Below are 1,097,942 nucleotides of genomic sequence, written 5' to 3'. Positions count from 1 at the left end.
TAGGTTTTGATTTTTTTTTAAAAAAACCATTCCCTAATATAAAGTTAGTGGGTTAATGTTTCAGGAGCATTAAATCAAAACTGTATTTAACTTATTACCTGTTTTAACAAAAATTAATCTTAGGAGTATGAATGACTAGGTGTTATGTGGAAAGCCATTTCCACGTAATTTACAGTCTTAGTATATATTAAGCAGGCTTGAAGCCTGGTCATGTCTGTTGTTTCTTGGGCTTCTGTTCTTACTAACAAAAATTTTCCAGTTTGTAGGAAGAATTTAGTGAGCAAAGGAAAGAGGTTGTGTAAATGATAAAGTAAATTTTTGTTGTTTTTTATTTCTTTGGCTTGCTCAGAGCTTAATTAATTTGTCCCAAATCACACAGGTATTGCTTCATTGATTCAGCCAACAGAAGTGAATCCTGTACGACAGGAACTTCTAGGTACTGGTGATAATGGTGACCCTCCTCTCAGATTGCCACTAAGGAACAGAAGAGAGCAGGCAGGATATAGACACACGGAAAATGGACATGGATTCATGTGTGACAAGTGGTGTCAAGAATAAGACTGGTGGTATAGAAAGTGTTGGAAGTAGAAGTGAAGCGACACCAGCTAATTTAGATTGGGAAAGGCCTCCAAGATAGGGTTTTCTTCTTGTTGCAGTGGACAGTGTTGGGAGGTTTGAGCGGGGGAGAGATTTTATTTGAGGAAAGACTGAATGGGGCCAGAGGGCAAGTGTAAAAGCTGGGGGAAAGATGAGTAGCTTTGGGCTAGTGGTGGCGTTCCCACACTGGCTGCGCCTGGCTCTAGTTCCCCTGCTTCCCCATCACCCTGCAGAAATGCACAGTGAGCTCAAGTGCAGTGAGGGAAGCAGGACGGCAGGTCAGTGAGTTTGGTCAAAAGGAAGTTACGTTGTGTCTAAATACTTAAAGGGTTTGTACTGATAGAAGTGAAGTAGTTCAAATTGTCTCTTGTTTCCATCTGAGTCAACTGAAGAATGGAAAAAGTTACCTGGTAGCCGCTAAGAATGACAGGTAAAATTAGAAAACATGATCCTGTTAGTTTACTACTTACCTTGTGACATTAACAAAGTTTGCTAGCTTACTGGTTCAGATTGGTAGAATAGGTGTACACACACATTATATGGAAATCTGATGTTTTCCAGTTTAATCACTTTTAGGATTTTCCCAGTACCTAACATTTGTATTTCAGATAATTTCATGATTCACATCTAAATGAAATGCAAACAGTCTCAAATAAATAAGCACAGTTGTTACTGAAATTGCCAGAAGAACTTTATCAAAGCAAAGCATTGAAAACATTAGCTTTTTGTGAAGAAATCTGTAATGCTTGAACTTTATGGCTGTGATGTTTGAAATTTGAAACAGATAAATCTCTGTGGTGGTGTTCAGAGACGGTTTATAAGGAATGTTTAGCTCTTCATACTATTACAAATGCATCTTGAATAATAGCAGAAACAAACTTTATTTAGAAATAGATAATATTTAAGATAAAAGATGGAGAGATTTGTTTTAAAGTACACCTTTTCCTTTCAGAAATATCTTTACCTAGATTCCTTGCACAGTGGATACAGCAGTTGACTTTGTTGACATGCATATAATCTACGTGGTGAATCTTTCCATCTGATCAAATGACTGAAAATTAAGCCAGATTAAGACAGTAGGAATGAAAGATCATCTATGTGAGGCATCTAGCTTGTTACCAATGGTGGTTTTCTGAGCTTCAGGCCTTGGTGTATTTGGGCCTCATCTAGCCTTGTATAGTCAGGATTATTGAGACAGTGTAAAATACTCAGATCTCTAGGATAAAGGATTTGTTGGGTATTGAATCAAGAACATTAGAGGTGCAGCAGGAGCCAATGTTTGTGGGATCAATTAATGAGCAGTAGAGAGAAGGGACTTTAAAGGGGGAGAACTGCAGAAAACCTATGAAGATTTAGGTGGCATGTCCTGTTTTGTTGGCCAGTCCTTGGTTACTGGGAAGTGAGGCACGTGTCTAGGTTACAGAACTAGAGTTGACATAAAGTACTTCTGTCTCTGGTTCTGTGGAATTTGCCCACTTTATTGAGAAACAGTGATTAGACTCTGGGAGCTTCGTGGAGTGAGGAAGAAGCAGAGTGCTGGCCAGTAGCTCCTAGAACACATGTGAATTTGAGGTTGATGGGAGGAGTTGGGAGCCCCGTTGCCCTCTGGAGACTTTGAAGAGAGAAGAGAGACCAGGTATCCACCTGGGAAACTATTTTCCTGTGTTTAGAATGTTGTTTTATGGAGTCAAGTTCAGGTTTATTGTTTGCTGAGCTTTTTTCATGCTACTTTCTCTTTCCAATTCATGTTGGGACATGTCTCTGAAGAATTATCCATGGAGAGCATGAAATTCCACAATCCAGATTCCTTGGGTTAAAACATCCTTACAGAGAGTTGCCCAACCGGGCAAACTCATCAGCTCATCCTCTATCTTAAGACATGTTTTCCTCGGAACACTAAATAGTAGCTTGTGTTGTGTGGTTAGCATGTGAGTTCCGTGAGACCCTGGGGCAGTTTTGTTTACTGCTGTAACCCTGAGGTTGAGGGAACCATGCCTGGTCACGGACTAGATGCTGGTATTAGTTTCCTGGGGCCTTCGTAATAAATACCACATCTAGGGTGGCTTAAAACAGCAGAAATTTGTTCTCTGACAGACAGTTCAAGTGGCCAGAAGTTAAAAGTTAAGGTGCAGAAGGGTTAGATCCCTTTGCAGGCTCAGGGGAAACTGCCTCTCTCCCTGCTCGTGGGCAGCAGGCCTTGGCATTTCTTGTGGATGCCACTCTCCCTTGTCTTCACATCACCTTGTTCGATCTCTTACAAGGATATTTTCTTTGGATTTAGAGGACATCTCATTACAATATGATTTTCTCTTAAATAACTCCATCTACAAAGGGCGCTGTTAGTAAGGAGGGTCACATTCTGAGAGGAGAGAGAGGAGAGAGTGGCCCTAATTTTAGGGAGAATACTAACCCACTACAGTGCTCAGTAAAATTGTGTTGTACAGAGAGAAGAGAATTTATTCATCCAACAGATACTCAGCACTGGGCATTTTCATCCTTGTGTTCTAATTGTGCTACAGAAGGTACAGTTAAGGAAGCCAGTCTGTGGTTCTACCACGTCCTGATTGTGAGGTCTCAGACCACTTCCGTAAGCTCAGTCTCCTCTGTGAAAGAAATAATGAGTACCTAATAGGCTTTAGTTATTATTATGCATATGCAAATACTTTAAAGTGCTTTACATATTTTTCAGTATCCGTAATGTTCCATGAGATGGGTTGCCTATTTTTCTTATTTTATGTTTGAGGAAACGAGGTTTGTTCCAAGAATTAAAAACAGATACCATGTATGTCACTTTGTGGAGTGCTTGGTACCTAATGCTTCGATACTCTTGGCTGAAATATAGAGGAATGTGATATAATCTTTCACTTGAAGACTTCTCTTACAAATTGATCCACGAATCATAAGGAGAAAAAAACAACTTGTGAACTGAGGTATCTCACCTTTTGCTCATTGATCCCTGTCATTGAGGGAACACTTTTGGTGGGAGGACTAAGCAGGTGCTAGCCAAAGGGCACTTGGGCAGACTGCAGTATGGGCGCTGAGGTGTGCCAGAGTGCTAAAAGTAAAATTCCTTTGAAATTTCTCAGGGGCCAGTTCTTATTACCTTCTACCCAATGACCACTATGGTGTATTGGGATGGGAGATTGATGTCCCAAAAATATGAGATACAATGACTACCTGAGTTAACTTTCATCATACACTGAGTAGTTCAGTGAGCTAGAATACCAGAGTACTTCAGAAAGTTCATGGAAGGGTGGGCATGTGGTGCAGTAGTTAAGAGGCTGTCTCAGATGCCTGCATCCTGTAATCTCAGTACCTGGGCTGCAGTCCTGGCTCTGCTTCCAGTTTCAGCTTCCTGCTGCTTCCTGCCAGCGTGCTCCCTGGAAGGTATCTGGTGATGGCTCAAGAAATCGGAGCCCTGTCACTTATGTGGGAGACCTGGGTTGAGTTCAAAGCTCTTGGCTTTGGCCTGGCTCGGTCCTAGCTATTCCCAGCATTTGGGGCGTGAACCGCATGGATGGGAGATTGCTCTGTCTCTGCCTTTCAAATAAGTAAAGTTAATAAAAACCAAAAAGTTCATAGAAAATGAAATTAAAAGATAATTTCATTTTGGCTCAGAAGATTTTGAAATTCATGCGTAGTTTTTTCATAAAACACATTTTTCATGGATTTTTTGGAAGACCCTTCACATGCATGTATTTCTAATTTTTTTGTACTGAAATCTTTTAATTCTATTTTCCATGAACTTTTTGAATATTTGGGAAGCTGTGGGTATGTTTTCTACTCTGAAGCAAAATAAACTCTGCCCCTTTCTGCTAAGGTACATTTCCAGTGTGCCTATTTCTTGCCATTCTTCAACATTTTTATTCTGAAGGCTTTGCATCTGTATGTCTTGTCTAGAAATGCTGCATTCTAACTCCATGAAACCATCTTCCCATTATTTGCAAGTATTTCTTGCCCTTTGCATATCTGTATCTTTGTTTAAGCATATTTATTCCATTAGACTGAAAGCTCTGTGAGGGCAGGAATTCTGTGTATTTAGTTCATCTGGCAGCTGGCAAACCCTAGATGAGTTGAATATTCCTTCAACTAAGACAAGCCTTGGGGTAGCATATTTTTAGCCATTCTTGGAATGCTGGCTGCTTCTCTAAAGTAACTCTTGTTCTCAAGTTGCCTTCATTTGTAGTACTAAGCATTGGTTTGGTCTGTAATATAGTATGTGACCAAGGTGTTAGTAAAATCATCCTTTCCAAGGGTATATTCACTACCTCTAAGTTAATTTGTCTATGAATCTCTTTAAGGTTTGTGTGTTTTTTTATTTTAAGTTATCTGACTAGTTGGTTATAGGCTTGAAGTGCTAGACAAAAATTTCAAAAGGCCAGAAGTGTTCCTTTTTGTAAAACTAAACTAGTTTAAGAAACTAGGTGGTTAACTTTAAAATAAGTTGAACTGCAAATGTGAGGTTTTTTTTTAAAAAAAGGAATAATCCAAGTAGCTCATTAAACATTATTGTGAACATAGTAAGTATGTGCCTTCTAATATTTCTATGATTTCTTACATTATAAAAGTGTTATAAAGAATATAAAAATAGACATTTAACTTGTAGAGCCGATGTGGACGACAGTATGAAGGTATCTCAGAAATCTGAAAATAGATCCACCCTATGACCCAGCCATCCCATTCCTGGTAATTTACCCAAACCAAATGAAATCAGCATATGAAAGTTATCTGTACCCCCATGTTTATTGCAGCTCCATTCACAATAGCTAAGATTATGGAATCAATCCAGATGTCCATCACTGATGAGTAAAGAAAATGCTATATATTTACACTGTGGAGTACTATTCAGTTGTAAAAAAAGGAATGAAATCCTGTTTTTTGCAACAAAGTGAATGTTTAGTGAAATGAGCCAGTCCCAAAAAGATATGTTTTCCCTGATCTGTGGTAACTAATAGAGTACCAAAAAAAATGTTATGTATATGAGCGAAATTGATATTTTGAGATTTGATGACTGTTTACAGCCTTTGTCTCTACTGTTGAAGAATAGTGTTTTGCCAGCGCCAAGGCTCAACAGGCTAATCCTCCGCCTGTGGCGCCGGCACCCCAGGTTCTAGTCCCAGTCGGGGCGCCGGATTCTGTCCCGGTCGCTCCTCTTCCAGGCCAGCTCTCTGCTGTGGCCCGGGAGTGCAGTGGAGGATGGCCCAGGTCCTTGGGCCCTGCACCCGCATGGGAGACCAGGAGAAGCACCTGGCTCCTGCCTTTGGATCAGCGCGGTGCGCCGGCCGCAGCAGCCATTGGAGGGTGAACCAACGGTAAACGAAGACCTTTCTCTCCATCTCTCTCTCTCACTGTCCACTCTGCAAAAAAAAAAAAAAAAAAAAAAAAAAAAAAAAGTGTTTTTTCTTATTATTTGTTGAATTATTTTCTTAGTGTAGGGTTAATCTTACGAATATAAAATAAACTGAAAAATCAAGAAAGGAAGGAGGGGTGAGATGGGAGCATGGGTGAGAGGGAGGGCAGGGTGGGAAGTATCACTATGCTCCTGAATCCGTATATATGAAATACATGACATTCGTTCACCTTAAAGTAAAAAACACAAGTTGTTATAAAAACATGAAAATAGATATTTACCCTCATTTTTATATCATTAACCATATGCAAAGTACTTTTCTGAAGTATTCATTCTGGTGCACTTGGTAATGAAATGGTTGGGTTTTCTTTCTAACAGGAGAGTTTAAGGAATGCGTATTTTATACCATCAGGGCAATCTGTGTTCTAGAGCGGAGGAACACAGTATAGTAATGGAGACTGATGGGTCTCAAATCCACCGGTTGAGCTCCTTTAATTTCACAGTAGCACCTCCACCAGAGGGCAGAAAGTAGAAGGGAAATAAGAAGCAGAAATGCCGGACTCCAGAAAGCCCATAGAAAACTTGATGACTGAATCCAATCCGATGTTATGGACTCCCAGAAAGCCCACTCCATGAGTACTCCATGTTCAGGGTCAAGCTGAGACATGAACTCCTCGCTCAGGATTCCCAGGCTGCACCCCTGAGGTGTGATAAGGCAGTATTTTAGGAAGAAGAACACAATTCTGAAATGGCACTGCCTCCAGGAATCCCCACTCAGCTACTTGCTACCCAAATAATCACAGGCTGGTTACTTCAATGCCCTGAATCTGTGTTCTCAATACAATAATAGCACCTACCTCACAGTGGCTGGCAGAACTTAAAGAGGAAATTTACATCATGTGTCCACTGGCACAAAGCCGACCACATCCCAAGAGTTTCATGTGTGTGAATTATGATAGTTTGTCAGGTACTGGATTCCAAATCTGAAGTTAGAGTAACATGGAATCAGTGTTTCAGTCTTTTTCCTGGGCAAATGCACTGTGTTCTACCTTGCATCTCATCTCAGAAATAAAATACAGATTTTGTCCCTCAATTTCCTACTTTTTACAATTTTTGTTCCCAGCAATAGTATTCAAGGAACAGGTGCCTGATCCGTATTTTGTGGACTATGTACACGACCTTCTGTAAGTAATGGAGATGGATTCATTCAATAGCACCTTGAGTGATTCCAGAGATCTCCATGAGCATCTGAAGTTGGAAGCAAACATCATTTCTAAGAAAGAGTCTTTTCCTCTGTCTCTTCTTGCCAAACATTTGATAGTCATCTTGGGCTTCAGATGGGGAAGTAATCGGCAGGGGTGTGAATACCTTCAGCCCCCTCCCTGCTGCTGCGGTAGGAAAAGTGGCTGCTGGCGAGAATTCCCCCGCCCCCTTAGGTGCAGCCTGTGGATCTGTGGATCGTGTGAGCAGGAAATCCCACACCAGCTTTATGGAAGCAGGTGGGCCTTCTCCCCTGTCCCTGCGGCCCCAGCGAAGACTCAGACAGACAGACACGCAAAAGCAGACTAACCTGCCCTAGCCCTCTAACGGGGAGGCAAGTCCCATTTGCCCAGTGCAAATATCGCTCGCCCTTGACACCTTTAATCTTGTGAGAGAGAAACTTCGTCTCTAATTGTGAGTGCCTGCAGTTATTTGGATTTTTGTTTGGCTCTGCTCTGGCTCAAAGAAAACGGTCTAAGATGTGACAGAGACAAGTAACTGTTTTGCTCCCAACCACTGTTCCACAGCCCGAACGGAATCCTGTCCTTTTGCTGCTGCGGTTGTGGAGTGTAAGTATTTTTTGGCGGGGGGGGGGGGGGGGGGCAGCAGCCCCTTAGCTCTCCCTCTGCCCCAGAGGGGGAGCGTCTATGACTGCAGAGAGGTGGGGATGTGGAAGATCTGTCATCAGGCTTTCTTCTGGGTACGACCCAGAGGCGCGAGGGAAGGGAGGGAGTGGTCCGCGGGTGGGATCTGTGGAGCACACAAAATATGGGGCTCCCGTGCCTCCAAGTTCAACTTGTCCCTTCCTGAGTGAAGAGACGGGCATCCGTGGTGCCTCTCCCAGCGACACGGAGAGGAGAGAACGCACCCCGGAGGAGAGTGGACGCTGGGGCCAGCGAGCCATGCTCTCCACCAGGCAGCCCCCCGCCCCCGCTCGGGCACAGCGCCCCCGCCCAGCCGCCGCCCCGAAGCCGGTAGGTCCACGACTCGCGCTCCTCCCGCAGCAGCCAGGTTGGGTGGCCTCCTAGGGGATCCAGGGTCAAACCCTCCTCCCCAGGGTGCCACCTCCCTCCTGGACGTCGGTGAGCGCCGGCGGCCTTCGCAGTCCCACGCGGAGCGCCCTGCAAACTGTCCCTGGACCCACGCCGTCCCCGCCTCGGGTCTCCCAGCGTCCGGGACCCTCCCAGGCAGGGTCATGGGCAGGGTTTCCTTCAGCGTTCGAGTCGGTTCGGTGCGGAGAGCCCGCTGTACTTGTCAAGGGCGATGCCACCTCTCGTGCAGAGTGCCTCTCCCGCCGGGTGCCGTCCACGCGCCGAGCGGAGCGGGCTGCGCGCGGGCGCCCTCGGGGGCTGCAGACGCAGCCGTCGGAACCGGCCCCCCGGGGATCCTCGGCTTCCTCTCCGCGCCAGCGGCGCACGCGGCCGGCAGCTGGAAGGAGCCCGCCGGCGCCTCGACCGCCCCAGACGTAAGCCTCCGTCCCCAGCCGCGCGCCGGGGTCTCGCTCCCTCCCACAGCCGGGACTGGCGCTCGGGTCCCCGCTGGCGTCCGCCGGGCGTCCGCGCACCAGCGCGCCGGCAGACTGCGAGCAAACTTTCCCTGGGGCGCACACTCGCCTAGGTACGCCGGGCTCCGCCCGCCGGGGGGCGCAGGCTCTCCGCCACCAGGGTCTGGCGGGCTCCCGGCCAGTCCTTAAGGGAAGGGCACCTTGGACGCTCCCCACCGGCCTGAGCGCCTGCCAGCCGAGTCTCGTTTGCGGCCGCTCCTCTCCTTCGGCGTCATTCAGGGTGTGGAATGCGCTCGCTGCCGCGGGGGACCCAGCCGAGCCGAGCCGGGACCGGTGACGGCGCGGTGCCGGCAGAGCCCGGGACAGGGTGGGTGGCGGGCGGCAGGGAGGCGGCGTCCCCTCGGCTTCCGCCGGGACTCAGGTCCCCGCTGCCAGCGCCTCCCGCTCGGGCCGGTGGATGGCGGTGTAGGCGCTTTTTGCCCGGCTTCGCGTTCCGGGACGGAGCCCCGGGCGCGCTGAGCTGCGGCAGGCGGGGCAGGGACGCGGTTCCAGCCGTTGGCCGAGCCGAGCCCTCCTCCCGCAGGGAACTTCTGGGGACGGCGCGGTCAGCCTCCTTCTGGGGACAGGACTTAGTGACGGTGCACACTTTTTCTGTTGTTATTAGTCTCCGCAGAGGGCTGCTGGGCAGCCAGCGGAAACAGGGAAGTTAGGATTCGCTGGCGCTGATGGTCCAAGGACAAAGTCTGGCAGACAGTTTTGCAGTTAAAGGTGCATTAAAATATTAATTTCGGCGTCGCCGCAAGAGAACGAGAAGGGACGATGCATGTTTTTTTGTCGCAGTCACGCCGACGCCACCATTCACCAGCTTGCTTCTATTCTTAGGTGCCTGGTAGATTTGCCGGGTGAGGTCAAAAAATCAGCCCCCGGCCCCGGTTCCTGGGGCTTGAAAGGTGAGACTGGATGGCTGCCTAGAGCTGCGTGAGAGCTGGGCTGAGCCGTCAGGATTTGCACAGGATCCTGTCCAGGACACCAAGAGTTCCACTAGGATGAGCTATTTTTAGAGTTATTCTGGGGTGGAGTCCCACAACCCTCAAAACCCCAAGAAGCTGTGAAGAGGGGGGTCTTGCTAGAAAGTCCCGTGCAGGATTGATGGCAGTAGCAACCGTGAGAGCCTAAATTAACCTTCAGGTAGGTTAAAGAGACAAATCGAGATTTGCTTTATGAACCCTGTGCGGTGTACGTCCGGGGATAGTGGGACTTTCTGAGAAGATGCCAAGGTTGCATCGGAAACCCTCGTGGTAACGCTCCAAAGATCTCCAGAGCGAGGGCGTGGAAGGCGGCGGCGGCGGCGGCGGCGGCAGCCAGCGGCAGCTCCCTGGTGGGCGGCCACCTTTCCCACGCGGGCTTCCTCTGGATTCGCCCGCGCTCTCGCCCTGCCAGCCCCTCGGCTGCCGTTTTGCATTGTTGGGGGACGTTAGGGGTGAAGCTGAGCAGCCAGCCCGGTGTCTCCGGAGGGTTAGCATAGCCGCCCTCTGACACTTGCATCCGCAGATGTCCCTGACACTTGTCTTCAGATGTCTGTGCTGCTGATGAAGTGCCTGCTCCTCAGCCTGCCTGCCTCCAGCCTCCTGCCGTGCAAAGACGTGCTCGTGTGCACGCCCCCACCCCACCCCACGCTTTTGCTCTTGGGCCCTGGGACTGTTCAGAGGAAATGAAGAACTATCAAGAGTAAACGGGGCCGACACCGCGGCTCACTAGGCTAATCCTCCGCCTGTGGCGCAGGCACCGCGGGTTCTAGTCCCGGTCGGGGCGCCAGATTCTGTCCCGGTTGCTCCTCTTCCAGTCCAGCTCTCTGCTGTGGCCCGGGAGTGCAGTGGAGGATGGCCCAAGTGCTTGGGCCCTGCACCCCATGGGAGACCAGGATAAGTACCTGGCTCCTGCCTTCGGATCAGTGCGGTGCGCTGGCCGCAGCGGCCATTGGAGGGTGAACCAACGGAAAAGGAAGACCTTTCTCTCTGTCTCTCTCTCTCTCACTGTCCACTCTGCCTGTCAAAAAAAGAAAAAAAAAAAGTAAAAGGTACCATAGCATACTGTGAAGACTGAGGCAATACGTTCTAGAAGTAGTGCAGGTCATAGTTGTGCATTGTATGAGTGCCTCTAACCTTTAAAAAAAAAAACACCCTACTTTTCCAAGGTGTTGAAATATGCAACACTCTACCTATTTAATATATACAGTTTGTCGCTTTGGAGATAAGTACACAGCATGAAGCCATCACCACAATCAATATTTCATAGCCTCCAAAAGTTTGCTTCTGCCATCTTTATTATTTTGCCATGAGAACGATGAACAAAAGATCTGCCTCCTTGGAGAAATGTTGAGTTTGCAATACAGCATTGTTAATGTAGGCACGATGTTACAAGTAGACCTTTATTTATCTTGTGTAGCTGCAGCTTTATGCCCTTTGTCTAATACTTCTCCATCCCCCTCCCCCAGGCACCCACTAATCTGCTCTGGGTCCATGAGTTTGATGACTTTAGATACCTCATATGGGTGGGATCTGTATTTGTCTTTCTGTGTCTGGTTTATATCTCTGGGCATCCACATTGTCACAGGCAGGATTTTTTTTTTTTTTTTAAGGCTCACTAGTGTCCTGTTGTATGTGTGTGCCACATTTTCTTTATCCATTCATCCATGATGGACATCTACGCTGCTTCCATGTCTGCAAAGACCATGAGAATGTGGGTGTCTTTTCAGTGTCCTGCTTTTGATGTCTTTGCATGCACACCCAGAAATGAGATGCTGTATCATATGGTTGCTCTGTTGTTTTTGAGGAACCTGCCATACTGTTTTCCATAATAGCTACATCAATCTATGTTCCCACTGATGTTACACAACGTTTACTCTTCTCCATATAAAGTTCCAGTATCATTCTTTTGCATGTACATATCCATTGTTTCAGTGCCATCTGTTGAAGAGACTGTCTTTTCCCCCATTGCATGGTGCTGGCATCCTTGTCAAAGCTCATGTGACCATGTATGTGTGGGTTTGTACCTTGGCTGTCCATTCTACTCCATTAATACATATGTCTGTTTTCATGCAAGTGTCATGCAGTTTTGATTAGCATAACTTTGTAATATATTTTGAAATCAGAAAGTATGCTGTCTCTAGCATTATTCCTCTTGCTCAAAGTTGTTTTGACTGTTTGGTTTCTAAATTGTTTTTCCTTGAGGAGCGGCCAGTTGCATCTCAGATCCCACATGTAGTCTTTTAGGCCGTTTCCGTAGGCAGCTTTGTGTGATTCCAGTGCTGTTCTATGCAATAGAGTGGCTGCTAGCCACATGTGGTTAGATGTAAATTAATCAAAATGAGGTAAAATTTAAATCTTGGTCTCACAGGCTTTAATTACATGCGGCTGTGGCCACCATATTGCATAGTTCCAGTGGAAGATCCCCCCCACTGCAGAATGCTCTCTGGGCCAGTTCCAGAGATTTCTTCGGCTTCCTGATTTAATGAGCGTCTAGGAGGGGGGTTTTCCTGTCCAGCAGCTTCCTTTGCTTGTTTCTCTCTTAAGAAGTGGTTTTGAGTAGCAGAACATTTTCTGTCTCATTGAGGCCTTTTACTCTATTGTAGCATTTGTTGAATGGCAAAAGGACCAGATTTATTTATAAACCTGCCAATGAGGGTGTGTTGGTCACAAAAATCCCTTCAAGTTCTCCCCTGCAGCCAGAATGATTTTTGTTTATGTGTTGTTTTCTTCACTTCTCGATGAGCTTTAGGGCTGATGGTTTTCTTGGTTTTAGAGCAGAAACTCTGACCAGAGAGAGGCTCTTCTTTCCCTGAATATGCTCCTACACATTGTGCCCCTCCCCCCCCCTTTTTTTTTTGACAGGCAGAGTGGATAGTGGGAGAGAGAGACAGAGAGAAAGGTCTTCCTCTTTGCCAGTTGGTTCACCCTCCAATGGCCGCCACGGCCGGCACACTGCGGCCGGTGCACCGCGCTGAGCTGATGGCAGGAGCCAGGTACTTATCCTGGTCTCCCATGGGGTGCAGGGCCCAAGTACTTGGGCCATCCTCCACTGCACTCCCTGGCCACAGCAGAGAGCTGGCCTGGAAGAGGGGCAACCGGGACAGAATCCGGTACCCCGACCGGGACTAGAACCCGGTGTGCCAGCGCCGCAAGGCGGAGGATTAGCCTAGTGAGCCGCGGCGCCGGCCCCCTCCCTTTTTTTTTTAAACAAGAATTATAGCTAGAATACTAAGTTTTATGTTTGGAGCAAAATCCACTCAGCATATTTAATATCTGGCAGGCTACATATATTTTTTAAAAGATTTATTTATTTATTTGAAAGGCAGAGTTACAGAAAAAGTTTGGGAGAGGTAAAGAGGAATCTTTCATCTTCTGGTTCATTCCAAATGGCCACAACAGCTGGAGCTGGGCCTATCTGAAGCCAGGAGCCAGGAGCTTCTTCTGTGGGTGCAGGAGTCCAACTACTTGGGCCATCTGCTGCCACTTTCCCAGGCACATTAGCAGAGAGTGGGATCAGAAGTGGAGCAGTAGCCCCATGGGATCTCTCACTGCAGGTGGCGGCTTAACCCATTATGCCACAGTGCCAGCCCCAGGCTGTATATTTTAGTTTTTTATTTTATCTGTTTTCTCACTCTTCATACTCCAGAATGGAAGCCCAGAGAGGCAGAGATTTTTCACTGTTTCTGTTTATTGCTGCGTGTGTGCCTGCTCCATAGTTTGTACCTAGTCACCATTCAAAAGACAATGACTGGCTCTACAGGCCTATATTTGGAGCTGGCTAAGATAGATGCTACATTAGGTGCCTAGGGCTGCTGTAACAAATGACCAAAGTAGGGGAGAGGGACTTCAAACAACAAGGCTTGATTTGCTCACAGTTTTGGAGGCTACAAGTTCAAAATCAAGGTGTCGGCAAGGCTTGGCGGCTTTTGAAGGTTCTGAGGAGCTTCTGGTGGCCACCCGCCATCCTTGGCGTTCTTCGGCTTGTGGGAGCCATATTGTTCCCATCGCCTCCATCGTGAGAGGGTCTCCTTCCTGGGTGTCTGCGTATTCTCTACTCTTAGTAAAGGGCACCAGTCCTACTGGATTTAGGGCTCACTCTAATCTAATGCGACCTCATCCTATTAATTATAAATGCAAAGACCCTGCTAAAGTCATATTTTTTTAATAGGTAGAGTTAGACAGTGAGAGAGAGAGACAGAGAGAAAGGTCTTCCTTTGCCGTTGGTTCACCTCCCAGGTGGCTGCTGTGCCCAGCGCGCTGCAGCCGTTGGGCTGCGCCAATCCGAAGCCAGGAGCCAGGTGCTTCTCCTGGTCTCCCATGGGGTGCAGGGCCCAAGCACCTGGGCCATCCTCCACTGCACTCCCGGGCCACAGCAGAGAGCTGGACTGAAAGAGGAGCAACCGGGACAGAACCGGTGCCCCGACCGGGACTAGAACCTGGGATGCCGGCACCGCAGGCGGAGGATTAGCCTAGTGAGCCGCGGCGCCGGCCATGACTTTCTCTTACAAGGCTTCAACTATGTAGCCTGGACATAAACAGGACCGGATGCATCCATTTATTCAGCAACCATTTATGAGCCAGACACGGTGCTAGACCCTTGGGGATACATCGGTGAACAAAACAAAGGTCCGCGCCCCTGTGGAGCTGAATTTCTAGCTGAGCAATAAACCCTACCCCAGGGGCACAGTGTGAGTCCTGCTGCTCAGTGCCCTGGAGAGAGAGCACAGACTGAGGGAAGGGACTCTGCTGTTAGCCTTGGAGCCCCGGTGCACTGATGTGTGGTCCTGTGTTTAAACATCAGCACCTTTCTGCCCGCTACCCGCTAACCTCAAACCAGTGACTTAATCTGAGACTCAACTGATGAGCGTGTTCCAGCTCTGGGAAAAACTGACCACGTGGGATTTATTGACAGAGGCTATGTTGGCACTGCCTAAGGATTTCCCAGAATTACTTGATGGTGCCTGATTTTCACCTCTGTGCCTGATTCAGACACAAGGAAGCAAGATGTTGCTCCACTATACCCGGCTTTGGAAACCGAAGCTACACTGTTTTACTTCTTCTTTCTCTGTGACCCTTTCAAGCAATTTTGTCCCAGTCAAGCAAAATCAGAAATGGGAGTTTGATACTAAGTGGATACTACCAGGCTGTGGGATTGGTTTCCTCATGTGTACAATGTCCTGGTTGGGCTGTTCAGCTCTGTAATCTGAGACTTTAATGTGGCCACAGAAAATGAGCAGGACGTGGTACCACTTCCCTGCATTCTGTCCCCGGTGCCCTGCTGACATTCAAGGGGCTGGCATGGTTTTCTGTCCTGCCCCCTGCTGCACTGTGACTTTCCCACGCACTACTCCAGCCCTGACCCCACCTGGATGTTGAGCAATTCATCTCAGTTCTAACACTGTCTACATGGACTTCGTGTCTGATCCCTTGCATTCAAGGGCTCTGCACCATGAGACTGCCCCCACTTCAGATACCAGTTGCAAGCCCTAGGCCACGCTGACTTCTGATGGACAGGCTACAAATCAGGGGTCCACGGCCACCTCCTCAGGTGCAGTAATATGCTGAGAAGGTCACAGAACTCAGGAAGATTCATGTATTGTTTTAGGATGCAATTGTGCAGCCAGATGAAGAGGTAGAAGGGTCTGGAAGAGTCCTGAGTGGGGGTGCTTCTGTCCCTGTGGAGTTGGGGTCAGTGTCTCCTGGCACGTGGACGTGTTCACCAATCCGGAAACTCTCCCAACACCATCGTTCACACATTTGAGTGGAGGTTTCATCACATAGGCATGACTGATGACCAATTCAGTCTTGGGCTCCTCCCTTCTCTCCAGGGGTTGGAGAATGGAGCTGCAAGTTACAGTCTTTTAATCAAGGCTTGGTTTTCCTGAAGCTAGCAAAGGACCCATCAAGAATGACCTTAGGGGCTGGCACCGTGACGTAGTGGGTTAAGCCTCTGCCTGCATCCCATTTCAGCACCGGTTCGAGTCCCGGCTACTCCAGTTCTCATCCAGCTCTCTGCTATGGCCTGGGAAAGCAGTAGAAGATGGCCCAAGTGTTTGGGCCCCTGAATCCATGTGGGAGACCTGGAAAAAACTCCTGATTCCTGGTTTCAGATCAGTCCAGCTCTGGCTGTTGTGGCCATTTGGGGGAGTGAACTAGCAGATGGAAAACCTTTCTCTGTATCTCCCTCTTTCTGTAACTCTGCCTCTCAAATAAAGAAAGAATTTTTTTTAAGATTTATTTATTTGAAAGGTAGAGATACAGTGAGGCAGAGGCAGAGCAGAAGGAGAGATAGAGAGAGAAAGGTCTTCCATAGGCTGCTTCACTCCCCAAATGGCCACAACAGCTGGAGCTGAGCCGATCCAAACCTGGAGCCAGGAGCCTCTTCCAGGTCTCCTATATGAGTGCAGGGACATAAGGACCTAGACCGCTTTCTGCTGCTTTCCCAGGTGCACCAGCAGGGAGCTGGACCAGAAGTAGAGCTGCTGGGATGGGCACTGGCATGGCAGGTGGTAGCTTTACCAGCTATGCCACAGCACCAGCCCCAGAAAGAAATCTTTTTTTTTTTTTTAAAATGATCTCATCAGAATAAATGGTGCTCTTATCTCTCCTATCACACAGGAAATTCTAAGAGATTTAGGAGCAAAGATGAAATATGTATTTTTTATGATGCCATAGGAGTGCTGCCTATGTGGGGAATCCTACTTGATCTTACTAGCTGCTTCCCTCTTCAGGAATGTCTGCGAATCGTTGTTATAGTGATCTCCTGCCAAAGTACAAACTTGCTTATTCAATCCAGATGAAGACCTAACATTAGAGAAGGCAGTTTAAACTTCGTTGCCCTGGTCTTCTGGGCGTGTCTACTCTGGCTGTGGGTCAGAAGGGAGCATTTTCCCTAGCACGCTCTTCGTGGTGTGGAAGGAATGGGGGGAGGGATGTTCACTGGTGATGAGAGCCTCTACCTACTGGGCCACGAGTGAGTCAGGGCCAGGTGCACTTGTTGGTGCCGCTGAGGATGACTTTGACATAGGAGAAAATTCCCTTTCTCCGATACGCGGGTAGGAAATATGCCCCTGAGCAAAGAAATAAGAAACATCACAAAAATGTGTGAGGAATAGCAAAGCAGCAGGATTTTCAGGTGAAGCTGGAGAATCCTAGGACCTCTGAGATTTAGGAAGATTGGAAATAAAACAACGGAGGGTGTAGACTGAGCCTGATTAAGTCTTTCCACCCAAGCCAGGAAGTTGGCCTGGCTGCAGAGGCACGCAGACCTGAGCTGAGTCTGCTCTTCACTTACTGGATGGACTGGGTGCCCCTAGGGCAAGACAGTTCCCTCGGACTCAGTTTCCTTGTCTGAAGAGTGGGAACAATACCTCCCCCCCAGGGCCGTGGTGAGGACTTGGTGAAATAAAGCTTTATAAGAACACAGGTTGCTAGATAAGTGTGTTTCTCTGTTGTTGCTGTTATCTAGTGGAGAATTTAGTGATGCCTGCCCCTAATATCCCTCCTGATTTGAAATCTGAATTCCGAGTGGTTACCTGCTGTCCCCAGAGAAGACTGAAAGAAGAAATGTTCTCAAAGTCTGGGCCCCCTTCTGAGCATGACTAAGACAAAATAAAACAATTGAAAGTTACTGTCACACTGCAGTAGCAGCACCATTCAGTAGAAATATGTCAGTCGCATATGTAATTTAATACTTCCCAGCCGGCACTGCGGCTCACTAGGCTAATCCTCCGCCTTGCGGCGCCGGCACACCGGGTTCTAGTCCCGGTCGGGGCACCGGATTCTGTCCCGGTAGCCCCTCTTCCAGGCCAGCTCTCTGCTGTGGCCCAGGAGTGCAGTGGAGGATGGCCCAAATACTTGGGCCCTGCACCCCATGAGAGACCAGGATAAGCACCTGGCTCCTGCCTTTGGAGTAGCGTGGTACGGCGGCCATTGGAGGGTGAACCAACAGCAAAAGGAAGACCTTTCTTTCTGTCTCTCTCTCTCACTGTCCACTCTGCCTGTCAAAAATTTAAAAAAAAAAAAAAAAAAAGGAATGCAGGCAGCCGCTGTGAGCTGGGAGAGAGAGATGGTCTCCTCGGGTTCTCAGAAGGAAGTAGCCCTGCTGATATCTTGAATTTAGCCATGGAAACTTATTTTGCCCTTTTGGGAGAGAGTTAAGTGTAGGCTGTCTGAAACTATGCAGTCTGTGGCGATTGGTTATAGCGATAATAGGAAACCAATAAATACAGTATTTACATAGCAACAGCAAAGATCATTTGGGGTAGGTGCACTGTTAGCTACTTGAGTATCCTAATTCCAGTTGGCTTCATGTCGGCTTGGCTGAGCATCTATGTTTATGGTCAACTCCAGTGCTCTCTCCATTAGTGCTACCTCCCTCCATTAGTGCTGGGCTCCCTTTCTTTCTGAGTTAATTGCCGTCTTCGATAGCCATCTCCATTGCTGTGGTGTCACTGCCTTCAAGAGTGAACAAGGGAAAGGTGTTTCATACAGGCCGGGTGTGTGTACAGCAGAAAGACAATGTTGTATTAATAAAAAATGCTGTCATGTGTGTTGGGTAGGGTTAGAGCATTACACCTGTCTCCGTGAGTGTTAGAGGTTCTCCAAGCTGCTGGGCGTGGGCGTCACCTGGGAGGCTGCTTACAGATCACTGAGCCTTGGGGTCAGAGTTCCTAAGTTAGTAGGCCTGGGATGACCAGGAGAACTGGGATTTCTAACAAGTCCCAGGTGATGCTGACGGGGCAGGTAGGTGGGTGTGGGAGTGATCCTCACAAGACCGGCTGCTGGGGGGGACTGCAGGCCTCGTCTGCCTGGGCACACTTGGCTGAGAAAGACTTCCAGACTGAGCCTCCCTCCAGGCCCGGGGGGTGGGGGGCGGGGGTCCCTCTCCAGCCCTGAGCTCAGCAGCAGGTGCTTGGGAGCTTCAGAGCCTGCCGCTCCTCTTGCCTGGCTTTGTTTTGCCTCTTCAGCTCTGAGGGCTAAAGGAGCTGACAGTCCTGAGCTCCCGAGTTTCAGCTAAAAATACCTTATCCGCCACAAGCTAGCCGAATTCTAGGTTTTCCCAGCTGGAGTGAATCCCTTGGGCCTGGGATTGCCCCCAGAAGAAAATACCTGGTTAAAAATAGCCCAGGGGAGGCCCTTCAAAGCCTTGACACCCAGCTGCTCCCTTGGGGTAACGAGGACCGACAGCAGGACTGGTGGCTCTGCCCAGTGTCGTTTGTGGGAAGGCAGGCCGTGGAGGCAAGCATCAGCCCACAGAGGGGGAAGGCAGGCCGTGGAGACCAGTGTCAGCAGGTAGGAGGCCAATTCCTTCTACCTGGCCTTGGCAGTCAAGTTCTGGATTTGGTCACTATGGTGCTACACCTGGCCCACGATGACTTCTATTCTGCCTCTCATAGAACAATAAAACTGAATTTCTCCGCCTGTTTGAAACTTAGACTATAAAGCCTTCTTAAGGTGTCTTGGTAAGAATATCCAGGAAGTTCTCAACAAGTATGAAATACCTCTTCGCAGAAAAGTGATTTTTTTTAACAGAAATGTTCTTTGCAAGTTTATTTGTAATAGCTAAGAGTTCGAAACAACCCAAATACCCATCTATTGCAGATGAGTGCTAAACAACCCAAGTATGTCCTTTTTTTTTTTAGATTATTCATCTTTTTTTTTAAAAGTGATTTCTTATCACTAATAGACATAAAGGAAGTTCATGGGATATTTTAATGAAAAATATGTAAAGTTTTCTTAAAAGGTAGGCTTTCCCTTCAAATTGTCTTTACTGTTTCTCAAAGACAGAAGCCATAAAACCAAATGTGGTGTTTGTTTTTAAACATTTATTGTTTTGTTTTGTTTGGTTTTTGGTTTTTGAAGGCAGAGGGAGGTGTCATCCATCCACTGGTTCACTCCCCAGGTGGCTGCAACAGCTGGCGCTGTGCCGATCCAGAGCCAGTAGCTTTTCTGGGTCTCCCACACGGGTGCAGGGGCCCAAGAACTTGGGCCATCTTCACCTGCTCTCCCAGGCCATAGCAGAGAGCTGGATCGGAAGAGGAGCAGCTGGGACTTGAACTGGTGCCGATATGGGATGCCGACACTGCAGGCAGCGGCTTTACCCACTACACCACAGTGCTAGTCCACCAAGTTGATCTTTGTGCCCCAGCAGAAATGCTAACTGCTCTGCAGTGAGGCCCAGAAATGGGCACGCAGTAGTCCCCTTCATCTGTGGTTCACTTCGCACTGTCCGTTATGAAGGTTAACTGACCTGAAAATGTTAACGGAAAGCCTCACAAACCTCACAAATGAATGATGCGTATGCTTTCTATGTCCCGTTGTTCTGGTAAGTGTGAGAAGACCTCAAGCTGGCCCACTCCATACCACTTGGGATGTGTTCAGTCTTTTGCTGGCACAGCCACACTGCATGTGTTACCCCTGGGTTATTCACTGAGGGGTTTCTTGGTTGTCAGTGTCACTGTTAGCATATTCCTGTGCTTGTGTTCATCTAACCCCGTCTTACATAAATGCCCTGAGAGTACGAGAGTAGTAATGTTGCCACTTATCAGTGATACACCAATGAGAAGCTGCAGCTTTGTTAGCAAGTTACTATCGAATGGTTCAGAAAGTTACTATATCTGCAGCTTTTCTGTAGATAGGTGAGATTTCAAGGTTTTTTTTGAACTTAAAGAACATATCTTTATAAAAAGAGGTACAAATATTTTAAGCAAAATGTTAATATAGAGCAAAATATGAAATCACAAGAGATCAATACAAAAGCAAGATAGAGTCAAAGATGCCAGGGTGTTTAACATTTCAAAATAAATCATGTAAATAATTCATGTGGAAGAGAAACACAAAAAAATCACATGGTAACTGCAATTAAAAGATGAAAAGTTTTGAATAAAATTAAGCATCTAATCACAAAAATAAACTGTGAGTAAAGCAGTAAAAATAGTTATTACTTATTATAACTAAGATGGACTGCAATGTACCTATAATATAAAGCATAATTGTCATAGAACACTGGAAGCTATTTCCCTCGGAACACAGCTGTACAAGCCGCTCTCCTTTTATTTTCTGTCTTCAACAATGTCCTAGATGTGCAGTTAGGAAATTTAAAAAACAGAAAATTTTATATATAAGGATATGCTTTTAAGCAGCAAAACCATCAATAAATGTTAACTAAACTATTATATATGGAGATAATCCCATAAAATTCAAAACAAATAAAAACTGACCAGAGAATTATGCAGGATTACTGTGTATAAGATCAATATATAAACCCAATGTGTTATGACATGCCAGTAAGAACGAAACAGACAACAATATTAAATTACAGAATACAGAACTACAAGTGAATATCTATAATAGAAACAAGAGAAAGAGAGGTCAATCTATGTAATGAACTTTCAATCCTACAGCTAAAGATTTTACATTCTTCTCAGCAGTACATGGAACCTTCTCTAGGATTGACCACATACTAGGCCATAAAGCAAGTCTCAGCAAATTCAAAAGAATTAGAATCATACCATGCAGCTTCTCAGTCCATAAAGGAATGAAGTTGGAAATTAGCAACTCAGGAATCCCTAGAGCATACGCAAACACATGGAGATTGAACAACATGCTCCTGAATGAACAATGGGTCATAGAAGAAATTAAACGAGAAATCAAAAATTTTCTGGAGATTTCACGTTTTTTAAGATTTATTTATGTGAAAGGCAGAGAGCTTCCATCTGCTGGTTCACTCCTCAGATGGCTGCAACTGCCAGAACTGCGCCAATCTGAGGCCAGGAGCTTCTTCCAGGTCTCCCATGCAGGTGCAGGGGCCCAACCACTTGAGGCCATCTTCCACTGCTTTCCCAGGCCACAGCAGAGAGAGCTGGATCAGAAGTGGAGCAGCCGGGACTCAAACTGGTGCCCATACTGTGGGTGGTGGCTTTACCTGCTATGCCACAGCTCCGGCCCTAAGATTACATTTTTTAAAAGGGGGGATGGGAAAGGGAGCATATGCATAGCCTAGGGGTTAAGATGCCTGCGTCCCACCCTGGAGTTCTGAGCTTGATTCCCGGCTCTGACTCGGCCTTCCTGGTGGTGCAGACCCTGGGAGGCAGGAAGTGGATCACTGCTGCCCACGGGGGAGACCTGGATTGAGGTCCAGGCTGTTGGCTTCGGTACCTGCCTGGGCCGTAGTGGGCATCTGAGGAGTGAACCAGCAGATGGGAGTCCTTGTTCACTCTCTCAATTTCCTAAGACAAATGTTACTTGATCTCGAGGCTTTTCATATTTTAGTTTTTGTATTTACATGAGGATGAATTTTACTTGTCATAGAAGTTTTGTGTTTTTGAAAGTAGTAAAGAATTATATGGTTAATAGATAATTTGATCTTAAATTTCCAAAAGAATTTTTTCCCTAACTTCAACTGAAAACAGGATTACTTATCACTTAATTTCCAATCATAATTCTTAATTGTAACTTCTTTAGAGTATTTAAAAGTTGATACATCGGCCGGCGCCGTGGCTCACTAGGCTAATCCTCCACCTAGCGGCGCCAGCACACCGGGTTCTAGTCCCGGTCGGGGTGCCGGATTCTGTCCCGGTTGCCCCTCTTCCAGGCCAGCTCTCTGCTGTGGCCAGGGAGTGCAGTGGAGGATGGCCCAGGTGCTTGGGCCCTGCACCCCATGGGAGACCAGGAAAAGCACCTGGCTCCTGGCTCCTGCCATCGGATCAGCGCAGTGCACCGGCCGCAGCGCTCTGGCCGCGGAGGCCATTGGAGGGTGAACCAACGGCAAAGGAAGACCTTTCTCTCTGTCTCTCTCACTGTCCACTCTGCCTGTCAAAAAAATAAATAAAAAAAAAATTAAAAAAAAAAAGTTGATACATCAAGGTTAGAAAAATATTAAACACTTAAACAATTTAAAAGTTACCTGAATTTGGGTCTAGGGATTTGCCTTTTTGTAAGCAATTTGGATGCATTCATAATTCATATTTTTTTGACAGGCAGAGTGGACTCTCTGTCTCTCTCACTGTCCACTCTGCCTGTCAAAAAAATAAATAAAAAAAAAATTAAAAAAAAAAGTTGATACATCAAGGTTAGAAAAATATTAAACACTTAAACAATTTAAAAGTTACCTGAATTTGGGTCTAGGGATTTGCCTTTTTGTAAGCAATTTGGATGCATTCATAATTCATATTTTTTTTGACAAGCAGAGTGGACAGTAAGAGACAGAAAGGCTTCCTTTTCCATTGCTTCACCCCCCCCCCCAAATGGCTGCTACGGCTGGCGCGCTGTGCCGATCCGAAGGCAGGAGCCAGGTGCTTCTCCTGCTCTCCCATGTGGGTGCAGGGCCCAAGGACCTGGCCATCCTCCACTGCCTTCCCAGGCCACAGCAGAGAGCTGGATGGGAAGAGGAGCAACCGGGACAGAATCTGGCGCACTGACTGGGACTAGAACCCGGTGTGCCAGCGCCACAGGCGGAGGATTAGCCTATTGAGCTGTGGCACCGGCCTTAATTCATATATTTTTTTAAAAGATTTTTATTTATAGAGGCAGAGAGGTCTTCCATCCGATGGTTCACTCCCCAAATGGCCGCAACGGCCGGAGCTGCACTGATCCAGAGCCAGGAGCTTCTTCCTGGTCTTCTATGTGGGCGCAGGGACCCAAGCACTTGGGCTGTCTTGTCCTGCTTTCCCAGGCCATAGCAGAGAGCTGGAGCGGAAGAGGAGCAGCTGGGACTAGAACCCCCGCCCATATGGGATGCCGGTGCTTCAGGCCAGAGCTTTAACCCACTTTGCCACAGAGCCGGCCCCCATAATTCATATTTTAAAACATTAATCACTTATGTTTGGTCGGAAAGTACAGACAACTGTAACACTAGGAAAAAATTGAATTCACTTGTTACATATTCTTGAAATACATTATATAAAATATTATAAGATGATAATATCATTTTAAAGATGTTTTATTATTTGGAACTACTAACTGGAAAGATGTTAATGAAAATATGTATGGAACATTGGGCTTTATATTTGCATGGTTTTTTCTTTTCATCAACATAACTTCAAGAAATGTTACTTTTTTTTTTTTTTTTTAGCTTTTTTACTTAACGCAGAATTGGAGAGAGACAAAGCAAGAGATCTTCCATCTGCTGGCTCACTCCCCAAATGGCCACAATGGCTAGGCTGAAGTCAGGGTTTCATCCGCGCCTCTGACCAGGGTGCCATAGTCCACTGTTCCCCAGGCCTTTATTGGGAAGCTGGACTTGAATCGGTGTCCGTGTGAGTTGTAGCTCTTCAAACAGCTGCTTAGCTCTGAGCCACAGTGCCTGCCTGCAACTTTTTAATATTTGAGAGGCAGAGTTAGAGGGAGAAAGATCTTCCATTCGCTGGTTTACTCCCAACATGGCCACAGCTGGGCATGTCCAAAAGCAGGAGCAAGGAGCCTCCTCCGAGTCTCCCACGTGGGTGCAGGGGCCTAAGGACTTGGGCCATCTTCTGCTGCTTTCTCTGACCATGGCAGAGAGCTGTATCGGAAGAGGGGCAGCTGAGACTCAAACTGGTGCCCATACAGGTTGCCGGCACCACAGGTGGAGGCTTAGCCCACTATGCCATAGCACCGGCTTCTGCAATTCTTAGTATCTTATATATGTTGATCATAAAAATTAATCATTCAATAAAACATAATTAAGTATTAACATGTTAAAATATTTAAAACCTTCAGTGGAAAGAAGCTGGGAAAGTCAATTATTTGATTATGGCTGAATTCTAAAAATGATTTATTTGTAAGTCTAAGTATTGATGCTGCATGTCCTCGAATATTAGTTTTTTACCTAATGTAGTTCTATTGAACAGTTTTTTTTTTTTTAATGGTCAGACCTCTTAGGGTCTACACTGTCAGGAAACTGGAATTGGGACTCCAACTTGAACTCCGAAGTGGGATGCGGGCATCTTAACCTGTCGGCCACACGTGTACCCCCTTCCCCACCCATTTTAAAAAACTTGAAGCCTCACACGTTACTGAAGAGTTTCAAGTATAATAACTTCCTGAACGATTGGACACTAAGTTGCTCAGTAATGTGGGCCTCTCAAGTGCAGGCTTAGCTGCTGCAACAAACCCCAGTCCTTGAACATAAGATAGATGTCACTTTTATAAGTTCGTTGCTTCCATCACCACAAATGAACTATCTTGCACTTTTTATAGCATCCATCTGAACTGTCGCTAAGTGACCATTTGTAATGCTATTAGCCCATTTCTCCCCCGATAGGCTGTGTGCCCCTTGAGGACAGGGACAGTTTCTACCTCTACATCATTGGGCAAATCGTGTTCTCTTGTGCTCTACATTTTTATCATGAGTTCAGTTTTTCAGCTGGTGGATTGGTTCTGCTATGAATAGGCAGAGCAGTTTGGGTTTGCTCCTGACAGGCACCCTGATGGGATCACAGTCTGGGCTCAATTTCTTTATTTCACAACTGGGGAATTATGAACCTTTATACAACATAAATCTAGTACCCAAGCCTGCTCATGGGTCAGGCTTAATTTTTCATTTCTCGCAAGAGCTTTTCATTTCCCCCTGACTTTTCAGAGGCATATTTGCTCTTCTCCCTAGGCTAACTTGAGCTCTTATTTCTCACGTGGGCACTGAGAATGTAGCATTCTGATAATCCTGGCTTTAGGCCGGCGCTGCGGCTCACTAGGCTAATCCTCCACCTGCGGTGCCGGCACCCTGGGGTTCTAGTCCTGGTTTCTCCTCTTCTAGTCCAGCTCTCTGCTGTGGCCCAGGAGTGCAGTGGAGGATGGCCCAAGTGCTTGGACCCTGCACCCGCATGGGAGACCAGGAGGAAGTGCCTGGCTCCTGGCTTCGGATCAGCGCAGCGCTGGCCGTAGTGGCCATTTTGGGGGGTGAACCAACAGAAGGAAGACCTTTCTCTCTGTCTCTCTAACTCTGCCTGTCCCAAAAAGGTTCTCAGTTCCAAGTCCTAACATAGGCCATTTCCCAGGACCTAAGATAATTGATCTTATTGTATTGTTCAATATCCCATTCCTCCTCCTTACTTCTAATTTCCTAGACATCAACGTATGCACTTCCTGCTCTGGTTTTCAATTTCCCCTTTCTATATATTTAAACTGGCTTGAACAGTGGCTGAAGGAAGTATGGTTATGTTGGATAAAGGAACACGCTAGGAGGAGAAGGAAGTGGTACTTGTTGGAACTCAGGCACTCTTGACTGCACTGCTATTCCTTGTGCACTTCCCCAAATTCTGAGGTGGAGCTGCGTACTTGGCTTTGACGAGAACCTCCACCCTTCATCTCCTCCCCCCATGCCAGCTATAAAATTTCTGGGAAGTATTCTATATTTGATAAGACTCTTGGTTGGAAGTTATGGAAATTTAGATTTAGCTAAACCAGAGAGGGGGATTTGTCTAGGTTTACTTGGATTCCTCACAGGTCCTAAGAGCAGGAAAGCAGGCAGACATCACAAAGGACTAGAATTCAGAGGCAGAAGTGGTGGGAACTGAAGAAAGGGAGCACGCTCAGCTATGGGTGTAGGTCTGCAGAGGGAATGCCACGTGCCTCTGGCCTACTTCTGGGTCAGGATCCTGTGAAACCAGATGAGTCTACTGGGATAAATTCCTGTTATTTTGGTGGACTGATTCCTTCCATGTGTCTCTCTATTTCTGTCTCTTGGGTTTTCTAAGCTATTTGAAAGGCGAGGCATAGAGGCAGGAGAGAAAGAGACCTGAGAGACTGACTCTGCCTGACTGACCTCCATCTGCTGGTTCACTCCCCAAATGCCCACAACAGCTGGGGTTGGGCCAGGCTGAAGCCAAGAACTCCTTCTGGGTCTCCAGACTTAAGTACTGGAGCCATCATCTGCTGCCACAAGGGTGTGCATGAGCAGGAAGCTGGATTGAAAGTGGGGGTGGGACTCCATCCAAGGCACTTTGATAAGAGATTCGAGCTTCCTGCACAGAGCTTAACCTTGCTGCACCACAACACCTGCCTGGTCTTTGCATTGTAAAGTAGGAATTGTTGTTTCTGCATGTTAGGATCTTTATTGCTGACTACAGAGGTATTGCCTGCCCTACTTTTGTCTCTGCACCTACTTCCTCTAGAAAGGCTCGGATGAGTTTTCAAGAGCTGAACCTACATCTTTGCTTTGTTTCCATCGGTAGGTCGGATAGGGCTGGTGTTCTTCACTGGGTTTGCTGTTAGGTTTTCTTTGCTTCCTGGCCATTGTTTTTTGTCTTCGTCTTCTAGACTTCTCTATGTGGTTTCCCATATAATGAGAAATACGCAGCTAGTGGATTCTGGGTCTGCTAAGATTTCTTATTCAAACAAACCTGGTCTAGCATTATCTTTGAGTTGACTAATTATCCCTCCCTCTCAATAAGGAATTCTCCTATCAAATATATATATATATATATATATACACACACACAAACACACACATATCACTGAGACTTAGACTATGTATTATGATTTTTTTTAAAACTCCCTTTTAAGGTTGAGTTTTGCCTTTATTTCCCTTATCACTAACCTCAGACATTTTCCAACTTCCTAAGGAAGTCACACTCAGTACTCGAGTATCCATCGTGAAAACTGTGTCAGGCTGTAACTTGATGTTCAAGAATTCTCAGAGCATTTTATGCTGCTTTTCAGTAGCCAACTGCCCTGGCTATTCAATATTTAAGGTACAGTCCCCAACTGTTCTTGGAATGAACTGTTTAGCTGTAGCTTTATGAAGCTGCCTTTCAGTAATTTCTCAGATCCTTGGCCCACTTGGAAGATTCAATTCATTTTTTTTCTCCCAAGAGCTTGGTCCTCATCCACTGTTTGATTCATTTGGATTACAGGTATACTTTTTTTTTTATCCTAGAAATCACTAAAAACTCTCCCTCTTTTCAATAGACTCTGAGAATATTAGGCCTGGGTGCAACTCTTTAGTTGACCTTCTTTAGTTCGGACCTTCAGAATTGTATCTTCTCAAAACTCAACATTTCCGGCCGGCGCCGCGGCTCACTAGGCTAATCCTCCGCCTAGCGGCGCCGGCACACCGGGTTCTAGTCCCGGTTGGGGCGCCGGATTCTGTCCTGGTTGCCCCTCTTCCAGGCCAGCCCTCTGCTGTGGCCAGGGAGTGCAGTGGAGGATGGCCCAGGTGCTTGGGCCCTGCACCCCATGGGAGACCAGGATAAGTACCTGGCTCCTGGCTCCTGCCATCGCGGTGCGCCGGCCGCAGCGCACTGGCCGCGGCGGCCATTGGAGGGTGAACCAACGGCAAAGGAAGACCTTTCTCTCTGTCTCTCTCTCTCTCTCACTGTCCACTCTGCCTGTCAAAAAAAAAAAAAAAAACAAAAAAAAAAACAAAAACGCAACATTTCTCTTAAGAAAACCTGTCTTCTCTTTAAGTTTAGTCAACTGTTCTTCCAAAAATGAGACTAAAGTGTGTTTTTCAAACCATTCAGACCTTCTTTGACTTCCCAAGATGAATTTTGTGAAAACAGAATGTTTGCATAGGCCTCTGGAATTACCCCTTTTAGCCTTTGCATTTGCAAGTATTTTTATTGAGTTGTTTCTATTTCACCCAAAGAAAATGGAATAAAACTATGATAAAGCCTTCCATCCCATTTTATTTTGAAACAAAGTTTGCCAGATTTCTATGGTGAAATCCATGAATTGGTTCTCTGTAATCTAAAACCCTGGTCAGAGATAACTTAAGAAGCCCAGAGTGACTTCAGGGCCGTGTGATAGAGGATTGCTAGGACTTGTGAACAAGCCTGTGCACCGAGTGTTGGCACTCCTTCTGTTGGTTTATTGGCCCTGAATATACTTTAATGCAACATAATGAGTAGAATTTGAGGCAGTCTGTCTGCAATAGCTCTGTAAGACCAGCATGAATACAGTTGGAACCTCACAGTCTACCCCCTTGAGAACCAAAGGCTCTAAAGCTTCTTGTAGTTTTTGGGGCAGCACATTTTTCCTGCCCATCTTGGGACCCAAGAAGACTTAATTTGGCCTGAACTGAAACTGGGCAAGTTTCCTCCAGGAACTGGAAAGGGTTTAGAGATTGTTCAAAATGTAAAATCCATATGGACCCACCAAGGCTTAAAGGTCTGCCTGCTCAAGAAATACTTACTCTACATTTATTTTTCTCCCTAAATACCAGTCCTTACACTCTTAACACTCCTAGCTCACTGTAGTAGGTGTTAAGTTTTGAAGATCTTAATAAGTTATACCACTTCTCTTGATGTTGACATGAAAGTTCCATATTTTTTTGGCCAGGTAGGTTGGTGATCACAATGAAAAGACTCAATGCTTTTTTAAAAAGTGAAACATTCCTCTCTATAGAAAAATACATAATCTCTCAGCACTTACCTAAGACCTATTAGTTAATGCCTACAGAAAGTGTAAATGGTTTGCTTGCTTGGGACTTTTCCTTCTATCCCAAGAATAGAGATGATCATTGCCTTCTGTACTTAATGGATGCTTGATGATTGGCTTAAGTGATTCTCAGCAGGGGAAGGTGATACATTGGACATTTAGGGGGCCAGCACTCTGATAAGTCCATTGACTGCATCACTGGCATCCCACATAGATGCCTGTTTAAGTCCCGGCTGCTGCTCTTCTGATCCAGCTCCTTGCTATGGCCTGGGAAGGCAGTAGAAGATGACCCAAGTCCTTGGGCCCCTGCATCCACGTGGGAGATTCAGAAGAAACTCCTGGCTTCAGATGGGCCCAGCTCTGGCTGTTGTGACCATTTGGAGAGTGAACCAGTGGATAGAAGACCTCTCTCTATCTCTGCTTCTGTGTAACTCTGCCTTTCAAGTAATAAATCTTTAAAAATATTAAAAGACCTTTAGAAATAATAAAGGACCTGTTTGTTGGTGAGACAGACAGACTGGCAGACTACTGGCATTTGTTAAATGGTGGCCTGAGATGTCCAGTGTCCTGAAATGTGTCAGCCCCATCAGTGAAAAATTGTCCTACTCAAATGGCAGTCATGTTTCTTCTCCTTAACTCCTTTAAGCAATGCTCTGAGTCTCACTGGAAGGAGTGCTGAAGAAATAGTGTTTATCTTGGTGCAAAAGTGCACTCTGCACCTGAGGTTGGCTTACTGTTTTCACATGTTTGTGTTAATGTCCCCATCATGGGTACTGAAGTCACCTGGGAAGTCTTATAACTCCTTGGAGGTAGGTTGTCAATTCCTTGAGGGCAGGGCCTGTATCTTCATCTTTATATCCCTATAGCACAGCTGTGCAGAGAATAGGTGAGAAACACTACTGGAATCCAATTAGTGAGATTTTAACGTACAGCATAGACATACTGTAATGCAAACCTCAGCACAGAATTTCTCTATTTTCCAACTATAAGATCCATGAAACATAGCAAAACACATGATAAATGTTAAGTTTGGTATTCATCCTTTTGCTCTAGGTATTCAGAAATTGCTGCTTCATCTAACACAAAATCCTTCCTAGTGCTTTTTTCATTGCAAGATTCCTTTCAGCAGGTAGGTTCAGTAGGTTAACTGTTTTCAACATCTGTTCATGTTTTACTCTGCATTGAAATGCCTGCAATGGATTGTTTCAGAGCGTAAAGTCCATTTTGTCTTGTATGCTTTCCCTGATTATTCTCAGCTGCAGAAAGTCAATATTTTATTTCCTTGACACTCTTTCAGTTTTTTAAAGTCACAACATTTCCATTGTCATAGGATTAGTGCATTGATGAAGTCTCTAAGATTTGTACAAGTTCAATAGTCTTATACTGCTACATGAAAAAATAGATTTAGCTATGTTTTTATATTATATAAGCATTAAGCTCCTTTGGATTTTGCTATAACTTCCTTAGAAATGTAGTAGAAACAAAATAATTTGAAATCTAAAACTTTAAAACAAAAATGAATAAATGTCAAATATTGACGTTCCCAAGAGCTATAATAAACCCAGCTCTCCTTTTTCCTTCGGTAGCCTTCATTGGTTCCAAAAATATGTCTTGCAACAGTGACCTTTTAGACTGCCCAATATATGCAGAGACAGTTTTGATATTGGATCTGTCTTAAAAGGAGGCTTTTATTACTTTAAGGTTTGTGGCTTCCATAAAATGATAACATTGACATGTTTGAGATTGGGGGCAAAGTCATCTCAGAAAAAGGACACAGGATTCTATTTAGCCACCTCGTCTAGATAAAGAAGAGCCTCCTGTGTCTTTCCAAGACCATCTTCTGTAACTATTACAGAAATGTGACCCTCCCACCTAGCTCTGAAGAACATGGGTTTCCTTCAAGGTTAAAAGAGGCTCTTATTGCTTCTGAAGACAACCCCTTACTTGAAGAAAGATTATAACTTTCTTCCAGGGGAACTTAATTGTGCAAATTCTGAGCTACGTGTTTGAGCAAAATCGGGACTTGGAGCTTTCTGGACTTGTAAGAGTCATTTTTTCCACACGTTTGCTTTACTGATTTCATCTTACTTTTGAAATATCTGGGACTAGAGCAAGACATTTTAAAAAAATCTGTTATTTGCGGATATGGAAATACAGTCAGGACAAGGGGTAGTTGATATGTTCACCTAGATTTTCAGTGGTAGAGGGGATATTGTACAAGTTCCCCCTGACACTTGACTTCAGAAGAATGTTACGTTCAAAACAAACATGACTGCGATATGGTACCTGAGTATTGGATCACTATCTAGTCTCCTTGACGGTATAGATTGTTTGTGTGTGTGGTATTTGGATGTGCAACATGGAGACCATTCTGGGTTATATTAATATGAAATCTGGAAGAGGACTATCTGGGGCTGTTACGTTAATTTTCAAAGGAGGGAAATGGGCAGGGTTGGTTTGCAGAATCATGTGTTCTGGTGTGAACTGAATAATTTCATTGTGAGAGGGTGTATGAATTATTTGAACTTCACATGCTTCAATTAAATGCCAGAACATGGGATGAAAAGGCTTACTGAAAACCAGATGCTGTTCTTTAAGTCTCTTGGGGCATTAATAGCAAACATCATAACAAAAGACATTTGGATTTGGCATAATTTACTGTTGGATGATTTTGGAGGCATTTAGCTTATTGGTAGAGTAAGAGCTAATGAGAAGTAGCTAAATCATTGATCTTTCATTCAGTAAGTCTACTTCTAATTCATGGGAGGCACACTTTCATGGTTTATTGAACGATAGAAAGCATCTAGCACTGGCAGGTTCTTGTGTTGAGGAAGGGGTAACACCTGGCTTGTTTCTTGCCTGGTGAAGATGGGGTGGAGAAGCTCCCATCTGAGACAAACAGCAATTCCAATCGCATTTTACACAGAGGATTATGCAGGACGTGTTCCTACCAAGGGCCTCGCATCAAGCAGAGTTTCGATGTCTGCATTTTTTTCAGGCCCGTGTGTGCGTTACAGCACAATATCCCCACAGAGCTTCAAGGAAGCGGTGGTGTCCTGTTCAGGCCTCAGTTGCAATAGTGACTTGACTATCCTTGTGGGCTGTGCCCTGCTCTGCTGACACACCAGAGTGAAAATGCACTTGTAGTTCATCTCCATACCTGAACACCAAATGTGCTAACCTCACTTCAGACTGATCTCATAGTGTTGACTTTTGGATAGGTTTTTCTTTGTAATTTTTTAATATAGTAAGTTTTCTTTTGTGGCCAAATGGCCATTTAATTGTCATAATTTTGCATATAATTCCATCCATTAAAATGTGTACTCATATTGGTTTGAGAACGTTTTGGTACTTTTGCTTGGTGATAATCATACTTTTAAAGCAATAATTAGAATTTTGTCTAAGTCCTCCAGATTAGCCTGTAAATTAGGGTAATCTTTGGCTAGTAATATTTGTACACTAAAAATCGGACTGTTGCTAACCATTTTTATTAACTAAGTCTACAAAAGTACCTTATATTTAAGGATAAAATTTTGTTATAAAGTACACAGTGTAGTGTCACATTATGCAGATAGAGTTAACTTTCATATCTCAAAGCGCTCTGCTAATCAGGAGTAGTATATATGCTTTCCTAAGTTTGCCTGATCTCAGGATTTACGTAATAGCAATCTGAAAAAAAAAGTCAGTGCATCTCTTTGTGTGATGTATTAAATTAAAAAATGGCAAGCTGATGTTACTCTTTCTGTAGATGGTATCAAAGATACCAAAGAGTGAATAGTATTACTTCCAGAGCTACCATAGGCCAAGTATGGCATGTGTTCAGCAAAACCTTGGAATGATCAGAAAATAGGTTTTCTTTTTTAAATTAGGTTTTTGATTTGTCAGAAATGAACTTGAACCTGCTTTATATTTCAATCTGCTATTGGAAATGACATTTCTTATGTGCTCTTACTAAGCAGAATGACATTCACATATTTGAAAACTGACCATCAGGGCCAGAATGTGCATTCCATTTTCAGAGCAAAATATTCTCAGCTGTAGAAATTGTCAGATTTCACATTTACTAAAATTCCAAGTTCTTCTCTGGCAATTTTTCACAAATTCTTTAATTTGGTTGTTTTCATGATTCCCTCCACCCCCCATCTTTCCAGAGATAGAGTAGAAAAAAATCAGTAAATATTCCAGGTAACTAGGTTTCAGTAGAGGTTTTTTTCCTTTTTAAAAGATAAAATAAGGAATTCTGTTTCTTCAAAAAATTAAAATTTAGCAAACAGGCCATTTCCAAAGCATCTTCCTCATTGTCCAGCTGCAGGGGGTTGGTGGTCCTCCATTACTCTCCGACCAGGGGGTGGTAAAGAGGCACAGGAAAAAGTCGGTTTCTTACCAATAAAGGGCAGAAGTACTGAGGAATGGGTGATTTCAACACTTGTGTTGAAGGCTTTGCATGTAGGTATAAACAAGGTGCTCAAACATGGCTTGATAGATTTTGGTTGCTCGATTACCTTCTCTGAGCTAGGGACCCCTGGGAGAATGCCAGATATGGAGATTCTTTATTTGGTTTCAGACTTACGGGTTTTGTTTATATATTCATATATCTTGAAATATCCAATGGAGATGTTGCATATGCAGGTATCCAAAAATGACTAGTATATGCAGATCTGGAGCTCTGAGCTGCAGTTCTATGCATGGTATTGAAGCCATTTGTGTATGTGTGTGGGCGACGATGCCCAGGGAGAGGGTGCATGAGAAAGAGCCTATGAAAAGAAGAGATGACCAAAGAGGTAGGAGAAAGGGAAGTGAGTGGAAGAAAGAGCTTGAAGGAGGGAGCGGGGGAGGGGGCATTGTGGCATAGCAGATAAAGCTGCTGCTTGCATCCCATATGGGGACTGGTTCATGTCCCGGATGCTCTACTTCTATCCCGCTCCCTGGGATAACGTTCATGGTCCAGGAAAAGCAGTAGAAGATGGTCCAAGTGTTTGGGTTCTGCCACTTAAAACACATGCTCTTAGAGGTGCCAAGTACTGGGCTGGTGCTATGGCATAGTAGGGTAAGCCTTTGCCTTGTGGTGCCAACATCCCATGTGGATTCTGGTTTGTTTCCTAGCTGCTGCTCTTATGGTCCAGCTCTCTGCTTATGGCCAGGGAAAGCAATGAGTGACCACCCAAGTGCTTGGGCTCCTGCATGTTCTTGGGAGAGCCAGGAAGAAGCTCCTGGCTTTGTATTGGCCCAGCTCCAGCCATTGTGGCCTTCTGGGGAGTGAACCAGAAGATGGAAAATCTCTCTCTCTCCTTATCTCTGGCTGTAACTTTCTCTAAAATCTTTCCTTGAAAGTGTACATAAATGAGCAGGTGTATAGACTTAGAAAGGTATGGCATTTTCCATTTGACTTTTACTGTCTGTGAAGTGTCTGAAGCGGGACTTAAGGGACTTGGGGTAAGTCCTGGGCAGAAGAGTGGGAGGAGATGGTCTAAGGAGAAGGGAGGAAGTTTTGTTTTTTTGTTAGCCACAATTCCTCTGTCAAGGTGTAACTAAAGAGAGCCAATTGTTGTGTTCATCTGGTATTGGTTTTTGCAAGATGAGGAAAAGAACCCAAGGGAGTAAGGAGGTCCAGGACACTAACAGGAGTATCATTGAAATCTTGGTCTGAAAACTTCCAAGGAAATATGTAGGTAAATTGAAAACAGAGTTGTTGGGCTGGGAAAGGATTAGAGGGACCAGTGGCAAGTAGGTCTCAGTCAGAAAGACTGTCATGAAAATAGTTGAATCAGCAAACTAAATACTAAGAATGTAGAAGATGGAGATTAGAAGTGCTCCCAATGGGAACCACATTGACTCAAATACCCTAGTTGAGTAGACCTCATGAATTTGGTATATAAACCAAAGTGGCAGCTGTCGCAGTAAAGGTAGTTCTTAAGATCCAATAAGCAAGTTTTTGTCAATAGGATTAGTAAAACAGAAGAATTAATGCTTTAAAATATGTGCAAATCGAATCAGAAACTCCATTCCCTGCCCCACCATGGAATGTGGTGCCTGTGCTCACCTTACAGTCTTGATGATGAGGATGGATTGTGGACAAAGGATGCCAATCTGGAGAGAGGATTGCTCAGAGTCCATTGACAGGAAGCACAGGGGTTGTCCCGGTAGTTGACCTGCTCTGGCAGCATTCACTTGACTGGGAAGTCTGAGAGCTGCGTTACATTCAGAGGAACCCAAAGGACCTCTGAATAATGCAGCACTGACAGCAACAGTCTTCAGGGCCAGAAGAGCACGAAGAGTTATACGACCCAGAAGCAGGTGATGAAACATTGAATTTCTTAATCTTTCTTTTCAAAGGGAGAGGAGGAAAAAGTTATCAATTTCCTGGTAGCTGGATAAAGTATTTGGACTGGTCTTGAGTATGGTTTCTGGAGATGATGTACTTGTTGATGTGTGCTTATATGAAATGGTAAAACGAGGCTGTAGCACTTCTTTCACTGTCATACCTGATGACCACATGGGATGCATTTTGCTAAGGCTTCCAGATAGTAAAGAGCCATTGTGAATTTGCCTCTCACCAAGATTATCCCTGTCATGCTCATGACCTCTGTTACAAGGAAACATCTTCCATTGTTGAAGTGGAAGTTCCTAATTCCCTATCTCTCTGGACCTCTGGATGTATTTTCCAACTCCTTTTACCTATAACAAATCCTTTTAGAGTGGTGTGGGTTCTTTTTCTTTATTTTTTTTCCCAGAACTGTGGCTGATTCTGATTCTCAAAGTGTCTTACCTGACCCTCCTGCTGGAAATTGTATTTCTATCTTTTGAATTCCCATGGCACTTTAGCTGTATATCTCATGGTACTTACTGTTTGCTACTTTGAAATACATTATTTATGTACATCTCTTCTATAAGACTGAGCTTTTGTGAACTGGAAATTATTGTTAGATCCATCATTATGCTTATTATAACTAATAGATGGCTCAATAAGTGAAATAGGTTGATTCTGCTACTATCTTGGTTGTCCTAAGGTCCCACACTGTGTCCATAAACCTGAGAAGGCACCGCTTTTCCAATGTTAGTGTCATAATTAATGTCTGGTTGATCTATTGTGCAGGGCCATGTATTTTAGATATAAGTATTCAATAAACTAGGTGATAGTCAAAGTGTCTGATAAGTTACTTTGTGCTGCATGATTTCACCCAACTGTAGACTAATATAAGTATTCTGAGCATTTTCAAGATAAGTTGGGCTAAGCTATGAAATTCAGTAGGTTAGATGAATTCCTTACATTGTAGATTTAAGATAGTTTCAACTTATGATGGGGTTATGTCCCAATAAATGCATCTTAAATTGAGCATCTAATATATGTTACATGTTGAAAGGAAGTCCAGGAATCAAAAGTTCACGAGATAACTACACTATGGCCATAGTTCAAGCTCTGAAACTGTCAGGGAGAAAATACCAAGTCAGAAGTCCAAGAGGGAATGGTGAGGCACGCTTTGATGAAGGGAACTGAAGAATTGAAAATAGTGAATCAAAACACTTGGAGTCCATCTCAGACTCCTGTTGAACAATTCACTGCCCTAAGCTACTGTTTGTAGTAAACAAGTCTACAGACTTCATTAATGGCAAGACATTGAGCTAAGCATAACGTAAAGCATTTGAAGACAAGAACTCTGAAGCATTACTGCAGCACTTCCTCATCCCCTTCCAATGGATGGCCTGCAGGAGTAGCATGGACAGCCAAGGATGTCCTCAGTACCAGTATTCAACTGGCAAGCAGGACAGGTTCTTCCTCATTGTTAAACTTGACACTGAATGTATGGGTTGGTAATCATTGCTGAATATTAAAAATGAGAAATATATTTTATCCAGTTTCATAGACATCTGTGTTGGGATTAATGAGACAAATGTGTGGATAATAACCTGTCTACACTGACTAAATAAATGCTTTATCACTGAATTAGTCTTTGCTTACAGCTCTGGTCCAGGGTCAGTTCATGCCTTGGTAATTCCTAGCCTTGGAATAATAACAACTGGCAAATATACTTTAAAAATCAAGGTGGAATAACATTAAATGTTCATAAACTGAAGAAAAGTGCTTGAAATAAAGGGTACTTCAAAAAAAAATCCTAGTAAATGGAATTAAGTTTACTTTAGTGCAAAACATCCATCATGCGGACTCTTCAAAAAGTTCATGAAAATGCGAACTGTGTATAAAATTCTTTTGCACTAAAATAAACTCTCTTAATCTAATTTTCATGTACTTTTGAAATGTACTTGTAGATGATCTACCTGTGTACAGTTCATTTATTAATATGATTTGGTGACTAACTTCACTTCCTGCCTTCAAGTACACATTGTGAAACCCTTTAGGAATGCTGCTGCTCTGAATGAATGGCTGTAATCTACAGTCTCACTCCATGTATTGAGTTTCTTTGTGAAATTAAAACCATGTTTCATTTTCCCCTCTTCCCCTAGGTCTTGGGAGCTGATGACAATAACATGGGTGATGGTTGTTCCCAGAAACTGGCGACTGCTAATCTTCTCCGCTTCCTCTTGCTGGTCCTGATTCCGTGTATCTGTGCTCTCATTGTCCTGCTGGTGACCCTGCTTTCTTTCGTTGGTGGGTGATGTCATTATTAAGTTTTGAAAAAATGAAGTCCTATTGAAAAGCAGCACGGTTTAGAATACTGGTTTCTTGTCATTTTTTTTAGCCTGAAGTGTCAAGTCAATGAGATGGTTATCTGTCGACTCTTAGGCAAATCTTCAGTTTCAGCCACCGTAATCACTCTGTGGGTTATTACAAATACAGGTTGAGCATTCCTAATAAAAATGTGTAATCCAAAATGGTCCAAAAGCCTAAACTTTGTAGATGCCAACCTGATACCACAAGTGGAAAATTCCACATTGGACTTTATGCAGTGGGCCACAGTTAAAATATAGGCACATTAATAGTATTGCATAAAATTACTGATAGGCAATGGATCTGAATTATATATGAAGCATAAGTGAATTTTATGTTTAGACTTGGATCCCATATTCGGAATTTGTCATGTTAATGCAAACACTTCAAAATCTCTCCAAAACATGGAATTCTGAAATACCTGAAATCCCAAGCATTTTGGATAAGAGGATTAAACATTTAACATTTAACATTTAACAAGTGGTGATGAGATTGCAGACACTTTAAAAGTCCTTTTAGAACTCAAGGGTGATTAAACTAGTCATTCTTGGTTAGTCATTCCTCTTACAGTACAGCAGAAGAGCTGATTATCACAAAGGGCTGAATGGATTGGATACATACATATATGATGTATATACATGTATATTATATGTATGTGTACATACATACATATATAAGGTATTCTGGGGACAAAGAAGGCTCAAAGGCAGTAAACATTTTAATTTTTGGAATTAAGCTAATAGGAATTTAGCTTAGACAATAGTTGGGGATTAACATTTGGCAGACAAAATAGCAAGTGCAAAAGTGTAACTTCATGAAAAATGAAGATGGTCTTAGGAAATGGTAAAAATTGGCAGTGGTGAGAAATCTAGCTGGATTGCTCCTGTCCAAATGACATGAGATCTTCCATGTCATATGAAGAGACTTGGGCTTTAGTATCTAGGGTATTGGTTTTTTATTATTTTTTTTTATTTCTGACAGGCAGAGTGGACAGAGAGAGAGAGAGACACAGAGATAGGTCTTCCTTTTGCTGTTGGTTCACCCTCCAATGGCCGGCCGGTGCGCCATGGCCGGTGCGCCGCGCTGATCCGAAGCCAGGGGCCAGGTGCTTCTCCTGGTCTCCCATGGGGTGCAGGGCCCAAGGACTTGGGCCATCCTCTACTGCACTCCCTGGCCACAGCAGAGAGCTGGCCTGGAAGAGGGGCAACCGGGACAGAATCCGGTGCCCCGACCAGGACTAGAACCCGGTGTGCCAGCGCTGCAAGGCGGAGGATTAGCCTATTGAACCATGGCGCCAGCCGGGTATTCGTTTTCAAAAAACTATCCCACGGAAACAAAAGCAAGGTTATGAACAGAAGGCTCAAGAGTTACATAAATGCTTGCTTTGGCTTTCATTTTGAAAAATAGACACTTAAACTAAATACTACATAGCAAATTTTAACCACGTGGAGACCAGCAACCAAGTAATATGCACTAGTAGGCAAATTCATTTGTATTTACATCTTGCTTTCTCTCTAAGTGAGGAATATTCTGAGTTTGAAAGATGAACTGTTGGGGGCGGGGAGAAAAACAACAAACTATTAAGAATGATTTTGAATTTCTTTATTTCACCAGAACTTATTTTTCTTCATTTATAAAAACTATATATTTACAATCTGTAAGTAAATTCCAATAAAAACAAAGTTCATGTTTGTCAGTATTAGGCTCCTGTATGCTATGTACTTGAAAGCAGAGCAGTCATCCCTTCATATCCACAGGGGATTGGTTCCAGGACCCCTTGCATGTGCCAGAGTCACAAGATGTTCAAGTCCCTCATGTAAACATAGTAGGGAGATCAGTTTGGAGCTCTGACTAGAGCCTAAGTAAAAGGTGATAAGGGTTGGAAATGGGCATTGGGTGCATTCACCTCAACAGAAATCTAGACTGACTAGATTTTGGTGTGGGGGAGAAGAGTCAAGGCTGCTTCCTAGATTCCTGGCTGGAGCAATCAGGTTGATCTTGGTGAATGTGTTGACATAAGACCTAAGAGTGGACAAGTCTGATGCAGGTAGAAGTAGGGTGTGTTGAATTTCGTAAGCTAGAGACCCTTGTGGGATGACCAAAGGCAGTGCAATCATAATTAAAATGCATTTAATTTGAATAAATTCAACAATGTGGGCTGGGCCAAGAAATGAGAGTTGTGTAAGAACTCAAATACTGTCTTCCTAGAGAATTTCAAGGAAAATTGTGGACGAAATATGATTTTCCTGGTTTGTGTGCTGACTTTGAAATTTAACTGCCACCCTACTGTGACAGGTTTGTAGCAAGAGCATCCAGAGAGAAGTTGGGAAGGAAGCCCTGGCCACAGTTAGGGATGTGGGAGTCTCAGTGGTAGCTGAAGCATAGGAGTTGATGAACTGTGAAGAGAGAAAATGAATTTATTACAAGCCAAGGACAAAGCTCTGGAGGATGCTAGTATTTCCAGGACAGACAAAGAGGAGGGAGTGAGAAATGAAGAAGGGTCAGATAAGTTAAAGGAACCTGGAAATGCTAGGCTTGACAGAAGCCAAGGTCAGAGAGTGACCCAAATAAGACAGAGCGGGTACGACAGCCCAAGGAGACTGCAGGTTTTCTGTTGGGGTTTGGGTCACTTCTCCCTCTGTGGTGGTCAGCTCTCAGGCTGATGGCAGCCAGCAATCCTGAAACCCATCCCTACCACTCTGCTCCCGAGGATAAATCCCTTCCAGGCCGAGTCTGCCCATTTTCCCTGTCCAGTGCCTGTTGGTAGTTGCTTTGTTGGACATTTTCCAGTTTGTAGCTGTTGTCTGTGGCAGGAGCTTTCTCAGTCTCACCACTGTTATTTTTTAAAAGTTTCATTCTCATGCTACTGTGTGCAGTGGCTCACACTTATTGAAGGATTTTTGCTCCCCTTCTGAGTGTCTAATACTACCTTAAAGTGAAAGCACACTTTAAGTACTTTAATGCTTAGAGGTCTGTGGGCAGAGGACAGAGGAGGGATGCTCAATACTTTAAGTGGATTATTTTTGTTTTTCATTTACTTTTTCGGAGTATAATTCATAACCCATATAATGCAACCATTTAGTGTACAATTAAATGGTTTCTAATATCCTAGATCCACAAGTCAGTTTGAGAACATTTTCATCACCCCCAAATTAGCCTTATATCTGTTGGCTACCTTTTTTGTTTTCCCATCTCGTCCCCACCCTAAGCCATCCACTAATTTATTCCATATCTCTGCTATTTCCCTATTCTAGACATGCCATATGACTATGTCTGGTCTTTTGTGACTTTTTCACATAGCATAATGCTTTTAAAATATATTTAAGAAGTGGGGGGTGATGAGGGAGCAAGCAAGAGAGCACTCCTGTTTGCTGTTTCACTTCTCAAATGGCTGGAGCCAGGAACTCCATCCAGGTCAGGTCTCCCACATAGGTGGCTCAAACTCAACTACTTGATCCATCACTTGCTGCCTCCCAGGGTGAGTAAGCAGGAAACTGGAACTGGGAGTGGAGCTAGAACTTAGACTCTGATATCCTAACTGGTATCTTAACCACCAGGTCAAATTCTCTCCCTTTTAATGCTTTTTAAGGCTATCCAAGTTGTGGAATGTATTAACATTTCATTTCTTTTGATGGCTGAATAATACTGTATTTTGTGGGTATACTACAGTTTATTCATTCATCAATTGATGGACATTTGAGTTCTTTAAATTTTTTCCTTTAATTTTGAGATAATATTTATAATTCATATTACACTTAAAGGCTCAGTGCTCCATTAGAGTTCAAGAAATGAAAAATCCTTGGCTATTCATGCGTAACTCTTTGTATACACATTTGTATTTCTTTATATACTAAGAATGGAATTCTGTATGATTTATGAGATTAGGGAGCCTGCTACTTCGTGACCACTCCTAAGTGCTACTTTGTGTGTATAGAAGCGACCGTGGGCAAGTGGTTTCCCCACACAGCTTCAAAAGCATCACTTTTACTGATTTGATACAACCATATTGAAGTATTATCTGTCCAAGTAAACACTTCCTATTTGAAGATGTTTGCTGTCGTAATGAAAAACACGATGACTGTCTTTGTTTTAAAAACATCATTACATGTTAACTTTAAAAAATGTTCTGTTTGAGTTTACAACTCCATGCTCTTTCAAAGTTTTGTAGTTAATTCTGGGTACATGTGGGATGCTAATGAATGCTGGGATGCCAGTGTTGAGAGATAGCAGGAGCAGCAACTTCAAAAAGCAAAGAAAATGATGAGAGGATTATTGGTTAGGGAATGATAATAAGAGCCTTCTGTTAAAAAACAGAAGTAAGATGTGTCTCTGATTTTGTCTGTTTTGGCTTCTCTCATGTATGAAGCCAAGACAGTAAAATGACTTGAAAATGAGAGTTGGAGTTCTTGAATAATTGTTTTAGCAGAAGGTTATAAAAGACAGCAGTAGCAAATTGTTCCTCCCTCCCCCATCCCTACCACCTCACCCCCACAGTGGGGATACAAAGGCTTAGTAGATAGTCTGAATTGTCCATGTGATTCCAAAGATTTGAACTCTAAAAGAGTTCAAATAAGAATTCAGGTTTTTGAAGGAAATTAAGAGGGAAACTTAGAGTCAGAGTTACAATATTATCTCTGTATTTTTATTTTAGTCTAATACTGATGGGTCATATGACAGATAAGAAACCTACAACTTGGTGCTAGAAGGTCTGGTTTTAGGTCTTCCTCTGTCAATTACTGGATGTGTGACTTTAGGTAAGATACATCACCTTGCCTGTGAGATGGGAAATTTTTTTTATTTGACAGAATTGTTACAAAAGGCACATGAGAATGTTTCTACAAGTGCTTTTGTGAATGCTAAAGTTCATTATGAAGGTAAAAAGTGTCTTTATTTGCATAGGAAGAATTATCAGATAATTTAACAGTTTTTTATACTCAAATACGCATTGACTAAAAACGTCTCATTTTAAGTGTAATCCACAAGAACTAAAACCTCTGTACTATGATTGTCATAGTAACTTCATGATCCATAACCATGTAACTCCAGGACCGTGCCATTGCCACAGTACATTCTAATTGCCCATTAAGTAGCTAGGGAGGAATATAGTTGACCAGTGGATGGATCTGCAAGGTGGTGATAAGTTTCACATGACTTTGATGCTTAGGCTAATTCATTCTCTTAAGAATGAAGTCTGCAGCAGTGTGTGCTGCCGTCACCTGACTGTAAGGGCCAGCTTACGTCATGGACTACTTTGCCAGAGACTGAATTGGCCCCTGACTTAACAATAGATGCGTAATCATGTGGCACACAACCACATAGATCAACATATAATACGTATTATGTAACACTTAAAGTAAAATCTTTATATGGTGTTGAGAAACACCTAAAAAGAATAAAAGTATAGGTCTAAGTTCTTTCAAGAAACATTTATTGAGTGCATGGTATGGGCAGTGGTGTGTGCTGTAGGCTCAGGGTTTGGCACTGAGTAGAGCCCATCCTAGGGACTCTACAGTTCAGTGAGGGAGGAAAACATGGAAGGATGGCCACACTGCTGTGTGGGAAGACACGAAGTGCTCAGAGCTCGTGCCAGGGACTGGCCCTGGCCTCAGTGAGGTAAACTTCCCTGAGGGAATGGTACTGTAACACGGAAACCCATAGTGAGGATGTTGGAGTCAAGGAGTAATGGTGATCTTGTTAGTTATCTACTTTATGGAGATGTGAGGTATGGCTGGTATGCAAAAAGTTGTACATATTTAATGTTCAGTAACTGGATGAATTTGGAGATATGTACTCAACTGTGAAAACTTCACCATAATCTATGACAAAACAAAAATGCAGTGCATCTTATTCAGAATTTTCTTCCCATCTCTATTGATGTCTTTTAGTTGGCGATAAGGACGTTTAAGATCTATCCTTTCAGCAAACTGCCAAACAATATTGTTGACTACAGACACTAGGCTGTTTGTAGACCTCTAGGACTTACTAATCTTGTATAATGGAAACTTTGTACTTTTTGGCCAATGTCAGACCTTCCTGTTCCATCCTGTCTTCTGAGTCTGGCAGTTACTATCCTGGTCTCTGCATTAATTAGATTATTTTAGATTCCTTATATATGTAGGAACATGGCAAACTTTTCCTTCCATGGTGGCTGATTTAATTTAGAATCTCCAGTTTGATCCATGTTGTCACAAATGACAGTATTTCCTTTTTAATACTGAATATTTTGTTTTATATGTATACCACATTTTCTTAATGCACTAGTCCAGTGATGGATGCTTATGCACCTTCTGTGCCTTGGCTATTGTGAATAATGTGGCAATGAATATGACAGTGAAGATATGAGATTCTGATATGAATTGATTTGGATATATCACCAGAAATGGGATTGCTACATCGTGTAGTGGTTCTATTTTTAATTTTTTGAGGAAACTCTATCCTATTTTCCATAGTAACTGCACCAATTTATATTCCTACTGACGCTTTACAAGGATTTTTTTCTCCATATTCTCACCAACTCTTATTTTTCTTGAATTCCATTCTAACAGGTAAGAAGTCCTACCTTTGAATTGCATTTCCCTGATGATGATGAGTACATTTTCATAGACCTGTTGGCCATTTTTATGTCTCTGGCAACATTTTATTTTTATCCTTCACCTATTTTAAAAAATGGGTCATTTGTTACTTTTGAATTGCAGGATTTCCTTATATATTTGGTCCTCCCCCACCCATTTTTCAGATAATTGACTTTCACATTTTTTCCTGTTCTGTAGTTTGCCTTTTTAGTTTTATTGTTTCCTTTGCTGTGTGAATTGAATATTTTTTTTGTTTAATGTAACTCACTTGTCTACTTTTGTCATTGTTGCTTGTGGTTTTGTTGTAACATTCAAGAAATCATTGCCATAGCTTGAAAAGAATAAGACTTAGTAATAAACTTTACTGAAAAATTGAAAGATTTATACACTAAAAACATTAAAACTGATGAAAGGAATTAAAGAAGACAAATGGAAAAATTTTATGTTCATCAACTGGGGAAAAATAATGTTAAAGCATCCCTACTACACAAAGGGATCTTTGCAATCCCCAACCAAATCCCAATGTCATTGTTCACAGAAACAGAAAAAAAAATAAAACCCCTGAAATTCATATGCAACCCCTATAAGACCCTGAATATCCTAACCAATTTGAGGAAAATAAAACTAGAGGCATCACCCTTCCTGATTTCAAAATATATTATAAAGCTGTAGTAATCAAAGCATAGCCCTGGCTTAAACTGAAATATAAGCCAATGGAACCAGATTATAAAGCCCAGAAATGCCACATGTATTTGCGTCTATGAGGGCACTTGAAAAAATTCATGGAAGATGGAAGTAAAGCAGGTTTACTTGGGTGCAGAAATTAAGCCCATGTATAGGAATTAAATGAACTTCTTTGGATACTTATTTCTATGTATATTTAAAACTAAAACATTGATACAAGAAATTAAAGCAGACACAAATAGAAATTTTGTGTTTATCTAATGGAAAAAAAAATTCAACATTTGGTTGAAATGTTCTACCCAAAGAATTTTATGCCTGGAATTTCATTTCATTTTAAATGAGGGTGCCAAGAATATACAATGGGGAAAGGATAGTTTTTGCAACAAATAGTATCAGAGAAACTGGATTTTGACATGTGGAAAATTGAAATTGGACCCTTACATTATATATAAAATCAAAATATATACATCATATATCATATCAAAATAAGATTTTCTCTTGATCTTGGAAATCATTGCTTGGTTGGGAAATTTTTTTTTTAAAGATTTATTTGAAAGGTAGAGAGGTAGAGAGAGAAGTCTTCCATATACTGGTTCACTCCACAAATGGCTGCAATGGTCAGAGCCAGGAGCTTCTTCGTTTCCCATATGGATGCAGGGCCCAAGAACTTGGGTCATCCTCTGCTATGTCCCAGGCAAGTTAGCAGAGCGCTGGATTGGAAATGGAGCAGCAAGGACACAAAGCAGTGCCCATATGGGATGCTCCCGCTGCAGGCTGGGGCTTTGACCCACTGTGCCACAGTGCTGGCCCCTTGGTTTGGACTTGTAAAAGGTAGTTTTAGTAGCTGTATGGAGACAGGATTGAAGTGAGTTGAGCCTGTGGCAGGGAGTCCTATAAACATATGGAATATGGTCTGAATTGACTTTTTTCGAACTATTGTTCATCCCAATTATAATTTCACCAAAGTTATTGTCAAAGAACTTGTTAGAAGGATCCCAACTTTTTCTCAGGCTATTTAAGACTTGGTTTCAAAGCCTCTTCCCTCCGTCTATTAGGAGGAATGACCTAAGGTTACCTCTTTGACTTTCTTAAAATGAAAAATCTATGCATGACTTAATTTTCTATCATGAGATGAAGAAATATTATAGTGGCACAGTTTAGAAAATATAAGTAGTCAATTTTTCTTGAGACATTCCTCATAAATGACTTTGCTCCTCAAAAATGCTGGATGAGCGCGAGTTCATTGCACTTCAATACAGTTTTTCTCTTAGCAAATTTCTTTTCAGCTTGTGGCTTTTGTAAGAATTTTTAAAAGGATCATAATTTCATAACTTGCATTGTTGTGTTTTTTGAGTATCACTTTAAATGGAGAAATCTTCCAGGTCCTTATGTCCTCCAACCAATATTGAAGAATCTTTATGATCTTTTGTGACGTGTCTGTATGTTATTGCTTGGAATTGTGAAATTCTATTAATAACTGAGATCTTCTGAGACAGATTCATCAACATTAGACTTTTTCTTTAACTTCTCAAGCTTGAGATTGTATGACGGATACAGGGCTTTTTGAAATGGTATCTAAAACATTGTTCTCCAACCGTGACCCATGGACTGACAGCATTAACATCACCTTTAGTTTGTGTGAAATGCAGAATCCAGCATTTGTTGTGGCACAACAGGCTAAGCCATGGCTTTAGATGCTGGTATCCCATATCAGAGTGCTGGTTTGAGTCTTTGATGCTCCACTTTCCATCCAGCTCCCTGCTAATGTGCCTGGGAAGGCAGCAGAAGATGGCTCAAATACTTGGGCCTCTGCTGTCTGTGTGGGAGACCCAGAGGGAGTTCAGTTTCCTGGCTCAGCCCTGGCTTTTGTGGCCATTAGGGGAGTGAGATGGGGTTTTTCGTGTCTTTCTCTTTGCTGTATAGAAAATGTTCTGCTTCTATTACTTTATTCTTTGCCGTAAATACTTAGCTGAAATTTAGAAAACCAGTAGTCATTTTTTTTTCTGCCAGGCAGAGTTAGACAGTGAGAGAGAGAGAGTTAGACAATGAGAGAGAGGTCTTCCTTTCCATTGGTTCACTCCCCTAATGGCCACTACGGCCGGTGCTGCACCGATCCGTAGCCTGGAGCTGGGTACTTCCTCCTGGCCCATGTGGGTGCAGGGACCCAAGAACTTGGGCCATCCTCTGTTGCCCTCCCGGGCCACAGCAGAGAGCTGGACTGGCAGAGGAGCAACCGGGAATAGTACCTGGCGCCCCAACTGGGACTAGAACTTGGGGTGCCGGCGCTGCAGGAAGAGGATTAGCCAAGTGAGCTGTGGTGCCAGCCAAAAACCAGTAGTCATCTTTTAAGACTCACTTGAAGACCAATAAGGAAACTCTGCCCTGAGAATTCTTGACTTTCTCAAATGGATTAACGATTACTTCTCTACTTTTTGCCACCAGATTACCACATCCCATGCATAGCATTCTCAAAGCACTTGTACCATGGCTTGTATTCTTTAGTTGAGGGAGGCAGATACTTAATCTACGAGCATCTTCATAGGAAGACATTCTTTTTCAATTTTGTGTTCTCACTGGGGAGTATGTATGAAGTTACTGGCACAAAGTGCAAAATAAATGTATTGCACATGGCTAAAGATACAAAGACAAGGAGTTTAAAATTGTGTAATAGGAAGATAAATTCTGCAAGTATACACCAGTTTACTGTTTTAAACTTGTTCACTTTGTCTAGAGTGAGCAATGTATGTATGGGGGACATGTGTGGTACATCTATCTATTGTGTCCAAGCTCAATTTTTAGGTAAGTTAATTAACTCTTGAACTCCAGTGTCATTCTCTCCAAAACCCTGCAGAAGGGGTTCATTATATTACTGATTTCATAGCATTGTTGGACGGTTAACCCGGCTGAAGCCTCTAGTGAGGGTACTTAGCCAGGTGCCTGTATTGATTTCCCATTGCTGCTATCACTAATTACCCCAAAACTTGTTAGCTTAAACCAACACAGATTTGTTACCTTAGTTATGAAGGTTGCAAGATCCAAACAGTTCTCTCGCCTAAGTTAGGGAGCCCCTTAGCTCTAGGGACTATGTGTTCCATTGCCTTTTCTAGCTTCTAGAAGCTTCCAGCCTTCCTTGGCTTGTGGTGATCTGCCACCTTAACAAGAAATGTCTCATTGAGTCTTTCTCATTTGTGATTTATGCAATGTACTCTTCCTTGCTTACCACTGTAAGCCTTTTTGATCCTAATGGGCTCAGCTGAATAACACCCTCCCAGCCAAGACCAGGTCCATAACTTAATCACAGCTGCAGCATCTTTTTTTATGCCATGTGAGCTATGTAAAATAGCCACTTCCTAATGTACAAAATGTGTTGTCTGTAAGGGAGGGGATGTTACTCTGCTCACCTCCATGCCCCGTCTGTTCATAAGAGACCAGTGGAGTTTGGTGGTATTACTAGCATTGGACTATTTCTTAAACACTTAAAAGTGAATCAGTCCTGTAACAAAACCAAGTTGAGCCTCACAACCTTGATAAAACGTGGTGTTCTGTTAATAACCTAGTACTAGACAGCTACAGTTCTTATTCTGAAAGTGGGTTAAGTGATTCACTTTTGAAAATTGGCCATTCTGTGAGGTTGGGATGCTCGTATAGTAAAAGGAAATTGGTGTTTATTTAAAAGTACTTTCGTAGCCCTAATAAAAAGACTCTTACTAGTGTTACTATAATTGTATAGAAGTGACTAACAGTTGTCGAGAACATAGCATGTGCTCAAAGCTGTTTAGATCTGTATTGTCTAATTGGATCCCCACAGCCAGCCCCAGGAGGGAGAAACTTTTATTTTCCTTATTTTATGGCAGTTGAGAGTTTGCCTGAAGTTTTAGGACTAGAAAGTGATAGAAATGGAATTTAAAGCCAGGTGGTGAGACTGTAGCACTTGTACCTGTTACCACAGCACAATAAAAACAGGAATGTAGACCATGATGCTGTGACATTACCATAATCTGGGTTAATAGCTCTAAGCGTTTTTATAGTTGAATACAGTGTAAGTTGAGAATATTTGAGTTCTAATTTTTGTGCTTTTTATTTTTTAAAGATTTATTTCCTTTTTTAAAAGACTTATTTATTTGAAAGTCAGAGTTACACAGAGAAGAGCGGCAGAAAGTCTTCCATCCAATGGTTCACTCCCCAGATGGCTGCAACGGCCGGAGCTGTGCCGATCCGGAGCTAGGAGCCAGGAGCCTCCTTTGGCTCTCCCATGCAGGTGCAGAAGGACTTGGGCCCTCTTCCACTGCTTTCCCAGGCCATAGCAGAGAGCTGGAGCGGAAGAGGAGCAGCTGGGACTAGAACCGGCGCCCATATGGGATGCTGGCACTTCAGGCCAGGGCGTTAACCCACTGCGCCACAGCGCCAGCCCCTGAAGAATTATTTATTTACTTGAAAGTCAGAGTTACACAAAGAGAAGGAGAGGCAGAGATAGAGGTCTTCCATCTTGCTGGTTCACTCCCCAATTAGCCACAACGTCTAGAGCTGTGCCAATCCGCAGCCAGGAGCCAGGAACTTCCTCCAGGTCTCCCATCCTGGTGCAGGGGCCCAAGGACTTGGGTCATTTTCTACTGCTTTCCCAGGCAATAGCAGAGAGCTGGATCAGAAGTGGAGCAGCCAGGACTTGAACCGGCACCCGTATGGGATGCCAGCACTGAAGGTGGCGGCTTTACCCATTATGCCACAGAGTTGGCCCCAAATTTTTGTGCTTTTTAAAAAAAATGAGTAGTAAATCACCAGCTATGGTGGGAGATGGTCAGTTTCCCGAGATGCTTGAAGACAAACTTCTCAGTGATTGTTTTCCTTGTCCCCTCACTCCCTCATTCAAAAAGTATAGTTTAGGAACATTAGCTACAGCAGCTATCATGTTATCTTCCTTCTTATTTTGCCACAGTGCATTGACAGAGTTTAAGAGCAAGGAAGCTGCTTTATTTCTTTTAAAGCATGTTTGACAGGCAGAGATGGAAGGAGAGGCAGGGAGACAGAGGCAACTTCGATCTACTACTTTATTTGCCAAATGCCCAGGAGCTGAGAACTTGATCCAGGTCTCCCATGTGGGTGGCAGGAATCAAACTACTTAAGCCATCACCTTCTGCTTCCCAGAGTCTGTGTTAGCAGGGAGTTAGAGTTGGGAGAAGAGCTGCGATTTGAACTTGGATGCTCTGATACGGGATGCAGGTGTCTATAATGGTGAGGCCAAATGCCCATTCTGGAAACTGTCTTAAAAAGTTGCCGGCGCCGCGGCTCACTAGGCTAATCCTCTGCCTTGGGGCGCCGGCACACCGGATTCTAGTCCCGGTCGGGGCGCTGGTTCTATCCCGGTTGCCCCTCTTCCAGGCCAGCTCTCTGCTGTGGCCAGGGAGTGCAGTGGAGGATGGCCCAAGTCCTTGGGCCCTGCACCCCATGGGAGACCAGGATAAGTACCTGGCTCCTGCCATCGGATCAGCGCGGTGCGCCGGCCGCAGCGCACCAGCCACGGCGGCCATTGGAGGGTGAACCTACGGCAAAGGAAGACCTTCCTCTCTGTCTCTCTCTTTTTCTCTCTCACTGTCCACTCTGCCTGTCAAAAAAAAAAATAAATTAAAAAAAAAAAGTTGTGGTCCAAGTTGGTTTCCTAAAGTCAATTTTCCAAAGGATTTCTTAGGGTAAGCAGATGTTATTAACATTTGCACCCCTGTGGTTAGGTTAAAAAGATAGGAAGAGTGGAGAACAATTTACTGTCAAGAGCCATTTTGATATTTATGGCATCACTTGTGGGCCATGCAAAACTATCAACTGAAAAATTAGCCTGTTATAGATTGATGGACTTTCAAGTGCTGCCTGCAGTTGTCTTGGCAGGACCAGACCAAGTGATTGTGCTGCCCCTACATTGCCCATGGGCTGGATGTTCCCAACTCTGAATAGAGTTTTCTTAATAGAGCTAACTACAAAAAAAATGTCGATTACAACTGTTCAAATATTATGAAAAGGAACTCATTTTGAGAGTTACTTAAGGATAAAGTGAGGAATTGACTTTTGCTAAAAACATGTTGACAGAATCAGATGCTGACTTGGGTTTAGCATAAGTAAATCAACTTGATGTACCTTTTGTATTCATCACAGACGTGTTAGTGGCAATGTTGCATTATGTGGAACATTTTTATGCCAAAGTAAGCAAAAAGGAGAGCAACTAACAAATAGATGAACGCAAAGTGATACGTGATTTGTTAGTAAATTTTTCTGTACGGATTTCATTTCATGTAGTCATCAAACCTATCATGTTAATTTTGATCTAGAAGTTTGCAAATTAAAAACAAATGAAGTCCTTCACTGAATGTACTGCATTTAATACCTACTCATAATTGCACACTTTGGAGACTATTACCTGCACTGCATGGTCATGGCTTAGCTCACTTCATGGCTTTATTTAGAATCCTTTGGCAGATGAAACTGTTGACCTCCATTAGTTAGAAAACAGCTGCTTTTCTATTTTGATTTGTAGTTAATGTTTTCCAAGTGTCAAGCACATGTAGAGAAACTTTTTCCATAGACTAATATTAAACATCTTATTTATATTTCTTTTATTTTTAATGGTCCATGGGACTATTTAGAAAAGTGAGAGCCAATTAGAGAGTTCACTGGAAATCTTTTTAGAAGTCTCCCCTGGGTATTTCTATGTATCAATATCACTTTCATTTATTTTCATGGTATGCTCAACTACAATGCTATATTCTGGAAACACAGTCGGCTGTCTATTTTGGCTGAGTTAAAAATGTGATCTCAGTTTCCAAAAGTTTCTGCCTTAAGACAAAGATAGATGATTCTCAGTAATCTTAGCTTTGGCTCTTTATTTTGTCACTTTGAGAAACTGACCAGTTGATAATCTCAGTTTAACGATAATTCTTGTTTCACATAGTTATACTCTATATAGCTTCCGGTCACAGATGAAAATGTGGTGGTTCTTTGAATTTGTGCTGTCATGAGGGTTTTACTTTTTGGTATCTGATATGAGTCTTGGTAAATATATTACCCCTATCATTTTTACTTATGTTATGGATACTTTACTGACATTGAGCGCTAACTATGGGGAAACATAAGGCTGAAGCCAAGTGGGCACCATTGTCTTTCGGTGGCGGATGTAGTAGAGAGCGAAGGTGGAGTACACATCCTGCCTAGTGCACCGTGACAGGTGAAACTAAAAAACTCGAAAACTAGAAGGAAACACTGAGATTCACCACCTGTTATTTATGGGGAGTTCCAGGAGAGGTAGAAGAGCCCTAAGTTCTTTGGATACTAAGAAACTTAGATGACAGGCTCAGTTTCTAAACCTCAAACTTGTAAGTGTGAGTTTCCTCGCTGGGCTGTGTGATTTGTGGTAGAGAAGTCCATTTGGTTATCTCGGTAAAGGAAGAAGTTGTGGCTTTCGTCATCCTTTTCTCTGTGTTGTTCTGGATGCGATGACCCGTAAGAAAGTAGCTCTAGTTTTCTTAATGTGCTCTAAAAAAAAAAAAAAAAAAAAGACTTCTAGTGATATTTTAAAATCTTTATTTCTTTTTTTGGTTTAGGAACATTAAAAAAGGCCTATTTTAAGTCAAATGGGAGTGAACCCGTGGTCACTGACGGTGAAGTCCGAGTGCCTGATATTATTCTTACAAACGCAACTTATAACCAGAGCGTGTTGGCGTCTACTGCACCTCCCAAGCCACACACTGCAGCCTGGACTGCGGAAGTTGCTGTCTCAGAGACCCAAAGTCACAGGAGTACAAGTAAGTCTGAAGGTGCCAAATACAGGTGGCCTTTAGTGTCTGTGGGACACACAGGTGGTTACATGTGTAACTGATGCAGGGACTTCACAATCTTATTGATTATACTGGCAGAATTTACCTTCTAAGCCTAGTTGAGTGCCCTATTCTTGAGCACAAAATGCCATTAGCTCAGCTGTCCAGGTAGGGACTGAGGGAAAAACAAAGCTGTCAAGGTTATTCAACATTTCTGAGAAGCGGACACTTGCTGCCGCTTGGCTCCATGTGGTAGAATTGATTTTTGTAGTGGTTTGCCTGTGAGTGTTCATACTTATTTGTTGGCTTGCTAGAGGGAGCTCTAAGAGGATGACAAGTGATTGACCAGGAGCTACAGCCCCCTTGTGCTTTTGAGACACTGTGTGTTCTTGTCCTGCTTCAATCTTTTCCCTCACTTATTGGCAATGAAATAAATTGTATATGCTGGTAACTGACAAATAATCTCACTTTGAGGGAAAAGGGCATGTGTGAAAGCATTCTGCATAAGGGGAGGGGGTAGTTCCAGAGAAGGAGCTGAGGTGGCTGGGGGAGATCGGACAGAAGACAGAAGCCAATGAGCTGGTGGCAGGCTCTGGAATGTGACCCCCCCCCCCCCCCCCGCCCCAGGACTCGCCTGATACCTCTTGGATTTCCAGTAAAGTTACTAAATGTCCAGAATGTTTGGTGGGAGAGGGTTTGGGTACGACATGATGAGGAGTTTCAGTTCTAATCTAACCAGTGCCAACAGAAATGAACCAGAGCACAGTCACGCAAAGGACTTTGTCCACAGTTGTCTGGCCTATCATTTCCTACTTCCTAAAATGATTATGTGATTGGGATTCATTTCATACAAATCCTATCTATCCGTATCCATGATCATTTTCTTATTTCTCTGTGTGTGTGTGTGTGTGTATGTGTGTGTGTGTCTGTCTCGCTCTCATGAAAACCCATGAAGGGATATCACATATTGGGTCTGAGACAGTATTTATTTTTATTCTGAGCCAGGAAGGGAGGGATTAAATAGATTTTTAGCTATTGCAGTATATGCTTGCCAGTGTTTGAGGGAAAGCAGGATTATTCAATTTCTCCAGCCCCAAAGAGACAGACTGTTTGGATTCCATTGTTTCACAGAGCACCTATTGGTATTAACTGTTTGTTATGCTTAGTGTTCACCAGTGATTCATACGGAGTTGTTGTGTTACCTGATGGTAATATTGCAACCCAGCATTATGCCAAGTTAAATTTATTTTCCTCATGAGTTTAATTTTGAGGTTTTATATTTTGGTCATGTCTGAAACACTTCATTATTATTTAAGACAATATTTTCCATCAGAGGTGCAGAAGTAATTTGAACAAAAACTCAGCCCAGTTAATGTGGTTGTAATTATAGTAATTGTTATTTTCTTCTAAGTGGATTTGTCTGTGTTTTGAAAGCTCTGTCATTTCTTAAATTTCAAATAAGGTTGACAAACACATGCCCCAAAGAGTAAAGAAACACATGGCCATTGTTGCTCCATTTGGAAGTTCGATAGAAGCCTGTGTGACTCATTTTCTCTTCAATGACTGGAACACTGCTTGAGCGTATAAGTATAATTTGACATGTGGAGGAAATCCAGATGAAATTACAATGATTTAATGGGGAAAGGTTGAAGCCTTTATATGTGTCACTCTGTTTTTAATGTACCTGACAGCTTGCATTGAGCTCTGTCTGACCACATACTCTCAGGATATCTGTCTACATTAACTAATGTAATTTATTGCAAGGGATTTGATAATTTTTCATACATCTCAGCAATAGTGCCAGGCTGTGTTTGCAGAGCTTTTGATAGTTTTTTAAGACATGTTTGAATATTTTCTCTGTGATCCTTATAACTCAGGAGTGAGAAACATCCAGCCCGTGGGCTGTATAAGACCCCATGAAATCATTTGGTGTGTCCCTGCCAACGCAACCCAAACTCAAATTTTTTAAAATTTATTCCTGATGTTTGGTTGTATGTTTGTTTTTATTTATTCACTTGAGAAGAGGCAGAGTTACATACAGAGAGAAGAAGACACAGAGGTCTTCCATCTACTGGTTCACTCCCCAAATGGCCACAATGGGTGTCTCACGTGGGTGCAGGGGCCCAAGCACTTGGGCCATCTTCTGCTTTCCTAGACCATCAGCAGGGAGCTGGATCAGAAGTGGAGCAGCTGGTTCACAAACCGGTGCCCATATGGGATGCTGGTGCTGCAGGAGGTTGCTTAACCTACTATGCCACAGTGCCGGCTCCAGGGATCAAAATTTGATAAATATATAGTTTGCTATTTTTGGTGGTGGAGAGAGTGAGAGCTTGAGCTTCCATTCCTGGTTCACTCCCCAAATGGCCACAATGGCTGGAGCTGGGCTGGGCTGGAGTTGGGAACTTTTTCTGCATCCACGTGGGCCATCTTATGCTCTCCCAGGCACACCAGCAGGGAGCAGGATGGGAAGTGGAGCAGCCGGTGCCCACATGGGATGCTGGCGTCACAGGATGGTGGCTTTACCTGCCACACTGCAGCCCCAGCCCTGGCAGGCTGATTTTTAAGTTGGATCATTTGTAAGGCTTGTGAATGACATAATTAGCCCAAGACCCTTGGCAGAAAAAGGATTCCCACATCTGCGGGATACAAAGGACTGGAAATATCATACACCATTTTTCAAAGTATAAAATAGGGGCTTAAGGAGATCAAGTTAAACATCCAACATCACTTGCCTAATAACGGGTAGACATGAAATTGGAATTCAGGCCTTGGAATCCCTACACCACTTATTTTCCAAAGAGTTCGTGCTTCCTCCTTTTATTTTCTTTATAGTAGCTACAGCATTTCTGAATGAATTGTAAACTCCAGGAAGTAGAAAGAGTAGTCTTTAAAAAATTTCTTTACTGTATATAGCCAATGCTCAATAAAGTAAACAAATGAATTATGGTCATTTCCAGCTCTTATGATTTATCACTTTCGTTAGCAACTCCTAGTTGCTCCCTTGCCACTTGATATCTATTTAACAAGTGTTACTCAAAGTGTAATTTAATGTCTTATTTCTACATTAAAACCTAGCAGAGAATTTACTTTGGTTATTATGATCTAGTTAAGATGCTGTTTTGAATTCTTGGTTTATGATAAAGCTATTTAAGTCCATTTTAGTCCAAGAATACAGTGGCCAGACATTCTGTCCTTACCCAGATCTACTGAGTGCAAAACCAGGGGGCCAACTCCCAGAAAAAGGTGTCAGGAAATGCTCTTTCCCTAAGACAGCTCCTCCGGGGATCTTTAATATCACGCTAAAGTGCAGAGCACTGCAGCTTGTCAAGTTAGCCAGCACACTCCCCATGTTACACTGGATAACACATCTGGGCTCGGGGTGTGATAAAGGGCTTATGTAATGTCCATTACCTCTGCAGGGTCATTAGTTGCGTTTTGAAATCCAACTGCAGTGTGGAGAAAGGCCCACAGTTAACTACTGTCACACTACGTCTCCGCAAGGGATTTTTCTAGGTCGCGTTCTGTGTTTAGGTTTTTATTTTCATCTTTTCCTCCTCTGTTTGATAAATACTTAAACATATTGACTTCTAAGGAAAGGGGAAACTCTTTGGCCAACCAAGAGCTTTTGGGTTAAATATGACACATGATAAAATAGCCTAGAAACTCTGGCCAGGTATGAAACTGACAAGAGTGAATTGATGGGCTGCCAGCTTCTCATGTTCTGTTCTTTGCGACCATCCTTGATAAACTCCCAAATCTCCTGCTTCAGGTGAAGATGTGTCATCTTTCCTTCACTTAAAAATAATCTTGGGGATACATACCATACAATGTCCTTAAGTATCATTCAACAGATTTTAAAAGGTAGTCACATGGTTATGTAACCATTATCACTGTCATTTTAGGATGTTTTATCATTGCACAAAGTTTTGTATATCTAATGCTGTTTTTTTCCCTTTGTCTCAGCTCCTTCTTCAAATGAATGTATTTTCTGACTCCAGATTTGCCTGTTCACCTCCTATAGAGGGCGCCATTCAGTGTGTGGTCCTCAAGATCTGGCTGCTTTCACTCACTATGTTTCAGGGTGCCTCCATGCTGTAGCATGTGTCAAAACTTCATTCCGTACATACCACGGGTTTATTGATCCATTCATCCATGGCCAGACACTGGATTACTTCTACATTTTCAGCTAGTGTGAATAACGTTGCTGTGCTTATTCATGTACAACTTCTGTGGACATACTTTCCAGTTTCCTTACTCGGTTGTCTCTATTCAGCCATTGTTGAGAATGGATGTTGATGTTTCCAACGAACGTAAAGCTTTGTAATTATCCCTTGAATGCTCTGTTTTTGCTTTATATACTTTGGTCAGTTAGGTGTATAAATACCTGAAATATTACAACTTCTTGTTATACTGAAACTTTTATTAATGTATGTCCTTCCTTGTCTTGTCTACTCATTTTTGATTTAGTCTATTTTGTCTGATCTTTGTATAATCATTCCACTTTCTTTTGGCTACTATTTACATGGATTTCCTTTTTTTAATCTATTTTGTGTCTTTGGATCTAAATTGAGTCTTTTGCTGATGGCATATATTCATGTTTTTGTGTTTCTTTAACACATTTTACTATTCTGTCTTTTGAGAACTTAATGTATTTATATTTAAAGTAATTATGGCTAAGTGGGGCCTTATGTCATTTTGCTGTTTTCTAAATAGCTTATAGCTATTTTTTTTTTGGTCTCATTTCCTGGGTTACTGTCTCTTATATTTAGTTGAATTTTTTTTGTAATGAAATATTTAAATTCCCCTTGTTGCATGTTCTATAGCTATTTTCTTGGTGGTTAATGTGGGGATTACATTTAAGATCCTGAAGTTGTAGCATTGTAACTTAAATTTAACGAGAGTTGACTTCAACTCTGCTTCATTACCAGCTTTGTCCCATACTGCTTTTGGTTGTTATCATAAAATTCCCTCTTAGTACATTGTGTTCTCCAAATATAAAAATACTTCAGGGGCTGGTGTTGTGATGTAGGAGGTAAAGTTGTCACCTGTGATGCTAGTGTCATAAATGGGTGCTGGTTTGAGTCCCTGCTGCTCCACTTCTGATCCAGCTCCCTGCTAATGTACCTGGGAAAGCAGGAGAAGATGACCCAAGTGCTTGTGCCCATGACCCATGTGCAAGACCAAGAAGCAGCTCCTGGCTTTGGCCAGACTGGGCCCTGGCTATTATGGCCATTTGGAGAGTCAACCAGTGGATGAAAGACCTTTCTCCCTGTCTGTAATTCCGCCTCTCAAAAAAAAAAAAAAAAATTAAAATGTATTAGCCCCTTAAATTACAGGGAATACAAAATGTAGCATTAGAAACCAAAGTTATGACATAACTAGATTTTAGACTAATAATTTTAAAATGTTCCTTAAGTCACATTAAAAAATGTTTAGTTACAAGCCACTGTTACACTAACATGAGCTTTTATTAATGTGTTTCTTGGTATGGCTTCTAGATCCTGTCTGGCGTCCTTTCCTGCTGAGTGCAGAACTTCCTTGAGCATTGCCTGCAGGGCAGTTCTAGTGGTAACAGACTCCCTCAGCTTTGGCTTATCTCTGAACGCCTGGATTTCTTCCTTGCTTTTGAAGACCAGTTTTTGCCAGATAGAGGATTCTTGGTTGACTTTCATTTCTCTTTTAGCACTTTAACATATCGGACCACTGCTTTCTAGCTTCCAAATTTTCTCATGGGGAATCTGCAGATAATCTTGTTAATGATCTTTTGTATATGATAGATGATTTCTCATTATCTTTGAGATCTTGTCTTTTTTCCTAGTCTTTGACAGTTTGATAATGTGTTTCAATGTGGGTCTCTTTTCATCATGTTTGGAGCTTGTTTAGAGTTCTTGGATATTTATCTTGATGTCTTTCACCAGTTTGTGATCATATTACATATTTTTAGTTGAAGTCATTTTCTGTACAGAAAGCCCTCCATTCTTTCCTTTCTTTGTCACATTTTATTCCTACAATTTATCTATGTGAACAATATTTATAAGTTTATAGTTTTATCTGTGTTTCTATAAACTTATATAAACGCATGTATTATATATTCAAAAATGGGATCTTTTTTTTTTTGACAGGCAGAGTGGACAGTGAGAGAGAGAAAGGTCTTCCTTTTGCCGTTGGTTCACTCTCCAATGGCCACCGCGGCCGGCGCATCGCGCTGATCCAAAGCAAGGAGCCAGGTGCTTCTCCTGGTCTCCCATGCGGGTGCAGGGCCCAAGGACTTGGGCCATCCTCCACTGCACTCCCGGGCCACAGCAGAGAGCTGGCCTGGAAGAGTGGCAACCGGGACAGAACCGGCGCCCCAACTGGGACTAGAACCCGGGGAGCCGGCACCGCAGGCGGAGGATTAGCCTATTGAGCCGCGGCGCCAGCCTGGGATCATTCTTATTATGTGTATTTTCCTACATAATGTCTTTTTCATTCAAGAATACTTTACCTCTAAGACAATGTCTTAAATCTGTTACAATGACTGGATTGTATTCCATGTTTCATTGCCATAATTCATTTAGCCTTTCCCCTAATAATGGCATTTACTTTATATCTAGTATTTTTTTTTTCGTAATGAACTATGCACAGTCACTTCTCTGAAGATAAAATGACTTGGATCATGACAGTATTACTGTCAAAAGCAGCGATTTATTTTATACTAATTAGAGATGTTCTAAAAATTCCCTAAACACATACTGCAAAGTTGCTAAGTGTAACCAGTTTATGTACCAGTCCCAAACCCTAAAGTGATTCTATCTCCCTAGCTTTGTGTTTGACATGTGATATTTCCATTAGCTTTTTTTAAAATTTTTTTTTGACAGGCAGAGTGGAAAGTGAGACAGAGGCAGAGAGAAAGGTCTTCCTTTACCGTTGGTTCACCCTCCAATGGCCACTGGGGCCGGCGCACCGTGCTGATCCGAAGCCAGGAGCCAGGTGCTTCTCCTGGTCTCCCATGTGGGTGCAGGGCCCAAGGACCTGGGCCATCCTCCACTGCCTTCCCAGGCCATAGCAGAGAGCTGGACTGGAAGAGGAGCAACCGGGACAGAATCCGGCACCCCGACGGAGACCAGAACCCAGGGTGCTGGCGCTGCAGGTGGAGGATTAGCCTATTGAGCTGTAGCGCCGGCCTCCATTAGCTTTAAAGTGAGCTCTACAATAGGCAGCTAGGAGAATCGTAGGTCTGGGAGTTTTTACTCACACTAAATTCATTAGGTGCCTGTCCAAGGGGAGAGTCTAATTAGACATCAGAAATCGGGTGAAGGTGCTCATCCTTTTTATTTGGCTTTCTAATCCTATCCTGGATGTCCACTGTATTCCTTAAATTCAGGTGATTTCCTCACCATTGCAAATTGTGTGGTTTGGAGCGGGAGTTTGTACTTAAGTGGATTGATGGATGGCTCAGATGTGACTGGGGCAGGGATTGGGGGGGCGTACTATGGTATTGTGGCCCAGCTAGTTAAGTCCCCCTCTTGTGACTTGGGAGTGCTGGTTTGAGTCCCAGATACTCTGCTCTGATCCATCTCCCTGCTAATGTGCCTGTTAAGGCAGTGAGAGATGGTACAAAGGCTTGGGTCCCTGCTTCCACGTGGGAGACTAGGGTGGGTTTCTATGCTCCTGGCTTCCACTTTGCCAGTCCTGGCTTTTGGGATCATTTTGGTGGAGTAAACCAGGGATAGAAGATCTCTTTATGTCTCTGCCTGTCTGTCACTCTGCCTTTCACATAAATAAATGGTAAAGACATGCCCAAGGAATTGGATTCTTATCATTCCTCTGGATTTTTTTTTTTTTTTTGACAGGCAGAGTTAGACAGAGAAAGGCCTTCCTTTCGTTGGTTCACCCCCCAAATGGCTGCTATGGCCGGTGGCGCTGTGCCAATCCAAAGCCAGGAGCCAGGTGCTTCCTCCTGGTCTCCCATGCGGGTGCAGGGCCCAAGGACTTGGGCCATCCTCTACTGCCTTCCCGGGCCACAGCAGAGAGCTGGACTGGAAGAGGAGCAACCGGCACAGAATCCGGCGCCCCAACCGGGACTAGAACCCGGGATGCTGGTGCCGCAGGTGGAGGATTAGCCTAGTGAGCCCCGGTGATGGCCTCCTCTGGGTCTTTATACACTGTTTCTCCATCCCAGCTCTGGAGGACTTTTCCATGTAATCCAGGGGGAGTCAAGTGTTCTGTATAAGAATTTCTTAGTTGTGTTTTCATTTCAGTGATAACAGCAATAATTAAGCTTATTCTAGATCACCTGGATAAGCATCTTCACTAGGCACAGTGATGGTGCTGTAGTGCATGCAGGAGTTTTTATTTAGAATTATATTGCTGTTAAACCACACTGCTTAGGCTTTTCCTGGCTATTAAGCAAGGACCAGAAGCAGACTTGATAAATACTACCCTCCATGGGAGAACAAAGTCTGTACTAGCATGTTATACAAAGGACGCTTTTGTAGTGGCTAAGCCAGGATACTGGGTGGTACATGCTTCCCAAACACAGAACTTGTGCCATAGCAGTCATCACATTTAGTGGTGGGTTTTAGCAGATAAATGTTAATATCCACTCATCTTAAAATTTAAATTTAAATATTCTTAGTTTTGTAGTTTAGTTTCTGTGTGCAAGTTAATTTCAATTTTATAGTTGTTAGACCTATAAAGGGATTTTTATCTAATTGCATATATGCCTGCAAAACATTCTTCCTGTTTATAAAGCCCATGTAATTCTTTCGCTTAAGGGATAATGCTTTAGGGTCCCTGACTTAGAGCTGTCTGGGTCACATCCCTAGAAAAAGCAGCAATGTTCTATGGCAAGCTTCCTCTGTGTGTGTGTGTATGTGTGTGTGTGTACGCACACACACACACGCGCTGAGGACTCCTTTGGCAGTTTAGTGAAACTGATAAATGTCTTCTCAGAATGATGTTTTGTTGTTTAAATACACAGAATTCAAAAGAAAACAATTGTATCACATGCAGTTAATAAAATGCTAGAAATAGAAGTTCATTATATAGTAACATGTGCCTATTCACTAATATATTATGCAATGATAACTAGCAGTAGGTCATTTACCACAGTTTTATGAAAGGGATTGAGAATAAATAGCATTTTGAATTATCTATAACAACTCTTGCTGTGCAAGTGTTGATGGTCTTTATTTTTTCTACATGTTGCCTACATTGATACTTTATTTCTATGCAATGACTTAGGTGATGGAAGCAGCTGTTGCTTTTCTGCCATAAGAATTCATTACATGGGGTATTGGGGTCTTTGAATTCTAAGGACACTTTCTCTGGAGAAAAAGCAAGTTTTGTTGGTACCCAGGAGGACTTGAGCTGCCACCTCAGCTTTAAGTCTTACTCCAAAAGTTGCAGAACCTAAGACCCCTGGATGCCATTGTCAGACCCCAGTGTTCAAGTCCAGTTGGTTGCCCTGTTGCATAGAGTAAATCACGTTCTGCAGGCTTATAGTTATGAGACTTGGGCATGAACAAATAAATGATGCATTAAGTAATTTGTATGTGCTGGTCTGGTGAAGACCTTTACAGCTCTTGGAAGAGACAGAAAGGAAACTGAGTATAGGATAGCCTCCTCTTTCCTTGTTCTCCCTTCCTTCCTCTTCATTGCATCTTTGGATGACTTTTTCCCTAGAACGTGTTGAGTTCCTTCCAGAAAGAGCAAACTCAATCTTAGGTGCAGAGCAAGGCTCTTGGAAGGAGTAATAGAACAGTGCCTGTTTTGCTCTCCTTTGGCTACAATTCTAGTCCTCCTTTCCAAGAGCTCTTGGCCCCCAGTCCTGAATGAGAACTGCAGTACGCCCCAGGTGACAGGTACCTGCAGAGGTAATGTGCTGATGACACATTAATACAGCAAATAAGAGTCAGAGTTAAGCAGTTGTGGCCAAAGCCTTGCGGCTCAGCATTTTCCTCTCCAGGTTCGTTATCCCAGTCTCCTGTTCAGCAAGAGCCACCTGATACCCTCAATCTACATACAGAAAAGAACAGTAGCAAGCTGATGTCAGCAGTGTGAAATCAGTGCTGATCAAACTCAAAGACAATAATGCTCTTCTAAAAGCCAAAGCCTCAGACAAAAAACAAAAACAAAAACAAAAACAAAACAAAACAAAACAAAACAAAAAACCTGTAATTTACTTTACTCTCTGGTTCTGAAAGAAAGTTGGCACTGTATATATTCTTTTGCCTTAATCATTCAGTTTGCTGAGTCTCAGGTTTTTGGTCTTTGTACAATTTTGTGTTGAGAGCAAAAAAAAAAAAAAAACCTCTAAATGGGGATCTGTTTGCTGTTAAGTGTGCCTTTAGAGAATATGCCTTTTCACTTACTTGGAGTTGAAATAAGTATGGTAATATGTTTTCCAAACCAAAAACTTTACATCTGTTCACATTTGATGCAAACCATTCCTTGTGTTTCAGTGTAAACACATTTTATGTTTTGCTACTCTGCTTCATTAACCTAATATTCACATGTGGTGTTTGAAGGAATAGAATTTAGAGTATTTGTTTGTAATTATAGTAATCTGTGTAAAGCCATCCTAGTGCCTATGGACTCTTCCGAGGTTTATGAAATATCTCATTTTCAGAGAACCTCAGTTAATAGGCCGTGAAGCATTGTTTATTCATCCACTAAGCCATTTATTGAGTGCCAAGCTCTGGGGACTTGGCTATTTGAATTATAAAGATGGATAAGATACAATTCCCATTTCCAGGTAGCTGTCAGCTAACATCTTGAGACATGAACCATGTTATTCATACCTTGAGAAATAAAGGGAGAAATTTAAGACTGGTTCCGAGAAGGAAGAAAGCATGATCTATTTCAATGGTTTCTATTTCTAAAAAGACAGTACTATTTATTACAGCATGAAAATAGTTTAACATATTTTTCTAAAAATAAGTTATTACAAAGTTTAAAAGTATCTTGGGGCTTCTATTTTTAATCAGACTAATCTACTTCATTTTAAAAAATGAAAACAATAATATAATTGACTTGGGCCAATTGGACAGTCTTGTTTCCAATTTTATTTATAAAATATGGGGAGGCCAACCTTTCTTTTACAGGTAATGAATTTTTTTTTTAAAGATTTGATAGAGTTTATAGACAAAGAGAAGGGGGGAGAGAGAAGTCTTCCATCTACTGGTTCACTCCTCAAAATGGTCACAATGGCCAGAGCTGGGCAGATCTGAAGCCAGGAGCTTCTTATGGGTCTCCCACATGGGCAGGGGCCCAAGTACCTGAGCCATCTTCCACGGCTTTCCCAGGCCACAGGCAGAGAGCTGGATCAGAATAGGAGCAGCTGGGACATGCACGGGTGCCCATATGAGGTGCTGGCACTGCAGGAAGAGGCTTAACCTATGCCACAGTGCTGGCCCCAGGTAACAATACAATTTGTCACCTTGGAAGTAGGGGATCTGGAAGCTTACAAATGCCTCCTTGGAATTTGCCTTCTAATTTTCCATTATTAAGTAATGGAGCTCGGAGAGCTTGCTTGTTTGGATTATATGTTCATAGTTGGGTACTGGACAGAGGCCCTTAGGGTATTTGGGACACTGACTTGTGACACCTTATAGCTGTCAAAGCACGGTGATTATGTTGTCATACAATGTCTTCTCCAGTTGAACATTGATTTTAAAAATGAATAAAGTGAGAGTGGTGCCAAGAGAAGGTAATGGAGACCTTAAATCTAAAGGTTTTGCTTGCTGGAGGGTTTGGGAACAAGCCAGCAGGCCAATTGTGAGGAGCAGTGAAGCAGGTGATGCCAGGGACGCAGGAAGCAGTGTGAACCTCCCCGAGGAGGTTACCCTACGATGGCAGCCCTGTCCTCCATGCAGCCCTTCGGAGCCTGGAGGGGTCCTGCCATAGTGGTACTCACCACAGCTCGTGCCATGGGCTTCTACCGATTCTGGGAGTTCACACATGACTATTGTGGTAATGCAACAGCCCCAGGAAGTAAGTGCTGTCATTAGTCTCCCTTTATTTACGAGGAAACCCAAACACAGAGGATTAATCCTGTGCTCAGAATTGCTCAGCAAGTGGGTGGCAGAGCCAGTGTTACAAGCCAAGCAGTGAAGCTCCAGGGTCTACAGTGTATTTTTGCCACAAAGAGCAAAACAGCAACAAAAAGGAATAGTCCTTGAAAGACACATGGGAAGGCGGAAACCCATGGCCTAAGGGGAGCCTAACTCAGCCCCAAAGAGCTGGATTCCAAAGCTGGTTAGCCACAAATGATATTTCGGGGGGCAATTGTGTAGTCTGGTGTTCAGTACTGGAGAACAGTTGTCTGGGACAATGGCAGGAATGGAAAAGGGATGCTGTTTAAGAGCTGCTTGTTTCAAGTCTGGATTTATAGGAAGGATATATGGCAAACCTTCTGGGAGACCAGCGGGTTAATCTGAAGACAATAGAAACTCACTCACACTGCTCCCTATTGTTTTTGCTACGGTGAGAAACACAGTATGTGAGCTAACCTCTTCAACTTTTTTAAAGAAAGATTTATTTACTTGAAAGAGTGTGACAGGGAAAGATGCCCTTCTGCCCTGGCCAAACGTCCACAGATCTACCTTCCACTGGTTCATTCTCCAAATGCCTGCAACGGCCAAGGTTGGGCAAAGACAAAGCCAGGAACCAGGAACTCCATCTTGGCCTCCCACAGGGGTGGCAGGGGCTGAAGCACTTGAACTACTTCTGCTGCCTTTCTGGGTGCATTGGCAGGTGGCTGGATCGGAGCTGGCGTTGCACAGTTCCTGAGTATCTTGGGACTTGGAATGACACAGTGATATGGATGTGGGCATCTCAAGCAGCACATTGAACTGCCACGCCATGGCACGTGTCCCTACCCTCTGACAATTTTAAGTGCACAGTGTCAACTGCATGCATGTTGTTCAGATCTCCAGAATGTTTTTAGCTTGCAGGGCTGAAATTCTATGCCCTATTCTTCTGTCCAGCCCCTGGCAACCATCATTCTACTTGGTGCTTCTGCAGGTTTGAAATATATGACTGGAGTCAAGCAGTATGTGTCCTTCTGTGACTGGCTTATTTCACTCAATACATCCTCAAGGCTTGTCCATGTCTTAGCATGTGACAGGACTTCTTTCTTGGTAAAGATGGATTTCTTTGAAAGGCTGAGTAACAGAGGGAGAGGGAGAAAAATTAGTTGCTGAGTGTTTGCTGGCTTATTGGACTTGAGTTAACTTAGCTGTGGTTGAGCATTTATTCCCCTTTGCTCATAGCTTCTGAATTTCCTGTGGAAGAGTTACCTTTATCATGTGGTGGTCTTCATTCTTTTTTTTTTTTTAACTTTTATTTAATGAATATAAATTTCCAAAGTACGACTTATGGATTACAATGGCTTCCCCCCCATACCGTCCTTCCCACCTACAACCCTCCCCTTTCCCACTCCCTCTCCCCTTCCATTCACATCAAGATTCATTTTCGATTATCTTAATATACAGAAGATCAGCTTAGTATACATTAGGTATGGATTTCAACAGTTTGCTCCCACACAGAAACATAAAGTGAAAAATAATAGATGATTTTTTTTTAAATGATGATGAAATCAGAGCAGACCTATTGTCATGTTTAATCCCAGTGAGAGTCAAGTTGGGAATTGATAATTTCTTTCTTTTTTTTTTTTTTTTACAGAGGATCAGTTTAGTATGCATTAAGTAAGGATTTCAACAGTTTGCACCCCCATAGAAACACAAAGTGAAATATATTGTTTGAGTACTCGTTATAGCATTAAATCTCAATGCACAGCACATTAAGGACAGAGATCCTACATGAGGAGTAAGTGCACAGTGACTCCTGTTGTTGACTTTACCAATTGACACTCCTGTCTATGGCATCAGTAATCTCCCCATGCTCTAGTCATGAGTTTCCAAGGCTATGGAAGCCCTCTGAGTTCTCCAACTCTTATCTTGTTTAGACAAGGTCATAGTCAAAGTGGAGGTTCTCTCCTCCCTTCAGAGAAAGGTACCTCCTTCTTTGATGACCTGTTCTTTCCACTGGGATCTCACTCGCAGAGATCTTTTGCCAGAGTGTCTTGGCTTTCCATGCCTGAAATACTCTCATGGGCTTTTCAGCCAGATCCAAATGCCTTTAGGGCTGATTCTGAGGCCAGAGTGCTATTTAGGACATCTGCCATTCTGTGAGTCTGCTGAGTATCTCACTTCCCATGTTGGATCACTCTCCCCTTTATTTATTCCATCGGTTAGCGTTAGCAGGTACTAGACTTGTCTATGTGCTCCCTTTGACTCCCAGTCCCTCCACCATGACCAACTGTGAACTGAAATTGATCACCTGGAACAGTGAGATGGCATTGGTACATGCCACCTCGATGGGATTGAATTGGAATCCCTTGGTATGCTTCCAACTCCACCACTTGGGGCAAGTCAGCCTGAGCATGTCCCAAATTATACATCTCTTCCCTCTCCCATTCCCACTCCCATGTTCAACAGGGATCACATTTCAGTTAATTTTCAACACTTAAGAATAACTGTGCATCAATTACAGAACTAAACCAGTCATATTAAGTAGAACAGATAAAAAAAAATACTAAGAGGGATAATGTATTAAGTTGTTCATTAACAGTCAGGGCTGTGCTGATCAAGCCACCATTTCCCATAGTGTCCACCTCACTCCAACAGGTTTCCCTCTTGGTGTTCAGTCAGTCGTCACCGATCAGGGAGAACATATGGTATTTGTCCCTTTGGGACTGGCTTATTTCACTCAGCATGATGTGTTCCAGATTCCTCCATTTTGTTGCAAATGACTGGATTTCGTTGTTTCTTACTGCGGTATAGTATTCTAAAGAGTACATATCCCATAATTTCTTTATCCAGTCTATCGTTGATGGGCATTTAGGTTGGTTCCAGGTCTTAGCTATTGTGAATTGTGCTGCAATAAACATTAGGGTGCAGACCTCTTTTTTGTTTGCCAATTTAAATTCCTTTGGGTAAATTCCAAGGAGTGGGATGGCTGGGTCGAACGGTAGGGTTATCTTCAGGTTTCTGAGGAATCTCCAGACTGCCTTCCACAGTGGCTTGACCAGTTTGCATTCCCACCAACAGTGGGTTAGTGTCCCTTTTTCCCCACATCCTCGCCAGCATCTGTTGTTGGTAGATTTCTGCATGTGAGCCATTCTAACCGGGGTGAGGTGAAACCTCATTGTGGTTTTGATTTGCATTTCCCTGATTGCTAATGACCTTGAACATTTTTTCATGTGCCTGTTGGCCATTTGGATTTCCTCTTTTGAAAAATGTCTATTGAAGTCCTTGGCCCATCTCTTAAGTGGGTTGTTGGTTTTGTTTTTGTGGAGTTTCTTGATCTCTCTGTAGATTCTGGTTATTAACCCTTTATCTGTTGCATAGTTTGCAAATATTTTTTCCCATTCTGTCGGTTGTCTCTTCACTCTCCTGACTGTTTCTTTTGCAGTACAGAAACTTCTCAATTTGATGCGATCCCAATAGTTGATTTTGGCTTTGACTGCCTGTGCCTCCCGGGTCTTTTCCAGAAATTCTTTGCCTGTGCCAATATCTTGAAGGGTTTCTCCAATGTTCTCTAGTAACTTGATGGTGTCAGGTCGTAGATTTAGGTCTTTAATCCATGTTGAGTGGATTTTTGTGTAAGGTGTAAGGTAGGGGTCTTGCTTCATGATTCTGCACGTGGAAATCCAATTTTCCCAGCACCATTTATTGAATAGACTGTCCTTGCTCCAGGAATTAGTTTTAGATCCTTGATCAAATATAAGTTGGCTGTAGATGTTTGGGTTGATTTCTGGTGTTTCAATTCTGTTCCATTGGTCTATCCATCTGTTTCTGTACCAGTACCATGCTGTTTTGATTACAACTGCCCTGTAGTATGTCCTGAAATCTGCTACTGTGATGCCTCCGGCTTTGTTTTTGTTGTACAAGATTGCTTTAGCTATTCGAGGTCTCTTGTGCCTCCATATAAATTTCAGCACCATTTTTTCCAGATCTGAGAAGAATGTCTTTGGTATCTTGATTGGTATTGCATTGAATCTATAAATTGCTTTTGGGAGAATGGACATTTTGATGATGTTGATTCTTCCAATCCATGAGCATGGAAGATTTTTCCATTTCTTGGTATCCTCTTCTATTTCTTTCTTTAAGGTTTTGTAATTTTCATCGTAGAGATCTTTAACGTCTTTGGTTAAGTTTATTCCAAGGTATTTGATTGTTTTTGTAGCTATTGTGAATGGGATTGATCTTAGAAGTTCTTCCTCAGCCATGGCATTGTCTGTGTATACAAAGGCTGTTGATTTTTGTGCATTGATTTTATACCCTGCTACTTTGCCAAACTCTTCTATGAGTTCCAATAGTCTCTTAGTAGAGTTCTTTGGGTCCCCTAAATACAGAATCATGTCATCTGCAATGAGGGATAGTTTGAGTTCTTCCTTCCCAATTTGTATCCCTTTAATTTCTTTTTCTTGCCTAATAGCTCTGGCTAGAACCTCCAGAACTATATTGAATAGCAGTGGTGAGAGTGGGCATCCCTGTCTAGTACCAGATCTCAGTGGAAATGCTTCCAACTTTTCCCCATTCAATAGGATGTTGGCTGTGGGTTTTTCATAGATTGCTTTGATTGTATTGAGGAATGTTCCTTCCAAACCCAGTTTGCTTAGAGTTTTCATCATGAACGGGTGTTGTATTTTATCAAATGCTTTCTCGGCATCTATTGAGATAATCATATGGTTTTTCTTCTGCAGTCTGTTAATGTGGTGTATCACATTGATTGTCTTGCACACATTAAACCATCCCTGCATACCAGGGATAAATCCCACTTGGTCTGGGTGGATGATCTTTCTGATGTGTTGTTGTATTCTATTGGCGAGAATTTTATTGAGGATTTTTGCATCTATGTTCATCAGGGATATTGGTCTGTAATTCTCTTTCAGTGCTGCATCTTTCTCTGGCTTAGGAATTAAGGTGATGCTGGCTTCATAGAAAGAATTTGGAAGGACTCCCTCTTCTTTGATTGTTCTGAATAGTTTGAGAAGAATTGGAGTGAGTTCTTCTTTAAACGTCTGGTAGAATTCAGCAGTGAATCCATCTGGTCCTGGGCTTTTCTTTGTTGGGAGGGCCTTTATTACTGTTTCAATTTCTGTCTCAGTTATGGGTCTGTTTAGGTTTTTGATGTCTTCCTGGTTCAATTTAGGCAGGTTGCATGTGTCCAGGAATCTATCCATTTCTGATAGGTTTCCCTGTTTGCTGGCATACAAGTCCTTGTAGTAATTTCTGATGATTCTTTTTATTTCTGTGGTGTCTGTTGTTACATTTCCTTTTTCATCTCTGATTTTATTGATCTGGGTCTTTTCTCTTCTTTTTTTAGTTAGTTGGGCCAATGGGGTGTCAATTTTGTTTATTTTTTCAAAAAACCAGCTCTTCGTTTGGCTGATTTTTTGTAATGTTTTTCTTGATTCAATCCTGTTGATTTCTTCTCTGATTTTAATTATTTCTCTTCGCCTACTAGATTTGGGTCTAGTTTGCTGTAGGTTTTCTAGATCCTTGAGGTGAATTGAAAGCTCATCTATTTGGTGTCTTTCCAATTTCTTGATGTAGGCACCTATTGATATAAACTTTCCTCTTAACACTGCTTTTGCTGCGTCCCATAAGTTTTGGTATGTTGTGCTGTTATCCTCATTTACTTCCAGAAAGTTTTTGATTTCTCTTTTGATTTCTTCTATGACCCATTGTTCATTCAGGAGCGTGTTGCTCAATCTCCATGTGTTTGCATATGCTCTAGGGATTCCTGAGTTGCTAATTTCCAACTTCATTCCTTTATGGTCTGAGAAGCTGCATGGTATGATTCTAATTCTTTTGAATTTGCTGAGACTTGCTTTATGGCCTAGTATGTGGTCAATCCTAGAGAAGGTTCCATGTACTGCTGAGAAGAATGTAAAATCTTTAGCTGTAGGATTGAAAGTTCTGTATATATCTGTTAGATCCATTTGGGCTATAGTGTTGTTTAAATCTACTGTATCCTTGTTGATCTTCTGACCGGATGATCTGTCTATTTCTGAGAGTGGAGTATTAAAGTCCCCCATTACTACTGTATTGGGGTCTAAGTCTCCCTTTAAGTCCGTTAATAAATCTTTTAGATAAACTGGTGCCCTGTAGTTAGGTGCATATACATTGATAATTGTTATATCTTCCTGTTGAATTGATCCCTTAATCATGATATAGTGTCCCTCTTTGTCTCTCTTAACAGTGTTTGTGGTAGTTTATGTTTGTCGCTCCCCCTCTTCGTGGAGGAGCAACACAGGACCCTGCGCTGTTCTTTCGTCTGCTCGGCCCTCCCCGGGTTTGCTGCTGGTTCTTCCCGGGTTGGCTACTATCCCTTCCACCTCCGTGGAAGGGCAGTTCCCCCTGGCCGCATTCCCCACTTCCGCAGGGGAGCGGCACACCGCCGGCCAGCTTTCTCGGGGGCTGCACGGGTGTTCCTTCAGCTAGATGTTCCCCATAGATGTTTCCCCGGTGCATGCCGTCTCTCTCCTCCTTTATAGTCCTCCTCCGCCAATCCCAACTCGGCTGCCCACACGCCGAGCACGCCGCTCTCCTCCAATCAGGAGCAAGTCCCACAGTTTATTAGTTGAACTGGAGGCAGCTGTGCGGAAGCTGTTTACTTCTCCCCCAGCGCCACACCGTGGGAGAGCAGATGCACAGAACAAGTCCCAACCGCAGCAACTCAGTCTAGTCCGGTTGCTCCCCACATATGTTGTCCGATATTAAGATGGCTACACCCGCTCTTTTTTCATTTCTGTTGGCATGGTATATCTTTTTCCAGCCTTTCACTTTCAGTCTGTATTGATCTTCGTTGGAAAGATGTGTTTCTTGTAAGCAGCAAATAGAAGGGTTTTGTTCCTTAACCCAATCAGCCAATTGGTGTCTTTTAACTGGACAGTTCAGGCCATTCACGTTCAAAGTGACTAATGATAAGTGGTAACTTTGCCCTGCCATTTGCCAAAGATAAGTTCTAATATATGCTTTGAATTCCCTGTGATCTTTTGCTGTGAGGTTTCCTTCCTTGGTTTCCTTCCTTTACCTTCTTTCATATTGATGACTGTGCTTCTGTGTTTCTGTGTGTAACACATCTTTAAGCATCTTTTGCAGGGCTGGACGAGTGGCAACAAATTCTTTCAATTTCTGTTTGCAATGAAAAGTCTTTATTTCACCTTCATTCACAAATGATAGCTTTGCAGGATATAATATTCTGGGCTGGCAGTTTTTCTCTCTTAGTACCTGGGCTATATCTCGCCATTCCCTCCTAGCTTTTAGAGTTTCTGATGAGAAGTCAGCTGTGAGTCTGATTGGAGATCCTCTGAGAGTAATCTGACGTTTCTCTCTTGCACATTTTAGGATCTTTTCTTTATGTTTCACTGTGGAGAGTTTAATTACCACGTGTCGTGGTGAGGATCTCTTTTGGTCATGTTTATTGGGGGTCCAAGAGCTTCCTGTACTAGGATGTCTCTGTCCTTCTCCAAACCTGGGAAATTTTCTGCTAGTATCTCACTAAAAAGGCCTTCTAATCCTTTCTCCCTCTCCATGCCTTCAGGAACTCCTAGAACCCGAATGTTGGGTTTTTTAATAGTATCCTGAAGATTCCCAACAATATGTTTTAGATTTCTAATTTCCTCTTCTTTTCTTTGGTCTGACTGTATCCTTTCCTGTTCTCTGTCTTCTAAGTCCGATATTCTCTCTTCTGCTTCACCCATTCTGTTTGTAAGGCTCTCTATTGTGTTTTTGATTTGATCTATTGAATTCTTCACTTCAGTCACTATCACAGTTTCCTGTTGTACTAGTTGTTTCGTTTCATTTTGATTCCTCCTTAATATTTCATTTTCATGAGAGAGATTTTCTATCTTGTCCATTAAGGATTTGTGTAGTTCAAGAATTTGTTTTTGAGAACTTCTTAATGTTCTTATCAATTTTTTGAGATCTGCTTCTTGCATTTCTTCTATGTCATCATCTTCATAATCTTGCATTGGGGTGTCTTTTTCATTTGAGGGCGTCATGGTGACTTCCTTGTTTTTATTACCTCGGTTTTTGCGTTTGTTATTTGGCATATTGGAGATATTTGGTTTCTTCACTGTGGTGCTTTTTCTTGTTATACTATGACTCTAGATTAAGTGGACTATCTGTTTTTGATGGAGCCTTAGGGCTTGAGATGGGTGTGGCCTAAGAGCTCTGTTTGGTGTGCCAAAGGTGACACTCCCAGGTTAGGGGTGGTAAATCTCTCTCTCTCTCTCTTTCTTTTTTTTTTTTTTTTTTTTGATTCAAAAGGGAAGTAATTCCGCACAGCTGAACGAAGTTGGAGGTAGTTAGCAGGCAAATGATATACCCACCGGAGCCAGAGATCGGAAGCTCTTTCCCAAGAACCCCACAGGGAATCTGTTCGGCCCTCAGAGTGGGCTTAAATTCTCCTTCAGTCTCCCACTGGGTTGCCAAAGTTACGGAATTGTAGCGTCTCTGGAGAGTGCTCACGTGAATTCCGTGAGTTCTCTCCCCCACCGTCTCTTTTTTCACAGTCTCAGTTCAGTAGCACCACAAATTTACTAGGTCCTAATCTCCTGTTAATTCGCCCCGCCCAGAGTCAGGTTTTTCTGCTAGGCTCAGGGCCGGTGCAGACCTGAGGTCGCTCTGCTTATGACGTATGTCCAAGATGGCGCCTGCTCTTTGTCTTGCTCGCCCTTGAGAGGTGAGCGGAGAGAGAGAAACCTGTGTCCGTACTAGTCACCCTTTTTTTTTCTCTCTCTCTCTCTCTTCCAGTTAGCCTTGTGAACTTCCCTCCCGGGGGTCGTTCCCTCTAGTCTCCTCTCTCCGCTTGCCTGCCGGTGTCTCGGGCTATTGAGGTTCGGCTCACCTCGCGTTCCAGCGCTGGTGTGTTGAGTCTGCTGCTGGTGTCCCGAACTGTGGGCTCCCACGCTCTCCACGTAGGTCCGCTGTGAGTCACGCGTTCCGGAAGAGTTTCTTCTGCTGTTTCCTCCCCTACTCTTCCTTGAACCTGCAGTATCTCCACTTTTATTAAACTATCTCTCCCCAGACTATCAGTGTGCTCCCTTCCTATTCCGCCATCTTGCCGGAAAACTCCTGGTGGTCTTCATTCTAACTTGACCAGTAAATAGAAATCTTGTGCTGACTAATTCACATAGAAGCTGAAGAAATTATTACATGTTCCTTTGCTACCTGGCTTATGCAGAAGGTAATCAAACAGATGTTCTTGCACATTGGATATTGTACAAGTACATAAATCTGTTATCTTAGTTGAAAAGTGAAGTGGTATCCTTTTCAGAAGCTTACAGATCAAAGAAAAATAAAGCTAAAAATGTATAACTGATAATTAACATTCTACTCATGAAGTCTTGAGGTACATTGAAAGAGTATGGCGAGGGAAATTTACAGCTATACATACTTACAATAGAAAATTAAGGGGCAGGTATTTAACCTGCCCCTTAATGGTTAAGATGCTCACATCTTAGGTGAGTTTTGGTATTGGTACTGGGTGTGGTACTGGTACTGGTATGGTTCCAGACTCCGGATTCCCGTTAGTGAAGTCCTCTTAGAGTCAGCTGTGATTGTCAAGCCCTGTAATGTTAATTTTAGGAATATTGGAGTAAAGTTAGTATTTTCCTTTTTTTAAAAGATATATATTATCTGTATTCATTGAAAAAGACTAGAACGAATGACAACCTGGAAGCAATGAGCACCTCTGGAGCCCAGTTACTCCCTAAATTTTTGTTCAATATTAATTTTTGATAAACAAAACTTATCCCATATTTATGGGATATTATGTGATGGTCTAATACATGTATACATTGTGAAATGCCAATCAAGATAAACATATCGACTCAAATATTCACCCTTTTCTGTGGTAAAAGCAATCGAAATTCTTTATTCTTTGAGTTGTGTGATACTTTGTTAGCCAAAGTCGTCATACTGTACAACGAAACACCAGAACTTATTTTTCTCAAGTAACTAACTCAGAGTCTGTTCAAAATTTCCCCACCTCTGTCTACCCAATTGCTTTCCCCAGTCTCTGGTAACCAGTATTCCACTGTGAACTTGGATGAGATCAGTTTATTTAGATCCTACATATGAGTGAGTCATGGGATACTTGTCTTTCTGAGCCTGACTTATTTCACTTAACATGATGGCCTCTAGTTCCATCCATGTTATCATTAATGACAGGCTTTCATCCTCTTAAGTGGCTGAATAGTATTGTGTGTGTACCACATTTTCTTTATCCATTCATCATTTAGGACACATTAGGTTGTTTCCATTTTTTGGCTATTTGGAATAGTATTGGGAGAAACATGGGAATTTGGTTGTCTTTTCAGCAGGTTGATTTCATTTCCTTTGGAAAGGAGTATACCAATTATGGAATTGAGGTATTCTTCTAATCTTAATAACTTAATGTATATTGATGCCCATCATTCTGACAATAATGACATGTTTTCAGATGCAGACTCACTAATTCCTTCATTTCAGGAAATTTTTATCTTTGTTACATTATTTGGAACTTTTCAACTTTTAGACTGAGAAGTGTGTTTTGGTTGACCTGCTGTCTTCTATGTGCATCTTCTTAAATATACTCCTAATAATTCTCTAGCCCTATTGCATTTTTAACTTATTTATAATTTTGAAATATTTTTACTGTTAGTAGGCTTTTTGTTGCTATATAAAAATACCTAAGAGGATTTACTTAGGAATAAGAGGGTCTATTGTGACTCATGGTTTGTAGGTTCACAGTCCAAGGATGTATGTATAGGAAGAAACATAGTGTATAGACTTGAGTACCATCCTCCGTTTTGGGCACCTACTAGAGATCTTGGAACACACTCCCCTGTAGATGAATGGGACTGCTATACTTCATATGCTGAGCAGTTACCTAGAGAAAGCAAAGGCTTTGTAGCAGCACGCTGAACCCTACGTGAAACATGAAATCATCATTAAAATTGATATTCTAAAATTTTATAATTTTAGAAAACATGGAAATGTCCCTAAACACAAATGTGATTCAACAGTCCCCTCCTGAGTTGTCTGTTGAGCTTTCCATACCTTCTGCCAAGACCCTTCAGCTCTTTGCCTCTGTAGACCAGCGTGTGTCTGCCTCATTGGCTATGATGTGCTTTCCTTGCTATTTCGCCTCTACACAGGCATTCCCATGATTTTGTTTTTGGCATTATTATCTCAGACTCCTCTATTTCTGTTACTTCCATAACATCTACTGGCCAGCAGACTTATTTCCATCTTAAACAAAAACAAAGGGTAGGAAGTAGGGTGTGGGCATTTGGTGCAGTGGTTAAGAGGCTACTTAGGTTGCCTGCATTTCCCATCAGAGTGCCTGAGTTCTAGCTTTGGCTCTGCTTTTTAAAAAAAATTATTTGAAAGGCAGAGGTAGAGGCAGAGAACACACATAGATGTGTATCAGCTGGTTCACTTCCTAAATGGCTGCAACAGCCAGGGCTGGGCCAGGCTGAAGCCATGAGCCTGGAATTTCATCTGGGTCTCCCAGGTAGGTGCAGGGGACCAAGTACTTTGGCCATCTTCTGCTTTCCCAGGTGCATTAATAGGAAGCTTGATTGGAAATGGATCAGCAGGGACCCAAACTGTTGCCCATATAGGATGATGGTGTCACAGGCAGTGATTTAACCTGCAGTGACACAATGCCAGACCCTTGACTTTGCTTCTGATTCTGCATACCTGCTAACGTGTACTCTGCCTCTCTGTAACTCTGCCTTCCATTAAATAACTAAATCTTTAATTAAAAACAAAAGAAAAAAGATCTATCCAAACTCAAGTTGATGAGGAACACTGGTATTTGCCTTTGTAAGCATCCACTCCCAAACTTTAGCAAGGACAGAAAACCTTATCTAAAGTCAGCATTTCAACTGTTTTACTGAAAAGCCACTGCCTTATATTATCTTATAAACTATAACACCCATAGCAAAGCCAATTCATCCTGAGTCAGTTTGAGTTCTTTATACACAGGGGTTCTCAAAGTATCAATGGCCATACTCTGTTGCCACTAAGGACACATGGTAAGAATTTGTTTCATTTATAACTGGGACTGTATGGTGGGCATTTAGAGAAGATTGTTGTCCTTATCAGAAAGATATTAACAGGAAACTCGAGCATACTTTCCTCCTACTTTTTATCAACTCCTGCAGATAATGTCCATTCACTTGTTGTAACAGAAATAGGACTCTGTGGAAGCTGGCTTTAAAAATCTAAAACCTCTTTACTTCCTGCCTTCATTTTTTTTTAAAGATTTTTAAAAATTATTTTTAAGTCAGTTACACAGAGACGGGTGGCTGGCGGTGGGGGGGGGGTCTTCCGTCTGAAGGTTCACTCCCCAATTGGCCGCAACGGCTGGAGCTGCACCTATCTGAAGCCAGGAGTCGGGAGCTTCCTCCTGGTCTCCCATATGGGTGCAGGGGCCCAAGAATTTGGGCCATCTCATACTGCTTTTCCAGGCCACAGCAGAGAGCTGAATCAGAAGTGGAGCAGGCAGGACTAGAACCGACTCCACAGGCAGAGGATTAACCTATTGCACCGTGGTGCTGGCCCCCCTAGTTTGTGTTTTGTGTGTGTGTGTTTGCTTTTGGAGAAATGCATGACTTTACAAGCTAGAGTCAAAATGTACTTTGCTGGCTGGTGCCACGGCTCACTAGGCTAATCCTCTGCCTGTGGCGCTGGCACACCTGGTTCTAGTCCCAGTTGGGGCACCGGATTCTGTCCCAGTTGCCCCTCTTCCAGGCCAACTCTCTGCTGTGGCCCGGGAAGGCAGTGGAGGGTGGCCCAGGTGCTTCGGCCCCTGTACCCACATGGGAGACCAGGAGGAAGCGCCTGGCTCCTGCCTTCGGATCGACATAGCTCTGGCCATGGCGGCCATCTGGGGGGTGAACCAATGGAAAGAAGACCTTTCTCTCTCTCACTAACTGTCAAAAAAAAAAAAAAAATCTTAAAAATTCCTTTGCAGATTCAGAGAGTAAAAAGGTAAACATCTGCTCAACCTCAATCTGACTTACCTCAGGATTTAAGTTTGGAGAATTCTGAATTAAAGCAGGCTATCAATATTTTATAAAAATAATGCTTGAGGCGCCTGCGCTCCGCGGGGGCTGATGGGAAGCTCCAGCGCCCGCGGGGCCGGGGCCGGGGCCGGGCCTGGCGGTGGCCAGGCCCTCACACCTCGCCGCGGGCTTCAGCTTTTGCTTCCATGCCGTGGCTGCTTTCTTCCTTCACTTGAAGCACAGCGTGGCGGCCTTGTCCCCTGGCCTCTCACCCTGAGGGCTGGCTTCCGCTGAGCGCCTCTCCTCCTTGTTCTCGACCTGAATTTCGGAGACCGAGGTTCCATCTTTACGCTGCTCGCCCTCGTTCCTCCACGGAACGCTCTGCTCAGCAGCCTTCGTGGCCCAGAGGTGGGCAGAACTCACACAGCCCGAGCTTCCTCCAGGTGGGTTCTCTCCGTTGCCCTTACGCCATGCTGTCAGTCGCTGCAGGGGGCTGTGCGGCACACAAGGGCCCGAGGGCTCTATGGCTTGCAGTGTCTCTCTCGGATGTCTTCATGGAAGGTCTTCACTTGATCCATTTTTGCTTTATTTAAAGATCAATCTGAGGAGAGAAGAGACAGTGGTGTTTCATTTCTCCACTAGCCTGTAGCTGTTACTGCACGTGTTTGCCATACGGTAGCTCTCTGAAGTGACTGGACAACAAAAACTGGGGTTTACTTCTGTCCTCTCAAGAAGCTTTCAATGCAAATCTATTTTGTGCTTTTTCTCTTCCTTAAAAACTTCACGGGGGGGCAGGGGTACGGTGCTGTGGCTTAGCAGGTAAAACTGCTGCCTGCAGTGCTGACATCCTATGTGGGTGCCGGTTTGAGTCCTGGCTGCCCCTCTTCCGGTCCAGCTCTCTGCTATGGCCTGGGAAAGCAGTGGGAGATGGCCCAAGTCCTTGGGCTTCTGAACCCGCGTGGGAAACCGGGAAGAGGCTCCTGGCCTCGGATCGGCTCAGCTCTGGCCGTTGCAGCCAATAGGGGAGTGAACCAGTGGATGGAGGACCTCTCTATCTCTCTGCTTCTCCTTCTCTGTGTAACTGACTTTCAAATAAATAAATATTTTTTAAAATAATAATGCTTAATGATATTTATTTTTTATAGAAAGCTTTTATTTAATACATGTAAAATTCATAAGTGCAACTTTTGCATTATAGCGGTTCTACCACCCATACCTGCCCTCCCACCCCCAAACCATCCCACCTCCTACTCTCTCTCCCATCCCATTCTTCATTAAGATAGGTTTTTAATTATCTTTATATACAGAAGATCAGCTATATTCTAAGATTTCAACAGTGTGCGCCCACACAGACACACAAAGTATAAAGTACTGTTTGAAGACTAGTTTTACCATTAATTCTCAAAGTACAACACATTAAGGACAGAGATCCTACATGGGGAGCAAGTGCACAGTGACTCCTGTCGTTGAACAATTGACACTCTTATTTATGACATCAGTGATCACCCGAGGCTCTTGTCATGAGCTGCCAAAGCTATGGAAGCCTCTTGAGTCGACAAACTCTGACTCCGATAAAAGCCGCTACTCTGACTCTGTAGCTAAGTGGACTGTCCGCTTTCAGTGAATGTCTAGAAGCTTGCAGTTGGTGTAGCCAGAGAGCTCTGTTCTCCAGGGTTAGGGGCATGCCTAAGGTGACAGACCCAGGTTTGGTGTGGTAAATCTTCTTCTTTTTTTAATTGGAAGGGAAGTAATTCTCATCTTGGCGCTTCTCTACGATTGAGACCAGTGCCTGAGCACTAGCCCCAGTGGGTATAATATTCATCTGCTCTGTCCCAAGCACCACACAAAGGATTTGTGTAGTCGTCAGTGCAAGTTCAGATTTCCCAGCAATGTCTCTCACCAGGTACCAGGAACCTGAGCTTGTTGCATCTCCCACTGAGATTACTCAAAGTTCCAGCCACACTGTTATGTTTTCCCCTCCCAGTCTTGGTTCAGAAGCTTCACATAGTCACAAGCTCTCAGCCCCTACTTGTTTTTCCCCAACAGAGTCAGGAGTCTCTGCTTGGCTGATTACCGGGCGCAGACATGAGCTGTCGCAGCTCTGACATATGTCCAAAATGGTGCCTGCTCTGTGAGCTTGTCACAGTGCACCTCTGTAAAATGATCAGAGAGAAACATGTCCGTTCGTCTTTTCTTTTTTCTCCTCTAGTTTGGCTGGTGCACTTTCCCCCACTGTGCTTCAAGCCTCGTTCCCTCTAGGCTCTTCCTGCTGCTTTTCGCCAGTGGCTTGGACTACTGCGGTCTCATCTCGCCTCACTCTCCAGTGCTGGTGCATAGGCTCTCGGCTGCTTGAGTCCCGAGCCGTGGGCGCCCATGCTCTCCACTTAGGTTTCCTATGTCCCTCTAATTTCGTTAGTTTCTTTGCTGATTTTCCCTAACTCTTCCCTGAATCTATACTATCTCCACTTTTTTTTTTTAAAGATTTATTTGAAAGAGTTAAAGAGGCAGAGAGAGTTCTTACATCTGCTGGTTCACTCCCCAGATGGCTGCAATGGCTGGAGCTGCGCCTATCTGGAGCCAGGAGCTTTTCCAGTTCTCCCACATGGGTGCAGGGGCCCAAGGACTTGGGCCATTTTCTACTGCTTTCCCAGCCATAGCAGAGAGCTGGATTGGAAGTGGAGCAGCTGGGTCTGGAACTGGTGCCCATATGGGATGCCGGCACTGCAGGCCAGGACATTAACCCGCTGGGCCACAGCACCGGCCCCTATCTCTACTTTTTTTTTTTAACTTTTATTTAGTAAATATAAATTTCCAAAGTACAGTTTATGGATTACAGTGCCCTCCCCCCCATAACTTCCCTCCCACTCGCACCCCTCCCATCTCCCGCTCCCTCTCCCATTCCATTCACATCAAGATTCATTTTCAATTATCTTTATATACAGAAGATCCTGGGATAGAACAGTAAATTCTCTCCCTACTCTGCTGTCTTGGAACCTGTTGATGGTATAAGTTAGACCTTAGTATGAAAGTATATGCCATGAGGCTTGGCATTCATTCATTCATTTAAGTAGTAACTTAAATCTTGACTATTACTAAACCATTTTAAAATGGGATTCCTAATAAAACTACACAGGGCTGGAAAGTCCCCCCAAAATCTCATTGTCTTGATGAAAAGTAACCATGAATAGGATAGTAGTTTTACAATAAACTCTACCTGTAATGAACATGTACCACTAACTGATTTTTTTATTTGAAAGAGTTAAATTATCAAGAGAAAGGGAGAGATGGATACAGAGAGTAAGGGATCTTCCATCTACTGGTTCACTTCCCAAATGGCTGCGATGGCTTGGGCTGGGCCAGGCTGAAGCCGTGAGCCTAGAATTCTCTCTGGTTCTGCCATGGGAGTAGCAGGGGCCAAAGTACTTGGGCCATCTTCACTGCTTTCCCAGGTCAGTTAGCGGTGATCTGAATCAAAAGTGGAGCAGGCGGGATTTGAACCAGTGCCGACATGGGATGCTGGTGTCCAGGCATTGGCTTAACCCACTGCACAACAATTCTGGCCCTGCACTAAGTAATTTCTTATGCCCTTAATATTATATGACTGACTTTTACCATTGTTGATGTGAAAAATAATTCTCCATATGTATTAAGGTATATTTGAATTGAAATTTCAAGGTGTTTTTCCCTCCGACAGCTCTTCAGTACCAGGCCTAGTACATTTATATAAGCACTAGGGACTTCATAAGTATTTTCCTGATGAATAATGTTTCTAAATACTTAATGATTTTTAAAAAGAGAACTCTCAACACTGTCTTGTTTTCTAAGGAAGCAAAACTAATTAATGAAATGCTCAATTTTGACCTCATATAAATGAATAATTATTTTTTCTCTACAGATATATATATCCTGGAGTCTAGAGGAAAAATACAGAATGAATGCTTACCCTGTCTGCCTCAATTTTGCTATCTATGTCATAGGGATATAAATAATGTCTCCTATATGGTTATGGGGCTTATGTGAAACACAAATGAAATAATAGCAAAACTCAGAAACCTCACAGTGACCCCAGTAAACACAGATATAGTTGCATTATACAGCTGAGGAAACTATTAGAGAAGGAACAATTTGCAAAAGGCCACATAAATATACAGCACTGGAGCTGGGATTTGGATCAGTGGAACCACTATACTATGGATGGGAAAATACACAAACTTGAAAGCACCATATGAATTAGAATTATTGAATGAGTAACAATTCAGAGATGGCCGATGGTATGATATCAAGAGGTAGTTATTTTAAAATTAATGAAAAACCATTGATAGAAACATGTTATAGCTGGAATGTTATGTCTCACTTTTTTTTTTAAAGGTTGATTGATTTATTTGGAGGCAGAGTTAGAGAGGCAGAAGCAGAGAGAGAGGTCGGTCTTCCATCCACTGGTTCACTCCCCAACTGGACGCAGCAGCCAGAGCTACGCCAATCTGAAGCCAGGAGCTTTTTCTGGGTCTCCCATACAGGTGCAGGGGCACAAGGGTTTGGGCCATCTTCCACTACCTTCACAGGCCATAGCAGAGAGCTGGATCAGAAGTGGAGCAGCTGGGACTTGAACCAGCACCCATATGGGATGCTGACACTGCAGGGGGCAGCTTTACCTGCTATGACATAGCACCAGCCCCCTCATTTGGTTTTATAATATGAATACTTACAATAAAACTTTGACGTGTATCGTGTTAGAGAATTGTCACAGAAAGTATTGAATGAAAGAATTGCATCAGAATGAGGCCTATCTATAATGTAAACAACTTAGAGCTGAGTGCTATGGATGTGTATGTGTGATTAACACAGAAAATGATCTAACTATATATACAAATACTTCTCACACACATAAGGTGTGAAATTGGCAAAAAGACTTCACCAGGAGACTTGGGGTTGCATTAACAAAGTTAGAATTAGAATGTAGGTGATTATGTAGAAAATAAACCTTATACATCCTATTTCTTCTGGAAAAGAATATCTAGCTTTTAATTTGTTAATTTATACAACATGAAATAAGGAACTTTTTCTTAAATTAACAAGATAATGGCTTATTTATTCATGTCTGTAAATATTTTTCCTAAATGTAATAATTGACTCAGTAAGAAAATGTGTCTTACATTTGCCTTCCTGACTTTTCTGTAATAAACAGTTTATTATATTTGGTTTCAGTTTATGGAGTTGGTTGAAAAGCTCAAATCTTTGTAGGATGGTCCTGTCTTCATCTTCATGTTTTATCTTCTCGTAACTTTCTTACTGATCTAAGTACATAGCATTCTTCCTAATTGGTTTGTATTAGAAATTGTTCTGGCAAAAGATTTCTTTTTGTGTGAGTTATCTAGAACACAGAGTGTGCTTTTATTATCCACTGTGCTGATGCAGCCTGACCTGAGTTAACTCTATGGTATAGCCAGCAATAGACGCTAAGCATTCTCAACCTAATTGGTTCCTTCTAACCTGTTTTCAACCCATGATACCTTTATTTATATGAAATATGAGGAAAAATGTTATATTGAGTTTTTTTAACCTTAAATATTTTTTGTGGGAGGAGAACACTTAAAATCTACTCTTTTAGCAATTTTCATAGCATGCCATGCATTGTTATTAACTATAGTTACCATGTTGTACAGTGGGTTTATAAGCTTACTCTTCCTGTTTAACTGAAACTTTGTATCATTGGAACAAAATTTCCAAATCCTGTTCTCTGCTTCTATCATCTCCTATGATCCCAATTCTATTCTGTTTCTGTGAGTTTAACTTTAAGAAGCGCTTTCTAAAGGTTTACTTATTTGAATGTCAAAATTACACAGAGGAGGGGCAGAGAGAGAGAGAGAGAGAGAGAGAGAGCAAGCCTCTATCCACTGGTTCACTCCTCTAAATGGCCAAAATGGCTACAGCTGGGCCAGGTCAAAGCCAGGAGCTTTTCCAGGTCTCCCACGTGGGAGGCAGGGGCCCAGGCACTTGGACAATCCTCTGTGTTTCCCAGGCCATTAGCAGGGAGCTGGATCAGAAGTGGAGCAGCTGGGACTCAAACGGGCTCCATGGGGGAGGCAGGCATCGCAGCCAACAGCTTTACCTGCTATGCCATGATGCCAGCCCCGATGTCAAGTTTTTTAGTTTCCACGAGTAAGATCATGAAATTTCTGTCTGTGCCTGGTTTATTTCATTTAGTGTAATGACCTCCAGGGTCATCCATATTATTGCAAATGGCAGAATTTCCTTTTAAGAGGTAAATAATATTCTACTGTATACACTTATATACCACATGTTCTTTTATTCATTAATCTATTGATGGGCACTTACGTCGATTATCATTGTTCTTGGGAATAGTGCTACAATAAACACCAGAATGCAGATTGCTGTCTGTCCTGTTGATACATCCTTTGTATACCCTGTAGTAGACAAACCACCATATTATCCAGTAGAGGTGCTGGACTGTATTTTTTGAGGGATTTCCATGCTATTTTCTTTTATGGCTGTACTAATTTACATTCCCAACAACAATGTGCAAGTGTTCTCTTTTCTCCAAGTTCTTACTAACTCTTTTTCATGTGTTTTCTTCTGGTAGTTTTTTAGTCTTTGGTCTTACCTTGAAGATTTTAAGTCATTTTGAGTTGATTTTTGTGTATGATGTGAGATCAAGATCTATTTTCATTTATTGGTATGTTGATACACAGTTTTCTCAACACTATGTATTGTAAGACTATCCTTTCTTCATTGTATGTTCTTGGCATCTTTCTCAAAAGTGAGTTGAATTTATATATATGTGGACGTATTTCTGGACTCATGTTCATCTATATGTTTGCATGTCAGTAAGAAATTTTAATTACTGTTGTTTGTAATATATATATTTTAAAGACATTTACTTGAAAGTCAGAGTTGCACAAGAGAGAAGGGAAGGCAGAGTCTTCCGCTGGTTCACTTCCCAGTTGGCTGCATCAGCTGGAGCTGTGCTGGTCTGAAGCGAGGAGCCAGGAACTTCTGGGTCTCCCACACGGGTGCAGGCGCCCAAGGACTTGGGCCATCTTCTACTGCTTTCTCAGGCCACAGCAGGGAGCTGGATTGGAAGTAGAACAGCTGGGACTCAAACTGGCGCCTATATGGGATGCTAGCACTGCAGGTGGCAGCTTTACCTGTTATGCCACAGTGCCAGCCCCTGCACTATATTTTGATATCAGGTAATATGATACCTCTAAATTTTTTTTGGTCAAGATTGCTTTGTAAACACATTACTTTGTGGTTCCAAATAGGTTTTAGAATTTTATATTTCTATGGAAAATGCCTTTGGAATTTTTATGGGGATTGTATTGAATCTGTAGATCATGCTGGATAGTACGGAATTATAATGATATTAATTTTATTTGTTTTAAAGATTTATCTCTCACATATAAGGGAGAAAATGTGCTATTTATGTGCTCAGCTTATTTCACTCAACGTGTTATCCTCTAATTGCAACCAATTTGATGCGAATGATATAATCATTCTTTTATAGCTGAATAATAATGCATGATATGTGTATACCACATTTTCTTTATCCATTCATCTCATGATGGACAACTTGGTTGATTTCAGACTTTGGTTCTTGTGAACAGTGCTGCAATAAACATGGTGATGTAGCTACCTCTTTGATACAATTTTTTTTTGTCTTTTTGGTGTATACCAAGTGTTGGGATTGCTGGATCATATGGAAAGTCTATTTATAGCTTTTAAAAATAAGTCCATATGGTAGGTCTATATTCAGATTTCTGAGGTATCTCCATACTGCCTTCCACAGTGGCTGCAGCAGTTTACATTCCCAGTAACATTAGATTAGGTTGTCTTTGCTCCCACATCCTTGCCAGCATTTCTTGTTTGTTAATTTCTGTATGAGAGCCATTCTAATTGGAATTGAGGTGAAAACTCATTGGGGTTTTGCTTTGTATTTCCCTGATGGCTAGTGATCCTGAGTATCTTTTCCTGTGTCTGTTGGCTATTTGAATTTCCTTTTGAAAAATGCCTATTCAAGTCCTTTGCTCATTTCTTGTCAGAATTGTTCTGTTGTTGAATTTCTTGCTCTTTATGAATTCTGGATATTAATTCTTTGTTATTTGCATAGTTTGCAAATATTTTCTCCCATTCTGTTGGTTGCCTCTTCACTTAGCTGAGTGTTTCTTTTGCAGTGCAGAAACTACTCAGTTTGATGTAATCCCATTGGACAATTCTGGCTTGGATTGCCTGTGCCTCTGGGGTCTTTTCCAGGAAGTCTTTGCCTATGCCAATGTTTTGCAGAGTTTCCCTGATTTTCTTTGGTAATTTGATAGTATCAAGTCATAGATTGAGGTCCTTGATCCATTCTTGAGTGGATTTTTATGTAAGGTATAAGATAGGGGTCTTGTTTTATATTCTGCATGCAGAGATCCAGTTTTCCCAACACCATTTGTTGAAGAGACTGTCCTTGCTCCAGGGATAGATTTTAGCTCCTTTGTCAAATTAAGTTGATTGTAGATGTATGCATTGATATCTGGAGTTTTTGTGCTGTTCCATTGGTCTACATGTCTGTTTTTGTGCCAGTACCAGACTGTTTTTATTATAACTGTCCTGTAGTATGTCTTGAAGTCTGTTATTATAATGCTTCCAGCTTTGTTTTTGTTGTATAAGATTTTGTAGCTATTTGGGGTCTCATGTGTTTCCATATGAATTTTTTCTAGATCTGAGAAGAATGTCATAGGCATTTTGATTGGGATCACATTGAATTTGTAATTGGGTTTTAGTAGTATGGACATTTTGATGATACTGATTCTTCTAATCTGTGAACATGGAAGATTTTTCATTTCTTTTTGTCTTCTATTTCTTAAATGTTTTTGTAATTTTCATCATAGAAATCTTTGACATCTTTGGTTAAATTTATTCCAAGGTATTTAATGTTTTATAGCTATTGTGAATGGGATTGATCTTAGAAGTTCTTGCTCAGCCATAGTCTGATTTGTGTATACAAAGTCTATTGATTTTTGTTAATTTTATATCATGCCAGTATCCCAAGATCTTTTATTAGTTCCAATAGTCTTTTAGTGGAGTCTTTTGGGTCTCTTACTTTTGGAATCATGTCATCTGCAAATAGGGTAGTTTGACTTCCTCCTTTCCATATGATCCAGCCATCCAACTCTTGGGAATTTACCCAAAAGAAATCAATATATGAAAGAGTGATCTATACCCCCATGTTTATTGCAGCTGAATTCACAATAGCTAAGATATGGAATCAACCTAAATGTCCAACAACTGAAGACTAGATAAAAATTATAGTATATATACACTAAGGAATACTACATAGCATTAAAAAATGAAATCCTGTTTGCAATAGAATGGATGAAGCTGGAAACCATTATACTTAGTGAAATAAGCCAGTCCCCCAAAGACAAGCACCATATGTTCTGTGATCTGCGGTAACTCATAGAGTACCTAAAAGATAATCTCTAGGAGTGAAATTGACCCTTTGAAATGCAGTGATTTTTAACAGTCTTGACTGTTGAGGAACAATTTTTTAATACTATTTGTTGAACTCTTTGCTTAGTGTAGAGTTAATCTTATGTTAACTGTAAACAAATCTTTGTAAAAATAAGAAAGACAGAAATGTGCCAGGGGATTCTAATATAATCCCATCAAGATTGCATGTGCCAATGCCATATCACTAGTCCAAGTGATCAATTTTAGTTCACAATTGATCACACTGATAGGTCTAAGAGTCAAAGGGATCACACAAACAAGACTAGTGTCTGCTAATACTAACTGATAGAATTAAAAAGGGAGAGAACAATCCAACATGGGAAGTGGGATACACAGCACGCTCATGGAATGGAAGATGTCCTAAACAGCACTCTGACCTCAGAATCAGCTCTTAAGGCATTCGGATCTGGCTGAAGAGCCCATCAGAGTATTTTAGGCATGGAAAGCCAAGATACTTTGGCAAAAAAAAAAAAAAAAAAAAAAAAAAAAAACCTAAATGAAAGATCTCTGCGAGTGATATCCCAGTAGAAAGAACGGGCCATCAAAGAAAGAAGGAGGTACCTTTCTCTGAAGGGAAGAGAGAACTTCCATTTTGACTATGACCTTGTCTAAATAAGATTGAAGTCGGTGAACTCAAGAGGCTTCCATAGCCTTGGCAACTCATGACTAGAGCCTAGGGAGATTACTGATGCCATAAACAAGAGTGTCAAATTGTTAAGTCAACAACAGGAGCCACTGTGTACTTACTCCTCATGTGGGATCTCTGTCCTTAATGTGTTGTCCAGTGTGAAGTAATGCTATAACTAGTACTGAAACAGTATTTTACACTTTATGTTCTGCGTGGGTGCAAACTGTTGAAATCTTTACTTAATATATGCTGAATTGATCTTCTGTATTATAAAGAGAATTGAAAATGAATCTTGATATGAATGGAATGGGAGAGGGAGTGGGAGATGGGAGGGGTGTGGGTGGGAGGGAAGTTATGGGGAGGAAAAGCCATTGTAATCCATAAACTGTACTTTGGAAATTGTACTTACTAAATAAAAGTTTAAAAAAAAATAAGAAAGACAATAGGAGAGGGAGGAGGAAGAAGGGTGGGAGTGGGAGGGTAAGGTGGAAACTATCACTATGTTCCCGAGTCTGTATATATGAAATATATAAAATTTTTATACTTAAATTTTTTTTAAATGTCCATACTGTCTTCCATAGTGGCAGCACTAATTTACATTCCCACCGACAGTGTATAAGGATTTCCCTTTCTCCACATGCTTTCCAGCAGTTGTTCTGTCTTCTGGATAATAGCCAGTGAGACAGGGGTAAGGTGTTTTTTGTAAATAGTAAACAGATCTTGTGTACAGATCTTGTATACAGAACATAGTGGTACTTCCCACCCTACCCCCATCCCTCTAGGCTCCTACACTTCCTGCTCCATCCTCTCCTATTTCTTCTTAATTTTTATAATTATCTAGTTTAAGTTTACTTTATACTTATAAGATTAACCCTACCCTAAGTGAAGGCTTCAACAAATAGTAAGAAGAAAAAAATGTTTTTCAATAGTGGAGACAAGGGCTGAAAACAGACATTGGAGCAAAAATGTCAATTTTACTTCTGATACTCTGTTAGTTACAAAAGATCAAGGAAAACATACGGTGTTTTGGCTTTTTGGGACTGGCTTACTTCACTAAGTATAATGGTTTCCAGTTGCATCCATTTTGCTGCAAATTTTAGAAGTTAATTCTTTATGGCTGAGTAGTATTCCATAGTGTATATAAACCATAATTTCTTTGTCCAGTCTTCAGTTTATGGACATCTGGGTAGACTCCATATGTTAGCTATTGTGAAATGAGCTGTAATGAATATTGGAGTACAAATAACTTTCATATCCTGATTTCATTTCCCTTGGGTAAATTCCCAGCAGTAGAATGGCTGGATCACATTGTCGGTCTATATTCAGCTTTCTGAGATATCTCCATACTGTCTTCCACAGTGGCTGCACTGTGTGAAAACAGTTCTACCTGGAGTGAGGTGAAACCTCATTGTGGTTTTGACTTGCATTTCCTTGATGACTAGTGATCCTGAGCATTTTTTCATGAGTTTGTTGACCATTTGAATTTCCTGTTTTGAAAAGTGTCCATTGAAGTCATTTGCCCATTTCTTAACTGGATTGTTTGTGTAGTTGTTGAGTTTCTTGAGCTCTTCAAAGATTCTGGATAGTAATAAGTTTTCAGTTGCATAGTGTGCAAATATTTTCTCTCATTTCATTGATTTCCTCTTCGAGTGTTTCCTTGGCAGTGCAGAAGTTTCTCAGCTTGATGGAATTCTGTTTTTCAATTTTGGCTTTGATTTCCTGTGCTGCTGGGGTCTTTTCCAAGAAATCTTGCCTATGCCAATGTCTTGCACAGTTTCCCCAATATTCTCCAATAATTTAATGGTATCAGGTCATAGATGTAGATCCTTGACCCATTAGGGTTGATTTTTTTTTATAAGGTGTAAGGTAGGGATCTTCCTTCATACTTCTGCATGCAGAGATCTAGTTTCCCCAGCACAATTTGTTGAAGCAAGTTTCCTTGTTCTGGGATTTATTTTGTTGGATGTATGTGCATAGATTGATTTCTGGAGTTTCTGTGTTGCTCCATGGTCTACATGTCTGCTTTTGTGCCAAAACCAGGTTGTTTTGATTATAACTGCCTGGTAGTATGTCTTGGAACCTGGTATTTTGATGCCTCTGGCTTTGTTTTTGTTGTCCAAGACTGCTTTAGCTGTTCTGTCTCTTACTCATGAATTTTAGCATCTTTGTTTTTCTAGATCTGAGAAGAATGTCAATGGTATTTTGATGGAATCACTTTGAATCTGTAAATTGCTTTTGGTTGTCTGAACATCTTGATGATATTCCAATCTATTTCTTTCCTTAATGTTTAATTTTCATCAGATCTTTCACTTCTTTGGTTAAATGTACTTCAAGGTAATTTTTTGGTAACTATTGTGGATGGAATTGATCTTAGAAGTTCCTTCTCATCCATGGCATTGTCTGTTTATGCAAAGACTATTGATTCTTTTTTGTTAGTTGGGCAAAGTTGCAGAAAACAAAATTTTGTTATGAGTTCCAATAGTCTGTTAGTGAAGCCTTTTGGTTCCCCTTTATATAGAATAATGTTATCTAATGTTATCTGTAAACAGGAATAATTTGACTTCATCCTTTCCAATTTATATCCCTTTTATTTCTTTTTCTTGCCTAGTGGCTCTGACTAAAACTTTCAAGTATATTGAATAGCGATGGTGAAAGTGGCATAATGTCTTGTTTCAGATCTTTGTGGAAATACTTCAAATTCTTCCTTATTCAATAAAATGCTGGCTGTAGATTTGTCATAAATTGCCTTGATTGTGTGGAGGAATGTTCCTTCTATACGCAGTTTGCTTAAGGTTTTAATCATGAAAGGATGTTATATTTTATCAAATGCTTTCTTTGCTTTCTATTGAGCTAATCATATAGTTTTATTCAGTTAATGTGATGTGTCACATTTATATTTAGTGAATGTTGAACCATCATCCCTGCATACCAGGGATAAATCCCACTTGGCAAGGGTGAATGATCTTTCTGATGTGTTGTTGGATTCAATTAGCTGGTATTTTGTTGAGGATTCTTAAATATATATTCACTAGGGATATTGGTCTATAGTTCTCTTTCTCTGTTTCTTTTCTGGTTTGGGAATTAAGGTGATTATGGCCTCATGGAAGGAGTTTGGGAGGATTTTCTTTTAATTGAAAAGCTGAAGAATAATTGGAATTAGTTCTTTTACTTTGGTAGAATTCAGCAGTGAAACCATCTGGTCCCGGTTTTGTTGTTGTTGTTGTTGAAGATGGTCTTTATTAATGATTCAGTCTCTGTCTTGGTTATTGGTCTGTTTAGGTCTTCTATGTCTTCATATTTAGGTAGATTTTATTTGTTCAGGTTTCTGTACATTTCTTCTAGGTTTTTTGGTTTGTAGACATAGCTCTTTGTAGTAATTCTTGATTCTTTTTATTTCTGTGGTATCTGTTGTTAAATTTCCTTTTTCATCTCTGGTTTTATTGATTTGGGTATTCTCCCTCTTTTGTGAGTGTGTGTGTGAATGGCACATCAATTTTGTTTTCTTTTAGTTTTTAAGAGAGAAAGGTCTTCCTTCTGTTGGTTCACCCCCAAAATGGCCTCTGCAGCCGGCAAGCTGTGCCTATCCGAAGCCAGGAGCTAGGTGCTTCTTCCTAGTCTCCCATGTGGGTGCAGGGCCCAAGCACTTGGGCCACCCTCCACTGTACTCCTGGGCAACAGCAGAGAGCTGGACTGGAAGAGGAGAAACCTGGACAAAATATGGCACCTCAACCAGGACTAGAACCCAGAGTGCTGGCACCATAGGCAGAGGATTAGCCCAGTGAGCCACGGCACTGGCTGAATTTTGTTTTTCAAACAGCACTTCATTTCACTGAATGTTTAAATTTTGTTTCCTAATGTTAATTATTTCCTCCTAATTTTAGGTTTGCTTTTCTAGGTCTTTTTTTTTAAATTTATTTGACAGATTGTTAGAGAGAGAGAGAGAGAGAGAAAGGTCTTCCTTCCATTGGTTCACCCTCCATGTGGTCAATTCGGCTGGAGCTACGCCGATCCAAAGCCAGGAGCCAGGTTCTTCCTCCTGGCCTCCCATGTAGGTGCAGGGGCCCAAGAACCCAGGCCATCTTCTGCTGCTTTCCCAGAACACAGCAGAGAGCTGGACTGGAAGAAGAGACTGGGACTAGAACCCGGTGCCCATATGGGATGCCGGCGCTGCAGGTGGAGGATAAACCAAGTGAGCCATGGTGCCGGCCCTATTTTTCTAGGTCTTTAAGATGCATTGTGGCTCATTTTTTAATGCGTTTCCAATTTCTTGATCTAAGTACCACTATGTATAAACTTCTCTCTTAACCCTGTAGCCATTTGGAGAGTAGACCAGCAAATGGAAGACCTCCCTCTCTGTCTCTTCTTTGTGTCTGTAACTCGGACTCTCAAGTAAATCTTTTAAAAACAAGATAGTAGAAGGAAATATCAGAGCAGAAAAAAATTGAGCCAGAAAAAATGATACGTAAGATCACCAATTCTGAAAAGTTATATTTTGAAAAGATAAAATCGAGAAACTTTTAACCTATTTAAGAAAAAAGTCTTAAAAATAATAGAGAATATAACAACTTATCCCACATAAAAACTACAAAGCATCACAGGAGAAAATTATGAACAACTACATGCCAACCAACTGTATTACTGATAGGAAATCAATCCCTAGAGACAATCTACCAAGACTGCATCATGTAGAAATAGAAAAATCTGAACTTTCCATGATGATGGACTAGGGAAAGGACATACTGCTTTAAACTGAGGGAAGATAGTAACCAGAAAAGCCAAATCTAGGAAGTGCATTCCCAGAGGAGAGTTGGAGAGAAATCCACCGTGGGAGTTCTCAAGGGGGTGTGGGGTCACTGTGGATCAGTGTGGAAGGCGCGAATTCTCAGCAATGAGCATGGACACAAGACCCCAGCAGTGGAGAGCCAGGAGGAAGTGCCAGCTTTTGAGAATGAGGTTGAGAGATTGCAGCAGCCTATGCTCTGGCACTATAGCAGGAAGGAGGGCCTGGCAGAGTACCTTGTCTTTGAGTCCAGCCTGGAGCCTTAAGGGGGACAGAGTACCTGCCTAACCCAGAAAAATGGCACAAATTGTCTCTCCTCATCCTCCCACAAAAGCACACAGCAACCAGCTGGGAGAGGGCACCATTTTGACATCAAGAGCAGCTGTGGAGTCTTGTGTGTACGTGCTCAGCAACTGGAGAGAAGAAAGCACCATCTGATACCAGTAGTGGCCTTGGCAGCCCCAGGGCATGCATCTGGCAGTGGGTGGGGAGAAGGTGCCATTTTGAAATGAGTAAAAGCTGCAGCTTTTTTGCATGGGTGTGATCCAGGAATTTCTTTTCTTTTTCTTTTTTTTTTTTTTTTGACAGGCAGAGTGGACAGTGAGAGAGACAGAGAGAAAGGTCTTCCTTTTGCCATTGGTTCACCCTCCAATGGCCGCCACGGCTGGTGCGCTGCGGCCGGCGCACTGCGCTGATCTGATGGCAGGAGCCAGGTACTTCTCCTGGTCTCCCATGGGGTGCAGGGCCCAAGCACTTGGGCCATCCTCCACTGCACTCCCTGGCCACAGCAGAGAGCTGGTATGGAAGAGGGCAACCGGGACAGAATCCAGCACCCCGACCGGGACTAGACCCCGGTGTGCCGGCGCCCTAAGGCAGAGGATTAGCCTAGTGAGCCGCAGTGCCGGCCTGTGATCCAGGAATTTTACCAGAGGGAAAAATCTGCATTCCCCTCTGATAGTGAGTCTGGCCTGGAGGATTGACAGGGTGCTGGGCACCTAGGTAGGACTGTGAGCTACGCTGGGGCTCTGAATATATATCATGCTCCAGGGCTAAACCCCCCAGGGGGGAGCACCCACAAGCAACTGGCTCTGGGAATTTTATCTCCCTATCAATGGAATAGGGCACAATTCTAAGGCAGAGGAGGCTGGGTGTTGTGCCACTAGCCTGGGCTGGGGTGGGACCAGCGCCATACCCAGGAAACCTGGGCAAGAGCCAGCCTGGATGCGTTGGCTCCCCTGACTCTCTGGTGGGAATGGTTCGCATGGAAACAGTGTCCTACTGTCTATTGTTGAATGTGGGATATTGAAGTCCCCTATTACTGTGTTTAGTCTTTTACTACATTCAGATGTGTTACTATTGGCTGTATGTAGTTAGGTACTCCAATGTTGGGTGCATATATATTTATAATTCTCATGAGTTGTCTCCTAATATCAGTATATAATGAACTCCTTTGTCTAGTTTTACAGTTTTTAATTTAGTTTATTTTATCTGATATAAGTATACCTGTCCCTGTTCTATTGTTTCCATTTGTGTGAAATTTGTAAGATTTATTTTATTTATTTGAAAGAGTTACAGAGAGAAGTAGACAGAGAGAGAGGTCTTCCATCTGCTGGTTCACTCCCCAGATGGCCGCAACGGCTGGAGCTGTGCCGATCTGAAGCCAGGATCCAGGAGCTGTTTCTGGGTCTTCCACATGGGTGCAGGGGTCCAAGGACTTGGGCCATCTTCAACTGGTATCCCAGGCCATAAAAGAGAGCTGGATTGGAAGAGGAGCAGCCGGGACTAGAACCGGCGCCCATAGGGGATGCTGGCGTTTCAGGCCACGGTGTTGATCTGCGCCACAGTGCCAGCCCGGAAATTTTTTTTTTACATCACTGATAAGATATATTTTATGAGATGTTTTCTTCCATCAATTATAAGACATGTTTGCCTCAGTGATAAAATTGGTCTCTTGTATGCAGCAGATGGCTTGGTCTTGTTTCTATTCAGCTTCTCTGTTTTTTGATTGGAGAATTTATTTAAATTCAAGGTAGTTATTGATAGTATTAATTCCATTTTGCTAATTGTTTTTTATTTTGTTTTGTCAATCCTTTGTCCCTTTCGTTCTCTCCTTGTATTCATTTGGGTTTAGTATGACTACTGACTTTGACTTTTTTGTACCTGGATAATTGTTTCAGTCTTTCTCTGGGTTTGGGCAGTTTTCTGCGATTATATCTTAGAATATGCTTTCTATCCCTTGAACATTCCCAAATCCCTCTGGAATCCTAATAATTTGAGTATTTACTGGTTTTTTTTCTTTAAAGATTTTTTTACTTATTTGAAAGAGTTAAAGAGGTAGAGCCAGAGAGAGAGAGAGGTCTTCCATCTACTGTTTCACTCCCCAAATGATCACAATGGCCAGAGCTGAGCTGATCTGAAGCCAGGAGCTTCTTCTAGGTCTCCCACATGGATGTAGGGGCCCAAGGATTTGGGTCATCTTCTACTGCTTTCCCAGGCCACAGCAGAGAGCTGGATCGGAAGTGGAGCAGCCAAGATGTGAACTGATGCCCAAATGGGATGCCAGCACTGCAGGCCGTGGCTTTAACCTGCTGCGCAACAGCGCTGGCCCCAGTATTTACTGTTTCATGCCATCCCATATTTCTTGTAATCTTCATTCCTTTTTATTTATTTATTTTTACTTCCAATTGTGTATTTTCAGATAGGCTGTCTTCAAGCTCAGTGATTCTTCTGTTGGATCTATTCTGTATTGACGCCTTCTATTGCATTTTAAGTTTTAGTGTGTTTTTCAGTTAGAGAATTTCTACTTTTAATTCCATCTCTATCAAATATTTTTTAGAATCTTGAATCACTTATCTGTGTTCTCTTGAATTTCATTGAACTTCCTTAAACTAGCTGTTATTAAATCTGACTCAGAGTTTGGGAATTTCATTTTCTAGATGGTTGGTTTCTGGCACCTCATTTTGTTCTTCAGGTGAGGTCATGATTCATTGTAAGTTTTTTAATTTATTTGAGAGGTAGAGTTACAGACAGAGGGAGACGGAGGGAGAAAAGTCTTCCATCCACTGGTTCACTCCTCAAATAGCTGCAGTTTCTGGAGCTGAGCCAATCTGAAGCCAAGAGTCAGGAGCTTCTCCTGGTTCTCCCCCATTGGTGCAGGGGCCTGTGCACTTAGGCCATCTTTAAAGGCTTTCCCAGGCCATAAGCAGAGAGCTTGGATTTGGAGAGGGAGCAGCTGGGACATGAACCAGCACCCGTATGGAATGCTGACACCACAGGTGGAGGCTTAGCCTACTACGCCACAGTGCCAGCCCCCTTGGAAATTCCTGATGTTATTGGTGTACAATGTCATCTGTGCATTGAAGGGTTGGTTAAAATAACCTGGCTATGTTTGTGGTTGTTGATCTAGAAATTATAATCACTTTATTTTCTCTGAACCTATATACTTGTATTTTAGCAGTAGATAGTACTCTAAGTTAATGGTTTTTCCAAGCTCTACTGTTAATATGTTTTTACTGATTCAGTCTTGGAATTGTCCCCAAACTTCAATTTTTCCTAAATCTACATTTGATGGCTTGTGCAGTATGTACTGGGTAAGTGCCAAAAAGGGGTAGTCTGTCCCCAGAAGCCTCTTCCTGGGCCTGTGCTATGCTCAAATTTTTGTCCTGTGTCAATGAATGAATGCCAAACTGGCAGAAAACATCTGGATACCTCAGCCCATGAACACTAGTGTATACTTAGGTTATAGACCAAAGCTCAGACTTTTCTTAGGAAGATAATAACACTGTGGTCTCTCACCTGGGTACAGGTGTTCACACTGGTGTTTCTGCAGGGAGGTGGTCACTGGAGCCTCTTGCTGAGTCACCATTTTGGTTCTGATATACAGGAAAATAAATTTATTCCTTTAATATTAAGGAATAACATGAATATATACTAGTGATTTATTCAAGGTTTTACTGCAAAGTAAATTTATTTCTTAATCCTATATATTTCTCCTGCTGAAGCTACTTATGTTATCTAAGCATTAGTTGGACATCAAACATATTAAAAATTGTCTAAAATTTTTACTTTGACAGATTTTGTCCTTCCAGCCATAGATTAAATGCTGTTATTTCTATTGTGTAACTTCTACAAGGTCACATAGCCTTGTGGATAATTGAGTTGGACTTTTGATGGGGCTCAATGTGGTCTCCTAGCTTTTGTTTCTCAGTCCTGGAGTATCCACTTTTTACTTTGATTGTTTACAGAATTTTCTCTCACTCTTGTTAGCTACAACAGTCACTTGCATCCTCACTCAGAGCTCTCTGAAACATTATGGCAGATGGTCCTCATCTATGTATCAGCATGCTCTATAATTTGTAAGCCCTTCCTCCTCTTTTTCTGTCGTGGAGTGGGGGAAATCTCATGGTGAAGCAATTGAGAATGCTTAAGGATAACAGAAGATAGAACCTGTTAGATTATAGGGAAAAATATGATAGGGAAAGTAGCCACTATTCTTTCCTTCTAACTGCTGTACTCGAGTCCATAGAGGAGTCCAAGATAGGAATCGATCTGATGAAGATAATAGTCTATGATGTTTCCTACAATTCCCTATGGGATGGGAAATCAAGTTCTGAGCACAGTAGTAGCAATACTAGCCATCATATTGGCATCTTTGAATCTCATATACATGGCTTTGTTCTGTCTACTTCTATATTCAGTAAGAAAGCTTTTGGTATCAAGAGTATGTTAGATTTAATCTGTTTAGTCTTTCAATGGATTGCTATTGTCTACTGTTTGATCTTCTAGTGGTATTTTTGTGACAAAGCCCATTACTACAATGTGAGAATACTCAGAATAGACAAATAACTGAACAAGACAATATTAGGTAGTACAAATTCTGTAGTGAAAATAAGACAGGATCATGTTATAAAAGAGACAGGAGCACTTTGGATAGGATGCTCATGAAAACATTTATTGTGCCCTTGGAAAGCTATTTTTTGAATCGAGCCTCTGTCGTAGCTCCCTATCCCTGCAGGGTGATTTAGCTGCTATGATTAACCTAGTGGAGAGAAGGAAATTGCTTCTCTTTGATGTTCTTATTTGATGGTGGTGAATTCTAAGTAAAAAATGATGACAGCTTAAATAACTTAAACATTAAGAAACCACAAGACAGGATGCAACAAGAGAAATATTTGAACATGGATATGAATTTAAAAATCAAAAGCCTGGGTCAAATTATTTCCTGGCATATGATTTTTGTAGCAATTTTACTGCTTGAATGGTTGGTTCTGGTATATTTCTTGGAGGAAGAATCTCTTTCCGAAGACTTATTTGCCTAAAAGGTAGAGATACAGGAAGAGAGAGAGATGAAAAAAGACATTGCATTGCTTGTTCCCTCCCCATATGGCTGCAACGGCCAGGACTGGGCCAGCCAGGAGCTCCATTCAGGTCTCCCATTTAGGTAGCAGGAGCTCAAGCACTTTCCCGGCAACACCAGTATGGAGATGAATTGGCAGTAGAGCAGCCAAGACTTGAACCAGTGCCAATACAGGATGCCAGCATCACAGGCTGTGGCTTAAACCACTGTGCCACAATGCCAGCCTTGGAACTCACCTTTTTAATTTTTTAATTTTTATTTTTTTAGCATCTCCAACAAAGAGCAGTACATTTTTATTTATTTATTTATTTATTTATTTGCTTTCAAACTTTTATTTAATGAATATAAATTTCCAAAGTACAGCTTATGGATTACAATGGCTTCCCCCCCATAACGTCCCTCCCACCCGCAAACCTCCCCTTTCCCACTCCCTCTCCCCTTCCATTCACATCAAGAATCATTTTCGATTCTCTTTATATACAGAAGATCAGTTTAGCATACATTAAGTAAAGGTTTCAACAGTTTGCTCCCACACAGAAACATAAAGTGAAAAATACTGTTTGAGTACTAGTTATAGCATTAAATCTCAATGTACAGCACATTAAGGACAGAGATCCTATATGAGGAGTAAGTACACAGTGACTCCTGTTGTTGACTTAACAAATTGACACTCTTGTTTATGGCATCAGTAATCACCCTAGGCTCTTGTCATGAGTTGCCAAGGCTATGGAAGCCCCCTGAGTTCACTGACTCTGATCATATTTAGACAAGGCCATGGTCAAAGTGGAAGTTCTCTCCTCCCTTCAGAGAAAGGTACCTCTTTCTTTGATGACCCATTCTTTCCACTGGCATCTCACTCGTGGAGATCTTTCATTTAGGTTTTTTTTTTTTTTTTTTCCCAGAGTGTCTTGGCTTTCCATGCCTGAAATACTCTCATGGGCTTTTCAGCCAGATCCGCATGCCTTAAGGGCTGATTCTGAGGTCAGAGTGTTGTTTAGGACATCTGCCATTCTATGGGTCTGCTGTGTATCTCACTTCCCATGTTGGATCATTCTCTCCCTTTTTTATTCTATCAGCTAGTATTTGCAGACACTATTCTTGTTTCTGTGATCACTTTGGTTCTTAGTCCTATCATTATGATCAATTGTGAACAGAAATTGATCACTGGGACTAGTGAGATGGCATTGGTACATGCCATCTTGATGGGATTGAATTGGAATCCCCTGGTATGTTTCTTACTCTACTGTTTGATGTAAGTCAGCTTGAGCATGTCCCAAATTGCACATCTCTTCCCTCTCTTATTCCCACTCTTATATTTAACAGCAATCACTTTTCCGTTAAGTTTCAGCACTTAAGAAGAATTGTGTATTGATTACAGTATTCAACCAAAAGTATTAAGTAGAACAAACAAAAAAAATACTAAGAGGGATAACATATCAAGTTGCTCATCAACAGTCAGAGTGAGGGCTGATCAAGTCACCGTTTCTCCTAGTGTTCATTTCACTTTAACAGGTTTCCTTTTTGGTGCTCAGTTAGTTGTCACCTATCAGGGAGAACAAGTGGTATTTGTCCCTTTGGGATTGGCTTATTACACTCAGCATAATGTTTTCCAAATTCCTAACAGGGATCACTTTTCAGTTAAACTTTGATTTTTGGATCCACATAAGTGTTTTATTTATTAAAAGGAGTAAAATGTAATTAGCTTTGTATCAAGTTGGATATCACACAGAGAAGAATTATTTTGGGTTTAATTTTCCCTAAAAGATATTATAATTTAATGAAGAAAATGAGTACTTAAATATGCAAATATCATTCATTATATAGTTTATAATGTAGTTTTATGGTAAAGCTAAATATTTTGTATAGACTTAAGTATATTTCCTTGGTGTTTGATAATTATTGCACATCTATGACCTTAATTAAAAAATTTTTTTTCTGTTGAGATTTTATTTTTTATTTAATGAGTACAAATTTCATAAGTATAACCTCAGGAATATAGAGATTTTTACAACCATATTGGCCCTCCACCCCTACTTGCACCCAACCTCTTCCTCTCTGTCCCATTCCCAGTCTCATTCTCCATTAAAAAAAAAGTTTGACAGTGGAGACAAGGGCTGTTCAAAGTCATTGATTCTCAGAGTGTCAATTTCACTTCTACAGATTACTTTTTGGGTTCCCTATTAGTTATCACAGATCTGGGAGAACATATGGTATTTGTCCCTTTTGGGATTGTTTCTTGGCTAAGTGTGTTTTCCGGATTCATCCAATTTGTTGCAGATGACTGGATTTCATTATTTTTTTTACCACTGTGTAGTATTCCACAGAGTACATATCCCATAATTCTTGCAGTCTTCAGTTGATGGGCATTTGGGTTGATTCCCCATCTTAGCTATTGTGAATTGAACTGCAATAAAAATGGTGGTACAGATAACTCTTTCATATGTTGATTTCATTTCCCTTGGGTAAATTCTCAGTAGTGTGATGGCTGGGTCAAATGGTAGATCTGTATTCAGATTTCTGAGGTATCTCCAAACAGATTTCCATAGTGGTTTTACCAGTTTACATTCCCACCAACAGTGGGTAAGGGTGCCCTTTTCCCCACATCCTTGGAATATTTGCTGTTTGCTGATTTCTGTATGAAAGCCATTCTAACTGGGGTGAGGTGAAACCTCATTGTGGTTTTGATTTGCATTTCCCTGATGGCTAGTGATCCTGAACATTTATTCATGTGCCTATTGGCCATTTGGATTTCCTCTTTGAAAAATGTCTAAATCCTTTTAAGTCCTTTGCCCATTTCTTTACTGAGTTGTTTTGTTGTTGTGGAGTTTTTTTTTTCTTTTTAAGATTTTGTTTGAGAGCTAGAGTTACAAAAAGAGGAAGAGAGAGGGAGAAAGGTCTTTCATCTGCTGGTCCACTCCCCAAATGGCCACAATGGCCAGAGCTGCACCGACCCAAAGCCAGGAGCCTCCTTAGGTCTTCCACGTGGATGCAGGGACTTAGGCCATCTTCCACTGCTTTCTCAGACCATAGCAGAGAGCTGGATAGGAAATGGAGTAGCTGGGACTCGAACTGGAACCCACATGGAATGCTGGCACTGCAGGCAGTTGCTTTACCTGCTATGCCACAGGGCCGGCCCCATGGAGTTTCTTTATAGATTCCGGTTATTAATCATTTATCAGCTTATGGATTACAATGGCTTCCCTCCCATAAAGTCCCTCCCACCTGCAACCCCCCCTTCCCTCTCCCTTCCCCCTTCCATTCACATCAAGATTCATTTTCAATTCTCTTTATATACAGAAGATCAGTTTAGCATATATTAAGTAAAGATTTCAACAGTTTGCACCCACGTAGAAACATAAAGTGAAAAATACTGTTTGAGTACTAGTTATAGCATTAAAATCACAATGTACAACACATTAAGGAAAGAGATCCTACGTGAGGAGTAAGTGCACAGTGACTCCTGTTGTTGACTTAACAAATTGACACTCTTGTTTATGGCATCAGTAATCACCCTAGGCTCTTGTCATGAGTTGCCAAGGCTATGGAAGCCTTTTGAGTTCACCAACTCTGATCATATTTAGACAAGGTCATAGTCAGTGTGGAAGTTCTCTCCTCCCTTCAGAGAAAGGTACCTCCTTCTTTGATGACCTGTTCTTTCACTGGGATCTCACTCGTGGAGATCTTTCATTTAGGTTTTTTTTTTTTTTTTTTCCCCCAGAGTGTTTTGGCTTTCCATGCCTGTAATACTCTCATGGGCTTTTCAGCCAGATCCGCATGCCTTAAGGGCTGATTCTGAGGCCAGAGTGTTGTTTAGGACATCTGCCATTCTATGGATCTGCTGTGTATCTCGCTTCCCATGTTGGATCGTTCTATCCATTTTTTATTCTATCAGCTAGTATTTGCAGACACTATTCTTGTTTCTGTGATCACTTTGGTTCTTAGTCCTATCATTATGATCAATTGTGAACAGAAATTGATCACTGGGACTAGTGAGATGGCATTGGTACATGCCATCTTGATGGGATTGAATTGGAATCCCCTGGTATGTTTCTTACTCTACTGTTTGATGTAAGTCAGCTTGAGCATGTCCCGAATTGCACATCTCTTCCCTCTCTTATTCCCACTCTTATATTTAACAGCAATCACTTTTCCGTTAAGTTTCAGCACTTAAGAAGAATTGTGTATTGATTACAGTATTCAACCAAAAGTATTAAGTAGAACAAACAAAAAAAATACTAAGAGGGATAACATATCAAGTTGCTCATCAACAGTCAGAGTGAGGGCTGATCAAGTCACCGTTTCTCCTAGTGTTCATTTCACTTTAACAGGTTTCCTTTTTGGTGCTCAGTTAGCTGTCACCGATCGGGGAGAACATATGGTATTTGTCCCTTTGGGACTGGCTTATTTCACTCAGCATAATGCTTTCCAAATTCCTAACAGGGATCACTTTTCAGTTAAAATGTAAACACCTAAGAATCATTGTGTGTTAATTACAGAATTCAACCAATGGTACTAGAACAAAAAAATACTAAAATGGATAAAGTATTACATTGTACATCAACAGTCAGGACAAGAGCTGATCAAGTCACTGTTTCTCATAGTGTCCATTTCACTTCAACAAGTTTCCCCTTTGGTGCTCAGTTAGTTGTCGCCGATCAGGGAGAACATATGATATTTGTCCCTTTGGGACTGGCTTAATTCACTCAGCATGATGTTTTCCAAATTCTTCCATCTTGTTGCAAATGACCAGGTTTCATTGTTTTTGACTGCTGTATAGTATTCTATAGAGTACATGTCCCATAATTTCTTTATCCAGTCTACTGTTGATGGGCATTTAGGTTGGTTCCAGGTCTTAGCTATTGTGAATTGAGCTGCAATAAACATTAGGGTGCAGACCTCTTTTTTGTTTGCCAGTTTAATTTCCTTTGGGTAAATTCCAAGGAGTGGGATGGCTGGGTCGAACGGTAGGGTTATCTTCAGGTTTCTGAGGAATCTCCAGACTGCCTTCCACAGTGGCTTGACCAGTTTGCATTCCCACCAACAGTGGGTTAGTGTCCCTTTTTCCCCACATCCTCGCCAGCATCTGGTGTTGGTTGATTTCTGAATGTGAGCCATTCTAACTGGGGTGAGGTGAAACCTCATTGTGCTTTTGATTTGCATTTCCCTGATTGCTAGTGATCTTGAACATTTTTTCATGTGCCTGTTGGCCATTGGGATTTCCTCTTTTGAAAAATGTCTATTGAGGTCCTTGGCCATTCTCTTATGTGGGTTGTTGGTTTTGATGTTGTGGAGTTTCTTGATTTCTTTGTAGATTCTGGTTATCAACCATTTATCTGTTGCTGGTTTGCAAATATTTTTTCCCATTCTGTTGGTTGCCTCTTCACTTTCCTGACTGTTTCTTTTGCAGTACAGAAACTTCTCAATTTGATGCAATCCCCAATGTTAATTTTGGTTTCAACTGCCTGTGCTTCTGGGGTATTTTCCAAGAAGTCTTTGCTGGTACCTATATCTTGCAGGGTTTTTCCAATGCTCTAGTAATTTGATGGTGTCAGGTCGTAGATTTAAGTCTTTAATCCACGTTGAGTGAATTTTGGTGTAAGGTGAAAGGTAGGGGTCTTGCTTCATGATTCTGAACGTGGAAATCCAATTTTCCCAGCACCATTTATTGAATAGATTGTCCTTACTCCAGGGATTGGTTTTGGATCCTTGATCAAATATGAGTTGGCTGTAGATGTTTGGATTGATTTCTGGTGTTTCAATTCTGTTCCATTGGTCTATCCATCTGTTTCCGTAGCAGTACCATGCTTTTTTTTTTTCGTCACGGATGCTACAGTTCCTTTTTTTTTTTTTTTTTTTTGACAGGCAGAGTGGATAGTGAGAGAGACATGGAGAAAGGTCTTCCTATGCCGTTGGTTCACCTTCCAATGGCTGCCGCAGCCAGCGTGCTGCGGGTGGCGCGCCGCGCTGATCTGATGGCAGGAGCCAGGTACTTATCCTGGTCTCCCATGGGGTGCAGGGCCCAAGGACTTGGGCCATCCTCCACTGCACTCCCTGGCCACAGCAGAGAGCTGGCCTGGAAGAGGGGCAACCGGGACAGAATCTGGCGCCCCGACCGGGACTAGACCCCGGTGTGCCGGCGCCACAAGGCAGAGGATTAGCCTAGTGAGCCACAGCGCAGGCTACCATGCTGTTTTGATAACAACTGCCCTGTAGTATGTCCTGAAATCTGGTATTGTGATGCCTCCGGCTTTGTTTTTGTTGTACAAGATTGCTTTAGCTATTCAATGTCTCCTGTGTCTCCATATGAATTTCAGCATCATTTTTTTCCAGATCTGAGAAGAATGTCTTTGGTATCTTGATTGGTATTGCATTGAATCTGTAAATTGCTTTTGGGAGAATGGACATTTTGATGATGTTGATTCTTCCAATCCATGAGCATGGAAGATTTTTCCATTTTTTGGTATCCTCTTCTATTTCTTTCTTTAAGGTTTTGTAATTTTTCATCGTAGAGATCTTTCACGTCCTTGGTTAAGTTTATTCCAAGGTATTGTTTTTATAGCTATTGTGAATAGGATTGATCTTAGAAGTTCCTTCTCAGCCGTGGTATTGCCTGTGTATACAAAGGCTGTTGATTTTTGTGCATTGATTTTATATCCTGCTACTTTGCCAAACTCTTCTTTTTTTTTAACTTTTATTTAATGAATATAAATTTCCAAAGTACGACTTATGGGTTACAATGGCTTCCCCCCCATATCGTCCCTCCCACCCACAACCCTCCCCTTTCCCACTCCCTCTCCCCTTCCATTCACATCAAGATTCATTTTCGATTATCTTAATATACAGAAGATCAGCTTAATATACATTAAGTAAGGATTTCAACAGTTTGCTCCCACACAGAAACATAAAGTGAAAAATAATAGATTAATTTTTTAAATGATGATGAAATCAGATCAGACCTATTGTCATGTTTAATCCCAGTGAGAGTCAAGTTGGGAATTGATAATTTCTCTCTTTTTTTTTTTTTTACAGAAGATGAGTTTAGTATGCATTAAGTAAAGATTTCAACAGTTTGCACCCCCATAGAAACACAAAGTGAAATATATTGTTGAGTATTGGTTATAGCATTAAATCTCAATGTACAGCACATTAGGGACAGAGATCCTACATGAGGAGTAAGTGCACAGTGACTCCTGTTGTTGACTTTACAAATTGACACTCCTGTTTATGGCATCAGTAATCTCCCTATGCTCCAGTCATGAGTTTCCAAGGCTATGGAAGCCCTCTGAGTTCTCCGACTCTTCTCTTGTTTAGACAAGGTCATAGTCAAAGTGGAGGTTCTCTCCTCCCTTCAGAGAAAGGTACCTCCTTCTTTGAAGACCTGTTCTTTCCACTGGGATCTCACTCACAGAGATCTTTTTGCCAGAGTGTCTTGGCTTTCCATGCCTGAAATACTCTCATGGGCTTTTCAGCCAGATCCGAATGCCTTTAGGGCTGATTCTGAAACCAGAGTGCTATTTAGGACATCTGCCATTCTATAAGTCTGCTGAGTATCTCGCTTACCATGTTGAATCACTCTCCCCTTTATTTATTCTATCGGTTAGTGTTAGCAGGTACTAGACTTGTTTATGTGCTCCCTTTGACTCTTAGTCCTTTCATTATGATCAATTGTGAACTGAAATTGATCACTTGGACTAGTGAGATGGCATTGGTACATGCCATCTTGATGGGATTGAATTGGAATCCCCTGGTATGTTTCTAACTCTACCGTTTGGGGCAAGTCAGCATGAGCATGTCCCAAATTATACATCTCTTCCCTCTCTTATTCCCACTCTTATGTTTAACAGGGATCACATTTCAGTTAATTTTCAACACTTAAGAATAACTGTGTGATAATTACAGAATTAAACCAGTCATATTAGGTAGAACAGACAAAAAAAACTACGAAGAGGGATAACGTATTAAGTTGTTCATTAACAGTCAGGGCTATGCTGATCAAGTCACCGTTTCTCATAGTGTCCATTTCACTTCAACAGGTTTCCTTTTTGGTGTTCAGTCAGTTGTCACCTATCAGGGAGAACAGATGGTATTTGTCCCTTTGGGACTGGCTTATTTCACTCAGCATGATGTGTTCCATATTCCTCCATTTTGTTGCAAATGACTGGATTTTGTTGTTTATTACTGTGGTATAGTATTCTAAAGAATACATATCCCATAATTTCTTTATCCAGTCTACCGTTGATGGGCATTTAGGTTGGTTCCAGGTCTTGGCTATTGTGAATTGTGCTGCGATAAACATTAGGGTGCAGACCGCTTTTTTGTTTGCCAATTTGAACTCCTTTGGGTAAATTCCAAGGAGTGGGATGGCTGGGTCGAACGGTATGGTTATATTCAGGTTTCTGAGGAATCTCTAGACTGACTTCCATAGTGGCTTGACCAGTTTGCATTCCCACCAACAGTGGGTTAGTGTCCCTTTTTCCCCACATCCTTGCCAGCATCTGGTGTTGGTTGATTTCTGAATGTGAGCCATTCTAACTGGGGTGAGGTGAAACCTCATTGTGCTTTTGATTTGCATTTCCCTGATTGCTAGTGATCTTGAACATTTTTTCATGTGCCTGTTGGCCATTGGGATTTCCTCTTTTGAAAAATGTCTATTGAAGTCCTTGGCCCATCTCTTAAGTGGGTTGTTGGTTTTGTTTTTGTGGAGTTTCTTGATCTCTTTGTAGATTCTGGTTATTAACCCTTTATCTGTTGCATAGTTTGCAAATATTTTTTCCCATTCTGTCGGTTGTCTCTTCACTCTCCTGACTGTTTCTTTTGCAGTACAGAAACTTCTTAATTTGATGCAATCCCAATAGTTGATTTTGGCTTTGACTGCCTGTGCCTCCCAGGTCTTTTCCAGAAATTCTTTGCCTGTGCCAATATCTTGAAGGGTTTCTCCAATGTTCTATAATAACTTGATGGTGTCAGGACATAGATTTAGGTCTTTGTGTAAGGTGTAAGGTAGGGGTCTTGCTTCATGATTCTGCACGTGGAAATCCAGTTTTCCCAGCACCATTTATTGAATAGACTGTCCTTGCTCCAGGAATTGGTTTTAGATCTTTGATCAAATATAAGTTGGCTGTAGATGTTTGGGTTGATTTCTGGTGTTTCAATTCTGTTCCATTGGTCTATCCATCTGTTTCTGTACCAGTACCATGCTGTTTTGATTACGACTGTCCTGTAGTATGTCCTGAAATCTGGTATTGTGATGCCTCCGGCTTTGTTTTTGTTATACAAGATTGATTTAGCTATTCGAGGTCTCTTGTGCCCCCATATGAATTTCAGCATCATTTTTTCTAGATCTGAGAAGAATGTCTTTGGTATCTTGATTGGTATTGCATTGAATCTGTAAATTGCTTTTGGGAGAATGGACATTTTGATGATGTTGATTCTTCCAATCCATGAGCATGGAAGATTTTTCCATTTTTTGGTATCCTCTTCTATTTCTTTTTTAAGAAAGTGTAATTGTCATCATAGAGATCTTTAACATCCTTGGTTAAGTTTATTCCAAAGTATTTGATTGTTTTTGTAGCTATTGTGAATGGGATTGATCTTAGCAGTTCTTTCTCAGTTATGGCATTGCTTGTGTATACAAAGGCTGTTGATTTTTGTGCATTGATTTTATATCCTGCCACTTCGCCAAACTCCTCTATGAGTTCCAATAGTCTCTTAGTAGAGTTCTTTGGATCCTCTAGGTAAAGAATCATATCGTCTGCAAAGAGGGATAGTTTGACTTCTTCCTTCTCAATTTGTATTCCTTTGATTTCTTTTTCTTGTCTGATGCCTCTGGCTAAAACTTCCAGAACTATGTTAAATAGCAGTGGTGAGAGTGGGCATCCCTGCCTGGTGCCAGATTTCAGTGGAAATGCTTCCAACTTTTCCCTATTCAATAGGATGCTGGCTGTGGGTTTTTTATAAATTGCTTTGATTATATTGAGGAATGTTCCTTCTATACCCAATTTGCTTAGAGTTTTCATCATGAAAGGGTGTTGAATTTTATCGAATGCTTTCTCTGCATCAATTGAGATAATCATATGGTTTTTCTTTTGCAGTCTGTTAATGTGGTGAATCACATTGATTGATTTGCGAATGTTGAACCATCCCTGCATACCAGGGATGAATCCCACTTGGTGTGGGTGGATGATTTTCCTGATGTGTTGTTATACTCTATTGGCCAGAATTTTATTGAGGATTTTTGCGTCTATGTTCATCAGGGATAGTGGTCTGTAATTTTCTTTCAGTGCTGCATCTTTCTCTGGCTTAGGGATTAAGGTGATGCTGGCTTCATAGAAAGAATTTGGGAGGATTCCCTCTTTTTCGATTGTTCTGAATAGTTGGAGAAGAAATGGGATTAGTTCTTCTTTCAATGTCTGGTAGAATTCAGCAGTGAATCCATCTGGTCCTGGGCTTTTCTTTGTTGGGTGGGCCTTTATTACTGTTTCAATTTCTGTTTCAGTTATGGGTCTATTTAGGTTTTCTATGTCTTCATGGTTCAATTTTGGTAGATTGCATGTTGTGGGGAGCAACTCGGACTAGACTAAGTTACTGGAATTAAGACTTATTCTATGCATCTGCTCTCCCACAATATGGCGCTGGGAGAGGAGGTAACAGCTTCTACACAGCTGCCTCCAGTTCAACCAATAAACTGTAGGACTTGCTCCTGATTGGAGGAGAGCAGCGTACTCGGCGTATGAGTAGCAGAGTTGGGATTGGTGGAAGAGGACTATAAAGGAGGAGAGAGACAACATGCACCAGGAACATCTAAGGGAACATCTATCTGAAGGAACACCTTTGCAGCCCCCGAGAGAGCCGGCCGGCGGTGTGCCGCTCCCCCGCGGAAGTGGGGAAAGTGGCTAGGGGGAACCGCCCTTCCACGGAGGTGGAAGGGTCAGTAGCCAACCCGGGAAGAACCAGCAGCAAACCCGGGGAGGGCCGAGCAGACAAAAGAACAGCGCAGGGTCCTGTGTTGCTCCTCCATGAAGAGGGGGAGCGACATAATGGTGCCGTGACTCGGATATGAAGCCTAGGCAGGGTTTAGTGTCGTTCCTCCATGAAGAGGGGGAGCGACAGCATGTGTCCAGGAATCTATCCATTTCTGGTAGATTTTCCTGTTTGCTGGCATACAGGTCTTTGTAGTAATTTCTGATGATTCTTTTTATTTCTGTGGTGTCTGTTGTTAAGTTTCCTTTTTCATCTCTGATTTTATTGATTTGGGTCTTTTCTCTTCTTTTTTTAGTTAGTTGGGCTAATGGGGTGTCAATTTTGTTTATTTTTTCAAAAAACCAGCTTCTCGCTTGGCTGATTTTTTGTAGTGTTTTTTTGGATTCAATCCTGTTAATTTCTTCTCTGATTTTAATTATTTCTCTTCTCCTACTAGATTTGGGTTTGGTTTGCTGCAGTTTTTCTAGGTCCTTGAGATGCGCTGAAAGCTCATTTATTTGGTACCTTTCCAATTTCTTGATATAGGCACCTATTGCTACAAATTTGCCTCTCAATACTGCTTTTGCTGTATCCTATAAGTTTTAATATGTTGTGTTGTTGTCTTCATTTACTTCCAGAAAGTTTTTGATTTCTCTTTTGATTTCTTGAATAACCCAGTGTTCATTCAGGAGCATGTTGTTCAGTCTCCATGTGTTTGCATATCCTCTAGGGATTCCTGAGTTGCTAATTTCCAGCTTCATTCCACTGTGGTCTGAGAAGTTGCATGGTATGATTCTAATTGTTTTAAATTTGCTGAGACTTGCTTTATGGCCTAGTATGTGATCAATCCTAAGAAGGTTCCATGCACTGCTGAGAAGAATGTGAAGTCTTTAGATGTAGGGTTGAAAGTTCTATAGATATCTGTTAGATCCATTTGGGCAATAGTGTCAATTAAATCTGCTGTTTCCTTGTTGATCTTCTGTCCGGATGATCTGTCTATTTCTGAGAGTGGAGTATTGAAGTCCCCCAGTGCTATTGTATTGGAATCTAAGTCTCCCTTTAAGTCCCTTAACATATCTTTTAAATAGACCGGTGCCCCGTAATTAGGTGCATATACATTTATAATAGTTACATCTTCCTGTTGAATTGAACCCTTAATCATTATATAGTGTCCCTCTTTGTCTCTCTTAACAGTTTTTGTATTAAAGTTTATTTTGTCTGATATTAATATGGCTACACCTGCTTTTTTTTGGTTTCTGTTGGCATGGAATATCTTTTTCCAACCTTTCACTTTCAGTCTGCATGCCTCTTTGTTAGAGAGATGTGTTTCTTGTAGGCAACAAATAGTTGGGTTGTGTTCTTTGAGCCAATCAGCCAAACGGTGTCTTTTAACTGAAGAATTCAGACCATGAATGTTTAATGTGACTATTGATATGTAGTGACTTTGCCCTGCCATTTTCCCGGAGATATTTTCTAGTATATGCTTTGAGCTTCCCATGCTCTTTTACTGGTAGGTGTTCTTCCTTTCCCTTCTTTCATATTGATGGCCGTGTTTCTGTGTTTCTGAGTGTAGCACATCTTTAAGTATCTTTTGCAAGGCCGGACGAGTGGCCACAAATTCTTTCAATTTCTGTTTGCTATGAAAGGTCTTTATTTCACCTTCATTCACAAATGAGAGCTTTGCAGGATATAATATTCTGGGCTGGCAATTTTTCTCTCTTAGCACCTGTGCTATGTCTTGCCATTTCCTCCTAGCCTGTAGTGTTTCTGATGAGAAGTCAGCTGTGAGTCTGATTGGAGATCCTCTGAGAGTAATCTGACGTTTCTCTCTTGCACATTTTAGGATCTTTTCTTTATGTTTCACTGTGGTGAGTTTAATTACCACATGTCGTGGTGAGGATCTCTTTTGGTCATGTTTATTGGGGGTCCAAGAGCTTCCTGTACTAGGATGTCTCTGTCCTTCTCCAAAACTGGAAAGTTCTCTGCTAGTATCTCACTAAAAAGGCCTTCTAATCCTTTCTCTCTCTCCATGCCTTCAGGAACTCCTAGAACCCGAATGTTGGGTTTTTTAATAGTATCCTGTAGATTCCCAACAATATTTTTTAGATTTCTAATTTCCTCTTCTTTTCTTTGGTTTGACTGTATGTTTTCCTGTGCTCTATCTTCTAAGTCCGATTTTCTCTCTTCTGCTTCACCCATTATGTTTTTAAAGCTTTCTAATGTGTTTGTCATTTGATCTATTGAACTCTTCATTTCATTTTGATTTCTCTTCACTATCACACTTTCCTGTTCTACTAGTTTCTGAGTTTCATTTTGATTCTTCCTTAAAATTTCATTTTCACGAGAGAGGTTTTCAATCCTGTCCAATAAGGATTTCTGTAGTTCAAGGATTTGCTTTTGAAAACTTCTAAATGTTCTTATCATAAATTTTTTGAAATCCATATCTTGCATTTCTTCTATCTCATCATCTTCATACTCTTGGTTTGGGGTGTTTTGTTTATTTGGAAGCATCATAGTGTCATCGTTGATCTTGTTCCCTCAATTTCTGTGTTTGTTGCTTGGCATAGTTAATTCTTCTTTCGTCACTGTGTGTTTTTTTTTTTTAATTTTTTTTATTTTATACTATGTCCGTGTTAAGTGGACTGCCTGCTGTTGGAGGAGCCTTGGAGGCTTGAGATGGGTGTGGCCTGAGAGCTCTGCTTGGTTCTTCTGGTTACGGGTGTGCAAAGGTGACACCCTCTGGTTATGCGTGGTAAATCTCTCTCTTTTTATTTATTTATTTATTCATTTGATTTATTTAGGGGGTAAGTAATTCCACATGGCACAGCTGTGCAGAATAGATGGTATTTAGCTTCCAGTCTCTGGCTTCTACCCAAAGAGTCTGTGTAGGCTCCTCTGGACTCCCACTGGGTTGCCTAGGCTACTGAATTGTAGTGACTCAGTTCCTTAGCTCTCCCCTGTTGATATGTAAATCCAGAGAGGGGGCCTGCTCTTTGTCTCTTGTGAATTCTTCAAGCCTTGCAGCCTTGCAACCTTTGCAAGGTTAGGGGAGAGAGAAACCCCGAAGCTTTTTTTTTTTTTTTTTTTCCCGGTAGTGAGTCTGCTGCACTTTCCGGCCCCCCTCTAGATTCTGACCCCCCTCTAGATTCTGACCCCCATTTCCCCACCAATGTCTCGGGTTATTGAGCTCACCTCCCCTTCCAGCGCCGATGTGTGGACTCGGAGCCCTGGACATCCTAACTCTCCCCGCTGTTGTCTGTGTGACATGCACTCCCCTTTCTGCACTGGCACGCAGACCCTGCGCCTTCCGCGGCACCCGCGGCTTCCGCGGCTTGGCTTCTGCATGGTGGGCGACCTTATTCTCCCAGTAGGTCCTCCGATTCACAGCCACTCGATCCAGAAGAGTTTCCTCTGCAATATTTTCCTGGTTCTTTTTTCTGAGGCTACCGTAACTCCCCTTTTATTAAACTAAATTTTCCCAGACTATCAGTGCGCGCCCTCACTATTCCGCCATCTTGGCTCCGCCCCTTGCCAAACTCTTCTTTGAGTTCCAAAAGTCTCTTAGTAGAGTTCTTTGGATCCTCTAAGTAAAGAATCATATCATCTGCAAAGAGGGATAGTTTGAGTTCTTCCTTGTCAATTTGTATTCCTTTAATTTCTTTTTCTTGCCTAATAGCTCTGGCTAGAACTTCCAGAACTATATTGAATAGCAGTGGTGAGAGTGGGCATCCCTGTCTGGTACCAGATCTCAGTGGAAATGCTTCCAACTTTTCCCCATCCAATAGGATGTTGGCCGTGGGTTTTTCATAAATTGCTTTGATTGTATTGAGGAATGTTCCTTCCAAACCCAGTTTGCTTAGAGTTTTCATCATGAAAGCTTGTTGAATTTTATCAAATGCTTTCTCTGCATCTATTGAGATACTCACATGGTTTTTCTTCTGGAGTTTGGCTGATTTTTTGTAATTTTTTTTGGATTCAATCCTGTTAATTTCTTCTCTGATATTAATTATTTCTCTTCTCCTACTAGATTTGGGTCTGGTTTGCTGCAGATTTTCTAGATCCTTGAGATGTAGTGAAAGCTCATTTATTTGGTGCCTTTCCAATTTCTTGATGTAGGCACCTATTGATATAAACTTTCCTAACACTACTTTTGCTGTATCCCATAAGTTTTGGTATGTTGTTTTGTTATCCTCATTCACCTCCAGAAAATTTTTGTTTTGTCTTTTAATTTCTTCTATGACCCATTTATCATTCATGAGCATGTTGTTCAGTCTCCATGTGTTTGCATACTCTCTAGGGATTGCTTAGTTGCTAATTTCCAGCTTCATTCCTCTATGGTCTGAGAAGCTTCATGGTATGATTCTAATTCTTTTGAATTTGCTGAGACTTGCTTTATGGCCTAGTATGTGGTCAATCCTAGAGAAGGTTCCATGTACTGCTGAGAAGAATGTGAAGTCTTTAGATGTAGGGTTGAAAGTTCTGTAGATATCTGTTAGATCTATTTGGGCTATAGTGTCGTTTAAATCTACTGTCTCCTTGTTGATCTTCTGTCCTGTTGATCTGTCTATTTCTGAGAGTGTGGTATTGAAGTCCCCCAGTACTGTTGTATTGGAGTCTAAGTCTCCCTTTAAATCCCTTAACAAATCTTTTAAATAAACCGATGCCCTGTAATTAGGTGCATATACATTGATAATCGTTATATCTTCCTGTTGAATTGATCCCTTAATCATTATATAGTGCCCCTCTTTGTCTCTCCTAACAGTTTTTCTGGTAAAGTTTATGTTGTCCGATATTAAGATGGCTATGCCCGTTCTTTTTTCATTTCTGTTGGCATGGTATATCTTTTTCCAGCCTTTCACTTTCAGTCTGTATTGATCTTCGTTGGAAAGATGTGTTTCTTGTAAGCAGCAAATAGATGGGTTTTGTTCCTTAACCCAATCAGCCAATTGGTGTCTTTTAACTGGACAGTTCAGTCCATTAACGTTCAATGTGACTATTGGTAAGTAGTAGCTTTGCCCTGGCATTTGCCAAAGATATTTTCTGATATATGTTTTGAACTTCCTGTGATCTTTTGGTGTGAGATTTCCTTCATTTACCTTCTTTCATATTGATGACTGTGTTTCTGTGTGAAGGACATCTTTAAGCATCTTTTGCAGGGCTGGATGAGTGGCGACAAATTCTTTCAATTTCTGTTTGCTATGAAAGGTCTTTATTTCACCTTCATTCACAAATGAGAGCTTTGCAGGATATAATATTCTGGGCTGGCAGTTTTTCTTTCTTAGTACCTGGGCTATACCTCACCATTCCCTCCTAGCTTGCAGGGTTTCTGATGAGAAGTCAGCTGTGAGTCTATTTGGAGATCCTCTGAGAGTAATCTGACATTTCTCTCTTGCACATTTTAGGATCTTTTCTTTATGTTTCACTGTGGTGAGTTTAATTACAACGTGTTGTGGTGAGGATCTCTTTTGGTCATGTTTATTAGGGGTTCCATGAGCTTCCTGTACTAGGATGTCTCTGTCCTTCTCCAAACCTGGGAAATTTTCTGCTAGTATCTCACTAAAAAGGCCTTCTAATCCTTTCTCCCTCTCCATGCCTTCAGGAACTCCTAGAACCCGAATGTTGGGTTTTTTAATAGTATCCTGTAGATTCCTGACAATATTTTTTAGATTTCCAATTTCCTCTTCTTTTCTTTGTTTTGATTGTATATTTTCCTTTGCTCTATCTTCTAAGTCCGATATTCTCTCTTCTGCTTCACCCATTCTGTTTTTAAGGCTCTCTAATGTGTTTGTAATTTGATCTATTGAATTCTTCATTTCATTATGATTTCTCATCACTTTCACAGTTTCCTGTTCTACTATTTGTTTCATTTCATTTTGATTCCTCCTTAATATTTCATTTTCACTTAAGAGATTTTCTATCCTGTCCATTAAGGATTTCTGTAGTTCGAGAATTTGTTTTTGAGAACTTCTTAATGTTCTTATCAATTTTTTGAGATCTGCTTCTTGCATTTCTTCTATCTCATCTTCATAATCTTGAATTGGTGTGTCTATTTTATTTGGGGGCGTCATAATGTCTTCCTTGTTCTTGTTACCTCGGCTTTTGCGTTTGTTTGTCATATTGGAGATATTCTTTTTTTTTTTTTTCGTTATACTGTGACTCTAGATTAAGAGGACTGTCTGCTTTTGATGGATCTTTAGAGGCTGTGATGGGTATGGCCAGAGAGCTCTGGTTCTACAGGGTTAAGGGTGTTCCAAATTTGATTCACCCTGATTGTTCTCTTTCTCGTTCTCTCTTTTTTTTTTTTTTCAACTCAGTTGGGAAGTAATTCTACACAGCTGAGTGTAATTGAGAGTAGTTGATGTATGAAATCTGGCCCCTGTGGGTATTCGTTTGCTTACCAGAGTCAGGTTTTTCTGCTTGGCTAATGAGGGGCGCCCACTTTACATATGCAAAATAGCGTGCACCGCTTTACTTACATAAAATCGCGCCTGCCCTTTGTCTTGCTCGGCTTTGTAAGGTGAGTGGAGAGAGAGGCTAAATGTCCATGCTGGTTCCCCTTATTTATTCGATTTTTTTCTCTCCTCCAGCCAGCCTGGTGAATTTTCCCCAATGAGGTTTCAGGCCTTGTTCTCTGCAGGCTCTTTCTGCCTTTCCTCCACAATGTCTCAGGTTACCGAGAGGTTTTTTTCTCACTTCCCCTTCCAGCGCTGGCGTGCAGACTCTGCAGCTCCGTCGGGTCTGACGGGTCCGGCGGCTCCCATGGCTCGGCTTCCACGCTGTGGGTGACCTTGCTCTCCCCGTAGGTCCTCCGAGTCACAGCCACTAGTTCCGGAAGAGTTTCCTCTGCAATTTTTCCCTGATCCTTTTCCTGAGGCTACCGTAACTCCACTTTTATTAAACTATCTTTTCCCAGACTATTGGTGCGCGCCCTCACTATTCCGCCATCTTGCAGAGTGAAAATATTTTGTAATTCTAATCATAGAAAATTTTGATATCCTTGCTTAAATTTATTCCAAGTTATTTGATTTTTTTTTTAGCTTTTGTGAATGGTATTCATGTTAGAAGTTCTTTCTCAGCCATGTCATTGTCTGTGTATACAAATGCTGTTGGCGTTTGTATATTGATTTTATATCCTACTTTACCAAACTCTTCTATGAGTTACAATAGCCTCTTGATGGAGTCTTTTGGATCCCCTGTATATAGAATCATGTCATCTGCAAATAGGGGTGGTTTGCGTTTCTCCTTCTCAGCTTGAATAACTTTGATTTCTTTTTCTTGCCTCATGGTTCTGGCTAAAACTTTCAGGACTATATTAAATAGCAGTGGAAGAGTGGGCGTCGTTTTCTGGTTCTGGATCTGAGAGGAATGCAACTTTTCTCCTATACAATAGGATGCTGGCTATGGGTTTGTCATAGATTGCCTTGATTGCGTTAAGGAATATTCCTTCTAGATCCAATTTGCTTTTTCTTCATGAAAAAGTGTTGTATTTTATCAAATGCTTTCTCTGTATTTATTGAGATAATCATATGGTTTTTGTTCTTCAGTTTGTTAATGTGGTGTATCATATTGATTTGCAAATGTTGAACCATTTCTGCAAACCAGGAATAAATCCCAGTTGGTCCAGGTGCATGATCTTTCTGATGTGTTGTTGGATTCAATTGGCCAGAATTTTATTGAGGATTTTTGCATCTATGGTCATCAGGGAAATTGGTCTGTACTTCTCTTTGTTATGTCTTTTCTGAGTTTAGGAATAAAGGGGATTCTGGCTTCATAGAAAAAATTTGGGAAAATTCCCTCTCTTTCAATTGTTTTGAGTAATTTGAGAAGGAGTGGAATTCTTCTTGAAGTGTTTTGGTAGAATTCAGTAGTGAAACCATGTGGTCCTGGGCTTTTCTTTTTTGGGGAGAGTCTTTATTACTGATTAAATTTTGTCTTAGTTATGGGTCTGTTTAGGTTTTCTAGCTCTTCATGGCTCAATTTAAGTAGAGTGTGTGTGTCCAGGAATCTATCCGTTTCTTCTAGGTTTCTCAGTTTGTTGGCATACAGCTCTTTGTAATAATTTTCTGATGATTCTTTTTATATCTGTGGTGTCTGATGTTACATTTCCTTTTTCATCTCTAATTCTATTGATGGCTTTTTTTTGGGGGGGAGGCCAATGTTGTGAATTTTTTTAAAATCTCCGTTTTAGTGATTTTTTTGTATTTTGTTTCAATTTATTTTCTTTAATTTTAATTATTTCTTTATTAGTTTTGGGTTTGGTTTGATATTGTTTTTTGAGATCCTTGAATGCATTGATAGCTAATTTATTTTGTTCCTTTTCAATTTCTTGATGTATGCACCAATTGCTATAAACTTTCCTCTTAACATTGCTTTTGCTGTATCCCATAAGTTTTGATGTGTTTTATTGTATTCATTTGTTTCTGTCGCTCCCCCTCTTCGTGGAGGAACGACACTAAACCCTGCCTAGGTTTCCTATCCAAGTCACGGCACCATTATGTCGCTCCCCCTCTTCATGGAGGAGCAACACAGGACCCTGCGCTGTTCTTTTGTCTGCTCGGCCCTCCCCGGGTTTGCTGCTGGTTCTTCCCGGGTTGGCTACTGACCCTTCCACCTCCGTGGAAGGGCGGTTCCCCCTGCCACTTTCCCCACTTCCGCAGGGGAGCGGCACACCGCCGGCCGGCTCTCTTGGGGGCTGCACAGGTGTTCCTTCAGATAGATGTTCCCGGTGCATGTTGTCTCTCTCCTCCTTTATAGTCCTCTTCCACCAATCCCAACTCTGCTACCCACACGCTGAGTACGCTGCTCTCCTCCAATCAGGAGCAGGATCAGCTCCTGCAGGTCATCACTCAAGTTGGCGAGAGGCAGCTGCGTAGAAGTTGTTACTCCCTTCTCAGCGCCATATTGTGGGAGAGCAGATGCATAGAATAAGTCTTAATTCGAGTAACTTAGTCTAGTCCGAGTTGCTCCCCACAGATCCCCCTTTCTTTTTATTTTTGGCGTTGATACGCGCCTGTCTTTGTTGCCCCACAGCACACACTCTGCTCTGCTTGCTAGAGTTGCCCACAGGTGCTTACAAGCCCTACCAATCAGGCAAACCGAATCCGGGTCCTTTCTTCGCCATGTTGTGAGGAGGTTTTTAGGCACTGATGCGTGCCTGTGTTCGGTGCCCTGCAGCGCATGCTCTGCTCTGCTAGAACTGCCTGCAGGTGCTTACAAGCCCTACCAATCAGGCAAACCGAATCCAAGCCTTCTCACTGCCATATTGTGGGGAGACTTATTGGTGTTGATAACGTGCCTGTCTTCGGTGACCTGCAGCGGGTAAGCTGCTAGCCGCCAGCAGGTGCTTATCGGATTACTAATCAGGCAGACCGAAGCCAAGCCCTCTCATTGCCGTGTTGTGGGGAGGCCTTATTTTTCTCTATTTCTCTACCTCCGGGCATTCCTATCTCTCCTATTTTACTTCTATCTGCCAGCATTCCTATTTCTCTCATCATTTTACTTCTAAACTTCTGTTTCTCTTATCCCCGTGGCTTCCCGGCGCCCGCCCCGAGGCTGCTTCTCAGCGCCTCGCCCCGCGGCGGCTTCCTGGCTCTGCGCGGCTTCCCGGCTTTGCGCGCTCCGCGGTCTCCGTGCCCTTTGCGCCCGCACCACGGCCTTCGCGCTAGCCCCGCGTTTCCTACTCGCGCCCCGTGCGCTCTCCCCGTTTGTGCCCCGCGCGCTTTCTCTGCACGCGGCGACTTCCGCGAATCACACAGCCTAGCTTACGTTTCCGCCACCGGTATTCAGTCTAAGTTCCCCAGGCTAACCTGGCGAATTCAACCTAGCTCACGTCTCCACTTCGGTTTGGCTTCCCGTCTTTTGCTCCCCGGGCTAATCTGATGGATTCCAACCTGGCTTACGTCTATGCCTCTGGTTTTAGATTTTTGCCTTTTGCTCCCCGGGCTGACTTGACGAATCCCAAGCTAGCTTATGTCTCCGCCTAGCCTGCCCCCACGGCTTCATCCTCCCTAACATTTTTCTCTACCCGGTATGTTTCCTAACTTTTCTTCCAACAATATTCCCCTCTCATTTTTCCTGGCTTCTCCCCACAGTCCGTATCCGAGTCTAAGTTTCTTCTAGGTTTCACTTTCGCTTTCAACCTTCGAGATTTCTCCCAGCTTCCCCCCGTAGTCCGTATCCGAGTCTATGCCTAGGCTTTCGATAGCTTCTTCTGGCACCTTTTCTGTCCGGCTTTTCCCGAGGCTCTTTGCTAGTCTCTCTCTCCGGTATTTTCCCACTTCTTCCCTCTTCTTCCCTCCTGGGTTTCCTATCCGAGTCGCGGCACCATTATGTCGCTCCCCCTCTTCGTGGAGGAACGACACTAAACCCTGCCTAGGTTTCCTATCCGAGTCACGGCACCATTATGTCGCTCCCCCTCTTCGTGGAGGAACGACACAGGACCCTGCGCTGTTCTTTTGTCTGCTCGGCCCTCCCCGGGTTTGCTGCTGGTTCTTCCCGGGTTGGCTACCGTCCCTTCCACCTCCGTGGAAGGGCGGTTCCCCCTGCCACTTTCCCCACTTCCGCGGGGGAGTGGCACACCGCCGGCCGGCTCTCTTGGGGGCTGCACAGGTGTTCCTTCAGATAGATGTTCCTGGTGCATGTTGTCTCTCTCCTCCTTTATAGTCCTCTTCCACCAATCCCAACTCTGCTACCCACACGCTGAGTACGCTGCTCTCCTCCAATCAGGAGCAGGATCAGCTCCTGCAGGTCATCACTCAAGTTGGCGAGAGGCAGCTGCGTAGAAGTTGTTACTCCCTTCTCAGCGCCATATTGTGGGAGAGCAGATGCATAGAATAAGTCTTAATTCGAGTAACTTAGTCTAATCCGAGTTGCTCCCCACAGTTTCCAGAGAATTTTTTTTAAAGATTTATTTTTATTTATTTGAAAGAGTTAGAGGGGTAGAGACAGAAATAGGTCTTTAATCTGCTGGTTTACTCCCCAGATGGCTGCAATGGCCGGAGCTGTACCAATCTGAAGCCTGGAGCCAGGAACTTCTTTCGGGTCCCCCATGTGGGTGCAGGGGCAAGGAAACCAACAAGTACCTCCCCAATGAATAACAAATGCACCTTTTCAAGAAACAATAAGGAAGACAACATGACACCCCTAAAAGAACGCGGCACTTTAATACTAGATTGTGAAGCTGATGAGATTGAAGAAATGCCAGAAATAGAATTCAAAAAGCAATCTGGCATTTCTTTTGTGCACATTTTAGAATCCTTTATTTATGTTTTATTGTGGAGAGTTTGATTACAATGTGATGTGGCAAATATCTTCTCTGGTCATGTGTGTTAGGAGTTCTGTGTGCTTCCTATACTTGGATTTTCATTTCTCCAAATTGGGGAAATTTTTTGTTATTTCACTAAAAAGGCCTTCTTATCCTTTCTTTCCGTGTCTTCATGAGCTCTTAGAACCTGTATGTTTGGTCATTTGATAGTATGCTGTAGTTTTTTAGTTTTCTATTTTCTTCTTGTGTTTGGTCTGACTGTATAATTTTCTGTGCTTTGTCTTGTAAGTCAGATATTCTTTCTTCTGCTTCACTGATTCTCTTGTTAAAGCTTTCCACTGTATCTTTTATTCTATTGAATTCATTTCTGAGATTTAATTTTGATTTATCTTAAGATCTCTATTTCATGGGAGAAATTTTTTTTCATGCCATGTATGGATTTCCTTAGTTCGTATATTTGCTTCTGATTACTTTTAAGTAATCCTATGATCAATTTTTTGAATTCTATTTCTGGCATTTTTTCAGTCTTATTAGCTTCACAATCTAGTATTGAAGTGTTGCATTCTTTTGGGGGTGTCATGTTGTCTTATTGTTGAAGGTGTATTTGTTATTCAGCATTTGTGCAGATACTTGTTGGTTTCCTTGTTTTTTGTTTTTGCTTGCTGGCATTTTTCTTTGGACTATGAATAGATTAGTGGAGTGTCTGCTTTCAGGGAATAACTAGAGGCTTGTTCTGGGTGTGGTCAGGGAGCTCTGTTTAGTGCTCAAAGGTGGAGGGTGTGTCTGTGGTGACACACCCAGGTTTGCTATAATTTTTTTTTTATCAGGAAGAATTTCTTCTTGTCTGTTGGCATAGACTCAGCTGAGCTCCTCTGCTTACAGAGACCAGTGCCTGGCACTAGCCCTAGTGAGTATATTATTGGTCAGCTCCACCCCAAGGACCACACAAGGTTCTATGCAATCCTCAGTGTAAGCTCAGATGCCCCAGCAGAGTCCCTTGCCAGATAACCAGGAAGCCCTGATTGTGTAGAACCTCCCATGGTGACTGTCCAATGTCCCAGCCATACCCTGAGTCCTCCCATGCAGCCTCAGTGTTCTCACAGTCCTGGCACACAAGCTTCTCACAGTCCTGAGCACCCAGTCCCCTGTCTGTTCTCCCCACCAGACTCAGGAGTCTCTGCTTGGCTCGTTGCTGGGCATGGACACAAGCAGTGCAGCTGTTAAGTATGCCCCTGCTCTCTGTCAGGTTGTTACCTTTGCATGATGGCTGGGGAGAGAGAAAATGTGATCCCACCCCTTGTTTTTTCTCCTCTAGCTTGGTGGATACAGTATCCTCCACAGGGTTCCAAGCCAGATTTCCTCTAGGATCTTCCTGAAGCTTTTTCACCAGTGGCTTGGGCTGCTGCAGTCTGGTCTCACTTTACTCTGAAATGCTGCTGTGGAGGCTCTTGGCTACTGATATCTTAAGTTGTATGTGTCCTCGCCCTCCATGTATGTCCACTTTGTTTCTCAAATTTGTGTAGAGTTTCCTGTGCTCTTCCTAATGCTTCACTGATACTGCATTCTTTACACTTTTTTTAAACTATGGATTTCTTTTAAATATAGGCTTTTGAATTTATAAGAAGTCCTCAAAAATGCATGGAAAACATATTATAAAAAAAACAAATTTATTTCAAATTTTTTTTTCTAGAGAGACTTTTTATTTAAGGAATACAAACTTCATGCATTTCTTAAGTACAACTTCAGGAATATAGTGATTCTTGATGCTGTGCCTGCCTTCTTACCCACACCAACACTCTTCTTCCTTCCTCTCCTATTCCCAGTCTTATTTTGTATTAAAATATATTTTCAATTAACTTTATGCACAGAAGATTAAGTTTATAGTAAAGAGTACATCAATTTGTATGAAAAAAGGAAGAAACAAAAAAGGAAAACTGTTTACAGTTGAGATAGGGGCTGTTCAAAGTCATTGCATCTTGAAGTTAATTTCAGTTTTTTTTTTGAGAATTTAAAGAAGCACCCAAGAATGATATCTTTTCCTAGCACTTAGACATAACTTTAGCTTATGAGATATAATTATATCCTCCACTTAATACACTAAAATGGAATAAATCTGAAAACAACTGTTATTGCTAACTTTCTGAATACAACTCTTTGAAGGCAGAGGTTCTGCATGGGAGGTTAGTGTAGAGTGACTCCTGTTGTTAATTTCACAATTACCACTCTTATGTATGACCTCAGTGGTTACCTGAGGTTCTTGACATGAGCAGCCTAGGCTTTGGAAGCATTTTGAGTCCACAAACTCCATCAGTGTTTAGTTAAAGCTATCAGCAAAGTGGAAGTTCTTTCCTCCCTTCAGAGAAAAGTACATCCTTCTTTGATGACCACTTCTTTCCACTGGGGTCTCACTCATAAAGGTCCTTCATGTAGGACACTTTTTGCCACAGTGTCTTGGCTTTCCATGCCTGATGTTTTCCTGGGGTTTTCAGCCAAACCAGAATGCCTTAAGGGCTGATTCTGAGGTCAGAATGCTATTTAAAGTGATTGTCATTCTATGAGTCCACTGTATGGACTGCTTTCCATGTTGGAGCATTTGGTCCTTTTTAATTCTATTATTACTGAACACTTAATCTAATGTATATGATCACCTTAACACTTAATCCTATTTGTATGATCATTTTAACACTTAATCCTATCCATGTGATCACTTTAACACTTAAAATGTTATTTTACCCTCCAGCTTAAGAGGATTTGGGGGAGGTGCAGTGCATGCAGTGCCGGTATCCCAAATGGGTGCCTGTTTGAAACCTGGCTACTCCAGTTCCAATCCAGCGCTCTGCTATGGCCTGGGAAAGCAGTGCAGGATGGCCCAATGCTTGGGCCCCTGCACCCATATGGGAGACCTGGAGGAGGCTCCTAGCTTCAGATCCGTCCCACTCTGGCTGTTGGGACCATTTCAGGGAATGAACCAGTGGGTGGAGAACTTCTCTCTATGTCTCTGCCTCTGTCTCTCTGTAGCTCTTCTTTTCAAATATATAAATCTGTAAAGAGGTTTTGGGGTCCCATGGTAAGTTTTTACACTCTGCTCTTAGAAGTCTGTAGGAATGTATACAGAATTACAGTTTTACAGTTAAAAAGTTCATATACTTCCTAATTTCAACTTGAGGAATATGGTGATTGTTCTCACCATGCCTGCCCTCCCATCCACACTCTCTACCCTCTTGCTCCTTTCTTATTCCCACTCTGACTTTTTATTAGAATATATTTTCAATTAACTTTATACACATATGATTAACTTGATGTTAAGTAGAGTTCAACAAATAGTAAAGAAAAAACATAAAAACTGTTCCTCAACAGTCAAGACAATAACTGTTCAAAATCATTGCTTCTCAAAGAGTCACTTTCATTTCTACATATTGCATTTTAGGTGCTTTATTAGTTATCATGGATCAGGGAGAACATGTGGTATTTGTCCCTTTGGGACTGGCTTATTTCACTAAGTATGATGTTTTCCAGAATCATTCATTTTTTATGACCAGATATCATTGTACCACTGTGTACTATTCCATGGTGTACATATCCCATAATTTCTCTACCCAGTCTTTGGTTCAAGGGCATGTGTGTTGATTCCATGTCTTAGCTATTGTGAATTGAGTGGCAATAAACATAGGGGTACAGATAACTCTTTCCTACACTGATTTAATTTCCTTTGGATAAATTCCGAGTAGTGGGATGGATGGGTCATATGGTAGGTCGATATTCATATTTCTGAGGTATCTCCATACTGTCTTCCATAGTGGCTTTGCCAGTTTACATTCCCACCAACAGTGGGTTAGGGTACTGTTTTCCCCACGTCCTCACCAGCATTTGTTGTATGTTGATTTCCATATGAAAGCCATTCCAATGGGGTTGAGGTAAAACCTCATTGTGGTTCTGATTTGCATTTCCCTGATGGCCAGTGATCCTGAGCATCTTTTAATGTGTCTGTTGGCCATTAAGTATTTCTCAAAAGAGGAAATCCAAAGTCCTTTGCCCATTTCTTAATTGGATTGTTTGTTTTGTTGCTGTTGAGTTTTCTGATTTCTTTATATATTCTGGTTATTAATCCTTTATCATTTGCATAGGCTGCATGTAATTTCTCCCATTCTGTTGGTTGTCTCTTCACTTGGCTGTTTGTTTCTTTTACATTACAGAAGCTTCTCAGTTTGATGTAATCCCATTTGTCAATTTTGGCTTTGATTGCCTGTGCCTCTGGGGGTCTTTCCAAGAACTGTTTGCCTATGCCAATGTCTTAGAGTTTCCCCAGTGTTCTCTAATAATTTGGTGGTATTGGTTCATAGATTTTTGGTCTTTGATTCTTTTTGAGTAGATTTTTGTGTAACGTGTAAGGTAAAGATCTGGCTTCATACTTCTGCATGTGACAATTCAGTTTTCTGAACACCATTTGTTGAAAATGCTGTCTTTGCCCCAGGGATTGATTTTAGTTACTTTGTCAAAGGTGAGTTGGTTGTAGATGCATGGATTGATCTGTCATTTCTATTCTCTTACATTACCCTATCCATCTGTTTTTGTGCTAATACCAGGTGGTTTCAACTATAACTGCCCTGTAGTATTGTCTTAAAATTTGGTATTGTGATATCTCTGACTTTGTTGTATAAGATTGGTTTAGCTATTCTGGGTCTCTTGTGTTTTCATATGAATTTTGGTATCATATTTTCTATATCTGAGAAAAATGTCCATGGCATTTTTATTGTATCGCATTGGATCTGTAACTATTACTTTTGGTAGTATGACGTTTTGATATTGATTCTTCTAATCCATGAAAATGGAAGATTTTTTCATTTGTTTATATCTTCTATTCTTTAATGTTTTATAATTCTCACTGTAGAGATCCTTAACATTCTTGATTAATTTTATTCCAAGATATTTGATTTTTTTAGCTATATTGAATGGGATTGATCTTAGTTCTTTCTCAGTGGTGACATTGTTTATGTATAGAAAGGCTATAGATTTTTGTGTGTTGATTTTATGTACTGCTACTTTACCAAACTCTTCTATGAGTTCCAGTACTAAATAGTACTTAGTTCATTCCTATTAAGAATTGGCATGTTGTGATGTTAGTGTTTCCTAAGATGGCCTATGATTTCTGTGGTGTGTGCAAAGTATTAGGAATATGACAATGTGTATCATTGCCAGACTATGTTTATTTGTGTTTTTTGTCTCTCACTGTTAGACAACGAGCTTTATGTAAGCAGGAACTCTGTTTCTCTTGGTATCTGCTTTGCTGCTAGCGAAGTGCCTGCCACATCATAGGAGAGCAATAGAGATTGGTGAGTGAGCAGTGAGCAGGAGCCCACTTACACTTACCTGGGCGGCATTCACAGGCCCCCTCTGTGATAGTGGTATAAACTCAGGTGGGAATGTATTATGAAGTACTGTGCTCAGATTGTGGAGGCAGCTGTTGGTAGAAAAAAGCATGGACTTTGTGTGCACGGACATGAATTGAATTCCATCTTTGCCATTTACTAGCTGTGCAAACCTTGGGGACAAATCACTTTCCCTTGTTTCCTCAGCTGTGAAAGAGATACTTGCAGGGGAGGGCAAATGAGCTAATGTGGGTGAAAGGGCTGAGAACAATGTGTCGGATGTTACAGTCGTTTAGTAAATACTGAAGACAAAAATACACAGACGAAAATGATGAATGTGGGAAAGTTAGTAAAAACAAAAGACTAGTATTTAACACAAAGAGATTTATCATATAGGAAGCAGCAACAAAATTAATGACAGATTGGATGAAAAGAATGAAAGATAAAAGGGAAATTGGAGAAGAAAGCAAGCTATGCCATGATTTTCTTCCCAGACACTGAAAGACACTGTGTGAAAGAGCTCACCCTTGGCTGGTGCTGTGGCACAATGGGTTAAGCCACTGCCTGAGATGCTGTCTTCCTGTATGGGAGCTGATTGAGTCCCGGCTGCTCCACTTCAATTCTAGCTACCTGCTAATGTGCATGGGAAAAGCAGCAGAGGAAGACCAAGGTACTTGGGGCACTATGCTCATGTGGGAGACCCAGATGGAGTTCCAGGCTGCTGGCTTGAGCCTGCCTAGCCTCAGTCATTGTGGCCATTTGGGGAGTAAACCTGTGGGTGGAAGATCTGTCTTTCCTTCTCTCTAACTTTGCCTTTCTTTCAAAATAAGTCCCCCCCTTTTAAGAATTTTTATTTATTTGAGAGGTAGAGTTACAGACAGAGGAAGAGACAGATCTTCCATCTGCTGGTTCACTCCCTAAATGGCTGCAACAGCTGGAGCTGAGCTGATCCAAAACCAGGAGCCAGGAGCTTCTTCTTGGTTCCTAACATGGGTGCAGGGGCCTAAGGGCTTGAGCCATCTTCCACTGCTTTCTCAGGCCATAAACAGAGAGATGGATCAGAAGAACAGCCACCAGGATATGAACCTGCACTCCTAGCGGATGCCAGTGCTTCAGGCAGAGGTTTAGCCTACTAACTCACAGTGCTAGTCCCCAAAATAAATAACTGTTAAAACATAAACCAAATCTTTCCTTTATGATCCTATTTAAATCTTAGGTTCTGGAAATTGGACAAGTCCATGCAGAGGCATCCATCGGGGAGACCTGTGGAGCAAAATTCATGAGTTAAAAGGAGGCAGTGTAGGCAAGTTAGGGCAAAACCATTCTGCTTTGCTACAATACTGCCTTGTGATGCAATGGAATAGTGGGAGTAGCCATTTAATGAAATGCAATCCTATAAAGGAAGTCAGAAGTGAAGTTTCTTGTTAAGATATTAGACAAAAGGATCGTTCTCTCCCTTTTTTATTTTATGTTAGTATTAGCAGACACTAGTCTTGTTTATGTGATCCCTTTAACTCTTTTTTTTTTTTAACTTTTATTTAATGAATATACGTTTCCACCCTTTAACTCTTAGACTATCAGTATGATCAATTGTGAACTGAAATTGAACACTTGGACTAGTGAGATTACATTGGTACATGCCACCTTGATGGGATTGTATTAGAATCCACTGGCACATTTCTAACTCCACCATTTGGGGCAAGTCAGCTTGAGCACGTCCCAAATTGTACATCTCCTCCCTCTCTTATTCCCACTCTTATATTTAACAGCAATCACTTTTCAGTTAAATTTAAACACCTAAGAATAATTGTGTATTAATTACAGAGTTCAACCAATAGTATTAAGTAGACCAAAAAAAATACTAAAAGGGATAAAGTATTAAATTGTACATCAACAGTCGGAAATGGGCTGATCAAGTGACTGTTTCTCATAGTGTTCATTTCACTTCAAAAGGTTTCCTCTTTGGTGCTCGGTTAGTTGTCACCGATCAGGGAGAACAAAAGATATTTGTCCCTCTGGGACTGGCTTAATTCACTCAGCATGATGTTTTCCAGATTCCTCCATTTTGTTGCAAATGACTGGATTTCATTGCTTTTTACTGCTGTATAGTATCCTATAGAGTACATGTCCCATAATTTTTTTATCCAGTCTACTGTTGATGGGCAATTGGGTTGACTCCAGGTCTTAGCTATTGTGAATTGAATTGCAATAAACATTAAGGTGCAGACAGCTTTTTTGTTTGCCAGTTTAATTTCCTTTGGGTAAATTCCAGGGATTGGGATGCCTGGGTTGTATGGTAGGGTTATATTCAAGTTTCTGAGGAATCTCCAGACTGACTTCCATAGTGGCTTAACCAGTTTGCATTCCCACCAACAGTGGGTTAGTGTCCCTTTTCCCCCACATCCTTGCCAGCATCTGGTGTTGGTTGATTTCTGAATGTGAGCCATTCTAACTGGGGTGAGGTGAAACCTCATTGTGCTTTTGATTTGCATTTCCCTGATTGCTAGTGATCTTGAACATTTTTTCATGTGCCTGTTGGCCATTGGGATTTCCTCTTTTGAAAAATGTCTATTGAGGTCCCTGGCCCATCTCTTGAGTGGGTTGTTTTTTTGTTGTGGAGTTTCTTGATCTCTTTGTAGATTCTGGTTATTAATCCTTTATCTGTAGCATAGTTGGCAAATATTTTTTCCCATTCTGTTGGTTGCCTCTTCACTCTCCTGACTGTTTCTTTTGCAGTACAGAAACTTCTCAATTTGATGCAATCCCTAATGTTAATTTTGGCTTTGACTGCCTGTGCTTCTGGGGTCTTTTCCAAGAAGTCTTTGCCGGTGCCAATATCTTGCAGGGTTTCTCCAATGTTCTCTAATAATTTGGTGTCGGGTTGTAGATTTAGATCTTTAATCCATGTTGAGTGAATTTTGGTGTAAGGTGTAAGGTAGGGGTCTTGCTTCATGCTTCTGCACATGGAAATCCAATTTTCCCAGCACCATTTATTGAATAGACTGTCCTTACTCCAGGGATTGCTTTTGGATCCTTGATCAAATATGAGTTGGCTGTAGATGTTTGGATTGATTTCTGGTGTTTCAATTCTGTTCCATTGGTCTATCCATCTGTTTCTGTACCAGTACCATGCTGTTTTGATTACAGCTGCCCTATTGTAGGTCCTGAAATCTGGTATTGTGATGCCTCCGGCTTTGTTTTTGTTGTACAAATTGCTTTAGCTATTCGAGGTCTCTTGTGCCTCCTTATAAATTTCAGCACCATTTTTTCTAGATCTGAGAAGAATGTCATTCATATCTTGATTGGTATCACAGTGAATCTATAAATTGCTTTTGGGAGAATGGACATTTTGATGATATTGATTCTTCCAATCCATGAGCATGGAAGATTTTTCCATTTTTTGGTATCCTCTTCTATTTCTTTTTTAAGAAAGTGTAATTGTCATCATAGAGATCTTTAACATCCTTGGTTAAGTTTATACCAAAGTATTTGATTGTTTTTGAGGCTAATGTGAATAGGTTTGATCTTAGCAGTTCTTAGCCATAGTATTGCCTGTGTATACAAAGGCTGTTGATTTTTCTACATTTATTTTGTATCCTGCTACTTTGCCAAACTCTTCTATGAGTTCCAATAGTCTCTTAGTAGAGTTCTTTGGATCCCCTAAATAAAGAATCATATCATCTGCAAAGAGGGATAGTTTGAGTTCTTCCTTCCCAAGTTGTATCCCTTTAATTTCTTTATCTTGCCTTATGGCTCTGGCTAAGACTTCCAGAACTATATTGAATAGCAGTGGTGAGAGTGGGCATCCCTGTCTGGTACCAGATCTCAGTGGAAATGCTTCCAACTTTTCCCCATCCAATAGGATGCTGGCTGTGGGTTTTTCATAAATTGCTTTGATTGTATTAAGGAATGTTCCTTCTATACCCAATTTGCTTAGAGTTTTCATCATGAAAGGGTGTTGAATTTTATCAAATGCTTTCTCTGCATCTATTGAGATAATCATATAGTTTTTCTTCTGCAATTTGTTAATGTGGTGTATACATTGATTGATTTGTGAACATTGAACCATCCCTGCATACCAGGGATAAATCCCACTTGGTGTGGGTGAATGATCATTCTGATGTGTTGTTGCATTCTATTGGCGAGAATTTTGTTGAGGATTTTTGCATCTATGTTCATCATGGATATTGGTCTGTAATTTTCTTTCAATGCTGCATCTTCCTCTGGCTTATGGTTTAAGGTGATGCTGGCTTCATAGAATTTGGGAGGATTCCTTCTTTTTCGATCTGAGTAGTTTGAGAAGAAATGGAGTTAGTTCTTTAAATGTCTGGTAGAATTCAGCAGTGAATCCATCTGGTCCTGGGCTTTTCTTTGTTGGGAGGGCCTTTATTACTGTATCAATTTCTGTCTCAGTTATGGGTCTGTTTAGGTTTTCTATATCTTCATGGTTCAATTTAGGTAGGTTGCATGTGTCCAGGAATCTATCCATTTCTGATAGATTTCCCTGTTTGCTGGCATACAACTCTTTGTAGTAATTTCTGATGATTCTTTTTATTTCTGTGGTGTCTGTTACCTTTCCTTTTTCATCTCTGATTTTATTGATTTGGGTCATTTCTTTTTTTTTTAGTTGAGCCAATGGTGTGTCAATTTTCATTTTTTCAAAAAACCAGCTCTTCGCTTGGTTGATTTTTTGTAATATTTTTTGGATTCAATACTGTTGATTTCGTCTCTGATTTTAATTATTTCTCTTCTCCTACTAGATTTGGGTTTGGTTTCCTACAGTTTTTCTAGATCCTTGAAATGCGTTGTAAGCTCATATATTTGGTGTTTTTCCAAATTCTTGACGTAGGCACCTATTGATATAAACTTTCTTCTCAAAACTGCTTTTGCCATATCCCATAATTTTTTTGACAGGCAGAGTGGACAGTGAGAGAGAGAGAGACAGAGAGAAAGGTCTTCCTTTGCCATTGATTTACCCTCCAATGGCTGCCATGGCCAGCGCACTGCGGCTGGCGCAATGTGCTGATCCGATGTCAGGAGCCAGGTACTTCTCTTGGTCTCCCATGGGGTGCAGGGCCCAAGGACTTGGGCCATCCTCCACTGCACTCCCGGGCCACAGCATAGAGCTGGCCTGGAAGAGGAGCAACCAGGACAGAATCCGGCGCCGGGACCAGGACTAGAACCTGGTGTGCCAGTGGCACAAGGCGGCAGGTTAGCCTAGTGAGCAGCAGCGCCGGTTCCCATAAGTTTTGATATGTTGTTTTGTTATCCTCATTTACTTCCAGAAAGTTTTTGATTTCTCTTTTGATTTCTTCTATGACCCAGTGTTCATTCAGGAGCATGTTGTTCAGTCTCCATGTGTTTGCATACTCTCTAGGGTTTGCTTAGTTGCTAATATCCAGCTTCATTCCACTGTGGTATGAGAAGCTTCATGGTATGATTCTAATTCTTTTGAATTTGCTGAGACTTGCTTTATGGCCTAGTATGTGGTCAGTCCTAGAGAAGGTTTCATGCACTGCTGAGAAGAACGTAAAGTCTTTAGATGTAGGATTGAAAGTTCTGTAGATATCTGTTAGATCCATTTGGGCTATAGTGTCAATTAAATCTGCTGTTTCCTTGTTGATCTTCTGTCTGGTTGAACTGTCTATTTTTGAGAGTGGAGTATTGAAGTCCCCCAGTACTATTGTATTGGAATCTAAGTCTCCCTTTAAGTCCCTTAACATACCTTTTAAATAAACTGGTGCCCTGTATAGGTGCATATACATTTATAATACTTACATCTTCCTGTTGAATTGAACCGTTAGTCATTATATAGTGCTCCTCTTTGTCTCTCTTAACAGTTTTTGTGTTAGTCTTTTTTGTCTGATATTAAGATGGCTACAGGCTGGCGCCGCGGCTCACTAGGCTAATCCTCCACCTTTCGGCGCCGGCACACCGGGTTCTAGCCCTGGTCGGGGTGCCGGATTCTGTCCTGGTTGCCACTCTTCCAGGCTAGCTCTCTGCTGTGGCCAGGGAGTGCAGTGGAGGATGGCCCAAGTCCTTGGACCCTGCACCCCATGGGAGACCAGGATAAGTACCTGGCTCTTGCCATCGGATCAGCGCGGTGCACTGGCCGCAGTGCGCTGGCTGTGGCGGCCATTGGAGTGTGAACCAACGGCGGCAAAAGGAAGACCTTTCTCTCTGTCTCTCTCTCACTGTCCACTCTGCCTGTCCAAAAAAAAAAAAAAAATGGCTACACCTGCTTTTTTTTTTTTTTGGTTTCTGTTGGCATGGAATATCTTTTTCCAACCTTTCACTTTCAGTCTGCATGCATCTTTGTTGGAAAGATGTGTTTCTTGTAGGCAGCAAATATATGGGTTTTGTTCCTTAATCCATTCAGCCAGTCTGTGCCTTTTAACTGGAGAACTGAGTCCATTAACATTCAATGTGACTATTGATAAGTAGTAACTTTGCCCTGCCTTTTTTCCAAAGATATTTTCTAGTATAAGCTTTGAGCTTCCTATGATCTTTTATTGGTAGGTTTTCTTCCTTTAACTTCTTTCATATTGATGGTTATGTTTGTGTGTTTCTGTGTGTAGCACATCTCTAAGCATTTTTTGCAGGGCTGGATGACTGGCGACAAATTCTTTCAATTTCTGTTTGCTATGAAAGGTCTTTATTTCACCTTCATTCACAAATGAGAGCTTTGCAGGATATAATATTCTGGGCTGGCAGTTTTTCTTTCTTAGTCCCTGGGCTATACGTCACCATTCCTTCCTAGCCTGTAGGGTTTCTGATAAGAAGTCAGCTGTGAGTCTATTTGGAGATCCTCTGAGAGTAATCTGACGTTTCTCTCTTGCACATTTTAGGATCTTTTCTTTATGTTTCACTGTGGTGAGTTTAATTACAACGTGTTGTGGTGAGGATCTTTTTTGGTCATGTTTATTAGGGGTTCCATGAGCTTCCTGTACTAGGATGTCTCTGTCCTTCTCCAAACCTGGGAAATTTTCTGCTAGTATCTCACTAAAAAGGCCTTCTAATCCTTTCTCCCTCTCCATGCCTTCAGGAACTCCTAGAACCCGAATGTTGGGTTTTTTAATAGTATCCTGTAGATTCCTGACAATATTTTTTAGATTTCCAATTTCCTCTTCTTTTCTTTGGTTTGATTGTATATTTTCCTGTGCTCTGTCTTCTAAGTCTGATATTCTCTCTTCTGCTTCACCCATTCTGTTTTTAAGGCTCTCTAATGTGTTTGTAATTTGATCTATTGAATTCTTCATTTCATTATGATTTCTCGTCACTTTCACAGTTTCATGTTCTACTAATTGCTTCATTTCATTTTGATTCCTCCTTAATATTTCATTTTCATGAGAGAGATTTTCTATCTTGTCCATTAAGGATTTCTGTAGTTCGAGAATTTGTTTTTGAGAACTTCTTAATGTTCTTATCAATTTTTTGAGATCTGCTTCTTGCATTTCTTCTATCTCATCTTCATAATCTTGAATTGGGGTGTCTTGTTCATTTGGGGGCATCATAGTGTCTTCCTTGTTCTTTTTTCCTCAGTATTTGCGTTTGTTGTTTGGCATTTTGGAGATATTCTTTGGTTTCTTCACTGTAGTGGTTTTTCTCATTATACCACGACTCTAGATTAAGTGGACTGTCTGCTTTTGATGGATCCTTAGAGGCTGTGATCGGTGTGGCCAGAGAGCTCTGTTTGGTTCTTCAGGGTTAAGGATGTGCCAAAGGTGACTCACCTAGGTTGTTCTCTCTCTTGATTGCTCACTCTTTTTTTTTTTTTTTTTTTTTTTGACTTAGAAGGGATTAATTCCACACAGCTGAGTGGAATTGAGGGTAGTCGATGTATGAAATCTGGCCCTTGTGGGTATTGGTTTGCTCTAACCCAAGGACCACACAAAGGGTCTATGAAGCCCTCAGTGTGGTCTCAAATTTCTCTGCAGTCTCCCACCAGGTTGCCAAGGTTACCAAGTTTGTGTACCCCATGAGTTCTCTCGCCCACCGTCAGATTTTCAGTCTCAGTTCATTAGCTCCACACCTTCACTAGGTCCTAACCTCCTGTTGTTTCTCCCCACCAGAGTCAGGTTTTTCTGCTTGGCTGATGGCAGGCGCCGCTTTATGTATGTCCAAAATGGCGCCTGCTCTTTGTCTTGCTCGGCTTTGTAAGGTGAGTGGAGAGAGAGGCTCATGTCTGTGCCGGTTCCCCTTATTTATTTGTTTATTTATTTATTTTGAAGGCAGAGTGGACAGAGAGACAGAGAGAAAGGTCTTCCCTTGCCATTGGTTCACCCTCCAATGGCCGCCATGGCCGGTGCACCGCGCTGATCCGAAGGCAGGAGCCAGGTGCTTCTCCTGGTCTCCCATGGGGTGCAGGGTCCAAGGACTTGGGCCATCCTCCACTGCACTCCCTGGCCACAGCAGAGAGCTGGCCTGGAAGAGGGGAAACCGGGACAGAATATGGCACCCCGACCAGGACTAGAACCCGGTGTGCCGGCGCCACAAGGTGGAGGATTAGCCTAGTGAGCCACGGCGCCTGCCCCCTTATTTATTTTTTTCTCTCCTCCAGTCAGCCTGGTGAACTTTCCTCAGCAGGGCTTCAAGCCTCGTTCCCTCTAGGCTCTTTCTGTCATTTCCCAGCCGATGTCTCAGGCTACCAAGGTTTTTGTCTCACCTCCCCTTTAAGTGCTGGTGTGCAGACTCCACGGCTGGGCTTCCGAGCTGTGGGCATCCTTGCTCTCCCCATAGGTCCTCCATGTCACATCCACTAGATCCACTACATCTGGAAGAGTTTCCTTTGCAATTTTTCCCCAAGCCTTTCCCTGAGACTACAGTAACTCCACTTTTATTAAACTATCTTTTCCCAGACTATCAGTGCATGCCTTTACTATTCTGCCATCTTGGCTCTGCCCCCCTATTATTTGTCTTTGTAGGTATTCTGCTCTAATAATCTGGAACTTGCATATCTTTCAGTCACTGAAATGAGTCCTTCCTCTTCATTAAATCGTGCCTGTGATTTATCCTATGTTAAATTCTCAGTGTTTTGGATTTCTTGTCAATGATAGATCTTTTGTTGTTGACAGCTGTGGTATAGTGGACAGAGTGTTGCCCTAAGAGGTGAAAGACCTGTTACTGTCCTTGTGTCCTTTTGTAAATCAATTTTTGTATGTTTGCCTACTTTTTGTCCATCTGTCCATCACCTTTCTATCTAGATATGCACTTAGGAGAACCTAGTTTCCTCATATATGAGGAATGTGTTCTATTAACTGTGTGTTTCTCAATGATAGCTCTTTAGAAAACTCTGGAAAATCATTGTACAAATATGACATTATTTGTGTATATACTAGTAATTTTGATCATTTCCTGAGCATAGATTCTTTTTTCCTGAGGGAATTAGCTATTAGAGAGGGGAGTATCTTTTTTTCTCTTGTGCAAATCACACTGCCATAAAACTAGTAGAGCTACCAAAAACATGATTTTGCCTTTTATTCTTATATTTTCACATGATCTGTTAATATTCAGTGTTTTCTTGGCTATATGGTGGTAGGGGGACTGAGATTTTTGATGTCTGATTGCTTCAAATACAGTCCACGATCAGGTGTACTCAGAAATTGAAAAGCTGATAGGTTCTAAAGAAAACAATGTAATATAAATTCAGATGTGTATGTGTATACATACATATACAGATAATAAAGTAATATAAATGCAGCTATTTTGATATGTTTTTAGTGTGTCCTTTTAATGGAGCACTAGGAGTTATTTTAAGAACTGTTACATTTTAAATTTCAGAGGCAGAGAATGAGAGAGGGAGGGAGAGAGCGCAAGCGAGCACCTATATACTTGTTCACTCCTCAGATGCCTGCAAAGGCTGGAGCTAGGGGCTGGTAATACAATCCAGGTCTCCAATACGGGTGGCAAAATCCCAGTTCCTTGTCATCACTGCTGCCTCCAAGGGTCTGCATGCCAGGAAGATGGAATCGGGAATGGGAGCTGGGACTTGAACTTGGGCACTCCAGTATGGGGTGGTGGCATCTTAACTGCAAGGCTCAACATCCCCCTAAGAACTGTTTTTACATAATGACAATAACACTGTTTATAAGAGCCCACATGGGCTGTAGGTGGAAGTTACTTGTGACACAGTCTTCATATCTGGAATGTCCACATGAAGGCCATGTGTTCCCAGGTAGTTTCCTTAGCCATCCAAAATTGAGTTTTCTCAGTGATCTATAGATGTGATAGCACTTCACTGGGTGGTGAAATGCAGATCATTATGAACGTGAGGATCTGAGTGCCTGGCCCAGGGTTGGTTATCCATAAATTTTTACTTGATCTGAATTTTCTACAAGTAATTCTCTATTTTGGATGGGGAAGAATTTTCACTTGTGCTCTTATGAGCAAGATCTTGGCTAATAGCACACTATGCACGATTGTGGCATTTTGAAGTCTATTTGTACGTTCTCACTTCCCATAATGCTCCCTCACACTGCCACATGTTTTAATTTTTCTCACTTACCAGCTTGAGTGTCACCAGCCTCATCTTCATGAATGTTCTACCCCAGAACTTATGTGAAATTGAATTCATGTAACTATCACTATGTCTTTCGTATTCATTTTGCCTATTTTTATCTGGATTTTCCTTCCTTTCTAATTCTCTTCTTTCTCATTTTGTGTTTGGAATTTTGATGAGGCAAAAGAAAGTGGTATGCCCTTAAATTTTCTTCCATGTCTATTCTGTGGTCTATATACAGAAATTCCACACATTGCTGGTTGTCTTTGAAAGTGGAAATCATATTCTGAATGTGCCGCGTTGAACTCAGCACATCTTGGGTGATTGATGAGTATTGTGTAACAATGGGAGTTGCATCTTTTCATGAGAGTGAGACTCTTGAACTAATGGCTACAATCTGGTCACTGGGGGAAAGGTTTCCTGCGTGGCCTGGGAGGTTTTCAGAGGCGTTTGGAAGAAAAGTGAGATGGGAAATGAGTTTAAAAGGAGAACTGGAGGAGACCATGAGGGAATCAGCAGTAGATACTACGTGTGATCTGTCTGAATGTCTGAAGTAGGAAGTTAAAATCCTATTATAGGTTGTATTTTCTAAAAGATAATTTGTGAGACAGAGTGAGAAACTCCCATCTGCTGGCTTGTTCCCCAAATGCCCAAATGTCTGCGATGCCTGGGCTGGGCTGGGGCTGAAGCCAGGAGCTGGAACACAGTCTGGGTCTCCCATGTGTGTGGCAGGAGCCCAGTTAGGTCAGCCATCAGTGCTGCCTGCTGGGGTTTGCCGTGGTGGGAAGTGGTCAGGAGCCAGATGTGGAATGCAGTGTCTTCATCGCTAGACAAAATGCCTGCTCCTAGAGATTCTAATTATTTTGTTACTGATTAAAGACTTAGTTGGATTTTATAAGAGACACAGCCTTATTTTAAGTGTTTTTTTAAAAAATGGAGCTATCTTTGTTTGGAGAGAATAATCCCTTCACTTTGGAATGCTGTAGTGGTCAGAATAAATATTTCCATTATTGCTGAAAATTCTCTTCTCATATTTTCCCCTCTAAATAATTGGAATTAATGCCTCCATTGCATTTCAAAAATTGAAGATCCTGGTTTTATTTTTAAGATTTTTATTTATTTTATTTGAGAGGTAGAATTACAGACAATGAGAGGGAGAGACAGAAAGATCTTCCATCCACTGGCTCACTCCCCAAATGGCTATGATGGCCGGAACTGCACCGATCCGGAGCCAGGAGCTTCTTCCAGGTCTCCCACATGGGTGCAGGGGCCCAAGGCCTTGGGCCATCCTCTACTTCTTTCCCCAGGCCATATCTGAGAGCTGGATCAGAAGTGGAGCAACTGGGACTTGAACCAGCGCCCATATGGGATACCGATGCTGCATGCCAGGGACTTTAACCCACTGTGCCACAGCACTGGCTCCTCATTATATTCTTAAAACTGTGCACATGAAATACATGAAATCTGCTCCCTTTATATAAATAAATTAATTAAACAGGATCAAGGTATACAAAGGTTTTGTGGCCTGCCATTTAAAATTACATTATAAACAGCATTCCATGTGATTGCATAGATTTCTAAATCATCTTACACATACCTGAGTTAAGTGTTGTATTATTGGCTCCATAATATTTTAAATCAGTCACTTTCATTGCATGTCTAGGTGATTTCTATTTCTTTAAAAACTACTAACTATGCAGAGATAAAGATCACTGTTGATAAATCCATGTTCACAGCCATGATTATTCCTTTAGGATAAATATCGAGAAATGGCATCATAGCATCAAATGCATGTTTATAAGAATTAAAATTTTATTTGAAAGGCAGAGTTACATAGAGAGGAGGAGAGATGGAGGGAGGGAGAGGTGGGGAGAGAGAGATTGATCTTCCATCGGTTGGCTTGCTCATAAAATGGACAAAACAGCTGGGGCTAGGCCAGGCTGTAGCCAGGAGCCCAGAGCTGCTTCCAGGTTTCCCCCACGGGCACAGAGGCCAAAGAGCTTGGGCCATCTTCTGCTTTCTCCGGCAAATTAGCAGGGAGCTTGATTGGAAGCGGAGCAGCCGGACAATGAGATGGTAATCATATGAGATGCCAGCATTGGAGGTGGAAGCTTAACCTGCTATGCCACAATGCTGGCCTGTTTGAGAAGTTTTTTGATACATGATGCCTTGCCTTCCTCTAATCTAAAACATTGACTGCCAATTTATATGCCCACCAGGCATGTAGAGAGTGTGTATTTTTCACACATTTGCCTAGGATGAAAATGTTCACCCTCTGTAAATAGTAATGGCTTGATTTCATTCCCTCCCTCCTTCCTGTGTGTGCATGGTTGCATGTTTATAATCACTCTTACTTGCATAAAACACTTAATCTTATGAGTACATTACCTTGTCACATCCAGTGAACTTGCAAACGTATTTCTGTTATGTCCACTTCTTAAGTGTAATTGTCTTTTACTTCCCAGGTGCCTGCATCAGCATCCCCCACAGCCAGTGTCAGATGCTGCCCTACCATACCACGCCTGTCTTCTCAATCATCAAAAACGTGCAGATGGAGAAGTTCCTCAAGTTCTTCATGTACCTCCATCGCCTCAGTTGCTACCAACATATCATGTTATTTGGCTGTAGCTTCGCCTTCCCCGAGTGCATCGTTGATGGTGATGACAGGTATTTGGGGAACAAACCCCTTTAGTGATAATAGACCCTTAAAGCAGAAGTGCTTGAGAGGCACAAGATCATCCCGAGCTACTACCTTCCTTTTTTTTTTTTCTTTTGTTATTAAAGAAAAAAACTGTCAGTCATATCCAGTCGGAGTCTTTTGAAATTAGAAATGTTTTGCATACCTGGAATAATTTTTATTTGTGGGGAAAAATTATTCAATATGTTAGATGGATGCTCTTGGAGGGATGTTCACTTGCTCTTCTAGTGAGAGTCTAGTTCAAGACAGCACAGTAAAGGGGATGGGAGAGACTCTTAGGGAGGTGTGTGCAGTGTTAAGGAGATAAGTGAGTGATGGGAAGAACAATGCTTTCATGATAGGCGGTTGCTGTCCTCCCAGCCAAGTCTTGAGGGACAGAAGGGCCAGCAGCACATGTAGAGAGCTGTGGCTGTGAGTGGGGGTCTCTGACAGGCCAGCTGCTCCACCTGAGGCAGAGGAGCCCAGCCATCGCTTCAGTCCTGCAATGGGAGAGAAGGAATAAACACTTTGGCTTCACTCTCCTCCCACTCTCCCCACTGCCAGAACCTCTAACCAGCTGAACTTGCTCCCACCGGAGGACCAGAGCACACAAGGTGCAAAATCTCATCCAGATAGCCTCATCTCCAGATTCCCAAATGTTATCATTTAAATCACATGCTGATGGGGTTTTGGATGGCTCTGGTGAATGCGGGGACTCGGAGCAGGGTGAGGGACAAAGACTACTCAGCACAACATCAAATAGGATTAGAAATAATTTTTGTTAAGAGCCAGTTAACCAAAAGTATATTAAGGAATATTTTAAACAGTAAGCATACATTAAAAAAATTCAAAACATGTGTTAAATGTATACCTACATAGAACATCAATTATTTTCTGAATTAGAATAATGAGGAATTTTTCAGAATAGTAAGGTTAGAAATAATTGCATCTAAGTACAAATAGGTTCTATATTATTTCTACTAACTTAATTAGTGTGTAAAATATGCCTGGAATAATGCTAAGACATTTATTATTTTAACTGAGAAAAGCCTGCATTGTCATTGCTTCAACATAGAATAAAAATAGATTCTGCATTGTAGAAGTACATAAATAACTGTCAACATACATGGAATTCAGGGAAACATTTCACAATCCTGAATTGGCTGCAGAGCACGCCTTCATGGTATAAAAGTGGGGAGACTCTGCTAGGGCTTTCCCATGGTTAAAATATGGCTGGTGGTAAAGCTGCCTTTTGTGTTCCTAGACAGTAGTGGTATAATACCGTGGTTGTGTGAGTTTCTTAGGGCTGCTGGCACAGATGACTACAAGTTGGGTGGCTTAAACAACAGAATTTATTCTCACACAGTACTGGAGGCTGGAAGTCTAAAGTGCAGCATCCCTGTGCTCTCTCCCAGGGCTCTGGGGGTGGGGTTGGGGGGATTAATCTCCTTCCTTTGCCAGCATCTGGGGGTTTCATCCATTCCTTGGCTTGTGGCCACATCACTTCAGTCTCTGCTGTCATTTTCACGCAGCCTTCTCCTCTGTGTGTCTGGGTCTTCTCTTCTTTCTCTTGTCAGGACACTTGTCATTGGGTTGAGGGCCCACCAAATAACCCAGGGTGACGTTTTCATCTCCAGATTCTTAGACACACCCACAAAGGCCCAATTTCCTAATTAGATAACGCTCACCAATTCCAGGGGTTAGGACTGGGCCTGTCTTTTTGGGGGCTACCATTCAACACTGCAGGGTTTGAGAGGGCAGCTCCTCATCTGTAAATTGACAACAATAGTTGTGCTTACTTTACAAAGTTAATATGATTAAGTGACAGAGCCTGGCTCTCACAAAGAACTCAGTGAATTCAGCAATTATTATAAAATAGTGAATTGAAGATAGGTGATGCTAACGAAATGAGCATGAAAGCTCTAATGTGTGCTGAGTACTCTAAATATTGAATGACTTCAAAGCAGGAACTTAGGAAGACAACTTGAAGCTTCTGGAGCTGGATTCTGATTCCATCGCTGCCTAATTTTGACCCACATCTCATTGCTTTCCCTTTCTACAGGTTCATGTATGTGTATAAATAAGACAATAAAAGAGTACATTGACCTTCTGAAAGCTTTAACTTCAACTTGATCATCCTCTTTGTTATAATTCAATCTCTTCTTGAATTGTCAGTTTTAAAGTTCTACTTAAATCGTTTGTAAAATTCTAGTCAATTTGCTCATACTTTTATGGGCAATTTTAGGTAAAATTTGTTTCTGTGACCTGGTTAATCTTGATAAATGCATTAATATGAGAGTTTTCAATTTTCTGTTGTTAAGAGTAATGACATGTAGTCAAGAACACAAAGGGGTTCTTTGGGACCGTATCCTGTTTTTATTTTTACATTGTTATATTTAGTTTTAAAATTGTGCATTCGGACAGAACTTCCTGCTGTCATTTGGTGTGCATGCGATGTGCAAGCTAAATTTAGTAGGAATAATAAGTTCACAAGAGTAAAATGTATTGTAGAAAATAATTCTAAAGTCAAGTATACTTATATTTCACTTTTTTTATATCATTCATTATACTAGCTTCCTCTGCTAGTCACATAATGGAGAATTGCTTATTTTCTTCCTAGAGAAAATAGCTACTTAATAACATTTAAAATGAAATTTAAAAATACTAGGAAGGGATGTATAAATAGCATAATTTTTAACCTGATTCACATGAGACCAGAGATAATTGGTAACTATATTGTATAACAGTGAATTTCAGGTTTCCACCATGGACCAAGATTGCTTTCAATAAATGTGTATATTGGGTATGAACTGAAGTACTAATTGAGGGGAGTATAATTTATGGAATAAATATCTTAAACATAGAAATTTAACTGATAAGCCATTAGGGTGACCCTAGAAATATGTGAGTTACAAGGGATTCAGCAAGTAGCTCATGAGAAATTCACAATTTGGGGGCTAGGAGAATAACAGAAGTTTGTAGGTTTTTTTTTTTAAGGATTATTTATTTGAAAAGGCAGAATTATAGAAAGAAAAAGGTACAGAGATATCTTCCATTTGCTGGTTTACTCCCTAAATGGCCACAATGGCTAGGGCTGAGCCAGGAGCTTCTTCCAGGTGTCTCACATGTGTCTCAGGGGCCCAACCACTTGGACCATCTTCTGCTCTCCCTGGTGCATTAGCTAGGATTTGTATTGGAAGTAGAGCAGCTGGGACATGAACCCACACCCCTAAGGGGTGCCAGCATTGTAAGTGATGGCTTAACCTATGCCACAACGCCAGCCCCCGTAGATTTTTTTTATACTTAAGTACACAAAGACTGTTGGGAAGAGGAAGCAGATATTCCAATCATGTGCTTTTGATATGTGGCTACCACCTTTTCCCACCTTGTTTAAGTACTGCAAAGAGATCTGAAACCTTTTTAGAATTGAGGAGCTAATTTGGATTAGGCACCTAGCCTTGCCTTTGCTTCTAAATGACTCACTGGAGACTCTGTCATCACCCCATTCATATCTTCTACTTGGCAAAGAAATGCCATGCTCATGGAAGGAGGCCTTCAAGTTAGGGAACTGACATCCTGGCTATGGATTCACCCCACCCTCACGTATTGATTTTTCCACTAAATTCTTGGCAGAAATTCTTAATATCTAGGTCAATGAAGTAAAACAAATCATTGTCTAGCTGAGTAACTAAAGATTAAAAATTACATGTCAAACCCAGCAACTGGGGGACAATATTCTCTAGTGTACTCAATCCCTGTGGGTTCAAGGTGAAGATCAGATGAGTTTCCTCAAATAACTTTCATTAAAAGCAATATTTTATTCAAATTGTATATTATGTATGTTAACTGGAAATAATTTAATTAGGCTACTTGAGAGAATGCGCTTGAATGTTTAGGGAGCAAATAAAGCCTAATTCAACCCATAGCTCTGCCAATGGCCAGTTCTAAGACCTTAGACACTAATTTCTCTTCCGGATTCTCAGTTTATGTGTAGAGTGAGGATTGTTAACACCCACTTTATATGGATTGTGTGTATTTCTATGTGTATTCAATGGAATGCTTTATACCAAGTACTTGTACATGGGCTACACTATCTGACACATATTAAGTTCTCTAAAAATAGTCATTCCTATTATTGATATGGTCTTCAGATAGTGTGGGAGGATATAAACTTCATTGTGTTTTTCAGAAATGCAAGAGTTGCATTTTTTCTCATTCTTGCCATCTTCTGATCCATTGTCCACTTAGCTGCCAAGGTGATAATTAAAAACACACGTTGAATGGTGCCATTCCCCTGCCTCTGTCCTTTCTGGGGCTTTCCATTAGATTACAAGCTAAACTCCTTGCCACTCTTGTGAGGTCCTCCTTGTTTCTCTAGAGTCATGGACCAAGCCACATTAATCTTCCATTCTGTTTTCTCAAAACACCAGCGCCCCTCGAGTTTCCTTTTCATGTATGTCATGATGTCCCTTTGTTTGGAAAGAGCTTCGACCTGACACTAAGTTCACTGCTTAAAGACATCTCTGTAGAGAAATCTTCTCTGACCTCCCATGTATTAAGTCTCCTATTATCTTTCACTGCAGAATGGCTATGTCCTTTGTGCTTGTCTGTGTTGTCTGTCTTTAAGTTTTTCAGTGGCAGAAAACTTGATGACTTTGTACGTCACTTATGTTCAGTGTTTGGAACAGTGATTTACAAATAAGTATGCAACAAATATTTGCTGGAATGAAGGAATAAATAAATATAATCATCAGTTAGGGAGCCCTATTGAATGTCTAACAGGAATATAAAATATGTTGACTGTAGTGGTATGTTGCTTTTGTATAATTGACATGTTCCTGAAACATTTATGCATAAATCGGATTTTATGTATGTTAAAGGAAATGCATTTTTAAAATGACTCAGGTGATATTTTCATGGATGACTTTGTTTCCTTCTAAATCGGCTTCAGTTGTCATGATAGCCAGCTAAGATAGATTAACTTGAGCTTCTCTATTACTGTCAGGATTCTGGAGATGGCAGATGAGGAAATTCTAGGTTGTACTTGAAGACTAGCCTGGTGGCTCTGTGCTTTCTCTGTAACAGTGACTCATATGCACTCAGTTAAAAATTGTTTTACTCAACTCTCACTGAAAGCTTTAGGCTTGTTTCTGCTCTTATGTGAATCTTAAAACATGATAACATGTCTAGAGGAAACAGACCAGGATCCTGATTGAGAATCTGCCTACGTGAAGACCAGCTGAGAAGACGGAGGATGTGGAATCCTGTAGGGGCACCTTAGCCATTCTCGATGCTTCTGGACCATTGTGTGGAAGAGGGAGCACTGTTTATCTGTATAGTTCAATAGGGAAAACACTGAACCAGTGACTGAAGGCCCTTGAAGTAAATTCCAACTTAACTAAAAACATTTTGGGTAATACTACATGAATATAGAATCATCACCTGAGGAAATGGTGAGGCATTTAAAATGGCTGATAAAGTTGCTATGGATGTTGGAATCTGGCCTCTTAGTGTGGGCTGGTTTCCTACCGCATAAAGGTGCACATTGGCCCATAGCATTGATCTACGAACTCAAGAAACAAGACGGATAAAATTGAATTTGCCACAACTTTTCTCGGGGATACTATCTGTTTTGGAAATAATCATGAGAAAACCCACCTGAAGGTTTTGTAGGGGTTCGTGTTGACACCTGATCGGTCACATCGAAGACACAGGGTCACCCATCTGTCTTCAGAAAGTGTGGGCTGAGTTAACTGCAGGAGTTCTGCTTTCCTAGGGAGGGTTGAAAATCGGGACCCTGCTACCCAAAGACCCTTTTCTCCTTTAGTGCAACTCTCAGGTTCTCCCCTAAATATTTGAAAATATACCATCTTGGGGAGGTGCTGAATCATCTTCTTAGATACCTGTGTGTTTTGAGTGGCTTGGTCTTTGCTCAGAGTTAAACAGTTCATGGTAGAAAATAGAACTTCCAATTCCAAATGTTAAGTTCTTGTTCCTCTGTCATCTGCTTCTCATTTAATTGAGTTTTTTTCCCTTATTTAAGGAGTTAATACATTAGATTCTCAAGGTCACTGCATGATAAGTACTACAACACAGTTCTCATCAATTCTCATGTTAATGTGATATTAATACCAAGAAAACAAATTACATGTAGATCATAGATACAGTTCTAAGAATGTAATGATACTGCCTGCTCACCCTCTTCCCTCCCTTTGATTCTTTCATCCTGAGTTTTTGAGTTGCATATTTTTAATTCTGTGGGATTTATTTCTAAAATACTGCTAACTAAACCAAGATTTGAATTCTGCTATATTCTATTTGCCTTATGTTCATCTTTTAAGCTTTCACTTCTTGCCAAAATCCTAACTAGGTAAAATAAAAGCTCTAGGGACATTTCATTTCAACCTCTAGTAAAGAGAAAAACAGTCTTCAGAGATCTTTGAAACTTCCTCTTTGGAGAGCACAATTTTTTCATTTCTTATAAATTCTCTAGACTTTATTATAAAAGTGGCAGAGTTCCCTGGTAAAAAATGAGCTCGTTTCCCAGTTTGCGTTACTTAAAGTGTTCTTAAGTTGAATGTTCTAACACATACAGACACACATGCACACTCTAATTGCCATAAAATAGTCAGGAGGAAACTTTGGGAAATAATGGGCTTATACACTAATCCTCAATTCCATAAAGTTATATACATTAGATGTAGACAGATTGTTCTATACCAATAAAACCTTAATGAACTAGTTAAAACATTTTTCCTGTCATTTAAAATGCACAGATGGTATGATTTTCTGGTTTGGGCTCCATCAAATAACTAACCAAGTCTGAGATGGGCCATTTGTTGAAATGGTCAAGAGGGGGGACTAAAGTTGTCAGTTTTTTTTTTTTTTTTAAAGAAAACTCTTTGCTACACAAAACTATAAAGCTTCTTTCTCACCACCCAGTTTGTAGAGTCTGCTATTTCACAACGTTATGTTTCCATGTCATTTTTTAGTTGAATTTTACTGATTATATTTTAGTAAAATAACTTGTATATCTACTAATTATATATTTTGACCTAAATGTCATACAACAGAGCATGGGACACTTTAAATGATTTCAGGGTTGTGTTTAAATACAAAGTCCTATTGGAAAATACATCTTGACTTAAAACTATTTTTGGAAGAATTCATTATTTTCATGAACAGAATAATTATACTTGCTTGTTTGTTTTACTAAGTTTTAACCCGTGTCTCAAGTTTTTTTGTGTCACACTTGGGAATAAATGGAAACATTACAAAAATATTTTTATAATAATTGAAAATTATAGATCAGTATTGAAAGAAAGTTTTGCTATTACCAACTAAATAGTCTGAAAGTCATTTGCCACTTACTTCCTTGACTCTGTCTAACTTGGAAACAGCAGTCTTTTGGGCCACAGCAATCTGGCTGCTTGGCTGTCCAGTTGGCCAGTTAATTGTGGTACAGTTCCCTTCTCAACCTGCGGCAGGACTGGTGAGCTAGTCTGCTTTTTGGCCTTGTATTGCAAAATATCAAATGCTAGACAAGCTTCCATTTTATGAACCAAAATGCTTCAAAAATTGGTAATATATGGTTAGATAATAAAGATTACTTTTTTTTTTTTTGACAGGCAGAGTAGACAGTGAGAGAGAGACAGAGAGAAATGCCTTCCTTTGCCATTGGTTCACCCTCCAATGGCTGGCGCGGCCGGCACGCTGTGGCCGGCGCACCGCACTGATCCGAAGCCAGGGGCCAGGTGCTTCTCCTGGTCTCCCATGGGGTGCAGGACCCGAGCACTTGGGCCATCTTCCACTGCACTCCTGGGCCACAGCAGAGAGCTGGCCTGGAAGAGGGGCAACCAGGACAGAATCCAGCACCCCGACCGGGACTAGAACCCAGTGTGCCGGTACTGCAAGGCAGAGGATTAGCCTATTGAGCCACGGCACCGGCCAAGATTACTTTTATTTTATAAAGATGTTAAGCTAGAGTCAGACCATGACAGATCTAATCTTTAAAAATGCCTTTGCATGCTACTGACAGTGTCTCAAGTGCACATATCTCATCAAGTTCAGTTGAATAATTGGTATACTTTTCTCCATAATTCATTTGTGTTATGTAACTAGAATTTAGAAATATTTATGATTCAGTTCATTTGAAATCATATTTATGGCATCACTTCATGATGCACAAAAATCAAAACAGCTGCAAAAATTTAGCAATTGTAAGCTTCTTTTGTGATTTGTTAATCTGCTATCCCCCAGGCCCTGGTAAAGTATGCCAAATATTAATGAGAATCAGGATCGTGTTGGTTAGAGGGGTATGGGATTCTTATGTGTTCTTTCAGGAGTTAATATGTGGTTTTACATTATTCACACCCTTCTTAATTCAAGCTGTATGTTTCTGTTGGCATTTCCTCAAGTGTATTTTCAGAGTGACATTCTACTATTAGTATACAATAGGGTTTGCATCTGTAGTGATTTTACTTACATTTTCCTGTTACATGGGAATTACTTAAAGGTTAGATAGTATGTGTGGAATTTGCTGACCTGAAAGTGGTGGTAGTGGGGTGTGAGCTCTTATGCAACTCAGTAAGTTGGAAGTTAGATGGGACAGTTCTTTCAGCTTTGCTACTACCACTTTTATTCCAAGCAGGTCACTGACTCATCCTCTGCATGTGACTCATTTATTATTCAAAAGATACTTATGGAATGTTACTATATACAGTAGGGATACACTTACATATAAATAGCTGACAACCCTTGGCCTCAAAGGGCTTGTATTACATTGGTAAGAAGGAGGAAATAATAAGTAAATGATAGTACATAGTGATAACAGCAATGAGTTAAATAATACAGGGAAATGGAGACCTTTATGATGCTCAAATACAGTGGCAAGAGATGAAATTTTAAGCATTGTTCAGGAAACCAAGAAGGTTACATTGGCCCCATGAGGACATGGGAGTTCGGAGGGTGAGGGCGAGCCAGATGTCCCAAGCAAACCGATGCAGCTTACTGAAGTGGAGAAAGAAGCAGAGATGGGATCAGTCCTAGAAGTGAATAGTTACTGTTGCCCAAGAGAATGAATGTGGGGTGAGGCCATGTCGGGAGCAGTGCTGGGAACTTGTCTAGCTTGGGAGTGCTCTGTTTCTGCCATCAGTTATTCAACAAAGATGTTGGAAAATGATCAACTTGCTTAATCTTTTGGCAAACACTGGTGCGCACAATGTGTCGGGCGCATTGTTTGATGCTGAGGATGTGAGGAATAAAACACAGTACCGCCTTCAAGAGATTCAGCATAATAGGGGACCAGACATAAACAATTTGTTGTACAGTGGGGCCAGTTTGCAAGATGTGGAGCTAACACAGAAGGAGAGAATCATCCCATTTGGCACTGTTAGTGAGGTTACTAGTGGGGAAGAGAAAAACACATGAATAGGATTTGGAGGGCATTGAGAAATTTGCTGTGTGGACCGGGTGGGGGAAACAGGCAGCTCAGAGTAATAGCCTAAACCTAGCATACAGTGAAGCAGGGACAGCTCATTGACTTTTAACAGGACACAAAATGGGGGGAGAGAGAAAATGGACTTAATGGATATTTTTAAAGATTAATTTTTTTGTTAAGGCAGAGCAACAGAGAAGAGAGAGAGAGATCTTTCATCCACAGGTTCACTCTGCAGATGGCTAAAGCATCCAGATCTGAGCCAGGCTGAAGCCAGGAACTCCACCCTCGTCTCCCACATGGGTGGCAAGGGCCTGAGCCCTGCTGCTGTTCTAGGCACATTAGTAGGGAGCTGGATCAGAAGAGAAGAAGCCTCGGCTTGAACTGGTACTTCCATACAGGATGCCCGGTGTCGTAAGTAGCAGCTTATTGCAACACAATACCAGATCCCTTAAGGGCTTCTTAGGAAGTGAAATTGTCAGTATGCAATGATTAATTGCATGTGGATGGTGAGTCCAAGATCTTTGGGCTTGGAGTGTTGGGCAGATGGCATAACCACCAAGAAGATGTCTATCACAGGAATAGTAGTGATGGTGGACAATGACTTAAGGTTGAGAGGATTTCTTACTGTGGTTCAAGAAGTATGTGATGATGATTTTTCCACTAAGTGGAAGTAAAAATTGTTGTAGGAGATGTCTTGATTGACACCTTGATCCAGGAATGTGCTGGTAAACTGACTCCATGAAAACAAATAGCAAATAGTAAAATCTTCATTTGTAGCATTTGCTATGTTCTAGATAGTAACTGTTGTTCTATGCACATGCCATTGTGCTTCATGGAAGTATTAGTAGCTCTGGCCGTTGCAGCCATTTGGGGAATGAACCAACAGAAGGAAGACCTTTCTCTTTGTCTCTCTCTCACTGTCTGTAACTCTGACAAATAAATAAATCTTTAAAAAAAAATAGAGTTACAGAGAGAGGTAGAGTTACAGAGAGAGGTCTTCCATCTACTGGTTCACTCTCCAAATAGCCACAATGGCCAGAGCTAAGCCAATCTGAAGTCAGGAGCCAGGATTTTCTTCTGTGTCTCCCACTCGGGTGCAGGGGCCCAAGGACTTGGGCCATCTTCTACTGCTTTCCCAGGCCACAGCAGAGAGCTGGATTGGAAGTGGAGCAGCCCAGACCAGAACTGGAGTCCATATGGATGCCGGTGTTTCAGGCTGGAGCTTTAACCTGCTGTACCACAGCCCGGCCCCTCCCCTTGTCTTTTAAACCTGAGGTGCTAATGGCTCTCTGCTCCAGCCTACTGTTGGTTTTTCTAAAGCATTGTGGAACTTTGCAGTGGTCGCACTTAAGTGGCTCATTTCTGTCCTGCTGCAATGATGAATAATACAACTTTGGAAAAAGGCAGACATCATCCTAGATGTTAGAGTTTGAGACCAAAGTGACCAAAACTTAGGCTGACTTCTTATTGTTTCTCTTCTGATGTGAGTCATGACAAATCCAAATATTCACTTGTACAATTTCTCATCCCATGGCTAGTGGAGATGAGAGCCAAGGAAGGCGCTCTGTTGCTTCCTTCATACCCCATCTAAGTCTAAGGTTTCTTGTGGTTCCAGAATGTCCTGACTTAGGCTGGTGCTGCTGGCCCCTCCCAGGGAGAACAGGCCCTCCCTTGTCCTCTGTGTTTTCCAGTAGTGGTGATGAATTCATGCTCTTGTGTCATTTATGACTTTGTGTTTTTATGCTATCTGTGGCTCATGTTTGAGAGAGGAGGCCATCTGGGTGAGACATTGGTTGAACTGGGCCGTAGTCACAGTACTCAGCCAAGCGATCTCCTCCTTAAGTTTGTTTCTCACAAGGCCAAAGGAGAGAGTGAACAGATTGTCAAAGATCCGTCAAGCATCGACATTTCTCTTCGTTGCTATGTAAGGGCTGCAGCTCAGGGGCTGCCTGTGACTGTGACCTTGTGAGCATTATTCACTGAAGAGCTCGGCCTGACCACACCCAGACAAATGGTATTTCAGAAAGCATCCCTCTCTCTCCCTCTCTTTACCTATCTGTCTCTTTCTCTCTTTCCCTTCTCTCTCCCTCTTTGAGAGAGAGAGAGAGAGAGAGAGAGAGAAAGGGGGGGAGGGAGGGGGAGAGGGGAGGGTGAGGGGAGGGAAAGTGAGAAGTCATTTTTCAAATGCTTGAAAGAGTGGTTGAATAGGGGGGGAGAGGGAGAGGGAGGGAGGAAAAGTGAGAAGTCATTTTTCAAATGCCTGAAAGAGTGGTTGAATAGGGGAGGGGAGGAGAGGACCCCAAGTTGGTTCCAGAATTCAACCCAGATCTCCCATGTGGCTGGAACCCAGTTACTTAGGCTATCACCAGTGCTTTCCAAGGTCTGCATTAGCTTTGAAATGAGCTAGAGGTAGATATTGAAACTAGGTGCTCTGATATGGGACATGAGCATTAAAATAACCAGCAGCTTAACTACTAGGCCAAATACCTGCCCTAAGGAATGTAATTTTTAAAATCATGATAGTGTGTGTGTCACTAATGCAGAGTATCTCTAACTCAGTAGTAACTTCAAAAAAGTGGTATGTCAAAGACAAATGTATTAGTTACCTTTTGCTGCATAATGTATTGCCATAGTCATAGTATCTTAAAATAGCATGTACCTAACTATGAGATGATACAGTTTCTGTTGGTCAGGAATCTGGGAATGGCTTAGCTGGGTCTTCCAAATGGGTGCAATTAAGGTATTGGCCATGGTTGGCACCTTATCTGCAGGTTTGACTGGGGAGGGATACCCTTGCAAGCTCATGTGACACAGAAAGGATTTCAGTTCCTCAAGGGGGGCTATTGGACTGAAGGCCTCAGTGCCCAGCTGGCTGCTGGCCAGAGGCTACCCTCAGGTCTTTGCCATGTGGGCCTCCCCAGTCTGGGAACTTGCTTCATAAAATCCAGTAAGGGAGAGTCTGAGGAAGGTGGAAGTCACAATCTCATGTTAATCCAGTGATAGAAGGAACATCCCATTACCTTCTATTGCTGGGAAGCTAGTCACTGGGATGGCCACTTGGAGAGGAGCAGCTTAGATGGGGCACAACACCAGGCTGGAAAGGTCGCTGGTGACCTTTGTAGAGTCTGCCTGCCACAGAGTGCCTTTTGTGTTTAAAAAAAAAAAATTAAATCCTAAGCTCTCTTAATATATTTAAACCTTATCTGCCAAAAATAAAAAAAAATTTAAACCTTATATTTAAACCTTATCTGCCAAGGAAAATAAAAAGTGACAACTAAATGTGATGAGGGAGTTGGTCCTAGAGATCTTGGTATCTTTGGATATAATCCTTGGTTGAAAGGCATCACACTAATGTGGATTTCCTGGTTCTAATATTTACAGTTACGTAAACTACTTATCTTAGAGGAGTCTGAATAATTGAAAACTTTATGTACTATTTTTATAATTCTCAGTAGGTATAAAAATCAAGATAAAAACAAGGTTATTTAAAAAATCCATTGGTCATATAAGTTTATTCAATAATTTTAACTTCATGTCCTTATCAGAACTGTTTCCTGGCAGATAAAATCTATATATTTGTGGATACATCATAACAAAACCTTTGGTATAAACTCTCTAAAAATTAAAAGTTTATGATCCTCGGGCCGGTGCCATGGCTCATTTGGTTAATCCTCCGCCTGCAGCGCCAGCATCCCATATGGTCACGGGTTCTAGTCCCAGTTGCTCCTCTTCCAGTCCAGCTTTCTGCTGTGTCCCGGGAGGGCAGTGGAGGATGGCTGAAGTGCTTGGGCCCCTGTACCTGCATAGGAGACCGGGAGGAAGCACCTAGCTCCTGGCTTTGGATCGGTGTAGCTCCAGCCGTAGTGGCCATTTGGGGGTGAACCAAAGAAGGAAGACCTTTCTCTCTCTCTCTCTCACTGTCTATCTGTCAAATAAAAAAAAATATGCTCCTGTGGCAGAAAAATCATTTTACAGCATCCGTCTTAGTGAAATCATAAAATCTCATGACTATATAGTAATATTCCTTATATACTTATTGAATGTTTCTACAATTAATGATAGAGGTTCTATAAGGGTCTTCTGCTTTCATTTTAGCTGAAATGTGTTAGTGACTCTTGCACAACACCTAATCCACTTCACACTTGCATTTAAGACAATCACCATGTCTAAAACAGTGTTGTGATAGCTGAAGTGGCCACCTCCCCTAGGCTGAACCCTGTTTTCCAGTTCCCAGTCTGCCTGTCTCCTCAGACTGTCCCAACTGATGAAAAGCAAAATATTTCAGCCTTCAGAAGTAGTTGAATTTCATGCAAAGCAAGAACAAATGTCTTTTCATTTTGCTCTCCATTTGAAAGGATTTCTAGTTATTAATACTCTATCACCATTTCACGTGTCCTGGTCCAGCAATTTAAAGCTTAGGGGTTTCGGTTGGTGACACCTCTTAAGAGACCTATTTGGAAACACTCTGCACGTTTTTCTTAGTCCCTATTTTTAGAATGGATGGTCTGATGGTATTTTAACATCACTCTCTATTCCCAGAACAAATTCCCAGGTCTGTTACCTGTCAAAACTTAGCAAAGCTGAGGGGATTATCAGTATTCTTAGAAATATTGTATTAAAGGATGAATTTTGATTTGTAAAATGTCAGTGGAAAAAGGATCATGAAAATTCATCCCAATTCCAGCTCTTTAAAACATCTTGGTTTTCAAATGAGGAAGCCAAGTCTGTAGAGGGTCAGCCGTGTAAAAATGACAGTGACAGATGTGGTGTTTTCATGTAGAAACACAGCCCTCACCAGAGTCAAGGATGCGAGTCCATTTCTGAGTTAGACTTGAGAACATGAGAACAGCCTGCTGGCTCCTGCGTGGAACTTCATCGCTGTTGGTCTAGATGAGATGATTCTGAGAAATGGTGTGTAATAAAAATAATAAAGGAGGTGAGTACAGCATTGCACCAAGGTCGAGGAACTGCTTGTGGCAGTCGAGCTGCTGAGTGCTGGCAGCTTTGCAAAAGATGTCCAATTTTTTTTTTTTTTTTGCCTTTAAATGAAATTTTATCAGATTCCTTTGCCTGGGGCAGACAGTCTTGTAATGATGAAAAAAATCTCTGGACGGGTCAAGTGTGTGTTATTGTAGATTAATGTATTTTTCTTCCCAGGTTTTCATCTTTTAAATAAGTCTAATTGAGATTAGTTATGATTGGGAGTACACGCTGGATTGTAGGAAGGGAAGAACTGCTTTGAGTATGATGGTAGAGGTGGCCATTTTGCAGGGGGGTTCAATTTGGAAGGTCAGGATGGTATAGGACCCCAAGAACCATGGTCAGGGACCAGCAGGTGAATGAGGAATGCAAAAGACAAGGCTGGCTTGATTCATAGCTGTACTGTGGACTATCTCTTGCTTTTCAAAGTGAAAACAGATATGTCTCTTCTCTTTCCTCAAGCCTTTCCTAAGTATCATGATGGTAGAATGAAGGGAGAGCCCCACCAGGGTGTGCATGGCTGTGCCACGGGAAAGTGCCTTCAAATTTTGAACTAACCTTGACTTGCACTTCTGAAGCATTCGTTTGTGAAGTCAGAAATTACCTGTAGTGCAAAAGTTAAACAGTGGATCCTTGGGTCACTCAACCAGAGTTCTAATCCTATTTATGACCTCAGTGAACTTGGACAGGTTTCTTATTTTCCCAGTGCTCTGGTTTCCTTGTTTGTATACTAGCGATTGTCTTGGTAACATTTTTTGCTGCTGTATTAAAAAATCCCAGATCAAATAATTTATAAAAGAATAATGGTCTAGTTAGCTCATATTCTAGAGGCTGGGAAGCCCAAGAGCATGGCACCGCTTGGCTTCTGGTGAGGGCCTTCTTGCTGCCTCATAACACAATGGAAAGCAACCCGTGGTGAGACAGGAAAGGTCTAGTTCAGTCTCTTCCTCTTAGCCACTCCTGCCATCATGGGGGCCTCATCCTGCTTGCATCTAACCCTAATTACTCTTCAAAGGCTTCACCTCCAAATATCATTAATGGTTGAGTTTGGAGGTCAAGTTTCTAGCATGTGAACTTCTGGGTGACCCACCTAAACCACAGCGGGGATGGTATTAGTCCCTATGTCACAGAGCTATTTTGAAGAAATAAATGATTTAATGCCTGGGAAGAACTTAGAACAACACATACTAAAGTGTAAGCAGTTGCTTAGTAATTCTACCTTCTCCATATTCCTTAACTGTGAACTTCGGTTTTATTTAAGAACATTACAGTTTTTAACTATTCTGGCATAAGACTTAGGATAATAAATGCTCAAAAAATGTTATTTGAGTGATACATTTTTAGTCCTGTAAATACCTAGTGTGTTTGCTGAATGGCAGTTAGGTGGTTTCTTTATATCAAGATGTTTACCTGGACCAATCCACTTTTATGCACAAAAACTAATTCTTTCAAATGCAAAACCTCTCTCTCTCTGTACTTTCACCATAAAGTTTAGTTACACATTAATGTATGTAGAAAATTATGTGAATGGCAGAATTCTAAAAGTTTTAATGTGGCTTTCTGAGAGGAAGGTCAGAAATATTTTTTGTGTGAATGTAGTTGAGTTCCCTTTTCCACATTTTTATGTATAATAAAATCTCTCCCCCAAAGATTCTTTTACAGACCATTTCAGTTCAATTTTATCTCAATGGCTGTGTGTCCCATTATGTTCTTTAATCTGTAGAAGCACAAATGAGGTATTATTATAAATGAGCTTGTTTTGTCAAGGGGCTTTTAAAGTCCAATTATTTGGCCCTTATCTGAGAACAGACAATATAGGAGATTTGGTAGAAAATGGTCTGAAAGGCTCAATGCTTGAGTTCTGTCCTCGCTTCTGCCATTAGGAGCTGTGTGACATGCAGTCCATCCAGCGTTTCCCTGGGTCTGCTCTTCTCAATAGCTGGGTTTAAATGAGGTTTAGGGTGATTTTGTATGTCTAATAGACTATGATTCTGTGATACCTTGTCAACTGTGCATTTGTACATTGCAGGCTTTGATTTGACTAGCGTTTTCCCCAAAATCATTTGAGATGCCTTTACCAGATGACCAGCCAGGGTGAAAGATGCAGTCTATAACTGACAGCAAAAAGCCATTTCATGGGCGTGCAAGGGAACAAGGTTCATGCAGAGCTGAGGCTCTTGGAGGGTTTGAGATTGTCAGGTGAACGAAGGCGGCTCCAGGGACATCAGTACTGCTACCAGTAACGGATAGTTACTGCACTTTCCTATTTTGCAGAAAACCGAATAGAAAGGTAAATAATCATACAAGGTCTTCCAAATTGCTACGTGTTTGTGTAATGTTTCATTTCCAGAGAGGACAGAGAGTTAAGGGACAGCTTTTTCCCTCTCAGACACTTTGAGTTTCTCAAAAGGAAGATAAAAAAAAAAAAAAAAAAAAAAAAAAAAAAAAAAAAAAAAAAAAAAAAAAAAAACTAGAGAGCAACCTATTTTGTGACCCACTTCTGCCTTTGCTTTTTGGAGACCTTCATTTCACGTTAATTTTCCCATTTTTGATATAAAATAGGGCTCTTTTTCTTGGTTGTCACACATATTAGAGAAAATTTTTAAAAAGTCATTTGGGATAAATATTTCTACAAATGCTAATTAAATGATGTGTTATGGAATTAGCTTATTCATTCTAGATCCTAGATAATCAAGTGGCTGAAATCATTGTTTTAGGATTGACTATAGAAATTTAAATGGTTGACTCAATGAAATACATATTAAGATAATAGAGCACTGATGGCCAACTTTAACTTCATTATCAGTTGAGAAGTGTTTTCTAGAAACATTAATTTTCACCTTTTTCTTTCCTTCTAGCCGTGGCCTCCTGCCCTGTAGATCTTTTTGTGAGGCTGCAAAAGGCGGCTGTGAATCCGTCCTGGGGATGGTGAACTCCACCTGGCCTGATTTTCTGAAATGCTCGCAGTTTAGAAACCAAACCGAAAGCAGCAATGCCAGCAGGATTTGCTTCTCGCCACAGCAGGAAAATGGAAAGCAAAGTAGGTGTCTTTAATTCTTGCCAGTATTTGAGTATAACATTCATATAGAGAGGTTTGCACGTTATGTACATAGTCCAATAAATTCTAGCAGAGTGACCAGACCCAGGTAGCCAGCACTCGGATCAGAAACAGTATTAACAGCACTGCAGAAACATCCGTCAGTCTGCTCCCTGTCAGATCGTGCCCTTCCCAGATAAACCCCTGCTTGACTTTGTCACCTTGGATGGTTTTGCTGACTTCTGAACTTCATAAAAAGGAAACACACAGTATGTAACCTTTTGGTATCTGGGAACATTTGCTTAGCATTACATTAGCAGATTGATTACACTTCTATCTTGTAGTTCGTTCATCTTAATTGTTGTATAGTCGTTAATAATATACCACAACATATTTTTCTACTGTTAGGCACTTGAATTGTTTCCAGTCTGCAACTGTTATCAGTTGTGACTACTCTTTTTGTACATTTCTTTAAACATGTTTTAATAATTGTTTAACAAAACGTTTTCTAAAGTAGCTGTACTAATTTATACTTCTTCCAGTTATGTGTAAAAATTTGTTACGCAAACAGCAAGGTTGTCTCCTCCCCACACTTCGGCTTCCTCTCTCAGCATGTGGGTGCTGCTTCTCCCCTGTGCTCCCACGGTCCCATGAGGTGATACATCCAAGGAGAACTTGTAAGAGCCAGTGTCACGTGGTTTAGACCTTGGCTGCTGAAACTGAGCTAAATAGAACTCTTTTTCTGTGTCAGGTACTCAGCTTCAGGGATTTGGTCATAGTAACAGAAAATGGTGTAATACGATGATGTATCATTTTCTTCACATTACTTTTTAAAGACACCAGAGTTACTGAGATATAACTGACATACCATAACAATCTGTTTAAAGTGTGCAAGTAAATGGTTTTAGTGTACTTCTGAGTTGTCTACACATCACTATTGTGAAATTCCAGAACATCTTCATTTTCCTAAAAATAAACCCTATATCCACTAGCAATAAATTGCGATTCCCTCTCGCCTCAGCCCCTGGTGATCACTAGTTTACTTTGTGTTTCTATGAATTTGACAGTTTTGGAGATTTCATATGAATAGTCTCATACTGTATGAATTTTTTTTGTGACTAACTTACACATACCATAATGTTTTTAAGGTTCGTACATGTTGGTAGCATGGATCAGTACTTCATTTTTATTGTAGAAATACATTTATAATTTATTCATATATTGAAGAACAATTAGATTATTTTTACCTTTTGACTATTATAAAATAATGCTGAATATTCATATATACTTTTAAGTGACATACAGTTCTAATTCTTTTGGGTACGTACTTAGGAGTAGACTTGCTAGGACTAGCAGTAACATTTTTTGGCAAATATTAGATCCCATCATTAATGTATGAGAGTTATAATTTCCATACATCCTCATCAACACTTATTGTCCTCTTTGTTGATAGGAAGTAGCGTTCTAGTTGGTATGAAATAGCATCTCATTAATATGAAGTAGCACCTCATTGTGGTTTTTTTTTTTTTAATTTATTTGAAAGGTAGAGTTAGAGAGACAGAGGGTGAGAGAGAGCAAGTGATACCTTACATCCACTGGTTCACTCCCAGAATGGCTTCAATAGCCAGAGCTGGGCTGATCTGGGGCAGGAGCTTCTTCTAGGTCTCCCACCTGGATGCAGGGGCCCAAGGACTTGGGCCATCTTCTACTACTTTCCCATGACATAGCAGGGAGCTGGATTGGAAGTAGAGCAGCCAGGACTAGAACCAGCACCCGTATGGGATGTTGGCATTGCAGGGAATGGCTTTACCTATTACGCTACAGCACCAGCTCCCTTATTGTGATTTTGATATGCATTGTACTGATGACTGATTATATTGAACATTATATAGAGAGCTTGTTAGTGTTGATCATTTTTATTTCTTATACTAAGATATATCTATTCCTGTACTTAACTCATTGTGGAATTAAGTTATTTATTTGTTTTTTAATTGCTGAAGTATAAGATTCTTTATATAGTCTGGGTATAAGTGTCTTATCAAATAGATATATGATCACCAAATGCTTTTTTATGTTCTTTGAGATTAATCTTTTGAACAGTTTTTAAAAATTTTGTTTTCATTTTACTTGAAAGGTGGAGAGAAAGAGAGAGCTCACTTCCATTTCCGAGTTTATTCCCCAAATGCCTGCAATAGCCAGGACTGAGACCGGCTAAAACTGGGAGCCTGGAACTTTGTTTGGTTCTCTCACATGGGTGCCAGGGAACCCGAAGTTCTTGAACCATCATCTGTGGTCTTCCAGAGAGCGCATTAGCAAGGAGTTGGAATGAAAGTTGGACCAGGCACTCCAGTGTGGGATATGGGAAACTAAAATGCCAAACATCTGCCCCCAGTACACAGACTTTTTTAAAGATTTATTTATTTTGAAAGAGAGAAAAGGAGAAAGATATTGATAGATCTTCTACCTGCTGGTTTATGCCCCAGGTGGATGCAATGGCCAGGCCAAAGCCAGGAGCCAGAAGCTCCTTGTGTGTTGGCGAGCTCAGTTGGTAGAGCATGAGACTTTTAATCTCAGGGTCGTGGGTTCGAGCCCCATGTTGGGTGCCAGATGTTGAGGTGGATTCATTTTGAGGAGTGTGGTGGGGGCAAGAGGCGTGGAGTCACCACACAGACCCCGTGAGTTGGGTGAAAGCGGGCTAGAGGCAAGCAGCTTGCAGACTTGTTTATTTCACTTGGTACAATAGCTTATATAGCCAAGGCAGCCAATCCAATCAAGGGGCGGTTTATGCCCTAACTAATCACAGCCTGTTGCCAGGCAGTCTCCATTACTATGTGGTTTCTGAAGCCGTCCAATCACAGCCTGTTGCCAGGCAGGTTCTGTTGCCAGTGGCCATTTTGGCATGGCCTTCTCATTCCACCACACTTGTAGGTGGCAGGGGCTCATATGTTTGGGCCATCCTTTGCTGCTTTTCACAAGCCATTAACAGGGAGTTGGATCAGAAGTGGAGAAGCTGGGACATAAATCCTTACCCATGTGGGATGCTGGCATCACAGTCAGCAGCTTTAACCAGTGTTCTCATGGGAGAGACAATTTTCATAAATGTTCCCCTATACTGATGATTTTTTGAAAACTGAAATTCCTTTATTTCCTGGAGTAATCTTCACTTTTACAAATCTTGTAAAAGTTTTGTTCATGATATATTAGTCTTTTTTACTTATTTTTGGATTTTGTTTGCCAGTGATTTGTTTGGTTTATTTATATTATTGTCTATGAGGAAAAAACTTCATGTGTGATTTTTCCTTTTTTGTTGTATCACTGTCTTGCTATTGTATCAAAGTTTTGATAATCCAAAAAAAGTTACGAGTTTAAGACTGGTATATTCCTTGTTTCAATGTTTAAAGAAATTTATCACAAAACTGTCTCAGACTCGATATTTCTTTATAGAAAGATTTAAAACTTTACATCCAATACGTTTAATGGATAAGGAAGTGTCCAGAATTTTAATTTTTTTCTAATTTCTTTTTGATAAGTAGTATATTTTAAGAAATTTGTTTATTTAAATTGTCATGGATATTTATAGTTATTCATGATCTTTATTCTCTTTTTAATGTTTTATATATATATATACATGATATTTCCATTTTCATTTTAATGTTGGTAATATGTGCCTTTCTTCTTGGTCTTACTAGAGATCTATCAGTTGTATATATCGTTTTTTTCTTTTACAGTGACATACTTTCAGTTTATTTTATAATTATAACATTAAATCTTCACCAAGTAAAGAACTCAACAAATAGTAAGAAGGAAAATAAATATTCCTCAATAGTAGAGACAAGGGCTATAAACAGCAATTGATTCTCAATGTCAACTTTGCTCATATATATTACATATTCTTGTACTCTGTTAGATACATATGTTTTCCCTGCACTGTGGTGTCTTTTTTGGACTGGCTTATTTCACTGAGTATAATGGTTCAGTTATATTGTCACAAAAGACAGAATTTCATTTTTTTTACAGCTGAGAAGTATTCCATAGTGTATATTTATGACATTTATCCAGTCATCAGTTGATGGGCATCTGAGTTGATTCCATATCTTAGCTATAATGAATTGTGCTGCAGTAAATATGGGGGTACAGATAATTCTTTTATATGCTGACTATTTCATTTGGATATTCTCAGGAGTGGAATAGCTGGGTCATATGGTATATCTGTTTAGAACTTTCTCAGGCATCTCCATGTTGTCTTCCACAATAGTTGTATTAGTTTGTAATATCACAACAGTGGATTAGGGTATTTTTCCCCATACATGTTCACCAGCATTTATTGTTTATTGATTTCTGTATGAGAACTTTTGTAACTGGGGTGAGGTGAAACCTCATTGTGGTTTTGATTTGTAATTCCCTGACGGCTAGTGGTCCTGAGCATTATTTCATATGTCTATTGGCCATTTGAATTTCTTCTTTTGAAAAAAAGCCTTTTCAAGTCTTTTGCCCATTTCTTAACTGGGTTGTTTGTTTTGCAGTTGTTTCTTCAGCTCTTTATAGATTCTGGATATTAATCATTTATCAGTTGCATAGTTTTCAAATATTTTATCTCATTCTGTTGATTGCCTCTTCATTTTGCTAAGTGTTTCTTTTGCAGTGCAGAAGCATCTTAGCTTGATAGAATCTCATTTGTCTATTTTAGCTTTGATTGTGCTTCTGGCACATTTCAAGAAGTTTTTGTCTATGCCAATGTCCTGCAGAGTTTCTCTGAGGTTTTTCTCTGGAAATTTGATGGCATCAGTTTATAATTTAGATTTTGATCTATTTTGAGTTGATTTTTGTATAAGGTGTAAGGTAGGGGTCTTATTTCATAATTGTGTGTTTGAAGATCCAGTTTTTCCAGAGTCATTGTTGAAGAGACTGTTCTTTCTTCCAGGATTGATTTTACTGCCTTTGTGAAAGATTAGTTGGTTATAGGTATGTGAATTAATTTCTTGGTTTTCTATTTTGTTCTATTGGTTTGTGTCAGAATTGAGGCTGTTTTGAGTATAACTGCCATGTAGTATATCTTGAAATCTGGTATTATGATGTCTCTGGCTTTTTGTTGTTGTTTAAGATTTCTTTAGCTATTTGGATCTCTTGTGTTTCCATATAAATTTTAACATTTTTTCTATATCTGAGAAGAATATCATTGGTATTGTGATTGGGATCACACTGAATCTGTAAATTGCTTTTGATAGTATGGACATATTATATTAATTGCTCCAATTCATGAACATGGATGATTTTTCCATTTTTTGTATCATTTCTTTTTTAATGTATTGTAATTTTTGTCATAGATATCTTTCACCTCCTTGGTTAAATTTATTCCAAGATATTTAAATTTTTATAGCTATTGTGAACAGGACTGACCTTAGAAATTCCTTCTTAGCCATGACATTGTGTATACAAAGAGTATTTTTTGTGTTAATTTTATATCCTGTCACCTGACAATTCTTTCATGAATTCCCATAGTCTCTCAGTGTGGAGCCTTTTGGTTCCCCTAAATATAGAATCATGTCATCTGCAAATAGGGATCATTTGACTTCGTCCTTTCCAATTTGTGTTCCTTTGATTTATTTTTCTTGCCTAAAGAAAAGTTTAGGCAAGCTCTGGCTAAAGCTTGCATGTCTATATTGAATAACAGTGGTAAAATTGCACATAGTGTCTGGTTCACAATCTTAGTGGAAATGCTCCCAACTTTTCTGCATTCAATATGATGCTGGCCATGTTTTTGTCATAAATTGCCTTGATTGTGTTGAGGGATGTGCTTTCTATGCCCAATTGGCTTAAGGTTTTCATCATGAAGAGATGTTGTATTTTATCTACTGCTTTCTTTGCATCTATTGATAACCATATGGTTTTTATTCTTCAGTCTGTTAAAGTGATGTATCACATTGATTTTGTGTATGTTGAACCATCCCTGAATGCTAGGGATAAATCCCACTTGGCACACATGAATGATCTTTCTGATATGTTGTTGAATATGTTTAGCTAATATTTTGTTGACAATTTTTTCATCTATGTTCATCAGAGATTTATATATAGTTCTCTCTTTCTCTCTCTCTCTTTTTTTTTTTTTTTTTTTTTTTTGACAGGCAGAGTGGATAGTGACAGAGAGAGACAGAGAGAAAGGTCTTCCTTTTGCCGTTGGTTCACCCTCCAATGGCCGCCACGGCTGGTGCACTGCGGCCGGCGCACTGCTCCGATGGCAGAAGCCAGGTACTTCTCCTGGTATCCCATGGGGTGCAGGGTCCAAGGACTTGGGCCATCCTCCACTGCACTCCCTGGCCACAGCAGAGAGCTGGTCTGGAAGAGGGGCAACCGGGACAGAATCCGGCACCCCGACTGGGACTAGACCCCGGTGTGCTGGTGCCACAGGCAGAGGATTAGCCTAGTGAGCTGCTGCGCCAGCCCTATAGTTCTCTTTGTCTGTTTTTATATTTTTCTGATTTTGGAAATAAGGTGATGCTTGCCTTGGAGAAGCATGTTTGGGAGGATTCCCTCACTTTAAATTGTTTTGAATAGCTTGAGAAGAATTGAAATTAATTCCTCTGGAAGAATTTAGCAATGAAGCCAACTGGTCCTGGGCTTTTTCTTGTTGGGAATGTCTTTATTACTGATTCCATCTCTGTCATCGTTACTGGTCTGTTTAAGTTTTCTCTGTCTTTCTGACTCAATTTAGGTAGATTGTTCCAGGAATCTAAACATCTAGATTTTCCTATTTGTTATTTGTAGTAATTCCTGTTGATATTTTTTATTTCTGTGGTATCGTTATCTCTTTTTTCATCTCTGATTGAATTGAGCCTGTGCTTTTTTGTTGTTGTTGTTAGGGCAATGATATATATATTTTTTCATAAAAGCAGCTCTTAGTTTCACTGGTTTTTTATATTGTTTCAATTGTATTTATTTCTTTAGTTGTTTCTTTCCTTCTACTAATTTTAACTTTGGTTTGTTTATCTAGGTCCTTGACATGCATTTATTTATAGCTCACTTATTTGATACCTTTCCAATTTCTTGATGTAGGCACTAGTTGCTCTAAACTTCCCTCTTAGCACTGCTTTTGTTGTATCCCATAAGTTTTGATATGTTGTACTGTTATCTTCATTTGTTTCCAGGAACTTTATTTCCCTTTTGATTTCTTCTATGAAATTTCATTCAAGAGTGTGTTCAGTCTCCATGTGTTTGCATATTTTCTAGTGGTTCTTTTCTGAACACAATGGAATGAAATGGAAATAAAGACACATGGTATGATTTCTGTTTTTGTGAATTTCTTGAAACTTGCCCTATGACCTATTATTTGGGCTATCATAGAGAAAGTTCCATGCACTGATGAAAAGAATATGTACTCTTCAGCTATGGGATGAAACATTCTGTAGATATTAGTTTGGTCCATTTGGTCCATAGTTTAGATTAGCTCTGTTTGTTGATTTTCTGGCTGGTCGATCTTGCCACTGATGAAAGTGGAGTGTTGAAGTCCCCAGGTGCTATTGTATTGGAGTCAATGTCTCCCTTTAGATCTGTTAAATTTGTTGTAAACAGCCAGGCTCCCGGGATTGGGTGCATATACATTTACTATAGTCACATCTTCCTGTTGAATTGATCGCTTGATCATTACATAGTGCCCTTCTTTGTCTCCTCATCTTCACATTCTCCTGTTGCAGTGTTTTGTTCTTTGGTGAGTCATGCTGTCCTCCTGTTCTTGTTTCTTGTATTTCTGTGTTTATTTTTAGGTATTTGTGGAAATACTTGTTGGTTTCTGCACTGCTGAGTTTTATCTTTGAACTGTGCCTCTGTGGCCTAGTGGAATATTTTCTCCTTCAGTGAATACCCAGAGACATAAGCTGGGTGCGGCCATGGAGCCCTGGTCAATGCTCAAAGGTGGGACGAGAATCCAGGGTTATACCCAAATTGAACATGGTCCTCTGTTGTCAGCAGGGGAGAGTGTTGGGGTAACCACACCCTCACCTCCTGTCTTCCGTGGTGATCAATGCCCAGGGATTGCCTACAGTGACTACAACCCTCACCCACACTGGCACATGAATTGCATAGTCCTCAGTGTGAGCACGGAACCCCCTGTAGTGATCTACACAGGCACTCGGGGAACTCTGAGCTTCTGGTGCCAGACACCGATTGCCCAGAGACCAGGCTACACCCCGTGCCCTATCATGCAGTCAGAGAATTGCCACAGCACACAAGGCTTACACAGTCACCAGTTGCAGAGGATCCCCTGAAGGCTCGGAGAGGGAGAGGGAGAACTGTCCATGGGGAGAGCAGAGCCATTCCCAGAGCCAGCTGCCTGCAGGGGCTCTGTCTTGGAGGTTTGAGCCCCAGAGCCGTGATAGGTTGAGAGGATGGCAGCAGCTCACAGTCCTAAGTGGATGCCCAGCCCCTTGTCAACCCTCCCAGCCAGACTGAGTCTGGGGAATGAGCATTTTTCATCTGGTAAAAGCTCCTAGATTTTGCGTGTGGGAGAGCTTCCATGGCCTCTGCTGATGTGAAGATGGCACTGCCCCGCCAGATGCCCCGGGAGCCTTGTGCAGGGATGGAGAGAGAGAAATATGCTTTTCCTTTGCTGGATTAGGTGGGTACCCAGGATCCCTGCTAGGACTCCAGGCTGGGCTCAAAATCCATATGGTCTGCAAGGCTCTGCCTCAGACAGTATCACAAATGGCATGGGCTGCTGCAGTCGGCTCTCCTTGCTCTCAGGAGCTGGTGTCTTTTCCAGCCCGGGTTGTAGGAGTCACGTGTGGTGTCCCTGCTTGCTGCTGTGTGTCTGCTCTTTCCACTCTGCTCCATGGCATCCCTCTCTGTTCTGTAGAATTTCCACTGCAGACATCTCTCCAGTGCTCCCTGGAGATACACTTCCTTTGCTTTAACTTCTAACTTTCCTATGGTCAAAGTCAGCATGTCTTTTCCCTATAGCCATCTTGGAGTTGGTATATATCCTTTCAAAGAAGTTCTTTTTCTTTTCCTATTGCATGTTTGTTTTCTATTGACTTAGTTATCCTTGTAACTTTGTTATTCTAATATTTTGGCTACCTACTCTTATATCTTTGTTATGTACTTCCCCTGTTGTAGCTTTAATTGGACAAGATTTCAATATTTTGGGACTTTCAGATGACTCTATCCCCAAATTTCAACATTCTTTTCCACCACCTTCATCTCCTCCCTACTGGTGATTTAATCTTGGCATCAATGTCTAATCTTGTTTGGGTATTTACTAGATAGAGCTGGATCACTCTAATTCCTCAGCTAGATCATTGACATTTTAGGCTCTGCTGCTACAGTATATAAGACTGTTCTTAAGCTACAAGCAAGACTGTTTTGCATATGGATTTTGTACATGGATTCCAATTGCCTATACCTTTATTTATTGCTTTCTAGGGGATTGATGTCTAGTTAATAAGCTATCCAATATGTTGTCCATTGAATTACTCTTTCCTCTGTGTGTCTCAAACGCCTGATGAATTACCCTACTTAGTACATTACTTTCCATAGGTGTACTCTTTATGAAATTATAGCGTTAGCACACCCACTTATGCTATGGAGTATCTATCTCTACCTGCCACCTATTATGACATCTTCATTTCTATCCCAGTAGTAAGTTTTCCAATCACTAACTCCATCAGATCATCTGCTTTCTTGGACCACTCCTGAGACCAACTGTCATGATTTGAGTTTTCTAGAAACAGTCCCTGGGATGGAGTTTTTTTATTAGGCATTACCCTTTCTGTGAAGGGTGGCAGAAAAAAAAAGAGTGGGGAGAGAAAAGTTGAAATGTGATCCACATCCATCAAAGCCTTAGCTGATTACTTGGGGAATTCTGAATATATTTGGCATAAAAGAGTCATCCATTGTTGAGCCAAAATAGTCAGGTCTTTATATCTGTGCATCAACTGGTCACTGGATATGGTCTTTCCAGGAAGATGAGGCCCTTATGTGAGGCAGATCTCTGAGGCTCCCTACAGCTGAGGCAAAACCTGAAGAGGCTGACAACTTCTTGCCTGACAGGTGGAGCAACAGATCCTTACTTGAAAGGTTGAAGACTGGGGCCAAGGAAGGTAGTGGTGTGGACGACAGACTACCTTGCTCTAATCATAGGTGGAACTGATTTTGCTGGTTTCAAATGGCTCCCTCCACCTCTGGCTTGTCTCCTTTGTGGAGGTGCTGTTTTCTAGTGGTGGCAACCGAGAAAATGGGAAATTTGCTATGTTTTTCTTCTTGAGCAGTCCTCAGTTCTAATTCTTTGCTTTCTACTTCATTATTCAGAAGTTTTTTTTTTGGGGGGGTAGCTCTTTAGCCTCTTTTTTATTAGATTATTTTTATTGGCACACAATAATTATACATATTTATGTGCTACAATGTAATATTTTGATCTATGCATATGTTTTAATGATTGAATTAGTATCCATCTCTTCCTATATTCAAGATTTCTTTGAGGTGTGAACATTCAAAAGTCTTCTAGCTATTTAGAGATATCTGTAGCTTCTTGTTCTCTGCAGATGCCTGGAGGAGCAAGCCAACCTACTTAGGGCCTATTTCTTTGGGTCTCTTCTTACTTGACTCCTTAATACTCAACTACTTTGACAACACCTAACTCTAATTTTTTGTTCCTCCACCCCTGTGGGGTTGCCAAAAGCCCTGCTGGCTTCTTTAATTCTTTACAGTGGCCTAATGTCCAGATTCTCAGCTTCTAGCTCCATGCCAAGAACTGGTGAGTTCCGCAAAGGGAAAAACACAGAGGGTAGACTCTTTGTTCTTCAGTAATCTTCTCTCTGGGATCCTGGCTGCTCATGTACTTACTATCTTGTCAGCCCTGAGATGACTTCAAACAGATGTTTCTTCCCTTTTATCTGGCTTCCCTACTTGTACTTGATGGAGGCACTGACCTGCTGCAAGTTATTATACTGTGGCCAAAAGTAAGAGTTTTCCTTTAGCACATCATTTAATAGGGATATGCTGCTCAATTAGAATCCCCTCCAAAAGATGTCATATAGCAATAAGCTGTTCAGAAGGATCAATGGATTTTCTCTTCAGCAACATTTGCTCCTGTTAAATATGAACACTTAGAACCTTTATTAGCGCATATTTGGAAAATGTATCCCACTGATACAGGATATAAGAATTCATAGAGAAAACTTGAAACCAAAACGCTATCACTATGTTCTTTAACACTACTTGTCAGAAAGTATCACTTCTTGGAAATCAAAATAACCTTGTTGGGGCTGGTGCTGTGGTGCAGTAGATTAAGGCCCCCAGCCTGCAGCGCTGGCATCTCATATGGGCACCAGTTCGAGTCCCCACTGCTCCGCTTTTGATCCAGCTCTCTGCTAATGCACCTGGGAAAGCAGCATAAGACAGTCCAAGTCCTTGGGCCCCTGCACCCACATGGGAGACCTGGAAGAAGCGCCTGGCTTTGGCTTGGCTCGGCTTCAGCCATTGCAGCCATTGTCAGTACAGATGCTCCTTGACTTAGATTTCTGTCCACATAAACTTCTCACAGATTGAAAATTTATTTAGTCAAAAATACATTGCATAATACACCGAAACTACTGAACACTATAGCTTAGCAACACAGTACATGGTAGAGATGCATTGATTGTCCTCAGGATCTCATGCCAGACCAGGAGTTGTGGCTCACTGTGGCTGCCTGGCATGGTGAGAGAGTAGTGTGCTGCATATCACACTGGCCTAGGAAAACATCAAAATTCAAACTATACTACCTACTGAATGTGTATCATTTTTGCATCATAGTAAAGTCAAATGTTAGGTTGAGCCATCATGAGTTGAACTGTCTGTATTCTTTTAATCACTAAAACTGAAATGCCACTTAAAATATTGGCTCTTTAATGTCAGAAGATACTGCAAATCTAACCTTGGAAAAGATTGTAGAAATGCTAAAATATTTATTGTTAACTTAAATTTGAGAACTGAAATTTCTGCATACATCCATCTAATACCTGTAATTGTCTTCAGAACTTTTGGTTGTAATATTTTTTCATGCAAAAGCATTTCTCTAAAAATGGGCCTAATAGTTGGTCTGTGGTACAACATTTATATGGAATTTAAAATATTCTATTTTATGCTTGATGAATAAACAGGATACTAACAGAGATGATCATAGTTGATATGCATGGATAGTTACTGATAGCTATGATCTGTGTATGAATAGGAATATATTTCTAGCTTATGCACAGTTAAAGTGTTCCTATACTAAGAATGTTACATTACAACTAGAAAAGTATTTATTATATATTAGTCTTAATTATATAAGAATTTTTACTACAGGATTATTTCATAAATACAACTAAATATAGTTCTCTTTTTTTTTCATTCATTTACCAAAACTTTTCTAAATATCATCCCAGGAATTCTGAGAAAAAACAAAAGTCTCCAGCCTTGTAGCCTCCCTCCTTTAGTTTAACTCAGTAAATTGAGGGAGTGGTACAGCCAGCTACACAGTTCTAGTCACCAGACTGTTGAGGTCATTTGTTTCTCCAATAGATGACTTGATGGCCAGGGTTATCTCCGGAGGATTCCCTTAGGGGAATGCCAGGGCCTGAGGCAGAAAGTAGCTACCACTTGCATGTAGCCCCAGGCTGACTGAAACCCATTTAACACATACAAATTTCACAAGAAGTGGAGCATTGCTGATCAATCAAGAACTTGGACACAAGCTGCACAGGTAACCTGACCGAATAACTGCTGACTCCAGTCAGTCCCTTATCACCTGGCTGTAGGCCAACTTGGCTGTCCCTAAACTGTTACCCTCATTCCTGACTTCCCCATCCTTGTAGCCTCCTTAAAAACTCCAAATCATCCTCATTCAGCAGGTCAGTGATCCTGTGGAGATGAGTCTGCTACCTCCTCATCTGTTGATAGATTAAACTTTATCGTAAAAAGAAATTATAGTGACCATAATATTTATACCCATCTAGTGTAGTGGTTCTTGCCTAAGGGTGATTTTGTATCTTTTCCCTGGGAATATTGGGCAGTGTTTGTATGTATATAACTGGGGTGGGGGGAGGAAGGATTGCTATTAATAGTAGTGGGTAGACACCAGATTTGCTGTGAAATATCCCACAATGTACACTATAGCCTCTGACACAAAAAGTTAATGTGGTTCAAAATATGACTTTTGTAAAACCTAGGTCTAGGGCTCTATGTTTTTTACTTTCACAAAGTGATGATAATGATGAAGATAAATGTAACATTCTTCCTACGTTTAAGGAGTGTTAAACCTACTCTGTGACACCATGTATAAAAAAAAAACAGAACTCCAAAAGAATACTAGTAACTACATATAAACATGCTGTCATACAGAAGCCATAAAGGAAAGCAGGCTGAATGCCGATGGAGTGGAGTCAATTACGTGAAATAATACGGAGTATTTCAAAAGGGGGAGGGTCCCACTTGGCAGAGAGGAGGAGAGGAGGTGCTCTGGCATGGTATTTGGCACTGTGAACTTGTGTTGGCATCCCGTTCCTCCTCAGCCTGTGAAGTGACTGAGGACTAAATATTGACTCCTGTCTCCATCTTCTCATTCACACCTGCAGAATCCAATCTGGCCCCGAGAAAACCGTGACCCCCTTTACATCACGCACCCCACTCTCCTTTCTGAGGTGCTTTCACAGCTGCTGGCTCGTTTTGCTTCCAGAGGAAATCTCTCAAGTATTACCATCTTCATTTTATTAATTAGAGAATTGAGGATCAGGGAGGTCATTCCAAGGTTGTTGTAAACACAGTTCTCCAGGCTCCATTTCCCACCAGATAGTCCACCAGCCTGAGACCATCTTGAGATTTGAATATTAATCCTTGAACACTACCCTGTGTTATAGCCACCTTCTCATAAGAGCTCTCAAATGTCTTTTCAGATTGAACTGAGCCAAAACCTACAATTTGTAACAGCTGCTTTTCCCAAGGCATAGCTCTGTGAATTCAATTCATCTTCTCTTAGCTTCCTTTAAATCGGTCATAACTCCTAAGATATTTTGTTCTTACATAGAAAGACATGCAGTTATCTGATCCTTTCTATCTTGTGTTGGTGCTAGGTCCTGCAAAGTAAATAATGTGCTAAAGTGATAATGCTATGGGAACTGTTCTTCAGAGGCTTAAAAATAAATATTTGTGTATGTTTCCATAGTTGAGTAGTGAGAACTTTGCAGGCTAAAGTTCAAGTTCCATCCATCATTCTGAGTTTTCTGACTAATCCTTTACTCTACCTTGTCTGTAATCCTATATGGAAAGTATTTTTAAATGTATTTCTGAGGGCCTAAAGATATCTCCCTGCCTGCCATGAAAGAACTCGAGTTATTTATGTTTTCCTTTTCCTGATACCTTATTTGCTTTGTCTAGCTCTGATTGCTGATAGCAACCATTTCAATGAATTAGCAACAAAATTTTAATTTTGGGATCTCATTAAAACACGTATCTGGGATTTCTTCCTATTGAATGGCAGGTTCATTTGGGAGAAATACATATAATACTGTTTGCAGCTCCTGGTGTCAACATTTCTCCGGAGATAGATTGCAGTTTGTCCTGCAAAGCCACACTGTCTGGCAGAGCAGGGTGACAGTGTCCTCCCCACAAGGAACACCAAAGACAAGTTTTGGCGAACATGTCTGACTTCATTCACAGCCACGTATGCCTTTTTAAGGGCAGGGAGAGGGGGCGAAACTAATTCAGGGGAACACTAACTATTGTACAGAACCGACACTGGCCCCAACCTGCCTCTCTAATCAGCTTGAAGGTGGCTAACCAGGTGGGCCAGGGCCACACCTGGGAGCATTTTACCTGACTGGCAGAAGGTGGAGGTGGGGAGAAATGTGCCTGGGGCTCCCGCCACCTGCCAGCAGCCAGGCTGTGGGGGTCCCTCCCGGGAGGCATGGTGCGCCATGTCCTCTCCGCCTGCTGCATGGGCGTGGCAGGCAGCCTCGAAGGATCGCCCACAATAGATGACCACAGGACAGCACCATGAAGCACTAGACTAGCCGTGCACTTGCATTACAATGTCTCTGCTTGGTAAAACGAGATTTTCCTGGAACCTCCTGTTGTCCAGCGTTTATACTTCTGAATTATTTGCTATTATGAAGCACAAATATACTTTCTTCCCTATGGATATAAGTGTTTCATTACAGGGCTCAAAACTTAGAAGCTGTAAACTTGTATCCAAGCCCTTGTGGATTTACATAATACCATGGAGGATTGAGAGAGCCTCAAGCCCTTCGAACCTCCATTTTCCTGCCTTTACAATAGGAGTAATGAGACCTGAGAGGTAGAACAGTTTCATGGACTAGATGAGGAAACACATTTGAGAGAATTCTGGAAGCCACAGTGCCCTATGCTCCCTTTCAACAGACATTTAAAAGGGTCATTCTCTGTATCAGGCAGCTTAACAGGAAATGGGAAAGGAATGATAAAAACACTGTTAAGGAGTTCCTGGGCCAGTGGAAGGAGTCTGAGTACAAAGCGAATGCTGAGATGGGCTGTTGAGCTCTAAGGGGATACTTGGGAGGTGGCATGGGGCAGTGGTGGGGTTGGGGAAGTGGAGGAGCGATTCTGGGTAGGCAAGATGGCCAATGATGAATTCTCAAACCAGCTACCATAGTGGGCAAGTGGAGTGTAGCTCTGTGGGAAGATGTGGGAAATCATGAGCCACAGAGTTCAGGATTAGCCCATTTTGAGGGCTGAAGGAACTGGGCACGTAGTTCCTTTCTGAAGTCTTTGAACCTCCTCCTATCTGCAACAACTCGCAGCACAGCTTCCTCTTGAAGAGGAAGGGTAAGCCATGGCTGTGTCTGCAGTGGGAGGCTTTGGTCTCTGTTGATTGCTCCTTCATCTGTAGCACCTTTTGCCTCTGGTTTCTAGAACACCTGTCTATCTCTTTCTGCTTTGTTGGAATCACATCCTAATCTCCTTTTGCCTTTACTGACCCCTTGAACGTTGGCATTCCTAGGTTTCTATTTTTAACCTCTTTTGACATTTTCTGTTTTCTCTGGGAAATCTCAAACCTGCTTATAGCCACACAAACATTGATGACTTTCAGATTATTTCATCCCAAAGTTTATTCCACTTCCCTAAATTTCAGACACACATTCTAGTCTTCCTTATCCTCACAACCACAGCTACTCTTCTCCACCTCTCCAAGGGCCTCTGTCTTGTAGTCACATTTCCTAGTATTCCTAGTTCTCCTCTGGTTTGGCCTCCAGGAACATATGCCACATTTAATCACTTCCTTCTCCCTGATAAATGTTCCACATGACTTCCAGGAGGGTTTCCTCCTTCCTGACCACTAGCTCTCAGTCTCCATGGATACTTCTTTTTCATTTCTCTCACCTGCAGACACTGGGGTGCCCCCAGGCTGTTTGTTGGATCTCTCCTTTTTGGGTGTTCTACTTCAGGCTCCTAGCTTTAGATATCCCTGACACATTGAAAGCTGCAAACGTGGGCCTCTAACCTGTTCTCTGAACACTGGACCTGCATGCACGTGTATGTGCATGACACATACATACACATGTACATGTACCCACAATCTACCTTCTATTTCCACTTGAATATCTAAACCTACAAACCAAATATATCAAAAAACCAATCTGATATTGCCCCTGTACCTTCTCTCCCAGATTCCCCCATATTAGTAAATCACAACTTTATTCTTGTTGCAGCCTAGAAGTTTGGGTTATCCTCGACTTGTCTCTCTCCCCCACAGCATATCTGGCCTGTCAGCAAATCTTCGTGGCTTTCCCAAAATACATACAAGATCTGATCGGTGCTCACCACCCCCGCAGCCTTCATCTTGTCCAAGCCAACTCGATTCAGGCCTGATCATCCTTCCTGGTCCTTATTGGTGTCCTTGCTGCCTCCCTGTCCCCCGTAGGCTCTTCCCTCTCATAGCATCAGAAGGAGTCTTTTAAACTTTCAACTGGTTCTTCACCAAGTTTTCTAGAGGCTTCCCATTCACTCAGTAGAAAAAGTCAGCGGGAGCCCTCTGTTGATACTGCTGCATTGTGCAGTTCCAGGCGGTGCCAGTGCCAGTCCCACAGAATCCAGTGGGAACAGTGCCTCCTGGAATTGTGTGGCGTGGAAAGCTGCCTTATGGTTTTTCATCCCTTTACCTCTCTGACTTCTATCATGATGTTTATTTTCCTTTCTCCTCACTGGACCTTAACTACTCCGTTCTATCTGTCCATATGTTCTTCCCACAAATAGTCTATCAGTTCATTTTATCAGCTGTCAGGAGTAGCATGGGACTTTGGGTTGTGATAGGGGTAGGGATTTGGAAGAATTTTGTGAAGAAACTTCATGCTCAGTTTTTTCAGTACTTGAATCTTACCTTGTTGTGAATTGAAACTTTAGGTTTTTAAAATTATTTTAGGGCCGGCACCATGGGTCACTAGACTAATCCTCCACCTGTGGCGCCAGCACCCCGGGTTCTAGTCCTGGTTGGGGCGCTGGATTCTGTCCCGGTTGCTCCTCTTCCAGTCCAGCTCTCTGCTGTGTCCCGGGAGGGCAGTGGAGGATGGCCCAAGTCCTTGGGCCCTGCACCCGCATGGGAGAGCAGGAGGAAGCACCTGGCTCCTGGCTTCAGATCAGCGCAGCACCGGCTGTAGCGGCCACTTGGGGGAGTGAACCAGCAGAAAAAGGAAGACCTTTCTCTCTGTCTCTCTCTCTCACTGTGTAACTCTGCCTATCAATAAATAAATAAATAAATAAAAATAAAAATTAGTTTAGGTTTCTAACAACTTATTTTGATTGGTGAACCAGAAGAAATGGTCATCTTATGGCTATTCACTGTTTTTCTGAGATAGCCACGGGCTTGTTTTGCTTTTGCTCCAAACCAGCATAAAGAAGCACTTCCAAATGAAATATATCTCTTGTTGAGCCAAAATACTACCTGTCCTCTTTGGACTTGGTAATTCTTACATATAGATCATTTGAGATTAGGTTCTGTGAGATGGCAAATACTGCTTTGTTTGAAGTGGCACAGTGGTTCCTAAAACAGCGATGTAGAGGTTCCTTCCCCTCACCTGCACCCACTCCTCTCACACTCTGTGCAACTTAGCTGCTTGGCCTAGAGCTCAATAATGCAGAAGCTCAGCATCATTGATGGATTCTTGTGCCTCTTATGAGTCATACTTTGTTCACTGACTAGAGACCAAGGATACCCATTTTGTTCAATATTACTAACAACAAGAATTCTACATGTGTGGTCTTACAGGTTCATAAAATGTCAAATTTAGCAACAAAGCTCTTCATTAAAAGAACTTTTTACCTTGAACAAAACATTTAAAAAATTAATTTAGCAGAGAGATAGAGGCAGAGACAGAGCAAGAGATGGAGAGCCCCCATCCTTTGGTTGATTTCCCAAATGCTTGCAATGGTCAGGGTTGGGCCAGGCTGAAGCTAAGAGCTGGAACTCAGTCCAGGTCTCCCATATGCGTGGTAAAGACCTGACTGCTTGAGTCATCACTTGCTGCCTCTGATGGTCTACGTTGTAGGAAACTGGAATTGGTGAGCCAAGCTGGCAATCAGCTAGGCACTATGACATGGCATGCAAACATCTTAACCTCTAGGCCAAATATACAATACTTATAATACTAAGCACAAAACTATTAGCCTGTTTTGGTTGATCATCAGTTCTGATTATAGTAGGGATGGTGATCATTCATACCTTGAACAATTTAAAACATCATCCATTTTAATTCTAAATCCAGCTTTATATTCCCTGTGGTGATCAGTTTAATCATGGCAGATTATATCTTCACATAATCAGGCAAGTGAAAAATTATCTTTTTTTCCCCCTCTTGCCCACAGGAGAAATACTAGCTTAGTTCTAAGTTCCACATTTGTCTAAAAATTCCCATGATAGGATACCATCTATGGCTTTTCAGGTGACAGACTTGTAGTTCTAAAGTTCAACCGATTCTCCTAGGAATTGAGCTACAGTGACATGGCAGTTGCCTAGTAATTCAGGTATCAGAGTTTGAACTCTATAAACAGAGCTGCCCACTAGAACTAGTGCGTGATTCAGAAGTATCACATCCAAATCTGAGTTTTTTCTGAAGTTGTGACTTCATTGTGCTAAATTGCATTTCAGTCTTCATAAATGCAATTTCATTGAGCTCAGCAATTGAAGTAATTTGAAGTCTCCAGTTTCATCTGCTCCATCAATATGTTTATTTTTAAACAAAATGGGCTTTGTTCCTATCAAGGAGGTGGTATGATAGTATTTTAGAGCTGTGAGCTTCCAAATGGCTTCACTTGTGTATCCATAAAGCTATACAGCCCTTGTACAGTTTTAATATCTGAAATATTTAATCATGAATATAAATAGTAGTAAAGAATTCAATTTAGAAGATACTATAGTTAGCATTTCAAAAAGAAACTGTTGTATTACTCTTTTAAATGTGTCTAGCAGAATTTAAATTCCATGATGATTTGGCACTCAATGACCATCCAACAATTATAAGCTCTCCTTGTAATATTAAGCAAATTTTATATTACTCCTTCTTTTATGTTCTTATATGTATGTCATCTCTGGTTTTTTTTAAAGATTATTTATTTTTAAAGTCAGAATTAGAGATCTTCCATCCACTGATTTCATGCTCCAGATGGCTGCGGAGGACAGAACCGAGCTTGGCTGAAGTCAGGAGCTTCCTACTGGGCTCCCACGTGGAAAACCAGGACCTAATTACTGGGGTCATCTGCTGCTGCTATTCCCATGCCCTTAGCAGGGAGATGGATCGGTGGCAGCGTTACCTGCTGTGTCACAGCACTGGCCCTCTAAATGTCCTTTTTTACACAGAATTCCATTCTGGTGTGATACCTATTTTTAATGCTTAGAATTATTTCTATTGATCTGTTATGTGTCTAGAGCAAAACTATGCATAAAAATATAAATTACAAGTTTAAATAGCTTGTACTTTTTTATGCTTACTAACATTCCACTATAGGGATGCACCCAATTTGTTTATTCACTCGTTTGTTGAAGGACATTTTGGTAGTTATTAAAATTGTTGCTATAAACATGCACTTGCTGTTTTTATAAGCAGATTTCTCTAGGATAAATATGTAATGGGAAGTGTGTATGTTTGGCTTTATAAGAAACTGTCAGCTGTTTTCCAAAGTTGCTATCTCTTCAGATGTTTTCATCGACACCATATGCAAGTTCCGGTCGCTCCACGGCTCCACCAGCATCGGTATTCTCAGATTTATTTTGTCATTTTTGTGTTGGCCATTCTCGTAGGTATTTTGAGGTATCTTGCTGTACTTGTAACTTGCATTTCTTTAGTGACTGACCATGAGCATGTTTTATAAAACCTGCTGATTTGCCATCAGTATATCTTTAGTGAAGTGTCTATTCATATTTTTGCCCATTTTCCCCTTGAGTTGTTTGATTTCATGTAGTTGAGTTTTGAGGATTCCTCATATATTTCAAGTACAAGTCCTTTGTTGACTATGTAGTATAGAAATATTTTCCCTAGTATGCATCTTATATTTTTATTCGCTTCCCAGTGTCTTTCATAGAGCAAATCTTTGTAATTTTGGTGCCCCAATTTGCCAGTTTTTCTTTTTATAGGACATATTTGTGTCATAGGAGCTCTGCCTGAGTCATGCACAAAATTTTTCCACTATAATTTTTCCAGAATCTTTTATAGTTTTCATTTTATATGATCTATTTTTGCATAGAGTGTGAGGTTTGGGTCAAGTCATTTTTTTTCCTTGCATGTGGCTCTCCAGTTGTTCCATGATAATTTGTTGAAAAGACAATCCTTTATTCATTAAACTACTCTGCATGTTTATAAAAAAAAATTAATTGAACAAATTCATGCGGGTCTATTTCTGGAGTCTTTATTCTGTCCCATTGATCTTTATGTCTACCCCTCAACCAAAACCATGATTTTTATATTGATTATTCTGTGTTTCTATTGTCTTATATCTGGTAGTATGGGTTTTTCATTTGTGTTCTTCCGAATTTACTTGTTAGTTCTAGTTCTTTGACTTTCAATACAAATTTTACAATCAGGTGATTGGGGTGATTGGAATTATGGTAAAGCTATCAAAAAATTTAAGGAGATTTGACATCTTAACCTTATTGAGTTTTTTGAACCATGAAAATTTTTCTCCATTTGTTTAGACCTTCCTTGATCTCACTGGTATTTTTATAATTTTTATTACAAATATCTTGCACATATTTTGTTAAATTCTTTAAGAGCTATTTTAAAATGTACTGCTTTGAAAATATTGGTTTCTTATTGTACATTGTTTTGGCAAACTGAATTCCCAGATGGTCCTTCAGGTGCAATTCCCCTGGTATACTACTTGATATACTCCTCCTACCTTAGAATACGGGCATGGGAGATTCTGAGATGCTGGAATACGGAAGGAACATACAGGTCTAGCTAGGAGAAAATAGTTTTGTGTTTTTCTTTTTTAAGGGTGGGGGGGGGACATTCTAAAGGGAGAGTTAGAAAGCTGCAGAGGAGATTCTACAGAAGGGAGAGGGATGTCATGGATCTGTCTGGAAGGAGCGACACACAGCAATAGCCATGTACAAAACGTGACCCCAGCAGATGAGAGCCAGAGAAAGCGCCAGCTGTGGGGAGAGCAAGGGGAGACCTGACTGCAGTGGCCTGTGCCCCTGGCGATATAGCCTGAGGGAGAGCCTGGCAGACTATACTGCCTTTGAGTTTGGCCTGGAGCCCTGAGTGGGACATGGTGCTCACTAACTCAGTGGGGGAGAAAAAGGGGCATGTTTCTCTCTCTCCATTCCCGCCAGCAGCGCCACCTGGGAACTGGCTGAGAGGAAGCAGGCCATATTTTGGGCATCAGCAGCAACTGTGGCAGCCTTGTGCACATGCCTGGCAACCAGCAGGGAAAAGTCGTCATCTTGACCTCAGCAGCGGCCACAGCAGCAGCTCGAATGTGTGCACCCGGCAATAGGTGGGGAAAAGGAACCAATCCGACATCAGTACTGGCTGCAGAGGCTCTTGTGTGTGCCCAGTAACTGGTGGGAAGAAGCTGCTATTGTGAAACAAGACAGGATTGTGGCCAGTGGCTCTTGTACACTTGTGAGATCCAGGGGATTCACCGGAGGGGAAAATCCACGTTCCCCCTGCGTTTGAGTCTGCTGGGAGAAATGATGGGGGCTGGGCACCCACATACTACTGAGGTGCCCCCAAGTGTTCAGCATATCACAGGAACCAGGGCTCAAACTGCCTATTTGGAGCAAGCACAGGCAGCTGGCTCTGGGGAGGTCTGAGCCTCTGTGGTCGTGACAAAGAAGGGCACTATGGAATGACTAAGGGGATCAATTCAACATGAAGATTTGACTGACATAGATGTATATGCACCCAATGCCAGGGTCCCTGGCTGTTTAAACCAAATGTTAATGGATCTAAAGGGAGACATAGACTGCAATACAATAATAGTGAGGGACTTCAACACTGCGTTTTCATCAAACGACAGATCAACTAGACAGTAAATTAGCAAAGAAACAACAGAGCTAATCTATGCTATGAACCAGATGGACCTAATGGATATCTATAGAACTTTTCATCCCACAGTTGCAGAATACACATTCTTTTAAATAGTGCATAAAACTTTCTTTGGAATAGACCATGTGCTAGGTCATAGGCAAGTCTCAGCACATTAAAAAAAAAAAAATTGTACCATGCAACTTTAGTCCTGGAAGTTTTAGCCAGTGCCATTAGGCAAGAAAAAAAAATCAGAGATAGAAATTGTAAATGAGGAACTCAAATTATTCATCTTTGCAAATGACATGATTTTATATAGAGGGGAACCAAAAGATCCACTAAGAGACTATTGGAACTCATACAAGATTTTGATAAGGTGGCAGGATATAAAATTAATATACAAAAATCAGTAGCCTTTGAATGCACAGACAATGCCATGGCTGAGAAAAACTTTTAAGATCAATCTGCTTCCCAATTGCTACAAAGACAAATACCTTGGAATAAATTTAACCAAGGAGGTAAAAATCTCTACAATAAAAATTATAAAACATTGATGAAGGAAATAAAAGACACATAAAAATCTTCCATGTTCATGGATTAGAAGAACTAATACCATCAAAATGTTCATACTACCAAAAGCAATGTACAAATTCAATGTGATACCAGTCAAAATACCAAGGATGTTTTCAGAATGAGAAAAACAATGCTAAAATTCATATGAAAACACAATAGTTTCTAATAACTAGGGAAACCATTGCACAATACAAACAAAGCTGGAAGCATCAATACCATATCAAGACCTACTACAGGGCAGTTACAATCAAAACAGCCTGGTACTGGCTCAAAAAGAATAAACATGTAGATCATTAAAACAGAATAGAAACTCTGGAAATCAATCCACACGTTTGCAATCTACTTATATTTGACAAAGGAGCTAAAATAAATCCCTAGAGCAAGGACTGTCTCTTCAACAAATGGTGCTGAGAAACTGGATCTCCATGTGCAGAGTATGAAGCAAGACCCCTACCTTATACCTAACACAAAAATCCACTCAGAATGGATCAAGGACCGCAATCTACAATCTGAAACCACTGAATTACTAGAGAACATTGGGAAAACTCTGCAAGACATTGGCATAAGCAAAGACTTCTTGGAAAAGATCCTAGAAACACCAGCAATCAAAACCAAAATTGAAAAATGGGATTACTGCAAAAGAAACACTCAGCAAAGAGAAGGGGCAACTGATGCAATGGGAAGAAATATTTGCAAACTATGCAACTGATAAAGGATCAATAGCCAGAATCTTTAATGAGCTCAAGAAATCTAACAACACAGGGCTGGTGCTGTGGCGCAGTGGGTTAAAGCCCTGGCCTGAGGCACTGGTATCCCATGTGGGTGCCGTTCTAGTCCTGGCAGCTGCTCCTCTGATCCAGCTCTTTGCTATGGCCTGGGATAGCAGTAGAAGATGGCCCAAGTCCTTGGGCCTCTGCATCCACATAGGAGACCCAGAAGAAGCTCCTGGCTCCTGGCTCCTGGCTTGGGATCAGCGCAGCTCCAGCAGTTGCAGCCATTGGGGAATGAACCAGTGGATGGAAGACCTCTCTCTGTGTCTCTACCTCTCTCTGTAACTCTTTCAAATAAATATAATAAATCTTAAAAAAAAATAGAACAACAGCAAAACAAACAATGCAGTTAAGAAATGGGCAAAGGACTTGAAAAGGCATTTTTTTCAAAAGAAATTCAAAAGACCAACAGACACATGAAAATATGCTCAAGATCACTAGCAATCAGGGAAAATGCAAATCAAAACCACAAGGAGGTTTCTTCTCGCCCCAGTGAGAATGACTCTTAAACAGAAATTAACAACCAACCAATGTTGGCAGGGTTGTAGATGGAAAGGCACCCTAATACACTGTTGGTGGGAATGTAATCTGGTGCAGCCATTGTGTAAGGTAGTATAGAGATAACTTAGAAATCTGAATCTAGATCTAACACATGACCTAGCCATCCAGCTCCTGGGAATTTCCCCAAAGGAAATTAAACCAGCATATAAAGAGTTATCTGTAACCTCATGTTTATTGCAGCTCAATTCACAATAGCTCAAATATGGAATCAACCCCAGATGTCCATCAACTTAAGACTAGATAAAGAAATTATAGTATATATACACTATAGAATAGTACCCGGCAATAAGAAATGAAATCTTGTATTTTTCAACAAAATGAATGCAACTGAAAACCATTATACTTAGTGAAGCCAGTCCCAGAAAGACAAATATCATGTTTTCCCTGATCCATCATTAACTAATAGAGTATCTAAAATGTAGTGTATTGGAATAAAATTGACATTTTGAGATTTCACGATTGTTTACAGACTTTGTCTTGACTTTTTTTTTTTTTTTTAGGATTTATCTATTTATTTTAAAAAGAGTTACAGAGAGGCAGAAGCAGAGAGAGAGGTATTCTATCTGCTGGTTTACTCCCCCAAATGGCCACAATGCCTAGAGCTGGGCTGATCTGGAGCCAGGAGCTTCTTCCAGGTCTCCCATCGGGTGCAGGGGTCCAAGGACTTGGGCCATCTTCTACTGCTTTCCCAGGGCATAGCAGAGAGCTGGATGGGAAGTGGAGCAGCTGGGACTTGAACCAGCACCTGTATGGGATGCTGGCACTGTAGGTGGCAGGTTTACTCACTATACCGCCATGCCATCCCCCACACAGATTGTTTATTCACAGTGTTTTATTTTTTCTTCATACTATTTGTTGAACTCTTTACTATAGGGTTAATCTTATGAGTATAAAGTAAACTGAAAACAGATATTTGTAAGAAGAATGGAGTAGGAGAAGGAGGAGGAAGCAAGGTGGGAGGGAGGGCAGATAAGGTGGGAAGTATCACTGTGTTCCTAAATCTGTATATATGCAGTACATGAAATTTATATGCCTTAAATTAAAAAAAGACTGGGTATGAACAAGGCTCCAGTGAGATAATTACTGCTATAATTAAGGTACGGTTTTTGGCAGTTAATTTTAAGAAAAACTATCCTCAATGGGGCTGACCTAATCAGGCTAAGCTTGTAAATTAATTAAATCACTTTTCCAGGTTTCCTCGAAGGTTTTTTTTAAGTGCTTTTTTTTTTCATATCTATGGGTATGATCCTGTAGTTCTCCTTTCATTTGTTATTCAAGGATAACATTTATTACTTTAAAATGTATCTTGGTTGATTATTTTGTGTCTGAGCTTGATTTTATTTGAAATGATCTATTTTGTGTTTTGATGAGATTCTTCTGTCTAAATTTTATGTTTAAGCAGATTGAGGGCATTTAGCCATTAAACATTTTTTTTTCTCTAAGTCTCATTCTCCATTTATTTTAATTGTATTTTGTTAGACCTTTTCATAGTCTTCCTTTGTTCCTTGAAGTTCATTATTTTTCAGTAATTTTCTCTATTCGGATTGGAAAATTTCTATTATCTGCCTATTGAAATCTCTTGTCTTTCCCATTTAGCTATTCAGGGCTCTTTACAAAATTTTTTTATTACTGAATTTCAGTTCTAAAATTCCCTTGTGATTTTTTTAAAGTGTTATTTCTTTGCTGAGATCATCTGTCCTTCCATTCATTTCAAATTTGTTGTCCTTTACCAAATGGAGTGCTTGTAGTGAGTACTTTCAAGACTTTGCCAAAGAATTCCACATCCAAGTCTCCTTGGGGGTGATGTCTGTTAATGAGGGGATGCTAAGAATGTTCTGCGTGTTGCTGTGTTTACTCAGTTTGAATTACATACCTGGCATTTTAAATATATTATTATGAGATTTTAGGCTCTGTGATAATTTTGTGGTTTTTATAATTGTATAATCATTGGGTTTTGTGTGCTTGTTTCTTTTCAGAGTTTAACTCATGTTCAGGTCCCATTATACCTTCCGTGGGCTTCAGTTCCCATGTCGGGATATGTGCCTCATGGGGGCCAGTCTGGTACTGAGGCCATGCACTATAGTGCAGTTTATTTCTCAAAGCCTTGATATTTGCTATGGTTTGGATATAGTTTGTCCCCGAGGGCTCATGAGTTGGAATCTTCGTCCTCAGGACAGTGTCAAGAAGTGTTGTACCTTTAAGAGTAGGGCCTTGTGAGAGCTGGTTAGGTTGTTGGAGGCACTGTCGTAGGCAGGGCTTACGGTCGTTCTCATGGCGTCTGAATTCGTTCTCCTGAGAATGAGTTGCTCTGATTTCTTATCTTCCCATGAGGTCTCTACCTCTTATCTGTGTTCCTTCCCCGGTGGTATCTTCAGCCATGAGAGGTGGGGAGGGTGTTACCAGAGCTCACAACTTTCTGTCTCAACGTCTAACCTCCAGAATTGTGCTAAATAAGCATCTTTAAAGTACCTAGTTTCAGGTATTTCATTATAATAGTGAAAAACAAATACAGTACTCTATTTCAAGTCCTTTTCATTCATACATACCTGGGGAACAGACCCAGGGCTCCGCACACTGCTTTATGGTAGCTCATCCTTTGTTGTGTCCTGGCTGTGATCCTCCTGGAGTCTCTGGCTCCTAGGAACACTGTGTCCTAAACCTCTCTCAAAAAAAAAAAAAAAAAAAAAAAAAAAAAAGGCTGAGCTCCTTGCAGAGCTTCCTCACCTTCAGGGTGGATAGGCAGCCTTGGCTGCTGCTGTGGCCACAGTTGCAAGAGTGCAGCTTCAGGATTCCTCCTCCCAATGAGGTCAGGGGAAAAGCAACTCAAAGGGTTCTTGCTCTTTGTTTTACAGAGACCCTAATGCTCAGGCCTCTCACCAAAGACAGAGTGTTGTGGTCATGCCTGCTGCGCGGTTCCATAATTTTACTCCCCTGATTCTCCTTTGACATTTATGAATGGGAAAATACCAGAATACTCAGCTCTGTATTAGTCTTGACTTCACGTCCAGATCCATGTGCCATTCTTTACCTTTCAGATACTGCCAATGATTGCTCTGTTTACTCTGTCCATGATTTGTAGTTATAATCAAGGGAAGTTGAGGTATAACATTGTTTTTCCATCTCAGCTGGACACTCATTTCTACTTCTAGTTTTAAGAGCCGTATTTAGGGAGATAGGCATGACGTGAGAGGCCTTGACGTGTGTTTGCTGCCTGAATGAAATGAACATCCTTTGCTTTCAGCGTTGCTGTGTGCTCTTTTAGTTTTGTCTTCCAAGGGTTTCTCTGAGCAAATTTGGGGAACAAGGAAGCAAGCAAGCTTATTATATGGAGAAGTTTGAATTGTCTATATGTTGGAACACTAGTAGTTTTACACCCCAGGATTATGTGTTGTAGCAGATGTGGAATGGATGAGGCATGCCTTTTTGTCAATCAAAAAGAGAGACTTTGTAAAAGGGCAGGTGGGAAAGAAAAAACTTGATGGCTTCATGTTGCGTGTGGCTTCAGGTAGGCAATTATAGAAAACAGGGAACTTAAAGATGAGAAAATGGATTCCTTACAATTCTGCCTGCCTGTAGTCTTGGAAGGCCTTCACTGTCCCCCATGGAGATACATTCCACAGTCAGAAGATGGCCACCGTAGGAGCAAACAAACCTGAGCATTATCCTGGTTCTGCTTCCTTCCTGGTAATCGAAATGCGAACACAGATGCCTAGAGGATGAGCGGTGACTATGGTGACAGGGCCGCGCGTAAGCACATACACAGGTTGTTACAGTCCTATATGTGATAAGCATCAAGGACAGAAGAGTGCTGAGCAGATTGGGAGGAAGAGAGAATAAAGCATTAGAGGCTGGTAGGAGCTGTGCAAATGGTGTTTTTATGGGATATTTGTAGCATGTTAATTTTAATCTCTGAATATGATTAAAGACAATTACAGAATTAAAGCAAAACAGAAGAAATGGTGGCCAGGATTTGCAATCTGGATAATGGCGTTTTTATAACAGCATTCAATAGTAATAATGTCACAGTACTAACAAGTACTACTGGCTGCTGAGTGTGTATTATATGCTAAGTGCTTTAGCTACATGATCATACTTACTCTTCATAGCAGCATCGTGAGGATTGTAGTCACTTTCCCATCGTGGATTGCATGTTTGTGTCATTTGAAGTTCATATGTTGAAACCCCAGCCCTTAGTGCAATGGGAATAAGAGGTCTGGGCTTTGGGAGGAAATTAGGTTTAGATGAGGTCGGGAAGGCAGAATACCCAGGATGGGATCAGTATCATTAGAAGAAGAAACCAGAGGGCTCTCCCTTACCCTGGTGTCCCTGCCTCTGGCTGTCTGCACCAGGGAAGGCTGTGTGAGGACGTGACTAGGAAGAGAGCCCTCGCTAACTCCACTGTGCTTGGCAGGCCATCTGAGACTTCTAGCCCCAGGACTGTGAGGGGTTCGTGCTTGTTGGCTGAAGCACTCAATCCGTGATACCGTGATACTCAATTGTAGCGGCGCAAACTGGCTGAGATGCTTCCCATTCTGTAGTGAGAGGACTGACACTTAGAGAGGTTCAGCAGTTTGCTCGGTATGACCGAGGACAGGCCTGGCAGAGCTGCATTGGAGCCTATTTGAATCTGGGACTGTTAGCGCTCAAAGCCCTAGGACTTCATGCTTACAAAGTACCGTCCACATATTTTAAAAGGAGAGAGGATGACCTCTGTGCACACTTAATAACATTAACTGTCAACACAAATGGTGGTTCTGTGTACAAAGTCTACTTGTTTAAAAATCATTCAGTGTATCTAGCATAGATTACAGGTTAATTCTATGGCATTAGAGATCCCCCAAAAAAGTGTATTTCACACAAAAGTAGATATTGCATGGGGCAGTTCTATGCAGATCATATATGTGTATATTTGCATATGATTCTACACATGCAGCAGATGTGTTTTATATATCATTAGTGATAAGTAATGGTTATCTGCATACATCCCATTAGCTTTTCTCTGATGTCCTTCATAGCAATGTTCTTGATTTTCTTTTCATGACTGGCAGTGTGTGTAAACCTGAACACAGGACCAAAAAAAGTGGTTAATGGGTTTAGAACTGCCGATGTTGACCCGGTAAGGAAGAGTGTGGGAGTTGGTTTTCTGTCATCTAGGACAAGGTGTCAGAATTGTATGACTTGATATAGGCTAAGACTGTGCTGAAAATAAGTCTGCCTGCTGGCAGATTGCTAACTGAAGAAAATAAACACTGTTCAGATGTGCCCGGTACAGAACAGTAGTGATAAAAATAAATGAACCTCAGTATATTTTCACTAAATGAAGTCCTTCAGTGTGGAAGTCAAATACAGATACGAATGTACTGACATTTTACCTATTTCAGTTATTTGTAGCACATTATGCTGTTTTTTTTTTCTGAAGCAAAGCAATTCAAGTTAATTTGACTAGAAATTTGATGATAAAATTTAAGGCCACATATTTCTTAGAAAGAATGTATATCGGACCTTGAGAATCCTATTCTATTAATTCAAATGGAAATGGCAATGTTTGAGACAAAAAAATTGACTACTCAAAAACTTGTGGTTGTGGGCATCTGGGGAGTGAACCAGTAGACAGAAGATACTCTCATTCTCATATTCTCTCTCTGCCTCTCTAACTCTGCCTTTCAAATAAATAAATCTTTAAAAAACATCTTAGAACATTTGATGAGCTATTTCTACCCACCAAACAACATATGTAGAAAGTACAAAAGAGTTAATGTTTTCCGAAATTGCCTAACACACCCAGTGAGTGGCCCCATGGGATGTTTTTACTCCACAGGGTTTTATATAATAATTTTCTTTTGTGTTAAGCTGTTCCCAGTTTTCTCCATTTGGCATTTCAGAAGGCTCCTTGCTCAGTATAATTTCTGAATAGAGGATTTTTATAGATTTATGTAGGGTATAGTCTGAAGAGTGGAAAATGTCTTGCTTAACTGTGAAACTTAACAGCCATAATACTAATAACTGAACTTTATAATAAGATTGTTCTGATAGAAAACAAATATTTCATACAATTTAATAGTCTTATTAGAAGAACAAATTACTAGAAAGACTTAAGTGAAAGAATTTTTTTTTACATTCTTGGAACCTAAAGAAATGCATTCACTTTCGAAATACACATCAACAAAAATGTAGTTATTGCTGTAATTGGTTTTTATTTGTAATTCATAAATTGGGGCAGCCTCCATTCTGTAAGATAGAATGAGGGCCCCTACTGGGAAGTCTCAGAATTGTGAATTTCCTAAGGTGGGAGCAAGAAGAACAATAGAATCAAACAGATTGTTTTATGTATGAGCTTGTGTTGCTACAAGGGAACACATGGGGCAAGTTAGAAAAGGTTTAACTCCCTTTTGGAGGTTGAAGGCCTGGTGTGTGCATCAGCTTGGATCTGGTGAGGACTGTGTGGGGATTGCTGGTTGGCAGCAGTGCCTGTGTGGGTCACAGTGAGCCAGAGAAAGAGGGTGAGAGGGAGGAGCCAAGCTGCAGCTTTTATAACTGTCCTGTGAGAGCTCAAGAGGTCCCCTGAGGGCTTGTCGCTCCCCCTCTTCGTGGAGGAACGACACAGGACCCTGCGCTGTTCTTTCGTCTGCTCGGCCCTCCCCGGGTTTGCTGCTGGTTCTTCCCGGGTTGGCTACCAACCCTTCCACCTCCGTGGAAGGGCGGTTCCCCCTGCCACTTTCCCCACTTCCGCGGGGGAGCGGCACACCGCCGGCCGGCTCTCTCGGGGGCTGCACAGGTGTTCCTTCAGATAGATGTTCCTGGTGCATGTTGTCTCTCTCCTCCTTTATAGTCCTCTTCCACCAATCCCAACTCTGCTACCCACACGCCGAGTACGCTGCTGTCCTCCAATCAGGAGCAGGATCAGCTCCTGCAGCTCAGTCAATCAAATTGGTGAGAGGCAGCTGTGTAGAAGCTGTTTGCTCCCTTCTCAGTGCCATATTGTGGGAGAGCAGATGCATAGAATAAGTCTTAATTCCAGTAACTTAGTCTAGTCCGAGTTGCTCCCCACAGGGCTGCCTTCGAAGTTCATGCCCCTCATGATCTAAGGACCTCAGCGTAGGCCCAGCTTCCTAATGGTTCCATCATTTCCTAACGATGCTACCCTGGAGACCATGCCTTCACATATGGACCACTAGGGGACACTTGACATCCAAGCCATAGCAGTTAAAGTCAGGCCACATTTTTGGTAAGCGTTAAAGAGAGTCTTCCTATTATGCTGACTCAAGAAGATTGCAATCTTTAATTTCCAGAAGAAAAATTATCTATTTTGTGACCTGATTCCTTAAGGTTCTGGTTTGATTATTTAGCTTTTAACACGAGTGATTCCTTTTTGGTTTGGGCTGGTCTGTTGGGGTCTGGTGCAGGAACTCTGTCTTAATTCAATGGCCTTTGACAGTTTCGTTTAACAAATTCCCCACTTTTTGTCCCTTAAGAGGGTAACCAAAATTTAGGGTCTTTAAGCTACTTCTGGGTTTCTAGTTCCACTTATCATTCGTAGGTTACAGTGTCCTCGGGATCATGTGTTTCTTTGACTTTTTGTTGTTCTAGATGAAGAAATATCATTTTACATTTGACAGATGGATGTATGTATGCAAGTATTTGAAACTTTTAAGAGAACACAGAGCACCAGGGAGACTACTATTATGAGTATCAGGAAGATAATCGTGAGTCTGGAGTACACCTCTGGGCTTGGGGCCTCAAGAACCAAACCAAGTAAAACTGAATAGGCAGATGGGGCTGGCGCTATGGCATAGCAAGTAAAGCTGCTGCCTGCAGTACGAGCATCCCATGTGGGTGCCGGTTCGAGTCCTGGCTGCTCCACTTCTGATCCAGCTCTCTGCTATGGCCTAGGCAAGCAGTAGATGATGGCCCATGTCCCTTGGCCCCTGCACTCATGTGGGAGACCCAGAGAGAACTCCAGGCTCCTGGATTTGGATTGGCCCAGCCATGTGGGGAATGAATCAGTGGATAAAAGACCCCTCTTCCCCCCAATTCTCTCTCTGCCTCAACTCTACCTCAACTCTACCTCTCAAATAAATAAGTAAATCTTAAAAAAAAAAAAACTATTACAAATTATATTAAAAAAGAATTAGCCAGGTGAGAAGTTTAACCATTTTAAACATGTAGTCTGTTAATTGTTGCAACTGAGTCTTTGTAATACGAAGTGTATTTATCATGTGCAACCAGAAGTGTCAGCAACCATACAGATTATTCCCTTTTCAGCTAATAGCAAATCTGTCATCTAGCATCCAATGGTGGAATTCCTTTAAGAATGAGAACAAGTGAGTCTACAAGTTTAACTCTATGGAGGGGCCACTAGGAAATTTCAGCAGTTGTGTTGGAGATGGTACTAAAGTTAGCCGCTGGCAGGAGTAATGGATCTCTTGGGCATGTAGAGACTTGGGTTTGATGTGACAGACCCAACACTCTGAAGTTAGCCACAGAAGCTACTGACTGTAAATCAAAGCAGCATTCTGCCAAGAGAAAGAGGCATAAGCCAGGGAAAATTAAGAGGGGTAAGAGTCTCATTATGGTAGGTAGTTTTGTTCCAGACTTTTGGGAATGATGTCCAAGGCATCAGTTGTCAGTTTCTTCTCCTGGTTTGCAAGGCATGAGGCATTCTGGTGAACTCTTAGTGTGGCATACACGTCAGGCAGGAGGCAAGTCTTCTGAAATTCCATGACAGAGAAACAGACTGGTGGAACTTAGAAGGATTCAGTATCTACTCCAGATTATAGGTAGACAATAAAACCCAAAAGCAGTAAACAGGCCTACACTTCAGTAACATTATACACAATAGTTTTTCTTAAACATTTTCTCTATTTTTACCGCTATTTCTACCAAAAAAAATCGGCAAGACTGACATCTTTGCAGAATAAGTTTAGTTTCATCAAACATGGCTAGTTATTCACCTGAGTGCTGCAAGAATAGTGATCGACCACACTGGTTCTTTTAAAGCTTGTTTTGCTGGACTATTTGGTAAGAACTCTCACAGTGCACTTTTAAAAACTGCGCAAGTCTCAAAAGCCAAATCGAAGACTTCTGACTTCACATGCAGCCTCTACAGATTCACTCAAAAATGACATCCTGGGGCTGGGGCTGTGGCACAGCAGATTAAGCCACTGTCTGCAGTGCTGGCATCCCATTGGGTGCTGATTCTAGTCCCTGCTGCTCCACTTCAGATCCAGCTCCCTGCTAATGGGCCTGGGAAAGCAGCAGGGGATCACTCAAGTGCTTGGGCCACTGCACCCACATGGGAGACTCGGAAGAAGTTCCTGGCTCCTGGTTTTGAACTGGCCAAGCCCCAGCCATTGCAGCCATTTGGGGAGTGAACCAGCCAATGGAAGATTGCTGTCTGTCTCTTCCTCTCTCTTTGTAATATTGACTTTCAAATAAATTAAAAATTTTTTTAAAAAGACATCCCAGTTAAAGGCTTGATCACATGAGTATAACCAATATTTGCAAAAGTGTTCTATAATAAAGAGAGGCATTCTTACCGGGCTTTGCAAATAAATATATCACCATAAAAATAAAGAGTACTCGTGAGGGGCTGGTGCTGTGGCGCAGCGTGCTAATGCCCTGGCCTGAAGCGCTGGCATCCCATGTGGGCACCGGTTCTAGTCCCAGCTGCTCCACTTCCGATCCAGCTCTATGCTATGGCCTGGGAAAGCAGTAGAGGGTGGCCCAAGTCCTTGGGCCCCTGCACCCACGTGGGAGACCCAGAAGAGGCTTCTGGCTTCAGATCAGCACAGCTCCCACCGTTGCAGCCATTTGGGGAGTGAAACAGCTGATGGAAGACCTCTCTCTGCCTCTCCTCTGTGTAACTCTGACTTTCAAATAAATAAATAAATAAATCTTTTTTTTAAAAAAAGTACTCATGAATAGCTTACAAATTCTGGAGTAAGCAGTTAGCTAGAAAATAAATATTTCAGTGTTTGTACACAAAAACTTTTTTAAAAAATTTATTCATTTGAAAGGCAAGTTACAAAAGGCAGAGGCAAATAAAGAAGTCTTCCATCTGCTGATTCATTCCCCAAATGGCTGCAATAGCCAGAGCTGGGCCAGTTCAAAACCAGGAGCCAGGAACTTCTTCTGGGTCTCCCATGTGGGTGCTTTCCCAGGCCCTAGCAGAGAGCTGGATCAGAAGTGGAGCAGCCGGGACTCCAACTGGTGCCCATATGGTACGCCAGCACTGCAGGCAACGGCTTTACCTGCTACACCATACCGCTGACCCCTATACACAAAAACAATCAAATTGCTACAAGCCATAGGTAATTTAAAAGAAAAGATGTTTCCTAAATCTAAAAAGTAAATCATTAAAAAAAAGCAAAATTTCAAAATTAAAAAGCCATAAAAACTCACATTTTTCTTCATAATAAGTTGTTCTGTTTCATCTTGGTTAGCAATTTCACGAACCCATCAATTTCTTCATTAGAGTTCTCAGCATGCTTAACCAGTCTAGTGTATGATCCTAAAGTCATCATGAATTTCTTTTTGTCAGAGTCCCTTCCATGAATCTCCTTGAAGATCTAACACTAAGATTATTGTTGCTTGGGGAAAAAAACCATGCTTTTAGAAAAACAGAATAAAGCAATTGACTGTGGCCATAGCCAAAGATCTGATGTGAATTCATTATGATAATGATGCAACCAACAAGGAAATTGTTATTTCTGTGGCACAAAATAATTTAGCATAATAACCATAATTACTACTAATTTTAAATTTCTAGGTATCTTATACAACTTTTGAGACATTCATAGCAACAACATACCCATAAATGTGACTTGAATAAGTTTTAGGATCATTAATTTTTTACCATACTCTCATATAATTTAAAATATTAAATCCAATTAACTTAATATTTCTGTTTTACAAGCTTAACTTTTCCAGAGACTCAACTAGAAAATTCCCAATTTAAGATAAAAATAACTTGATTTAAAATATTGTTTTGAAAAGTTCATCAAATACCTAATTGTAAACATTTAAATAAGCATTTCTTTTGTTATCTATTTTAATCAAAATGAAAATAAGACACTTTAAGGTTACATAGTTGTGAACAAAAATGTAGCTCTTTTATATTAATAAGACTGTTTTCTTGAGTATACAAAAGGCCCAATAAAACAGCATGGAGCATAAGAAATACTGCTAATAAAACTCAACAAAATCTTTGCTTACTAGGCCAACTACTTCAATAAAAAAATTCTTGTTCTAAGACCAACACTCCAAGAAAATTCTGTTATTTTAACAGAGAAGACCATATTCTACTTTTTATTAAAACAAAAGTTAATTTTTAACAACACATTACAAATAAATTAATCTCAGCCATCTTTGAACATGTAAGGGATGTCCACATTTTAGAACCCTTTAAAATTGCTTATTTTTCCTATTTTTGAACAAAAACACACTCTTACATGTCCTTATCAAACCTAATTTCCTCACACATAGTGTTGTTTCCCTTATAATTTCCTGTGGTTTTAATTTCACATATAGTGAACCCCCTGGATCTGTGGGCTCTACACAGATTCAACTATGCACGCATAAAACATAACAAGTATCTGTGAAGAATACAAAGTTTTTCCTGTCATTATTCCCTAAATCATATTGTGTAGCAAATATCTACATAGCGTTTATACTGTGTAAGGTATTTTAAGTAATCTACAGATAATTTGAAGTACATGAGAAGATGTGGTTAGGTTCTGTGCAAATACTATACCATTCTATGTAAGATATTTGAACGTCATAGGTTTTGGTTTCCATGGGGGTGCTGGACCCAATCCTTTGCAGATAGCAAAGACTGACATATTAATTATGGTTTTAAACTCTTAATAACATAATTACAATGCTTACTAGCTTGCCAGCATGCATTTCATAATTTCTGGAAACATGTTTCCTCAGTTTTTTATGTTTATTCACAGTCCTAGATATATTTAACTTCCCCATGCTCTACAAAAACAAAATGCCCAAGCATGGCCGCTTTAAACTTATACTCAGCAGTTAAAGTGTAACTTAGAAATGCCTCAGACATTTTATGTATATCACTTACTTTGACATAAAGATAACTTTATAATTTCAAGTTACTATACAAATAAACTGAAAAGTTAACTTGTAAATGTGTATTCAATTTACATTCACCTAATTTACTTGTTTTGTTTTGTTTTGTTTTTTGACAGGCAGAGTGGACAGAGAGAGACAGAGAGAAAGGTCTTCCTTTGCCATTGGTTCACCCTCCAATGGCCGCCGTGGCTAGCACGCTGCGGCAGGCGCACTGCGCTGATCCGATTGCAGGAGCCGGGTGCTTCTCCTGGTCTCCCATGGGGCGCAGGGCCCAAGCACCTGGGCCATCCTCCACTGCACTCCCTGGCCACAGCAGAGAGCTGGCCTGGAAGAGGGACAACCGGGACAGAATCCGGCGCCCTGACCGGGACTAGAACCCGGTGTGCTGGCGCCGCAAGGCAGAGGATTAGCCTAGTGAGCTGCGGCGCCAGCCAATTTACTTGTTCTTAACAATTATGTTTGAATTGCTCATGGAAATAAGGCTAACCAGCATCTTAAGTTATTTTTGACAAATCAGGCAGTTATCAAGATATCACAAACTAAAAAGTTAAACATGGCTTTTCCCTGTTTTGCCTCCATGACTGACTGGTGGCAAGCCGTTTATTTTTGTTGTGCATTCTGTTCTTGGTCTGGATTTGTGGTTTTATGGTCTGGAATATCTAGGAGATAACAGGCTTGTTTGATTACTAAACTGAGGTTAAAAAGGTATGCGTATGCTGTAATGCTGAGAATTTGGAGACATTACTTACCAATGACTTTAAAAACTAGTTTTATTTACCAAAGGTTATCTCAGATCAGATGAACTGAGGCATTTGAAACAGTCTTGCTTGTCTGAGAGAATACTAGATTTACTTGTTTATGTTTTTCTTTGAACCAACTAAATAGAGCTCTTTATGAATTTTGGCAGCATCATCTGAGATAGAAAAATCTCATGCATAACATACAAATATGTAACTATGAGGCTCCATCATAAAGTTCATAGAAAACGCGTGTTATCTTTGAACCCCATTTCCCATGAGCTTTTTGATGTGCACTCCTATGGAAATGGACATAAATACACTGAAGCAGATCCTACTGCTTTTGTTAATATTTTTTCATTTGTCAGTTTCCAAATAGTTTTACCCTTTCAGACATTGATTGCCTGTTTCATTGCCCTAAACAATTATGTGCTAGTTAGCTGTTTGTTACTTGGCTGAAATATCTGAAAGACTCACACTAATTAAAGATAAAAAATTTATTTTGGCTATGGTTCTGGAGCTTCACAGTCCAAGACTGAGCTGCCCCATTGGTTTGGCATTTGGTGGTGAAGTTGTTGCTTGCATAGAGCCTAAGTGTCTCTCTAGATCTTTTATTGGTTTGTTTGTTTAAGATTTTGTTTGTTTGAGAGGTAGAGTTACAGAGAAAGAGCGAGACAGAGTGAAAGGTCTTTCATCTGCTGGTTCATTCCCCAGATGGCCACAATGGCCAGAGCTGGGCCGATCTGAAGCCAGGAGTTTAGAACTTCTTCTGGGTCTCTCGTGTAGGTGCAGAGGCAAAAGGACTTGGGCCATCTTCTGCTTTCCCAGGCATAGCAGAGAGCTGGAGCAGAAGAGGAGCAGCCAGGTCTCAAACCGGTGCCCATATGGGATGCCGGCACTGCGGGCCTTGCCTTACCTGCTACGCCACAGTGCTCGCCCCTATACCCTCTTTTTGTTGTTACTGTAAGTCTTTGGGGACCAAGCCTTTGACACATGAGCCTTTAGAGGACACCCAACCAGTATCCAAACCACAGCAGGTTGTTGGCCAGGCAACCCCAAGTGTGCCCTTTCAAAGGGGTGACCCTTAGGTGGAAAATTAAATTCTTAAATGTACAGAAAAAGATTTTCTAAGAGTTAAAGGCATATTTATTGCTTCCAGAAATGAATTTTTTGGAGGCTATAGACTAAATTGTAGGTTTGAATTCAAAGCCTATCCGGATGGACAAAAATCCATGTCTTTTTTTTTAACTTTAATTTAATGAATATAAATTTCCAAAGTACAGCTTATGGATTACAATGGCTTCCCCCCCATAACTTCCCTCCCACCCACAACCCTCCCCTTTCCCACTCGCTCTCCCCTTCCATTCACATCAAGATTCATTTTCTATTCTCTTTATATACAGAAGATCAGTTTAGCATACATTAAGTAAAGATTTCAACAGTTTGCATCCGCATAGAAACACAAAGTGAAAAATACCTTTTGAGTACTAGTTATAGCATTAAATCACAATGTACAGCATATTAAGGACAGAGATCCTACATGAGGAGTAAGTGCACAGTGACTCCTGTTGTTGACTTAACAAATTGACACTCTTGTTTATGGCATCAGTAATCACCCTAGGCTCTTGTCATGAGTTGCCAAGGCTATGGAAGCCTTTTGAGTTCACCAACTCAATTCATATTTAGACAAGGTCGTAGTCAGTATGGAAGTTCTCTCCTCCCTTCAGAGAAAGGTATCTCCTTCTTTGATGACCCATTCTTTCCACTGGGATCTCACTCGCGGAGATCTTTCATTTAGGTCATTTTTTTTTTTTTTTGCCAGAGTGTCTTGGCTTTCCATGCCTGAAATACTCTCATGGGCTTTTCAGCCTGATCCGCATGCCTTAAGGGCTGATTCTGAGGCTAGAGTGCTGTTTAGGACACCTGCCATTCTATGAGTCTGCTGTGTAACCCACTTCCCATGTTGGATCATTCTCTCCCTTTTTTATTCTATCAGTTAGTATTAGCAGGTACTAGACTTGTTTATGTGCTCCCTTTGGCTCTTAGTCCTATCATTATGATCAATCATGAACAGAAATTGATCACTTGGATTAGTGAGATGGCATTGGTACATGCCACCTTGATGGGATTGAATTGGAATCCCCTGGTATGTTTCTAACTCTACCATTTGGGGCAAGTCAGCTTGAGCATGTCCCAAATTGCACATCTCTTCCCTCTCTTATTCCCACTCTTATATTTTAACAGCAATCACTTTTCAGTTAAGTTTCAACACTTAAGAATAACCGTGTATTGATTACAGTATTCAACCAAAAGTATTAAGTAGAACAAACAAAAAAAATACTAAGAGGGATAATGTATTAAGTTGTTCATCAACAGTCAGGGCAAGAGCTGATCAAGTCACTGTTTCTCATAGTGTTCATTTCACTTTAACAGGTTTCCTTTTTGGTGCTCGGTTAGTTGTCACTGATCAGGGAGAACATATGATATTTGTCCCTTTGGGACTGGCTTATTTCACTCAGCATAATGTTTCCAAATTCCTATGTCTTAATGAGGAAAAGTGGACTTGATGTGTTGGGTTTTGATGCTTTCCTCTGGATAGTGGCTGTAAACTCTAGCCTTGCCATGATGGGCCTATGTCAATAGCCACTCTCTGGAGGAGAGTCCAGACAGAATGAGAATTAGATTTCTACGTGTCAGGCAGGTGGGATGCAGAGGAATATCCAAAACGCAGGTTAAAGTCATAGGACTTCACTCCAGGATCTGATGAGATACACGGACTAACCCAAGAGAAAATTCGGAAGCTTGTTCAAAATAATCCACTGAATGCCAGGAAGCCATACTTTACAGACCCACGTAGTTAGATAAGTGGATTTTCTGTTTGGCTTCTGTATCTTAACTGGATTAATGAATTGAACCCATTAACAAATAGAGCCGACAGAGCATGTTCTATGCCTGGTTCAGCATGGATAGCTCTGGAAAAGAAGCAAACCTGCTTTATGTGAGGAACTAGCTTTTATTTCATGTTCCTGGTGGGATAGCAACTAAGCACCAAGGTTCACAGATGTGAATTTTCTTATCAATTAGTTGCTTAGATTTTTTCATTTTTCTTTTTAAGGGATGAAAATTTTTTCTTTTTTCTTTTTTTTTTTTTTTTTTAAACTTTTATTTAATGCTTATAATTTTCCAAAGTACGACTTATGGATTACAATGGCTTCCCCCCCATACCGTCCCTCCCACCCACAACCCTCCCCTTTCCCACTCCCTCTCCCCTTCCATTCACATCATGATTCATTTTCAATTATCTTAATATACAGAAGATCAGCTTAGTATACATTAAGTATGGATTTCAACAGTTTGCTCCCACACAGAAACATAAAGTGAAAAATAATAGATGATTTTTTTAAATGATGATGAAATCAGAGCAGACCTATTGTCATGTTTAATCCCAGTGAGAGTCAAGTTGGGAATTGATAATTTCTTTTTTTTTTTTTTTTTTTTACAGAGGATCAGTTTAGTATGCATTAAGTAAGGATTTCAACAGTTTGCACCCCCATAGAAACACAAAGTGAAATATATTGTTTGAGTACTCGTTATAGCATTAAGTCTCAATGTACAGCACATTAAGGATAGAGATCCTACATGAGGAGTAAGTGCACAGTGACTCCTGTTGTTGACTTTACCAATTGACACTCCTGTCTATGGCATCAGTAATCTCCCTATGCTCCAGTCATGAGTTTCCAAGGCTATGGAAGCCCTCTGAGTTCTCCGACTCTTATCTTGTTTAGACAAGGTCATAGTCAAAGTGGAGGTTCTCTCCTCCCTTCAGAGAAAGGTACCTCCTTCTTTGATGACCTGTTCTTTCCACTGGCATCTCACTCGCAGAGATCTTTTGCCAGAGTGTCTTGGCTTTCCATGCCTGAAATACTCTCATGAGCTTTTCAGCCAGCTCCGAATGCCTTTAGGGCTGATTCTGAGGCCAGAGTGCTATTTAGGACATCTGCCATTCTATGAGTCTGCTGAGTATCTCACTTCCCATGTTGGATCACTCTCCCCTTTATTTACTCCATCGGTTAGCGTTAGCAGGTACTAGACTTGTCTATGTGTTCCCTTTGACTCCCAGTCCCTTCACCATGACCAACTGTGAACTGAAACTGATCACCTGGAACAGTGAGATGGCATTGGTACATGCCACCTTGATGGGATTGAATTGGAATCCCCTGGTATGCTTCCAACTCCACCACTTGGGGCAAGTCAGCCTGAGCATGTCCCAAATTATACATCTCTTCCCTCTCCCATTCCCACCACCATGTTCAACAGGGATCACATTTCAGTTAATTTTCAACACTTAAGAATAACTGTGCATCAATTACAGATCTAAACCAGTCATATTAAGTAGAACAGATAAAAAAAACTACTAAGAGGGATAATGTATTAAGTTGTTCATTAACAGTCAGGGCTATGCTGATCAAGCCACCATTTCCCATAGTGTCCACCTCACTCCAACATGTTTCCCTCTTGGTGTTCAGTCAGTCGTCACCGATCAGGGAGAACATATGGTATTTGTCCCTTTGGGACTGGCTTATTTCACTCAGCATGATGTGTTCCAGATTCCTCCATTTTGTTGCAAATGACTGGATTTCGTTGTTTCTTACTGCGGTATAGTATTCTAAAGAGTACATATCCCATAATTTCTTTATCCAGTCTATCGTTGATGGGCATTTAGGTTGATTCCAGGTCTTAGCTATTGTGAATTGAGCTGCAATAAACATTAGGGTGCAGACCTCTTTTTTGTTTGCCAATTTAAATTCCTTTGGGTAAATTCCAAGGAGTGGGATGGCTGGGTCGAACGGTAGGGTTATCTTCAGGTTTCTGAGGAATCTCCAGACTGACTTCCATAGTGGCTTGACCAGCTTGCATTCCCACCAACAGTGGGTTAGTGTCCCTTTTTCCCCACATCCTCGCCAGCATCTGTTGTTGGTAGATTTCTGAATGTGAGCCATTCTAACCGGGGTGAGGTGAAACCTCATTGTGGTTTTGATTTGCATTTCCCTGATTGCTAATGACCTTGAACATTTTTTCATGTGCCTGTTGGCCATTTGGATTTCCTCTTTTGAAAAATGTCTATTGAGGTCCTTGGCCCATCTCTTAAGTGGGTTGTCAGAACAATCGAAGAAGAGGGAGTCCTCCCAAATTCTTTCTATGAAGCCAGCATCACCTTAATTCCTAAGCCAGAGAAAGATGCAGCACTGAAAGAGAATTACAGACCAATATCCCTGATGAACATAGATGCAAAAATCCTCAATAAAATTCTCGCCAATAGAATGCAACAACACATCAGAAAGATCATCCACCCAGACCAAGTGGGATTTATCCCTGGTATGCAGGGATGGTTTAATGTGCGCAAGACAATCAATGTGATACACCACATTAACAGACTGCAGAAGAAAAACCATATGATTATCTCAATAGATGCCGAGAAAGCATTTGATAAAATACAACACCCGTTCATGATGAAAACTCTAAGCAAACTGGGTTTGGAAGGAACATTCCTCAATACAATCAAAGCAATCTATGAAAAACTCACAGCCAACATCCTATTGGATGGGGAAAAGTTGGAAGCATTTCCACTGAAATCTGGAACCAGACAGGGATGCCCACTCTCACCACTGCTATTCAATATAGTTCTGGAAGTTCTAGCCAGAGCTATTAGGCAAGAAAAAGTAATTAAAGGGATACAAATTGGGAAGGAAGAACTCAAACTATCCCTCTTTGCAGATGACATGATTCTGTATTTAGGGGACCCAAAGAACTCTACTAAGAGACTATTGGAACTCATAGAAGAGTTTGGCAAAGTAGCAGGGTATAAAATCAATGCACAAAAATCAACAGCCTTTGTATACACAGACAATGCCATGGCTGAGGAAGAACTTCTAAGATCAATCCCATTCACAATAGCTACAAAAACAATCAAATACCTTGGAATAAACTTAACCAAAGACGTTAAAGATCTCTACGATGAAAATTACAAAACCTTAAAGAAAGAAATAGAAGAGGATACCAAGAAATGGAAAAATCTTCCATGCTCATGGATTGGAAGAATCAATATCATCAAAATGTCCATTCTCCCAAAAGCAATTTACAGATTCAATGCAATACCAATCAAGATACCGAAGACCTTCTTCTCAGATCTGGAAAAAATGGTGCTGAAATTTATATGGAGGCACAAGAGACCTCGAATAGCTAAAGCAATCTTGTACAACAAAAACAAAGCCGGAGGCATCACAGTACCAGATTTCAGGACATACTACAGGGCAGTTGTAATTAAAACAGCATGGTACTGGTACAGAAACAGATGGATAGACCAATGGAACAGAATTGAAACACCAGAAATCAACCCAAACATCTACAGCCAACTTATATTTGATCAAGGATCTAAAACCAATTCCTGGAGCAAGGACAGTCTATTCAATAAATGGTGCTGGGAAAATTGGATTTCCACGTGCAGAAGCATGAAGCAAGACCCCTACCTTACACCTTACACAAAAATCCACTCAACATGGATTAAAGACCTAAATCTACGACCTGACACCATCAAGTTACTAGAGAACATTGGAGAAACCCTTCAAGATATTGGCACAGGCAAAGAATTTCTGGAAAAGACCCGGGAGGCACAGGCAGTCAAAGCCAAAATCAACTATTGGGATTGCATCAAATTGAGAAGTTTCTGTGCTGCAAAAGAAACAGTCAGGAGAGTGAAGAGACAACCGACAGAATGGGAAAAAATATTTGCAAACTATGCAACAGATAAAGGGTTAATAACCAGAATCTACAAAGAGATCAAGAAACTCCACAAAAACAAAACCAACAACCCACTTAAGGGATGAAAATTTGAAATCTTTTTAGAAGCTTCTGCACATCAATCTTAACAGACATCCTCTAGTGGGCCTGTTTATTTATAAATGCATTTGAGATGAGCAGCCTTTTGTCATCTGGAATGTTCCATACAATAGCCATTGTAATTCTAAATTATCTTTAGTAAAATATTTGCCATTTTGGTAAATATTTGCAGCTTTTAGAGCCGAATACTTGTACATGTAGAAGGCAGGTGGAACATTGAGTTATTTAGAAATTAAGGAGTCTGTTTTTATATTGAATCTTTTCTCTTGGTACAAAATAAAGTGAAGAGGGAGCGGCCAGCGGGTTGTGTCATGTGATGCTTTCCCAGTGTGACTCATTGCTTGGATACTCTCTTGAGGAGGGCAGGTGCAGCTAATCCTGTCATGTAGGTGTAACTAATCCTGTCATGGTAGTCGTATTTTTTGGTGGAAGGTCAGTATAATAGACTTAAAAAAATTATTTGAAAGGCAGAGTTACAGAGGGGCAGAGATGTCTTCCATTCACTGATTCACTCCCCAAATGGCTGTAATGGCCAGAGCTGAGCTGATCCAAAGCCAGGATCCAGGAACAACTTCTGGGTCTCCCATGTGTGTGCAGGAACCCAAGGACTGGACCATCTTCCACTGCTTTCCCAGGCCATAGCAGGGAGCTGGATCGAAGTGGAGCAGTAGGGACTCAAACCAGCGCCCATGTGGGATGCTGACACTGCAGATGGGCAGCTTTACCCTCCACACCACAGTCTAATAGCTCTATTACCGGAGCAGCAAAGGGTTCTTGTCTTTGCACAAGAAAGAATTCAGGCGAGACAGAAAGCAGGGGAAAGCAACATAGCAAGGATTATTAGGGTGGGGACATCTGTAAGAACAGATGGGCACCTCTCCAGACAGAACCTGAGAGAGAGTGTACAGTTTACATTTAGGCTGGGGCATTTAAGGGAATGGTTCTTGCCTTCCCTCCCCCTCTCCTTCTCCTCCCAAAGGTCTTGTTGGATATAAATATGAAAAATTCCTTTCTGACTTTTTCCCCTGAAGTTATCAGACAGGGGAAGCCTGGCTGGTGTGGCCCCACCTTAGAGGAAGGATGGTTATCGGGCAGAAGGCGCAGGACCCTCTGGAAGGTCATCAGGATCTGGGCAGGACGTTTGAAGTGCAGATACTGGGCTGCACCTGGAAGGTTATTGGGATGACTTTGAGTTGTGGGTGCGGGACCTAGATGTCAGTTCCTTAGGCCTTTGTCATACACACATGAGCTCATTTCTGACTTCCTACCTAACAGCTCCAGTCTAATAGCTTTTAGTTTCTGAACTGTACCCACCAGTCAAGTTGCTGTTTTAACTCTGAGATCCTCAAGGCCATGATTTTGCCTACCTCAGTGTGGAAGAAAAAGAACTGAAGAGGATAGAGCACAAAATCCCTGTGCACTTTTGAAAGCCTGGATTCACATCCCCTGCGGTAATTGCCATTTACTTCTTAGTACTGTCTGACCCTATGAGACCCCTGAGGCTTCCCTGCAGGGCCCAGCCCTGCTTGTGCTGTGACTTCATTCCTGCCAGGGACTTACCAGCCACTGCAACCTCCAAAAGGTCATTTGCTATCTCATGGTACAAGCTTAGTAGCCTCTCCAACAGCATGTGCTCTCTTACAGCACAAACAATTCCTGGAATCAAAAGCCAAAATGATTAGGGAGCTAAGTGCAGAAAGGGCGGAAGCTGACCTAAAAGGAACTCACAGCCATAAGGGCTCCCTGAAGAAAATGGGGAATCTCAAAATGGGTCAATGTTGCCTCTTCTGCCTTCCACAAGGCGGCTCGGCAGTCTTGAGTAGTGGCCTTTGGGTCCCTTTGTAGGTTGCCAGAACCATGAAAAGAGACAACTACAGCAGCACATTTAGTTCTAGATATAATTGGCTTTTATTTTTGATTCATGAATTGGGCACCCATCATTCTATAAAATATAATTACAGTCCCCACAGAACAATAGAACAGTGGGCCTTGTGAGAACAAGGAAAGAAATGGATAAAAGAGCTGATTGGGTAACATCAGGTTACTAAAGTCAAAGGTTAAAGCAGGGGAGATTTCCTTATTACTTCTACTCAAGTTGGCTGGAATCTGTTTCTAAGGCGAATTGATCTGTCGTGGAATCCATCTGCTTCCCTAAAGTTTCTATTTGATTATGTGGTATTGGATGAGTGATTCCATTTTGGTTTGCACTGGTCTGGGGTGGCAGGAGTTCAGTCCAAAGCAATGACTTCCAAATACTTTAACAACTCCATCTGGCAGACAGTTAATGGAGCATACAACAGATATTCATGCATACAACAGGCGTACACGGAGAGCCTACCACGTGCTAGTGTCTCAGGCAGTGGAGATTCAGAAGCAAACAGAGTCACTGTTCCTAAGGACTTACATATTGGAGAATTTGGTGAGGTATTGGGGAGAGAAAAATGGAAAGAATGGTGGCTGCCAGGTGTTGGGTTTAGAAGAGATGAAAGGTGGTGGTCCTGCCACTTGCCAGAGTAGAGACCACAGGGAGAAGACTTTGGGGAAAGGAGCCATTTGAATACATGAAGTTTCTGCCCACTGTCACTTGAGTGTAGGTACCTGAAACTTGGGAGGAAGTCTTGAGCTGTGGAGACAAGAGTTGGGGGTTCTTATTCTTTGAGTTGGGCTCGCTAGCACCAAGAGTAGATTGGGGAAGGAAATGTGACGTGCATAGCGGGGAGAGGAGAGGACAAACTCTCAGGGGATGTAAAGGGCGGATTGCAGAAGTGGCTCTGAAGACATTTGTCTTCCTCGGAGAGACCGACAGGATAATAGCATGATACGCTCACTTTTTCACTACAGCACAGACTAATGAATACTGAATCTTGTATGTTAGTACTTCTTTCCAGTGTTTTCTCTGTGGGCTTGATTATGAAACAGGCCAGCACCCTTCTGGACTGAGAATAATTGGAAAGGAAATGCAGGGGACTTAGATTGTATCCTTAAGGAAGATACAAAGGCATAGAGTTTTTTTTCCAACTTATAGCTCAAGTTGGGTTAGAAGGACCACTGTCCTGTGTTGAAAACAAGGTTCTTACAGTAACAGCAATACCAACTGCTAACTTTAATTGCATGCTGAGTACAAATTACTATGTTTTGTGTTTTATATATACTATCTCATTTAATTATTTTATAATTAGAAAGGCAGATTTATGGAGTGGGGAAGGGAGAGAGAATATCATCGACCTGCTAGTTAACTCCCCAAATGACCACAATGGCTGAAGCTGAGCCAGATTGAAGACGGGAACCAGGAACTCCATCTGGATCTCTAATTTGTGTAGCATTGACTAAGGCAGTTGAGTGTATTAGCAGGGAGCTGGGTTGGAAGTAGAATAGCTGAGATTCAAACCAGCACAGAAACATGGGTTGCAGGCATCCCAAGTGGCAGCTTAATCTGCAGTGCCAAAATGCTGGCCTTAATTTTGAACACAACCTTAGAGATGTACCATATTATTCTTGTTTTACAGATAACGAAACTTAGGCTCTTCATTTCAGGATATATCTTGATTAAAAAAATAATCATAAACCTTGATATCCAATCTACTTTTGGATGAGAGACTAAAGAAAGAAATTTTTACAATGAAAAAAGGGGGGCACTGAAATAATCTATCATTTATATTGTAACTGTGTCTCATTAGTAATGATTACTACTGGTGATACCAAGGCTTGCTCCTTGTCCTCTTTTCCAAATAAAATCATAAGGAAGACAAAGTTTAATGTATGGACAGATAAGGCGGGTAGCAGATCTGATTCTTAAGAATGACTGCCTTGCTGAATGAGGGAGTTTGGGGGTTATAAAGGTGGCTACAAAGAAGAAACCAGTCTGGTGAAATCAGAAAAGTGCCCTAAGCTGCTTGTACAATCCTTTTGTTTTTTATCTTGGATCCTTGAGACCCACAGGCAGTGGGATTAGACCTAGCCTGACCAGGATGTCTCGCTCTGGTTATTGTGCAGAAGAAGTTGAAATAAGGGCAATGCAATGTGCACTTTAGAACATGAGTGCGTGGGAAGCCAGAGGTTCCACCCCAAAGTGTCACCAAGATGATCGGGGGGCTGGCGCTGTTCTGTAGCGGGTAAAGCTGCCAGCTGCAGCGCCAGTATCCCATATGGGCGCAGGTTCAAGTTCTGGCTGCTGCACTTCCAATCCAGCCTCCTGCAAATGTGCCAGGGAAAGCAGCAGCAGATGGCCCGAGTGTTTGTGTCCCTGCACCATGTGGGAGACCTGGAGGAAGCTTCTGGCTTCGGATGACCCATCCCCAACTGTTGTGACCAATTAGGAAGCGAACCAGCATATGGGAGATTCTCTTATTCTCCCCCACCCACCACCACCACCACGACAACTCTGCCTGTAAGACAAATAAAGGAATATTTAAAAAGTTCTGAGTGAGCTGCTCATTCAGTATCACTTGGTCTGATGGCCAAGTGGTCTTCAGTCATCCTGGGGGCTGGGACTACAAGCAGGTGTTAGCTATGCTCCATGCTGGACCTGGAATTCCCCTAAGTAGAACCCCTCAAGACAACACTGGTCACAGAGGTGTTACCTGTTGGATAAGAAAGTGACCTCATGAGTCCAATGTAGGGCTGGCTGCACCACGCTCTCAATCCAGTGAGTTAAGCTAAGGGAGGATGGCTAGGGGGTTGGGACCTGATGGTACCCGGCCTCCCCATCCAAGGCAGAGTTTGAGGGATCGGTTTAATTAGGAGCAACAACATAAGCGAGCTGGTAGTGATGTTTATTACAGAAATGGGAATGGACTTTCAAAAGCTCAATCTAATGAGACAGTGCTTCCTGCCACTAATGTTGTGTGTCCATTTCGGTGCTGGCACAGTCAGATGCTAAGTTGGTTCTGCCTTGCAGGCTGAAGTCTGGCCAACTTTAATTCCTACTTGGGATGCTAGGCTGTTTGCTGCCTAGTTTTCCCTCCTGTATTAAGTCTCTACTCCTCCTTTCCAGCTCTTGTTGCCAGTTTACCACTGCAGGGGTGTGATATGGGGTTATCTGGGTCTTGGATCCTCATATCTAGTGCCTATACTTCTCAGTTTTTCCCAGTCTTGGCTTGGTTCCAGAAGTGGTATCAACAGAAATTTCTACCACCAGCAAGCAAAGTGATAGGGTATTTCTTGTTTTTTTTTTTTTTTTTTTTTTTTTTTTTTTTTTTTTTATCTTTGATATGTATACTTTAATTTTTATTATACGCTATACCTCAACTAAGTCTAAAAGAAAGTATATGAGAAACTAAAATACTTGAGAAATCTCTCACAAGGATTCTGGTCCCAACTTAAAGTCTTTTTTACAGAGAATATATCATTAGATTTAAAAACAGAGCCAAGTCGATCAGAGCAGCTTGCAGCACATGTGAGGGGAGTGAGGTTGTTAAAGGGGTCTGAGCCAGAGTTGGAGTGTAAGAAATAGGATGGATGGGGGGTTGGGCAGTGAATCAAAGGATTGAATGAAGGGCTTCTTGGCTAAAAGAATACAGAATGGTTGGGAAGGAAGTTAAAGCTGGGAAAACTGGAGGAGGCCTTTGAAGCAAAGATCTAGGAGTCTGAACTTGATAAGAACAATGGAGAGGGAGAGGCCACTGCTGGGGCAAGTGACCTGGTCAAAGCCGTGGGTGAGGACAAACATATTTTACCAATGGGTAAGATCCGATGTGTACTGGTTTTTGCATGCTTGAGTTGTCTATTAGATCCATTGTTGCTGTGAAAAATCATGAAGGACGTTACAATGGAAAATAAATGAGAACAATTCTATGGTTTGGAGATTTGAGTTTCAGTACAAAAGTTACTTTTCCTTTAAGCAAATTAAACACAATTTCTCTTGTTCTACGGGTAGCCTTCATTTTGGTCATTCCAATTTAACTTTTAAAATATACTTCTAATTTTTATAACCTTTAGGAATTTTGTTTATAATGTAAATTACAACTAATAGGTATTTCTCTACTTCCCGTTGTAATGAATACCATATATATATATATATATGGCTTTATATATATGTATTTCAAGCATGGTTTTTTTTTTTTTTTTTTTTGACAGGCAGAGTAGATAGTGAGAGAGACAGAGAGAAAGGTCTTCCTTTGCCGTTGATTCACCCTCCAATGGCCGCCGCGGCTGGCGTACTGCGCTGATGCGAAGGCAGGAGCCAGGTGCTTCTCCTGGTCTCCCATGGGGTGCAGGGCCCAAGCACTTGGGCCATCCTCCACTGCACTCCCTGGCCACAGCAGACAGCTGGCCTGGAAGAGGGGCAACCGGGATAGAATCTGGCGCCCCGACCGGGACTAGAACCCAGTGTGCCGGCGCCGCAAGGCAGAGGATTAGCCTATTGAGCCACGGCGCCGGCCTCTAGCATGGTATTTTTAAGTTAACATTTTATTACTGTGAAAGTGACTTCATTTTAATTTTAGTAACCTTTGTAAAGCATCAGTATTGTTTAATAATTGAAGCTGTCTTTTTAAAAACTGAAGCAAAGAAATAAAATATCTATATTGAAAAAAATGAAGCTGTATTTATGGTTCTATTGATCTATACTTTATACCTGCATTGTTGTCACTGGAGGATGAAAGAATTCAAGCAGAGAGCCTGAGTTCAGAGAGCGAAGTGATAGGCTTCACTGGGGCTAGGGCGTTAGTGATAAGGGAGAGACTGGGGAGAGCGAGGTTACATGGTTGAATGGAGAGAGTGCACCTGGACAGACCAGGCAGGCAGCTCAGCCCAGAGGCAGAGTTGGGTGTGCAGTCTGCTTGGACTCCCTAGGCTTTTAAGGCAGTCTGTTTACCCACCTCCCCCACTCGCCAGGACATAGGATGGGGAGTCCTGGCAGAAGGGTTTGTTCAGTGAAAATAGCAAATTCCTCCCCAGATTTGCTGGTGCAGAGTAGAGGGTCTTCCCTTAGGGCATCTGTGAAGGTTTTGTTGCCCCATGTTATCAGGTAACCCAGCTGGTCCTGAGGAGAGAGAATTCTCTAGGAGCTTTCCTTAGGGAAAGGCCTGGGACCACCTGGAAAGTTATCAGGATCTGAGCAGGACTTTGAAGTGCAAAATGTTGGGCTTCTGGAGCTTTGGTATGTGCTGGTCTTCAGGCCTATCTTAGGCTGAATTTCTGACTTCCTAACATTGCCAGTGAACATGTTTGAAGAGAACTTCAAAAAGGTTATAAAACCATAATTTAAAGTTTGGATGTAAAAATTTCAGAAAGCAATGTAGAAGAAGAGTGTTTTAAAAATTTATGGAAATGGATTACAAACATTTTTTGTACCACATTTCTAATTTTGAATTTTCCATGAACTTTTCGAAGTATTGATATTGGAATGTGACCCTTTAAAATTATGTCAGAATATGGCCCCTTAAATTCCCCAGAAATCCCATCTGGGGTACCACATATGTTATTAGAATTTGGGGTGTCACATGATATCACCATATGCTTATTAATAAATCCCCAATATTAATAAGGCCGAGTGGGTTCTTGCCTAATATTGAGAAGAATTATAAATACTGGCATAAATGAGTGAGGCAGCATGGTACATTTTTATTCAGTGTGAAAATGCATAGGAGAGTGAGAGAGGAGTAAATCTGGGTTCATTTCGAGTACCAGGAACCAGCCACGTGGAGCATCTAGGCCAGGAAGCATGGGGCGGAATGGCCCAAAGGCTGTGGCCAGCCCCCTACTGGCAAGAGACCAGGGCAGAGAGAAAGGAGGAAAGGGCCAGACACACTCTGTTCCAGGCTTTTAATCCACTTCAAAGGGGAGTGGTTAATTAACCTGATTGGCTGGTGGGCACTCAGGTGTGGCCAGGTAGGGATGTTTGCAGAAAAGCAAAGGATCCTTGTCTTCCTGCAAGAATGAATTCAGGCGTGAGACAGTAGTGGAAAGAGAAATAGCAAGGTTTATTAGAGTAGGGATATCCGTAAGAACAGATGGGCACCTCTCCAGACAAAGCCTGAGAGAGAGTGCCTAGTGCACATTTAGGCTGGGGCTTTTAAGGGGATGGGTCTTGCCTTCTCGCCTCTTCTCTCCCCCTCTCCTCCTTCTCTCCCTGAACAAAGGACTTGTTAGATGTAAATACAAAAAATTCCTTTGAGTTTTTCCCATTGAAGTTATCAGACAGGGGAAGCCTGCCTGGCTTAGCCCTGCCTTAGAGGAAGGAAGGTTATCAGGTAGAAGGCGCAGGACCCCCTGGAAGGTCATCAGGATCCAGGCAGGACTTTTGAAATGCAGATACTGGGCTGCACCTGGAAGGTTATTGGGATGACTTTGAGATGCAGATGCTGGACCACTGTAGATGTCAATTCCTTAGGGCTTTGTCACACATACATAAGCTCATTTCTGACTTCCTATCTAACAGGGGTATGAGGTCACACAGGGGTGTGGAAGGCATAGTCTTCCAGCTCACAAACCTAATCAATTTTAGCCTGTATGCCTGTGTGCTTCATTATCTTCACATGTGCATAGAAAAATTACACATATATGTATATATGAAAAACAGTTTTCTGTTTGACTTTTTGTTAGACTGTGATCCTTTGAGTATTAACTTAAAACTTTACTATATAAAGAAAAAAGTAGGATTGACAACCATACTGTGATGCTAAGGAAGCTTCTCCAATTGTGTTACCAACCAAGGACACAGTTGTTTAAATGCTTTTTGGCTAACACCACCACACTGGCTCAGAGCCCTTTAAGATGCAGAAGGTGAATCCATAAAACTTTTGTAATTATATCAATCTCTTGTCCATTAGTGTAGCTTCATTATGCAAAGTCATGCAGTTAAACCAAAGTTTAGGTGTAGGGAGGCCCAAGGAAAACCAGTTACTGCAAGATAATGGTTTTTGCACTAGGCACTGAATATTCTATGTGAGTCATTGTACAAATTGAACAGCTGTTGGGAACAAGTTGGCAAATGTAATGAACCTAATTCTCATCGTATATCATCGTGTACTCTTTAGTGCCTCCAAGGGTAGATGTGCCTTTTTAACAACCAACTTACTACTCAGGAGCAACATAAACATTAAGGAAAATTGAGTGCTACATTTAGTTTAATTGAGTATGTCAAATGACAATTTGAATAGCTGCCTGAAAATTCAGAGGTTGGAAAGTCTTCTACTTCTTGCCTTTCTCTTCAGAGAGGATACCTCCTGCCAAACAGATGCAACATTTAGAAATTTCTCAAATCCTCCCGAGAGAAAGCGTGAACAATCATCCTTGGCAGACCCATTCAGGTTTGTCATACTTCTTAAGAACAAGAAATTTGTCTTGGCCTCCTATGGCAGCATAGATAATTCTTCACATTTGTCATTAATAGAAATAAAAAGCATTTGGTTGGACATCTTCCTCCGTGAGATCATTTTTTTTTTTTTGTCTTTTTTGACAGGCAGAGTTAGACAGTGAGAGAGACAGAGAGAGAAAGGTCGTCCTTCCGTTGGTTCACCCCCAACATGGCCACTACGGCCGGTGCGCTGCGCCGATCCGAAGCCAGGAGCCAGCTGCTTCCTCCTGGTCTCCCATGCAGGTGCAGGGCCCAAGCACTTGGGCCATCCTCCACTGCCTTCCCAGGCCACAGCAGAGAGCTGGACTGGAAGAGGAGCAACCGGGACAGAACCGACACCCCAACCGGGACTAGAACCTGGAGTGCTGGTGCCGCAGGTAGAGGATTAGCCAAGTGAGCCACGGTGCCAGCCGAGATCACTCTTTACGTGAAGAATTGTTTGAAAATGATGATCATGGTATTGGTATCATAAGGAGGTTCTGGTACAGGCCAGACACACTTTTGGCTATTTCTAGACTGTTCCTGGTTTCATGGTCATATTCCTTGATTCAGATTTTAGGATGTTCCTTTGGAGCAATTGTTTCCACTCTGAAAGTACTGCTTTCGTGGATAAGACATGTTTCAGTTTGTGGCAATCAAATTTTGATGGCAGAATTTTTATTTCTTTAGAGTACTCTTCTTTTTCCCTTGGTGTTTTAGTTTGTTTCTGAAAATTGTTTAATGTTTTCTGCTTAGTTCTCACTCTTATTTAGCTAAGATGATTTCAATTCTTTAAGAATCCTCCTGCTTTCATAGAGTTTCATTCCTACTGAAAACAATCTTGAATCCGGGATTAATCCTATCAAACACCATTTTTAAAAGGGTGTGTTTAAATCTCCCTCTCCCAAGTTCTCTTACTGTGACCAGTTTTTCTAGTGGGTTGAAATAGAAAACAGGAAGACTTGGTGATTTGAAATCACCTACCATGTCTTCTTTAGCTCAAGTCTGTTCTAGAATGGTATCAGTAACCAAAGCTGGCGAGTCTAACATGGTCTTCAGCCTGTTTTAGCAAATCAAGGTATTTGGAACCACATTCAGTCACTTATGCATTGTCTCTGCCTTTGGTCTACAGTGGCAGGGTTGAACAGTTCTAACAGAAACTTATGCATTACAAGATGTAAAATACTTACTATCTGGCCCTTTATAGGATAAGTCTGCCAACTGTTCTTCCAGAGTAAATCGTATTTGCTTGAGAGCACTGGATGAACATTTGGAAACTTTGGTTCTAGTTTTGCCTCTGCCTTTCAGTTAGCCTTGTGACTTTGGCCAAATCATGTGACCCTCTGGCCTCGGTTTCCTCATTTATAGGATGGGGAGGCAGGCATTTTATTTTATCTTTGTTTAGTGTTTTTTTTCCAAGATTTATTTATTTGAAATATAGAGTTACAGAGAGGCAGAGGCAGAGAAAGTGAAGTCTTCCATCCACTGGTTCACTCCCCAGATGACTGCAACAGCTGGAACTGTGCCAATCTGAAGCCAGGAGCTTCTTCCAGGTTTCCCACGCAGGTGCAGGGGCACAAGGACTTAGGCCATCTTCTACTGTTTTCCCAGGCCATAGCAGAGAGCTAGATCAAAAGTGGAGCAGCTGCGACTTGAACTGGCGCCCACATGGGCTGCAGGCATGGCAGGCGGCAGCTTTACCCGCTGTGCCACAGCACCAGCCCCATGTTTAGTCTTAAGGATGTTTCTGCATAGCAAGTGCACATGTTCCCCTTTTAAAGAAGGTGCTGAGAGTCAGAGACTCACACAGCTCACAGCCGGCGCCGCGGCTCACTAGGCTAATCCTTCACCTGTGGCACCAGCACTCCGGGTTCTAGTCCCGGTTGGGGCACGGGTTCAGTCCCAATTGCTCCTCTTCCAGTCCAGATCTCTGCTGTGGCCTGGGAAGGCAGTGGAGGATGGCTCAAGTGCTTGGGCCCTGCACCTGCATGGGAGACCAGGAGGAAGCAGCTGGCTTCTGGCTTCGGATCGGCGCTGGCCGTAGTAGCCATTTGAGGGGTGAACCAACGGAAGGACGACCTTTCTCTCTCTCTCTCTCACTGTCTAACTCTGCCTGTCAAAAAAAGTAAAGAAGGTGCTGAGAGACTTACAAAGCTCTTGTGTCAAGTTGCAGAGGTGAGACTTGAACCCACCTCTATTGAGAGAGCACAGTGCTTTTTCTACTATAGCAAGACTGCCTCATTTTTGTGCCATCTTTATTTTAATTCAGTAATTTGAATATATGCTAGCATGTTAAATATCCAGAGAGTGCTCCCTCAACTGTTCAGAACAGAGCCAGTGTTTACAAGGTAAGAAAACTGCCATTAAAGTAACATTCCTGGCCGGTGCCGCTGCTCAATAGGCTAATCCTCCACCTAGCGGCGCCGGCACCCCGGGTTCTAGTCCCGGTCGGGGCGCCGGATTCTGTCCCGGTTGCCCCTCTTCCAGGCCAGCTCTCTGCTGTGGCCAGGGAGTGCAGTGGAGGATGGCCCAAGTGCTTGGGCCCTGCACCCCATGGGAGACCAGGAGAAGCACCTGGCTCCTAGCTTTGGATCAGCGCGGTGCGCTGGCCGCAGCGTGCTAGCCACGGCGGCCATTGGAGGGTGAACCAATGGCAAAAGGAAGACCTTTCTCTCTGTCTCTCTCTCTTACTATCCACTCTGCCTGTCAAAAAAAAAAAAAAAAAAAAGTAACATTCCTGAAGGTTCTTTTATAGCCGCTTCATTTTTATTTTTGAAAAAAATTAGCATTTGCTTTTTGTGTTTCCCAGATATCTATAATTAATGGTAAACAAATTGTAAATGGGGTGGTTACAGCTACTGGTGCAATGATACAGTTTTTAGAGATTTGCTTTATGTGAAAGAATCACGGGTTGGGGGAAGAGAGAGAAATTTTTCCTCCTGCTGGTTCTTCCCAAATGGCTACAAGGGCCGTGCTGGGCCAACTTGAAGCCAGGAACCTGGAACTCCACTGAGGTTCCCCATTCGGGTGCAGGGACTTAAGCACTGGGGCCATCTTCAGCTGGTTTCCCAGACACATTGGCAGGGAGCCGGATTGGAATTGGAGCATCTGGGACTTGAACTGGTGCTCTGATACGGGATGCTGGCATTGCGGGCAGTGGTTTAGCCCACTTTGCCACAACTCTTCCGGCCCTGGTACAACCCCTAGAGCGACATCCTCCCCATGGCAAGAGGTCTTAGCTTACGGATACCTTCAGCTGAGGAAAGTCCAGGCGGTACTGAGAGAATTTTGCTGCTCATCCTAAAGACTCTGGAGTGTGAATGAAATGTTTAAAAAAAAAAATAGCATTCTTAATTTAAGATGATAGGAAACAATTCTCCCATTTAACAGAATTTTAATAAAATTGTGAAAGAAATTAGCACTTTCGCATATACAAGCTTCAGTTGCTTGCTCATTTTCCTGTGTGGAATATTTCCATCCTTAAAAAGACTGTATTCATGAAATACTGCCAAGTCCAGATTAAGAAATCTTTGTCTGGATTTTCACTGATTTCATCTCACTTTCTTTGCTTTGTTACTGTTTTATTCATTGTCCACTTTCTGATGATAGTTCTAGAGATAAAGAAGTAATTAAAAATCTGACTTTTAAGCTTTATGTGCAGATTTTTCTTCACAGTTAATTAAGAATATCCATTATCTTTTTATTCCATACAGCTTTAGAGAGTATTTTTGTTTTTATTTTTTTTTTCAAGTTGAAGCTCATTCCTGCCCTGATGCATTGTGTATTATTGATGTTAAAATTAATTTCATGAAAGACACTCGCTTCCTCTCTTGCCAGGTTCGAGGGCAGCCTCCCAGATATCCCTAGGAATGAGTAAGGCCTGCTCTTCCGTTTGGTTAAGTCTTCCTTTTCTGATCTCTCATGCATGCAATGCTTGCTTCTTTGATGCACAGGCATTTCCTTCTTTGGTGACGTCTCTTTTCACCTTATTTAAAAGGAGTAGGGTAGGAGGAAAGGGGTTGATTGATTCCTATTCCCTGGTTTACTCCCCAAATGCCCACAACAGTTGCAGCTGTGCCAAGCTAAATCCAGGAACCTGTAACTCAATCCCAGTTTCTGATGTGGGTGTCTGGGACCCAAGGACGTGAACCATCACTGACTGTCTCCCAGGGTGTGCATTAGCAGGAGGCTGGGTTGGAAGCAGGGGAGCCAGAACTTGAGCAAGGAACTCTGATATGGAATGCAGGTGTACCAAGCAGAGATTTAACCATTCTGCCAAATGCCCCTTGGCAATCTTTCATTTTTCATTCATTCATATTTTGTTTTTTAAAGACTTACTTATTTGAAAGGAAAAGTTACAGAGACAGATCTTCCATCTACTGGTTTGCTTCTCTAATGGCTATAACAGCCAGGTCTGGGGCAGGCTGAAACCAAGAGCCAAGAATTCCATTTGGGTCTCCCATGTGAGTGGCAGGGGCCCAGGTACTCAGGTCTTCTTTGGCTTTCCCAGGTACATTAGCAGGGATCTGGTTAGGAAGCAGAACAGCCAGGACTTGAACCAGCGCTTATATGGGAAGCTGGCACTACAAATGGTGGCTTAACTTGCTGCACCATTGCCCCCCCCCCTTTTTTTTTTTTGAAGATTTATTTGCAAGTCAGAGTTACACAGAGAAGGAGAGGCAGGGAGAGAGAGAGGTCTTTTATCCGCTGGTTCACTCTCCAATGGCCGGAGCTATGCTGACCCAAAGCCAGGAGCCAGGAGCTTCCTCTGTGTCTCCCTCATGGGTATAGGGGCCCAAGCGTCTGGACCATCTTCCACTGCTTTCCTAGGCCATGGAAGAGAGCTAGATTGGAAGTGGAACAGCTGGGACTCAAACCAGTGCCCACATGGATGCCGGCACTGTGGGCGGCAGCTTTACCTGCTATGCCACAGCGCTGCCCCCCCTTGATGATTTCTTAATCCATTACATCTTTTTTTTTTTTTTTTTTTTTTTTGACAGGCAGAGTGGACAGTGAGAGAGAGAGAGACAGAGAGAAAGGTCTTCCTTTGCCGTTGGTTCACCCTCCAATGGCCGCCGCGGCTGGTGCGCTGCGGCCGGCGCACCGCGCTGATCCGAAGGCAGGAGCCAGGTGCTTCTGCTGGTCTCCCATGGGGTGCAGGGCCCAAGGACTTGGGCCATCCTCCACTGCACTCCCTGGCCACAGCAGAGAGCTGGCCTGGAAGAGAGGCAACCGGGACAGAATCCAGCACCCCGACCGGGACTAGAACCCGGTGTGCCGGCGCCGCAAGGCGGAGGATTAGCCTAGTGAGCCACGGTGCTGGCCAATCCATTACATCTTAACTGATTACTTTGAGGACTATTTTTTCACCTCATATATTTTTTGAAGTAATAATTTATGAAATTTTTTGGGAAAGACCTTAAATTTCTTGTGGAAACTAAGAGATATAGAAACAATTAATTTTTCCCTAAGACTGTATGTACAGTCAGGGAAGGGAGAACTAATATCCAAACTTGTTGCAGTGTACTTAAATATCCTTGTTTTGCTACCTATATCCTGATGTCAGTTCAATAATGCCAGTAATAAAAAGGAAGATGAAACTTACCCAAAGCTCACTTGATGTCAGATATTGTATGTAATGTCTTACATATATTATCCAAGTTAATTTTCATTGTAATTCTAGTACGTAGGTATTGAGTTTCAAGCAGACTTCATCTAATAAACTGGTTGTCTCAAAGATGCATACATTTTTGAGTAAGTTATTTTAAATATGAAAGATACTTTTTCATAGAAGCAGTGTTGTGGATATATCTCTAGGCTGGGCTGGATTCCCAAAGTCTGCTGAATGTTTGGCTAACATGTACAAATAAATGCCTTTGTGGGATGATACATGTAGTCTTCTCCCTGGGATATGAAGGCCAGGGAGAAGGACTTTGTTCCTGGGGACCTAACTCTCGTACCAGGGACTTGGCTTTGTTTTCAGATCTCCCCAGTAGAAAGATGAACAATGGGAATGAAGCCTCTTAGATTCAAGGTGCTTATATCAGTTATGGAAAAGCTAAGCTGCTATAGCTAAAGAGATAATGAAAAAGTAACTTAAAGAAGATGGCGTTTACTTCTTTGTTAAGCCAGTTTGCCAGATCGCATTTTGCCCATGAAGTTAATTCGAAGACTTGGGTTCCATTCATTTCTTGCTTCGCCAATCCTTATGTATGTGATTGAAGCTGGTGGAGACTCCATCTGTGTTCCCGCTTGCGGATGGCACTGAGAAGTACATGGCAATAAGTCTCCTTGAAGCAGGTGGAGTAGAAAAATCTGCTCTTGCAGTCAGGAGAACTTAGACCCATGGCCACACCAAGCTACAGCCGTTAGCTGGGCAACCATAGGTCCATCTTAGACTCCATCACTATCAAAGAGGTGAGGAGTACATTAAGATGACCACCAGCCATTCCTGCCACGTCTAATGGTCTTCCCTTGTCTCCATAGCAACTCCAACAGGATGGAATTTGGTTAGTGTAGCCAGAGAGACATGGGCAGAGCATGGATATAATGAACAAAGGGTCACGTTTTGAGGAGCATGGGGATGCGTGGACCCCTGCCGATGGAACTTCTCAGAAGGACTTCTATCAGGCTTTTTTCTTCCTTTGGGAGGCTGAGGGAGCAGCTAGCTTCATGGGCAGGTGACCTGCCCAGTGGTCAGGGCTCTGCTCTTGGAAGGGGTTTATGCTTGGTTTTAACGCATTGCCATCAGCACCTTGAAATTCCTAGTAACTTTACCAGTACACATTTATGTCTCGTGGAAACGTTTGGGATAATAAAGGGTTTGTCTGAGCAGTGGGGCATGCTAGGTAGTAATGTGTGCGTTAGGCACACCTGTGATCTGGCAGTAGGCAACATGGGTGTTGAACAATTGGCCTGCTCAGAACTCTCTGACTCAGCAGGATCCTCAGGTGGCTGGACCAGAACCTGGGCCCAGATTGGTGATAGCAGAAACACCAGCGAAGGTGCAGTGACCATGGGCAAGTGGGAAGGGGAGGGCATTCCATATTGGAGCAGCACTTGGATCTGCAGGAGGCCAGCCTGACCACTTATCCCTGGAGTCTGTTCTTGTGACATATGTACAAATACTAACTCTCTAGCTTGAACCTTGGGACAGAAACTAGTGGTGCTCAGGAAGTAAACTTTGTTAGTAAACTATTAGAAAATAAAAGCGTACATAGGAATAGTACAAAAATGAGGCATTTGCCAAGGAGTTAATAGAGTCCTTCAAAGAAATAATAATCTGTGATTTCAAGTGCTGAAACATTGCAAGGAGAATATACACAGGCTTAGAAATAAGTTATATATAATATTCCCAATAGAAAAGTTATATGTAATATTCCCAATAGAACAGTATTTTCATCTGGATGGACCAATTATTAAAGAGGGAGGTAATATAAAATGAAAATTTTCCTTGAAATTGATAATATAGCTACAGTTATAAGCTGACATTTGAAGATATAAAAATCATGAAACTACTTTTGATCTCTTGTATAATCTCCATAATTTATAGGAAATGACAGGAAAAACATCAAAATGCATTGTATAAATTTGCGTTTAAAATTAAGAGTTGCATGTTACTGATTCATATGAAGAGCTGAGTTTGATTAAAATTGTTGACTGGAATCACTAGCTCTAGATCTGCTAGAATTTGTGTTGTGAAATGATGTATCAGAAAACCTGGGCCAGGCGTTGTGGTGCGGCCGGGTCAGCTGCTGCTTGGGACACCCACATCCCTTTTCGGAGTGCTGACTCAAGTTGTGGCTCTCAGCTTCAAATCCAGCTTCCTGCTAATTTTCCTGGGAAAGGCAGCAAATAGCCCAAGTATTTGAGTCTTTGCCACCTACCTAGGAGACCCAGATGGAATTCCAGGCTCCTGGCCACCTCCTGATCACACCCTGGGTATTATTGGACATTTGAAGAGTGAACCAGCAGATGGAAGATCTCTCCTTTTCCCTTGCGCTCTTTCTGCCTTTCAAATAAGTAAATCTTTAAAAAGTATCTCAATGTTGTCACAGCCTCTAAAATACTCTTAACAGCTACAATAAAAGTTGCATCAGAAGAAACATGTCAAAAGTAAAATTTTTTTGCAGTCTTGTATTTGTTTATAGCTACCAATGCCATGCTCAATTATATGGCTTGAAAATAATTTTTCTGAAAGTATAAATTTTGATGGCCTAATAAGTGAATTTGTAGAGGAAAGAAAAATCAGTGTTAATCAGGATGTCATATAACAACATTACTGCATCAATTTATGACATAAAAGTATCTTTGTGTAATTTGTAAGTTTCTCATCTATCACAATGGCCACTATGATGTTTCTTTAGTAATAAAAATATATTTTTATGGGGCAGCATTTCTTGTTTTTTGCATCTATAAAGCCCTTTTTGCTCCCATAAGGAGCACTTCATTTTCTTCTGGGCCCTTTAAAGTATGCAGCTGGTCCTGGCTCAGGGAGGAACCTACTTAGCTGTTCTGTAGCCACCTCTTTGATGCTGAACAGCAAGGAGTCTCCTACCTCATACCTTTTGTTTCTGTCTTCAAACATAGGGCTCTATAAGGGCTCTGTTATTAATGACAAAGGAGAAGGAAGGGGAAGCCGAGCTGCTTCTCAGGCCACTGCCCTTCTCTGTCTCTCGAGGTCTGGCTGAGCAGTGTGGCTGATAGGTGCAACCCACAAAAGCACAGGTACCTCTCGGTGGCACCAAAGCCTGGCGTTAGATTCATTTACATTTTAGAGTGTCATTCCTGAGGGGCAGCATTTCAGAGTGGAGGTTAGGATGCTGCTTGGGATTTGAGTCCCATCTCTACTCCCAGTTCCCACTTGCCAATGCACATACCTGGGAGGTAGCCAGTGATAGCTCCCAGGGGCCCCATTGCTCCCATGCAGTCCTTTCCTATTTTCTCATGCTTTATTTTAAAAAAATATTTTTATTTGAAAGGTAGAGAGCTAGAGAAGGAGAGTGAGCAAGAGAGAGGGCTCTTGAGGGAGAGCTCCCATCAGCTGGATCACTTCCCAAATGACCACAGTGATCAGGGCTGAGCCAGACTGAAGCCAGGAGCCTCAGACTCCATCCAGGTTTCCCTTGTGGGTGGCAGGGGCCCACGTATTTGGGCCATCTTCTGCTTTCCCAGGTCCATTATCAGGGAGCTGAATCAGAAGTGGAGCAGCTGGTACGCAAGTCAGCTGTCTTATAGGATGGCAGCTTCACCTGCTGTGCCACAATGCCTCATGCTTATTTTCTAATACCTTTTAAAAAAAAATATATATATATATATATATATATATATATAGTCATCCTTTATAGTCCTTGGAGGATTGGTTCCAGTTCCTCCCTCAGAGGCATAAATCTGGGTGCTCAGCTTTCTCTAGAATGATGCACTTCTAACATGTAAAATGTACATCTTCCTGTGTAGTTTAAATCATCTCTGAGTTACTTATAATGCCTCAGACAATGTAAATAGGTTTTACACTTTACTGTTTGGGGAGTAATGACAAGGAAAAGATCTGAAAATATTCAGCACAGATGCAGTCATGGTAGGCCTTTCTACAGGCTCCATCCAAGGTTGTTGGAATTCACGGATGCAGAACTCATGGATGTGGAGTGTGGGGATGGGTGAGGCTGGCTGTGTTAAGTGCTGATAATGGCTCTGTTTCACAATGTCTTGCAGTTGTTGCCACATCCTGGCTTGGCTGAATGATTGAGGAGTACTCAAAAATTGCCTGCTGGGGCCAGCGTCGGGTTCAGTAGGTTAATCCTCTGCCTGCAGCGCAGGCATCCCATATGGACGCTGGTTTGGGTCCCGGCTGCTCCTCTTCTGATCCAGCTCTCTGCTGTGGCCCAGGAGGGCAGTGGAGGATGGCCCAAGTGCTTGAGCCCTGCACCTGCATGGGAGACCAGGAAGAAGCACCTGGCTCCTGGCTTTGGATCAGCACAACTCTGGCCGTTGTGGCCATTGGGGAGTGAACCAATGGAAGGAAGACCTTTCTGTTTCTCCCTCTCACTGTCTTTAACTCTACCTCTCAAATAAAATCTTTTTTTTTTTTTTTAAATTGCCTGCTAATTGAGGACTTTTGGCTTAAGTGAAATGAATAAATTCAAAGTGAGGAAACTCAGCTGGGAAGTGTTTGAGGCAGGGAGATGATCCAGGAGCACTTCGAATCAAGCCAAATTCTGTAAGTATCTGGCTCCTGTTCTGTCTGCTTGTGAGCAGCCTTGGAGTGACTGTCACAACATTTTCTTAGAGGGTTGCAGAGAAAAAGTGACTGTTCTCTTACAAGTTTTTGGAGTAGAGCCATTTCAAGCTCAAGAGACCTAAAACTTCAGAAGAACTTTGCCACATCTGTGAAAAGTTTCATTTCAATCTGGGTGCCTTGGTGAGAAAGCCTAACTGGGATTTGTAATGAGATTATCTTGTAATGAGATCTGCTGAAGAATCCATTTAGAGCCTACAAAAAACACGTTATGTCCAAATTGCCATTGTAAAAATGTTTAAAAAGCCACTTGAAACATTACCAGCTGAGTGAAAACTTGATTTCTGAAGTCATTGTTTTATTATGAGAATGTGGAAAGTCAATTCTGAACCAAATGCACAAAGACTATATTGGTGTTTCATAATCATTGGCCTATGAGGAATCATATTTTTGCTTTGGCATATAAGATGCCAAATGATGTTAGAAAGCAATGTGATTTTATTTGAAAATAAATGCTGAAAACACATAAAATACAATTGTTTTCAAATACTGCCACATACCAGGACACTTCTCACAAGCTGTGTTATGGCTCTGTGATTCAGTTTCTGATGTGGTCTCCCTCTGGTGGCTGGTGCTAAGAAAAGTACTGGCTTTAAAGCAGTCACCACATTTATTCCCTTTGGCATTTTGCTGAAACTTAAGTCTCGACAGCATCTTCAATGGTGTTTTTATTCTATTGTGTTAAATGCGGTCAGGCTATATAACTTACTGTTTGGCCATGTCATTAGTATGGGAAGCTTGGTTGTTTCAATATAAATTACTTGGCCAGTCAATTCGTAGCCTCTTCCTGTAACCGTGTTAGAAATCGATTTCGACTATTAGGAAATGTGACCTGATTTCTTTATCTCTGTGGACTATTTCTGGTGTCCTTTGGTCAGGCTGTGTCTCAGATTTGGCAACAGTCTCTTCGCTCTACTCTAGAAAGGCCCTGGGTTGAATTCAAAGTTGATTCAGCTAGTGCTGTGTGATGGTAGCTATTCCATCCCTACAGCTGAAAACAAGACACCATGTAACTTCCCCCATAGAGACTGTGTTCTATGATAAAGAACAGTAATGTTTATGAAGATGTAAGCCACCGAGACTGGTATATTTGACTTCACATGCATGTAAAATTTTTGTGTAGCTAAAGAGACTATAAATTTAAATGACACATAAACGATTGACAGGGAGAAGAGAAATGCAACAAAGGGAGCTCCAAGAGATCAAAAAGGGGAAGAAATAGCAGAATGGGTAAAAGGTGTGAGTAGGCATCAGGTGTAAAGGATGCTTGTCTGAAGCAATGATGGCCAGAAACAGGAGTTTGTTTTCACTTAGTGACAGACACAGCCAAGAATGCCCTTTAGAAAAGAAACTTCCTTGACCGGCGCTGCGGCTCACTAGGCTAATTCTCCGCCTGCGGTGCTGGCACTCCAGGTTCTAGTCCTGGTTGGTGTGCCGGATTCTGTCCTGGTTGTTCCTCTTCCAGGCCAGCTCTCTGCTGTGGCCCAGGAAGGCAGTGGAGGATGGCCCAAGTGCTTGGGCCCTGCGCCCGCATGGGAGACCAGGAGGAAGCAGCTGGCTCCTGGCTTCGGATCAGCACAGTGCGCTGGCCGTGGCAGCCATTTAGAGGGTGAACCAGCAGTAGGAAGACCTTTCTCTCTCTAACTCTGCCTGTAAAAAAAAAAAAAAAAAAAAAAAAAAAAAAAAAAAAAAACCTCCTCACAAGAATTCCCAGCGGGTCTCCACAGGCGAGGGTCACAGGCTGAAGTTTTCCCAGTATGTAACTCCTAGGATTGGTGAGCCAAGAACAGCTGCTGGATTAAGCGTATCAGGTTGACCCGCACAGCATTTTTATTTAACTTTTATTTCCATTTTCCACAAACTTTTTTAAGTCAGAGAGAGGTGTCCCATTTACTAATTCACTCCCCCAGATACCCACAATGGCCTGGGTCAGGCAAGGCCAAAGCCAGGAGCTGGGACCTCAGTCCAGGTTTCCCTTGTAGGTGTCAGGAACCCAATTACCTGAGCTATCACTGCTACCTCCCAGGGTCTTCATTAGCAGGAAGCTGGAGACATGCGCCACATCTGGGGAACCAACCCAGCACTTCAATATAGGGTACAGTGTCTTAATCACTAGACCCAAAATCTAGCCCGGAAGAGTATTTTGAGAGTAAACCACATACCTGCCCAAGCTGCAGCAATGAGAGCCTTCAGAGATAGGAACACACAAATTTTGACCTCCTATTATCAGTTTAAGTTCTTTTCTCCTTTCACTAGGGTATTTTTTTTAAAGATTAATCTTATTTATTTGAAAGAGTTACACAGAGGGAAGGAGAGGCAAAGTAGGTGGGATTCAGATAAGGAAACTGAAGCTCAGAACACTCAATGACACAACAGCTGAAGCTGCGCTGATCTGAAGCCAGGAGTCAGGAGCTTCTTCCAGGTTTTCCCACACAGGTGCAGGGGCCCAAGGACTTGGGTCATCTTCTACTGCTTTCCCAGGCAATAGGGGATGCCAGTACTACAGGCGGTGGCTTTACCCATTACGTCACAGTGCTGGCCCCTCACTAGAATATTCTTTGCTTGACTCCTCTTAATGACAAATGAATTGCTGTTCATTTCCTGTGTATCTTGCTTGAAGCTTTAGTCACTTCTTACTGCCTTGGCTCATTCTGTATCCGTGATTGGATTTCTATACATTATTCACAGGGAACAGTGCGTTACTCATGTTTACCAGTGAAAAAGAACATGTGAGTTCTGTGGAGGTTTTTGGAAAAAAGTTTAGCAGCTTTTTCCCTGCTTCCCTGAGCCCTTGGGTGCTGTGTATACACTCTTCTAGTCTTAGCACATTGGCAGCTATGACTCTGGAATGTAAGTTAATTAAATTGTGCTTGTGTTTAGTTTCAGGCAAGGTTGTTTCTTTTTTCCTTAGGTTTAGTCTGTGTGGCTTTGTTACATACAATCCTGGTAACTAGGGATACCAGGAGATGTTTTATGTAGCTGTGCTGCAAAGAGCAGAGCGTGGGGGAGTAGAAAAGTGGAAGAAGCATGGGAAGAAGGATGCCCTGTGTTCCAGCCGAGTGCAAAGCATCTAACCAGGGCACAAATGACTTAGCAGTCAAAGTCCAGTTTCCTGGAGCAACTGACTTCCTTTTCTGTATAGGAGCCAAACTGAAGTTAGAAATTCTACCCCTACATGTTGTTAGACAGGGCCCTGTGTGTGTTGATTTTCTCAAAGCCACATTCTTTTCCAGTTATCTTGGTTGTGTCAAAGAACCTGGCTGTCTTCACCTTCTATGTCTGAACAGGCAGTAGGACATTCATAAGTTTGGGAGTTGACCTCTCAGTTCTTGTAGGTTAACCCTTTAAGCACAAGGCATTTTAAAGACCAATTGAGATGGCCATCTGTCAGGAGTGAATTACTCACTTCCCAGCCCTCATAAACTGAACACACTTGTCCTTCGCTAATGTGGTAGTAGGTGCTTCATACTCATCTATGACTAATATCCTCAAAGGCAATTTCAAAGTAGGTGGGATTCAGATAAGGAAACTGAAGCTCAGAACATTCAAGTCATTTGCCAAAAGCAACAAAGATAGCTTAATTTAAACCCAAGTTTGCATTTTTTTCTCTGCAAGGTTACTTTTATTTTGATCTGCCAGAGTCATTATTCTGAATAATTTCTTCCGGTCTGGTGATCTAGCAAGTGTGAGTATTCATATTAGGGTGGATGCTTATGAACAAGTCTCCCCCAGTAATATTTCTTCTTCTTTTAAGTAGGATAATAATGCGAACTGAAGTTATCTGATTATTATTTGGGGGATTACTTATGTGTGAAGGGTCAGAAAGCCAGAAGCATCTAGACTTCCTCAACCTTTCCTGGTCTCGCTGTGTAGTCACTGAGGGAATGGCCAGTGTTCTGTTGCTTGGGCAGACCTCTTGCTTAGGGCTTCAGAATCTTGGCATCCAACCACTGGCTATCCAATCTGGAAGATAGGTGAAATCTTAGGTACCAGTGTCCTGAAAATCAGTAGATTGTTAAGAGTGATATTGCTTTGGGCAGCGGCACAGTGGGTTTACGCCCTGGCCGGAAGTGCCAGTATCCCATACGGATGCCTGTTTGGATCCCAGTTGCTCCACTTCCGATCCAGCTCCCTGCTGTGGCCTGGGAAAGTGGTGGAGGATGGCACAAGTCCTTGGGCCCCTGCACCCACGTGGGAGGAGGCTCCTAGCTTCGGATGAGTGCAGCTCCAGCTGTTGCAGCCAACTGAGGAGTGAGCCATCAGATGGAAGACCTCTCTCTCTCTCTGTGTCTCTCTTCTCTCTGTGTAACTCTGACTTTCAAATAAATAAATCTTTAAAAATTGATAATGCTTTGGAATAGTCTAAGTAACAGTAATCAACAGTAAGGAGGGAAAGTGATTTAGTGCAGTCTTTATGGGATTTGCAAGTGAATTTTTTAGACATTGGGATAGTAATGTGTTTTTTCACTTTTATTGATTTGAGAAGCAGAGAGGGCATGAGAGAAATCTCCCATCTGGTTCATTCCCAAGTGCCAGCAATAGCTGTGATGGTCCAGGCTGAAGAGGGAGTTGGGAACTCAGTCTGGGTCTACCACATAGGTGGTAGGGACTGAACCACTCAAGCCATCACCTGCTACTTCCCAGGTTGCACGTTAACAGGAAGCTAGAATTGAAAGTGGAACTGGACATGAGCCCAGGCCTTCCAGTATGGGACGCAGGCATCCTAAGCAGTGCATCTTCACTGCTGGTCCAGCTGCCTGCCTCTGTAATGTTTTTGAAAGATATTTTCATAGTTTTTTTCAAAATAGATTTGAAATGTATATGTTCATTATATTTTTGTTCTTAGACCATGTAATGTTAGAAAGTCTTGGACAGTTTATTTTAGCCTTTAGATGTTTAACATTCAATATGGACTAAAATAAACTGGGATTACAAATAAAGAGTTAGAGATGAAAATGAAATCACAAACTGTGAACTTGTGAAGTGAAATCAGCCCAATTTGCATAGCACAACAAATAAGAAAGGCACCAGAGTGGCTCTTTAAACTGACTGTCTTAGTCCTTTTCTGTTGCCGTAACTAAATACTTGAGACTTACAAGAGAAGGTGCTGATCTTAGCTCACAGCTCTGGGGACTGCAAGTCCAAGAGCATGGTTATGTAGAAGTTTGAAGTTATGCTATGTACTTTGTAGGAAATGATTAATAACAGTCATGGTATATATCTTATTTTCCAACAATTTTTGAAAAAAAAAATTGCATCTGTGTCCTGTTGAGGACTTTTAGACACTAAAACTTGAGATAGAATACTAGTATACTATTTTAATCAGACAATCCCTTTTTAGAAGTTTATTTTTCCTCCCTCTGTGTCTGTCTCTCTCACTCGGTAGCTCACTGTGGAACTGTGTAAAGATTCTTTTTTAAAGTTTCTTTAGACTTCTGTCTTGAGTAGTCTCTGATCATAAGGCTCCTCTCCCTGCTTTTTACAACTTATTCTTTACTTTTTACTCTAATTAAATTTAAAATCCACTGGCAGGGTCTAATTTTATTTCACTGCAGTTTTACTTGAGATGTTGAATGATGACATGGAACTGCTTTCTAAATTCTGTTTACTTTTTCTGTCCTCTCAGAGTGCCCAGTTACATATCTATTTTTGTTTCCTGATAATGACTTCTGGATAATTTTACAATGACCAATTTTTCTATAGACTGATAGATCTTCCATCATGCTGTCAGGCAGGCAATAAGTGTACTTAGCTCTTACTTTTAGGAATTTAAGCTGAAGGCCAGATGGCAACATTGCTGTTAAAGCATAGCTTTATTTCAGCAGGCGAAACACAAGTCAAAGCACAACTTGAGGACATTTAATTTGGAGAGTCATTTTGCATTTTCCCTGAACACTTGTTTGTCAGAGATGGTTTCTCAACTTCTTACAAAGATGTAAACTTGCACCAAGCATTGTTAAACTAGAGAGGTGCAGCAGTGAGGGGGGCTTTACCTTGCCTTGTTTTTGCAGCAAGCTGGACACCACAGATCAAAGAAGTAATCATGGAACTTCCCTTTTGGCAATTTTGGGGTTGAGAACTTTGAAAGAGCCTTTTTAATATTATTTAAAAATTAAAAAAAAATTGAAAGTGAGAGGAGAGAGTACGATTGAGTGCTGAAAGCAACTGGTTTCTTCCTCAGATGCACTCAACAACCAGGACTCGGCCAGGCAGAAGCCAGGAGCTGGGAGCTAAGCCTAGGTCTCCCATGTATGCAGGACCTAAGTATCTGAGCCATCACTTGCTGCCTCCTAGGCTGCGCATTGGTTGCAAGTTGGACTCAGAAGCAGAGCTGGGACTCCATTATGAGATGCATATGTTCCAAGCAGCAGCTTACCTGCTGAGCCAAACACCTACTCCAAGAACATTTATTTAACAAGCATTTTTCTGATAGCCTATCATCTGCTATTTTGGAAAAAAGATGTGTAAGTTAAAAGGTGCTAATGGAGACTTTGCTCCCTTAGTAACAAGTGGAAAATCTGCAATAGAGCAATCTAATAAGAGAGCAAAACAGACGTGTGTTAACTTCTCTGCATTCTCAGTAAGGTAGGCTGGTGTTGAAGAGGGAAGGACAGGCCAGAGATGCAGGATCAGCCACAATGGTCACAATAACTGTTGGGAGGGGTAGAGCTGAGTGTGTTAGGGGACTTGGTGGGGCCCAGTGCTCACTTGCTAAAAGAGGCAGGGTCTCAGAGGGCGATGATTGCAAGGGGCAGCCATGAAGATGGGACTCTGGGTTCCAGGGCCCTGTATCCTGGCTTGGCACAGACACAATAGATCATAAACCCTGAGCGCTTAGAGACCATGAGCCCTTCAACTGTTCTCTGAGATTGAAGGCTACAGGCCTCTGCTGTGATCTTCTGGGTAGCAAGTAAGTTCCTTGGATCCTCATAGCACCCTAGGGAGAGGCAGGCCCTGCAAAACATGCCTGAATGATGTTGCCCATTGTCCTTTGGGGTGGGGAAGTGGGCATTAATTTGATTTAGAAGAATAAATAAATAAAGAATAAAGTGGTGGTGGTTCCGGGCATCATGTCTTATTCTGATCATGTTCTTCTTTCCTGCACCCCTCCTCCAAAGTTACTCTTCCTGTGTCCCATTCTTTGAAGTCTAAGTGTAATGAAAACTAAACAGAACTAAGTTCTCATAGCCAAAAACCCACATGAGAGCGTAACCTCTAGATTTTAACTAAGTACTTAAAATCTTAAGGGTGAAGTGGCTTCTTAGTTTGTTTTTGGCAGCCAAAGGAAATTTCGCATGGATTCAAACACTGAAAGCAGATGGCACTAGAGCTCTCTGATTGAAAGGAAGCAGGAGACTTGACACACCTCTGTAACTCATCATGTGCTCCCAAAGTCCCTTTGTTCAGTACCTTAGGGGTTCTAACAGAAGCCACAATTTCTTTTTATTTTTTAAGATTTATTTATTTATTTAATAGGCAGAGTTACACAGAGAAGGAGAGGCAGAGAGAGAGAGGTCTTCCATCCACTGGTTCACTCCCCAGTTGGCTGCAACAGCCGGAGCTGCACCAGTTCGAAGCCAGGAGCCTCCTCTATGTCTCCCATGTGGGTGCAGGGGCCCAAGGACTTTGGACCATCTTCTGCTTTCCCAGGCCACAGCAGAGCTGGATCAGAAGTGGAGCAGCTGGGACTTGAATCGGCACCCATATGGGATGCCGGCGCTGCAGGTGGTGGCTTTACCTGCTATGCTGCAGTGCTGGCCCCAAGGAAGTCGCCATTTCGACCCAAGGAATGAGCAGTGTGGGTGTAGGTGTTGGTGGAATGCAAAATCCATCATGGGCCAGTGTGGAAGACTGACATAGGTAGAACAGCCGGTTCTAATTGTCTTGCTGTGAAAGCAAATGCTGCTCAGAGCCAGGCTTGTCTGCAAGTGTGGGTGATGATCCTACTGTTCGCACAGAGGGAATTTTGTCTTTCATCAAAGTTACTCCCTAGCAATAAAAAAAGCTAAAATTGTAATATATCCATTGCCTTTAAATACAGAGGGCCAAGAAATAGGAGTTATCATTGAGAACTGCTCTTATATTCCTGCTTTGTATTCCAAGTCTTCATTTATTCATTCAACAAACGTTTGAATGGCTCCTCTCATGTTTCAATTCTGTTCTAGACTCGAGCATTGCAATGAGAAAAACTGTCTTCCCTCGGGAACTCCCATTCTAGAAAGGAGGAAGAATAAACAAACAAACAAGTATCTTCTGGTGTTAAGTATGGGAGCTACGACAAAACGGGGCTTTTGGTTAGTTTTCTGAGAACGCTCGACTGACCATCTTGGGCATCAGTTCTATTAGAAATGACCAGCATAGTGTCTCATGTTTACCAGATGTCCGAGCAGAGAATGAGTAGGATTTTTTTTTCAGCTCAGAAGACAGATACTTCTGAGGATGCAACAAGTGATGAGATTAGAGTGACAGAAAATATAGACTGAGTTCATTTTCAGATCATCAACATATTCGAAGGAAATTTTGAGATTTTCTGAGCTCCCATTGCTTTAGAGTGATTACTGTTTGTGGCAGCTGAGCCAGCCATGTAGAGAGAACTCAGTACCACTGTATGCTCCCCTCAAAGACAATATTCACATAAAGGGATTAAAAATGCATTTTCCCTTGTAGTCTGCTGCACCACTTATTTTCTTCTATAGTCAGATTTGCCCTTTCCTTCTGAGCTGTGTGCTCTCCTCTCCTGTGTCTTTGCCACACTCCTGTGAGGCCTCTGCCCCACAGCTCCATTGGAACTTGCCCCATCAAGGTCTTCAGTGGCCTCCACACTGCAAATCTGGTTGTCACATCTCAGTTCCGTCGTCCTTGAGCTGCTGGCAGCATCGGGTACACCTGGTCCTTTTCCCCTCGTTGAATCATTTTTCTTCCCGGGGTTTGCAGGACACCACGCTAACCTGCTGGGCTTCCTGCTACCACACTTGCCACTCCCCAGTCTTTGCTGGCTTCTCCTCTTCTCTACAGCTTTTAAACATGGGTTTTCATGATCTGTATCTTCGCTAACCATTTCCTCTGTATCTCATCCAGACACACTGGCTTCAAGTTGATACACTGACAACTCGCACATTCATATTTGTAGTTTTGTCCTCTCCCTTGGATTTTGAACTTTTATATCCGGTTAGCTATTCCACATCTCCCTTGGGCATCTACTGTATATGTCAGACTCAACATGCTTACTATGTGACTCCTGGTTTTTTCCCCATAGCGTTGGCCACCCAGTAGCCTTCTCCACCCAGTGGAAGGCAGTTCCAGTCTTCCAGCTGACCAGCCACTTTCCCTTACATCTCTCATCTAATGGACCAGGAACCCCCGGTTCTATTTCTGGAATACATGCAGCATGTAATTCTGTCTCAGCACCTCCATACTCCTCCCTCCAAGCCACCACTTTCTCTTTTCCAGATTGCTTCAATGGCCTCCTATTCGAGATCCCTACTTTTTCCTTCTCCCCCCAAGAGACTATTTGCAATACCATGGGCAGAGCATTCCTTTAAGAACTTATGTCAGATCAGGTTGATCTCTACTCAAAACCTGTGATGAGTTGTCTTTTTATCTTAGAATTACAAAGGCCTGAAAAGCTCGTCTTGGGCCCTCCCTTCTGCTCTGCCTCATCTCTTGCCTCCCTCTACCCCTGCTCACTCTACTCTGGCCACACAGCTCTCCTTGCTGATCCTGACACCTCTGGCCATGTTCTTCATTAAGGGATCTTATTCTGGTAGGTACTTGGGCTAGAAACTTACCTGAGATGTGGCTAACTCCCTCATCTCTAAGTTGTTGCTCAAATGTCCACTTTTTTTTTTTTTTTTAAGTTCATGGAAATGGTGGATTTGGAAAATCTGTGCCTGACTTTCAACTTGATTTTGTCCCCAAATAATCCTTTAATTCCATTTTTCCATAAACTCTTTTTTTTTTTTTGACAGGCAGAGTTAGACAATGAGAGAGAGAGAGAGAGAGAGGCCAAATGGCCACTACGGCCGGCGCGCTATGCCGATCCAAAGCCAGGAGCCAGGTGCTTCCTCCTGGTCTCCCATGCGGGTGCAGGGCCCAAGCACTTGGGCCATCCTCCACTGCCTTCCCGGGCCACAGCAGAGAGCTAGACTAGAAGAGGAGCAACTGAGACAGAATCTGGCGCCCCAACCGGGACTAGAACCCGGGGTGCTGGCGCTGCAGGCGGAGGATTAGCCTAGTAAGCCGCGGCGCCCGCCTCAAATGTCCACTTTTAATGATGGCTGGCCTGGGGCCGGTGCCGTGGCTCACTTACTTAATCCTCTAGCTGTGGTGCCAGCATCCCATATGGGCACCGGGTTCTAGTCTCGGTTGCTCCTCTTCCAGTCCAGCTCTCTGCTGTGGCCCAGGAGAGCAGTGGAGGATGGCCCAAGTGCTTGAGCCCCTGCACCCACACAGGATACCAGGTGTAAGCACCTGACTCCTGGCTTCGGATTGGTGCAGCGCTGGCCTTAGCAGCCATTTGGGGAGTGAACCAACGGAGGGAAGACCTTTCTGTCTCACTGTCTATAACTCTACCTGTCAAATTAAAAAAAAAATGATAGCTGATCTGTCACTGATGGCCTTCTGGCATGAAGGATAATAATTCTCTTTATTATGTACATTGCTGTTATTTGTTTCACCATAGGATAAACTCTACAAAGCAAGGGGTCTAGTCTGCATTCAGTAATGTAACCTCTATCCTAGAGGAGGGCCAAATTGGCTAAATAATGAGTGACTGTATCTAGAGCAACACAAGCCTTGTTGGTTCTACATGGAAGACAGAGGAAGAGATTATACCCCCAGCTCCTCAGTAAAGGATTTAAAGTATCCCATTGGATAGCTCTGTTTTCTAAGAGTCTTTTCTATACTCTCCCCTTAAGGGAGTCTTTCTACCAGCTTTTCAAACGAATTGTTCTCCCAATCCAGTTCTCCTAGCACTAGCTCTCAGAGATCTTCATTCATACCCAGAGCTTTCTGACCCTCATTCATGTTTACTCAGCAAATGCTCAATGGAGTGCAGGATCTTCCTGTTACTGTGACTCATCCTCCTTAGAAGGCTGAGTAAGACCCAGTTTGGTTATTGGAGCGAACTCTTGGATTTTCTCTCTCCCCATTGTCTTACCAATCTCTTATGCCCAAAGCTACAGCACTCTCCACAAGGGGAGTTCTTATTGTTGAAGAATTATACACATTTTCTTCCTTCTAGTTAAATATCCTTGTAAAAGGTAAGAGTAGGGGCCGGTGCTGTGGCATAGCGGGTAAAGCTACTGTCTGCAGCGCCAGCATCCCATATGGGTGCCGGTTCAAGTCCCAACTGCTCCACTTCCTATCCAGTTCTCTGCTATGGCCTGGGAAAATGGTATAAATCCTTGGGCCTCTGTACCCACGTGGGAGACCCAGAAGAAGTTCCTGGCTTCAGGTCGGCATGGCTCCGGCAGTTGTGGCCATCTAGGGAGAGAACCAGTATGTAGAAGAATCTCTCTCTCTTCCTCTGCCTTTCAAATAAAAAATTTTTTAAAAAAAGGTAAAAGTAATTGGGGGCTACATTAACTTAATCTTATCAGTCTGTAGAGTATGGCACCAACAGGCTCTTTCTCAGTATAGGCTCAGAGAGAGAAGGGTGGGCTATGTCATGTTAGCTTTCTCTCCAGAGGTGCTTTTGAAGCTGGTTCAGGCATTAAGTAGGGCTCAAAGGGCAAATAAGGACATCATACAATCAGCCATGGGTTGGTAATTTCTGTAAAAGAGTCCAAAAGTTAACAACTAGAGTAGAAGAAGAGCATTTGCCAGTGTAAACATTGCCCATAGCAGACAGAGAGAACCAAGGGGGCTGGAGGTAATTGCAGAATATCTCCAGGTAATTTCAGGCTGTGGATTGTTATCTCAGCAGTCCCTTATCAGAGACAAGAACACTGAAGAGAGCTGGTTGCTCTCAGGAATGTAACTCTTCAGAATCTGCGCACTGGTGAAGCCCAGGGAATTCATCACCTCTGGGCAGGTAATCTAGTACCATAGACAACTTTGTACTCTCATTCTGCTATCCTTGCAGTAGCATTGATTTTCACATGTGTGAATGTTAGTCAACATTGGTGGGTGGTGAAGCATCTTTAGTTAGCAAAAGTCTTTATCAGATGATAATCAGAATATATGAGGGGACTTTAGTACATAGAAAATCTGCATTACCTTTTGATGATACTTGTGAACAGACTTTTTGAAGCCCCCCTCCTGTGCTTCAAAGCACTAAAGTGGGGGCTTTCTGTTTGGTTTCTTCACTGCTGTATCTCCAGGGGCTATTCCAGCATTTAGCACGTTGTAGATACTCAGTAAATAGCTGTTCAAGTAATAAGTGAATCTTCCATTGTGTGAGTGGTTTAAAGTCCAACATATCCTTTTGGGATGACAGAAGATGTTAGGGTAAATGGTATCCAGTTTGGGCAGCCTGTCTTCTCTTCAGGGAATCTCCTTTTGTCATCGTAAGTGTGAACTCAAATTGTTGGAGGATGACTGTTGTAACACAGTAAAACTGATGGTTGAAAATTCTCGATGGAAACTTGTTACACAACGTCTCAGAATGTTTTTCCAAAAGCCTGGAACTGTCATGGAATTTCATCTCATCTGCATCTCCTTCCCCTGAAGGACAGACGCTAGTTTTCTCAATGAAAGACAGGAGAGTTTTAAATTTTACTCAATCCTGGTGCTCTTCAACTGACCTCTTATCAGCTGACTATGCGGTTGCCCAAGTTCAAGTTCCAGGCATGGGGAGTGGGTGAGGTGGAGAGCACTGGGCCTGAGCTTTGATCTCAGACGTCTTGCTTGGTTTTCACCCTTTACTTGTCTATAGGCCTGCCCTGTTGATGTCTTAACCCCATGATACTCCACTTCCTCTATTTGTCAACTGCCACCTCCGCCCCAGCCCAAGGAATTTGCAATAAAAATGCCTGCTGGTCTCCTTCATGGGCCTTTTAGAAAATCCAAGTCAGATGTGTCTGAAGCACTTCATTAGACAGTTCTATGCAAATAAAGTGGAAATTTTGAACAGTGGTTCAGAAGAAATTACAAAAACATTCTGATTTTATGAAAGTAATATTGATTTCTGGAAGTATGAACTTTCAAAGAAAGAACAATAAACAATTCATAAAGTCCTAAAACCAAGGAAGCCACATCTGCAAATGAGGCACCATAATGAAGACGTCATTTTCTGCTAAGTCAACCCAGACAGGGACTGTCAATAAGCAAAGCAGTGCCAGCAGTGCCATGTGTGAAATTTGATCCAGATTCAAAACGTTCACAACAGCAAACACACACAGACACACACACCAAGGATCACAACGCAACCCGTGACTTCACTGGAGTCACTGAGGATGCTAAGGATGAAACTGGAAGGTGGGGGTTATTTAACGGTGTTGCTTGCAGCTCCATTTCCTGGGTAATCAACAGAGCCCTGCATCGGGAATGCAGTAACTCTTGTGTAGCATTGAAGCTGCAAATACAGAGACAGAAGGAATTTTTGTACCTTCCACCATGTGTAATATAGAAAATCTCACAATGGGATAAACTCCTTCAAGATTTTCTCTTAATCCCAGATAAAGGATATTGTATAGACATGCTGCTAAAATCTTAAGGTTTGGTTTTTCATCACAGATCTGTTTGATGTGTACCCTTTAGGAGTCTGCTCTCCTGTAGTAGTGCAGTACTGTGCTGAATCCTTTAGCAGTATGCACAGTACACATGTTCAGTATTTTTTCAGTTGAAATCCAAAGGTGTAATTTAGTTCTTATACTGAAAGTGTGGAATATAATAACTTTTTAACGTTTTACTCATTTATTTGAAAGGCAGAGTTACAGAGAGGCAGAGAGAAAGGTCTTCCATCCGCTGGTTCACTCCCCAAATGGCTACAAGAGGCAGAGCTGGGCTGACTTGAAGCCAGGAGTTTGGAGCTTCCTCCTGGTCTCCCAAGTGGGTACAGGGGCCCAAGGACTTGGACCCTCTTCCTCTGTTTTCCCAGGCCATAGCAGAGAGTTGGATTGGAAGTAGAGCAGCCAGGATTGGAACCAGTGCCCATATAGGAGGCCGGCACTGCAAGTGGCAGCTTTACCTGCTACACCACAGAACTGGCCCTGGGGTATGATAAGTTTGTTGATAGTATGAAGATCTTTCTCATACTGCTACAGTAGCATTATAAGAAACTTACCAAGCCAATTAGGACTTCGTTTTACTGAGTTGAGACTCTGATCTCTATGATAGCATTGGAAAGTAATCAATAGATTGTGTGTGTGTGTGTGTGTGTGTGGCAGCAGAGTGCTGCATTAGTCAAGTGACTTTCCTTTTCAAATGTTAGTTTAGAGACTCCTGAGTACTGGCCAGTCTACTGTTTCCCAGGAACATGGTGGGAAATACGAAAGACATGAGCCTCAATGACTAGAGCCTTGACTGTCTGTTTCTGTATTCAAAGGGGTTAAAATGTTGCCTATTTCCTAGCTTCTGTTAGTTAGAAGGATCATCTCATCAAAGCATAATATGGCTCAGGGGACAGTGGTATTGACTCAGCAACTGACCACACAGCTGATGACCTCCAACTAGGTCTCATATGAGGAGGAAGAGAATGAGAGAGGGAGAGGGGAGAAAGAGAGGTTTTCAGGTGTTGTGTTTGTCTACTGTTACTCTGAAACAATGGCTGATGAAAAGTTATAGGTTTTTTTCTCTGGTTAAAAAATAAATTATTTTTAATCCTACTACCAGGGATAATTACAGTAGTCTTTGATATACCTCTCTCCAGGCTAGATTATATTAAGTCTTTTTAGAATCATTTAGTATTTTTCCACTTAAAGTATTGAACGTTGTGCTAAGATGCTAGATATTTTCTACAATGTGCTTTTCAGTTACTGTAGCAATATTTATTATGGATGTATTAAAAGTCTTTGTTTAGTCACCTACTATTGCATGGTTGTTGTTTCATAAATACCTTCTGGATATACAAAACAATTGCATGAGTATCCTTAAAAACAAATGTACATATTCATGGTCATTTTCTTTATGACATGCAAGAAGATTGCTGAGTCAAGTGTTGTACACATTGAAAAGCCCTTTGCATATTACCATCTATTTAAGATTATTTTCACATCATTTGAACTGATTTATCCTTTTCTCTTAGTGATCTTCCTTAAAACATTTTTATCTCAAAGTTACTGTCCACTAAATTTTAAAGCAATTGAATATTTGTTGAATTTGAAAAATCACCATAATACTAAGAGCAAAATATACCAGATTGTAATCGTGTTAAGGAAAAAAAAAAAAACAAAAAACACTATTAGCTAATGTCATTTCGCATTCCTTGTGCCAAAATAGATGCTGACATTTTAAGTGGCATTTTTATTAAGGCAAGTAAATGCATTTCAAACTCAGGGCACGGGGTCTCCATGCTTAGGTTTCAGCACACATCAATTGACTGACTCTATTTTTACTAACTTTCCCTGTGCTACATAGAATAGCATTTTAGAAGGAAAGGTTTTTTTAAAATGTTTGTTCAATTAATAGGACTTCACAATGGCATAGATTTCAGTTATTAAGAATGATACTCGCCGGCGCCGCGGCTCACTAGGCTAATCCTCCGCCTAGCGGTGCCGGCACACCAGGTTCTAGCCCCGGTCGGGGCTCTGGATTCTGTCCCGGTTGCCCCTCTTCCAGGCCAGCTCTCTGCTGTGGCCAGGGAGTGCAGTGGAGGATGGCCCAAGTACTTGGGCCCTGCACCCCATGGGAGACCAGGATGAGCACCTGGCTCCTGGCTCCTGCCATCGGATCAGCGCGGTGCGCCGGCCGCGGTGCGCCGGCCGCGGCGGCCATTGGAGGGTGAACCAACGGCAAAAAGGAAGACCTTTCTCTCTGTCTCTCTCTCTTACTATCCACTCTGCCTGTCAAAATAAATAAATAAATAAATAAATAAATAAATAAATAGAATGATACTCCCAGAATTTCCACTTTGCTATGGCCTTGTCTAAATTTTGAAGGAGTTTGTGGACTCAAAAGCCTTCCATAGCCTAAGCAGCTGATGTCAAGAGCCTCAGGTGATCACTGACGTCACATGTAAGAGTGTTAATTGTTAAATCAACAACAGGAGTCACTGTGCACTAACTCCCCATGCAGGACCTCTATCCTTAAGAGTCATTTTATGAGAGTTAATAGTAGTACTTGTTCTCAAAGACTTACTTCGTTTTAGTGTATTAAGTGGAAGATATTCCATAAGTTTTAGATAAGCCTCAGTGCCCAATTCCATTACTTGTCTCCTTAGGTGCCTCTTTGATTAATGATAAAACTTGTTCTCAAAGTGAAAAAGAGTATATTGCAAAAATTAAAAGAAAAGAAGCAGGAGGAAAGGTTGGGAGTGAGGGAGGGAGGGAGGATGAGGTAGGAAGTGTCATTGTGCTCTTAAAACTGTACGAAATACATGAAATTTGTTCCATTTATATAAATTTAAGTAAAAAATACTTCCATTAGGTATTTTCCCCACCCAATTTGTGCAGCCAGTGAGGCTACTCGTGTTCCGAGCATGGGCACTTTGCCCTGCACATCCCCTGGTAAAACCGCTCCTGCCCTTCTGATGCAAGCACTCTTGGTATTATTTCCAGGTAGTTTCACAAGTATTTCTGTAGAGGGCCAAAAACATCAGTGCCAAGGAAACAGGGAATTTGGGAAGCAAATTTGAACATCAAGGGAAGGTTTTCTATCATTTCTTTATCTCTCCTGATTTTAAGAGAAAAGTCTTATGACGTGGTTTTCTGCTCCCCTCTCTCTTTTTTTCCAGTGCTCTGCGGAGGGGGCGAGAGCTTTCTGTGTGCCAGTGGACTCTGTGTCCCCAGGAAACTGCAGTGCAATGGCTACAACGACTGTGATGACTGGAGCGATGAGGCGCATTGCAGTATGTGACAAGCTGTTTGGGGTTTGGGTGGACAGGGAGGCTATGCAGGCACCTAGAAACCAGAACTATTCCATTGTCAAATCCTGACAACCATCTAGCATTTGTGTAGACCGCTCTTGGTTTGCCTTTATCAAGTCAGCCAACATATTTATCTTTCCCCAGAGTGACAGCAGTGTTTGCACACCTTTCAAAGCCTGGTTTTATTAGGAACGCAACAGCTCCTTGCTGTATTGGACCAGATCAGGGAGTGAAGTCTCTGCTTAAAGTGTCTTGAAATTGGGAGAAGGCTTTTGGTATATTATGTTTGGGAGAGGATTTTGTTTTTGTTTTTAAAACTTTGAGTATAAAGATCAATGCTTCTAACATTTTTAAAGGGAAATTTTTCACTCTGATGATTTTTAACATTGATGACACAGCAGATACAAAGCCTCTTACTTCTTTATGCTTCTTCTAAAACTGATGATTGTCAATGACATTTAGTGCTGCAAATCCAGTAATCGGTAGATTCAGTCTTGAGGAATCCTCAGTTGCCTTCTCTGCCTTAATAAGCCTTGTGTCTTGAATTGACCACTGGTTTCTCCAGTATAGATTCAGGGTTCAGATTGTTTTGCACTTATGCACCAGACAGAAGGGATGAACTGGCCTTGAGAATTACACTGCGTGATTTGGATTCAGAACCAGAAGTATGTGCAATTGTGTTCTAATTGTTTTTTAATGGCTATATAAACAGCCATAGCTTGTGCAGGAAGAAGTGTGTTTTAATCTCATAGGGAGCTGCCAAAGCTCTGTAACAGCTTGAGATTGCTGACCTTAATTGAAAGATTGCTGTGATCTGTAAGGCAGAGCGAACCAACTCTTCTTTTATCTGAAGAGCTAGGATGCTCATTTGTGAGAACATTGTGGAAGGCGACGTATTGTGATTTTACTTTAGGTCACAGTTTCCTAAAGTAGCAAACCATAGTACCTGAGTCTTGAAAAATGCTTGAGAAAAAAACCAGTTTGCAAACTGCTAACAGATCTACTTCTTAAAGAGTTACAACACGTACTCATGTGTTAAGTGTTCTGAGAAACATTGCAGTTTAAAAAGAGATTAATTTTGCTTATTTTGTTAGTTCCTCAAGATTATTTCCTTATGTGAACTACCATCTTTATTTATCTATTTGTTTAATTTGCATAATACCTAGCATTCTATAATTTTAATTGTGCCACATTCCCTTAAGGAAGTATTTTCAGTGAGATGCTTGTTTTTCCTACCTTGGATTTCATTGTTCTGGAGAATTGATGGCATGCAATTTTTATATAAACATTTTTATAAGATATTTATTTTGGGAGGTATTGTTGACTTAGCAGAAAATTCTGTGTAACACAGCCACAATAGGGAATTTTAATAGAATTTTATTCGATTTATGGTAACTGTAGTGGAATCTCTTGTTTATCTCCCATTATGGTTCATGTTATGCCATTATTCACATTCTGTGTGTGCTTCTAGCCCGTGCTGGGTCAACATGGTTCATCATTATGTTCCCCCATTGTGCTGAGAATTTCACTTTGAACTCAGTGAGTGCTCTCTGCTGCATTTGTTGAAATTGAATATGAAGCAGTCAGCAACTGAATAAGAATGTATTGCTGGGCTGCGGGGAATTAGGCCATGCCCCAGCAGCTGAAGGTATAGTAACGAAGATAGATAGGGACTTTTCTCATGAACATACCCCAAAATGGATCTTGTTTGGTCCACTGAGGAAGCACATCCCTTTCGAAAACTGTGTGAAAATGCTTTGTGTGGTATTGAGGGCTCTGAGCACAGTTGCTTCTGACCTTCCAAGGACATCTGTCACTGGGCTGGAGCGTTCAGAGCATGGTGTTTCAGATGAGTGTTTCTGAAAGGTGCCACACTTCTGTTGTCACCACCCTACGCTGAACGAATAGTACCAAGGCGCTTCAACAGTTCATGGCAATGGAATTGAGAGATAAGTTAGTTCTGGTGTAACAAAAATCCATACCTAGTTTTTTTTCATAACATGCATTTCTCTGAACATTTGGAAGACCCCTATATAAGTAGGAATGAGAGTTCACAGGCAAATCAGAGCATGGAAACAGCTCACATACACTCATTGAAGAAAGAAGGAAGCTTTGGTACGTTCCCAGTGAGGAACAAAAGAAACTGCCCAGTTCCTATGGTTCTGGCAACAGACAAGGAAAAGGGCCCCCAGATAGGATCATGGGTCCATAGATGAGGTGCCAAATGCTCCCTACGTAAGGACTTGTCTGCTTTTATAGAATTGAGGTTGAATTAGGTAGTTTATATAGTTTGTCAGCTTACTAATTTCTTTTTTAGCTGTATTCAAAGGCAGGTAGGAAAGGGAGTTATTATTTATGAACTACCTGTTCAACTGTGTTGGATGTGTTTGCCTACATGATGCAATTGAATTATTAGCACAGGAAACATTTCTCACCACTTGTGCAATGCAGAGCCAGGGCTTAGGGTGATGAACAAACTTGTGAGATTTCAGGTGCTGGATTTAAACCCAGCTTTGAGCAGTTCCAAATCTGATGCTGCTGTTGACTTGTCCTTGTCTGTAAAAGTTCAGCTTCGGTGAACAATTACGTTCTCATCATTCATTTGGCAGGAAAACATTGAACTGTTTCAGATGCTCTATTAGGCTTTGAGAGGTAACCCTCAGAGCAGCACTCCAGGTATCTGTGCCTACTTGCTTTCTCCCCTAATTTTGTTTTGTTTATCATTCTCTTCCCATGTATTTGTTGAATGGAACGACTTCCAATCATGTAGATCAATTTTAGTAGTAACATATGAATATTTTGAAAATTAGGAAAACTTTAAAAATTTCTGGATTGGCAACTATGGGCAGGCTACTTCTCTAACCTCAGCTTTCCTTAGCATTAAGGCCAGCTGACTGTTAACCTGCCCAGGAAGCCCAGCATACAGGGATTCTGATTCAGTTGGTCTGGTGGTGGGTCCTACACAGTAGTACTTTTGCAAAGCTCCCCAGATTTGATTTGAAATCATTGAACCAGAAGGTGTCTGGAGTCTCTTTTATTACTAACAAATTTAACTTCGATTCTATAACCAGTTACTAGACTAATGCCTGGTTCAATTGCTTAGCAAACGAATATATTAAAAACTCAAGGAGAACCATTGGCACAAGAAAACAGCTGTCACAAGGTATCCACACCTTATTCCACTTAAAATCACCATTGAATACTTTAGGAAAGAATTTGTTCTTGATTTGACATAATATTGGTTGGCTTACTTTTGCAGGCAGTGGTTACCTGATTATCCTGAGTAGAGGACATTTTGTTGATTAACACTATTGCTGCTTAGGATCCTATCTTTACCATTTCCTGTCCCCCGAGTGCCTGGGGCAAGTTACTCATCTCTATGCCTCAATTTCTTCATTAGTAAAATGGAAGCATAATAGTAACTGTCTCTAGAATTGTTCAGAATAACAAGTCATTGTTGGCTTAAAAGCCTGTAGACCAATGTCTAAGGTGCAAGAACTCTCAAAGAATATTAAGAGAGCCGGCGCCGTGGCTCAATAGGCTAATCCTCCACCTTGCGGCGCCAGCACACCGGGTTCTAGTCCCGGTTGGGGCGCCGGATTCTGTCCCGGTTGCCCCTCTTCCAGGCCAGCTCTCTGCTATGGCCAGGGAGTGCAGTGGAGGATGGCCCAGGTGCTTGGGCCCTGCACCCCATGGGAGACCAGGAAAAGCACCTGGATCCTGGCTCCTGCCATCGGATCAGCGCGGTGCGCCGGCTGCAGCGGCGGCCATTGGAGGGTGAACCAACGGCAAAGGAAGACCTTTCTCTCTGTCTCTCTCTCTCACTGTCCACTCTGCCTGTCAAAAAAAAAAAAAAAAAAAAAAAGAATATTAAGATTTCTAGTTGTGATTGCTGTCACTATTGTTGCTTATTGCTCTTATTCTTCCCTCACCTCCAGAATCTCTCATTTCTAGGGTGACCCCTGGAAGTCATGGAGAAGGTTGGCTGATACATGGTAGGCGAGACAGAAGCACTGACATGTGCAGCAATTTCAAAAGCAGCACCCGTGAAGCTATTTTAAAACAGAAGCGATATGAACAGCACAAAATAGAAACTGATATTCCAAATGATGTTTCTGAGTTACCAAAGATAACTGTATTTACTACAGCCTTTTTTTTTTTTTTTTTTTTTGACAGGCAGAGTTAGACAGTGAGAGAGACAGAGAGAAAGGTCTTCCTTTTCCATTGGTTCACCCCCAAATGGCCGCTGTGGCCGACACGCTGCACTGATCGGAAGCCAGGAGCCAGGTACCTCCTCCTGGTCTCCCATGCGGGTGCAGGGTCCAAGCACTTGGGCCATCCTCCACTGCCTTCCTGGGCCACAGCAAGCAGAGAGCTGGACTGGAAGAGGAGCAACCGGAACAGAATTCGGTGCCCTAACCAGGACTAGAACCTGGAGTGCCGGAGCCGCAGGCGGAGGATTAGCCTAGTGAGCCCCCGGCGCTGGCCTACTACAGCCTTTTTACCAAAACAGAATGCAAGTAAATGCTGAGTTCCATCAAAATAATAAAAGGATCTCCTTCACCACTAAATAGTCAACTATTTTTAAAATTGACTTTTTGTGTAATGGAAATCTGGTAATACTGAATTAATTAAAGTATCGAATATGCTTGGATTCCTGCTTTATGTGAAATAGATAGTGGTTAATTAGACTGTTAACACATCGTTTATTTCTTCATGGAGCTTTTAGGAGAAATATAAACATGGAAATGTATAGAAAGAAATATAACACAAGTGATGTCACAAAGCAAAACAAATTGGTATGAGCAGGCAAGGTAGTGGTGGAAGTCTTGTAAATAAAGACCAGAATCAGGAAGCTGGGTTGAACAGAGACACTGATGGAGAGAAGTGCTTAAAGCTAGCCCTTCCACCCAGGTAACGTTTCTGAACTCTAGACAGTCCTGGTGACATTTTGCAATGTATGGTGAACTTTTTCATGGTCACAAATGTGGGGAGGGGGAGGTACTACTGGCATCTGTTAGTAAAGGCCAGAGAGGCTGCTAAACATCCTACAACAAAGAACCATCCAGATGAAAATGTCAGTAGACCTGCAGTTGAGAAATTCCCCTGTAGAGGGCGAAGTCAATGGAAAAACACAGCCAGGGAGTCTAGAGGCCTCACTTCCATGGCTCCACTACTAATGAGCTGGGCAGCGGTGGGCAAACCATGTAACCTTTCTGGTCTTCTCAAAATGAGAGTTGAACAAAATGGTATTTGGTAGTGCCCATCTTTAACGTTCTGTAGGTGGAAATTGAGCTGCCATACTGAGATCATGAGTTGAGGCAACACATTTATAGTCAGACTGAACAAATTGAATGAACCCCTTTATGAAAAGGGATGTCTGTTTTTTTGCTTTACTAATGGTAATCTTGGTCACCGAACTTAATAGCATGTGTATGAGATGCCAAACTGGAATATTAATGTGCAAGAACTCTGGAAGAAACATTTTGTATGAAACTCTCCTTAAGAAAAAAGAGCTGTATCTAGAAAAAACATCTACCTTAGGTCATGCAAAATTATACTTGTGTTGAGCAAGAAAATCACAGCAAGCAGCTTTTGAAAATTTTGATTTGCTGGCCCTAAATTGTACTGACAACATTGAACCTTTTCAGTTTAAATAAGCATTTATTCCAATAAAAGGAAGCACTGTGATCTTTGCTATTTGCTATGTATTTCTGGCTGTGCAGTGCCTCTGGTTAAGGTTCTGAATGTTTACTAATAATACAGACCTTAGGGTAGTACCAAGTTGTTTTCCAAATGCAGCTAAATTTGTATTTGACTTGTGAAAATGACTTTGAACTGAGCAAGTCCTAACTGTGGAATGTTGCACCTGTGTGAATAATGAGGCCTTTAAAAAAATGCTCCATTTATGAAATAATATAATAAATTACAACATCAATTTTTAAAATGTCACTAATGAGAGGTTTAGTATGAATTACCAGCGTGGAGAGGCCTTCACATGAGGATGCATAAACTTTTGGAAATTTTTGGTGTGTTCTCAGGCTAATCAAATTCTGAAAGGAGTATTTGATTCCCCAGCAGTCTTACTACTTCAAAAGAAATTAACTCATAAGACTTAAAATCTGATACCACCTTCTACTCCCACCTCTGAGGGAATGCATGTACTTCTGCACAAATGGTCAAGTTGAGAAATCTTATTTCCCTGGTTCTGCTAATTTTAACATTGCTTAGAAGCTTCCTGCAAGAGCAATTTAGATGAAAACAAAGCAAAAAAAAGTTTAAAATTTCACAAGCATATATATCTTGATGAAACAAGTCCCCAAGTCTGCTTGGTATCCAGGAGAACAGGGCCATCACCTTTTAGACTCAGCCTTCATTGGCACAGTAGTTCCTCCAGCGGTGGGGAGAAAGTGCCCTCTGCTGATGGGAGCAAATAACACCAGCAAAGTAATAACGGACCGCTTAGTTCTTAGCCTTGTTTTTTTCCTTAGGATGGTCGTCCTTGCTTGAAAATTACTCAGAATAAGGTAAAATAGAAAAAGTACTCACAAAGTTGTGTGTGTGTGAACATGCCTGTATGCTTACATGTGTGCGTTCACGTGTGTACACCTCCTTAATAAAGACTCTGCACAGCCGATCTTTAAGTTCCATTCCATTCCTAAAATGATTTGATTCTAAAGGTTTTAAAGAAAGTTCTTTTTAGAAGAGTGATTTTTGAAAGCATTCAAATTTGTTGACTTGATGATTGATAAATATTATTAGTATCTGAATGTAGCTAATGCCTTAGCTGATGAATGGCAAAGACCTTTGCTGAATTGTCATCCAGGCTGGGATGTTTTTGGTAAAGAGGTGCCCACCACCAGTTGTATGAGATACAGGCTTGTGCCCCAGGATCGACAAGCAGCTGGAATTCAGGAGACTGCGCTATGGACCTGGGAGTGCTTCCTGGCACTCATCAGCCAAGAGTGCCGTGATCCTCAGATGAGGCCTATTTCTCAGCATTTACTGTTGTCTCTACCTGCACCATGCTGACTGTCTCATTCCCACCACCCTATGGAAATTCTGCCCATCTTCCATGATTCTTTTCCAGCCTGAAGCAACCTGTTTTTGAACTACTTTACATAATAGGGACAACAATACATTTAAGAAATCTAGTTTCTATTAAATGCAGAGTTCTTTACACATATTAATTTTAAACCCTTGTTACAGCTTTATTGAGATATAATTTACATACCATGTATTTCACCTCTTTATTTGTAGTGAATTTAGAGTTGTGCAGCCATTATCACAATCCAGTTTTACAATTTTATCTCTCCCTAAATTTTCCTCCCTCCCATTTAGAGTCAATTCCCACGCCTACCCTCCAACCACTAGTAATCCCTGCTCTGAGTTCTGTCTATAAATTTGCTTTTTCTGGGAATATCATAAAAGAGTAATATAATTTGTCATCTTTTTATATTTGAGGTTAACAACACTGTCACATACATTAGTAGTTTGATACTTTTCATTGTTGGATAGTATTTTATTATAAAAGGATATTAGTGGCCGGTGCCGCGGCTCACTAGGCTAATCCTCCACCTTGCGGCGCCGGCAAACCTGGTCGGGGCGCCGGATTCTGTCCCGGTTGCCCCTCTTCCAGGCCAGCTCTCTGCTGTGGCCAGGGAGTGCAGTGGAGGATGGCCCAAGTGCTTGGGCCCTGCACCCCATGGGAGACCAGGATAAGTACCTGGCTCCTGCCATCGGATCAGCGCGGTGCACCGGCCACAGCGCACCAGCCGTGGTGGCCATTGGAGGGTGAACCAACGGCAAAAGGAAGACCTTTCTCTGTCTCTCTCACTGTCCACTCTGCCTGTCAAAAAAAAAAAAAAAAAAGGATATTAGTTTTATTTGCCCACTCATCAGTCGGTGAGCATTTGGTTTTCTTCTGGTATTTGGCTATTGTAATTAATATTGATAATGTAAATAATATTCATACATAGGTTTTCTGTGTAATTCCCTTGAGTAGAATCTTAATAGCAGGATTCATGAGTTAATTGTGTACTAAGGTTATAGTTCACTTTTCAAGAGGCTGCCTATTTTCCAGAGTGACATTATATTTTGTATTCTCACCAGCCGTTACATGAAAGTTTTAGCTCCTCAAGATCCTTGCCAATATGTCTTATCATCTGTCTTTTTGATGGTTGCCATCTAGAGGATGTGTTCTGGTACCTTACTGTGGTTTTAATTTGCCTTTCCTTACTCGCTAATACTGTTAGAGCAGTTTTTCGTGAGCCATGGGTCATTGTTTATCTTTCACTAACACTTTCTTTGCAAGTCTTTTACCCATTTGTAGTTGGAATGTTGTTGTCTTACTGAATGTTAGAGTTCTATATACACTCTGGCTTTAAGTTCATTATAATATAGATGATTTTCAACTAATTATAATATGAAACTTGTCTTTAATTTCTTAATGATATCTTTCATATAACAAATATTTTAACTTCAATAAAAATTATTTTTTCTTTTATTGATTGACTTTTGGTGTCATCTAAGAATTTTTTGCCTATCTCAAAGTCACAAAAGTTTTTCCATTTTTTTCTAGAAGTTTCACAGTTTTCACTCTTATATTTGAATCTGTGATCCATTTTGAGTTCATTTTTGTATAGGATTTGAGGTGAAAATTCAGTTTCAGGTTTTTACAAATTTGATTCCTAGTTGTTTCAACATCATTTGTGGAGAAAAATATTCTTCTCCCATTTGAAATGTCTTGATTTCTGAAATGATTTCATCCAGCTGTTCTTACAAAGCCTATTAAGTGGCTGATTTTATCCTAATCTCATAGATTGATTCACATTAGAGCTGAATGACAAATTATAAGTCCCATAGCTAGTAGATGACAGAACCTGAATGGGAGTTCTAGTTTTCTCAAGTACAAGCACTGTCTTCTTATTAAAATTGAGAACTCATTCCTTGAATACTGTTTATTTCCATGTTAAACCATCAGCCTCCTGAGATCACATATCACTTATTCTGATCTTGCCACTGCAATTTTAGCATAATCCCTAATTGAGGATCATGTTATGAAACACTCAACTGACATCAGCAGTCATGTTTATGTGAATGCAAGTAGCAGCTCTGTAATCTGAATGCCATTTGCTCCGTTGTTAAACTTACCATTGACAAGCCTAGACTTTAAAGGAAAGAGTTACTCATCCTCTGCGGGAAACATTCATTCTGAATGAGTGTGGGCTCTCAGGTGCCCTAACGTGGAAGTCAGGTGAAAATGATCAAAACACTTGGCTTGAGAACAGCTGGTCCCAGGCCTGCTTGCACAGTAACTTGTTAAGTAGACTTGGGCAAGTCACCGGGTCTCTGTGCCACAGTCTGCAGATGTAGACCAGATTACCTTTACAGTTTCCCTCTCGTGATCGGCTTTGTTACTTGAGTACTGCTGTGACATCTTGAACTGCGTCAGTGACACATGGTTGCTTTTCTTCTCTTAAAGACTGCAGCGAGGACCAGTTTCACTGCCACACAGGCAAGTGCCTTAATCACAGCCTGGTGTGTGATGGATATGATGACTGTGGGGACCTGAGTGATGAGCAAAACTGTGGTAAGTTGCTTTATTAAGGTTTTAATTTAAAAATCATGGAAATTTATAACCAGTAACTTGTAGCTCATGGTTAATAGCATATGTGGGATGAATTGCAAGATGTTTGATTTCTTTTTCAAATATTTGAGTGACAGAAATGAGAGAGGATGGGAGGGAGAGATAGATGGAGAGAGAAAGGGAAAGAAAGTACCTTCATAATCACTGGTTCACACCCCAAATGCCTGGGGTTAGGCCAAACCAGAGCTGGGAATTAGGAACTTAATCCAGCTCTCCCTTGCGGGTGACAGGGACCTAACTACTTGAGCAATCACATGTTTCCTCCCAGGGTGCACTCAGCAGGAAGCTGTAATCAGGAGTGGAGCCAGGAACCAAAAGCATGCACTCTGGTGTGGGACATGGGCATCTTGACAGGCATATTAATCACTATGCCACATGCCCAGTCTGCCTTGTTTTATGGAAGGAGGGGGTTTGCTCAGCCCTGGTAAATAGTCATACAAAGGAAATGATAAAGAACTGCCGGCCGGCGCCGCGGCTCAATAGGCTAATCCTCCGCCTAGCGGCGCCAGCACACCGGGTTCTAGTCCCGGTCGGGGCGCCGGATTCTGTCCCGGTTCCCCCTCTTCCAGGCCAGCCCTCTGCTGTGGCCAGGGAGTGCAGTGGAGGATGGCCCAGGTGCTTGGGCCCTGCACCCCATGGGAGACCAGGAAAAGCACCTGGCTCCTGGCTCCTGCCATCGGATCAGCGCGGTGTGCCGGCTGCAGCGCGCCGGCCGCGGCGGCCATTGGAGGGTGAACCAACGGCAAAGGAAGACCTTTCTCTCTGTCTCTCTCTCTCACTGTCCACTCTGCCTGTCAAAAAATTAAAAAAAAAAAAAAAAAAAAAAAAAAAAAAAAAAAAAAAAAAAAAACTGCCATCGATGGATGCGCAAAAGTTGTTAACATGCTTATGTGTTTTTCTTCTCTTAAGTGTTCTGTTTCTCCATGGGTTAGAGCCAGTGGCTTATGTTTTGATTTTGAGCTTGTGAGCCAAATTTTGCCTTCAGATACATTGTTTGCATCTGACCCCCTTGGTGTATGTAACCAGATATCCTTCCCTTATTTGTGCAGTAGCTACACCTAGGGATAGGGCCACCCATGTGTTTTATCTACAAATGCTGTTCTTGTCATTTGCCAGAAGAAACTGGCCTTTAACAGCCATTTTCAACTTTAAATGTCATCTTGTGAATTAAAATCAGAAACATTCCTTCTCCTCATTTACCTTTTTGCTTTGTGATTAGTTTTTTATTTTTTAGGGAGTATCTTACTGGTTGACAGAGGAGCTTCACAATATGAATCAAAAGGGCAGGCTGGGAGGCAGATGTGTGATGGTGTTCAATGCAAGAGAATCTTGGGAAAGCATGAGGTGTATGATTAGAGAAATGTCTCAAATCGGGTAGCTTCGTGTTAGGAAACTTGGTAGTTCCTGGGAGCCCCGTCCTGCTGCCCTTTGCTGCACCCGTGCATATACTGAAAAACGTTCGGATGTACAAACATCCCATGGGTGACCAGACAAATGTGCATTATCTTCTGGGACTGACTTGTCTGGAGACAAAGGATGGGGAGAATTGTAGCAATTATACCTCACAATTTATAGTTGCAAGAGGATTTTGAGATCATTTAATCCAGCTTTTCCTTTTATCAATGAACTAACTGGAAAGTGAGTGGGGTCTTGGCGGGAGTGGGTTTGGGAGCTAAACGGGTTGGTGGAGTGAACGAAGGGATGGTTAGTGTGTGGGAAAGAGTGGTTGTAGTCACTAAGTAAAATGCCTTTGATGCTGGAGGGTATCATGAAGTTGGGACTGCCAGGGTGGCTGTTGTAGCTCAATCTCAGTTAAGTACTTGAGCCACCACTTGCTGTGCCTCAGGCTGTGTATTAGTAGGAAGCTGGATTGGAAGCAAAGCAGCCGGGACTCGAACCAGGCACTCCCATACCTCATCTTATTGCTCCAAAAATACTCTTTCAGATCTATGTCCCTTCAGGAGTCCTTGATGTCAGTGGCTCTGTTATTGATGATTTGTGATACTTTCTCATTACTGAGTCTGTTACTCATGAATCCAATGCTTCCCTTAAAGGGCTTTTTATATTCAGGTTACACCATTTCTCCTGGCAAAGCAGCCTGTGATTCTGCCCTCTGTGACAGGAAACCTAACAGTTAGTGCCTCCTAACCCTGGAATATGTAGATTGAGATGGAGCTTACAGCCAGTCTACAAGAATCATAAAAATAATATGAATATTTTATATTGCTTCTCTAGAAACTCTTTCAAATATGAGCTATAAATTAAGATAGTCTAATTAAAAGAACCAAGGTTAACATCAGGAGAAATGATATGATAATATATTACCTTTCCAATTACCAGAGGGGTAACTCATGATTCTTAGAAACACAGAAGCTGTCACCAACACATTGAATCAGCTATCCACCTGTGAAACACAAGTTCTGTTTATTTGAGTCAGTGTAAACATGGAGGAAAGACCACAAAGACTAAGGAAAACAAAGGATAGCAGCAGAAAGCAAAGTCTGGCTCCAAGGCAGCTGGGGGCATTGCCATTCATCTGAAAAGCAGGCAAGTCTCCTCACAGTGGGGCCGGTGCTTAGAAGGAGGTGGCATTTTCTGTGGGCCAGACAATGGAAACAGATCGTTCAACTGGAACTGCTGGTTGGGGCCATACAGCCGCAAGTGCTGGTCCTGCTGATTCTCTACATCCTGTGGCTTTTCCCTTTCCCCAGATTGCCACCCCACGAAAGAGCATCGCTGTGGGGATGGGCGCTGCATTGCAGTTGAGTGGGTCTGTGATGGTGACCATGACTGCGTGGACAAGTCTGATGAGGTCAATTGCTGTGAGTGTCCCCGGGGTTTCTCATTTTGCTTATTTTCCTGATTGTTTAGTGTCTCAAGGGGGAGGATTACGCTCAAGGTTCTTTTCTAGATAGCATTTGGTTCTGGCCTGTGATGATGATCGACAATAATTGAATAACGTGATAATGATAACAGCAATGTATTGTGGTTGATGCCACATCTCCACTCCAAAACTCCAAGCTTAATTGATCTGATGTGGCCAAGCAGGTGTCTGTGTTTTTGTCTCATTACTCCAAGTGTGTCCCTCTGTGATCTGTGACTTGGCAAAAGTGATGCTGCTCTTGGAGATTGGGGCTCTTGGAGTGGCCAAGGTTCTCTGCAGGATCTGCCAGACACATTGTCAGGGCCCTGTGGGGAGAGAATGGGGGGGGGTGTCAGAGGAGAGCCTTTAATGCTCACTTTGTCACACCAAAAATGTGTGATAGTAATTATCATGTTATAGCCTGTTTTGTTTCCGGGTGAGTGAAAATCCTCAGGTAGCTGTTCCTCAACCAATTAATGAGAAGTATGGCTATTAACCACTGTGCTCGCCAAGAAAATATTGTCTGCTAGGTAATAATAAAAATAATTTAAAAAATAACAGTTATAGATGAAAAGGGAGCACAGTTGACCTGAAAGAGTTGAGGCGTATTTCATGCATATTTGAATAAATGAATTTTTATTTCATCTTTTACCATCTAATAAAAGTAGAACAGTTGATACTCAATTGTCCCTCAGTATCTGTGAGGACTTGGTTCCAGGACTCCCTGTGAGTACCATAATCTGTGAATGCTCAGGCTTCTGTGTAGAATGACAAAGTGTGTGTGACCTAAGCACATCCTCCTATCTACTGTAAATCATCTCCAGATTACTTTTTAAAAAAGATTTATTTATTTATTTGATATGCAGAATTACAGAGAGGCAGAGGCAGAGAAAGAGAGGTCCTCCATCCACTGCTTCACTCCCCAGATGGCCACAACAGCTGGAGCTGAGCTGATCCAAAGTTAGGAGCCAGGAGCTTCTTCTGGGTCTCCCATGCAGGTGCAGGAGCGTGAGAACTTGGGCCATCTTCCACTGCTTTTCCAGGCCATCTCAGAGAGCTGGATCAGAAGTGGAGCAGCCGGGATGGGAACTGGCGCCTGTATGGGATGCCAGGACTGCAGGTGGCAGCTTTACCCGCTATGCCACAGTGCCAGCCCCTCTAGATTACTTTAAACAATGAATACAATGTAAGTGCTGTGGAAATAGCGATTATACTGCATTGTTTTGGAAATAATAACAAGAAAGACAATGGTACATGTTTAATACAGGAAGTTTTCTTTTCCCAGATACTTTGTGAAACTAAGACCGAGAGCCAATTGTATGAGAGATTAAATATTTAATTAGCTAAAAAATTGAGGCAAAAATGGAAATGTGGATTATGTTATTTTTTGATATAAGAAATATCATAAGCATTATACATATGAGTCCAATGCCTAGCATCTCCCTTCCCTGAACTGAAGTAGAACATCACCTAAGTATTTGCTCAGAGAAAGCAGTGGACACAGGGGACTTTATCCAGATGGATGACGGCAGAGCAGGAAATAACACTCAGGTATGACATTTCTGGTGTTGAGCTTTGACTCAAGAAAAGGAGGTCTTAATACTAGATACAAATTCAGTGAAGACTAAGGTCATGTGAACTGTGGGTTTCTGATGTTCTAAAACACAGTTGGTACACAGTTTAGGGAACCTATAGGTTAATAGCTCCCTCAAATCCCTCTCAAGTATCAGATGCAATAAGCAAACTTTGAACCAAAACTTTAATTAAGTGGTAGAAACTATGTGAGTTCTTTCCCCGCATATTTCGCTGGGTCATTAGGTCAGGCAGATAGAGAATGAAATGTTTGGGCTTAGAGTCAGAAAAGCTCGCATTCGCCTTCTGCCCCTGCCTCCTAAGAGCCATGTGAGTTTGAGAGAGGCACTAAGTCTCTAAACGTCAGGTTTCCTCATCTGTAAAATAAGGACAGTGAGATGACAGACACTGTATCTTGGCGATCTCTGGCCATTGAGGCCCTGTATGAACTGTAGTCTTTACTGTTAGTGGTATCACTACTACCATCATTAAAAACAATCATGCAATTCTTAAAAGTTAATAAAAAGTAAATACACTTAAAAAGGGAGGAAAAAGTTAAGAAAAATTTCCATTCCCCAAATGTTTCAAATTAAAAGAAGAAAGATGTGTTCATTAGGGTATGCACTACATTTCATTTCTTGGTGATGCCAGGTAAGTGGGAATCATGTATACGATCTGCAGCCTAAGAGGGTAATTAACAAATCAAGTGAATGTTACTCTTTCCTAGCCTGTCACAGCCAGGGTCTGGTGGAATGCAGCAGTGGACAGTGTATCCCCAGCAGTTTCCAGTGCGATGGAGACGAGGACTGTAAGGATGGGAGTGACGAGGAGAACTGCAGTTACAGTGAGTGTGTCCAGGGCCCTGGAACATTCTGCTACTGGTGCACTTTTCCCTGGGGACAAAGCAAAATGTCTGAAGTTATCTAATGCTGAAATAGGATTCCCCCATAAATAATTCCAAATTGCCTAACTCAGTGGTTCTTACAGCTTTGGTCAGCCAGGAAACCCTTTCTTGTGGGAAATACAATTCTCAAGCCATAGATGCTGTCAAACCGTACCTTAGAGCCAAGAGTGCAGGGAAACTCTGAAACATTGTGGTTGGATTCAGTTAACTGTTTTATGGGGAAAGCCATAGTAAAGAGAAAAGTTAAGTGTGTAGCAGCCAATGAAATGTGAATAGATTCCAGTGAGGCGGAATTGGATTCTGACATTAAATGTAAAAGCTTCCTCAAATAACCATGTTCAGAGCAGTGGTTTAATGCCTCACATTAGCAAGCAATGAACTTACATACACTTGAAAAGCTGTGTGATATCTGTGTGTGAAACTCAGAAAATGAAAGAAGTTGGTTTTTGAAATGGGCTGGTGTCAGAAAAGAAAGTTGCGCACGCTGCGTTAAGCTCCCAATTGAGTACCAGCTGCTCCATGAAGGACTTGGAGCCAGAGCCCTAGACTTAACCACCACTCAATTTGTCTGTGTGGTGCAGGCATCGCCTGGTTGTTAAGAATATGGTTGTTGTAGCCCTGCACTCTGGGTTTGAGCCCTGGCTCTGCTACTCATCTGGTTGACATCAGGCAAGTAACTTCACCCCTCTATGCTCAATTTTCTGTGATTGTGAACTCAGAATAATGTTAACTACTTCTTAGAGTTGGCACATGATAAGAATTTGAAACATGTTAGCCATTATTTCATGATCATTTTGTTGAAGCATTTCTTGGACTGCACAGATTCATTCTCAGTTAATGCCACAGGTCATCTGTAGATCAATTTTGTCATCAAAGCTGATCGTTAGAATAACCAATGAAAAAGCATCCAACACCTAAAGAAAGAGCATTTTATTCTTTTATTTTTATTTATTGATTTGAGAGGTAGAGTTACAGACAGAGAGGGAAAAACAAAGAGAAAGGTCTTCTACCTGCTGGTTCACTCCTCCAGTGGCTGGAGCTGGGCTGATCTGAAGCCAGAAGCTTCTTTCAGGTGTCCCACGTGGCTGCAGGGGTCCAAACACTTGGGCCATCTTCTATTGATTTCCCAGGCCATCAGCAGAGATCTGAATTGGAAGAGGATCAGCAGAGACACCAATCAGCACCTATATGGGATGCTGGCACTGCAGGCAGAGGCTTAGCCTATTAGCCACAGAATAGACCCCAGGCAGAGCATTTTAAACCACAGACTTATTACATAAAAATAGTATACCAAGAGAACTTTGTTTTAACAATTTTAAAATTCAGAAGGAGGGGCTGGCATTGTGGCATAGCTGGTGAAGCCTCCCCCTCCAATGCCGGCATCCCATAAGGGCACCAGTTTGTGTCCTGGTTGCTGCACTTCTGATTGAGCTCCCTGTGAAAAGCAGTGGAAAATGGCCCAGATGTTTGGGCCCCCGCTTCCCAGGTGAGAGACTTGGAAGGAGCTCTTGGCTCCTGGCTTCCAGCTTGCCCAGTCCTGGCTGCTTCAGCCATCTGGGGAGTGAACCAGCAGATGGAAGATCTTTCTCTGTCTCTAACTCTGCCTTTCAAATAAATAAATAAATCCTTAAAAAAATAAAGGTCAGAAAGAAATCCTTTATGAGCCATGGGTTAATGCATGCATATCAGGCAAACACCTCCCTCTGGATCAAGTTGTTTCTATATAATTGTATTCTTCCTGTATAATTTCATATAATCCAAATTAATTTTGGATTCTTCACTATGAAATGGCAAGATTTGTAGATTATTTCCTTATACATGGGAGGTGTAAGAAAGCCCTATGACAAAATAGCTGAAAAAGTACATTTTTGTGCCTTTGTATTATTGACTCTAAAGAATTTGTTTTAAAATGTATGTGGTGCCTATATGTGGCCATTCACTGGAAATTCAGTGCCAAGCCAACTTGCTAATGGAGCAGTAGGCTCCTGGGGGAGATAGGAATGCTGCAAATGGTTATGCCAGTCTGTCTCTAACCATGAAGGAACACAGGCTGTGAGGGAAAATCCAGGATGCTCTGTTGTCATCTATGTCATGCACACCCTGGAAAAGGGCTTGAGACAAAGCTTCTGTGAGGAAGAGGTGCTGGATCTCAGATCTGCAGAATTATTGAATTAACAAATATGAATGAGGTATGCAAAAGCATTTCAGATGTAAGGTACAGCTTGGCCAAGAGTTGTCAGGTGGGAAGGAGCAAGGCGTGTTTACAGTACTGAAAGAAGGCTATTGTGATGGAAGAGCTAAGGATGAAGGGGAACATGGTACAATATAAGGACTCTCGACATGGATTGTACACTTGTGCTGATGGATATGGCTGGGAGGGAAGTGGGCCCACTTCTCCTCCGGCTTCACGTGCTGTTGCAGCATTAGGCCTTTAAAACTCTCCAGGCTCTGTCTCTGCTCACCTTTCTGGTCTCCTTTCCTTTCTTTCCCAGTGGCTGAAGCTCCAGTGACTTTAGCCTGTGCACCTACCTTCCCTAGGCCTTTGCATGGGCTACTTTTATGATGGGGAAACCCAGGCTCCTCTCCCACTGCAACTTACCATATCTGACTGGAACACTCATTTGAGAAACTCCCCTCCTGCCTACTCTGCTTCTAAGGCATAGGGCTGGGGAAAAAAGAAAGAAAGAAACTGAACTGAAACAGAAATTTGTTTAGAAATAAAATTTCTTTGAAATCCATGCTTACAGGGCTGGTGCTGTGGCACAGTATGTTAATCCTCTACCTGTGGCTCTGACATTCCATATGGGAGCTGGTTCTAGCCCCGGCTGCTCCACTTCCAATCCAGCTCCCTGCTATGGCCTGGGAAAGAAGTAGAAGATGGCCCAAGTCCTTGGGCCCCTGTACCCACTTGGGAGACCAGGAAGAAGCACCTGGCTCCTGGCTTTGGATTGGATCAGCTCCTATAATTTTGGCCATCTGGGGAGTGAATGAAGACCTTTATCTCTGTCTCTCCCTCTCAATGTCTGTAACTCTACCTCTCAAATAAATAAATAAAATCTTTTTTAAAAAAAAAGAAATCCTCTCTGCTGTGGCCAGGGAATGCAGTGGAGGATGGCCCAAGTCCTTGGGCCCTGCACCCCATGGGAGACCAGGATAAGTACCTGGCTCCTGCCATCGGATCAGCATGGTGCCCCGGCCGCAGCGCACTTGCCGTGGCGGCCATTGGAGGGTGAACCAACGGCAAAGGAAGACCTTTCTCTCTGTCTCTCTCTCTCACTGTCCACTCTGCCTGTCAAAAAAAAAAAAAAAAAAAAAAAAAAAAAAGAAAGAAAAAAAAAAAAAAAGAAAAGAAATCCTAGCCGGTGCTGCGGCTCACTAGGCTAATCCTCCACCTGTGGCGCCGCACCCTGGGTTCTAGTCCTGGTTGGGGCGCCGGATTCTGTCCCGGTTGCCCCTCTTCCAGTCCAGCTCTCTGCTGTGGCCGGGGAAGGCAGTGGAGGATGGCCCAAGTGCTTGGGCCCTGCACCCCATGGGAGACCAGGAAGAAGCACCTGTTGCCTGGCTTCAGATCAGCGCAATGCGCCAGCCGTAGCAGTCATTTGGGAGTGAACCAATGGAAAAGGAAGACCTTTCCCTCTGTCTCTCTCTCTCACTAGCTCTGCCTGTCCAAACAAACAAACAAACACCAAGAAATCCATGCTTAGGCTTTTCATAATACATATTTCCTTGAACTTTTTGAAGACCTCTCATAGATATGATTTCAAAAACTTGTTATGAATGAGAATGAACATCTTTTAATTCCATTTTTCACAACCTTGTTGATGTCCCCTCCTATGTATCTTCAGTAAAGCAATAATCACACTATATCATAATGCTTTATTCATTATGGTATCCCTAGTGGAGAGCAAGCTGCTTCTCAGGGGAGTCAGACCTTTTTAATCTTTAATACCCATTGCCCAGTGTGTCACATTGACTTGTCATGGAGTAGCCACTTAATATTTGTTGAAACAATGAATGCATGTGGTAAAATTTCCTTAAGACCCTCAACTCATGGAAATCATTTAGATTTGCCTTGAGTTTTAGAAGTGGGCCCTGCCAGCTTGAAAAGGCTGACATCTCTCTTCTACAAAGTTGTGATGCACAAGGTACTGGAAAGGAACAAGATTCTAATATAATAGTCATTGTCTGAGAATTGTAGGCTAAGAGTGATTACATAAAGTTACATGCTATCATTTATATTTAAGTGTGTCTTGCAAGGTTCTCTAAATTCTGGATGACATGTCTGAAAGTAATTGGCTATAGTGGGGGAGAGCTAGAAAGAGAATGGGCAATAATTTATTGCCTTTCCCATTTAGTCTACAAATGAGCAGGAAATCAACGGGAACAGCAGTTTCCTCTCTAGTTACCTTAAGGAAAAGCCATTAGGGCAGGGGCTGACATTACTCCTGTCATTCATTTGGAAACAAGAAACCCAGTTCTTGGGTCATCACAGTTAGGCTGATGATAGTTTCCAAGGACATAGGGAGATCATGGATAACAGCTGCATAAGACTTGTACTATGATAAAGTATCCTTATTGTATTTGTGTTGATGCTGTATTTAATATTAGGAAAAGTATTTTCCTTAGAGGGAAGACTAAATTTCTGTATAGTTGAGTCTTAATGTTATTTAATATTCAGAATATCAGCTCTTTATTGGTCTCTGTGCCACAAATCACTTGAATTTTGTTTTGTAATCAAGTGTAGACATTCATGTAGAAGCACCATTTTTTCCATTAAAAGCAATGGCCATCTGTTTTTTAGCGTAGGTTGTCTTTTATTTCTTCATTCCTATGGAATCCTTTTGCAATAACTGGATTGTATTTAGTTGCCAGGAAAATTGATCCAGAAAGCACGTATTCAACACATGTTCAATATATTTGGAGAAATTGGAAGGAAATTAATGTTGTGTCATTCCTCAGCCGCACCGGACGTTCTTGATCCTTTAGATCTTGGTGTAAGGAATTTATAGGTGATGAAAGCCAACGTACCTTTTCCCCTCCGTAGGTCAGCCTCCATGTCAAGAAGGAGACCAAAGATGCCTCTACAATCCCTGCCTTGATTCATGTGGTGGGAGCGCACTCTGTGACCTGAACACCAGTCTGAATAACTGTAGTGAGTACCGCAGCTGACAAATCCAATCACCGCCGCAGGATATGCATTCGGCTCTTTTCTTCTTCATTGACGTTAAACTACTCTAGGCTGGAACCCCTCCAGAAAAGTCTGTTTGTCTTTTTTCTTTTAGAGGTTGCATGTGGTAGCAGAAAAGAAACAAACTGGTCTTAATTAACTTAAATCAGAAACAAATGTGTCATTGCAAGTGGGTTATAAATCCACATGGCTTAATATCATTACCATCACTTTTAAATCAACATCAGCTCCTATATATTTTTTTGGCTACATCTGCAGGCAGGATGCTCTTGTTCTTCCATTTTTAAAAACACAGCTTCAAAAATGAAAACTTTATCTAAGACGCAAATATGGAGTGATCAAAATAGTCACATCAAACTTTGACAGTCTGTTCCTTCATTACAATTTATTTTCACCTTTCTAGGCACTTTGTAGAATTGTTTTGGAACTGCTGCGTTAATTTGTTAAGTGACAACGTAATGGCCTGAATGGTGTGAGCAGGTGCCTTTCCCTTCATTAGCTTTTCTCAGGGCAGGATTTGGTCTGCAGTTTGGTTGGTGCTTGGGTCACCACATCGCTTATCAGAGTGCCCGGTTGAAGGCCTGACTTTGCCACCTCCCATCCAGCTCCCAGCTAATGTGCACCCTGGGAGGCCACATATGTTATCTCAGATCCTTGGGTCACTGCTACAACTGTGGGAGAGCCTGGTTGAGTCCGAGGCTCCTGGCTTCACCCTGGTCCCATCCTGCAGGCATTTGAGGAGTGAACCATGGCTGGAAGATCTCTCCCTGTCTTTCTAGTAAAAATGCAGATAAGTACATAGAGACTGACGGCTAGAGTAGTTTCTTTCTTCTGCTGGCTATTTTCACATTATACTCAGTTTTTCCACTTAGAATCATTTGATTTTTTGCCTTGTCTCCAGCTTGGGGCAGGAACTTTTGAAGCGGTTCTGAAGGTTCTCAGTCTGTAAGAGGTGATCACTTCTTACACAAACTCTGTCAGTCAAAGGCTAGGGGAAGCTGGGAGGTTAAAAGAGTGAGTGAGAAGCTCAAGGCCTTGGACACCCGACAGCTGTTTAGCTGAGAACCCAATAGCCAGCACTCCTCCCTTATCAGAGTGGGTGCTTTCCCATAGGAGATTTCAGGAGATGTTAGTCTGACCACTACAATTAAGGCCACTGTGGGGGGTGTGGGGGGGGAGCTGGCACTGTAGCATAACAGGTAAAGCCGCCACTTACAGTGCCAGCATCCCAGTGAGCACTGGTTCAAGTCCCAGCTGCTTCACTTCCAACCCAGCTCTCTGATATGGCCTGGGAAAGCAGTAGAAGATGGCCCAGGTCCTTGGACCCCTGTACGCATGTAGACCTGGAAGAAGCTCCTGTCTTTGGATCGGCCCAGCTTCAGCCATTGTGGCCAACTGGGGAATGAACCAGTGGATGGAAGATCTCTCTGTGTACCTCTGACTTACAAATAAATCTTAAAAAAAAAAAAAAAAAGACAAGACACTTTGGGTCTGGTGCTCTGGCACAAATGGTTGGGTTGCCAAGTCAGTGTCTTGGTTCAGTCCTGACTGCTCTGCTTCTGATCCACCTTCTTGCTGGGGTGCTTGGGGATGATGGAGATAGTGAAGGGTGACCCCAGCTGCTTGTGTCCCTGCTGCCCAAGTGGGAGCCCAGATGGAGTTCTGGGTTCTAGGTTTGACCTGGCCCAGCTTCCTCCTCTGTGAACATTTGAGCAGTGAAACAGCAGGTGGAAGATCTTTCTCTACACACCTCTCCCTTTTTCCTTCATCCCTCCCTTCCTCCCTCCCTCTCTAGCTTTTGAAGTAGAAGAAAATTAATAAGCATTAAGAAAAGATCTGCCTGTCTCCTTTTTGAATAATTTTAAAACAAATTTAAAATATAGGAAATGATACACACATAAAGAAGAACAAAGAAGTTATCACTGTGAAACTCAGTTCTTTTGTCCCCAGAAGGGAAGGTTGAGATAGGGATTTCTGGCAAAGTTCAGTTTCTTACTCAGAGTGTTAGTTACAGAATGTTCATCTTATAATACTCATCAAACTTTTAAAAAATATTACAATAGGTTTGGCATTTAAAAAGATGAATCCTTTAATATTTTAATATTATATATGCAAGCAGACTTTGAAAAGTGGCATTTTAATGTAAATGACCAGCATTAGTGTATGACTTCCAGTGACTTCACAGTAGTACATCATGACGAAGATATGACATGTACCTAGCAGTCTCATTTTCATTTTGAATTTAGAAAAATCTCTAAAAATCTTGCCTCAGAATTTGAAAGGTGAAATAACACTGAGATTCCATGGAATTTTTTTTAATAGATATTTGTTAATCTGCATCTCTGTTCAGAACACAAGTAGGCACTGTATGGAGCTTGGATAGTTCCACGTAGTATTTAAACTTCCTCACATTTGTGACACGATCGCCCTCTAGTGGCTATTGTAAATAAACTCATGAGTGAGTCTACTGCTGAAAACAGAAAAACTATTAATATTAGAAATCATAGAATTTGAGGTTGGCAGCTATCTTGAGAGTTTGTCTTTCTTAGCACTCTGTAACAAAAGCCTCATTAAGGAGTAAGACACAAGATCCTGTCAACCTTACAACATTCAATAATGATCTCCAAAATAGTAAGTGATTCTTATTTAACCCTTTCATCTCTCTTGGCTCTGAATCACTTAAGTTTTGTCTTCTCCCAAACCAAAAGTGAAACATTCTCCATATATCAAAAGAGAGAAAAATTATACGTGTGAATCTCTCTATTAACTAAATGAGATGTAACAATAAAAAGCTGAACTCTTGATAAGAAAGGGGGAGAGAAAGGGAAGGCATGTATAAGGCAAAAAAAAAAAAACCAACTATGAATGATCTCACTTGTGTAAATCTACATGTAAGAACTTGGGAAAACAGTATAGAGTTAGACCTGCATCTACTGAATTCTAAGAGGGTCATGGTAAATAAGGCATAAAGCTGAAAACAGCAACTATATAATTCTTTGCTGAAAGCAAACACAGATCTGTCTAAATGTGTATTTGTACAAAGTACCTTCAAAAAGTTCATGGAAAATGTGTCCCATGAAAAATTATGCATTGAGTTCAAAATTTTTCACACTAAATAAACATCGTTTAATTGCATTTCCATTAATGTTTTGAGGTACTCTTATGGGTTTAAACCCTCACCTGACTTTGAGGAAAGCTGAGAGAAAGGGGAGTAGAGAGAGAATTAGCATTTTATCTATATATATCTTTGTATTTTTAAAGATATTTATTTTTCACTTTATTAGAAAAATCTTCCCTATGCTGTTTGCATCCCACAGATGTTTGCAACTACTAGGGCTGGGCCAGGCTGAGACCCAGACTCAATCTGGGTTTCCCGCATGGGTGGCAGGGACTCGCACACTGGAGCTGTCACCTGCTGCCATCCAGGGTATGCAGAAGCAGAGTAGATGGGACTTGATCCAGGTACTCTGATACGGGATATGGGCATCCCAAGTAACAATTCAGCTGCTACATCACACGTCTGCCCCTTTGTGTTATTTTTGCTCTTACGAGAAATATGCCTTGTTTGAAATCTGAAAAATGTTTAAATTTTACTCCTTGTTTTAATTTTGGCTTCTATAACAAGTTAAAATAGCTTAAGGGGCTATAAACAAAAGGTTATTTATCATGATTCTTTAAAAAATTTACTGATTTGCAAAACAGAGAGCAAGAATGAGAATATGATTCTTTCATCCTTTGGTTCACTCCCCAGATGGCCATAATGGCTAGAGCTGGGGCTGGGCCAGACTGCCGTTCTAGGCACATAGGCAATGGATCTGAAGCAGGGCTGCTGGGACTCAAACTGGTATTTGAGCCAACAACTGCTTAACCCATGTGCCATGTCGCTGGCCTCTTCAGAGCTCAAAGTCCCGGTTTCCAGCATGGTCAGGTTCTGGTGTTAACTGTCCTCTGGTTTGCAGATGGCACACCTTTATATCCTCACATAGGAGAAGGGGATTCAGGGAACCCTCTGGAGTCCCCTTTACAAGGGCACGAATCCCATTCATGAGGGCAGAGAATCACCCCATCCCCACAAAGGCTCCACTGCCTAACGTGATCACATGGGGAGTTAGAATTTCACCACATGAATTTTAGGGAGATGCAAAGGTAACACTCCTCTTGAAGCAGTGAATCCCCTTTCTGCTTCCTCTGTCACCTCTCCTCCCAACCCTGTACTCTGTACTTCATACATAACCTTTTTCATCTGGCCAGTGTCGGGCTCCTTATAAAGATAATACCTGTGAAGCCTTCGGTTGTTCTAATTAAGAAGTGGTTTCAACTGTTTTAATGCTTTACCTCAGTCCTTATTTCTCATCGGTTTGCTTGCATACTATCTCTTAGTCACATAGTAATGTTTCATTTGAAGGACTACTCTTAACAAGGCATGGAGTCTTCAGTCAGCTTTGGCCAGTTTTACCAAGCTACTGGCTTGCTTTGCTCTCAGATCTCAGGAAATGTGTTGCATCTGCCGTGAGCCAGGAGGAAACACTGAGCCCCTCTACCACAGGCCCCCCAAACCTATCCAAGCCTCATTTACCCGCAGAAGCCTTCGGAAGTCCTTTCTGTTTGCCCTCGTCTCTTTGGGCTCCCAGCGTTGCAATCAGTACCACTGCCTTAGCAAGTTCAGACTGCCACAGACTGGGAGACTTAAATATAACCGTTTATTTCTCATAATTCTAAATGCTGGAGGCCCAAGATCAAGGTGCTGGCAGATTTGGTTTCTGGTGAGGGCTCACTCCCTGTTTTGCAGACAGCTGTCCATTTGTAGCATCTTCACATGGCAGAGAGTGAGAGCCCTAGACTCTCTTGTAAGGATGCTGATCCCATAGGGGGCGCCTCTACCTTCTTCTAGACCTCATCTAAACCTAATTACCCCTTAAAGGCTCCACACACCAGGGATTAGGGTTTCAACATAAGAATTGGCTTGGAATGGCACAAATAGACCACGATGAACTTTCTCCTGGCCAGTTTGCATTATAAAATAGCTATCATCACCAGTGTCTTTTTGGCTATCAAGATTATGAAATGTTTCGGTATCAGGGACTCTATTATTTTTTGGACATGAGTAGGCTGAGGAAAGTTCCTTGCATTTTTCTTTGTCTGTTATTTTCCTCAGTCTGGAACCATGCTAGTGTACACTGAGATGAAAAAGTAACACTAATTTCTCAAACATCTCAAAATGATGTGGGAGAGGCAAGTAAGTAACACATACAAGCAGAGTACATGGAGGAAATGATGGGGCATGACTGTGCTGCGATGGCATTCAGAGGAGCCTCGTTCTGGGTGTAGGAGTGTGAAGACTGGCCAAGAAGATTTCCTGGGAGAGGTACTTAGACTGAGTCTTCTGTGCCAGGGAGGAATTAGCATGATGGGGAGGCTGAGACGAGATTGCTGCCACTAGCAGGTGCTCCATGCACCTGGCAGCTCGAACCATGCCCCCAGTTAAGGGGATGATTACAAGTAGGTGACAGGCAGAAGAGAAGAGCAGATAGGGTGCACAAAGACAAACAATTCTTAAAATATAGGGTACATCCGGGAGATAGAATTCATTGCAGCAGAGATTCGGTTGATGGGTAAGTCACAGGCAATGAGGTTGCACTTTATTAACCAACTGTTTTATCTATACATAGAAAAATGTTATATTTCTTGTATTCTAGTCCTAATTACTCTCATGAAAGAAAATAAAATAGACTTATGGTTTGTAAAGTTTAAAGAAGTTGTTTCCACATGTGAAATTTTAAAAATATGTATTTGTTTTTGTGGTTAGGTCAATGTGAACCGATCACGCTGGAGCTCTGCATGAATTTGCCCTACAATTATACAAATCTTCCAAATTACCTTGGCCACAGGACTCAGAAGGAAGCATCAATCAGCTGGGAGTCCTCTCTCTTCCCTGCACTTGTTCAAACCAATTGCTACAAATACCTCATGTTCTTTGCTTGCACAATTTTGGTACCCAAATGTGATGAGAATTCAGGCCAACGTATCCCCCCTTGCAGGTAATAAGATGGGGCTCCCCAAAGTATCCGTATCTTGAAGAACTAAGAGGATGAAGACCTAGTTGAGTTTGGATGAAGTAAATATTTATTGTATTTAACAAATGATTATTTAGTAGGTAAAGAAATAGGAGTTCTAGGATAAAGATTTGAGTAAGCTGATGAGTAACCTTAAGACAAATTTCTTACTCTCTCTCAGCCTTGGTTCGTAAAGGATAGTAATGGTAGTTGGGTTGAGTTGTGAGATTCACTGAGTGTACTTAGATGTAAAAGTTCTCTGATCTGTGGCAAGTCCTGTGGCCATTCAGCTGTAAGAATGGCACAGAGACACAGGTGCTTAGTAGCCAAGTCCCTCTTCTGTGCCACATGTTAGAGAGGATGTTGTCAGGGAATTTCCACACAAAGATGACTTCCACAGAGGCGTGCACTGCTCTGTGGTACTGTTTTCCATCAGGGGGCCATATACAGATGTGCTGCCTAAATATGAGTGATAAGTATAGAAACCATATGCTGGGAGCAGGAGTCACTTAGAGCTTTAAGAAAAAGCAATAATATTAATAGAGTGGACAGATGGGCAAACAATAAATTACGTGCTGGATTTCAAATGACTGGCAATGTAAGAGCATCCATAGTGAGGAAACTATAAAATGTCAAATGTCCTAGGAAACGGAACAAATTATACAAAATTGAGTAAGATGTAATGTTGGCTTATGTAGTGATAATTGTGAAAAATTGTCATAAATTATTAATATACCTACCAATTTTATGTTAAAAAGTTATCTCTAAATCTTATCTCACTTTTGCTGACAGAGATGATTACAGTTAGTAACCTTTAACAAATCCTTATATTTGATTTTATTATTTGTATAAAATTTTTTCTAATGCAGTATTTGCTCTAAGTGCAAATATACAGCTAGCTAAGTTTATCATTTCAGGGCTTGAGTTTCAGATTAAAAAGACTAATGTGAGACTGATTCTGAAGCATTACCCAGTCAATATTTTGGTGAACTTCTTTTGGATAATTAAATAAATTTTATCTATATATATTTCATCTTTAATGTCTATCAGTGTGAATTTTTAGTTTTTTTTATCAAAGTTTTTAAAGATTTATGTATTCATTTGAAAGGCAGTGAGAGAGGGAGAAGCAAAGAAAGAGATCTCCCATCTGCTGGTTCACTCTCCAGATGTTGCAGTGGCTGGGGCTGGGTCAGACTGAAGCCAAGAACGAAGAATTCCATTCATGTCTACCACATGGGCAGCATGGACCCAAGTACTTGAACCATCTTCTGTTGCTTCCTTAGGCTAATTAGCAGGAAGCTGGATCAGAAGCAGAGCAGCTGGGTCTTGAACCTGTGCTCCATTATTGGAGTCAGTGTAGCAAGTGGTGCTTCAATATGTGCCATGATACTGACCCTGAAAACTTGTATCTTACTGCAAGTATAATATGCTAACTGGTTCAGGAAGACAGAAGACAGAATGAGAAAAGCAAAGAGGAGAAAGAATTCTGTTCCTGGAAGATCCCCATTTCTCTTTCTGCAGTGAGGTTGCTCTGAGTGAAAGGGCATTGTCAGGGTATATTTTCTGTGTGAAGATCCTTCTCATCTTTATGAATCTATATATTTGTACGTGCACACCCTGCATACACACGGACCCACGCTTATCTGGAGTTAAAACCCTGTGTGCATTCGGAACAGGTGTCTCGGCTGTGGCTGTTGCGGCTTCTAATGTTTTGTCTTTCTTGCTCCTACAGAACGCTGTGTGAGCACTCCAAAGAACGTTGCGAGTCTTTTCTTGGCATCGTGGGCCTGCAGTGGCCTGAAGACACAGACTGCAGTCAGTTTCCAGAGGAAAATTCAGATAATCAAACCTGCCTAATGCCCGATCAAGATGTGGAAGGTTAATATTTAAACTAATCGCCTTGGGGTACATAACAAGTAGCAACATGCCAGCCACCTTTTGGAGTCTTTTTAGGGGGTGTGAGGGGAGTGGAGAAGGGAGATTGTTTGCTTTTCTTGTTGTTGTTCTATTTAATTGCCAATGAGATTGCAGAGGTGAATGAGTTTGATGAGACTGAAGAATTTGACGTTCATCCTTTAGACATTATCATCATTTTAAAATAAAGAAATGGTCAGAGAGTAAAAGCAAACTCAGATGAGTTTAGCATTGCAGGCATTTATCATTTTAACCGTTTATCACTCACAGAGCCTTATGTGTAGACTGTGCTAGTACCCTGGTGGTCCTGGATGCAATGGTGAGCATTGGGCTGTGGTTGCTTCAGGTGCAGAGTAAGCAGAGGCCTTAGCAACACTGAGTTGTTAAGTAAAGACTTGGAGTTAGGAACCTGACCACCAGGCGGATAGACTGGGAGTTGGAACTGATCTTGACACATTGTGGGCAACTGGGCAGTCAGGCGCATGGACTGCTCAAGGCGTGTCAGGCGCTGGCAACCACTCAGTTGTCTATTAGTAGTGATAATTAATCTGTGGAGAACATAGGCACTAAACCAGTGCTCTGGAGAGATGGCTTCTGGGACCAAGGGGAAAGAGGCTGGACAGCAGACTGAGACTGATTCTGAGAAGGCCAAGTAAACGCTGGCTGTTTCAGCTGCACACGTGACCGTCCTTAGCCACAATAACAGCTCCCTGAGAGCATCTCATACTGAAACAGGTAAATCTGCTGATATTTCTGTGTCTTTCACTCACTGAGGGTAATGCTGTTTTTAACAGAATGTTCCCCCAGTCACTTCAAATGCCGCTCGGGACGGTGTGTTCTGGCTTCCAGAAGATGTGATGGCCAGGCTGATTGTGACGATGACAGTGATGAAGAAAACTGTGGTATGTATATAAGGTGGTACTTTTCTCGAATGTTCAGAAATAACTGTTTAGGATAAGGAACTGTGTTAAAAAATGCATGCTGTTCACTGGAAGTAAGTAGTGCTAATTCATTTATGTCTAGATTTGATGCTAATTCATTCACTTAAGATCAACAGGAAGCATGAACTGGTAAGCTGTTTTTCTGTTAACTCTTGATTTTCCTTAAATTATGTGTCTTTGTGTAACTTTGATGATGTACAAGGGTACGTCAAGGACTTTATGGCAAATGGAATTAAAATATAAATTAATTTGGTGCAATATATGTATTTTTTAATATTTATTTATTTATTTGAAAGTCAGAGTTACACAGAGAGAGGAGAGGCAGAGAGAGAGAGAGAGGTCTTCCGTCCGATGGTTCACTCCCCAGATGGCCGCAACAGCCGGAGCTGTGCTGATCTGAAGCCAGGAGCCAGGAGCTTCTTCCAGGTCTCCCACATGTATGCAGGGCCCCAAGGACTTGGGCCATCTTCTACTGCTTTCCCAGGCCATAGCAGAGAGCTGGATTAGAAGAGGAGCAGCCGGGACTAGAACCGGCGTCCATATGGGATGCCAGCACATCAGGCCATGGCATTAGCCCTCTGCACCACAGCGCTGGCCCTGGTGCAATATATTTTTTGACATCCATGCTTATTACAGGTCTTCAAAAAGTTTATGGAAATATAATTATGAAAAACTATGAATTACAAAATTTTTGTTCAAAAATAGTTACCTTTTAATTCCATTTGCCAGAAGCTTTTGAAGTATTCTCATATGCTCAAACACTTAATTAAAGGGGAAAACACTTCACAATGTAAGCAACTATTTTATAATTAAATTCTAAGGCAGTTGTTATCTATTTTAAAGTCAGAGTCATGGTGCATTCCCATAGGATCCTGTGTTGCCAAATGGGCATCTAGATACACAGAGTTCATGCTCCAGTGTCCACATTTAATTGATATTCATTTGCGTGCCCTCTCTTATTTTGTCTTTGTTGGCAAAGGATGAAACTCTTTCTGACATTTCTGCTGTTGAGTTCCAAAATCACCAATGGAAAGGCCAGAAATGCCAATGGTAATTTAAGTGGAACTAATTCCCATTTTATTTCCCTGCAAACCTTTGTACTTGTAACTTCAGAATATGCCAGGGAATAGAAAACAGATGATGTACTTTAATAAACAATATTCTGGAATAAAGCAAGATGATCAAAGGGCCTCTCAGGATAGCTTGGTTATGATTATTTAGCTTCTCCTACCAAAAATGATACTTTTTTTCATTGAAAGCATATAAGGCAATACATCTTTTGAGATCATTTCAGCCTTTTGGCCTTTGAGATATGAAATATTGCCTTGCTCCCCAAAATGAATTTTCTGAGTAGACATTGCCCTTCTGGTCTAGACAAAATGTCACAAGCAATCAGCTGAAATCCTATCAGCTACTATAAATATGGACAAGTGCATCTTCTGGAAAATTACAGCTGTCAGAAGGATGGTACAATGACTATAGCAGTAATCTTGTTACGGAAGAACATACAGTGTTTTGAGAACCAACTGTTTGCTTATCTGTGATCTTTCTGTAAGGAAAGAGAAACATCTTAAATGTCCTTATAGTTTAGAACGTGTCAAAAATTTCATGAAAAAGTAAAATAAAAAGATAATTTTTGTGCAAAAAATTTTTGAAAACCACATAGATTTTTTTAGTCACATTTTCCATGAACTTTTTGAAGACTTCTTGTAAGATATTTGACATACGCTTGAGAATGTATTAGATTTGTGTATTTAATAGTGACTTTATTTTGAGTTGCAGCTTTGAATGGATTTTCCTACATGGTTCAAAGATACTGTATGATACTCTATTGGGATGGATAGACCTAAATTTTCCTTAAGGGACTAAATATTTGTGAAATATAAAAGCTTAGTTTTTTGGAAAAAAAAATAGCCTTTTTAAGGCTAAAAGGTCTGAGTTCTAGAATAAACAAGCATGCATAGATTTCGAAAAAATTTATGCCAAAATAAGCTTCTTTTAATTCCATTTTCCACTAATGTTTTGATATACTTTCATCTACAAGAAAAAAAGAAATTCAAAGTATGATAGCAGAGAATGAGTTTAAATGACCCTAAGATACCAAGTTTCTGGTTAACTAATGAATTTTCATCAATACTTTAACCACATCAAAATGACAGAATAAATTTTTGTCTAATCTCTATAAAACACTTAAAATTTTGACAGCACAATTTAAAGCTCCAGCTAACAAAAAATTAATTAAAAGTAGGTAGAGAATTATTACATTTGGAGTTATATCAAATTGTTCCAACACGTAAGTTTTGAGAAAACTTTCATTAAGTTTTCTGGAGCGACTGATAGCAGAAATTTTATATAGGTTCCTCTTGGGAACATAGGCATGTAGTTGAATGGCTTGCCCAGTGTTCTGGAGGACATACTACTTACAATCAAATAATGGAGCTATGTTGATGAAGGCCCAACAGAACACTATTATGAAAACATCTAGTTTCTACTTTGCCTCCTTGCTGTTTGTCTGTTTTCATGTGTGCATAGGCATACCATCTCGTAATGCAAACACCTGCTCCAGCAATACTTTATGATTTAGCCTGTCCATTGTGGCACTGAAGACGTCTAAATTCTTGGGCTTCCGAAATAATGTGATGATTAACTATTCACTCTGATGAATCTGAAGTTCTGCCAGAACTAATAGCATTATTGGGTTTTCCTCTATAGAAGATACTTAATTCAGTTATAAAATAATTGAAGTAGTAGCAATTAACTTAGTGTTTCCGTGATACTTTCATAGTAGCATGAAAAGCATGATAATCACAGCACTAACTTTATAAACACACTTTTAAAATGTATGCATTAGATTTTAGCAGTGAGCAATATTGTTCATAAATGTTTCTGACCGCCATGGCGAATTTTTGTTGTTGAAATTGCTTTGTCATGTAATGAAAATCGTGGCAGTATTTGAAGTGTTTTCAATAAGTGCTTGGAAGAATTATGCAAACCTGGACACCTTATTCCAAAACTGATTCATGGAATGGAACCTAACAGAATGATTAGCAGTCAGCACTGATCAGTACAGAAATACTTCACAGTTTTCAGGGCTGATGACTTGACAGTATTGAAACATAGACAGGTGGAACTGTCTATAAAACCAATAGAACGAGATTAGCATGATAAAAATGAGTTTATTTTCAACAAAACATTTTCCAAGTATTAATAACCAAGCAGTGGAGAACTAGGCACAGTTTTGGGAAAAGCTTATGATTATAAAATAAACTGAAAATATGTCACTGTAAAAGTTTTTTTAGGCCGGCGCCGCGGCTCACTAGGCTAATCCTCCGCCTAGCGGCGCCGGCACACCGGGTTCTAGTCCCGGTTGGGGCGCCGGATTCTGTCCCGGTTGCCCCTCTTCCAGGCCAGCTCTCTGCTGTGGCCAGGGAGTGCAGTGGAGGATGGCCCAGGTGCTTGGGCCCTGCACCCCATGGGAGACCAGGAAAAGCACCTGGCTCCTGGCTCCTGCCATCGGATCAGCGCGGTGCGCCGGCTGCAGCGCGCCGGCCGCGGCGGCCATTGGAGGGTGAACCAACGGCAAAGGAAGACCTTTCTCTCTGTCTCTCTCTCTCTCACTGTCCACTCTGCCTGTCAAAAAAATAAATAAAAAAAAAAAATTAAAAGTTTTTTTAAAAGAATAAGAAAGGAAGGAGGGAGGGTGTAAGCATGGGCAGGAGAGAAGGTAGGGTGGGAAGTACCACTTTGCTCCTAAATCTGTATATATAAAACACATGACCCAAATTAAAAAAAAATACATGAAATTTGTTCACCTTATAGAAATTTTAAAATTTGGGAAAAAAGGGAGGGAGGAGATCACTAGGAAAAACATTAAAGAGAAGTCTTAAGGAAAATAACAATGGGATTGTATTTTTTTATTTTTTCTTTCATCCTATAGATTTGAATGTATGAGATTGGGGATAGCTTTTGCCAGGTTTATTTGGGCTATAAGAGCGGGTAATACCTGGGTCTGATGCCATCAGCACTTTCTCAGTGGGGAGGTTACGTAAGAACACAGCTGAAACTGGGTCTTTATAGGTATTGTCAAATAGAAAATCTTTTATTACACGAACACAGGCATCATAATTACTAATGGACCACTTTTCTCTGTAAAAGAGCAGAGACCATAGGAGAAAGATGCAATGAATGGCTGTCAGTAAGTGCCTTGAAATTCAGGATCACTTTGTCAAATATCTTTAGTCTCTTCTTAGACTCATATAAAATAAAACCTTTAAACAAAACCTGACCCATTTCTCAGAGTCAAAATCCCCATATGTAAGATGTATCCAAAGCTGGGACTCATATTTGTAGACTTTACAGATAGATTTTAATTTTTGAAAGCACTTTTTCTTTTTTCTTTTTTTTTTTTAATCTTCCAGCATTTTGTTTAATAGAAGCACGAAAGAGATCTACTATCATGTTTTTTCTTTCTTTCTTTCTTTTTTTGGTTTGGTCTTTTTTTCTTATTATTTGTTATTTTTTTAACTTTTATTTAATGAATATATATTTCCAAAGTACAGCTTATAGATTACAATGGCTTCCCCCCGATGACTTCCCTCCCACCCACAACCCTCCCCTTTCCCGCTCTCTCTCCCCTTCCATTCACATCAAGATTCATTTTCAATTCTCTTTATATACAGAATATCAGTTTAGTATATATTAAGTAAAGATTTCAACAGTTTGCACCCACATAGAAACACAAAGTGAAAAATACTGTTTGAGTACTAGTTATAGCATTAAATCGCAATGTACAGCACATTAAGGACAGAGATCCTACATGAGGAGTAAGTGCACAGTGACTCCTGTTGTTAACAAATTGACACTCTTGTTTATGGCATCAGTAATCACCCTACGCTCTTGTCATGAGCTGCCAAGGCTATGGAAGCCCCCTGAGTTCACCGACTCTGATCATATTTAGACAAGGTCGTAGTCAGTGCAGAAGTTCTCTCCTCCCTTCAGAGAAAGGTACCTCCTTCTTTGATGACCTGTTCTGAAAGCACTTTTTCTAGCCTTTTGAACTCTCATAGAATTTGTATAGCTTCTCTATCTACTTGGACTCTTTGGTAGTGTTGTATAACTGATCTCACAGAAAGGGCTAACTGGCTTTCTTGGCACACGGAGTACTCAACTTCATGTCTGTACATCTCTGCTCGTGGAAAAACCACTCTTTGCTCTGTGGCTGGCAGAGGAGGGAAAGTCCTTCATCCATACATGTGGCACCCCTAACTGTGCTTGCAGGATGCCTGTTCAGGACTGGCCTTGGACCCCTCAGTAAGGTTTAATTTTTCCCTGTACCTAGAGAAGTGTTCTTCCTCCAAGTGTTACACTAGTTGGCTGAATGTTCCACTGTCTTATGTGGTATCTTGGGCAGTTACAGAATGATCTAATAGATGAAGATTTGGATTTAAATCCAGTCTCAGCACCTAGAGGCTTTGTGACTTTTTTTGTGACCTTCACTGAACTTCTGTGGTCCCCACTTACAAAATGCAGAGAACACCCATGTTGTCTCCCACAGTGTGGAATGCTTATGGCCTGCCACACTGAACCCTCAGAAGCCGATCAGCTAGAATACCCCCACAATGGTGATCGGAAATCCAGGATGCAATCTCGCGTTCACCCCAGGCATCTCCCTTGAGGGAAGGAGTCTGGTCTGAGTCTTATTTCTGGCCATTATATATGGCAGAGAAGAGCAAGCTGGCATGTCTTGTGCAGAGCAGAGGCTGAGGGAAGTAATCACTCACACAGTATCACAGAGAGCAGGCGTGAGTATCTCATCCTTGAGACGTGGATTAACACTTACATCTGTAGGACTGCAGCCATGTGGAGGTCCTGGCCTGTAGTTCAGTGCCCTTTCTGTTCCCTGAGCCTGCCCTTCCCACCTGTGGAGGAGGCTCTGTGAGGACGGCTCCCCTAAAATGGGGCAGCGACTCAGGAGATGGGACGCCTTTGGGACTCCTGAGGATGACCTGGGCTGGTGTTGCTACCCTGACAGTGTCCAGTGGGGAGGCAGGGCCTGCATTGTGGTTGCTGTGCGGCCATGCGTTAGCCAAGAGTTTTGCACACTAGCAGGGTTTTCACACCTGTTACACCAGGCTCTGGCTGCAACAGCTTCTGTGTTCCACTCTCATGTCACATTGACATGCTTCCTGGGGTAGACGTTGGCCTGGGATGGCTGAATCTGAGCTGTTTCAGCTTCTGCCAGCTGCCAACCCAGGTTTACCTTGTATCCTCCTTCCTGTGAGCAGCCCCACCTGGAGGGTGGGACAGTTTTTCTGACAGTTTTTCTGCATATCAGGTGAACAGCACCATGCAGAACAAGAAGCAAGTGTATTAAGGTGATTTGCTCTCTTTACTTATATTGACATTGACAGATTTTTTCTTTTTCTCTCCCCCACCCCCAGAAAAACAGATACTCTAGTTTAATTTTTGAATTTTATTTATTTTCACTTAAAAAGATCTTCTCCGAGGCATATTGTATTAAAATTGTCAAGGACAAGGAGAGGCTTCTAAACAGAGTAAGAGAAGAGCATGAAGGCACATATAAAGGAAAACCAATTTTTTAAAGGATCTATTTATTTATTTGAGAGGCAGAGTTAGATCTTCCATCCACTGGTTCACTCCCCAGATGGCTGCAGTGGCTGAGGCTGGGATGATCCAAAGCCTGGAGGGAGGAGCTTCTTCCAGGTCTCTCCCATGGGTGCAGGGACCCAAGCACTTGGGCCATCTTCCACTGCTTTCCCAGGTCATTAGCAAGGAGCTGAATTGGAAGCTGGGCAGCCAGGACTTGAACTGGCGCCCATATGGGATGCTAGTGCTGCAGGCAGAGGCATAACCTGCTATACCACAGTGCCGGCCCCAAGGAAAGCAAAGAAGACTCACAGCAGACTTCTCAGCAGAAACCCTACAGGCCAGAAGAGAGTGGGATTATAAATTCAAGGTCTTAAAAGAAGAAAACTTCTGACCAAGGATATTATATCCAGAGAATCTATCCTTTAGAAGTGAAGGAGAAATAAGGTATTTCCCAGATAAGCAAAAACTGAATCCACCACCACCAGACCAGACTTCTGAAATTCTGAAGGGAATCCTGCATTGGAAGTAAACATCATGAAAACACAGGACACCATCAAATTTACTAACAGAGCAGGTAGAATCAGTAACCAACAAAATGACAGGTGTTAGTTCTTACCTTTCAATGCTAACCTTGAATGTAAATAGATGAACTTCCCCAGCTAAAAGATTTAGGATGGCTGAATGGATAAAAAACCAAGACCCTATTATATGCTGCCTACAAGAAACTCATTTCACAAATACAGACAGCACATAGGATAAAAGTGAAGGGTTGGAAAAATATAAACCAGGCAAATGGAAACCAACAACCAGCAGAAATAGCTATCGTATCAGATAATAGACTTTAAATGAAGAACTATAAAAAGAAACAAAGATGAACTATTATATTTTGATAAAAGAACCAAGTTCAGCAAAAAGATAAAAGTCATAAATATATATACTCCCAACACAAAACCAGCCAGATACACACACACATCAAATACTATTAGACCTCAAGAGAGAGACTCCAATGCAGTACTAATGGGTGACTTCAACACCACACTGTCATCAATGGACAGATCATCCAGATGTAAAATCAATAAAGATCCGTAAGCGTTGAAGCATGTTATTGAGCAAATGGACCTAACAGGCATTTACAGGGCATTTCACCCAACAGCTACAGCATGTGCATTCTTCTCATCAGCCCATGGAACATTTTCTAGGATAGACCACAAATAGGCCACAAATCAAGTCTCAGTGAATTCAAAAAGATTAAAATCATCCCATGTATCTTCTTACCACAAAGGAATAAAACTAGAAATCAGCAAGAAAAGTACTAGAACATTCGCAAACACATGGAAATTAAACAACACGCACTGAATGATCAATGGGCCATTGAAGAAATTAAAATAAAAAATTTTCTTGAAATAAATGAAAACACAACATTTCAAAACCTGTGAGATACAGCAAAAGCAGTATTAACAGGGAAGTTTATAGCATTAAATGCTTACATAAAACAAAAGAGAAATGTCTCAAATAAATGATCTATTGCTGCATCTTGAAGATTTAAGAAAACAAGGACAGGGGCCGGTGCTGTGGTGTAGTGAGTGAAGCCGCCGCCTGTAGTACCAGCGTCCCATATGGGTGCCGGTTCGAGATCCGGCTGCTCCACTTCTGATCCAGCTCTCTGCTGTGGCCTGGGAAAGCAGTAGAAGATGGTCCAAGTCCTTGAGCCCATGCCCACGTGGGAGACCCGGAAGAAGCTCCTGGCTCCTGGCTTCAGATCAGCACAGCTCTGACTGTTGCGGCTAACTGGGGAGTGAACCAGTGGATGGGAGACCTCCCTCTCTCCCTCCCTTCTTCCCTCTCTCTCTCTCTCCCTTTCTCTCTCCCTCTCCCTCTCTCTGTCTCTCTCTCTGCCTCTCCTTCTCTGTTTAACTCTGACTTTCAAGTAAATAAATCTTAAAAAAGGACAAACCAAACCTCATATCAGCAAGAGGTGAGAAATAATAAGGATCAGCACAGTAATAAATGAATATAAAAAATAAAAAATATCAACAAAAATCTGGGTTTTTGAGTAGACAAACATTTAGCTAGATTAATGAAGAAAAAAAACTCAAAATTAGAGATGAAGAAGGAGACATTACAACCAACACCACTGAAATACAAAGGATTGTTTTCATTTATTTGAAAGGAAGAGGGAGAGGGAAGAAACACAGATTTCCAGTGCTATCCACTGGTTTACTCTCTAAACTGTCGCAGTAGCTGAGGATGAGCTGAGCTGAAGTGAGGAACCCAGAACTTAATCCAAATCTCTCATGTGGGTGGCAGGGAATCAAATACTAATGGATGCTTACCTGAGCCATCATCGGCTGCCTCCCCAGGTGTGCATTAGCAGGAAGCTGGATTGGAAGTGAAGTTGGGACTTGAACCAGCATTCTGATGTGGGTGTTCCAAATGATGGCTTAAGTGCTGCCCCAAATGCCCACCCCTGATGGCTGCAGTAAAGATGGGCCTACCACTGGCAGGCAAGCCTGCTTCACAAAGTGTTTGCAAAAATTGGAGTAAGCACACATCTGAGAATCACTGCTATCTTATTATCAGCATTACTGTTAGTGAGCATGCAGTTCACAAGGCTTTATGCCCAGAAGATCTATTTCTCTGGGCTCTGATTAGCTCAGACCAAGTGCCCATGAGCACCTCTGTACATTCAGGAAAGGCAGCTTGTGAATCAAAACTCCTGAAGCTTTTTTCATCCTCTGCTAGTGTGCTTTGTGGTGAGAGAGGCAGCCCTGGGGCTGGGTAGGCACCGTGGATGCTGAGCCTCCTTCGTGGCGTCCTTTGCTGTCTGGTGGACTGAATGGATTACATCACTTGGTGGGAGCTTAGTCCCGGGGGAGATTTCCAGATCCTTCTCAAACCTCCAGACTGTCGATGTCAGAATGTTCTGGATGACATCTGTATTTTCTGCAAGCTGAAAACTGCAAGTGATCTTGAGGTGACTTCCTGGAAGAGATGTACCTGGGCCTGAGAGCATTGCAAATGAAGAGCTCTCACTATTTATTTCTTGTCTTTTCCTGGTGAATGCTCTAAATCGAATCTTAGCTACTAACAAAACTTTTTTTTGGTGATTTATTTCAATAATTGTTTTCAACAAGAATCTTGAAATTTTTTTTCTCAGAAGGGATTCCAGGAAGCCTCAGTCAATTCTCTACAAAAGTTCTCTGAATCTTTTGTAAAAGGGCGAATGAAAAATAACATTTTTAAAAGAAACTTATTGGGCCGGCGCCGTGGCTCAATAGGCTAATCCTCCACCTTGTGGCGCCGGCACACCGGGTTCTAGTCCCGGTTGGGGCGCCGGATTCTGTCCCGGTTGCCCCTCTTCCAGGCCAGCTCTCTGCTATGGCCAGGGAGTGCAGTGGAGGATGGCCCAGGTGCTTGGGCCCTGCACCCCATGGGAGACCAGGAAAAGCACCTGGATCCTGGCTCCTGCCATCGGATCAGCGCGGTGCGCCGGCTGCAGCGGCGGCCATTGGAGGGTGAACCAACGGCAAAGGAAGACCTTTCTCTCTCTGTCTCTCTCTCTCACTGTCCACTCTGCCTGTCAAAAATTAAAAAAAAAAAAAAAAAGAAACTTATTATTTGGTTACTGTTTTGCATTTCATCCATCTTAAAACAAATGATCTTTTAGGAACCAGTTTTTTTTAATTTTACTTTTTTTTCTCCTTCCATGAAATGCAGTTCTATTTAAAATACACACATATTGAAGGCTGGCAACCTGTATGCTACTATTCTAGGCAGGGGATTGAAGGCAACTCAAAGTGAACACCATGTGGTCTCTGCCTCATGCACTTCACAGCCTGGGGAGGGCAGAGATCTGAGTAGAGTGACAGACAAAACACCTATGACTCTAGGCAGGCTTTCGTGGGCATTCAAAATGCGCTGCAATTCCATCGCATGTCATTTAAAGATCTTCACTGGTGCTTGCTAGTTCATAGTACAATTGCAGTTCAGATTATGGACTTATTGCCCTCATCTTGTGCGAATTATGTTTCTCATGTTAACTGATAAAATTTCCAGCCTTAGATCTTCGCTTACCTTAAAGTAATGGCTTTCGTAACTGGCTTTGTAAACATGGTAGATATTGGCATAGGAGATATTGGCATAGGAGACATATGGCATATGTTTGACTACACATGCAGACAGCCGATTAGTTTGTTGATGGAACTTACATTTTAATATAGTCTGCACATAGATTCCTTGGCTTTGGCATTTTTGCCTAAAAACATAACTCATCATTTTATAGATAGGCCTATGTGTTGGCAAATTGATTTGAAAAGCAAAAGAAACAGCTAAATATGCATGTTCATGTATAGTTACTTTTTTCATTTTGTTTCCCATTTCCCATGTGTCACTTGAATCTGTTAGGAGCAGAGAGAGATTGTACATTTCTACTTTTTTTTTGTAGAAAGCTTTTATTTAATATAAATTTCACAGGTACAGCTTTTGGAATATAGCGGTTCTTTCCCCCCATACCTGCCCTCACACCCCCACTCCTGTCCTACCTTCCACTCTCTCTTCCATCTCATTCTTCATTAAGATTCATTTTTTATTATCTTTATATTCAGAAGATCAACTCTATACTAAGTAAAGATTTCAACAGTTTGCATCCACACAGACACACAAAGTGTAAAGTACTGTTTGAAGATGAGTTTTACCATTAATTCTCATAGGATAACTCATTAAGGACAGAAGTCCTACATGTGGAGCAAGTGCACAGTGACTCCTGTTGTTTTAACAATTGACACTCTTATTTATGACATCAGTGATCACCTGAGGCTCTTGTCATGTGCTTGTCACAGCTATGGAAGCCTCTTGAGTCCACAAACGCAGACATTATTTAGATAGGATATAAGAAAAGTGGAAGTTCTCTCTTCCCTGCAGAAAAAGTACCTCCTCCTTTGATTGTCCCTTCTTTCCACTGGGATTTCACTCACAGAGATCTTTCATTTAGATCATTTTTTGCCACAGTGCCTTGGCTTTCCATGCCTGAAATGCTCTCATGGGCTTTTTGGCCAGATCTGAATGCCTTGAAGGCTGATCTGAGGCCAGAGTGCTGTTTAGGGTGTTTGTCATTCTATGAGTCTGCTGTGTGGCCTGCTTCCCATGTTGGATCATTTTCTCCTTTTTTAATTCTATCTATTGTTATTAGCAGACACTTGGTATTATTTATGTGATCCCTTTGGCACTTAATCCTGTCTTTATGATCAGTTATACACTTAAAATGATCACTTTAAGTAGTAAAATGGTATTAGTACCTGCCAACTTAGTGGGATTTGGAGTCCCATGGCAAGTTTTTAGCTTTACCCTTAGGGGTAAGTCTGTGGAAATGTGTGCCAAACTGTACATCTTCTCCCTCTCTTATTCCCACTCTTACTTTTTACAGGGATCAATTTTCAATTGGATTTAAACCTCTAAGAATAATTCTCTGTTAAGAATTTAATCAATGGTATTAAGTAGAAAAAGAAAATAGTAAAAAGAATAAAATAATGAGCTGTTTCTGGACAGTCGGGACAAGGGTTGATCGATCACATCATTGCTTCTCATAGAGTCAATTTCACTTGTACAGGTTTCCTTTTAGGTGCTCAGTTAGTTGTCACAGATCAGGGAGAACATATGGGACTGTCTTATTTCACTCAATATGTTCTCCAGATTCCTCCATTTTGTTGCAAATGATGGGATTTCATTTTTTTAAATCACTGTGTAGTAGTACTCCATAGAGCACATATCACATAATTTAATTATCCAGTCTTCTATTGATGGACATTTAGGTTGATTCTATGTTTTAGCTATTGTGAATTGAGCTGCAATAAACATGGAGGTGCAGATAGCTCTTTAATTTGCCAATTTAATTTCCCTTGGGTAGATTACGAGGAGTGGGATGGCTGGGTTGTATGGTAGGACTATATTCAGATTTCTGAGGTATCTCCAAACTGTCTTCCATAGTGTCTTTACCATATTGCATTCCCACCAACAGTGGATTAGTGTGCATTTTTCCCTACATCCTCGCCAGCATTTGTTAGTTGATTACTGTATGAAAGCCATTCTAACCAGGGTGAGATGAAACGTCACTGTGGTTTTGGTTTGTTTGCGTTTCCCTGACAGCTAGTCATCCTGAACATTTTTTCGTGTGTCTGTTGGCCATTTGGATTTGCTCTTTTGAAAAGTAGTTTAGGCCCTTGGCCCATCTCTTAAGTGGGTTGTTTGTTTTGTTGTTGTTGAGTTTCTTGATCTCTTTGTAGATTCTGGTTCTTAATCATTTATCAGTTGCATAGTATGTTTCTACTTTCAAAATTACATTATCTATGCTGTACAGGAGTCAAAACTTAAGAAAAAGGAACTCATTCCTTTGTGTTGTAATTTTCTCTCTAGCTTTGTTGGATCCACTCATCAGCTAAAATGGAATATTACAAAAACCAGTGACAGTCACACATGAATTTTATTGAAAATGAGAAGCAAATGAGAGACAAATGAGAAGTAAGGCAACTGATTGGGACCAGCCACCGATCAGGACCTACACTGCTTACCAGAATACGGCCCCCAACATCGAGTTACACAGCTTTTTATACTATTCTGTCCACTAGGGCTCAAATTTTGAACCAAACCCCTGGTATGCAGTAAACAATAAAAAGAAAACCAGAATATGGTTGTAAGATAACAGTTAACAATAACAAACCCAATAACAGATTGAAGATTTGGTTGTAGGATAACAGTGAAGGACACATTTCTGTCAACCTAGTTCCTGGGAATTTGGGCCCGCATAGTTTTACAACATACACCCTTAGCCATTAGCAAGCAAAGCTAATATGTACAGAAGCAAAAGATCTGCAATTAGCTTTTAGCCACACTCACTCCATTTTGATTCTGACTCTACAGCTTGACCAAATTCATCATTATTTTCAGCACCACATCCATTGCAAATAACCTTTCCTTCTGCCTCCAGGTTGTAAAGAAAGAGACCTTTGGGAATGTCCATCCGATAAACAGTGTTTGAAGCACACATTGGTCTGTGATGGGTTCCCAGACTGTCCTGATAATATGAATGAAAAAAACTGCTGTAAGTGCTTTTTGGCATGTGTCAACCCAACATTTTTTTAAGACTTATTTTATTTTTATTTGAAAGAGTTACAGAGAGAGGTAGAGACAGAGAGGTCCTCCATCCACTGGTTCACTCCCCAGATGTCTGCTACAGCTGGAGCTGTGCCGATCCAAAGCCAGGAGCCAGGAACTTCTTCTGGGTCTCCCACATGGGTGCAGGGGCCCAAGGACTTGGGCCATCTTCTACTGCTATCCAGGCCGTAGCAGAGAGCTGGATCGGAAGAGGAGCAGCTGGGACTCGAACCAGTGCCTATATGGGATGCCGGCATTTCAGGCCAGGGCTTTAACCTGCTGTGCCACAGCGCCAGCCCCCAACATTTTTGTTTTAAAAACAATATACCTCTTCCCTGGAAAACATGCAGGAAAATTTGTAAATGTGTATCAGAAGCTTTTTTTTTTTTTTTGACAGGCAGAGTGGACAGTGAGAAAGAGACAGGGAGAAAGGTCTTCCTTTGCCGTTGGTTCACCCTCCAATGGCCGCCGCGGCCAGTGCACCACGCTGATCCGATGGCAGGAGCCAGGTGCTTCTCCTGGTCTCCAATGGGGTGCAGGGCCCAAGCACTTGGGCCATCCTCCACTGTACTCCCGGGCCACAGCAGAGAGCTGGCCTGGAAGAGGGGCAACCGGGACAGAATCCAGCGCCCCAACCAGGACTAGAACCCGGTGTGCTGGTGCCGCAGGAGGAGGATTAGCCTATTGAGCCAAGGTGCCAGCCATCAGAAGCTCTTAGTTTTTGGGTAGGCATTTTGGCACAGCAGGTTAAGCCACTGGTTAGAATGTCTGCGTCCAATATCTGAGTGCCTGGGATGGAGTCCCACCTCTGCTTCTGATCCAGCATTCTGCTGATATCCCTGGCAGGCAGCATTGATCACCTCACTGTTAGATTCCTGCTGCCCACGTGGGAGAACTGGATTGGGGAACCTGGCCTAGCTCTAGCTATTGCAGGTGTTTAGAGGATTTAGGGGATGAACCAGTAGATGAAATACCTTTTTCTCTGCCTTCCACTGTGTGTGTGTGTGTGTGTGTGTGTATCACTGTGGCTTTCAAATACATAATATTTTTTAAAATGTTTGTCATCCTGATGCTTATCACAAGGCTGTGTTCTTGCACTGACTGAATAGCAAAAGGAGGCAGACTATACCCTCCTCGTATATACCTCATCTCAGGCCTCATGCTTTGTCCCTATTGTGAATGGGGGGACATGGAAAAATATTTTTTGAAATATTCTGAACTTTTGACCAGAACTGCACCTGTAAATATATATGCCATGAATATACTCAACTGTTTAAAATATATACATGGTCGTATGTTCTAGCATTATTTGTGCCAAATGAAAACACCCCAAGTATCCAAAACTAAGAAAGATGAAGTATAATGATTAGGTGAAATAATATGCAAACTTCAAAATAAAATTACACTAAATTCTCCTGGGTCCACTATATGTAATCAATTGAATAAAATAAGATATACAATAATACATGCAGTTTTGTCCTATGCTTTGAAAGTACATATATCCACATAGGAAAAATGTCAGAAGACTGTAATATAAAGTTTATAACTGTGACCTCTGGGCAGTGGGATCATTAAATTTTTAAAAAAAATCTATATTTTCTCAATAATCACCATTACCTTTAAAACAAAAACAAAACAAAAAAAACTTTGTCTCTAAGATGCTTCACCTATAAGTGACAGAAATCCCAACTCACAATGAAGACATTTATTATCTGATTTATATATCAGATATGTCTTTTATTATCATGTAAAGAAGTCAAGAGAGCCGGCACAGCAGTTCAATAGGCTAATCCTCCACCTGTGGCGCCGGCACACTGGGTTCTAGTCCCGGTCGGGGCGCCGGATTCTGTCCCGGTTGCCCCTCTTCTAGGCCAGCTCTCTGCTGTGGCCAGGGAGTGCAGTGGAGGATGGCCCAAGCGCTTGGGCCCTGCACCCCATGGGAGACCAGGAGAAGTACCTGGCTCCTGCCATCGGATCAGCGTGGTGCACTGGCCGCAGTGGCCATTGGGGGGTAAACCAACAGAAAAAGGAAGACCTTTCTCTCTCTCTCTCTCATTGTCCACTCTGCCTGTCAAAAAAAAAAAAAAAAAAAGTCAAGAGCAGGGTAGATTCTTGAGACTGTGGGAGTTCACAACTTTTGTGTTTCTCTTTCAACTTGACCTTGAACTGTCTCCTAGCACAGTACAAAGATAACTGCTGAGGGCACCTGGGCCACCAGGCTGCCTTGATCATATCCAGTCCTCATCTCTGGACCATTATTAACTCATTTACTCAGGTCAACTTTGGTTGAGGGCCAGTGTACAGTCAGGAGCCTTGGTATAGATTAGGAAAGACGGTTTTGTGCAAACAGCTGAATTGCAAAATGCAGCACCATGCAGAGAAAGCCAATTAGAAAAAGATGACATTCTCTCCAGTTGCCCCCATGCCTCTGTAGGGCACCTGGCCTGGCCAGCAGAATTTGGACAGGAACTAACCTGTGAAGCACAACCCACAAAGCTATAGGCAAAGGCCCTGATCTTGGATCCTGCACTAATAACTGCACTTAGAAAAAATTAATCATCCAGAAAGGTGCTGTGTCCAGCTTAAATTAATCAGCATCTTCCAGTGGAACTGGGATCAGAGTGTGTTGGAGGGGTGGGGTTTGAAGCTGAGCAAGATCAGATCTCCTTTAAAAAGGAGGAAAAGAAATAGATGCTAAGTAGGTAATTGAGAAGATTTCTCATAATTCTGAAAAACTTAAATTAGTGTGACTCCTAGAGTCATTTAATAGTTTTTTTGTGTGTTTTTGTTGTTGCTGTTTTTTTTTTTTTTTTAAGCAAACTATCTGCCTAATAGAGCTTGTTTATTTTCTATAGTGGCTTCAGTCTGTTCACCTTTTTTGCTCAGCTCATACAGATTTTAACCCTGTCCTCTGATTCTTGGTATTTCTGCTGCTATAGGAACCAAGCTCCAGTCCTTTGGAAATGCTAAATCTATTGAAATGCTGTTTGGGAGTGTGGCCACAGGAACTGAGTCTTCACACATTCTGTTGTTCTGCCTTAGTACCTGTGTGGAGGCCTCAGCTACTGTCGCTCCCCCTCTTCGTGGAGGAACGACACTAAGCCCTGCCTAGGCTTCATATCCGAGTCACGGCACCATTATGTCGCTCCCCCTCTTCGTGGAGGAACGACACAGGACCCTGCGCTGTTCTTTCGTCTGCTTGGCCCTCCCCGGGTTTGCTGCTGGTTCTTCCCGGGTTGGCTACTATCCCTTCCACCTCCGTGGAAGGGCAGTTCCCCCTGGCCACATTCCCCACTTCCGCAGGGGAGCGGCACACCGCCGGCCGGCTCTTCTCGGGGGCTGCACAGGTGTTCCTTCAGCTAGATGTTCCCCTTAGATGTTCCTGGTGCATGCCGTCTCTCTCCTCCTTTATAGTCCTCCTCCGCCAATCCCAACTCGGCTGCCCACACGCCGAGTACGCTGCTCTCCTCCAATCAATAGCAAGTCCTACAGTTTATTAGTTGAACTGGAGGCAGCTGTGCGGAAGCTGTTTACTTCTCTCCCAGCGCCATATTGTGGGAGAGCAGATGCATAGAATAAGTCTTAATTCCAGTAACTCAGTCTAGTCCGGTTGCTCCCCACAAGCTACCAAGCAGTTTCTTCCTTCTCTCCTCTTACTGCCCGTGTAGTCACACTTTCCAAATGTTTCAGTCTTTCCACTTCTCTTTCCCGTGCCAGCCTTTTGCCAAGCCGATGAACTGGAATGTGCAAACCACGAGTGTGTGGCACGCGACCGGTGGTGTGACGGTGAAGCCCACTGCACGGACAGTTCCGATGAATGGGACTGCGGTAAGCAGCTTGCGTCTGCCACCTGTCGTACACCTGCGTGCCTGTCGTCTGTTGAAGCTAAGTGAATCGTGAATTACTTCACGGATTTTACTGTGTTCATCTATTTTGTTTCAATGTTAGAAAAGTGGACAGCGGTGATTCACAAGTGTTATTTCTGACTCACAGAACATGCCCCTTCTGTATTTGAAGTGTCTGTGTTAGAAGAATTATTTGAGTTCAATTTTTTCTTAACAAAGACCGCTAGAATAGGATTTGAAAGCTCCCTGTTATCATCTAGGTTCAGCTGCCATTCTTGGGTCATCTATATGCCCCAGAGCCTGAGACTAAAGTGCCCCCTCCATCTTCCCCGCGTTGATGCAGAGCCAAGTGGGACTTTTAACTACACAGTTCCTTACAAAGACTGGATAAACAGACATCGCCCAGCAGTACCTGCAGTGCTGCCATTTGTAATCTTGAGTTTCATTAATTCCCTCATCCCACGCTCATCACCGCTTACATTCACTCAGCTCTTATCTCAACCCTTTGCATCATTGGACGAATCATGATTGTTATGTGTGGGATCAGCTGCCTAGGGCTTCATAAATGATCTGTGCCTGAGTAAGTATGGAATACGCTCTTTTATTAAACAGAAATTAGTGCAGAGACCAAATTAATCCTAAATTAGCATCATATGCATACCCTTGCAGTTCCTTTTGCTTTCTCCAAAGGAAATGATCTGAATGGTGCTACAACTTGCTCCTGGTAATCATGCAAATCCCAAGGCAAACTCAGGGGATGGGCCCTGCCTTTGGTCGTCACCTAGCTCACAAAGAAAAGCAAAGACCTGCCTGTCTGTTCCTGCTGGGGCCTACGGTTCTTTGAGTAGGGAGCTTTTCCAATTCGTTGATTTTAGCTCTTCATTACTTTGAGAGCAATGATTTGCTCAGGATGGGCATTCAACCAATGCTTCTTAAGTAAAATAAGAATGCATGTATGCAATGATCAAAGGCGTTTAAAGTTATCATTTGGTCTCCTAAGAAGAAATGGTTTTAATTAGAGTTTTCCACCTTTTGTTCCCCCAGTGACCCTGTCTAAAAATGTGAACTCCTCTTCGGTGCTGACTGTTCACAGATCTGCTACAGAACACCACGTGTGCGCAGACGGCTGGCAGGAGACGTTGAGTCAGCTGGCCTGCAAGCAGATGGGTTTAGGGTAAGGTCAGTAGTTTGTAGCATTGATGAATTTCTCAGAGGACTTTGTGGAGCTTGGCAGTGATACTTTCCTTATGAATGCATAGTGAATTAGAGCTCCCCAACAAGGAGCCCTCCAAAGGCTGGGAAATGAATCAGGTGAGAGGACAGCAGTTAATCCCAGGCACCTGCTTTAAAGACTGTGGCCTCAAAACCCACTTTGAGGAAGCCACTAAAAGTAAATGAAGTAATTACATTTTAAGTACTTCTAAAATGAAATGTTTTCCTTATTTATAAAAGTATTAAAGTATTTTCCCCTGTAGAACCTGGATGGGAAAAATCTCAGTTTCCTCTGCTGAAAATTCCCTTTTAGGGAACACACATTTTTTAATGAGTCAAAAAAATAGAACTTGAAGTTCCTGATATTTCTATTTACCCTAAGTAATACAGGAAATGTAACTTGAGAAATAGTTGAACATTTTTGCTTTCTTAATAGAATGAAGACGTATTCCGGCTTTGATACAGTACATTGAAATAGATACTTGGGAAAGCTGGATACTTGCTGGTTCTTGGGATTTTCTTTTCAGGTCTATCAAGGATGAAAAGTAATCATTTGAAGGATGTTAGACTACATATCTTAGACTATATGAACATATGTGAGATTTGGAGGAAATGTAGAAATGAGAGAAATAAAGAAATTTTAAGTCTCTAAAATAAAAATTTGAGTACATGGCATTTTCCAGGATCTGCCAAGGAAACTTGAAACATCTTAAAATAATGAGCCATTCAATAATGGGACAGCAACTCTCAGCATGATTTTGTTAGCCCAATTTGAAGAATTATGTGACTCCCAGCATCTTAAGCCTATTCCTTCCAAGTGGAAGACCCACATTTTTGAAAAATTGAGTAACATGCTAACCTAAAATAAAAGAACTTTAAACTTTGCCAGAGTGGAAAAATCATATTCATCAAGATCTATTAAATTATATTTAATTTTCCCAACTTCCTTATTGTATTTAAATGAAATAGGATATGATTATGATCAATAAATGAAAGACCATTTGTGCTCATTTTGATGTTTCACTAAGACTCAAGATTACTTCTAAATATAAAAACTTGATTACATAATGACAGCTAACCCAGGGAAACTGGAATTACACAGCTTTTACAACAGATCTTTTAACTTTTACACCACAGATCTTTTAACAAGCCATCCTGAATGTAACTATTCTATTGAAAATAGATGGGAGATCAGTTTAAAGATTCTGATTTATAGTTCTTCTAATTTTGTGCATATGAAATACTTTTATTAAACATACATATAACATAAAATGTGCCAACTTAACCATTTAATTTTTATTTAAGAGGTAGAGAAAGACAGGGACACAGAGAGAGAGAAGGAGAAAAAGACAGGAAGAGAAAGTTCCTATCTTCTGGTTCCCTCTCCAAATGCCTACAGTGACGGGGATTGGGTCAGCTAAAGCCAGGAGCTGAGAACTCAAAGTAGGTTTCATAAAGGTGGCAGGGACCTGGCTGCTGCGGTACCTGCCGCCTCCCAGGTGCGCATTGGCGGGAAGCTGGAATTGGAAAGTGGTGCCAGGTATTGAACCTGGACAGCCTGGCACTCTGGCAGTATGGGCATGGGCAGCATTTTAACTGCTAAGCCAAAGACCGACTTCCTCTCTTTTTTATTTAAAAAAATTTGTTTGAGAGGAGGAGACAGGCAGAAAGATAGATCCCATTGGCTGGTTGATTCCCCAGCTGATTCCACAGTGTTGTGTAATCATCACCCAAAATATTTTCATTATTCCTATAGGAAATTATGTACGCATTTGGTAGCAACATATTTCTCCCTATCTCAACCTAGGCAATTACTCACTTCCTTTTGTTCTACATGGATTTTCCTATTCTGAATATTTTGCTTTAAAAACATTTTTATTTTTAACTTATTCAAAAGGTAGAAATGCCATCACCTGCTGCCTCCTAGGGAAGCTAGAATTGGGAGTGGAGCTGGAGCTTGAACCCAGGCACGCTATGTGGGGGATGTGGACATCTTAACTGCTCTGCTGTCCACCCAACCAATAGATGGAAGCTGTCTCTGTCTTTGTGTCCCTCTCAAATAAATAATGAATTATTAAAATAAAAAAGTGAGACATTCAGCCTAACATTTAAGATGTTGCCTATGTTCCATATCAAGAGTGCCTGGATTTCCATTAAAATAAATGGAAATGTAATATGTGATCTTTTGTATCTGGCTTTTCACTTAGGATAATGTTTCTGAACACTGCTGTGGTATGTACCAGTACTTCATTCCAGTTTATGGCTGCATAGCATTCTATTGAATGAATATACTAAAATTTGTTTTTTCATTCAGATATTTCAGTTTTCATTTTTGGTATTATATGCATTTTGATTTCTTTTTAAATCCATTTGCCACATTTTCTTGAAATAGTGGGGAAAATTTCAATATTTTTAGATATTTAAAATCCAAATATTTTTATTTGTGTTGCTTTTAAAGATTTATTTATTTGAAAATCAAAGTGAGAGAGAGAGAGAGAGATCACCCATCTGCTAGTTTACTTCCTCAGTTGCCAGGGCTGGGCCAGGAGCTTCATCCAGGTCGCCCATGCGGGTGGAGGGGCCCAAACACTTGGGTCATCTTCAGTACTTTTCCCAGGCACCAGAGCAGGATCAGAAGTACAGCCAGCACATGCGGCTGTGCCCATATGGGATGCTGGTGTTGCAGGCAGGGGCTTTACCCGCTTTGCCACAATGCTGGCCCCACAAATATTTTTATTTTAGATGAATGTATTCCACAACAAAATTAGGGAAATCTGAGATGGAAGTGTGGTTGGAAAACCATTATTGATATTTGACAGGGTTAAATGGATAAGTTTTGATAAGTCATTCAAGAAAAGGAGTTACCAGTATTTTTATTGTTTTGATTGCCTTCAAGTTTACTCTTCATTTTACTTGAGTGAATTATGAATACACAAAAATTCTGGAGAGCCAGGCTGGGGCAGGAATGAGCAGAATGGGTGAAATGAGGCCGAATTCCCACTTAGTGACGGGCTGCTCAGGAAACTGCTGTGTTCCATGGTCTCGGAAGCCAGCTACTGCGCGCAGCTTCACATTCCGCTGCCAAGGCCTCAGATCCACTCGAAGTAACCAGCACCTTTGAATCCTTTCACCCAGATCCAGCATCCCTGATTGGAGGGTTTCTCTGGCCACGACTGGCCCTTGCACCAGCTGCCAGAGAGGGGGCTCAGTCTTCCTCAGCTTCTGCAGGGTTGTGTCCTCTACAGAGGCCTGCCTTTACGCCAGACCTGCTGTGCATAAAAATGGAAGTTTTACAAGACTCAGCTAATGCTATCTGGTTTTCTCCTTCCCTTTCTGTTTTTCTAGCATCTGCATATGGGTCTTGTACCAGACTAGGCATTGTATAGAGGACGAAAAAGTGAACACGTCATCAGATGGTATATTGTAGTGGGCAAGACACATGAGTGAGAAACCAAGAAAACAAGATTAGGATGAAATTCCAGATTTTTGTCATCTGGGAAAGGCGTAATCTTACAGCATGGTACATGGCGTTCTTGTTAAAGCTATATGAGGAAAATATTTAATTGTAAACTTACCTTGGTACTATAAAGCATTAATTGATTCACACACCCTTTCACTAAGCATGTATAGAGAATAGCTTTGTGATGTAGGACCCAGACCCACCATATCCTAGCTCCATAAGTGGATAATACATCTCTTTGAAGGGGGAAATTCTGGAAATAGTTCATTAAGAATTCAGCTCTACACTAAATTACATATTTTGCAAGGATTCTACTAAAAAGCTTTCATGGTAGAAGCAGTTGATTAAAAACACTTGTACTTAGTGTTTCTCGGGCCCAAATTATGCCTTCCATGTCTTACAACATAAATGCTAGCCTCTCAAGTAAGTCCTTGTCTAAATGAGAAGATTTAGAGTTCTTTGTTCAATGTGAAAAACTTTTTACTTTCATCTTTAGTTGTCTCCCGAGTTCACTCTACACCAGAAATATGATGGCTATCTGATTAGACAAAGGTGTAAATCAAACCCCTAAATTCTCATGACAGTACATTGACTTTGCTACTTGCATGCCCACCATCAAAAACATCTGGACATTCATTTAATCAACAATAAAAGTCAGCATTTAGACTGCTCTCTAAGATCTGCCAAATCCTCAGTGGAGACAGCTGGTATTTGAAGAAGTTACTCTAAGGAAGTGTGACTCCCCGTGTCTCTTGGCTCCAGAAGCTCTCTCTCTATCCAAAGTCAGATCATCTGGAAACAGCGTGTCTGGGCTATACTGTTTTGGCAAATATTCCTTTATGGAGTTAGTTACAATTTGATTTTATGCCTTAATATTTTAGAGTTGGTCATAGGAAAAACACCCTTTCAAAAGATGTTTCTGTCTTGGACAAGACTGCAAACATGCCACCTTTTTCATTATCTAACAGTCCTTACTAGGTCCTGATGTAAGGATTTACATGGTAATTTACTCCCAAAGGTTATTCACAGGCAAAATGGTCTAAGTTCACGTTTCTTTTGTCATGTAAGAACTATTTACTTAAAGATGGTTTCCTTATTTACTTACATGTAGTTTAAAGAAAGATCTAGTCCTCTATAGTAGTAAATGTAGCTCAGGAGGCTGGTCTTACACATATAAACCATGGAGAAGAAGCTGAAAGCCTTGTTGTTATTTAGAAAAAAAGTGATGTGTAATTAATATACCATAAAATTCACCCTTTAAAAGTATACAGTTTTTAATGTATTCACAAAGTTAAGCAATCATCACTGTCCAATTCCAATATATTTCATCAGTTCCAAAAGGAACTTCATAACCACTAGTAGTTACTTCTCATTTCTGTCTCTTCCAACCCCTAAAAAATGCCAATCTCTTTCTTCCTCTGTGGATTTGTTTATTAAGCACATTTTCTTTTTCTTTTCTTTTCTTTTTTTTTTTGACAGAGTTAGACAGTGAGAGAGAGAGAAAGGTCTTCCTTCCGTTGGTTCACTCCCAAAATGGCTGCTGTGGCCAGCAGCAGCTGCGCTGCTCTAAAGCCAGGAGCCAGGTGCTTCCTCCTGGTCTCCCATGTGGGTGCAGGGCCCAAGCACTTGGGCCATCCTCCACTTCACTCCCAGGCAACAGCAGAGAGCTGGACTGGAAGAGAGCAACCGGGACAGAATCCAGTGCCCCAACCAGGACTAGAACCTGGGGTGCCGGCACCACAGGCGGATTAGCCTAGTGAGCTGCGGCACAGGCCTATTAAGCACAATTGCATTTGGCGTGATTTCAAGGTTCATCTATACTGTAGCTAGTATCAGGACTCCATTCCTGTTTTTGGGCTGAATACTATTTTTTTAAGATTTTTAATTTATTTATTTGAGAGGTAGAGTTACAGACAGTGAGAGAGGGACAGGGAGAAAGGTCTTCCGTCTGTTGGTTCACCCTCCAAATGACCACAATGGCTGGAGCTGCGCCGATCTGAAGCCAGGAGCCAGGTGCTTCCCCCTGGTCTCCCATGAGGGTGCAGGGCCCAAGCACTTGGGCCATCCTCAACTGTTTTCCCAGGCCACAGCAGAGAGCTGGATCAGAAGAGGAGCAGCCGGGACCAGAACCGGTGCCCATACGGGATGCTGGCACCGCCAAGTGGAAGATTAACCTGTGCCAAGGTGCTGGCCCTGGGCTGAATACTATTTCATTGAATGGCTATAACCCTGTGTTGTTTATCAGTTCTCCAATTGATGGGCATTTGGGTTGTTTTCAGTTTTAGCTTCTTTGAATAATGATGCTATGAAAATCAATGTACAAGTTTTTGTGCAAATACAGCTTTTCAATTCTCTTGAGTATGATAGCTAGGACTAGAGCTATTTAAGCAGTTGATAACTCTTTGTAGCTATTTTACGTCTTTATTTAATTTTTATTTATTTATTTTTAAAGTAGCTGTTTTTAAGTACTGTCAAACTGTTTTCCAAAGGGCTGCACCATGTTTATACTTCCACTACAGATGCAGGAGAGTTCCAGTTTCTCAACATCCTCACCAACACTTGTTATTGTCTATTTTTATTACAGTTATCCTTGTAGGTACAAACTAGTATCTCATTATGATACTGATTTGCATTTTCCTAGTCACTGATGATATTCAGCATCTTTTTGTGTGCTTATTGGCCACCTTTGTATCTTTATTTTTGAGAAATGTCCATTTAAATCCTTTACTTTTATCATCATTTTCACTAATATTGCCATTGATTTATTTTTTAAAGATTGATTCATTTGGAAGTTGATGTTACAGAGCGTGGGGGAGTGAGCCAGGTGAGTGAGCACTCTTCCATCTGCTAGCTCACTCCCCTGATGGCCACAATGGCCAGCACTGGGCCAAGCCAGAGCTAGGAGCCAGAGCTTCTCCCAAGTCTCCCATGTGGCTTGTAGGGACCCAAGCACTTGGGCCATCTTCTGTCTTTCCCAGGCCATTAGGAGAGAGCTGAATCAGAAGTGGAGTAGCCAGGACATGAGCCAGCACCCATGTGGGATGTAGGCATTAGGAGGCAGCTTTACCCACTACATTACAGCGCCTGTCCCTCCATTATGTATTATCTAGGCAGTCAGTAAGGTATTGCTTCCCTTCAAAATATGTATTATTTTCCTTTCCATTTGATGCACTTTTTAAGAGATTTATTTATTTGAAGTCAGAGTTAGAGGGATTGGGCAGGGAGAAGAGAGAGGGAGGTCTTCCACCTGCTGGTCCATTCCCCAGATGGTCACATTGGCTGGGGCTGGACCAGCCAGGAGCCAAGAACTTCATCTGGGTCTTTTATGTGAGTGCAGGGGCCTAAGCACATAGGACATCTTCCTCTGCTTTTCCCAGGCTGCTAGCAGGGAGCTGGATCGGAAGTGAAGCAGGCAGGCCTTGAACCGGTGCCCCTATGGGATGCCAACATCACAGGCAGAGGCTTAACTTGCTATGCCACAATACTGGCCCGAATTTGATGCACTTTTACTGAGTACCTACTATGTTTTAGGCACTGTTTTAGTTGCCTGGAATACAATGATGAACAGGAAGAAAACGATCCCTGCTTCAAATAGCTTATATTCTATCATCTTTATGAAGCAACCAGAGTAAATAAGTGAATAATAAAGGACTTTAGGGGTTTCGAAGTACAGAGTGGGCTTTAGAGTAACATAGAGTGATCACATAACCACCACAGGAAAAGTGGCTGCTAAGTACAGATCTGAAGGAGGTGAGAGGGTTTGCTAAGTAGATATGCAGAAAAACGTTCCATTCAGAGAAAGTGGTGGTTGCAAAGGCAGGAGAGCTGTTTTAGAGGAGTAGCTGTTTGGAGGAGTAGCATGGAAGCCAATGAGGCTGGAACTCAGTGAGAGAAGTTGGAGATGATGTCAAGGGGAAGGTTGCAGATCATGCAAGCCCAAGTGGGAATTTAAGAACTTCAGGAGTTTAAGTTGTAGTTATTTATCTGAAAGGAGTCTGGTGATTAAATGTTGGCTTAACAAGAAGAGAATCATAGAGTCCAATGTGTAAGTGTAGTGTTTTCTGGTACTGCTATTCTTCAGTGAAAGAGGAGAATAATTTTACTGAAAAAATTGCTACATCTATAGACAGAGAAAGCTTTTTTTTAAAAAAAGTTCTTTCATGAGATTATTGAGTATTAGGCCTTAATAATGAAAAGCAAGGTAACACTACCAGTCACCCTAAGAGAATTTCCGTATGGTTACTAACAGCAAACTCTGCCAAGAATTTGTTAGAAAATTCAATCTCAAACTGTGTCAATTTATGAAATTAAAAGGAAACTTCTCAATGGTGTAGAAGAATTCACCATTATTAATTGGAATGGGACCACGCAGGATCCTGAATAAAGTATATTTCTTTACTCTCCTAACCCTCCATTTTGTGGTTAAAAAAATATTATCACTGGGGTCATGCATTTGCATCAGTTCAGATGGTGCTTGGGGTGCCCACATCCCAGATTCCTGGGTATGAGTTCTGGCTCTGCTTCGGATGTTAGCTTCCTGGTAATGTTTATTCCCCTGGGAGGCAGTTGGTGATGACTCCAGTAGTTAAGTCACTGATACCCACATGGAAGACGCTGAATGAATTCCTGGCCCCGGGCTTTGTCCTGTCCCAGCCTCAGCTATTGTGGGGATTTGGGGAGTGAACTGGTGGATAGGAGATCTCTCTCTCTCTCTCTCTCTCTTTCAAATAAGAGAACTAAAATTATTAAAAATTTATATTCTAACATAAAATCTTCAGTGATTTCCCCCAGTACTCCAGAACCACATATTGTTAAGATCCACCTTAACCCTCTAAATCTGGCCCTAATAAAATCAGGGCTGATTGTGTTCAGTAATGTTCAAGAAAAGAAATTATCCATCTTCATAAAGTCACTGGGCTATCAAATTCCCCAATCATCGCAATGTATGTAGCTTGGACATGAAGGTGAACGAGTCCTGGGTAAATAAGAGCATGATTTACAACTTGAGTGGCCTGTCTGGCATGGACCAGGGAGGACTTGAGTTTCTGCTAGAGTTCTTTATGTATCAGGAGGCTCCTTTTGGAACTGTACCAGGAAACTCCTGGTGATGACTTGCCTTCTGATCTCATGTCTTTGTATTGTCTATGAAACCTGTTATATTTTTATAGATTTTTATATTAGAAATTAAAAATTTATTGAACTAAATATTTATTCTAGGAAATATAAATACTGTAATTTAATACTATGATTCAATAACAGGACCCCCCCATTACAAGGGTAAAAACGGATATTTTTATCAGTTATACCTGTAGTAAAAACTGATTTTTGTCAGTTGTACCTGTAGAGTTTTGCTTAATACAGGTTTTTTAAGATTTAATTTGAAAGGTAGAGCTACAGAGAGGCGGAGAGAGAGAGAGAGAGAGAGAGAGAGAGAGAGAGAGAGGTCTTCCATCCACTGGTTCACTCCCCAGCTGGCCGTGGTGGCTGGAGCTGGGCCAATCTGAAGCCAGGAGCCAGGAGCTTCTTCCAGGTCTCCCACATTGGTGCAGGGGCCCAAGGATTTGGACCATCTCCACTGCTTTCCCAGGCCATAGCAGAGAGCTGGATCGGAAGTGGAGCAGCCAGGACTTGAACCAGTGCCCATATGGGATGCTGGCACTGCAGACCTTACCCACTATGTCACAGTGCTGGCTCCACTTAATACAATTCTTATAGTCTACCACTGAGGTTGACAAATGAATTGTAACAGAATAAAATTATCTGTGTTTACACAGGACTAGAATACAAATGTTTACTTGGTTTCTTTAAATCTCAAGTTCACTAGAAAAACTCAGACTTTACTCTGTTTTAAACATTTCTATGGATGGGAGTTTTACTGTATAGTCAGCTAAGCTATCTAATCAGCAAATGATCCAACAGTAGTGTTCATTCATGTTTTGCTGAAACCCATTAATGGATTCCTGTCAAAATATCTTTCAATATCAGTTCATCTGGTCTGTAGGGACCAAGCAGGGATAATAATTTGACCAGATTCAAGAAGATACTGTGTGGGGAGCAACTCGGACTAGACTAAGTTACTGGAATTAAGACTTATTCTATGCATCTGCTCTCCCACAATATGGTGCTGGGAGAGGAGAAAACAGCTTCTACGCAGCTGCCTCTTGCCAACTTGAGTGATGACCTCCAGGAGCTGATCCTGCTCCTGATTGGAGGAGAGCAGCATACTCGGCATGTGGGCAGCCGAGTTGGGATTGGCGGAAGAGGACTATAAAGGAGGAGAGAGACAACATGCACCAGGAACATCTATCTGAAGGAACACCTGTGCAGCCCCCGAGAGAGCCGGCCGGTGGTGTGCCGCTCCCCCGCGGAAGTGGGGAAAGTGGCCAGGGGGAACCGCCCTTCCACGGAGGTGGAAGGGTCGGTAGCCAACCCGGGAAGAACCAGCAGCAAACCCAGGGAGGGCCGAGCAGACAAAAGAACAGTGCAGGGTCCTGTGTCGTTCCTCCATGAAGAGGGGGAGCGACATAATGGTGCCGTGACTCGGATATGAAGCCTAGGCAGGGTTTAGTGTCGTTCCTCCATGAAGAGGGGGAGCGACATAATGGTGCCGTGACTCGGATAGGAAACCTAGGAGGGAAGAAACGGGAAGAAGTGGGAAAATACCGGAGAGAGAGAGACTAGCAAAGAGCCTAGGGAAAAGCTGGACGAAAAAGGTGCCAGAAGAAGCTATTGAAAGCCTAGGCATAGACTCAGATACGGACTACGGGGGGAAGCCGGGAGAAATCTCTAAGGTCGAAAGCGAAAGTGAAAGCTAGAACAAACAGACTCGGATACGGACTGTGGGGAGAAGCCAGGAGAAATGAGGGAGGAATATTGTTGGAAGAAAACTTAGGGAAATATACTGGGTAGAAAAAATGTTAGGGAAATTGAAGCCGCGGGGGGCAGGCTGAGGCGGAAACGTAAGCCAGCTTGGGATTCTTCAAGTCAGCCCAGGAAACAAAAGGCGAGAAGCTAGACGTGGGCCGCCAGGTTGGAATCCGTCAGATTAGCCTGGGGAGCAAAGGACGGGAAGCCAAGCTGAAGGGCGCAGACGTGAGCTGGGTTGAATTCGCCAGGTTAGCCCGGGGAACTTAGATTGAATACTGGTGGTGGCGGAAACGTAAGCTACGCTGTGTGACTCGCGGAAGCCGCCGTGTGCAGAGAGAACACGGGGCGTGAATAGATAGGGAACGTGGGGCTGGTGCAAGGCCGTGGTGTGGGCGCGAAGGGGCGCGGAGACCGCGGAGTGTGCACGCGAAGCCGGGAAGCCGTGAAGATAAGAGAAGCGCGGGCTGAAGCGGCTCAGAGCCGGGAAGCCGCCGAGAAGCAGCCTCGGGGCGGGCGCCGGGAAGCCACAGGGATAAGAGAAACAGAAGTTTAGAAGTAAAATGAGAGAAATAGGAATGCTGGCAGATAGAAGTAAAATAGGAGAGATAGGAATGCCCGGAGATAGAGAAATAGAGAAAAATAAGGCCTCCCCTCAACATGGCAATGAGAGAGCTTGGATTCGGTCTGCCTGATTAGGGAAGTGGTGAGCACCTGCGGGCGGCTAGCAGCTTATGCGCCGCAGGTCACCGAAGACAGGCACGAATTAACATCAATAAGTCTCCCCACAATACCGCAATGAGAAGGCTTGGATTTGGTCTGCCTGATTAGGCGATAAGCACCAGCAGGCAGCTCGACCAGCGTATGAGCTGCAGGTCACCGAAGATAGGCACGAATCAACACCAATAAGTCTCCCCACAATACGGCAATGAGAAAGCTTGGATTCGGTTTGCCTGATTGGTAGGGCTTGTAAGCACCTGCAGGCAGTTCTAGCAGAGCAGAGCATGCACTGCAGGGCACCGAACACAGGCACGCATCAGCGCCTAAAAACCTCCTCACAACATGGCGAAGAGAGGACCCGGATTCAGTTTGCCTGATTGATAGAACTTGTAAGCACCTGTGGGCAACTCTAGCAAGCAGAGCAGAATGTGTGCCGCGGGGCACCGAAGACAGGTGTGTATCAACGCCAAAAAATAAAAAGAAAGGGGGATCTGTGGGGAGCAACTCGGACTAGACTAAGTTACTGGAATTAAGACTTATTCTATGCATCTGCTCTCCCACAATATGGCGCTGGGAGAGGAGAAAACAGCTTCTACGCAGCTGCCTCTTGCCAACTTGAGTGATGACCTCCAGGAGCTGATCCTGCTCCTGATTGGAGGAGAGCAGCGTACTCGGCGTGTGGGCAGCCGAGTTGGGATTGGCGGAAGAGGACTATAAAGGAGGAGAGAGACAACATGCACCAGGAACATCTATCTGAAGGAACACCTGTGCAGCCCCCGAGAGAGCCGGCCGGTGGTGTGCCGCTCCCCCGTGGAAGTGGGGAAAGTGGCCAGGGGGAACCGCCCTTCCACGGAGGTGGAAGGGTCGGTAGCCAACCCGGGAAGAACCAGCAGCAAACCCGTGGAGGGCCAAGCAGACAAAAGAACAGCGCAGGGTCCTGTGTCGTTCCTCCACGAAGAGGGGGAGCGACAATACTGGAAATCAGATAAAAATATTTTGTGGAAATTTTTTGAGTTCTGAACAAGATGTTTAGAATTGCAGATAACATCTTGTCCATTACACAAGGCATTTTTATTTAAAGGCCACTGTCAAATTCTACTCAGATCATTTCCCCCCAGCAATAGAAACAGCAGGCCCAACGTGGTCCTTCCACTGAAATGCATCACAGCTAGGTAATTCCTGCATTGCTGCTGGCCAACATAAAAAGCCATTGGTTTTGGGGAATTTGTGCTGACCGTTTTTATTTTTAGTTTTTTAAGTGACAAGCCCTAACATAATTACAACACAAGCATGGAATACCTATTACTTACTATAAAGTGATTTGATGAGAATGGACCAAGAATAGATCGAATTGTGTAGTGAGCTGATGTTCCCTTTTAGCTTTGCATTATTCAATTCCTTTCAGAATTTTAGGATGTTTCAGAAGTCCGGATAATTCCTGTCTCCTCATTTCAGTGGGGAGGGAAATTTTACATTTTAAATGTGCCTTACAACCACACAATTCCAAAGAATAAAATGTGAGCCAAATTCTTTTACTTCTCTGTGCACTATGGCCTGTAGGCCTGCAACAGAGGGACCTTGCTCTGGTTCCCATGATTCAGAGCAGAAGTTCTCAGCCAGAGGTGACTTTGCCTCGGCATTTGGAAATGTCTGTACACGGTTTTGATTGTCAGTCCAGGGGTGTTGAGATACTTCTAGCAGTGAGTGGATGGAAGCCAGGGTTGATGCTAAACATCCTCCAGTGCACAGGATGGTCCTGTATAGCAAATAATTTTCAGGTATAAAATTTTAATAATGCCTACAGTGAGAAACTCTGATTTGGTAGGGCCACCCTCCTTTACCATGTATGCCACACTCCATAAGGTAGGGTAGCTCTTGGCCATGGAGTTTTGTCCACCTGGAACTTGGTCCCTATTCTGAAGCTGTGTTTTCAAAGTATGGTCTTAGACTAGCAGCATCAGCCAGCACCTGTGGTTTTGGTAGAAAGGCCACTGTGGGAATTCATCTAAGCATTAAATCAATTGGGAAATCTAGGGACAGGGCCAACAATCTACGTTGTAACAGGTCTGCCGTGTGATTCTGAAGAATGTTAACATTTAAAAACCATTGTTCCAATGAGTGAAGAATTCTGTATTTGAAATGAGCATATACAATTGTCAAGATACAAGAGTAGAATGCATTTTCTTTGACAGCTTGTTAGCTTGATTTATAACATCTGAATATGTAGACATATGGTATGTGGGTCTCCATGTGTACTCTTGCTCTAGGCATTGGATCATATTCTTGCTTAAATTTCCTTCTTGGTGTTTGGATTCCAAGGCTGCAGTTGAACCATTTTGAGCCTGCAGTCCCTGCACAGACTTTTAAGATGCAGTGAATTTAATGTTTAATCTTAGGTAACATGCTTTGTGCTCTATTGCTCTCTACACAACAGGACTTCTTTAATTTGTCATTTGATATAATACAGAAAAAAGATGTCAAGTACTGATCATCAAACAAAATTTAAATGACAAATACCACATACCTTTTAATACCACGATTCACATTATATGCATAGTTGTAAAAGTGGAAAAACACAAACATTGTTGATGGCTATGTATATTGGTATTGCTCTTTGAAGGGGAAATTCATACTAATCAAAACTTTACATTTTTATTCAGTGATTTTCTTTCTAGGCATTTGTTCTAAAATCAGACTTTGCATGTAGGCAAAGGTGACTGCTTAGAAATGTTAGCTGCTACTATTTTGTTAAAGCCAAAAATTGAAAACAGCTTATGTGCAGCAGTAGTGGACTGGTATGGTAATGTATAAACATCAACATAATGCACATGAGACAGCCATCAAAACAACATGGCGCAGGCTCTTAATGAAGGAGCGCCCTGTAGTCTTCCCTCGGTGAGCGGTGGTGCTCGGGTGTCAGGCCATAGGGATGCAATTACCAGCTCTGCCATCTGCTTGCTGTGTGACCTTGGGCAAGTTATTTATTCTCTTTGCCTCCATTTTTTTCACCACCAAAATTAGGGAATAATAGAGCCTACTTCGCAGAGTTGAGTGGATGCAATATAATAAAACAAGTTAGTCTTCTGTGCTTGTCATATAGAAAATAATTAACACATGTTACCTGTTATGCAGAGACTTTCAAGATAAATCACTAAATGAAAGTATCAGTAACACACAGAACAACATGTGTAGACAAAAAGGGGGGTGGAGTTTGTAAGCATGAACTATAAGAAATGTTTGGCAAATATATTTGAATCTTATTTAGTAATTGTTTCTATGCAAGTGGGATGGGCAGAAAACAGTTTTTTCACTGGTTAGTTTTTGTTACTTTTTCTCAATACAAAAGTATTTTTTAACTTTTAAAATTATTTAAGGAAACCCATAGATTGGTGAAGTTAATTTTAAAAGTACATAAGGGGCTGGCGCCTTGACTCATTTGGCTAATCATCCACCTGCAGTGCCGGCACCCCGGGTTCTAGTCACGGTTGCTCCTCTTCCAGTCCAGCTCTCTGTCGTGGCCCGAGAGGGCTGCGGAGGATGGCCCAAAGTGTTTGGGTCATTGCACCCGCATGGGAGACCGGGAGGAAGTACCCGGCTCCTGGCTCCATAGCGGCCATTAGGGGAGTGAACCAACGGAAGGAAGACCTTTCTCTCTGTCTCTCTCACTGTCTATAACTCTCTCTCTGTCTCTCTCTCACTGTCTTAACTCTGCCTGGCCAAAAAAAAAAAGTACATAAGGAACTTAAATAACCCAACAGCAAGAACACAACACCATTAAAAAAAATGGACTAATAACATGAGTAGACATTTCCTGAAAGATGACATAAATGCACAATAGGTATAAGAAAGAGTGCTCAACATTGATAATAATGAGAGAGATGCAAATTAAAATCACAGTGACGGGGCCAGCGCCATGGCATAGTAGGCTAAGCCTCCACCTGCAGCTCCAGCATCCTATATGGGTGCTGGTTCGTGTCCTGGCTTTTCCTCTTCTGATCCAACTCTCTGCTTATGGCCTGAGAAAGCAGTGGAAGATCGCCCAAGTGCTTGGGCCCCTGCACCCACATGGGAGACCCAGTGGACGTTCCTGGCTATAGAATGGCCCAGCACCATCTGGGGAGTGAACCAGCAGATGGAAAACACCATTCTCATTCTCCTCCCCCATCTGTATCTCTGCCTCTCAAAGAGATAACTGATTTTTTTAAAAGATTATTTATCACTTCACACCTGTTAAAGTGGCTATTATGAAAATGACTAAACATTTCAAAAATGTTGGTGAGAATGTAGAAAAAGGAAAACCCTTATGTTCTTGGTAGTAACTTTTTATAAACAATGTGAAAGCTCCTCAAAAAATTAAAAATAATTACCATATGATTGCAGAATCCCACTCCTCAGTGTACATCCAAAGGAAGTAAAATCAGCATCTCAAAGATACATCTGCACTCTCATGTTCAATGCAGCATTACTCACAGTGGACAATATGTGGAAACATTTTTTGCCAGATGGATGAATGGATAAAGAATATGTGAAACGCGTATAATACAGATTATTCATCTTTTAAAAAGAAGGAAATTCTGCTATTTGAGATAACCTGGGGGGCAATATGTTAGGTGAAACAAGTGAGACAAATACCACATGATCTCACTTATATGTGGAAACTGAGAGCTCATAAAGGCAAAGGGTGCAATGGCGGCTGCCAGGGAATGTGGGAGGGGATACTGGGAGACCAAAAGAATACAAAGATTCAGTTACTTGAATTTGAATAATTTGTGGAGATCTATACAGCATGGTGATGATAGTGACACTGTATTTTATGCTTGTAATTTGCTAAGATTGATCTTAAATGTTCTCACCACAAAAAAGGAAACTGAAGTGAGGAATGTGTTATTTTGTTTGATTATGATAACTAATTTTTTTAAGATTTATTTATCTGAAAGAGGCAGATAGGCCAGTGCCGTGGCTCAATAGGCTAATCTTCCGCCTGCAGCGCCGGCACACCGGGTTCTAGTCCCGGTCGGGGCGCTGGATTCTGTCCCGGTTGCTCCTCTTCCGGGCCAGCTCTCTGCTGTGGCCCGGGAGGGCAGTGGAGGATGGCCCAAGTGCTTGGGCTCTGCACCCGCATGGAAGACCAGGAGGAAGCACCTGGCTCCTGGCTTCGGATCAGTGCGGTGTGCCCGCCGCAGCACGCCGGCCGCAGAGCCATTGGAGGGGTGAACCAACGGTAAAGGAAGACCTTTCTGTCTCTTTCTCTCACTGTCCACTCTGCCTGTCCCCCCCCCCCAAAAAAAAAAAGGCAGAGAGAGAGAGGTCTTCCATCTGCTGGTTCATTCTCTAATTGGCTACAACGGCCGGAGCTGTGCTGATCCAAAGCCAGGAGCCAGAAGCTTCTTCCAGGTCTCCCATGAGGGTGCAGGGGCCCAAGCACTTGGGCCATCTTCTACTGCTTTCCCAGGCCATAGCAAAGCTGGATCAGAAGTGGAGCAGCCAGGACTCGAACCGGTGCCCATATGGGATGCCAGCACTGCAGGCGGCGGCACACTATGCCGCAGTGCCGGTCCCTGTGATAACTATTTCACAAATGTAAACATACATCTAAACATCAAATTACCCATATATATATATATACATTTATATATACACACATAACTTTGATTTGTCAAATATTCTTCAATAAATTTGGGGGGAAGAGAGTAAGAAGAATTGCAGATGCTTAGACTCTGTATGGGGGTGGAAAGAACCCATGTGGAGTAACTGATTTGTTTATATTGGGCCATAGGATGGCATTTCTGGTGCAAACAGATTTACATTTGCACAGGAAGGAACGTGCAAGTGTTTAAGAATTTCTTAGGGAAGAATTTTTTATAATAACACACCCATCTTCCTAAAGATGAATTTCTTTAACGTTCCACCTGATGTAACAGATTCAGAATGAATTGCCTTTCTTGTCAGAAGCTCAGGGATGGAATGCAAAACCATCCCACGCGCAGTGCTCTGCGTAGCTCATCTGTGGGGTCTCAGCAGGGAACTTGTGAGTTGAAAGGCGGAGGTGCTCTTTGCGATGGTTTTCGTGTTCAACATTGATGAAAATCTTGTGCTGAATCGTACTCTGCAAGCGAATCCTGTGTTTTCCTGTCGATATCTGACGCGAGTAACTTGATTAAACAACACAATCTGGAGTTGATCATTCCTTGGCTTTTTGCAGGTGAAAGGCCTGGATTTAGAAGGCCCAAAAGTAGTTCTACTGCAGGAAGGAGTTCTTGAGATGGGGGCATCAGGAGAAGCTCTGAGCTGATGTGTGGTCTCCGACTTTCCTCCTCCATATCCCGTTATGCCTCCACAATACAGCACTTCTGGGTTGATAGAAAGCCAAATTCTCATTTTAATCAAGGAAATGACAAATTGTCCTTCAGTAGGGTTTTTGATGTCTCAATCTAACAGTTTGTTCAGTTTTCTAAGTAAATTAAGATCTTATTCTCTTTTTACCGGGCAATCAAGGTTTATCGTATTTGTTGCAGAATCAAATGTTTGAGAGACTGTTTTACTTTCCTTGTTTGACATTTATTCCACAATCAAGTGTTCTCTTTAGAGCATGTTCCCATTATCTTTTTAAAAGTACCAGAGTTATTTTTTTTTGGGAGAAGGGGTGTTCCTTTTTTTTGCTATTATGTGGTTATAATGTATAAGGTTTGTTTATTTATTTGAAAGGCAGAATTAGAGGCAGAGAGAGAAAGGTCTTCTATCCGCTGGTTCACTCCCTAGATGACCATGACACCCAGAGCTGGGCTGATCCAGAGCCAGGAGCTTCTTCCGGGGCTCCCACATGGGTGCAGAGGCCCAAGCATTTGGTCCATCTTCTGCTTTCTCAGGTGAATAGCAGAGAGCTGGATTGGAAGTGGAGCAGCCAGGACTTGAACTGGCACCCACACAGGATGCCGGCACTTCAGGTGGCAGCTTTACCCACTGTACCACAGCCCTAGCCTCTATAATAATTTTTAAGTAATAATAAAAAATGAAGTGATATTTATTTCAGAGCCACCAACTAATAGAGCACCTAAAAGACATCCTGTAGAAATGAAATTGACACTTAGAGAAGCAATGACTTTGGACAGCTTTTTATTCTATATTATTCTTTTCCTTTCCTTTATCATATCTTCCTTTTTTTCTTTCATACTAATCATTGAGTTCTCTATTTAACAGTTAACCAAATCAAACTTTTCTTCCCTTCCTCTGCCCCCTTCACTTTAAACTTGGTGTGCTACTAGAACCTCAGTATTTCTAGATTGCTTCGTGTTCTTCACAGTGCCTCGATGTGTTTCTCTGAACGCGTCCACCAGGGAATAATTCCATATACATGTCAGTTTCTGCATCACAAACTCCTGTCACCCTCAACTTTCATCAGAGGAACTCACCTCCTTTTTGAAAAGAAAAATAGAAGCTACCTGATGTGAATTCTCTTGCTGTACTGCTCTTCGCTTTTCGGTACCAGCAAAATACCTGCTGCCTCTTTTGTTGCCTTTCAGTTCCAGAAGAAGTCCTGCTTCCTCCTGCTTAACCCATGCCCTGTACCTCATCCAACCTTGATAGCATCAGCTGACAATTTTTATTTAAATTAAAAATCCAAGGGGCCGGTGCTGTGGCGTGGTGGGAAAAGACACTGCCTGCAGTGCCGGCATCCCACATGGGCGCTGGCTGCTCCACTTCCAATCCTGCTCTCTGCTATGGCCTGGGAAAGCAGTAGAAGATGGCCCAAGTGCTTGGGCCCCTGAACCCGCGTGGGAGATCCAGAAGAAGCTCCTGGCTTCAGATTGGCACAGCTCTGGCTGTTGCAGCCAATTGAGGAGTGAACCAGCAGATGGAAGACCTCTCTCTCTGTCTCTGTCTCTCCTTCTCTCTCTGTGTTAACTCTGACTTTCAAATAAATAAATCTTTAAAATAAAATCCAAAAGGCTTTGTTGACATGGATTGCCTAAGAGAAGATCCGACTACTTGATGAAGAATAGGATACTTTAGGCAAACCCCAGTATTTTTGAAACTCCAGGCTTTAAATCTTGGATACAGTGTAACCATATTTACCTGAATGATCACATGACACATATGCAGGAAAGCATTGATGGAGATTGAGAATACAAAGTGTTATCTTGCTCCCATCTCTTTTCCAGAGTTGTTCTTCAACTTTGAGGAGAATGGTGTGCAATACATTGATAATTTTTTACTTACAAGTTTTATTCTGTCTAAATACAGTAAATGTCATTTCAAGAAATTGCTATATTGAAGAACTGGCAAGAAAAGAGGAAGCAAAACTCAGCTTGATAAATTTTATTTTCCTTTTTTTCCCTGTCTAAAGTTGCTCTTCTTTTGAAGCTATTTGAACTTTTACCTTGCATGTTAGAATTCTGACAATTCATGAAATTCAAATACATATCAACAGAAAAATGACTTAAAACAACTGTAAAATTTGGATCTTCATTACCTCTGTAATACTTTTTAGCAATTTCCCTTCTTGATAATCACATTCCAGCACAAACTTACCCTAAGCCAAACTCTCCTTGAAATACTGTTTTTTTTTTTGTTCTAGTTAATACTATTGGTTGAACTCTATAATTAACACACAATTATTCTTAGGTGTTTAAATTTAACTGAAAAGTGATCCCTATTAAGTATAAGAGTGGGAATAAGAGGGAGGAGATGCACAATTTGGGACATGCTCAATTGGACTTGCCCCAAATGGTGGAGTTAGAAATGTGCCAGGGGATTCCAATACAATCCCATCAAGATTGCATGTACCAATGCCATCTCACTAGTCCAAGTGATCAATTTCTGTTCACAATTGATCACACTGATAGGTCTAAGAGTCAAAGGGATAACATAAACAAGACTAGTTTAATACTGATAGAATAAAAAAGGGAGAGAATGATCCAACATGGGAAGTGGGATACACAGCAGACCCATACAATGGCAGATGTCCTAAACAACACTCTGGCCTCAGAATCAGCCCTTACGGCATTCAGAACTGGCTGAAGAGCCCATGAGAGTATTTTAGGCATGGAAAGCCAAGACACTCTGGCCAAAAAAAAAATAAGTAAACCTAAATGAAAGATCTCTGTGAGTGAGATCCCAGTAGAAAGACCGGGCCATCAAAGAAGGAGGTACCTTTCTCTGAAGGGAGGAGAGAACTTCCACTTTGACTATGACCTTGTCTAAATAAGATCAAAGTCAGCGAACTCAAGAGGCTTGAGCCTTGGCAACTCATGACTAGAGCCTAGGGAGATTTCTGACGCCATAATCAAGAGTGTCAAATTAAGTCAACAACAGGAGTCACTGTGTACTTACTCCTCATGTGGGATCTCTGTCCTTAATGTGTTGTCCAATGTGAATTAATGCTATAACTAGTACTCAAACAGTATTTTACACTTTATGTTCAGTGTGGGTGCAAACTGATGAAATCCTTACTTAATATATACTAAATCGATCTTCTGTATATAAAGATAATTGAAAATGAAAAAAAATACTGGTTTCTGATTTAATGTTGCTGCTGCTGTTTAAAAAAATTGTTTGAGAGTGAGCTCCCTTCTATTGGTTCACACCACAAATGCCTGCCATAGCTGGAGCTGGGCCAGGACTATATTCAATCCAGGTCTCCTATGTGGGTGCAGGAAGCCAGTTACTTGGGACAACACTGCTCCCAGCAGGATGTACATTGGCAGCAAGCCAGAGTCAGGAGCCAGAGCTGGCAATCACGCTCAGATATTTTGGTGCAGGATGCACACATCTTAACCAGCATCTTCACAGCTAAATTAAACACCTGCTGCAAACGCTTCTTTATGAAACAGAATGAGTACTAAATAATGTATCTTCAAAGATCATTGTGTTTTGAATATTTAGCTGGTGTTTGTCTTATATCAGCGACCCATCTGTGACCCAGTGGATACAGGACCAGGACAAAGGCCAACACTGGCTGACATTACACTCCAATTGGGAGAGCCTCAATGGAACCACTTTGCATGGACTGCTGGTGAATGGGTAAGAACTCTTTTCTAAGAGCTGTGTGGACTGAGATGGTAGCAAATCTCTCACCAGGGCCTGCCTTCCAGTTTTAATTTAAGATCCTAAATTTATCACATCAGTAAAGAGAGTCTATAGAATGACTAATGGCCTTTATATATCAAAAATTTTAAATTGTACTTATTTTTTTTCCTGGGTAATTATACCTTTAATCATAGTTACAGCAGCAGTCATGGTGAGGGGGGAGGACCTTGCGTTCTAATCTTGGAGGTTTCTCCATATCTTACTCAAAATCGGCTCTTTTGTCTGCATTTCCTTCAGATACTTTAAAGGGAACTGGATAACAGAAGGAATTAAAGTAATGATAACTCATAAAACTCAGTTTTAAACACAAAATGGAGTTATAATCAAGTATGATTAACTCTCCCCTAAAAATTCATGGTGTCTTTTTAAAAATTTATTTACTTAAAAGGCAGAGTGAAGGGGAGAAACAGAGACCTTCCAACTACTTGTTCACTCCCCAAAATTGCCACAACAGCCAGGTCTGAGCCAGGGGCTCCAGTCTGGTCTCCCATATGGGTGACAGGAACCCAAATACTTGAGCCATCACTGCTGCCTCCCAGGCATTAGCAGGAAGCTGGAATCAGGATCCAGAGCCAGGACTTGAACCTAAGCAATCAGATGTGATATGTGAGTGCCTCAACCGGTGTATTAAATTCTTTTTCAATGTTTATTTGAAAGGCCTAATGACAGAGGAGGGGAGAGGAGAGAGATCTTCTATGTTCTACTTCACTCCCCAAATGGCCACAGCAGCAGGGCTAGGACAGGCTGAAGCTAGGAGCCAGGAACTCCATGCAGGTGCATTAGTAGGGAGCTGCATCAGACGTGGAGTAGCCTGGACTTGAACCAGCACTTGATAGAGTAAATGGGCATCCCAAGTAGTAGATGACCCCCCTGTGCCACATATTACTCCCCATCCCCAGCCAGTATCTCAGCTATGAGGCCAAATACCTATCCCAAATTGTGGCATCTTAAGCAGGGTTCCCTCTTTTTTCTATTGGTGGACTATAGAAGGAAGACAAATTGAGGGAATTAACTTACTAACCTTCTATTTCTTTATAGGCACCCAATAGATAGTGTTACATAAATTGACTCATTTAATCCTCACAATAGACCTGTGAACTAGAGATAATTATCCTATTTTTACTGCTGAGGAAATAAATGTTTGGAATATTTAAGTAGCTTGCTTAAAGCTTGAAGCCCACAGATGCTGATAGACTCTGAACTTCATCTGGTTCCAAAGTACTAGGGAAACCAACTCCTAAGAATTCCAAAGAAAACAAACTAAAGGTGGGCCATTATTCCTTAGAATGTCTTTACATTTTCCCCATAGACCAAACTCTGTTGTCAAATATCTGAATATCTGTAGGTTGATGCAGTCCTCCTAAATATTGACCTGAATCTTTCACCAGAGTGATTTGGGAATGTCAGGCGCTTTCAGGTCAAATAAATGAATAACTTATCCTAAACTGAGAACTGGTAGACCTGGGTTACTAACCAGATTGTGGTCCTATATAATCATAGTTTCTTACAAGGAGTCAGAGTGGACAGTCTTTGACAGCCTTTCCTATTCCTAAAAGCTAAGATGTTTCAATCTAGCAAATATTAACTAATGATTGAGTATCTCCTGTATACCAGGTTCAGTGCTAGGCTCTGAGTGTATGTAGAAGTGAATGAACAAGGTCCCAGACCTCAAGGAACATACACTGCGTGAGTGGACAGAGAGAAAAACACAGAAACCATTTCAGACACTGGGGAATCCTACAAAGAGATTAAAGGTAATGAGGTAGAGATTAATGAGAGAGAGAGAGGACTTCAGATGTGGAAGATAGAACACAGATAAGCTTTTCTTGTATTATATATTTTATTGTTTCTACCTGCCCCACAAACATTTAGCAAAAAACAAAAATACAGTAAATATGGGGAAAAGAGCAATGATATTGAGGGGTGGATTTCTAAGAATATAATAGTTGTGAAACTGCCAAAGAGGTCTTTTTCTCCTTTTAAATTTATAGTATGAATTAATATTTCATGATTGTAAGGGAAATTTGGGGCCAGTGCCGCGGCTCACTAGGCTAATCCTCCGCCTTGCGGCACTGGCACACCGGGTTCTAATCCTGGTTGGGGTGCCGGATTCTGTCCCGGTTGCCCCTCTTCCAGACCAGCTCTCTGCTGTGGCCAGGGAGTGCAGTGGAGGATGGCCCAAGTGCTTGGGCCCTGCACCCCATGGGAGACCAGGAGAAGTACCTGGTTCCTGCCATCGGATCAGCGCGGTGCGCCGGCCGCAGCGCGCTGGCCGCGGCGGCCATTGGAGGGTGAACCAATGGCAAAGGAAGACCTTTCTCTCTGTCTCTCTCTCTCACCGTCCACTCTGCCTGTCAGGAAAAAAAAAAAAAAAAAAAAAAAAAAAAAAAAAAAAAAAAGACCTTTCTCTCTCTCTCTCTGCCTCTCCTCTCTCTGTGTAACTCTGACTTTCAAATAAATAAATCTTTAAAAAAAAAAAGGGAAATTTGGTGATTAAAATTTAACTTACCCCAAACTGAATTCTCTGTAACCACAGTGAGAGATCCTTAAATATGCTCTGCGCTCTTGCCTTGAAAGTATAACTTAGATTTTTAGGGAGTTCTTCCATCCGTATCACCTCCTATCAGTTCTACCTACAGTTCTGATCTTGCCATCTGGAGATACTGGAATAAATTTAATCACCTTTCCTCCTGTCGTCTCATTCATCCACAATTCAACCTTGACAGTCTTCATAATACTTTTCTTTGAGTACAAATGTTCTATCCACTCATGTTCTTTAAATTTTTGAAGTAGTATGTTATTACTCTCAGGCTATTAACTTTTGGGGAGCACATATCCTTCTCTGTCATAAAAATCTGACATGTTCCCGTCACGGTTTAGATTCTAAGTGGTAGCACAATTTCCTCCGCCTCCCTCTTCCCCAAATCATGGTTTGAGCCAACTTTGTGGGTATCATCAGCCACCATGATGTGGGGAAATTGTATTATAATGTTAAACTAAAAATATATATAAGTACACATTCTCCATATACCTCTGTGCCAAGATGATACTGGACCACATCACTACCAGGATTCTATGGGTAACTATTGCTTAAAGTAATGTGACCTCTTTTAACAGTCCTTTCACTGTGTCCTTTCACTGATAAAGTGTTTCAAGTGAATAGTAAAAACGTAATCTAATTTATGCCACTTTGCATTTTCAAATCTAGGCAGTCCTGTCAGAGTGGAAGTAGGATTTCTCTTCTGTGTAGTAAACAAGGTAAGAGCATTAGGGGTATGACAATGAGATGTGAACTTAACTGTACTGGCCCAAAGGAGAAGTGATCATTTGTACGTGGCAGCAAAGAGCTCAGCCTTTAATCTAGGTTTGGCAGTGACTCAATCATAAATTCTTGCTCTTTGGTAGACTGTGGGCGCCGCCCTGCTGCCCGGATGAACAAGAGGATCCTGGGAGGTCGGACAAGTCGCCCTGGAAGATGGCCGTGGCAGTGCTCTCTCCAGAGTGAACCTAGTGGACACATTTGTGGCTGTGTTCTCATTGCCAAAAAGTGGGTTCTCACAGTGGCTCACTGCTTTGAGGGGTAAGTTGTACATTTTGTTTTTGCTTTGCATGAGTCTATTCATTGCATCTCTGGAAAATTCTCAATGGCATGTGTAACTGAAGCCACTTCAGTGCAAAAGTCACAGTCCATCTACATTCCAGGTGTGTATCTGCCTAGAGTTTTCTGCCCTCAGTGTTGTCATTCTATATGCATGTTGCTCATTTATTGGCACTGGATGTATATTGCTTTTGACTCATATCCTAAGGAGGGGAGGAAACAGAACTTCAGAAAATTGACTCACCAGCCAGTAGGAGTCTCTTTTCTAGATCTGTTAACTGTATCACTTACATTTGAGTTGAAACAGATTACTTACTTGCATACTAGTGAGATTCGGGTCAACTGGTAAGTAGTCTGAGAAGCGGAGTTAAAGGTACAATATGTGTATTGGTGAGGTTCTTCAGAGAAACCAACAGGAGATACATGGAGGGTGGGAAGTGAGAGAGAAAGACATTGATTGATTCTAAGGAGTTGGCTTATGTGATTGTGGAGACTTGGGGTGACCCACGTCTGAGGGGGCAGGCTGGTGAGTCAGAGACTTGGCTCAGAAATGAGCTCAGAGAGTTCGAAGGTCTCTGCTGGCAGAACTTCTCAGGGAGGCCAATGTTTGTTCTATAAGTCTCCAACTAATAGAATGAGGCCCACACATGTTATGGAGGGTAATCTACTTTCTTCAGAAGACACCAAGTTAAATATTAATCTCATCCAAAAATACCATCACAGAATCATACAAAAGAACACTGTAATAACCACTTGGGCGCTGTGATGCAGCCACATGGATGTGGAATAGTGATCATCTCCACGTGCCTAACAGGAGCGGAAGGGCAAGACCAGGGGGAAACCTACCCCAAACTGACCGTGTCACTGCCGAAGCCCCTTGTCGGTTCTGGCTGTTTATTTCTGTGACAAAAAGCACTACAACAACCTAACTATTTATTTTACACACAGAAGATTCTGGGGAGTCGAGCGTGGACAGGATGTGGCTGGCACATTGTGTCTCTGCTCTACATTATTTGAGGCTTCAGTTGGAACGTGCCAAGGTTGGGAAATTGGAGCCATCCAAAGTCAGGTAGCCAGTGCTGGGTGTTTACTGGGACCCCAGCTTCTCCCGCTGTGGGATTCACATTATGGTGGCTGGCATCCTCCAAAGCAAGCTTCCTAAAAAGGAAGGGAGGGGGAAGGTGTATTACCTTTGCTGGCCCAGCCTCCAAGGACCTGTAATGCAGCTTCTATTGTGTGGTTGGTCAGAGACTTCCTAAGACTCACCAGATTCACAGGGAAGAAACACAAACTTTCCCTCTCGGTAGGAGGGATGTCAAAAGAGTAGAAGACAGATTTTGCCAACCAACGTAACATTTATTTTATTCTATTTATTTTTAATAATTTCACTTTATTCAAAAGTAATATTAAATAATAGCAAAAATTTAAGACAAAATTAATCCCCGTTCTGCCACCTAATTAAATTATTTTTATGTGACCAAATTAATTTCTAGAAAAATGCAAATTCACTTTTGGTCTATTTGTCTATGATTAATTTTGCTTAGCTTTTCCACTTATTGTGCGATTGTAATTAAATTAACTAATTTTTCTGGGCTGCATCTTCCTCTTCTGTGAAATGAGGAAAATAACAGTCACTACCCAGGCTCCCAGGATTGGTATAGGCATGAAGTGAGATAGTCTATCGAAAGCCCGAAGAACCATGCCTAGCCTCAACCAGTAAGAGCCCAAGAAAGGAAAATACTTTCTCAGGTTTATTTTATTTGAAAGACATAGTACCATAGAAAGAGAAGGTTAGATAAAGAGGTCTTCTATCTGCAGTTCATTCCCCAGGTGGGCAGAACAGCTGAAGCTGGGCCGTTTCAAAGCCAGGAGCCTGAACTCTGTCAGGATCTCCCAAGCATTTGGGACATCTTCTCTGCTTTCCCAGGCACAAACAGGGAGCTAGATGAGAAGCTTAGCAGCTGGGAGTTGAACAAGCATTCCTATGAGATGCTGGCATTGCAGGTGGCAACTTAACTCACTGACCCACAAGGCCAGCCACCAGAAAACTTCTCTTTAAAAAAAATAATGTTAAAAATACACTTCCTGGCCAGCACCGTGGCTCACTAGGCTAATCCTCCGCCTCTGGCGCCGGCACCCTGGGTTCTAGTCCAGGTTGGGGCGCTGGTTCTGTCCCGGTTGCTCCTCTTCCAGTCCAGTTCTCTGCTGTGGCCCGGGAAGGCAGTGGAGGATGGCCCAAGTGCTTGGGCCCTGCACCCACATGGAAGACCAGGAGGAAACATCTGGCTCCTGGCTTCGGATTGGCACAGTGCATCAGCCATAGCGGCCACTTGGGGGTTGAACCAATGGAAGGAAGACCTTTCTCTAACTCTGCCTGTCAAAAAACAAAACAAAACAAACAAACAAACAAAAAAACAAACCACTTCCTGTATTTTCCCTTAGTATTAAAGCAGGAGAATGCTGGCATTTTTCTAGTACTATTTATCTTTTCCACACTTTGTTTCTCCGACTTCCTCACCATCCTTAAGGTAACCCATTACAGCCTAGTGGATGATCTTCTATAGCTGTAAACATAATTTTTCCCACAGGGTGTTATTGTTAATTTTTACAATTTGAAATCACACTCAATCCTTCTGTTTGTTTCTGCTCCTGTAGCAGAATATCATTGTTATCCCGCCAGGGTAATTCCCTTTGGAAGCTAAATGACATTCTGTAAAATAGATTTACCATGACTTTTCTGTTGTTCCTCAGTTGACGGGCCTTTAGTTGAATTCCAGTTTTAACAATACTGCAATAAACCTACTTATACAAAGCACTCAACTACTGGTACTCTTCGTTCTGGAGGGCAGAGAACCAGAACATACATTTAGCTCCAGGTGGGGGTCACAGAGATGGGTCTGTGTTTGTTTCTTGAGGTGCTAACCTAATGAGGAGACAGGCATTCTAGCAAATAATTAGAAGAAAAGGTGGTAAGTGCCCATAAAATGGAAATGTGCATATGCTTGCTCATTGTGTGGAAGCATAAGAAAGTAAAACCAATACCTCTTTCTGAGAACTTTGAATGCGTAAGACCCAGAATGATTGGGAGAGTCTGCATAATATCTTAAGAAACTCATATACTGAAATGTTACTGCTTTGGAAGGGAACAGATGTTTCTAGCTGTCTTTTCCAGTCCTGATTTGTAACTCCAGGAAAGGCAGAAGACTGTATCAGCAATAGAACATTTATCAACATGTGATCACCTAAATGAACCCAACACCCTTTATATGCTAGCTAGTCCAGTTTCATCCACCGTTTTTGTCATTTCCATATATGGCATCAAGTTTCCTCTTTCACTGGCAGATTTATAAAGTTCAGAGATCTTGCAATACAGAAGAAATATATGCTTATAATTAAGGGAACGGATGTGATATCAAAGGGCTTGATGAAATTTCATGGGACACTACACTTAACAAGACTGTCAAGAGGGGCCTGGCCTATCCACAAGGAGTTAGAAATTGCCTAACTTCAAACATGCCTTTGCTTGAGTATGTGCTAATGACCATGGTTCTGTTTTACAGTCTCTCCAGTGGCCCTGCAAGCTTCTCAGAACTTTTAATTGTAAGCCTTACTCTCTGCTGGAGCCATCAATTGCTGTAATTAATGGGATTTATTTCATATCCTGATCCCATACTTTGACAAGGCCCAGCATGAACCATCTGTAGGTCTTCTCAGACTTTCTCTTGTAATTATATTGGTGGAAAAAAAGGACAAATTTGTTTTGCCCTTCCACAAAGAAGTATTTAAAACTCCCAAATGGAAATTAGAAACATGAGCTACTAAGTTGACCAGATAAGTCCCATATCCCCAAATAACAATTAAACTTCAAAAGTTCTAAGGAAGAAAGACTGATTTTTAGTAGTAATTTAATAAGCCATTTTCCTGCCTTTCAAAATTTAAGAATAAACTTCCTAGGATGGCACACAACCTGTGGTGGTGAGAAGCACAGAATTCTTCCTTAGTAAACATCCAAGACAAATGGTCTTCCCAGCTCCTCGCACCACTTTTAATCCTGTCATTTCACCCATGTCTTGATTTCTAATTCAACAGCTCTTCAGTGCGACAAGGTTTTGCCAGCTTCTCTGAACTTCTCCAGTTATCTCAGTCCTTCAAGTTCCTTCTTTCTTCCTCTCTTTGCCTGGCTTGCCTGGTTCTCTAGGTTTCTCACTTCAGACCTTCCACCAGGACCTTGAACTTCTTCATCTTTAGATCTTTGCAAAACACAGGAAGACTCATCAAGGTGAATATCACATTTTCTAATCCCGTGTTGAAGCACTTCAGCAGTGAGGAAGAACATTACAGAAGAGTGCAGATGATGGGGCCGGTGTTGTGGTGTAGGTGACTGGCCACCACTGTGGTGCAAGTTCCAGTCCTGGCTGCTCCATTTCCAATCCAACTCCCTGCTGACATCCTGGAAAATGCAGCAAAAGATGGGTCCTTGCAGTCCATGTGGAAGACCCAGACGTAGCTCTTGTTCTGTCTGGCCCAGCTGTGGCCGTTGCAGCCATCTGAAGAGTGAACCAGTAGAAGGATGCTCTCTGTCTCTCTGTAACTTTGCCTTTCAAGTAAGTAAGTGCATCTGTAAAAAAAGAATGGAGATTGGAGCCAGACTTGACTTTCAACTCAGATGAACTTCACCCTTAATATTACTCAGGAATAGCCTTGCATCCTGCTAGACAGCTCCCTCTCCTCCACAGAACAAAACATCTGTCCTTACTTGACATCCTTCCCTGACCTCCAACAGTCTTGCAGTACTCAGAAAAGGAAGGAGGAGGGTTGGTCTGTGACTGAGACCATATTGTGCCTTTAGGATTACCTCTTTTTCTTCTAGGTGTTTATGAATGATGCCAATCACTTGCAGGTTTTTTCCATTCCATCTATTTTTAGGGTTGGCTCCACTCCCACTGACGATAAGGTCCACTGTGACAGGGTATTTTAGGCACTATGTTAGACTCACATCTTTCTTGGAGGTACTGAGAAAGCATGGATTTAAAGATTCCTAGGTGACCCTAACCTGGCCCCTTACTCCCTATGAAGGTGTTCTCTATCATCTTCTCCAGTTGGAAATTTCCAGGTCTAGAATGGTGGCCAGTTGTGGGCCAACCCCCATAGTTTCTTGAACTTCCAGAAATTGGGAGATCCCTTACCACTTATAACTTGTTAAAAGAAAAACTTTAGACAAATTAGTTGGCAGAGTTTAGTTGAGCAAAGAATGATTTGTGAATCGGGCATCTCTCAGAATCTGAAAAAGGTCAGACTTACTTCTTCCGGTCTTGCTACTCCAACTCATATACATTGCACCTGCACACCTGACCATGACTGGGCAATATCCTCCACCTGACTGCTGAGTTCAAGTCATCTGGTCATGTGTCTTAGGTGAGTATTTAACACAATGTGACAATTCCAATATAGTCTTGTAGTCAAGTTGCCTTTCCGTCCTCGGAGGCAACTCTTCAACAGTTTCTCCTTTCTCTCCAAATCTCTGACATGCTGCACTGAATAAAATAGGTGCCATCCTGGCTCTGACTTTGTCTTACCCCTACTTAGAACAAAGTACCTGAACCTTTGGTCACAGTCCCTACTTTGCCTTGAGTTATGATGACAGATGTGTCCCTACACCTACTGCAGGGTAATCATATCCCTTTTCCTATTTTCAGACTTAACTTCAAAACCTTCATTTCTATCTTGCATCAAGGACCTCTCCGTTTTTGGGGGGGAATCATTCCCTTCAGCTGCTATATATTAACATCACTAACTTAAACTTCATTGTTTTGACTTGGCATCCATCTTCAGTTATTGATCCATTTGAGCTGTTATTGTAAAAATCCTCAGTTTCCCACATCCTGTCTCCACTTTTCCATGTCAATTTTCTCTTCCACCCACTCTTGTTGGGCTGTTCAGGAACGACACTTAACAAATTTCTGATGACTTCCATTTTGCCAAATCCAATGGTGAATTTTCAATTCACAGGAACTCTCCCCACTGTGTGATCACTACATCCTTCTTGAAGTATTTTCTTCACTTTTCTTAATAAGAAGACACATTTGTGCTTTCCTGTTAATACATTGACCCACATCTCTTTCCTGTTTTCCAGTGTTTCCCTTTTAAAATTTTTATTTATTGTTTTTATTTGAGGGAGAGAGAATCTTCATCCGTTGATTCACTCGGCAAATGCCTACAATAGCTGGGGCGGGGTCAGGCTGAAGCTGGGAGTGTGGAACTCAATCTGGGTCTCTCACGGGCAGTACATTTGCAGCATACTGGAATTGGAAATTAACCTTGGTGTTGAACCAGGAGCTCTGACATGGGATGATGGCATCCCAGGTACTGTCACACCCACCCCAGGTTTTTTTCTCAGGCCATTGATTGTTTGGGTGCTCCAAGGTCCAACTCTTGACTTTCTTATCTGTTTACATTCATTGGTCTCATGGTTTCAAATACTTGTTGGTATCTAAGCAAATATGAATACCAAGTATTGACTGCATATCATATTTGAAAATCAAGAAAAATATTTGATATTCAAGTTTATATGTCCAGCTTTGCTGCTTTCCCCCAATTTGCCACTACCACCCACTAACTTCAGACAGGTTTTGAAATGCTTAGATGAACTATCCATTTAAATGTGTTAAAAAAAAACCCTACTTTACAGGCCAAAATGAAACTTTTTCATTTCTTTTATTGATCAAATAGTTGTATGCTTTACAGAACTTCCCCATATCAATAAATATTACCTAACCAGCCCATTTTTGGTGGGTTTATAATCCCTTCAGTAGTTCTTTCAGTAGTTGGGACTGTGACTTTTTTTGGAACTAGAAACATTAATACAGCTACAGTGGATCAATGATTCCTTCCCAACTCCTCCCATGTTTTTGGACTACAGTTCAGCATTTCAATCTGTTAAGTATTTGTGTGGTTTTTCATTCACATGGGAGATGAGTCTCCTGGATATTTTCTAATGATCATTCTCCTTGAGTAGAGACACTGGTATCAAAGGACACTAAATAGCTCTGTTTTGTTTGAGAACATAGTTCTCTGCTGTGGATAGATGACAGCCACAGATAGTTTTCTTCTTTTCTTGTTCTTTTTGCACTTTATTTCACAAAGAGCCATTGTTTAATTTTTTCCAGCTTTTTCTTTTAAAGAGTCCCCTGTCCATTTTATGACTAAGAATTTTTGACAATTGCCATGGTTTGTGCTACTTTTTTAGTTGAGTAATTTGGGAAAGGAACATATAATTTTGGCACATAGACTACCCTATCTCTGAGCTTTATTTGCTTTAGGAGTCTCTAGACATGTTATAACTTTTTTCCCCTTCAAAACATTCTGAAATCTGATTCTTGAAGGTCTAAAATATATATTTGTGCCCTTCGATTGCTTCTTCTGGACCCTGGAGTAAGAGAAATTTTTCACTTTTTTTTAAACACTTTATGTAATTTTATCACTAATGATTAGTTCCCCGTCATATCACGGAGATATGTTTAGGAAAGAGAAAGCATCTTTTTCCATTGTCTCACTCATCACTGAGCCTCCATCCATGCTTTCCTTCCTGCCCAGTGCCTAAGTCCTAGGTTGATATCTGTGGATCCTATTCCTTGTTTCAGAAAATTTAGTGGAAAAGCCACAGTCTGCAAGCTCAAATGGCCAGCATGCTAGTCTGCTAGCATTATTTACTGCCTTTCTGACTTTGTATGAGTCACTTGTCTGCTCTGAGTCGCTGCTTTCTCACCAACATAGCTGGTGATAAGATTATTTGAAATACTATAGGTAGAAAAACTTGGAAAGCTGTAGAGATCATATGTTAATGAAGAATCTAGGATGCCAATCGAGTTTGCATGTTGTGTATTTGAAAATTTTAGCCAGCATTTACATTTGGGAATACTTAGCATAAAATCCAGGACTGGGGCTTTGCTTCAGCAACTGGAAGACCAGGCTGCACTGAGCATTCCAACAGGACAGCAATTAATTGGAGAGGCAGAGGGCCCTCAGGATGGGCAGGGCTTGTGGTCTGATACAGCCGTGTCTCCTCAAACTTTGTTTTGCCGTCACCTTATTCTAAAGTCTGGTCACCATGTCTGTTTGGATAATTCTTTAAAAATACTAAAAACATGCACCATATTAAAAGAGGTTTCTAAGATCTACAGAACAGAAAGGATACTATAGTGACATACGTCTTAGTGCAGATGTGGTAGCCTAACTACTCTCTGTAATAATTTAGCTGTGCTACTTTTGGAGTAAGTCGTGTAAAAACAAATGGGGTCATTTCTATCTCAACTATTATAAATTTCCTTTGTGAACAGTAAACTGATTACATAGAAGATATTTAAAACAAACTCAGGATAAGAGAAGGAAAATTTTGTGCTTTCTAGAAAAGATAGGAAATCTCTAAACTTAGCTAGGTGCATTAAGTGAAAGCCTGCCATTTTCATATGTAAACTAGAGCTAACCCATGTGACTGGTCATCGCATCCAGAAATGTTGTGACTGCAATTCTGTGTAAATTCCTCTGGATGTCACAGTGCGTCTGATATGTAAGTAGACAGGCTTTCTTTCTGTAGTTGGTCATTCATGAATTTTAAGTTGACATTACATGCTCTCAATTTTATCACTAAAGTATATTCATTATGTACCTTATATAAAGTAAAAGGTAACAAACATAAAGCAAATTACACTCAAAATAGGAATTTCTGAGAATGAAATACCATCTAGAAGAAGAATGAGAGGATACATAGCCTCTTAACATTTCCCTTAGCCATTTTCCTTGAGGTTGGTGGATTGTCACCTGGCTTCACCTTCGCCTATCTGCTTACCCTCAGAGAATGAGGATCCTTGTACAAACTTCTTTTTTTCCCCCAAAGGTTTATTTGAGAGTTGGTTGCAGAGAGAGATCTGTAATGGCCAGGGGTGAGCCAGGCCACAGCTGGGAGCTTTTCATAGTTCTCCTACGTGAGTGACAGAGGCCCAAACACTTGGGTCATCCTCTGTTGCTTTTCCTAGGACATTAACAGGGAGCTAGATCAGAAGTGGAGCAGCTGGGACACCAGCCCACTGGGAAGCTGTTCCTTTTATGTTGAAGATGTTTAGATGCTTTGCTTGGCTTCTTTTCTTTGTAGCCTAATGTAGCTGTTCTTTGAACTCATAGTAAGTTTTGGAGGCGTTCATGTAGCCTGAAATCATCTTCCCTTCCTGTGCTTTGACCCAGAGGCGGGGCTGTCTCGGTCATTATTCCCGAGTCAGTCTTTTTAGCATATACTTAATATATCACTATTTCATTGAAACACATATCCCTCACTTCAGGTACCCCTTTCAAACAAAGAGTTACTGTTTTTCCAGACTGAGTGGAAAACTTTTTTCACATCATATGCATATCAAAAATAACAGTGTTATTGCTGACTACAAAAAAAGCATGTAAATTTCCTGTGTGCTTTTTTCTTTATGGTTTTGGCTGACACTAGTGCCATACGGCCAGTAGCTTCTGTGGCAAGAGACAGTTGGGTACAATTCATAATGGCTAATGGTTTTATGGGCACATTTTTTACTGCTAGAATAAATAGAATAGAGTAATTAAGTCTGGAATTTTGATGTTGCTTCATCTTGTTACATATAATTTGGAATGTTCAGCTGTTTGCAATACTGCTTATGACTTAAGCAGCTGAATGAGCATCACAACCAAAATTTTGTTAACTTGATTCAAAGGCAAGAAGTTAGTAAATAGGAAGTAACTTGAAATAAATCATTACTTAATTTCAGATGTCTTAAGTAGTAGAGCCTCAAGTGAACACTGAATTTCACAAATGGTCATGCACCAAATGCTCTGCATTAAAACCAGAAAGGAACAAGGTGAGGAAGGGAGGAAGGGGGGAGGGAAATAGATTATATATATAGGAAAACTGCCATTATTTCTGTACACACATACTAGATCTAACTGTACTTAGAAGTGTCCCACAGCATAAGCAGTACCTTAGGGGCCAGAGTTGTGGCACAGCAGGTCAAGCCACTGCTTGGAATGCCTGCATCCCATCCTGGAGTGCCAGTTCAAGTCCTGTCTCTACCCTACTTCCAATCCAGCTCCCTGTTACTGCAACTGGGAAGCAGCAGATGCTGGTTCAGGTACAGTTCCTGCCATCCACATGGGAGACCTGGATGCAATCAGCCTGGCCCAGCCCCACTCGTCGTGAACATTTTGGGAGTGAACAAGCAGATGAAAGCATGTGTGCACTCTCTGTCCCTCTCTTTCACTCTGCCTTTCAAATAAATGGATCTTAAAAGATATTTAGAATTTTAAAAGCTCTCCAGATGACATTATGCTTTGTTGGGAACTACTGGTTGAAAAAAATGATTGATTTTTATGGCCAAATCAACCTACTTTAGTTGCTTTGACCACAAGCTCCCAAGTACAGTGGCAGCATTGCTGGCCCAGAGCACAATAGTATAAGGGAGTATCCTCATTAAAGTCCCACCACTGACCAATACCATGGTCTAGTAAATGCCCATGCCTTAAATCCTGGCCGATTCTGAAGAAAGGAATGAAGAAGGGAGTGGTGAAAATAGACCAGTCCACAGGATTGGAGTCTGCCACTAATGGATGTTTTCTAAAGCCTACATTGAGCCATAATTAAATACTTCTGAGGATCCCATTATGTTCCAGGCATCAGGCCTTGTGAAAACAGTACAGATGACCCGCAAAGCTCCTGTTCTCACAGATGGCATCTTGGAGGAATGTTACGATGGAATAGACAAATATATCTGTGTCACTGATATCAGTGATTATAAGAAAAACTAAAGCAGGGTCTGGGGCAGGCATTTAGCCTAGCAGTTAAAAACCTGGTTAAGATGCCCACGTCCCATACGGGAGTTCCTGGATCCAGTGCTTGGCTTTAGCTCTTGACTTCAGCTGCATGATGATACATATCCTGGGAGGCGGCAGTGATGGCTCAAGTGAGGAGTTCTTGCCACACATGTGGCAGATGTGAATTACATTCCTGGCTCCTGGCTTTGGCCTGATGTAGCCTAGTTGTTCTGTTTGGAAAGTGAACTAACATTCGGGATCTCTCTCTGCATCTAAAATAAATTTAAAAAAACTAAAGCAGAGCCAAGAGTGGAGTGATAAGCCTGGAGTAAGGGTTATCTGGAGTAGACATGAAGGACAGTTCTGACAAGGTGATGATGAGACCTGGATGAAGATAAGGAGCAAAGACAGGAACTGGGTGAGAGCTTGGGAACTGCAAGAGCAGAGCCCTGGAGATGGATGCCCTTGGCATATCCATAAATGTAAAGTACTGGGGGTTGGAATAGAGCATATCGAATAGGGTCCAGAATTTGTCTCAAGCGTGATGCAAAGTCCTTGTGGAATTATGAGCAGGAGATGGACTTGATCTAACTACCATGAAGGATATTAGTTACAGGAGCTAAGATTAAAAGACCACCGTTTGGGAGGCTATTGCAGTGGTCCATGTAGATGGGAGTAGCTTTGATTGGGATTGAAAGTGGAAGAGAGAAACAAGGTACAAAATACACCTTTCAGAGTAGGAGTAGCAGACTTGCTGTGGCAGTCAATATTGGTTATAAAAGAAGGAAAAGATTCATCCAGGTCACAATGGTTATAAGAAACAATTGTAAAATGTATTCAGGGGCCGGCGCTGTGGCTCACTAGGCTAATCCTCCGCCTTGTGGCGCCGGCACACCGGGTTCTAGTCCCGGTTGCCCCTCTTCCAGGTCAGCTCTCTGCTGTGGCCAGGGAGTGCAGTGGAGGATGGCCCAGGTCCTTGGGCCCTGAACCCGCATGGGAGACCAGGAGAAGTACCTGGCTCCTGGCTTCGGATCAGCGCGATGCGCTGGCCGTAGCGCGCCAGCTGCGGCGGCCATTGGAGGGTGAACCAACGGCAAAAAGGAAGACCTTTCTCTCTCTCTCTCTCTCTATCTCTATCTCACTGTCCACTCTGCCTGTCAAAAAAAAAAAAAATGTATTCTGAATGCTTAAACAATGCTAGATAACATGGTCAGCTCTCAGTAAACCTTGGCTATTATCAAACCACCAAATGAGTGTTTTGAATAGAAAGGGGCACTCAAGTCTGCAGCTCAGAGGAGAGGACGGAGCTAGGGAAACATGTCTGGAAGTCATCCTGGTACGGGTAGTATTTAAATGCATTGGACTGAATGAGATCATCAGGAGTGTGGAACGAGAAGAGAAGGCAGAGGGAGGAGTCCTGGAACACTTCAACATGGACACTGGGAGCCTGAGGAGGAGACTGAGAGGGGAAGGTCCAGGAGATGGAGGAAGTTCCAGAGCATGGCAAGAACTGGAAGTCCACTGAAGGAAGAGTTGTAAGTGGGAATTGACTAAAATATTGCTGACAAGTGTTCAAAAGTGGACTGCAAGACTGACCATTGGAAGTTGTGGGGACTTTTGTAAACGCTTGTCTTGAACTTGGCAGTTTTCCCCTGAATATTTGACGTTTATCTAAAATACTTGCTCAATTGTGGAAGGACTTCTTACGCTTGACTTTTTATTCTTTTTCACTTTTCTCCTGCCTCTCTCTCTTACTCAAGGATTTTCATTATCTCTCTCAGGCTATGAAATAACTAACTACCCTGTCTGCCTTTAAAACTGAACAAGTTATTTTCAAAAACCCCACTCAAGAAGCCTGAGCTTTGCTTTCCACAACAGTGATACAGCACTTATTTGCTAATCGCGTGGGCCATCATAGGCATGCTGCATATACTTGTATGAATACATTAGGAGGTAGGCATGGAAACAGCCCTTATTTACATATATACATATATACACACATATATATATACATATATATATATAGTATAAATCCCATGTGAATTTAAAAAGGTTAAGTCTGTTTAAAAATGCCCATAGTTCTGAATTCTTACCTTAGGAGAGAAAACGCTGCCCTTTGGAAAGTGGTGCTCGGCCTCAACAATCTGGACCACCCGTCAGCGTTCATGCAGACACGCTTCGTGGAGACCATCATCGTGCACCCTCGCTACAGCCGTGCCGTGGTGGACTATGACATCAGCATCGTGGAACTCAGCGAAGACATCAATGAAACCAGTTACGTGCGTCCTGTCTGCTTACCCAGCCCCGAGCAGTCCTTGGAACCTGATACATACTGCTACATCACAGGCTGGGGCCACATGGGCACCAAAAGTGAGTGAGGCTCTTACCAAGCGTGCTTGCCTTTCAGCTTGTAACTCAAAACAAAGCTCTTTCTAGGCTGTGGCCATAATTCCCCAGGTAAAGTAATGCATTGTTGGTGGATATGTCACACTGTCCCTCCCATTCAAGATCCATCCAAACTCAGAGGCAACCTCAACAAAATCTTCTCCATACCTCAGCATCTCTCTCCAGTGAGCCACTAGTCATGTCTTAGGTCCCATCTTGCATGGTGGCTCCAACTGTTCAGCTGTGGCCCATCAGTGACTTGAGCTAGCTGTAGGCACACACACTCAGGGCCTCTCTTTAGTGGTTACGCCACTCCACTTCAGGAAACTCATACTTCCAGTTCAGCATTATGATCTTATCCACAGCTGTGGCACAAAGTGAAAGTCCTTCTCAAAAGAAAATTGATTTTCTCATTAAACTGATTAAAATAATTTGGCTCTTTAGTAGATTCAAATACACAAAACTTACAAAAAAACTCAAAATGTGTACTTTTGAATCTCAGTCCCCCACTCTAAGTATAATGCTCTAGCTTTCAGCAGTGATGATGTACATGGGCTTCTTGTTATTGATTTTAGGACCTGCCCAATTTGAAGGATTTTTTTTTCTTTAATTTTAGATATGTTCTGAACTAGGCCAAGTTTCTTTTATGGCCAATTAAAGGATGGAAAGGAAAAGTCTTAAGAAGTTAATGACTTTTTCAGAAAAAGCTCATATGTAAAAATACCCAAGGCAATGTCAGACAATGAAATGTCACCATATTTGGATTTTCAAAAGCTATAGTTGGCACTGTAACATAACAGCAGAGAATACCCTTTATATTACCTCTCCTTAGATCCCTTCCATGATATCTTGGAAACAACTGTGCTAAAACAATGATGTACTAAATTGTCCATACCACATATATAGTGCAGCATGAAGAGCGAGACTGACCTTGACTGTACCACTTTCAGGCTTATTCTAATTGGAAAAATAATCACAGAATGGATATAAGAGTAAAGGCATTAAGTAGCTGACCTGCTACTAGTACCCAACAAATATGCTGCTGATCATGCTTTTGACAAGAAACTTCTATTGTCTACATCATTGCTTTTTTTCCAGAAAAGATTTTCAATAAAGTGGGCTGTACACATGCACTTCCTTAGTATCACTGAAAGAGGAACAGTGCCTATAATTTTTGTAGAATGGCATGACTCCTGCAGTCTTGCTTCAAGAAATTTGTTTTCCATAAAGAACCTTCAAGCGAGACAATTCACACATTCTCTCTGTTGACACTCGGGTGATTTTGTCCTTTTTGACTGCTGTAGCCTCTAGGATTAAATGTCCTTATATCAAACTCATGGCTACTAGTGGTGAGAGGCTTTCCTCCCACCTAGAATAGGGCAAGGCTTCTGTTGTGCTGAGCTGACACACCCTGGCAGCTCCCCTTCTGCAGCCAGACTCTGTTTCCCATCCTTTTTATAATCATCTGCTGTTTTTGCCATAAGCCATAAGGGAAAAGCATGAGCCAAGTATTTAACTGGTCTGTGCCTCAGTTTCCTCTTTACTGAAATAGCTTCACCAGATGAGTGCTATGAACACTTCTATTTGGAAAAACCTTATTCCAAATAAGGCTTGTCTCTGAAATAATATTTTATACCAAGAGAACCATGTTCTTTACTTAAAGTGTTCTGTACATTTCTTATTTAGATAGTGTCCCCTTGGGTCATTCTGTCACCTTGCATATTTTTATTCTTTTTGTGAACCCAGTGCCTTTTAAACTGCAAGAGGGAGAGGTGCGCATTATTTCTCTGGAACAGTGTCAGTCCTACTTTGACATGAAGACCATCACCACCCGGATGATATGTGCTGGCTACGAGTCCGGCACGGTTGACTCCTGCATGGTAAGTTCTTTCTGGTCACACGGGAGCGTGGTTCAGCGGGACCTTCAGTGTGTCCATGTAAACTCATTATCATGTGTGGCCCTTTAGGAACATCTTTAGAGGAGCATTCATTGCTAAGTGTTTAGTTATTTACAGTGTTTTTCCTTTATCCAGTACCCAGACAATCCTCCTAACCAGAAGGAGGGCGGTGGAGGAGGTTATTTTGAGCTTTCCCTTATACTATCTGGGGACCAGCAATAGTAGGAAAAACAAGTGTTCTGGTCTACCTGAGTCCTTCTAGTGGCTAGAACAAACAAGGTCTTCACCAAGACTTCCAAGAGGCTGCTCCAGGGAGCAGGGGGTAGTGTGCCCGAGGATGCTCTCAGCTGTAACAGTGCTGGCATTAAGGCTTATACCAACTCCCTGACTTCCAGGCTGTGTGGCAGGACTACCTCTGTCTCAGAAGTCATCACCATGGTACTTTCTGGTCCCTGTGGGCCTTAGTTGCCAGTATGTCCTTAACTGTCACCGGTCCCAGTCTTTAGACACTCAGGATTCTTGGACACAAGACTGTGCTGAGCATGGCAACCTAGCATTCCTCAGAAGCAGTTTTATTTTTAATGAGACACTCATTGACTTTATACTGGACTGGTGCCCAGGAGAGAATGAAAATGTACAGGCACACTCAAAGAAGCTTGACACAGAGAGGAGGATGTGGGTGTCTTACTACCCTGCTATGTCACTGCTTTGGAGTAAATTGTCCCCCACATTTTACTACAAAAGAGATAACAATGCTATTATCATTAACCCAACAAAATCAAATGACATTTTTGATGATCCAGTTTAGAATGGCAAGTCAGGGCACCAAAAAAAGCCTGGTGGGGATTCCTTAGGTAGCTATCATGGAGTACATAGAGGCAGACAGCTGCCTTGGGGTCTTCCTGAGGCCACCTTTCTTTCTGCCTCCTGGCCCCAAGTCATTCAGCTGCAGCAGGCAGTTGTAGAAGAATACCTCCTTTCTGTACAAAGAGGCCTAATTTTGATTGTTCGAGCAGAAATGAGTCACTTCAATACAAGTCATCTTGGGAGGCTGCCTGGTGTGGGACTGGGGCACAGGATTTGTGGCCTGAAAGCTCTGGGTTGGAGGCCATCTCTACAGTAAGACAAAGTCACATGGGGAAGCTATCTTTCTTCTCTGGTTTTCTCATGACTAAGATGCAGCTGAAAGCACCTATACTTCCTGAATCTGTTGGTGATGTCTGCCACATACTTAGTAACAACATCTATCCGTTGAGCGCTTATTTTGTTCCAGGCTGTCTTGAAAAAGATTTCTTAACTCATCTAATCCTCACAATCACCTCCTGCAGCAATGATGTTTTCTCTGAACAGATTAAGCAATATGCATATGCCCCAGATCATGTAAGTGAGGATTTGAACCCAGCTCTTGCGGCTTCAGGGCCCAAGGGCTTGGCCACTGTGCTATGCTAGTAACAATGATTACCGTGATTTTTGGGTCCACCAAAACCCAGCAACTCTTGGCACAAGGTCAAAGTCATCTCTTGGGAATTGCTGAAGAGAAGGGGGTTGCTGCTTTGAAGGGGAATTGAAGGCCCACGCTCAGGTGGGTTCATATCATGCTGTCTGGCAGCTTGTATAGTGGTTCTCTTAAAGGCAGGCTAGATGTTCTCTACCACAACCCCAGATACAAAAACAAAAGCTGCTTTTTACTAGATCTGGAACAAATGTGCACACCAAACCTCTACTACATAGTGAGCAGCTGGGTCCCTCTGTGAAGGTCTGTAAATCACGTGGAGCAATACTGAAGCCAAACATAAACTTTGGTCTAAAGTCCAACCTCAGAAAAATTAGAAAAAAAGATCAGATTGTGCCTGTTGCTGTGTTTTCCCTTTCATGTTGAGTCACCCCTGTTCAGCCCCTCCCTAGTGCCACACTCAGGTCTCAGGAAGGCATTGTTTGCTCCGCTCCACCTGGAAGTAATCTCTCATCCTGTGAAGTCATTTTTGTTACTCAAGCCTTCTTCCTTTAGGGAGACCCTAGCTCAGAACCTCACCGAGAATAGATGCTAAGTAACTTCTGATCTGATAGTGAAGAGGTGCTGATGTCCCATTTTAATGAATAGATTTGCTAGACATAGCAAGAAATGATTAGTAGACATGAAAAGCTCCTATCCTATGGCTTCCACTCTAAATACCTGCGACAGCCAGGGCTAGAGTCAGAAGCAGGGAGCTCAATCCTGAAGTCCCAGGTGGGTGGCAGGGCCCCAATTTATTGAGCCATCACCGCTGCCCCCCAGGTCTGCACTGCCATAAAGTCGCAGGCAGGAGCCAGAGTTGGGAATTAATTCCAGTTCCACTGCTGTGGGATATGGTTCTCTCAACCACTAGGCTAATAGCCTGGTCCCATTTTAGTCACTCTGAAAAAATAAACATCTCAATCTAATTAACTGAGCCTCTTACTATTTATTTATATGAGGAGAGATTAAAAATTCAAAATATGTCTAATAAAAATGTTTCCAGGAAATTTTGCTTAAACTTTCAATTTGGCTTTCAGGAGCAAAATTTATTCAGCCTTTTGTAAAGTCTATGTAGACTTAGGTCATGGTCATCAGAAAGTTTTAAATGTAAAGATCACTTTCTACAAACACAGTATAAAAACTCAATTTTGCTTTCATAGAAATGTGAGTGAATATTTTGCTAAGTAGATGTAGAGTTGGTGTCCTGATGCTAGAATGCCCAGGGTTTAAATCCTGGCTCTGCCAGTGAACGAATTATTTAACTTGTACTTCAGTCTTCGTATCTACAAAATGGTCATAATAAAAATAATTTTTTTTTTTTTTGACAGGCAGAGTGGACAGTGAGAGAGAGAGAGAGAGAGAAAGGTCTTCCTTTGCCGTTGGTTCACCCTCCAATGGCCGCCGCGGCCGGCGCACCGCGCTGATCCGATGGCAGGAGCCAGGAGCCAGGTGCTTTTCCTGGTCTCCCATGGGGTGCAGGGCCCAAGCACCTGGGCCATCCTCCACTGCACTCCCTGGCCACAGCAGAGGGCTGGCCTGGAAGAGGGGCAACCGGGACAGAATCCGGCGCCCCAACCAGGACTAGAACCTGGTGTGCCGGCGCCGCTAGGCGGAGGATTAGCCTAGTGAGCCGCGGCGCCGGCCTATAAAAATAAATTTTATGAAAAATAACCCAATACAGGCCTGCACCGCCTGCACCCCAGGTTCTAGTTCTGGTCGGGGCACCGGATTCTGTCCCGGTTGCTCCTCTTCCAGTCCAGCTCTCTGTTGTGGCCCGGGAGAACAGTGAAGAATGGCCCAGGTCCTTGGGCCCTGCACCCGCATGGGAGACCAGGAGGAAGCACCTGGCTCCTGGCTTCAGATCAGTGTGGTACGCCGGCCGCAGCGGCCATTGTGGGGTGAACCAACGGAAAAGGAAGACCTTTCTCTCTGTCTCTCTCTCTGTCTACTCTGCATGTCAAAGAAAAAATAATAATAATAAGCCAATACATGAAAAGTGTTCAGAAGAGCACATCAATAGCTATTTGTATGTTAAACATCAAGAAAATCTATAGGAGATTAAACTATACGCTATGAATAAGTGAAATACCTCATCGTAAACAGTTCCTACAGGGTATTTTCTATCCAAATATGCCCAGTGAAAAAGTCCTGAGAACTCTTAAGGGTAGTAAGTAGTCCCAATGTGGTTTACATTTAATGCATTCATTCACATAGCAAGAAGCTTGAAAATGCAGACATATTTTGGGTTACTTTCTGTGGTTATGAGAAATCAGTTTAAGAATAATTTTTTTTCAAAAACTTTAGGATGTAAGATACAGGAAATTACTGAAAAATATCTGAGTTCATAGAAATAAAATATCTTCCAAATCACTCCCATCCTTTCTCTAGTTCAGAGTTTAAAATGTTCATTGGAAAGTTCTACTTATACAGTGGACGGCATACTTCCTCCACAGGCACACATGGGACTAATGCCCACTACTGTTCATTGCAGGGCGACAGCGGCGGGCCCCTGGTTTGCGAGCAGCCTGGAGGACGGTGGACATTATTTGGTTTAACTTCATGGGGCTCTGTCTGCTTTTCCAAAGTTCTAGGGCCTGGAGTTTATAGCAATGTGTCCTACTTTGCCAAATGGATTGAAAGAGAAATCTATATCCAGACCTTTCTCCTAAACTAATTCCAAGGATGATCAGAGGCTACTACCAGAAACACTCAAAAGGAAATGACCTTGTGGATGACGAGCGTCCTGCAAGAGCGCTGGCCAGAAGCACTTCTCCTGGACGGGGATGCTCAGCGCATACTGCAAACGGTCCTCTGTGTCTTGGGTTAATTTTAATCAACTTCTTTTTAAAGTTTAGTTTTCTCTTCTTTCAAGTTTAAGAAAACAAGGCAAAGCGCATTTTATTTTTTTGTCAGGCCTAACCTTAACTAGAGCATAAAATTATTAAGTCTGGGGAGATTTAAAAATAAGGCAGGTGCTAAGAGAGCAGGTCACAGAAAGTTCCTTCATAGACTATCACAAGGATGCTGCCGCCGTGCAGGCTGCTCTCCATCAGTTCCTGTATCTCTCACACACAGTAAGTAGCTTAGGCGAAACTTTAGTATTAACGTGGGATGCTTGCTTTTGACTTATTAAAAGCCAAGATGATTTACATGTTTAAATTATTTACTATTACTCTTCTAAAGTTTGCATAATCCTGGGATTTATGACAGAGGTAGAAGACCAAAAGCATCCACTTAGGTAGCCAAAATAGCAAGTAGCGTTGAGTCATGTTTCTCCGACATCAAAATTAATACTTGATATAATAGGGTGGTTAATTCTGGATTTAAATCAGAGTTTTGACTTTATAGCAAATTCTCTATAGAACTATTCCTCATATTTGGTGTTTGCTCAGTTGCTTAATTATATTATATTAGTTGACTGAGATTTCAACAAATAGGTGAATATTTCATGGAAAATATGTTTGCCCATATGACAATGAAGTGGTGATTAAATTTTGCCAAAGGAGAACTTGCTGTAGACTGGAAATATGAAAATTTAGTTTTCCTATGTCCATCCATAGAAATAGTCACAGGAATATTTCAAAACCTAGTAAAATTTTGCAACTTTCCCCAAAGATGTCTAACATGTTGCCATTTCTTTTCTAACAATTAAAACATGACTTTAAAGATGCTTTTATGCACGAAGCCACTTTACACAAATCAACTTCTGAAGCAACTGGTGGCTACTTTTTTCCACTTAAAAGCTTCAACACACAAATTTCACATATAATTAATTAGGCATACATTTTGCAATACCCTAATGCCTTTTGAATAAGTAGGATTCCCTGCTAGCCCCACCAGCAACCCGGGCTGCCTTGACATCCCAAAGAGACTGCCTGCAATTTTATATACGTATTTTTATACTCTTTTATATGTGTTCACATATTTGAAGCTCAAAGTTGTCTTGACACTTACCATGTTGTTCATTCCCTATCCTAGAGTTTGTATAAACCTAATAAATATGAAATCTTCCAATTGAATTGTTGTCACAAATATATGTAAGTTCAAGAACACACATCAGTCTTGCTGTAGATGTAGGTGTATACTTACTGGAACAACTTTTAGCCTTGCTCAACTTGCAGTGTACATATTGTACTTAAATAATTCTTAATACAAATAAAGTGGTATAAATCTCAGGAAATGGTTTCTTCCTCTATAATAGCATGCCAGCCCCAGCTTCCCATCAATTAAAACCTGCCTGTATTACATCACACGCACACAAGTACATGCTCTTTAGAGCACCAGTGGCTCCAGGGTTAGTCTGCAATTAGAGGTTGCTAATAGTCTCAAATCATTCCTAAGTGCTCACCGGGAACATGAGCCCTGCCTTGTAAGAGCATGTGGATCTTGAATGTCTCCAAGGCATTACAGGGACCCTAACCTGGTTATTTACTAAAATTATGTCACAACGGTGTATGTTTTTAGTCACATTTCCTTGGCTAGCAGGAACAATGATATGTTTGGTGCCCCCAAATTTGATGATATCTACTGAACATCAAATGCAACAGAACACATCAGCTTGGACAACCTTGTATGAAAAAATTTGTAAATGTCAACCATTAAAAGGCTTCATACAGATCCCAAATCTCTACCTAAGGGGGTCAGATATGGTTCAGAATAGAATTTTCCAAAATTTGGGGCCGGCGCTGTGGCGAAGTGGGTTAACGCCCTGGCCTGAAGCACTGGCATCTTATATAGGTGCTGGTTCGAGGCCCAGCTGCTCCACTTCCAGTCCAGCTCTCTGCTATAGCCTGGGAAAGCTGTAGATGATGGCCCAAGTCCTTGGGCCCCTGCACCCACACGGGAGACCGGGAGGAGACTCTGGCTTCAGGTCGGCACAACCCTGGCAGTTGTGGCCAATTGGGAAGTGAACCAACAGATGGAAGACCTCTCTCTGCATCTCCTCTGTGTAACTCTTTCAAATAAAAATAAATCTTTAAAAGAATTTTCCAAAATTTAAAAAGGTTAGGATCCAGTAGTATATTTTGCTGCACAAATATTAATGTATAACTACATTAAGTACATTAATAGCCATTTTTTTTCAGGGCATTTAGTTTGTGTCTAATGTATGATAAATTATTCAGTTCTTAGAGCTATGAGATTGTGACCCCATAACATGAACACTCAATATTTTCCTCTATTCGTATGTACAGTTGATTCACATCTCAGAAACTGACCTTTTTTTGGACCAGTGCTTGCAATGCTGGCATCCATTTCGGAGGGTCGGTTCAAGTCCCGGCTACTCTGCTTATACACCAGCTTCCTGGGGTCCCTGACACCCATGCGGGAGATCAGAATGAAACTCCTGACTTTGACCTGGCCTAGATCTGGCTGTTTTGGTTATTTGGGGAGTGAACCAGCAGAGAGAAGAGTCCTCTCTCTCACTCTGTGTGACTTTGCCTTTTAATTAAAGCTTTTTTAAAAAACATCACCTTCCATGTTCTAATACACTTTAGGAAATTTCTCTTCTATGCAGACTATATTGCTTAAACAACTGATTTTTCTGCTTAGCCTTTTTAACGTCTTTTTAAAATCCTTAGATTGTAGCTGTTTTTATTAACAGATGAATCTCTCTACTTACCAGATGATGATCTCAGGATAAATGCCAGTTGCTTTGAGGGAGATATGACGTAACAGCAGTAAATTTCCCAATACAATATTTTGATAAAAGATACGCCATGGGACTTTTAAGTTCTGGTGCAAATTACAGTTGGATTCAGTGTTTACAGGAATGATGACAGTTTTTCAATACATATTTAATAAACAGTTTATTTTAAAAAATCATAAAGAAGCAGAAAGCAACTTCCATTAGTCAAGTGGGATTTTGAAAGCTGTAGAAACGACTATATAGAAGACTGTTTGCAGTATCAGAAGGCTATTAAAAACGTCTTACCAGGATTATCAGGAGAGTAGACAGCAAGTAGAAGATTATGCCCTGAGAATATAGTCATGAACAAGACCTTGAAGTAGACAAACGACATCCACGTGGAAATTCATGGAGGCACCTTGGGAGATGAGTGACTGACACACTTCCAGTGAATAGAGACAGAACTTTAACAAAATTACAAAATGTTGTAATAGCACCTAGCCTTCTTACTCGGTATAGACCAGTTTCTTTGTCCCCCAGCTAAAACCCAGCATAAATGATTTGCAACAACAGCAAACCTGTAGATGTTCCTGTCCTCCAATGTCTTAGAAACAAAGTTGTCTAAGAAGCTTACAGAAACCTGAGGCCAACCTGTATGAGTCTCAATTCTTCTCTCAGGATTTGGAGACTCTAACACCGGCCACTTTCCTGGTACTGAAGATGCTGAGCCCTCAGGAAGAGTATTTTGAAATCCGCGCTCTCAGTTGATCAGACTGTCCATTTTAGGATACAGAAAATTGCCAAATGAACTCCAGGTTCAGCTGATTGCATCTGCAGAGGCAGACCTCTTAGGTTTTCTCTTGACTGGAAGCTCCGAGAACACGCTCCTTGTACCAGAAGAACCCTCACATCTCTCCTGTCCTTTCCAGGGAAGGCTCCACCAGTCAGGAAGACAGAAACAAGCAGACACACAGGCCTGTCCTATTCAGTGAAGGACAATGGCATCTTCCCGTGGGAAGTTAAAAGCTATTACTAATTGCTACTTTAATCAGTGCAATTATTACCCTACTTTAGAAATGTTGTAAAGGTTCTTGTGAATTTATCAGTAAATTCACCACTTTACCTTGCTCCACACGCACATCTCCTCTGTGTCCTAACCAATCTAAAAGTGACTTTTTTCTTAAGAAAATTCATTGAATTCATTTAATGCCTTTCCCAAGAATATGAGTGCACTCAGTAAAATAAATACATCTCAAACGGATCCCTTTGAAAATGTCCTCGTGTCTAAGACAATTAAAATGCTTTTACAAAATCCAAAAAGTTCCATAAAAGCATTTGATTCTGAATTACATACTTTACTTCCCTAAACTCTGTCCAGGTGAAACGCCCATCCCCCTTTAACAAATTAAATTTTCCAAGCCCAATAAGATGCTCACGTCCTTTACAAAAACACAAGTCATTCCTGTTTGGTGGAGGGGTTTCTTCAAATTTCCATAACTTGAAAGAAAACTTGCAACTCCAGGGAAGGTATCCTGCTTTCTCAGCATCTTGAGGTTTGGTCCGTCTCGGAGGGCTTAGCTCCTGAGCAGCCTACATCAACTGCTGTTTCACATACAGGTAAGCTTCCTTGCTCAACAGTGCTAGAAACTGCCGTCTTCAATGTCAATGTGGTGCAAGAGATAGAAGTGGGTGTTCTTGCTGACTTGCCAGCTGATTGGTCAGCACTCCCAGGTGTCCCTTGGTCCATTCGTCTAGCCCCTCTCCACTCTTTGAGAGCTTTGGTCCTCTCCTCTGGAGTGAGTTTGTCCAAGTGCTTAGCCCTCAGAATTGGAGATGGAAACAGGGATCCCTGAAGAACTCGGTATGCAAACCTAGGTTACCAAGAGTGTCACAGAATTACACTCACTTCCAATGCATTATGGAACATACCAAGACTATACTAACCAAATAGAAAAAGTGAAAGGGGTCAGTGGCCACCTTGCTTCTAGGTGAAGGATAAAAGTAAGGTAATGGGAAAAAACATTAAATTAATATTTATAAAATATTAGAAAATAGAGGTTCTATCATCAATGATTGCTAAATTAAAAAATAAAATCTGTAAAAGTAGATATATCAATAGTTGCTACCTCAGAGGCAGAATGTTAGGTTAAATTATTTTTGTTCTAGTTAATACTATTGGTTGAACTCTGTAATCAACATACATTAATTCTTAGGTGTTTAAATTTAACTGAAAAGGGATCCCTGTTAAATATAAGAGTGGGAATAAGAGAGGGAGGAGATGTACAATTTGGGACATGCTCAATCGGACTTGCCACAAATGGTGGAGTTAGAAATGTGCCAGGGGATTCCAATTCAATCCCATCAAGGTGGCATGTACCAATGCCATCTCACTAATCCAAGTGATCAATTTCAGTTCACAATTGATCACACTGATAGGTCTAAGAGTCAAAGGGATCACACAAACAAGACTAGTGTCTGCTAATACTAACTGATAGAACAAAAAAGGGAGAGAATGATCCAACATGGGAAGTGGGATACACAGCAGACTCATAGAATGGTAGATGTCCTAAACAGCACTCTGGCCTCAGAATCAGCCCTTAAGGCATGCGGATCTGGCTGAAAAGCCCATGAGAGTATTTCAGGCATGGAAAGCCAAGACACTCTGGCAAAAAAAAAAAAAAAAAAAAAAAAAAAAAAAAAAAAAAAAAAAAAACAAACCTAAATGAAAGATCTCTGTGAGTGAGATCCCAGTAGAAAGATCGGGCCATCAAAGAAGGAGGTACCTTTCTCTGAAGGGAGGAAAGAACTTCCACTTTGACTATGACCTTGTCTAAATAAGATTGAAGTTGGTGAACTCAAAAGGCTTCCATAGCCTTGGAAACTCATGACTGGAGCCTAGGGTGATTACTGACGCCATAAACAAGAGTGTCAAATTGTTAAGTCAACAACAGGAGTCACTGTGTACTTACTCCTCATGTGGGATCTCTGTCCTTAATGTGTTGTCCAATGTGAATTAATGCTGTAACTAGTACTCAAACAGTATTTTACACTTGATGTTCTGTGTGGGTGCAAACTGATGAAATCTTTACTTAATATCTACTAAATTGATCTTCTGTATATAAGATAATTGAAAATAAATCTTGATGTGAATGGAATGGGAGAGGGAGCAGGAGATGGGAGGGGTGCGAGTGGGAGGGAAGTTATGGGGGGGAAAAGCCATTGTAATCCATAAACTGTACTTTGGAAATTTATATTTACAAAATAAAGGTTAAAAAATGTTATTAAACTGAAAAAAAATGCATATAACGTAGGCAGAATGTTAACCCCGTTTTTAAGATGCTACTTTTATTAGTGTTATAAAGCTGCTGTAGCAAATTTCCACAGACTTGTCCCTTCCAAGCCAGGCTGGGGTGTATCTATTGCTATAACATTCCCAAAAATCTTCTGAGTACCTCATGTGTGTCACTTATATCATTGGACAAGAAAGCCCTCCACAGGTATTTCCTGCATACTCTCATCTCTCTTCCTGAATGCTGCTGAGATGGCTGAGGCACCCATGGTCACCCCTACTCTCTTCAGCTCTACCAAAGAAGTTGCTCAGTTACACTCTTGACCTTCTTTGCATAGCACTCTCCTAACAGTCAATATAATAACTTTTGAAATGTAGATAGTGTTAAAATTTCCTAAACCTAGTTCATCTTGGCTTAACAGCTCTTCTCTCAATTCATCCCTCTCCTATCACATTTTACTATAAGCAATGAGGACAAACCAGGCCACACCTTCAGCACTTTTTTAGAAACCCCCTCAAGTGCCCAAATTCATTGTTCATAAATTCTGCCTTCCATATTACTGTAGAACACAATTCTGCCACTTCGATGCTAAGATCCCCCTTCTTCGTATCCTCCAATGCATGTTCCTCATTTGCTGCTATATCCTCATCAGCAGTGCCTGTAACACCTCACTTCCAGCAACGCCCTGTTTATGGTGATGGATGTATTCTCCAAGATGATCCAGCCTGTGTTTGCCATGTTCTCCATTTTTTTTCCTGGTGCTTCCCTAGCAGCAACTTTAATGTCTATTTCTCCCAGCTGTCTGAGGAAGTCTAGGATTTTTCTATCATGTGCCTCAAAATTCTGACAGCATCTAATCCATCAGCATCCAGTTCCAAAACCACTGCTGTGTGTGTAGGTACTGGTTACAACAGCATCCATCTTGCAGGTACCAAAACTGCATGAGATTTCTGTGGGAGCTATAACAAGTTCTCATCAACTAGATGGCTTACAGGGGTGGGAGACATCGGGTCCGTGGACCATATAAGGCCCACAAAATCACCGGGTCTGGCCCTACCAAGACAACTTTAGGTGGAACTCTAAATGCAATAAATCTACAGCAAGCTAATTTTTAAGTTGATCCTTTGTATGGCCCACAAATGAGGTTATAAACATTCAAATGACCCTTGGCAAGAAAAAGACCCCTTAACCCCTGGTACTAGAACAACACAGATTTATTCTTCCACAGTTCTGGAAGTCAAGAATCTGGAAATCAGTTGACCTGTACCAAAGTCGAGGTGTTAAAGGCCATGCGCCTTCTTGAGGCTCTGGGGAGAGTCTACTCCCTGCTTCTTCCAGCTGGTGTTCCTTGGTTGTGGCTAATGAACCTGCCTCCATGGTCGCTGCACCTTCTCCCTCTGTCCCTCTGCCTCTTTCTTATAAGGAAATGGATGGCTGCATTTTAGGAAGCACCAGGACAATCCAAGATAAGCTCCCCATCTCAAGACCCATAAACACAAAGTCCTATTTAGCCGCATAAAGTCACATAGCTTCAAAGGATTAGGCTGTGGGTATATTTTAGGGAACCATTTTGTTAATCTACTATAACAACAGAATTATATGGTTAATGTTCAGAATTTTTCAAAGCTATTATAACTTTGTTTCATCAGAAATTCTGCAAATTCATTTTGAAATCTGAAAGCTGCTAATGGCAGTGAGAACCACATCTGGGTTTATCAGTAGTATTGCTAACTATACAACTATAATCACCATAGAGTGACTAAGCTGGGTTCTTTATGCCTTTCTAGAAAAGACGTCCAGCACGGATAAAAGGTTTGTGCCTGTGCTGCCCCATAGTGTTATGGATCAGAGCTGGCAAACTTTTACTCTAAAGGACCAAGGAGCAATATTTGCAGCTCTGTTATAAGTACTCAACTCTGCCGTTACAGTGCAAAAGCAGCTCCAATGATATGTAAATAAATGAGCCTGGCTATGTTCCAATTAAACTCTAAGAAGAAAACCAGGCAGTGAGCTAGATTTGAGCTGTTAACCACAGTTTTTCAACCCTGTCAGAGAATAATGATGAACCATTTGACTCTCATATCATGGTGAAAATGATATAATTACTAGTTTAGTGCTTTAAACTAAATCGATTTTCTATAACTATAAAGAATTATTATAGAATGTAAAAAACCTTTGACTACAATCTCTGGCATTCTTCGTAGCCATTTCTTTCTTACACAATATTAGAAGTCAGGTTAAAATAACATGGAAGGATACAGGTGAGATAAGGGGGCAAGCTATGGAAAGGGCTCTGAATTTACAGAATGTGTAGAAACTGTGGGCTGTCCCTCACTACTCCTCCCCATCTTTCTTTTGTGACCAAATTTAAGCCACTCAAAGTCTGCATAGCTAGGCTCTGGTAAGTAGGATATGAGCAAGGATGTGTTCAACTTCTGGCTCTTGCCATTACAAAAAGCAAAAATAATAGGTCTTGCCTCCCACTTCCTCTCTTTCCCCTTTCTCTGGGCAGGGGACAGCAGGGATGTTGCTGTGCTGAAGCTGAGCCATCTTCACCCATTAAGAAGAGGGATGTTCAGATGTGGTTGGAAATTCATCTTCCAAAACCCAGGTTGCAAGTTATAACTGCTACTGTACAGTATACAGAGATGGGATCTTTAGGGTATGATTAGGTTGGGGGCTCTGCCCTCATGAGCTGGATTAACGTCCTCATACGAAGGCAAGTTCAGCTCCTTTTGCCTCTTTGCCCTTCCACCTTCAACCATGTGGGGATCAATATTTAAGGCCCTGTCTTGGAATCAGAGGCACCAAACTTGCTGAAGCCTTAATTTTTAAGTTATTGGAGATCGCAGCTTCCAGAACCGTGAGCCAATAAATGTATGCTATAAATGATTCAGTCTGTGGTGTTCAACTGTGGCAGCATCAAATGAACCAAGACAAGGGAAGCATCCCTTGGGAGATGGCAGAGTGAAATCATAGAGGAAGGCATTTAGGTCCTTGGATGAGCTCATGAAGCAAAACTGACCTACCTCTGTGAAATGCCAACCAGATTAGACTTTTTCAAGAGATAAAATTAAACCTCTCCATCTGCTTAAGCCACCTCTGTTCTTTAGTCAACCAGTTAGAACCAATATTTTAATTGGTACCCAGACTGACTTGCCCACCCAAAACAGTAGAGTCTGCCATCCATTCTTAGTAGTTGCTTGAAGGAGTCTAAGCCTAGGATTCCACTGACGATAAAACATACCTGGGCAGAAGAGCAATGCAGGTTGTGAGGACACAAACCAAGTAAAACACTGGGTCCAGCATGTGCTTCTGCATAATCCAGTAAGGGTTGGAGGGGGGGTTGCAGGTTACACACATGGCTCCAAAAGCCAAGGTGAAGAAAAAATAAGACAGGACGCTACCAACGATGACCAGCAGGTGGATCCAAGTCTGAAACACAAGAAGAAGAGGGCAATGAACATCCTCTCACTCATAGGGCATGGCAGCCCGGCAAAATCTGCTCCACTAAAGAGAGAATACATCTCAGCCCTGGGTGAGTGGTAACAAATTCTAGCACACAAAACACAACATACTGAAGAGATGAGAAGAGCATCTTTCACAAGTGGCTTGTATCACTGTTTGAATTTTGTAAAACGAAGTCAAATGCACAAAGGTCATCATGTTGACTAATTCCATACTGTCTGTGTACCAGGAGATATTTGGATATTCTCCCTATTTTTTATATAGTCACATAATATGCTGTTTCTTCATTAAGATACTACCTTAATCCAATGATCTTGAAATTTTAGCCATCCACCTAGGTGATAAACCGCATGGTTGTTCACCAATATTCTCATTCTTTTCCCCAAGTGAGCATTTGGATGGATTGTACTTCACTATTCTTTGAAATTAACGTTGGCCATATGCCCTATTTTGGTCAATGAAATGTGCATAAGAAAGATGCAAAATTTTCAATTAGAAGATGTAAGAATTGGTGTGCAATTTTCCATGCTATTTCCTTTCCTTCTGTGAGGACTGTAATGTTCCTTTTTTGGGGACAATTCCAGATAGTACAGCTATAAGATGCAGTGGGTCACTGAGCCACCCTTCAGAGGACAATTGCTTCTAGAGATACTGTTTGGAACATCAGCCAACTATAGATGAGCAAGATGCAACTGTTGCTGTGTTATATCATAACCCAGCCACCTTTAGATCCTGTTCCAATAATTATCTCAACATTTTTCTTTAAATTGGCTATTTAACTAAGTAACTTCCTTTCAAAAGAAGAGTAGCTCACCACTTGAAATGTAATATTAGCATTATGTTCTAATGGTCCTAAGTCTGGGATTTGATCTGCTTTATTATAAAGTGAAATTTTCCAGTTACTATGATAAAACATCATTGCTTCCTCTTTTACATTATCAGAAGTATAAAAAGACGTATGTAGTATTTAGTGTTATTTAATTCAGCGTATAGTATCACCTTAAAAATCAAAGTCTGTTTATATTGGTGGAATATATAGTGCTTTTCAGGAAAACTGCTTTTGTTACTATTCTTTATTTTCTAGAGCTATAATTTTCTTTTAAAAATTTCATTTGAAAGGCAGTTATAGAGAAAGGAGAGACAAAGAGAAGGGAAGAGATAGTGCTTTAATTTTCTAGCAAGATCTAATTTTCTTCTTTTCCTTCCTAATCCTGCAAAGTATTTTCCCAAGTCAGGTATCATCATAAGTCACAAAGAGTACTTATTTTTTGTAAAATGTAAAAACTGCTGAGAAAATGTTAGCTAAATCCTTAAGATCATCATACCTCTAAAGCTGACTTCTTTTCTTAAATGTTCTTCCATCTATTTGAGCCCTACTGTCCTTTTTTCTCTGAAGATGTGCTTTTGGAAAATTAGATAATGATTCTAGAGAGTTCACTTCTTTACATAAATTGATACATACTACTCAGCCATAAAAAAAATGAAATCCTGTCTTTTGCAACAAAATGGATACAACTGGAAACCATTATACTTAGTGAAATGAGCCAATCCCAAAAAGACAAATATCATGCTTTTCCTGACCTGTGGAACTAACAGAGTATCAAAAATGTCATGTATAGGAGTGAAATTGACATATTGATCTTTGATGATTCTTTACAGCCCTTGTTTGTACTGTTAAGAGCAATGTATTTTTCTTCTTACTATTTGTTGAACTCTTTACTGAGTGTAGGTTAATCTTATATGCATAAACTGGAAGTAGATCACTGTAAAAATTAAGAGAGGGAATAGGAAAGGAAGGAAAGGGTGGAAGTATGGGCAGGAGGAGGTCTAGGGTGAGAAGTACCACTATGTACCTAAATCTGTACACATGATACATGAAATTTGTGTACTTTAAATAAAATTTTGAAAAAAGTTAAAATCAAGAAACCTTCCATAACAAACAAAAATTGAAAGAATTTGTCACCACCCATCCAGCCCTACATGCTAAGGATGTGCTGCACAAAGAAAAACAGAAACATGGTCATCACTACAAATGAAGGTAAAGGAAGAAAATCTCCCAGAAAAAGTTCAAAAGGAATTCAAAGTAAAAATAGGAACATTTATGGAAAAATGGCAGGGCAAAGTCAGTTCTTATCAATAGTAAATGACCTCAACTCTCCAGTTAAAAGACACAGACTGGCTGAGTGGATTAAAAAACAAAACCCATCTATTAGCTGTCTACAAGAAACACATCTCACCAACAATTTTGCATGCAGACTGAAAGTGAAGGGATGGAAAAAGATATCCCATGCCAACAGAAACAAAAAAAGAGCTGCTGTAGCCATCCTGACAACAGACAAAATAGTCTTTAACACAAAAACTGTTAAGAGAGACAAAAAAGGACACTATGTAATGATTAAGGGATCAATTCAACAGGAAGATGGAACTATTATAAATGTATATGCACCTAATGACAGAGCACTTGGGTATTTAAAAGAAATGTTAATAGAGCTAACGGGAGACATGGACTCCAATACAATAGTAATAATGGGGGACTTCAATACTCTATTTTCAGCAATGGACAGATCAACCATTCAGAAACTCAGCACAGCAAGGAAACAGCAGAGTTAATCAACACTATAGACCAAATGGACATAACAGATACCTACAGAACTTTTCATTCTATAGTTGCAGAATACACATTCTTCTCACTGGTACATGGAACTTTCTCTAGGATTGACCACATGCTAGGCCAAAAAGCAAGTCTCAGCAAATTCAAAAAAATAGAAATCATACCATGCATCTTTTTGGATTACAATGGAATGAAGCTGGAAATCAGGAACTCAGGAATCCTTCGATCATACGCAAACACATGGAGACTGAACAACATGCTCCTGAATGAACAGTGGGTCACAGAAGAAATCAAAAGAGAAACCAAAAAAATTTCTGGAAACAAATGAAGGTGATAATACAACATATCAAAACTTATGGGGCCAGCGCCGTGCTCACTTGGTTAATCCTTCACCTGCGGCGCTGGCATCCCATATGGGCACTGGGTTCTAATCCTGATTGCTCCTCTTCCAGTCCAGCTCTCTGCTGTGGCTTGGGAAGGTAGTGGAGGATGGCCCAAGTGCTTGGGCTCCTGCAGGTTCATGTGAGACCAGGACAAAGCTCCTGCTCCTGGCTTTGGATGTGCACAGCGCGACGGCAGTAGCGGCCATTTGGGGGGTGAACCAACAGAAGGAAGACCTTTCTCTCTCTCTCTCTCTCTCTCTCTCTCTCTCTCTCACTGTCTAACTCTGCCTGTCAAATTAAAAAAAAAAAAACTTATGAGATATAGCAAAAGCAGTGTTAAGAGGAAAGTTTATAGCAATAGGTGCCTACATCAAGAAATTGGAAAGGCACCTAATAAATGAGCTATCAATGCATCTCAAGGTTCTAGAAAAACAGAAAAACCAATCCTAAAACTAGTGGGAGCAAAGAAATAATTAAAAGTAAAGAAAAAAATTAAAAAAAAAATGCAAAAGATCAGCAAAACAAAGAGCTAGCTTTTTGAAAAAATAAATAAAATTGACATATTTCTGGCCCAATTAACCAAAGGTGGGGGAGGAAGACCCAAATCAATAAAATTAGAGATGAAAAAGGAAAAGTAACAACAGACACCACAAAAATAAAAAGAATAGAAATTACTAAAAGAGCTGTATGCCAACAAATTGGGAAACCTAGAAGAAATGGATAGGTTCCTGGACACATATAACCTACCTAAATAGAGCATAAAGGCACAGAAAACCTATACAGACCCATAACCAAAATGGAAACTGAATGAGTAATAAAGACTCTCCAAAAAAGAAAAGCCCAGGACCAGATGGCTTCATTGCTGATTTCTACCAGACATTTAAAGAACTAATTCCAGTAATCAGGTTATTCAAAACAATTGAAAGGGAGGGACTTCTCCCAAATTCTATGAAGCCAGCATCACCTTAATTCCTAAACCTAAAAAAGACGCAACAGAGAAAGAGAATTACGGACCAATTACCCTGATGAACACAGACACAAAAATCCTCAACAAGATTCTGGCCAGTTGAATCCAACAACACATCAGAAAGATCATCCACCCAGACCAAGTGGAATTTATCCCTGGTATGCAGGCATGGTTCAACATTCACAAATCAATCAATGTGATACCCCACATTAACAAACTGCAGGAAAAAACCCATATGATTATCCCTTATCTCATAGATGCAGAGAAACCATTTAAAAAAATACAACACCCTTTCATGATGAAAACTGAGCAAATTGGGTACAGAAAGAACATTCCTCAACACAATCAAGGCAATTTATGACAAGCCCATGGACAGCGCCCTATTAAATGGGGAAAAGTTGGGAGCATTCCCACTGAGATCTGTATTGGACAAGGATGCTCACTCTTACCATTGCTATTCAACATAATCCTGAAAGTTTTAGCCAGAGCCATTGGGCAAGAAAAAGAAATTTAAGTGATACAAATTGGGAAGGAGGAAGTCAAACTATCCTATTTGCAGATGACATGATTCTATAAATAGGGGATCCAAAAGACTCCACCAAGAGACTGTTGGAACTCATAGAAGAGTTTGGTAAAGAGCAGGATATAAAATCAATACATAAAAATCAACAGCCTTTGTATACACAGATAATGCCAAGGCTGAGATTGAGCTTCTAAGATCAATCCCATTCACTATAGCTGTGAAAAAATTAAATACTTTGTAATAAATTTAACCAAAGACATTAAAGATCTCTATGATGAGAATTATAAAACATTAAAGAAATATAAGAAGATACCAAAAAAATGGAAAAATCTTCCATGTTCATGTACTGGAAGAATCAATATCATCAAAAGAGAAATCTGGTCATTTCCAACAAAATGGATGCATTTGGAAAACATCATACTTAGGGAAATAAGCCAGTCCCAAAGTGACAAATACCACATGTTCTCCCTGTGAGAACTATAGAGCATCTAACACAAAATCTGTAGAAGTGAACTTGACACTTCGAGATGGGAAGTCTTAAGCTTCTCTTGTCTTCACTGTCAAAGGAGAGGGTTTTTTTGTTTGTTTGTTTTCCTTCATACTATTAAACTCTTTATTTAACATAGAGTTAGGGGGCTGGTGCTGTGGCATAACAGGTAAAGCTGCCACCTGCAGTGCCAGCATCCCATATGGTCACCGGTTCATGTCCCGGCTGCTCCACCTCCGGTCCAGCTCTCTGCTATGGCCTGGGAAAGCAGTAGAAGATGGCCCAAGTCCTTGGGCCCCTGCACCCGCGTGGGAGACTGCAGGAGGCTCCTGGCTCTTGGCTTCGATCAGCACAGCTCTAGCCGTTGTGGCCAATTAGGGAGTGGGCCAGCAGATGGAGGACCCTCTTCTCTCTGCCTCTGCCTCTGCCTCTCTGTAAAACTGCCTTTCAAATAAATAAATAAATGAATCTTTAAAAAAACGTAAACAAAGGAGGCCAGCACTGTGGGGCAGTAGATTAATCCTCTGCCTGCAGCACCAGCATCCCATATGTGCTCTGCTTCTAATCCCGGCTGTTCCTCTTCCAATCCAGTTCTCTGCTATGGCCTGGGAAAGCAGTGGAAGATGGCCCAAGCGCTTGGGCCCTTGCATCCAGGTGGAAGATCCAGAGGTAGCTCCTGGCTCCTGGCTTCAGATTGGCCAAGATCCAACAGCTGCAGCTATTTGATGAGTGAACCAGCTGATAAAGACCTTTCTTTCTGTCTCTGTCTCTGTCTCTCTCTAACTCTACCTCTCAAATAAATAAAGATCTTAAAAAAAAAAAAAAAAACACACATGATTCCAGCCCCTGGGCAAGTGGAAATGAGGCTGGAGACAGAAGTAATGGTATTAAAATGAGACCTTATGGGCTTAGGGCTTTCAGATTTCATTCTAAATACAATGGGAAATCACTGAAGGGTTTGCCTAAATAAAGGAAAATACTTTTCTTTGTTATTACGATAAAATTATCACTTAACAAATTCAGTATGCCAGGATTGTGACACTTTTTTTTCACTTTAGTTGAAAGGTATCAGCTTAGTGTTGAATGTGGCTGGCCATCAAAGCACAACGATTTCTCCAGTCTGACTCCCGCTTCCATGAACCATCCACCCTGATAGCACCAAGGGGACCAGGCAGGTGCTTTCCACTTCCCTGGCCACACATCAGCCTCAGCATAATGGTACCCCACGGCCACCCACAGTGGCTGTGACCGCTCTTCTCCATGGAGTCATTATCTCCTATCTTCCAGGCATGAAGGGTTTAGCAAGGACACTGCTCATAGACGGTGTGTCCCGGAGCATAAAGAGCTTCAGGCTGCTGCACAGGCAGGAAAAGCACTCACCAAACTCTTGCTTTCAATGACCAGGTGGAGCAGTATGATGAGCAGAGCAGCTGTGTTCAGGGGGTTTCCAAAGGTAAAAATGTCAATGTCTGAGCCCTGGTAGGTCTACAGAGAGACAAGAATAAGTGATTTCAGAGACTTGCACACACTGGGCAGTGCAACACCACTTGATCAGCAGCCCTGCTGAGGCTGGGGTCCTTCCTCCAATGTTCCTATCGAACCACCCTTTTGGATAGACAAGAACATTTCCAGAGAAGAGATTCTGATTCTCTCCCACACGGGCCAGATACGTTTGCACTTTTCAGGTAGAATTCCCCTTATTCCAAATCATAATCACCTTCCTGCAATCTTTCACTCACACTTACAGCCCTTGAAGGCACAGAGAAATTTCAAATGTCTCTACTCAACAGAGCTGCAAGCCTTCAAAGCAGCTATTGTAGCTCCCCTACGCTGATTGCTCTCCCAGGTAAATATCCCCTCCTCTTCTGCACACGTCTTCACATTCTTAAATCGTTCCCCAGTAGGCACAATTTTATGATCTTTCACCATCCTCTGCATTCTTTACTAAATAAACTCTAGATCACTTTGTCTGTGTTTCCATTGGAGTACAGTGTAGCTGGACTATGTCATGCAGGCTAATTCAAATAATTTTATTTGAATAAAAAAATGAAAACATTTTTCATGAAAACATTTTCATTTTTCATTCTTAACAATAAACTTCTATTACACCATCCATGACTAAGTTCGTGTTTTCTTCTGGGCAGTTATATTGGATGGGCAGCTACACGATGCTGCTTCATGCCAGTTTACATTTAAAAATTAATTTTATGCATTCTTTGCTTAGCAACATTTCTTCCATTATTTACCTGTGAAGCAAACTTAGTTCTGGAGAGACTATTTATAGGAACTTAATACTATGAATGTCATCTGGTAGAATTAGCACAGCACTCATAATAAGAGCTTTCATATTCTGACTTTGCCTCTCTGGTTTTGAGTGATCTAATTATATATACAGAATTTCAGTTTTATTCAAGTTATTGACAAAAGATATTAAGTAGTACAGAGACCTAAGAGGGCTGCACTAGGCACTTCTTCCCAAATTTAATCCATTGCCTAACATATTTTTCAAAAGCATTATACTTTAGTCAGTTAATAATCAACCTGATTATACGAGCAATCTATCCTTTTAAGATAATATTTGTGGCAGAATACACAGAAGCATCATTGATTCATTAATAACAAATATACAAGTGAACAAGGACTCACAAAATAAGGCACAAAGAAGCAGACCAGGCTTTGGTAAAAGGCATCCAACAAGGTTATCCAGAAGGTGAGGGGTAAATATGCCTGGAATGAAACAAATATTGGGGAGGGACTAAGGTTAACGTAACAAGGGTCAAAGCAAGTCAAGGAACAACACAAGCCAATAAGCACTTTGGTTCTCTGTGAGAAAACTCAATGCCTTCATTATCTCACTCATAAAAGCAAAAAGTATGATTTGTCAATGATGGTGAAAGAATGAGGGTAGTTGAATGAGATAAGCTCATAGGTGAATCTGGTAAAAAAAAAAAAATTCTTGCAGGAACTCTCATTCAATTCAGGTTGAATTTTAAATCCACCTAACATAGGGCTAGCTGCATTAACTTTTCATTTCCTATTTATCAGAAGGTACTCCAAATCTATCCACTTCTCTGCTTCATTCCAGTAGGCTGTCAACTCTCTATGGATAATTGGCTCATCATCCAACTGCCCTCTTTCTTCTACCCTCCATCCAACCTCCCCATACCAGCCAGATGGGTTTGGAAAAGTGTAAATCAGATCATGACATCTTCCTGATTAATCAGACTGACTCCTTCCATTCCATTCAATGACTTCCCACTGCATTTCCAACATAACTTCAAGTCTTCCCTATGACTTACAAGGCCCTGCATTGTCTGCCTGCTAACTAGGTCTCCAGGGTCACTTATTTTGTGATCCCGTAACAGGGAGCTTTATTCTTTCCCTTGAACATGACAAATACATTCTTTCCTTGGGACTCACGTATGCTATTCTGTCTTCCAGGATTTCTTCGCAACGACCTCCCTCCTTGTTAGTTCCTAGCAATCCACATCCTGGCTCAAATATTACATCTTCATAGCAAACACTAGAACAATCTAAAAGTTGTGCCTACTTAATCACTTGCAACCCTGCTATCTTTCCAAGTCTTTCATTACAATCACAAGTAACCTTATTTATTTACTTAAAGATTTTTCGGGTCATTTCAGTGGAAAGCATGCTTCATAGTTTGGGACTTTGACCCTGATCAAGTGATTAAAACAGTGCCAGGCTCAATAGCAGGTACTTAACACATGTTTACCAGGTTGATAAACTATTCTTGTATAACTTTCGATTTGCTAAGCTGCTTCCTACCCAGAGCTAGCAGGAAGAAAGAGGAAGTACAGAAACTAGTTCAGTTTTTGAAAAAGAATTTTTAACTAGGAGCCAGCTCGGATTGTCTGGTGATGGGTGTGAAGGATTCAGAGCTGCATTCTGACCCAGAGGAAAGCGTGTTAGGCAAGGGCTGCCATGGACAAAAATGGAAACACATTTATCATAGCCCTGAGCTAGTCTTGTCTTTGCTTAACATGTTCTTCTTGGTCTTGTTTTCTTCCAAACGCAAACAGAGGTTGAAATGTCCTTGAAAATGTCGGTATGGGGGGGAAGCCATTGTAATCCATAAGTCGTACTTTGGAAATTTATATTCATTAAATAAAAGATAAAAAAAAAAAAAAGAAAATGTCTTACTGTCTCCTAAAGAGCAGGGCTTTATAAATATACAGATTCTCCATATACATTCTTCTATTTTTCAAAAGATTATGCTTGTTTATTTTAAAGATTTATTTATTTGAAAGGCAGAGCCACAGAGAGGCCAAGGCAGACAGAGAGAGGGGTCTTCCATCTGCTGGTTCACTCCTCAAATGGCTGCAATGATGGGAGCTGGGCCAATCCGAAGCCAGGAGCTTCTTCCTGGTCTCTATGCAGGTGCAGGGGCCCAAGAACCCAAGCCATCCTCCACTGCCTTCCCAGGCCTTAGCAGAGAGCTGGATCAGAACAGGAGCAGATGGGACTCAAACCAGAGCCCAAGTGGGATGCCGGCAGTGTAGGCGACAGCTTTTACCCACCACACCACAGCACTGGCCCCATGGGAATTTTTACATCTATCTTTTTGTCTCTTTGTCTCCTGGAAAAAATCAAGGAAGATTCACTGTTTCCAGTCTACTTTTCCCTGTTTTTCCTTTTACTATTTCCTCATTGGAACTGGATAGATTCTCCTTGTCTCCCTTCATTCCAGTGTCCACAAAATCTAAGTAGAAGCACCATCCAGTGGCGGAAGTGGCAACCAAAAAGCCACTAGACAAGAGACAACAACTGGAGACTAAGTCAAAATATAACTTCATAAGGTTGTTTCCTAAACCTAAGGTGAAAAGGTGAAAAGCATTATTTCTCAAGGTGGGCATCTGGTACTGTGGTCGCGAGGAGGGAGGCAGCAGGTGATCACCCAAGTGCCTGGGTCCCTAACACCCATGTGGGAGACCAACATTGAATTCCAGACTCCTGGCTTTGGCCTGGCCCACCCTGGATGTTTTGGGCATTTAGGGAGTAAACCTGTGGATGGAAGATTCTCTGACTCTTCCTGCCTTTCCTATAGTGTAAAAAAAAAATTAAACTAATAAAAGGTACAATTTTCTCATTGTCACATGAGGGAGAGTACTTAAAGAAGGAAAGAGATTGGTCAAGGTCAAGGTCAAGGTCAGTGAGAGGTTGAACGGATTAACTCATAGGATCTACTAGAAACTGAAAGGCGAAGTCTGCACATGAAGTCAAAGCCATAAAACAAGATTGTGGGTGGAGAGAGAGAGAGAGGTGACAGGGGATTCCTTCTTGGAAGGAAAGCCTCAGAGTGTAGCCTTCCAGACTCGTCCCATCAGAGGAGAGTCTGTAATTCCTGCAGGGCATATCTCATTACACTGAGGCCAGGGAAGGACACAAGAACAGAAAGTAATTTGTGTGGAAGCCAAATTCAAAGGGAGGGCACATTCTGGAAGGTGAAGTCAATAAAATCAATGATCTTTCATGCTGGGGATCTGCCTGCTACTGCATGCTTTATAAAACCAGCCAGCGAATGGAACAATGGGTACCAGTGATTGATAATAAGGTCAAACACAGGAAACAATGATTCCAGCTCTCCCAAGGGTAAGGCACAATTACAATATTCAGTCTGTACAAACAGGTTCTTCAAACACAGCTACAAAGTTTTTGATTGGAAACCTTCTTACAATCTACACTCTCCACTTTCCACAATAGACTTGGAATTCAACTAGGCCTGGCATGTCAGACAGCCTTCAGTTATATCTACTACTTACCCTGGCACTGTGGTTTGAATTTTTAAGTCAGACAAATCCATTTAGAAAATACCACGTGGTTTATGAATATAAACGGGTTAGCTGATAGTAAATGACTTTAAGGATTGTTTTCTTTCTTGAAAGCTGAATGAGTGACTTAACAGTGTTGATTGTTACAAGTAACCATATGATGCTAAATTACTCTCCATTCCAGAAAGATCAAATCAGAATAAAGTTAGGATGATGCAAAAAAATAAAATAAAATATATCATAAAATTTTAGATTTTTCCAAATTTCTGGTGAATTTTGGAGGGTAAAATAAAAAAAAATAGCTAGAGTTTAAGATGACAAGAAACCTTACAAATATGAGCTTCCCAATTCATGTCATTTTCAAGGTCACAAGCCACAGAACAAGAATTTAACCCATGGGTTTTTTTTTTTTTTTTCCTTTTCGAATCTCAAAATGTCTACTTCATTCCAATACATTATATTTCAGGTACTCTATTAGTTACCTTGGATCAGGGAAAACATATGACATCTGTCTTTCTGGGGTTGGCTTATTTCCCTAAGTATAATGGTTTCCAGCTGCATCCATTTTGTTGCAAAAGACAGGATTATTTCTAAAAGTGCTGGTCTGAGTCAGTGTCTCTAGATGAACAAGTGAAGCTGAACACACATTTCTTAAGGTGGGTCTCATTTTTGCTTGTCCAAGACTTCTCTAGAGAAATTTTCTTCTCAATCCTGTACTCAGGAGTGATATCTATTCTAGGCCTGGACAATAAGAAAATTATCTTTGTGGCCAGGGCTGTAAACACAAAGAAAATCATGTGACAAGCTAGGCCAATGAGTCATAAGCACAAGGTTTAGGGTGGCTTAAAGAATAACAGTGTTCTGTTATCATTACCCCTGGATTTTGCAGCTTTGTGAGCTAATACATTTCTTGTTTCCATTAAGCTCATTTGAGCTGGCTTTTAGCTCACTTCCAGCTGAGAGAGGTTAGGAGAGGTCTCTTCTCAACACTAGAACATCTGACTAGGCAGCCTACTCAACCTGTCCACCTATCGGTGACTAAGACTCCCTGTCCATCGCAGACCCTATGAGCCTGCAACATTCTTGGGACAAGCCTTTGGATTTCTGGTCACTAAATACGATGGTGGGAAACTCCAGGACCAAAGAGAGCCTACAAGATCCTTCTGCAGCACATCACAGTGGGAGACAGCACGGACACGGGGACCAAGGTTCAACTGCAGCACTCATTTGTTCTGTGTCCTAGGCACGTTACTCACGGTCACTCTCTGTGCCCAAATTTCCTCATTTACCAAGTAGAGATAAAGGCAGCACCTACCCTGCAGGGGTATTTGGAGTATTAGATTGCAGTATGCTAAGCACTTAGAACAGTGCCTGGAACGTAGGAGGTGTTACACAAATGCTAATAAGCACTACATTAATATTGGTTATTATGAATTTTGTGAAAGCGAAAGCTAAATTAGAAACAAAAGAATTCCGAGACATTTGCCTCACTTCATCGGCTACTACAATCCTCTATGCAAGAAACAGTGTGGGCAGAAGACTGGAAAGAGGGGAAGAGATCTGAGCAGGGAGAAGGATAGGCCTGAGAGAGGGACCAAGTGGGAGTGGGGACCGGTTTTAGGAGAGGCAGCCAGTAAGATCATCCCTGTTGTGCAGGATGCTAGAACCTCAAGAATTTAACTTGGGCTTTGGAACCAGATGGAAATGCTTCAAGTCCTGACTCGGCCATTTTTCAGCTGTGAGAGTTTTAGAAATATTACCTCACCCCTTTGAGATACAGATCCTTCATCTCATAATGGGAATACCGATAGTTTCTGTTTCCAAGTATTTTTATGAAGATAAGTGAGACAGGAACTTTTTAGCAGTGAACACAACAGGAGACACAGTGGGGTTTAACAAATGCTACCTTTCAGTAGTTTTAAGGTCTCCAACACTGGACTTACAAATATCTAAGGCTTTTCCTAGGTTTATCTGTGTAAGCTAAGTAACTTAATACCTGTCATGTGATTACAGAAATCTTCTGAAACAACCAGACATTTCAAGTAGTTTTGAACAGTGCTGTGTGTGGTGCAATATGTAGGCTGTGCTGACTGGAGCATGCCCTGGATTGGTCCATGGAAGTGTATGGGGGCCAGCATTTTTGCTTTAGCACCTACCTCTGACTTCTGACCAGTCTGATAGAGTTCAGGCAGCTGCATGAGGGTCTCTGCAGAAACATCTTTCTCCAAAATACCGTAAATGACGGGCGGGGCAGATGTGAAGAGGAGGTTAAAGAAGATCAAAACCCAGTAGTCAGTCATGGATGTTCCTGAAAACCCACAAAAGAACTGGTACCAGAAAAGGAGGTTCACATAGGCCTAGGGACACAAAGAGGTACATTTGGCTCTTAGAAACATGCGCTATGACCACACATTCTCTACACCACCTTTCCAAGTGTGTGACCTCACCCACTCAGCTTTGTCACATACACAATGGAAGGCCACAGCATGTCGTACACCTTTTTTTGGTAAATATTTTGTTAAGTTAACATATATACAGGCACACATATTCAGAGCCCACTTACTATGGGTGCTGGCATGGTCCTAAGAGCTTTACAAATCATTCCTTTAATCTTCATAACAACTTGGGAAGACTTTCCATTTCACAGATGAGGAAACTGATAGCAATGGACTCAATATTTATGCCTCCTTAAAACTCATATATTGAAATTCTGACCCTCAATGTGATGTTCTCAGGAGGTAAGACCTTTAGGGGACAATGTGTTCAGGGTGGCAGAGCACTCATGAATGGGATTAGTGCTCTTAAAAAGGCACCCAGAGGACTTCCACTCACTTCCTACTGTATGAGATCCTGTGAGAAGCCTGCAGCTCAGGAGTGGACCTGCACCAGAACCTGGCCACGCTGACACTTTGATCTCAGATTTCCAGCCTCCAGAATCATGAGGATAACTTCCCATTGCTCATAAGCCAACCAACCATCTCTGATGCTCTGCTGCAGCAGCCAGGGCAGACTAAGACACTAAGCCAACAGGGAGGCCAAGGAACTTGGTCAAAGCTACCCAGCTAAAAAGTGGCAGAGCCTGTGTCCAAAGATACTTTAGTTCCATGTGAAGAGAATGTAGCCCAGTGCCTGGCAAAAGAGCCAGTACATCCAAATGTCCATGTTCTTGCTTTCTGCGTTCACAGTTGCTTCCTGGTAGTGAGATGGGATTCTGCCAGCGGATTGGCCAGGGTCTGAGGCTATATGACTGCCATGCTATGACTGTGCCAGACTTAGGCAAACCCGGACAGCTGGTCATCCTAGAGGCCAAGCACATACATCCTACACTGTTTCCTCCAGTTCTTGCTTCAGCCAAACCAAGTCCCCTCTAAGCAAAAACTACATGATCTTAAGCCAGACAGGACACTGGACATAGATTCAGGGGGCTCTGTTTCAAGGTCTGAGGACATTTCCTACTGATTGACTTGAGGTCACTTTCCTAACCTCTCTGAATAAACACTCCTTTGTAAAATGAGAATTACATCACCTCAGGGCACAAGATCAAGATCAAGTTAGAGGTCCAGTGTTGTGGTGCAGCAGGTTATAAGCCACCACCTACAACACCGGCATCCCACATGGGTGTCAGTTTGAGTCTAAGTTGCTCTACCTTTAAGCCAGTTTCCTACCGATGCATCTGGGAAAGCAGTGGAATACAGTTCAAGTCCTCGACCCCTGAACCCACATGGGAGATCCAGATGGAGTTCCAGGCTCCTAGTTTCAGCCTGGCCCAGCCCCAGCCATTTGAGAAGTAGATCAGTGGATGGAAGAGTGTGTTGAATCAGTCAGTATCTCTGTCCACCCACCCCATAACTCTGTGCTTTAAATTAAAAAAAAAAAAAAAATCTTAAAAAAAGAAAGTTCTCTCTACATGTAAAGTGTCTTATAAATGTTATTGTTGGCTTTACAGATACTCTAGAACATATCAGGACAAAGAGCATAGCCTTAGAATGAAGCTTCTAGTGTAGTACCCATGGACTTGCATTATGCATGGCTTCTGAAAATGCATCAATTTTGGATATGTGTAGTTTGGAGCACTGTTCTGAGAGGGAAATCTATGCTTTTCATTGATGCTTCAAAATCAGTCAAATACCCAAGTACATGGTTCCAGAAAGATAAGCTACTTTAATGACTGCTAGTCCTGGGCCCTTTCTCCTGAGTTTATAAAGCATTCATTGTTCGGCTAGGTAAGTAAGAGGTAGAAACCGAGTTTGGAGAACGTCAGTATGAAAGGCCATCCAAGGATTTCAGAGCAAAGACCATGGGGTCCTGATGCGCTGGTGATGTGCCCTCCTGTTTCTGTAGCATCTTTTCCTAATATTCGTGTTTGTTAACACTCAGGTTTAATTTCTGGCTAAAAGGAGAGATATTGGAATGGTTTACATCACAATAAGGGAGAAGGTAGAAAAATGTAAATGTTTTTAAAAAAGAAAATTTGGGAGAAGGTTTCTTTCTGAAAGCCACTGACCAAGCCCCAACCTTTATCAGCCACAGCTTTCTCCAGGTTCACACACTAAGGCAGAGACTAAATATTTCAAATATTTTCATAAAGTATCTGAATTTTATTAAACTTTGACTAAATGTGATCATTCTAATGAGTCAAGTACCGACAGTTTCCTGAAAGGTTAATGGTGCTGTAGGGAGAAAAAAATGTTCCTCCTGAACACACACACAAACATCAAAATGACACATTTGGGATTCCTTAAAATGGCCCAATTAGGTTATTTTCTCCCGAAAGATGGCATTTCAATAAACTGATATAAACTTAAGGATAGCAGTAACACCACGCATGGATTTTAAATACTATGAATAAATGTGGCTTAAAAAATCATAACCTATTAACATAATCACTGCACCTAGGAGAGACTTAAGTCAATCAATCTAAGGCCAACATGATTTTATAAAAGAGGAGACTGCAATTTAACTGAAGATTACAAGCTAGGACTTCTAATAAAAATCTGTCCTTGTAGGAATTATGTAAGCAAAATAAAGTTCCTTTATCATCAAATAACTACCAAGCACAAATAGGTTTTACAGGTTGGCTAGAGAGCTCTTGCATTTTTGAGTGCTAATCAGCTACAAGCTAAGACATGATATTAGGTTCTCATCTGTAGCAGTGTCTTCAGTATATCACAGGGGACATCGCTTTGGGGACAGCAGATTTTCTTGGTAACTCCAGCAAAATGGAAGCTAATCTCATTCGCACTGACAGCATTAAACATTTCATAATTCTGCCTGTCACAATCTTTTTAAGGAAGGCCAAAAATTGGATTTTAACTGAATCAGACAGGATATAATTAAATTTAAATGCATAAGGAGTAGAAAATGCCAGCAGATGGATAACCCTAGCAATTTGCTGTCAGCAGCTGAAACACAGCATATTCCAGATTACTTCTCGTAAGACAGCAGGACTGCTCCTGGCTGCTGCCAATACATCAATAAGCAAAGTGAGCTTAGCATAGGACACCTCCTCTTCATGACTGATGCAACCAGGATTGGCAAGCAGGCAGGGGGTGGGGACATATTCTTCGAGCTACATACCACATTCTTGTAGAAAAAATAGAGAATCATGTTGGAAAGTCGAGTATAACACCAGTGCCCATGGACAAGGAGGAGCTTGCTGAGATGTCTGAACTGAGACACAGCAAAGTCACTGGCCATCACCGCCTGCAGAGGCAACCGGAGCAGAAGGTCATCCTGAGCGACTGACCACGTTAGGACAGACGCAGCACTGGTCACTGCTCTCAGATTAGCCAAATCTCCAACACCCAGATGAAAAGAAAACACACACACACACACACACACACACACACGAAACAAGAGCAACAACCTGTGAATACAGAGCCTGAACAGACTGCCTGGAATTACCACCTAGCTTCTTAATATGAGCATGTGAAATAAGACTTCTCATTGGTTACAACCCTTGTGATTTCAACCAACGGACTTTCCTTAGAAAGCAGCCACCTTAACAAGAACCATCGTGTGCATTACAGTGTGCATTCACTTCCCAAGGAAGAGAGTTTTAGTGGGGCAGAGCTGGGGCATAGCAGACAAAGCCACCATCTGCAGTGCTGGCATCCCATATGGTCACAGATTCGAGTCCCAACTGCTCATCCTCTGATCCAGCTCCCTGTTAATGCACCTGAGAAAGCAGCAGAGGATGGTCCAAGGGCTTGGGCCCTTGCACCCATGTGGGACATGTGGAAGAAGCTTCTGGTCCCTGGCTTCAGATCAGTCCAGCTCTAGCCTTTGCGGCCACTTGGGGAGTGAACCAGCAGCAGGAAGATACGTTTCTCTTGTCTTTTTGCTTCCGTTTAACTCTGACTTTCAAATAAATAAAATCTTAAAGAAAAAAGAAGCACCATGGTCATGACTTCACATGAGTTTATATAATGCATCAGGCAAAGAGGTATTTGAATTCCTCATCTTTTATCAATATGATAGCAAAAGTACTTGGTTCCTACTACCCATCTGGGAGACCTGGATAAAATTCCTGGCTCCTGGCTTCAGCTTGGTCCATCCCTGACTGCTGCAAGCATTTTCTGAGTGAACCAATGGATGGAAGAACTTTCTCTCCTTCCTATCACTCTTTCAGATAAATTTTTTAAAAGAATTTCAGTGGTTATTGCAGGACTCCAAAAGGAATTCTTGTGATCTAGATAAGCTTATTTATTTAAACTGAACAAATGGACCATACAGCTGAAAGTACCCAGAACAATGCCATAATGGTCGCCCAGTGAAACATCAATAAATGAATGGATCAGTTTCCTGTTTTCTACTTCTGACTAACCACATGCAACCTTAACTTACTACAGACATTTTTACCAAGGAGAGGGTTGCCCTTGGATGGGCAGGTCAAGGTCATCGCACTTGAGTGCCTGATTTATACTCACCTGCATGCCTTCTTGACCTGAGACCCCTATCCCAATGTCTGCCACTTGTATCATGCTAACATCATTGGCACCGTCACCTTCATGAGACAGAAGAAAAGGCAAGAAACATGAGGAGTCAAGAAAGATGAAAACTTTGCACATCAGGAGGGGCCACCCAAGTGAACAAATAAGCCCTTGACAGCTTATCCCACTTCTCCGAGTTGTCCAGAAGCTGGTCAAGCAGAAACGTGACATCCCACTGCCACCAGGAAGAACTTCACACTAATACTGCCTTAAAATCCCTCGTGCTGTGGCACCTGTGTGCACGGATCCCCTTCTTCCTCCATGTCCCCTCTGCTATTATCACTTCTCCAGCTACATTCTTTCCTTCCTAGCCACTACACACTTTGTTTCTCTGCTTCCCACCCCACCCTCCCCACCCTGCCATGTCATTTCCTCTGGGAAATCCTTTTCATAGTCCGCTTAGATCAGCCGCCTCCCTCGGGCTCCAGCACCACCCAGTGTATCTCTACCACGTGGTATCTTTCAACGTTAGCAGCTTCTTAGGTGATGTTAGGTTCCTGCTGGGAACAATGCTGTTGTTCTTCACAGACAATATTAAACATTCACCTATGTTGTTAAATGCCAACCACTAATTAGTCACCTAGTTTCTGATAACAGTATCTAATGTTTTCTTGGGAACTCTGAGTCAAACTCTCCTAACCCAAGAGTGAAGGGTCAGCATTTTTGTTCCTTGGTCTCAGTGATTGGTTCAGAGGTAAGTACATGACTCAATTACTGTAATTATAAAATCCAGGGATTCTAGTTTCAGGGACATCTGGATCCAGGGGCTTGAAAAATTCATTTATATATATTAATTAAACAAAATAACTGAAGAAAATTTTACCTTACCTCACCTAAAAATTTGTCTCAGGACTTGATCTCACACTCCTTTTCTTCTCCGTTTATACTCATTCTTTGTTCTTCTCACGGTATCACTAGACTTATGTTTCACACATTTGTATCTCTAGCCAATTCCCTAATGCTAAATTCCAGACTTTTATTCTAGCTTTCTACCTAATATCCCTGCTTAGGTATCTAATGGACAGATCAAACTAAAAAATGTCAAACCCAGCTCCTCATCTCCTTTGCCTCCATCTCAGTAAATGAAAGCTCCATTCTGTCTGTCCTTAGACAAAGCCTTGGCATTCCCTTTGCAAGCACTTTCTCTCTTACAGCATATTCAATTCATCCTCAGTGTCACTAGCTCTTTCTTTATACCGTGTCCTTTGTCTGATCATGTCCCACCACTTCCTTTGCTCAAATCAAACCCAAGTCACTACCGTTGCTTGCCTTAACTATTTCAATAGGTTCCCAGCTGGTTTCCTTACTTAGTTTTTTTGCAGCCCAACAGTTACCCTCACACAGCAGGTGATGCGACCCTTTTAAACTTTACACAGACCATGTCTCATCTCTACTCAGAATCTCTCAATGGCTTCCTATCTCTTCAGATAAAAGGCAAACTTATATAATGGCCTCCAAGACTCTGTAGGATCTGGCCAGCTGTCACCTCTCTCACTAACCTGCAGTAAACTCTACTCAATCTGCTTTGGCTTTGAACCCACTGACATGTCCACCTCAAGACTTGACTGTGGCTTTCCTCTCTGCATACATGTTCTCCATAGTTGTGGCTCCTCTGTCACTTCCTCAAGTCTCCAGTCTGACAGCCTCTGCAGTGAGACCTTTTCTGAAAAATACATTTAAAATGACAACCTCTTCTCCCTTTCCCCAGTGTTCCCTCTTATCCTGCACTGTGGCATAGCAGGTGAAGCTGCAGTGCCGGCACCCCACCCGGCTGCTCCACTTCTGATCCAGCTCTCTGCTGTGGCCTGGGAAAGCAGTAGAAGATGGCCCAAGTCCTTGGGCCCCTGTACCCGCGTGGGAGACCCGGAAGCCCCTGGCTCTGGATCAGTGCAGCTCTGGCCATTGCAGCCCACTGAGGAGTGAACCCGCAGATGGAAGACCTCTCTCTCTCTCTCTCTGCCTCTCCTTCTCTGTGTTAACTCTGATTTTCAAATAAATAAATCTTTAAAAATATTAAGAGTGGGAATAGGAGAGTGAGGAGGAAAAAGGGTAGGAAGTGGGCAGGAGGGAGGGTAGTGTGGGGAGTATCACTATGTCTCTAAATCTGTATATATAACATACATGAAACTCATACATCTTAAATAAAAAAATTAAATGGAAAAAAAAGCATTTGTCATCATGTGACATCTTCCATGTTTATGGTTTCTGCTAAATGCTGTTTCCTGCTAAAGTCCGCTCCCTAAAAGAAGGTACCTTGTCACCCTTGTATCTTCATTGCCTAAAAACATGTGTGGTACAAAGATGGCACCCAATAAACATAATGGATATGTAAATGAATTGTTCATGTGCCTGAATTTAACTTTCATGATGTTAGAACTCCTGGACTTTTTCATTTCTATGACTATTTAACTTCATCCAGTAGATTTGGGGGTCTAATGTGTACCTCTAGAATTCCTGACAATAAAATTGTTTGCCAGGACACCTCCCTCGCACTGTGCTCATAGTAAGTGATCAAATAGTTGATGGAAGGAAATAAAGGGGAAAAGGGGAGAGAAGGCGGAGTAGAAAAAGGATAGCGGGAAGTAGACAGAAGGCAGGCCAGGCAGAGGGACTGGACTCCGGCATGGCAGGAAACTCAAACGTGCAGGGCCTGGTCCCATCCCTACTCACCAATAGCCAGGGTCATCACCTGGAGACGGCTGCGCACCAGTTTCACCACCTCGCTCTTCTGCAGGGGTGTGGCTCGGCAGCAGACCACAGCCTGACACCACGCAGTCAGCTCCAGGAACTGCCTTTGAAGGCTCTCCTGCAGGGCGAACTCCAGGGTTTTCCCGGTGATAATGAGTGCAGCCCGTGGCCCTGAGTGCTGGGGGCCAGGAGGCTGCTGCAGACGCTCACTCAGTGCTGCCTGCTCTGGACGGACTGCATCCTTCTTCTGAAGTTCGTTCAGAATTGTGTTCATCAGCATCTCACAGGCATCCTGGAAGCAAGAGGCAAAGATGATTAGCCTCGGGGCCCTCTTGGAGGCCAGAGCAAACTGAATCTTCTTTGTCATTCTCTAGCAATTCTTCCATCAAGGCAACTCGGCAGTCATCATCAGGGACTTTCAAAGACTTCACAGCTCTTCTACGGAAAGTTTTGGGTTTTATATGGGGATGGGTTAAAAAGATGGGAGGACCTTTTCCCCAGTTCTACAGCTCAGAAATGCTAGAGAATTTCCTTATGTGTGCAGGTTGCCTTCTCAGCCAGGGAATCTCAAGTGTCCTTTGGTCTCATTCTGCCATTAATTAGCTGCAGATCATGTGATCTTTCCAAACCTCCATGACCCCATCAGCAAAATGAACTAACATCTCCATCATAGCATGAGGGGCCTTCAAAAAGTTCATAGCAAACACGAATCAAGAGAAAACCATGCAGGGCTTCAAAATATTTTTGTACCACAACAAACATCTTTTAATTCAATTTTCTACAATTTTTCGAAGTATCATATTTTTGGAAGGACTAAATGAAATAATATATATGCAAACAATTAGTGTCATATGAGACACATAATAGACATCTAACTGATAATGTTTTTATTATTGATTTAGTACATTCATTTACTAAATATGTGTTGAGAAACTATATTAGAAAAAATTCTAGGCGCTGGGTTATGTCCATGACATTAAAATTCCTGCCCCCATGGAACGTTCATTCCGGTCAGGATGCTCTTGGTGGTACTCTACACGCCTGACTTGCACACCTTCTCATTCCGCCCTGCTTAGGAAGTTCTTTAAGGGCAGACATCACTGCCAATCTAATTTTGAATCCTTTATAGTACCTGAAGGAAGGCCACCTTGGACAGTCAGTAAGTATTTATTGAGTGGATTCTACTCACAAAGACTAGCAATAAACTTACCCAGAAATTGCTACGTCAAGTGACCACTAAGGACAGAAGCGAGCTGAAGCTTGTATGTTAAAGCTGCCATAGTCTGTTAATGAAAGAGCCCCACATTCTGAGTCTACTTACATTTATTTTCAATGTTGTTTTATGAAGCATTTCTGAACCCACCGCAAAATGAAGGTGAAGTAATAGTAGATATAGATATAGGTGTGACACAGCAGCCTGGGCCACATAAACTATACACAAGAAATGTGCTATGGTGTGAATATGGTCTGTTCCAAGCAAAACTCACATCAAGGCTTAATTCTTCAATGTAATGATACTGAAAGGTGGTGGGGCCTTTAAGAGGTGGGGCCTACTGAGAGGTGATGGGGTCATTTCAGCCCTCGTGTAGGGATTAATGCTGGTTTTGAGAGTCAGGGCTCCTAGCAGGCCTGGTCCTTCTCTGCTTTCTGTTTCCACACTCATCCCTCACATGCACTTTGCAAAGCTCTACACTGTGAGGTTCTAACCGCAAGTTGATGCCAGTGCCACGCATTTGGACCTGCGGAATGAGCTAAATAAGCCTCTTTTCCATACAAAGCTTCCAAGCCTCAGAGATTTTGTTGTAACAACATGCAGACAAGATTCAACTTTAAAGGGAGGTGCCTGGCTACCTTTACCTTAGAAACAAATTTGATCCCAATATACCTGCAAAGCCTGCAAGGAGAAGCTCAATATAAACTCAATACATAATGGTAAAGAACATTTATAAATCATTCTGGGCTGTGGTTAAATTAAGATGGTACATTTAGGAAGTCATGCACCTTGAAGCAATTGAAAATCAAGTTATCTATTCACATGAGGTAGTGTTTAAGATATTTGTGTTGAAAAATGGAACAATACATACAGTATGATAATACAGTCATTGTAGTATTCATAAACTTATATTGTACACAATTCCATCTGGGTGGATACTCTCCAAAATAAGAATGTAGGTTATATATAGTTTTTTATTTGATTATAGATATTTATCCTTTTTACATGTTTAGTTTCTGTAAGATATTTTTCTATAGAACTACACACACAATTTTCATCATTCATGGATTCCACACTGGAGAATTCACCTACTTCCTAAAATGTATTCATGACCCTACAGCCAACATTCATGGAGCTCTACAGTAAACATGTTGATACACACACAGCAACACACATCCCGTGGCGTGCGCGCGGCCAGAGGAAGCTGAACAAGGCGGTGCTTGGCCTTCGAGCTCACACTGTCAGTAAGGCCTCTTTTTCTTGGTCTACATGATGGCATGGTCCTTGCATGTTTCTGATTCTTGTCGAGGATTTTGCTGCTGCAAATGGCTCCCAGTCACAGGGCGGCAGCACTGTCTTGTCGCCCGAAGCACAAGAAGGCTGTGATGATTATGTGTGTTCAATAAGCTTTGTTCAGACACAAGTTACTGCACTGCTGGCTACGAATTTAACGCTAACAAATCAATAATATATATTAAATAAGAGGTCTTTAAATAGAAAGCACATGAAATGAGGCTCCGTATTGATTATTTGACAGGATGTTTGGGGTAGAGGCTTGCAGGAAGCTAACATCTCCCCCAGGAGCAATAGTCAGTATTCACTAATTCAGTTTTCAATGCAACTCAGTAAAACAGAACTCCACAAATAATGAGAATTGCATGTGTGTGTGTGTGTGTGTGGTGTGTGTGGTGTGTGTGTGTGTGTAAAACACATGTATGTAATACAGTCTGTTACACGCTTCATGCAATGATGCTTCATGAGGATCAGCTGTGGGCATTTATGAGCAATCACAATCTTCCGGAGTGTCAGGCTATAAAACAGGGATAATTTATCTGCTCCGTCTACTTGTTCTAACTGTCAAATGAGATCATGTATAAGAGGATTTGTTAGATGTTAGTAAACATCAAGATCAAAAGTTACTAATTGCACAACACAAATTTAGATGAAATCATGAAAAAAACCCTTAAAAATTAAATGATGAATTCTGAAAGCACTTTTTATATCCTAAGGTAGTAAATAATCCAGGAAATGGTTGTAATAAAACAGAGAAAATAACCTTTGTAAGAAGGAAAATCATGTAAATTATATGAAAGCTATACTTATGATCCAATTTGTAAATCTAGGAGCGAAAAATAGAACATTATAACGCTGACACACAGAAATGACTTCAGACATTCCACTGGCTTCCGGGTGTGTATGAAAGGCCGTTCCCCCAATAAATGACACATTTCACTCCCTGATCTTCCAGTCCCTTTTTAAATCCTAGTAACTGCTGATGGATGGGCAGTGGGATGGGAAGAGATTTAAATACCAGTAACTCATCCTCTACTGCTTGGCATTTTACATGCATGAACTTGAGTCATCATTCAACTAAATTAAATCATGTTCTAGTTAGGTATCTCAAAAATTGACAACATGGAGTAGCTATTGATAGCAAAACAATATTTTCCACAGTGGATACTCAGCAAGTACTGTTCAAATTGGTAGTTTTAAATATTCAACGTAAAGTATATATTTATAAATTTCCCAATCCTAACGATTTTCGTGCTCACAAAAATCTCTAAATCAAATACCAAGAATTGATTACTTACACACTGTTAGTGCAGTCACTGTGGAGAATATGGAGATTTCTTAAGAAACTAGAAGTGAGCTTGCCATGAGCCAGCAACCCCACTACTGACACACCGGAAGACCTGAACACAATATATCAGAGATACCTGCACCACTAGGTTTATAGCAGCACTGTCCACAGGAGCCAAAATGTGGAATCAACCAAGGTATTCATTTACAGGCGAATGGATCAAGAAAATGTGGTAAACACAATGCAACATTTTCCAGCTATAAAAAAAAAAAGAATGAAATCCTTCCATTTGCAGCAAAGTGGGTGCAACTGGAGGACACCATGTTGAATGAAATAAGCTGGATACAGAACAAGTATCACATGCTCTCCCTTGTATGTAGGAGCTAAAATCTGAAAAAAAAAAAAAAGTCTGTGTGTATCAGTATTGCTGCAAATATGGTTTTGGAAAACTTTGTTTTATACTGTGTCCAACTAGTGGTTAAGAATGTTAGACTGGGGCCAGCACTATGTTGCAGCGGGTTAAAGCCCTGGCCTGAAGCATCCCATATGGGCACCAGTTCTAGTCCCAGCTGCTCCACTTCCCATCCAGCTCTCTGCTATGGCCTGGGAAAGCAGTGGAAGATGGCCCAAATCCTTGGGCCCCTGCACCCACGTGGGAGACCTGCAAGGGGCTCCTGGCTCCTGGCTTCGGATCGGCGCAGCTCCAGTCATTGCAGCCATCTGGGGAGTGAACCAACGGATGGAAGACCTCTCTCGGTGTCTCTACCTCTCTTTGTAACTCTTTCAAATAAATAAAATAAATCTTTTAAAAAAAAGTTAGACTATTATAGTTTTAATGATAGGTGATTACTTTAAAATTTATTGTATACAGGTAAAATGGCTATTTTTTCATTCAATTCTTGCTTATTATTGTTTTCTATATACCTACTAAACTAAGTTCTTTTTACTTCTTGTTAAATTTCTTATTTGGTGAATTATTAAGCCTTTTTTATTGTAATCTAAATTTAAAATGTTATCTTGAAAACTAGAAAAAGAAAGGGAGAAGGAAGGAGAGTGGGAGGAAGAGAGGGAGAGTGAGGTAGGGAAAATCAGTAAGTCCTTAGAATTCTGTCCAAGGGGCCAGGCTGTGGTGTGACGAGTAAGCTGCCGGCATTCCACATGGGCGCCGGCTCACGTCCCTGCAGCTCCACTTCAGATCCAGCTTCCTGCTAGTGTGCCTGGGAAAGCAGTGCAAGAGAGCCATGCATCCACGTGTGGGAGACATGGGAGAAGCTCCTGGCCCCTGGCTTCAGCCTGGCCCAGCTCTGGACATTGCAGCCATTTGGCGAGTTAACCAGCAGATCAAAGATCTCTCTCCCTCTCTAAGTAATTCTGCCTTTCAAGAAAAAATAGACAAAACCTTAAAAAAAAAAATTATCTACAAAGCACACTGAATCCATTAAAAACTAATTAAAAATAAAATAAAACTTTTCAAAAACATTTATTTACTTGTTTGACAGGCAGAGACAGAGATACACAGAGATCTCCATTTGCTGGTTCACTCCCTAAATGACCAACAGCTGCAGCTGGGCTTTGAGCAAGAAACCCTATCCAGGTCTCCCACATTGGTAGCAGACACTAGAGTACACCTCCTGCAGTGTGCGTTAGCAGGAAGCCAGAGTTGAAAGTGGGGTCAGGACTGGAACCCAGGCCCGTACATATGGGATGTAGGTGAGCTGAGAAGTACCTTAACTACTGTGCCAAACACCAGCCCCAGTACTGTTTTCAGCGACTAAAGTGACTAAGCGTTCTCTGAGCTCAGCCCGCGCAGGTACTGGGAGGGGCTGGTGCTCGTGCTCTGGGGCCCTGTGCGGCTGTCACCGTGGCATTGTGTACTGAGCAAGGAAAACCCTCTTTCCTCACAATGTACGATGTAGCTGGGTACTGACTGAGGCCTGGCCACCAAAACAGTGCTGACAAAGGCTCAGGGTGAGAGAGCCCCAAGGCGACGCTGCACGGCGTCAGAGAAGGCCTTGCTGTGCAGAGTGGACGCACACCCGCTCTGACTGCTGTGGGAGGAGGGCGCGAGCTCTCCCAAGCTAAATAGTTCTTGTGTACAAATCCTGGACGGTATCACTCCACATGCGTTTTCTGAACAAAATAAAATGCCAGTACAACTGACTAGAACATTCATGTTGAAGCTGAGTGGGAGGCAACATTTAACCAAAAACAGGCTGGGCCTAAACTGAGCTTCCTTCTCCTGGGGAGGCATTTGGCAGAGTGATGAAGACTCCGGTTCAGGCACCTGTGCCGCTGCCTGGACGCAGCACCTACCTCCAGCTCCTGAACCAGGGCTTCCAGCCCGTGAGTTCCCTGGGGGCCGGCGGTTCCCTGCCACCCAAGTAAGAGACCTGGATGGAGTTCCTGGCTCCCAGCCCCGATGAGGACATTTGTGGAGTGAACTAACAGATAGCAGCTCGCTCTCTCTGCCCCTCGCCCCTTTCGCCTTTCAAATAAAGACATTAAAAAAGATCTCCTTAAGCAGTTGTTTTCCCTTCCCTTCAAAATTTTTCAAACTTTTGATATCCTCAGGCGCACTACCCAAGAATTGCCACCAGAGGGCACAATTAGCCTGAGAGTCTATTTTTAGAATCACCACAAACTATTATTCACTTGATTTCAATAGAAATGGTCCCTTCCTCTCAACTGAAAGGGAGGTAAATTTCTGTCTCAGGACTTGATGAATTTTGTTATTTTGGCCTAGGTTTTGTCATATCCCTGGTAAACCAATGTAGAAGAAAAAGGGGAAAAAATAAGTAAAAAGGATTTTTTTCCTCTAATGAGTGAATCAGCAATGGTTTCTCTGAAGCATGATTTTTCCACCACTTCGGGAGAACGACGGCAGCTCCCAAGCACAAGCGAGGCTGCTGGACAGAATAATCAGCAAGAAGCTACAGGCTATCGGCTTTTCTTCCTTCTTACACACACCAGGTTACAAACGGGCCTCTGGCTTTGAGAGCACAGAGGAACTGGTTTTACCTCCTCACACGTACTTTAGTTTGGGTATCGAGAATGAAGAGCTTGTCCTCTGCGTCTAGCAGTTTGCAGGCATAGGCTATGTTGACAGCTGTCTCCTGCTTGTCCCCCGTCAGCATCCAGATTTTGATGCCTGCTGTGTGAAGGGCTTCTATGGACTCAGGGACGCCCTCCTGCAGACGGTCTTCGATCCCAGTAGCACCTGCAAAACGACCAAAGTCCAACAGGCTTTGTACAGAACCAGCTGAAGCTCGCCTGGTCTCTAACCCAGTTACCTGACAGGCAGCTCAGTCCTGAACTACACAAACACTCCAGATGCTTCCAGAAACCCAGTGAGGTGTGGAGCCCCACTCCAACATCGTACACAAAGTAACATCTTGGTAGGGAGGCCTCAGAGGTCAATGACTTTATCCATCTTGCATGTCCCTCTCTTTGCTTAGCCTTGTAACCCACAGATTGAAGGGGGTTTCATTCACTGATGTATGTAATCCTGCTCCATGATTTTATAATCCTATGATACTTCCAAGGATACGGCAGTGCCTTTTCATAACCTAAGTCCATAATTTCCTTTTCTGAAACAGAGGCCAGAGATTTTAGAATTTAAAAGTTTTCCAGATTTTAAAGGGATAATGTGGCATACATTCTATATTTTGTAATAGCTGCTAATAAAGCAAATCAATGTTTATATAAAGACTATAAATAAGCTTACATTAAGGAAGGCCTGATTTTGCAGCCAAATGAGTTTTGGCACTAAATCCATGGAGCATTTTCTTTTCATTTGGGAAGTGCAGACGAGGAAATGTGGCCCTATACTGTCACAGAGAATTTACTTATGCGTAGGTGTCATTACCTCAGTTGTTAGATAATCAGGTCCTGGTATTTATCCTTAATACAGGAAAAGAGCTCAGACGTTGGTTGCTTAGCGTGTTAGTACCTATACAGGGGTACCTCACAAAGTTCATGAAAAATGGAAACAGAAGTTTATTTTGGCGCAAAAATATGAAATCCACACATATGAGTTATCTGCAACAAGTTAGGGAAATGTATTATATGAAAAAAATCTATGCATGGATATCAAGATAATTTTGTACCAAAAGTAAAGTTTTTATTCCATTTCCATGAACTTTTTGAAGTCCCCTCATATTAGAATCCAGATCTCCAGACTGTTGGGCAATTGTCCTCAAACTTGATTACCTCTTGGAATTACTTGGGAACTTCCACAAATTCCAGTGCCAGGCCATATACTAGACCCACTGATCCAGGAACCGTGGGGATAGGCTGCAGACGTATTTTTTTTTTGATTGACATAATAGTTGTACCTATTTGTGGGGTAGAGTACAACAGTCCGATGCCTGTAGACAATGTACAATGGTCACATCAGGGTAACTGGCATTTCTACATCCTCATTTATTATTTCTCTCTGCTGGAAATCTTAGACTCTTCTAGATGTTTTGATGCATCATAAATTGTTATAGACGGCAGATACCAGCTTGTGCTAGAACACCAGAACTGATTGCTCCTGTCTGATTTTGTTTTCCTACCTGGTATCTACTCCTCTCCATGCCCCTTCCCTCCAAACCCCCATCTCTATCCCTTCCTAATCTCTGGTGATCTCTATTCTACTCTCTTCTTCTGAGATCTTTTAAAAAAAATTTAAAAAAGATTTTTAAATTTATTTATTTGAGAGGTGGAGAGACAGAGACAAAGGTCTTCCATCTGCTGGTTCACTCCCCAAACAGCCACAATAGCCAGAGCTGGGCCTATCCGAAGCCAGGAGCTTCTTCTGGGTCTCCCACATGGGTTTAGGGACCCAAGCATTTGGGCCATCTGCTGCTGCTTTCCCACGCCATAGCAAAGAGCTGGATCGAAAGAGGAGCAGCTGGGATGCAAACTGGTGCCCACATGAGATGCCAGCGTTGCAGGCAGAGGCTTCGCCCACTATGCCACAGTGCCAGCCTCATTCTGAGATCTTTTCTTAGCTCCCAGAAATAAGTGAGAACAGGTACTTTTTAACTTTCTCTGCAGGCACCAATATTTTTTAAAGCTTTCCAGATGATTCCAACTGCAGCTCAACCTGAGAGAAGAGGTGTCAGGTGGGTGAATTTTGGTTGAATTCAGGAAGTGAGAGAAGAGAAATAAATTTCATTAGTTTATGTGCAGGTGCAAAAATAAGGAAGGACTCTGGGGCCAGGTAGACCTGTGCTTCCTGTTTGGTTAGTTAGTAACCAACTCCCTCAGTTACTAGTATGTGACCTTGAACAAGTCATTGAACTGCACTATGCCCCAAATTTCTCTAAGTAAGATGGAGATTTGTTGTGAAGATTAAAAAAAAAAAAAAGATTTCACATACTGAGTGCATTATTCAATGCCTGGCAAGAAACTTCAGCTTTCTTCTTCTCTTAAGCCTTGGTATTTGACTTTGCACTCTACATTGAGCAGTGGAGTTTTAAATAATCGGAAGAAAGGCCACCATCATCCCATCACAAATGAAGTCTAGTTCACTTCAGTGGAAAACAGAATGGAAAGGGTTGGACTCTGGCTACTGGCTGGACTATACAATGAAAGCAGAACCAAAGGTGTTTCTTAGATCAAAATGGGAAAAAGGAGGCTCTGGTGAGTAAGTAACTCATTTAAAGGAAGCCGGTGTTTTCTCAAGGCCGTATCCCATAAGCTACCTACCAAGTAATGTTAGTTTGTTCTCCAACCTCATGGCTGATTCAGTAAGCAGCTCTTCTCTGTTGTCAATGCTGGTTTCAGCTAAAAAATGATTCCTCAGCCACTCCGCATATTCACTGTCACTCATGACCTAGGGGAGGAGGAAGAAAAGAAAAAAGCTGTGAGCCGGGTCATATGATCTTGCAGGATCCACTAGGACTGATTTTTAGCAAGATCTTAAGCCAGCAACTTGTTTCAGGTACTTCTCCCCATGGGCACAGTCATGCCAGACCCATATCCTCCACCACCTGGCTATGAGCTGTCCACACTCTGTGATCAGACTAGTGCAATGCTAATGACGGACGGTGTCCTTTGCCTCTGCTTCTCCAGGGAATTCCAGGCACCATTCATGCTGAAAGTGGATTTGTCTGTTTAATTAAACCAGGAAAAATGCCATTGGGAGAGAATCCAGGGTGCTTATTTATTTATTTGCATGTCTCATAAACACAACTTTAGGAACATAGTAATTCATCCCACCATACCCACCCTCCCACCCCTCTTCCTCCTCCCTCTCCTATTCCCTGTCCTATATTTTACTAAGATCTATTTTCAATTAACTTTATACACAAGATTAACTCTATTCTAGGTAAAGAGTTGAATACTTTGTGTGAGAAAGAAAAAGGACAAAAAAATAAAACTGTTCCTCAATAGCCCAGACAAGGGCTGTTCAAAGTCATAGCATCTCAAAGTTAATTTCACTTTTTAGCATTCTCTTTTATTTTTTGAGAAACTTAATTAACTTTGAAGAAGAACCTAAGAATGACACATCTTTTGCGAGCACTTAGACGTAACTATAACGTACGAGACATAAGAATATCCTCCACTCAATAAACTAAAACAAAATTAATTCTTTGAGAACAAGTTTTACTACTAACTCTCCTAATACAACTCTTTGAGGACAGAGGTCCTGCATGGGTAGTGTGCACAGTGACTCCTGTTGTTAATTTAATCATTAACACTCTTATGTATGATGTCAGTGACTGCCTGAGGCTCTTGCCATGAGCTGCCTAGGTAGGCTATGGTGTCAAGATGGGTCAGTTGGAGGGACTCTGCAGCTGGCAGCATCTTTAATATATTTTTAGTGTATTTGTAAAAGTAGAAAGAAAGAGGCCATGTAGTGAAGCAAGAAAGTCTTATTCCAAATACTAATCAAGTGGAATTCCTGAAGGAGACCCAATGATAACTCTTCCTTTGTTTTTGCCATGAAGAGAGGATGGTGTGGAGCGGCTGAAGCCATTTCTGTATCTGCTCAGTCTTTCCCACAAGCTACTTTAATTTGGGAGAATCTAACATTTAATATAGCACCTTTTTATCAGGGACAGGATCATTCGTCTAAAAAGGCAGGGTTGGTTTGACCTTGAACCCTAGTCTTCCTACAGCTATTAGTGAGGGAGGCTTTTGGCCCTACCCACAGCTGGTTGATGGAGTTCCTTGGGTCTATAACAGACCCCACTTTCTCTAACAGAGCCCCTAATAACCAGAATTTGGAAAAGAAAAGAGAGATCCTGGTAACAACATCCTTCAAATCATTTCTTGGAGCTCTTTCTTATTCTTTAAATTTTTATTTAGAAAGGATATAATATGTCCCAGTAATATTCTCCACAGAGAATAATCCATGCTGAGATATCTCATAAGCTTACTAGGACTTAGTAAGCTCAAGACTTCGGGAAAAAATACCAAGAACTTATAAGGGGGAAAATTAAAGCTACTCTCTGGCCTCATTCTTTCCAAAGACATAGGGAGCAATATTTTCTATGTTCTGAGGAGGAGGAAGTGGGATCCAGAGGGTTTTGTGTCTAGCCAAACAACTGTTTAAATATAAAGGCACTCACAGATACAAAATGGTCCATAGTGTTTTCAAAATATGCATTTTCTACAAACTTCTTGAAGAGCTGTCATAGGCATGGATTTCAAAAACAAATTGCACCAAACTAATCTTTTAATTCCATTTTCAACCAAGTTTTTGGAGTACCCTCATACACTGAAACATATGAGAACTTAGAGAATATAACTTTTAGGCACCCTTCTTACTATACATTCTGGAACAAAACCCGACATACTAACATGTGGAATGGAGAAGCTGCAAAGAGACTCGGTCCCAAGGCCCTCATCCAATGCCTGGATTAGGGTTCCACACGCACTAGTCTTCAGTAAATGGTGGTTAAATGAGGGAAAGAACAAGACAGACGGGCTGGACCCGGCAGCCTCACCTTCTTGGCTATACACAAGGTGCGCAGTCCTCGTTTGGCGTAGTCATCCAAGTGCTCCTGAGTTTTCTCCCTTATTAGCATCTGTTGCTCTTCTGCAGTCGCCCCATCTGAAATAATGAACAACACCCTGGTGTTCCTACCCATCCGCCCAATTACAGATGCGTTTTCAAATGCAATGGTAGTTTAATCCACAATAATATAAGACTTTTCTAGTTTTGAATCCCAAACATGTACCTATAAAAAAAATAACTCTCTGAATAAATAAATCTTTGCCTTGTTCCTTTCTCACTGGGTAAAGTTCTAAGAATTTAATATCTACACTGCTCCCTGACCATCAATAAAGATAATCACAGACTATATGGATGCTTGCTGTCATTTGTCAAGTCCTTACCCTATGCTAAGCACTTGGCAGATAGCATGTCATTACCGTCTCAAGCATTGATAATGGAGGTCCTATAACACCCACTTTATTAAAGAATCAGGCATGGAATAGTTAGATAACTTTACCAAGATACAACTAATGACAGAGTCCAGATTTGAACTTGGATAGGCATAGCCACAAAGTTATTTGCTTTCCGATAAAATCCTAGCCACCTTCCTCTTAACTCACCAAGTATGACTGATTCCTAATGATCTACTTCTTTGCCTTTATGAAACCATTGAGGGTGACTTTTTAGCCTCTGGGCTCTTCCTGTCACTGGCATCTCAGCTCTGCATGAACCTACCTGGGGACCCCCTTGAGAGCAGTTCCATGATTACAGAATCAGCACCCTTTGTGTACACCACAACTTGGTTGGAAAGTGGGTGCCGCACCACGACAGACATTCTTTTTCTCACGGAGTCGAAGGGCAGGATGTGCAGGAGCTGAAATGTTAACGATCCCAAAGCAGCAAAGTCCACCATGACCTGCTCTGGGGTCCGTGACTGCAAAGTGCATCGGTAAGCCCTGGCCGCGTACACCAAGGCTGCTTCATCTGGGCTCTCTGCCTCATAACACAGGTCGGAAGCCAGGGGCTGTCCAGGCAGGGATTCCACCTTGCCATTGGTGAGGCCTGTGTCACCGTCTTCTTCCTCCATTTCTCTGCCACAAGCTGAGTCACGGGGGCTGTGGGTGCTCTCGCTGACCTGGGAGATTTCTTCTTGAACGGGTGACGCGGTTTTCACCCGACTAAACAGAGACAGTCTGCTCACAAAGGCGTGTGGAACTCCAGAAGACGACTCTTTCCCACTGGCAAGGGATGGTGAACTGGATCTCCGGACGGACAATCTCTGGAAAAGATTTTTAATCTCTTCCAAGGACTTACTGGGCATTCCACTCAGGGAAGAGAGGCGGATCTAGGAGAGAGTTTAGGAAGGTCTCAGCAATCCAGTCAAAAGCAGCTTATGATGACTTTGAAGTCGAACGTGGAAAAAATTAGATATGAAAATAATTATCACTACCTCCAATGGCTAGCAACCTGCTTCAGACTTACAATTTGAAAGCATGAACAAAAATAAAAGCCAAAATGAAAAGAGTGTACAAAGTTGTTAATGACATTGTAAATCCCACAACCACTTAGGAAGAAATTTGACAATGGATAGTAAAGTGCTAATATTGGGCATAATGATAGCATTTTTCTGAAATAAATTATTCTAAATATAGAAAAATCATAATCTTTATTGTGTGTATTCTAACACTAACAACTTAAAAATTATAAGCAAATTAAGTGTTCAATCATAAAAATATATAGAAATATCTGGGATTTAAAAATGAAGTTTATAAAGACCATGGGTCAATAATGGAAAAGCTATGAAAAATATAATAAGAAGTAACAACACACATAGTAAAAAACTACAAGAAATTTAAGGGTTAACAAATTACTTTCTTCCTCTACTTCTCAAATTCTGTCAAAGGTTATTATGTTGACTTTTTTTTTTTTTTTTTTTAACAAAACAGACCGATAAACTAAGTAGCTTAAGGAAGAAAAGTTAACATCACATATGAATTTGAGTTTCTATTTCTATAGAACTTTTTCATATTCATGCCCCAATTTCTTTTAGATCTTAACTTTCATCTGTGATTATCAGTGATTAAACTTGGACCAATCAGTCATATCCTAAAATTTTCTCTTTCATAAATGCCCAGGGAATTAAAAAGCTTTCTCCTAAAAATGTGTAATTTTTTTGACAGTTTGAGGATGTCATACTGGTAACTTTCGAATTTATGAGCAACTCAGAAATGCAAAGAAGAGTGAAACTATCTATATTCGTCATGAATTGTGATTAGCTCCTTGTTCACGGCCTTCCTATCACTACCCCAAAATACCAAGAAGACTTGGCTCTTCTCTGCCCATGGAGGTTTTCTTTCAGGCAATAGAATAACACGTTCTTTAGGCATATGCTAATACTGTTTCTCAGTCAGGAAACAACCTAAGAAGCCTGCTTTAGAAACAGAGAGAATGGTAGGTCGAGGAACTAAAGAATATCTGGCAATTTATTCTCTAGTTACATAATCACGTTTCATGGAGCATCTTTCAAGGCAAACCTCATGAAAATACAGTTGTCTCTATCAAATGCAGCTTAATTGGAAGTAAATTATTTTTATGTTAAATATGACCACCTCTGAAGTTGCCAACAGAAAATGATCTGATGGAAAATTAAAATTTAATTGGATTGTGCTGCAAATTGAATTTTAAGTAGATGTGTGCAGAAGGGGAGATAGTTATACACAAGGAAGCCAGCACAGCAAGCAGTGAATCACCAGCCTCTAAAATAAGTTTTCCTTCTTAATTGGAAATGAACTTTCCATGGCTTCTAAGCGACAAATAGACTTTAAAAATCCATCTTTTGTGGGAACTGCAGAGTCTTAGCATATTATTAGATCTGTTGGATTTTAGGCTGAGTTAAAACTAACTCAGCTTATACTTGGAAAAGATATATTATCATTAAACATGGTAATGAATCCAATATTCTATATTCTTCTTAATGTCACAATATAACGTTGGAGATCTCAGAACTCTCAAAGGAGATTTTCATTTGGTGAGGGAATCAAAGCAAAATGAACTGTTCTTATCAGCTATTCTCTTAAAGGCTAAAAGTATAGTTGCCCTGAGCCACACTTTCAAGGTTCAAATCCTACCTCTCCCACAAATCAGTTTGTGACCTTGAGCAAACTACTTAACTTCATCTATAAAATGCAGAATAGTGGAGTGATAGTACCTGGATCACAGGGTTGCTGCAAGAATTAAACATAGTAATACCAGCAAATCACTTAGGCCATGGTAAATGCAGAACACAGAGTAAGTATTGAATGTATGTTGTATAATTGCTATTGGCTATTATTAATTATTATGATGATGATTATAACAAGACTAGCCAGATATATTTCAGCCCAACTGGAAGGTTACCTTTGTTTGAATTAGAGACCTTACCTTTTGTCGTGGTTGGTTAGGAGCAGAAACCACAACTGTGTTGCAAATAGCCAATGCAATAAAGAAGTCCATGATGTACAAGGTCTCCAGAGGTGGATTGCGGGTGGTCTCATCCAGTGGAGTAAAGAGTTGAGGTGTAATCTGACTAAACTTGTCCAAAAGTCTGGTATCTGGGACCACATCTGTTTCCTGAAGGTCCAGTAAGAAGATGTTATTAAAATCAACATGAAAAGTAATCTTATGGACCAGGGTCTAAATGAAGCATGAGATGGTGACCTTTACTTTTTTAAAGAAAACTTTTATAATAAATATAAATTTCACAAGTACTTTTGGATTATAGTGGCTTTTCCTCCTATAACCTCCCTCCCACCTACAAACTGTCCCATCTCCTACTCCCTCTCCCATCCCATTCTTAAGATTCATTTTTAATTATCTTTATATACAGAAGATCAACTTAGTATTTACTAAGATTTCAACAGACTGCACCTGCACACACAAAGTATACAGTATTGTTTGAGTAGTAGTTTTACCATTAATTCACATAGTACAACATATTAAGGACAGAGACCCTACATGTGGAGTAGGTGCACAGTGATTCCTGTTGTTGATTTAACACAGGTGAACTTTATTTTTCTAAAAAATTTTTTAAAACCCTGAAGATATTAAGTGTCAAGGGGAGTGAAAATGGAAAACAGTATATAAAAATACAAATTCAAAATCTAGAATGGATGTTATTAATGAGGGCTACCTTGATCACTGAACTAAACAAGAGCCAGGAACAATACCTTCCACTAAAATCTAGTTGAACATTTTCTCATTTGAAGTATATGGTGACAGACATATTTATTTCACCTAGAATTCTACACATTGTCATTTCATCCAATAGCAACTGATGAATACCAGCGCCTATTAAAGTGAGGATGCTATTTCAGCACATGATTATAACAAAATCTTTCTGGATCAAGTCACTGTTATTGTAAAAGCCAAATCTCCAAAATAAAAATTCTAAGTCGCTTAACAGATTTAATCAGCATTTCCCAGTACCATTCTGTAAGACATTGGTAAGGATTCTCCCCGATTTCTCATCACCAAATAGGCCCTCCTCTTAAAGATTCTTAGTACAGCTTTCCGCTAAGAAGTTTTGTTGTTGGAAAAAAGAACTCCATACTGTTTAACATAATGCCGCTCGCACTCGTGAGTACTCATTTTAACAAAGGAGTGCTGTGGTAGAAAGCTGATCGTAATCCGGTACCACAGAGGTGAATGCTTTTGAAATTCTTCAGCTGAGGCAGAAGAGGCATTATCTGCTCAGAATCCACATTTTACAAAAGCATCACTGCATTCCAGAGGAGCAGGCAAGTCAGGGGCAGTGAAGAATGAAACAGGGAGATGTGTGATCCCGGACTCAGATCATGGCTTATCCTCAGGCCCAGTATAGATTTAACAAGAAAAGCACGGGATTAAAGTTCAATGTGTGTGGACCGGCACTGTGGTGTAGTGGGTAAAGCCACCACCCATGATGCCAGCATCCCATATGGGTGCCGGTTCGAGTCTCGGCTGCTCCATTTCCCACCCAGCTCTCTGCTACAGCCTGGTAAGGCAGTAGAAGATGGCCCAGATGCTTGGGCCCCCACACCTGCTTGGGAGACCCAGAAGAAGTTCCTGGCTCCTGGCTTCAGATTGGCACAGCTCCAGCCATTGCAGCCATTTGAGAGTGAACCAGAGGATGGAAGACCTCTCTTTCTCTCTCTTGCATATATATTGCATATATATATGTGTATATATATATATACACACACACACACACATATATGAGATATATATATAAAAGACATATATACATATCTTTCTCTGCCTCTGCCTCTCTGTAACTCTGCCTTTCAAATAAATCAATAAATAAATCTTAAAAAAAGTTCAGTGTGTACAGGCTTGAGTTCAGGTCTGAGCACCACTGCACACCAGCTTACTGAACTCTGAGCTGCATTTTGTTTTCTGTACAATATTAAGATGACTTATCTGCCAAGGTTGTTGTTCAAAGTAGATGAGAGAAAAGACTGAGATGAGACCAGCACAACAGGAACCCAAGTAATTTAAGGTTCTTTTTCTTTCTTTTCTTCTCAAATGACACACCTAAGAGTTCACGCAGCTTAGGAGGCTCATAAGAGGTTAAAAAGTTCTGTATTCGGGGCCAGCTCTGTGGCTTAGTAGGTTAGGCCTCTGCCTGCAGTGCTGGCATCCTACATGGGCACCAGTTCGGGTCCTGTCTGCTCCATTTCTGATCCAGCTCCCTGCTAATGTGCCTGGGAAAGCAGCAGAGGATGTCCTAGGGCCATGGGCCTCTGCACCCACGTAGGAGACCTGGAAGAAGCTCCTGGCTCTGGTTTGGCCCAGCTCCAGCCATTGGAACCATTTAGTGAGTGAACCAGCAGATGGAAGACCTTTCTATCTCTCCCTTTCAAATAAATAAGTCTTAAAAAAAATGGTGTGAGTTTTCTTTTGCCACAAATCATTCTTAAATTTCTGTCCAAATAGATGAATCTCCACTGTCCTGATGGTTGCTTTAGCAGAGGTTTGAATGCTGTTTCATTTTGACAGCATTCAGAGACGCCCATTTCTGTGGGCTGTGAGTGAGCTGGCTTCTTTCCTCTCGAATCTCCTGCTTTCGGTGACACCGAGGTTACACCTGGGCTGACTCTCAGTCGCTCAGAGGGCAGCTCCAGCCTCAAGGACTTCCTGGCCAAAAAGCCAGCAACAGAGAGAGGTAAAGATGGAAAAAATTTTTTACTCACTGAATGTTTAGTCAATCAAAGGATGCCTGGAAACTGTTGTGTGGTAGGAGGGCAATTCCAAAAGCTCATGGAAAGTGGAATTAAGGGAAGCTTTTTTTTTTCTGCAAATAAATTTTGAAATCTATGCATAGGTTTTTCCACAATATGCATTTTCATGAAGTTTTTTTAATATCCCTTGTATTTTCATTACAGCCTATAATTACACTGTCAAGTACTGCTGTGGGCATTATTTCCAAGGCATCCTCCTCAGAATGTTAACAAGTAATAAGCAAAACACAAAGAGCTCCATACTGACGTAAGCTTAATCATTGTTTAAGTTAAACAAGCTTTTTGGTTGACTCTCGGAATATTTAACAGGCATCAGGAATCTCCAAGAAGACGCTAGTATATACAACCACTCACATTCTATTTTGTAGAGCTGTTTGTTGGCTACAGCGCATTTGGGATTGAGTTAGAGATCTTAGATGTTAATAGGGATTTAACTGTATTCATGATCCCAGCATTGGCTAATAATTGGTTTCAGGACATAATGATCAAACTACATTCAGAAGTGAATATAAGAGTAATGGATGGTGTTTTAACTTCTGGTTTTGTGACCAATGCCATTTGCTATGTTCTGAACGTTTCTCCAAAATTCCCATGTTGAAACCCTAACCCCTACGTGATGGCGTCAGGAAGTGGGATCTTTGGGGATGTGATTAAGTTAGGAGGACACAGCCCTTATGAATGAGATTACTGTCCTCATAAAATGGCCCACAGGCACTTGCTTGTTCCTTCCATCACATGCAGACATAGACAGAAGGTACCTGTTCTGTGAATAGGGAGCCGCCCTCACGGGACATGGAATTGACAGGGTCCTTATCTTGGACTCCAGATTTTCAGAAATAAGTTCCTGTTGTTTATAAGCCATAAAGTTTATGGTGATTTTGTTATAGCATCCTATATAGGTTAAGACACTTTTGATGCAAGCCAATTAATATGTCATTCAAGAGAAAGGTATTTCACATTGTGGTTAACATGCCTCTTGGGATGCCTACATCCGATATCAGAGTGCCTGGGTTTGAGTCCCAGTGCCACTTCTGATTCCAGCTTCCTATTAATGCACACCCTAGCAGGTGATGGCTTAAGAACTTAGATCCCTATTATGCATGTGGGGGATCTGGATTGCCATCTGGGCTCATGCTTTTGACCTGGCCAAGATATGAATGTTGTAGGCATTTGGGAGTGAATCAGAAGATTCATCTGTCTATTTCTACCTTTCAAATACATGCAAATTTTTTTAATTTTAAAAAACATGGTATTCAGGAAATTAAATAGTTGTATGACTAAAAGCCTATACTCTAACCATGAGGAAAAAAAAATACTAAAGCTGGCCAAAGCCACGTGTACCTGACTTGTTTGTGTACATGTGGGTCACGTTGGCAAAACTGTGCTAATAAAGTATTGTCAAAATAAATTGGAAAAATCTAGGATCTCAGGACCATAAAAGGCCCTGAGATCACAATAAAATAATACATATAAAATAAGAAAAGAATATTTAAAGAAGACCCACATTAAAATGAAGCTGCAGAAGCTGGTGTTGTGGCATAGCAGGTAGAGCCACCACCTGCAGTTCTGGCATCCCAAATGAGCACTGATTCGAATCCCGGCTGCTCCACTTCTGATTCAGCTGTCTGCTAAGGCCTGGGAAAGCAGTAGAAGAAGACCCAAGTACTTGGGTCCCTGCACCCACATGGGAGACCCAGAAGAAGCTCCTGGCTCCTGGCTTCAGATTGGCGCAGCTCCAGCCCTTGTAGCCATATGGGGAGTGAACCAGCAGATGGAAGACCTCTCTCCTTATCTCTCTCTCTCTGCCTCTCTGTAATTCTGCCTTTCGAATAATTAAATCTTAAAAAAAAAAAGCTGAGAGTGGCAGAACCCCACTTTAATTGATTATGGAAAACCACAAATAGGCAGTCAATGGCGAACATGACACTCTAGAAGGGAGATGCTGCTGACCAAGCGGCTTTAAGAGCACTCCCTCTCCTCCTCTAGTCCCACCTGTACAGGAGGTTCCTATTTCTTGCTGCCATCCCCCTCCAGTTTTAGGGGCTCACTAACTCATCCCTGCAATTCTGGATTAAGTAATATATAAAGGCCTTTTGTCGGCCCCTTCTGATTCCTAAATGTCACAGATCCAAAGGAAAAAGGCAAAAAGCCAGTAACCACATAAGCACATATTAACAACTCCTCCACTGCCCCACATTCTCCTATTGTCCTGCACATCCCAGATGCTGTGTGCACCGAATGCCTTTCCTTGCTTTTACTCTGCAAACTTCCACTCATTAATCCTAATTCAAGTTTGGCTCTTTGCATCTCTTCTTGATCCCTTCTTGCCCCATTAGAGTGGATCATACCCTTCCTATACTTTAGATTAACTACTCCATCTTTAATACCGGATTACAATTATTCACCTGTTTGTCTGACTCCTCTCTGCAGAACAGAACTGAAAGCTGGGGACTATGGCCCAGCTATCTACCACTGTCCACTAGGACACTATGACTTCCACTAACGAGTTTATTTGTCTTGTAAGTATAGTTTATCTATGGTTCTAGATACTCCTCAAGGAAAACAGGGCTTCACAGGGCAGGCAGGATTAGTTGAAACTCACATTCTACTTGAAGGATATGATTGATCCAAACTATCTCATAATAAAAAATAATCAGATGCTTCTAGATTGAGACATGCAAAGATTAGGGTGAAATGCGTTGGACTGAGTGGCAGAAAAGGCTTCATGGAGGATGGGACATCTAAGCCAAGATCTCCAGGACAGGAGGGAGACAGTCACAGAAGCACCTAAGAGAAGAGCATCCCAGGTGGAATGAACAACATGCTGCTGAATGAAACTCCAGAGGATTCAAGAAGCAAAAACACATTAACTTGCAGAGAGAAGGCTTCCATTTCTTTTCTTTTTTTTTTTTTTTAATTTGAAAGGCAGAGTTTCAGAGACAGACAGAAAAATCAGAGTCAGAGATACAGATCTTCCATCTGTTGGTTCGCTGCCCAAATGGCCTCAATGGCTGAAACTGGGTCAATACAAAGCCAGGAGCTTCCTCTAAGTTTCCTATGTGGGTGCAAGGGCCCAAGCACTTGTGCCATCTCCTGCTGCATTCCCAGGCACATTAGCAAGGAGGTGAATCAGAAGTGTAACGGCTGGGACACGAACTGGCACCCATATGGGATTCCAGCTCTGCAGGCAGCAGCCTTACCTGCTACGCCACAGCGCTGACCCCGAAGGCTTCTATTTCTATAATAGGTACTATGGATATAGGAGTCATGGGCCTCCATGACATCCTAACTTCCCAAGCCTGGCATGTCCTTGCTGGGAACTCAACTAGGAGCCTCACTCATTCTCTGGCTGCACGCTTGCCTCCTATGAAGGGGACCACCTTACAGCCTTCTACTTGCAGACATCAGTGTGATCTCAAGCCGCTGTTCTCTCCCTGGGCTTGATGGATGGGGTTTCAGCATCACATACATAATTTTTACAGTTGTGCCTTTGTCATATCAAATATCATGCAACTTTCTCAAAATAACCTTTAGCCTCCACAAAGGAAAAAATCAACTTGTCTACACCAAGAGTGAGAAACGATATTTGCAAAATGCAAGAGGAGAACCAAAGCCCCCAAACATCTGTATAATCAGAATGACACATGTCTGTGGTACAGGGAAAGTGAACACAAGACAGACAGAGTGGAAGTGCTAAAGCCTGTTAGGCAGCTTGGCTCAACAACTTTCAGGATGTTTTACTGAGAATGGATGTGTCAGACCCTGGGCTTAATGTTGAAGAGTCAAGATGAGTAAGGTTTGTTCTAAAGGAGCTAACTGCACAATGTCAGAGGCAGAAATAAGGCCAATGTTGTATGGACCCATGGAGAGAACGTGTAAACAGAGCTCGGAAGCTGAGCAAAAAGAACTTGGAAAGTCTTCAGAGTCGGCAGTAAAGGTAGTTCTTAAAAAAATAAGTATTTCATCCAATTCGGTAAACAGAGGTAGGATACAAAGGTAGAATATATATTTAGGCAGGCAAAATGGTATAAAAGAACAAAGACTTTAAAAAAAAATCATTGTTTACTCCAAAAAGAGGGTGGGGCTTGATTAAGAAATGGGGAGGGAGGGTACGCCACCAATTCACCTGATTGCCAGTAACATGTTATTTCCAACTAAACATGAGTGGACATGTACTTACAGACATGTACCTACTTCCTGATGGGTGGAGAATATAAAAAGTGAAAGCGTAGCATAGAAGGATACATGTATCTACTTCTGATACAGCCTTAGAATGAGTACTGAGAAGGCACTCTATCTCTTTTTTCAAAAGTTAAAGAAAAATTAAGTCTGGGTGTATTGGAACAGTTTGACAAATGGCAAAGATGTAATGTAACAGGTTTTATATCCTCAGTGCCATGGTAATGAGTTGGACTAAAATGATCATTCCAGTTCTGCAGTTGTTGCTGGCAACATTGAAGAGATTCAAGCAATTTCCCTCGAGGCCTTCCAGGCATAAATGACACTCATGGGGTCTATTCATACCACATGTCTGCTATGAAAATCATATAATAAATCCACTATAGAAACACAAGGTTCCCTAAAGCCAATTTATTCTTGTTATGTCACCTATTTTGGAGGTGTTACTAGTCTCTTGGTGGCAGAATCCTCATCTTGGCAAACCATGAGAGTTAATGAAGTGTGAAAGGCAGAGAAAGAAGTTGACATTTTATAAAAGTAATTTTAATTCTAGTACAACTTTTGATTTCTGATTCTTCTCACAAAGAATTCCCCTCTTCTCTGTCTACTCCATAATCCCTTATGTTGTTTGTAGTAAAACAGGTTGGTTTGTTAATGGATATGACCAGACAGTTGCTAACACTTCACATGGGGATTCCAGGACACACCGTGTTTTGGTTCTGAAATGGAAATATTAGAAGAGGCCCTTCTGGAGTAAAGGAATAGAGAAGACAACATAGGTTGGGTGGATTGGAGGGAAGATGACAGAGTCAACAAGGCCGCTGAGAGCACCATTTCCCTGTCAGACAAATCTACCCATGTAGGACATAACTCTGGCAAACGCTGCTCGTTCTGAGAGTGAGCCACGATCCTTAAACCAAGGCAGCTTTTCTCAGGTTTAGCTTGACCAGAAATACCACATTTCCTTTTTTTTGAGAAAGCTGTTACACTATCGCTCAGCACCAAATTTTATCAAACTTAAGGAAGCTGTGATACTGTGGCTCCTACTTGTAATTAGTGTGTCAATCATGCTGGACTGCAGTTGGGCAGTCTCCTTGGTAGAAAGGACAAGTGCTTCACTCTGTCATACAGTACGGATGGACCAGATTCTAGTCATGCATTCACACTTACAATGGGGCTACTGAAAGCAGCCTGTCTGGAATGAGGCATTTCACTGTCTCCTTCTCGGCTTCCTAGAGCACAAGAGCTTCCGGCAAGATGATTGGAGGGTTTGTTTCCCAAAGGCCCATTATGAGCTGTCCTGCAGCTGTGGGCTCTCTTTTTCACCATATTGCTGAGGGAGTTGCTGAGGTTGTCTGTGAAATCTTCATCTTCAGAGATGGCTTCCTGGTAAGACTCTAATCTCTTGGCTGAGGAAGAAAAATCACACCGGGTTACCACCTGAGAAGAGCCACTTGCGATCTGAGTTAGATGGCTACGGACACAGTTGTTTCACATCATCTTGCCTTTCAAGCCTGGTCTCCAACTCCTGCACCCCCTCCCTGCCCCACTCAGTTAATGAACTTACCTTGTACCTCATGGAGAAAAGTAGAAGCCATCAGCCATGAACTACCTTCTTTTTCTGTCATCAAATCTGTCCTCCATCTGTATCTGTATTCATGACTCTGCTTTTCCTCTTACTACTATGAATAAAGCACCTATTTTGTTTCAAAGGCCAAATCCTCCACTTGTGATCTGGATCCCACCCTCTGGATTCCTCTTTCATTTGCAGCAGTCTCTCCTCAACAAATTTCATGACTTTCTGTCCCCATCTGTCCAGTGACATTGCTCTTGTTATAGTCACACATGTGTTTTCTGCTTTCAAATCTGATGATTACGTCTTCTCCTATCATAGGTGAATGTTCAATAATACTCAGAAGAGCTGACCATTCTTTCTTCCTTGACATGACTCTTTTGGTTTCTCTGACCCTACATTTTTTAAAAATTTTTTAAAAGATTTATTTATTTGAAAGACAGAGTTACAGAGAGAAAGGAGAGGCAGAGAGAGAGAGAGAGGTCTTCCATCCTCTGATTCACTCCCCAGATGGCTGCAATGGCTAGAGCTGTGCTGATCCGAAGCCAGGAGCCTTCTCCAAGTCTTCAACGTGGGTGCAGGGGCCCAAGGGCTTAGAGCCATCCTGCATTGCTATCCCAGGCCATGGCAGAGAGCTGGATTGGAAGAGGAGCAGCCGGGACCAGAACCTGTGCCCATATGGGATGTCAGTGCTTCAGGCCAGGGTGTTAACCCACTGCGCCACAGCACCGGCCCCATCTCTGGCCCTACATTTAACCCATTTTTCCCTTCTACTTCATTGACTGTCCCTTTTTAGTTCCTCATGCTATCCCTTAGTGGCAGGTGCTCCTTCCCTTTTCCATCTATGCATTCTTCCTTCGTGAGTCCCATCTTTGAAATACAAACTCTGTGTACATTACCTATAAACCTATACCTCCAACTATGGCCGATCATTGAAATCCAGACTCATGTAAGTAACCCTCTTCTTGATACCTCCACTTGGATATCTGCAAGGCTCTTCCAGCACACATCACACCCTTACCTCCCTCAAGTCTCTTACCATGTCCCCTTGCCCCTTTGCAATCTATTCCTCAAATAATAGCTAAAGTGATCTTCCTAAAAGATAAAATAGGATATTTTCCTGTACGGAACTTTCCAGGGTTTTCACAAATCAATCAGAAGAAAATCTTAACTACTTATTCCGGCTTGCACAATTCCAGTTGGTCGGAACAGAGCTCCCTTCCCTTATTATCCTTCCTTCTCCCATTCCCTCTGAAATTCACTCTGGGGACCTCCTGTTTTTATTTTGAAAACTGACAAGCTCACTCCAATAAGGGCCTTCGTGCTACTTCCAATGTCTCACTGGGAAGCTTTCGTCTCTGAACTTCAAGACTATATAAATCAGAATTAGGCTTTAATGTTCTACTTAGGTCTTGCTGAACCATCCAATCTAAAGCAGTCACCCAATCAATCTCTATCTTACCACTATATTGCAACTCTCTGCAAAGTACATATAACTAGTTATTATTCCTGTGACTACTATCTTCATAGAAGCTCTATGAGAGCAGGAGCCTTGTCTGTTATTCTATCAAGGTCTGAAATAGAGTAGACAGTCAAATAGGTGCTTGTTGGATTGCTTTCTGTCTCCAAGTCTACCTATGAACAAAGTACGATGTTAGGAAAGTTGTTTTATAAAATGAAGAATGTTTTCACATTATTATGACAATTTTTGTCTTTTTTTTTAAGGATAAGATGAGGCTAAAAGATATGGTAAACCTTAGGCCTAAGGTCAGCTGCTCAAGAGAATAGTTGGATTTCAGCCAATCATTTGCCCTTTCATGGCCTCTGTTTTCAGAATGAGACATTGCAGAATGAACAATTTGGGCTCAATGATTTCAACATCTTTTTCAGTTCTGCAAGTCACATAGTATTCTCTACGTACAATACAGAATGTTTTCTTATATGACCTTTCAGTTTCAAAAACCAGTCTAAACACTGTGTCCCAAAGATTCTGACCTCCACAATTCTCACCTGAACCCTTGCTTGGAATATCCCTTCTTGGCCTGTTTTCAAAAATCTGGAACATCTTTAAAGGCTTGGTTCAAATGCCAGCTCCCCAAGGAAGGCTTCTGTAACTGTACCAGTTCTCCTCCATACCTCTCATTTGGACATTTATAACTTCCATATGCCAAAATTAATAGGTACTAGGCATTTTCCTCATTTAATCATTACAACAGTGTTTTCAGTAGGTACTGTTAACGTTTTCACTGTAGCAATAAATGGAAGTTATTTGCCTGGTTTCACAAAGTTGTCCTAAAAACCAATTTTATTAGCCTCCAAACGCAGTCCCCTGAATCCTCATCTATACTACATATAAGGATAGCCAAATGCACTAATAGGGTGTATTCTAACAATTTACAGATTCAATACAATATTAATCAAAATACCAACGACATTCTTCCAGACATAGAAAAAAAGCTGAAATTCATATGGAAAGACAGGAGACCCCGAATAACTCGAGCAATCTTATACAACAAAAACAAAGCCAAGGGTCGATGCAGTGGTGTAGCGGGTAAAGCCGGTGCCTGCAGTGCCGGCATCCTATATGGACACAGCTGCTCTACTTCCCATCCAACTCTCTGCTATGGCCTGGGAAAGCAGTAGAAGATGACCCAAGTCCTTGGGCCCCTGCACCTTCATGGGAGATCCAGAAGAAGCTCCTGGCTCCTGGCTTTGGATTGGCCCAGCTCCAGCCATTGTGGCCAATTGGGGAGTGAACCAGCAGATGGAAGACCTTTCTCTCTCTCTGACGCTCTTTCTCTGTGTAACTCTTTCAAATAAATAAATCTTAAAAAGAAAAAAAAAGCCAGAGGCATCATAATACCAGATTTCAAGATATACTACAGGGCAGTTATAATCAAGAGCCTGGTACTGGTACAAAAACAAATGCATAGACCAATGGAACAGAATAGAAATGCCAGAGGCCGGTGCAGTGGCTCAATAGGCTAATCCTCCACCTTGCGGCGCCGGCACACCGGGTTCTAGTCCCGGTTGGGGCGCCGGATTCTGTCCCGGTTGCCCCTCTTCCAGGCCAGCTCTCTGCTATGGCCAGGAAGTGCAGTGGAGGATGGCCCAGGTGCTTGGGCCCTGCACCCCATGGGAGACCAGGAAAAGCACCTGGATCCTGGCTCCTGCCATTGGATCAGCGCGGTGCACCGGCTGCAGCGGCGGCCATTAGAGGGTGAACCAACGGCAAAGGAAGACCTTTCTCTCTCTGTCTCTCTCTCACTGTCCACTCTGCCTGTCAAAAAAAAAAAAAAAAAAAAAAGAAATGCCAGAAATTAACCCATGAATCAACAACCAAGTTATTTTTGACAAAGGAGCCAAAATCAATCCCTGGAGCAAGAACAGTCTTTTCAACAAATGGTTCTGGGAAAACTGGGTCTCTGAAGTATGAAGCAAGATCCCTACCTTCCACCTCACACAAAAATCCACCTAAATCCATGACCCAATGCCATCAAATTATTAGAAAACATGGGGGAAACCTTGCAAGACATTGGCATGGGTGAAGAGTTCTTAGAAAATATCCCAGAGGCACAGGCAATGAAATCCAAAACTGACAAATGGGATTACATCAAATGGAGAAGCTTCTGCACTGAAAAAGCTCAGCAAAGTGAAGAGGCAACCGACAGAATGGGAGAAATTATTTGCAAACTATGCAACTGATAAAGGATTAATAGCCAGAATATATAAAGAGCTCAAAAACTCAACAATAACAAAACAAGTCAGTTAAAAAATGGGCAAAGGGCCTAAACAGGCATTTTTCAAAAGAGGAAATCCAAATGGCCAACAGACACATGAAACAATGCTCAGGATCACTAGATGTCAAGAAAATGCAGATCAAAACCACAATAAGGTTCCACCTCACCCCAGTTAGAATGGCTTTCGTACAGAAATCAACAAACAACAAATGCTGGCAAAGATGTGGGGAAAAAGGAAACCTAAGCCACTGTTAGTGGGAATGTAAACTGGTATAGCCTCTGTGGAATACACTATGGAGATACCTCAGAAATCTGAATACAGACCTACCATATGACCCAGCCATCCCACTCCTGGGAATTTACCCAAGGGAAATGAAATCATCATATCAAATCAGCATTATCTGTACCCCAGTGTTTATAATAGTTCAATTCACAATAGCAAAAAGATATGGAATCAACCCAAATGTTCATCAACTGAAGACTGGATAAAGAAATTATGGTATATGTACACCATGGAATACTACACAGCAGAAAAAAATGAAATTCTGTCATTTGCAACAAAATGGATGCAACTAGAAAACATTATACTTAGTGAAATAAGCCAGTCCTAAAATGAAATGTACCTTATGTTCTCCCTGATCTGTAGCAGATCAGGTGCTAACAGAGCACCTAAAAAGAAATCTATAGAAGTGAAATTGACATTTTGAGATGCAAAGTCTTTGAACAGCCCTTGTTGCAACTGTTGAGGGACAGCTTTTTTTTTTTTTTCATACTATTTGTTGAACTCTTTACTTACTATGGAGTTAATCTTATATGTATAAAGTTCATTGAAAATATATCTTGGTAAAAAATAAGGATGGGAATAGGAGAGGGAAGAGGTAGGAAGGAGGGAGTGCAGGTAGGGTGGGAAGAATCACTATGTTCCTACAGTTATATTTTTGAAATGCATGAAGTTTGTATACCTTAAATAAAAGGTTTCTGGGTAAAAAAATAATCAGCCTCCTCTCTTTGATTTCAATGAGTCCATGTCCTATAGTTAATAAATATTTGTTAAAAGAAAAAGTAAGATATGGGGATAAAATATCCCTAAGATCGAGGGAAAGTTGTGGGATAAAGACTTAACATTTATAGAGGTCTTCCTTTTATTAAGCATCTGGCAAGGTTGTCTGTGTGTGTGTCTGTGTGTATGTGTATATATATATTTTGAATTAAAATAATGAGTAGTAATACCACTGTTGTATTCTTCAGCTGTAGGGACTAAGACTCAAAGAGATTAAGTATTTTAACCATGGCTAAATAGCAACCTGGAGGTAGAGCTGGGATTTGAATTTAGGTCTTCCTGATTCCAGAACCAGTTTGTATACCAAGTAATAGCTCCTTGGCGATGTTGTATGTGGAATAGGTTGGCTCAGAAATTCTCAACACAAAGTGACTTTGTATACCAGAGGAATTCTGGCACAGCTGTAGACAATTTGGTTATTATAACTTGGGGTGGGATGCTATTGGCATTCAGTGGACAGAGGCTAAAGACATTTCTAAACATCATATAATGCACAGGACAGCTCCACATGACAAAATATCAAAATATCAGTAATGCAAAGTTGATAATCCTTGTGTAGCACTAGAAATTTATTGAGATGCAATACTATTTTAAAAATACATAGGGTACTTCAAAATCCATATGAACATGAGGGCTATGCCTCATGATCACAGCCATCACTGGGGAAATCAGACATCATGCAACTATGTGATTAATAACATGCTAAGTAGCTCAAATATTATTGTATAACAGACTTCTCAATAAGTAGAACTGTTAAGAGTAGAATAAAAAAGATATGGAGTGATTTCACCTTTAATTGTTTGATTCAAAGCTATGAGAAAAAAAGACCAATAAAATTACAATGCAATTCAAAAAAACAAAGTTACTGGAGCTATATGTCCAGGCCCAGAGAAAATTCTACAAAAATTGGATATGAGAAGCAAAGGTTTATTACCACATTGAGAAGTAAAATGTATCCAAAGTGTTATAAAGACTTCTAATACTTCTCTTAAAGTAGGTTGTAATTAGTTCCACAAATGCCTCAAAGTGAGTCAGGAATTCTGCCTTCTGACTCATAAGAGAAAACGTAGAAAGTCTGTAATCCTTCACTTTTTCCAAGGGAAGATACTGGATTAGGTTTAAATTACTCAATTTCTCCTCCTGATTTAATTCCTCATTTGTCTTCTCTATTCATTTTCCTCTTCAAGTACCCAATAAACTATTTATGACTGGTCACTTGAGTTGACTTAATATTCAAAAGAAGTAGACGTGTGTCCGTGAAACAGGAAGTTCATCACACTTTTCAGTGTGCCCTCCAAAGGGTTGAAACCAAGGGTGAACAGCACACTCTGCTGAGCTTTTTCAACTGTATCGTATATACATCCTCCAGCAAGTCTTTCACTGTGAACTAATCTCCCAAACATTGCCAGCATTCCAACTTTCACCTGCTAGTGAACAACCCACTCAGCTACGCTTCTTCTATCCATAGCATTCAGATGTCACTAACAAGCAAACCTCTTGTTCTAAACTAATTCCTCATACATGTCCAGTATTCTAAAAATGTCCAAATCTTGACTGATTGATGCCACACTTTAATCAGTGCCAAATTCCACCAGCAAAATTGAGTGCTTGGAAATCAAAATATGCAATAAGAGCACCAACTTTAACCTTGCAACAATTGATATGATCATTCTATGTTTAAATGTCTGCCTCCCACATCAGACTATGAGTTCCTTAAGAGACAGGGCTATTTCTTATTAAAATAACAGCAGCTAGTATCACAACTTCTTTCTGTGTCATGTTCTGTTCTATGTGCCTTTACATGAATTATCTTCTCTCATCCATTTAATCATCCAAATATGTAGATACATTCTATGATCCTTTTTATTGGGGCACAAAGAAGTTAGATAACTTGGGGCTGGCGCTGTGGCACAGCACGTTAAAGCCCTGGCCTGAAGCGCCGGCATCCCATATGGGTGCCGGTTCCAGTCCCAGCTGCTCCTTTTCCCATCCAGCTCTTTGCTATGGCCTGAGATAGCAGTGGAAGATGGCTCAAGTCCTTGGGCCCCTGCACCCATGTGGGAGACCTGGAGGAAGCTCCTGGCTCCTGGATTTGGATTGGTGCATTTCCGGCCGTTGCGGCCATCTGGGGAGTGAATTAGCGGTAGGAAGACCTCTCTCAGTGTCTTTAACTCTCTCTGTAACTCTTTCAAATAAATAAAATAAAATCTTAAAAAAAAAAGAAGTTAGATAACTTGCTAGGGGGTCTCACAGCTTGTAGGTAGTGGAAATCAGATTCAGATTGAAGAGGTCTGATTACAAGTTTTTTGGAAAGTACTCAATGCTGCTTCCATGTATTTCAGATTCACAAAAATGCATCAGATACTCTATAGATTAAGGGACTACAAACTGAGAAACATCCTGAAATCATACCCCTCAAAACTGTTAAGATAATCAAGAAAGAAAAAAGGTCTGAGAAATCACTAAGTTTAGAGAAGTATAAATGATGACTGATATATGGTATCTTGGATGTGACCCTATAACAGAAAAAGAATGTTCCGTAAAAATAACAAGGTAATTCTAATAAAGTATGGATTTCAGTTGATTATGTATTAATATCGGTTCATTACTTTTCACATACGTATCATGATGGCCATTAACAACAGGAGAATCATTTATGTACACTGGAATCCTCTATGACAGCTTTCTAGTTTTTCTGTTAAGTCTAAAGCATTTCCAAAATAAAGTTTATTTTTAAAAACAGGTGTTCCCTTTCCGCTGTCATATGACACGGTGCTTAAAAAATAACATGCATTCTAATTGCCTGGGAGCTCTGTAAAATGCGGACCTCATTTGAAGCTCTGAACAGAGACCTGAGATTGTGCATTTCCAATATGCGCCCTGGCGTTGCTGACGGACCACACTTTAAGCTGCAATACTTTAAAACGTGGAACGGCGCTGTCAGACATGCTCGGCTTCACAGCGCATATGCAAGGGGTTATTTTCAAGCAGCAATATTCTCCTGAAAGTATCTCCTAGCCAACAGTTTCACTAGAAACCCTGAAGGAATGGCCATTAAAACAGATACATTGTAAAACAGTTTTCATTTCAGTGAAAATAAATGTCATTGGGTTTAGTTATAGAAAGAATTGGTCCAGACCATTACCCCACCCCCACTGAGTGTGTGTGTGCCCATGTGCATAGGCTTGGTTTTAAACCACAGGAATAAAAAAAATACCAGAAGCTCTGTATGTGTCTATGCTTAGGCAAAGGCCACACTTTTGAGAGGAAGCACAACAATCTACGATTCCCAAAGAGGTATCTTATCAATTACAGTTCAGCATTTGATTCCTTATCATTGGTGTCTTCTTGCATGAGAGGCATGGAAGAGAATTACTCACTTGGATAGGAACGTGTATGTTCAGGGACTAGGGTGGAAGAAGGCTCTTGTTTACTTTTTAAAATATTATTAAAAAAATTAAATTACATAAAAACAAAAACATGCAACACTTCCCATCATATATTTTAAGAAGCATTTATTCTTGAAAATAGGGATTTGTGGTCAAAATATTCTGGAAATCACTAACCTCATAAACGTTATACACAGGTTTATTTATAGTGTTGCTTATCTCATCAAATGACCATTGACTACCTAAACTAATGGTGGATTAGTGACATAAATTATGGAAATTCTTAAAATGCAATACAACAAAACCAAAACTAACCAGAAAAAAAAGAGAGAAGACCCAAATCAATAAAATCAGAGATGAAAAAGCAAATGTAACAGACACCACAGAAATAAAAAGAATCATCAGGAATTACTACAAAAGAGCTGTATGCCAAAAAATTGAGAAACCTATATGAAATGGATAGATTCCTGGACACATACAATCTACCAAAATTGAGTCCTGAAGACACAGAAAACCTAAACAGACCAGTAACAAAGACAGAAATTGAATCAGTAATAAGCACCCTCCCCATAAAGAAAAGCTCAGGGCCAGATGGCTTCACTGTTGAATTCTACCAAATTTTTAAAGAACTAATTTCAATTCCTTTCAAACTATTCATAAGAGATAAGGAGAGAATCCTCTCAAACTCCATCTATGAGGCCAGCATTACCTTAATTCCAAAACAAGAACAAGATATACGAAAAAGTACAAATATCCTTGGACACAGATGCAAAAATCCTCAGCAAACTACTACTAGATAATTGAATCCAACAACACATCAAAAAGATCAAACTGGACCAAGTGAGATTTATACCTGGAGTGTAGGGATGGTTCAACATACACAATGAAATAACCATGATACATTACCTTAACAAACTGAAGAACAAAAATCATGATTAGCTCAATGATGCTTCCATGATAAAACCTAGAACAAATCTAAAAGGAACATACCTCAACACGATCAAGGCAATATAGGACACAACTACTGTCACCATCATATTGAATGGGGAAAAGACGGACACATTTCCACTTAGATCCAAAGCAAGACAAGGATGCCCACTCTCACCAATACTAGTGAATATAGTTCTGGAAGTTATAGCCAGAGTCATTAGATAAGAAAAAGAAATCAAAGAGATACAAATTGGAAAGGAGGAAGTCAAATTATCCCTGTTTACAGATGTTGTGATCCTATACAAAGGAGAACCAAAAGACTCAACTTACTGGAATTCATGAGTTAGCAAAGTTGCAGGATGTAAAATCAACACACAAAAATCAACAATCACAATGCCATTGCTGAGAAAGAACTTGTAAGATCAGTCATATTCACAATAGCTACAAAAATAAATAACTTGGGATAAATTTAACCAAAGATATGAAACATCAATACAATAAAAATTATAAAACATTATGAAATAGAAGAAAAAAAAAACAAAAAAATCTTCCATTTTCATGGATTGGAAGAATATCAATAAAATGTCCATACTACCCAATGCAATTTACAGATTCAATACAATCTCAACCAAAATACCATGGATATTATTCTCAGATCTAGAAAACAACCCTAAAATTCATACAGAAATACAAGAGACCCAGAATAGCCAAGGAAATATTAAATAATAAATCAAATAAATAAATAATCAAATAAATTAAATAAATAAATAATAAATCATGATAACAGATTTCAAGACATATGACAGGGCAGTTATAATCAAAAAAGCCTGGTACTGGCACAAATATAGACATTTAGATGAATGGAACAGATTAAAGATCCCAGAAATTAATCCATACATCTATAACCAATTAATCTTTGACAAATGAGCTAAAACCAATCTCTAAAGAAAGGACAGTCTCTTCAACAAAATGGTGCCGGGAAAATTGGTTTCCATGGGCAGAATTATGAAATATGAAGTCCCTTTTTAACACCCTATACAAAAATCAATTCACTATGGATCAAGGATCTAAACCTAGGACCTGAAACCATCAAATTACTAGAGGAAAACATAGGGGAAGAGCTGCAAGACATTGGCATGGGCAGGGACTTCTTAGATAAGACCCAGAAGCATAGGCAATAAAGGCAAAAATAGACAAATTGGATTACATCAACATAGAAGCTTCTGCACAGCAAAGGAAACAACAAAGCGAAGAGGCTACTGACAGAATGGGAAAAAATGTTTGCAAACTATACATCACATCTGATAAAGGATGTGGTGCAGCAGCTTTAACGCCCTAACCTGAAGTGCAGCATCCCATATGGGTGCCAATTCGAGACCCGGCTGCTCCACTTCCAATTCAGCTCTCTGCTATGGCCTGAGAAAGCAGTAGAAGATGGCCCAAGTCCTTCAGCCCCTGCACCCACGTGGGAGACCTGGAAGAAGCTCCTGGCTCCTGGTTTCAGACTGACACAGCTCCAGCCGTTGCAGCCAATAACTGGGGAGTGAACCAGCAAGACCTATCTCTCTCTCTCTCCTCTCTCTCTCTCTGTGTGTGTGTATGTGTGTGTGTATGTAACTCTGACTTTCAAATAAATAAATCTTTTTTTTTTTTAAAAAAAAGCATAACTTCATTCCATTAGAGTTAAAGGGAAAGCAGGCATTTTTATCTGGGTTGTTGGAATGGATATTAGCAAGGTATTTTGGAAGTAAAGTGTATCTTTTAAAAACAATAGGGGCCGACGCTGTGGTGTAGCAGGGTAAACCTACACCCATGGCACCAGCATCCCACATCGGTGCCGGTTCGAGTATTGGCTGTTCCACTTCCAATGTAGCTCCCTGCTAATGGTCTGAGAAAACAGTGGAAGATAGCCCAAGTACTTGGGCCCCTGCAGCCATGTGGGAGACCTGGAAGAAGCTCCTGGTTCCTGGCTTTGAATCGGCCCACTTCTGGCCATTGTAGCCAAATGGGGAGTGAACCAGAGAATGGAGGACCTCTCTGTGTCTCCCTCTAACACTGCCTCTCAAACAAATAAATTAAAAAAAAAAAAAAAACAACATACAAATGTATATTACAAAGATGCACATTACATGATGAATTTTATTTATCTGTCATAATTTTTATCTTCTTGGCCTTATGTTTAAGCTACATGAGATCAGGGGCAACATATTAGGAACTCCCAAAAGATCTGTTGAATAAGAGATGTAACGTCAAACTAAGTGTTCACCACTAAGCAGAACAATGCTTGACTATATATTTATGTAATGAAGGTGTGTTTATCTTAATTTATGAGCGGACAAAAAAATCATGAAATGTTGGGTAAAAGAAACAAATTGCAAAAAGTATTAGAACGTTTTCTAACTTACAAAAGAGATATCTTGTAAAGACATGTTTATATACAGAGAAATGCGCATTAAGAAATGGATGGTTGTATATTTCACTAAATTATTCATGGTGGTAATATAGCAAGAGCAAGGCATTTGACTTGTTCATGTCTCTGAATTATCTTCATGGGAACAAATCACTTTCATAAATAAAAAAGTTAATGAAGTTCAACTTTTTAAAGAAAACTTGAAATTATAAATTTACATCCTTAGAGCCAAAAATTCAGTTCATCTTATTTATTCTTTTTTTTTTTTTTTTTTTTTTTTTTTTGACAGGCAGAGTGGACAGTGAGAGAGAGAGACAGAGAGAGAAAGGTCTTCCTTTGCCGCTGGTTCACCCTCCAATGGCCGCCGCTGCAGCCGGCGCACCGCGCTGATCCTGGCAGGAGCCAGGAGCCAGGTGCTTTTCCTGGTCTCCCATGGGGTGCAGGGCCCAAGCACCTGGGCCATCCTCCACTGCACTCCCTGGCCATAGCAGAGAGCTGGCCTGGAAGAGGGGCAACCGGGACAGAATCCGGCGCCCCGACCGGGACTAGAACCCGGTGTGCTGGCGCCGCAAGGTGGAGGATTAGCCTATTGAGCCACGGCGCCGGCTTCATCTTATTTATTCTTAAACTAATTATGCTTGCATCAGTGGATTCAGTGGGGCCAGATGATAGGAATACGAGTCCTTTGCAATTATTTTCAAAATATTTTTCAGGGAGATGGTCCATAGTTTCATTAGAGTCTCTAAAGTATCTATAATACAATATCATTGTCACCCCCACCAATCCCTACCTTCTAGCTCTACTAGTAATTTATTGTTAAAGAAAGTATGGCAGTAGACTCCTTGGCTTCGATACACCAACTCTGAAGGGACAACAGTGAAACTTGAACTCCATTTGAATGAGTTAAGTGAATAATGCATAAGTGAACCTAGAGGATGGTAGACTTTGGTCTCTCAAATAAACTAATAGTTAGATCTGTAATTGATGCACAGTTATTCTTAAGTGTTGAAAATTAACTGAAATGTGATCCCTGTTGAACATGGTGGTGGGAATGGGAGAGGGAAGAGATGTATAATTTGGGACATGCTCAGGCTGACTTGCCCCAAGTGGTGGAGTTGGAAGCATACCAGGGGATTCCAATTCAATCCCATCGAGGTGGCATGTACCAATGCCATCTCACTGTTCCAGGTGATCAGTTTCAGTTCACAGTTGGTCATGGTGAAGGGACTGGGAGTCAAAGGGAACACATAGACAAGTCTAGTACCTGCTAACGCTAACCGATGGAGTAAATAAAGGGGAGAGTGATCCAACATGGGAAGTGAGATACTCAACAGACTCATAGAATGGCAGATGTCCTAAATAGCACTCTGGCCTCAGAATCAGCCCTAAAGGCATTCGGAGCTGGCTGAAAAGCTCATGAGAGTATTTCAGGCATGGAAAGCCAAGACACTCTGGCAAAAGATCTCTGCGAGTGAGATCCCAGTGGAAAGAACAGGTCATCAAAGAAGGAGGTACCTTTCTCTGAAGGGAGGAGAGAACCTCCACTTTGACTATGACCTTGTCTAAACAAGATAAGAGTCGGAGAACTCAGAGGGCTTCCATAGCCTTGGAAACTCATGACTGGAGCATAGGGAGATTACTGATGCCATAGACAGGAGTGTCAATTGGTAAAGTCAACAACAGGAGTCACTGTGCACTTACTCCTCATGTAGGATCTCTATCCTTAATGTGCTGTACATTGAGATTTAATGCTATAACGAGTACTCAAACAATATATTTCACTTTGTGTTTCTATGGGGGTGCAAACTGTTGAAATCCTTACTTAATGCATACTAAACTGATCCTCTGTAAAAAAAAAAAAAAAAAAAAGAAAGAAAGAAAAAAAAAAAAAAGAAATTATCAATTCCCAACTTGACTCTCACTGGGATTAAACATGACAATAGGTCTGCTCTGATTTCATCATCATTTAAAAAAATCATCTATTATTTTTCACTTTATGTTTCTGTGTGGGAGCAAACTGTTGAAATCCATACTTAATGTATACTAAGCTGATCTTCTGTATATTAAGATAATCGAAAATGAATCATGATGTGAATGGAAGGGGAGAGGGAGTGGGAAAGGGGAGGGTTGTGGGTGGGAGGGACGGTATGGGGGGGAAGCCATTGTAATCCATAAGTCGTACTTTGGAAAATTATATGCATTAAATAAAAGTTTATAAAAAAAAAAAAAAAAAAAAAAAAAAAATTAACTAATAGTTTGAGTACCAACTGCTTAAATGTATAACTATTATGTCACAATTATCAGACATATAAGTGATTGCAAAAGAAAAACATAAACCACAAAAAATACCAGTGTTAATGTTGGCTCTTGTAGGAACCCAGCACTCACCATTTTCTTCATGGCAATAATCAAATCCTGCCACACTACATCTTCGAAAAACCATCTTATTCTCAGTGAGGGTTCCAGTCTTATCAGAAAAAAGGTATTGAATCTGTCCAAGATCCTCGGTGATGTTCAGGGCCCGGCACTGAACAGTAGAATCCATTTTCTCATTATAGAAATCCACATCACTTTGAATAAAATATATTTGCCCAAGTTTCACGATTTCAATGGAAACATACAGAGAAATGGGAATCAAGACCTAAGAAAAACCAATTTGTAAAATGTTAAAATAGGTTATAGAAAGAATGAGAAACTGAATATAACTGGATACATAGCAAACATCTAAAAATTCCATGATAAGCTTGATAGAAATTACCTGTAACAAAATTATCATGGTCCAAAACATATAGAATCCTGCCAGCACTGGTGATATGATATGTCCATCAGGCTCAGGAATATTAAAAAAGAGTACGTCTTCATATTTGCTCAACCAGATTCCATGACCTTCCAAAAATCACAGACATTGAAAGGTTGTTAGACATATTATGCAAATACACAACTTGATGCCTAAAGAAGGAGGGATGAGAATATTCATTTGGGTTGAACATAATTGTTTTTGGAAATAAATTCAAATTCAAAAGTGTATATATCCTCCTTTCTCTCTGCCTCTCAACTGCTTCCCACATCCCTTCAATAGCATAACAAAGTGTGAGTGGATATAGTTAACATTAACGTTTTTGCTGGCCAAACAATGAGAGAGACAAAGACATGAGGAAAAATACTGACAAATAGAAACTCCCTCCTAGAAATCAAAAATTCATAAATATCATTTAAAATAAAATACTTCAGGCTAATGTTTTGCTGAAAAGATATAAAAAAAAATCAAATTTTGCCTACCCAATGCACCAGTTAAACACATTATAACCAGAAGCAGGACACACCAGAGGACATCAGTATTTGCTCTTCTTTCTAGTTTACTGCGCTTATATCGTGGCCCACTGTTGTTAAGCATTGCTTTGGTTTCATGACCTACATAGGAAACACAATATGTCAGAAAATATGCAAATTAAAGTAGCAAATGTCATATTTAAAAATCTCTCTGGAAGATAATTTAATAACATGTAGTTACATAATATATACTTTTCAATTTAGTCTGCTTTTTAATCCATTTAGAAAAACCAAGACCAAATCTATCAAGACAGAATTTCCGTTCTGCTTCTGTAAATTGCATTTTGGGTAAATGAAAACTGTTAATTTGTCCAGAAGCACAGGGGAGACAATGGTGAAGATCAGAAGCACAACCAACCTGCATAAACCACAATGCCCACCACAGCCTCTGTGTTTCTAATGGTGCATCCTCTAAGCAACAAGTTTTCTTTACTGAGACCCACGCGCTCTTTGTTGGAATGTTCTCTATAAGAAAGACAGCATATAGATTCATATTTAAGTGGCAAAGGTGGAAATGTAAAAATACAAATCATGATCTTTGAGCCTTTTATTTGGAGTATTAAAGCAGGTGGTTCATAGGAAAGGTTCAAATCTTTAGCCCATTTGCTTTGTTATTTCAATTACCTGCTTTGGCTAGGAAAAAGAAACAACAAATTTAATTACTATTTTTTATTAGTCATTTTTATAATCAATTTCTAGTATTTAAAAAACAAAAATATTCAATAAGGTTCCTTCTTTTTTAGAACAAATTATGTTCGGTGTGACTTGATAGTTCATGAGAGAAAACTGATTTAATTACCTTTTCCAATCTGGATGAAATTAAGAATCACTCTAGGTAATGGTAATATCATTAGGTGAAAAGTTGATGGGAAACTTTACAATTAACAGATAAGGTTGACAACACCAATCTGACACGGGGATAATGTGATGATCCTGATTTATCATAAAGGAAGTCATGGTCCCACAGGCAACTACTCAAGTTTTTATCAGGGTATCTTGACCTGGGGTCTGTGGTTTCAGAGGATCTATGAAAGTTCTCAAGTTGTGTGCAATATTTTGTGCATTTAAGTAAGTGTATGAATAAATATGTTGTATTTTCTAGGCAGAGAAACTGTATTTTTTTCATCAGATTTTGGAAGTTCCACGTTACAGTTTACAGAAAATAAGGTCAGAGAAACATATTAAACATTACTACAAGGATGCAGTCAGCCAAATGTAAAGTGTGGTATATTCTGCAGGCAAAATGATCTGGTTTATTCTATAAATTAATGTCATGGAGGGGAAAAAAAGGAGTAATGGGGAGTTCAACACAAAGAGAAGGCAATCAGCTCAATCTTAAATGTGGCAAATTCAATAAAATAAATGAGCCTATTTCTTGGGAAAGAAAATTTAGTATTTATCAACTAAATACAGTGTATAGAATGACATTATTATGTAATATTGGAGGCAAGCACCTACCAATAATCGTCATTATGGTGTGTGTTATTCGTAGAGTTCTTATAGGAACAGATTTAACATAAAAAACCATCATTTTCAAAGTTCTTAAGTGTTAATATTTTGCCTGGAATCCTTATTTTTCACCATTACATCACTCTAGGTTATCACCATGAGGCCAAAACACAGCTTCTATGTTGACTGCACTTGCTGAAAATCCCAAACATGTCTTACACCTGACTGGATATGACAGAGCACTGACTGTCACAGAGCCCCCATCCACTCCAGATGCTACCATGTGACACCTATATAATGTATACCCAGCACTTCCATTCATATGCTGGAAAAACATGGTTGATATAAACATGATAGCTATTATTGAAATCTGGTATTCAGCATGCAATATGGTCATAGATTGGACGATGTTGGCTCTACCCAAAAGTAACAAGATCAGAAGTAATCATGAAAAGATGGTGAGCCTGACATCAATTTTTTTTTTTTTTTGAAATTGGGCCACAAACCAGGAAAAGAATCAGGAGACAGTTTGATAGTTCAGTGGATAAAACATTTACATACATACACACACACACACGCGGAGAGAGAGATTGAGAGAGAGAGAATATAAATCACTATCTACCTGGACTGATTCTGTTATTAAGTATTTAATCAAAATCGCTGAGACCAACTACAAGTATAGACATCAACAGAGTAGCCCAATGCCAGTCTGGTCACTGAGGGAGGAAGAATCCGAGACTTCTAGGAGGAAGGCCACCCCAGCAATCATTCATCTTAATCAGGAAGGCAGCTACTACACAAGCAAACCGAAATCAGAGTAGCCTGTCACAAATGTGGCCATGAAACGGCATGTAAACTTGGTATCCAGGAACTCAGGGGAAAGTGACAATCTGGACAACCAAGAAACTAACAGGGCCTCGGAACTAAATAATGAGTTCCAGGGCAAGACTCAATGCCTAGCCCAGCAAATGATGTCTGTTAAGGAAGAATCATACCCCAAGGATAAAGAGAAAGCCTGACATAGGGAGACCAAGACTGCAGTCCCAGAAACTTGGAGTTACTTGTTAAGTTCACAACAGAGCAAAAACATCCGAGGTAGGAGTTGGAGCCCTGGATACTAGACAAATTGTCAGAATTGGGACTCAGGAACACAATTTGTACAGTTAACAATACTTGTAAATTTTTTTTTAATCTACCAAACACATGCTCGGGCAAGACATAGTATCTAGCTTAGAGTTTATCACTGATCTCTCCTGCCTGTATGCAAAATTCACCATACCAGAGACAAGTCTGACCCTCTCAGGGAAGTCAGCATTCCCAACTGTCGGGGGAGAGTACAGCTCCATGATGCGACCCTCAGAGTGATGGACTTCTAGTCAAAAACTGCAAGCCCCTGAACAACAAATGTGCAACAGGAAACTTTAACAACAGTCAGAAACTGAAGGAAATACTCCTAGAAAAGGACCCATCCTACAAGATGGCTTATGAGCATGTCTCTGATAAGAAAGTAGAAACCATCTAGAATTTAACCACAATAGAATTTCCCAACAACTTCAGCAGAAATATTTCATCTTAAGCAAAACACAGTGTTCTCAGGATCTGCCTTCTTCATGATCTGCCTTATTTCTCAACCACACTCCAGACACACTAAACCACATCTGTCTCCACAAATACACTGTGGTCTCAGGCCTCTCTGTCTATGCTATCTCATTAAATTGCAATGTCAACCATGCTTTGCACTTCATGGCTTGCCTTGCCTATTCTTATTCTTAAAGGTTAAATTCTGATATTCTCTCCTAACCAGGACTAAGCCTTTTCCCTCTTTCCTGAATGGTTTACATTTTAAGGTTAAATGTAAATCTAGAATCCGTTTTATAACTGGTGAGAGGTACAGATTACAGTTCTTCGTCTGAAAATAGATATCCAACTGTTGCAGCCATCTCTCGAAAAGCAACCTTTCTCTATGAAATTGCCTTTGCATCTTTGTCAAAAAACAGTGGTTCATAAACATTTGGATCTATTCCTGGACTTTATAATCTTTTCCATTGATCTGTTGATCTATTTTCATGCCAAAATGACACTTCTTTGATTATTAAACCTTTTTTAGTAAGTCTTGAAATCATGTGGTGTTAGCTTTTTGTTAATTTCTTAATTGCTTTATTATAGGATCTTTACGTTTTCACATACATTTTTCAATATGTTTATCAATTTCTAAGAATGTTTCTGGCATTTTGGTTGGGATTGTAATGAGTCTATAGATTGACTTCGGGGGGTGGGGGAGAATTGGCATCATAACGATATGGAGTCTTTTGACCCAGGAGTGACATTTCTCTCTCATTTAGGTGTTTACTTTCTCTTAGTGTTTAGTGACTTTCCATGTATGACTTTTTCACATCTGTTGTCAAATTATCCTTAGGCATATTATTTTTGTGATGCTAATATAAAATTTAAAAAATTTTAATATCTGATGTTCATTAGTGTACAAAAAATCATTGATTTTTGGTACATTGATCTTATTTCCCACATTATTAAACTCACTTTTTGTAGATTTTATCAAATTTTCCTACAAAGACCACCACATTCTCTATGAATAAGACAGCTTTACTTCTTTCTTTCTTATTTACTGTCTTTCACTTCCTTCTCTTGCCTTACTGTTGTGAGAGTGAACATCCATGTTTTACTCCTTGTCTTAGAGGAAAACATTTAGTGTTTTACCATTAAGATCTAGTTGCTGGTTTCTGCTAGGTTATTCAGGTTGAGAAATTTCCCTTCTAGTTCCAAACCGCAGGAATAAAAGTTAGACTTTTGTCAAATACCTTTTCTGTATCCATGAGATGGTCATTATTTTTTCCACTTCTTTAATATTATTTGTTAATATATATTAACATGGTGAATTATTAAACCAACCCTGCATTTTTAGCACAATTCCCAGTGGGTCATGATATATTACCCCTTTCCTATATTATTGGGTTTTACTTTTCATAATTTTGAATTTTTGCTTCTATGTGCATGAGAGGTATTAGTTTGTCCTTAAATGCTTTTGTATGCTTTTGCTATCAGAGTAATAGTATCAAGATAATTCTGGTTTAAAAAGTCACTCAGGAACATTTCTGTTCCCATAATTTACCAATATGGAGTACGTTTAATTGTTTCCTTTTAAAAATGAGTGAAATTAGGATCAGATTGTAAATAACTTGACTCAAGGTCAAAAAGCTCTTCAGTGGGGTCTTAAGTACTGAAGACCCCAAGTTCTAGCTGCGCTTGCAAAAGGGATGTGTATGACACATGAAGCCTGCAGAATGCACACATGCCCTAACTCCTCCCTTAGACACGTTTCCCAACTGGCCAAGTGTACTTGTTCACCGGCTGTTCCAATTCTGCAGGATCTAAGCTGTCATTTCTGGCCAGATACCATCATCCAAACAGCTAACATGTCTGGGATTTAACAGAGTCATATAACACATTTGTGGAGTACTGAAAGAGATTCTTGGGAAATTTTTTTAAAAAGATCTCTTTGAAAGGCACAGCTATGGCGGGTGGGAGACAGAGAGAGAGCTTCCATCTGCTGGTTTACTCCCCAACTGGTCACAATGGCTGGAAATGGGATGATCTGATGCCAGGACCCAGGAGCTTCATCTAGGTCTCCCATGTGTGCTGGGGTCCAAGCACTTGGGCCATCTTCCACTGCTTTCCCAGGCATATTATCAGGGAGCTGGATCGGAGGTGGAGCAGCTGGAACTCAAACTGATGCCCATATGGGATGCCAGAGCTGCAGGCTGTGGAATTACCCTCTATGCCATAATACCAAATGCCCTTCTAAGGATATTTCAAGAACAAAGTTTTATTTTAGCTATTGTTTTAAATGTGTGTGTGTGTGTGTGTGTGTGTGAATAGCTACCAAATTATGAAAATACAGAAACTGGCATTTGGCCTAGTGGTTAAGTCACCCATATCAGAGTTCCTGGATTCAGTTCCTGGTTCTGCTCCTGTCTCCAGCTTCCCACCAATGCAGACCCTGGGAGGCAGTAGTGACAGCTCAAGTGACTGTGTTCTCACTACCCACATAGGGAACCTGGACTGCATTCCCAGTTGCTGGCCTCAGTCCTGGACCAGCTCAGACATTGCAGGCATTTGCAGAGCAAATCAGCAGATGGGCATGCATTTGCTCTCTCTCTCTGCCTTATAAGTAAAAATGTCTACTACATCATCCACACTTACAGGGTGGCTAAACATATGGCCTTTGGTGGTAGCTTGAGTTAAGGGTATAAAAGCTTTATTAAGCACGGTTCCACTCACACCCACAGAGGTAAGTCACGCATCACTCACAGGAAGCCTCGGAATCTGCTGAGGTCATTGTTTGGACTTTCACACTCTATCCTGCTGGAGAACTTCTCAGGATCAACTTCAGATTCCTGAAAGTATGTTTTTTAAATCACAAAACAAGAAGAATTGTAAATTAAGTGTTTGATATTAGTTTTATTACTTTTACCAATTCTTAATATACCAGCAAAGCATTTTTGGCCATAAATTTTGTTAACATAAATTTCCCAGGTGAAGGAAAGAATAGGTTGAATGTCAAGGGCCACAGCTCAGATCAGAACGGTCTGAGGCTATCAGCAAACATCTGCAGGTAGTGGGGATGTTTGAATCACAGACTGGAATCGGTGCAGGGCTCTGTGCTCATCATTTTAACAGTAAGGCAATAAAAATATTTATGTAATTTACCAAATAATAAATAGAAAAACTTTCTGAGATTAAAGTATATGTGAACTCTTTCAGCAGATATGCATCTGGTCTCGGCCAAATTTTCTAAGTAAAAATTTAAAAAGCCACTGTAATCCAAAAGCTGTACTTTGGAAATTTATGTTTTTAAATAAAAGTTACAAAAATGTAAAGATAAGTTATGTATCAATATCTCACAAAATTCTCTAGTGGATCAACCAGATAATTTTAGAATGCCTTATGAAACCAATAAGTAAGTGATATGCCCTTATAGAATGAACACAGCTTCTATAATGAATGGATTCATTAAGAATAAGCCATGTCTACCTTAAGTCATTTATTTTTCTATGGTTTTTTTGGTTAATAAAAGGAACACTACTGAGTTGATATATCTCATAAAGTATGATTTTGTGTGTTATGCATAGCAAACAGGAAGAGGTGAGTTATATGGTAATATGACTTGATTTGCTAATAATATCAATTGAGTTCTATTGATATGCCAAAATCTATATTAAAACTTTAAATATGTTAACAAATTTATTCTTTACAACCTCATGAATTAAGTACTATAATTAGGTGTAAATAACATGAGGAAAGAGACACACAGAGGATCAATAATCTGGCAAATTTCTCAGAACAAGAAGGTACCTTGATCAGAATTACATCAAGGTCATTGGATTTCAGACTGCTTACCCTTAATGGAAACCAAGTGTTTTGATTAACAAAGTAACATCAGCCTCGAAGTAGATATTCAGTGGTATAACAGAATTCCAAGGTGTGCAAGATTTCTACCAATGTCTTTGATGCCGGACAGCTTCCAAGTGTCATAATGGCAGTAAATTCAGAGGTAGGTCAATCACAGAGGGTCTAAATGAAACTCACAGGTAGAAGGAAGGGCCCGACATGACAAGATGGAATTGCTCAGAGATAGAGATTAGCAGGCTGGAACATTTTTTGATTCATAAGTGTAAGATGAAGGAACTTGGACTTAGTACGAGATTAGGTAAGAGAGGATCATTAGACTTTAAAACACTTCATCTAAAGTGCTTCCAGACAAAGGGGAGAAAAGTTGATATTTAGGGTTTAGGTCTGACGTTTTGTATATTTACATTGATGGAATCTTACAACACTGTTACAAAAGTGACACAATCATTTCATCTTAAGATAAAGAAATGGATGTATAATATAAATGGCTTAAATGGCTTGCCCAAAGTTATACAGTAATAAATGGCAGACCTGTGATTCCTGCAAAACTTATGTCTATAATAATTGAAAAGTTCTTGCTTCCTTCAAACAGCACAGTGAAAGCTATGTGGCATGAGAAGTTATACATTTCTTTTATAAAAACTGTTTAAAGACTTTTAAGAGCAATGGACAATAAAATATAAGATATGAAATCTAAGTTTAAAAACACCAGGTGGTTATTTCTTCTGCAAAACAATTTCCAAATTTTAAAATAATTCCGTCATGTTCCTTTAATTCCCCCAAAAAATATGATTGTCAGACTGAAGTGTTTGAATCCCAAAGTCATTTCATCCTGTCATCTACTAAATAGAGTGCACTTCCACCAATAACTAGAAATGGATTAAACCTTCTGGGATTCTATTTGTCACTGAATTTGAAAAATCTCTTTATCTGTACTCTGTGATCTCAGTCATCTTGTAGGGGAAAAAATGTCACCAAATCACCAACTGTGAACACATTACTTACCTGATCTGCATATCCCCGAACCACCTGCCTCTGTTTCAAATTGCTCTCTCCATCCAGACCAGAAGTCTCAATGTGACAGATTCCATCAGGATCAGTGGAAAAGAGTAAAACCATATCTGCAGGAATGATCTCGTTGCAGGAAAGGCGAATGAAGTCTCCAACAGTGACATCTTTCCAACAGTGGTCAATGTATTTTTTCTCTTTCCTAAAATTGAACAAAAGTTTTGAAACGAATATTAAGCCAAAGACACATGTAATAGTTTTTATTTTTTAGTGTATAATTTAAAGTAGGTTTAAAACAGTGGGATGAATTTTAGTCTATTAAATGCTAAAAAGGAAGCCACAGTAAAACCTCAGTTATACAAACGCTTCACCTGAAAATTTAATTAATAAGCCATGAAACACGGTTTTCAGCTTTTTTTCCCTGTGGGATTTTGAACCATTATGCAGTTTGTGCATAATTCTAGAATAAAACTGCATTGAACATTTGATGGGCTTACTTATACAAAGAAATTCCTGCCTGCTGCCCTTCAGTGAGGAACCAAGAACTCAGAGGTCTACACAACCCATCTGCTTTCAGAGTGCTTTCCATCTAGGCCAATAAGATGGGCAATCAAAAAAACCAAAAAGTCATGCAGTAAAATATTCAGGAACAATGTTTTGAAAATCATGACACCACCATATTAACACCTCTAATTATCATTAATGGAAACATAATTGGTCTTCCATATCTATGAATTCTGCATCTGAAAATTCAAACAATTGCGATGAAAAATATTTAAAAATTTTAATGCACAGAGTTTTCCTGTCACTATTCCCTAAACAACACACAGCATATATACATTTTACTAGGTATTATAAGTAACCCAAAGATGATTTAAAATATGCATATAGGCAGATGTATATAAATTATGCAGACACTGTCATTTTGTATAAAAGACTTCAGCATCCCGAGATTTGGTATTTGCTGGGGTTGTGGAACAAATTCCCTACACATATTGAGGGATGACTAAATTGTCTCCAACAGTCCAGAATCTGCTGCAGCTGATCCCTAGAAAGGAGATGGCAAATTTTATGTCTTTATAAAATGTGACTTTCCCACTCTATACATCTTTTTAAAGGAAAGAGATTAGGTAAGGTAAATATTCTGATTTATGTTAAAGCTTTTGTCAGATTTCTCATGTAGTTTCAGGCCAACAGCATTCATTATGCTCCATGAAGCATTTTCCTTAGAGTAGAATGAGACAACTTGTATGGTGGAACAAATTAACAGTTAAGTAGCATTTCACATACAATGCTGTCAACAAATCACAGGGAGTTCTGTCTCATTCCCCACTCTGTCTCCCAAATATCCATCAAGAACTAGTATTTTTCACAAAAATGTACATATTTTAAAAGTAGGGTTTTTTGGCTGGCACCACGGCTCACTAGGCTAATCCTCTGCCTGCGGTGCTGGCACTCCGGGTTCTAGTCCCAGTTGGGCCACCGGTTCTGTCCAAGTCGCTCTTCTTCCTGTCCAGCTCTCCGCTGTGGCCCAGGAAGGCAGTGGAGGATGGCCCAAGTGCTTGGGCCCTGCACTCACCATGGGAGACCAGGAGGAAGCACCTGGCTGCTGGCTTCGGATCAGCGCAGCGTGCCATTAGCGGGGTGAACCAAAGGAAAAAGGAAGACCTTACTCTCTGTCTAACTCTGCCTGTTAAAAAAAAAAAAAAAGTAGGGTTTTTTCCTACTGTATATATGGGACTAAATGTTCAAATTCGCTAGCAAATGATCCTGGGAAGTAGTTATAGTCTAAACTGTATAATCAACATATTAAAAATTACTAATTCATTAGATTAAATAGAAATGTCACCATAGGCCAATTCTTATATAACTTATCAGATATTTCAAGAAATAGTTAAAGGACTACCAAAGAAAATATATTTTAGAAATAGTCTGTTAGAATACCTAATGCCCAGTGTTGAATTCAACTAAAGGAAATCACCTAATACCTAAGAGTTTGGCAGTCCAAGCAGAAAGGCAAAACAATGGTTTATTTGGTCTTTTTTTTTCTTTTTTTAAATGTATTTATTTGAAAGTCAGAGTTACACAGAGAAAGCAGAGGCAGAGAGAGAGAGAGAGGTCTTCCCTCCGCTGGTTCACTCCCAGATGGCTACAACAGCCAGAGCTGCACCAATCCGAAGCCAGGAGCCAGGAGCCTCTTCTGGGTCTCCCACATGGGTGCAGGGGCCCAAGGACTTGGCCATCCTCTACCGCTTTCCCAGGCCATAGCAGAGAGCTGGATTGGAAGAGGAGCAGCCGGGACTAGAACTGGTACCCATATGGGATGCTGACGGTAAGGCCAGGGCGTTAACCCGCTATGCCTCAACACTGGCCCTATTTGGTCTTTTTTAAACCTTTCTCTAGTGTCCATATGTACCAGTTAGTTATTCCATGGAAGTAAATGACAGAAGATTAAAAAATAGGCAGGGGTCATATTTTTGAGGTTCAGTTTTACATGCCATACTTAGGAGTAGGAATTTCATTCCACAGAAAATGGGGGATCATGAAAGCTTGTCAAGAGGGATATGATTCTACTCATATTTGCGAACTCCTGAGACAGAGAGTGGGTAGAGTGTTGGCTGACAACCTAGGAAGGAGTAGAAATGACCAAGAGACCAATGGAAAAGTTTCTGCAATAATTTAGGGGAAAGATAAAACTTGTCAGAATTAAGGAAATAGCAACAGAGATGATCGAAGACAAAATCAAGACAAGTTTATGTATTAGAAACAATCAAGTTTTCTGACTTAGTACATGCAAAAGAATTATCAAAGATGACACCACTGATCCTAAATTTTAGGATTGAGTGATGGATGGTGTCCTTCCCCATGTCTCAGAGTTTGGAGGCAATTGGTTGCATCACAGTGGAGATATTAAATTCAGTCTGAAAATTTTTATGTGGGGTAGGATATGCAGTTGGAGAAGTCTACAAGTTTGAGGGTTCTGATCTGGAGCTCATGAGTTTAGAGATAAATCTGGAAGTCCTAGGTGTATAGAGGGCAACTGACACAGATAAGAATGTAAGAGTCCATAGGGAAAGAGACTGGCAAGAGACAGAAAAGTTTAAAAAAAAAAAAAAGATTCAAAAGGAACTGAAGTCAGAGAAATCAAGGGAGAAGGACATTTCAAAGAGGGAGGAATCATAGTCAAAAGCCACAAAGAGGTACTGCAGGTAAAGACCAAAGTGCCTGCTGTATTTGGTTAGGAAGAGGTCTATGACCTTGAAAAAGGCTGATAGCATGAAATTGCTGATAGGGAGAGTGAAGGAGAAACTGTGGCCTCCCAGTGAATCAAGGAGTGACTGAGGCTGAAGACATAGTATGCTTCCAAAGGTTAGCTATAAAGGAGTAGGACTGAAAGTAGTCACTGCAAAGGAAAGAAAGGAGAGTAAGGATATGAGAACTGGGCATGCACATCAAATGTAGGAGAGGGGTTTGCGGGGGAAGACGCGGAAAGAAATAGAAGACAGATTTGTAGATGCTGGTTGGAACTATGTGGAGAAACAACAAAGAATGGGATTAAGGATATAGATGGAGGCCGGCGCCGCGGCTCACTAGGCTAATCCTTCGCTTGCGGCGCCAGCACCCTGGGGTTCTAGTCCCGGTTGGGTGGCCGGATTCTGTCCTGGTTGCTCCTCTTCCGGTTCAGCTCTCTGCTGTGGCCCAGGAAGGCAGTGGAGGATGGCCCAAGTGCTTGGGCCCTGCACCCGCATGGGAGACCAGGAGGAAGCACCTGGCTCCCGCCTTCGGATCAGCGTGGTGCACCAGCCACAGCGGCCATTGGGGGGTGAACCAACGGAAAAGGAAGACCTTTTCTCTCTCTCCTTTCTCTCTCTCACTGTCCACTCTGCCTGTCAAAAAAAAAAAAAAAAAAAAAGGATATAGATGGAAGGATTACTATTTTTTTTTTTTTTTAACAAAAGAGTTCCATTTTCATCTAGGTCAAAAGAATGTAGGCAAAGGTGCAGATAATGTAAAAAATGATTTGAGGTACACCATCTATGCTTCATAGCTTTTTTTTTTTTTTTTTTTTTTTTTGGACAGGCAGAGTTAGACATTGAGAGAGAGAGAGAGAGAGAGAGAGAGAGAGAGGTCTTCCTTTTTCTATTGGTTCACCCCCCAAGTGGCCACTACAGTGGGCGCATTGGGGCGGGTGCGCTGCGTCAATGCAAACCCAGGAGCCAGGTGCTTCTTCCTGGTCTCCCAAGTGGGTGCAGGGCCCAAAGACCTGGTCCATCCTCCACTGCCTTCCCGGGCCACAGCAGAGAGCTGGACTGGAAGAGGAGCAACCAGGACAGAATCTGGCCACCCAACTGGGACTAGAACCCCGGGGTGCCGGTGCCATAAGCGGAGGATTAGCCTAGTGAGCCGCGGTGCCGGCCTCTACTTTCTATATGAAGAAAGCTTTAAAGAAATTTGTTGAGAATACATGAAGCTGGGAAGACAAAGATTATTCATAAGGTTTGGGATTTTATTTTTCTTTTAAATATAAGATTTCTTTAAGGAATAAATGTATTCTATATTAAAATAAAATTCAAATGAATTCAGTTTTACAGCTGATTTCACTTCATATTATCTCTACTTGGAGTATAGATCAGGATTTTTAAAAAACAGCCAATTTTCCCAATACCAGCTGGTTCACGTCAATAAACACACTGAACTTAGCATGCCAGTTCCCATGCTAGGTGCTAACAATACAAAAGTGGTAAAGCTATGGTCCTCACTGTAGAAGAGTTATGGCTGAAATTTCAAAAATAGACACAAATTACAATTTCATAAGAGTGGGAGATGCACAGGACAAGCGAGCAATCAGGAAGGGCATTTAGCACTAGAGGAGTTGAGTTCTGAACTGTCTTAAAGAATGATCAAGAATGAGTTAGGTAAAGACAAGTGAGACAGCTCTTCTGTTAGAATGCTTTTGCTGAGAGCGGAGGAATAAAGACTGAAAGCATGAGAAAGCTTCATGTTTGGAAGTAACTACAAGCTAAGTGACAATATCACTGCCACATTAACTGGCTTTGAATATTTATGATGGTGGTAAATAGAAAATGAGGCTACATTTCTATGGAGAATTAAAATAGTAAGAAGACTTTCACATTCTCCCAGAGCCTAAATGAAGAAATAGAATTTACTATATATTGGAGAGACAGGGAGAAGGGACAGGGGACACCACCAAATGCCCACAACAGCTTGGGTTGGACCAGGTCAGAGCAAGGAGCCAGGAACTAAATGCAAGTCTCCCACATGGGTAGCAGGAACCCAGTCACTTCACTGTCACTGCTGCCTCCCAGGGTCTGCATTAGCAGGAAGTTGCAGTCAGGATCTGGAGCTGGGAATCAAACTCAGGTACTCAGATACGGGACACAAGCATTTTAACCGCCAGGCTAAATGAGAGTTCCCAGATCGAATTTCTTACATCTACTTGGTTGTTTGTACTTGTGTAAGATTCTCACAGGTTAAGGTTTAGCCCTCACAATCCCTTCTTCAGGAAAGCTTCTAAACCTATTTTTACTTCTTTAAGAGTTCAGTATCAAATAGGGCTGCCACGTTGGCATCGGGAAAAGTTGGAATGAACACACACTGAACTATTAGCAGTGACTCCAATGGGTGGGAGATTGTAAGAGAGAGAGATAAGAATGAGAGGTAGAGAACATGAAATTCTACTTCTTCATAAAATGTAAAGAGGGAAGGAAGGGGTTTATGAATTAGTTTATGATTTTTTATGTTTTCCTATAAAACACTATAAACAATTTATAATAAAAATTTTAAAAATTTATAATAATGTATCCTTGGAAACACAGCAGCAAAGACTTATCAATTGCTTTATATGTGAGAGTTGTCATAAAGTTCATCAAATCTAGAACTTTATAACATACTCTCACATATTTAAAAAAATGTTTATTTTGGGGCCGGCGCTGTGGCATACTAGGCTAATCCTCTGCCTGCGGCCCTGGCATCCCATATGGGTGCAGGTTCATGTCCTGGTTGCTCCTCTTCCAGTCTAGCTCTCTGTTTATGGTCTGGGAAAACAGTAGAAAATGGCCCAAGAGCTTGGACCTCTGCACCTGCATGGGAGACCCAGAAGATGATCCTGGCTCCTGGCTTTGGATCGACACAGTTCCAGCCATTGTGGCTATTTGGGGGTTGAACCAATGGATGGAAGACCTTTCTCTCTCTCTCCCTCTGTAACTCTACCTTTCAAATAAATTAATAAAATCTTTACAGAAAGGTTACTTTGCTGCAAACAATTTTGATATCCATACATAATTTTTTTATGCTATGCATTTTCTGTTAACTCCTTAGAGAGTTCTAGGGCATTATTATACTCATTTACATACAGACATTTAATTTCTGTATCTGTTGTATGATTTGTATGTGAATACATTATGGCCCCCTTTTTACAAACCACAAAAAGTTGACCTTGGCATATTAGGTAACTTGTTCAAGGTCACACACATCCCTAAGTGGTCCTGGAGTCTGAAAAGACAGTTCACTCCAGAATACATTCTCACAAGTACTACCAGAGTTGAACAACCACTGCTTATAAAATCTCACACAACCCGATGTTTTATCTTGGAAGGCCACTGATATTTGGACTCATTTTAAGAATCAGAGAGGTGGCCGGCGCCATGGCTCACTTGGTTAGTCCTCCGCCTGTGGCGCCGGCATCCCATGTGGGTGCCTGGTTCTAGTCCCGGTTGCTCCTCTTCCAGTCCAGCTCTCTGCTGTGGCCTGGGAAGGCAGTGGAGGATGGCCCAAGTGTTAACAGGAAAAAAAAAAAAAAAGAATCACAGAGGGGCCAGCACTGTGGTGCAGCGTGTTAAAGCCCTGGCCTTAAGTGCCAGCATCCCATATGGGTGCCTGTTCTAGTCCTGGCTGCCCCTCTTCTGATCCAGCTCTTTGCTGTGGCCTAGGAAGGCAGTAGAAGATGGCCCAAGTTCTTGGGCCCCTGCACCCATATGGGAGACCCAGAAGCAGCTCCTGGCTCCTGGCTTCGGGTTGATACAGCTCTGGCCGTTCAGCCATCTGGGGAATGAACCAGCAGATAAAAGACCTCTCTGTCTCTACTTCTCTCTATAACTCTTTCAAATAAACAAAATAAATCTTTAAAAAATCATGGAGATTAAGAAATTTAAACAAATCTCTCACTGCCAAACACATAGTAGGCACTCAAATTATTTGAAACATTGATATTATTTTTAAGACATTTCTCTTGCTTTTTAAAGATTTACTTATTTACTTGAAAGAGTTACACAGAGAGGAGTGCTGGAGAGAGGGAGGAGAGGCGGGGGGTGGGGGGGGTCTTCCATCTGCTGGTTCATTCCCCAGACGGCGGCCGCAACGACTGGAGCTGTGTGGATCCGAAGCCAGGAGCCAAGAGCTTCTTCCAGGTCTCCCATGTTGGTGCAGGGGCCCAAGGACTTGGGCCATCTTCTACTGCTTTCCCAGGCCATAGCAGAGAGCTGGATCGGAAGTGGAGCAGCTGGGTCTAGAACCAGCACCCACACGGGATGCTGGCACTGCAGGCGGCGGCTTTACCTGCTACACTACAGTGCCAACCCCAAGACATTTCTATTACCTTGAGACATGCTTTTAACATCTTACAGATGGCTCTCTTTTAAAAATAATCTTAAAGATTTTTGGTAATAGTTCACTCTAACTTAATTGTGGCACACGAAAGTTTCAATGTTTAATTTCTCAGCTAGCTTTTGCTATTTCAAGTGCTACTTTCCTACAGAAAATTAAGCATCTTGAGTAAGAACACACATTACCAATAAGAACCAAATTATCTGGAAAGAAATGTTAATAAGCTTCTTCTAAAAGCTTGCTAAAGTTAATAATCTTTCTTTGGTGAGAATTTTTTCTCTAAAGTGATTCCTTTGTATTTAATTGAAATACAGGTTAGTACATTTAAATCAACAAGGCACGATTTTATAGCCTGTTTCTTTATATCTTTATAATAATTGTTTCAAGAACAATTTGGAGGGGAGCATATAAGTATTATTTTTTTCTACAGCTCCAAATAAAGCAAATAAATGGAATATAGATAAAGTTATCTGAGTCTATTATGAAATGCAATAAAGTGATATCTTAGACTGAACCTTAAATCATTGACTAGAATATTGCACCTTATCTTTAAGTTTATATGTGAATAATTTAAAGTAGATCTGGACTATTTTCTAAATGAGAAGCTGAGGAACAAATTACAGGAGGTATCTCACTGGGGAATTTTAATATCTTTAAAACATACTATTATTAGGAGCAATCCAATACGGATTAAATGACTCAATGGTGATGTAATAAACTCCGGCTACTACTCATTATTAGCCTACAAAAATAATCACATTGGCTAAGCTCAGCATGTAGAAAGCCTAGGTACTTGCATATTGTTTTATTAGTGTGTTCATAATGAAGGAAACTAGATTCATAATGTTTTGCTAGCTTATGTAATATCCCCAAGGCTACACAGCTACTAACTGGGAGAGTCACGATTAGAACTTTTTAGAACTTAGAAAAGAAAATAAACCACGTTATCAGCTCTAACATAGCACTAAAAATCAGCATTTATATCCAAGAATTTCTATACTATATATCAAGTAATCTTTCCATTTACTATATTTAGTATTCGCTGATTAATCTGAAAATTGCTTAAAATATGGACTTTATTCATCATAAAATCATTATGAAATACTACTTATCACAGCTAGTGTTTGAGGGTAAGGTCTGTCAATATTTCACCCCACCCCTCCACCCCTGGAATATAAGAAGCATTCCCACGTTATTGAAGGACTCAAAAAATGGTTGTAGTAAAATACTGCATGGCTTTAACACACACAAAAAGACATATTGATATTTAATTATGAATTACAGTATATCTGATTTTCTGAATAGATACAAGTAACTCACATCATATTACAAGGAAAAAAGTTATTTTCTTTGTTTGCTCATCATTAAAACAAATGTTACAAAAGTCAACTAAGAAGTCTTACAATGAACATAATCCAGAATCCAGCATATTTCAGCTTAAATACACATCTTCAGGCAAGTTTTGCATCTTTTTCTCTATGACTCACATAAGACTGAAGACAAGTTATACTGGTCTATACTTCTCACTAAATATTTTTTCAAAGATTTATTTATTTATTTAAAAGTCAGAGTTGCAATGAGAAAGACAGACAGAACATCTGCTGGTTCCCTCCCCAGATGGCTACAATGGCCAGGACTGAGCCAGGAGCCTCATCCAGATTTCCCACATGGATGGCAGGGACCAAATACTTGAGTCTATCTTCTACTGCTTTTCTTAGGTCATTAGCAGGGAACTGGATCGCAAATGGAGCAGCTGGGACACGAAGCAGTACCCATATGGGATGACAACATGGCAGGTGTCTGCTTTACCTGACACACCACTCCAGTCCCTGTTTACCAAATATTAACTTACCTCTAAGAATTAAAAACATAGGAGTTGCATAGAATATATACCCCAGTTCCAGAATCATTTGACCTGAATTTATTCTTGGCTATACATTTTCTATTTCATAAGCATAAATGTTAGAAATGCACATCTCTAACACAGCACACATTCTTCTGCACTGACCTCCTGTTATGTACCCCTCTGCTGATGCAACTGGATGCCTCTAGTTTCTGCAGAAATAAAAAGAATATTCTTCTCCATTTTTTTCCACAATCTATTTTCTCCATGGGCAACTCCTATCTTTTCTTTCATACACTATATTTTTCATATCCATTTAAATTCATTCTTGTTTTTCAGATACCACCTTCTTCTTAATCCTAAATAATATTATCTAGGGATTAAAAACTATCTGTTTCCCTTCTTACAGTTTGATGTTTAGTTCTTTCAAGTCCATGTACATTGTGAGTTATGAAAGCTTTTGCTTTGCCACATCCTGGGTTTGTAATGGCTTGCACACTTTTGTTTTCCTCTGGCATCTGAATTAATATCACTGCAGGACTTAAAGAATATTAGTTAAAAACAACAATACAAAAAGGGTCCTTGTCACACCAAAGGGAGAAAGAATAACATGTTTCTAAATGATGCATATGTATTTTGTGGCAAAACTCCCATCACTTACCTGCTGTAAACTTTAGTTACTAAATTGTTGATCTGTTTGTCAATTTTATATTTCCTATAATCTTCCAAGCCATCTTTAATTGCAATAATTGTAAGGACCACCACCAGAGGCAGCATGGTAATTTCCTTTTGGAAGGCTTCTACCAAAGGCACCCAGTTCAGGACAACTAGGAACAGGAAGTATAAGTTGGCAGCCCTGTAACCCAAACACACACACGACATGTTAACAACTCACTACAAAGACTAAAGTGAAAGAGGCCAAATGCCTTATTGTGTTTTCCTATAATCTATCAGCTTCTATTAGTTCATTTTGTAAGCTATGTAATAGAGTACTAGCTAGTATGAACAAACTGTTTATTACTCCCCAGAGATCTGGCTCATGTTATATTTTCAATAAATACAGGGTGTTATCTAATAAATATATAACTGTGAAGGGAGACACTTGGGCCACCCTCTGCGGCCTTTCCCAGGCCATTACCAGGGGGCTGGATTGGAAGTGGAAGGGCCAGTACACCAGCTGCCACCCATAACGGATGCTGGCACTACAGGCTGCAGCTTTATTCACTTTACCACAATGCTGGCCCCACATAGACACTTTTTGTTTTGTTTTGTGACCTTTATTTAAACAGTTACTTGTTAGAAACAAAATGATTTGTAAAATAAGCTACAGATTTATCCAGAGAAATAATATCTTGATGTAGAACTCAGGCATTCTTTGTTGCCATCTTGCATCCTCTGTCTTGTCTCTTCCATTGCCACTAGCTGGCTTCCACTACTGCTAGATTCCAGCAACAGCAGGATTCAATCCAGGGCCTTTGTTTTTTACTCTTTTCTAAAAATTCTATTTAAGTTATACAAGTTTCACATATGCAGATGTAGAAACATACTGATACTTCCCACCTTACCCTCCCTCCCACCCATGCTCCAGTTCTTCTTCCTCTTCCCTTTCCCATTCCCAGCTTTCATTTTTACAAAGATCCACTTTCAGTTTATTTAATGATCTTAAAGTTACCCTACACTAAGTAAAAGAGTTCAACAAATAGTATGAAGAAAAAATAAGAATGATATCCCTTTCTCCCTCCCTCCTTCATATACATATTTGCCCATATACATTAAATTTTAAAACAATCACAGATCATTGCAACTATAGTAGTATATCATTATTAATCATTGGTTTGACAAAGGTACAAAAAAGCTTGACAAAACTACATTTGCAGCAATACTGACATGCACAGGCATTTCTTATGAAGGAGAACTGTAGTATTTGCCTTTCTCTGTCCTGCAGTACTTCACTCAACATTATGTCCGCAGGTTGCATCCATTTAGCTACAATTGTATATTCTTTATACTTTCATTCGATCATACACCCTCCATATTTTGGCTACTGTGAACAGTGAGGCCATAAACATGGTACAGGTATCTCTTTGATACAATATGTTCGTGTCTTTTGAGTATATACCCAGTAGTGGGATTGCTGGATCATATGGCAAGTCTATTTCTAGCTCATCTCCACACTTCTTCCCCTGGGATATGCTTTGCCCACACTGCTGTCCTGAATATCTCACTCACTCTCCACACTTCCAGTGCCATCCTTTTTCTATTGCTTCAAGTAACATGATGTCCCTTTGGGGGACAAGTGCTACTTGAACGTAAGAGGTCATCATTCCACAACAGACTCATACAAAAACTGTCAAAGGATGATACCACAAGGCAGATGTCCATAACATACAATGTTAAGAAAATGAAAACTTTTTGTATCTCAAGTAGAATGATTAAAACATTCTAATTTTTTTTTTCAAAAGATGAAACAGTACCTGTGAAATTGTTCAAATAAATTTCTTGGGACAAAATTCAACAGTGTGTACTTGGTAGTCCGTATTCGGTTATTCACGTAGGTGCCCGAGACCTTCTCATACTCCTCTTTGAAGGGCCGGAGGTGGGGAACCACCACCCGGTGCTTTCCTGCCAGTTTGGGGGTGTGCGACGACTTGCCTCTGCAGGCAAGCAGTGAGGAGTAGTTGTATGGCCTCTCATCGTCATCCCTGGTTCTGCCTCCCATCAGCCGCTGCCAGTGGTATCTGGCCCATTGAAGAGCTTCAGTCATGTCCAGAACACAGAGAGATCCAGCTTGTGTGGGTGATCTAGAAACAAACAGATAACACAGTTTGGCCTCCGTGTGTCAAGTCTCTTAACTTGTGTGATTATCAGTTTTCTCATCTTTGAAATGCAAACAATGCCAAAGATGTCAGGAAATTGTCCTGAGGAGTCGATGAATAACATGGGAATGACCGCGCATGAAATCTCATTGACAGCAGCAGTCAATGAAACCCATTCTGTGTGCATTGCAAAAGGCACACATTCTCCCCTGTATGCGCATCCCTTTGCTCATCAAGGGGTAGTCTTTGTCTCCCCCACTCAACCTGGCTAGTGGAACTCCAGCAAAGGCGGCACAAGCAGAAGCCCCAGAAGTGTCTGCTCATTGGCCTGCTCTCTTTCACTGCTGCCACCACCCTGAGCCCCCGCCAAGGCTGGTCTGTTGGACGATAAGCAAACATGTCCCCACTGCAACCACTGCTCCTGCCAACATATGGGTGAGGTCACTGCCAGCTGATGACTAACACGTGAGTGTGCCCACTTGGAACAGGAGGAGACATCCCAGCTGAGCTCAGCCCGTATTGCTATACACCAAACTCGGAGTCACCAAAAGTTACATTACCAAGTTTTGAGATAGTTTATTAACAAACAAAACCTAACTGAAGCATAGTTCCTTCCTTATTTTCCTCATTTCAAAACTGTCCTTGTTTTCCGAGACAGTCTGCTCTACCACACACACAAGCTCTTTAGTTAGAAAACCAAAGGGATGAGAAGCTCACATGTTAAGAACACACTATGTTCAAAGCACTTTGCAAAACTCTTGACATTCTCTATCTTATTTCATATTGGCATCAATCCTCTGGCATGGGTATTATTTCAACTTTACAAAAGAGAAACAGACATACAGAGGTCAACATGCTGAAGTTCACAAGGTTAGTAACTAAGGCCGATTCAAACCACATGTTAAAGATTCAAAAGGTTTAAACTGTTAAGTCTCTAACGTGTCACCAGGGTGGTGGCACCCCCAGAGTACACCTGGTAGGTAATGAGTGTATCTTCATGAGCCTGGAGGGCAAGGTCTAGAGGCCCTAATTCCACCCTTGCTTTATCAATGCCACTGCATTTGCTTATCATCTGGGGTTGGAGTTCACCTCTGGAAATCTTTAATAAATTTAGTAAGTTGTCCTGATGATCAGATGAGAAGTTAATTAAGGTGTGTGCAGACTCAGCCAGAGGAGAAGTGGGTTGTGTGGAGGACACTACACAGGGCTAGGGATAAGGAAGGAGTGAGATCTGGACCCCGTTCTCCCTCTGGGAGCTCCAGGCCTAGGGGAGGAGATGGACCTGTCAATACACAGATGCAATCCAGATGCCCAATGGTATTTAAGGCCCTGAAGTACTCTGGGCAAATTATTGAAGCTTTCCTCCTTCCTAAGCTTTACCCTAACTTTATAATGTGTGTATTGATTCTTTTCTCTAAAGTGTTACACTAATCAGAAATCAATAGCTTCCCCCTAGGCACATTAAAATTGTATCCAGCTTTCACAGATCCAAAATCATAAATCATTACCTCGTAGCTCTGGGAGATGTGGTTGACTGATTCTAGTCATTCTAGTCAATCAATATCTTTAATAATACATTCTTGTTAGCATGCTTGTTTACTATACATTATGCCTTAAGCAAGTCAAAAGATCACGGTTATTCGGCATCACTATCATTGCACTTACAGAAAATAAGTTGAATCACAAATAATCTTTTAAAAATCCATAAAATCTTTAAGAATTGTATACAACTACAGCAAAATAATGAAAATAAGTAGGAGTAGACAGTTATTTATATCAGGTTAGTAGTGCATTTGTAGTGTGAATACTGGACTCACAACACAAAGGCTTGATTAGAAAGTCAGTCTTGTCAGTGTAATGATTCATATTAAATCACCAGGTCTCTGTCTTTTGGAATATGACCTCTAAAATATTTATTCATAAAGAACTAAATCAATGAACATGGAATGCCCATCTATTCAATGTAATGTTTAAAACTTTTAAAACGCCTACCTTAGAGAAGTCCAGTTTTCACAGCCTTGCACCTTTAAACCAGTAACTCATAATGGTAGCTTGAGTTATAAAAGTAGATCATAAAATATACAGAAATCTCTCCCAGGATAAGGATGTAAGGTAATGTTTTCTAAGTGAACTGACAAATAATGGGAATGCTTTCCATAAGTATTAAGCATTTTTCACACCATTTCATACTGTGCACATTAGGTGACCATTAGGAAAAACGTCACTTTCTTTAGATGGCTAAAATAAGCATTATTTGCTACCACTTCTAGAAGCTTTAAAAGAGAAGTTTTCACTTGGAATTAAATTCTTAATAAGACATTACAATGTATATGTCTAGATGGGCATCTGCCCTAGGAGTTAAGATACCCATGTCCTACATCACAGTGTCTGGGTTTTATTTCCAGCTCCTCACTCCAACTTTCTAATGCCAACCCTGGAAGCTAGTGGTGATGGCTGGCTCAAACAGCCTTTTGTGTTGGGCAGGAATGATCAAGGAGCTCCTTAGCCACCTGTTCAGTGACTTTGAAAATGTGTTAACTTCTATCCCAGTGAAAAATACATTCTGTGATGCAACCTAGAATACTCACCCACACTACAGCTGAAACACCAGTTCTACAAAGCAGTTTTTACCCTTACTATTTTCAATGTACACAAGTATTCCTATTTTCTCTTGCATATTAACACTACTCACAATGTAATGAATTGGTTTCAAGGTACCCTGCTGTGTTTCGATATACATGAAGGGACTTCAAAAAGTTAGTGGATAAAGAAATTAAAAGATAAGTTTATTGGGACAGGCATTGTGGCACAATGGCTTAACCTGCTGCCTGCGGTGCTGGTATCACCTATGGGCACTGGTTAGAGTTCCAGCTGATCCACTTCTGATCCAACTCCCTGTTTATGTACATAAAAAAGCAGCAGAAGATGGCCCAAGTATTTGAGCCCCTGTACCCACATGTGAGACCAGAATGAAGCTCCTAGCTCCCGGGCCATTGTCACCATTTGAGGAATGAACCAGCAGATGGAAGATCGATCGATCGATCGATCGATCTCTTTTTTTTCTCTCTCCCCCCACTTTCATCTGCAATTTGTTTCAAACAAGTTTTTAAGAAAATTCTTATTTCAGTGAAGAAAAAATTTTAAAGCAATAAAGATGGGTCTTGAGAAAGTTCACGACAATACATATGAAAAATTACACATGAATTTCCAAAACATTTGTCAGCAAAATAAATTTACATTTTATTCTGTTTTCCCATGAATTTGTGAAGTGCACTCATACTTTGGAAACACACCGAGTGCACACGGCTCCACACACTGAGCTGAAAGTACATACGGAAGTGGCTGGACCCATGCTGCAGGCCACACTCATACAGGAACCACACTCTTAGAGAGAAATGCACTGAAAGACAGCAGTGGGACAAGAAGGCACAGGTGAGGGCTGTACCTTTCCCTCTACAGCCAGAAGCAAATGACCTTTTCTGTCTACCCAAGAAAGTTAAAAGCATGTTTATGTTTATACTTAGAAAAGGCTCTTACGTGTTTCACATAAGTATGCAGAAAATTTTCCACAAAATATAAAAGGAAAGTAACTCAAAGTAATAAATACTTCAAAAAATCAAAAATTAGTCTCTGAAAGCTTATATTGGAGGTTATTTAATCTCAAGACCAAAAACCAGTAGCCTTTAAGCAAAATTCTATTCAATGATGAATTTTGAGCAAGGTGTTGGCAAATATAGTTTTAGTTGCACAAATGTATGTATGTATGTGTGTGTGTGTGTGTGTGTGGAGAGGGAGGGAGGGAGAGAGAGAGAGAGAGAATATCAATTAACATTTAAATCCTGAGATAGCGCCTGGCGCTGTAGTGTAGCTGGTAAAGCTGCCCCCTACGGTGCTGGCATCTCCCATATGGGCGCCAGTTCGAGTCCTGGCTGCTCCGCTTCTGATCCAGCTCTCTTTTATGGCCTGGGAAAGCAGCAGCAGAAGGCCCAATTCCTTGGGCCCAGGCACCCACGTGGGAGACCTGGAAGAAGCTCTTGGCTTCAGATCAGCGCAGCTCCGGCCATTGCAGCCAATTGGAGAGTGAACCAGTGGATGGAAGACCTCTCTCTCTCTCTCTCTCTCTCTGCCTCTCCTCTCTCTGTGAAACTCTTTCAAATAAGTAAATCTTTTTAAAAAAATCTTGAGATAAATGAGCATAAAATATTAATAATTAGCGTCTCTTAAAGAAAAAAAAATCAGCAGAATCCTGGGTCCACATTTTTACAAATTACCAAATGTCGAAAGCTTTTCACTGGGGTTGGTGCTGTGGTGTAGAAGGTTAATCCTCTGCCTGCAGTGCTGGCACCACATATGGGCACCAGTTTGAGTCCTGCTGCTACACTTCCTATCCAGCTCCCTGCTAATGTGCCAAGTCCTTGGGTCCCTGCACCCTCATGGGAGACCTGGAGGAAGCCCCTGTATTCTGGCTTCGGCCTGGCCCAGCCCAGGCTGTTGTGGCCATTTGGGGAGCGAATCAGTGGATGGAGATATTTCTCTTTCCCTTTCCTCCTCCTCCTCCTTGTCTCTATCTCTGCATTTCAAGTAAATAACTAAATCTTTTTTTAAAAAACTAACAAAAAAGCTTTTACTAAGGTTCTTGACCTAACCCTACATTTTGTCTCCCATTTTAATTGAGGGAATGAGACTTTTTGATGAACCAAATACTTCCAACTTTGTGGACTCAGGCTGAGCCTCTTATCAACTGTGTGATCCACTTAACCCAGCTCTGAGCCTGGAATAAGACACTGCTGAGAGTCACAGGACATGCACAGATAAACCTTGTTTACTCTATTTCTCATTCTCCTCTGTGGCTATTTCTCTCTCTCTCTCTCTCTCTCTTTTTTTTTTTTTTTTTTTTTTTTTTTTTTACAGAATTAGAGAGACAGAGAGAAAGGTCTTCCTTTTCTGTTTGTTCACCCCCCAAATGGCTGCCATAGCTGGCGCGCTGCGCCGATCCGAAGCCAGGAGCCAGGTGCTTCCTCCTGGTCTCCCATGGGGTGCAGGACCCAAGCACTTGGGCCATCCTCCACTGCCTTCTCAGGCCACAGCAGAGAGCTGGACTGGAAGAGGAGCAACCAGGACAGAATCTGGCGCCCCAACCGGGACTAGAACCCAGGGTGCTGGCGCCACAGGTAGAGGATTAGCCTAGTGAGCCACAGCGCCAGCCTGTGGCTATTTCTTAAGTCACAGATAAGTAATGTTTGGGGACCCTGTATATGGGGCTGAGATCAAAACTTTAAAAATATTACTTTCAATTTAAAAAAAAAATGTTGTCTACATATAAATAAATGCTCAATGTACCTGTCAGTTCCTAAGAAAAAAATCAATACTAAATACACATAAAAGCCAATCACAAGAAACACAGGCTATAAAATGACCTTTATATCACTCAATATCATCTCTAACATTCTCTCCAAAACTCATTTCAACTATGAACAACCTAGATTCCCTCTTTCATGGTTCATCATGGCTTTGCGTCAATTTGCCGAAGGAATCCAAGATCTAAGTTTGAAAAGCAGTCACTTACAGCTTGGGATTGCACCATTCTGCATTTACTAGAAGGAAGCTACTTCTCTAGGCTTGAAAGATTTTTTTAAAAACGTATTTTTTCCTCTCCTAGATTTTATTTTAAAGATTTATTCATTCATTTGAAACTCGGAGCTATAGTGAGAAGGGGAGAGACAGAGAGGAGAGATATCTTCCATCTGCTATTTCACTCCCCAAATGGCCATAATAACCAGGGCAATCAGGGCTGGGCCAAGCTGACACCAGGAGGTTCATCTGGGTCTCCCACGTGGGTGCAGCAGCCCATGCAGTTGCGCCACCTTCTGCTGCTTTTCTAGGCACATCAGCTGGGAGTTGCATTGGACCTGGAACAGCTGGGACCTGAACTGGCACCCATATGGGATGCTGGCACAGCAGATTTTGGCTTAAATTTTACACATGCTGCTCCACACCACCAGCCCCTCTGCTAATAGATTTATAAGACCAGTAAGCAGTATAGTAGTGATGAAGACATCAACTCTTAGAGTCAGATGTCAATGTCCATTCTTGGCATCTCCACTTGCCAGTTAACACTGATTAAAGTGCTGGGAGGTTCAAGTGAATATATGCAAAACTTTTAGAACAATGGGATTGCTAAGTAAAGTGTAGCTACTTCTGTGTTTATCTGGAATACATTCCCTCAAAATATCCATACTTCCGAATGCAATTTACAGGTTCAGTGGGATCCCAATCAAAGTACCAATGACATTCTTCTTAGATTTAAGAAAAAATACTAAAATTCATATGGAAACACAAGAGACCTTGATTAGCAAAAGCAATCTTAAACAATAAAAACAAAGCCAGAAGTATCACAAAACCAGATTTCAAGACATACTACAGGGTAGTTACAATCAAAACAGCTTGGTACTGGTCACAAAAATAGAAATGTAGATCAATGGAACAGAACAGAACCCCCAGAAGTCAATTCACACATCTACAACCAGCTAATTTTTGACAAAGGAGCTAAAATCAATTCCTGGAACAAGGACAGTCTCTTCAACAAATGGTGCTGTGAAAACTGGATCTCTGCATGCAGAAGTATGAAACAAGACTCCCACTTTACACCTTATACAGAAATCAACTCAAAATGAATCAAGAATCTACAGCCTGATACCATCAAATTACTAGAGGAGAACACTGTGGAAACTCTGCAAGATATTGGCACAGACAAGGACTTCTTGGAAAAGACCCCAGAAGCACAGGCAATCAAAGCCAAAATTGACAAATGGGATTATATCAAGCTGAGAAGCTTCTGCACTTCAAAAGAAACACTTTACAATGTGAAGCAACCAACCAATAGAAGAAAATATTTGCAAACTATGCAATTGATAAAGGATTAATATCCAGAATCTATAAAGAGCTCAATAATCTCAACAATAAACAGTCCAGTTAAGAAATGGACAAAGGACTTCGATAAACATTTTTCAAAAGATGAAATCCAAATGGCTAACAGACACTTGAAAAAATGCTCAAGATCACTAGCCATCAGGGAGATGCGAATCAAAACCACAATGAGGTTTCACCTCACCCTTCTTAGAAACACTCCTATACAGAAATCAAAACACAATAAATGCTGATGAGGATATAGGGAAAAAATTTCCCAAATCCACTGTTGAAGAGAATGCAAACTAGTACAGCCATTGTGGAAGACAGTATGTAGGTTCCTCAGAAATCTGAAAATAGGTCTACCATATGACCCAACAATCCCACTCCCAGGAATTTCCCCAAAGGAAATGAAATCAGCATATGAAAGCTATCAGTACTATGTTTATTGCAGCTTAATTCACAATGGCTAAAATATAGATTCACCAGATTTTATTAAAGTTATAGCTTTAAGAGCAAACTACAACTATATGAAAGTTTGAATTTCAATAAACTTGCTAGTTAATAATGAGTGGAAAAATACTATTAATTATCCTGGGGCCAGCACTATAGTGCAGCAGGTTAAAGCCCCAACCTACAGCACTGGCATCCCATATGGGTGCTGGTTCGAGTCCCGGCTATTCCACTTATGATCCAGCTCTCTGCTAATGTGCCTGAGAAAGCAGTGGATATAGTCTAAGTCCTTGGGCCCCTGCACCCACGTGGAGACCCGAAGGGAGCTCCTGGCTCCTGATGGGCTCAGCTCCAGCCTTTGTGGACACTTAGGAAGTGAATCAGCAGATGGAAGACCATTCTACCTCTACCTCACTACATTTCTAACTCAGTATTTCATACAAATAAAATAAAATTTTTTTAAAAAAAGATTAACTATATTCTCACATATTCCTGGGCTGAGATTGGCAACCTGCAGTCCAATATTGCTAATAAGTGCAAAATCAAATTGCCTTTCAATGGACAAGTTGCTTTAATTTGTTACTATTAACATGTTATCTAGAATGTAAATGTTTATCAATATGATCACAGGTCCTAAAAATAAAGAGGAATTTGATATGGGATTAATAAAATTCCAAGGCCATATACACTCAACTTACTATATAATTTCACAGCAAAGCAACAATATAAAGATAAATGTTTTATCACAATAATCATTTATCATCAACATATAAGTATCTAAATATTAAAATATGTATGTAAAGGCTTATTTATAATTGTCACAAGAAAATTACAGACCAATTTCACTTATGAATATTGCCACCAAAATTCAATAAAAGTTAGCAAATTGAATACAATCAGAAGAATGGATACTTCCAGGAAATGAGAGTGGTCTTCAGTTGAGTCATCAAGGAAACAGATACCTTGGTGTTAACAATAACAAGGAGCTGAATTCTGCCAACAAGCTCAATGAGATTGAATGTGGATTCTTCCCCAAAGCCCCTAGATGAGAACTCAGAATGGCTGACATCTTAATTCCAGCCTTTGAAAACCTGACCAAAGAACCCCAACATACTGTGTCTGGATCTTTGATCTACAGAACTATCCACTATTGAGTAGGTGATGGTTCAAGCCATTAAATTTGTGGTAATTTGTTACACAGCAACAGAAAACTAATGAAGAAAGCCCAGAAGTAGATCAATATATAAATGGAATATTATGTACGGAAAAAGTGGAATTTCCATTCATTGGGAAAATGGTAATTTGTTTAATTAATAACTCTGAAATAAATGATCAACCACCTTGAAAACAAGAATGCTAAATTCCTATTTTTACCATATTGAAAAAAAACCTCCAGGTAGATTAAAAACTTAAATGTAAAAAATGATAGTAGATAAATTTAGAATATTTTTTATTGTTAGCTGGGCAAAGTTATAAAAGACAAAATAATTTATCAATGAGCTATCTACCTTATGTAAAAAATCTCAAATAAAACCAATACACAACTGCAACATTTAATGAATTGGAAAGTTTTACTATTCCTAAATTTTTCAAGTTGATATATAAAAATTAAGAGCTCAATAAAATAGGATATAAAGTAGATATAATTTTCAGAAGACTAAATTCAAACGGATAATGAAAAACAAGACACTCAACCTCACTACTCAGAGGGATACAAATTAAAGCTGCCATGAATATTCTGTTATCCACACAACTAACAATTAAAACAATTTTATGCAATGAGTGTGTGAACTGCTACTTTATCAACAAAATTTGACAAAAGAAACTTGACAATACCTGTTAAAATTAAAAAAAACATAAACCACTGAAAATGTAGTTTCACTCTGAAGAGTATTACCTGTAAGTATGAACATATGTACAATAACGTATATTATAGTCTTTGTGTTTGTAGTAACAACAAGATCTTAGAAACACAAAAATCCTTCAATTGGAGAATAGCTGAACACATTGTAAATACCTACTTTATAGAATATTATATATCTATTAAAAACATATCTCTTTCCATTGACCTGGGATGATGGCTATTATAAATAGCAAGCAAAGAAAGCACATGACAGAGAATTATAAATAGAATGAACTTTTCTAAAACTGAATGTCAAGGCCCAAATTGTCTGGGTTCAAAGACTCGCAGAATAACTTGGCCACAGTTTAAATTACAGTTTGTTTTACTATATAACTAGCAAACAAAATCTGCAAAGGTAGACATAAGATCTAGAATGTGCATTAATGGACATAGCTTCCATTAACTCTCTATTTTCTCATGTAGATGTGGTCATTTAGTAAGTTTGTCAAATATGAGGAATGCCAAGCCTGCCAGTTCAATAAAACCTGGAACATGAGACCACTGCCTCTTCAAATTCTCAGGTTAGGCACCACATCAGCACAAGGGCTTACTGATTACCAAGAGATTTCTTACTGCATCACAGCTTCATAATTTTACTATTAACATTGTACTGTTCGATGTACAGCTGTCTTCACATAACACATTTATGAATTTTTGAAGACCCTCATATAAACTAAGCATTGCTTAGTAAATAAGTACTAATGCAACTTTTAAAATTATTTATTTATTTATTTACTGATTTGAAAGGGGGAAAGACGGAGGAAGAGAGGGAGGGGGAAGAGGGGGGAGAGATAGGTAGGCAGACACAGATAAACAGCAACATAATGAGACAGCAAGTACTCCCATCTGCAATGGCCAGAGGTGCGCAAGAGCTGAAGCTGGGAGCTGAACATAATATAGATTCCCCACCTGAGCGGCAAGAACCCAAGAACCTGAATCATCACTACTGCCTTCTAGGTAAGAATTAGCAAGAAACTGGAGTCAGAAGATGAAGCTGGAAATTGAACACAGGTACTCAGCTACGGAATGTGAACATCAATAACTAGGCTAAACACCTGCTTCAAAACACCAACATTTCCTTAATGATTATTGTTTACAAAGTACTTTTCAGATCCAAGAAGGTTTTCTTTCTCAAGGTATACAATCTTTGACTCCAAAGTCATGCCTTTCCAACTATATAATACTATATCAATACAAAATTTAAAATAATCAAATAGGATCACTTAAAATTACTTTCTAATGATGGTAAATTTTTAGAAGATATTAAGAATAATACCTTGTATTAACAGAGTATACCTACAATATAACATATCATACTAAACTCCCTATTATACACAAATGCACTTGAGAGCAGACTTAATTCTCAAAAACCTTGTTTCTCCTAAAACACACTTAATGAAAAGTTTGTAGTAGAGCAGATTACCAAAGGTAAACACAGGATAATGAATTCCACTGGGCCCAGTTAGTATTAAAAATGCTGAGGTCATCAACAGCCTACAAACAACTTCAAATATACACATGAGCTTACTTGCAATAGAAGAGGAAAACATTCCCATATAGTCATTTTGAGATGCTTGGAATGAAACATGCTTCAGCACGCACCAGAATCGCCTCGCACTCCCTTCATTTCTGATCCAGCAGGTTTGGAATGGGGCTCAGGAATCTGCATGCCTAACACCTTTAAAACAGGCAGTGCTGACACTGCTGGACTTTGGACTACACCTGGTGAACCACTGGTCCATGTTAAGTAACATTACTTCAAAATGCAAATTTGAAGTTCAGTGTAAACCCTTTGTTAGCTATCACCATGTTATTGGGAAGTCCATCTCTTCTGAGAGTATATGGAAGAAGCAGCATCAGGGGCCGGAGCTGTGGCATAGTGGGCTAAGCCTCTGGCTGCAGTGCCGGCGTTCGGTTCAAGTCCTGGCTGCTCCACTTCCAATCCAGCTCTCTACTGTGGCCTGGGAAAGCAGTAGAAGATGGCCCAAGTGCTTGGGCCCCCGCACACGCATGGGAGACCGGGAAGAAGCTTCTGGCTCCTGGCTTTGGATAGGCTTAGCTCAGCCATTGTGGCCACCTGGGAGTGAACCAGTGGACAGAAGACTTTTCTTTGTCTCGCTCTCCTCTGTCACTCTATCTCTCAAATAAATAAAATTTCTTTAAAAAGCAAAGGCAGCTGATATACACTGGACTGCTTATACAAGCAGACTATTTTATCTAAGGCTGCAATGAAGTAAAAGAGTACAGATCTAGCTTATCCCCAGATCACCAGAGATTGCTGATGAGGTGCAAAGGATTTATCTCTCTATGCAGAGAAAACACAGCTCAATCACTTTCAACCAACATTTCTAAAAATCAGCAAAGAAGGACAATAGGCTCTGGCCCTGATCAATCTATAATTTGCTCCCAATCAAAATGTGAAAACACCAACAAAATATTAAAGTTATTGCATGTTTCAAACTTTAGAATACAGAGAAGTTATCTATCAGGGTTAATAAGAAGTACAGAAAAATTTATGGCTTTCTGTATCTGTGGCTGAGTATAAGATAGGAACTGCCTCACATTAGACTCATGATAAGAAGGTCTCTTTGACCTGTAAGATGTAGCCCTACCTGAGGGTTTTATCATAGTGAGGCCTGATACAACTTGGGCTTGCTCCCATCTGTGTCATCTCTGACTTGCTTGTCTAACTTACCTGCTTGTAAGAGGCTTACTACCTCAGGGAGATGGATTCCTTATCCTACAGGTAATGATAATGGCAGTAGGATCATTTGCTATCTTTGTGGGTTTCTTTGCTACATCAGGTGCCCAGGTAACATATGGGCATCGCCCTGCTATCTACAAAAGCAGGTTTCCTTTTCCCTCATGTCACATCATCTTTGGAAAAGTATAAACTGTGTGTGGATATATATCACATAGGCTTTCATGAAGACAAGGGCCAGCTGATTTAGTGCGAAAAGTGTGGCTCCTGTGAATAAAATCCCCTGGGAGTCTGAGTGCTCTGTGACATCCACAACAACTGAGCTTGAACTAAGCGCCAGGAGGAAAGCACATCCCACACTTCAGATACACACAACAAAGTGGGCCAGGATAATACATCACTTGAAACACTGAATTAAAGTAATTGGCTTTGATGATTGCTGATTATCATGTCAGGAAGTGACATTAATATGTATAAAAAGCTAACTCATACCATCTTTCATTTTTGCCACAAAGAAATGCTATAGTTTTGCCATTTTCAAGAATCTTAATGAAAACAGTTCAACTCACTCAAGCACGTGGCCCTTACAGGCCTTCAGAGATGAGTGTCTGCACCAAGCTCATTTCATCCCCGATTCCTTCAACATGACCTGACACTATTGGTTAACGCCAGGGAGAAAGATAAAAAAAAATACCGTTCTACATCACAGAAGCAGCTTCTAAGTGAGACCCTCCACAGCACTGGATGACATTTCATATCATTGCTGAAGAAAACTAAAATGACCATTTTTAAATATAGCATGCATATGTTGAAAGAAGGCAGAGGTACAAAATTAGAGTGTCGTATCTAGATGCACTGTTTTACACTGGGAAATGTTATCCATTGCTACTGTTTGCAACCAAACATTAAATAGAAGGGTTTCTTGAATTCTCTCCTGTGACTGGAAACACATAATTTATATACACAATGTATAGCATATACATATGTACATATATATTATACATAGATGGTCCTTGATTCATGATGGGGCTATATCCGAATAAACCCATGATAAGTTGGAAGTATCATGAGTAAACTTGCATTTAATATATTTCATCTGGGGCTGGCACTTCAGCCCAGTGCAATAAGCCACCGCCTGCTGCGCCACCATCCCATATGGGAGCTGGTTCGAGTCCTGGCTGCTCCACTTCCAATCCGGCTCCCTGCTAATGGCCTGGAAAGAAGTGGAAGATGGCCCAAGTCCTTGGGTTTCTGTTCCCACATGGGAGACATGGATGAATCTCCTGCCCCCTGACTTCAGCCTGGCCCAGCCCCAGCAGATGTAGCCATTAGGGGAGTGAACCAGAGGATGGAAGATCTCTCTAACTCTGCCTTTCAAGTAAATAAATAAACCTTTAAAAATACCCACTTAACCTACTGAACATTACAGCTTAGCCCAGCAGACCTTAAACATGCTCAGAACACTTATATGAGCCTACATGGGCAAAATCCTGTAACACAAAGCCTATTTAATAATAAAGTGTCAAATATCTCACATAATTTATTGAATACCTGTGTTCAAAAAATACTGGCAATGCAGCACACTGTAGAGTGCCAGTTGCTTCCCCTTGTGATGGCAGGGTCAACAGGGAGGTGTGGCTCCCAGCTGCTGCCAGCATCAAAGAATCACACATCTCTGTAGCCCCACAGAAGATGAAAATACAGCATATGGGGCTGGGGCTGTGGCATAGTGGGTAAAGCCACCACCTGCAATGCTGGCATCCCATATGGGCGTTGGTTCAAGTCCTGGCTGCTCCACTTCCAATCCAGCTCTCTGCTATGGCCTGAGAAAGCGGAAGATGGCCCAAGTGCTTGAGCCCCTGCACCCACATGGGAGACCTGGAAGAAGCTCCAGGCTCCTGGCTTCAGATTGGCACAGGTCCAATTGGGGCGTGAACGGCAGGTCCGTAAAGGCCAACTGGGAAGTGAACCAGTGGATGGAAGACCCACCCCCCACCTCTCTCTCTCTGTGTAACTCTTTCAAATAAATAAATTAAAAAAAAAAAGAAAATACAGTATGTGAAGTAGTTTCTACTGAAGGTGTACTGTTTTCACTACCACTAAAAGTAGCAAAATTCTAAGCTGATAAGTCATGGATCCTCTATATATGTACATACACATATGTGTGTGTGTGTTTATGTACACATTTTATGGATGGTTCATCTAGACACTGAAAGCTTTAATGCTTCTCTCTTTCCATACACACCAGATTTTTCTTAAGAGGACCCCACCTCCAAATGAATCCCCTTCAATGATTGCTTAGGCTCAAAGCTGATTTACATAGCAGGAAGGCAGAGAAAATGCTGCAGTTGTCCACAAAGGGACTTCACAATCTTAAGGAAAATAAAATTTATTTTTGTGCAGTATTTTTTAAAAAAATCCATGCATACTTTCATGTGTATCTCTATGCTATTGGAAAGTTTTTAAAAATCTCATAGTCATGTGTAAATCTCTAATATGCCTTAATCTTTTCTTCCAATCAGAAAAGCATGAATACATGTTATAGTATTGATGGCTGTGGTAGTAATACTGTACTTTGACCTTGGTAATCCTAAATACTCCTCAAATAATATACTACAGAAATTATAGGATAGTGCGTTGAGATTTGGTTATTCAATTATAATAGTATTATTAATAAATCTAATATCACAATAGTAGTTACCATTTATAGACATATGCCAAGTTTTGTGCTGGGGATAAATATACATTAACTTTAATCCTTACAATAGGTACATATTATTATCTCCAGTTAATGTCAAGGGAACTGAAGCTCATCTTGCTTGGAAAACTCAACCAAGTGGTATGGAATTGTACGCAGCTCATGTGGAGGGAGAGCCTCCGCCACTGCAGAGTCCTCTCGCTTAGAACAGACCCACCCAAGCAGAGCTGGCAGGAAGCACCTTGCTTCTAGCAGACCCATAAGAAATGTCAGAGTCAAAGAATAGAAGACTACTATTTTAAAAAATTGAACATAAGTACTTAAGGGAAAAATTACTAATGGCATACTTCACTTGAAAAAAAAAGTTAACAGCTAAAGTACTTGTATGTATTTATTTTAAAAACATCCTTCAAATGCAGTCAATAGAAGACTCCTTATATGGATTTGAAATATAATCTCATATATGCAAATAAAATTTTTAAGTGATTCATTTTTTCACCTGAATCCAATATCCTTTGATGGCTGCAACATCCATCAGCAACAGAGCAACCATCTTTTGCTGCCCCTCACACTCAGTCTCACTTCCCTACCTAATTTCAACAGTTAATCACCCTGTCGTTTATCATCTCAACTGCTCTACTCCCCTTTCTCACTTCTTTCTTACCAAAGCCCTTACCCTGATTATATTCGAATCAGTTGTATTTAGATCTCTACATATTCTGCCCCAGTGTTTACAAGTGGAAAGTGTCTAGAGAGAAATAAATACACAGCATCACTGATTAGTGTCATTTGTAGTTCTTGAACAGGAACCAGGAATTGGACATCCACACTCACTGCAGTCCTACTGCATTTCTAGTACAGCCACTCCCACTTTCACACTCAACCTTCTTGTACCGTTTCCTTTCTTCTCTGGCAGCCAATATCTCCCTTCTGACTTTCTTGCTGCTGATGACCTTGTTTTTGTTTTACTGAGCAAATCAAAGCCATCAAAAGCAAACTCCCACAAGCCTCCTCATGTAACTGAGCCCAAGACTCATACTGCCAACCAGGCAGTCCGTTGCCAGAGAGTAACCACAGTGAGCTCCAGGTTCTCTCCCCAAACCTGCTGCCCCTGTGGACCAGCCATGTCAGCTGGTGGTAGTTCCATCCTCCATGCTCTACCCCAAACGCTTGAGTCCATCATTTTCTTACAACTCCTATCTGGTCAGTCAGAAAATTCTGTTAGTTACAGTTAATGTTTTATTATTTATTTGAGACACAGGGAGAATGCATTGCCATCCACTGGTTTACTCCTAATCTCTGGCAACTGCTGGGATTTGGGTCAGGCTGACTTCAGAAGCCAACAACTCAATCCAGGCATCCAATGTGACTGGCAGAGACCCAACTGAGTCACTACCTGCTGCCTCCCAGGGTAAACATTAGCAGAAAGCTGAAATCAGGAATAGAGGTAGAACTCAAACCCAGGCACTCTGATATGTGATGCAGGTGTTGGTTGTAACTGCTATAGCAAACCCAGGCCCCTTCCTTCCAAAATTACTTACAGAACCTTACTACCTCTCCTGGCCTCCCTAACTATTGCCCTAGCCCAGGACTATCAGCCTGGTACTATTACAACCTAAGTTAGACGCTGATGTCATCACAGAGACTCTCTGAAGGCTCCTATACTAATTGCAGGAACAGCCTCCAGCTCCCTGAGATCTTTCCCTCCCCATTATTTTCCTTCCCTACATTATTTTTCACAGAACTTTAGCATCACTCTCTAAGAGTACATAGTTTATTTGCATCCTTTAGCTCTTGTCTACTTTGTCCATTAGGGCAAGAATTTCTGTGCTTTTTTGTTCACTGATACAGCCTAGGTATAGGACAGTATGAGGCACAGAGTAGACTTTCAATGAATATTTGAGGAATGAATGATTGAAACCAAATAGCACCTCTGTTACAAGCAGTAAAGAACAGCTTCAACAGTTTTACACACTGTGGCTCCAGACAATGATACGTTTAGCTTAGGCATTTTGTGGTAGCTCACTAAAGCCTTCATTATGCATGCTAAAGTTATTATTGCACATATTAGGATCTAGAGTACATAACCCTAAAAGGGAAACTAGCAAAAGGAAACCACAGAAAGGAAACAAAATAGAATCACTTTTTAAAAATAGCTGAGGAATTTGAATTTTGTTGTTCTAAAACTCAGGGAGGAAGATCATTTGAGTAATCTATATCATGTCACTTATGACAGCTTAAGGTCTACCCCTCTGGTACAAATTTCATCTGGGAGGGAAGTCATATAATGTGTACTCTATTTTCCTATGTTTGAAACAGCTTGTTTTTTAAAAAATATTTGAAAGTCAAAGTTACACAGAGATAGTGTGGAAGAGGGAGAGGGAAAGGGAGGGGGGTAGAGGAGTGAGGTGAGAGAGGGAGAGGAGAGAGGAGAGACAGGAGAGAGAGAATCTTCCATCTGCTGGTTCACTCCCCAGATCTGCTGAACCAGACCAAAGCCAGCAAGCCAGGAACTTCATCCAGGACTCACACATGGGTAGCAAGTGCCCAGGTACTTGGGCCATCTTCTGCTGTTTTTCCCAAGCCATTAGCAGGGAGCTGGTTTGCAAGTGGAGCAGCCAGGACATGAACCAGTGCCCATACGGGATGCCAGCATCGCAGGCAGCAGCTTTACCAATTACACTGCCATGCTGGCCCCTGAAACAGTATTTTTAATAAGTTTTGAGAATTCAGCACCCAATACTCTCATTACTAAAGTACTCTATACTGTGATGTCTTCAGAAGCATATTCATAAGCTGTTTTTTTCCCCTAGTAGATGAAGACATCCTCGGTTTGACATCTATATCTGGTCTTACAGGTTTACTCCGATTGGCTGTCCAAATATCTGGCTTTAGAAAAATCTAGCTCTTAATTCCAACTACTTTAGAAGCATTAATAAATGCAAAAAATTGAACTAATCATCTCAGTGGTCTTCATGGAGTAGAAGGCAGAAACTCAGCAAGGCTGATTCAGTGAAATCTGTTTTTACGGGTTAGAAATTCCTTATCCTTTTATCTGTTGAGTAAACAGCACTGAGAAGCTACCATGAACCTGCCAGGAACTGCTCCAGATACTGAAACCAAAGTGATGGCAAGTCTTGGGTCTACTCTTTGGCTCTTGCCCTCCAGGAGTACAGTCCACTAAAGGGATCAGCCACAAACCTCATGAGATTTCCTCATTACCTGAAATACTCCAGAAATCAGTTCCCATGAGACAAATGTTGGTATACGTGTGCCTGGGTTTAAGATCAGAAAGTGGTAAGGGCAATCAAATACTAAACAACAGATAAACAATTAAGTTCTGAAATGGAGCTTGCACGCAGATAAGTGCTCATTTTGGAAATCAGAGTCAAAATATCTTTTTAAACTGGGAGAATAGTAAATTTCTGGTATGTCACTTTTACTCATTCATACAAAGGGGGCTAATTCCAGCTCTGTGTGATAAGTTTTGTGTGTAAAACATAACACATGGGCTCTGGTTCTAAAGATGGTCTTTAAAAGATTAATGGGGCCGGCCCCGAGGCTCACTAGGCTAATCCTCCTCCTTGCGGGGCCGGCACATCAGGTTCTAGTCCCGGTTGGGGCGCCAGATTCTGTCCTGGTTGCCCCTCTTCCAGGCCAGCTCTCTGCTATGCCAGGGAGTGCAGTGGAGGATGGCCCAAGTGCTTGGGCCCTGCACCCCCTGGGAGACCAGGAGAAGCACCTGGCTCCTGCCATTGGATCAGCATGGTGCGCCAGCCGCACTGCGCCGGCCGTGGCGGCCATTGGAGGGTGAACCAAAGGCAAAGGAAGACCTTTCTCTCTGTCTCTCTCTCTCACTGTCCACTCTGCATGTAAAAAAAAAAAAAAAAATTGATTAATGGGAATCTTAAGAGAAATGAGCTAAAATAACTTGTTTAATATCTGCTTCCTCTACAACATCATCTTATTCACTGTTTATTTTTAAAATTAGTTTTCATTTATTTGGGAGAGAGGACAGGAAGGAGGGTGGGAGACAGAGACAGAGATATATGTCCCATCTGCGGGTTCACTCCCCAGATGCCTGTAGTGGCTGGGGCTGAAGCTGGAATCACAGTCCTGGTCTCCCTTGTGGTGGCAGGAACTCAATTACTTGAGACATTGCTATAGTCTCCCAGGGTCTGCACAGGTGGAACCTGGAGTCAGGAGCCAGAGCCAAGGATTTAATCCAGGCACTCTGGTGCAGCACTCAGGCACTGAAGCAGCAAGCAAAACACCCACCTCCTTGTTCACTATTTTAACCAGTAACACAGATAATGTCTGACACGTAGGGGACACCTAGTGGATAACTCTCTTGGTGATTTAATGAACGTTAATCAGATTTTCCATGGTATTCTTTGTACTCTAGCAATGAATACTGTCTAAGGAGAACAAATCGTGAGAGTAAAGGCAAATAAAATTAGAACAAGTATTGTTGGATGAAGACATGAGGTTCTTTGCTGGCATCCACGTTGTCAATTCCATTTGACCCTTAAACTCCTCAGTCATTGAGGGCTTCAGTTGTCCTCAAATGGGGCCAGTTTTGTCCTTCCCCACCATGCTTGGGGACATTTGGCAATATCTGGAGATATTTTGGGCTGTAGGTACCACAGGCCTGAGATACTGTTAAATATCCCACAATACATAAGAAACAACAAAGAAGTACCCAGCTCAAAATGTCAAAAATACTGCCCAAGAAACCCTGGGTTAGAGGAAGTCACCCCTTGGGTTCAAGAGAGAGGAAAGTGTCAGAGCATAAAGAACAGAGAGCTTCAGTCAGATCCTGGGGCTTCAGTTGTCACTCTAGCCCTAAGTCCTGGGAGCAGTTCCTATGGCCCTCAGCAAACAGCAACAATGACACCTCCCCTGCAGGGCTGTTGTCAGAAGGTAATGGGAAGATATGTAAGGTATATGGCATTTCATTGATCAATAAAAGGTAGCTATCCTCATACAACTAATTAATGCCAATGTTTCTGCGGAATAGGAAAAGCATCTTAAAGATTATGGGGTCTAGCAACTTGAAAAACAAACAGAATTTTAGAGCTGGAAAAATTATAAATATCAAACTAAATACTGCATTGTATACACAAGGAAAGTGAGGTTCAGAGACACTGACTTATACCAGATTACACAGCAAGACAGTGGCAGCTCAGGTAAAATACTCCACTACCATTTTATGACCCACATAAACAGATTTTTTAAAATCCCTAAACTGTAAAAGTATTTACAAATCTGTAATAAAAGATTTAAATCAATTTGAATATAAAATTACTATGCCCACTAAAAATTTATATGGTAGTATGACTAGGCCATAAAATATTTTAAGTTGTTGCTTGGGATGCCCGCATCCCATGTCTGAGTGCTGGTTCAATCCCAGCTACTCAACATTTGAGATCAGACTTCTTGCTAATATACACCCTGGGAGGCAGCTGCTGATGGCCCACGCAGGTGGGCTCCTGCTACTCCTATGGCTGATGGAATTTAAAGCTTCTGGCTTTGGGCTCTGCCCAGACTGTTGGAGCCATTTGGAAAGTGAACCAGTGGATGGAAGATCTCTTTTTACTGTCTTTCTGCCATTCAAGTAAATACATACAATACAACAAGGGAGAGACCAAAACTGTGAGTAGTATTATAAAGAAGTTGATTGTCTTCACTTAATTTATAAAATGGAGTAATGACAAATGGCCAATTCCAATCATTTACTCATTGCTTCACATCCCCAAAAACACGTCCATATTGAAGAAGTATTGATAATATAGCAAAAATAAATAAATAAAAATTAAAAAAAAACACACATCCAGGGTTGGCACTGTGGAATAGCAGGTAGATCCTCTGCCTGCAGTGCCAGCATCCCATATGGGTGCCAGTTCGAGTCCTGGCTGCTCCACCTCCGATCCAGCTCTCTGCTGTTATCTGGGACAGCAGTAGAGAATGTCCCAAGTCCTTGGATCCCCGCACCCGCATGGAAGACCTGGAAGAAGCTCCTGGCTCCTGGGTTAGGATCAGCCCAGCTCTGGCTGTTGTGGCCATTTGAGGAGTGAACCAGCAGATGGAAGACCTCTCTCTCTCTGCCTCTGCCTCTCTGTAACTCTGCCTTTCAAATAATCAATAAATAAATCTTAAAAATAAAATAGATGCAGTCTGCAGGAAGAACACAAGATCTGTCAATGGAACTGCACTTGGCTATTTACCATGAGTTCTTAGCCTCTCCTGAGCCTCAGTTTCCATATTTGTAAAATGGAAATACTACTAAACAGTTTTCAAAGGAGGATTATTCAATAATGCACTCTTACACACTGAAAGCACTTCGAAAGCTTCTTTTTTTTTTTTTTTTTCAACTGTTTGCTGTATTCCTACTATATAGCAGGCGCTGCTACAGATACTGGAAATAAACCAAGGAGCCAACCAAAAATCTCTGTCTTCTAGGTGCTTACCTTCTCATGTTCATTTATCTCACCCTGTCCTAGGCATAGTGTGGGTACTTTGGGATGAATAAGAGTCCCAGAATAGGTTAAAATACTCAGTTCAATAACAACGATAAAATGAGGCACTCAAGCAGTATGAGTGCACTTCCAAAAGCTCACGGAAAAGTGAAAAATAAAATTTGATGAAAAATATTTTGAAAAAATGCATTTTTTCATAGTATGTATTTTTCATGAACTTTTTGAAGACCTCTCATGTATGAGTTTGGGGAAATACACAGTCCTCTCAGAAGCTGGCCATGAGGTCAGAAGAAGGAAAGGGGGAGAGAGAAGATTCCCAGAAGAGAACGTGTTTCCAGTGATATTTCAATTGTGACTTTTATCTATAGCCCTCTATATAGTGTTACAGACTAATTAAGGGAAGCCAGAATGTTTTAAAAATCGCACTAAGTCATTATGAAATTGAAAATAATTCCTCCACTTGAACAAGGTTGAAACTGATTTTCACTTTCATTCTTATAGTCAAAACAATTTTTAGTACCTTTGCTACACAAAAATAAGAGTTGAAAACTTATGCTTGTTTTACTAATATAAATGAAATTGTCCCCATCTTTTTAACAAGGCATTGAACAGATTTTAGAAAGATGAATCAGAGTATTTAAGACCGACTGGCGACAGACGTTAGCAGAGATGGTCAACAGGAAATGAACAGGCAGTAAGGTTCGCATCAGTCCAACACTGCTTATTATTTGAGAAGACAGCCAGGGAAAGAGCAACTGTGATAAACTAAGCATTACTTTGTGATTTCCCCTAAAACACAAATGTTTTCACTGGAAATATTAGAGACAATGATACCTGACATAAAATTAGTGACCACCAAGGAGCCTGAGGGAACTTTGTGACATAGGGAGCAGATAATACCATCTGTTGCTCTCCATATTGGACAGATTGCTCTACTGGCATAGTGAATTCTACCCTCAATAAGTAGAATATATGTACTGAAGAAATTTTCAAAACTGTAGATGAGTAACAGTAGGAAAGTGGCAATTATGTATAATCCCACCAACCACAGTCACTGTTACCACTTGATTTGGGGCAGGCATTTGATACAACCACTTGGGATGGCTGCATTCCCCATCAGAGTATGGAGTACATGGGTCTGAATTCAAGTTCTGCTTCTCATTACAGCTTCCTGCTAATCCATACTCTGGGAGGGAGGAGGCAATGGCTCAAATAGTTTGGGCCCTGCCACTCATGTGGGAAACCTGGACTGTGTTCCTGGTTCCCAGCTCCTGGATTTGGCCTGACCACAGGCATTCTGGACATTCAGGGAGCAAACCTGGGATACTTCCCTCTGCCTCTGATTTCAAATAAATACCTAAATTTTTTAAATTGGCTTATTCCCACCAATAAACTGATTTCTGTACATAGTTTTTTTCTAAACTAGGATATCATTTTGCAACTTGCTTTCTCCCCCTTCTTGCATCAAGGAGTATTTCTCTGTATTATTGAAAGAGTCTCTTAACACCAGTTCTGATTTGCTTTCTATGTTGGTAAATATGAAGTGTACAAACATGGCAATTTATTGCTATTTTGATACTGTTTATTAGGAAGTTAATATCCCCTATTCCCTAACTTTGGACAATTCAGTTACTTTCCCTTGTAAATTGCCTTTATAATGTCTATTTTCATTGAGAACTTTTTTATAGCCATGTTCATCTATCAGTCCATGCGGGTTGCTATAGCAAAAATAATTTGTGCACCAATATTTATTTCTCGCAGCTCTAGAGGCTGGAAAGTGCATGATCAAGGTGCCAACAGATTTAGTGGCCAGCTGAGGGCTTGCTCTCTGGCTTCTAGAGGGCACCTTCTTTCTGGGTCCTCACATGGTACAAGGGCAGGAAGGTCCTCTGTGGAGTCTTCTCTTTGGGCAGTAATCCCACCATCTGGGGGGTACGCTCTCGTGACCTCACAAAGCCCCCACCTCTTCACTCTTTCACAGTGGGGCTTATGGATCAACACATGAAGGGGGCAGGGAGACACAAACATCCAGATTGTAGCAATATTATACAAGCATTTCTTTTAATACCATTTAAAAAAAAACTTTTTTTTGACAGGCAGAGTGGACAGTGAGAGAGAGACAGAGAGAAAGGTCTTCCTTTTGCCGTTGGTTCACCCTCCAATGGCCGCCACGGCCAGCGCGCTGCGGCCAGCGCACTGCGCTGATCCGATGGCAGGAGCCAGGTGCTTCTCCTGGTCTCCCATGCGGGTGCAGGGCCCAAGCACTTGGGCCATCCTCCACTGCACTCCCTGGCCACAGCAGAGAGCTGGCCTGGAAGAGGGGCAACCGGGACAGAATCCGGCGCCCCGATCGGGACTAGAACCCGGTGTGCTGGCGCTGCAAGGCGGAGGATTAGCCTAGTGAGCCATGGCGCCGGCCTAATACCATTTTTGACAGGCAGCGTTAGACAGTGAGAGAGAGAGACACACACACACAGAGAAAGGTCTTCCTTCCGTTGGTTCATCCCCCAAATGGCCACTATGGCTGGCACGCTGTGCCGAGTCGAAGTCAGGAGCCAGGTGCTTCTCCTGGTCTCCCATGCAGGTGCAGGGGCCCAAGCACTTGGGCCATCCTCCACTGCCCTCCTGGGCCACAGCAGAGAGCTGGACTGGAAGAGGAGCAACCGGGACAAAACCCGGTGCCCATATGGGATGCTGGCGCCACAAGGTGGAGGATTAACCAAGTGAGCCACGGCGCCAGCCCCTTCTTTTAATATCATTTGAAAGAGTACAGTGCTAGGTAAAATATAGTTTAGCATTTGTCTTTTTTGGTGATATTTTTGAAAGTGAAGTTTTATAATGATAAAAAGCAATAGCTGTTATAGACGTTTAGGGAATATAGGTAAAAATATAAAAAATAAATCAAAACTAAAACTACTATCTTGAAGGTGTGTGTGTGTGTATATTTTGATATGTGATATATTAACAGATATACCCATTGATGTAAAAGGAATTCGTAAACAGGAACTGTTACAGTCTCACTAAATGTTCAATGTTTGTTAATTTAGAACAATGCCTGCTTTATACATTCAGAGCTTAATATTTACTGGGTAAAATAATCTTTTACATATATTAACTTCAAAACTACATTTTACAGATTCAGGATAACATAGTATTAAATTTATTTTTTTGCTCTGCATTCCAAGCATATTTCCAAGTAACTTTTTTTTCAAAAATATTTTGGTAATTGAGCTTTATCAATAGATACAGAGAAATGCTACTTTAATTTATTCAAATATTTTGCTAATGGGTCTTTGGTCTGATTTTTTTCATGTCTCAGAAAACCCTGTAATGTCCATACTTGTAAATCTTTATAATGATTTCGGATGATTTTCCAAGAGTATTTCTAGACCCAGGAATGTTGGGTCCAAGATTATGATATTTACAGGTTTTAGTACATACTACCATATTATTGCTTGAAATACTTGTATTATAGGACTATTTGTAATGTTTGTAAAATATTATTGCCAAATTTTTTCCCTAGTAATAGCTGTATTATACAAGTGTAAAAGAATATTCAAATTAGGCCACAACTCTTTACAAAACTATTATCACTGTTACCTCTTACTCTGCAAGGCCATGAGGAGTATTGTTTATATGGCTAAACTAACTTCTGAGCAGAAAGAAATCTGTGAAGGACCATAGGAAGGTAACAGTGTTTAAGAAATTTGACTCACAATTCTTTGCTAACTGATAAGCAAAACTGCTGAGCAGCTGTAACTATTAACTAGGAATGGTGATAGCATGTAGCATGCATGCAATTGTTCCTAGACTTAACAAATATGTTTTTTAAAAGCTGGTGAATTTATTAAACACATCTTGATAAAAGTATTGTGTTTTGAGGATCCCCAAATGATCTTGCTTATACCATTTTAAAAATTTCCCATCATTTAAAGAAAGTTAACTAAATTAGACAACAGTTAAAACATGGAATGAAGTGAATATGTGGATACTTCTAAACTCGTATTTTGAAAAACTGCTTCTAAAAAGAACATTGGGGTCAGCGCTGTGGCCTAGGGGCGGTGCTGGCAGCCCATATGGGCGCTGGTTCAAGTCTAGGTACTCCATTTCTGATTCAGCTCTCCGCTGTAGCCTGGGAAAGCAGTGGAAGACAGTCCAAGTGCTTGGGCCCCTGCACCCACGTGGGAGATCCAGAAGAAACTCGTGGCTCCTGACTTCGGATCCAAGCAGCTCTGGCCATTGGGGTCATCTAGGGAGTGACCCAGTGGATGGAAGACCTCCCTCCCCCATCTCTCCGTCCCACCTGGCCTCTGCCTTTCTCTCTTTGCCTCTCCCTGTAACTCTGCCTTTCAAATAAATAAATCTTTTAAAAAAATTGTGTAATACACAAGCCATCTCTGTTCTATTAAATATCATAATCAAATTCCGAACATTTCCTTCCGTCCACTGACAATATAAAAATAAATGATATCTACTCAATTATATTTTGTCGCTAAGTATGAAAAGTTTTCCCTTTCTGCCACACCAAGATCAAACAAACACCCCCACATCCTGTTTCACACTGCTGGGAATTCTCCATATTTTTCACACAATGTGACAAATGTTAAGTTGGCAGTTAGGATGATGTTTTAAACTCTCTAGAACTTTGAGTGCTGGTAACTTGTTTTTCAACGCACACAGTATAATGTGATTTTGATAGAATGCAACTATTTCAAGGTAGGTATGTATATGTGTCTGTAAGGAGAGTAGAAAACGGTCCAGAAGCGGTTACCGCCTTTTGGGGTGGACGAGATTAAGGGCTCAGCCTGGGGCGCTGAATGATTTATTCTGTTACAAAGCTCACGTGTTGCATTTCTGTTCCTGTCAACAGATTTTTATTTTTACGATGGTGAAGGCTGGTACGATACTACTAGTGTAGGGCTGACCCTTTCCTTGTGGCTCAACTTTCAGGGTTGACTGGCTTACGCAGCCTGTAAAATTGCCTTTTCTCCGGGAAAAAAAAAAAAAAAAGCATGAAACAAAGAAGAAACTTTGGTTCTAGATACCGGAGCTCACAGGCCTGCCTTCTCGAATTAGAGTAAACGGAATCTTTGTAAAAGCAGAGTCCCAGGTCACCGGTGGGACCCCGCCCCTGGCCGGGACGCGAGACCCCCGACTTCCCTCCGCCGCCCACGGTCGCGTTTCCCACGTGTCGTTGGATGCACCATGAAGGTGCTCAAACTGCAACTGAGTCCTCCAAGGCCAGGCCGGCCGGGAAGGGTGCCGGCTTCTCAGCAACACTCCTTTGAAAACTATTTCTGAGCAAGCTCCAAGATAAACACCTTTTTCTTCCTTAGCCATCAACCTGTGGTTTATCCACGTGGGTGACTGTTAACACTTCCCACCACTGCTAAGGCAGATGGCCCGAATTGCTTTGAGCTGCTCCATTTCACAACAGGACGAGAAGGCGGTAGTGGGGGAGGGAGGTAGGGGTGAGAGCGCAGACAGGGACCAGTGTCTGTGCGGGCGCGGGCGGGTGCATCATTTACCTTTTCACAAAACCCAGCATTTAGAGCACAAATAAGTCTCCTTTTATAAATCAAATGACTGAAGAAGGTGTAACCACGTCTACGTTTTCCAAGTCCAGTAAGAGTCGGGTGGGAGGGGTCGGGGGAGAGAAAGAGGACAAGAGAGTGCGTGGGGAAGCCGAGACCCGGGACGGAACGGTCACCGAGGGTCCTGGGTCGTCATCTTACCAGTTCCTCCCCGGGCACACATCACAGCATGACGACCGCGAGTCTCAGGGTGCAAGAAAAGAACCAAGCCGAAATCCGGACACTGGGGGCGGGCTATGCTTCGAGGTCAGCCGTTTGGCTTTGGGAAGAAAAAAAAAAAAAAAAACAAATCACTTCTCAAACAGCTCCCAAACTCCAGTGGCCGGAACCGGCGCCGGCGCCTGGGCAGAGCCTCGACCTACTTCTCCCTCTCCTCCTTCGGGCTCCGGAGCAGCCCTAGCTCCCGCGGACTGCCAATCACGAGCTGCCCCGCCCCGTGACGTCACGGGGCGGGGCCCGCCGCAGGCCGGCTCCCGACTCCAGCTGTTGGACAGAGCTGCCCATCACCGGCTCCTTGCTCCAGAGCTAGCTAGCTCAGTCCCACCTGTGCCTTTCACCGTGTGGTACTGATTGCTCACGTTTAAGAGATTGGTTCCAATGCGCTCATTTACCTCGATTTGAACACCGGACAATTATGTTGTGAAAGGCAAGGAAATCAAACCTAAAATTTTGAAATGGAGGCTTCTATAAAACTAGAAAAGAAATTGAGAGAGAGAGAAAAAAAAAAAACACAGTTCATTTCATTGTTTCCTATTTCCTGTCCTTCTGTTTTCTTACTCTGGATTTGTCCGCACACTTGCCAGCCTCTGCTTAAAATCCACAATGTTTTGTTTTTTTTTTTAATTTACTCCTAAATCAATTTCAGCAAGCTGTCTGATCTCTCAAAGGGTCTGACTACTTACAGACTTTGAGAAGCAGGCCATTTAGTGAAGGCAGAAGCAATATTCCAGAATAAAATCCAATGAGCACTGGCTGCCAGTGGTTCTGTCCCACTGAAAGAAATGTGAAAAGTGAGACAAAACCCTCCACAGCTCTCTTGCTTTCTGTCTTGGTCTTCCATTCTATCAACTGTTGCTCAAACACATAGCAAGAACAGGAGGACTCTCCCAGACCAAGAGAGGCCAAACAAGTTTTTGCAGCCACCCAGAAGTGCCCCTGTGAGATGAGCAGAAACAAGTTCTGGGTGTGGCTTCCTGCGGTGCCTGATTAGGAAAGCTCTCTCTGCAGGCAGGAGCGAATCTCCCGAGCTTAGTCAATTCCTAGCAACACGGGCACTGTCAACTGTGTGGCCTCTGAAATCCCATGTCCTGGTGGCACTTTTTGCAGTCATGTGACTGACATGATTTAAGAGGAAGCGAATCTCCGATTTGATAGTCCACTTCCTTGAGGACATTCAAGGCTCCAGATGGGGCTTCCCTGTGCTCCCCAAATCAGCACTGATGTAGTCTCTGGAAAGGGCCTTCCTGGGCAGGTGCATACCAGGGCAATTCAGGCATGCAGCTGGCATTGCAGCCTGTCGGAACTGCCTCAATCGGTTGTTCTAACTAGCTTCACATCAGAGTCAACTGCGAAGCTTGATGCCAAGGCCCCACCCAGCCCAATTAAACCAGAATTTCTGTGGGTTGGAATCTAGCGATTGCCTTTCTTTCTTTCTTTCTTTCTTTCTTTCTTTCTTTCTTTCTTTCTTTCTTTCTTTCTTTCTTTCTTTCTTTCTTTCTTTCTTCTTCTCTCTCTCCTTTCTTCTTTTCTCTCTCTCCTTTCTTCTTTTCTCTCTCTCCTTTCTTCTTTTCTCTTTCTTTCTTTCTCTCTCTCCTTTCTTCTTTTCTTTTTCTTTCTTTCTCTCTCTCCTTTCTTCTTTTCTTTTTCTTTCTTTCTCTCTCTCCTTTCTTCTTTTCTTTTTCTTTCTTTCTCTCTCTCCTTTCTTCTTTTCTTTTTCTTTCTTTCTCTCTCTCCTTTCTTCTTTTCTTTTTCTTTCTTTCTCTCTCTCCTTTCTTCTTTTCTTTTTCTTTCTTTCTCTCTCTCCTTTCTTCTTTTCTTTTTCTTTCTTTCTCTCTCTCCTTTCTTCTTTTCTTTTTCTTTCTTTCTCTCTCTCCTTTCTTCTTTTCTTTCTCTCTTTCACTCTTTCTCTCTTGCTTGCTCCCCTTGTGGTTCTGGTGTGCAGCAAGTACTGAGAATCATGCATGAAGATTAAAGTCATTGTCTTAGAGAAAAATCTCGTATATTGAAGTAAAAAAGAACACTGTGGTAGAATATGAAACCCTTTGTCATATGACAATTTAAGCTTGTATTTCTCCTGTATGTTCTTGTTTATTTTAATGTAAGTATAGAAAAGATAGTAAGATATGCATCAGAATTGGGGAGACACTTGGCCCCGTGGTCAAGATGCCTGCTGTGATGCCCTCATATCATGTATCAGAGTGCCCGGGTTTCAGTCCACTCCAGCTCCTTGCTCAGCTTCCCGCTAGTGTGCACCCTGAGGGGTGGCAATGCTCGCTCAGGTAGTTGGGTCCCCAACCACCAAGGTGGGAGATCTGAACTGAGTTCTAGGCTCCTAATTTCAGCCTGACCCAACCCTTGCCATTGTAGGCATTTGGGGCCTGAATCATCTTACAGGAGCCCTCTATCTCTTGATCTCTCAAATGAGTAAATAAATAAATAGATCAGAAAGATAGAAGAAGGAAAGGAGATGATTGGCCTTCTGTTTGTGTACCATTTGAACCAAAGGAACATGTATCCCTTCCAGCATTTAAACATATCTACTCAAATATTAAAAATTAATATGTATAAGTATCATGAAGCTACCATTATTAAAGTAACCATTTTAAAGTGTGTTTTAGTTTGTATGTCAACTTATTTTTTTTTACAAATGTTCCTCTAATATGAAACTTTTTTCCTAAGAGCAATTTACACTTGGTAAAGAAGAATAAATCTGTAATCCTTAATTTAAGACATTAGCAAGGGGCTGGCTCTGTAGCACAACAGGTAAAGCTGTTGCCTGTCATGCCAGCATCCCATTTGGGCACCGGTTCAAGCCCTGGCTGCTCCTCTTCCAAACCAGCTCTCTGCTGTGACCTGGGAAAGCAGTGGAGGATGGCCCAAGTGCTTGGACTCCTGCAGCGACATGGCAGACCTGGAAGAAGCTCCTGGCTCCTGACTTTGGATCACCCAGCTCCAGCTGTTGCAGCCATTTGGGGAATGAACCAGCAGATGGAAGACCTTTCTCTCTGTCTCTTTTTATCTCTGCCTGTAACTCTACCTCTCAAAAAATAAATAAAATCTTCTTTTAAAAAAAGACACTAGCAATTCAAATGTAAGCATCAATCCAAACAGTCATTTCTAAAGCTAGAATGTGGAGTGGGTGTTGTGGTGCAATGGGATAAGCTGCTACTTTGGGACACCTGCATGCTCTATCAGAGTGCCTAGTTTCAAGTCCTGCCTTCTGATTCTCTATTTTCACATATCCTTAATACCACCCTTCATTTACAGCTGAGACAGCCTTTCAATGGAATTCAAGGCAGCTGTGCTGATCACTACTTATACCTATGGTCTGTGAAGCAAAGCTTGAAGTGAAAGATCGAATTCATATTATCCCAAGGAGTTTCAATCTTACATTATCCAGTGCAATATTAGGTTGAGCTATATACAACTGGCAATATTTGAATAATCAGTTTTGACATGTAAAAATGACAACTATATGAGGCTCAACTGATTTTTTAAAAGGGCTCTTAGAATCTTTAAATATAATGTCAACTGTTGCAATGCATGGTGAGGTCATAAAAATAATTTTTAAGTTTTTATAATATATTTGAGTGAACATAGTTTCTTACTGTTTGTAATTATCAATACTTTGAGGAGATTTCTGTAAAGCAAGCATAAAACTCCACATAAAAACGCTCAAAGAAGCCAGATTTGGAAGTCCACAACCTATTCGGTTCTTTCTAGTAAGTGTCCAATATGGTTAAATCCACAGATAGAAAACAGAACACTGGTTTCCAGACACTGAAGGGGAGGAGTTTTAGTAAATGACTACCACCGCTAATGCGAACAGGGTTTCTATTTGGCATGATGGAAATTTCTGAAACAACACCATTTAAGAAGGGTGTACGCTTTAAAGGAGTGGATTTTATATAACATGAAGTATATCTCAATTTTTAAAATTCTGAGAAAAATGTTCTCTGAGGCAAGCAAAAGCTAATAAAAATTTTGAAGTGTTTTTTTAAGGACATTTTATATAAATTCAAAATTTAATATTTTTTCAACACTTTGAATTTTACAATTTGCTATAATTCTACAATATATAGAAAATGCAGGGGGGTGGGTGCTGTGGCACAGTAGGTAAAACCGCTGGCATCCCATTTCTGAGTGCTCTTCTGCTTCTGACCAGCTTTCTACTAATGTGCCTGGGATGCAGCGAATGATGGTCCAAGAGCCTGGACCCCTGTTAAGCACATGGCATACGCAGATGACGTTCCTAGCTCCTGACTTCAATCTGGCCCAGCCCTTGCTGTTGTGGGCATTTAGGGAGTTAACCAGTGATGGTAGATAGTGCCCACTCACCCTCTCTCTCACTCTGCCTTCGATCAATCGATCGATAGATAAATCTCTTTAAATAAGGAAAGGAAATGCACTAAAATTTTATGCCGTTTTGTATAGATCAGTTAGTTTACCTCAGTGGAGTATACAAAGATTATGTACATTAAATGTGCTGAAAAATCTGCCATTTCACCTTCCAACCTTTAGTAAGTTCTGTTTTGCCCTTCAGCTGCCACTGATGAGATCTGGGGGGACTGGGCAGGAGTGTCTGTATTGAGGGGAAATGGCCAGAGTAAAGATGGTGCATTCAGGGCAAAGTGCTGAGTTGGGTTTAAAAATTCAGGAGGGGCACAAGTTGAGGGCAAGAAGTATCAGCCTCTCTTTCTCTAAGAATTCTGTAAACAAGAGGGAGTTCTAGATGTTTCCTTTGAATGTGAAGTACTAAAATGACCTTAGAAGACAAGAAGAATTTGAGACACTTGGATTATAAGTCAGTTCTACAATCGCTAGAAAAGGTTGGAGCAGATTACATTTTCAGTTTCAACCCCTCTGTACTCCACCTTCCCTATATCTCTGCTTAGTCATTCACTTGTTCATTTAACAAATACGAGCGCTGCACAAGTGGCTGGCACCATTCCCTGTTTAGGCAATGTGGGGGCCAATCAGTCAAACAAAATCTCTGCCCTCAGTGGATGCATCCAACCCGTGCCGCACTGAATACAGCAGGGAAGTGAGCAAGAGGGTTGGCTTTCAATTTTTGGGAGAGCTTTCCAAGAAAGTGCCACCTGGGCAGGGATCTAAAGGAGATGAGAAATCAAGCCATGAGGACAGTCTCTGGGGATGGGGCATTTCAAGCAAAGCGGACAGCAAAGGGTATGCATGGAATGTTGGAGAGATGTCAAGCACCTATGTGGCCAAAGCACCGTGACTGAGGCAGTATTGTGGTGGCAGTGGAAAGTACTGGAATGTGACATCAGATTCATAAACTCTTAGAAGACCCTGTATCTTTTATGAGGAATCTGAATGTTACAACGAGCAAATAGGAAAGACCCAAGTAGGTTCTGAGTGGAGGACTGATATAGTCTGACTTGTATTTGAATAGCATCCCTGTAGCTTCTCTATTGACAATGAATGATGGTCAGTGCTGGGAGAGCAGTCAAGAGGTGACTTTAGGGACAGATTAAGCCAACACTTATGATGCCCACATCCCATATCAGAGTCTCTGGTTACTCTGTTTTTGATTTAGCTTCCAGCTGGTGCATCCTGGGGACAGCAGATGCTGACTCTGGTGCTTGGGTCCCTGCCACCTCCGTGGGAAACCCTGCTGGGGTTCCAGCCTCCTGGCTTCAGCCTGGCCCAGTCCTGGCTGTTAGGAACATTTGGGAAGTGAGACAGCAGATGGAAGATCTCTCTATTTCTCTTTTTCTGTTGCTCTGACTTTTAAGGAGATGAAAATAAACAATTTTAAAAAGAGGTGACTTTAACAATCCAAGGGAGAGGTGATTCTGACCTAGGATGGAATGGTAAATCTAAAGGTAGTGGTCATCTCCTGGAATGTATTTTGAAGGTAAAGCTAATAAGATTGCTCATAAGTTGTATGTGCATTATAAGAAAGAAAAGTGGCTGAGGATAATTTCAAGGTCTGGGCTTGAACAACCGGAAGACTGAAGTCACTTAATTGTTCTAGTTGTTACTTACGTATACAATTATCTGTTGCTATCATTTTCTAGATCTAATTACCTAGACCCTGGGAGGAAGGGAAAAGAATATGTACATGATAGCATGCTAAGATTTTGTTGAGTGCCTCAGTGCCTGGTAGTTGATCACTTGGAATCAATGGGTATGAGGCATGAGACTTCTTTAAAGATAAGACTACTAAGACACCCTTAGTACCTGCTAGTGTTTCTGCTAACAGCCAGTTGTGTAGCTGCACTTTTCCTTCGCTTATCTGACTTTCATTTAGATACTCTAGTAAATCCATTTCAAGAAATATTTCACTCTTCAGTTGCATATCTTCAGCTGAATCTTACAAAAATATAAAAACCAAATAATGATTTTGAAGTTCAAAGTGAAGTGCTGTCCTTAATTCTGGAACTCTAAGAATCACTAGCATCTGAGCTTCAAATCCTTGTGCATAAATTCTGTCATTAACCCCTAATTGCTCACAAATCCAGCCCTTTATGAGGCAATTCAATGACACATTAAGAACACATTCATGCATAGGAAGATAATATTCTGAATTTAGATAGCTTGAAAATTTTTTCTTAATTTAGATGTTTAAAAATGTAACAGCAGACAAGAATGGCTGATCTGTGTTTATGTGCCTCTATACCAGGAAACATACAGGGAAACACAGTACTGCAAGGTAATACAATTTTTAACAGGAGTTAAGGACCAAATTTACCTAAACATCTTGCTTTCTTAAAACACCTGAAGCTTGGGGGGATTAATAGGCATTTCTTTTTCCTCTACTTCAAGCTCTTGCATTTATCATAAAGAGAAATGTCACTTTACAAATGGCAAAATGGACATCAGCCTCATGGTTAACTGCTTACCCTGGAAGAAGTCTCCTTTCAAGAATTTGAGGATTAGTTTCAACCCATAAGGATGTTTAAACCTCATAATTCTCTTCTGTGTATCCCTGGTTTGGAACATATTCTCTCTGGAGGTCCCAGACAGTCTGGCATCTACTATCACTCTTTTCCAATTAGCAGAAAAGTACATTGGGGTTTCTCATATTTGTTCAGCACTTACTGACAGCCTGTTCTGTGGGTATCTAGATGCTAGGGGCCCAAAAATGAGCAAAGTCTTTGATGTCACGTACCTTGTAGTCTAGTCTGGAGGAAGAAAAGTGATCACAAGATTGTAATGCAAATGAAAATTGCTATGATGGAGAAAATACTAGTACCAGGGAAACCATTTAGATGTAGATAGACAAGAATACTTCCTGGGAAGGTGACATCTAGGCTGAAATCCAAAGTTTGGAGAGGAGTTAGCCAAATGAAAAGGCAAATCAGAGTGAGTATTTAAGAGAGAGGAAACATTCTGGAGGTGAAAGAGCTATGATATGTGAGATTTAAATGTGATATTCATGTTGTCAGCCAGTAGGGATGTTTTGATAGACATTGGAGGCTTTGACTGTTCAGGTTGATCACCTCAATGATGGTTTTCCATTCTGAGTTAGCATTTTTGAGTAGCCTTTGACCCTGCAGTATGAGAGAAATAAAATGGAAACCTGAAAGAAGAAACTGGCAGTGAGCATGAAATGGAAGTGTTGTATTAGAGAGCTGGCAGATGGTCAAACCTCACCTGTTATGAAAACATGAAAAAGAATAGAGCTCCAACAACAACCCACCACTGTTGACTAAATTCAGCATTGTTTGCCAGCATTTCTTGGTCCCCTATCCTAAATGAGCTAAATTCTTAGTTCTATTGCTCCTTTTCCTACTACAAGTCCACTTTGTCAATTGCCATCCATGGACAGAATGCCATGAAAATGAGCCAATTAACCAAGTAACTCTGAAAAGTTAGTGAACTCCAAGAAATCCACACTGTTGGTGAGCAGTCTTTCTGTTTATGATTCTTTATCACATTCTTAGCCAAGCCCCTCTTGTAGCAAATAGTTACTGAGTACCCACGGGTGTGAGGCATCATGCAATCTGAACCCTGCCTCACCACTTCCACTCTCTTCAGGTAGTCACCTAACATACTCAGATGACCTAAATCACCACAAAGTATGAGTCTCATCAAGTCCTCTCTCTCCCTCTCCCACATTTCTACATAAATTGTCCCCCTTTCTTTAGAGAAAGAAGTTGAGTTTCTCTCTGAACACTCCTGGTTGTGTCTTGCAGGGCTTTATGCCATCAGCAATTTCTTCTCTTTAAACCATTGCTCTCTACCTCCTCAACATCCAACAAATATTTATGTTAGAGATTAATATATGTTCTGTATACTAAAAACAGAAGGAGAGAAGGAAATAAGAATGGAAGGGGAGCAAGGAGGAAGGAAAAAAGGAAAAGAGAAAGAAAAGGAAGAAGGTAGGCAGGAAGGAAGGAAGGGAGGGAGGGAGGGAGGGAGGGAGGAAGGAAGGAAACAGAACATGGAAACAGAACAAAAGAAGAGAAAAATAAGGGGGAGGGGGAATCTTTTCTCTTGGTCTTGCTATGTCTTTCAGCCAGCTTATGGTTCAGTTTAATTGTTTTGCCACAACACTACCTGAATATTTCCTGGAACTTGAATTAAACACATGCTAAGCTTTAGGCCCTTGCAGTTCAGTTTCAGAGCCCCCCCCCCCCCCCCCACAACTTCCAAGTCTGAAGTCACAACTGCAGTTGTTAGATTCAGCTGTTTTCCTTTCACCCTCCATTGTCACAGCTGACTCAGATGGCCATTCACTGGGGTGGCGCTGGTGTTCTTCCTGGCCCTTCTCCCCCTCTCCCCCTCTCTCCCCTCTCTCCCTCTCCCTCTCTCCCCCTTTCCCTCTCTCCCTCTCTCCCTTTCTCCCTCTCTCTCTCTCTCCCACCCATCTCTCTTCCTCCTCATTTCCACTTTTAAAACCTCAGTGTGCAAGTGGTCTTTCCAAGGATAACTGCTAACTTCCTCATCTTGGGTCAGTCATGGTCTCTTGGCTGAGGAGACTTCTTTCTCTACTGAGCTTTAGGTCTGCATTTCCAACTGTCTGCTCACCATCTCCTCCTAGATGGCATTGCCTCTGGGGACGTGGATGCAGTGTGCCTTTTTTTTTTTTTTTTTTTTTGACACCCTTGCCTCTCATTTTTCCTTCCTATTCCCCTAGCAGGCTCTGCTATGTCCACAACTGGGGTTCAGTCATACCTAGGTAGGTGTGGCAAGCAAGCAGGGCAGCAGAAGCTGTGGCACAGAAGATCCAGCAACCTCTTAGGATTCACACTCATTCTAAAGGAAAATTCCAGGCAGATTTGACTGGCCTACCAAACATTTTTAATCCTTGTAGGGGGTAGGATGATTTTAAGTATAGCTTGATATTTGCCACTTAGAAGCACTTTTTACCCTCTCCCTTAAAATACAAACCCAGAAGCTTCATGCCACCTTGTGAAGTGCTACTTTAACAAATGTGTATAATGGGGGTATAAATCAGGTGCTGTGAGAGTATAGAAGGTAGGGAATGAGTTCTCATAGGACAGGGGAGCTAGCAAGTTTTATATAGGATTTTTCATTTCAGTGGGCCTAGAATATGTGTAGGAATGCCCTGATGGAAAAATAGAGAAAAAGTTACTGGCCAAATATTAAACAGAAAGCAAACAAGAACAAAAATATAAATATGATAGATGACAGGACATCTGGGAATTTAAAAAAATTTATGCACCCAGCACATAGAAGCAGAGGTTAGAGAGAGAATTCAGTATCTACAGTGAAGATTTTCCTGAGGGAGAGTTGGGATTGGATCTGCACTATAACAAACTACTCTAAAAGCCATGTTTAGTCCAGAGACTGCAGTGTGAGGGAGATGAAACTAAGACCTGAAAGAAGGAATTGGCTGTGAGCTTAAAAAGGATACATTCAAGAGTCTAAGAAAGGTCAAATCTTCCCCACTATGATAAGAAAAATGAGAAGAAACAGAGAGCCCCCAACAATGTAGGTTGGGTGGCCTTTAAGAATGTTCCCACACTGCACTCATGGGGTCGGTCAAGGTGTCCTGAACTCTTCGAAGAGACCCGCCCGACATGAAAAGCTTGTACTGGTGGGAACCAGGCTGAAGCATTATTGTTCTGACAGGTGGTGCATGACCTACATGGTGAAATGAAGGGACACTTCTCTGTTAGATACTTCATTATATTTCATGCAGATTTCCATGCTGACTGTAGAGACATCCCTGCCATCTACTGGGTGATGTACTCCATTGATTTTGCTAATCAAGTATCTTCATTGTTGGGATGTTCATTCGCAGAAATGAGGGCATTTCAAAAAGTTCATGGGAAAATTAAAACAGATTTTGGTGCAAAAAATGTAAATACACACATATATTTTCCATAATATGTATTTTCTGTGAACTTTTTGAATTCCCACCATATTATAGTCATTAATAAAGTGCATATGCCCATGAAGAGCACATAGTAGATGTCAAAGTTGCTTGTGATGTTCTACCATTTTCTAAGCTCAGTGTGGTGTGTTAGCAATCTCCTGGGAAACAGAACCACATACCAACAGGATGTGAGTGTGAGTTGGGAGGGGGATGGATAGGGAGTAGAAATATTTATTTTCAGGAATTGTCTTACATAATTGTGGGGTTGCCAAATCCGAAATCCGAAATCTGAAGAGTAGGCCAATCGGCTTCAGACACAGGGAAGAGTTGATGTATGGCAGTCCAAGGTAGAAGGCAGTCTCCTGGCAGAATTCACCCTTTATCTGGAAAGATTAGTCTTTTTCTTTTAAAACTTTCTACTAATTGGATGTGGCCCACCTATGTTGTGGAGAATAATCAGCTGTTAATCAAAGTCTTTTGATTTAAATGTAAATCTCGTCTAAAAATAGAAACATACAGAATAATGTTTGACCACATATCTGGTACTATGGTCCAGTCAAGTTGACACATAGAATTAACCATCATAAAACAGTACCTGGTCTTTCATTAAACTATAAATACACATTAAAATAGTAATAACCAGTATTCTCCTTTTTCTTGGGAGCTGAAAATAAAACTTAGAATATAAGAACTCAAGGCTGATCAAAACAGTTTTGAAAGCCTCTGTGAGCAAATAATCACAAAACTGATTTTTAAAAATAGGCCAAAGTTCCTTTGAAATACAAGGTAATCAACTCTGTACGGTGAAAGGCAAGGTTGGACTTTTTTTATGTGCTTGCCCTGGCCCATATTATTAATCTTCCATTGATTCATGAGGTTGTTATTAAGCTCCCAGTTGGAAATTCACAGAATTTGCTTAAGTGTTAGTTGAGACCTAGAAACCCAGACAGGCTGAAAAGAAGGCTCCTGGACCTCCAGGGAGCTGACTCCCTTGCTGTGCCAGAAACAGCTTCAGCTGGCACATGCTGGCATCGACTATTTCTTTAAAACTTATTGTGGAAATCCAACCAGGGTAGAATGCTTAATGTTCAGAATAATTTGGGCCATCTGTCTTCTGGAATACACACTTAGTAAACCTGCAATGAGAGCAGCACAAGGCAAATTTGAATTCCTCTGTTCATCTAAATGATGTTCTTGAAGACTGATGTGTTTATCAAAGCTCCATAAATTAACGTTTATTGAGACTACCCTAGAGAAGTTCATTGTTAAAGAAGCCTGAAGAAGAATCTGTTTAAAATTTCAAATTGTGTTTTGTTCCTTGGATTAAATGAAGACAACAGTGATGGGCAGAGTACTAAGGGGGCCTGCTAGGTTGGGAGTGGTCCTTTACCTGCTCTCTTCATAGCTTGTTGTTGTTTGTGTGAAATCCATTTGCCATCATTAACATATGGTCTTTATAAGTACTCTTAACAACATTTTATGTGTGTGTGTTGCATTAAACCAACTCTTAGAAATGCTATGACACAGGGCTTGTATTATCCTTTTATAGGCTTTGATTTACATAGTTTAATTTATGCTAAAATGTATTCAAATGTTTGGGATTGCATTGGTTTATATAAAACAAATAAAATAGACTTAACAAAAATGTATTTATGAAGGTGTCTGTTCTTCATCTGTTATTTTTTAAAACTTACTATCCAGCTGATGCACTACAATGTTTACTCAGCATTCTCCCTGCATTCCAGTACATCAAATGGATAGCTGTGTTTTTCTATGAAAGAAAGTCAAGACGTTATTACCCTTATTGAGCAGTGTTCTGGTGATGTTGAAGTTATTATAGTCAGTGCTCAAGTGTGGACAGGACTTGACATCCTTAGTTTTCTAAGAAGAAGTTGGACTAAATGCTTCCTAAAGTTAGTCTTCTAACGCTGTAATTACCTGACTTGTTTCCTCTGGTTCTGCTCTATAATTTAGCAACAATGCTAGCAGAATGGTTAACACAGCAAATTAGACCTGCTTGACTCTAGATCTGAGTATACTTAATATCATATGCAGAAATGTCTTTATTTGTGATATAAAATATTGATGTCAAAATTTACTCATTTGGATACATCTGACATTGGATTTTATTAGCTGTCTTCTTGGTTTGTGTGACTCCTTCCACAGATCTATACACCGTACCTGTGGATACTCAGCCCATCCTCCGAAGGTGATCTCTTTGACCTTACCATCTCTGATCACTCTGGCAGTGCGTTCTTCCCCTTCTGAACTCCTGGCTTAGCTATATCATGTGACATTGGCTTTCATTTGTATTTTGCTTTTTTTTTTTTTTTAAAGATTTATTTTATTTATTTGAAAGACAGAGTTACAGAGAGAGGCAGAGAGAGCGAGGTCTTCCATCTGCTAGTTCATTCTCCAGATGGCTGCAATGGCCAGAACGGCACTGATCTGAAGGCAGGAGCCAGGAGCTTCTTTCAGGTCTCCCACCTGGGTGCAGGGGCCCAAGGACTTGGGCATCTTCTACTGCTTTCCCAGGCCACAACAGAGAGCTGGATCAGAAGAGAAGCAGCCAGGACTAGAACTGGTGCCCATATGGGATGCTGGCGCTTCAGGCCAGTATGTGCCATAGCGCCAGCCCCTGTATTTTGCTTTTGAAATTTACCTGATCTAGGAAAGTACAAAGGATATAAAAACAAATTGATATCATCTTCCCATTCAGAATGCATGGTAGCCGTAACACAGCCCTTTTGAGGTATGTGCCTTTGAGACCTGTTTCTTTGATGAAATACTATTGATATTGCTGAAATTCCATTACATGTGAATTATTTATTATTATTTATTAAGTCCTATTTCTAGAAGCTACAGGCATATGTGTTAACATTAAAATCCTTTACAAATATTTCTCTGTTTTAACTAATGTGCCTGATTGTTAGTATGCATATCTATATGGTTCCATATATTGCTTTTAAACTGGGCATTACTGTAAAATATATTCTCACTGATGCAGTGAATAAATTCCTTTTAGAAGAATGCATGCAGCATCTCAGTATATGACTATGCATTATTTCACTCATAATTTCTCTGTTGATGTTATTATATGTACATTCTTTATATTGTAGTAATTGTTTCACATAGAAACTCCTCTACTGCATTATAATTGCTTGAGTTTCATATTTTTTTTAAAAATCCATTTTCTTAGGAATAAACATAAAAATAAAGGAATAGCTAAAATGAAAAAGAATTAACTATCAATGAAAATAATGATAAACTGGCATAAAGCAGAAACCACATACTTGAAGATACAAGACTGAGCCTGGGAATTATTGGATTAAGCTGGTTAAAGGTAAAAACTACTCAGGCAGAAAAGAATGTGTGTCTTCCACAGAAGCTGTAAGGAGAAGCAGCATAGAGGATGGGGAAAAATCAGAACCTCCAAATATATAAATAACTAACTACAAGCATAATTCAGTGATCCCTTGATACATGCAAAAGAAGTCTTCCTTCATTCCTGCAGATTGTAACCTAAGAGCTGTCGCTCAGAACAAGAGCAGGGCCAACTGTACCTTTTCTGAGAGAGCAGGCCTGAAGAGCATAAGGAGCCGGCAGTTACATTTGAGCGGCCCCCACCAATGGCACAACCAGTGAGGGGCTCCTTCAAGGCCAGCTGGACACTGCAGCTGGGAGCAGTTTCCTCAAGAGCTGTGGGTGGGGGAGGGAGGGATGGAAGCCTGAGAGTTCCCTCAGAGGAAGAGGTAACAAACCCAACGAGGCTGTGCCGGGACCCTCTGCAAGATATTCTCACTTCCTTCAGAAATCCCCCTAGTCCTTTTCTTTCTTCAGCTTTCTTTTTCAGTTCCCTCAAGAACCCAAAACCCTCACACTGAAGTTTGCAGCTCAGAGCTCCCTGCTGAGTCATTTCTTTGGCTGCCTTCCTGGGCTGACCTTACTTACTCTCCGTGCTTCAAAATGACCTGTTTGTCAGACTTTTCACCAAGACCGCCTTAACACTCCCCCAGCTTGAGTATACTCGGCCTTCCTCAATGGAGGATGGCCCAAGTGCTTGGGCCCTGCACCCGCATGGAATACCAGGAGAAGCACCTGGCTCCTTGCTTTGGATCGGCGCAGCTCTGGCCATAGTGGCCATTTGGGGGGTGAACCAACGGAAGGAAGACCTTTCTCTCTGTCTCTCTCACTGTCTAACTCTGCCTGTCAAACAAAACAAAACAAAACAAAACAAACTTGGCCTTCCTCTTTGACTCCAGAACCCTAACCTCCATCCTTGAAGAGCAACTTTAGGAAATCTGAAGTTAAATATTTAGCAACTAAGTATTTTCTTTGCCCCCTTGATATGTAAATCATTTAGAAAATCTTTTGTAAATTTTAAAACTTAAGGATATCTTCTTCCGGAATCTTCAAGCCATCTCTTTGAAATGTAGTCACCAAAACAGAAACTCTGTCTCCCCATTTCTGTGGAAGGGAGAGGGCCTAACTTTGGTGGGCACATTGCTCCAAGGTGTAAAGCTGCCTCCTGTCACAAAGGTATGAGAAAGTATATTTTGGCGTGCGGGGTAAATCCAGTTAGTAAACACAAATGGTCTGTGTTCTCCACTTCACCCTGATGCTGAAAAACACTCCCTCTGCACGCGGGCCTTTGGCTTAGCGCTTAAGTCACTGCACGAAACACTGACATCCCATATTGGTTGGAGTGCGTGGTTCATTTCCCAGCTCCTCTGCTTTCAAACCAGTTTCCAGCTAATCTGCAGCCTGGAGAGCGATGGCTGATGGCTCATGTGCCTGCCACCCATGTGGGAGAGAGCTGCATTGAGTACCAGGCTCCTGGCTTCAGCTTGGCCCAGCCTTGACTGTTCTGGGTACTTGGGGATGGAAGATCTACCTGTGGATGGAAGATCTGTCTGTCTCTCTCTCTCCACATTTCAGATGAAAATATATTTTTAATCTTCTTTTCTAGCAGGCAATTTGGTCTAGTGGTTAAACATTTGCATCCCATATTGGAGTATCTGGGTTTGGTTCCCAGCAATGCTCCTGACTCTAGATTCCTGCTAATGCAAATCCTGGGAGGCAGCAGTGATGGCAGTAATTGGGTTCCTGTCACCCAAGTGGGAGACCTGGGTTGAAGTCCCAGGTTGGCTCCTGGCCTCAACTTCAGCTTGGGGCCATTGTGGCTAATTGGAGAGTGAAGCAGTTGATGGGAGCTCTCTCTCTCTCTCTCTCCTTCTCCCCACCTCTCAATTAAATACTTAAAAAAAGAAATTACTTTTTTTTAATTTGAGTTCTGCCTCTCTTCCCTGCTCAGCCTTGTGTAGTCTTCCTTGCTTGTTTAACATTGTCCAAAGTTTGCTTTGACACTTGCAATTTTCTACCCATATCAAAACTCTTACTTCATAATCATTCTTCAAATGAAATGTCAGAAGTAAAGTTGTCAGACTTCAGCAATTCATGCTATATAAATTGCTATTTCCTAGGGGCTTTCACATAGTTTTAAAACTGCTATCTGCTAATTAATATGTATTTCTGAGCTGCTTCCAAGCAAGGTAACAGCAAATAATTGGCACATTGCAGGCAATCAGGCGTGGATATTTTTGGCCAAGGGAGCAATTTTGATTCTCCTTTTAGGCTTTAAGCGTATGGCTCTCGATTTCAGCTCCATGTTAGAATTAGATGAGGAGTATTAAAAAATGCTGCTTGGTCCTATCTCCAGTGAGTCTGACCTCCTTGGTCATAGGGATTTTTGAGAAGCTCCTCTGTTGATTCTAATTTGCATTCAAGGTTGTAAACCAATGCCTACAAGAAGTTTTTTTTTTTTTTTAATCATTCTTCTATTTCTGAATTCAGCAAACTCTTATTGGGAATCTGTTTTCTGTCAGATGCTGTCTAGATACCAAAATGAATGTGGCACAGCTCTGCATTTCAAGGAGCTCTTGGAGCAACAGGGAAGGCAGAATATAAATAAAGAGCTTCAACACAATAAGAAACATAATTGGAGTTCATGCAAAAGGTTATAGAAAGGCAGCAATTAAAATTCTCTGGGGAGCATGGATGAATTCATTAGGCCAACTAGGTGTGCAAGGTGAGAGCTGCAGTAGGATGGGGGAAGGATTCCAGGCAAAGTAAACAACAGGAACAAAAGCCCAGCGATTTGAAAATCACTATCAGCTAAATGTTCTAAGGGTCTTTGTTATTGTCACTGCTACTACAGTGACACACAATACTTTGTCTAAGTGTTGACTTCTTGGTTAGTAAGGGGGTTAAATATGTATTTCTCGCATTTAGTCAAAAACAGTGAATCCCAACAATGGCTTACATGAAAATCATCTGGGATGTTTTATGACAACGACAGAATGGCACTGGTTTTCTACCCTGAAAGAAAGTTGGATATTGTTGATCTAGAGGATAGGCTCTGACATTGTTTTGGTTTGTTCGAAAAGCTACCTATGTCATCTGTTTCAGACAGGAATAAGGAACATTTATGGGGGACACTGTAGTGTTCTCAAATTGAATTGAGGTGATGCTCTAATACATGCATTTGGAAAACTTGGAACAGGCATTTAGCTTATGAGTGAAGATGCCCACACCCCTTATCTGAGTGCCTGGATTTGATTCCCAGCTTTAGTTCCTGACTGTAACTTCCTGCCCATGCAGACCCTGCAAGACAGTAATGATGACTCAACTAATTGAGTTCCTGTCATCTACTCATGTGCAAGACCTGGATTGAGCTCCTGTCTCCTTACTGGGCCAGCCGCCTGCTATTGCAGGTGTTCAGAGAGTGAAACAATGCATGCCACCTATCTCTTCCTCTGTCTCTCTGCCTCTCAAAACAAAACAAACAAAAATACCCAAAAAACAACGAGTACACCTCAATCATAATGAATTGTACTTTAAATGGGTCGATTTATGGGATGTAAATTATAAAGCTATTTAGCTGTTTCAAAAACAAAGCAAAAATGTAGCATATTTAATGTGAAAAATCAATTACTCAAAAATGCCTTGGGTTGAGTAATGTGCTTTGAGAAGCCCTGGCAGAAATCTTAAAAGCTTGCAGATGGAGGCTGTCTGTACAGTGATTGAAAGGAGTAGCATCTGAGAAAAGGGAGGTCTAACAGGCACAGAACCTTCATCAGAAAGACTAATTGAGCACTTGACATGCCATCTAAAGGAATGCAGGCCCCAAGGATATGGTATGGATCACCTCTTAGGTTCAAAATTGCAGTTCGTTCAAGTACTGCACTTTAACGGAGCAATTACAGAGCTGTTGGTATATTGTATTCTTTAAGGCTACAGTGAAATAACTGTTATGTGCTAGCTTTATTGCCCTTTTCAGATCAAAATGTCTATTCATTTCAAAGATCACTTCAATGGAGATCTCAGGTGGCTCAAGCTACAAGCATTTTTTTTTACAAAAAATAATGAAAGGTTAGCATTTCTTAATTATAAACAAAACTCCAAAAGACAAAAGACTTCATTAAATTTAGTTACAAGAATAAAATGAATAATTATCCAACTGCTTTCTAAGAAACTGTTTTATATACAGTTGAGTCTGTCTAGGTTTATACAGATAAGACACGATCAAGCTCAATACCTCTCAAGTCTTTGTCAATTAGTCATTTGAAATTTCTTTCAATGAAATAGAACCAATGACAATGTAACATTTAGATATTTCCCATGTGGTTACAAGATAATAATTAATTTCACTTAGACTTTAAGCCATTTCTCAACAGTTTATGTACAGGAATAATTTTATGCAGATTGCAATGTAAAATAATTAATCACATATGTATTGCAACACCTCTCATGAAAATAAATTAGTCAACTTGAAGTCATAGGTTAACCTGAAAGGCAGGTTTGAACAGAGAAAATAAACAAGGAAAGTTACAGACAACTCCTTTTTATTAAAGGATGATAGGAACCTTGAATGCTGAGTTGGTATCTTTCCTTGGTCCCTAGAACATTTGTTAGAAATTTTAACTACTGAGGCTATAATTATCAGTCTGAAGGTGGTTAAAGTATGGATTCCTCAGAATTTTAGGAGAAAGCAAAAGTTTTTCATATGAAATTAATTATCTGGGATGTTTTATAAAACAAAATAGCAATGTTTTTCTACCCTGATAGAAAAATTTGATATTGTTGGTCTGTACAGGGTAGGGTGTGCCTCTGTTTTGAAAAGTTACTGATGTGCTTTATTACAAACAGGCATAAGGGGGGCCGGTGCTGTGCAACAGTGGGTAAAGCTGCCGCCTGCAGTGCTGGCATCCCATATAGGCGTTGGTTTGAGTCCTGGCTGCTCCACTTCCAATCCAGCTCTCTGCTATGGCCTGGGAAAGCAGTAGAAGATGGGCCAAGTCCTTGGGCCCCTGCACCCACATCGGAGACCCAGAAGAAGCTTTTGGCGCCTGGCTTCGGATCAGACAGCTGATCAGTTGCGGCCATCTGGGGAGTGAGCCAGTGGATGGAAGACTCTCTCTCTCTCTCTCTACCTCTCCTCTCTCTGTGTAACTCTGACTTTAAAATATATATATATATTTGATAGGCAGAGTTAGACAGTGAGAGAGAGAGAGAGAAAAAGGTCCTCCTTCCGTTGGTTCACCCCCCAAATGGCTGCCACGGCCCGTGCGTTGAAGCCATTGCTCTGCGCCAATCCAAAGCCAGGAGCCAGGTGCTTCTCCTGGTATCCCATGCAGGTGCAGGGCCCAAGCACTTGGGCCATCCTCCACTGCCTTCCCAGGCCACAGCAGAGAGCTGGACTGGAAGAGGAGCAACCAGGACAGAATCTGGCGCCCCGACCGGGACTAGAACCTGGGGTGCCGGCGCTGCAGGTGGAGGATTAGCAGCGCCGGCCATAAATAAGCATTTTTTTTTTTAAAAAAACCAAACAAACAGGCATAAGAGACATTTTGTGGGGGAGGTGGTAGTGTTCTCAAACCGAATAATGATGAGGAAGAGGAATGGTAATTTGCAGAGTAACCCTCTGGAACCGAAAGTTCTAATATTTTCTTAATCTTACTTAGTCAAGGGTCTATAGAAGTAACTGTAGGGGGTGTGGCATCTAGTAAAAAAGTCAAAGAACAGCAGATTTTTTTTTTTTTTTTTTTGCACAGCCCAGAGGAAAGACTTCTTTGTTCTTTCTCTAGCCAGAAAGATCCTTGGGATGAAAGAGGGCCATTAGATCATCACAATTTGAAGAAAATGTGTCTTAGACCTACTCTGCTTTCTTTTATCGGGAAAGAAATCTAATTTCCCTTCATCAATTCACAGTCGAAACAGACCCCTGTAACGAAACACAGAATGACAGCAGAAAAATGAACAATTTTTTAATTGCAGCACAGATCAACCTGGAGAAAACACAATGAAAGGCAATTCAACGCCGTGGCTTAGCGCTCCATTTCATACACCGCTGTCAACAAAGAATCACCTATGTGTCAGAGGCACGACAGCACAGAGGAAAGCAGTTCTAGGCTTCCAGCGGCAGGAATCCTGGAGGATATAAATAAACGGGAGTAAATTAGTGAAGTAAGTTTTGTTTGTACTGGTAGATTCCTTGCAGGTTATCTGTGAGCTGTAAGAGTTGTCTCCAGTAAAGGAGAATTCACATCCTGTCTTAAGGAGAAGTGGGAAGCTCAGAAAAGACTTCTTTCTCTGCTATCCGCTCGTATCTGCTGGTTTACTCCCCCAAATGCCCACAACATCTGGGGCTGGGCAAGGCTGAAGCCAGGAACTTAATCCAGGTCTCCACATGGGTGGCAAGGATCCAGGTACTTTAGCCATCCTCACGCCTCCCAGGGTGTGCATCAGCAGAAAGCCCAACTTGGTGGGTAATCTGCAACTCAAACCCAGCCATTCCCATGTGATACCCAAAGAGCAGCTTAACTGCTGCACCACATGCCTCCCAGCTCCCCACCCCCACTGTTTGCTGCTTCTTAATGGCATTTAGTTTAAAATATTTATATTAAAGAGAAATGCTTTGGGGTGGCATGTTCTGACTTCCCTCACTTTCACTCTGTCTTATATTCAGCAAATAGTTTTTTTTTTTTTAATTTTTTATTTTTTGACAGGCAGAGTGGACAGTGAGAGAGAGAGACAGAGAGAAAGGTCTTCCTTTGCCGTTGGTTCACCCTCCAATGGCCACCGTGGCTGGTGCGCTGTGGCCGGCGCACCACACTGATCCGATGGCAGGAGCCAGGTACTTCTCCTGGTCTCCCATGGGGTGCAGGGCCCAAGGACTTGGGCCATCCTCCACTGCCTTCCCAGGCCATAGCAGAGAGCTGGCCTGGAAGAGGGGCAACCGGGACAGAATCCGGCACCCCAAATGGGACTAGAACCCGGTGTTCCAGCGCCGCTAGGTGGAGGATTAGCCTAGTGAGCTGCAGCCCAGGCCTAGCAAATAGTTTTCTTATCTATCACTCAATTAACTAAAGGAAAGTGTGATTCAAGAAAGAATGCCCTAAAGAGAAACAATTCCCAGTGTGTGACATCCTGGTTAACCCCTCAGTCTCTTGAGTGTTTGGTTAGAGTGAATCTTCTGAATGAAATGCTGAGTGAGCTGGAGAACTAACACACTGAGAAACAGATCCTTACTCGTCATAATTCTGAATTAGTGTCACCCAGCGACTCATCTAAACAGCCAACTAGCAAGGGTCACCGACTTGACTTCTCTCAAACTTGAGTATACCTGCTAGAATCACATTACTACCTGCTAGAATTTTACCATGGCAGTAAAACGAAAAGGAAGAGCTTGGATTACTAACCTCCCCGATTTTTCTCTTAATACAGATCTGAGTGAATACTCATGTGAGGCGAATGAAAGACCTGAGTTGGAGCCCAGTTTTACCGTGGCTGGTGATACCAACACGCTATCAAACACGAGAGCTCCTCCGAGAAGGGAGAGAGAATTATGGTTAACTTGCTATGTTTTCATTAGAAACTCTCAGTTGTTTTTGGGAAGAGATGACTGTGGTTGAGACAACTCTATGTTTCCATTTTTTTTTTTCTATTCTTTTTTCCTGGGCAGACAATTAAGTCACGTTTCCAAAGTTCTCTTACAGTTAGGTGCTGCCATCTGGGGATGTATGTAGGAGTGATGTGCATTCCTAGGTCTGGCACATAAAACCTCCTGTATGACCCTTCATATGCTGTCTCTTAAACCAAAGCCTGCACTTTGAGAGTTTAGAGACGAGAGGAGTCACCTAAACATTACATTTGTATGTATGAGATTATTACAGAAACAAGAAAGACATGAATATTAGGATAAACTACCAAAACTTTGGCATTGTTTTGTTAAATCAATTAATGTATTCTGACTAATGCAGAAACTGGTGCAGATTCGATGCTTCTGTAACAGAATCTAAAATATGTGATTGACTTAGTGGTTGTTAGTAGGTTGGGAAGCTAAGGACCCATGTAGCAAATGTCTGTGCCAACTTGTAAAGCAGTGTCAATGATTAGCATTGATTATTTTCAACGTAACTGGTTGTTATTGTTTGCATTTGGCAAGATGTTGGAAGAAAGAGGTGAGTTCAAGACAGATTTGGCTGCTTTAAAGATAAAATGAAAGGAAATCAATAAACTCATAACTTATCAAAGCTATCCTAATTTATTTAAGATGCTTTAAGTAAAATTTTGAATAAAAAATAGAAAACTTCTTCTTCTAAAGAAAGAGATCCAAAATATTCTTTAATCTTCAAAATGAAAGATAACTAGGGCTGGGTTGTGGCATATTCGCTAAAGCCACTGCCTGCAACAGTGGCATCCTATGTGGGCCACAGTTCATGCACCAGCAGCTCCACTTCCTATCTGGCTCCTAGCTGGTGTGCCTGGGAGGGCAATGAAGGATAAACCCAAGTGCTTAGGTCCCTGCAACCATGTGGGAGACATAGAAGAGGTTCCGGGCTCCTGGCTTCAGCCTGGTCCAGCCCCGGCCATTTTGATGATTTGGAAGTGAATGAGCAGATGGACCATCTCCCTGTATCTCCCTCTCTCTGTGGAACTCTGCCTTTCAAATGGATAAATAAATCTTTAAAAAAATGAAAGATAACCAATGCTAACATTCTGTATATTCCTGTGCCCAGGAATTTATACACCATACGTACACATACAACACACACGGTGGAACACATAGGAAAAAGAGATTTGAAACCTTTTTTTTTCCCCCAAGTAGTTACTGTGAACAAGTTTATATTCCACTAGTTATTTTTCTTTTTTTAAAAATTTATTTGCCAGAGTTATAGACAGTGAGAGAGAGAGAAAGAGAGAAAGGTCTTCCTTCCGTTGGTTCACCATGGCCAGAGCTGTGCCAATTTGAAGCCAGGAGCCAGATGCTTCCTCCTGGTCTCCCATGTTTGGTGCAGGGGCCCAGGCACTTGGGCCATCCTCCACTGTCCTCCTGGGCCACAGCAGAGAGCTGGACTGGAAGAGGAGTAACTGGGACTAGAACTGGTGCCCATATGGGATGCTGGTGCCGCAGGTGGATTAGCCAAATGAGCCACAGTGTTGGCCCCTCCACTAGTTATTTTTCTACAAAATCACTTTTTTTGGTGGCTTAATTTTATGTTGCCATAATTTTTTAAGACTTTTATTTGAGAGGCAGTGTTACCGACAGAGAGAAGGAGACATACACACACACACACACAGGAGAGAGAGAGACAGAGAGAGAGAGAGAAAGAGAGGGAGAGACAGACAGACAGATATCTTCCATCTTGCTGGTTTACTCCCCAAATGGTCACAATGGCCAGAGCTGGGCTGATCTGAAGCCAGGAACTGGGAGCTTTTTCTGGATCTCTGACATGGGTGTAGGAGCCCAAGCACTTGGGCTACTTCCACTGCTTTTCCAGGCCATTAGCAGAGAGCTGCATCAGAAGTGGAGCAGCTGGGACTTGAATCAGTACCCATTTGGGATGCTAGCTCCAAAAGTGGAAGCTTAACCTACTACAGTGCCAGCCCCTGTTGTCATAATTTATTAAGCTAATAATTTATGGCTTTTATTTCATATTTTATAGTATAAAAAACATACATGTGAATATATTTATAGTCAAATATTTGTTATATATTTCTAGAACTAAAATTTCTGGGTAAACAGTTAACACAGTTTGGAGATTTTATATATACAATCATATTTCAGGAAAATTTTACTAATCTCTATTGCCAAAAGTAGTATGCAGGAATGCCAATTTCTCAATTAAATTTTTTAAAGGTTTATTTATTTATTTGAAGGCAGAGTTACAGAGAGAGAGAGGTTCAGACAGAGAGAGGTCTTCCATCTGCTGGTTCACTCCCCAAATGGCTGCAACAGCTAGGGATGGGCCAGGCTGAAGCCAGGAGCCAGGAGTTTCTTTTGGGTCTCCCACATGGGTACAGGGACTTAAGCACTTGGACCATCTTCTGCTGTTTTCCCAGGTACATTAGCATGGAGCTGGATCTGAAGTGGAGCAGCTGGGACTGGAACCAATGCCCATATGTGATGCCAGCATTACTGTAGTAGTTTAACAACTACACCATAGCGCCAGCCCCCTCAATTAAACTTTTTAAAAATTTATTTTTCTTTGAAAAGCAGAGAGAGATTTTCTATCTGTTGGTTCACTACCCAAATGGCTGCAACAGCCAGGACTTGGACAGGCTGAAGCCAGGAACCTCTGGCACCATCCAATTTTCCACATTGGTGACAGAGACCCACGTATTGAGGCATCACTGCTGCCTCCCAAAAGCTAGATTAGAAGCAGGGCTGGTGGGACTTGAATCCTGTATCCAGATGTGGGATGCAGCTGTCTCAAGCAACTTGTTAATCGTGGTGCCACATGGCTGCCCCCGATTTCTCAAATTTACACTATTATTTTATTTTGCTTTTTCATCTTTCCTTTTGAGATAATATTTGCCATAAGCGGGGTGCAAACTGTTGAAATCTTTACTTAATGTATACTAAACTGATCTTCTGTAAAAAAAAAAAAAAAGAAGAAATTATCAATTCCCAACTTGACTCTCACTGGGATTAAACATGACAATAGGTCTGATCTGATTTCATCATCATTTAAAAAATCATCTATTATTTTTCACTTTATGTTTGTGTGGGAGCAAACTGTTGAAATCTTTACTTAATATATGCTAAACTGATCTTCTGTATATAAAGAGAATCGAAAATGAATCCTCATGTGAATGGAAGGGGAGAGGGAGTGGGAAAGGGGAGGGATGCGGGTGGGAGAGATGATATGGGGGGGAAGCCATTGTAATCCATAAGCCGTACTTTGGAAATTTATATTCATTAAATAAAAGTTAAAAAAAATGTAAAAAAAAAATATTTGCCATAAGCCTTATAGCTTGTGGCTGTAATTAGTTCACATTAACTATAATGTCTGTATTAATTAGGATTAGGCTGAGTGATACTGACAGGAGGTCCATCATTAAGGAAGCTGCCTACCTAGGGGTGGGGAAACTTTTTCTGCCAGGGACAATTCAGATATTTGTAACATCATTCACAGGCCAAACAAAATTATCAGCTTAAAAATTATCCTGGTACAGATTTATTGAATTTCAAGTTCCACCTGTGGTTGCCTGGGCAGGGCCAGACCAAATGATTTTGCAGGCCTTCTCTAGCCCACAGCCCAGGGGCTGGACATTCCCAACTCATGATGTCACATCATGTGGGCTCACATCATGTCAGATGTGGGCGTGACCACATCAGGCCCCTTAACTTGCTGCAATTGTCCTTACTTAGTACATGGTCTATAATATCTTGGTCTAAAAATGCCATCATCTGAATTTTAGGAAGCAGTATGGGGGGCAGATAAAAAAGGAAGCAAAGGGTAACTTACATAGTTGGGGTCTTCCTTAAATAAAGGTTTCTTATGTGCTGAATAAAACTTCCACTTTTGTCCCATTGGCCAGCACCTGGATACTGACCAGGGAGATACAAGAAGACTGGGAAATACAGTCAGTCCCCTTTCTGGCAAAATCCCCAGGTAAAATTCCATTACTGTGGAGAAAGGAGAGTGTATTAGTTTGCTAGGGCCGCCTCAACCAAGTGGTGGCTTAGATTCTAGAAGCTTATTGCCTTGAAGTTCTGGAGACTTGAAATCCAAAAACAAAGAGTCAGCAAGGTTTGCCCCTTTGAGAGCTGTGACAAAAAGGTCTCAGGTCTCTCTCCTTGATTTGTAGGTGGCTGTCTTCTTCCTCCATATTTCCACACTATATCTTCCCTCTATGTGAACCCCTATGTCCAAACTTGGTGATTTGATGCCCATCCTAATGACTACTTCAACCTGCTTACTTGTGTAAGAACCTTCTCTCCAAACAAGACACATTCTTAGGTCCTGGTGGTATTTTAGCAGTGAAATCTGTGGTTATACCATCCATCCCATAACAGAGAATGTACTTTGGGACCATGCACCCCCTTAGCTGACAGTCTAATGGCTGCCAATATGGCCAATTTTAACACAAACCAGGAGGAAGAGGAGTGAGTTAGGCAGAAGTAGCAGTGTAAGGACAAGTGGCAAGCCCAACTAATAGCTGCTTCTTGCAGTGATCTGCCATCATGGAGACTGAGCAAGGCCAGTACACCCATAAATAGTATCTGTTCTCACTCAGGAAGCCAGGGCTTCGGGAAAGCAGCTGTAGTGACAGCTGCTAGCACCTCAGATCCCTGCCTGCTCTGCCAAAAGCCAAGCCTGAGAGTCAAAGGACTGATTGGTCAGAACTGCAGACCCTACGGGCCCTAAGCTGAGAAAGCCCTTCACTTTGCCTGGTTCCTGAAATAACAATTGCTATTGAGGGGGCGATCCTAAGGTCACTGCTGACATTGCAGGTAGGATTGCCCATTTCATTTTAGAGGTACCATGTATTCTGTACCAACCTCCTATTTGGGCCAACTATCTTATTAGTCCAGCCAGGTAATGGAGTCAATGTGATGCCTTCCCTAAGGAGATTCACACCCCCGTTATAGTTCAAGATTTCCAGGCCATTAGTGAGGCAGAAACACCAGCATTGTGCCCAATCCCTATACAATATTAAGAGAAATACCCCTTGGACTAAATGGTTTTCAGTCTTAGATGTTAAATATGTATTTTTTTCTGCATTCATATAGACTCCTCCTGTCCTTGCCTTTGAATGGTTTAGTAAACAGGCAATAAGTGCTCCCACAAGGATTTATAAACAGCTCCCACCTATTTGGTCAGGCCCTTGTGGGGGACCTAAAGGACCAATCTGTTGGGCAAGAGGGTAGAGAGATGATCTGAAATGTGGATGATTTGTTAGTTTGTTCCCCAACCTGAGATTCCAGTTTTGGACACCCTTGACTTCCTAACAGAATGTATCTACCAAGTGATCAAGGGAGAAGCACAGCTGGTCTGCCACGAGCTAAATTATTTAGAGCTCATCCTCACCTTTGGGCAACACAGACGTTCATCAGGCCATGCAGCAAATTCTTAGTCCTATAACCTTCAGATAGCTCTGGCATTTCTCTGAATAACAGGTTATGGATCCCTAGATACAGGGAAACAGCAAAGTCCCCATGTCGGGCTCCCAAGAGCAAGTGAGAACAGGGTTACCTCCTTTAGGAAAAAAACAGAACACAGTCTTCAACAAATGAAAGGCTGCCATGACTAGGGCCCTCATACTGACGCTGTCAAGCCTGGTACTTCAACCAGACAGACCTTAGACATGCAACTGCTGACAAAGGGGGTATCTGTGCCATGCTCCATGAAGAATGTTGTTTTGGGGGAAATAAAACTATACAGCTTCAAAGCCATATTCACCACTTCTTGGGTGAGGCCAGACAACTCCATGACCAGATAAAACAGGGTTGGAATTTCTGCCTCAGCATTATGTTGTGGAAATCTGGTTGTTGGCTCTCCTTGTCCCTATAGCTCCTGAACTCTTGTTGCTTCTCTTTGGACCAGGAATGTTTAATGCACTCATTTGTTTTGTCTCTAACAGAATTTAAGACATTCAGCTCCAGATGGTCATGGGTCAGGGCTTCCAGACTATCCCATTGAATGATGTAACCAGCCCTCTGGATCATGCAAGACAAGCATTGTCCATACTAGTCCCAAATACCATAGGACAGATAGAAAGAGAATATCCACACCCAACTTGACATGCATATGCCAGCTTGAGGAAAATACAGAAGATGGACTGTCACCCACACTACCCTCATAAGATTATGGGTTACTTCTTGTGAAGGGGTGTGTGTTAGATAGCAAAGTTGACATTAGTCTACATGTATAAGAAGAACCAAAGAAAAAAAGATGCTTTTGGAGAAAAGGGAATGTTTTTGTGGTTGAAGTAGGGAAGAAACATGGAAGACAGATTCAGAGGCAGACTGCATTTGCACATCAAAAGCCTTGTACTTGTTTGACAACCTTGCTAGGTGATTTCCAGCTCTCTCAGCTGGAGCAGCTTAGGGGACTCTTCCCCACCTTGAATCAAAGGGGCTATTAGGTCCAATAACACCGTATCAATAAGGTCCTCAGAGGATTTTCAGGAATTCTATACCCAGAAAGCTCTCCACTCTGCAATTTCCCAGAAGACAAAGGAGGGGAGGAGAAACACGGGGACCCACACTCATTTCCATAAACACTACAGTGTGAATGCAGACTGGGCTCTCAGTTGTTTTTCTGGGATGCCTTCCTGGTCTGTCTGGTCTGTCCGATGTATTCTCTTTATTAAACCTTGTGACCTTGGTAACCACTGAGAGAGTGAGAGAGAGAGAGAGAGAGAGAGAGAGAGAGAGAGAGAGAAAGGTGGATGTTGTGAGAAAATTCGCAGTGTTTGTCACAATGCCTCTAACATGGAGGTCCTTGGCTTGCAGTCAATGATTGGAGGATCCTTCTCTATGTATCCCCCAAGCTGAATCAGTTACTTATGGGATTTCACAGAGCGGAATCTGCTTCATTTCCCTCCTTAGCTTCCTTATCAAGGTGCCTCACCAGACACCCTGACTGCTGCTCATGTCTGCTTTGAATCTGTGCCACAGGGTACATGTATGTGTATGTGTATGTGTATGTGTATGTGTATGTGTGTGTGTGTGTGTGTGTGTGAAGGTAATCTCTCACTTTCTCTCTAGGGTTCCACACTGCAATTACTCGTGTCCCAAGTAACACTTGTACTACTTACTACTGCTGAAAGTAGCAATTAACTTTTACTATGGGCAAAGTACATTCTGGGCACTCTGCTAAACACTTCATATGCTTTATTTTATGTGAACTTCACCACAACTCTCTTAGGTAGACAGCAGAGGAAACTCAGGTATAGGCAGTTTATCCAACTTACTCAAGTCATGTGGCTGGTCAGTGGGGGAGGTACAATTACAACCCAGGTCTGTCTGCCTTCCAAAATCTTTTACCAACATAACAGCTACAGTTTATGACTCTATCTCTTGGCCAGCGACTACAATCTCAAGGGTGGTTTGGAGGACAGATGCTGGATCAACTCTTAAATTCTGTATTTCACTTTCACGTCTCTTTCTCTTCCACAAACATCCAATTTACTGACAAGTGTTCTAGATCTTAGCTCCAGAATACACTTCCATTAGCCACTACCCATCATCTAAACCCCTGGTTTAGATCTATAACAATCTGGGCATGCAAATCGGCTCTTATTGAATTTTACTGTTTATGTTAGAATTTATCTGGAATACCTTCCAGATTCATACACAAATGAATATTCTTACAGTTCTCCTGTTTCACTCTTGCTCCTTGAGGTTTGTTTTCCACAGTATATTTGCTTTCCAGGGTATAACCATCTAAAGATACAAACCAGGCCACACTAATTTGCTTATTAAAATCCCTGCCCACACCTTTGGCATCATCTCTCCCACTCCAGCTTTGCTGACTGCAGACTAGCCACGCAGGTCTCTGCCATTACCCCAAGGCAGGCCAGTTTTCTCCCATTTCAGGACTTGCATTCTGCTGGCAACTCCTTTTCCCCAGACATTGGCCTTCACGCCACCTTCTCATCCCTATGCCTTAGTATAAATGCCCTTTCTTAGCAAGGTGCCACTTGACCAATCTAAAGAAAATTTCCATCTCTTCCTGTTACATTCCTCTATTTCATTTTCCTCAAGACACTTGCCAATATAGGTCATTATCATAATTTTTTATTTGCTCCTTACTAAGCACGCTTTCTACCCTGAAACAAGAAGGCACGTTATTATTCACTGCTTGCATTCCAAGAGTCAGTAAAGTACCCCAAGCATGGCAGATTGCTAATCAATAATGGCTAAACAATGAGTGAATCAATAAACCTCCCAACATGTGGTGCACAAAACTCCTTCCTTCCACCTAGAAACAGAACAAACAAACAATAAAATAGCCTCAGAAAGAAACACCCTGCAAAAAGCAAGCTTATATTCCACTTTCAGCTTAGCAAGCACACACAATGGGGTCTGACATCTTTCTACATCTTCCCATCTGTGATCACTGCCCTACATTGCCTATACTGCCCTGTGTAGCAGGCTAAATGAAGTTGAAGGGCAGATCACATTCCCAAGGTAGACACTGTCCAACTGTCTATTTAGAAGGGTTAACAAGGCGACATCTGCATAGAAGGGAGTCTAACAATATTTTTGGTGTTCCAGGACAGCCTTCCTTAACCTCACACACAGCAACCCTGTACATTCTAAGCTATCATTATAACTAATCACAGAGGAGGAACTGGGGTAAAAAAAGCTTCCTCCAAATTACATAGGTGGTAATTTTCAGAGCTAGTGTTTGAACTTCAGATGTTTTGCTTCAGAATCCGTATGTTTAACCATATTATAAACAAGATTTGGAAGATGGTGACCAGAATATACCTAACAGAGACGGGACTAGGAGAGACAGGTAAATGTTTTGAAAAATTTATCCTATTAGATTCATAAAAACATCTTCTAACTAATCAAAAGGCAAATATTAAACTCTTGTAGATGCCACATTTATTACAGGTAAACTTTTGTTATGTTCAAATTCCAAAGGAAAGATCAATTTCTTCCCGGTATCCAATTTTCCTTGCAAGAGAAGTCACAATCTAATTTTGTAGCCTCTGATCAAATATTGGCCCTGACTGATGTGCCATTTGCATTGTTTAGGAACCTGCAACGTGGACTCCCTTTCCTCAGCAGAGGCATGCACCTCACTGAAGCCTGTAGACAGACCCCACTAGCTCTAGACGTAGACTAGTCTTTGTAGCTGCTACCTGTGTGACCTGGGACAGGGCACACATTACTCCACCAAGTTTGTTTTGTCATCTTTAAAATGGGGATAATATCCACCACAAAAGGTTATAGTGAGGGCAACAAGCTAAAATAAAAGAATTCCTTGGCATACAGTAGGTGCTGGATAAATGTTTTTGTCTCAGTTATTATGATATGTAATATTTAGGTTTTTTGCTTAAAACAGATCTTCCCCATCGATAGACTTACCAACATACTTGGGTTAAATGGAAGGTTTCCAGAATCTCATTTTAATTATTTAACTATTACTTGAGCAGCTCCTGTTAACAAAACCAAGTGTCATTAGACAATTACATTTCAGCTGGGGCAATGAGCGTTGTGTGTGGCTCCCTGTTTTAAGATCTGGACAGTGGTAAAATTTTAAGTGAAAAATGGCTGAAGTGGCAGGATAATTCTGAGGAAGAAATTCCTTTCACCTCCAAGAATTGGGGCACAGGGTGGAGAAAGGGCATTTGAGCTAAATCGCAAAAGATGCCACCAATAAGTAAGCAGTTTTTCTTCGGATGGGTCACAGATTAAATACTTTATCCTCTTCAGTAGGATTCACCTTGTGCGCTACTTTTATTACTGAATTTCTAGATGAGGCTGTAACCCCTGTTTCTATTATTTATTGTGCACTTTCGCCCGACAGGGGTTGTCTTCCCACCACTGAGTGCCCCAGCACAGCTGCAGTGAGAGAAGCAGCAGGCTGCTCGGGGCTATAGCACAGCCCAAGGTTAAGAGGGCGGTTCTAAGAGTCTGCTTCTGCTTACTTTCAAGCTTGGGTTAAATGATTACACTTGGCTTGCGTTAAATGATTTTTAAGAGTTGGCAGATAAAACACGGCGCACTCCGTTAAATTTGAACAACCGGTAATAAATCAGGTTTGACTTTAAGTTTATACCATGCAACATTTACGGTATGCGGATTACAAAATATTTGTTTTTTATCTGCAATTTTACATTTGACTGGGTGTCCGGTGTTTTTATTTTCTAAAACTAACAACACTCCTGACCTCACTGATGAGGTTTATCAGCACATGGGGCTGAAAACAGCATCTCCCTCTTGGGGTGATATACAGGAAGAACTTGCTTACCTTAAGCCTTGCATTTACCTTCCAAGTCAGGGTATTCTAGAAAAAGACAATGGCCATGGGCACACCTAAACGGGCTTATGGCTTTCCTTAGTACACGGTTTTCTAAAGAGTGCAGAGAAAGTTCCTAGGACTTTGAACAAAGTTACAGACTGCGTCAAGACATTAGCAAATCTGCCTTCAATGTAACAGCAGAGGATGTTTAAGCCACAAAGAACCAAACTGAACTCCCAGCAGCCGGCGAAAGTCGCGGCAGTGTCTCCGCGCAGGCGCACACGCACGGCCGCGTCTCCGCACTCGGCCCCGCCCCAGCGGACAGAGGGTCACGTGGGCTAGCCGGAGCAATTGGGGCAGTCTGGGGTTGTCACGTGACCCAGGCCCCAGCTTCGCACAGGGATGGAGCCGGAAGAGGGGACGCCCTTGTGGCGGCTGCAGAAGCTGCCAGCCGAGCTGGGCCCACAGGTGAGGAGGGCACCGGCGGCGGCGGCTGCTGCCAGGGCCTCGGCTCCGGGGCGGCCTGGCTCGCGGTCACGCTGGCTGTGGCCATGAAGCGAGCTCCCCAGGGAAGGGAAAAGAAAGCAACTTGATTGCGGGCGGCTGATCCTCTGCTTCCCCTGGGGGGGCGTGGGCGGCCGAGGCCTGGGGCAACACGTCCGCCTCCCGGCTTGGTTGCGGCTGGAGGGAGCTGGTGCGCCTTGGTGCGTCCGGCGGCGCCTGCCCCGTGGTGGGTGTGGCCCGCCTGCTCCCACGCGCTGCAGGGGACAGCGACCCTGGGCTGGGCAGTGGAGTCGCCACGTCGTCTTGGCAAGCTTATGACGTGCGGTCGGTGGTTTGCCGCCGCCTCGTGTACCATCCATCCATCCATTCATTCATTCAACACAGACCTTCCAGCGGCTCCCTGGGTTATGTGGATACCTTGGTGGCCCATACTGGAGCCGACCCTGCCCCCTTGAGGGCGGCGGAAACGAACTCGGTAGGCACTGCCAAGAGAGCAAAATTACCAGGTGACTTACTCGACTGGCCCCAAAGAATGACTTATCCCTTGGCACCTCGAGTCTGTGAAGGAGCCTCATTCATTCGCTCGGGCACTGCTCCCTTGAAGCGCCGGTGGGGTGAGGTAGCATGGCGCCTTGGCCTGCGTCCTGTGGAGCATCTTTGACAGGGAAGTCCCTGTTTGGGCTGCCTTCTCCCCCTACTCCATTTGCAGCGGTGGTGCTGTTTAGGGTGTGGAAGGAGAGACAGAAGGGACTTCATTTATCTCCTGCAAGAATCAAGGAAAAACCACTTTAACTCTAATGTCTGCTCTGTGTGGTTCTACAGCGAAGGAGTTACAGCTCTAGTGGCTGGGGGTCTCCCTGGAGCCGGGAGCTCCAGCCTGGTCTCCTATGTGGGTAGCAGGGACCCAGGCACTTCCACTGCTTTCCCAAGCTCTTTAGCAGGGAGCTGGATGCAAAGTGGAGCTGCCAGCACTGGAACCTGCACTCTGATGGGGATGGCGGTGTCACAAGCTGTTGGGGCACAGTGTCTCACAGGGCCAGCCATCCCCAGAGTTGTTACATTTCAACCTCGGCTGCTCTTGGGAATAGCATGAAGTTCTCTCAACATTTGTTACAAGGAAAAATCTTCTATAATTGTGCTTATTAGGATATTTCTTTCTGTTTGGTTTTGTTCTAGCTTCTGCACAAAACAATTGATGGCATTTGTGGTCGAGCTTATCCGCTTTCCCAGGATTATCAAAGCATTTGGGATTCTACAGAATGGATGCATGTTCTGGAAGACATTACCCAATTTTTCAAAGCTGCTGTTGGTAAAAATTTATCTGATGAAGAGGTAACTTCCCTCCAAGTTTCTATACCTTATAATAAATAATAAGTCATGCCCAGATTGTTTTTAAACTTAGTCCTTAGAGCACTATAGAATATGAGGACTGTTGTCGGTAAGTATATTTTCTAACAGCAAAATCCTTACAAGTTTAAGTGGAAAATCCGATTGTGGAAGTTCTGGGTTTTTTGTAGTTTTATTTCTGAATACTCTTTCAGTTGTGAGCATTTCTCAGGGGAGGGGACTGTCCTGCTCATGGACCACGTAGGCCGGCGAAATCTTTGGTCTGGCCCTGCCAAGGCAACTGCAGGTGGAACTAAATTCAGTAAGTCTATAGCAGGCTAATTTTTTTTTTTTTTTTGACAGATAGAGCTAGACAGTGAGAGAGACAGAGAGAAAGTTCTTCCTTCCATTGGGTCACCCCACTGATAGCTGCTATGGCCAGAGCTAAGCCAATTCGAAGCCAGGAGCTGGGTGCAGGGCCCAAGCACTTGGGCCATCCTCCACTGCCTTCCCAGGCCACAGCAGAGAGCTGGACTGGAAGAGGAGCAACCGGGACTAGAACCTGGTGTCCATATGGGATGCCGGCGCCACAGGTGGAGGATTAGGCAAATGAGCCATGGAGTCGGCCCCAGCAGGCTAATTTTTAAGTTGATAATTTTGTATGGCCTGAGAGTGATGTTATAAATATCCACATTGTCCTTGACAGAAAAAAGGTTCCCCACCCCTGATTAAAAGCATACAGAAGAAAATAGAAGTTATATGACAGCTACATTTCCATGGCCAAAAACAGTTGTTTTACATTTTACTTTGTGTGTTTCAGTTGGTGTATTTGTTTTTTTTTTTTTTTTTTTTTTTTTTGTGACAGGCAGAGTGGACAGTGAGAGAGACAGACAGAGAGAAAGGTCTTCCTTTAGCCGTTGGTTCACCCTCTAATGGCCGCCGCGGCTGGCGCGCTGCGGCCGGCGCACCGCGCTGATCCGATGGCAGGAGCCAGGAGCCAGGTGCTTTTCCTGGTCTCCCATGGGGTGCAGGGCCCAAGCACCTGGGCCATCCTCCACTGTACTCCCTGGCCACAGCAGAGGGCTGGCCTGGAAGAGGGGCAACCGGGACAGAATCCGGCGCCCCGACCGGGACTAGAACCCGGTGTGCCGGCGCCGCTAGGCGGAGGATTAGCCTAGTGAGCCGCGGCGCCGGCCGGTGTATTTGTTTTAGAGATGGCGTTCTAGAGGTAACCTAAATACTCTTGCACTCCACCTGGAAACGCCACCCCTACTTAGAGACCAGCACTCTTTGTTGAGCATGGCACTTGTCTTTTGTGTTCCATATTATATGTTTGTGTGCCTCAGTAAGCAATGGACGCAATCCATTCCGATGTTTAGATGTGTAACTTGTAAATGACAACATAATGTATCCCTTTGTAAGTTGTTTTTAATGCAAGGTGTCTTTTATATTTAGTTGACTCAATGTGGACAACTAAGAATCTAGTGCATATATTTTGACCCTTCATAGTATTTGATTATAATTATTAAAATATTTTTTTAAAAATTTATTCATTGGAAAGCAGAGTTAGAGAGAGAAGGAATGAGTGAGAGAGAGAGAGAGATCCTCCATCTGCTGGCTGGTTCACTCCCCAAATGGCTGCAATAGCAGGAGCTGGACCAGACCAAAGCCAGGAGCTTCTTCAGGGTACCCCAAGCACTCCGGCCATCCTCTGCTGCTTTCCCAGGCCATTAGCAGGGGGGCTGGATCGGAAGTGGAACAGTTGGGACTCGAACCGGCACCCATGTGGGACGCTGGCATCACAGGCGGTGGCTTTACTGGCTCCACCACAATGCCAGCCCCAAATAAGATCTATTTATTTATCCCCCACTGAAGAACCATTTTGCTGTCACCTCTTCCTTTGTGACAAGTGTTGGTATTGTGAGCGCTTTTGTCCCTGTCTTCTCGTGTGCACCTGGATCAGCGTCTCTAGGGCAGGCATCCTGAAGTGCAAGTGCACAGGCTTCCCTTCTCATTGAGCTGCTTTTGCATCTTCATCAAGAACCATGTACGTATATTTGAGTAGGTTGCTTACTTTTAAAAAATGGGGTTCTCTTATGTTCATCCTACTGATTTGGATGGTATTCTGGAGGTAAGCCCTTAGAGGGATGTGTTTTAAATACCTTGTTTTATGTGGCTTGTCTTTTCACCCTCTGTATTAGTCAGTTTTGCATAAGGAAATGTGTTGGACACAGATGCACACACACACAGGCTGGCTTGTTAAGGTGCACACAGATTGGTGAGAGTTTCATCTTCCTGTTTAATGGGCCCTTTGCCATGCTCTTCTGTTTCCTGTGGTACTGCTTGCCCTCAAGGCTGCATTGTGTGATGTGTGCGCATGGCTGTGGCTTTGGTGCTGTGTAGGTGTAGTCACCTCTGTGCTGCTTGATCACCCAACCCTTTTTTTTCAGTTTCTATTTTGCAGAAATTTGTTAAAACTGATTTGATAGTTTTTCATTCTTACTCTCCTTAAGATACAAGAGTCTTTCTCCTTTTAATATTGTTTTAAAAATCATGTGAGGGGGCTAGTTCTGTGGTACAGTAGGCTAACTGTCCCGCCTGTGGCGCTGGTATCCCATATGGGTGCTGGTTCATGTCCCAGCAGCTCCTCTTCCGACCCAGCTCTCTGCTATGGCCTGGGAAAACGGTGGAAGATGACCAAATCCTTGGGCTCCTGTACCCGTGTGGGAGACCGGGAAGAAGCTCCTGGCTCCTGGCTTCGGATTGGTTCAGCCCTGGCTGTTATGGCCATTTGGGGGAATGAACCAGTGAATGGAAGACCTTTCTGTCTTTCACTTGTTCTGTAACTCTGTCTCTCAAATAAATAAATAAATAAATGTTGGAAAAGAATGTGTAAGAGTAGAAATATGTTTTTACAATTAGAGCAGATTAGCCTTTTTATTCTCTAACCATTTATTTATATTTTCATAGATATTTCAGCAGTTGAATCAGTTGAATTCATCTCATCAAGAAGCTATCATGAAATGCTTGAAAAGTAGAAAAGATGAAATCAAGCAGGCTCTGTTAGGAGAAATCATTGATATTTCCTCTGCACAGCTACAGGACTTTGATTGGCAGTTAAAGGTAAGAATCCATTTATTTGTGAGTATGTATGTTTTTCATTTTTTGGATTTAGAGAAGCCTATCATATGTATCTAAAATTTGTGTTATTCTGAGAATACATTGATCCAAAGAAATACCAAAGACAGTTTAAATTGTAACTTTTTCATTAACTTGGACACAAGTATACTACAAATATCAAAACTGACTATAATATTGTGTTGATAAATAACTAGATCTGTAAGTCATTCAGTGCTATATGTGGTGGTAGGGTAATATATATTCAACTTGTGTCTGGCCAGTCAGGAGCAGAGCCAGGGTATCAAACCCTGGCACTCTGATCTGGGACTGAGATGTCCTAACCAGTGTTTTAATAGCTAGGCCAGATACCTTCCCCTGATGGCTCTAGTATTGTTTTCCACTGTTAAATCTTCTTGGTTAGTTTAGTAATTTTAATAGCAATTACATTTAGTAATCTTTTTGGTTAGTTTAGAAAGTCTGCCAAACTTAAGAAATAGTTAAACAAATTAGAACCCAACCGAAAAATAGTGTCCAGAAACTTAAAATCATTGTATGTGAAATTGCCTTGGAACATGTGAGACTATGTATCTGGAAAAGGTACAACCTAATAGGAATGAGACAACTTGAAAAGTCCGTGGATGAAGGAACAGACCTGTGCCCTGTGATTCCAGAGAGCAGACAGGGGCTAAGGTGTATCATTTGTGATAAGATAAATTTGAATTCAACTGGGCAAAGAACTTAAGAACTGTGTGTACCTGGAAATGGTTATAATCCCTTCTTATGGTGGTATGTTCCTCATTCATTGGCAGTATTCAAGCCTAGGCTGAGAAACCATTTATAAGAAACACTGAAGAGAAGTATTTATGGATAGACAACCTGATGGTGCTATTTCTAAATCTCAGATAGTATGAGTCCTCTTTTTTGGATCAGAGAATAGAAGAGATAAAGGTTGCTGTGAAAAGTTCATTGGAAGTGGAATTAAAACCAGCGGAAGGGAGCTATTTATATGTCTCCTTCTCTTTGCCTGTCCCCCATCCCTCCGTGTGACTTTGAAATGAAAAAAATAAATTTAAAAGTTGAATTTATTTTGGTACAAAAATGATATACATTTTTGTGATAATTTTGAAGACCTACTGTATGCATGGATTTCAGAATTTTGTACACCAAAATAAGCCTATAATGTAATTATGTTTTTTTTTTTTTCCCACAAACTTCCTGTCGTACCCTCATGTGTGAAGATTTGTTTGTTGTGTGCACCACAAGGGGGTTATCTGAGGCTGTTTGTTAAGGAAGGTGTCCTTACCACTGCACATGAGAGTAGTGGCACTCCAAACACGATTCACTTATGGAATTTTCTGGCTCAGACTCAAGGAAAATTGATTTCCTTTTTGCTATCTGCAAAGCCACAGTGATTGTTTCAAACAGGATAGTACCATAAATACTGTATCCGGTTCTTCCAGTTCCCCTAGGATGCATACACTCTAGAAATAGAAACTAAGATAGGTAAATATGTTGAGTGGCTCTAATTGGACATGGTATCTTGATAATCTTTCTTGTTGATTGTTTAGTAGTTGCCTGATTATGAATTAAGCATCTTGATTTCTGAGAGTTTACTAGTAGTTTTAGTCTCATTTATCTTTGTACATGGGCTTCCACCTTCTTGGTGTCTTTAACCTTTAAGAATTCATTTTTCTTGCTGCATTGGGCCTACTCAGTACTTCCCAGGCATAATTCTTACCTGGATATCTTCTGCCACAAAACTGCTGACTGAATGTTATTTTTTCCTATTTTTTCTCTTTTATTCACTCTTTTCTCTCTCTCTGTCTTTAAAGTACTTATTATATAGCATGGGTTTAACTTTCTTTGACCTTTTTCCCTGTACTTTCCTGTACAGGGATTTTTTTTAATGTACTATTATTTGTAAGCTCTCCTACATATTTAATATAGTCCCAATTACTATTTTTGAAAGATTTTATTTTTTATTTATTTGAATGTCAGAATTACAGGAGAGAGAGAGAGAAAGAGAGAGATGGGGGAGGAAGGGAGGGAGAGAGAGAGAGAAGAGAGAAAGAGAAAGAATTTTCTGTCCATTGGTTTACTCCTCAAATGGCTGAAACCGTCAGGCCTGGGGCAGGCTGAAGCCAGGAGCCAGGAGCTTCATCTGAGTCTCACACCTGGATGCAGGGACCCAACCCCTTGGGCCATCTTCCGCTGCTTTCCCAGGCACATTAGCAGGGAGCTGGATCGGAAGTGGAGCAGCCAGTAGTAGCATTGGTGCCCATATGGGATGCCTGTGCTGCAGATGGCACCTTTACCCCCTGTGCCACAGTGCTGCCCTCCCCCCCATTTACTATTTTCTAATTACTTTTTTCCCTAATTTTATGCAGCTTGCACTTTCTAGTGACAAGATTGCTACACTACAGATGCCACTGTTAAACCTTCAACTAGATGTCAAAGAAAATGGTGAAGTAAAACCATATTCTATTGAAATGAGTAAAGAAGAACTTCAGAATCTAATAAATTCCTTGGAAGCAGCTAATAAGGTATTTCATTTAATTTTGTCGTACGGTTTAAATGTTTTTGCTTGATACCATTAGAAGAGGTGGGGAACATCCAGCCTGTGGGCTGTATAAGGCCTGTGCAATCATTTGGTCTGGCCCTGCCAAGGCAATTACAGTAGGGACTCGAAATTCAATGAATCTATGGTAGGCTAGTTCTTAAGTTGATAATTTTGTATGGCCAGCAAACGATGTTATAAATATCCACGTGGCCCTTGGCAGATAAAAGGGTCCCCCCTTTTGCCTTAGAGCAATATAAGAAAATATATTTCACTTTTAATGTTTCTCTCTTCCCAGATATTTTATATCAAGCACAGGAAATGCTTTGTTACTGTTTTCTGATCTAGAGATCAGACCTAGGTCAGTTTTAAATATTAAATTAATTAAAACTTTAAGTGTTCAGTTACCTAGTTGGGGCCATAGATTTTCAAATAGTTATTTTTGAAAGACTGATTGTGCCGTTCTAACAGCTAGTGTTTTGATGCAGTGCTTGTTGGTGATAAAAATAAAATTTTTACCTTAGGTCATGAAATTTGTTTATTCTAAAGAGTCTTTAATGATTAAAACAAACAGGACTCCAAAAAAAGTATCTTAGTTGGCTAGACAAATGATAGAAAATAAGACGGCTCTTAGTGGTTATGACAAAATCAGGTTGAGACAAGATGGCACTATTGCATGTTCTTAAAAACTTCACATTGTCAGTGGAGTGACTCAATAGCTACAAACACTCCTAATGTTTAAGAAATGTGAAAAATAATGCTTAAACAGTAGAAACTGTTGCTGTGGGGAAGACATTAAAGTAAATATGTTTGTGTATGTTTGTTCTTTGTTTATTGCCCAGCATTTTCAACCAGCGATTTGGTCTTAGTGATTAAGTCTGTTACTCTCACCTCCCTCTCTTGCTGCTGATCAGTTGTCTTGAGCCTGCCCTTTTAAGTCCCTGTTGTGCTTCAGCGTCTCTCCATGCTCTGTATTTGCTCAAATATTTCAGTGTCTTAGTGTCTAGTGTTGAGTAATCAAACTGATTGTCTGAGCCTGGCTTGTCTTTGGTTTGGCAGAGCCTTGTATGATTGTTGAGTGACTCTTGAGCCCAGCTTCCAGTAGCCTGTGCTATCAGTTACTTACTTGCTATTAGCTCTCCGTGCCTTTCTTCACCGATTGGAAAGCATGCTGTTTAGTGATATCAGCATCATCTGGTATAACCTGATATTTCTCCCCTCCTCCATTTGTGTTTGAAGGTGGTCCTGCAGTTGAAGTAACTGGAATGGACAAAGACCAGTGCTGTCAGAGTTCACTGCTACAACTCCTATGGCAGAGTGGATACTGTGTGTTCATTCAGAAACCCTTCTGTGTATTGACTGCTTGATCAAGCTGAGCAAGAAGCAGTGTGGAGATTACAAAGATAAAAACTTATCAAATCCCCAAAGAACAGGAAATTACATGGTGGACAGGAAGTGCATAAGATGAAAGATGAAAAAGCCATAGTAGCAGTTTATATTTTCATAATGATTGTTTTGTCTCATTTATTAAGTATTTGAGAAATCTTTGTAGATATATAGTTTTATTAAAAATAAAAATAGGTTCTAAAGTAATTAAGCATACAAAGCACAAATATACTTAAATATTGCCTAAAGAATTATGTGAATAGCAAGGACATGTGTTATGGATATGTAATTAATTTGTGATATTTAAAAACAACTTTCTAAAAGAATGTATAAGCTGCGAATATAACTCAGGACATTCCATATCTTTCTTGTATTTCAAAGGCAAGATTATAAAATGTAACATTTCTTAAGAGAAAAGCTCTTTGTCAGACATGAATAATAGAAAAATACTCCAAATTGGTGTGGAAAATTTTGAGTTTATGAATTCTAGAAACTAAAATCTAGAACAAAGAAAATAAAAACAGCACTATTACTTATGCATTTCTGTATCTGTTAGATGACTATGCTCTACTAAAAGGAATAGATGTCATTGTATAGTGTATATATTCAAATATATAAGATGAAGATCTGCTTTTGTTATAGACTCTTAATATTGAATTTAACTCTTGGATATTAACAAGTTGGAAAGCCAACTGTTTTTAACTTCAGTTAACTTTTAAAAACAAACATTTGGAAGAAATAAAAAGCTATATTTTATTTTTACATGTTGCTTTATTTCAGATAACTTTCTATGTAATGCAGTAGTCAAAAATACATAACTCATTTGTGCCTGCTGCTTGCAAGCGTTATGGCTCATTAGACCACCAGACTGTTCTTTGAGGGTGTCCAGGGCGATTATTACTTTTCTCATACAAATGAAGATAGGCGGAGGGAGTTGCAGTGAATATGTGAGTGTGATCTAAACAGCGCTACCCAAACTGTGCCTGCTGTACAAATTTGTTACAGGTTGGGGATTAGACAAGGAGCTTGGGACAGAACGTTCATCAATATGTTGTTTTCTTCATCAAGAAGTTTTGGTTATGATGAAGTATCAGCTGAATTAAGCAACATGCTAAATGTGGCTGTTGATTTTACCTTTTTTTTTTTTTTAAAGATTTATTTTTTGAAAGGCTGAGTTACAGAGAGGCAGAGAGAGAGAGAGAGAGATGTCTTCTATCATTTGGTTCACTCCCCAAATGGCTGCAGCAGCTGGAGCTGGGCCAATCTGAAGCCAGGAGCCGGGAGCTTCTTCCTGGTCCCCCATGTGGGTGCAGGGGCCCAAGTGCTTGGGCCATCTTCTTCTGCTTTCCCAGGCCATAGCAGAGAGCTGGATCAGAAGTGGAGCAGCTGAGACTTGAACTGGTGCCCATATGGGATGCCGGCGCTGCACGTGGCAGCTTTACCCGCTGTGCCACAGCGCTGGCCCTGATTTTACCTTCTTGTCATGCAGCAGTGATGGTGTATAGATAGGTGCCTTGGGTAGCACTGATCTTGAGATCTCTTCTGAATTTCTGCCTTCAATGCAGTATGTATCTCCTTTGCAAGGATGAAATCTGTGCTCAGTTCTCTTCTCACCGCATGGTGTCATTTCCTTAGCACATCTGACACCTTCACTGAACTCTAACTGGTTTACTGCATGTATTCAGCACATATTTAAAGTGTGAGGTTGGAGAAGTTCTCACATATACAGGTTTGCCTTTGAAAGCATCACCATAACAAGAGAGTGAACATATTGATCACTACTTTATGTTTCCTCCCACTCTTCTGTTGTCCCTGCCCCTGACACCTTCCCCCAAGAGACCATTGATTGACTTCCTGTCAGTAAAGACTGGTTGTATTTCAAGAGTGTAGTATGTACACCTAATTTTTAGTCTGACTTCTTTCAGCACTATTTTGAGTTCTATCCTTGTTGCACATATCAATAGCTCATTTTTATCGTTGAGAAGTAGTATGTTGTAGAGATTAAATTTTTTTTTAAAAAGTTTACTTGAAAGAGACTAAGAAAGATATCTTCCAGCCATTTGTTCAGAGAGAGAGAGAGAGAGAGAGAGAGAGAGACTAAGAAAGATATCTTGTAGCCATTTGTTCACTCCACAGATGTTTGCAACAGCCAGGGTTGGGCCAGGTTGAAGCCAGTAGCCTGCAAAACTCTTTACACATCTCCAATGGTGGGTTATAGGGACTCAGGGACTCGAACCTTCACCTGCTTCCTTGCAGGGTGTGCATAAGCTGGAAGCTGGATTGGAAGTAGAGCCAGGACTGAAACCCAGGGATTCTAATATGGGATGTGAACTTCCCAAGCAGTGATTTAACTGTGGTGCTAAGTGCCTACCCCTGTCCTAATTGATCTTTTAATCAGTGATGGATATTTTGCTTGACTCAAGTCTTGGGCTATTAGAATACACAGCATGCTATGAACGTTCCTGTATTCTTTTAGTACACACTTTGGAGTGAAATGGTTCGTGTGGTAGGTTTGTCTTCAAGATACTGCCCAACTATTTTTCAAAATGACTTTGCTGTTTTATGTTCTCATTGTGAAGTTCCAGCTTCACGCCAACACTGGTGTGATCAGTCTTTCATTTCAGCTGCTCTGTGTATAGTGGTATCTCACTGGGATTTCAACAGTCACTTCCTGGGCCAGTGTTGTACAGTGGGTTATCTCGCCACCTGTGATACTGGCATCCTATATGGGTGCTAGTTTGAGTCTTGGCTGCTCCACTTCCAATACAGCTCCCTGCTAATGCACCTGGAGATCAGTCCAAGTCCTTAGATCCCTGCATCCACATGAGAGGCCCAGATGGAGTTCCAGGCTCCTGGCTTTGGCCTAGCCCAGTGCTACCTGTTTGGGCCATTTGGGGAGTGATGGAAGATCTCTCTCCCTCTCTGTAACTCTACCTTTCAAATAAATAAATCTTAAAATCACTTCCCTAATAATATTGAGCATATTTTAATGTGTTTTTTTTTCCATTTGTATTTTCTTGGTGAAGTTTCTCTTCAGATCTGTTGCCTCCCCTGCCTTCGTTTATTGGATATAGTTTGTTTTCTTAGTATTGAATTTTGAGAGTTCTATATATATTCTGAATACAAGTGCATTATAATGTATACATGGGTACTTCATGAAGTTTGTGGAAAAATGCATATTTTAATTGTATTTTTGCAAACTTTTTGAAGTACCTTCATATGCCTTATTGATATTTTCTCCTATGCGCCATAAATCTTATTTTTTAAAGAACAGTTTAGATTTACAGAAAAGCAAAGAATAAAGCACGGAGAGTATTCATATGCCCTACACCATTTTCCCTATTACTGACATCTTATGTTATATGATATATTTGTTATAAATAATAATACATACTTAAGAAATTACGTAATTTATTCAGATAGCTTGTTTTTGCCCAATATGCTTTTTCTGTTCTGAGATTCTATCTTAGTTACCATATATTTAATTCTATCCTGTTAGGTTCCCCTTGCTCTGACAGTTTTCCAGACCCCTTTCTTTGGTGATCTTGATAGTTTTAAAGAGTGGGGGTGAGGTGTTTTGTAGCCTATCCCTCTGTTTCTCTCACGATTAGAGTTAGCGGTTTTTTGGAGGACAATCACAGAAATCAAGAGCTATTTTCTTTGCATCATATTAAGCATATATATTTACTAACGTGGTTTATGACTTGACGTTGACCTTGATTACCTGGTGGAAGTGTTTGTCGTGTTTCTTCACCCTACAGTTACTCTTTATTTCCCCCCTTTCTATACTGCACTCTTTGGAGAGAAATCGGTCTTTTCAGTCCAAATATAAGCAGGGGAGTTGTGCTCCTTCTTTGAGATCAAAGTAGCTACATAAACCATGGAGTTCTGCACACGTTTGTCTCTTTTCTCCCATTTCTTACTTAATGATTTATTTGAGCTCATGCATATTTACTTCATACCTGGGACCGTAATCCAGTACTGTTTATCATTCACAGTATTCCACTCTTGACAGCTGGCGCTCTTTCAGGGAGCACCTGTGTCCCTTTGTCACACCCCCACAATTGAGGGTGGCTTTTGTTTTATTTAGGCCTGTCTGCCTCCATTTCTCTCCTTACCCCCAATTCCCTTCCTGCCTCCCTCCCTCCACCTCCCTCCATCCTTTCCTTCTTGTCCTGTGTTTTGAAGCATTTCCTTACTTTTGGTAGTGTAAGATGCTCCAGGCTCATTGCTCTGTGCAGCTCTACAATTAGCCATTTCTCCTCGCTTTCATTGAAGGGTGGTATAAGAAACCAAGCTTGCTGGCTTATTACTCCTGGAGCATAATTTCTGTTAGACCCTCTCAGTGCTAACAGAGCCAAGAAGTATAAATGTGTGCTAATTGGCGTAGATCAACTGATCTATGACTTTGTTATAAATTTATATAGTCATGCATCTATTTCAAACTAAATGAGTTCATAATATCTAATTCTATAATTCTAATCCATTATGACATGGATCATTCTAGCCTCTGGTAGTTTCGTGTCTTGCATTTTTGTATATGGTAAGACAAAGATCTAGTTTTAATTTTTCTGTGTGTGGGTATTATTTTTCTGAACCTTATTTATAAAAAAGATTGTCCTTTCCCTAATGTGTATGCTTGGCACCTTTGATAAAAATCAGTTAGCTATAAGTCTATGGATTTATTTCTGGGCTTTCAATTCTGATCCATAGGTCTACGTGAGTGTTTTGATTCTAGTTGTATCCTATAGCTATATTCCAGCTGTATACTATAGCTTTACAGTAGATTTTGAAATCAAGTATGTGATGCCTCTAGCTTTGTTCTTTTTTCAAGATTTCTTTGGGGTTCAATATGAATTTTAGGATTTATTTTTCTATTATGGTGAAGAATGTCATTGGAATTTTGATTGGGACTGTGTTGAATCTGTAGATCATTTTGGGTAGAATGAGCACTTTAATATTAATCCTTACAAGCTATGATCATGGAATATCTTTTAATCCATTTGTGTCTTCAATTTCTTCCATTATAGTTTGCATTGTGGAAAACTTTAACTTTTTTGGTTAAATTTAATCTTTTATTATTATTATTATTATTATTATTTAGACAGGCAGAGTGAACAGTGAGAGAGAGAGAGAGAGAGAGAGACAGAAATTTACTCTTGCTTGGGAAAGCAATAGGAAAGTAGTGGAATATGGTCCAAGTGCTTGAGCCCCTGCACCTGTGTGGGAGACCTGGAAGAAGCTCCTGGTTCTTGGCTTCAGTATGGCCCAGTCCTGGCTGTTGTGGCCATTTGGGGAGTGAACAAATGGATGGAAGACCTCTCTGTCTCTCCCTCTCTGTACTCTGCCTTTCAAATAAATAAATAAATCTTTAAGGAAATAAAAGAAGAATCTCCAGGGTATTGGCTGTAAATACAAACTGCTAGAAAAATTATTCCTAAGTATTTTAAGTTTTATACAGCTATTGTAATGAGATTTTTTAAATTCCCAAGATACTTTATGATTAGTGTATAGAATGTTACCAATTTTTGTATGCTAATTTTGTATTTTGAAATTTCTCTGAGTACTTGAACTCTAGCAATGTGTGTGTATAAAATCTTTAGAATTTTCTACATATATATATGATCATATCTGTGAGCAGAGATAATTTTACTTCTTTCCAATTTGGATGCTTTTATTTTCTTTTTTTTGCATAATGGCTCTTGCTAGTACTTTCAGTACTATATGAATAGACATGGTGAGAGTGGGCATATTTGTTTTATTCCTGATCTTAGAGGAAAAACGTAGTTTTTCACCACTAAGTATCTTTACATGTTTAGTATGCTTCTTCCATGAAGCCCTGGATGTTTCTTTGTTAATTATTGATTCAACCTCCTTACTAGTTATAGATCTCTTCAGATTCTCATGATTCAGTTTTTAAGATTTATTTATTTATTTGAGTTACACAGAGACATTTGAGGCAGAGAGAGAGAGAGAGAGAGAGAGAGAGAGAGAGAGGTCTTCCATCTGATGGTTTACTCCCCAAGTGGCTGCACCAGCTGGAGCTGCGCAGATCTGAAGCTAAGAGCCAGGAGCTTCTTCCAGGTCTCCAAAATGGGTGCAGGGGCCCAGGGACTTGGGCCATCTTCTACTGCTTTCCCAGGCCATAGCAGAGAGCTGGGTCAGAAGTGGAGCAGCTGGGACTCGAACTGGCGTCCATATGGGATGCGGGCACTGCAGGTGGTGGTCCCAATGATGCATTCACCTCTGTGGGTTTTATGTTTTTTAGAATGTCTTCACTTGTTTCAGTGTAGTTGTTGCCATGTAATTGTTCATAGTGTTCTCAGCTTCCTTTACTTCGTGATCTCAGTTAAAATATCTTCTGTTTGATTTCTGATTTTATTTGAATTTTCTCTGTTTTTTCCTTAGTCTACCGAAAATCTTGTCAATTTTGCTGATTTTTAAAAAATTACTTCATTGAAGCCAGCGCCGCGGCTCACTAGGCTAATCCTCCACCTTGCGGCACCGGCACACCAGGTTCTAGTCCTGGTCGGGGCGCCGGATTCTGTCCCGGTTGCCCCTCTTCCAGGCCAGCTCTCTGCTGTGGCCCGGGAAGGCAGTGGAGGATGGCCGAAGGGCTTGGGCCCTGCACCCCATGGGAGACCAGGAGAAGTACCTGGCTCCTGCCTTCGGATCAGTGCGGTGCGCCGGCCACAGTGTGCCAGCCGTGGCGGCCATTGGAGGGTGAACCAACGGCAAAAGGAAGACCTTTCTCTCTGTCTCTCTCTCTCACTATCCACTCTGCCTGCCCCCCCCAAAAAAATTACTTCATTGATTTATCTCTTTTTTCTACTATTTTCTTTATTATGCTCCAATTTTTATTATTTCTTAACTTTGGGCTTAGTTTTTTCTTCTTTTTCTAGTTCCTTGGCATATGAAGAGGTTTTTAAAAAATATTTTTCTTTAATGTTTGTGTTTATAGCTATAAAGTTCCTGTAGAACTGCCTTTGCTGTATGACTTAAGTTTTGATATGTCATGTTTTCATTTTCATTTGTTTCAAGATGCTTTCTAATTTCCCTTTTGATTTCTTCCTTTACTCATTGGTTGTTGAGGAATGTCTCCTTTAATTTCCATGTGTTTGTCAATTTTTCAGTTTTCCTTTTGCCATTGATTTCTAATTTAATTCCATTATGGTCTGAAAATTCACTTGTGATTTCAGGCTTTCTAGAATATCTACCCTGGAGGATGTGCCATGTGCTTTGGGCAAGTGTGTGTATTGTTCCACTGCTGTTGGCATGTTCTGCAAATATCAGTGAGGCCCCTGGGGTCTATAATGTTGTTTATCCTGCTGTTTCCCTAGGTATTTACTGTCTGGATCGTCTATATAGTACTGAAAGGAAGGATTCTGAAATCTATGATTGTGTTACTCTTCGTTTTTCCCTCCAGTTCTATAAATGTTTGGTTTATATATTCGGGTACTCTGATATTCTATGCATGTATTAATTTGTTTATCTTCCTGGTGAATTAACCTTTACATCAATATATAATATCCTTTGTCTCTTTCTGTAGGTGTGTTGTCATGAGTAAATTCACAAGTAGATGATTATGGTTCCTTTATTAAGAATTCATAATCTCTTGTTCTCTCTGGTGTCTGTTTGTGGTACTGCAGATTCTCAGGAGCTGCATCAAACTATCACACTTTTGTTCTCAGCAATCCCTAGGCTTCTAGAGTATTCTAGGTCATGGCAGTGCTCCAAGTCAGACAGTCCCTTAAAACATCAGACAGATGCTCTACTCTTCTAGGATCCTCTTCCAGGATAGAGGGAGAGGCTGTGGAGCTGTGGCAGCCTCTCTGCTCTGCAGCCCCATCTTCTCAGCATCCACTGGTCTTCTAGTGCATGCCACATCTTCCCAGTACTCTGAGACAAGGGCCTATCACTTGGAAAATCACTAAAGCCAAAATGTTGGGTTCATGCTCCAATTCTTTCCTTTCCCTGGGAGAAGCTAGGAGTTGGGGGTTTTCTCATCCTGGTTCCGTGCTGACCTGGGTTGGGAGTAGACTATGGCTGGCGAATGCCATGGATTTTCCTACCAAAGATGCAGTTGGTAAATGGAAATACCTCTTAATTGACTTCACTAAAGGAATCGGTCTATGTACTGTTGACTCGGTATCTCAGAAGCAGGGGAGGGAAAGGAGAGCCAGGCCACAGTTCTGCTGGTATCACCCAACTTTGCATTTCTAGCCACATGAATGAGTTTCTGCTGCTGTGTTTTCAGCAGCATCTGGCGTGGTCTGTTTTTGAGATGGTAGCCATCTGAGAGGTTTACTGGTATCTTATTCTTATTTGCAATTCCCTAGTAATGTACAGTGTTGAGCATTTTTCATGTGCATGTTTTCTATCTGTACATCTGCTTTGGCAAGGTGTCTTTTCAGATGTTTTGTTCATTTTTAATTGTTGTATTGTTAAGTTTTTAGAGTTCTTTGTATTTTGGACACAGGTCTTAATGGAATGGATGTTTTGCAGATATTTTCTTCCTGTCTACAGCTTGTCTTTTCAGTCTGTTAACTATGTTTTTTGAAGAGCTGAAGTTTTAAATTTTGACGATCTTCAATTGCTTAGTTCTTTTTATGATCATCCTTTTGTTGTTATTTCCAAAGAATCATTGTCTAATCCAAATTAACAACAATTATCTCCCATGTTAGAAGCTTAACTTGATAGCTGCAGACTCTTGAAAGGTATAGGATTCAGGTGGTGGATATGTTGAAAAATTTTCAGAATAATCCAGCTAGTTAAAAGAAATGATACAATGAACTCAAATGCAAAATAACTTGGATACCAGTGATAGTACAGATACACCGCACCAACACGTATTTTCACTGCTGTCCAGAGGAGAAGCCTTTTGCATGCTAGCATATGACAAAATCTCTTAGCCAATTCTCTCTGGGCATTTGCACTCTCACTTTGATGTGTTGCAAATGCATAGATGAGCTGGTTTGTCCCAATCTCCTTTATTTAGTTTGTCTCATCTATATTGTGATTTCTCTGAGCCTGGGAAGGTTTGTTTGGTATTTCTATTACCCTAGTCTTTTCCCACTGCCTTTGCAAGGTTACCATCAAATGCTTGCTGAATTAATAAACACTTCATTTTCCTTTGCCTGCTACACACGTATTTTGCTCAAGCGTCTTATTGACATAGCAAATCCTAAAAAAATTACATATGTATTTGTTCCTTTCTGAATTTAAATAATACGACTATTTATTTCTCCCATTGTGTAACATGGTCTTCTGCAGCCAGCATGGAACGCTTCAACAAATAACTCTGCAGGCCGAGACTCAGCTGATAAAACGGTGATTGCCACTTACTTTGTTTGCTGGAAGTTAAAGTCATCCCTGGGCTGGAACTTAGACTTCTGTTGAAAAGCTATTCCACTGACCACCAATTAATGGATAAATAAGTTCACACCTTTAGTCTGTTCAGTGTTTTATTGTCAACGCATTCTTTCTGAAGGGAGGAAATGAGTTTGTACGTTGGGGTTCTTCCAATGAGGAAAGACTGACAAGTAGGTCATCTCTAGTATTCATATTTACAGTGGAGATTTTAGAAGAAATGTGACACAATGTACTTCACAAATAAATGGATTCAGTTTTAGGAATCATTTTTGAATACAAGGAGACTGTTCATTTCTTCTGTTTCTAATACATAAACACTCCATATGTTCAAATGTTTGTAAGGCGTGTTATCTTAAAGAATATTTTTTAAAAAATCAAAGTGATACAGAAACAAAGTCCTGAAAAGTGCTGGTATTTTTTTTTTTTACAATTGTTGGATAATCCTGCCAAGAATTTCTTCCAAATAAAGGGATTTAACTTTGTATTAAATTTTACAATAAAAGCTCTCAAATGATAGATTCACAATTCTAAACATTTTTAAGGATTATAAAAAGATATGCCTGAAATCTTATATGTGTTGAAATAGAGTACAAAGTAAGCTTTTTATATGTAGGCATTTTTAATTAAAAAATGTTTTATTTGTGTTTTCAGAATAAACAAGCTAACAGAAATTGTACATATTTACAGCAATAAACTACATTTCAGAAGCTGCACAAGGACTTTTAAAGTACAGCTGACGGTTTTTGACACCAGCCTTTCAAATATTTCTTTCTTTCATTTGCTGTAACATTTAAAATCTTAAAGTACCAAAGCAAAGCAAACAGCAACTTATTTGATAGCAAAGCCACCCTATTAACAAAAAATATTGAGTGAAGTTCAGTCCTGTGACCATAAGGGTATTTGAGAGTCCTGAAATCTAGAGCACAAGCGTTTCTTGTGTCCGTACCTGATTGCGAGTAAATTGTTTCTGCATTTTACAAGAATACACAATTACTCCATGAATGATAAGGAATAGAAAAAAGGCCATGAAAGGTAAAAGGGTCAGGAATCAGAGGCCACTGAACAGTTTCTTATGCACTGATTCACTGTTTAGAGGGACATCTATTTCTTCTTTCATGTGTATAAATCACAGTCTACAGGCTTCATGGATTTTGTCCGCAGATAGCTTTTGAGATAATGAAGGCATAATGTCACATACTTTCAGCACATAAAAAGAAACTGATGAAACAATTAGAATATTTTAATCAAATCCCTAACAGAAAGGGTACAAACAAGCACACACTGTATGAAAGTCTGATTTCAAATGTAGAAAGCAACTACAGAAAATCACAAGCATCATTATAACAGCAGTTTCAATCAGAAAATGCAGCATATACTGATACAAAATAGAAAACTTGAATTATAAAAGTCAGGAATACACCTTTTTCTTTCTTGTAAAACCTGTTCCATTTCAAATTTCTACAGGTTTACAGAAATACTCATTCTTGCCATTTGGCTTCTTTCGTGGTCTGGAAGTATACAAAAGTATTACCTGCTTATGTAAGAAAGCAAATGCTTATGTTAAAAGAGCATTCAAATATTGTAATTTATGTTTTGTTGCAATGAAAAAAGTTTTGCCTTCTGAAAAGTGAAGAGAAAGGGACTCTTGTTTACAATAACTGTGTAATACCAATCAGAATATGAGTTAGCTAAATCACATTTGATAGGAGGATAGATAGCAAATTGATTGGTGGAGATTTAAAAACACAAGGAATAAAACATTCAATATCATCTAGCGTATTTGGTGAGTTTAGCATAATGGATTTTGAGAGGCAAAAGAGGATATGCATTTCTTTCCATACGTATGTAGCACCTGCTTTGAAAACCACAGCTATTAGTACAGGATGCTATGACTTACGATAGCAAGAGACTGGTTTGCAAAGTTTAGTTAAGTTTTGGATTTAATTAAGTTTTAGGTGAAGTGGTAGCCAAAGAGGTGTTCCTTTGCTGGCAGAATAGTAATTTCCTATTCTTCAGCCTAATGAGTCCTGCTCTCCCATGCCTCCCAGATCACCGCATACAGTTCTTTGCCTCAGGATCAGTCCCCTTGAGTAAAGTCAAGAGGAGTGAAACAGTAAGAGATGGCAGGTAGCCGGAACTTTCCAAGCAAGCCACCCTCAACCCAGATTCTATTCTGTCTAAAACAGTTTTATATGTATTTGAACAATATGCATATTGAACTTTCCAATTTTAATTTCCATCAACATTTTCAATGACACAAGATTATTTCACATTAGCCATTAGGCTCCCATCCCAAAGACACAAAATGCTGCCTGGTGGTCAAGAATAAAATGTATCTAGAAATGCCAAAGATTTTTGGTCCTAGTAAACAGCTGTACCACTTGGAATTTCTGAAACTCACATGCAATCTTGATTTTGTAATAGGGCCACATTTGTTTTTATCAAGAAGAATATTGGTCCTCTTTAAAATTGTTGAGCAACATAATCAATCAACATAGGTGAATAGAATCATGAGCATTCCCTTCTTAGAAGAGAGATGGGTGTTCTGAATAGGAAAGATCACTAGGGTATATAATTCCATTTTCCATGACATTTAAGTGAGAATAATCAAGAGGCTTCCTTATAATCATCTTAGGGGCATTGTTGCAAAACATAACATATTTCAAGCTTTATCCAGTGAGTATTTCAAAAAGATGTAGGAAACATATTGATAATGGATTGATTAAAAAAGAAAATGCAGATAAACTGTAATTCAATGTATTGGGGAATACAAGTAGAAAAATATGTTATCTAGTAAAAGTGTGGTGGCTGGTTGCCACTCTGAGGTAAGGCTTGCAAATTATATATTTCTGTTATTAAATAAGTAAATACTATACCTAACAGGAGAATAGGAATGTTTACAGTTGAAAGGGAGAGGGACAGAAAAGGCATTTCCCTGTATATCTTTTTATTTTTTTTTCAGGCTTGAGAAGCAATGACGAATGTCAAGAACTTTCTGTCTCTCCTAGATAATTCAAAGCCTTATTTTTATTTCTTAGCAGAAAAACAATTTGGTGTGCAATATACTCTGGGAAAATTCTCTCAGAGTTCACATTGGAGTATACCATCAGTAATGCAAAGCATTAAGAATAAAGCTTCAAGCATAAACACCCCACAGAACCTAGACCAAAAGGTTTTTAATAAGGCAAACATAAATAGGGAGAAAATGAAAATGTAAAAGGAAAATTTCCTTTTTTTTCCATAAAGGAAAAGCAGTAGTAATTAGTATAGAAAGTTAGATTCTGCTAGAACTGGTGGGATCCAGAATGGTGATCGTATCAGGCAGGATTCAGCCTTGATAGTCATATTTATGGGGAAAAAACCACAATGACCACTATGCCTGACCCCAACCTGGCTTAAGTGTAACTTTGACTTTCTTAGTCATTTAGAAGTTGTAGGAGTAGGCTCTGGGGGACTAGCATGAGATAGAGTATAGGAGTCACCTGTCCCCACACTGTATTATCTATAACCCCAAGATATTGCCTATTATGCGTGTTTCCCTATTGTCACATTTACTATTGTAGGTCATTTTATCTGCATTTATAGACTCTACCATGGACAGAATAATAGGTGCTCTGAATAATACAGGGTGATTAGAAAGTGGAGCATTTACTCTTAAGTACCTTACACTTTATTTAGAGAGGCAGATATATATCTACAGAGCTACTGGAAATATACAATATTATATGTATGTATATATATATGAGAAAGAGGCCACAAGGATTGGGTATTAATGGGATGCAGGAGGGCATTTCTTGATGGTTTTTGGATGACATTGACTTGATCCATAAACTGCTACTGGGTTGAGTTAGGAAGAATATCTGACGGTCAGTGATTTAAATATAAGACTTCAAGAACAGCATAGGAATGTTTGGAGATGATCAGTGGCTATGGGAGTGGGAGAACAATGAGAAGGCGAGCAGAGGTGGTGGAGAAGACTGTGGTCAAAGTTAACAGTAAGCTATTCATATGACCCAAGATAGATCTTATCCAACATGTTCACATTAAATTTATGGATATTTCCCATATCCTTTATGTTGCTGAGCCCCCATAATTAGGGTGACTGTACGATTTACTCAAGTACACAGTGTGAGAGTGAGAGAGAGTTCTGTTAATTATTGTAAACTGGGACTGTCTCAGGCAGACTGCATCTTATATTCCCCTAATGAAATGTTAACCAAGGCCGGTGCCGCGGCTCACTAGGCTAATCCTCCGCCTTGCAGCGCCAGCGCACTGGGTTCTAGTCCCGGTCGGGGTGCCGGATTCTGTCCCAGTTGCCCCTCTTCCAGGCCAGCTCTCTGCTGTGGCCAGGGAGTGCAGTGGAGGATGGCCCAAGTGCTTGGGCCCTGCACCCTATGGGAGACCAGGAGAAGTACCTGGCTCCTGCCTTCGGATCAGCGCGGTGCACCGGCTGCAGCACGCCAGCCGTGGCGGCCACTGGAGGGTGAACCAATGGCAAAAGGAAGACCTTTCTCTCTGTCTCTCTCTCTCACTGTCCACTCTGCCTGTCAAAAACAAACAAACAAAAAGAAATGTTAACCAAAAAGAACTGGGGTACATTTTGGGCTATTCTGTTGTCTTGTAAACTTTCCTTCTACATTTTTTCTCAAGAGGATAGAAAAAGGGTTTTGAGTATGGGATCAGGAGAGAGGATAGAGCAGAGAGGAAAAATTGAAACCAAAACTGGACACAGAGCACACACCAGGCATGGTACATAGCTTTGGGAGTGGGAACTATTCCTATGCTTTCTACTCTCCACTCACCTTCATGCTCAAATCTGGATTACAGAGTTAAAAAGAATTCAATCTAGGCAGTGTAGTAGATGGAAAAAGCTTTGGCTTTTGAGCCATGAAAAGCCAGGATCGAATATTTACTCCATCAGTAACTACTGGATTTTGTATAAGGTATTTAACCTATTTCAGCTTCTATCTGCAGATAGTGGAATGGTGACCATAACTTCACAGTGTTGTGGCAAAGATGAAAGTATGAAGTTATGCATGGGGCAGTGTTTTCTGACACTACAGACCAATACGTGACCGTCACTGTTGGATGTCTACCCAAGAGCCATTTTCTTTTGTTTCTTAATTTGTCTATGCATTGGGCAGTTATAGGTGGTGGTGCTGTCAATGTTGCAAGGCAATCATGATCATTCTACTCCTCTTGTTAGTGACTGGCCCCGGAATAATGTGTAACCTTAAGCCTACCCATAAACAGAGGGAAGTCTGCTGGGGACACTTTGGGGAAGATTTCCTTGCTCTGACAAAAAGATCACAGGTAGGATTTATTCTTGTTTCTTCCTCTTAATACAGAGATGTGAGGAGTGTGTATAAACTACAATAGGTACTACCAGCCTGCAGAAGAAGGGAGAACTGACTATAAAAGGGACCTGGATCCTTGGTTATATCATCATGCTATTAAAATTAACCAACTTACAAATGACCCTTCTTCTGTATTTGCATGAGGTAATAATAATTTTAATGTAGAAGTTACTTTTGGCTGCATCTTTTGCTACTTGACCTGAACGAATATTAACTGATAAACATGCTACTAATTATTTACCTCATCTGAGTCAGAATTCAAACACTTAGTTTCCTCTCCTAAGTCTTCAAAAGGAGTCATTCGGCTTCTGAATGGGATTATGTGTCCTCAAAAAGATAACATTAAATATGAAGCTATCTAGATAAAAAGGATGGGATACTAGAAAAATACAACTCACTATTTTGAGAGAAGCAATGAGTGCACTTGGAGATGGGGAGGTTACAACAAAGGTCTTTATAAGATGCTTGAGGTTGAGAAGAAGAATACTAAATGAACTTTACAAACAAGAGACTGTCCCATTCATGGACAGCCAACAATGGAAAAAAGGAATTTCTTGGCACTTTCCTACAACTTTGATCAGGAGGCTCTCAAGAGAATCATGGATGTCTAAGTTTCAAAGGATTTTTTTAAAAAGGAGGAAAAATTGGTTAAGAACATCTAGTTGCAGAAATCACATTGGGGACTATGTTCAGAGAATGAAATGGCAAGAATATTTCAAGAATATTAACAGCTAGGAATGCTAATCACAATTTAACAAGTAAGCTTTCAGTTTTGTCATGGTTGTTCCTAAAAGTTTGGCAGATTTACCCAGTTCAATTGACGTTAAGGGAAGATACAGGGAGTAGAGCAGAGAGAGCAGAGAGCAGAGGTTCTAACTACATGTATGATCCCAATTAGACAAGAAGCTGTTTCTTGCCCGAGAGCTCCACCACATCTGCTCTTCCACTTTCAGAACACAGAGAGCAATAGCTCCAGGACTAGGCAGGGCACGGCAGCAGTATTTGGGCTCAGATGCAGCCTAGAAATTGGCTTTTCCACCCATGAAGGAGTGTGTCATGGCTTTTTCCTGACAATTATAGAGAATGCTTTAAGGATATCCACATCTTCCAGTGATATAAAAATAAAGACCAGATCACAGTGATTTGTGTTATCTGAGACTGTCTGAAATATGGTCTTATGAGGGGTCTTCAAAAAGTCCATGGAAAAGCTATGTTTGGACTTCAAAATTATTTGCACTAATATAAAAGTGTTTTTTAATTCCATTTACCATGAACTTTTAAAAATAGTGTAGAGCATTACTAAAGTAGTGAAATATTTTTGCAACTTTCTTGTAAATGTGACTGCATATTCCTTACATTTTAAAAGAATATGAACAAGTATTGAATTCAATTCACTTGACACCAGATGGCTTATTCTCAAAAGCATGCTATGAGGATTCTTACTAAACTTGAGGGGCTATGATCGCTCCTGTGTTTTCTTGCTAACCTCTCCTACAACCGGACCTCTTTAAAATTACCTTTGAAATTCAGTTCTGCAAGAGAACTTGATGTCAACTGCAGCTTGACCAAAGTCACATACCTGGGCAGGGGCAGAAGATAACAAAACCAAAGCCTCAGTCCTAATTGAACTGCTTATTTATTCTAATAACATTTCCCTCTCTTCACCATGTAGCTCATTGATTTTTAGCTTTTCAAAGTTAGGCTGTGCCTTGTTTGCCATATATGTAGAGAACTCTGTATCTCTAAATCTGTAGACATATTTTCTGGAGGAAACGTGTTATAAACATTATAAACATTGGGGCAAATTAGAGAGTTTGCACTGTGAACCATCTGACTATAAATCATATTTTAGATATTCTAGAAGCCAAAGGGTAGGTGGGTAGGATGATGTGTAGAAGTAGAAATCTGTAATAGGAATAAGATACAGGAAGGATGAAGTGGGTCAAGTTCCTGAAGGGTAGTCTGTAATGAGTAGTGCTACTTAAATGATAAGCTCTGCTGGGAGCAATAGCAAAGCAATTTAAAGTGGTCTGTGATTAATATTGAAACAGGACATGAATAAGTAATTCTGATGAATTGATACAGTGTGAGTTCATCATATTACTACTGTAATGTAAGGAGATGGCCTTATTTTCAAGCTTTGGTAAATATAATGTCATTTTCCATGTTTTTGAGGTAATGATTTTTATTAATGTTCTTCTTTGAAATAGTATGGAAAATAGGAGGATGATGTGAATATATGTAACTCTAAAGAAGGAAGAAAAGAAATAGAGCAATAACCTAAGGTTGTTCAGAGGAGGCTACTATGATTACACAATCTGCCCACAAAGTTCTTCTCAAGGGCCCTTTTCCTTTGGGGAAAATTATTATAGTTTGTTGATTTTGTGAATTCATTGAAGATACGCAATATAAGTCCAAAGAAGTTAAAGCTTTCTGCTGCTCATGGAACAGACAGTTTATGAGGTTTGGAGGTAAGAAAGAGGAAAAAAGTAAAGGAATCAGTCTCATTGGCTTAATGTGAGGCAGGATTGATTGTATACAGTACTGGAAGGAATGAGGACAGCAAAGGCAATCTATTTTACAGAACCCAAACTTGCAAACAGTATACTCATATTTAATAACTTTAATAATTATATTGGGAAATCTCTCCCCTTTCCTATTTGTCTTATAATAAGGCCTGGGGAAGAAACAGGAGCTGGGAAACAATACTGACTGCTTTGGTTTCCAAATGGGGATATTTTAAGTTACTGAATCTGTGACCCTGTATACCTAAGGTAAATGAATAATGTTATTTGGCTTCTCTTCATTATTTTCTTTGATCTATATTCCATTGTCTGCAGGACAGGGAATGCAGACTGGATTGCTCAGAAGAATGGATTTCTTTTCCAACAAGTTCAGAAATACAACTACTGTTCCCACCTGACTTCTGACTCGGGCCTTTATGATGAGTGCTGGTTGCTCAAAGACATAACAGACATCCAGGGATTAATCAGAAACGGTTCTGAGCACCTTGACATACCAAGTACTTTTTACTCAGGAAAAACCCAAAACCAAGCACACACACAAAAATGCCCAAACAACTCTTAGATCCCTTCCACTCAAATAGGAAACTGTTTTAGAAACACTAATAAAACTCTTCAAACTTATCGTTCTGTGAACTTAGTACCTTCTATTTTAGATGCTCTAATAAAGATTTCATTTCTAATTCTTGTCTATGAAACTGCAGCCTCTGACAATTAAGTTTTCTATTGGTTTAATTGATTTTGGTTATCTAAAAAAAAAGAAAAAGAGTTTTAGGAGAAACCCACTGTATTTTAAACCTAGCAGTTGACTGAGTTGATTAGTTCAAACAAGATTTTTTTCTTATTCAACTGATGGTGAACTTTAGTTGGCACATTTTGGAACCAAAACATCTCACTTTGATGGATTCCTATGCTACATTCTCCTGGCACTTAAAAGGTTGGCACTAAGAGACCTACTTTGCTAAATTCTTACCTCTAAGAAAGATACTATTCCCTCTAAAACATCCCTAAGAGGCCAATCTATAACCCTGCCTGCTTGGATATTCTGGATTTTTGTGGACACCATCACCCTCTTCATCACCATCTGATATGAAAACACAACTTATGGTATCATATCCCACCATTCTGAAGACTTTTTCAAGGATACCAATACTTGGGAGAAATATATATGAAAACACTTAACTACTAGGTTCTTTTTACAGCTTAACTAGCATATATGACACATATCTCCATGCCTAGTTGAAGAATACCTTATTTCCAGACAATTTATTCCAATATTTCTCTTTACCTTAAAAAAAGGTCACAGTTACTTCTTTATCTTTTGGGAATGAATCAGTCAGTTGTTGGTATTAAAGGTGTTTGCCAGCTATTCCTATTATCTGTCCTATTATTTGGACACTTGACTATTTACCCTGACCACGCCCATCCCTTCTATTCATTTTTATTCTTTCTAGAAGTTCTGGGAAACACTATGCAAGAAGTTAAAAGCTAAAGCTACTGGTGCAAATGAAACTTTGAATTACCTGTGGATTTTGAGCCTCTCTTCCATTCCTGACCCCCTGAACAGAATGGAGAATTCAGTTTCTGAATACATAAGTAATTACACACGAGTGATTAAAAACATGTCAACTTTTCATAGCACGGCTCAAGAAGCAGCTTGCTGCAGTTCCCGTTTCTGCTGGTGTGCTGTTCCTGAACCCTGGAGGCTCTCAGCCTTGTCAGCAGCAGCTGCTGTCCCTTCCAGTGGAGTAGGAGCATGAGGCAGTGATCACAGACACCAGGCTATGGCTGGCAGCAGAATTACACAACTGCACACACAGAACAGCAGAGAAAGCAAGAGCTAAAAAGATTCTGGTTTGGGTCCAAATCACTAGCCATTTCACTTCATTAATGAAAGCAAATGCTTTATAAGCTTACATTATTTACAATGCTCAGAGTTTTCAAACATCCACCCAAAGCTGAGGACCACCACGCAACAGGGAACAATTCAGTGCACTATGTACAGAATTTACAAGGAAGTTTACATAATATTCTACATTCTGTTAACAAAATTTACTGCTTGCTTTCAGGAAACAGATAATTTTGTTTGTTTTTCTGTCCTTCTCAGCCCAGTAACTGTTGATTGAACCAACATGAGCAAATGTTTGCACGTTTCTTTTGCTTCCCTCGTGGAATATAAGAGTTTACTTTCCTTAGGGAAAAAAAATGGTGGCACATCATCCTTTGGTAATATAGGAATCAAAATTGTCCATATAAGAAATCTTGGAGATTATTTCTTTCTAGAAGCATTTTACATATATCTTTTGTTTAACTTGGAAAATTGTAATTGAAGTCATTCTTAAATGAACATTTACAAAATAGCTGTCAGTTATAGAAAGATGGGATTTAGTCAATATTTCTACTATTGTACATGATTTTTTTTAAGGAAAGCCTATGGCTGGGCCCTTGAACTAAAGTTTATTCTCTGCACTACATGTTTCTCTTTGCATTTTCAAGATCTTTTGTGATGCCCATTCATGAGGGTTTGGATGGAAACACACATCTGCCAGTCAGCAGATTACCATTTTGTTGTTTCTATTTGGCAACACGGAGGATGGAGGCAATGAGCCTGGAAAATTCAATCCAAAAGCATGCTTTTACTTGGGTCTTTGCTGGTAACGGTAACATACAAGTCACCTCTGATATTTTAAGCCAAAGGATATGAATGGAAGGAATGACTGTGCAGTCATTACAGTAAAGTGAAAGATGAGATTTCCACTGGGTCTGCACAGGTTAAGTTGTAACACAGTTTATGTCACAGTGTAGAAACATAGGGTTCCTTGGACATGACTGTGGCATGAGAGAGTGAGTCTGTGCAATTTTCAGCCTCTGCTACCATTTAAGTAATGCAAGCATTATGGCTATTTTCATGGCAAAAAAAAAAAAAAAAAAAGAATCCAATAACAGTTAAATAATGATCCCTTTATAAGGTAATACTTTGAATCTTTCAAGAATAGGGGACAGTTTGTGGGCACTTAAGAATGTCTAATTCTTTCTATGTTGCGGGTACATCATTTTGGGCAAGATGGGGTAGACATCAGAGAAGGAAGGATTTTTTTCCATGTACTGTTTAACATTGAAAGGGAGGATTTGGCCAAAAGGAGGCACACAGTGGGAAGAATTTAGGAGATGTTCAGAAGAAGGAAGTGGAGACAAAAGTCATTAAACAGAAAGTGGCGGCTACTTCATTCTTCTGGTTGCCATTACTTCTAAAATCACAGCTACTTGACAGGATTTGCATAACGATGGCTGTGACCTATCTACTGCCCAGGAGGGCATATGGTGATATGAGTTAAAGGATTATAGATTTTACGCAGGTTAAAGCATTAGAGCTCAAAATATTCTTTCTCTCTCAGAAGATGTTTCTCATCTAAAACTACAACATCAAAATGTTTAGATTTTAAAGGCAAGATAAAAAATAATAAAAATACAAATTACTCAATATTTGCTTAGAATGGTCTAAACTGATAAAGAGAAGTTGTTTTGTTAAGGAACCTAGATCAAAGACATTTCCTTTCTGATTTAAATGCTTTTTAAAGAGCTTTGACATCAGAATGATTCATTTCTGTTCAGCACCAGCCAAAAATTTTCCTCCCTGCATTTAAAATAAATAAATGGCTGCACAGTGATTCCTGGGTGGCCATTGGTAACATTAACCTTACAATCACCAAGATGGCCATATTCCACTATATTTGGGCATTTAATGATAGCAAAGCATATCACCCTGCCAAGGGACTGAACAGTTTCAAAACACATGACTACATGTTTGGAGGATGAGATTTCCTTGACCAAGGAAGTGTAGCAAAACACTGAAAACCTAAATGGAAATTTGGTTCCAATAACTCTACTAGTTTCTCTTGAAACCACGGAGATAATTTTTCCAGTTAAAGCACAATTCATATTCTTAAGAATGTATTTTGTCTTCATTAGTAACTATGTGTTTTAGAGTTCACTTTTCCCACTTCTCTCTAGCAGGGTATCTCATAACTCTCTCTTCTTGGGCTCATCATCTGCTTGATCTTTCCAATTAAATCTGTAAGTTCTAGCAGCAGATGCTGTTGTTAACCTAGGCTCACATCACAGCCTTAGGGAGAAAGCCAGGTCATCCAGTGAGACAATCATCCCAATTACTTTAACATTTATTTCACATCCGTAGAGTAGGTTCCCAGTTACCTCCATCCTTAGTTGGACAATTTAGGGTTTAATTCAGTCTTTTTTTTTGACAGGCAGAGTGGACAGTGAGAGAGAGAGAGAGAGAGAGAGAGAAAGGTCTTCCTTTGCCGTTGGTTCACCCTCCAATGGCTGCCGCGGCCGGCGCACAGCGCTGATCCGAAGGCAGGAGCCAGGTGCTTCTCCTGGTCTCCCATGGGGTGCAGGGCCCAAGTACTTGGGCCATCCTCCACTGCACTCTCTGGCCACAGCAGAGAGCTGGCCTGGAAGAGGGGCAACCGGAACAGAATCCGCCGCCCCGACCGGGACTAGAACCCTGTGTGCCGGCACCGCAAGGCGGAGGATTAGCCTATTGAGCCACAGCGCAGGCCTTAATTCAGTCTTAAAAATGAACATATAGAATTCTTAGATACTCAGTCTGAAAAAAAGGCTGTGAGATTTTAATGGCATAAAATGAGAAGACTCTCAACTAGCTGGTTGAATATGCTTAGTACTGTGTGTCTTGCTACTGAAGGTCATGAGAACCATGACCAAATTAACCCATGAGCAGAGATAAGGCAGTGCAGTAATGACAGTGATCTCTAAGTGTAGGCAGGGTCTATTCCTCAAGGGCTGGTGTACAAGTTTGGAGGCCCAGTGCCTTTGTCACTGTTGTTTTATCTGTGGACTCTGGGAGAATGACACCACAAGCACACATGCATTTCTTGAAATGTTCACGCCACAGTTTGGAATGCAGAGCTCAGAGAGCAGAGTCCTCACGCGCTGGCTGAGGCCTGTGTGACCAGCCTGTCTTCGTTAGAAACTGCTCTCTGGAAGGCTAAGAAATATATACTATTTGATTTAAGATTTGGCAGTTCAGAGAACTGCCCAGGCACCCTTTGCACAGCACATAAATCTCGCCTTCCTTGTGGAAAGGGTAATATTTTTCTCAAGCAAAAATTGTGCACCTCACCCTTCTGTAAAATCCTCTCCATTCCCTTGCTGTCATATTCTGGGACAGGAAGCATGGAAATGGGATGGTGAGGCTTCATAGCACAGCATCAAGGAATTCCAGGCTGATGAAATGAATTCAGGGCTGCTCATCGGAACTGGTCCACTAGAAAAATGGTCATTGCCCCCAAACCCCTTATTCTCAAGAAAAGGAAAGTGTTCTCAGTGGCTACCAGGTTTACCAAGCTGGATTCTAATGCTAATCGAATACTTGCTGGGAAATCAGAGAAAGAAGCGTTTTCCAGAACATCCAGCCCAATGGTGAGGTGTGGATGGCAGGCTGGGTTTGCATCACCTAGACGCGCACTTGCTGATCCCTCCCTCTTCCGCGGAGCTGAGAAGCCCCTTTGTAAGGGACATGGGGGCACCGAAGAGTGGCGGGGAATCTTCCTGTAGACTCCCGTTCTTTTGTCTCTCTTCCTGGAAATCTGTAACTTGTCAATGGCTTTGTTTTGAATTCTGAGATCCTGGAAATTGTGGATTTTTTTTTGTTTGTTTCTGGTTTTTGTTTTTGGCAGCATGAGACTGTTACAGTTTACCAGGAAGCAGTGCAAATGGAGGAGGTCATCTTTTTATTTTTATCTAAAAAAGAAACCAATAAAATCCAGGGTAACCAGGAAAAACTGCTAAAGATCTACCTATATTCTCTCTTTGTGTTTGTTGGTTTGTAAACATGGCAATTGACAGAGCTCTTAAAAGAGCTGATAACCTGGACCACGGTAGGCTGGAAAAAATATTTTTTTTTCTTTTTCTTTTTTACTGAAATAAACATGATGCAGTAATAAAATTGATATGCAAGACCTAAAACCAATTGGATGGCTGAAATTCTTACCTCAAAAAACAGCAGTATCGCTGTTGGGGACCTTCGGGGTTAAAAAAACAAAGAAAAGGAAGGTGGTCTAAATCGAACCCTTAGGACAGACCTTAGTGTACATAGTAAAGCCAATAAACGACGTTAAAAAGAGAAAAGGTGATGGGGAAAAACATTCGGGACCACTTGTCTATGGAATTCACATCAGTCAAGTCGGGGATTTTGACTTTGAGCTGGGAGGCGCGCCTGCGGATGCGCCCCTTGCTGGGCACCCCGTGCCGGTCCAGGGCGCGCCCATACCCCTCGCGGCTGCTCAGGGGCTTGCGGTACTGGATGCTGGCGCTGTCGTACGAGTACATGGTAGCCTTGGGGTCGCTCACGCTGGTGAGCACTTCTGAGCCGCTTGTCTCGTTCCTGATTTCCAGGGTGCTGAGGAGAATGTTGCCATGAGCGTCAACCTGGTGGCAGAATGGACATGGTCAGACACAACTGCTGGGACGCTCGTTTGCCATCATTACCTTGTTCCTGAAGACGTCTCATGTGGCTGATCAATCACTGCCTCGGTAGACGACCGGCTCTATGTGCCTCTCGGAGGACTTGGAGACTTCTCTCCTCTCCCTTCCTCTCTATCCCTCTCCTCCCCTCCATCCATCCCTCCACCCACCTATCATTCTTCCATTCATCTTGCTAGCAATAGAACTATCTAGCTATCATTTGTCTCCACTCACCAGACACTAGTGTGTAGTGTGGGTGTATGCAGTGATGTTTTTGTGTATGTATACATTTCCTTTTGTTATAAAACTGATACATGAAAACAAAGCCAGAAACAAACAAACAAACAAACAAAAAACAAAATAAAAAACCACTAAGACTTCATGGTCTAACCTTCAATCAATATCCTTCTCACCTTCTGTTTTTTCCCTCTTTGCATATACTTACAAACACAAGTGCATCCATATATTTTGCTTTGCAACCTGCTCCTGTCAGTTAAAATATAGCCTGGACAGCTTTCAATATTGATAAATATTCATTTGTGCTATCATTTACCATAGCTTACATGGATAAATCATAACAGAATTAACAACTGAGAGTTGTTAATGCTCACCTTTTTGGTAGTTTTTTTTTTTAAAGATTTATTTATTTATTTAAAAGGCAGGGTTACAGAGAGGGAGAGGCAGAGGCACAGAGAGAGAGAGAGAGAGAGAGGTCTTCCATCTGCTGATGCACTTCTCAAATGGCCGCAACCACCGGGGCTGAGCCAGGCTGAAGCCAGGAGCCAGGAGCTTCATCTGAACCTCCCATGTAGGTCCAGGGGTCCAAGCACTTGGGCCATCTTCTGCTGCTTTCCCAGGCACATTAGCAGGGAGCTGGATTGGAACTGGAGCAGCTGGGACTCAAACTGGTACCCATATAGGATGCCAACACTGCAATGGGGGGCTTTACCTACTATACCACAGTGCCAGCTTCTTTTTGTAGTACTATAAAGAAGTATGAAAGGGGCATCATTTTGTTTAATCTTGGTGCATAGTTATAATTATTTCTCCAGGCTAAATGTCCAGAAATGAGATTAATGGATCAAAAGATATGTCTGATTCGACTTTGACTTTGAATTCTGCCCTGTGTTCCTGCCATTCTAGTAACACCTACCCCAAATTTCCTGGGTCTTCCCTATGCTATGTCCACACACACTTTTAGAAGTACAGAAAATCTGAGCATATTTTTGGCCTACAATATTGCCATTTTAAACTTTAAACTGATTTTTTTTCAGACTGATTTACCTGGAAATCAGGAACATGGCTCATGAGTTGGAAGTACTTCCAAGGTCAGCACAGGTAGCTGTGTTTAAGACTTTTGTGATTTGCATAGTCCCTCACTTACAGTAAGTGTTCCATAAATGCTTTCAAATGAGATTAATTTTAGTACAACCTTGTTGAAAACACAAGATTGAGAAGTAAAAGAGCCCTGTAGGAGGAGGCAATGACAAACAGAGAAAGAAAAAAAGGAACAGAGATGGCACCAGATGGTGGTACACGCAGTCCAGTCTACAGGATTGATTTATTGAGTGTGTACAACATGCCTGTTATAATGGTAGATGCTTCATATATATTACTTGTTTAATACTTACAACAACCCTATTTCAAAAGGTAGACTATCCTATCTCTATTTTATAGATAAGGAAACAGACAGAATAGTTAGCAAACTGGTTCAAGTTTACTCAGTTAGCAGCTATTAAAATTAGCTGAGATTAGAATCCTCATCTGTCCGTTACAAAGCCCATGTACTTTCTACTGAGAGAGGACCACTTCACAGTCCCTGGCCTTCACCACTTCCAGCAATGAATTTAGTGATACGGTTGATAATGTTAAGCATCAGCTGGTTGCGGAGAGAAAGATGACCGAATCTGGCCACTACTCATCTCCCCATTCTTATCCATCATCATATCCCACTGTGAGGCATCTTTCTCCAGGCTAACTGGGCTTCCTTCCATCCCTGGACCCTGCACATTTCTTGTCTTCCTTATTTAGGAAGTTATTGTTATTTTTAATGTTATTAATAACACCATTTTTTTGAATCAAACTATGTAATTCATCTCAGTTATTTTTCATAACAATGCCAAGTTCAGCAGATGGGGAGATGGAAGCCCAGAGAAAGTAAGTAAACTGCCTAAGATTAAGCAAATCAGTACTTAATTTGGGATTTTTTATAAGATTTATTTATTTATTCCAAAGTCAGAGTTACACAGAGAGAGAAGAGGCAGAGAGAGGGACAGAGAGAGAGAGAGAGGTCAATTTGGGATTAAACACAAGACATTATGTCTCAAATGTCATTTCTCTCCCCTTGATATTAATCAAAGCAACATGTTTTCTACAAGGCTCAATTTAAGTCATACTTCTTCTGGGCATCTTTCCTCCTTTCCTGATTACAATAGCCTCAAGAACTTTATGTATCTTTTTCCAAACATTTATTGAGTTGTTATTGTGTCTCAGATATAGTGTTTACTGTGTGCCAGTGTTAGGTGTCAAGGATGAATGTTGAGCAAAACTAGTATGCTTAGTTTTATTTACTTATTTTTTTTTTTTTTTTTGACAGGCAGAGTGGACAGTGAGAGAGAGAGACAGAGAGAAAGGTCTTCCTTTTGCCGTTGGTTCACCCTCCAATGGCTGCCGCTGCAGCCGGCGCACCGCGCTGATCCTGGCAGGAGCCAGGAGCCAGGTGCTTTTTCCTGGTCTCCCATGGGGTGCAGGGCCCAAGCACCTGGGCCATCCTCCACTGCACTCCCTGGCCATAGCAGAGAGCTGGCCTGGAAGAGGGGCAACCGGGACAGAATCCGGCGCCCCAACCGGGACTAGAACCCGGTGTGCCGGCGCCGCAAGGTGGAGGATTAGCCTATTGAGCCACGGCGCCGGCTATTATTTACTTATTTTAAAAAATATTTATTTGAAAGACAGTGTTACAGAGAGAGGTAGAGACAGAATAAGAGAGGTCTTCCATTCACTGGTTCATTCCCCAAATGGCAGCAATGGTTGGAGCTGCGCAAATTTGAAGCCAGGAGCAAGGAGCCAGATCTCCGTGCTGGGTGCAGGGGCCCAAGCACTTGAGCCATCTTTCACTGCTTTTGGTTATGTATGTTGGTTCTGCTTTTATTGATTTATTTCTCTGGAGGATCCTGGCTGATAGAAAAGGTATGGCAAAAATAATAACCTAACAATACAAGTCCAGAAAACACTGATGTGATACCTATTTCTTTCCTCAATAGAAACCTCAAGCAAATGTACAAATTCATTTTCTAGCCTTTCTCTCACCTATTCTCATTCCCCTTCTCCTTTTCTGTGTTTCCAATAATCTTATAGAATGCCTTTGGCTATGAAAAATGCTGCCACACACTGAATTCAGCTGTTCTGAGTATATTCAATATATAAATATAGCCAGACTCATTGCAGGGTAATTGGAATAAAACATAATCTTGTTTCTAGTGGCACTTTTAAAGCCCTATTGAGGAACACCTCAGGCTCAATCTAGTTTGCAAAAAGTGATTTCCTTCTTGCTAGCCAATTCAATTAGATTCATGTTTACTGGGTGGTTCTGAGGTACAGAGCAGGAAGCCAGGTAAAGTGGTGCTGGTTGGAGAATGAGCTAGTTCACTGTCCTGGGGAAGCCTGCAGTCCATTTTTTAAAAAAGATTTATTTATTTATTTGAAAGTCAGAGTTACATAGAGAGGGAGAGAGAGAGAGAGGCAGAGAGGCAGAGAGAGAGAGAGATAGAGAGATCTTCCATCCGCTGGTTCACTCCCCAAATGGCTGCAATGGGCAGAGTCAAGCCAATCCGAAGCTAGGAGCCAGGAGCTTCTTCTGGGTTTCCCATGCAGATGCAGGGGCCCAAGGACCTGGGCCATCTTCTACTGCTTACCCAGGCCATAACAGAGAGCTGGATGGGAAGTGGAGCAGCTGGAACAGGAACTGGCACCCATATGGGATGCCGGTACTGCAGGTGTCGGCTTTATCCGCTACACCACAGCACCAGCCTACAGTCCATTTAATGCAGCTGTGTAGTATGGATGGCTACCTCCTCCAAGAGAACAGAGCATTATTATAGCCACAGCCTATTCCTTGCCCTTCCTCCACAGAAGGCAGTTGCTATTTGTCATTCGCTCTCACCTCACCTGGAGATGATAGGATTAAACAAAGTCTAGAGAAAATGGACCAAGTCAGATTTGGGCAAAGGTTTGCATGCTAATATAGTATACTATATTAGTAGAAATTCTATATTTATCTAGATTTTAAGATGCTAAATCAGTAGGTTAGTTTCATCAAGGGCAGTAAGTAAGTATCCACATTAGCCTGAAAAAGAGGCAGTTATGTGAGACTCAATATTGATAGGTATGGAGCTATTTCAAGCATGACTTTAGGATGGAACTGTTTATTTTTATGATGCCACCTACATATATATTTTATTTGCTTAAATTCATCATGGTGGGCTGGTGTTGTGGTGTAGTGGGTTAAGCCACTGCCTGCATCCCATAAGGGCACTGGTTTGAGTCCTGGCTGTTCCACTTCCGATATAGCTCCCTGCTCATGCACCTGGAAAAGCAGCGGAATAAGGTCCAAGTGTTTGAGCCCTTTCTCTCATGTAGGAGAGGGGAAGAATCACCTGGCTCCTGGCTTCGGCCTGGCTCAGCCTAGCTGTTCTGTCCATTTAGGGAGTGAACCAGCAGATGGAAGACCTCTTTCTCTCTCTCACTTTGTCTTTCAAATTAATAAAATGAATCTTTAAAAAAATAAACACATCCTTCACAGTACAGAGATGATTTGCACTTAGAAAATTGTCAGAAAGTGCTTGTATAACTCACTGTGGAGAACAGAAATGGGAGATAAGAGACCAGATCACACTAGCATTATCTTATTCCAAAGGGAGAAGTGCTATTCCTTGTCTGTTAGAATTGTCAACTGCATGTTGGGGATGAATCTTTGGTAGATTCTCAAAAGGTTCTCCCTGACTTATAAAGATTTTGACGGCCGGTGCCACAGCTCACTAGGCTAATTCTCCGCCTTGCGGCGCTGGCACACCAGGTTCTAGTCCTGGTCGGGGCGGCGGATTCTGTTCCGGTTGCCCCTCTTCCAGGCCAGCTCTCTGCTGTGGCCAGAGAGTGCAGTGGAGGATGGCCCAAGTATTTGGGCCCTGCACCCCATGGGAGACCAGGAGAAGCACCTGGCTCCTGCCTTCGGATAGGCGCGGTACACCGGCCGCGGCAGCCATTGGAGGGTGAACCAACGGCAAAGGAAGACCTTTCTCTCTGTCTCTCTCTCTCACTGTCCACTCTGCCTTTCCAAAAAATAAAAAATAATAAATAAATAAATAAATAAATAAAGATTTTGTGTGTCCCTGTTTATAGGCCATCCATGCTACAATTTCATCCATTTCATTCATTAGCAATTGGACAAGTACTGTGGCTAGTATATGTAACTAAAAGTGTTGGCAGGTTAGGATAAAAGTGACTCAGATATAGCTACCTTAAAGTTTTGCTGTACTGTGAAATCTCTTTCAAAACTCTAGCTACCATCTCCATTTCAAATGATGCCTAAGGGGTTCACAAATCTACAGTCTTTATCACCTTGGGGGCTGAGACTCTCCTAATGTCTGGATGCAGCATCTGCACTCATAAAAAAATGTTTCAGTGCAGCTGGTGGGAACAGAAATCAATACAAAACTCATGCTTTTGAAGCTTCAGTACACCTATCCCTTGACCTGACTGCCCAGTCAAAACTATGAAAAATAATATGTAATAATTAACAGTGCTACTCCATGCTCCAGGACGCCATGGCAAGTACTAGGAATCTCTCAAGTGAAAATTGTCTGGAACCAGAACACATATGCTCCCTAAATTTAACTATTTACAAACATATAAAAAGAAAGAAGAGGATCATCCAACCATTTTATTAAAAGATAAATCTAATATTTTTCTATGATTTTTGAATTTAACCACAGGGCTGTTTTTTTAAAAAGATTTATTTATTTATTTTGAAAGTCGGAGTTACAGAGAGAGACGGAGAGACACAGAAAGAGGGATCTTCCATTTGCTGCTATTGCTCTCCCCAGATGGCCACAACAGCAGCACTGAGCCAGGCTAAAGCCAGGAGCCAGGAGCTTCTTCCAGGTCTCCTACACGAGTGGCAGGGGCCCAAAAACTTGGGCCATTTCTGCTGCTTTTCCCAGGGCACCAGCAGGCAGCTGGAAGGGAAGTATAACAGCCAGGACATGAACTGGAGCTCACGTGGGATGCCGGTGTCACAGGAGGCAACTTTACCCTCTATACCACAGGGCCGGCCCTTGGGGGTAGTTATTTTTTTCATAATTCCATAGCTAAATTATTAATTTAACTAACAGAGATGATGCACTGAGAGATGAAGCATGCTACTGGACATCTTGTATGTCTGAGCCCTTGGTTTTAAAAGAGGATAAGGAAGTAATTGCAAAACCAAAGTAGCTGCAAGGATGAGTGAAAACTGTATGAGATGGTAAGACTCTATTATTATTCCATCTACATATGAAGAAGGCTGTAATACCTTAGCCATATGTTCCTTTGAAGATTATATGTAACCTTTTATTACACTGTGATTCAGAATGAATATCAGAAGCTGATATCAAGTATGCTTAAACAATCAAAAAATTAAAGTTATCGAATAAAAAGATAATCAGGCAGAAGTTGGAATGGATAATAGTCTTTTTTCTTAATAATATATAAAAATTTCATAAATTATCATGTTGCAGCACTCAGTACCTTGTACAACATCCAAAAACTCACCTTTGATGAAAATGACAATCATTCATTCATTCAACAGTTACTTATTTGGCACCTGCCCTGTTCTAGCCACGGAAGAAAGAATAAGTATAGTAGACTGGGGCCAGTGCTGTGGTGCAGCGGGTTAATGCCCTGGCCTGAGTGTGGTATCCCATATGGGCACTGGTTCAAGACCCGGCTGCTCCACTTCTGATCCAGCTCTCTGCTATGGCCTGGGAAAGCAGTAGAAGATGGCCCGAGTCCTTGAGCTACTGCACCCGCTTTGGAGACCTGGAAGAAGCTTCTGGCTCTTGGCTTCAGATTTGCGCAGCTCCAGCTGCTGCAGCCATTTGGGGAGTGAACCATCGGATAGAAGACCTCTCTCTCTCTCTGCCTCTCCTCTCTGTATGTAACTCTGACTTTCAAATAAATAAGTAAATCTTAAAAAAAGCAAAAAGTCCCTTGTTTAGTGGAAAATAGAAAGTGACTATAAATAATAATTAAATAGAAAAATGACCACTTGATCCATATATAGTAAATTTTAAAGTATAATTAAAACTATAGTAGTACAATATTCTTTTTTCTTTTTTTTTTCTTTTTGACAGAGTTAGACAGAGAGAGAGAGAGACAGACAGAGAGACAGAGAGAAAGGTTTTCCTTTGCCATTGATTTACCCTCCAATGGCCGCCGTCGCCGGCGCACTGCGCTGATCCGAAGCCAGGAGCCAAGTGCTTCCTCCTGGTCTCCCATGCGGGTGCAGGGCTCAAGCACTTGGGCCATCCTCCACTGCACTCCCGGGCTACAGCAGAGAGCTGGCCTGGAAGAGGGGCAACTGGGACAGAATCTGGCGCCCCGACCGGGACTAGAACCCTGGGGTACCGGTGCCTCAGGCGGAGGATTGGCCAAGTGAGCCGTGATGCTGGCCCTTACTTGCTTCTTGTACTACTTTTTTCCAACCTGAGCACCTCAATAGAAAACTAAATACTGGTGAACTGTTTTCTTTACTAATTCCGAATTACTGTAAGGTACAACTTCTGCCTAGCACTTCAACACTTAAATAGGTTAAATCATCTGACACACCATAATTTCATACAATGAAAATACCTAAAATAATTAGTGCAATATACTGAACCGATCCACATAAAATGAATTTTAGAAAACAAGGCTGTAAGATTGTTACTAACATCGTAATACTTATGTTAAAAATTGCAGGAATATTGTTTATTATGGTTCTTCCCATGTAAGAACAACTGAAGCCCTTTATTTCAAAGGGGAAAGAGAAGTTAATTAGATGTTTCAGTAATTGTAGATTTTGTATACTTTAAGCAATTCTTAAATATTACAAAGGTAATAAACATATATGGAGACTATTTACAGTATAACTACCATATTTACAGTACAGCTGAAGATCAAGTTTAAAATAATCAAGTTTAAATGTATGCAACTGTTAGTGCATTGGCTATATTATGTTCAAAGGGAACAAAGCCTACCTCCCTGCCCCCAAACAAGACCTATTTAATAGCTAGCAGTAATTACATAGAAATTAGAGATATCACATGTCATTTTTTTGAAAAGCTCATATGTCTGAAGGGAACACTATCCACTAGATTACATTTATTAGTTTTCATATCACTAAAATAAGATGGGGTTATATTCGCATTTTTATCCACTGAAAAGATGACAGGACTGATTATTAATTAGATGTCACTGATGCTCATCTCCCCCCACTCTCTAGAGATTTTTCTTTTGGTTAATTTATTAAAATGTGCAAATATACTTTTAGATACCAATAAAAACTGCTATTTGCTTGAATACTGTATCTAAGTATAAAGAATTTCCTAAAAACATTTTCTGATAAGCCCTAATAAATTCCAAGTCCTCTTCATAGGTGACTACTGTGTCAGTCTGGAGAAACTGGCTGGCTAACTGAGGGTCCAGTCATTCATTTCTATTTCTAGTGATGAGAAGTGATTATTACCCCTAACCTTCCAATGAAGCAAGTGTACACACAGTATCCACTTTCCCTTTCTATTGTGGAAACATTAGAGAGACACATGAATGTCATTAAAAATTAAGTTCACAAACACTAAGTCTACATTAGAAACTTAACTTTATCATAAGTCTCTTCTTTTTGGAAGTCATGCCTGGCTGGTTAAATGCTCCAATTTGACTGTTATTTACATTTAGGAAGTAGAAGAATTTTCCAGCTGGTTCAAACTAGAGGTTTAGTTACTACAACCCTAACTCCTGGTTGGTTGTGTAGGTTCAGTAAGGTCTACCCCTCTGACTCTAGCAGAGTTTGCTCCTGGATTCTGTGGCTCATTCTTTAGCAACTTTTTAGCTATTTTCATGAATGTTTCATTTACATTCATCAATGTTTTAGCTGATGTCTCCATGAATAATAAACTAACGTCACCTGCATAGGCCTGTGCTTCATGGAAACCTACAGATCTTCGATTTGCTAGGTCAGTCTTGTATCCTGATACAGCTATTACAAAGTTCGGACGTGCTTGCCTCTAAAGCTCTTTAACCTAGTTTTTTGCTTTTGCAAAGGACTCCTCGTTTGGGATACCATAAATAGTGAAGGCTGCTTGTGCCCCTCTGTAGTACATCAGTGCTAGGCTATGGTATAGTTCTTGACCAGCTGACCCTCATATTTCAAATTTTACTGTTGTGTCATCAAGACACAGTTTGGATTAGAAAAGCAGCACCAATTTCATGAAATTGGCCTTTCACAAAAAGAAGCACCAGGCTTGATATGCCAACAACAGACTCTCTCAGAAATACTAGCTTGAAATGCCATCTTTCATTTCCAGTATGTTGGGTCTTGTTGCTCCTCGATTAGCCATGTCCAAATTTAAAAGAAGTCCCTAACTTCAGACTGTAACAACCTTTCAGTTTGCAAGGTGTCAATTTTTTTCTGGAGGTAAAGAAACCTGAAATGGTGGCACGCGAAGCCGAGGGGCTGCAGCTGCTGGCAGCAAGGAGCTAGGTGGAGGCCAGGGTGACAGCGCCATCTCCTCGTGTCGCTGGTATTTATCTTTGAAGCCAACATTTGAGACTGCAGTTATGTTGCTATTGATGAAATCTTTTGACTATGATCACATTTTCCTGTTGTTTTTTTTTTCTTGTGGTTAGTAATTTTCGATTATAGATGACATTTTGAATGAAGCACCATAGAGACTGGATCTATTTTTCTTCTCTGAAGCATCTTGGGTTTTGTTTTGATAGGCAGTTTTATTACTAACTTATGACCTAGAATTGTGAAGACTTGTTTTCGTGTGTTGTTAGCATGTATTCATTTGGTTTTTCTCTAATCCCAGAGGAAATTCTTTATTCTCCTGACTTAGTCTTTACTCCTAAGAACTGATCCTTGTGGAGTTTAAAGAACTGATCCTTTTGGAGTTTAATGAAAAGACTAATATAGTTACCATGCCCCAGTATACAGGCTGGACTCAAACTCCAAACTCTGACTCTAACATGGTGGACAGCTACTGATGTTTCTGTTCTTTTTTAAAATTTCAGTCTTCAACTGATTTCCCCTCTGGATTCTTGGCATTGTACCTGTACATTTATGGTTCACTGATAAACCAAGGATTCAAAGGAAGTTTATACTCAGATTTTGAGTCTCTGCTGCAACTCACTTTCTGTAATTTCCAGGAACTCTGGAATTATCAAACCCGATGCGCTGACTTCACAAACCAATAAAACTGTAGTTTTCTGGTGTCTTCTGATGCCTGATGCAAAATTCTGATGCCTTCCACCCCTTAAAGTGGGGCTTGGTCTTAGGGGAAAAGTTGTCTAAACACAAAGTTTCCCAGAGTATGGTTTCCTTTCCTGAAGAGATGGTTTTCGTTTAGTTTTTGCTCATTTTCAAATACTCTCTCATTTCTTCAGGCAGAATTAACAAACTTGTCATAGTTTATGAATTTTACCTGTAGGATGGTTGGTCTGATATAAATTTATCTAGCTTGTAGATTATTTGGCAGTAATTCTGTGCAGTTTTCTGTGATATTTGTGTGGTTCCTACTCTAGCCTTTTATGGATAAAATACTTTCCTATGTTCTTTAAGCGTATTGTCTCCTGATAATTGAAGGATTTTTCTATACCATCTCTTTGAATTAAAATTAAAAGTAGTCAATTCACCTGGAATAAAATTTATATTCAGTTTTACTTAGTCTTTTTATAAGTTAAATGTTAGTCAGGTAAGGACATTTTACTGATTTTTTTAGTCAATCGCTGAGTCCTCTTCAGATAAATATATATGAGAATACTATAATGAGTTTGTGGCAAAAATGGGTTAAAAGATAAGTTTATTTTTGTGCAATGAACTTTTAAAATCCTATTTTTTCATAATATGCATGTCCCATAAGACCCTTCTTATGTATGGATTTCAAAATTTTCCACCGCAAAATAAACTTGTCTTTTAATTTTATTTTGCCAAAACTTGTTGAAATAACCTCATATTATGCACCTAGATTTGTTAGAACGTATAAGTCTGTTCTGTTTTTACTTGCCCCTTAGCCTCTTGGAAAAATTCTCTGATATTCTGATGTGAAATCAACCAAATGCCCAAAGTATTTGGCTAAAGTTTATTTATTATCTTTTTATTTTATCTGGATAAACCAATTCCAGTTTGCTTGACCTTTCATTAACTACTCTTCCTACAGAACACTGCTTTTTTTCTTGTCAGTTGAAAAGCCTTGCTGTTTTCTTCATTCCTTCCTAGATTCTACATGCCTTTGGGTGCCCATCCAGTTCCTGTCTTCTGCATTTTCCCACCACTGAACTCATACCATTTGCTTTTACGTAGGGCTTTCCCTCATGATTTATCGATTAATACACATTCCAAGCTGTGCAGAGGACCCACTCATTTGTTTAGGAGGCACCCGAGTTGGAGATGGAAATAGAAGAGAGGCAGTTTTGAAAACTAGACCTATAAGAAATGAAAGGTATATGAATGACATGGATGTTTTGAGATTTGATTATTATTTACAGCCCTTGTCTCTCCTGTTGAGGAAATGTGTTTTTTTCTTCTTCCTATTTATTGAATGTTTTACTCAATGAATGATTAAGTTTCTGTTTATAAAACAAACTAAAAGTATATCATTGTAAAAATTAAAAGAATAAGAAAGGAAGGAGGAGGGAAGGTGGGAGTGTGGGCAGGATGGAAAGTATCACTATGTTCCTGAATCTGCATATATAAAACACATGAAATTTGTTCACCTTATATAAATAAAAATATTCTAAAAGCTAGTATGGTTATGGCTAGAAAACAGGAATCTACTTCCTTTTAAACTAAGTGTCCCATGCCACTGTGTATTTCATTACCTTATTTGAATACAATTTCTTTTTTGTGACAAGATCACAAGATTCTGGAGGTCAAACCTCATGTCTACTTCTTAGAGTATCAAACATAGTGTTTCATAAAGAAGTAAAGGTCTACTTGAATATACTGCTTTGAATTTTAATATTTTATGGAATTTCTGTGTTCTTTACCTGTAATTTTCCAGTTACCTCATAGCGTTTGCTCCAATTTGATATCGTACTGAATCATGAAGGTGTACCTTGAGGATTCATAATTTGGATTCTGTTTAATTATCCAAGCATATCTCATACCATACTTTCTCCCCTATTCACCACGGTCTTACTACTGTGGTCCTCTCTCAGTACTTAGCACATCACCAATTCCTGCCTCACAGCCTTAGAACTTGCTCTTCCCTTGGCCTGGAATAGAGTAGGCATGCTTAGCTGCTTCTCATCTCTTAGGTCTCGGGTCAGATGGTAATGGCTCAGAGAAGAGCTTTCTTGTCACCTTTCCAAAGTTTCCTCTCTCTCAAATCCAACCCAAATTATTCTGTTACCCAGCGCTCTGCAGTGCTTCCTTTTTAGCACTTAATAGTACCTGAAATTACCCTTGTTTGTGTGTTTATTGCTGTCTTTTGACTTAGAATCTGTATTCTGTTGGGGCAAGGAACTCTGTCTCATGCAGAGCAGTATGCCTAATGCCCAGAACAGTTCCTGAATGAACAAATGTTTGAGCTGTCACCTCAACTGCTAACTTAGAAGCAATTTGTCTGAAGCTGGCTTTGTGGTATAGCTGGTAAAGCTGTCGCCTGCCATGCCAGCATCCCATATGGGCGCTGATTCTTGTCCTGACAGCTCCACTTCTTATTCAGCTCCCTGCTAGTGGAAAAAACAGTGGAAGATGGCCCAAGTGTTTGGACCCTGGCCACCCACTTGGAAACCTCGATGGAGCTCCTGGCCCCTGACTTCAGTCTGGCCCACCACTGGCTTTTGTGGCCATCTAGGGAGTGAACGAGCAGATGGAAGATGTTTCTCTCTCTCTCTCTCCCTCTCCCTCTTTAACTCTTTCAAAATTAAACAAGCAAATATTTTAAAAAAAAAAAACAATTTGTGTTAGATACAGTATTTTTTTAAAGACTTATTTATTTATTTGAAAGGCAGAGTTACATGGGGCCCGGTGCTGTTGCAGCGGGTAAAGCTGCCGCCTTCAGTGCCGGCATCCCATATGGGCTCTGATTCGAGTCCCAGCTGCTCTTTGATCCAGCTTTCTGCTGTGTCCTGGGAAAACAGTAGAAGATGGCCCAGGTCCTTGGGCCCCTGCACCCTGGCTCCTGGCTTCAGATCGGTGCAGCTCCGGCTGTTGTGGCCAATTGGGGAGTGAACCAGCAGATGGAAGACCTTTCTCTCTCTCTGCCTCTCCTTTTCTCTATATGTAATTCTGACTTTCAAATAAATAAATCTTTAAAAAAAAGAAAGGCAGAATTACAGAGAGGCAGAGGCAGAGAGGTCTTCCATCCACTGGTTCATTCCCCAGATGGCTGTAATGGCTAGAGCTGTGCTGATCTGAAGCCAGGAGCCAGGAGCCAGGAGCCAGGAGCCTCTTCCAGGTTTCCCATGTAGGTGCAGGGGTCCAAAAACTTGGGCCATCCTCTACTGCTTTCCCAGGCCATAGCAGAGAGCTGGATCGGAAGTAGAGCAGCCAGGACTCGAACCTGTGTCCATATGGGATGTCGGCACTGCAGGCAGTGGCTTTACCCACTATGCCACAACACTGGCCCCTAGATACAGTATTTCAATATACATAATAATAAATTGATTTTGGTGGAAAATGACACAGAAGTAAGGGCTACAGCGATGTTTTAAAATAATCAACATACTATTTTCATTTCATTCTACCTAGTAAGACCACAGATTGTAAGATGTACAAATGAAAAGCAAAATAAAAATAATATCTCATATTAATGATAAGAGCTAATACTTCTTGAGCAATTATTATATCCCAGGTATTGTAGAAAATACTAGACAAAATATTTATTTATGATAGCAACTCTGTGTGATAAATATACTATAATAATCTCCATTTTATGGATGAGGACACTGGAAGCAGAAGCCATGTAAGGAGTGAGGTGAGTTGATTTTCAAGAGTGGCAAGAGACGCAGGCAGTCTGATTCCAGTTGGTGGTGGAATCATTGTACCGCATGGCCTCCTCCCCACTTCAAAGTTCATTTTGGCTCTCATTTATTTACCAAGCGGGTCTGGCAGTATTCTTTACATGTGGTTTTACCATAGTTCTGAATAAGTAATAATGGACTTGGGGTTCAGCTCCAGGCCTATCTATGTATGTGCTTATAACCCTCAACCTAACTTCTTCAGTCCTCAGTTTCCATACACGTCAGATGAAAGGTTACTTGAGTCTCATCAAAGAGAAACTGGCATTTTATAACTATACTTTTTCCCTGTGATGAGAGCCCATGACACCATGTTGCCAATAAACTTGGGGGAAGTATTGTTAGGAATACTTAGTTCGTTACCTGGACTTTATTCATCTCCAGTTTGTTCTTCTCATTGGCACTCTGATCTTGTTTGCCAGCCCCCTTTTTCTGGGGGCCTTTCCCAAAGAAGATGTAATTTACAAAGGCGTATTCCAGCAGAGCCAGGAACACGAACACAAAGCAGCCCATCAGGTAGATATCGATCGCTTTGACGTAAGGGATCTTTGGCAAGGTCTCCCTGAGGTGCGTGCTGATGGTTGTCATTGTCAGCACTGTGGTGATTCCTGTGGAACAAGAAAGACAAAGCGAAGCTGAGGACACCTCTGTGATGCAGCCTTTTGGAAGACTGAGAGGACAGATGCCACTCCCTCCCTGGGGTAAAGATGGCAGTCACGTGCTAAACTATTAGACAAAAGCATACATTTTTTGAAAGACAAAGCTGTAGGCTTCCTCCATGGTCCATTAATGTTTGTGGGCTGAATAATAAATATTTTGTATTGCTGCTGGTTATGATAATTTCAATAAGATGTGAAAAAGAAGTTGGAATCGTGTATAGTTTGTATTGCAGTACTAATATACATTTGTATAGTGTTTTCTAGTTTTAAACATCTATAGTTATGAATTATCTTATATGGTTGTCAAAATAGCACACTGAATATTGTAGGGAAAGTAAATTATTCTCATACTTAGGTAAACAGAAATTATTTGATTAGTTATTTTTCTGAGATTATACAGCTAGAGAGCAATAAATACATAAAGATGTTAACAGCATTTAAAATAAATACAGGAATGAGAAGATAATAACTGAAACTTAGTGGAAGTCCTTTAAAATAATGACAGGAAGGAAGGAGATGAAAGTCCAAGTACTTGGTGTTCTGCCATCCCTGTGAGAGGCCCAGGTGAATTTTCTGTCTCCTGGCTTTGGCTTGGCTCAGCCATGTCTGTTGTGGACATATGGAGAGTGAATCAGTGGATAGAAGATGTCAATTTCTCTCCCTATGATGCTGCCTAGATAGAAAAAGATAGAAAGAAAGAAAAATAGAAAGAAATAAAGAGGAAAGAGAAGGAAGGAAGAAAAGATGAAAGACAGACAGAAAGTATGAAATAGATAATAAGGACAAATAAAAGCTAACAAAAGGAATGGAAAGTAGCTAAGCGAAAAGAGAGAAAGTAGTCTAGCACTTTTTCCAATTAGATTATTCCAATTATTCCAATTAGGTTATTCTAATGTACAGGTTCTCTGATTTGATGACTGAAATTCTTGAAGAACAGATATGATGAACAGGACTAGTATAAGTTAGAAAGGTTCAGACTGGTGGTGCATACGAATGTGCTGGGCTGACATGAGTGTCATCATGAGTGGTCACACTCAGTTCTTGAGTAAAACTTTAAATGTTATTTCACACAATTCTGGCTACTGAGTTTAAAATAGATGAATAATTCATTAACAAATTCACTAATTGCATCTCTGCTTTTGGTCAGTTTAAATTTTTAAACAAAGTGGTTGGTAAATGAATGTCTTTAAAATTACATATGTTTAAAAATATCTCTGGTTTAATTCTACATTCAAAACAAGTTACATCCATGTCTTTATAATCAGACATTGCTAATATCACTAATAAAGATATCTTGGCGGGGCCCCTGCTGTGGCGTAGTGGGTAAAGGCGCTGTCCGCAGTGCTGGCATCCCATATGGGTGCTGGTTCGAGTTCTGGCTACTCCACTTCTCATCCAGCTTTCTGCTATGGCCTGGGAAAGCAGTGGAAGGTGGCCCAAGTGCTTGGGCCACTGCACCCATGTAGAAGACCCAAAGAAGCTCCTGACTGGCCCAGCTTTGGCCACTGCAGTCATTTGGGGAGTGAACCATTTCTATTAGTAAAACAAGTATAAGTTTTCAACCTTTATTTTTGTGTAGGAAAGGTAATAAAAATTGTTGTTTTGTTGACTATAAAAATGAAAGTGAAAATCAGTTTCAAACTGGTTCAAATGGAGGAATTCTTTTTCTTCAATTTCCTAATGACTCAGCATGAATTTTAAAACACTCTAGCTTCCCTTAATTAGTCTGTAACACTATATAGAGGGCTATAGATAAAAGTCACAATTGAAATATCACTGGAAACACGTTCTCTTCTGGGAATCTTCTCTCCCCCCCTTTCCTTCTTCTGACCTCATGGCCAGCTTCTGAGAGGACTGTGTATTTCCCCAAACTCATACATGAGGGGTCTTCAAAAAGTTCATGGAAAATACATACTATGAAAAAATGCATTTTTTCAAAATATTTTTCATCAAATGATCTTATTTTTTTTCACATTTCTGTGAGCTTTTGGAAGTGCCCTCATACTGCTCAAGTGCTTCATTTTATCGTTGTTATTGAACTGAGTATTTTAACCTATTCTGGGACTCTTATTCATCCCAAAGTACCCACACTATGCCTAGGACAGGGTGAGATAAATGAACATGAGAAGGTAAGCACCTAGAAGGCAGAGATTTTTGGTTGGCTCCTTGGTTTATTTCCAGTATCTGTAGCAGTGCCTGCTATATAATAGGAATACAGCAAACAGTTGAAAAAAAGAAGCTATCGAAGTGCTTTCAGTGTGTAAGAGTGCATTATTGAATAATCCTCCTTTGAAAACTGTTTAGTAGTATTTCCATTTTACAAATATGGAAACTGAGGCTCAGGAGAGGCTAAGAACTCATGGTAAATAGCCAAGTGCAGTTCCATTGACAGATCTTGTGTTCTTCCTGCAGACTGCATCTATTTTATTTTTAAGATTTATTTATTGATTATTTGAAAGGCAGAGTTACAGAGAGGCAGAGGCAGAGAGAGAGAGGTCTTCCATCTGCTGGTTCACTCCTCAAATGGCCACAACAGCCAGAGCTGGGCTGATCCTAACCCAGGAGCCAGGAGCTTCTTCCAGGCCTCCCACGTGGGTGCAGGGATCCAAGGACTTGGGACATTCTCTACTGCTTTCCCAGATAACAGCAGAGAGCTGGATCGGAGGTGGAGCAGCCAGGACTCGAACTGGCACCCATATGGGATGCTGGCACTGCAGGCAGAGGATCTACCTGCTATTCCACAGTGCCAACCCTGGATGTGTGTATGTGTGTGTGTGTTTTAAATTTTTATTTATTTATTTTTGCTATATTATTAATACTTCTTCAAAATGGATGTGTTTTTGGGGATGAAGCAATGAGTAAATGATTGGAATTGGCCATTTGTCATTACTCCATTTTATAATTTAAGTGAAGACAATCAACTTCTTTATAATACTACTCACAGTTTTGGTCTCTCCCTTGTTGTATTGTATGTATTTACTTGAATGGCAGAAAGACAGTAAAAAGAGATCTTCCATCCACTGGTTCACTTTCCAAATGGCTCCAACAGTCTGGGCAGAGCCCAAAGCCAGAAGCTTTAAATTCCATCAGCCACAGGAGTAGCAGGAGCCCACCTGCGTGGGCCATCAGCAGCTGCCTCCCAGGGTGTATATTAGCAAGAAGTCTGATCTCAAATGTTGAATAGCTGGGATTGAACCAGCACTCAGACATGGGATGCGGGCATCCCAAGCAACAACTTAAAATATTTTATGGCCTAGTCATACTACCATATAAATTTTAGTGGGCATAGTAATTTTATATTCAAATTGATTTAAATCTTTATTATAGATTTGTAAATAATTTTACAGTTTAGGGATTTTAAAAAATCTGTTTATGTGGGTCATAAAACAGTAGCGGAGTAAACAGTGGTGTAATTTATCTGAGCTGCCACTGTCTTGCTGTGTCTTCTGGTATAAGTCAGTGTCTCTGAACCTCACTTTCCTTGTGTATACAATGCAATATTTAGTTCGATATTTATAATTTTTCCAGCTTTAAAATTCTGTTTTTCAAGTTGCTAGACCCCATAATCTTTTTTTATTTTTTATTTATTTTTATTTTTTTTTTAGTAGGAGGTAAAATAGCAAGGTTTATTAAGGAAGGGACATCCATAATGATGGATGGGCACCTCTTCAGACAGCCTGAGAGACTGGGGCTGGGTGGAGGTTACATGGTTGAGTGGAGAGATTACACCTGGCCAGACCAGGCGGGCGACTCAGCAGAGAGGCAGAGCGCGCAATCTGGTTGAGGTCAAGGGTTTTTAAGGAGATGGGTCTTTGTCTTCACACATCTCCTCCTGAAACTAAGGATTTTATGGCTGTAAATATTAAGCTCCTTTCTGAGTTTTCCCTTGAAGGTATCAGACAGGATGAAGCCTAGCTGGCACCATCCTGGGTTCAGAGGAAGGGTGAGCAGGACCCCCTAGAGAATGGGGATCCAGAGCAGGGTGTTTGAAATGCAGATACTGGGCTGCATCTGACCCCATAATCTTTAAAATGCTTTTCTATACTGCAGAAACATTGGCATTAATTAGTTGTATGAGGATAGCTACCTTTTATTGATCAATGAAATGCCATATACCTTACATATCTTCCCATTACCTTCTGACAACAGCCCTGCAGGGGAGGTGTCATTGTTGCTGTTTGCTGAGGGCCATAGGATCTGCTCCCAGGACTTAGGGGTAGAGTGACAACTGAAGCCCAAGGATCTGACTGAAGCTCTCTGTTCTTTATGCTCTGACACTTTCCTCTCTCTTGAACCCAAGGGGTGACTTCCTCTAACCCAGGGTTTCTTGGGCAGTATTTTTGACATTTTGAGCTGGGTACTTCTTTGTTGTTTCTTACACATTGTGGGATATTTAACAGTATCTCAGGCCTGTGGTACCTACAGCCAAAAATATCTCCAGATATTGCCAAATGTCCCCAAACATGGTGGGGAAGGACAAAACTGGCCCCATTTGAGGACAACTGAAGCCCTCAATGACTGAGGACAAATATAATCAGTGTTTCTAGCATAGTTTAGTTGAAGGGTCAAATGGAATCAACGTGGATGCCAGCAAAGAACCCCATGTCTGTGGGGAGCAACTGGGAGCAACTCGGACTAGACTAAGTTACTGGAATTAAGACTTATTCTATGCATCTGCTCTCCCACAATATGGCGCTGGGAGAGGAGCAAACAGCTTCTACCCAGCTGCCTCTCACCAACTTGACAAGCTGCAGGAGCTGCTCCTGATTGGAGGAGAGCAGCGTACTCGGCGTGTGGGCAACCGAGTTGGGATTGGCGGAAGAGGACTATAAAGGAGGAGAGAGATAACATGCACCAGGAACATCTAAGAGGAACATCTATCTGAAGGAACACCTGTGCAGCCCCCGAGAGAGCCGGCCGGCGGTGTGCCACTCCCCCGCGGAAGTGGGGAAAGTGGCTAGGGGGAACCGCCCTTCCACGGAGGTGGAAGGGACGGTAGCCAACCCGGGAAGAACCAGCAGCAAACCCGGGAAGGGCCGAGCAGACAAAAGAACAGCGCAGGGTCCTGTGTCGTTCCTCCACGAAGAGGGGGAGCGACACATGTCTTCATCCAACAATACTTGTTCTAATTTTATTTGCCTTTACTCTCACGATTTGTTCTCCTTAGACAGTATTCATTGTTAGAGTACAAAGAATACCATGGAAAATCTGATTAACATTCATTAAATCACCAAGAAAGTTATCCACTAGGTGTCCCCTACATGTCAGACATTATCTGTGTTACTGGTTAAAATAGTGAACAAGGAGGTGGGTGTTTCGCTTGCTGCTTCAATGCCTGAGTCCTGCATCAGAGTGCCTGGATTAAATCCTTGGCTCTGGCTCCTGACTCCAGGTTCCACCTGTGCAGACCCTGGGAGACTATAGCAATGTCTCAAGTAATTGAGTTCCTGCCACCACAAGGGAGACCAGGACTGTGATTCCAGCTTCAGCCCCAGCCACTACAGGCATCTGGGGAATGAACCCGCAGATGGGAGATATGTCTCTGTCTCTGTCTCCCACCCTCCCTCCTGTCCTCTCTCCCAAATAAATGAAAACTAATTTTAAAAATGAACAGTGAATAAGATGATATTGTAGAGAAGCAGATATTAAACAAGTTATTTTAGCTCATTTCTCTTACGATTCCCATTAATCTTTTAAAGACTATCTTTAGAACCAGAGCCTTTGTGTTAGTCATGTTTTACCCACAAAACTTACCACACAGAGCTAGAATTTGGCTCCTTTCCTATGACAGTAAAAATGACATACCATGGGGCTGGTGCTGTGGTGCCAGAGCCCTGGTCTGCAGCGCCTGCATCCCATACGGGCGTTGGTTTGAGTCCTAGCTGTTCCACTTTTGATCCAGCTCTCAGCTATGGCTTGGGAAAGCAGTAGAAGATGTCTCAAGTTCTTGGGCCCCTGCACCCACGTGGGGGACCCAGAAGAGTCTCCTGGCTCCTGGCTTTGGATCGGCCCAGCTCCGGCTGGGAAGTGAACTAGTGGATGGAAGACCTCTCTCTCTCTCTCCTGCTGCCTCTCTGTAACTCTGCCTTTCAAATAAATAAATCTCCTAATTAATGTTTATTGAAGCTCAATTCACAATAGCTAAGACCTGGAACCAACCCAAATGCCCATCAACAGTAGACTGGATAAAGAAATTATGGGACATGTACTCTATAGAATACTATACAGCAGTCAAAAACAATGAAATCTGGTCATTTGCAACAAGATGGAGGAATCTGGAAAACATTATGCTGAGTGAATTAAGCCAGTCCCAAAGGGACAAATACCATATTTTCTCCCTGATCGGCGACAACTAACTGAGTTGAAGTGAAATGGACACTATGAGAAACAGTGACTTGATCAGCTCTTGTCCTGACTGTTGATGTACAATGTAATACTTTATCCATTTTAGTATTTTCTCTTTGTTTTGTTCTAGTACTATTGGTTGAACCCTGTGATTAACACACAATTATTCTTAGGTGTTTAAATTTTAACTGAAAAGTTATCCCTGTTAAATATAAGAATGGGAATAAGAGAGGGAGGAGATGTACAATTTGGGACATGCTCAATCGGACTTGCCCCAAATGGTGGAGTTAGAATCATGCCAGGGGATCCCAATACAATCCATCAAGGTGGCATGTACCAATGCCATCTCACTAGTCAAGTGATCAATTTCAGTTCACAATTGATCACACTGATAGGTCTAAGAGTCAAAAGGATCACACAAACAAGTCTAGTGTCTGCTAATACTAGCTGATAGAATCAAAAAGGGAGAGAACAATCCATCATGGGAAGCGGGATACACAGTAAACTCATAGAATGGCAGATGTCCTAAATAGCACTCTGGCCTCAGAATCAGCCCTTAAGGCATTCTGATCTGGCTGAAGAGCCCATGGGAGTATTTTAGGCATGGAAAGCCAAGACACCCTGGAAAAAAAAAAAAAAAAGGAAGACCTAAATGGAAGATCTCTGTGAGTGAGATCTCAGTGGAAAGAATGGGGCCATCAAAGAAGGAGGTACCTTTCTCTGAAGAGAGGAGAGAACTTCCACTTTGACTATGACCCTGTCGGAATAAGATCGAAGTTGGCGAACTCAAAAGGTTTCCATAGCCTTGGCAACTCATGATCAGAGCCTAGGGAGATTACTGACGCCATAAACAAGAGTGTCAAATTGTTAAGTCAACAACAGGAGTCACTGTGTACTTACTTCTTATGTGGGATCTCTCCTTAGTGTGTTGTCCAATGTGAAGTAATGCTATAAGTAGTACTGAAACAGTATTTTCCTTTTGTGTTTCTGTGTGGGTGCAAACTGATGAAATCTTTACTTAATATATACTGAATTGATCTTCTTTATATAAAGATAATTGAAAATGAATCCTGATGTGAATGGAATGGGAGAGGGAGCGGGAGATGGGAGGGGTGTGAGTGGGAGGGAAATTATGGAGGGGGGGAAGCCATTGTAATCCATTAATTGTACTTTGAAAATTTATATTTACTAAATAAAAAATTTTAAAAAACCAAATAAATAAATCTAAAAAAAATCACTGGCTTTGAGGATATATTTGTAAAGAGAGTCACAATTATTGAGCTTGCTAGCTATTATTACCTGTTGTGGACATCACTCAGCATTTTTCTTTGAACCATGGCAATTACATGAAACCATATTAATAGTCAAGTTACATGTGTAGACATGTATGTTTGATACAAAAAACTATTTGTTTGCTCTCTGTAATCTTAAAATACTCAAAGGTTGATAAGCAGCTTCACGTGTTTGTCTTGGTGACCCAGTTGTACTCAGCCAATACAAATAGGCTGTTGAGATGACAATTAGTCAAAGTGTAAAAAGATGTGCTGCTCATATAATCCAGGTCAGTAGTTTAAGAAGAGAGAAGGTGTAATGTGTCAGTAAAAAATGAGGCACTGGGGGCCAGTGCTGTACGTAGTGGGTAAAGCCACCTCCTGCAATGCCGGCATCCCATATGGATGCTGGTTCAAGTTCTGGCTTTTCCAATTCCAATCCAGCTCTCTGTTATGGCCTGGGAAAGCAGCAGAAGATGGCCCAAGTCCTAGAGCCCCTGCACCCAGGTGGGAGACTTCAAAGAAGCTCCTGTCTTTGGATGGGCCCAGCTCCGGCTGTTGTGGCCATTTGAGGGAGTGAACCTGTGGATGGAAGACTTTCTCTTTCTCTCTCTGTAGCTGTGCCTTTCAAATAAATAAATATCTCTTTAAAAAAAAAAGATGTTCTGTGTGTGTGTGTGTGTGTGTGTGTAAGAGAATGAGAGAGAGAGAGAGAGAGAGAGAGAGAATAAACACTGAATGTGACAACTGAAATGGTTCTAGCATCGAACAGAGACAGACTAGCACGTGGTCATATTCATCAGATACACCTTACTCATTTTCACTTTCCAAGGAACCTTATAAGATATTTTTTAAAAAATTATTTATTTATTTGAAAGGCAGAGTTACAAAGAGGCAGAGGCAGAGAGAGAAAGAAGTCTTCCATCTGCTGGTTCACTTCCCAGTTGGCTGCAATGGCCGGAGCTGTGCCAATTTGAAGCCAAGAGCCAGGAGCTTCTGGTTCCCCTACACGGGTGCAGAGGCACAAGGACTTGGACCATCTTCTACTGCTTTCACAGGATATAGTAGAGAGTTGGATTGGAAGTGAAGAACCGGGACTCAAACTGGTGCCCATATGGGATGCTGGCACTGCAGTTGAGGATTTACCCAATATGCACAGCCCCAGCCTCTTATAAGGTCTTAAATACAGCTTTTAGCTTCCAGCCATTATTCAACCACAGAAAATTAACTCTGAATTTTGTTCCACTGAGAAGGAAACCATTTTTCATTTTGACTTGATTATAGATCATTAATATAGCTGAAGAATTGTCTGTGCCTTATTCAATATAATGAGTCACACTTACAGGATACCCGGCTTCAATGATTTAATTTTAGTTAATATTCAAATGCTGGTATTTCCCACTAGTTGATGAGGCTTATTAGTACTCAAAAAGTTTTGATTTCTACAAATCCAGTTGAAAATAACATGTTGTAAGTATTTTCCACTGTAAAAAGCAAGTACCAACAAGGAATTCATCAAACATTGCTAAAAATTTGTGCAATGAGAATTAAAAATGTATTGTACAAAGCACATATAGTGTGAAACATACTTCAAGTTTTTTTTTGGTAAAATGCTAAAAAGATAGTGCAGTGTAAGACATTCATTGTAGACATGCTTATATTTAGATTTTTATATTTAAGCACTTTTATGGTAATTTAATTTTTTGGTTTGATATTAAATGTTCTTGTCTGTAATTGCTAATATTAATTATCTGTTTGAAGGTACAATTCAGTAGCCCTATGCAACATTGGGAATGCATTACCTAGTGCGACTCTGGCTGCTGATGCATCATAATTGATCCAAAAAGACACCCAGGACAGAATTGTAATGAGTGTAGAAGGCATGTAAGTTTGCAAAATGAAGTAACCGATGTTTCTCTTCAGTCGAAAACTTAGAGAGAGTCGTGGGTAGGCCCCTGGATTGAAAAAAGAAAAAGAAAAAAAATCAGATCATCTGTTTGAAGTCATCCTATTCTTTTCAAAGAATCCTTAATTCATTTTGGATAAAACATCCTCACCTGTTGTGAATTCCACTTTCTTGGACACCATCTTGTAATCAACAATTGAAAACTGAGGAAGCTCAATTTTATTAACTCCAGTTACTGCTCCCTCTCCTCCATTCCAGTAAAACTCAATGTCATCAGTGGTATAACCATCTGAAACAAAGAAATGCAGTTGACTTAAGACAGCACAATTGATCTACACATTCATTTTGAAGACAATGTGGGAGCTGAAGGGAAAATTCCCAACCAATGATAACAGTGAGGAATGAGTTTAAATTAGGGTGATGTTCAGGTCTCATGAGTGCTATTTTTGATGGGTTGGTTGTGGCTGCAATAAAAAAATGATGCATTTGGCTTTAGTGGACATAAGTTGTGAATCATTTAGTGATATTTGATATCATTGTTACATATTTATTCTCACTGTGACTATCATAGGTCACTCTTTGGTTAAATTGATGAATGGCTGGATTCCAGGTGCCTGGAAAATGATTTTGTTCATGTACTATTTATCAGTAACAATTATAGAAATAACAACTGAACACCTATTTTTTTTTAAGGAATACAAATTTCATAAGTACAACTTTTGGAATATAGTGATTCTCCTCACCATATCAGCCCTCCTACCCACACTCCCACCCCACCGCCTCCCTCTCCCCTTGCCAGTCCCATTCTCCATTAAGATTCATTTTCAGTTAACTTTGTACACAGAAAACCAACTCTATACTAAGTATTTTTCAACAATTTGCATACACACATAAACACACACACAAATTGAGAACTAGTTTAACAGTTAACTCTCATAATACAACTCATTGAGGATAGAGGTCCTGCATGGGGAGTTAATGCACAGTGACTCCTGCTGTCAATTTAACAATTAATACTCTTATGTATGATGTCAGGGACTACCCTAAGCTCTTGACATGAGTTGTCTAGGCTATGGAACCTTTTGAAACTTTAAACTCAATCAGTATTTGAACAAGGCCATAAGCAAATTGGAAGTTCTTTCTTCCTTTTAGGGAAAAGTACACCCTTCTTTGATGACCACTTCATTCCACTGGGCCTCATTCACAGAGATCCTTTATGTAGAACATTTTTTGCCACAGTGTCTTGGCTTTCCATACCTGAAATGCTCTCACAGGCTTTTCAGCCAAACCAGGAAGCCTTAAGGGCTGATTCTGAGGTCGGAGGAGCACATTTTTTTTAACTTTTATTTAATAAATATAAATTTCCAAAGTACAACTTTTGGATTATAGCAGCTTTTCCCCCCATAACTTCCCTCCCACCTACAACCATCCCATCTCTGTCTCCCTCTCTCATCCCATTTTTTATCAAGATTCATTTTCAATTATCTTTGTACACAGAAGATCGACTTGGTATATACTAAGGTTTCAACAGTTTGCACCCACACAGACACACAAAGTATGAAGTACTGTTTGAGTAGTAGCTTTACTGTTAATTTGCATAGTACAACATATTAAGGACAGAGCTCCTACATGGGGAACAAGTGCACAGTGACTCCTGTTGTTGATTTAACAATTGACACTCTTATTTATGACGTCAGTAATCTCCTAAGGCTGTTGTCATGAGCTGACAAGGCTATGGAAGCCTCTTGAGTTCACAAACTCTGACCTTATTTAGACAAGGCAATAATCAAAGTGGAAGTTCTCTCCTCCATTCAGAGAAAGGCACGTCCTTCTTTGATGGCTCATTCTTTCCCCTGGGATCTCACTCACAGAGATCTTTCATTTATTTATTTATTTATTTATTTATTTATTTATTTATTTTTTTGCCACAGTGTCTTGGCTTTCCATGCCTGAGAAACTCTCATGTATTTTTAGCTGGATCCGAATGCCTTAAGGGCTGATTCTGAGGCCAGAGTGCTGTTTAGGGCATCTGCCATTCTACGAGTCTGCTGTGCGTCTGCTTCCTATGTTGGATTGTTCTCCTTTTTAATTCTGTAAGTTATTATTAGCAGACACTAGTCCTATTTATAGAGGAGCACATTTTTAAAAAAGGAAATGGAAGGGACAGAGTGATGAAGTATAATAAAAGACCAAATTTGTCAATACCTACTAAAGAATCAAGACGTTAAAAATACATTTCTTTTAGAAAATTAGGCAAGATTCTAGTTACATTTTTGGTTATAGTTAATATTATTATAGCTAACATACAGATGAGAATATTAGTAATTACATGAATTCTTGGTAATTATTTTACATTGCCATACTTATGAGGGAGAGCTTTAATTAATTTTAGGGTAGCATGTAGAGAATTATAGACACCAGTAGAGGGTTTGCCCTTATGTCTTTGGCATGGAAGGCTCTGTGTCGCAGGTCTATTCCTCCTTCCAGTTTGCTCTACTTGCCAGGGTTTTAGCTGGGCTGTGGTCATGTAAATGAGTTACTTGCATAAAAACATTGTATATGTTTACAAAAATAAAAATAACTGAAGGCAAATTTTAAAACATTTCTCTTTCTGCCAGCTAGAGAGAAAGAAGGTCTTTCTTAATTCATTCATTTTCTATTTATACTCACCTCAAATGAAAAAACATCAAACTTTTTTTGACATTAAAATTAACTAGGTCTCATGTTTTGGAGGTAACCATATAATTTTTTTATAGTAAACATCATGCTGCCCTACTTTTGACTAAAGCCAGTAACAGCTTCTTAGAAGATAAAAAATTGTTTGAAATTCAGGAGTTGAATGCCAAGTAAGTGCCAAAGGGTTACTATCACTGCAAGAATGTAATAAACTTTAAACTGTTCTCCTCCCTGTCCTACATAATTTTTTGAGAGGAAATAAAACTGTCTTAACTTTACTGCTTTAAACATTCTTAATTTTTATATGTGTAACTTTTTGCCACTCTATAGATGATTACTTTTTGTAATATGTTTCCATTTATTTTCTTTGTCTTTAAACCATCTCCTTCTTCATCCAGGAAGTTACCCTCTCTCCAAAGGGAGCATCTTCCACATTCAGGAACTCATTCAGCAGTGACTCAAGTGAAGCAACAGAAGTGGAAGACATTTACTTTAAATATCACTGCTGATCTCTGAGAAGCTATGAGACTTATTTTCTATTAGACTTACAATGACCTAAAAGGGACTAATTAGCATAATGGGGATTAACACCTGATTGAGGAAATTATTCTATGGAACTGCAATGAAAAAAATTAAGGAAGACAAATAACTAAGATATAATAAAGAAAACCACCTTAAAAACAGAGGGACTGCAAAAAACATTCTTCTGCTACTTAAACAGTTCTAAAACACAGGAAAAGTAGGAAAAATTTATTTTCATAAAATAAGCAAAATTTTGCAAAAATTCATCAATAAATAAAAATAATAAATCCTAACTAGTTGGGCTTACTGAGTGTAAATGATTCAATTTTTGCAATGCTTCACTATATTAATATATTTAACAAGATAAAACCATATGATTATTTAGGCAAATGCTAAAATGGCATTTGATGATATTCAATTTCCATTATTCTTAACAAATCAAATAACATCACTCAATAAATAATTATTAATAGATGGATATACTTCTTTAGAATGATAAGCTGTATAAGATCTATCTAGATCCTGAAGTTAGCTTCATCCTTATTTTTTTTTTTTTATCTTTTATTTAATGAATATAAATTTCCAAAGTACGTCTCATGGGTTACAATGGCTTTCCCCCCCATACCGTCCCTCCCACTCACCACCCTCCCCTTTCCCACTCCCTCTCCCCTTCCATTCACATCAAGATTCATTTTCGATTATCTTAGTATACAGAAGATCAGCTTAGTATACCTTAAGTAAGGATTTCAACAGTTTGTTCCCACACAGAAACATAAAGTGAAAAATAATAGATGATTTTTTTTTAAATGATGATGAAATCAGATCAGACCTATTGTCATGTTTAATCCCAGTGAGAGTCAAGTTGGGAATTGATAGTTTCTTTTCTTTTCTTTTTTTTTTTTTTTTTTAACAGAAGATCAGTTTAGTGTACATTAAGTAAAGATTTCAACAGTTTGCACCCCCATAGAAACACAAAGTGAAATATACTGTTTGAGTACTCGTTATAGCATTAAGCCTCAGTGTACAGCACATTAAGGACAGAGATCCTACATGAGGAGTAAGTGCACAGTGACTCCTGTTGTTGACTTTACAAATTGACACTCCTGTTTATGGCATCAGTAATCTCCCTATGCACCAGTCATGAGTTTCCAAGGCTATGGAAGCCCCTTGAGTTCTCCGACTCTTATCTTGTTTAGACAAGGTCATAGTCAAAGTGGAGGTTCTCTCCTCCCTTCAGAGAAAGGCACCTCCCTCTTTGAAGACCTGTTCTTTCCACTGGGATCTCACTCACAGAGATCTTTTTGCCAGAGTGTCTTGGCTTTCCATGCCTGAAATACTCTCATGGGCTTTTCAGCCAGATCCGAGTGCCTTTAGAGCTGATTCTGAGGCCAGAGTGCTATTTAGGACATCTGCCATTCTATGAGTCTGCTGAGTATCTCACTTCCCATGTTAGATCACTCTCCCCTTTATTTATTCTATCGGTTAGTGTTAGCAGATACTAGACTTGTTTATGTGCTCCCTTTGACTCTTAGTCCTTTCATTATGATCAATTGTGAACTGAAATTGATCACTTGGAATAGTGAGATGGCATTGGCACATGCCACCTTGATGGGATTGAATTGGAATCCCCTAGTATGTTTCCAACTCTACCAATTGGGGCAAGTCAGCCCGAGCATGCCCCAAATTATACATCTCTTCCCTCTCTTATTCCCACTTTTATGTTTAACAGGGATCACATTTCAGTTAATTTTCAACACTTAAGAATAACTGTGTGATAATTACAGAATTAAACCAGTCATATTAAGTAGAACAGACAAAAAAAAAAAATACTATGAGGGATAATGTATTAAGTTGTCCATTAGCAGTCAGGGCTATGCTGATCAAGTCACCATTTCTCATAGTGTCCATTTCGCTTCAGGAGGTTTCCTTTTTGGTGTTCAGTCAGTTGTCACCGATCAGGGAGAACATATGGTATTTGTCCCTTTGGGACTGGCTTACTTCACTCAGCATGATGTGTTCCAGATTCCTCCATTTTGTTGCAAATGACTGGATTTCGTTGTTTCTTACTGCGGTATAGTATTCTAAAGAATACATATCCCATAATTTCTTTATCCAGTCTACCATTGATGGGCATTTAGGTTGGTTCCAGGTCTTGGCTATTGTGAATTGTGCTGCAATAAACATTAGGGTGCAGACCGCTTTTTTCTTTATCAATTTAAACTCCTTTGGGTAAATTCCAAGGAGTGGGATGGCTGGGTCGAACGGTAGGGTTATATTCAGGTTTCTGAGGAATCTCCAGACTGATTTCCATAGTGGCTTAACCAGTTTGCATTCCCACCAACAGTGGGTTAGTGTCCCTTTTTCCCCACATCCTCGCCAGCATCTGTTGTTGGTAGATTTCTGTATGTGAGCCATTCTAACCGGGGTGAGGTGAAACCTCATTGTGGTTTTGATTTGCATTTCCCTGATTGCTAGTGACCTTGAACATTTTTTCATGTGCCTGTTGGCCATTTGGATTTCCTCTTTTGAAAAATGTCTATTGAAGTCCTTGGCCCATCTCTTAAGTGGGTTGTTGGTTTTGTTTTTGTGGAGTTTCTTGATCTCTTTGTAGATTCTGGTTATTAACCCTTTATCTGTTGCATAGTTTGCAAATATTTTTTCCCATTCTGTCGGTTGTCTCTTCACTCTCCTGACTGTTTCTTTTGCAGTAAAGAAACTTCTCAATTTGATGCAATCCCAATAGTTGATTTTGGCTTTGACTGTCTGTGCCTCCCGGGTCTTTTCCAGAAATTCTTTGCCTGTGCCAATATCTTGAAGGGTTTCTCCAATGTTCTCTAATAACTTAATGGTGTCAGGACGTAGATTTAGGTCTTTAATCCACGTTGAGTGGATTTTTGTGTAAGGTGTAAGGTAGGGGTCTTGCTTCATGCTTCTGCACGTGGAAATCCAGTTTTCCCAGCACCATTTATTGAATAGACTGTCCTTGCTCCAGGAATTAGTTTTAGATCCTTGATCAAATATAAGTTGGCTGTAGATGTTTGGGTTGATTTCTGGTGTTTCAATTCTGTTCCATTGGTCTATCCATCTGTTTCTGTACCAGTACCATGCTGTTTTGATTACAACTGCCCTGTAGTATGTCCTGAAGTCTGGTATTGTGATGCCTCCGTCTTTGTTTTTGTTGTACAAGATTGCTTTAGCTATTCGAGGTCTCTTGTGCCTCCATATGAATTTCAGCATCATTTTTTCTAGATCTGCGAAGAATGTCTTTGGTATCTTGATTGGGATTGCATTGAATCTATAAATTGCTTTTGGGAGAATGGACATTTTGATGATGTTGATTCTTCCAATCCATGAGCATGGAAGATTTTTCCATTTTTTGGTATCCTCTTCTATTTCTTTCTTTAAGGTTTTGTAATTTTCATCGTAGAGATCTTTAACGTCCTTGGTTAAGTTTATTCCAAGGTATTTGATTGTTTTTGTAGCTATTGTGAATGGGATTGATCTTAGCAGTTCTTTCTCAGTCATGGCATTACTTGTGTATACAAAGGCTGTTGATTTTTGTGCATTGATTTTATATCCTGCCACTTTGCCAAACTCCTCTATGAGTTCCAATAGTCTCTTAGTAGAGTTCTTTGGATCCTCTAAGTACAGAATCATATCGTCTGCAAAGAGGGATAGTTTGACTTCTTCCTTCTTGATTTGTATTCCTTTGATTTCTTTTTCTTGTCTGATGGCTCTGGCTAAAACTTCCAGAACTATGTTAAATAGCAGTGGTGAGAGTGGGCATCCCTGCCTGGTGCCAGATTTCAGTGGAAATGCTTCCAACTTTTCCCCATTCAATAGGATGCTGGCTGTGGGTTTTTTATAAATTGCTTTGATTATATTGAGGAATGTTCCTTCTATACCCAATTTGCTTAGAGTTTTCATCATGAAAGGGTGTTGAATTTTATCAAATGCTTTCTCTGCATCAATTGAGATAATCATATGGTTTTTCTTCTGCAGTCTGTTAATGTGGTGAATCACATTGATTGATTTGCGAATGTTGAACCATCCCTGCATACCAGGGATGAATCCCACTTGGTCTGGGTGGATGATTTTCCTGATGTGTTGTTGTATTCTGTTGGCCAGAATTTTATTGAGGATTTTTGCATCTATGTTCATCAGGGATATTGGTCTGTAATTTTCTTTCAGTGCTGCATCTTTCTCTGGCTTAGGGATTAAGGTGATGCTGGCTTCATAGAAAGAATTTGGGAGGATTCCCTCTTCTTTGATTGTTCTGAATAGTTTGAGAAGAAATGGGATTAGTTCTTCTTTAAATGTCTGGTAGAATTCAGCAGTGAATCCATCTGGTCCTGGGCTTTTCTTTGTTGGGAGGGCCTTTATTACTGTTTCAATTTCTGTTTCAGTTATGGGTCTATTTAGGTTTTCGATGTCTTCATGGTTCAATTTTGGTAGATTGCATGTGTCCAGGAATCTATCCATTTCTGATAGGTTTTCCTGTTTGCTGGCATACAGGTCCTTGTAGTAATTTCTGATGATTCTTTTTATTTCTGTGGTGTCTGTTGTTACGTTTCCTTTTTCATCTCTGATTTTATTGATTTGGGTCTTTTCTCTTCTTTTTTTAGTTAGTTGGGCCAATGGGGTGTCAATTTTGTTTATTTTTTCAAAAAACCAGCTTCTCGCTTGGCTGATTTTTTGTAATTTTTTTTGGATTCAATCCTGTTAATTTCTTCTCTGGTTTTAATTATTTCTCTTCTCCTACTAGATTTGGGTTTGGTTTGCTGCAGTTTTTCTAGGTCCTTGAGGTGCGCTGAAAGCTCATTTATTTGGTACCTTTCCAATTTCTTGATATAGGCACCTATTGCTATAAATTTGCCTCTCAATACTGCTTTTGCTGTATCCCATAAGTTTTGATATGTTGTGTTGTTGTCTTCATTTACTTCCAGAAAGTTTTTGATTTCTCTTTTGATTTCTTGAATGACCCAGTGTTCATTCAGGAGCATGTTGTTCAGTCTCCATGTGTTTGCATACTTTCTGGGGTTTCCTGAGTTGCTAATTTCCAGCTTCATCCCGCTGTGGTCTGAGAAGCTGCATGGTATGATTCTAATTCTTTTAAATTTGCTGAGATTTGCTTTATGTCCTAGTATGTGATCAATCCTAGAGAAGGTTCCATGCGCTGCTGAGAAGAATGTGAAGTCTGTAGATGTAGGGTTGAAAGTTCTGTAGATATCTGTTAGATCCATTTGGGCAATAGTGTCAATTAAATCTGCTGTTTCCTTGTTGATCTTCTGTCCGGATGATCTGTCTATTTCTGAGAGTGGAGTATTGAAGTCCCCCAGTACTATTGTATTGGAATCTAAATCTCCCTTTAAGTCCCTTAACATATCTTTTAAATAGACCGGTGCCCTGTAATTAGGTGCATATACATTTATAATAGTTACATCTTCCTGTTGAATTGAACCCTTAATCATTATATAGTGTCCCTCTTTGTCTCTCTTAACAGTTTTTGTATTAAAGTTTATTTTGTCTGATATTAATATGGCTACACCTGCTTTTTTTTGGTTTCTGTTGGCATGGAATATCTTTTTCCAACCTTTCACTTTCAGTCTGCATGCCTCTTTGTTAGAGAGATGTGTTTCTTGTAGGCAACAAATAGTTGGGTTGTGTTCTGTGAGCCAGTCAGCTAAACGGTGTCTTTTAACTGAAGAATTCAGACCATTAATGTTCAATGTGACAATTGATACGTAGTGACTTTGCCCTGCCATTTTCCCGGAAATATTTTCTAGTATATGCTTTGAGCTTCCCATGCTCTTTTACTGGTAGGTGTTCTTCCTTTCCCTTCTTTCATATTGATGGCCGTGTTTCTGTGTTTCTGAGTGTAGCACATCTTTAAGTATCTTTTGCAGGGCCGGACGAGTGGCCACAAAGTCTTTCAATTTCTGTTTGCTATGAAAGGTCTTTATTTCACCTTCATTCACAAATGAGAGCTTGGCAGGATATAATATTCTGGGCTGGCAATTTTTCTCTCTTAGCACCTGTGCTATGTCTCGCCATTCCCTCCTAGCTTGTAGGGTTTCTGATGAGAAGTCAGCTGTGAGTCTGATTGGAGATCCTCTGAGAGTAATCTGACGTTTCTCTCTTGCACATTTTAGGATCTTTTCTTTATGTTTCACTGTGGTAAGTTTAATTACCACGTGTCGTGGTGAGGATCTCTTTTGGTCATGTTTATTGGGGGTTCTATGAGCTTCCTGTACTAGGATATCTCTGTCCTTCTCCAAACCTGGAAAGTTCTCTGCTAGTATCTCACTAAAAAGGCCTTCCAATCCTTTCTCTCTCTCCATGCCTTCAGGAACTCCTAGAACTCGAATGTTGGTTTTTTTAATAGTATCCTGTAGATTCCCAACAATATTTTTCAGGTTTCTAATTTCCTCTTCTTTTCTTTGGTTTGACTGTATGTTTTCCTGTGCTCTATCTTCTAAGTCCGATATTCTCTCTTCTGCTTCACCCATTCTGTTTTTAAGGCTTTCTAATGTGTTTGTCATTTGATCTATTGAGCTCTTCATTTCATTTTGATTTCTCTTGACTATTACACTTTCCTGTTCTATAGTTTCTGAGTTTCATTTTGACTCTTCCTTAAAATTTCATTTTCACGAGAAAGATTTTCAATCTTGTCCATTAAGGACTTCTGTAGTTCAAGGATTTGCTTTTGAAAACTTCTAAATGTTCTTATCATAAATTTTTTGAAATCCGTATCTTGCATTTCTTCTATCTCATCATCTTCATACTCTTGGCTTGGGGTGTTTTGCTTATTTGGAGGCATCATAGTGTCATCGTTGATCTTGCTCCCTCTATTTCTGTGTTTGTTACTCGGCATAGTTAATTCTTCTTGCGTCACTGTGCGCTTTTTTTTTTCTTTTTTCTTTTTTTTTTTTTTATACTGTGTCCTTGTTAAGTGGACTGCCTGCTGTTGGAGGAGCCTTGGAGGCTTGAGATGGGTGGGGCCTGAGAGCTCTGCCTGGTTCTTCCAGGTTAAGGGTGTGCAAAGGTGACACCCTCAGGTTATGCGTGGTAAATCTCTCTCTTTTTATTTATTTATTTATTTTATTTATTCAGGGGGTAAGTAACACTGCAGGGCAGGGCTGTGCAGAATTGATGGTATTTAGCTTCCAGTCTTTGGCTCCTCTGGACTCCCACTGGGTTGCCTAGGCTACTGAATTGTAGTGACTCAGTTCCTTAACTCTCCCCCACTGATATGTAAATCCAAAGAGGAGGCCTGCTCTTTGTCTCTTGGGAATTCTTCAAGTCTTGCAGGCTTGTAACCTTTGCAAGGTTAGGGGGAAGAGAAACCCCGAAGCTTTTTTTTTTCCTTCTTTCCGGTAGTGAGTTTGCTGCACTTTCCGGCCCCCCTCTAGATTCTGACCCCCGTTTCCCCACCAATGTCTCGGGTTATTGAGCTCACCTCCCCTTCCAGCGCCGATGTGTGGACTCGGAGCCCTGAGCGTCTCAAGTCTCCCCGCTGTTTTCTGTGTGGCGTGCACTCTCCTTGGAGCACTGTCGCGCAGACCCTGGGGCTTCTGCGGCTGGGTCCCGCGACTTTGCTTCCGTGCGGTGGGCGACCTTGTTCTCCCAGTAGGTCGTCCGATTCACGCCTGCTCCATTTAGAAGGGTTTCCCCTGCAATTTTTGTTTGGTTCTATTTTCTGCGGCTACCGTAACTCCCCTTTTATTAAACTAAATTTTCCCGGACTATCGGTGCGCGCCCTCACTATTCCGCCATCTTGGCTCCGCCAGCTTCATCCTTATTGTGGAAACACTGAAACATTCTCACAAAAGAAAAAGAAATGTCCACTACTATTACTATTATTTAACAATGTTCTGGAAATACTAACCAATGCATTATATAAGAGATGGACAATTGAAGTATAAAGTTAGAAACCTGCTGTTTAAGCTATCTGGACTGGCAAAGTATGTACAACTAAATACCTAGTAAGATTCAAAGAACCAACTTGATAACTATTAAAAGCAATAAGAATTTGGTTTCATAATGGTGAACAAATTACTATACAGAGATTTATAACTTTCACAAATAAAAACCATGATTTAAGTGTAATGGATGAAAAGGGTCTTTTTATAGAAACAAAAATATCACGTAATAAATTTATTCAGAAATATGCAAGATATAAATGAAGCAACATATGTAATAGTTTTGAAAAACACAAAAGAAACCTTGGACAAACAAAAAGAATAATTAGAAAGATTTGGTATCATAAGTTCATTTACAATTTAATGTGATTGTCTAACTATACTGATAAACTTTGCTTTGTGAATTAGACAAAATGCTTCTAAAGTTAAAATAAATCAGGGAATAAAAAATCTATAAAATAAAAGAAATAATGTGCAAATAGCCTTATCAGGAAGTAAAAACATTATAAATTCTCAGTAATTACAAAAGTATGATTTCATGGTTGGAACAGACAGAAAAATGGGCCACGGCAGAAATTCAGGACCTGAGTCAAAACACAGGAGAATTTAGTACACAATAAAAATCGCACCTCAAATAATTAGAGAAAAGATGGTTAAATAAATCATGTCGGAAAAACTGAGGTCCCATAAAAATTAGTTTGGATGTGTATTTCATGCCACATAATAAACCTTAAGTAGATTATATGAGTGTACTTCAAGAAGTTTCTGAAGGGCCAAGCTTCATGGCACAGTGAGTAAAGTTGCCACCCATGATGCCAGCATCCTGTATGGGCGCCAGTTTATGTCCTAGCTGTACCATTTCAGCTCCCTGCCAATGGCCTGGGAAAAGCAGTGGAAGATGGCCCAAGTGTTTGTGTCCCTGCTGCCCACATGGGAATTGTGGGAGTTCCGGATGAAATTCCTGGCCCGTGGCTTTGACCTGGCCCAGCACTGGCTATTGTGGATGGGTGTAGCAGTAGAATGTGTTTGGGCCCCTGTCACCCATGTGGGAGAGCCAGATGGAGCTCCTCACTTCTGGCTTTGACCTGGTTCAGTGCTGGCTGTTGTAGCCATCTGGGGAGTGAACCAGCAGATGGATGATCTCTCTCTGTATTTCTCCCTCTCTCTAACTTGGACTTTGAAATAAATAAATAATTTAAAAAAGAAGTTTATGGAAAAACAGAATTAAAAAATAAGTTACTTTTGGCACAAAACATTAGAAATGCACAGTTTTTTCATATACACATTTTCATGAACTTTCTGAAGATTTCTGTATATATTTTATAGGACTGGGTGGACCTTCATATGACTGTGTGACTATGTGACAATAGAAGGCCTTGACTGGGGAGGTAGCCTGGACAGGAAGGGGTAGCTTTAGGACCTCAGCAATTGGAGCCAGGCTGTGCTTCTGTGGAGTTGACTCAGACCTGCTTAGTCTCCTATCCGCCAAGGAGGAGGAAAAAATTCCTGGCACCATCTAGACCTATCTCTCTTCAGAGACATAAAATTACTTTTGCTATTAGTTAAAACATTCACAAATTCATGAGATAAAAGCAAATCTATTGACTTTGCCAATGCCAAACTTAGGGGAAATTTTTCCCACAGACGATTTTATGTGACGAAAAATGCCTCAGCAACATCCTTTTAGGAAGATGGTATGAAGGGTGAGATTTCTCATAAAGATAAATAGAATTAAAAAATAGCTTAAAATCCTTTAAAGAGCTGAGACACTGCAGTCCAAATTTAAAGCTCTCTTTTTGTCTGACTTGATCCGTTGTGGCTTTCAGTAGCATATCTTATACCCCTTGTTGACCTTTATATAGCGCATGTTCTTTTAGCGTGACAAATTTCACCCTCTCTCTGCTAGACTGCACTTGGTTTTTGCTGTTCATTGACAATGTAGAATAATTGAACTGTATTTGTTAAGGGGGGAGGTTCTTGAACCCAGAATCTAGAGACTCACTATGGAGAGATACACTATTTATAGATCAAAGTCTGTCAATTTTGTCCTTGTTTAACTATGGGAGTGGATGCACCTATAGCTTTTGACTTTGTTATGCCTCAGTTTCCAGCTTTGTGATCCTGGATGGCCCATTTATAATAGGCAGAAATAAGAGGACTGATAGGAAACAACTGTTTCTGTGTCAGCTTCAGAGCTGACAGTCAGAGGCACCTGCTTGCTCATGTTGCCTTCCCAAGTGCTAACAAGAGATCCTTGATGAAACTTCTCCACTGCCACAGACAACTTCTCTGGATTCAAACTTTTATTTTATTTTATTTTTTTGACAGGCAGAGTGGACAGTGAGAGAGAGAGAGACAGAAAGTTCTTCCTTTTCCGTTGGTTCACCCCACAATGGCTGCTGTGGCCGGCGCACCACGCTGATCCGAAGCCAGGAGCCAGGTGCTTCTCCTGGTCTCCCATGCGAGTGCAGGGTCCAAGCACTTGGGCCATCCTCCACTGCACTCCCGGGCCACAGCAGAGACTGGAAGAGGAGCAACCGGCACAGAATCCGGTGCCCCAACCAGGACTAGAACCCAGTGTGCCGGCGCCACAGGCAGAGGATTAGCCTAATGAGCTGCGGCGTTGGCCTGGATTCAAACTTTGGTCTTCCCTCACATATTCGTTACCTTTTCATTACTCTGAGGAAATACCCAATGCAACAAACTTTAAAAGGGAAAAGGTTTATTTGACCTATAATTTTAGAGGTTCAAGCCCAAAATTTGGTGGACCCATGTGTTTGGCCTCTGGGAAGTGTATGTGTGCAGAGGAAGGAACACAAGATGATCAAGTTTCAGAGTGGCTGGGCCAAACACGGGCTTTGATAGCAACCTTCTTGGGAGAACTGCCTTCCAAGGACATGCTCTCATTGATCTCCCAATAGATCCACCTCCTAAATGCCAAAATTGGATTAAGTTTTAGTCTCAGTACCATTAGCTTACAGCTCTGGGATTTAAATGTGTGTATGGATTTAAGACCAGCTTCTATTCCAAACTTAGTACTATTTGTCGATTAGGATCTCTGCTGAAGAATAGACCAATATCTCATCCTTCCTCATGCCAACATCACACATACCTTGTTCTCTGGAAAGTCAGATCAACGGAACCTACAGCTAACATATATAAATGTTTATATCCTAATACACGCATTTTGGGTGTCTTAGATATCAAGCAATAGCCTAGGCATTAAGATCATGTAGTAGGTTATACATGACTTTCCTTGTTAGGATCTCATCATGTAATGGCAATCTGAGCAAACTGTTGACCCAAAGAGTTAGCTGTGGTTGCCTTTGCAGAAGATTTGACCAACTCAGTAGAGAAGGGCACTCTTGCAGAAGGAATAACATGTAGATTCGATGATGTCAATGTGAAATTCTGATTTACTGGATAAAATTTATTCAACAAACAACCCAATTCTGACAAAAAATGAGAATGACCAAAGTTGAATAAATATAAACCCTACAAAATCCTCAAAGGTTTCAGTATGCAAAGATAGCCAGAATTAAGCATAGGACGAGGTGTAGACAGACATCTACAGTCACTAAAGTTATGGTCCTTCCTGTTCCTAATTGACTTTTACACTTGATCTTAGCCAAAAGGCTGAGAAGTGATACCTAATTGACTCTTATAAATTTATTTATGTGCTTGCTTGGAAGAAATCACAGAATCATGTAGAATTTTACTTGCGTTTTTATCTTTCTCACACTAGGCTCTGAGTTTCTTGAAGCCAGTGATTGGTTCTTATTATTTATTTCTGTACATTACTGCATGTTTACTGAGTTTCTAGAAAATAGTCACCATCCAATAAAAAATTTGTAGACTATTGCATCCTTGTCCTCCTTATCAGAACTTGCATTCCTGGCATTATGCTAACCAACCTTAACTGGACAATCAGGTATTAGCCTACAGGTCTCTGCTCATTCAGTGTATAGATATTTATTGAGAGTTATCTGTGTGTGACATGGTAGGCAATTTTGGGAGTACTGACAGCTCTGGACCTCTGGGAGCTTGCAAATTTCATCTGAAATGTTACACATTCCAACCAAAATTTCTTTGAAATATCTTGTGTCAAGAAGGCAAGTACTGTGTGATTTGGTTTCCTTTAGTTTATCTTCTAATCTCCTCCAGGACAGCTTAAAAACCATAGTTCCAAGATTCCTTTGCAAGTAAAGTTGTGTGCATGATTCAAGATCCTTCTATATAAGATGGAGCTAAGTTATGTCAGAGGGGGTGTTTGAAACATACATTTTGCTGATACAATCATAGTGCATGTATTGCTCTATAATCAAGAATTCTGGTTTTAGCTTTCTGGGGTGCTAGAGTCAGCATGGTTGCCATTGCTCCCTGATTAAAAGAACCCTTTGCTGGGCTGGTCTATACCAGGGTTCTGGGAGTCATTATTAGTGTCCCAGACTACAGCTTATTACTTCAGTCCTTTGATTTTTCTAAGTATTACTTCCCTCTTTTAAATCTCTTTGTGCTTAGAGTAGCCTGAAGGGCTTCTGTTACATGCAGTGAAAACTGAATCAATATATCCTGTTTCTCTTCCAGGGAAGAATCATTTGTTCTAGTTTAGGGAATACTCTAGATTTTCATGAAAATGTGTGCTGTGGCCTGTACCAGTCATCGTTTGCTTGATGCTCTTGCGTCTTGCAAGCTTATACTCTGTACTCCTGGGCCTGGATTTCTTGCCTCAGGTTTCCTGTGAGATGCTGCTTTTAGAAGCTTAGAAGGTGGAAAGGAAAAGCAAATCTGCCTTTGGCCCTGGAATAGTGGCAGTGTCTCAGTCACTGGTGATTGCTGCCGGGAAACTTGGTGTGATTCCAGACTCCTGTAGCTCAAAAAGTCAGAGATAGTTTGCAGTTTGGGGTTGAGAGGGAAGTAGGGAGTGGGTGAACCAAAACAGCCCTCTCTGTCTCTCACTTCTGAAGAGAAGCAAAATTCTTCACTGCCTTACACAATAAAACAGCTAGAAAATTACTACCGATCGAGTAGATTTTAATAGAACACTACTCCTCCCTATCCAGTTTCATTTTTCACAGTTTTAGCTACACATGATCAAATGGAAAATTTAAGAAACAAAAATTTACATTTTAAACTGAGCACCATTCTAAGTATTATGATGAAACCTTACATTGACCCATTGTGTACCTCCTAGGAAGTGAATTATCCCTTTGTCCAGGTAACCATGCTGTAAATGTTACCTGCTCATTAGTTGCTTAGTAGCCATCTCAGTTACCAGGTCAATTGTGCTATTGCAGGGCTTTCAAATAAGTTTTTTCTTTTTGAAAGAGAGAGCAAGAGTGATCAGGCAGAAGAATCCATATTCACATAACTTTCATTATGTATATTATTATAATTATTCTATTTTATTATCAGTTATTGTTGTTAGTCACATATTTGCTGAACTTAATTTGTGAATTAAACTTTATCATAGGCATGCATGGTTGTGTAAAACAGTGTATATGGTGTTTGGTATTATCCAGATTCACCTGCACCTTGTTTAACTAAAATCCATTGGGCTTACTGTTGAAGGCACTGAGATAATTACAGATGATTTGAGAAAAAAAAAGAATGCTCACTCCATTTCAAGGAGAAGTTTGAGTTCTCTTAGGAGTCATAATGACAGCTGGATCAAAAAGCAAGAAAAAAGGCCTAGGAATACACTCTTATTCAAGGGTTGCACAAGAACATTTTGCCGCAGAGAGACAACATCAATTTTCTCACACCTAAACAACCTATTTACCAGAGGTTTTCCTTTATGAAGCAGTGACTTCACACAGCGTCTCAAAGCCTGAGCACTTGGATACCAATGATGTTGTTTCCTAGCAACAATAACTGCACAGAAGCTCTCAAAATTTCCTCCCATCCCCTGGGGACTTCCTAGTGGTGCAGAGAGTACAGATAAAATTAAGTTGATGTCAATGGATAAAGATTCATGGAGCTAGTAAAATGTAGCAGTGTATGGATGCTAGTGTTTTTCTTTACTACACAAGACACTCTATTTTGGATGCATTTTCTAGTCTGGAAGTAAACATTACTCCCCACTGTGCTTAAAAGACCCAGGTGGATGGTCTTATGCTGTACTTAAATGCTTTTAGATAATATAGAGACTTAAGCTTCTAATCCATGAGTAGGCAGAAGTAAACAGATTTCCTTTTGTGTAGCAGCCATAGCCCTATCTCAAGTTTCATGGGTTGGGTCTTGATTGGCTTAGGGCGATCCGTAAAGTAGCATTGTCTTTGCTACAGTGATTGGCTCAGGTTTAGTCAATAATCCAGGTTGCCATGGTTTGAGTGTGTCCCCCCAAATTCCTGTGTCAGAAGCTTCATCCTCAAAATGGCAGTATTAGGAGATGTGATCTTTCAGAACTGCATAATCATGAGGATTCCACTCATGAATGGATTCCTGTCATCATTATATGAACGGGTTCCTTATAAAAGAGTGAGAACCCCTCCATCTATTTTTTTTAAACTCTTTGCTGTCTCTTTGCTGTCTGCTCTGGGATGATGCAGCAAGAAGGCCCTTACCAGATGCTGATATTGAACTTCCCAGCCCCCCAAGTCTTTAGCCAGTAACTTTGTGTTCATTATAAATTATCCAGACTGTGGTATTCTGTTATAGTAACACCAAAGGCACTAAGACACAGCTCTAAAATAATGACTCATGGCAATCTAATGGCCAAATGAACTGTTCAGAAGTAGGTATATCTTCTAAATTGGTCCAATCTTAGAGAAACTCAGGATTTTAGTTCAATAACTGGAGGAAAATCAATTTTTTTCTCTCCTTCTCCTTTAGCTGCTGGCAAATAAGAAATTCTGAGAAGATAGTGTCTGGTCCAAATACAAGGGCCAATATGTTTCCTTCCTGCTTATATCAGTTTTTACTTGCACCTAATTAAAATGCCCTAATGCACACTCTTTATCAGCATTTCAACTGTTGTTGAAATAATCTCTTGAAATGAACATCATAGTCTGCCACACCATAATTCCTTCTACTCTCCCACAAGTGGAACAATATTAGGAATTTATCAGTATCTTTGCTCTTGTAGCTTTGTAGATCCGTTTCATTTCAGAACTAATAGATATTTATGGTTGTGCATTTCAGCAGCAGATTAGAAAGCCAAGTGGGTTTAATCCTTCTAGGGGTTCCATATGTGCTATGGCAATTACTCTAAAGATTACTCTGAATTACTTCTCATGCATTTCTGTATGTCCATGACATACAATAAAAGAAACCTAGGAAGGCACATTTATTTAAATACAACTCTATACAATGACCTGCTTAGTATTTAACTCCTGACAGTCTGCTGTTGAAGTGTTCATCTAGTCTTCAAGGATGACAACCCTATTTTATCAGTCAACTCTGTAACTACATTTTTAGATAGTTAGAAAGTATGTTCTTTTAATAAATAAAAAATTCACCTTCCAGAAGAATATTCACCATTTAATCCTTGTGTCCCTGTTATCTTAAAAAGAAACAAACCCAGTCATTTTTCTCTATAGTAGAAGCCCTCAGTTTGGGAATGCTTCTCATAGCCTTCCTGTCCCTTTTCTCTCCAGACTCCAGGCCTTCCCAGGACATGAATAGCCTTTTATATGTGTGTGTGTGTGTGTGTGTGTGTGTGTATAACTATATATATAGTTAAAATATCCTTTTCTTAAAAAAGATTTATTTATTTATTTGAAAGTCAGATTAACAGCGAGAGGGGAGGGGGAGAAAGAGAGATCTTCCATCTGCTGGCTCACTCCCTAGATGGTCCCAAAGGCCAGGGCTGGGCCAGGCTAAAGCCAGGAGCCAGGAGCTTCCTCCAGGTCTCCCATGTGAGTATCAGGGGCTCAGGAAGTCAGGCTGTTCTCTGCTGCCTTTCCCAGGCCATCAGCAGGAAGCTGGATTGGAAGAGGAGCAGCCAGGTCTCAAACCATAGCCCACTGGGATGCTGGCATTGCAGGCACGGCTTCACCCACTATGCCACAACACTGGGCCCAGACATGCAGTTTTATGAAAAATTTTAACTGTTCAGTAATTTCCAGATTGCTTATATGCCCCTTAAAGTAGAGCCCCAAACTGATAGGCAGCTATGTCTATCTTCTTTTTCCTATCTCTCGTTCGGTCATCTAAATCCATTCTACCTTCTGTATACCTTCTGGTTTTCAAGCCACTACTGACTGATGTAAGAATTAACCAGCAGTAGATGTGAAACTGCAGCATGTTTTCAGATTTTGGGACTTTGAGTCCAGACACGTTTTCCAGCTTCTTAAGCATCCCCTGAAATGCCCACTGTTTCCAACTAGATTCAAGATCTAATACTTTAGAACTAAGTTCAGGATACTCAGACTTCTCTCCACTCCTTTCAAACCTTGGCATCTGATATTTCTGACCAGTCTATAAAATTCTCGACAGATTTTCTAGAGACATACTCCTTCATGTCTGTTTAAATGGCCTGGTTCATTAATCCTTATCTACACTAGACTATGCCCAGGTAGACTTTTACACCATAGGCATCGTATTAAATATATTAATATCTATTCACATACTGTATTAAACATAGTTTATATAGCACTAAAAAGTATTGAATTATAGCTGACTTGTATATATAATGTATATCTGTTTTAACATTGCAGTTTTCTTTTTGTCATTTGGAAACAATAATTTAAGACTCTTGAGAAATTGTAGCAAGCAGACATTTTGCCTCCAGTGATTAATATGTAAATCGCTCAGCTAAACCCCAGACACCAAGGGGGCTCCAGTGCAATGGCCAAAATCTCTTTCTAAACATTCTTTGCTTGGAATATATCCATCTCCTCTTGAATTTCCCACCGATGGAAATCCTGCTATCATCATCAGAACTTCTGACGCTGATTGTGGTCTGTCATAAATCACCTGTAATATCTTTAGATGAAATTCCTGCTAAGTTGGATGGCATATGACAGACGTATCCTTGAACCATCCAGCTGCTCCTTCTGGGGCTGAGTCCTTGTTTGACCCCATTCTGACTTTGTCATCATTTCTGGCCTCACTTTGAGGAGGGCCCTATATGGTTTAGTACAATGTTGGTGTGAATGGCTAGTCAAGACCATGACATTTCTTGTTCTAGTCAACAATAGTTAATAAAGCAGCACAAGTTCCATTTGATTTTTTCAATAAATTATTTTATTTCCCTTTGGACTCAAGTATGGGATTTAATATTGTCCCATTCAGTTTTACCTAATTCAGTTTGACTCACTGTTTTAATCTGTTGAGATTTTCTGTTTGCTTTTGTTTTTGTTTGGATCCTGAGTTTCTTACCCTCTGTTTCATGTTACCTGCAAATTTGAAAAACATGCCTTTTATTGTTATTTCCTTGACTGAGACAAATGTGGATCAGCAGAGACGAGGAGAGAGCCCTGGAACACTCTCCTGGTGATATCTCTGCAGGCTGATATTAAAGGGATTTAATCAGCACTTTGCAAGGGGACAGCATCATTTATACATTTAATATTTGTTTAACTGTTTTAGCCTTGAGTCTGTACTTCTATATTTATCATATTTTCTTGACTCACTGACTTGTGGGCATATTAAATCAAAAAGAGGTCTGTTTTGAGTTGTTTTAGTGAGATCAAGCTGCCTCCGAAGATTACCCTTCTATGGTATCTAGGGCTTGGAACTTTATCTGGACTGAATCAGTTTCATCATCCTTGTCTGCAAAATTTATCTTTCTTACCTCCTAGAACAATGAAGTGGTTTACTTAATTATGGCAACACCAATAACCACGTGGTGTACTATAGGCTTATGCTAGCAACCCCCCTTCCAAAGCACAGCTTCCTTTAATAAGCACTAATAGGGCTATATTGCAATAAGTTACATAGTTGCATATGTTTTAGGGAAATTAATGGTCAAAGATCAGAATCAGCATTGCTCTATATCCAAAACCAGTGGTGAAGTGAAAAGTAACCATACCTGGAAATGCTAATATTATTATATACTAATATTGCTTTGTTTGTTACCAGAATTTTTTCAAAACTATCTCTATCCATCTATATTTTATGTGTCTTAATAATAAGAGGAGAGGACCAATTACATTTCAGAGAAAAATCTTTACCCAACTGTTTCTGCAACAATTAATAAGAAACAAATATTAGGTCTTTGTCTTCTGAACCTGCACAGCTCCTATATTTCTTGGAATTTTCTAGGTGACAGGAGCCTCTTCTGGTCTAATGAGGTGATTCCGGCGACCCCTAAATAGCTTCAGCATGAGGGTTGGCTGCCAGGAAGACCAAACTTTAATTAGAAAATGACATTTTTAGCCTCCTGGAAGGCGGGGAGGAGGGCTGGATATTGAGTTCATAATCTATCATGCCTGTGATATGAAACCCCCTAAACAACAGGGTTTGAAGAGTTTTGGGGCTGGCGAACATATAAGATGTGGTGAGAGTGGCATGTCCAAAGAGGAAATGGAAATTTCATTCTCCTACTCCACACCTTGCCTTTGCTTCTCTTCCATTTGGTTGCTCTTGTGTCTTATCCTTTATAATAAATTGGTAATAGTAAGTAAACTCTCTCCCAGAGTTCTGTGAGCTGTTTCTCTAAACTATCAAATACAGGAGCAGATGTGTGGGAACCTCCGACTTGTAGCCAAGTCAGTCAGAGGTGTGAGTAATCGGGGGACCCAATGTTTGTGACTGGTGTCTGTAATGAGGACATGCTTGTGGGACTGAGCCCTTCAGTCTGAGGAGCCTGACACTCATTACCAAGAGTTAGTGTCACAATTGAATTGAATTGTAGGAGACCTATAGATGTCCGGGGAGTAGGAGAATTGGTTGATGTGAGAAAAACACACACATTTGGTGTCAGAAGTGTTGTGAGTAAAAACAGTTCAGAATTTTCAACTTTTATTGACAATCACAGAATAGAGTTTTCCAGGAAACACTTATAGTCAAATGTTCTTTTATTGGCTTAAAACTCTTTTACATTATACCCTTAATGAACATCTCAAATACTTATACCTTCCTCCTTAAAAATAATTAATTAGGTGAAAGATGGAAATAAACTGTGACTGTTCACTATTTTCTTTAATAGATTTACCTATTTATTTGAAGGGCAGAATTACAGAAGAGAGAGGGACAGACAGAGAGAGAGGTCTTCTGCTGCTGGTTCATTCCCTAAATGGTCACAATGCTAGCCAGAGTATAGCCAGGAGCCCAGAGCTTCATCTGAGTCTCTCACATGGGTTCAAGGGGCGTTAGCAGAGAGCTGGATCAGAAGTGGAGGAGCCTAGATATGAACCAGTGCTCATATGGAATGCTGGTGTTGCAGGAGGCAGCTTTACCTGCTAAACCACAGTGCTGGCCTCTAACTATTGTTCATAAGTTCCACAAACATCTGGGTCTAACTTTCAAAAAAAGGTAAGCTTAATAGTACTGCACCTAAATAAAATATTTTCTCCTTGCAAAGTTTTTCAGGCACCTCTGTTTCAAAATTCTGACAACATTTTACTTAATACCATAGTCATGCAATAGATAGCACTTTGCCTTTTCCACTCTCCACTTTCTTAGATGAAATTGTGGTCTTTTTGTGATTAGTTGTCACTTCTGCCAGTAATTTCTGCTTTGATTAAAAGGTGTTGCAGTGGATTAAATATCGCTTTAGAAGCTGGCATCCCATATTGAGTGCTGGTTCAAGTCCCAGCTGTTTGCTTCCGATCCAGCTCCCTGCTGGTGAGCCTGGGAAGGGGGAAGAGAAGATGGATGGCCCAAGTATTTCGTCCCCTGCCACCCATGTGTGAGACCTGGATGGAATTTCAGGCTCTTGCACCATTAGGGAGTAAGTATGTGGACAGGGAGTGAATCAATCTCTCTCTTTCTCTCTCTCACTCTCTCTCTCTCTCTCCCCTTCCTGCTCTTTCCTGTCACTCTGCCTTTCAAGCAAATGAATTCCAAAAAGGAAATAAATAAAATAAGGAGGAAAAGTCAAATCTTGCTCCACTTTGGACAGTTATTTGGCTCTGGGCAAAGTCTCTTATCACTGCATTCTCCTAAAAGGGGAACAGGTACATTCACTTAAGCATATGGAAAAGAATTAACCATGTAAGCAGAGAATCTAATGTGTCAATATTGGAATATTGTTGAGGATTGCTTAATACTGATGTTGATTAAGAATATATTTCTCAAAAATAACAACAATAACTCCCCCCCAAAATCCCAAAACTAGAAGAAAGTGTTTTGAATGTTATAACCAAAAAGAAATACCAATGCTTGAGCAGACAGATGTGTTTACTATGATTGGACATTACACAATGTACACATGTCCTAAAGCACCCTGTAAATATATGCAATTTTTACATGTCAAATAATGCTAAAAAAAAGAAGACATGATCTATTTGGCATCATTAAAGGTACGCACTATTGTTTTACTTATAAGGATCAAGAACAAAAGCAGGCCTTGTTTAGAGAAAGAAGAAATCTCCAATTTTGACAGCACCCAATATGCCAAATGTGCTTGTATTTTCCAAAGTATAAATCTTTGAGGATAAATAAGACCATAAACATGTACAGAAACCAAGGCAATTATCTAGCTAGCTTAAACACAATACTGTTTCAATTTCACTGCCCTGGCAGTGTTATTCTTGGCCCACCACCCTAGATTAACAGTGTAGATAATAACTCAGTTATCTAATCTTTATGACTACTTCACATCCTAATGTGGGAAGCTATTCAAAATATCATTATGGCATTTTTATTTTGAAGAGTCATGTACATCACAATTTTATGGCTTGTGGACCTGCCCTTAGTGATTATTAAGTTTTGTTCCATTATGTTTAAATTCTTTCTATTTTTTCCTTCATTTTTGGGGGTGGGGTGGGGGGGTCTCTTCACAGAGACATTCTGATAAGGAATGGTGATTTGTCAATAAAATACATTTTTGGAAACTTATTTAAATATTTTAAAAACTTGCAAACCATTCAAATCATTCATGATAAAATGTCTGCAGTGTGTTGGGGAAAGCAAATATAAATATAAAAATGTGCGGATACCTGTATATACAATCAAGAATGTGTGTGTAAATAGTTAATAGTGATTATCTATGGATAGTATGATTATGATGATTATTTTATGTTTCAGAAAATCACATTCACATGGTGAAAATGTAATGCTTTTAAAAGTAAAGGCTGAATAAGTTATTTTTACATTCTAGAAATTGCCTGAATATATTTGGGAGAATAAATTTCAAATCTTTGAAATTGTTCAAATAACCTCTAGAGGGCACTGAAGACCTTCCCGAATCACAGGAGTCCAGATTCTGTCTGAAGATTTCATCTCTTCCAGTTAGAAGAATTTTCAATTTTGTTTGTGCTGATTTTAACTTTGGTTCACTGTACCCACAAGGTTTTACTTTAATTTATTTATGTTAAATGACACTAGGACAATTATGATTAATGTACCTTGTCACAAACTCAAATTTTCAGCAAGAAATATATTTAAATGACTATAACTCTAATCACTAAAGTAACTGTAACAAATGATTTCTTTTAGTGTATTCAATGCTTAAGTCACAATCTTCTCACTAATATCTTTAAAAGGACAATGTATTCTAGCTTAGCTATGCATATGAGTTAACAAAAATCTATGTGCTATAAATAATAAAGATCCATTTTTCACATATCTCATTTGCAATTATATAGCTCAAAGCAATGATGTGCATTAAATTAAAAGTTACCATAATATCAGATTCATTTTTGTCTGTATTAACTTGCTTTCTAGTCTCTTATTTTATGTATTTTAAATATCTCATATCTTATTCACTCTCAGATGGTACCAATTGAGACTTCCTTAGTCCACTTTCTAAATCTAATGCTACTCTCAGCTGTGGATGCAAAGTATGTGATCTCTACCCCAGATTTTCATATGTGCGTGGCACACTACATATAGCAGTCATATACTACCAAGCTCTTATACCTAAACAAAGTGGATCATATTTCCTAGCAAGAAAGCTTTTCTCTGAAAATTTTCAGCTGAAAATACCTTCCAGTATTCCATGTATTCTGAATCTCTGCTAGGATCAGACTTTAGCAACTAAGAGGTCATCTGCTTTCGTGGTTCACAAGCTGTTTGTGTTCTTGTATAGTTTCCTGGCTTTTTGAATCCATGTGAATAGAATTTTGTAGAGCTGACAGTTCACGCTTGTATCCGTAACTTATTTGCACTCATTTCCAAGTGCTAGATTGGTGTCACAAAGGTTATTGTGGCAGGCATGTGGGGCACATTTATATCTGTGTTTCTTAAATTGCATTGTGTCTGTGCATGATGAAAAAAAACCTAACCGATTATTATTGGTTTTCTGGGATTGAGTTTTCACTCCGTGTAATTTGGCAGTTACAGTGATGAAACATGTGGCTTGCTGCCATTTTATTTGTGCTTAAGTCTTTATTTCTGATGTCCATGAAATAGGAAGACAGACAAACATGAATTTATCTTTAGAGCTGCCTGGTGTGTAACAGTTATGAGATAGCAGAGTTGAGGGCTCAGCTCTCTAGTTGCTGCCCATCTCTGACCTGTGAAGAAAAACAGTGATTATAATTTTCACTTTTCAGATGGGGAAAATGAAAGTACAAATTTCCATGACCTGATTGGGAAGGCTGAATGCTTCCAAGTTTCTATCTGTGGAAATGGGGCCAATAATCTGTGCTACCTGACTCATGGGGGAGATAGAAAAGGTCATTTTGCAGACTTACAGCTACAGAGTGCTTCTCAGAAGCAATCCATTACCAAAATACTTAGAAGCTTTACAGAAGCATCCTGTGTTGCTTCAGGATGTGTTACAGCTGTCGTTTTCCACCTTGGGGGGTTTCCCTGCTAGGGGATATTGGGCAACATCTATTTTTGATTCTCTAAAAGTGGGGAAGGGTGCTGATTATATGCAGTATGTAGAGGTCAAGGATGCTACTAACTACCCTAAATTTGAACAGGACAGTGGCCCTCAAGACAGATGATCTGATCCAACATGTCAGGTGCCAATATTAAGAAATTCTGGCCCATAGCTTTTGGATACTGTGGCTCATAGAATAGTTCCTGTCAAAACCATTTGTATGGATGATGTGACATGTTGTAGAGAATGATACCTTGATCTTATTCTGAAAGGATAGAATTTTTAGGAAGGGAAGATGCAGAATTGCTTGGTAAACAAATTACAAATAGATGTCTTTTTTTTTTTTTTGACAGGCAGAGTGGACAGTGAGAGAGACTGAGAAAAAGGTCCTCCTTTACCGTTGGTTCACCCCACAATGGCTGCTGTGGCTGGTGCACCGCGCCGAGATCCGAAGCCAGGAGCCAGGTGCTTCTCCTGGTCTCCCATGCGAGTGCAGGGCCCAACCATCCTCCACTGCACTCCTGGGCCACAGCAGAGAGCTGGACTGGAAGAGGAGCAACTGGGACAGAATCCAGCGCCCTGACAGGGACTAGAACCTGGTGTGCCAGCGCCGCAGGCAGAGGATTAGCCTATTGAGCCACGGTGCCGGCCGACAAATAGATTTCTATGCTATAATCCAAACCTTGATCCACCCCCCAGTCTCAACCATAAAGATTGTGGTCATGCACTATAATGGGTTTTCAAAAAGTTCATGGAAAATATGTATTCTGAAAAAGCTGTGCATGGATTTCAAAAATTTTTTCACACTAAAATAAACATCTTTTAATTCTACTTTCCGTTAACTTTCTGAAGTACTGTCCTACTTGGCGAGGTGGAAATCTTACATGCAAATGAGACAATCCTGAATAATAAGCATGGAAAACCCTTTGCTCTTTGATTGAATAGCTAATAGCCTGGACTTCCCCAACACAAACACTAGTTAAAGATACTTCAGAGAAGAGAGGGAAAAAAATCAAGAAGAAAGAGTCAGTGTAAACTCGGGAAAGACTGTGTCTGCCTCTTCCCCTTCATATGGGTTCTGGCTGGGAGTTTGGGGCTAGACAGCCTCTTTAAAGTTCTGAGATCCCAGTGGAAGCAAGTCTTGAAGAGAAGGCTGCTCATTCCATTCTTCTGGAGTTCAGTCAGCATGCCCTGTTAAGGCTATAGAGTACCACAGACAGCTCTGTATGAGTTTCCTGTGAGTTTCTAACAGTGAGGGGAATTTCAGAGAGATCCTGGTGACAAATATGCACTGGGAGGGAACAAGTAGTTCTGGAAGAGATTTCAAAGTCACCCCATTAGAAGGATGGTTCCTACCAGGGATCAGTAAAGACCAGTGAAGTCTCAGGTACATCACTGCTCCCAGAGAGTTGAGTGGGAGCTGAGTCACCACCACACAAATATCCACTCACCACTAGAATGAGAACCTGATTATGCTGCACTGAGCCCCAGGCAGGAGAAGGTACATATGCAGTTCGAGGGTGGTCCAGGACCCACAGAGCATGAAAAGCAGACACTCCTCTCCAGTGCTCCATAAGTGATGTTTCTGGAAGCACCTTCTAATCTTAGACTCAACTACCAGGGGAGGAGTAGCACAAAAGGGTCACAATGCCAGTGCACTAGGAGGCATTCTGTGTGCGTCTTTTGGTGGTTCCACCCCTTTGCTCTTGGAGATCAAGGTCAACACCAGGGTGAAGAACAGGAAGACTAATAAACAATCAAGATGTTACTGTGGGGCTGGCACTATGGCAAAGAGGTTAAGGCAACCACCTGCAGTGCCAGCATCCTATATGGGCACTGATTTGAGTCCTGGCTGCTCTACTTCTGATCCAGCTCTCTTCTGTGGCCTGAGAAAGCAGTAGAAGATGGCCCAAGTCCTTGGGTCCCTGCACCCGCATGGGAGACCTGCAAGAAGCTCCTGGCTCCTGGCTTCGGATTGGCTCAGCTCAGCCTGTTGCAGCCATTTGGAGGGTGAACCAGCGGATGGAAGATATCTCTCTTTTTCTTTCTCTCTCTTTCTCTACCTCTCTATGTAACTCTTTCAAATAAATAAATAAACCTTTTTTTAAAAAAAGATGTTACTGCATGTACACTTAAAGTATCTAAGAAATTAATGAGTTTGAGAGACTATATGGAAATTATTAAACTGGACCATTGAGTATAAAATTTAGTTAAACTATAGAAAATAAAGAATGTGGGGCTGGCACCATGGTGCAATGGGTTAATCCTCTGCCTGCAGTGCCGGCATCCCATGTGGGCGCCGGTTCTAGTCCTGGCTGCTCCTCTTCCAATCCAGCTCTCTGTTAATGGCCTGGGTAAGCAGTAGAAGATGCCCAAGCCTTTGGGCCCCTGCTCCCACTTGGGAGACCTGGAAGAAGCTCCTGGCTCCTGGCTTCAGATTGGCGCAGCTCCGGCATTGTGGCCATCTGGGGAGTGAATCAATGGAAAGAAGACTTTTCTGTCTCTCCCTCATTGGTACTGTGGGAAAAATTTCAGAGATTATTATGTCTAGTGTCTTATACCCAATCTTTATTGAATAACTAGTGTGTCTGCATAAGCAGGAATCATTTTAAAATTCTACCAAGAAGAACTACATTTAAGTTCTCATAAAAACATATATGGGGCTTTAAGAGTATATTGAGATACTTTTTTCCTCCAAAGAATTTCCATTTTACCTTTACAATTACATAAATGGCTGCTCAATTTCTAAAAGTTCACGTTACTAAAACATGAATTTTAAAGTATTTTGCACTAGAAGAATCCTTTATCATAGATTTTTCATCTTTTTCAGAGATTATTTGATTTAACCCACATACTCTGACTAAACGACCCTGAACATGAAGACATTGCTTATCTCTTATATAGACTGGTCTCAGACCAGCTGCTTCTGATCATTAATTTTCACTATAAAAGGAAGATTTTTGCTAGGTTACTTTTCTAGAGTTTAGAGCAGTCAATACTTCTGGAAATTGTTAAGAAATTCAATGAAAAATATCCTTGAGACTTCAATGCTTGGTTACTATCTTCCTTGTTGACAGCTGCCTTTTTCCTCAAGATATTATATGGTAGGAAACAATTTATATGCTCTATATTGAGCCTTAGTTCTACCTTAATTATGAGGTACCTTATATGCATTATCACTAGAAATTCCAGAGAAGTCACTACAAAGAATATTCATAGAAAATTAGAAATTCTGCTCCAGAATGAACCCTGGAAATAAATACTAGTGTTCAAGTAATAATCTGTATCAAAAGCACATGTCTCCTAGTGATCATATTCATAGCTGCTATTGATTTAGTTACCTTTTATAAGTCAGGTATAGAGTTGATCATTTTATGCATATAATCATATCAGTCATTACAATAGACATTTAGGAAGAAATTATCCCCATTCTAAAGATTAGAAAACTGAGGCATAGATAATATAAATTATGGCTACAAGTCTTGTTAGGGTAGTGTTAGTTTATTTCTGAAATCTTTTTTTACCACTACATTGTTTAGCATCAAACTAATTGCTTCATGATACTGGTTCATACTTTTAGCTTCATATTACAGGAAGAATTAACCTACAAGTACTCTATTAGGTTGAAAGGTTTGTTGTCTGACATTTTTAAAGATGTAAAACAAGTTTATATGGTTCACCCTTCTATACTATATTATATTCAACTACAGTGTAACAGAGGGAGACTTCTAAAAGTTCATGATCAAATACATATTATAAATGAATTGTGGATAGATTTCCATATTTTTGGCACTAAAATAAATTCACCTTTTAATTCCATTTTCCTCAAAATTTTTGAAATCCCTTTGTATAGTCTGTTCAGTACCATACCCTGTACTGTGTTATGTTCAGTTATAGGTTCAATTCAGCCAAGATTATGAGTTGAGGCCTGATGGGAATTGGCCAACCAACCAGTTTTAATCTATTAAGCTATCCATATTTCAGATTGCATTTTACTCTGTAATCTTAAATATAATGAGGAATTTGAAAAGCAAGCAAGCAGTCATTTTGAATTCATCACCCTCGGAGAAAAAGATGTCAAATTAATTCTGGTGTGATGGAAAGAAACACACATAAAATCCAAAGCCTCAATTCTGGATGCAGGCTTGCCACTTACATTTATAAACTTTGTTAAGTCTTAGACATCATGAATCTCAGAAATGTGGGAAATGAGTTTAATTATAACTCTTTTGTAGCTTTATGAGAATACATGATTTAATTAAAGCATCCCAAACACATGTACTGCATGACCACTATGTACAGACACTGCGATAAGGTTTTGAATAAAGAGATCAATGAAATCTTTACCCTGTCTTTATCTTAAAGAGCTTGTTTTTAAATGGTAGATAAAATAAAAAGTAAAATATATTGTGAAAAGTGTTAGAATAAAAGGAGGTACAAAATATTGCAGAAGTACTGTGGAGGAAATGCATCATTCATCTCCAAGAGCAGAACACTCATCCATCTTGTTTATACTCTAATAAATTTTTATTAAATATTGGCTGAGCAAATAAATGAATCATGGTGATTGAGGGGAAGCCTAGAAAGAAAACTTCCCTATGTCTTCCTCTTCAATTTCCTCACTTCCCTCTCACTGCTGAATTCATGTCAGCAAATCATATCTTTCCTCCTCCTGTGAACTTCTTCCTGCTGAGATCACCAAGGGCTTACCAGCTGCCCAATCAGGTGGACCCCTTTGCCTACTTAACAGATCTCTTGTGTTTATTGTTGCTGATCACTGTCACTTAGCAACTCTCATCTCCTTTTACTTTCTTGAGACAATGATTTTGGATTTTTTTCCTTGTATGACTCGGACAGTTTCCTGTCCTCTTCTTGAGGGTTTCTGAAATTAAAAACTGTGATATTCCTTAGGGAATATCTTACTTTCCTTAGATAACCCTTCCACTGTTGGATATAACTGCTGTGGCTGATTTCTTTTTTTTTTTTTTTTTTTTTTTTTTGACAGGCAGAGTGGACAGTGAGAGAGAGAGACAGAGAGAGAAAGGTCTTCCTTTTGCCGCTGGTTCACCCTCCAATGGCCGCCGCTGCAGCCGGCGCACCGCGCTGATCCTGGCAGGAGCCAGGAGCCAGGTGCTTTTCCTGGTCTCCCATGGGGTGCAGGGCCCAAGCACCTGGGCCATCCTCCACTGCACTCCCTGGCCATAGCAGAGAGCTGGCCTGGAAGAGGGGCAACCGGGACAGAATCCGGCGCCCCGACCGGGACTAGAACCCGGTGTGCCGGCGCCGCAAGGTGGAGGATTAGCCTATTGAGCCACGGCGCCGGCTGTGGCTGATTTCTAAATCTTGTCTCTGTACATAATTTTCCTTTGAGACTTAGATTTAAAACTTTCAACAATGTACCCGTCATCGTTTAATGGAAATTCCTTTTGTACATGAAATCTCAAGATGTTCAAAATTGAAGTCATCATCTCACCTCCAAGTTTCCTGTCCCTCTTCTGGAACCTTTCACCTTCCAGGTTGTGGCACTTTCATCCCCCTGGTCATTCACGGGATGCATCTACATTTCTTTCTTCTTCCTCACTTACTGTGAAGGACTTATCAATATCTGGTCATCCTCGCCTTCCTGGACATATGCAAGATCACACCAGACTCTTTGGGATCAGGCAGAGCCATGTGACTCATTCTGGCAGTGCATTTTAAGCCACAGTGACAGGTATTACTTCACACCACAGCCAAGGTCTGAATCCCATGCTCTGTTTGTTACCTTGCTTTAATGATTCAAGAAATTTTTTTTCCAAATAGCGCTGCTGTCAGCTGATAGAAATCTCCATCAGCTGGGTCATTGAGTAATTCTGTGGAGCGGACCTTGTCCCACCCCTGCCAACTCATGATAGACATTCAGTGGAGAGAGGGTGGGACTCTGCTCCGCTAAGTCTGAGATTCAAGTGCATGTTTGTGGCCGCAGCATGACCTGTTACTCCCACTGATATATTAACCTCATCTCAGACATAAAAACTCCCAAATTTCTGTTTTTCCTGTCTCTATTATGTTGCTTGTTTTCATGACTGCTTTCCTGAACTGCATCAACAACTGGGTTCATTAACTAGTCAAATTTTAATCCTTTTAAATTTATCTTACACACATCAAGAGAATGTTTAATTTAAAACACAAATAGGACAATGGCAATTGTAGTTTGAAATCTTTTAATCATCTATCTTAACCTGTAAGAGTAATTTTTAAACTTTGTTCCCTGAACAGTTAATTGGTGTTCTAGAAAATATCTCTAAAAGACTAACGTCCCCTTGTTTGAGAAGATTATGCAATAATGCACACCATATTGGAAGTTTACAACTGTACATTAGTAGAGCATTAAAATATCATGTGGTTTCAACGATGTTAACTGTGTGCATTTCTGTCACACAGCAGTGCTGTTTACTTCAACTGACCTCATCCCCAAACATGTCACTCTTTAATAGTCCTGTTCCATCTTTTACACTGAGTTCAGATGATGGCTGTTAAGGAAGATTGTGATGAAAGGACTAAAATTAAGGCTCAATATTGTGGGGAGCAGCCCGGACTAGACTGTTACTGGAATTAAGACTTATTCTATGCATCTGCTCTCCCACAATATGGCGCTGGGAGAGAAGTAAACAGCTTCCGCACAGCTGCCTCCAGTTCAACCAATTAACTGTAGGACTTGCTCCTGATTGGAGAGCAGCGTACTCGGCGTGTGGGCAGCCGAGTTGGGATTGGCAGAGAAGGACTATAAAGGAGGAGAGAGACAACATGCACCAGGAACATCTATGGGGAACATCTAAGGGAACCCGTGCAGCCCCAGAGAGCCGGCCGGCGGTGTGCCGCTCCCCTGCGGAAGTGGGGAATGCGGCCGGGGGGAACTGCCCTTCCACGGAGGTGGAAGGGATAGTAGCCAACCCGGGAAGAACCAGCAGCAAACCCGGGGAGGGCCGAGCAGACGAAAGAACAGCGCAGGGTCCTGTGTCGTTCCTCCACGAAGAGGGGGAGCGACATAATGGTGCCGTGACTCGGATAGGAAACCTAGCTTGGATAGGAAACCTAGGACAGATAGCAAACTTAGGAGGGAAGAAACGGGAAGAACTGGGAAAATATCGGAGAGAGAAACTAGCAAACAGCCTAGGGAAATTACCGGAGAGAGAGACTAGCAAACAGCCTAGGGAAAAGCCGGACGAAAAGGGTGCCGGAAGAAGCTATTGAAAGCCTAGGCATAGACTCGGATACGGACTACGGGGGGAAGCTGGGAGAAATCTCTAAGGTCGAAAGCGAAAGTGAAAGCTAGAACAAACAGATTCGGACGCGGACTGTGGGGAGAGGCCAGGAGAAATGAGGGAGGAATATCGTTGGAGGAAAGCTTGGGGAAACATACCGGGTAGAGAAAACTGTTAGGGAAATTGAAGCCGCGGGGGGCAGGCCAAGGCGGAAACGAAAGCCACTTTGGGGTTTTCAGGTTAGCCCGGGAATAGGGGGCGAAAAGTTGAAACCAGAAGCTGAGACGTAAGCCAGATTGGGATCCGTCTGATTAGCCCGGGGAGCAAAGGACGGGAAGCCAAATCGTGGGGCGGAGACGTACGCTGGGTTGAATTCGCCAGGCTAGCCCGGGGAACTTAGATTGAATCCTAGTGGCGGAGACGCAAGCTACGCTGTGTTACTCGCGGAAGCCGCCGCGTGCAGAGAGAGCACGGGGCGTGAATAGATAGGGAACGCTGGCGTAGGCCGTGGTTCAGACGCGAAAGGGTTAAGCGTGGAGACCGCGGAGCGCGCGAAGCGAGCCGCGCAAAGCCGGGAAGCTGCGCAGATGAGAGAGGCGCGCGGGCTGAAGCGGCGAGGTGCCGGGAAGCTGCGGGGATAAGAGAAACAGAAGTTTGGAAGTGAAGTAAAAGAGAAATGGGAATGCTGGAAGATAGAAGTGAAATGGGAGAGGTAGGAATGCCCGGAGATAGAGAAATAGAGAAAAATAAGGCCTCCCCTCAACATGCCAATTAGAAGGCTTGGATTCGGTCTGCCCGATTAGTGAGGCGATGAGCACCTGGGCGGCTAGCCGCAGGTCACCGAAGACAGGCACGAATTAACATCAGTAAAGCTTCCCCACAATGCAACAATTAGGAGGCTTGGATTCGGTCTGCCTGATTTAAGGCGGTAAGCGCCAGCAAAGCTCGACCAGAGTATGAGCTGCAGGTCACCGAAGATAGGCACGAACCAACACTAATAAGTCTCCCCCACAATAAGGCAATGAGAAGGCTTGGATTCGGTTTGCCTGATAGAGCTTGTAAGCCCCTGCAGGCTCGACCAGAGCATGCGCTGCAGGGCACCGAACACAGGCACGCATCAGCGCCTAAAAACCTCCTCACAATGGCGAAGAGAGGACCCGGATTCGGTTTTCCTGATTGATAGGACTTGTAAGAGCCTGTGGCAACTCTAGCAAGTAGAGCAGAGTGTGTGCCGCGGGACACCGAAGACAGGCGCGTATCAACGCCAAAAAATAAAAAGAAAGGGGGATCTGTGGGGAGCAGCCCGGACTAGACTGTTACTGGAATTAAGACTTATTCTATGCATCTGCTCTCCCACAATATGGCGCTGGGAGAGAAGTAAACAGCTTCCGCACAGCTGCCTCCAGTTCAACCAATTAACTGTAGGACTTGCTCCTGATTGGAGAGCAGCGTACTCGGCGTGTGGGCAGCCGAGTTGGGATTGGCAGAGAAGGACTATAAAGGAGGAGAGAGACAACATGCACCAGGAACATCTATGGGGAACATCTAAGGGAACCCGTGCAGCCCCAGAGAGCCGGCCGGCGGTGTGCCGCTCCCCTGCGGAAGTGGGGAATGCGGCCGGGGGGAACTGCCCTTCCACGGAGGTGGAAGGGATAGTAGCCAACCCGGGAAGAACCAGCAGCAAACCCGGGGAGGGCCGAGCAGACGAAAGAACAGCGCAGGGTCCTGTGTCGTTCCTCCACGAAGAGGGGGAGCGACAAATATTATATGCTTCCTTGACATCTGGTGAAGTCAGTGGGGTCTCTAATGGCTTAAGTGCCAGTTCTCCTTCCGCTCTGCTCCTGTGGGTAAGGCCTGCCAGATAAATCAGTCTCTTTATCAGGAGACCAGGCACAATTCCTGCTTATCCCTAATGATGGTGCCAGTTTCCTGCATGACTGAAGTCAATCACACCCATCCTGTGGGAACCAGGGACATCCTACCCTCTTGGTACAAAGCAAGCCTCCCTCAGCTCCTGACTGTTTATGCTTTCTGAGTGTAATCCTCAAGTGGCCTTGCATGGAATATGGTGTCTTCCCCTCGAACCCTACTATGAGATGTGATATATATGACTAACATTGTGCTGCTGAACTCTCCTTTCTGCTGTCAATTATCCTTATAACCTGAGGGTGAGAATCCTTCCCTTGCCAACAGGATGAATAGGAAGCAATTAGAACAGAAATCTTCCTGGATACCTTGCTTCATATCTCCCCTCATTCAACCTGAGCTCATAAGAACTCTGTATGTCTCTCTCCTTGTACTTGCCATATTTTATTATGGTTCTGCTTTATGTGTCTGTCTATATTTTAGATTGATGTCAGAGATGAGGCCTTTTGTCTTGCACATAGTTACCATGATACTGTTTGTGAATCTGATGTTAACGTTAAATAATATGTGTTATTTGACGTTTTTATAAGCCATAGATCAAGGCTAACAAGATTGGTATTGTCCCAACGCAAGAGATGAAAAAATTGAACCATAAGCAATTTTCTTTAAGACCACACATGTGTTAAGAAGTAGAGATGGATCTTGAACCTAGGTTTCCCTTTAAAACTGTCATCCTTATATGCAGACAAATATGCTGTTCTTCTATGTATTGGGGTTGTGATGTTCCAAATGATTTGGTGATGTGACCACTAAATTCATGAAAGTGGGATGTTCCCTTGCCCCAAATTGGCAAGTAGAAGTTACAACTGGGATAAAAAAAAGGACAAAGTATTTCACATTCTGAGTAGATGGGGCTACATGTCCCTTCCTCGGTGTACCAAGAGGCAGTACACACTGTCATTTCAACAACTGTTTCCCACACAAGCACAAATAGAAAGAATGAAAGGAAAAAGAAAAAAAAAAGGGATATGGAGAGAGAGGGCATCAAAGAAAGAAAGATATTGAAAAAATAAACATGGTGTGTGCTGCCAGTTGATGGAGAACATTATGTTGGTTGTTTTTTTTTTTTTTTTTTTTTCTGTACCTCCTCTAAGGGAGAGAAAGACAACCAAAAAGTTTGGGAATACCTACAAGAAGGATATATTTAGCTCACCCTTCCTATAGTGATATTTATTTAGTCAAAGACCTGATGGCTTACCTCTATAAGGCAGGGTATCTATTGATACCACAAAACAAAAAGACACAGGGCAGGCCTGCGCCATGGCTCACTTGGTTAATCCTCCGCTTGCGGTGCTGGCATCCCATATGGGGGCCAGGTTCTAGTCCCGGTTGCTCCTCTTCCAGTCCAGCTCTCTGCTGTGGCCCGGGAGGGCAGTGGAAGATGGCCCAAGTGCTTAGGCCCTTGCACCTGCATGGGAGACCAGGAAGAAGCACCTGGCTCTTGGCTTTGGATCGGCGCAGCTCCAGCTGTAGTGGCCATTTGGGGAGTGAACCAACGGAAGGAAGACCTTTCTCTCTGTCTCTCTTTCTCTGTCTATAACTCTACCTGTCAAAAAAAAAAAAAAAAAAAGACATCGGGGCATCTGGATGCCCTCCACTATTTGCCAAGATTTTCTGCGGCTTGAGACCATCTAAAAGGGAATTAGAATCAGGGCGGGTGTGCGTATTTCCAGAAAGGCAGTAGTGGTGATGATAGCTATTTGTACTCACATCTGGTAACTGTGTAGTATAAAAGCCTGGTATCTCCCTCAAATTCATCAGGACACCCAAAAAGTGAGACATTCTTTGGATGCCCACTTTATAAAGGGCATCTTTGGCCAGGCTCGCTTAGCTGAAGAACCATCAACAATCTGGCACAGGATTGTAATCATTTGGCTACTAAGCAAAAACTATATTCTTTCATTAGAAACATTTCTTCTCCCAGTGTCCAGCTCGGAGAGAAAGGCAGAAGAGAATTAACCTCTTTCCCTCCAGTGGTAATTCCTTAAGCTATGAAGTAACGAAGGGTAGTGATAGGAAACAATTATAATTTAAATTGGGCTGAGATTTTTGTAAATAACAAAGTAGTCAGAGAGTTATGGAAATGGATTGAGAGCTTCTCAAAGAGAGAAAAAGAGAGATTCAACAGAACATTGCAGGCCAGGAAAAGAGAAAAAACAAATCTCCCTGTCTATATCCAACGAGATCTGATTGCTCAGTAAGCAGGCATCTAGGTTGATTGTTAAAGTGATAGAATTGATTGCTTCATGCAAAGTAGAACATGGAGAAAAGTTTTGTTTAATTCCTTAGGTAAATGTCTGAGATCACCTTCCCCTCCAATAATTATGATCTGCTTTTAAGAAGCTTGTTTGTGTTCTGGGATGTCAAACCCAAGCATTTAGAGGCAACCACTTGTTTCTACTGGAAGATAGACCCTGGGAAAACAAGCAGTGGAGCAATGCTTTGTGTCTAACACTCCAGATGTTTGCCCAGACTGAAGAGCACAGGAGGTACCTGCATGTCACCTGGTACGCAAAACAACTACTCAGAAACTCTAAGTAACAAGTATTGTGAAGTTTCTTTACAATCCTTAATCTTAGCTAACTTAAGTTTTGCCTGATCATTATTCTGAGCATAGCCTAAAGCCTCCCATGACTTATCCTTAAACTAAAGGTGGACGCACAAAGACTTCTTTACCACATTGTAGACAGCTAACTTTGTGAAACTTTAGGATGAAAATGAAAGTAATTCTATGTATTCTCTCTCTTCCCACCCCTTGTATGAAATAGGAAATTGGATTTAGATTGTTGTTTATATCCCTTTTCTATACTCTTCAGGAACAATTGTTTTTTTCTACCTACTACTTGTTAAATTCTTCATTTAGTGAAGCTTGTGATTACAAAGAAAATTGAAAGTATGTAATTATAAATATTAAAAAATGAGAAAAGAAAGAAGGAGAGTGGTTTTGAGGGAGGCAGGGAAGGTAGAGTGGTATCATTATGCTTTTAGAATTGTATAGATAAAATACAATAAATTTGTCCACTCCTTATAAACAAATAATTTTTAAAAAGATTAAAATAACAATAACAATTACATTTTTTACATAGTCATGGGTAGTCACTATTCTTGAAATTTTCAAAAATTAACATCTTTTGTACTGCCCTACTATAAAGTGGTTTTTTCACTTGTGAGAGTTATCCATGATGCCAACGAACATGGGCTTAGGAGGGTATAGGGTAGGCCTGAAGAGGTTCTGAACAGTCAGTGTATCAGAATTGAAACAGAATTTAGAAATTATTCTTTCTTTTAATTTAAAAGATTAATTTGTTTATTGGAAAGGCAGAGTGACAGAGAGCTAGGGAGACACAGAGAGATCTCCCATCCATTGGTTCACTTCTTGAATGGCCACAACAGGCAGAACTGGGCCAGACAGAAACCAGAAGCTTGGAACTCCATCCATGTTTCCTACTTGGGTGACAGAGAACTGAGTGCTCTGGCCACCATCTTTTACCTTACCAGAAACATTAGCAGGGACAGGGATCAGAAATGGAGCAGCTAGGGCAACACCAGCCCTCCAACATGGGATGCCAGAGTAGTAAGCGGCAGCATATGATAAATTCATTGTAAGTATTAAGATCTCTAAGGAGAGGAGTGCTTGACCTGAATTGTGAGTGGCAGATGATGATGATGATGATGATGATGATGATAATAACACTAATTATTTAGCTTAATCACATGTGCCAACCACATTCATTTAAACAGAGAGGAGTTTAAAACATGTTTCAGCTAAAGGAATAGTGGGGCCCAGAAGGAAGTGTGGGGAGCAATCCGGACTTGACTAAGTTACTGGAATTAAGACTTATTCTGTGCATCTGCTCTCCCACAATATGGCGCTGGGAGAGAAGTAAACAGCTTCCACACAGCTGCCTCCAGTTCAACCAATAAACTGTAGGACTTGCTCCTGATTGGAGAGCAGCGTACTCGGCGTGTGGGCAGCCGAGTTGGGATTGGCAGAGGAGGACTATAAAGGAGGAGAGAGACGGCATTCACCAGGAACATCTATGGGGAACATCTAAGGGAACCCGTGCAGCCCCCGAGAAGAGCCGGCCGGCGGTGTGCCGCTCCCCTGCGGAAGTGGGGAATGCGGCCAGGGGGAACTGCCCTTCCACGGAGGTGGAAGGGATAGTAGCCAACCCGGGAAGAACCAGCAGCAAACCCGGGGAGGGCCGAGCAGACGAAAGAACAGCGCAGGGTTCAGTGTTGCTCCTCCACGAAGAGGGGGAGCGACAGGAAGGAAGTCAGAACGCACATGGTGGTTATGTCTGGGTTGGCTGAAGAAAGAATGTGTGACATTGGGTTGGGGAGACATTATACAATATTGGTACCTCAGTTTATAAGCCACTTTTTGTCACAGCCAAATGTCACAAAAATCTCAGAAAATATTTTAATAGTCTAAAAAGCAAAAATAATTGAAACTTGATAGCATATGAAATCAGGAAAACTGTGAACCTAAGTCACATAAAAACTAAAGTGAAAGAAAAATTAGAAAGACCAACTCATGAAGGAGTCTACCTTTGCCATATTATGTTATGCTTCTGAGAATGAAGAAGGAGAAAATGTTTTTGGAAATGGGAGTAAAGTTGAGATCCATGCCAACCCCCTCTCCATGTTACTTCCCTAATATGAGGCCTTTCTGTAGTAGTGGATAAAGTCAGCAACTCAGTTGAGGTCCAAATTGTGGCTTTTACATGACTGAGTCTATCCTATGGAGAATGAGAAGCAATGAGGCTTTTTAAAAATCAACAGGTAGCATAATGAGCATTTTTTATAGAGAAATTATTCTAGGTGTAGTGCTTAGATAGATAGGTGGAAGATAAAACTAGAGGAAGAGGTGCTAGTTAAGAATTTTGTTTGCAATAATTCATGTCCATGTTGCAATTTGAGGGCCATTAGGAGGCACTTTGTTTCCACACTGAGAGACAATACATTTTCTGACAGAGATTAGCTTGTGGGGACACACCTGCAGGCACACTGAAGAAATGGAGCTTTTGGGAGAATGGCTCTACATACAGATAAATTTGGATGGAAGAAATCAGACACATTCCAAATAATGCAATGGCTTTCTGAGTCCCGGAATTGTGTTCAAATGGGAACCTATGGGGAGCCTACGAGTAAAATAAGGGCACTGGAATGTTAGGTGGAGAATGCTTAGGTTGCCTCTGGCATACTTTTACTTTCTGTGTCAGTCAGAGTCCCAGCAGGAAGCAGATGGCACAGTCAATGTGAGAAAATCTAAGAGTTAACCAGAGGGCTATTTACAACCCTAAGGACAGGGCTAAAAGAAAACAACAAAGACTGACAGCTAAGCATCCTGGGCAAGCAGCAGCCACGGGGTTACTAACCACCCCTACCTGAAGGGTCTGGGAAGTGAACAGATCAGGTACACTTTGAGTCCAGAAGGAGTAGCTACAGGAGAAGACTTTTAGGCAGGGGATGTGGCTGTGGCAGAGAGTTGAGTGCATCCACAGCAATTAGGAAACTGCAGGAATAAATGCCTTGATTTCACTTTCCTCTTCTTCTTCCATATCCCGCCCACGCCTTTCATTGATGAGATCAACCAGAGGCACAGGGTAAGCAGGCCCAGGAACACAGTCCTTTTAGGCCCACTTCTGGGGACACTACTGAGTAGGTGGCAAAGGTTGGAGAGAGAAAGGGAAGACAGCTATTTTGGGTCTCCCTGGTGTTCCCAATCATTAAACCCTGGGCAGGATTCATACCAAAAATTCCTCTCCAGGGAATTTGCAAAATGAAAATTTTCCTGGAAATTGTGAGATTAAACTAATTCAAACTAAGTTTGAATGAATGAATTATATATTAAGAGGTAGAAATCAATAAAAAATATTAACAAAAATATCAAAACAGGAGCAGGCGCTGTGGCACAATGTGTTAAGCCCCTCTTTGACACTCTGATGTTTCAAGTCCTAGCTGCTCAGTTTCCATTCCAGTTTCTTGCTTATGGATCCTGGGAAGCAGTGGATGATGGCTCAAGTGCTTGGGCCGCTGCCATCCATATGTGATTCAGATGAAGTTCCAGGCTTCTGGTTTGAGCCTTGCCCAGCTTGACTATGGTGGATATTTGGGGAGTGCACCAGTGCATGGAAATTTTTTTTCTCTCTCTCATAGATGAAAACAAATAAATAAACACTAAAAAAACCTCTGTATTTTGGCAGTTTTGCCTAGGCATCACCACACCTGAACTGTTTTAGTTTCTGTGTCTCTTTACTGAAAACAATCACGCAGGCTGAGCTGAGGATTAGAGAGAAACAGTATTTTCTTTCTACTCTGGGTCAGAAGGACCTCCATGTGGGGATTGGAGGGGTGGGAAAATATACAGAAACCAACACATTTTCAGAGTAGTTTATAGGAGCTCATTTCTTTCCTTCCTTTGCCTAATATTTTGCTTCCTTGTTACATCAAGAACATATTATGTGTACAAATAAGCACCCAATACTATTTTGAAATTTCTTGTTTCCATGGAGTATGTTGATTACTTAATTTTTTCATCTATTTTTATTTTAGTTGGTTTGGCTTTATTCTTTAGAATTCTTGTTTTTTTTTTCCCCTTGACTCTCTATCATATTTTTCCTACACTATTGTAAGAAGAAAACAAATTTTAAAATGAGTGTGAAAGAATTTAATGTTCAGCATCTAAGTATTGTTTTTAACTTGGATTTTCTTATTTTAGCTTTTATGTTTTATCCCTCTAACTTTCATGTTTCCAGCTCTTTATCTCACTGGTTCTAGGCCTTTTATATTTTTTATTTATGGTGGTTTTATCTTTAATCTTTTATGTCTTTTGCTTTCATGTTCTGATTTTTAAAATCTTACTGGTTTTGGTATTTACTTTCTTTTTTTTCTATTTCTTAGGTGTCACTTTTATTGAACTTTACATTGTCAGGCTAAATTTTTGCATATTTTATTATGTTTTAATTTTTTAGTCTTAATTTTATGCCTTGATTTGCCTGAATTTAACTTTATTGTTTGCCATTATCATTTTATTACAACTTTCTTGCTTTTCTTACTTCTCTTTATTCTACTTATTCTCTTTTTCCTTTATTTTGTATTTGCTTCTGTGATTACAAAAAGGAAAGAAACTTGGAAATATGAAAAGAATTAGTAAATTGGACGGTCTGGAAGCATTCTTCCTCTACTTTTTAACTATCATTTAGGAGCTTCGTGATATCTTGGAAGATAATATCCCTCAAATTCTCCAAGATATGTGACAATACTAGTCCCTTCTGGTCCCTCCTCTTTTGGTTGAGGGCCTTTATGTCTGCTGTTTGTAAGCCTGTTGGGAAAGCTGCTTTTTGGCTGCTCCTCTAATGCATGACATGTGTACTGAGTGATTTTAGACCATAACTATCTCCAGTGATCAGATAAATGTGTCATTGGTTGAGAAGTAGATGAGTTGTTTCCCTCCTTTGATCTCAGGATTGTTGGTGAGATCCCTAACTGATAAGACAGAATTTCTTCTGTCTGAATCATTGCTCTGGGAGGCTAGTTATGATTAATCCCCATGTCTACCTACTCCTGTCGTGGTGAATACTTTTATGATCTTCTGATTATTATTCTTTACATTCCACAGTGGTAATAATTACCTCTGGTGCACTAAGTACCATGACGTGGTCTGATGGAGCCTGGCTAGGAATCAGCAGGGAAGGAGCATGATGGCTCTCTGACGGGCTGTTTTTCTCAAGACGGACTTATCAGTCTAACTAGAAAATTACCCTCCAGCCCATTCATTACAAACTTTACTTTAAAATGGACAAAACCTGTAATCCATCCTATTGCTGTTCTATATTGATAACCCAAGGGACTGGAATCATAGATATGATTCTGCTAATAAGTTGTGAGAATGCCATGAAGAGATATACAAAATTGTAATATATGATAAGCAAGCTCCTTTATATCTATATATAATAACTCCTTTCTGCGTACCAGTATTCTTTTTTTTTTATTTTTGACAGGCAGAGTGGACAGTGAGAGAGAGACAGAGAGAAAGGTCTTCCTTTGCCGTTGGTTCACCCTCCAATGGCCGCCGCGGCCGGTGGGCTGCAGCCGGCACACTGCGCTGATCCGAAGCAAGGAGCCAGGTACTTATCCTGGTCTCCCATGGGGTGCAGGGCCCAAGGTCCTGGGCCATCCTCCACTGCACTCCCGGGCCACAGCAGAGAGCTGGCCTGGAAGAGGGGCAACCGGGACAGAATCCGGCACCCCGACCGGGACTAGAACCTGGTGTGCCAGCGCCGCAGGAGGAGGATTAGCCTATTGAGCCACAGTGCCAGCCTCTGCTTATTAGTATTCTAAAAATAACCTTGGAAAGTGGTTGTGTCTCTGTTTTTGTTTGTTTGTTTTCTTTTTCTTTTTTAAAGATTTACCTATTTACTCAAAAGTCAGAGTTACAGAGAGTCAGAGGGAGGGAGGGAGAATATCTTCCATTTGCTGGTTTACTCTCCAAATGGCCACAATGGCTGGAGCTGGGCCAATAAGAAGCCAGGATCCAGGAGCTTCTTGTAGGTCCTCAATGCGGGTGCAGGGGCCCAAGCACTTGGGCCATCATCTATTGCTTTCCCAGGCCATAGCAGAGAGCTGGATCAGAAGTGGAGCAAGTCTGTAACTGGTGCCCATATGGTGGTGGCTCCACTTGCTAAACCACAGCGCCTACCCGTGTCTCTGTTTTTAATACTAGGATAGCAGTTTCAGCATCTTGAAATCATAGTCAGATTAGAAACAGAGAAGAATATGAGGGACTGATTTTCAGGCCTGGGGTGTGGCCTTTCTGTTTTCATAATCAACACACACCAAACTTTCCTAAGCTCCAATTATATGTCACAGCATATGGTATAAGGCATAGATATCCAGAAAGTAGGCTCTGGAGTAACAATGGTTCAAATCCCAACTTTGACAATTACTAGAGTATGCCATCACGGGCAAATTGCTTCAACTCGTTTAGCTCCATTTCTTTACCTGTACAATGGATATGAGAAATTGTTAAGATAAAAGGGTTTATCATCCCAATAAATATAACTTAATATTATGTAGGATTTGATTTAGGGGTTTCCATCTTCATGAGATATTTTGTGATTGAGCTGTATGAACACACACAGATCGCACATGCACACATACATGTGCACACACACGTGTGCTCAGAAACATATGCTCTTCTTCAGTCTGATGTTTTTAGAACCCCTTTTGGGTAGCATGAATGTGATACCATGGTGCATATCTCTTCATGGCATTTTTACAATATACTAGCAGCTTCTGTTTACATTTTTCCTTTCTTCTTATTTGATAACCATCTTGAGTTTAGGAATTGTGTTTTATTCACCAATTTATACTTTTTTTCCTAATTTTTAAAGTTCATAATTTTTACAAATTGCTTTAACTTTACATACATATGTGGTACAGTGCAATAATTTCATTCTTTAATGATCAAATCAGGTTGGTTAGCATTTCTACCACTTTAAATATTTATTTGATTAGCACTTAATAATTGTACACATTTATGGAGTACAGAATGATAGTTTAATAAATGTATATAATGCATACTGATTAAGTGAGAGTAATTAACATTTCCATCTCTTCATCACTGCTTTATTTTTGGAGACTTGCCTTTGAATTTTCAACATGTAACAGAACAGTGTGCAGTGTGTGCTTAATAAATATTTAACAACAACAGTAATGAGTGGTTGATGCCTCAAGGCTTTTAAAGGATTATGTCTTAGGTGCCTTAAGGGAAAGACTTTTCCTTTTCTTTCCTCAGTACCAGATGGAAAACAACCTAAACTTCTGTAGGCATGCTCTTCTGTTCACTGAATAACTAGATGGATAGAGCCAGATTAATGGATCACTATAGGAAAGAAAAAGAAGTCTCCCAGGATCTGACAAAGATTTATGATCAATTATAAACAACTCTTTCCACTGAAAATGCTCATATTACAATTCCATGTGAGTGTTGCATCAATAGTCAACAAATGTGGACTGCTTCTGAGATATTGTCATTAGGGATTTAGATTTTATGTCTGAGGTCACTTTCTTTATCCCACTTCTCTCTCTAGTGCCACCCTATTCCCTCTCCCTCCTTCAGACTGAATTTTTATTTTGGTAGGGTTGTCCACAGCTCCTATCTTCATTTCTGTATTATTTATCCTGTCTTTTTCAGCCTGACTTCTAGTTCCACCACTCCAAAACCATTTATGCTGATATGACCATGACTATTGTTTTGCTATGCTCAGTTTTTGAGTCTTCATTTTACTTAAAACTGTCAGTACAATGTGACCCTGTTGTCTTCACCTCCCTTCTTGAAACTCTCTTCTTTTGGCTTCCCCAGCACCATTTTCTCCTGGTGATCTTTAGTTTCTTTGAAAGTTCATTCTTCCAGTTCCTTGCAGGCTTATCCTCTTCCCCAAGGTGGGGTACTAGACTTTCCTCTTTTGTCACTTATTTTATATTTCCTACCTTGGGAAATTATCCATGTCCTTGACTTTAACAACTTTCTACCTTGGCAAACGGCAGAGGTATGTGACCAGCCTTGACCTCTCCTCTGAGCTCCAGACCCATGGTCTCAGGATCCTATTGAAAACTGCACCTGATGACTTTAACACACCTCAAGTCTAACATCTTCAACATGGGCTCTTGATCTCCCCATCAAACCTTATTGCCTACAAGTTGCAGTAGTCAGAAACATGGCAGTCATCTTTAGCATCTTCTCCCTTATTGCTACCATCCAACCAGTGATGATTTTCTATTTTAATACAGGAGTATCTCTTTAATCAGTTCAGTTTTCTCCACCACCACTGTAATCACTGATTTCATCGTTTTTGGCTGCTGTTACTGCAGTATTTTCTAAATTGGTCTAGTTGCTTCCGCTCTGTCCCTCTTCAGTTTCTCCCAGTGGCATCCAGGTGCTTGATTTCAATGTGCACATCTGTTCATGGTGCGCTCCTGCCTCACTGGGTTCTCTTTTCTCTCAGGACAAAGATAGAAAACTTCCATGCAGCTCCCTCTCTCCTCCAAACTCACTGTCCACATTCTCCTCTCAGGCCGACTCCAGCCACTCATGTCCTGGCTCCTTAAACATTTAATTTTCTTCTTACCACTAATATTTAATATTTTGCATATGCTGACATTTCTGTTTCTGGAATATTTTTATTCCTCTCTTTTATTAGTTTATTATCAGTCCATAGGATATTTTCATTGGCATGTTTTCATGTAGTCTTGAGGAGAAATTCCTTTTGTTATTAAGGCCAAAAGCATCCTATTCCCTTGACTTTTTGTTTTACTTTGGCAGACACTGTGGATCATGCAATACACTATGCTTCTTTCTTGTCATTATCTTGCCAAGAATCTATGCTGTATAGTGGTTACCTACTTGGAATATGGAGCCAAATAAACCAGGTTTGAATTCTGGCTCCAAAATGAGCAGCAATTCAATCTTTGTGAAATTCCTCTGCATTTCTATGATGCTGTTTTCTCATTTACAATTGGAAATAATAATAGTATTTATTCTTACAGGTTGTCAGAAGAAACTGAATTAACATCTACAAACCATTTTGAATAATATCTAGTGCAGAGTAACTGTGCAATAAACATTGGTGTAATTAGGGTCAGTGTTTGGCTGAGCAGTTGTTACCGGTTGGGAAGTCTGCATCTGATATCAGAGTGCTTTGTTTGAGTCCTGAATACGGCTTCTGCATACTGTTCCTGATCCAGCTTCCTGCCCACGCTGGGAGGCAGCAGTTGATGACTCAAGTACTTAGGTCCTGTCACCCATGTGGAAGTCCCAGACTGAGTTCTGGGATCCTGGCTTTGCCCTGCCCAGCCCTGCTATTGAAGGCACTTGGGGGAATGAACCAGTAGATAAGAGATCTCTGAACTTTCTCTCTTTCAAATAAAATGAAAATAATAAATAAATAAATAAATAAATACTTTAAAATTGGTGCTGTTATTTTCTATTGATCATATCTTGAACAACATGGGTGCTTCATGTGAAAATGACTTGAGACCTACTTGTATGGACTCCATTTTAATTTGCAAGTAATAACATATATGGTATTTGAAGAGAATCTTTAAATATGTGAATTTAGATTTTAAGTAAATAGTAAATGCCTCATTTTGTTCAGTTTGATTTCCCATGTATGGATTTTTTTAAACTTTTATTTAACGAATATAAATTTCCAAAGTACAGCTTATGGATTACAATGGCTTCTCCCCACCCAGAACTTCCCTCCCACCTGCAACCCTTCCCTTTCCTGCTCCCTCTCCCCTTCCATTCACATCAAGATTCATTTTCAATTCTCTTTATATACAGAAGATCAGTTTAGCATATATTAAGTAAAGATTTCAACAGTTTGCACCCACATAGAAACACAAAATGAAAAATACTGTTTGAGTACTAGTTATAGCATTAAATCACAATGTAGAGCACATTAAGGACAGAGATCCTACATGAGGAGTAAGTGCACAGTGACTCCTGTTGTTGACTTAACAAATTGACACACTTGTTTATGGCATCAGTAATCACCCTAGGCTCTTGTCATGAGTTGCCAAGGCTATGGAAGCCCTCTGAGTTCACCAACTCTGATCATATTTAGACAAGGTCGTAGTCAAAGTGGAATTCTCTCCTCCCTTCAGAGAAAGGTACCTCCTTCTTTGATGACCTGTTCTTTCCACTGGGATCTCACTCGCGGAGATCCTTCATTTAGGTCAAATTTTTTTTTTTTTTTTTTTTTTTTTGCCAGAGTGTCTTGGCTTTCCATGCCTGAAATACCCTCATGGGCTTTTCAGCCAGATCCGCATGCCTTAAGGGCTGATTCTGAGGCCAGAGTCCTGTTTAGGACATCTGCCATTCTGTGAGTCTGCTGTGTATCTCGCTTCCCATGTTGGATTGTTCTCTCCCCTTTTTATTCTATTGGTTAGTATTTGCAGACAATAGTCTTGTTTATGTGATCCCTTTGGCTCTTAGTCCTATCATTCTGAACAACTGTGAACAGAAATTGATCACTGGGACTAGTGAGATGGCATTGGTACATGCCACCTTGATGGGATTGAATTGGAATCCCCTGGTATGTTTCTAACTCTACCATTTGAGGTAAGTCATCTTAAGCATGTCCCGAATTGAACATCTCTTCCCTCTCTTATTCCCACTCTTATATTTAACAGTGATCACTTTTCAGTTAAGTTTCAACACTTAAGAATAACTGTGTATTGATTACAGTATTCAACCAAAAGTATTAAGTAGAACAAACAAAAAAAATACTAAGAGGGATAACGTATTAAGTTGTTCATCAACAGTCAGGGCAAGGGCTGATCAAGTCACCGTTTCTCATAGTGTTCATTTCACTTTAACGGGTTTCCTTTTTGTTGCTCGCTTAGTTGTCACCGATCAGGGAGAACCTATGGTATTTGTCCCTTTGGGACTGGCTTATTTCACTCAGCATAATGTTTCCCAAATTCCTAACAGGGATCACTTTTCAGTTAAAATTTAAACACCTAAGAATAATTGTGTGTTAATTACAGAGTTCAACCAACAGTACTAGAACAAAAAAAAAATACTAAAATGGATAAAGTATTACATTTTACATCAACAGTCAGGACAAGAGCTGATCAAGTCACTATTTCTCACAGTGTCCATTTCACTTGAACAAGTTTCCCCTTTGGTGCTCAGATAGTTGTCGCTGATCTGGGAGAACATATGATATTTGTTCCTTTGGGACTGGCTTAATTCACTCAGCATGATGTTTTCCGGATTCCTCCATCTTGTTGCAAATGACCGGGTTTCAATGTTTTTGACTGCTGTATAGTATTCTATAGTGTACATGTCCCATAATTTCTTTATCCAGTCTACTGTTGATGGGCATTTGGGTTGGTTCCAGGTCTTAGCTATTGTGAATTGAGCTGCAATAAACATCAATGTGCAGACAGCTTTTTTTGTTTGCCAATTTAATTTCCTTTGGGTAAATTCCAAGTAGTGGGATGGCTGGGTTGTATGGTAGGTTAATATTCAGGTTTCTGAGGAATCTCCAGACTGACTTCCATAGTGGCTTAACCAGTTTGCATTCCCACCAACAGTGGGTTAGTATCCCTTTTTCCCCACGTCCTCTCCAGCATCTATTGTTGGTAGATTTCTGAATGTGAGCCATTCTAACCAGGGTGAGGTGAAACCTCACTATGCTTTTGATTTGCATTTCCCTGATTGCTAGTGATCTTGAACATTTTTTCATGTGCCTGTTGGGCATTTGGATTTTCTCTTTTGAAAAATGTCTATTGAGGTCCTTGGCCCATCTCTTAAGTGGATTGTTTGTTTTGATGTTGTGGAGTTTCTTGATTTCTTTGTAGATTCTGGTTATCAACCCTTTATCTGTTGCATAGTTTGCAAATATTTTTCCCCATTCTGTCGGTTGCCTCTTCACTTTCCTGACTGTATATTTTGAAGTACAGAAACTTCTCAGTTTGATGCAATCCCCAATGTTAATTTTGGCTTTGACTGCCTGTGTTTCTGGGGTATTTTCCAAGAAGTCTTTGCCAGTACCTATATCTTGCAGGGTTTCTTCAATGCTCTCTAATAATTTGATGGTGTTGGGTCGTAGATTTAAGTCTTTAATCCATGTTGAGTGAATTTTTGTGTAAGGTGAAAGATAGGTGTCTTGCTTCATGCTTCTGCACGTGGAAATCCAGTTTTCCCAGCACCATTTATTGAATAGACTCTCCTTGTTCCAGGGACTGTTTTTGGATCCTTGGTCAAATATAAGTTGGCTGTAGATATTTGGATTGATTTCTGGTGTTTCTATTCTGTTCCATTGGCCTATCCATCTGTTTCTGTACCAGTACCATGTTGTTTTGATTACAACTGCCCTATAGTATGTCCTGAAATCTGGTACTGTGATGCCTCTGGCTTTGTTTTTGTTGTACAAGATTGCTTTAGCTATTCGAGGTCTCTTGTGTCTCCATATGAATTTCAGCATCATGTTTTCCAGATCTGAGAAGAATGTCTTTGGTATCTTGATTGGTATTGCATTGAATGTATAAAGTGCTTTTGGGAGAATGGACATTTTGATGATATTGATTCTTCCAATCCATGAGCATGGAAGATTTTTCCATTTTTTGGTACCCTCTTCTATTTCTTTCTTTAAGGTTTTGTAATTTTCATCGTAGAGCTCTTTAACGTCCTTGGTTAAGTTTATTCCAAGGTATTTGATTGTTTTTGTAGCTATTGTGAATGGGATTGATCTTAGAAGTTCTTCCTCAGCCATGGCATTGCCTGTGTACACAAAGGCTGTTGATTTTTGTGCATTGATTTATATCCTGCCACTTTGCCAAACTCCTCTATGAGTTCTAATAGTCTCTTAGTAGGGTTCTTTGGGTCCCCTAAGTAAAGAATCATATCATCTGCAAAGAGGGATAGCTTGAACTCTTCCTTCCCAATTTGTATCCCTTTAATTTATTTTTCTTGCCTAATAGCTCTGGCTAGAACTTCCAACTATGTTGAATAGCAGTGGTGAGAGTGGGCATCCTTGTCTGGTACCAGATCTCAGTGGAAATGCTTCCAACTTTTCCCCATTCAATAGGATGTTGTCCGTGGGTTTTTCATAAATTGCTTTGATGGTATTGAGCAATGTTCCTTCCATAACCAGTTTGCTTAGAGTTTTCATCAAGAAAGGATGTTGTATTTTATAAAATGCTTTCTCGGCATCTATTGAGATAATCATATGGTTTTTCTTCTGCAGTCTGTTAATGTGTGTATCACGTTGATTGATTTGCGAACTAAACCATCCCTGCATTCCAGAGATAAATCCCACTTGGTCTGGGTGGATGATCTTTCTGATGTGTTGTTGCATTCTATTGGCCAGAATTTTACTGAGGATTTTTGCATCTATGTTCATCAGGGATATAGGTCTGTAATTCTCTTTCAATGCTTCATCTTTTTCCTGCTTAGGAATTAAGGTGATGCTGGCTTCATAGAAAGAATTTGGGAGGATTCCCTCTTTTTCCATTGTTCTGAATAGTTTGAGAAGAATTGGAGTTAGTTCTTCTTTAAATGTCTGGTAGAATTCAGCGGTGAATCCGTCTGGTCCTGGGCTTTTCTTTGTTGGGAGGGCCTTTATTACTGTTTCAATTTCTGTTTCATTTATGGGTCTATTTAGGTTTTCGATGTCTTCCTGGTTCAGTTTAGGTAGGTTGCATGTGTCCAGGAATCTATCCATTTCTGATAGGTTTCCCTGTTTGCTGGCATACAAGTCCTTGTAGTAATTTCTGATGATTCTTTTTATTTCTGTGGTGTCTGTTGTTACGTTTCCTTTTTCATCTCTGATTTTATTGATTTGGGTCTTTTCTTTTTTTTTAGTTAGTTGGGCCAATGAGGTGTCAATTTTGTTCATTTTTTCAAAAAACCAGCTCCTCCTTTGGCTGATTTTTTGTAATTTTTTTTGTATTCAATCCTGTTGATTTCTTCTTTGATTTTAATTATTTCTCTTCTCCTACTAGAATTGGGTCTGGTTTTCTGCAGATTTTCTAGATCCTCGAGATGAATTGAAAGCTCATCCATTTGGTACCTTTGCAATTTCTTGATGTAGGCACCTATTGATATAAACTTTCCTCTTAACACTGCTTTTGTTGTATCCCATGTTTTTGTATGTTGTGCTGTTATCCTCATTTACTTCCAGAAAGTTTGTGATTTCTCTTTTAATTTTTCTATGACCCATTGTTCATTCAGGAGCATGTTGTTCCACCTCCATGTGTTTGTGTATGCTCTAGGGATTCCTGAGTTGCTAATTTCCAACTTCATTCCTTTATGGTCTGAGAAGCTGCATCATATGATTCTAATTCTTTTGAATTTGCCGAGGCTTGCTTTTTGGCCTAGTATGTGGTCAATCCTAGAGAAGGTTCCGTGTACTGCTAATAAGAATGTAAATGTTTTATGTGTAGGATGAAAAGTTCTGTAGATATCTGTTAGATCCATTTGGGGTATACTTTCATTTAAATCTACTGTATCCTTGTTGATCTTCTGTCCTGTTGATCTGTCTATTTCTGAGAGTGGAGTATTGAAGTCCCCCAGTACTATTGTATTGGGGTCTAAGTCTCCCTTTAAGTCCCTTAACAAATCTTTTAAATAAACCGGTGCCCTGTAATTAGGTGCATATACATTGATAATGGTTATATCTTCCTGTTGAATTGATCCCTGAATCATTGTATAGTGCCCCTCTTTGTCTATCTTAACAGTTTTTGTGGTAAAGTTTATGTTGTACTCTATTGAGATGGCTACACCCGCTCTTTTTTCATTTCTGTTGGCTGTATATCTTTTTCCAGCCTTTCACTTTCAGTCTGTATGGATCTTTGTTGGTAAGATAAGTTTCTTGTAAGCATCAAATAGATGGGTTTTGTTCCTTAACCCAGTCAGCCAATCGGTGTCTTTTAACTGGACAGTTCAGGCCATTAACGTTCAATGTGACTATTGATAAGTAGTAACTTTGCCCTGCCATTTGCCAAAGATATTTTCTAATATATGTTTTGAACTTCCTGTGATCTTTTGCTGGGAGGTTTCCTTCCTTTACCTTCTTTCATACTGATGACCGTGTTTCTGTGTTTCTGTGTGTAACACATCTTTAAGCATCTTTTGCAGGGCTGGACGAGTGGCAACAAATTCTTTCAATTTCTGTTTGCTGTGAAAGGTCTTTATTTCAACTTCATTAACAAATGAGAGCTTTGCAGGATATAATATTCTGGGCTGGCAGTTTTTCTATCTTTGTACCTGGGCTATATCTCGCCATTCCCTCCTAGCTTGTAGGGTTTCTGATGAGGAGTCAGCTGTGAGTCTGATTGGAGATCCTCTGAGAGTAATCTCTCTTGCACATTTTGGGATCTTTTCTTTCTGTTTCACTGCAGTGAGTTTAATTTCAACGTGTCATGGTGAGGATCTCTTTTGGTCATGTTTACTGGGGGTTCTATGAGCTTCCTGTTCTAGGATGTCTCTGTCCTTCTCCAAACCTGGGAAATTTCTGCTAGTATCTCACTAAAAAGGCATTCTAATCCTTTCTCCCTCTCCATGCCTTCAGGAACTCCTAGAACCTGAATGTTGGGTTTTTTAATAGTATCCTTCAGATTCCCCACAATATTTTTTAGATTTCTAATTTCCTCTCCTTTTCTTTGGCTTGACTGTATCCTTTCCTGTTCTCTGTCTTCTAAGTCCAATATTCTCTCTTCTGCTTCACCCATTCTGTTTTTAAGGCTCTCTCATGTGTTTGTCATTTGATCTATTGGATTCTTCATTTCATTATGATTTCTCGTCACTATCACAGTTTCATGTTCTACTAGTTGTTTCATTTCATTTGATTCCTCCTTAATATTTCATTTTCACGAGAGAGATGTTCTATATTGTCCATCAGGGATTTCTGTAGTTCAAGAATTTGTTTTTGAGAACTTCTTAATGTTCTTATCAATTTTTTGAGATCCACTTCTTGCATTTCTTCTATCTCATCATCTTCATAATCTTGAATTGGCGTGTCTTTTGCATTTGGGGGCATCATCGTGTCTTCCTTGTTCTTGTTACCTCTGTTTCTGCGTTTGTTGTTTGGCCTATTGGAGATATTCTTTGGTTTCTTCACTGTGGTGTTTTTTCTCGTTATACTATGACTCTAGATTAAGTGGACTGTCTGCTTTTGATGGATCCTTAGAGGCTGTGATGGGTGTGGCCAGAGAGCTCTGTTTGGTTCTTCAGGGTTAAGGCTGTGCCAAAGGTGACTCACCCAGATTGTTATCTCACTCCCTCTCTCTCACTCTCTCTCTCTCTCTTTTTTTTTTTTTTGACTCAGTTGGGAAGTAATTCCACACAGCTGAGTGGAATTGAGGGTTGTTGATGTATGAAATCTGGCCCCTGTGGGTATTTCTCTGCTCTACCCCTGGACCACACAAAGAGTTTATACAGCCCTCAGTGTGGTCTCAAATTTCTCTGCAGTCTCTCACCGGGTTGCCAAGGTTACCGAGTTTGTGTACTCGGTGAGTTTTCTCGCCCCCCCCCCCCAGATTTTCACAGTCTCAGTTCATTATCTCCACACTTTCACTAGGTCTTAACCTCCTGTTATTTCTCCCCACCAGAGTCAGGTTTTTCTGCTTGGCTAATGGCGGGCGCCACTTTGCATACATAAAATGGCACCTGCTCTTTGTCTTGCTCGGCTTTGTAAGGTGAGTGGAGAGAGAGGCTAATGTCCATGCCAGTTTCCCTTATTTATTCGTTTTTTTCTCTCCTCCAGTTAGCCTGGTGAACTTTCCCCAGTGGGGCTTCAGGCCTCGTTCCCTCTAGGCTCTTTCTGCCTTTCCCCGCCAATGTCTCGGGTTACTGAGGTTTTTGTCTCACTTCCCCTTCCAGCGCTGGCACACAGACTCTGCGGCCCGGCTTCTGCGGCTCAGCTCCCGCGGCTCGGCTTCCGTGTGGTGGGTGACCTTGCTCTCCCCGTAGGTCCTCCGTGTCACATCCACTAGATCTGGAAGAGTTTCCTCTGCAATTTTTTCCTGAGCTTTTTCCTGAGGCTACAGTAACTCCACTTTTATTAAACTATTTTTTCCCGGACTATCGGTGCGTGCCCTCACTATTCTGCCATCTTGGCCCTGCCAGTAAATGCCTCATTTTAATGATAGACATTTTGTGTTAAAATAGTGGAAATGCTATTTTTGAACTAGTGATAAGCATATTGTATTTTGTTACGTAGGATTGTATAATCCAACCCATAGCAGACTGTCTCTTTGCAACAAGGATTTATCTGGACTTCTGCCTCAACAGATACATTACTTTACACCATAATTAGAATCCAAGATTAGAAGCACATCATATTATTGAGACAGACTGGGCTTCCCATCTTGTGGGATGTAATTATTTCCTTATGTGTGTTAGGAAGTTAGATTCTATTATTATTTTCTAACAAATGAATGGGAAAAAATTCACTCTAAGTCACAGCACTTCTGCAATCAATAGCTCAAGAAACACAGAGACAAAGAATCAGGGCTTTTTTAGGCTTAAATTCTAAAAATGATTTTTCCAATCCATATTTTTTTGTATTACAGAGAAAACAATCTCTCTTCTCCCACGTCACAGATGTCTCTGTAGCTCCTGACTGCATCAGCAGAATAACAAGTGGATTCTCAAGATTACACTGCGCTTTTGCATCTTTTTAAGCTTTCCTGCAGAGAGTGGAAACAGCCAGTGCCTTTGTTGTACATTGTGTAATTATATTTGGACAAATTAGGTGATTCCCCTTTAATGTTGGTCAATGTAACAGGCTCCCAGAGTGAAACAAAATAGAAATTCATTTGTACTTTCTGTCTGATGCAGAAAGCACACAGGCAGAAACACAGATCACTATTTTGGTAAAAAAGAAATCACCATCTGCTTTGTGTAGGGACTCATGTCCAAGCCTGATCATCTCATGCAAGCATTTTCATGTTAGAGTCTTTGGACCACAAATCACCCTCAGTTTTTCTCTGAAGGGAATATGTAGATTGTGGCAATTAAAAGAATAGAAAATGGGAATACAGGCACGTTTTTGTTTGCAATTTTCAATGCAGTGAAATTTGACTCGAGAACTAGTCTTATAGAAAATGGTGTTAAAAACAGAGTAAACAGTAAGGGATTGAAGAATCTTTATATAATTCCCACAATTCTCTTAAGGGCTTAGCACAGTAGCTTTGAGATTTATGAATTTGTGTAATAATGGTGCCTTGATTTTATAGAGTGCTTTCAGAGCAATTTCCTCACTTTGGGTATTTTTTTTTCCAGCTTAGAAAATGCTCTATCAGAGTGTCAGGCATGTTGGGAAGCTGATTTAACTTGTAGGCCAATCAAGGATCATTTAGATTAAATGAACTAATGTATGTGCAAGCACTTTGTAAGGTACTATGCTCTCTACAAATACAAGGTGAGATCACTACTAATAAATAAATGATAGATTTAAAGGTTTTCTTTTTTTTGACAGGCAGAGTGGACAGTGAGAGAGAGGGACAGAGAGAAAGGTCTTCCTTTGCCGTTGGTTCACACTCCAGTGGCCGCTGCGGCCGGCACGCTGTGGCTGGCGCACTGCGCTGATCCGAAGGCAGGAGCCAGGTGCTTATCCTGGTCTCCCATGGGGTGTAGGGCCCAAGCACTTGGCCATCCTCCACTGCATTCCCTGGCCACAGCAGAGAGCTGGCCAGGAAGAGGGGCAACCGGGACAGAATCCGGTGCCCTGACCGGGACTAGAACCCGGTGTGCCAGCGCCGCAAGGTGGAGGATTAGCCTATTGAGCTGCGGCACTGGCCTAAAGTTATTTTTGTAAACACTCACCTTCACTTCCAACTACTGAGTAACAATTACCAGATGAAAAAAATTATGAATGTTCCCATTTTATGTCCACTGCTAAGGTATGTAGTTCAGCACAATACTTCTGGCCTCCTGTTGAGACCTTTGGAAGAGCTATGAGATGACTGCCAAAAGCCATCTGTCTTTGCATGTGAAGAATATGTGGAGGGGCCATTTCACTTTCTGTGCTGTAATGAAGTTCATGTCATTTCATTCTCCCAATGGTTTTAGATACTGAGAAACTATAGTGCAATTCTTGTATTGCTTGTGGGGAAAAGAGCTAAAATTTCTATGTAGTTGAGCTTCATCTTCCCTATGCTATTTTAATTAGGATACAGGAAACCCTGGTTGCAGATAATATTATAATTACCATTTCAATGGTGTTTATGGGTAGAACTAGCCTTTTAAAAACTGAAGGAGACTCCAAAACAAACTACAGTATAACACCCAAACTAAATCTCTGAAACTGCACTGACATGAGGGTGTTTTCAAATTCCATGCACATTATAGTTGACTGAAATTGCTACTTGATGGACTAAATTACATTCTCCTCGTCACTCATTTATGAATGTCTTAACCTCAGAATATGACTGTATTTGGAGAGAGGGTCTTTACAAACCTAACTATATGAAAATAAGATCATTAATGTGGACTGTACTCCAATATGACCAATGTTCCTATAAGAAGAAGAAATTTGGATGCAGATATCTACAGAGGGAATACTGCTTCCAGACCATCTTTTAACTTGATTTGTAACATCAGCTCCTCCCTGGATCTCCTGTTAGAGTCAGCATTACCAGCCCCCCTCTCCAGTTATGTGAGCCAGTGCCTTAAAATGACACACATACTCCCTCCCTCTCTCATCTCTATCTGTCTCTATTCCTATCACTATCATCTCTATACTGCCTCCATCTCCATTTTTCCCTCTTTATATCCTATTGGTTATGTTTCTGTGAAGAACTCTATGACTTATATAACTACCTACAGACATTCATATTCTAAAAATATTATCGCAAGCTGCCTCTACATTATACATTCAAATTTAGTGGCTAAATAAATTGGCTGTAGAGTTGCACTGTTTGGGTTTAATCAAGACTCTGCCACTTTCTAGAAAAATATCTTTTACTGAGCCATGAAACATTTTAGTACTTAGTTTCCTCATCTGAAAATGGGAATGACAGAGTGTGAGTGGTTCTAAGAAGTACAATGGTTTTAAAGCATTAGGCAAAGTGTCTTCTCACATCATAAGCTCTCAAAAGATGCTAGTTATTATCATCACATCATTATTTATATATTATTTTATTTAGGATTCTTGCTTGTGTATAGTAGGAACTGACTAAAACTAGTTTAAGGAGAAAGGAATTTATTTAAAAATGTTGTACAGTTCACAGAATCACTGGCAGGTCAGAGCACCACAGACACCACAGCCAACATGGACTGGTCCTGTGAAGACTCCACTGCAAATGCCCTGGAATCACTTGCACCATCAGTACCACTGAAGACTCAAGATTGGCTGCTGTTGCAGGGCTATGTCTTTCCTGGTGAACTAAATCACAAGCTTCCATTTTGATGTCTGCAGTGAAAGCATTAGGTACAATCTATACTTATGTTGTGACAAACTGCACAGTGTTCCGGGAGAACAAGTATCAGTTATAGTTAGCTCTGACAGTGAGAGATAGGCTCTAGCATACAAAATAGGAGATACATAAGACATGGGAATGCTAAGTGTTAGTTCACCCAATGTGTGAATGTGCATGCTCATATTTTTAGGGTCACATTCTAATCCACTCTCTTTAATTTTCAACCACTGCAGCCTAAAATAACTCCCAAACTCTTATTCCCAACTTCCCTAACTTGTTTACGTATGTTGAGTTGCTTTAAGAGCTTTGGTGTGACAGTTCAGATGAAGGGTCTAAGATTATTTTGGTGCATGTGAAGATATGTCACTATGAATTCTTAGGAAAATATTGGAAAATATGAACTTTGGAATCAGAAAGAATGAGGTTTGTATTCTGGCTTTCTGCTTAGTGCAATAGGGACCACTGGCAAGCTTCTTACCTTGGGTCTTATCCTCTCCATTTGTAATACAGAATAGCAATAAATGACAGACTCTAAAGGATGTTTATGAGAATTGGACACAACATGTCATGTAATATGGTACTGGATAAAAATAGGATCTTCTGTAATCATTTGTTAACCTTTAGGGGCATCTGAAAGATCAATGAAACAGTATTTTTATACGTTTTTATCAAATTTTTACCCATAGAACAACAACAAGTAAATGTCAATTATTTTGAATGTTTCAGCTTTTTTTTTTTTTCTGAGTGACATTGCTAATGAACATCACATGATGGAAAATTTCAGGATCACAGAGTTAGGGAAAAAACCTAGCTCAACATCTTCCAAGACATTTTACTAAGGTCTGTGGCTCACTGTCCCCTGCCACATCAAACCAGCATCCTCATCACACAGAGAACAGAAAGGCCATTTCACGAATGGCATATATTTTCCCACACCTAACCTCAGTGTTTCCCTATTTCTGCTTCTTCTCCTCAGTACAAATGCAGCTACAGAGTGCACTGCACACAATATGAAGTGAACACTGACTGGACAGAGTCAGCAAAGAAATCTTTGCCAAAAGCTTATTACCTGGAAAAGTTTGTTTAGAAACAATGGTTTGAGGAACAGAAAATGATCCTACAATAGTAAAATGACATCCCTAAATACATGTACTCAGTAGTTGTCTTGAAAAAATGTTTTCTTATCCTGAAAATTATTGAGAACAAGACATATCAATTTCTCATCCTTTATTGGGAAATTTATTTAATTATTATTTGTGAACTTGTGCTATGTGCTAGGAGGCACTGTGCTTGGTGCCAAGTATACAAAGAGGAAGAACACAGGCGTGGCCTCTTTACCAAGTTTACAAACAGTGTAGAGCCATATCTTAATCATATCCAGTTAATTTGTTAAGAGGAACTGTTAATTCATGCAATAACTTCACTCATTCAACAATCATTAAATGCCTATTAAGGCCAAGCAGTGTATTAAGCTGGTTAATATTAGCCACATTTGAAGTGGGTATTTTGATGTTGCTTAGGCTGCCTGCTTCCCATAGCAAACGCCTGGGTTTGAATCCTGATTTTGCTCCCAATTCCAGCTTCCTGCTAGTGAGCACCCTGGAAGGCAGTTGGAATAGTTGGATCCCTGCCTCCCAAGTGAGTGACCCAGATTGAGTTTCTGACTCCTAGCTTCAGCATGGCCAAATCCAGACTGTTGTAGGCATTTGGAGATTGAACCAGCAGGTGGGGGATTTCTCTCTGTCTCTGTCTCTCCCTATGTCTGCCTGTCTGCCTTTCAGGTAAACAGAATAAACAAAATAATTTTTAAAAATTGCCATATTCATCCCATACTTACTGTGTGCCTAGTCCTGTACCACTTGCTTTGTATGCTTTTCAATCCTCTCACCAAGCATATGAGATACATTTTATTTTACAGATGAGGAAACGCAGGTTTGGAAGGGGTAAGCAACTTGCTTCAGGTGACACAGCCATAAGGCAGTAGAACTGTGGGGTGTGACTGCAGGGTCTAAACTCAACCTCTGCTCAGCAGCCTCTCAGAAGAAGTCCATCTTGTGACTCACACTGATGATGAGCCAAATGACTAGATCAATCTAAGTGTACAGCAGGAGAATACTGCTCCCTCAGGGCCCTTGATGGATCTGCACTGATGGTGCTAACAATTTCTATAAATTAGGAAAACAGTAATTAGGCCCACCAAGTTGAAGTCCAGGGACAGAAATGGAATTGCAATAGCTATAGTCACAGATAGGGAGGCAGAAACCAGAGAAAACAATTTACTGCCTTGCTGAATGACCCCAGGGCATCTCTAGACCACTTATTTTCTTTTTAGTCACTGCAAAATTAAGCAATTCTATATCCCACCTTCTCATGCTTTTTGATGGTTTTTATTTGTAAAAACTGAGTCTTCATTTTGAAAGGATATGATCCGTGTGGAAAGAGTGAACTGATTTTAAGACATCTAAACAATCAGGAAAGTATTTCAAGATGATACTGCTATGCTCATAAGTGCTGAACAAAAGGCATTCCAGAAGTGCGAAAGCAGATGGGCAAGTGGAAGCTGTCTTAGCACATTCAAAAACATCAAGATGTAAGCTGGTGGTAGTGGAGAAAAGCAAAAAAACATCCAATTATCATCATGGAGCCTCAGAAAATTGGGAGAACCAAGCACTTTTGAAAGTCAGGCTGACAAGTGTTCAGCAACAGGGGACTTCTTTATTTTTTTTTTATTAATATAAAGAGAACAGATTTCATGTATTTCATAGATACAGTTCTAAGAACATAACCATACTTCCCTCCCTCCCTCCCTCAATTCTTCCCTCCTTCCTTTCTGGCTCATCCACATAATAGGACATGATTCAGCTATATAAAATAAATTAGAAGTACTCTATGATATGATATAGAAGAATATCTAAAATACACCATTGAATGAAAGAGCAAAGAACAGAATGATGTATGTGGAATGCTAACTTTGTTAAGAAAGGGAAAAAATAAAAATTTTTATATGAGATGGTTTCAAAACATTTGTGGAAAAACAGAATTAAGACAATGCACATTTTTCATGAATTTTTTAAAACATCATATTTGCTTGTATTTGCATAAAGAAACCAACCATTCAAGGATAATGAAGAATAAACAAAAATGGTGAGGAAAAGAGATGAATTTGGATGGTACTGAAGGATGATATGTGCAACTCTCAATGTTTACCTTTTAATTTTGTTCTTATTTTTGAATTATGTAAATACATTACCATTTTAACACTTAAAAAGTGGGGTAAAACACATATCTGATAAAGGGCTGATACCCAAAACATACAGAGAATATTTAAAAGAATACTACAAAAAATCAAATAAAAATGACAGACACCTCATCAAGGAAGATTGTGGAGAACTGCAAACTTAAACAATGTCACAACACATCTATGAGAATGGTTAAAATCGAAAACAATGATGTCAGCCGGTGCCGCGGCTCACTAGGCTAATCCTCCGCCTTGCAGCGCCGGCACACCGGGTTCTAGTCCCGGTCAGGGCACCGGATTCTGTCCCGGTTGCCCCTCTTCCAGGCCAGCTCTCTGCTGTGGCCAGGGAGTGCAGTGGAGGATGGCCCAAGTCCTTGGGCCCTGCACCCCATGGGAGACCAGGATAAGCACCTGGCTCCTGGCTCCTGGCTCCTGCCATCGGATCAGCGTGGTATGCCGGCCGCAGTGCACCAGCCACGGCGGCCATTGGAGGGTGAACCAACGGCAAAGGAAGACCTTTCTCTCTGTCTCTCTCTCTCACTGTCCACTCTGCCTGTCAAAACAAAACAAAAAAAAGAAAACAATGATGTCACCAATTGTCAGCAAAGATATGGAATAGCAGGAACGTTGTTGGTAGGAATGCAAAATGGTGTACTTTGGAAGACTGTTGAACAGTTTCTTACAAAACTAAATATTGCCATGTGATTCAATAATCATACTCCTTGAAATTTAAATGAGTTTAAAACTCATATGCAGACAAGTATCTGTACATAAGTACTTATGAAAGTTCCATCCATAATGCCAAAATATGGTAGCCACCATGATGTCTTTCAGTAGGTGAATAGAAAACTTGTGAAACAACTATTCAGTGGAATATCATTCAGAAATAAAAGAAATGAGCTATCAATCCAGGAAAAGATATGGAGAACTCATATACATGTTGCTAAGTGAGACATGTCAACCTAAAAAGGCTACACAGTGTATAAATCAAATAATTGAGCATTCTAGGTGTTTGCAGCTTGAATTACTCATATGGTATTCAATGTGATTAAAGAGATTCACAATGACTCATTTTTATGAAATTCAGTATATGAAATACAAAAAAAAGCTCAAAATGTTGACTAAGGGAAAAAATCTATATATAAATATTTGAGTTAGGATAGCATTGACATTCTCAACAGAATCAACTGAAACATTGTCTACAAAAATGTGAGGGAGACAGATTTCTAACAAAGAAGTCATGTAGACTTCAATTTAATACTTTGTCAAGTAAAAATAGAGACAGAAATTTGGCTTAGTGGTTGAGATGCTGGTTAGATACCTGCATCTCATATTAGAATCCTTAGGTTCAATCTGTGGCTCCAGCTCCTGATTCCAGCTTCCTGCTAATGTGGGCCCTGGGAGGCAGCAGTAACGGCTCAAGTATTGGGTCCCTGCCATCCATGAGGTAGACTTGGATCTAGTTCTTGGCTTCTAGCTTCAGCCCTTGGCTGCTGCAGGTATTTGAGGGGAGTAAACAAAAGATAAAAGTTCTCTTTATTTGTCTTTTTCTCTCTGCCTCTCAAATAAACAGTTAAAAAAAAGGCATTGTCAGGCAAGCCAGATCTGAAGAAGTTTGTCTTTCGTGCAGCCACTCTCAGGAAGATAATGGGGGAGAATCCACAAGGGTAAAAATGAAGGAAAAAGACATGGACTCTAGGAAAGAGAGGCTCTAATACAAAATAGAGACAAATATTCCCAGCCTGACGATCTTAAAATGATGCTGTAGAGAATAACTGGCTCAGATGGGAACAAGAGAAATCAGAGATGTGGCAAAGATGCCACTCAGAAGATTAATTTTGTAGAGTGCCAATGTAGTTGAGAAGAGTTGTACACATAGAACAAAGAATCTGTTGATAATCTGGTAGTGAGAAACAAAGCAAAATTGTTCAGGAAAGGGAATTTAGACACAGAAAACTAAATTGCTCAGTTGTGAAAAAGCATCCATACAGTTATAAAAATGTAAACATTGATTGTGCAATGAAAATCTGCACTATAACTAGTGCCATATTAATCATATTAAATATTTACCAACTGGTCTGTATGGGACACAAATCAGCTATACTAGACTTTGGATAATTTTAAAGGTCATGTACTATGTCAGGAATTACTGTCCTCATTGCTGAATTGTTGGAGTAGAATATCCGGGAGTGGTAGGGTAAGATTGGGCTAATGGAGTGTATGCCTGAGAGCAGTAATTATTTCCAAATTTATAGGGAGGTATTTAATTATTTTAAATCGAGTGGCAGTTAATCGGTCACCAGACATTAATAGTTGACAGATGATATGTGTTGGTGAAGGCATGGGGGATTGTATGAAAATGCAAAATACCAAGGAGCAGCAGTACAAATGATATAATTTAGAAATGTAAAAGCAGGGGCTGGTGCCGTGGTGCACTAGGTTAATCCTTCCCCCTGTGGCGCCGGCATCCCATTTGGGCACTGGTTCTAGTCCTGGTTGCTTCTCTTTGAGTCCAACTCTCTGCTGTGGCGTGGGATAGCAGTAGAAGATGGCCCAAGTGCTTGGGGCCCTGCACCTGCATGAGAGACTGGGAAGAAGCGCCTGGCTCCTGGCTTCAGATCGGTGCAGCGCCAGCCATTGCAACCATTTGGGGAGTGAACCAACAGAAGGAAGACCTTTCTCTCTGTCTCTCTCTCACTGTCTGTAACTTTACCTGTCAAATAAATAAATAAAATAAATAAAATCTTTTTTTTTTTTTTTTTTTTACAGGCAGAGTGAGTGGACAGTGAGAGAGAGAGACAGAGAGAAAGGTCTTCCTTTGCCGTTGGTTCACCCTCCAATGGCCGCCGTGGCCGGCGTGCTGCGGCCAGCGCACCACGCTGATCCGATGGCAGGAGCCAGGTGCTTCTACTGGTCTCCCATGTGGTGCAGGGCGCAAGTACTTGGGCCATCCTCCACTGCACTCTCTGGTCACAGCAGAGAGCTGGCCTGGAAGAGGGGCAACCGGGACAGAATCTGGTGCCCTGACTGGGACTAGAACCCGGTGTGCCGGCGCTGCAAGGCGGAGGATTAGCCTATTGAACTGCGGCGTCGGCAAAATCTTTAAAAAAATAAAAAAAAAGAAATGTAAAAGCAAATAGGAAAATGGCAAAATCAGTTACTAGTGGCTAATGAGACTGGAGGGAGATGAAACATACAGGGGGATAAGAGATTAATAATAAATTCTTAAACCTATATTTGTATTTGTATGAATGATAAAAACATTTGAAAAATGAATGTCCACTATATACTGGGATCAATGCAATTTTGAAGTAAGTATTATTATTTTCATTTTACTCTTAAGAAAGTAAAGTAAAAGTAAAAGAAAGAAAGTAAAAGTAATTGTCCTTTGTCCTCAAATAGAGTATTCCCTTGTTGATTAAAAGACCAACTTAAGGCATTTAGACCAAAGTTTCCAGCAGCATTACTTAAATATTGATTTTTGATTCATCTTAACAATAATCAAGTTATGGACCTACATGTGTGACAGAAATATCAAGGGAGTCCTCTATCCTTAGTTCCCACAAATGCTTCTTGGCATCATTGACAGAAAGAGCAAGCTAATGGAATTCATTATTAAATTTGTCATATTTCTTAGTACTGCTTGCTTAATTAAAAAAACTGAAAGAAACTGGATGTAGAAATCTGTCAGAGAAGACCTCTGAGCCTTCTTTATTCTCTCTTCATTAAGCCTTCATTATTATGAAGAAATAAAAAAAAGTGTGCAAAGTGAGCAATGTAATGTGAAAATCAAAGTGTTACTGTTAATATGTCAATCAGGCAATAGGAAAATTAGAATTGCTCATATGCTCAAAATCTAGAAGAAAATAGTATCCTAAAGAAATGAATGTATAGTTACAGTGAAACTGAAATAAAGAAAGTCACCAATTTATCTTGGCTTTTGGTTCAGAATATTGTTTTGCTGGGAAAATATTACAACCACATTTGGCCTAAAATGGAAGGCTAAGGTGAAGATTGGATGAGAGGGACCACTCTGGCTGGCTTCAGAAGTAATCTTGCGATTGTCTTGTTCACAGTTTCCCAATATTGTATTTGGGCAGGGATCTTTTCAGCCCTAATGGAAACTAACAGTGTTCCCAGGATATGGCGCAGCATATACTGCAGAAATGTAGGATTTCAGAGCCCAGCATAACATTGATTTACTACAGAACTGTGAAGTTTGCCAAATCAGCACAATCTCTAATTTTTACATGTCTCCTGAAATATGGAAAGGGACTTTTATCTCATCCTACTTCACATTTTTCATTAACACAAGAAAGCATTACTGTGGAAATTCTCTGTTAAGACCCTCAGTTGGGCATCCTTCACTGAAAACTAATGCAGGCGAAGCCTTTCTTCTCTAAAATCATATGGAAGTTAATTGCCCACATTGACCAAGGTCATGAAATGTTTCTGTTCACGGACTATGAGCTGACCATAAACCTGAATTGGCTTTTTGTTACCATAGTTCATAGCACCCAGATATACCCGCCCCCAAAAAAAATTTAAAAAAGGGGAAAAATCATGATAACTTTTCTTGGTAAGTTAGATTTTAACCTATTTATGTATAGCTCTCTGTGTGTTCTGATATTTCCCCCCTCTGAATGATAAACAATCATGTTTTACTATTTTCTGGATTTTAGAAAATATTTTTATTACAAAAGTAGAATCCCAGCTTTTAGTATTCTAACCACAGAATAAGTAGCCCTGTTTGGGTACCCTTTTATACTCAAATAGTAATTTGTCACCCTGTACTAATGTTTGACCTGCCCCAGAACAGACAGTATGTGGCAGTGTTGAAGATGATACAATTGTGAACAAGATGGCCTAATTCTTTATCAGTCAGAGACAGGATACTGGACTGTCACCTTCATCTTTTGCTATCTCTTGCTTACCCTTAGAGGGTTGGATTAATTCTCCCCCAGGTCCTTGGTTAGCCATCAAATTTCATGGTTCCTGTCCTAGGAACTGCTTTTTTTTTTTTTTTTTACTGTACTTTATTCTGGTAACTGAAGTGCTTAATAATATAACCAGTGATGCTTCTGAAAAGCTGAGAATCTATATTATGTAGAGGTTTTTAAAAACACCAGCTTTTGCGTTAAAAAGGAATGAGTTGAAGATCTTTGGCATTTTAAGTAGCTGTGTGACTTTGAGCATGTTACTTGAAATTTCTGAACCTTTCATGTCTATCTAGCAGTTATTGATAATTCATATTTAATAAATAGAGTGAGAATATGAAATACATAGGGCATATAGAACAATATCTAGCACAGAACTATCAATTATCTATAATTATTAATTTAACTACAGTTTTTATTGATAATAAGAGATGACCATCTTCTACTCCCTGGAGACCTGGGGGAGATTTTTAGCACGTAAGCACAGACATCATCTGGTACATAAGAGACATGACAGGTTGCATATTTCTGAGTCTCATTTTGGAGCCAGAGTCCATCAGTCATTCGCGGCCATTCTCTGAATCAGAACAGCTGACAGAATCCTCAGTGAGGTCATTATTTTTAGCTTTGGAACTGTTAAAAAGTCTGCAGGGGATTTTTATGGCATTCAACAAATTAGCAAAGGTCATCAAAACAAATCCACTTACTGAGTTCATTGACTCAAAATCCTATCAGACCCGGGCTGTCATATTAAATTAAAGAGCTTCCTACTGGCCATGTGTCCATAAAAAGGGTCAAACTAAAATGTGTTTAGATTTTATCCATTGTTGCTGCATTTTGGAGTCACAAATTTTGACCCTAAACCCATTTGTCTCCTATATATATACCCTTCCTCCCCTCATATAGTGATGCATTTTCCCCTAGGCAAGCTCCTTTTTTCTGTCTGTCCAAATTCAAGTCCACCCCCTCTAGGGAGGTATCCTTAAGTTCTGTAACACCTGTTTCAGATCTGTCTTGCTCTTGATTCTGCAAGCTGTGTAAAGATGATTTCAACTCTGCTCATCAGCTCTGTATAAAGGTGTTACATATGACTCAAGTAGACTTCTACGTTTTTACAGATGTTCTTAACAACATTCATCTCTGCTTTACTGATTATTCAAGCTTGTGGAGCAGCCATCAATGAATAAAAAAGACTGCTCACTATAGGCTCTGGCCAAATAGTATGACACTGAGCTATTTGTTTTCCATATTGCCATAAATAACATTTCTGTTTGAATACTTGATGGTCAGGTAGTTGATCCAATTCTCTACATATACTGATACCTTTCTTTTTTTAAAAAAAATTGTTTAAATATTTATTTTATTTATTTGAGAGGTAGAGTTACAGAGAGAGAGAGAGAGAGAGAGAGAGAGATGGGGGAAGAAAGAGACAGAGATATCTATCTCTTCTATCTTCTGGCTCACTCCCCAAATGGCCACTATGGCCAGGGCTAGACCACACCAAAGCCAGGAGCCTGGAGGTTTCTCTAGATCTCCAACATGGGAACAGGGTCTCAAGCACTTGGATAGTCCTCCTCTGTTTTCCCAGGAGTGTTAGCAGGGAGCTGGATTGCAAATGGAGCAGCAGGGACTTGAACCAGAGCCCATATGGGATGCCAGCATCATAGGCAGTGGCTTTATCTGCTATGCCACAGTGCTGCCCCCTGAATGATACTTTTCAATCAAGAAAGACCACAGGCAATTGGATTATTCAGTGACATCAATTGGGATCTAATAGAATTGCTTTATTGAATTGTGTTTTGGTGTTATGCTAACAGATCACACTGGGTTGTCTTTTTAAACATCTAGTAGAGAAATAGTTCTTAAACCTCATCAAGAAAAGCTGCACACCTTCTGAGTAGTAAATTAGATTTTTATTTTATAGGCAGCTTCAATCATGTAGGTTGATTGTTTTTTCTTAGGGCATTAGAAAACCTAGTGGTAAATCTCAAGTACATTTTAAAAAAAATCAATTTATTTTATTCAGAAAATTTTATTTGAAAAGCAGAAAGAGAGAGACAGAGAGAGAGAGAGAGAGGGAGAATATCTTATCTGCTGGTTCACTCCTCAAATGCCTATACCAGCTTGTGATGGGCCAGATTGGAGCCAGCCACCCAGAACTCATTCTGGGTCTTCTGCATTGGTGGTAGAGTTCCAACTACTAGAGCTCTCACCTGCTGCCTCCAAGGTGCACATTACCAGGAAGCTGGAATCAGAAGTGGAGCTGGAACTCAATCTCAGGTACTCTGATACAGGATGTGGGCTTTTCTGAATGGTGTCTTAACTGCCATGCCAAATGCCTGCTCCTGGAGTCCATTTCTTTCAACTGTTTTGTCCATCTCTAGTTATAGGTCTGGCTGTATTATTTTTCTATCTATAGCTTTCCTTTCTTTGGTAATTGAAGTTACTTATTTTAATCTTTTTGTGCTGAAAATATTTTTGTGAGGTGCTTCACATCTTTTGCAGATTGAGGTGAAGATTAAAACTAAATTCCTGGGCTGGAGTCATGATCTCACAGGTTAAGCCACCACACCTGCAACTCAGGCATTCCAAATGGGTGCTGGTGTGTGTCCTGGCTGCTCCACTCTCAATCCAGCTCCCTGCTAATAGCCTGGGAAAAGCAATGGAAAGTGGTCCAAGTACCTGGGCCACTGCCACCACTGTGGGAGACTCAGAACAAGTTCCTGGCTCTTGGATTTGGCCTGGCCCAGCCCTGGCCATTGTGGCCATTGGGGGAGTGAACCAGTGGATGGATAATCTCTCTCTCTGTCTCCCTCTCTATCTCTAGAACTCTGCTTTTCAAATAAATAGCTAAATCTTTTAAAAATTAAATTCCTGGTCTGTTACTTCAATGAGTTATAGCAGCTGTAATTCACAATCACTTAGCAATTATTTTTTTGTCTTGTGCTCTTTAGTAGTTTTATGTCCCTACAGCTAGATTTTAAGTTAAGGAATATTCTTAAGGTTTTCCTATGTTCCTCACATACTGGCAGCTTAGCATGTGCTAATTGAGTCTTGAAGTCAAATTTGTGCACATACTTTTGCTTCTAAGTAAACAGTTATATGACTTTCACCTCAATGTCATTGAGCCTCACAGGATTCCACTTTCCTCCTTTCCATACAAGGGAGTTGGCTTAAGTAATCATCAGTGTCCTCTCTGGTTCTAAGATTCTGTTGTAAGTTCTTGTGTTGCAGACATTGATATTTAAGGACAGGATTGACTTACTAGACCCTTCACAGATAAAAATGTGACCAGGAAGCCAATTTATTGTAGGGAATGCTCATGAAAAGAAGATTTATGTCCATGAGAAATTTATTCATTTTTCTCTTAAAGAAAAAAGAGGACTCTTCCAGATACTTTTTTCAGAATTTAAGATGGAAGAACAATTACAACTGGGCCATAAAATAACTATAAAGACAGAGCCTTTTAAAGTACATAGTTTCACATACAGCAAGTGCTAATTCCAGTTCTTCCACTACAAAACAGGCAAAACTTTAGAAGGACCCTATGCTGAGATTTAATATCTACTTTCTAGTCCAAGATTGGTCATTAATTGACATATTTACTGTTCTTTGTCTACTAGATTTTTCATTAATGAAAAGGGAAAAATTACCAGCCCTATCTGAGAGGGAAAACATGATAATATATTACATAAACTTTGTGGAATAGTGTGATAATTTTGCTAAGGTATGGCCACAGGTATGGGACCAAAGCAAGGAATCAAAAATGATATCAGATGACTCAGTAGGTATTTAGGATTGCTTTTATGGGGTAACTGGATGATTTTTAAAAGTTGATCTTTAAAGTGGCTGAAACAATCTTTATTTTTTTATTTTATTTTATTTTATTTATTATTTTTTTTTGACAGGCAGAGTGGACAGTGAGAGAGAGAGACAGAGAGAAAGGTCTTCCTTTGCCGTTGGTTCACCCTCCAATGGCCGCCGCGGCCAGCGCGCTGCGGCCGGCGCACCGCGCTGATCCGATGGCAGGAGCCAGGAGCCAGGTGCTTTTCCTGGTCTCCCATGGGGTGCAGGGCCCAAGCACCTGGGCCATCCTCCACTGCACTCCCTGGCCACAGCAGAGAGCTGGCCTGGAAGAGGGGCAACCGGGACAGAATCCGGCGCCCCGACCGGGACTAGAACCCGGTGTGCCGGCGCCGCTAGGCGGAGGATTAGCCTAGTGAGCCGCGGCGCCGGCCCTGAAACAATCTTTAAACTCTTGATGTTACCTGATTTTGTTAATGATTAATCAGCTTATTAATTTCCCCAAAAATGAAATTCAGTGGATGAGAACAAAGTCCTGCCAAGGCCTAGGTCCGAGTCTGTTTTAATTCACTGTATATAAAATGATCTTAGCGAGTACTTCCTGAAAACATAGTATGGAAGTGCAGCGAATGAGGATTTATCATCATTGGCTATATGGTTTTTATTTGTGCTCTGCCAGATAAGATAGAAGTTTCTAGGATATGCTTCAGCAAATTTACAAATAATGTAACATGGAATTCTGATATCATATTGACATACTTGCTTTATATTGCTTGTTGTCAAGTTTGCATCACCACCATATCTATCATAGAAGAAAAACTGGAAACAATTCTTCCAGAATTGGCACCCTCAGATCTGAGTTTGCCCAAGGATTGGTACCTGCTATGGTCTGAATTTTGAGTCCAGAAAATTCTCGTGTTGAAATTATACCACCAAGACCCTCATGGAAAATGAGATAACTTCTAGTTCTACATAGTCATTGAATAGTCATTCCACATAGTTATTGGATGAAAAAGATTAGGTTTTCACATGGGATTTGTTTAAAACAGACTTCGTTGATTGTGTTGAGGCAGAATAGGGCTATAGACTGGAGTAAAGGGAGAAGATGGAAGCAGTTCAGAATGGCTCAATGTCTTGGTGGCATTGAACAGATCTTTCTTCTTTTTTAAAATACTTGAGAGAGAGCGAGAGAGAGAGAGAATGAATGAATGTGAATAACAGCTATGGACCATGCTGAAGCTAGGAGCCAGGGACTCCATTGTGGTCTCCCATATGGGTGATAGGAGCCAAAGTGCTTGGGCCATTCTGCACTGCCTTCCTAGGTGCATATGATGAAACTAGATTGGAAGTAGAGTAGTTGGGACTCGACCAGGACTTGGATATAGGATGCCAGACTAACAAGTGGTGGCTTAACACACTACATCACAATGCCAGCCCAGAACAGACCTTTCAAAACATCAGTACGTGATTTTTATGTTATGAGATGTGCATAGATACTCTTAATTACCTTTCCTTCAGTGGTGTGAAGACTGTTGACTTTTCAGACTCCTCTATTTAAAACAGTCCCCATGCCCATGCACCTGTTTATACTCACCTCTCCATACCTCTACTGATTTTCTTTTCCTTATCATTTCTACATTATATTTTGCATCAGTGACTGGGCTGATTATTTTATATTCTTCTACAACAGATTGTAAGGTACATTAGAGTTTTTTTTTGCCTATAATAGCTCATGATACATGGTAAAGACTCAAGAAAGCTTGAAGTAAATGAATAATGATTTAAGTGTTTGAATTATTAATAATATTAATCACTATTACTTACTAATTAAGGAATGAATTTTAAAAATATTCTCCTTAATTCTTCAAACTATTAGGTAGAGATTGGTATGTTAAATTCACAGTTTCAAAATGTGCCAAAGGATGGGTACTCCACTACTAACACCATTTTCTTCCTTTAAGGAAATGGCAGATTTATCCATAGTTGTGTTGGGATCACAGTTGTTGAAATAAGTATTTTCTTCCTGATAATTTGGAAGAGGAACTAATGGCCAAATAACTTGTCATATATCTTTCCTGCCTACCAAGCAGTTGTCTGCACTGTGCTTCAGAGAACACACAAAAAATGTTGGAAAGTAGTCTACTAGCAATGAGACACAAAGGAATATGCTGAACCCAATAGTTATATTTAAGCTGCCAGTGATAGGGAAAAAGATGTATCCCCAGAGCCTTTTAAAGTGATCACAAGCTAACCTAAGAGGAACTGAGTCACTGGCCTGTGAATCTGACAACAAAGTGCTTTGGAATTTAATGTTGAGTTAAAATAGCAATGGAATGTTTCATTGGTTGTATGTTCAATGATCTAATTACTAATTGTCTAAAACTCTGGAGAGTGTTATTGATGCATCTGTAAAAATGATACTTTAGAAATGTGGCCTTGGGGAACTGGAATGTAGTCATCTTGTCATCCCAGAGCTACTTCTCATGTCATAAATAGTATGTGAACAGTAAACACTTGAAGGATGAGACTCAGAAATCTCTGGGAGCTCAGAAATGGACAAATATAGTTAAAAGAGCAAGACAGGTAGCTGGTCCTGGTGCTCTGTCATCAGCTCAAATACAGAGAAGAGGCTTTGATTGGTTGGTGATATATGGAAAGATCAGCTTTTTAGGTGAAATCTAACAGATATGGGAAAAAATGATTAGAACTGAAGAAGAATGATAACAATGTTGACACTAGCAGCAGCAACATTGTGAGTGATGACAACTGTAACAAAACTGAACAAAAGGAGCACTCACAACTGACACAGAAGCTGGAGGAGCAGGTAAAGACTGCCCAGTTATATTGATATTCATGAACTACGTTTATTATGTGGTTAAAATGCAATAAGCATTGTGCCAGACTCTTTACAACTTACCTACATGAGATCCCTTAAAGGTCTCTGTAACCTCGGTTTTGTCTCTGTCTCTCAGCCTCCATGATTCCCAAAGCCTCTCTGCTTTCTGAGTAGAATTCATGATACATCATAAGCAAAATCTCCTGAGTCTACAACATCTGGTCCTCACCACTTGCTCTTACCCAAACCTCCCTCTCTCTTACAAATACAACTTACTTGTGAACCCTCTCAATATGAACTGATTTTTCTCCTACACCCCTGTAATTCTTTTTTTCTTCATAGTCTCTTCTAAACTATTCTCCTTCCCTCCTTTTTAAAACGCTGTAAATTTAAATTTACTGCCATCTTACTGATGTTGTCATCTGCCAGTCCATGGCTAATTCTTCTCCTTGATCTATAGGTTTAGCTTCTGTTTCAACTTCACACTCCTGTTTTAATTCTTTGTGAATCCAATCTACATGTGGATTATTTTCTACACACAAAACTTTAAATGCCACAATCTGCAATGATGTTTTTCTCATTTTGTATCTTTGTAGCTTAAATTTCATGGATATACATTCTAATCACTCTTTTTAATATACCCTTAACTCCTTTTATTCTATTGTCCTCCCTAGTTCTTGCCTGCAAAATACCAACCCAGGATGAATCCATCATTCTACTTTATCTAACCCTGAAGTCATAAGTCAACATGGCTGAAGGAAACAGAAATGATACTTAATGTCCTCATTGCTACTCCTGAGTAGGACATTCTCAGCCTCTTCCTTCTACTGTTCTCCTGGATGACAAGATCATATCTTTCTTCCCAGGAATCTAATACTTATTCCACTTTCCCTACCCCTGTTGTTAAAAACTCTGATTCTTGGTTCATTACATAGACTAAATTACAAAAAGAAAAAAAAAAAAAAAAACTTCCACAAGATCCTAACATCTACTCCCTTACCAGCACTCATGCCTTCACTTTTGTTATAAATCAGCTGGCTGGGATCTTGTCTCATCATAGCCTCCTCCCACCCCACGTCCCAGATCTCTTATCCTCTGTCTAGTTCAACTACCTCTCTAACAGGAAGTTTTACCTCTCTGACATTGTTAGTTTTTTCCCCACCCAGTTTTTCCCTCCAGCAAACAAACATGTCTTTATCATTTCCATCTTAAAGAAAATAGTAAGTCTCTTGACTCCACATTATCTTTTCGTTATCAGTAATTTTTTCTTTTCTCTTGAAGAGTAAAATACACTAGAGGCATTTACTATACTTTATGTTTTCCTTTTCTCTTTTCCCATTTTTTTTTTCATTCACTCCCTTTGGACTTTCACAACCAGCACTTTGGATTGCTAAATCCAATTGCCGGTTATCAGTTCTTTTTTTTTAAGATTTTATTTATTTATTTGAGAGGTAGAGTTACAGACAGAGAGGGAGAGGCAGAGAGAAATGTTTTCCATCCATTGGTTCACTCCTAAAATGGCCGCAACTACTGGAGCTGGGCCAGAATGAAACCAGGAGCCAGGAGCTTCTTCCAGGTCTTCCACAAGGGTGCAGGGGCCCAAGTATTAGGGACATCCAGCAGAGAGCTGGATCAGAAGAGGAGCAGGGGCTGGCACTGGCACCATGGTGTAGCAGGTAAAGCCACTGCCAGCAGTGCTGGCATCCTATATGGGAGCTGGTTCGAGACCCAGTTGCTTCACTTCTGATCCAGCTCTCTGCTATGGCCTGGGAAAGCAGAAGATGGCCCAAGTCCTTGGACCTCTGCACCCACGTGGGAGACCCTGAAGAAGCTCCTGGTTCCTGGCTTTGGATCAGCTCAGCTCTGGCCATTGCAGTCAGTTGGGGAGTGAATCAGTGGATGGAAGACCTCTCTCTCTCTCTCTCTCTCTGTCTCTCCTTCCCTCTCTGTGTGACTCTAACTTTCAAATAAAAAAATCTTACAAAAAAAAAAAAAAAAGAGGAGCAGCTTTCGCACAAACTGGCACCCCTATGGGATGCTGGCATCACAGGTGGAGGCTTAGCCCACTATGCACGGTGTTGGTCCCTAGTTAACAGTTCTTAATTAGCTTTACCTAACAGGTGCATTTACTTCAGGTGATCATCAGTTTTTCTAGGAGATTTTTCATCCTGGCTTCCAGCATACTCTTCTCTCCTAAGTACCTCTCTAGCTCTGTTAGCTGATTTGGCTCTGCCACTTACTAGGTGTGAACATAGACTGAGTAATGCCATCATTCTGTCTCATTTTCCTTAATAGCAAAAATAGGAACAATAATAGCATCTATGATTATAGTCATTGTTGAGAATAAATGAGTAATTAATAATGATGCACCGGTACATAGTAGTTGCCACAGTGGAGGTTTCTATCATCTTCCCAACTTATAAGCCTTAATTTAATCAATGCTTAGCATTTTCCTTGAGCTATACTGATCACCTTGGGGATATAATCCAGACTCATAGGTTTCATTACAGCTATAAGATCCCAGTTTATAAAATTACATTTCCAGGTAGGCCCTCTCCTCTGAACTCTAAACTTAGACTTTTATCTAAACTTATATATCCACCTTAATGGCTGATAGGCAATATAAGCTTAAATGTTAAAAACTAATTTATGTTGTGCGGCAACTTTCCTCTCTTCAATTGATGACATTTTATCAGAGGTTTGTTTCAGAAATAGCAGTTTATTTATAAAGGTAGATTTTGAATGTCTCAAACAGAATGTACCACAAAAGATGTTTCCCATGTAAATCAGTTGGAGTCAAATGTAAGTTTCAGAGCTGGTGTCCTGGGTCATCTTTTCTATGCTTAAGATTTCTGCATTCATCCCTCAAGGTATAATAAACACAAGGCACATCCTCACCGACCCTTGGATTGCCTTTCTTACAGTCTGACTTCTGGTCTGTCAGAATGGTACCTGAGACATCATATCTCAGTATGCTTGTGTTTTAGCCTTTGCTATTTACATGTTAGCACTTTTCATCATACTAATAGTTTGCTTCTATTACTACCATTATTCGGCCCCAAATAGAACAAAATATTTCTTATACAGGAAATTCTCTTCAAAGCAAAACTCTGAGAGTCCGATTGTGACCTGGTATAACAGTAGCAGAATGGTATTTCTCCTTTGTAAGCTTTATTTAACCTAGGAAGAAAATTTAATTCTATTTACTGTACACAGTGGCAGGAAACCAAAAATTAAGCAGATTTGGGTTTGATCATTTTATGTTAGTAGGCTAAAGGTGTGAAGTAAAAAATGAGAAAGACAATAGGAAAGTATTATTATTTTATATTTCTTTAGTGGGGTGGGGGCACTTTTAAATGCTTCCAATCTAAAATTAGATGACAAGTATGCTCTCCTCTGAAAGAACAAAACCAAAAAAACAGGGTGCTGTTCTGGCATAATAGCATGCACAAATTTAAAGAGGAAGAGAAAATACTAGTAACAACTGTGAGAATGGGACAGTATATATAGAAAACACTTGTAACTCAGCAATCGGACGGTGAGCGAATGCAAGTGACCTCTGAGAGCCATCATCACTGTATTCAGGATAGGGAAAGATGATAAGGAGGCACATACACAGGATCTGTCCATGTCTGAGATCCTGAGGTTGACAGTTCTTGACAGAACCATTACAGGTTGCTAGAGAAGAGATTACGTGAGTTAAAATAAGAACTATGCCCAGAAAACACCTATGACTGAGTCATGAAAATATGCTTAATTGACTTATGTAGAGATGGACTTGTCTTCTCTTGACACATTAATTACATAGAGAAGTGCCTTTATTGCCTTGCCCAGGAAGACACTTAAAAATAAGTAGGTCTTAAAGTTACCAAGAGGATGACAGTACAAATCTTTTTCACTTAGTTTTGCTTCGGATGAAGCCAGAGCTTCAGCACATCGTAAGAAATGTCCAGAGTTATAATTCTGAACCATTAAATAAATAATAAATTATATCCACAATTCCCTCTTGAGAAAGATTCTCAGGAAGAATGGTAAAAATAAAATCTGGAAAACTTGCACTCTTCAGAATGACTCATTATATCCCAGGCATTATCTGAGATTTAACTATATGCTTCTTCTACTGAAAAACTTAATTTTGTGGACCTCAAGTGAGGTAAAATCAAATAGATTTATTTTTCTTTATTAAAATTAAGTCCTTCCTACATGAAAACTACTCAGCCAACTGCTTCTTTTATTGTGGGCTTAGGAGAACTAATGGTACACTGCCTTTCTGGGAATCCTCCAGATATAAAAAATGTGCCACTAATGTTTCAGAGTTGTTCATACTTCAGTGTTTTGGAGTTATTTAGGTCACCTGAAAATGACTTTTCTGCCTCAGTTAACTTAAAACTCAAATTTTATTGAATCAAGTTCTGAGCAAACAGTGTGACAATGGCTTTTAGGTAATTATTTAAATCACAGTAGGAAGTAAATAGGCTCCAAAGGAGATATTGAGGAACACAGGTGAGACCAGTTTAGTTGCTCCAGATTCTTACTACTCAAATTCTGGTCTTTGGACTACTCAAATGGGCATTACCTGGGAATGTGTGCATTCTCACAAGATCCTTTCTGCATGTCAATGTTTTGACAAGCACAGCAAGGAATATTTTGGACAAGTGATAGGTTTTTGTTCTGGGATTCCCAAAGGTAAGAGCAGGCAACTCTTCATTCTACTGAATGAATTTTTAATTTTCTTGTCTGACTTGCAGGTCTACATCATGTAAGTACTGGGAATACCATTAATCTGGAATCAATGCAGTCATTTAGTAGGAGTTTTGTGAGAAATCTCCCTTTTTACATAATCACATGTGACCAGTCAGTACCTACAGGAAATGGCATGAGATGATCAAGAGTAACACACAAATTATTCTTATATATTATGGTTGAAAGAAATAGAATATGTTTGATTTCAGTTTGATACACTATCCCTTTAAAGTCTGATGCTTTGTAGTCATTCAAGAATAAAATTTTAAGGCTTTCTACAAGACAGAAAATGTGTTTTTTTAATTTTTTTTATTTTTGACAGGCAGAGTGGACAGTGGGAGAGAGAGACAGAGAGAAAGGTCTTCCTTTTGCCGCTGGTTCACCCTCCAATGGCTGCCGCGGCTGGTGCGCTGCGGTCGGCGCACCACGCTGATGTGAAGCCAGGTCTCCCATGTGGGTGCAGGGCCCAAGCACTTGGGCATCCTCCACTGCACTCCCGGGCCACAGCAGAGGGCTGGCCTGGAAGAGGGGCAACCCGGACAGAATCCGGTGCCCCGACCGGGACTAGAACCCGGTATGCTGGCGCCGCAAGGCGGAGGATTAGCCTAGTGAGCCGCGGTGCTGGCAGAAAATGTTTTAAAGTTGCTGATGCCCATGTCTCTCTCATCCAAAGAGAGAATCTCTTTTCTCACAGTGCTATTACACAAATTAATGTTTGTTGACCACATTCACTTTAATATGTGTCTTTATCTATCCATCTATCTATTTATCCACCCATCCATCCATCCATCCACATATATATGTGTGGGATGATAAAATAGAGCCATATCCTGTAACAATTTGACTTCAAGTTTTAAAAAGTTTTCATTTTATTTGAAAGGCAGAGAAAGAGCAGTCTTCTATCCACTAGTTCACTCCCCCATTTGATTGCAACAGCTGGCACTGGACCAGGCTGAAACAGCGAGCCTGGAATTTAACCTGTATCTTTCACATGGGTGACAGGATTGCAAGTACTTGAGCCATCACTTGCTGCTGGAATTAGAAGTAGAGATAGGACTCAAACCTAGGTACTTCAATATGGGATGCAGGCATCCTCAGTAATGGCTCAATTGCTGAGCAAAATGCTGCACCAACTTGACTTATTACATGAATTTGAATACCTGCTCGAGGCACTCAGTTCCTAAGAATGCCAAGGTCCACTGGTCTACCTGCATCAAGAAGTACACTTTTGAACTAAAAAAATTTGTCTTTTGCCAGAGGGTATAAAGAAAAGAATAGTTTAAAATTTTTCTTTTGATCATTTCAATGACTTCCTTCTTTGAAAATCATGCTATTTTCTGTTCTCTGCTGTACTTTCTTTTCTCATTTCTGTTTCCATTCCACTTCCCATTTACAGGATTGGGTTTATTGGAAGAGGAGCTCAAACAAAAAGAGAAGCCAAAAAGAAAAGCCCAGAGGCCTTAAAAAAATTGGCTGTGAAATTTGGGTGCAGATTGAAATCAAGCGAGGAGCTCAAAATGCTGATGCTGGGCTGTATCTTCCACAAATTCTGATCATTTTGGTCTGGGTTGGGGTAATGGTATAGATTTAAAGAATCTCCTCTGTAAAATTTTTGATCTTAAATATAAGAATAAACTAATTCAATTGTAGAAATTGACACATAAATGAAAACTATATATATTTTCTTACACATGGTTCCTATGCAGATACGAATCACAGAACAATCTAGGTTGTGATCCCTCAGGCAAACATGACGTTTTATAAAGTGATACATGTTCATGCACCACAATTATATATAATGCATGGACTTACAGCCCAGCATTACACTAAAATGATTTGGAAAACAGTATGGTTGTATTTATAGAAGTGATCTGGTAAAACTGTGATTATTCTCAAAATATATCAACATTCAGTTTAGCTGGCAAAGACGTCAGAAAATAAAAACCCACGGAAGCACTAAATAGGGACAGAGTCAGTAAGAGGAGATGGGCCAATACAACCTGCTTTGTTCTCAGGCGTCTACTTCCTGTCCAGATAGAGTACATCATGAAGCACTCAACTCACATAGCAGGGAAGGTACAGCAAAGGGTTTTATGAGGCCAGTACAAGAAGTAATTTTCTTAAGGAGCTATAATAGATGGCTTAAATCTTCAAGTCACAAGTGAAATTGCCTGAGTTAAAAATCCCATTTGACCCAGTGCGGTTTTGTGACTTGAAGCAAGGTAGTACATTGATGCTGTGATTTCCTCCAGGTGGGAGGATTCAATGGGAAATCTTCAGTGTCTGGCCTAAAATACACAGTCAATACATATCAGCTATCATTATTATGAAGTTTTGGGTCCAAGTGAATCAAAGTCCTCAGTTCAGCAAAGATCAGAATTACATTATAAAATATGTCTTTAAGAGTTTGGGTAATCCCTAAAATCTTTAGGTAGAACAATGAGATTTATTTAACACTTGCCGTTATGAAGCTAGTAACAAAGGAGTTATCACTCTAATACCAAGGAGAGTCGAAACTTCCAGGGATCTAAATCTTTAAATCAGAGATAGCTACACCAGTCTTCACAGCCATCTGCCCATGCAAGGAACATAAACTTAAGCTGTTTTGGGGGTGAAAGTAAACAGTTATCTTTATAGTCAAATTGATTGCAAAGCTAATTTTCATAAAAGGAACTCCATTCTCCCACTGGCTTTTATTATATAACTTTACCAGATCAGAGTCTTTGTTGGAGAGTGCTTTTATTTTTTCACAGTTTCAAAGAAGCAGACTAGAAAAGCGAATAAATTAATTCAGAAAATATTCCCTTTCTACCTACTCCCCCACTCTGCTCATCAAGAAAGCTACAGGCACTAAAATTCATTAACATTTCTATGAACATAAATGTGAAATATTCATTTTCATTAAGTAGTCTACTGAATATGACAAAATCAGATTTATCTAAGGAGATATCCAATGCTGCTAATTTCCTTGACAATGGGGACATAAAGCAAAGGAAACCATGAATCATTCATGAAGTTCAATTTACTTCTGTTATTTTTGGTGTTGAGCATCCATGAATAGAAAGTGTGCAGTGTGTTGTGGATGCTATTTTAACACTGCATCACATCCAAATTAATGATTTGGCAGGCAGCGATCAAGTAAGAATGGTTCAAAAGCTTTTGCTTGTAATTGTCCTATATTTCATTTCTTTTCTTTGAGTATTTATATGTTCATGTATTTTATGTTCTCCTTTATATGTCAGAATCACTTTTGAACAATATTTTAGGCAGGCATGCAAATTAATAAATTGAAAAAACTCCCAGAGTTCTAGATTTGGGAGTTGAAAAGAGATCTTGAGGTTATAAAATTAAACTGGCTGGTCAATGGGAATACATTTTACATTATTACTTGTGAATTACCATTTCCAATTAATTGAGGTCTCTTTGGGACAGAGGGTTCTCTCTTTTTTAAAGATGTATGTATTTATTTATTTGAAAGGCAGAGTGACAAAGAGGGTGGGAGAAGGAGTGGGAGAGAGAGAATTGATTTTCTATCTGCTAGCTTATCACCAAATGGCTGCAACAGCCAGGGCTGGGCCAGGCTGAACTTAAGAGCCAGGAATTCCATCTGGGTCTTCCACTGAGAGGTATGGTCCCAAGTACTTGAGCCATCCTCTGTTGCCTTCCTGGTCACATTAGCAGGAAGCTATATCAAAAGAGGGGCATCTGGGACTTAACTGGCGTTGCAATTTCCATCCATGACTTAGTTGCTGCTTCATCAGCATCACTTAGGAACATATGGAGTGTAAATGGTCACTCATGCTGGTTGAACTGAATTGATGTGTTCAGATCTGGGACTCTGTGGGTGATGGTTTTATGTGTTCACTTGACTGGGTAATGAAGAGCCAGATATTTGGTCAAATGTTATTCTGGGTGCTACTATAAGAATTTTTCAATGAATTTAACATGTAAATTGGTAAACTGTGGGGTAGCATATGGCACACTGGGTTAAGCTGGCACTCAGGATGCCCACATCCCATATCAGAGTGCCTGGGTTTGAGTCCTGCCTCCACTTCTCATCCGAATTCCTGATAATGCACATCCTGGAAGGCAGCAGATGATGACTCAACTATCTGGGTCCCTACTACACAGTAGGAGACCTGGATGGAGTTCTAGGCACCTGGTTTGGGCATGGCTCAGCTCAGGCTGTTGTAAGCATGTGGTATCTGCACCAGTGTATGGAAGATCTTTCTGTCTGTATGTCTATCAGTTTGATTCTGCATTTTAAATTAAAAAAATTGATAAACTTAAAAAATGCATTAAAATGAGTAAAGCAGACTACTCCCCCTCTGTGGGGAGCAACTCAGACTAGACTGTTACTGGAATTAAGACTTATTCTATGCATCTGCTCTCCCACAATATGGCACTGGGAGAGGAGGAAACAGCTTCTACACAGCTGCCTCCAGTTCAACCAATAGACAGCAGGACCTGCTCCTGATTGGAGGAGAGCAGCGTACTCGGCGTGTGGGTAGCAGAGTTGGGATTGGTGGAAGAGGACTATAAAGGAGGAGAGAGACAACATGCAGCAGAAACATCTAAGGGGAACATCTATCTGAAGGAACACCTGTGCAGCCCCTGAGAGAGCCGGCCGGTGGTGTGCTGCTCCCCCGCGGAAGTGGAGAAAGTGGCAGGGGGAACCGCCCTTCCACGGAGGTGGAAGGGTCGGTAGCCAACCCGGGAAGAACCAGCAGCAAACCCGGGGAGGGCCGAGCAGACAAAAGAACAGCGCAGGGTCCTGTGTCGTTCCTCTGCGAAGAGGGGGAGCGACACCCCTCCCCAAGAGAATATGCCTTATCTGATCAGTTGAAGGTCTAAATAGAACAAAAAGTCTGACCTTCCTTTGAGTAGGAGAGAATTCCTTCTGTCTAACTACACTCAGACTGGGATGGGTCAGTTTATTTCCTGCCTTTTGACTTTAATTGATATATCACCTTTCCCAGCCTTCAAGTCTGTTTGCTTTTGGGCCAGAACCATACCACTGCACATACAACTTGTTGATTACCTTGAAGATTTTGGAATTTGTCAGTCTCCAAAATTTCATGGACCAAATATCTTATAATAAATGCCCTTATACATACATACACGATGCATACACACCATCCTCTTGGTTCCATTTCTCTGGAGAACACTAATGTGCTGAGCAGCTCTGACTATGTTTCTTTCCTATATGACAGCATTTAAACTATTCAGAAATTACTGTTATATCTCCCCCAATTTTTTCATAGATATCTTTATCTCTTCCTTCTACATGAATTTACCTTAATATGTTAGGAAGTGGATACCATTTTCTAGATATGGTTAAAGAGTGCATACTTATGCAGAACTATTCATGTGTTGTATTTGGATATTACATTTAGTTTGATTTTATTTCTGGGTGTTAACATAGGACAAAATAGAAATAAAATTTAAGTTTTGATTCTGCAAATAGCATACTTTCTCAGGCCATTTTTCCATTGTTAAGCCATTTTATTAAGTGGACACATTTTTTTAATCATGTAAGATTTTTTTGCATGAGAAACCAACTTTGGAAACAGTAAGATATGACTATTGCTTGCCATTCTGTGTCAATGGTGATACTAAAAAGATATATAATTTAACAAAATGACAGTATTCTTGGATTAACAGAAGAATAAAGTAGATGGTTCATTCACTAAATTGAATATATTAAAATAGTATCTACATTGAAAACTACCACAAAATTAAAAAAACAGTTAAAAATCAGGTATCATTGAATGTTACCTTTGTTTGATTAGCTGTTTGTAGTTGAAGTAGGAGAAACATTGGCAAATTAATGACTTATGGTAAGGCAAAAAAGTAGAGTATATCATAATGTTTCATTAAAAATTTTATCTGAATAAAAAATTCTTAATTAAATTGTTAGATTTCCCCCTAACTTGCTCTTTGTTGAACATTTGCATTCTTAATGTTCTGACAATGTTAAAATTCATATGGAAACACAAGAGACCCCCAAAATAACTCAATTTTAAAAAACAAAATCAAAACTGGAGCCATCATAGTACCAGGTTTCAAGACATACTTCAGGGCAGTTATAATACAAACAGCTTGGTACTGGTACAAAAATAGACATGTAGACCAAGGGAACAGAATAGAAAGCTCATAAATTAATCCACATAGCAACAATAAACTAATCTTTGACAAATGAGCTAAAATCATCACTCTTCAACAAATGGTGTTGTGAAAACTGGATCTACACATGCAGAAGTATGAAACAAGACCCTTACCTTACACCCTATACAAAAACAACTCACAATGGATGAAGGCTCTAAACCTAAGACCTGAAATTATCAAATTACTGGAGGGAAACATTAGGGAAACTCTGCAAGACATTGGCATAAGCAAAGGCTTCTTGGAAAAGCCCCCAGAAGCATAGGCAATTCAAGCAAAAGCAGAAAAATGGGATCACATACTAAAAGGCTTATGCACTGCAAAAGAAACACTCAACAAAGTGAAGAGGCAACCAATAGAATTGGAGAAAATATTTACAAAGAAGGCAACTGATAAAGGATTAATATCCAGAATCAATAAAGAGCTCAAAAAACTCAACAACAAGAAAACAAACAATCCAATCAAGAAATGGGCAAAGGACCTGAACAGGCATTTTTTGAAGGATGATATTCAAATGGCCAACAGACACATGAAAAAATGCTCAGCATCACTAGCCATCAGTGAAATGCAAATAAAAACCACAGCAGGATTTTGGCTCATCCTAGTTTAGGATTGCTCTTATACAGAAATTAAACACACACACACACAGACACACACACACACACACACAATGTTGCCAAGGATGTAGGGGAAAGGTTACCCAAATACACTGTTGATGGGAATGTAAATTAGCACAACCATTATGGAAGACAGTATGGAGATTCCTTGGAAAACTGAAAATAGATAATACATCTGACCCAGTCACCTCACTCCTGGGAATTTAACCAAAGGAAATGAAAACAGCATATGAAATCATTATTTTTACCTCCATGTTTATTGTAGCTCAACTCACAATAGCTAAGATATAGAATCAACCTGGATGCCCATCAACTGATGACTGGATAAAGAAAATGTGGTATATATACACTGTAGAATACTACTCAGCCATCAAAAGAATGAAATACTGCCTTTTTCAAAAAAAATGGATGTAACTGGAAACCATTATGCTTAGTGAAATGTCAGCCCCTAAAAGACAAATATGTTTTCTCTGATATGTGATAGTTAATATAGAATACAAAAAATGCATATGAATGAAACAGACATCTTGTGATTTGATTGTTGTTCTTAGCTCTTGTTTAAACTTCTGTGGAACTATTGTCTTTCCACTTTTTATTTGTTGAATGTCATGGTTAGTTAGTGGTGCATTCATTCTGTGATTATAAAGTGGCTGAAATGATTTTTTTTTGCAAAAATTAAACAAAAAAAGAAAGAAAGGAAGGAAGGAGAATTCTGCTTTGTTTATATTAATGAAAATTTAAAAAATAAAATTGAAAAAATGCAAGTAAAATATGTGCATTAAATATTATCTGAAAAATTAAACCAGACTTCTAAAATTAAAAAGACTTGAAAAGTCTGAAGCTAAAAATTTACCATACATTTACTCCACAAATATGTATTGCCAGGTTTAAAATAGCTTTTAATTATTGGTCGCATACAAAACAATGATCCCTTCCCTCAGGAAGTTTGTAATACACTGGAAGAAGAAACAATAACCATGGGAGCAAACAACTACTGCTCAGTGCTGAATGGATGTCTTAGTTCATTTGGGTCAGTATAACAGAATACTGTAAACTGGGTAACTTAATTACAACAGAAACACATTTATCACACTTTTCTAGGCAGAGAAGTCCAAGACAAAGGTACTAGAATATTACAGTGTCTGGTGAGGATCTGCATTCATGGTTGATAGATGATGCCTTTTCCAGTGTGCACAGAGGGGCAAAGAAGCTCTTAGGGCCTCTTTTGTAAGGGTTTTAATCCCGTTAATGAGACCTTTGCCCAGAGCCCCAACTTATTATCGCAATGGTTATCAGGATTCAGCATATGAATTTTGGCAGGACACAAACATTTGGATCACAAGAATGGAAACTAACAAAGCATTTTTGAAGCACAGTAACTAGGGGAGCCTAACTTGGGTTGCATTATCAATATAGCCTCTTGTTGGAGGTGAACTAAAGAATGAAAAGAAGGCCAAAGGAACGACCCCAGGGAAACGCATTTTAGCCAGATGAAAGAATGATCATAGGGAAACGCATTTCAGTCAGATGAAATCAGATGGTGAATATCTCGAGATAAGAGAGTGTTTGATATGCAAGCAACAAATATATCTATAGTATCAAAATTTATGGCAATAAGCAACAGGAAAATGGCTAGAGAGAAGACTGAAGAAATGAACGTTAGGTCACACAGTCCGCTGAAGATCAAAGTAAGAGTGAGGTAGTTTTCCAATGTGATGGGAAGTCTGAATATTTTTGAACACAGAATTGATATGATCCAATTTATTTCTTGAGAAGATCACTATGGCTGCTGGTTAGAGATTGGATCGGTGTGTGAATGCAAGAAGTCTAACAAAAAGATGGCTACAGTGTTCCAGGTATGAAGTAAAGATATTTTGGAGAAGACTAGGGGAAGCAGAGCTGGAGAGGAATGAAAGGGTTTCATAAATATTATGCACATGAATGATGGTACTTATCAAATATGATGAAAACAGTGTGAGGTCAATGAAGATATAAACAACAAATCTTGAGAATCTGGGTGGATAATGAGATGGATGAGGCCGGGAAAGAAACTCATTTTGGAGAGAAAAAATTGAGAGACACATTTTGAGCAAATTAAGATGCTTTTGAAACATCAAAATAGATATGTCAAGCACAGTGCTAAGTCTCTCAGTCTAGGAATCATAAGAGTTCTGAGTAGGAGATAAAAATTTGAGGATCACTGGAATAAAGATGGGATGTAAAGAGCTGCTTTGTGACTTCTCTGAGAACCTTTTTAGCAGAGTACTAGGTCTCAGTGGGTTGAGAGGCAGGTGAAGCAATAGACAACAGATCTAGACTCCGCTTTCATGGAGTCTGAAGAAAAAACAATTTAGGAAAAAACTAAGGGGATATTGAATGGAGAGCTTTCTGATAAAAATTTCCAGGTTGTTTATAGGATGTGTAATAAGAGATAGTAGAATGGGTAAGATTGAGAATCTGAGAGATCTGGGATAAGATGTTTTTGGACATGAGATAATCAATTCCCAGAGAAAAAAGAAAAAGATTGAAAAGATTTGAAACGGTCAGGCTATCCAAGGAGTAGGAACACATCTTACTTTGAAATATAGGAGGATAATTCAGAATGGTGAAGAATAAGAAAGTTTAGAAGAAGATGAGGGAGAACAGAGATGTCGTTTGAAATTGCTTCTATTTTTTGGGTGTAATGAAAGTGACAGTATTAGCTGAAAGTGAGAGGGTGATAATAGAGTTGAGATTTTCCTTAATTTGTGTTGCAGAAAATGGGAAAAGGTACTTGACTCCTCCATAGTTGTTATCCCAAGCCCTTCCAAATATCATCATAATGCTGGTGACTATCAGAACTTCACATGATAGTTTTATTGATTTCAAATTCCAAATCCTCTTCACACTAAATTCTTTGATTGACTTTTCTATATGTAATTAATTCATTTTATAGCATTCCTGGGCTATTAAACTATGATCCAGGTTCAAGTAAATTTTCAATTGAACAAGACTTTATGGCCTCTCCAATTTCACTTGATGAGATGACATTAAAGATAAGCAAAACATTTTTAATTTGTCTCAGAGGACCTAACCAAGGAAAATATTTCCCTAAGCTTTGGAATGGGAAGAGCATGAAAACTAGTAAATTTGTAGTGTAGGCAAAATTTCCACTCCATTTATTACAAAAGTATGATTGGTTCAACCTTCTAAACATGGAATGCCTACTTTATCATTCTTATTTCCTAATTGACTTGGGAGCCTTTTGTTTGTAGTCACTTTTAAACTCATTTCTAGTCTTGATACACTGTCAATTCAAGAAGAACAAAGAAAATAACACATTTCTTTGTGAAGAGTTAAAAATAGTTGAATAATTGGGGCTTGTGCTGTGGCATAATGGGTTAAGCTGCTATCTACAGCCCCTGCATCCCATATGGGTGCCAGTTTGAGTCCTGGCTGCTCTACTTCCAATCCAGCACCCTGAAAATGCTCCTGGGAAAGCAGTGGAAGATGGCCCAAGCGCTTGGGCCCCTGTAACCACATGGGAAACCCAGACAAAGCTTCTGGCTTTAGTCTGGCCCAGCCCTGGCCTTTGCAGCCATTTGGGGGAGTGAACCAGCAGATGGAAAACTCTCTTTGCCTTTGCCTCTCCCTCTCTGTAACTCTAACTTTGAAACACATAAATCTTTAAATAAATAGATGAATCATTAATATTTAATAATTGTTAGCAACATATTAGTTATATACTTACATAAAAAAGCAAAGTTTATTCTGTCTGTATTATTGACATTGATTACTTCACTTTTGAAATTCTTACTCTTAAGAATTAAGATCCCTTTATATTGGTTTATTGGATTTCGAAAAGGAATGTATTTTCAGTATAATGACAAAATCAAGCAATGATATCTTATGACGTATTTCTTTTTTGGGAATATCATATTCTTAGAACTGTATCTATAAGAACTGGCCATCAAAGAAGGAGGTACCTTTCTCTGAAGGGAGGAGAGAACTTTCACTTTGACTATGACCTTGTCTAAATAAGATCGGAGTTGGCAAACTCAGAAGGCTTCCATAGCCTTGGCAACCCATGACAAGAGCCTAGGGTGATTCTGACACCATAAACAAGAGTGTCAATTGTTAAATCAACAACAGGAGAGTCACTGTGCACTTAATCCTCATGTAGGATCTCTGTCCTTAATGTGTTGTACAATGTGAATTAATGCTATAACTAGTACTCAAACCGTACTTTACACTTTGTGTTTCTGTGTGGGTGCAAACTGTTGAAATCTTTACTTAATATATACTAAATTGATCTTCTGTATATAAAGCTAATTGAAAATGAATCTTGATGTGAATGGAATGGGAGAAGGGGTGAGAGATGGAAGCGGGTGGGAGGAAAGGTATGGGGGGGGGGAGCAACTGTAATCCAAAAGCTGTACTTTGGAAATTTATATATATTAAATAAAAGTTAAAAAAAGTGAAATTAAAAGATAAAAAAAGAATGGTTTCTATGAACTACATTGAATCTGTTCTCTTTGTGTTAATTTTATATTCACATGAAAAAGTTTCATAAAATAATAAAAGTACAAATGATACTAAATTTATTCCAAAATTTTTTAAAAAGTAACACCAATGGAGTCAAGTATTACTTGGTTTCCTGTATTTGAAGGGTGACCTTTTCTCTTTGGGAACAATCAATTGACCCTTAACCTAAAAATTAAGGTAAAATTCAACTTCTATTCTACCTTTATCATGGATAATTTTAGGAAATAAAGGTCAATCTTCGGTTGAATCAGAATTTCTAATCCAGCTGAGAGTGGTTTTAATTGGTACTATACTTCCAGTCATTTGTTCTTGCATCCATATTCGCATTTTGCAGTATCCTATGATGAAAAGCAGAACATTTCAGTTTGAATTTACTCTCCATCACTATCCTTGCCATGTGGCTCTGTGTAAGCTATTTTTCTTTTCTAAATTTCAGATGCATTATTTCTCAATATTGTTAGAAATATTTGTGTAAATGCCTAGTATTAGTCTGTAAACTAGAAGGCAGTTAATATTTTTTTTTACTCTCCTAAATTCCTGCTTTTATATGTTCCCTATTACACAAATTCTTGAATGGCATGAGTTTCTGCTTTGCTTTAGTTAAGTGTTTTTAGTCTTTAGACTGTCTTTGGTCTGTAGTCTGTGCTGTTGGGTCACCCTGATGGTGGTTACCATCTGCCTGCATTCTTATACATGAGCTGATTTTAAGTCCCAGTTACTGTGCTCATCCACGTTTAGATAACAGATTGCATCTTAGTTAAATTGTCTCAATGACCATGCTATGTCTGCATCACGACTCATTGTCTTCCGTGATATTTTATGACTACTTTAGACTATTTGGCTATCTGGTCTGCTCTCATTCCTGCTCCATGTAAGTTACGTTTAGCTTCAGATTGATTTATAGTTTGGGTTTTGGTCATTATATGATATAATAAATGGACCTAAAAGTCATCTATTTTCCAATATGAAGAAAATAATCTGCCACTTTAAAGAAAAACATCAATCATTGATAGTAGGAAAATTCAGTATGCATGATATAATAATATATACATTTTGGGAGAAAATATTGATAATTTAGCATGTTATTTATAACTGCATAGATTTTGAAATGCTGATCAAATTCATTGCTTCTTTAAGTTAACAGTGTGAACCATAAGATTAATTTCTCAATGTCCAGATAGAAAGTGTTTTGTATGATAGAAATAAACATCTGTTGGTTTTTCACATTACATGTAGTAGTATAGTAATGGGTTGAATTAGGTACTATACCTTTGTGCACCTCTGAAAAGCAGGAAATGTCTTAGCTCTGAAATTCTGAATTAATTGGCTCAAATGCCTACAGGTTGATGTTTGAGAAACAATGACACTAAGATAGTAAATCAGAATAAATCTTAATGACAAAAATACTTGAATTGTTAAGAACAGAGTGAAAAACAACCCAGGAGGACAAACAAAAATCAATCACTACAACTGCAAAACATTAAGTCATTGGCCCAAAGCTTAAGCCCCATGAGGGTCATTTATCATCTTGTTCTTTTCACAAGGAAAGACACATCTTTCACACAATACTCTATCACAGTTTTTTCTCCTAAAATGCAATGCTATTCACAAACCTTTACGTCGAAAGACCCATAGTATCCAAAACATCTCAAAATCTTTTTATATAAATATGCTCCTTTGTTATTAAAACAACTTTGATATTGAAAGACTTTGGGGTTCCAATAAAGTAGAATAGTGCCAGGATTGTCTGACTTACACAGGGTGCAATTAATGTTTAAAAAGGGTAAAAATACACTTGTAGAATAGAACTCTGGGGAAACCATAGCAGGAGACCCAGCATGAGCAACAGAAATGCACCAGACCTATGCTGAGGAAGCAAGTAAACAACAGAAAAAAATAGAAGCTTGGATCCAGAGAGGAAGACACCTACTCTGGCAAACCAGGTAAGAGGGGAATCCATGGGCCCATGACACTGCTGACGTAGCTGGAGGGAGAGCTTGGTGAACTGCTTTTAAAGTTCTACATGAACCTGCTAAGATAGCAGAGATGGGAAGAAAGAAAACAAAAGAAGAAAGAAAAAAAGACTGTATGTACCCCACCCCTACAATTCTTCTCAAGCTATTCAAAACAATTGAAAAGGAAGGATTCCTCCCAAATTCTTTCCTAAACATGAAAAAAGATACAATAGGGAAAGAGAACTACAGACCAATTTCCCTGATGAACATAGATGCAAAAATCCTTAACAAAATACTAGCCAATCGAACCCAAAAACACTTCAGAAAGATCATTACCTGAACCAAGTGGGATTTATCTCTGATATGCAGGATGGTCCAACATTGACAAATCAATCAAAGTGATATGTCACATTAACAAATTGAAGAACAAATACCCCATGATTATCTCAATAGACACAGAGAAAGCATTTGATAAAATACAACACCTTTCATGATGAAAACTCTAAATAAATTGGGTTTAGAAGGAACATTCCTCAACACAATCAAGGCAATTTATGACAAACACATGGCCAGCATCATATTGAATGGGGAAAAGTTGGAAGCATTCCCACTGAGATCCAGAACCAGAGAAGGATGCCCACTCTCACTATTGCTATTCAATATAATCCTAGAAGTTTTAGCTAGAGCTATTAGGCAAGAAAAATAAGTCAAAGGGATACAAATTGAGAACTAAGGAAGTCAAACATAATTCTATGTATATGGATCCAAAAGACTCCATCAAGAGACTCCCGGACTCATAGAAGAGTTTGGTAAAGTAGCAGGATATAAAATCAACACTCAAGAATCAACAGCCTTTATATACATAGACAATATCATGGCTGAGAGAGAATTTCTAAGATCAATCCCATTCATAGTAGTTACCTAAAAATTCAAATACCTGGGAATAAATTTAACCAAAGATGTCAAAGATCTATATGATGAGAATTACAGAACATTAAAGAAAGAAATAGAAGAAGATACAAAATTATAAAAATCTGGCAAGTTAATGCATTGGAAGAATCAATATAATCCAATGTCCATACTACCAAAAGCAATTTACAGATTCAATGCAATACCAATCAAAATACTAAGAACATTCTTCTCAGAAAAAAGCAATGCTGAAATTCATGTGGAAACACAGGAGAACCCAAATAGCTAAAGCAATCTTATATAACAAAAACAAAGCGGGAGGCAACACAATACCAGATTTCAAGATACAGTACAGGGCAGTTATAATCAAAAAAGCTTGGTAGTGCCACAAAACAGATGGATAGACCAATGAAACAGAACAGAAATTCCAGAAATCAATGCAAGCATCTACAACCAACTTATCTTTGACAAAGGAGCTAAAATCAATCCCTGTAGCAAGGACAGTCTCTTCAACAAATGGTGCTGGGAAAAGTGGATTGCCACATGCAGAGGCATGAAGCCTCCTACTGTGCACATTTCACTGAAGTCCACTCAAAATAGACTAAAGAGCTTAATGTATAACCTGATATCATCAAATTATTATACAACATTGAGAAAACCCTATAAAACATTTGTATAGACAAAAGAGTTCTTCAAAAAGACCCCAGAGGCACAGGCAATCACAGCCATAACTGACAAATGGAATTATATCAAACTGAGAAGCTTCTGCACTGCAAAAGAAACACTTAGAAAAGTGAAGAAGCAAGGCGGAGCCAAGATGGCAGAATAGTGAGGGTGCGCACCGATAGTCCGGGAAAAGATAGTTTAATAAAAGTGGAGTTAAGGTAGCCTCAGAAAAAGGCTCAGGAAAAAATTGCAGAGGAAACTCTTCCAGATCTAGTGGCTATGACTCAGAGGACCTACGGGGAGAGCAAGGTCGCCCACCGCGTGGAAGCCGAGCCGCGGGAGCTGCCTGAGCTGCCAGAGCCGCGGGAGCCGCAGAGTCTGTGCGCCAGCACTGGAAGGGGAGGAGGAAAATTGAAGAAGCTCAAACTGCCTCAGTAAAACTTGAGCAAACATCAACCTCTGGAGTTAAGACTTTGGTGGACCTGCGTGGAGAGCATGGGAGCCCACAGTTTGGGACAGCAGCAGCAGACTCAACACACCAGTGCTGGAATGCAAGGTGAGCTGAACCTCAATAGCCCGAGACACCGGCAGGCAAGCAGAAAGAGGAGACTAGAAGGAACGACCCCGTGGGTAAAAGTTCACTAGGCTAACTAGAAGAGAGAGAGAGAGAAAAAAAAAAAGTGAACGATACGGACACGAGTTTCTCTCCGCTCACCTCTCATAGGTGAGCAAGACAAAGAGCAGGTGCCATCTTGGACATACGTCATAAGCAGGGTGACCTCAGGTCTGCACCGGCCCTGAGCCTAGCAGAAACACCTAACTCTGGGGACGTGGGTGAATTAACAGGAGATTAGGACCTAGTGAATGTGTGGTGCTACTGAACTGAGACTGTGAAAAAAGAGACGGTGGGGGAGAGAACTCACAGAATTCACGTGAGTACTCTCCAGAGATGCTACAATTCGGTAACCTTGGCAACCCAATGGGAGACTGCAGGAGAATTTGAGCCCACACTGAGGACAGGACAGATTCCCTGTGTGGTCCTTGGGAAAGAGCTTCCGATCTCTGGCTCCTGTGGGTATATCATTTGCCTGCTAACTACCTCCAATTCTGTTCAGCTGTGTGGAATTACTTCCCTTTTGAATAAAAAAAGAAAGAAAGAAAGAAAGAGAGAGAGAGAGAGAGAGAGATTTACCGTGCCTAACCTGGGAGTGTCACCTTTGGCACACCCTTAACCCTCAGGAACCAAACAGAGCTCTCAGGCCACACCCATCTCATGCCTCTAAGGCTCCATCAAAAACAGACAGTCTACTTAATCTAGAGTCATAGTGTAACAAGAAAAAACACCACAGTGAAGAAACCAAATATCTCCAATATGCCAAACAACATATGCAAAAACCGAGGTAATAAGAACAAGGAAGACACTATGATGCCCCAAAATGAAAAAGACACCCCAATTCAAGATTATGAAGATGATGAGATAGAAGAAATGAAAGAAGCGGATCTCAAAAAATTGATGAGAACATTAAGAAGTTCTCAAAAACAAATTCTTGAACTACAGAAACCCTTACTGGACAAGATAGAAAATCTTTCTTGCGAAAATGAAATATTAAGGAGGAATCAAAATGAAATGAAACAACTAGTAGAACATGAAACTGTGATAGTGACGAGAAATCATAATGAAATGAAGAATTCAATAGATCAAATTACAAACACATTAGAGAGCCTTAAAAACAGAATGGGTGAGGCAGAAGAGAGAATATCAGACTTAGAAGACAGAGAACAGGAAAGGATACAGTCAAGCCAAAGAAAAGGAGAGGAAATTAGAAATCTAAAAAGTATTGTGGGGAATCTGCAGGATACTATTAAAAAACCCAACATTCAGGTTCTAGGAGTTCCTGAAGGCATGGAGAGGGAGAAAGGATTAGAATGCCTTTTTAATGAGATAATAGCAGAAAATTTCCCAGGTTTGGAGAAGGACAGAGACATCCTAGTACAGGAAGCTCATAGAACCCTTAGTAAACATGACCAAAAGAGATCCTCACTATAACACGTTGTAATTAAACTCACCACAGTGAAACATAAAGAAAAGATCCTAAAATGTGCAAGAGAGAAACGTCAGATTACTTTCAGAGAATCTTCAATTAGACTCACAGCAGACTTCTCATCAGAAACCCTACAAGCTAGGAGGGAATGGTGAGATATAGCCCAGGTACTAAGAGAGAAAAACTGCCAGCCCAGAATATTATATCCTGCAAAGCTATCATTTGTGAACGAAGGTGAAATAAAGACCTTTCACAGCAAACAGAAATTGAAAGAATTTGTTGCCACTTGTCCAGCCCTGCAAAAGATGCTTAAAGATGTGTTACACACAGAAACACAGAAACACGGTCATCAATATGAAAGAAGGTAAAGGAAGGAAACCTCCCAGCAAAAGATCACAGGAAGTTCAAAACATATATTAGAAAATATCTTTGGCAAATGGCAGGGCAAAGTTACCACTTATCAATAGTCACATTGAACATTAATGGCCTGAACTGTCCAGTTAGAAGACACCGATTGGCTGATTGGGTTAAGGAACAAAACCCATCTATTTGCTGCTTACAAGAAACACATCTAACCAACAAAGATCCATACAGACTGAAAGTGAAAGGCTGGAAAAAGATATACCATGCCAACAGAAATGAAAAAAGAGCGGGCGTAGCCATCTTAATAGAGGACAACATAAACTTTACCACAAAAACTCTTAAGAGAAACAAAGAGGGGCACTATATAATGATTCAGGGATCAATTCAACGGGAAGATGTAACCATTATAAATGTATATGCACCTAATTAAAGGGCACTGGTTTATTTAAAAGATTTGTTAAAGGACTTAAAGGGAGACTTGGACCCCAATACAATAGTACTGGGGGACTTCAATACTCCACTCTCAGAAATAGACAGATCAACAGGACAGAAGATCAACAAGGAGACAGTAGATTTAAACGACACTGTAGCCCAAATGGATCTAACAGATATCTACAGAACTTTTCATCCTACACATAAAGCATTTACATTCTTATCAGCAGTACACAGAACATTCTCTAGGATTGACCACATACTAGGCCAAAAAGCAAGCCTCGGCAAATTCAAAAGAATTAGAATCATGTGATGCAGCTTCTCAGACCATAAAGGAATGAAGTTGGAAATTAGCAACTCAGGAATCCCTAGAGCATATGCAAACACATGGAGACTGAACAACATGCTCCTGAATGAATAATGGGTCATAGAAGAAATTAAAAGAGAAATCAGAAACTTTCTGGAAGTAAATGAGGATAACAACACAACATACCAAAACTTATGGGATACAACAAAAGCAGTGTTAAGAGGAAAGTTTATATCAATAGGTGCCTACATCAAGAAATTGGAAAGGCACCAAATAGATGAGCTCTCAATGTATCTCAAGGATCTAGAAAATCTGCAGCAAACCAGACCCAAATCTAGTAGGAGAAGAGAAATGATTAAAATCAGAGAATAAATCAACAGGATTGAATAAAAAAAATTACAAAAAATCAGCCAAAGGAGGAGCTGGTTTTTTGAAAAAATAAACAAAATTGACACCCCATTGACCCAACTAAATAAAAAAAGAAAAGACCCAAATCAATAAAATCAGAGATGAAAAAGGAAACGTAACAACAGACACCACAGAAATAAAAAGAATCATCAGAAATTACTACAAGGACTTGTATGCCAGCAAACAGGGAAACCTATCAGAAATGGATAGATTCCTGGACACATGCAACCTACCTAAATTGAACCATGAAGACATAGAAAACCTAAACAGACCCATGACTGAGACAGAAATTGAAACAGTAATAAAGGCCCTCCCAACAAAGAGAAGCCCAGGACCAGATGGATTCACCGCTGAATTCTACCAGACATTTAAAGAAGAACTAACTCCAATTCTTCTCAAACTATTCAGAACAATCAAAAAAGAGGGAGTCCTCCCAAATTCTTTCTATGAAGCCAGCATCACCTTAATTCCTAAGCCGGAAAATGATGCAGCATTGAAAGAGAATTACAGACCAATATCCCTGATGAACATAGATGCAAAAATCCTCAGTAAAATTCTGGCCAATAGAATGCAACAACACATCAGAAAGATCATCCACCCAGACCAAGTGGGATTTATCCCTGGTATGCAGGGATGGTTTAATGTGCGCAAATCAATCAACGTGATACACCACATTAACAGACTGCAGAAGAAAAACCACATGATTATCTCAATTGATGCAGAGAAAGCATTTTATAAAATATAACACCCTGTCATGATGAAAACTCTAAGCAAACTGGTTATGGAAGGAACATTGCTCAATACAATCAAAGCAATTTATGAAAAACCCACAGCCAACATCCTATTGAATGGGGAAAAGTTGGAAGCATTTCCACTGAGATCTGGTACCAGACAGGGATGCCCACTCTCACCACTGCTATTCAATATAACTCTGGAAGTTCTAGCCAGAGCTATTAGGCAAGAAAAAGAAATGAAAGGGATACAAATTGGGAAGGAAGAACTCAAACTATCCCTCTTTGCAGATGATATGATTCTTTATTTAGGGATCCAAAGAACTCTAGTAAGAGACTATTGGAACTCACAGAATAGTTTGGCAAAGTAGCAGGATATAAAATCAATGCACAAAAATCAACAGCCTTTGTATACACAGGCAATGCCACGGCTGAGGAAGAACTTCTAAGATCAATCCCATTCACAATAGCTACAAAAACAAACAAATACCTTGGAATAAACTTAACCAAGGACGTTAAAGATCTCTACGATGAAAATTACAAAACCTTAAAGAAAGAAATAGAAGAGGATACCAAAAAAAATGGAAAAATCTTCCATGCTCATGGATTGGAAGAATCAATATCATCAAAATGTCCATTCTCCCAAAAGCACTTTATACATTCAATGCAATACCAATCAAGATACCGAAGACCTTCTTCTCAGATCTGAAAAAAATGATGCTGAAATTCATATGGAGATACAAGAGACCTCGAATAGCTAAAGCAATCTTGTACAACAAAAACAAAGACGGAGGCATCACAATACCAGATTTCAGCGCAAACTACAGGGCAGTTGTAATCAAAACAGCATGGTACTGGTATAGAAACAGATGGATAGGCCAATGGAACAGAATAGAAACACCAGAAATCAATCCAAACTTCTACAGCCAACTTATATTTGACCAAGGATCCAAAAACAGTCCCTGGAACAAGGACAGTCTATTCAATAAATAGTGCTGGGAAAACTGGATTTCCACGTGCAGAAGCATGAAGCAAGACCCCTACCTTTCACCTTACACAAAAATTCACTCAACATGGATTAAAGACTTAAATCTACGACCCAACACCATCAAATTATTAGAGAGCATTGAAGAAACCCTGCAAGATATAGGTACTGGCAAAGACTTCTTGGAAAATACCCCAGAGGCACAGGCAGTCAAAGCCAAAATTAACATTTGGGATTACATCAAATTGAGAAGTTTCTGTACTTCAAAAGATATAGTCAGGAAAGTGAAGAGGCAACCGACAGAATGGAAAAAAAAATATTTGCAAACTATGCAACCAATAAATGTTTAATAACCAGAATCTACAAAAAGATCAAGAAACTCCACAACATCAAAACAAACAACCCACTTAAGAGATGGGCCAAGGACCTCAATAGACATTTTTCAAAAGAGGAAATCCAAATGGCCAACAGACACATGAAAAAATGTTCAGGATCACTAGCAATCAGGGAAATGCAAATCAAAAGCACAATGAGGTTTCACCTCATCCCGGTTAGAATGGCTCACATTTAGAAATCTACCAACAATAGATGCTGGCCAGGATGTGGGGAAAAAGGGACACTAACCCAAGGTTGGTGGGAATGCAAACTATGGAAGTCAGTCTGGAGATTCCTCAGACACCTGAATATAACCCTACCATTCAACCCAGCCATCCCACTCCTTGGAATTTAACCAAAGGAAATTAAAATGGCAAATGAAAGAGCTGTATGCACCTCAATGTTTATTGCAGCTCAATTCACAATAGCTAAGACATGGAATCATCCTAAATGCCCATCAACAGTAGACTGGATACAGAAATTATGGGGTATGTATTCTGTAGAATACTATACAGCAGTCAAAAAAAATGAAAGCCGGTCATTTGCAACAAAATGGAGGAATCTGAAAAACATCATGCTGAGTGAATTAAGCCAGTCCCAAAGGAACAAATATATGTTCTCCCTGATTGGTGACAACTAACTGAGCACTTAAAAGGAAACCTGTTGAAGTGAAATAGATACTATGAGAAATAATCACTTGATCACCCTTTGTCCTGACTGTCTAGGAACAACTTACTATTTTATTTTTTTAGTGTTTTTTTGTTCTACTTAATACCATTGGTTGAACTCTTTAATTACCACACAATTATTCTTAGTCATTTAAATTTAACTGAAAAATGATCCCTGTTAAATATAAGAGTGGGAATAAGACAGGGAAAAGATGTACAGTTAGGTACATGCTTACTCAGACTTAACCCTAATGGTAGAACTAGAAGTGTGCCAGGGGATTCCAATTCAATCCCATCAAGGTGGCATGTACCAATGCCATCTTACTTGTTAAAGTGATCAGTTTAAGTTCATAATTGATCAAAAACATAGGATTAAGTGTCAAAAGGATTACATAAATAAGACCAGTGTCTACAAATAATTTGTTTTCTTTCTTTTTCTTCCTCATACAATGTGCTGAAATCTTTACCTAGAATAGACTTAATTTTCTGTGTATAAAGTTAAATGAAAATAGATCTTAGTAAAAAACAAGACTGGGAACAGGAGAGGGAAGAGAAGAGGGATAGGAGTATGGATAGGAGGGCAGGTATGGTGGGAAGAATTACTATGTTCCTAGTTATATTTAAGAAATGCATGCAAATAAATATAAAAGGAAAGACTTAGCTGGAAGATCACACGAAGGAAGAGAGTTTATAAATTGTTGAGCAGTATAAGTGATTTTTCCATTATTTTTATAAATATAATTTTATTTAACTGACCTTGAGCCACCAAAGCAAATGAAAATTTCCCTAAACTATGAGCCCCTTGGAAAGCTGTTAAGGTTGTGTTAAGAATACCTTAGTACCAGCGAAATTAGTGAATGGTTGAATTTAAATGGATCACGCAAACATCCCTCCTTCTCATATCCCTGTCCAAGTAACTCACAACTTTCAATCTCCAGGGTGCAGTTTTGTTCATCTAGAGGGTATCTTCGGAGATCCATCATACATGCAGCTGTGGTTGTGATCCTATCAGAGTAAGAGAGATAAAAATACATCATAAAATTTGTGACATTTTATTTCTAGACTTCCCAGCCCCACATATATTTACCAGATTGCAGAAACAAGGGCTCAAAAATGTTTTGAGATCACAAGGGACTATTATGTAATATGCTAATAAATTAATAACATGAAAATACATATGGAAGTGGATAAGTTCCTAGACATACACAACTTACTAAAATGTACCAAGAAGAAATAGGGATGCAGGCCATACCACTAAGTAACAAAGATTAATTCAATAATCAAAAACTTTCTAACAAAGGAAAGGCCAGAATCATATTGTTCCATGAATCAATTCTACCAGTTATTCAAGGAAGACCAAGTATCGACTCCTCTTACATTCTTCCAAAAACTATAAGACACAAAATTGTCACATTCATTTTATGAGATCAGCATCACCCTGATTCCAAAACTAGACAAAGGCACTACAAGTAAAGAAAACTACAGGCCAAAAGCCCTGGTGAATATGGATGAGAGAATCCTCAATAAAAATACTAGCAAACTGACTCAAAAACACATTAGAAGGATTATACAACCTAACCTTTTTGGGATCAATGTCATGTGCAAATCCATCAACGTAATACACAATTATTAGCAAAATAAAACCAGATGGTCATATCAATAGATGCAGAAAAATTGAAAACTTCTCTAAGGTCTGGAACAAGTCAAAGATGCCCACTTTTCTCACTTTTTTATGGAATGTTCCAGCCAGAGAAATCAAGAATGAAAAAAAAAGGCATTCCAAATCAGAAAGGAAGAAGTAAAGTTATCTCATCTGCAGATGGCATCATCATATACATAGAAAACTCCAAAGATTGCATATGAAAAATTAGAAATAATAAATGTATACAATCAAGTTACAACATGCAAAAATAAGTAGTGTTTCTATATACCAAAACAAACTCACTGAAAGGGAAATTAAGAACATACTCTACTTATATTAGCAGAAATAGCAAAAACACTTAGGAATGAAACAAAGAAACATTAAGAATCATAAAACATTGATAGAAAAAAGTTAAACAGAAAATAAATGGAATGCCTCCCATGCTCATAATATAGAAGCAATAATATTATCAAAATGACCATAACCCAAAAGGGAGCTATAGAATCAAAACTACCCTTATCAAAATCCCAACCGGATTTTTTCACATAAATAGAACAATCATAAAATTCACAAGGAATCACAACAGAGACCCCCATGCATAGCCAAAGTTCTAATTCACATTTCCATCAATGGTATGTAAGACTTCCTCTTTATCCACAATCTTGCCATGAATTCTCATCTTCTGTCTGTTTGATACTAACCATGCTGACAGGTATGAGATGACATCTCACAGTGGTTTTCATTTGCATTTATCTGATCATTACAGACACCAGGCACCTTTTCAAATGCCTCTTGGTCATCTGAGTATTGTCTTTTGAGAAGTATTCTTTGAATCTATTCCACATTTTAATTGAATTAATTATATTTTTGGTATTGGATTGTATGAGATCTTACATATTTTGATCAGCAATCCTTTACCAGATATATTATTTATAAATATTTTCTCCGATTTTATAGATTGCCTGTTCATTTTGTTGATTGTTTCCTTTACTGTGCAGAAGCTTTTGAGTGTGATTCAAAACCACTTATCTACTTTTTGCCTTTATTGTCTGGGCTTCTGGTTTCATACCTAAATGGTTATTGAGAAGATTGATGACGAGAGATTTCCCTCTTTTCTGCTATTAGTTTCATAGTTTCAGTTTTCATGCTTAAGTCTTTAATCCATATTGAGTTAGTTTTGATGCATGGTATAAGATATGATCCAATTCCTTTTTGTGTCAGTGGGTATCCTTTTGTGTCAGTAGGTTTTGAGGAGATTACTACCCTTTCCTCATTGTGTGTTCTTGGTGCCCTTTTTGAAGATTGGTTGATGTAAATATGTGGATTGGGGGGGTTTCCTCAATTCTGTTTTAAATCATTAGCATATTGTTTTTATTACCATAGAATTTTTATAACAATTTGAAGGATGATCTTAAGACTTATTGATTACAATGCTAGGTCCAACTTGTTAATCTATTAAGGTAAGTTCATCTCTGCCTATTTTTTTGAGATCTTATATAATGAAAAAATCTTGAATTTTGCCAAATGCTTTTTCTGCATCTAGTAAGGTGATCACATAATTTTCTCTAATTATGTTAATGGGGTATATTGCATTGATTAATTTGACTTGTTGAAACATCCCTGCGTCCTAAGAATAAATCTCGCTTTGTCATGGTGTATGATCCTTTTGATCTGCTGTTGAATTTAGTTTGCTAGTATTTTATTGATTAGATTACATTCATAATTAGCGTAACTGACTAACTGCCACAATAGCAATATGTCTACGATATCACAAGAAAGCTGTTAAAATTTTGAAGGTATGCAGATAGGACTTCAGTTTTACTTTACTGCATACTCGTGGTGTGAACTTGAATTATTTCCATGATGCTCAGTCTCCTCATTAATCAAGTACCTACTATGTAGGATACCTCTCAGGATTAAAATAGATAATGTACACACAGCTCTCAGTCCAGTGCCCTGTACATAATTATACTCCTTACTGATGGTCATCATTTTGGTTGTTATTATCTTATGCTTTCCCCTATGTGCAAGAACGTCTTAGCAATGTCTCTGTCAATATCTACAGAGGTTTGACTAGGATGAATCTAGATTATGCATGCTTCTTGTTCTACACCCTAACGCAACAACAATAAAGTCAGCCTTCTGTGACTCGTGTGTCACGAGTATGTGTCTATTATTAGACATTTGTCACATTCATATCTGGAACCAAGGCCCATTTATCCTCAGCAGGTGGCATATAAGCAGAGAAGAAACACAGCTCCAGGATTGAAGTTTACACCATTTTTGCAAGCTATGGTAGACATTATGTGTTTATCCAAACTCTAGGGCTCTTATTCTAGATATCTCATTTGAATTTTCGATGACTCCATTTTCTCTTGCTTATGATGGTTTCCTGTACTGGGCAATCTGAGAGAAACTGAAATTCACATGTCCAATCCTGCAAAACTCTGGTATTATGTTGTAATTAACAAAATAATTATCAAAATATTTATTTGAGAGGCAGAAAGTCTCTCTCTCTCTCTCTCTCCCTCTCTCTCACACACACACACACACAGAAAGAGAGAGCACACCCCCATTTGCTGGTTCATCTCTCAAATGCTCGCAATGACTGGGACTGGATATGAAGCTGGGATCTAGGAAGTCAATCCAGGTCTCCCATGTGAGTGCCAAGAATCAAATCATTCGAACCATTATTGCTGCCTCCCATGGAACACATTAGTAAGAAGTGGGAATCAGAAGCTGGAGCCAGGTATCTAGCGCAGATACTCCAATCTTAGGGGCAACATTTTTACTTGAGTCTCAACTTCTGGGTTAAATGCCTGCCTCTGACAAACTATCTTAAAAAATTAAACAGTCCTCTGCTGCAAAGTATGATAATAACATAAATGATTCAAAATATTCAAATTCAAGAATAAGTTTTCTTTCTATTTTAATCATCAGGAGTTAACAACACTTGAAATTTTTTAGAAATACTCTGCAGGTTGAAGCACGGCTATGTCTTCTTAGGGAGAAAATCTCCTAGACAGCTGCCTACAACTGTTCTGCATATTGCTTATTTTCTTTAACAATTCATCTTGGATTTGGTTCTAAACTAGTAAGTGATAAGCTATCTTAAAAAATATTATACAATGTGTTCAGTTGTTTGGAAATACCATAACTTATTTTCCTAATCATCCTCTAGTGAGCACACATTTTGTTTCCTACCTTTTATTTTTTCAAATGAAGATACAGATATGCATACAAGTCTATTTATTTCAGTATAGTGTATATGCATATATACATACAGTATATATTGTACATATATACTAGTGTATGCTATGCATGTTAATGAAATGGTACCATCTTATCTGCGGTGCCAACTTAAGCCTCAGTTACCATCTTGGGCACTGGCTCAGTTTCCATCCTTTGAAATAAGTTTCAGTTTCTTAAGCCCCGCCTGGTTTGCCAGAAATAAGGTGAGCAAATGGCCCAACCATATGTGTTGCCTTCACCCCACCGAATGGAATGTACTGTGCTTGCTTCCTTATTTCTGCTAAGCTATAATGGCCTGTCCTCCTAGTATAGGCTGCTGTTCTCTAGTGCACAGGAGGCAGCCTGTAGGGTTCCTCACCAACCCCCTCCGCCTGGGACAATAAAACTTTTCCCAAACTTAGGTGGTTGGTGTGTTTTGTGGTAGCCTTTCAATGCATATATAATATATGATTAGTCTTTAAAACATTCATAGAAAATTTGTTATGAAAAAATCATGTATGGATATAGAATTTTTTCACACCAGAATAAACATATCTTTTAATTCTATTTTTTCATGAACTTTTTGAAACACTCTCACATATTTGAAGAATCTGTAAATATCTATCAGATAGAACATTTTTGAGGCAGCCAAGACAAGCTATGGATTTGGTCATTTGTGTTAGGTTAAGTGGAATATAGGCAACTTTCCCAACAGTGTTTTTATTTTAAAGTACTATTGGGAAAAAACCTGGCCCTTTCCAATTTCTCTTTGGTTTCTTTACAAAAGATGAAAGTTCACAGCTGTGAACATTTGGACACTTCCTTTGGAGCCTTTCCTAGTCAGGACACTGATCAATTTAATTGGATTTATTTGAGCATTAGGCAAGAGCAAAGGGAGTTTTAATGTTTAATTAAATTTTTTTCAAAGTGTTTTATGAAAAAATTTGAAAGCTTTTTAACTTCCAGAATGTAGCAATCAAAGAATTTGACTAGATTCTTTACCACCGCCTGCTTTCAGGATCATATAGGTTAATTTATTAACTCAAAAATGTATCATGAATATCTTTTAACACATTTTACTAAATAAATAGTTGAAATGCTTGTGTGTGTGTGTGTGTGTGTGAGAGAGAGAGAGAGAGAGAGAGAGAGAGAGAGAGAGAATGCACTCAGCCACAGTTTTATTCTCCAAATGCATGCAGTGGTGATGGTGGTGGTGGATTAGTGGCAAAGGACTGAGCTGGGAACTGAATCCAGGTTTCCCATGTGGGTGGCAGGAAAGGCCCCACCCCATAAGTCAACCCATTGCTTCCCAGGATCTGCATTAGCAGGAAGCTGGAATCAGGAGTCCAGAGTTGGGAAAGATTATCTTTTGTTTCTCAAAATACGATTCTGTAACATTATTTTTATAGTGCACAGTATTCTAAATAAATAAAACAACACTGTAAATATTTAAAAATCTTTTAAAAATTCATCTGTCTACTATATTCTTTAACAGCTGCTTATGAATAAAGAAATATGAAGACGTGAATATTCTCTGGGAATCACTGAAGTAGAGCTCTCTAATCCACCGGCCTGGCTAATACTTCTCAGTCACGGATGATTTTGTGTTGCAGGGAACATGTGGCAGTATCTGAAGACATCTTGATTGTCATGCTGAGGCTGGAGGGTTGATAATGGCATCTAGTAGGTGGAGGCCAGAGATGCTGCTAAACATCCCACAATGCATATGATAGAATAATGAAAAATTATCTGTTCCAAAATGTCAATCATGCCAAGGAAAAAGAAAAGAAGAATTAACTTGCTACAGTAGTGTTTTCAAACATTTTTTCCCCCTTGGAAACCTTTACCTAAATTAAATCTTGTAGGGAACATCACTATATAAAATACAAATGAAATAAATGAAAGTTCATAATTTGCTGTGACAAAATCACCTTATAAGTTCAATTATTGATATTTATATTATTGGGAAAACAAATTTGAAAGCAGAGCTTATGATGAATATTAATATCTTTTTTTATCAACCATGTTAAAGGTGGCTGTTTATTTGGGGACAAATTATAACACATATATACACACTTACATACTTTGTAGAATGATGATAGCATATCATTGCATAAAAATACTTCCCAATATTAAACATGCAACAAATGAGTGAACATAGGCATGACTAGGGATCTAGGAAGGCTTACTTTAAAAAAATTATAGGAAATCTCCACAGAGAGGTAAGTGTTGAGGAATTTCTGGATGAAGTCATCAAGGACAATAAAATGAGTCCAGGGGATAATAAGCACCATGGTGAAGTGTGTAGAATTTTCAGAGGTTATCTGGATTTAGCTGAAGATCAGTGGTGGGTGTAATGATGTGTGAAGTTGGGAACAGTGATGTAGTTGGAGGTGAGAGGGTCTGGAGGCCCAGAAGAGAAATGTGCACAGGATAGAATAGCAAAGAGCAGGCCACATAGACGGTGAGTAACAGTGAGCGACATCATAGAAACACATGTTTGGAAGATACTAAGGGGAACTGATTGACTCTGAGTGAAACAATGACTAGTCAGAAGGATTTTTGAACTTTGTAAATATAATTATATTTTAGCATATTGAATGAGTCCTAGTGATTCAGCTATACCAGTCTCTACTCCCTGGGTTAATTTGTTAAATTCTTCTGTTATAGCGAGTTATTTTGTATTATCTCTAATGATTTTGCCTTATCATGTAATTCTAACGCATCTTTGCTAAGAAAATCACGAAAAAGAGTCTGAATTTACCATGGACCACTTGATCATTACCATATTGGATGTGTTTAGTGCGGGGACAGAAACAACGAGTACCACACTGACATTTGGACTCCTGCTCCTGCTCAAGTATCCTGAGATTGCAGGTATCACCACAACAATGGGCAGGAAAAACAACTGCAAGAGTTAGAATCGTGCCAGGGGATTCCAATACAATCCCATCAAGGCGGCATGTACCAATGCCATCTCACTAGTCCAAGTGATAGGTCTAAGAGTCAAAGGGATCACACAAACAAGACCAGTGTCCGCTAACACTAACTGATAGAATCAAAAAGCGAGAGAATGATTCAACATGGGAAGCGGGATTCTTAAATGCCCCTCTGCAGCGTTTTTTGTATTTTATTTCAATAGTATTGAGAAAATCATAAAAAAACTGACTACTTTGTTTTAAAAGTAGACTGAATTTTTTTTAAGATTTATTTGTTGGAAAGGCAGAATTACAAAGAGAGAGAGAGAGAAAGAATATACCAAGAATCCATCTACTGGTTCCCTTCCCAGATGGCTTGCAACAGCTGGGACTGTGTCAGACTAAAGTCAGGAGCCAGGAACTCTGAGTCTTCCACATAGGGGCAGAATAAAGTACTTGAGCCATCATCTATTCTTCCCAGGCACATTAACAAGGAACTGGATCAGAAGCAGCGTAGGTAAGACTTGAACAGACACTCTGATATTGAAAGCGGGTGTCCCAAGTGGTATTTCAACCTGCCCCAAGTACTTGTCTTTTGAATCTCACATTCTCAAGCAAGAGTTATCCTAATTTTGAAAGATGACAACAACAAAAATCTCCCAATATTTCTGCCAAGAAACAACATATATAATCAATGACACCTTTACAAATAGTTCAGGAACAATCACAGGTGGTTGATCTTTAAAGGTGCTTAATGATGATATTACTTGGTGCTGCATGTTCTGCATAAGTAACCTGGCAGCACAACTAGTATCTTGATCACCCACATTTCAACCACATGTACTCTTTTTTTTTTTTTTTTTTTGACAGACAGAGTGGACAGTGAGAGGGAGAGACAGAGAGAAAGGTCTTCCTTTTCTGTTGGTTCCCCCTCCAATGGCTGCTGCGGCCGGCGCACTGTGACTGGCGCACCGCGCTGATTCAAAGCCAGGAGCCAGGTGCTTTTCCTGGTCTCCCATGCAGGTGCAGGACCCAAGCACTTGGGCCATCCTCCACTGCATTCCTGGGCCACAGCAGAGAGCTTGACTGGAAGAGGAGCAACAGGGACAGAATCCGGCACCCCGACCAGGACTAGAACCCGGGGTGCCGGTGCCGCAGGCAGAGGATTAGCCTATTGAGCCCCGGTGCCTGCCCACATGTACTCTTACTAGTTAACCATTTTATCTCCAAACTAGAGCATGCATTGAAATATTATACTGAAACACTGATTCCCAAGTTGTGAGACTCTGGAGTTCTCACAACTCCAGAGTTTTTATAAACAAAGTGGTTTATAAACCTAACAAAGTATTGTCTATAAAATGAATAATGAATGTCTCATGTGGATGGGTACTACAGTTGTAATAAAATATCTACAACTTCTAGAAAGCATAACTGAATTTAGATAAAATAATAGATATCATATTACATACAATATATATACTATATATAAATAATAGATAAAAGACATACAACTGAAATCATTGTGAGAAACCAAACTTCGTACCAAAGCTTGACCATTACTCAGTGCTTCCTCAGCTAAATTCACCTGAGCCAGTTGACTTCTTTCGCTTCCAAATCCATTATGATATCAAAATGCATTGAATAATCATGACAACCCAAAAAAGGAAGAAATCAGTAGTTCCAGAACTTGAGCTGTGGGAGTTTCCCTTTTCTGGAGAGCACTGACATTAGTGAAACAGTTTCCATTTTGGGATGTGTCTGTTCCACATTTCTCACTACCCAAAGGAAGTCACTGGCCTAATATGGATTAGGTGTGCCAATTCTCCAAAAATTAGTAAGGGTTGAATAAGACCCAATAAGTACAAATATATTCAGCAGAAACCCACCAGGGTCCTTGAGAAGGGAGAGGTCATTGAGATTCTGAAACTCCCCAGTACAAGCATAAACTCACAAATCCATGTGTTAGCCTGTGGAAATTTGAATCACAGAGTTCTCATCACCTTGATGATTGAAGGATCTGACATCTCACTAGTATAGATTATAGTAACATATAGCTAAGTTAACTGAATACATGAGCTCCTGGGAAGGAAAAACAATTGCTCAGCAAGAATTCACTGGATCCCCAATGACACGAGAAATGTTCCTGAGAATTCTGCTCATTTGTTCTGTCTTTTGGATGAGAAGAGGCAAAGAACATTTCTAAGAATGATTTGTCCCCAAGTTTTTATTTGTTCCCCCTGCCTAATTCACTTGCTCAGCAGTAGTTAGTCACCTCTAAAATTAATTAACACATCTACATGGAAATGTACTCATACTGTGGCTGAAGCAGGCATTTATAATTATTTTTTATGGAATCAAAAGTACCAACAATCACTGAGCTAGATGGGTTGAGGGACTGAAGATTGGATTGTTTTCTGCAGTGTTTTTAAACTTTTCATGTGCAAGGTATTAATTCCAAGTGTGTGAAAATATTATTATTGGCTAATAGCAAATGAAAGTACAACAGGGTAGAATCAGCTAAAGGCAAAAGCATTAACTGTTCTTCTGAAGACAGATTTTCCAGAGGTGAATTCCTGACAGTAAAACATTCATCTGTCTCTTTTTTTTTTTTCAAAGACATTTAGAATGGCTTACATTATAATCCAATTTATTGACATTTTGAAGGTTAGGTCAAAACACTATAATGGGCTATTAGTTAGAAAATATGTTCCCATGATACTCTGGAATGGATACGAATTATGTTGTTGTAGCATTTACTTACTAAGGCTTAGGTTGTATGGTTGTTGACCCTAAGAATCATCATCATCTTTTATTATGAATATTTGATGGTTGAGGACAGCATGATTCTCATGGGTGACAAAACACAATCTAGGAAGTCCTGACCCATAAGTGGTTTAAAATATAGGTATATATTTACACACATACTCAAGAGTATGTACACATAAATACACGGAAAGTATACATTTACAAATAAGGATGTGAAATTCAACAAATCAAAAAATTGTGAATGTATGGTTGAGATTTTCCTATAGCCTTCAGTTTTATAGGGAAGAACTGCCCAAATTTTAATCTCTGTAGAATGTAATTGCACAACTTATTAGGATGTGTTTGAAGGAAATATTACAAAGAAAAGAAGAAAATTCTTAAAATTGCTAATTTCTATTCACATCCCTGTGGTTGGTGAGACTGACAACAAATAACAGTTAAAGGTTGAAATCAGTATCAGTGAAGGGCATTTGGGCCCAGGCTGCACCCGTTAATCCATGTTAGGTATCACCCAATGCAACTAATGAGAAGGTAGATGGGTTAGTGTCAGGCATTACTAATGAATACACGATTTTTTTCAGCTTATACTTACTGAAGGCTCACTGCAACAATATGAAATGAATGTCTGTTATCTTCATACTTCACCCCAAATTTTATTTAGAAGTAGATAGGTCAGTCTGTTTAGGAAAATACCTTGATATTTGAAGGAGAAATACTGAGAGCATGAGAAATCAATGACAAGGATACAAAAGTGCATAAATGGCTGTGTTAGGCTTTACAAAAGATTTAGGTATGCAGAAAGAAAAGATGGAGTGATAAAAATGTTTAAGAATATATTTGATAATAATTTTAAGGTTTTTTGCCTTGTTATGATAATATGTTTTCCCCCAGTGCAACCATACATTAAGCACGGATGTGTACACATACATATCATAAAGCCTTGCTTTATACTTGGAAGGATGCATGGAAAGGAGCCAAATTCCACATCTTGCCAGTGATAGTATTCTATAAATACTGCTTACTAAGCCAGTTGGTCTTCACTATACCCAGTCAATGAGCATAGACCTTCAAAGCCAGAGATTACCAAATTATGTAAACCCTTTGGGATGCCTCAGCAATCCTGCAGAAGATGTTACACTTCCACAAGTAACGGATTGCATATAAGTTATGATTCCTGAGATTTAAGGGGTAATTTGAGCTAGTATTATGAATTCTCTTATTGCAGCTGAAACAAATTATCAGAAATTTAGTGGTTTTGGCTGGCGCTGCGGCTCACTTGGCTAATCCTCCGTCTGCAGCGCTGGCACCCCAGGTTCTAGTTCTGGTTGGGGCGCTGGATTCTGTCCCGGTTGTTCATCTTCCAGTCCAGCTCTCTGCTGTGACCCGGGAAGGCAGAGGAGGATGGCCCAAGTGCTTGGGCCCTGCACCTGGATGGGAGACCAGGAGGAAGCACCTGGCTCCTGGCTTCGGGTCTACACAGCGCGCCGGCTGTGGCAGCCATTTGGGTGGTGAACCAAGGAAAGGAAGACCTTTCTCTCTGTCTCTCTCTCTCTCTCTCTCACTGTCTAACTCTGCCTGTCAAAAAAAAAAAAAAAAAAGAAATTTAGTGGTTTAAAACAACACAAATTCATTTTGTTACAATTCTGGAGGCCAGAGATCCTAAAATAAAGGTCTAAGAAGAGATGTGTTCTTTCTTGCCTCTTCCAGCTTCTAGAGACTGCCTTCCATGGTTCATGGATCCTTCCTTCTATCTTCAAATCACATTGCTCAAATCTCTGTTTCTGTCCTCAAAACACTCCTACTCCCTTAGTTTTCCTTTAAAAGGACATTTGTGATTATATTCAACCCATATATGTAATCCTGGATAATCTCTTTTTATCAAAATCCTAACTTAATCACTTCTGCAAAGTCTTTGTTGCCTTCAAGGGTAATACATTTACAGAATAAGGGCATGGATATTTTAGGGGTTGGGGACCATAATTCTGACTACCACACATGCAGTAATAGCCTTATTATGTAGATGTTATTTACATCCTGATACTAAAGGTAAGGAAACTGACAGATTAAGACACACACACACACACACATATATATATATATATATATATATCCAAGTTTACATAGGCTGTATTTAAATTCTGATATAGTAGACTCAAGAGTTAAGATATCTGTAGTTATCACATTTAGGCCAGATGACTCTAATAGAGGAAATTTGGTCTGGTAAAATTTCTCCCACAAGCAGTAAAACAAAAAAATTAAGAATTTATCTTATCATATTCGTCACTGTACATTTAGTTATTAGTAACTTACCCAATCAATGATGAGTATAAAAAGGACTGGATTTAACTGGAAATCCACCAATACTGTGAACACTTGCTACAGCAGTTATAAGTAAATCCACATACATACTATCATAATTCTTCTTTTGTTTACTTGTTTATTTAACACTTTTAGGTATCAGAAGATGGAATATAGAGCCACTGTCTATTTGTTTTATAAAATAGCATATGTTTTCCTCTTATTTGGGACTATTATCTTTGCTACTATTTTTGAAATCCAAATATGTAATGTTGGAGAAGTGTTTACACTATCAAGAAATCATGAAAATCACTCAAGTTTGAAAAAAAAGAAAGCTCAACCCTACACTTATTCAGTTGGTGGCAACTCGGACAAAAGTGCCGTAACCTAGGTTTGTGATGTTCCACAGGTAATACTGATCATCCATAGGTGAGATTCATTGTGGAACAGAGAAAGAGAAGAGGGTTATTATGTGTACATACATTTCAATGTGTGGTACGTAGTATGTACTCAATTAACTGTAGTTATTATTTTCAAACTATGTTTCTATAAATAAATATATGTATGATTTCTAATACAAGTAAATTATATCATTAAATACATGGCTATACTAAAGCATATGATAATACATAAAATTATAGTTAAGGAAATACATAAAATTATAGGTAAGGAAATAAAAAGGATTCATAATCTCCTTACTATAGTTTTATTATTAATTTTCTTTCTTCTAAATACATTGTTTAACAAAGTTGAAATTATACTGTATGTAATGATTCCATTTGCTGTTTTGTTTAGACTATTCATAAAGATTTTCTTAAGTCTTTGGTATCCTCTGTGAATACAATTGTAATAGTTACTCGAAATTCTGCCCTATTAACTTAACCACACGTCTACTGATGAACACCATTACATATTCTTTTGGCAATGCTTTGAAAAAGTTACCTTGAATGAATAGCATTTCACACTATTCTTCTTTTTAAAATTAATTATTTTAAAATAAACATTTTAACTTAGTTATTGTGGTTGTTTTAATTTTGAGTTGCCATTTGACAAATCATTGTGTTTTATACACACACACACACACACACATATATATGGGGTACAGATTGATTTTACAATTTTTGAATACAATGTGAAATAATCAAATCAAGCTAATTAACTCATCCATTACCTCAAATAATTATCATTTTTATTTGATGAAAACACTTGAAATTACTTTCAGTGTTTCTGTAATGTAAAATATAATATTATTAATCACTACATTCACTAATATAAAAAAGTACTAAAATTCACAAGGAACCACAACACCCCCTAAATTGTCAAGCCATAATTAGAGAACAGAACAAAACTGAAGTTATCACACTATATGATTTCAAACTATACCATATAATGACAGTAATTGAAACAGCACAGTACTTATGGTACTTGTATAAAAAGACTCATTGTCCAATGGAACAGAATAAAAAGCCCAGAAAGGAAACCATGTACATGTAGTCAATTGATTTCCAACAAAGGTCTCAACTACACACGTCGGGAAAAAATACAGTCTCAACAAATCATTTTGGAGAAATTGGATATCCATAATCAGAAGAATCAAATTGGATCCTTATGTCACACCACTTCATTTAAAAAAAAAAATGATTCCCATAGAATGGCAGAGGTCCTAAACAGCACTCTGGCCTCAGGATAAGCCCTTAAGGCATGCGGCTCTGGCTGAAAAGCCCAGGAGAGTATTTCAGGCTTGGAAAGCCAAGACACTCTGGCAAAAAAAAAAAAAAAAAAAAAAAAAAAAAAAACAACAACAACAACAACAAAAAAAACCAAAACCAAAAACAAAAAAAAAAAACAAACCACCTAAATGAAAGATCTCTGCAAGTGAGATCCCAGTGGAAAGAATGGGTCATCAAAGAAGGAGGTACCTTTCTCTGAAGGGAGGAAAGAACTTCCACTTTGACCATGGCCTTGTCTAAAAATTATCAGAGTCAGTGAACTCAGGGGGCTTCCATAGCCTTGGCAGCTCATGACAAGAGCCTAGGTTGATTACTGATGCCATAAACAAGAGTGTCAATTTGTTAAGTCAACAACAGGAGTCACTGTGCACTTACTCCTCATGTAGGATCTCTGTCCTTAATGTGCTGTACATTGAGATTTAATGCTATAACTAGTACTCAAACAGTATTTTTCACTTTATGTTTCTGTGTGGGAGCAAACTGTTGAAATCTTTACTTAATGTATGCTAAACTGAACTGTATATAAAGAGAAATGAAAATGAATCTTGATGTGAATGGAAGGGGAGAGGGAGTGGGAAAGGGGAGGGTTGCGGGTGGGAGGGATGTTATTGGGGGGGAAGCCATTGTAATCCATAAACTGTACTTTGGAAATTTATATTCATTAAATAAAAGTTTAAAAAAAATAAAAATAAATTGATTCCAGGTTTCTTTCTTTCTTTCTTTCTTTTTTTTTTTTTTACAGGCAGAGTTAGACAGTGAGAGAGACAGAGAGAAAGGACTTCCTTCCCTTGGTTCACCCCTCAAAAGGCTGCTACAGCTGGCGTACTGTACCGATCTGAAGCCTGAAGCCAGGTGCTTTCCCCTGGTCTCCCATGCGGGTACACAGCCCAAGCACTGGGGCCATCCTTCACTGCCTTCCTGGGCCACAGCAGAGAGCTGGACTGGAGGGAGCAATGGGGACAGAATCTGGCGCCCTGACCAGGACTAGAACCTGGGGTGCTGGCGCTACAGGCAGAGAATTAGCCCAGTGAGCCATGGTGCCGGCCTCTACTTCCTTTTTTACATCTATTCTGTAGACTTTGTACTGAACATAAACAACTCTTCTCAATGCAATCAGAGGCAGCCATTTTCAGGTAATTAGCTATATAACAAATGTGGAGTAAATGAGCCCACTATTATTCATTTCTTTTGGGCCAGGGTAATTCATGAAGCACTTTGTGAATATGGAAGTCAGTTCATAAATCAGTTGGGAGTGGGAATGGTAAAAGGACAGGTGATAATAAGGGAACAGTAATCAACAAGTTCTCGGTCAGAGACTCAGTACTAGGCTTGTTTCACCATGGATGTCTGGTTGAGTTCAAGACAGACTATTTTTCCCAAATCATGTCCTTGCCTTCATACATTTTGGAGGATGAGTATGCATTAAATTTCACCTTTGTTTAGTATTTCCTAGTAAGCAATTATCTAAAATATATATTAGAATTCTAAAAAAATAAGTTTACTCTTTCCAAAAAAGAGCATCTTTACTTTCGACCTATTGATTATCAGAAATTTCTGCAGTGGACAAACTGAGAAATTAAAACAACAGGCAGCACTTAAACAATGGGAAAGGACCTAGATATTGAAGCAAAAGTAAAAGTCAAAGAAAATGTTTATCTCAAATGGCATTCCAAGATTTGGTGTTCAGTAAGTATACTACAGTTACAAAAGGGGTCAAACAGAGTTAAGAAGTAAAGCAGGTAAATAGGTCTTCTTTCAAGATTATTAATTTTTTGGTTTATTTGCAAAACTCTTTGTTTCTTTGCCATATTATTATGTCTCCCAGAACAAAGAGCTGACACATTTATTAAATGGTAATCAGAGTCATCTTGAGTGATATTCCTGAAGGAGTAAAATCAGATTTGAGACTTATGGAGAATTACAATACTGTGTTACCCGAGGACAGTGGCTTTATGTTGACAAAGCAAAACAAAAAAAAACAAAACAAAAAAAAACAAATACAAAAAAGGAATATAAATTGTGCAAAAATTTCCTGTAGCCTATGGGAATGAGCAGGCCATGTCACTTTATTATATTTAAGTAATCAATACAAATACTTTTAAATTAGTGGGAAACATTACTTCTGGAACAACTGATAGCATTTTGTTATTTTTTTTCATTTCTCCTCCATGCCTGTGGACTTATTGCTTGTTTATAATCATATTGCAGAATCTCTTTTCTTTCCTCTGAACCTTAATATCATAAACGTTTTCCTCTTTGACATTAGGATTGCAAATTTTCTAATAAGAAACAGAATACCTTATATTGGACATGTAAGTGTTTTTCAACTTTATCAGTTTAAAATAAGGTTAAAACAACATTTCATGAATATATTGATTATTCCAAAGGTTCCGTATTTTGGATTATTTTTCTAGGATAGAATTCATAGTAGGATTTATTGCTTCAAAACATGAAAGGTTTTATGAGTTGTTTTAATATATATTACAAAACTATTTTCTTAAAAATTATGCAAAATTATCATGGAAGGGAGCATCAATTTCTCTTGATTACTGTTTAATTATTGAAGTTTACATTCATGAAATAAGAAAGTACTTTTAATTTATTTTGATTAGAAGTCCAATGACATATTTTTAATATATTTGCCTGCAAGCTACATTTATAACCATTATTTCTCTAGAAAACAAAACCACTAGTGATAACTAAATTTATAATTAAAAGAGCAATATCAATGTTAACTTGGTTAATTAGATTAATAAATATATTATGAATGGAAAATGTTTATTGACATACTTCATGTTTTTTCCATCAAAATTCCTTTGGGCAGAAGTATATAAATTATAGAAATAAAAATTTAAAGAAAGCATCATCAAAATTAAGTTGTACATTTTCTATTTGCATGAAAATGTGAGAGCTGGTGATAATATATTTAAAAGGAAAATTGGAAAGCAATTTTATACATTTCCACATTAATGATTAAGTATTTCAGATACTGTAACAGCAATAAAAATGGTATCTATTTCTGTACTTTTGTAAGCAGAAATTCCTAGAGTGGTAATATTTTGTGTGTGTGTGTGTGTTAAATTTATTTTTTAAATATAAAGGCAAGAAATTAATTTATTTCATGGATACAGTTTTTTTAAATTTTTTTAACTTTTATTTAATGAATATAAATTTCCAAAGTACGGCTTATGGATTACAATGGCTTCCCCCCCATAACATCCCTCCCACCCGCAACCCTCCCCTTTTCCATTCCCTCTCCCCTTCCATTCACATGAGGATTCATTTTCAATTGTCTTTATATACAGAAGATCAGTTTTAATAATATAATGATTCTTCCCACTCTGTCCTCCTTCACTCTCACCCTCCCTCCTTATTCCTTTCTTATTTTTCTTTTAATTTTTGCAATGGTTATACTTATAATTTGCTTCATAATCACAAGCTTAATTCTCCACTAAATAAAAGATTCAATGGGTAGTAAGTAGAATAATCACTGTTCCTCAGGAGCATAGACAAGGGCTATAAATAATAATCAAATCTCAAAAATATTTCAGTTTTACTTATATATATTGCATTTGTGTACTCTGTATAGTAATTATCACAAGTCAGGGAAAACACATGATATTTGTCTTTTCGGGACTGGCTTATTTCACTAAGCATAGTGGTCCCCCATTGCATTCATTTTATTGAAAAAGACAAGATTTATTCTTTTTTATGGCTGAGTAGTATTCCATTGTTTATGCTTTCTAAAGTGGTCGTGTTTTATGAACTAAAAAATCAAATTATTAGGGGTTCCAAGATGGCAGAATTGTGACAGGATGGTCTGGATTACATGGGGCAAAATTAATATTTAAAAAAGGAGAGAGAGTACACCCTAGCATAAAACTGTGGGAGAGCCATGGTGTGAGACCCCCCCCCCCCAAGTAGTTGAGGTAGTCCAGACCTGTGCTGAGAGAGCAGAAAAAAAACAGATTTGCGGATTTGGATCTGGAGAGGACACCTGCCCTGTCAAACCACATGAGAGGGAACTCCCTAGGCCCACAGTACTGTTGTTACATCTGAAGGGAAAGCTTAGTGAACTGCTACCGGAGTTCCATGCAAATCTCCCAAGGCAGGCAAAAACAAACAAACAAAAAATAGAAAAAAAAGGCCTTATATCTCTCCCCCTCCCCATCACACTATAGCTGAGACCTGTGGCCAGCAGGGGGAGAGCTGACACCATTGTTGGACACAGGCAGGGAGCAGTGCCTCAGCTCCTGTGTCAGTTATATCACACTGATTGTCTGGCAATGGGAGACAAAGCCACATAAGGTACCCTGCAACTTGCCCAGCACAACAGAGAAGAGAGTGGGGCTGAAGCGAGAGAGTACCTTGCACACCTGTAAACCACAGATATAACTAGAGAGAAGTCTACAAATGCTGAGAAACAAAGGCAAAAAACCAAAAATCAAAAAACAGGAAGACACCATGAGCCTCCCAAAGGAACACTATGACATTTCAATATTAGAAGCTGAAGATGAAAAGATTGAAATTGCCAGAAATGGAATTTAAAAAACTAATCATCAGATTACTCAGAAGCGATCAGAAGCAAATTCACAAACTAAAGAAAACTATACATGATATGAATAAAACTGTGACAGAATAAAACCATCAACCCAGAATTTTGTGCCCTGTAAAGTTCTCATTTAGGAATAAAGGTGAAATAAAGACCTTCCATAACAAAGAGAAATTGAAAGAATTTGTCACTACCCATCCAGCTTTACAAAAGATGCTAAAGCATGTGCTACACACAGAAACACAGAAAAATGGTCATTACTACAAAAGAAAGTAAAGGCATAAAATCTCACAGTAAAAGTAAAAAGGAAATCCAATGAAAAAAAATAGAAAAATTTATGGAAAAACACAGGGCAAAGTCATTACTTATTAATAGTCACCTTAAATACAAATGGCCTCAACTCTCCAGTAAAAAGACACAGACTGGCTGAATGGATTTAAAAACAAAATCAATCTATTTGCTGCCTACAAGAAATACATCTCACCAAGATACTTGCAGACTGAAAGTGAAAGGATGGAAAAAGATATTGCATGCTAACAGAAACCAAAAAAGAGCTGGTGTAGCCATCCTAATATCAGACAAAAGAGACAAAGAAGGGCACTATGTAATGATCAAGTGATCAATTCAATAGGAAGAAGTGACTATAATTAATGGATATGCACCTTGGGGCCGGAGCCATGGCTCACTTGGTTAATCCTCCACCTGCAGTGCCAGCATCCCATATGGGCACTGGGTTCTAGCCCCTGTTGCTCCTCTTCCAGTCCAGCTCTCTGCTGTGGCCCAGGAGGGCAGTGGAGGATGGCCCAAGTGCTTGGGCCCCCATACCTACATGGGAGACCAAGAAGAAGCACCTGGCTCCTGGCTTCAGATCAGCACAGCGCCGGCCATGGCGGTCATTTGGGGAGTGAATAAACAAAAGGAAGACCTTTCTCTCTGTCTCTCTCTCACCATCTGTAACTCTGTCAAATATATAAAAAAAGTATATGCAACTAATTACAGGGCACCTGGCTTCCTGAAAGAAATGCTAATGTATCTAAAGGGAGCCATAGACTCAAATACAATAATAATGGATGACTTCAATATCCCACTTTAAGCAATGGACAGATCAACAAGACAGAAAACCAGCAATGAAACAATAGGGTTAATTGACAGTATAGACCAAATGGATTTAACAGATATTTACAGAACTTTCCACCCTACAGCCACGGAATACACATTCCTCTCACCAGTGCATGGAACCTTCTCTAGGAGTGACAACATGCTAGGCCATAAAGCAAGTCTCAGCAAATTCAAAAAAACTGAAATCATACCATGTATCACCTCTGACCACAATGGAATGAAGTTAGAAATCAACAACTTAGGAATCTCAAGAACATATATAAACAAATGGATATTGAACAATATCCATGCTCCTGAATGAACAGTGTGTCACAGAAGAAATCAAAAGACAAATCAAAAAATTTCTGAAAACAAATGAGGATTACAATACAACATATCAAAACTTACAGGATACAGCAAAAACAGTGTTAAGTGGAAAATTTATAGCAATTGGTGCCTACATAAAAAATTCAGAAAGGCAGCGAATAAATGAGCTATCAATGTATCTCAAAGACCTGGAAAAACAACAGAAAACCAAACCCAAATCTAGTGGGAGGAAAAAAATAATTAAAATTAGAAAAAAATCAACAAATCAAATCAAACCAAAAAAATACAAAAGATCAGCAAAATGAAGAGATGGTTCTTTGAAAAAATAAACAAAATAAATACACCATTAGCCCAACTGACCAAAAAATGAGAGAAGACCCAAGTTAGTAAAATCAGAGATAAAAAGGAAATGTAACTACAGACACCACAGGAATAAGAATATAAATTATTACAAAGAGTTGTATACCAAACCGGGAAACCTAGGAAGAAAGGATAGACTCACGGCAACATACAACTTACCTAAAGTGACATAGAAAATCTAAACAGACCCATAACCAAGCCATAAATTGAATCAGTAATAAAGACCCTTCTAACAAAGAAGAGTCTAGAACCAGTCGGTTTCACTGCTGAATTCTACCAGACATTTAAAGAAAACCTAACCCCAGTTCTTCTCAAATTATTCAAAACAATTGAAAGGGAGGGAATCCTCAAAAATTCTTTCTATGAAACCAATATAACCTTAATTCCTAAACCCAGAAAAGATGCAACAGAGAAAGAAAGAGAACTATAGACCAATCTTCCTGATGAACATAGATGCAAAAATCTTCAACAAAATCCTGGTCAATCAAATCCAACTACACATCAGAAAGATCATTCACCCAGACCAAGTGGGATTTATCCCTGGCATGCAGGGATGGTTCAACATTCAAAAAATCAATCAGTGTGATACATCACATTACCAAATTGAAAAAAAAAATCATATGATTATCTCAATAGATGCAGAGAAAGCATTTGACAAAATACAACACCGTTTAAAGATGAAAGGAAACGTAACAACAGACACCACAGAAATAAAAAGAATCATCAGAAATTACTACAAGGACTTGTATGCCAGCAAACAGGGAAACCTATCAGAAATGGATAGATTCCTGGACACATGCAACCTACCTAAATTGAACCAGGAAGACATAGAAAACCTAAACAGACCCATGACTGAGACAGAAATTGAAACAGTAATAAAGGCCCTCCCAACAAAGAGAAGCCCAGGACCAGACGGATTCACTGCTGAATTCTACCAGACATTTAAAGAAGAACTACCTTACACCGTACACAAAAATCCAGTCAACATGGATTAAAGATCTAAATCTACAACCCAACACCATCAAATTATTAGAGAACGTTGTGGATACCCTACAAGACATTGGCACAGGAAAAGAATTCTTGGAAAAGACCCCAGAGGCACAAGTAGTCAAAGCCAAAATGAACAAATGGGATTACATCAAATTGAGAAGCTTCTGTGCAACAAAAGAAATAGGAAAGTGAAGAGGCAACAGACAGAATGGGAGAAATTATTTGAAAGCTACACAACTGATAAAGGATTAATAACCAGAATCTACAAAGAGTTCAAGAAACTCAATAAGAAAACAAACAACCCAGTTAAGAGAGGGGCAAAGGACTTAAAGATATATTTCTCAAAAGAGAAAATCCAAATGGCCAACAGACACAGGAAAAGATGTTCAGGATCACTAGCCATCAGGGAAATGAACATCAAAACCACAATGAGGTTTCACCTCACTCCAGTTAGAATGGCCCTCATTCAGAAATCAACAACAAATGCTGGTGAGAAAAAGGGCACCCTAACCCACTGTTGGTGGGACTAAAAACTGGTAAAACCACTATGGAAGACAGCATGATGATACTTTAAAAATCTAAATATAGACCTACCATATGACCCAGTCATCCCACCCCTGGGAGTTTTCCCAAGGGAAATGCAATCAGTACACAAAAGAATCGGTGGTAAAAGTGCCATCTTAATTGTAAAGGTGATGATATTAAATGTTAAAGTCAACATTTAGATAGGTTTAAGTGTAAAAGTGATCATATAAATAACATCAGGTGCCTGGTAATAATAATATTATTAAAAAGAACGGAATGTCCAATATGGAAAGCAGTCCACACAGCAGACTCCTAGAATGACATTCGCTGTAAATAACACTCTGACCTCAGAATCTAACCTTAAGGCTTCCTGGTCTGGCTGAAAGGCCTGTGAGAGCATTTCAGGCATGGAAAGCTAAGACTCTGTGGCAAAAAATATCCTACATGAAGGAACTCTGTGAGACTTCAGTGGAAAGAAGGGGCCATCAAAGAAGGATGTACTTCTCTCTGAAGGGAGGAGAGAACTTCCACTTTGCTTATGTCCGTATCCAAATACTGATGGCATCTGTGGACACAAAAGGCTTCCATAGCCTTGGCAGCCCATGGCAAGAGCTTTGCGTGATCACTGACATCATAAATAAGAGTGTTAATTGTTAAAGGAACACCAGAAGTCACTGTGCACTTACTCCCCATGTAGGACCTCCATCCTTAATGAATTGTACTATGAGAATTAATTGCAAAAATTCTTCTCAAACTGTAATCTATATGTTGTGTGTGTGTGTGTGGGTGCAAACTGTTGAAATCTGTACTTAACATAGAGTTGGTCCTCCATATATAAAATTAAACTAAAAATAAACCATAATGAAGAATGGGATGGGAGAGGGAGTAGAAGGTGGGATGAGAGTTGGGGTGAGAGGGAGGGTGTGGGGGAAAGAACCACTATATTCCTAAAATTGTAGCTATGAAAAATGCATTCATAAAAAAATTACACTGTGCCCCATAAATATGTATAATTATTATTTGTCAATAAATACAAAAAAATTCAAATTACTTCTGTTTTCTGTTCATTTTTTTGAATCCAGTGTTAAATAGGTAAGTCCTGTAGGGGTCAGTATATCATGAAATACTATTTAAATATAAGTAATGGTATCCATTTCTGTAATGAAGAAATTATAAATTAAAATGTGAGAACATTTTCTAGCTATCATTGGCCAAAATTAATGTTTGATTGCAATAAGGTTTTTTGTCTCTGCTGTCACTGCAAAAAAAAAAAGATAATATGTGAAGTAATGAATAATTAGCTCAATTTAGTCATTCCACATTGTAGGCATAATTCAAAACAATATGTTATACATGATAGGTATTATACAACTTTTATTTTGAGATCACAAAATGGTAAAAATGTAATGTGTTTAAATATATCTAATATTACAATTGTACCTTTGAGATATTAAAATGTAGATTAAAAGCTCACACATTGCTGTTGATAAAATAAATGAATACAAACACTGTAGCAAACATTTTGACATCTTGATCCTGGGTAATTCTTAATTCAGTCATCCACTTCTAGATTTCTACTCACTTGCATACAAGAAGACAAAAGCAGAGTGCTAATTTACCAGTCCTTGGAATAGCAATATTAGGTGAACATAAGCACTGACCAGCAAAGCAAAATACATACACTAGTGTATATATGAGTTACTTAGAGTAACTGGAATGAACAATACAGGTCTACATATATCAATACAGGTATACCCTACCTGATGTTAAGTAGAAAAACTACCCCACCCCCCCAAAAAAAACTGGAAAGGATAGCTACAGAAAGCTACATTTATTTAAATTTTATAATAGCAAAACTTTCATGTTTATACCATAGAAATTCCTAAATGAGCAGTAAAATAAAAGATATACACTGAAATGATACACAGAGTTTTAGCACAGTGGTCACTTCTGGGGTGGACAGGTAGGAGTAGGAAAGGAGAGAGGAGGGGATGAATATGGAGTTGCAGTAATCTCTCAAATTCTTCCTCCCTTCTCTATCCCTTCCTCGCTTTTTCCCACCCATCTCTCCTTTCCTTTGCCCCCTTCCTTTCCTTTTTCTTTGTCTCTTGTCATTCTTAAAGAAAGCTGAAGAAAATAGGGCAACATGTTAACATGCTCTCAAACTTTGTGCTACTTTCCAATTCCATATCCTCAGGTAAACAGATAAATCCTGAAACAGATGCATTTGCATCCATATTTTAAATGTTGTTTTGAACTGGTATTAGCCACTTTCCTGTCTCCAACCTCAGGATTACCATAAAACAAGGAATCCAAAGGAACACAAAGTTTATTTCTCCCTGCACATCTACTATGCACCAACTGGCATTTAATATTGGACACTAATTATAACCTCATTCAATCAATACCTTCTGTAAAGAAAACAATAAACTTATATGGATCTGGATGATTGAGTCTGATATATATTTCCTTATAATTGTCATCACCATTTGCAATTACACATTCATTTGATTACTTATTTCCTGTATGAGTGCTGCTTGAATAGACGAGTACCACAAGGGAAATGACCCTGTAATGATTCATTTACCAAGGTCCAGTCCCATATCTGGCTCAGAATTGATGTGTAAATTAATGGAATTAATATGGAACTTTAGGAAACACTGGAATCATTTCTCAAAAAGAAAAATACCAGTTTGCTATCTTGCTATCTGTGCCAATGTTGTTTAAGAAAGAAAAAAAACACTATGCCAACTTTGCTTGGAAAACACATTTATGGTAAATATCCATTTTCCTCCTTTTGCTTGGCTATCATGAAATTCAACAATCTGTCTACTGGGTGTACATCACAAGGAAATGAAATGAATTTGTCAAAGAGATATCTGAACTCCCATGTTCATTGCAGCACTATGCACAATAGACAAGTTATAAAATGAGCATGTGTTCATCAAAGGATGAATGCATAAAGAAAACGTGGTATACACTTCATCCACAATGGAATACCCTTCAGCCTTATAAAAAGGAGATCCTTTCATCTGTGAAAACATGCATGAACCTGGAGGACATCAAGTGAGAAAACTAATACCACATGATTTCACTTCTATTTGGAATCTAAAATAGCTGAACTCAGAGAAGTAGAGGATAGAGTGGTGGGTACCAGAAACTCCTGGGTGGGGGAGGTTGGGTCATGCTGGTCAAGACTCAAAATTTCAGTTTTCAAAAGATGTAGTATACAACATGTTGACTGTAGTTAACACCAATTATTGAAAATTGCTAAGAGAATATATTTTAGATACTGTCACTGCAAAAAAAAGGTAAGTATGTGAGCTAATGAATAAGTTAATTAGCTCAATTTAGCCTTTCCACAACATATGCATAATTTAAAACAATATGTTGTACATATTAGGTTGTACATATTAGGTATTAGCTTTTATTTGGAGATCAAAAAATGGTTAAAAAGTAATTTGTTTAAATAAATCTAGTATTACATTTGTACCTCTGAGGTATTAAAAAGATTTAAGTAAAGCAATGTTTAGATAATTACAGTTGAAACACACAGGAACAAAAAGGAAGAAAGAATCATTTTTAACAAGCAGTAACAACTGATATTATGTTTTATGTAAATAAGGAAAAGTATATATAGTATGCCTTCAACATTTAAAGTACAGTTAAAGTTATTACCATATCCATATGCTCCACTAAATATTAATGTTGTGAATTCATCAATACAAATATCCATTTGTGTGCAAATGCATCATTTATATTTCAGGAAGCCTGTGCTTGGTTTCTTTCTTTTTTTTTTTTTTTTAAAAGATTTACTTATTTGAAAGGCAGTGTTAGAGAGAGAGAGAAGAGAAGCGAAGCGAAGCGAAGCGAAGCGAAGCGGAGAGGAGAGGAGAGGAGAGGAGAGGAGAAGAGAAAAGAGAGAGAGAGAGAAGAGAGAGAGAGAGAGATCTTCCACCCGCTGGTTCACTCCTCAAATGGCTGCAATTAGTGGGGCTGTGCCAGTCCAAAGCCAGGAGCCTGGAGCTTCTTCTGGGTCTCCCATGTGTGTGCAGGGGCCCAAGCACTTGAGCCATTTTCCTCCGCTTTCCATGTGCATTATTAGGGAGCTGGATCAGAAGTGGAACAGCCTGGACTCGAACCAGTGCCCATATGGGATGCTGGCAAGGCAGGCTGCAACTTAACCTGCTGTGCCAGAGAGCCAGCCTCTGTGTTTGGCTTCTTAAAAAACAAATTCAAATAAACTACATAGTTTATGGAATGGCTGTGAAGCATACAGAAAATCATCCGAATTACAAGTATTAGTTGTTTTGTCTAGGGTAGGATCATCTCACATTTACCGTTTGTAAGCTATTTTTCCATTCTGAATATCAGAAAATGATAAGAATGTAAATGACTGTTGCCTGCTGAATTGCAACTGCAATTGATTATTGCCCTGTGGATATAGACCAGTTTTGTCAGTTCACTTCCATCTGTAAATTCTTAACAGTATGCTCTGTGTTTTTAGAATTTATATCCCTCTGATTCTCCTTTGAACTGGCTATAATATCTTACAAGTTTTCTCATTAATTAATGAATGAATTCAAACTTTTGGCCCACATTTAGCTTACATTATTTCATGATTTTAATCTTTTAAAAATGACTGTTCTTTAGCAGTTTGGAGTTAACACATTGTCTTACTGTTTTCTGTTTTTGTGAAAAAATGCCCAAGGTCAGGTCCTTCAAAAAGAAAAGAGTTTTGTTTAACTCACAGAGTTTGAGATGCCAGAGGATGGCATGAACATGTACTTGGCTCCTGTCAGGGCCTTCTGGCTATATCATACGATGGATGGCATCATGGTGTGAGCACTTATTAGAGGGAGAGAGTTCATTGCATGATAGGAAACCAGAGGAATTCAGGGGCTAGTCTTGCTCCATCTATACGGAATATAATAAAATTTTAGCAAAGTCTGATTCATGTTCATAGTTATGTTTATTTGATTTACTGATTAATGATGAAAGTATACTGAAAATTACCTTTTCCTACAATGTGAGAGATTATTCTTTCCTTCTGTGCAATCAGTTACCTAGATAGCAGATTGTTTCATATAAGCATTAATTTTCTGTTTTTTTTTTTTTTTTTGGTGTGCGTGTGGACTTTTTAATATCTTTGATTATTTAAGGAAACAAAGTGACTACAAAGCTGTCACCCATGACCTTATCTTAATCAAATGTTCAAATCTCTGTTGACGTACTTGATATTGCCATTCCTAAGTCAGATTATAGTTATGTCTATATTTATATCTGTGTTTTGCATGTGGAAATGTCTTGGTTTCCCTAGAGTGTTTCTGAAAACCACAAGGTAATTTGCTAAGAATTATATGTGAAGAGTTGTTGCATCAGAACATATGCGTATCCTGCCCCAAATTAGATTTGTATAGGAAAAATGTTATTAATATAAGTATTTTAGAGAGTGTAAAAGCTATCATGTGAATGCTTATCCTCTCCAAAACTCATGTTGACATTTAACTACTGTTGTCACAGTAATGAGAGGTGGGACCACTAAGAGGTGATTAGACCTGGAGGGCTCTACCTCATGAATAAATGAATGTGATTATCATGGTCGGGGGTGAGCTTAGCCTCTTCCCCTTGCCCTCTTGTCTTCAACCTTCTGCTGTGGGATGATGCAGCAAGAAATCCCCTGCCAGATGCTGGCCCTTGGATCTTGGACTTCCCAGAATCCAGATTTGCAAGATGAAACATTCATTGAAATGTGCTCAGTCTATGGTATTACGTTAAAGTAGCACAGAAAGGATTAAAACAGATTTTGTGGAAAATCTTTGGAAATTTGTCAATATGTTTTATTTTCATAGTGTATTTTAAGCTTGGAATTAATACTGGTCAAAATTCTTACAAAATAATTCTTATTTTCCTACATTTATCAGCAGCCTGATGGTGCTTTTCTTGAAGGCATTAAACAACAGTATTTTCAGTCATAATTACATTTATAATTTAAAGAAGCAAAATTGTTTAAAAGTAATTTTAATTTTCCACAAACTTACTTCATTAACTTAAATGTAGCATCTTTTGGACGATTAACGTTCCATTTTATTCCCACTTGTGCTATAAGGATCTACTTCTAGACACAATTGTGACACTGGGAAAATAGTCTTATAGCATTCTCTGCTGCATTTGGGGGCCATATGCCTTATTTGTTAGATTTTCTTATCCCCAACACAACTTAAGTGCTTTTTATTATATTCTCCAAGGGCTTCCACTATTCTTTGCTATCTTATTTCTATTTCTTGGTAATGCAATGTTATAACATAGTTTAAATACAAGAATCTTTAAAAGCCCAAGTCTAAAAATTGTTGAAAATCTATGGGACCTAGTTTTTGGTAGCTTGTGTTTTGTTATGATTTAATCCATCAACTCCATCTATACAGACAGCCAGGATGGTAAACTGTTCTAGACCATATATAGGCTTCCACTGATCACCTAGTATTGTCCTACAGTTTCAAAGATTGGATCCACTAATTTGAAGAACAAGCTTCTAACAAGGTAGTTTTAGCAAGTGGCAAACTTTCCTTACAGGGAACAGATCTAAGATCAAATAACAAAAAGAATCCCATGTAGTGGAGTTTAAATAAACTTCCTGAAATGCTGGCTGAAGATTAATGACAGAAGATATAACTTGTTATATATCTTAGTCTGTTGTAAATGTATGAGAAATCATCCCAGCATCAATAACAATTTTGATTTGTGATTACCACCCTTTTGGGTTTCACTGTAACCATGATGTAATGAGATGGCTATGTGTCAATTGGATCTGATTTCAGAGACAATGTACCTTTTTTTTTTCTGGTGAACTCTGCTAAAATAATATGTTCAAATTGGAAACAAAAAGTGGTAGAAATAATGGTTCTTGAAAATGTGGAATTTCTCTAACTCAGAGAGCATGGGGAATTGAAAGGGTCTCTGTGGACTGCTAGTTTCTCTTTCACATCATCACAGATGATAATGGATCCTCAGGGAACAGTTGAAGTATTCCTCGGTTGCTATTGTGCGTGTCTCCTTGACTCAGAAGAAAAATAAAATCTCAGCTAAAAAAGAAAACCTGTTCAGTTTTTCACTGGCTCCCTTATATTTATAGATTATCTTTTTTTTTTTTTTGACAGCAGAGTGGATAGTGAGAGAGAGAGAGACAGAGAGAAAGGTCTTCCTTTTGCCGTTGGTTCACCCTCCAATGGCAGCCGCGCCTGGCACGCTGTGGCCGGCGTAACGCGCTGATCCAAAGCCAGGAGCCAGGTACTTATCCTGGTCTCCCATGGGGTGCAGGGCCCAAGCACTTGGGCCATCCTCCACTGTACTCCCTGGCCATAGCAGAGAGCTGGCCTGGAAGAGGGGCAACTGGGACAGAATCCGGCACCCCGACCGGGACTAGAACCCGGTGTGCTGGCGCCGCTAGGTGGAGGATTAGCCTATTGAGCTGCAGCACCAGCCTATAGATTATCTTTACGCAGGTCGCTATGCTGGTGAATGTGTGTAAAATCAAACATGTAAGTTGCACATAAGGTACAAGTAATATTATAAGTATACAATATGGATATATTGTCTGTGGTTAAGAACGTGAACTCTAGGTAGACTTCCTATATTCAAGGTCAGGCTTCATTACCTATCAAACTTGTGCAAGTTATCTGACTTCTTTATGGCTTAGTTTTCTCCTTTGTAAGATGCGACCATAATATTATTAGACAAAATATTATGTATACGGTATTTGGAAAACTGCCTTGAAAGTCAAGGATTCAATATATGTTTGCTATTATGATTATGATTTGCCTATCACAGGAATCCTCCTAATGACTAAACATCTCAGGCCTGGACTCAATACATTCCAGGAGCTGCTAGATCCAGGAAAAACATCACTAAGACAGAAGCCTTATTTTCAATGTACAAGGAACCTGTTAAGTGACATGGTCATATCCATGCTGAGTGATTAGTGATGTGTATATATGGAGAATTGGTAACTCTCTCGCTGAAAACAAGTTACTCCCCAAGTTAGCAGCTTAAACACAAAAATATCTGTTAACTCAGAGGATTTTTGGGCCAGTGATCTGTGCTTGATGTAGTGTGAGTCCTCTGTCTCTAGGCCTTTCATAATTGAAATTAAGGTGGTATCTGAGGTTCTGGTCTTATTTGAAGGCTCCATTGATAAGAAATCCATAGTTAAGCCTACTCACATGGTTGTTTGTAAGGTTCAGTTCCTCAAATGCTGCCAGAAAATACACATGCTGAAGACCTCATTGCCCTGCTGGTACCTGGCGGGAGGGCTCTGTAGAGGTTTTCCATGACATGGGTATTTCCATGGAACAACTCTCAAATGGCTTATATGACAGCGAGAAATAACAAGAAAGGGCCACCTAGATAAATGCCAGAATCTTTTTAAAACCTAATTTCAGAAGTGGCACTGTATCCCTTCTGCTATAGTCTATCCATTTGAAGTGAGTCAATAGATTCAGCCACACTCAGAGTTATACAATGGTATGAATACCAGAAGTGGGGAGAAACTGAGATACATTTTAGAGGCTGCCTCATACAAGGCACAGTGGCAATGCAAAGAATAAAGAGGAGAGGATTGAAAGGTAGAATGAGAATGATATGGATTTTAAAGAACAAGTAGTTATTCATCGGACAAATGTGGGACAAGGATGCACAAAGCATGGGAAAACATAAGATCACTTGTCATGGGAGAAGTTATCTTGAAGCTTTCAGGTACCCTAACAAACACAATTCTCAGAGGTCATGAAACAGAAATAAATGCTAACAGATAAATTTAAAATTATTGGGTCATATGTGTATTAAATTGATTTAAAGTATAGTTAGAAGAATGGGAAATACAGGGCAAGTTTCACATTTAATGCAGGGTGCAAGCAGGTATGAAAACCTCACTACCTGAGCTCCAACCTATACAACATAGATTTGTTCTCCCCCTTTTCAGGCATTCTCAATGACACTGTGACCACAAGGATCAGAGCTGAGGTTTAAGTAAGGCAGCCCAGCACAGACAGTACTGTGAGTTATTGAGACGTAGGGAAAGACACAGGGATAATTACATCTAACTGCAGATGGGTCTTGATACTATAACCCCTAAACATTCATGGCTTTTATTTGTACATGTTGGGTACAGCACATCTGCTGGCAGAAGGGGGCATTTTGGGTGTTACCAATGAGTGGTCAAGTTGAGAGTTGATGATCAAGATTTTGGTCTTCCTATATTATATTTCTATCAACAAGTGACACGGTTTGTTTAGTCACTTTTTTTTTTGAATGTCACACATGTTAACTTATTGTTCATATTGAAAAAATCTTGTGAATTCTGACTTTATTTCCTATGCTTCTTACCTACTCATTATCACTCCTTAATTATCCCATGAGTTTTTTTAAATGGAAAAAAATTATAATACTTTAAGAAACAAAAACAGAAGTGTATCTTCAACAACCAGGGACTTAATTTAAGATTAAGGAGATATTACAATATGAAATAGAGTGTTAATGTGTCATTAATTGAAAGCTCATGAGAACCAAGGGAGAATGGGCTGTGCACATAATGATGTGTGTTATGGTGGTGTTTCTTCCTTTTTAAATTTTGTTTAAGTTACACAAGTTTCATGTACTTCATATGCACAGATTTAGGAACATAGTTCTTACTTACTAGCTATGCCTAACATTTCATATGAGTCTAATACATTTTTTCTTCTTTCTTTTTAACACAACTGAATATAGAATATGCACATTACCTCAGAGAGCTTGAAGCATTCTGGTATACAGGGGCCTTGCCATGAAAGTACAAGAGATACATGTAGGGAGGTAGAGAAGGCTATGAAAACATGGACTTTATCTCCCTTTGAAGGCAATGGAGAGTTGCTCAAGGGTGTGAGCAGGAATATAACTTGATTAGGAAAATCATATATACATATATGAATAATTAAAATGAAGGTAATGTATATTTCCAATGAATGGTTCAAATAAGATGATGCCAGTCTCCAAGCTCTGCTGTCTACTCTAAAATGTTATATCTGGGGGACCAGTGCTATGGTGTAATGGGTAAAGCCACTTCCTGCAGTGCCAGAATCCCATATGGGCACCGGTCCTGGCTGCTCTATTTCTGATCCAGCTCTCTGCTATGGCCTGGGAAAGCAGTGGAAGATGGCTCAAGTCTTTGGGCCCCTGCACCTATGTGAGTGACCCAAAGAAGCTGCTGGCTCCTGGCTTTGGATCAGGGCAGCTCTGGCCTTTGTGGCCATCTGGGGAATGAACCAGTAGATAGAAGATCTTTCTCTGCCTCTGCCTCTCTGTAACTCTGCCTTTCAAATAAATAAAATTTTTTAAAAAATAAAATGTTATATCTGACATATTTTATGTAATTTGATGGTTTTATATTTTGGTTGTGAATTTTTGAAACCTGTGTTTTCATTTCTTCACTATGGGATTTGAGTTTTATTTTGCCTCTGGGAACAATATGGTTTGAGAATGCTTTTGTCTAATTTTTGTGTGTGTGCATAGTCCAATCTATAGAGAATTTAGTTTCAAAGAATTAACAAGAATCAAAAGGAAATATCAAGCATGGCTGCTCTTTAGCTTGGGTTATGGGATCTTGCCAAAAGGGTACTTCTGGAAAGAGAGTCCAGCTGAAAAGCCACTTTAAGACTGCTTAGAAATAACAATATAATGCTGCATGGAAAAATAATATAGATAAATCAGAATTATATGAAGCAAATCTTATTGAGAGAAAAGGAAAATAATTTCTCACTTAGAAGAAAGGAAATAAAATTTAGAGATATCCTGGCACACTTAATAGAGTGTGGAGAACTTGTATGAATTTTGAGGCTGAGTATTGTTAGAAATAATGAAAAATACAGGAAAAACATCTCCTCCCCCAAATCGAAGCTTATAAAGACATGCACTGAGTGTAGAAGAATCTCTCTTGGTTTGTGCCTTATTTGTAGAACTCAGTGTTTCTTTCCTGGTGGGTAATGGGATCCAATTTACGTGATTGTCTTGCTTGTAGAAAGGCTGTTGCTGGCAGTTAGTTCTGTTGGCGAGGGTTCATGAGCTGTGTCTCATACTCAGACCCCAGCCAAGAGGCCTGCTAATGTCCGGTGACAGAAACACAACAGACCCAATTATCTTCATTCAATCTTCCCTGAAGGAATAATAGATGGCTTGCCTCTAATTGGCATATTCAGTACTGTGGGAAAAAACCCTAGTTAAGGAGAACTTACAGCATAAGAAGATTTCAGAAAGTTGATGAGGTTTCCTATTTCCTGAGTTTGGCAATTCCATTTGGTACATTTAAGGAAGCTCACTAAACCTTACAGGAAAGATGTGTGACTGATGCAACAGAGCACAGGGTGGATTCACGGATGGTTCCAAGTCAAGTCTAGACGACTTCTGCAAGCTGAATAAAGCAATAACAATTCTCCTCTGTACCTCCAGAAAAGATCCAGTTCTGCCAACAACTTGACTTCAGGTTTCTGAGGTTCAGAATTGCAGGTTAATAAATCTGTTTCATATTAAGCCAGTTGATTAGTGGTGACTGCTTATTGCAGCAGCATGGAGAACCTGGAAGTTGATGACAGAATCTAAGATGCAGATAAGTTGGTAAACCTGCAGGCCTTAAGTGAATATGAATATGAGGAAAAGTCCAGGAAGCAATTAGCCCAATTGAGATTAGAAAAGGGCATACAACTTTTGAGTGGCATTACACTATTTAAATTCCTCAAATACAATTTTTCTTGACAATTGAGTCATTTTTATTTGGGTTCATAAATAACCCAAGTGTTTTTGGAGTTTTGGCTAATCATCATTGATCCCTGAATATTTAAAATTAGCATTAGAAAAACGTATTGTGCATCATTTCCACGTGGCAAAGGACAACAAGGCTATTTTCCCTCATCATATAATTCGATTACTAACATTTACTCTGTGAATTATGTTGTCTTTTACACATTTATTCCATTTAGGTTTGAAGAATTGTTAAGATTCATATACATCAGCAATTAATTTAAAACTATTAGTATAAAATTATAGTAAATATAAAAGTAATTTTTTTAGTTTCTTGCTTTCCTTATCAGTAGTCTGTGTTTAGAATAGGCCCACTAGAATAATCCAGATTAATATCTCCATCTCAAGACCTTTAATTTAATCCTTCAGTTTACAAAACAGTATTTTTCCATGTAAGGTACATATTCATAGGTGTTTGGAATTACAAAATAGATATATCTTGGGTAGGATGGTGTTCATAATACATTCTAACATAAGACACAGGATATCCCACTCTTTGGAATGAGTGATGGCATATTTTAGAAAATAATAGTGAAATAATAATCAATTCAAATAATGCTAAGATAGAAAAATGAATGCTTGTCTTCTCTTCCCCCATTATAACTATTTGCCCATATTGTTTGCTTGTATATATTAATTTTATTTATTTATTTTCATTTCATTTGAAAGGCAAAGAAACAAAAATAGAGATAGACACAGAGAGACTTTTTATAAACTGATTCACTCCCCAAATGCCTTTAATAGCTGTGACTGGGATAGCCTGAAATTGAGAGCCAAGAACTCTCTTCCATCTTTTCTACATGTGTGGCAGAGACCCAAGTACTTGGGCCATCATTTGGTGCCTCCTAGGTGCGCAGTAGCAGGAAGATGAATTAGAAGTAGAGTTGGTAATGGAATCAGGCACAGCGATACAGGATGCATGCATTCAAAGCAGAGTCTTTATGGCTGGACTAATCCCCTCTCCAACAGATTCTTTTTCTACTTCCCAAACTCTCTCTATATATAAAATATATGTAATATTTTTATCAGCAACTTGAAAGTAACTGCAACCATCGAAATATTTTATTCCTAAAAATGTCAGCCAGAGTCCAGTAAGAACAGGATATGTCACAAAATTATCACTAGGCAATTATTAGGGTAAAAGAATTCTTTGACTATGTTTCTTTCATATTAATTTTATCTAGCTATCCCCAAAATGGCTTTTATAACTATATCTGTTTTGAAAAGAAAGTTGAGAATCAAATCAAGGGCCAGATATTGTACTTCATTGTCAAGATGGATTTGGTTTTCATAGCCTAGTATTTTCTCTCTCTTTTTTAGTCTTTCAAATTATTGGAATAGTTGAGGAGTTCAGGTAAGCTACTCCGTAGGATGTCTCACAATTTGGATTTATTTGACAAGTTTCTAAAGATTAGATTCTGGCATAATACTCTTGGAAAGAATACTAATTATTAGATATTATATGTCTCTACCATATCAAATCAGGAGACACTTAGTTTCAATTTGTGGTGTGAGGTGAGATCAACTGGTTAGTATAGTGAGTGCCTTCCTTTTTAACTAGATTATCTGAGGATGACTTATCATTTGAACTATTTTCTCACATAGATTCAATTCCTCTGAATTTGTTCATTGGCACACACTATACCTAACTCCAACCACCTGCTGACTGGGCAAATTTAGTTCCTCTGAGTGGCAATGGCCTGTAGTTAAGTCTTGTGGGAAGCTTCCAGGAAAGATTTTGCTTTCTTAATAAAAGGCATGGATGTCACTGTCACCATTTTTTCTTGGCTCTCTTTCCAGTCTATTAAATGTCACTGAGGTCATGAAAGCAGGGAGAGTAATGGAGACTGTTTGTCCCTTTGTTGAACTGCTGTGGTACTAAAGCACACAGACACCTAATTCAAGACTTCATTGGCTGAGAAAGAACAGTTCCACCTAGGCTTAAACATTAGTCAATTTTCTATTTATTTTTAGCTTAAGTTTTAAATCGACAGAACAGTTGTATGTGTGTGATATCAAGTGTTTTTTTTTTGATACATGTATATATTGAATAACATTCAAATCAGAGTAAGGAAGCATTTCTTTTTTTAAAGATTTATTTTATTTATTTGAAAGAGTTACAGAGAGAGAGAGAGAGAGAAAGAGAGAGAGAGAGAGAGAGAGGTGTCTTCCATCTCTTCCATCCACTGGTTCATTCCCCAATTGGCTGCAACAGCTGCAGCTGTGCTGATCCGAAGCCAGGAGCCAGGAGCTTCTTCCAGGTCTCCCATATGGGTGCAGGGGCCCAAGGACTTGAGCCATCTTCTATTGCTTTCCCAGTCCATAGCAGAGAGCTGGATTGGAAGAGGAGCAGCCAGGACTAGAACTGCCACCCACATGGGATGCCAGCATTTCAGGCCAGGGCATTAACCTGCTGCACCACAGCACCGGCCCCTAAGGAAGCATTTCTACCCTCTCATTTATCATCTATTTTTCATGAAAACATTGAAAGTCTTTTCTTTTAGCTATTTTTAATATATATGTATCAAAAGTCTTATGGAAAATGAATTACAAAATAAGCTCATTTTGGTGAAAGAAATCTTTGAAATCCATGCAAATCTTTGAATTTTACATAAATGTTTAAAGGTCCCTTGTACAGTATATTACTGATATCTAAATTAAGCTCCTGTTTAAAGGAATACCAGACTGCTTTCTCATAGCTAACTATAAGTTAGCAAGTGCTGACACAATTTTCTTCAACCGTACCAGCTCTTAGGCTCTCCAGCCTCTGTAAATCATTGCCCAAGTTAATGAAATAAGGTGGTATTTGTCTTTCTATGCCTGTCATACTTCACTTAACATAACTTCTAGTACCATCCAGGTTTTCACAAATAACAGGACTTCATCCTTTCTTATGGTTGAATAGCATTTCATTGTTTGATATACTACATTTTCTTTATCTGTATGACAGTTTTTGAACACTTACTCTGTTTCCAGTTCTTGGCTATCATCAACAGTGCTGCAATAATCATGGGAGTGTGGATATCTCTTTAACAGGCTGATTTCATTACCTAAAATAAATACCTTGTAATGGGATTGTTGGATAATATGGTAGTTGTGTTTTTAAAATTTTTTTGAGAAAACTATACATTGTTTTTACTGAATTGCTATACTAATTTATATTCCAATCAACAATTTGCAAAAATTCTCTTTTAAACATCTTCATCAGCAATCATTATTTTCTTTCTGTTTGATAATAGTCTACTAGCTGGAATAAGTGATATATCATTGTTGTTTGATTTGCATTTTTCTGATGATGAGTGATGGTGAGCATTTTTTCAGATACTCACTGACCACTGGATGCCTTATTTGGAGAAAGTTTTACTTAGATCTGATTATGTTTAAATTGGATTATTTGCTCCACTGCTTTTTTATATTTTTTACTTAAGTCATACAAGTTTCATATATTTCCTTTATACTGTTTTAGGAACATAGTAGTACTTCCCCTCCTACCTTCCCTCTCATCCACACTACTGCTATTGATTTAAATTCTCATACAGTATGTGATAATAACCCTCATCTGATGTGCATTTTGCAAGTATTTTCTCACATTCTGTAGGTTGTATTTGCACTGTGTTGATTATTTGCTAGAGCATGCAGAAGCTTTTTGGTTTGATGTAATCCCATTTGTTGTATTTTCTGATGGTAGTTGCATAGCTCAGGTCTTGATCCATTTTGAGTTGATTTTTGTGTGTGGTAAGAAATAGAGATTTAGCTTCATTATTCTACATGTAAATATCCAATTTTCCTAGCATCATTTACCAAAGAGTTCCTTTCTCCAGTGTGCATTCTTAACAATTTCATTGAAATTCATTTGACTGTGGTGTGAATTTACTTCTAGGCTTCCTGTCCTGTTCAATTGGTTTATATTACGTTTTCAAGCCAATACCATGCTGTTTTGGTTACTAGAGCTTTATAGCATTTTGCAAGTTAGGTAATATAATGCCTCTTGTTTTGTTATTTTTGCTCAAATTACTTTGTTTCTTTAGAGTTTTTCTGGTGGTTCATGATTTTTGGTATTATTTTTTCTAGTTCCAGGTTTTTTTTAAACTTTTATTTAATGAATATAAATTTCCAAAGTACAGCTTATGGATTACAATGGATTCCCCCCCCCCCCATTTCAATGGCTTCCCCCCCCATAACATCCCTCCCACCCGCAACCCTCCCCTTTCCCACTACCTCTCCCCTTCCATTCACATCAAGATTCATTTTCGTTTCTCTTTATATACAGAAGATCAGTTTAGCATACATTAAGTAAAGATTTCAACAGTTTGCTCCCACACAGAAACATAAAGTGAAAAATACTGTGTGAGTACTAGTTATAGCATTAAATCTCAATGTACAGCACACTAAGGACAAAGATCCTACATGAGGAGTAAGTGCACAGTGACTCCTGTTGTTGACTTAACAAATTGACACTCTTGTTTATGGCATCAGTAATCACCCTAGGCTCTTGTCATGAGCTGCCAAGGCTATGGAAGCCCCCTGAGTTCACTGACTCTGGTCATTTTTAGACAAGGCCATGGTCAAAGTGGAAGTTCTTTCCTCCCTTCAGAGAAAGGTACCTCCTTCTTTGATGACCCGTTCTTTCCACTGGGATCTCACTCGCAGAGATCATTCATTTAGGTTTTTTTTTTTTTTTTTCCAGAGTGTCTTGGCTTTCCATGACTGAAATACTCTCATGGGCATTTCAGCCGGATCCACATGCCTTTAGGGCTGATTCTGAGGCCAGAGTGCTGTTTAGGACATCTGCCATTCTATGGGTCTGCTGTGTATCTCACTTCCCATGTTGGATGGTTCTCTCCCTTTTTTATTCTATCAGCTAGTATTTGCAGACACTAGTCTTGTTTATGTGATCCCTTTGGCTCTTAGTCCTATCATTATGATCAATTGTGAACAGAAATTGATCACTGGGACTAGTGAGATGGCATTGGTAGGTGCCACCTTGATGGGATTGAATTGGAATCCCCTGGTATGTTTCTAACTCTACCAACAATAGATGCTGGAGAGGATGTGGGGAAAAAGGGACACTAACCCACTGTTGGTGGGAATGCAAATTGGTTAAGCCACTATGGAAGTCAGTCTGGAGATTCCTCAGAAACCTGAATATAACCCTACCATTCAACCCAGCCATCCCACTACTTGGAATTTACCCAAAGGAAATTAAATTGGCAAACAAACAAGCTGTCTGCACATTGATGTTTATTGCAGCTGAATTCACAATAGCTAAGACCTGGAACCAACCCAAATGCCCATCAACAGTAGCCTGGATAAAGAAATTATGGGACATGTACTCTATAGAATACTATACAGCAGTCAAAAACAACGAAACCCGGTCATTTGCAACAAGATGGAGGAATTTGGAAAACATCATGCTGAGTGAATTAAGCCAGTCCCAAAGGGACAAATATCATATGTTCTCCCTGATTGGAGACAACTAACTGAGCACCAAAGGGGAAACTTGTTGAAATGAAAAGGACACTATGAGAAACAGTGACTTGATCAGCTCTTGTCCTGATGGTTGATGTACAATGTAATACTTTATCCATTTTAGTATTTTTTTTGTTCTAGTACTATTGGTTGAACTCTGTAATTAACACACAATTATTCTTAGGTGTTTAAATTTTAACTGAAAAGTGATCCCTGTTAGGAATTTGGAAAACATTATGCTGAGTGAAATAAGCCAATCCCAAAGGGACAAATTCCACTTGTTCTCCTTGACAGGTGACAACTAACTAAGCACCAAAAAGGAAACCTGTTAAAGTGAAATGAACCCTATGAGAAAGGGAGACTTGATCAGCCCTCACCCTGACTGTTGATGAGCAATTTGATATGTTATCCCTCTTAGTATTTTTTTTGTTTGTTCTACTTAATACTTTTGGTTGAATACTGTAATCAAGACACAATTATTGTTAAGTGCTGAAACTTAACTGAAAAGTGATCACCGTTAAATATAAGAGTGGGAATAAGAGAGGGAAGAGATGTGCAATTCGGGACATGCTCAAGCTAACTTTTCACTGCATTTCATTTAAAGTCTATTGTATCTGATATAAGGATGGCTACTCTTTTGGATTTCATTTGAGTGTAAAAATCAATGTCTGGCCAGTGCTGCGGCTCATTAGGCTAATCCTCCGCCTTGCGGCGCCGGCACACCGGGTTCTAGTCCTGTTCAGGGCGCCGGATTCTGTCCCGGTTGCCCCTCTTCCAGGCCAGCTCTCTGCTGTGGCCAGGGAGTGCAATGGAGGAAGGCCCAAGTACTTGGGCCCTGCACCCTATGGGAGACCAGGATAAGTACCTGGATCCTGCCATCGGATCAGCGTAGTGTGCCGGCCACAACGGCCATTGGAGGGTGAACCAATGGCAAAGGAAGAGCTTTCTCTCTGTCTCTCTCTCTCACTGTCCACTCTGCCTGTCAAAAAAAATCAATATCCATCTCTTCACTTTTAGTTATTATATCCTCTAAGCTTTGGAGTGATTTTTGTGTAAACAGCAGATAGTTTGATTTGTTTCTATTGTCCATGCTGTAGTTCTATAGCTTTTATTTGAATAATTTAATCCATCTAAATTCAAGACAAGTATCAATGATAGAGTTTAACTAGCTTTAACTATTGACATTTTGCTATTTGTTTTCTAAATTTTTGAGTTCCTCTTTTTCTCCCTCTTAGGATCTTCTTTTGAAGTTACATGATTTTATGTAGTACTGTGTTTTAATTCTTTGTGTATTAGTTTTTGTTTTTCTATGTTGCTTTGTGGTTACTATGAGGTTTACAAAATATTTCCTGATTAAAGCAAGCCTTTCAAAATGGTCACAACAGCATTTGGAAACTTAGGAAAAGAAATATAGAAGATTAAATTTATCAATAAAACTACAATTACAATCGATTCCTCTCTACAGTTTTACTTTTTGATATCCCACTTTACATCTTTAAATATTGCCTATCTTGACATAGGAATATTAATATTGTAATTTTTTTAGTGTTTATACTAAAATAAAAATGAATTATATAATATATTCACAGTATTGGAGTATTCTTAATTTGCCTGTATATTTACTCTTATCAGTGACTGTTAAATTTCTGATACTTTATTCTTTTGTTTAAAAATATGGTGACAGCATTGGGTGTAGTGAGTAAAATTACCACCTGTAATGTCAACATCCCTTATGGGCACCAGTTTGAATCTCAGTTGCTCCACTTCAGATCCAGCTCCCTGCTAATGTGCCTTGGAAAGCATGCAGGATGGCTAACGTCCTTGGGCCCCTGCACCCATGTTCTTGGAAGAAACTTCTGGCCCTGGCTTCATTCTAGCCCAACCCAGGCCACCACCTCTGTCGCCATTTGGGGAGTAAACCAACAGATGGAGATTTCTCAGCTTCTCTCTCTTTCCTTCTCTCCCTTTCTCTCTCCAACTCTGCTTCTCAAATAAATAAATTAAAGCTTAAAAAAGAGAAAAAATACTCTCATGGGCTTTTCAGCCAGATCTGCATGCCTTAAGGGCTGATTCTGAGGCCAGAGTGTCATTCAGGAAATCTGCCATTCTATGGTTCTGCTGTGTATCTCGCTTCCCATGTTGGATCGTTCTCTCCCTTTTTGTATTCTGTCAGCTAGTATTTGCAGACACTAGTCTTGTTTATGTGATCCCTTTGGCTCTTAGTCCTATCATTATGATCAATTGTGAACAGAAATTGATCACCAGGACTAGTGAGATGGCACTGGTACATGCCACCTTGATGGGATTGAATTGGAATCCCCTGGTATGTTTCTAACTCTACCGTTTGAGGTAAGTCAGCTTGAGCATGTCCCGAATTGTGCATCTCTTTCCTCTCTTATTCCCACTCTTATATTTAACAGTGATCACTTTTCAGTTAAGTTTCAGCACTTAACAATAATTGTGTCTTGATTACAGTAATCAACCAAAAGTATTAAGTAGAACAAATAAATAAAAAAAAATACTAAGAGGGATAATGTATTAAGTTGTTCATCAACAGTCATGGTGAGGGCTGATCAAGTTTCTCCTAGTGTTCATTTCACTTCAACAGGTTTCCTTTTTGGTGCTTAGTTAGTTGTCACCCATCAGGGAGAACATATGATATTTGTCCCTTTGGGACTGGCTTATTTCACTCAGCATAATGTTTTCCAAATTCCTAACAGGGATCACTTTTCAGTTAAAATTTAAACACCTAAGAATAATTGTGTGTTAATTACAGAGTTCAACCAATGGTACTAGAACAAAAAAAATACTAAAATGGATAAAGTATTACATTGTACATCAACCATCAGGACAAGAGCTGATCAAGTCACTGTTTCTCATAGTGTCCTTTTCATTTCAACAAGTTTCCCCTTTGGTGCTCAGTTAGTTGTCTCCAATCAGGGAGAACATATGATATTTGTCCCTTTGGGACTGGCTTAATTCACTCAGCATGATGTTTTCCAAATTCCTCCATCTTGTTGCAAATGACCAGGTTTCGTTGTTTTTGACTGCTGTATAGTATTCTATAGAGTACATGTCCCATAATTTCTTTATCCAGGCTACTGTTGATGGGAAAAATCAAAAAACAAAACAAAACAAAACCCTACATGAAAGATCTCCACGAGTGAGATCCCAGTGAAAAGAAGAGGTCATCAAAGAAGGAGGTACCTTTCTCTGAAGGGAGGAGAGAACTTCCACTTTGACTACGACCTTGTCTAAATATGATCAGAGTTGGTGAACTCAAAAGGCTTCCATAGCCTTGGCAGCTCATGACAAGAGCCTAGGGTGATTACTGATGCCATAAACAAGAGTGTCAATTTGTTAAGTCAACAACAGGAGTCACTGTGCACTTACTCCTCATGTAGGATCTCTGTCCTTAATGTGCTGTACATTGTGATTTAATGCTATAACTAGTACTCAAATAGTATTTTTCACTTTGTGTTTCTATGTGGGTGCAAACTGTTGAAATCTTTACTTAATGTATGCTAAACTGATCTTCTGTATATAAAGAGAAATGAAAATGAATCTTGATGTGAATGGAAGGGGGGAGGGAGAGGGAAAGGGGAGGGTTGCGGGTGGGAGTGAAGTTATGGGGGGGAGCCATTGTAATCCATAAGCTGTACTTTGGAAATTTATATTCATTAAATAAAAGTTAAAAAAAAAGAAAAAAAAGAGAAAAAATATGTATCTGAGATTCAGGGAGAGGATGAACACTTTAATCTACTTGTTTATTCCCCTAATACTTGCAAGAGCTGGGGCTGAGCTGGATTCAAAGCTGAGAGCTGGGCTCACATCAGCTGTCCCACATGGTTGGCAGGAAACCAATTACTTTGAGGCCTCACCACCGCCTGTCCGGATCTGCACATGTAGGAAGCTAGAATCAGCAGAGCCATTTACTAAACGCGGGTACTCCAGTTTTGAACATAGGCATCTTAAGTGGTAACTTGGCTTGTAGGTTAAATGGCTGCTCCTGATGTTTTATTCTTACGAGCTACTTTGTATTTATTTCACTTTGAAGAACTTTAGTTTTTCTTGAAAGACAGGTATGGTGGTGGTGATATTCTTATAGCTTTTTTGTGGGGGGAGGGGTCTGGGAATGTTTTTATCTCTACTAACAGGATAGTTTTTCTGGGTACAGTATTCATTGTTAGCTGGTTTTTTCCTTTAGCACTGTAAGTATCTCATCCCATTATTTAAGATTATTGCTTATAAGTTGGCTAACAGGTAGACTGGAACATGTTATGTGATGTTGTTGGTTTAAGAATCCTCTCTTTCTATTAAATATTGAAAGTTTGATTATAATATGCCTTAGTGTCGACTTGGTTGAATTTTACCTATCTAGTGTTGCTTGACTTTCCTGTTTCTGGATATTTGTATCCTTCTATAGGTTTAGGAAGTTTTTGTTATTACATCTTTTAGTAAACTTTCTACCTCCTTGGGTATATTCAAGTCCCTTTTGAGCCACAATACCCCAATATTTGTATTTTACTGCTGTTTCAAAGTTCCTATAAACTTTCTTCATTATTCTTTTTTACTCTCTCAAATTCACATAATCAGCCATGTTCAAGCTCACAGATTTTTCTATTTCTTGTATTTGTTGATGATGCCTTTCATCATGTTTTTATTTTGTTAGGGTACTTTAGAGTTCAAAGCTTTGATTTTAAAAATTATTTCAATATCTCTGATAAATTTCAAGATAAAGCAATTATTTTTATGTATTCTGGAAGCTTACTGAGCTACCTGTTGCTATGTGGTTGGTTTATCATATCTTATTTTGTTCATTTAGTGAGGTCAAGTTTCTCTCAAAGTTCTTTTTTTAAAAAGTTATTTATTTGGCACAGTATGAGAGAGAGAAAGACAGAAACAAAGGGAGAGAGAGCAAGAGAGAGAACGAACTTCCATCTGTTGGGTTACTCCCCAAATGTCCCCAACAGCCAGGGCTGGGCCAAGTCAAAGCCAGGAGCCAGGAACTCCATTCTTGTATCCCATATGTTTGGCAGTAGCCCAACTACTTGAGCAATCATCTGCTGCCTTTTTAGATTCATTAACAGGGAGCTGGATCAGAAGTGGAACAACTGGTACTCTACATAATATGTGATGCCAGCATTGCAAAATGCAGCTTAACCCCTGTGCCAAACACCAACCCCTCCCTGACAGTTCTTGATGCTTGTTGGGTACAAAGTCATCAGCACATTGAAGGGTATTTATTTCAGATTTATAATCTGGCTTTGTTAGTGTCTATCTTTCTGGAAATCCTAGGCAATCAGGCATTTTCTCTGCGCTGTTTCAGCACTAAAAGCCAGCTAAAGCTCAAGTTTGTCCCAAATCCACAGTTGGTGTGTTGTTCAGGATTTACTTTGTGTGTGTGTGTGGGGGGGGAGGCGAGGAACGGGAAAGTAGATGAAAAAGGTAATTCATATATACAAATCTCTGCCTGAGGCCAGGTTTCTCAGATGCCTTGTTCATAGTCATACTGTGTTCATGTATGACATGGTCCTATCCAGCACTAAGTTTCACCATACAGGGACTGGTATTAGGCTCCTATGTAATGAACTAGCTTCAACCTCCCTCTTGCCCGAAGTAGAAAATGTACTCAGTGGGAATGGAAAAGGATTACTATGAGAAGCCTTATGGGCACTAGTGCACCAGAACCTACATCTTCTTAAGAGCATCAGAGAACCAAAGTCCATGATGCTATGACCTACTGGCTGCTGTTGTGTACACATGGCATGGCATTGCTGCTGTCAGACATGGGTGATATTGGCCAGAGTCCTGTGCTAACCTTCCTATCCTATCCCCAAGGGATGGGGATTTTCTCTGTGTTGTGCTTCTCAAAGTTAGAGGAGGGGTGGTAGAAGCAGTACCTGGTCAGCCAAAGGTAATGCTAAACTGGGTCACATTTGAGTCTCAGGGCTGCAGGGACCAGCATAGTCTCAGATGTGCATTCCTGACTTTCTACACAGCTAGTGGTGATTCAGGTTGAAATGTGTTCATCCCACTGGTACTTGAGTCTCCTGCTGGTGCCTGGGCAGGTATAGAGGCTCTGACCATGGGCATTGGCCTGCTGTCTGTAATTCTTGTGAAGAGAGTTGTACATGGACATCTATTTAAACAGATTTTTCCAGGTTGAACCAGTTGCTAGATCTTACTTCACCAGAACCTTCCTCTGCCTCCAAATTTTCTCCTTCTTGTAAGCAAAATGCATCTTAACTGATTTACTCCATCATTATGAGGAACATTGATGTTGAAGTGAACAATCCAACAATCTATCTTTGCATTTCAAACAATGAACAGCAAGAACAATTTCACCATAAACACATGGTCACGAACCGTAGGTTGTAGAGTCTATTCTATCTACATTCCTTTCTATGATCTTCAGTAAAATCAAAAAACATCTACACAAAATTTTTATTCCTACGTCTCTTAGATAATAACCCACATATGGAATGCTGCCTAGAGTATAACTTCATCAAGAAGGGTGACTCCTCTTATTCTCAACTATAAATAAATTTTTTTTTAAAAAGATTTATTTATTTTACTTGAAAGTCAGAGTTACACAGAGAGAGAAGGAGAGGCAGAGAGAGAGAGGTCTTCCATCTGCTGGTTCACTCCCCAGTTGGCTGCAACGGTTGGTGCTGCACCCATCCAAAGCCAGGAGCTAGGAGCTTCTTCCGGGTCTCCCACATGGATGAAGAGGCCCAAAGGCCTGGGCTATCTTCCACTGCTTTCCAGGCCATAGCAGAGAGCTGGATAGGAAGTGGAGCAGCTGGGACTGGACCCGGCGATCATATGGGATGCCTGCACAGCAGGCGGCGGCTTTACCCACTATGCCACAGCACTAGCTCTTATAAATGCTTTTATATACATCTTCCATATTCTTTTATTTTTTATTTTTTTTTTTATTTTTTGACAGGCAGAGTGGACAGTGAGAGAGAGAGACAGAGAGAAAGGTCTTCCTTTGCCGTTGGTTCACCCTCCAATGGCCGCCGTGGCTGGCGCACTGCGGCCGGTGCACCACGCTGATCCGATGGCAGGAGCCAGGTACTTCTCCTGGTCTCCCATGGGGTGCAGGGCCCAAGGACTTGGGCCATCCTCCACTGCACTCCCTGGCCACAGCAGAGAGCTGGCCCGGAAGAGGGGCAACCGGGACAGAATCCGGCACCCCCCATATTCTTTTTAATGTGAAATCCCAGTTGGTTCCACACTTCCATTCTCTCTCACTCCTAATCGGTCAATTGTTTAAGCTTTCTTCCACATCTTCTACGTGTCCTTTCCTGAAACAGTTCTTTCATTTTACTCCATTCAGCATGTTCAAGACTTGTTAATGCAAATGGACATGCAAGCAAGCTTAACATTCAAATAGTAATAACAAAATTCTTCCCTTGACCATGTTTTTTGTTCTAACTACTGCTTTTCCTCTTCTCTTCTTCAGCTTCTTTTCTGTTCTAATTGAGTATTTTGGAACCTTTCTTTGACTACTTTTATCATTAATGAATGAATTAAGTAAAGTATTTCCTACATGTTAATTTTATATTGTATGTGAGTCATGATTTTACTTAAAAATCTATCCCACAAAACACCAAAGATATGTATGATTTGTAATTAGAAGCATAGGTGAGACTTGCAAAGATAATAGTTTCCTCATTGTGTGATTCAGTATTATTTAACGTTATTGTTACTTAATGTTCCTTAGAATCCACACTGTTAACCAGAGGTCATCCAGGATACGAGCACCATTAAAAACCATCTTGCATATTCACAACACTCAAACAGATCCATGGTTCTTAGGTTTGGCTGCTCTTTGCATTTGCCTGTGGAAGTTAAAATCTGGAGCTACTAAAACCTATTGCATATGATTCCGATCTTTATGAGCATAGAGTTGAAAAAGATGAAAGGAAATACTGATCAATGAGAAAGTATATATGTGTTTGAAGAATTTAGAATTTAGAAGCTGCCTGAAGGGCACTTAACCTAGATTTCTTGGGGTAGAAGAAGCTCCCCAGAGGAGGTTACAGGTAAGGCAGAGGGCACTGCTTCCAGCACTTGTGCATATGCTGTGGAAGAAAGTGCGTATGCCGCACACAGCGTCTAGAGCCACAAGGCAACATATGCTTTTAGACAAATGGAGTAGTGCAATGTGACTACAAAATTAATTTGAGTGGCATTTAGAGATGGGGTTATGAAGTGGAGAAAAGGGCTTTTTCTGTCAGTAGTTTTCTGATTTTTCTCTTTACTCTCCAATAAAAAAACAACTCAGTACAGTTCAGAGAAAAATGAAACTAAAGTTTCATAAAGCAATATTTATGCTCAATACCTATAGTGAAATTTGCTCAATTGTGTCCTATTCTGTTCTATTCATTTGTGAAAATACTCATCACATTCCTCTAAATTGATTTCACTCACCAACGAATGACTGTACTTAAAGATCATTGGATTTTTTGTTTGTTGCTAAACTGAAGAACTTGGACATTATCATGAGAAAAAATTTAAGCACAGACATTACTTCATTTTCAAATATTCAATACAGGCTTGTTGATTGAATAAATTTATCTCTCCGACCCTTTGCTGACCTCTCCGTTCTGCCATTCCCGAGGAAGAGGATGGAATAATGACTTGTCTATGCTCAGATCACAGTTCTCCTTGGTTCTCCAAGTGCCTCAGATGGTAGGATACAAATAAGAGTGATGAAAATCAGCAAATAGCACCCAGAAACATGAATACAGCTTGTGCTTGCTGACCCCCAGAGATCATCTTTAACGAGCAGTGAGGCAGTTTGTCTAAGTCACGAATTGTCACCATAGCTTCTGTTTCCATAGAAACAGGGCAACTAGTGAAATTCTTGGCTCTAAAAGCTATGATGAAATATCCACTAGCCAGATGGTCTGGCAACTGAAATTGTCATGCTTTGTGAGCATTTATCATGAATTGGCATCACATGAGAAAAGAAAGTCTTTCTAGTGAGGATGGAGCAGAGATGGAAAAGTGCAACCAGCAGGTGTCTGTTGGTAACTGGCATTGAGGTGCAGGCAAAAGGCAGAAACCTGGGACTGGGAGCTTGAGCCACTCCAACAATTCCCAGTTGGCTGCTATTATTATTGTTCCTACTTGCTTCTCACCATTAAGCACACAGCACTGTGAAAGAAGTTCTGTTTTCATACTCACAGCATCTAGGAACAAATGGACTTTTGAGCACTTTCAAATTTCTCCTTAAGGAACTAAACTTCTTATATATATTTTCTGCAAATGGAAACACTAACCATTGCTGGCCAGGAGAAAGACTAATGAAAGAATTGTACATTCCCTAGCTTGTGTATCAGAAACTCCTGTGATTTGTTAATACCACTCAATTTAAAAAAAAATGTATTTACTGTACACTCATACCCGAAGAGATATCATAATCTAAGTCATTCAAGTAACAATTATAATAGTCAATATTAAATCCCAGGCACTGCACTAAACACTTAATGTTATTAGAGCCACTATGAATTATGAAGTACTATCCTTGTTTTGCAGGTGAAGAAACTGAGGTTTAGAGAGTAATTATTTAACTTGCTTAAGGTTACTGTTAGTAATCTGAGGGAAGATGGAATATAGGCTGTGGTCTTAGCCACTAAACATCTTTACTACTTGTCTCTCCAAATATAAGGTAGTGAGATGCATGGGGATGTAGAGCAAGCTGTCACAAATGTTTGAGTCATAGATCTAGATCCCTTTTGCAGTTAAGTCAAACCTAGGTGAATCTTCCCAGAAACTACACTGGTATAAAAAATCTTTAAAAACTTTTACAAAGCAAAGCAAGTTTATCAGAATAGAGCTGACAAGATTTAAATCTCTAATTAAGTTACATATGCTTCTTAGTAACGTATAAAATAAGATCGGTTACCTACCATAATTTTGACATACTAAATACAGTAAATGATATTTTGAAATACTTGCAATAAAGGTAGTTTAAATAGAAAATTTTATATTTTGGTGCTTCTCTATTGTCATAAGTAATGACAATAATACTAAAGGTTTGCTTATATTACTCATGGAAAGAACTGTTGAATTTTTCATAGAATGAAATGAAAATAAGATGTAAATTTTTCTAATTCAGCTTCAAAAAACCTTAAAACTTCACAGTCCATTTTGGAGACTCCAGATTAACGGCCCTGCGTTTACAGCCATGGTTCTCTTTAGATCCTGTTACACCCATTCTATCCTTTAGGACCTTTGGTACCCATAATGCGATTTGAAAATATTTCCCTTCTGAATTTTGACCTCCGGATCTGTGAAATTAGGATAAAAATCTACATCAAAGTGATTTTGCAAAGGTAAAATAAAATAATGTAAAGGTTTAAATTAAAGAAACAGTAATATATCATGCAAATTGTTTACCAAATATGTTCCCGTAAGTTCTTTGATTACACAGGTTCATTTCAGGGGCTATTTCTGGGGTCTGAAATAGAAGCCAAAGGTCAGAGCTTCCGGCATCTAACTGACCTTTTAACCAGATGATTTTTGCTTTGCTTCTGTGGAAGGTCACTGATAACAAAAAGCTGTTTGCTGGTCATTATAATGCTAGATGTTATTAGTCTTTCAAGATAACCAATATAAGAAAAGCACCTGGCTGCTTTATTTCTTAGCATTTAATTCTATGTGCTTATTTATTGCTAGGAAAATGTTAGCATTTCTTTTGATAAAACTTTGGCCATAGCAACTTGAGAAGAAAAATACACACTCAATTTGCTTCTCCATGCCATGTTTTGGTGACTGCTTTTTCTACATAGCCATTGAAAACATCAAATGAAAGGAAGAAGAAATTCATATTTCCAAACTACCTTTCCTCCTACTGCTGACACCGAACAGAACTTTCGCTTTCTCAGTTTCATGCATATGGTAATCAGTTTGCTTTCCTTTGAACTAGGTAATTGTAAGAATCACAGAATATCCAAAGCCTGTCCATGTATATTTATGTTCACTAACACAGTTTCACAAGGGATCAGCAGAGATACTACTGGTTCTGTTGGTTTAAATTAAATTCCTTAATCAATCCCCTGAGAAGTGTTATCTAGGAGGTAACTGCCGAATATGCATGAATCTTTAATGTGCTTCATTCTACAACAGTTTCTTGGAGGCCTGCAAACGTGAATTTTGCACAACAAAAAATGACTTGCTGACATCAGACAAAGCATCTGGTGGTTTACCAATCTTGGAAACCTATTAATGCAGGCTTGGCACAGCAGAGTACAGATACAATGTTTTCTGGTTTTAAACCTCTCCCCATCCCCCTTAGAAGTAGCAGAAGATACCATCTACTCTTTGTTCCTTATGCCAAGATTTTATTACTCATTCCCCAGAAGAACAGTGTAAAGTCAGAACTATCTTCATCACTCATATCACCTGAGCTCAGAGAGGTGGAGTAATAGGCCTAAGGTCACTTGGCTTGTAAGTAACTGAGTAAGGTGAGGAGTCCAGGGCTTTTTGCCTCCAGGCTACCTTGTTGTTGCCAGTATAGGAGACTGCCTTTCCTCATGCAACACTTCATCTCCTCCTCACTCCAGCAATGTGGTGATTACTGAGGCACTGCATTTGCTATTGGCCTAGGGTTGGGGTAAGTTACAAAGGGATAGACCATTCTGGAGTTCTTGCTTCTCTGTTGCTCCCTTACCAAGGCTAACTTAATGTAGATGGACAAAGCAATACATTTCCATTGTACTCCTCTGTTTTTTTTTTTTTCTTTTATGCTTCATTGAATTGTACCCTAAGTCCTTTCTCACTTCTTATCCAGGTAGTTCAGTGAGAACCACAAATTGCTGTGAAAGGAAGTTGTCAAAATAAATTCACAGTATTAAGCTGTCAAAATTTCAGTCCTTTCAGTTTTCAAAAAATTGTCTTAAGGAAAACATTAACATGGTAAGAAAATGTATTTAATCTAACTGTTGACTTCCTTAATGACTGAAAAAAACAATTTCCTTTAGCTGAATGAGGATGAACATTTGGAGAGCAGGTAAATCCTAAAGTAAAGGATCCCAAACTCCATACAGCAATTACAGAAGCACTGGGATGAAGTATCATAGCGCTTGAGAGTCATCATGGATGAAGTTCATGCTGTGTGTTTTTCTGCTGATGACAGCTCCCCATGCAGAGCAGCCAGGGTACTGTCTTTTGGATGCTCTGCAGGAATGAGATCTTTCTCTGTGAATAAGGTATTGTCCAGTCTTCCAGTTTGTTTCCTTGTATGGGTAACCACCTTCTCCACAGGCTGAAATTTAGCACTGGGGTCATGTGACACTTATGTGGTTGGTTTTGGTGTGCAGAGAGATCCCCCTTTCTAGGCAACATGGAGTAGGTGGAAATTGTTACATGCAACAGGCCACACACAGTCATAGAACATAAGCCCTCTAAACATAGATCATTTTATCTTCTCTACAAGTGTTTAATACATAATCTCTAATAATTGCAGGATCCAAGAGGAAGGGTAATAATAATGAGCTGAGTGTCTAGGGATGGTTTTTGCATTGATGAAGATAATTTAATTATGAATTGTAAACATTAGTTCAATTCTTAACTATGACCAAATGCTATGTGAAATGTTTACAAAAATTGCTTCTTACAATCTGCATAAAATGCCTATCAGATACTGTTTTCAATCTTCATTTTATAGATGAAGAAATTGAGGTTAAGTAAATTTTCAGAAGTCAGAAAATTGCAAGTAGTAGAATTTATATATGAGCCAGGAATTTAGGTTCTTGCTCTTCAATGAACAAGAAAATGACTGAAGAAGTAGTCTACATAGTAAAGGAGGATAGAGTGGTCACTGATCTATTTTGCTTGGAGGGAAAAATTAGGTACATATGTAAATATGTACATGTATATCTATGTGTGTCTATAATCTATAGTCAATGTATGTGGGTGTTTATACACACATATATGCATATGTAGCAAAAATTTACCTTCAGTGTTGTACGTGAGCATGTGTGTGTGGTATATCTTCAAAAGAGATTTTCTTATATTAGAGGATATATCAGTGTCAGTAATAGAAAAATCATCGGCAGATATCCTGAGGCTGCATGGGGTGCTTTAATCTATGTTCTCTTAAACAAAGATTTTTTTTTTACAGAGCGAGAGGGAGGGAGAGACAGCGAGGGGGATGGAGGGAGAGAGAGCGAGATTATCTTCTATCCACTGGTTCCCCAAATGGCTGCAATGCCCAGAGCTGGGCCAGTCAGAAGCCCGAAGTCAGGAGTCAGGAGCCAGGAGCTCCTTTGAGTCTCACATGTGGGTGCAGGGGCCCAAGCACTTGGGCCACCCTCTGCTGTTTTCTCAAGCACATTAGCAGGGAGCTGAATCAGAAGTGGGGTAGCAGGTACTTCAACTGGCACCCATATGGAGTGTTGGTGTTGCAGGCTTCTGCTTAACCCTCTGTGCCACAACACCAGCCTAAAACAATGATTTTTTAATTGCTTGACACCTTTTACAAAGTTTCTCAGAGGTAGAGTCTAAAACTTGTTTCTTGTTTCATTCCAGAGCTCAGTACAGCTCCCTGCCTAATCCAGGATGACATAACCAACAGTGGGATTCAAATTCAGGCAACCTGGCACAACAGCAAAACTTTTAATCATCATTTTCCCCTACCTCTCACAGAACCATCATCTCTCAAATGCATCAAACTGTGATTTGGGAGGCCCAGTTTCTTCCTCAGCTTGGAAAAAAATCAGATTCTTCTTGTATTCTGCATCAAAGATGAGTAGGAAATAAACTACCCAGAGAAATGTTGCCAGACTGCAAGCTTAAGAACAAAGCTGAGTATCCATAGCCCCTTGCATCATCTTGCCAATTTCTTCTTTCGCGTGTGCATTGAAACATGAATAAATACAGCAGATTAGGATGCCCCAGATGACTAGGAGCTGCCTGGGAGGATTTTATTCTGCAAGGCTTCTGCATAACATGATAGATGGAAATGTTCAAGAATACTGAACATAAATAAAAGATGCACACAGAAAAGAGGGAGATTCTTAAGGCTTTTTAAAGCCAATGTACCATAAGGATTTTTTTTTTCCCTAGGATGCTGTAGGTAGGTCATGTGAATGGTAGTTGCTCAGTTGTTGGATAACTAACTACTGAATAAGCTAGAGCAGACAGCAGGAATGATTCATATCATCAAGTTCATAGATAATTGATTGTGGTGTTCCTGTCTACTTGTTGGCCCTGTTAATTACATATAAGCAGTCTCACAAAATTAGACCAAAACAAAGTCAGAAAGTAATAAGATTTGTATATATTTAATATAACACTATTCAAAATGGAAAAACATGGAAATAAGCTAATTTTCCAATAATAGATTATTAGTTAATTTTGCCCTATCAGGATAAAGCAATATAATAGAATACAGTGTTTATGATGAAAATTTCATATAATAAAATGCTTACATATAGGTATGATAATAAAATACTGAGAGAATTTGACATATGGAAAATAATCTTAATATTCCTCCTTCCTTTGTAGGATGAAATTCTAAGTAGTAATAATGAAATATAACAAATAATAGTAATGCCCAGAAAATAAACATGAATCATAAATTTCTTATCTTGAGATTTTTATACTCATTCCCAAAAAGAAATGAGTAAAATAAAAATTTTGAAAGTTGATTTATTATTTTTATCTGTTTAAAAGGAAGAGATAAAGAGAAACAAAGAGAGAGGGGAGAGAGATACAGAGAAAGAATCATCCATCCAAAAGTTAATAACTAAATACTTGTAATAGTTGGGGCTGGGCTAGACAGAATTTAGGAGCTAGGAACTCCACCTAGGTGTCCTACATGGGTGGTAGGGACCCAAGTACTTGAATCATCACCTGCTGTCTTCCAGGGCCTATATTAGCAGGAAGCTGGATTGGAAATGGAGGTGGGACTTGAACCCAGGCACTGTGATATGAGACGTGGGTCTCCCATACAGTGGTTTAAACTGCTGCACTGCAATGTCTTCCCAGAGTAAAACAAGTTTTCTAAAGTAAATAGTTAAAAAAATTAATTTAAAAATTATTTTTAAAAGATGAGGAGAGGACTCTCACAGAGAGATACTTCTAAAAGGTCAATTTCTCAATGTTTCAGAGAATAATTTGTATCTAGAAGGACAAAATTGAAGTAACTGAAGTTCTGTTTTTCATCTTTACAACCACTATTCTACCACTGTTTATTTATTTATTTATTTGACAGACAGAGTGGACAGTGAGAGAGAGAGACAGAGAGAAACCACTGTTTATTTTAAATCTACTAGTCAAGTGCAGGAATATAGCTCACTGAACTGAATACATGAACTGTTCCCAAAGGGGGCTCCCGTGATTCTAAACCCTACAGACCTTGTTTTCCAGAGGAGTGGAAGCCTGTTACTGGCCATGTAGGGAATCCTTTGAATTAACACCTGCTACATTTTGAATGTGATTTGTCTTCTCAACTCACACTGACATTTGATTGCCAAAGTCATGCTTGGTGTGATTATTGTGTTTAGGGGGCAAGTCTCTGGAGCATCCCTAGGTTACCAGAAGTGTGCACTCAGAAGGCAGTTCTCCCAAGAGGGCTGAGCATCTAGGCCCTACTCATGCACAGTCAGTCTTTCTGCCATACTCCTTCTCTCCCTCCTTCCCGACTCACCGTGTGATCCTTCCCCTGCACATACTCGACCATCGGTCCTCCTCAGACGCCAAACCAATGGGTTACTCTGTCTTGGATTGTGAACCTCCAAAACTTTAAGTCAAAAATAAACCTCTTCTTCATAGGTAGGTTGTCTTAGGCACTTAGTTGTGTAACTAAAAGCTGACTAATACAATTTCCATGTAGATTATAAAGTCTTTCATTCTACAAATAATGAGAAAGTGCTAATTTGAAAACTAAATAAATATTATATCAGTAAAGTATGTCAATGTTTTCCCCAATTATTTAGAGATCATACCTACAAGCAAAGTATTATAGGGTAAGGAATATTTTGTCACTGATATATAGAATTACTGAAGCATTGTGAGAATAAAAAGGCAGCTGAATTTCAGTTGGCATTGTTAATTAATTACTACTCATAATTTCTCTATAATAACATCATCCCTTATTGCTTGCACCTGAGGTGAACCACAATCATTGTCCTATTACTAAAATGCCACTGATGATACATCTCAGAAAAAGAAGAAATAAAATCGCATGTTTGTCACTGGAAAGGAGACTTTGAAGCTGCCTTCTCAAGGAAGTTTGAGGTTTCTGCCACCTGTGATACCTGAAACTAAATGTGCTACCTGGGCAAGGATTGATTAAGCCAGGAAAGAGATGTCCCATATTGGACGATGGCTAACAGACTGATCAGAGCGTTTCCTGGAGAAATAGCATTGCCAAGTTCATGGATAAGACAGGTTGTTGACATTTGAGTATTCCCTAGCTATTGTTTTGGTTATTTATTAAATCAATCTTGGTAACACTGATATGTAGGTAATTTATCTGCCATATTTTGGGGGAGTTTGTTGCAATAAACCTTTTATCATCTTAGCTTATTTCTGTTGGTCAAATTGGAAGAGTGGTTTACCTTAAAATGTGAACAAATAAAATAAAGATACAATATAGACACTAGCAGAGACTACATAAAAATTTAAGGTTAGGTTATCTGGGTTGAAAAGTAAAGCTTTTTTTGTTAGCATTTTTCTCTGTTTCTTGTAATATACCATAAGCATGTGCTGGCAGCATTTCAGGAATAAAATTATGAGATAACAATATTTTCTAATTCAACTTGATTGGCTTTAAAAAGAGAGAAGGAACAATGTTATATCTAAATTCCTTACACAGAAGTAAATTTGCTTTTCTTGCGAGAAAAAAATAAACCTAACGAGTACACAAACTAAAAGGGCTCTAACCTGCTGAGATTAAATACAGTTTATCTGGGCTGGATATCTTAATTTTTATTACTATGCTGTAGGACAAACATTCCATTTGAAGTTCTTGCAGAATATTAAGAGACCAACATAATGGTCAGGTAGGTACCTTGAACTGCACAGGTGAGGTGGGTTATTGCTTTGAACAATCTCTTGCCTATACTGAAAGGTTATTTTTGAAGACAAGAGTACCGAATGTTCCAAGTTCTCCCTGTTGTCATGGAAACCTTTCAGCTAGCTGAATAGGTTAGCAGGATTTTATGTTCTCCACTTTGACAAATACAAGGAGACATGATCCCAGCTTTGCATTACTAATCAGAAAACTTTTGTTTTCAAGTCTTCTAGCACTTGATTAGTCACATTTGCTGAATGTTTTTCCCCCTCCACAACATACAGCAACAGGCAAGTTTTCTTTCAGAAATCATTCCCACTGTAGAAGCAGGGCCAACATCATGACTGGGCTGACCTTGTTGTGTTTGGCAGCAATACTGCTTGCAGCTCTGAAAGGCTCCTGCAGATTAATTTAGGCTCCTGCCGTAACTCTTCTGATTTGTACTGACTTTCAGTGGTTTCCTGGAGGTAAACTCACTTGCTAATAGGCAGAAATTATTCCTCATTTTAGCAGCAACAGAATGCCAACCCTAGCTTATAAAGCATAGGTAAGCTTTAGGAAAAAGGCACCCTAAGGCTAAAACCAAAACACCAATGTCACGTGGGTAAACTCAGATCCAGCAGATCTGACTTTTCCCTCTCATTTTTCTGTAACAACCCTCTACATTGCTTTGTAAGGTAGAAGTGGTCTAAGAATCCATAGGCAAACTGGACTGCTAACAACTGCATTGCAGCAAAAGACTGACCAATGTGAGTGAGCTTGCTGAAGCTGGAATTTGCTGGGCTTCTTTAAGAGTCATCACACTCAGAGAGCCTGTATGTGCATGGCGAGGGAGTTAATAAAGTGTCTCATAGCTTTAGGCTTGTTAAGTATCATACCAATTAATAATTTAGTATAATGCAACTATTATAAGGTAGACTTTTGTTGTTGTTGTTAAGGGAGAGAGAGGGAGGAAGGAGAGAGAGAGAGAGAGAGAGAGAGAGATCTATTGATCTTCTGTCCATTGGTTCATTTCCAGGATGACTACAATGAAGTCAGGAGCTTCCTTTGGGTCTCCCACGAGGCTGGTAGGGGCCAAAACACCTAGGCCATCTTCTACTGCTTTTCCCAGGCCACTAGCAGGGAGCTGGATCAGAAGTAGAGCAACTGGACATGTACTGGCGTCCATATGGGAATGCAGCGTTGCAGGAGGCCACTTTACCCACTATACCAAAATGCTGGCCCCTGGAATGTGGGCTCTTTTGGCTGTGTGAATTTGGGACTTTCTCTGGTATCTCGACTTCTTTAATCAACATGATGGAAAAATCAATAATATCCATCCCCAAGGTTTGTGGTGAGGATTAAAGAGTTAATATTTGTGTATGGTTTATACAGCCTAAATAAGTATATTTGGCAAGAAAAAGCAATGCGGGAAGACAGCAGTGATAGGAAATGAAGAAAAATAAAAAGAGAAAAGAAATAAGGAGGGGATATGGATGAAGGAAGGAGGAGGTACATGTGGTTGCATCAGTCGTTGGATGTTGTCAAAATTCTATCTCAGATCTAACCCCTATTGAACACACGTCTCATTGGATAAGACTAACTGAAATAATTTTATACAAATCATGACTAATACCATGATTGTCATTATCTAATTGCAGTCCAAAGAAATTCACCTTTCTGTTGTTAAGCAGTCCAATGTCTGTTCTGCATTAATGTAGTGAGGTTTGCCTAAGAAATCTACATGATGAAATATGTAGTTTCAATGGAACCGAAAGGGTTTGACATTAGATTTCAGCCTTTCTGTAGCAGAGTTATATTTCTTCTGGAAATTAAATAGTGTATTTGAAATACATATGCACATTCTTCTTACAAAAGTAACAAATTGACTGATGCTAATGGATAAATAAGAAACCACCCTAAATATCACTTGGTAAATTATGAACAGTGCATAAACATACACCAAAACCAATGGTGTTAGAGACCATCAAAATGAATTATAGCACAAACCTCAACTCTGATATTGATGAAGAGCGGTTGCTGATTGAAAAGTCAGACATGAAAATAAAGCACTTTGGGTTCCTATTTTGTGTGAAACAAAGGCTTTCCTAAACCCTTAAAATGTTTTTTCATGTATACATTATGATTGTTTTTGAAGATTTGTGTGTAATAAGTCATAATCTATAATGCAAACTGTATCTTCTTTTTAGTAAATCCAATATATGTTATGAAATTTTCCCAGTAGAAAAAATATTTCTACATCTGTCCATTTGATAATAATGATGAATGTCAGGATTTTTTTACTGTTGTATATAATGTTTTACATTTATTATCTCACATTTTTCATGTGGCTCTTTTTATTTAAACTACTCATTCCAAGTCGTTTCATTTTCCACTGAGCACAGAATATCAGATCAAAAATGTGGGAGAAATGAATGAGTAACTAAGTAATGGACATTATGACTTGGAGAGCTTAATAAATAACAAAATAAAAATGGTTCTCTCCCCTCTTAGAAATGAATTAATTTTATTTAAATCAAATTTTATTTTTATCAATCTGATATATGCAAATATTAAAGAAAATTTAAAGGTTTTGAGGAAATAAAGCAGCTTCTGTGATCTTCTCCATATCTTATTCTGGTTCTCTCAAGAAAATAACTTTGAACCATTTCTTAGTTTTTTGTTCCAGTGCTAAATGTCATATTTATAAAATCGCTTTGCCTTTGCATTCCAAAAATCAACTTTTTTTTTTTTTTTTTTTTTTTTTTTTTGACAGGCAGAGTGGACAGTGAGAGAGAGAGACAGAGAGAGAAAGGTCTTCCTTTGCCGCTGGTTCACCCTCCAATGGCCGCCGCTGCAGCCGGCGCACCGCGCTGATCCTGGCAGGAGCCAGGAGCCAGGTGCTTTTTCCTGGTCTCCCATGGGGTGCAGGGCCCAAGCACCTGGGCCATCCTCCACTGCACTCCCTGGCCATAGCAGAGAGCTGGCCTGGAAGAGGGGCAACCGGGACAGAATCCGGCGCCCCAACCGGGACTAGAACCCGGTGTGCCGGCGCCGCAAGGTGGAGGATTAGCCTATTGAGCCACGGCGCCGGCTCCAAAAATCAACTTTCTAATAACAATTGTGTGTCTTAACAATTCAAGCAAACCTCGTAGTTAGTTTACTATTTCATTTTGTTGTGGCATATTCTACAGCAGTTTTTTCAGAAAGTATAAAAATGGAAGTAAAATTTTCTAGGCCTTGAATATCATAAAATGTTTTAATTCTATTTTCATATTTTATAGATGATTTATTTTACACAGAATTATAGATAAAAATCATTTCCTATAGGATTTTAAGAGTACTCCTGGGGGCCAATGTTGTGGCTCAGTTAAACTACCAGCAACCCATATGGGCACCAGTTTGAGTCCTGGCTGCTCCACTTTCAGTCCAGATATGCCTAGAAAAGTAGCAGAAAATGGCCTGAGTGCTTAGGTCACTGCCTTCCATGTGGGAGACCCAGATGGAGTTCTAGGTTCCTGGCTTAGGCCTGGCCCAGTCCTGGCTATTACTGCCATTTGGGAAGCGAACTAGCAGAGAGATCTTTCTTTCTTTCTCTCTCTCTCTCTCTCTGTCTGCCTCTGTCTCCCTTTCTCTCTCTGTAAATCTACCTTTAAAACAATTAAATTTTTTAAAAAAGTATTTCTCTGCTGTCCTGTAGCTTCCTATTTATTCTGCTGATGGAAGTCAGGTGCCCTTCTGACCCCAGTTCTTTGGACTTAAAATTCTTCCATGGAAGTTCTCACGAACTACATTTCTCTCTAAAAGGTTCTAAATTCATTGTGAGGAACTTTTAATTGAGTCTTTTTATTTATCTATCTGGTAATTTAGGGGGTTCTTTCAACCTGGAAACTCATTTTTTTCCAATCGGTTAAATTATTTGGTTTATTTGATAATTTCTTCCCTTCCATTTTTAATCCATTCTCTGTGAATCAACTGGATGATTGACATCTTACATTAACAGCCGGGTGTCTTACTTTCTTTTTACATTATTTGTCTCTTTGCCTTTTATACCATTGTCTGTGAGGCGGTCTTGGTTTTCATTTCTGCTCTTTACTGATTTTTCTGAAAAAACTCTAGTATTTTTAATTTCTATGGGTTCTTTCGGATTTTGTTAACTAGGGTTTCAGGGTGGCGTTGCAGCCCTTGTGATGCCAGCCTCTGATATCAGAGTCCTAGCTGCTCTGTTTATGATTGCACTTCCTGCTTAAGAACCTGGGAAGGCAGCAGAAGGTGGCCTAGGTACTTGAGTTCCTGCCACCCCCATGGCAGACCAAAATGGAGTTCCTGGCTCCTGGCTACTGTCTGATCAAGACCTGGCTGTCTGCAGGCATTTGGGGGAGAAAACCAGCAGAAGGATGTTCTTTCTCTCCCTGCCCCCCACACCCCCAAGGCTGTATCCCTCCCTCTCTTGCTATTGCTCTACAAAATAAATAAATATTAAAAATTAGCACCTTATTTTTGTTTTATGAATATAATTTCCTCTATCTTCTATGTATTTTTGGGGGGGTACTTTTGTTTTTAAAATTGTTTTCCTGTCTCTATTTTTTTTATTTTTTAAAGATTTATTTATTTTCAAAGTCAGAGTTACACACACAGATAAGGAGAGGGAGAGGCAGTAAGAGAGAGAGAGAGAGAGAGAGAGAGAGAGGTCCTCCATCCGCTGGTTCACTCTCCAGATGGCAGCAATGGCCAGAGTGGAAGCCAGGAGCCAGGAGCTTCTTCCGGGCCTCCCATGCGGGTGCAGGGGCCCAAGGACTTGGGCCATCCTCCACTGCCTTCCCGGGCTACAGCAGAGAGTAGGATTGGAAATGGAGCAGCCAGGACTCGAACCAGCACCAATATGGGATGCCGGCTCTGCAGGCAGTGACTTTACATGCTACGCCACAGTGCTGGCCCCCGTCTCTGTTTTTTCCAAATTCCATGTTCCCCTCTTTTTCTCATGTAGAAGGATTTTTCCAAATTACTATCATCCTTACTATCTGGTTTTGTGTGTTTTAAAAGGGAAGCATTTAAAAACTGAGCAAGGCTTCTTTACTGATAGTTTTCATTTGAGCCTTGACTTTCATATATGTTACTAACTGTGGAGAACATTATAAGTTTTCTTATAAAGCTTTTCAGTTTCTTTGTGACAAATCTCCAATAGGTAGATGTACTCTGGGGTGACAGCAGATGAGAACAGAGAGGTGAGAATGCTAAGTGTTCCAATATGAAACCCTGTAGATATTAATTTCTTGCTTTAGGTCCAGCACTTTGACATGAATATTGTCTTTTCTTTGACAGGAATATTTTAATGAGGGCAAAAGTGGTAGGGGGAAATTTGTACTCCTCACTTTACCCCTAAGATCTCCTCTGATATTTCATGGAATACTGTGCTCCTGCTTGCAAGCCCATCTTTGGTTCTCAGGGTCTGTCATTTGCTTTCTTGTCAGCTACTTTTCTAGACAGGTAAAAATACCACCGTCTCTTCTCAGCAAAGCTAGTAACTTCTCTTTCATCACTTTATTTATTGATTCCTTCCCTGTTTGCTGTCTGTTTGTTTTGTCATTGATGGTTTATACTGCTTTTGTTTGTCCCCTATCATTTTGGCAGTGCTGAGGACTGGGCAGAGATAGACTGATGAGTTCACTCTTCAATATTTAACTGGAACCCCCAAAAAAACCACAACATTTTAAAAACAAGTTAGTGGTTTGATATTAAGTAAGGCTTCAAAGTGAAACACTGGAGTCAGGTAATTTGGCTGGCTTCCATCTTTTCCAAGATAGTCTGACAGCCATTTTTTCATGGTGACCTATTTCACTTGCCCCACACTCCTACTTACTGCCTGTGTATGACAGAGAAGGTGACCATCTGAGAAATCATTTTAAGAGCAAGGAAATCTCTTTTACCTCTTCTAGCTATCCATGCTTCACATAATAATTAATTTTGCCTTACATTTTTGATTTTTAGTAATCCTTTAAACTTTTTTCCATTATTTATAGTTTGGAAAAATTGCAACTTTTTTTTTTTTAAAGGATTGGTAGGAGTTGGGGTTGTGTTTTGGAGAAGCTGTGATGTGTGTGTCACCAGAAGAGGGGGTAATGATGACATTAGCTAAGCCTAGGGAACTTTGTAGTTTAAATCCAATGTTGCTTGGGATTTCTTTAAATCTGCCTTCGATTCCTGCCTCAGCCACTTGTTATATGACCTTAAGCAAGTTATTTAACCTTCTTCATTATAAATTGGTGTTCATAATACTTACTTTGTAGGATTTTGAGCATACCGATGAGATATTTAATGAAACAAAAAATCTTGGAAAGTTTAGAGAATAGGATGAGATAATAGATGAAGAGAATTTAGCGCGACCTCTTATCTGTACAGTGGTACAATAAAGCAGCTATTTCTAAAACAGAATTTACAAAATACTACAGGAAAAAATTACTTGTTTTAGAGACAAGACTTGGTTGTGTTCAATTTTCTGAGGATTTTTATTTATGTTTCCCTCTGATTTTCCAAGTTCATGATGATAAACATGGTGGGTTGTTCAAATCATTAAACTCAGAGTTTTATGGTAGCTGTGTTTTGTTCTCTATAGTCTGGAAAAGTCTGCATAATCTGAGGATCAGAATGATCTGTGGGTGAAAGTGAACAGACAGAAGAACGCTAGGATTGTTACGTGTGGCTGTCTCAAAGATGGATGTTTGTTGCTGTATGATCAATTTGGTCATAGAGACTAAAATTGATCATGTTGAAGGCAGCAACAAAAGTTCCATTCAAAGCTGCAGTTTACTTAAATTAACTGCATTTGGGCATCACCTGGAATAGACTCATTTGATTAAAGTCTGAAGGCAGCAGGCAAAGCAACATGTGAACTAAGAGATTATTAATATTTTCTGTGTAATTTTTTGAATAGAAATTTACCAGAGTTAAAATAACCCTGGACTCAGTGGCAAGAGATCTAGATTTTATAATGCACTAGTGTAGCATTAATTTTCTTTTTTTTTTTTTTTTTTTTTTTTTTGACAGGCAGAGTGGACAGTGAGAGAGAGAGACAGAGAGAGAAAGGTCTTCCTTTTGCCGTTGGTTCACCCTCCAATGGCCGCCGCTGCAGCCGGCGCACCGCGCTGATCCTGGCAGGAGCCAGGATCCAGGTGCTTTTCCTGGTCTCCCATGGGGTGCAGGGCCCAAGCACCTGGGCCATCCTCCACTGCACTCCCTGGCCATAGCAGAGAGCTGGCCTGGAAGAGGGGCAACCGGGACAGAATCCGGCGCCCCAACCGGGACTAGAACCCGGTGTGCCGGCGCCGCAAGGTGGAGGATTAGCCTATTGAGCCACGGCGCCGGCTATTAATTTTCAATAATCAAGAAATTTCCAGGAAAGAAACTGAACTAGTTTTTTTTTTTTTTTTTTTTTTTTTTTTACAGGCAGAGTTAGACAGAGAGAGAGAGAGAGAGAGAGAAAGGTCTTCCTTCCGTTAGTTCACTCCCCAAATGGCTACTACGGCTGACGCGCTGCGCTGATCCAAAGCCAGGAGCCAGGAGCTGCTTCCTGGTCTCCCATGAGGGTGCAGGCCATCCTCCACTGCCTTCCCAGGCCACAGCAGAGAGCTGGACTGGAAGAGGAGCAACCGGGACAGAACCGGCGCCCCAACTGGGACTAGAACCCGGAGTGCCTGCACCGCAGGTACAGGATTAGCCTAGTGAGCTGCGGCGCCGACTGAACTGCTTTTAATCATATTTGTATTGAATGTGATTAGTACAGTGGTTTTATAGAAAATTAAATGTTATTCTGTACAGATAGACAAAATTGGCTGCAAATTTTACTTCAGTAAAAATTAAGATCTTGACAAAAATTGTCATTCCTTTGAATTTAAAATGTCATTGATATTGCATACAAGTTTGTTGTCACTTTATAATTTTCCTACAAAAATTACATTTGCTAATTTTAGTGACTTATATTTGTTCTTATTGTCTCAATTCTTCATTAGTCTTTATTAATTTTCTCAGCAGTGGCCATGTTGCTATGTTTATTTTCCATGTCTGACACTTAATTTTATAGTACTAACTCCATTGTTTTTGATGTCTGGTTTAATGAAGAAATAAAATTTAACTGTAAGTGACCACAAGATACAAAGTAACAGATAGGCAGAATGAAGAAGTCTAAAAATCTAATGTACAATTTGAGGATGATAGGCTAAAAATATACTGTGTATAGGATTTATACTAACAAGTAGATTTGGACTATTCTTACCATGTAATGAATATATTAATTTGCTTCATCATAATAATTTCTCATTAGTAATATGTATTGCATAATGTCATGCTGTAAATATGTAAATATTAAGTAAATATAAAATGATAGAGGCATAACTTTAACTTAAAATTATCTTTGATAAGTTTGGACTTGTGGTTCACTGTATTGTCATGAAAACTAATTTGTCCTAGAAAGTTGAACATCCATCTGTTTTCTAATCCATCTGTTTTATGTATATTAACTTTAATTACAATTAACTGTGTATATATCTTTATGGCACTCTAATTTCAGATATGACATCATACACTCCTAGAATTGAGTTTTTTTAAAGAAGATATGAATATGAGAAAATAGAAAGATACACTCTAGAATACTGCTTCTTGCCCTCTATTTTTACCTGTCAAAAACATTAACCTACATCATATACAAGGTTTATAGTTTAAACAGCCTTTTTAGAAACATGATAAAGGCTTTACTCCACCCTGTCTCACTCTTGCACCACCCTGTCTCTCTCTTGCACCACACTATTTTAATTGGTTTTCTTGCTGACATCAGGGGAAAGCACTGGAGTAAGGTATGAGACTGAGAAAATCAACGGTTGCCATTTATTCTATCTATGATGGCAATGCCTGGACCCTAGCTGAGTTTGAACAGACTGTCGGTATCAGATAAAGATGCTGAGTACCAAGTAGAGAATCTTCTTACTCTTCTAATTAGAGTGAACACTTCAAGAGGCCAACCAAAGGATTTTTACTAGTATTTTTTTCTGACTCTTATTGTTCTTGATTTACAGAAGTCTATTTGACTAGAGGGAAATTTTCTTTTGTTTCCTTTCTCACTTCTCTGAATACAGTGCCAAAATAAGAAGTGGATGGCACTCCGCACCAATCTGTCCTCTCTGCCTTTGCCTTCCCAATAGAGCAGGCCCTAGGAGTTTGGTGCCTTGTGTTTATGGCATTTCAAATCCCTGCCTCCTTTCTCTTCAGCTGTGTTCTTTGAGCAATTTAATCACTCCAGGTTCCAGTGGGAAAAAATAGAGAAAGATTTTCATAATGGTCAATAGTTAGGTGAAACCTACTAAATCCTCACAAGTCTGTTGTATTTTAGCATGCATGTAAACATATGGGATAATTAAAAACAATTTAACAGATATTCGAATGAATGTAGTTTATATGGCTTCTTTCAAAGAGTAAGTCATTGAAGAACATCTTCCAACGAAGCCTTTTCCTTCCATTTATTAAATTAATACAACAACTATATATGTTATCTTCATCCCTACACTTAGCTCAAGCCACCATCATATCTCTCCTTGATTACTATACCACTTCCCCACTGGTTGACTGGGCTTATGATTTCCCACTCCATAGCTGAATACTATAGTATTGATACCCCTACATTGTGCCTTGGACTAAATTTACACCCATTGCCAAGGTTTATGTGGTAAGTATCCAGATTGTTCCATGATTGAGTCCTTTTATCCTCTTCTGACCCATCTCTGTCATGGACTTAATGAACTGCAATATTGATAGCAAACCACAATCCCTGTGGTCCCTCCCCAAACAGTAGCCTGTGCAGGTGTGTCTCACAGTGTGACCTCAGGCAAGTGGCATGAATGCCAACTGGGAATTGTTAGAGAGGCAAATCCTCAGGCTTCATATGAAATATGTTTAATCAGAAAGACTGGTAATGAGGTCTAGAAATCTGTTTTAAAATGCTCTCACAGACTCTGGGGCACACTTTAAATATGGGAGCTGCTGCCATGCCTCTTAACCGTGAGTCATGTTAGTGTGTGGCCCAGGAATGTTCATTCTGCTTACTTCATCTTCAAGACTCAGTCAGGCATTAAAGTCTGGAGATTGACTCCCTTACTTAATCTTCTTCCAGTAAGATGACAATGAATACTTGTTGACTGGTTTGTAACAAATTAACTTTAGTTTCCCTGAATCTAATCATTTATTCAGATGATTCCCATAAATGAAAAGAATGGACCTAACTGTTAGGATAACATTTTGAGGAAACAGAAGTAAAGGGAACAGTAAAGGCTGATGATATAACTATTAGGCAAGGAATTGCCCAAAAATTACAGCCTATTTTGTGAGAGTGAAACATCACCCATCACATATATCCTAGAAAAGGGACAAATGTCATCCTGTATGACTTTATAGACCTGCCTTGGTATTTAATGGGGTGTGGGATCACAGGGTTTTGGGGTTACTTGGAAAGTCTTATTTATTTCTCAACAAAGTCAGGAAAACTGTATGACAGTAAGTTCTTCAATACCGAGGTAGCCGGACTCAGCCTTCCTGTTTGTGAGTCCTAACACGACTGGAAAAGAAAGTGATCTATCCTGTTTACAAAATTACAAAATGACCATTTTAATTTTCAATATTTTTGTCCTTTTAAAAATAATATGCTCCTATTGTCAGTACAAAAGTTTTTATTTTTATTTTAAGCAATGTTACCTCATTTCCCACACTATTCTCAATAAAGTAAGAGATGTTATTCATTTTATGGAATCACATTAAGGATAAGCACCAGCATATTCAATATACAATTACCAGTCCATTAGCTATTTAAAGAAATTTCATTATGACATTTCTTTAAAAACATGACTATTAAGCCTTTTTATTTATGTACTTGAAAGTTGTATCACACAAAATGAACTCCGAAAATCTCTGAATTAGCTTTTTGAATTTACTCACATTGACTAACTTCATTCATTTTCATAAATATTATTTATTAATCTTAATTCATCCATGGAAAAATAAGATAATGAGGCCAATCAAATGAAACTGTTACTGTAATAAACTGTAGTGTTAAAGATATTACTTCTTAAGGCCCTTAGAGAAGCTAGATGACTGTACAGCAATGCTTTGTAAGTAAGACTAAGGAAACGAAATTAGAAGACTGAAAAAGTGTAATGGCTGTAAAGGTAAAGATGAAAAGTTTAATTATGGCAAATACTCTACATAATCATTTTATTTTAAAAAGTCACATTTTCTAAGTCACCTTCTTGGTCTGGCATTCCAGGATTTCTTCAACTGACAGTCAAGGTCTTACATAAAATTATATTCTTTTTCTTTAATTAGAACTCATGGATTCACAAATGAGAACTTAAGGTTTCCCTGTGGATATGAACAACTAATAAACTTCCTTTCTGATTAAAATTCCTCATATACACATGTCTATAGAGGATCAAGGTGAGGCCATGTCTAAGGATGCCCGGCTGGGGACCTCAAAGTAGGACAGACACATTTGTGGTCTTCCCTAGCCCCCTGAGGAAATTCATATAAACCAGAGAGTGCTTCCAGTAGCCAGTGCTAACACACAGTATTCGCTTCAGTTGACTAGCATGCCCTAACAGGGGAAAGGAGAAAGAAATGAAACATTCTGCCATCCTGCATTTCCACACCTTTCTTTTGAGCCCAGATTGCTTTTTGAAACAAAAACAATAGTCATTTTCAGAATGAAAGCTCTACTGTTGCAACTCACCAAAAGAAATCACTGTACACATATTTTTTATTTCTTTTACCAGAAATAAAATCTGTACAAGTATAAGTAAGGCTACTGAGCTACAATAGAGGAAGAACACTAACATATTTCTCAACTATAAGATCCTGAAACTGAACTTCAAGGGAAATAAGGAATGCTGGTTATTTTTTTTTTAACGAGCTAGTTCCTTTATGTCTGAATGTTCTGTGGTCGTTTCTAGTTACACAAGTCATTTTAATTAGTGTGTCCAGTTTTTTGTTCTATTTTGTAGGAATTGGAGGCTGGAAAGGAGGAGCAAGGAGACAGATGAGGAAGGAAGACAAGAAGGCAAAGAGAGCAATAGTCACAATAATAAAGAAAGCTAATACCATTGATTGTCTGCTTTGTCCTTGAAAGACCAGAAACTGCTTAAACCCCACCAGTCCTACTAGGTTGGTAGTATTGTTATGCACACTTTATATGATCATTGAAATGACTTCCCTAACTTTCTGCAAGTGAAGGTACTTCAAAAAGCTCATGGAAAATGGAATTTAAAGATAAACTTGGTGCAGAAATTTTTGAAATCCACGCATATGAGTATTCTGATGTCAGGAAGAGGAAGGTGAAGAGAGGGAAAGGAAGGAATTTTCCCTAGACTTGGTGGTTCTGGATTCAGCTCCTTTCACTGTGGAGCTATAGAAATATATTTTGGTATGGAAGGAGATGGGGTCATTGGGTACCGTCATCTTTCCCCTTCTGTCCAGCTGCCAGAGAAACTGGCCCCTTTCTAGCTTTAGATCAGTGTGATAGTTTCATATGCCACTCTTGAGAAGCACAGCTTCCCCTTTATTGAGCATACCTGCCCGATGGATGAATGCAGCCTATCTGGAAACACAGTTCTTGTGCTTCAGAGGGTTATCCTGAAAAACCTATGGCAAAAATATGATCCAACGTTCTGTGGTCAGTCAGGATTGTGATTTTGATGCACTAGTGCTTTACAAATTTTTACCTTTTATATTCTTGCTCCCTCTTGCTCTTATGAAACCATCTCAGAAAAAATTAGAATCTAGACATGAGCTCTGAGTAGCTGTCTACAGAAATGGGAATAATCACCTCAAATAATAAATAATCAACAAGCACGTTATTCAGATGGAGCTGTAGGGGCAAATGATGGGAACTCCTAACAAGGCCAACAACTGAATAAATTGCTTCTTGATCTCTCCACTGAGAATAAATTCATGTAAATCCAAGGAAGCTGAGCTACTGCCGCTAATCCACCATGTGTGGTGACTAATTTTATTAAGTGAAATAAGAAAAAGAAAGATCCTTGCAGTAGAAATGTATGCCAAGATGATTGCCTTGGCCTAAGCGCTGAGCCCTGTGGCAGCACAGAGTGAGCAAGGCCGATTAGGCTGGTTCGTCAGGCAGTGCCAGAGCACAGAGCCCCAACTGCTGCCAAGTGGCCGCGGGAAAGCTCACCAGCCAGCGCAAGTCTGAATCTATTCTGTGCATCGTTGGAGAAAGGGAAAAACAGATACTGCTCTTGACTTTGAGGTAACCTTGCTCCTGAATAGATAGATTGTAGCTGTAAAAGTTTACCTTTCCTTAACTGAAAAACTTAAAAGCCAGTGCCCCCTGATAATTTGAAGCTGATGATTTCAGGAGAATCAGAGCACTAAAACTCTTTTTCTGTGAGGAGTTGCAAATTCAACCTTCCTGGAGTAAGTACAGTAAATAAGGCTGTAAGAAATAATGGGGTCTCTTGCTAGTTGAAAAGGCCTGTTTCTAAGAGTTTCCACCCTAAACAATGTGCATGTACCTTGTAAAGCTAATCATACACATAGTCCTCATCTGAACCATTCTATTCCTTTGCATATCCTAAATACATTCATAAGAGTATGTATATTCACCAGAAGACATTCAAAGTAAACTTATATATAATTCCCAAAACCTGGAAATAGCTCAGAAAGTTTATAATTGAAATGTATATTTATAAGGTAGACTATTACACAGCAATAAAAATGAACTACCTATGTAGTCAATAAAACTAATTATTCTCAGATACTATAGTGAGCCAAAAAAAAAAAAAAGGTACAAAAGATTAAAACTGTATAACTATATTTGTGTAAATAAAGCTCAAGAATAAGCAAAATCATGATGATAGAAGTCAAACTAATATTAACTTCTAAGGAAAAGGTATTGTCTAGAAAAAGTCATAAGGAATCTTCTTGAGTACTGAAAATATTAAATATCTTGATCTGAGAAGCAACTGCATGGATGTAAATACTTAGAAAGCTAAATCAAGCTTAACGTATAGTTTTGTAAAACTTTGCTTTATATGTTTGTCAAACCAATGGTTAAGGATGTTATACTACTATAGTTTTAACAATCTGTGATTACTATAAAAATTATTGTATGTGGGTAAAATGGTCATTTTCCTACTCAATTACTGTTTGTAGTCATTATCTGTATGCCCATTAAACAAACTGGAGTCTGTTTGCTTTTTTTACTTGAACTTCATCTGGTAAAGCATCAAGCCTTTTTACTGCAATGCAAATTTAAAATATGATGTCTCAAAAACTAAAAAACAAAAGAAAGGAAGAGGGTTATCGGATAAGAGGAAGGAAGTGGGGGAGAAGAGAATATAATTATATTCTAAGAATTCTATCTATGAACTAACTCTTAAAAACTAACAATTTTAAAAATAAAAATCATTACAAATTAAGAAAAACATTTAATAAGTTTTACTGATAGGTGCAGTGAGCAACATATATGTTATACCTTGATTAAAAAGTAAAAATTACATCACAAAAGAGTAAAATATGAGTAAACAATACAAAAGAAAATAAAAATTAGGGGCCGGTGCTGTGGTGTAGTAGGCTAAGCCTCTGCCTGAGGTGCCTGTATCCCATAAGGGTGCCGGTTCGTGTACCAGCTGCTCCTCTTTTGATCCAGCTCTCTGCTATGGTCTGGGATAGCAGCAGAAGATGGTCCAAGTGCTTTGACCCCTGCACCCCCATGGGAGACCCAGAAGAAGCTCCTGGCTCCTGACTTCAGATCAGCTGAGCTCCAGCTATTGCAGCCATTTGGGGATTGAAAAAGATTGAAAAAGGAAGACCTTTCTCTGTCTCTACCTGTCTGTAAATCTACCTCTCAAACAAATAAATAAAATCTTTTAAAAAATAAATAAAATTATACCAACCAAGTGAAATACTTATAAATTTGATCTTTTCCATGAACATATGTTCTCAACTAATGTTTCTAAAACTCTATGCACATAAAGTTGTAATGTCTTATATTCTACCTGATGTTTCCCAATTTGGGGAAAGAATTAGGACAATAATGACTTATTACCTACTTAATGTATATATGTGTGTGTATATATACATATATATAGTGTCTTATACTTAATATAGTGTTATGTAATCATATCTTAGTATTGCCATGGTTCATAGAGTTGTCATTTCATACTCTGGAATTTTATTAATACACTGTTACTTAACTACCCCACTACTTTTTCAGTACTTAGGTTGCTTCCAAGTTTTCATTCAAAAGAGATGTATTCTCTTGGCTTTTTACTTTCAGCTTACTTATTATGCTATATTTCCTGCAACAGAGCAATTCACAAAAAGACCATTTATATTTTAAAGATTATTGATTTTTTTTTTTTTTGACAGGCAGAGTGGACAGTGAGAGAGAGAGACAGAGAGAAAGGTCTTCCTTTTCCGTTGGTTCACCCTCCAATGGCTGCCACGGCTGGCGCGCTGCGGCCGGCGCACCGCGCCGATCAGAAGGCAGGAGGCAGGTGCTTCTCCTGGTCTCCCATGGGGTGCAGGGCCCAAGGACTTGGGCCATCCTCTACTGCCTTCCCGGGCCACAGCAGAGAGCTGGCCTGGAAGAGGGGCAACAGGAAAGAATCTGGCGCCCCAACCGGCACTAGAACCTGGTGTACCGGCGCCGCAAGGTGGAGGATTAGCCTATTGAGCCGCGGCGCTGGCCCAAGATTATTGATTTATTACACATTTCCTTAATATGGGTTTCTAAAAAATTGTGTTTTAAAACTTAAGTTGCAATAATTTTAATAGCTTTATTTTTAATAGGTTGGAGGCTGATTTTCCAAACACCAGCAAACACTTGCATTTCTCCATTTGTGTACTACTTTTGATTATTTATTGAAAAGAGTTTATATAATGACCATATATATCTATCCCAGTTTTCTTTATATTTTGGATAGTGAACATTTATCAATTATGTTTATTTTCTTTTTTTACTGCAGTTTGCCTTATAAAAATTAGCCTTTACATGTTCAGCCACATTCAAATTGTCTCTAATATATTTCATTTTTTAAATGGATCTGAGTTTCTTTTTATACATCATTGAATTCTTACTCTACATTCTTCTGAATTTAAAAAATGAGTCATATGCTCTATTATTTTTATTATTCATTGCAATATAAAATGAAATATGAACTCATATTATTCTTCATATGAATATACAATTATACTAAAAAGTATGAAATAATATAATCTGCTACATAATTTTTTGATGAAATTCTCAGAAAAGGATAATTATGTATAAAAATCTCAATTCTTATCCCATTGACTATTTACTCCTGATTTGTTAAAATCCAACACCATTATATTATGATAGTAAAATACTAGATTTTTTATTTAAGGTGAATAGATTTTGTGCATTTCATATACTAAGAGCATAATAATACTTCCCACCCTAACCTCCCTCCTGCCTATGCTCCCACCTTCTCTCTTCTTTAAATTTTTACAATGACAACATTCAGTTTATTTTATATCACAAGCTTAAACCTCTTTTAAATAAACATATAAATAATTCAACAAGTAGTAAACAGAAAAACTACTGTTCCTTAAGAGTACAGACAAGGACTATAAACAATAATCAAATCTCTAAGGTCAATTTCACTCACATAAATTTCATTTTTTGTACTTTGTATATTAATTACCACAAATCAGGGAAAACATATGATATTTGCCTTTTTGGGACTAGCTTGTTTCACTATGCACAATGTTTTCCCATTGTAATCCACTTTGTCACAAAACATAGGATTTCAGTATTTTCTTTTATTTATTTATTTATTTATTTATTATTTTTGACAGGCAGAGTGGACAGTGAGAGAGAGAGACAGAGAGAAAGGTCTTCCTTTTGCCATTGGTTCACCCTCCAATGGCTGCCGAGGCCAGTGCACTGCGGCTGGCATACCACGCTGATCCAAAGGCAGGAGCCAGGTGCTTCTCCTGGTCTCCCATGGGGTGCAGGGCCCAAGCACTTGGGCCATCCTCCACTGCACTCCCTGGCCACAGCAGAGAGCTGGCCTGGAAGAGGGGCAACCGGGACAGAATCCGGCGCCCCGACCGGGACTAGAACCCGGTGTGCCGGCGCCGCAAGGTGGAGGATTAGCCTAAGGAGCTGCGGCGCTGGCCTGGATTTCAGTATTTTCATAATGTCGAGTAGTATTCCATAATGACTATATAACACATTTTCTTTATTGTCACATTGGATGCACTGGGTTGATTCCATCTTAGCGATTGTGAATTGAGCTACAATAAACATGAAGGTAGAGAGAATTCTTTTGTATGCTAATCTCATTTCATTTGGATAATTTCCAGAAGTGGGATAGCTGGGTCAAGAATAGATCTATTTTCAGATTTCTGAGGAATCTCCATACTGTTTTCCTTTATATTTATATTTGTATTAGTTTACATTCCCATCAACATGTATTAGGTACCTTATTCCTCACATCTTCACCCAAATTTATTTATTTATTTATTTATTTTAGTTTTGGATGATAGCCATTCTATCTGTGGTGAGGTGAACCTCATTGTGGTTTTTATTTGTGCTTCCTGATGGCTAGTGATCCTGAGCATTCTTCCATGTGTCTGTTGGCCATTTTAATTTCATTCTTCTCAAAATGCCTGTTAAGGTCCTTTGTCCATTTCTTGACTGGATTGTTTGTTTTATTGATGTTGATTTCTTTGAGCTCTTTATAGATTCTGGATATCAGTCCTTCATCAGTTGCATAGTTTGCAACTATTTTCTCCCATTCTGTTGGTTGCCTTTTCACATTGTTGAGTGTGTTCTTTATAGTTCAGAAGCTTCTTAGCTTGATGTAATCCCAGTTGTCTATTTTTTATTTAATTGCCTGTGCTTCTGGGATCTTTTCCAATGAGTCTCTGCCTTTTCCAATGTCTTGCAGAGTTTCCTTGATGTTTTCCTCTAGTAATTTGATGGTTTTGGGTCTTAAGTTTATAGAGCCTTGATCCATTGTGAAATTGTTTTAATGATTTATTTATTTACTTGAAAGTCAGAGTTACAGAAAGGAAGAGGCAAAGGCAGAGAGAGAGAAGTCTTCCATCAACTGGTTCACTCCCTAGATGGCTGCAACAGGTGGAGCAGGGCCAATTTGAAGCTAGGAGTCAGGAGCTTCCTCCAGGTCTCTGATGTGGGTACAGGGGCCCAAGCTCTTAAGTCACCTTGTACTGCTTTCGCAGGCCATAGGAGACAGCTAAATGGGAAGTGGAGCAGCCAGGTCTCCAACTGGCACCCATAAAGGATGCTGGCACTGCAGGCGTCAGCTTTACCCACTATACCACAGTACAAGCTTCTACTGTGAACTGATTTTTGTATAAGGTGTAAGGTGGGGGTTTTGTTTCATACTTCTGCATATTAGTGATGTTAGTGTTGTTTCCATCCTAACACACTAAGAGGCACAAGAAGTATGTTGTTTCTACTTTTTTAATATAGTAATTATTAAATGTGTTATTACAGTAATAGATTTATCTAATACATTTTAAAAGATTATTTTATTTATTTGAAAGACAAAGTTACAGAGAGAGGTAGAGACACAGAGAGAGGTCTCCCATCTGCTGGTTCACTCTGCAATTGGCCGCAACGGCTGGAGCTGTGCTGATCTTAAGCCAGGAGACAGGAGCTTCTTCCAGGTGTCCCACGCAGGTGCAGGGAACCAAGGACTTGGACCATCTTCTACTGCTTTCCCAGGCCATAGCAGAGAGCTAGATCAGAAGAGGAGCAGCCAGGACTAGAATCAGTGCCCATATGGGATGCTGGAACTTCAGGCCAGGGCTTTAACCCACTGTGCCACAGCGCCAGCCCCATTTAATCCACTATTAAAATGACTTTTTCCTTAGAAGACTATAAATGTTTTGTTGCAGAGGAAAGATTTTACTCTGCTTTCTTTTAGAACATGTGTATTATGAGGAAATTGTGAATCAGCTTTAAAAATTTCTTGCACCAATTAACTTATCATTTGATTTCATTTTTTACCCAAGCTTTTAAAAGTAACCTCAGGGGGCCAGCACAGGGCTCACTTGGTTAATCCTCTGCCTGCGGTGCTGGCATCCCATGTGGGCACCTGTTCTAGTCCCAGTTGCTGTTCTTCCAGTTCAGCTCTCTGCTGTGGCCCGTGAGGGCAGTGGAGGTTGGCCCAAGTGCTTGGGCCCTGCACTCGCATGGAAGACCAGGAAGAAGCACCTGGCTCCTGGCTTTGGATAGGTGTAGTGCCAGCCATATTGGCCATTTGGGGAGTGAACCAATGGAAGGAAGACCTTTCTCTCTGTCTCTGTCTCACTGTCTATAACTCTGTCACATAAAAAAAAGAAAAAAAAGTAACCTCAAATATTAGTGGCTTTGCATATTTCCTATATAGACACTTAATAAAATTTTAATAAAATAAATGTTAATGCTTCCAATAATCCAAAAGGTTGAGTTTAAACTAGCAATATGAAATTTAATTGAACACATTGATGCATTTCAATCAAGTATAGTGTCTTGAAGAAGAAGGATAATAAATAAACTGAAATCTATACTATTCAAACTCAATTGGAAATACATTATACAATCTCTAGCACCAGATGTTAAGAAGTCTGTTGAAGGAGGGAAAAACATCAGAAGAGAATCTAAGATGGATCACTTCAATCCACTTCACGTGAGAAATTTTGAAGAAACAAGCAAGTTTGTGCTTTAAAGTGAAGACATTTTTAAAAAACTCATGGGAATTCTCACCATATCTGAAGATATGTCAAATATTTAAGGGTGTTACATAGTATGCTCAATTTTTACTTTATATTTAGATAACAGTGCTGAAAAAATTACAGGAATAATCTCTCCTGTCTCTAAGATCCAAATATGTAAATTTAGGGGGCTTGTCCTACATCTTTTAAAAGAGCATTTATAGTTATCAAATGCTGTGAGTCTATGCTTTTACAGTCAGTGTGGTATAATGGAGAGTTTTTAAAATGTTTTGTTTTAAAAGTCTTCACAACATAAAAATGAACATATTTCTGGGGTACCATGTTATATTTTGATACATGCATACAACATATTATCTCTATCAAGTTAACCAAAGCTGTACCCTCAAATATTTAACAATTTTTCAAGGCCAAAACATCAAAATCTTGTCTTTTATTTTTTCTCTTTGAAGAACAGTATGTAGTACCACAGAACCCCAAAATTTCTTATTTGTATCTACCTATTACTTAACACTTATTAATCAACTTTTTTTCCATCCCTTCCTGTTTCCTTCTCTCCCAAGTTTCTGATAACATGATTAGAGTTTTCTAGGTGTTCTCCTTTCATTTTTTTTTTTTTAAGATTCCACATTGAGTGCTATCAAGGGATACTTATCATTCTGTGACTGGCTTATTTTACTTAACATAATGTCCTCCAGATCTTTAAATATGGAATTTCTTTCTACTAAATTTCCTCGTCCCAGAGATTAATGAATCTACAAGTCATGTAGGATGGATAGGGACTAGAAGCACAGAATTGGTTATTATATCATATAAAAAGCTAGAAATGATCTAGTTAATACAGTAGTAGAAGAAATAGAGAAAGATATATGTAAAGGACAATTTATAAAAATTTTAAAAATTATCATTTATTTTCATTTTAGGAAAGCAAGCAAGAGAAAGAGTCTTTTTTTTTAAGATTTTACATATTTATTCCAGAGGTAGACTTACAGACAGAGAGAGGGAAAGAAACAGAGAGAAAGGACTCCCATCAACTAGTTCACTTCCCAAATGGCTGCAACAGTTGGAGCTGAGCTTATCTGAAGCTAGAACCCGGGAGCCAGGAGCTTCTTCTATGTCTCCCACATGGGTGCTGGGGCCTAAGCACTTGGGCCATCTTCCACTGCTTTCCCAGTCCAAAAGCAGAGTGCTGTATCAGAAGAGGATCAGCCAGGAAGTGAACCTGGGCCCATATGGGATGCTGGCACTGCAGGCAGAGGCTTAGCCTAATATGCTACAGTGCTTGCCCTGACAGAGAGAATCTTTCATCTTCTTGTTCACTTCTCAAATGCTCTAATATGGCGGAGTCTGAAACTCAATCAGCGTTTCCCACACAGGTGACAGGGACTCAAGTAGTAGAGCTGTCACCTGCTGCCTTCCTCAGTTGCATTAGCAGGAAGCAGGAATCGGAAGCAGAGCTGGGACGCGGACCCAGGGACTGTAATGTGGGATGTAAATGTCCCATTCAGCAGCTTAACCACAATACCAAACAGCTATTGGTAAGGAATTTTTAATGGTACAAGTACTGAATACTCAACTGACTGAATATGAAGAATATAAGAGAGAATAATGTAATTAATGACTTTAAAACGAATAAGGGGCCGGTGCTGCGACTCACTAGGCTAATCCTCTGCCTGTGGCACCGGCACCCTGGGTTCTAGTCCCGGTCAGGGCGCTGGATTCTGTCCCGGTTGTTCCTCTTCCAGTCCAGCTCTCTGCTGTGGCCCAAGCGCTTGGGCCCTGCACCCGCATGGGAGACCAGGAGGAAGCATCTGGCTTCTGCCTTCTGATCAGCACAGTGCACCGGCCATAGCGGCCATTTGGAAGGTGAATCAACAGAAGGAAGACCTTTCTCTCTGTCTCTCTCTCTGTCTAACTCTGCTGGTCAAAAAAAATAAAATAAAATAAAATAAAATAAAATAAAATAAAATAAAATAAAATAAAAACCAAATAGGGAACTTGTACATCTTTGGAAAATAAGGGTTATGCATTTTTATCGCCTCCTTCTCAAAAGCAAGTACAAAGAGTTCAAAGCACATTTGTGGGTGCTCAATGGCTATAGGATGAGTTGAGAAGAGATGTGGAATATTATAATGCATGGCTGAATCTTGCTATGTTCATAGAGTGAAGGGAGAATTTCAATAGTGCATGTGGCAATATCAAAGTACGTACTCAGTTCCAAGATGTTGATAGAGTGAAGGGAGAATTTTCTTCTTCCTTTTCAAATACTCTGAATTAGGGTAAAATTTATGACAGCAATTTTACCACCAATAAAAGCTGACATAGAGTAAAATCAATGAAAAATTTCTAAAAGAAGTAGAAAATGTGCTCCTTTTAAAAAATGAAGGCAAGGTAATGAAATAGAGCACAGGTTTTTTAACTTATGGAAGCACAGCAAACTTTAAATGATTGAGTAACTGCCACGTTTTCGAGCGAGGAAACACCGTATTATGCTTCAGAAATAAAAGTTTGTTTATGCTCTTAGAAACAACTTCATAAATTGCATTCAAAATAATTAATCATCATGAAGGAAATTTTCTGTTGAAACTAGCAAAGAAGAAGCTTTATGGTTAAACTTTACTTATTATTCTATCACACTTCAAGTAGCATTTCATGGCAACCATTATGTTTCACAAAATGAATACTTCAGTGAAAAATAAGACAGTGGAATAATTTTCAAAGGCTAACAGTGTGAATGTAATTTTCTTTGCTGGCCATGGTATACTCTTATCTGATGCCTATAATCCACCAATATAAAAAGAAGCAAACATACTATCTGTACAATTCAAAACCATAATTTTAAAACATTTTTACCTATAATAAGTATGTATTATCAGATTCTACTTTCTAGATCTTCAAAGAATTTTGTACATAGAAATTAATAAATTAACACAGCCTAGCAGCTTGAACAGGTATAGAGAAATTATAGTACCATTTTTTATCAGGCATTTGTGTATTGAAGAACAAAAATTCTGGGATCTTAGAACAGGAACAACTAATCATTCCTCAAATAACCAGAAAATAACATATTGACAAGTTAGTTATATCATGAACAAAGGATTTGCTCAAAATTTAGAATTCCAAAAATGCCCGAATATTAAGGTAAAGTTAAACAAGTTCAATGCTACAAGTAGTCTTTAAAAAGTTCCTGAAAAATATGTATCCTGAAAAAACCATGTACGGATTTTAGATGACTTTTTTGTACCAAAAGTAACTTTAATTCCATTTTGCTATTAAGTATTTGGCCCCTCACAAGTTCATGGCGAGAAGTAGTAGAGGATGCACTAATAAAAAGATTAGGCCTGGAATGTATAACTTTTTCATGTTAAATGCAGAAGATACAATTTTATTCCAGAATCAAATTTGACCTTGAGCCCATAGAACAAAGCTGGAGGCATCAAACTACCTGACTTGATAATATATTACAAAGCTGTAGTAATGAAATAGCATGGGAATAGGATAAAGACATACACGTAAACCAATGCAACAGAATAAAAAACCCAGAAATAAATACATGCATTACAACCAATTGTTTTTTGACAAAGGTGCTGAGAACACACATTAGGGAAAGGACAGTCTTTTCAATACATGATGTTAACAAAACTGCATATCCATATGATTAGACTCTTATCTCTCACCAAGTACAAAAATCAACTGAAAATGGATTAGCTACTTAAATGAAGATGCCAGAAACTTTAAAACTATTAGAATAAAGCATTGGAGAAATGCTTCATGAATTTGGTATGGCAATGATTTTTGATATCCTAAAAAAGACAACAAAAATAAAAATAGACAACTGGCATTATATTAAGCCAGAAAGCAACTGCATTACAAAGGGAATGATTGACAAAGTGAAGAGACACCCTTCTTAATGGAAGAAAATATTTGCGCTAAATATATAAAAACAGATATATATATATATCTGTAAAATTTAAAGGCATTCATATAGCTCAATAGCAATAAAAAAACCTTATATTAAAAATAGACAAACAACTGAATAGGCATATATAAATGGACAACAGGTATATGCTGAACACTGCTAATCATAAGAAAATTTCAAATTAAAACCTTAATGAGATATCACCACAGCTCAATTAGAGTAGTTATTATATTGGGGCAGGTGTTTGACACAGTGGTTAAGATGTCATATGGCATGCCTGCATCCCTTATCAAACTGTCTGTTTTGATTCCTGGATCCTCTGCTCCCAAGTCCAGTTTTGCATATGCATATGCTGGGAAGTATAAGATAAGAACTCAAGAACATGATGTTCTTCAGATCCATCTATTTTGTCACAAATCACATTATGTTGGCTATTGCCACTCAAGTGGGAGACTGAGACTGAGTTCTGGACTCCTGGTTTCAGCTTCATTCCACTTTGACTGTAGTAGGCATTTGAAGAGTGAATCAGTAGATGGAAGATAGCTCTCTGTCTCTCTTTTTATATCTCTTTCTGTCTCTCTGCCTTTCAAGTAAAAATAAAATAAACAAACGCAAATTTTAAGAGAATATTAAAAAGTCAAAAGAAATATGTGTTGGCCAAGATGTGTAAAAGGAATGCTCACACATTGCTGACAATTATTTAAATTAGCAAATCCATTATAGAAAATCATATGAATATACTTAAAATATTAAAAATTGAGCCACCCTATGATCCAGTTATCTCACTGCTGGGTACATATCCAAAGGAGATTAAATTAGTATGTCAAAGAGATATTTGTGCGCACATGTTTACTGCAGCACTATTTACAATATTCAAGAATGGAAACAACCTAATGTCCATCAACAGATGAATGGATTAAAAAAGGGATACACACACACACACAAACAATGGAATACTATTGAGCCACAAGAAGAAAAAATTTTCCTGTAATTTGCACCAACATGGATAAACCTAGAGAACATTATGTTAGGTGAAATAAGCCAGGCAAGACAAATACCATATGATTCCACCTTTATATGAAATGTAAAAATGTTGATCTCATAGAAGTTGAAATGGAATCATAGCTACCACTGGACTGGGTGGTTAGGGGGTTGGAAAGGATGGGGAGCTGTTCATCAAAGCATATATACTTATGGTTATGTCAGGATGTAGAAGGAATATAAAAATATGTGTCCGGAATAGACAAACATATAGAGATGAAAAGTAGGTATGTGATGGTCCAGGTAGAGGAAAGAAGAGATGGGTTAGGATTATCTATGAGTGGCTGGAGGGGGATAAGAAATGGGGAAAAACCACGAATTGTTATGGAGTCTGCTTTCTACGTAGTGATAATATCCTGAACTTGGCTGTGATGAGGGTTGCATAACTCTGTGATCATAGTATTAACTACCATTTAAATTGATGGCTGAATGAAATGTGAATTATATCTAAATATATTTTTATGAAAATATAAATATAAAGAATAAATAAAATAAAACATGTGAGAGCAAATATCTCTTTGACATACTAATTTAATCTCCTTTGGATATGTACCCAGCAATGAGATAATTGGATCATAGGGTGGCTCAATTTTTAATAATTTAAGTATATTCATATGATTTTCTATAATGGATTTGCTAATTTAAATTACTGCCAACAATGTGTGAGTGTTCCTTTTACACATCTTGGCCAACACACATTTTCTTTTGACTTTTCAATATTCTCTTTATGGTTATGGCTAACTATCAAAAGATATAAAATGGAATTTGAGAAACACTTTTGAGACATATTTTATAGAATTTGATGACCCATATAATGTAAATGAATTGGTAAGGACAGGAGTTTGTCTGGGACATGAAAGGAAGGATTGATATAGATACAAATAGTGAGGTAGTACATGTTGAAGACACAGCAGGTATGGAAAAACAGACTTTAAGTTCCATGTTCTAACCTACAATACACATTATGTGCTAAACTGGAAACATATACAGAGCATCCAGATGGAGATATGAGTAATCACGTTTGAGCTTCAAATCAGATTGTTTTTAGCAACAAAGTAACAAAAATGAATGAACACTGATGACCCAAATGAGAAGGCATTTGTATGAAAAACTGAAGAACATTTGAAGGACTGTTAGAGGATGAGGGACAAGAAGACAGAATAAAGAGACTAAACAGGAATGTTCAACTTAAAAAGTTAAGCAAATATTTAAATATTGCTAATAAAATGAGAATTGTAAATCATTTTCCAGATTTGGAAATTAGAAGTTCCTGGTGATCTCAGTGAAAGAAATGTTAGAAGGTGTGGGGAGCAACTGGGAGCAACTCAGACTAGACTAAGTTACTGGAATTAAGACTTATTCTATACATCTGCTCTCCCACAATATGGCGCTGGGAGAGGAGCAAACAGCTTCTACCCAGCTGCCTCTCACCAACTTGACAAGCTGCAGGAGCTGCTCCTGATTGGAGGAGAGCAGCGTACTCGGCGTGTGGGTAGCAGAGTTGGGATTGGTGGAAGAGGACTATAAAGGAGGAGAGAGACAACATGCACCAGGAACATCTAAGGGGAACATCTATCTGAAGGAACACCTGTGCAGCCCCCGAGAGAGCCGGCCGGTGGTGTGCCGCTCCCCCGCGGAAGTGGGGAAGGTGGCAGGGGGAACTGCCCTTCCACGGAGGTGGAAGGGATGGTAGCCAACCCGGGAAGAACCAGCAGCAAACCCGGGGAGGGCCGAGCAGACGAAAGAACAGCGCAGGGTCCTGTGTCGTTCCTCCACGAAGACGGGGAGCGACAAGAAGGCAGTTTTATCAGTCTTGGGGGACTAAGCTGATGAAGGGTAGATAAAAGTGACTGCGGTTGTGGGGTTTTTAGAATTGGACACATTAACAGCTCCAGGAGACATCACAATCCTGATGCTATTGTAGCAGCTGAGAGAAGAGTTAACTTTAATATCATAGATAAAACCAAGTCATGTTTGTATTTGCCTCCTTAATTTTAGACTAGGAAAATAATACCTAATATCCAACAGCCAATGCTAGGAAAGAACTAAATGCTCTACAAAAAAAGCTTATAGATTCTTAGGTACAATATTTTTAAAATAACATAATGTATTAACTATAATCATGATCATCATCAATTTGTTGCCATGGGAAACTTTTACTAGAACTCTTACAGAGTTGAACATAAAGACAACGCCAAAACTGCACAAGAAATTATAACTTTTTCCATCATGAACATGTCTAGAAATAAAAGCCTGACAACAGACTTTTGCAGTGGGCATGAGGATCCACTATTATGTTTCAGGAAGGGTGTAAACAGAGCTCATGTTCTCAAAGAGCTCATAATATTCCCTTGGTTATTAAGAAAAACCAAGTACATTCCCCAAATCACTGAATTCACCTGTCTCCAGGGCTTACATTATCCAGAAAACTATCATATTGTTTCTCTGTGTTACCCAGCAATAAAAAATCATATAATAGACAAATTTTCAATACCATCAAGTAAATTCTGATTCCTTCTTAGTACATTTACAGCAGTAAGGGAGTGATTTATCTTTATAGAAGCTAAACATTTTCAGCTTTTAGTGATTGAGTCACAGATTGTTACACCATTAACAACCAGAACATGTCTGATAATTATCTTTCCAAGCTCCTCATTTTACAGGTGAAAGAACTGAGGCCCAAATAAGTCAAACAACTAAACACAAGTATTACTGTGACCTGAGTTAAGCATATCACATTTCCATTTACTGGCATCCATGATTCTCTTCAAATACTTTATTTTAAGCTTTTATGGAAAAATCAGTTTTCCTAAATCTCATACATTATTGTTTTAACACAAAAGAGCACTGTGAGTAAATTGCTATGAATCTTCCAGTGACTTCAGAAGCCTCACCAGTGCCACTGTGGCTATAGGGAGGTAGAGAGGATTGGGAGCTGGGGACTTTCATTTCTGGCACTGCATCCAACTCTCAAGAGCAGGCCAAGAGCCTCTGTTACCTTACTGTAGCCTGAACTGGTAGGTATATAATATCTCAAAGTCTTTTTACCTAGGATGAGTATAAATCCAGCCCTAATAAGGATACTCATCTACAAGACCCCCAAGTAAGTGCCTGTTAATGGAATTGGTCAGTCTTTTAGTTGTCATCTGTTGAGTATTGAGAAGGTGTTCCAAAACCTATTAAGAAACAATTACACTTAACACTTATTTGTGGGTCTTTTTAGATCTTTATAGCACAAATGCCCAGGATGCCCAGATGTCCCACTGCAGGTTCCTTCTCTCAACAGGAAATATTTGACTACCTACGGTATTCCAGGCACTATTTCTAGACACTATTTCTAACCAATGGAATGCAATCTTGTCCTTACATAGTCATGAAAGCATAATGAATCATGGGAGAACATTGAGCAAACTCAATGTTAGTCATTGGTATCCATGCTTTCATTGACTTGACCTGTAGAATTGAGTCACTGAACAGCTTTCTCCAAATTATATCTCTCTCTTGAACCAACGCTAAACTGTATCATAATAGTCATTGGTGGTCTTTTTAAAATGGAGAGTTAAGCTTGTGAATATAAAATAAACTGAAAGTATGTCATTGTAAAAATTAAAGAAATAAGAAAGGAAAGAGGAGGTAGGGTGAGAAGTATCACTACCCTCCTATATCTATATGAAATTCATAAAATTTGTTCACTTATATACACAAAAATTATTAAAAAATAAAAATCAAAAAGAAAATACTGTATGTAAATAAAATAAATAAAAATTATTATTAAAAATAAAACTCAAAAAGAAAATACTGTGAATATAAAATAAACTGAAAGTATCTCATTATAAAAATTAAAGAAATAAGAAATGAAAGAGGAGGCAGGGTGAAAAATATCACCACCCTCCTAAATTTATATGAAATACATAAAATTTCACTTATATACATAAAAATTATTAAAAAATAAAAATCAAAAATAATATACTGTATAGACATTAAAAAATAATGGGCCAAATCAATGTGTGCTGTTAGGAATGCAAAAATTCATAACTTAGTTACAATGCTGGTAATTTATGGTAATATTCACACTGTTGCCATATAAAGTAATATTCAAAAATTATTGGGATTTGGATGTAACTAAATCTTTATACAGTTTTTATTTATTAATATACAAAAAACTTATTTCATGAATTTTCTATATGCTATTCCAAGAATACAATGATACTTCCTCCCTCTTGTTTCTTTCCTTTTTATTTCTTTTAATTTTTTTGATAACATACTTTCAATTTACTTAATCATCACAGACTCAATGCTGCTATAAACAAAGATTTCTACAAGTGAAAGATATATAGACTACTGTTCCATAGAGATAAGAATTAGAGAAAACAATCAAATCACAAGATGTCAGTTTAGCTTGACATTCATTAAGGGATTTTTTTGTTTGTTTGTTTGGTTTGGTGTTTTCCTCAGTACTCTATGTATTAGCTATAATCAATCAGAGAAAACATATAATATTTGCTTTTTTGGGACTGGCTTATTTCACTAAGCATAACAGTGCCCAGTTATATCTATTTTGTTGAAAAAGATAGGATTTCATTCATTTCATGGCTAAGTGGTATACCATAGTGTATTTATACTACATTTTCTTTATCTGATCAACAGCTGATGAATATCTAGGCTGATTCCATACCTTTAGTTATTGTGAACTGAGCTGCTACGAATGGGGGTGGGTATACAGTTAACTTTTTCATATGCTGATTTCATTTCCTTTGGATATATTCCCAGGAGTGGCATGGCAGAATAATCTGGTAGTTCTACGTTCACATTTCTGAGGCACAATTATGAACCAGTTTACATTCCCACAAACAATGTATTAAGTTACCTTTTTCTCCACATCCTTGCCAGCAGTTGTTATTTTTTGATTTTTGGAGGCTAGCCATTATAACAAGGGTGAGATAGAACATAATTGTACTCTTTATTTGCATTTCTCTGATAGCTGGTGATCCTGATAATTTTTTCATGAGTCTGTTGGCCATTTGTATTTCATCCTTTGAGAGATTCTTTTCAGATGACCCCAGATACTGTGGTTATGTCCATTTTTGCTTGCATACAATATTTTTTTCAAAAAACCACACAAAAATCAATGGAATTATCTGTCACTTGGATGTCACACAATTGAAATATCTGCATATACTTAATGTAGGTCACAGAGTAATTGCCAAAGACACATTACTTCTCTATCCCATTTCTAAATCATACATTGACCTTTTTTATTAAATTAAGCATAAAGTATACCAAATTTGAGTTCAGCATGAGTTACATTTGTTCATTCAATTTTATTTTTTGGCAAACATAGCATCATAGTTTCACTGGGTTTGAGTCAGCAACTTCAAAAAATTTAGTTTGTTAGTTCTCCAAAAAGCCACCTGAACTACAGCTTAGTTTAAATGATTAAATTCTAGGGATTTAAATTCAGATTTACAAGATTCAAATATTGGCTCCTCATTTATCAGCCATGGGAAAATTATTTCAGTTGCTTCATCTTTAAAATAAACAAATGCACAATGTTTGGCACATAGCAGGTAATATGTACATGGGACTGTTTTGTCATATCTTCAGGAAAAAAAATTCAGCTCACATGAGGTTCAGTAATTTTATCAATCTCATTTGCAGTCTGCTTTAAAACCTTTGCCCTGTCTACTGCAACTTTCTAAAAGATTCTCATTGTAGCTGTTTCTAATGAATATCTCTGTGGGTTATGATACAAATACAGAAAGAAACTGTGTTATATCATATCACATATCATACCATATGGAGTCTCCTTCTGCTCTTATTCATTTCCTTAATATTTCCTCACCTCTCTTCTCAGCCATCCTATCAGAACATACCTTCTGATTTCAGTAAAAAATTTTCATTAAATCAATATGGGATTATCTGATCTTGGATATCACAGAAATCATTCAATAAGCTGTGCATACTTGATGCATATTGTACAGTCAGTGCCAAAATAAGTATTAATTGTCTATTCCTTTTCCTCATCATGAATTGGTCTTTTTTAAATTTATTTATTTGAAAGGCAGAGTTATAGAGAGAGAAGGGGAGAGAGAGAAGTTGAGGGGAGAGAGAAAGAGAGGGAGGGATGGAGAGAAAGAGATCCTTCATCTGCTGGTTCAACTCCCAAGTGGCTGCAACGACCAGGGCTAGGCCAGACCTAAGCCTGGAGCCAGGATTTTCATCCCAGGTCTCCCACATGGCTGCAGGGGCCCAAGAACTTGGGCCATCTTCCACTGTTTTCCCAGGTGCATTAACAAGGAGCTGGATCAGAGGTAGAGCAACTGGGACTCGAACCAGCCCCCATATGGGATGCTGATATCAGATGCTGATAACCCACTACACCATAGTGCTGGCTCTAGGCATTAGTCTTTCTACTTGCACCAGACTTAGGAGACCCACTAAACCAAAACTGGTATCTAAGGTATAATAGTTAGGAAACCTACTTGATATATTCTCTTTGATCTTCCAGACCAACTCTCCACATGTCTCCATGTCCAAGGATGTTAGCTTGTATGGATTGCACTGAAGGCTTTTGGATCTGGCCCACAAGAGATAGAAGCAGGAGATTGGAGGGCAGGGGCCAATTACATCAGGGTACCTATTGCTCCCACTCTCTCCTTATGGGCTCCTCCCAGTTAATGGTGTCACAAAGCTATTCTCTCCCACCTCATCCCCCAATTTTAAGGGACCCCAATATTGGAAGTCCCAAGCAGAGTGCTATCTGTAAGCAGGTTTCCAGAAACCCTGCCTCACTTTTGTAGAATCCTTAAATTATAACCTCTTCAAATAACTTAATGTGAAGGTGCTCTCTGTTTCTTATGCTGCTTAACACAGGGAGTTTGAATATTATGAAGGTATTGGCAGACTTAGAGGTGGATATGAGGTCTTGGATTTGCAGATAACTTCGAGGTTTGGAGAAAGATCCTCTGAACCTTGGTATTCCTTGCCTGAGTTGTAGCCTCCTAAAGCCATGTCCAACACAAAAACACATACTAGCATAGTCCCTAACTTCGAGTCTGAAAAATCCCTAGGTTTGAGGTGGGAGCAAAAATACTGCATATATATGCCAGCACCCCAGCATCCCAGACCATGGGAATTTCTCATAAAGAGCCTTGATTTCTAAAGATTTCAAATATATTCTAGAACCTCAATAAACCATTCCCTCACTCTTTCTTAATTCCCTCAACAGCCCTTCTTTACACAAAGGGTAGAAAGATAACAATCTTCAGTATGATTTATAATTGAGAGGCTTATTGTAAAATAAACAAACATCAAAATGAGGAAAACAGAATAAACAATGAAATACAAAACATCTTAAAATATCAGTGTTTACTAGTCACACATACATTTATGCACATATTTTATTTTACTATATCTCTTACTACCCACATTCCATATTGCATTTCAGAGAAGGATATACCAGGTCTTTTTTCTCCTCATCTTTTATTTCATGTCTATGCACCCACAACAAGAAAAAAACTATTTTTGGCACTCCTGGAAATAGGATATTAAAATAAGATGGCTTTAGTTTTCATGATGCATGATCTAATTGCAGTGAGATAGTTAAGGAACTTAAACTTTATTTTTAATAATTGAGAAGGACTTGGAGGCTTGAGATACTGTTGGTCACTGAAATAAATAAAAACAGAAAGGCTAAAAGAATAAGGTGCTGTTGTTGCTGTAGAAATGCTCTCAGTAGGTGATATCAGGAATAAGCAATTATCTTAGGGATATTGCTGCTTCTGGCTGTGCTAAGGAAAATATGTTGTTGAAGATGAGTCTGTATGACAAGATGTCATTTGTTTTCTTCCTTGAGTGCCAGTGTTACAAAAAATCTACAAGGAACAAATCTCATGTGAAACACAGGTGAGAAATGAATTTTTTAATGAGTGAGAGAGAAGAGAGAGAGTTATCTGCTTGCAAATAAGCTGAAGAGTTCTTTGAGGTACATAGTTTCAAAAAGTTTTAGTAAAACTGTAGACTTTCAGAAGTATAAATGTCAAAAAGTTATTTAGCAATTTGCAAAAAAAAGTATCCAAATATTTAAAAGCTTAAAACAACAGCTTTTTTTTTTTTTTTGAGAAGAACATACACACACACACACACACAGGAAGAGAGAGGAGAGGAGAGGAGAGGAGAGGAGAGGAGAGGAGAGGAGGGGAGGGGAGGGGAGAGGAGAGGGGAGGGGAGGGGAGGGGAGAGGAGAGGGGAGGGGAGGGGAGAGGAGAGGGGAGGGGAGGGGAGGAGAGGAGGGGAGAGGAGGGGAGAGGAGAGGAGAGGAGGGGAGGGGAGGGGAGAGGAGAGGGGAGGGGAGGGGAGGAGAGGAGGGGAGAGGAGGGGAGAGGAGAGGAGAGGAGGGGAGGGGAGGGGAGGGGGGAGAGGAGGGGGAGGGAAGGAGAGGGGAGGGAAGGGGAGGGGAAGAGGAGGGAGGGAAGGGGAGGAGGAGGAAAGGGGAGGTGAGGAGGAGGGAGGGAAGGGGAGGAGGAGGGAAGGGAGGGGAAGAGGAGGGAGGGAAGGGGAGGAGGAGGAAAGGGGAGGTGAGGAGGAGGGAGGGAAGGGGAGGAGGAGGGAAGGGAGGGGAGGAGGAGAGGAGAAACTTTCGTTTGATGTTTCCCTCCCCAAATGCCCAACACAGCCAAGGCTGGGCAAGGCCAAAGCCAGAAGATGGGAACTCAACCCAGATCTCCAACATGGTGGCAAGAACCCAGTTATTTATGCCATCACCACTGCCTCTCAGGGTCTACATTAGAAGAAAGCTGGAATCAGGAGCAAAGCCAGTAATTGAACCCAGGTACTCCAATCTGATGCAGGTATATCAACCAATGTGTTAACCAGTAGTCCAAACACCTGCCCCATAATTGTTTTATCTGCTCCCAGCCTGTGGTTCAGCAATTTGAAATGGCTTGGGGAACTTAAATGGCTTCAGCATCTTGCAGTTCTATTGTGACGTGGTGGGCTGAGGAGGCCTTGTTCAGTCTTATGTCTCAAACTTGTTTGCTGGACCATCTCTCTCCAATAGCCCTGTTCTTTATATGTTTCAGAATTCTAAGAGTACAATGCTTATTATGCAAGTTCTTTCATGCTTTGATTCCTTCATATTTACTGATGTCCTATTGGCCAAAGCAAGTCACATAACCAAAGACAGTATCAGTGTGAGTGGGGATTACATAAGGCAATCAGGACTTACTGGAAACATCACTATAATGATGTATAATAGGGACACATGCAGTCAATTTTCATTATTTCTAGGTACTATATTTTTTTTAATTCACCCACTTGTGACCCAAAATCAAAAACCAGTCCCTTTGTGGCAGTCATAGACATGTACAGAGTAGAAGATGATTTGCGTGGTCTCACACATACATTCCAGCTGAGGTCACACATGATGAAGCTCTGCAAGCGTACTTTTAATGATAGATTTTCCAAAGGTTTGTGTTTTCATTGGCCAGTTAGCCATTAAAATGGCCAATAAACATCGTGCTGAAGTGCTGGCTAGTGCTCCTAAGCACAAAAAAAGGCTGTGGTATGCCTTTCAGAGAAATTGTTAAGGCATGAGTTACTTACTGGCTGTGAGTAAATTTTAAATATTTTCTTTAAGAAGAATTACACATATCACAAGATTGTGTATTGATTGGTTAATGCAAATGTTGTGAACACAGGCTCATGGAAACTTAATTCTGTATTTCCTCTAGGAATAGTGATTCAGTACCCAATACTTCAGTGTTTGTGGAAACTTTTTGAGAGAACATAATGAAAATTGCAGATGAGTATATAATTTCCCATCTGATATAGTGTTAGAACAGTATACCTACATTATTTACAGGAGGAGTTAAAGAAAATCATAAGCCATTCATTAAAATTGGACAATAAAGGAAGGGATGAGTGGCAATCACAATTTTGCTCTGGTGATAATGTGCTAACTCTTCTCCCAGCCTTTCTTGTGGCTCTTTCTCTCTAATTAAATTGAATACAACCACTGATAAAAATAACTTTTACCCAAAGTATTGCTTTGACTATATTACTTCTCTAATCAGAAATCATCAGTTGTCAATATTTCACAGTGCCAAGAGTAGTATTAAATACTCAATTAACCAAGTGGTAGTTAGGAACAACTTGGATGGTGCAACTGCACTAGGCCTTTACAGTACACAACCATCCAAATACCCTGAACAATTCCCTCCTCTCTCATGATTATCCCAAAAGAAAGATTCAGGATCTGGTTTTGGAATACTCATTTTTATGGCTTGTAAATCCTCAAAATAGATAGTCATTAGGAAGTGGGAAATTAAAAGAGGCTAGGCTGGGAGTATATACTTGAAAACTATCCATAGAGAGGCAGTTATGAAAAGCTATGATAACAGATAAGGTTGCCAAAATGAAGCAACTGCAGATGAATAATATATGTATGAATAATATCTGACAGACAAGGAGAAAGAAGCAAGAGAATGTAGAATGGAAGCATCAAAGTACAAGAGAGGCAAGAAGAATCAGAAAAATACCAACTTATCAAAGTATAACAAGGTATAACTGGATGATTACTAGGTCCCTAAACACAATAAAAGAACTGGTTATAAATGTGGGAGCAAGAGGTCATATTGCAAGCAGTTGAGGCATATTTGCTGTCCAAAGAAAAACACTGATGGTAGCTAAATGGGGTAATCAGTTGAGGAAGTTGCTTTAGGATATGAGCTCCTTTAGAGGCATGGCTTGAGGATATATTCTGTGATGTGAGAGAGAGGAAATTGAATAGTGTGATATAGTGTGATGAGTATAATTAGAGTTGGGAAGAAGAAAGTTGGCATAGAAAAGATGTAAGAATATAAAGAATTCTGAAATACTGACAACAGCAATAGTGAAATGGCTAGTTATGAGATATAGGTTGAATAGGAAGACACATCATTTTTAGACAAAGGTAGTATCTGGAAGAATTGAAGAAGATCTAGTCAATGAACGTTAGATTCAGCAGAATCACGGACAGACATAAAAACTATAGCACATAAGTTGAGTCAGGGAGATTTTTATACCATCTGATTTTGAAAGTAGAGTAATTCCAAATGTGTTAGTGGATGTTTAAAATAAAATGGAGCAGTATGAGTTTGGTGCAGGAGTTAAGATGCCACTTGGGACACTCACATCCCATATCAGAGTGTCTAGATCCGAGTCCTGGCACTACTCCCTACTCCAATTTCCTGCTAAAGCACATCCTGGGAGGTAGAAATGATGGCTCAAGTAGTTGGGTTCTTGTCACTTATGTGAAAGACTCAGATTGAGTTCTGGGTTCCAGGTTTCAGGCTGGCTCAATCTTGGCTGTTGCGGGCATTTGGATACTGAATCAATGAATGGGAGACCTTTCTCTCTCTCTTTCTCTCTCTTCCTTTCTCTCTCTCTCTCTCTCTGCCTTCCAAATAAATAGTTGTTTAAAAATAACATGTTAAAAATAGAATAAAATTGTGATGATGACATTGCAGTGAACACCTTAAAGAATGACATTGTGGAAAGATTAAATCATAAATATGGACTATATGCAAAGAATGAGACTGAGAAGACTGAAAGGAAGATCACAAGCAAAATCTAAATAGGAATATTAGCCCAAAAGATTCCATAACGGCCCAATGATAGTGAGTGAATTTAGATGCAGTTGCGCCGGCGCCATGGCTCAACAGGCTAATCCTCCGCCTTGCGGCACCGGCACACCGGGTTCTAGTCCCAGTCGGGGCGCCGGATTCTGTCCCGGTTACCCCTCTTCCAGGCCAGCTCTCTGCTGTGGCCCGGGAGTGCAGTGGAGGATGGCCCAAGTCCTTGGGCCCTGCACCCCATGGGAGACCAGGATAAGTGCCTGGCTCCTGCCATCGGATCAGCATGGTGCGCCGGCCGCAGTGCGCCAGCCGTGGCGGCCATTGGAGGGTAAACCAATGGCAAAGGAAGACCTTTCTCTCTGTCTCTCTCTCTCACTGTCCACTCTGTCAAAAAAATAAAAATAAATAAAAAAATAAATAGATGCAGTTGCTTACAAGGTTTAAAAGTCAATTAATAGAAGCAGACTAAAAGAAGAAAAAATAATAATCACTATCTTTTAGTACTTTACATTTGCAAATATACAGCTAGCTGGCTACTGGGCTATGTGAATCAGCAAATGGAAGATCTTTCTCGCTCGCTTTCTTGCTCTCTTTCTTTTTCCCTCCTTCCCTCCCTTCCTCTGTTTGTCACTCTACCTTCCAAATAAGTACATAAATAAAGCTGTATCTAACTTCTGTAGGCAGTGTTAAATCTAACATGTGATACAACAGAACCCTGGGAGTCTTCTATTACTTTTCATATTAACTTATAAAATCATGTTATGTGAACTATATTTTAATATATTATTAGATTTTAGGTTGGTCAACACAATTACTCAATATGTCATAAAATAGTTTAAAGTATATCTATATCAACATATTTTATTTTAGTTGGTTCTCATAAGAATCCAACAATACTACTCTTTAAAATGAGCTTGAGGAACAGAACAGGAGGTTATTAAAAGCCTTCCAGGGATCTTACAGCTTCTTTATCATAGCACCAGCTATGAAACAAGGCCGAGTGGTCAGAGTCCACTTTCTTCTTTAAAACATTTTAGAAATGAAGAGAGTATACAGTGGCATGGAATTATCTACACTCAGAAATTTCAGGTCTGTTTGATTCTACTCTATGGGTGAGGAAGGCATATATTATTTTAAGATTATTTTATATTTTTCTCTACCTAGTAGACTTCGGACATCTAAATAAGGTAGCAGAGCACTGTTTTATTGTTTATCTGACATGAACATTGGAATGAAACACATACATAACACAGTTAGCTTTGGAATGGGAGAAAAACAAGATTAAAAAACAATGACTTTGTCCTATCAGGTAAAGGCTGCATGCATGAAAACAAATAAGCCAGGGAAGGAAATGAGGAAATGAAAACAGTATGGTGGAAAAGATTGCTATGACTTGGTTATCAAAATAATGTTTGAGCGCTAGGTCTCAAGTATGCTATTTGTGGTGTTCACAAGTTGTTTCTATATCTTACTTCTGGGTATGTGCTAGGAAGTGGCTTAAGCTGGTAGAAATGTCCATCAATGGTCTCTTCTTGTTTCTTTAGATTATATAATTTCCTAGGTGATGTCTTCAATTAAAAACTCAGGCCTCAATAGAATCAAATGTTCAGTGAAGAATATCATATCTTACATGGATGTACTAAAAGTACTATTATTACATATTTCAAACATGAAAAAATAAAGACAATACAACAATCATATAGCCATTCTCTGCATTAGATAAACAATTCTATGGACATACTTGAAAATCCATTTATGCCGGTGCCGTCGCTTACTTGGTTAATCCTCCGCCTGTGGCGCCGGCATCTCATATGGGTGCCGGTTCTAGTCCCGGCTGCTCCACTTCCAGTCCAGCTCTCTGCTGTGGCCCGGGAGGGCAATGGAGGATGGCCCAAGTGCTTGGGCCCCTGCACCCACATGGGACCAGGAAGAGGCCCCTGGCTCCTGGCTTTGGATCAGCGCGGCACACCGGCCGTAATGGCCATTTGAGGGGTGAATGAACGGAAGGAAGACCTTTCTCTCTCTCTCTCTCTCTCTCTCTCTAACTCTGCCTGTCAAATAAAAAAAACAATTTATGGCAATTCAATTCTTCATCTATTTCTGGAATCACTTATTATCACTTTCAAAAATATCTTTCTTCTTCTTCTTCTTCTTTTTTTTTTTTTTTTTTGACAGGCAGAGTGGACAGTGAGAGAGAGAGACAGAGAGAAAGGTCTTCCTTTTGCCATTGGTTCACCCTCCAATGGCCGCCGCGGCCGGCACACTGCGCTGATCGGATGGCAGGAGCCAGGTGCTTCTCCTGGTCTCCCATGGGGCCCAGGGCCCCAGTACTTGGGCCATCCTCCACTGCACTCCCTGGCCACAGCAGAGAGCTGGCCTGAAAAAAAAAAATCTTTCTTCTTTATGTACACATTAATAAACAATGGTATTTTCATCTAATGTTAAAAGTTATTGGCTGGCACCGCAGCTCAATAGGCTAATCCTCCACCTAGCGGCGCCGGCACACCGGGTTCTAGTCCCAGTCGGGGCGCCGGATTCTGTCCCGGTTGCCCCTCTTCCAGGCCAGCTCTCTGCTGTGGCCAGGGAGTGCAGTGGAGGATGGCCCAAGTGCTTGGGCCCTGCACCCCATGGGAGACCAGGAGAAGCACCTGGCTCCTGCCTTCAGATCAGCGCCGTATGCTGGCCACAGCGCGCCAGCCGTGGCGGCCATTGGAGGGTGAACCAACGGCAAAAGGAAGACCTTTCTCTCTGTCTCTCTCTCACTGTCCACTCTTCCTGTCAAAAAAAAAAAAAAGTTATACAGGTTGTACTATGTGTGTATATTCATTCTAATGAATTAAAATCTTTGTCCATGTCAACATACAAGTCTTACTTGTTTAATTTGTCTGAAGTATCGTGTTATATAATACATGAACTTTTACTTTGCCATTCTCCTACTGATAGATACTTCGATTTTTCCAATTGCTTCACTATTAAAGGAAATAACACTACAACAAACATTTCCTTGTAATTATTTTAAGGCATATGTGTGAGAATATAAACACAGGGCTGAGATTGCTGGATTCAAGAATTTGTGAATTCAGTTATTTACCCACGGTGTATGGCTGCTTCTCCAAGTGGTTGTAATAAATGGATATACTCTTCTGCAAAGAATGAAAACTCCTGTGACACCATACTGTTGTCAGGCTTCTCTTTTAAGCTTTGTCAATCAGAAGGCTATAAAATGTCTACACCTGATTTACCACGAATGTTGGTTCTTATTATATGTCTATGTGACATTGGATGCTTCCAATCCTCATTAGAAACTTGGGCAATTTTAGCCCTTGTAATAGATATTAATCTGGCCATAGTTTTATTATAATAATTTATATAAAAGAAAATAGCAACAAATAGTATCATATTATAAAGGACCCTAATGATTAACAAGACTTCAGATAATTCCCCTGTAACTCAACAATATCACTGAAGTTAATCCTGGGGAGACCAGCTAAAGAAGATCAGTAATAATTATTTATACAATTATGATACCATGTTTTTAATAGACTATTTTTATGATTGGTTTCAGACACAGGCAATAGAACACCCTTTCATCTTTTACGTAACATCCTCTAAATATCAAATATAGAACAATATATGGTCACAGTTTTGAGGCAGTATAATGAACTTTGTATGAATTCAAGGATGAGAAACAAATTATTCACTCCGAAAAGGCTTGCTTTCAATTGCGGAAAAGAGAAAACTTTCTTATGAATTCTGGCATTTTTTCATCTCTGCTCAAAAGGTAATATTTATTCATGATCTGTTTTCCTGTTTATTTTCCATTTTTAAGTTGGAGAACCTATTCTTTATGGCTAATATATTCCATTCCTATTTGCCAATAGCAGACAGGCATACTAGCCATTCATTTAAGGTGAAAGATTTCTTGGAATGTGGTATCAGTCACTTGAGATAATTTATACCATTTCAAATCTCCTGTATGAATAATTTGAGAGGAAGTATGTCATCCAATATGAATGAAGAATTTGAGCTAGTTTCTGAAAAGGTAGTATTCATTCCTACTCTAAGAACCTCCTAGAGTGGTTTAAGCACCTATCCAGTGTGAATATACCTCCTAAACTGGGCTTATTCCACATAAATAAGTTTCTGCATTAACCTACAGGGTTACAGCTGTTAAAGTTATCAGCTTACTGAAATCTCTGAGGAATAAAACCAAAATTAATAATTATTGTAAGAATTATTCTTATTTTTATCCTCACTTATAATACTGTAGAATTCAGTACCTTATATAGTGCAGCAAAATATGTTTTTGCTACTGATTCAGAGTATACCTAATTTATTTATCCATGTTTTGATTTGCTCCCTTCTTTATACAGCATAGTCTTTGGACTTGTTGTTGCTCAGTAAACAAATGAATTGCAAGTGATATTTCTTGAACACGTAAAACTGATAGCGTCCATAGCAAACTTTTATAATAAATTTGGGTTCAGTAAGGCTGTTGGATGCAGAATCACTTCACACAAATCAACAGCAATACTGATTATAATTAATTATAAATTAATTTAAAAGAAAATACTTTATTTCCAATAGAAACATAAGCTATAAGGTTTTCAGAACTCAATATAATATTACAAAATGTATGCATAAGCTCTTTAAGAAACAGAGCTAAGGAGGAGGGTCTGTGTCTGGCCCAGCAGTTAAGATGCAGGTAACACTTGTATCCTGTATTGGAGAGCCTGGTTTCAAGTTGACTGCATCTCCTGATTCCAGCTTCCTTCCAATTAAGACTCTAGGAAGCAGCAGTGATGACTTAGGTATATGGGTTCTTGCCACCCACATGGGAAATCTGGATGATATTCCTGGCTCCTGGATTTGGTTCCAACTAGTGGTCACTGCAAGAATTTTGGGAGTGAACCAGCAGATGAGACCTCTCTCCAAGCCTCTCTCTCATCTTCCTTCTTTCTGTCTCTCCCTCTCTCCACCTCTCCCTGTATCTCATAAATAGATTTTAAGAAATTAAAAACACAGAATTGGAATAATTACAATGCAGGGTTAGTAGGTCTGTAAATATTATTAGACCAAAGTAATTGATAAGGCTATTAAAGCCAAATTTATGCTTCTGGTTTTTTGCATATTTGAACAGCCAATTAATGGAAGATTGATGTTCCCAAATATAATAGTGGAACTTTCTCTCTCTCCTTGAAATTTTGTCAATTTTTAAAAAATATTTATTTATTTGAAAGTTAGGGTGTCTGGGTAGAGCAGGAGTGGGGAGAGACAGAGAGAGCACACGCGCGCGCGCAAGAGAGAGAGAGAGAAAGACAGAGAGAAACAGAAAGAGAGAGAGATCTTCCATTCACTGTTTCACACTTGAAATGGCTGCAATACCTGGAGCTGGGCAGGCTTAAGCCAGGAATTCCATCCTGGTCAACCATGCAGCAGAAAGACAGAGAGATGGATTGAGAGGGGAGCATCTAGAATTCCAAACAGCACTCCAAAATGGAATACAGGTGTCCCAAGCAGTGGCGTACCCTGCTTTGCCAGAATGCCCACCCTCATTCTGTAGTTTTTTGAAGTGTATTTTGCAGTTCTGAATTTAGGTGTATACACAAATTTGCTAGGTTTTAAAGCAATGGCTGCCTAATCATAAGTAATCTTCCTGTTTGTCTCTGATAATTTTCCTTGTTCTGAATCCCATTTATCTGAAATTAGTGTAGTACCTCCAGCTTTCTTTCAATTAGTTTTAACATATCTTTTGCTATCGCTTTATTTGAACTTGTCTGAATCAGTATCTTTAGTGAATGTCCAAAAGACAAGATGTAGCCGAATATTGTTATTATACTCACTTTGTCAATCTTTATCTTTTAATGAATATATTTAAACGATTCACATTTAAGCCTCTAAATAAGAAGATGGTTTTCATCCTATTTCACAATGGTTACTGTTCCTCTTCCCTGTCATAGCTAATAAATGATGTTTCTAAGCCCTCTACTGTGAAAAGTTGGTGGGATTCCTCAAGATAAAGCAAAGTATTGGATCCCTAAGTCCATGTTGCCTGGGAGTTTCCCATTCATGGTAGGAATGGCCTCCAGCCACTGGGTAAAATTGCCTTCACACAAAGTTACCCTCTAAGTGCTTCAGCCAGGGCTCTGTTCCAGATAAGCAGGTCCCAGCTGTGATTCCAGCTTTACGACCTTTGATGATTCCTGGGTGCTCATTGCATTGTAACTGCAACTCCTTAGTGTGCCCAGAGAAGCTGTTGATATTTGTTTTGTTTAGCATATTATTGTTGTAATGAGGAGAGTAATGACTTTCAAGTCTTTTCATTTCGGAAATGATACTTGAAAGAACTTCCACTTTGACTATGACATTGTCTAAATAAGATCGGCGTTGGAGCCTCGGGTGATTACTGACGCCATAAACAAGAGTGTCAATTGTTAAATCAACAACAGGAGTCACTGTGCATCTACTCCCCATGTAGGATCTCTGTCCTTAATGTGTTGTACTATGTGAATTAGCGGTATAACTAATACTCAAACAGTACTTTACACTTTGTGTTTCTGTGTGGGTGCAAACTGTTGAAAACCTTGCTTAGTATATACTAAATTGATCTTCTGTATATAAAGATAATTAAAAATGAATTTTGATGTGAATGGGATGGGAGAGGGAGCGGGAGATGGGATGGTTGCGGGTGGGAGGGAGGTTATGGGGAGAAAAAGCTGCTATAATCCAAAAGCTGTACTTTGGAAATTTATATTTATTAAATAAAAGTTAAAAAAAAAGAAATTAAAAACACAGAATTGGAAGAAATTATAATTACAATGCAGGGTCAGTAGGTCAAGTGTTTCATAATATAAGATCAATTATATCAACAAGAAAATAAAGTGTCGCTCCCCCTCTTCGCGGAGGAACGACACTAAACCCTGCGTTGTTCTTTTGTCTGCTCGGCCCTCCCCGGGTTTGCTGCTGGTTCTTCCCGGGTTGGCTGCCATTCCTCCACCTCCGTGGAGGGGCGGGCCCCCCTGCCACTTTCCCCACTTCCATGGGGGAGCAGCACACCACCGGCCGGCTCTCTCGGGGGCTGCTCAGATGTTATTCGGATGTTCCCCTTAGATGTTCCTGGTGCATGTTGTCTCTCTCCTCCTTTATAGTCCTCTTCCACCAATCCCAACTCTGCTACCCACACACCGAATACGCTGCTCTCCTCCAATCAGGAGCAGGATCAGCTCCTGGAGGTCAGCACTCAAGTTGGCGAGAGGCAGCTGGGTAGAAGCTGTTTACTCCTCTCCCAGCGCCATATTGTGGGAGAGCAGATGCATAGAATAAGTCTTAATTCCAGTAACTTAGTCTAGTCCGAGTTGCTCCCCACAATAAAGGAAATATAAATGGCTATGTCAGAAACATAGACAGTTCAATGCATCGATGGTTGAGAATTGAACTATACTTATAGGAACCATAATAGATAGGTTTTAGTTCTATAGTTAGAAGGTAGAATGGATGCAAAAAGAATTGTTCATATGTGTGATTATCCTTCAATCCCTCACTGAGTTTATAAAAATCACAGATTCTTGGTTCTTTATTTTTAAAGACTGTATTTATTTATTTGAGAGGTACAGTTACAGAGAGGGATAGACAGAAAGAAAAGTCTTTCATCTGCTAGTTCACTCCTAAAATGGCCACAAGGGCTGGAGCTGAACTGATCTGTAGCCAGGAGCCAGAAGCTGCCTCTGGGTCTCCCAAGCAGGTGCAGGGGCCCAAACACTTGGGCCATCTTCCACTGCTTTCCCAGGCCATAAGAAGAGAGCTGGATAGGAAGAGGAGCAGCCAGGACACAAACTGGTGCTCAAATGGGATGCCGGCACTGCAGGCAGAGGCTTAACCTACTAAGCCATGGTGCTGGTCCAGTTTATTTTTGTTTTAAATACAGTCTAGAATTTTGCAGTCCCAGAATGATAAAGCGGCTCCATAATTGTTAGATACTTGTGCTATTTCTACCATATTGCTCTTCCATCTTAAACACATCATCTTCAACCTCCTTGTGCAACACTGCTGCATGAGATCCAGCCATTATGATGATAGTCTAGCCAGCAGAAATTAGGAAAGATGAAAAAGGATTGACCAATTCCTTTTAGAATCAGACAATCATACTTTTTATTACGTATTTTTAAGCATGGGCATAGTTTGCTGAAAAAAGAAACAGAAATTAACAATGTTTATATAGAGTAGTCAGATGCCTATTTAACACATAGGGTTTTCTTTCTGACCAATGACAAGCAGATATTTGGGGAATTCTATAATTCTTTGCCACAACATTCAATAGCTTTCTGTTATCTGGGAGAAATTTTGTTGGTTGATGGCTTTAGAAACAAAAATGAGATCTGGGGGATACTGTAGTTGATAGGATAGGACATTAAGCTGAAATCAACTTGGGTAGAAGGGTTTTTAATTTCATAATAAAAGATGAGTTTATTTGATGTAAGATATCATACTTGAACACTTTTATAGCCAGATCTTGCATTATATATTATTGATATTTATTTTTTTCAAAATACAATTGAGGTTCAAATTTCCACATATTATTTATATAGGTATCTGTCAAAATCCAAATGTCTACACACATTCTCTAGTGAACACTACCATTAGGAGAGTAGAAAAAATTTTTTCAAAACCCACACCTGGGGCCAATGTTGTGGTGTGGCAGGTAAGTCCATCACCTGTGATGTTGACATTCCACATGGGCACCAGTTTGAGTCTGGCTGTTCCACTTCTGATCCAGAAACCTGATAATGTGCCTGGGAAAGCACAGAAGCTGACCCAGGTGTTTGGGCCCCTATACTCATGTGGGAGACCCAGAGGAAGTTCCTGGCTCCTGGTTTCAGGCTGGCCCATCTCTGGCTGTTGTGGCCATTTGGGGAGTGAACCAGCAGATGGAAGATCTTTTTCTCTCCTGTTTCTCCCTCTCTATAACTCAGTCTTTCAAATAAATTAAATAAATCTTTTTTTTAAAAAAAAAAGCCTACACCTATCAAATGACCAGGAGACAGAGAATATCCCAACTACAATTTACACATATGTACGGAAATATTCTGAAGCCAATAGATCCAGTTACAGAGCCCAGTATGGCGCTAAGAGGAAGGGACTGCAAGGAAAAGAGAAGACAGCAAAGGGGGCTTAGCATGACATTGATCTTGCATCACATTAACTCCAGACAAAGGGAGTCCCACTACAAGTGGGGCAACACCAAGGACAGGACCATGATTTGACAGATCAGGACATTAAAAGGAAAAGCACTGAAAATTCCCAAGACCAGAAGCTGGGATCTCATTCAGACACTATTTCCTAGGTGCAGGGCAACTGTGAAGGCTTAGTAATAAACAGCAAGCAAGAAAGGGGCAGTGAAAATTAAGGGTCTTGGCCGGCGCCGCTGCTCAATAGGCTAATCCTCCGCCTAGCGGCGCCGGAACACCGGGTTCTAGTCCCAGTTGGGGCACCGGATTCTGTCCCGGTTGCCCCTCTTCCAGGCCAGCTCTCTGCTGTGGCCAGGGAGTGCAGTGGAGGATGGCCCAAGTCCTTGGGCCCTGCACCCCATGGGAGAACAGGAGAAGCACCTGGCTTCTGGCTCCTGCCTTTGGATAGGCGCGGTGCGCCAGCCACAGTGCGCAAGCCGCAGCGGCCATTGGAGGGTGAACCAACGGCAAAAGGAAGACCTTTCTCTCTGTCTCTCTCTCACTGTCCACTCTGCCTGTAAAAAAAAAAAAAAAAAAAAAAAAAATTAAGGGTCCTGCCAAAACAGAAACAAATCAATGAAAAGTGATCACTGTTAAATAAATATAAGAGTGGGAGTAAGAGAGGGAAGAGATGTGCAATTCGGGACATGCTCAAGCTGACTTACCTCAAACGGTAGAGTTAGAAACATACCAGGGGATTCCAATTCAATCCCATCAAGGTGGCATGTACCAATGCCATCTCACTAGTCCCAGTGATCAATTTCTGTTCACAATTGATCATAATGATAGGACTAAGAGCCAAAGGGAGCACATAAACAAGAATAGTGTCTGCAAATACTAGCTGATAGAATAAAAAAGGGAGAGAACAATCTAACATGGGAAGTGAGACACACAGCAGACCCATAGAATGGCAGATGTCCTAAACAGAACTCTGGCCTCAGAATCAGCCCTTAAGGCATGCGGATCCGGCTGAAAAGCCCATGAGAGTATTTCAGGCATGGAAAGCCAAGACACTCTGGGGAAAAAACAAAACAAAACAAAACAAAATAAACAAACAAAAAAAAACAAACACCTAAATGAAAGATCTCTGCGAGTGAGATCCCAGTGGAAAGAACAGGTCATCAAAGAAGGAGGTACCTTTCTCTGAAGGGAGGAGAAAACTTCCACTTTGACCATGGCCTTGTCTAAATATGATCAGAGTCAGTGAACTCAGGGGGCTTCCATAGCCTTGGCAGCTCATGACAAGAGCCTAGGGTGATTACTGATGCCATAAATAAGAGTGTCAATTTGTTAAGTCAACAACAGGAGTCACTGTGCACTTACTCCTCATGTAGGATCTTTGTCCTTAGTGTGCTGTACATTGAGATTTAATGCTATAACTAGTACTCACACAGTATTTTTCACTTTATGTTTCTGTGTGGGATCAAACTGTTGAAATCTTTACTTAATGTATGCTAAACTGATCTTCTGTGTATAAAGAGAATGGAAAATGAATCTTGATGTGAATGGAAGGGGAGAGGGAGTGGGAAAGGGGAGGGTTGCGGGTGGGAGGGACGTTTTGGGGGGGAAGCCATTGTAATCCATATTCTGTACTTTGGAAATTTATATTCATTAAATAAAAGTTTAAAAAAAAAGAAACAAGAAGATACACCAACACAGCCCTAAAGTACAAAATAGAAATCAATATTGATTTTAGAAACTGTACCTCCTGAAACTGACACAAAAAATACATTTCAGCTAAAAAATCTTGTAATGCACACAGATCACTACATATACCTGTTACTGTTGGCCCAGAAAATATGACATTTCACAATGTACAGAATGACTCATATGTCACTTAAAGCAAATACAAGAAGAAAATAGAAATGGTAGTCATAATATATCAACTGACAAACATTGCCATAAAAGCGTCCCATGAAATAGAAGAAAATAAGAAACTCATCAGCTTAAGTTAAACATTGTTAGACACGTCCAGATAGCAAAACCAAATCTGAATTAGGAATTAAAATTTTGAACACAAACAGGGAGAGAAAAAAGAGAAAGATGGAGAATAGGCTGGAGAGAAGAAAGATGACAGGATGAGAGAGAGAGAGAGAGAGAGAGAGAGAGAGCAAACAAATGGAAAAAACATACCGAGTATTGATGCATTCTCTGGCACTGAACCTTGAACATTTTCTGTGGATTTGAAATTTATCCAAATAAAATATTGGGAGTAGCTGTTCAGCATAGCAGCTAAGACATTGTTTGGGATGCCTATATCCCATATTGGAGTTCTTGGATTTGACTCTTAGCTTTGCCTCCAATTCCAGCTTCCAGATAATGTGCAACCTGGGACGTAGTTGGTGATGGATCAAGTAGTTTGTTCCCTGCCAACCATGTGGGAGATCCAGATAGAACCCTGTCTTTTGCAGGCATCTAGGGGAGTGACCCAGCAGATGGGACATATTTAGCGATCTGTCTTTCAAATAGAATAAATAGATCCATAAGTATTTTTAAAAGTAGACAAAAAGCTGTAGTAGACACAAAAGTATTTAATCACCACTGTGTTCCATCCACTATGATAGGGACTGGATCTTCGGAGGATTTTTGATCTACTAGAGATTTAAAAAAACAGCATGATTTTCTTCTTGGGATTGTATCTGTGAGATACATGAGGTCTGTTTTTTTATATTAATAAAAATAAAAATAATGGGAGGCAAATGTACAAATATTAATCAATTAAACTTAGACATGAAAATATGTCTCCTGATTATGGAATAGGTTATGCAGGAAAACGCCAGATTCTGAGAAAGACCATAAGGACATGGGTTCGTTATCTCATTTACATTGGCAAGTTGGACATACTTTTCCAGAATATGTGGCATTTGGGATGAGACCCATTGTGGGGAGCAATCCGGACTAGACTAAGTTACTCGAATTAAGACTTATTCTATGCATCTGCTCTCCCACAATATGGCGCTGGGAGAGAAGTAAACAGCTTCCGCACAGCTGCCTCCAGTTCAACCAATTAACTGTAGGACTTGCTCCTGATTGGAGAGCAGCGTACTCAGCCGAGTTGGGATTGGCGGAGGAGGACTATAAAGGAGGAGAGAGACGGCATGCACAGGGAACATCTATGGGGAACATCTAAGGGAACCCGTGCAGCCCCCCAGAGAGCCGGCCGGCGGTGTGCCGCTCCCCTGCGGAAGTGGGGAATGCGGCCAGGGGGAACTGCCCTTCCACGGAGGTGGAAGGGATAGTAGCCAACCCGGGAAGAACCAGCAGCAAACCCGGGGAGGGCCGAGCAGACGAAAGAACAGCGCAGGGTCCTGTGTTGCTCCTCCACGAAGAGGGGGAGCGACAACCCATGGAGTAAATAGAGTTTAAGCAGCAACAAATGAAGAAGATTCCAGCATAAGGAATGGCATCCATGAGTACCCTTGTTATGCCCAGTTCAATTGTCCCCAAAGACCACCAAGGAGCCAATACCACTGTAAAGCGCATGAGAGTTTTATTGCAGGTCTGGGCCTGGTCTCTCAATCAATACCGATGCAGAGGGTCTGAATTGAGAGCCCCGACCCTTCAGTTAACAGGGTTTTTATACGGTTTTCAGAGACACTCTATACATTATGGTACCATTTAGCAAATCATCTCATCCCACGGGAAATTCGAAGGACATGTCTTAGAATTGATTAGTGCATCCAGTGATGGGAACAGACCTAGTAAAGGTGGTTGGATGGCTTTGGGGTTGATGCCTTTTAAATTGATTGGCCAAAGCATAGGGTCCGAGCTGCTGGGGTGTACTTGCCGAACTGCAGGGTCTCAGGTAGCTATCAATCACCTTATCTGCCCTGAGAAGACACCAGGAACTCTAGGTATTTCTCTGTTATCTGTTAATCGGCTGTTGCTAGGAGAGTTTATCGCAAGGGGAGTTCATTTATTTACTTTTTTTTTTTTTTGACAGGCAGAGTGGACAGTGAGAGAGAGAGACAGAGAGAAAGGTCTTCCTCTGCTGTTGGTTCACCCTCCAATGGCCACTGCGGCCGGCGCGCTGCAGCCGGCACACCACGCTGATCCGATGGCAGGAGCCAGGTACTTATCCTGGTCTCCCATGGGGTGCAGGGCCCAAGTACTTGGGCCATCCTCCACTGCACTCCTTTTAGGAGCTTCTGGCTCAGGGTTCAGGACCTGGTCAGGCCCAACTTACAAGATGGAGGCCTAATTTAAAGTAGTTGTACCTTGATCCAGGCTCAGGTCTCACATCCTGCATTAAGTAAAAAGCTGAAAAAGAGTTTGTCAGTATGGAACATCAAGACTTTGTGACTTGTAGGGATGGAATAATGCATTTTGCATTGTGATGTGGACAGAAATCTTTGGGGATCAGGAACAGTAAGCTATGGCTTCAATGTTAGCTTGGATATCATGGTCCCCAAAGGTATATGAGTGAAAGCCTTCTTTCACTGAATGATTTCATTTCTTTTGAATAAATACTAAGTAGTAGGATTGCTGGGTCATAAGGAAGTTCTACTTTTAATATTTTTGACGTACTTTGAAACTGTTTTCCATAATGTCTGCACTAACTCACTTCTCTACAATAGTGTACAAGGGCTCTGTTTTCTTCATGTGTCCAATGTAATTTGTTGTCTTTTGTCTTTTTTTTAAATTATTGATTGATTTGAAAAGCAGAGTGACAAAGAGAGACAGAGAGAAAGAATTCTTTAATTAAATGGTTCACTCCCCCAAATGCCCACAATAGCCAAGGTTGGACCAGAGCAGTGCCAAAAGCCAAAAACTCCATCTAGATCTCCCATTTGGGTGACAGGGACCAACTACTTGAACCAGCACCTGCAGGGTACATATTTGCAGTAAGCCAGATTGGAAGAACTCAAGCACTCCAATATGGGATGCTCTATCCCAAAATTATGGGCCCAGCATTGCTGATTTTGCATGTTGACTTTATCCTGCAACCTTAATGAATTCATACATTAGTGCTAATAGTTTTTTGGTAAAGTCTTTGGTATTTTCTATATGTAAAATATATCATGAACAGTGACAATTTTACTTCCTCCCATCTGACTTGGATGCCCTTTATTTCTTTCTTTTGCCTAAATTACTCTGAGGAAGATTTCTAGTACTATAATGAATAAAAATGGTGAAAGCAAGCATCACTATTTTGTTCTGTATCTTCGAGAGAAAGCCTTTAGCTTTTCCCTATTCAGTAGGTTACCTGTTCCCCTGTTATACATGGCCTTTGAAATTAATTGCTTTTAATAGTGCTCAGTAGCCCTATTCAAGACTTTAGAACCAAAATAATACAGGGGAAATGCCATGTTGTAAAAATAGTTTCCTTAAATGGAACAGCCAGACATCAGAATCAAACACAAATGCTCATATGAAATTGAAAATCTGTAGATCCCTGAGAGACTTCCCTTATGCTTTCTAAATTTAAAGTGGTTAATTTATCATTCTATAAATACCTTTTAGCTACAGTTCATTCATATGCCTTACGGGCTCCATGAGCATTTCAGCTCAGGGCTTTAGTGAGTATATAAGCTATAAGATTAAATAACTTACATATTTTTTTTTTTACTGTTAGAATTGAGTGGGTCAAAAATCTTGGGTACATAATATGTAATACATATCATTTCATAGAAAAGACTTACAGGAAACTGTCATTAATAGGTATTCTAAATTTGGCATTCCTGCCTTCCTGATGTATATTTAATGGCACAACAACAGAATAATAGTTTACCTGAGTAAGGAAAATACAAAGCTCTTTAGAACAAAAAAAGTAAAAGTAGTTAGCAAGGCTTATGATCTGGCTCTTTCAGGACACTAGCAGGAAATTGTGCTTATTTTGAAAGGCAGTGCCTTACTCATATAAAATGAGATGGAAACATTTGGATAGTGATTACATACTCAGTAGGGAAGGAGCACCACCAAGACTCCAAAGGATGTGGGAGGCATGTATGTCCATGCCTGTCATGTGACTGATGACTGGCCCACTGAGTATCTTACTAGGCACAGAATGGATACTTTTTCACTGAGATACACTTTTTAAATCAATAAATGACTGGTTTCATTTACTGTTTTTGATTTCAGTATCACATATTCACTAAATTGTATAACAAAAATCTTTTTGCCTATCTGTGATCAGACAGGCACTGTGGTTGAAATGAGAATGTAAACAGCCATAGAATAGATGATAGCCTAATAGGAGAGACTGACAAATATGTTCCAATTTGTACAAGTAATGAGAGTATTATTACATTTACATAATTGACAAGTAATATGACAAAATGGAGTTTCAGGGGATTTGGTTTTGTTAGAAACTGCAATGAATTATGGAAGAATTTGGGATGTAGGATCATATTTGAGTTCAAACTGGTGAAACGTGAAATAGGTTGAATATCCCTGGAGTTTCCCTTTCTTTTGTGAAAAGAATATAGCTGATGCTATGAGATTATAACATATCCAGGGACATTTCAGGTAGGGGTAAATGAAACAGCCTGAAAATCATCTAACAATTAACACTGTAAAACCTCAGACACGGAGGTCAACGCTGTGATCTGAAGTGATGATTGAGTAGCTGAAGGGAAAGTCAGGCAAATTTGAGAAATGTTATCCTTGCTTTAGTTTATTCACATCCATGGAGACATGAAGGCTCAAAAGCAGGTCAAATCCACAATACTTTATAATAAATAACACTGATGGTTCCAAGAACTTAGCTGAGTCATTGATTTCGGGCTTGGATCATGTGTGTCTTATTAGGATAGGACCATCTATTGGGTAGATGTGAACTTGAAACAAGACTATAAAGATGCCCAGCAAGAGTAGGGTCAGAGGAAATCTTGAACAATTTCCAGAAGTATGACAGTATCAGTGATCACTTGTGTATCACATAAACTTCTCCAGAAGGACCCTAGGTTCTTTCACACCTCTTACCCTTCTAATTAAAGGCATCCACTTGGACCTCAGAACAAAATATTTCTTTACTTGGTGTCTATAGCTTTATTGAGATACAATTCATTTATCATACAGTTTGATCACTTAAAGTATAATATATAAAATCATCCATGATGTCCATCACCTGATGATTGGATAAAGAAAATACTGTCTATATATATTTATATATGATATATACATGATGGAATACTACTAAGCTATAGAAAAGAATGAAATCCTGAATTTTGCAAAAAAAATGGATGCAACATCATCATTATTCTTAGTGAGATAAACCAGATCCACAAAGACTAATACTACATGCTTTGTCTGATTTGTGATAACTAATACATAGATTTTAAAAATACATATGAATGAAATTGACATCTTTGGATTTGATTCCTGTTTATAGCACTTTTCTATATTGCTGCTGAACAATGGTATTTCCATTTTTTACTTGTTAAACTCTATTTAGTGGAGCACTATGCCTTCTGGCTATATACTAAATTAAAGTATGTTATTGCAAAAATTAAAAAAAGACAAGGAAAAAGAAGAAGGAAGAAGGGAGGGAAGTATTCTATTCCAAAAAATTATACCTATGAACTACATGAAATCAATTTTTTGTATTAATAAAAGTCTTTAAGTGTACTATGACAAAAATAAAATATACTGTTTTTCGTATATTATTTTTTAAAATTATGGTCACAAATATATCATAAAATTAGTCACTTGAGGCCCTTCTAAGTGTACAATTCAGGGCATTAATTACATCCACAATGTTACACTACCATCAACATTATCTATTTCTAAAATAATTTAAACAATTTATTTATAAATTAGATTCTTAGGGTCACAGCAAATGCATGGTAATTGCTACAACTCAGTTGTTACTTTAATGTGATATTAATACAAGAAGACAGATTCAATGCAGTTCGTAGGTAAAATTCTAAGAATATAATGATATTCCTTCTTTCCTTCCTTCTTTCAGTCCTTCCTTCCTTCCTCCCTTCCTCTCTCCTGCCCTCCTCCTCTCTCTCCTTCTTTTTTTCTTCTTTAATTTTTCAGATAATAGGTTTTCAATTAACATTGTAGTCAAAGGTTTAACATTATTATCGTAAATGGAACTGATACACCTAATCAAGCATCAATTTTCCATTCCACCCTCCACTCAGCCCCTGGTAATCTCTTTCTTATTTTGTTTCTATGAATTTGCTTAATCCATATGTTTCATATAATTGTAATTATCTAATATTTGTCATCTGTTTATATTTACCTAGCATTATGTTTTCAAGGCTCATTCATGTGTGTAATAGAGCTTCATTCTCCTTTAGGGATGACTAACATCCCATTTTTTGTACAGCTACCTATTGTGTATCCATTCAACTTTTAAAAAATGTGTATTCATTTTTACTGACTTAAAAGGAAGGGTGACAGGGAGAGACTGAGACTGAGAGCAAGAGTGAGAGTGAGTAAGAGAGAGACAGAAAGACAAAGAGAGAGAGGTTTCTTAAGGCTCACTCCACAAATGCCTGCAACAGCCAGAGCTGGTCTGGGTTTGAGTCCTAGCTCCTCTGCTTCCAATCCAGCTTTATGTTAATGCCCCTGGGAAGACAGAAGATGGACCAAGTACTTGGGCTCCTGTCTTCCCTACAGGAAATCAGGAATGGAGTTCCTGGATCCTGCCTTTGGTCTGGCTCAGACCATCTGTTGTGGCCACTTGGAAAGTGAACCAGTGGATGGAAGATCTCTTTCTCTCTCTTTGTCTTTCTTTCTCTCTCTCTCTCTCTCTCTCTCTCTCTCTCTCTCTCTCTCCCCTTGCCTCCCTCCCTCCCTCTCTCTCTCTTCCTCTGTGTGTGGGATGTGTGTGTGTCTCCCACTCTGTGTCACTCTGCCTTTTAAGTAAATAAATAAATATCTTTTTTTAAAAGGAAGTAGAGGTGAGACTCAATCCCAGCTTCTCTTTGATAGGGGATGCAGTCAACCCAAGTGGCAGAATCATGTGCCACAATGCCCACCACTCCATAATCTTTTGATGAACACTGGGTTACTTCAACCTTTTGACTATTGTGAATAATGGAGCTATAAACATTGGTATAGAAGTCAGAACAATACATTTGTATTATTGTTATCAGTACTCTACATAGATTTAGCAGATGAGGAGTTAAGTAATTTTAAGATCAAAGAAAAAATAATAAGCTGGAATAGCATCTAAAGATTATATCCCATTGCAATCTGTTTTCAATAGAAAACTTTTATTTAATAAATATAAATTTCGAAAGTGCAACTTTTGGATTATAGTGGTTTTTTGCCACATAACCACCCTCCCACCTGCAAACCATCCTATCTCCTACTCCCTCTCCCATCCCATTCTTCATTAAGATTCATTTTTTTACACATGTGCTTATACCCCACTGAAGGGAAGGTCAAACAGGAGGAGAAATCCTTATGCTAAAGAGAGGTAGAGCTTTCCTATTCTAGTTCTTGACTTTCTTTCAAATTTTTTAAAAAAATTTTAACTTTTATGGTAGAGTTAGAAACATACCATGGGATTCTTTTTTTTTTTTTCACTTTTTTTTTTTTAAACTTTTATTTAATGCATATAAATTTCCAAAGTACGACTTATGGATTACAATGGCTTTCCCCCCATACCGTCCCTCCCACCCACAACCCTCCCCTTTCCCACTCCCTCTCCCCTTCCATTCACATCAAGATTCATTTTCGATTATCTTAATATACAGAAGATCAGTTTAGTATACATCAAGTATGGATTTCAACAGTTTGCTCCCACACAGAAACATAAAGTGAAAAATAATAGATGATTTTTTTAAATGATGATGAAATCAGAGCAGACCTATTGTCATGTTTAATCCCAGTGAGAGTCAAGTTGGGAATTGATAATTTCTTTCTTTCTTTTTTTTTTTTTTTTTTTTTTTTTTTTTTTTTTTTTTTTTTACAGAGGATCAGTTTAGTATGCATTAAGTAAGGATTTCAACAGTTTGCACCCACATAGAAACACAAAGTGAAATATATTGTTTGAGTACTCGTTATAGCATTAAATTTCAATGTACAGCACATTAAGGACAGAGATCCTACATGAGGAGTAAGTGCACAGTGACTCCTGTTGTTGACTTTACCAATTGACACTCCTGTCTATGGCATCAGTAATCTCCCTATGCTCCAGTCATGAGTTTCCAAGGCTATGGAAGCCCTCTGAGTTCTCCAACTCTTATCTTGTTTAGACACGGTCATAGTCAAAGTGGAGGTTCTCTCCTCCCTTCAGATAAAGGTACCTCCTTCTTTGATGACCTGTTCTTTCCACTGGGATCTCACTCGCAGAGATCTTTTGCCAGAGTGTCTTGGCTTTCCATGCCTGAAATACTCTCATGAGCTTTTCAGCCAGCTCCGAATGCCTTTAGGGCTGATTCTGAGGCCAGAGTGCTATTTAGGACATCTGCCATTCTATGAGTCTGCTGAGTATCTCACTTCCCATGTTGGATCACTCTCCCCTTTATTTATTCTATTGGTTAGTATTAGCAGGTACTAGACTTGTCTATGTGCTCCCTTTGACTCCCAGTCCCTTCACCATGACCAACTGTGAACTGAAACTGATCACTTGGACTAGTGAGATGGCATTGGTACATGCCACCTCGATGGGATTGAACTGGAATCCCCTGGTATGCTTCCAACTCCACCACTTGGGGCAAGTCAGCCTGAGCATGTCCCAAATTATACATCTCTTCCCTCTCCCATTCCCACCACCATGTTCAACAGGGATCACATTTCAGTTAATTTTCAACACTTAAGAATAACTGTGCATCAATTACAGATCTAAACCAGTCATATTAAGTAGAACAGATAAAAAAACTACTAAGAGGGATAATGTATTTAGTTGTTCATTAACAGTCAGGGCTATGCTGATCAAGCCACCATTTCCCATAGTGTCCACCTCACTCCAACAGGTTTCCCTCTTGGTGTTCAGTCAGTCGTCACCGATCAGGGAGAACATATGGTATTTGTCCCTTTGGGACTGGCTTATTTCACTCAGCATGATGTGTTCCAGATTCCTCCATTTTGTTGCAAATGACTGGATTTCGTTGTTTCTTACTGCAGTATAGTATTCTAAAGAGTACATATCCCATAATTTCTTTATCCAGTCTATCGTTGATGGGCATTTAGGTCTAATTCAATCCCATCAAGGTGGCATGTACCAATGCCATCTCACTAGTCCCAGTGATCAATTTCTGTTCACAATTGATCATAATGATAGGACTAAGAGCCAAAGGGAGCACATAAACAAGAATAGTGTCTGCAAATACTAGCTGATAGAATCAAAAAGGGAAAGAACGATCCAACATGGGAAGCGAGATACATAGCAGACCCATAGAAAGGCAGATGTCCTAAACAGAACTCTGGCCTCAGAATCAGCGATTAAGGCATGCAGATCTGGCTGAAAAGCCCATGAGAATGAAAGTATTTCAGGCATGGAAAGCCAAGACACTCTGGCAAAAAAAAAAAAAAAAAAAAAAAAAACAAACCTAAATGAAAGATCTCCGCGAGTGAGATCCCAGTGAAAAGAACAGGTCATCAAAGAAGGAGGTACCCTTCTCTGAAGGGAGGATAAAACTTCCACTTTGACTACGACCTTGTCTAAATATGATCAGAGTTGATGAACTCAAAAGGCTTCCATAGCCTTGGCGAGTCATGACAAGAGCCTAGGGTGATTACTGATGCCATAAACAAGAGTGCAAATTTGTTAAGTCAACAACAGGAGTCACTGTGCACTTACTCCTCATGTAGGATCTCTGTCGTTAGTGTGCTGTACATTGAGATTTAATGCTATAACTAGTACTCAAACAGTATTTTTCACTTTGTGTTTCTATGTGGGTGCAAACTGTTGGAATCTTTACTTAACATATGCTAAACTGATCTTCTGTATATAAAGAGAATGGAAAATGAATCTTGATGTGAATGGAAGGGGGAGGGAGAGGGAAAGGGGAGGGTTGTGGGTGGGAGGGAAGTTTTGGGGGGGGAAGCCATTGTAATCCATAAGCTGTACTTTGGAAATTTATATTCACTAAATAATAGCCAAGGCTATGGAAGCCTTTTGAGTTCGCCAACTTCAATCTTATTCCGACAGGGTCATAGTCAAAGTGGAAGTTCTCTCCTCCCTTCAGAGAAATGTACCTCCTTCTTTGATGGCCCTGTTCTTTCCACTGGGATCTACTCACAGAGATCTTTCATTTAGGTCTTCTTCTTCTTCTTCTTCTTCTTCTTCTTCTTCTTCTTCTTCTTCTTCTTCTTCTTCTTCTTCTTCTTCTTCTTCTTCTTCTTCTTCTTCTTCTCCTTCTTCTCCTTCTTCTCCTTCTTCTCCTTCTTCTCCTTCTTCTCCTTCTTCTCCTTCTTCTCCTTCTTCTTCTTCTTCTTTTTTCCCAGAGTCTCTTGGCTTTCCATGCCTAAAATACTCTCATGGGCTCTTCAGCCAGATCTGAATGCCTTAAGGGCTGATTCTGAGGCCAGAGTGCTATTTAGGACATCTGCCATTCTATGAGTCTGATGTGCATCCCGCTTCCCATGTTGGATCGTTCTTTCCCTTTTTTATTCTATCAGTTAGTATTAGCAGACACTAGTCTTGTTTATGTGATCCCTTTGACTCTTAGACCTATCAGTGTGATCAATTGTGAACTGAAATTGATCACTTGATTAGTGAGATGGCATTGGTACATGCCATCTTGATGGGATTGTATTGGAATCCTCGGCACGTTTCTAACTCCACCATTTGGGTAAGTCAGTTTGAGCATTTCCCAAATTGTACATCTCCTCCCTCTCTTATTCCCACTCTTATATTTAATATGGATCACTTTTCCATTAAAATTTAAACACCTAAGAATAATTGTGTGTTAATTACAGAGTTCAACCAATAGTACTAGAACAAAAAAAATACTAAAAGTGATAAAGTATTACATTGTACATCAACAGTCAGGACAAGGGCTGATCAAGGCACTGTTTCTCATAGTGTCCATTTCACTTCAACAGGTTTCCCCTTTAGTGCTCAGTTAGTTGTTGCCGATCAGGGAGAACATATATTTGTTCCTTTGGGACTGGCTTAATTCACTCAGCATGATGTGTTCCAGATTCCTCCATCTTGTTGCAAATGACTGGATTTCATTGTTTTTGACTGCTGTATAGTATTCTATAGAGTGCATGTTCCATAATTTCTTTATCCAGTCTACTGTTGATGGGCATTTGGGTTGGTTCCAGGTCTTAGCTATTGTGAATTGAGCTGCAATAAACATCAATGTGCAGACAGCTTTTTTGTTTGCCGATTTAATTTCCTTTGGGTAAATTCCAAGGAATGGGATGGCTGGGTTGTATGGTAGGGTTATATTCAGGTTTCTGAGGAATCTCCAGACTGACTTCCATAGTGGCTTAACCAGTTTGCATTCCCACCAACAGTGGGTTAGTGTCCCTTTTCCCCATATCCTCTCCAGCATCTATTGTTGGTAGATTTCTGTATGTGAGCCATTCTAACCGGGGTGAAGTGAAACCTCATTGTGGTTTTGATTTGCATTTCCCTGATGGCTAGTGATCTTGAACATTGTTTCATGTGTCTTTTGGCCATTTGGATTTCCTCTTTTGCAAAATGTCTATTGAGGTCCTTGGCCCATCTCTTAAGTGGGTTGTTTGTTTTGATATTGTGGAGTTTCTTGATCTCTTTGTAGTGATTCCGTTTTAATTAGCTTTATATACATCTATTTTTAAGAGTGGCTGCTAGCTCTATATAAAATATTTAACTACATTTTGACCTAGGATAACTTTAGGTTGAAATTAGTTGGAGTTCTATATTATACAGCAGAGACAAAACACAGAATGGAAACCAGTATAAATACAGCTGAGTAACAACTCATACGGGTGAGAAGGCACCTCTAAATTAGTGTGTTCTGTGACTAGTTTCATAATAGTTTTTTATATATGGCATAATTAACATCACTTGATGAAAACATCAGCATAATACTTGCAATACCTGCAATATCTGTATTTTATAAAATAAAGGTTGATTGCTAGCTGGTTCTAGTTAGTTGTATACAAAGCCAGAAAAGTAATAGGAGTATGAGAATGGTGGAAGGAACATCACATTTTATGGTACTTTTCTGAAAATCAGTTCTGATAGACATCTATACTCACTCATTCGTTTTTCTGACTGGGTTAAGGTTCAGAACAGTATGACAAAAGTAAATAACTGGGACTAGCTTTGGAAGCAGCATTATCTCAGTGTCCTTTTCTGATCACCTAATCAGGATTCCCATACTAATAAGTAAGCAAATTCAGAAGTTGGCATTCTAAAGAAAAGAGAAACAGAGAGAAGCTTAAATTAAATATAATTTTACATTAACATCAAGTTAATGGATTGACTATGGTGAAAAATGAGTTATCTTTAAATAATGTTTATTTAAGTTGTGCCATAATGCTATAAGTTAAATGTCCTAAGAAAGTTATTGTATACACTAATGAATTTTAAGCATTTGTTTGTAAAAATCTGGTCCTTCCTTCCCTTGTAAGAGTCAGGTTTGAGTTCATCTCAAAGCAACACACACTTCCAGAAAGATAGAAAATCAGTTAACATAACCCGATGCCATGATGGCATAATGCTTCCCAGACTTCCGACGAGTATTTTAAACCTAGAAAAAAACTTTGCTTGTGAAATCTTAGAAACACATATACAGAAGTAATAATTCAATAAAATACAATTTATTCTTTGATTACACAAAATTGTGGACCATTTGGCCCTGTGTTTATGTTTGACTCTGTGTACTTGTATATGTGTGTGTGTGTGTGTGTGTGAGAGAGAGAGAGAGAGAGAGAGTTACACTATGTGGGTCAACTCATTGATTCGTCTTATTGGCCCTGTCACCTTGAGTAAGTTATCTCCATTCCTAGGGTTTTACAATAAAATAGGATACATAAGTAAAAAAAAAAAAAAAGAAACTAGAACTTTAGTATTTTGAAGATTAAATGAAATAATGAAACTTACATGTGTTATGCGTAATAAACAGTAAGACAATATCAGCTATTATATTTATTTTTCAACAATATTCATCATATTTAAATAGGTATTAAAGAAATACATCATTAGATATTATACTAGCTGCTGTCTTTAGAAACAGTTGAGAAAGATGACCAGGACTAGACGTATGTTGTAAAGAGGTGTTTGAGATCGTTGTACATTTGAGGACATAAAATACCATACAGCTCCCATTAGAGAAATCAATTTCTACCCTTGGGATTCTTTACTAGGATTATTTATAAACTGTGAAAGGATTTACATCCTCCATGAATTTAAAAACCAACAATGATGGGCTGGCACCATGGTGCACTGGGTTGGTCCTCTGCCTGCGGCGCCAGCATCCCATATGGGCACCAGTTCTAGTCCCGGTGGCTCCTCTTCCAGTCCAGCTCTCTGCTGTGGCCCCAGGAGGGCAGTGAAGGATGACCCAAGTGCTTGGGCCCCTGCACCCACAAGGGAGACTTGGAGGAAGCTCCTGGCTCCTGGCTTTGGATCGGCTCAGCTCCAGCCAATGCGGCCATTTGGAGAGTGAACCAACAGAGGGAGGACCTTTCTCTGTCTCTCTCTCTCTCACAGTCTGTAAATTCTACCTGTCAAATAAATAAATAAAAAATCTAAAAAAAAAAATGAACAATATCCTGGCACCAAACATTTTGACCTCAGCACTCTCATTCCCACCAGAGTTAACTAATGCTTCTTTCTTTAAACTACCTTTTTTTTTCTATCAGTGTAACTGAATAAAAAAATGAACAAGTCCCATCTCCTCAAAAGGAAAACCTGAATCCTAAGATCAATTTATGATTTTAAGACATTCAGTATTGTTTTTCTTTTTTAACATTGTGATTCTATTGCTCAACTGTAAAGTGTTTATTAAGAAAACCCCCTGGTTCCTCGTATTTAAATCTGTAAGGATTTATCTAACTCTGTAGATATACTCTGCGTTAGTCTTTTTAAATATTCACAGATAAACTGAGCAAAGAAAAATGGGACCAGTAGCTCTAAAAAATTTTGTAAAACCACTGATGTTCCCAAAATATATTTAACAATGTGGACAGGAAGGAGGATCGGGTGGGAGTATCATTATGCTCTTAAATTTGTATATATGAATTACATAAAATTTGTTTATCATATACAAGTAAAAAAACAATAACAAAAACAAAAATATATATTTAACAAAATCTCCTTAAGTTTTGCTTATCATTACATAGAAGACATTTTTTTTCCTTTCCATTCATTTCTATTCCCCTTCTCAATAATTACAAAAGCTCAAAGAGAAAAGTGGGGTAGGGTATAATTAGGAAAGCAAAACAAAGAAAAACAAAATTAAAAAAAAAAAAAACCTCCATTCTAGGTGATAACAGTTGAAGAAAGACTTCAACAAGGAGATGCAACAATGAAAAATCTAAGAGAGGGAGCTCCAGAACTATCCTTTCAAGGCATTTTGAAGAAGTTCAGAAAGATGTTTCAAAACACATTCACATAAACCTTAAACCATATTGCTTTTAAAATTTGTAGTAAAATCAAGACATATTCAAGTGTTTGCTTTGTATAAATTAAATACAAAGGACATGAAGTCAATCAAAAATGAGTACTTAGATATAAAGATATCCTTTAAAGCTTATAAGCTAACATATTTATGAAAATGCCATAAATCAAATCTGGACATATGACTTTAAATAGAATTCATCTGAGCCTGGGTGCATCCTGTAAAAATGGGAAATGGGCAATTTTTATGTTCTCTGCCACATTTTCTCTTCATTTTATAGTAATCTTAATGCTCTTTTCTATACAAATATCCCCATGAAAAAAGCTCCTATTAGTGTAATTTGCAATACCTGTCTCAGGAGTGTTTGGAGGATAGGGCTTGGAATTAATAATAGAGTCTATTACTACTGAGAGAAAACTAATAAGATTGACTGTGTGTGCTCACATGTGCATCTTCATGCTTGCAAAATGGTGAGTGGAGGAAATATGCCCTTGAAATCAGAATAGATATTTATGTGCTTCACTTCCTGTGTTAAGCTGTTTATTTATCAAGAGATTAATGCTCAAGATGAGCTAATGGAGTTGTGTTTAATTACATGAACATTTTTCTTGATGGGTATCCTTGGTGATTTTCATGAGAGCAAGCAAGAATTATACGGATTTTCAAGGTCCCTTCTAAACAGGGTCAAACTTCCCAAACATAATTTCTAATGATTTTGATCTTCGATCTAAAGTCCAAGCACCATTGTGACTCTGCAGCCCTGGAAATGCTAAAACAATTGTCCAGTGAGTATTGTTTGTCACCTATTCCCTGCCTGTGCTTCTGATTTTAATCTTCAAATATAGACAGAGAAATAACAATGTGCAGTCAATTTTGAGCAGAAACACCAGACCACATGTGTGCCAAGCGTGTAACCACAAATCCCAGGCCTGATGTGTGAGAACACTAATTATGTAAGCCATTCCAGATAATTTGATCACATCATACAGAAGACTGTAGTGATTCACTATTTGAATGCAGATGCATCCCCCTCCATGTAGTAACTAATAGAGTACAAAATATGTAATGTATATGAATGAAATTGACATTTTGAGAACTGATTATTGTTTACAACCCCTGTCTCTATTGTTGAGGAACAGTGTTTTTTTTTTTTTCTCCTTACTATTTATTGAACTCTTTAATTCCTGGAGAGTTAAGCTTATGATTGTAAAATAAAATGAAATTATGTCATTGTAAAAATTAAAAGTAAGAATAAGACAGAAAGGGGGAGGGAGTGTGGGATCATGGGCGGGAGGGATGGTAGGGAAGGAAGTATCACTATGCTCCTAAATCTGTACATATGAAATACATGAAATTTGTTTACCTTATATGAATTTTAAAAATTGCAAAAAAAAGGCAAGGACTAATTCAATAATTTCTTTTTCTCAGCCTTTGTCTTCCACAGCCATGGTTTAAGAGAGGGAAATTGAAATGTGTAGAGAAATTATTGAGCTGGTTTTATCCCAGCTGTTTTAGTTTTAGTTTTTCAGGCACATCTAAGGTCCTCTGAGGTCACTGTTTTCATTTTCTGAACCCCAGACGGAGCAATTGGAAAAGGCTTAGAACAGCATGGGAACTGTTCCAAGAGTAATGCTGTGAGCATACATTTGTCCTGCCTGCGAGTGAGGTCTGGCCCCACCTACACTCTGAGGGGGCAGCTGTGATGTCCTGATGGAATGAGAAAAATCAATATGCATGGCAATCTGGTGTTATACCCATGAGACCACTTAGGTAAGCTATGCTATGTGCCATTCTTGTGGCACATATGAGGGCTGCCACCAGCAACAATTACTCAAGGGAAGGAATGACGATTGTAACAGAGGAAGACCTCTTTCCCAACATCTTGATGTCTCTCTCTTCTTTTGCTTCAAGAAGTCTTATTCATCCTTCTGCCACCTTTCCTATTGTTTTTATGACATATCTGGGTATTCATTAGAAAAGAGATTTGGGAGTGGGAAACTAATTTACTGACTGAAATAATAGAAATTACAGGATTCCCTTCTGAAGTAAGATTTAGGTAATGGCATCTCACCAGTGAATGTGAACCATCATAATCCTTTTACGGTGCTGTGAAGAACGCCTTCCAAAGTGGAGGCACATAATGTGCATTCCCAGGTGAAGAGGCAAAGAAGGATTTTTAGAATCATTGAGTGCCTTGGGGTAGACAGGCAGAGGAAACAGTTTCTTCTTATTTAGGGCTGCCTGGGATTAATTCTTTTCTTAACTTATGTGGTCTGTAGACAGGTGAACAGGTGACGATGCACTTTGATGCCTGTAGGTTGAGCATTTTTCTTCACGAAAGCCTGCTCACAGCAGAAGCCTAGTTTCTTCTCTGTTCCTAGCCTTGCTTGCCCATGTCATAGACTAATGGCATTGTGTCACTTTAGAAAGTGTCTGAGCATAACACCAAACATCCAGACTGCTTCTACTGGGGTTTGATAAACTCTATGGGCTTTTTCTTTTTCCCTGGGCAGACACATAATGAGGGAGTCTGCTTCTCTGGTTTGTAAGGGGAGGTCAGATAAAAGAAAACAAAACAAAACAAAATAGTGCTGGATATCTCCAAACTCAAGATTCCTCATCCATAGAAGGTATTCAATGTGTACTTTTTAAATGAATGAAGGTTCTAACAAAGTCTCCACCACTTGCTCTGAATAAAGACCAGAGACAGAGCATGTCTTATGGAATGAGGGCAGTATACAATGGTATATAATGGCCAAGGTTACATTAGGGTGGCAGACCCTTGTCCACTCCTTAAGGGGTAGTTTTATTACTGCCAGTTAATTTAAGATGAGGTGAAGCAGCATATGCTCACATTCTTAATCTGAAAGATTGGAACAAAGTAGAGGGATTCTATTCTGTACTACTAAAAATATATGTGCCATTTTGGTTGCCACTGCTTTTTGATCTATGGTACAATTTCTTATAATTTTTAAAATTGTGAAACATTTTATATATTTAAAATATATGTAACACACATACATTGCTAAGTGGAATAATATAAGACTTGTCTACCCAATCCTCAACTTAAGAAATGGCATATTTCCAGTAGTGCCAAAGTCACCTTTGTGATAACCCTGGTATTTCCACTGCCTTTTCCTAAGAGGTAAATGTAAGAGGAGTATTCTCTGTATAAATTTGTTTGTAATTCTGTTCTGTATTAGAGAATGGAAACAAACTGGTTCTTGAAAAAAAGTGCCACTCTTTCAATGCAGAGGGACAGAGGATCTAGGGAGATAGTACCATAAAACTTAGCCATGTTATAAGGAGTGTCCCCAAGCAGACTTAGCTTTATTATTTTTTACAGATAATTTATAGCTGTAATTCATTGCAGATAAAGTTTCTCCTTGAATTTTAACACTGTATTCAAAAGTTTCATGAAGTTTGGTAAACTCCAGTCAGAAACACAGAATAATATGATGTAATAAGTCATCTTTCTTATTTGTCCACAATCTGGGACATTTTCATTTTCTCAGGATTTAACAATTAAAATAATTTGTATAGTTTAGGGCAAGTGCATTTACACATTCTTACCTTTAAGTTTATGGAAGGTAAGACTTTTTTTCTCCAATTAAATCTCAGTGATCTGTGTTTATTGAAACAAACATGTCTAATTTTTGTGATCTTTTAAATTATAAAGCTGGCTAATAGCTATACTACCTGGATAATTATTAACCATTTTGGCAGATGGGAATGTAACACAGAGAAATTAAGTATGTACAATATATTCTGCAAATGGGTGATGTTAAAGTGATGTCCTGAGATGACTTTCTAAAGATGTGGTTAATGCTAGATGGTTATCAGCTAAACTTATGATGTCAGGCATCATATATGCCTACTTTAATAAAGTAGCACATATTTATTTAACAAATAGCTATTTCCTAGTACTGTACAAAGCTCTGAGGATTCAAACATCTAGAAAGAGCTGTTGAATTCAAGGGTGACCCCATTTTTTATGGCATTTATCCAGTAGTCATTTTCATGATTTAAGAAATACATATGCAAAACTGTCTTTTGGTTTTTAATTGTAGCAATTATAAGTGGAAAATGCTACTTCCTATGTAGTGTTTAACAACAACAACAACAACAAAAAAAACAGAAACAATGCCTTGATTGATAAGCCTTTCCTAATCAGATCTCACATTTATTTTCTTTAAATATCCAAGCAGATCATCCTTCCAGATCCTGGACCTTCCCTTTAATGATCTCATCATCTGGACTACCACATTCCTTACTGCTAGGCTCAGATTCTTTTGTTATTACCAATAAATGCATTTCAAATGCAAATGCAAATATCATCCCTCAAGGTGTCAGCTTGCACAATCTGGGACTTGAATTTCAACAGTCATTTGAACCATCCAGGACCAACAATCTATTTGTTTTACCGCATTTTACTATATCTTATCCACAGATATATTCTCACTTCCCACTATACCAAGCTTACATTTCATGGACAGACATTATGATCACTCCTGAACACGTCTCCAACTCATGCCAGGCTCCCTCTTTAAGTTACTCTAGCTAATGTAAAACCCTAGTTAAATCTATATACCTGCCTACTTCATACACTCATCCATGCAGCCAAAAATGGAAGGAGGAAAATGATAACTATAATGATTAGTTAATCTCACTCTAAATTTATGATAGCAAAATGGGTCTGATTATTTGACAACATCTCTTTAGCGTAGACTGTCTTCTAGATGCTTCTTTCCTTTATCTCATTTTTCTGATAGTGCATATTGCCCTTCAATTCCTACTTTAAGTTTATGACCTCAGCTACCTGCTCATCTAGGAAAAAGAAGCCATTGGAAAAGAACTTGCACATATTTCCAAACCACATATGCAATCTCATATGCTTGTGTTTTCCACCCATGTGCAATCTCATATACTTTAGCTTTTCTCCTAATTGCAGATGAGCTATAATGTGGCATCTACATGAGTCCAGTCCCTGAACTTACATGATGAATTGTAATTTCCCTAAAGTAAAAGAAGAACACTACTCCTTTCTTTTTCTTGCATCATCTTCTTTTCCTTGTAATCAATTACTGTCATCTGCAAACAAACGTGCTTCTGTCTGCTGTCAGTGTTCCCTTTCTTTAGGTTTACTCTGAAAACTTAAGCCTATCTAATAATGCAAAATGCATTCAATTTATTATCTTATTGAATACACAACCTTTCTAATGGACTATAAGTTCCACAAAGACAGAGCTTTTTTTTTTTAAACTCTTTTTAATATTACTTTTTTCCACAACATGTAAGCGGGCCTGCTACATAGCATGACCTCAATACTTTGCCGAATGAATAAAGAAAAGGCATGATTCAAATGACACTTTCCATGAGCCAAGAGTGTGATAAATAAAATTTGTAGCATTCTCAGTCAATTCACACATTGATGTCATGAAATAGGGATCTGAACATTTGTTTCACAAATGAACAAATTTAGCTGCAGAAAGGAAAATTAACTTGCTTTTTTTAAGAGCATGGGCAAATTGGAATTAATATCCAGTACCAACTAATCCTGAAGCTCATAGTCTTAATTACTACAGTTCATATAAGGTACAGCATTACCAGTGTTTTCATGTTACTCTCATTTCCCTTGTCCATTCATAAATTTGGAAAATAAGGTTCTAGTTTTTTATAATGTCAATTTATACCTATATTAATTTTTATAGCTTCTGTGACAAATTATGAAAATTTAGTGAATTAAAAGGGCACAAACTTACTATTTTACATATCTGGGTGTTAGAAATCTGAAACTGGGTCTTGTAGGACAACAACCTAGGTGTCATGTACTTTCTCAAAGTCCCAGAGAATTCGTTTCTTTGTCTTTTCCAGCCTCTAGAGGACCTACATTCTCGAACTGATGGCCACTTTCTACCACTCAAAGGCACATTGTTTGGTTTAGACTTTCTTAAGCTGTATCACTAAGATTTTGCTGCTGCTGCTTCCCTCTTGTAAAGACTTCTGTGATTAAATCAGATCCATGGATAATCAAGAATAATCTCTCCCAGTGTAAGATCCTTACTTTATTTATATCTGTGCATTCTTTTTGGCATATAAATATAAGAAAACATAGGTCTGAGCTATAGATCAAAAATGAAAAAGTAGTCAAATAGCTACCTTCTTATAATTTATCACATATATAAATTTAATAAAAGTTACATGATGTAATTTTTTATTGCTGTGGAATCCTATTTTTGATAATTTGCAAAGTATAATATCAAACTTTGGGGGAAATGTAGGCATTTAAACAAATTAAAATCTATGATAGTACATAAATTAATGACTTAAAAAAACAGAGGTTCTGGTAAGTAGTATATGGACAACTTTGGGAGGGGGCATTATTCAGCCCATCATACTTACCCCCTGGCACCAAACATGTATGTGCACCCCAGATGCAAGATACATTCACCCCATCTCAGTGTCTCCAAATGTGTCAACCCATTTCAGCATCAACTCAGATCTAAAATCCCTTCTAGATCTCATCAGCTCAGAATGTCATCAACTAAATAACAAATCATATAAAATAGATAAGGGTGAGGCTTGAGTATAATCCATGTTGGGTAAGACTTCTTCTGTATCTGTGGATCTGTGAATCTATTAAAGAAGTTATCTTCTCCCCAAATAATAGTAGAGAATGCACAGAATAATTATTACAGAAATTCCCATTTCAAAGGCGAGAAAATCTAAGAAAACAAGTGGTCACTGTCCCTAAATAATTTACAAGACTAACTAAGAAAACTTCATTCAGTTTTACCTCTGAAAATAATTGTTGGTGTTCCAGGCTCCACTCTCTGGGAACATGGTCAATGTTCCTCATCATCCCTCTCTTCTTTCACTTTTTTCTCTTTCAGTCCAAGACAGCAATTTTTATGCTGATATAAATTTCTTATAAACTTAGTAGATCTCTTGTATCTGTCATGAGAACTCATTTTCTTAGATAAGAGACTTGTACACAGATCTGGATAATCCTGTTTCTATTCCTTATTTCTGTTGAGATGGTAGAGAAAATACATGTGTTATGTGCATGGTATGTTCAAAAAGCCTTCTGTGAGAATGAATCATTTGACGTTTTTGCTATCAGAGGCTCTAGGAAAAGGCTGTCCAACGACACCTTGGCTTTTCTTCTTTCTTGAAAATTCATATTCTAATTTTTACATCATTTGTAATTCTGATAGGATGAACATTTTCTAAATCATTAAGTCCTATTGGCTTAACTATTTTTCCTTTGATTTATCTCTTTCTTCTCACATTTTACTATAAGCAGAAAGAAGTAGCTATGTCCTTCCTTCGACACATTCTTTGGAAATGTCCTCAGCTAAATACTCTAGTTTGTTGCTTACAAACTGCTCTCCTCATAACTGCAGGACACAATCCAGGGAAGCTCTCTGTCACCATATAGCAACAATCTCCTTGCATGTCCTCATTTCTTTCTTGAGCTTGCACCAGTAGCAGTTTTGCTGTCCATAATTCTACCATGAGTTCGTGTTTGATGATTTAGGTAATCCCTAAGATGGTACACGTTTTTGCTGCTTTGCTCCTGACTTCCGTCTGCCCCTCACCAGCAGTCTTTAATATCATTTCTACCAAGAGTTTATTCAACACAGTCTCGGTTTTTTCTATTATGCTCTTCAAAATTACTCCAATATCTATTCATTAACCATTTTCAAAACCACTTCTATTTTTTAGGCATTATCACAGACAAGGTGGCAAAACATATACGGAGCCAGAATTGTGACATAGCAGGTAAGCCACCGCCTGCAATGCTGGCATCCGATACGGGCAACTGGTTCATGTCCCTGCTACTCCAATTCAATCCAGCTCTGTGCTAAGGGCCTGGGAAAAGCAGCAGAAGATGGCCTAAATGTTTGGGCCCTTGCACCCATGTGGGAGACCCAGATGAAGCGTCTAGCTCCTGGCTTCAGCCTAACCCAGTGCTGGCTGTTTGGTCATATGGGAAGTGAACCAGTAGATGGAAGATTCTCTCTCTCTCTCTCTGATCTCCCCTTCGTTCTCTGTAACTCAATGTTTCAAAATAAATAAATAAAATCTTTTAAAAAATTTAAAATCATATAAATGGGACCAGTGTTGTGGTACAACTGACTAAGCCACTGCTAGCAATGCTGGTATTGCATATGAGTGCTGGTTTGATTCCTGATTGTGCCACTTTTGATCCAGTTCCCTGTTAACGCACCTGGGAAAGCAATGGTAGAAAGGCCAAGTGCTTGGGCCCCAGAAACCCATGTGGGAAACTGATACGGTTCCAGGCTCCTGGCTTTGGCCTGGCTAGGCCCCAGTGGATGGAAGATCTCTCTCTGTCTCTGTAACTCTGCCTTTCAAATACAATGAATAAATCTTTTAAAAATGCACCACACTACTTTCTTGCTTAATAATCTTCAAATCCACAGCATCTCTGAGCTGGGCCAGTTAATTTACTTCACATTCACAACACAGAAATTCATATCCTGTCTCGATCTGTGCTTCGACAGATTTTTCCTAGGCTCCAAAACCTGCAGATTTGGAGCTAATTAACCAAGAAGGATATTAGTTTATTGAGCACCTCCTTAAATCTGCTGCTGCCTGGCAATATTCCTCACCCTAACACAGTATCTCCCAACTTCCTTCTCATGATAGCTACATTCATCTTTTATGGAGGGCTGGGAAAGGGAAAAAGGAAGGTCGGAAAGCACTGTAATTAAGGAATGTACTGTGGCATATTATACTAAATTAAATGTATAGACACACTAAGTGGAATGACTGGAATAGAAAAATATCATGTTTTTGAAGAACTATGCATGTGATATTTTATGATTAAAATTTCATAATATTATAAGAGGCATACACGTTGAATAACGCAGTCTGATATAATGCAGTAATACATTACTAATTTCCTCAGTCAAGATATATTGAATATATTCTATAGGTTAGGCACTAGGATAGGATTTAGGAATAATAATGTACACAGAATATGATCTCTTACCTTGTGAAGGCTAAACCCCATGGCAGGGATCACAGCTTCTACCTTTAGATATTATAATATGACTTGGATAGCACTATGGTGGCATTAAAAGACCAGAGCCTGTCTTACAGCACCACTACTGATTTCAGTTTGGGGGAAATGGACAATTTGGCACTGTTGCCTTCAAAAGATTCAGTTTTAAAATTAAGGAAACACCAATTATTCAAATGAGACACTCTATCATGTTAACAACAATGGGCCAGCAGATTGGACTTAATTATTATGTCACAATATCATGAATAAGTTGGGGACAGAGTTGGAAACAGTTAGTGAAAAGGAATAATCCATGAAAAAATATAATTAAATAAACAAATCCATTGAAATAACACAATGTTAATACTAGATTTAACATACGTATGGGAAGTTCTAATGCTAGATGCCTCAGGGAAACCTTGGGATACTTAGTGCAGGTAAATGTCTGGAGGACACCTGCTTGTCACTGCGGGTTCTTAGAAGAGCCCTGGCCATGAGATCGTGGACTTGCTGCTAATCGGGCCTTACTACAGATTTGCTATGCCACATAAGTCATATAAACATTATCGTGCTGCAAAGAGGAGCTACAAGTAGTTAGGAATTATGAACAGTGCCCTCAAGGAGCTCGCATTCTTTTTTTTTTTAATTTTTTTAAACCTTCTACTTATTCTATTTGAAAGGCAGAGTTATAGAGAGAAGGAGAGACACAGTCTGAGAAGAGAGATCTTCCACTCACTGCTTCACTCCCTAAATGGCCGCAACAGCTGGGGCTGGGCCAGGCTGAAGCCAGCAGCCAGAAGCTTCATCTGTTTCTCCCATGTGGGTGGCAGGGGTCCAAACCCTTGGGCCATCCTCTGCCACTTTTAGGCGCATTAGCAGGTAGCTGGATTGGAAGTGGAGAAGCCAGGATTCTAACGGACACCTATATAGATTGCCTGCATAGGAGCTGGTAGCTTAACCCACTGTGCCACAGTGCTGGCCCCTTGAGGTTCACATTCTGATTGTAACAGACAAGGAAGTAAAAAACTGCTATACAAAGTATCCAATGTGAAACTCTTCAAATACAGAAATACTAGTGAGAGTACTTTTAATCTGGCTGCTCTTAACCTCATAGATGTAAGCTACTTGAAGCTCTATTTTCTTAAATTCCATTTTTGAAGTATTTTTAAAGTACCAATATCCAGATTTTAATTCATTTGGACATCCATTTTCTTCAGACTCTAACAATGTATGCATTCCCAGGACACCTCTGGTAAACTATAACTCCAAGTCTTTGAGGGCGTTCTCTCTTCTATGCTGGGAGGAAAGGAAGTAGGGAGGGAGGGAGGGAAAGACAGGGAGAGGGAGGGAGAGAGACAGGAAGATATCTTTTCCAGAGATCTATTCTGTTCTTGACCATCTTGTTTCCTTATCTGAATATACAAAGGGCCCTCCATTCTCTAGCTAGTCTGTCCCTGTGGCAGCATCCACAAATGTAGACTGGAGCTACTCAGTTCTGGATGGCCCTGGTGTCTCCACTATGGGCAAGATGACTGGAGTGTGAACTCTGTGGAGACACAGGCCCATGTACTTGAGCCTAGATGGACTCTAAACAATTATAAAAGATTTTGAAAATATTGAAAATGGGTTGCTACTGAAGTTTAACAAGTATCCTGGCCTGTGGGAATTCATTTACTTTCATGTATGAGTTCTTCAGGCTGACATAAAAATCTACTCTCTGGTCAAGAATTATCTCTGAGGTTAATATTTAAAGCTTTATTATCTCATATATTTAGATCCATATCCCTTGCTTTCAGGGTGAAGTCCAAGTAGGGGGTACGTTTTAGAATCTATTGCTTGATTTTCTAAAAATAAGTCAAGCAAGAGAAAATTATAATTTTAATAAAATTGTCTGGAGTAAGAAATGACATAATAATCCCAAAAGACAGCCATATGTATTTTCTTCACACAGAAACAGCAAATGGAAAAGGCCAAACAAGAACGGCAGAAATAAGTATTCATTCAGTACTCCTTCTATATAGAGTTTAGCCAATGAAAAACTGTAAGATGGTTAAAAAGAGTACGTAAGAGTACACTATTGCGTGGTTCTTAGGGACACCAAAGAAATCCATTCAAAATTTGGAATACATGGCTTACTTAGGCTGTTTTCTGATGCCAAGGAATACAACCATCTGATAAAATGACGTTAATTCCATTCCACACTGTTGAACTTGTCTCTTGGTTTAATCAATTTGACATGAGTTTTGAAAAGAAATAAAAACAGTATGCTAATGAGCTTGAGATGAGAGTGCTAGGGTCAAAACACAAGCCATTTTATACTTAATGAAAGTGGTGAAATTTTTAAAGAGAAGCAGGCTGTAGTTAAATGCTGTCACTTTCAAAATAATCACCTGTTGTACTTCATTTTTGAGTATTATATTTGAAATAATGCATTTCACAAGGATTTAGAAGATAAAAAAGACACTGACCTTTTCTAGGTCATAGAATTTGCACTCATATATCAATCGTATTTTGTATAATCTTGTATGTCATATCAAGTGATGAACGTTCCAACTATCCAATGAAGAATCATGGATGGGACATTAATTTCATATTACATAAAACAGACACACATATAGACACTTTTCCCATTTTCAGCATGTTTCTTGCATAAAGTCACTACACTGAAGATAAAGTAGATTCAGACTAAATGCTTTCAATGTAGGCTGTTAATTCATTACAGAAAACACTGAGATTTAGATAACAGCCTCAATAAAAAGCCTTTTATGAAGACCTATCACTTACCAAACACATAAAACATTTTTTTTTAAATTTTCCCCAAGGATTAGAAGATACCTGTTATCAAATTTTATAAATGAGGAAACTGAGACACCACACATTGTCAGTATCATAGATATATGAAGCTTGGCTTTAAATCCCAGATTCTTCATTTGTAAAATGGGACAACACATATGTTGTGGAGATGTAAGGAGAATTAAAAGCTCATTTTTATTCATGCAATGGACTGAAAATTCATTTCATACATGATTAGGCATGTGTACTCTGAAGTTTGTACATCTCAGTTTGAATTTCCAGATTTTCTATTTCTTAGATAAGTGAAGTTGAGACTGTTTAACCTCTTTATACCTCAGGGTTCTCATCCGTAAAATGAGAATAGAAGTTGTACTCACAGCATATGATTGTTATAAAGATTAGATGAGTTAATACATGTAAAGCCCTTGCCTATTTTCCAGCTAGACTACAGTCACTTTACTTTTTATTTGTTGAACTGTTTATTTAGTAGAGCAATAAGCCTTTGACTATAATGTAAATTAAACATGTGTTATCTAAAAATAAATAAAATATTAAAATATAAAAATAGAAACCAAAAAATTCAGGAGAGTACTTTAGACTATAAAGTTTAGCTGTAATTGATAGCGCCATAATTCCTTCCATATTGGACACATCATTTATTTTATATTCTTCAATTTTGGTTTTATACTTTAATACTGAAATATAAAACAGATTGCAGATTGAATTTATATAAGCAAGGGTGTCACATACTGATTTTGTCACAAAGGAAGCTTAAATGTTTTACTTGGATACTGTCAAAGAACTTAAAACATGTTAATTGATGAAATGCTATTATTTAATTAAATCTACATTGGCTAAATAACATACATCTTTCATTCATTTTCTAGACTATTTTAGAGGAGACTTCAGTGTCACACATCATATATGGAACAGAGGGAATTTTTTTTTATTTTCCTTTTAAAGTACATTGGATTTCTGAAAAGCCAATGAAGTCAAGGAGTACCAATATTTTTTGATGTATAAGAATTTCCAGAGAGGACTATTGATTGCAATTCAATGTGCACAAGATTATTTACTTTGGCACCTAAAATACAATCTTCCCCTATGAAGGTCAGTTAAATTTGGGATGAAAACCAAATTTATATTTGCATTGAAATATACCTGGTGAATAAAATGGGTTATCATTCCAAACAATAACTTACATTTTTAAAAGAATTCTGAAGTGATCATAAAGTAATAAAACCAATTTGAGTACCTTTTTTGTTTGTTTTAAAGATTTGTTGATTTATATGACAGGCAAATTTAGAAAGAGAGAGAGAGAGAGAATCTTCCATTTGCTGGTTCACTCCCCAAAAGGCCAGGTCTGAGCCAGGCTGAAGCCTGGAGCCTGGAACTCCATTCAGATCTCCCATATGGGTGGCAGAGACCCAAACATTCAGGCAATCTTCTGTTTCTCAGGCAAATTAGCAGGAGCTGCAGAGGAAGTGGAGCAGCTGGGAATCAAACCCATGAACCCATGCTCATATGGGATAGTGGCATTGCAGGCTTAACCTGCTGTGCCATGATGATGGACCCATGGAGTAACCTTTTAAGAAGATGTGCATTTTCATCCACTTGAAAGGAAGAGAAAGAGAGACAGAGACAGAGAGAGACAGGGAGAGAGAGACAGAGACAGGATCTTCCATGTATTGGTTTGGTCCACAGATGCCCATATCAGCCAGGACTGGGCCCTGCCAAAACCAGGAACCTCAAATTCCATTTCCATGCTAGTCTCCCCTGTGGGTGGCAGGGACCCACGTACTTTCGCCATCACCTTCTTTCTGCCTGTCAGGAAGCTGGATGGGAAGCAGAGGAGTCAGGCTTGAACCAGAATTCCAACACCAATGAAGGTAATCCAAGTGGTGGCTTAATCTGCTATTCCACAACACCCACTCCTTCATTGAGGACCTCATGAACTGATTTTGAGCTAACACTAAAGACAAATAAATGCTGATGTCTTTTTAAAAGTATGTTAATTTGTGAAGATGCTTGCTTAGGTTTTTCTTTAGTGCTATATGCATTTACTGTATTCTTTATCTAGTTCATTCTTTCATCCAACAAATATTAGCTGAATACCTCCTATGTTCCAGCTCTGAAATAGTTGCTGGGATTACAGATGTACACAAAACAAAATGTATATACACATGGAACTGAAGTATTTGGAGACTGAAATCAAGGTACTAACAAATAGGTGATTTGAAACATGGTTATGAAGACTAAAACAAAAAATGGATCAGAGGAAGAGGTTAGAGAATGGTGGAGAACCTCTGTGCTCAGATGGCACTGTGGAATCTGGATGAAGGGAAGGAGCCAGCACTGTGGACATCTGTTGGAGCAGTCTCCGGGGCCCTAAGTGGGAGTTAGCATGGCACGTATGAGCAAGACCTTCGTAACTGGATTGAAATGACTGAAGGGAAGCTGGGGGAAATGAGTACCCTGGCCCCAGATAATGTGGTGTCTCATTTGGGTATCTTTTCTGACTGAGATAGGAAGTGATTGGGGGTTCCAGTTGAGTAATGTTGTGGTTTGATTTGTATTTTAAGCATCACCAAGGCCATTGTGTATATAACAGACTGTCGAGTAGTGGCTACATTTGGTGGGAGTCGGCTTAGGAGACTAAAATGAAATTCATGCTAGATTGTACACATGCTGTATGTGTGAAAGTACATGTGAAAATTCACATTTGTTTTCTTTGGACAAAAGTTGCGTATCTTCAGTCAGCTTCTCAGAAAGATTCATGTCCCTAAATAAATACCACTGGTAAAGGAAAAAAGGGTAAGTAAGTTCAACAAGAAATGATAGCTCTGACAAGGAAGGGAGTAACGGCAGAGGTTCTGAAAAATAGTTGGTTGCCAGATTTATTAGGTTATCATTAATATATAATCATGCCTAATAACAGATATCAATTTATTTAGTAATGTGGATATAGTTTTAAGTCCTTAATGTAGAGTGACTTGAAGAAGCAAAAGGTGAATTTGTGTCCTATAATGGTCAATATCAAGTTGTGTCATCTCAGCATCTCTCAGACTTGTCTATGTACTATGTGTACTTTCATGAGGATCAGTTTTAACCTATAGGAAAGCATGCCCTGTAGATAAAGGAGGTTGTTTAGCATTCGGCTTAAATGCAGACATCGAAATCACTGCAAATGCTAGAACCTCCTAAAACTGTTTCTAACATTTACTAGGTGTGCAACATTTTGAAAGTAATTTAACCACCTCTGGCCTTTAATTTCTCATTTCAGATAGGAATACTAGTTTATCCCATGAGTGCTCTTTGAGAGTACAATATGGTAAGTTATGAAAATTGGTTTTCATAGTGCCTGTCATATTTAACTACTCAGTGAAGCATTTATTCATTTGTTGGTATATCACAACTTCAGAGTTTGGAAAAAGACACTTAAAAGAGTTATCCACTCACAACATCAGTGGCATCTCTAATAAGCAGAGGTCACTATGTAAAATATCATGGCATCTGCTTTTAGTAGGATATTCCTTTTGAGTTATTTTTTTCATGATAGAAATTGCTCATTATTATTATTTCTAATTAGTGTCCGAGTATAGCCATTAATTTAGGAGAGTTAGATACACAAATTAAATTATTTAGAAATATTAGTAATTTAATGAGACCTGAAAAGTAAATGAACCATTTCTCACCTATGCCTCTTGTTACTAGACATTCAATCCTTTGAACTATTAAGGATTTTTAAAAGTACATTTGAGACCACTCAAATATTCTCAGAAAAATTTCCTTTACAAATTAATGTTTACACAAACCTTTCTAATTTTAGCTTGATTAAAAATGGCAAACAGGCACCTTGTTAAAACTTTAGGCTCTGACACTTAGTATGCATTATGATAGTCTCTGTAAAATCGATTTTCTGACAGACAACTGAAAGATCATTTAACCACAATGATTACAAGAGAGAGTTCATGACTGACTCCTGGTTTGCTTTAGTGATGTTTACTTTCAACTTCCCCACTCCAAATAGTGCCTTGACTTTGTAAAATTGAAGGCACAAGAAAAGTAAGACAAGGAGGAGGGAGGAGGGTGGGAGTGAGGGAGGAAGGGAGGATGGGCTGGGAAGTATCACTGTGCTCTTAAAACTCTATATATTGAATACATGAAATTTGTTGCTTTTATATAAATAAATCTCTATCAAAATTTTACTTGTTAAAACACTTTGAGAAATGTGCTCTTTGTTAATATAATATTATGGATGCTCGTAATATTTGAGAAGACATTCAATGAAGCACTTTTGGGACCTTCTGGAAAAAAGCTATATATAGGGAAGTCTGACCAGCTTTGAACATTGCTTTATGTTTTCCCTTGGTTAAGTATAGCACAGCCACCCATGGTACTCCTCCACGAGACATCTGAACAGAAGAACCATGTTCCAAAGACAGCAGCAATCTGCTGCCGTCCGCTTTAAAGGTTCTGTCCCAGCTCGAGAGTTGGGATTTGCAAGCCAATTTTTGAACACTGTTTATATCCCTTGAGAATATTTTTTTTCTAAATGAGCTAATAATGACCACTGATTGAACTCTTACTACTTTTAAGATGCCATATACACACTGACACACAGTATGAGAGTGTTATTTGAGCTGTTAGCATCGTAAGATAAGAAAACTGATGCACTAGAGAATGAATATTCCAAAGTTTCACAGGTAATGGAGAAGACTAGAATTTAAGTGTAATTTTGTATGGATCCATTGCTCTGCTTACTACCACACCCCTGTGGGGTAGGTATTTGACACAACAGTAAAGATACTGATTGGAGCCCCTCTATCACATATGGAGTGCCCTAGATTCCACCTTCCAGACAATGCAGAAGATCCTAGAAGATAGCAAGTTATGGATAAAGAAGTTCAGTCTCTATCACCCATGTGGGAGACATAAACTGAGTTCAAGGTTCCTAGTTTGGGCCTGGCCCAGCCCTGGCTCCTGTGGACATTTGAAGAATAAACAGTGGCAGAACATTTCTCTTTGTCAGTGTCTGCATGTCTCTATCCCTGTATCTCTGCCTTTCAAATAAATAAAATAAATGATTTTTAGAAAAAAAATTGCACCACCCTCTTTTCACAATGAGAGTGAGCAGTGGACAATTCAAATCTTATGAAAGATGTTGAGATACTGGCCTTTAGATTTTAAGCTGAAATTAAATTCATTACTGTATGTGACTGATTTAATGTAAGCCATGACCTTTAACTCCATAGTGGGGGAAGTAGTACAACTACTTTTCTAGAGAGTAGTAGTCCAGATTCTTTCTATATATTTACTAGGAAGGAAGGAAAAAGACTAAGAGAAGGAAGGCCTTCTTTTTTCTGAGAGAACCAGAGGAGCTTTGTAAGGACCCTTATGCCTGTGGATAATCTGGTTAGGTGTATCCAGTAGAAAAATTGAAGAATTGAAGTTTTATGTTGCAAGGACTGTTTATTATCATAAAAGCATAGATATGGAATGGGAAAAATAACTTCTTGGCAAAAGAAAATCAATAGAATGCTTTGCAGTGTCTACCATAGAAATAAAACAAATCCAAAACAAGCCAAACTTCCAGTTTCGAGAAAGAAAAATAGATGCATTAGTTTGCAGACAGGTCTGCTGCACTGAAACCCGAGGTACGGCTCAGAGAGAAAGGAAAAGGTAATGTGTCATTGCATGTGTCTCTCTGAACACCCCAGACACCACTGAGATACTTGACAACCATCGGGATGTCATGGAAGCATGTGATTGAAATCACCTCATCTATAGCCGGCGCTGCAGCTCACTAGGCTAATCCTCCGCCTTGCGGCGCCAGCACACCGGATTCTAGTCCTGGTCGGGGCGCCGGATTCTGTACCGGTTGCTCCTCTTCCAGTCCAGCTCTCTGCTGTGGCCAGGGAGTGCAGTGGAGGATGGCCCAAGTGCTTGGGCCCTGCACCCCATGGGAGACCAGGAGAAGCACCTGGCTCCTGCCATCAGATCAGTGCAAACTGCAGACTTGAATGCAAGCTGCACATTGATAAGAAGTTAATGTCTGAATTAGTAACAAGAGGGTTGATCAGAAGCTCCAACATAAGACCAGTGAGTGCAACAGAAGGAGAGGATAGGGAGAATGTTGGTGAGCAGTTTATCTGGATATATAAGAGCTGAGAACTTTACAGACTTAATGAAATATGTAACTCTTCACTTCAATATGCAAGTATGCTGAGTAAGCCTAAAAACATCATCTAAAAGGGGGCCAATATTGTGGCACGGCTGGTTAAGCTACCCTGTCAGCAGCCCATATCAGAGTGCTGGTTAGAGTCCTGGCTATTCCATGTCTGACCCACCTGCCTGATAATATACCTGGGAAGCCAGTGGAAGATGGTCCAAGTACTTGGGCCTCTGCCAATCACATGATAGACCTAGATGGAGTTCTAGGTTCTGGCTTTGCCCGGCCATGCCCCAGCTGTCATGGGCATGTAAAGAGTAAACCAGGCCGGCGCCATGGCTCACTTGGCTAATCCTCCGCCTGCAGCACTGGCACCCCGGGTTCTAGACCTGGTTGGGGCACTGGATTCTGTCCTGGTTCCTCCTCTTCCAGTCCAGCTCTCTGCTGTGGCCCGGGAAGGCAGTGGAGGATGGCCCAAGTGCTTGGGGCCTGCACCCGCATGGGAGACTGGGAGGAAGCACACTATTCTGACTTGTCACTTGTCACTCTCCCTCAGCCTGATTACAGTATTATAACTCTGGAAAAAGTGAACTACTCGTGTAGAAATTATGTCAGTAGATTGATACCCTAGTTGATTTATAATTATGCTTAGTCTTTAGATAGTCAGAAAACATCTATTATCTCCATTTCTAGAAATATGTAATATTCAGGGAAGTTTAAATATTTCTCTTGATTTACTGGATTTTATCTTGTTCATTTTAGGCTTTGTTTTTCTATTGTTCATTCCTGCTGAAACTGGGAATGAAATAATATTGTAAGTATGTCAAGAACTAATATCATGAACATTATAATCAATTCATTTTGGAACAGCTGTTTAAATAAATGAAGCTGGCTTAATTCTAGGAAGTTGTCTGGAGGTTTTTGGATAGGGATGTCAGAAGTTTAATTGGAGCCTGTGCAATCTTAGATGAAAACTTGGTGTGAAAGCATATTTGTTTTCTAGATATTAATAAATATTGTGTCTATTTTTAATCTAATGTTTGTGTACAAAAGAAATAGAATTCCATAATAAGGTGGCTGGGAAGCTGATACCTCACTCACAGATATTTACAAAGAGAACAATAGCACACTACCATTTCCATGTGATTTCACAAAAATAAAAAAGATTTGATCTTCAGATTGTTGAGATTTTGATCTGTAACTTTTAAAAAATTTATAAAATGGAATAAGTTACAAGTATTTAACATATGCAGTTTTAGGAGCATAATGACCTATAATGATTTAATTGTCTTTTTAAAAACATATTTAGTTAAGGACTAATTCAGGATTTTGAATTAAAAGAATAAGCTTACAAAACATCACCATAAAAATATATGACTAGAATATTTTAGAGTGATTAGTTTTGGACAAATTATACAATCTAATTGATAATGTCTTAATATAAAGAATATAGCCAATGTTCATAAATTACATGTAAGACTCTAACAGCCACCAATGAAAATAATAGTCAATAATAATCAGTTAAGCTAGAAAGAAAGTAGATGATACATTTACTTATCTGGCTATATTCAATCACATAGTAGCTGAAGGCCATATAAGCAAAGATGCTTTCATAGGCAATAGAGTAAACTTCCAGAACAAAGCCAAAACTTCTCTGGTAAAGTTCACAGGCTTTGCAGTGTAGTGTCCTTGGAAAAGTGATCTGACCTGTTTGAGATCCAGCTTCCTCATCTAATACAAGAAAAGATAATATTGCCTCTGGAACTGGCACAAGTATTAAATGAAATTACCATTTTTTGTTAGTTAATATCTTTGACAAGCAGTGGCTGTTATTGCAATAGCTATTAACTCTTAAAAAAAGATTTATTTATTTATGAGATATAGATTGATTGACTGATTTTCCATTCTCTGGTTCACAAAATAGCCAAGGCTGGCCAAGGCAGGAGCCAAAAACTTACTCCCATACAAAGCTGTGCGGAACTTACAAGACATTGAGAAACAAATATGAAATCCTAAGTGAAGAACAATTTCAAAAGTAAAGGAATAATTTTGAGTACAAATTTACCAATGTTAAACTGATCCAATGTTAAGCCAGAAAAACTTATTCTTTAGGGGGTTTTGTTATTTAAAACAGGAACATCACGTAAAATATCAAGAGGCAAATTTTTCTCTCCTTTTCATAGGACACTGGTTACTTGTCTCTTGTCAGGGTGGTAGGCTATAGTCCTTTAATTTTAATGTTCTTTTTTTTTTAAAGATTTTTTTAAAATTTATATATTTGAGAGGTAGATTTACAGAAAGTGAGAGGGAGAGACAGAGAGAAAGGTCTTCCTTGTGTTGGTTCACTCCCCAAATGGCCACAGTGCGAGCTGCGCTGCTCCGAAGCCAGGAGCCAGGTGCTTCTTCCTGGTCTCCCATGCGGGTACAGGGGCCCAAGCACTTGGGCCATCTTCTACTGCTTTCCCAGGCCACAGAACAGAGCTGTATTGGAAGAGGAGCAGCCGGGACTAGGATTGGTGCCCATATGGGATGCCTGCGCCACAGGTGAAGGATTAACTTACTGTGCCATGATGTGGGCCCCAATTTTAATGTTAATGTTATTTTATGAGGAGTATTTTGGCCACTCAAATGTATAGCATTTTAATGTGTTACTTAAATCTTAAGGTGGCTGTTATTACATTCAAAGAATACACATTTCCACCTAAGGCAATCACTGGGAACACAGAGTATCTGATATAAATTCACATTGAAATAGACTTTTCTAGAATGTGATTTTCTCCCACTGGATGAGTGGCACAAGTGATTACAAAAATACTTACACATTCTATATACGAACTTTAAAACATAAATGTCCTATTGTACCAAAGAGGCTCTCTTTTTGTATGCTTTAGGTAGAAAAACAGATTGTAATCTGTGTCTATGCCCCAGTGATATTTTTTCTTGCAAATATTGAAAGAACACACTTAAAAACCTATGTTTGTATCTTTGTCAACATCTAAGCTCTACACAAAAATAAAGTAAAATAAAATACAATAAAATTGTCCACGTACTACTATATGAGTGGGAGTAGAGTGTTTTCTCAGAGCATCCCAGGTGCTATTATTCAGTCTGGGGTTTTAAGTTGTCTTCTGTGTGGAGAGGAGGCAGATCAGCTACCACAAGAATGTCTCCTATGCTGACAAGTAATGGACAGAACAGGGCCACTAAAAATTAAAGGCTTTACTCTTTTTCTTAGAATGGTAGCAGCTTTCTCCTTTTTGTTTAATAATTCCTAAGATTTGGATATGGCTTGGGTATCCCCAATGATGACGGGAAGCTTGGACTCCAAGGTGGCAGTTCTGGGATTTGCTGTGGATCCTTTCAGAGGTGGTTCCTGATGGGAGGTCCTATGCCCTTTGGGGATGGGAGATAGTTCCCTGCAATCACAACTTGGGGCGCTGGATTCTGTCCTGGTTGCTCCTCTTCCAGTCCAGCTCTCTGCTATGGCCCGGGAAGACAGTGGAGGATGGCCCAAGTGCTTGGGCCCTGCACCCACATGGGAGACGAGGGGGAAGTACCGGGCTCCTGGCTTTGGTTCAGCGCAGCACGCCAGCTGTAGCGGCCATTTCGGGGGGTGAACCAATGGAAAAAGGAAGAAAAAAAAAAAAAAAGAAAAGAGTGAGCCCAGATCTTGCTGCTGTTTATTCCGTCTGGCTTTAGATGTGACCATGTGCTCTCTCATATACTTTGATGTATATGCCTTTGGCATTCTCCACCTGCTGTCTTTCAATGGATGCCCACCAGAAAGGAACCTTTGAACTTCTAATACTGGACTAAATAAATCTTTCTTTAAGCAGTAAGGCTCTATTAAAAAAAAAAAAACAAAAAAAACTCAGATGCTTTTTAATCTATGTCCTGACTCTGTTCTCCAGTTTTCTTCCCTTTTCCTAATCCTGTTGTAGTAGCACAAGCTGACTAACAGTCTTGAAAAATTTTGTCCCAGTGGTACGTAGCAAAGTGCCTTGAATATACTGATCCCTCAGTGGTCTCTGTAGAGTGAAGTGTTAAATGACTATATAAGGTAATGAATAAGCCATGTCTCTTATTTCCACTGTGTAATCTCAGGGAAAAAATAACAAATAATCTAATAATAATAGTAATACTTATTTGGTCAATGTTCCCTAATGTGGTAGGCCCTATACTAAGTGTTTTACATGTATTTGCACCTTCAGTTCTCAGAAGAACCCTATGAAATAGTTTGTTTTTAATTTCCATATTTCAAAAGAGAAAATTTAGTCTCAAAAAGTTTCAAAAATTGCTCAGGACATCTAGTTGGTCAGTGCAAAGTCAGATGACTGCTGTGTCTCACTACTAACTCATAAGCACTATCTGATATTGACTCCTAGTCCATAAGGGTGGGCACACTGCAATCTGCAGTGGCATGGCCAGCTCAGGGCCCAAGTAAATCTGATAAGAGATACCCCTGTTTTGATCTGGTAAAGAGTTGACTTGATCTGGATTTCCAGTCCGAGAATCATTTATATTGCCAGTTTTGTTACTCTGTGAACCTTGTGTTTTTTTCTTTATAAATTTATTTTTTAATTTATAAAAGGGAACAAATTTAATGCATGTTACATGCACAATTTTAAGGACATAATGATACTCCCCACTCTACCCTCTCTCACTCCTACTCTCCTCCCTTCTTATTTCTTTTAATTTTATAATGACACACTTTGTTTTCTTTATAATAGCAAGCTTAACTCTCCACTAAATAAAGAATTCAACAGGTAGTAAGTAGAAAAACCACAGTTCCTCAAGAGTATAGACAAGGGCTATGAGCAATAAACAAATCTTATAATGTCTATTTTGCTCGTATATATTACATTTTTATGTATCTGTATATTACCACAAATCAGAGAACATATGGTTTTATTCTTAGAGCTCATTTATCTTGAGCCTTTCCAGGAGTGCATGTAAGTAGGAAGCTGGATTGAAAGTGGAGGTGGGACTCCACCCCATGGATACATGATGCATATGTCCCGAGTGGTGGCTTAACACGTTGCACCACGATGTCTGCCCCTCTGGTTTCATTCTTAAATGCTAACTAAAGCAATGAATTCTGTCCCTGTATTTCTAGATTTGGAGTAAAGGGGAAATATAGGATATGCAACAGCTACAAAATATGCCTTGCTATGTTCCAGATGTCCATCAGAAGCTCTGGCTTATAGAGCAGGACCAACATTCCCTTAAATTCCAAACTTTAACTTGTATCCATGATCTTATCTCAAAGAATGTATCTCAAAATCCTGGCAGATGTACAATGGCTCAAAATCTAGGCCTCTTTGATCTCAGTCACAATTTCTAACTTCACTAACAGGATTAGGAAAAGGGAAGAAAACTGGAGAACAGAGTCAGGACATAGATTAATAAGCATCTGAGTTTTTTTTTTTTTTTTAATAGAGTCTTACAGCTGCTGAAGACTGGCAGCCAGGGAGGCATGCCTCAGAGTATTCCAGAGAGTGCTTTGTTTATTCTAGAGATGACCCACTCAGCATTGGTGTCCATTGTTTTATTTTGTCTTTTAAAAGATGGGGAAAACAAGTGAAATATCCATGCTGGAAAAAGTAAGATTATGGTCCATCATTTGTACAGTCATGAAGTAGTGACATTTTAAATTTCTTGACAATAAAGATGGAGATAAAAACAGAGCATGAAAATGGAACCTGGAACAAAGCAAATCATTATACTGTATTTTCTCTACATTCAACCATGAATGCTACATTCAACCATAGTTCCTAATTTTCTTAAGCTTCTTAGCAGAAACTAAATCTCTTGGCATCTCATTTGGCATGTGTATTTCTAGATAAAAGAGAGGAAGGAGGCTGATCTTCAAAGTCTTTTTATCTATTTCTAAAAATGGCATTTCCATTGCCCTTTTGATATGGGGTGAATAAAAATGACTCTTTATATTTTAGGCACATACAGTTTCTTTGGTACAGAATTATCCTGTGACACAAAAGAAGAAAGTACATAATACTTGAAAATAATGAGCAATAACAGAGTTTCTTGTGCTGGGATAATGACTTTATTCTTCTCTGGCCTTTCTAATCCAATGACAAAAAACCTCACAACGTAGAAAAGAATGAATTTTCTCCTCATTGTCCAGTTTGAACAAACCTGGAGAGATTCTAAAGGATAGGAGCAGATATCATCAAGGATAATCCAAGTGATTCTATTAAGGGTCATGAAAGAGACTTCCATTTAATCGTAAAGGTATCAGAACCTCCCCAGGAAGTGGAACAACACATTAAAGAGATAGGCTCTCCACCCACTGAGCACTTCCTGACGGGAAAGCTAGGATTTATTTTGTACTTAGTAGATGACAGGCACTTTGCTATTCATTTTTCAATGCATTTTCTCATTTAATGATCTTAACAAGTGTGCCTCATTGGTTACTATTATGCTCCTATTGAAAAATCCGCCATAGACAGGATGATGTGTCCAAGGTCATACAGCTGATATATTGGAGAGTTAGATGGTTACATTAAAAGACTATCTACCTCCAACCTTCATGATTTTAATTGTTATGAATCTTTCCCTTAGCTCTACAGTAACATGGAGTTACAACCTCACACTTATATTCATAATCTGTTTTGCAACATTTTAGATGCATTTTTACTCACCCAAGCTATGCTAAAACATTTTTATAGGTAAGACACTCAAAGAAAAGAAAGCTAAGAACACTGTTTGTATTTCATAGATAATGGTACTGTCAAGAACTAGAAAGATGGATGTCATTCTAGACACTTTTCAAGTAAGTAAACTGAGGTTCACAGAGGTTGAGGAACTGGCCTTAAGCCATTCCACCACAAATGGCAGAGCTGGTTCATCTGCCTATAAAGCCTACGTTCCTGCATTTTTAGTAGCTTGTCTACCCCTGGAGAGACACTAACAATACACTAATTTCATTTTACAAAGGTTCTGCAGCAAAATGTTAATAGTGAACCTTTTCCACATTAGGCTTACTAAGGTAAGAAAATGGAACGGGGATATTCCTTGGAATTTCTCCACATTGGTCATTAATCTTGGGCTGGGAGCAGTGCATAGTAAATCTAAGCTTTCCTTGAGGTGCTAGACCTCTAAATATTTCAGGTGAGATATCATACATTTCTATCACCTCGGCTATTACTTTCCCTGGTTATTTCTACATTTGTCCTCTGCTTTACACAAATGTTATTTAAAACTGGAGTTCTTTCTCACGGATATTGAAGTATAAACAACCATACTGGCATCTAATTTTTGGTTTTACACATAAAAAGGCCTAAGACCTGTAACTTCCAGAGCTATATTATTTTTGTTGTTTAGGAACAGATTTGCAAGTCCTTTTCCATCCCAGTTGTGTCCTTCTCAAGATGCCTGGATTTTTAAAAAAATATTTATTTATTTATTTATTTGCAAGAGTTACAGTGGGAGAGGGACAGTCAGAGAAAAATAGAAGAGAGGAAGCTTCTCTCCACTGGTTCATTCAGCAAATGCTGCGATGGCCAGGGCTGGGCCAGGCTGAAGCCAGAAACCGGGAGTTTCATACAGATCTCCCATATGGGTGCAGGGGCCCAAGAACCTGGACTATATTCCATTGCTTTCTCAGGTACATTAGCAGGGAGCTAGATTGGAAGTGGAGCAACTAAGTTGGCAGCACTGTAGAGACCAGCTTAACCTGCTGTGCCACAGCACCAGCCCCAGGACCTCTGGATTGTTAATGTTTTCCAATGTGTTATCAAAGACTGAGGAAACAGCTTAGATGAAAACTGACCTTGTACTGCACCTGCATTTCTATTAGAACAGTGGTTGAGCATTTAGGTCATGAGGTCAGTTTCTTGGTTTTGAATTCTGACTCAGACACTTTCAAATTCTGGATCTTTAGCAAATTACTTAACTTGTACCTCAGTTTACCCATTTAAAAGGAAAAGGTAGGACTGTCTGTGTCAAGAAGTCATTGTGCTGATTAAATGTCACCACTTCATTGAACTATCTATTAGAGGTTGAGTGAAGACTTTGCCCTCTCTTCTATTACAATGAAGGAACACTCCATGCTTCAAGTTAAGGTCAGGACTCCACCTTTGCAAGAGATCTGATGTCTTCTTGCCTACTTAAAGGCATTCTCCCAGTATCTCCTAAGAATTAGCCAATCTTCCTTCTCAGTTAGATCCCTCTCACCAGGATATGGATAAGTTGTTTACAATTCCACTCTCCTTTTTCTTTCCTGATCTACTCCAATTAAATTGTTTATTCCACCATTACACTCAAATTGGTCTAGTCAAAGTCACTAAAAATCCCTCTGTTATTAAATACAATGATCAATTATGATCCATTTTCAAGTGATTTGACCTTTTAACACGATGACACAAATAATTACTTCCATTTACTCAAAACACTGTCTTTACTTGGCTTCTGAAAATTACACTCTTCTGGCTCCCCTCCACCTTTCAATTACTGTTGCATAGTACCCTTAGCTATTTATGTCTCTTCTTCCTAACTGTGAATGTTGGAGGACTATTTCTAACATTGAACCTCATCTCTTTTCTGTCCATGCTCCCTCTCTATAGTGAGATAACATAGTCACCTAAATTTAAAGACCTTGTACATAGTAATGAATGCCTTCTATAGCTTCCTACCAGACCTCAAGGTTTTATGCCTAATTTCCACCCAGCCTCTGCACTTGTATGTCTACAGGCCTTTCACAGGGGATATCACCAAACAGGGCTCAGCAGCTTCTCCTCAGAAGTATTTTGCCTACAGTTTTCTCCAAATCTGTTCTTTTGGTTTCTCAGGTCAAAACCCTTAGAAACCTTGATTACTCTATCTTCTTCACAGTTATCTTATGGTCATATGGGAAGAAACTCTCCTATCCATAGACTATAGCAGAATTTTTACATTTTTATTTATAAAAAGGGTACAAATTGGCCGGTGCCACGGCTCAATAGGCTAATCCTCCACCACCTGTGGCGCCGGCACCCCGGGTTCTAGTCCCCGTCAGGGCGCCAGATTCTGTCCCGGTTGCCCCTCTTCCAGGCCAGCTCTCTGCTGTGGCCCGGGAGTGCAGTGGAGGATGGCCCAGGTGCTTGGTCCCTGCACCCGCATGGGACACCAGGAGAAGTACCTGGCTCCTGGCTTTGGATCAGCGCGGTGCGCCGGCTGCAGCGGCCATTAGGGGGTGAACCAACGGAAAAGGAAGACCTTTCTCTCTGTCTCTCTCTCTCACTGTCCACTCTGCCTGTCAAAAAAAAAAAAAAAAAGGGAACACATTTCATGTATTTCATACATATGGTTTTAAGAGCACAATGACTTTAAGCATTAGAATGAACCACTTTCATATGAATAGTTTCATTTTCACATAAGGTTATATTTTCATATACAGAGATAGCTTTCCTCTTATAATTTAGTGAACTGACCACACAAAAGTCAAAATCATCAGGGGGATATGGTTAAGAGTAAGATGGAGGTTTAAAAACAAATAAAAAGCCACTTGCCATTTATGTAGTATGGGTTAATTGTGATATGCACTGTAGGGTAAGGAAACATAACAAACACATTACAGTCTCAAAAAGGTAACACTATTTTAGGAGAGATGAAATTAATGCATGTAAAACAATAGCTATTTGGACTCTGTAAGTGCTATACTGAAAGAGGCTCCAAATATATACACTACAGGGGTTAAAGTAGTAAAGATTTTAAGAGGCAATCTCTGAGTTAAATATGTGTAACATATAGTTAAAAATAAAGGGAAAGTGTTTTGTTACTAAGTTAAAGAGAAAGGGAAAAACTGAATAGAGGCCTTGCAGTAAGGCCTTATATGGAATCTAAAGAAAATGAAAGTTAACTGGCAGTTGTGGTGTGAGGCTTCACCAGTAGGCAAAATCTTGAATGAGACTGTGTGATAAGGGTAAGTGTAATTGAGAAGTGCCATGTCAGGAGAGGAATATTTGAACATACTTAATGTGGTGGATCCCTAGAATCCAGCAGGAAAGTGGTGTGATGTGATGGTGCTTTAGGAAAACAAATCTGCTAAGGGACTGCAGGATGGAATTGAACAAGAAGAGAAAAGCGGCATTAGAGACGGTAAAAAAAGGTGGAAGTACTGAAATATGAGCAAGGTCTTTGCAAACATTCTTTTGGCCCAAGGCACTCCTGAGCAAATGCAGAAGACATGCTTTTTAAATTAATTTTATAACTTTGAGTTTTGTAATTTCTTTTGTCTGTGATTTTTAGATATAATGTTGCATTTGAGAGAATTTAGTTAATTCTCGATTTGATCTATCATATTTCTTTCCTATTTTGGTATCTTTAAGCCTTGGTTTTCATGTCTTGAGTACTTTCACGAAACACAGAATATCTTGGAGGCCCTGTGCCTATTGTTCAGGAGAGTAAGATATCCTTTAACTTGAAAAGATGAAATTTCTTTGTGCTAGCATTGTCCAGTCTTTAGTTGAGAAGGTAGAAATTTTTAAATAACATGTACATGGTCATATCAGCATGTATGGCACTCCTTAATTCTTAAAAGTCCACTTTAATTTTTGATGTAAAATAACCTAAATTTTTAAACTTATTAAAAATTGCTGAAGTTGTTAAAAGACTCAAGAACAACAAAAATTATGTCTCCAGTCATCTTTTGATATTTCAGAAGAACAAATGAGTCTGCTTTAAGCAAATTCATGTGGATTTGAAAAAGTAAGACTAATGAGACACAGGAGACCTCGAATAGCTAAAGCAATCTTGTACAACAACAACAAAAAGACTGATGCATCACAATACCAGATTTCAAGACATACTACAGGGCAGTTGTAATCAAAACAACATGGTACTGGTACAGAAACAAATGGATAGACCAATTGAACAGAATAGAAACACCAGAAATCAGCCAACTTATATTTGATCAAAGATCCAAAAAAAAAAAAAAAAAAAAGAAGAAGGAAAAAGTAAGGCTAATAGTTTGAAAATTTAATCAAAATTAAAGTAACATTTCCATTAATTTTTGTTGATGAACTGTCTCCTCATAATTTGCAATTAGAATAAAAGGGGACAGGCTGCTCTACTTTGTTGTTTCATTATGGGTTTATACTGTCCTATACTGTTTATACAGCTCCATCTCTATCTTTATTGAAAAGAAGAAAAAAGACTTAGTTAAGATAAACCTAAAATTTTCCTAGGAAATATAGAGAAGCAACCTCTAATCTAATAGGCATGGAGCTTCTCCTTTAATATAACTTTCTTTGTCCTGGAAATGACAATACGTGATCTGCTTGGAAAAATAGTACTCACTGTTTCTAAGCAGAAGAGAAAAAGTAGAGAAGTTTAGAAAACATTTTTTTTCTTTAAAAAATGTGTTTTGTGATTTGGACCATTCAGATAGATGAGGCATTCATTCTAGGAAACATGGTACTCATTGTTCCATGACCTCTTTTAGATGCAAAGTAATACTTTGTTTATTTTAAGCACATATTATTCAATCAGATTACTTAGGTTGACATGCAAAAATAAGTCAGCATTTTTCTAAAAGCTAGCATTAAATAATATTTATTGTAGTTTTAATGGCACATATATTTCCAGAAATCCTCTGTGACATTTCTGTTTTAGTCTAAAGTAAATTACTGCTTCCATAATGGTGATGGAGTGCTGTGCAATCCACAGGCAGCATGTTCCACTGATAGAAAATGTGATGCCTCCTTGTCTGCACGTTATAATGTCCTGATACTTACAAACAAGAGATGACAAACAAGGCTTAGCTATTTAACTTGAAATACAAACCACAGAGGAATTTTAGGCTTCAGATACACTCTATGGCTTTCCCTTGATACTATAAAATTAGACATTGAATACAGTCAAATGGGAGCATCTAGGATGACCAATTCAAAATCTGGGAGGTGTAGCATTGTTTTAAATGAGCCTCACCTTAATTTGATACATGACAAAGTTTGTTTTTGTTTTGTTTTGTTTTGTTTTTAGTAGAAAAATCATTGTTCCTCAAGAGTACAGGCAAGGACAATATAAACAATAGTGAAATTTCAAAATGCTGATTTCACTTATACTTGACATATTTTTGTATTCTGTATATTAGATACGAAAATCTAGGGCTTTATTTTATGTTGATTACTGTATAAAATGTGCATTTGTTACCAAGGTGAAATAACTGACTGCTCATTTGTTCAACTTTAACAATATCCTTAAGATAGGCAATATGATTATTTTAATTTTGTGAGAAAATATCATTGCAAATGGAATATAAATAAGCAAGTCTAAATTGTAATAAAATCTGTAGCAGGTGAATTTTAATATCCATTATGAAATAAATGTTTTCCACATGAGATTCAATAAAAATTTTAAAATACATATGTGTATGTATATATACATACATATGTGTATGCATTCATAGAAGTACATACATAAGTAAAAAAAGAGTCAATATTTTTAGATGATATGCAGTTGTGGTAAAAGTAATGGAACTGATACTAAAATACTGAACTTGGAAATGATAGTTTAATGGAATAAATTGAGGGTCTTGGAGAAAATTACTTCAAAATGTTCCTAAGTGAATATGAAAACCTAATTCATCTTCCTAGGAAGTGGCTGCTGTCTGAAATAATATAGAATGCAAAATTTATATATCAGAAATATTTGGTTTTTCCTTCCCTTTTCTTTTCCTCCTTTCATTTTTCCATTCATCCTTCCTCTCTCCACCTCATCCCCTTTCCTTCCTCTTTCTTAAATTTTCCTCTTTTGTTTTCATAATTCATGGTTGGGATCCTTAAACAAGACATTCAAAGTTCAGAATTTGAGGAGATGCAGTTGTTTTTAAGACATTTTTGATCACTCTTTTCATTTAATCTTCTACATTTATTTAGCTAAAGGAGGTTATTTTTTTTTAACTTTTATTTAATGAATATAAATTTCCAAAGTACAGCTTATGGATTACAATGGCTTCCCCCCCAAAACTTCCATCCCACCTGCAACCCTCCCCTTTCCCGCTCCCTCTCCCCTTCCATTCACATCAAGATTCATTTTCAATTCTCTTTATACACAGAAGATCAGTTTAGCATACATTAAGTAAAGATTTCAACAGTTTGCACCCACATAGAAACCCAAAGTGAAAAATACTGTTTGAGTACTAGTTATAGCATTAAATCTCAATGTACAGCACACTAACGACAGAGATCCTACATGAGGAGTAAGTGCACAGTGACTCCTGTTGTTGACTTAACAAATTGACACTCTTGTTTATGGCCTCAGTAATCACCCTAGGCTCTTGTCATGAGTTGCCAAGGCTACGGAAGCCTTTTGAGTTCACCGACTCTGATCATATTTAGACAAGGTTGTAGTCAGAGTGGAAGTTCTCTCCTCCCTTCAGAGAAAGGTACCTAAAGGAGGTTATTCTTAATGATACATTCACATATCACATGGTCAACCAATAGCTACAATAACTGTCTTTCAATTGCCTAAGTATTTAAGTTAATATTTCAATTAGTTGTAATGCAATAAATATTTCAAAAAGGAGCTGCTCATAAACATCATTAATCACATATTTTTTCCACATAAATGAATAAGAACATTAAAAGTAAAAGTTAAAATTTTAAGAGTCAAAAATAGCAGCCCTTTCACTGGAGAACATTTGAAATAGCTTTCTCTCTACCACTGATGAAACTCTAAAATATAATCAACTGAACTGTGAGAGGAATACCAACACTGTCCTTTAGTAAGAATTGTAGAGAGAGTTTTGAGGCCTTCTTTCTAATAAACTGAGTTACCTATTCTGTATGCATGGTCTGTTTTGTCTCTCTTCCATTTGAAGTACCAAGTTTCCTTCTTTTAACAGGATGTCTTTGTCAATATCAGCCAGCCCTTTTCTGCAAACACAACTTCAACCCACATATTTATTCTCTGCAATCAACTGTACCCAGCACATCTCACAGGAAGCTCTGTGTGATCTGCCCAGAACTCTTGAATGTAATCATAACTGCCTCTATGTCTCTGGGAGAGAGAAACAATTTTTTTGAAAGTTTACAATCAATATGGAGAGCTAGTATGAAACATTTAGGACCCTCACGCTGCTTTAAAAATCAATAGGAGTATGTGATTCTTTTATTTATTTATTTTTTTGGATCTGTATTATCAAGATAATTGCCTCTATTTTTACTTTGCTTTATCATGAAGACCAAGGAAAGATGAGATGATCCTCCAAGGAATAGTGGGAAACTCTATTTTCTTTTATATTCAATAATTATAGATATTGATTTTATTCTCTCACACAAGTCATGGTCAGGCACTGTCAAGAACATCAAAAAATCAATCCAGCGTCAAGCCAGTAAAGCAAATACAGCAGGGGAGTTCTCAAAGTCTGCAACAGTCTGCAGGTTTCTGGTTAACTCTAAACTCTCTCTTAAAAAATGAAGCCGAGAGGCTGTGCTTTGGAATTTGGACTCATTAGTATGTAAAAGACAATGCAACAAAGTTGTGTACATTTTAAAAAGCCGGCAGACCTGTCAGAGCCATTCCCATTTGTGTTGTGTGTCTTCTACTATTGTTTTCACTTCTGTAATGGAGAGCAATGAAATCATCACACATAGAGAGCTGTCTTCCTGGAAATGATCTCCAGGCAAAGAGGTATTTACACAGGACAGTGAGGAGCTAAATGCACAGATTTTGAGATGAAAGAATGACATTCTTATGGTCTGGGTATTTGGGTGTCCCCCAAAGGCTCATATGTTAAAGATGTGAACCCTAAAGTCTTCTGTCGATGGCTCTAAGGGAAAAGGAAACTTAACCCACTGATGGTGCTTTAGAGGTGAACCTTTGGGAAATGCCTTAGATTGGATTAGATTGTTAGACTGGATTGGTTGTTGTGCGCATTTGCAGAGTGAATCAGCAGATGGAAGATCTCTATCTCTTCTTTTCTGTCGTTCTACCTTTCAACTAAATAAAATAGCTAAATACAAATTTTGAAAAATAAATATGATCACTTTTCAATACAGAAGATAAACGAATGCATTTACAAGGGAATGTAGGTACAAAAATGTTTCTTCAAAAAATAAAAGGGGAATCAATGGAGTAAAAGAGATTTGAACAATGTAACAGCCAAATAGCATATGTACCTATTTAAGTCTACTTTTAAACAGTAAGTACATATATGACAAGAGAAGTTTCTTTAGATATCCCAGTGTTGGCATCTGTGGAATTAGCTCAATAGCAGTGTATGGCTCATGATGTCACAGTAAAGTTTAAGTCTGACAGTATGGGCAGAGCATTAAGCATAATACCTCATCCATACGAATCAGCCATCTCTAATCTGAGAATTCAAAATCATCCAAAATATGAACATTGCTGCACACAAACATGATGATACAACGGGAAAAATTATATGTCGAACCTCATGTGACAGGTTGTCAGTCAAAACCAAACACACTAGAAATATTATGTAAAGTTATATTTATTCTATGCATATATAAGTTGTAAATGAAATATAAATGAATTTCATATTTAGACAGGTCTGATCCATGAGATATTTCATTATGTATATGCAAATACCCATAAATCCAAAAGAATTTTAAATCCAAAACATTTCTGGCACCAAATACTTCAGAAAAGGTATACACAAATTGTGGTATAAAATTATAGCTACTTATATGCATGAGTACTGGTTAAATTCCAAGATACAATTGTTGTTGATGTTACTTAAAATGATGTAGTATGTACATCACAGATGTATGTTTGCATTATATCAGCCTATATAAACATTGTATAATTAACCTCTAATTTTAAACGTGAATCGGTATTGGGCTAAAAGATGTTTCCAACCCATTTTACTACCCATTCTGACAATCCCTCAAATTCACTTGGATCTGGCCTCTCCAGCAGGAAATGGAAGAAGGAGTCTTATGGCCTTTTAAAAAGAAAGCAATGGCAGGAGTTAAAAGGGGAAGACCAAACGAAGTGCAGTTTTCAAGAGGTTAAATGCTTCACTAAATATCTTGCCCAAATAGAGCTGTTCCATGACTTACATTTTCAGGGAAACACAAACACAGTCTCTGAGCATCCCCAAGGCCAGGCATCGGAGAGAATCAGTGTGTGCAACCAGCTGGATGATGTTTGGATAGGAGGCTGAATACATCTGGCCATTAATAGTGATAATTACTCTTTGGTTAATAGCCATCATTTAGATATAGAAATGTTGCAGCTGACAACTATTGTGAGTCAGGTTATATCCTGCATGCTTTATTTCATTTTTACAAACATTTTACTGGACATCTTTTGGTTTGAGAAAGGAGACACAAAGGCTAAGGAAATATAATTCACAATTACAACAAACACATATCACACAGGAAAATAACTCTGAGACACAGAAAGGTAAAATGTAAGAGATCTAATAAAAGCAATTTACAGATTCAATGTGATCCCAATTAAAATACCAATGGCATTCTTTGCAGATCTAGAAAAAAAAATATGCTAAAATTCATATGGAAACACAGGAGACCCCAAATAGCTAAAGCAATCTTATACAACAAACACAAAGCGGGAGGCATCACAATACCTGATTTCAAGACAAACTACAGGGCAGTTATAATCAAAACAGTCTGGTATTGGCACAAAAACAGACTTGTAGACCAATGGACAGAACAGAAACTTCAGAAATCAATCTATGCATCTACAATCAATTTTGACAAAGGAGCTAAAATCAATCCTTGGAGCAAGGACAGTCTCTTTAACAAATAGTACTGGGGAAATTGGATCTCCACATGCAGAAGTATGAAACTAGACCCACACATTACATCTTATACAAAATCCACTCAAATGGATGAATCCACTCAATGGATGAAAAAACCTATATCTACTACCCAACACCATCAAATAACTAGAGAATATTGGGGAAACTCTGTAAGACATTGGCATAGGAAAAAGACTTCTTGGAAAAGATCCCAGAGGCACAGGCAATTGAAACCAAAATTGACAAATGGAAAAAAAAGAAAAAAAAAAGAAAAATGGGATACATCAAATTGAGAAACTTCTGAACTGCTAACGAAACAGTCAGCAATATGAAGAGGCAGCTCTGGCCGTCGCAGCCATTTGGGGAGCAAACCAACGGAAGGAAGACCTTTCTGTCTCTCCCTCTGTCTGTAACTCTTACTATCAAATAAAATAAATAATAAAACCTTTTTTTCTTTTTTTAAACTTTTATTTAATGAATATAAATTTCCAAAGTACAGCTTATGGATTACAATGGCTTCCCCCCCATAATGTCCCTCCCACCCGCAACCCTCCCCTTTCCTACTCCCTTTCCCCTTCCATTCACATCAAGATTCATTTTTGATTCTCTTTATACACAGAAGATCAGTTTAGCATACATTAAGTAAAGATTTCAACAGTTTGCTCCCACATAGAAACATAAAGTGAAAAATACTGTTTGAGTACTAGTTATAGCATTAAATCTCAATGTACAGCACACTAACGACAGAGATCCTACATGAGGAGTAAGTGCACAGTGACTCCTGTTGTTTACTTAACAAATTGACACTCTTGTTTATGGCCTCAGTAATCACCCTAGGCTCTTGTCATGAGCTGCCAAGGCTATGGAAGCCCCCTGAGTTCACTGACTCTGATAATTTTTAGACAAGGCCATGGTCAAAGTGGAAGTTTTCTCCTCCCTTCAGAGAAATGTACCTCCTTCTTTGATGACCCATTCTTTCCACTGGGATCTCACTCGTGGAGATCTTTCATTTAGGTTTTTTTTTTTTTTTTTTTTCTTTTTTTTTTTTCCCCACCCCAGAGTGTTTTGGCTTTCCATGCCTGAAATACTCTCATGGGCTTTTCAGCTGGATCTGCATGCCTTAATCGCTGATTCTGAGGCCAGAGTGCTGTTTAGGACATCTGCCATTCTATGGGTCTGCTGTGTATCTCACTTCCCATGTTGGTTCATTCTCTCCCTTTTTTATTCTATCAGCTAGTATTTGCAGACACTATTCTTGTTTATGTGATACCTTTGGTTCTTAGTCCTATCATTATGATCAATTGTGAACAGAAATTGATCACCGGGACTAGTGAGATGGCATTGGTACATGCCACCTTGATGGGATTGAATTAGAATCCCCTGGTATGTTTCTAACTCTACCGTTTGAGGTAAGTCAGCTAAAATCTTTTTTTTTAAAAAAGAGCTGAGGATTCAAGAGACATGGACTAAACTGTGTCCTCCTAATACAGTATCACCTAAATCCTTTATTTATTTATTTGTTCAGATTATTTATTTAAAAGACAGGAGGAGAAAGAGAAAGAGAGAGAGAGAGATCATCAATCCATTGGTTCATTCCCCAAAAGGCAACAACAGCCAGGGCTGGGCAAGGCTAAAGCTAGGAGCTCGGAATGCCATCTTGGTACTTAAGCCATCTGCTGCCTCCCAGGCACACCAGCTTGGAGCTGGATTGGAAACAGAGCAGCCAGGACTTGAAAGAAACACTCTGATAGAGAATGCAGGTGTCCCAAGTGATGGCTTAGTTCCCTGTACAATGCCCACCCCAGAAATCTTTTTATTTAGAGTCCTACCTAAATGGAAGAAACAATCATGGCTACAAGATTATTTCCAGGTGTGATGCATTTTTTCACAGCAGGAGTGCCTGAGAGCAAGAGATACAAGGATTGAAGCCTCTGCTATATGCTGGGTAGCTGTTACCCATCAGCCTGGTTCTTCCAGAAGTAACAGTCTCCTACCAGAGGCCAGTCTTCTACTTTAGTGCTTACAGAACTATGTACCATCCCCTGAGTATAAAATCTGATTTAACATAGTTAACAAAAAGTAGAAAAAAATGTAATGTATTCTTTTGGTTTCATATAAAGTTATAGTACATCATAATGAATTTGAATATAGCAAAAATTTGATTTAGTTTAATGATGTGGCCTTATAATCATGAAATACCTGACCAAAGGGGCTTTCAGGTGTGTTCAGAAAACCTCATTGATCCTATCATTTCTAAATTCAATTCACTAATATACGGCCTCACTCATAATGACTATTAGTAGGATTTATGGAAAGGAGTAAGGAAAGAAGTTTTATTTTTCTGATTACTATGTCTAAAATAAGTGTTGTCTAGCTATAAATACACCAACACATATGTTAAATAATAGGAATTCCCTAGTATATGTGCTTAGGACACCAAAAATGACAGGTATTTTTAAAAGACTCTTACAAAGAATAAAAGTACATATTTTCATTTCTAAGACCAGGAAGTATTACATCAGAAGAATTAAACACATCTTAATCTGTAGGATCAAAACGGTATGGAACTTATCCTTAAATCAGATTCTAGGGATAATTTTGTCCAATATATTTCTTTTTAGGTTGGAGGGTATAAAGCCAGGGGAAATGAAATGACTATTGTAGGACACAGCTAGACAGGCCACAAGTCACTCAACTTGCAGTCTTAGGTGCTTCTCAATCTGCAAGCATACAGCTTTCAACCAGACTTCTGGGGAAGTGTTCTCAGGGCCAAAATAATGAGCATATGGTACATACTAGACATTCAGTGCATGTCTTCTTAATTGGACAACTGTATTTCTGTTATAATCATTGATATCCCTTGGAGTTAAAAAAGAAAGTTTTCTTCAGTATGCCTTTTTCTAGCACCAAATAAGACTATTCCAATTACTTTACATATATATATATAATTTAGGAATTAAAACATATTGTCATATTAAATAGTTTGTAATATCTTAACAAAAATGACTTAGGAAGTATTGACCGCTTCCTGCAGCTGATAACGCTGAGGCTCAGGAAACTTACATAATTTGTTCAAGGACAAGCAGTCAGAAAGTTATGGAGTTTCAGCCCATCCTCAGCCTCTGATTCAGACGTCATACCTTCTCTGCTAGTGTCTCTAGGATATTTATAACCTCTGAGGAAAAGCAAAGCAAACCTGTGAGGGAAGAGGTAGTGAGCAAGGCAGAGGAGGAGGAAGAGAAGATATGAGGGCTGGTGTGGGGCTTTCAGGGAAAAAGCTGGTTCCATAAAAAGATCAGAGCCCAGAAAAAAGATGAATGGTTTGTGTTTCTCTTTGGAAGGTCATTGTCTGCAGGCTACAAGCTACAAAAACCTGGGATAGCATCAAAGTTAGAAAGCAAGGTTGCACAATTTGGAAGGAGGTATTGACTTTTATATGCATTTGAAAGTTAGTGAAGTGGGAAAAGTACAAGCACGGGAATCAGGATACTTGTATTTTAGTCCCAGCCCTGCCATTACCTTATCATCCACTAAGATATGATCCTCTCACCTTTTTCTCCTTCAAGCTTCCCATCTGTAAAATGGGGAGTGTTCAACTTTGTGGTTCTCAGCTTTTGCTTCCTTTATATCATTCTATTGATAAAGAATGCCAGTGAATTGGGAAAATCTGAAGTCAGACTTTATAAACTAAGATTGTGGACCACATTCTTACTTGAAAAAAAATCTAGTTATCTTTTTTCCCAATGAAATGGCTTTTTATATGTTCTTGACTAATGAGTAGCTTGCGTTTTTATTTAGTTATCTCATGGAATTATTCCTCCAGGATACTTTAGAAGGGTAGCTTACCCCATTTCTTATACAATTAGTATATCTGACAGAAATGGCATAGCTTACATAAAAATTACAAGTGATTTCCATTGTATATTAATCATCACTAAAGATCAGTCTCTGATCTTGAATTAGTGGATTTTGTCTGTAGCAATTATCATAGATTCAAGTACCTGTTCATCATTTTTCTGAGAGATTTTTATCTCACATTTTTCAACTGGAGTTGAAAACCTTTGGAGCACTGAAATAGTGGGGGGAAAAAAAATCAAAGACCATTTTGCCAAGATGAATTGATGCTATTTTCCAGTGCAAATGAAGACCAAACATAATCATAAACTAAGCAATGACTGGTTTAAGGATTAGAAGTTTTATCACAGATATATTTTTTACTAGCATGTTGTTTTTTAGTACTGGTGACTTTACAAACATTAATTATAGGATTTTAATCTGTAATCAGAGTTTAACTTGGTGTTCATGGTATACAGAAAGACTTTGGGGACTTATGAGCCTCTGAAATAGTAAGAAAATTTAGAACAGATTTGAGTTTTTAGACACAGAGCTTTCATCTGCTTTACAAAGGAGTCACAAAAGATCAAACCAAAGAAGAGAGAACCACCATTCTAAAAATTCTATCGTAACAGGTTACAGTTTAGATATTTTTTTGGTGTAGCTGGAAGCTAATTTTGAAACATAGTCTAAAATTTTTAACAAGCCCTTAACTATACAAAGGACAAAAATAGACTTCTGTACGTGTATAATGCCTTTTTTTAACCTCTTATACATAGCAAAACAAAATTTAAAAAAAACCTGCTATACAAAGGATGACCACTATAAATTAAAGATAATCAAAGCAAGATATATATGTTCATGGAGTAGAAGACTTGATAATTTTAAAATGTCAATGTTTTGCTAACTGAAGTATAGACTCAATGTATCACAATTATAATCTCAGGTTTTTGGGTAGAAATTGACAAGTTGATTCTAAAAGCTATTGGGAGATGCAGAGAGATCTAGGCTATCTAAACTAATATTGAAAAATAAGTACATAGTTAGAAGGCTTATCTTAGTAGCTCTACTAGTAACTACTCAGTAGCTCTTATCATAATGGGTTAGTAATTAAAATAGAGTAACATTTCCTAAGGATGGACAAATAAAATAATGGAACACAACAGCTAGAAACTCCTGTCTCCCCCCCTTCAACTTACATTGTCAAAGGCAGTAACACAATCCAATGGAGAAACAAAACCTCTTTTCAACAAATAATGCTCAAGTAACTGGATAACCATGTGAAAAAACAGAACATCAACAACTCCTAACTCTCCCAAAAGACACAAATTAATTCAATATTGTTCAAAGACCTACATAAAAATGTTAAAACATAAAAATGTAAAGTAATAAAAACACTATAAATCTTTTTAAAGTCACCACAAAATATCTTATTTCTTCAAATAAGTGTTTCACAGTTCCCTTTCATATTTAAATAACTACACGCAACACAGTCAAGGTACTTCAGTTAATTTAGACCTACAGAGTTAGACAACTGACTTAAAAGATACAACATTTAGAACAAGCTAGATGTGAAATCTTTACAGCAAAGACTCATTTTCTTATTACTATGCTTATTATTTGAAGGCCAGGGCAAATATTCATTTATATTTGATGGACAATGTTGCTGCTTTTGAGCTCAAATATTTCCAAAACTGATTTGCTGGTCTTTAATATGAGTTACTTTTACATGTGAGAGCATCTATATATTCTACTTGCTTCTCTCTCTTCTTTCTGCTTACAAAAGTAGAAACAAAACAATAGTAAAAATAACTTACCGGAGTCCATAGAGAACTGTTCCATCAGGATGTAGTCGAATCATTCGATTTTTCACTGTGACCCCATGCACAAATGATTTCTTGTCATTCAGGAAGTAGGTATCTGGTACCCAGAGTTGGTCAGCTACTCTGTTGTCTAGGGTGAGGTTTAATGGGATTCCAGAATAAGAAAGCCTTTTGTCTTTCCAAGACTGCTGGAAATACATTGTAAGTGTGTAATCCTGTGAAATAAAGGAGGCAAAAAAAAAAAAATTACTGTCATCATTACCTAAGGACATTTGTTAAGAACTTGAAAGCATATGTCATATGTATGCATCTATGTATCAGGGACATACTACCCTGATGTTCACTAAGAGATTATATTTGAGTATGCTGAAATTTGTATCTTCAACTATAGGATGACTGGTAAGTTAAAAGTAGTAGAGTAATACTTGAATTTATGCATAAACATTTCCACCAATAGAGAATAAATACTTGGAATTAATTTTTCTACTTTAAAATTCTGGCCCTTTATTTATCTGATATTTTCATGTTAATGCACTAATAGCACAAAGAGAACAGAGTTAGTGTAATTCACAGGTACAATTCTAAAAATTTAGTGATATTCTTTTCCTCCATCCTTCTCCCCCTCTTCCTTACTTTCATTCTTCCTTTATTTCAAACATTTTATTTAAACATCCTATTTATTTATGTATTTATTTATTTGGAGTGCAGAGTTACAGAGAGGGAGAGGCAGAGGCAAAGGCAGAAGAGAAGTCTTCCATCTTCTGGTTCACTCCCTACATGGCCACAATGGCCAGGGCTAGGCCAGGCTAAAGCCAGGAGCCAGAAGGTTCATCTGCGTCTCCTATGTGGCTGCAGGGGCCCAAACACTTGGGCCATTTTCTGCTGCTTCCCCAGGAACATTAGCAGAGAGCTGGATTAGAAGTGGAGCAGCAGGGATTGGAAACTATCCCCACTTGAGATGCCTGCACTTCAGGTGGCAGCTTAACCCACTAATCCAGAGCAGAGACCTTCAAATATATTTTTAGTTAACAATAAGTGGCTTAATGCTCCACTAAACAAAGAGAACAACATGTAAAATGTAAAAAACAAAGGGACAGGGGTCAGCGCTATGGCATAGCAGGTAAAGCCGTCGCCTGCAGTGCCAGCATCACATATGAGTGCCGGTTCAAGTCCCAGCTGCTACACTTCCAACTCAGCTCTCTATAATGGCCTGGGAAAGCAGTAGAAAATGGTCCAAGTCCTTGGGCCCCTGCACCCCCATGGGAGACCTGGAAGAATTTCCTGGCTCCTAGCTTCAGATCAGCGCATTTCCAGCCGTTGCGGCCAACTGGGGAGTGAACCAGAGGATGGAAGATCTCTCTCCTTCTGCCTCTCCTTCTCTCTCTGTGTAACTCTGACTTTCAAGTAAATAAATAAATCTTTAAAAAAGAGAAATTGAGCAGTCCATGCTTTGACTGTTGAGGAACAGTTTTTTGTATTTTTTCCTCTTTCCTTTTCATTTATTTTATATTTTTTTAAGATTTTTTTATTTGACAGGCAGAGTTACAGTGAGAGAGAGACAGAGAGAGAGGTCTTCCTTCCATTGGTTCATCCCCCAAATGGCCACCACGGCTGGCACACTGCATCGATCCAGAGCCAGGTGCCCCTTGTGGTCTCCCATGCAGGTGCAGGCACCCAAGCACCTGGGCCATCCTCCATTGCCCTCCCGAGCCACAGTAGAGAGCTGGACCAGAAGAGCAGCAACCGGGACTAGAACCCGGCACCCATATGGGATGCCATGCTGCAGGCTGAGGATTAACCAAGTGAGCCACGGTGCCAGCCCCCATTTATTTTATCTTATTTTACTTAAACTTTTTTATACTGTCATTGAATTATTTACTTAACATAGAGTTAACCATATGTGTATAAAGTTAATTGAAAATAGATTGTAGTTAAAAATAAGAGATTAAGAGAGGGAAGAGGAAGGGGAGCAGGAGTTTGGGGGTGGGGCGGGAACAGAGGGAAGAATCACCATGACCCTAAAGTTATAATTGTGAAATGCATGAAGTGTGTAACTGTAAAGAAGTATATTTCTGCATACATTCCTATGACTTACTTCTAAGGCTACAGCTTAAAAACTTGCCATGGGACTCCAAATCCCCTTAAGCTGGGTAGTAAAAAGAGTATTCTAAGTGTTAAGAGATCATATGGATAGAATCAAGTGTTAAAGCAATCATATAGATAGGATAAGTGTTTGGTAATAATAATAGAATTAAAAAGGAATGAATGCCTCAACATGGGAAGCAGTCCATACAGCAGTCTCATAGAATGACAATTGCCTTAAGTAACACTCTGACCTCAGAATCAATCCTTAAGGCCTTGTGGTTTGGCTGAAAAGCCCAGAGGAGTACTGCTGGCATGGAAAGCCAAGATACTGTGGCAAAAAATGTTCTACATGAAGGACCTCTGTGGGTGAGACCCCAGTGGAAAGAAGGAGGGACTTTCCTCTGAAGGGAGGAGAGAACTTCCACTTTGCCTATGGCCTTGTCAAAAAATTAAAGGAGTTTCTGGATCCAAAAGGCTTTCATAGCTGTGGCAGCTTTTATCAAGAGCCTTCACTGATCACTGATGCCAAGACCTCTGTCCTCAAAGAGCTGTATTATGAGACTTTTTCTCAAAGAATTACTTCATTTTAGTGTATTCAGTGGAGGATATTCTTATGTCACACAAATTACAGTTACGTCTAAGTGCTCACAAAAGATGTATCATTCTTGGGTTCCTCTTTAAAGATAATTAAGTTTCCCAAAAAGACAGAAAGGAAAAAGCGATATTACCATCAAGATACTTTGAATAACTCTTGTCTGGCCTGCTGAGGAATAACTTTTGTTCTTGTTTATTTTTAAGGTTTTTATTTTTGGTTGTTTTTGTTTTTCTTTTTTTGTCCCACTCATACAAAGTGCTGAAATTCTTACCTAGAATAGAGCTAATCTTCTGTGTATAAAGTTAAATGAAAATAGATCTTAGTAAAAAAAAAAAAAAAACCAAACTGGGAACAGGTGAGGGAAGAGGAAGAGGAGTTAGGAGTGTAGGTGTGGTGGCAAGGATTACTATGTTCCTAAAGTTGTGTGTATGAAAGGTATGCAAGTAAAAAAAGAAATTATACAAACTAATTCTAAATATTTGGCTAGAATAGAAAAATTATGAACCACAAAAATATTAATTTTTTTTTTTTTTTTTGGTGACAGGCAGAGTTAGACAGTGAGAGAGAGAGACAGAGAGAAAAGTCTTCCTTTTTTGATTGGTTCACCCCCCAAGTGGCCGCTATGGCCGTTGCTGTGCTGATCCGAGGCCAGGAGCCAGGTGCTTCCTCCTGGTGTCCCATGTGGGTGCAGGGCCCAAGCACTTGGGCCATCCTCTACTGCCCTCCCGGGCCACAGCAGAGAGCTGGACTGGAAGAGGAGCAACCGGGACAGAATCCGGCGCCCCGATCGGGACTAGAACCTGGTGTGCCAGCGCTACAGGTGGAGGATTAGCCTATTGAGTCACACGCTGGCCTAGAGGCAAGTTTTATAAATAATAATGAAATGGAAAGATGGTCATTTCATCTATATACAGTAAATTTTAAATAATAACAAATCATTAAAACTACAGAACATTTTTAATCATTGATTTGAGAAAAATGTAAACAGTTTCAAAAAAATATATTTGCAGCAATACTGATACACACAAGCATTTCTTTTTTTCTTGTTTTTTGATCATCTTCATTTTCAATTTTGGTTCCCACATATTTAAAGAGAACATATGGTATTTGTCTGTTTCTTGTTAATTATACTCAATGGGATATTCGATTACATCCATTTTGATGCAAATGGTAGTATTTCACTTTTTTATTATTGAATTATATATATATATATACATATATATCTCACATTTTCTTTATCCATTCATCTGATGATGAACACCTTGGTTGATTCCATATTTTGGCAACTGTGAACAGGGCTGCTATGAACATGGTAGTTGTGGATATAACTTTTTTTTTCTAATTTTTTTTTTGACAGGCAGAGTGGACAGTGAGAGAGAGAGACAGAGAGAAAGGTCTTCCTTTGCCGTTGGTTCACTCTCCAATGGCTGCCGCGGCCGGCGCACCACACTGATCCGATGGCAGGAGCCAGGTGCTTCTCCTGGTCTCCCATGGGGTGCAGGGCCCAAGCACCTGGGCCATCCTCCACTGCACTCCCTGGCCACAGCAGAGAGCTGGCCTGGAAGAGGGGTACCCGGAACAGAATCCGGCGCCCCGATCGGGACTAGAACCTGGTGTGCTTGTGCTGCAAGGCGGAGGATTAGCCTAGTGAGCCGTGGCGCCGGCTGTGGGTATAACCTTGATACAACATGTTCATGTCTTTTGGTTATACACACAAAAGTGGGATTGATGGACCATGTGAAAGTCTATTTCTTGGCCGGTGCCACGGCTCAATAGGCTAATCCTCTGCCTGTGGTGCCGGCACATGGGTTTCTGGTCCTGGTTGGGGCGCCGGATTCTGTCCCGGTTGCCCCTCTTCCAGGCCAGCTCTCTGCTGTGGCCCAGGAGTGCAGTGGATGATGGCCCAAGTGCTTGGACCCTGCACCCACATGGGAGACCAGGAGGAAGTACCTCGCTCCTGGCTTTGGATCAATGCAGTGCGTCAGCCACAGCGCGCCAGCTGCGGCAGCCATTGGAGGGTGAACCAACAGCAAAGGAAGACCTTTCTCTCTGTCTCTTTCTCTCACTGTCCACTCTGTCAAAAAAAAAAAAAAAGTCTATGTCTAGTTTTTTATGAAATCTCCACACCATTTTCTTCAGTGGCTGCATTAGTTCACGTTCCCACCAAGGAAGTTTAAGTGTTCTGTTTGCTCCACATCTTCATTTTTTATTCTCTGTCTTTTAGAGAATAGCTATTCTGATGGTGGGGAGTCTATACCTTATTTTGGATTTGATTTGCATTTCTATGATGGCTAGTGATGTTGAGAATGTTTTCATATATTTTTTGGCTATTCGTATTTCTTCTTTTGAGAATTGCCTATGGAGGCCTTGCACCCACTTCTTAACTGGATGGGTTGTTTTCTTGATACTGTTGTTGAGTTTTTTGTCTTGCTGATATATTCTGGATATAATCCTTTGTTGTGTAGGTAGCTTGCAAATATTTTTTTTCCCATTTTGTTGAATGTTTCTTCAGTCTATAATCAGAAGCCTCTAAGTTTGACATAACCCCATTTGCTTAGTTTTGATTCTGAAGTTCATGCTTTGGGGGGTCTTATCCAAAAAGTTATCTTCTATAACTACATCTTGGAGTGTTTCCCCTAATTTTTATCCTCATAGTCTCGGGTCTTAAATTTAGGTGTTTGATCCATCTTGAATTTTATTTCTGCACATGTGATAGGTAATAATCTAATTTTATTCTTTTACAATTATAAATCCAATTTTGCCAACATCACTTATTGAAGAGATTATCCTCACTCCAATGTATAATGTAGGCCCTTCTGTCAAAAATCAGTTGGCTGTATGTACACAGATTAATTTCTGTGCTCTCTATTCAGTTCCATTGATCTATGTGTAGGTTTTTATGTCAGTACAATGCTGTTTCAATTACTATAGCTTTGTAGTATACTGTGAAGTCAGATTTTGTGGTGCCTTCAACTCTATTTTTTTTCTTTTTCATCCAGGATGGCTTTTACCATCCTTGTGATTCAATATGAAGTTTAGGAAGTTTTTTTTCTAATTCTGTAAAGAATGTCTGGTTGTGCCTGATCTCATTGGCAATTAAATTTTAAGTTTGAAATTAAAGTAATGACATTACGGGGAAGATCATAAAAAGAATGATATAGAGATCTATGTTTGCAAAAATATACCTCTTGATCATCTATAGTTTTGTTTTGGAGAAGAATGTTGGATAAACGACAAAAAAGGGCAAGCTGAAAAACTGAGGGCATTTTTAAATTTTCAAATATTTTTTGAATGAATACTGCTCTGTTTGACTCATAAAGGTTATCCATTTCTGTTATCTTGATCATTCTAGTGAACGACAACTGATCTATTGGTCTAAAATGATTATATGATTATAAAGCACATGTTGATGGAAATGTCTATTGTCCTGAAGACTGACATCAGTGGTGGAACTGTTTAACAATTTCTCTTTATTTCATTTTTACTTGTTTCAGGAATTGGTTTGAGTTCAGAATTGGATATGTACTTGAGAACTTGGTTCCTTACCTGGTGCAATGTGTCACACTAAGGACAATATCCTGTACTTTTCTTTCTACCTATTTCTCCAAGCAGCAAGAGACTTAAAGGTTTGGGATCAATAAATGGATCAAGAAACCAGGAAGGAATGGCAGCGATTATCTTAGCACTTCAGTTGTTGTCTCTTTAAAATACTCTACAAATACAAGTGTAATTGTCCATTAAAAAGAGAGGGGGAGGGAGGGAAGGAAGCAGGAAGGGAATACCATTATGTTCTTAGAACTGTATTTAGTAACCACATTGAGTCTGTTAAAAACTAATTAAAATTAAATTAAAAAAAAAAAAGATTGGTAGCAGTAAAATAAGGTTTTAAGATGTGAATTCCAATATCATAAAAACAGAAAAAAGAAAATAGATTGGTAGCAGTAAAACAGGTTTTAAGATGTGAATTCCAATACTGTAAAAACAGGAGTTCATTCTTAAAGGACATTTATATCAACAGTTACTTTAGCAACTATTAAGAAAATGCTGGGGCCAGTGCTGTGGCACAGGTTAATCCTCTGTCTGCTGTGCCAGCATCACATTTGGGTTGTCAGTTCTAGTCTCAGCTGCTCCTCTTCTGATCCCGCTCTCTGCTATGGCCTGGGAAAGCAGTGGAAGATGGCCCAGGTACTTGGGCCCCTGCATCCACATGGGAGACCCAGAAGAGGCTTGTGGCTCCTGGCTTTGGATCAATCAGCTCAGCTCTGGCCATTGTGGCCACTTGGGGAGTAAACTAATGGATGGAAGACCTTTCTCCCTCTCATTGTCTGTAACTCTATCAAATAAATAAATAAATAAATAAAATACTTTTTTTTTTTAAATCTTGCAAAACTCTTACACAGTGTCCATGTACTGTCATTGTTGTAAATACCATTAGTTGAGAAACATTGACTCAGATTTTGCCTTTCTTCCATTCAAACTACAGTTCATGTAGAACCCAGAACGGATATTTACACATTTCTGAGAAATCCTAAAACATAAGCAATATTAATTCTGCATAATGAATTCTACTGTCCTTTGACGACTAATTCACAAGTTTATTCTGTTTACTTGAAACCATCTCACAGTAACTCAAAGCCATTCTTTCTTGTTCAATGGCAAAGACATTCACTCTTTATTACTAATCATAGTATATTCCTTTTAAAGATCTCTTCTCAATTGCTATCATTCTCATTGACACCCCCTTCAAACTTCTAACATCATGCTTTTTTGGAACAATGAATTGGACAGATCCTGGGATTCAGATTCTAAATAATCTTGATTTCGAACTCTGTTTCATGTAGACTGACAAAACTTAAGCAATAACATAACCTCTTATTCCTGAAATGTCTAATTTCTAAAATAAATACAATACTACTCGACTGGCTTACTGTATCAAATGATAAAATCAAGACTAACTTACTTGAGAAACCATAATATACAAAATAAAAATAAATACATTATCTTCAAGTTGTTCTTCATTGCATATAGATTAATATACATCCAAATACTTGGAGTATACATATTCATTTTTTTTTATTGACAGGCAGAGTGGACAGTGAGAGAGAGACAGAGAGAAAGGTCTTCCTTTTGCCATTGGTTCACCCTCCAATGGCCGGTGTGCTGTGGCCGGCGCACCGTGCTGATCCGATGGCAGGAGCCAGGTGCTTATTCTGGTCTCCCATGTGGGTGCAGGGCCCAAGGACCTGGGACATCCTCCACTGCACTCCCGGGCCACAGCAGAGAGCTGGCCTGGAAGAGGGGCAACTGGGACAGAATCCGGCACCCCGACCGGGACTAGAACCTGGTGTGCCAGCGCCACAGGCAGAGGATTAGCCTATTGAGCTGCTGCGCCGGCCTATTCATTTTCATAAGCATATCTTTTTAAATTACTAACTAGCTAAATACATGCTGTAAACTTTGCCATGGAGATCAGCACCATCAGCAATGGAATGCATACTTTAGTGCTACAACCAAATACTTAGCAATCAGTTTCTCATGAATGTTATAGAGAATTTCCTTACAATGAGACCTTTAGCTGAAATCTCTACAAATCCCCTCAGGGAAGTTTTAATGTATGACTGGAAAATATATTATTATAAAGTATAAAGGATTATCTTGAACATTGCCAAGAGAGTAAATCTCAACTATTCTCACCACAAAAAAGAGTAGCGTAATACATGTGTAAATAAGTTTGAGTTATTCCACAATTCATACACACTTTAAAACATGTTGTACATGAAAAATATGTACAATTTTTATATTTTCAGTAAACTCATGGAAAAATAATGTTAAAACAACAAATACTGGAAAATTTGAGCTTGTGGTAATACTGAAGGGGGAAAGGAAAAAATAGTGTAAACAGGAATAATTGTTAATTATTGTGTATGTCAGTTTGTGGGTCTGTGTGTATATTCAGACTTTTACCCTTTCGTTTATGGAATTCGTTGCTACATATAACTCATTCTGTTTTCAACACATATTGAATAAAAATCATATCATGGTTCCAAATTCAAGAAGTAATTCAAGCAGTCAGAAGTAATCGGGTGAAAATTTATGTAAATTAGTTTATTACATGTGGAAGTGGGTGATGTGGAACAAGTACCCATCAAGACAATTCTTTTTATCAATTTCTAGGGTTATTGATTTAATCTAGGTCCAGATTCTGATAAACAAAAATATGGACTAATGAGAGTGATAACTTTAATAAAACATTTTTGAAGATAATGTTCATTATAATGGTGATTAACATTATGGAGACTTAAAATACAGTAATATCTCTTTTACTGTCTATAGTGTACACTACACTTATTACAATAATCTCTTTCCTCTGAAGCATGTTCTGTAGTTTTCATAGGCCTCTCATATCTTTCATCACATTTTTGCCCATGCAGGTACTTTGTGAGAAAAGCAAATTTTGTATAAGACAATTTATGATGTACATGTCAAAGGAAGTACTGTATTTTAAATAAATTATTCTCCCTGTATGTACCTTAATATAAATGTGAACAGTTGCCACTTGGATATAATTAAGTCAATGATCATGTTTCAGTTCATCTTATTTTTTGATGGAAATGAAAGGCTTGAAATTGCTGTATTTTTGTTCTATCATAGAAGTTTTCTATTAATTCTTGGCCAAATTGCAAGCACTCCAGAGAGAATGAAGAATGAAGAAATTTTCAGAAAGATGCTAATGGTGTTTGGCCAGGAACATTACAGTCACTTTTCTGCCAGATGTATTTGCAAGGGCTCAACCAGCTTTCTCAAGAGTGTAGGCCATTCCTTGAGAAGTGTGACACATTTGAAACTTATGGGCCATAGGTTATTCTTTGATTCTGAGGTAAATTAATGAAATTTACAGGTACGAGATTGTTAATAAAATTAATGAAGTTAATTCAGGAGAGGGAAATTTTAATTCATTGAGAATAGGCAAAATAGATTATACCAAATCAGTAGTATTCAATAAAACTCCAAAGAGAATAATCTTTTAATGCAAAAGTGATAAAAATGGACAAGAAAACAGTTACATTAAATGGAAGTCATTCTTTTGGGAGAATAAAGATAATATTATTTTTAGATTTGTAGTAATTTTTCACCCCAGAGTACAGTTACCAATGTCTGAGGAAAGTTCCGTTTTTCACAATTAGAAGTGGGTTGAGGCCACATTTCAACACACAGCACATACCCCAAAACAACCTCTAGTTCAATGTGTCAGTAGTTGAGACAATATGCCTTAAACGAAAGTATCCTTGTCAAGTTTGAGAAGCCTGCCTTGTATGAAAATATTCTTATTTCGAGGCTGGCACCGTGGCTCAATAGGCTAATCCTCCACCTGTGGCACCAGCACTCCAGGTTTTACTCCTGGTTGGGGCGCCGGATTCTGTCCCCGTTGCTCCTCTTCCAGTCCAGCTCTCTGCTGTGGCCTGGGAAAGCAGCAGAGGATGGCCCAAGTGCTTGGGTCCCTGCACCCGCATGGAAGACTTGGAGGAAGTACCCTGCTCCTGGCTTCAGATCGGCCTAGCAACAGCCATAGCGACCATTAGAGGAGTGAACCAACAGAAGGAAGACCTTTCTGTCTCTCTCTCACTGTATATAACTCTCTCTCTGTCTCTCTATCTCACTGTCTAACTCTGCCTGGCAAAAAATAAAAAAAATGAAAGAAAATATTATTTTAATTGTTAATAAACAATTTTACCATTAGTTATCATGAAAATATGCATATTAACATGTTTCCCCTGCCTTTAAAACTTTGTGTCAGAGACTGTTGAAGTAAGATGATGTGTAATTTGCTATTTTGCCAAAAGAAATCATTTTATTAAAATCCATTAATTGGGACAGGCACTGTGGTGTAGCAGGTACAGCCACTGCCTGTATTGCTGGCATCCCATATGGGTGCTGGTTCAAGTCCCGGTTGCTCCACTTCTGATCTAGCTCTCTGCTATGGTGTGGGAAAGCAGTAGAAGATGGCCCAAATTCTTGGGCCCCTGCACTCGCATGGGAAGAAGCTCCTGGCTCCTGGCTTCAGATCAGCCCAGCTCCTACCATTGCAGGAGTGAAGCAGCAGATGTAAGACCTCTCTCTCTCTCTCTCTCTCTAATTTTGCCTTTCAAATAAATAATCTTTTTGAAAAATCCATTAATCACTTAGCACTGAAAATAGGTAAAATCATTTATGTGTTACAGAGCAATATATTGAGGTATGCCTTTCATGGAATGAGCTCTAAGATGACTGACATTAGTTTGGGAACTTGATAGTCCCTTATTATCTGCCTCCATGAAGAGCATACCTATCTTATGATCTTAGGGAAGAGAAAATGTACTGCTTTAACATCCAGTGATACTGCATTCCCTCAAAAAGATCACATAGAATCTCTACTTTACAAACTACAATCCAGAAAACATATTTATACTTGGGGGAAGTGAACAAAAGCAACTTTTCACATTTAATTTTTGTACAGACTTTTTAAACTTTTATTTAATAAATATAATTTTTCAAAAGTACAACTTTTGGGCCAGCGCTGCAGCTCACTAGGCTAATCCTCTGCCTTGCCGCGCCGGCACACCGGGTTCTAGTCCCGGTTGGGGCGCCAGATTCTGTCCCGGTTGCCCCTCTTCCAGGCCAGCCCTCTGCTGTGGCCAGGGAGTGCAGTGGAGGATGGCCCAAGTGCTTGGGCCCTGCACCCCATGGGAGACCAGGAGAAGCACCTGGCTCCTGCCATCAGATCAGCGTGGTGCACCGGCCACAGCGTGCTGGCCACAGCGGCCATTGGAGGGTGAACCAATGACAAAAGAAAGACCTTTCTCTCTGTCTCTCTCTCTTACTGTCCACTCTGCCTGTCAAAAAAAAAAAAAGTACAACTTTTGGATTATAGCAGCTTTTTCCCTCATAACCTCCCTCCCACCTGCAACCTTCCCATCTCCCACTCCCTCTCTTCATCAAGATTCATTTTCAATTATCTTTATACACAGAAGTGTTGATCCTCTGTATATACTAAGTAAAGATTTCAACAGTTTGCACTCACACAGACACACAAAGTATAAAGAAGTGTTTGTGTAGTAGTTTTACCATTAATTCACATAGTAAAACACATTAAGCACAGAGATCCTACATGGGGAGTAGGTGCACAGAGACTCTCATTGTTGATTTATCAATAGACACTCTTATTTATGATGTCAGTAATCAATTTCAGTTCACAATTCATCATACTGATAGGTCTAAGAGTCAAAGGGATCACATAAACAAGACTACTATGCTAATACTAACTGATAGAATCAAAAAGGGAGAGAATGATCCATCATGGGAAGCGGGATACACAGCAGACCCATAGAATGGCAGATGTCCTAAATAGCACTCTGGCCTCAGAATCAGCCCGTAAGGCATTTGGATCTGGATGAAGAGCCCATGAGAGTATTATAGGCATGGAAAGCCAAGACACTCTGGCAAAAAAAAAAAAAAGTCCTAAATGAAAGATCTCTGAGAGTGAGATCCCAGTACAAAGAATGGGCCATCAAAGAAGGAGGTACCTTTCTCTGAAGAGAGGAGTGAACCTCCACTTTGACTATGACCTTGTCTAAATAATATCAAGTCGGAGAACTCAAAAGGCTTCCATAGCCTTGGCAACTTATGACAAGAGCCTAGGGAGATTACTGACGCCATAAACAAGAGTGTCAATTTGTTAAGTCAACAACAGGAGTACCTGTGCACTTACTCCTCATGTAGGATCTCTGGCCTTAATGTGTTGTTCAATGTGAATTAATGCTATAACTAGTACTCAAACAGTATCTTATACTTTATGTTCTGTGTGGGTGCAAACTGATGAAATTTTTACTTAATATATACTAAATCAATCTTCTGTATATAAAGAGAATTGAAAATGAATCTTGATGTGAATGGAATGGGAGAGGGAGCAGGAGTTGGGAGGGTTGCAGGCAGGAGGGAAGTTATGGGGGGGGGAGTCATTGTAATCCATAAGCTATACTTTGGAAATTTATAGTTGCTAAATAAAAATTTAAAAAATTTAAATGACTAAGAATAATTGTGTGGTAATTAAAGAGTTCAACTAATGGTATTAAGTAGAACAAAAAAAAATGCTAAAAGGAATAAAATAGTAAGTTTTTCCTTGACAGTCAGGACAAAGGCTGATCAAGTTATTGTTTTTCATAGTGTTGGTTTCATTTCTACCTTCTAAAAGATTTCCTTTTAGGTGCTCAGTCAGTTGTCACCAGTCACGGAGAACATATGATATTTGCCCCTTTGGGACTGGCTTATTTCACTCAGCATAACATTTTCCAGATTATTCCATTTTGTTGCAAATGATTGAATTTCATTGTGTGTGTGTGTGTGTTTTTTCTGCTGTATAGTATTCTACAGAGTACATATCCCATAGTTTCTTTATCCAGTCTTCTGTTGATGGGCATTTAGGTTGATTCCAGGTCTTAGCTATTGTGAATTGAGCTGCAATAAACATTAAGGTGCAGACAGTTCTTTTATTTGCGAATTTAAATTCCTTTGGGTAAATCCCAAAGAGTGGGATGGTTGGGTCAGGTGGTAGGGCTATATCAAGTTTCTGAGGAATCTCCAGACAGACTTCCACAGCAGATTTACCAGTTTGCATTCCCACCAACAGTGGGTTAGTGTGCCCTTTTCCCCACATCCTCTCCAGCATCTCTTGTTAGTTGATTTCTATATGTGAGCCATTCTAACCGGGGTGAGGTAAAACCTCATTGTGGTTTTGATTTACATTTCCCTGGTGGCTAATGAGCCTGAACATTTTTTCATGTCCTGTGGGCCGTTTGGATTTCCTCTTTTGAAAAATATCTATTTAGGTCCTTAGCCCATATCTTTTTTTTTTTTTTTTTGAACTTATGGCTTATTTTATTTAGTGGGTTATAATTTGTTACATCATTATTGATTTTGATCTCAAACTGTTCCAGATTTGGTCAGTAACAGCATCTTCAAGCTGATTCCTATGTCCTTTTTTTAATTTTTTTTTTATTTAATGGGCATAAATTTCCAAAGTACAGCTTATGGATTACAATAGCTTCCCCCCCCATAACTCCCCTCTTACCCACAATGCTCCCCTCTCCCACTCCCTCTCCCCTTCCCTTCACATCAAGATTAATTTTCAATCATCTTTATATACAGAAGATCAATTTAGCGTATATTAAGTAAAGATTTCCACATTTTGCTCCCATACAGAAACACAAAGTGTAAAATACTATTTGAGTACTAGTTATAGCATTAATTAAACACCTAAGAGTAATTGTGTATTAATTACAGAGTTCAACCAATAGTTTTAAGTAGAATACACAATGCAACATTTGTATTGTTGTGGCTCCCCCCCCCAACCTCCCTCCCTCCCGTGGCCCTCCCCTCTCCCACTCTCTCTCCCATCCTGCCCTTCATCACATTTCATTTTCAATTACCTTCATATACTGAAGATCAACTTAGTATATACTAAGCAGGGATTTCAACAGGCTGCACTCACACAACTGAACCAGGTATAGAGTATTGTTCGACTAGTAGTGTTGTTTTTGAGTTTCATAGTTAAACACATTAAGGACAGAGATCCCACGTGGGGAGCATGAACCCAGTGACTCCCGTTGTTGATTTAACAATTGGCACTCTTATTTATGATGTCAGCAATCACCCGAGACTCTTGCTATGAGCTGTCTAGGCTATGGAAGCCCCTTGAGTTCACCAACTCTGAATTTGTTTAGTCAAGGCCGTATCACAGTGGAGGTTCCTTCTTCCCTTCAAAGAAAGGCGTCTCTCTCCTTAATGGCCTGATCCTTCTGCTGGGGTCTTGTTCACCAGGATCTTTCATTTAGATTGTTTTTTGCCACCGTGTCATGGCTTTCCATGCCTGTGAGATTCTCATGGACCTTTTAGTCAGATCCGAATGTCCCAAGGGTTGATTCTGAGGCAGCAGTGCTGTTTTGGCCGTTTGCCATTCTATGAGTCTGTTGTGTGTCCTGCTTCCCCCGCAGGATCAGTCTCTCCCTTTTGATTCTATCCTTCATTATTTGCTTACATTGGTCTTATTTGTGTAATCTCATCGACACTTACCCTATCTTTTTGATCGGTGGTGTATTTATACTGAGCACTTTACCAAGTGTGCTGGCAATGGTACCTGCCTCCTTGGTAAGGTTGAGTTGAAATCCCCTGGCACATTTCTAGTTCCACCATTGTAGGTAGGTCTGAGTGAGTATGTGCCATCCTATATATCTCCTCTCTCTCTTATTCCCATTCCTATTTTCACAGAGGTCAATTTTCTGTTAATTTTTAAACACTTAAGAATGTTTGTGCATTGATTGCAGAGTTCAACCAGTGGTCTTGTGTAGAGCAAACCGAGCAACAACAACAACGAAAATAGTAAAGGAACAAAATATTAAGTTGTTCCTCAATAGTCTAGACAAGGCCTTAGCCCATATCTTAAGTGGGTTGTTTGTTTTGTTGTTGTGGAGTTTCTTGATCTCTTTGTAGATTCTGGTTATTAATCCTTTATCAATTGCATAATTTGCAAATATTTTTCCCATTTTGTCAGGTGCCTCTTCACTTTCTTGTTTCTTTTGTAGTACAGAAACTTCTCAATTGATGTAACCCCAATTGTTAAATTTGGCTTTGACTCCTGTGCGTCTGTTGTCTTTTCCAAGAAATCTTTGCCTGTGCATATATCTTGCAGGGTTTCTCTGATGTTCTCTAATAATTTGGGTCACAGATTTAGATATTTAATCCATGTTGAGTGGGTTTTTGTGTAAGGTATACGATAGGCATCTTGGTTCATGCTTCTGCATGTGGGAATCCAGTTTTCCCAGCACCATTTGTTGAATAGACTGTCCTTGCTCCAGGAATTGGTTTTAGGTCCTTAATCAAATATAAGTTGGCTACAGATATTTGGATTGATTTCTGGTGTTTCTATTCTGTCTCATTAGTCTATCCATCTGTTTCTGTACCAATACCATGCTGTTTTGATTACAACTGCCCTGTAGTATGTCCTGAAATCTGGTGTTGTGATGCCTCCAGTTTTGTTTTTGTTGTACAAGATTGCTTTAGCTATTCGAGGTCTCCTGTGTCTCCATATGAATTTCAACACCATTTTTTCCAGATCTGAGAAGAAGGTCTTCGGTATTTTGATTGATATTTCATTGAATCTATAAATTGCTTTTGGGAGAATGGACATTTTGATGATACTGATTCTTCTAATCTATGAACATGGAAGATTTTTCCATTTTTTTTGTATCCTATTTCTTTAAGGTTTTTAATTCTCATCATAGAGATCCTTGACAGTCTTGGTTAAGTTTATTCCAAGGTATTTGTTTTTGTAGCTATTGTGAATGGGGTTGATCTTACTTCTTTCTCAGCCATGGCATTGTCTGTGTACAGATTTCAATATACTTTTTGAATATCTCCAAGCACAAATTCCTGTTCCCTGTGAATTTTTTTTTTTTTTACAGGCAGAGTGGACAGTGAGAGAGAGAGACAGAGAGAAAGGTTTTCCTTTGCCATTGGTTCACCCTCCAAAAGCCACCGCGGTCGGTGCACTGCGGCTGGCGCACCATGCTGATCCGAAGCCAGGAGCCAGGTGCTTATCCTGGTCTCCCATGGGGTGTAGGGCCCAAGCAATTGGGCCATCCTCCACTGCACTCCCGGGCCACAGCAGAGAGCTGGCCTGGAAGAGGGGCAACCGGGACAGAATCCGGCGCCCCAACCGGGACTAGAACCCCGTGTGCCGGTGCCGCAAGGAGGAGGATTAGCCTAGTGAGCCGCGATGCCGGCCCTCCCTGTGAAATATTAAAGTTACTTCAGTTGGGTTCTGAGATCTACTGTTTCCAAATCTAGGGCTGCTTTCCACCCAAATCTAATTACAATGGAAATGTGCAACACTGACTGACACTTCAGTGTCCTAACCATGATGGAGACTGTACTCTTTAGAACCCCTAATGATTGGTCATGGATGTATTCTATATCACATGAACCTGTTCTCCTCCCCACACTGGAAATTGTTTCCAGAATAGTTGATCCGTAAATCAACTATCCAGAATCCCAGAATAGTTGATCCATATACAGTTAATATGTACCTTACTCAGAAAGATGAAATGGACCATTCTGAGTTCAGTATGCTATTGCACAAAGAATCTGAGCCAGGAGCTGTGAGACGGAAAAGCAAAGGTTATGCCATGGAATTTAAACTAATCAGATATTATGTAATTGTAAGAAAAGAAGAGCTATGATTAAAAAGACGAAGCCAGGATATAGATAAAGGAAAAACATGGAGAAAGATATAAAAATAGCCATAGGAGGTAGAGCTCATTGTTAGAGAATAAGTAAGTTTGTTAAGACTGCCTACTTGTTTCTAGTTCTCTGAGTTCTGGACATGTTCAATACGTCATGTCCTTGTGATCTCTCTGTGTATCATCACAGCCTAACCTCCTTTTTCCTTGTTCTAATTCGATGGTTTTTCTACTTCTTCTAACCAGCAAAAGCTTTAATAATAATGCTGATCAATATAAACACAGAATCTTACAAAAGTTCACTGAAAATGTGTATTATAGAAAAGAAACACATGGATTATTTTTTAAATTGTGCCAAATTGAACTTAGCTTTTAATTTCAGTTTCTACAAACTATTGGAAGCACCTTCGTGTGTGTATGCTTGTGTCTGTGTGTGTTTGTAACAGAATCTCATAATCAATAATTATACATGGTAGAAGCCAAGGAAAACTTGACCAATTAATCATGTTGTCCATTTCCCTGAATTCAAACAACCCATGGACCTGAGACTCAGAGTTGCCAAGTGACTAAATTAACAACAGGAGTCACTGAGCACACTAACTTCCCACGCACCTCTGGCCTCAAAGTGTATTATGAGAGTTAACAGAGTTAACAGTAAAAATTGTTCTCAAAGATTTATTTTGTTTTAGTGTATTAAGTGGAGGATATTATTATGTTGCATAAGTTTTAGTTATGCCTAAGAGTCCAACTCCACCGCTTATTATCTTAGGTGTTTCCTTAATTAATGATAAAACTCATTCTCAAGGACTTACATTCTTTTAATGTGTTAAATAGAGGATATTCTTATGTCCCATAAGTTATAGTTATGCCTCAGTGCTTGCAAAAGATGTATCATTCTTGGGTGCTTTTTTAAAGTTAATTTTCTAAAAAAAAATAAAAAGAAGTGAAATTAACTTCTAGATGCAAATACTTTGAACAGTCCTTGTCTCGATTATTGAGGAATAGGTTTTTTGTTCATTTTTTTGTGTGTGCAAATTGTTGAACTCTTTACTTAGTATAGAGTTGATCTTCCATGTATAAAGTAAACTGAAAATAGATCTTAGTAGAGGATGGGACTGGGAATGGGAGAGGGAAGAAAAGAGGGCTGGCAGTATGGATGGGAGGGCACGTATGGTGGGAAGAATCACTATATTCTTAAAGTTGTATTGTGAAATTCATTTAGTTTTTATTCCTTAAATAAAAGGTTTCTTTGGGAAAAATATGTATGCCAATCTACTTGTTGAATATTATTATTAGTGGTGCATTAAGCCTATGATTATGGAGTGGATTGACATGTTTTTGCAAAAACTGAAGAAAAAATGAAAGAAGGAAGGAGAGGTATTGAGTGAGAGAGAAAGGAAAGTATATTTATTTTCTTTGAATTGTACTTAGGAAACCTTTTTTTCTTTATATTATTAACAATTGTAAAAAGAGATATATAGTTTGAATTTGCCTTATTAAATAAGAGAGTGGAAAGGAAGAAGAAACACATATAAACATACTTCAGAAAGTTCATGGACAATGAAATTAAAAGACAAGTTTTCTGCAAAACATGAATTTCTGGGGTTTTCCAAGGTTCATGGAAAATGTATATTGTGAAAAAGCTATGCATAGATTTCAATTTTTTTGGTTCTCCTTTAAAGCAATTCCCTATCAATCACAATGAAAACTATAAAAAAATCACCTGGCGACTGAGTACATATGCCAGTAACTAGTAGCACCACTTACGAAGATAGGTGGAAAAAAACCTTTAAGTTATATTTAACAAAAATAAAGTACCGTGAAAATTGGGCTGATAAACCAATTTAAAGTATAATTGAAGTGAACTGCAAAACACCTGTTTGTAATGGATTCTCCTGTTTCAATGAAGTTTAACATATCAATGTCACAATTAAGTACATTCTGCAACAGAAATTCGTCATTGTATCTTCCAGGCTTGCTGTTAATTTCTAATTTTTTATCTTTTACAACATCTACCAGTCTTCTGTTTACTATTAATATGTGTTTGTTGCAACTATTCCTCAGGATGTTTTGCTACAATTCTTTAAAACACATGCTATCTTTATTAATATTGTTGCCAAAGCCCATGGTCTTATTTATTATGACTTTTCCCTCAAACTGTTATCAAGTGTGTGCCTTGGAGAACATAATCTTCTTTTACCTTTGCCTGTTCTAAATATCTCCATTTGGTTTATTCATCTGTATAGCAAATTTTGTATCAGTCTTCTGTTGTGTTCTGAAAATTTTTAGAATTCATCAACCCAATGGATGAATAAAAACATTTAGAGTTATGGTCCTATACCAAATGAGAATAATCTAAGGAAATCACACAGAGAACACTATAACACATGTGGCATATATGCCATAGGTAAGCCAGCAATTGTATGCTCTCCTCTTCCCATACAACAACTACATGAGACTTGCTACATGAAAACTCTGAGCTGTACATTTATAAAGGGTTTTTAGCATTTGTAACCTAATATCCATTCTAGAAACTATAAAAACTAATTATATGAAAAATATAGAATCTTTTTCTTAGGAAATTAAATTTATTTATTAAGATGGATAAGAAAAACCATGTTTCACACAGTGACAGTATAAATGCCTTATATTATAGAATCTAACTAAATCAGAAGCTTAAATAATTAGAGTTCTTTCTATGGTATGGTATAGTGAAATGTTGAGTCTGATAAAGGAAAATTTTCTGTAGACTTCTGAGTCAAAAGATCCTACCTTATTAGAATTACTAATTCATTGTGTCAACATTTAATGTTTATTATATTTATATAATTGTTCTATAGCAGATACTGTTGAGAAAATGTTGAGTAATTCATGTTCCTTGTTTCAAGGAATGCATAGGCTAGTAGGACATACAGCATTGCTCATTTCCAAGTTGTCCCTCATCTTCTGTAGGCTTCTCAGTCCTGTCTTCATCGATGTAATCAGGTCCTTACATAGAGGTTACTTCACTTTAAACACTCAAATCAATGAGTTGCTCTATTTTTATTCATTGGCATCATCCTAACAAATAAGATAAGCTTACTGAGTCAAAGGATATAGGTTTAATATACCCTGACAATAATCTGTCCAATAAATAAGCTGGGATTGACTAACACAGAACTGAAGAGGAGGTCATGGAGAAGAACATGTGAGATATATATGGTGGTTCTGGTGACCTTTTAATATGAGAGGTTAAGGAGAAGGGGCCTGAAGGATGACGACCATGTCTCTGACCCGAGGAGGCAGAAAGATTACAAGAATGAAAGTTGAGGATTGGGAGCCAGATGACTGATATATTTCAGTCACAGTGTGTGTTGGGGTGTCCATGGCACAGGCACAGAGAGGTGCCAAGTGCTAATGGGTTAGAATACAGGAAGACAAGGCTCAGGAAGAAACAGTTGTGTGAGTCATGAGTGAGAGATGAAACCGTGGGAATGGATTAGCTCACCATGGAGACAGTATAAGGTAAGAAGAGGATAGAGCCCTTGGGAAATTTGGTTTCAGGATTAGTCACTCCTTTGAGCTCTCACAATGCTCATCTTCTACTTTGATGTAGCACTTATCATATCATTTTATAATTTTTTCACAGTCCCACTAGACTCTGAACTTCCAAAGGGCAAAATTTTATATTCCAGGGGCTTTTGCATAGTGTGGAGTGGATACTAGATGATCAAATACATTCACTGAATGTGAACTAACAGTGCCATGTAGGTGGGCAGTCTGTATCACACTTTGTATGTTCAGAACACATATTACTGCAGTTTAGCTTTATGAAAAAAATGATCATTCTTAAATAATATACATGGGGACTTTCAGATAAATAGATTAAATACAGAGAATTTCTGTTTTCTAACAATTCAAGACTAATGGGTCTAAAACTCCTGGTAATGTGGAGAATTAATAAATTTTTTTAACTTTTATTTAATGAATATAAATTTCCAAAGTACGGCTTATGGATTACAATGGCTTCCCCCCCGTAATGTCCCTCCCACCCGCATCCCTCCCCTTTCCCACTCCCTCTCCCCTTCCATTGACATGAGGATTCATTTTCAATTCTCTTTATATACAGAAGATTAGTTTAGCATACATTAAGTAAAGATTTCAACAGTTTGCTACCACAAACATAAAGTGAAAAATAATAGATGATTTTTTAAATGATGATGAAATCAGATCAGACCTATTGTCATGTTTAATCCCAGTGAGAGTCAAGTTGGGAATTGATAATTTCTTCTTCTTTTTTTTTTTTTTACAGAAGATCAGTTTAGTATACATTAAGTAAAGATTTCAACATTTGCACCCCCATAGAAACACAAAGTGAAATATACTGTTTGAGTACTTGTTATAGCATTAAGTCTCAATGTACAGCACATTAAGGACAGAGATCCTACATGAGGAGTAAGTGCACAGTGACTCCTGTTGTTGACTTTACAAATTGACACTCCTGTTTATGGCATCAGTAATCTCCCTATGCACCAGTCATGAGTTTCCAAGGCTATGGAAGCCCCTTGAGTTCTCCGACTCTTATCTTGTTTAGACAAGGTCATAGTCAAAGTGGAGGTTCTCTCCTCCCTTCAGAGAAAGTACCTCCTTCTTTGAAGTCCTGTTCTTTCCACTGGGATCTCACTCACAGAGATCTTTCATTTAGTGTTTTTTTTGTTTGTTTTGTTTTTTTTTTTGTTTTTGTTTTTGTTTTTTTTTCCAGAGTGTCTTGGCTTTCCATGCCTGAAATACTCTCATGGGCTTTTCAGCCAGATCGGAATGCCTTTAGGGCTGATTCTGAGGCCAGAGTGCTGTTTAGGACATCTGCCATTCTATGAGTCTGCTGAGTATCTCGCTTCCCATGTTGGATCACTCTCCCCTTTATTTATTCTACTGGTTAGTATTAGCAGCTACTAGACTTGTTTATGTGCTCCCTTTGACTTTTAGTCCTTTCATTATGATCAATTGTGAACTGAAATTGATCACTTGGACTAGTGAGATGGCATTGGTACATGCCACCTTGATGGGATTAAATTGGAGTCCCCTGGTATGTTTCTAACTCTACCATTTGGGGCAAGTCAGCTTGAGCATGTCCCAAATTGTACATCTCTTCCCTCTCTTATTCCTACTCTTATGTTTAACAGGGATCACATTTCAGTTAAATTTCAACACTTAAGAATAACTGTGTATTAATTACAGAATTAAACCAGTCATATTAAGTAGAACAGACAAAAAAAAACTTCTAAGAGGGATAATGTATTAAGTTGTTCATTAACAGTCAGGGCTATGCTGATCAAGTCACCATTTCTCATAGTGTCCATTTCACTTCAACAGGTTTCCTTTTTGGTGTTCAGTCAGTTGTCACCGATCAGGGAGAACATACGGTATTTGTCCCTTTGGGACTGGCTTATTTCACTCAGCATGATGTGTTCCAGATTCCTCCATTTTGTTGCAAATGACTGGATTTCGTTGTTTCTTACTGTGGTATAGTGTCGCTCCCCCTCTTCGCGGATTAACGACACAGGACCCTGCATTGTTCTTTCGTCTGCTCGGCCCTCCCCGGGTTTGCTGCTGGTTCTTCCCGGGTTGGCTACCGACCCTTCCACCTCCGTGGAAGGGCAGTTCCCCCTGCCACTTTCCCCACTTCTGCGGGGGAGCGGCACACCGCCGGCCGGCTCTCTCGGGGGCTGCACAGGTGTTCCTTCAGATAGATGTTCCTGGTGCATGTTGTCTCTCTCCTCCTTTATAGTCCTCTTCCACCAATCCCAACTCTGCTACCCACACGCCGAGTATGCTGCTCTCCTCCAATCAGGAGCAGGATCAGCTCCTGCAGGTCATCACTCAAGTTGGCGAGAGACAGCTGCGTAGAAGCTGTTTACTCCCTTCTCAGTGCCATATTGTGGGAGAGCAGATGCAAAGAACAAGCCTTATTTCCTGTAACAGACTAGTCCGAGTTGCTCCCCACAGTATAGTATTCTAAAGAGTACATATCCCATAATTTCTTTATCCAGTCTACCGTTGATGGGCATTTGGGTTGGTTCCAGGTCTTGGCTATTGTGAATTGTGCTGCAATAAACATTATGGTGCAGACCGCTTTTTTGTTTGCCAATTTAAATTCCTTTGGGTAAATTCCAAGGAGTGAGATGGCTGGGCTGAATGGTAGGGTTATATTCAGGTGTCTGAGGAATCTCCAGACTGACTTCCATAGTGGCTTAACCAGTTTGCATTCCCACCAACAGTGGGTTAGTGTCCCTTTTTCCCCACATCCTCTCAAGCATCTGTTGTTGGTAGATTTCTGTATGTGAGCCATTCTAACCGGGGTGAGGTGAAACCTCATTGTGGCTTTGATTTGCATTTCCCCAAAGCAATCTATGAAAAACCCACAGCCAACATCCTATTGAATGGGGAAAAGTTGGAAGCATTTCCACTGAGATCTGGTACCAGACAGGGATGCCCACTCTCACCACTGCTATTCAATATAGTTCTGGAAGTTCTAGCCAGAGCTATTAGGCAAGAAAAAGAAATTAAAGGGATACAAATTGGGAAGGAAGAACTCAAACTATCCCTCTTTGCAGATGATATGATTCTTTATTTAGGGGACCCAAAGAACTCTACTAAGAGACTATTGGAACTCATAGAAGAGTTTGGCAAAGTAGCAGGGTATAAAATCAATGCACATAAATCAACAGCCATTGTATACACAGACAATCCCATGGCTGAGGAAGAACTTCTAAGATCAATCCCATTCACAATAGCTACAAAAACAATCAAATACCTTGGAATAAACTTAACCAAGGACGTTAAAGATCTCTACGATGAAAATTACAAAACCTTAAAGAAAGAAATAGAAGAGGATACCAAGAAATGGAAAAATCTTCCATGCTCATGGATTGGAAGAATCAATATCATCAAAATGTCCATTCTCCCAAAAGCAATTTATAGATTCAATGCAATCCCAATCAAGATACCAAAGACCTTCTTCTCAGATCTGGAAAAAATGGTGCTGAAATTTATATGGAGACACAAGAGACCTCGAATAGCTAAAGCAATCTTGTACAACAAAAACAAAGCCGGAGGCATCACAATACCAGATTTCAGGACATACTACAGGGCAGTTGTCATCAAAACAGCATGGTACTGGTACAGAAACAGATGGATAGACCAATGGAACAGAATTGAAACACCAGAAATCAACCCAAACATCTACAGCCAACTTATATTTGATCAAGGATCTAAAACCAATTCCTGGAGCAAGGACAGTCTATTCAATAAATGGTGCTGGGAAAAATGGATTTCCATGTGCAGAAGCATGAAGTAAGACCCCTACCTTACTCCTTACACAAAAATTCACTCAACGTAGATTAAAGACCTAAATCTACAACCTGACACCATCAAGTTACTAGAGAACATTGGAGAAACCCTTCAAGATATTGGCACAGGCAAAGAATTTCTGGAAAAGACCCGGGAGGCACAGGCAGTCAAAGCCAAAATCAACTATTGGGATTGCATCAAATTGAGAAGCTTCTGTACTGCAAAAGAAACAGTCAGGAGAGTGAAGAGACAACCGACAGAATGGGAAAAAATATTTGCAAACTATGCAACAGATAAAGGGTTAATAACCAGAATCTACAAAGAGATCAAGAAACTCCACAAAAACAAAACAAACAACCCACTTAAGAGATGGGCCAAGGACCTCAATAGACATTTTTCAAAAGAGGAAATCCAAATGGCCAACAGGCACATGAAAAAATGTTCAAGGTCATTAGCAATCAGGGAAATGCAAATCAAAACCACAATGAGAATTAATAAATTTAGGGAAATAGTAAAAGCATGTGAAACTCGAAGCAAATAATATCATTGACAATGCTAGCAATAGTTCTCATCTATTTAAAGTATACAGGTATTTATAATGAAAGTGGATCTCTATTGAGGAAAATTTGGGAGTTCTTTATAAATTAGTCAATATTCGAAAGAATCAAACATTAAATTGATAATTAATTCACCAGGAGACTAATAAACTTCATTGTCATTTAAAACCACATAATTGCAAATGATACGTAAAGCTTTTTTCTGAAATGCTTAGTTCTAGAGGATCATAGAAAATTAGTATTTTTATTTTCCTCAATATCTAAATAATAGCAGAATAAAATGAGATTCCTGGAGGATCTGACCCAATGGAATATTCAAAGTGTGGTAATTTGTCTGACCATCCTGAGTTGAACTATAAACATATAACCAGAATGGTAATTAGTATGTGGTGTGCATGACAACTCAAGAAAAGACAAACTAGTTATAAAGTGAGCTGCACTGAATAAAAACACTGTAGAATTAAAAGCTAAAGCATAATTCTATCAAAACCCATACTATTGCTGGCGCCATGGCTCACTTGGCTAATCCTCTGCCTGCGGCACCGGCACCCTGGGGTTCTAGTCCTGGTTGCATCTCTTCCACTCCAGCTCTCTACTGTGGCCCAGGAGAGCAGTGGAGGATGGCCCAAGTGCTTGGGCCCTGCACCCGCATGGGAGACCAGGAGGAGGCACCTGGCTTCTGGCTTCAGATTGGCACAGTGCTGGCTGTAGCAGTCATTTGGGAGCTGAACCAATGGAAGACCTTTGTCTCTCTCTCACTGTCTATAACTCTCTCTCTCTCTCTAACTCTGCCTGTCAAAAAAAATTTTTTTTTAAAAAAACCATAGTACTACTTAGAAGAAAAGCTAGTGTCTCATGAAAGATGAGACAGAAACTGAGAATCTAGGGTTCTAAGTTGTTTATATTGTTTGGATTGTTTGAATTTTGCCATGTGCCTGTATGGTATTCTGTAATGGAAAAGTATCACTTCCTAGTCCATGAACACAGTTTTTTCTTGTGATTTGTGATTTTGTAAAGCTTCAAAAGGAGTAGTCTACAGCAAGGATTCTACGCTTCGTTGGAAGAGAACGAGATTTTAGAAACGGAACTTAAAATTCATAGGATGAAAAAGAGGGGTGGGGCCAGCGCTGTGCCACAGTAGGTTAATCCTCCATCTGCGGCACCAGCATCCTATATGGGAGCCAGTTCTAGTCCCAGTGGCTCCTCTTCCAATCCAGCTCTTTGCTGTGGCCTGGGAAAGCAGTACAAGATGTCCCAAGTCCTTGGGCCCCTGCACCCACATGGGAGGCCAGGAAAGAAGCTCCTGGCTTCGGATTGGTGCAGCTCGGGTTGTTGCAGCCACATGAGGAGTGAACTAAAGGACAGAGGACCTTTCTCCCTCTGTCTGTAACTCTCTCAAATGAATAAATAAATAATCTTAAAGAAAAAGAGAAAGAGAGGTTATTTTGGAATACAGTAAACCCTCTAAGAGGTTGATGGATTTTCATAAGATTATCTCCCTAAAGAGACTGTGGGTAGTGGTTTCAGGTGAGTCCCTGGAGCACTCTCAAAATAGTTCACCATGACATAATTTTAATCCACTCTATAAGTTTGTGCAAAAAAATAATGAAAAGACAGGAAGGAAGAAAGGGGGTTTAGGGAGGGAGGAAAGTATGATTATCTTCTTGGAACTCTACCTATGAAATACATAAAATCTGTGCTCTTTATATTACTAAAATTTTTTAAATAGGTAATCAAATAATAGTATCCAAATGTTAGCTTTACCATGTCTATCCTCTTACTTCATCCTCTTCCATTACTATTTTGTTTTTCAACATTAACTATTCAGAAGCAATCAGCATCAACATTTTGATGCCCTTTATTTTTCTTTTTAAGAACTAAGATCATTCCCTATATACTACTATACTACTTTTTTTTTTTGACAGGCAGAGTGGACAGTGAGAGAGATAGACAGAGAGAAAGGTCTTCCTTTGCCGTTGGTTCACCCTCCAATGGCCGCCGTGGCCAGCACGCTGCGGCTAGCGCACCGCACTGGTCCGATGGCAGGAGCCAGGTACTTCTCCTGGTCTCCCATGGGGTGCAGGGCCCAAGCACTTGGGCCATCCTACACTGCACTCCCTGGCCACAGCAGAGAGCTGGCCTGGAAGAGGGGCAACCGGGACAGAATGCGGTGCCCCGACCAGGACTAGAACCCGGTGTGCCGGCGCAGCAAGGCGGAGGATTAGTCTAGTGCGCCGCGGCACCGGCCCCTATATACTACTTTTTAAAATCACATAAATAATTGTTTTCTTCGCACAACTTTTTATTTATTCATCTTGCTTTCTGTCATCAAGCAACTAGTAACATGATGAATAACATTTTATGCTTTCTTTGTAGGAATATATATATATGTATAGATGGGATTTGTTATTTTTAATTTGTTAAAATCATATACAGCACTGCATTGTACTCATTTCTATGACATTATTTTTTCTTAATGGCACAGCACAGAAATTCCTCCAAATCAATGAACAGAAATATAACATTCTTTTAGGACTACATATTTAATATGAATGTAATGAGTATAATATAAACTATTCAATCTATGTTATTAATGGTCATTGAATTTGTTTTGTACTTTTTTTTTTTTAAATTTAAAGAACTTTTTTTTTTTTTATCTTTTATTTAATGAATATAAATTTCCAAAGTACGTCTCATGGGTTACAATGGCTTTCCCCCCCATACCGTCCCTCCCACTCACCACCCTCCCCTTTCCCACTCCCTCTCCCCTTCCATTCACATCAAGATTCATTTTCGATTATCTTAGTATACAGAAGATCAGCTTAGTATACCTTAAGTAAGGATTTCAACAGTTTGTTCCCACACAGAAACATAAAGTGAAAAATAATAGATGATTTTTTTTAAATGATGATGAAATCAGATCAGACCTATTGTCATGTTTAATCCCAGTGAGAGTCAAGTTGGGAATTGATAGTTTCTTTTCTTTTCTTTTTTTTTTTTTTAACAGAAGATCAGTTTAGTGTACATTAAGTAAAGATTTCAACAGTTTGCACCCCCATAGAAACACAAAGTGAAATATACTGTTTGAGTACTCGTTATAGCATTAAGCCTCAGTGTACAGCACATTAAGGACAGAGATCCTACATGAGGAGTAAGTGCACAGTGACTCCTGTTGTTGACTTTACAAATTGACACTCCTGTTTATGGCATCAGTAATCTCCCTATGCACCAGTCATGAGTTTCCAAGGCTATGGAAGCCCCTTGAGTTCTCCGACTCTTATCTTGTTTAGACAAGGTCATAGTCAAAGTGGAGGTTCTCTCCTCCCTTCAGAGAAAGGCACCTCCCTCTTTGAAGACCTGTTCTTTCCACTGGGATCTCACTCACAGAGATCTTTTTGCCAGAGTGTCTTGGCTTTCCATGCCTGAAATACTCTCATGGGCTTTTCAGCCAGATCCGAGTGCCTTTAGGGCTGATTCTGAGGCCAGAGTGCTATTTAGGACATCCGCCATTCTATGAGTCTGCTGAGTATCTCACTTCCCATGTTGGATCACTCTCCCCTTTATTTATTCTATCGGTTAGTGTTAGCAGATACTAGACTTGTTTATGTGCTCCCTTTGACTCTTAGTCCTTTCATTATGATCAATTGTGAACTGAAATTGATCACTTGGAATAGTGAGATGGCATTGGCACATGCCACCTTGATGGGATTGAATTGGAATCCCCTAGTATGTTTCCAACTCTACCAATTGGGGCAAGTCAGCCCGAGCATTTGTTTTGTACTTTTTAATAACAAATATAACCCTGCAATAAATAACACACACTCTCTCTCTATACACACACACACACACACACACACATATACAGCACACACTCTTATGGATTCTTATATCTTTTCTCAGCTTTGCTCATTTTATAGCAAGCTTCACTTTTCTGAGTTATCATGCATAATTGAAGATTCAATACTAAATAAGCACCAAAATGTCTCTATATGTACACAAGTGCTGGTGTTTTACTGCACTTTTGCCATGTATGATACATTGCTTTGGAGTCTAATATGATTATTTGCTAAACAAATAAAAATAAAACTATAGGTTGCTTTTTGGAATGATCATTTTCTAAACATTAAACTAAAACCAAATGTAATAAAAGCTATCAAACAAGGCCTGAAAGTCAGGTTTAAAGAACCAAAGAGGTATAAAAATATCCATATTGGCCATTTCCTGTGGCTTAAACTCATTGAGCATCTGTTTAAACTTCTCTTGTCTTGACTGAGTCTGGCTAGAAGTTGTCTTGGCAGACTTTATTGAAGAGAACCTTGAAGGTCTATATAAATAATGAGTAAAAAGAAGACTCTAGAGTTTCTTTGCAAGTGGAAAAATACCAGTTTGCGAATTCTAAAGTTAATGGTTCTAATAATGTCAGTTTTGTTTTGTTTTCATGTAGATTTATAATCAACTTGAGCTTGTACTAAACATACACATCTGAGTGCAATAAGTTTATAGTTTGGATCCGGGCTACTTATAAAACATGTATGCAAACACTGTGCTAACAACAAACAAACAAAAAACCCTGAGCTATCAATTAAGTCTTTAGCTAAAATAGACAGTATAATCATGAGATGCAGTATTAGGAATTTGGAGACTTAGAATATAATTAAAGAGTCATTGCTTATTAGTCCTGTGATCTTAGAGCAAATCTACCCACTAGTCTGAAAATCAATATTCTCATTTGTGCGATGAGCAAGAATACTACCAACAAGAGTGTTGGAAGGATTAATGGCAATACTGTAAGAATGCTAACAAACTATAATGGAATACATAATGAAAATCAAGTAACCAAAAGCATGTTACAGAATAACATAGTGCCTAATATATATTTTTATTTGGTTATCAATTTTACACTTGAAGTACTTGATACTGAGAAACGTCTGTTACTAAATGTTCAACTATGTGATCAGCATCTTACTAGGGATTTTTACATTTATATTGTGTATTAAACCTCACAACCACATTGAATGGAAGTTACTGAATGGAAATGAATCTTTCATTTTATAAATTAGAGTCAGAGTTTAAGGGATGCCCTAAATCACTGTTCAACAAAATCAGCATTGTGATTTGAACCCATATCTGTCTGACCCTAAAGTCATACTTCTTTCCATTATATCATATAACAAGCAATGCACCACAACCACAAAAGTGTTTTCCTTCCTAGGACCTGGCTTCTATCTTTTGCCTAAGGCTAACTTCCATCTTGGGTTTTTTTTTTTTTTTTTTTTTTATTGATGCCAATTAATCATTAACATTCAGTTCTAGTGTAGACTTTTCAGAACTCTCTGATGTTTTATACATGAACTCCCCTTCATCATCCGGTGGTGGTAATGAAGGCCACTGCCATGCTCTTATCTGAGAGCTTTGATATCTCCACAGAATACTAAATACATCACTGCCCTGGATGGTTCTTTAGATGGCAGCTGAAGGAAAGCCAACATTTTTGTTCCATAACAATCCTTAAAGAGTTCAGGGAGTAGAATAATTTTCTTTTGGTTAAACGGTTTTCACATTCAAAAGCCTTCCAAAGTATTTTACCAATTCTAAGTAAAAGCCTCATTAATCATTATTTGTGGTAGAAACTGTATTTCCCCTGCTAGAAATTATTTCTAAGTGACAGTAAAATGCAAGGCAAGTAATATAAGTGCCTAGAAGCTGGGGATCTCTTAATTTAGTTTGTATGTGCATGATGACACTATCTGAGAAGTGGAAGGGCATAATCTGATGAGGAAAGGGAGTGTTGTGCTTTATCTCTATTCTCCTAGTACCAAGCTGACAGAAGACTGAATAAAGAAGCTACCCATAGTCTCAAACAGAATGATTCCCATCCATCCTTAAACCTGGCCCTCCATCATCAGTCCTATTCCCAGTGAAAGATAGAATCCAATCCACTGACCAAGCCAGAAACTAGAAGTTTTTCTTGTCTCTTGTCCCTTCCTATGTACATTAAAAAAAAAAGAAAACTGATGTTCCTATTTCATAAAAATATCTCATTCTGTCTAAAGTTGTTACTATCTAGTTTGGCGTTTATCATTTCTCTCCTGATTTACCATAATAAACCCATAATTTATCTTCTCTTTCCAAGTTTACTCTTCTCTAACTCATTTGTCAAATGGCAGGAGGGTACCATCTTTCATGTGTTCACTTGAAGTACAATCATGTTGTTTCCAAGGTTAAATTTGCTATGACTTCGCAATGGTAGGATCAAAATATAGGTTCCTAAAGAGCACACAATACCTTCCCCCATGCTGGTGTTCTCTCTCAGTTACACCTCTTATTTGTTCCTCTTGTTCTCTAGCATCTAGTCTCCTTGATCTTTTGGCAGTTCCTCAAACTTCTTGGCCTAGAACACACATTCTTCCATTCTTGATCCCTTTTCTGGCCACCTGCCTTTGATCATGTAATCAAATTACACTCTTACCTCCCTGATCAGGAACCCCAAATTCTGGGTTTTATCTTGCCACAATTTGACCTCCATGAGGCGTATCTATTCTATAAATACCCTCAGTGCTGAAGATAGGACATGAAATCTAGTGGATGCCTAACAACTCTTTGTTGAACAATCAAATGGATTGGAACAGGAACAGATCCAGTGAAAGGTAGCCCAGCTAAAAAACAACTAAAATCTGTTGTGGAGGTGAAACATGTGACTAGCCTGAATGGAGATAGAAGAGTAGGAGGTAGTATGAAGGAGAAGCAGGCAGAAGAGTGGGAGGAGAAGAGACAGCATTTAAAGGATATAGAATGAGTTGAATTGGTTGCTATGGATGTGGGAGATGGAAAAAATGTGTAAGTACTAGAAGAGGACTGGAATTTAAGAGAAAGTTCATGGATCAAGATTGGATATTGGTTTCAAGTGCTTGAAATAGAGTTACAAATGGTAAAGAGTGAGCTGGAAATAATGATAAGATTGACATTTAAACTATATTATTTTATGAATTTTTGTATGCCTCACCAAGCCTCTACGGAAGTGTTTGTTTCAAAGGTAGGAATCAACAACAAAAATATCCCACCAAAAGGAACTGACCTAAATAATTCACCATCTGACCAATCAAAACTCTAATTAAAGTGTGATCACACTCCAACACATTACACTTTAGGATCTACAGAAGGCATTAATTTAGCCACATTCTAAACTTACATTATTTACAAGATTTCTAAATATATTGCTTTTTAAAAGTCACGTAAGAAACTTGGTTTGCTGAGAATGAATGTGAGGACTTAGACAGTGTGGTTCAGATATATGATAAAACCATACTCTAGAGCGAGCTCTTTTGTTAGTAAGATGAACAGACTGACCTAGATGAATGATTCTCACATTCATTGTGCATAATTACCACCAGAAATACTTGACTACTGAATTAGATTCTGAACACTGTCCTGAAATCTGTGTTTTTAGTATAATATCTCATACCTAATATGAGATATTAATATCTAATATGCTATTAGTACTCATAATTTGAGGAATTGTGGTCTGGGTATTTCTCAGGGACTCCTTAAATTCCCAAGTGAAAAATGTCTGTGTTTTCATCAGGCCCATTAATCTGCTCCTGTTTCCATTTATAATGTCACACTCTCTTATATTGTTTTCATTAGAAGAAAGGGAATATGATCCTCTCATGATGACACATTTTTCATGAATACATAAAATAGAGAAAGAGGGAGAAAACAGAGGACAGAAAGAGAGTTTATTATCTTTACTTTCTAGTATTGTGTGTTTTCTGATCCTTCCTACTTTTTTCTTTGCATATTTATTAACTATGTAAACTCTGGAACATACTAGAAACTTGATATTAAACTCAGAGGTGAGTGGAAATCAAGAATCAGCAAGTGATGTCTGCAACCATAATGCAGAGTCTTATTTTTGAAGAGTGCCTTGAGTTCCCTTCAATCTCCCACACCTCATCTGTAGCTGTTTCTCCATCATGAAGGTCAGTGAGACTGAAGGGACAAGAGATGTTTTGTAAAGAAAGAAAAAAGAAAAGCTGTACTGATATATTTTTTTCATCTGCATGGAGCAATGTGTATTTTGGTACAGTGTTAAAAATCCTCAAGCAATTTCTCTCATACCACAAGTTTAAAGAGTTATCTATGAATGAGTCATCCTAGGGGTTGCCATGACAACAATTCTCATCCCTTTGGAGCTGGTCCCCTTCTGATGTTGCCACAGAAATACCCTAGTTGCAGGAGTATCTGAAGTTCCCATTGCATTTAAATATTCATTATGCTATATATGCATTCCCTGATTTTGCAAGATTACCTGACTAGAAATCATTTTTAGAGATCTATAAATAGACATGCTACGCCTTGCTCACTTCTTTCTCAAGATGAAAGACAAGCCCATAAAAGTCCTTCCTGTGCTCACAGCACAATCTCTCACCCCCTCTCACCCCCTCCTTCCCTTGTTCCGTTCCTTTCCGTTCCTTTCCGTTCCTTTCCGTTCCTTTCCCTTTCCCTTTCCCTTTCCCTTTCCCTTTCCCTTTCCCTTTCTCTTTCTCTTTCTCTTTCTCTATCTTTGTTCCCTTTCCAGGGGACACCCTCCTGTTTGAACATTTGAACAAGACACTCTAGACAGCAATCATGAGGCCATATTTTCAGTAGAGTAGCTGAAAAAAATTGTGAGCTTGCTACACTGCAAGAGTACAAAAAATCAGATGAAGCTGCAGTAAAGTCATTATGGGCAGTGTTTTTGTGATTTCCTGATTTATATTCCAGGGAAGCTCTACCTGGCAAGATGAAATGGAATTGCTTGTGCTTCCCATACACCCTGAAAGAGAAATCCATACTTTTTATTGATGACTAAATTTATAATAATCTGACTCAATCTACTTTTCCTCTGTTGACTATCTACTCACTGAAGCATACTCTACTACTGACACAAAGTGCTACTCTGCATTTCATTCATTTCCATATATTTTTCCATTTTCTTTCTTTGGTTATATTTTTTCCAATTCTTGAAGATGCAAACTCTTGTCACCTACAAACTTTAATGGATTTCAGTTTATTCAAAGCCTTTCCCATTTTACATTCCAAACTGAATTAATCTTTAGCTTATTCTCTTGTTTCTTTATTAGTTTCCCTACTGTGGTAGTTTTACATGCTGTTTGGTATGTGTGGTTAATGATTCAGCTATTCTTCTCTCCCCCCATTCAATGTGTTCAAGGGTATGGTCCATGTCTCATTTTCTCTGTGCACCCACAATGTATACCACACAGACGACAATATATTTTCACTAGATTTTATAAAGTTAATATGAGTTGAATGCAAAACTCTGAGAAAAACAGGCTAATAAGCTTTAGGGTTTTGGTTATTCATGACATGATAGACCAGTCACAAGTCTCAGAGTCCTTGCTTGAGCCTGGATTCCTTTCTAATATACTGTATATGATTACTGTATTTCTGAGTTAAGCATTATGCCCTATCAGCTGTGTTTATTATACTAATTTTAGAAACTGTGACAGGATAGTATCACAATTAAGATACAGAATGTAGAGTCAAATAGATCTGAATTCAACTCCAGTTTTATGTTTTATTAACTTTGTTTTGCTACCATGTCACTTAGCCATTATAAGATCTGGTTTCCTCATTCATGAAATTACTATTAATTGACATAATGTAATAAGTGTCTTAATACAGTGTCCAGCATATAATCATAGATTCAAAAATAGTACTTAGGGACAGGCATTAAGACAAAGATGGTAAGCCACTTTTTGCCACACTGACATCCCATGTCAAAGTGCCAGTTCTGGTCCAGGCTGCTCTGCTTTCCATCCAGATTTCTGCTGTTGTGTCTGGGAAGGCAGAAGACCCAAGCATTTAGACCCTGACACTAATAAGGAAGATCAGGCTAGAGTTTCTGGCCCTGCCTCCAGCCAGGCCCAGACCTTACTGTTGTGGCTATTTGGACAGTAAACAATTGGGTGGAATCTCTGTTTCTGTCTGTCTGTTTCTCCTTGTCTGTTGATCGGTCTTGCAAATAAATAAATGAATCTTTTAAAAACAGTACTTACTAATGCATGAACAACTCAGAGATGTCCCTAGAGTTTGCTTTATTTCAATTGTTTTCACAGGTAAACCCCTGTGATTAGCACACTGTACATGAAATAGGTCTCTGAGGGTGAAACATGTCCATAGATACTATTTTACACATATTTGGTCATACATAGCCACAATTCTCTAATGCAAAGAAAGGAGTTACATAGACTAGACAGTGGAATTTGGACTGTCCTTCATTATGCATACTCTGTAGTAGATAGAGACTCTTTCTTAAGTATGAAGGCAAGACACAGAGAATGGGAGATAGCAGCATGGAGAAGTGACAAAGACAAGCAGAGATGAAACAATATGTAGGAAACAAAGACTAGCAAGAGTGACTAGTAAACACAGTAGAATAAGAATCACAGATACCGTAAAGACCATGTGTAGCAGAGCCATCTGAATGGCAGCACAAAATGAAACCAATGTATCAGAGTTGCTTGGGTGTCAGAGCATTTTCAGAACTAACACTGGATAGATCTTGAGTCAAGTGTAGCAGCTCCCAGTAAAGCTCAGCTGTTTCAATTATCATAGACTCTTCCATGTACCATCAACTGAAACAACATAAACCTGCCTATTCTCTTTACAATCTGGAAGTTTCTATACTTGGATATCAAAGTTTCTGACTTAGATCTACCTGTTATCTGAAACTTACCCAAGGACAATCATTTACTCATCAACTAATTGTTTTCTGAGACATTACTGTGTGCCAGAGACTCTGTAAGGCAATTGGCCCCAAAAGAGATTAACTTCCTCCATCTTGTATTCTATTCCCATATCTTAATATTAAATTTCATATACTACATTGCATTTATACAAATACATACCTGTGCTCCTTTTTAGACTCTGAGTTCTTGAAAGGCAACATTTATGGTTTTTACCAGATCACGTACAATGTCCAAAATATAAGTATTCATGAAAATCTTGGATATTTACATAAATAAATGATCAAACAGTGCTAAGTGCTATTTCATTGTGGCACATATACATTTATTTTGAAGAACAGCATGTAGTAAAGAGATCAATCCTATTTTATTTGTATCTGTGAAGTTCTGAGCACTCTCATTCCCTCAAGCTTATGTTAATTGATTTTGAATATAAATAAGCTTTTTTGCAGTTTCAACATGTCCAAAAGTTCTATAGTTTGCTCTTTTATTAAAATCTTTAATCCCACTAATAATTATAGTTACTTTTGCTCTTAGTATAGTCTATCTCATGTCAAAATAAGAATGAGGCAAACAGCTCAAGCACTCAATGGAAACTATTTTTAAAATATAATGCTGTTAAGGAGGTGATGCTGTGGCATATTAATAAGGTTAAGCCTCCAACTGTGGTGCCAGCATCCCCTATGGACACTGGTTTGAGTCTTGGCTGCTCTACTTCTGATCCAGTTCCCTGCTAATGGTCTGGGAAAGAGCAGAAGATGGCCTAAGTCCTTGGGCTCCTGCACCCACTTGGGAAAACTGCAAGAGGTTCCTGGCTTCTGGCTTCAGATAGGCCCAGCTTAGGGGAGTGAACCAGTGGATGGAAGATCTCTTTGTCTCTGCCTCTGTTTTTCTATAACTCTGCCTCTGAAATAAATAAAAATAAAAGTCTTCAAAATATATAATGCTGTAAAAGACATAATGATATACTTATGACCCACTTAGCTTTTTTTTTTTTCTTTTTTGACAGGCAGAGTGGACAGTGAGAGAGAAAGACAGAGAGAAAGGTCTTCCTTTTGCCGTTGGTTCACCCTCCAATGGCTGCCGTGGCCCGTGCACTGCGGCCGGCGCAACGTGTTGATCTGAAGCCAGGAGCCAGGTGCTTCTCCTGGTCTCCCATGGGGTGCAGGGCCCAAGGACTTGGGCCATCCTCCACTGCACTCCCGGGCCATAGCAGAGAGCTGGCCTGGAAGAGGGGCAACCGGGACAGAATCTGGCACCCCGACAAGGACTAGAACCCGGTGTGCCAGCGCCGTAGGCGGAGGATTAGCCCATTGAGCCAAGGCGCCGGCCGTCCCACTTAGCTTTGTATACCCAGTAATACCAAGGAACAGCAGCCAGTGCATTTTATTTGTAACTCCCTACAGATATTAAAAATAATGAACATTGGTTTCAAATTCTTAAGAACAGTGATGCAGTTTTAATTTTTGAAGGGCTTTTGCTGTACTTAGTTGTAAGACTATTACTTGATGACTTTCATTATACGATTCAATCATTAGAGGATTCCTGACAAGATTTTGACAAGAGAAATGGCCATTAAACCTTTAAGAGCTACAACTAGGATCCAGAAGGAAGCCTTGAATTAATTAATTAGTTCCTTTACCCAAGGAACCTACAAAGTAAGGAGAAATTATACTAATATTTCTAGAGTATTAACAGATAATTAAAGATTTATTATTATTAAATTATAACAGATTATTAAAGAGAAATGAGCTTTTTTGGCCAGAGTAACAAAAATGCAGCCTCATGAAGTAAGCATTTATGCAGATCTATTATTATTGGTCACAAAACCAGCATCTAAGTAGTACATTCAGAATTGTGCTGAACAAGCAAAATATCTTTTTAAATATGTAAATACAAACACCAAGGTACAGGGTCAGTGTGAGCCATAAACAAAGCAGGTGACTTTTGCATCCTGGCAAGCATTATCCACACCATATTGAGAATTTTAGGGGAAAATAAATGAAAAATTTAATATCTTCTGTCTTTTTGTCCCTATGATTTAGTCTAAAATCTTTCTTGAAAAGAGTGTGTGTGTGTGTGTGTGTGTGTGTGTGTTTCCCCCTGCCAAGATAAAGCAATTGGCAGCAGTACTTGATATTTAAGTACAAAGTGTTCCAGAAATGGAAGGAAATAATTCAAAGAAAGTGAAGGCCACCACTTTTATTATTTTATTATTTTAATCCAGAACATGTCCAGAGTCAGGATTGCTGGAATAGTACTTCTCAGTCACTTGATAGGTAAAAATTAAAAAGGGGACAGTATGGAATCCGCCTTTTCATTAATATCATTCTAGCTTCCTTTTCTGACTTGCTAGCCACTAGGTGGGGCAAACATTTTAGCTTGCTGCTCTTTTTCCATTATATTATAGAAACGTCATGCCAGAGTGTTGCTGCTAAAAGTATTGACACCAGCTATGTTAATGCAATTCACAGTGTATCTTTACTTTACAATGAAAAATGCCTCTACAATTCTGGTTCCTGCTAGGAAAGTCAAAGGAACCATGCTTTCCATAAGGTCTAGGTGAGTGTGATCGCAGAGATGATTTCACTGGAAAATGTTGATGATGAAGAAATATATTTATCCTGTAATATACAAATACTGAAAAAGAAGACTGAAAACTACTGATTTAAATAGCTCATATTTACTTTTCACATCCCAAAACTATGTTGATCACACATTTCCATCAGTCCTGACTTTGATTTTACCTTCCCTTCCTTTACTAGATATTCCTCAATATCCAATCAATTACCAGCTTCTTTCATTTATAACTTCTGAATACACTTCAAAGTATTTCCTCTCTCCTGTGAATCTTTGTTCAGCCACACTCTACTTTTCTGAATAGCTGTGTATTTCTAACTGGTTTCCCTGCCTTCAATTTACAAATTCTCCAAAGCCATTTCTTCCATTTGGTCACAGCAATCATGTTATAAAATGAGAATTTGATCGTGCTTCTACTTGTCTTAAATGGCTCTCCATTGATCTTGGAATTAAGTTCAGATAAATTTTTTCAGATTGTTTATGATCTATTCATATGCCCAGCTCTGTCTGTCATTTCACTGCCAATCTTACACTCTACTATAGAGCCATAACATCTTCTGTGATTTACTGTATGGACCATGTTCTCCTTTTGTGTGCTCTCAGGTTCTCCTACACTAACGTTCAGAGTATCCCTTTCAGTATTTCCACTGGTCTTGCCTTTGCCCCAACCCTACCTGAACTCTCTTCCTATGCCTCTTCTCCATAATTAAGTCCTAAATTTATGGCATAAACTTAGATATCCTATTATCTGAGATTAATTAATTCACTCCACAAGACTAGAGATGTTCTTATAGCACCCTGTGCTTATTTATATTTTAGTGTTTGTCACATTTATTGAAATGCTTTGCTTTCCTAATATCCTCTCTATATATAGTATGTTCCCTTAGGGGTATTATGTTATATATTGAGAGAGTAACATTTTAATACACGTACATAAGGTGTACTGATCAAATCAGGATAATCAACATTTCCATTTTTTGACATTATTTTGCGATTGGAGACTTGGATCTCCTTTCTTCTGTTTCCTCGTAAAATATATAATAGCTTATTCTGAACTATAGTCACTCCTACCATGTGTGTAAAACTAGGAAGTTACATATTTGATGTGATGCTAATGCTCTCTAGTTCCTAACTAACAATTGGGTTATAGGTATTATTTTCAATAAATATCTTTGTATTAATTTATATATAAGCAAGATAAACAAAACAGCCATTTCAAGAGTTTATGGTTATAGAGACATCTTCTGTGTTAGCTGCATAACTGGTAGAAGATCATCATTAACGGGTTTGTTACATCATAATGCATAGTCTTTGTTACAATACTCATATTTGCTTGAATTTACTTTGACATAAAGGGATTGCATGTACTTCTAATGAATAAATCAAGAATCCAATAAAGTAAGATCTTTGGTGTCATTTAAATATAATTAATAAAGATATGAGGAGTGGACATTTATCCTAGAGGTTAAGATGACTGTGTCTCATATTGGAATTCCTGGTTTCAATTCCTGGCTCTTGGTCATAACTCCAGCTTCTTGCTAATCTGGACTCTGGAGGCAGCAGTAATGGCTCAAGTGGTTGGGTTCCTACCACCCATGTGGGGAATCTTGTTTATGTTCTTGACTCCCAGGTTTGGCCTTGGACCAATCCCAATCATTGCAGGCATTTGGGAAATGGATGAGAACTCTATCACTCAGTAAAAATAACTGCAAATCAGATAACACACATTTTTCAGTAATAATTACCAAATTTGGAAAAATTAGAGAGGATTGCTAAACTTCATTAAATAATAAAGTCATTTGAATACAATAAGATAAAAATAATAAAACAAAAATAGGACAAAATATCAATTTCATAGTACATATAATATGCCTAATGATGATTTATTTCTCCACCAGCTATATTTGTAAAATATTAATGTCCAGTCTCCTTAGTCACAGTTGATAGCACTAGGAGAAAACATCTGGCCTAAGTTGAGAGAAATAGAATTTTCCTGGAAACTCTGAATTTGAAAAAATTAATTAAGTTCTATGGAAAATTGGAACTTGGGAAGTTAGGCATGCTCATCATTAACTCATCATGTACACTGAGAAACAGAATCATATACACAGAAAGCTAAATGAAGCAGGCATACAGGAAAAAACAGCAATGAGAAATGCAGGAGTTATGACAGATTTCCAAGGGTCTTTCCTCAGGCCCTGTAGAGTGCTAGACTTGGTTAGTATTTGACCACCCAGTAGGGTTGGAGTTCAAATGCATACACTAGTACTGCAATATCAGATCTTTTGTTTGCTGGTTTGTGTGTTTTAACAATAGCAATTCATTCAAATTGGTTGGTATCCACTTCATATTAATTTTCAAATGTTTTTCACCCTCCTGCCTTAGGGTCATTGATTATAAAGTCTGGTTTGGAAGGCATCTTTATTACACTCTGAGGAACTGTAGACAAGACATTTGCTATGCAATCATTAAAAGAATATTTAGACATCGAAGTCTGTGATTTAAGAACTGCTAAATATTTTGAATATCACTTATGTTTCTATATCCAAAGAGGAAATATTTTCTTTTCTTTGCTAAGATAGCTTAAATTATTTCCACTCTTTTGGAACCAAAAATCTTGTAATCATACACAACAAATCAAATAAATAATGGACTAAGATATACATGACCCAAAGTATAGACAGGCGGAAGGTTCTTCCTCTGGGTGGGAGTTAAGAGAAAAAGAAGTAATGGGGAATACAGAGTGTTCAGCTAAATAATTCATAGTTTAGGCTGGCGCCGCGGCTCACTAGGCTAATCCTCCACCTAGCGGCGCCGGCACACCGGGTTCTAGTCCTGGTCGGGGCGCCGCATTCTGTCCTGGTTGCCCCTCTTCCAGGCCAGCTCTCTGCTGTGGCCAGGGAGTGCAGTGGAGGATGGCCCAAGTGCTTGGGCCCTGCACCCCATGGGAGACCAGGATAAGTACCTGGCTCCTGCCATTGGATCAGCGCGGTGCGCCGGCCGCAGCGCGCAGGCCGTGGTGGCCACTGGAGGGTGAACCAATGGTAAAGGAAGACCTTTCTCTCTGTCTCTCTCTCTCACTGTCCACTCTGCCTATCAAAAAAAAAATTCATAGTTTATGGAATTTGATTACCCATTTTTTTGTACATCATTACTAATATAAACAAATGTAATCATTACTGAGACAATTTTGTACTTTTGTCAGGCCACTAAATTAAAATTTAAAATATCTGCATGGGTTTTCTAGATTTCTCAGTACCTAACCTCACTGGCAAGCACTCCTATTCATATACCTGTTATAAATGGTAACTTTATATCAAGCAGAAGCATCAGAGAATTGTATATTTTGATGAGAAATTATGGGCTCCCACCTAATTATTCCTACTGCAGTACATTCCTAAATGTGATCTGAGAGATACTGTAAGAAAAAGCCAGAAACAATTTTATTGTGTTGTAAAATTCCAACATACAATGTATCTCAGAGTGTTCCTAAGACTTGTATTTTTCCCCTAAGGCTTATTGAATTTTTCCATATGCAGGGAATTTTGTGTTTTTCTTCTCTTATTTGATTCAGCTGCTAAGAAAGCAGACCTCCAATCTCCTTTAATAACTCTATAGTGTTAAGCAACCTAGGTTTCTGTGTGTAGTCTCATCTCTATTGTCCTACCTTTATGTTTCCACAGTTTATTTCTAGTTATTTGATCTTTTTAATTATATGTGTTTTTGTTGCTTCTTCCAATGCACTAGTGCCTTCCTAGTCACAGTGTGATCTATGGACCTATAGCATCAACATAACCTGGAAGCTTGTTGAAAATGCAGAATATGAGTTCTCAACACAGACCTACTGAATTTACATATTAATAAGCCTCATATGATTCATGTTGACACTAAAGTTAGAGAACATTGCTGTAGAACATTAAGAATAAGCTAAGGCAGACTTATCTAAGTCAATGGTTAACATTATGAAGTGGTTACAAATTTGGTGATTTTAAGATATGACCTTAAGTCAGTTGGGGAGTTTATTAAAAATGAAAACTTCTAGACCTCATCCACCGAGACTGATACCATGGGTCCAGAATGAGACCTTGGAGTCTGTGTTCTGTAAACTTTCTGAATGATTGGTATGCAGAGGACGGGCTTAAGTTCTAGATCCTCAAAGAAATGTTTTCAAAGTAGCAGGATCCAATGTCAATCAATAAAAACTTCTTCAGACTTTCTGAGATGGTTAGATACATATAAATAAACATTGTAGATTTAAAATTGGTGGTGAGTTAAGAACAAAAGAACTGAGATGACAAGAACCCCACAAATAAAAAACACTATTGTCTGGAGGTCTTTGTTGCCAGTCTGCTTTATTGATTTCTGAAGAATATTAATGAACATTAATGATGATGTGCTTATTTACTTTTGAGGACTGTTTTAGAGCCATCCTTGTCTCAAAGACTACTTTCCAAAAATGCACAACTAGACTTGCATGTGGGGAGAGATCTAGAAAGATTCCTAGTCCTAATCAATTAAAAAAGTTTATCTGTGATAGAAAAACAAGGTGTAAGGGAATATAGAAGGGGTAGAAATGGTTGGAGTATGTAAGAGGTGGACTGGAAGAAAGCTAGCCTTTGAATTATTCCATTTATGGGAGTCTACTCATTCCTATAAATGGGAAAGCCAAAGGAGTTTCTTTATCATTTTGGATTCAACCAGTTTCAGGTATCAGCTGATATTTTAAATTCTGTCTCACTGCATATCACAACTTTCCATTCTCAGATGACCCAGCATCATATGCCTGATGGTTTGCAGTAGCACCCAGAATAGCTTATGATTCACAAAATGGAGAGAACATTTCTCTTGACAGCTCTAGCAAAAATCACTAGGAAGACTCTAATTTGTCTGGCTTTTATGACACGTTTATGTCTCAAACACCACTCTAACCAGGTTGAAGAAAAACTCAGCATGGTTGGGACATTTTGGGATTTTTGGACTGAGAGGTGGAACCATTCCATCCCCTCATCAAAACCAGGAGAACTAAACATGATTATTGAGGGCAAACAACAGGTATTAATCATAGAGTAATGGGTTCTGGAAATAAACAGACAGGAATACATACACCAAGTACAGTGGTCAAGCTGATTAACTCAGTATCTTACAATATTACTCAACAAAGGCCACATTCAACACATTGTTTCCAAACTGATCACAGGTTAACAGACATTCCTCCTCTCTTTCACACTTAAACACTTTCTATAATACCTTAGTGACCTGAATCATCAAGTTTATTAGTTCCTTAAGTATTCATCATGGATTAAGAACTGATGCTCATAGAGATTCATCAATTTTATTTCATTTCATGGAGAATTGGTCAACTAATCAAATTTCTTAAATTCTTGCCAAGGATGGCTGACTAGAGAAGCCCAGTGTTTGCCTCCTCTATCTTGAAGTGAGTGCCCAAGGAATGGCACCCAAATGCAGTCAGGAGCAGTGGGAGCACAGTAGGACATCAAGACCAGGTAGCAGCAGCATAGAGAAAGGAACAAAACCAAAAATCCCTAGTCCCATGCCAGGAGATTCCCTGTTATGGGAGAAAGGATGAGCAGAAGAGCATCAGCCATGCCAATCTGCAGGAATACCTTACATAGTCAGTCCTTGCTAGAGAGGAATACAGTCAACACAGGCCAAAAGCCTTGTAGTAAGAGCTCCCTGGAAAACTCATGGTGACTTTGCTTCAGAGCCCTCAGGGCACAGGCTGTGGCAATGTGGTGCCATCTTGTGAAAGGAATCCCTGTCAGAATTCTTACTGCACTAAAGGATGGAATCCCTTGCCCATCTATTTCCAAAGAACCCACAGAGGTTCTTGCATTCTAGCAAGGAATACTGAGTCTTGCTGGTCCAATGTGGCCCAATACAGTAAGGGGGAAATCAGCATGCCTGAGCAAAAAGCAGTCTGCACACAAGGGTACACTGGGAGCAAGGCAGCTGGGATATCCTGTCCCTAAGGACTGCAGATGTAGAGGGCCCACTCCCTCAGATCAGGGGTCATCCTATTTCCTATTGTCTCTCTTGCATCAACCACTAGGAACATAACTAACTGTTGCTGGAACCTGTACATACCAGGTCTCAGCCAGGTTTTCCTGTGTCCCTGGCCAGTCTACCTACCAAGGCTCAGAGCTCCCTGAGTATCAGAGACAGTTCTTGCAGTGTGGTCTGAGTATGCAATAGGGGGTATGTCCATACTCCAGACAGTTCACGTCTTAGAAGGTGAACTTATTGGGATATGTATTCACTGTGAATAATGAATCAGCTACCTCCAAGCACCAGAAAGACCCACAGACTAAGCTCTGTACTAGTTGGCTCTGGCCCCTCCCACTGACAGAAGACAGTTTCCATGCCACATACATCTGGACATTACTCTGGAATCTTGCCCCTCCTACAAATAGTTGCTAGGGTTTTCTGACCCTAACCAATAATCTCACTGGGGCTTTGGGTTGAGATTTCTATACCCTACCTAGCACAGAATGCAGTGAAGGGCATTGATTGGCCTTTCCATGCCACCACCAACCCAGAACATCATAGGCCTGCTGGGGTCTTCTATCCATAATTTCTGTGCTCCACCAAGGCCCACTGTAGGGCTTAGGGATCCAGCCCTCCACAATGGAAGCTACCAGGTTTCTATGCCCCTCCAAACCTACTGCAGTATTGTATAGCTCCAGTATGATGTTCCTGCACTCCACCCAGTTCAGCAAGAAGCACACAGAGAGGCACCTAGGATGGTTTATTTTATTTTCCCAGAGCCAAAGTCATTCTCCTGGATCCAGCCATTCTCTCAGACAGCATCTGTGGAACTTGCTTCCTTAATCCATTTTCATACTGCTTTTGGAGCTCTGCAGTCAGGAAGTGGCTGGGAATTCATGAGACCACACTGCTCTTGGTGCCAGTGCTGATCTTGCAACTCCAGCCCCTGAGTTGAGTACTTTCTGAGAATCTGTGTGCCAAGCCCATTCTGGCACAGGTAGAGTCTGACCCCAACACCTGAGCAGTTATTTATTCCAGTCCCTCTGTCAGGAAATGGTTGGGGACATTCATAAAAGCCACACTTAGTCATAGGAGCACTGGAATTAATGCCAATGTAGTCTACCAAATCAATGCCTAAATACACAGCTTTAGGAAAATGCTTCAATTAATAAAACCATCCACTAAAAGTGGTAGGAACAACTGATTCCCTGGATGCACAAAATTCAATATAGGATCAAAAATAATATGACTAAATAAGGCAACATGATGCCCCAAAAGTAATGCATAGTTTTATTAGTATCAGATGGAGGAAACAAGATTGAATTTCTGGTGGGGAAAGAATTCAAAGAATGATTTTAAGATTACTTAGACAGATAGAAGAGGATACAGATAAACCATTAAATGAAATTAAGAAAAAAATGCATGACATGAATGAGAAATTTGGCAAAGAAGAGAAATTGATACAAAGCCCAAAAAGAAATATCATAAATGAAGAACTCAATAAAAATGCAAGGAATTCAATAAAAATAAAAAATGAAAAAAGACTAAATTAAAATATACAATGGGAAGCATTAAAGACAGAGTAGAAGAGCAGAAGAAGGGAAGGAGTTGTGGCACAGTGGGTTATTCTACCACTTGGGATGCCTGTGTTCTACATCAGAGTGCCAGTTCAAGTCCTGATATTCCATACGTCATATCCAACTCCCTGCTAACATGCTTGGGAAGCAGTGCATGATGGCTCAAGTACTGGATGGGATGCCTAGAGGCCCTCTCCCCTCTCTCCTCACCCCTCTACCCCCCCTCCTCTCTCTTTCCTCTCTTGACAGATCTGCCTTTAAAATAAATAAATTTTTAAGCAGAAGAAATAATATTTGATCTTTAAAATGTCTTTTGGAATATCTCTGTGATATGTCCAAATGAATCAATATTTGAGCTTTAGGAATTTCTGAATAGAATAAAATAATGCCATACAAATTTATTTAATGAAGTACCAGTAGGCAACTTCCCCAGTATGGAGAAATATATAGGTAGCCAAATACACAAAATTCACAGGACTCCAAATAGGCATGCTCAAAAAAGAACCTCACCACTGCAAATTATAGCCAAATTTTAAAAATACAACAAAAATAGATTACTTTAGGGCTGGTGCCATGGCTCACTTGGTTAATTCTCTGCCTGTGGCGCTGGCATCCCATATGGGCACCGGGTTCTAGTCCCAGTTGTTCCTCTTCCAGTCCAGCTCTCTGCTGTGGCCTGGGAAAGCAGTGGAAAATGGCCCAAGTGTTTGGGCACCTGCACTCGCTGGCTTCGGATCTGCACAGCGCCAGCCGTAACGGCCATTTTGGGGATGAACCAACGGAAGGAAGACCTCTTTTTTTGTCTCTCTCTCTCTCTCTCTCTCTGTCTGTCTAACTCTGTCAAATAAAAAAAAATAGATTACTTTAAACTTTCCAAGAGAAAAGCACTGGGTCACTTTTAAAGGAATTCCCAGATACCAGAGTTCTCAACAGAAACTATATAGTCCTAAAAGAATGAAGATATATATTACAAGTTCTGAGTGACAAAAACTGCTAACCCACAAAACTTTAGACAGCAAAGTTCTCTTTTACAAACGAAGGTGAATTAAGATTTTCCAAGGCTAGCAAAAATTGAAAGAATTCATCACCATTTGACCAGCCTTATAAGTTATACTCAAGGAGGTATACTACATACAGAAAAAAGAAAGATAGTGTGAAGCTATGAAACAGACTAGAAAAAAGCAAATGATATTCAAAACAAACAAAGGAATTTTAAAGTAAAATAACAAGACTAAGTTATTAGCAAAATAACTTTGAATGTAGGGTGACTAAATTGCCCAACTGAAAAATACAGACTCCCTGACTGTATGTACTTCTTGCATGTACTCCATACAAGAAATATACTTTAACAGTAAGGACACAAACAAACTGAAAGTGAAATAATGGAGAAAGCAATTTCAAGAAAATGGAAATCAAAAGCAAATAGGAATAGTTATATTTATTTAAGAAAAAAATAGATTTAAAGACAAAAACTGTTAAAAGAGACACAAGACAGCACTATAATGATAACAAGACCAACTCAACAAGAAGATATGACTAGTTTAAATGTATAGGTATATACTTCTAATGCCAAAGCACTAAGTTTTATAAGAGTAAATGTTAATAGACCTACAAAATACAAAATATAAAAATATTGGGGAACTTCAACACTCAACTTTAATCAATGGACAAGTCAATGCAACAAAAGTTATCAAATACAACTGAGTTAATCTATATTTTAGAATACATGGACCTACTAGACATTTACACAACATTCTATCTTACAGCTGAAGAATGCACATTCTTTTCATCTCTACATGGAACATTCACTATGATAGACAATATACTAGGCCATAAGACAAGTCTTAACTGATTTTAAAAAATGAAATCATATATATCTTTACTGACCATAAAGAAAAAAGCTGGAAATTGACAAAAAAAAACTCTAGAAATTATATAAATATAAGGAACATTAACAACATGCTGCTGAATGAAAAATAAGTCATTGAAGAATTCAAAAGGCAACTTTAGTGTTTAGTTTTAGTAGGGAGGGAGCTTACTGCTCTAGCCCAGGAGAAGATAGTTTAAAAAAAGTGTATTAGTATAGTCTCAGGGAAGAGTTAAGGAGAAAATGGTAGAGGGAACTCTAATGAAATTAGAGAGACATGGTGGACCTATGTGGAAAGCCTGGGCACCAATGGATAGGGACTCCAGCAGCAAGAGCCTATGCACCAGCACTGTAAAGTAAGATGAGACCAGACAGCAGCAGCCCAAGCCACTGGCAAAAAAGTGACAGGAAGAGCTCAGAGGGAACCCGGCTTGGTGCCCTGTGGGGGAAAGTGTACCAGCCAAACTAGAGGGGAAAAAGGAAAAAGAAAAAAAAGAAGGAATGGCATGTTTCCCTGATGACTTTACAATCGTGTCCTGTAACAAGCTGATAGAGAAGGCACCATTTTGGACATACATAACAGCTGCACCAGCTCCTGTCTGGGCCTGGCAACCAGCTGAGTGGAGACTCCTGACTCTAGTGGGGAGAACTAACAGGCGGCTAGGAACTTGTGACTGTGTGACCTTCTGTACTGCGACTGTGAAAAAACTGAAGGTGTATGGGAATACTCAAGGTATATTTGGGACTTTGAGCAGTCTCAGCGAGGGACTCCACAAGCTTGGGGTTTCCTGGTTATCTGGTGAGAGACATTGCTGGGGAATCTGAACTTACACTTCAGATTGCACAGATCCTTTGTGTGGTCCTTGGGACAGAGCAGACGAATATGATACTCACTGGGGTTAGTGCTCAGGCACTGGTCTCCATTGAGGAGAGGAGCTCAGTTGAGCAGAATAAACCGCCCTTCTGATAAAGAGAGACAGAGAGAGAAAGAGAGACAGAGAGAGAGAGAAAGAGGATTTACCACACCAAACCAGGGTGTGTCATCTTAGGCACACCCTTAACCCTGGAGAATTGAACAGAGCTCTCTGGGCACATCCACTACAAGCCTCGAGAGATTCACTGAAAGCAGACATTCCACTTATCTACAGAGTCATAGTACAAAGAAAAAGCCACCACAGGACCACAACAACAACAACAAAAAAAAAAAAAAAAAAAAAAAAAAGAAAAAGAAAAAGAAACCAATAAGTATCAATACAAATGCCAAACTACAAATGCACCAATCCAAGAACAAAGAAACAAGAATACGGAAGACAACATGATGCCCCCAAAAGAACACGACACTTCAATACTAGATTATAAATACCAGATGACATAGAAGAAATGCGTATCAAAAAATTAATCATAAGGCTGGCGCCACAGCTCAATAGGCTAATCCTCTGCCTGCGGCGCTGGCACACTGGGTTCTAGTCCCGGTCGGGGTGCCGGATTCTGTCCCAGTTGCCCCTCTTCCAGGCCAGCTCTCTGCTGTGGCGAGGAGTGCAGTGGAGGATGGCCCAAGTCCTTGGGCCCTGAGGAGAAGCACCTGGCTCCTGGCTTCGGATTAGCACGGTGCGCTGGCTGCAGTGCACCAGCCGCAGCGGCCATTGGAGGGTGAACCAACGGTAAAGGAAGACCTTTCTCTCTGTCTCTCTCTCTCACTGTCCACTCTGCCTGTCAAAAAAAAAAATTGATCATAAGATTACACAGAAATAACCAAAAGCAAATACATGAACAACTGAAATCCGTGCAGGACATGGAAGAAAATTTCTCCCATGAAACTGAGATCTCAAAGAGAAATCAAAATGAAATGAAGAATTCGATAGAACAAATAAAAAATGCAGTGGAGAGCCTTAAAAACAGAATCAATGAAGCAGAAGAAAGAATGTCGGACTTAGTAGACAAAACACAGGAAGTATACAGTCAGACCAATGACAAGAATAGGAAATTGGAAAACTAAAAAACACTGTTGGGATACTATAAAAAAATATATGGGTTCTAGGAGTTCCTGAAGGCATGGAGAGTGAAAAAGGATTATAAGGCCTTTTTAGTGAAATAATAGCAGAAAACTTCCCGATTTTGGAGAAAGAAAGGGACATCCAAGTACAGGAAGCACACAGAACTCCCAATAGACATGACCAGAAAAGATCCTCACCACGACAAATTGTAATCAAACTCGCCACAGTAAAACATAAAAAAGAAGATTATAAAATGTGCACAAGAGAAATGCCTTATTAATTTCAAAGGATCTCCAATTGGACTCAAGGTGGTCATCCCATCAGAAACCCTACAGGCTAGGGGAGAATGGCAAGAGTCCAAGTTTAAGAGAAAAAAACTGTCATCCCAGATTATTATACACTGCAAAGCTCTCATTTGTGAATAAAGGTGAAATAAAGATAGGACAAAGTCATTACTTATCAATAGTCACCTTGAATGTAAACAACCTCAACTCCCCAATTAAAAGACACAGACTGGCTGCATGGATTCTTGGTGCCTACAATAAACACTTCTTACCAAGAAAGGTGCATTCAGACTGAAAGTGAAAGTTGGAAAAAGATATTCCATGCCAACAGAAACCAAAAAGAGCTGGCATAGCCATGTTAATATCAGACAAAGTAAACTTTAACACAAAAACTTTTGAGAGAGGCAATGAATGGCACTATACAATGATTAAGGAATCAATTCAACAGGAAGATGCAACTATTTTAAACTTATATGCATCTAATACCTGGACACCTGGCTATTTTAAAGAAATGATGGCTGGTGCCGCGGCTCACTAGGCTCATCCTCCGCCTAGCAGTGCCGGCACACCGGGTTCTAGTCCCGGTCGGGGCACCGGATTCGGTCCCGGTTGCCCCTCTTCCAGGCCAGCCCTCTGCTGTGGCCCGGGAGTGCAGTGGAGGATGGCCCAGGTGCTTGGGCCCTGCACCCCATGGGAGACCAGGAGAAACACCTGGCTCCTGGCTCCTGCCATCGGATCAGCGCGGTGTGCTGGCTGCAGCGCGCCGGCCGCGGCGGCCATTGGAGGGTGAACCAACGGCAAAGGAAGACCTTTCTCTCTGTCTCTCTCTCTCACTGTCCACTCTGCCTGTCAAAAAAAAAAAAAAAAAAAAAAAAAAAGAAAGAAAGAAAAGAAATGTTAAGGGATTTAAGATTTAAGGGAGACTTAGACTCCAATACAATAGTATTGAGGGACTTCAATATTCCACTTTAAGCAATGGACAGATCTACCAGACAGAAAATCAACAAAGAAACAGTGGATTTATTTGACACTATAGTCCAAATGGACCTAACAACAGATATCTACAGAACTTTTCACCCTACAGTTGCAGAATATACGTTTTTCTCAGTACTGCGTGGAACTTTCTCTAGGATTGACTACATACTAGGCCATAAAACAAGTCTCAGCAAATACGAAAAAATCGAAATCATAGCATACATCTTCTCAGACAACAATGGAATTAAGCTGGAAATCAGCAACTCATGAATCTCTAGAGTATATGCAAACACATGGAGACTGAACAACATGTTCCTGAATGAACAGTAGGTCATCAAAGCAATCAAAAGAGACATCAAAAAATTTCTGTAAACAAATGAAGATGGCAACACAACATATCAAAACTTATGGGATACAGCAAAAGCAGTGTTAGGAGAAAAGTTTATAGCAATACATGCCTACATCAAGAAATTAGAAAGGCACCAAACAAATGAGCTATAAGCATTTCAAGGATCTATAAAAACAACAGTACACCAAACCCAAAACTAGTAGGAAGAGAGAAATAGTTAAAATTAGAGAAGAAATCAACAAAATTGAATCCAAAAAAAAAACAATACAAAAGATCAGCAAAATGAAGAATTAGTGTTTTGAAAAAATAAATAAAATTGACACACCAGCTAACCAAAAAAGGAGAGAGAAGACCCAAAAAATAACACTAGAGGTGAAAAAGGAAATGTAACACCAGACACCATAGAAATAAAAAGAGTCATCATAAATTACTACAAAGAACTGTATGCCAAAAAACTGGGAAACCTAGAAGAATGGATAGATTCCTGGACACATATAACCTACCTAAATTGAGTCACAAAGACATAGAAAACCTAAACAGACCCATAACTTAGACAGAAACTGAATCAGTAATAAAGGCCCTCCCAATAAAGAAAAGCCCAGGACCAGACGGCTTCATTGCTGAATTCTACCAGACATCTTAAAAAAGAACTAACTCCAATTCTTCTCAAGCTATTCAAAAAATTGAAAGAGAGAATCCTCCCATGTTCTTTCTTTGAAGCCAGCCTCATCTTAATTCCTAAACCTGAAAAAGATGCAACAGAGAAAGAGTATTACAGACCAATTTCTGTGATGAACATAGATGAAAAAAATCTCAACAAAATTCTAGCCAATCGAATTCAACAACACATCATAAATATCATCCACCCAGACCAAGTGAGATTTATCCCTTGTATGCAGGGATGGTTCAACATTCACGAATCAATCAATGTGATATGTCACATTAGCAAACTGCTGAACAAAAACCTTATGATTACCTCAATAGTTGCAAAGAAAGCGTTAGATAAAATATAACACCCTTTCATGATGAAAACTCTAAGCAAACTGGGTATAGAAGGAACATTCCTCAACACAATCAAGGCAAACCTATGGCCAGCATCATATTGAATGGGAAAAAGTGGGAGGCATTCCTGCTGAGATCTGGTACCAGAAATGGATACTCTTACCATTCCTATTCAATATTATTTTGGACGTTTTTACCAGAGCCATTAGGCAAGAAAAAGAAATCAAAGTTTTACAAATTGGGAAGAGGAAGTCAAACTATCCCTATTTGTATGCAACATGATTCTTTATATAGGGGATCTAAAGAACTCCACTAAGAAACTATTGGAACTCATAGAACAGTATGGTAAAGTAACAAGATATAAAATTCATACACAGAAATCAATAGCCTTTGTATATGCAGACAATGCCATGGCTGAGAAAGAACTCCTAAGATCAATCCCATTCACAATAGCTACAAAAACCATAAAATACCTTGGAATAAATTTAACCAAGATGTCAAAGATCTCTATGATGAGAACTACAAAACATTAAAAACATTAAACAAAGAAATAGAAGAAGATACAAAAAATGGAAAAATCTTCCATGTTCATGGATCGGAAGAATCGGTATCATCAAAATGTCCATTCTTCCAAAACCAATTTACAAATTCAATGTGATACCAATCAAAATACCAAGAAAATTCTCCTCAGATCTAGAAAAATGTTGCTTAAATTCATATGGAGGCACAAGAGACCTCAAATAACTAAAGCAAAGCTATACAAGACTAACAGAGCCTGAGGCATCACAACACCAATTTCAAGACATACTGCAGGGCAGTTATAATCAAAACAGCCTGGTACAGGTGCAAAAACAGATGGATAGACCAATGGAACAGACCATAAACACCAGAAATCAATCCAACATTTACAATCAACTTGTATTTGATTAAGGAGCTAAAACAAATACTTGAAGCAAGAACAGTCTATTCAACAAATGGAGCTGTCAATGACTTGATCAGCCCTTATCCTGACTGTCAAGAAATAGCTTACTATTTTATTCTATTTACTATTTTCTTTTTCTACTTAATACCATTGGTTGAACTCTTTACTTAACACAGAATTACTCATAGGTATTTAAATCCAACTGAAAATCGATCCCTGTAAAAATAAGCGTGGAAATAAGAGAGGGAGAAGATGTACAGTTTGACACACATTCTCTCGGACTTACCCCTAAGGGTAAAGCTAAAAACTTGCCATAGGACTCCAAATCCCATTAAGTTGGGTGGTACAAATGCCATCTTAATAAATAAGTGATTAATTTAAGCGTGTAACTGATCATAAAGATAGGAATAAGTATCAGAGGGATCACATAAATAAGACCAAGTGTCTTCTAACAACAATAGATAAAATTAAAGGAGAGGGGCCAGCGCCATGGCTCATTTGGTTAATCCTCTGCCTGTGGCACTGGCATTCCATATGGATGCCGGTTCTAGTCCCAGTTGCTCCTCTTCCAGTCTAGCTCTCTGCTATGGCCCAGGAGGGCAGTGGAGGATGGCCCAAGTGCTTGGGCCCCTGCACCCACATAGGAGACCAGGAAGAAGCACCTGTCTCCTGGTTTCGAATCAGTACAGTTCTGGCCATGGCAGTCATTTGGGGATTAAACCAAGGGAGGCAAGACCTTTCTCTCTGTCTCTCTCTCACTGTCTATAACTCTACCTGTGAAATAAATAATTTTTTTAAATTAAAAAGGAGAAAATGATCCAACATGAGAAGCAGGCCACACAGCAGACTCATAGAATGACAAACTCCCTAAACAGCACTCTGGCCTCAGAATCAGCCATTAAGGCATTCCAATCTGGCTACAAAGCCCATGAGAGCATTTCAGGCATGGAAAGCCAAGACACTGTGGCAAAAAATGACCTGCATAAAAGATCTCTTTGAGTGAGATCCCAACAGAAAGAAGGGGCCATCAAAGAAGGAGGTACCTTTCTCTGAAGAGAGAACTTCCAATTTCTTATGACCCTGTCAAAATACCGATGGAGTTTGTGTACTCAGAAGTCTTCCATAGCCTTGGTAGCTCATGACAAGAGCCTCGGGTGATCACTGATAAAATAAATAAGTGTGTCAATTGTTAAATCAACAACAGGAGTCACTGTGTACTTGCTCCCCTTGTAGGACCTTTGTACTTAATGAGAATTAATGGTAAAACATGTCTTCAAACAGTACTTTGTGTGTCTGTGTGGGTGCAAACTGTTGAAATCTTTACTTAGTATAGAGTTAATCTTCTGTACATAATCAAAAATGAATCTTAATGAAGAAAGGGATGGGAGAGGGAGTAGAAGGTGGGAGGAGATTGGGGGTAGAAGGGCAGGTATGGGGAAAGAACCACTATATTCCAAAATCTGTACCTGTGAAATTTACATTTATTAAATAAAAGCTTTCTAAAAAAGGCTATTTAAAAATTCCTGAAACTAATTAAAATTAAAACATATCATAGCTTATATATTACAGCAAAACTGTGCTAAAAGTTTATAAGCTCTAAATATCTACATCAAAAAAAAAAAAAAAGGAAAGGTATCAAACCAAAGATGTATCTTGGGCATCTAGAAAAACAAGATTAAAGCAAAACTCAAATTAGTAGAAGGAAAGAGATTATAAAATTAAAGAGGAAAAAATAAATACAAATTAAAAAATATAAAAGATTAATAAAGGGCTGCCTTTTTAAAAGATAAATGAAATTGATAAACCATTCACCAAATTAACCAAGAAAAAAGAAAATTTAAATCAATAAAATTAAAAGTGAAAAAGTGAGATATTAAAACTTATAACTGCAGAAACAAGAGAAATAATTAGGAACTCTAATGGACAACTATACATCAACAAACTGGACTATCAAGAATTAATAGATTTATAGAAACATGTTTACCAACATTGAGTCACAAAGACATAGAAAACCTGAGCAGAACAATAACCAAAGAGAAGACTGAATCAGTGATAAAGATCCTCCCAAACAAGAAAAGACCAAGACTAAATGTCTTCACTTTTCAATTCTAACAATTTTTAATGAATAAATAATGTCAACTCCTCTCATACCATTACAAACAATTGAAATGGAGGGAATCCTTCCAAACTCATACTAAGAAGATAGCATTAGTTTAATTTTAAAAGCAGACCAGGATACAACAAATAAAACAGAACTATAGACCAATATTTCTGATCACAATAGATGGGAAAACCTTCAATAGCACACTAGCAAATTGAGCCAAACAACACAATAAAAAGATCATCAACTCTGACCAAGTGGAATTTATAACAGAGTTTCAGGAATGGTTCAACACATACAAATCAACAAATGTGATGCATCACATTAATAGACTGAAGGATAAAAATCACATAATTATCTCAATAGATGTAAAACATTCTTTCATGATAAAAACATTAAACAAATTATATACAAATATAAAATTAAAATAGTATTATATGTAAATATAAAATACCTCAACACAGTAAAGATTTTATATGACAAGCACAAAAGCAACAACATGTTACATGTGAAGAAGTTGGAAGCATTTCTACTAAGATCTGTAACCAGATAAGGATGTCTACTGTCAACATTCTTTTCAATATAATTCTAGGAATTTTAGCCAGAGCAATTATGCAAGAGAAATAAATAAAATGTATGCAAGTTAAATTATCCTTGTTAGCAGGTGACATAATTCTATACACAGGAGAACAAATGTCTCCACCAAGAGACTATTAGAACTGATGAGATAAATCCACAAAGTTGTAGAATACAAAAGCAACAAAAAATTTAGTGGCATTTCTATATACCAACAATTGTCTTGCTGAGAAATAACTTATAAGAACAAGCTCATTCACAGTAGCTACAAAAAATTACATACCGTAGGGTAAATTTAGCCATAGACACGAAAAGCTTCTATCATGAAAATTAAAAAAACACTAATAAAAGAAATAGAAGTCATACATAAAACAGAAAGACCGCCTACATTCATGGATTTGAAGATTCAATATTATCAAAATGTACAAGCTACCCAAAGCAATTTTCAGATTCAATGCAATGTCCTTCAAAATGCTAATGTCATACTTCATAGAATTAGACATAAAAAAAAACTAAAATCATAAACACAGAACCTAGTTAAAGGTAACAAAAGCAATCTTGAATAAAAACAAAGCTGGAAAATCACAATACCAGATTTCAAGACATACTACAGAGCCATTCAAACAAAACATCTTAGAACTTGCATAAAATAGACATGTTGACCAATGGAAAAGCATAGAAACTCAGAAAAAAATCCACACACCTACAAGAAACTTATGTTTGGCAAATGTACTGAAAACAGTCCCTGGAGAAAGGATAGTATTTTCAATAAATGCTGCAGGGAATAATTGGTTTTCCACGTGCTGAAGTTTGAAACAAGACCCCCTACCTTAAACCTTACACAAAAATCTGCTCAAAATGGATCAAGTATCTAAATGTAAGATCAGAAAATGTGAAACTGCTAGAAGAGCCCCAAAGCATAGGCAGTAAAGACAAAAATAAACTAATGTAATTACTTTAAAAATAAGAAGCTTCTTAACAGCAAAGGAAATAATCAAAAAGAGTTTAAGAGACAGCTAACAGAATAGGAAAAATATTTGCAAAATATGCACCTGATAAAGGATTAACATCCAGGATATATGGAGCTCAACAAATTCAACAGCAAAATAAACAATCCAGTTAAAAAGTAGGAAAACAATCTGAATAGATATTTTCGTTTTTTTAAGATTTATTTATCTGAAAGAGTTAGAGAGAGAGGGAGAAACATAGAGACAGAGTAAGGTCTTCTATCCACTGCTTCACTCCCCAAATGGCTACAACATCCAGACCTGGGGCAGTTTGAAGCCAGAAGCCCGGGGCTTCTTCTAAAAATAGACCTACCTTATGACCTTGTTATCCCATTTCTGGGATGATATTCAAAGGAATTGAAGTCAATATATGAAATATATACATGCACTCCCATGTTTATCGCAGCACAAATCACAATATTAAAAAGAGAGAATCAACCTAAATTTCCATCAATGGATGACTGGATAAAGATAATGTGGCATATAGACCCAACGGAAATTACTCAGCCATAAAAAAGAATGAAATCCTGACAGTTCCAACAAAATCAATGGAACTGGAGATCATTATGCTAAGTGAATATGCCCTGACATGAGCAATCATAAGCCATAAATGAAATGAGCCAGGTAAAGAAAGATAAATTGGATATATTTTCTCTCATATAAAAATGTGTGGATACCACAGTAGTTGTTATATGTATATTTATGAATGTGACCGTCACTGAATTATACTCCTTAATAAGATATACTTCTTTCTTTACTTTTTGATTCTTGTCATGAATACAACATTATTTATAATATTAATATCTGTTTTCAAGAAAAGTAATATGTATTGATATGTACACAATACTTACATATGAGGAAAATATAGCAAAAATACTAAAAATTGCTTAAAAATTCTCAGCAATATGAAAGCACACTTGACAAGTATTTGGCAGATCGTAATCCATGGTAGCCCACAGTTTTATAATTGGAGTATAAACATGGTAGCTCATGGTCAGTAATGGATTTTGGGTAATTTTCAAAACAGTAATATATATTTCAAACTAAAGAGATAGTCATCTTCATTGTCACTTCTAGTGGATGGTACCCTCTTTATGTCTCTCATCAGGACATGGACAATTGTATTAGGTGGAGAGATTGATGAACAATACTAAATATAGCATTCAATTCCATCAGACAGATCAATACTTCTAAAATTTGGCTTGAGATACGTATCTCCACCTGTCTATTCTATCCTCAGTCTTTTAAATGATCTGCTCAACCCACTTACCATTATGCCAGAAACATAGCTGTGGCCTGACAGGGGCAAACATGATGAACTCTGGTATTCATCAGACCACTTCCAAATCCCTCCTTGCTATTGTTCTTTCTTCTCTTTTCTCTCTGATTACTGGTTAGCCCATGCTTTCACATTTCCCTAGAATCTGCAAATGACTGCAATCTAATTCAACTATTAGTCTTCTCTGAACTGCTGGACAGCAGACATTTTGATACACTTTTGTTTGTAGAAGTTCTCTTTAATTTTATTGTCTGTAACAGATACCATGTGCTTCTAAAATCTCTTAAAATTGTTTTAATCTACTTGTTTCTCTTTAAGTACTAAATATTATTATTTTTCAGAATGTGCAAGTCACTCAATGTAATCTCAGTGTGACCAAAGGTGTGATGAAGTAAAGACTATAATGTAACATATTCATGTAGGAAGCACATTTATTCCAAGGGAAAGACAGGTTTTATACAGGAGGCATTTGACCTAAGTTTCTCAGGATGAGTAAGAACCATCCATGCAAGAGGAAGACAAGGAATCTAGTAATTTTTAGAAAGATCAACATTTCAATAGCATAGGACATTTGGGAATTTTAAGCAGTAAATATATTTGTTATCAGAATTTGTATGCAGATGTGAAGGCATAGAAGACCTTAAGGGTTTTACCCAAGAAGATACTCTGGGCAGATGAACTTCTTATAAAGATCACTGTGATAGCAGTGCAGGAAGAGCACTGGGAGAGGAAAGTCATGGAAGTCAGAGGCAGGGGTGACTGATGCAAGTAATGATGAAAGCTTGCACCAAGGGAATGGGGTTAGAGAAATGAGATGACTGCACCAAGTAAGAATGGAGAAAAGAGATGACTGAAGAGATACTAAGAACGGAGAGTCATGAAGTCTTTGGTGACATCAGATTTGAAAACGGTGCTCTTTTTTACTTCTCTTCCAATTCCAAAATGTCTTTGGAGTTCTCTCTTCATTTTTTCATACTATAAGCTGTGCCAAAAGTGAAATCCCTGATGTTCTGCCCTTTTGTTTTTGCTTCCCCTGGGAGTCATCTGGGATGCCATAGCTTCAAGTGTATAAAACATGACTTAGTGCTCAGAGAACTGATGTCTTTGTCTCCTCATCTGACTGCTGGTTGACTATCTCAATATGTGTATGGAGTCATTTCCTAAACTAAACCTTACCATGATAAAATGGAACTCAATACCATCCCCATACACTGGCATCTCACCATTATCATTTTAAGAATCCAACCATTGTAACGTAGACTATCCACAATGGCAAAATTATGCTATTTTTGCTATTCTCTTCTCTACAAATTGTATCAACACATAATTAGGTCTTACTTGTCCTCTTATGTCCAGCCAAAATGTTTACGCATTCCCTTTTGTGTCTTTTCCCAGATTCTATACATGTAGACTGCAGAATTTTTTTCTTTTTGTCACTACAAGATTGAACTCAAACTTTCTAGGAAAGTCAACCATATTTATACAGAAGCTTGAAGAATGTTTTATTATTGGTAACAGTTGCAATTTTATAGAATATATCCTTACTAAAGTAATATTTGTATATCAAGTAAGCCAATTTGTGAGTTTTCCTTATTTTAATTATATCTTCAAGGGAACCTGTCATTTTTCTGTCACATATATTTGATAATTTTTAATTATAATTGGCGGCATTCAGTTGTTACTTGTTTTTATTTTAGTTTTTTCTCAAATAATAAACTTATAGGGGATTTACTTATATTTCATGTGATATAATCTCACTATTAGTAAATAAAGGGTACAATTATTCATCACTTGTACTGATTTTATCAACAGCACTAGTCTTTCTCAAAGTACAAATAAAGACTGTTTCCTGTTTCACAATGATTCAGTAGAAGTATGACCAGATATGAGAAATTACCAACCCCACTTTTAGTAGATGTATCCTAAATCAGAAATGTGAATACAGGAGGGTTTAAAAAATACAAATAGTAATGTGTAATGAAATTACCATTCACAGTTTCAAATCTCCCTGTAATCACTTTACAGTGGTGAGACAGTAACATTTTAACTACGAAAATAAGGAGGCAGGTATGGTTAGCAGAATTATACCTATGAAACACATAAAAATTATTCACTTTATATTACTAAAAATTTTCAGAAATGATTATTAATCCTCAAAACTTGCTTTGTACTTCTTAGCATGTAAAGTAAAATTCAACAAGTGGAAATTTGGTGAAAAGATATCTACACAGTGTCTAAAAATTCTTTAGTAATATCAAAGAGGAAAATTTTTATTTACAGTGGAGAGACCTGGAGATGTCTGTCTTAACCAAATGATCAAAATTAACATCCCTAGTAATGGAACGAACCTTACGGGATGAAATGAGAACATAACATTGTTTATGTAATATCCCTGCCAAGAATACATAAACTGTATCCAATCAAGAGGAACTATCGCCAGTGCCACGGCTCACTAGGCTAATCCTCCGCCTTGTGGCGCTGGCACACCGGGTTCTAATCCCGGTCGGGGCGCCGGATTCTGTCCCGGTTGCCCCTCTTCCAGGCCAGCCCTCTGCTGTGGCCAGGGAGTACAGTGGAGGATGGCCCAAGTGCTTGGGCTCTGCACCCGCATGGGAGACCAGGAGAAGCACCTGGCTCCTGCCATCGGATCAGCGCGGTGCGCTGGCCGCAGCGCGCCGGCTGCGGCGGTCATTGGAGGGTGAACCAACGGCAAAGGAAGACCTTTGTCTCTGTCTCTCTCTCTCTCACTGTCCACTCTGCCTGTCAAAAAAAAAAAAAAAAAAAAGGAACTATCAAAGACACTCAAATTGAGCAAGATTTATGAAATAGCTTGCCTACCTTTTAAAAATGCTCAGGTCATGAAAGACAACGAGAGGCTGATGCATTGCTCATGTGAAAAGACACAACACTAACTGCAGTCTGTGATCCAGGACTAGATACTGGGAAATCCTGGACTTCCTGGACTTGGGCAACATAACTAGTTTTAAGAAATCAGAACACTGGGCAGCAGGTTAAAAACCCCAGGCTGCAGCACCATGTCCCATAAGGGTGCCGGTTTGAATCCCAGCTGCTCCACTTCAGATTCAGCTATCTGCTGTGGCCTGGGAAAGCAGTGGAGGATGGCTCAAGTCTTTGGACCACTGAACCTGCGTGGGAAACCCAGAAGAAGCTCCTGGCTCCTGGCTTCAGATCAGCTCAACTTTGGCCATTGCAGTCACTTGGGGAGTAAACCAGCAGATGGAAGACCTCCCTCTCTCTCTCTCTCTCTGACTCTTCCTCTCTCTGTGACTCTGTCTTACAAATAAATAAAATAAATCTTATAAAAAAAGATCAGGACATTGAGGAACTTTGAATATGAATTTTGGAATAGATAGGAATAACAGAACAATGTTAAGTTTCCTAATTTTAAGTAATTATGTAAATGGATATTTTTGTTGTTAATATTCTATAAAGTATTTAGTGTAAAAGACCATGTCTACATTTTATTTTCAAATGGTTCTGAAAAGTATGTGTGTGTGAAGAGAAAAAGGCTGAGAGAGAGAGAAAGATAGATTGAGGTAATAAGCAACATGTAAGCAAAACAAGGATTCTTGGATTATTCTTGAAATTTTATAAATTTGTACTTATATCAAAATTTAAAAATTACATAAAAATAACTGTCTCAAAGTTCTAGCATTAGAAAGCTTTCACATTCAAACATTATAGAACTTGATGAAAAAATCTTGACATGTTTTAGAAACTTGAAATGGGTTACAGTTTAGTAAAAGAATTTATCTTCATTGTAAAACTGAAACAGTAAAGAAGACTTTTATTTTTCTTTCTAAAACGCTGAGCCATTTCCAATGTTGTGGTGGATATTTTCACAATTCTGAATAATATTCTTACATTTTCCTTTTCAAATCTATCAAACCAAACACTAATGACATACTTTCTGCTATTGCAGATTAAGATTTGGCTGAAGGCCGGCGCCACGGCTCACTAGGCTAATCCTCCGCCTACAGCGCCGGCACACCGGGTTCTAGTCCCGGTTGGGGCACCAGATTCTGTCCCGGTTGCCCCTCTTCCAGGCCAGCCCTCTGCTATGGTCCGGGAGTGCAGTGGAGGATGGCCCAAGTGCTTGGGCCCTGCACCAGCAAGGGAGAACAGGAGAAGCACCTGGCTCCTGCCATCGGATCAGCGTGATGCACCAGCCGCAGTGCACTGGCCACGGCGGCCATTGGAGGGTGAACCAACGGCAAAAAGGAAGACCTTTGTCTCTGTCTCTCTCTCTCACTGTCCATTCTGCCTGTCAAAAAAAAAAAAAAAAAAAAAAAAAGAGAGAGATTTGGCTGAAGTACATCTTCCCTTCTCCGTCACATAGTGATGCCTTTATTGTATTCTACTGATAATCTGTTATGAAAATATATTGTTCTGCTATTATTATTCATTTTATGCACATTATCTCTTGACCCTTTTCTTTGTGAAATAACAGTATTCACAAACCGTACTTCTCTCTTTCTGGCCACCTTCTAACTTCTTTCAACATTGTATAGGTTCTTCTACTTCAAAGTTGAATGATAAAATTTATATTATATTGCATAAACATCACTAGATCCTTTGCACCTTGTATACAGATTTCATCTAAAAGCTAATGTTTGAACAGCAGCTGCCTTCTCATGATTATCAGGACAGTTTAGGTACAGTTAAGAAGTTCTTTCTGGTTCTACAGCTATATCTCCAGAGTTCAAGGCATGCTCAAGGATCACTCCTACCCAAAACTGTACCTGTGACTCAAACCTGTGTTGAATTCCAGTTGCTCCATATTGTGTTACGATTACACCTTTTTACATAGTTTTCTCCTCCAGATTGCCTGTGTGTATGTGTGCTTACATATGCACACTGTGTGGGGGGTGCTGTGTTTTGAAAATGGGGGAAGAAAATTTATCTGTGCCTTATTGCTTCTGACCCATTGATTTTATTGAAATTCATTTTTTTAAAAGAACACTGCCTTTTTACTATTTTGAGTTTCTAGTTTACCTATATTTTACTTGTATTTTTTACTTTAATGTAATTGCAAGTACTTTTGAATTTTCGATGATTTTTTTTCTGTATTACTCTGCCTCTACCCTCACTTTCAACCAAAGACCTCTTTCCATCAGGTTGCTCCTTTGTGGATTGTTCCTGTTCAGAGAACCATGAGGTGACTGAGATTTCCCTTCACTGCTTTTCATAATCTGTGATTCCCAAATCTTTGGCTACTTTTAAAATTTTACTTATTCATTTTTATTATAAACATTATAAATGATGTAAGAGTTTATGATAGGCAACTTTTATGAACCATTGAAAATATTTCAATGAAAATAAAATGTCTTTCTTATTTTATTGATAGTATTGCTGGCTGCTAGATTTTAGATTTAAAGCTACTGTCTCTTAGACTATAAATTCAATTTTCCATGTATGCTAGTCTGCAAATACTGCTAAAGAGAAATTATGCTGATATGATTTTTATTCTTTGGTGGTGACCAACTTTTATCTCTTTGCTTATTTAAAAAATATTAGAGATTTTTCATCCACTAGTTCACTCCCCAAATGCCTGCAAAGACCAGGCCAAGGAAGGAGCTGGGTATTCCATCCAACTCCCACAAGGGTGGTTGTCAGGGACCCAAGTAATTGGGTCATCTTATGCAGCCTCCCAGGTGCATTAATAGGAAGCTGGGTTAGAGCAGAGACAGGACTTTGTCCCATGCAATCTAATATGGGAAGTGAGTGTCCCAAGTGGTGGCTTAACTCTTTGTGCTATAACACCTGCCCCTGTTGGTTTAATAATATGTGTTCTCTAGTAGTACAGTGCTGTTCCTCCGTAAGTTACTTTTGTCAGTTTTTTTGTTTGTTTTATTTAGCAGGCCACTTGAATCTAAACATCACGCTTTTCTTAACTGATAGGAAATGTTACTCAGTTATTTTATGGAGAGTCTCCTCTTCTGTCTTTCCTATTTCTGCAATCCTATGATTGAATCTTGGAACTCCTGGAATGACCCTCTTTACCTCTTATACTTTCTTTCTTGATTGTATTTTGAAAAAAAAAATCTTGATTTCAATTTCCTCTTGATTGTAGCTTTATTTTTGAATTTCAGCTAGCATATTTTTAATTACCAAGTGTTCTCTGCTGTTATTGTTCCTTCTTCATTACATATTGTTCTGGTTTGGAACATGCACTATCTCCTGAAAACACTCTATGAATGTGAATTATATTTTAAAAATATTTTTCATTTTCATTTTCTCTTCTAGGGTAAGATGTTCCTTCTTGATCTTTGTCACTTCTTATGCTTTCTTCAATATGTTGGTTTTTAAAGGATTATCATGTTTATAAATTTAAGCAATAAATAAGCTGACTGGAGGTGTGTGTACATGGATAAATAGATGGAAAACCAACCTTTATATTGGGAAATTTTTCACAAGCTCGAAGCATCAGTTATTTCTAAAGTTTGATTTGTTTGCATTGCTTATTGTTCAAAGTACTCCCCTTCCCCAAATTACCAAATTAAGAGTATATATCTGGCCACTAGATGTTTTATTTATTTTAGTGGAGTACCAAAAAGATGGGGTAAAGGTCACATGCAGAAATTCATATTCACATTTCATTTGTTCACTTATGAACCCACAAATTATATTGATATTCTAAAATTATTTTGAGTGTTACAGACGGTGCCCAACATGCTAGGGAATATAGTAGTTAACAAAACAGAAAGATTTCATGGTTTTGTGAAAGTTACTTACTTTTATGAAAGATACATTGAAAGAAATAATACATAAGAAAATAGTGTCCTGGATATTATGAATAAAATTAGAGTAGAATAGATTAGATAGTGATGGGATTGGGGGAGAGGAAGAGACTGTTCTTATTTAGATAAAGTGGCACATGAAGACCTCTTTGATAATGTGGCAATTTGGGGGGGAATCGAGCAAGATGAGGTAAGAACACATGGAAATATTAAAGGGAATATGCTGTAAGTAGTGGGATCAGGAGTATATGGCAAGCTGTAATCATTCCTGAAGGAATTCTAGCTTTGTCTCATTCTTTACTCTCTGGTATTCTGCAGGCACACTGGCTTCCTGCATACGTTAGGGACTCTTTGAACATGTCCTGAATGGTGGCTCTCACCACCCAACTTCATCCAATACCATCATCTTCCTGCCTGTGTTCAAGAAACTTGTTGCAAATTTTCCAGCTGATTAATGAACTCACTCGATTTTTTTCTTCATTACCTTGAAACTTTAAATTATAATGTGTTCCTTTTAGCAGGCATGTGAGACACGCAGAACATAAATGAGTAGACCTAGGTTGCTATCATCTTGAATTAAAAGCCAAAAAAAAAAAGCAAAAACAGAACACTCTTCTGAAAATTACCTCTTAAACTTTCTTTAAATCAATTATAACATTACAGTACAAAATGAAACAAAACAAAAATGATAGCTTTTTCACACAGATCTAAACGAGCTCAAGGGCATTGGAATATTTTAATAGTAATGCTAAGACAAAGATCTGTGGGTCATTGTGCTATTTTCACATAAACAGGAAAATAACAAGAATGAAAGTTAGCATACAGAATCAACAGTTGTTCATACTACCAGCAAGAAAACAAAACCAGAACTGTTAAAAAAAAAAAAGGAAGAAATTCTATCTGAATGATACTTTCCTGATGAAATTAGCCCAAGGCTATGCTTCATATATTAATTTTTATTCTTCAATACTATTATTAAACATCCAAAACATGTATGATTAAATTAATCAAAATCAATAAAATAAACAGAAGTTACAAAAAATAGCAAAGCTCATTAAATTTTATTTCTGGGGCAGTAATCAAGAAAACATTTGTCAAACTAAATTGTAAGCGGAAAAAGGAAAAACATTAAATATTAAATTTTGAGCCGGCGCCGCGGCTCACTAGGCTAATCCTCCGCCTAGCGGCGCCGGCACACCGGGTTCTAGTCCCGGTCGGGGTGCCGGATTCTGTCCCGGTTGCCCCTCTTCCAGGCCAGCCCTCTGCTGTGGCCAGGGAGTGCAGTGGAGGATGGCCCAGGTGCTTGGGCCCTGCACCCCATGGGAGACCAGGAAAAGCACCTGGCTCCTGGCTCCTGCCATCGGATCAGCGCGGTGTGCCGGCCGCAGCGCGCCGGCCGCGGCGGCCATTGGAGGGTGAACCAACGGCAAAGGAAGACCTTTCTCTCTGTCTCTCTCTCACTGTCCACTCTGCCTGTCAAAAAAAAAAAAAAAAAAAAAAATATTAAATTTTGATTCTATGAGCTATTTTAAATATTGTTTAGCTTTGCCAGAGCAACCAGTAACAGTTCTCAGGCATTGTTCTTGTCAACTATAAGACAAGCAGAGTCCTTAAATCCCTGTTCATAGTTCATCTTATCTAAGTTCTCAGTGGTTTGCACAAGTTCATGCGAAGTTAGGAACAGATGGAAATATAAAGTGAGCCCTTAGATATTACATATTTGTTCTATTTTTATTTTATTTTATTTTATTTTATTTTATTTTATTTTATTTTTGACAGGCAGAGTGGACAGTGAGAGAGACAGAGACAGAGACAAAGGTCTTCCTTTGCCATTGGTTCACCCTCCAATGGCCGCCGCACCGCGCTGATCCGATGGCAGGAGCCAGGTGCTTTTCCTGGTCTCCCATGGGGTGCAGGGCCCAAGCACTTGGGCCATCCTCCACTGCACTTCCCTGGCCACAGCAGAGAGCTGGCCTGGAAGAGGGGCAACTGGACAGAATCCGGCGCCCCGACTGGGACTAGAACCTGGTGTGCCAGCACTGCAAGGCGGAGGATTAGCCTAGTGAGCGTGGCGCCGGCCTACATATTTGTTCTTCAATTGTATCATAACATCAAAACATTCACTTGAAAGTAAAGAATATTTCCTACATTTGAAGTATGCCTGACACCTCCCCAGAACTGCAACTGCAGAGACAGTGATGAAATCTGCAGCAAGAGCTATATTATGTAAGGCTGACTTGCACTTAGAAATTACAAGACTCTTCAGAAGAAATACTGACATAGGCATTCAGGAAATGGTTTCTTCAGTTTTCTTCCAGGGCTAGAGAAAACAATCTTTGTGTGACTCTAAGAACATCAAAGCTTTAAATCAAGGTGTTTTATAATTGGAGATGGTTTTGTAAAAGCACAGACAGACCTTAAACTTCAGTTTTATGACACTTGGCAGTCTGACAATCAAACTCCAATACGTCTGTTTGACAACACCTAAAAGATATTAATAACTTGCTGTACAATTAATTTTTGACATAATACTAAGCTGTTTACTAATCTCTTCAATCAACAAAAATTTATTCAGCTCTTCATATATACCAACCATTGCTTCTGAGACCTGGAAATACAGTAACAAATAAAACTCAAGATTCCCTATCGTTTTTTAGTACTTAAAGCCCATTGGGTACTTGTTTCATGATGTTCATACCCTACTACTGAAACAGACACTAATCTAATAAATATGCAATATAATTATAATGTGTCATAAAAGAGAGGCAGAATGTTTCTATAAAAGTGTGTAATAGGGGCCTGGCAATGCAGCTCAGTGGGTTAAGCTCCCACCTGCTATTCCTGGTTGACCCACTTATGATCCAGTTCCTTTTTAATTAGCCTGGGAGAGTAATAGAAGATGGCCCAAGTTCTTGGGTCCTGCCATACACATGAGAGACTGGACGGAATTCCAGGCTTCTGGTTTTGACCAGTACCAGGCATTATATTTCTTTTTTTTTTTTTTTTTTTTTTTGACAGGCAGAGTGGACAGTGAGAGAGAGAGACAGAGAGAAAGGTCTTCCTTTGCCATTGGTTCACCCTCCAATGGCCGCCGCGGCCGGCGCGCTGCGGTCGGTGCACCGCGCTGATCCGATGGCAGGAGCCAGGAGCCAGGTGCTTTTCCTGGTCTCCCATGGGGTGCAGGGCCCAAGCACCTGGGCCATCCTCCACTGCACTCCCTGGCCACAGCAGAGGGCTGGCCTGGAAGAGGGGCAACCGGGACAGAATCCGGCGCCCCGACCGGGACTAGAACCCGGTGTGCCGGCGCCGCTAGGCGGAGGATTAGCCTATTGAGCCGCGGCGCCGGCCATTATATTTCATTTTTAAAAGTTGATTCTCCCCCTCTCCCTTCTTGTCTGGGGTTGTTGAACACTAGATGCATCCTATTCCAGGAAATACTCTTGCTTCCTCTTTCCACTGTTTGGGCAAATTTTCCTTTGACCATAGTTTAAGTTTCTTTTTCTCCAAGAAGACTGCACTGACTCCTAAAATCCAGAGTAGCTTCCTTAAAGGTGATTCCCATTGCATCATACAGTCTGTGGCCATTAATTAATTTTAATAGCTCATATAATTGTATGTGTCTCCCTCCCAGCTGTAAGTGCCGTGGAAGCAGGAACTTTGTCTATCTCACCACATTTTATAATAGGTACCTACAGTTAATGATCGTCATAGAACTGAAAAAGTATTTTCCAAGTAAAGAAATACATTAATGTATAACTATTTTACAAGATGAAAACTACTACTATTATTGAAATGTCTGCCTATTTTTAAAATAACATGGCATGTCAGAGGTTCGGTTTAAGTTCATCTGTTTATGTGACTCCCGTTTGGGTCTGCTTTGCCAGTGACTGTCCATTATGCCTCTTGTTTGATCAGCACTCTGGAAAGGTGGTTGTTTATGCCCATGCAATTAATTTAAAGATTTAATCTTATGACTCAAAGTGTGTGTAATGTTTTAACTCACAGGGAGATATTCCACATTTTCCTTTAACTTTAATTTAATAAATATAAATTTCCAAAGTACAACTTTTGGATTATAGCGGCTTTTCCCCTCCATAACCACCATCCTATCTGCAACGATCCCATCTCCAACTCCCTCTCCCATCCCATTTTTCATCAAGATTCATTTTCAATTAACTTTATATACAGAAGATCAATTAAGTATATACTAAATAAAGATATCAACAGTTTGCACTCACACAGAAACAGAAAGTATAAAGTACTATTTGAGTACTAGTTATACTGTTAATCCACAATAGAACAACACATTAAGGACAGAGATCCTACATGGGGAGTAAGTGCACAGTGACTCCTGTTGTTCATTTAACAACTGACACTTTTATTTATGACGTCAGTAATCACCAGAGGCTCCTGTCATGAGTTGCCAAGGCTATGGAAGCCTCTTGAGTTCGCCAACTCCAATCTTATTTAGAAAAGTCCACAAAGTGGAAGTTCTCTCCTCCCTTCATAGAAAGGTACCTCCTTCTTTGATGGACCGTTCTTTCAGCTGGGATCAAAGATCTTTCATTTAAGTCATTTTTTCTAGTGTCTTCGCTTTCCATGCCTTAAATACTCTAATGGGCTTTTTAGCCAGATCCGAATGCCTTAAGGGCTGATTCTGAGGCCAGAGTGCTGTTTAGGGCATCTGCCATTCTATGACTCCACCACGTATCCCACTTCCCATGTTGGATTTTTCTCCTTTTTAATTCTATCAGTATTAGCACTAGTCTTGTTTATGTGATCTCTTTGACTCTTAATACTATCATTATGATCAATTGTGAACTGAAATTGATCACTTTGACTAGTAAGATGGCATTGGTACATGCCACCTTGGTGGAATTGAATTGGAATCCCCTGGCACATTTCTAACTCTACCATTAGGGGTAAGTCTGACTGAGCATGTGCTGAACTGTACATCTCCTCCCTCTCTTATTCCCACTCTTATATTTAACAGGGATCAGTTGAATATAAATATATATTTCAGTTAAATTTAAATGACTAAGAATAATTGTGTGGTAATTAAAGAGTTCAACCAATGGTATTAAGTAGAACAAAAAAATACTAAAAGGAATAAAATAGTAAGTTGTTCCTCCACAGTCTAGACAAGGGCTGATCAAGTCACTGTTTCTCCTAATGTCCGTTTCACTTCTACAGGTTTCCTTTTAGGTGCTCAGTTAGTTGTCACTGATCAGAGAACATATGATATTGGTCCCTTTGGGACTGGCTTATTTCACTCAGCATGACGTTTTCCAGATTATTCCATTTTGTTGCAAATGACTGGATTTCATTGTTTTTCACTGCTGTATAGTATTCTATAGAGTACATGTCCCATAATTTCTTTGTCCAGTATTCTGTTGATGGGCATTTAGGTTGATTCCATGTCTTAGCTATTGTCAATTGAGCTGCAATAAACACTGAGGTGCAGACAGTTCTTTTATTTGCCAATTTAAATTCCTTTGGGTAAATTCCAAGGAGTGGGATGGCTGGGTCACGTGGTAGGGCTATATTCAGGTTTCTGAGGAATCTCCAGACAGACTTCCACAGCAGATTTACCAGTTTGCATTCCCACCAACAGTGGGTTAGTGTTCCTTTTTCCTCCAACATCCTCCCAGCATCTGTTGTTAGTTGATTTCTGTATGTAAGCCATTCTAACCGGGGTGAGGTGAACCATCATTGCGGCTTTGATTTGCATTTCCCTAATGGCTAGTGATCATGAACATATTTTCATGTGTCTGTTGGCCACTTCGGTTTCCTCTTTTGAAAAATGTCTATTTAGGTCCTTGGCCCATCTCTTAAGTGGGTTGTTTGTCTGCTGTTGTGGAGTTTCTTGATCTCTTTGTAGATTCTGGTTATTAATCCTTTATCGATTGCATAACTTGCAAATATTTTTTCCCATTTTATCAGGTGCCTCTTCATTTTCCTGTTTCTTTTGCAGTATACAAAATTCTCAATTTGATGAAATCCCAATTGTTTATTCTGGCTTTTCTGCCTGTGCCTCTGAGGTTTTTTTCAAGAAGCCTTTGCCTATGCCTATATCTTGCAGGGTTTCTCAGATGTTCTCTAATAATTTGATGATGTCAGGTAGTAGGTTTAGATATTTAATCTATGCTGAGTTTATTTTTGTGCAAGGTGTAAGGTAGGGGTCTTGCTTCTTTCTTCTGCACGTGGAAATCAAGTTTTCCCAGCACCATTTGTTGAATAGACTGTCCTTGCTACAGGAATTTGTTTCAGATCCTTGATCAAATATAAGTTGGCTGCAGATGTTTGGATTGATTTCTGGTGTTTCTATTCTGTTCCATTGGTCTATCCATCTGTTTCTGTACCAGCACCAGGCTGTTTTGAATACAACTGCCCTGTAGTATGTCCTGAAATCTGGTATTGTGATGCTTCGGCTTTCTTTTGTTGTACAAGATTGCTTTAGTTCGCCGGCTAATCCTCTGGCTGTAGCACCAGCACCCTGAGTTCTAGTCCCAGTTGGGGGGTGCCAGATTCTGTCCCAGTTGCTCCTCTTCCAGTCCAGCTCTCTGATGTGGCCTGGGAGTGCAGTGGAGGATGGCCCAGGTCCTTGGTCCCTGCACCCGAATGGGAGACCAGGAGGAAGCCACTGGCTCCTGGCTTCGGATCAGTGAAGCAAGCCGGCCGCAATGTGCCGGCTGTAGTGGCCACTTTGGGGGTGAACCAATGGAAAAAGGAAGACCTTTCCCTCTGTCTCTCTAACTCTGCCTGTCAAAAAAAAAAAAAAAGATTGCTTTGGCTATTTGAGGTCTCCTGCGTTTCCATATGAATTTCAGCATCATTTTTTCCAGATCTGAGAAGAATGTCTTTGGTATTTTGATTGGTATCTCATTGAATCTATAAATTGCTTTTAGGAGAATGGACATTTTGATGATGTTGATTCTTCCAATCCATGAGCATGGAAGATTTTTCCATTTGTTGGTATCCTCTTCTATTTCTTTCTTTATTGTTTGGTAATTCTCATTGTAGAGATATTTGATAACCCTGGTTAAGTTTATTCCAAGGTATTTGATTGTTTTTGTAGCTATTGTGAATGGGATTGATCTTAGAAGTTCTTTCTCAGACATGGCATTGCCTGTGTATACAAAGGCTATTGATTTTTCTACAGTGATTTTGTATCCTGCTACTTTGCCAAACTCTTCTATGAGTTCCAATAGTCTCTTAGTAGAGTTCTTTGGGTCCCCTAAATAAAGAATCATATCATCTGCAAATAGGGATAGTTTGACTTCTTCCTTCCCAATTTGTATCCATTTAATTTCTTTTTCTTGCCTCATGGCTCTGGCTAAAACTTCCAGAACTATATTGAATAGCAATGGTGAGAGTGGGCATCCCTGTCTGGACCAGATGTCAGTGGAAATGCTTCCAACTTTTCCACATTCAATAGGATGCTGGCCATGGGTTTTTCATAAATTGCTTTGATTGTATTGAGGAATGTTCCTTCTATACCCAATTTGCTTAGTTTTCATCATGAAAGTGTGTTGTATTTTGTCAAATGCTTTCTCTGCATCTATTGAGCTAATTATATGGTTTTTCTTCTGCAGTTTGTTAATGTGGTGAATCACATTGTTTGATTTGCAAACATTGACCCATCCCTGCATACCAGGATATATCCCACTTGGTCTGGGTGGATGAGCTTTCTGATGTGTTGTTGCATTCTATTGGCCAGAATTTTATTGAGGATTTTTGCATCTATGTTCATCAGGGATATTGGTCTGTAATTCTCTTTCAGTGCTGCATCTTTTTAAGGTTTAGGAATTAAGGTGATGCTGGCTTCACAGAAAGAATCTGGGAGGATTCCCTCTTTTTCAATTGTTCTGAATAGTTTGAGAAGAATTTGAGTTAGATCTTTAAATGTCTGGTAGAATTCAGCAGTGAATCCATCCGGTCCGGGGCTTTTCTTTTTTGGGAGGGACTTTATTACTGATTCAATTTTTGTCTCACTTATGGGTCTGTTTAGGTTTTCGATGTCTTCCTGGTTCAATTTAGGTAGGTTGCATGTGTCCAGGAATCTATCCATTTCTGATAGATTTCCCTGTTTGCTGACATACAACTCTTTGTAGTAATTTCTGATCACTCCCTGTTTCTGTAGTGTCTGTTGTTACATTCCCTTTTTTATCTCTGATTTTATTGATTTGGGTCTTTTTTTAGTTGGGCCAATGGTTTGTCATTTTTGTTTATTTTTTCAAAACACCAACACTTCACTTTGTTGATCTTTTGTAATTTTTGATTCAATTCTGTTGACCTCTTCTCTAATTTTAATTATTTCTCTTCTCCTACTAGATTTGTGTCTGGTTTGCTGCAGTTTTTTCTAGATCCTTTAGATGCATTGAAAGCTCATTTATTTGGTGCCTTTCCAATTTCTTGAGGTAGGCATGTATTGCTATAAACTTTCCTCTTAACACTGCTTTTGCTATATCCCATAGGTTTTGATATGTTGTTATCATCCTCATTTACTTCCTGAAAGTTTTTGATTTCTCTTTTGATTTCTTCTATGACCCATTGTTCATTCAGGAGCAAGGTTCTCAGTCTCCATGTGTTTGCATATGCTCTAGGGAATCCCAAGTTGCTACTTTCCAGCTTCATCCCATGATGGTCTGAGAAGATGCATGATATGATTTTTTTTTGAATTTGCTGAGACTTGCTTTATGGCCTAGCATGTGGTCAGTCATAGAGTAGGTTCCATGTACTGCTGAGGAGAATGTGTATTCTTTGAGTATAGGATGAAAGTTGTGTAGATATCTGTTAGATCCATTTGGGCTATAGTGTCGTTTAAATCTGCTGTTTCCTTGTTGATTTTCTGTCTGGTTGATCTATTTCTAAAAGTGGAGTATTGAAGTCCTCCAATGCTATTGTTTTAGAGTCTAAGACTCCCTTTAAGTTCTTTAACATATCTTTTAAATAAACCGGTGCCCTGTAATTAGTTGCATATAGGTTTATAATAGTTACATCCTGTTTAATTGATCCCTTAATCATTATATAGTGCCCCTCTTTGTCTCTCTTAACAGTTTCTGTGTTAAAGTTTATTTTGTCTGATATTAAGGTGGCTACGCCAGCTCTTTTTTGGTTTCTGTTGGCATGGAATATCTTTTTCCAACCTTTCAGTTTCACTCTGCATGCATTTTTGTTGGAAAGATGTGTTTCTTGTAAGCAGCAAAAAGGGTTTTTTTTTTTTAATCCATTCAGCCAGTCTGTGCCTTTTAACTGGAGAGTTGAGGCTGTTTACATTCAATGTGACGATTGATAAGTAATGACTTTTCCTTGCCATTTTTCCCAAAGATATTTCTAATATATGCTTTGAACTTTCTGTGATCTTTTACTGGGAGGTTTTCTTCCTTAACCTTCTTTCATATTGATGGCCGTGTTTCTGTGTTTCTGTGTGTAACACATCTTTAAGCATCTTTTGCAGGGCTGGACGAGTGGTGACAAATTCTTTCAGTTTCTGTTTGCTATGAAAGGTCTTTATTTCACCTTCATTCACAAATGAGAGCTTTTCAGGATATAATATTCTGGGCTGGCAGTTTTTTTCTCTTAGTACTTGTGCTACACCTCGCCATTCCCTCCTAGCTTGTACGGTTTCTGATGAGAAGTCAGCTGTGAGTCTAATTGGAGAACCTCTGAGAGTAATCTGACATTTCTCTCTTGCACATTTTAGAATCTTTTCTTTATGTTTCACTGTGGTAAGTTTGATTACAATGTGTCGTGATGAGGATCTTTTTTGGTCATGTTTATTGGGAGTTCTATGTGATTCCTGTACTTGGATGTATCTTTCCTTCTCCAAACCTGGGAAGTTTTCTGCTAGTATCTCACTAAAAAGGCCTTGTAATTGTTTCTCTCTTTCCATGCCTTCAGGGACTCCTAGAACCCGAATGTTGTTTTTTTTTTTTTTTTTTTTTTTTTAATAGTATCCTGTAGATCCCCAACAGTATATTTTAGATTTCTAATTTCTTCTTCTTTTCTTTGGTATGAGTATATGCTTCCATTTTTTGTTGTTGTTGTTGTTGTTGTTGTTGTTGTTTTGACAGGCAGAGTTAGACAGTGAGAGAGAGAGAGACAGAGAGAAAGGTCTTCCTTCCATTCGTTCACCTCCCAAATGGCTTCTATGGCTGGTGCACTGCACGGATCCGAAGCCAGGAGCCAGGTGCTTCCTCCTGGTCTCCCATGCAGGTGCAGGGCCCAAGAACTTGGACCATCCTCCACTGCCTTCCTGGTCCACAGCAGATAGCTAGAATGGAAGAGGAGCAACTGGGACAGAATCCGGCACCCCAACCAGGACTAGAACCTGGGGTGCTGGTGCCACAAGCAGAGGATTAGCCTAGTGTGCCCCAGTGCCAGCCCCTGTGTTCTGGCTTCTAAGTCCGATATTCTCTCTTCTACCTCACTAATTCTGTTTTTAAGGCTCTCAAATGTGTTTTTCATTTGTTCTATTGAATTCTTCATTTCATTTTTATTTCTCTTTAATATCTCAATTTCATGTTCTAATCAACTCCCCATTTCATTTTGATTCCTCCTTAAGATTTCATTTTCATGAGAGATTTTCTGTCCTGTCCTGTATGGATTTCTGTAGTTCATGCATTTGTTTTTAATAACTTCTAAATGTTCTTATCATAAATTTTTTAAATTCCTTATCTTGCATTTCTTCTATCTCATCATCTTCATAATCTTGTATTGGAGTGTCATGTTCATTTGGGAGCGTCATGATGTCTTCCTTGTTCTTGTTTCTTTGGTTTTTGTGTTTGCTGTTTGGCATTGTGGAGAAATTCTTTGGTTTCTTCCTTTTTTTTTTTTTTTTTTTTTGCTTGCTGTGGTGGCTTTTCTCATATTATGACTGTAGATTAAGTGGACTATCTGCTTTTGGTGACTCTCTAGGGGGGCTTGTAGCAGGTGTAGCTAGAGAGCTCTGTTCAGTTCTTCAGGGTTAAGGGTGTGCCAAAGGTGATGCACCCAGGTTTGGCATGGTAAATTTTCTCTCTCTCTTTTTTATTCAGAAGGGAAGTAATTCCACTCAGCTGAGCTCTTCTCCTCAATGGCAATCAGTGCCTGAGTGCTAATCCCAGTGGGTATAATATTAGTCTGCTCTGTCCCAAGGACCACACAAAGGATCTGTGTGGTCCTCAGTATAAGCTCAGATTCCCCAGCAATGTCCCTCATCGGGTAGCCAAGGCTACCGAGTTTGTGGCATCTCCCACCGAGACTACTCACATCTCAGCCACACCGTGAGTTCTCCCACACACCCTAATTTTTTTTTTTCACAGTCCTGGTTCATAAGCTCCACACATTCACTAGGTCTTAGTCTCCTGTTATTACTCCCCACCAGATTCAGGTTTTTCTGCTTGGCTGAAGATGGGCACAGCTCTGAACTGGCACAGCTGTTACATATGTCCAAAATGGTGCCTGCTCTTTTGTCTCGCTCACCTTTGTAAAGTGTGTGGAGAGAGAGAATCGTGTCCATACCATCCTCTTCACTTTTTTTCTCTCCTCTAGTTAGGCTGGTGTACTTTTCCCCATGGGGACTCAAGCCTCATTCCCTCTAGGTTCTTCCTGCCGCCTTTCCACCAGTGTCTCGGACTACTGCAGTTTTTCATCTCATCTCTCCCTCCAGCACTGGTGCAGAGCCTCTCGGCAGCTGGGGTCCCAAGCCATGGGTGCCTGTGCCCTCCACATAGGTCCACCAAGTCTCTCTACTTACGGAAGAGTTTCCTCTGCCGTTTTTTCCCTAATTCTTCCCTGAGACTACACTATCTTCACTTTTATTAATCCATCTTCTCCTAGACTATCGGTAAGCTCCCTCCCTATGCCACCATCTTGGCTCCTCCGTTGATATTCCACCTTTTCTTATGACATACTAGGGCCGTTGCTCTGCTGTAGTTACTTTCCCATGATATACGATTGTGCCAATAGCCGAAATATAGTGGCAGAGTCCACAGGGCCTGCTTCAGTGCAGGAGGCAGATTTTATTCATACGAGTTACCAATCAAGATATGAAATACCAGGCTTTTATTTGCTATAAAATTCACTACAACAATGAATGACTGTGAATAAATATTTATGATGAGAGAAATAAACTACAGTATGTGAGTTACCCATTAAAGAATATTCTGTCTGGGAAAAATCTATAAGCAGCATCAGAAAATCATTAGTTCGATGGCTGCTTTAAGAAATGATATATCAATCTCTTTTCCCAAATGCCAGGAAAGTAGAATTTTTGCATTGCATTTATTCAATCATGATTCACTGTGTATTTTGCCCATTGATATATTTTTACTCCTCATTGATGCTGTTAGCTTTTACCACAGAAAGTAGGTTCAAGTAGTTGATCACTGTACAACAATACGCCATTTTGTACTTAAGCAATTTACCTAATCAAGTCAACATAATCAAGCCCAGTGTGGGGAGATGGTCTGAGGTTAGCAGGGGAGTAAACAAACTTGCAAGATCAAAAACGAAGAAAAGTCAAGAGTCTCACACAGTGATACAGAGGCACGGGTAATCAAAGATAAAATAAACAAATGCGATTACCTCAAATTGAAAAGTTTCTTTACAGCAAAGGAAACAGTCAGGAAAGTGAAGAGGCAACCAACAGAATGGGAGACATTATTCACAAACTAAACAGCAGATAAAGGATTAACAACTAGAATCTATAAAATGATAAAGAAACACCACAGAATCAAAACAAACAACCCAATAAAAAGATGGGTCAAGGACCTTAACAGACATTTTTCAAAAGAGGAAATCCAAATGGCCAACAAACACAAGAAAAAATGCTCAGGATCCCTAGCCATCAGGGCAATGCAGATCAAAACCACAATGAGGATTCACCTCACTCCAGTTAGATTGGCTTACATACAGAAATCAACCAACAACAGATGCTGGTGAGGATGTGGGGAAAAAGGGACACTAATCCACTGTTGGTGGGAATACAAACTGGTAAAGCCACTATGGAAGACAGTTTGGAGAGTTCTCAGAAACCTGAATGTAGCACTACCACAGGACCCAGCTTTCCCACTCCTTGGAATTTACCCAAATGGAATTAAAGGGGAGGAAAAAAAGAGCCATTTGCACCTCAATATTTGTTGCAGCTCAATTCACAATAGCTAAGACATGGAAGCAACCTAAATGTCCATCAGTGGATGACTGGATAAAAAAACTATGGGATATGTACTCTATGGAACACTATACAGCAGTAAAAAAAAAAAAAAAAAAAACAAAAAAAAAAAACAATGAAATCCGGGCATTTACAATAAAGTGGAGGAAGCTGGAAAATATCATGCTGAGTGAAATAAGCCAGTCCAAAAGGGACAAATATCATATGTTCTCCCTGACCGATGGCAACTAAATGAGCATTTAAAATGATACCCATTGAAGTGAAATGGACACTATGAGAGACAATGACATGATCAGCCCTTGTTTAGACTGTTGAGGAAAAACTTATTATTTTATTCCTTTTAGTATTTTTTGTTGTTGTTGTTGTTGTTGCTTGGTTTGTCCTACTTTGTTGAACTCTGTAATCAATGCACAATCATTCTTAGGCATTTAAAAATTAACAGAAAAGTGATCTCTGTTAAACATAGGAGTGGGAATAAGAGAGGGAGGAGATTTGTAGCTCGGCACAGGCTCACTCAGACTTACCTCCAATGGTGGAACTAGAAATGTGCCAGGGGATTTCAACTCAATCTTATCAAGGAGGCATGTACCAATGCCAGCGCACTTGGTAAAGCATAAGTACACAATTGATCAAAAAAGATAGGGTAAGTGTTGAAGAGACTTTACAAACAAGACCAGTGTAAGTAAATAATGAAGGATCGAATTAAAAGGGAGAGAATGATCCTGCGGGGGAAGCAGGACACACAGCAGACTCATAGAATGGCAAATGCCCAAAACAGCACTCCTGCCTCAGAATCAACCCTTGGGACATTAGGATTTGGCTAAAAGGTCCATGAGAGTCTCACAGGCATGGAAAGCCATGACACGGTGGCAAAAAACAATCTAAATGAAAGATCCTGGTGAACAAGACCCCAGCAGAAGGAACAGGCCATCAAGGAGGGAGGCGCCTTTCTCTGAAGGGAAGAAGGAACCTCCACTGTGATATGGCCTGACTAAACAAGTTCAGAGTTGGTGAACTCAAGGAGCTTCCATAGCCTAGACAGCTCATGGCAAGAGCTTCGGGTGATTGCTGACGTCATAAATAAGAGTGCCAATTGTTAAATCAACAACGGGAGTCACTGGGTTCATGCTCCCCATGTAGGATCTCTGTCCTTAATGTGTTTTACTATGAAACTTAAAAACAACACTACTAGTCAAACAATACCCTATACCTTGTGCGGTTATGTGAGGGCAGCCTGTTGAAATCCTTGCTTCATATATACTAAGTTGATCTTCTGTATGTGAAGGTAATTGAAAATGAAACTCGATGAAGGGTGGGATGGGAGAGGGAGTGGGAGAGGGGAGGGCCGCGGGAGGGAGGGAGGTTGGGGGGGAGGGAGTCACAACAATACAAAAGTTGCACTTTGTAAATTCACATTTATTAAATAATAAAAAAAAAGAAAATGATCTGACAGCAGTTACACTCTGGATCCAATATAAAGTAGATAACAAAAATGTTCCCCTACTTTACCTATCATATCATACTATTTTTTATTAAGTATTTTATATAATAAAATATACTTGATAATATAAACAGAAAAAAATAATACCAATATATTTATCTTAATAAGTTCTTCAGCCACTATTCTCATCACCAATATTATAAATATTTAATCCACCAAGATATATATGTGTAGGAAATGAAGCTAAAAATAAAGAGGCATTTCTATGCTTTTTCTATTCAAACTATATCTGATTTGGGCATATTTTTGTAATTCTTAAAAATAACATGGAAAGGGACATCTGTATTATGAACATAGAAGCAGAGGCTAACCACCTACATAGAAAACATTTTTAGTACCTCACTCTTCTTATGTTGAAACGGGAAGCTCACTGTAGGAAAAAAAATAGGAAAGAAATATATATTTTCTCCAGGTCCCTTACTCCTTCCTTCTCTGGTTTGGCTAAATCACTGATCTTTCTGTGATATTTACCAATATGTTCTCTCTCCTCTGATTCAACCTGTGAAGTCATTAGCTTAACCTCGTGAAGCTTTTTACCTATTTTCTTATCCACTAAATAAATAACAAGCTTCCTAGCATAACATTAAAAAGCTCTATAGTCTGATTCTTAGTCTCCTTTCCAGACTTCTCTCTCATTCTCCTACATCAACACATTAAATATAAATGTGATGATTTTTGACATTTAAAATATTTACTTTGTTTCTTCAAAACTCATATTTTTGTAGCATTATTAATGTGTACTTGACAAATAAAATTCTATATACTTTAGATATACAACATGATGCTTGATACACATACATATTGTGAAATTATTATCACACTCCAGCTCATTAACATATCCTATCCACAATCTCAGATAGTTATGATATTGTATGTGGTGTAACACGCATGATCAACTTTGTTATCAAATTTCAAACACAGAATACAATATTATTAATTTTCTCACCGTGCTGTACATTAGATTTCCGTAAACTTCTTGGCAATTTGTATATTTCCTTTTGAGAAATGTCTATTCAGGTCTGCAGGCAAGGCCATTCTTCTGCTTCTTTTTGTTATCGTTGCTACTGAGTTGCTTGAATTTCATATGTGTTTTGGATATTAACCTCTTATTATATGTATGACTTGCAAATATTTTTCTCCCATTCCATAGTTTGTGTCCTCACTTTGTTGATTGCTTTACTGTCCAAAAGCTCTCTTTATTTTCATATTTTATAACTTAAATTGAAAACTTAAATTAGGCTAATCCTCCACCTGCGGCGCTGGCACCCCAGGTTCTAATCCCGGTTGGGGCGCTGGATTCTGTCCCGGTTGCTCCTCTTCCAGTCCAGCTCTCTACTGTGGCCTGGGAAGGCAGTGGAGAATGGCCCAAGTGCTTGGGCCCTGCACCCCATGGGAGACCAGGGGGAAGCACCTGGCTCCTGGCTTTGGATCGGCACAGTGCACCAGCCATAGTGGCCATTTAGGGGTGAACCAACAGAAAGAAGACCTTTCTCTCTGTCTCTCACTAACTCTACCTGTCAAAAAATAAAATAAAATAAAATAAAATAAAATAAACTTAAATTCACACTTTTATTAGCACTGCTTGGAGAACAGATTAGCAGCTGTACCTAATGATGATGATGGCAGATACAAAAATCCAGAGAAATAGGATTAACATTTCTAACTTGCATACAATTGAAATGAGTGTACTTAGCATTTCCTTGAATATTTTTAGAGAGATTTTAGTTTAGAGCAATCCTACTTGTCTATTTTCTTTTACTGCTCATGCTTTTGGTGTCATATCTAAAAAAAAAAAAAAAAAAAAAAAATCATTGTCTGGACCAAAGTCAAGATTTTTCCTTATAATTTCTTCTAGTAGTGTTAAAGTTTCAGTTCTGAAATTTAAGTCTTTCATCCATTTTAAGTTGATCTTTTAAAGAATATTTTATTCAGGGACCAGTGCTGTGGCACAGTAGGCTAAGCCTCTGCAGCAGTGCCGGCATCCCATATGTGCACCAGTCCAGCTGCTCCTCTTCTGATTCAACTCTCAGCTTTGGCCTAGGAAAGCAGCAGAAGGTGGCCCAAATGCTCGGACCCTGCACTCATGTGGAAGACCCGAAGGAGGCTGCTGGATCCTGGCTTCGGATCAGCTTAGCTCCGGCCTTTGCGGCCACTGGGGAGTGAACCAGCAGATGGAAGATCTATCTCTCTGTCTCTCCCTCCCTCTGTCTGTAATTCTACCTCCCAAATAAACAAATAAAATCTTTAAAAAATTATTTATTCAAAAGGCAGAGTTACAAGATACAGCGATAGGGAGAGAGAGAGAGAGATCTTCCATCTGTTGGTTTACTCCCCAACACCAGGAGTGGGCCAGGCCCAAACCAGAAGCCAGAAGCTTCATCTGGGTCTCTCACATGGGTGCAGGGGTCCAAGTACAATGGGCCATCTTCTAATGCTTTCCCAGGCACATTAGCAGGGAGCTGGATTGAAGTGGAGCATCCAGGACTCAACCCAGTACCCATAAAAAATGCTAGGATGGCAGGTAGCAACATAACTAGCTATGCCACAATGCTGGCTCTGTAGAAGTGGCTTTTTAACCACTTGCCAAATGCCCACACTCCCCACTCCATACTATTTATTGAACAGACTATCCTTTCTTTCATTCTTTCTTCATTGATCATTGTACTAGTCATGGTATTTTATTTTGTTCAGATAAGATACCCCTACTCCTGTTTTGCTTAGAGTTTTAATGATGAATGGTTGAGGAAATTTCAAAACTTGTCATGAACTGTCAAATACATTTTCTGTTGATTTTGTCATTTTTCTTTCATTCTGTTAGTGTATCACATTCATGGATTTCCATTCATTGATTTCCTTATGTTGACCCATACTTGCATTCAAGGGATAAATCACATTTGGTCAGGGTATATAATCTTTTTTATGTGTTACTTAATTAAATCTGCTTTTATTTTATTGGGGATTTTCGCATCAGTTTCATTAAGGATGTCGGCCTTCATCTTTCATTTCTTGTGATATCATTACGTGGTTTTGTATCAGGATGATGCTAATCTCCTAAAATGAGTCTGGAAGTGTTCCTTGTTTTTGTAAAAGTTTAAGATTGGTATTACTTCTTTTTAAAAAAATTTATTTATGTAATTTTTAATTTGATGCAGAGAGATAAAAGGAGAGCTTGCATTCACTGGTTCACCCCCCCCCCCAAATGTCTGCAACAGCCAAGGTTGGGCCACACCAAAGCCTTTTCTCTCCTTTACACACTCTCTCTCTCTCTCGCTCTTTCTCTTAGTTTTTGAGGTAACATTTTTAATTTACATTTCAGTCAAGCACTTAACACTTCACCAAATAAAAAGTTTAACAAGTAAAAAGCTAAAAGCTCCTAGTTATTGGGAAATAGGCAAGGCTGTGGAAACATGTTCATTTCACCCATATACAGTGAGTTTTAAAGTAATCACAGATCATTAAAACTTAGCAGGATCCATCCCATTAAGATTTAGCTTCACTATATCCTAGCTGTAAGTGTCTGAGTTTTTTTTTTTTTTTTTTAAGATTTCTTTTATTTATTTGAAAGACAGCTACAGAGAGAGGTAGAGACAAAGAGGTCTTCCATCTGCTGGTTCTCTCCCCCAAATGGCCACAACAGCTGGAGCTGTGCCAATCTGAAGCCAGGAGCTTCTTCGGGTCTCCCACGTGGGTGCAGGGGCCCAAGGCATGGGCCATCTTCTACTGCTATCCCAGGCCATACCAGAGAGCTGGATCAGAAGAGGAGCAGCCAGGACTAGAACCGGCACCCTTATGGTATGCCAGCGCTTCAGGCCAGGGCTTTAACCTGCTGCACCACAGCTCTGGCCCCAGTGTGTAAGTTTTAAGAATTTTAACTTCTTCCCTCATTTCATCAGCCATGGGGATAGTAGGTGTTTTCTGAAGTTGCTACTTCCAGAATCTTTTAAATTCTCTTTGTACTGCTTCAGTTGCTTGGTTAACAACATCTAACCTGCTTAACAATTCTTTATCTTAAATTCTCTAGGGTGCATAGCCTGGTGTGCAGGGAAAGAATGAAAGATAGAAAGACAGAAAGAAAGACCAAACAGAATTAATTTACCCAGAATGAATTCAGCAAATCCAGATTCAATATTGCCAACTAAAATTTTAAACCACTCTGCAGAAAAATATTTCCTTGGCCACTGATGATTCCAGATTTTCAAATATAAATCCACTTATGTGATTTTTCAGGTTCAAGCTCAGGGCAATATTACAGAGACAGGACAATCACACATGAAATGCTGACGGAGCTTGCCCAGAAGCTCTGCTCTAGGATATTTGTTGAGTCTGAGTATTAGCAATAGCCAGAAAAGGAGTTAAAGACATTATGGAAATAGATTTGAAAACCAAATATAGAAGTGACCGTTATTTCAGACTCATAAGAAGATCATTCTGAACATACTCATATTACTTATTAAATGCTAAAAATGAAAACTTCAATAATTAAGTATTTTGAGGTTTGTTCAAATCAAAGGATGGTTTTTGATTGTACATACTTTTTCTTTGTTTAATTTACAAATTCTTCCTGTATGAAAAATGTCTCAAAATTCCAAAAAAATCTTCTTTCATGTACCTAAAATTATTTAAATCTGAACCAACTGAATAAAAATTAGTTTGCATATTCATTCTTTGAAGTGAAATATACACCTATATGTAAGATGTGTTTTCAAAGATGAGTATCTTATCTACATCTCTGTTTTAGGACATTTATGTCTTTGTATGCTAAATAATATATCTTAATGTGTATAGTTTTTGAAAATGAAATTCTATTTTAAACATCTGGACAATCTTAATATTTAAAGAGAATGCAATAAATTCTTTTTAAAGATGATGGATATTTAAGTATGAAAAATTTTTAAGCTATACAAAATACAGTGGACACTGCATCCTAGAACCTTAGACAATTTATTAACTCTTAACAATTTGCTATATTTTATTTTGAACTGTTAGAGTAAGTAAGTATTGAGAGAAGGTGCTTTGCCTCAGTGAGTTAAGCTGCCACTGAAATGTCTGCATCTCACATAAGAGGCAGCTGATATCAAAGTCCTCCCTCTGCTTTTGATTCAGGTTTCTGCAAATGTATCTGGGAGGGAGCAGGTACTTGGGTCCCACCACCTACATGAGAGGTGAGTGACCCGGATGGAGTTCCTGGTTCCTGGATGCTGGTTTCATCATGGTCCAGCCTGGCAGTTTTGGCATTTGGGGAGGGAATTAGCAAATGGAATATTCTCTTTCTCTCTCTCTCTCTCTCTCTGTCCCCTTGTCATTCTATTTTTCAAATAAAAATAAACTTTACATAAACTTTTTAAAAGTAGAGTAAACAAATAACTGCTGATTTAATTGAAGACTCTTGCATGTCCCTAGGATCCATCACCAAATTTGGCTCCTGAGGTAGAAATGGGTTTAGTAATTTTATTTCATATGTTCATTTTTTTTAGAAAACTTCTATTTAATAAATATAAATTTCAAAAGTATAACTTTTGGATTATAGCAGTTTTTCCCCCATAACCACCCTCCCAACCACAAACCATCCCATCTCCTACTCCCTCTCCCATCCCATTCTTCATTAAGATTAATTTTTAAGATAATTTTTAATTATCTTTATGTACAGAAGATCAACTTAGTTTATACTAAGTAAAGATTTCAACAGATTGCACCCACACAAACACACAAAGTATAAAGTACTGTTTGAAGACTAGTTTTACCATTAATTCACATAGTATAACATATTAAGGACAGAGATCCTACATGGGGAGTAAGTGCACAGTGACTCTTGTTAATTTAACAATTGACACTTTTATCTTCTTTTATATTACTATTTCATAGATATATACTTAAGAAGTAAACAATTCACTTTTAACTTTTCAAATGTTAAACTATATCATATAGTACATTTAATTCTGCAAACATTTTTATCTATCTAAAATTAAATTTTATCTAAAATCTATCTCATTTATCTACAATTAAATTTTATCTAAAATCAAATTCTCCTAATTCAAACCTGAGCATGGAATGCCTTGGGGCAAACATTATATACATCCTTAGTCATACTAGCTAGTGTGAATAGAAGGCTTATACCAATGGCATTTCTTCTGGGTCAGAGTGTTCTTGTTTCTCTAGCTTCTTCACCAGCACTGCACTGACTTCTCAGTGTGTACCAAGGTAGGTAGTAGTGTCATTTCATTGTTTTATTTGCATATCCTTGATTAATAGTTACACTGAATTTCTTTTGAGATATTTATTAGCATTTTCCCTGTCAGTGTTTTATTTACTGTTGCCTATATTTCTACTGAATAGTTTTAAATATTACAGATGCCAAGCTATGTGATTTTATATATACTTTGAAAATATGCTAATTTGAATTTTGTATTTGAACTTTATGGTAACTTAGGTTGAAGTTAAGTGCTTTATTTTAATGTGGACAAATTTAGCAAACTTTCATGCCCTAAATTTTGCATTTTGTTTAGATAAACATCTATTGAAATCACATATATATTTGCCACTATTTTCTTCTAAGTTTTAATATTTCACTTTTAGCTTTATGTATAACTGAAATCTATTTTAGATACTATAAATAAAAATACAATTTTATTTTACTTCATATTTATAATCAATTCCCAGACTTTATTTAAATCCATCTCCCCTGATTTCTAATGCTATATCTAATATATAAGAAATTTCTTTGTAAGAAAGGTAGGTAGATATGTTTCTAAACATACTTTTGTTCCTTTGGGTATCTCTTCCCATATAAACATCACACTGTCTTAAATACTGTAACTTTATAAATATACTTCAAAATCTGATAGAGCACATTTTCATATGCATGTGCAAGTGTTACTATAAAAATTTGCTTATATTTTATCAGGCACTTATTCTTCTCATGTCCAACTAGTTTCTATATTTAAATTAATCATATTTTTATGTCTTTCAGTGTGTATGATACCTACCTGCATTGTTTTTCCCTGATCCCAAAACATGCTCCTAAATAGAATACTGGGTAGGAGTCTGAGAGTGAAATGTATAGGTGATGTAGAGACATTGATAATACAGAGGAGGATGTGCCTGAGTTGAGTCTTGACAAATGGTTCACTCAGTGGAAATCAGTTCTCTTTCCAATTGGAACAGCTGAAAAGTCATCCAAATCAGGGGGTTTATTCATGCTAAAACCTAGAGTGTTGATACTATATTTAATGTGGGAAAATTATGTATTTTTCTACAGGTGAATTCCATATCTAATGTGCATAAATTGTTTTTAAAAATTCAGATTTGCTTCTTTCATAGCATGAAAATATAAAAATCTTTAATGCCTCTTATTCAACAAAAATTAGATACTGAGCTTCCAAAACCTTTCATTTCATTGTTTGTCCAAAGTACCAGATATTGTAACAACAATAAAAACACTGGTCCGATAAATAGCATCTAATCAGAAATCCCAATGAAAAAAATCAGTAAATGTAAATGTTTGCCTTTTACGTTCCCACCTAAGTTAGCAGCCAAAATAATTTACAACTACATGTTCCAAAAGATTTAATAGTGACAATTCTGCTGACTTAGGAGACCACATTAGTGGAGAGAGTGAATGAAGACAGATCACAGCACTGAACATTGGGGTATAGTGATATTCTTTGCGTGTCTAAAGACATAATTTCAAATGGTTTTTACACATCTTTGCTGCCAGGTTGAGCACTTGCAAATGTCTGTGGCAACTGTTTTGGAAATGAATAATATTCCATATTAACGGCTATCTGAGGAAGCCAATTCAAATAATTGAGATGAATGTCTTAGGCTAGGGATGAACTTTCAAATACTTCATTAGCAGAACAGAAAAATAATTCCTAGGAAAACAAAACAAATCTTTCTCTCTGTGGCTCCCATAGATATTGCATTAAATAAGTAGGTAGAGAGTATAATGATCTTGACCATTAATTTTGGTGTAAAATATTCAAAACCATTAAAAATCACAGGCTATTTTCCAAAGTGTTTCAAAGACTGAAGATTGTTTTTTCTTAAATTTGCAAAAACAAATCACAAATGGATTTATACTGGTTAAATGTTCTGAGGTTGCCTTTGGCAAAGATGGCCCAACCCAACCAACATGGCCATTTACAGAAAGACTAAAAAGAGATAAATAAAATAGAAAGCTAGAAAGTGTGGTACACATGAAAGAACAGTACCACATGCTTATTTAGCATTACTCTAAAATTGGATTAAATACAGACAAGATGAGAAAAGATTGTCCTATTTTATTTTAGATAATGAGAGAAATTTGTGATTGTCATAATCATTTTATGTTATTAACACAGCATTTATGTTTGATTTAATATTCTATGTATGTAGAGTGTGTGGGGTCAAGTCCCTGGCATTACTTCAAACCCCAATTTCCTACTAATGAACATCCCTGAGGCAACAGGTAATGACTCAGATGATTGGGTTCCTGACATTCACATGAGAAACCTGTGACTGAGTTCTCAGTTCCTGGCATTAGCCTGGCCCAACCTCAGCTGATGGAGGCATTTGGGAAGTGAACCAGGGAATGGAAGATCTCTCTCTGTTGCTATTTTTCGAATTAAAAAATATATAGTTTTAGAAAATCTTGTAAGTTATAAAAAAGAAACAATCACTACAACAAGGAGAAAAAGAAGATGTAATTTATTTTAAATAAATATTAAAGAACTAAAAAAAAATCTTGTAAGTTATACAAATTTCATGTACTTCATATGTACAGATTTAAGAACATAAAAAGACTTGATATATTAGAAAAAAATAGTTTCCAGTTGACTGTGTGCCATATAAACAATGCACTTTTTTCTTTTCAAAAAGTAACAAGAAAATATATCGAAAAAAAGCCTTTAGTTGATACTTTAACAGTGATATTTCCTAGAACTGAAAAATCAAAAATGAAACTCATTTCTATTGCTTATGATTTAAAGATAATGTAGAGGTTCAAGATGGCTAAATAGGGAAAAGATGTGCTGATTTTTACCTGGGGAAGGTATTTTCAGTGGAAATTCTACAGAAAGAAGAGGGACACTGTGGAGCAGTATGTAAAGCACAGACATGGTGCAGAGAGAGGGGACACAATCCATGACTTCCACAGTGAGGGGCTAAAGAAGGCACCGGATTCTGAGAGCAAAATGAGAGCAGACTGCAACAATCTGTGACACTGGTGATATCACCTGAGGGAGAACCTTGCAGACCACAATGACTTTGAGTCCCACCTGGAAGCCCAGTGCGGGACAGGGAGACCACCAAATCCAAGGAAGGAAAAGCACATTTCTATCCCCTCATCCCCCAAGAAGGGCACCTAGCAAACAGCAGGGAGGCAGGCACCATCTTCACACTCGCACACATATGACAAAGGGATTTTACAAGAGGGAAAAATCTTTGTTCCCCATGGACTATGAATTTGGCTAGAGGAGTTGGCGGGGGCTGGGCAACTCAGAATTGTGAGGTGCTCCCATACCTTAACCTATCACAGGCTGCAGGGTCACACTACCAAGGCAGAACTCCCAGAGGCAGCTGGCTTTAGGAATGTATCTGCTTGCTCATTGGATGGAGTAGGCTCATGGGGCTGAGTGGATCCTCTGCACCCCATGGCTGTGGGAGCCTTGGGTGCTGTGACTGTGGGAATTCTATGACTGCACAATAGGGTGTGGGGTTTAGCTGGGTTTCTGGCCAAAGCACTGTGTCTGGCTTCAAAGATCCCTGTCTTGGGTAGGTCATTGCAAAGGGTTCCACGTTCACACTGAGGACCACAAAGATCCATTGTGTGGTTCATGCATCTGCATGGGTGGGAGCTGTACCCACTGTGGGTTAACCCTGGGCATTGATCACCTTGGAATAGAGGAGGTGAGTTTGTGATTATGCCAACATGCATGATTACACCCTCCAACCCTGCAGACAATAGAAGAGATCTCCCACATCCAACTTGGGTGTAACCCTGGATTCTCTTACTACACTTGAGCACTGACCAGAGTTCTCTGATCCCATCCAGCACACACTTCTGAATATACACTGAAGGAGCAGACACTCCACTAAGCCACAGAAGAATTGTTCAAAGATAAAACCCATCAGAGGAGAAAAAAAAGTGTCTCCACAAATTGTTAAAAATAAATGCAGAGGCCGGTGCCGCAGCTCAGTAGGCTAATCCTCCACCTAACGGCGCCAGCACACTGGGTTCTAGTCCTGGTCAGGGCACCGGATTCTTTCCCGGTTGCCCCTCTTCCAGGCCAGCTGTCTGCTGTGGCCTGGGAAGGCAGTGGAGGATGGCCCAAGTGCTTGGGCCCTGCACCCCATGGGAGACCACGAGAAGCACCTGGCTCCTGCCTTCGGATCGGCATGGTGCGCCGGCCGCAGCATGCCAGCCATGGTGGCCATTGGAGGGTGAACCAACGGCAAAAAAAGGAAGACCTTTCTCTCTGTCTCTCTCACTATCCACTCTGCCTGTCAAAAAAATAAAAATAAATGCAGAATAAAATAAACAATAACAAGAAGACAATATGATTCCGATTCCCAGGAAGGAACACAACACTTCAATATTAGAATGTGAAGACAAAGAGATTGATGAAATACCTGGAAATGAATTCAAAAGAATGATCACAAACTTACTCAGAAATACAAAGAAACTAATTCATGAGGTAAAGAAATCATGCATGATATGGAAAAAAATTTTACCAAGAAATTGAAATATTAAACAGAAATCAAACTGAAATATTAGAAATGAAGTTCTATATGTCAAAGAAAATATATTGGAAAGCCTTAACAACAGATGTGGTGAGGCAGAATAAAGAATATCTAAGCTAGAAGACAATCCCTGGAAATATCTCAGTCCAAACAAGAAAAAGAAAAAAAAATTAGAAAAACTGAAAATAGTGTTGAAGATTTATGGGATACTATCAAACGACCAAACATGCATATCGTAGGAGCTTCTAAAGGCATGGAAAGAAAGAATGCACTGGAAGTGAAATAATAACAGAAAACTTTCCTAATTTTGAAAAAGAAAAGGACACCCAAGAACAGCATGCACATAGAACTCACAATAGACATGGTCAAAAAAGATCTTCACAACACATTATACTTAACCGTTCAACAGTAAAATACAAATAAAAGATTCTAAAATGAGCATCAGAGAAAAGCCAGATTATATTCAGAGGATCCCCAATTGGCGTATTTCTCATTAGAAATGCTATAGACTGGGAGAGAATGGAGAGACATAGCTCAAGTCCTAAAAAAACAGAAACTGTCAACAGAGATTACTATACCTAGTGTAGCTTTGTTCTAAATAAAGGTGAAATGGAGACCTTCCAAAACTAATGAAAATTAAAAGATTTGCTCACCACTTGTCCAGCCTTACAAATGATTCTTAAGGATGTGCTCTACACAGAAACAGAACAATAGTCATCATTATGAAAGAATGTGAAGGCAGAAAATGTCCTAATAAAAGTATAAAGGAAATTCAAAGCAAACCATAGATTATTTATGGAAAAATGGTAGGACCAAGTTGTTACCTATTAACAATAACCTTGAATGTAAATGGCCTAACTTCTCCAATTAAAAAATACAGACTGGCTGAATGGATTAAAAGAACAGGGCACATCTATTTGCTGCCTATAAGAGACATACCTCACCAACAAAGATATGTGCAGACTGAAAGCTAAAGGATGAAAAGAGATATCCTATGCCAGCCATGGGGTGCAGAGGATCCACTCAGCCCCATGAGCCTACTCCATCCAATGAGCAAGCAGAGACATTCCTAAAGCCAGCTGCCTCTGGGAGTTCTGCCTTGGTAGTGTGACCCCTGCAGCCTGTGATAGGTTAAGGGTATGGGAGCACCTCACAATTCTGAGCTGCCCAGCCCCCGCCAACTCCTCTAGCCAAATTCATAGTCCATGGGGAACAAAGATTTTTCCCTCTTGTAAAATCCCTTTGTCACATGTGTGCGAGTGTGAAGATGGTGCCTGCCTCCCTGCTGTTTGCTAGGTGCCCTTCTTGGGGGATGAGGGGATAGAAATGTGCTTTTCCTTTATTGGAAACAACAAGCAGATGTAGCCATAATATCAGAAAAAATAGGCTTTAACACAAAAATTGTTAGAAGACACCAAGAAGGGCATTAAGTAATGATTAAGAGATCAATTCAACAGGAAGATGTGACTATAGTAAATATATATGTACCCAATTCCAGGATCTCTAGCGATTTAAAATAAATGTTAGGGATCTAAACAGATACACAGACTTCAATACAATAGTAATGAGGGACTTCCACACCCTGTTTTCATCAATGGACAGATCAACTACACAGAAAATCAACAAAAAGACAACAGAGCTAATATATACTATGGTCCAAATGGACTTAACTGATATCTACAGAACACTTCATCTCACAGTTGAAGAATACATATTCTATTCAACAGTACATGAAACTTTCTCTGGGATAGACCATATGCTAGGCCATAAAGCAAATCTCAGCAAATTTTAAAAAGTTGAAATCATACCATGTGTCTTTTATGACCACAAAAGTTGGAAATTAACAACTTACGATTCTGTAGAAGATATACAAACACATGGAGACTGAACAACACAGTCTTGAATGAACAATGGGTCATAGCAGAAATCAAAAGGGAAATAAATTCCTGAAAGTGAATGAAAATGACAATACAACATATCAAAACTATGGGATACTGCAAAAGTAGCATTAAGATGGGAGTTTATAGAAACTAGTGCCTACATCAAGAAATTGAAAAGGTGTCAAATAAATTATCTATAAATGCACCTAATGTGGCATCAAATGCCATTTGTTGTGATATCTTTTTATTGCAAAGCTTATTTGCAATTATAATCTGAATTCACATGCCTCAGTGAAACTCACTCAGCTTCTACAGAGAAATATCAGTTAAAAAGTCCTGGCATATAGTGAGAGCTCAATAAGTATTGAATTAAGTAAAACTCACATACTTTCACACCTTGGCAGTTGACTCTCTAAATAAGAAATTATTTTTACAGAACTGATGGTGTTTAATAAGTCATCATTTTATTGATATCAAGGAAGATATTATTTTCCAAACTTGACTTTCATCAATATCTGAAAATAATTTAATTGAGAGAAAATTGAATCCCATCAGATTTACCATAAGTAAAAATGTTTCAGTTATAAAACAGATTTCCTTCAATGTCTTTTTTAACACAATGTCTTTTATAGCATATTACAATTAACTACCGTATACCTGTTTAACACTTTTTTGATTAAGCATATACCTGAGAAATCATATTTTAATAAAAAAGTAGCTTTATTCAAAATATATAAACTTTTGGCTTATGCATATTTTTAATATACAATAATTCAATTAATGAAAGAAAAGATAGCACTGATTATGTTCAATGAAGTTCTTACCACTTATGGAAGAAAGCTTCATTTAGCCATGAGTGGGTAAGGTTAGCAGTGATTCTTAAGACTTGTAAATTGTTTAAAACATTCTCTTTAAAAGAGACTCTAAAGAGAAACATGTTGAAGGTGGAAAATGGGCTGTCAGTATGGATAATTATTTCCTACTATAATCTGGCCCAATATCTAAGGGAAATGAAATCCATGTGTTGAAGAGACATCTGCACTCCCATGTTTACTGCAGCACTGTTCATAATAGCCAAGACATTGAAACAACCTTGGTGTTCATTCACCAATGGATAAAGAAAATGTACATATATGCAATGGAACATTGCTTAGCCATAAAAAAAAAAAAATTAAGTCTTGCCATTTGCAACAACCTGGATGCAATTTGAGGTCATTATGTTAAGTGAAATAAGTCAATCACAGAAAAATGAATATCACATGATCTTACTCATAGGCTGTTTTTAAAAAACAGTTGATCTCATAGAAATTAAAAATACAATTGTGGGGGCTGGCACTATGATGCAGCAGGTTAATGCTCTGGCCTGAAGCGCTGGCATCCCATATGGCTGCTGGTTCTAGTCCCGGCTGCTCCTCTTCTGATCCAGCTCTCTGGTATGGCCTGGAAAAGCAGTAGAAGATGGCCCAAGTCCTTGGGCCCCGGCACCCACATGGGGGACCCGAAAGAAGCTCCTGGCTTCGGATCGGCGCAGCTCCAGCCATTGCAGCCATCTGGGGAGTGAACCATCGGATGGAAGACTTCTCTCTCTCTCTGCCTCTCCTCTCTCTGCGTAATTCTGATTTTTAAATAAATAAATAAATCTTTAAGAAAAAAAATACAATTGTGGTTACCAGAGGCTAGGGAGGGAAGTGGGGAAGGGCAGATAGGAAAAGGTTGACTGATGGATGCTAGTTTAGAGTTAGATGGGAGGAAAAAGTTCTGAGGTTCTATTGCGCAGTATGGTGACTATGAATAATGTTAAAATAGTACATATTTTTCTATTTTTTTAAAAAAACTGTAAGATAGGATTTTGGATATTTTTAATTAAAAAGAAAGGTTAAATGCTTGAAAGGATAAATATATTCACCTTGACTAAACATTACACAATGTAAACATTTTATGAAACATCACATAGTATCCTGTAAACATGAAACATTTTATGTCTGATTTAAATATTAAAAAGGAAAAGAAAGATTCATAACCTTACTCTGTTCTTAGAAATAACACATAATCCATTAGCTCAGCTTACTCCTACTGAGCCCTTAGGATCCCATATATTCTTTACTAATGTATCTCATTTTTAAATCTTGACTAATTTCCTGACTACAGCCTTCTTGAATCAGACTCAACACGTATTTCTCTCTGGTACTAAACCTCTAATGTTCTGCTTCCTTCTTGCATGAAATTCCTAAACCTTTCATTGTGTTGCTTCTGATAACTACATTTCAACTCATAAGGCCTTTTACACTGACTATAGTTCCAGCGAGCAGAGCTCCACTGAGTTTACCAAATAATGAGCACTTAGAACTGGACAAAAACCTGGCTTAGTTCTTTGGATATAAGAAAACAGTTACCAAAAGATCAGAAGTGAACTACTCCAGATAATTTCAAATCCCACCCTTCATTTTCTGCATGCAAATAACACATAAAATTACATTTCCAGATCTATTATTATCATGAGTTTCAGAACACAAGGTGAAACTTCTTTAAAAAAAAGATTTATTTATGTATTTATTTGAAAGGCAGAGTTACAGAGAGGAAGAAACAGAGAGAGAAATCTTCTAGTCACTGGTTCAATCCACTTTTGGTTGCAACAGCCAAGGCTGGGCCAGGACAAAGCCAGGAGCTAGAAAGTTCATCTGGGTCTCTCACATGGGTGCAGAGTCCCAAGTACGTGAGCCATCTTCTGCTGGTTTTCCAGGTGCATTAGCAGGGAGCTGGATCAGAAGTGGAGCAAGTAGGACTCAAACCAGAGCCCATATGGGATGCCAGGGCTGCAGGTGGTGACTTTACCTGCTATGCCACAACACTGGCCCTGAGACTTCTGGTAGTTATCTCCTCATGGATATCCTTTCATCCTCCAAAGCTCAAAATTTCTGAAATCTGATTGACCAGATTTTCCCCATTTCCCACAGAAGCATTACTCAAGCCCTCTACCTGGAAGTCTGTCTTGTGGTCCCTATTTTTACTGCAACTTCACCATTCTTCCAAACCAATCTACAACCAAATCATGGGATTATCTAGCATTTATCTGTTTCTCTCCCTGCTGTATGAAGTTTAGGTGTTTGTAGATTTCAGAAAAAAAAAAAAACAGAAATTTGTGCAAATACAAATAGCAAGGACATCTGGGTTGATGCCTTATTTTAGCTTTTGTGAATTGAGCTTCAGTGAAGTTGGGGGTTCAACCCAGATGTCCATCAACTTAAGACTGGATAAGGAAATGTTCTCCCTGATCGGTGACAACTAACTGAGCACCAAAAAGGAAACCTGTTAAAGTGAAATGAACACTATGAGAAACGGTCACTTGATCAGCCCTCACCCTGACTGTTGATGAGCAACTTGATATGTTATCCCTCTTAGTATTTTTTTGTTTGTTTGTTTGTTCTACTTAATACTTTTGGTTGAATACTGTAATCAATACACAATTCTTCTTAAGTGCTGAAACTTAACTGAAAAGTGATCACTGTTAAATATAAGAGTGGGAATAAGAGAGGGAAGAGATGTGCAATTCGGGACATGCTCAAGCTGACTTATCTCAAACGGTAGAGTTAGAAACATACCAGGGGATTCCAATTCAATCCCATCAAGGTGGCATGTACCAATGCCATCTCTCTAGTCCCAGTGATCAATTTCTGTTCACAATTGATCATAATGATAGGACTAAGAGTCAAAGGGATCACATAAACAAGAATAGTGTCTTCAAATACTAGCTGATAGAATAAAAAAGGGAGAGAATGATCCAACATGGGAAGTGAGACACACAGCAGACCCATAGAATGGCAGATGTCCTAAACAGCACTCTGGCCTCAGAATCAGCCCTTAAGGCATGCGGATCTGGCTGAAATGCATGGAAAGCCAAGACACTCTGGGGAAAAAAAAAAAAAAACCTAAATGAAAGATCTCCACGAGTGAGATCCCAGTGGAAAGAATGGGTCATCAAAGAAGGATGTACCTTTCTCTGAAGGGAGGAGAGAACTTCCACTTTGACCATGGCCTTGTCTAAATATGATCAGAGTCAGTGAACTCAGGGGGCTTCCATAGCCTTGGCAGCTCGTGACAAGAGCCTAGGGTGATTACTGAGGCCATAAACAAGAGTGTCAATTTGTTAATTCAACAACAGGAGTCACTGTGCACTTACTCCTCATGTAGGATCTCTGTCCTTAGTGTGCTGTACATTGTGATTTAATGCTACAACTAGTACTCAAACAGTATTTTCACTTTATGTTTCTGTGTGGGAGCAAACTATTGAACTCTTTACTTAATGTATGCTAAACTGATCTTCTGTATATAAAGAAAATCGAAAATGAATCTTGATGTGAATGGAAGGGGAGAGGGAGTGGGAAAGGGGAGGGTTGCAGGTGGGAGGGACATTATGGGGGGGGGTGCCATTGTAATCCATAAGCTGTACTTTGGAAATTTATATTCATTAAATAAAAGTTAAAAAAAAAGACTGGATAAGGAAATTATGGTATACATACACTATGGAGTAATACTCAGCTTTTAAAAAAAAAAATCCTCTCTTTTGCAACAAAATGGATGCAAGTGGAAACCTTTATACTTAGTGAAATAAGTCAGTCCCAAAAAACAGATATCATACGTTTTCCCTGATCTGGGGTAGCTAGTAGAGTACCTAAAATGTAATATATCAGAGTGAAATGGACATTTTTAAGATTTGATGACTGTTTACAGCCCTTATCTCTTCTGTTGAGGAAGTGTTTTTTTCTTCATACTATTTGTTGAACCCTTTTATTTAGTGTAGGGTTAACCTTGAAATCATTAAGTAAACAAAGTAAATCTTTGTAAAAATTAAGAGTGGGAATGAGAGAGGGATGAGGAAGAATGGTTGGATGGTGGGTATGAGGGAGGGGAGGGTGGGAAGTACCACTATGTTCCTAAATCTGTATATATAACATACACGGAACTTGTATAACTTAAATTTTAAAAAGACAGAAAAAAAAAACAAAAAAAAGAAATAAAATATTTCTATCACGTCACAAAAATAGCAAGGACATAGTTTTTAGCAGATTCTCAGATTCTAATCAATCACTAAATCCTACTTAAATATTACAAACTCAAAATTTCAATGTTAAAGGAGGCTTTAATAGTCAGATATGTGAGACACCTCTGTATTATTTATACTGTGCATCCTTTCCCTCTGATTTACTCACAAGCCAATAATGTCTATTGTAAATAGTCTTCTATCTGATCACCTGACCTGTAATCTCTACCCACACAAATCCATGCTTTAAACCACATTCACATTAGTTATCCAATAATAAATATTATTATACCACTACTCCGTTATAAGTATTAATGATATACATAATCTATTGAGTACATATCACAATTCTAGGGTATTCTTTGTGCAAAAACTTTTTTATATTTTATTTAATTTAATCCTAACAATCTTGATACTCACATTGCAAACACTTCCCTACACATGACACCTCAAAAAGAAAACTTCTTACCAAAAGTATAAGTTAGTTTTACTCCAGTGATTGAGTTAATCTCTTCACCTAATAGTAGGTAATTTGGGAAATGATGTTATTTTCTTCATGGCCTATTTCAATGTCTTAGCTATTAGAGATTCATCCATTTTGCCAGAAATTATTTGCCAAAAAAGAACACTGTTAATGTAACATCTATGATGCAGTTATAGCATCATTTTTTACTATTTTCTATAATGAAAACTATTACTCATTAATGAAATTCCTTATGAAATCCAATTGCAATAATCACAATCATTTTAACATGTAATTCTAAACTAATTTGGTGCATTATGGTGGAAGAGCAATAGATTATTTGTTATGTATTGATTATACACAAAATTTCCTTCCCTTTTTCTTTGTGATTTGTAATTACTAATATAGATGAACATCTACAATTTGTAGCAGAAATTTATGTTTTTCTGTTAAGATAATGAATTGTTAAAATTCCCTAATGTGCTTTTTGGATCAACATGATTCTTCTAATATCTGGATTCACCTAATTATATTAGAACTAGTTCATTGCAGAGCCACCAAATACCCACTCCAGAGAGTTTTCAAAGTCCTTTCTACTGATATTTTCCCATTTCTTCCATGGATTCAGTTATTATTCAGAAAGTACACAATAAGCCTGGATATATTAATCCAGATGACTACTGAGATCTAAACTGAAAGTACTTTTTAAAACACTCAATGGCCTTCTCAACCTTTTGCAGAATTAATTTTCAAGTGTCTGTGAAATTCAGCTGAGAGGATTCTGATCGTCAGTAGCAGCAATACAAGTTCTGAAAAATAAATGACAAGTCATGAATATAAAAGTCTAAAACTGTGCCTATGAAGTAGATTCAAAGTCAACTCATTGAAATTGGAAACCTGAGGCTATTCAGGTTATTATAAGCACAACAGCAGATTTTCAGATAGTAGAAATAACAACCAAAACAAAATATTATTGATCAAAATACCTTAATGCTTAGCTACTTTTATTAATTTTTTTCTGAGTGCCTCTGTCATTCTTAAAGACAAAGCAAGACTATCAGGAAGTTAATCTTTCAGGCTTTGTGCTACAACAGGTTAAACCAAGGTTTATAATTCTGGCATCCCATACTGGAGTGCTGGTCCAAGTGCCAGATGCTCCACATCTGATCCAGCATCCTGCTGATGCACCTGGGAAGACAGTAGAAGATGGCCTAAGAGGTTGGGTCCCTGCTACACATTGGGAGTAAATTCAAATGGAGTTCTTGCTTCTGGCTTTGGTCTGGCCTAGACCTGATTGTTGAGGCCATTTGGAGAGTAAACCAGGGTATAGAAGCTCGTTTGCTAGCACTCTCTCTCTCTGTCTCTCTCTCTCTCTCATGCTCTGCCTTTCAAATAGATAAACAAATATTTTTTTAAAAGTTGATCTCATGAAATTTGGGATCTTTTAAGCTTTAAGAAAATTCTGATTTTAAAAATAATTCATCAGTAGTTTGGATTACTAATAGTTATTTTTGTTTTCCCTCAGATTAATTTCACTCCAGATGCACAAATACAATATTAGCTAATTCTAATAAATTGCTATGTACCAAACATTGTTCTAAGGGCTTTACATATGTTAACTCATTCAATTCCTATAAAGACCTTGCAGTGATTAAACTGATACCATTATCCCCATTTTAAGATGAACAAATAGAGGTACAGAAACATTGTTTAATTTTCAAGTGTCACACAACTAGAAAGGAATGAATTCCAGATATCACTACTGATATACTGAAACAATGACACTCAATAAAATATTACACCTTATTAGCTTTCCAAATGCTGATGAATAAACACAATATTCTTAAACTCTCAATGGGACAGATAAAGCAGGATTTGTCCACAGGTAGGTAATCAGGTTAGTGAGCATTGAGAGATGCATGATGCAGAAGCTGGATAGTATCAATCCATTCAAAAAGTTATGGTAGCAAGCTCAGAGGTTCTCTCCAATTCTAAGTTTCTAGTATTCTAGTAAATTACCAAATACTGAAGATGGCACAACTGAATGAAGAAATTAGCATAAGCAAAAGAATAGAGACTATGCTATATTTAAGATTGTGACCATGGATCATATTTTGTGGAATCCATTCAATAAAAGGCTCCACTATTTAAAATATTCTTTATGTGGAAAACAATGGTGTTTCAGAAACAATGTGATAAAGTTTATTTTTTCTACCCAAAGGAGGGTGTTTCTAATAATTCTCCATCTGGGTGATTTTCTGCCTATGAAGTACTATCTAATCACCAGGGTGTGACAGAGAATGGAGGACAGAATAAGTAAGCTACCTACCTAGGGAGCAAAGGTTGTTGATCACATAGCTAGATAATAAAGAGAAAGTTAACAGCAAAAGTGATCTCACACATGGGAAATGAGTGAAATAGTCACCATCACTTTCATAGGAATTATTATGGGCCATCAGGTTTGCTTACCATCAGTCAGTTAAGACAGCATTCTTTTAGTAATATGAATGTGTTTGGCCTGCGCCGCAGCTCACTAGGCTAATCCTCCGCCTGCGGCACCAGCACCCTGGGTTCTAGTCCCGGTTGGGGCACTGATTCTGTCCTGGTTGCTCCTCTTCCAGTCTAGCTCTCTGCTGTGGCCCGGGACTGCAGTGGAGGATGGCCCAAGTACTTGGGCCCTGCACCCGCACAGGAGACCAGGAGAAGCACCTGGCTCCTGGCTTCGGATCGCCATAGCGTGCCGGCCGTTAACAGCCATTTCGGGGGTGAACCAACAGAAGGAAGACTTTTCTCTCTGTCTCTCTGTCTAACTCTGCCTGTCAAAAAAAAAAAAAAATATGAATGTATTTGTATTGGGGATGGGGGAGACAGGGAATTGAGATTTCCTGAAGTTCAGGTACAAAAATAGCTTTAAAGCTGAAAATGGAAAAAAACATGAGAAAAATCCTCAAGTTAACCAGTACTTGCCCTAAAAATCGGGTAACAATAGAGAAATAAAAATCCCAGGGTACACTGAGAGTATGAATAGTAACAACAAAACCTAAATTCAGACTGACTCAACACTTTACATGGAAGGTTTAGTAGAGATAAGTGTTTGTTTCCTGGAATAAACAATATTTAACTCGGTCTCTACTATGCTGCATAACAGTCTATATTTCAACTAAAAAGTATGAAATATACAAGGAAGCAAGAAAAAAGTACTATAAAGAGATTAAAATAAAAAAAACAAGACTAGACTCAGATATGATATAGATTTTGCAACTATCAGATGAGATTTAGAGTAACTAATTAATATCTTAAATTCTGTAAAAGCAAAGATGGACAAAATTCATGATCAGATAGATCATTTCAGCAGAGAGAAGGAAACTTTTATTATTTGATAGAGTTAGACAGTGAGAGAGAGAGAGAGAGAGAGAGAGAGAAAGGTCTTCCTTTTCCGATGGTTCACCCCCCAAATGGCCGCCATGGCTGGCGCTGCGCCAATCCGAAGCCAGGAGCCAGGTGCTTCCTCCTGGTCTTCCAAGTGGGTGCAGGCGCCCAAGCACTTGGGCCATCCGCCAATGCACTCCCGGGCCACAGCAGAGAGCTGGACTGGAAGAGGAACAACTGGGACTAGAACCCGGGGTGCGGGTGCTGCAGGCAGAGGATTAACCAAGTGAGCCACAGCAGCAGCCCTGAGAGAAGGAAACTTTAAGGAAAAATAAAATGTCAGTCCTAGATATTAAAAGCACAGTGAGAGATAAAAAAAAAAAAAATTGATGAGATCAACAATAAACTTGATACGGTCAAGAAAAGAATCTATGCACTTGAATATCAGTCAGTAGAATTTTTCCAAATTGCCAAGGAAGGAGAAAAACTGGAATGTGACATTAGCAAAAATAGACCAGTAAATCCAAGAGCTATGGGAGCATACAGAATGATCTATCATATATGTTAATGAAATCATAGAAAAGGAAGACAGAATTCTTGAAGTATTCGAAGAGATAAGGGCCAATAATGAAAATTTAAAAAATTAATGAAAATTGTCTATCACATAGACATGAAATGCAGAGAAGAAATAATAAACACAAAACTAATTGACATAAGCACATTCATACAGCTAAAAACTAAACATAAAGACAAAATCTTGAAGATAGGCAAAGAAAAGACCTTTATATGCAGAAAACAAAGATGGTATTTGTGGTAGACTTTCTGTTAGAAAGCATGCAAATCATGGCCTGTGCCGCGGCTCACTAGGCGAATCCTCTGCCTGCTGTGCCGGCACCCCAGGTTCTAGTCCCGGTTGCTCCTCTTCCAGTCCAGCTCTCTGCTGTGGCCCGGGAAGGCAGTGGAGGATGGCCCAAGTGCTTGGGCCCCTGCACCCACATGGGAGACCAAGGGGAAGCACCTGGTTCCTGGCTTTGGATTGGCGCAGTGTGCCAGTCCTAGCAGCCATTTGGGGGGTGAACCAATGGAAAAGGAAGACCTTTCTCTCTGTCTCTCTAACTCTGCCTGTCAAAAAAAGCATGCAAATAGGATGAAAATGGAGTGAAATCTTTCAAGTGTTAAGAAAAAATACTGTCATTCTATAAACCTATATCCAACAAAAGTCTTTCAGAAATTCAAAGGAAATAAAGTCTTCCTGATTCAAGCAAAAGGAAAAAATTACTACCATTACTCTTGTACTAAAGGAAAGGTTAAAAAAGAAAAAAAAAAAGACGTATTTACTTATCTGAAAGGCAGAGTTACAAGTACACAGAGAAAGAGAGTGAGGGAGAGAAGGAGAGAGATCTTTCAAATGCTGGTTCACTCCTCAAATGGCCACAATAGCCAGGATTGAGCCAGGCCAAAATCAGGAGCTTCTTCTAGGTCTCCCACATGATTGGCAGGGGCCATCTTTCACTACTTTTCCCAGGGAGCTGAATCTTAAGTGGAGCAGCTGGGACTCGAACCAGCCACCATATGGAATGCTGGCACCACAGGCAGCAGCTTTTACCCACTATGCCACAGTGCTAGGCCCTACAGCAAAATTTTAAACAAATTCTTCATTCACAAAGAATCTGATACCAAATAATTCAAATTTGAAATAGAAATTACATAAATAACAGTGCTAGAAAAGTAAACATAAAATTTATTTTTATTATTTTTACATCTCTGACTTTTATTTTCTTATTTTTAACCACCTAAGCAATTATTGTCAAGAATGCAAGCCAATGAATACCAAATAGATTGTTGATAATACAAAATGATACAGTCCCTTAGATGAAATTGATTTTCTTACCAAAATAAGTATGTACTTGTCACTCTACCAAAAATTCCACTCCCAGGTATTCACCGAAATGAAATGAAAATGTATCCTCATGTAAAACTCTGTATGTGAGTGTTTCCAGCTACCTAATTTGTCAACAAAATAAAACATCCAGCTGTTTGTCACTTAGGGAATGATGAACTGCAGAAAGGCCATAATATTCAGCAATGAGAATGAATTCAGGCCATATACAACATGGGTGAATCTCAAACACATCACATCAAGTGAAAAAGTCACACACAAAAGGTAACATATTGTATACTTCCATTTATGTGAAAAGAATGTAGAGCCATAAAACCAATCAAAGGATACCAAAGGCTGAGGGTTGAGTGAGAACTCAATCGTAAGAGGGCACTGGATTAATTTTTGGAATGATATATTTTGTTTTCCTTATTGGTTGTAGTAGTTAAAGCAACTCACATACTCATCAAAACTTTCAGAACAATATAACACTAAGTGTGAATTCTACATAAACACATTGGGGTGACTATTGATAATGTTAATGTATTATATATTATCTACTAAAAAACAAACCAGAGGATAGGATTTTGAATGTTTACAACAGAAAGAAATCTTAAATATTTGAGGAGATGGATATATTTACCCTCACTGGACATTATACAAATACGTATATAAGTAGAGACAGAAGTGGTTGTTTTTCTTATTTTGGGTACTACTTTAGAAGGAAATGTTGGTTGCAGTAGCAGTGAGGGATTTAGCCCAAAGAGGAGAGGTTAAAATAAAGGCACTGTGTATCTTAATTAAATGTAGTAGCTTAAAGAAATTATAGGCTCTATATAGTCCACCAAAATGGAATAGAGTAATGTTTATAATTTACTATATAATTTATAATAATAATTTCTGCATGAAATAATTTTTCAATTGGCCCTCTCTTTCTTTTCATATTTTAAAGTCATTTTTGAGGCAGAGTTGGTCTATTCCTTGTCTTCTGAGGTTACTAGGGCATCCTTCTCCTGCATCCTAGCTTTTGATTTTATCATAATAATTTGTTCTCATGCCTAATTCATACACTCATATATTCATTCAACAAACATTTATAGAGAATCATCATGTGCTGTGGACTCAAGTGCATTGGGGCAGAGTCTAGCTCAAAAACACCTGTGTGCAGACCACTTTTGTCTTAGGGGAGGCACCCACAGTAGAGCTGAAAGCATATACAACTTACTTATATAGAGGGTCTTCCCAGAGTGGTACAGGAAATTTGCTCACCAGTTCACTGCAACCTGACTTTCAAGCCTTATTTATAGCCTTCCTTTATGCACAAGCTATGTTACAAACATACTGTCCTATTTCCTATCCTTTTAATATGATATGTTATGTTCTTTTACATCCTCTCGACTTCACATGATGGCCTCTCTTTCAGAAATACCTGCATGCTCCCTCTATTATACATTAAACCTAGTCCTTCTTTTGTAATTGTTATTATTATAAAAGATTTCATACAATAACAGAAAGAGTTCAATGAACACACACAAATTTTAAAATGTTTTTAACATTTTGCCATATTCCCTTCATATGTATATGTGTGTAAACTGCTTTTAAAGCAGAGTCCATATATTAAATCACATGTGAAATTCATAACAAATATCATAAATGAGCAAAGAGGGTATATGACTATATAAGGAGTAATTTTTAATGTCAACTATTTCATGGTTCTTTGATTCTGATATCTCAGTACAGCTGGTTTCTCATGGGTAAGCATTTCCATAGCTAACAGAAGGGGCTTTTTACTTCTGTATCCACTGCATTTTATTATTCTTTTCAAAATCATTCTGTCTCTTAGCCATCCTTTCCCGCCTATCCACAACTTATGACAACAAAAGCACAGTACAAAGTCAACAAAAATGTGTTGTTTTTTTTTTAAATCAGCAAATGCTGCAGGAGCAGAGAAAGAGAGCAATTACTTTCAGATGTAAAGTCAGAAAGCACTTCCATGAAGAAAAGGTTCAATTCGCTTGAAATTTCATCAGAACTTGGGGTTTATGTTGTGGTCTAGTGGGTAAAACCACCACCTGCGACACCAACAGCCTACAGGGGTGTCAATTTGTGCTCCTGCCGCTCTGCTTCCAATCCAGTTCACTGCTAATGGCCTGGGAAAAGTAGCAGAACGTGGTCCAAGAGCTTGGCCCCTGTCACCCACATTAAGAGACTCAGAGGAAGCTCTGGGCTCCTGGCTTTTGCCTGGCTCAGCCCTGACCCCTGCAGCCATCTCTCCTCTCTCTCTCTCTCTCTCTCTCTGTAACTCTTTTAACTACATAAATAAATCTTTTTTTTTTTTTTTTTTTTTTTTTTTTTTTTTTTGACAGGCAGAGTGGACAGTGAGAGAGAGAGAGAGACAGAGACAAAGGTCTTCCTTTTCCGTTGGTTCAGTCCCCAAATGGCCTCAACCAAAGCCAGGAGCGAGGTGCTTCCTCCTGGTCTCCCATGCCAGTGCAGGGCCCAAGCACTTGGGCCATCCTCCACTGCCTTCCTGGGCCACAGCAAAGAGCTGGACTGGAAGAAGAGCAACCGGGACACAATACGGCGCCCCAACCGGGACTAGAACCTGGGGTGCCGGCGCCTGAGCCGCGGCGCCGGCAAATCTTTTTCAAACATTCCACCAAAACTTAAAAATAGGCCCAAAACTAATAGAAGGTAAGAATAATGAAAACGTTTCAAAGTCACTTGTATTAACACTCAAAAGACCAGGAAAGTGACGCTAATTACTTATTTTTGTTAAGAAATCTAGAGCAACATCGGGGGACCCGCGGGCCCATGTCTTGCTTTGGAAAAGCCCCGAGGGCTCTCTTACGGGCTCCAACCGCCTTCCTGTCTCCTCTCCCATTAGAACCTCCCAGACCACGTCTCCGCCACCTCCAGTTTCTGGGACCAGCCCACACCGGGTCTGTGGTCATCTCATCACCGCCGACTCCCAGGTTCGGCAGAATGACTCCACTCAGGTCAGTCTGCATCTGCGGGCCGCCTACACCTACCTCTCTCTCTCTGGCCTTCTACATCCATCTTGCCGCTGTGGCCTGGAGGGCCTGGGCCACTTCTTTGCAAGTTGCCTGAGGAGGCTGCTGAGCATCTCTTCAAGGTGCAAAGCCCTGCTGCGGCCGCGCCCTCTTCCAGGACGTGCAGAAACCATCTCAAAGGTGAGGGGGGCAAAACCTTAAAAGCCGCCTTGACCCTGGAGAAGAACCTCAACAGGCCTTCTTGGCTCTTCACGCTCTGGGTTCCCTCCACCCAGACCCTCATCTTTATGACTTCCGGGAGAACCACTTTCGGGATGAGGAGGTAAAACTCCTTAAGAAGAAGGGCTGCAACTGACCAAGCTGGCTCCGAGCTGAGCTGGGAGTGTCTCTTCAAAGGCTCACTCACCCGCACGCGAGGAGCTTCCAAAGCCCAGCAGCCTGGTATTAGGATTTCCGTCTGACCTCTCCTTCCAGCCAATAGGCAGCTTGTTAACAGCCCTGGAGCCCTCTCCCAAACCTTGGACCAAGAAGAAATAGAAGTTTTTTTGCTGCAGAAAAAAAAAAAAAAAAAAAAAAAAAAAGGGAGGAAGGAAGGAAGGAAAATCTAAGCAGCTTTCCTTGACTTTTTCCTGCTATGACTGTATCCTTAACCACAGAGCTTCCTGAAACAAAAGTAGTTTTGAAATCTGCAACTGGGATTGTGGAGTCTTAAGCTCTATAAAGTTATATAATTTAATATAAAAATAATTTTAACTATAAAATTATATAATTTTATAGCAACTGATATATAATAAACATAATCCTGTGTGAATAATTTTCCTTAAAATGTTATTACGTATTTTCCTTAAAATTTGTTAGACAAATAATTTTTAATTGTTTGATTTTTTATTACATGTTAATTAGAAATAAGTCCCCTTTGAACACATAAAAGAAAATATCACTTTCTTTAACTGCCCCTTAAGTCTTTACAGTTGACAATATTAGATATCTCAGTCTGGGATGCAATTGCTGATATATGTACAACTCTTTCTTCACCCTAAACTCATTATCTCGAACTTTCATGCTCTGAAACCACCCAGCAGCTCTAAAGAGACTATTCTACAGATATGATGAGTGGAGAGGAAAGAATCAACAATCAAAAATCCAGTAGTGAAATACTGTTTGCTTCTTTAGCACATAAGGTATGGGTGTGGGGTTTTGAGGACAGCAGATAATGAACAATCCACTCATGCAAAAATGGTTATTGGTATGTTAGTATGAATGCTGTTACTTGTCTTTAGGAAGAGATGTATAGGTTTCATGGATGCTATGAGATTCCACCAGCAAGCAGGCATCTTTGTCTAACTCAAAGAAAGAGCAAGGAGCATAGTAACAACTCCTTACCTTTGAGGTATTCACGTTATGTCTGCCAGAGATCAAAAATCAAGTAATAAAGATTTTAATATAGTCTCTAGTTTTATATTTGAGGAGATGGAAATCATTCTCTACAGCAGTGATTCTTGATCTTTCTTCTGTTTAATACACCAGAGGAATATGACCCAGCTCCTACAAGCTATCTTGAAAAAGTTCAAGGAAAGCACTTACTATGTAAAAACTATGAGTGGATTTCAGAATGTTTTTGCACCAAAAATAAACTTTTTAAATTTAAAGATATATTTATTTGAAAGAGAAAGAGATACTCCAGCTACTGGTTCACTCCCCAAATGTCTACAACACCACCCAAGGCGGGGCCAGGCTGAACCCAAGAACCAGGAGCTCCATCTGGGTCTCCCACGGGGGTGACAGGAGCCCATGTATTTACACCATATTCTGCCACCTTCCCAGGCACATTAGCATGGAGCTAGACGGTAAGTGGAGCAGTTGGGACTCAAACAGGCTCTGCAATGTGGGATTCTGGTGTCACTGATGGCAGCTTAACCTGCTAAACACCAAAACCAGACCCTAAATTTATTTCTTTTAATTTCATTTTCCATACACTTTTTGAAAGACCCTTATATTTCTCAACAGATAAAGTGGTTCCTTGCAGTCTTGATACTGATGTATTCCAGCTGTTTGAGAAACAATAGTTGATATCTTATTTCAAAATTTACTTTGCTTATTCTTTGATGGAATTGTCAAACCCCCCAAAAAAATATTCCTTTCAACAGCTGTACTTACAGTCCTGATGCCTATGTTGTCACCTGAGGAGGGAAGTAGAGAATACTTTGTGTTGCCTTAAAAGTCAGAAGTATGGGGCCGGCGCTGTGGTGTAGCTGGTGAGGCCGCTGCCTGCAGTGCCAGCATCCCACATGGGTGCCAGTTTGAGTCCCAGCTGGTCCACTTCCAGTCCAGCTCTCTGCTATGGCCAGGGAAAGCAGTAGAAGATGGTCCAATTCTTAGGCCCCTGTGCCTGCATGGGAGACCCGGAAGAAGTTCCTGGCTTTGGATCAGTTCAGCTTTGACTGTTGCAGCCATTTCGGGACTGAACCAGCAGACAGAAAATCTTCTCTCTCTGCCTCTGTCTCTCTGTAACTCTGCCTTTCAAATGAATAAATAATTAAAAAAAAAATGTCAGAAGTAGACCCATTGGTTGTAAATAACTGGAAAGTAGATTTTTTTCCCCATACTAGTTTATAAGAGCTGCCTAGCAACATGATCTGTCCAACAGAATAAACTGCTTCTAAAATGTTGCATTAAGGCCGGCACTGTGGCACAGCCAATTAGCCTTCTGTAGCACCGGCAATCCATGTGAACACCAATTCAAGTCTCAGCTGTTCCACTTCCAATCCAGCTCCTTGCTAAAGGGCCTGGAAAAGCAGTACTTGCACCCCTGCACCCATGTGGGAGACCCAGATGAAGCTCCTGGCTCCTAGCTTTAGCCTTGCTCAGCCCTGGCCGTTAAGGCCATCTCAGGAGTGAATCTTCAGTTAGAAGATCTCTCTCTCTCTCTCTCTCTCTCTCTCTAACTCTGTTTTTCAAATAAATAATAAATCTTTTTTTAAAAAAATAAAGTGTTTAGTTTTCTAGTTTGCTTTCAATTAAAATACCCAAACAGCTACTTGGTGACACTACCTGAGGTTATTATAGAAGAATATTAGCAAAATATTCAATTGATAGAATACTGGACATCGTATTATAATAGGATATTAAAATTTCTACCTACTTCTCCACTACTTCTAATTCTTGGACAGTTAACCTTGGGTAATTTATATAAGCTTGAGTCATCATGTCAAATTTTATTTGGAACATTCATGTGATGTAACAGATGTTGATCACTTAAAGCTTGGTACATTGAATGCTGTGAAATCTAAAGCATCGGGGCCAGCACTGTGGCTTAGTGGGTAAAGCTGTCACCTGCAGTGCCAGCATCCCATATGGGCACCGGTTCGAGTCCCGGCTGCTCCACTTCTGATCCAGCTCCATTCTATGGCCTGGGAAAGCAGTGGAAGATGGCCTTGGGCCCCTGCACCCATGTGGGAGACCTGGAAGAAGACCCTGGCTCCTGGCTTCGGATCAGCGCTGCTCCGGCCGCTGCGGCCATCTGGAGAGTGAACCAGTGGATGGAAGACCTCTCTCTCTGTCTCTTCCTTTCTCTGTAACTCTGTCTTTCAAATAAATAAAACTAAATCTTAAAAAAATAATAAAAATATAATATAAACAATATAACATTTAGTAGAACCCTTATTGGGGGAAAAGTCAGTTCTATGTGTCAATTTTCTTTTGTGAAAATGACAACACTCAGTTCTAAAGTTTTTTGATAAAATGCCAACACAGTAATGAGCTCTTTAAACTAGAAACAGTGAATCAATACAGCCCCAAAGTAAATGGTGGACATATTGATTTGGGGTGAGGCAGAGAAACCTAACTTGAGAGAAGATGTGACAAATTTTAATGAAGTCAAAGTGGAAATAAGTGGAGAAAGAAAAAAAGGAATTTGATTGGAAAAAGAAACACTTTTTGTGTGTTCTGACAAATTACATTTCTGGGAATTTTGCTAGTTGTTTGTGATAGAAAGGGGAGTTACAGGCCTTGTGTCCAATGCATTTCAATTTAACAAGTACCTGTGGAAAGACAACACCAAATGAGTGATGCAAAGTGGGTGTCAAGGCGAATATCACAGTGACAGGTACTAGAACGTTGTACTAGTGCCATTTGAGAAATAAGCTGAAAAACAGAGATCTTAGTTTACAGAAAAGCTAATCATCAGCCTAAGTAACCCAACATAAACTGTAAACTTTCTGGTTTTACATTTTGGTTTTTTTAATAAAAATACTGATACCTAGGTCCTACTGAATATAAACATCATAACATCAAGAATAGAAGAATATTCAAGGTCATCCCCCTTTATACATCACATACTATATGCATGCATTTATTCAAAAAATATGTATAGAGCATCAGATTTGTGCCAGTAGTGTCCTAGATACTAGAGACTTAGCAATAATTAAAGTAGAAATAATCTCTGTGCTCTTGTGGGTCTTCTATTCTAATGGCAGGAGAAAGATAATGAACAACATAAATTAGTAAAATATATGTAAAGCAATGAAAAGTGTGACAAAAAGCAAGAAAATTGGATCGGAAGTACTGAGAATGGGAATGATGAGATTCAATTCTCATTTACTGTGGTCATGAAAGATTCACTTGAAAGGGTGTCATTGGAGCAAGGAACTTAAAAGATACAGAAGTGAATCTTATAAAAATCTGAGGTTTCCAGGTACAGAAAGACCAAGAACAGCATCCCAAGGCAGATGCATGCACATCTGATGAGTACTAGGAGCAAGGTGGTGTCTGTGGCTAGGGCAGAATGAAAGAGAGTAGAAAATAATGTCTGCAGAAATGACAGGATGAAAGCATAGGGCCTGGGATGCCATTAGGAAGATTCTGATTTTACACTGAGATGGGAAGTGGCTAGAGGTTTCTGAGTAGAAGAAAGGCACCATCTGCTTTTCATTTGATAGGATCACTATGGATACTGTTTTGGGAATAGAATGTAGCTGTCAAGGACAGACCAAGGGAAGGCTAACTATATTAGTTTTCTATTCTTACTATAATAAATTACCACAAACTTAGAGATTTTAAATGGTGAAATTGTGTTACCTTACAGTTTTGTTGGCTAGAAGCCTGTGAAGGTTTCAACTGGGCTAAAATCAAGGTGGGTATGGGCTGTGAGGCCCCAGAAAGACTGCTCCCTTGCCTTTTCCAGGGTTTCATGGCTGCCCACAATCTTTGGCTCATCCAACATGCTTCCACCTCTAAAACCTGCACCTGGTGTCTCTCTGATGGCCCTTCTACAGTCACATGTCTCTTTGACTCCCCGTTCTCTGACAATTCTTCCTTCTTAGGACATCCAGAAAAGATTCTCCATTTTCAGGACTGCGTGATTAGCATGCACCTTCCTAGATAATTCAGGATACACTCTCTATAGCAGCAAGGTCCTTAAATTAATCACAACTACAATATCCTCTCTACCATATAAGGTGACATGGTCACGAGATATGAGAAATTTCCAGAAGATAAAGGACATTGTTCTACCTTAAAAAACTTACAACAGTTGACCTTTCACTTGCATCATTCTTTTTCTTAAGATCGACTGATTGATTCATTTGAAATGCAGAAAGAGATGGAGACACACACACACACACACACACATACACACACACAAATATACACGCATTCACAGAGCTCTTCCATCTGCTGGTTCACTTCCCAAATACCCACAACCACCAGGTCTGGGCCAGGCCAAAAGCCAGGATCCAGGAATTCCACCTTAGTTTCATATTTTGGTCATCATCCACTGTGTTCCCAGATTTATCAACAGTGAGTTGGATCCAAAGCAGGGCAGCTAGGACTCAAATTGGCACTCTGATATGGGTTGTTGGCATCATAAGCAGCAGCTCAACCTGCTGTGTACAATGAGAGCCCAAACCCATCTGCATGTGCAGGATACCAACCACCTCTTTATCAATTTCTCACACGTTATTCTTAGTGTGTGCTTGCCTTGTTCCCTTTCTGAAATCACTAATTTTCTTTATAGCGATATGCTTGCCTGGGCTGTCTCACCTCAGTAGTCACGTCTTATTTCCAGCGCATTGTCCATCTTTCTCTAGCCTGTCTCACTACCTGTTAGATTGGAGTTTCCGTTCTAATCACTTGGAAAACAAAATGGAGTAGTAAAGGAATAGCATAAAGATTTCTAGGATGTAAAAGCAATATAGGGTTTGGGAAGTGCTGTTTTCTCTCCATGCATAGGGAGTTTTATATTCACACTGGCATTGGCACAAGAGGAGACAGTCCTGCAGATACACTAAAATATGTTAGATCACCATCTGTGTGACAGACCACATGACATATGGAGGTATGTTTCCAGCTCTATGACTCCATGACAAAAGTCCTTTAAATAGAATGAAGATGGGCTTAATAAGCAATGTGAAATATTTGCCATTATTCTACGCAAAGCATTTTATATTTGGAAAGATTTTGCATTGTTCTTCAAACATAGAATTTGTCAAACAGACACTTTTACCCCAAGATAAAAGCTTAAGTTAGTATAAAGCCATGATTCTCATTTAAATTCCGGGTAAAGACTACCCATGGCTTATGGAATCTGATGCATGTGATTGATCTTTGAAATAAAAGTGTTCATTAAGATATCAAAGATAATAGTCACTTCCATTGAAGAATAAGCACAATTTGCAAAGAATACATTAATACCCACATCTGTGGTATTTCAAGAGAAACTAACTTAGCAGTGACAGCTAATGAAAGTGACTAAAGAATGTGAAGATTAAAAGATCAGTATGAATCAAGAACCAATTTATGAATTTCATGAGTCATAAGTGTTCTAGCACTTCTCTGAGGCCTCACCAGCCTGTAGGTACAAATGGTACAGTATTCAGAGTTGGCATCATATTCCAGTGACTCTTGCCACCCATCTGCATGTGCAGGATACCAACCACGTCTTTATAAATTTCTCACACATGCACATGAACCAGCTTCTTAGTTGTAGCCATTATTTGGCAAGCAGAGTGCTTTTATTTCTTTTTGTCATCCGTTTTGCTTGGAATTACAGAATTGTTCACAAAGTGTCTCTGGTGTTACTTCTGCTTACTCTGTCATGTCCCTGGCAACATCATCACTTTGGGAGCTTTTCAGATGCCAGAATTGTTTGGAGTATTATTAAAATGAGTAGGTGGATTAATCCCTCAGCCACCTATGAAATCTGTTATGTATTCTGTCAAGGGGATCCTAAAGTACGTGCCCTGTGCTTTAGCAGTGGATTGGCTTTGAAGTTTGCATTTAATAGCTCCATTCCATCCCAAACCCACAAACACTGTGACAGATCAAGAATATTTTTCATTCCTTTTTTTTTTTTTAAATTGTAAACCAACCATTTCTTCCTGACTCGTTTTGTTTTGTTTTGTTTCTTGAGATGTCTCCTCAAACTCTCATTCAAGTGACAACAAACAGACCTGCTTTACCAGTTCAACAGACACACATCTGAAGTTTCAATCCTCATAGGAGACATGGCTTTAGCTAAAGCCCGGACAACTTTTTTTGGTAAGCCTAGGGTTAATTCAAAAGTAACAACCTTACCACATATTGCAAGAATTGGATATTTTTCCATTGCAACTTTTTAACTACAACTTAACAATTTTTATGCCCTGATGTTTCTTTTTAACCACAGCTAGAGAAACTGCACTGGTGGATGCAAGACTTGAACAGGAATCTTGCTGCTTTGGTATTACTCATCACTTCCTCTTCAGTATCTCTGTCCACTCCGCCCCCCTCCCCGGGGAATATTGATTGTGGAACACGAGCAGCTGATGGAAAGCAGTTGAAAATCGTTTTTTAATAGATTCCTAAATGGTACAAGTGGTGCTAAACACATAAAGCTGTCCCTTTCCTTGGAAGGTAGCTTTATAAAGAAAAAGTTTAAACGAAAATCTTATTTGTTACCATCAGGAAATTTTAGAGTATAAGCAGTCCTTTCGAAATACTTAATCTTATGTTTTCTGAGAGATTTGTCATGATCACTAGTGTGCATTTTTGACACTGCAGCTAAATAACAAGGCAGAAATGACTTCCTCCCAAAACTTCCTACTTACTTATTTTATTTAAGAAGTCATTTTTAAATTTGGTTTTATTGCTACTTCATCTGAGTGGAAATTTGGTGTTGTGATATTTCATAGAAGATTTTCAAAAAATTTTTGTACTCAGAAAAACTAGTGGTGCAAATAATTACTGACTATAGTTTTATAACTGTCCACAGTCTAACAAATGGAAGTATTCGGGAATCAAACCCAAGAACAAGCTTTTGGCTGTGTGTTGTTTGGGGAAGGTTGAAAATCAGTACTTATTATAATAAAAATTCATCACTGATTACCTAGGTCAATAGATGAACTTAAAAATAATATTAGAACAATATACAACCATGGGGAAATCTAATAAATAAAATGATTTACTTGTATCTTATGGAGAAGGCATTATAAGAAGATTCATGTTTAAAAAGGATTTTGGTTATGGAACAGGTATCTTTGTAGAATCTACTTCAGAGATGGTTACGGGCATTCATCTAAATCTAATACAAATTATACCATGTTTCCTTAACAGTAGGAATAAAGAACAACTTTGCTTTTCTCCAGTGAAATTCAAACATGTATCTTCTTCGGGAAACAGGAAGATTTGTTTGTAAATTAGCAATTTCATTTTTAATAGCAGAATAATTTCCTGTAAACAAGTTGATTGAGTTCTATAACAAAGATGTGTGCTACAAATCTCGTTTAGTATTTCTTAGTCGCTATTCTTAATAACAGAGTTATGATGACAGTTACACTTTATAATAATGTCACAAACTGGTTTTGCCAATAAATATCAATAATGTGACCTCAGGTCCACAAATTTCTTCCTTTCTTTATTTATTAGTGCACCAAATGTTTATCAAGTACCAAAAAAATGCCAGTCTCTTTAGAATTGTTGGAGATTATGGTAAGCAAATGAATGTAATCATACAAACAAACATGTGATTATAGAAAGGGGATAAGAGAGAGTGTGGGGAGACACTGATTGGGTCTGTGATCAGACAAAGTATCATTGAGGAAGAAATTTTGATCATAGATAAGTGAGAGTGAGATTTATCCCTGCAGAGAAAGGAAAGGAAAGTCCACTCTGACAGAAACAATGTTACAAATACCCAGGTGGGAGGTGGCCAGGCCAAGGACCTGAAAGGATGTGAAGTGGCTGCAGGACAGAATGCAAGGGCAGGTGCATGGTGTGCAGGAAAGCTAGGTGAGGAGCAGAGGAAGAACTTGAAACACCTGGCTAGCATCCAGTCTGCATTCTAATAGTTGCTAAAGGAGAAGATTCTAAATCAGTGTATAGTAGATAGGGCTGGGTTTTACAGTGGGCAGGCAGGTGAAATATGCAGTGCTTGGTAGTGAACTGGAAATGGAGAGGTGAGAAGAGACCACAGTGACTTCTAGGCATAAAGAAAAGAATGAATTAATGGTTGAGCCACAGAGCTGGTTGTAAGGAAGACTCACAGGATGGCTCCTGCTTTCAAGAATATCATCACATTAATATGGTGACAGAGAGCCATGTAAACAAACAAAAAAAAATAGACCTTTTACTTTGCTTTATTAATCTTTCTTTTCAGAAATTAATATAAGGTTCTTTATTTTTTTAAGATATATTTATTCATTTGAAAGAATTACATAGAGAGACAAGGAGAGGCAGAGAGACAAAGAGAGAGAGAGGTCTTCCATCCACTGGTTCACTCCCCAGTTGGCCACAATGGCCAGTGCTGTGTCAATCTGAAGCCAGGAGCCAGGAGCTTCCTTTGGGTCTCCCATGCGGGTGCAGGAGCCCAGGGACCTGGATCACCTTCTACTGCTTTCCCAGGCCATAGCAGAGAGCTGGATCAGAAGTGGAGCAGCCAGGACTCCAACCGGCACCCATATGTGATGCCACCATTGCAAACAGTGGCCCTACACACTACACCACAGCAGCGGCCCCATAAGGTTCTAATATTTACTGTGTGTTTAAAAATGAGCTACTAAGGCCTGGCGCTGTGGCAAAATAAGTTAAGCCTCCACCTGAGGTGCTGGCATCCCAGATGGGTCCCAGTTCATGTCCAGCCACTCCTCTTGTGATTCAGCTCTCTGCTATGGCCTGTGCTTGAGCCCCTGCACCTACGTGGGAGACCAGCTCCTGCCTTTGTGGCCATTTGTGGAATGTACCAGTGGATGGCAAACCTCTCTCTCTTTCTCTCTCTCCCTCTCTCTGTCTTTAGCTCTGCCTATCAAGTAAATAAATACATCTTTTAAAAAATGAGCTATTGGGGCCAGCGCTGTGGTGTAGCAGGTAAAGCCACCGTTTGTGGTGCTGGCATCCCATATAGGTAGGTACCAGTTCAAGAACCAGCTGCTCCACTTCCAATCCAGCTCTCTGTCATGGCCTGAGAAAGCAGTGGAAGATGGCCCAAGTCCTTGGGCCTCTGGACCCATGTGGGAGATGCGGAACAAACTCCTGGCTCCTGGCTTCGGATCAGGGCAGCTCTGGCCACTGTGGCCATCTGGGGAGTGGACCAGCAGATGGAAGACCTCTCACTCTCTGCCTCTCCTTCTCTTTCTGTGTAACTTTAACTTTCAAATACATAAATAAATCCAAAAAAAAAAAAAAAAGACAGGATAATCCTTTGTTGTGGAGGGTTGTCCTGTGTGGTATATTTAACAGAATCCTCCTCTGCCTGTGGTCATTGGATGTTAAGAGCAACCAGCCTTCTCCAGGGGTGTGACAATCAACAATATCTCCAGACAATGTCTAGTGTTTTGTATGAGATTATTGCCCCGTGGGATAATATAAGCTGAACACATTAAACTGTAATCACTGCTATTGAGCTACCTCAACAGAACCAGAGTATAAGAAGCTGATATTCTTTAAGAATCTTGGGGACAATGTTTGGAATAGCTTCAAGAAATGATATTTGAGGTGCCCCATGACAAACGAGCAGGACAGTGTCAGAGAGTAAAATCTGAGATAGTGCCATCCCATACCGCACATATACACGTATACTTCATAAAACTCCTGGGAAATGAATTTAAAATATGTTTATTTTGGTACAAAAATTTTGAAATTCAGACATATTAAGTATCTTCAAAAAGTTCATGAATTTTTATATTATGAAGAACCATACATAAGTTTCAAATTTTTGTACCAAAATAAATTTATCTTTTTAATCCAATTTCCCATCGATGTTCTGAAGTCCTCAAGTTACATAGCATGCTGTGCAGGGACAGTTCAGCCTGTGCTGTGCTGGTTCATACTCCTAGTCTATCCACAACCAACTTTCTAAAATCCATACCTTTAATGTAGTAGCTTCCCTAGTCATCAGCAATAAGTGAGGTAGGACTACTTTGTATTTCCTTACTACCTTGAGGTCAATACAGAGGTTCAGTACATGCCAGGTTCCTTGACCCAAATTCTTGAGGGACGGAAATCAAGATGATACCTTAACTGTTCCAAAATTCCAATATCTTAAGTGCAGAACCCAATGGTTTGCTCAGTGTTGTACCTGCCTAGACCAGTCCCCCAAAAATCTCACTGTGGTGCTAGAGTTTCACTGATACACTTTACTTCCTCACTTTCCCTTTTTATTCTATCATCAGATTCCCATTTTGAATATTTCAGATGACTAAAATGCAATACTGCTTATATAAAATAGTGTTAAATAATAATTTATGAATAATTTCACAACCTGATCTAGCTGAGATAGGATCTAAGCCTATTGTAGAGAAGGCTGGTTACAATTGATTGTATTAGACAGTTTCTATTGCCAGAAATTAATAGCATGCCATTCAAACTCCTTTGTTAACAGGATATAAAAATAAACAACTTAGTTTCAATTTCCTATCCCTCAGGCAGGTCATGTATGGCGCTAATAACTTTCACAATTGTAACAGTAATTGTTTTTATATTCAACGAAAAATGTCTGACAACATTAGCAGTTTGGTGATGAGAAAATCTTCTGAAGGGAGAACAGTCACAAATGTGATAAAACTAAAATGACATTAGGCAGAAATCATTTTCTGAGATTATCAGGGGAGGAAATATAGCTCTGCCCTAAATTGGATACTTGCAAATGATATAATAACAATTGAGATATTTTCACTTGTTCTTAACATTGAAGAAGCCTAAAATTTATTTTTAATTTAATTATTTTCAGCCTTAAGTTTATAAAACTCTATTTTATGTATACTCTATGTGACCATTTTAAATTATAATAGTATAAGAAATAACTATGATATAGATATCAACAACTCTTTTATATTAGCCAGACAAAATTGATCATAAGTCTGAAGATTAATTGCCTAATTATAAGTATTTTTTAGCCTTTAAGCAGCTTCTTTTGGTTTACCCTTCATTTGTAAAATACGATGTTCATCTGATCTTCTATTTCAATCCCCCTGAATTGATTTTTAAAGACAACTGATAGATAGATAGGTGATAGATAGATGCTTTCATTTTTCTCTACCCAAACTGCAAAGCATATGGTGTAGAAATTACAATGATATTTTTCAAATTTAAAAATCAGTCTCAAAATGGTTGACACATAGCCTGCTTTGAGATGAAGCAGGATGATAATTCACTGCCTTTGGCTCTCATGTTCTATTGAAAGAGAGCAGATTCTAGGGACTTCCTGAGGCAGGAGGGGAGAAAGGCAAGCTCACAGTCATCCAGGATGTCTAAGGACGCTGTCCACTGGCCATATTGACGCTTCATCAAAAGTATCAAAGCAGCTGCAGACCAGATATCCCCCAAAGGAAAAAGATCTAAGTTTGTAAAGGCTTTTTTCTCTATGTCCTCCTCACTTCCACTGTTTGTCTATCATTGTTGTTGGTATAGAAGAACATAAAAATTTCTTTGTGCTTCCAATGGAAAGGCCAGAGTGATCATATCCTACCCATTATCCAGGTTTTATGATAAATATTATGAAGGAAGAAGAAAATCCTTGGGAATTGGCAGCCAAGAAAAGAAGAGGAACGTAGATGGAGCGCCTGGCTTGTACTATAGGCAAGGAAATAATTTAGATCAGGAGATAGTTTGCAGGAACAATCATATTTATTCTGCTTTCTTAAAATATAAGAAATCATTTTTTGTTTTCAAGCAAAGGCAGGCCATGTGAACACTGGCTCAGGTAGGGGAGATTACAATTAATTGGCCTTTTGGGGAATAAAGCAGGTTGATGGGGCGAAGGTCAGCGGCACAGTCTTGGAATGGAGAACAGCAGATGGCAGTGTGGTGTTTAATACATTGTTAAATATGGAACACAGGAAAACGTCCCTTATTTGGAGCTCCTTCAGTATAAACTAGGACAACAGTACGGGGCCAGCATTGTGGCATAGTGGGCAATGTCGTCACCTGTGACACCAGATCCCATATGGGTGCCAGTTCATGTCCTGGCTGCTCCAGCTCCATGCTAATGTGCCTGGGAAAGCAGCAGGAGATGGCTCAAATACTTGGGGCCCTGCACCCATGTGGGAGACTAGAAGAGGCTCCTGGTTCCAGGCTTCAGTTGGCCCACCCCTGGTGGTTGTGGTCACCTGGGGACTGAAACAATAGATGAAGATCTCTCTCTCTCTCTCTCTCTCTCTCTCTCTCTCTTCCTCTCTTCCTCTCTTCCTCTCTCTATGTAACTCTGACTTTTAAATAAATAAATAAATAAATAAATATTTCCTTTAAAGTCACAACTGTAAGAGAAACAAATCTTCAGGGACCCAGGCATAGCCTACATGGATCTGCCTCAGCTTCCTGCTTCCTCTTCCCACACTCTCATTTGTACAAGCCTGACTCTGCTCCAGAGGTGTTTTGCATCGGGAGTTCTCCTAGCATAGTGCGCACAGTCTTTATGCTACTACTTTCATTTTTCAGGTATCAGTTTCTGTGCCACTCCTTGACAAGCGCTCCTCCATCTCTGTGCTTACAGTAAACCTTTCACCCCAGTGTTCCCATCTTAGCCTCCTCTGTGCTGTAGTACATTGGTTTGTCATTTGCCTCCCTTTTACAAGGGCATGGATTATGTATGTCTCTTTCTCAGCTCTATCCCTGATACCAAGCAGTGCAAATCTTCTCTACTTACTGTCCATTAATTGATCATGAAATGAATTTTAATGTGTCATGGGTTTCTAAACATAGGGAAGTAGCATTTTCCACTTTTAAAGTTCTTTCATGAAGAGACATCGTATTTCTTGTCTGCCGTCATCTGCTCTAATACCAATAATAAACAAGAATTAAAACAGTGCTCAACTTAACATTTCCAGATAATAACAACATGTTAGATATTACTATTTTAACACAGGCACCATTAAGAATGGACCTATTTCTCTCAGGCTGTAAGTTTCTGGGTTGTAAACACCAGATGCCTTGTGTTCAAAGCTTGTTACTTTCTATTAGACAAAGTGCTGGATGTTTTACAAAATATCCTCTTCAGTCCCTCAAATAATCCTACAATTAGGTCTTAAGTTATTCTCATTTTCTGGATAAGTAAACAAAGACTTAAATCATAATGCCCATTTGAGACAGTGCTAGGATTTGAACTCAGTTCCATATGACTCCAAACTCTTCATCATGGTATGCTGTTTCCCCAAAATATTTTTGCAAAGTTCATTCAAAGGAAAGTTTCATATTATTATTGGATGACATAGGATTACTATTCACATTGTTTTGGCTAGAAATAATGGAATTTGATTTTTTTCTAGGAAACCCTGAGTATTAAGTATTAATGTGAGTATATTTCAATGTGTTAGATACCTGGAGTTCTGGCTGAGCCTAATCTGAACTTCAGGTATGCTTTGACATGTTTCCCAGACTCATGCGCCAACATCTCATCACCATTCCCTGGTATCTACATGAGTGTGGGGTGTTGTACCTGTTTATTTCCAGTGGGGAAGCTTGCCTGGGGGCGAAGCTAGGGTTTTAGGAAGCCACGTGCTCATTTGAGAGAAGAGAAGAAAAGTCCATGGGCACAACATCTTTGTTCGATTACCCCAGTGTCTTAACCTGTGTCTTAACCACAAGACTAAATGCCTGCCCTGGTTTTATTTTGTAAAGGTGGGATGCTTTGGATAACATAAATTAATGACTATGTAGCCAACTATTTTCTTGAAGGAAAATTAAAATATTTTAGGTAAGGAAATTCATTCAAAATTATGTCAGAAGAACCACTAATCAATTCTCATAGGCCATATATTTATTTATAAGACCTAAATATTTAACTAAGAATCCACAAAAATCTTTCTAAAATTCTTCACATTGTTCTCTGAGTATTTTAGTTTACCTAATTAAAAGACTTATCTTCAGCTTTACACAGAAAACCCCATATTTAAAACCAGATATGTTAAGACTGTGAGAATAAAATATTTTCTCTAAATTGTCATTGAAATGGCATATTGGCAAGGCAGGTTCTTATAAGAAACCATTCCTCCCTGTGCCCATGCCCTTTTGCAACTTGAATTTGCCACTTGGACCATCAAGAGGTGGAGTTTACTCTTCACCTTCATCTGGGTTGGTCTTCTCACTTGCACTGGCCAAGCAAACACAGCAGTAGTGTCACCATAAGTTCTTCATAGGTGTTCAAAGCCAGGCAGTTTCTGCTCTTTCCCCCTTGGGACTTTGAACTACCGAGCCACGGTGGTGAGAGGCCATCTGCTAGTGACAGGTCATAGCTAAATGCAAACGAAACTATCCCCAACCGAATCCTCACATGAGTTCAGTCCGGTGAGGGATAAAACCAGATGACCAACCTAGAGAACCATTTAAAAGTTGTTTTTAATCACTGTTGTTTAAAACAGTAGTTTTTGCAGCAATAATAACTAAAAGAGTTCGATATGTTCTTCCTTTTCCCTGAAAAACAAGGTCTCCTGGGAAGTGAGATTTTTGTTTTCCCAAAGAACCTGCTGTTCCAAATTTGTTGTTTATAGTAGTTCAATACACTGTTTCAGTCTCTGTGTCAATGCCAGTGTGAAAATTATCTTTTATTTCATAAGCAATCTGTGATTGATGAACTTAAGTGTCATGTCGATACAAAGTCGATTTTGTTTACTTAGAAATTTTATTTAAACTGTTTTGTAAGCAACAAAAATGTTTTAAAGATTCAAATTTCAACAAAAGTCACAAAATATAAAGTAGTATAATATATTCAATGTAGATTCCTTTCTTACAACTTCCAATGTCATAAGGGAGAAAATATCTATTTGGCTGGAAAATTTTTATCACTGGTCTTATTTTTGTACTCATCTGGAAGTGAATGAACATATAAGACCTGGATGGAATTTTGGGCTGTCCATCAACAAAACCAGCATTTTATTTTTCTCACAATGAGAATACAAATGATCCAGTTTTCAAACATGTCATCTTTTTTCAACCCATGAGAGTCATTAGGCTGAAGCTGAGAAAAGGGACAGCTGGAACTGCCACTGAATCGTTATGGGACCATAGGCAGGTTATTTAACCTGTGCATCTTAGAAGAAGGCTATCACTAACTTACATGATTTTGAGAGACACTTAGTTCATGTGTCCTTGGGATTTTTCATTTTTGAAGTAAAATGAGTGGACTTATCATTTAGAATCTAGTTGAGAGAAAACTGAAAAACTGGTTTTATTGATGGAGGGCCCAAGTGCACAAGCCAGTTCAAAGGTGGTGACAGGAGGGCTACTGACCACGCCTCATCTTTAAGGGAAATCTTCCTGATTCTGCTGGGAAACACTTTAGGCATCTAAACTACACTATTTATGATTCATTCCAAATAAGTTGGGACCTGAAACATAGTTGAACCTGAGGGATAAGAAGCTCAAAAATAACCATACCTACCATTACGGATACTCCAGTGTTGTGCTAAGTGCTTCTAATCTTCGTAGGAATTGATTCTGGAGAAAGGTTATCAGAATAGCCCTGATCATTCACAACTTCCTGACTTCCATACGTACAAACTAGGTGTGAGATGAGAGAGGAGGGAGAGACAGAGGGAGGGATGGGGGGCAGGGATTGAGAGGAGAGACAGTGAGAGAAAGAGAGAGAGATAGAGAAAGAGAGAGAGAGAGAAATGAGGTACCAAGGAATTTTGATTCCTTCCATTTATTTTTATTGGGTGAACTTTATTGAAATACAGGCATTAAAAGTATGCCTATTGTGAGGGTAGACAATAATCAGAATTAACTAATTCATTTTTGATAAATTATTCTGATTACCAGTGGGCAGTTTAGCAGACAATAAAAAAATTGATTCTCCCATGTTTTCCATGCAAAGCTCAAACTACATATTGGCAGAAGCAGTCCCACATAAGCTGAAATAGAAATGGAATGACATTTCAGCCTAACACATTCTGTTTATTTAGGCTGTTACTGATGTTTGTCCTTGAGACTTTTTTTTAAAGAATTTATTAATACATTAGATTCTCAGGGTCACAGCAAATGCTTGATAATTACAACACAATCTCATAAATTCTCATGTGATTGTGATATTAATACAAAGAAAACAGATTCAATGTAGTTTATAGATACAATTCTGAGATTATAATGATACTTCCATTCCTCCTTCCACCTTTCTTTCCCTTCCTCCCTCCCTCTCCCCCTTCCTTCTTTTCTCTCTTTTCTTTTCTTTCTTTCCCTCTTTCTTTCGTCCCTCCATTAAGGAAACCATAGGTAGTTCACATTCGTATTAATGATTTAATCAAAGAATTCCTTTTGATGACAAAATTAACTGTTAGTTTCAAGGAAGTAAGCTGTATTCATCTTATTACATTTGTCTTCTTCACATCTAGTTTTTCTATGAGGCAATATATTGTTACAGTGTAAACCTAGGGGTCAGAAGACTTGGATTGGGAGACAGAATGAGCTGGTGAGGGGCCTATGGAAGGCAGCTGATTGTTCAGACCCTCTAGTGGGACATATTTTTAATCTGAAAATGAAAATAGATAGGTAGAGGTTTCAGGAAATTTTTGAGCAATCATTGAGTGAGAGTATTAAAAGTAAATTTGGGGCCAGCGCCGCTGTTCACTAGGCTAATCCTCCGCCTTGCGGCACCAGCACACCGGGTTCTAGTCCCAGTCGGGGTGCCAGATTCTGTCCCGGTTACCCCTCTTCCAGGCCAGCTCTCTGCTGTGGCCAGGGAGTGCAGTGGAGGATGGCCCAGGTGCTTGGGCCCTGCACCCCATGGGAGACCAGGAGAAGTACCTGGCTCCTGCCATCGGATCAGCGCGGTGCGCCGGCCGCAGTGCGCTGGCTGCGGCGGCCATTGGAGGGTGAACCAATGGCGAGGGAAGACCTTTCTCTCTGTCTCTCTCTCTCACTGTCCACTCTGCCTGTCAAAAAAAAAAAAAAAAAAGTAAATTTGGGAGATACCCTTTAACAAATCAGGTTAGGAAACTTTGGAGAAGAAAGGAAAGTATTAGTAGGAACTGATGTGGAATCACAATGGAAGTGGGTAAATAGCAATGGGATAGAGACACGGCCGCAACCATCCGTGTGCCTGACCAAAGACTCAGGCAAGGTCTGAGGGGAGGACTGCCCCGCTTTGCTTACTGATTAGTCTGCCTGAGTAAACCTCTAACCCTACTTCTTAACTGTGAAGGTTTTGATGCACGTTCATCACTTTATTCTAATACTCAGTGGAAAATGGGAAGAAATGTATAGTCCTTGGCTTTATAACAACACATATTTCAAGAAATCAGACATCAGAAAAAGCTGTAAGTCATCATAAACTGAAAGAACTCAGATAAAGTTTGCCGACCTTGGGCTAGTACATTTGTATAGTGTACACACACACAGCAGTAGTCAAGCAAGCTGAAGTCTAAAATATGCGGTGAGCAGCATAGGTCAGTGTCACCCACCAACTAAAATGACCTGCTTTAAGGAGCAGAGGACGTTATCAAGGCCCGAGTTTCACATAATCATTAAATCATTGAGAACCCATACATTATAAAACTAATGGTCTCCTGAATTCATCTAATGCTGTATTTTTGCTGGGGTGCTTGCAAAAAGCTTGTTGGAATCAGGGTAATCTATCCCTTTTTCCTTTTCCTTTGTAAAAGCTACTATCAATCAAGACATTTATGTAGCACTTTAACAGAGGAGGTCAGGGTGGCCTATTACTCATGAATATCTGATAATTTCACTCACTCTATTGCATATAATTTTCCATTACAGGCAGTATTAAAATGAATTCACTGATTTCTCCATAATCCTGGCAATGTCTTGAATTGGTGATGTCAACAGAAGTTCACAATGACCTTGTTTATAAAGACAGAACATTGTGATGAGCAAGACAGTTCCTCTAACAATGAGAGTCTAGATATCCTAAATGAAGTGCTGTATATTCTTTCTGTATAAATGAAATACACTTAAGAGTATCTCAGGGACAAGGGGACTTTAAAATACCATATTTCAATATCTATAGCGGAAATTGAGAAACCAAGGGTAATGGACTTGATGATATGCCAGAATCTGGAAGACCATGGACTCCTAGCCCATTGCACTTTCTGCTGTACCAATTTTTCTCCAAATGGCAGACAAGCCTGACAGATGGTGTACAAGATAATTTTAAGTAATTTAAGAAATGGCAGAGAATGACACAATGAGAAAGTTACTCTTCTAAAATATCTTTCAGTACCTCTGATTTACATCTAGTAGACAGCTTTGTGTGAAGGTAGTACAATTTTAGAGGCTTTGTAACATACATTCATCTCTGATTTTAATAAGGCGGTCACAGCAGAAGCTCAGTTGGCAGTCGCATGTAACTAGAATTTAATAGTATTTTTACTGAGTCATTTTTAATGTTATTGTCTACTTTTCAAAGTGATATTTGTCTTCCATTTATAATAGTGATGTAAAATTCATTTTAATATAAATTAATTTTGGTAATAAAATAGAATTGACATAAAAGTATAATGTGAATATACTTAGGTGACTCTGAACTATTACAAAAATCATAAAAAGACTTGAGGAGTAAGTTGCCTGAAGCCAAGCAACACCAGTATCACTTGTATCACTAACAGTCTAAATTTCTGTATTTATAGTTACTTAAAAATTTTGAGATTCACACAAAGCAAGCTTTACAGTCTCTGTTTTACAGTGAAATAAATTGAAGCCCAGGGATAAGAACTAAGCATTACACAATCACAGAACAAATAAATGATAGAGCCCCAAGAAAAGTTGAGTTAATTTCTCCACAGTTTCTGCCTCCTGTTTTACCTGGAAGGTCTCTTGTCTCATCAACCAATGAAAATGGAGATTTTGTTATACAGAATAGCCAGGTGGCATTAGTCAGATTTTGATGGGTTCCAATATCTACCAATAAGGAAAAACCTTCCTAGCAAAGAAAATCTAGATATTCTCATTGTCTAAAACACTCAATTATGTTAAATTTTAATAAAATGGGATTCATTAAGCACTGAAGCTAAAGTAGATGAAGAAGGAGGGATATTTTAAAAGCATATTGGGGCAGATATTTCACACAGCATTTAAAATGCAGCTTGGGATGCCCATATCCCATATCCAAGTACCCAGGTTTGAGTAGCAGCTCCCCTTCCGGTAATGCACACCCGGTAGGCAGTAGGTGAATGACTCAAGAACTTGGTTCCCTGCCACCCACATGGGAGATCTGGATTGAGTTTCTGGCTCCTAGCCTCAGCCTAATCAAGCCCCAGATTTTGCAAGCATTTGGGAAGCGAGCTAGGGGATGAAAGATATTTCTTCTCTTCTCTTTGTTATTCTCTGGGTCATATATCTGCCTTTCAATAAAATGAAAATGAATAAGTTAAAAATTTAAAAAGAAACAAAAAACATATATGAACATTTGTAGCATTGTAGAAAAAGAATTCTATGCATAAAATTTACAAATTTACAAAATAAAAATAACACAAATATAATACCAAATGTATGAACTGGACATTTGATGCTTTAAAATTCAGAAACTATCACCAGTGTTTGTGTCAAGTTTATATAAGCTACTTTAATATATATTTTATTGTGCAATATTCAAAACAAATGACTTTGATTATCTTAATTATGTAATTGGAGTAAATAAACCTCTGGGGAGTTAAATGGCAAGTCTAAAGTCTCTTGAATAGAGATTCAGTATTTGCATAAACACACCTCCTTTGCTGTATCTCCATAATGATTTAAGAATGGGAAAATCTGTGTTGCTATGGCTGAGCCATTAAATACTTTGGATCTTAGTTTTGGACACTTTTTCAGAGGTATCAAAGGCTTCGTCATGTCATCTTAAGCTGGGATTGTTTTTAATTCACAATATTCCATTCCTAAGGATCACTATTCACTGTATAACATAATCTTACAGGATTAGAGCTAAGTCTCCTTCCTTTTCATCCCAGCTTCTGGATACTGTTCAAACTATAAAGATAACACCCACCTGATCCACTGGCCTTGCATACTGAGTGGTTCTCACACTATTTTTAAGTTTAGCTAGTGCAGTTTGATCCAAAAAGACCAAATCTAAGCAAATCCCATTTGTGTTATTCATAAAATTGCACAATGGAATATGATTGAATGATGTCTCAAGGCTCCCATCTTGACTGAAGCATCTCCCCCATCAGATGAGTAGAATGCTCACAAGACCTTGAGGGCCATTGTTTTTGATTAAGGAATTTATCTGTTGAAGAACTTATTTAAAAGAACATGAATTATCTAGGACATACACAGCAGTCCATGCTAATGTGTTCATTTATCACAATATACTGCCTTTCTGTGACACTTAATACTTCAAACTCACTCTTTGCTTTCATCATCCTTACTTCAAAATTGATGGAATAGTATTATTAGTTCCATTTCACACATGAGGAACAGGAAATGTATGTAATTTTCCATGTATGCAGAGCTAATTAGTGACATTCAGGACAAGGTCCTAGTTTTTTATTATGTAGCCAAGCCTCTTTCTATGATTATTTCCCTTAGCAGAGAGCAGTCTCCTGCAGGAACAGAACTTTGAACACTAGAATGGAAAAGATGAGTTAAAGGAGAAGAAATTCCAGAAGTCGATCTTTGGCCAGGGATAGTAGTTGATAATAAATCATTGCTATAAGGAAAGCTGGATACTGAACAAATGATAAGGAGGAGAGCCCAGAGATGAATCTGCACCATCGTGGGGCGTTAGGGTCACATTCTCCTTTCACAGATGATCATTGTTGGCTGTAAGAAAGCCTAAGAAGTGGACTAACTGACACAGGAAAAAAATAACGAGTTGAAATAAAATCAGGCCTCTTAAGTTCAGCACTGTACTCTTTCATGAACCTTAGAACTTTGATGAAGGAGGGTGTTTTATAAAGAATTTAAAGTAAGACTAAGGGGCAAGCATCTGACCTAGAAGTTAAGAATTTGTTTAGGACATTTGCATCCCATGTTATAGTATATGGTTTCCAGTCTTGGCTCCAATCCTGATCCTGAGAAGCAGCAGTGATGGCCCAAGCAGTGGAGTTCCTGCCACCCTTATAGGAGATGCAGATCCAGTTCCTTGCTCCAGCTTTCGCCTGAGCCAGCCCTGAATGTTACAGCTTTTTGAGAAGTGAATCAGTAGACGGGAGTGTGTTTGCTCTCGTTCTATTTCTCAACAAATTTTTCAAATAATTAACTGATTAAGGTAAGATTATTTGCAGTACAAACAGTGAAAATTATTGTGTGGATGTGGCCATCTGGATGGAAAAGATAAATTGGATTAAGTGAAAAGTGTAAAGGAGGAAATAAGAGGTTAAAAAATAGCCTATACTTGTATTTAATCAGATATTTGTTAAAGTTTTCCCATGACTGATAATTCAGAAATAGTACTTGGACCCCTGCACCCACATTGGAGACCTGGATGGAATTCCAGGGTCCTGCCTTAGGACCTGGCACAGCCTCAGCCATTGCATAGCTCACTCGCTCTCTCTTTCCTCTCTGCCTTTCAAATAAATAAATAAACAAATAAAATATTTCCAATAAGTAATGAAAACATTACCTAGTGAAGTTTTCAAATATGACTCTGTGGATATTTGATATGCTAGTTTTTAGAAAAGTGGGATGCCAGAGCACAGCATCTCACAGTTTCCCCAGAACCTGATTTAGAAGGGTGTGATGCTCTGTAGGCAAACTCTCACTTGAGTGATTGTGTTTTTCTTAGCATGATTGAGAGAATGTGCAGTATTTTTAGGGAATGTTTTGACAAGATATTCTTAGCATTCTGTAAATAATTGAAAACTTGCTGATTATACATTCTACTGCTCATGTATTTGTGTCGAAGGCACAAACTTTTAAGGAACATAATACAAATGACAAAAAAGATTTTTTAAAGGACATTGTTTGAGACACCTGAATCCCATAGTGGAGTGCCTAGATTTGAGTCTCTTTCTCCTTCCAATTCAACTCTCTACTAGTGCATATCCAGGAGGCAGCAAGTGATGGCTTAAGTTCTTGGGTTCTTGCCACCCATGTGAAAGACCTAAACTAAGTTCTGGGATCCTGGCTTTGGCCTGGTCCAGCCTCAGCCAAATTAAAAATCTTCCCCACTCTTCTCTTCTCCCCTCATCTCCTCTCTCCACCTGTCTCCTCCCTCCCTTCCCCTCCTGTCTCGCTTTCTCTTACTCCCTCTCTTTCAAATAACACAAAGTAAATAAATAAATATTTTTTAAAACACTACTACTCTATGGATATTTCATGTTCTACATTCATTCATTATTTTTGCGTCATGCTCCAGATAGATAGAAGGGAGTCATTCCTCAACATGTGGGTGGTTTAAAGCAAGTTGTATGTGAAATATTCTAGAATATTTTGTGACCCATATCATTTGAAGAACCACTTAATTCGAAAAGAAACTCAACTCTCAACAAGTGAAAGAAAAACAGAATAAATATTAACTTTAACTGGTCACTCAGTTCTCTAAATCGGCACCCAGAGATACCCGCAGTGGTACAAACTGACTTTTGGGACTTAAGTAGATTTGATTTTCTGATAGGATTCCATAGCACTTCCAGACCTATGCCACAAACCTTAGGTCATGTAAAGTTTGCTGGATACAGAAGCAGGGATGTGGTGGTTCTTAGCAACTGGCCATGAGTGCTATGAGTTCAGGCTGGGTTGGCTTAGCAGAAGGTAACACAAGACCAAGGCAATGTATTATCCTAATCTATGGCGTGGAGGTGATTAACTCTTTGGCCTCACTCTGGGGATCCTAGCAGTGGGCGAAAGGGAAAGAAAAATTGTCTACAATGTTCTTCCCAGGAGAGCCTAAAATGGGGCTCATTGTGACAGCAATTTTTTAAGGGAATGCATTCATAAGGGAAGTGAGAGAAGCGGGGATCTTATATGGAAATTTGCTAATCCAGTATGTTGGCATTATTGGAGAAGAGCTTTATTCTGTCCCACAGAGAATGCTGGATCACCAATTGTACTACTGTTGGTCACACTCTAAGGAAAGAATGCTATCTTTTCTTACTGTATCAGCTGCTGCCTGGTGAATCTCAGGCAAGACTTCTATCGGACACAAGGCAATTTTCAGAGAGGTGGGGCTCCAGATGGACAGAGCTGTGATGACTCATAGTTGCTTTGGGATGAATTCCCCAGACCCCTGAAGGCAACCTTGGATGGCCACCCACAACTCAGGTTGGAATCAGTAAATTAACCCAACTGTAGGATTAGCTCACAAAAGAGGCACTCAGTTGTCCATATTTTAAAAGACAGGGGATGGCAGACATTTTGGAGAGTAGATAAGTTCCACTTGATACTTCAGCACTCCTTATTGGAGTGCCTGGTTCAAGTCCTAGCTCCTCCACTTCTTTTTTTTTTACTTTTTTAAAAGATTTATTTATTTATTTTATTTGAAAGGCAGAGTCACAGAGAGGCTGAGGAAGAGAGAGAGACAGAGACAGAGACAGAGACAGAGACAGAGAGAGGTCTCCCATCTGATGGTTCACTCCCCAATTGGTCGCAACAGCTGGGGTTGTGCTGATTCAAAGCCAGGAGCCAGAAGCTTCTTCCGGGTCTCCCACATGGGTGCAGGGGCCCAAGGACTTGGGCCATCTTCTACTGCTTTTCCAGGCCATAGCAAGGAGCTGGATCTGAAGTGGAGCAGCCGGGACTCAAACCGGTCCCATATGGGATACTGGCACTGCAGGCAGCGGCCTTACCCACTACACCACAGCACCAGTCCCTCAACTTCTGATCCAGTTTCCATGTCCACCAGTTTCTTGGGGAGCAGCAGATGGTGACTTAAGTACTTGGATTCCTGAAACCCACATGGGAGACTTGGATAGAGTTATGGGCATCTGGGGACTAAACCAGTGGGTAGAAGATCTCTCTGCGTCTCTGTCTTTAAAACAAGATGGATGTTTTTAAAAAATAGAAATATAGGGAACTCTTACTTGGTCTGAGCAGGTATATAGCCAAGGAGGGTGGAGATAACCTAACCATGAAACAAAGCAGTGGGAACTTCAAGTCAAACACAACTTCCACCAGTGCTTAGAACAACGGCACAGAGCACTGTCTGAGGAGGAAAGGGCTATGGAAAGTGGCCGGGGGACACCCAAGATTTTGGAATTAGACCAGGGGGTGAGTCCACTCACCTGGAGAAGTGAAATACAAACCAAAACACAAGACCAAGGCTCTAGCTACCTGAGACAACAGAGTGGTGGTTATGGCAAGTTTGGTTTGCTGCGCACTCAAGGATATGAGGTCCCTATCCACACAAGCATCATGGAAGTGTTACTAATTTCAGACCTCGCTGGCTGACAGATTTTCATCAATAGCTACGGTTGATAACCATTTGTGGGCTGATCCAAGCAGGCTCCAAGGGGGCCTAGGTTGCCAGACCGCAGTGTTGCCAGCATTTTTAGAAAAAGGAGATGGCAATTCACCCCTCGTAACTTCTAATTCTAATATGTTTACATATCCACTGTCAGTAAGACATCTCCATAAAGGTACTGAGTGTCTTATTCCCTCTGTTTTCAGTTATATACTTTTCAGTTTTTCTAATATTTTGCATTATCCCACATTGAGTGGCAGGTAGTAATTTTTCTGAAGAACAAAAGTCTTTAAAGGAATAAATTCCATTGTGACTGAAATAGACATAAAAAAATCACCTAATAGAAATAATGATTTGTATACTACAAACATACTGGCTGGAAGCTATGATACAAACTTCATTCCTTCCTGCACATTTTTTTTTTTTTTGGACAGAAGGTTTAACGTTTGATTCACTTGTTGGCTTCACTTGTTGTGACGTAGAGAAAGACCCAGCCTAGAGTGCCTACTAAATCGTAGTCTTCATGGAGGCAGCTGCGCCTGCACTGCAGCCTTTATTTCTAAGTGCACCACTGACTTAATGACTATGAGAGCATCAGGTATGTGTCTTGGGATTTGCATATATTGCAGGGTTGGTTTAAATTCTGGTAACACTTGCGAAAGCTCATTCAGCTGGTGCTTATGGAATTGTCTTTGTGCTGCTTTTATTGGGTCAGAGACTGCAAGGGAAAAAAAAATCACACAATGCGTCTCATTTGCTGTCTCAATAGAAACATTCCCAGAAGCTTTCCCTGCTCTCTGACTTCAGCTGAATTAATTCCGAGTGCTAGTAGCTCCTCGGTGAAACAGAAATGACTTACACAGCCTCCTATTGGCAGTGAAAACTCTCATGGGAGCCATTTTTAATTTAGAAAGAAACTTGCTCTAAAAACAGCTCTTCCTCACCATATCTTGGCAAAGGAGGAAGGTAATTCCTCCCTTTCAGTAACAGATATTTTAAGTAATTTGCCCTTAAATTCTGAGCTAATCTGAGATTTTTTCCTAGTACCATATCTGCATCTGCCATTTAGTTACTTTTGATACTAAGCAGAGAAAAGGTAAATGGTTTCAAATTCAATTAACAGTTGCAATCTTATTGGCAGCTATAATTCCTTCAGCTTTAGTGCCTTACTACCTTTCAGTTATATATTTACATGCTAGAAAAGATTCAAATTTCACTATTTCTGGAGTCTTCCCTGTGGTAGTCACTCCAGCCTCTGAACCCAATAGCCAGTTATATATGTACCGGTAATAATAGTAATAATATTCCGCAAGAGTTAACATTTATTGAGCACTTTTACATACCAATCACCATGCTAAGCATTATAGATATATAGCATTGTTTAATTTTCACAAGAATGATATGAAAAATATAAGATTAGTATTCCTGTTTTGTAAGTGAAAGTGGCTTGCCTCCCACTATGTCCAGCCAGTCCCCACATCCTTATTTCTGGAATATTTTATAAAATTTAATATGAGGAAAGCAAATGTTAACCTTGCATGCTACAAGGGATAATCTATTTTTTTGAAGAGCTACAAAATACTTTACAGCCTTGAATTGCATGTCATTTAAACAGTTACTTTGAGCATATTGCATATGTTGTTTACTCTGGGCTACTTTTTATGCAGGCATTGCTTACTATCCTTATTTTCTTGTATGGGTAATTTTCTTTTGAAACCATCCTATGGTCTCATTTTGCCAGAAAAGCTTTGTTAACATACCATCAAGAACCTTTGAAAGAAACAATAATTTGATAAAAGTACATCTGAAACAAACAGTATGTATCTTATATGTATTGTACACAATTCATAAATAATCCAATGATATCTTGAAGTCATGAGGATCCCAAAGGTAAATATGGGGATTAGAGATGCCTATTAATTTGTGTCTAATCCATCCATTCACAATCAGCTCTAACTCCATGTGTTCTGTTACATCTCTGTTTAGATTCTGACTGAGTGCTGACCTAATATCAAGTATAACCTTTTCAAGCCACCTACTTTTAAGTAATGAAAAGACCTCTCCCACCCACCCCATTTCTGTGGCCCAGGGCCTCCAGGTCACTGTAGACATTCTAGATGGTGCTTGAGTGCCGAAAGAGCTCAAAGTATTCTTCTGCTGAGCACCAAACTTTCAGATTCACAGGTATTGGTCATTTAAAGGCTCAAGATAAAGGCAAAAATAATTTCTGGAGATAGAAATTCTTCTAAGCATATATGAAAGGCTAATATGTGAGCTTTTCCATAAGACTTGAATCATTATAAAGTCTCCCTTTTTCTTATTTGGCCTCCTTTTACTCAGCCAACAACCACCACTGTATTCGCTTTTCCCATTCTGTCTGATTTTATGCCTTCTTTTTTTTTTTTTTTTTTTTTTTTTTTGACAGGCAGAGTGGACAGTGAGAGAGAGAGAGACAGAGAAAAGTCTTTGGATTACGTGGCCTATGTTTCAACATTCAGTAGAGCATTAGGAAGCAGCTAGAGAGTTCCCTTTCATGATATCACAGGAAAGTCCATTCTCAAGAGAATGGGAGAAATAGGAAAGAATTAATTCAAATTAAGAAAATAGTTTGCCTAACATGCCCATTGTAAGACTTTTAATTAATTCATTCATTCATTCATTCATTTATTATGAGGCGGAGGGAGAGAGAGGAATCTTCCATTTGCTGGGTCACTTCCCAAATGACAATAACAGCAGAGGCTGGGCCAGGCCAAAGTTCCACAGCTGGGGACAGGGAATTCCATCTGAGTCTCTCACATTGGTGGCAGGGACCTGGCTACTTGAGTCATCTCCTGTTGCCTTCCTAGATGTACATAAGCCACAAACTAGAATTGAGGACACAGTGAAGACTCGAACCCATGCACTCTGAGATGGGACATAGGAATCCCATAGAGCACCTCAACCACTTGACTACATGCTTACCTCTGTGCTCATCTTTTTTAAGGATGGAAAAGAGCTTTAGATACTTTGATTCCTTTGGATGGTAACACAAGAGCTGTACTGTTTTCTTTCTTCCTACCACATTAAGGACTGAATTGCTTTTGTTACACCTGCATAATTTTCAAAGGAGATAAGAGGATCCTAGCTAGTTAGAACAGCTGGTGCCATCAGGAGTCTGTGTTTAATCCAATTCTGGACACTCTTTGAAGTTAACTGTAGGCATCTGTGTCGTAACAGTCTTTCTGGTAAGTGACAGTCTATAGGTCTATAATAAGAACTGTCTAAATTTAAAAGATATTGGAAGTGTTCTGTACAACAGAAATATTCAGGAAATTCTCAATAATGTAACTGTCCATGTTTAAATTCATATTAATGATGTCAGATAAATTGTAACACTAATTTAAAGCATTGGCAAATAAGCTGTATAATTTCCAAAGGTTAGTTTAATTAAATTAGTAACAACACATAAAAAGCCCAGTTTTGAGAAAGCGATCACAATAAAAAGGAGAAACCAGCTTGCTAAAGCCCTTTGTATTTTGTTATATGATACAATTCATAACAAGAACTTACAGAAACATCATTCTTAGCAACCAGGAATACATTTGTAGATTAAAATTTACAGTGTCACCTATTATGTAAACATTAGAAAGGTACTGTCAAACATAATACTACATTATGAAGTGTTGCTTAGCTAAATATTATAGAAAAGTAGTAGACTTCTTTATAATTCTGCTTATATAATGTAGCCTATGCTGAGAGTCGTAGTAGTAAACTAACATTTCCTTTTGCTGTGATAGCAATGGCCTTTGATACTTTGAAGAATTGCTTCTGAAACACATTTAGCTTGAATACGTTACCTACTGTGAGTTATAAAATATTAAACTCTAACCTTTTTCCTTAGACTGTGATACCAAAAGAAACTCTCAACAATGTATGTTCCAGAATCATAATCCATGTATAATCTCTATAGTAAATGTCATCGTTGCTTAAAATGGGAAAGCCACAGGAAGCCACTACTCCTGAACACAACAGTGCAGTAATAATCACCGTGATTGAGCAAATACACTTGAGAGTCAAAGTTTTCTTGAGAGAGCACAACTTAAAAATAAATTTGAAACTTTTTCAAAACAGGAAAATATGCTCGAATTCTATCCATTCAAAATGACTTTTTGCTCTGCATCACTTCTAGTTTTTTTTTTTTTTTTGACTGATGACTAAGAGATTACAATGACTTCATTTCCTCTGTAAATCACAGAGTTGTTTAAGGTAATTTACAATCACATAATGGTTCTCAAAATATTCTAACCTCAGTTTTATCACCCCTGTTACCCTCACACCCAATTAAAATAGAAGAGGATTTTCTATGCTTTGCTGAAAAATAGATTGTGTATGTATTACATTTCCATTAGCTGGCTTGAGAGCTAAGAATTTAAAAAAAAGAAAAAGAATTCATTCAACACAAATCTACTGAGTGCCTTCCATATGCCCAACATGGTTCTAGGCACTGGAAATGCATCAGAGAAGCAAATGCACAAAGATCCTTTCCCTATTGGAGATAACATTTTCCATGAGGGAGAGATGGAGAAAGAAAAAAAATGAGAAAGTTGAAAATGTAATAATTTAGGTGTTCGTAAGATCTGTTGAGGAAGTAAAAATAAAGTATAAGGATAGGGAATGCCAGGTGGGGGCTGGTTGGTAGTTTATAACTGCTTTTTTTGTTGTTGTTTTCTTGAGACTCAGGGGAAGCCCTTGGGAGCTGAGACTTGAAGGAAAGGAGAGAGAAAATCAGTTAGCAAAGGTCTGCGAGAGAATGCGTGGAACATTTAACAAACGTAAAGGAAGCAGGCATGGCTAGGGCCACAGGAGTCTAAGGGAATGTGGAGAAGACAGAAAAGTAGCTAAAGTCAGAAACATTTTATAAGCTAAGACTAGGTTTGGAATTTCATTTTGAGTGAGAAGGGATCATTGAATTGAAAGCAGAAGATGAGTCCACTCTGGCTTAGGGTTTAAAAAGACCCTGTCACCATTCTCTTGAGAACAGGTTGTGAAACTTTAACACTGAATTAGAGAAGTTAGTTTGGAATCACAATCCAGAACTCAGACAATAGAAGTGAAGGTGAAGAGAAATGATTAAGATGTGAGCATAGTAGGAAAGCAGAGCACTTATGATTTTCTGATGGATCTAGCACAGAGTATGGGAGAAAAAGAGTGCTGTGGCTTTTATGTAGTTTATCCTCTAAATATTCATCTACTGAAACTTGGAACCTTAAGAGGGAGTGCCTAGTGAGGTATGATTCAATTAGAGGTGCTGCCCTCAATTAATGCTATTGTTGCAGGGGTGGATTCTGTCTCATGGGATTGATTAGTCCATAAAAAAAGCATGTTATCATAAAGTGAGGCTACCCCACTTTCTTGTCCTCTTCTGCATGTGACAAATTTTTCTGGTTTTGCCATGCTATGATGCAGCCACCAAACCACTGCCAGATCACCAGCACCACGCTTTTGGACTTTCTAGCCATCAGAACTATGACTCAAGCCAATCCTGTATTTTGTTACCTAGTATCAGGTATTTGGTTACAGACATACAAAATGGACTAAGACAGAAACATCAATGATGATCCCAATAAATGGATGATCTGTTGCTTGTTGCTCAGATAAGTAAAATCATTGGAGGAGAAATCTAGGTGACAGAAGTTTGCGAGTAAGGATCTTGTTTGTGGACATGTTAAATTTGAGATGCATATTAGACACCTTAATGGGGATGTCAAGTAGATAATTATATAAAGAGTCTGCAAATCTTGTTCGGGTTCTCTGACTTTGGAAGTCCATAGATTGAAGTTGGTATTTAATGACATTTACCGTGGTTGAAGTCATTCATGGAGTAGGTGGAAAAGGCAAAGTTCTGAAGAGTGAATTCTGGGATCCTCCAAAGTTTAGAAGTTTGGAGATGATAAACAGCTAGAAACACGGACTGTGAATGAATGGCCAGCAAGCTGTGGAGAAACTTAGATCGAGTTGTGTCCTGGACGGCAAGTGGACAAATATTTCAAGTAGGGAAAGTATAATATCCTCATTGAGAAAGGTGGCTGAGAAGTGACAACTGGAAAGAGCAACAAAAGGATTTTGTTGATTATAGAATGAGTGGTTTTGATTAAAAAAAAAAGTAGTAGAAATGAAAGCACAATTTAATGGGTCTAGAATGAAATGAGATGTGTAGACAGAAATTGGAGATAGTAGGTATGGTGAACATTTTTGAGGACTATATTTTAAATATAAAGAGAAACAGGATGTGTTCAACTGAATAGTAACCCTGGTAAACTGGAAAAGAAAGGATGATGAGGGAAGCAGAGGCCATACAGGGGTGGCAATATAGAGGTCTTTGATGGATTGGTGTACTTAAAGCACAGATGTGTTTTTGGAAAATGACTGAAAGATTGGCTGGAGGACGTGGTTCCTGAGGGTATAAAGTAAAGTGGATAATAAAATGACACCAGGAATATAAGTGAGTATTAAATCCTGAAACCAGAAGATATTGCTAAGGAGTTTAGACTGCACCATGTTACAACAGGGATTACCAGAGATTTTCAAGAAACAAGCAAAGTTGACAATAAATCATTCATAATATTTGGATTGGAGGGTTCATTGGAGGGCTGGGAATGGAAGAAGAAGATAATTAGAAAATGCTTCCATTTTTGAAAGAAAGGAATTTAGGCAACAGCTAGGAAGTAGAATCCAGACAGATTTAAGGAACAATGCAAAACACATGCCCAGTTATACATTTAGTGTAACTCAGAGCAAATGGAGTTTGATGACAACAGCAAAGTTGCTGAAAGGCTTGGACAGACTCGTGATACTTTTAAAGTGGATACTAGAAGTGGAAAACATTGGTTTAGGGGAGTGAATATTGATTTCATGCCAGTCTTCCTATTTCAATGACAACTTGAAACAATCCCACATAGGGAGAGTCTATGAGTACTCCAAAAACAGGAATGGAAGGAAACAAACCAAGATTTAGAAGAGATTATATTGGGATTTATGCCTAGAGCGATAAAAAAGCAAACTGGGAAAAGCCATCAGTCTATGGGGAAAGACAGGTCATGGCATCTCTTCTATTGCTACTTCTTTCACATTCCTAAATTTGGGGTTCCTGTATTCTGGGCACATAAGTGACTGCTCTCAGAACTTTGACACCCCTAATCTATACATCTTGGTACTTATTTATTAATGGACTTTCTTCAAACAGAAGACATTTTGATGAGATACAAGTTTTAGCCACTTAACATCCTTATACTAACTCACAATGTATATGTATATACTTTCAAAATATATAATTTGGAAATTAAAATAAGAGAAATATCACTATACTCTTAGAGTTGTATATGTGAACTACATGGAATCTGTTATTTTTCCATTAATATCATACTAAGATGGGACTTGATGAGAAGTGTATTGTAGTAACTCTCACACATTTGCATGACCCTGAAAATCTAATGTATTAATAAAATTCTTTTAAAAAGTAAAATAAATAAGTCCTGCTTTTTCAACACCAATTTTCATTAAACTTAACCTAATTTTTCCAAGTCTATGTAACTCTGTGGTCCCAAGTTTATCAATGGTTTTATTCTTGGGTACATGTAGGATAGGGCACTTTATTTTATGCTTTAGTTCCTAGCCCAGTGAGAGGAAAGCAGAACAACCATTTATTGTTCAATTTTCAGGAGTTATTTGTAGTGTTTGTCTAATTTGAAGACTGGCAAGCTTAGATTGCAGCCAGTAATTTGGAGTTCTCCTATCATGATGAATTTAAAACAGGGAAATTTCAAGACATTGCCATTCACTGCTCATTGGGATTCTATTATGAAGTATTCAAAGCGTTTATTTTTCTCTTAAAGTTCTTTGCACAATACTTTCTTTATCTTCTTTCATGTTTTTATGATGTCAGTTTATGAATGGAGCTATCATTGTGAGTGACAGGCTGCCTAACTACCCTGAGAGAACTGAGAAATTGCATAGCTGTGACAAGGAGGCAGTTTTCCAACTCTTGCTAAAAGCAAAAAAAAAAAAAAAAATATGTCTACATGAAATAGACAATGCACATTTGGATTCAAGGAAAGAAACCATTACTATGGGAGATATGAAACATTGTTTTTATTAAATGTTATTCTAGGCTTAAAGCAGCATGGCATGATGATGCGTGGGTTTTAATATGCCATTTGTCTTTCCAACATCTACTGCCATTTAAAATCTCACCAGTTTTTCCCAGTGGTGAAGTAAAACCATGGGAATGGCATTCAAACCACTTCACAGAGTACAAGCCAATTTTAACAAATTCATAATTAAAATCCAGCCAAAAATCTCCTTGCACTGCCAAAGCCCTTCCTGTGTATTTTCCAATTAAATATCCTTTCTGTCAGGAAGCAGTCTTCTAGAGATGCCAAAACCAAATCACTAATGTCTTCATAACAACAAGACCTTTCTGTTCTCATACCGTTGTCAAATAACTTAATTACATTGGCTTTCATGAACATTTGTAGAAGCAATGCATGCATTCATTTATTCCAATAGATATTTCCTAAACTAGTACTATATATCAAAGATTATTCTAGATTCTAGGACTATGTCTGTGAAAAAACAATGTCTTTTTTTCCTCTGAGATTTATTCTGTTTACTTGAAAGGCAGAGTTACAGAGAGAGAGGGAGAGATATGTTAGAGAGAGATTTTCATCTGCTGGTTCACTCTCCAAATGGCTGCAAGAATCAGGGCTGGGCAGAAGCCAGGAGCCAAGAGACTCTAGAGACTCTTCTGGGTCTCCCATGTGGGTGCAGGGGCCCAAGCACTTGGGCCACCTTCTGCTGTTTTCCCAGGTGCACCAGCAGGGAAATGGATTGGAAGTGGAGTGGCAGGGACTCACTGTCACTTGTATGGGATGCCGTTATTGCAGTGGGTGGCTTATCCCATTATGTCATCACACCGGTCCCAACAATGTCTTTTCAATCAAAGTGCTGTCATTCTAGCAGGGGATGCAAAAAATATAGTATTAGATTGATAAATACTCTAAAGAAAATAAGGTGGGGGAAGGAAGAAAAATAATATAAGTTAGAATGGGCTAGAAAGGACTCATTACAAAAGGGACATTTAAACAGAGATTCAAATGGAAAAGGAAAAGCAAATGTACAGGTCATAGGCAAACTCACCTTCTGACAAATGAAGCTGAAAATGCAGTACCCCTCACTTGATCAGAATCCTGCTGTGGCCTTGGGAAGAGCCCTACTTAACTTCACATGGTCACATACTTTTGTAAAATTTACATGACTAGTAAATTTAACCACAATTCATTATGCTTTCTGGGTCTTTCCACTCGTACTTCAACCTCCATCATGCTTTATTTCTTCCTGTCAAGGAGCATACTTGGCATGGTCATAGTGTGCATGGATAGAAGCTATTAAGTCTTAATCAAAGGGAATACCAAAAGAAATGTGGGAGATGGTTAGAGATTTGCCATGGAGAGACCACTTAGGATCTTAAAGTCATCATCAAATCTTTCATTTTATTCTACTTAAGAGAGGAAGCTATTGGAGGTTTTATGAGTAAAGAAGTGACACAATCCAAATGATATTTTAGAGATCTTCTCTGTGGAGAGTGGATTTGAAACAGGTAAAAATGGAAGCATAAAGCCTATTGCAATGATTAAAGGGGGTAATACAGTTTGCAATTGTGTGGTAGTTATGACCACAGTGAAATTTGGAGATTTCCTCAAAGGCTAGATGTGAAATGTAAGAGTTCATAAGTGACTCTAAGATTTTCAACTTAGGAAACTTAGCCAACAGTGGCACTGTTCTTTGAAATGGGAAGCACTGTGGGAACAACAAGTTTGAGGTTTTTCACTCATCTGATCAGAGATCTTACTTTATAAATTTCAGCCATCAACTTATATTTAAAGGCATGTAATTTGATAAGATCATCAACAGAAGGGGAAATCAAAACAGAAAATATTTGAGACACATGGAAAACACTTTAGGACACTTGATTGGACAGGAATCTTTTTGGATAAGACCCAAAATGACAGGGAACAGAAACACAAAAACACAAATGGGATTTTATGCAACTAAGAAGCTTCTACACAGCAAAAGAAGCAATCAACACAATGAAGAGAAAACCTACAGAATAGAGAAGAATATTTGCAAACTACATATCTGACAAGAAGTTAACAATCAGCGTATCTAAGGAACTGAACCAACTCAATAGCATAAAAAAAGAGAAAAACTCCCAAATAATCCAATATATAAGTGGGCAATTCATCTAAACTGACAGTTTTCAAAGGAAGACATACAAATGGTCAACATGTACATAAAAAATTTTAAAATTACAAGCCATCAGAGAAATGCATATAAAAACAGCAATGAGATATCACATCACTCTAGTCAGTATGGCTATTATCAAAAAGACAAAAGATAACACGTGCTTGCCAAGATGTGGAGGAAAGAGAATCCTGGAACCCTGTTGATGGGAATGTAAATTAGCATCTCCATTTGGAAAACAGTATGGAGGTTCCTCAGAAAGCTAAAAATAGAAGTACTACACGATCTAGCAATCTAACTAGTGGGTATACATCCAAAGAAAATGAAATCATTTTGTCAAAGAGACATCTGTACTCCTGTGTTTGTTGCAGAACTAGTCACAATTGCCAAGAAATGGAAACTTCCTAAATATCCATAAATTGATGAATGGAAGAAGGAAACATGGTATATGTATGGAATAGAATATTATTCAGATTTTAAAATGAAATCTTATCATTTGCAACAGTTTGGATGGAACTAGAGGTACAGGAAAACACGGACTACATGATTTTGCTTTTGTGTAGAACCTAAACTGTATTGATCTCATAAATGCTGAGAGTAGAATGGAGAACCAGAAAGGAGGATGGGAGGAGGAAAGGTTACACAGGGGAAAGAATTCTGGTGTTCTATTGGCACAGTAAGGTGACTATCAATAATGACAATGTGCTGTATATTTTTAAAAGCCAAAAGAAAAGATTTTATTGTTTTCACAAAAAAGAAATGATGTTTGAAAAGATAGAGATCATTACCCCGATCTGTGTACAATTTTTACTTATCAGTTAAAGATAAAAAAGAAGAGACATGCTCAAGTCATGCTGCTTTTAATGTGGGCATTGAGTTTCCTGACTGAGAAAATAGCTCTCTCTTCATTGTAAGAACTGTATGAGAATTAGAATGTTAAGAAGAAAAATTATTGAATATTTGGATGAATTAGATAAATATTACTTCTAAGGAAAAAGAGTCAAATATACTTTCCTAAGATATGTCTCAATGTTCAAATCCAGTTGAGTCACATAATTTAAAATACGTTATCTAATATGTTTTGCTGAATATATATATATACATTTGTGTGTATATATATATATATAATCAAAGAGCATTCTAGGTAAGCCAAATTATCTAGAGAAAGGCATAGTATTTTTTTTTTCTGCTGGAAGCAGGTTTCCATTGTGTCAGCAAAAGAACCAAGCAATAAATTAATCTCTGGCTTGTCAAAAAAGACATTGCTTCAAGCTTGACCTGAAGGAGTCACTGGAAATCTGATGGGAATGGCTTAGGACAGGAAAAATCCTTTTGAGAAAATGACCCTGTCTGGTTTCAGCTCAGTTCTTAGTGGAATTTGGTATAAATGGCTTACAAGTGCCCTGTAATGTGATCTAGTTCAAATGCTATCAGCTGTGTCACATCTGATTGGAAATGGGCTTGCCAGGACTTGAGAGCCCAATGAGGTTCAAAGCAGCCTAAATGGGAAGTCCTCATAATATTAAATCATGCACTCAAGTCTCCAAGGGGAAGATAAATATGACTCTGATTTATCTTGGCAGCATCATATCTATCATTATTACAGAATGCAGAATTCAACGTGAGAATGGAAAATAAGAATGGATATTATCATTGGAGAGTTGAGAGGCACTAAACTGAAACAAGACTCATATAACAAATTCACCTGAGGAAAAACAGCATACCCCAGAAGATGAATCAAAAGAAAGTATTTAGAAGACAGTCACACACAGTGATGAGCATTTCAGGGAGAAACCATGGCTTGATAAATGAGATTCTATGAAGAAATCTAATCCCTTCCCCAGAGGAGTTACTCTGAAGAAGAGACATTTCCCTGCATTGACCTGAATGCTTTCTATAGTGCTTCTGCACGGAGAAATAACTTTTTGGACTTCACCTTTCTCACTGACATCATTCATTTAAAAATAAAAAAATCAGTTCATTCCTCAAAACACTATTTAGGTAACCACAGACAATCTGCTGTTAGTGGCAGAAAAGCAAGATATTTTCTCATAAAACTTGCTAAAGAAACCTAGCTACTTCAGAATCTTACTCAGTTCCCTTTCCCCTCACTGTCTGAGTCTAGCAAACAAAAATGTAATCATTTTAATCAACTATTTTGTCTACTCAGATACTTAAAGCTTTGACAGAATTCTTTCTACAGAATAGAACAATAATTAATGTTTTAACTTATTTATGTATTTGAAAAGTAAAATGACACGGACAGAGAGAACACACTTCTATCTACTGCTAACCCTCAATTGGCCACAGCATCCAGGTCTGGGCCAGGATGAACCCAGGACCTGGGAACTTCATGCTGATCTCTCACATAGGATGCAGGAGCCCAAGCCCTGTGGATCATCCTTTGCCATCTTTCCAGGCACAGTAGCAACAAACTGGATCAGAACTGCAGCAGCAGAGACTCTAATCGGCAATCTGATATCAGACACCATCAGCCCAAGCAGGAGCACAACATACTACCAACAACATCAGCCTCAATTGATCATTTTTTAATTTATTTGACAGGTTGAGTTATAGACAGTGAGAGAGAGAGAGACGGAGAGAGAGGTCTTCCTTCCGTTGGTTCATTCCCCAAATGGCTGCCATGGCCGGAGCTGCGCCAATCTGAAGCCAGGAGCCAGGCAGTTCCTTCTGATCTCCCATGCAGGTGCAGGGCCCAAGCACTTGGGCCATCCTCCACTGCCTTCCCGGGCCACAGCAGAGAGCTGGACTGGAAGAGGAGCAACCAGGACTAGAATCTGGTGCCGATATGGGAGGCTGGCACCGCAGGTGGAGGATTAATCAAGTGAGCCATGGTGCCAGCCCCCTCAATTGATTATTTTTTTATAAGATTGATTTATTATCTGAAAGGTGGTATTATGAGAAGAGAGAGAGAGAGAGAGAGAGAGAGAGAGAGAGAATCTTCTATCCGCTGGTTCATTCCACAAATGACTGCAACAACCAGGGCTAGGCCAGGCCAAAGCCAGGAGCCAGGAGCTTCATCTGGGTCTCCCATGTGGGTACAAGAGCCCAAGTACTTGGGCCATCTTCTGTTGCTTTCCCATGTGCCTTAGCATGAAGCTGGATTGGAAGTGGAGCAGCAGGGACTCAAACTGGCATCCATATGGGATGCTGGCACTGCAGATGATGGCTTAACCAACTACGCCACAGCACTGGCCTCACAATTGATTATTTTTGCAGCAAAATATAGTTTACCTTTGTCAGCTTCCTTAGAATGAATAAGATAAGGAAAAATAAAGATTTCTTTTTCAGAATCAATTACAGATGCACCGATCTCCAAGGGAAATTCAAGTCACATCTCATAGCATTTTATTTTATTTATTTTAAAAGATTTTTTTTATTTGAAAGAGTTACACAGAGAGAGAAGGAGAGGCAGAGAAAGAGAGAGAGAAGTCCTCCATCTGCTGGTTCATTCCCCAACTGGCCGCAATGGCTGGAGCTGTGCCAATCCAGAGCCAGGAGCCAGGAGCTTCCTCCAGGTCTCCCATGCAAGTGCAGGGGTCCAAAGACTTGGGCCATCCTCCACTGCTTTCCAAGGCCACAGCAAAGAGCTGGATCAGAAGTGGAGTAGCCAGGACTTGAACAGGCACCCACATGGGTGGCTTTACGCACTACATGCAGTGGCTTTGCCCACTATACCACAGTGCCGGCTCCTCACAGCATTTTAAAAATAAGAGTAGTCAGGTATTTATGCAGCAGTTGGGATTCAGGTAAGAAGCCCACATTTCATATCGCAGTATTTGGGTTCAGTATCTGACTCTGGCTCCTGACTCCAGGTTCCTGCTAATGCAGATACTGGGAGGCAGTGACAATGGCTCAAGTAATTGACCACCTACCACCATCATGAGATCTGACTAAGCTTCTGGCTCCAAGTTTCAGCACTGCCTAGTCCTATCCCAACCGCTGTGGCATTTGGGCAATGAACCCATGGATCGGAGTGTACTCTCTCTCTCTCTCTCAAATAAATAAATAAATATAAAATTTAAGAAACAAATAGGAGTATATTAAACATTATTATATTTTAGCAAGATATTTTAAATAAATCAAAAAGGTGGCAATTTTTGTAACCTTGTATTTCATACTTATTAGATAAAAGATTGAATATGTTTACTTTAAATTGCCATGGAGTGTTAATTCTTTAATTTGAAACTGTGCAATCCAGAAATTGAATGCTTCCTTTGAACACCAAACTGTTTAAGATGAATAATAATATGATTTATCCAGTCAGCTATGTATAATATAATGCAGAAGAAATGAGGAGATGGCAAGGGTCAACACTGTGCATTTGTCTTACAGTGCCATCTTTCTAGTGTGCTTTTCATGACTCACCCAAGGGCCATTTCCATTCTAGGCATTGATTGAAGCTGCTAAATACACTAATCCACTAAGATCGGGCTGTGACTCTTCCCCTCACAGGGATGAGTGTCACAATGGAAAAGTCTCAGGGATACAAAGTATACCACTAAGTTCCAGAAAGATCACATTAGGATTTTAAGTTACACATAAAATCAAGAGTCAGTTCCCTGACATGTCCTTCCTGTAACTGAAAATACTCTTTTTAATTATTTGCTTTTACTTACTGTACTTGAAAATGACATGTGGAAGTTAATTTCACTGAGAGTAAAACAAATAGTCCTTACCAGTGCACATGTGGAAGTGCTCAAAGGATTAACTTCAAACTGAAGTTATGAGGTAATTCCTGGGAAAATTGGAATATTTCTATGGGTTTTTTTTCCCTCCCATTTATGGATGACAGACAACCATTTATTTACTACAGCATTCAGATGCAATGGTGACCTTAAGAGTGGTCTTACATCGAGGGTCTGACAGGCCTGTGTTCATGTCCCTTCACTTCCCATGTCATGTTGCACCATATTTGGTTTACAGATTACCTATGTTGAAAATATGTTAAAAGTCTCACTGTTGGAGATCATAATTACTCTTAAAAGCTTATTCTGGCAAATACAATCCGTTAATTATAACACACGGGAAGAATTTATGAGTTATTTCCTAAGGAGCTGATCAAGAGAGTTGTCATTCAAGTGTATTATTTGTAGAGAGTGTAAAGCAGTAGAAAGGGCATAGGTGGAGAGTCAAAGATAACTCCGTACTTTGGTGCACATGAAGTATTATTACCAGAAATTGTGAATAGTAGAAATGTGTTTGGGAAAAAATTATAAGCCCAATTTTGAAACATTGTATTTGAGGACTAATCATATATACAATTCCAAATGATTAACAAAACTGTTAAATAAGAGATTAAGTACGTTGAAAATGAGTCAGGGCTAGAGATAGGTATTTGGAGGTCACTAGCATGGAAGTTGTATGTAAAGTAATAGAACTGAATAATTCTCTAAAATACAAATTTTAAAAGGGAGGCATGGACTTTCACAACTCATCTTTCACTTTTAGATACAGAATACTAGGCTATATACACAGTACATTCTATTCAGCATAAAATTTCTTATATTTTTTCTTAGGTTTATAAGTTGTACTAAGAAGCTATCTTTATAACTACAAAAAAGTCACTGCTATTAAACAAGCCTGTAGATACTCATGAATCTTCAGGCACGAAGAAATGACATTAATAAAGTTAACCTCTATGAATTTATCATATGAAATTCAGAAGTCAAAGTATGTCTTACTATGGGATGTCAGAGATCAAAAAGCAACCTAGGAGTGCACAGTATGCTCCTCCATTCCAGTCACACACAGGTGAGTAAGATGGACTAGGAAGTGAGTCCTGTTCAGAGTAGTCCTGCATCTCCCATAGTGTAGAGGACTTTCTCTAAGACAAATTAGCTCATAACACTCTTCAATTTTGCTTTGAATGGAGATTAATAGTGGTATTTGTACCAACTGCATTGATGATTTTCTCCATTATCAAATAGACTCATGCAAACTTGGGTACTGTAATATTCTCACTCAATATAAGTTAATTAATTAATCACTCAATAATTTGGACCTCAGCTTTGATCCTTAATAGGGATAACCATTTTATTTCCTAACCATAAAATGTGCTATTTGTCCTATGCATTAGTTCTTGCTTGAAATCCACTTTTATACTTCAGAAGATTATGCCAGTTCCTTAGTGAATAAAATTTTATATCTATTGGAGTGGACAAGAATGACAATTACAGAGTCTTCAAAAAGCTAGAAAGTATTCTAATAAAGTTTGTTTTCAATGACACCTTACTAGGAATTGCAACATGCAAAAGAAATAGGGAATTGCCCTGTTGAAGCAGGGTCTACCATTAGCGCCCTCAGCTATGCATGGTCCCCAGGGGGACATTTGAACGTCCCTTCATAATCGAGCACCCCACCTGACATGTGACTCACATCTCACATTGTGAATGTATGAATATCCAGTGTTTTGAGAGTTCCTCTACTTGCATTCCTCCTACCTTCCCAAAGACTTTCTGCATGTCTAATTAAATTACTTCCACTGGGAGTTCTTTGTCTACAAGGCATTTGTTTTTACTTTTAAAAGATTGGTTTATGCCTGAGAAAATTCAGGTTGTTTAATCAGGCATGCTTTCTACTTTTAGAAATCTCATAGACTTTTCCCCCAATAGATTCTATTCATTTATTTGTTCAATGAACCCATCTCTGCATACAGGTCAGTGATCAATAAGTTTTTTGAGTGATGGTGGGCCCTTCTGCACAAAATTTTTTTGTTCTCTAAATAGAAACTCCAGGTACTATCAGCATCTTATGGACCCTTGACTTTCTATAACCTACAGGATCTATAAAAACCACACTCCAGATGAATCACTTGCCTCATGACCAAACTCTGTGTAGCCTCTTCACGTGGTCATTTTTACTACTGAGTATTTTCATGAAATATCTGGACTGTGCATTGTGTGGTCTCCAGACCATAGTTTCCTACTCAGAGTTTTATCCTTTGCTATTTTGTCATTTTCATCCATTGCTAAAATTATTCCCTATCAGGAAATTCCTTAATCACATATCTGTTTATGATACCCTGTATAATATCTCTGTAAGTTGTCATACTTTTGTTGAAAAATGTTCATTAAAATGTATGCATGTATCAAACTATTACATTGTACCCCATAAAATATACAATTACTGCTTGTCAATAAAAATAAATATATATATATATAAAGCAAAAAATAAACTATGTATATTTCTATGCCGCTAACTATTCATGCTGGTGATTGTACATTTTGGGGTTAGACCACTACAAAAATTAACAGTCTTTATTTGCATGAAGTACACACACTTCTCTTGAGGCTAGTCTCAGACTCACTTGCAGCTAATCTTAAGCAATGAAGAGAGGGAGGGACATTTGGTACAGCAGTTAAGTCACCACTTGGGGTGTCTACATTTCAGATCCGAATGCATGGGTTTGAATTTGCACTTCACCTCTGATCCAGCTTCTTGTTAATGCACACCCTTGAAAGAGTAGATAATGATTCTCTGCCACTATGTGAGAAAACTGGGTTGAATTCAGGTTCCTGGTTTCAGTCTGGCCCATTGTTTGTTATTTCAGGCATTTGTGGAGTGGAAAATCTCTCTCTCCCTGCCATCGGCTTTCAAATATACATAAATAAATAAATAAATAAATAGGTAAATAAAATTAGTAGAAAAGAGATGATGCTAAAATGTGAATCAATTCTTGAAAGTTCTTTATGAGTTGTCAGTCAAGGTGGGCTTGGAAGATAGTGACAACTTTCAATAACTAAGTTGATTGTTCATTGAACTTCAGTTGTACTGAATATGCACTGGGTAAGCTACTTTCTCAGAAAAAAAAAAAGAATTCCTCCATGGGTGGTGAAACTATTTTTTCTGCCAAGAGCCATTTGAATATTTATAGTATCATTCATGAGTCTTACATAATTATCAACTTAAAAAGGTTGGCATTGTGGCAAAGCAAGTAAAATTGCTTCCTGTAACACCAGCATCCCATCTGCTGCTCCACTTCTGATCCAGCTCCTTGCTAATGGCCTGGGAAAAGCAGCAAAAGATGGCCCAAGTGCTTGGGCCCCTGCCACCCATGTGGGTGCCCTGAAAGAAGCTCCTGGCTCCTAGATTTGGCCTAGCCCAACCCTGGCCTCTGTGACCATATGAGGAGTGAACCACCAGATGCAGAATCTCTCTCTGTCTCTCCCTCTCTCTCTGTAAGTCTGACTTTAAAATAAATAAGTACAACTTAAAAAAAAAAAAAACTAGCCTGCTATATATTTATTGAATTTCAAGTCTCACCTGTCGTTGCCTTGACAGGGCCAGACCAGATGATCTTGCAAGCCTTCTATGGCCTGTAGGCAGGGCATTCCCCACTCCTGTAAGAAACTTATCTTTAGCCTAAACACTAAATGTGCTAGAATTGTCCTACCCAGGTTTTTTTTTTTTTTTTTTTTCCTGGTGGTTTCTAATTGTCTCCCTGGGTAGCATTATTTGTATTAATGATACTAATAACCATTCAATTGATCCTATTGTATAAAAACTCATAAATGTCTGTGATCTAATAGAAAATTTTGTGAGCCAGGGGTATTTAAAGGAAACAGTCTTTCTGATGAGATTGAAGGCTCTCTAAGAGACATACCAAGAGCCCTGGGTTCCTCCACTCATTTTGTCTTGCCTCCATTGTGATTGGTGACTAGAAGAAGAACAAAGAACTGCGTTTTGTAGCACAACTATGGTCTTAGAGGCCATTTCTCAATTGTTTCTTCTCCTTTTCCCTTTTTTCCCCCTGTATTCATTTCTGTCAGTGCAGAACTGGTGGAGATCACATAATGGTGGCAGTTCAAATTCCTTCCCTTTCTTTTACTCCTTCTGTGAATTATCTGAGCAGCTGTTTCTGTCCCTCTCAACTTACACTCAAGCCGGACGCTTCCATGGCAGAGATTCCCAATGGTTTTTCTAATTTGTAGGCATGATCCTCTACTTTTCCTCTTCTCCCATGTTTGATGTGAATGATTAAAGATGTTAAAGTTCCCTGACAGGTTAGAACACACGGAACTCTAATGCAGGCTCAGGCAAGAAATGATGACAAATGTTGTGTCTTTTTTTCAAGGAAAATTCAAGGGAGGCAGAAACATTGTTTTTGAATAATCGTTTCCTAAGTTGGGTTCAAAGGATGGCTTCCTAAAAGGACCCAATAAAATTAATTGATTTTAAAGTTTCTTCATCTGAGAAAAAGGAGATAGATATAAAGAACTCAGAATGAATGGTTTTTATTATATTTCTGTGGCTTTATTCCTATCAGTTTAAACTCTAACTTTCAACAAGGATGGGGTTCAATGTAATAGAAAGGATGCTGGTGTGATTCATGAATAGAAGAAGAAAAGAAAGAGAAAAAGCAAGGAAGGAAGGAAGGAAGGAAGGAAGGAAGGAAGGGGGAGGGAGGGAGGGAGGGAGAGAGGGAGGGTAGGAAGAAATGAAGTATCAATATATTCTTAAAATTGTATCTGAACCATATGGAAACTGTTCTCTTTGTATTAATATCATATTAGCATGAGAATTGTGTTGTAGTAATTATTAATTATTTGCTGTGATCTTGAAAATCTAATGTATTAATAAGTTCCTTACAAAATATGTGTATACATATATTTTTGTAAATAAATATGTGAATAACTGGACCTATGCAATTACTCTTCAAAAGTAATTATTATGTGATCAAGTAACATAAATATATATGATTTATTGTTAGAATTAGACATTAAACAGAATATTAAAATCAAGTTAAAATTTTTTTAATCATACACACACACACAAAAAGAACAAGAGTTGGAATTCAGAGGTATCCACAGGGCACACTGAATGCCATTCACATGAAAGATATGTTATACATGATTCATCAGTGATTTGATACGTTGGTACAGGTTGTACCAATTCTAGAAAATTTTAGAAAATTACAAGCTCATTATTATACTTAAACCTTTACATTTTGTAAGAGCCAAATGCCCCTAAGCAGACTTATAGTATAAGCCTTGTCAGTGGATTAAATATGATTATAAATAAGTTTCATATAATCTTTTTTTTTTTAACTTTTATTTAATGCATATAATTTTCCAAAGTACGACTTATGGATTACAATGGCTTCCCCCCCATACCGTCCCTCCCACCCACAACCCTCCCCTTTCCCACTCCCTCTCCCCTTCCATTCACATCATGATTCATTTTCGATTATCTTAATATACAGAAGATCAGCTTAGTATACATTAAGTATGGATTTCAACAGTTTGCTCCCACACAGAAACATAAAGTGAAAAATAATAGATGATTTTTTTAAATGATGATGAAATCAGAGCAGACCTATTGTCATGTTTAATCCCAGTGAGAATCAAGTTGGGAATTGATAATTTCTTTTTTTTTTTTTTTTTTTTTTTTTTTACAGAGGATCAGTTTAGTATGCATTAAGTAAGGATTTCAACAGTTTGCACCCCCATAGAAACACAAAGTGAAATATATTGTTTGAGTACTCGTTATAGCATTAGATCTCAATGTACAGCACATTAAGGATAGAGATCCTACATGAGGAGTAAGTGCACAGTGACTCCTGTTGTTGACTTTACCAATTGACACTCCTGTCTATGGCATCAGTAATCTCCCTATGCTCCAGTCATGAGTTTCCAAGGCTATGGAAGCCCTCTGAGTTCTCCAACTCTTATCTTGTTTAGACAAGGTCATAGTCAAAGTGGAGGTTCTCTCCTCCCTTCAGAGAAAGGTACCTCCTTCTTTGATGACCTGTTCTTTCCACTGGGATCTCACTCGCAGAGATCTTTTGCCAGAGTGTCTTGGCTTTCCATGCCTGAAATACTCTCATGAGCTTTTCAGCCAGCTCCGAATGCCTTTAGGGCTGATTCTGAGGCCAGAGTGCTATTTAGGACATCTGCCATTCTATGAGTCTGCTGAGTATCTCACTTCCCATGTTGGATCACTCTCCCCTTTATTTACTCCATCGGTTAGCGTTAGCAGGTACTAGACTTGTTTATGTGTTCCCTTTGACTCCCAGTCCCTTCACCATGACCAACTGTGAACTGAAACTGATCACCTGGAACAGTGAGATGGCATTGGTACATGCCACCTCGATGGGATTGAATTGGAATCCCCTGGTATGCTTCCAACTCCACCACTTGGGGCAAGTCAGCCTGAGCATGTCCCAAATTATACATCTCTTCCCTCTCCCATTCCCACCACCATGTTCAACAGGGATCACATTTCAGTTAATTTTCAACACTTAAGAATAACTGTGCATCAATTACAGATCTAAACCAGTCATATTAAGTAGAACAGATAAAAAAAACTACTAAGAGGGATAATGTATTAAGTTTCATATAATCTTGAAGACAAGCTTTCTATTTCTTTCTTTAATAGAAAAAATGGATATGAAGAACATGAGAATTCTAGGTGTCCAAAGACATGTAGAAGTGCAAAGGCAAGACAGGAGAGAGTGGAAATGAGATGACAATCGTGCTTACAAGACTTCTGATCTCTGGCTGATAATTGTCTTAACCTGTGACAAACAGTGTCTAGGTATTAGCAATATAACCAAGCTTGGACATTATAAATCACCTCACCTTTCACTCACCATCTCTACCTCTGCTATGATGGGGTCTGTTTAATTTCAGATGAGCAGAAAATAAGTCATCCCATTTGGGGAATGCAATTAAATTTTAAACAATATTTAGACAAAGTGCATGTTCATGTAAATGATGTCTGCTCTGTTACCACTCGAGTGCCTTCTACACCAAAACAGGTAATTAAAAAGCCCACTACTGAGCTCCTTCAATCTCAGCTCAACAGATAACTGCATTAATGGGGAACATTTAATTCCAACCCATAATTAAGTTTGGCAGTCTAAAACTATTCGTTTTTTATTTGAGGTTAATTTTTCTTCCCTGAACATTTGAAATTCTTCCAACTCATTTCCAGATACTATGCTGCACATTCGTCTATAATACCTTTCTTTCCACAACAATTAAATCATTTTTTTAACAAAACACAAGAAATGTCAGTGTCTCATTTCCTCTGCTTGATGGAAACATTATCTTAAAAGATGCATGTTTATGATGTTTCGAACCCAAACATAAATGAGAGATCGTCTCACTTACCACCCCTCCACTTCAACAACAAGGAATCTAGAAGTCAATGCAACAATACAGTTTCTACTACTGTGAATACAGTGTATTTCTTTGATTATGGTTACCGGCTTTTAAAATAATTGAACTATTTTATGATTAGTATATGAAGTAGAACCTGTGAAATTAAAATTTCAACAATGTCATCAACAAGCTACAACTACTAAGAATGAAGTACTTCTTTTTAACTACATTTTAGACCTCAAAAATGCTGAACAGGTATTACCTATCAATCCAACACCTGCTGTTATTGATGAAGGTCCAGCAGACCACATCATACCCACTCATTGCATGAAGTAAGAAGCAAACCTGAGTATAAGTAATTTACCTGAGATCACATGGTAAGCAATTAAGAAGCCAAGATGCAAAATCCTGTCCTCAGATGGAGGTCCAGTGTTCTTCCCACTGAAGTGCCCAGACTCTTACTTTCAAATGCACATTCCCCTGATCTCCCTTATCTTGAGTTCCCAGGTTCTACCTATAAGTCTTCAAGATTATCATGACCAGTCATACTCAAGAGTCACTTAGATGCATGTATGACAGGGGGAAAACAAAAACAAAAGTTGGTAAATGAGCGGTAATTTACCTCATCTCAAAATACGGGAGAAAGACAGTGTCTGGGGTTTTATTAAATCAATTGTAGATTTAACAAATTCTTTGGCTAAAGGAGTAAAGAACAGCAACATATATAAAATGTGATCCTGGCATTCAAAAAGTTTAGTGTTAATGTAAAAGATAAAAGCAATGCATAGTAAACAGTCAATTGATATGAGACTAAACTCCATTGGGCTCTGAGAAAGCATCGCTATAGCCAGCATTCTTAGATGTGTTTTTGACCTTAGGGTATAAGGGAGACTTTAAGGTTCAGGTCAGATCTGATCTGACATCTCTTCTAGGACCCAAAGAGTCATTGTTCCAGCTGCCCAGAGTGGATGTTGACATCTCTTAGCTGAGTCCCTTTCCAGGAATGCCCCAGCTGGAAAGAATTTTGTCAACCCAGTCATACCTCCTTCCCAACAACAACCCACATGACAATGGCTGTCGAATGTTGTGGTAGAGTCGTGGTGGGATACAAAGGTTACTAAAGGCTGAATGTCCCCATCCTGGAATCCTAACCCCCATGTGATGGTATTGGTAGGTGTAACATTTGAATGATGATCAGGCCATGATGGCAGAGCCCACATGACTGCCATTTTAAAAGAGACTGGATACCTCCCTCTCTCTTTCTGTCTTGGGAGGGTACAGCAAGGAAAAGGTTATATATGAATGATAAAGCAGGACCTCATCAGACTCAAGTGGCCAACCTTGATCTTGGACTTTCCAGTCTTCAGAACTATGAAAAAAAAATTAATGTCCATAGTTCATTGGCCACCAGCCCAATACAAAAACCCAGGCTGTTTGTCTCAGTTTCAGATAATTATAAAAGGGGGACAGCTTTCGGGACAGCTTAATTCAACTTCTCCAAGATAGATTCCACTTCTGCTTTTGCCTAATGCTGCTGCTCTCACTCCTCCTGAAGACTTCTTCCAAAGGTTATTCTTCAATAAACACCCCAAGAACCACAAATCCCTCTCCCAGAGACTCAGCAGAAATAAACGTGGCAACTATGTCACATCCTACTCTTGCCTTGGTTCACATTTAGATTTCTTCTCTGATGTCTACCAAATAAGTACATGCACTAAACTCACTGTCTCCTTAGCTAGGTTTCACTTTATTTTTTCCTTATGTTGACTTCTCTGGCCATCTCAGCTCAGTTCTCAAAGAGAATTGTCAATGCCTATACCCTTATGGACTACTCAGTTGCATTATCCTAAACATTTGCCAAATGATGTATCCTGGATAGGGTGGAGACTTTGTTACTCGGAATAATGACAGCATAGTGTAACTGCCATCTGTTTGCACCAGGATAGTTTGAACCACGTGTTGCTGAATTCCACTGGCTGCTTGGAAGATAATCCACAAAGGAATAGATACATTGAAAGAAGATACAAACCCTAAGGCAGGCAGGAAAACAAGAGATTCTTAAGGAAAGTTAGGAAGCATTAGAAGGATACAAGCAGAAGGATCAGCAAGAAGTATCAGTAATGAAGTCAGGAACAAAATATCACGAGTTTAAAGCAATGATCTGAATTCTTTGAATCCTCTAACTGTGATACTGGAAAGGACATAGCATAAACTGGGGATTTAAGACACACTGTGGCTATTGTAACTCTGTGCTTCTAATTCTGTATGCAAAATTACTTTAAATTTGGTTGTCCACATGCTCTTTAGTAATTGGGCATATGTTATAAGGAATGAATTGCCAGATAGCTCTTCTCCCATTTGCATGAATATACATTCATTTATTCACCCATGAGTGCAGTCCCAGTGGAAGTTCCTGTAGGAAATCAGAGGAGGAAACAATGAACATGTCTTAGAGCTATGCTCTTTGTTCTAAGCGGTTTCATTGCGAATGTTTCCCATGTTTCTAAAGATGGCCTACAGATTACTTCTTTAAAAGAACGGGACCTGGGTTTATTCAGCACCAGGTCTTCTGTTTCCTATATGGTGACTTTAATCATATTTTATATAAAAATATATATTGGCTGACTTTTTTTGAGAATCAAATGAACTAACTTGAGCTCTTTCCCATATGCTTTTAAAAATCCAGTGCTTTGACTGGGATTTTTGTGAAAGTCCAAAAAGTGTTTCCGTGATTATCTCTGGCTCTGATCTCTTGCTCGTTCTGAACTCCTGTTATCATGCTTGTCTGAAGTATGTGATTGTCCTCTTGCCTGTAACTCCTGCTGACCCAGGTGTGGAACTCAGAACCCCAAAAACCACACCAATAAAAAAAAAACATTTCCATGATTAATAGGTTTTATTGATGAAGTGGAGATGTAATGATGTTTTACATCATAGCAATGGAAATTAACATAAAATGGAATGATAAGATCCCTGATTTTAAGTCCTTCAGCTACTCTAACACTGAAAAATAGTTGCTGAGAACTTCATCCTTTTGTTCAATTTTTTAGCTCTTTTTGTCTCCAGCTGGGCTGTTTCCAGTAGCCCTCCATTTTCTGTTCTGCCCTCAACTTCCCCTGTATGATTACACAGAGAATTTTAGCCTACTTCTTCTTAGCTCAATATGATTTTGTATTTCCAAAGGCTCATTAACACCTCCCTTAAAAAGGATGATTTTTCTGAAACTTGACCGTTAGCACCAAGGAAGAACTGGCACATCCATTTGAAATCCCATTTTTTTCTTTCTCTCTAGGATTAGAAGGGGTAGTCCAAAGCTTTATTTTCCTATGTCCTCTTCCTGAGCAAGGAGGACAGATTCCAGGAGTTTAAATGACATGTTGTTAATTCCCCAACATGAAGACACAAGGAAATTAAAAGAGATGGCTCACACAGAGCTGAAATCAGAACCTAGGGTGAGCAAGTAGCAACCCATTTGGTTTCCATCACAGTGCTTTTCCAGAACAGATGGTGGCCAGTTGAGTCTCAATTTACTACCAAATTGAGGGACCATATGGAAAAAGACAGTGGAAGGGAAGGAAAATAAAAGAAGATGGAGGAGTTGTCCAGGATATTGAAATTGAACTTGTTATTGAAAATTTTCTCTCATTTATGTGGATTAGGGCTAAGAAAAGTAAGAAGTCAGTAGATGAAGTTGAATATTTGTTGATAACTTACTCCTGAGTGCAAAGATGGGAGAAATGGCCTTTCTAATAGTGTACATGTCTGCTTAGAACTAAATTTTTGCAAAGCAAGTCTCCAACAAAGATGACAAACAGGCATCTCTCAGTTCTTATACACCAAAATTGATTTTTACTTCCCTGAGCTGTTTTCATGGGCATCTACTTCCCCATTTGTACCTGGAATTTCCAAAAGACGTCTTATGGACTGCTAGCTAGCATTTCTGTAAAAAACAAAAGTATATATCGATAGAGATAGAGACAGAGACAGAGACAGAGATAGAGATAGAGATAGAGATAGAGATAGATGGAGATAAATATGTATGGTGACCCAATATCTGCTACTAATTCATTAATAAAATCAGAAGTCAAATGGGATTAGCAGTTAAATAATAGTGCACTGGTCTAATGATTTCAATTATGAAAGTCATTTTGAAATGATATATTTTCATACTGCAGTAAAATCCACAATTCATTATGGTTAAAATTGTAACTTTTCCTGATGCTTACTTCATGCTAAACTCACCCCTGTCCTCCACACCTACCCACAGCCCTGGGAACTTAGCAATACTCCTGATCCAAAAGCAATAAAATTCTGACTTAATATGATCTGTGTGTGTGGGAACCTGTGTGAGACTGCAATTTACAGTATAACCACAAGCATTGTTAAGCATATCTTCGCTGAACTTCCAACTGACACAAAGAATACATATTATGCTTTAGCTGTAAGGGATAAACAAATACAGTAAGATCTATATTGGTAAGTAACAATAATATGCCTCATTTAGTAGCAAAAAGAGTAAATGTGAAAGCCTACAATGGCTTCAGCAGAATTTAGGGACCTTCTGAAGAGCCTAATTCTGTGTTTTTGAAATAACAGAAACAACTGTTTATCTCAAGCAATTTGTTTGTCCCTGAACTATGTTCTGCGGCCATCTTCTATGTTATGTACTGTTTATCTGCAATAAATCCTTTTGGGTTTTATTTCTGTAGAAGCAAGCTAAATGATTTTTATGTTTCCACTGTCATCATTTAGATCAAGATGACTAAAACAGATTTCATTTTAAGGAAAAAAATGTATATTCCTCCGAGGCAGAAAAATGAAAAAATATCTCCTATAAGCTGTGTTATAATAATAACTTGCTATTTTAACCTCAAGATGCCATCTGCATTTCATAATACAATCTCCCAGTTCTGAAAGGACAGTGATGAAATGATCTGACCTTTACATATTACTGTTTGATTTCTCGCTCATTGTTCACTGGGAGAATTCTGAGCAGCCCAATATACCTGAATTTTCTTTCTCTACCCAGAAATGGGCCTTCCCACTCCCCGCCTCCACACTGCTCCTTCCCTCCTCTTGTTGACATGCAGCTCCGGAGGAGAGTTCTGGAGTGCAGAACAGCTCTTTTTTTTTTTCCCCCTACTGGCAGGAAATCTCATGAATTGAAAAATAACAACTGATTTTGGAATTTTTGAGTCTTCAACTTGGACTTGCACAAACAAATCACCATTGCAAGCAAACTTGACAGGAAAAATATCGTGTTGCTTATTTTATGAGGTATGATGTGGATGCCAATGGAGGGAGAAATGAGAACCTGGTTCTTACCAATAACCCTTTCTAGTGAGAGTCAGATTGCTCTTCAATCATGAAAAGACTAAGAGAAAAAGCACTGTCCAGTGCTATATGCCTGGACTGGAATCCCAGAACTGGAACACAAACAGCGATGACTATTGTGTTTATACTTGCTTTGAACCCTCCACATTCAATATTCAATCCTTTAGGATGGGAGTGTGTGTTCCTTGATTTAAAAAAAAAAAAATAGTGAGTGACAAAGTGGATAAAGCCATTGCCTGTGGTGCTGGCATCCCATGTGGGCACCGGTTTGAGAGAGACCCGGTTACTACACTTCCGATCCAGCTCTCTGCTAAGGCCTGGGAAACAGTGTATGGTGGTCCAAGTCCTTGGGCTCCTGCACCCACATGGCAGACCCAGAAGGCACTCCTGGCTCCTGGCTTTGGATCAGCCCAGCTCCTGCCATTGCAGCCATTTGGGAAGTGAACCAGGGGATGGAAGATTCTCTCTCTCTCTCTCTCTCTCTCTCTCTCTCTCTCTCCGCATCTGCCTCTGCCTCTCTATAACTCTGCCTTTCGAATAAACAAATAAATCTTAAAAAAAAAAGTGAGGGGCCGGCACTGTGGCATGGGGGGCTAAGCTTCCTCCTGCATCACTGGCATCCCATACAGGTGCTGGCTTGTATCAGGCTGCTTCTCTTCCCATCCAGCTCATTCTCATTTTGTGTGTGGCTTCCTTTACTCAGAATGATGGTTGGAAAGAAATTAAAAAGAAAAATACATACACACATGCACATATTACATTAATTTGCTTACTATTTCCGGGGTTGGCACTGTGATGTGGCGGGTAAAGCTGTTGCCTGTGGTGCTGGCATCCCATATGGGCACTGGTTTGAGCCCTGGCTGCTCCACTTCCGATCCAGCTCTCTGCTGTGGCCTGGGAAAGCAGTGGAAGATGGCCCAAGTCTTTGGGCCCCTGCACCCGCGTGGGAGACCCAGAGGGACTTTCTGGCTCCTGGCTTTGGGTTGGCCCAGCTCTGGCTTTTGTGGCCATTTGGGGAGTGAACTAGCAGGTGGAAGATGTTTCTCTCTGTCTCTCCCTCCCTCTGTGGCTCTACCTCTCAAATAAATAAATAAAAAATTTTGTAAAGGCTATCTTTCACCCATTGCATTGCCTTTGATCTTTAAAAAAATAGTGAAATATCTGGCTTAATAGAAAAATTCAGGTGAGAGGTATCTTGAAAATTTAGAAAATAATAATTGTTGTATAAAATTAAAAAGGGATCTACAAGTGGCTCTGAAGCAGAAAGGCCTGAGTTGTAAACCAAGTTTCCTTACAAATCAACTTTTCTGGACTCAGTGTTTAATATGTGAAATAGGATTGTTAAATATTTCTACTTTGGGTGCTGCTGCAAAATTGACATAAAGGATTTATTTATTTATGGCACCTGGTACATGCAGAAGCATATGTGTACTTGAATTGAATGCATATACCCAAATTAAACACAATTTTATTCAGCCTACCCTGTGTAGAGGCACTGTTAAGGCACAATCAGACCTACGGCTTTTGTCTTATAGAGGATCTCATTTCAGAAGACTTTTATCATTTGAAGATTTAATGTCTCCTCTTTTTTTTTAAACTTTTATTTAATGAATATAAATTTCCAAAGTACAGCTTATGGATTACAATGGCTTCCCCCCCCATAACTTCCCTCCCACCCGCAACCCTCCCCTTTCTCGCTCCTTCTCCCCTTCCATTCACATTGAGATTCATTTTTCATTTTTCTTATATACAGAAGATCAGTTTAGTATATATTAAGTAAAGATTTCAACAGTTTGCACCCACATAGAAACACAAAGTGAAAAATACTGTTTGAGTACTAGTTATAGCATTAAATCACAATGTACAGCACACTAAGGACAGAGATCCTACATGAGGAGTAAGTGCACAGTGACTCCTGTTGTTGTAATGTCTCCTCTTAGTCACACTGAAGTTCAGTGGCATGAAAAGTTTTTTTGAAATGTACATTTGCGTAGTGTATACTATAAAGTCAATAAGTTAGTTGTTCTAGAATTAATGAAAGTCCAGTCAAGTGCTTTGTCAGCGCCACTGAGTAGTTATGGTTGAGAAACGTAATCCTCAATTATGTACACAAAAAGAATCAAAATTTGGGAATTTTTTGAAGATCTTATAATTGATTGTTTTCAAATAGCAATTAAAAATTTTAGAAACTCAAATTAATCTACTGGAGAATTAATTCTACTGGAGAATTTTTATTTCTGACCTCACACTATTTCTTTGGAAGGAACAGCCATCTAAGCCAATGAGGACAAATATAATTATGTATTCTTGTTCTCCAGCTTTATAAGGATGAACACTTGCAAACTACTCTTGATAGCTCCTTCCAGCACTGTCTTGCTCATTACAGTCAAGATGTTCTTCCTTATGTCCAATCTTATCTTTACGTCCTTTCTCAAGTTAAGATTCTTTCAGAAGGGATTTCAAAACCATTCTTCTCTTCTATTTCCAATTAGCACCTAACACCTTGCACCTTGCAAATGATATGTCCAATATGATTTATACTAGCAAATGGAGTAAACATTTTCAGCAACCTGAAAACTTTAATAAAGCTACTCCTTAACTTTTATCAAGTTTAACTCTGGGCTAAATAATGTCTCTTTCTAATGCGTTTCATCCTAGGACCTATCTTGCTAAATATTAATCACATTTCCTAATATTTGAAACCTCTCTATGTTTAAACATTATTAGAAATAATAACTTTCTATGATCTGATTAGCTTATTATAATTTTGGATGAGTCATTTAATTTTTCTAAGTTTATCTATGAAACAGGGCTAATAATGATATAAGCTTCAACACCATATGATTGGTTTAGAGATTAAGTGGGTGAATACTTGAAGTTAGAATGGTACCTGCTTTGCAGAAATTCTCAATATATATACACACATATATATTAGTTATTAATAATTATTTTGATTATCAAGATTTCAGCATAATTTTCCAGGCCTGAAAATTTATGTGCTTTGGATTGGTCTTTCTATGTTTTTGATCATGTTCTCTCTGCAAAGTTCTTAGAGTTATTTTTCCTGCCTAAAATATTCATTGTTGTTCCATCTAATTGTTATCCTGCTACATGTCTCAATTAGGTTGCACTTTGTCACATTATGAATTGTGATCTCATTTTCAGGGCCTATTTTTTTTTGCCATTCATGCTCAATTATGACTTCAAGCAGGCAGTTACGTGTTCATAATTTACCTTGCAAGTGATATACTTAGATGTTCCTTGAAAGCATGAAGTAAATCTTACATTTTTAATGACTCTTCACCATTATTACCAAGTTTCTTGGCTCTTAGAAAACTCAGTGGGCAAAGGTGAACAGGCAAATCATGTCTTTATTTGTTTGGTAATCTACAACTTATCATGTGGTTATTTCACCTATTCTATCAAATTTTATTATAGATATTTAAATATAAAGCACTAAAAACAGTGCTTGCTACATTGCAATAGCTCAATAGATAGAATGATAATGATGACAATGATGATGAGAGGGATTTCTACATGCTGTGTATCCCCCCAAAAGTCTCATGTTTAAACCAATCCCCATTATGATGTATTCAGAGGTGGGGCCTTTGTGAGGTGATTAGGTTGTGGGGACAGAGCCCTCCAGGATACAATTAGGCCTTTACAAAGAGGCCCCAGAAAAATCCTTTACCCCATGCATCGTTTGAGAACACACTATGAAAACTCTCCATGAGCCGGAAAGTGGACCCTCATCAGACACCCAATCTGCTGGCACCTGGAGCTTCGACTGCCCATTTTTCAGAACTATGAGATGAATTTCTGTTGTTGTAAAGTCATCCAGTCTATTGCATTCAATCGGCCTTATTGGACTAATGGTGGTGGTGGTGAGAGTGACAGTGATGAAGATGATGATGATGATGGATACTGTGCTGAAATATAACCAATGTTTCACCATGTATCTACCAAGGAGTCAGGCATTATGTTAAAGGATTCAAACACATTATTTTATATGCCCTTCAATAACCTAAGGAGAAAGTATCATTTATCCATGTTTTAAATAGAAGTTCTAACTTTGCATGATCTAGCAGAATCATAAATTCTGGATTTTCTAGGACACTGTTGCTTTGTACTCACTGGTAATTATTAATAGTGCCCACTTTCCTTCTTGAAAGTGTATGTTTGGACAACAGATTATATAATCACTCTAAGCTAATTATGCCAAAGTAATAATTATTCTGTAAGTAAAAGTGCTGTAATTAAAAATTAGAAGTCAACCCAACTACCCTAATCCTTAAGCTAAACCCATAGAAAACTATATATCCCATTTCTTCCACATACCATGAAGTAACACAAAATATGAACTCTAGAGAGATAAAGGAGGATTATATGCAGAACAAAATTTTGTTTAGGTTTAAAATGTTTAGACAGTATAGCTCCTTCTAAGAGTAAGAACAAAAGGAAAATTATTATTAGGGAAAACAGGGAAATCCTTTTCATTTTTCTGTCAGTTCTCACAGAGAAGTTTCACAATTAGAAGTACTCTGTGAGTGAGATCCCAGTGGAAAGAACAGGCCATCAAAGAAGGAGGTACCTTTCTCTGAACGGAGGAGAGAACTTCCACTTTGACTATGACCCTGTCAGAATAAGATCCAAGTCGGCGAACTCAACAGGCTTCCATAGCCTTGGCAACTCATGACTAGAGCCTAGGGAGATTACTGACGCCATAAACAAGAGTGTCAAATTGTTAAGTCAACAACAGGAGTCACTGTGTACTTACTTCTCATGTGGGATCTGTCCTTAATGTGTTGTCCAATGTGAAGTAATGCTATAACTAGTACTGAAACAGTATTTTACACTTTGTGTTTCTGTGTGGGTGCAAACTGATGAAATCTTTACTTAATATATACTAAATCAATCTTCTGTATATAAAGATAATTGGAAATGAATCGATGTGAATGGAATGGGAGAGGGAGCGGGAGATGGGAGGGGTGCGAGTGGGAGGGAAATTATGGGGGGGCGAAGCCATTGTAATCCATAAACTGTACTTTGGAAATTTATATTTACTAAATAAAAAAAGAAGTACTTTGAGTTCCAACTTCATGATACAAAACTTAATATCAAACAAATTATCATATTTGTATATTATGTGAATTAATATTACCTGTGATGTCTTGACATTAAAGAGTGAGAAATTCAGGAAAAACCTCATAGATAATACAAAAACAATAAAGATACAAGCACTAAATAATTGTAGCATTTATAAATTATTCATTGCATATACCTGAGTATATACTTACATATGATCTATCTCTTTTGACACTCACATATCCTTAAAATAGTTCCATGGTACTGTAACTATCTAAAGGATTAATCAAGTCACACAATTTACACTTGAGAGTATAAATTAGGAACAATTTCATCTTAACATTTTAAAATGATTTAACATTATTCAAATATAATTTGAGAGAAACACATTTAAAGGGAAGGTACTTTAGGAAAAAAACACAAAATTATATATACCAGATGCAGAGGGTCTGTACTTAAAATATCTTTGTACTCTCATCACTAGACACTGATTTCAACTATGTGATTAATTAGGTATTAAAATCACAAAAATATTGTTGCCACCTGCCAAGTCAGCAAGTGCATGTTATTATTAAGAGGAAAAATGAAAGTACTATTTCATGTTTTGGGCTACATAACACTGTTCATCACTGTCATATCAAGTGAAGTGCTTCTCAAGTGCAGAGGATCAGCATAGACAATAAAATGCTATCTCAGCACACTTGGACACTCTAGTTGGTTGGTATCAGCTCCCAATCTCAGGAAACTGCTGATTTGGGGGAAAAACATGAAATAATTCCAGCTTCCTCTCTTCTCATACCCTTTTCTATTTTGTGTACATAGGCAAATGTATTCTTCATTCAGCCATTCATTCATACTCTCTATAAACACAGGAATTGAAAACAAGCATTATTTTTGCCTCATTGAAAGCCATTTGCACTTCAGCAAGAATTAGGTAGAAGATATCAAGTTCTAATGGTGACATTTCAAACTGATGACTTCATAGTTAGTCATACATTACATGCAGTAGGGTGCTCCCTACATACTCAGCAAAGAGAGCCCCATATTTTGATTCAATACTAAGCTCCACAGAATGTGATTGGATCAGGTAAATGTATTTTAAATAAGGGCAATCACTTTGAATTTTGGCTGACATATCTCCAACCATTTTGTAGAACAAAAGGTACAAGTCCTTTAAAATGTGGAAAAGTAGAATGATGATTATGCAAAAACATAGCTAATCAAGTTTGACTTATGTTCTTAAGTGATTTTGAACACGAGGACAGACACAACCTTTTGATATCCTGAAAGTTGTTCCCATCTACAATTTCAGAGAACCAAGTCATGCCAAATTTTTCAAACTTCTTGACAACACAGCTTGTGGGGGTGTTTCCCAAAGTAGTGTTTGTGTAGGTGTAGAGAAAGTATACATCAGCTTCACACCAAGCACTGAATGTGCTTTTCCAGTTTTATGAATATATTTCACTCTTCAAATTTTTCATCTTGTCCTTTTTCTTTCGTTTCCAACTTGAAAAATTCACCACATTAAGCCAGAAGTTTTCATTAACATCAACCTTGTAGTGAATCTTCTTTCTCTCTATTCATCAGCCTCAACTCAGCAGCTGGTCTGAAGTGGGATTTTTGTTTTCCCAATAACTACTTTTGGACATACCGAATTGTGTGTGGGAGATATGCAAAAGTGATGATGTCAGTGCCAGGAATCTTCCACTACCACTTAATATGGTGGTTGATTTGTCACATTGACTAGTTACAACAAATTACTGAGTAGATGTGCAGGTTTCACACAAAAGTTGAAATTTTGAAGCAATCATACTATGTAGCAGCAGGTGTACAATTATGCCAAAAATGAATAGATATGTGTATATGGATATTATATACACATATATTAAGTATATGCACATACAAGAATACTTCAAAAGTCCATGAAAATGGAATTAAAGGGACTGGTGCTGTAGCGTAGCAGGTAAAGCCACTGCCTGCAGTGCCAACATCCCATATGAGTGCCGGTTCAAGTCCTGGCTGCTCCACTTCTGATCCTGGGAAAAGCAGTGGAATATGGTCCAAGTGCTTGGGCCCCTGCACCCATGTGGGAGACCAGGAAGAAACTCCTGGCTCCTGGCTTCGGATTGGCCCAGCTCTGGCTGTTATGGCCATCTGGGGAGTGAACTAGCAGATGGAAGACCTCTCTCTCTCTCTCTCTGCTTCTCTGTAACTCTGCCTTTCTAATAAACATACAAATCTTAAAAAAATGGAATTAATATGTAGATTAATTTTGGTACAAAAATTTTTCAAATCTGCATAGTTTTTTTCACAATATATACCTCCCATGAACTTTCTGAACACTCTTCCTATAATGTCATTTTACTTTGTAGTCATCATCAAGTTATTCTATAACCAATCAAAAATTTTAAGTCTTAGTATAGACATAATTAAAATTTTAAAAATCAATGTGTCTAGAAATATTGATAGGCCAGGTGACAGTAAAGTGATATCTGTAATACAAAAAGCAACGATTTTTTTTTTTGGGCAGAGAATGAAGTTTGTGTGTGACACATATATGCTGATATTTGTCATGAAGCAATTCTGTCTCTGTGAATCTGGCTTTGCCATGTGATGAAGCTGTTTCTATGGAAACAACTTATGATTCATGGTTGACATAAAAGAAACTTACAGATGAAAATGTAAGGTACAGCTGATGGAGAAATTATTAATTTCCAAAATAAAATATCTTAAATGCTGTTATTACTAACCTTTTTTGAGTAGAACAATTCTTTTTTGATCCTAATAATTGCTATCATTCTATAACATACAGTTTCTATGACATGTTAGGAACTATCTAAAGAATATAAAGAATATAATCCTAAATTTCCTGGAGCTTACATAGTGGGATAGGGGGTACACGCAGGTGAATAAGATCTTTATATAGATGATTTTAAATTATACTGAGGGCTGTGTGTTTGGTGCAGCATTTACAATGGACCACTGGGAATAGCCACATCCCATATTCAAATGTCTGGTTCTAGTCCCTGCTCCTCTGCTTCTGATTCAGCTTCCTGCTAACATGCATCCTGAGAGACAGCAAATGATGGCTCAAGTACCTGGGTCTCTGCCACCCAGGTGAGAGACCCAGATTGAATTCTGCATTCCTGGATTTAGCATGGCCCAGCCCTGGCTGTTGTGGGCATTTGAGGAGTGAACCAGCAGATGGAAGATCTTTCTATGTCAGTCAGTCTCTGTCTTTCAATCTTTTAGGTAAAATCAAAATAAATAAATAAATAAAATTTTAAGAAACTATACTGAGCTATTTATTTTTTTAGAGTCTTGATTTGCTTATATGTCCCAGATATTCTTTTTTAATTTTTTAATTTATTTGACAGGTAGAGTTATAGACAGTGAGAGGGAGAGACAGAGAGAAAGGTCTTCCTTCCGTTGGTTCACTTCCCAGATGGCCGCCACTGCCAGGGCTGCGCTGATCTGAAGCCAGGAGCCAGGTGCTTCTTCCTGGTCTCCTATGCAGGTGCAGGAGCCCAAGCGCTTGGGCCACCCTCCACTGCCCTCCCAGGCCACAGCAGAGAGCTGGACTGGAAGAGGAGCAACCAGGACTAGAACTCCGGTCCCATATGGGATGTCGTCACCGCAAGCGGAATATTAAGCAAGTGAGCCACGGCGCCAGCCTCCTGTCCCAGATATTCTTTCTCCATCAGAGTTTTCTCTAAAGTGGCTACAGGAAAGTCTCTATAGAAGAATTATGATTTCCAGTGCGTTTTGAAGCAGAATTGGAGGCACTTGGATCAAAGAGGGATTGCAGGCAGTAGGAGGCAGAAACAATGAGAGCAGACATGAGAAAACATTGGGGGCACAGGTAGGATTTCACATGACTGTCATTGAACTGTCTCTATGGAAACCACAAAACTGGTTCTCTTAACTAGAGAATTTTGTATCAGTCCCATGAAAATAATAAATCATAAAAAAAACTCTCCATGAGTCACACAGGGTTAGAGTGAGCACAGACCTGAGCTTTCAACAAATTGTCCCCCTGCTTTTAGGAAGGACCCCAAATAAACCCCCCTTCAAGTGGGCTTCACTCCTAGAGACTTCCCTGGTTAATTCACCCAGCACAAGAGCAAGACATCTAACCTTTCATGTTTCCTGTTATACTGGAGTCCTCATCCATACCGTTTCAGTACAGGTAGGAATGGAACATCTGGTTGCTAATAGCTACCTAAGAAGCATTCTGTTTGAATCTATTTCTGTAGCTATTTCACTGTCTTCTCGCTCAAAACTAAATAATGCAACCCATGAATGTTCCTTTGTTCCAACAGATTCCCTCTAGGGAACCACAGAGTTCTAGAGGAGTTGAATTTTTGTGTAAAACCATACCCAACAGGCCATTTGAATGCTTCTGTCCTTCTGCAAAGCTCCTGGGAATCACGTTTTAATTTCCTTGCAGGTAAATTTCGTTTCTCATGGCATGTTGTGATCTCCCTGTCACTGTCTGTTATAGCCTTCTCATTTCATCACCAAATACACTTTCTACAAAAACTCACCATGCTTTCATGTAATTTCCCATAGAAGCACAATATTCCAAGAAGAGTTTGTATCAGTGTAGGCATGCAGCAGAGAAGAGAGGAAATACACTGAAGAAGGGAGTGTCCCAAATGACTTTTTTTCCCCTTTACCTATGTGGTTTATTAAAGGCAACTACTACAGAGTAAAAAGACCACTTCTAAAAAATGTGCTATAAATCCTATCAGCACCAAGTTTCTTTTGGATTAATAACCATATTGCTAGGGATAAAGCTGAATTCATTCCATTCTCTGTTTTTGCCCCATAGCCTCTCTCTGTGTCTCTAATTGACCCATTTCAGCCACCACCTTCGTGAGCCTTTTTACTTGTCTTATTTGTGAATAGCAGATTTACCAAGGAACCACTTCATTTCAGAATGGTTCCAATATCCAATATTCTACCTCAATATTCCTATAAGAACCTTACAGCAACACTCCATATTTTTTCATTCTGAAAATATGTCCACTTCAGCAGAAAAGGAGATAGTGTGGTGTTCCTTTCCCCGGGGTTCTCTCCACAGGCAACGGGTACCTTGTATGCCAGTTACTCAATATGTAACCTCAGAGGTCATCTGGAGCTCATTTCCTCTCCAACCTCTAGCATCCAACCAGTTGCTAAATATCTCTGACTTGCAACTTGTCCTAGTTATACTCCTCCCCAATCCTAGAACTTTGTTCAGGATGTGATGCATCCTGGGTGTTCAGTAAGTATGTGTTGAACCGAAACACCCCAGGATCAAGATGACTATGGGTTATTTATATTATATTATTTATTGTGTATAAGTATATATTATATTTAAAAGATTCCAATGGGAAAATATGCACTCCAAAATTAGAGATTTTAAATAATTTTTAAAAACTATAAATTCCACAAAAACAGGGATTGCATATCTTTTATCCTCCAGGATACTTGAATGAATGCTCTTGGAATAATTCCCTTTACTATTAAGTTCACAACAAATCACAGGTTTCATTAGAGATGTGAGGAACAGTGTGGTGGAATGAGAAGGCTGCGCCAAAATGGTGCTGGCAAGCGAGCGAGACGTGCGTTCAGTTACTTAGGAAATGGCGGCGGACCCACCTGGCAAAGGAGCCTGCCTAGCAACAGGCAGTGATTGGTTATGGCATAAACTGCCCCTTGACTGGATTGGCTGCCTCAACTATATAAGCTGCTGCACCAACTGAAATAAAGGAGTCTGTGAGCTGCTCACCTCTAGCCCACTTTCACCCAACTCCCAGTGTCTGTATCATGACTCCAAGCCTCTTCCCATACCAGGCTTCTTCTCTCAGAACGAATCCACAGCAACAGGGCAGAAGGAGATTAATTACTAGTTTACTTAGTGAAGGAGTAGCAATGAGGACCATGAGAATGCTAATACTTGTAACTGGGCTCATTAAAGACAAAAGTATCTTTCACTTTTTGGTGGCCAACCTTTTTGTTATCACCACTAATAGTAAACCCACTCTTGAGCAGGTCTTCCAGGTGCTGAGTAGTAGATTGCTAAATGCTACTATTAACTTCCTTCCTTCCCTTTCAATAGATAAAAGCCAGGGTACTTCATGAAATGCTCAATCTTCAGAAAACAGAAGTACTCTAAACTGCAGACCTGTTGAAAATCAAGACTTGTTTTATGAAAAATAAGATTCAATGCTCTCATAGGTTATGGGGGAAGATATATATTAACATTTAACCAACTTTTGCATAAACCAATTCATTTTCTTGTTAACCTCAAGTATGACTCTGTTATTTGAGCCCCTTTACTAAAACTTAAATCAATTGGAAACATTTAAGCCATTCATTTTTCTTTTGAAATGTTAACTTTCCTCGATAATGCAAGATTTCATGTGTGTGTGTGTGTGTCTTTTAAGATTTATTAGTTTCAACCATACAGGGGACACAGCCATTGGTGGTGACCAAGACTGCTCCATCTCACAAAATGAATTTGTTAGATGAGATAGACAGAGACTTCCAGACCCAGGTCAGGCAGGGCCTGCACTATACCCCTCATAAGCAGGAAGCAGCTATAGAAGATATGATGATTCTATACCCTTCAACATCCCTTAGGCTTAAGGGAATGGAGTCTCTGGAGGGGGGAATGTTGTAGGCAGGCATACAAGATGAAATTGATCAGGTTTGTGAGCTGGAAAACCACGTCTTCACCACACCCCTTGCGACCTCATGCCCCTACCTGGCCACACCTGTGTGACCACCTGCCAATCAAGGTAATTAACCACTCCCTTTTGGAAGTGGATTAAAAGCCTGGGACACAGTGGGCCCAGCCCTTTTTGGCCTTTTTTTCATTTTGCCCTAGATCCACTTGTGGCCTCTGCACCTCCAGGCCACCAGCCCCATGCTTTCTGGCCTTCATGCTCCTCCATGTGGCTGGCTCCTGGTGATTGGTATGAATCCAGATTTCCCTCTCTCTTTTAGACAGAGCCCTCACTCTCCTATGCATTTCTCCCACTGAATAAAAAGCCAAAAACTTGAAAAAAATTTATTAGTTTATTTATTCAATAATTTGTTTATTTATTTGAAAGGCAGAATTACAGAGAGAGGAAGAGAATGTGTGTGTGTGTATGTGTCTGTGTACGTGAGAGAGAAAGAGAGAGAAGAGAGAGAAGCGAGAGAAGAGAGAGAGAGAGAATCTTTCACTCTTAAAATGCCCACAGCAGCAAGGGCTTAGTCAGGCCAAAGTCAAGAGCCAGGAACTCTGTCTGCATTCTTTCACCTTTCACATCAGTGACAGGAACCCAAGTACTTAGACTGTCATCCACTATCTCCCAGGTACATTAACAGGAAGCTGGATGGGAAGTGCAGAGGAGCTGGGACTCGACCTGCACTGTGGTTGAGTTGTGGGTGTCTGATTGGTAGCTTAACCCACTGTGACCAAACAGCTCCCTTCATGTGTTTTAAGGATGCTGTGAAGTATGGGGCGGGTAGGGGTGCAGTCAGACAATACAAAATGCATCAAAACTTGGAAAATGTATATGAACTGATATTTAGCAAAGAGAAACACCTCTGTGCTATTCCCAACTGCTCAGCCACATCATGGAAGTATTTGAAGTAGGTTGGGCAAATCCTTGGGTACACCAGATCTTGAAAAACAATTCCCTTCTATTATCATAACTTCTGCTTGGTAGTAGAGGTGCAGCATTTCCAGTTCAAACACAGTGGACAGCACACTAGACAGTTTGGTTTTGGCTCCAATGTTCAATACGATACAAACTAGGCATCAGTCAAGTTGCATTTTGAAGGCCATTGATCTAACATTTCTTGTTGCTGTCTTTGCAAATGTGTTTAAGGAAGAAAAAGTTGGATGATAATGCCATGGCCAATTAAAATGATGATTCAAGAGGCCCCAGATTGCACACAATCATTACTGCAATGTTCCCAGGAGAATGTCACAGTTTGCACTCAGTGGGAGCTCAATAACTGCTTGTCAATTGACTCACCTACCCAAAAAATAACATGGAATAAGACAAAATGGAATTTAGGAACCAGATAGAGAGGAAGATTCTCAATTTTGATGTTGTCTACAACCTTTTAAAGATTTAAACATTTCTTCTGGAATATATGAACAAGAAAGGGATTTAGCAATCATGAAATTTAGCTTAATTTTACAGAAGAGAAACCTGAGGTCAAAGGAAGTCATATTACTCATTCAAGTTTCCAGAATCACATACTGGAAACATTTTCTTAAAAAGAGTTATTTATTTATTTGAAAGCCAGAGCCACAGAGAAAGAGGGAGAGACAGAGAAATCTCCCATCTGCTGATTCAATACCCAAAGGACTCTAACAACCAGGACTGGACCAGGCTGAAACCAGGAGGCAAGAACTCCTCCATCCTGGCCTCTCACATAGGTAACAGGGACCCAAGTACTTAGGTCATTATCCACTGCCTAACCAAGCACATTAGCAGGAGCTGGGTTGGAAACATAGAAACCAGGACTCAAACCAGCACTCTGATATGGGATATGGGTATCACAAAGGGTGGCTTAACCTGCTGAGCCACAACACTGGCCCCTGAGAACATTTTATGTTTTATTAGCCTGATGGTTAGCAAGCAGGTGCTGGACACAAGCTGTCTGGTTTCAAACTCTTGGCTCTATCACTCATGAATTCTGTAACTTCTCTCAACTTAAGTTTCTCTACCTATCAGCCTCAGTTTTTTTAATCTGCAATGGGGTATAAGAATTTCATAGTCTTAAATTAAGGGCTAAAATAAGCTATTAATGTACAATACTTGATAACCATGCCTCACACATGGGAAATGTTCCAGGGATTGTTACTGTTTATTGCCATTGTATTACATACTTTAATACCCAGTCTGGCCCTGTAATCCTAAAATCACATGTTTTCAAATGCAAATTCACACTTATTAAACTCTAGATAGGCTTGCTTTAATGTGATTTGGGTTATAAAAACATATTTCTGCTATCTCCAGACAGAAAAGCAAGGGGAATCTTCCTCTCTCAGCCTCTCCAGATGGTATAACGTTATAACTCATCACTGAGTAATTTCTTATATAAAAGAAAAACAGCCTTTTATCTTTATTTAACTGCTGATATCTTTTCTTACCTTTAAATGGCACTGACCCATTTGCTCTGTTTGCAAAGGAAATGTTATTATAGCCGCTGAATTTACAGACAGCAGCGAGAGTACGTTTAGGCTATTTCACAGAGCTATTGCTAGCTTCTCAGTGGGTATGGGTTCAGTTGACAATGCTCTTTATTCAAAACAAGAGAAGTCATTATTGTTTTACAAAGCATCAAGACAGCACTGTTACAGAGTTACCATATCTGGCCATATTTTCCTTGTCATAATTTAAAACTGGTTGATTCACATGTACTGACATACATAGGAAGACGACTTACTAGCTTAAGCTCTATCATCTAGTCTCTTACCCTTGCCCTGTTATTTTTTTACCAACTACTAACCTTATTTTTCCCTTTACAACACTGCTACCTGTTTCACTACTTGAAAATTAATTTAAAACATACTTTGCTACCTTGAAATATTATCATTTCCAGATAAATTTAGAAGAAAAATATTCACTTTTTAATAAAACTATATCTTAGAATAATGTACCACCACCTTGAGACTCAAAATGCTGTGCACACACCTGCAATGGGCATCACCTGGGAGAAATGCAGACTGCCAGTCTCCCCACCCCCAACACCTCTGATTCAGAATTTGTTTTATAACAAGATCCCAGAATGATTCAGGTGTGCCTTAAAGACTGAGGAGCACTGACTTGAGAAGTGGGTGTGGAAGCTGGATTCTGACAAGTGGTTACTGTTTTGAGTCATCATAGTGATGGTAATTAGACATAACTGAAGTGTGTACCAGAAATTTCTGGAACACAATATGAACATTAAAAATAGTGAAATTTAAGTGGCTGTTTGGTAAATTAAATATTTTTAGACACTATTTATAAAATGGATTCTTTTTTGTTTTGGTTGCCATTATCACTGTTAATTTTAATGCCTGGTGAAGGCATTTGCTGTTGTATCAATCCTTGCACAAAGGAAGGAAAGAAATAATGAATACATGGTCACCATCTCTCCCTGGCAATGGCTTGGGCTGAGTCACACTTTCTGTCAGAACTTGCTGGATGTAAGTCTCCTGGGGATGGTGTCTTGGACCATGATGTTTTTAGATCAGGGACACAGAGCTGTGAGGGTGCGACTCAGAATCCTCTCTTAAACAAGGAGATTCAGCTAGTTGTTGGAATATGAAATAAGAGAACTCAAACACTTGCTTGAGGCAGTTAATATCATGTTTCCCTAAGTTACTACTCCAGGAGGAAAGTTGCTGACTACTATCTATGTTTTATTGGCTTTATAGTAGCAGATGGCTGCGGTTACTTTAAGAACAATTTCTGGGAGCTCTTCTCTCCTTTTGCTCCAACTGCCTCCTATTCATCCCTAGTCTGCGTGTGTGTGTGCGCGTGTGCACACATATGAGTATGGCTTGGTAGAAATTCTTAGAAGAGAAGGCTTGAAGGGTTTAATACACAATAAATGGAAATCATAGTAGTTTTTTTAAGATGATGGTTTAGAATATGATAATACTATCTATGTGGTCACTATCACACACATCATATATCCCATGTTGTCAAAAGAAAGATACTTCCTACTATAATCAAAATTATTGGCTGAACAAAAAAGCCTGGCATATATATATATATATATATATGTATATATATAGGCATATATATATGTGTATATATATATGTATATATATAGGCATATATATATGTATATATATATTCTGCATCAGAATTATTCTCTGCTCAAGACCAGTGATGTCTGATTGTAGATGCTTATCATCCTTCCCTACCCCCTTAATTTCAGAAAAATTTTATAATCTGAAGGACATGAAAAAGAAAATGCTTGATGTGATATTAATGTTTAAAACACACAATGCTATAAAGCAATCTGTAATTATATATACTTAGGATAACGCAGGAAATGAACAAAAATTCACAAAACCTAGTTCTCAAATACATTGATCTAATCATTTTTCCAACCATGAAGTGGATAATAATATTAATACTAAAATATAAAAATTAATAATGACTTGATAATAGATTGGTCTCATATTTTCTTAAAAAACAATTTTTATAACATCCTGTTCATTCTTATTTTTGTCAATTTTGATGAAAATTTCTTGTTAAATAACCTCAAATGGCATTGCCTATCAGAGCACCAGAAACTGCTTGGCATAAAAAGCCATGAATCTTATTCCTCAGAGTCTTTCAATCCTACTTATATTATCTAAACTCCAAAGATATTACAGACAACTTTCTTACCCTTTGGAGAAAACCAGCCTAATTTTTTTCCTTTATTTCCATTTGCCATGGAGTTATTTCTGATCTATTTATTTCAATGCTTTCTTATAGGTGAGAGAAGAGGGAAGAAAAACTTTGAACCTTATTGGTATCTCTAATTAAAAGAGGAAAGAAGGAAGAAAAAGTAGATCAAGGTTAATTTTCGACTTTCAGTGGTTTCTGTTTTCACATCATGAATCTAACATCATAGTGAAAAGGTAATGGATATTTTTATAGATTGTATTTTCAAAGTCTTATTTATTGGGTATTTTTAAAATCAAGTGCACATATACGTGGCACAATCAGTGAATAGTGCTATTCAGTCATTAGGGAGAAATACCAATTCATTAAATGTATGAATTTCGTTAAATGACTGACTATATGGAGCTTTCTGTTGTAGTGCTTCTTTTAATTAATGGAAACTTTCATATTTAGTTAAATTTCTTTTTAAAAAATAAAGAGGTATATTAAATATAGTGAGCAGAATTATTTATTTTTTGAAATTTTGAAAAGGATGATACCCTATACAGCAAAGTAGACCACTTCAAAGTCAGTGTTTGCCTTTTCAGCTTTGGGAATCTTCTATTTTACAAATCTATCTGGTTGCTTACTAGGTGCTAAAACAAAGGACTGCAAAAGAAAATAGCACTTATCTACATGATGCAACTTGTTAAAGTAATTCATGTCTAATTTGTCCAGTGGAACCTACATGGACTAGGTATCATCTGTATAGGTGCACATGTTATTATTTTCTCCCGAATGTGTATAGTGTTTGAGTTTGCTTATGATATTAGGATGGATGCAAACAGAATATAATTAGTGAGTCTGCTAAAAATCTTTGCCAAATCAGAAGTACTCATTTGTGCGCACTATGGTTTGAAACTCAGGTTTCTTTTTTTTTTTTTTTTTTTTTTGGAACAACCATGAAAGACATGTTAACACAGTGTTTTTAAGTAAGTTACTTAAAATAAGGGCAGTTACAATTATAAAATACAAAAATATAATGTCATATGGTTGCCTCCAGAGCCACGCCATAGTCTATAAATATATTTATTTCTTCCAGGTCATAACCTAAAAAAATAAAATTCTTAATCCTTAGCATAAATAAAATATCACACTAGTATTGAAATCTAAGACAATTCAATAGTCTTTACAGTTATACAATGGTAAAATCCCAGAGGTTTTGGTCCTCTTCTTATTCAGAATGTCTAGATTTCTGCCGCTATAGTATTCCTTCGCCAATGGAATAAATACGGCATTTTGCTCACGTAGATCTAGCTGTTCTAGAAAAGCAACAGGCATTCTCCCCTGCCTTTCACAAAGCAACAGTTAGAAACTCTAATAACTGGAAAACTGCTACCCGCACTGGTTGGAACAGCCAGCAGAGAAAGTGGCAGCTATGATTTCAACCCATTTTGCAACAGCTCCGGATAAGAGGAAGGAAAAAAATAGAAGTAAAAGAATGTTGAGCCTTGTGCAAAGAAAGGATTGCACTGTGTACTGCGCCCTTGCCCTTCTCCACTCCAATCCCTTCATCATCACCTTTTTCCAAGAGGCGCAGGGGTCAAGAGTAAAGCGAAGCAAGGTAACTCGATCCATTTTGTTTCGACTTAAATTTGCAAGATGCAACAAGACAAAGTCGTCAACCTCCACAGGGAAAGAGATCAGCCTCCCCAGAGGCAGGCCTGGGGACTTCTATCAGCCAGCTTTTGTCTCAGCCTGTTGCTCGGGCCACACGGCGTGCTAGAGCCTGAAGGAAGGAGGGGCCCGCCGAACCCGGGGCGGTGCGCCCGGCGGCTGCTGGGAGCTGGCGGGCTGCAGGGGCTGCCTGGGCCGTCCGGGCGAGGACACGGCTGCAGACCCCCGGCCCGGCCGCCCAGCCGCCGGCAGGTGGTGCCCTCCTCATCCCCACACACAGGGAACCCCGGCGAAAGTAGCGCTCAGACTCCGCCCCAGCCTATCGGTCGGCGCAACAGTCACCCGTCCTTCCCAAAATAGAGCGGAGCACGTTTCCTCCGGAACGCCGCAGTAGCCCGTGTGTGTCCAAAACACAGACCGGGGGGCCGCTGGCCGTGCTCGCCCGAGTGGACAGCGCGCACGCAGCGGGACCCCCGGGGCCAGGGGCGAGGTGACCGCCAAGGAAACGCAGAGGACACGGGCACCGGTCCCTTTCGCATCTGCGTAAGCCGGGCCCATGGGGAGGCCACTCACCATGTTCACTTCGGAGACCATATCTATGCTGGCGACATCGATCCGCATCCCGACGTCCACGGGGGGCCCTGCCGGGAAGGCGGGACCACATTTAAGGGCACATTCCCGGAGTGGCAGCGGGCTGGGGAGGGGGCGAGGGGCTTCCCAACCCTTACTACGTCCCGAGCGGGCTCCCTCCCTACCCCCAAACCCCGGCGGGGGACAGCCTAGGAAAACAGGTGTGGGCACACGCGTGATGCAGTGACTATGCAGAGGGTGTGTCGGCCGGGGCAGGTCGGCTCAGCCCGGGGCTGGTCCACCTGAGCCCGGGAGTCCGGGCAGCGAGCGTGCGTGTGTGTGTGTGTGTGTGTGCGTGTGTGTGTGTCCAGGGCGTAGTGCAGGCTTATAAAATGACATGCTTTTTTTTTTTTTTTCCTCGCCTTTATCTTTGACATTCAATCACAACTAGGGATGGGTTACAGGTTGAAAAAACATGAAGCATTACCTCCAAAGTCCGGCCGCAAGCGAATGTCATATCCTTTGAGCAATCTGTCCACTGTCTCTTTCACGTATGACATGTTGCTGGGTTCATTGGCGCTGAGGGGAAGAAGTGGGGACTGCAGTCAGAACGAGCACAAACTGCGAGCAGACATAAAAAAGATACAGGCACACCTACCCCCCCAGAGAGCCAGAGACATGATCCAGCAGGCATGTGGAAAGAAAATAGAAAGATTCAACAACCGCAGCTCACCTGTGTGCACAACACACCATGGCAATCATCACAGGGAAAGAGAGAAGCCCCAGACTCTCTCGATTTTGTGCTGTCCACATTACTAACTCTGAGGGAAGAATGGTCTTTTCTGCGAAGATTCAAGGAATGCAACTTAGTCGGCGGCTGGGCAGTGATTCCCGAATGGACCTGCGCATGCGCGGAGAGTGCCCACTACCGAAAGACACCTTGTGCCTGGCAAACAGGATTCCTAGTGGAACAGGCAACAGATTTCACTCCCTTTGAAGTTCCTGTTTGGGGTGCTCCGCGTTCCCGGGGTCGTCGGAGACAACCCGCCAGTGCCAGGCTGGGACCGGACGTGCAAGTGCATACACACTTTTCTCTGCGCGTGGGAGGTTGCTGGGTTCGATTCCTTCCAGCCCTCACCCTGCGATTTTTTTTTTTTTTTTCATTCGGCTTTCAGGGATCTCCCTGGCTGAGGCAGCCTGTGACTGGCATCCTTCCTTGGCAGTCACGGAGATCCGGAGTCTGGAGGCGCGGCGGTTCTTGGGGCGCCCAGGAGTGGCGAAGTGGAGGTGGGGATTCTGGGGAAGGGAGTGTAGAGTGAAAGCCCGAGAATGAGTGGGGAAAAGACCGAGGATACTCGGGTCCCCTGCAGAGGCGCCTTATGACCCTCGGGTTAGCGTGGGCGGGGGTGCAGGGGAGGACTTTCCCGCTCCCTCCCCCATTCTTCTTGTCTCCCTCCTTGGGGTCTCTCCCTGAATGAGAAGTGAGGCGAAGAGGGGACTAGCGACTCTACGCAGGCAATCCTTTTTCTAGGGATAGCAGACCTGAGTCCCCTTTTTCTTGTAAGTTCTCATAAGGAAAGCTTCTTTATTGAATTGCCAGCCTGTTAGCTTGGTGACCCCGAAAAGGATCCCGAAATTCCCAAAGGGTCTTCCCTCTGTTAGTCAGTAAGTTGGGTTGCTGAGGGTGGGGAGCGTTGTTTGAATCAAATTACATTGAGTCAATGAAATGCAGCTGGACAAATGTCTCTGAGCACAAATGGAGGGAGACCCTGGGGTAGGCTTTTGCTCACCTGTTACATTGCATATATTAAGTCTGCACTGCATTCTAGGCATTCCGGAACTCAGAAGTGACTTGGAGTTCCTAATCTAGAGAAATTCAAAGACAAATCAGAAAGACAGAAATGTAAGTGAACTCAATGACATTCTAGGTAGTTTAGAAAGTAGTTGGGGGGGGGGGGGGGCGGGGGAGGAGGTTGTTAATTCCGCCAGGGAGAGGTAGAGATGATTTCCAGAGCAGAAGAAATTTGAAGGAGAAAGTTTTTTGCCAGAGCAGAGAGGGAAGAGCATTCCAGAAAGATGGAACAGCATGTGCCAAGTCCTAGAGGCTTGAAAGAACACAGTCTACTTAATAAAGAAGCCAGAAGAGAGTGGTCAAATTATACAGGGAAGGTGGATGATGAAGAAGCCACACTATCTCTCCCTCTCCTCTCTGTAACTCTGACTTTCAAATAAATAAATAAATCTTAACAAAAGGCAAGTTGTATATTCTGCAGTTAGGCTTCTGGAAACCACTAAACGTTTGTGTGAAGATAGGGTCAGATCTAACTTTTAGAACATTTTGGAAGTATAATTGCAAGAACCATTAGGATATATCACTTTCTGACTATGTCCTGGGCTTGTTAATATTATGTAGATTATCTCATTTAAACCGTAAGCCAAAACAACTGTGACTGACACACACACAGACACACACACCACAAGACGTCAATAGACAGAAGGGTCAGGAATTGTGGATGTTTGGAGGAGTTTAAAGGATTTTACACGCACTGACACGAGTGTATCTTGATCTACAAAAACATTGGTTTTATTTTCTCATGTGAGCCTTACAACAATCTTAAACACTGGATCAATTCTTCTGGGAAAGAATGCTAACTCTTAATTAGATTCTTTAATTTTCATAAATGGCGGTGAATACATTTCTTCTTAATTCTTATGAACCTACTTTAGTGGATAGAAGGATGTATTTTTGTTTGCTTGCTTCAAGTCCCTGGTAACTTATAGAACCTCTCTATGCTGCACAACTTTTTGCAAAAGCCACTCTGTAGAAAATAGCATTGTGGAGGTTTACTTCATTCATTACTCAATTATTCCTCAGATCTTTAGTGAACATTTACCAGGCAGCAGGAACAGTACTAAGAGCTGATAATACAACAGGGAACAAGACAACTTACGCACTTTCTGCATGGAATTTGTCCATTGATACATCTATTAGAATTAGTAAACTGTCAGCCATGCTAGCCAAATTTAATTTGTAAGAGAGGCATTCGGTTTGATGTTCGCGGTGCTTCTTCAGTTAGCTTCTCTAGCTTTTACTGGGAATATGTGTTTTTCAGTATTTTATTAGCAGAATCTGCTAAACAGCCAAGATTTTATTCCTTAAGAAAATAAGGTGATCTGTGACTCTGTGCTTGAATCCCTTTGCTTGGTTTGTCCTAGTCAGCTCAATCCCACTGAATTCTGCTTGGAAATTATGTCTCCCTCTTACATAGAGGGACACTACTAGAAGCCCTAAGATATTTAACGTTGCATTTGTTATTGGGATGCTGTTGATCATAGAGCCACCACATCACTCAATATCTTGTATATGAGGCCAAAGGAGAAACAGCTTTGCACAGCTTAGTACCCTAGAAACTCCCTTATTTCCTGAGTAGTATCTTGTATCTTATGTTTATTAGAATTTTAAATTCATTATTTTTCCTATTGTCTTTTGCCACTGAGGATGTTACAGTCACATTTACAACTCAGCTTTAGGCATTATGTAAGACGTTAATGATCTGAATCTCAGTGTAATACATTTCTCTCTAGAAATTTAAATTTAATTCTCTAAATTTAATTTTCCTTTTTACACTTTACTAATTTATAAACAGATATGTTGCACTGTGTGTTTAAAGATATATGCACACTTATCCATACATATATGAATGGATATACATATATGAAAGAGAATGTCTTAGAACTCAATATAAGTAACTAAATTTAATATAATATAAAGAACTAATTAAATAATCGAGTGCTTAGCAACCAAATCCAGATGCATTTTGGAATATTTTTGTGGCTTAAAAAAGCCAACTTTGTTTCTCTGTGTAGGTACTTACTTCTTTCCCCATAACAATCCTTTTAATTAAGACTTGCCCTCTTTTAGACTCCACTCAATTTCCACTTTTTATTTTTTTTATAAAATTGTCAGTGAAGGCCATTGGTAATTCCTACTTTGATATTGTTCTGCTGATAACTCAGAGGCGAATCCTAAATATTAGCAGCCAACTAGGATAGAAATACCTCGAATGCAAAAAACTTCACATACATTATTTGTATTATTATTATTTTTATTAATCAATAAAAATAAAAATTTATTCCATTACAATAACTACAAAAAACCCTAACATCTCTAGGAATAATCAAAAACAAATGATGTGCAAGATCAATGAAGAGGACATAAAATAAGACCCAGATATACACAAATTCACCATGTGTGTGACTAGGAAGATTCAACATTATAAAGACGTGAACTCCATCCAGTGAAGGCATATAATGATTTTGAATCAAAGTTCCTACATTTTAAATGAAAATTGAGAAACCAATCCTAAAATACAAATGCAAGAATGAAGGCCAGAAGGAAAATAAAAGAAAGAAAGATTGGCTGAAGAAAAAAAGGAAAAAAAAAAAAAGCAGATATGAGGGTATGTATCTTTGTGATATCAACACTTAGTTTTGGATTATAAAAGCTGAAACAATTTGTATTTGGTAGAGGATTTCTGTAGCAATAGGACAAAAATAATTCAAACAAATAAAGAGCTGCAAAATAGTCCTCTACTTTATGAAAAGTGAGAAAAGAAAAATCAGCATATATAAAATACATAAAACTTGTATAACTTAAATTACATAAATAAATAAGAAATAAAAAAGACAAGCTAAATACTGTGAAGTAGTTCATTATACATAAGGAAAATAAAATAGGTCTTTGTCTTATATGCACAAAGATGTATGACAGATGAATATATGATTTAAATACAGAAAAAAACTTCAAATTTTTAGAAAAACTTTACTGGAGAATATCTTTATTTTTTGTATAGGGAAAATTTTAGAAATGAACAAATTTATGAATGATAAATCATGATTAGTAGAGATAACTACATTACAATGTAACCTTTAAGTCAAAAGCTCTATAATATAGTGAAAAGTCGATTTACACACAAAAACATTTTCAGTGCAGTTAATCATCAAAGATTTAATATCCTAAATTTAAAAAAGTTATTATTAGTTATTGTAATGGAATAAATTTTCTTTTTTATTGATTAGTGCTGTGAATAAGAATACAAATAATGTATGTGAAGTTTTTTGCATTCGAGGTATTTCTATCCTAGTTGGCTGCTAATTTTTAGGATTCTCCTCTTATCCTCTGAGTTATCAGCAGAACAAAATCAAAGTAGGAATTGCCAATGGCCTTCACTGACACTGTCTTGTAAGTAAATCAGAAAGAAAAAGACAAAGAACCCCTTCTAAATAAGAAATTATAAATTCAGGAAATGTAGTATCATTTCTAAACTCATAATTTATACAAATTTTAAGAAGGTCAAATATGGATGGGCTAGAGACTTTCAGGCATATAAATTGATCTCAATACTTGATAAAGCTCTTTGGAGATAAAAAGCTCATTAAATCAAATACAGGCATGACCCTTGAACCAGAATTTCCACCACTCTGAATATACTCTGAATATACCAGAGTTTCCACACTCTGAATACACACCACAGCAATGTACCTGTGGAGTCTAAGAATGTTCAATGTAGTGTTGTTTTCACTAGCACAGAATTAGAAGCAGTTTTACCATAGTAAACCATATTTGGGTGTCCCCCAGGGGAGGGTGGTGGTGGTTTTATGAGGTATTGTGGAACCTTTAAGAGGTGGAGCATAGTGAGAAGTCTTTGTGTTACTGGAGGCCCTGCCCTCCACAGGCAATGATATCTTCCTCTGGTGACTTTTAAGTTCTTGCAAGAGAGAGTTGTTTTAAAAGGTGGAAACTTTGTACCTCTTCCCCTTTCTGTTATCTGGCTCAAGGAATGATTGAGCTCCTGCTACTGCAAGCCACCCTATGATGCAGCTGAGAGGGAATCCCCATGCCAGAACTGACTCAATGCACCTCCAAAACTGTGAGTTGAATAAATTTCCTTTTCTTTATAAGTGCTCTGGGTCAAGCATGCTGTTATAGTGGTGCAAAGCTGAATAACAAAAACTTAAGATTTTATTAATTAATAATAATATGAATATAATCAAATAGTAGAATACAATAGTCAAAATATTGGGTGAATGTTTGGTGCAGCTGGTAAGACACGACTTGGGATGGGTGGCCCCCTATTGGAGTGCCTGGGTTCCAGTCCTAGCTCTGCTCCTAATTCCAGCTTCCTGCTAATTACACCTTGGGAGGCAGTAGGTGATGGTTCAACTGGTTGGGTCCCTGCCACCGCCATGGGAGACCTAGGTTGAATTCCCTGTTGCTAGGCATTTGGGGAGTAAACCAGAAGACAGGGTCTCTCTCTCTCTCTCTCTTATTCTCTCTTCCTCTCTCTCTCTCTACATATACACATCCCTCAAAGAAATTAATTAAAAATAATATATAGAAGCATCTGCATGCTATTATACAGATAAATTCCAAATAAAACTTTAAGCAAAGACAAAAGAATTAGATGCGGAATGACCTAGGCAAAAGTTTAAAACATTGAGATGCAGAAACCAGTACATATATTATGTGCTTATACATATATGTACACATTAGAATTTAAGGTTCAACTGAGTCTATAATATTGTTTCAAAAATATCAAGAAAATTATCCAAGATGTGATAAGTGGGTATTCAGTATTCTACTCTCTCTATATATCTTTAGGGATTATGAAAACTTGTTAATGCTAATAAGAAAGTCACAAACTGGTAAGATATATTTGCAATTATATTTTAAATATTTATACAAATCAGCAAAGACAAATATAAAATAAATGTGCAAATTATTATGACAGTCATTTCACTGAAGAATTAGGTGGCCAATAAATATATTCAATATTGCCAACCTCAGTAGTAGTCAGATGAAAACAATTTTTTTAAAAGTGAGACATGATTTGTATATTTTAGTTTGTTATTTTGAAAAGGTTTAGTTTCTAATATTGTGGCAAGTGCAGATAAATAAAATTGCATACACTATAGAGGAATTATAAACTGCCTCAATCTATCTCAAGGAGAACTGGTAATACTAGTAGTCATATAATATACTATTGTATGAATATATTAACAGAATTTTAAAATATTAATTAATTCATTTAAGAGAGAACAAGAAAGAAACATAGATCTTTCATCGACTAGTCTACTCCCCAAATGTTCACGGTAGCTGGGGCTGGGCCAGACCAAAGCCAGCAGTGAGGAACACAATCCCAGTCTTCCCTGCAGGTGGCAAGGACCAAACTACTTTATTATGTGCTGCCTCCCAGGGTTCCCACCACCCACTTGGGAGGCCTAAATGGAGTTCTAGATCTCAGTGTCAGCCTGGTCCACAACTGGCTATGCGGCCATTGGGAATGAAACAGAGGATGCAAGTTTTCTCTCCTGTCTCTCTATCTAAGTCATTCTGTGCTTCTCAATGAATAAATAAATCTTTTTAAAAACTATGAATTTGGCAAGGTAGCTATAACATCATTGCCTTTTAAGCTATTTACATATTCTTAGCTATGCTTTCACACTTCATTTTCTAAGTTAAAGCATTAATTTATTAAGAGTTAAAAATGTTGTGCTACTTCAATATTGCATTAACTATTCTAATTAATTAATGTAGCATTTTTATTCTGTGTTAATGGGAAGGTATCACTTCACTTTCTGCATATGAATTTATTCTCTAGGGACATATTATATTCTTGAGAAAAATATGTCTTGTATTTCAGATTATATTAATAGCCAGCTATTTGACATATTTTAGCTGCAAATATTAAAAATACCATTTTACTTTTTAATTTTTCAGATTTGCTGATTCACATATTATATTTTGAACATCTGATAATGAAACATTTCACTTAATTTAGCCAAGTACACTTTGACCTCTTTTTGTGTCTTAATTTTCATGCTCTAATTCTGTTATCTTAAAGAAATAAAAATCATCTTATTATTCTTCAATAGTATTGCTTCTCTGATATTTCTTCTTAAATATTATTTTCAATATCCCTATTATTTGAGAAATTGAAGTGTTATTAATGTTATTCTTTTCTTGTTTTAAGGAGGATTTTTCCCAAAGACATGATATGATTTCTTATTTTAAAATACATACTCTAACTGATTAATAAAGAGATTCTCAATGCCATGGCTTTTATTAAGTATATTAACTTGGTATTAATGATAATAGTTAATATGTGTATAGCCTTAATGTTTACCAATACCATTTTAAGTACTTGATATCTCTAGAGCTCATAATACCTTATTCAGGGATACTGTAATTAATTCCATTTTACAAACAAAGATACTGAGACATAGAAAGTTCAAGTAATTTATCCAAGGTCAAACAATTAAAACCTGAAAGAGACAGAATTCAAATTTTGGTAGTTTAATGATGGTCTGTACACTTTACTAACACATTATTAATTATGAAAACTGTCACTACTGTAAAAATATATAATTTTAACCTCTATTGAGACAATTAAACACTTTTTAGCAAATTCTATATAATTACATGCATTTAGGGTTTGTCCTAGATTGTGAGTGGTTTACATTTTTATAAGAAGCTGAAATTACATAAATAATTTTTCTTTAAGTGCAGCAAACCTATGTTCCCCAAGTGGAATCTGTAAAGGGTTAATCTGCAGTCTGAAAGTGTGTGTAGTGCTGTGACCTCTGACTGGACCCTGTGATGCTGTGGGCCAGGGGAAATCCTGGAGAATGGTAACAATTATCAGTTGGCTATTATTTTAGAATATCATTTAAAAAGTGTTGCCATTGATGAATGTAAAGAGATTTTACTGTTTTTTTTTTAATTGTTTCAAAGGAACTATTTATAGTTATCACCTTATCCTGTAGATTAATGAATTAATACCTGATATTGCCTGGAAAACAAAAGTATTATAGTCAGGTAAAATTCTAGTGAATACTTCTCTGTCTAAACAAAAACATCTCAGGCACCACTCATTTATTCAATCATTGCATGCATGTTTATATTCATATATGTATTTTACATAAATTATACAACAATAAAGACAAAAACTGTCAGGGCAAAGACATCCAAGCACCAATATGTCATGCAAAAATGTTAGAAATGTATAAAGTACCTTCCTAATCTAATCTTTACTAGAAGTCCCAAGTTCAAAGTAGGCCCTTCTTAAAATGTAACCCCTCTTTGAAGTTCTTTCTGTAACTCTAATTTCTTTATTGTACTTATTTAAAGGTTCACTGAGATCTGTTCTACAGTTTTGATATCCTAACCATTGTTGTATTTGTAGCATATATTGAATTAAAGCTTTAATAACATTTGTCTTTATTTTAGTGGGAAGTGTATACCAGGGATCCTGTTGCCTTTTAATTCTTTTCCACAAACAGCTCAACCTTGCATAAAGCATTAACCCTTTCTTCTACACTAACATTCTGCTTGATTAAAATTCTACAAAGCAATGGACATTTTGGGGAAAATGAGACTAAGTGTTCTTCCCTAAAATTAGGAATACAGCAATCATTAGCCCCCAGGAAGCTCTGGCTTTCTTATGCAGAGTGTGGTTCCCAACAAGAGGACCACAGCTGTCCTTCTCACGCCTTGCTGAGACAGACCTTCTACTGTGATTTTGTCAGCAAGCCTAAGTTGCCTTGGCCTCACCACTTAGTAAAAATATAGACTGGGAACAGGAGAGAAAAGAGGAGGAGGGGTGGGAGTGAGGGTGGGAGAGCAGGTATGATGGGAGAAATTAATATGTTCCTAAAGTTGTATTTATGGAATGGAGGTAATGACATGAGATTAGGAAGGGAGTAAGATGAAAAGAAAATGTTCCAAGTTACAACCAAGCAAAAATCTGACTAGAAGAGAAAGTCAAGGATTTGGTTGATGTCTGAGTTTTCTGTTTTGCTATAAACACACACACACACACACACACACACACACACACTATGTGACTTGTAATGGCAAGAAGTGTATTTGGTTCATAACTCTTTTGACTTGTAAGTCCTGCATAGTGTTGATGCCTGGGGAGGGCACCCCGGCTGCATCACTATCTAGTGAAAGGGAAGGTAAAGCAGAAATGCACAAAAAAGGCCAACTATGTGAAGTGGTCTTGTTTCATGGAAACTCTCTTCACTACAGCTAATCCAGTCCCACTAGATCTAACCCTAGGATGAGCATTACTCATTTCCAAGGTTGGTGTCCCCACTGTGCAAAACATTCCCCAGCAGTGTACATGAACTTTTGCTGCAGGGGAGAGGATGCAGAAAACTATACCCAAACCGTAGCAGTTCGGATAAAAAAAACTGTCTTTCTGCACATTTAAATATATATATCACCTATTACTGAATGGAAATAAAAAATCATTAAGACACAAAGTTCGGCCGGCGCTGCGGCTTAATAGGCTAATCCTCCACCTAGCGGTTCCGGCACACCGGGTTCTAGTCCCAGTCGGGGCGCCGGATTCTGTCCCAGTTGCCCCTCTTCCAGGCCAGCTGTCTGCTGTGGCCAGGGAGTGCAGTGGAGGATGGCCCAGGTGCTTGGGCCCTGCACCCCATGGGAGACCAGGATAAGCACCTGGCTCCTGCCATCTGATCAGCGCGGTGCGCCGGCCGCAGCGCGCCAGCCGTGGCGGCCATTGGAGGGTGAACCAATGGCAAAGGAAAACCTTTCTCTCTGTCTCTCTGTCTCTCTCTCTCTCTCTCACTGTCCACTCTACCTGTTAAAAAGAAAAAAAAAAGACACAAAGTTCATTTTATTGCCATTATAATAATTCCAGTTAATTTAAAAGAGAATTAAAAGAAAATTTGCAAAACCTAGACATTTGGACTAATTAATTACTGAACTGATATAATTATGCTGTAATTAATTAGTTACTTTCTGTGGAAAGAAATCAAAGTAATAAAACTACCCTCCCTCTGGCAGATAAGAACTTCAGTCATTCAAGCTTTAAACACAAAAACATTTTCTTTAGAAATGTGTTACTCCTACCATACATTAATGCTGAATAAATATTGGGAAAAGGACTTGTGAGTCCTTTTATGATATGGACATATCATAGAAGATCAACAAAACTATAAGGAAAATCAATACCATAAACTAAAGGAAATAAATTCTAGAAGCAGAAAATTAAGACTACCTTATAATAATAAAACTATTTTAAAGCAATAATAATACCATCAGAGAAATTACAATAAAAAAGACAAAATGTTAGGAGAAAACAAAAACTAACAAAAGCAGAACAACTGTGATTCTATGAGATTTAAATATAATTACAAATTTTAAAAGATAATTCACTAGATGGATTGGATGACATAATTAAATATTCCATTAGTGGACCAAGATATTAAATAGAATCAAGTAACTATCAAGATGGCAAAAAATAAAGAGGTATTTAAAAGGGATCTAGAAGTTCGAATAGGTGTTACATAAGAAGTGAAACAAAAAAAGAGGGGAAAGAAATAAGTGTAATGTCCCAGAAATGACAAAAGTTATTAGTTTTATGATTGAATAAGCTCATTAAATGTTAAACAACATTAATTAGTCATATTCTGGTGAAATTTGCGAGCATCTAGGATAAAGAAAAAAATCCAAAATATTTTGAGAAAAAGAAATACTATCTACTTAGAAAAGAGAAATAATTGTCATTCTTCTTATTAACAAATTTAGTGCCAGGAATTCTTATTAGCAGATTAGGACTAGAAATCAATAAAGCAGGGTTTCAAAAATTCTGTGCAAAAATTACTCAAAGTGATAATGCCATAATCCAACAAACCAGCGTTCAATTGTGTTGACACCAGAATTCATTTTTACAATAATAGAAATGAGAAAGAATTGCTTCAACAGATCCTTTCAATAAGAATTGCCTGAGGATTACTCTAGCAAAACAAAACATCAGCATAGGAGAAAGGAAATTAAGATACAAAATGAAGTGATAAGCAAATAAGTCATTAGAACAAATTGTTCTCCAATTTTTAAGTAAACTGCCTTTAAGTTTAAAGCAATTAGTAAGAAATTATTCTGAATCTGTAAGCAAGAGGTACGGAAGTTCAATATTATGAGTTAAATGAAAGGCTATGAAATTGACAAGATGAAATGAAAATAAACATTTTGAATAAACCATTCTTCTTATGTAGAAATTATTAATAAAAATAAAATGCATAGTTCATTGAAGGTTGCTACATGCCAGGCACTCTTTTAAAAGTCTTTTCCATATGCCATGCCATTTATACCTAATATCTGTAAACTCGGGTAATGTTGGATGTTTGTTTGTTTGCTTTTAGTTTTAAAGGAAAATTAAAAGAGAAAGCAAGAATCATGCAATGTGTAAGTGAAAAAGTCAAGATTTAAGACTACCAAGTCAAAATCAAAAGTCAACATTATTAACCAGCATGTTATAGAGTTTCTGATGGAGAAAAGACAGAATTATAGAGAGTAAGATATCCATATTTTTGATAAGCAGATTATGGAGAATTATCCCAGAAGATAGGCAGGAATTGAAATAGTTGTGTAATAATATGGTTGGAACATTTGAGAGGTGACCACACAGGATGAAGAGCCAAAACTGCAGCCATGTCTGTAAATTGCTTTGAAAACCCTCCTTTGTAAACCTTTGTAAATTCATTAGAATTTCTGCTATTCCTAGTGTTTTACCATTTCCTAAGTTCCCACATAGCCAAGGATCATTACTGAGATTTCTTCATTTTTTACTGTCATTCATTCTTAGAATAAAACCACTAAATTGAAGCTTTATGAGGAAAAGAAACATTTCTACACTCATTAGTGTACACTCTTTACCTATAACTCCATCTTGAATAAAATAGATATGCAATAAATATTCATTGGGTGAAGAATAAATAAATGTACCACTGGTTTATGAATGTCTAATATGAGCTAGCCATGATTCTAAATGTTAAATTATTCAGCAGCGAACCCAGAAGATAAAAAATAAATCTTTGCCATCATTAAATTTATGCTTTAGTGGGAGAGGTGGGTCATAAGCAAGGCGAATATGCAAACTATAAATATTTTGGACAGAGATTGAGGAAAACAAAATTAATCAGGGAAGGCAAGGAGGAATCTGGAGAGGGATATGTTTATTGAAACTAGACGAAGAAATCAGGGAAGACTTCAATGAAAAGATGACATTTGAGTAAAAAACTATAGATAGCAATGGATTGAGTCAGGTAAAAGTTCTGAAAAGCTTGATACAGAAGTGGGAATGTGTCTGGTATGTTTAAGGCTAGTGTGGCTAGAGCAGAGGCAGAGGCAGAAAAATTAACAGGAAATGAGTCATAGAGTTCAAGGATTTACTCTGAGTATGACAGAAAGCCAGTGGAAGGATTTAATTCAGGGATAATGTGATCTGACTTGTCCTCTAAAAAAATCACTCCAGCTACTCTAGAGGACAATAGTAAAAGGTGATGAGGAGGAAATATGATGGTAGCAGTTGAGGTGATAAAAATAGTAAAACTTTAGATTTTTTTAATTTTTATTTTAAACTCATACATAAAATTATAGTATTTCTGTAGTACCATGTGACATTTTAATAAATGTATACACGGTGTAATATTCAAATCAGAGTGAACACTAGCTCCTTAAGCTATCATCATTCCTTTATGACAAAAATGTTCAAAATCCTTCCTCTAGTTTTTAAAAAAAATATCCAGAACATTGTCTCTATCTATAGTCATCCTACTATGCACAAGAACATCGAAACTCTTCTCCCCTGTCTACCTCTAACTCAGTACCCACTAATCAGCCTTTCCTATCTCTCCCTCCTTCCTGTTTTTTCTGGTAACCATCATTCTTCTCAATTTCTATGAGTTCAAATTTTTAGATTCCACTTATGAGTGAGAACAGGAGCACTAGTTTTCCTGTGTGTGGCTGATTTCAATTAATAATTAGTTAATGATGACCTCCAATTCCATCCATATTGTCCCAAATGACAGGATTTCATCTTTTTATGTTTTGTGTGCATTGCTAGGTTTTCTTTATCCATTCATCAGTGGATGGCCACTTAGGTTGTTTCTATTTCTAAGCTATTATGGATAGTGCTGCTGTCAACATGGAAGTGCAGGCATCTCTTTGATGATCTGATTTCATTTCCTTTGGATATATACCTAGTAGTGGCATTTCTACATTATATGGTAGTTCTGTTTTTAATTTTTAAAGGAACTTCCATAATGTTTTCTACAACTTCTGTACTAATTTATGTTGCCACCAACAGGGTACAAAGGTACTCTTTTCTCCACATCTTGGCCAGCACTTGTTATCTTTTATCTTTTGGATAATAGCCATTCAGACTAGAGTGAGGTGGGATCTCACTGTGGTTTTGATTTCCATTCCCTTGATGATTGCTGATGTTGAACATGTTCTTTGTTTATCTTGTAGTCATTTTATGACTTTTTTCAAAAAATGACTATTTTTGGTATTGTTGGACATTTTAAGAGATCTATAAATTCATGTATTTGAAAAGCAGAGTGACAGAGAGAGAAGGAGAAAAAGAGAGATGGGGAGAGAGAGACAGACTCAGACACCTGCTGTTTCACTCCCCAAAAGACTGCAACAGTTAGGCCTGGGTCCATGACATTTTTAATTGGCTTATTTATTTTTGTGCCATTGAGTAGTCTGAGTTATTTATCTATCCTGATTGTCGCCTCCTTGTCAGATTTATAGTTTGCTAATATTTTCTCTGATTTATTTTGCTGATTGTTTTGGTATTCAGAAGCTTTTTTAGTGTATTGGTTTATGTTTGCTTTTGATTCCTATACTTTTTTAAAAAATATATTTATTTATATATTTAAAAGAGTTACAGAAAGAGAGAGGAGGGGGAAGAGAGAGAGAAAGCAAGAGGGAGGGGGGAGAGACAGAGACAGAGAGAGAGAGAGAGAGAGAGAGAGAGACAGAATATCTTCCATCAATTGGTTCACTCCCCAGATGGCAAAATGGCCTGGCTCAGATTCATTCGGGTCTCCTACATGGGTATCAGGAGCCCAGATACTTGGGCAATCCTCCACTGGTTTTTTCAGATCATTAGCAGGGAGCTGAATTGGAAGTGGAGCAACCAGGACATGAACCAGCACCCAGATGGGATATGGGAGTCGCAGGCAGTAGCTTTACCCACTAATCCACAACACTGTCCCAGCTCTATTGTTTATGGGGACTTAAATAATAATTACCAGTTCCAATGTCTTGAAGAATTTCCTGTGTTATTTTATTAGTTTCATTTCTTAAATTTAGTTTTGAAATTCACATTGAGGATTTCTTTTCTACATGGTGAGAGAGGGACTATACTTTTTTTCTTCTTCGTGTGAACATGAATTTTTTCCCGGCATCATTTATTGAAAGACTATCTTTTTTCCAATGTGTCTTTAGCATATTGGGGGAAGATGTATTGACTATGGATGTGTGAGCGTTCTCCTAATAACTCTATTCTCTTCCATTGGTCTTTGTGTCTGATTTTATTCCAATATTATACTGTTTTATTTACTATAGCTTGTAAGATATATTTGAAGTCAGGTTGTGTAATGCCTCCTGATTTGTTCTCTTTTTATGCTCAAGACTGATTTGTCTATTTATTTTTTGTTTGTTTGTGGTTCCATACAAGTTTGAGAATTGTTTTTTCTGGGTCTGCGAATACTGTTTTGATATTTTGACAAGGATTATATTAAAGCTGTGTATTATTAGCATTTTAGCAATATTGATCTTTTTAATTCATAAAATGGGATGTCCATTTCTTTGTATCTTGATGTCTTTGTCAATGTTTTATACTTTCATTGGAGAGATATTTTACCTCTTTGTTAAATTTATTCACATATATGTTATGTTTTGTGGCTATTGGAAATGGGAATTCTTTCATGGTTTCCTTTTCAGATCATTCTTGATGTATAGTGATGATACACATTTTTGCCTGTTACTTTGCTCACTTGGTGTATTAGATATAGCAATTTCTAGAGTCTGGGATTTCCTATACATAAAATTATGTCACCTGCAAGTAGTAAAAATTTTACATCCTCCCTTCTAATTTAGATTCCCTTCATTTATTTCTCTTTTCTAAAATTTATCTAGCTAAGACTTCCATTGCCCTGTTTAATGACATAGGTGGATATATATGAGGATCTTGTCTTGTTTCAGATGCTAGAGAGGACATGATCTTTCCCTCATTCAGTATAATGTTATCTGTAGGTTTGTTATACTTATTCAGAGTTTTTAGCATGAGAGATATTAAATCTTATCAAATGTCTTTTTTGCATCTATTGAGATGATATATATTTTTGTCTATCATTTTGTTGAGATGCATATTATGCTTTTTGGTTTGCATTATATTGAACCATCCTTGCATATAGTTAGAAGAATCCATACTCGATTATGGTGTTTTCATTCTACAGAATATTTCTAATGTACTGTTAAACTCTACTGAGCATTTTTGGATATTTGTTCCCCAGTGATTCATGTACCTTTCTTTTCATGTTGTGTCCTTGTGTGGTTTTAGTGTGAAGGTAATGCTGGCTTCAGAAAATGCATTTGGAAGGTTTCCTTCCTCTTCAATATTTTGAAATGACTTGAAAATAGCATTCATCCTTTAAATGTTTGGTAGAATTTAGCAATGAGGCCATCTGGTCCTGGGATTTTCATTGATGGGAGATTTTTTTTATATTGATTCAATCTCATTACTCATTATTGGCCTAGTCAGATATTTGTTTCTTCATGATTCACTGTTGATAAGGCATATAGGTCCATGGATATGTTCATTTCTTCTAGGTTGTTAAATTTGTGAGCATATTGACATCCATAATAGTTTCTAATGATCTTTTGTATTTATTTTTGAAAATATATATTTATTATATTTATTTGGAAGGCATAGCAACAGAGAGTGGGAGAGACAGAGAGAGACTTTGAAAAATGTCTAATTAGATTTATTGGGCACTTAAAAAATTTATTTATCTGAATGGCACGGGCCCAAGGACTTGGGCCATCCTCCACTGATTTCCCAGGCCCTACAAGTGAGCTGGATCAAAAGAGCAACAGCCGGGCCTTGAACTGAGGTACTTATGGGATGCTGGCACTGCAGGTGGTGGCTTTACTCACTAAACCACTGTGCCGACACCCCCTCATAAATTTTGATGTGGGATTGGTAGTCTTCCAGAGTAAATGCTTGCTCTTATTTGGCATTTTTCAGTACCTCTTGAACCTTGCTAACTCAAATAATTTTTAATGCTATCATAAAGTTTCTGCAAGCTGTATATCTTGATTGATTTAGTCTACTCTTTTTTTTCCTTCCCCTTAATGTATATTTTCAAAAGCCTACCTAGGGGCCCATGTTGTGTTGCAATGGGTTAAGCTGTCACCTGTAGTGCCAACATCCCATAGGGGCACCAGTTCAAGTCCCAGTTGTTCCACTTCTGATCCAGCTCCCTGGTAATGTACCTGGGAAAGCAGAAGAAGATGGTCCAAGTTCTTGGGCCCCCACATTATATGGGAGATCTGGGAGAATTTCCTGGTTCCTGGCTTTGGCATGGCCCAGCCCTGGCTGTTGCAGCTGCTTAGGTAGAGAACCAGTTGATGGAAGATTCTCTCTCTCGCTCTTGCTCTCTGTATGTATGGGTGTGTGTCTGTGTGTGACTCTGCCTTTCAAACAAATAAATAAATGTTTTTTATAGCCTATGTTTGAGCTCACAAATTCTTGTTTCTGTTTGACCTATTCTGCTATTGCTACATTTTATTATGTTTTTAATTTTATTTAGTGTACCTTTCAGGTCAAGGATTTCATTTTGAATTTTTAGTTATTTTAATTTCTGTGTTGAGTTTCTCTGAGCGCTAATTTGTTTCTTTATGGTTTTTTGAAACCTGTTGAATTTTCTTAAAACAGACATTTTGAACTTTCTGTCCAAGAATTTGCAAATATCAGTAGCTATATGGTTGGTTTCTCAAGAGTTATTTGATATATTAGGTAAAATCATGGTTCCTTGAATGTTCTTGATACTTCTTGGAGTATGACATCATCTGTTCATTGATGGACTAAATGTTTATTTATGCCAGTCTTAGTAATCTGATTTTATACTTCTTCCTCTAAATCAACCTGCTTATTTATCTAGCATATAAACACTACTTTTATCTCACCATTAGATAGCATCCCAAGTCCAGGTTTGCCACAGGTCCACTCTGCGTGTATTGTTACTGTTGTCATTCTATGGATTCCAAAGCCCATGTTTATCCCAAGTCTACAGTTGGTGTGAATTGTGAAGAATTAATTGGGAGAATCCCTGTAAAAAGCAATGCACCTGAGACAAGGTTAGGATGAGATGCCTTCTCCATGGTTACTGGCTTTTGATCACTCACTGTGGTGTTCTGCTGAGCTCTGTGCTTCACCATGGAAGATACAGCCTCATGTTGTTACACAAGGACTTGGTACTTACTTCCCTTTTCTTTCCCCAAGCAGACACTCTTCCCATGATATGTTGCCTGATGCTGGAAGAAGAATTTGGTGGGCAGTGCCATAGCATAATGCTTCAGTGCTGCGTCATATCCAGAGTTTGCAACTCATTAAAACCTGCATGGCACAAGGCAGGCACAAAACTCAGATTTTCTGTGATCCACCTCTTGCGGAGATGCACTCATTGTCCAAGAATGCTACAACCATATGTGATACTGGATAGGGCAGTAGTCTTATCTTCTAAGGCAAGGGGTCTCCACCTGCCCTAGGGCTGGGTTCTGAGACTCCATGGGTTTGGAGAGAGCAATCATTAAAATCTATAAAGTGATAGGTCTCATCAGCTTCATACTGAGCTCTAAACACAGTCCTATGTTCAATTACCAGTCCCTGGGTAGGACTAATTTATTCCGCACTGTGCTTCCCAAGTTTGGAGAAGGTATTGGTTGCTTTAGCTAACATTATGCTGGGTCTCACCTGAGTCTCATAATTATAGGGAATTTTATGGTCTCAGAGGTATACACTAGGTTTGTGCCATGGCTGGTGGTGATGCAAGACAAAATAAGAGTCCATCCCACCAAGAAACAGGACCCATTTGCTACTGGGCAGGCCTAGAGGATCCATCTGTGAGTACTTGCTTGTGGGTCAATGTCCTTGAAATCTGCCTGATGCTGAGTCTCATATGATGGTCTTCACTCAGAGTTCCATAGCTAAGTCTTTTGCTCACTTTCCTGTCCCACTCCACTACTCAGGAAATCTTCTTACTCGTTGCCTTCCCAAGAATGGGGGAGTGGAGTGGATGCAATCTATTGGCTACATGGCTAAGAAAGTCCCGAAGACCCAGTCTGCTGGTACTTGCTCTGGGGCAAAAATCTGTTAAGTGGTTTTTTTTTTTGTTTGTTTTTTTGTTTTGTTTTGTTTTGTTTTGTTTTGTTTTGCTACTGGGTTTCATTTATGGCTGGCCTGGTACTGGGTTTCAAGTCTAAATTCTGGAGTTCATTTTTTCTACTTTACAAGCTGGGGGTGTCTCTTTCTCCACATTGTGCTGCTTGGAGTTCAGAGAGGACTAATATGTATAACTCTCTTCTTGGCTTCTCTAACACTCTTTGTCTCATTATGCTAAACTAGTTACTGTGGCCTCTCATCTTGTTTCTTTACCTCTGGCAAAGATGATTTGATGAATTAAAACCTTTTCAAATTAATGTCTTTGTTAGGAAATGTTCACTAGACCATCTTACTCAACTGCTATCTTCTTCCAATTCAGTGGTCATATTTTCTAATCACAATTAGCAGGATTTCCTGAAGGATTAGATATGGGTATGAAGAAAAGAGCAGAATTCAGGATGACTCTGAAGTCTGTGACCTAAGCTGCCAGTGTCTGAAATATGTAGGATATTGTGAAATAGCTTGAGGAATGGAGTTGGAAGTCTGAGACATGCTAAATTTAATATATTTACTAGAAATTCAAATGGAAATTTTGAGCAGGTAGTAGATAATTCCATTTCAAAGAATAGGTCTTGACTGAAGACAAGAATCTGAAATTCAATACCATATGGATAGACTGTGATAGACTGAATTGTGTTCCCCAAAATTCATATGTTCAGTTAAGTACCAATGTGCCCTATTTGAAGATAGTATATTTAAAGAAGTAACTAAGGCTAAATGAGGCCGTAAATAGGACTGTAGAGTAAATTTTGGCTGAGAGACTAGTTTGGTATTGTTTATAAAATAATCAAGATGAGAGTACTAGATCACCAACAAGTTAGGTAGTGGAGGGGGAGTTTGGCACTGTATTTAAGATGTTCCACAGGATGCCAACATGCCATGACTAAGGGCCTGGATTCAAGGGCAAGCTCTACTTTTGATTCCAGATTCCTACTGATACACACTCTGGGAGACAGCAGGTGATGGTTTAAGTACTTGGATATCTGCCATTTTTGTGAGACAGATTGAATTCCAGGTTCTTGGCTTTGGCCTGGCTCAGTCTTGCTGTTGGAACAATTGGGGAAGGAAGCAGTGAAAGAAGGATACTTCCCTCTGTCTCTGTCTCTTTGCTTTTCAACCAAATAAAATATGGAAGTAAGTTTTGAAAAAGTTAAATATTTGGCCAAAGTTCCACAGTTAGTAGCCAAACTGGAAGTCACATTAATTGTATATGTGTATATAAGAAACCAATCGTTAGATTTGCTGCTTTTTATTTAAATCTACTCTACTCTGTTCATACAAGTATATTCATTTGTTTCCAATGTGATTCTTATTTCTTAGCCCTTAGGTCACTTCTTACAGTGATTGTCACAGTACAATTCACATAAAAGTCTATCTAATATTTCTTAATATTTCCCTTAAGTCATACGTCATGTAATGCTAGTTAAGAAAAATGTTCATTTTTAATTTTCCCAGGAATTTGAGTAAATAAATGAATAATGAGACTGTCAACGAAGTATCATTTGAAGTGAGTACAATTTCACACAGTTGCCAAAGTCGTATACTTTCTCTTGACAGTTTTGTCATATCAAATGCATGATACCAAACATTCCCTTAGACTTATTTAATATTAGCACAAGCAGGAGATTTAACAGTCTGACTCAACACTCTCATTTTTAGTTGATAAATAGTGAGATACATAGAAAGTATATATGTGTCAAAAATCGAATATCTAATAAACACATACCTCGAATTACATTGCAAGTCACGTGAAGTCCACATCACTCTTTTAATATACCTTAGGAATTCCTGTAGTCTAAAAAGAATATCAACTCCAGTATTCTCAATTTCTGCTTTTAAAGCAACTCACTTGGGGTGGGATTATTGCCTAGTAATTAAGATGTCACTTGGGACACGTGCACCCCATATCAGAGTGCTTGAATTTGAGTGCTGCCTCTACTCGCAACCCCAGTTTTGTAGGAATGGACACTGCAGCAGTTGGTAGTTCATAGCTCAAGAGTTGGGCCCTGCCACTCGTGTCGGAGACCAGGGTGGATTCCCTAGCTCCTGATTTCAGCCTGCCCCAACTGTTATAGTCAAAAGGAGTGAACCAGCAGATGAGAGCTTCCTGTCTGTTCTCCTTCTCAAATAACTAAAATTTTGAAAAAGAGAGAAGTTCGTACTATTTATAAAAAGCTAACATTTTTAATTGCAAGTTGAACATTTTAGCACCTAGCCAAAACCTGAGTTTACTTTCATTTGCACCAAGGAACATCATTTTGTCCATTAAATTCTCTGCACAACTAGACATTTTGTCACCTAGAGGAAGGTGAGGGACATTTATGGGCTTGGTTTTCCTTTTCTTCAGAAAATTATTAATGAATTCTGTAATTCACTAAAGTGTTAATGTTGCTATAGTGATCAAGTCAAATGATTACAGCTTTCCAAAACTTTCTATTACATCATTATTAAAAGCAGCAGAAAAAAAGTAATGATGGAAAAGAAACAATAATAGAAATAATAAGTTTGGTTTTCATTAGTTGCTTGAGAATAAGAGATTTTGTAGGAAAAAGTGTGAAAGATTTTTTTTAAAGAATCTTTGGCTTTTGCAAGGTGACTAATATTTGGCTTAAGGTATGCTACACCTAGGGACATAGGGGACAATGTCTCTATCTCTCACTTCTGTTATTTGTATTATTTTTCCCTCTTTGATCCCATTCCCCATGTCTAATACTTGATGTTTAATTAGGACTGAGCTACTCCTATTCTCTGTATATTGCAGAAACAAGCCTTTAGCATTTGGGATCCTCTGTTTACATTGCTTCTTTGCCCATCTGAACCTTGTGACCCTCAAGATGCTGTCTTCCCTAATATTCCAGTATTTGGTTAAAATCTGTATTCCAACATTCTTCCTATAGTTCTGAACTTCTGTGGACATATTTTATTTCTACTAGATTATGACCTCCAGAAAAAATGTCTATGAAAGCAGAACAAAAATCCTGACACATTATAGGAGCTCAAAAATGTATCTTGAATAAATTAAGAATGAAATGAATTAGTAGTGTAGAGTCAAAAATCAAAATGGAGTGAGTATAGCTAAAAGCTAATTTCAGATCTCTTGCTTCTGTATATATTAGCTTTGCTTGCTAAAGGCTAAGGGTGTATCTTGTGAAATTATGTGGGCTCAAATTCCAAGGAACTGAAAAGCAGTGTAAGAAAATAGAGAAGGAAAAATAGTTTGTTTCTGATAGAGTTGTGTGAGTACTTCGTGGAGAGAAAGTTACAACATTTGGTTGCAAAACATAAAAGATGATGTGAATAGTATACTATCCCAAGATACTGAAGTATGGAATCAATATATTAAAAATATTGACTCTATTATAAATTTAAAATTTCAATGAACTCCATTAAAATTACCGAAAGCTTCTTCATAAAAATGACATATTGAAAAATCCAGGACAAAGAATAACTGAAAAGGGTTTCAGAAGATTTAACCACTGTAGCTCTAAGATGTATAAAACTTCAGAAATTTTAACAAATGTGGTTAGGAAGTCCACAATCAGATCCAACAATATACTATACATAATATAATATGGAGATAACATTGCAACCAGAGGTTCTAAAACCTCTAATGCTTTTAAAATTGATTATCCATAAACAAAAAATAAGAAATCTAGTTATGTACTTTACAGAATATACAAACATGCGTTCAAGTTAGGATAAAGTGAAAATCATTATAATTTTAAAAGATTAAAATAAAATCGATACAATTTTATGACATTGGTTTAGAGAGGATTTCTTAAGCAAGACACAGAAAACACAATGTATATGAAAACATTCATAAACTTGAGTGCTTTCTTTTTTTAAGTTTTAATTTTATTTGAAAGACAGTGTTACAGAAAAAGAGAGAGAGATCTTCTAAACACTGGTTCACTTCCCAAATGTTTGCAATGGCCAGGGCTGGACCAGGCTGAAGCCAGGAGCCAGGGGTTTCATCAGGATCTCCTATGTAGATGTAAGTACCCAAACATTTGGGCCATCTTCCGCTGCTTTCTCAGGTACCTTAGCAGGGAGCTGGATTGGGAGTGGAGCAGCCAGGACTGGAATCAGCCCCCACGTGGGATGCTGAGGCTGTAGTTGGCAGTTTTACCTGCTATGCCACAACTCCAGCCTGTCTTGGCTACTATCAAACGGAAATACCTCCAAGATACAAGATACCATTAAAAAGCTTAAAAAATTGGGATAAAGAAAAATATTGTTGCAAAACATAATAACCAATAATAAAAATTAGATTTTGAATTAATGAAGTATTCCTAAATGACTAAGAAAAAGATAGATAAATCAGCAAAAGAATGAACAGATATGAATAGAGTCAAGCAAGAAAAATCCAAAAGATAATTAAAATCAGGAAAACATCTTGAGTGATGGGTGATGTGGTACACTGGGTTAAGCTGCTGCTTGGGATGCCACATCCCTTACTGGAGTGCTGGGATTAAATGCTGCCTTTACTTTTCTGACCTAGTATCTTCTTAATGTGCAGCCTGGAAGCCAACAGATGATGGCTCAAGTATGTGAGTCCCTATCACCCTTGTGAAGGAGCTAGACAAAGTTCTTAGCTCCTGGCTTTGCTCTGGCCCAGCCCCAGTTTGTTGTGGATATTTGGGGACTGAACCAGCAGATAAGATCTCTCTCTCTCTCTCTTTCTCTCTCTCTCTCTCTGCCTTTCAAGTAATCGAAATAAATAAACTGTAAAACTCAGAGACTGCACAGGTACACGCTGGGGCAGCAAAGAGGAGGGAGAGGTGGTGGATGTGCAGCAAAGGAGCGGCAGAGCGATGGAGTGAGGAATTGGCGCCTCCCCACCCCAGTGAACCAGGTGAGAGGTTGTGAGTCCATGAGAAGATTTTAGAATTAGTTTCTAAAAATAATTTTTAAATTTTATAACAGAAGTGTTCTTAAGAACACGGAGAAATGGGGATATTTACATTACTTAACTACTTTGAGAACGAACTGTACTTATTTGGTAATGCTGAAGGTACGCATATCCTTTTACAAACACATATGCGTACACACACGTGCGCACACACACACACACACACTGGAAAATGCCACTCCTCAGAAAAAAATAGTATTATTATTCTAGTACAGAAAGTAACAAGTCTAAGAATGTCATTGTGTTCTAATTTATAGTAGTAAGCAAATAAAAGCAATCTGTATGTCCATCAAGAAGAGAATGAGCAAATGATTGTGTCTGTGCACAATGGAAATCCTTGTAGTGCTTAAACAATGAACTACAGCTACGTGTTTGTGGCAGCCTCAGTTTGGAACACTAGTGTTGGCAGGCTGCTTGACATCTTCCACCTACCAGGCAGTTCTGGTGCTCTTGTGGCAGGTTCTGAGCAATAGGACGTGAGAAGGAAACTACAAGGGAGGTTTCTTCTTGGTCATGATGATTCAATTCCTAACGTGCTTTCCCTTCTTTTTCTTTGTCTCCCACTCCTATGAGGCTTGAAGGAAAGTCCCTGAATTTCAGATGCTGGAGACGTGTGATGGATGAAACTCAGATCCTCTGGTCAACACTAAGAAAACTTACACAGGCTTTTATATGAAAAAACATTGGACTTTATGTTCGGAAAAAATAAACTTTTATTTTATTATATTGCATTGTTTATTATAGAAGATAGGACCAGTTATCATGTCAACACACAGGAACTTCAAAAAGTTCGTGAAAGAATTAAGAGATTTTAGGGCAAGCAGTTGGCCTAGCAGCTAAACCACAGCTTGAGATACCATCATCCTGTATAAGTGTGTGGGTTGGAGTGTGGGCTCCACATGCATCTGATTTCAGCTTCTTGCTAACACGCATCCTGGGAGGAAGAGGGGATGGATCAAGTATGAGTCCCTGCCGCCCATGTGGTAAACCTGGACTGAGTACCAGGCAGCAGGCTGAAACCTGGTTGCCCTGGCTGTTTCAGCCATTTGGGAAGTGAGCAAGGAGTTGGGGTGTCTCTCTGTCTTGCTTTTTCAAAAAGTTAAAAATGATTTTTTTGCTGTAGAAAATTTTAAAGGGGCTTGTGCTGTGACATGGCTGGTAAAGCCACTGTCTGAGATGCTAGCATCCCATATGGGCTGCTCTGCTTTCCTGCAGCTCCCTGCTAATGTGCCTGGGAAAACAACAGAAGAAGGCCCAAGTGTTTGGGCCCCTTGCACCCAAACATTTTGAAGTACCCTTATGGAAACACCAAGAAATCTCAAAAACATAGTGTTAATCTAAAAACAAAGTTGTTAGGGCTGGTGCTGTGGCATAGCGGGTAAAGCCACTGCCTGCAATGCTGGCATCCCATTTGGGGGCTGGTTCAAGTCTCGGCTGCTCTACTTCCAATCCAGCTCTGTGCTCTGGCCTGGAAAAGCAGGAGAGAATGGCCCAAATCCTTGCTCCTGGCTCCTGGCTTTGGATTTGCGCAGTTCCAGCCATTGTGGCCAGTTGGGGAGTGAAGAAGCAGAAAGGAAGACCTCTCTCTTTCTCTGTCTCTACCTCTCTGTAATTCTGCCTTTCAAATAAATAAATAAATAAATATTTAAAAAATAAATGAATAAAAAGAAAGTTGTATGATACTACATGGTACCACGACACATATTAAAAATTTTAAATAATGTTTTATGATATCTACTTTGTATAAAGATAAAATAATAATAATAATAAAGATGCATGGAATGATAATTTATAGATATGGTGCATTTAAAGATGGAAGGACTTTGTGGCAGAATACTTAGGATGCTTCAATTGTATCTCTAATATTTTATTTTATTTTAAATTCTGAATCCATTTTGACAAAATAGAATTTAATAGAGCAGTTTGGAGCACTTGGATGTTTGTTATATCATTCACTACTGTAGTTTTTGTTGTATTTCAAAATATTTTTTAAAAATCAACTTTTAATGATTTAGAAAGAGCTTATATAAAAGTCTATATATTATGAATAATTGGTGGGAGAATTTGTACTCATTCATCAAACATTTAAAGTTAGATTTAGGAACAAATTTTAAAAATTGTAAAAGAGAAAATTTGTCTTTTATCAAAATTATATTTTCTTAACTGAGTATGAACATCGAAGCTGTCTCAGAATTGTAACAGCCTGAAAAATACAAGAAGTAGAGTTTAATCACACTCATAAATCCCCATGCCAAGTCATTGGAACACACCATGGAAAACAGGTGTGTTTGTCCACAAATCATCTGCCTAACAACAGTCTGGCCTCTGCTTCCTGGTCAAGCATGACCAACTGGTCCCACCTAGGACATTGGCTGTATCCCAGTCCCACATCTAGTTTTTAGCCCCAGGCAAGCTGTACTCCAGGGAGAAGCCCTTGACTCAGCACCCCCATCCTTCACTGCCAGTTCTCAGAAGCTGTAACCCAAAGAGTTCACTGCTGGGTCTTGGGCCTGGCTGCAGCTCCTTCAGTCCAGACCAAGCTCACAGGCCAGGCCCAGGTCACACCTCCAGGCTCATTCCTTCGATAACAATGCTAAGGCAAGGCTCCAGGAAAAAAAACTGGCGTCTTTAATTTGTTTTTGAGCCTCCAACATCCTCTGTTGCTAGCTTCCTCCATCCACAGCCCCCCACCCTATATGTTCAGTGGCACTTCCAGTCTTTTTTTAGATATATTTACCTTTGAACTCCATCCACCATTGAAACTGCAAACTGCCTATTGCCCTCATTTTCACTTTGATTAAACTTATTCACACCAGTGTATTAATTCCCTAATGCTTTAACACTTTTCACATTTTACCTCTAGCTGTGGAAGGACTTTCTCTCCATCAGTGGCAATGAGGTTTTTTTTTTTTTTTTTAAGTGTCAGGTTCAAAAAAATGGAGTGTGTTGGTTATTAATATAGCTCACACTTTGCTAATGGTTGTTATGTTCCAGGCACTCTTCAGATTGTTCTAACATGTATTAACAGATTTAGTCCTTGCTAACAATTCTATAAATTGGCACTATCATCATCCTTATTTTTCAAATGATGACATGGACACCCCGAATGCTGAAGCAATTTTCCAAAGGTCAAATAGCTAAGAAGTGAGGAGCCAGGATTAGAATAGGCCAGAACCTATAATATACCAGCTTCCAGGAGGAACTTTCAGAAACTTCACTCCATGATAAGAATGTATGGTGATGGCATGATAATTTTACAACAAATAGTATACCAAGGTAATATGGAAACATTTCAATTGATTATATTTATTGGCACTAACAAAATAAGGTAAGTTCACTGTGGGATTTCTCTCATTAGTGCTCAACATAGTAATCTGTATGCAATCATTCAAAAAATGTGAGAGTATGGTAGAAGAGATCTCTCTGTTGCCACTAACCAACTGTGGGTGTGGTCTTAGTTTTGTTTATCTGTTCTTTGATTTTCTTGTCTGTAAAACAAACATGTGGCTAGGTTACTGATCTAGATCATTTTAAAGTGTATTTTTGGTGTTGGTTTTGTTTTGTTTTGTTTTGTTTTGTTTGCAGTTACAGCTAGTAAAAATATCTAGTTAGAGTTTTGTTGTAGGAACTGCTCAGAAAAGCCTTCTAAAAGAAAATTTTTAAAGTATATACTGCTGTTTCTTTAAAAATGACTGAATGTGGATAAAATCCCAGTTGCTCACCAAATGGTGATCATCATCTCATTCCTGGTTTCACTTCCTTGCCAGATACCCATTGTGGTGTCTACATTGACCACCCTCTGCCTTTAACATGATATTCTTGGCTCACTTGTTCTTATCCAATGGACCAGCCCTGAAACCTTTCGCCTTCCATCACCTTAACCAATTATGTTCTCCACCCTTTGAATCTCATTCAAAAACACCTTTGGAGACAATCACAAATTATGTGGGTCAACACACTTAGTAGCATACGATTTGTGACATTATCAGGATTCTAGGGGCCAGTTGTTAACTGTCCTAAGCCTGGTTTCTATAATTAGACTCTATTAACTCTCAATTTAATTTATTCTTAAAAAAATTAAAATTGATGCTGTTTGAATAAACACATATTGCACTTAGAAGATGGTGTTAACTAAAAGTGTTGAAGGCTTTAATTTTATTCATTAAAATTATATGACTAAATATCTAGGGTAATTGTATTAGCTTTTTGTCATTACAACAAGATACTTGGAAAAGGAAATTTACAAAGAGAAAGGGTTTATTTATCTCACAGTTTTGGCAGTCCAAGTCTAAGATTAGGCATTTCAGTTGGTTTGGGCTCTGATAAGGATGACAGATTACATGGTAAACCAAGAAGGAAGGAGAATGCTTGAACTCAAAGCAGCTTTTACAGCCAATCCTCTCAGGAGAACTACCTTCCAAAGTCAGGCTCCATTGACCTAAAGATCTCCTGGGAATTCTACCTTTTAAACACCATGATTCGATTAAGTTTCCACTCTGCTAGTGCCACTAACATATGACGCTGAACTTAAACATCATCATGATGTCAAATCCTGTTCAAACCATGGAAATAAGTACATAATAATCATGGTATTTTTGAAAATTCAATTATGAGGAGAACACATTTTACTTTACTTCAGATAATAGTCAATATCACAAGTTGGTCTTACAGTCTCACACAAACTTTCTATACTGCTTAATGCAATCTCATCCACTCACATGGCTTTGTTTATCACCTATAATTTCAAATTCACAAGACTAGACTGCATTAAATGACTATAGGACCCCTGTGGTTGTCTTAGAGTCATCATCTCCAGTTCTCTAATCTCAAAGCTCCTGTGTTCTGTATTTAAATGAATGACAGCATTTTTCAACACTTAACAAGACAAAAATTCGGCAGTCATTTCTTCTCAACATGTACCAACCATGTCTATCTTACCCCTAAATATTTCTTTAATCTTTCCATTTATTTCCATATCCAATTTCCCTATCCCAGTTTAGGCAACCACTGTCTTATCTAATATTGTAAGGACCAACTGGCCACTCTGCCTCAACACTTTCACTCACTCCCAAATATGCTTTCCTTGATGTCACTACTCTCAGCCCCCATCATTGCAGTCATAACCAGAATGACCTTTGTAAAATGCAAGATTGACTATTATCAGTCACAAGACATATATCTCTTAATGGTACCAATGCTATAAAATGTTACAGTAAGAGTTAAGACTCCTTATGATCTGGATCCCATATATCTTTCTGACTTCTTGCTTCAACTTTTCTCTCGACTCTAAAAGGATTTTCTAGTTATATGTTTACTGTTAACTTCAAATTTAATTTCATAATACTCAAAGCATATGGTTGGTATGGTTCTAGCCCTTTAACATTTGGTTGGGTTTGCTTTGTACCCTGGCATGTGGTCAACTTGCAATAGTGTTTCATATCCTTTGAAAGGAATATATACTCTGCAGTTAGGAGCAACAGTCCCTCTACTTCAAGATCTAATGTTAATACTGCTGTTAAAATCTTTTATATTTTACTACTTGCTCCTTTACTTTCTGACACGGCTGTGTAAAAATATTAGTACAATAATAAGAGGTCTTAGTTTTGACAGTTTCTGTTAGTTTTTTTAAAATCTTTAAAGAAATTACAGGGTATGTACATGGATTACTATGCAGTGGTAAAAAAAAATGAAATCCTGTCATTTGCAACAAAATGGATGCAACTGGAAAACTTAGGCTTAGTTAAATAAGCCAGTCCCAAAAGGACAAATATCATATGTTCTCCTTGATCTGTGGTAACTAATAGAACACCTAAAAAGTAATCTATAGAAGTGAAATTGATACTTTAAGATGTGATGACTTTGAACAGCCCTTGCCTCGACAGTTTTGGAACAGTTCTCTTTAGTTTTCATACTATTTGTCGAACTCTTTACTTAATATAGAGTTAATCTTATGTGTATAAAGTTAATTGATGGAAGATGTCCTAAACAGCACTCTGGCCTCAGAATCAGCCCTTAAGCCCTTAAGGCACACGGATCTGGCTGAAAGCCCATGAGAGTATTTCAGGCATGGAAAGCCAAGACACTCTGGAAAAAAAAAAAAAACAACAACAACAAAAAAAAAAAAAAACCTAAATGAAAGATCTCTGCGAGTGAGATCCCAGTGGAAAGAACGGGTCATCAAAGAAGGAGGTACCTTTCTCTGAAGGGAGGAGAGAACTTCCACTTTGACCATGGCCTTGTCTAAATATGATCAGAGTCGGTGAACACAAAAGGCTTCCATAGCCTTGGCAGCTCATGACAAGAGCCTAGGGTGATTACTGATGCCATAAACAAGAGTGTCAGTTTGTTAAGTCAACAACAGGAGTCACTGTGCACTTACTCCTCATGTAGGATCTCTGTCCTTAGTGTGCTGTACATTGAGATTTAATGCTATAACTAGTACTCAAACAGTATTTTTCACTTTGTGTTTCTGTGTGGGAGCAAACTGTTGAAATCTTTACTTAATATATGATAAACTGATCTTCTGTATATAAAGAGAATCGAAAATGAATCTTGATGTGAATGGAAGGGGAGAGGGAGTGGGAAAGGGGAGGGTTGCGGGTGGGAGGGACATTATGGGGGGGGAAGCCATTGTAATCCATAAGATGTACTTTGGAAATTTATATTCATTAAATAAAAGTTAAAAATAAAACAATTAAAAAAAAAGAAAGCTCTCTGCGAGTGAGATCCCAGTGGAAAGAACAGGTCATCAAAGAAGGAGGTACCTTTCTCTAAAGGGAGGAGAGAACTTCCACTTTGACTAAGACCTTGTCTAAATATGATCAGAGTCGGTGAACTCAAAAGGCTTCCATAGCCTTGGCAACTCACGACAAGAGCCTAGGGTGATTACTGACGCCATAAACAAGAGTGTCAATTTGTTAAGTCAACAACAGGAGTCACTGTGCACTTACTCCTCATGTAGGATCTCTGTCCTTAATGTGCTGTACATTGTGATTTAATGCTATAACTAGTACTCAAACAGTATTTTTCACTTTGTGTTTCTGTGTGGGTACAAACTGTTAAAATCTTTACTTAATATATGATAAACTGATCTTCTGTATATAAAGAGAATCAAAAATGAATCTTGATGCGAATGGAAGGGGAGAGGGAGTGAGAAAGGGGAGGGTTGCGGGTGGGAGGGAAGTTATGGGGAGGGAAGCCATTGTAATCCATAAGATGTACTTTGGAAATTTATATTCATTAAATAAAAGTTAAAAAAAAAGAAAATAGATCTTAGTAAAAATAAGAATGGAAATAGGAGAAGGAGGGGAAAAAGGGTGGGAATGTGGGTATGGTGGGAAGAATCACTATATCCCTAAAGTTATATTTATGAAATGCATGAAGTTTTCATACCTTAAATAAAAGGTTTATGAGGGAAAATTCCAGTGCCAACACCACTATGATTAAATTCATAGTTGGACAGGGCCCCACAGCCCCTGTTCCCAGACCTGTACCTACAGACTTTTTGGGCCCTTCCATAGCTAGGTGACCAAAGGACCATCTCCAATACTCTTCCACCAGCCTCCAGCAGAGAGCAGAGTAAGACTCCAGCTACTGTGGGTCTTACAGCTCAGAGCCCATTTCACCAGAATGAGACCCAGCACCTGATAAAGTCCAAAGTCCTTTAGTTCTAGAATGTTACTCGCAGACAGTTCTAGACTTCCCCCCTCATCAGGCAGAGTCCTGAGCTCCAGTGAGAAGGACTCATTCTGACACATATTAAATCCAGCCTCAAATGTCAGTGCACCCTCAAACTTCAGAGAGCCAGTGACTGAAAGACACAGGTGTGACTCAATCTAGTTCAAGACTGGCAGCCAAGGGGTTGTTTTTACCACCCTCCTTTAACCTGGAGCAGACAGCAAGAGACCCCAGGATTACATTATGAAATTTGTTTTGGGGCTGGCTCTGTGGCGTAGTGGGTAAAGCCACCATCTGCAGTGCCGGCATCCCATATGAAAGCCAGTTTGAGTTCCAGCTGCTCCACTTCCAACCCAGCTCTCTGCTATAGCCTGGGAAAGCAGTGGAAGACGGCTCAAGTCCTTGGTTCCTGCACCCACGTGGGGACCTGGAAGAAGCTCCTGGCTCCTGGCTTCAGATCAGTGCAGCTCCCGCCATTGCAGCCAATTGGGGAGTGAACCAGCAGATCGAAGACCTCTCTCTCTTTCTCTTCCTTTCCTTCTCTCACCGTGTAACTTTGACTTTCAAATTAATAAATAAATCTTTAAAAACAAAAAGAAATTCATTTCTGGGATGATAAAATCCAGTGTTGGACAAATCCCAAAGTTCCTCATCCTTAGGCCAGTGTCCGTGAATGGAGTCTCTAGACTTGCTCCAATATTAGCCACAGACCAGCACCCTGATATAATGGAATTGCCAGTGTATATCATCACCAGTCTCATGTGGACCTGCTGTGAACAATCAATGCACACGGTCTAATGACTATGAGACACCTAATGACTGTGACCCATCTAATGCCTGCCTGCATAACAGAAAGGCTATCTTAATAAACTTCCTCCAAACTTGGGGACACTTCAAGAAACCACAGAACTGTTTTAGAACTTGGTGCCAGGCTGGAAAAATCTACCATTAAGTAGATCCTAATGGTCACTCTCCCCAGTCCAGTTCCTACAAACAAATTCTCTGGGTCTTCTTCAATGCCAAGTGGAGTTTCATGGCCCCGGTTGATTTGTCTTGTACCACAGTCAGTGTTACCAGTAGCTGATAGAAGTGGCATTGGACACTCTACTTTAGCAAGACACACCATAAAGTGTGCTCCAGTTCTATGCCCAGCTGTGTTGGTCTCTCAGTGCTGTGAGATCCAGGGATGATATAGCATTGTGCATTTATGATCACAGAACTAGGCATCTAAGTCTGCCAGCCCAAAGAATAGCATTATAGGAATGGACTACTCCTTTTTGGAGTCATCCGCAATATATTCTGAACAACATACAAAGTGTAGATCTGAACTTGGGAATATAATAAGACTAAAACAGTAAAAAATTCAGCGATATGGGACCTGCAGCAAACCTCAGCTTAGGAAGCTATCTAGCACTAAAATGGCAAAATTGTACAAAAGCTCATCTAAAATAAACTGCCTAGAATTTTTGAAAGGGGGGCCAATGCAGTGGTGTAGTGGTTAAAGATGTCAACTCTGATGCTGTCATTCCTTATGGGCACCTGTTCAAGTCTTGGCTGCTCCACTTCTGATCCATCCCCCTGATAATTTGCCTGGGAAAGCAGCAAAAGATGCCTAAAGTCCTTGGACCCCTGCAACTCACTTGGGAGACCCCAAAAAAGCTCTTGGTTCTTGATTTCAGTTCAGTTCAGCTCTGGCCTTTGCAGCCACTTGGGGAATAAACCAGAGGATGGAGTCAGTCTCTCTCTCTCTTTCTCTCTATCTCTTCTATAAACACTGCCTTTCAAATAAATAAATCTTTAAAAAAAGAATTTTTGGAAACAAGCATCAGGAACTTCCAGGGAATCATGACTTCACCTAATGAGCAAAATAAGATGCCAGAAACCAACCATCTAGGAAATGAAATCTTCAAATGCTCAGGTGGAGATTTTAAAGTGGTTGCTTTAAGGAAATTCAATGAACTTCAAGATAACACAGAGAAATTATTTAATAATCTATCAGAGTGAGTTCAAAGTAGAGTAATGGAAATAATTAAAATAACTAAAACACAAATCCTTCAACTGAAAACTACACTAAGCAAAATTAAGAGCAAAATAGAAGGCATCAGTCACAGAGTATATCAAATAGAAAAAACAATCTATGAGCTGAAAAATAGTCTGTTTTAAAACATAAAGTTAAGGGAGAAAAATGGAAGAAAGGAATCAAGAAGAATAAAGAAAGTACATGTGAAATTTGGGATGGCATGAAAAGAGAAAATATCAAGTTATTGGGAAGAAGATGGGACTTGTGAATGCCAAAGGGGCAGAGAGTATACTTAAAAATGATAACAGGCTGGCGCCGTGGCTCACTTGGCTAATCCTCCACCTGAGGTGCTGGCACCCCAGGTTCTAGTCCCGGTCGGGGCGCCGGATTATGTCCCGGTTGCCCCTCTTCCAGGCCAGCTCTCTGCTGTGGCCCAGGAAGGCAGTGCTTTGACCCTGCACCCGCATGGGAGACCAGGAGGAAGCACCTGGCTTTTGGCTTCCGATCTGCTCAGCGCACTGGCCACAATGTGTCGGCTGTAGAAGCCACTTGGGGGGGGGTGAACCAATGGCAAAAGGAAGACCTTTCTCTCTGTCTCTCTCTTGCACTGTCTAACTCTGCCTGTCAAAAATAAATAAATAAATAAAGTGATAACAATGGAAAGCTTCTTAAACCTAGGAAAAAAATAGGTCAAAGATCACTAGCCAGAGTTAATCCAACCAAGTTTATTAGAAGACATATTATAATCAAGTTATCCAAAATTAAAGGCAAACTGAGTAGTCTAAAAACTTTAAGAAAACCAATAGATAACACATAAAGGGGTTCATATTTGTCTTACTATGGACTGCTTAGACTTTGACGTACTGAAGGAAAAATGCCAACCAAGAATACTGTATTCAGCAAAGCTACCCTTCAGATATGAGGGTTAGATAAAAACTTCCAGGGCAAAAAGTACTGGAAAATTTATCAACATCCGACATGTCTTACAAGAAATGCTAAAAGAGTTCTTCAAACTATAAGAAGAAGGAAACAATGAGTAAAAAAAATAAGAAAGTAGAAAACTCATTGGTAAGAGTAAAATGTGGTGTATATATACATGATGGGCTACTACTCAGACATAAAAGTAGGATGAAATCCTCTCTTTCACAACAAAAAGGATACAGTTGGACACTATTATGCTTGATGAAATAAGCCAGTTCCATAAATACAGCTAGGTTTTCTCTGATCTGAGGTAACTAATATACAGAGTACAAAAAAGTCATTTATATGAGTGAAATTGACATCTTGAGATTTGGTTGTTTATAGTCCTTGTCTATACTCTTTGAGGAAAAATGGTCTTTTTATACACTACTTACCAAATTATTTATTTAGTAGAGGATTAAGCTTGTAATTATAAAGTAAATTGAAAGTATATCATTGTGGGGGCCAGCGCTGTGGCGTAGTGGGTAAAGCCGCTGCCTGCAGTGCAGGCATCCCAAATAGGTGCCAGTTCAGGACCTTGCTGCTCCACTTCCAATCCAGCTCTCTGCTATGGCCTGGGAAGACAGTAGAAGGTGGCCCATGTCCTTGGGCCCCTGCACCCGCATGGGAACTCTGGAAGAAGCTCCAGGCTCCTGGCTTTAGATTGGCGCAGCTCCAGCCAATGTGGCCAATTGGAGAGTGAACTAGTGGATGGAAGACCTCACTCTCTCTCTCTGCCTCTCTGTGTAACTCCAAGTTTCAAATAAAATAAATAAATATTTTTAAAAAAAGAAAGAAAGCGTATCATTGGTTTTTTTTTTTTTTTTTTGTGACAGAGTGGACAGTGAGAGAGAGAGACAGAGAGAAAGGTCTTCCTTTGCCGTTGGTTCACCCTCCAATGGCCGCCGCGGCTGGCGCGCTGCGGCCGGTGCACCGCGCTGATCCGATGGCAGGAGCCAGGTACTTATCCTGGTCTCCCATGGGGTGCAGGGCCCAAGCACTTGGGCCATCCTCCACTGCACTCCCGGGCCACAGCAGAGAGCTGGCCTGGAAGAGGGGCAACCGGGACAGAATTCGGTGCCCCGACTGGGACTAGAACCTGGTGTGCCGGCGCCGCAAGGCGGAGGATTAGCCTAGTGAGCCACTGCGCCGGCCAAGAAAGCATATCATTGTAAAAAGAAAAATGAGCAAAGAAGGAGGAGGTTGTAGAGAGAGGTGGAGAAAGGGTTGGAAGATTGTGTGTATGAAATATGTGATATCTGTTCACTTTACGGAAAGAAGTAACAAATAAATAATTAGTAATTGTACAAATCAAATTCAGAATGTTCTAACATTGTAAACATAATGCATAAACCATTCATATAACCAGTATAAATATTTAAAAACAATTAAAATAATAAAAATGCATTAAAATATTAAGGGACAGGCAATATAGGAAAAGACAAAATGGGATATCAGAAATTCAAAATTTGGGGAGGAATACAGTGCAAATATAAATTTCTTTATTAGTATTTCTTATCTATTTTTGACTGTCTTCCTATCTTTATACTTAATGTTAAGCTTCTATTGTTTCTCTGACTATAAACAAAATAATTTTTGTAAGCCTCATGTTAACTACAAAGCGGAAATCTGTAACAAACTTACTAAGAATAAAAAGCAAGGAATTAAAGCACACTGCTAGAGAAAATCACTTAACCAAAATGGAATATTACAAGAGAGGTAGAAAAAAAAAGAAATACAATACAATAAAAATAAAAAGCTGGCAGTAGAAATACTTTACCTATCAATAATTGCTTAAAATTCTCCAATTGAAAGACATAGAATGACCCATTAGAAAAACAAGATCCAACTATTTACTGTTTATAAGTAACTAACTCCACCTCTAAGGCACACATAGACTGAAAGTGAAAGGACGGAATAAGATATTCCATGAAAATGTAACTCAACTGAAAGCAGGACTAGAAAAACTAGTACCCAAACAGAAAAGCTTGATAGAAAAAGGAAATAAATGAGATAGAGACTAAGATTCAAGAACATAAAGTCAGACATGAAAATGGAGACTGACATCACAGAAGTACTGAAGATTGCTGGAAATTTCTATGAACAACTAAATGGCAACAAAATTGATAATCTAGAAGAAAACAAATTCTTGTACACATGTACTTGACCAAGATTGAATCAAGTATAAATTGAATGAAAAAGAGAAGACTAATGAATAGTGAGATTAAGGAAGAATTATCACCAATCTTTAATTATTTCACAAAATAGAAGAGGAGGGAATTTTCCCAAACTCATTCTATGAGGTCAGCATTACCTTGACACCAAAACAAAACGAGAGCGCAGCAATAAACGCATTCCTGGAAGAAAACTGGATTATAATCAACATGTCATGTTTGAAAACAAATTCAAAGAGATGATGTCATATTTTTTTGTGTAGTATCAGATGTGTTTGGTCTCAGCCATGGGTGGTATGTTTTGATAATCTCAAAACAAGTTATATTTTGATCATCTAAAAAAATGCTTTATGGGGCCGGCGCTGTGGTGTAGCCGATAAAGCCGCCGCCTGCAGTGCTGGCATCCATATAGGCACCGGTTCAAGTCCTGGCTGCTCCATTTCTGATCTAGCTCTCTGCTATGGGCTGAGAAAGCAGTAGACGATGGCTCAAGTCCGTGGGCCCCTGCAACCATGTGGGAGACCTGGAAGAAGCTTCTGGGTCCTGGCTTGGGATTATCGCAGCGCCAGCCAATGTGGCCAATTGGGGAGTAGACTAGTGGATGGAAGACCTTTCTCTGTCTCTCTCTGCCTCTCCTCTTTCTGTGTAACTTTGACTTTCAGATAAATAGATCTTTTTAAAAAATGCCTTACTCAGCCCTAAAATTTGCCTCTTAATTGCCAAAAATGCCAGAAGTTATAACAGAGTCTACCTGTTTTGTTAAGTGTATTAAAAATAGTGTGCTATTGCTTGTTGTGCTTATAATATTGACATGCTTATCTTGTTATTTTCTTGGGAACATTTCCTAGAAGTGAATTGGAAAAGTTTAAACACCTTTTAAATGTTTTAAATGTATTATCATATTACTCTGTAACTTAATTAATGCATGTTAAACTTGCCTGTAAATATATGTGGGCTGGGTAATAAATCAAATGGAAAGTTCACATCTCTAAAATGATCTTTCAGTTTTAGGCTCAAAGCCTGGTTACCTAGAACTAAGCTTTTTCCTAAGAGAAGTCATCAGGTTAAAAAAAAAAAAAGCTCATTAAATAATAAGTAGAAAGACAGGGATTCTAGACCTGAATCTGGTCATTATTAGTGATGAAAACCTGGGAAAATCATATATTATCTCTGAGCATCAGTTTTATCCTTAACATGGTTGGTGCATGTGGGTGATACCTCTGGTTCTGTTGTGGCTTTGTGAGTCTGCGATGGATACGGGAAAGTTGAAGTGTCACTATGTACTTTCACTTTCTCAGAAGTCTGTCCCTTTCTTAATGTCTCTTAGGTCTGAAACATAAGAGTATTCCTTTTATTTAAACTGTCTAAATAACAATGTGTGGGGAGCAACTCGGACCTAGACTAAGTTACTCGAATTAAGACTTACTCTATGCATCTGCTCTCCCACAATATGGCACTGAGAAGGGAGTAACAGCTTCTACACAGCTGCCTCCAGTTCAACCAATAAACTGTAGGACTTGCTCCTGATTGGAGGAGAGCAGCGTACTCGGCGTGTGGGTAGCAGAGTTGGGATTGGTGGAAGAGGACTATAAAGGAGGAGAGAGACAACATGCACCAGGAACATCTATCTGAAGGAACACCTGTGCAGCCCCCGAGAGAGCCGGCCAGCGGTGTGCCGCTCCCCCGCGGAAGTGGGGAAAAGTGGCAGGGGGAACCGCCCTTCCACGGAGGTGGAAGGGACGGTAGCCAACCCGGGAAGAACCAGCAGCAAACCCGGGAAGGGCCGAACAGACAAAAGAACAGCGCAGGGTCCTGTGTCGTTCCTCCACGAAGACGGGGAGCGACATAACGGTGCCGTGACTCGGATATGAAGCCTAGGCAGGGTTTAGTGTCGTTCCTCCACGAAGAGGGGGAGTGACACAATGAACTTCTACTCAGGTTTCATAAATATATATTAAATTTTTAGAACTTAAATATTACAAGAATAAATAAGGCACCAGCCCACCCTGAGGGAATCAGTCATGAAAAGCAAACTTTATGGAAATGATCAAATGTTGTGTGACAAAGGTCAGTAGGGATGGATAACAGAACCCCTGCTGGAGGGCATGGAAAGATGTCTCCAGACAAGCACTTCGTAAGATAAGTTTTCAAGGTATATTCAATTATTTCCATGTAGAAAAGTGGAAATGGGTGTTTGTGAGGTGAATGTCAAGTGAAAATCCATGGATGACTGAAAGATTTAGTGATCCAGAAAAATTGTTACATTTAATTTATTACTAAAAAAAACCTGTCTTATCTTTTTCTACTAAAAAAACAAACAGCAGAGATGTGGATGTCTTAGGCTATTCATGAAACTTATTTATCAAACTTTCAACTTTTGACCATTATAGTTTCTAATAAATAACATTTTATTGTATACTTTTTATGTTAGGGGAAAATCCTAATATAAATATTATACATCCACCTCTGATCTATATCTTTAACCATTTAAAAAATCATCAGCAATGCTAGATTCTTCTCTCTTCTTAAATATGACATTTAGTCCCTTCTCTCTTAAAATTGTGTTAATGCCACTCCACGCAGTAGCCACCAGATGGTAATGAAGAGCAGCCTGGCGCTGTAATCTTCAGAAGGCTGAATACACATCACCACGGCTGTGTCATGCGCAAGCTTCACAAGTTTGTGTGGAAAGTTCATTTACTAACACTGTTGACTTGGTGGTAGGTTAGTGTACATATGTAATAATGTGATTATTGATTTGTGTATACCTAATTTGTATCATAGCCTCTGCACTGAATATTTAAACATACTGAAAAAAGTCCACAAAATATTTTGCTATGCTTTTCTTTAAAGATTACTATTTAAACTTCTAAAAGATCAAAATAGTTCTCTATAGTGTGATTAGTAAAAATAAATACATACTATAGGTTATTTTAATGTTTTCTTCTTGTGAATATATTTGAAGTATCCAGTGCAAATATATACAATAAAGTTGCATAAAATAGGAAGGGTTGTCAAAAATTTCATGAAAAGTATGTTTTATTAAAATACTATGTATGGATTTCAAATATTTTTGTAATAAAATAAACTTGTTTTTATTTATATAATGAGAATAGATTTTATGTATTTTATATATACAATTCTAATAATATAATGATACATCTCATCCCCATTCCTCTCACCTCTTTCCTTATTTTCTTATAATTTTTATAATAACATACTTTCAATTTATTTTATAATCACAACCTTAATGCTCCACTAAATAAAGAATTCAACAAGTAAAACTAGAATTCCAAAAACTGTTTTTTGGTCAACCGGTATATAATACATTCCACAGCTTTGCTTTTTTGGCCCATTAAATAGTCAAATATCTCACTTACTGTTGTTTTTCCCAAAGATTATAAATAATGATATTTTTTCAAAGACTTAGGTACTATAATTTGTTAAGAAGGAGTTTTAAGAGTTAACTTGAATTGTACATAACTTATTTTTTCCTCATGCTTTGTATTATCTAAAATTCTTCTAGTGAGAATTCATTATTTTTTAAAGTCAAAAGGACAAAATTCAAATATATTAATTAGCCAATTAATTTAGAATCTAAATAACGGCTCACATATGTTGAACATTTATGAATGCTCACATTTCCTGAGTCTTTACCTGTGTTGCAAAAAACTATCTTAAGAGCAACAATTATAATAAATTATTATAAGATAAAATTTAGGAAAGCAAAAAATTTTCCTATAACTTTTTGAAGCAATTCACTAGTTTCTTAAAGGTGAGAATAACTTCAGTGCACCAAAATATTACTAGAATGCAGTCAATTCTATATACATTAAGTATTGTATCTCTATACCACTTGGGGATTTTCAGTGAAATATAACCAATTATCTATCTATCATCTATCTATCTATCTATCTATCTATCTATCTATCTATCTATCACCTCTCCCTCAATGATTCATAATTTTGGAGGCTGGCAAGTGCAAAATCTGCAGGGTGGGCCAGCAGTCTGGAGACGCAGGCAGACTCAGTGCTGTGTTCAAGGGTGAAAGCCATCTGCTGGTGGAATCAGCTCTTCTGGGGAGGTCAGACTTAGTCTATTTAGACCTTCGGCTGATCGAGTGAAACGTACCAACACTGTGGAGAGTAATCTGCTTTATTCAAAGTCCACTGATTTAATTATCAAGTTCCTCTAAAAATACCTTCACAGACGTACCTATAATATGTTACCATTTCTGGACACTGTGCCCTAGGCAAGTTGATACAAAATTAACTATCATACTACCCTTATGAAATATTAATTTTTATATGAAGCATTTTAGGCATATGGAAAAATACACATAGAAGCCAGTTGTCAAAGGTGGCTGCTCAGTGGTGCACATCTCCCAAGATTCACACTTTGTGCACTCTTGCAGCAAGGATGTGGTCTGGCCTTTTGATCCGATTTGTCACATAAAATGGTGATGCTTTGTGACTTTCAAGGCATGGTGCTAGGAAGTCTTCACCTGCAGCCTAACTACTGGAGTGTCTGATTTTGGGAAGCCAGGTGGCATTTACAAAGACTTTCTATCTTGAGACCATCACTTTGTGAGGAAGTCCAAGCCAGCTAAGTGAGGGGGAAAGAGATTCAGCCAACAGCCCTTACCAGGTGTTTCGGATATCCCAGACGAGGTGGCAGTCACTTGAAGCAAGGAAGCCTTCTTTGATGCCCACCCCACTCAAATCAATGACTCTGTTCCCAGCTGTCATCTAACTGCAGTGAGGTAAGGGACATCTAGAGAGAACCTCCTCAAATTTAGAGCACTCTCAGAGATCATCCTAAACTGTCATTTTAACCTAGCAAGTGTATAGGGATTTGTGACATTGCAGTAGATAATCAGACCAACAAGAAAAAACAACATAATGAACATTCAAATCCCTGCCACAAATCTTAACAATTTGGCATATTTGATTTATATTTTTTTGTGATAAAAAAGGATTATGTAAGTAGAAAGCAGTTGATATTTCACTCATTTCATATAAATGCACAATGTTACTTGAATTTTGTATGGATAATATTTTGCTGAAAGTAGTATTTGGATTGTTGCTTCTTTTGTGTACATTATATTCTTGACACATAGCCATATTGATGTGCATACTTTATTTCCTTAAATTTCATTGCTGTATAATCCATTTATACCACACTTTAATGTAAATCACTTTCACTGTTAAATGACATTTAATTTGTATTTAATTTCCTTATATTACAAATGATATGATGAATTTAGATGTCTCCTTATGAATATGTTTGAAAAGTTTTGCCAAGTTTAAAGTAGGCATGAGAAAGTCTGGTCATATCATATAAATATGAATGATTCCTGAAAAAATAATATTTTCTTTATTTAAAATAGGCATTTCGCAAGCAAATTTAAGAATATTTTTAATTTGGGGTACTATGGGTAATGCATAAATTACCTTTACTAACTGTCACTGTTAGGTGATGGAAAAAGCAGCGTCACATAACAGTATATCTTTATTTTTTCAGAAACTTCGGAAATACGCATGTACACTAATGCAATTACACAGATATTTCTTCTAACATTGAGTAGTTTGTATGAAGTATATTGAATTTTTACACACAGTGGCAGATAAAAACAACCATAACTCTTTGGAATACTACTTCAAAATTTACTCTAAGACTTCATTCCATATTTCAAAGCCTAATATAGAAAATAATGCTTCCAAAATTATTAGTCTATTGCACATGAGCCTACAAAGTGCTTACAAGTTGTGTTGTAGATCCTTAAAATGTATTCTTTCTACTTATAAAATATAAAACTTTTTTTTGACAGGCACAATTAGACAGTGAGAGAGAGAGAGACAGAGAGAAAGGTCTTCCTTCTCTTGGTTCACCCCTCAAATGTCCGCTACCGCCGACGCACTGTGCCGATCCAAAGCCAGGAGCCAGGTGCTTCCTCCTGGTCTCCCATGTGGGTGCAGGGCCCAAGCACCTGGGCCATCCTCCACTGCACTCCCAGGCCACAGCAGAGAGCTAGACTGCCCAACCGGGACTAGAACCCCGGGGCGGGGGGGGGCCCAGGTGGAGGATTAGCCAAGTGAGCCGCGGTGCCGGCCAAACTTTTTTTTTTTTTAAGATTTATTTGAAAGGTTATTTATTTGAAAATTATGGAGAGAGAGGGAGAGACAGAGAGAGAGAGCTTCCAACCCTTGATTCACTCCTCAAGTGGCTCAAATGGCTGGAGGTGGCCCAGGCTGAAGCCAAGAGCCCAGAGTTCCATGTGAATGGTAGGGACCCAAGCAGTTGTGTCATCTTCTGCTGCCTTCCAAGACAGCATATGCCATATAGGATGCCAGCCTCACAGGTGGCAAATTAACCTGCTGTGCCACAATGCCAGCCCCAAGCATCCGACTTTCAAAAGAAACAAAAGTTACTATAGGAAAGCTAGTTTACCCTATTAAACTAATGTGATATCTTGGAGACGATTAAGCATAAGTATGATGTTTTATGTCCAACTTGATCATGAACACTTATAAAATATATATTTAATAAGATATCATAATAGTTGACTTTTCAAATTCCATGCATATAAATTATCAATATAAAATAGTAGTTACAGCTGGCATTGTGGTGCAGTGGATTAATCTACCATCTGTTATGCCAGCATCTAGTATGAGCACCTGTTGGAGTTCCTTGTTCCACTTCTGATTCAGCTCCCTGCTAATGTGCCTTGGAAGGCAGTGGAGGATGACTCAAGTGCTTCTGTGCCACCCATGGGAAGCCTAGATGAAGTTCCAGACTCTTGGCTTCAGCCTGGCTCAGCTCAGAACATTGCAGCCATTTGGGGAATGAACCAAAGGATGGAAGATCTGCCTTTGTGTTTCTCTCTCACGCTCTTGCTCTTCCTCCTTCTCCCTCCCTTTCTATCTCTGTCACTCTATCTTTCAAATACATAAGTTTTAAAAAATGTTACAAATATTGGCTACATTTTATTTCCTTTTCAAATGATTGTACTGAAATAATTAAATATACCTTAACTGTATAGCAAAAGAAATACATATTTTGGGAGCAGTAGCAGTTGGTATTATGACATTTTTATTCAAATAGAATCTGTAAAATTCCCACAGATTAGGGAAACCTTGTACACTGTTGATGGGAATTTAAATTGTGTAAGGTCATTATGCAAAAGAGTATGCAGTTTCCTCAAAAATTTTAAAATAGAACCACTATATGATTTAATAACTCATCTGTTGGGTGTATACCCAAAGGAAAGGCAATCAGCACCAGACAGAGATATCTGTACTCCTATGCTCACTACAGCATCATTCACGATAGTCAATATACTGAATCAACCTGAACACCCATCATAGAAATATTGACAAAGCAACTGATATATAAATACAAAATTCAGACTTAAAAGAGATACAACTATTTACAGTATGAATGGAATTAGAGGACATTAAGTAAATCAAGTGAGGCACAAAAAGACAAATACTAAATAATTTTATTTATTTTTGGGCTCTAAACACAAATATGAATGCATAGAAAAGGGGTAAACAGTGGCTACCAGTGAGGGGATGAAGAGGGGGAGATGTAAGTTAAAAGATATGAACATGCAGCTCATAGAATAAATAAGGACACTTTATGTGCAGCACGGTCACTTAAGTTAATGATGCTGTAATGTGTAGTGAACATGTATTTATTTCAGGTGCTTTTACTGCACACACAAAAAAGGCAATTCTATAAGATGCTGGATATATTACCTTGACTATGCTAATCAGTTTTACATATGTGTATGTGCATGTGTATGTAGGTATAAAAATTATCATGTCAAATATCTTAAGTATATACAATTAAAATGAATGGATATTTTTTATTTAAGATTTATTTATTTATTTGAAAGTCAGAGTTACACACAGAGATAAGGAGAGACAGAGAGAGAGAGGTAGAGAGATCAGTTGTCCACCTGCTGGTTCGCTCCCCAATTGCCCGCAACAGACAGAGCTGTGCTGATCTAAAGCCAGGAGCCAGGAGCTTCTTCTGGGTCTCCCACGGGGGTGCAGGGGCCCAAGGACTTGGGCCATCTTCTACTGCTTTCCCAGGCCATAGCAGAGAGCTGGATCGGAAGTGGAACAGCCAGGACTCGAACCGTTGCACATATGGGATGCTGGCACTGCAAGCGGTAGCTTTACCTGCTATGCCACAGCTCTGGCCCCTGAACGGAGATTTGAAAAATCTGTAACTTGACAATGATAATTGGCTGGCATGCAAATAATGTTTTTATACAAAGAAAGACATAACTAGAGAGCATCACATCAATTTTCTCATCTATCCTAAATATATGGGACACAGAAATGTATTAACATTAGTCAATACTTTCTATATTTCAAAAAACAGAGATGTTTCACCTGGGTCTATAACCACAAGCCTTTTTGAATTTAAAGCAGTAATTCACATTATTATCCATTTCAGGTAGTTATAATCAGTTTAACATTTATCTGAAACAATCACTGGAAACAAAGAGGAACAGATTTAGCCTTTTCAAATTACTATTCATTTTATTACACTCAAAAATTGTAGGTACCAATACAGGTGGGTAGTTGTTAAGCTACTAACAAATGGGAGTCAAGTACTGCCAAGAGTGATTTAAGGTCTATGTAATAGTCTATGGGAACTGGCAATAAATGAGCTGATAAAATGGGATAGGGATGTTTATCACACATTCCTTACAAGTATTTGTTCAATTATTTGCTTGAGCATTCTATTTTATGTGTCATCGTTCATATTAAAAAGTTGTGCATACTATAGTTATCTAAAAGTTGTAACAAAAGTTATGAACAGTTTCACAGAAAAATGGACATCCTTACACCTACACAAGATTCCGTGTTCCTTTCTGGGGCGTTTCGTAGGTATGAAGGACCCTCAGGTGTCTATCCTAACTCTTTCCCAGCTGGGCTATCTGTATTATTTGTACCTTACCATATCAGGCATAAACCTAATTGTGAAATTTACAAAATGTGACTAGCTTAGCTCAATGATATTTGAGGGTAGTGCACATGTGCATGGCTCACATTCTGTTAAACATAATAATCCATGACATACATTAACTTTTAAAAAAGAGGTATGGGGGTCGGCGCCGCGGCTCACTAGGCTAATCCTCCGCCTGCGGCGCCGGCACCCCGGGTTCTAGTCCCAGGTGGGGTGCCGGATTCTGTCCCCGTTGCCCCTCTTCCAGGCCAGCTGTTTGCTGTGGCCCAGGAGTGCAGTGGAGGATGGCCCAGCTGCTTGGGCCCTGCACCAGCAAGGGAGACCAGGAGGAAGCACCTGGCTCCTGGCTTCGGATCAGCGCAGTGCGCCAGCCAAAGCAGCCATTTGGGGAGTGAACCAACGGAAGGAAGACCTTTCTCTAAGTCTCTCTCTCTCACTGTCTGTAACTCTACCTGTCAAAAAAAAAAAAAAAAAAAAAAAAGGAGGTATGGGAGCCAGCATTGTGGTGTGGTGGGTTAAGCCACCGCCTGCAATGCCAGCATCCCATATAAATCGGGTACCAATTCAAGTCCCGGCTCCCCCATTTCCAACCTAGGTCTTTGGAAATGCTCTAGGAAAAGCAGAGGATGGTGGCCCAAATACTTGGGCCACTGCAGCTACATTGTAGACGCAGATGAGGTTTCCAGCTCCTGGCTTCCACCTGGCTCAGCCCTGGCTGTTGTGGCAATTTTGGGAGTCAACAAGCTGATGGAAGATCTCTCTATCCTCTGTAACACTGCCTTTTAAAAAACAAATACATCTTTTGATAAAAATAAATGAAAAAAGAGGATATGGACACATTTTTCATATCTTCATAATTCTGCACATCTATATCAGAAGAATACACTCACAGTCTCGAGTCATCATGAATAGGAATTTACACGGAAAGCAAGAGCATATTTAATGATATATAAACTTAAGGCAAATTGTAAATTTGGGGCATGTTGGAATTTTAAAAAAGCTCATGTTGACAGGCATTATATTTTTTAAAGGATTTTAGTAAAACTCAACACATATCTTCTTTTTTTTTTTTTTTTTTTGACAGGCAGAGTGGACAGTCAGAGAGCGAGACAGAGAGAAAGGTTTTCCTTTGCCATTGGTTCACTCTCCAATGGCCGGTGCGCCCGGCGCACTGTGGCGGGCGCACTGCACTGATCCTATGGCAGGAGCCAGGTGCTTCTCCTGGTCTCCCATGTGGGTACAGGGCCCAAGCACTTGGGCCATCCTCCACTGCACTCCCTGGCCACAGCAGAGAGCTGGCCTGGAAGAGGTGCAACCGGGACAGAATCTGGCGCCCTGACCGGGACTAGAACCTGGTGTGCCGGCACCGCAGGCGGAGGATTAGCCTAATGAGCCGCGGCGCCGGCCAACACATATCTTCTTTAAGTAACCCAAAAATAGGATGAATGAGAGGTTGTGAGCTACAATAATAAATAGTAATTTAATGATAAATGCTAAAAACAGTTACTATTTTCTTCAGCTGAATTTGAATTAACAAAAGTGTAGGCTAGTTAACAAAAGTGTAATTGAAAGTAACTACACGGGGGGCCTGTGCTGTGGCTCACTTGGTTAATCCTCTGCCTGTGGCGCCGGCATCCCATATGGGCGCCAGGTTCTAGTTCCGATTGCCCCTCTTCCAGTCCAGCTCTCTGCTGTGGCCCAGGAAGGCAGTGGAGGATGGCCTAAGTGCTTGGGCCCTGCACCTGAATGAGAGATCAGGAAGAAGCACTTGGCTCCTGGTTTCCGATCGGCATAGCGGCCATTTGGGGAGTGAACCAACGGAAGGAAGACCTTTCTCTGTCTCTCTTTCTCACTGTCTGTAGCTCTACCTGTCAAATAAGAAAAAGAAAGAAAGAAAGAAAGAAAGAAAGAAAGAAAGAAAGAAAGAAAGAAAGAAAGAAAGAAAGAAAGAAAGAAACTACACGGAAAGGAAGAATGCTCTTTTTATTTGAAGGGATTAGTTTCACATATTTAAAATTGCTTGTCTTTAACAACATGGAACTTTATTTTGATTGTTTATTTTTGATATATAAAGATTTAAAGTGGAAATTGTAAGGGAAATAGTTCTGAAAATACTGATTTAGTTTTGAGAAAGTATAGGAAAATATTAAGATTTGAGAAACAATACAATTAGATGTAATCTTATAATAAAGTGTATTATAAGATTTTATGTGGAGGGGCCAGCATGGTGGCACAACAGGTTAAGCCCCTGTTTGCAGAGCCAACATCCTATATGGGTGCCGGTTTGAGTCTGGTTGCTCCACTTCCCATTCAACTCCCCGCTAATGTGCCTGGGAAAGCTATAGAAGATGGCCCAAATGCTTGGGCCCCTGCACTCATGTGTGAGACCCAAGCTCCTGGCTCCTGGCTCCGGATCAGCCCAGCTCTAGCCTTTGTCACCATTTGGGGAATGAACCAGCGGATGAAAGATCTCTCTCCCTCTACACCTCTCTTTGTGTGTAATTCTGCCTTCAAGTAAATAAAGATAAATCTTAAAAAAAAAATACTTTCAGAAGTCATTTATTAAAGTGAACACTAGGGGCCGGCGCTGTGGTGAAGCAGATTTATCCTCCGCATGCCAAGTGGGCATCCCATATGGCCAGTTTGAATCCCGGCTGCTCCTCTTCCAATCCAGCTCTCTGCTGTGGCCTGGGAAAGCAGTTAAATGATGGATCTGATGCTAGGGCTCCTGCACCCGTTCGGAAGATCAGGAAGAACTCCTGGCTCTTGCCTTTGGATCCACCCAGCTCCAGCCAACAGGGCCATTTGGGGAGTGAACCAGTGGACAGAAGACCTCTCTCTCTCCCTTTCTCTGTTTGTACCTCTACTTCTCAAATAAATAAATGAAATCTTAAAAAGAGAGAGAGAGAGAACACAAAAGTCACAGTGCTTAGTGTTCCCTTTCAAATTATAAATAAGTTAAGACTTGTACTCCTAGGGCAGACATGGGGTGACAGGGGCTATGCCCTGCTGGGTGAGCCTGCATCCCCTATTAGAGCGCCTGTTGGAATCCAGGCTACTCCGCTTCTGATCCAGCATACTGTTAATACACCTGGGAGGCAGCAGGTGATCCTGCCAAGCACCTGGGAGACACCAATGGAGTTCAAGGCTCCTAGGTAGGGGCGGGCCCATTCCAGACTATTTCTGTCATTTGGGGAGTGAACCAGCAGATGGATGATCTCTTTGTTACTCTGCCTTTCAAATCACATAAGTGGACTTGTCCCCTCCATTTTAATCAGTGTATCGTCACTCTCTGTCTTGCAGTTTTTTTCTGTTCTCTTTCTTCTCCAGGATCCCCGGCATCCAGCTCTGGAAGGAATTTAGCTTCATTCTGAAAGGGAAGCATGTCCAGCACCCCAGGAACTGAAAGTGGTGATGAGCAGAGCTCCCGGGCCTCTGTGTCTGCCCTTCCCTCTAGAGAAAGATGGAGCAGCAAAGCGGCAGGCGGCGGGTGCTGGACGAAGAAATTTCGCATCTATAAAGCAATAGCTTGGCAAATGATCTGACTATGGCGTGAAGCTCCAGGCCACTTCCCAAGAGTTTGGCGATTCTGCCCAGGGAGTTGTAACCCCTCCAACCAGGCCAAATCTTCTTTCCTTTGCAACTGCCCCAGTCCCAGAAGCTGTTTTTGCACACTCTTGAATCCCTGGGCTCAGCACCGCCTCCCACCTTCATGCCCAGCAAACCCAGTCATCCCGCCCTTGGCTACCTTCAGCCTTGAAGATGGGTACAAACCGGGTCCTCACACAACCTAGAGACGAGCAGCCTCCTGGGTTAGATCCGAATCTCCGCGCAAGGGAGGGGGGGAACAGGAGGGAGAAAGGAAGGCCCAACACGGCTGCAGGTGGGGGACTCTCCTGCGGCGTCGCGACCTGGGTCCGGACCGCCAGAGTTACAGGTCGCCCCAAACTCGCTCAGCCTTGCTGGCCAGCGCGCTCAAGTTATTCCTCTGGGAGGCGCTGAGCGCGGGCGCGAAAGGGTGCGCGGTGTGCAGCGGCATGCACGGCTCCACTCACCCAGCGAACCCGCGCGGCAGCGGGAGGGGGCGCGGAGGCAGGTTCCGCCTCCCCTGGCCGGCGCGCACTCACGCCCACCGCGGCTCGGGCTGGCGGAGCGCCGGCGAGAGTGCGCGCGCCGCGGGAGCCGCTCCGGCCTCTCCACGCACTCTGCTCAGGGCGTCTTGAGAGCCTGGGAACGTGAACAGGCTTGAAGTATGGCATGTTGCGAAGATGGTTTCTGCCAAGAAGGTGCCCGCGATCGCGCTGTCCGCCGCGGTCAGTTTCGCCCTCCTGCACTGCCTGTGCCTGGCGGCTTGGTGAGTTCCGCGCGGGTGTTGTGGGGCCAGGGGAAGGCGGAGGAGCGGTCGGCTCCTGGCCCGCTCTGGCCACCCGCTTCCCTCTGGGCTAACCAGATGTTCCTGTCTCGGTTGCAAGATCCGAGTCCGGAGCCACAGCCAAGCTTTCCTGTGACCGCGTAGAAGCGGAGCACACGAGGGACTCAGGGTCCGGGAAGCGTGTTGGTGCTGGGTTGTGTGCGCGTGGGGTGCGCTTTTCCTGACCATTTTGGTCTTCCGCATTCCAACCCCCAGCTATGCTTCTTGTAGCGACTCAATCCCTAGAAGGCAGACCTGCTTCCACCTGTTCGCTGATCAATTCTTAAAATAATCCTTTCCGCCCCCGTTTTATTTATTTATTTCTTTATTTTTGCCCTTACAGTTTAAACGAATCCCCAGGACAGAACCACAAGGAGGAGAAATTGTGCCCGGAAAATTTCACCCGCATCCTGGACAGTTTGCTGGATGGTTATGACAACAGGCTTCGTCCCGGATTTGGGGGTACGATTTCAAGCGCACGCGTGTGTCCCGTCTGTCCCTCTGGTCTCTCCGTCTGCCTGTCTGTCTCTCTGTGGGAAAGTCAGTAGGTATGCAAAAGAAATACCGCTCCCTCTCGCTTTCCCTCTTCCTCCCCCCCTGCCTGCCTCCCCCACCCCCTCTCCGTGAGACCTGTGACAAGAAGCCCGCCCCCACTCCTCCATTCCCATCTCCCTGCCCCCTCAGGAGCTTTTCTCCCCCACATTAATTACCTCCCGGGACCTGACTGTTGGGTGGGGGAGGTTGGAGGGGAAGAGTCAAAAATGGAAACTCAGGGCTCTGCCGCGCCCCACAATGGAGTTTGCCTGAGCCTGGCCGGTTGGCCCATAGCAGGTCTTTCTGAAGGCAGCTGATCCCAAGTCCTCTGTCCTCCCACGTGTCCAACCCTCTGCCCAGAGCTTTCTGGCCAGGACATGGATCTAGGGCACGAAGCTGCCTGCTTTGCTAGGGAACCCAGTCCTTGCCTGTCCTCTTCTACAGCAGGGTACATTTTTTACTTTCTTTGGGGACATGACATTTGCTTTCCTCCTGAGGCGTTGGACCCAGAGCTGTTGAGCCTTCTTCCTTCAGCAAATATTTATAAAAGGCGCACTAGAGGCTCATCCATTAATAGTATCACTGGTCTTTTTCCTGTTCTTATTTCATTTGCATATGAAAGGAGAATCTATGTGGCAAGCTTTGTGCCCAACACTAGGTTCACAGAACTCTAGATATAAAGGGTCCAGTTGAGCAAGGACAAGGGACTTGCTAGGGTGCTGGTCATAGAGTTGGCTAAGGTCTTCTGATGGCAAAGTCCCTGCTTTTTCTAATACATGAGCTAGTTACCCTTCAGCAAAGGAGTCGAACTAGGCCTAATCTGTTATGTATGCAGTTATATTTTTGTAGTTAATTAATTAATTATATTTATTTTGAAAGAGAGAAATAGCGATAAAGAGAGCTCCCATATGCTGGTTTACTCCAAAAATGCCTGCAACCGCCAAAGCTGGGCCAGACCAAAGTCAGGAGCCAGGAACTCAATCCGGGTCTCACAAATGAGTGATAGAGATCCAACCACTTGAACTGTCACCTGCTTCCCCCAGGGTGGAGTCTGAAGTACAGCGTGTGCAAGAATGCAGAGACTCTGACATGGGATAAAGGCATCCCAAGAGGCATCTTAACTGCTGTGCCAAACGCTGGCCCTTGAGCTTCTATTTTAGTAGCAGCAGTGCAGAGTGACAATAGCAACCACCAATATAGGACTTACTTAATTACATTTTCATATATACTAAAGGTTCTACAAGCATTTCTCTCTTTAACTCTGGCAACACCTGAGAGGAAAGCCATTGTTATTCCCATTTTGCAGGTAATAAAATGGAAGCCTGGGAAATCTGGTCTGAGTTCACAGTTAGTAGGTGGCTGGACAGGATGTGAGCTGAGATCGGGTTATAGACATAAAACGTAAACGCATGCAGATTTGGATATCAGATACTGTGTGACTCGATTCGTATCACAGCATTAGAAGCACAGAGGAATTTTATGCTTCCTATTGAAAGTGGCTGGAGAATGGAGAATGGAAAGAGTGAGGAACAGTACAACTTTGGAAAAGAGGTATCAGTGTGGTCCAACTTAGTAAGAATTGTTGGAGACAAAATAGGGCTGGATGGAGGAGAGCTGATGATTCCTTGGAGTTCAACTTGCCTGGTTTTCTCATTTAACAGATGAGGGCACGAAAGACTAAAAAAGGGAAAGTGATCCACACAAGGCACAGAACATCTTAATGGTAGATGGGGATCAGGTCTTGTGAATCCCCAGCCATTGAGAAGATTTGGGGTAGCTCTTGAAGGAACTGATTCAGTATTTGAGGGTTGAGTGTGATGAAGATGGGTGAGAGGGGAGAAAGTTTCTCCTGGTTCTGTTCCTGCTGCCTCTGCAGAGATCGGTTGCCCACACTGCATTTGCCATCGTGCAGAACTGCACAGAGAACTTCAGAGCAGAAATGAATCATTTGTCAAAGCATGATCTTTCATAAGTGACTAGGAAATTATCATTTTAGGTCAAAAATAGTTTCGTGGAGAATTTTTCAGACGACGTGATACCATTTAAGACTACATTTATCAATAAAATGGGATTTAACTACCTATAGAGGTTTTCAACTTGACATTTCAAGTAAAGAAAGAAAAAACAGGAATAGCAAATCACCAATGATTTAAATATTTATTAGAGAATTGATGTCACAGAACATAAATGAAAGTGAAAAGTTACCAACTGAAATCATAATGGTTTATTATTAACTGTTGAAAGTCAAAATAGTATCTGCCAAACTGCTTATAAAGTTATAAATTTAAGAGGAAGAAGGGGTCCGTTGTAAATGAACCTTTTTACCATGAACATAATTTGTCATCTCACTTATTACTGCCAAGTAATTTGCATTATCCAACTACAGATTATATCCTTGTAGCTTTATGAAAAGGGGTTGAATTTAAGAAATTAACTGTACTTTTATAGAAGTTGGCTGATCATTAAAAGTTTACTGCATGGCACCATGCATTTTTTGGCTGTGCTCATAAATATCTGTGGTATTTGCAATTCACTTTTTAGAAGTGGGTTATTTTTGTAAATGTGCAGTATTCCAGTTGAGACAGAGGAATCATGATTATCATCTTCAGAAACTGTATTATCTGTCTACAGGAAGCTGTAAATATACCATGAAAAATAATAAGAAAAATTATAGCTAGCACAAACTTTTACATATGTAGTTAGACCAAACTTTTAGTTTGATCCCTCTTATGACATTTTACACTTTGTGGAAATTTTGGCATTTTAAAAATAAAATGAAAACAATTCAGATTTTGACCAGTATGCTATAAATACAAGTTGACTTCCTGGTTCCTTTAATCCTGCTTCTGCTCTTTGTGGAACATTTACTTTTTATCTGTTTATACAACTTTGCTGTGTTCTATTTAAAATAAAGCTAAAAGCAAAGATTTGAATTGAAATTGGATGCTATGTGATTGCTCAGTAGGCCAGGCAGGGGTTGAAATAGATTTGGAAACTAAATTACATATTTTTAACTCAGCAGCACAGCTTGCGATGGGGAAATAAAAGGAACTGGAATGGTACTCTTCTTTTCATCCCTCCAGGATCTTCTCTCCTTTGTCCCCACGTTCTCCCACTGGAGAAGAAAAGGGGAAAAGGTGAGAAGAGAAGGAAGGAGGCATGGGGAGAGATGCTGGGTTGGGACTTCTGAAAGAATCTGGTTCTTTGAGCCTGTGACAAATCAGTTGCAATGATCCTGAAGTAGTTTGCACCTGCTTAGAAGTGGCACACCAGTGGGTTTTTCCAAAAAGGAGATAGAAGATCATCCCTCCTTGTTCCAGCCCACTTTGAACACTTACTTGGCCTTCTTAACAATGAATGACTAGGGCACTAGCCACCCAGAGAAAGCTTAGAGACCCTGCCCTTACCCATTTTGCATTTATCTTAAGGATTGCACAGCCTTTTGTGCATCTCAATCTTTTGAGGCACATTCTACAGAATAATAAATACTTCAAATATAGATGGTTTTGCCTGTTGGGGCACATTCTATAACCTCTCTGAAATAGAACGAGATCACTAGGGCCAATTTTGCAAAGTTGCTAACTAACAGAGTAGGATTTCACATTAGTGGGGTTCTTTATGCGTTTGAAAACATTTTCACAAGCAATATTTATGAAGATTGTAACAAAAACACAAGTGATAAGCAGAGAAAACATCATCTCTCTATTGGAGAGAGACTGGGAAAAGTTCCAACAAACTGTCCAAGAACCCTACAGCTAGATTTAGGGTCACAGCCCACACTCTGGTTCTAAAACCCTTAATCAGGCGGCTAGTCTGTTGCTATATCCCCTTCTGAGGACTGTTTTACTTTCTGTTTTTGCTTCATCTTATTTAACAAGAATAAAAATTTCCTGAACAGATATTCTTGTTACTAAATTAAATGAGTCTTATACTAAACTCCATTTTTCCAAAGAAGTAAAATTCTGAACCTTTAATAACATTTAAGATGGAGAAGTTTTACATGCAAAATTCCGTATGTTTAGGTAAATTTGGATGTTTTACAGTATGGATCAAATTGTTTTAGCAGTATTTATAGATAATGTATATCTTATTCTGAAAATTAAATTTCTGTGGCATATTCAGGCTTTATTAATTGAATGTCAAGAGAATATGTTTTTTAAAATAAACAGATGTCAAGAACTCATCAAATCCACAGGGCAATAGAAAGTTAGCCTTCATTTTCTTCCGATTTGTCACATTCATTCATGTGTACTGGGAGACTGCGAAGTGTTGGGAATAATATTGTGTTGTGAAGATATGATTCTGACCTAGTATGGACCCAGTATTGATCCTCATAGACTTTACAGCTAAACAATGTAGAGAGATAAAAATAGCAATGATTAAATGAAGATGATATGTGAAAAATCTAACAGCATGCAAGGGAGATAAAAAATTAAGTGAGGAATCTACTTCGGTGATGGGGGTCAATGTCTTTTAGTAGAGACCTAAAGGTGCTAGGCTTGGAAAATGTTAAAGTAAAGGTTATTCTCAGGAAGAACACAGAACACAAGTCAAAAGATCCAAAGATAGAAAATAAATTTAAATTAGTGTCATTCAAACAGTGAGAGGAGCCTGGTGTGTCTGTAGCCAGAAAGTAAGAGGAAGTCTCTCTCAGAATTTGGTGGGGTGGTGAGGAGAGGTCAGGTCATATAAGGCCTTTGGAGTCCTGCAAAGGAAGTTGGATTATTCTCTTAATGAACCTGGAAGTCCCTGGAGTTCTTTAAGCAGCAATATTGACTACGTGGCTTAGGTGTGAATATAATCCATCTGGCTGGCCTACAAAAGAAAGCTTAGGAAAGAAGGTGTTTCCAATACTGGGAATAAGGACCCCAGTGAGGAAGCTTTCTCTTTCTGGGGGGTAGGGCTGGCTGTCCATTAAGTAGATGATCGCTTGGAATAAGTTGGTAGATATGGCAAATATTGATATAAGTGGGTAAAGTAGATATATTTCAAAGGCTTAATTTGACAATTGCTATTAGAGTGGTCAATTAGATAAAATTAGTGGTAAATTATAGTGAAAGTAAAATTTACTGATTCCCATTTTGAGAAACTGAGCAAAGATGATGTTATTTATAGGTAGGGAGAACTGTGTAATTCCTTGTCCTCATGTGGCCTACTCTAGTGGAAAAGACAGGAAATAAGTAAGAGAAATAAGTAAAATATAGAATTCTCAGATGGTGCTATAAGTACTAGAAAGCTCAAACTGTCATAAAGTAATATGAATTGCTATAGAGTAATATATTATCTCAGTACTAACCTGGGTAGCTGAGAAGATGATATCTGAACACTGACTGTAAGTGGGTAAGAGCAAAAGCTGCACTTGGTAGGGTCTTGTGAGAAAGAACTCCAGGTGCACTCATGCTAAGCATGGGCAGCAGAGTCGCCGCAATGAAATTTCAGAGGACTGAGATGGTAGAAGATTAGTGGGGGCCGACGCTGCGGCTCACTAGGCTAATCCTCCACCTTGCGGTGCGGGCACACCGGGTTCTAGTCCTGGTCGGGGCACCAGATTCTGTCCCGGTTGCCCCTCTTCCAGGCTAGCTCTCTGCTGTGGCCAGGGAGTGCAGTGGAGGATGGCCCAGGTGCTTGGGCCCTGCACCCCATGGGAGACCAGGATAAGTACCTGGCTCCTGCCATCGGATCAGCGCGGTGTGCTGGCCGCAGCTCGCTGGCTGTGGCGGCCATTGGAGGGTGAACCAACGGCAAAGGAAGACCTTTCTCTCTGTCTCTCTCTCTCACTGTCCACTCTGTCTGTCAAAAAAAAAAAAAAAAAAAAAAAAAAAAAGAGAGAGAGAGAGCAGTGGGATAGCAGGATGAGGATGGGTAAAGCCTGCAGGCTGGTAAGGACTGTGCTGTTACTCTGAGTCAGATGAGAAGTCATTGGAGGAATTTTAGCAGTGGGAGGTCCTGACATGACTCATTTTCTCATTTTAAGGCTCACCTTGGCTGTTGTGTTGAGAACTCCTGGTTGGAGGTCAGGACAGCTGTGGAGAAGTTTTTCAGAACAAACGAGACAACAGGTGATGGACACTTAGACCCAGCTGGTAGCAGAGAAGTTTGTAAATTTCTAGAAATAAATAGCTTCTGGCTATATTTTGAAGTTGGATTCAACTGACAACAGCTAGCATGTGGGATGCCAGGGCTGACTCCAAAGCTTTTGACTTGACACTCAGGAAAATGGATTTGTCAAGACTGTGGTGGAAGCTGATTAGGGTATAAAAGAACAATTTGTGTGTGGTATGTTAACTTGAGATGCCTACTAGGTATCACGTGGAGATGAGCCTGGGTATTTAAAGCTGAAGACTAAAGAGAATATCAGGGGGATTAAGGGCAGTAAAGAAGAGTTACAGGTGTTGAGCTCTGGTGTCTCCAGTGTTAGGGATGGGAAGAGAGGTGAAGGAATCTTTGCTCCGGGGAGACTGAAGAGTGGCCCGTTAGGCTTTGAGTAGGGACATTGAGAGAGTATAATTAAAGTTAAAAAATGTTAAATAAACAAAAAAGTTTCAGAAAGGAGGATTGATCGGTTAAGTCAACTTCTCCCAACAAATCAAAAAAAATATGTACTTAAAATTTATTTATCAATGTGTGCATCTTCAGTGATTTTGACAAGAGTTTTGGTGATATGATGAGTGTGAATGTGTGAATGACTGAATGTGTTCGAGAGAGAATGGGAGAAGTCATTTTCTGGACATTTGTATAAAGGAAAAGAGAAACGGCATAGTAAAGGGAAGCAGGTAGAATTGAAACAGCTTTTTAAAAAAATTGGAAAAATTGGATTACTTTTTAAGTTGGTAGGAGAAATGCTTTGCATGGAGAAAAGCTATGCTATGACAGAAGGTATTTTAGTGGATCCTGATCATGAAAACCAGAGTAGACTAGATAATGAAATCAATAGGAAGGGAAGGATTAGAAGCAGTGTATACAGACTCTTTTTCAGAAGTTTAAATATGACAGGGAGGAGAAAGAGGGAGGACTGCCTTTTTATAAGACTGCAAATATAAGTGCACTTGAAAAAGTTTGTAGAAAACTTGAGTTAGAAGATAAGTTTATTTTTGTGCAACAATTTTTTGAAATACAAGTATAGTTTTTTCATCATACACATTTCCATGAGGTTTTTGAAGACCCCCTCATAGAGTTAAATTACTGTGTACTACTGAGAATAATCTAGTTGGAGTTGATTTAATATGAAAGTGGAGGGAAGAGAAAGCTGAAAGTAAGGTGTCTTTGAGAACACAAAGAATATGCAATACAGAATGCAAATTCATTTTCTTATGCTCTATGTAATATATAAAAAGTTGTGCTATCATATATTTACATTTATTTAGGATAATGATGCGCAAAATGCATTTAGAGTTTCCTGAAATAGGCACTGTAAGACATAGATCATAGGATATTGTACACTGGTAGATATTTAGGTAATACATCACTGAGTTATTAGATTCTTTTAGATGGAAAAATACATCAGCTTGCATTTGTGTATCATTAAAGATTGCTGCCTTATACTCTGATACTTTTTAGGTGCTCAGAATTGAATTCTGGGTAAATAATCCTTGGTTCATGAGACATTCTCATCATTGGCCCACATATACCTTCTTTTCATCCATCCATTTATCCATTAAAATATAATAAGCATACCAGTAAAATCACCCATCAGCACAAAAAGTAAGACTTTGACAACAACTTTTATTCTAGTGTGTGCTTCCCCCATCCTACCTTGCTGTCTTCCTTACCTAAAGTAATCTCCCTTTTGATTCTTTTTGAAATTATTTAACAAGATTTCTCTGTATTTCATTTCAGGTCATCTTTAGTTTTTAAAGTGTGCTTAAAATATTTGCTTGTTTTGGGCCTGCTATATATAATCTTTTGATGCTTTTTTTACTTAGTTGCATGCTGCTAAGATTCATTCTGTTGATGTTGCTAGATCGTTCATATTAACTACCGTGTGATATTCCCATAGCACAAGAATCAGTTTATTCTCTGCTCTGTTGGCAGTAGGCTTTTTGCTTGCTTCCAACATTATATTGCTTTGAATATTCTGGCCCAAATTCCCTGCTGTAAATGTGCAAGAGTTTCTTTTGCATATATCTCCAGGAATGGATTTTTCTGGATCCTAGTGTAAGTGGGAGTTCTACTTGACAAGATAATGCCAAACTGTTTTCCATGGTTAGTTTACAAAATCAAACACCCTTTACACAATGGACATGCGATTTAGGATCCATGTATACTTTAAAACTGTAGAGAGTTGAATATATGTGTGTAGGTGTATGTACACAGTGAAAGACTTCAAATGATGTTTTATTGTGTAGTTATTTTAATTTTTTTGTTTTTCTAATGTGGTTGAACATGTTTTCAAATATCTATTGGCCTGAAGTATTTCTCTTCTAAGAATTACTTATTTTCATTGTTTTATGATTTCCTTATTTATTGTGTGGCTTATATTATTTACAAAGTAGACTGGGATTGATAGCAGAACCATATGATTTAGATTTCAGTAAACTTTAATGTCTTCTAAGTAGAAGAAACTTTCAGGACTCAATGTTTTCTGTTTTCTCAATGATATCAGTAGATGTCTATTTTAATGTTTTTGTTAATGACAGCACATTTTGAGATTTCTTTACATATTTTGCTTAGAGTTCTAGTTGTAGCTCTTACGTATTATAAGTCTCTTCATTTTTGGAGACATGTTGCTGGAGTTCTGTAAGGTGTAGGTGGATGAATGATGTAAGTAGCTAAAAAACATTCTGGTTTTCAAGTTTCCTCAAGTCCATAGCTGGAGAGAGTGGCGATGTGGAGAGAGTGGCGATGTGGAGAGAGCAAGGATTGACTAGTTTCAAGATCAGGTCTTTCTCATAATGTAACAGCAAATTGGACATGATTTTTGAAATAAAATGAAAATAGGTACCCTGTAACCAGGTCTATACAGCCAAAATAAAATAAACAGTTGGAAATTTTCTGATACATTGCTGACTGCTTTCCTACTTAACTGGCAAGTTAGCTTCATCCATTAGAGGAGGCTGTTTCCCTGAACTGGTCTTGCTAGTCTTAGCTCTTTCTCCCAAAGACTGTTGAAGATCACCTTGTTTGCCTTATGGACCATCCACTATATTTTGAGAATTAAAGTAAACCTATTTCTCCATAATCAAAGAAGTAAGATTTTAATATAAGAGATGTCTTCTATATTAGATGAGTCCATATAAAATTATGGGAAGAAGTCCTTCCCAACAGGTTCAAAATGATCTAGTTTTATTATTATTTTTAACTTTTATTTAATGAATATAAATTTCCGAAGTATGACTTATGGATTACAATGGCTTCCCCCCCATACCGTCCCTCCCACCCACAACCCTCCCCTTTCCCACTCCCTCTCCCCTTCCATTCACATCAAGATTCATTTTCGATTATCTTAATATACAGAAGATCAGCTTAGTATACATTAAGTAAGGATTTCAACAGTTTGCTCCCACACAGAAACATAAAGTGAAAAATAATAGATGATTTTTTTTAAATGATGATGAAATCAGATCAGACCTATTGTCATGTTTAATCCCAGTGAGAGTCAAGTTGGGAATTGATAATTTCTTTCTTTTTTTTTTTTTTTTTACAGAAGATCAGTTTAGTATGCATTAAGTAAAGATTTCAACAGTTTGTACCCCCATAGAAACACAAAGTGAAATATACTGTTTGAGTACTCGTTATAGCATTAAATCTCAATGCACAGCACATTAAGGACAGAGATCCTACATGAGGAGTAAGTGCACAGTGACTCCTGTTGTTGACTTTACCAATTGACACTCCTGTCTATGGCATCAGTAATCTCCCTATGCTCCAGTCACAAAAGATCTCTGTGAGTGAGATCCCAGTGGAAAGAACAGGTCTTCAAAGAAGGAGGTACCTTTCTCTGAAGGGAGGAGAGAACCTCCACTTTGACTATGACCTTGTCTAAACAAGATAAGAGTCGGAGAACTCAGAGGGCTTCCATAGCCTTGGAAACTCATGACTGGAGCATAGTTTTATTATTTCTATGTAATCATGCTCTTACTAAGGTTGATTTCAACACCCTAAACAATAGTATTAGAGGAAGTGTTTAAAAATTATTCTTAATTGCTTAGTGACCATTCTTCTTCTTCCTTTTTTTTTGACAGGCAGAGTTAGGCAGTGAGAGAAAGAAAGAGAGACAGAGCCGGCGCCGTGGCTCAATAGGCTAATCCTCCACCTTGCGGCGCCGGCACACCGGGTTCTAGTCCCGGTTGGGGCGCCGGATTCTGTCCCGGTTGCCCCTCTTCCAGGCCAGCTCTCTGCTATGGCCAGGGAGTGCAGTGGAGGATGGCCCAGGTGCTTGGGCCCTGCACCCCATGGGAGACCAGGAAAAGCACCTGGCTCCTGGCTCCTGCCAGGATCAGCGCGGTGCGCCGGCTGCAGCGGCGGCCATTGGAGGGTGAACCAACGGCCAAGGAAGACCTTTCTCTCTCTGTCTCTCTCTCTCACTGTCCACTCTGCCTGTCAAAAAAAAAAAAAAAAAAAAAAAAAAAAAAAAGAGAGACAGAGAGAAAGGTCTTCCTTCCATTGGTTCACTCACCAAATGGCCACTATGGCTGGTGCACTGCGCCGATCCAAAGCCAGGAGCCAGGTGCTTTCTCCTGGTCTCCCATGCGGGTTCAGGGCCCAAGCACTTGAGCCATCCTCCACTGCCTTCCCAGGCCACAGCAGAGAGCTGGACTGGAAGAGGAGCAACCGGAACAGAATCCAGGGTGCCTGTGCTGCAGGCTGAGGATTAGCCAAGTGAGCCACGGCGCCGGCCAACCATTATTCTTTGATAACTAATTTATTACAAATCTTTACACTTAAAGCCTGAGATTGGTTCTAGGAGAGGATACACATATAAATAAGACATAATTTCTACTTTCATGGGAAATATTTTTAGGTTAACTGATTAGCAAATGAATCACACTAAGTTTTCCCTGGGAGGGTGCTTAAAGTCACTACTGGAATGATATTAGGATCACCATTAAATAGATAGCTATTCAGCACCTAGTTTGGACTTTATCCACTGTTAAGGGTAGAATCAAAGAGGCTATAATTAGAATGAGAGTAAAGCCATAAAAGGAGCAGAGTTTAGAAAATTTATGAACAAAATGGGAAATATATATAGAGCATGCTATATGCGAAACACAAAAGTCCACATTTACTTAAGCAGCCAATTATTGACTTGTTATTTTACGGTATAATTTAGTGTATAGCTAGAACACACATTTTTTGTAAAAGTTTTGTTTATTTGAGAGGCAGAGTTACAGACACACACACACACACACACACACAGAGTGAGAGTCAGAGAAAGAGAATTCTTCCATCTTCTGGTTCACTCCCCAAATGGCCATAATGGCTGGAACTGCACCAGTCCAAAGTCAGGAGCCAGGAGCCTCTTCCAGGTTTCCCACATGGATGCAGAGAACCAAGCACTTGGGCCATCTTCCACTGCTTTCCCAGGCCAGAAGCAGAGAGCTGGATTGGAAGAAGAGCAGCTGGGACACAAACCTGTTCCCATATGAGATTGCTAATGCTGCAGTTAGAGGCTTAGCTTACTATACCACAGCGCTGGCCCTGCTAGAAGACACTTTTAAGATCAGTATAAGGGAATTAGAATTTTGGCTGTGTCACACAATATTTGACCTATAGAAGCCCAGTGTCCAGATCTTTGAAATTCTCATGATAATAGCACCTTCTGAGTGTGGTGTGAGGATTAAATGAAGTAGCAATGGTGGGGAGCCTGGTATCCTGTCTTCAATATCTACCAGTTATAGTATCTCTGCTTCTTATTCATTGGGAGAAGCCTATCATCTGTGGACAGTTGCACGCAAGTCTGCCCTTTGATCTCCACTGTCACATCCTTCGTCTGGATCACCATTCTTCCAACATCACTGGGATAATAGTCCTTTATCTACTTTTGTCTTCCTGTAATTTATTTTCCACATATTTGCTGGAATGATTTTAGAAAAAACACATAATTCAACCATATAATTCAAGCTGTCAGTGGTCTACTGATGACCCTGGGATACAAATCAAACTTCTTACCATAGCCTATAAACAAAGGTAGAGCTAGACTGAATATCAGAGGAAAACCAGGAGGAAAAAAAGAGCATATGAAAAATGATTAATCTCTGTATTCTTTTGCTAGGGCTTCCATAACAAAGTAACATAATGGATGCTTAAATATAAAATTAATGTTTTATAATTGTTTTTAAAAATTAATTTGAAAGAAAGTTTCAGAGAGACATACACACAGAGAGAGGCAGAGAGAGAGACAGAGAAGAGACAGAGAGGGATAGAAAGAGAGATCTTTCATTTCTGGTTCACCCTCCCAATGCCTGAAACAGCGAGGTCTGGGTCAGGCCAAAGCCAGGAGCCAGGAATTTCATCTGGGTCGGTCTCATGGGTGGTAGGGCCCTAAGTACTAAGCCATCATTCATTGCCTTCCCAGGTGCATGGGCATGAAGTCAAATCTGAAGCTTATCTGCTGTATTCTGTTATGGGATGTGGGTATTCCAAGTTGTGGCTCACACAGCTGCACCACAACACAGTTCTAGGAGCATTAAGGTGTCATCCAGTTTGGTTTCTTTTGTGACCTTTCTCCTTGGATTGCAGCTGGCCTTCTTTTTTTCTAAGTGTCTGTGTCCCAGTCACCTCTTCTTGTAGGGATAGCAGTATATTGGAGTAGATCCATCCTAGTGACGTTGTTATAGCTTAATTATCACTTAAAATCCCCTGCTTCCAATTATGGTCACATTGCAATGTTCTGAGAATTTGGATTTCAGCATATGAATTTGGAGGAAATGTAATTTAGCTGTCACCTCTTTATGCATCTCCCTGTCTTTCACTGGCATTTCTACAAGTTTTTCTCCATGTAGTTTTAGCAATGATCACCATAAACATGTATCATAAATATGTCGCTTAAAAGATGCCAGGGCTCAGGAAGGGTGCTGTGTCCACTGCATCCTGGCTTCCATTCTGTCTTCGTGGCTTTCATTTCTTATCATTTTCTTCTTCACTTGCTTTGCTTCAGTTCTACTAGCCTCTTTTCTAGAAAGTTTCTGAATACACTAAACTCCTTTTGCTGCCTCTGGCCTTTTCCCCTTGTAATTCTCTCCAACTTAGTTCTAGCTCTCCCAATGGCTCATGCTCATCTTTAAAGTTTCTGTTTAAAAGTCATTGCCCATATCTCACATTGGAATGGTAAGGTTGGATAACTGTTTCTGATACATGACACCTATGCTTGGCTCCTGGTTCCAACTTGCTGTTAATGGAACTCTAAGAGGCAGCCTCAATAACTCAAGTAATTGGGGTTCATGCTACCAATGCAGGAAGCCTGGATTGAGTTCCTGATTCCATTCTTCTGCTTTGGCTTCATAGTCACAGCCATCCTGGGAATCCGTCAATGGGGACTTTCTCCTCCCCCGGCCCAAATAAATTTTTAGTCACTGCTCTGAAGAATTAACTAACCAAATCAGGAGTGCTCCCTCTTTTCTTTTACTGTCTTACAAAACTGGTTTTTTATCCTCTTAGAAATTGTAGCATTCTGTCATTTGATTTGTTTCTTTACTATTTATACTCTTTTTTTAAACTTTTATTTAATGAATAGAAATTTCCAAAGTACGGCTTATGGATTACAATGGCTTCCCCCCCATAACGTCCCTCCCACCCGCAACCCTCCCCTTTCCCATTCCCTCTCCCCTTCCATTCACATGAGGATTCATTTTCGATTCTCTTTATATACACTTTTAACATTTTGAAGCAGGGACCTTGGCAGTCTTGTTTACCACTAAAGCATCAGGACCTTACATGGAACCTGGCATACATCTGGGGCTCACTCAATGAAAATTTATTAAATGAGTGTCCCAATGAAAACCCAAACTAATCATGTTTTCAGGATCTAAAACTCAAGGATCTATGTTGTAATTATGTTAAGAAGTTATGGAACAATGTCATAAATACCAAGGTTATAACTGAACACAAAGCATTTTTCAAAAATCATTGAAAACACTGTTATGTAAGAATTTGACAATGCCTGTTATCATTATTATAGAATCACTATAACTACAAGAATTAATATACAGTCATACTTTTTTATTTATTTTTACTGTTATTTTTCAGAATTTCTCTGCAATTGTTTTTTATTTTTATTTTTAATTTTATTTTATTTTATTTTATTTTATTGACAGGCAGAATGGACAGTGAGAGAGAGAGACAGAGAGAAAGGTCTTCCTTTGCCATTGGTTCACCCTCCAATGGCCGCCGCACTGCGGCCGGCACACCGCGCTGATCCGATGGCAGGAGTCAGGTGCTTCTCCTGGTCTCCCATGGGGTACAGGGCCCAAGCACTTGGGCCATCCTCCACTGCACTCTCAGGCCACAGCAGAGAGGTAGCCTGGAAGAGGGGCAACCGGGACAGAATCCGGCGCCCCGACCGGGACTAGAACCTGGTGTGCCAGCGCCGCAAGGCGGAGGATTAGCCTAGTGAGCCGTGGCACCGGTACAGTCACACATTTTTAAAAATATTTAGTTATTTATTTTCAGGGCAGAGCTACAGAGAAAGAGGGAGAGACAGAAAGACACAGATATCTTCCATACACTGGTTCACTCCCCAAATGGCTACAACAGACAGGGCTGGGTCAGGCCACAGCCAGCAGCCAGGAGCTTCTTCCAGGTCTCCCATGGGTGCAGGGGTCCAAGCACTCAGGCCATCTTCTTCTGCTTTCCCAGGTGCATTAGTAGGGAGCTGGATTGGAAGTGGAGCAGCAAGGTCTTGAACTGGTACCCATATGGGATGCTAGTGATGCAGGTGGTGGCTTTACCTGCTTTGCCACAACAACTGGCCCCCAGTCATACATCTTAAAATAAACTTACAAAGGAAATTATTGGCTTGGCCTACTTCCTCTTTCTCCTAGGATTCCCCTCCTTGAAACACCTATGGCATTAATATTTTATAAGATGCAGTATTGTAAATATTAATCTAGAAAACAGGTGAACACTGTGTGTAAACTAAAGTTAACAGTCTTCCCTAAGAATGTGTTAGAAATGAAAATTGTGATACTCTACCTTAAACCTTCTAAATTAGCCAATCTAGGGGCAGCATCCAGCAACCTGTGCTATAATAAGCCCTCTGGGAGCTACTTATGTAGTTGGAGTTATTCTCACACTTTAGTTAGTTGAAAGTGTGAGAATAACTTCCTAAACTGATCTTCAAACTAACTTTTTAAAAAAGATTTATTTATTTATTCAAAAGTCAGAGTGACACAGAGAGAGGAGAGGCAGAGAGAGAGAGAGGTCTTCCATCCAGTGGTTCACTCCCCAATTGGCCGCAAGGGCCGGAGTTGCCCTGATCCAAAACCAGGAGCCAGGAGCTTCTTCTGGGTCTCCCACGTGGGTTCAGGGGCCCAAGGACTTGGGCCGTCTTCTACTGCATTCCCAGGCCATAGCAGAGAGCTGGATAGGAGGTGGAGCAGCTGGGTCCTAAACTGGCACCCATATGGGATGCTTGCTCTGTTGGCCAGGGCTTCAACCCTCTAGTCCACAGTACCGGCCCCCAAACTAACTTTTGATTTCATGAAAATCTTGTCAAATAGGCCAGTTGTCAGGATGTAGGCAACCTTAATTGTTCTGAGCAACTTATCTCCTGTTGCCATGGCTCAGTGATATGAAGATAGTTCAAAAGTTCATGAGAAAATAGAATTATAAATTAAGTTGTTTTCATGAAATTAATTCATAGCTTTTTCATAATACACATTTCCATGAACTTTCTGAAGAAAGTTTTTATTTCTGCTCTTTAATGCTTTCACAGTTATCTTTAGAAATCTAACAAAGTGATTGCTCCCACTCTTGAATCCATTTGAGTAAAATTTCATTCTTCTGGGGTTCAATATACATTCTCTGCTTCCTGGATTACCCAATTGTTGCTGGACCAAACAATTTAGCTCCAATGAACTTACTACTACTATTTCTGTTGCTTCCAATTTTTCATTTCAATTAAAATTTAGTAAACTTACGTGCTTTCCAGAGATATGACATTTTAAAAATGAAAACTGGATAGATTAGGCTGATTTATACTTTTTATCTCACTGTACTTCCAAAGGCTGTAGTAATATTTTTTTTCTTACAATACTTATTCAATAAAAAAATTTGTCATTTTCCCTCCAGCTATCTTTCCTTAGATGGCTCAATATTCATTCACCTTTTAGAGTGAGAAATACACAGTTTCATTTTTATGAGAATAACTTCAGAGCTAGGTCATTAAGCTGTACCAACTACTTTTTGCCTTTTTTGGCATAAATGTAATTTCCTAACCAATATCCAGGGGAGATATATCATCTTGATAGCAGATGTTATTTTGATCACTTGTGGAGTATTTAGCCCCGGGCCATACAATATTATAAATCATCATTTAAGGAAATAATGTGCAAGGGGGCAACTATTTTTCTATTTTTATTAATAATAAAATGCTATATTATCTATAATAACTACTGCCATTATTGAGCATATCAAGTTCTGATGATAGGATGTGTGACTTAACATTGAGGTTACTTCAAAAAGTTCATAGAGAATTGAATTAAAAACTAAATATCTAGAAACTTAATACTCATTAAAATCATCTTTACCTGGGAGGATACTTGATCAAGGTCATACAACTAGAGGTGTTAGAGCCAAATTTGAACTCCAAAATCCCAGATTTTTCAGCATCATGCTAAACCCAGATTGGGGCAGTGATCTTTATTAGCTAAAACGTTACCATGGTGCCATCTTTGTTTTCTTCCAAAATACCCACATAGCTGTTCAAGAACCAGTCTTATTTAGACATAGAAAAGAGTCTCAGTTGTGACAATTATCAGAAGCCAAACAAAACTGATATGGAATGAATAGTTTCATGGGAGAATGACCTCACTCAGCATCTTACTTCAGCAGCATCATTTTGTCTCTATCAAAATGTTGCCCAACAGGTGTGATTGCTGTTACCGAGGGCTCAAGTGACTTGCCCAACATCACACAGCAGTAAGTGGCAGAGCACGAATAGGTGTGACTTTAAAGAGAGCTGTCTTTGCTCCCAATCACCAGTGGATGGTGAGCCTGTTGTTACAGATGACAGGGATCATTCTTGAAGTCATCTACCAGTACCCTCAACTCTCCAAAGATGCATTCCTTACAGTTTATGGTTTTTCTTCTCTTCGCTTCTGTGGCCACATTTCCTCTTTTAACAGCTCACTTCTTTAGGGGCCAATCCATGATGGGCTCTAAAAAAATCACAGAGACTGAAAGCTTTTGTGTATCTGCACTGCCTGTTGTAACAGTGCCCAGGGGTGATCTATCTTTGAAGAAACAAGGTTCCTGGTAAGTAATTGGGGTTTCTCTTTTCCTTTATGTAAGCACTATTTTCCAGTTTTGTTACGCTTTGGTCTACATTTTTTTTTAGAGATTCATTAGCTCACTGAAAACATAAAATGCTAATAAAAACATGATATGTTGTATCTGTATTTATTCTTTAATTAACTAACTCTCCTAGTCTGTAAAAAAGATAATTATTTTTCACACTTATTTACTTCAAACCTACTAGGTCCTGTTACAGAAGTAAAAACTGACATATATGTCACCAGCTTTGGACCTGTTTCTGATGTTGAAATGGTAGGTATTTGGGAAATTTAATTTACCTTTTGAGATTTGAAGAAAATATGCCAGAAAAGGAGGCAATTAATATTTATTTTCTCATCAGTCAGCACAAAGCTGGAAAGCCAAAAGAGTGGCCTACTCTACTAAATGGTAATAAAGAATTAGACACTGAATTTGCCTTTCAGCTCTAACATTTCAGTATTTGTTGATTTGGAGTTATTCTCAACAGAAGGAACATTTTTACTAATCCCCATTGCACAAACTGTGTGTAGTGTTTTGCCTGTGTGTAGTGTTTTGCTTGTGTGCTTCCTTGTTTTTTTTTTTTTTTTTAGAAAACTGTGGAGGACAAAATTATAATTAGTTTTCTTATAAAATAATTGTATACAATGTACTGTAGTACTAATTGCAAATAGTACTTCATGTCAGCCCAATTATTTGCTACTTACCACTATCCTACTCTCCCACCCCTCTCTCATGCTTAAAGAGCTTAAAAAACCAGAAATGATTCAAGAAAAATTCATCCATTCAGTTATACTATAATATTAAATATATTTATTGTCCATGATAAAGAACCACTTTATTTTTTCCCCTTGACCTTAGGCTATTGGTGATGTGAAATCCTTGGGTTATTTGACTAATGTTAATAACCTTTGTGAAAATAAAATTAATCTTTTACATAGTTTATTTTGTCTTAAAGAAATGCCTTCAATTTTATGATTAATTATGCAATGATATTTGTTACACATTTGACTGATTTTTGCTATCTGGTCTAAAGTAAAGCACAACTGTAATTACCGGTGCTGGCAGTTTCATTTAATTATAGTAATTATTCTTGAATGATTAATATGTGTGGTAATTTATTTCTTACGAATGTGGAAGACAAAGGTACTAAAATGGACATAATATATTCTAATTGCTGAGAGTATTTTTGCTCCATTGATTTAAGTTCATTTCCTCTCCTGTTAATTTCATTTGGGACAGGCATTTTTTGAGTTGGAAAGAGGCTAGCACTTGCATTCTTTCTGTATATTTATATGTAGTCATCTGTGATTTGAGCATATCACAAACTGATTTCCTTAGGAATACACAATGGATGTATTCTTCAGACAGACATGGATTGACAAAAGACTCAAATATGATGGCCCTATTGAAATCTTGAGATTGAATAATATGATGGTAACAAAAGTGTGGACCCCTGATACTTTCTTCAGGAATGGAAAGAAATCTGTTTCACATAATATGACAGCTCCAAATAAGCTTTTTAGAATTATGAGAAATGGCACTATTTTGTATACAATGAGGTAATCTTTTCTTTTTCCTTCTTTCCATTTTATCCTGTTTTCCTTCAACTCCTCCCTCCCTTCCTTCTTCCTCTCCTTTCCATTTTAAGGAGTTATAAAATTATTAAGAAAAGATTGATTTTATTTAATTGCATTTTTCCATCATAGACTCACCATAAGTGCGGAGTGTCCCATGAGATTGGTGGATTTTCCCATGGATGGTCATGCTTGCCCTTTGAAATTTGGGAGTTGTAAGTTACAATAAGAATATTGTTAGAAATTGTGATTACCTCATGCAAACTAATAATATTATATAAACATATGATTTTTTCATGATCCAACAGTTAAGTCGTGTCCAAGACAAAATTGACAGTATGAAGTTTGATTTTTAGGAGACCACCTCTTTTCCTTCACAAAATAAGAAACCCACTTGTATACATAGTAGAGGTAAACAGAGTCATAATTAATAGTTGGTGGTCTGTGGTGACATTTAAGGACCTCTGAACTCCATGTACTGGTGATATGACATAGAAAGTTATTTTGACAACTTAAAAGTTTCCATTTCAAGCAGAGCCCTTTATATGGGAGTATTGGGAAAAAGCCAGAGAAGATTCAGAGCTTCCAGATAGGACATAGGTTAAAATAACGTAAGCAGCACTGTTGGAAGAGAAGTGTTTAAAGCCCCACAATCGCATAGAAGGTGTGGTCGGAGTTCATATTGCACTTATCTACCACATTCAAGAGCTTGGATTCTACCTAAACTCTAAGGAGCCTTGGAAAGTTTTACAAAGAGGCGTGGCATCCTCTGATTGACACTTCCACAGTTTCCCTTTAGCTTTTGCATGGAGTTTGGATTTTGGAAAGGCCAGAGTGCAGCACAGGAGAGTTAGAGGTGATGGGTTTTGTACACGTGAAGATGCAGTACATTAGAAGAGGATGGTCCCCTAGGAAGAGGACTGGACTAGATGAGTGAGGGAAATTTTGTAGAGTTGAAAGCAAGAGGATGAGCTGAACAAATCAGAAAATATGTATATACTATTCCCTTCCTCAAGCTCCCTTCTCTGAGGTGGTAGCAAAATGTGATTGCCTCTTCTAAGGTCAGCCTCAAGTATTTGATTCAATCAGAATCTAACAAAAATAGATGCTGGCTTTTACTATTGCTTTAGACTCTTAGTTGTACTGATTGTGAAACTGTGTCCTGCTGTTATCCTTGCTCCTCGCTTAACTTAATGAGGATCCATAGTCATCATTCTTTTTATAACCCCTGGTATTACAATATTCAGTGGGCTAACTTGAATCCAGAGATAAATCATTTGCTTCGTGACCAATGACTTAATGAGAGAAGATAAATCAGAAAAATACACAGATAGAGTGGTCTCATCCTGTCTAAAATTAAAATCCATTTGTGCTATAATAATTCAAATTTCATTTAAGACACTTCTTATTTAGAGGAAGTCTTTTGCATCTCTTATACCCTCTAGTTCTCATAGAAAGAGTGACTTGAAGATAGCTGGGGCTCAGGCAGTGTTTGTATAAAGCAAAGAAGTAAAGAAATCACATCTTGGAACATGGTGTTTTGGACTGGGGGTTAAGGAGTTGTACCCTACTCAGTGACTCAGGAAATAGGAAAATATTATTTCACTTCATTTATAATTCAGAGGAATAAGAAAGTTGAGCAAAGAGTTTATTCTAGGAAGGAAGGGTAGCAAAAAGAAGGATGCCTGATTTAAAATGTAATGGACAAGAACATAAAATACAGGGGTTTTAAATATGACAAAGCATGAATATACTTCAGGAGGTAAACACTGACACATAACTGTAAAGTGCTCAGTGGCAACAGGAGCCTCATAGCTTGTTTTGCAAGGTTGTTTGTAAAGAGAGTCTCCCTAGGTATCGGCTCCTTTGGTAGAATTAAAAGAATTTCACTGAGGACCTACTGTGCTCTAGCCATTTTCGGATGGTTTGAAGGAAGGGGGGTGGCACAACATTCATTTTGGTTCTTTTGAGCTATTTGTGTGCGAGCCAGACGATCTGTTCTGGGTAGTCTGGGAGGCAAGCAGCTGGTCTCCATTTGAACTGAACAATAGCAAATGGGCCTAAATTGCTGCTGGGAGGGATTTGTTGAAGATGGAAGGGAAAATGTACTGATTGTAAGAGTTTAAAGGTAGTGGAACTGGTTGTATAATTATATTCCCTGGAGAGTTTTACAAACAGCAATGCCAGTTGTCACTGTAGAATGGTTCCTAAATAGCCTGGATTTTGCCCAGAGGCAGAATCCAGAATAGGTGGCCCCTGGAGAGCTCTCCCACCAGTAGGATTTTTTTTCTGTTATGTCATTATAGGCAGCATCTGCTATGCTTCTAAATGGCAGAACTGCATCAGGATGGAAGATGTCAGTATTGATCGATCTTTGATGAGTTAGAGGTGAAAGAAGTAGGAGTTTGATAGTATTGTTCGGGGGTTTAACATATCTGTTTTTCAATGGCTTATCCTGTTAGCATGGAATCACACCTATAAAACTGATGCATATGGAAGACTGTAAATGTTTCAGTTTCAGTTTTCCCTCCCCCAACATTTTGGTGTAAAAGCAATTAATTCTGCTGATTTGTTAGACTATTTAATAGTCCAGTTTTTTAAATAATAGACATCTTTATAATGAATGACAAATGATAAATCAAAATGAATATCATTTGTATTTACTCAGTTTTTTTGGACATGTGTAATATTCTTACGTGTTGGACACCAGTGCTAATGAAAAGAGCACTGACTTGAACCATCTGTGCTCTCATTCAGATGCATATCCGAAGAGTGAGATGATCTACACCTGGACAAAAGGGCCAGAAAAGTCAGTCGAAGTGCCAAAGGAATCATCCAGCTTAGTTCAATATGACTTGATTGGGCAAACCGTATCAAGTGAAACTATCAAATCGATTACGGGTGAGATACTTAATGACTGAAGTCGACATGCTGCTTGGCATTAGCAGTAGAGTTGTGTCCTAACTTTTTCACTGAAATATCTAATGTTTTCAGGGAAACAACAAACATTTCCAGACAGCGTTGATGTACAAACTACAGCTCAGAATTTTATTCATTTATACAATCTTGCTTTAGTTTAAAATACATCCTACGGTGGTGAGACATGAAAAGTGACTTGGTTTTCATATTCAGAAATCAGAGGCAGTAATCAAATACATTAAAACTATTTTTAGCAAAAATATGTGGCAGAAAGTTTAGCCCTGTATTTTTTTTTTGGTGCTTTCCAAATTTCCTTTTTTTTTTCTTATTTTGCTCACTTTTATAGTGCCATCCTCTCCCTCTTTCCTCCAAAGTAAAGCAAAAATCTAAATTTTAATTATGAAAAATATTGATGGTATGCATTAAAGTGGTTACATGAGTAGATGGGTGGTTATAATTGATGATTCTTGGTCATTTTGGGGGGAATGTGAATGGAAATAATCATAGGACTTAGTTTTTTATCATTTTTGATGGGACAGTCAGCTGATTATAAACCTGTACCTTGTATACACATCATCAGGAAAAAATTACTTGATGATAGTTGTCTGTTATAACAAAATGCCATATACTGGATAGTGTTTATTTCTCAGAGTTCCGGAGGCTGGGAAATTCAAGACAGGGCACCAACAGATTCAGTGTCTGGTGGGAGTTCACATCTTGGTTTAGAAGTGGTGCTTTCTTGGTGTATCAGCACATGGGGACTCTCACATATGGGCTGGGGTGGGAGGTGGGGACGCTCACACAGGGTCTCTTTTTAAGGGCACCAATCCCATTCTTGAGGGCTTTGCTGTATGATCTAATCACTGCTGACAAAGCTCACCTCCTAAGACCACTGTGGATGATTAGATGTCAACCTATGAGTTCTGGTACAATGCAATATTTGGCCATCACAACAGTTAAAATTTATTCAGCAGTTAATGGCCTCTAATATGCACCATTCTAAATTTTTTCTCATATTTTAACTCATTAAATTCTCATAACTATCCCATGGCCTGTATACTATTACTATCTGCATTTCACAGGTTTGAGAAGGATATGAATACAATGTATTTTTATCTTGCTTGAGTCATTTAGCTAATAAATGGCAAAAAAAAAAAAAAAAACCACCAAAATTCAAACACAAACATCCTAACTTCTGCAGACCTTCTTAAAGGGTCTTGACTGTCAAATCAGAATGTTAAATTTGCATCAGTACAAAATGAGCAGTCATTACGTATCTGGAACAAAGAAAGACTGGAGGGGTTTTTGGTTTTGTTTTATGAAAAAAATGATCAAGCAGTGTTGTGAATGGGTTATGAATCTATAATAGTCAAATTCATAGGAACAACATTGTCAGGGACTGGGGACAGGGGTATAGGGTACAAGGAGTTGTTAGTCAAAGAGTGCCAAATTTCAACTGAAGAGGAGTTAGTTCTGGATTAGTGACTGGACAGCATAGTGCCTGTAGTTAACAACAACATATTGTATTCTTAAAATTGTCCTAAGTCTCCTCATCACAAACAAAAAATAATAAATAAGTAGGTGGAAAACCACTTTTTAGGTGGACAGGCTTTTGCCGTAGAGTATGGTGATGGTTTCACAGACGTGTATTTATCTCTGAAGTCATCCACTTGCATGCATTCAACATGCACAAAAATTTTATGTCCATCATACCTAAGTAAAGGGGGTTGACAATTAAAATAAAATATGGAAATTATTCTATGGGGAAACAAAATTAATATGTGAGTTTTTGTTATAAGGAAAAGAATTTAGCCTACTCCTTCCTGTATTAGAAACATTTTGTATAAATCTACACACCCTGTTATGAAGTCAGTGGTAGTGCATCTCTCTTCTAAATTCCCATGACTTTTGTCTTCACGACACCTGACACACTGTCATCATTTTGGGGAAAGCGTCTTCACATCAATTATGAAATGACACAGCAGCCTTTGCTTTTCATCTGTCCAGAAAAAGTGACTATTGAAAGATACTCATTTTCCTGTCTGTGAGATTTAAACTGAATCTGGAAGAACAGGAGTCTATAACTATGGTCACTGCTTCAGATGTACCAGTAATGAAGTTTATCAGCAGCTCCCAGACATCTTATCATTTGTTTCACTCATTAGCTTTTTTGGTTTTCATCTATATGCTAGTAAAACATGCTTGAACTGAAGGGTGTTATACAAGGCATATCTTTATGTTCTATGTGTCTATTTGTATTTTTCTAAATACAAATAAAACTAACATAACTTCTTGTGTGTGTGCATGTATGAAATATATATATATATATATATATATGAATGGCCTACATATCCATTTATATACATAACCTATAAAATTTTCTATGTTAATGAAATATATAGAGATCTTATTAATTTCCAAAATCAGGCTTTCCTTTTCCATATGTATGTTGTATGAATGTATGTTTAGTTCTCGAAAAATACTGAAAATGAAAGCTAATTGCTTTAGCACTATCAGACCTTCATGGTAGAGGAGGACATTTCAAGGGCTTTTGAAAATATAGCATTTAAAAAAAACTTACAGCCCAATTTAGTAAATTGTTTAGTCACTAAAAGAACGAAAATATTTTTCTATGCAATGATGTCAAATTTCATTTTCTGCCTACTTAGGAAACTGCATACTTTTTGTTTGTGTTGAAGTGAACTAATGTTCATTTATTTGCCCAGAATATTGTTTATTTAAAATATGACTATGAAGCTACTGTGTAATTGCCTGCAAGACCTGTAATGCCGTTTCTTCATGTTTCTTTGCAGGTGAATATATTGTTATGACGGTTTACTTCCACCTCAGACGGAAGATGGGCTATTTCATGATTCAGACGTATATTCCATGCATAATGACAGTGATTCTTTCTCAAGTGTCGTTCTGGATAAATAAGGAATCAGTTCCAGCTAGGACTGTATTTGGTAATTGTGATTCATTTCTTGGGTGCTTTTGTCCACATTAGATTTTGATCAGGATTCATGAGAATTACCCTTAGATAGTTAAAAAGATATAAAGGCTAATAGGTTAAGCTGTATGGAATGAAGACTCAAGTAAGCTCTCATTATTATCAGCCAATACAAAGTATTAAGGCTTGGGGAGGATATGAGCAATTGGCGCCTTTCTTGGGCTGTGCATAAGATATTTCTTCATAAGAACTAGGAAGTTGTAGACCACCTGTGAATGTAGATATGACTTCATTTTCGGGATATTCTTGGGCTCCTAACATAATGCTGTGTAATTGCATTAAAATTATATCTAGGTGTTAAAATGAACTGCACTGGGAGCTAAAATAAAACAAATAAAAGCTATGGCTGAATGAATATGAAAGCCTTAGAATAATTTGGCTTTTAATGAAGAGGAACAAAATGCAAATGGTTTAAATGCATTGAGTTGGAAAGTATTAAATACTTAGTTTATAAGTTCATTTTGTCCTCATTCAATATTTTTCTTTTTCTTTTTTTATAATTGCTTCTTACAGATAGTGTTCTAAATCCTGTGAAGTCCAGACAAACATGTTTAAAGTTTTTATAATGTTGATAAGTCTTACATGTCAGCCATACTTTTAAATAATGGAATTAATTATAATTATATCCATTTAAGTTAATATCTTTTTCCTTTTGCTGTTTATTGTGAGTAGCAAAAGCGTGGGATAAGAAGGTAAATGACCAGAATGACTATGGAATGGAGGCTTAGTCCTCACTATAGGTGGCAGTTTCTCTTTGCTTGCTATTTGGTGTAATCAAACTCAGGGTTTGATATTCCCTGTCACTCAGTAACTGAAGGAATGATGGAGAGAGGGAACTGGAGGTAGCAGGGGCTTTTCACCCTGCTTCTCATTCTTTCAGAGCTGCGATCAAGTCATCTTAGTATCCCTTGGTGGACCTGAAATACTCCTGCGAAGGTATTTTCTTCCTTACACAGCCACTCTTCCTGTAATCTTAGGATAATCCAAGGTGGAATCCTCTTGGAGAAACTCATAGGGAAACTCGGTGTGGAAGGCAGGCTGTGACCTCAGGAGGGCAGTGAGCTTGTGTAACAGTGCTGAGTACATCATAAATGATGAGGGTTTATTTTCTAACCTGCAACTCTACTGAACTGGTTTGTCAGTTCTTTTTTTTTTTTTTTTTTTTTTTTTTTTTGACAGGCAGAGTTAGACAGTGAGAGAGAGAGAGACAGAGAGAAAGGTCTTCCTTTTTCTGTTGGTTCATCCCCCAAATGGCTGCTACAGCTGGCGTGTTGCGGCTGGTGCACTGCGCCGATCCGAAGCCAGGAGCCAGGTGCTTCCTCCTGGTCTTCCATGCGGGTGCAGGGTCCAAGCACTTGGGCCATCCTCCACTGCCTTCCTGGGCCACAGCAGAGAGCTGGACTGGAAGAGGAGCAACCGGGACAGAATCCAGCGCCCAACCAGGACTAGAACCTGGGGTGCCGGCGCTGCAGGTGGAGGATTAACCTAGTGAGCCACGGCGCTGGCTGGTTTGTCAGTTCTAATCGGATTTTGGTGGGGTGTTTAGGTTTGACTATAATGTAAATTAAAAATATGTACCTCAAATACTCAGAATGAAAAGAATAAAGGAAGATAAGGGGAGAAAGGGATGTATTTTATTCTTAGAATTGTATCTAAGGACTACATTGAATCTATTCTCTTTGTATTAATGTCATATTAATGAGAATTGATAAGCATTGTGTTGTAATAATTACCATGCATTTGCTGTAATATATTAATAAATTCTTTCAAAAAATAAAACATGCACCCTTCAAAAATTATGAGGTTTAAATTAAATGCTAATAGTATATTGTGTATGTTGAATAAATTTAGCTATTGGATATAGAGGTGAAAATGAAAGAGAGAAAACAACAAATCTAAGCTTTGGGTACCAAAAGGTTGGAGTTTAAAACCCAAAAATATACCTTCTAGTGTGTACTACCAAACACTCTGCTAAGTCCTTGATGTTAATTAACTCATTTAACACACCAATCTTGAGTTCTTTTTAAAAAATATTTAATTGAGGGGCAGAGAGATAGAAATAGTGGAGAGAGAGGGAGAGGAGGAGAGAGAGAGAGAGATATAGAGATCGAGAGAGAGAGACCTCCCATATGTCCTCCTCAAAAAATGAAATCAATCCAGGCCTCCCATATGGGTGACAGGTGTCCAAGTACTTGAACCATCACCTTGTGCTTCATAGGGTGTGCATTAGTAGCAAGCTGCAATGGAGCAACTGTTTGAACTCAAACACTCTTATAGGATATGGGCATCATAAGTAGTGACTTAACTTCTAGGCCATGTGCCTACCCCTAATCTTGAGTCCTTACACATCATGTTCAGAGGAGCCTGACTAGATAGAAAATATCTGTGGAGGATGAGCATGAGATCGAAGTCCCTTAATTATTCCTATAAAATATTAATAATTTGGAAGCCATCATCATTAAAAAATAAAGTCCCTATTTCTATTAAGTTTTACAACTAAAAATAATCACTGTGCAAGTATTACCAGCTTTTTGCTAAGATCCTAAAAAAACTTCTAGAATAGAAAATATTGAGGGGCTGGCGCTGTGGCGCAGTGGGCTAACGCCTTGCCTTGAAGTGCCAGCATCCCCTATGGGCTCCGGTTCTAGTCCCGGCTGCTCCTCTTCCGAGCCAGCTCTCTGCTTTGGCCTGGGAAAGCAGCAGAAGATGGCCCAAGTTCTTGGGTCCCTGCACCCACATGGGGGACCTGGAAGAAGCTCCTGGCTCCCGGCTTCAGATCAGTGCAGCTCCAGCCGTTGGGGCCATCTGGGGAGTGAACCATTGGATGGAAGACCTCTCTCTCTCTCTGTGCCTCTCCTCTCTCTGTGTAACTCTGACTTTCAAATAAATAAATAAATCTTTAAAAAATATTCTATAGGATAAAAAATTATAAAAAAGGAAATATTGATGCATCTTAGGTGACAGTGATGAAGAGGTGATAGTGCTGTGAGTACAGACTCCGAGACAGAAAGCCCAGATTTGAACCCCAGCATCTACCACTTATACTAATGTCAGTCTTCAGTGAATTATTTCTACCTGTTTCCTCATGTATACCTACCTCATAGGGATGCTATGATAATTAAATTAATTAGGATGGATAAAGCACTTTAAATAATGCCTGGTACATAATAAATACTATGTAAGTAATATTTATTTTATGTCATTCCATGCTATCATATACTCCATTTGAGAACTACTGCTTAAAAATAAAATATGAATATACTCTGTATTTTATAATTAGTGTGATTGGTTGATAAGCTTTGGATATTTTTTCCATTGATTTATAAACTGACAGCTACTATTATGTCTCAAGATAATGTAAATTTCCAATGGTCTAGAGCGGAATATCATTTATTACAACTGTAGTCAGCAAACATTTCCCATCCAAAAAAGATATTATAAGGAAGTAGCATATAGTAATTGTACTGGTATTACTAGTGCCAATGGTGAAATGGATTATCATATTTTGAAGGGGTCATATTATTTAACCTTTGCAATAACTCAGCAAGGTAGGCATTTCTGATTTTTGTTTTTATGCACAAGGAAAGTGACTCAAAGCTATAAGGAAACTTGTATAAAGTCACATAATTAAAAGGAGCAGACCTTATCTGTTTAATTTGGAAAAGTCAGCCATTCTGTCTTTACCAGGGGTGTGAGGATATGGGGCCTTTGCAGAATTTCTGATCTATTGGGTGAGGTTATATGGATGTGTGTTAGTTGTTGGATGTGGGCAAGTCTTTCCATTTGAAATATGAAGCTTTCATATCATGTGCCCATATATCAAGATATTGGCTCTCAGGAAAAACATGCTAATAATTGTCTTCAAAGTGCCAAGAACTACCAAAATGACTAATATTAGACTATCTATTGAGGATCTACTATGATACTTTCTTAAGGAAGTAATGTTTTAAGTATTTGGGGGACATTAGCAGTCAATTTCATATGAGATTTAGGTGAAAAGTAATTCTGGGCTAGTGTTTTTTTCCCTCCCTAACTTTTATTTCTCTCTTTATGCATAAGGAAGACTCTTTTGGATCAGAGATGTTACCATAGGCCTTGCAAAGCTAAAACCAAAAAAAAAAAAAAAAAAAAAATCAGTGTAAATATGAGAAGCAGAGTGTTTTCTAAATTGTTTCCAAAAAACTTCTGTTTCCAAAGTTGTATTCTCTAAGTGTTCTAATTATTTCAGGATTATAAACCCTTAAACACAAGTAAACGCCAGCTGGCATATCTAAATCATTGCTATTTAAGCCGGCGCTGTGGCTCAATAGGCTAATCCTCCGCCTAGCGGCGCCTGCACACCAGGTTCTAGTCCCAGTCGGGGCGCCGGATTCTGTCCCGGTTGCCACTCTTCCAGGCCAGCTCTCTGCTGTGGCCAGGGAGTGCAGTGGAGGATGGCCCAAGTCCTTGGGCCCTGCACCCCATTGGAACCAGGATAAGTACCTGGCTCAGTTGCCCCTCTTCCAGGCCAGCTCTCTGCAGTGGCCCGGGAGTGCAGTGGAGGATGGCCCAAGTCCTTGGGCCCTGTACCCCATGGGAGACCAGGATAAGTACCTGGCTCGGTTGCCCAACTTCCAGGCCAGCTCTCTGCTGTGGCCAGGGAGTGCAGTGGAGGATGGCCCAAGTCCTTGGGCCCTGCACCCCATGGGAGACCAGGATAAGTACCTGGCTCCTGCCATTGGATCAGCGCAGTGCACCAGCTGCAGCACGCTGGCCGCGGCGGCCATTGGAGGGTGAACCAACGGCAAAGGAAGACCTTTCTCTTTCTCTCACTGTCCACTCTGCCTGTCAAAAATAAAAATAAATAAAATTAAAAAAGTAAGTCATTGCTATTTTCTAGGAGTGGCCAGCCAAAACTTCATTCTTGTGTATGGTCTTAGCCTTTTCTTACACATTCTTTCCCAGCTCCTAAGACAACCAATATGGTGTAGATTCAGCTTTTGTAAACTATGGAAATCAGCCTGAATACACCAAAAAAATTAATTATGGCTTTGAAATACCCTCAAAGTTGATGGTGGAAAAGTCAGTTACTATGTACACCGCCTAGATGCAGAGAAAGCAAGGGTTCTTTCCTGGAGGGATGGTTTCTGTTTCCTCTCTGCTGTGTATTTCTTTAATTAAATGCTCCACCTAAAATCAGGGACAATGAGAACATCCCTATCATGGTAGTTCATTCTTTTTTATTATTATTATTATTTTTTGGACAGGCAGAGTGAACAGTGAGAGAGAGAGACAGAGAGAAAGGTCTTCCTTTGCCGTTGGTTCACCCGCCAATGGCCGCCGCGGCCGGCCGCACCGCGCTGATCCGATGGCAGGAGCCAGGTGCTTTTCCTGGTCTCCCATGGGTGCAGGGCCCAAGCACTTGGGCCATCCTCCACTGCACTCCCTGGCCACAGCAGAGAGCTGGCCTGGAAGAGGGGCAACCGGGACAGAATCTGGCGCCCCGACCGGGACTAGAACCCGGTGTGTCGGCGCTGCAAGGCGGAGGATTAGCCTAGTGAGCCGCAGTGCCGGCCGGTAGTTCATTCTTCATATTTGAACACCAGAGAGAGAGAACATTTTAATGTCCAAAGAGATGGTGACTTTCATACATGTAGCCAGTTGATTATGCCAGATACTTTCCGAATTTTGCCAACAGTCATAAAACAGAAAACATAACATCTGCAGGGCTATTACACAAACTTTGAAATCAATGAAAGAGAAGCAATGAAATTTGAAGCAATGGGAAATAGTTAGTAGTAACATATCCAATATCAGTTTTGGATTGGTGTCCACAGCATCATTTAAATCATAAACTTGGTAATCTATCTGTCCTTAGTAAGCACAATGTAAATTTTTGGATTTTTTATTCAACTGTTGCATTAGTTGTTAGCTTATTAGACCTCAGTGGGGGATTTTTTTCATATAGAAATCGGAGAAGGTGGAGATGACCAGTTTTAATCCTCAGGATAAATCATTCTGTTACAGAAAATGTTTAAAGTAACATGGAAAATATTAAATTTCTTGTGTTTGAATTTGAGTTTTGTTTATAATTATCACATTATAGTCCTTGTAGCTGAGTATCGAGTAGTATACTTTTCTTAAGAATTTATTTATTTGAAAGGCAGTTACACACACACAAACACACAGAAAGAGAGAGAGAGAGAGAGAGAGAGAGAGAGAGAGAATGTCTTCCATCTGCTGGTTCACTCCCCAACTGGCTGCAATAGCTGGGAGTAGCCCAAGTCAGAGCAAGGAGCCAGGACCTCCTTCTGGATCTCCTATGTGAATGCAGGGGCCCAAGTGCTTGGGGCATCTTCCTTTGCCTTCCCAGGCACATTAGCGGGGACCTGGATCAGAAGTGGAGCAGCTGGGACACAAACAGGTGACCACATGGGATGCTGGTGCCACAGGCAGCAGCTTTACCTGCTATGCCACAGCACCAGTCCCGTAATATTCCTATTTATACTGCAGTGTTCATATTTTATTTCCCAAGTCCTTTTAGCAGGATTTCCTTGACATTAAAGGAAACAAGCTTACATATGTAAAAAATTGTAGAACAATGTTTAATGCTTAATATTCCCATTAAGTTTTTTAATGAATAAAAAGAAACATTTTGATTTATTGCCAAATTTTGTAACTAAAATTTTCCAGGGCCCACATGGTGGCATAGGGGGTAAAGCCACTGCCTGTGAATCCAGCATCTCACATGGGCACCAGTTTGAGTGCCATATACTATGCTTCTGATCCAGCTCCCTGCTAATGTGCCTGGGAAAACAGCAGAAGATGGCCCAAGCATTTGGGCCCGTGCACCCATGCAGGAGACCCAGATGAAACTCTCGGCTCCTAGCTTTAGCTTTGCTCAGCTGTGGCCATTGTGGCCATCTCGGGAGTGAACCAGCAGATGAAAGATCTCTCTCTGTCTCCCTCCCTCCATCTCTCCCACCTTCTCTCTGTATCTCTGTTTTTCAAATAAATTTTTAAAAAATTTTTTTAAAAAAAATTCACCTTAGGATTTATTCTGTACCTCACAGTCAGCATGGGAATGGTGCTATTTTTTGAGATTTAAAATGGAAGCTTAAATATTCTAAGGTGTCTTTCTGAAATGATGTCTAATATTTTTAAAAAGTTTATTTTCATAAATATGTAGGTATATATATATATGAATTCATTTTAAAATCTGTTTTAGAATAATAAAATGCTAAAAGTCACAGAAATTGAAAAAAGAGAATATAACCAAATCCTCAAATTTATTTCTGTATGTAGTTTATAGAATGTTTCTAAAAAGGTCTATTGCTCATGTGATACACAGTTACTCCAATTTTTCATCTTCTGTGCACTGGAGATGGAGAAGACAACCAGAATTCAGAGAAAATGGATTGGTGAGGAGCTGGAAAAATGAATTTTTTTTTACTCTTCATTTATCATGTGCCCGGCACTATGTGAAATATTATGCATGTGACGCCTAGAAGCAATATTAGACATGTCTGTCCTCAAGGAGGTGATGCTCAACCAAGTGGAAACAAGGCTTGTAAATGTGGAGCAGAATGGGGACAGCACAGGGAAGGATGTGTTTAAATGCTGAGTTCAGACAACAGTGCCAAATTCTAAAGCAAAATACTATTATTTCATTATTGTTGTTTGGGGTTCACTATTTCTTCAGTTTAACTCATGTTATTTTCCTTCCAGCTGGGTATTGACATGGACTGGAATATCCAATTTATATACTTTCTTCATCGCCATCATCATCACCACCACCCTCACCATCATCATCACCCCAAACACCTCAATGTGTCAACTTTGGACCTATCCTAGGCATTGAATAGAATAAGTTCAAATGGAAATGATAAATTCCCCCAGAAATTTTCAGCCTTAACTCCATAATGTGAATCAGACACAAAAGGACAACTGCATAGATACTAGCATCTTTCAATAACAGATTGCTCTCTAGTTCAATGGCAAGAGGACTTTTTCCAGGCTGAGGAGATAGCGTTCATGGATGCAGTGTTTGAAATCTGCTGATGGAAGAGCAGTGCCTCTGTTCTTGCTGCAGATATTTTTCTCCCAGCCATAATGTGTTGGTTGCACATATCCAATATTTTAAAAGCCAAATTGCTTTAGAAATTGTTGAGGAACATATTTTTGTTGCTTTTAATAGACTCCTCAACAACTGTAAATTTATTGTCCTAATTCAATAGATAACTTTTGATTAAAAAGGTAAGAAAGATCTATATATTACTTGTATTTTGTCTGGCAGTGAAACTCACTAGCCGTAGGCCATGCTTAGCACAGATATTCCGATGCTCCAATTCCAGAGGCCCATATTCCCAACATCCCAACATCCCAACAATTCTGGTTGAGAATCACTGTTTGATGAGTCTCTTCCTGCTAGGTGGGTTGAATTTCACAGGTTTGTTGGCTCAGATCCAGTATACTATTATGTGCAAATACCTTTTCTATGCCGTTAGTCTTTATAGAAATCCTAATAGGTAGGTGCAAAATAAAGCCCAGTGAGTATTCTAAACTTGATCCAAATCAAGTTCTAATGATTAGAAGAGGCAGGATTGTAACCATATCTGTCCCACTACAAAGCCTGTGCTCACCCACGAGGCCCTAAAACCTCCATAGAAGATGGTTTTGTTGAGTTGTTACTAACTGTGTTAAAGCCTCTCTCCACCTCTTCCTGTAGAGTTTTTATTTGTTTGCTTGTTTTGCACTGGAGTAACAGTAAGATTTTTTGTCTGTTTACTTTTTTGCCTTCAAGGAATAACCACAGTTCTCACCATGACCACACTGAGCATCAGTGCACGCCATTCTTTGCCCAAAGTGTCCTATGCTACTGCCATGGACTGGTTCATTGCTGTCTGCTTTGCTTTTGTGTTTTCGGCCCTTATTGAATTTGCTGCTGTCAACTATTTCACCAATATTCAAATGGAAAAAGCCAAAAGGAAGGCATCAAAAACCCCTCAGGAAAATCCAGCTGCTCCAGTGCTAAGAGAAAAGCAGACTGAAGCACCTCTGCAGGTATTTGACTTAATCTCCTTGTGTTTAGAATTCCAGCTTCTTGGTCAAATGAATATTGCCATGGGGAAAACTGAGAACTTGAAAATTCCATTGACAGTGTCTTAGTCATTTAATCTCTAGAAAAATATAAAAAAATACATTTATGAATCCAAGCTTTAAAATAATGATTAGATGTACCTGAAAATTTAAACAACTGTGAATGAGTTGGAAGCAGGTGGAGCTAGTTGTTTTTGTTTAGGTTGCTTTCCAAATTAAAACTTTTGACAGAAGAGGGAAAGAGACTAACATATTTGAATGAGTTGGGTTGGAAAGGGTTTTAATAGAATTCTTTGAGCAAAGTAAAGTTCTCAGTGTGACTCCACCTTACAACTACCCAGTGGGGCTTAGTGGAGCCTATGCCTTAGAATAAAGAAGAAAACAAGATCAATAAACATGAAAACTCATAGTTGAAACTGATGCAAACCCAGGATCGATAATTTTTATCCTAAATGGACACATGTAAGAGAGTGTAGAAAACATAATATGAACCCAGTGTAATTTAAAATTGGCAATCAGAGATTCAAATAAATTTTTATTGTTCTTCATGGACTCCAGTTGTATAAAAGTAGCAAGGTCTTCATGAAAATGGGAAGGGGAACTGGAAACCTTTACTTTTTTCTTCTTTCCCCGAACTCTTCTCTACTACTCCACTCTAACACCTCTCTTACTCCCTGTATTCAGTTTCTTTCTTGAATGAACAGACAGATGTCTGTAGTCACTTAGACATAGTCTTCAGTGACATAAATGGTAGTGTCAAACTTTTTGTCTTCATGAACCCTTATCAAAGTGTTACAAATCATCAATGCGATTCTCTGCAGATGACAGCTCAGTATCTTATTCGTTTGTTCATTTTATATGTGTGTGTATATATATAATTTATATACATCCAACTAGTTGCCAGTCCCTATTGATCTGGGAATCAATACTGTACTATGAAAACTCCAATGAATATCTTGCATTTATTTGTGTGGAGCAAGGGAGAGGAGGTAGATAATTTTTAAGCATCTAATAGTAAAGCAGCTAAATAGTAAAGCAGGTGGTGTATTAGTGATATTCCTACTAGCAGAGGACAGAAAGTGCTAAATAAGTGAAGGATGAAGAGGATAGAATTCTGTTGTCACACAGAAAATGACAGTTGAACAGATCAGGTTAGTTGTCCACCCTGGCAGAGAAGTACGGGCCAGGGTCCTGGAGTTTTTAGCTCTCCTCCTCCAGGGGCTGTGGTGCTGTTCTCTTCAGAACACCACAGGAGCAGGTGGGAAAATACATGCCTCTGCACTGAGTCAAAATAGTGTATGTAGGTTTCCTCTAAGTGAGTCCAGTTCATCAAGATTTTCACAATTGTCAGAGTGCAGTTTGCATTCTAGTTTGCTTAAAAATTACTGATTGTTTATGGAGTTTTGTTCTCATTTTCTATAAATGCCCTCTTTTCCTAATTTTTTATAAGGTTTATTTACTTATTTGAAAGGCAGAGTCAGAAAGAAATAGAGAGGGAAAAGAGAGAGAGAGAGAGACAGAGAGAGAGAGAGAGACAGAGAGAGAGAGGAGAGAGAATCTTCTATCCAATTTCACTCTCTAAATGCCCACAATGGCCAGAGCTGGGCTAATCTGAAGCCAGGATCCAGGAGGTTCTTTTGGGTTTCTCACATGAGTGCAAGGTCCAAGCACGTGGGCCATCTTCCACTGCTTTCCTAGGCACATTAGTAGGGAGCTGGATTGGAAGTGGAGCAGCCGGAATGCAACCAGTGCCCATATAGGATGCTGGTGCCATAACCTGCTATGCCACAGGGCCAGGTCCCTCTTTGCCTCTGAAGTTGTTATTTTCTCTTTGGTTTGATGTATTGAAGCCTTCATGGAAGAATTCTACTAGTTGTTTTTATTTAAAATCCAGTCTTGGATTTATTTATTTTAGTGTTTCTGTTTTCTTATTATCAACTCAAAATTGTATTTTAATTGCATCTATTTCATGGGTTAATTTTATTAATGATTTTCTCACTTCTTGAGTTTACTTTTTATTAATGTATTTTCACTTCTTTTTATTTAATAATAATATTTCCTTTGTTGCAATGAGATTTAGTTTGTACACAGCTTTGGTCGTAATTCATAATAATTGGCATATAATATCACAATTATTTGCTAATGTTCTGTAATTATATTGCTGCTTTTCTCTAGAAGCTAAGAGTTATTTGTGGACAATATCAAAATTTCTATGTGTGTATTTTTGGTTATTTAACCCATTGCTAATTTTTGTTGTATGTGTTCAAAAATATTACTTTTACAGATTTGAATGTTACAAGTCTTTTCATTGTACCTTGTTAGGCTAAAAGCTTATAAAGGTTTAATGAGAATTTGAAAGGAGTTGCTTTTTAGCTACTTAATCCATTTTATTTTAACCTTATTATTTCCCTCTTTTAGTAGTTCACCTCTAGAGCAGGAGATGGCTCAGTGGGTCCCTGCCAGCGTATGGTGACCTGGGCTGAGTTCCAGGCTCCTGAGTTTGGCCTGATGCAGTGCCAGTGATTGAAGGCATTTGAAGACTGAACTAGCAGACAGAAAAATATTTTTCTCTCTCTCCTCAGTCTGTCTCTCAAATTAAAAAAATGTTACCTGTAGTTTTTGCGATTTTTCAAATACCATGAAATATGTGAAAAATGTTCTAGCTAATATTACAAGATACAATTTTTTATTTCAACTATTTTTAGTTTAGTTGGATATGCTATTCAACAGGTAAAGGTTCATAACTACTCTATTTCCTTACAATCCATACATTTAATCATTGAATAAGCATTTTGTTTTTCTCCTTTATAATATCTTTTCTTTTGAAATAAAATTGTCTGATTTTAGTATTTTTCATCATTTTTTAAAAATATTAACTGTGGCATTATATTTTGTCATTTAATTTTTCATTATTCATTCTTTCCCTGTGTTCTTTTTTAAGTTATATATCCTTTTTTTTTTTTTTTTCAAGATTGTTTTGGGAAGCCAGTATTGCAGCATAATGGGTTAAGCTGCAGACTGAACTATTGGAGTGCCAGTTCTAGGGCCACTCACATAGATAGGGTTCCTGACTCCTGGCTTCAGCCTGGCCTAGCTCCTTTCTGTTACAGCAATCTGGGGAGTGAACCAGTGGATATAAGATATCTCTCACTCTCTTTCCCTCTCTCTCTCCCCTGTCTTTCTCTTTCTCTCTCTCTTCTTCCTTTTCCTCCTAATTCTCTGTTGTTCTGCCATTTAAATAAATAAAATAAATAAATCTTTTAACATCTGTTTGGGGGCTGGCATTGTGACACAGCAGGTAAAGCTGCCACATGCAACACCAGCATCCAGTGTCATGCCCCAGCTGCTCCACTTCCAATTCAGTTCCCTGTTAATGCACTGGGGAAAGCAGCAGAAGATGGCTCAAGTGTTTGGGCCCCAGCCACTCAAGTGAGACCTAGATGAATATTCTGGCTCCTGGCTTCAGCTTGGCCCAACGCTGGCCATTGCAGCCATCTGTGGTTGAACCAGTGGATGGAAGATTTCTCTCTCTGTCTCTTACTCTCTCTCTGTAACTCTGAGTTTCAAGTAAATAAGTAAATAGATATTTAAAAAAGATTTGGGGTGTGAAATATTTGCTTCCTTCCCCAAAACATTATCTTTAGCAAGAACAAACAGGCCACCCTCCTTCCTTCCAGGTTCACCATGAGAATAGCAAGGGAGCTCTTCCTGAGCTCACAGCTTATTGTGAAAAGAAGTTACCTATGGTTTCTTGTTTTGGCAGGCCAGACAGGACGGGGAATAGTAAATCAGGCCTTTTGATGGGTCTTTTTCCCCACCTGCGAACTGAATGACAATCTGATTGTCAAGTTTTTTTTTTTTTTTTTTGTTCCTCCCAAACTGTACTTAAAAACCCAAATGCTGTGGGGCCTTTGGAGTTCTTTCCTCTCTTTGAAGTCCCCACCTCCATGCCACTCCAGCTAGAGGTCCTTGATTCTAATAAATACTTTTAAATCCCCCCAAAAAGAAAAAAGATTTGTTTGCATTGGCACTTCAATGGATACCAGATGAGGGCGGCCCTAGTGGTGGCTTTACCCAATGCACTGTAAAACCAGACCTGCCTGGCCCTTTGTATTATTTTCATATCAGTAGTGATAAATTTGAGATTTTCTGATAATGTTGAAGTTATAAAACACACTGACTCTCTCATATTGATATTAACTTGCTCCAACCTCAAGATTGCTGTAGGTGTAAGCTTTCAGATTCTATATATGCATTTGTATTATTTTCATTTCTAATATGAGACAATCTAGTTCTCTTTTCATTTTTGCCAAGCAATGAGGCTCATTGCTCTAGTGTTATAAGAAAATATAAATACTTGAATGTGCCAGTTAATTAGAAAAAATTACTCATCAGAATTTCCAAAAGTGAACCAGTAGTCTTCCCTGACATGTATCTCTCCTCTCCAGCAGTTCCCATGGAGAGTGAATGCTTAGTGAGGCTCCTCTGGCTCAGCCAGTTCTGATTCAGTGTCTGCATCGTAATCCAGATGCTCTGGTCACATGACACATCAATGTCAGAAGATGAAATGTGTGATTGGCCTAGAGTTACGGATTGGGAAGGACTTTAAAATATATCTACCCAAAAATATGCATTAAAACTTCATGTGCTTTATATGCGTGCCTATATGTGTATAACAACTTAGATCTCACAGCAGTTTACTTGAAGAATATCTGTGTTCTTCGGGTGGTGATTAATGGCTTGGGCCCACCTACCCTCCTGCACCCAGATCCCTGCTAAAGCACAACTGGCTTCGGAATATCAGTTGTAATTGGATGGCTTTGGTATCAAGTTCAACTTTGGAGGCTGAAAATAAGGGAACGTGAGATGGGAGTTGTGATGCAGCAGGTTAAACCAATTCTTGGGACACTTACATCCCATATTGGAGTGCCAGTTTGAGTCCTGACTACTCCACTTCGTATTCAGTTTCCTACTAATGTGCCTGGGAGGCAGCTGATAGTTCAAGTACTTGAATTCTTGCAACACACATGGCAGACCCAGGTGGAGTTCCAGTCTCTCAAATTCAGCCTGGCCCATCCCTAACTTCTGGTGGCATTTGAGGAGTAAAGCATAACATGGAAGATCTCTCTCTCTCTCTGTGTCACTCTGCCTTTCAAATCAATCAATCAATAAACCTTTAAATCAATCAATCAATCAATCAATCTTTAAATAAATAAATGAATCTTTAAAAATCTGCTTAGATTTGGAATTTCAGTAGAGATTCTAATCAGACAGCTGTAGTTTGCTTATTCAAATATATTGCAGAGTTATTTATTTATTTGAATGGTACTGCCTTTCTTTAAAATGTGCTTGAACCCCTCATTTGGAATTGCCCTAAGAGTCCACGTGATGTTGATAGTTCAGTTTATCCTTTGAATAAACTCAGTACTACTTTGATTCATTTTTCACCAGTTGTGACCTATGGACTGCTAATGGCTTATAGTGACTCCTTCTGTTCTTTGAATTAGAAAGTTTGTGGTTGTGGAGTATTTGTGAAACAAGGAAAAAAGGCCAACTGGCAGAATCTAAGAGCAGCTCTAAGTAGCTCAAGTACGCCTTTACCTCAGGAGACAAAGTGGCTGTTCCGTTTCTTCTCATCATGAAATGGATTCTGCCATTGACTCTGTCCTTTCAGGGTCTGCATTTGACTCCATTCATTCTTTACATATCCTTGTTAATCTTCATTTATCTACTCTCATTGATGCAGGCGATTTGGATGAAAGAATGGTATGAAAAATAGCTATAGAATTTTAAAAAATCTTTCTTAGTCATTACACTTAAAAATTCCTTGAGCCGGCACCGTGGCTCAATAGGCTAATCCTCCACCTGAGGCGCCAGCACACCAGGTTCTAGTCCTGGTCAGGGTGCTGGGTTTTGTCCAGGTCGCTCTTCTTCCTGTCCAGCTCTCTGCTGTGGCCCGGGAGTGCAGTGGAGGATGGTCCAAGTCTTTGGGCCCTGCACCCCATGGGAGACCAGGAGAAGCAGCACCTAGCTCCTGGCTTCGGATCAGCATGGTGCGCAGGCCACAGCATGCCAGCTGCAGCGGCCTATAGGGGGTGAACCAATGGAAAAGGAATACCTTTCTCTCTGTCTCTCTCTCTCACTGTCCACTCTGCCTGTCAAAAAAAAATTCTTGAAATATTTTCTTTGGTTTTGTTCAATTAAAATGTATGCATTAATATAGGAATGTTGTACTTTATGGAAAAATGCAACGATATGAGAATGGCTAACATTGATTGAATGCATTTTTGTGCCAGCTACTGTGTGATGTGCTTAATGTGTGTTACCAAATTTGAACAGTAATTGCTTTGCAGATAAAGAAACTGAGGATGATGGTTGTTATGAAATATATTCAAGATAAGACAACTCAAAAATGACAAGCCTAATAGTTAAATTAACTCAGCTATGTCTGAGTACAGAACTTGTTCTCTTAAACTCAAATTTGTAGTATCTACGATGTCACTATGAAAACTAGATATTAGAATCTGTATATATGTTTGTATATATAGATGTCTATATGCATATACATATGGTGTATGTGAATATTGATACAGCTACAGAAAAGTATCAGCCTATAGTGTTTTTGTTCCTATTTCTATGAATAATTAGTGATCACATAATACTCTGAATGCTTTTTATGTGCTGGTAATAAGAGCTTTTACAGATATGTCATCCATAATTTAATTCCAATTACTTGTAAGATACATCATTCTAAAAAAAATATGTCCTAGCAATGAGGAAATCAGTAGCTGGGGATCGAGATATCTGCCCAAGGTGACCCATGTGGTAAGTAGCAGGGTGAGACAGTGGGCCACATGCTTTCAAGTCTTTAACCTCAATGTCCGATTAGCTATAGTGGGTGAAGGAAATAAAAGCTGAGCTGGGCAGTGCTGGCACCATTCACCAAGAGCAGTGAAGCACATTGGGTAAAGAAATTAGATCCATTTAGAGAGGTGGGCATTTCCGTGACCAGACATTTTGTTGTTTCTCACAATAGTGATAACTTTCTGTTTTCAAACTACAAAGGCAAACTTTTTGCCTATGCATATTTTATTCCCTATCTAATTCATTTTCTCCTTATTTTCATTTCATCATAACATTCTCCAGGAACTTCTAGTTTTATAGTGTTCATGGATTCTTAAAAGGATGTTTCCAAAATTTAAAAGCTATTTTCTCTTCTTAAAGTCTTTAAGAAAAAGGTGATATAAAAATTTTATATAAATAATTCAAGATACCCCTTGGATTCAGTAATTCAAGTGCCCTCATGAGAATCCCTTTGTTTACTATCCATTCTTCAAAGTCAAATTCTAGTCTTATTTTCCATATGGAGCTCATTCTGACTGAGCTCTTGGCCTCAAGGTCCTGTTCTCAAAGGTCTACGTCTATCAAGCTGGGGGTAATAGTAGAACACATTGGGCAGGCTTGAGGAGGTGATTATGTTACATGATACATGTGAAATATGCAGTGAATATGCAGCAAAGATGCCTGCAATTAGTACTATCCTATCTTTTAGAATCTTCTGATTTATAATTTTGCAATATTCTGTGGTATTTTGCTTAAATTTTCTTCATATTCAAGTGCTGTATTTTTACCTAGCTAGATGGTGAGTTAATTACTAAAACAGATATTTAAAATAGATTTTATTTTGTTCTTCCATACAGCACATGATATACTTATCTATTTTGATGATTGGCCAATTATAGATACTGTACAATATGAAATTTTATTTTTCTAAAAGCCAATAGATTAATCACTAATTTTCAAGTATAAGTATTTTTATGTAAAGGTCATTTTCCCTAGAAATAAGTATGACTGCATGGCAGATGTTACTGTGAGCTTTGGGGTCAGAAGAAATTAATTTTTCATATTTGTTTTTTGACTGGCAGGTAATTGCTGTCTGTTTTGTAGACGGTAATGTTGTGGTCCATATGCACACTGTGTAATAGTCAAGTCTGAGATGCACTTGTCAGTGGTTGTGCTTCACTAGTGTGCAGCAAAACAAGAAGTTGTCAAATCTACACATGCAGCTGTGTATTCTGAGGACAAGGCAGTGAGTTATCCTCCGGCCCTCTTGGTTGTATCATAGATAGCAGTGGCTGTGAGTGACATCAGTGTTAAACACAGTGATTTCCCAGTGACTGATACTGTAAAAGCTTCATTCTATCCCTAAAGGGTATACTAACTGGATCAATTTCAAATTTTCATGTCAGTAACTGTCAAAATTTGTCTCAGAAATACTGTTCTGTAGTTTAAGCTAATGTGAAAAGAAACAAAAATGAAAAAAAAACCCTACTTCTCCATTTGTTGTTTATTTCATTTCTTAACTTAGTGTAAAATTGCTTTACTTTGCAGTTTGTAAAAGGACATGAAGTCACACTTCCAGTTCATTTGACATTTAGGTATGCTTGTGACAGAAGTTTAATGCTATTCCTTTTTTTAAAAAAAATATTTATTTATTTATTTCCAAGTCAGAGTTACACAGAGAGAGGAGAGGCAGAAAGAGAGAGAGAGAGGGGTCTTCCATCCAATGGTTCACTCCCCAGTTGGCTGCAACTGCCGGAGCTGCACCGATCCGAAGCCAGGACCCAGGAGCTTCCTCTGGGTCTCCCACACTGGTGCAGGGGCCCAAGGACTTGGGCCATCTTCTACTGCTTTCCCAGGCCATAGCAGAGAGCTGGATCGGAAGAGGAGCAGCCGGGACTAGAACCAGCGCCCATATGGGATGCAGGCACTTCAGCCCAGGGTGTTAACTCGCTATGCCACAGCGCCGGCCCCTAATGGTATTCTTTAAATCTCCTATGCACAAGTACTTCCACAAACTCATGTGTAAAAGTACCAAATGTTCCCTGGGTATTCATGGTCTTTAGATAGTGAGTGAGTGTTTAATTGGACAACTGTCAAACTATGTAAGTGTTAAAGTGCCAGGATTATGTTTCATGTCCAGCCATTTTTAGAAATTTTTGTACATTTTCATATGTAGAGAAATGGCATGCTAGTGAATGAGAGCAGATCTGTTAGTTAGTTAGCAAGCATTGACCAGCTATTACAGAGCAGTTACCATGCAAGGCACTGAGGATTCAAAAACACACCTGCAGTTAGTATAGTAAGAGAGACAGGTAGGCTCTGACTATTGGATTGAGAATAATTTAGTAAGGTTTATAGTAGTATGACCTTACTCTCAAATTTTTACTGCTACCTTGAATCTATCAGCTATCTCTACATTCTTTGCAATCTCTATATTCAAAGCATGCTGGGAACCTAATACATTTGTGGAATATCTATTAAACTTCAGTATATCAGGAATACTGTGTTCATTCTGTTCATAGATATGATTTATCAGAGAAGATAAATATTCCACAATTAATTCAAAATAAATATTGACAAATGTGCAACATGCTGTGAAATAGAGGTACAGTGAGTAATGGTGTATCAGAGAGAATTAAATTGAAATTTTAAATTGGCTTTGAAATGCTAAAATGGACAAGTTAATGGATATCATTGAAAATGGAGAGAAAAGAACAAATTTCAGTAATTTACTGGGAAGATACTCTATATATTTTGATAATATTAGTAATATGTCACATGGAAAGAAAAATACCAATTTAAACATCATAATTGAAGAGTTAGGCTTTTCTCTCTTTCAGAAAGGGAAATACCTTTAGGGAGATTGGCTATATTGGCTAGTGTTTATGGAAAGAGTAAGGCATGTTTTTAACCTAGTATAATACAGTGGTGTGTGTGTCTGTGTGTATGTGTTAGAATTATAGATGATGCAGATTATAGTATGTTCATTTCTTTTTGTGTATTTGGTATTTACAAATATCATGAATGAAGCAGCTGTGAAATCTGCTTAGTGCAGAGTTTGGGAAAGTGGTTGGTTATCAACATCATCATCGCTGAATACCTACTGTGCACCATTTGTCATACTAATTTCATTATGTGTGTTGTTTCTAATCTTCACACCAAATCTCAAGATAAGTTGTGTTGTTATACACATAATTTTATGGTTCAGAAAACTGAGCCATGGTAAAGTATTTTGGTAAGTTGCCTAGAATATATGTATAGTAAATGGTAGACTTGGATTTGAGCCCTATCTGTTTGGCATCAGAAAGCTGGATGCTTTCAAATGCACAGTGCTGCCTCTCACCTAGAAATAACTGCAGGCAGGCAGTAAAAGATTTTTGTCTCCTTTCTCAGTTTTCTAGTGTAGCTTTGATCTCACAGCCCAATACTTGGGTTTCCATTTCTCCATCTGTTAAATGATGAACTTAGGCAAAATTATAGGTAATTCCCACTAACTTAAATGTCTGTTAACTACATACTCATCCACTCTGAATAAATAATGCAAGCTTGCTTTCTACCCTTTAACATGTTCTTGCTTCATAACACAGGATACCTGAAGAGCTGGTTAGAAGGAGGGTGGTTTTTTTTTTTGGGGGGGGGGGAAGTTGAGTCAGATCAAATGAAATAATCAGATTTATTTTATGCTTGCCTATATAGCAAAAATCCATACAGCTCCAGCAGCAAAAAAAAAAAAAAAAAAAATCACTGATATTGTGCTTTACTGTGTGCCAGAGTATTTTAATAAATTTACTTACATCAACTCTTAAATTCTTCATAGATTTTTTTTTTTTTTTGCTGGTGAGGAAATTGAGGCACATAAAGATCTAAATGATTTCCCAGTCATACAGCTGCTAAAAACCAGAGCCACGGTTAAACCCAAAGATTCTGGATCCAAAGTTTGTATACCCACAACCACCACTATGTGCTTCCACTGTGCTAATCCACCACTGCTACTGCTGCTGCCCCCTGCTGTTCCCCTCACCACATACTCAGAACTCACCCAGCCACAGTTTTTTTAAAAGCCCTATTAGTTGTTCACCTTGCTGAAAATGTAAACTATGGTTTGAAATTCTACCCCATTTATAAACAAACCCTATATATGCCTTGCAGGGATGGAGAACATAGAGCCCATGGGCCATGTAATTCTTTGTTCTGGCCCTGCCAAGACAACTGCAGTGGGACTTGAACTTCAGTAAATCCGTAGCAGACTAATTTTTAAGTTGATAATTTTTATGATCTGCAGTAGCTATTACGAATATCGAAAATGCCCTTGGCAGAAAAAAGATTCCACACTCCTGCACAGTAGTTTACTTTAAACAAAAAGTGAAGTCCTAGAAAAGTAATAACACTCTTTAACCTTCAAGTATGCATAAAATATATGTGGATTTTTTTCAAGGCTAAAAATAACAAATTAAATTATCACAATCATTTCTGCAAACCATAGAAGAACCAACCCTTTTTTTCATATTTTTTGACTTTATAAACATTGAAAAGTTTTTTTAAATGTCACTGTTAGTTTTTGGTGTGCATGCATCAATGTATACAGATAACAGTATGTATGTATAACATACGTTCCAAATAATTGTTTTAAATGTTAGGGGGAATTTTTAAAGAAATTAGAGAGTATCCTTTTGCCATAAAATAATTTATATCACATAGGTTAATGAATTTAGTGATGTAAATAATCAAGAGGTGCAAATATTCTGTCAGGAACAAGGGATAGTGTAAAGAAATGTGCTGAGCACTGGGTGATGGGGCCTGATGAGACAATTCAGACTGATGGTATTGTGTATTTTATAGACAGCAGCACATCAGCCCCTTACTGTAAATATTATTAGTTGGTTTGTGATAATTATGGGCTAGCTTAAAGATTATTCTAGAATTGCCATAGAATTCATAAACTATTAGCATATTATTAGAATTCTGGTTAATTATCTATTTACTCCATTACTTCTTTAGCATAGCTGGTACATTTCCACTGGTGAAATTTTATTGATAAAAGTTATTTTAATGATGATTCAGTTATTTATTTGGTGATTGTTTCCCAGCAGTCTGAGTGGGCTAGCAGATCTTTGTACAAAGAAAAAAAAAAAAAGCACTTCAAAAATACATAACTACCTTAAACAACTTCTCTCAATATTTTTCTGTAAGTTCTCATCCCTAATAAACAGAGTAAGATTATTCATTCCTTCTGTTTTTTTTTTGGCTAAGCTGCCAATTTTCTCTTTTGCTATTTTGAGGAGCTAATTTTCTCACAACATAATATACATTACTAAGTCTCCAGCTCTCTGTTCAGTCTCAGATGACTTAGCATTTTCAAGAAACATCAGTTTGGATATGACTTATCTCATTTCACCTAAATGGATTAAAGGATATTATGCATGAAAAATGTCTTTGAAAGAAGAAAATTATTCTGTATTTTGGTCAATTTTCCAGCAGTCTTTTTTTTGTTTATTTGAAAGGCAGAATTACAAAGAGAGAGAGAGAGAGAGAGAGAGAGGAAATCTTCCATCCGTTGGTTCACTCCCCAAACGGCTGCAATGGCCAGGGCTGGACCAGAGACTGGGCCAGACTGAAACCAGGAGCTAGAAGGTTTCATTAAGATCTCCCATGTGGATGCAGGGGCCCAAGGACTTGGGTCATATTCAGCTGCTTTTCCAGGCACAGTAAGAGAAAGCTGGATTGGAAGTGGAGCAGCTGGGACTCAAACCAGTACCGATGTGGGATGCTGGCATTTCAGGTGGCAGGTTTACCCACTATGCCACAACACTGGCCCCTTTCCAGCAATTTTAAGAAAAAAATATTTTCCATTCATATTGTATGCCAGGAAATGTTTTTCTTAATGATATCTCAAATTCCACAAGAGATTATCCTGTCTAGATTCTTTGCCTGAATAATACATTATATGCTTTCCAAAATAATCTTTTTCTTCCTTTATTAGTGATTTGAATTTTTACCATCCTCTTCCTTATTCTATAGGATTCTATTTCTATCTATAGCTCTTGAATTCTTCATTTTTTATGACTCTGGCATCTTATGGATGACCAGCCTTGGGATTTCTTTATTCTCTCTGATCTCGTGACTCTCAAAATATTGTAATCTGCAGATTTTTTCTTCTTTGAAACTCTTTCTTTTTGGAGGGTGAGTTGGCTAAAAGAAACTTTTTGTTGTTTCTTTTAATTACTCTTTGCTTTGCTAATTGAAAATAGTTTTAGATTGCACAGTTAGAGAGAAAGGCTATTCTTAGTGAATTCACAGCAGGGAATGAGGGTGGGGACACTTTCTATTTTTGCTTCCCTAAATTTTTTTCTGTTCTCATTCAGTGTAATGGGAATATGATGATCTTCATCAAAAGTAAGAACAACACATAAATCATAAAATATTAAGTAAGTGAAGGTGGTATGGAGAAGAGGGAGCTGCATCAGTCAGCATATCTGCATTTTCTTTTTGTCCTGTCTTTGGGACTTGAGGATTCCAAACCATACTTGACAAAGGGTGTGTGGATTCTGTGAATACAAAGAACAGAAGGTCAACTACTGCCCCTTGTTTAACAAGTTTGAATGCATGTGAACAATGGGGTTCATTTACTGGATAGATTTTTTTTTTTTGAAGAGTATAAACTTTATGTTCAGTGGTCAGTACAGAGTGGGAATTCAATGTTTGTTGACTGAGTCAATGAATGGAAAGATAAAATAAGATCTCTAAATATCAGTGATCCCAAGAAAGTCTTAGATAACAACAATAATAGAGAAGACTCACATATACCCATTCCAGCACTGTTGTGTTCTTTTTGAGGACCCTACAGAGTTGTGGGATAACTGAAAGTAATTTGTGTAACTCTTCTTTTAACCCCAAGCCCCTCTGGCTTCTTTGGAACTCTCCCATAGTAAGAAAATACTATCCCTGCCCTTCTATCAACTGTGCCTTTCACCATACCTTTCTGTTTTTAAGACTGACTTATTTATTTTAAGGTCAGAGTTAAGAGATTGAGAGAGAGAGAGAGAGAGAGGTCTTCCATCTGCTGGGTCACTCCCCAGATGGCTGCAATAGCCAGTCCTGGGCCAGGCCAAAGCTAGGAGCTTCATCTAGGTCTTCCAGGCAGGTGACAGGAACCCAAAGACTTGCACCGTCTTCTACTGCTTTCCCTGGTCCCTTAGCAAGGAGCTGGATCAGAAGTTGAGCAGCAGGAGATGAACTTTACTTGTTACAACACAACACTGGCCTCTTGACCTTACTTTTATTGAGTGAATTATATCTGTCTCCTAGCACGGATGGTGTTAAATGGAAGAAGAAAGTCATGCTGAACTCTGCTGGTTAGGTTTTACCTGGATACAAGTGCATCTTCTAGTTGTATATAAGGAAAGAATCTAGTGCTGTGGCATCTTCCTTGGAAGGTGAGATAGAAAGGCCTCTGTGTACTTTGACGGATGCTTCCCCACAGGCTAAAAAGCAAGAGCAGGTCAACCATATATGGCTTGAGAGCTATTTTCTTAGAGTACATCCTTGGCTTTAAAAACTGGGAGGGCAGTGATTAAGTGGATAGCAAGGGCTAGGCAGTTGATCTTTGCAGGTTGTCCTGCCATAAAGAAATAAGCCTGTAATTTGTTTTCAGAAAAGCCAGATGCTTATTTGGTTGCCCATATGAAAATTCCATTTTTGCTGGTCAAAATGGTCTTCAAAAGGCTGAAGTAAAGATGAGGCTTAAATCTGACTTATAATTGCATTTGTCAGCTTTCTTGTTAAACATCAAAACAGGTGTATAATAAGTAAGTGTACTGGTGATGACAATGATTAATATATTTTAATTTATTAGACAGTTTATTTTTGGCCAGGCAGAGTTAGACAGTGAGAGAGAGAGAGAGAGAGAGAGAGAGAGAAAGGTCTTCCTTTTCCGTTGGTTCACCCCCCAAATGGCCTCTACGGCCAGCCTGCAGCGCCTATCCGAAGCCAGGAGCCAGGTGCTTCTTTCTGGTCTCCCATGCGGGTGCAGGGCCCTAGCACTTGGTCCATCCTCCACTGCCCTCCTGGGCTACAGCAGAGAGCTGGACTGGAAGAGGAGCAACTGGGACAGAACCAGCGCCCCAACCAGGACTAGAACCCAGGGTGCCGGCGCCGCAGGCGAAGGCTTAAGCCAAGTGAGTCGTGGCGAGGGCTGACAGTTTTTTTTTAGACAAAATTATTTATCTGTTAGTTTGCTTTTGTTTTGAAAATTATTTATTAATTCATTTAATTTGTTTGAACCACAGACAGATGAAGATCTTGCATCTCCTCAAGTACCTGATTTAATCAATAAATGCCTACCACAGCGTGGGGTAGGCCAGGCCAAAGCCAGAAGCTAGGAGGTCAATCCTGATCGCACATGGTGACAGGGTCCCAACCATTTGAGCTATCTATCACCTGCTGCCTTCCAGGATGCGTGTTAGTAGGAAGTTGGTATGGGGGATAGAGTCAGAACTTGAACCAAAACCCTCCTGGGATGTGGGCATTCCAGGCAGCATTCCGACCCCTATGTTAAATAAATACTCACAGCCTGTTTATTGCTTTTAAGAAAAAAAGTAGAATTGAGCTGAGAGTATGAACACCTTGGAGCCGTACTTTGTGTCTGGGCATCTTAATGTTCCCGGTAAGATTGTTTGTTTATCTATTTTCTCTTATTTTGATTTGGAGCTTTTGAGGCTTGTATAGATTCCAAGCTTCAACAGACACTCTCCTTTGTACTTAGCTCTCTATTTCTTGCTACTCTAAGCAAGAAACCCACTTTTCTAAAACCTTAGCTGATCCAGAAAAATGTTAACATGCTTTCTGCCTAATGTTTGCCGATGGGCTGATCTAAAAATGGCACCAAGGAGGTTAACTATTAGCCACAGAACAAGAAATAGATGATGTTCGATGGAGCCTTGATCTGCTAACAGAAAGTTATTTTAGTATCCTCCAGCAATTCATAAAAATAGCATGAGATTTTATGTAGTGAATTTGGTTTGTGTTTGGTTAATTAAAAATGAATCCCTCTTTTAGTAGTTTTTAATATTTAATTTATTTTTCTTTCTTATTTGTTTTCCCACAGTGTTTCTCTATTAATTACATTCTTCATTCAAAATTTAATCAATAATTCATTCTGCGCATTTGCCATGAGTAATATCCCTGTGGAACAGTTAGATTTACTTTGTTGAATTCATTACTACAAATAATTGTTAAAAAGTGCATTGGTGTATCATTAAGACAGGATATAAAAAGGTTTAGAAATCACTATTTTTATATGTGACATTTATATTTTTATGTTGTCTTCAAATTCCTAACAAATTAGAATCCTTTAAATTTTAAAATTAATTTTTTGAAAAAGACATTTATTTATTTGAAAGTCAGTATTACAAAGAGAGAGAGAGAAAGATCTTCCATCCCCAGATTGTCAGAACAGCCAGGGCTGTGCCAGACCAAAGCTGGAAGCCAGAGCTTCTTCCAGGTTTCTCACATGGGTGCAGAGGCCCAAGCATTTTGGGCATCTTCTGCTGCTTTTCCCAGGTCATTAGCAGGGAGCTGGATGGGAAGTGGAGCACCCAGGACTTGAACCAATGCCCATCCTGGAAGCAGGCATTGCAGACTGCAGCCTTACCCACTTGCTACAGCACCGCCCCTTAAAATTCATTTCTAATGGACAAATAGACCTTGTCCTCGTTTGTCTGCATTGTTGTACTCATAGCCCCCTCAGCTTAACATTTGTTCTCCATGAAAGCAACATGGCTTGACCAACAGATTACACAATCACCCTAACGAGAGAAAATGTAAAAGGCGGTCTTCTTCTAGCAGTGAAAATTTCTATTTAGCCCTTAATAGTAATCTATGTATATGTGACTGTTATAGACATATTATTATAAGGTTAAGGGTTAAAATTACAATCAGTAGAGGGTTTCAGCCTCTCATGAGACAACTTTAGAAAATTATTGGCTACAATTAACTTCCTGATTGTTTTCCGGTCATCTTGTAGCCATTAAATGTAACTACTTACAGTTTTAGAAATCATAGCGTTACGGAGTTCGAAGTTCCAAAGCACATACAATTGAAACCAAAAATAGATACGTAAAAGGATCTCCAGTCATTATTGTGCTGCGATGTTTATGCAGGAGAAAGGCCAATTGTTCCATTCCATAGGACAGATGAATTTCACTGCTTTCCTCTCAGATATTTTACTGGACTGTCCTCCTCATTTAGAAAAAATAAAAGAAGAGTGCAAGAAGTAAAATCTGGTGCTGAAACAAGTAGGGTGAAATCAGAAGTATGAAAAGGAGGAGAGAAATCCTGATTAAGATATTCTTTCTTCCACCTGCTGTATCTGCCTTTTGCATTTCCATGTGTAGGTCTGTTTTATGAGGCCGCAGTTAAGGATACGCTAGTGGTTCATCAGATGGGGTGGTCGGAATGAGAATAGATGCTGCACTTTTATTGGGAAGAGAGTGGTATGAATTCCAAGTGTCACATTCTAGATAGAACAGTGCTGTTGTTTAGGATTATGGTACTCTGCTTGATAAACCTGATTTAGCACTGTATAGCACAGCTTAATTCATGATAGAGCTGTTCATCTCAGAAATAGCTGCATGAAATAAAACATTATATATGTTTATTCGAGGCCAATCTGCCAGCACAGTAGAGTGAGCACAATCATAGACTCTCAGCAATGCAAGAAATGAGATGTAATTTGTTGCTTCTTTTTGACTAGCTCACATAATGTTCTTCCCTAGTTTGAATGCTCCCTCCACAATCTGATTATTGTGTTTACTGCACTGTGTTCTTTCTTCATGCCATTAATATCCTATTTTCTAACTGAGGGTCTCTTTATTTATAACAGTTTGATAGATTTCCAAAGGGTAAACGAATGTGATTGATTTGTATTTAAAGCACATATTGTGTGTTCAATGAAGGTGCTATGGCTGCTTCAGATCAGCTGGATGGGATTCAGGTTCATGGTTTAGGCCACCTGGGTTCACTACTAGAACAAGTTTAAAGAGTGCTGCAAAGACAGAGTCATTATCTATCTTGAAGCTTCTTGACATATTGACAAGAGGTATTAGAGCAAGAACGTAAGAACACAACTCCAGGGGGCTGTGTGTATAACCCTCTTAAAACAGCATTTCACTTGGTGCTACTCTTCCAGACATGCTGGAGGATATTCTAGCTGTCAGCTCCAGCACGAACTGCCAGGCATGTGAGTAGGATGCCTTCAGAGTGACTGCCCATCAGCCCTTCTGACAGACAGCACGTGAAAAACTCTAAGTGAAAGCTGCCTAGCCGAGTCCTGTGAACCTCCCACTCCTGAAAAGTGACATTGCAACGTTTGCTGCTGCTTTAAGCCACTATATTTTGGGGCAATTTGTTATCCAGCACTGGATAACTGGGAAACACACACTTTTAAATTAGATAGACACAAGTTCAAATATGACTCTGCTTCTGGCTGGCAGGATGTCATCCAAGTCCTTAAAGTTTGTATTTCTACATGCTCATCTGGAATACTGCAGGGGCTCAATTTTATGAGCCTGCCTTCCTTCCTCCTTCATTCCTTCCTTCCTTAGTTCCATTTTTCTTTCCCTTTTGCTTCCTTCCTTGTTTCCTTGCCTTCTTTCCCACATAAATTCCACGGAGTGCACTGCTTTTGTGGTAGGCCATTTTAAAATCAAATATGTTAGTGCCAGGTGTGGATTTAATTGGACCTTTACTTAGAACACAGGCAGACAGAATTCAGGATGATTTTTTTTTTCGGTGAAAACTGCTGATTCACTGTTTCCAAAATTGGCATAAAATATGCTCAGACCTTCCACAACCAGCATGTGTGATGTGATCAAATGCCTTGCAGGAATGGGGTAAACACATTTTTTAAAAAGAAGCATTTCCATCAGTTCATGGTGGATATTATTTGAATTCAGTTCAGTCAAAAATATCTTTAAGAGCTAGATAAAGGAACTGAAAGCTTGAGCAACATGTTATTTGTGGGAATGACATATATTATCTCCTTGGCAACTGCAGGGTGGCATGCAATTTGGCAATCTATATTGTGTCGTCTTGGATGCCTGGAAGTCACTGTTTCCTACAGAAACAAAGGGAAGAACAACATAGGAAAACAGTTCTGATTTTAGTATGCAAAAAAAGGATTTTAAAACCAAGGGAGCAGCAGGCTGCCACAGCATAACTAGAACTCAAATGGTATTAAGTTTTCATCTATTAATTTCACAATGTTTTTGCATATGGTTTAGATCCAAAATGTTTTTGGCCCTGCCAAGCTTTTCATTCATGCTTGGTGGTCAAATGATGCCCTAAAAGACATTTGTGTGAAACTTTCAAAGCAGTGGTGTTTTAGTAAGTCTTTTATAAACATCAGGATCTCAGCTCATTTACATTTATTTATCCATTCCTTCTATAAATATTTGTTGGGTCTAATTTGTGCCAGGTGTTATGCTGGATGATGAGCCTGTGTGGATCCCCTTAGTTTATTTATGTTTTACAGCCATCCAGCTGTATCTGTGCGATAGTGTGACATTTACTTACTTGAAGTGAATCAGTACTTTAGCAGCCATTCACTTAGCCCCAGCCTGGAGACCCTGTTATATTGGCAACCAAAAGTTAGTAGAAATGAACCACAGAACTACCCAGTACTTGGAATGGGCACAAAGCAATTCTCTTAATGCCATTTCTTTGGTCAGGGATTTTGGAGAACTTCCTTAGGTATAGTCTGCTTATTTTCAAGAAACTTCAAGTAAATGCCTCCAAAGTATCTATAATGGGGATTCATGCTCAATATAATTTCATTTAGTAGGGTTTCAACTGAAATTGAATGACTTAATGAAAGAAAGGCAGGTTGCAATATGCTGGCTAGAATAGAAAGTTTCCATTTTGATGAGATTCAAAGAAGTATCAACATTACAAAATGCTGCAAAGGCAGCCTAAAGAATTGCCAGGGGGCTTGTTGATTACAGCAGGAGAATGATATGGCTGCTTATGTAAGATTAAAGCATCACATTAGTGTTGCCAGGATCACCAATGGGTTGCTGGATTTTTTTTTTTTTTTTTGCAAAAATAGTGCTAGAGATAAAAATTTGTGATTTACTGTGTAAAAGAAAGTTGAGTTCAACAATCAGCTTTTCCCAAGGATGACATAGCCTTCCATTAATCTGCTTAGTGATTTGGTTTCATGTTTGGTTATTTTATTTGAAAGGCAGAGTTACAGAGAAGGAGAGGAATCTTCCATCCACTGATTCACTCCCCAAATGGCCACAATGGCCTGGGCTGAGCCAGGCCTAAGCCAGGAGCTTCATCAGTGTAGGCAGGGTAGGGCCGTCTTCCACTGCTGTCCCAGGTCCACTAGCTGGGAGCCAGATTGGAAGTGGAGCAACGAGGATAGGAACCTGCCCCATGTGGGACGTTGACGTAACTGGTGGTGGCTTAACCCACTATGCCACAGTGCTGGCCTCTGTTCGATGTTTCTAAAACCTTGCTTTGATGCTTGTTCTTCATTCACTTCCCACCTCATTATTGCAGAAGGTGAGGCACTTATTCACGTTTCTGGGGCCTGCTCAGGAATTACTTCAAAATAAAATTATGTCCACATGTAGTGTCACAGAAAAACCCATTGGTTGATCTTCCAAACAGTGATTTCAACTATTTCTGTAGCTCAGAGGAGTGCAAGCCATATGCCTGATCTGTATAATTTCAGTATTAAAATTAACGACTGGATTTCACTTCCTCAATTTTTCCCCTATGGAATCTTATTTTACTATGTCCTCTCCAAGAGCAGTGTTTCAGATTAGAATTTTCTTGGGTTTGTGGTGATATTCATGGAAGATTTAAATAGCATTGCAGCTGTACAGAAAAGCTGTTCTAGTGTGTGCTTGGAAAATCAGCTTTTCAATAAATGATAGCTTTAGAACTATGATTGAGAGTGGAAGAAATCAGTCCTTGTTAAACAGGCTATTGTGACCACTGGCTACATGTTCCAAGTCATTTGAAGCAGAAGTTTATATTTCTTTTAGCTTTGCTCTTATAGAGGCAGGTTGGTGCCTATGGGTCTCATGCCTTTGCTGTGTATCCCCGAAGAAAAAGAGAAAGGTGGGAGTTGGTCCAGGCTTTGATCATCTCATGCTCAGTAGCAGTCGCTTAGTCATGCTTCTCAACAGGCAGATGTATGCAACCGAAGAGGAAAAGTGTTTTATTCTGCTTAACAATTAATATTCCAGGATTAACTCATTAAACAGTCCATTAACTACTGTAGTGGTCCAGGAAGTATAATCTGGATAGAAAAATGACTGTCATCTGGTTTCCAAGTGCATTTAAATATGCTGCTTTTGGCTATGTAGTCTTGCCAACTACAATCTCCTGAGACACATTGCTTGAAATTCATTTTTGCTGTTTTGAGTATACAAGGTGGGGGGGATGCTTTTGTTGCTGATTTATTTTAATACAACTTATTCATCTTTTATTTGCATTCATTCAACTTATATTTATGGACTTCTTCTCAGTATTTGGTTCCATGCTAGTTGATGGGGAAAGAAAAGTAAAACACTGTTGCCTTCCTAATACTCACAGCTGGGAGGGCACTCACATGAGCATGTTAAGTGCTAGGCTAGGAAAGAGCATTAGGGAACCCCATGAACATATGTCAGTCTGGAAGTTCCTAAATTGGCAATGCTGATAGGGGTGGGAAAGTATCAAGTTAAACATCTCAGAGGAAGCAACATTTAGGTACTCTCTTGGAAAACATGTACAGGAGGCGATGAAGTTAGAGAAAAGAAGACTGAGAAGAGTCTGTGCAAAGAGCCAGAAGCAAGGGAAGGTTGCTCAAGCTGGTAGGAACTAAATTAAGGACTAAAGGAAGACATCTTGGTTAGAGTACAGGTGTTTTAATTTGGGATTTTCTCAAACCAAATTCTATTGCAAGGATTTGTGTGCAAGTAATTTATTTTTGAGGTGATCCCAAGAAATACTGAATACTCAAAGTTTATGAATGAGCAGATTCAATGCTGCATGCTCTTCATGACAAAGAGCCTGCCTCTCCCAAGCATGTGTGGAAGAAACCTCAGGTCTGGCTCACTACGTGGCAAAGAGGTTGAGATACTTATTCTAAAAAATGCCATTTCTTTACTTATTTGAGAGGCAATGAGCTTGCAGACAGCTTACAATTACTACTCATCTAGAATTTATAGTCTCACTTATGTCCAAAATGTAATCAATGTGCAAATAGCCAATGAACCCAAAATATTTGTCCAAATATATCATTCACCAAATGCTGATTCACTCACAAAAGTCTGGCAATAGCTAAAGCTAGGGCCAAATCTGGGAGCCAGGAATTCAATCCATGTCTCTCATATGGGTGATAGGGTCCCAGTAACTTGAGCCATCATCTTTGCCTCACAGGGTCTGCATTAGGTGGAAGCTGGAATCAGGAGCCAGAGCTGAGGATCAAACCTATGTACTGACCTATGAAAGTAACTGGCATCCTAGCTGAGAGGCCATAGTTCCATCCTGGAACTTACCAACTCTTATCTCTTGTTGATTAAGAGTATTTTTCATTTGCATTATATCTGTTGAAGGTTTATCTTGGTAAAGTTTTGCTATACATGTCCATAGTGAACTGATGACTACACTCAAACTAATTAACAAATCCATCTATCCACCCTGTTTCCTGTGTGTGTGTGGTGTTAAGAACACTTAAATTCTATCTTAGCCCGCCTAAAGTGTACAATACAGTATACTTAACTATAGTCCGCATGTGTATATTTGCTCTCTAGAGTGTATTCATCTCACATAATTGAAATGTTGTGCCCCTTGAGCAACTTAGTCCCTCTTTCCTCTTTGTGTGTGTGTGTGTGTGTGTGTGTGTGTGACAGGCAGAGTGGACAGTGAGAGAGAGAGAGAGAGAGAGAGAGACAGAGAGAGAAAAGTCTTCCATTGCCGTTGGTTCACCCTCCAATGGCCGCCGTGGCCGGCCGCAGTGCGCTGATCCGATGGCAAGAGCCAGGTACTTATCCTGGTCTCCCATGGGGTGCAGGGCCCAAGCACTTGGGCCATCCTCCACTGCCTTCTCCGGGGCACAGCAGAGAGCTGGCCTGGAAAAGGGGCAACCGGGACAGAATCCGGCGCCCCGACCAGGACTAGAACCCGGTGTGCCGGCGCCGCAAGGCGGAGGATTAGCCTAGTGAGCCGCAGTGCCGGCCCCCTCTTTCCTCTTCTGTGTTCCAGTAATAGCCATTCTGTCTCTGAATTTGGAATTCTTGGAATTCATACATAAATTTGATCATGAAGTATTGTTTAACTCTCTCACACTTCTGATCCAGTCTTTTCCCCTGGTCTAGTCAGGCTCTTGTAGACAGAGCACCTCTCAGGCAGTAAACCATCCATCTGTCCCGAGTAACCTCCTGGGTAAGCCAAGTGAATATGGACCAGACATTGACAGCATACATTACACTAGGGTACCTGGAGTGGGTAAGAAGATGGTTTGTAGATGAGAGGAGGCTTGACTGGTATATGTGTGCTCGTTTCAAAGATGTAGAATATAGCAGGAGTGATGTATTTGTTTGGAGAAATATTTTGGGTTCATTGGCTATGGATAAATGTGAACACTGATTACAGTCTGGACCTATGTGAAAGTGTAAATTCTATCTGAGCGGGAATTGTAGGCTGTCCCCAGGTTTATAACACCAGAGTCAAGACCAGTGCCTGAAACCCCAGGAGGTACTCAACACATCTTTGTTTAATAATTAAATGAACAACTGAATAAATTTAAAGTTTGGTATGTAATTAGAAGCTGGAGAAAAATTAGGGAATAGACATTAATTTTATGACATTAATATAAATATTATAATCAAAGTCAAAGAGCACTTTCATTCAGTGAAGATTGGGAAAACAAAGATGACTGGGAGCTGAGCCTTTTAGAAAGATAAATGTTTTAAGATTTGGTAGATGAAGAGTATCAATGCTAGACACAGGGAAGGTAAATAGAGTTAGAATCATGAAGCAAATTAAATGGGGAACAAATCATCAACAATGTTAGATACTACTGAAACAATATGTAAGACTTAGATTTTTAAAAACAGGCCTATTAGAATAATTTATAGTTACAAAAGAAAAATTGGGAGGAGAGTCAAATAACAAAGTGTGGAGGAGTAAATTACAGATGAGGAAGTGGAAACAATACTTATAGACAATTTTCCTAAAACTAGTAGTGATGGTTGAGGAAGGATCAAAAATGTGAAGTTTTGGAAATTGATGCTTTTTGTTTACTTATAATATAAAATAAATTTTAGAATATTATATTTTTAGAAGATATAGGTACTTTTTAAAAATGGTTACTATAATTAAGTACAGTAAAGTTCACAGAAGTCATGATTTCCTGTCTCTTGAAGACTATCAGCTCAAAGGAAACCTTTTAATTAAGAGTCCGTAACTATTTCTTCCTACAGTTGGCAGGTCTGGGCTCTCTGGGATTTAGCTTGTTCTTTTTTTTCTCTCTCTCTCCTTATATTCTTCTTCCTTTTTTAAAAGATTTTTTTTCTTTATTTGAAAGACAGAATTATATATAGAGAGGTAGAGACAGAGAGAGAGAGAGAAAGAGAGAGAGAGAGAGAGAGAAAGATCTTCCATCTGCTGGTTCACTCCCCAAATGGCTGCAAGGGCCAGAGCTTAGCCGATCCGAAGCCAGGAGCCAGGAGCTTCTTCCGGGTCTCTCATGTGGGTGCAGGGGCCCAAGGGCTTAGGCCATCCTCTGCTGCTTTCCCAAGTGTATTAGCAGGGAGCTGAATTAGACGTGGGACAGCTGGGACTCGAACCAGCGTCCATATGGGATGCTGGCATGGCAGGCTGGAGCTTTAACCCACTGCACCACAGAGCCAGCCCCCTGCTTTCAAGTATATAAATAAATCTTAAAAATAATTTGGAAACTTACCTGCTTGACTTCAGAACCAAAGATATTTACTTTAATACTTAGCTATACTGCCACATAAAAATGGAAATTAACATTAATGATGGTTTTAGGTGTGTGTTACAGATGTTGATAGAGCGCATATTTCCCCTGTCTGCCTACCAGATATTTGGGCTTGCTGGTTTCCAGCCTGCTTGGTTGAAGTTCTTATCTTGGCAGTAGACATTAATGTGCTGATGAGCCATTTGCCATAAATTGCAACTCAACTACTGGTTCAATTCATGCTAAATTTGCAATCTGCCTTTACTGAAGTGCAAAATTGGCTTTCTTGTCATAAAGTGGTAGAACATGCAAAATAGTCTAATACCTTATTTTCAAGCTCAAGTAAGATTAGCTAGGCTCAGAGAAAGTTTAAAATTTTTTCACTTTGAATGAACAGCTGTTTTCAACCTGAGAGCATTATTAAGTGTTGAATGGTTTGATAATGGAAACTATGGCTGATACCATGAGGCTTATTCCTCAGGAAAATTATTTCCTGGAAAACACACAAATAGCTAAACTATTTGGTGGTTGTCTATTTGACAATGTGAGCACTATGAAATGGTGTCACAAAAGAGCACGGATTTGTTCTGCTGACTTAAAGTGTTATTTTACCATAGATGGAGTAGATTTGGAATGAATTGTGCGAACAGAATAATTCAACCTCTGCTTTATGACCAATTGACTGTGCTTCCATTTGTAAAAAATACAAGGAAAGGGATTGCTTTAAAATACAAGAACTTGGCCGGCGCTGTGGCTCACATGGCTAATCCTCTGTCTGTGGTGCCAGCACCCCAGGTTCTAGTCCTGGTTGGGGCTCCAGATTCTGTCCCAGTTGCTCCTCTTCCAGTCAAGCTCTCTGCTGTGGCTCAGGAAGGCAGTGGAGGATGGCCCAAGTGCTTGGGCCCTGCACCCGCATGGGAGACCAGGAGGAAGCAGCTGGCTCCTGGCTTCGGATTGGCACAGTGTGCCGGCCGTAGCGGCCATTTTGGGGGTGAACCAAAGAAAGGAAGACCTTTCTCTCTGTGTCTCTCTCTCACTGTCTAACTCTGCCTGTCAAAAAAAAAAAAATACAATAGGTGACTTAATGATCCATCTGTTGCCATGTATGCATGTGTACATACACACTTACCTTATACATAATTTGGTACAATGCATTGCTGAACTGAACTTGAAGAATTTGTAGAAAAGTCACATATGTTAAGTATCATTTTCAAGTCAAAACCTAGAACTGGTGCTCATGTAGCTGAACTTTGAAATGTCTTGCACTGGGGCTGACAGGGTTATGTTTCAATCAGTTTTGCCATATATTTGGAATGGTAAAAATTTAAGCAGCTTTTTAAAGTGATGTATTCAAACTTAAGGGAGATTTCAGAAAATCAAGTTGAATAGTAATTTCCCCAATGCAGAACATCATGATAATATTTTTATCCTGTATTAGATGCATATTTTGAGTGGTCATATTGGTTTACTTTCTTTAAAAGATTTATTTATTTATTTGAAAGGCAGAGTTACAGAGAGGCAGAGGAAGGGAGGGAGGGAGGGAATAAAGGGAGAGAGAGAGAGAGAGAGAGAGAGAAAGTTTTCCATCTGCTGTTCACTCCCCAAATGGCGTCAACCACCTGAGCTGGTCCAATCTGAGGGCAGGAGCCAGGGGCTTCTTCTGGGTCTCCCACATAAGTGCAGGAGCCCAAGGACTTGGGCCATCTTCTACTGCTTTCCCAGGCCATAGCAGAAGTGGATCAGAAGAGGGGCAGCTGGGTCTCTAACTGGCGCCCATATAGGATGCCAGCTCTGCAGGTGGATGCTTTACCCACTGTGTCACAGTGCTGGCCCCATGGTGGTTCATTTTAAGAACAACTCTGAGAGAGTTTCTTCAATTAAAAAAAAAAAGCCTTGCTAAGCTAAATTGTGTTTATTGTTGAGATACAGTGTTCATTGCTGTGAAATAAATCTATGTATAGGTGGATCTATTTATAAATATTTAATCTTGCTTTAATGGATATATATGAGATACAAAATAATGTCTGTAAAGCAATTAATGACATACAAACACCTGAATAATAAGAATGTTATGAATGAGAGTAAGAAAATTCAGAAAGAACTATACAGCAATTTTTACATATATCGCAAAAGTGGATTATCTACTCAGAGGAAGAATTTTGTGTGATACAAAGAGTTGGTACAGTCTTTAGTGAATATTCAAAGCTGCATAAATATACATCAAATCCAAATATAAAAAAAAAACACACTGTTTACAAATGTCATTCATTTGACTTGGGTTATGCTGGATCTTTTCTGCTTTCTCTTTAATTCTGTAAACATATTTATTTGCTGTTTTGGAAAGACCCCAGAAATGGTTGAGTATCATTTGAGATTCAATTCACATCACCAGCATTTTTTAATTATATGAATTTGACTGAGATACTCAACTTTTGTGGGATACATGTCCTCATTGGAAAAATAAGAATGCTAATACTATCCCATGGATTTTCGCAAGAACTAAGTATATTTGTGAAAACCATTTACTCTAGTGCTTGGTCTACAGTAAGTGTCTCCTGTGTAGATAATGATGATTAAAGATTTCACTCTGAAAGTGATACCATTAGGCATTAACTATGTAGGCTAGAATGTACAGCCTTGCCTTAATTGTTTCTAAAGAAATCAGGAGTAAAAGGAAAGGGGAGATTTTAGAAGATCCTCAAGGGATCTCAAGTTTTTATTGATAAGGAATATTATTGGCCTTCCATATCCTCACTACTTCGGGAACTCTTTGAAAATTATTCCTACCACCACTACTTTCTACGCTTGCCCCCAAACCTCTCTTTTACCTGGATATGCCTTGCTCAACCCTCATAGCTCAGTACAAGTATCAGTTTCACAAAGATTTTTCCAATGCTCGGGCTAAGTAATATACTCCATAGTTCTTCTAATTTCCTTTATAGCACTCACTGATTATTATAATGTTTCTATGATTCCTAAGAAAAATTTCAGATTGTAATATTTCCCCTTTTATACCTGAATACCCAGAAAATACTTGTAAGAAAAATTACCCCAAAAATACTTGTATTTATTGAATGAATTAATGGATGGATTGAGTCAGTGTCTTTAATAAGTCATTTATTGGTTATGAAACATAGGGATTCAGCTTTTTATCCCTTAAACATGAATCCATTAAATTTGTTACAAATATTTGGTTCAGTAGGACAAAATTCCTTTGCCATCCCAGAGAATTTGACAAGGTTCGTGACTCATCTGAAACTTCTTTTCCGTGTATACCTGTGCTTTTACATTGGAATGCGGCTGACAGTGCTTGAGCTGTGGAGTGTTTTCCCCCTGCAGATGTATCCTGAGGATCTGGTCTTGACAAATGATTGTGTTTTAGGCAGTTCCCCTTAGTTTTTTTGCTGATACAGATAAAACTGTGACTCAGACTATCTGCTTTGCCAGCCTCCTTCTTAGAGGGCTGGCACAGACCCGAATCTTTCTGGATGGCTATTTATCATAGCACAATTTCATTATGATCAAATCACATCAAGTCTATATTAAGAATAAAACATTGTTCAAATGTCTGAGTTTGAATGTGATTTTTTGAATTACAATTCAGTTTGAAGCTGAAGGAAATCATTTTAATAGTATGATGCGATTGCTTTAAAGTTGAATTTAGGGGCCATGTTTGTGGTATAGCAGGTTAAGTTGCTACCTGTAATGCTGGTGTCCTATACATGAGTGCTGGTTTGAGTTTCTTCTGACCTCCTTCAACTCCCTGCTTATGTACCTGGGAAAGTAAGAGAAGATGGCTCAAATATTGGGCTCCTGCCACTCATGTTGCAGACCCAGATGGAGTTTCAAACTCCTGGATTTGGCCTGCCCTAGTGTCATTAGAACCACTTGGGGAGTGATCCAGAAGATGGAGAATCTCTTTCTCCCTTTGTCTGAATCTGTCTCTCTCTGCTCTCTCTCTTTCTCAGTCACTTTGCCTTTCAAATAAATAAAATAAATCTTTAAAACCATGACTTTGTTGGGCCACCTGAATTAGTACTTGGAAAACTTAGATTTCTTATCCGATGTTGAATGAGAAATTTACATATATTAAGTTTAATATTATTTCTTATATTTTTTATTTATTTGAAAGACAGAGGGAGGGAGAGAGAATCTTTTTTTAAAAGATTATTTATTTGAAAGTCAGAGTTACACAGAGAGAGGAGAGTCAGAGAGAGGTCTTCCATCCAGTGGTTTACTCCGCAGATGGAGGCAATGGCTGGAGCTGCACTGATCCGAAGCCAGAAGCCAGGAGCCAGAAGCTTCTTCCAGGTCTCCCACTCAGGTGGAGGGGCCCAAGAACTTCAGCCATCTTCTACTGATTTCTCAGGCCATAGCAGAGAGCTGGATTGGAAGTGGAGCAGCCAGGTCTCAAACCGGTGCCCATATGGGATGCTGGCGCTTCAGGCCAGGGCGTTAACCTGCTGCATCACAGCACCAGCCCCGAGAGAGAGAGGGAATCTTGCATCTACTTGTTTACTATCCAAATACCTCCAAGACCCGGGTCTGGGCCAGACAGAAGCCAGCAGTCTGGAACTCAGTTTTGCTCTTTCAGGTGGTTGACATTGTTCCAAGTACTTGAGCCATCATCTGCTATTTTCCGTGGTGCACATTAGCAGGAAGCTGGAAACAAGTCTGGAACAGAGCCAAGGCTCAAAACCAGGCACTCTGTTGTTAGAGTGGCAACTCAAGCAGCTTCTTAATCACTATGCTGAATGCCTTAGTACTCAATACAAAATGTGAAAAAGTTATAAATCACATTATTAATGACATTTCCACTATTCAGACAAATACCTGCTCCGAAATTCAAACATGCACACACACACTTAGTCTTAGTTACAATTTTAAAGGATGAAAGTATTTATGAAAAATTATTGGATAGTTGAAGAAAGAGCTGGAACTCTGTCTAAGCTGGAAAGTTAAATAAAAGCTCCAGTTAACTGGATTCTTCTGATTAGAGTTAAAATGAGCTACAAGTAATAGAGTCACAAGGAGGGTGTTTTTTTGAAATTAAGTGATTCTCTTAGTCTATGTAGGTTGCCACAACAAAATGCCATAGCCCAGGTGGCTTAGATGGGAGTGGGGTGGGAGGGCAAGAATGGGGGGAAGAAACACTATACCCCTAAAAGCTATAGATATGAAATTTGTATTCATTAAATAAAAACCTTCAAAAAATCAAATCTATTTCTGACAATTGTGGAAGCTGGAAAGCCTAAGATCAAGGTTCCCACAGGGTTCATCTCCAATAAGGACCATTTTCTTGGCTTGCAAATAGTCACTTTCTGACTGTGTCCCTACAGAGTAGAGAGTGGGAGTTGGGGAAAGGTGTGGGGAGAGAAATCTGTGATGTTTCTTTTTCTTTTATAAGGATACCAGTTGTATAATACCAGGGCTTCACTCTATGATTCCTTAACCCTAACCACCTCCTTAAATGTTTTTTCTCCTGTACATTCATAAATATAGTTAAGGCTTCATTATATAAAGTTGGAAGGGACATAATTAAGTTCAAACAGTAATCATTATAATGTCTTGCTATTTCCACTTGCAATCTTCTTTGACATTTGTTCTTTCTTGTCATTCCTAGTCTGGTGGTCTCCATTGCCCCATTTCATTCTTTCAGTTTATATGTGGATGGAAGTCCTTTTGACCATTGTAGTTAAAATAGATTAAGAAAAAACAGTGTCAATATATGCCAGACAGACCAGCATATTCACAGATAAAATTCTTTGTAATATTCCATTATATGTAAGAGGTAGGCTGACCAGATTGGATAGCCAACACTGTAATTGTGGGCCAGTACTTTATGTCTGTCTTCTCATAGCATAATGAGATGTGAATATCATCTTGTAGGTTAGGATTACAGTGGTCCCTCAAGGCCTTGATGTTTCCCTGATGGCTGCTTTCTAGATTTTACTGATAGTTGATAAACTCCCAACATAGACACACACACACACACACACTCAGAAAGAGAGAGAGAAAGAGAGAGAGAGAGAGAGAGAGAGAGAGAGAGAGAGTGATCTGATACAATAATACCTGAGATGCCTTTCTTATTATATCCACAGCTTTTTTAGACGTTGAAATTCTTACAACTGTAGCTTTTCCTATATGGAGCATGACATATAGTTGTGGTAGCTAGTTCAGTTAAATGAGTGTTACCTGAGTGCTAGGTGGGAAGAATCTTAACAAAGGTTAGCCATTGTTGCTATTGCTACCATTGCTATGTTTTTCCTAGAGTTCCCTACAGTTGTCCTATACAGTGTTAAGTTTTAACTTTAATACAAATAAGTATTTTCATTTTACTATTGCATTTTGTGTTTTGTATGTATTTATATTTCTTGTATTGTTTGTATTTCTGCCAGTAACATCCTTTTTATGGTTGACATCACCATAGGTGTCTTATTTTCTGATGATTAGAAATGGGCATAATTTGACATAAATGTATATTTTAAAACTTTTAAAACTTGCTGTTGTATCTCTTTGTTTCTGAATGGCATATGTTTTTCTGTAGGAGGCAGAACGTTATTAACTGAACTCAGTCGAGTTATTTCTTTATACTGTTTGATGCCCTCTGTGTGCCAGACATTGTGCTAAGTGCTTTGCTGTATTATCTTATTTATTCATGATGGGGAAGAGACTGTTATTGCTTCTGTGGCAAGAAAGTCTTTGAGACTTCAAGAGATTAAGTAAAACTTGCCGAATATCTCAATTGTGAATGGAAAATTTAATATTTGAATCCAGGCCTATCTGATTTAGCCAAGTTTGTTTTTTTTTTTAATTTCTGACCCCTAGATCACTGACAATAGAGCAGCTAATCAATAAACTTTCTACAAAAAAGAATTGATATTTTTGAGGTTTTTACTAATGCCTAGATTATTCTTACAAATGCTTCAAACAACTACACTCCTGCTTTTCCTTTCTGAGAGAGAGAAAAGATTCATCTTGCATGACGTTTAGGTTTAGAGAAAATGATTAGAGTGGCTTTTACCTTCTAACCTCCAGAGTTTTGTTAGTGAGAACAGCCAGTGGTGCAGTTCTAGATAGGGTTCTGGAGAAGTCCACTTGACCAAGCCAAGAACTTCTGCTCTGGTGTATCTCCAACAAAGCCGTGCCTTCCAGTGGAGCTATATCTTTAATACAGAAAGCATTTACACACACACACAAAGCTCTAATAATCACTAGGAAACAAAACTAACCACAATCATATATCTAAAAGAAATCCTAATTTTTTAAACCTTTAGCTGTAACTCTGTAAGGACAAGATAAGTGAATTCTTTAAGATTTATTTTTCTGGTAACTCCAAATTGAAGATATAAATGTATGCCAGTGTCTGCCATTGAAAGTAATATTTTCATAGCTTATGGAAATGCAAACATTGAATTAAATGCTAACATTGGATGGAAATGAAATACAATAAATAGGATTCTCAACATTTTCATTTCCACATTTTAGACCTCAATATATGATAGAGTCCCTTAGTAACTATTTGTGAAATATTTAGCATGTTTATTTGGAAGTTTGTTTTTTATTTCTTCATGGTGGCACTTTCTAAAAATGCTACTGAAAGACTTCAGTAAGTCATTACCTTGAGGTTTAGTTTCAGCTACTCTCCTGTACTTATTTCCTTATTTAAAAAGATATTTGACTACCCTTGAAGCCCTGTCCAGTGGCCTTGGATAAATGTCTTTATGTATTTATATTACTGGATTTAGTTTTTTTTTTTTTCTTGAGTATGTGACTCATTGAGATTCTAAAAAGATAAGTCTGTTCATTATTAGCTTTGTTAGTTTTTAATTTAGAAAAGTTAAATTACATTTTATTAAACTTCATTAGCTTTTCAAGCAAGCAATATGAATATAGCTACTTGCATTCTGCAAACCTAATCTTAGTCACTTTATCTCATTGCTGGTACAGTAATAAGTTGAGATGAATATTCTCCTTTGCAGTTGATGATCCTTCTTTAGAAATTGTGTCAGATCACAGTCATGATTGATGAATTGCTTGGATCAGCTTCTGTTTGCCTGTTGCTGCTTTAATTTGTTGGTAAAGTTTGAATTTGCCACCTCACATCCCACCAGTTTCTTTGCTTCGGGCTATTGTGACTAATGACAAAGTAATTTCAAACTAAATCATTTTTTAAATTCAAATGAAGCTCAGGTGCTTTTCCTGTTTGAAACCACTGCATATGTGCTGCATACTGATGGGGCTGCTGAAGTGTCTGCACTCGGCATGAAACATAGCTCTCACTGGCACATTAGTTACTCCAAACATGTGAGAGCTGTGTGAGTATTTTCAGTAGTGAACCCTGTGCCAAGTGGGTCAGCAGATTCCTCAACCCCTTTGTCATTTGTCATCATGAAAAATGAGAACTAAGTTTTACACAGTAGACCATGAGACATAAGCACAAAATAACTTGTGTATCACTTGGCTGTTTGGCAGAGGACACAAATTTCAGCCTCAAATCAATCCAGTTCCACGTCCCTTCATAAAGAGTGTGGCACACAGATATTGATGTTTTCACTATAAAGAAATGTTAAATGTTTGAGGAGATATATTTTCCTCTTTGGCCATAACACAATGCATACAAATATGGAAACATCACATAACCTGCAATAACTATGTCCAATTCTATTATGTTAAATTGTTGTAATTTAAAAATTCTGTGAGACCCCTTAGGAATGCTCAGCCAGACTTGGGATTGAGTCAACATAATTTCTTTGTCTGCGATATTATTGAAATCAACCCTATAAACAATAGAAATATTAATATTGAGATAGGAACTTGAAAAAGGATTTTGGTTCTGTACTACATCCATTTCAAGGCAATTTATCATACATGAAATGGTTTCCTACTGTGTGCATTATCCTTCAATGATTAATAAGACAGTGTTTGTACTCTAGAAGCTTACTAACACTTTGCAGTTGGGGATGGAAAGATCTGATATTTGTTTTCTGATAGAAATCCTATTGATACTGCTTGCTCCATTTTGAGAAAGTCTGTTATGTCTTGATTCATCATTCTAATCACCTTAGACACATCCTTAGATGATCCTATGTCTTTTGCTTTGGTATTACCTGTTTTCCAGGGATGTTCTTCAAATCTAGAATTTTATATCTTTGTTGTGTATGACTTGTCCAGTAACAGATATTATCTGAATAAAATGTCTTTAAAATTTTTAAGTATTTATTTTATTTTCATTTATTCAAAAGGCAAAGTGACAAAGAGGAATACACACACACACACACACACACACACACACACACATTTAGAGAGAGAGATGAGTTTATTTCCTAAATGCCCACAACAGCCAGAAATCAGTGAGGCCTATGTCAGGAGCTTGGAACTCCATCCAGGTCTCCCCCAGTGGCAGGAATCCAAGTCCTTGAGCCATTGCTTGCCACCACTCAGTATGTATATTAGCAGGACGCTGGAATGGGAGCTGGGAGAGGCCTTAGACATTGCCGCTCCAATATGGGCAACCCAAACATCAGCTTAACTGTTGCCCCACAATGTCTGCTTCAGAATATAAATTTCAAGCTGTCAAAAACATGAGTAAGTAAAATTTGGAATGGAAATGTCAAAGATGTGAAAAATGTATTAATAATTAAGGAATCACTTAGATGGCAAAATTGGTTCAAAATCTTTTTGAAGAGTGGCTATAGGCTTTTTAAAAAGGAATGCTAGAATAAAAAAGCTTGATTAGAGATTGAATGGCTTAATATCCCACAGGGCAATAAAATCATAACCTTTGGTGATCTTTTTACTAGAGAGAAATCTACAAGTTTATATTTAAACTTCTCAATGATTGGGTTCTAATCAAATAGTAAGCAGCAAAACCACACTCAGGAATGTACTGCTAGAGACTTAATAATAGGTAAATGATGCTCCATTAAGACACTGAAAGGATTTGCTGTATTTCTTTCTGATTCCCAAATGTTAGTTCATTTTTCTTTTCTTTTTTTAAAAAAAAGTTTGTTTATTTGAAAGGCGGAATTGTAGAGGCAGAGAGAGAGAGAGAGAGAGAGAGAGAAAGAGAGAGGGAGAGAAAGAGAGAGGGAGAGAGAGAGAGGGACAGAGAGAGAGAGAGGTTTTCCATCTGCTAGTTTACTCCCTAAATGACCGCAGTCACTGAGCTGGGCTGATCTGAAGTCAGGAGTCAGGAGCTTCTTCCAGGTCTCCCATGTGGGTGCAGGGGCCCAAGGTCTTAGGCCATCTTCTACTGCTTTTCCAGGCTATAGCAGAGCTGGATTGAAAAGTGGTGCAGCTAAGACTCAAACTTGAGTCTGTATGGGATGCTGGCACTGCAAGCGGCAGCCTTACCTGTTATGTCACAGTGCTGGCCCCTTGATCAATTTTTCTTACAATGTACCTATTAAGAATGTTTGCAGGCCGGCGCCAAGGCTCAATAGGCTAATTAATCCTCCACCTAGCGGCGCCGGCACACCGGGTTCTAGTCCCTGTCGGGGTGCCGGATTCTTTCCCAGTTGCCCCTCTTCCAGGCCAGCTCTCTGCTGTGGCCCGGGAAGGCAGTGGAGGATGGCCCAAGTGCTTGGGCCCTGCACCCCATGGGAGACCAGGAGAAGCACCGGGCTCCTGCCTTCGGATCAGCGCGGTGCGCCGGCCGCAGCGCGCCAGCCGTGGCGGCCATTGGAGGGTGAACCAATGGCAAAAAGGAAGACCTTTCTCTCTGTCTCTCTCTCTCTCACTATCCACTCTGCCTGTCAAAAAAAAAAAAAAAATAGAATGTTTGCTGACACAAGTAGATAAGCGCAGTTTATTAAAACTTCCACTCTTTTCCTGGCTCCTGGCTTCAGATCCACACAGTTCCAGCCATTGTGGCCATCTGGGGAGTGAACCAGCAGTTGGAAGACCTCACTCTGCCTCTGCCTCTCTGTAACTCTGTCTTTCAAACAAATAATAAATCTTTAAAAAAAAACTTTCACACTTGTGAATAGAGAGACTGTTCAATGTAACAGTAAATAACTGGCTGTGTGATTTCCAGCCAAACATAACATTTGTGCTCTTTACTCTGCTGTGAAATGAGGAACTAGATTAAGGTGATTGTTAAAATCTCCCCCAGTTTTAGTATGTTGTAATCCTTAAAGGATGGGATTATGAATAGCAAGATTTCTTGTTCATTGGCTAGTGTGTGGAATTATGCTACAGTGCCCCCTAAAGGTACTTTATGATTTGGGGGCAGGCCAACCTTCTAATCCTAGAATATCTAAGGAACTTCCTCTTAGAAGAAGTTTGGCAGCACATCCTGTTAGGACCTTTGATTTAAGTAGTCAATATTTGCTAGCTATTTTCACAGAAATTCTGCATCACAAACCATCATACAATAAATATTTATTTTCACTCTCAAGCATATAAGCCAAATGGGGAGTTCTGATAATCTTGATGAAACTCGGTGGGAACCTACATTATTCTTGGTGTTGTGTGAACATCAGGGCTGTTTCCTCTAATCTTTGCAGGTGGTTCTTTCTTCGGTGTTGAGTAGTTGCTGCACACTCATAAACACATCTGTGCTTAGCAAAGTGTTTAAATGTTGACTCTCTTCAGATTTTTTGGAGTTGTGCCTTTGTGCATCATTCTCCTTTCTGGTACTTTGTCCCATGGAGTCAAGCCACCTTGATGCGCCAAAGACCTTTAGCTCCATCTCTTCAGTGTGGCCAGTTTGTCATTATACTCTATCCCTTTCCTGCACGAAAGTATAACTCTTGCCAGCTTGTTTTTCTCTTCTAGAGATTATGGTCCTGTGTTGTCTAAAGCCTAGTATCTTCAAAAGTCATTGTTTTACATTTTTGCTAGTTCTTTGTCAATTCAGGCAGCAGAGATAATTTAGTTTCTGTTACTCAATTTTAACTGGAAGTCAAGGAAAAAATATGGCTTTCTAAGAATTGTAAACAACCTAACTTTTGGTGGAATAAGACAGTATGCAACTATCAAATTATATTTGAATGTGTGTATGTATATATTTCCAGTTTGTCCTATTTGTCCTCTAGCAGTCTGTTTCCTTCTGTTCTTAGGATATTTAGGATTTTGTCATAGTTTGGCATTGAATATATTTCACTTTTTGTTGTATTTTTTATTATATGTGTGAGCATATGTTATCTGACCAATAGTAGTATATGCTCTTTAAAGGTCGGAGCTATACTTTATTGCTTTCAAAATTTTCTTTAGTATGTGTATAACATTTAAAATGGATGATAATCAATTTTCATTCCTTTTTGTAAAAAGGATTCAAAATATGAGGATTAATTAGGTGTCATTTATAATGTGTTTTGTACTGGAAAAGTTCAGCATAAGTAATGATGTCTTTAGCATTTAGGTTGATATCAATCTGAGTTTCAGTTGTCTTCACCAAAATTAGGTGCCATATGTTAGGCTCCAATTTCTCATGAGTTCAAATGCAACCTGCTTAGAAGAATACTCCAAGCTTACATGAACAGTGTTATCAAAACCTCTCAGAGTCGTTTTGGCTTTGTATTTTCTGATGCTGTTTTTCTTTCTCTACTCAGTGACTTTGACATTGTAATTCAGAATACATGGGACATGGATTGAACACTTTAAAAATGCTTGATGAGCATGGTATTGAAGATTATATTTATTGAATAAACCCTTATCTCTAAAATAAGTTTTCAGTTATACCTAATCTACTTTTTGTATTATCTGTGAGTTGTCCTGAAAGGTGGTTGCCTCCTTCCAATCACCCATTGGAGAGTTGCTTCTCTTCCTCTTTTTTGACTACTTTTTTAAAAAAATTATTTATTTATTGGAAAGGCAGAATTACAGAGAGAGAGAGAGACAGACAGACAGATAGAGAGAGGTAACCTCTATCCACTGATTCACACCCCAAATGGCCACAACAACTAGGCCTACGCAGGGCCCAAGTTAGAAGGATGAACTCCATCCAGGTCTCCCACATGCATGCAGGGGCCCAAGCATTGTTTTCTCAGGCCCATTAGCTGAGATCCAAAGTGGAGCAGCCAGGACTCAAACCAGCATCTCAGGTGGTGACTTAACCCACTGCACCACAATGCCGGCCCAACCTGACTACTTCTTCATCTCTTTCCCTATCCTTTGTTTCATAGAATGGTATAAGAAGATCTTATATAACCTTTAAATTACCTCAGAATGAACGTGATTAGGGAGGACAAATGATTGCAAATCATATATTATGTTCCGAAGTCACACATCATTATTTGGGGGAATCATCTGAACAATCACTTTCCTCAATTAACATAGCATTCTCTAGTGGACTATGTAGTTATTTTTTTGTGCCTGTCAAAATTATAAGAGGAATTAATTTTAGTGGTTTATAGTCTTGTTCTACAAATAAAACAATTTAATGGAAAATAGTGAATTACATTTTATTTTAACCATTCTTCATTGGTTAATGATTTGAAAGCAGGTATCTGTGCAACTACTTGGTGATTATGTCTTATGTCTATACAATCTTTTATTTAAAAGTGTATATTCTTTGTATTTTCATTATTAATTGTGGTGAAACCTAAAAATGTATCTGAATTTTTTTTATTTTATAATAATGTGTATGATTGGCTATTAAAAATTCTTTTATGAAAATAGAATTTGAAAATTAAAGTCTTGGAATGTTTTTAAAGCACAGTTATGCATATATAGATAGTTGTTATTTTTATGTATTGCATTCTTTTTAGTTTTGTACAAATCTTAATTAATTTACATAACCAATATAGTTTTTAATATACCTTTTCAGAATACAAATGCCAATTTGAACATGAGGAAAAGAACAAATGCCTTGGTTCATGCTGAATCAGATGTTGGCAGCAGAACTGAGGTAGGAAACCATTCAAGCAAATCTCCCACAGTTGTTCAAGAATCTTCTGAAACCAAACTTCAGACTTACTTAGCTTCCAGTCCAAACCCATTCAGCCAAGCAAATGCAGCTGAAACTATATCTGCTGCGAGAGCGCTGACACCGGCTCCTTCAGCTCCTAGTCAGACTGCGTGTGTGTCTAGACAAGCTTCGCTTGGATCTGCTTCTACTCAGCATGTGTTTGGATCAAGACTGGGGAGGATTAAGACCACAGTTAATACCGCAGGGGCTTCTGGGAAGTTGCCAGTCTGCACTCCTCCCCCTGCTCCTCCACCCTCTGGATCTGGCGCAAGTAAAATAGACAAATATGCCCGTATTCTCTTTCCAGTCACCTTTGGAGCATTTAACATGGTCTATTGGGTTGTTTATTTATCTAAGGACACTATGGAGAAATCAGAGAGCCTAATGTAATTTTGTTGTATAGTAGTTTCATAAAAGATGATTTAAATGTAGACTGTCTTTTAAAATGTTTTTAAAGATAGCTATTCTTTACTAAAATAAAAATTATGTGTAATTTTTCAATTTAAAAAATATAACCCAGTTATTGGGAGAGTTAATTTTTCAGCAAAGGATAAGTGAACCATCTTACTTCTGAGAAAGACACTTTAAAAGTGATCATTCAGCATTCAAGTAAGATGGAGTGTAGACTATACAGAAAGTTGAGAAGATAAATATAAGGCTATTAGAGGTATGGGTTACACATTTTTGCATTGAAATTTGAAAAAAGACTATTGAAATGTTTAAATAAACCCTATAAATATCAACCAGCCATCCCAAATTTCTCAGTGGCACTGTCCTTAACCAGAAGTGTTTATCAGATATCATTTGTAGTGAGCTTTGGAGATTCTTTCAGTTCCTGCAAGAAAAGGACTTTCCTTGTTAAGAAAACATTGATAAAAGGAAAATGGACCAAAACAAATACTGATCAAGGGAGTGAAGTCTCCTGCATGAAAGACAAAGACATAGGCCAGGGAAAATGTGTTCCCTTTCATATGCTGGCCAAATAGTTCTTAATAGTTGACTTGAAATTTTGTGCTCTGAGCCAAAGTTCAACTAATTATAGGAATTATTTTTTTACAGTAGCTCATTCAGTTCTGTGCTCTGTTCATTCACTACATAGTTACTCAACATAGAGCCTGCTGTGCTAGGCACTGTGTCCTAGGAAAGCTCTTTCACCTTTATCTACAATATTACTTAAATAGAGTAGTCAATGCATGCTCAAGAACCATAAACCAGCAGAGGACATTGCATTCTTTAATGAAAGAAATTTATTTAGTCTGGCAACATATCCAAAATTATTTGTTTCTCGTATATCGATAGAGGGTAACTAGTATATTTTTTCACATAGCTACTTTGAGGTACGTAAATAATAGTACAACTTCAGATACTGGTTTTCAAAATATAATGAAAATGTGGTACAGATTGTTCTGTAATTGAAAAGTGCTATGTACCTGCAAATAAAAATCTGGGAACTATAAAACTGAATAGATTACCTGTCTCAGATTTTATCAGAGTTACCTAATAGAATCAGATCAGAATCATGGGATCATCAGAAATAGGAATTCAACTCCCTTTTCAGATGTTTTTCCAAACATAGATCTATATTTGATGGTGAAATGCTAATCTTCTTGGGAATTTGGTGTCTCTAGTTCTGTATTTCTGGGCAAGTTTTGTGTTTATGTTTTGGGAGTTTTGTTAAGGTTTCATAATTCACATGAGTATTTTAAAGCTAAAGGAGCTGCAAAGACAAGGAGTGAGGGAGAAATCATAGTCACAGGGTACAACCCACTGACTATTATATTATGCAATTTTTCAGGATTTTCATGTACTGACTTTCCTTTCATTAGGTAGGCTTAACAAAATAACTGACTATCTGGGAGCTGTCTTATGCAGCTCAGTTCAGGTCTGATTTGGTGTTGTTTTGTTGCTTTTGAATTTCTCTTCTATACCTCTTTCTACCAGTTTCAGAGGATATGAATGAGTGTTTCTGGGGAACATTTTGATAGAAATAGCCACCCTGAAAAGAGAATCTCTTATTATTTAAAAACAAATGATATTAATTAACTGACATTGATTTACTGCACTGATTTGCATTGATTGTATCAGGCCTGTAAAATGTGAAAATGCCAAATAGTAACTGTTGTTCATATCTGATAATACCTTCATGGCTGTCTTTCTAGTTATTTCATAGAATAAACATATTTTAAAGTTCTAAGACTCTATAGAAATCATCCAATCCAGACCCCTCATCTACAAATTTATTATGGTAAAATGAGACCCACTAAGATCTGTATATATGTATATAATTAATAAAGAGTACTTGTACAAAAAGGTTGACCATAAATTATTTCATGAATGTGAATAGATTTCTGGCCTTGAATCAGTGCTTGTAATTGTGATTGGAAGCTATGATCATTAACTATTTCTTTGAAATTACCTTACTTCTTTGGTGAAGAGCACTTAGTCTTTGCTTATCTGCTAATCTACTCTTTAGAACTATTTCATTGCCTTCATTTTTTTTCCCCAAAAAATTCTTTAAATTTCATATGTTTCAAATATATAAAAATAAATTATTTTAGATTTGTAGAGCAGAGATCAAAGAGAAATCATGTTTTTTTTTCTTAATCTTAGGTATGAAGAATTAAAAATAAACCAGGTAGCCAAACAAACAAAAAGAACAAAATTAACTAAGGATTCATAACTGTCAATTTGGAAAGCAAATTGACTCCAAATATTAGTATAAAAATTATAAAAACACAATAATAATTATAACACTGTGTTGATTGTTTCCTCTAACTCAATGTTAGGAAATTTAGTCAATGATTTTTTTAAAAAAAATCTGTACATCATTTTTGTCTTCCCAAAAACTCAGAACTACATTAACAAACACACTTTTGTAAAAATCCAGTTACTCTTCACAATTAGAAAATATCAAAAGATTAATTAGGGGGAGTCAAATCCCTCTCATCCGTAAAGAAGAATGCTGGCTGAAAATGGTACCTTGTATGTCTCTTTTAAAGCTGACCTTTGCAATTTTTTATTTTGTACTAGTACAGTATCTGTATTCGAACTTTCAATTCCAAGTTAGCCACTAATTACTACAGAATAATTTTCAATTTCCTTCAGGCAGGGCTAGGTATAAAAATATATTTGTGGCCAGCGCCATGGCTCACTAGGCTAATCCTCTGCCTTATGGCACCAGTACACCGGGTTCTAGTCCCGGTCGGGGTGCCGGATTCTGTCCTGGTTGCCCCTCTTCCAGGCCAGCTCTCTGCTGTGGCCAGGGAATGCAGTGGAGGATGGCCCAAGTACTTGGGCCCTGCACCTCATGGGAGACCAGGATAAGTACCTGGCTCCTGACATCGGATCAGCGCGGTGCGCCTGCCACAGCGCGCCGGCCGTGGCAGCCATTGGAGGGTGAACCAAAGGCAAAAGGAAGACCTTTCTCTCTGTCTCTCTCTCTCACTGTCCACTCTGCCTGTCAAAAAAAAATATATATATATATTTGTATGATTAATTCACATTTAAAAATGACTTACATTTGTGTGTATGCATAATACTTGGAATAATGTATTATATAATTTTGTTTCAGGTAAACAAATTTCATATATTTCATATAAACATGTTTAGGGACATAGTGATACTTCCCATTCTACCATCCCTCCTGCCCACACTCTCACCCTCTATTAAAATTTACAATGATCTACTTTCAGTTTACTTTATTCTTATAATATTACCCTTACACTAAAAGTTCAACAAATAATAATAAGAACAAACGCTGTTCCTCAACAGTTAGAGACAACTGCTATAAACAATCATTGAATAACAAAATGTCAATTTTACTCCTACATTACATTTTTGGTACTCTATTATTTACTGCAGATCAGGGAAAACATGGTATTTGTCTTTTCACGACTGGCTTATTTCAGTAAGTATAATGGTTTCCAGTTGCATCCATTTGTTGCCAAAGACAAAATTTCATTCTTTTTTATCCCTGAGTATTATTCGTATTCCATTCTCTCTCTCTCTCTCTGTCTCTTTCTCTCCCCCCATAATTTCTTTATCCAATCATCAGTTGATGGACATCTGGATTGATTCCATAGCTTAGCTATTGTGAATTGAGCTGCAGTAAATATAAGGGTACAGATAACTATTTCATATGCTGATTTCATTTCCTTTGGGTAAATTCCCAGGAGTGGAATGGCTGGACACATATAGTAAATGTAATTTCAGCATTCTAAAGTATCTCCATTCTATCTTTCACAATGGCTGTACTAGTTTACATTCCCACAAACAGTGGATTAGGGTACATTTTTCCCCACATCCTCACTTCATTTATTGTTTGTTGATATGTGTATGAGAGCTGTTCTAAGTGTGGTGAGGAGAAACCTCATCGTTTTTATTTGAATTTTGATGGCTAGTGTTCCTGAACATGTTTTCATGTTTCTGTTGCCATTTGAATTTCTTTTCTTGAAAAATGCCTGTTCAAGTCCTTTGCCCATTTCTTAATTGGATTGTTTGTTCATTTTTTTTGAGTTTCATGAGCTCTTCATGGATTCTGAATATAAATTCTTTATCAACTTTTACCTTGCAAATATTTTCTTCCATTTTGTTGGTTGTCTCATCACTTTGCTGAATGTTTCTTTTGCAGTACAGAAGCTTCCCAACTTGATGTAATCTCATTTATCTAT

General features: G+C 39.8%; 5 protein-coding genes, 2 long non-coding RNA genes, 1 other non-coding gene and 1 pseudogene across 21 annotated transcripts; 5 read left to right on the top strand and 4 right to left on the bottom strand.

Annotated features, from left to right (window-relative positions):
• Positions 1 to 7,833: 7,833 nt before the first annotated feature.
• CORIN (corin, serine peptidase) lies at positions 7,834 to 330,444 on the top strand. Of its 4 annotated transcripts, none has more exons than XM_070068193.2 (22): positions 7,834 to 8,181; positions 37,559 to 37,703; positions 52,603 to 52,803; positions 138,701 to 138,902; positions 156,190 to 156,371; positions 236,907 to 237,020; positions 246,523 to 246,630; positions 249,399 to 249,509; positions 251,850 to 251,966; positions 257,071 to 257,175; positions 263,021 to 263,252; positions 265,000 to 265,145; positions 265,976 to 266,083; positions 279,711 to 279,824; positions 283,595 to 283,705; positions 284,767 to 284,896; positions 305,882 to 305,998; positions 309,273 to 309,322; positions 309,470 to 309,644; positions 322,585 to 322,856; positions 324,618 to 324,751; positions 328,756 to 330,444. In XM_070068193.2, exons 1-22 carry the CDS (start codon positions 7,855 to 7,857, stop codon positions 328,936 to 328,938), a joined length of 3,384 nt encoding a protein of 1,127 aa, XP_069924294.2. In that variant the 5' UTR covers positions 7,834 to 7,854; the 3' UTR covers positions 328,939 to 330,444. The 4 variants fall into 4 exon arrangements, with proteins under 4 accessions (XP_069924294.2, XP_089181504.1, XP_008246795.5 ...); XM_008248573.5 differs by having other exon boundaries at positions 7,835 to 8,181; positions 257,071 to 257,178; XM_002709419.6 differs by lacking the exon at positions 7,834 to 8,181 and adding an exon at positions 8,271 to 8,672 and having other exon boundaries at positions 257,071 to 257,178.
• LOC127490456 (small nucleolar RNA SNORA51) lies at positions 280,938 to 281,070 on the top strand. The gene has a single exon (XR_007918405.1). It is a non-coding gene; the product is annotated as a small nucleolar RNA SNORA51 (small nucleolar RNA).
• Positions 330,445 to 332,044: 1,600 nt separating the features above from the next.
• On the bottom strand, positions 332,045 to 445,071 carry ATP10D (ATPase phospholipid transporting 10D (putative)). 6 transcript variants are annotated; one of them, XM_089325375.1, is made up of 24 exons: positions 444,946 to 445,071; positions 444,725 to 444,842; positions 417,508 to 417,834; positions 415,695 to 415,889; positions 405,565 to 405,769; positions 403,459 to 403,544; positions 398,042 to 398,148; positions 397,633 to 397,764; positions 397,112 to 397,239; positions 396,742 to 396,994; positions 382,422 to 382,660; positions 374,236 to 374,424; positions 371,551 to 372,160; positions 370,826 to 370,932; positions 368,580 to 368,706; positions 365,918 to 366,102; positions 359,074 to 359,383; positions 356,341 to 356,417; positions 354,989 to 355,114; positions 351,568 to 351,768; positions 346,266 to 346,346; positions 345,000 to 345,104; positions 338,428 to 338,615; positions 332,045 to 333,761 (listed from the first exon to the last, which is right to left on the bottom strand). In XM_089325375.1, the coding sequence occupies exons 3-24, from the start codon at positions 417,795 to 417,797 to the stop codon at positions 333,431 to 333,433; spliced, it is 4,272 nt and encodes a 1,423-aa protein (XP_089181501.1). In that variant the 5' UTR covers positions 417,798 to 417,834; positions 444,725 to 444,842; positions 444,946 to 445,071; the 3' UTR covers positions 332,045 to 333,430. The 6 variants fall into 6 exon arrangements, 4 of the variants coding, with proteins under 4 accessions (XP_089181501.1, XP_089181500.1, XP_089181503.1 ...); XR_016228876.1 differs by having other exon boundaries at positions 351,568 to 351,719; positions 444,725 to 444,986; XM_089325374.1 differs by having other exon boundaries at positions 444,725 to 444,986.
• A 19,347-nt stretch (positions 445,072 to 464,418) lies between these two features.
• LOC149127740 (uncharacterized) lies at positions 464,419 to 476,694 on the bottom strand. Of its 4 annotated transcripts, XR_016228873.1 has the most exons (5): positions 476,399 to 476,655; positions 475,513 to 475,583; positions 471,497 to 471,664; positions 469,931 to 470,091; positions 464,419 to 464,606 (listed from the first exon to the last, which is right to left on the bottom strand). It is a non-coding gene; the product is annotated as an uncharacterized LOC149127740 (long non-coding RNA). The 4 variants fall into 4 exon arrangements; XR_016228874.1 differs by lacking the exon at positions 469,931 to 470,091 and having other exon boundaries at positions 476,399 to 476,694; XR_016228872.1 differs by lacking the exon at positions 471,497 to 471,664 and having other exon boundaries at positions 476,399 to 476,658.
• An 89-nt stretch (positions 476,695 to 476,783) lies between these two features.
• COMMD8 (COMM domain containing 8) lies at positions 476,784 to 486,044 on the top strand. The gene is made up of 5 exons (XM_002709418.6): positions 476,784 to 476,857; positions 478,070 to 478,225; positions 481,190 to 481,342; positions 483,727 to 483,882; positions 485,136 to 486,044. Exons 1-5 carry the CDS (start codon positions 476,792 to 476,794, stop codon positions 485,154 to 485,156), a joined length of 552 nt encoding a protein of 183 aa, XP_002709464.1. The 5' UTR covers positions 476,784 to 476,791; the 3' UTR covers positions 485,157 to 486,044.
• Positions 486,045 to 507,943: 21,899 nt separating this feature from the next.
• GABRB1 (gamma-aminobutyric acid type A receptor subunit beta1) lies at positions 507,944 to 970,470 on the bottom strand. Its single transcript, XM_051842511.3, has 9 exons — positions 970,259 to 970,470; positions 970,013 to 970,104; positions 969,529 to 969,596; positions 791,449 to 791,669; positions 633,217 to 633,299; positions 533,629 to 533,766; positions 533,374 to 533,526; positions 523,660 to 523,904; positions 507,944 to 509,001 (listed from the first exon to the last, which is right to left on the bottom strand). Exons 1-9 carry the CDS (start codon positions 970,336 to 970,338, stop codon positions 508,657 to 508,659), a joined length of 1,425 nt encoding a protein of 474 aa, XP_051698471.1. The 5' UTR covers positions 970,339 to 970,470; the 3' UTR covers positions 507,944 to 508,656.
• On the bottom strand, positions 518,046 to 518,669 carry LOC149127739 (ras-related protein Rab-5A-like; annotated as a pseudogene).
• Positions 970,471 to 970,479: 9 nt separating the features above from the next.
• Positions 970,480 to 993,698, top strand: LOC149127738 (uncharacterized). The gene is made up of 5 exons (XR_016228875.1): positions 970,480 to 970,601; positions 970,701 to 970,812; positions 971,355 to 971,428; positions 975,364 to 975,455; positions 993,562 to 993,698. It is a non-coding gene; the product is annotated as an uncharacterized LOC149127738 (long non-coding RNA).
• Positions 993,699 to 1,019,709: 26,011 nt separating this feature from the next.
• On the top strand, positions 1,019,710 to 1,095,582 carry GABRA4 (gamma-aminobutyric acid type A receptor subunit alpha4). Of its 3 annotated transcripts, XM_002709416.6 has the most exons (9): positions 1,019,710 to 1,019,935; positions 1,020,336 to 1,020,454; positions 1,038,162 to 1,038,229; positions 1,039,295 to 1,039,515; positions 1,039,663 to 1,039,745; positions 1,042,288 to 1,042,431; positions 1,045,263 to 1,045,415; positions 1,054,242 to 1,054,501; positions 1,093,132 to 1,095,582. In XM_002709416.6, exons 1-9 carry the CDS (start codon positions 1,019,850 to 1,019,852, stop codon positions 1,093,660 to 1,093,662), a joined length of 1,665 nt encoding a protein of 554 aa, XP_002709462.1. In that variant the 5' UTR covers positions 1,019,710 to 1,019,849; the 3' UTR covers positions 1,093,663 to 1,095,582. The 3 variants fall into 3 exon arrangements, with proteins under 3 accessions (XP_002709462.1, XP_089183319.1, XP_051687363.1); XM_089327193.1 differs by lacking the exon at positions 1,054,242 to 1,054,501 and having other exon boundaries at positions 1,093,132 to 1,094,731; XM_051831403.3 differs by lacking the exons at positions 1,019,710 to 1,019,935; positions 1,020,336 to 1,020,454 and adding an exon at positions 1,020,520 to 1,020,540.
• Positions 1,095,583 to 1,097,942: the final 2,360 nt, after the last annotated feature.

Source organism: Oryctolagus cuniculus, chromosome 2, assembly GCF_051225735.1.
Source record: "Oryctolagus cuniculus isolate XC-2025 breed Fujian yellow rabbit chromosome 2, ASM5122573v1, whole genome shotgun sequence".
NCBI classification, from domain to species: domain Eukaryota; kingdom Metazoa; phylum Chordata; class Mammalia; order Lagomorpha; family Leporidae; genus Oryctolagus; species Oryctolagus cuniculus.
The sequence above is the reverse complement of the archived record's forward strand: the minus strand, read 5'-3'. Positions and strand labels throughout refer to the sequence as shown.

What these genes read in the sequence shown, in the direction of transcription:
- COMMD8 (XM_002709418.6), top strand. Translation starts at nt 476,792, where the DNA reads ATGGAGCCGGAAGAGGGGACGCCCTTGTGGCGGCTGCAGAAGCTGCCA. An exon ending in CAGCCGAGCTGGGCCCACAG is followed by an intron (nt 476,858 to 478,069) that starts GTGAGGAGGGCA and finishes GTTTTGTTCTAG; the next exon opens with CTTCTGCACAAAACAATTGA. An exon ending in CCTTGGAAGCAGCTAATAAG is followed by an intron (nt 483,883 to 485,135) that starts GTATTTCATTTA and finishes TTGTGTTTGAAG; the next exon opens with GTGGTCCTGCAGTTGAAGTA.
- CORIN (XM_008248573.5), top strand. Translation starts at nt 7,855, where the DNA reads ATGACTGCAGAGAGGTGGGGATGTGGAAGATCTGTCATCAGGCTTTCT. An exon ending in ATCGTTGATGGTGATGACAG is followed by an intron (nt 138,903 to 156,189) that starts GTATTTGGGGAA and finishes CTTTCCTTCTAG; the next exon opens with CCGTGGCCTCCTGCCCTGTA. An exon ending in TCTTCTGTGTAGTAAACAAG is followed by an intron (nt 309,323 to 309,469) that starts GTAAGAGCATTA and finishes GCTCTTTGGTAG; the next exon opens with ACTGTGGGCGCCGCCCTGCT.
- ATP10D (XM_089325375.1), bottom strand. Translation starts at nt 417,797, where the DNA reads ATGACTGAAGCTCTTCAATGGGCCAGATACCACTGGCAGCGGCTGATG. An exon ending in GAACAAACTAACATTACTTG is followed by an intron (nt 366,103 to 368,579) that starts GTAGGTAGCTTA and finishes GTCGTTTTGCAG; the next exon opens with GTGCTACTGGGATCGAAGAC. An exon ending in CAGGTCAAGAAGGCATGCAG is followed by an intron (nt 355,115 to 356,340) that starts GTGAGTATAAAT and finishes TTGCCTCTGCAG; the next exon opens with GCGGTGATGGCCAGTGACTT.
- GABRB1 (XM_051842511.3), bottom strand. Translation starts at nt 970,338, where the DNA reads ATGTGGACAGCACAAAATCGAGAGAGTCTGGGGCTTCTCTCTTTCCCT. An exon ending in CTTGCGGCCGGACTTTGGAG is followed by an intron (nt 969,597 to 970,012) that starts GTAATGCTTCAT and finishes CCTTCCCGGCAG; the next exon opens with GGCCCCCCGTGGACGTCGGG. An exon ending in TGGTCTCCGAAGTGAACATG is followed by an intron (nt 791,670 to 969,528) that starts GTGAGTGGCCTC and finishes TTTATTTCACAG; the next exon opens with GATTACACACTTACAATGTA.
- GABRA4 (XM_002709416.6), top strand. Translation starts at nt 1,019,850, where the DNA reads ATGGTTTCTGCCAAGAAGGTGCCCGCGATCGCGCTGTCCGCCGCGGTC. An exon ending in TGCCTGTGCCTGGCGGCTTG is followed by an intron (nt 1,019,936 to 1,020,335) that starts GTGAGTTCCGCG and finishes TTGCCCTTACAG; the next exon opens with TTTAAACGAATCCCCAGGAC. An exon ending in AGACTGAAGCACCTCTGCAG is followed by an intron (nt 1,054,502 to 1,093,131) that starts GTATTTGACTTA and finishes ATACCTTTTCAG; the next exon opens with AATACAAATGCCAATTTGAA.